Source organism: Homo sapiens, chromosome 5 (assembly GCF_000001405.40).
Source record: "Homo sapiens chromosome 5, GRCh38.p14 Primary Assembly".
NCBI lineage: Eukaryota > Metazoa > Chordata > Mammalia > Primates > Hominidae > Homo > Homo sapiens.
The window spans coordinates 76,783,864-77,879,754 of NC_000005.10; the positions used below are offsets into that span (position 1 = coordinate 76,783,864).

The 1,095,891-nt window shown below is 40.9% G+C and overlaps 9 protein-coding genes, 4 long non-coding RNA genes, 2 other non-coding genes and 7 pseudogenes across 74 annotated transcripts, besides 55 other annotated features; 14 read left to right on the forward strand and 8 right to left on the reverse strand.

The window, feature by feature from the left end:
• Positions 1 to 232: 232 nt before the first annotated feature.
• LOC124901199 (small nucleolar RNA U13) lies at positions 233 to 336 on the forward strand. The gene has a single exon (XR_007059163.1). It is a non-coding gene; the product is annotated as a small nucleolar RNA U13 (small nucleolar RNA).
• Positions 14,990 to 15,490: an enhancer, noted in NCBI's record as "H3K4me1 hESC enhancer chr5:76094678-76095178 (GRCh37/hg19 assembly coordinates)". NCBI's record gives its function as "activates a minimal SCP1, AML or CMV promoter by ChIP-STARR-seq in primed H9 embryonic stem cells {active_cell/tissue: H9 hESC(primed)}" and the evidence as "EXISTENCE:reporter gene assay evidence [ECO:0000049][PMID:30033119]".
• Positions 19,872 to 21,071: an enhancer, noted in NCBI's record as "P300/CBP strongly-dependent group 1 enhancer chr5:76099560-76100759 (GRCh37/hg19 assembly coordinates)". NCBI's record gives its function as "activates an origin of replication core promoter dependent on BRD2, BRD4, P300/CBP, MED14 and CDK7 cofactors, with strong dependence on P300/CBP, by STARR-seq in HCT116 cells {active_cell/tissue: HCT116}" and the evidence as "EXISTENCE:reporter gene assay evidence [ECO:0000049][PMID:35650434]".
• Positions 21,675 to 22,258: an enhancer, noted in NCBI's record as "H3K27ac-H3K4me1 hESC enhancer chr5:76101363-76101946 (GRCh37/hg19 assembly coordinates)". NCBI's record gives its function as "activates a minimal SCP1, AML or CMV promoter by ChIP-STARR-seq in naive H9 embryonic stem cells {active_cell/tissue: H9 hESC(naive)}" and the evidence as "EXISTENCE:reporter gene assay evidence [ECO:0000049][PMID:30033119]".
• Positions 22,259 to 22,840: an enhancer, noted in NCBI's record as "H3K27ac-H3K4me1 hESC enhancer chr5:76101947-76102528 (GRCh37/hg19 assembly coordinates)". NCBI's record gives its function as "activates a minimal SCP1, AML or CMV promoter by ChIP-STARR-seq in naive H9 embryonic stem cells {active_cell/tissue: H9 hESC(naive)}" and the evidence as "EXISTENCE:reporter gene assay evidence [ECO:0000049][PMID:30033119]".
• Positions 24,005 to 24,588: an enhancer, noted in NCBI's record as "OCT4-NANOG-H3K27ac-H3K4me1 hESC enhancer chr5:76103693-76104276 (GRCh37/hg19 assembly coordinates)". NCBI's record gives its function as "activates a minimal SCP1, AML or CMV promoter by ChIP-STARR-seq in naive and primed H9 embryonic stem cells {active_cell/tissue: H9 hESC(naive and primed)}" and the evidence as "EXISTENCE:reporter gene assay evidence [ECO:0000049][PMID:30033119]".
• Positions 30,696 to 31,350: an enhancer, noted in NCBI's record as "H3K27ac-H3K4me1 hESC enhancer chr5:76110384-76111038 (GRCh37/hg19 assembly coordinates)". NCBI's record gives its function as "activates a minimal SCP1, AML or CMV promoter by ChIP-STARR-seq in primed H9 embryonic stem cells {active_cell/tissue: H9 hESC(primed)}" and the evidence as "EXISTENCE:reporter gene assay evidence [ECO:0000049][PMID:30033119]".
• Positions 34,883 to 35,500: an enhancer, noted in NCBI's record as "NANOG-H3K27ac hESC enhancer chr5:76114571-76115188 (GRCh37/hg19 assembly coordinates)". NCBI's record gives its function as "activates a minimal SCP1, AML or CMV promoter by ChIP-STARR-seq in naive H9 embryonic stem cells {active_cell/tissue: H9 hESC(naive)}" and the evidence as "EXISTENCE:reporter gene assay evidence [ECO:0000049][PMID:30033119]".
• Positions 34,901 to 35,195: a silencer, noted in NCBI's record as "tiled region #11984; K562 Repressive DNase matched - State 4:PromP". NCBI's record gives its function as "represses a minimal TATA promoter and a strong SV40 promoter by Sharpr-MPRA in K562 cells {active_cell/tissue: K562}" and the evidence as "EXISTENCE:reporter gene assay evidence [ECO:0000049][PMID:27701403]".
• Positions 35,167 to 51,452, forward strand: F2RL1 (F2R like trypsin receptor 1). The gene is made up of 2 exons (NM_005242.6): positions 35,167 to 35,401; positions 48,827 to 51,452. Exons 1-2 carry the CDS (start codon positions 35,320 to 35,322, stop codon positions 49,936 to 49,938), a joined length of 1,194 nt encoding a protein of 397 aa, NP_005233.4. The 5' UTR covers positions 35,167 to 35,319; the 3' UTR covers positions 49,939 to 51,452.
• Positions 35,501 to 36,118: an enhancer, noted in NCBI's record as "H3K27ac-H3K4me1 hESC enhancer chr5:76115189-76115806 (GRCh37/hg19 assembly coordinates)". NCBI's record gives its function as "activates a minimal SCP1, AML or CMV promoter by ChIP-STARR-seq in naive H9 embryonic stem cells {active_cell/tissue: H9 hESC(naive)}" and the evidence as "EXISTENCE:reporter gene assay evidence [ECO:0000049][PMID:30033119]".
• Positions 53,037 to 53,332, reverse strand: RN7SL208P (RNA, 7SL, cytoplasmic 208, pseudogene; annotated as a pseudogene).
• S100Z (S100 calcium binding protein Z) lies at positions 66,151 to 169,090 on the forward strand. Of its 10 annotated transcripts, none has more exons than XM_011543241.3 (5): positions 66,151 to 66,292; positions 86,303 to 86,421; positions 91,441 to 91,637; positions 93,811 to 93,971; positions 168,972 to 169,090. In XM_011543241.3, exons 3-4 carry the CDS (start codon positions 91,497 to 91,499, stop codon positions 93,967 to 93,969), a joined length of 300 nt encoding a protein of 99 aa, XP_011541543.1. In that variant the 5' UTR covers positions 66,151 to 66,292; positions 86,303 to 86,421; positions 91,441 to 91,496; the 3' UTR covers positions 93,970 to 93,971; positions 168,972 to 169,090. The 10 variants fall into 10 exon arrangements, with proteins under 10 accessions (XP_011541543.1, NP_001424708.1, NP_570128.2 ...); NM_001437779.1 differs by lacking the exon at positions 168,972 to 169,090 and adding an exon at positions 150,825 to 152,469; NM_130772.4 differs by lacking the exon at positions 168,972 to 169,090 and adding an exon at positions 136,854 to 137,787.
• Positions 72,145 to 72,294: an enhancer, noted in NCBI's record as "active region_22698". NCBI's record gives its function as "activates an Ori minimal core promoter by ATAC-STARR-seq in GM12878 lymphoblastoid cells {active_cell/tissue: GM12878}" and the evidence as "EXISTENCE:reporter gene assay evidence [ECO:0000049][PMID:35858748]".
• Positions 86,485 to 87,182: an enhancer, noted in NCBI's record as "H3K27ac hESC enhancer chr5:76166173-76166870 (GRCh37/hg19 assembly coordinates)". NCBI's record gives its function as "activates a minimal SCP1, AML or CMV promoter by ChIP-STARR-seq in primed H9 embryonic stem cells {active_cell/tissue: H9 hESC(primed)}" and the evidence as "EXISTENCE:reporter gene assay evidence [ECO:0000049][PMID:30033119]".
• Positions 104,783 to 105,283: an enhancer, noted in NCBI's record as "H3K4me1 hESC enhancer chr5:76184471-76184971 (GRCh37/hg19 assembly coordinates)". NCBI's record gives its function as "activates a minimal SCP1, AML or CMV promoter by ChIP-STARR-seq in naive H9 embryonic stem cells {active_cell/tissue: H9 hESC(naive)}" and the evidence as "EXISTENCE:reporter gene assay evidence [ECO:0000049][PMID:30033119]".
• Positions 141,812 to 141,985: a silencer, noted in NCBI's record as "fragment chr5:76221500-76221673 (GRCh37/hg19 assembly coordinates)". NCBI's record gives its function as "represses an EF-1alpha promoter that drives an FKBP-Casp9 reporter gene in an ReSE screen in phorbol 12-myristate 13-acetate-treated (for megakaryocytic differentiation) K562 erythroleukemia cells {active_cell/tissue: K562(+PMA)}" and the evidence as "EXISTENCE:reporter gene assay evidence [ECO:0000049][PMID:32094911]".
• On the forward strand, positions 164,928 to 165,007 carry RNU6ATAC36P (RNA, U6atac small nuclear 36, pseudogene; annotated as a pseudogene).
• Positions 169,091 to 169,181: 91 nt separating the features above from the next.
• Positions 169,182 to 197,296, forward strand: CRHBP (corticotropin releasing hormone binding protein). Of its 3 annotated transcripts, XR_948235.4 has the most exons (8): positions 169,182 to 169,352; positions 169,738 to 169,831; positions 170,166 to 170,323; positions 171,790 to 172,000; positions 174,878 to 175,026; positions 179,480 to 179,597; positions 192,502 to 192,657; positions 197,098 to 197,296. XR_948235.4 is itself a non-coding variant. In NM_001882.4 (7 exons), exons 1-7 carry the CDS (start codon positions 169,272 to 169,274, stop codon positions 185,020 to 185,022), a joined length of 969 nt encoding a protein of 322 aa, NP_001873.2. In that variant the 5' UTR covers positions 169,182 to 169,271; the 3' UTR covers positions 185,023 to 185,608. The 3 variants fall into 3 exon arrangements, 2 of the variants coding, with proteins under 2 accessions (NP_001873.2, XP_047272692.1); NM_001882.4 differs by lacking the exons at positions 192,502 to 192,657; positions 197,098 to 197,296 and adding an exon at positions 184,865 to 185,608; XM_047416736.1 differs by lacking the exons at positions 169,182 to 169,352; positions 192,502 to 192,657; positions 197,098 to 197,296 and adding an exon at positions 184,865 to 185,608 and having other exon boundaries at positions 169,780 to 169,877.
• Positions 169,908 to 170,594: an enhancer, noted in NCBI's record as "H3K4me1 hESC enhancer chr5:76249596-76250282 (GRCh37/hg19 assembly coordinates)". NCBI's record gives its function as "activates a minimal SCP1, AML or CMV promoter by ChIP-STARR-seq in naive H9 embryonic stem cells {active_cell/tissue: H9 hESC(naive)}" and the evidence as "EXISTENCE:reporter gene assay evidence [ECO:0000049][PMID:30033119]".
• Positions 246,199 to 246,778: an enhancer, noted in NCBI's record as "H3K27ac hESC enhancer chr5:76325887-76326466 (GRCh37/hg19 assembly coordinates)". NCBI's record gives its function as "activates a minimal SCP1, AML or CMV promoter by ChIP-STARR-seq in naive H9 embryonic stem cells {active_cell/tissue: H9 hESC(naive)}" and the evidence as "EXISTENCE:reporter gene assay evidence [ECO:0000049][PMID:30033119]".
• Positions 246,418 to 246,767: an enhancer, noted in NCBI's record as "active region_22699". NCBI's record gives its function as "activates an Ori minimal core promoter by ATAC-STARR-seq in GM12878 lymphoblastoid cells {active_cell/tissue: GM12878}" and the evidence as "EXISTENCE:reporter gene assay evidence [ECO:0000049][PMID:35858748]".
• Positions 246,541 to 281,371, forward strand: AGGF1 (angiogenic factor with G-patch and FHA domains 1). Its single transcript, NM_018046.5, has 14 exons — positions 246,541 to 247,113; positions 250,555 to 250,657; positions 251,678 to 251,880; positions 252,693 to 252,857; positions 255,668 to 255,856; positions 262,484 to 262,814; positions 264,298 to 264,409; positions 265,073 to 265,124; positions 268,843 to 268,944; positions 270,102 to 270,267; positions 271,651 to 271,733; positions 275,753 to 275,880; positions 277,840 to 277,939; positions 279,189 to 281,371. Exons 1-14 carry the CDS (start codon positions 246,904 to 246,906, stop codon positions 279,387 to 279,389), a joined length of 2,145 nt encoding a protein of 714 aa, NP_060516.2. The 5' UTR covers positions 246,541 to 246,903; the 3' UTR covers positions 279,390 to 281,371.
• Positions 246,779 to 247,358: an enhancer, noted in NCBI's record as "H3K27ac hESC enhancer chr5:76326467-76327046 (GRCh37/hg19 assembly coordinates)". NCBI's record gives its function as "activates a minimal SCP1, AML or CMV promoter by ChIP-STARR-seq in primed H9 embryonic stem cells {active_cell/tissue: H9 hESC(primed)}" and the evidence as "EXISTENCE:reporter gene assay evidence [ECO:0000049][PMID:30033119]".
• Positions 288,209 to 303,422, reverse strand: ZBED3 (zinc finger BED-type containing 3). Of its 3 annotated transcripts, NM_032367.4 has the most exons (3): positions 303,248 to 303,422; positions 294,731 to 294,865; positions 288,209 to 294,032 (listed from the first exon to the last, which is right to left on the reverse strand). In NM_032367.4, the coding sequence occupies exon 3, from the start codon at positions 294,013 to 294,015 to the stop codon at positions 293,311 to 293,313; it is 705 nt and encodes a 234-aa protein (NP_115743.1). In that variant the 5' UTR covers positions 294,016 to 294,032; positions 294,731 to 294,865; positions 303,248 to 303,422; the 3' UTR covers positions 288,209 to 293,310. The 3 variants fall into 3 exon arrangements, 2 of the variants coding, with proteins under 2 accessions (NP_115743.1, NP_001316493.1); NM_001329564.2 differs by lacking the exon at positions 294,731 to 294,865; NR_138050.2 differs by lacking the exons at positions 288,209 to 294,032; positions 294,731 to 294,865 and adding an exon at positions 299,922 to 301,233.
• Positions 293,575 to 293,984: a silencer, noted in NCBI's record as "silent region_16108". NCBI's record gives its function as "represses an Ori minimal core promoter by ATAC-STARR-seq in GM12878 lymphoblastoid cells {active_cell/tissue: GM12878}" and the evidence as "EXISTENCE:reporter gene assay evidence [ECO:0000049][PMID:35858748]".
• Positions 296,571 to 296,708, reverse strand: SNORA47 (small nucleolar RNA, H/ACA box 47). The gene has a single exon (NR_003014.2). It is a non-coding gene; the product is annotated as a small nucleolar RNA, H/ACA box 47 (small nucleolar RNA).
• On the forward strand, positions 302,852 to 365,438 carry ZBED3-AS1 (ZBED3 antisense RNA 1). 10 transcript variants are annotated; one of them, NR_182767.1, is made up of 6 exons: positions 302,852 to 303,756; positions 305,483 to 305,540; positions 308,629 to 308,670; positions 314,792 to 314,884; positions 316,373 to 316,528; positions 320,662 to 320,817. It is a non-coding gene; the product is annotated as a ZBED3 antisense RNA 1 (long non-coding RNA). The 10 variants fall into 10 exon arrangements; NR_182766.1 differs by lacking the exons at positions 305,483 to 305,540; positions 308,629 to 308,670; positions 316,373 to 316,528; positions 320,662 to 320,817 and adding exons at positions 334,457 to 334,658; positions 355,398 to 358,416 and having other exon boundaries at positions 302,852 to 303,041; positions 303,624 to 303,756; NR_182771.1 differs by lacking the exons at positions 302,852 to 303,756; positions 308,629 to 308,670; positions 316,373 to 316,528; positions 320,662 to 320,817 and adding exons at positions 304,196 to 304,609; positions 334,457 to 334,658; positions 363,789 to 365,438.
• On the forward strand, positions 302,852 to 644,393 carry PDE8B (phosphodiesterase 8B). Of its 27 annotated transcripts, NM_001414623.1 has the most exons (24): positions 302,852 to 303,041; positions 303,624 to 303,756; positions 334,457 to 334,658; positions 528,131 to 528,190; positions 541,676 to 541,866; positions 545,135 to 545,194; positions 547,539 to 547,596; positions 553,364 to 553,452; positions 560,990 to 561,068; positions 565,556 to 565,696; positions 567,202 to 567,290; positions 569,483 to 569,543; positions 616,385 to 616,427; positions 620,857 to 620,934; positions 623,518 to 623,594; positions 625,030 to 625,194; positions 627,813 to 627,858; positions 628,237 to 628,372; positions 629,248 to 629,446; positions 634,366 to 634,583; positions 635,904 to 636,024; positions 637,958 to 638,125; positions 641,904 to 642,033; positions 642,582 to 644,393. In NM_001414623.1, exons 4-24 carry the CDS (start codon positions 528,164 to 528,166, stop codon positions 642,689 to 642,691), a joined length of 2,286 nt encoding a protein of 761 aa, NP_001401552.1. In that variant the 5' UTR covers positions 302,852 to 303,041; positions 303,624 to 303,756; positions 334,457 to 334,658; positions 528,131 to 528,163; the 3' UTR covers positions 642,692 to 644,393. The 27 variants fall into 27 exon arrangements, with proteins under 27 accessions (NP_001401552.1, NP_001401551.1, NP_001336679.1 ...); NM_001414622.1 differs by having other exon boundaries at positions 302,852 to 303,756; NM_001349750.3 differs by lacking the exons at positions 302,852 to 303,041; positions 303,624 to 303,756; positions 334,457 to 334,658 and adding exons at positions 396,441 to 396,623; positions 514,937 to 514,999.
• Positions 303,080 to 303,681: an enhancer, noted in NCBI's record as "H3K27ac hESC enhancer chr5:76382768-76383369 (GRCh37/hg19 assembly coordinates)". NCBI's record gives its function as "activates a minimal SCP1, AML or CMV promoter by ChIP-STARR-seq in naive H9 embryonic stem cells {active_cell/tissue: H9 hESC(naive)}" and the evidence as "EXISTENCE:reporter gene assay evidence [ECO:0000049][PMID:30033119]".
• Positions 303,094 to 303,263: a silencer, noted in NCBI's record as "silent region_16109". NCBI's record gives its function as "represses an Ori minimal core promoter by ATAC-STARR-seq in GM12878 lymphoblastoid cells {active_cell/tissue: GM12878}" and the evidence as "EXISTENCE:reporter gene assay evidence [ECO:0000049][PMID:35858748]".
• Positions 303,682 to 304,284: an enhancer, noted in NCBI's record as "H3K27ac-H3K4me1 hESC enhancer chr5:76383370-76383972 (GRCh37/hg19 assembly coordinates)". NCBI's record gives its function as "activates a minimal SCP1, AML or CMV promoter by ChIP-STARR-seq in naive H9 embryonic stem cells {active_cell/tissue: H9 hESC(naive)}" and the evidence as "EXISTENCE:reporter gene assay evidence [ECO:0000049][PMID:30033119]".
• Positions 304,285 to 304,885: an enhancer, noted in NCBI's record as "H3K4me1 hESC enhancer chr5:76383973-76384573 (GRCh37/hg19 assembly coordinates)". NCBI's record gives its function as "activates a minimal SCP1, AML or CMV promoter by ChIP-STARR-seq in primed H9 embryonic stem cells {active_cell/tissue: H9 hESC(primed)}" and the evidence as "EXISTENCE:reporter gene assay evidence [ECO:0000049][PMID:30033119]".
• On the reverse strand, positions 343,845 to 347,265 carry LOC124901008 (uncharacterized). 2 transcript variants are annotated; one of them, XR_007058827.1, is made up of 3 exons: positions 347,194 to 347,265; positions 345,957 to 346,020; positions 343,845 to 343,921 (listed from the first exon to the last, which is right to left on the reverse strand). It is a non-coding gene; the product is annotated as an uncharacterized LOC124901008 (long non-coding RNA). The 2 variants fall into 2 exon arrangements; XR_007058826.1 differs by having other exon boundaries at positions 347,178 to 347,263.
• Positions 360,701 to 360,995: an enhancer, noted in NCBI's record as "tiled region #15273; HepG2 Activating non-DNase unmatched - State 12:CtcfO, and K562 Activating DNase unmatched - State 12:CtcfO". NCBI's record gives its function as "activates a minimal TATA promoter and a strong SV40 promoter by Sharpr-MPRA in HepG2 and K562 cells {active_cell/tissue: HepG2 | K562}" and the evidence as "EXISTENCE:reporter gene assay evidence [ECO:0000049][PMID:27701403]".
• Positions 362,705 to 363,294, forward strand: HMGB1P35 (high mobility group box 1 pseudogene 35; annotated as a pseudogene).
• Positions 388,709 to 389,210: an enhancer, noted in NCBI's record as "H3K4me1 hESC enhancer chr5:76468397-76468898 (GRCh37/hg19 assembly coordinates)". NCBI's record gives its function as "activates a minimal SCP1, AML or CMV promoter by ChIP-STARR-seq in naive H9 embryonic stem cells {active_cell/tissue: H9 hESC(naive)}" and the evidence as "EXISTENCE:reporter gene assay evidence [ECO:0000049][PMID:30033119]".
• Positions 506,321 to 508,134, forward strand: ALDH7A1P1 (aldehyde dehydrogenase 7 family member A1 pseudogene 1; annotated as a pseudogene).
• Positions 538,401 to 539,096: an enhancer, noted in NCBI's record as "OCT4-NANOG-H3K27ac-H3K4me1 hESC enhancer chr5:76618089-76618784 (GRCh37/hg19 assembly coordinates)". NCBI's record gives its function as "activates a minimal SCP1, AML or CMV promoter by ChIP-STARR-seq in naive and primed H9 embryonic stem cells {active_cell/tissue: H9 hESC(naive and primed)}" and the evidence as "EXISTENCE:reporter gene assay evidence [ECO:0000049][PMID:30033119]".
• Positions 592,724 to 593,352: an enhancer, noted in NCBI's record as "NANOG-H3K4me1 hESC enhancer chr5:76672412-76673040 (GRCh37/hg19 assembly coordinates)". NCBI's record gives its function as "activates a minimal SCP1, AML or CMV promoter by ChIP-STARR-seq in primed H9 embryonic stem cells {active_cell/tissue: H9 hESC(primed)}" and the evidence as "EXISTENCE:reporter gene assay evidence [ECO:0000049][PMID:30033119]".
• WDR41 (WD repeat domain 41) lies at positions 647,070 to 836,714 on the reverse strand. 9 transcript variants are annotated; one of them, XM_047417349.1, is made up of 14 exons: positions 836,616 to 836,714; positions 770,641 to 770,714; positions 756,595 to 756,673; positions 680,898 to 680,946; positions 679,232 to 679,363; positions 675,199 to 675,261; positions 669,954 to 670,065; positions 667,428 to 667,490; positions 665,897 to 666,007; positions 656,950 to 657,134; positions 654,377 to 654,498; positions 653,473 to 653,561; positions 652,398 to 652,531; positions 647,070 to 649,424 (listed from the first exon to the last, which is right to left on the reverse strand). In XM_047417349.1, exons 3-14 carry the CDS (start codon positions 756,603 to 756,605, stop codon positions 649,272 to 649,274), a joined length of 1,224 nt encoding a protein of 407 aa, XP_047273305.1. In that variant the 5' UTR covers positions 756,606 to 756,673; positions 770,641 to 770,714; positions 836,616 to 836,714; the 3' UTR covers positions 647,070 to 649,271. The 9 variants fall into 9 exon arrangements, with proteins under 9 accessions (XP_047273305.1, XP_011541807.1, XP_047273306.1 ...); XM_011543505.3 differs by lacking the exons at positions 756,595 to 756,673; positions 770,641 to 770,714 and adding an exon at positions 705,594 to 705,709; XM_047417350.1 differs by lacking the exon at positions 770,641 to 770,714.
• Positions 672,830 to 673,005: a silencer, noted in NCBI's record as "fragment chr5:76752518-76752693 (GRCh37/hg19 assembly coordinates)". NCBI's record gives its function as "represses an EF-1alpha promoter that drives an FKBP-Casp9 reporter gene in an ReSE screen in K562 erythroleukemia cells {active_cell/tissue: K562}" and the evidence as "EXISTENCE:reporter gene assay evidence [ECO:0000049][PMID:32094911]".
• Positions 698,104 to 701,678, reverse strand: LOC124901009 (uncharacterized). Its single transcript, XR_007058828.1, has 2 exons — positions 701,550 to 701,678; positions 698,104 to 698,993 (listed from the first exon to the last, which is right to left on the reverse strand). It is a non-coding gene; the product is annotated as an uncharacterized LOC124901009 (long non-coding RNA).
• Positions 707,915 to 708,838: an enhancer, noted in NCBI's record as "H3K27ac hESC enhancer chr5:76787603-76788526 (GRCh37/hg19 assembly coordinates)". NCBI's record gives its function as "activates a minimal SCP1, AML or CMV promoter by ChIP-STARR-seq in primed H9 embryonic stem cells {active_cell/tissue: H9 hESC(primed)}" and the evidence as "EXISTENCE:reporter gene assay evidence [ECO:0000049][PMID:30033119]".
• Positions 707,959 to 708,178: a silencer, noted in NCBI's record as "silent region_16110". NCBI's record gives its function as "represses an Ori minimal core promoter by ATAC-STARR-seq in GM12878 lymphoblastoid cells {active_cell/tissue: GM12878}" and the evidence as "EXISTENCE:reporter gene assay evidence [ECO:0000049][PMID:35858748]".
• Positions 708,619 to 708,758: a silencer, noted in NCBI's record as "silent region_16111". NCBI's record gives its function as "represses an Ori minimal core promoter by ATAC-STARR-seq in GM12878 lymphoblastoid cells {active_cell/tissue: GM12878}" and the evidence as "EXISTENCE:reporter gene assay evidence [ECO:0000049][PMID:35858748]".
• RPS2P24 (ribosomal protein S2 pseudogene 24) lies at positions 761,508 to 762,440 on the forward strand (annotated as a pseudogene).
• Positions 798,492 to 799,329, forward strand: RPL7P23 (ribosomal protein L7 pseudogene 23; annotated as a pseudogene).
• Positions 844,474 to 845,039: an enhancer, noted in NCBI's record as "H3K27ac-H3K4me1 hESC enhancer chr5:76924162-76924727 (GRCh37/hg19 assembly coordinates)". NCBI's record gives its function as "activates a minimal SCP1, AML or CMV promoter by ChIP-STARR-seq in naive and primed H9 embryonic stem cells {active_cell/tissue: H9 hESC(naive and primed)}" and the evidence as "EXISTENCE:reporter gene assay evidence [ECO:0000049][PMID:30033119]".
• On the reverse strand, positions 844,849 to 854,850 carry OTP (orthopedia homeobox). The gene is made up of 3 exons (NM_032109.3): positions 854,650 to 854,850; positions 852,958 to 853,367; positions 844,849 to 846,931 (listed from the first exon to the last, which is right to left on the reverse strand). The coding sequence occupies exons 1-3, from the start codon at positions 854,684 to 854,686 to the stop codon at positions 846,401 to 846,403; spliced, it is 978 nt and encodes a 325-aa protein (NP_115485.1). The 5' UTR covers positions 854,687 to 854,850; the 3' UTR covers positions 844,849 to 846,400.
• OTP-AS1 (OTP antisense RNA 1) lies at positions 845,808 to 850,597 on the forward strand. The gene is made up of 2 exons (NR_198942.1): positions 845,808 to 845,898; positions 848,860 to 850,597. It is a non-coding gene; the product is annotated as an OTP antisense RNA 1 (long non-coding RNA).
• Positions 846,187 to 846,626: a silencer, noted in NCBI's record as "silent region_16112". NCBI's record gives its function as "represses an Ori minimal core promoter by ATAC-STARR-seq in GM12878 lymphoblastoid cells {active_cell/tissue: GM12878}" and the evidence as "EXISTENCE:reporter gene assay evidence [ECO:0000049][PMID:35858748]".
• Positions 846,797 to 846,846: an enhancer, noted in NCBI's record as "active region_22700". NCBI's record gives its function as "activates an Ori minimal core promoter by ATAC-STARR-seq in GM12878 lymphoblastoid cells {active_cell/tissue: GM12878}" and the evidence as "EXISTENCE:reporter gene assay evidence [ECO:0000049][PMID:35858748]".
• Positions 848,330 to 848,830: an enhancer, noted in NCBI's record as "H3K4me1 hESC enhancer chr5:76928018-76928518 (GRCh37/hg19 assembly coordinates)". NCBI's record gives its function as "activates a minimal SCP1, AML or CMV promoter by ChIP-STARR-seq in primed H9 embryonic stem cells {active_cell/tissue: H9 hESC(primed)}" and the evidence as "EXISTENCE:reporter gene assay evidence [ECO:0000049][PMID:30033119]".
• Positions 848,933 to 849,062: an enhancer, noted in NCBI's record as "active region_22701". NCBI's record gives its function as "activates an Ori minimal core promoter by ATAC-STARR-seq in GM12878 lymphoblastoid cells {active_cell/tissue: GM12878}" and the evidence as "EXISTENCE:reporter gene assay evidence [ECO:0000049][PMID:35858748]".
• Positions 854,836 to 855,392: an enhancer, noted in NCBI's record as "H3K27ac-H3K4me1 hESC enhancer chr5:76934524-76935080 (GRCh37/hg19 assembly coordinates)". NCBI's record gives its function as "activates a minimal SCP1, AML or CMV promoter by ChIP-STARR-seq in naive and primed H9 embryonic stem cells {active_cell/tissue: H9 hESC(naive and primed)}" and the evidence as "EXISTENCE:reporter gene assay evidence [ECO:0000049][PMID:30033119]".
• Positions 855,393 to 855,947: an enhancer, noted in NCBI's record as "H3K27ac-H3K4me1 hESC enhancer chr5:76935081-76935635 (GRCh37/hg19 assembly coordinates)". NCBI's record gives its function as "activates a minimal SCP1, AML or CMV promoter by ChIP-STARR-seq in naive H9 embryonic stem cells {active_cell/tissue: H9 hESC(naive)}" and the evidence as "EXISTENCE:reporter gene assay evidence [ECO:0000049][PMID:30033119]".
• Positions 861,148 to 861,708: an enhancer, noted in NCBI's record as "VISTA enhancer hs262". NCBI's record gives its function as "enhancer in: forebrain[9/9]" and the evidence as "EXISTENCE:transgenic organism evidence [ECO:0001131][PMID:17130149]".
• Positions 861,563 to 861,612: an enhancer, noted in NCBI's record as "active region_22702". NCBI's record gives its function as "activates an Ori minimal core promoter by ATAC-STARR-seq in GM12878 lymphoblastoid cells {active_cell/tissue: GM12878}" and the evidence as "EXISTENCE:reporter gene assay evidence [ECO:0000049][PMID:35858748]".
• Positions 861,723 to 861,942: a silencer, noted in NCBI's record as "silent region_16113". NCBI's record gives its function as "represses an Ori minimal core promoter by ATAC-STARR-seq in GM12878 lymphoblastoid cells {active_cell/tissue: GM12878}" and the evidence as "EXISTENCE:reporter gene assay evidence [ECO:0000049][PMID:35858748]".
• Positions 907,303 to 992,476, reverse strand: TBCA (tubulin folding cofactor A). Of its 3 annotated transcripts, NM_004607.3 has the most exons (4): positions 992,342 to 992,476; positions 924,379 to 924,484; positions 909,403 to 909,489; positions 907,303 to 907,635 (listed from the first exon to the last, which is right to left on the reverse strand). In NM_004607.3, the coding sequence occupies exons 1-4, from the start codon at positions 992,392 to 992,394 to the stop codon at positions 907,555 to 907,557; spliced, it is 327 nt and encodes a 108-aa protein (NP_004598.1). In that variant the 5' UTR covers positions 992,395 to 992,476; the 3' UTR covers positions 907,303 to 907,554. The 3 variants fall into 3 exon arrangements, with proteins under 3 accessions (NP_004598.1, NP_001284669.1, NP_001284667.1); NM_001297740.2 differs by lacking the exon at positions 909,403 to 909,489; NM_001297738.2 differs by having other exon boundaries at positions 907,303 to 909,489.
• Positions 967,429 to 968,066: an enhancer, noted in NCBI's record as "NANOG-H3K27ac-H3K4me1 hESC enhancer chr5:77047116-77047753 (GRCh37/hg19 assembly coordinates)". NCBI's record gives its function as "activates a minimal SCP1, AML or CMV promoter by ChIP-STARR-seq in naive and primed H9 embryonic stem cells {active_cell/tissue: H9 hESC(naive and primed)}" and the evidence as "EXISTENCE:reporter gene assay evidence [ECO:0000049][PMID:30033119]".
• Positions 989,285 to 990,170: an enhancer, noted in NCBI's record as "OCT4-NANOG-H3K27ac hESC enhancer chr5:77068972-77069857 (GRCh37/hg19 assembly coordinates)". NCBI's record gives its function as "activates a minimal SCP1, AML or CMV promoter by ChIP-STARR-seq in naive H9 embryonic stem cells {active_cell/tissue: H9 hESC(naive)}" and the evidence as "EXISTENCE:reporter gene assay evidence [ECO:0000049][PMID:30033119]".
• Positions 990,171 to 991,055: an enhancer, noted in NCBI's record as "OCT4-NANOG-H3K27ac hESC enhancer chr5:77069858-77070742 (GRCh37/hg19 assembly coordinates)". NCBI's record gives its function as "activates a minimal SCP1, AML or CMV promoter by ChIP-STARR-seq in naive H9 embryonic stem cells {active_cell/tissue: H9 hESC(naive)}" and the evidence as "EXISTENCE:reporter gene assay evidence [ECO:0000049][PMID:30033119]".
• Positions 992,073 to 992,242: a silencer, noted in NCBI's record as "silent region_16114". NCBI's record gives its function as "represses an Ori minimal core promoter by ATAC-STARR-seq in GM12878 lymphoblastoid cells {active_cell/tissue: GM12878}" and the evidence as "EXISTENCE:reporter gene assay evidence [ECO:0000049][PMID:35858748]".
• Positions 992,363 to 992,622: a silencer, noted in NCBI's record as "silent region_16115". NCBI's record gives its function as "represses an Ori minimal core promoter by ATAC-STARR-seq in GM12878 lymphoblastoid cells {active_cell/tissue: GM12878}" and the evidence as "EXISTENCE:reporter gene assay evidence [ECO:0000049][PMID:35858748]".
• On the forward strand, positions 1,000,940 to 1,002,734 carry ACTBP2 (ACTB pseudogene 2; annotated as a pseudogene).
• Positions 1,025,728 to 1,026,927: an enhancer, noted in NCBI's record as "BRD4-independent group 4 enhancer chr5:77105415-77106614 (GRCh37/hg19 assembly coordinates)". NCBI's record gives its function as "activates an origin of replication core promoter dependent on BRD2, P300/CBP, MED14 and CDK7 cofactors, and independent of BRD4, by STARR-seq in HCT116 cells {active_cell/tissue: HCT116}" and the evidence as "EXISTENCE:reporter gene assay evidence [ECO:0000049][PMID:35650434]".
• Positions 1,060,704 to 1,061,570: an enhancer, noted in NCBI's record as "H3K27ac-H3K4me1 hESC enhancer chr5:77140391-77141257 (GRCh37/hg19 assembly coordinates)". NCBI's record gives its function as "activates a minimal SCP1, AML or CMV promoter by ChIP-STARR-seq in naive and primed H9 embryonic stem cells {active_cell/tissue: H9 hESC(naive and primed)}" and the evidence as "EXISTENCE:reporter gene assay evidence [ECO:0000049][PMID:30033119]".
• Positions 1,062,056 to 1,065,444: an enhancer, noted in NCBI's record as "VISTA enhancer hs1783; NRF1 and E2F4 HCTs in TCBA and LOC101929154 intergenic region, chr5:77177499-77180887 amplified region (NCBI36/hg18 genome assembly coordinates)". NCBI's record gives its function as "enhancer in: neural tube[4/5] | hindbrain (rhombencephalon)[4/5] | midbrain (mesencephalon)[4/5] | forebrain[4/5]" and the evidence as "EXISTENCE:transgenic organism evidence [ECO:0001131][PMID:17130149, PMID:20363979]".
• Positions 1,062,465 to 1,063,049: an enhancer, noted in NCBI's record as "H3K27ac-H3K4me1 hESC enhancer chr5:77142152-77142736 (GRCh37/hg19 assembly coordinates)". NCBI's record gives its function as "activates a minimal SCP1, AML or CMV promoter by ChIP-STARR-seq in naive H9 embryonic stem cells {active_cell/tissue: H9 hESC(naive)}" and the evidence as "EXISTENCE:reporter gene assay evidence [ECO:0000049][PMID:30033119]".
• Positions 1,062,896 to 1,063,511: a conserved region, noted in NCBI's record as "conserved region; HCT with multiple NRF1 binding motifs". NCBI's record gives the evidence for it as "EXISTENCE:sequence alignment evidence [ECO:0000200][PMID:20363979]".
• Positions 1,063,183 to 1,064,105: a conserved region, noted in NCBI's record as "conserved region; HCT with multiple E2F4 binding motifs". NCBI's record gives the evidence for it as "EXISTENCE:sequence alignment evidence [ECO:0000200][PMID:20363979]".
• Positions 1,063,776 to 1,064,724: an enhancer, noted in NCBI's record as "OCT4-NANOG hESC enhancer chr5:77143463-77144411 (GRCh37/hg19 assembly coordinates)". NCBI's record gives its function as "activates a minimal SCP1, AML or CMV promoter by ChIP-STARR-seq in naive and primed H9 embryonic stem cells {active_cell/tissue: H9 hESC(naive and primed)}" and the evidence as "EXISTENCE:reporter gene assay evidence [ECO:0000049][PMID:30033119]".
• Positions 1,067,336 to 1,067,845: an enhancer, noted in NCBI's record as "H3K27ac-H3K4me1 hESC enhancer chr5:77147023-77147532 (GRCh37/hg19 assembly coordinates)". NCBI's record gives its function as "activates a minimal SCP1, AML or CMV promoter by ChIP-STARR-seq in naive H9 embryonic stem cells {active_cell/tissue: H9 hESC(naive)}" and the evidence as "EXISTENCE:reporter gene assay evidence [ECO:0000049][PMID:30033119]".
• Positions 1,067,846 to 1,068,353: an enhancer, noted in NCBI's record as "H3K27ac-H3K4me1 hESC enhancer chr5:77147533-77148040 (GRCh37/hg19 assembly coordinates)". NCBI's record gives its function as "activates a minimal SCP1, AML or CMV promoter by ChIP-STARR-seq in naive H9 embryonic stem cells {active_cell/tissue: H9 hESC(naive)}" and the evidence as "EXISTENCE:reporter gene assay evidence [ECO:0000049][PMID:30033119]".
• Positions 1,088,020 to 1,088,553: an enhancer, noted in NCBI's record as "NANOG hESC enhancer chr5:77167707-77168240 (GRCh37/hg19 assembly coordinates)". NCBI's record gives its function as "activates a minimal SCP1, AML or CMV promoter by ChIP-STARR-seq in naive H9 embryonic stem cells {active_cell/tissue: H9 hESC(naive)}" and the evidence as "EXISTENCE:reporter gene assay evidence [ECO:0000049][PMID:30033119]".

Here is a 1,095,891-nt window from a genome sequence, read left to right on the forward strand (position 1 = left end):
CTTGTGGAGACTTCAAGGTTCTTATTATGTAGATAAAGTCTCCTAGGTGGCCACCCTTAGAGGCAAGAGATGGCAAATGTTTTCTATTTAGAACTTTAAAAGGTGCTGGTCTCTCAGCCAGTCTCTTCAGGATCGGAAAAAGACTTGGAAAGGGAAGGGGATTCTCTATAGAAAGTAAATTTCTCCCACGAGATACAGTTTTGCAGAGCCATTTAAAAATACGTCAAAGTCGATCCTTTTGTAGTTCAAGAGCATAATGATCGGGCGTTCACATGCGTGTGTCAGATGTGCCACCCTCGAACCTTGTTAGGATGTTGGCACATTACCTGTCTGACATAAAAGGAAAATAATAAATAAAAATATGTCAAAGGAATATATTCTGGGGCAAAAGATTTTTATTCCTTTCAGGATCTGCTATCTGTCGTGTGATGCTATACTAGAATCAGGTTGGAATTTGGTATTTTATTGCTACAAAGAATCTGCTTTGTCAGTCATAAGATCTCTGTTTTAATGTTAATGCTGGTCAGCTGTGCCTGAATTCCAAAGGGAGGAGAGTATAATGAGGCATATGAGACCCTCATACCCGGGTTTGAAATCCCCTTGGTGGAGAGGAAGGGGTCTGTTTAGTCATTTGGGGGAGGAGCTTATAATTTCATTTTTGGCTCACATTACCCTGGTGGGAATTCGTGACTGGAAGACAGCACGAGGGAGTCTTCCAGGATTCTGGTAGCATTCTGATTCTTGATTTGAATTCTGGTTCTATGGATATGAATTTTATAAAAATTCATGAAACTGCAAACTTATCATATGTACACTTTTTTTTTTTCTTGAGACAGAGTCTCACTCTATCATCCAGGCTGCAGTGCAGTGGCATAGTCTTGGCTCACCGCAAACTCTGCTTTGCGGATTCAAGCGATTCTGGTGCCTCAGACTCTTGAGTAGCTGGGACTACAGGCGTGCACCACCATGCCTGGCAAATTTTTGTAGTTTTAGTAGAGACGGGGTTTTGCCATGTTGGCCAGGCTGGTCTTGAACTCCTGACCTCAAGTGATCCACATGCTTCAGCCTTTCAAAGTTCTGGGATTAAAGGCATGAGACACTGCACCTGGCTGACATGTACACTTTTTGTAGGTATGTGATACTTCAATAATTTTACATATATTTTAAAAATTAAATAAATGTATGTATTTTAAAACCTAGCCTCATGTGCATACACACAAAAAAATAATTACATCATATAGAACTTCATAAAGAATGTCCAAAATTTAGAAACACACATACACACACGTGTGCAAACACACACATGCACAGTTAGGAGAAAGAGAGATCCTGGTAGTGTGATAGAAAAAAGAGGTTCAGCCAGGTGTGGTGGCTCAAGCCTGTAATCCCCGCACTTTGGGAGGCCGAGGCGGGCGGATCACGAGGTCAGGACAACGAGACCGTTCTGGCTAACACGGTGAAACCCCATCTCTACTAAAAATACAAAAAACTAGCCGGGCGTGGTGGCAGGTGCCTGTAGTCCCAGCTACTTGGGAGGCTGAGGCAGAAGAATGGCGTGAACCCGGGAAGCGGAGCTTGCAGTGAGCAGAGATCACGCCACTGCACTTCAACCTGGGCGACAGAGCAAGACTCCGTCTCAAAAAAAAAAAAAAAAGAAGAAGGTTCACATTTGTGGAGTGTGATTAAAAAAAAAACAATCCTCAACCCCTAGAAGATGGGAAGAAAGCAGGTTTGAGGAGGAAGAAGAATTAGAAAGCAGTATAGTATGACTCACCCAAGAACAATGACAACCAGCACTGCCCTTTGTCACTTGGACTTTGAACAAACAGTTGGTAAAATTATTTTGAGGTGTGGGTGAGTAAGGGGGTGTGCCCTGGGGCATTACTTGCTCAAATTGGTTTCTGCCCTGTATGAGATCAACACATAGATCACACATTAACTACTCCCATCCCACTTGAAAATGGCCCGTATACCATCAGGAGAAAGACCTCGACCATTTCCCATGATTATTCTTGTTATTCTAACATCCTTCAGATTGAGTGTTAAGTCCATATATTATGAAATTAATGAATCTTTCCAGAATCTCAAGCAGCAGTTCTATTATAATGTAAATCAGAAATCTTTGAGACGCTCCTTTTTTTTTGAGACAGAGTCTCGCTCTGTCGCCAGGCTGCAGTGCAGTGGCACAGTCTCAGCTCACTGCAACCTCTGCCTCCTGGGTTCAAGCGATTCTCCTGCCTCAGCCTTCCGAGTAGCTGGGATTACAGGTGCCCACCACCAAGCCTGGCTAGTTTTTGTATTTTTAGTAAAGACACGGTTTTGTCATGTTGACTAGGTTGGTCTCGAACTCCTGACCTCAGGTGATCCACCTGCCTCAGCCTCCCAAAGTGCTGGGATTACAGGCATGAGCCATCGCACCTGGCCTGAGAAACTTGTTAAAAACACAGATTTCTTGGGGCAAAGATTCAGCAGGTGACCGGTGGATCCGAAGAATCTTCATTTTAACCAGCTTCCCTTGCCTTTCCATCTGCCATAAAAGTCTGGATTTTAGCCGGGTGTGGTGGCTCACGCCTATAATCCCAGCACTTTGGGAGGCCGAAGCAGGCGGATCACCTGAGGTCAGGAGTTCGAGACCAGCCTGGCCAACGTGGTGAAACTCCGTCTCTACTAAAAATACAAAAATTAGCCGGGCATGGTGGCGGGTGCCTGTAATCCCAGCTACTCGGGAGGCTGAGGCAGGAGAATCGCTTGAACCTAGGAGGCGGAGGTTGCAGTGAGCCAAGATCGCGCCATTGCACTCCAGCCTGGGCAACAAGAGCGAAACTTCATCTCAAAAAAAAAAAAAAAAAAAAAAAAAAAAGGCCGGGTGCAGTGGCTCACGCCTGTAATCCCAGCACTTTGGGAGGCCGAGGCGGTTGGATCACGAGGTCAGGAGATCGAGACAATCCTGGCTAACACGATGAAACCCCGTCTCTACTAAAAATACAAAAAATTAGCCGGGCGTGGTGGTTGGTGCCTGTAGTCCCAGCTACTTGGGAGGCTGAGGCAGGAGAATGGCATGAACCCAGGAGGCAGAGCTTGCAGTGAGCCAAGATCGCACCACTGCACTCTAGCCTGGGCAACAGAGTGAGACTCCGTCTCAAAAGAAAAAAAAAAAGTCTGGATTTTATCTGTGCATTTTATGTGTCAACTTGACTGGACCACGGGATGCTCAGATATTTGGTTAAACATTATTCTGAGTGTAACGCTGAGGGTGTTTCTGGATGAAATGAACATTTCTATAGGTTGACTGAGTTAAGCAAATTGCCCTCCCCCATGTCTGTGGGCCTCATTCAATCGTTGAAGGCCTGAATACAACAAAAAGGCTGAATATAACAACATTTGTTCTCTCTGGCTGACTGTTTTTGCGCTGGGAACATTAGGCTTCTGCCTTTGGGCTTGGACTTGGACTGGAATTTACATCATTTGTTCCCCTGGGTCTCCAGCTTGGCAACTGCAGATCTTGGGATTTCTCAACCTCCATAACTACATGAGCCAATTCATTTGTATATGTGTATATATTGGCTCAGGACAGCACACCTGACAACTCTGGTTCCCAGCTGCAGGGGGAGGCTACCCAAGTATCTGGCAGATCTCCAACTATGCATGCACAGGGTAGACTCCAAGCAGTTCAGATAAGGCTAAAATAACAGAGGCTTCAGCTGTTCACTCACCACGGGGGAGGCAAAATTCAGAATTTGAGTTCAGCCAAGTTAACTGCCTACTAAACTAAAAATTTGGGATAAGCCAGGTGCAGTGGCTCACACCTGTAATCTCAGCACTTTGGGAGGTCGAGACAGGCAGATGACTTGAGCCGAGGAGTTCAAGACCAGCCTAGGCAACATGACAAAACCTCATCTCTACAAAAAAAATAAGAATTAGCGGGGCATAGTGGTGTGTGCCTATAGTCTCAGCTACTTGGGAGGCTGAGGTGGGAGGATCACTTGAGCCCAAGAGGCAGAGATTTCAGTGAGCCGAGATCATGCCCCTGCACTCCAGCCTGGGCAACAGAGTGAGTCCCTGCCTCCAAATAATAATAATAGGTCTGGCCCAGTAGCTCACGCCTGTAATCACAGCACTTTGGGATGCCTTAGAGGGCAGATCACCTGAGGTCGGGAGTTCAAGACCAGCCTGACCAACATGGAGAAATCCCATCTCTACCAAAAATACAAAATTAGCCAAACTTGGTGGCACATGCCTGTAATCCCAGCTACTCGGGAGGCTGAGGCAGAAGAATCATTTGAACCTGGGAGGCGGAGGTTGCAGTGAGCCAAGATCGCACCATTGTACTCCAGCCTGGGCAACAAGAGCGAAACTCCATCTCAAAATAAATAAATACGTAAAATAATAATAATAATAAATAATTTGGAATGTCCTGGCTGGGTACTCAGCAGGTCACTGAATATGCAGATATGTGGGAGAACAAGGGTAGGGGAGTGAGCAGGAACCTGGGGAGACCAAAAAGCAGAGAAAGAACTCGGACAGGTCTTGCCACTGCAACAGTCAGAGTAGGAGGCAAGTGCCACTGCCACAGCCGCCAGACACGGGCCCTTGCTGCTCCTGGACTCTTGACCCTGCCACCCTGGAAACAATCTGTCATTCTCCTGACATGCAGGTACTAATGCCCTCAAAAGTCAAAAATCCTGGGTAGGAATGTCTGATTGGTGTAGCCGGTATCATATGCCAGTGCCCCAACTACCAAGGAGAAGGGGAAAAGAATGTCTGTGCGTCCTTCGGCTGCCAGAGTAGGGTACCTCCTGCAAGCTCATATTTCCCCAGGAAGCAGGAAGCAGGAAGCAGGAGCCCATGCCAGGAGGGCCACTCTATTGCCAAAAGGAAATCACAGCCAAAAAAAAAACAAAACACTCTTTTTTTTTTTTTTTTTGAGAAGGAGTCTCTCTCTGTCACCCAGGCTGGAGTGCAGGGGTGCGATCTCGGCCACTCTTTTTTTTTTTTTTTTGAGAAGGAGTCTCTCTCTGTCACCCAGGCTGGAGTGCAGTGGTGCAATCTCGGCTCACTGCAAGCTCTGCCTCAGGGGTTCGTGCCATTCTCCTGCCTCAGCCTCCCGAGTAGCTGGGACTACAGGCGCCCGCCACCACACCCGGCTAAGTTTTTTTGTATTTTTAGTAGAGATGGTGTTTCACTGTGTTAGCCAGGATGGTCTCGATCTCCTGACCTCATGATCCACCCGCCTCGGCCTCCCAAAGTGCTGGGATTACAGGCATGAGCCACAGCGCTTGGCCTTTTTTTAGACAGAGTCTAGTTCTGTCACCCAGGCTGGTGTGTGTCATGTGCATCCATGTGAAGAGACCACCAAACAGGCTTTGTGTGAGCAATAAAGCTTTTTAATCACCTGGGTGCAGGTGGGCTGAGTCCGAAAAGAGAGTCAGCAAAGGGAGTTAGCAGTGGGGCAGTTTTATAGGATTTGAGTAGGTAGTGGAAAATTACAGTCAAAGGGGGTTGTTCTCTTGCTGGCAGGGGCGGGGGTCACAAGGTGCTCGGTGGGGAGCTCTGGAGACTTATTGTCCAGGAAAAGGAATGTCACAAGGTAATGTCATCAGTCAAGGCGGGAACCGGCCATTTTCACTTCTTTTGTGATTCTTCAGTTGCTTCAGGCCATCTGGATGTATACTTGCAGGCTTGGGCTCAGAAGCCTGACAGTGTGCAGTGGCACAATCTCAGCTCACTGCAACCTCCGCCTCCTGGGTTCAAGCAATTCTCCTGCCTCAGCTTCCCGAGTAGCTGGGACTACAGGCGCACGCCGTCACATCTGGCTATTTTTTTGTCTTTTAGTAGAGATGAGGTTTCACTGGGTTGCCCAGGTTGGTCTCGGACACCTGAGCTCAGGAAATCCACCCTCCTGGGCCTCCCAAAGCGCTAGGATTACAAAAAAATCCTCTTTGACTATCCTCTATTTCCTTTCTTTTGCTCTTTCTTCCCTTATCTTCCTCACCAACTTTTTAATCTACATACAAAATATTCTGTGCATTGTGGAGAGCAGGGAATTGAAAGTGTGGTTGGCTGAATAATGGTCATCCAGAGATAGCAGTCCCTAATCCCTAGCACTTGTAAATGTTGCTGTATAAGGAAAAACGGGCTTTGTGTATGTGACTAATTTAAGGATCTTGCCATGGGGAGATTATCCTGGATTATCTGGGTGGACCATCACAAGTGTCCTTGCACAAGCCAGGCAAAGGGAGATTAGACGCACAGCAAGAGAGGAGGCAACGTGGCCACCAAGGCAGAAATTAGAATAATACGGCCACATGTCAAGGAGAGCCAGCAGCCACCAGGAGCCGGAAGGGACAAGAAGCAGATTCTCCCTAGAGCCTTCCAAAGGCCCACAGCCCTGCTGACAGCTCGCTTCCACCAGTGATACAGATTTCAGACTTCTGGCTTCCAGAACAGTGAGAGAATATATTTCTGTTGTTTTAAACTATCTAGTTTATGGTAATTTGTTACTGCAGTCACAGGAAACAAATACGCAATATGAAGAAGATGTGAAAATATTATACCTTTAAAACAAGGCAGAAAGAAGGAAGCAAGGATGCTGAGCTCATGAGTGCAATGTTAGTCACCTAGCACACAAAGGAGTGAAAGCCAGATAAAATAATCCAGAAAACCATGTGTCTTTCGAAAATAAATCTAGGATTAGAATAGGACAGACTGAGTAACACAGGGAAAAGTAATAACTCTGTTGATCCATCTAAACCAGATATATAATCTCCTGACAAATAGAGCAGGAGGTATGAATAGGAGGACATTTTAGTTGTTTAACTGGTGAAATGTTAGGGGGTGGAAGGGGGAAAGAGTGGCACAGGCTAAATCGGCTAGATGACTCAGAAAATGAATTTGTTTTCAGATAATTGCTTCCTAACGTAGCAATGATGCAGCTCTTAGTCATTCCAATAGCAAACAGCCATTCTGATAGCAATTCCACAGAGACAGCAAACCAGCTAGAACAAAAGACTGCTCCACCCACAACAAGGACTCTGGTGGGAAAAAGTTCCTAGTGAATGAATCCAACATAATTGACTCTGAGCTGCTCTTGTGTCAAAGACAGGCTATGAGAAACTGGCATGGATGGGAACAGCTTCAGACATTGGCTTCCTGTTGTGTCTTCTTGCTGCTGTGAAATGAGGCTCTAAGATAAACAGAGCAGAGGCACATCTGGAGAGGAAGGTTACCAGAAGGGTGATGTCACTAGCAGCAAATCAGAACCCCATCTTTCAGCCTAGCAGGGATTTGAAGGATTTGTATCATAGTATGCAAGGGGCTTCCAGCACTGCATGGCCTCTATCTTTAATCAAAGTCAGAAGCCTACAGGCAGGAGTGGGCTGAGCTTCTCATGTGTGCTCACATCGTGCTGGTGAGCCACTGAAGGCCTGATAGGAGGAGAGTAAGACTCAAAAACTCTGCTTAAAATCCAGATGTGTAAATGAGACGTACTCTATTAAAGAGGACAAGAATCAAACATAGGAAAACTATTATACCACTAAGATGACACAAGGCCCAAGCTGAAGTGCTTAGAAGTTTGTGGATATGAATTAACATATTTTTTTTCTTGAGTTAGCATGTGATTCCTACTCTTTGAGAAAGGTGGCTTTAGCCATGAGCTTGTACTGTTGGTGGGACTTGCTGTTTAATCAGTCAACAAATCACCAATGGGCACAGCTGTGTGCTAAACGCCAACAGGAATATAAAAGCACAGCATCCCTGATCTTAAAGGGTTTTTGCAGTTCTGCTGGGAAAATTAAACAAGCAGGAAACATCAGCATTCCAATGCAGTAAAAGCATATTGTGTACTCTTGCCTGTTGCTGCTACAGGAGTTTATTAATTCATCCACTCAACTAATAGTTATTGAATGTCTGCTTGGTGCCAAGCATGCTTCTGGGATACAGCAGTGAACAAACCAACACCAAATCTCTGCCTCATAGAGCTTACATAGGGTTGGGGAAGGTCAGACGCATTGGAGATATCTACTAGACACCAAGGTGGAGATCAGATTGATGAGGGTGGAGCTCAGGGAAGAGATCTGGACCAGAATTCAGAACTCAGAAGATGTAAACACCAGAGTGGGCTGGAGATGCTTCAGGGAGCAGGGAAGACTTGAATGGGGCCCGTTTCACAACAGCAACAAAAGCCTCTTTCACCAGTTCTCTAGGCCAAGGCCCAAGCCCTCCTGGTTTATCTACTGCCTCTTTTCCCCACTTCTCCTTATCAGTTTCCTCTTTCCGGCCCATTTTCTTCATTCCCATCTGTCTTCTTCCCTTCCCCGTCTGCTTCCTTCATCTCTTCCTTGGATGGTTCCCTTCCTGCTTCCTTGATTCTATTCTCACCCCACTATGTTCCATAATGAATAAGAAAAATCAATTAAGCAAAAAATTATTCTGACCAAAGATGATAGGAAAGGAAAGAATTCTTAGAGGATCACCCCTTGAGAGAGAATTCAGTCTGTGTTAATTCTTTCAATCTGAGTAAAGTCTTCCAGGCTCCTGAGCTTGCCTTTCTGTGTGATATTGTTACAGGAAAGGGGTCCCGATCCAGACCCCAAGAGGGGGTTCTTGGAGTTTGCGCAAGAAAGAATTCAGATTGAGTCCATAGAGTAAAGTGAAAGCAAGTTTATTAGGAAAGTAAAGGAAAAAAGAATGGCTACTCCATAGACAGAGCAGCCCCGAGGGCTGCTGGTTGCCAATTTTTATGTTTTTTTTCTTCTTATCTTTTTTTTTTTTTTTTTTTTTAAGATGGAGTTTCACTCTTGTTGCCCAGGCTAGAGTGCAATGGCCCGGTCTCGGCTCACTGCAACCTCCGCGTCCCGAGTTCAAGCATTTCTCCTGCCTCAGCCTCCCAAGTAGCTGGGATTACAAGCGCCCATCACCATGCCCAGCTAATATTTGTATTTTTTTTAGTAGAGATGGGGTTTCACTATGTTGGCCAGGCTGGTCTTGAACTCCCGACCTCAGGTGATCTGCCTGTCTCGACCTCCCAAAGTGCTGAGATTACAGGTGTGAGCCACTGTAACTGGACTGGTTATTTCTTGATGATATGCTAAACAAGGGGTGGATTATTCATGCCTCTCCTTTTTAGACCATGTAGGGTAACTTCCTGATGTTGGCATGGCATTTGTAAGCTGTCACAGCACTGGTGGGAGCATAGCAGTGAGGATGACCAGAGGTCACTCTCGTGGCCATCTTGATTTTTGGTGGGTTTTGGCTTCTTTTTTTTTTTTTTTTTTTTTTTTTTGAGATGTTGTTTCACTCTTGTTGCCCAGGCTGGAGTGCAATGGTGTGATCCCGGCTCACTACAACCTCCGCCTCCCAGGTTCAAGCGATTCTCCTGCCTCAGCCTCCCGAGTAGCTGGGAATACAGGCATGTGCCACCACGCCCGGCTAATTTTGTATTTTTAGTAGAGACAGAGTTTCTCCATGTTGGCCAGGCTGCTCTCGAACTCCCAGCCTCAGGTAATCTGCTCTCCTTGGCCTCCCAAAGTGCTGGGATTACAGGCATGAGCCACCGCGCCTGGCTGGTTTCGGCTTCTTTACTGCAACCTGTTTTATCAGCAAGGTCTTTATGACCTGTATCTTGTGCCGACCTCATATCTCATCCTGTGACTTAGAATGCCTTAACCATCTGGGAATGCAGCCCAGTTTTCAGCCTCATTTTACCCAGCCCCTATTCAAGATGGAGTTGCTCTGGTTTAACTGCCTCTGACAATATTATCAGATCCTAAAACACAATCTTAGAAATAGCTGCTCTTTCAAAACACTAGACATATATTCAAAGCCATAGAAATGTGAATGCTGACTTCATTGTTAACTGTGCAGAGAGAGGGAAATGAGAGAAAATACATGTAAATTAGCATACTTGTGTTTTCAAAGTTGTTTTTATTTTTTATTTTTTTTGAGACGGAGTCTCACTCTGTCACCCAGGCTGGAGTGCAGTGGCACGATCTTGGCTCACTGCAACCTCCGCCTCCGGGATTCAAGCGATTCTCCTCTCTCAGCCTCCCAAGTAGCTGGGACTACAGGTGCTTGCCACCATGCCCAGCTAATTTTTTGTATTTTTAATAGAGATGGGTTTTCACCATGTTAGCCAGGATGGTCTTGATCTCCTGACCTTGTGATCTGCCTGCCTCGGCCTCCCAAAGTGCTGGGATTACAAGTGTGAGCCACCATTCAAAGTTGTTTTAACAATCTTATAAATTCCTTTTTTTTTTTTTTTTTTTGAGACAGAGTCTCACTCTGTTGGCCAGGCTGGAGTGCAGTGGTACAACCACGACTCACTGCAGCCTCAACTTCCTGGGTTCAAGTGATCCTCCCACCTCAGCCTGCCAAGTAGCTGGGATTAATTTTTTCTATTTTTTGTAGAGATGGGGGTCTCACTATGTTGATTGGGCTGGTCCCAAACTCCTGGGCTCAAGCAATCCTCCTACCTTGGCCTCCCAAAGTGCTGGGATTATAGGCATGAGCAATGGCACCCAGCCTTACATTCTTTTTGTAAGTTCAGGTGAGTTTGATCTTGTATCATAATAGTGAAGGCCCTCCTTTTTTATGTATCTTTCTTCTTTTTTATTTATCTTTATCCCTCCCTCCCTGTCTCCCTCCCTTCCTTGCTTCCTTCCTTTCCTCCCTCCCTCCCTTCCTTCCACGGAGTCTCTGTCGCCCAGGTTGGAGTGCAGTGATGCGATCTCAGCTCACTGAAACCTCCACTTCCCAGGTTCAAATGATTCTCCTGCCTCAGCCTCCCAAGTAGCTGGGATTACAGGTGCCCACCACCATGCCCGGCTAATTTTTGTATTTTTAGTAGAGACAGGGTTTCACTATGTTGGCCAGGCTGGTCTTGAACTCCCAACCGCAAGCAATCCGCAGGCTTCAGCCTCCCAAAGTGCTGGGATTACAGCCATGAGCCACAGCACCCGGCTTATCTTTTTTCTTTAAAATAATACAAACTCATTCAAATATACTTGGAAAATACGGAAAATAATAGGGAAGGAAATAAAAATCAACTATTTCATCATTCAGAGATGATGATGATTCGGATGATTTCATCACTCAGAGTGAAATAGTTTGTGCTGCCTAACCAAATTCAAAATCTTGGCAGTTTACAACAACAAACATTTATTTTCTCCTTCATGGGCCCATGGCTCCACTGGGTCTCTGAGTGCCCCGCTGGGCTTGGCTGGGCCTGGGTTCAGGCTATGAGTTGGGTTAGGTCTGCTGCACGTGTTTTCTCATTTTTCTCAGATCAGTAGCTTCTGGGAGATATTTTTTCTCATGGAAGACCACAGGAATGCAAAGGTGTGAGCAGAAAAACAGGAAGCCTTTTAAGGTCTTCACTTAAAACTAGCATGCTGTAAATTTTACTCACATTTCACGGGCCAACACCAGTCCTTTGGAGGCTGAGGCAGAAGGATTGCTTGAGCCCAGGAGTTTGAGACCAGCCTGAGTAACATAGCAAGACCCTGTCTCTAAAAAAAAAATTTTTTTTTTTTTTTTAGATGGAGTTTTGCTCTTGTTGCCCAGGCTGGAGTGCAATGGCGCGATCTCGGTTCACCACAACCTCTGCCTCCCAGGTTCAAGTGATTCTCCTGCCTCAGCCTCCCGAGTAGCTGGGATTACAGGCATGTTCCACCACGCCTGGCTAATTTTTGTATTTCTAGTAGAGACAGAGTTTCTCCATGTTGGTCAGGCTGGTCTCCACTTCCTGACCTCAGGCGATCTATCTCAACCTCCCAAAGTGCTGGGATTACAGGCGTAAGCCACGGCACCCGGCAAAAAAATTTTTTTAATTAGCCAGGTGTGGTGGTATACACCTGTAGTACCAGCTATTTGGGAGGCTGAGGTGGGAGGATCACTTGAGCCTAGGAGGTTGAGACTGCAGTGAGCTATGATCATGCCCATGCACTCCAGCCTGAGTGACAGAGCAAGACCCTGTCTGGTTTTTCTTTTTCTTTTTTTTTTTTTTTTCAGATGGAGTCTTGCTCTGTTGCCCAGGCTGCAGTGCAGTGGTGCGATCTCGGCTCACTGCAACCTCCGGGCCCCCCCGATTCAAGTGATTCTCCTGCCTCAGACTCCCGAGTAGCTAGGATTATAGGCGACTGCCACCATGCCTGGCTAATTTTTGTACTTTTTGTATTTTTATATTTTTAGTTTCACCATGTTGGCCAGGCTGGTCTTGAACTCCTGACCTCATGATCCGCCCACCTCAGCCTCCCAAAGTGCTGGGATTACAGGCGTGAGCCACCAAGCTAGGCCACTGCTCACCCAATTTTACCAACAAGAAGACTGAGGGTTAGATGATAGCTTCTTAAACTTTAAAGTATCTATGCATCACTGGTGGATCTTGTTAAAATTCAGATCCTGATTCAGGAGGTCTGGGGTGAGGCCTGGCCCACTTGGAAGTAAAAGGCTAGAAGGTCTAAGTCATTTGCCTCAAGGTCACCCCACTGGTAAAGTTCAGTGCCAGGTTTTCAACCTAGCTTCAGTCTGACTCTAAAACCTGTACTTTTATCATCTCTCAGAGACCCTGCTCCAAGATCTCTTGCAACTCTAAAATTCCAATTCTGGTGCCAGATTAATTGGAGAAATGCAAATAAAATAACAGCAAGCATGTTCTCGTGTCCCAGCTGCTCCCAGTGGAGTAGTGGATGGAGATGCTTGGTTACTTTCTCAGGTCAAAGGAGGCTTCTGGGCAAGGCAGGAGCAAGCTTCTGTACTTTTGTTTTGTTTTTTAAGATATGGGGTCTTGCTATTTTGCCCAGGCTGGTCTTGAGCTCCTCGGCTCAAGCAATCCTCCTGCCTTGGCCTCCCAAAGTGCTGGGACTATGGGTGTGAACCACCACACACAGCCTGTACTTTCATAACTATATGACACTCAAAAGAATTCCTTCTTTGGCCTAGAAAGCCAAACCGACCCACTAGTGGTACAACTCAAAGACCTGCCTCAGAGCTGCAGCAAACGTATAAAGAAGTCATTATAAAAATAGCAACCACAGGTCGGGCGTGGTGGCTCATACCTGTAATCCCAGCACTTTGGGAGGCCGAGGCAGGTGGATCATCTGAGGTCAGAAGTTCCAGACCAGCCTAGCCAACATGGTGAAACCCCGTCTCTACTAAAAATACAAAAATTAGCTGGCAGTGGTGGCGGGCGCCTATAGTCCCAGCTACTCGGGAGGCTGAGGCAGGAGAATCACTTGAACCCTGGAGGTGAAGGTTGGAGTGAGCCGAGATTGCACCATTGCACTCCAGCCTGGGCAACAAGAGTGAACAAAACTTCGTCTCAAAAAAAAAAAAAAAGCAACCGCATATTGTGCCCTTAACTGTGTGCTAGGCACTTATTAAATTTTCATGATAGCCCTATGAGGTAGGACTGTTATCATTATCTTTACCCTCAAATAAGGAAACAGAGGTTAAATAACTTACCCAATGTACAGCTAGAGAAAAGCAGAGGCAGCATTGACTACCAGAGCCAGGGTTTTACGTAGACATATGTTCTATGTAGCGCTGTTTTCAATTAATCATTCCAGCTGATTATGAAAAAGGATGGCAGCCTTGGGACAAAGGGTTTCTATACACTCCCACGCCCAGTAAAATCCCCCATCAGACATGATGACTTACATATATGGAATCATATATGAAATGGCTGGTCCTCTTCTCTAATCTTCTTCTGAGAAAAACATCTGCCAAATAGCAAAATAAGATACAGTCTCATGGCCAGGCACAGTGGCTCACGCCTGTAATCCCAGCACTTTGGGAGGCCGAGGCAGGCAGATCACCTGAGGTCAGCAGTTCGAGACCAGCCTGGCCAACATGGTAAAACCCTGTCTCTACTAAAAACACAAAAAAATTAGCCAGGCATGGTGGCAGGCTCCTGTAATCCCAGCTACTCATGAGACTGAGGCAAGAGAATCGCTTGAACCCGGGAGGTGGAGGTTGCAGTGAGCCGAGATCACACCATTGCACTCCAGAAAAGAGCGAGACTCTGTCTCAAAAAAGAATTTAAAAGTAAATAAATAAAAATAAAGATACAGTCTCAGAAATTATGGATTAACTAATATAGTTGGTTCAACTCAATTCCTCCCTGTTCATTCTTTTTTTTTTTTTTTTTGAGATGGAGTCTGGCTCTGTCCCCCAGGCTGGAGTGCAGCGGCGTGATCTCGGCTCACTGCAAGCTCCGCCTCCCAGGTTCACGCCATTCTCCTGCCTCAGCCTCCAGAGTAGCTGGGACTACAGGCGCCCGCCACCACGCCCGGCTAATTTTTTGTATTTTTAGTAGAGACGGGGTTTCACTGTGTTAGCCAGGATGTTCTTGATCTCCTGACCTCGTGATCCGCCCGCCTCGGCCTCCCAAAGTGCTGGGATTACAGGCGTGAGCCACCGCGCCCAGCCCAATTCCTCCCTGTTCATTCTAAGCCTACTATTTGCTCATGATCCATGCCTTCTAGTTAATTGAACTGTCATTTAAGAGACAATTTATGGCCAGGTGGAGCAGCTGAAGCTTGTAATCCCAGAGCTTTGGGAGGCTGAGGCGGGAGGATTTGGTGAGTCCAGGAGTTTGAGACCAGCAAGAGCAACATAGCAAGGCCCTGTCTCTACAAAAATTTTTTTAAAAAATCAGCCGGGTGTGGTGGCATGTGACTTGGTCCCAACTACTCAGGAGGTTGAGGCGGGAGGATCGCTTGAGCCCAGGAGTTCGAGGTTGCAGTGGGCTATAATCACACCACTACACTCCAGCCTGAGCAACAGAGTGAAACCCTGTCTCTTTAAAAAAACAACAAAAAAAGATCATTTATATATATGACCTAATAAGAAAATACACCACAATACTTCATAAAGTAGAATCTCATATCAAAGGATCAAAGGCCTAATCTGTGACGATAATAACAGCTAGCATTTGTTGATCATAATTTATGTCCTTCTTTTTTTGTTGTTGTTCTTTTTAAAAGTTTTTTTCATTAAAAAAAATTTTAACTTAAAGAGATAGGGTCTCCTTATGTTGGCCAGGTTGGTACTGTCTTCTCATGCTCCCCCACCTACCTGGCCTCAAGCGATCTTCCTACCTCATCCTCCCAAAGTCCTGGGATTACAGGCACTGTCATAATCTATGTCCTTTGGACACATTATCTCATTTAATCTTCCCAACAACCTTATGAAGGAAGTTATTAGGAAAACTGGGTTTGAACCAGGCAGTCTGACCCCAGCCCTTACATACCACTGTCCTAACCCCACACAGAGCTTTACTTCCTCTCTCTGAAACCAGTCCTCCGTGCTGTGCACCCTCTGATGGGGGGAAGGTGTGCATTGTTTGGAGTTATAAAGAGAGGCCTAGGCGGCTGGGCGCGGTGGCTCACGCCTGTAATCCCAGCACTTTGGGAGGCCGAGGCAGGCGGATCACAAGGTCAGGAGATCGAGAACATCCTGGCTAACACGGTGAAACCCCGTCTCCACTAAAAATACAAAAAATTAGCTGGGCATGGTGGAGGACTCCTGTAGTCCCAGCTACTCTGGAGGCTGAGGCAGGAGAATGGTGTGAACCCAGGAGGCGGAGCTTGCAGTGAGCTGGGATCGCGCCACTGCACTGCACTCCAGCCTGGGCGACAGAGCCAGACTCCGTCTCAAAAAAAAAAAAAAAAAAAAGAGAGAGGCCTAATGAAGAAATGGTAGCTGATGGACCTTGGACCAATAAATCAGGCACCAACTTATCTTTATCAACTGCTGGGTACAGTACCAGAACATTATAAATAGACAATAAATGCTTAGTGAGCCCAAATATCTTGTTTAATTAAGAGTTAACTATTGAAGGTGGTCTTGTGTGTGTAGAAATGAGGGGCAGGGCATGCTGGTTGGAGGGCATGTTGCAGCACATCTTTGCCAAGAATGAGCTCAGCCTGTCCTGGAGAGTCAGCTTGTCAACAATAGAGAATTCATTCAGTTGTTCAGCAAACAGGTTTTGAGCATCTACAATGTGCCAGGTACTGTGTTACGGGTTAAGGATATAAAGATGAATAAGACACAACCCCTGACTTCAAATGCTTCATGGTCTTAAGAGGTTTGGTGAGGAGGGGCAGACAGGCACAGATGGAAACAAAGACATGTGCCATGCAGGCTTATAAATGACTTTTAAAGGGTCTAGAGAAAGAGCTGAGGATGAAGAGAGAAAAAGCTGATGGGGGAAGGGAGAGAGAAGTTGGCCATTGACAATCAGGACCCTAGAAGCAGTGAGACACAGAGGACAAGGAGGTCAGTGTGAGAGTGTTGGTGTAGGTGGGGGAGCATGAGAAGACCATGGGCAGAAGAGACCAGCTAGGGCATTGCAGACCCAGGTAAAGCGCCGCTGGACTCCTTGTACATGCACACTCAGTCCCCAAATAGATGCCTTTAGACATGATCCTCTGGTAAGATTAAAAAGGCAGCTGTTTTCCGTGTTTCAGGCAACAACTTCTAGGAAACACTTATGCATTTGCCTTTCTTTCTTTTTTTTTTTTTTTTGAGACGGAATTTCACTCTTGTTGCCCAAGCTGGAGTGCAATGGTGCGATCTCGGCTCACTGCAACCTCCACTTCCTGGGTTCAAGCGATTCTCCTGCCTCAGCCTCCCGAGTAGCTGGGATTAGAGGCACACACCACCACCCCCGGCTAATTTTTTGGATTTTTAGTAGAAACGGGGTTTCACCCTGTTAGCCAGGCTGGTCTCAAACTCCTGACCTCAGGTGATCTGCCCGCCTTGGCCTCCCAAAGTTCTGGGATTACGGGCGTGAGCCATCACACCCAGCTGCCTTTGCCTTTCTTTTTAACTCCTAGTGACCTAGTTATTGAAAGGAGCAGGAAAAATGGTCACACCCCTAACATTCCTGCATAAAGTATTTTTAATATCAGAAGTAATCCAGTAAATCTTCATGGAGTGTCTACCATGGACCAGGCAGGGGCCAAGGAGCTGAGGATACAGCTGTGAACAGAACCCCTGACTTCATGGAGTTTACATTCAAGTGGGGCCACAGGCAGCCAAAAAACCCCAATAGATACACAGCATGTGAGGGAGTGACATACAACATAAGTAAAGGAAAGAAAGCAGGGTAAGGAGAGAGAATGAGGCTGGGGAGGGGATATTCTGTATGGGTGGTACCTGTAATCCCAGCATTTTGGGAGGCCAAGGTAAAAGGATCACTTGAGTCCAGGAGTTCAAAACCAGCTTGGGCAACATAGTAAGACCCTGTCTGTACAAAAATTTAAAAATAAAAAAAAAATAAATAAATGAAAAGACCACTCTGATGGAGTGACAGTGGAGCCAAGACCTGAAGGGGTGAGAAGTTAGCAGATGGCTTGTAGAAGAAGAAATTAAAGTGCTTGATGTATTTTAGAAGTTACAAGTAGGCCTGTGTGGCTGGAGAGAGCATGGAAGGGAAGAGTGGGAGGAGAGGAGCACAGAGGGCCGGAAGTTAATCCTGCAGGGGACCTTTGGCTTTTGCTCTGAGTTAGACGTGAGCCTTGGAGAGTTTGCACAGAAATGGGCCAAGGTCTGGTTTACCTTCTTAAGGATAACTCAGGCTTCTCTGTGAGGGCTGGAATGCAGGAGACAGGGTTGGGCAAAAGGAAACCAGCTGAGAGGCTATTGAGAACTGGGAAAGGGAGGCTGGTGTTTTGGGTGAGGGTGGGAGCAAGAGGAAATTGCAAAAGTTTATCTTGTTCCGGAAATATTTTGAAGGTAGAGCCAAAAGGATTTGCTGATGGGTTGGATGGGAGAGAAAGTGAGTAGTCAGGATGACATGCCTTCCAAGCCTTTTGGCCAGACAAGCTGGGATGGCTGCCAGTTATTAAGACCGGGAAGACTTCTTGAGAAGAACCTCTTTGAGGATGGAATTCAAAAGCTTGGCTTTGGACACATTAGTTTGAGATGACTATTAGGATATACAATATCCTAATTGTACTGGGGACAGTAGTTATCAAAGTAAAGATAGTAAAGATAGTAATTAAAGTTACAGGACTGGATGAGATCACCTAGAGAGTGGTCACAGGTAGAAAAGATATCTGACCCTCAGGGCTCTCCAGTGTGTGGAGGAGGAGGCTGCAAAATAGATTGACAAGGAGCAGCCAAGGAGGGAGGAGGAGAGTCCAGAGACAGCAGTATTCTAGAAGCCAACCGCTGCCGAGAGGGGAGCAAGACAGACACTGAAGGTTAACTGTTGCATTTGGCATGATAGATAGAGTAGTGGGGATGGACGCCTGGTGTCCCTATCAGCATTTGATGGGAAAAAAATGGGAGGGGATGAGGAGATAGCAAGAGCAGACATCTCATTTAAGGAGTTTTGTATAAAGTGCAGTCAAGAAAGGCCGGGCGTGGTGGCTCACGCCTTTGTAATCCCAACACTTTGGGAGGCTGAGGTGGGCAGATCACGAGGTCAGGAGTTCAAGACCAGCAGCCTGGCCAACATAGTGAAACTTCGTCTCTCCTAAAAATACAAAAAAAAAATTAGCCAGAAATGAGTGACAAATGTAATCAAAGTTTTACCTGAAGAGACCTGAAGAGAATAAAACAATAGCTTCCATATATTGAGAACTTGTGAGATGCTTCCATATATTGAGAACTTGTGGCTGAGCGCAGTGGCTCACGCCTGTAATCCCGGCACTTTGGGAGGTCCAGGCAGGCAGATCATGAGGTCAGGAGTTCAAGACCAGCCTGGCAAACATGGCGAAACCCCATCTCTACTAAAAATACAAAAATTAGCCGGGCATGGTGGTGGGTCCCTGTAATCCCAGCTACTCGGGAGGCTGAGGCAGGAGAATCACTTGAACCAGGAGGTTGAGGTTGCTGTGAGCTGAGATCACGCCATTGCCCTCCAGCCTGGGCAACAGAGCAAGACTCCGTCTCAACAAAAAAAAATTGAATTGGGGCTGGGTGTGGTGGGTCATACCTGTAATCTCAGCACTTTAGAAGGCTAAGGCAGGAGGATTGCTTCAGTCCAGGAGTTTGAGACGAGCCTGGGCAACATAGTGAGACCCCCAATCTCTACGAAAGATTAAAAATTAGACTGGATGCAGTGGCTCACACCTGTAATCTCAGCACTTTGGGGGGCCAAGGCAGGAGGATAGCTTGAGCCTAGGAGTTTGAGACCAGCCTGGGTAACATAGTGAGACCCTGTCTCTATTTAAAAAAAATTTTTTTAATTAATAAAAAATAAAATAAAAATTAGGTGGGCATGGTGGCACATGTCTGTAGTCCCAGCTACTCCAGAGGCTGAAGTAGGAGTATTCCTTGAGTCCAAGAAATCAAGACTGCAATGAATCGTGATCATGCCACTGCACTCCACCCTGGGTGACAGAGTGAGACCCTGTCTTAAAAAAAAAAAAAAGAAAAAAGAAATGGGATGGGAGAGGGATCAAGAAGGAAGTCATTATTTCATAGTTTTAGGCAATAGACAATGGAAAACCAGTAGGGGAAGAAATTGACCCTGCAGAGGAGAGGAGTGAGGCTTGCTAGAGTGATGTCCTGAAGTCATTGAGAGTGGGTGGAAGTGGGTGCACATGTAGCATGAGGCGGGCTTAGATGGGTGCACTGGCAGTTCACTCATTGTCAAAACAGGGAGGGCAGGGTACATCGTGGACACCTCTGTTGGGGGAACATGTGGACATTCTCTTCTGACCGCTTCCCATTCCTTCCTGCTTTGTCTGTATGTTGTCATGCTGCTGTTTGCATCAACTTTAAGATGCATCTTTTTCATATTTTAACGTCAACATGGTGAAACTGGAATAAATCTTAAAATCAATGGAATGTCAGGCTGGGTGTGGTGGCTCACACCTGTAATCTGAGCACTTTGGGAGGCAGAGGTGGGTGAATCACGAAGTCAGGAGATCGAGACCATCCTGGCTAACATGGTGAAACCCCGTCTCTACTAAAAATACAAAAAATTAGCCAGGCGTGGTGGCGGGCGCCTGTAGTCCCAGCTACTTGGGAGACTGAGGCAGGAGAATGGTGTGAACCTGGGAGGCGGAGCTTGCAGTGAGCCGAGATCGCACCACTGCATTCCAGCCTGGGCGGCAGAGTGAGACTCCGTCTCAAAAACAAAAAACAAAACAAAACAAAACAAAACAAAAAAATCAATGGAATGTCTAAGTGTTGGTATTTATTTCTTCCAGGTGCTACATACAATGCAGAAGGCTTTTTGTCAAAGGTAACTTGGATATAGTGAACCGTGGAATGTTGTTACTTTGGCTCCAACTAGAGCCCTCTGTTGCAGCGGGCAAAGTGGGGTCCTGCAGATGCTGTTCACTTTGACAGTTGGGAAGAGAAGCCAACATCTTTATAATAGTAACAAACTTTGGGCTAGGGCTCTCTCTTTATTACACATACATTCACCCCAAGCCTCTGCAGACAGCTCCCAGGTGTCTGGGGAGGCCAGAGAGGGGAGGCCGGCCCTCTGCCCACCAGCTCTCCCAAGAGTGTGGGACACCCTCTGCCCACTCTCACAAGAGTGTGGGAGACCAAGGACAAGGCGATACTTGGCCCACACCTGAAACTGGACAGAAACTCCTGACTCAGAGGCCAAGCCTTCGGCCAAGTCAATAAGAGCTGGGCCCCTGTGTGGTGAACACATCCTGTGTGGTGACGACAAGGAGAAGTCCAAGGGTCTGAGAATGGGAGCAGTGTCACGGCATTGCTGGTGGGGTTACTTCTCCAGCATTGTCGACTGTTAGTAGGTGTGACTTTTTACTTCTTGGATGCGTGGGAATGACTTTTTACTTCCTGGAGGCGTGAGGATGGAGCTCAGACCCTTTTCTGTGGTCTGAATCTGGGAATGGTTCGGGAGGTTCCCTTTGTCCATTTGTTCATAAGACAAATAGTTGGGTACTTACCACACGCTGTGCTAAGCACTGGATACGCAATTATAAGCAAACCCAGACCGAGCCTCTGCTCTCAGAGCTTTTATCTAGTCATGGAGATGCATTAATGAAATAATAACAGTAAAAGGTTTCTTTTTTTTTTTTTTTGAGACGGATTGTCACTCTTATTGCCCAATCTGGAGTGCAATGGCCCGATCTTGGCTCACTGCAACCTCCGCCTCCCGGGTTCAAGCGATCCTCCTGCCTCAGCCTCCCAAGTAGCTGGGACTACAGGCATGTGCCACCACGACCGGCTAATTTTGTATTCTTAGTAGAGATGGGGTTTCTCCATGTTGGTCAGGCTGGTCTCGAACTCCAGACCTCAGCTAATCTGCCCACCTCGGCCTCCCAAAGGGCTGGGATTACAGGCGTGAGCCACCACACCTGGCCACAATAATAGGTTTTAAAAACCTACTTTAATGAAACTGTGTGCCAGACCCTGTTTTAGGCACCCTACAAATATTAACTCCTGTTATTAGTATAATAATCTAAGAACTGCTAGATGCAGTGGCTCACTCCTGTAATCCCAGCACTTTGGGAGGCTGAGGCGGGTGGATTACCTGAGGTCAGGAGTTCAAGACCAGCCTGGGCAACATGGTGAAACCCCATCTCTACTAAAAATACAAAAATTAGCTGGGCGCGGTGGCATGTGCCTGTAATCCCAGTTACTTGGGAGGCTGAGGCAGGAGAATCGCTTGAGCCTGGGAGGTGGAGGTTGCAGTTAACCAAGATTATGCCATTGCACTCCAGCCTGGGTGACAGAGCAAGACTCTGTCTCAAAATAAAGAAAAAAAAAAAAAAACCTAAGAACTAGGTATGATTAATATCAACCCTGATTTACAGATAAAAAAAACTGAGGCACAGAGAGGCAAATTTGCCCAAGGTCACACAGCTCATAAACAATGGAGTTGAGATTCCAACCCAAGCAGTTTTGCCCAGGAGTCCCAGCTCTTAGCCAGTGTGGCTAAGTTGCCTTTGTTATTCTGTCCAACTCAGTTATTCTGATATAAAACTCCCTTTGAGGATGGAAATGACTGTCAATGGAAAAAAAAAACAACAAAAGCTTTTAAAGATTTAAAGTTAGTTTTATTCAGAAGTCTTACTGAGGGCTATAGACCAAGGCCTGTAGCCCAGGAGCAGTTCTATGAGACTGCTGGGGCACAGTATCTCAGCCCATGGCCCATATACAGGCGGTGGGGGTTCAATATGTTCAAAGTCACATGAGACTTGCTCAGAAGTTGCATTCAAGCAGAATCACATTGACGTTTCGGTGTAAGAGCACAACTGGTTATAGATTACAGAGGCATCATCACTGACCTTGTCAGAGGTTATCTTATGTGTAGGCAAAGACAAACACTGCGGTCATTTATCTTTTAAGGAATATAGTGACTCAGGCAAGAGATGTCCTGTTTTGTCTTCTAAGCATCTTTCCAGAGAGCTGTGTGTAGACACAGAGTCAGGAGCTTCGAGAAATTAAGCAAGCAGAAATGAGCAAACATGACTTCTTAACATTTGCTACTTTGTCTCATATGACTCACCAAGGAAGAAGGGATTTTAGCATCTGACAAGCCAGCTGTAGCTTTGAAGACTGTTTAGGGAGCCTGCTGGGCACTGAGTAATAAGCAATTTGCATCGCACTTCTGTAGTATCTTGCATCTTGGTTTCTCTTCCCATCCTCCTCTTCATAGCTCCCTCCTCTTTTGGCTCATCCACCGCTAACTTAGTCTTTGATGCTTTTACTTTGACCCCCAGGACTTTCCTGTTGGAGTGAGCAGGTCGGTTTTCTTTGAGCTGTGCAGCAGCAGTCTCCTTGGCTAAACTCAATCCAGCACAGGACCACTCCCAAGAAAGGAGCTGCTCAATATGGGCAGAGAGGTGGGGAGTGATGGGGGGTAGAGACTGAAAATCAGATGTTAAGAATAGAAGCAGGCCGGGTGCGGTGGCTCAAGCCTGTAATCCCAGCACTTTGGGAGGCCGAGGCGGGCGGATCACGAGGTCGGGAGATCGAGATCATCCTGGCTAACACGGCGAAACCCCGTCTCTACTAAAAATACAAAAAAATTAGCCGGGCGTGGTGGCGGGCGCCTGTAGTCCCAGCTACTCTGGAGGCTGAGGCAGGAGAATGGCGTGAACCCGGGAGGCGGAGCTTGCAGTGAGCCGAGATCGCACCACTGCACTTCAGCCTGGGCGATAGAGCAAGGCTCTGTCTCAAAAAAAAAAAAAAAAAAAAAAAAAAAAAAAAAAAAAAAAAGGAAAAGAAAAGAATAGAAGCATTAGCTGGGTGTTGTGGTGCATACCTCAAGGTTGAGGTGGGGGATTCACTTGAGTCCAGGATTTTGAGGCTGCAGTGGACTATAACATGCCACTATACTCTATTAAAAATAAAAAATAACAATTAAAAAAAAAAAGAATAGGAGTAGCTCTAGACCAAGGTTGTGTATCCTGGCCAATGAAATAGAGTCTTTACACAACCTGTCTTTTCCACAGGCTAAGTTCAGTGGGCCCCGAGCTATTCAAAACTCAACACTTTTGCAATAAAAATAAAAGTTCCTTTAGTACCTTCCACGTTACCAAGCCCATTTAGAGTTCTGATCTCCTTTGGCTTCAACAACAACCCTGGGAGGTATTCCTGGGAGAACACAGAGGTCTCCCAGTCTTCAAAGCTACACACTTCACTTGTCAGACACTAAAATTCCTCACTCTTTGGTGAGTCATTTGCATTTCTAAAGTGAGTTTCCTTTCAGAATAGCTGGGCTGAAATGTGGTTGTAAGTGACTGGGCATTAGAGCTGGCAGAACACAACAGAGACTGTATGCACTTTCAACTCCAGACTCTTCCACGACCTCTTTCTACCTCTCAGACGAGGTAGTGCCTGGCTGCAATTTTTCAAGAACCAAAACTTGAATGACTGCCATCATTAGGCTCTAAAGTCAAAAATTGGCCTGAATTCTCCCCCCAAAGAAATAAGCACCTAATATTTTTCTTCGTATGCTGAAAATTCAGGGAAGCTCTGATAACACAACCATTTAGCGTTACATGCAAGAAATGCTTCCACTTAAGGTCAAGAGTTTGGCATCTGCTTCCTGAAGCCCCTTCTGAATCATGTTATTTCTAACAAGAAGATATGAATTGTCTATATTTCATAAGATATAGTGAAGATTAAGTGAGAGTTGTTAGTCCATTCATTGTGTTCCCCATACCTGTTAAAATTTTTTCCTTCCAAAATTATTATGCTCTCTGTATTAGACCAATTATAGAAGCAGCTGAGGACTTGAGAAGTATTGTAAATAGAACAAATTTTGGCTTTAGCTGGGAAAGGAACAGAGATTCAGTCCCTTCTTATTGAGTCCAGAATTGGTGGTGGATCTGGATTCAGGAAATCAGGCAGATGTTGGAGCCATTTCACTCCCTGCCCCCACCCCTGGCCCAGCATACACAGCAAAGCTCCAAAGACCCAGGGTGCGTTCTGCAGGCAGTTCCTTCATATGCTAATGAACAGTTACAAAAGCTGAACAGCAGGACCAAACTGGTTTCTGTGGGCCCAAGCAGCTGGGAATTACTGCCCTACCCTTCTTCCCAGAGATTTCACAGACCCTCCTTCTTCCACATTCCCACCAGCTGTCCTTAAATTGCCAGGAACCCACCTGTTTTAACTCATCTCTCTCGGCCTGTGTGGCCCTCAGTTATCTTTCTTATCATATCCCGACACTCTGAGTTCTACAAGCCCCTCTGCCTCTGCTTCCTCTCCTTACCACCCCTTCTCACAGGCCTTTGTCTTTCCTTCAGGTGCCCCAGGGATTCCAGGCAAACAACAGCGTCTGACCAGCCCCATCAGTACTAAGCACTCTTGAGGGGGTCCCAGTGGCAGAGCCCATAGCCCGTTAGCCTTTTGAATATTCACAATGTTCTTAGAAGGCAGGTAACATATCCCCATTTTATAAGAGAAAACAGGGCCAGGCGCGGTGGTTCATGGCTGTAATCCTAGCGCTTTGGGAGGCCGAGGCAGGTGGATTGCCTGAGCTCAGGAGTTCGAGACCAGCCTGGGCAATATGGTGAAACCCCATCTCTACTAAAAAAAAGAAAAAAAAATTATCCGGGCGTCGTGGTGCATGCCTGTAATCCTGGCTACTAAGGAGGCTGAGGCAGGAGAATCGCTTGAACCCAGGAGGCAGAGGTTGCAGTGAGCCGAGATCACGCCATTGCACTCCAGCGTGGGTGACAGAGTGAGACTCTGTCTCAAAAACAAAAAACAAAAAAAAAAGAAAAAACAGGCACCCAAAGAAATGAAGTAACTTAATCAGGATCATAAGTGACAAGAGCCAGCATTCAATCCAGTCGGACGCTGCCCAAGCCCTTCCTCCTAATCACAACAACTACCTTCTAGAGGCAGGAGACATTTCTAATTGGTGGAGGGATGAGGCAACTCTGAAGTCTGAAGGAAAACAGCATCCGTGAGAGAACCAAGATGCAGAACCAGTTGGTGGAATCCACAGATCTGGCCCTGCTGGGTCACAGGTTCTCACCCTAGTTTCCCTCCCTGCCTAAATCTTGCTGAGGCTTGTCCTTGATGCTAACTACATGTAGCTTTCACACGCAGGATTGAGAGCATGCACTGGTCTCAATTCCTCCTTTGACATCCATGCCTGGTTTTCGTAGGTGCATCTGTCTCACGTACCTGGAGTCATTGTGTTAAACTCTAAGATCCTGGGCTTTTAGGAAGTGGCTCTGATCTTTGTCTCTCTCACCCTGATGTTTTATGAGGATGATGGCCTAACAGGGTCCTGCCAGGTTGCAGAGGGAAGACCTTTAAACAAGATGACTTGTTTAAATACTATATGGTTGGCCGGGCGCAGTGGCTCACGCCTGTAATCCCAGCACTTTGGGAGGGCGGGTGGATCACTTGAGGTCAGGAGTTCAAGACCAGCCTGGCCAACATGGTGAAACTCTGTCTCTACTAAAAATACAAAGCCCCTGTGGTCCCAGCTAGTTGGGAGGCTGAGGCACAAGAATTGCTTGAACCTGGGAGGTGGAGGTTGCAGTGAGCTGAGATCACACCACTGTACTCCAGCCTGAGCAACAGAGCAAGACCCTGTCTCAAAAAAAATAAAAAATAAAAAAAACAATATGGTATATTTAAGATTGGCTATTATAATATGCTCTTCACTGTGGTTAGTAACAGCAATAATAATAATCACCTGCATTTGTGTCATGCTTTTATGGTTTCCAAAGAACTTTTATGCACATTTTCTTTTTTTAATTTTCATTATATTTTTAATTCTGTAATAGATACTAAGTCTCAGACTATTTCTTCTTCATTTAATTTAGCAATAACTTAATCAGACTAGGAAGAAATATTTCAAGGGATAGGTGGATTTGCTTAATAAAAAATTATGTTTATTTTAAAAGCTCTCAGTGATTATTATCAAACCGTACAGTAGTCCGAGACTGCAGAAACAAATGTATGCGTCACAATATGTTTATCTCTGTGTTACCAAAACAATAAAAACATGAAATAATCTGGATATTTTACAAGAGTAAATTAAAATCTATTGAGAAGATGAAATATTCTGCTGCAATTGAAAATGGTGCTATGGAAGAATAAGCATTTGGGGAAATGTTCACTTTGTTGTTGAGTGGGGAAAACCAAGTCACAAAAAAGGAATGCAAATATCAATCTGATTTTTTATTATTTGTTTATGTTGGGATAAAGTCTCGCTCTGTTGCCCAGGCTGGAGTAAAGTGGTGTGATCACAGCTCACTACAGCCTTGAGCTCCTGGGCTCAAGTGATCTTCCCACCTCAGCCTCTTGAGTAGCTGGGATTACAGGCGCGTGCCGCCACTCCGGCTAAGTTTTGTATTTTTAGTAGAGACAAGGTTTCATCGTGTTGGTCAGGCTGGCCTTGAACTCCTAACCTGGTGATACGCCAGCCTCGGCCTCCCAAAGTGCTAGGATTACAGGCGTGAGCCACCACGCCCGGCCCATTTATTCTTAACTCTACCTGCATGTCACTGAGGTTGGTGGTTGGAAGGATGACCTTTCTATGACAAGAAAAGGAATCAATCAGGTAGAAGTTGTGTTGCAGGACTTATCTTTAGTTCAGCTAAAGACAGGTTCTTTGTTCCATGGCCATGAAAATCCGGGCTCGCAGACAATTTGAATAGTCAGTAAGATGGGGTTTTATTGGGTGAAAAGGAAGAAAAGGGGGAAACAGGGATTCTCGCAAGGCCAGAGTCCCTGCTACAGAGCTTCCCGCCTAGCCCTTTGAATCCCAGTTTCCACACAGGAAGAGGAAGGGCCATGCTCCTCCCTGCTGCAAACTTCTCGAAGCTTCATCTCATTGGGCAGGCTGGTTGGAGTTTCTTCCACCTGGCTGTCTCAGTTGTAGGTGGAAGAAATAGAAAGGGGAAAATGGGGAGAGTAGGAGGGTGCAATCCTACCACTACAGCTACTTATGTGGGCATCTCAGCCCCTGCAGATCAACCTTTCCCATCTCTTTAATTAGCATGTGGCATAATGACTACTCTCCACACCTCAGCCCATCATGTACTTATTTCATTAAGTAATCGCTAGCACATATGCTGTCGCCTGACTCTTCATGAGGGGCGAGGTGCCAGTTCTGCACCCTAGAGCAGTATCATTTTTCAGAAGGTGAGATTGCTATTGTGGCTGCATTTCCCATGATGTCATGACTAACTCTCTGTCTACACATGTCCCAGTGACACATCACCCAGCCACAATTCCAGCCCCAGTTTGAAAGTCTTCATAACTCTTTTCCTTAAAAATATTTCTCGCCTCTCCCTCTCCCCCTCCCCCTCCCCCTCTCCCTCTCCCCACGGTCTCCCTCTCCCTCTCTTTCCAGGGTCTCCCTCTGATGCCCAGCCGAAGCTGGACTGTACTGCTGCCATCTCGGCTCACTGCAACCTCCCCGCCTGATTCTCCTGCCTCAGCCTGCAGAGTGCCTGCCATTGCAGGCACGCGCCGCCACGCCTGACTGGTTTTCGTATTTTTTTGGTGGAGATGGGGTTTCGCTGTGTTGGCCGGGCTAGTCTCCAGCTCCTAACCGCGAGTGATCCGCCAGCCTCGGCCTCCGGAGGTGCCGGGATTGCAGACGGTGTCTGGTTCAATCAGTGCTCAATGGTGCCCAGGCTGGAATGCAGTGGCGTGATCTCGGCTCGCTACAACCTCCACCTCCCAGCCACCTGCCTTGGCCTCCCAAAGTGCCGAGAGTGCAGCCTCTGCCCGGCCGCCACCCCGTCTGGGAAGTGAGGAGCGTCTCTGCCTGGCCGCCTATCGTCTGGGACGTGAGGAGCCCCTCTGCGTGGCTGCCCAGTCTGGAAAGTGAGGAGCGTCTCTGCCCGGTCGCCATCCCATCTAGGAAGTGAGGAGCGCCTCTTCCCGGCCGCCATCCCATCTAGGAAGTGAGGAGCATCTCTGCCTGGCCGCCCTTCTTCTGAGATGTGGGGAGCGCCTTTGCCCCACCGCCCTGTCTGGGATGTGAGGAGCGCCTCTGCCAGGCCGCGACCCCGTCTGGGAGGTGAGGAGCGTCTCTGCCCAGCCGCCCCGTCTGAGAAGGGAGGAGACCCTCCGCCCGGCAACCGCCCCGTCTCAGAAGTGAGGAGCCCTTCCACCCGGCAGTCACCCCGTCTGGGACGTGAGGAGCGTCTCCGCCAGGCAGCCACCCCGTCCGGGAGGGAGGTGGGGGTCAGCCCCCACCAGGCCAGCCGCCCCGTCCGGGAGGGAGGTGGGGGGGGATCAGCCCCCTGCCCGGCCAGCCGCCCCGTCCGGGAGGAAGGTGGGGGGGCCAGCCCCCCGCCCGGCTAGCCGCCCCGTCTGGGAGGTGAGGGGCGCCTCTGCTCAGCCGCCCCTACTGGGAAGTGAGGAACCCCTCTACCCGGCCAGCCGCTCCGTCCGGGAGGGAGGTGGGGGGGTCAGACCGGCCAGCCGCCCCGTCCGGGAGGGAGGTGGGGGGGTCAGCCCCCCGCCCGGCCAGCCGCCTCGTCCGGGAGGTGAGGGGCGCCTCTGCCCGGCCACCCCTACTGGGAAGTGAGGAGCCCCTCTGCCCGGCCAGCCGCCCCGTCCGGGAGGGAGGTGGGGGGGTCAGCCCCCCGCCTGGCCAGCCGCCACGTCCGGGAGGGAGTTAGGGGGGTCAGCCCCCTGCCCAGCCAGCCCCCTCGTCCCGGGGGGTGAGGGGCGCCTCTGCCGGGCCGCCCCTACTGGGAAGTGAGGAGCCCCTCTGCCCGGCCAGCCGCCCCGTCCGGGAGGGAGGTGGGGGGGGTCAGCCCCCCGCCCGGCCAGCTGCCTCGTCCGGGAGGTGAGGGGCGCCTCTGCCCGGCCGCCCCTACTGGGAAGTGAGGAGCCCCTCTGCCCGGCCACCACCCCGTCTGGGAGGTGTACCCAACAGCTCATTGAGAACCGGCCATGATGACAATGGCGGTTTTGTGGAATAGAAAGGGGGGAAATGTGGGGAAAAGATTGAGAAATCGGATGGTTGCCGTGTCTGTGTGGAAAGAAGTAGACATGGGAGACTTTTCATTTTGTTCTGTACTAAGAAAAATTCTTCTGCCTTGGGATCCTGTTGATCTGTGACCTTACCTCCAACCCTGTGCTCTCTGAAACAGGTGCTGTGTCCACTCAGGGTTAAATGGATTAAGGGTGGTGCAAGATGTGCTTTGTTAAACAGATGCTTGAAGGCAGCATGCTCGTTAAGAGTCATCACCACTCCCTAATCTCAAGTACCCGGGGACACAAACACTGAGGAAGGCCGCAGGGTCCTCTGCCTAGGAAATCCAGAGACCTTTGTTCACTTGTTTATCTGCTGACCTTCCCTCCACTATTGTCCTATGACCCTGCCAAATCCCCCTCTGTGAGAAACACCCAAGAATGATCAATAAAAAAAAATAATAATAATTAAAAAAAATATTTCTCACCTGGGCGTGGTGGCTCACGCCTGTAATCCTAGTACTTTGGGAGGCTGAGGTAGGCAGATCATGAGGTCAGGAGTTCGAGACCAGACTGGCCAACATGGTGAAACGCCGTCTCTTCCAAAAATACAAAAATTAGCAGGGCGTGGTGGCACACGCCTGTAGTCCCAGCTATTCAGGCAGACAGCTGAGGCAATAGAATAGCTTGAACCGGGAGGTGGAGGTTGCAGTGAGCCGAGATTGTGCCACTGCACTCCAGCCCGGGTGACAGAGCGAGACTCTGTCTCAAAAAATAAAAATAATAAATAAATAAAATTCCCATTTTTTGATCAAATGAAAAAAAAAATCTACAAAGTAGAAAACCCCAAAAACCATAACACTAGATAATAGTTGACCACTAATGCCTGAAATGATTATCATGAGCGATTATTTCTTTGGGTCTAGAAGGCCTTTGTGTAGATGAGCGACCACTATGACCAATTCACTCCTTGCCTACCATCCAGACACCTTAGCCTCACTGCCAACAAGCTAAGAGATGCTGGCTGAGTAAGGGCCTACTCTGGCTTATAAGGACCCCTGCAGCTCCAGTGATTTATAATTCTAAGTAAACTAACACTTTAAAGAGATGAGTCAAGAGCTGCTTGATGGAAAATCACTCCAGGCAAAGGATACTGAGTGCAAAGGAATGACGGGGGCATACATGGCTGGAGCAGGATGATGATATGAATCACAGGCGATAACATCAAGGAGGTGGTGTGTGTGTGTGGATGGGGAAGAGGGGACAGGATGTGTAAACCTTTGATAGATTTTGGTTTTCACTCAGAGGGAAGTGGAAAGCACTTTAGTATTTTTGTTTTCTTTTCCTTTTTTTGTTCTTGGAGCAAAAAATGGAGTGTTGCTCTTGTTGCCCAGGCTGGAGTGCAATGGTGCCATCTCGGCTCACCACAACCTCCGCCTCCCAGGTTCAAGTGATTGAACAGCCTCCCGAGTAGCTGGGATTCCAGGTGCCCGACACCACACATGGCTAAATTCTTTTGTATTTTTAGTAGAGACAGGGTTTGGCCATGTTGGCCAGGCTGGTCTCAAACTCCTGATCTCAGGTGATCTGCCTGCCTCGGCCTCCCAAAGTGCTAGGATTACAGGCATGAGCCACTGTACCCAGCCTAATTTTCATTTTATAATTTTTTTTTTTTTTGAGACAGAGTCTTGCTCTGTTGCCCAGGCTGGAGTGCAGTGGCACAATCTCTGGTCACTGCAACCTCCGCCTCCAGGACTCAAGCGATTGTCCTGCCTCAGCCTCCGGAGTAGCTGGGATTATAAGCCTGTGCCACCACGTCTGGCTAATTTTTAGTAGAGATGGGGTTTCACCATGTTGGCCAGGCTGGTCTCGAACTCCTGACCTCAAGTGATCTGCCTGCCTTGGCTTCCCAAAGTGCTGGGATTACAGGTGTGAGCCAGTGTGCCTGGCCAAATAATTTTAATTTTTTAGAGACAGGGTCTCACTTGGTTGCTCAGGCTAGAGTGCAGTGGCACAATCACAGCTCACTGCAGCCTGGAGCTCCTGGGCTTAAGTGATCCCTCTGCCCAGCCACCTGCATAGCTGGGACTATAGGTGCATACAACCACCCCTGGGCAATTTTTTTGTAGAAATAGGGTCTCAATATATTGCCCAGGCTGATCTCAAACTCCTAGGCTCAACCAATCCTTCTGCCTTGGCCTCCCAAATTTCTGGGATTATAAGCATGAGCCACTGCACCTAGCCTGACTCCAAGACTTGATTTGAGCAATTGGAAGGATGGAGTTGTAATTTAAGGAGAGGGGGAAGACTGTGAAAAGGGCAGTGGAGGTGTAATGAATCAGGAAGTTAGTTTTGGACTTATGCTTGATATGCCTGTAGAAACATCCAAGGGGGGATTTTGAATAGCTAGATGAATATGCTATATGTCTGGATTGGGGAAATCAGGAGTAGAAATAGAAATTTGGGAGCTGTCAACATATAGATCGTATTTAAAACCATGGGAGTGAATGAGGTCACCAAAGGAATGAGTGTATACTTTGAGAAGAAAAGAAGTCTGCTGGGCGCAGTGGCTCATGCCTGTAATCCCAACAGTTTGGGAATCCAAGGTGGGAGGATTGCTTGAGCCCAGGTGTTCAAGACCAGCCTGGGCAACATAGTGAGAACCTGTCTCTACAAGAAATAAAAAAGTATTAGCCAGGCCTGGTGGTGTGTGCCTGTAGTCCCAGCTACTCAGGGCCTGAGGTGAGAGGATTGCTTAAGCCTGGGAGGTTGAGGCTGCAGTGAGCCATGATCGTGCCACTGCACTCCAGCCTGGGCAGCAGAGTAAAATCCTGTCTCAAAAAAAAAAAAAAGAAAAGAAGTCCAAAGACTAAGCTAGGGGCACTCACTCCAGAATATAGTGGTCAGGAGGGTAGGTGGGAACTAGCAAAGAACCCACTTCTGAGTTGCTAATGCGACAGATGGAGAATCAAGAGAAGAGTGGGCCTGGAAGCCAAGTGAATAGAGCATTCCAGAAAGAGGGAGAAATCAATCGTGTCCAATTCTACAGCTAGGCTGAGTAACTGAGAAAGGACTGAAAGAGGACCATAGGACTTACCATGTGGATTTCATTACTAACCTTGTCCAGAGTGAGTGCTCAATGAATCAGTGAATAAATGAGTGTAACTTTCTCCAACTATATTTGATTAGGACCCAGTAACTTGGGACTTTGTTTCTCCAGGAAGAGTTTGACAAATTATTTGAATGAAATACCTTTTCCCTCAATGTCTAAACTCCTCTTTGGAATTGTAGGTGGTGGAAGATTGCAGAAGGTTCCTAATCTCTGGAAGCCAGGCAGTCTAGTTGCCTGTGGTCATTTCTTTGTACTGTTCCACACAGCCATACAATACTCCAATCCCTTCAGGGCGAAGGAGTCATCAACACCTGAAAAACAAATACTATACTCCCAAAATTACAGAAAAACACCTGCAAACTGACTCAAGTGAGTTTAGTTCATTTAGTCAGGCTGGGGGAAGAAACCACATTTTTGAGATAATTAACTCATAGCATTGTTCAATAAAGTCTTTTATTGGAAATTGTGATGATTCAAGGCATATTCCCATAAAATACAGTGAAAATTTAAATCGAAAGCAGCTGGACCCTGATGTATTGTTCTCTGAAAGAGGAAGATTCCACCTTAAAGGCAGTCATTCTATAGCAGTTCCCATTTCTTAGGTGCTTACTATATACCAGAAACGGTACTAAGAAGTGCTTTATGGACATTTAGCAAAGTGAATCCTCACAACCACCCTACGAGAGAGGTACTAGTATCATTCCCAGATGATAGATGTAATATTAATAAGCTACAGATGAGGAAATGGATGCTTGAAAAGTTTGAAGGGACATCTTAGGAATCAGTTATCTCCCCTGGGGAGGGACCTTCAGGAATGGCCTGATCCCTATCAGGAGAGCTGTCCGCTGTTCAGGATGTCAAAGGTTCCTGTTCTGCTTCTAGAAGTCAGCTTTTCCTGGGAGGAAAAGTGGGCATGGGCTGAGGTGAGAGCTGGGGTGCAGGTGGAGTATGAAGACTCCTCAGAGAAAGGAAATAAACAAAAAATATTTATTGAGCTTCTACCATGTATCAAACCCAGTCACTAGTCACTATTTTATCCTCAGACAGACACCTATAAACCTTTAAACCACGTGTGTGTGTATATATATATATATTATAAGAAAGCTTAGAGAGGATAAGTAAACTTGGGATCACACAGATGTCAACAAGGGGAGAAGCCTGTCCGGGTGTGGTGGCTCATTCCTGTAATCCCAGCACTTTGGGAGGCTGAGTGGGGAGGATCACATGAAGCCAGGAGTTCCAGACCAGACTGGACAAGATAGGGAGACCCCACTTCTATTTTCTAATAGAAATTAAAATAAAAAATAAAGAAAATTTCTTTATACATTGAGCTGAAATTAAACCCCACTGTGGCTTCCACCAATTTTTGCTCTCTGGAGCAACTCAAAACACATCTAAATCCTCTTCTACAAGCGAATCCTTTAAATATTTGAAAATACCTATGTCTCTCTTCTGTGCTCTTCTGGTACCAATAGTTTAAATGGGTAACAGTAGACTTTGTTTTATTCAATCTTTTAAAAAGCAAATAAAAAGTAAGACATGCTGGGTGCGGTGGCTCACGCCTGTAATCGCAGCACTTTGGGAGGCGGAGGTGGGCTGATCACGAGGTCAGGAGTTCGAGACTAGCCAGACCAACATGGTGAAACCCCGCCTCTACTAAAAATACAAAAATTAGCCAGATGTGGTGCACGCCTGTAACTCCAGCTACTCGGGAGGCTGCGGCCAGAGAATTGCTTGAACCCAGGAGACAAAGTTTGCAGTGAGCCGAGATCACGCCACTGCACTCCAGCCTGGGAGACAGAGCGAGACTCCGTCTCAAAAACAAAAAGTAAGACATTACCAATATGATGCCAACCCTCATGCACTCATCCCCAACCCCACACTTCTCTTCTCCCACCCCTTCTATCTGCTTTTGTATTTATTTAGCCTATGGGATCCCAATGCAGAGGAGCCCTGGTGGACGCATTTATAGTGCAGCGATGAATAGAAGACAGTGATAGTCTTATACTGGAGTTGAAATGTGATAAACATTTATACACTGTGTTTATAAGTCGTGTAACTCTGGCCAATTTATCTGGTCTTTCTAAGCTCACTTTCCTCGTCTGTAAAATGGGAAGAATAATCATACTTATTGCGCTGGTTGTTATGGGGATTAAGCAAGATAATTCTCTAAAGCTTTGGCACTTGGCGCTGAAAGTAGCCATTCCATGTCTTCTTTCCCGCCCCGCCTCTTGTGCTCCCCACCGCTTTCGTGATGTCCGCAGTTGCCCACCTGCCTCTACAATAAAAAACGCATCCCTCCTCCTGCAGGGTCCACCGCACCGGGAAGCCCTGTCTGTATCAGTTACCAACCACAATTGCAGTGAGTACGAATCGTGGCTTTCCCACAGTCAGGAAAGGCAAGGGAGACCGACGACCCGCTTCTCTAGGAGTAAGTAAAGATTAAAGGTAGTTCGCGGTATAGCCTAGGCAGGGATTAACCCGTGGTCCCAGCGCTCCTGCTATTTGCATTCCAAAGCAGACACCTCATGCGCTCAACCCCGCCCGCAGGCGGCTCCCGCAGTCTAAGGGACCTGGCGCGAGTCCGGGAAGCGGAGGGCGCAGCTGCGCAGGGAAGGGGGCCGGGGGCGGGACCAGGGCGCGCGTTCCGGTCCCGGGGCGTGGCCTCCCGCAGGTGAGTACGCTGCTCCTTCGGTTTCCCTGAAACCTAACCCGCCCTGGGGAGGCGCGCAGCAGAGGCTCCGATTCGGGGCAGGTGAGAGGCTGACTTTCTCTCGGTGCGTCCAGTGGAGCTCTGAGTTTCGAATCGGCGGCGGCGGATTCCCCGCGCGCCCGGCGTCGGGGCTTCCAGGAGGATGCGGAGCCCCAGCGCGGCGTGGCTGCTGGGGGCCGCCATCCTGCTAGCAGCCTCTCTCTCCTGCAGTGGCACCATCCAAGGTGAGAAACCTGGCCAAGGAGGGCTCTTATCTCTGAGGAGCTGGGGTCCTGGGCACGCTGGGCAGACGGTGGGATCCGGGCAGGTGTGCGAAGGCTGTTCTGCTGCCGGCACCCATCTCTACGAATCCCTTAGCCTCCCCTTGGTGGCTTTGATGTGAGGTCTCTGCGCCAAGGAGGCACCCAGGTGGGACATGCGGGAGCAGCTGAAGTCAGCGGAGCCGGGCAGAGGCAGAGATTTCCCCAAAGACCCCACTTCCCGTAGAGGCTGTCATGCTGGGCACCTCCAGGCCCCAGCGTGGGTTCGGGGAAAGGGAGGGAAGGAAGGAGTAGCTGTGTCTAAAGGGTACGCAGAGGACCTAGTCCCCTCCCCGGGCTTGGTTGCTTTGTAAACACTAAGTCATTAAGAGCTTTTTGCCAACTCCGGAGACTTCCTCCGCTGGCCCCGCGGGGCCGGTGGGGTTAGCGAGCTGATTGCGCAGGGCAGGGCGGAGTGGGTGGGAACCCGCGGCCCGGGAGCCTTCTAGGTTGTTTTTTGCGTCCCTCTCCAACTGCTGGAAGCCTTTCTTCGGGTTCTGGCCCCTGCGTTCGAGACCCACCCGGGTCCCGCTGCTCCTGGCACCCACAGTGGAAGGCCCGGGGTATGAAAGTCAGGGCCGGTCCCTGATGGGTTCTGGTGGTAATGAGCGCTCAGGCCCGTTGGGCGCCACGAGGATTTACGAGCGGAACTTTTTGGACCCTGCCTTATATTTGACCAGTTGACCCTCTGGGCCTGGGGTTCCGGGACTTTCCTAGTGTGCCACCCGGAGCGGCCACTGGCTGCCACCCAGGTCTGCAGGCCAGAGGCTGGCTGGCCTGGGAACAGAGCAGCACTTGCGCCCGGCCGTCGCGTTCCTTGGATGTGCTGCTCCGGGTGTGCTCGAACTTGTATTGCTGGGAGTGTGTTCTTCCGGGCCCAGCAGGCCTCGCTGTGGCCGTGGGGGATGTTTGACCTGCGATCGCGCCACTGTGATCCTAACCGAGGCCCCTCTGTTTGGGGCAGCCTGGGTAGCAAAGGGAGCTTTTAATTTCCCTCAGAAATGCGCATTTCTCACTTTTATCCTCCTCTTCATAAAGACGAAGTAAAAGAGCAAGTCACAGTGGGTTGGAATTAGATGGAAGAATGTGATTCTTTTCCCTCTGCAGTTAGGGAAAAGGGTGTTAATGGTGTAAGCTTGAAAACTGTGCACCGCTGGTATATTTTTTTTTCTTAATCAGCATCAGAATAAAGGCATTTAGTTCCAGGAAGTATTGAAAACTGTAATGGACACCTCTCCTCTATGTCCTTTAAAGTTGGAAACTTAAAATTCAGGAGCAAAGGTTAGTATGTGCAAACTTTAAAAAAATACATGTTGGTATAGCTGATTCAACATCTTTATGATTCAGAGATCCCTGTAGGAAGCATGCCCCGATTATTTGTCTTGTTCTTGTTTACTACTCTTGGGGGATTGGGAGATCCCTGGATTATAAGGCGAACTTGATTTAACAATAAGGAAAAATCAGGTTACTTGTTAACTATAGCCACTTAATATTGCACCTTGTTCCTCATCCTCCCCCCACCATACTTTTATTCCCTTGCAAAGTAACTTTCCCAAAGGGTTAGTGAAGTAACACTGACAATTGATTTAGGCAGATGGAGCTTTCCTCCCACCTTAAAACTAAATTGATTTTAATAAGAAATACAGTGTTAGCAAAGCTTTTCTGCCCTCAGGGTGGGTCTTTGCTCACTCGCTTTTTAGCCGGTCCTTCTGCGTGCCCCTCAGGTGGCTGCAGGGCCGATTTGGGGTTTGATTTTCTTCCCAAAGCCTCACTCCAAAAGACTGCCTCATAGAAACGAACTCAGCCGAGATCACAACCTTCTCAGGGTACAGGTGAAGGACACTGAATTGAGGAGGCAAGGCAAGGAAAACACTTGGAAATCAGGGCTTCTCTTTCCCTTTACAATAGTAATTGATAATTATTTGGGTAAACATGCTTAATATGTGTCCTCACTGCATCGTTAACTCCTGGAGGCAGGGGGCCCTACCATCCTTTCCATCACGTCTAGCATAGTCTCATCACCTACGGGACCTCAGTAAATAGCAAATGAATGAAGTGAGGAGTCTTGCCCAGAGTACCCTGGCTGGTCCATGTGGTGTTCATTTCAGTCAGCTTCTCTCTGCCACTTACTTATTTTTTTCCACCATGTTACAGGCCTAGGTCATTCCATTTATCTTTTGGAGACTGGAACTTCTGTTTTCTTTATAATTGGTTTGGTGGTTTTTTTTTGTTTTTTTGGTTTTTTGGGTTTTTTTTTTTTTTGACTCTCATTCGGTTGCCCAGGCTTGAGTGCAGTGGTGCAATTTTGGCTCATTGCAACCTCCACCTCTCCCGGGCTCAAGGAAGTCTCCTGCTGCAGCCTCCCGAGTAGCTGGGACGACAGGCACGCACCACCACCCCCAGCTAATTTTTGTATTTTTAGTAGAGACAGGGTTTCACCATATTGGTCAGGCTGATCTCAAACTCCTGACCTCAGGTGATCCACCCACCTTCAGCCTCCCAAAGTGCTGGGATTACAGGCATGAGCTACTGCGCCCTACCTATAATTGTTTTTTAAATTATAAAAACAATATGTGATCACTCGAGGGAAAAATGAGCCAAAACAAAAAAAGGAAACATTTAATTAAATCACCCTGAACTTCAGTACCAAAGTAGCCACCGCTAATATTTCGGCTTATATATTTTCCCACTCTTTATTACATCCATGCACAAAATATGTATTCACAAATACAGAAAATATGTTTGTGCAAGTATGGGATTATATAAGCACATCAGTATCATGTCAATACATATAAAACATTTTTAATGACTCCAAAATGTTACAGAAGGATGCATCAATTTTAAAATTAGTCCTTTGTTGATAGACATGTGGTATTTCCATTTTTTTTTTCCCCCTGAGATAGAATCTCACTCTGTTGCCCAGGCTGTAGTGCAGTGGCACGATCTCGGCTCACTGCAACCTCTGCCTCCCAGGTTTAAGTGATTCTCATGCCTCAGCCTCTGGAGTAGCTGGGACTACAGGCGCACACCACCACATCCAACTAATTTTTGTGTTTTTGGTATAAACGGGGTTTCGCCACGTTGGCCAGGCTGATCTTGAACTCCTGACCTCAAGTGATCCACCTGCCTCAGCCTCCCAAAGTGCTGGGATTATAGGCATGAGCCACCGTGCCTGGCCAAAGTTTTGTAATATGACAGAACACTGCAATGAACTGGAAGATAGGACTTTAAATTTGATCCTTTTGCTTGCTTTGTAGTTACTAAATAACCTTGATAGATGATGTTTTAGTAAATCTGTATTTGACTTTCTTATGGTTTTATTAGCTTGGCAAGTGTTGAAGAAAACAGTTCATTCTGAAAGAACACTTCTGAAAATGTACTAAAAGTTTAGCTAGGGAGGGGCACCCCACAATTGAAACCTTTATTTTTCAGTCTGTGCTCCCAAAGATTGGGAGCAAAAAAGGACATTTGGGGTGAGGGGATCATAGAGAAGAGAGGGTGAAAGGAAGAGAACTAATGCAAGTAAAGTGCTTGTTTTACACTTGGTTTGATGGGGAGGTTGGGCCACAAGAGGAGTATACTTAAAATAAAAATTAAATTAAAAGTTTTAGGCCAAGCGTGGTGGCTCACGCCTGTAATCCCAGCACTTTGGAAGTCAAGGCGGGTGGATCACAAGGTCAGGAGATCAAGACCATCCTGGCTAACATGGTGAAACCCTGTCTCTACTAAAAATACAAAAAATTAGCCGGGCATGGTGGCGGGCGCCTGTAGTCCCAGCTGCTTGGGAGGCTGAGGCAGGAGAATGGCGTGAACCCGGGAGGTCGAGCTTGCAGTGAGCCGAGATCGTGCCTCTGCACTCCAGCCGGGGCAACAGAGTGAGACTCAGTCTCAAAAAAAAAAAAAAGTTTTACACGCAGATTTTCCCAAAATTGTGTAAATCAGAAGGGTCTAAAAAAAAGTGAAAATCTCTCATTCTTTCTGGTCTCCAATCTCAGCACAACTTCTCGGGTTTTGTTTGTTTGGTTGGTTGGTTTTTTTTTTTTTTTTTTGAGATGGAGTCTCGCTGTGTCGCCCAGGCTGGAGGGCTGGAGTGCAGTGATGTGATCTCAGCTCACTGCAACCTGCGCTTTCCAGGTTGAAGTGATTCTCCTGCCTCAGCCTCTCAAGTAGATGGGATTACAGATGCGCGCCAACACCTCCAGCTAATTTTTGCATTTTTAGTAAAGCCAGAATTTTGCCATGTTGGCCAGGCTGGTCTTGAATTCCTGACCTCAAGTGATCCGCCCGCCTTGGCCTCCCAAAGTGCTGGGATTATAGGTGTGAGTCACTATTCCTGGCCATCAGCTCAACTTCTCTATGCACAAATGATTTATAGGAATAGAAGGAGCATACCGTACTGTACATACTGTGCTATGATTTATTTATCTTTTTTACCTAATCGATTCATAGTCAGTTTATAGAAATCTGTACAAACTTTTTTTTTTTTTTTTTGAGACGGAGTCTTGCCGTGTCGCCCAGGCTGGAGTGAAGGGGCGCTATCTCAGCTCGCTGTAAGCTCTGCCTCCCGGGTTCATGCCATTCTCCTGCCACAGCCTCCCAAGCAGCTGGGACTACAGACGCCCGCCACCATGCCCGGCTAATTTTTTGTATTTTTAGTAGAGACAGGGTTTAACCGTGTTAGCCAGGATGGTCTCGGTCTCCTGACCTCGTGACCCACCTGCCTCGGCCTCCCAAAGTGCTGGGATTACAGGCGTGAGCCACTGCGCCGACCCTGTACAAACTTTTATAGGGGGGTAATTGAACTAGTCCTCCCCACCACACCCCCCCCCCCTTTTTTTTTTAAAGAGACTGGGTCTGGCTGTCACCCAAGCTGGAGTGCAGTGGCAGGATCATAGCTCACCCCCAGCTAATTTTTTTTTTAGACGGAGCTCCCAAGTAGCTGGGGCTATGGCTAGGTTGCCACTATGCCTGGCCTGAACTACTCCCCTCTTCCCGCCCATCCCCGAACCCCAGATGAAGTCTTGCTCTGTCACCCAGGCTGGAGTGCAGTGGTGTGATCTCAGCTCACTGCAACCTCCGCCTCCCAGGTTCAAGCCTCCCAGGTTCAGCCTCCCAAGTAGCTGGGATTACAGGTGCCCGCCACCACACCCAGCTAATTTTTGTATTTTTAGTAGAGACGGGGTTTCACCATGTTGGCCACGCTGATCTCAAACTCCCGATCTCATGATCCGCCCGCCTTAGCCTCCCAAAGTGCTGGGTTTACAGGCGTGAGCCACCCTGCCAGGGCCTGAACTACTCCCCTTTTTGATAGATGTTGAAATTAACATTGTTTTACCATGCTAAACAATGTTCCAGTGAATATTCTAGTACATAAAATAGCTTTGTGCACTTTAGCTGGTAGGTGCAGGGCAAATTCCTAGAAGTAAATTGCTAGGTCATATGGCAAATACATTTAAAATTTTGATATGTTTTGCCAAATTACCCACCAAAAATATTATATCAATTTATATTCCTTTGAGATACAAAATTCAAATAATATAGAGAGGTGTAAAATAAAAAGAAAAGTTCTCTTGTCCCCAGCTATTCTACTCCACAGAGCCAGCCACTTTTTATTGTTTGGTGGATATCCTTCTAGACTTCAGATTTTGCAAATTGTACATTATAATTTTTTTTTTTTTTTTTTTTTGAGACAGAGTCTCACTCTGTTGCCAGGCTGAAGTGCAGTGGCATGATCTCGGCTCACTGCAACCTCTGCCTTCTGGGTTCAAGCGATTCTCCTGCCTCAGCCTCTGGAGTAGCTGGGACTACAGGCGCGTGCACTACACTTAGCTAATTTTTGTATTTTTTAGTAGAGATTGGGTTTCACCATGTTGGTCAGGATGGTCTCGATCTCTTGATCTCAGGATCCACCCGCCTCGGCCTCCCAAAGTGCTGGGATTACAGGTGTGAGCCACCATGCCTGGCCAGTTTCTTTTTTCAATTGACTGTATATTGTGGCTGTCTTTCCATTTCAATATTATTGGCTACTATATTGTCTACCCTTAGTAGTAGGGACTACGTCAGGGACATGCTAAGTTAGGAATAGAAATAAGGAGCTGTTTGTCTGTAACTGAGTGGGGGGATGCTGCCTTGAGCATCTGTGAGTGTGTATTTTCACACACTTGGGCAATAATTGTTTATTACAGCCCTAGAAATGGGAATGTAATTGTAGCCAGGCACTTTATTTGTGTTTAAACTTCATTTGTGCATTTAGTCTCTCCTCAACTCTGTGAAATAGAAATGATTTTACCTGGTTGACAATTGGGAGCTGGGATAGCATCGGTTCTCTAGACAAGCTCTGTGAGTTTTGGTGAGTGGTAAGGACCCTGTACAGAGTCAGAGCAAATGCACTGGGCAAGGGCTTCAGGGACCTTCGAGTAGCATCTTGACATTTACCAGTGTTATAGAACAGTTAATATCAACAATAGTTTTGATGGAGACCATTAAAGGTTATGTGTTGAAATATTCTAAGAAAAAGTTCCTTTTTAAAAAAAAATTGTTATATTGCCATTCCTTGCTCCTTTTTTGGTCTTTATTTTAGCATTCTTATTTAAAACAGATTTTGAGCACTCTTTATGTGAGCTTTCCTGACTTGGTACATGCTTATTTTTATGGAGAATTTTAATCTTATAGAAATATACTATTATAGTGAATTAAGTGTATCCACCACTCAACTTCAATAATTATTAACTGTTGGCTAATCTTGTTTCATCTATTCCCAAACTCACCTCCCACTCCTCTTCCCTGTTATTTCTTTTCTGTTTTTTTCCCTTTCCTATGATGCCAAGCCTGTGTTTTTTTTTTAACAGCTTTACCAAGAATTCCATATCAGATAATTTGCACACCATACAATTCACCCCTTTAAACTGTACAATTTAGTGGCTTTTAGGATGTTCATAGAATTATTCAACCATTACCACAATTTTAGAACATTTTTATTACCCTGGAAGAAACAGTTTAGCTGTCATTCACCAATCTTCTGGTCTTAGCCCTTGGCAAACACTAATCTACTTTCTATTTATGGATTTGCCTATTGTAGACATTTGATAGAAATGGGATAATGTGTTGTCCTCTGTGACTGGCTTCTTTCACTTAGCATAATCTTTTGGAGATTCATCCATGTATCTATGTATCAGTACTTTTTTTTTTTTTTGAGACAGAGTCTTGCTCTGTCACCCAGGCTGGAGTGCAGTGGTGCAATCTCTGCAACCTTTGCCTCTAGTTTCAAGTGATTCTCCTGCCTCAGCCTCCTGAGTAGTTGGGACTGTGGGCCCACACCACCACCTCTGGCTAATTTTTGTATTTTTAGTAGAGACTGGGTTTCACCATGTTGGCCAGGCTGGTCTTGAGCTCCTGACCTCAGGTGATCTGCCTGCCTCAGCCTCCCAAGTACTTGATTTTTGAAAACAGCCAAATAATATTCCATTGTATGGATATACTGCTTTTTATTTCTTTTCAATTGTTGATGGACATTTGGATTGTTTCCACTTTTTTTTCCTTTTTTTGAGACAGGGTCCTGCTCTGTTGCCCAGGCTGGAGTGCAGTGGTGTAATCTCTGACCTCCTAGGTTCAAGCTGTCCTCCTGCCTCAGCCTTCCTAGTAGTGGGACTACAAGTGTGCACCACTATGCCTGGCTAATTTTGTAAAATGTTTGTAGAGATGGGGTTCTGCTCTGTTGCCCAGGCTTGTCTCAAATTCCTGGCCTCAAGCACTTCTCCCATCTCATCCTCCCAAAGTGATAGGATTACAGGTGAGCACCACTGTGCCCAGCCCACTTGTTGACTGTGGGCTGGGCACAGTGCTATATTATAATGCTGCTATGGCTGGGCGTGGTGGCTCACGCCTGTAATCCCAGCACTTTGGGAGGCCGAGGTGGGCGGATCACAAGGTCAGGAGATCGAGACCATCCTGGCTAACACTGTGAAACCCCATCTCTACTAAAAATACAAAAAAAAAAAAAAAAAAAAAAAATTAGCCAGGCGTGGTGGCAGGCGCCTGTAGTCCCAGCTACTGGGGAGGCTGAGGCAGGAGAATGGCATGAACCCGGGAGGCGGAGCTTGCGGTGAGCCGAGATCGCGCCACTGCACTCCAGCCTGGGCGACAGCGAGACTCCGTCTCAAAAAAAAAACAAAAACAAATAATGCTGCTATGAACATTTGTGTACAGGTTTTTGTGTGGACTCCTGCATACCTGGGAGTGGAGCTACTGGGTCATATAGTAACTTTTTTTTTTTTTTTTTTTTTTGAGACGGAGTCATGCTCTGTTGCCCAGAGTGCAATGGCACAGTCTAGGCTCACTGCAACCTCCGCCTCCCAAGTTCAAATGATTCTCCTGTCTCAGCTTCCCGAGTAGCTGGGACTATAGGCGTGTGCCACCACACCCAGCTAATTTTTGTATTTTTAATAGAGATGGGGTTTCACCATGTTAGCCAGGTGGGCTCAAAACCCCGACCTCGTGATCTGCCTGCCTCAGCCTCCCAAATTGCTGGGATTACAGGCGTGAGCCACTGCGTCCAGCCATATAGGAACTCTTTAACCATTTGAGGAACTGCCAGATAATTTCCCACAATAACTGTACCTTTTATTTTATTTTATTTTATTTATTTTAAATAGACATGGTTTCACTCTGTCGCCCAGGCTGGAGTGCAATGGCGTGATCTTGGCTCATTGCAACCTGTGCCTCCCGGTTCAAATGATTCTCCTGTCTCACCCTCCCAAGTTGCTGGGATTATAGGTGTATGCCACCACACCTGACTAATTTTTGTATTTTTAGTAGAGATGGGGTTTCACCATGTTGGCCAGGCTGGTCTCGAACTCCTGACCTCAGGTGATCCACCCACCTCGGCCTCCAATAGTGCTGGGATTAGAGGTGTGAGCTACTCTGCCCAGCCGTGCACCAGTTCGTATTCCTACCAGCAGTGTCTGAGAGTTTCAATTCCTGTGGTTGTGAAATAAATCTCAGATATAATTTCATCCTAAAGTATTTTAGAATGTATTAATAAAGTATGAGGGATTTCTTTTTCAAATATAAACATAATGCCATTATAGTATCTACTAACATTAATTTTTAATATAATCAAATATTCAGTCAGTATTCAAATTTCTTTCTTTTTTTTTTTTTTTTAATATAGAGACAGGGGCCTCACTCTGTCACCCAGAGTGGAGTGCAGTGGCACAATCTCACTGAATCATTGAACTCCTGGTCTCAAGTGATCTTCCTGTTTCAACTTTCCAAGTATCCAGGACTACAGGTGTGCGCCACCATGCCTGGCTAATTTTTTTTTTTTTTAATTTTTTGTAGAGACACGGTCTTGCTATGTTGGCCAGGCTGGTCTCAAACTCTTGGCCTCGAGCAATCCTTCCACGTCAGCCTCGCAAAGCACTGGGATTATAGGCATGAACAACCGTGCCTGGCTTTGTGTTCAAATTTCTAATTGTCTTATAAATGTTATTTTAGGCCGGGTGCAGTGGCTCATGCCTGTAATTCCAGCACTTTGGGAGGCTCAGGTGGGCAGATCACTTGAGATCAGGAGTTCGAGACCAGCTTGACCAACATGGTGAAACCCCATCTCTACTAAAAATACAAAAATTAGCTGGATGTAGTGGTGTGCACCTGTAATCCCAGCTCCTTGGGAAGCTGAGGCAGGAGAATTGCTTGAACCTGGGAGACGGAGGTTGCAGTGAACCAAGATCGCACCACTGCACTCCAGCCTGGGCGACAGAGTAAGACTCCATCTCAAAAAAAAAAACAAGTTATTTTTATGGTTTGTTTGAATCAGGATTGAAACAAGGTACACACATTATATGACTGATATGTCTTTTAAATCTTCTACTCTATAAATTTCACCTCCACACCTTTTTTTTACCTTTGTTCTTCTTCTTCTTCTTTTTTTTTTTTTTGAAGAGATGGCATTGTGCTATGTTGCCCTGGCTGGTCTTGAACTCCTGGTCTCAATCAATCCTCCTGCTTTGGCCTCTCAAAGTGCTGGGTATTGAAGGCATGAGGCACTGTGCCTGGCCCTCTTTCTTATTTTTTGCCTTATAATTTATATTTTGTAAAAAACAGGTCCTTTATCCTGTAGCAGTTCCCAGAGTCTCAATTTTACTGACTACATTTGTGGTGTTGTTTAACACTTTGCCCCCTTCATTTCCATTAATTTGGTGTTGGATAATTTCCACAATAACTGCACCAGTTGCTCAGTCTATAACACTAATCAAGCACTGAATCCAACACCAAATTAATTTCCAGTATGTTACTTTCTAATTGTTACATACATTGTCATTCTAAGTTAAGTGGCCTGTGAAATCAGTGTTAAAGAATAATAACTGGCTTTTTATAATAATGGAATAGAATACAATAGAAAGTATCAGTGCACCCTATGTAATAAGAATAATTATTATTTTGTGAAACGTTTTTCCACCATGGATATGTGTATTGGGAACTGGGTTAGTATGTGGAATATGGTTCTTAGGGGTTATGGTCAAATATTTGAAGAACACTGTAATATGTAGGAATTTTTTTTAAATTTAAAAACAACATATGTTCTTTTTGAAGAATTATATAAAAAAAATAGAACCACTAGAAATAGGACTATCCTAAGCATATTAGTTTCTTGTGGCTACCATAGCAAATTGCCATAAACTGATGATGTAAAACAACACATTTATTCTGTCAGTTCTGGAGACCAGAAGTCTGAAATCAAGGAATTGGGGCCACAAGCCCTCCAAAAGCTCTAAGGGAGAGTCCATTCCTTGCCTTTTCCAGCTTGCAGTGGCTGCTGGCATTTCTTGGCATTCTTGGCCTGTTCCTTGATGTGACTCCAATCTCTGCCTCCATTCTCATGTCACTCACTCCTCTGGCTTCTCCTTTTCTGCGTGTTGCAGATCTCTTTCTGCTTTTCTCTCTGTTTTGTTGTTTGATACAGACTTTAACTCTGTCGCCCAGGCTGGAGTGCAGTGGCGCAATCTTGGCTCACTGCAACCTCCGCCTCCCAGGTTCAAGCAATTCTCCTGCCTCAGCCTCCCAAGTAGCTAGAACTACAGGCGCCTGCCACCACGCCCGGCTAATTTTTGTATTTTTAGTAGAGACAGGGTTTCACTATGTTGGCCAGGCTTGTCTTGAACTTCTGACCTCGTGATCCACCCACCTCAGCCTCCCAAAGTGCTGGGATTACAGGCGTGAGACACCACGCCAGGCCTCTGCCTTTATCTTAGAAACGACACTTGTCATTGGATTTAGGGCCCGCCTAGATAACCCAGGGAGATCTTCTTATCTTAGGATCCTTAATTCTATCTGCAAAGACATTTTTGCTAAATAATGTTCACAGAGTCTGGCGATTAGGACATAGACTTCTCTTTTGGGGGCACCACCTTTCAACCCACTACACTAAGTGAAAAGTGAAATATTGATCTCTACATCCCCCAACACTCCACCCAGGCTAGCATCCCAAATAGGGAAGCATTAAGATGTGAAAAATTCTGCGGAACATTAGTGTAAAGCTTCTAGTGGAAAAATGATGACCAAGCATAACATTATGAGATAAGAGCATGAGTAGGTTTAATATCCCCCTGGTATACGGCAGTGCAAGTATTGCCCTGTCTTCTCTGCTTGGTGAGGCCTACTTTTCCCCAGAATTAGAGTAAAATTATTCAGTATCCTTATATTGTCCTTACTTACTCCTGCAGGTTCATGAATACTTAGGGGCAGAATGTAGGGAGGACATGCCATTCATTTCTTTGTGGTTTTTAGGTCAACTTCATAATATAAGAGAGGGATAATAAGTTAGCTTGTCATGCTACATGCTTGAAAGTCTGTCATCAGTACAGCCACCTATCCAGGCCAGACGGTTTCCCTGCCAGTTGGCCTCCATGGGACATTCTCCAGGAAACCAGCACATGAGCAGGGAAAATCCCTGCCATTGTTGAGGCTATCGTTGTGGGTGAAAAGGGAATGTCCCTTGTGGTCCTGGAATCTCCCTGTGGCAAGCTCTGAATAGGGTATGATGAATTGAATAGGCCAGGAAGGATCCTGGCTCAGGGCTAGAGTGGGATAGAAGGCCATTATGAAGTGAGAAATTAGAAAACTGGTGTCAGGATGGGGATCGCTATTTTACACACTTGAGAATTTAGAAAGGAATTACTGCACATTCCTAAACTGATTTTTTTTTTTTTTTTTTGACTGAGGCTCGCTCTGTCACCCAGGCTGAAGTGCAGTGGCATGATCTTGGATCACTGCAACCTCCACTTCCGGGGTTCAAGCGATTCTTCTGCCTCAGCCTCCCAAGTAGCTGGGATTACAGGCGCCTGCGCCTGGCTAATTTTTGTATTTTTAACAGAGTCAGGGTTTCGCCATGTTAGCCAGGCTGGTCTGAAACTCCTGACCTCAGGTGATCCACCTGCCTTAGCCTCCCAAAGTGCTGAGATTACACGCATGAGCCACCATGCCCAGCCAAACCAAATTTTACTAATTGATAAATCAAAGGACTGTTGTTGGTCATGTGATAAGAATAGCTAGAGCTGGGCGTGATGTCTCACACCTGTAATTCCAGCACTTTGGGAGGCCAAGATGGGAGGATCACTTGAAGCCAGGAGTTCGAGACCAGCTTAGTCAACATAGCAAGACCCCATCTCTAAAAAAAAAAAAAATAATAAGTAAAATAAAAAGAATAGCTGGGGACTAATGAGTGTGGACAGTTTGTAAAAATAAATTGAAATATTGTTAGTCTTCTTTATATTCCTAGAAATCGATGCTCCACATGCATCCCACAACTCCTTACAACTCCCCGATACAAAAATACTCACTGTAAGAAAAAAACCCATAAAACCAAACTAAACCAGACAATAGAAATCCCAATAATCTCATTACACAAAGAAAAGCCCCTATAAGCATTTTGTGTAATCCTCTAATAGTACATTTCTGTTTTCATCTAAAGTACTTTCATTTGAGGCTGGGCTCAGTGGCTCACACTTGTATCTCACCACTTTGGGAGGCTGAGGCAGGAGAATCTTAAGGCCAGGAGTTTGAGAACAGCCTGGGCAACATAGTGAGATCCTATCTCTACAAAAAGTAAAAAATTAGCTGGGTGTGATGGTGTGTGCCTGTGGCCTGGCTGTTTAGGAGGATTGCTTGAGCCCAAAAGTTTGAGGCTGCGGTGCATTATGATCGCTCCACTACGCTCCAGCCTGGGTGACAGCGAGACCCTGTCTCATAAATTAAAAAATGAATAAATGAATGTACTTTCATTTGAACAAACCAGTGTTACTGCTGAAACATTTATTTCTGTAATGACCCTTGTCTTCCTTTCTTGTACAGGAACCAGTAGATCCTCTAAAGGAAGAAGCCTTATTGGTAAGGTTGATGGCACATCCCACGTCACTGGAAAAGGAGTTACAGTTGAAACAGTCTTTTCTGTGGATGAGTTTTCTGCATCTGTCCTCACTGGAAAACTGACCACTGTCTTCCTTCCAATTGTCTACACAATTGTGTTTGTGGTGGGTTTGCCAAGTAACGGCATGGCCCTGTGGGTCTTTCTTTTCCGAACTAAGAAGAAGCACCCTGCTGTGATTTACATGGCCAATCTGGCCTTGGCTGACCTCCTCTCTGTCATCTGGTTCCCCTTGAAGATTGCCTATCACATACATGGCAACAACTGGATTTATGGGGAAGCTCTTTGTAATGTGCTTATTGGCTTTTTCTATGGCAACATGTACTGTTCCATTCTCTTCATGACCTGCCTCAGTGTGCAGAGGTATTGGGTCATCGTGAACCCCATGGGGCACTCCAGGAAGAAGGCAAACATTGCCATTGGCATCTCCCTGGCAATATGGCTGCTGATTCTGCTGGTCACCATTCCTTTGTATGTCGTGAAGCAGACCATCTTCATTCCTGCCCTGAACATCACGACCTGTCATGATGTTTTGCCTGAGCAGCTCTTGGTGGGAGACATGTTCAATTACTTCCTCTCTCTGGCCATTGGGGTCTTTCTGTTCCCAGCCTTCCTCACAGCCTCTGCCTATGTGCTGATGATCAGAATGCTGCGATCTTCTGCCATGGATGAAAACTCAGAGAAGAAAAGGAAGAGGGCCATCAAACTCATTGTCACTGTCCTGGCCATGTACCTGATCTGCTTCACTCCTAGTAACCTTCTGCTTGTGGTGCATTATTTTCTGATTAAGAGCCAGGGCCAGAGCCATGTCTATGCCCTGTACATTGTAGCCCTCTGCCTCTCTACCCTTAACAGCTGCATCGACCCCTTTGTCTATTACTTTGTTTCACATGATTTCAGGGATCATGCAAAGAACGCTCTCCTTTGCCGAAGTGTCCGCACTGTAAAGCAGATGCAAGTATCCCTCACCTCAAAGAAACACTCCAGGAAATCCAGCTCTTACTCTTCAAGTTCAACCACTGTTAAGACCTCCTATTGAGTTTTCCAGGTCCTCAGATGGGAATTGCACAGTAGGATGTGGAACCTGTTTAATGTTATGAGGACGTGTCTGTTATTTCCTAATCAAAAAGGTCTCACCACATACCATGTGGATGCAGCACCTCTCAGGATTGCTAGGAGCTCCCCTGTTTGCATGAGAAAAGTAGTCCCCCAAATTAACATCAGTGTCTGTTTCAGAATCTCTCTACTCAGATGACCCCAGAAACTGAACCAACAGAAGCAGACTTTTCAGAAGATGGTGAAGACAGAAACCCAGTAACTTGCAAAAAGTAGACTTGGTGTGAAGACTCACTTCTCAGCTGAAATTATATATATACACATATATATATTTTACATCTGGGATCATGATAGACTTGTTAGGGCTTCAAGGCCCTCAGAGATGATCAGTCCAACTGAACGACCTTACAAATGAGGAAACCAAGATAAATGAGCTGCCAGAATCAGGTTTCCAATCAACAGCAGTGAGTTGGGATTGGACAGTAGAATTTCAATGTCCAGTGAGTGAGGTTCTTGTACCACTTCATCAAAATCATGGATCTTGGCTGGGTGCGGTGCCTCATGCCTGTAATCCTAGCACTTTGGGAGGCTGAGGCAGGCAATCACTTGAGGTCAGGAGTTCGAGACCAGCCTGGCCATCATGGCGAAACCTCATCTCTACTAAAAATACAAAAGTTAACCAGGTGTGTGGTGCACGTTTGTAATCCCAGTTACTCAGGAGGCTGAGGCACAAGAATTGAGTATCACTTTAACTCAGGAGGCAGAGGTTGCAGTGAGCCGAGATTGCACCACTGCACTCCAGCTTGGGTGATAAAATAAAATAAAATAGTCGTGAATCTTGTTCAAAATGCAGATTCCTCAGATTCAATAATGAGAGCTCAGACTGGGAACAGGGCCCAGGAATCTGTGTGGTACAAACCTGCATGGTGTTTATGCACACAGAGATTTGAGAACCATTGTTCTGAATGCTGCTTCCATTTGACAAAGTGCCGTGATAATTTTTGAAAAGAGAAGCAAACAATGGTGTCTCTTTTATGTTCAGCTTATAATGAAATCTGTTTGTTGACTTATTAGGACTTTGAATTATTTCTTTATTAACCCTCTGAGTTTTTGTATGTATTATTATTAAAGAAAAATGCAATCAGGATTTTAAACATGTAAATACAAATTTTGTATAACTTTTGATGACTTCAGTGAAATTTTCAGGTAGTCTGAGTAATAGATTGTTTTGCCACTTAGAATAGCATTTGCCACTTAGTATTTTAAAAAATAATTGTTGGAGTATTTATTGTCAGTTTTGTTCACTTGTTATCTAATACAAAATTATAAAGCCTTCAGAGGGTTTGGACCACATCTCTTTGGAAAATAGTTTGCAACATATTTAAGAGATACTTGATGCCAAAATGACTTTATACAACGATTGTATTTGTGACTTTTAAAAATAATTATTTTATTGTGTAATTGATTTATAAATAACAAAATTTTTTTTACAACTTATTTCTGAGTTGTGCGTTTGTTTTGAGGGAAGGAGTGAGAGAAGGCAGGCAACAGCTTCACCCCTCTAAAAGTGGACACTCACACCAAACTCTGTGACAACGGTTTTTCATTTAAAAATGTTTCAGAGGCCGGGCACAGTGGCACACGTGTGTAATCCCAGCACTTTGGGAGGCCAAGGTGGGTGGATCACCCGAGGTCAGGAGTTCAAGACCAGCCTGGCCAACATGGCAAGAGCCTGTCTCTATTAAAAATACGAAAATTAGCTGGGCGTGGTGGCAGACGCCTGTAATCCCAGCTACTCGGGAGGCTGAGGCAGGAGAATCGCGTGAACCCGGGAGGTGGAGGTTACGGTGAGCCGAGATTGCGCCATTGCACTCCAGCCTGGGCAACAGGAGCGAAACTCCGTCTCAAAAAAAAAAAAAAAGTTTTAGAATTCTTTCTATACCTGCATCTGTAGGTTGACCGCTTTTCAAGGATACAGGCTATTTAACATTTTGGGTATATTGTGATGTATTTAATTAATTCCCTACCAACGGCTCCTTAGGTTGTCATCCCCCCACCCTTCTTTTTTTGACTTTTAAAACAGTGCTGCACCCAGAAGTCCAGAGTCGCTGACAGGTCCTCTGTTATCTAGGTGTTCTCTTCAAGATTCCATTTGGTCATGCAGCCTTGGAGAAATAGGAATGGGATGGAACTTGCCGTGTTTATATTTAATCTCTTACCTTATATGCGTAGTGTTTCTTTTGAGTTGCGCATAAATATTCCATTTTTGTTTTCTACAAAAAAAAAAAAAAGTGCTGTATCAAATATCTGTATACAGACATCTGTGAGCATATTTTTTGAGGATAAGTTTCTAGAAGTAGAATGGCCAGCTCAAAAGTTAGATGCTCATTTTAGGTTTTGATAAGTCTTGCCAAATTGTCTTCAGTAATGTATATTTCTACCAAAATGGTATATTTGCACCTGTTTCCTGAAATGCTCATCCACATTCCATGCTATCAATCTTTGGTTTCCCAATCTTATTGTTGTTTTACTGAAGAAGCAGCACAGCCTGGTGGCTAAGAGTGCAGGTCCTGGGCTGTGCTGAATTCTGACTCCATCACTGCTTACATTAGGGATGTTTTTATTACCTCAAGAAGTAAGAAAAAAAATGCGACTCATTTGTCAAATGGGGATAGTAGTATCTCAGTTTCCTCACTTGTAAAATTAGGATAATAGTATCTTCCTCATAAAGTTATGAGAATAAAATTATTTGGCACGTTTATGTGGTCACAAATATTAAATAATATTATTATTATGCTCTGTGGACAAGACCTGTTTTCTGCTCTGCCCCCTTTCACTTCAGTGTCACTGCTTTCTTTGCCTGTTCTGCTTTGAGTCTGATTGCAGGCCTGTGAAGTTGTCCCCGTTTGTCAGGTGAGAAATGAGAAAATGGTGGGAACAGGATAAAAGGGAGCAGGAACAAATGGCTCACAGAGCCCCGAAGGCCATCTGTAGCTGACCTCCACCTCAGTGGAGAACATTTTTTTGGTGTTTGTCATTTCTTGGTTTTTTTTTTTTTTTTTTTTTTTTCTGGTGGGGGGTGGACAGGGTGTCGGTCTATTACCCAGGCTGGAGTGCAGTGGCTATTTCCACGTGTGATTCCACTACTGATCACTATGGGAGTTTTTCCTGCTGCATTTCCCTCCTGGGCTGGTTCACCCCTTCTTAGGCAACCTGGTGGTCCCCTTCTCCTTGGAGGTTACCATATTAATGCTGAACTTAGTGCAGACAATGATCAGCATAGCCCACTACAGCCTCACACTCCTGGATTCAAGTCATCCTCCTGCTTCAGCCTCCGTATTAGCTCGGGCCTACAGGAACATGCCAACACTCCTGGCTATAGTCTTTTTTTTTCTTTTTGTAACTATGCAAATCTCTTTTTTGTGGCTATACTTTAAGAATAAATGTGTATGAATGTGTGTACATACATATATACTTTAACTTCTAAATCAGTTTATATAAATTGTCCTCATAATTTTTTTAACTCATTCACTGTTTCTCATTAATTTATTTTTATTTTTTTTTTGGTAGAGACAGGGTCTTGCTATGTTACCCAGGCTGGTCTCAAACTGTTGAACTCCAGAGATCCTCCCTCCTCAGCCTCTCAAAATGCTGTGATTACAGGCATGAGTCACTGTGCCCTGCCTGTTTCTCATTATTTTTAATGACCAGGTAGTATTTCATGTATGAATGACCCAACATTTAGTCAGAAGTACCTATTAAAGAACAGATATTTTTCTTGGTTTATTTTCACCAAGCCTTTGAATCTACATTAAAAAGTACAAAAGAACCAGGCGCGGTGGCTCACGCCTGTAATCCCAGCACTTTGGGAGGCCGAGGCGGGCGGATCACGAGGTCAGGAGACTGAGACCATCTTGGCTAACATGGTGAAACCCTGTCTCTACTAAAAATACAAAAAATTAGCTGGGCGTGGTGGCGGGCGCCTGTAGTTCCAGCTACTTGGGAGGCTGAGGCAGGAGAATGGCATGAACCTGGGAAGTGGAGCTTGCAGTGAGCCAAGATCGGGACACTGCACTCCAGCCTGTGCGATAGAGCAAGACTCTGTCTCAAAAAAAAAAAAAAAAACTAAACAAAAAAGTATAAAAGAAATGATTTGAGAAATTAAAATTATTTGCTAAAGCAAAAGCTTATTTTTTTTTTGAGATGGAGTCTCGCTCTGTCATCCAGGCTGGAAGTGCAGTGGTGTGATCTCAGCTCATCGCAACCTCTGCCTTCCAGGTTCAAGTGATTCTCCTGCCTCAGCCTCCTGAGTAGCTGGGATTACAGGCGCCCGCCACCATGCCTGGCTAATTTTTTGTATTTTTAGTAGAGACGGGGTTTCACCAGGTTGGCCAGGCTGGTCTCGATCTCCTAACCTCAGGTGATCCACCCACCTTGGCCTCCCAAAGTACTGGGATTACAGGTGAGAGCCACCGCGCCTGGCCCAGCAAAAGCTTTTCAAATCGTTTTGTTCTGCCTTTGAAAAGTGGCTTAGAAAACCCCCTGGTCTATCTGAATTAGGCTCCTGATTGGAAGCATGAGGAACTCTGGCCCTAGCGGAGTAGTACCTTGGATGTGGTTGTCTTTGCTCTTGTGTTATATGTCATACTGTGGTCTAATTTCTCTAAACTGAGTCCTAAAATGTCTGAAAATGTAAATACTTTGAACTCCACAGGCTTATGTACTAACAGTGAGGCCTCTTAATTTGAAAGTGAACGAAGATTTGCAGTCCTGATGCTCAGGACAAAGGCCAGTGCTAAACTGACTCGGCTGGAGTTGTTTTATGGGCTTTTTCCTAACGTGTCACCTCAGTGGTTTGCAGCAGGAGTTTCAAACCTGTAATTAATTTCCTGGTTATCAAGGTTTCATAAACTTTAGGGCTATAATCTCATCAGTATGCATAGTTTAGTGATTACAACTTTGTTCCTGAAACATTAACCCTTTGGAGGCCCCTGAGAGGACTATAATTTATTGCAGAATCAAAGGTAGTACTTGCTGTCCTCCGGATCTTGATTAAAATGATAAGTTTTTGCTTGGGTGTTTAGATGTCTTCTCAAAAAGAAGTTTCTGATGTGGCCAGTCCTTTCCTGACCCCCAGTTCTGAAGACAAAAACCAAGCCCTTAGTGATCAGGGATCTAGCCCTACATTTTATTCAAGCCTTGGAACTTCACTGAGATGATTGTCCCACTTAAATGTCAACAATTAGAGTGACTCAGACCAACCTTGGAATGCCTCTCTGGAGGGACAGTTTGAAATATTCCGTGATTTGAGTATGAACTGCTCTTGCCTCTACCAGTGGGTCAATCTATGGACTGTTTCCCAGCCTTTGTCTTTATTGGTGAGAAATTAAGCCTGACCAGAGTTACAGACAACCTCCGGTAAAAACCACAGCCCAAGCCTGCGGGCCCATCAAGAACCCAGCAGCAGTGTGAGTGGTTCAATCCTTCATCCTGTGAAAGGAAAATAAATCCTGTGGCCCCAAAATCACTAAGCTAATGGGAAAAGTCAAGCTGGGAACCGCTTAGGGCAAACCTGCCTCTCCTATTCAAAGTTACCCCTCTGCTCACTGAGACAAATGCATATCTGGGCCGGGTGCGGTGGCTCATACCTGTAATCCCAGCATTTTGGCAGGCCGAGGTGGGCGGATCACGAGGTCAAGAGATCGAGACCATCCTGGTCAGGAGTTCGAGACCAGCCTGGCCAACAAGGTGAAACTCCGTCTCTACTAAAAATACAAAAAAAATTAGCCGGGCATGCTGCTGGGTGCCTGTAGTCCCAGCTACTTGGGAGGCTGAGGCAGGAACATCGCTTGAACCCAGGAGGCGGAAGTTGCAGTGAGCTGAGATTGCGCCACTGTACTCCAGCCTGGGTGACAGAGCAAGACTCCATCTCAAAAAAAAAAAAAAAAAAAAAAAAGCATATCTGATTGCCTCCTTTCTAGAGGCTAATCAGAAACTCGAAAGAATGCAACTGTTTGTCTCTCATCTACCTATGACCTGGAAGCCCCCTCCCCGCTTCAAGTTGTCCTGCCTTTCCAGACCGAACCAATGTTCATCTTACATACGTTGATTGATGTCTCATGTGTCTCTAAAATGTGTAAAACCAAACTGCTCTGAGCACTGTGAACCCTAAACATTTGAGACAGTTCTCAGTTAATTTAGAAAGTTTATTTTGCCAAGGTTGACGCATGCCTGTGACACTGCCTCAGGAAATTCTGACGACATGTGCCCAAGGTGATCAGGGCACAGCTTGGTTTTACACATTTTAGGGAGACATGAAACATCAATATATGTAAAATGTACATTGGTTTGGTCTGGAAAGGCGGGATAACTTGAAGCAAAGACCAGAAAAGCAGGGAAGGGACTTCCAGGTCACAGATAGGTGAGAGACAAACTCTCTTGCATTCTTTTGAGTTTCTTCCTTTCCAAAGAAGGCAATCAGATATGCATTTATCTCAGTGAGTGGAGGTTGACTTTGAATAGAACGGGAGGCAGGTTCGCCCTGTGCAGTTTCCAGTTTGACTTTTAACTTTTAGCGCAGTGATTTTGGGGGCCCAAGATATTTTCCTTTCACACCACCTTGGGCACATGTCGTCAGGACCTCCAGAGGCTGTGTCACGGGCATGTGTCCTCAACCTTAGCAAAATAAACTTTCTAAATTAACTGAGACCTGTCTCAAATATTCAGGGTTCACAATTCCACAAACATTCATTGCAACATTACTGCATTATTAAATGCAAATAATTAAATTAGGATTTCCACCTTAACAGCTATCCAGTTGAGGGGTTGATGTTCTCTCAGTGGAATACATCAATATTTAAAAAAAAAACACAAACCCCAGAAACCTAACCCTCCAGTATATGGGCTTCTCAAAAGCCTTTAAAGCATAGCTTATTCCAGAGCTAGATCCTGAGACAGGCAGAAAGTCAAAGTAAATGTGAAGGACAAGAAGTTTCCAGAAGGGCCACTACTATGGCTTACCCCCCTAACCACTGCTTTGTTTACACCATTGCTTGAGCCCAGCAGTTCAAGGCTGCAGTGAGCCACGAAGCCATGATCACACTAGTGAGTAGCTACTACACCCCACCCTGAGGAACATAGTGAGACCTCATCTCTAAAAAATGAAAAATAAATAAAAAGAAGAAGAACTGAATAGAATAGAATAGATGGCAAATAGGCATATTGAAACATAAAAGATGCTTAGCCTTAGTCATTAGAAAAATGCAAATTAAAAAACCCATACCTATTGAGTAGCTAAAATAAATAAGTAAATCTGAGAGTATAAGTATATAATGAGAAATGAACACCCTCCCTACCCACCACATGGGAACCCGTTTATACGCCCTCTGTATATTCTTTGAGATGTTTTTATGCATGTATAAACATGTATACATGCTTTTTAAAAATAAAAGGAGTTACACCATGTATTAGTTAAATTACACATAAATTACCTCAAAATTTAGTGTCTTAAGACAGTCATAAACATTTACTAACTTTCACAGTTTCTGTGGGTTATGAATTCAGGAGCAGTTTAGCCCAATGGTTCTGGCTTAGGATCTCATGAGGTACCAGGTAAGATACTGGCTGGAGCTGCTGCTAGCTGAAGATGTGACGGGGGCTGGAGGATCCTCCACAGGGCTGGCATGTTGGTGGCAGAAAGCTTCAGTTCCCCTCCACGTGGGCCTCTTCACAGGGCTGTTGGACTGACCTCATAACATGAAGATTGGTGTTCCCCAAAATGAGTGATCCATGAGAACAAGGGGAAAGCCACAATGCCTTTCATTACTTAGCTTCAGAGGTCACACACCATCACCTCCACCATGCTAGCTCCAATTGCTTGGTCAGACAAGCTAGCTCCAATTCAATCTGGGAGAAGACTACCTAGCATAAACACCAGGAGGCGAGGATCACTGGGGATTACATGGGAGGCTGGTTTCTGCATTATATACGTGAACACATCTTGGATATGATTGCCATGTTAGCATTTACAGATTGACCTCATTATTTTAAATGGCTATCTCCATGTGCACATATACCATAATTTATGGAATCCAGCTTATGCTATACTTATATTGCTATATAAATAATATTTGAGTGGAAATCTGTACATACTTGTTAATTCAATATTCTTCCACCACGCACTATGTGCCAAGTCATCTTCTAGGCAGTAAGGAATATTGTGGAGAACAAAATAGACAAGAACTCTATTCTCATGGAGTTTACTTTCTGATTGGAGAAAGACTGAAAACAAAACAAAATATCCAATAGTAGTAAATGCTAAGAGTATTTTATATTGGGAGATCAGGGAAGGTTTCTAAGGAGGTGAAATTTAAGTGGCAATGTAAAGGGCAGGAGAGCCAGCCATGGGAGGATCCCAAGCAAGGGCTTTATGGGAATGAGTAAGGGAAGGAAGAGTATGAGCAAGTAGGCTGGAGAGAGGCAAGAGCTTGATAACTGAAGGGAACTGTAAGGGAGTAAGGAGCTTGATTTTCTTTCTACATGGGATGCCATAGGTTTGTTTTACTGCCCATTTAAAAAATCACTGGTGGCCGGGCGCGGTGGCTCACGCCTTTAATCCCAGCACTTTGGGAGGCCAAGGCAGGCGGATCACGAGGTCAGGAGTTCAAGACCTGCCTGATCAACATGGTGAAAGCCCGTCTCTACTAAAAATACAAAAATTAGCTGGGCGTGGTGGTGTGCACCTGTAATCCCAGCTACTCAAGAGGCTGAGGCAGGAGAATCGCTTGAACCCGGGAGGCGGAGGTTGCAGTAAGCTGAGATCATGCCACTGCACTCCAGCCTGGGTGACAGAGCGAGACTCCCTCTCAAAAAAAGAAAAAAATCACTGGCTATTATGTGGAATAGGGATTATAGAAGGACAAGATGAGAAAGCAAGAACAATTTGGAGTAATCCAAGCAAGAGGTGATGTTGGCTTGAATTAGGGTGGTGCTAACAGAGAGGGAGAGAAGAAGCCTAAAGTCAACAGATGTGAAAAGAAGAGGAATCAAAGCTTGTGCCTAGAGTTTCTGCTTGATGGATAATGGTGAAATAATTAGGAGTGAGCATGTTTGGAGGTTGAAAGTTAAGAGTTCTGTTTTGACCATGGCATCTTGAGATTGAGATGCCTGTTAGACATCCAAGCAGCATTGTTGAGTAGGAGGTTGGGTGCGGTGGCTTACACCTGTAATCCTAGCACTTTGGGAGGCTGAGGTGGGAGGATCATGTGAGCTCAAGAGTTTGAGATCAGCCTGGGCTACGTGGCAAAACCCTATCTCTACAAAAGATAAAAATAATTAGCCCAGTGTGGTGGCATGCGCTTGTGGTCCCAGTGTTACTCAGGAGGCTGAGGTGGGAGGATTGCTTGAACCCAGGAGGCAGAGGTTTCAGTGAGCTGAGATCGTGCCACTGCACTCCAGCCTGGGCAACAGCGCGAGAAAAAAAAAAAAAAAGAACTTGGTGAGGTTACCTATGTTACTAGAAAGGGGTCCAGATCCAGATCCCAAGAGAGTTTTCTTGGATCTCACTCAAGAAAGAACTCAGGGCGAGTCGATAAAGTGAAAGCAAGTTGATTAGGAAAGTGAAGGAATAAAAGAATGGCTACTCTGCAGACAGCAGCCCCCATAGCTGGTGGTTGCCCATTTTTATGGTTATTTCTTGATGATATGTTAAACAAGGGGTGGATTGTTCATGCCTCCCCATTTTAGACCATATAGGGTAACTTCCTGATGTTGCCATGGCATTTGTAAACTGTCATGGTGCTCGTGGGTGTGTAGCGGTGAGGATAACCAGAGGTCACTCTCGTGGCCATCCGGTTTTGGTGGGTTTTAGCCGGCTTCTTCACTGCAAACTGTTTTATCAGTAAGGTCTTTATGACCTGTATCTTTTTTTTTTTTTTTTGAGATGGAGTTTCGTTCTTTTTGCCCAGGCTGGAGTGCAGTGGCATGATTTCGGCTCACTGCAACCTCCACCTCCTGGTTCAAGCCATTCTCCTGCCTCAGCCTCCTGAGTAGCTGGAATTACAGGCATGCATCACCACACCCGGCAATTTTTTTGTATTTTTAGTAGAGACGGGGTTTTGCCATGTTGGTCAGGCTGGTCTCGAACTCCTGACCTCAGGTGATCCACCCGCCTCGGCCTCCCAGAGTGCTGGGATTACAGGTGTGAGCCACCACACCAGGCCATGACCTGTATCTTGTGCTGACCTCCTACCTCATCTTGTGACTTAGAGTGCCTGTCTGGGAATGCAGCCCAGTAGTGTTCAGCCTTATTTTACCCAGCTCCTATTCAAGGGTTGCTCTGGTTCAAATGTCTCTGACACCTAGTGGAGAGAATATAGATGAAGAAAAGAGGGCCCTGGACAGAGGCCTTCAGCATGTAGACTCTTTTGAGCAGAGGAAGGGCCAGTAAGAGACACTGAGAAGGACCAGCCACTATGGCAAGAAGAAAGTCCAGCAAATATGCTGTCAGGAAAGCCAAGGGCATAAAGGACAGAGTAATCAATCATGGTGAAAATTACTAAGAAGCCAAGTGAGATATGAACAGAGGAGTGACTACCTGAGCTTGCCCTTGGAGAATGTTGGTGACCTTGGCAAGACCACCCTCTCAGTGATGTGATGGGGAAAGGAAGCCAGAATAGTGTGTTCAAGAAAGAATTAGAAGGAAGGAAGTCCACACAATGACAGTGACAATCCCTTACAGCAATTTTAATTGTGAAAGGGAGCAGGGGAATGCGGAGGCAAGAAAGGCAATGAGAGTCATTCAGCAGAGAGGGAGACAGTGTGTCTTTGCATGTATTGTATTTCTATAAGTGAAGGTGGAAGGATCTCTTGAGCCCAGGAGTTCAAGGCCAGCCTGGGCAATGTGGCAAGACCCTATCGCACAATAACAACAACAAAAGTAGCCAGGGGAGGTGCTGTAAACATATTGTCTCAGCTACTTGGGAGGCTGAGGCAGGACGATCGCTTGAGCCCAGGAGTTAAAGGCTGTAGTGAGCTGTGATTGCACCACTGCACTCCAGCCTGGGCAACAGAGAGAGACTCTGTCCAAAAATAAAAATAAAAAAATAAGAAGTGGAACTTCTGGGTCAAAGGATACATGTAATTTTGATTGTGGTAAGTTGCCCTCCTAAGGTGTTGCACCAGTTACACACTTGCCAAAAATGTGTGTCTGTTTATCTAGAGTGTTGTAAACACCACATTTTCATGGTCTTTTATTTGCCAGTCTGAACTTCACAAATTTTGAGTGTAATGATAATGCAGGACCATAAGCATCTAGGAAGAAATAGAGCTTTGCTTTCTTCCTTTATTTACTGTTGGGAACAGGTCCCCCAAAATCTGGCCATAAACTGGCTCCAAAACTGGCCATAAACAAAATCTCTGCAGCACTGTGACATGTTCATGCTGGCCATAACGCCCACGATGGAAGGTTGTGAGTTTACTGGAATGAGTGCAAGGAACACCTGGCCCTCCCAGGGCGGAAAACTGCTTAAAGGCGTTCTTAAACCACAAACAATAGCCTGAGCGATCAGTGCCTTAAGGACATGCTCCTGCTGCAGATAACTAGCCAGACCCACCCCTTTATTTCAGCCCATCCCTTCGTGTCCCATAAGGGATACTTTTAGTTAATCCCATTTCCCATAAGGGATACTTTTAGTTAATCGAATATCTATAGAAACAATGTTAATGACTGGCTTGCTGTTAATAAATACGTGGGTAAATCTCTGTTCGGGGCTCTCAGCTCTGAAGGCTGTGAGACCCCTGATTTCCCACTTCACACCTCTATATTTCTGTGTGTGTGTCTTTAATTCCTCTAGTGCCACTGGGTTAGGGTCTCCTTGACTGAGCTGGTCTCGGCAATTTACTTTGTATTTTAGGCATATTTTCCCCCTGCTATTCCTCACCACCAAGGCAGTGACCCTCAAAAGGTACGGCCTTGCGGGAAGTTGGTCCCATTTCTCTTTGTATTAGCTCTGAGAGGAAACCTAAGCTATTCTTCTAGGTGGGCTGCAGAAAACTTCTGTGCCGTGTGGAACATCCTTTGCTCTGATGAGTTTTCTATCATTCTTTTTTGGAGAACATGAGGGCATGGCAGCAGCCACTACAGCAGGAGCCTGGAGTCCCAGCTCTGGGCCCTAGCCAGCTCACCTGCATATGAGGGATTAACTCTCAACACTGCTGGATCTGGCTCAGGTCTGAGTTCCTCACCTCAGCTCCACCATGTAGCCTGGGGTGAATGGCAAACCCATGGAAAGCGTTTAATTATAGCTTCTATGTACCATCGGGTAGACTCAATTACCTAATCCCGAGAAAGCAGTTTTAGCCAAGCCTTATGTTGTGAACTCTTTCAGAGGCCACCTGGGCTCTTGCAGGGGAACTGTGTCTAGTTCTTACCAGTGGAAGTCAGACTTTTTTCTTTAACCAGAGATTTGTGTAAATGGGAGACTTTGTTAAAAATATAACAGATTTATCAGAATTTATGGCTTAAAAAATTGCAGCACAGGGAGGGAAATGATGGTGTTTATTCTAGTGACCATTTCTGTCCATTAAAACTGAAATTCTTTTTTTTTAATCTTTTTAAAAACTGTGTTTTTTTTTTTGAGACAGAATCTCGCTCTGTTGCCCAGGCTGGAGTGCAGTGGTATGATCTTGGTTCACTGCAGCCTCTGCCTCCTGAGTTCAAGTAATTCTCCTGCCTCAGCTTCCCTAGTAGCTGGGATTACAGGTTTCCGCTACCACACCTGGCTAATTTTTGTATTTTTAGTAGAGACGGGGTTTCACCATGTTGGCCAGGCTGGTCTTGAACTCCTGACCTCAAGTGATCCACCTACCTCGCTCTCCCAAAGTGCTGGCATTAGAGGCATAGGCCACGGTGCCCAGCCTAAAAACTTTATGTTTGTTTGTTTATTTTATTTTATTTATTTATGTATTTTTCTGAGAGAGAATCTTGCTCTGTCTCCCAGGCTGGAGTGCAGTGGTGCCATCTTGGCTCACTGCAACCTCGGCCTCCTGGGTTCAAGCGATTCTCCTGCCTTATCCTCCCAAGTAGCTGGGATTACAGGCGCCCACCACCACGCCTGGCTAATTTTTGTATTTTTGGTAAAGACTGGGTTTCACCATGTTGGCCAGGCTGCTCTAGAATTCCTGACCTCAAGTGATCCGCCCACCTCGGCCTCCCAAAGTGCTGGGATTACAGGTGTGAGCCACTGCGCCCAGCCCTAAAAACTTTATTATGGAGGATTTTATACCCATACAGAATTAGGATTGTATAGGGAAACTCTATGTCTCCATCACTCAGGCCCAATATCCATCAACCTTTGGTCAATTCTGCCCCATCCTCCTCCCCATCCCGTTTATTCTGAAGCAAATCTCAGGAATCATATTATTTCACTCGTAAATGTTTCAGTGTCTAAGACAAGAAATTTAAAAATCATACCTCAAAAAATTTCTTAATATCAGATATCCTGTCAGTGTTCAAATTTCTACTCATCTCAATTATCATAAGTGGTTTCTTTTTTTAAAAAATCAGAATCTAAATAAAGCTCAGACATTGCAATTGGTTGATGACTTTTAAATCTCTTAATTTATCTCCACCCTCACCACTTGCTACTTACTTGTTGAAGAAACCAGGTTGTTTGTAGATTTTCCCCATAGTCTGGATTTTGCTGATTGCATCCAGAACTGGAAAGTGTGAAAGCATATTAGAGGAAATGAAAAGGCTCTGCCGATCGAGAACTCTGGTTATACAACTGTTCACAAGCACTTAGCAGGAACAACGAGGAATGCTAAAATTCTTATCACTGTGCCCTCTTATGTGGTGCCTGCCTCATGGTGATCTTAATGTTCTCCTAAAGATAGGGAAGAACAGGACCCTAGACCACAGTCTTGTGCTTGGGAGCTACACTTGGACAGGAATCACCACCCAAAACTGGCAATGCAGACAGATTACATGTGTTTTCTTCCGCAGATTTGTTCTGATCTCCCCAGACATCCGTCATTCTATAATCCTACAGTTTGGACCTTCTTAGTTTTCACTTTCAGGTGGGAAAGACTAGTAATTAATTAATTAATTAATTAATGCTTTTATAGAGACAGGGTCTGGCTCTGTCACCTAGGCTGGAGAGTAGTGGTTGCAATCACAGCTCACTGCAGCCTCAAACTCCTGGGCTGAAGTGATACTCTCAACCCCAGCCTCCTGAGTAGCTGGAACCACAGGTGTGCACCACCATGCCCAGCTAATTTTTAAAAAAAAATTTGTAGAGATGGTGTCTCCCTATGTTGCCCAGGCTGTGTTGAACTCTTGGGCTCAAGTGATCCTCCCACCTCTGCCTCCCAAAGTGCTGGGATTACAGGCTTGAGGCACAGCACCCAGTCAAGAGGTTTTTGGGTTTTGTTTGTTTTTTGAGACGGAGTCTCACTCTTGCCCAGGCTGGAGTGCAGTGGAACAATCTTGGCTCACTGCAACCTCTGCCTCCCGGATTCAAACAATTCTCCTGCCTCAGCCTCCCGAGTAGCTGGGATTACAGGCGCACACCACCATACCTGGCCAAGAGTAGTTATTTTGGAAAGAGAGACGTTTCAATCTTCAGAACATATCTTTGGCCGGGTGCGGTGGCTGGTGCCTGTAATCCCAGCACTCTGGGAAGCCAGGCTGGGAGGATCACTTGAGCCCAGGAGTTCAAGACTAGACTGGGCAAGCAACATGGTGAAACCCCATCTCTACAAAAAAATACAAGTATTAGCCAGGTTGTGGTGGCATACCCTGCAGTCCTAGCTATTTGGGAGGCTGAAGTGGGAGGATCACTTGAGCCTGGGAGGTTGAGGTTGCAGAGAGCTGTGATTGTGTCTCTGTACTCTACCCTAGGCAATGGAGCAAGACTCTGTCTCCAAAAAAAAAAAAAAAAAATTTATCTTTGAATTCTTTCTTTCAATATATTGTTATCTGTATTTCTGTACTGAGTGCTGTGCTTCTTGACCTGTCTCTGCCCTTTTCTGTGTATTTATTTATTTAATTGACAAGTAAAAATTGTATATATTATGGTATACAAATACAGCTTGATGTTTTAATTTATGTATACATTGTGGAATTATTAAGTCAAGCTATTTGACTTAATTGCCCCATATACTTGTCATTTTTTGGGGGTGATAAAGACACTTAACATCTACTGTCTTAGCAATTTTCGATACACGATATATTGTTATTAACTATAGATAGCATGCTGTACAATGGGAGCTCTTAAACTTATTCCTCCTGGGCCAGGCGCAGTGTCTCACGCCTATAATCCCAGCACATTGGGAGGCCAAGGTGGGCGGATCACTTGAGGTCAGGAATTCAAGACCAGCCTCACCAACATGGTGAAACCCCATCTCTACTGAAAATACAAAAATTAGCCAGGCTTAGTGGTGGGCGCTTGTAATCTCAGCTACTTGGGAGGCTGAGGCAGAAGCTTGAACCAGGGAGGTGGAGGTTGCAGTGAGCTGAGATGATGCCACTGCACTCCAGCCTGGGTGACAGAGCAAGACTCTGTCTCAAAAAAAAAAAAGAAAAAAAGAAATGCTGTGAGGAATTATTAGCCATGAAGCTTCAGCAGGCAGGTTAGGTAGCTTTTCCAGTCACATACTGGTGAAGTAAGGATTTGAACCCCAAGACTCTGGTGCCAGAGTAATTGCTCTTCACCATGAGGAGGCACCAGTGGGGGAGTGTTGGATCACAAGCAGTTTCTTTTTCTTTTTTTTTTGTTTTTTTGAGACGGAATCTGGCTCTGTCACCTAGTCTGGAGGGCAGCGGCGAGCTCAGCTCACTACAACCTCTGCCTCTCAGGTTCAAGCGTTCTCCTGCTTCAGCCTCACGAGTAGCTGGAATTACAGGCGCCCGCCACCATGCCTGGCTAATTTTTATATTTTTAGTAGAGATGGGGTTTCGCCACGTTGACCAGGCTGGTCTCAAACTCCTGACCGCAAGTGATCCACCCACCTCAGCCTCTCAAAGTGCTGGGATTAGAGGCATGAGCCACTGCACCCAGCGCAATTTCGTTAGAGACTTGGTGCCTTCCCATTTCTTTTACTCAGCAATATACCAGCTTTAGGTCCTAAATTAAACCTCTTCCTGCTTTCCCACCTGATGAAGAAACGTGCCTGCAGTGTGGTGAGTCTGGACCACGCAGACTCAGAACAGCACTACTCACAGCAGGGCCTCTTGCTCGCTCTAGCTGCTGGGAGGAAAACGGCTTGCTAATCTCCACGCCCAGAAATTCAGACAAGAGCATTCTCCTTATCTCATCTGCACAGGAAGCAGGTCTAAGGTAAAAGATTATTTTTGTGGAAGATTCTTGCTTTTCAGTCTAGTGGTTGAAGTGTGAGCCTGGCAGGCGTTGGATTAGAGAGGGCAACAAGAGTGGAGGTTGTGAGGTGGGGGGTTGCCTTGGGGCTTCCACTCTAAAATGTGGCCTTACCTTGGCCACAAAGGGGTCGGGGGGGTGGGGGAGAGAGAGAGAGAGAGAGAGAGGGAGAGAGCAGCCTGATCATAGCTCGGAGCGTAGAGGTTCTGGTAAGTTCCTTGCCCTAAAGAACACTTAGTTCATTCTGGCTCCTTTCCTGGTGACCATCCTGGCTTCCTGCTTGGCCTTCACCTCACCTTGAGAAATTCAAGTTTCATGTTCTTGTCCAGGCCAAAGACCCAGAAGAACCTTCAAGGTGAGGCTTGGCCCCTTAGATCCACGCCGTGATTTCGCTTCTTTTTCCTGAAGCCTGCACAGATGCCAGTGTAAGCCCACTCCCAGGAAGTCACAGCAGTGGTCTATGCTCCTCCTCTTCACACTGGCCAGTGCTGGGCATGCCTGGACAATCAGCCCTGGAATGGCTGCTCTCAGCCTACAGAAGAAGAGAGGGAAGAGGGATGGAGGGGCTGGGGAGAAGTTGGTGAGAGGACACAAAATTTGGGTTAGACAGAGAAATAAAGTTTTTTTTGTTTTTTGTTTTTTTCTGAGATGGAGTTTCACTCTGTCACCCAGGCTGGAGTGCAGTGGTGTGATCTCAGCTCACTGCAACCTCCACCTCCCACTTGGCTTCCCAAAGTGCTGCGATTACAGGCATGAGCCACCGCTCCCCAGCCTCCTCATGGGATTTTTGAGGATGACATAAAGGAATACATTTAAACTGCCTAGAAGGGTGCTTGGCCCAGAGTATGTGCTAATTAACGTTGGCTACTATTATTTTCCTTCAACCCAGTGCCGGTGCAGGTCTAGAGGAAAGCATGAGGTGATACAGGGGCACCCAGAGGCGGAGTGCTCCCAGGAGCTGAGGGGCATCGGAGGCTTCCCTGGAGGACTGGCACCTGAGCAGAGGAATGGGCAGCACAGTGGCAGTGCCACGTGTGCGGCACAGATGGTGCAGAGGGGATGGGTGGGCACACTGCGGGGAGTTTAGATTTAGCCAGGGGATGGCAGGGCCTGTCCAGGAGGTTAAGTGAGGAGCTCAGGTGTGCCTCCCAGCAGGCAGGGGAGGCTAATTTTGAAGAAGAGCAAAGTAGGTGCAGGAGGTGAGTTGGGATCTCATGCAGTAATTCAGGCCAGAAGTGACAAGGGCCTGAACTATGGCGCTAGGGTTGAGGAGGAAGGAACAGAGAGTGAGGAGATACAACCTGGCAACTGATTGCATGAGAGAGAGAGAGGGGCCAGGAATAGCATCATACTCAGGTTTCTGGCCATGCAGTTGGGTGAATGAGGGTATTGCTGTTGACTGGAGCAGCAAAAAAAGGGGATCCCCTCTGGGGTAGAGGAAGAAGGGAGCAGGGGATTGGAAAATGCCAAAATCAGTTTGCTGTGGTTTGGAATCTGAGACTCTGATGTGTTACCTAAGTGGAGATGTCCTGTGGTCAGTTTATTTATACTCTCCTGGGTCCTAGGTAGGATTTAAGGTGACATATGAAGATAACACAAAGTAGAGTAAGATATTATAAATTAAGTAGGAGAGAAAGCAGACAGAAAAGAACGAGATGTAAAGTAGAGGAAGGAATGAGGTTAAATATAAAGTACACAGCAGAAAGCAGAAGTCACAAGCTGGCCAGCATTCGCTGAATTTCCTGTTTGAGTTGTCCTGCAGTCTTATGTTTGTCTGTTGGGTTTTGGTGGGTTTTGTTTGTTTGTCTTGAGTTGCAGTCTTAAAATCCAGGAATTCTTAAAAATTAAAATTTCTCACTTTTTCTTTTAAAAAAAAAAAAAGTGAAGTTCTGGGAGCTCTGAGCCATATCCCATCTGGCAACGATGATCTGGGTCTGAGAAGCAGTCTCGCCTTCTTGGGAGAGCACGGGCTCTCCAATTTCCCACTGGCCTCCACTCCACTTGGCTGTCTGGCACTGAAGCAGTGTCGGTCCTCTTATCAGCATGGACTATTTCTCTGAACTCACCCTTCTATCAAATGTAATAAAAAAAATTAGTCAAGATATTTTTTTTTTCTTAGTCTCAATTTTGCCTGTTTACACTAGCAGCCTGGCCGTGGAAGCAGGCTGATGCTCCCTGTTCACAACTGCTTTTCATTCTGCTTAGTGCCTCTGTTGTATCTGTTGTTAAATAGTTTGGGCTGGGTGTAATGGCTCACACCTGTAACCCCAGTACTTTGGGAAGCTGAGGTGGGTGGATTGCTTGAGGCCAAAGTTTGAGAATAGCCTGGCCAACATGGTGAAAACCCATCTCTACTAAAATACAAAAAAATAGCCAGGAATGGTGGTGCACACCTGTAATCCCAGCTACTCAGGAGGCTAAGGCACAAGAATTGCTTAAACCCAGGAGGCGGAGGTTGCAGTGAGCTGAGATCCCGCTACTGCACTGCACTCCAGCCTGGGTGACAGAGTGAGACTCTGTCTCAAAAAACAAACAAACAAACAAAAAACAGCAAAGTTTGAACATGACCCGGCTGTAGGTATTTGAGTTTGCAGCATGTGGTAAAATCAAGTATTCGGCCTAGGTGGCTCATGAACTTGATTCTAGGCTTTCTAGCAGCCAAAGAAAAAGAGGATACATTATCTGTCTTATCCTATCTTATCAGCTGGGCTATTCATAGTATCCATGGGATGACTGCTTAGGCAAGTCAGGACTCTTCTCAACACAAGAACCAGAGCAACATTTTTCCCCTGAGAGTCTTCATAGAGAGGGAATGAAAAGTTCAAACAACATTCATCCCAGAGTCGATTCAAGTCTAAGGCTGATGATTCTAGCAGCTTCAAGCAGCATTTCCCTTGAAGCACAGCTGCTTAAACAATTCTAGGAGGGGCCAATGTGATACAGTTCAGACACCTAATTTTCTACTGATCTGGCTATATTAATTTCAGAAACTTTAGAAAAATCTAGAGAAATGCCTGGACTCCCTCCAAATAATCCTCCATAGATGGTCTGAGGATGTGATGCCTGGAATTGCAGCAGTCATCTTGTGACTGTGCGGGGACAAGTCAGAGATGAGAGCTGGCACACAGAAGATAGGGAAGAAGAAAGATAGATCTTGGGCCCTTGATAGCATTGACAAAACACTGAAACAACCAACTTTTATAGTAAGAGATAGCAAATTACCTTATTAAGCTTGAACTACTTTTATTTGCTTATTCTATTACTTGCTAATATGGTTTGGATCTGTATCCCCACCAAATCTCATGTCAAATTGTAATCCCCAGGCCGGATGTGTTGGCTCCCATCTGTAATCCCAGCACTTTGGGAGGCTGAGGCAGGCAGATCATCTGAGGTCAGGAGTTCAAGATCAGCCTGGCCAACAAGGTGAAACCTTGTCTCTAGTAAAAACACAAAAAATTAGCCAGGTGTGATGGTGCACACCTGTAGTCCCAGCTACTGGGGAGGCTGAGGCAGGATAATTGCTTGAACCCAGGAGGCAGAGATTGCAGTCAGCTGAGATAGTGCCACTGCACTCCAGCCTGGGTGACAGTGCAAGACTCCATCTTAAAAAAAAAAAAAAAGAAATTGTAATCCCCAGGGTTGGAGTGGGGCTTGGTGGGAGGTGACTGGATTATGGAGGTGTAGTTCTCATGAATGGGTTAGCACCATCCCCTTGGTGCTGTTCTCATGATAGTGAGTAAGTGAGGTAGCGTGAGATCTGGTTGTTTGAAAGATCTTTCTTTCTTCCTCCTGCTCTGGCCATGTAAGATGTGCCTGCTTCCCCTTTGCCTTCTGCCATGATCGAAAGTTTCCTGAGGCCTCCCCAGAAGCCAAGCAGATGCTGCTATGCTTCCTGTACGGCCTGTGGAACTGTGAGCCCATTAAACCTCTTTTCTTTGTAAATTACCTAGTCTCAAGTATTTCTTTATAGTAGTATGAGAATGGACTAATACAGAAAAATAGTACCAAGGAGTGGGGCATTGCTGTAAAGAGACCCAAAAATGTGAAAGCGACTTTGGAACTGGGTAACGGGCACAGGTTGGAAGAGTCTGGAGGGCTCAGAGGACAACAGAAAGATGAGGGAAAGTTTGGAACTTCCTAGAGACTTGTTGAATGGTAGTGACCAAAATGCTGATAGTAATATGGACAGGGAAGGCCAGGCGGAGATGAGGAACTTATTGGGAACTGGAGCAAAGGTCACTTTTGTTGTGCATTTATCAAAGAAGTTGGAGGCATTGTACCCCTGCCCTAGAGATCTGTGGAGCTTTGAACTTGAGAGTGATGATTTAGGGTATCTGACAGAAGAAATTTCTAAGCAGCAAAGCATTCAAGATATGGACTGGCTGCTTCTAACAGCCTATGCCCGTTACAGGAGCAAAGAAATGACCAGAAACTGGAACTTATATTTAAAAGGGACACAGAGTGTAAAAGTTTGGAAAATTTGCAGCCTAGCCATGTGTTAAAAAAGAAAAGCCCTTTTTCAGGGGAAGGATTCAGGCAGGCTGCAGAAATTTGCATAACTGAAAGGAAGGCAAATGCTGATAGCCAAGACAATGGGAAAAGGCCTCAAAGGTATTTCAGATATCTTCCAGGCAGCCCCTCCAATCACAGGCCCAAAGGCCTAGGAGGGAAGAATGGTTTCATGGGCCAGGCCCCAGGGCCCCATCACCTACCCTGTGTAAGCAGGCTTGGGACACTGCTTCTTGCATCTCAGCCATTCCAGTTCCAGCTCCAGTTCCAGCCATGGCTCAAAGTTCCTGCCACTTCAAAGGTTGCAAGCTGTAAGCCTTGGTGGTTTCCACATGGTGTTAAGCCTGTGAGTGCACAGAATGCAAAAGTTGAGGCTTGGAAGCCTCTGCACAGATTTGAAAGGATGTATGGCAAAGCCTGTGTGTCCAGGCAGAAGACTGCCCCAGGAATGGAGCCTTCATAGAGAACGTCTGCAAAGGCAGTGTGGAGGGGAAATGTGGGGTTGTAGCCCCCACACAGAGTCCCCGTTGGGGCATTGCCTAGTAGAGCTATGAGAAGAGGGCCATTGTCCTCCAGACCCCAGAATGGTAAATACAAGGACAGCTTGTACCTTGTGCTTGGAAAAGCTGCAGGCACTCAATGCCAGCCCGTGAAAACAGATGCCAGCCTGTGAAAACAGATGCTGTACCCTGCAAAGCTTCAGAGGCCAAGCTGCCCAAGGCCTTCGGAGTCCACCCCTTGCAGCAGTGTGCCCTGAGACTTCATGTGAGACATGAAGTCAAAAGAGATTATTTTGGAGCTTTAAAATATTTAATGACTGCCCTGCTGGGTTTCAGACTTGTGTGGGGCCTCTGGCCTCTTTTTGGGGGCTGATTTCTCCCTTTTGGAACAGGAGTATTTACCTAATATCTATACCCCCAGTTGTATCTTGGAAGTAACTAACTTGTTTTGATTTTACAGGCTTATTTGTAGAAGGGAGTTGCCTTGTCTCAGATGAGATTTTGGACTTTGGACTTTGGACTTTTGAGTTAATGCTGGAATGAGTTAAGACTTTGGGGGACTGTTGAGAAGGGATGATTGTATTTTGCAGTGTGAGAAGGACATGAGATTTGGAGTAGCCAGAATGATATGGTTTGGATCTGTGTCCCCATCAAATCTCATGTTGAATTGTAATCCCCACCATTGGAGGTGGGGCCTGGTGGAAGGTGATTGGATCATGGGGGTGGAGTTCTCATGAATGGGTTAACATCATCCCCAAGGTGCTGTTCTCATGAAAGTGAGTGAATGAGCTAGCATGAGATCTGGTTGTTCAAAAGTATGTGGCACCTCTCCCCTCTCTTTCTTCCTCCTCCTTCCTCCTCCTCCGGCCACATAAGATGTGTCTGTTTCCCCTTTGCCTTCTGCCATGACTGAGCATTTCCTGAGGCCTTCTGAGAAGCAGAAGCTGCTTGCTTCCTGTACAGCCTGTGAAACTGTGAGCCAATTAACCTTCTTTACTTTTTTGTTTTTGAGATGGAGTCTTGCTCTTTCACCCAGGCTGGAGTGCAGTGGCATGATATTGGCTCACTGAAACCTCTGCACCCCCTACCTCCAAATTCAAGCGATTCTCCTGCGTCAGCTTCTTGAGTAGCTGGGACTACAGGTGCATGGCACCACACCTGGCCAATGTTTGTATTTTTAGTAGAGATGGGGTTTTGCCATGTTGGCCAGGCTGGTCTCAAACTCCTGACCTCAGGCGATCCACCTGCCTCAGCCTCCCAAAGTGCTGGGATTAAAGGCATGAGCCACCAAACCCGGCCTAACCTTCTTTTCTTACAAATTACCGAGTCTCAGGTATTTCTTTACAGTGGTGTAAGAACAGACTAATACGCTTGCTGACAAAAGTATTGTAACTAGTATAGCCATAACAAATTCAAGTCCAAAGAAAGAGAACCGGAAGCCACAAACAATTTAATTTTTTCGGAAGAGTTTAAGTATAAAAGCAAGATAGGCAATAGCTGGCTATGAAAAACACTGGCATGTTGCAAGAAGTTTTAAGTCTATGTTCCAGGTGAGTGGAAATAAAATTGTACTGATACGACTCTCAGGGGCCTTGGGTTAGGATTGGGGAAGTAGAGTTGAAAATTGAAATAATTTAATTTATAGGTAAAACCATCACAGTAGATGAAATTGCCTAGGTTGACTATGTAGAGCTCTGGAGAAGGCTCACATCCAAAGGGCAGTTCTTAAAAGATAAGGCTGTGGCTTAGTAAAGAACATGAAGGAAGAAGAATTAGAGAACTTGGAGGAAATCCAGCATAGTGAAAGGTCACAGAGGCTGGGCATGGTGGCTCATGCCTTTCCAGCACTTTGGGAGGCCAAGGCAGGCAGAACACAAGGTCAGGAGTTCAAGACCAGCCCGGCCAACATGGTGAAACCCCGTCTCTACTAAGAATACAAAAATTAGCCAGGCGTGGTGGCAGGTGCCTGTAATCCCAGCTAGTCGGGAGGCTGAGGCAGGAGAATCGCTTGACCCTGGGAGGTGGAGGTTGCAGTGAGCCGAGATTGCGCCACTGCACTCCAGCCTGGGCAACAGGCAAGACTCCATCTCAAAAAAAAGAAGAAAGAAAAGTCACAGAAACCAAGTGAATAGAGGCTTTTAGAAAGGTAGGAATAGGGAACAGTATAAAATACAGCCCAGTAATATGAGGATGCACATATCAAGTGATACCCGTGCTTCCATATATATACTCTCTGAGATGGCATTTTGTCAGAACTGTCTTGGGTAGGATTTGCCCCCACCTCCCGTCCTGCCCCCATTTTTTTTTTTTTTTTTTGGAGATGGAGTCTTGCTCCGCCACCCAGACTGGGGTGCAGTGATGAGATCTTAGCTCACTGCAAACTCCACCTCCCGGTTCAAGCAATTCTCATGCCTCAGCCACCTGAGTAGTTGGAACTACCGGCATGTGCCACTATCCCCAGCTAATTTTTGTATTTTTTTAGGAGAGACGGGGTTTTGCCATGTTGGCCAGGCTGATCTTGAACTCCTGACCTCTAGTGATCTGCCTGCCTTGGTCTCCCAAGGTGCTGGGATTACAGGTATGAGCCACCGTACCCAGCCCTATTCTTGTTTTAATAACCAAAGCTGCAGTCTTCTACAAGAAATTTCTTACCCAAGAGTTTTTAGAAGTAATTAATAAGTTTATAATAAAATGTAACTCCATGAGCTACTAGGAACTTCTTTCTTATTTGGTATTAACTACCGTTTTCCTTAGCTAACTTAAAAAGTGGCTTCTGGGAAGTTTTTATTTAAACAGAAGTGATAAAGCCTGTACTTGCTAAAAGATGGGACTGCCAGAACCAGTTTTGCTTTGTCAGTTATCTTTTGATATAAGGTATAAGGCAGGGAGCCCCTCTCCTGAGGCTATCAAAATGAGGTTCCAGAAGTGTGTGAGAGTGCAAGGGATTCCACCACACTCATTTCAGGCTTCTGCCATCTTCTCTTGCCAGTCCAGTCATGGCACCAACTGGCTTAGGGAACATGTCAAGAATGAGATGATGGGCTAAGTGCGGTGGCTCACACCTGTAATCCCAGCACTTTGGGAGGCCAAGGTAGGTGGATCACCTGAGGTCAGGAGTTTAAGACCAGCCTGGCCAACATGGTGAAACCCCGCCTCTATTAAAAATACAAAATTTAGCTGAGTGTGGTGGCACTTGCCTATAGTCCCAGATACTAGAGAGGCTGAGACAGGAGGATCGCTTGAACCTGGGAGGCAGAGATTGCAGTGAGCTGAGATCATGCCACTACATTCCAGCCGGGGCAGCAGAGTGAGACCCTGTCTCAAAAAAAAAAAAAGGGGGTGATGGGAAATGGCTGATCCAACTTAAGTCCAGCGTGCCCATCATCCATTGTCCTGCCTGGACGATGACAAGTAGGGTGGGGGCTAATTGTTACACAGTCTAAAACACAAAGTCTTCACAATTAGCTTCTAAACTTTTATTTCACAATGATAAATTATGTTTATAAATGATTAAGATTGGGAGTTTTTCAATTCACATCCCTATAGAGAGATGATACAAAAGAAACACTGTAACTTCCAAAGAGAAATATCTTAACTTGGTGGATACACAGACTATAAAATAATCTGAGGCCCTGCTGGATGGCTCAGGCCTGTAATCCCAGCACTTTGGGAGGCCCAGGCAGGCAGATCATTTGAGGTCAGGAGTTTGAGACCAGCTTGGCCAACATGGTGAAGTGTTGTCTCTACTAAAAATACAAAAAAAATTAGCCAGGCATGAGAGTGCACGCCTGTAATCCCAGCTACTCAGTAGGCTGAGGCATGAGAATCTCTTGAACCCAGTAGGCGGAGGTTCCAGTAAGCTGAGATAGCACCACTGCACTCCAGCCTGGGTGAAAGAGCGAGACAGTGTCTCAAAATAATAATAATGATGATGATAATCTGAAAGATTATTAAATTATAGCCAGAGAGTTTGCATTGGCTGGAGAGATGTAAATATTAGAACATATGATGCTCATATAATTAGGAGTGAAATCAAGATAGGAGGAATATATCCTTATTACAGGAACTTTGGAACCCAGTGTTGACTAAGATTAGGATTCGGAGCTGCTTTCACCACCACACAACTATGTCTGAACTGCTGAGAAAAGAAGGAGTTAGCACATTGAAAACAAGAGAATGCTCTTTCTAGAATCGAGGTCTTTTGGAGACAGGTAGTATTAAAGCTCCCAAGAAAAGCAAATAATGCAGGATCTTTACCCTCAGGACCGCATCCAGCTCTGTTTAAAGTGAGAAGCCTCGGCCGGGGGCAGTGGCTCACGTCTGTAATCCCAGCACTTTGGGAGGCTGAGGTGGGCAGATCACCTGAGGTCAGGAGTTTGAGACCAGCCTGGCCAACATGATGAAACCCCATCTCTACTCAAAATACAAAAAATTAGCTGGGCGTGGTGGCGGGCGCCTGTAATCCCAGCTACTTGGAAGGCTGAGGCAGAAGAATCGCTTGAACCCGGAAGTGGAGGTTGTAGTGGGCCAAGATTGCGCCACTGCACTACAGCCAGGGCAACAGAGCCAAAAAAAAAAAAAAAAAGAAATAAGAAAATGAGAAGCCTTCATCACAGGGAGGCGAACTCCCAACTCCAGGGAAACCATCTGTCTAGAATGATGCAACCACAATTAGCCTCTGCAACTCTGGGACTTTGAGTAAATTGGGTTTGTAACCTAACCCAAAACTGGCAAATCCAGTCTTTTAAGGCTAATTCTTTGTGGAGAATCTGCTGGTTTTCTGGATCAAGGGCAGGGCACTCTGGAGATTCAACCAGCTTGGCAGAAATCAGTCTTGAATGAGGTATATCAGACAGGGCTCTTAATTGCCGGCAATAAAAGTTGACTCTAGATGCTGAGGCAGAGAAAGAACTCTGGGTGGCTCACAGAACTCTTTTGAGAGCTTCAGGTGAATCTTCCAGGAATGATGTCCAAAACCACAGAACAGAATTGGCCAGATGAGAAGACCGCTCCCATTGTGGCCACCAAGCACCGAGGCTCTGCTTGACTCTGCAGCCATTGCCACTGTAGCCAGTATAGATGCTACATCGACTCCAGCAACTTTCACCTCATCTGTGGCAGAAAACAGAGGGAAAATATGGGCTTGCATCACAGATCAAATTTCAAAGACAGAAAACTTTTAGAGTTGCCATTTATGAAGGGAGCTATAGATAGAGTGAGGAGCAACTTTTCTCCTGGAGACTCTGAGATGGCCCGACCCTCTCAGCTGCTCAAGAGGGGCTGATGGGAGGCTTTTGGAGTTCTATGTTGCAAATCACAGAAACAGACTCATGACAAGTAAGCCCTAATTATTTTTAGTGAATTATGGAAATAATCAGATATGCTCCAAGCAGACATTGCTCAGCTGATGCTGAGGAGGGACAGGGTAATGCTTTGTGATGTGAGGTGATGCTTCGGAATCAGAAACAATGATTTTTGTTTAAACTGTGATAAGTTAAAAGCCTATTATTAATTCTGTTAAGATATTCAAGGAGGTCATTTGCAGAAAACTCATTGTTACTTCCCATAAATTTTCATTTCCTTGATTGTAATAAAAGGTGCTATACAAAATAGGAAACAGCGCCTTCTCCTGTAAGAGCATGACATGTGTGCTTTTTGAGAGGCCACGCATGATTTCATTACATATTAATTTCTGGAACATTCTAATAGAAGAAACGTATCTATTTACATTGCACTATTTTTCTGAAGAGTCATGTAAAAAGGATTCCAAACTTTTAAATAACAAGCTATATTAGGATCTATTGTTCCGTAACAATTTATCCCTAAATTTAGCATAAAACAGCAACAAACATTTATTGTTTCATACAGCTGTGGGACAAGAATTCAGGAGTTGTTTGGTTATGGCTCTGGCTTTTGATTCTCACAAGGTTGTGTTGCAGTCAGCTGAAGGCTTGACCCTGGCTGAGGATCCACTCCTAAGGTGGTTCATTGCGTGCCTGGTCAGTTGGTACTGGTTGCCAGCAAGAGGCCTCAGTCCTTTGTCCTGTAGATCTCTCCGTAGGACTTCTTGGATATCCTTACAATGTGGCAGCTGATTGCCTCCAGAGTGAGTGATTCAAGAGGAAGCGAGGCAAAAGCCAGGATTTTTTTTTTTTTTGAGATGGAGTCTTGCTCTTTCGCCCAGGCTGGAGTGAGGTGGCGTGAACTCAGCTCACTGCAACCTCTGCCCCCGGGTTCAAGTGATTCCCCTGCCTCAGTCTCCCAAGTAGCTGGGATTACAGGCACCTGCCACCATGCCTAGCTAATTTTTGTATTTTTAGTAGAGACGGGGTTTCGCCATGTTGGCCAGGCTGGTCTCGAACTCCTGACCTCAGGTGATCTACCCACCTCAGCCTCCCAAAGTGCTGGGATTACAGGCGTGAGCCACTGTGCCCGGCCAAAGCCAGGATGTCTTTTATACCCCCGTCTCAGAAGTCACTCACAGTTTCCCACTGGGAACACATTCTATGTGTTTATTTTAGGCTTGGCCAATGTGACTGGCTGAGGTTCAGATCAAGATTCATCTACTTCATTTGGCTCAAGAATAAATTTGGGAAATAAATAAGCATTCATGTTATACTTCTTAGTCATCAGTATAAATAACGCATTTTCACTCCCTATTTTCAGAGAAAGAATCTTCTTAGCTGTCTTCTCCAGTATCTTATTTCAATGTTTAACAGCCTTCATGGTTAGGGATTTTTTTTTCCTTTAACATTGTTTAAGTTATTCACCTTCATCTGACTGCAGCAGTGACACAAAGAAGTTTCGTATTTCTCCTCTGTCATTAATTCTCCATGTATTCAATGCCATGAAATTACTTCTCTTCTTCTGGTGAAATAATTCCAGTTTTGTTACCTTTTTTTCTCATGCTGGCAGGGATAAGGAGTGTGCGTGTGTGTGTGTGTGTGTGTGTGTGTAAACTTTATTAGGTAGAATTTCAAATATATAGAAAAGTAGAGTAGCCTAATGAACTCCCATGTACCCAGCTGAAGAAGGAGAATAGGGAATTAGGGTAATGAAGGGTTGGGGCATAAGCAAGGAATAGCAGGGGCAGCCAGATCGCATAAGCAAGGGAACAGAAGGTATAGCCAGTTCTAGGCAAGATTGGGCAGCATACAGGCCACATCCTCACTCCTGTGATAACAAGATGGAAGTCTCCACTTCAGCCGCTGATTGGTCACAGGCCAATCCTTCATAGGGTGTAGCCAATTGGAGGCCTCTGAAGAGCACCTAGGAGTGTTACAGAATTCTCTTGGCTTTATAAGACCCTGAGGAGCCACCAGGTGCGGTGGCTCACGCCTGTAATCCCAGCACTTTGGGAGGCCGAGGCAGGTGGATAACCTGAGGCCAGGAGTTCGAGACCAGCCTGGCCAACATGGTGAAACCATGTCTCTACTATAAATATAAAAAAAATTAGCTGGGCACGGTGGCGCATTCCTGTAGTCCCAGCTACTCTGGAGGCTGAGGCATGAGTATGGCTTGAACCTGGGAGTCGGAGGTTGCAGTGAGCCGAGATCAAGCCACTCCACTCCAGCCTGGGCGACAGAGTGAGACTTGTGACCCCATCGCGAAACAACAACAACAAAAACCCTGAGGAGCATTGCAATAAAGGGGCTCTTGAGCTGCTTGCTCAAGTTCACTCCTGCTCTGTGAATTGTACCTTCTCTTAAGAAATCTGTGACTTCCTTACTCTGTTCTTTTGTTGTTTTGTCTTTCGTTGCTTCTTTTTTGCTTTGTTTCTGTGTTTTGTTCAATTCTTTGTTCAACACACCATGAACCTGGACAACTCACAGTCAAGACCTTCTATCTGGTAACAATAGGCAACACCATTTAAAGAAGAGAGAACACTTTCTGTAGTTCCTGGAGTAGAGAGACATCTGACTTTCCTGGCAGAAATGTGGGGTGAATTATCTAAACCTGTTTTTCTGGACGGTAGGGGCCAGGAGGAAAAGAGTATAGTCAAGGCTCTCCTTGAACTTCCTCCAGGGACCTTTGACCTCTACTTCATTGTCTGAATTGTTTTGCTGGAGGAGGTAAAACATGCACACCAGTGTGCACACACACAAGCACTCACTCACACAGTGGTCCTTAACACACTTTAGAATCAAAAAATTGTTTAAAGGAAAGGGAACTTCAAGGTCATTTAGCCCAAGGTTGTCATTTTACGCTTGTGAAAAAGGAGGCCCATTTATATCACATAACTTACGGTTGGTTAGCACTTAATAATAACCTGTAATGCATTTTTAGTAATATTTTGAGCATGTGTCCTCAATTATATTATCTCTTATTTTGTTTTATTTTATTTTATTTATTTTTTGAGGCAGAGTCTCACTCTGTTGCCCAGGCTGGAGTGCAGTGGCGCGATCTCGGCTCACTGCAAGCTCCGCCTCCCGGGTTCACGCCATTCTCCTGCCTCAGCCTCCCAAGTAGCTGGGACTACAGGCACCCGCCACCACACCCAGCTAATTTTTTGTATTTTTAGTAGAGACGGGGTTTCACCGTGTTAGCCAGGATGGTCTCGATCTCCTGACCTTGTGATCCACCCACCTTGGCCTCCCAAAGTACTGGGATTACAGGTGTGAGCCACTGCGCCCGGCCAATTATATTATCTCTTGAAGGCTCCAGCACAGGGCAAATGGTTGCCCTAAGTATGTGAAAGAAGCCTTATAAACTGGAAACTTAAATCTAGAATTTTATATGCTAAATCTTTATTCAACATTATACCTTAAAAGACAGTGCTTAATATGGAGATAGGTTACAATTTTAAATACTGTATTATTACAATTAATGTTTTAACTGAAAATGCAATTTGTCAGCAGCATTAAAGAATTTCTAAATCCTCCGTAATTCTATTAAACAATGAATAAAACTACAGTCATGTGCCCATAATGACATTTTGCTCAATGATGGACCAACCACATATATGACAATGGTCCCATAAGATTATAATAGAACTGAAAAATTCTTCTTGCTTAGTGAAGTCACACCATCACACTGTCATAACACAACACAATACTTACATGTCTGGGGCGATACTGGTGTAAACAAACCTGCTGTGTTTCCAGTTGTATAAAAGTATAGAACATACAATTACACTACATGATACCTGATAATAAACAGCTATGTTACTGCTTAATGCATACTATATTTTTTTTTTTTTTTTTTTTTTTTTTTTTTTTTGAGATGGAGTCTCACTCGGTCACCCAGGCTGGAGTGCAGTGGCACAATCTCGGCTAACTGTAACCTCTGCCTCCTGGGCTCAAGCAATCCTAACACCTCAGCCTCCCAGAGGCAGGTGGAACCACAGGCGCATGACACCACATCCAACTAATTTTTGTATTTTTAGTAGAGACAGGGTTTTGCCATGTTGCCTAGGCTGGTCTCAAACTCCTGAGCTCAAGCGAGCCACCCGCCTCAGCCTCCCAGAGTGCTGGGATTATAGGCGTGAGCCACTGGCCTGGCCTCATTTATTATACTTTTTTCTTCTTGAAAGGGAATCTCGCCTGTCACCCAGGTTGGAGTGCAGTGGCACGATCTCGGCTCGCTGCAACCTCTGCCTCCCGGGTTCAAGTGATTCTTCTGCCTCAGCCTCCCTAGTAGCTGAGACTACAGTCGCACATCACCATGCCTGGCTAATTGTTGTATTTTTAGTAGAGATGGCATTTCACCATATTGGCCAGGCTGGTTTCAAACTCCTGACCTCATGATCAGCCCGCCTCAGCCTCCCAAAGTGCTGGGATTCCAGGCATGAGCCACCACGCCCGGCCTACTATACTTTTAACTGTTAGTTTAGCGTGTACTCCCTCAATTCATAAAAAAAGCTAACTGTAAAGCAGCCTTGGGCAGGCCCTTCAGAAGGCGTTGTTATCACAGATGCCAGCTCCACAGGTGTTATTGTCCCTGAGACCTTCCAGTGGGATGAGATGTAGAGACGGAACACAGCAATGATGATTCTGACCCTGTGTAGGCCTAGGCTAATGTGTGTGTTTGTGTCCTAGCTCTTTTTTTTTTTTTTTTTTTTTGAGATGGAGTTTCACTCTTGTTACCCAGGCTGGAGTGCAGTGGTGCGATCTTGGCTCACTGCAACCTCCGCCTCCCGGCTTCAAGTGATTCTCCTGCCTTAGCCTCCCGAGTAGCTGGGATTACAGGTGCACACCACCAGGCCTGGCTATTTTTTTTGTATTTTTAGTAGAGACAGGATTTCACCATGTTGGTCAGGCTGGTCTCAAACTCTTGACCTCAGGTGATCCACCTGCCTCGGCCTCCCAAAGTGCTGGGATTACAGGCGTGAGCCACTGTACCCGGCCCATGTCCTAGTTTTTAATGAAAAAGTTTACAAAGTTAAAAAAAAAATTAAAAATAGAAAAAACTTATAGAATAAAAATATAAAGAAAAAATTGTACAGCTGTACAGTGTGAGTTTCAAGTGAAGTGTTATTACAAAAGTGTCAAAAAGTTTAAAAAATTTAAAAGCTTATAAAGCTAGAATGTTGGCTGGGCGCAGTGGCTCATGCCTGTAATCCCAGCACTTTGGGCGGTTGAGGTGGGTGGATCACTTGAGGTCAGTAGTTCGAGACCAGCCTGGCCAACATGGTGAAACCCCGTCTCTACTAAAAATAAAAAAAAATTAGCCAGGTGTGGTGGCGGGTGCCTGTAATCCCAGCTACTCAGGAGGCTGAGGCAGGAGAATCACTTGAACCCGGGAAGCAGAGGTTGCAGTGAGCTGAGATCACACCACTGCACTCCAGCCTGGGCGACAGAGTGAGACTCCATCTCAAAGAAAAAAAGAAAAAAAAAAAGTTACAGTAAGGTAAGGTTAACTTATTTTGAAGAAAGAAAAATTTTTGTTTGTTTGCTTGTTTTTGAGACAGGGTGTTGCTCTGTCACCCAGGCTGGAGTGCAGTGTAGTGATCTTGGCTCACTGCAACCTCCACCTCCCAGCCTCAAGTGGTCCCCCCACCTCAGCCTCCCAAGTAGCTGGGACTACAGGCATGCGCCACCATGCCCGGCTAATTTTTGTATTTTTAGCAGAGACAGGGTTTCACTATGTTGCCCACAATGGTCTCGAAATTCTGGGCTCAAATGATCTGCCTGCCTCAGCCTCCCCAAGTGCTAGGATTACAGATATGAGCCACCACACCTGGCCATGAAAAGTATTATAAAATAAATTTAGTGCAGCCTAACTGTACAATGTTTATGAAGGCTATAGCAGTGTATAGTAGTGTCCTAGGTCCTAGGCCTTCACATTCACTCACCATTTACTTACCAACTCACACAGAGCAACTTCCAGTCCTGCAGCCTCCACTCATGGTAAGTGTCCTATAAAGGTGTACTATTTTTTTTATCTTTTATACATATTTTTACTGTACCTTTTCTATATTTACCTACACAAATACTATTGCATTACAGTTGCCTGCAGTATTCAGCACAGTTATATGCTGTACAGGTTTATAGCCTAGGAGCAATAGGCTATGCCATATGGCCTAGGTGTGTAGTGGGCTGTACCATCTACGTGTGTGTAAGTATACCCTATGATGTTCACACAATGACAAAATCACCTAATGACGCATTTCTCAGAATATATTTCTGTCATTAAGTAACACAGGACTATTTCATTTTCCCTCTTTAGGTACACAACATTTATCCATTACAGCATATGTATAATTTCTACTTTGTTAGTTTCACTTACCATTTTCCTGAAATTTTTTTTGCATTTTTGTAGTCTTTATAATTCTAATTTTAAATGGCTGCATGATTTTATCTTTTGTCAGACAAGCATGGGTCTGAGTCTCAGCTCTGCTACGACATAGTTGTGCGATTCTAGGAAAGCTTCTTTCTTTCCTTTTAAAAATAGCTTTGAGTTATAATTGACACACAATAAACTGCACGTATTTAAAATACACACTTTGGTAAGTTTGACATCTGTATACACCAGTGACACCATCACCACAGTCAAGATAATAAACATACTCACCACCCTCAAAAGTGTCCACCCTTCTGAGGTCCGTCCCTCCCACTGAGATTCCTCATGCTGTTGCTAGGAAAATGATAGAACATTTGAATCTGGTTACATAAAAAGACAAAAACTGGAGAGTTTAGGAGGAAGCAACTTAGCCTCCTGTATGACTGTAGTCTTGGCCCCAGGGCAGTTCCTGGCTCAGACACTCTGGGGGTATCCTCAGTCTAAGGAGGGTGTCTGCCTGCCCGGTTGACAGGATGCCTCTTCTTCACATACGTCTTGTCTTTCAGAGTCCATGACCAATGCCTCACTTACAAATATCTTTTCTCCTTTTGCTCCCACCTTTGTGGATATTTACCAGTTTTTTTTCTCTAAAATCATCCTTACTTTTTTTTTTTCTTTTTTTTTTTTTGAGGTGGGGTCTCACTCTGTCTCCCAGGCTGGAGTATAGTGGTGTGATCTCAGCTCTCTGCAACTGAGTTCAAATGATCCTCCTGCCTCAGCCTCTCGAGTAGCTGGGATTACAGGCATGCATAACCATGCCCGACTAATTTTTGTATTTTTAGTAGAGATGGGGTTTCGCCATGTTGGCCAGGCTGGTCTCAAACTCCTGACCTCAGGTGATCCACCCACCTTGGCCTCCCAAAATGCTGGGATTACAGGCGTGAGCCACTGCGGCCGGCCACAGTCATTACCTTTAAGCTCCCCCCAAATCTGATCATTTCTCCCATTCTTTGCACACTATCTCAGACCTTTACGCCCTAAGGGCTATGACTCATACCAAAATTGCAAAGTGCAATGGAAATAATTAATAGAGCAAGCAAGGTGCATAGGATAACCCTCTGTGCTATCAACAGGTGTGTCTCCCCCTCCTGGGATTTCATGTCACCCGTAAATTTGTGTCTCTAGCCTGACAGATTCTTTTTGAGCCTTTTGACATTGCCTTTGTTTCTGAAAGTCTCCTGGAGGGCAGGGGCTGAGGCTGGGTTATATAAAGATAAGCCCCTGAAGAAAGGGCTTTATAAATAGGATTTCAAGTGCATTCTGGGAATTAGAGGGCTGCCAGGTGCAGTCCTGGAGATTGACACTAAGGGGCAGCATGTACCAAAGGATATATTTAGCTCTGCCAAAGCCCAGTAGAAACAAAGAGAAAATCACCTTGCTTTTAAACCCCAAGAGCCAAGATGTAGAAGCCACATTTTCATCTCTTGAATCAAATTACAGCATTACAATTTTCAATATCTATTCTATTAGGAGTTTTACCTGCCAACTGAGTTCTCCGAGTAAATTATTTTATGGTTAAATATGATATAAATATAATACTGTTGAGACCCATATACTCTGTAAGATTTACTGATTTTAGTGCATCTATAACTTCAACAACTTAATTTGGAATTAAATAATATTTTATTCCAAATTCAAACTCTTTTTTTTTTTTTTTTTTGCGACAGAGTCTGGCTGCAACACCCAGGCTGGAGTGCAATGGCATTATCTCGGCTCACGGTAACCTCTGTCTCCTGGGTTCAAGCGATTCTCCTGCATCAGCCTCCCGAGTAGCTGGGACTACAGGCGCATGCCACCACATCTCACTGCTTTTTGTATTTTTAGTAGAGACGGGGTTTCACCGTTTTGGTCAGGCTGGTCTCAAACTCCTGACCTCAAGTGATCTACCCGCCTCAGCCTCCCAAAGTGCTGGGATTACAGGCGTGAGCCACCACATCCAGCTCAAACTCTTTATATTCATTGACATGACTGTTGTCTGTCTGTCTGTTTCTCTTTCTCCCTTTGATGAAGCAAATTTTTATGTGGAATAAAGGCAATCAAATAATTATTTGGCAGTTAAACTAGACAAGGCCAACTCTTGGGGAATCTTATGTTTCCCTCTCTGATTGATTTGTTTATGAATTCATCCATCAGTGAGGATTTCTGAGCACTTCCATATGCCTGTCCCTGTGCTAAATGCTGTGGAATGCATAGATGAACCAGATATCAACCCTGACATCAAGGAACTCATTCAAAGTGTGGAGGGTGGGGAACATACGGCAGACAAAAAAAAACGTGATGTTGGGAATGTATGGTAAGTGCAATGATGAGAAAAACAAACATAAGGTAGGAAATAGGAGAGGACAGAGAAGGCACCTATCAGAGATGGGGGGATGTGGGGTGGGTAGTTGGGAAGAGTGCAGGAAAATGTCCAAGAGGAGATGACATTTGAACTGATCTTAAAGGAGCAGATGGAATTAGCTTTCCACACAGTGTGCTCAGAACCTGCAAAGGCATGGAAGAATGGGAGCTCCCAACACCATGGTCAGTTTGCAGGCAGGGCCAACCCTTTGAATGGCCAGGAGCGTGGGTGTTGATTTGTGATTTAGATCAGCTTCTCTGACAGCAGAATAGACGTGAGAATGGAGGGGCATGGTAGAAAGTAGAAAGAGCAGTAAGGAAGCCACTGCAGTAATAGGGACCAAAAATTAAAAGGCCCCAAAGGTGGTGAAGAATGGAGAGAAGTGGACCAGTTTAGCTGGTATTTAAGAATTGTGGCTGGGTGCAGTGGCTCACACCTGTAATCCCGGCACTTTGGGAGGCTGAGGCAGGTGGATCACTTGAGGCCAGGAGTTCAAGACCAGCCTAGCCAACATGGTGAAACCCCATCTATACTAAAAACACACAAAATAATTAGCCCAGCGTGGCGGTGCCCACTTGTAATCCCAGCTACTCAGGAGGCTGAGGAAGGAGAATTGCTTGAACCCAGGAGGCAGAGGTTGCAGTGAGCTGAGATCCTGTCACTGCACTTCAGCCTGGGTGACAGACTAAGACTCCGTCTCAAAAAAAAAAAAAAATTGTGACAGAAGCTGGTGTGACCAAGGAACTGGATGTTTGAGATGACTGAGGGGATGAGTTTTGCTTAGGTCCCGTGAGATAAAGTAGAAAACGTAAAAAGACGTATTTACTCATTTCTGCTTGCCAGTGTAATTTCACAAGCCCCTGACTCTGTGTAGACACCCAGCTCTCCAGAAAAATGCTTTGAAGACAAAGGATACAGCATACAGTCCCGTGTCTCGGCTGAGTCATCGCATTCCTTAATAGGTAAATAAGCCTAATTAATGCCTTTTCCTATAGGTAACATAATGTCTGATGGGGTTAGGGATGATGCCTCTGTAATCTATACCAGATGTACTCTTATACACAAACCTTGATGTGATTCTGCTTTAATGTAACTTCTGCAAGTTTGATGTGACTTTGCATGTAGTGAACCCCCAAGGCCTGTGTAGAAGCTGCGGGTGGAGCTACCTTGCTGGAGCAGTCTCACAGAACCCCTCTGAAGGGCTGCTCCCAGGATGTAGACCTTGGTCTATAGTCCTCAGTAAGATTCCTGAGTAAAACTAGTTTTAACTTTCTAAAAGCTTGATTTTTTTTTTTCTTTAGTGGACAGTCCGAATTGAGTTTGAAAAGCTTGTGGGACATTCAGGTAGAGATGTGGTCCAGCAGGCTGTTGGATAGATGGTTCTGGAGCTTAGCAGACAGATCTGGGCCAAGAAATATAATCTTGGGAGAGACTGAAATTATAGGAGTAGCTGAGACCACAGTGGGAACAACATTTAAGAGCTGGAGAGGGGAAAGTGCTTTAAAAAATGAGGAGGAGGCTGGGCACGCTGGCTCACATCTATAATCCCAGCATTTTGGGAGGCTGGGGTGGGAGGATTGCTTGAGGCCAGAAGTTTGGGACCAGCGTGGGCAACATAGCAAGACTCCATTTCTACAAAGAAAAAAATAAAATAAAATCCTAAGCTCCTCAACTGACTGAACAGACCCTCTCTTGGCCCAGGGGACCCCAGAGAAACCTGAACAACTGAATTCCAGGCCTTGATGGGAAGAGAGGTCAGACAGGCCTCATTGTACCTCTTTCCTTTTGGGATACCAAATTCCAACCTCACTCTGGTAGCATCACATGACAGATAGCAGACCATGAAGGAAATCAAAATATTTTACCCCAAAATAGACTTCTCTGACATATTTTGAAATGGTCCTGTAAAGCCGTCTTTTATGGGGGAAATTTTGCATCTATAGAGAATCTCCATTAATGCAGCTAGGCCTTTCCAGATCTAGGAGAAATTAACTAGGAATTTGACACTTTTTAAGGTCCAAAAAGAAACATTTATCATTTATTCTCTCTGAAGGCTGCTACCTGGAGGTTTCATCTACATAAGAAGAACCTTGGCTTCCACAGCCCCCTTTATCTTAACTCAAGAATTTCTTTCTGCTGACTTCAAGTCTTTAGACAACAATGCTTAACTCTTTCAACAAATTGCCAATCAGAAACTCTTTTTTTTTTTTTTTTTTTTTAGACAGAGTGTCGCTTTATCACCCACCCTGGAGGGCAGTGGCATGATCTTGGCTCACTGCAACCTCCACCTCCCAAGTTCAAGTGATTCTCCTGCTTCAGCCTCCTGAGTAGCTGGGATTACAGGCATGCACCACCACACCCGGCTAATTTTTTTTTGTATTTTTAGTAGAGACAGGGTTTCACCATGTTGGCCAAGCTGGTCTCGAACTCCTTACCTCAGATGATCCACCCACCTTGGCCTCCCAAAGTATTGGGATTACAGGCGTGAGCCACCGGGCCCTGCCCGAAAATCTTTGAATCCACTTGTGATCTGTAAGCCCCATACCCCTGCCTTTTTGAGCCAAACCAATGTACACCTTACATATACTGATTTATGACTTCGCCTATAACTTAACATATAAAACCAAATTTTGGCCAGGTACAGTGGCTCATGCCCATAATCTCAGCACTTTGGGAGGCTAAGGCAGGAGGATCACTTGAGCCCAGGAGTTTGAGACCAGCTTGGGCAGCATAGTGAGACCTCATCTCTAAAAAAAGTAAAAAATAAAAAATTAACCAGGAATGGTGGTGTGCACCTGTGTGTGGTCTCAGCTATTCAGGAAACTGAAGTGGGAGGATTGCTTGAGCCTGGGAGTTCGAGGCTGCAGTGAGCCATTATTGCACCACTGCACTCCAGTCTGGGTGACAGCGGGAGACCCTATCTCAAAAATAAATAAATAATGAACTAAATTGTAACCTGCCACCTTGGGCATACCTTCTTAGGACCTCTTGAGACAGTTCCCTGGGCCGTGGTCACTCATATCGGCTCAAAATAAACCTCTTTAAGTATTTCACAGAGACAATGTAAGGTGGCTAAAGCCTGTAATCCCAGCACTTTGGGAGGCCAAGGCAGGAGGATCACTTGAGGCCAGGAGTTTGACACCAGCCTGGGAAACATAGGGAGACCCCATATCTACAAAAATAAAAAAATTAGTCAGGCATGATAACATGTGCCTGTTGTCCCAGCTACTCAGGTGGCTGAAGCAGGAGGATCGCTTGAGCCTGGGAGGTTGAGGTGCAGTGAGCCATTACTGGGCCACTGCATTCCAGCATGGGTGACAGAGCAAGACTCTGTCTTAAAAAAATAAATAAAATAAGGCTGGGTGCAGTGGCTCACACCTGTAATCCCAGCATTTTGGGAGGCCAAGGCAGGCGGATTGCGTGAGCTCAGGAGTTCAAGACCAGCCTGGGCAACATGGCAAAACCCCATCTCTACTACAAATACAAAAATAAAAATAAAAATTAGCCAGGCATGGTGGTGTGAACCTGTAGTCCCAGCTACTTGGGAGGCTGAGATGGAAGAATTGTCTGAGCCCAGGAGGTCGAGGCTGCAGTGAGCTGTGATGGCACCACTGCACTCCAGCCTGGGCAACCAGAGTCAGACCTTGCCTCAAAAATAATAATAAATAAATAAATAAAATAAATATTGTATAGAGTTTGTTTTTTCCATTCTGAGTAGGTGCTATGGTCATCCCCATTTAGACTAATGGGGAAAATGCAGCATAGATGCTAATTGACCAGCACAGGATCACACAACTAGTGGCAGAGGTGAGAGGTAAAGCCAGGCAGTTCATGCTTTTAGCCACCATGATACTGCCTCCCACACAGGAAAAATTTACAAAGGGTAATTACTAGGGTAGGGAATGGTGAGAGAGAATTTTACTATTTCATACTCCTAAGTATTCAAAATATTATTTTACCTATATTACTTTGACAATAAAAACTAACAATTTTTTTTTTTTTTTTGAGACGGAGTCTCACTGTCACCCAGGATGGAGTGCAGGGACGTGATCTTGGCTCATTGCAACCTCCACCTCCTGGGTTCAAGCAATTCTCCTGCCTCAGCCTCCCGAGTAGCTGGGACTACAGGCGTGCACCACCATATCCAGTTAATTTTTGTATTTTTAGTAGAGACAGGGTTTCACCATTTTGGTCAGGGTGGTCTCGAACTCCTGACCTCAAGTGATCTGCCTCCCAACGTGCTGGGATTACAGGATTGAGCCACTGTGCCCAGCCTGAATATGTTTGAAAATTTTGTGTTAGGTGTACAGTGAACACCTCCTGGGAACCTTGCAGGGAGGTTGCAGTGGAGTAGCCAGGCAGCAAGGCCAGGGGCAGATGGGATGGTTGAGGTTACATACTGACTACTTTGTTGAAGGGAAATAAAAAGGAGATCCTGGCTTGCTTTCCGTATAATTAAGTTTCAGTCCTGAGAGAACAGGCAGGATTTAAAAGCACAGTGGCCAATATCTGGCTTTGGTTTTTACATGGACTCTTTCTTTATTAAGTTTCTCTCACTTGGAAATCTGTTGTGGATTCCTGCACACACAGCTGCTCTGAGGTTTATTTCAACTTTTTTATTAGGTAATACATTCCTATAACTGAAAAAGTTAAAATCACTTAAAAAGGTGTACACTGGGAAGTCTTACTCCCAACCACTCTGTTCTACCCTTTCCCCCCTTACCCCTGACAGCTCCCAACATAGTATTATATTTTGTTTCCTTTCAGTGACTCCTTAGGTAACTGCAAGCACACATACACATGTATTATTTCTTTTTTACACAGTTGGGAGCACTGCTTTGTACCTTTCTAAATCAGTGCGTGGAGCACTTCCTCTTTTTTTTTTTTTTTCAACTGTCCTTTGGGTTAGTTTAATCTACTATGAATTTACTCCCTTGTCCTTGCTATTGGCTTTGCTGAGTCATCTCCAGGTTGGAACTAGTGTTTCTTCTTTGCTCCCCTATTTTTAGAGTTCTTCCCCATCATCAGCTTCCTAGCAACTAATTGCATTTCTATCCACACTCCCCTAAAGAGAGATAAGGCTTCCTCTTGCTTTGTCTTTGCCTTCTTATCTAATGCACCCAATGAGCACTAGCCTTCTTCAATGACCCTTGGGGCAGCAGCTCACACCTGTTCATTTTGGTGATTAAATACGGAGCAGAGGCACCTCCCTTTGAATCTCTTGTCACTGGCAATTTTCATCTTCCCGGAAACAGGTGTGCTGGGGAGAACGTTTCCCCCTCCCCCACGTATAAATGCTTATAGTTTAATGGTAAACAACCATTGACAGAGCTGTGTATCTGTTGAACAGGTAGGTATTTTCCTTCCTATTTTTATTTATTTTTAAATTCTATATTTTAGTTTGACTTTGTACCTGTTACCTGGTTGTCTTATGAATATGCTGGAGCTGCTACCTCTTGGGGGTGTAGGGATTAGCGAGGAGAAACAACTCAGCTGCGAAGTGCTTATTTGCAGCTTGCCCCAGCAAGGGTGGAACACTCTTTAATGAAAGACTATTATTATTATTAATTTTTTTTTTTTGAGACGGCGTCTCGCTCTGTCGCCCAGGCTGGAGTGCAGTGGCGCGATCTCGGCTCACTGCAAACTCCGCCTCCCGGGTTCACGCCGTTCTCCTGCCTCAGCCTCCTGAGTAGCTAGCTGGGACTACAGGCGCCCGCCGCCGCGCCCGGCTAATTTTTTTTTGTATTTTTAGTAGAGACGGGGTTTCACCGTGTTAGCCAGGATGGTCTCGATCTTCTGACCTTGTGATCCACCCATCTCTGCCTCCCAAAGTGCTGGGATTACAGGCTTGAGCCACCGCGCCTGCGCAGACTATTATGTTTTTAACAACCATCACTTGTGTGGCGAGCTGACTCGGGGGATTGTAATATTCTGTTTTAATGAAAGTGTTGGTGTTTCCTCATCTGTTTATTCTGAACAAGTGTCTTCTCCCCGGGTTTGGTGGCCTGCTTCTGGAGTGGTCAGTTCTGCTGCCGACATGCCCACCCAGCTCGAGATGGCCATGGACACCATGATTAGAATCTTCCACCGCTATTCTGGCAAGGAAAGGAAGAGATTCAAGCTCAGCAAGGGGGAACTGAAACTGCTCCTGCAGCGAGAGCTCACGGAATTCCTCTCGGTGAGTCAGGCCTTTGTAAATGCTGTATTCATTTGAGGGTAGATGAGGTGCAGATTCCAGGACAGCCTTTGGGTTCATACTGTCCTGTGATTCTGTCACAAATGCAGCCAAATTTGTACAGAGATTCAAAATATAGGGGAAGCAAACACTGGAGACGTTTGTTTTCTGTGTACATAGGCATGTGCCCTTTTTCGTGTTACCTGGGGTTAGGGTTTCTAAGTGGTAAAAATTGTATTTTTGACTTTCACCAATTAACATTCTGGTGCGGCAAAGATGTAGCTAATTATAGCCAGAGTTATAGTTATAACTAGTTACAGCTAGTTATACCTGGAGCTTGGTCCAGCTGTCTGTAAATTATGTATTGGGCCAGAGGTGAAGGGGTACTTTACCTTCAGAGGTGGGGTACTTCATGCTATGGTGGCAAATTTTCTAGTGAATGGCAAATACTTAGAGAGCTTTGTCAGCCGAGCACAGACTGATTGGGATTGATAGAAGGATGTGTTTGGCCAGTGACCAGTGGGGTAGCAAACAGATTCATTTCTCAAAATAGCCAGGAGTTTGAGAGATTAATATATGAAGCCGTACATTGTAGCGTTTGGGGCCTCCTCCAAGGAAAACACTTCACGCTGGTGTTTATAGAGTTGACTTAAACTGATTTTTAGCACAATATGCTACCCTCGTGTGATGTTATTCTCTCCAAACCTTGTGTTAAGACTACAGAGACTGTTAATTACAACACATGTTTCTCCCCACCCTCTATTTGGGAAAAGCTCTATAAAGTATTTTTTAACTTAGTCTTCACGACATTTTTATAGTGATCTTAGAATTCCCACAAACTTTTCTTTTCCTCTCATTCCGTTTGGCTACTGTATTTTTTTTTTTTTCGGAGATGGAGTCTTGCTGTGTCTCCTAGGCCGGAGTGCAGTGACACGATCTCGGCTCACTGCAATCTCCACCTCCCAGGTTCGAGTGATTCTTGTGCCTCAGCCTCCGGAGTAACTGGGATTACAGGCATGCACCACGACACCCAGCTAAGTTTTTTGTATTTTTAGTAGAGACAGAGTGTCACTATGTTGGCCAGGCTGGTCTCGAACTCCTGACCTCAAGTGATCTGCCTGCCTCGGCCTCCCAAAGTGCTGAGATTACAGGCGTGAGCCACTGTGTGGGGCCAACTTTGGCTACTGTACTGTTTAACATTTAGCATAAAAACTCAGTAGGTCAAACTTCGCACATTTATTTAATCAAGTACAATTTATAATTGTTTTAATCAAGTTGGTTTTGATCAATTAAGTTTTTCTCTGACCATTTAATGGTTAGCAGAAAATGAGGGGGGCATGGGGATTTCCTGGAGGAAATGAACTGCTTTTGGAAACACTCCTCATCAACACCAGTCACAGGAGAGGTGGGTGCTTCACAGTTCCAACCTTCGTGAACCTTGTCTTCCCTCTTCTCTTTGCTTTCCACCCATAAAATGCAGGCATCTTTATAAGACCTACCTTTCTTTGGGTGCCTCTCTTCTGTGTGTCAGGCACACTGTGCTAAGTAGGCTGCCAGATAAAATATTTTGTGTCCTATACAATACTTGAGACATACTAAAACTAAAAGTTATTTGTTGTTTATTTGAAATTCAAATTTAACTAGGTATCTAGTATTTTTATTTGCTAAATCTAGCGACCCTGGTGCTCTAAGCACTTTCAAAAGTGTGATGAAGTATCCCTGAAATGTGTGGATAGAAATTATCCTCCCAATTTTATAAATAAAAGCATTTAAAATGTTACGCGATTTGCTCAAATTCGCTCGTTGGTATTTTTCTCCTTTTTGGCTTCAAATCCTCCCTCTTTCTATGTCACTCGACTATCTCCTAGTGTCCTGGCTCTCAACCTGTGATGTCCTGTAAATGTGTTTTTAGCAACAGTCACTCACTTTGATCAGCTGCTGTTTGCTTTTCTTGGTTTCTAGGTCTGAGCCAGGATTATATGGAGCTGGGGCAGGGGGCTAGATTCGTTTAGAATTCGTGGCTGGTTTACACCTACCTGTAAATAGGTTCTTAGAAAATGTCTTTAGATGCTATAAATGGAAATTAGGAATTTAATGTAAATAAAAGGAAGATGAATTTCAATTGTCATCATGAACCTCAGAGCCAGGGAGTTAGAAATTTCCTTTCTCATTTTAGTGCCAAAAGGAAACCCAGTTGGTTGATAAGATAGTGCAGGACCTGGATGCCAATAAGGACAACGAAGTGGATTTTAATGAATTCGTGGTCATGGTGGCAGCTCTGACAGTTGCTTGTAATGATTACTTTGTAGAACAATTGAAGAAGAAAGGAAAATAAAGGTAAGTAATAAGCTCATCTAAAGGCAGAAATATATCCAAAGTTATGTACTTAATGTTCATTTATACCGTTCAGATCTATAGACCCAGTAATGTCATTTATAGCTATAATATCCAGTGCATATATTAATAATTAATTGCTACTATTGAATTATGTGCCCCTTAAAATATTGACTTTATGTAGATATTCTAAATCTCATATGCCCTACTTGAAACTTGCCTGTATTATTAAGAGGCTATATGCATCTTTTTGGTTTGTCAAAACGAGGGCATTACAAAAATTTAGCTACTTTCAAATGAGACTTGAATTTGGCAAATTTCTAAGATGGACATTCATATCCTTAAATTGTATTTTGAACTTCTTACCCTATTAAAAAAAATTAACTGGGTTTCCTCATTCTCTTGTGACTGTGTTTCAGATGGAAGGTGTGAGGGTCTATGAGCAGAAAGGCGGCTAAGCAGAAGTGCTGGCTTTTTCAGTGATTTCGTCAGGGAATGGATAGGTTCAGGGCTAGGTGGTCAAGCCGAGAGAGCTGAAGCCAGCAGCTCTTGTGAGCTGGCATATAAATACCCTCCTTTGCCCCTTGGGTTGGATAATTCTGAGGCAAGTGTTTGACACTATTTCCCACTGTTTCCCCCTGGGGCTGAGCCTCGGTAGGCCCCAAGGGAGGCCACCTTTTCTTCCTTATCTCACTTTCCTGCTCCAACCCTGAGTTTTCTGCATCTCTCAAATAAATGACTTCTACACGAACCCTGGCCTCAGGGTCTCCCTCTTGGGGAACCCAAACTATGATAGATCCTTTGGAGAATTTTAAGAAAGGGAGTGATATGATTATATTTATGCGTGTAAATGATTACCCTAACTACTGTGTAAAGAAAGGACTATAGAGATGGCAATCGTGGCAGGCAACCAGCTAGGAGGTTGTTGCTGTGGTCTGGGTAAGAGATGATGGTATATCAGACCAGCAGTTCAGCACTGGAGATGAAGAGAAGCAGCTGAATTGGTTAAGTATTTTGGAGCTGGGACTGATAGGACTTGCTGATGGATTCATAGTGAAGTGTGAGGAAAAGAGAGAAGTCCAGGATGACAAAACAACCGTTGCTGTTTGCCCATCTGATATCTGTTCTTCCTTTCTTCTATGTATCAGAACCCTGGTTTGTGCAGGGTGGCAATGTGCCTGGCTAAAAAGCCATATTTCCTAGCCTCTCTAACAGCCGGTGTGGGGCTTGTAATAGTTCTGGACAATGTGAGACAAGCAGAAGGCTACTGGGAATTTCTGGGAATGTTTTGCTATTGTAGACAAGAACCCATGTAGCTCTTTGTCTTCCACCTTGTTGAGTCTTTCCTTGTCTTTTTTTGTTGTTGTTGGGATGTGGATGTGAGGCTGGAGGTGGAACTGCTATCTTGCAACTATGAGGACCGTGGAGAAAAAAGATAGAAGGAGCCTGGGCATTGTTGTCATGGAGGAGCCTCTGCACAGCCTTGCTTGCCTGCTTCTGGTCCTCTCATTATGTGGGGGGAAAAAAATGACAGCTCTCTGGTTATCTGGTTCTATTACATGCAACCAAACACAATCTGTAAGGTTTAGGGTTTTGATCAAGCAAATGATGCCTTTTACTAAATGGGAAAGACTGAGGGAAGAATCACTTTGGTGTGAAGGCATGTGGGCAGATCAATAGCTCTGTTTAAGGTGGTATTGGACATCCAGGTGGAGATATCACATGGGAAGTTGGAAATATGATCTGGTCTGGATCTCAGGGTAAATGGGGGACTGGAGATAGAGTTGGGAGTCATTTGTGATCTTAAGCCACAGGATTAGAGGAGGTCACTCCGGATGAGAATGTGGATAGAGAAGAAGAAACGTCTGACAGTTTGCTGTAAAGAAAAGGAAGAGCCCATAAGTGATACAAAAGAGGCATGGCCAGGGAGAAAGAAGGAAAACCAGGAGAGTGTAGTGTCTCAGAAGCCTAGAGAAGACAGCACGTGGAGAAGGAAAGAGAGAAATCCATTCAGAGGTGAAGTAGGATGAGAACGAAGACTTGACCACTAGATTTGGGAAGGTGGAGGTTGTCTCACGCATCTGTGTGAAGAGACCCCCAGACAGGCTTTGTGTGAACAACATGGCTGTTTATTTCACCTGGGTGCAGGTGGGCTGAGTCCGAAAAGAGAGTCAGCAAAGGGTGGCGGATTATCATTAGTTCTTATAGGTTTTGGGATAGGTGGTGGAGTTAGGAGCAATGTTTTGCGGGCAGAGGGTGGATCTCACAAAGTACATTCTCAAGGATGGGGAGAATTGCAAAGAACTTTCTTAAGGGTGGGGGAGATTACAAAGTACATTGATCAGTTAGGGTGGGACAGAAACAAATTACAATGGTGGAATGTCATGAGTTAAGGCTATTTTCACTTCTTTTGTGGATCTTCAGTTACTTCAGGCCATCTGGATGTATATGTGCAGGTCACATGGGATATGATGGCTTAGCTTGGGCTCAGAGGCCTGACATTCCTGTCTTCTTATATTAATAAGAAAAATAAAACAAAATAGTGGTGAAGTGTTGGGGTGGCGAAAGTTTTTGGGGGTGGTATGGAGAGATAATGGGTGATGTTTCTCAGGGCTGCTTCGAGCAGGATTAGGGGTGACGTGGGAACCTAGAGTGGGTGAGATTAAGCTGAAGGAAGATTTTGTGGTAAGGGGTGATATTGTGGGGTTGTTAGAAGAAACATTTGTCGTATAGAATGATTGGTGATGGCCTGGATGCGGTTTTGTATGAATTGAGAAACTAAATGAAAGACACAAGGTCCAAATAAGAGAAGGAGAAAAACAGATATTAAAGGACTAAGAATTGGGAGTACCCAGGACATCCAATTACAGAGTGTCCAAGGGAGTTCAGCATAATTATTTGCTTGGTTGTTGAGTTTTTGGGTGCTATCCTTGAGTTTTTTTATGTTGTCATATACCAGGCCAGATTGATTTAGGTAAAAACAACACTCTTCATTTAAAAATATACAGAGTCCCCTTTTTTTCTTCATTTAAAAATATACAAGAGTACCCCTTTTTTAGTCAGGGCCTCGGGAATTTTGGAGGAAAGAGAAAAGCAAAGCCAGCAATTGTTTGTTAAAGAAGGATTAGAAATGGCTAGGAGAGAGTGACTGAGACTGATATAGTGTGGTGGAGATAGCTGGGGAGAGGTAGAGAGTGGCATAAAAATGGGGACAAGAATAAGAGCAAGTATAAAAGTAAAGAATAGGACTTCATCAGGGTGAAAGTATTGGAGTGTACTTTGTCACTGAAGAACTTCTATCCACTTAAAGAGAGACTTAAGGGTGGCAGTTTGAGGTAAAACCTGGAGCCACTAAATACCAAGAGCCTGAGAAACTGCTTGGGTGATTTGACTAATAAAGGCCGGTCTGTTATTGGACTGTATAGAAGTGGGAAGGCCAAACCAAGGAATTATGTTTGACAGAAGGGAAGAAATTACCACGGTGGCCTTCTCAGACCCTGTGGGAAAGGCCTCTACCCACCCAGTGAAAGTGTCTACCCAGACCAAGAGGTATTTTAGTTTCCTGATTTGAGGCATGTGAGTAAAGTCAATTTGCCAGTCCTGGGCGGGGGCAAATCCCCGAGCTTGATGTGTAGGGAAGGGAGGCAGCCTGAACAATCCCTGAGGAGTAGTAGTAGAATAGCAGATGGAACACTGAGAAGTGATTTCCTTAAGGACAGATTTCCATGATGGAAAGGAAATGAGAAGTTCTAAGAGGCGGGCTAGCTGCTTGTAACCTACATGGAAGAGGTTATGAAATGACGATAGACTAGAATGGGCTTGTGAGGCTGGAAGGAGATATTTTCCTTGGTCCAAGAACCATTTGCCTTGTGTGGGAAGAGATTGATAGGTGGAAGTTTCAGTGGGGGAATAGGTGAGAATGACCAGATGAGAAGGAGAAAAACTGCCATGAGGGTTAGAAGTTGGAACTCTAGCTGCTTTTTTAGCTACCTTGTCAGCATAAGCATTGCCCTGAGTGATGGCATCTTATGCCTTTTGATGGCCTTTGCAGTGAATGACTTCAGCTTCCTTTGGAAGTAAAGCGGCCTTGAGAAGAGTTTTTATTAAAGAGGCATTAATGATGGAGGACCCTTGCATAGTGAGGAAACCTCTTTCAGCCCTTATAACAGCATGGTGGTGCAGGATATGGAAGGCATATTTACAGTCAGTATAAATATTGACGCGTAGTCCCTTTGCAAGAGTGAGGGCTTGAGTTAAGACAATGAGTTTGGCTTGCTGAGAGGTAGTGGAGGGGGGCAGAAATTATATGCGTCAGGTGTGAGGAAGAAAATAGATTTTGGAAGTTATGAGAACTATAGAGAGTGAGTTGAGCACAGTTTGTGATTTTGAGGGCCTCTAAAAGTATTAAGGCAGCGGCAGCCACTGCACACAGACATGAAGGCTAGGCTAAAACAGTAAGGTCAAGTTGTTTGGATAAAAAGGCTACAGGGCGCAGTCCCAGCTCTTGTGTAAAAATTCCGACTGCACAGCCCTGCACTTTGGCTGTGTGTAATGAAAAAGGATTGGGATGAGTTAGGGAGAGCTAGTGTGGGGGCAGCTTCTAGGGCTGTTTTTAAGGAACGGAAAGGAGTGGCAAAAGGATTTAGGATCTGTGGGGTCAGCTAGGTTTCCTTTTGTGAGTTTATATAATGGTTTTGTTAGGATGGCAAAACCAGTATCCAAAGGCAAAAGTATCCAACCATGCCCAGGAAGGAAAGGAGTTGTTGTTTTGTAGAAGGCATTGGGGTTTGGGAGATTAGTCAGACGTGATCAGCAGGGAGAGCATGTGTATTTTCATGAAGAATTATGTCGAGATAGGTAATGGATGAGGAAGAAATTTGGGCTTGACTGAAGTAATGGGGGCTGTCCGTGAAGCCTTGTGGCAGTACAGCCCAGGTAATTTGTGAGTCTAATGGGTGTCAGGGTCAGTCCAAGTGAAAGCAAAGAGAGTCTAGGATGAAGGGTGCAAGGAATAGTAAAGAAAGCATGTTTGAGATCCAGAACAGAATAAGGGGTTATGGAGGGGTTGTGGAGGGTGGTATTGAGGATAGGAGAGTATATGGGTTTGGCACCATGGGGTGGATAGGCAAGACAATTTGGTTGATAAGGCGCAGATCCTGAACTAAGGTAAGGCTTGTCTTGTTTTAGGACAGGTAAAATGGGGGAATTGTAGGGAGAGTTTACAGGCTTTAAAAGGCCATGCTGTAACAGGCAAGTGATAACAGGCTTTAATCCTTTTAAAGCATGCTGTGGGATGGGATATTGGCATTGAGTGGGGTAAGGGTGATTAGGTTTTAATGGGATGGTAAGGGGTGCATCATTTGTCACCAAGGAGGGAGTAGAGGTATCCCATACTTGTGGGTTAAGGTAGGGGGATACGAGAGGAGGATGCAAAGGAGGCTTTGAACTGGGGAAAAGGGTGGCAATGAGGTGTGCTTGTAGCCTAGGAATAGTCAGGGAAGCAGATAATTTAGTTAAAATGTCTCGACCTAATAAGAGAGCTGGGCAGGTGGGGATAACTAAAATGAGTGCATAAAAGAATATTGTCCAAGTTGGCACCAGAGTTGGGGAGTTTTAAGAGGTTTAGAAGCCTGGCCGTCAATACCAACAACAGTTATGGAGGCAAGGGAAACAGGCCTTTGAAAAGAAGGTAATGTGGAGTTGGTAGCCTCCTTATTGATTAAGAAGGAGACGGACTTACCCTCCACTGTAAGAGTTACCCAAAGGGTCTGTGATGGTCCAGGGGGCTTCCGAGGTGATCAGGCAGCGTCAGTCTTTAGCCACTAAGCTGAGAATATCTGGGAATGAGTCAGTCAGAGAGCCTTGGGCCAGAGTTCCAGGGGCTCCGGGAGTGGCTGCCAGGTGAGTTGGACAGTCCGATTTCCACTGGGGTCCCGCACAGATGGGACATGGCTTAGGAGGAGTCCCAGGCTGCGGGCATTGCTTGGCCCAGTGGCCAGATTTCCAGCACTTGTAGCAAGCTCCTGGGGAAGGAGTTTCTGGAGGAACCCCTGGCAGTGGCGGTTCAGGTGTTTGGAGTTCTTGTGTGCTGGAGATGTGGCTGGGGTTTGTCTCACAGTGGAGGCAAGGAATTGCAACTCAGAAATACATTGCTACTTGGCTGCCTCTACTCTATTATTGTACACCTTGAAGCGAGGTTAATTAAGTCCTGTTGTGGGGTTCGAGGGCCGAATTTAATTTTTGGAGCTTTATTTAATGTTGGGAGCAAATTGGTTAATAAAATAAAATGCATATTGAGATTAAGACGGCCTTCTGGCCCCTCTGGGTCTAGGGCAGTAAAGTGTCTCAGGGTTGCTGCTAAGAGGGCCATGAACTGGGCTGGGCTTTCGTCTTTACCTCGGGTAGTTTCTTTAAGTTTGTCATAACAGCTTTGTAAGCTGCCTTTTTAAGCCCTTTAACTAGGCAGGAAACCATGTAATCTCGCCTAGCTATACCTGGGGAATCTGCCTGATAGTTCCATTGGGATCTTCTCGGGGAACTGCTCTAATGCCTTCCTGGAGGTCTGGCTCATGAAGCCAGTGGTTATCAGTGTGAGATTGGGCTGGAGAAAAAACTCTTTCCCATTCATCCGGGGAGAGGGTAGAAGTCAGGATGACATTTAAGTCACTCCAGGTTAAATTGTAGGACAGAGTTAGATATCGGAATTCCTGTATATATTTAGTGGGGTCTGATGAGAAAGAGCCTAAACGCTGGCTGATTTGGGAAAGGTCTGATAGAGGAAAAAGGAGCATTAACGTTGACTATGCCTTCAGCTCCAGCCACGTCTTTAAGAGGAAATAGTTGGGCAAGTGGGGGAGGACTAGTCACGGAACAAAACTGTAAACCAGACTGGGTGTGAGGAGGGGAGGTGATAGAAGGATTATAGGGTGCGGAAGCAGAGGCTGAGGAAGAATTGGGACCTGGCTTGGCCTGGCGAGGAGCAGCCTGGGGAGAAGGGGAGAGGTCAGATGAGTCCGTAGAAAAGAAGGATTCAAAGGACTCAAGAGCTTGGGGTGGAGACTGAAGGAACAGACAGGAGAGAAAGAAGAAAGATTTGGGACGAGTCTCACTGGGAGCAGAGACTAGGGAGGAACCAATGTGTAAAAGAATGCCTGGACGTCAGGCACCTCAGACCATTTGCCCATTTTTTGACAAAAATTGTCTAGATCTCATAGGATGGAGAAATCATAAGTGCCGTTTTCTGGCCATTTAGAACCATTGTCGAGCTTGTATTGGGGTCAAGCAGTATTGCAGAAGAAAATAAGGCGTTTAAGTTTTAGGTCAGGCGAGAGTTGAAGAGGTTTTAAGTTCTTGAGGACACAGGCTAAGGGAGAAGGAGGAATGGAGGGTAGAAGGTTGCCCATAGTGAAGGAGGCAAGTTTAAAGAGAAGGGTAGAGACATGGAGAGAAGGGGTAGGGGGTGCTTGCCCCCCAGGAAAGTGGAGAAGGGGTGGGAGGTGCTTGCCCCCCAGGAAAGTTGAAACGGGGTGGGAGGTGCTTATCTCCCAGGAAAGTGGGAATGAGGTGGGAGGTGCTTGCCCCCCAGGAAAGTGGGAACAGGGTGGGAGGTGCTTGTCCCCAGGAAAGTGGGAACGGGGTGGGAGGTGCTTGCCCCCCAGGAAAGTAGGAACGGGTTGGGAGGTGCTTGTCCCCCAGGAAAGTGGGAACGGGGTGGGAGGTGCTTGCCCCCCAGGAAAGTAGGAACGGGTTGGGAGGTGCTTGTCCCCCAGGAAAGTGGGAATGGGGTGGGAGGTGCTTGCCCCCCAGGAAAGTGGGAACGGGGTGGGAGGTGCTTGCCCCCCAGGAAAGTGGGAATGGGGTGGGAGGTGCTTGTCCCCCAGGAAAGTGGGAACGGGGTGGGAGGTGCTTGCCCCCCAGGAAAGTGGAGAAGGGATAGAGACACAGACAGAAGAGGTGGGGGCTGCTTGCCCCCCAGAAAAGTGGAGAGAAAAGACAGTAGAGGCACGGAGAGAAGGGGTGGGGGGTGCTTGTTCCCCAGAAAAGTGGAGAGAAAAGAGAGAGTAGAGGCATGGAGAGAAGGAGTGGGGGGTGCTTGCCTCCCAGGAAAGTGGAGAGAAAAGAGAGAGTAGAGAAATGGAGAGAAGGGGTGGGGGGTGCTTGTCCCCCAGAAAAGTGGAGAGAAAAGAGAGAGTAGAGACACGGAGAGAAGGGGTGGGGAGTGCTTGCCCCCCAGGAAAGTGGAGAAGGGGTGGAGACATGGAGAGAAGGTGTCAAGGGGTGCTTGCCCCCCAGAAAAGTGGTGCTTGCCGCTAAGGGTGAAGGACCAAGGCAGGTGTCCCCGTGAGGTCAGACACCTCTGAAACGTGGGTGAATAATCAGGCAGGCGACCTGCAATGATTAAACACTAAGGGAAGGCTGCCTTCCCGAGTCTGTGACCTGCGCCGGAGTTTTGGGTCCACGGATAAAATGTGTCTCCTTTGTCTCTACCAGAAAATGAAAGGAATTGAAATTATGAGAAGGGACAGATTGAAGGGTGGCACCAAGATTTAAAGGAGAAAGAGGTTGAGGGATAGTGAGAGAGATTGGAGAAGAGAGTAAAAAGAGGCCACTTACCCGATTTAAAATCGGTGAGATGTTCCTTGGGCTGGTTGGTCTGAGGACCCGAGGTCGTAGGTGGATCTCTTCATGGAGTGAGGGCAAGAACAGGGGACTGGTCTCCTGAAGGAGTCCCGCTGACCGGGGTCTTTGGCACCAAATGTCTCATATGTCCGTGTGAAGAGACCACCAAACAGGCTTTGTGTGAGCAACAAGGCTGTTTATATTACCTGGGTGCAGGTGGGCTGAGTCCAAAAAGAGAGTCAGCAAAGGGTGGTGGATTATCATTAGTTCTTATAGGTTTTGGGATAGGCGGTGGAGTTAGGAGCAATTTTTTGCAGGCAGGGGGTGGATCTCACGAAGTACATTCTCAAGGATAGGGAGAATTGCAAAGAACCTTCTTAAGGGTTGGGGCGATTACAAAGTACATTGATCAGTTAGGGTGGGGCAGAAACAAATTACAATGGTGGAATGTCATCAGTTAAGGCTATTTTCACTTCTTTTGTGGATCTTCAGTTGCTTCAGGCCATCTGGATGTATACGTGCAGGTCACAGGGGATATGATGGCTTAGCTTGGGCTCAGAGGCCTGAAAGAGATCATCTGCAACATCAGTAACACTGACAGGAGTTGGGTTTTGGTTACAAAAGAGCCTATCTTTCTTTCTTTTCTTTTCTTTTTTTTTTTTTTCGAGACAGAGTCTTGCTCTGTCACCAGGCTGGAGTGCAGTGGCGCAATCTCAGCTCACTGCAACCTCTGCCTCCATGGTTCAAGCGATTTTCGTGCCTGAGCCTCCTGAGTAGCTGGGATTACAGGCACCCACCATCATGCCCAGCTAATTTTTGTATTTTTAGTAGAGACAGGGTTTCACCATGTTGGGGCCAGAAAGGTCTCGATCTCCTGACCTTGTAATCTGCCTGCTTCAGCCTCCCAAAGTGCTGGGATTACAGTCATGAGCTACTGTGCCAGGCTTTTTTTTTTTTTTTTTTTTTCTGAGATGAGGTCTCGCTCTGTGCCCAGGCTGGAGGGCAGTGGCACTATCTTGGCTCACTGCAACCTCCACCTCCCAGGTTCAAGCAATTCTCATGCCTCAGCCTCCCGAGTAGCTGGGATCACAGGCACACCACCACGCCTGGCTAACTTTTGTCTTTTTAGTAGAGACGGGGTCTCACCATGTTGGCCAGGCCAGTCTTGAACTCCTGAACACAAGTGATCCACCTGCCTCGGCCTCCCAGAGTGCTGGGATTACAGGCACGAGCCACTGTGCCCAGCCCAGAAGAGCCTTTCAATCTGGCAGGTAGAAGTTGCTCAATAAATCTATGCTTAGGGAACAAATGAAGGAATCTGCCAATTGCTGACTTTCTAGTGCTAAGACCTGCCATTTTTTTCCCCCTTAAATAGAATATTTTTGTCTCCCTTAAGCCAGTTCTGAGCAGATAGGACAGGGAGAATTTAGAGGGCAGAACATTTAAGAGAAGAAATGTAGACCATTGGTGTTTACTCACTTCTGTCTTTCAAAAGTTATGTTGTAGGAGTTATTAAGAAATTATTGGCCAGGCACGGTGGCTCACATCTGTAATCCCAGCACTTTGAGAGGCTGAGGCGGGTGGATCATGAGGTCAGGAGTTCAAGACCAGCCTGGTTAATATGGTGAAACCCCATCTCTACTAAAAAATACAAAAATTAGCTAGGCATGGTAGTGTGTGCCTGTAGTCCCAGCTACTCAGGAGGCTGAGGCAGGAGAATCGCTGGAACCCAGGAGGCAGAGGTTGCAGTGAGCCAAGATTATGCCACTGCCCTCCAGCCTGGGTGACAGAGCAAGACTCCATCTCAAAAAAAAGAAAAAAAAAAGGAAAGAAAGAAATTATTTTAGGCAGATAGAGAGGAAAAGGGGTCCTTGGGAAGTTTTCTTTTTTTTTTTTTTTCCTGGGAAAGTGCTGGTATTTTTTTTTTTTTTTTTTTTTTTTTTGAGACAGAGTCTTGCTCTGTCACCTAGGCTGGAGTGCAGTGGCGTGACCTCGGCTCACTGCAAGCTCTGCCTCCCGGGTTCACGCCATTCTCCTGTCTCAGCCTCCCAAGTATCTGGGACTACAGGCACTCGCCACCATGCCCTGCTAATTTTTTTGTATTTTTGGTAGAGACGAGGTTTCACCGTGTTAGCCAGGATGGTCTCGACCTCCTGACCTTGTGATCCGCCCATCTCGGCCTCCCAAAGTGCTGGGATTACAGGCGTGAGCCACCGCGCCCAGCCATAGTGCTGGGATTACAGGCGTGAGCCACCGTGTCTGACGGAAGTTTTCATTTTTTAAAGCATCTCTGGAAAAGTTTCTTGTAAAGCCCCGGCTCTTAGAGCCAGGCCAGCAACCTCTGATATGCAAATGAAGGCCATTAGAAACTGGGTCCACCCAACATGGCCAGGCTGGCAACCTTTAATATGAAAATGCCAGCTGTTAGAAACTTGGTCCACCAAACATGGTGATTCTCCCGCCTTTTTGCCCTTGCCCCACATGTGACTGGCTACACGGCCACCCCCACATGTCCCCATGTGTGTAGAACATTAAGGTGCCCTACATTTGCATATTAAGAGCCTAGGGTGGGAGGGCCAGCGTTTTTGGGGCTACCTGAGTGACATGCCTGGTCAAACCAAGCCCCTGAGCCCTATGCAAATCAAGCACCGCCTCCTCTAGCCATCGCATGTAACTGGCTGATATTACCTGAGCAGGACTTCCCTCTCTCGGCTTTGGAGCCCCCTTCCCTCTGTCTCTGTACAGGCGAGCTTCCTTCTCCCTTCTTTCTTGCCCCTTCTTGCCTATTAAACTCTCTGCTCCTTAAAACCACTTCACGTATGTCTGTGTTGTTTTATCTAATTCAACGTAAGACAAGAGCCCTGGTGTTCGTCCGCTCATTGAAGCCGTATCATTTAGAAGAAAAAATTTTTTAAAAATTGAACACATATGTTGGATGTGTTTAAGTTTGTTTTTTACAAGTTAATATACTACTCATGCAAGAGAAGATCTCGACATTTCGCAGGGGCCTTTAAGCTTTTCATTTTAATTTACTGCAAAGTTTACATATTCTAAAGTGAGTCACTAAAACATGAAAAGTAAATCCAGAATTTTCTTCACCTTCTAGTCCAGGATAGACATTATTAACACAGAGAAATAAATGGAAAAACAATGTTAATTTCATGGCATTTCTAAAAATCGATTAAAAGTGGGGAAAAGCAATCTCTGTTTCAAATTAGATTTCAAATAAGTAAGAATTACATGATGTACCAAAAGCTCTTTTCCAGTAAAGGAGAGGCTTTCTTTTCCTCATGTTAGGAACACACAATTTTGTAGAAGGCAAAATTGGTTGTTTCTTATGCCCGGGGGCACTGGCCTTTGCATTTGCTGGAGTTTAAATAAATTTGAAGTTTAAAATTCAAGGACCATCTCTGAATGAGCAGCTAATGTTTAACATTTTCTCATTGTGGTTATTAGATAGAGCAGCTTATGGAGACAAAAGCCTAGGCTTGCTTGAGACCCTGGGTTTGAGATGTGACTGACAATGCCAATAGTGAGAAAGCTTAAACAAAACAAAACCTTAAAATTTAATTTAATTTTGTTTTGTTTTTCTAGATGGAGTCTCGCTCTGTCACCCAGGCTGGAGTGCAGTGGCACAATCTCGGCTCACTGCAACCTCTGCCTCCCAGGTTCAGGTTATTCTCCTGTCTCAGCCTCCTGAGTAGCTGGGACTACAGGTGCATACAACCATGCCTGGCTAATTTTTATATTTTTAGTAGAGATGGGGTTTCACCATGTTGGCCAGGCTGGTCTTGAACTCCTGACCTCAGGGAGTCCACCCACCTTGGCCTCCCAAAATGCTGGGATTACAGGTGTGAGCCACTATGCCCAGCCTAAAATTTAATTTTGAAAATATATATTTCTTTTTCCCCCAAAGATAGTGGAAACAAGGAAGGCTTCCCAGAGGCAGAGGCTTGAGTCAAGTCTTTGATAAGGCAAAGAAATGGAGGAAGATTATTAAAAAAGAGAATATGATTTCATACCCAAATCACACGGGTATGAAACAACAGGATCTGCTGATGTGGTGACGTGCACCTAAAGTCCCAGCTGCCTGGAAGTCTGAGGCTGGATGATTGCTTGAGCCCAGGGGTTTGAGGCTGCAGTAATCTATGATTGTGCCACCACACTAGCCTGGGTGACAGAGTAAGACCCGGTCTCAAAAACAAACAAACAAACAAAAACAGGATTTGTTTGGGAGAATGCAAGTTCTGTTTGTGGCATCCCTAGGGTGTGGGGTGTCCAAGGGCATGAGATGGAGCTAGAGAGGTGAACAGGATTCAGAATCAGAAAAGGCCTTGGGTGCTAATGTGAGAAATTTGAAATTTATCCTCCATATTATGGGAAGCCATTATAGGATTTTTCAGTTTCTTCTTTTATTTATTTACTTTTTTGAGACAGAGTCTTGCTCTGTTACCCAGGCTGGAGTGCAATGGCACAGTCTCGGCTCACTGCAACCTTCGCCTCTGGGTTCAAGCAATTCTCCTGCTTCAGCCTCTTGAGTAGCTGGGATTACAGGCATGCACCACCACGCCTGGCTAATTTTTGTATTTTTAGTAGAGATGGGGCTTTACCATGTTGGCAAGGCTAGTCTTGAACTCCTGACCTTAGGTGATCTGCCCGCCTTGGGCTCCCAAAAGTGCTGGGATTACAGGCGTGAGCCACCATGCCCGGCCCCCAGTTTCTTCCTTTAAATTAAAGCAGTTGTGTTTATGTTTCTAAATATCCTCCTAAAAATTTTACATCTTAAAAGCAGTAGGTTTGAGTCCTTACTTTACGTTACACTTACCTGTGGTATTTTTTAAAATATAGATGAATAAACTCCACCTCATTCAGATTCCAATTCAATTAGTCTAGGGATGGGGCCCAGGCATCAGCATTTTTTAAAGGGCATCAGGGGATTCTAAATTCAACCAGGGTTGAAAATTATTGCTTTTATGGTGAATTGCTTCAACCAAATAATCAGATCAACATCTGACTGAGAACTGTCTAGGACGGCAGCTGCTTCAACTTTGATGTGCATGTGAATCACCTGGAAATCTGACTCAGCTTCAGTAAGTCGGGGTGGAGCCTGAGATTCTGCATTCCTAACAAACTCCCAGGTGTTGCTGATGGTGCCAATAGAGATGGTCTAGACTCTAGGATGAAGAGGAAGGGGTTTGAATGGAAGTATGGAGGAGTCGTTTGGAAACACTGGCACCTGTAGAGTAATTCTTGCTGGGGCATACTTTCTTTGGAAAAAATCAGACAACACAAGAACAGTAGATAGACAGAGGGTGCAGGGGAAGAGGAGAGAGGTGGGAGACACCAAGGAAGAACATGCATTAGGGGCCTGGGAGAGGGAGGAGGGGGAGGGAAAGGATGTCACCAGACCATCTCAGAGTAAAGGTCTTGGGCAACTTATTTAATTTCTTTAAGCCTCATTTTCTAGCATGTCTCAAATACAGTGGCTCACCTGCATCAGAGCCAACTAAGGGTACTTATCAAACATTAGGATTTGCAGTTTTTCCAACCTAGTCCGAATGATTCAGAATGAAGGAGGAGGAAGGGTAAGAACCTGCACTTACAGCAAGCACACCAGGTTATTATTATGTACCTTCAATGTGGAGAACTGGAACTCTGATTGTTAAAATAAGATAGCAAGCACCCAGAACACATGAAGTGCTCAATAGGTGGTAACCATGGTGATGATGATGGTAATGGTGATACAGTAAACATCTCTGGTCCAGCCCAGACTTGGCAGAACAAGAGTTTTATGCATCCTACTCTTTCAGATGAGATCGGTAGGATGGTATGGTTGTAGACCATCCTACTCTTTCAAATTGGTCCCTACCAAAGATGTCTGCCAGCTGCTTGCCACAGGAAAAGTGGGGGCACTTCCACATGATTATATTTCTCTTGACTTCTCCAGCTTTCTCAAAAGGTCCTTTTCAAGGGGAACTCATTAAACAATGTGTTCTCAAAGAACATTTATTATGATGGTGTAAAACCGAAGAAAATGAGGTGAGTCTCAACTACTTTAGAGGTTTATTTTGCCAAGATTGGGGGCATGCATAACAAAAAGCACAAAATCACAAGAACATCTGTGATCTGTGCTTTTTTCCAAAGAGGGTTTGGGGACTTCCATTTTTAAAGAGGAAAGAGTGGGCAGTCAGGGAAAGAAGAAAGAAAAAAAAAGGCAGGGGCAGGAGAATAAATAAAAGAGGCAAGCAGTTGCATTCTTTTGAGGCTTTGATCAGCGCTCATTGAATTCACATTTTATGTGCTAAAAGGGGGTAGAGGAATAGTCAACTGTGCATTCTTCTGTAGCTCTGTGAATCTGCATTTTACAGAAGATAAAGTAAACTTAGAGTAGAAGAAGCAATCAAGTATGCATTTGTCTCAGGTGAGTGGAGGGATGACTCTCCTCCTCTCTTTGTCCCTTACCTATGAAGAGACGTTGTTGATGTACATAGGGTGAAATTCAGCAGAACTCTGTTTTAGGGTAAAGATCTTGGGGCCCACAAGGAATTTCCAGGCCCTCCAGGAGACTTATCGTTGTAGCTCTCTATTTAGGAACAAAATGGGAGGCAGTTTTGTGCAATTCAGTTCCCAATCTTAATTTTTCCCTTTGGCACAGTGAGTTTGGGGTTTCAAGATTTCTTTTTCCTTTCACAATGGAAAGTGTCTACTATATAATATTAACTTTAAACAACAGAATGTTTGATTGGCCCAAATTTGGTGTAAAAATTGCGGCAGAATGAATTTTTAAGGTATTGCTTTGTTTCTACTTGCAGTTTTTAATTTTCTGCACCCCCATCAAGAAGAGAACAGGCTCCTTTTCAAAGGGAAGGTCTGTGATGGGGTAGAAAGCAAAAGTTCAGCCTGGCCAACATGGCAAAACCTCCACTCTACAAAAAATACAAAAATTAGCTGGTGTGGTGGCACATGTCTGTAGTCCCTGTTACTTGGGAGGCTGAGGTGGGAGGATTGATTGAACCTAGGAGGTCAAGGTTGCAGTGAGCTGTGATTGCATCACTGTACTCCACTCTGGGTGACAGAACAAGATCTTATCTCAAAAAAAAAAAAATTGCCAGAAAACCACTTCACTTTCTAGCTTTTGTTTTCAAAAGTCTAAACCATTGAGACAATTATGTTCGGTGCCTCCAGGGAAACTGTGGGAATTGCTCTTGAAGTAAATACTCCCCTCGCCCTGAGGAAAACACTTTCTTAGGGACTAAAAAGAGATTCCCTTGAGCACTAGGAGAAAGAGGTGTGTGGGTCCCCAGGGGCAGATGGGCATATGACCTTTCTGGAGAATCCTCTTCTAATAGCTAACCTTTTCTCAGCTTCTCCTTCATCAACTAAGGGTGCACCCTGGGTTTCTACTATCTCCTTTTGCAAATCTTGGATTGTGTTCTCTGATTTTCCTTTGGAATACAGAATCCATTATCTTGAGGCATTTAAACAAAAAATAAAGTTCTAAGCCCCTCTAATTATCTAAATGGACTTCCTCCTCACCCAGGGCTCTTAAAATTTAACCTGAAAGACTGGTTCAGGTCATGAAGGGAAGTGGGGGTCTGACGTGCCTCATTGTACCTCTTTGGCATTAATATCAACACAGACTTTAAGACTGGTAAGAAACATTTTACAACCTATTCTCTCTGAAGCCTGCTAGCTAAAAGCTTCATCTGCATAGTAAAACTTTGGTCTCTACCACCTCTTATTGCAACCTAGACATTCTTCTCTGTTGATCCCAGGTCTTCAGACAAACTCAACCAATTGTCAACCAGAAAATGTTAAAATTTACGGCTTTTCTGGACCAAACCAATGTATTTCTTAAATGTATTTGATTGATGTCTCATGCTTCCCTAAAATGTATAAAACCAAGCTGCACCACCTTGGGCACATGTTCTCAGGACCTCCTGAGGGCTGTGTCATGGGTCATGGTCACTCATATTTTGTTCAGAATAAATCTCTCCAAAACATGTTACAGAGTTTGACTTTTTTCATTGACAGACATCAGCCAAAATTTTAACATCCATATACGTACGCATGGAAGAAAGACTGGAAGACTGGAAACCCACCAAGGTGTTTACCACAGATGGTGACATTGTCGGTGATTTAAATTTTTTTTTTTTTTTTTTGAGATGGAGTTTCACTCTTGTTGCCCAGGCTGGAGTGCAATGACATGATCTCGGCTTACAGCAACCTCCACCTCCCGGGTTCAAGTGATTCTCCTGCCTCAGCCTCCCGAGTAGCTGGGATTACAGGCATGCACTACCATGCCCAGCTAATTTTGTTTTAGTGGAGACAGGGTTTCTCCATGTTGAGGCTGGTCTTGAACCCCTGACCTCAGGTGATCCACCCGCCTCGGCCTCCCAAAGTCCTGGGATTACAGGTGTGAGCCACCGCGCCCACCCTAAATTTTTTCTTTATATTTTAAATTTTGATGTTTCAACAATGAACAATAATCAGAAAAAAGCGCTATGTTGTTTATTTTTAGTAGAGAATTCCCTGAAGTCTAACTTTAAATGTCTCTCTTCCTCCCTTACAAACCCTATTCTTACAAACTGTAGTGTCTTTTTCTCTGAGACCACTTATTTAGCCATGCGTGGCCACTCCCCCTCTGCATTGTCAGTTATTTCTTAAAATGACCCTAGCACCTAGCATAGCACCAACAAATCAGAGAAGTCAAGCGCATGTTTTCTGAAATGAACCTGTCTTGAGAATGCCCAGGATTTTCTTTGTTAATATCATCACCGTTTTAAAACTTGTTTACGGTACAAGTATAGCACCAACCAAATAACAGAGCCATTTGCCCCTTCATGGAAAGAGAGCAACTTATAATATGCTAGTCCCTGGAGTTCCTCAGGAATAAGGAAATTATCTAAAGGAGGAGTTATTGCCAAACATCCCTATCAACAATTCCCAAATGATAGAAATTTGGTCATCAAATATTATCTAGTGCCATCAAAGAAACAATTGAAAGTTAAAGCCCAATGACAGTTTAAAAAAAAACCCCTGATGTCCAACTTACCCTGATGTCCAATGGCTTACCATTTTAATTTTTTAATTTTTAAATTATTTAAAATTTTTTGTGGGTATATAGTAGGTGTATATAGGGTATATGAAAGGTTTTAATACAGGCATGCAATGTGAAATAAGCACATCATAAAGAATAGGGTATCCTTTCCCCCAAACATTTATTCTTTGAGTTAAAAGCAATCCAATTACATTAAGTTATTTTAAAATATAGAGGGGTTTTTTTGCTTTCCCTTTCTTTCTTTCTTTTCTTCCTTTTTTTTTTTTTTTTTTTTTTGAGACAGAGTTTGGCACTGTTGTCCAGACTGGAGTGCAGTGGCATGCTCACTGCAATCTCCGCCTCCCAGGTTCAAGTGACTCTCCTGCCTCAGCCTCCTGAGTAGCTGGGATTACAGGCACCCACCACCACGCCTGGCTAATTTTTGTATTTTTAGTAGAGATGGGGTTTCACCATGTTGGCCAGGCTGCTCTTGAACTCCTGACCTCAAGTGATCCACTTGCCTCGGCCTCTTAAGGTGACGGATTACAGGTGCGAGCCACCAGACCCAACCATTATACAGTTATTTTATTATTGACTATAGTCACCCTGTTGTGCTGTCAAATAGCAGGTCTTATTCATTCCTTTTAACTGTTTTTTGTACCCATTAATCATCCCCACCGTCCTCCCCAACCCCCTGCTACCCTTCCCAGTCTCTAGTAACCATCATTCTACTCTCTATGTCCATGAGTTCAATTGTTTTGATTTTTAGATCCCATAAATAAGTGAGGACATGCGATGTTTGTCTTTCTGTGCATGGCTCATTTCATTTAACATAATGATCTTCAGTTCCATCTGTGTTGTTGCAAATGACTGGATCTCATTCTTTTTCATGGTTGAATAGTACTCCATTGTGTATATATACCACATTTTCTTTGTACATTCATCGGTTGATGGACATTTAGATTGCTTCCAAATCTGAGCTGTTGTAAACAGTGCTGCAACAAACAGTGCAGGTTTCTCTTTGATATATTGATTTCCTTTCTTTTGGGTATATACTCAGCAGTGGGATTCCAGTAGCTGGATCACATGGTAGCTCAATTTTTAGTTTTTTGAGAAACCTCCAAACTGTTCTCCACAGTAGTTGTATTAGTTTACATCCCCATCAATGCATACAAGGATTCACTTTTCTCCACATCCTTGCCAGCATTCATTTTACCTGTCTTTTGGATATAAGTAATTTTAACCCGGGGTGAGATAATATCTCATTGTAGCTTTGATATGCATTTCTCTGATCAGTGATGTTGAGCACCTTTTCATATACCTGTTTGTCATTTGTATGTCTTCTTTTGAGAAATGTCTATTTAAATCTTTTGCCTACTTTTTGGTTGGATTATTAGGTTTTTTTTCCTATAGTTATTTGAGCTCCTTAAATATTCTGATTATTAATCCCTTGTCAGATGGGGAGTTTGCACTGTAGGTGTGGGGATTTGTTTCCGGGTTCTCTATTTTGTTCCATTGGTCTGTGTGTCTGTTTTTATGCCAATGCCATGCTGTTTGGTTACTATAGCTCTGGTGTATAATTTGAAGTCAGGTAATGTGATTCCTCCAGTTTTGTTCTTTTTGCTTAGGATAGCTTTGGCTATTCTGGGTCTTTTGTGGGTTCATTTAAATTTTAGGATTGGCCGGGTGCGGTGGCTCATGCTTGTAATCCCAGCACTTTGGGAGGCTGAGGTGGGCGGATCATGAGGTCAGGAGATCGAGACCATGGTGAAACCCCATCTCTACTAAAAAAATACAAAAAATTAGCCAGGTGTGGTGGTGGGCGCCTGTAGTCGCAGCTACTTGTAGAGGCTGAGGCAGGAGAATGGTGTGAACCCAGGAGGCGGAGCTTGCAGTGAGCCAAGATCGTGCCACTGCACTCCAGCCTGGGCGACAGAGCGAGACTCTGTCTCAAAAAAAATAATAATAATAATAATAAAAATAAAAAAATAAATAAATTTTAGGATTGTTTTTTCTATTTCTGTGAAGAATGTCATTGTTATCTTGATAAGGATTGCATTGAATCCATAGATTGCTTTGGCTAGTATAGACATTTTAATATTAATTCTTCCAATCCATGAACATGAAGCATTTTTCTATTTTTTTGGTGTCCTCTTCAATTTTCTTCATCAGTGTTTCACAGTTTTCATTACAGAGATCTTTCACTTCTTTGGTTATCTTAATTCCTATGTATTTAATTTTATGTGTAGCTATTTTAAATGGGATTACTTTTTAAATTTCTTTTTTTTGCATTGTTCGCTGTTGGCATATACAAATGCTACTGATTTTTGTATGTTGATTTTGTATCTTGGAACTTTACTGAATTTGTTTATCAGTTCTAATAGTTTTCTTGTGGACTCCTTAGGTTTTTCCAAATATGAGATCATATCATCAGCAAACAAGGATAATTTAACTTCTTTCTTTCCAATTTGAATGCCCTTTATATCCTTCTCTTGTCTGATTACTCTAGCTAGGACTTCCAGTACTATGTTGCATAACAGTGGTGACACTGGGCATCCTTGTTGTATCCCAGATCTTAGACGAGAGACTTTCAGTTTTTCCCCATTCAGTATGATTCTAGCTATGGGTCTGTCATATATGGCTTTAATTATGTTGAGTTATATTCTTTTTTTTTTTTGAGATGGAGTTTAGCTCTTGTTGCCCAGGCTGGCATGCAATGGCATGATCTCGGCTCACTGCAACCTCCACCTCCCGGGTTCAAGTGATTCTCCTGCCTCAGCCTCCCAAGTAGCTGGGATTACAAGCATGCACATCATGCCTAGCTAGTTTTGTATTTTTAGTAGAGACGGGGTTTCTCCATGTTGGTCAGGCCGGTCTTGAACTCCTGATTCCTGAGGTGGGTGGATCCAGGTGATCCGCCCACCTCGGCCTCCCAAAGTGCTGGGATTACAGGCATCAGCCACTGCGCCAAGCCAAGGTATGTTCCCTCTATCCCCAGTTTTTTGAGGGTTTTTATCATAAAGGGATGTTGAATTTTGTCAAATACCTTTTCAGCATCAACTGAAATGATCATATGGTTTTTATCCTTCATTTTGTTGACATGATGTATCGCATTGATTGATTTATGTTGAACCACTCTTGCATTCCAAGAATACATATCATTTAGTCATGATGAGTGATCTTTCTGATGTATTGTTGAATTTGGTTTGCCAGCATTTTGTTGAGGATTTTTGCATCAGTATTCATCAAAGATATTGCCCTGTAGTTTTCTTTTTTTGATGTGTCTTTGGTTTTGGTATCAGGGTAATATGGGCCTCATAGAATTAGTTTAGGAGTGTTTCCTCCTCTATTTTTTGGAATAGTTTGAGTAAGATTGGCTTTAGTTCTTTAAATGTTTGATAGAATTCATCAGTGAAGCCATTGGGTCCTGGGCTTTTCTTTTCTTTTTTTTTTTTTTTTTTTGAGACAGAATTTTGCTCTTGTTGCCCAGGCTGGAGTGCAATGACACGACCTTGGCTCAGTGCAACCTCCACCTCCCAGGTTCAAGTGTTTAAGTGATTCTCATGCCTCAGCTTCCCTAGTAGCTGGGATTACAGACACGTGCCACCACACCTGGTTAATTTTTGTATTTTTAGAAGAGACAGGTTTCTCCAGGCTGGCCTTGAACTCCTCACCTCAAGTGATCCACCCACCTCAGCCTCCCAAAGTGCGGGATTACAGGTGTGAGCCACTGCACCCAGCCTCTTTATAGGTGAATTGTGTTTCTTGTAGACAATAGATCAATGGGTCTTGTTTTTTCATCTGTTCAGCCAGTCTATGTCTTTTGATTAAAGAGTTCAGTCCATTTATAGTCCATGTTGTTATTGCTAAGTAAGGACTTACTCCTACCATTTTGCTATTTTTTTTTTTTTGGTTTTTGTGGTCTTCTCTTCCTTCTTTCTTTCCTTCCTTTTGTTATCTAGTGAAGTGATTTTCTCTGGTGATGTGATTTAGTTTCTTGCCTTTTTATTTTTTGTGTATCCATTGCATATTTTTTGGTTTGAGGTTACCATAAGGTTTGCACATACTATGTTATAACCCATTATTTTAACCTGATAACAACACTATTTGTATAAACAAACAAGCAAAAACATAAAAACTCTATGCCCTTAACGTTGTCCTCCTGCTTTTTAACTTTTTCTTGTTTCTATTTATATCTTATTGTATTGACTATGTCTTCAAAAGTTGTTGTAGTTATTATTTTTGGTTGGTTCATCATTTAGTCTTTCTACTTAGGATAAGAGTAGTTTATACACTACAGTTGCAGTGTTATTCTTTGTTTTTCTCTATACTTACTATTATCAGTGAGTTTTGTACCTTCAGGTGATTATTTATTGCTCATTATTGTCCTTTTCTTTTTGATTCATGTACTCCCTTGAACACTTCTTGTAGGATAGGTCTGGTATTAATGAAATCCCCCAGCTTTTGTTTGGGAAAGTATTTCTCCTGCAGGTTTGACGGATATTTTCACTGGATATACTATTGTAGGGTAAAAGCTTTTTTCCTTCAGCACTTTAAATATGGCATGCCATTCTCTCTTGGCCTGTAAGGTTTCCACTGAAAAGTCTGCTGTCAGATGTATTGGAGCTCCATTGTATGTTATTTGTTTCTTTTGCTGCTTTTAGGATCCTTTCTTTTTGGTTGACCTTTGGGAGTTTGATTATCAAATGCCTTGAGGTAGTCTTATTTAGGTTAAACCTGCTTAGTGTTCTATAACCTTCTTGCACTTGAATATTGATATCTTTCTCTAAGTTTGGGAAGTCCTCTGTTATTATCCCTTTGAATAAACTTTCTACCCCTATGTCTTTCTCTACCTCCTCTTTAAGGCTAATAATCTTACATGTGCCCTTTTGAGGCTATTTCTAGATTCTGTAGGATTACTTCATTGTTTTTTATTCTTTTTTCTTCTGTCTCCTCTGTGTATTTTCAAGTAGCCTCTCTTCAACCTTACTAATTCTTTCTTCTGCTTAATTCTGCTATTAAAGGACTCTGATATATTCTTTAGTATGCCAATTGCATTTTTTAGCTTCAGAATTTCTGCTTGGTTCTTTTTATTTCAATATCTTTGTTAAATTTGTCTGATAGAATTCTGAATTCCTTCTCTGTGTAATCTTGAATTTCTTTGAGTTTCTTCAACATAGCTATTTTGAATTCTCTGTCTGAAAGGTCACATATCTCTGTTTCTCCAGGATTTGTCCCTGGTGACTTATTTAGTTCATTTAATGAGGTCATGTTTTTCTGAGTGGTGTTGATGCTAGTAGATGTTCTTCAGTGTCTGAGCATTGAGGATTAGGTATTTATCATGGTCTTCACTGTCTGGGCTTATTTGCAGCCATCCTTGGGAAGGCTTTCCAGATATTTGAAAGGACTTGGGTGTTGTGATCTAAGCTGTATCTGCTTTAGAGGACACCCCAATCCCAGTGACACTGTGGTTCTTGCAGAATTGTAAAGGTACCTCCTTGAATGTCTTGGACAAGATCTGGAAGAATTCTCTGGATTACCAGACAGAGACTCTAGTTCTCGTCCCTTACTTTCTCCCAAACATACAGAGTCTCTCTCTCTCTGTTCTGAGCCACCTACAGCTAGAGGTAGAGTGACACAAGCACTCCTGTGGCCACCACCACAATGACTGTGCTGGGTCAAACCTGAAGCCAGCATAGCACTGGATCTCATCTAATGCCTGCTTTAACCACTCCCTGAATACTGCCTATGTTCACTCAAGGCCCTGGGGCTCTACAATCAGCAGGTAACAATGCCAGCCAGGCCTGTGTCCTTCCCTTAAGGGTTTTAAGGTCCCCCAAGCTTCAAGTGGGTCCAGAAGTGCTGTCCAGGAGTCAGGGACTAGAGTAAAAAACATTAGAAGTCTACCTGGTATTGTATTGCAGCCGAGCTGGCACTCAAACCACAAGATGCAGTTCTTCCCACTTTTTCATCATTTTTTCCAAAGGCAGAGGAGCCTCACCTCATAGCCACCCCGACCCCAGGTCACAAGTACGGCCAGACTACCACCAATGTTCCCTTAAGGCCCAAGGGCTCTTCAGTCAACTGGTTTGTAAATGCTGCCTGGCCTGGGTCTCACCCTTCAGGGCAGTGCACTCCCCTCTGGCCCGGGGAGGGTCCAGGAATGCTGTCCAAGAGTCAAGTCCTGGAATTGGGGATCCCAAGAACCCTCATGGTGCTCTATTCCCCTGTGGCTGTGCAAGACAAAGTCCCCTTTACTTTACCCTCTGCTTTTCTCAGGCAGAAGGAACGTTGCTCCATAGCCACCACAGCTGGGAATGTGCTGAGTCTAACCTGAAGCCAGCAAGTCTCAGCAGCTCACCCAAGGCCCACAGTGTAGTACCTGGGTATCACTGCTGGTTATTCAGGGCCCAAGGGCTCTTTAGTTAGCAGGTGATGAATGCTGCCAGGACCGGGTTCTTTCCTTCAAGGCAGCAGGTTCCCTCCTGGCCCAAAGTGTGTCTAGAAATGTCATCTTGGAGCCTGGGTCTGGAATGAGGGCCTCTCAACTCTGACTGGTGCCCTGTCTCGCTGTGGCTGAGCTGGTATTCAAGACTCAAGACAAAATCCTCTCCACTCTTCCCTCTCTTCTCTTCAAGCAGAAGGAAGGGGGTCTCTTTTGGAGCCTCCAGCTGTATAGCCCAGAGTTAGGAAAGGGGTGATGCCAGCACTTCCTTGGCTGCCCCACGTGATGTCTCAGTATGTTGCATGCCCTCTCAGCCCACTGTCTCTAGTCCTAGTTCAGTCACAGGACTCACTGAAGAGTTTCAGTCCTTATGGTCTAGACTGCCTTTCAAATATTCTTGGAGACACAGAGTGCTGTAGCGCTCTGCTGAATTTGATCCAGTTTTCCTTTCTGCTCTAACAGGACAGCACTGAGTTCAATGCTTCACAATTGCAGTGTTCTCCCTCTCCCAGTGCCCAGAAATGCCCTCTGCAACACACACTGCTGCCAGGGGTGGGGCAGGGGTGGCATTAGCTATTTAGAACTGTTTTATTAATCTCTTCAGTGCCTCTTTCAGTGATTTGAAATCTCTTCAGTACTCTTTCACTGAGTACTGTGAGTGCACACCTGATTTTTGGTTCTTATGAAGGTGGGTTTTTTTTGTTTTTTTTTTGTTGTTGTTTGTTTTTTTTTCTGTGTAGATAGTTATTAACTTGCTGTCCTTGGGGGAGGCAGGATGATTTTCCATTCCACCATCTTGGTCTGCCCCCCACCATTTTAATTTTAGATGCTCTCTTTCCACAGAACATTAGGACAGACTTACTATCTTGAGGAATAAATAAATTTTGCAAACTATATACGTTACCTTTCACGAAGATAATTTTTAAAACAAACATTCTTGGATTTTTCTGCTTAAAAATAAATAAGGCGGCTGGGCACGGTGGCTTACACCTGTAATCCCAGCACTTTGGGAGGCTGAGGTGGGTGGATCATCTGAGGTCAGGAGTTCAAGACCAGCCTGGCCAACATGGCGAAACCCCATCTCTACTAAAAATATAAAAATTAGCCAGACATGATGGCGGGTGCCAGTGATCCCAGCTACTCAGGAGGCTGAGGCAGGGAGAATTGCTTGAACCCAGGAGGCAGAGGTTGCAGTGAGCTGAGATCATGCCACTGCACTCCAGCCTGGGTGAAGAGTAAGACTCCATCTCAAAAAATATATATAAGAATAAGGCTGGTTGCTTTTCATCATCACCAGATACTTCTGTCTTATCCCCTAGAGACCACTGATTAGTTTTTTGTTTTCATGGTTTTGCGTTTTCCATCATGTCATATAAATGGAATTAGGCATGATGTAGCCTTTGAGTCTGGTTTTTTTTCACTTAGCAGAATACATTTGATATTAATCTATGATTTTGTATATACCTTTTTATTGCTGTGTAGTCTTTCACTGCATGGATGTACCACAGTTTGTTTATTCAGTTGAAAAAGATTTGGGTTGTTTCTGGTTTTGGTTGACTGAATAAATCTGCTACAAACAGATTTTCATATGGATGTAAATTTTCATTTCTCTTTAAGGTAAGTAGTAAGTGTGGGATTGCTGGGTAGTATGGTATCATTATATTTAAAAATTTTACCTTTCTAATAGGTGTAAAGTGTTATCTCATTGTAATTTTAATCTGTATTTCCCTAACAATGAATGATTTTGAGCATTTCTTTATGTGCTTATTTGACATCTTTGTTTTCTTTTTTTGTTGTTTTTTTTTTTTGAGACAGAGTCTCACTCTGTTGCCCAGGCTGGAGTGCAGTGGCACAATCTTAGATCACTGCAACCTCTGCCTACCAGGTTCAAGCAATTCTTTGCCTTGGCCCCCCAAGTAGCTGGGATTACAGGCGCCCGCCACCACGCCTGGCTATTTTTTTTGTGTGTGTGTATTTTTAGTAGAGATGGCTGTTAGTAGAGACCATGTTAGGCTGGTCTCGAACTCCTGACCTCATGATCCACACACCTTGGCCTCCCAAAGTGCCAGGATTACAGGCATGAGCCACTGTGCCCGGCCGACATCTATATGTTTTCTTTTGTAAAGTATCTGTTTACATCTTTGAGCCATTTTTTAAAAATTGGGTTATGTTTCTATTCTTGAGTTTTAAGAGTTCTTTATATATTATAAATATAAGATCTTTGCCAAATATGTGTTTTACAAATATTTGTCCCCCCTAACCCCACTTTTCTTTTTGAGACAAGGTTTCACTCTGTTGCCCTGGGTTAAACTGCAGTGGTGTGATCTTAGCTCACTGCAACCTTCACCTCCCAGGCTCAAGTGATCCTCCCACCTCAGCCTCCAAAGTAGCTGGAGTGCATTGGCATGATCTCAGCTCACTGCAACCTCTGCCTCCTGGGTTCAAGCAATTCTCCCTGCCTCAGCCTCCTGAGCAGCTGGGATCACTGGCACCCGCCATCATGCCTGGCTAATTTTTATATTTTTAGTAGAGATGGGGTTTCGCCACGTTGGCCAGGCTGGTCTTGAACTCCTGACCTCATGAGATAAAATCAAGAAAATTATTAACTTGTTGCTTATTAAACACACATTTCTTTACAAGTAATGATGGGCTTTTACTGACTGCATTTATGTTTGAAATGAAATTAATTTCAAACTAGAACTTTCAAGTAGAGTTGAGATAAAACATTATGCTTTTTGGTCCACAGGTGTATACCACCATGCCTGGCTAATTAAAAAAAATTTTTTTTTGGTAGAGATGGGGTCTCCCTGTGTTGCCCAGGCTGGTCTCAAACTCCTAGGCTCAAGTAATCCTCCTGCCTCAGCCTCCCAAAATGCTGGGATTATAGTTGTGAGCCACTGTACCCAGCCTCACTTTTCATTCTCTTAATATTGTCTTTTGTAGAACATAAATTTTTAATTTTGAAAAAGTCAAATTTATCAAATTTTTCTTTTGTGGATTAGGCTTTTGATGTATCAGGAAATATTTGCCTAATCCAGTGGTTTTCAAACGAAGGGCAACTCTCATTCCCCAGAACATTTGGCAATATCGAAGACATTTTTGGTTGATTGGGGACAGAGTTGCTGCTGGCCTCTAGTGGGTAGAGGCCAGGGATGCTGCTACACATCCTACAATGCACAGTATGAACTCTTCAACAAAAAATTATCAATCTAAGATGTCAATAGTACCAAGGTTGACAAGCTTAATTCAAGATCACAAAGATTTTGTTCTATTATTATTATTTAGAGACAGGGTCTTACTATGTTACCCAGGCTGGCTTCAAACTCCTGGGTTCAAGCAATCTTACCATCTCAGCCTCCTGAGTAGCTGAGACTACAGGCACATACCACTGTGCCCGGCTTATTTCTTGAAAATTTTTTTACAATTTTAGGCTCCACATTTAAATCTATGATTCATTTTGAGTTTATTTTTATTTATTTATTTTTATTGTTTTTTGAGATGGAGTCTCACTCTGTTGCCTAGGCTGGAGTGCAGTGGCATGATTTCGGTTCATCGCAAGCTCCACCTCCTGGGTTTGCACCATTCTTCTGCCTCAGCCTCCTGAGTAGCTGGGACTACAGGCGCCTACCACCACGCCCGTCTAATTTTTTGTATTTTTAGTAGAGATGGGGTTTCACCACGTTATCCAGGATGGTCTCGATCTCCTGACCTCGTGATCTGCCTACCTCGGCTTCCCAAGGTGCTGGGATTACAGGTGCGAACCACCGTGCCTGGCCATTTTGAGTTAATTTTTGTAGCTAGTGCAAGGTATGGATTGAGGTTTGTTCTTTTTCAACTTTAAATCGAGGTTTTATGTTTAGTAGCTGAGCCATCACAGTACTTTACAAATAATAACTTTTTGTTTGTTTGTTTGAGACAGGATATCACTCCATTGCCCAGGCTGCAGTACAGTGGTATGATCGTGGTCACTGCAGCTGCGACTTTCTGGGCTCAAGTGATCCTCCCACCTCAGCCTCCTGAGTAGCTGGGACTACAGGTGTGTGACACCACACCCAGCTAATTTTTTGTCTTTTTAATAGAGACAGGATGTCACCATGTTGCCCAGGCTGGTCTTGAAGTCCTGGGCTCAAGCAATTCCCCTGCCTTGGCCTCCCAAAGTAATGGGATTATAGGCATCAGCCACCACACCCAGCCAAAAACATCTTTTATGTTTTATTTTATTCTTTATTAAGGTATAATTGACAAAATTGTACATATATATGGTAGACAACGTGATGTTTTGGTGTATGTATCCATTGTGAATAATTAAGCTAACATTTAATCACTTCACATATTTTTTTGGTGATGAGAACACTTAAAATCTAATCTCTTGGCAATTTTCAAGTATGTAATACATTATTATTAACTATAGTCACCATGCTATACAATAGATCTCCAAAAGTTTTTATCCTGTCTCATTGAAACTTTGTAGCCTTTGACCAACATCACTCCATTTCTCTGGCCTCCTCACCTGCCAGCACCTGCTACTATCATTGTACTTTCTGCTTCTAGTTCAACTTTTTTATATTTCACATATAAGTACAGTAATGCAGTACTTGTCTTTCTGTGCCTGGCTTATTTCACTTAACATAATGTCCTCCAGGTTTATCATGTTGCTGCAAATGACACAATTTCCGTGTTTTTTGTTGTTGTTGTTTTGTTTTTTGTTTTTTTTTGAGACAGAGTCAAGCTCTGTCACCCAGGCTGGAGTGCAGTAGTGCGATCTCAGCTCAGTGCAACCTCCTCCTCCCAGGTTCAAGTGATTCTCCTGCCTCAGCCTCCTGAGTAGCTGGGATTACAGGTGCCTGCCACCACGCTCAGCTAATTTTTGTGTTTTTAGTAGAGACAGGGTATCACTGTGTTGGCCAGGCTGGTCTCAAACTCCTGATCTCATGATCCTCCCACCTTGGCCTCCCAAAGTGGTGGGATTACAAGCGAAAGCCATTGCCCCCGCCAAATTTCCTTCTTTTTAAAGGCTGAATAGTATTCCATTGTGTGTGTGTATATATATATATATATATATATATATATATATATATATATATATATACATATATATATACCAAATTTTCTTTATCCATTCATTTATCAATGAATATGGTATTCATTCCATATTTTGGCTATTGAAGGTTCTTTTTTGATGATTGCCTAATTGTTTCAATATTATCAAGACTATCCTTTTTTTCTGTTGAATTATCTTTGCACCTTTTCTGAATATCCATTGAGCATATATGTGTGCGTCTATTTTGTGAACACTTATTCTGTTCCATTGATCTATATGTCTATCCTTTCCTGATACCATATAGTCTTGATGACTATTGCTTTGTAGTAATTCTTTTGTTTTTTTGAGACAGAGTCTAACTCTGTCACCCAGGCTGGAGTGCAGTGGCATGATCTTGGCTCACTGCAAGCTCTGCCTCCCTGGTTCACGCCATTCTCCTGCCTCAGCCTCCCAAGTAGCTGGGACTACAGGGGCCCGCCACCATGCCCGGCTAATTTTTTGTATTTTTAGTAGAGATGTGGTTTCACCATGTTAGCCAGGATGGCCTCGATCTCCTGACCTCTTGATCTGCCTGTCTCAGCCTCCCAAAGTGCTGGGATTACAGGCATGAGCCACTGCGCCCAGCTGCTTTATAGTAATTCTTGAAATAAGATAGTCTGAGTCTTAAAATTTTGTTCTTCTTTTTCAAAATTATATTTGCTATTCTAGTTTACTTTATTATTATTTTTGATTGCTGCTTATAGTGGTTGCCAAGTAGCCAAACATTAAATTCAATATTTGGCCAAAGCTGAGACTGAAATTAAGTATCATCATTGCAGAAAAAAATTCTAATGTAAAAAAATTAATTTGAGATCTTATTGTAATAAATAAGGCCAGGTGCAGTGGCTCACACCTATAATCCTAGCAGTTTGGGAGGCCAAGGCAGGCATATCACTTGAGCCCAGGAGTTTGAGACCAGCCTGGGCAGCATGGTGAAAGCACTTCTCTACAAAAAATACAAAAATATCAGTCAGATGTGGTGGCACCTGCCTGTAGTCCCAGCTACTCGGGAGGCTGAGGTGGGAAGACTACCTGACCCTGGGGAAGTTGAGGATTCGGTAAGCCATGATTTTGCCACTGCACTCCAGCCTGGGCAACAGAGTGAGACCCTGTCTCAAAAAAATTAATAATCAAAGGTCTCTCTAACAACCTGCAACTCTTTGGAGTTGGGAACATTGGTTTACCTGGAACCAGTTTCTGCTTTTCCTGTACTTCTGGGCTGAGCCAAGGGTCAACGGAGAGGAAGCCATTCAGCTTCGGGGTCCTGACAACAAGTTGGTTGACCCGGCAGCCATGAGCGGAACTCTCAAAGTCATGTCGCCCAAGCAAGACTTGCCTATCTATCCTATCTACCCTGACCCTTGCCTCCTGGGTCCTAATGCCTGCCAGACAAACTTCCTCTCACTTCTCTTCTCTGAGGCTAGTCACGCTTCTAAAAACCACTCCCTGTCTCTGGTGCTTTTCTAGTTTCTCCTATGAGAATGATTTCTCGTATAAACTTCAGGACTCTGTTACCTCCTTTTGGCACCTGGGCTCACCAATGAGAAAGACATATTTTTTGCCCAAAGCCCCATCATAGGTGGGACTATCTGGAATTTTCAGATCCCTCCTCAGACAAGCAGGCCTAACAAAAGCAAAGCTATTCCTAAAGCTAGGATATGGGGAGCCTCAGAAATTGTATCCTTCCTATTCATATAAATGAGGACAAAAGGCATCACTCTTCTAACTCTGGAGATCCCTTTCCTCCCTCAGGGTATGGCCCTTCACTTCATTTTGGAGGCATAATATCTTTATAGGACAGGCGTAAAGTCTCAATACTAACAGGAGAATGCTTAGGACTCTAACAGGTTTTCGAGAATGCATCATTAAGGGCCACTAAATCCGATTTTTCTCAGTCCTTCTTGTGGTCTAGGAGGACAGGCAAGTGTGCAGATTTTTGAGAATGCATCAGTAAGGGCCACTAAATCCAACCTTCTTTGGTCCTCCTTGTGGTCTAGGAGGAAAACTAGTGTTTCTGCTGCTGTGTTGGTAAGCGCAACTATTCCGATCAGCAGGGTCCAGGGACCATTGTGGGTTCTTGGACAAGAGGTGTTTTCGGCTACTGCATCGGTGAGCACAGCTATTCCAATCAGCAGGCTCCAGGGACCGTTACGGGTTCTTGGGCAGGGGGAGAAACAAACAAACCAAAACTGTGGGCAGTTTTGTGTTTCAGATGGGAAACACTCAGGCATCAACAGGCTCACTTTTGAAATGCATCCTAAGCCAATGGGACCAATTTGATCCATAAACCCTGAAAAAGAGGCAGCTCATTTGTTTCCACACTACGGCCTGGCCCCAATATTCTCTCTCTGATGGGGAAAAATGGCCACCTGAAGGAAGTACAAATTACAATACTATCCTGCAGCTTGACCTTTTCTGTAAGAGGGAAGGCAAATGGAGTGAAATACCTTATGTCCAAGCTTTCTTTTCACTGGAGGAGAACATACAACTATGCAAAGCTTGCAATTTACATCCTACAGGAGGACCTCTCAGCTTACCCCCTTATCCTAGCCTCCCTATAGCTCCCCTTCCTATTAATGATAAGCCTCCTCTAATCTCCCCCGCCCAGAAGGAAATAAGCAAAGAAATCTCCAAATGATCACAAAAACCCCTGGGCTATCAGTTATGTCCCCTTCAAGCTGTAGGGGGAGGGGAATTTGGCCCAACCTGGGTACATGTCCCCTTCTCCCTCTCTAATTTAAAGCAGATCAAGGCAGACCTGGGGAAGTTTTCAGATGATCCTGATAGGTACATAGATGTCCTACAGGGTCTAGAGCAAACCTTTGATCTCACTTGGAGAGATGTCATGCTATTGTTAGATCAAACCCTGGCCTTTAATGAAAAGAATGCAGCTTTAGCTGCAGCCCAAAAGTTTGGAGATACCTGGTATCTTAGTCAAGTAAATGATAGAATGACAGCCAAAGAAAGGGACAAATTCCCTACCAGTCAGCAAGCCATCCCCAGTATGGATCCCCACTGGGATCTCAACTCAGATCATGGGGACTGGAGTCATAAACATCTGTTGACCTGTGTTCTAGAAGGACTAAGGAGAATTAGGAAAAGCCCATGAATTATTCAATGATGTCCACCATAACTCAGGGAAAGGAAGAAAATCCTTCTGCTATCCTTGAGCAGCTATGGGAGGCCTTAAGAAAATATACTCCCCTGTCACCCAACTCACTAGAGGGTCAACTGATTCTAAAAGATAAGTTTATTGCCCAATCTGCAGCAGATATCAGGAGAAAGCTCCAAAAGCAAGCCCTGGGCCCTGAACAAAATCTGGAGGCATTATTAAACCTGGCAACCTTGGTGTTCTATAATAGGGACCAAGAGGAAGAGGCCCAAAAGGAAAAGTGAGATCAGAGAAAGGCCGCAGCCTTAGTCATGGCCCTCACACAAACAAACCTTCATGGTTCAGAGAGGACAGAAAACAGAGCAGGCCAATCACCCGGGATGGCTTGTTATCAGTGTGGTTTACAAGGACATTTTAAAAAAGATTGTCCAACGAGAAACAAGCTGCCCCCTCGTTCATGTCCACTATGCTGAGGCAATCACTGGAAGGTGCACTGCCCCAGAGGACAAAGGTTCTCTGGGTCAGAAGCTGCCAACCAGATGATCCAGCAACAGGACTGAGGGTGCCTGGGGCAAGCGCCAGCTCATGTCATCACCCTCACTGAGCCCTGGGGACATTTAATCATTGAGGGCCAGGAAATTGACTTCCTCCTGGACACTGGCGCGGCCTTCTCAGTGTTAATCTCCTGTCTTGGATGACTGTCCTCAAGGTCCGTTACCATCCGAGGAATCCTGGGACAGCCTGTAACCAGTTGTTTCTCCCACCTCCTCAGTTGTAATTGGGAGACTTTGCTCTTTTCACATGCCTTTCTTGTTATGCCTGAAAGTCCCACACCCTTATTAGGGAGGGATATATTAGCCAAGGCTGGAACTATTGTCTACATGAATATGAGGAACAAGTTACCCATTTGTTGTCCTCTACTTGAGGAGGGAATCAACCCTGAAGTCTGGGCATTGGAAGGACAATTTGGAAGGTCAAAAAATGGCCACCCAGTCCAAATCAGGCTAAAAGATCCCACCACTTTTCCTTATCAAAGGCAATATCCCTTAAGGCCTGAAGCTCATAAAGGATTACAGGATATTGTTAAACATTTAAAAGCTCAAGGCTTAGTAAGGAAATGCAACAGTCCCTGCAACACCCCAATTCTAGGAGTACAAAAACCGAACGGTCAGTGGAGACTAGTGGAAGATCTTAGACTCATCAAAAAGGCAGTAATTCCTCTATATCCAGTTGTACCCAACCCCTATAGCCTGCTCTCCCAAACACCAGAGGAAGCAGAATGGTTCACTGTTCTGGACCTCAAGGATGCCTTCTTCTGTATTCCCCTGCACTCTGACTCCCAGTTTCTCTTTGCCTTTGAGGATCCCACAGACCACACATCTCAACTTATGTGGACCGTCTTGCCCCAAGGGTTTAGGGATAGCCCTCACCTGTTTGGTCAGGCACTGGTCCAAGATCTAGGCCATTTCTCAAGTCCAGGCACTCTGGTCCTTCAGTATGTGGATAATTTACTTTTGGCTACCAGTTCTGAAGCCTCATGCCAGCAGACTACTCTAGATCTCTTGAACTTTCTAGCTAATCAAGGGTACAAGGTGCCTAGATCGAAGGCCCAGCTTTGCCTATAGCAGGTCAAATATCTAGGCCTGATCTTAGCCAGAGGTACCAGGGCCCTCAGCAAGGAACAAATACAGCCTATACTGGCTTATCCTCACCCTAAGACATTAAAACAGTTGCGGGGGTTCCTTGGAATCACCGGCTTTTGCTGACTATGGATCCCTGGATACAGAGGGATAGCCAGGCCCCTGTATACTTCTCTTTATACATCACAGAGAGTGCAGGGCTAGCTCTTGGAGTCCTTACTCAGACTCGTGGGACAACCCCACAACCAGTGGCATACCTAAGTAAGGAAATTGATGTAGTAGCAAAAGGCTGGCCTCACTGTTTAAGGGTAGTTGCGGCGTTGGCTTAGTGTCAGAGGCTATCAAAATAATACAAGGAAAGGATCTCACTGTTTGGACTACTCATGATGTAAATGGCATACTAGGTGCCAAAGGAAGTTTATGGGTATCAGACATCCGCCTACTTAGATACCAGGTGCTACTCCTTGAGGGACCGGTGCTTCAAATACATATGTGCATGGCCTCAACCCTGCCACTTTTCTCCCAGAGGATGGGGACCCAATCGAGGATGATCACCAACAAATTATAGTCCAGACTTATGCCACCCGAGATGATCTCTTAGAAGTCCCCTTAGCTAATCCTGACCTTAACCTATATACCAATGGAAGTTCATTTGTGGAGAGTGGGATATGAAGGGCAGGTTATGTCATAGTTAATGATGTAACCGTACTTGAAAGTAAGCCTCTTCCCCCAGGGACAAGGGCCCAGTTAGCAGAACTAGTGGTGCTTACCTGAGCCTTAGAACTGGGAAAGAGGAAAAAAAAATAAATGTGTATACGGATAGCAAATGTGCTTATCTAATCCTACATGCCCATGCTGTAATATGGGAAGAAAGAGAGTTACCTCTGGGGGGAACCCCCATAAAATACGACAAGGAAATCATGGAGTGATTGCACTCAGTGCAAATACTCAAGGAGGTGGCAGTCTTACACTGCCAAAGCCATCAAAAAGGGGAAGGAGAAGGGAGAACAGCAGCATAAGTGGCTGGCAGAGGCAAGGAAAGACCAGCAGAAAGAAAAGAGAGAAAGAGACAGAAAGAGAGAGAGAGAGGAAGAGACAGACACAAAGAAGGAGTCAGAGAGAGAGAGAGAGAGGAGAAGAGACAGAGACAAATAGGGAGTCAGAGAGACAGAGAGAGTCAGAGAGAGGAAGAGACAGACAAAAAGGGAGTCAGAAGGAGACAAAGAAGAAGTCAAAGAGAAGAAAGAGAGATGGAAGTAGTAAAGAAAAAACGTATACCCTATTCCTTTAAAAGCCAAGGTAACTTTAGAACCTATAATTGATAATTGAAGGTCTTCTCTGTAACCCTATAACACTCCAATACCACCTTGTTGTCAGTGTAAACAAGGGCGTAGCCTGAAAGCACTGAGGCCACTGACAACCCATAGCCTTCCTATCAAAAATCCTTAACCCAGCAGGTTTCCTAACAGGGGATCTAAATCTTAACTAATTACCATACAAAGGTCCGATCAGACCAAGGAGGAACTCCCTTCAGGACAGGAAGATAGATGTTTCCTCCCAGGCGATTAAGGGAAAAAGACACAATGGATATTCAGTAAGTGATAAAGAAACTCTTGTAAAATCAGAGTTAGGAAAATTGCCTAATGATATGTCTGCTCAAACCTGCGAGCTGTTTGCACTCAGACAAACAGAATCAGGAAGGAGCCATCTTATAGAATCAGGAAGGAATTATCTATACCAATTCTAAGTTAATATGGACTGAACAAGGTTTTATTAACAGCAAAGAAAAAATCCCAAACTTACAAGATTTTCAACTAAAGTTTGCTAAAAGTTAACAGTGTAACATGTATTATCCTACTACCACACACTCTCAAAGGATTTCTCAGACAGTTTGCAAGAGATAACAAAATCTATCCTTACTCTACAATCCCAAATAGACTCTTCGGCGGCAGTGACTCTCCAAAACCGCAGAGGCGTAGACCTCCTCACTGCTGAGAAAGGAGATCTCTGCACCGTCTTAGGGGAAGAGTGCTGTTTTTATACTAACCAGTTAGGGATAGTACGAGATGCTGCCCGGCATTTACAGGAAAAGGCTTCTGAAATCAGACAACACCTTTCAAGCTCTTATACCAACTTCTGGAGTTGGGCAACATGGCTTCTCCCCTTTCTAGGTCCCATGGCAGCCATCTTGCTGTTACTCACCTTTGGGCCCTATATTTTTAACCTTTTTGTCAAATTTGTTTCCTCTGGAATCAAGGCCATCAAGCCACAGATGGTCTTACAAGTGGAACACCAAATGAGTTCAACCAACAACTTCTACCGAGGACCCCTGGACTGACCTGCTGGCCCTTCCACTGGCCTAAAGAGTTCCCCTCTGGAGGACATTACAACTGCAGGGCTCCTTCTTTGCCCTTATCCAGCAGGAAGTAGCTAAAGCGGTCATCGGCCAAATTCCCAACAGCAGTTGGGGCATCCTGTTTAGAGGGGGGATTGAGAGGTGAAGCCGGCTGGGCTTCTGGGCTGGGTGGGGACTTGGAGAATTTTCTGTCTAGCTAAAGGATTGTAAATGCACCAATCAGAGCTCTGTGTCTAGCTAAAAGGTTTGTAAACACACCAATCAGCACTCTGTAAAATGGACCAATCAGCTCTCTGTAAAATGGACCAATCAGCAGGATGTGGGTGGGGCCAAATAAGGGAATAAAAGCTGGCCACCCAAGTCAGCAGTGGCAACCCGCTCAGGTCCCCTTCCATGCTGTGGAAGCTTTGTTCTTTCACTCTTCGCAATAAATCTTGCTGCTGCTCACTCTTTGGGTCCGCACTAACTTCATGAGTTGTCACACTTACCGTGAAGGTCTGCAGCTTCACTCCTGAAGCCACTGAGACCATGGACCCACCAGGAGGAAAAAGCAACTCCAGACGTGCCACCTTTAAGAGCTGTAACACTCACCGCGAAGGTCTGCAGCTTCACTCCTGAAGCCAGCGAGACCACAAACCCACTGGAAGGAACAAACAACTCCTGACGCACCACCTTTAAGAGCTGTAACCCTCACAGTGAAGGTCTGAAGCTTCACTCCTGAAGTCAGCGAGACCACGAACCCACCAGAAGGAAGAAACTCCGGATACATCTGAACATCTGAAGGAACAAACTCCGGACCATCTTTAAGAACTGTAACACTCACCGCAAGGGTCTGTGGCTTTGTTCTTGAAGTCAGCAAGACCAAGAATCCACTGGAAGGAATCAATTCCGGACACATAAGGCCGGGCACGGTGGCTCACGCCTGCAATCCCAGCACTTTGGGAGGTCGAGGCAGGTGGATCACGAGGTTAGGAGATCAAGACCATCCTGGCTAACACAGTGAAACCCCGTCTCTACTGAAAATACAAAAACATTAGCCGAGCATGGTGGCAGTCACCTGTAGTCCCAGCTACTCGGGAGGCTGAGGCAGGAGAATGCGTAAACCTGGGAGGCGGAGCTTGCAGTGAGCTGAGATTGTGCCACTGTACTCCAGCCTGGGTGACAGAGTGAGACTCCATCTCAAAAAAAAAAAAAAAAATGCTGGGCGTGATGGCTCACACCTGTAATCCCAGCACTTTGGGAGGCCGAGGCGGGCAGACCACCAGGTCAGGAGATCAAGACCATCCTGGCCAACATGGTGAAACCCCCTCTCCACTAAAAAAAATACAAAAAAAATTAGCCAGGCATGGGGGTGAGCGTCTGTAGTCCTGGCTACTCCGGAGGCTAAGGCAGGAGAATGGCGTGAACCCGGGAGGTGGAGCTTGCAATGAGCCGAGATCACACCACTGCACTCCAGCCTGGGCAACAGAGCGAGACTCCGTCTCAAAGAAAATAAATAAATAAAAAATAAAAATAAATAAATAAATAAAAAAGATAAAGTGGTAGGCTTAAGCCCAAACATATCAATAGTTACATTAAATGTAAATGGTTTAACTATAAAAATTAAAATACAGTAACTAGCATAATGGATTAAAAACATGCCCTAATTATATGTTCTCTACAAGAAACTCACATCAAATACAATAACGTATGTTGAAAGTAAAAGGACAAAAAATTACACAAGCATTAATTTAAAATGTTATGTTAACATTAGATAAGTGGACTTCAGAGCAAACAAAATTACCTAACCCTAGCACTTTCGGAGGCCAAGGCAGGCAGATCATGAGGTTAGGATCAAGACCAGTCAGGCCAACATGGTGAAACCTCGTCTCTACTAAAAATACAAAAATTAGCTGGGCGTGGAGGTACACACTTGTAATCCCAGCTACCTGGGAGGCTGAGGCAGGAGAATCGCTTGAACCCAGGAGGTGGAGGTTGCAGTGAGCCGAGATTGTGCCACTGCACTCCAGCCTGGGAGACAGAGTGAGACTCCATCTCAAAAAAAAAAAAAAAAAAATTACCAGAGATGGTGAAGTACATTACTAATAATAAAAGTATAAATCTACCACAAAGGCATAGCAATCCTAATTATATATGTACCAAATAACAGAACTACAAAATATGTAAAGCAAAAACTGATAGTATTGAAAAGAGAAACAGACAAATCCACAATTACAATTGAAGACTGCAACATCCTTCTCTCAACAATTGATAGAAAAGCTAGACAGAAAATCAGCAAGGACATAGAAGAAATAACATGACCATCAATTAACAGGATTGAACTGACTTTTGTGAAACACTCAACAACAGGCCACACATTATTTTCATGTGCCCACAGTACATATACCAAGACAGACCATGTCCTAGGCCAAAAAAAAAAAAAAAAACCTTGAAAAATTAATACCCATTGAAATCCTAAGAGTGTGTTTTCTGACTACAGTGGAAACAAACTAGAAACCAATAACAGAAAGATAACATGAAAATTTTTAAACACTTGCAAACTAAACACACTTGTAAATAATACTTGGGTCAAAAAGAGGGTCTTAAGGAAAATTAAAAACACATTCAACTAAATAAAAATGTAAAGACGATATATCAAAATTTGTAAGATACTGCTAAAGAAGTCTTGAGAGGCAAAGTTATAGCATGAAATCCCTGCATTAGAAAAGAGGATATTTCAAGGCTGGGAGCAGTGGCTCACATCTTTAATCCCAATACTTTGTGAGGCCAAGGCAGGTGGATCATGTGAGGTTAGGAGTTCGAGACCAGCCTGGCCAACATAGTTAAACCCCATCTCTACTAAAAATACAAAAAGGAGCTGGATATGGTGGCAGGTGACTGCAGTCCCAGCTACTTGGGAGGCTGAGGCAGGAGAATGGCTTGAACCCAGGAGGCGGAGGTTGCAGTGAGCTGAGATTGCACCACTGCCCTCCAGCCTAGGTGACAGAGTGAGACTGTCTCAAAAAAAAAAAAAAAAAAAAAGGATATTTCAAAAAGTTGTATGAAAAGAAGAAAAAAGGAAGGTCTCAAGTCTGTATTTCTCATAACTACATGTGAATCTATAATTGTTTCAAAATAAGTTTATAATTATGTATTAACATACATATTTCAATCATTTAATAGAGCTTCAAAACATAAAATGTGAGATTTCCAGTTTGACTTTTTTGTAGCATGCTTCCATATACTATTCATAGATAGTCACAATAATTCTGAATGACAGGCCTTGTTGGTATTACTGACATTGCTAGGCTGCCTAGGTGTGAGGTGGTACTTACACAGTTTCATGATCACACACAAGTTTAAGAATGTCAGAAAAGAGACTGAAGTAGCCATTCAGCTATATGGTTTTCCAGAGGGAAAGCTTGGGTCAAAAATCAGAAATTGGCCTGGCACAGTGGTTCACACCTCTAATCCCAGCACTTTTGGGAAGTGGTTGGATCACTTGAGGCCAGGGGTTCGAGACCAGCCTGGCCAACATGGCGAAACCCCATCTCTATTGAAAACACAAAAATTAGCTGGATGTAGTGGCACATGCCTGTAATCCCAGCTACAAGGGAGGCTGAGGCACAAGAATCACTTGAACCCAGAAAGTGGAGGTTGCAGTAAACCGAGATAACACCACTGTACTCCAGCCTGGGTGACCGAGCAAGACTGTCTCAAAAAAAAAAAAAAAAATCAGAAATTGAATACCAAGGTCAAAATTGGTATTGAACCTCAATGCCCAATATTTTTATGTCAAAGTGCCAGTTTCCTGTAGGTGGACGTCTAGTTGGTTTCTTGCTTTTTGCTCTTACAAATAGTTCTACAATGACAATCTTTAAATATATATCTGTGTAGTCTTTAGGGTATCTATCTGTAGGTTAATTCCTACAATTGGACTTGTGGTCAAAGGTATACGTATTTAAAATTTTGATTGATAACGTCAATTTTCTATCTAAAAACCTTATACCAATTTGTACCTCCATACCTCTATGCACGTGTTGTTTTTCCACACATTTACTAACATTAGATATTATCCAACTTTATTTTTTGTCGTTAGAATAGGGTTTTTACTTTGTTTTTGAGACAGAATCTGGCTCTGTCACCCAGGCTTGAGTGCAGTGGTACAATCTCAGCTCGCTGCAACTTCTGCCTCCCGGGCTCAAGTGATCCTCCCACCTCAGCCTTCTGAGTAGCTGAGACTACAGGTGCGTGCCACTATGCCTGGCTAACATTTGCATTATTTGTAGAGACAGGGTTTTGCCATGTTGTTCATGCTGGTCTCAAACTCCTGAGCTCAAGCAGTCCTCCCGTCTTGGCCTCCCAAAGTGCTGGGATTACAGGAGTGAGCTACTGTGCCCAGTAGAATAAGGGTTTTAATTTGCTTTTGAAAAAATAGACTTTAGAGTAGTTTTAGGTTCATGTAAAGTTTAGTGGATACACAGAGTGCTCCCATGTTATACCTGCCTCCAGATGTGCACCGACTTCCCCATTATCAACATCTCCCACCACAGTGGTATATTTGTTACAATAGAACCTACGTTGACACATCATTATTACCCAGTGTCTGTAGTTTACACTAGGTTTCATTCTTAGTGTTGTACATTCTATGGGTTTTGACAAATGCATAGTGACACGTATCCACTGTTACAGTATGATACACAATACCTTCACTGCCCTAAAAATCCTCTGTACTCTATCTATTCAACATTCCCTCCCACTTGTCCCTGGCAATCACCAATCCCTTTACTCTTTCCATTGTTTTGTCTTTTTCATAATGTCATATAATTGGAGTTATATGGTACCTAGCCTTTTCAGATTGCCTTCTCTCACTTAATACACATTTAAGTTTTCTTCGTGGCTTTTCATGGCTTGATAGCTTATTTTTTTGAAAGCTGATGAATATTCCATTGTCTGGATATTCCACAGTTCATTTATCTAATTACCCACTGAAGAACATATTGCTTGCTTCCAAGGTTTGCCAATTATGAATAAAGTTGCTATAAACAGTCATGTGCAGGTTTTATGTGGATATAAGTTTTTAACTCATTTAGGTAAATATCAAGGGACACAACTACTGGATTGGATAGTAAGAGCATGTTCAGTTTTGTGAGAAACCACCAAATTGTCTTCCAAAGTGGCAGTGCCATTTTGCATTGCCACCAGCAATGAATGAGAGCCCCTGTTGCTCCACATCCATGGCAGCATTTGGTGTTATCAGTGTTTTGGATTTTGGCCATTCTAATAAGTATGCAGCTGTATCTCACTATTGTTTTAATTTGCAATTTCCTAATGACATATTTTGTGGAGGATCTTTTTATATACTTGCCATCTTTGTATCTTCTTTGGTGAGGTATCTGTTCAGGTCTTCTCTTCTTCTCCCTTCCTCCCTCCCTCCCTCCCTCCCTCCCTTCCTTCCTTCCTTTCTCTCTCTCTCTCTTTCTCTCTCCCTCTCTTTCTTTTTCTCTTCCTTTTTTTTTTTTTAAAGAGATGCAGGTCTCATTTTGTCACCCAGGCTGTAGGGTAGTGATCATATTTCACTGCTGCCTCAAATTCCTGGGTTCAAGCAATCCTCCCACCTCAGCCTCCCGAGTAGCTGGGACTACAAGTGCATGCCACCATACTGGCTAAAATTCTTTTTTTGTAGAGATGAGATCTCATCATCCTTCCCAGGCTGGTCTTAAACTCCTGGGCTCAAGTGATCCTTCTGCCTCAGCTTCCCACAGTGCTGGGATTACAGGTGTGAACCACCATGCCCAGCTTTCATTTTTTTTTTTTTTTTTTTGAGACAGAGCCTCACTCTGTAGCCCAGGCTGGAGTGCAGTGGTCCAATCTTGGCTCACTGCAACCTCCGCCTCCCGAGTTCAAGCAGTTCCCCCTGCCTCAGCTTCCCAAGTAGCTGGGATTACAGGTGCCCACCACCATGCCTGGCTAATTTTTGTATTTTTAGTAGAGATGGGGTTTCACCATGTTGGCCAGACTGGTCTCGAACTCCTGACCTCAGTTTATCTGCTCCCTTGGCCTCCCAAAATGCTGGGATTACAGGCATGAGCCACCACGCCCGGCTCAGCCTTCATTTTTTAAATTGGGTGGTTTGTTTTCTTATTGTTGAGTTTAAAAGTTCTTTGCATATTTTGGATAAGTCCTTTACCAGGTGTGATTTGCCATTTAAAATTCATGAAATGTGTTGGAGTAACTTTTTTATATGTTTACTGGCCATTTATGGCTCTTTTTTGTGAAGTGCACATTTTCTTGCAATTGGCATTAGCTGAATCCACTGCTAAGACTTCTCCCCACTTGGGCTTTCATGCATAGCATAATGGTATACACAATGCTTCGTCGGAATTTACCTGACTTAGAAAGAACATGCCTGCCCACCTTCCACAAGAAGCTGTACATCTGACTGTAATGGAGCGCTCCTCACTCTCCTCAATGCAGAGCAGAAATAGTCACAGCAGAGTGGTAGATAAACTTATAGTAAATGTGTCCAATTTAAATGTTACCATCATCAGCAGGAAACATACTACACAGCCATTGGCTGGATTTCAAGTGACTGTGTGGGTCTTTGATTTCAGGAAGTTCGTGAATGCTAATCAAGGGCTAAATAAAGTGGAAAGCAGCATCCTTGAAAATCATCGCTCTCAGGACGGGGTCTGCCTGGAATAGCACTGAATGTGTTTAGTAGTGCCTTTGGCTTGGGGGCTTTGGAGAAAGCTGCTTGAGCCCTTCCCATGCTCATAAATTAGGTAAGGAGCAGTGAGGAAGTGTCTACAGCAACCTCAGCCAATGTGATGTGCCTCTACAGCTGTATGAAGTAGATTCTCTGATTTTATCTTGAAATCCACAACTTCCACAAAAAAGAAAAATCTTTTACCATTTCTCATTAAAAAAGTAATATAAGTTTATTGTAGGGGGAAATAATCAAATGTAATCTCATTACCCAGATATAATCACTGTTAACTTCTTCATTCGAATTTTCCCTAGGTCCATGTATCTATATATCTATGGTTCATAAAAATGAGATTACACCAAAAAATATCTTTTGTTATCTATATAGTTCCAGCTTAATAAATATACAACTGTATTATTATTTTTGTCTGAATAGTATTTTCATTGATATATCACAATATATTTACTCCAATTCCCTATTGCATATAGATTATTTCTAATTTTTCTATTAATAATACTAAGGGAGCTTTTAAGTCAATACATCTGAATCTTGAATAAAATTCTTGTTCCTTCTCTTTGGATGGGTATTCAGACTCTTAATTTTACAAATGAAGAAATAAAGTCCCAGAAGGTAACAGAGATAGAACTAGGCACGATTTTCTATTCTTCTTTCCTTCCTTTCTTTGTGAGAGTTAACGATTATTTAAAAGTATTCATAATTTTCTGATAATAAAAGTAAGACATGGCATTATGACACTGGATATTCAAAAACCACGATGTCCTTTTACTTGAAGATTTTAAAAGGAAATGATTACAATAAATACCCAGAGTCAACAATTATCAAGTTTCTGTCATATTTGCTTCATCTATCTCTTTCCTTTGAAAGCGAATCCTAGGCCGGGTGCAGTGGCTAACGCCTGTAATCCTAGCACTTTGGGAGGTCGAGGTGGGCGGATCACTTGAGGTCAGGAGTTAGAAACCAGCTTGGCCATCATGGTGAAACCCCAACTCTACTAAAAATACAAAAAATTAGCTGGGCATGGCGGTGCACGCCTGTATTCCCAGCTACTTGGGAGGCTGAGGCGGGAGAATTGTTTGAACTCAGGAGGCAGAGGTTGCAGTGAGCTGAGATCATGCCACCGCACTCCAGCCTGGGCAACAGAGTGAGAGACTGTCTCAAAAAAAAAAAAAAAGAAAAAAGAAAGCAAATCCTAGGTACCATTTCATTTTATCCCTACATGTTCAGATATGCTGTTAGGGCTCAAAAGTGATACCCCAAAGACTGTGCTTTGACATGCTGAGAGGCCTTAGAAGCTGCCTCAGAATCAAGGTTCCCCTAACCTTGTCTTGTCTCCACCCCCTCCCAAGCATAGGGAGAGACTCTCTCTGGAATTTCCTTGTCTAACCAAGAAAGCTTTTTTCCAAAAGAAATGCAATTTTTCTTAGGATCCCCTCCCTAGGGGGTCTCAGCAAATAACCAGGAAAGATCACTCACCAGAGAAGAGAAGATGTTGGAAGTCATCACCATGCCCAGACAGACTTTTCTTCTATTCTTCTGAAGGAAGCTTCAAGAGATTACCTGGGAAACTTAATCTGCAAAATAAGATGACCTTTGTTCCTGTGCAGTTCTGCCCATCACCTTCCCATAATGTCTCCCTCCCACCTCCCAGGTTCATACATCTCTTCCCATAAAGAGAGTTTTTTTGTTGTTGTTTGTTTGTTTGTTTGTTTTTGAGATAGAGTCTTGCTCCGTTGCCCAAGCTGAAGTGCAGTGGCACGATCGGCTGACTGCAAGCTCCGCCTCCTGGGTTCATGCCATTCTCCTGCCTCAGCCTCCCGAGTAGCTGGGACTACAGGCACCCGCTACCACGCCCGGCTAATTTTTTGTATTTTTAGTAGAGATGGGGTTTCACCGTGTCAGCCAGGATGGTCTTGATCTCCTGACCTCGTGATCTGCCCGCCTCGGCCTCCCAAAGTGCTGGGATTACTGGCATGAGCCACCATGCCTAGCCAAAGAGAGTATTTAAGCAACCATCTAGCCCCTCTTAGAATTCACATTTTGTATGAATCCCATGCACATATATGCATCTTAATAAAATTTGTATGCCTTTTTTCCCAATAATCTGCCTTTTGTCAGCTGAGTTTTAGCAAGCCTTCAGAAGACAAAGGGGAAGTTTTCCCTTTGCCCCTACAATGCCTATGTAAAAAAAAAAAAAATGGGCTTCTAAAAAAACACAATACCATATCACACCTAATAATTTAATAATTCCGTGACATCATCTAATATGCAGTTCAAAATGAAATTTCCATGACTATCTCAAAACATCTCTTTTTACATTGGGTTTGTTTGAATCAGGAACAAAACAAGGCCCACAGATTACATTTGGTTCTTAAGGCTCCTAAATCTATATCAATCCTCAGCAGTCTTTTGTAATTTCCCCCCATGCCTATGTTGTAGAAACCAGGTAGCCCTGTGGAAAGCTTCATATTCTGGATTTGCCCATTTATTCCCATGTTATTTAATTGTTTCCTCTATCACCTATATCTCCATCAGTGAAGGTAGCTCTAGAGCCTGGATTAGAGTCAAGTTGGACTCCTGTTAAGAGTATTTCACAGGTGGTGCTGTGCAGTCAGTATTGCATTAGGAGCTATCTAATGCCTAGTTGCCCACTTTTAGAGTATAGTGGGCCCAGTGCTATGCCACCCCAATGGGGGAGGGCAGGCTAGAGGGGTGGGAGGGCAATACCAAGACAAATGCAAGATACCCTCCCACCCACGATGGTTCCTCTTCCACCTCCAACTACACCCTCATGGGTGTAGAATCAGATTTTGCTTTGAGATGGGAGAGGTTTCCTCATTCAGCCCAATCCACAACACCACCATAGCTCCATCATGGGCAAACCGTTTTTATAGACTTGCTAATTAATGTCTGTGGACCGGCAGCATTAGCATAGCCTGCACCTGAAAGCTTGTTGGAAATGCAGAAACTCTTACCCTATAATTACCAAATTAAAAATTGGATTTGTTGGGGCTCAAAGAAATGACACTCCAAAATATGGCACTTTGACATGCTGAACTAGAGAAGCAGCCACAAGGCCTCTCTGCCCTCCTTCCCCACCCCCCAATTCTCTGTGTCTCCCAAAGCATAGGATGAGGCTGTTCTCCGAAGATCCCTGATCTATCTAGAAACTGGGTCCACCAAAGAGAAACACAATTGCCTTTGATCCTCTCCCCTAAAATATCGCTAAGCAGAAAAGATTAAAACTCATATCTCAGAGGAAGAGATGATAATTAAACACCACACTTGGAGCCCAGACACTGTTCTCTGGTCCTGTTTGATTCCCAAAGAGAATTATTTGCTAGCCATGAACTGAACATTGGGCCCATTCATTACCCCTAAAAATCATTTACTATATAAATTGCCACATTTCCCTGCTCTTTCCTCCCCTGTGAAGAAAAGTATATAAGCATCTAGACCTCACTGGGTTTTTAGGTAATCATCCTCCTGGGATTCCCTTGTGCTTATGTGTGTTAAATAAATGTATATGCCTTTTTCTCCTATTAATCTTCCTATTCATTCTCTGTTCACTTTCAGCAAAGCTTCAGAGGGTGAAGAAGAGCTTTCCCTTGGCTCCTACACGTTCTAACAAGATTCTCCCTGTGATTAGCATGCCCTTTAAAATTTGAGAACCCCTGGTCCTCAGGACCCCGGAGAAGTTAGGTCTGGATTAGAGGAATAAGGGCAGTAGTATTAGTTCCCTGCTTCTGTATAACAAATTACCCTAAAACTTAATAGCTTAACAAAGATACATTTATGGGCCGGGTGTGGTGGCTCAAGCCTGTAATGTCAGCACTTTGGGAGGCAAGGGCAGGCGGATCACTTGAGCCCAGGAGTTTGAGACCAGCTTGGCCAACATGGTGAAACCCCATCTCTACTAAAAATACAAAAATTAGCCGGGCATGGTGGCAGGCACCTGTAATCCCAGCTACCACTCTGGAGGCTGAGGTAGGAGAATCGCTTGAACGCGGGAGGTGGAGATTGCGGTGAGCCAAGATGGCGCCACGGCACTCCAGCCTGGGCAACAGAGCGAGACTCTGTCTCAAAAAAAAAAAAAAGATACATTTATGATCTCACATATTTTCAGAGTCAGAAAGCAGGAGTGGCTTGGCTGGTGAGTTCTGGCTCATGGGACTCTTACAAGGTTGCTGTTGGGTTGTCGAGCTATTGGCCAGAGGAACCACTTCCAAGCTTACTCATGTTGTTGGCAGAATGCTTCAGTTTCTTGCCACAAGGTCCGATCCCTAGGACTGCTTATGATATGAGGGTCCCCAAAGATGAGTGGCTAGATAGAGAGAGAGAGAGGAAGGGAGAGAGAAGTCACAGTGTTTTTTTAATAGCCTAATCTCAGAAGTGACATGCCATCACTTCTAACACGTTCTATTGGTCGTACACACTAACCTAGCACTCTATGGGAGGGGAGTATGCGGGGGTGTGAACGCCAAGAGGCAGGGATGCTTGGGGACCATTTCATAGGCTCACTACCACTGCAGTAACCATAACCGGGGCTTCGCCTTGTGAAGAGGATGGGAAACTTCCTCCTGGAAACAGAGTAGGTCTCACACTCAGTCCTCTACTCCAGGAGAAACAGGGTTCACCTGCCTGGCTCTTATCTCTCTGTCCTCCTGAGTCTATAGACTCTCATTTCTGTTGCAATTGCATGATTTGTTCTAACGCTCTCAATTCCCACAAGCACTTTTTTTTTTTAAAGTTACAGATTTTCGCTTGAGTAACTTCTTTAGATAATCTATGCTGCTTGCTATAGGAAGAACTTAGTGGCTGACAGTAAGAAATCACTTAATATAAACGTATGTAAAGCCAGGCGTGGTGGCTCATGCCTGTGATCCCAACACTTTAAGAGGCTGAGGGGGGCGGATCACTTGAGGTGAGGAGTTTAGGACTACCCTGGCTAACATGGTGAAACCCCATCTCTACTAAAAATACAAATTTTAGCAGGGTGTGGTGGCGTGCACCTGTAGTCCCACCTACTCAGGAGGCTGAGGCAGGAGAATTGCTTGAACCCAGGAGGTGCAGGTGGCAGTGAGCCAAGATTGTGTCAATGCATTCCAGCCTGGGTGACAGAGTGAGACTCCATCTTAAGAAACAAAATAAAACAAAGATACATAAAAATATAAGGGCACATAGTTTCAAAGGTTGGTAAACAAGTCATTCAGTGTGTGTCATTGTGGCATCTGGGCTACAAAGGACAGCTGGGAGGTAAAATTACTGGGCAGAGCAGAGGATGGTTTAGATACAGGATAGTGGAGAAGCTTGTTTTTTTTTCTGAGGAATGATGATTAGAATTCACCCAGGAGTATACTCTGGCCTAACTGCAGATATTAAGGCGATAGAATTGTCCAATCTGGTGAGTGATGAACTTAGAGTTGGTGATTAGTAGCCGTGAGGGTTGGGGCAGTGTGATGCTGTAGTCCTACCTGCCAAATGGAGCTGATAATACTCCAGGAAGATGTACTTTTATGTTTGTTTCACCAATAAGGAAATACAAAAACAAGTTCAGTTTTCCACAACATTCAGGTAATGGGCTTTGAGGAAAAAAAAGATGAAAGTGGCAGTTCAGTGTGGGAGCTGGGAGGGCTGTGGAAGTGGGTGGGGCTAAAACAGAGCCCTCCCTGGACTGGCTGCTCCTCAGGATCTGCTGTGAAATTTGCAAGAAAGTCCTATAGAGCCTGGTTAGGAGCTGTGGAACAGGGGAGGGAGCTCCAGAGAAAACGAAGCATAAAGCTTAAGGCCCAGACCTGAGAGAAAGGCTAAATGCCCAAGACAGGAAAAGAACCAAGCAGGTTTTAGAACAACAGAAAGATGAGAAAGCAAAGAGGGGATCTGGAGAAAGAACAGGCTCGTGAAGCCCAGATTAAAATTCTCTTCTCAGGAATTGACAGTTTCCAGCTTGCGGCAGTAGAATCAGCTTTGCAAAATAGAAAGGAAAAGATTCCCCCTGAAGAGTTGCAAACCATCTGATTCATGATTTATTGCCTTAGAAACGTCTGTATAAACACAAGGATTAGGTATTGTCTCCCCCAGCTTCCTGTCTTCAATTTCCTTCTTTTTCATCTGGATGTTTTGTTATGAACTCTTTATCTCTTAAGACAATGTCTTTAACATTCAATGGTTAGGGCAATTCCCAATTCAGTCTGTGATTCTTTCGCCTGTGCATGATTGTAAGATGTTCCTGCTACTTCCTTCTTACGCTAATAGTAGTAACATAAGACATCAAAACTCAAAGCAAAGACACTGACCCACAAAAAGTGAAGCGTGGAAATAATTGTTGTTCAGGGAGGCCCTAAAACAAGTCAGGTTTGAATACCTCAGGTCCTTTCTGTGCTCTGGGGGAGAGGGATTCTAAAGCCCAATTGCCTCACACTGACCTATGCTTTGATGCCCTCAGCATCTGGCCCTACCTCTCCACCTTCAACTCATACCATGTTCCCCCAAGCTCCAGTCCACTGGCCCCTTTTTGAGGTTCCAGGTGTCAGTGGAAGATGCCAAGTTGTGCTCTCCCTCTGCCCCAGATCCTCACATAGCTGGTCCTTCATCTTTCTCACCTCCATTCAGATGTTCCAAGTCTCAAAATATCAAGCTGACCCATTTTCTTGGCATTTAAATCCCTTCCTGGTAACTGATTAGGCTTCCACCACTACTCAGCCACAACCGGTCTGGGTTGCAAAAATCAGTCACCTCAATGGCTGGGAGAAGTTAAAGACCCTTCCAATAGTGGCTTAGGCCCCTGAGGAAAGCTGTCAGGAAATTTTAAAAGAAAACTCAAAGGGCATTTTGATGAAAGAAGAAATAAGGAATTAAATTTCAGCTTATGAACAACAGTTGTAGAAAGAGGAGAGTTAGGAAGGTGAAGACTAACATTCATTTAGGTCCAGCCTCATTCCCATGTTTTACCCATGTTATGACATGGAAACTTCTCAACAAGCCTACAGGGAAAGGTTAGTATCCTCATTTCGTAGATAAGGAAACCAAGGCTCTGGTTGAGCAAATTTCCCAGGATCCTGCAGCAAATACATGGAAAAGCCAGGTTCAAGCTGAAGCCCAGCTGACTCTAAGCCCATCTGTGTGTGTGCTGTTCCCTGTCCACAGGCCTAGACTCTGCTCTGAGGACGTGGGGGTTTGGGTGGGGCATGTGCTGGCATTACACAGGTATTGAAAGACACATGGGCAAGAATACTTCCCATGCCCTCACCATCTATATGGATTTCACGTATCCTTTAGGAGCACCCGAGTCAGTACTGCCTCCTTTGTTTTGAAACAAAGGGTCTAGTTCACTGTCATTTTTACACAATGGAGACCTTTATAAATTACAGCTTTTTGGTCCTCCACTTGCAAGGGAAACAAGGACCATAACAGGGCCATCAATAATCTCCCCAACGCAGAGGACCTGAACATATAAGCTGCAAAAAGATGTCTGAAATTTTATAATTTGTTTGCTTCCTGAATAATCTTTTACTTGGTAGAATCAATTGTAAGTGCCACTGTGCTTGTGGCTTCACAGACATTTTGAAAATTAGATAATGCACCTTTAGGATGGGAGTGAGAAGCCTTTGTCCCTCATGGCATATTTTATATAATAAAAAAGGCTTGTATGGAGCAGGGGTGAGCTGGGAAGGTGAAGCTACTTAAGCTGCTGCTTTCTTTCTGCATTATGGTACAGAAAGTAGCAAAATATCAAAGCCACACAGATTCCATCTTCCCTTAAAATGACAGAAGATTAGTTGAAGACAGAAGCAGCTCAGGCTCAGTAAAAAACAGAAGGTCTTTTCATATCCAGATGGGACTCTTTAATCCTATGAAAATTCCCAGTGTCACTTACTGGGGTAGAAGTTGACTATTTGGCTGTCTCTTTTTGTTTTTATTTTCGTTTTAGAGATTGGGTCTCACTCTGTCGCCCAAGCTGGAGTGCAGCGCACAATCACGGCACATTACAGCCTCAAACTCCTGGGCTCAAGCAATTCCCCCACCTCAGCCTCCTGAGCAGCTGGGACTGCAGAGGTGTGCCACCATGCCCAGCTAATTTTTAAACATTTTTCGTAGAGACAAGGTCTCACTATGTTGCCTAGGCTGGTCTCGAACTCCGGGGCTCTCAAGTGTTCCTCCACCCTAGGCCTCCCAAAGTGCTGGGATTATAGGCGTGAGCCTCTGTGCCTGGCTATTTGGCTGTCTCTTGAGTTACCTTCAGTATTAGAATCTGAGCCACAGTAGGAGAAACCTAATAGTCAACCTTAATGATGGATGTGGCAGAGAGAAAATTACAGCTCCTCGCTGGACAATGCACCCAACACATGGAAAAACATAGGAAGAGGTTTGGTCTTTGAGTTATATAATCAGCCTGGATTTTTACATGGCAGAGAGAAGGGTGAAGGTAGATGCATATTGTACCTTTTTTGTTTTCTGAAAAAAGTTTGCAAATGAGGCTTTGATTTGTATATGTCCACTTCATCTGGGAACTCCATTACTAATTCAGGGAAAGAGTTGCTGGACCAATTGAACAATTTGTCTCTCAGATATATGCAGGAAAATGAAATATCCTATTAGTTAACAGAAAATTGTCCTGATACATGCAGTAAAAGGGAATTAAAAGCATTGTTTCCAAATTGATTGTGCCAGACAAATTTGGCCAAATATAAGTGCATGACAATATCCTCTTATGGTCTTGCACTTTGCTTTACAGTTATTCCAATAGAACTCAGTATTTTGGGTCTGTACACCAAGAGGTGACATGAGATGGAAGCTGGGGTCATTATGGTTAACCTGAATGTGTCAGAAACCAAGCAGAGGCTGAATGTTATTATATGCAGCCTGTGAATCAGAGTGAATGGTAGAACCAGGCTAAACTATACATTGCAAAACAGGTGCAATGTTTGGATGGAATGGTCACCAACAGTATCCAAATAACCAATAGCTGGTTGATGGGTGTTATTTACCATACCAAAAACCCAACCTGCAGGGACACATTGTTCAATTGATCTGAGATCCCAACCCACTTCCACAAAAGGAAAGAGGCTCAATTAATAGGAGCTAACAGAAACAGGTAAAAGGAAAGCAGACAGGCATGTGCACAAGAGATTTGTAGACCTTCATGTGAAGAGGAGAATGTTAATAAAAACTTCTTGTGCATCAGCATCCTAAAATTCTACTGTTGCAGCTGCTGGTCTGATTTTCCTACAACATGGGGAGGTGTTTGCAGTGAAGATATCTTCTATTCCCACAAAGAGTAGTTTTTCATCTTTAAATCTTTAAAACAAAGAAATCTGAAAGCTAGAAAACAGCCAGGGATTTCCAAATTCAGTGTTTCCTAAATTCGTCTGTGCTACAGAATTATCTGTGATGCGTGTTAGACAGAGATTCTCAGACTCTGACAGCATCTCCAGAGAAATAGCTGGGATCGCTCTACTGAGCAAGCTCCCTGCTTATGCTCAGGCGTGGGCAGGTCTGGCAACATGATGATTGCACATCCAAATTGTACCAAAAAGAAAAACAGGTGCACAGAAATGATACACCCAAGGTCCCTAGGAACACAATAGAACCAGGACTGAACTTAGGTCTCAAGCACATAAAAATCCAATCTTATTTAATTTCCATGGTAAGGAGGCACACATCTCACAGTGTGGGTTTCAGGACCACAAAGCCTAAGGTTTGGTTGCTTAGGGCAGTAGGTGATTGGACCAAACCCTTCTATTCAATCCTCAGCAAGAAGTTCTGCAGCTCGATACCTTAGAAAAGATGCAATCACTCGACTCTGAAAATTCCCTGTTAGCTTGTCAGCTGGGGCTGCTTTAATTTTACTTTTAGGTCATAATTCTATTTAATACCACTGAGCTCTGTTCTATTGATCACTGGGCTTGACTCAGCACTGATGTTTTTGAGGAATTGACCATTATGTCTGAAGTGTAGGGTAAAGCGGGTATCCAAGGAGAAGAAGAGTGTTTGAGGCCCTATGATTTCCTGGAATATTACCCATCTGGGAAATTGTGTAGGAGTCCATTGGAGGAGATATTTTAAAACTCCAGCTTGGCAGAGGTTTTGTGGAAATGGACACCTAAATCAATTCGAGAGCAGCCTATGAGAGCTAGAATGGGGTCGGCAAAGTTAACAGCTTTTTTGCCTGAAGGAGTGGGGGCAGTGGGGTATGGAACAGGTATTCTTGCTGGCTTGTAGGTGGGTGAGCAGGGAGAAAGAGCTCTAGTCTCTCTTTTTCCTTTTCTTTCTTCCTTTTTTTTTTTCTTTTTTGAGACAGGGTCTCACTCGGTCGTCGAGGGTTGGAGTGCAGTGGCACAATCACAGCTCACTGCTACCTCCACTTCCCTGGGCTCAGGTGACCCTTCCGCCTCAGCCTCCCGAGTAGCTGGGACTTATGGAGGTGTGTCACCACACCTGGCTAATTTTTTAAAAAACTTTTTTGTAGAGACAGGGTTTCACTATGTTGCCCAGGCTTGTCTTGAACTCCTGAGCTCAAGCAATCAACCCACTTCAGCCTCCCGAAGTGTTGGGATTACAGTCTCCAGCCACCATGACTGGCTCCTCTTTCTCTTCTTATTTGAGGACAATAATCTCATCATGAGGTCCCCACACTCATGACCTCATCTAAACCTAATTACCTTCCAAAGGTCCCATCTCCAAACACTATCACATGGAGGATTAGGGCTCCAGCCTGTGAATTAGTGGGGAGGGGCACAGACATTCAGTCCATAATAGGAGGTGTCCTTACCTTCAGCCCCGTAGCGTGGTTGAACCTTGGTGGGGATGGAGAAGTGCTATAGAAAAGACCAGATGGATAGCGAATCTGAGAACATTAAGGTTGCATTAGGAGGCCACTGACTGTGGGAGTCTAATACCCAGAAGTAAGCTGCAATCTTAAGAACAAGATGAGATCACTTACAGGAAAGAAAGAACATTTGGGTTTTTTTTATTCTTCTTTTTTTTTGTGCACACATAAGTCTCAGTGTGTAAAATTTGACACCAGGATGTCCATATATACACATTCACACACACATAGGAGAGACAGAGGAACATAGTAGGGGTAATATCCATAATGGTAGTTATCTCTGGATGGTAAAATTATGTTATTTTATCTTTTTTCATTGACCACTAGTGCGGATTTTTCTAACATGGATTATTATTTATATATATAATTTATAACAAAAACTTCCCAATATATCTTTTCATAAGATGTCAGTTATTTTCAAAGGTCACTTGTGTTGTGTCTGCATCTTTCAAAATCATAGGTTGTAAACTCAAGCATTTAAATTCTTTTTTTTCTCCCCAGTGAAAAGATAGGAGATTTGTTGCTGTTGTTTGTCTGGTTTTTGCGCAGGACTGACAAGTTATTTTGATGTCTTATAGGCACAACCTAAGTAATATAATTTGGTTAAGTTGGAAAATAAGCATTTTGCAGAGCTTTCTCCTAGGCTTTCAACAGCACAAGATTTTTATGCCCTTCTCACGATGAGACCGAAGTGAAGACTTTTTTTCTTTTTGAGACAGGGTCTCTCACTCTGTTGCCCAGGCTGGAGTGCGGTGGTGTGATCTCAGCTCACTGCAATCTCAGCCTCCCAGGTTCAAGCAATTCTCCTGCCTCAGCCTCCCAAGTAGCAAGGATTACAGGCACCCGTTACCACGCCCAGCTTATTTTTGTTTTTCTAGCAGAGATGGGGTTTCATCATGTTGGCCAGGCTGGTCTCGAACTCTTGGCCTCAAGTGATCCGCCCGCCTTGGCCTCCCAAAGTGCTGGGATTACAGGTGTGATCCACCGTGCCTGGCTGTGAAGACCATTTTTGAAACTCCAGTTAGGGAGATGTCTCCCACTGTGTGGCCGACCCCTTCCCATCCACAGATGAATGACTTAGTCATTACCTTTTACAAAGAAAATTCATTTATTTTTTCATCAACGCTTTAAAAATAAAAACAAAATAAAGCTAGACATTTTTTTCTGATGGGATTTGGGAAGAAAGATTAAAAAAGTGTAAGAAAAGCCTTTAATGACTCTGTAATATTTAACACCTAAACAAAGCGGCTTAGTACCAGTGGGAGCTGAAACTCATTAAAATGAAAATTATATTTGCTTCATCAATGCTAAAATAAATCCAAGGGAAAACAAAGAGGTACTTTTGTAATTAAATTTAACTTACTGTCATAATCTCAATTCTCGCTATTTGCAACTGTGGGAGTTATTCTCAAAAGGATGTTTAAGGATAAAGTTTTAGAGTCCACAGTATTCCAAGTTTGGGATAAAATTGAGATGATTCAAAGGAGAGAGAAAGAGGAAGGGGTGTCAGGTGGTGGGGGATTGAGAGCTTCAGAGAAGCCAGGCGGAGTGCCCGGATGAGGCTTCCCATCTCCTGTTCTCTACTGTGTTGCTGGGTGGAGTTCTCGCCTCCCTCAAGGGATAGCATGGAAAGAAAAACGTTGTTCCAGTGGTGTCTCCTCTGTCAGTACAGTGGAACAGGGAAGAATCCTGTGGAGTGAGACGGCCTCTTCGAGAGGATTTCTAGAATTGGGACCCAGCGGGTGGAGGAATCACCTCAAACAGTGTGAATGTTCCCTAGAGAGCTGAGCAGTCTCTGACCTGGTCGACATAACCACTCACCTGCTCAGAACGGCCCGTGATATGCTGCTGAATACCAGAAGGAGCTGTCGCCTGTTACTGGGTGGTAGCTACCTACCATCCCCGGAGCATTTGTTACATGTCAGGCCCTGTACTAAGTAAACACTTTTCATATACTATCTCACTCAATATTCACAACAACCTTAGGGTACAGGAATTATTGTTCCTATTTTTTAAGAATACAACTTGAAAATTTATTCTCATTTCTTCATGGCCACACCTTTCATTTGATTGTGGTGAGATATACATAACAAAATTTTACCAAAATTTTAAGTGTACAATTCAGTATTAAGTATATTCACAATGCTGTGGGACAATCACCACCACCCATTTCCAGAACTTTTTCACCATCCCAAACAAAAACTTTGTACCCATTAAACAAAAACTTCCTATTCCTTCTTCCCCCAACCACCTGGTAGCCACTAGTCTACTTTGTCTCTATGAATTTGCCTGTTACAGATACTGCATATAAGTGGAATCATGTATTTCTGGCTTATTTCATTTAGCATAGTGTTTTCAAGTTTCATCCATGTTGTAGTATCCCATTATATAGGCTAGGAAACTGAGACTTATACTAAATAACTTGCCCAGGACCACAGAAGAATTAGTGACAGAGGAAGAATTCATATCCAGGGATGTCACACTCCAAGGTCCATGCTCTTAATCATCCTCTACCAAGTGTTTCTCCCAATGCAGACCACAGACCACTAAATCAGAATGACCATGAGTGCTTAAAAAACACAGATTTCTGGGCTCCACCCTACTAAGATAATCCTTCTAAACGATAATCCTTGTACTTTTAACACATTCCCCAGTTGATTCTTATGCAAAACTAAAGTTTGTGAATTACTTCATTCTTCTCTATTGAAAATGCAACTAAGGAAAGATGGCGGCAGAGAAAATGAAGACATAGTTACAAACTCAAGGCCAAGTGATCTCATGGAAAAGGAGAAATGAGTAGGCAAGTGCTATGGTTTGACTAATAGTGTCCCCTCCAAAATTCATGTTGAAGCCTAATCCCCAATGCAACAGTATTAAGAGGTGTGGCCCTTGGGAGGTGACTAAATCATGCAGGCTCCACCCTCATAAATGGGATTAGCACCCTTATAAAAGGGCAGAAGGTGGAAGGGAGCATTCTCTTGTTCTTTTGTCTCTTCCACCATGTGAGGACACAGTGTTCCTCTCCTTCAGAGGAGGCAGCAATGGGAACCATCATGGAAGCAGAGAGCAGCCCTCACCTGACACTGAATCTGCTGGTGTCTTGATCTTGGACTTCCCAGACTTCAGAACAGTGAGAATTTAAATTTCTATTGTTTATAAATTACCCAGTGTGTGGTATTTTGTTATAGCAACACAGACTAAGACAATAAGCTCTAGGAGTTGTCAAATGCCTATATATTTTGTTGGGGTCTCCTGGAGGGATTTCCAACGCATCCACCCTATTTGCCCTTTGTGGCCCCATGAGTCATCCTTTCATGAAGTGAAAAGATACATCTCTTATAGTCATGCCATATTTTTCATTCCAAGTTTTACGGTTTATGTCAATATGTATTATGTATGAAAAACAAACTAGCTTTTTGTCAAATGCTGCCAAAATGTAGCATCTCAATGTCTGGCATAAGAAAAGAAAGACACAAATGGTGATTGTGATGCTGGCAAACCAATGCACAACGTAGCCAAAATACATGTCATATTTAATGTGGGACTAAAAACTCACCTTCAGGAAGACTTTCACCTTGAAATCTGGTGATGTGTGGAACAGATGTTTTAATTTAGCTAAAATTATTTGCATAATCGATTTAACACATGGTTTATCAAACCTGCCAAAGAGCAGGTGACAATATGGAATTAATATGATTACTAATTTGACACATCATTGAGATTAATTTGACCTTTCTCGATCTCAGAATACCTAGAGGTCTTCACAGACAGGAATAGTGTGCTATGAAATGCAGTCTAAAATCCACCATCTTAGCATCATAAAGTAAGCAACCACTTTGCTCAGTCTGGCCTCATGTTTCTATTCCTTTTCTTTCCATCTCTTCTCTAAATGGAAAGGAAGGCAATGAGTGAATATTGGGGAACATATCTGATTCACAGTGTTCAAAATTTTATGAAAAGTAATTGATCTAACGTGCCTCTGATACTAGATGTGGTACTGCCTTCTCCCTGGTCTGTTGATTTATCCTTGAATCTAGACTCAAAGGATATCACCTTTGAGAATTAATTGGCTTAAGCCTTTAGCTTTAAGTCTAAAGACTCAAAATAATGACTTTTTTTTTTTTTTGCGATGGAGTTTCACTCTTGTCACCAGTTGTCACCCAGGCTGAAGTGCAATGGCATGATCTCGGCTCACTGCCACCTCCACGTCCTGGGTTCAAGCAATTTTCCTGCCTCAGCCTCCCAAGTAGCTGGGAATACAGGTGCACACCACCACACCGGGCTAATTTTTGTATTTTTAGTAGAGATGGGGTTTCACCATGTTGGCCAGGATGGTCTTGAACTCCTGATCTCAGGTGATCTGCCCACCTCGGCGTCCCCAAGTACTGGGATTACAGGCGTGAGCCACCGTGCCCGGCCAAAATAATGACTTTTAAATTGTATATCAGTTTGATTACAATAGTAAATTATTCTATTAGAAATAATAGAAATGTTTATTAATAGGGAATTGATAAAATAAAATAATATCGTATGCGAGTAAAATGCTGTGTGCCCATTTAAATGATGTGGAAAAAGTATATTTAATGATATAAAAACATGTTTGTGATATGTGACATGAAGAAATCATATTGCATCTCTGAAAAATAACAATAAAAACGAGAAATCATATTGCAAATTAGTATGTGCACTATAAGCTTATTTTTATAAGAAAAATTATGTACATATCTAAAAGGATAAATATCAAAACGTTAACCATGGTTATATCTACATGGTAGGATTAAGGCTGATTTATGGTTTTTCTTTTTTATTTATATTTTAAACAATTTTTTAAAACCATGAACATACAATTTTTTGGTGTAATAGAGAAAAAAGTCAATCAAAAAAATATTTGTGAAGTGAGGATGGCAGATTGAATCAGCATCCAATTTTACTCTCTCCCAAAACTCCATTAAAGTTCCTACACACACACACACACACACACACACACACACACACACACAACCATGAAGGAAACAACAGCAAGAATGTTTTGGAAGCTGGAAACATTTTGGAAACTGGTTTGGTAGGCTCGCAAAAGCCTAACCTCAAGGCTGCAGTAGGTAAATGAACCAAGCTGCTTTAGGCTGCAGAATCCTGCCTAGGATTGCCACTGGGGATGGAGATGGGAAGAGGGAAGAGGCAAGGGCACTGAAAGAAGGAGCACTGGGAAAGGTTGTCTGAGAAGCTGCGAGATCTCAAGAGACGGTCTCTCCTTCGTCATTCCTCAGCCCTTGAGCCCCTCATCCTTCACCCAACAGGAGTATGGAAGCTTATTCTCTGTATTATGGACACTAGACACAGTTGGAAGTCTGATCGTCATACGCAAAACAGAAAGAATAAGTGATCTTATGCTCAGCAAATCCCGGCTGCAGAGCCCTCCCTGACCTTTCCACTCAGGTCCAGGACACCAACAGCCAGACTCTGACCCTTCCAGATAAGATATTGGAAATGGCTTCTTCATAAAGGCTAAATTTATGCTTGCCCCTCAAGATTGCAAAATTAAGCAACATATCACTTAAGGACACATATGTAGGTGATATAACCAAAAGAAAAAAAAAAGCAGGGGAATGAATACTCTTGCCCTATGTAATGAGGAGGAAGGGGTTGCACCTGGGGTAATACCTTGGTAATGTTTGATTTTTTTTTTAAAGAACTAGAGTGATAGGAATATAGATAGTATAATAATACATTTTATTATTCTTATTTAAATTTTAGATGTGCATTTTATATATTCTTCCCTACCTATTTTATATTTTACAATTCACAAAATGTTGGTAGGCCAGGCACAGTGGCTCATGCCTATAATCCCAGCACTTTGGCAGGTTGAGGTGAGCAGATTGCTTCAGCCCAGGAGTTTAAGATCAGCCTGGACAACATAGTGAGACCTTGTCTCTACCATAAAAAAAAATAGCTGGATGTGGTGGCACACATCTGTGGTCCCAGCTACTCAGGAGGCTGAGACAGGAGGGTTGCTTGAGCCCAGGAGGTCGATGCTGCAGTAAGCCATGATTGCGCAACTGCACTCCAGGCTGGGCAACAATGCAAGACCCTGTCTCAAAAAAAAAAAAAAAAAAGGAGGCAACCTAAGACCTCTTCCTTTCTGTGTGATTTTCTCCCTTTCTTCTTTTCATCCCTATTATGTTTCTGCTGCTCTTTCATTCCCTTTTTCTTTTCTAGAACTTTATAGAGGTCAAGAGTTCAAGATCAGCTGGGCCAACATGGTGAAACCCTGTCTCTACAAAAAATACAAAAATTAGTCATGCACGGCGGTGCATGCCTGTAATTCCAGCTACTCAAGAGTCTGAGGCAAGAGTTTGAACCCAGCAGGCAGAGGTTGCAGTGAGCCGAGATCGCGCCACTGCACTCCAACCTGGGCAACAGTATGAGACTCTGTCTCAAAAAACAAAAAATAAACAAAAAAACAAAAAAAGAAATGAGATTGGTCAAAAAGGTATGACCTAATGGGAATAGACAGGGGACTCAATCAATGCCTGTCTATTCAGATTCTTCTTGGCTTCACTCTTTCCTCCTGGGTATGGGCCAGGACCCTTTGTGGAAAGGTAGTTGCATGACCTACAATCAAACAAAGTAGGTAAGAGAATTTCTTTATGTCCAGTTCTTACTCAAAAAGGCAGGGGAAGGTTAGAGTAGTATTTTATGTTTTATGGCTGGCTTTGGGGATTTTTGGGTTCTGGTTTTTATGAACCACTTTGCAGAAGAGAAATTCTAGTTTCTGTGGCTTGTCTTGAAGAAGAATGAGAGGTGAAAGACAGGAAAGCAGGAGAGAGCCAGAGGAACTTTGCTTTTGAGGCTGCTTCTGAAGCCTTCACTTGGGGGCATCACTTTCTGAGCCCCCACAGTGTCTTCTGATGAACAGAAATGTTTAATGTTAATGAAGTTTAATTTATTAGTTTTTTAATGGTTAGTGCTTTCTGTAACCTAGGAAATCTTTACCTGTCCCAACATTGCAAAGGCATTCCCCTATGTTTCCTTCTACATATTTTATAGTTTTAGTTTTTACGTCTATGTGTGTGACCCATCTCAAATTAATTTTTATGTATGGTGTGAAGTAGAGATCATGTTTTTTTCCCATGTAGATATTAAGTTGTTCCAGGGCCCCATGTTTTTAAACTAATAGAATGTGCCTCTATCCCTTTATTTGCTCATCATGCAAAAAAAATTCTAAACCTAAACCTGAAATTTTGAAATATGCATCCCTGTCTTCATATCTCACTGCCTCCCTATGACATGGCCAGTAACTTTAAGGACCACCTATTATGACAGCTCCCCACCCCAGATAATTACAAATGATATATTTCTTTAGGATCATATTTTCAGATTAGAGAAAAATAGATTTTGAAAGGAAAAACCTTGGCACTATTATTCTTTGACTGCTCTGCTCTTCCAATGTCTAAGATGTAAATAAAATCAACTATTAAGTTTGGGGCTGCAAATTTTTTTTTTTTTTCTTTTAGATACAGAATCTCGCTCTGTCACCCAGGCTGGAGTGCAGTGGCATGATCTCGGCTCACTGCAAGCTCCGCCTCCCGGGTTCATGCCATTCTCCTGCCTCAGCCTCCCGAGTAGCTGGGACTACAGGCGCCCACCACCACGCCTGGCTAATTTTTTGTACTTTTAGTAGAGATGGGGTTTCACTGTGTTAGCCAGGATGGTCTCAATCTCCTGACCTCGTGATCCGCCTGCCTCGGCCTCCCAAAGTGCTGGGATTACAGGCGTGAGCCACTGCGCCTGGCCTGGGGCTGCAAATTTTTATATATCATATAAAGGGTGAAATAGTATGAAACAAAATTGGTGTTTAACTTTTTTTTTTTTTTAATGGAGTTTTGCTCTTGTTGCCCAGGTTGGAGTGCAATGGTGCGATCTTGGCTCACTGCAACCTCTGCCTCCTGAGTTCAAGCAATTCTCCTGCCTCAGCCTCCTGAGTAGCTGGGATTACAGGCACACACCACCACACCCGGCTAATTTTTGTATTTTTAGTAGAGACCAGGTTACACAATGTTGGCTAGGCCGGTCTTGAACTCCTGACCTCAGGTGATCCACTTGCCTCGGCCTCCCAAAGTGCTGGGATTACAGGTGCGAGCCGCCACGCCCAGCCTAATTCATTTTTTCAATGTTTTTAAAATTGGCACGTCTGACTCCTTTAAAAAATCAGGTTTACTGGGCCAGGCGCGGTGGCTCACGCCTGTAATGCCAGCACTTTGGGAGGCTGAGGCGGGCGGATCACGAGGTCAAGAGATCGAGACCATTCTGACCAACATGGTGAAACCCATCTCTACTAAAAATACAAGAATTAGCTGGGCATGGTGGCATATGCCTGTAGTCCCAGCTACTTGGGAGGCTGAGGCAGGAGAATCACTTGAGCCCAGAAGGCGGAGGTTGCAGTGAGCCGAGATCATGCCACTGCACTCTAGCCTGGCAACAGAGCAAGACTCCATCTCAAAAAAAAAAAAAAAAAATCAAATTTACCTAAAACCAAAGGAATAAATTCCAAAAAGAGAAAAAAAGCAACTGTCAAAAAATGCAGAGAAGTCAAGGAACAAAGGACGTGATCAGCAGATGTAAAAATTAGGAGGAACCTAACAGAGAAGGTTTTGCAGCCTGGTGGAGATGGGATCTGGAGCAAAGGAGGCTGAGGAAAATGCAGGGAATAACTATAGGTGAATGTGAATGGAATTAAGTGGCAATTTTTTTCTTTTTTTTTTTTCTTTTTTTTGAGATGGAACCTTGCTTTGTCACCCAGGCTGGAGTGCAGCGGCACGATCTCAACTAAGTGCAACCTCCACCTTCTGGGTTCAAGTGATTCTCCTGCCTCAGCCTCCTGAGTAGCTGGGATTACAGGCATCTGCCACCACACCTAGCTAATTTTTGTATTTTTAGTAGAGAAGGGGTTTCACCATGTTGGCCAGGCTGATCTTGAACTCCTGACCTCAAGTGATCCACCCACCACGGCCTCCCAAAGTGCTGGGATTACAGGCGTGAGCCAACATGCCCAGCCTCATGAACCAATCTCTATGTAATAGTATTAACTAGAGTCCATAGTTTATTCAGATTTCTTTAGTTTCTACCAAATGTTCTTTTTCTGGTCCAGGATCCCATCTAAGATACTCCATTACATTTGCTGGTCGTGTCTCCTTAGGTTCCCCTTGACTAGGACAGTTGCTCAGACTTTTCTTGTTTTTGATGATCTTGACAATTTTGAGAAGTACTGGTCAGGATGCCCCTCTGTTGGAATTTGTCTGTTTTACTCATGATCAGATTGGGTTATGGGTGTGTATTAGTCCATTCTCCAGGGTTCTCTGGAGAACCCTGACTAATACAGTTCTTGCATTGCTGTAAAGAAATATCTGAGACTGGGTAATCTGTAAAGAAAAGAGGTTTAATTGGCTCACCGTTCTGCAGGCTGTACATGCAAGAACAAAAGGAAAGACAGTTTCTTGCATGACTCAACTTTCAGCTTAATTTTTTTCGTTTTGACATAGTGAATTGGGGCGCCAAGATTTTTGTTTTCCTTTTACAATGTCAAAGTGATATGGTTTGTCTGTGTCTCCACCCAAATCTCATCTTGAATTGTCACCCCCATAATCCCCACATGCCCTGGGAGGGACCCGGCAGGAAGTAATTGAATCATGGGGTGAGTTTTTCCCATGCTGTTCTTGTGATAGTGAATAAGTCTCATGAGACCTGATGGTTTTATAAAGGGTGGTTCCCCTACACACGCTCTCTTGCCTGCCGCCATGTAAGAGGTGCCTTTGCTCCCCCTTCACTTTCTGCCATGATTGTGAGGCCTCCCCAGCCATGTAAAACTGTGAGTCCATTAAACCTCTTTTTCTTTATAAATGACCCAGTCTTGGGTATGTACTTATTAGCAGCGTGAGAACAGAGTAGTACACAAGGGTGGATACTACCAATGTGATTCATCACTGTTGATATTGACTGGGATTGAGATAGTGTTTGTCAGGCTTCTCCACTGTAGAGTTACTCCCCACCCACTCCACCCCTCCCTTCCCCCTTCTCATGCTATCCTCTTTGGAGGGAAGTCACTATGTGAAGTGCACTTTTAAGGAGCGGGGAGTTATGCTCCCCCCCCTTGATGGCAGGGAATCCAGATAAAATATTTGGGATTCTTCTGGGCAGGAGACTTGTCTCTTCTCCCCATTTATTAATTTATTCAATCATTTATATTAGTATGGATTTGTAGAAATTTATTTTATTCACTGGTTTATAATCCAATATTACTTTATTTTGTTGCTCAAATTGTTCCATTTTTGGCCATCGAGAGCACTTTCAGTTGGTTCTGGATGTTTACTTTTTAACTCTAAAAGTATTCAGTGTTCTGGTGAGTTTTATACCATGATATTTAAAAACATGAATGGGACCTACCATATAAATATTATTATTTTATTATTATTATTTTGTAGACAGAGTCTTGCTTTGTTGCCTAGGCTGAAGTGCAGTGGTGCGATCTTTGCTCACTGCAACCGCTTCCTGGGTTCAAGCAATTCTTCTGCCTCAGCCTCCTGAGTTGCTGGAACTATAGGCGCCCGCCACCATGCCTGGCTAATTTTTGTATTTTTAGTAGAGACGGGGTTTCACCATGTTGGCCAGTCTGGTCTTGAACTCCTGAACTCAGGTGATCCACCTGCCTCGGCCTCTGAAAGTGCTGGGATTACAGACATGAGCCACCATACCTAGCCCAGTATAGCTATTATATTGGCCAAAAAAAAAAGCAAAAACCTCTATTTCTTTAATATTAAATGACTGTCTTCTCCTAAATGACTTAGAGGAAACTTGTTTGTTTGCACAATAGTAATGATTAGAAATGTTAAAATGTCAGCATTGAAAAAGGAGCAGGGTTTATTGATCTTTCATACATAATTCCAACACCAGCTGGTGAGAGTGTGCTGGGCTCAGGGCTGAGACACTGGGGTGTTTAGTATCAGCTCTTCATCCACTTCCTATGCCCCCATAAGTTGAGCTTGGCACCAGTCAGCTTGTTTTTACAGATGTTGATTCAGTTTAGAAATAGCCATCTGGGCCCAAGGCTATGCCTCACAGATGGTGATTCAGCTCAAGGGTTTCACAGACAAAGGTTGTCATACAGCTGGAGCACTTGGGGACTCCCTAGTTCAGAGCCCCAGAGAATGTAGAAAATTAGAAATGGAAAGGGCCTGTATTAGTTATCTATTCCTGAATAATGCATCACTCCAAAACTTAGTGGCTTAAAACAACAGTCATTTATTATCTCTCGTGGTTCCTATGGGTTAGATATTGTGAAGTATTCAGTGGGGTGGTTCTTTTTTTTATTATTATACTTTAAGTTTTAGGGTACATGTGCACAACGTGCAGGTTTGTTACATATGTATACATGTGCCACAGTGGGGGGGTTCTGTCTTGGGTTCTCTCATGATGGTGCAGTCAGATGGTGGCTGGAACCGGGTCACCTCTAGGGCTTCTTTACTCACACATCTGGTACCCAGACTGTGATGATCAAACATTTGAGGACCGAAACAGCTAGGGCTCCAGGGCATCTCCCTGTATGTGGTCTCTCCATGTGACCTCTCCAGCATAGTGGCTTCCTGGTAGCTGGACTTCTTTCATGGTGGCTCAGGGTACCAAAGGCACATATTGCATGAGAGAGAGAAAACTCCAGGCTGAAGGCATTTTGCTTTTTTTCTAACTTAGCCTAAGAGGTCATATGGAAAGAGAATTAGCCTCTACCTTTTTGTGAGAAGAGTGTCAAAGAATTTGCAGACAAGTTTTAAAACCACGGCAGGACCTTAGAGGCCTGATAGCTCCAGGGCTGGATGTCTTCCTTTGCCCCTCCTGTTCCTGTCTGTGCCCTCCTACCCATTCGGTGCCCAGGAGGCAGAGTGACAGCTCCTCTCTGCTCTTGGTCCTGGGACACTGCATGCTTCCTTGCATTTTTCCTGCACATTGCCCACACCTTTGTAAACAGTCCTTTTATTCAACTCCTCAAATTACCCAATTTGAGACACCATCTGTCTCCTGCAGTGATTCTGATAGTTACTCCCACATCCTTCACCTTAGAGATGAGAATGACCCCATGCTCCCAGCCAGGGGTCCAGGACTTGGGACACCCAATCCAGGGTCCTTTTGTTTCCATTCTATTAGCCAACACATGCAGAAACCAGAATGGGGCCCGAGGCAAAAGGAAAAGTCACTGACACAGTGTATTTATTTAAAACTTTGACATTTTTTTCAGCACGGATTTTTGCATTAATTTTTGTTTTATAACAGATTGCGTTATAATATTATTTATCATGACTGAGTTTTTTTTTTGGCATCCCCTTAACTTTTGTGTCCCTGGGAGTCCCCTACTTGCCTCACCCTATCCCGGCCCCATCCCTCCAGCTTGCTCCCCACCTTGTGCTGCTACCACACTGCAGAGCTGGCTTGGGCTTTTAGAGGCCACCCAGGAATCCTTTCAGCACCTCCTCCTTTTCCTGAGGTTTTACCATTGAACCCTCATTGCCTGGTGGGTGCCACATCTTCGGATGCTGTCAGCAGCATTTGAGTGGTGACGAATCCCTAGTTTGTAACTAGGTGGAAATAAAAGCTCCTTTATTCAATTTTCTGTTAGGCACCTCCCAGGAGTGCCAGGTGTATGTATGCCTGGTGCTCTGGAGGAAGATGGGTGAGATGCATGGTGGAACTTAGAGGCATTTGCATTTAGGGTGGAAAACAGACATATTAAAAGTTAGAATAAAATATGACAAAGGCTCTTCAAGCTATATAAAAAATACTGAGTACACAACTAAATCTGTTGTTTAGAGTTTGTTCAAAGAAGGAAGGAGGGTGGGTAGGAAGGGGTAGGCTGGCAGAGAGGAAGAGCAGGCTGGCTGCTGGCAAGTCCCACCAAGGTGAGGTTAGGAGGCACCACAGATAACTAAACACCGGCTAGCTTGCAGTTTTCTCTTCTGCTGTCCTTATTTAGATCCTCTTCTGTCACTGCACGTAGCTGGCAGACTTTTCTCTTTTAGATCTATTCTAAGGCACTAAGGAATGAGGCTCTTTACACTTCATTTCTCTGCTGTCAGGGAAGAGGCTGATGTTACGTGCCCATGCGTCACCACTATTTAACGACAGACACACCAACGGTTCTGGACCTGGCAGTATTTTTCCCTTTGATGCAGGCAGTGAGGGATGTTAAATGGCATTTCATTATGATCTACTGGCTAGATGTTAGTCATGGCATATTTTAGAGTAAGGCTGAAGGGAGTTGTAGGGAAAAGAAAGAGAGATCAGACAGTTATTGTGCCTATGTAGAAAAGGAAGACATAAGAAACTCCATTTTGACCTGTACTCTGAACAATTGCTTTGCCCTGAGATGCTGTTAATCTGTAACTTTGCCCCAACCTTGAGCTCACAAAAATATGTGTTGTATGGAATCAAGGTTTAAGGGATCTAGGGCTGTGCAGGATGTGCCTTGTTAACAAAATGTTTACAGGCAGTATGTTTGGTAAAAGTCATCGCCATTCTCCATAAACCAGGGGCACAATGCACTGCGGAAAGCTGCAGGGACCTCTGCCCTGGAAAGCCGGGTATTGTCCAAGGTTTCTTCCCGTGTGATAGCCTGAGATATGGCCTCAAGGGATGGGAAAGACCTGACCGTCCCCCAGCCCGACACCCATGAAGGGTCTGTGCTGAGGAGGATTAGCAAAAGAGGAAGGCCTCTTGCAGTTGAGATAAGAGGAAGGTCTCTGTCTCCTGCCTGCCCCTGGGAATGGAATGTCTCGGTATAAAACCTGATTGTACATTTGTTCTATTCTGAGATAGGAGAAAAGCCGCCCTGTGGCGGGAGGCGAGACATGTTGGCAGCAATGCTGCTCTGCAACTCTTTACTCCACTGAGATGTTTGGGTGGAGAGAAGCATAAACCTGGCCTATGTGCACATCCAGGCATAGTACCTTCCCTTGAACTTATTTGTGACACAGATTCCTTTGCTCACATGTTTTCTTGCTGACCTTCTCCCCACTATCACCCTGCTTTCCTACTGCATTCCTCTTGCTGAGACAGTGAAAATAGTAATCAATAAATACTGAGGAAACCCAGAGACCGGTGCCGGTGCTGGTCCTCTGTATGTTAAGTGCCGGTCTCCTGGGCCCGCTGTTCTTTCTCTATACTTTGTCTCTGTGTCTTATTTCTTTTCTCAGTCTCTCATCCCACCCGACGAGAAATACCCACAGGTGTGGAGGGGCAGGCCACCCCTTCAGGAATTGAGGTACTCCAAAGGCCATTGTGCAAACAAGAACAATCCCCAATCTCCTTCACAGTTATCCATCTGCAGGCATCTCGCTTTAGGCTGCACCATCTCATTTTTTTGCTGCTAGTCTAGTCATTTGGTTAATTTCCAAGGCTATTGTCTGTGAAGGATTGACTGCCTGGCTGGACACAGGGATCTCTTTAGTCTGGATTTTGTTTCTGATTCACTGCGATAATCTGGGTAGATAGATCACTTAATCTCTCACCCTTTCCTCCCATTATTACTCTTCAAAAGCCTTCTCGCCAAATCACCACTTTCTTATTCCCAGTGTTCCTGGGCCTTAATAGATGATGTCATTCAACAATCCTTGATATGGGATCAAAATACTACTTCTTTTGGGCAGTTCCTAATTATTTTATTTTCTGTTTCTGCTTTATAACTTCCAGTTCCCCCTTTCTTCAATCTTCTCAATTTCACTACACTCTACATTTCAGCTCTTCTCTCTGATGCAGCTAAACTACTATATTATGGTGCATAATCTTTAATGGGACCCATTCCTAGCTAATCTTTTGAAATGCAGTTCTGTAATTATATTTTAACTTAGTTCCCTCTTTTTCTAACTGTGGCTTTTAAAGTCTGTTAATGTTCTAATATGAAGTCATTCCTTCTAATTTAATAATAATATGAAAAACATATCCTATGCATGCACTCATATAAAACTATTATTATTAGGAGTAAAACCCTAGGGATAAAGACATATAATATGGTTGGTATAATTCAATAACAGCTACCATTTAAATACATTCTCTATGTATTATATATATTATAATATTTGATCCCTACAATAATTCTTAGTATATATCACCATTTCACATGTAAGAAAATTTACAATCAAAGACATTGAATCGAGGTGGGCCTTTGTTTTGTTTTGTTTAACTCTTTTGCGGAAACCTATCATTTTGTGGATTCAGCATCCCTTCTTCTGAAAACTGCTTCTCCCTTCTCTATCCCTATGGCTGCATTGAGAACAGTCCTGTTATGACAACATCCTACCCCCTGGCCTCTGGGCCTCGTCCTACAATTGTGTGAAGCACATTAGTTTATGTTATTTTTATTTGTCTAACAGTAACATGTAAAACTTAGAATTGTTGGTGGCCTGTTTACCAGCACAGGGACTGCAGATGTCAGTAAAGTCAGCTAGCAGACAGAGAGACTGGGGAGTGGCATTCACACTCCTGCCTTTAATCCCCCACGTCCTGGCCCCCCCATGTATTCTGGAAGAAGTCTTCGTGTCCTGATAAAAAATTTCCCTTTTGGCTTACGCTCAAGTTTGTTATCAGTCACTTGCAACCCTGAAAAGTCTGAACTTTTACCAACTGTTGATCATCATTTGGGTTGAAAATAGCTGGCACATTAGAATTTCATTCAAAAGCTGATTTATACTAGTTCCCCAAAGGCTATGTGCTTCGTTTCTTCCTTCCTGATCTCAAACACACATGAAAAATAAATCTTATCTATTAAAAACAGTTGCATTAAAAATAGCTAAATCCTTTTTTTACTGAAATAGAAAAACAATTATAAAATTCGTATGAAACCTAAAAGACCTCAAGTAGCCAAAACATTCTTGAGAAAGAAACAAAGCACGAGGCACCACACTTCCTGATTTCAAAATATATCACAAATCTACAGTAGTTAAAACAATATGGTACAGGCATAAAGACAGACATATAGACCAATTGAGCAGAACAGAGAGCCAGAAATAAATCCACACATATATGGTCAACTCATCTTCAGCAAGGGTGCCAAGAATATACAATGGGGAAAGGATAATCTGTTCAACAAATGGTGTTGGGAAAACTGGATATCCAAGTGCAAAATAATAAAATTGAACCTTTACCTTAAATCTTACACAAAAATCAACTCAAAATGGATTAAAGACTTAAGTGTAAGACCTGAAACTATAAAACTCCTAGAAGAAAACAGGAAAAAGCATCATGACATTGGTCTTGGCAATGATTTAATGGATATGACACCATAAGCACAGGCAACAAAAGCAAAAATAGGCTAGTGGGACTACATCAAACCAAAAAGCTTCTTCTGCAGGCTGGGAGCCGCGGCTCACATCTGTAATCCCAGCAGTTTGGGAGGCCGAGGCAGGTGGATCATTTGAGGTCAGAAGTTCGAAACCATCATGGCCAACAAGGTGACACCCCGTCTCTACTAAAAATACAAAAATTAGCTGGGTGTGGTGGTGCACACCTGTAATCCCAGCTACTGGGGAGGCTGAGGCAGGAGAATTGCTTGAATCTGGGAGGCAGAGGTTGCAGTGTCCTGAGATTATGCCACAGCACTCCAGCCTGGGAAACAGAGTGAGACTCTGTCTCTAAATAAATAAATAAATAAATAAATGCCTTCTGCACAGCAAAGGAAATGATCAACAGGGTGCAAAGGTAACCTACATAATGGGAGAAAATACTTACCAACCATGTATCTGATAAGTGGTTAATATCCAAAATATATAAGAAACTCCTACAACTCAGCAAAAAACCTATTAAGTCATTTTAAAAATGGGCTAAGGACTTGAATAGACATTTCTCCAAAGAAGACATACAAATGGCCAACCAGTATATGAAAAGATGCTCAATATCACCAAGATCAAGAAAATGCAAATCAAATCCACGACGAGACATCACCTCGAAACTGTTCAGATGGCTATCATCAAAAAGATACAAGATGACAAGTGCTGGCAGGGAAAAAAGGAAACCCTGGCCACTGTTAGAGGGAATGGCAATTAGCACAGCCATTATGGAAAACACTATGGACTTTCCTCAAAAAATTAAAATAGAGGAGTATTGTATGAAAGGAGAGAAGGTTAACATTCCCCTTGACAAGAGGAACAGAAAATCAAATACCGTGTGTCCTCAGTTATAAGTGGGAGCTAAATGATGAGAACAAACACATGGACACATAGAGGGAAATGACACATACTGGGGCCTATTGGAAGTTGGAGGGTGGGAGGAGGGAGAGGATCAGGAAAAATAACTGATGGGTACTAGGCTTAATACCTGGGTGAAGAAATGATCTGTACAACAAACCTCCATGACACATGTTTACCTATGTGACAAACCTGCACATGTACTCCTGAAGTTAAAATAAAAGTTTTTAGGCCAGGCACAGTGGCTCACGCCTGTAATCCCAGCACTTTGGGAGGCCAACGTGGGCAGATCACGAGGTCAGGAGATCAAGACCATCCTGGCTAACACGGTGAAACCCCGTCTCTACTAAACATACAAAAAAATTAGCCTGGTGTGGTGGCAGGCGCCTGTAGTACCAGCTACTCGGGAGGCTGAGACAGGAGAATGGCGTGGACCCAGGAGGCAGAGCTTGCAGTGAGCCAAGATCATGCCACTGCACTCCAGCCTGGGCAACACAGCAAGACTCCATCTCAAAAAAAAAATAATGAAAAAATAAAAGTTTTTATAAAAATAGAATGGTAATATGATTCAGCAAGCCCACTTCTGCGTATTTTTCCAAAAGAATTGAAATCAGTATGTTGAAGACATACCTGCATTCCTATGTTCGTTGCACCAGTATTCACAATAGCTAAGATGTGGAAACAACCTAAATGTTGACGAATGAATAAAGAAAATGTGGTATATACATACAATGGAATATTACTCAGTCTGAGAAAAGAGGAAATCCTTGTCATATACTACAGCATGGATGAAACTTGAGGACATTATGCTAAGTGAAAGATGCCAGCCACAAAAGGGCAAATACTGTACGATTACACTTACATGAGCTATCTAAAATAGTGAGACTCGTAGAAGAAGACAGTAGAATGATGGTTGCAGGGATTGGGAGGAGGGTAAAATGGGGAATCGCTAATAATGGGTATAAAGTTTCAGCTATGCAAGATGAATAAGTTCCAGAGATCTGTTGTACAACGTTGTGCCTATAGTTGATAATATTGTGTTGTGCACTTAAATATCTTTTAAGAGAGTAGATCTCGTGTTTTAACTCTTCTTACCACAATAAAATAAAAATAATAGCTACATTCATTCAAACAAATCATCTTGAAAGCAATGGAAAACTATTTGGTGGTTGTTGTTGTTGGCTAACTACAATGAGTTTTATTCAGTAGTCTTTATTTCTTAAAGAACGCAATGATATGTTCTATTTTCTAACATTTCAACTAATCGATTAATCAGGAAAGGAAAAAGGAAGTTCATCTAAAGCATGGATTAGTGATGTTCTAAGTTGACGTGATAAATAAAAGAAAAAATTTATTATCACAGGTCATATTACAACTTCTAACTTGCGTGCATAGGGATTTTGTGGTCACCCTGAAAACATGGCCTATAATGTGACTGTGAAAGCCAAGTGCAGCCTGTGGAGGCTCTGCCATGAAGTGTCAGAAGTTCTCTGTGTGTGTCTCATCAGTCTAGGCACAATTTTAAATTCTGCACCTGCCCCCATGTCCATGGATTGAATATGGATCTGCTATTGTGTGGCCACCCTGGCCTTCAGGCTTAACATAGGTGACAATTTGCTCTGGGGCTTTGTGAAAGAAAAAATGTCTTATTCCTACCTAACAAAAAGAAAGTATTAACCCTGCCTAACAATAGTCGAAGACCCAAAAAACACCTATCCGGGACTGTATAACATCAACACTGGAGAAGCTATCTGGAAAAATATGGAGAAAAACTGAAATATTTGAAAGTAATGGAGGTTAACATACAGGTAATTTCCAATCAGCATACTTGGGGACTCTGAGTTTTCCCAGAACATATTTAAAAAAAAAATCCAGTTTGCTTGAACAAACAACTTTCAAATATTAAGCTAATTGTTTGAATGACCAAAGCAGTCCATGAAAATAATTTATCCTTAGTCTTCACACATAGGCCTACTTATTGCCCAGAAAATTTTTCTTCGGCCTAATCCAAATTACTCTTCCATTTCTCTCACCTATTTTTAATACTTTCTCTCAGAGAGAATGGCTACCTGGCTTCTCCTTGTCTTCCAATTTAATCTTCTTAGTTTTTCTCGATAGCTTGTAGTTTCCATCTTTTAATTACCATTAATTTTTTTTTTTTTAGAAAAGGTAGTTTCCACTGGCTTAGTAGATATTTACCAAACTGGTGAAAACTACACATTAATTTATCCACCTAGAATTTGGTGGGAATGAGGTCCATCTTGTACTATAATTTGTGGATTAAGTAAAATCAGATGCTATGCTATGATGTTTGTAAAATCAGTCACTATGTTAGTGCTCATTCATCCCAGCTCTTGCTGTGTGTGGTTCCTGAGGAGTGGGCATCATGACAGCAGGGTGGGAACATCACTGTTGTCTGTGCACGTGCATGCGTGCATGTGTGTGTGCACATGTGCACATGTGCATATGCTTGTAAAGGGGCTGGCTGGAGAAGAATGTCTCCTTGGTGATGCTAACAAAGCAACATTGAGCTGGAGTGACATCAGGTGCCAGACCCCCTAAGAGGTAAAGGCAGAGGTCTCCAAGGTGGGTGCTGGACTGAATTCTGGGAACAGGCCAAGGGCTGTGGCTACATCAATGGGAAAGAGAAGAGGGCCTGTGGCATGCCTGGTGAGTGGGCCTAAGGCTCCCTCTAGGCACAAAAAGGGTGGGAGATAGAGCTGAAGATGGCCTGGCATGTTTGAGGCCAGCAAGTTGGGGTTAAGTTGTTTGTTTTTCTCCTCTTTTATTCCTCCCAGGTTTCTTTATAACCTTTTCAAAATTCAGGCATCTAAACAGCCCTTGGGATGAGAAGGACATGGTGGCCAGTGTCCATGAGCTTTAGGTACTCTTTTCCCTCTCACTGTCTGTGGTCTGAGGACTGCTTACAAAGTTGGACTGTGGCACGAAGGCCTCCTGATTAAACCAACAAAGAGGCCGCCTCTCCAGAGCTCAGAATTGTCCTGACATGAAAATAATCAAGTTCTGACACTGCCAGGATAATTACTGTTTAATTTCGAGTATTTTAAAACTGAAAATATAGCCATTCCTTCCTTTATAACTCTGTATTATGGTCTATTTGTAATAATTGTAATAACAATGCTTGGTGCAGAGACTGGAAAGGGGTAGGAAAGCCAATAGTGGAGCATCCTCATGTTTCCCACAGTTTTGGACACAAAGAAGAAATTCTCTTCTCTCCTGATAAGCAGAGATAAGCTTATACTTATTTCCGGATCCCTAAGTCATCTTTTTAGCCCTGCAAATTTGCTGGTGAGCAGTTACAATAAAGCTTCCTGGCAGTTCCTTCTACCAGAGTGTTAAAGTAATCCAGGTATTTGAAGGCACGAAATGGAATGACTTAATCTCATCTCTCAGTGGTTCAGATGGATGCGAAGGTCATGGCTACAGCTACCTGGTCTAGGAGTGTGTACATCATGTAAACATCCAGGTCAAGTGACAGAGCTCAGCTAAAATCCAGAAGTCCCCTGACACCAGAGTTAGTTTTCCATGAAAGAAATGCCTATAAGAAACTGGACCAGGATAAAGCAAAGAGTAAGGGGCAGGAAGAAAGCTTATAATTGCATTACTGCAATCTTCTGCAAAATCAGACTTCTGCTTCTGTTCCACCTCTTTAAAGCTGAAAATGCCTCAAGTTTCTTACTGAGAGACATGAGAAATTCCATGAATACTAAATTCTTTGACAATTTCTAGCATGGTTTCATCCAAGGTTATGTGATGAGGCTGCATAATATAGGCTCTATATGTTTGGGTATTTTATGCGTGTATGTAACTTTGTCACTTTGATTTGCAAAATGGAAAATTCCCTGAATGCCCACAGAAAAGTATAATGTAGCATTTAGCAGGTCAACAAAATGCACTCCCTTATTCTTTGTCTCCGCCTCATTCTCCAACACTTTAGTGCACTAAGTTGTAGTGACTGAAATCATTCTTGGTGAATAATGCTGGGCCACGCTGAAAATTTGTGGCTGAGAGCTGGACCCTCGTCATCGCCACGTACTCTGTCAATGAGACAGGGTAACCCATGGTTACTGAGCTCCGATCAGTTAAGGGGCAGAGAGCCTCCGCTCCCCACTGCTCTATAAAAGAGACCCAGCAAAGGGACCCTACCAGCTTCTAGCTCTCAGTCTGCGCGAGGGTGTAGGAAGGAAAGCCCAGGACCTCCGGAGCAGAGCACAGCAGCTGCAGAGGCAAGGCCAGCATGTCGCCCAACTTCAAACTTCAGTGTCACTTCATTCTCATCTTCCTGACGGCTCTAAGAGGGGAAAGCCGGTACCTAGAGGTGAGCCACCCCTGGACTGACCCATCTCACCTTCCTTGCGTGTTAGCCCTAGGCGGCAGGCAGGCTGCCTCTGCTCGCAGCCTTTTGGGGTTCGCTGTTTCTTCCCTCTCTGCTGGATGCTGTCTTGCCCCTGGTTTCCCCTATCCTGTTCTCCCTCCTTGCCTCTGAGCATCCCAGACTGCCTGCCTGCCTTCCTCTGGCCGCTGGGGATACCCTGGCCTGATGGAGAGGGTCTAAGACCTTCCCGTCTTCTCCGGACACGGGAAAACATTACCCCTCTCTCTTTATTCGCTATGCTGAGTGGCAGGGAGGGTGCCCCGCTCCTGGTCCCCTTTTTTATCCCCAGCCCTTGAACTTTTCCGGACTGACCTATGTTTCTTGCCAGCTGAGGGAAGCGGCGGACTACGATCCTTTCCTGCTCTTCAGCGCCAACCTGAAGCGGGAGCTGGCTGGGGAGCAGCCGTACCGCCGCGCTCTGCGTGAGTCGAGGCTGCCCGGCTCGCGGGCGCCCGGGACGCGGGGAAGGTGGGACTCTGTGCGGGGGGCAGAGGGCTCGCGGACATCTCGGGGAAGGGGCTGGCCGGAACCGCCAGGGGCGCGGTCCCCTTAGCTAAGGATCGGTCCGCGGAGGCGCGCCAGGAGCGGGAGAGGGTGGCGCGCCCGGGGCGCAGGAACCCAGCGCAGCCTAGGCTGGAAGTCGGGGCGCTGGGCACTACAGAGCCCGGGAATGGGGCGCGCGGAGAGCGGCCGCCCGAGGACGGCGCTGCGGCGGCTGCAGCCCGGGACTTATTGCCCCATGCCCTCCTCCCCCAGGGTGCCTGGACATGCTGAGCCTCCAGGGCCAGTTCACCTTCACCGCCGACCGGCCGCAGCTGCACTGCGCAGCCTTCTTCATCAGCGAGCCCGAGGAGTTCATTACCATCCACTACGACCAGGTCTCCATCGACTGTCAGGGCGGCGACTTCCTGAAGGTGAGGCGCCCACGGCCAGCCAACCTAGCCGGAGGGCGGCACGGGAGGGTTGGAAAGGGCTGGGGCGCTGCACCCAGCGTGGGGCTGCTGAGCGTAGGTAGCCAGTGGCACTTCTTAGACACTTCGCTGGTGCCCGAGTCGGAGAGGCGCGTTCGAGGACCCCCACACGGCGAGAATCTCGCCCTTACCCGAAGACCTCGACCCACACACATCCAGTGGGGCTGGGGCCGGTGCCTCTGGACGCTGCCATGGTTTAAATTCCCTTCTGGGCGCTTTCGAGGCCCTAGGAACTTCTAAAGACTTGAACTCGCAGCGCGGAACTCTGACGCAATCCAGGGCCGAGGAAAAATGATTAAAACCCAACAAGCTCGAGTGCTGGGGTCCACCAAGCGGGCCGTCTTGGTTAGAAGGCCCGCCCCACACGTCTCACATCTGAGCCCGCCTCGCTCCTGCTGGTCCACGCTCGGCAGAGCCGTTCCGAGAGCACAGAGGCTGTCTTCAGTGCGCGGGTGACCCGATTTTGGAGCAGTAGGGGACTGGCTGCCGAGGGGGCATCTAGATTGAGATAGGTGGGAGGGCAGGACAAGACCCCTAAGCTCACTGCCTCCTCGATTCCAGTCGTCAGACTCCATAAGTATAACAGGGCAGCATGGGATGGCTGATGGAGCTCTACTGTCCAATTAAAATAATCATGATTAACATCTCCAAAGTAGGATTATTTTGGAACCTGTCACATGCGTTAGAAATAATTTGTAGCTGGGTTGTTGGTAATTTTGCTAATGTGGACTAGATTGGACTCGTTAAACTGGAGACCTGTGGTGATTTTGAGGGTCAAGTCAATAGACTCTGACCCTTTGTTCAACTGCAAACTTTAACAAGTGAAGGAAAAATGTTCCAGGTAGCATACCAGCCATCATTGCCTGGCTGTTGAAGCAGTTCTTGACATTTTAAAGTAATATGTGATGATATTTTTAAAAAATGAGAAAAATGGGTGTATATAGTCATTAGCAGGTAAAGTTGCTGCTCCAGTTTTTTCTTTTGCTATCTATTTTCAAGATATTTTGTTCACATTTCAATGACTAGAGGAAAGAGAGAAGCTGCACGAAACCTAAATTATGCTTTTGTGGAATTCTTCTGAAGGTGAGAGGTAGAAAATATGACCAAGGTAAAAATGTACATTGTACGTTGTTTTATTTACCAAAGTGGTTGAAATGATAAAGTATAAGGAAGTTTACTTACTTTGGAAGCTTTAAGGCTTATAAAAAATTAATTAATACTATTACTTGCAAACAACCCTCACCATCCAATATATACAAATGAAAAGGCGAGCAGGCAGAGTGTGGACTGTCGATTCTCACTTATGACTGAAGGCCCATTGCTGGATGACTTTCCCCCCCTTTTCAACTCATTTCAGACTTCAGGAGTTGATGGAAATGATAGCATCTATGTCTGTATTTTTTTCAAAGGTATTTGATGGTTGGATTCTCAAGGGGGAGAAGTTCCCCAGTTCCCAGGATCATCCTCTCCCCTCAGCTGAGCGGTACATAGATTTCTGTGAGAGTGGTCTTAGCAGGAGGAGCATCAGATCTTCCCAGAATGTGGCCATGATCTTCTTCCGAGTCCATGAACCAGGAAATGGATTCACATTAACCATAAAGACAGACCCCAACCTCTTTCGTAAGTGTTCTCAGTCAAAAGGCAGAACTTCGGATATAGACCCGCTTTTTGAAAGTAGTATCATTGCACAGACTTAAAGAAATTTGAACTGAGGAATGATTTGAATGGAAATTTTTTTGTAATTAGAAATGACCTAAAGGATAGTTTCTATTCTTTATTATGAAAATCAAATCACAGTTTTTAATTTATTTCCCAGGTTAGGTAGTATACTAATTTATGAAGAGTACAATTCTATCTTTTCTCCAAAGTCTTGCTCTGAGCTTCTCAGGTTCTACAATGCATTTAGTGATAAGCTTTAATCTTCCAAGTCATTTCACTAATCCAGGATAAGCTTGAGTGATCAGATATAAAGTTGCAGTCTTAGAGATATTCAGGCACAGGCTTGAAAGTCTCCATGTCTTTCAGCCTGTGCCTGAATGTGGTAGACCGATGTCATGCCCTGACCAGAGGGTTGGATTATAGCACCTCAATGTTACCTTCTGATTCTGAGCCCACCACTCTAATTCAATTCATTTATGATGGACACACACGTAGCTTATGCTACACAACTGAACAGCCCAGGTCTAAAGCATATTATCTTACTAAAAATATTTACTCCGCGGTGGCTCACGCCTGTAATCCCAGCACTTTGGGAGGCCAAGGCAGGCGGATCACGAGGTCAGGAGATCCAGACCGTCCTGGCTAACACAGTGAAACCCCATCTCTACTAAAAATGCAAAAAATTAGCTGGGCGTGGTGGTGGGCGCCTGTAGTCCCAGCTACTTGGGAGAGAATGGCGTGAACCTGGGAGGTGGAGCTTGCAGTGAGCTGAGATCGCGCCACTGCGCTCCAGCCGGGGTGACAAAGGGAGACTCTTGTCTCAAAAAAAAAAAAAAATGAATTTACTCATCTGCTAATTGTTTTTTCCCCATTAAGAGAAAAATCTGTTTAAAAAATTAGAAAAGGAACACATATCACTCATTTTTGCATACAGTAGAATTAATGGTAACACTTCATGCGGCTGAAAGATGGGGCCTTTATCTGCCAAAGAATAATGCACTACTGATCTTTTGATTTCTAGTTCTGAAAAAACAAAAGAATTTTTGAAAAAGCCCCCCAAAAAGGCTGTTCCTGAGGACTGCAACAGAAGAATTCTAGAAGACAAAATAAAGAGTTTCCCCTATATTTTGTTTAGTTAGAAATCAGAAACCTCCTGGGCCAGGCGTGGTGGCTCATGCCTGTAATCCTAGCACTTTGGGAGGCCGAGGAGGAGGATCACTTGAGCCCAGGAGTTTAAGATCAGGCTGGCCCACAAAGTGAGACCCTGTCTGTATTAAAACTTTTAAAAAAGTTTATTAAAAAAAGAAACTTCCTAGAACCATCAAGGAATTTCAGTCCTTTTTGAAAGTAAGTATAATTAAAAATATGAAAAGGAGGCAAGAGGTGTTTCTGATCTGTTCTGATCAATGTTGATTCATCCAGTAATCAGAAAAAAAAGTACAAATTCTGATGCTTCTAGTTTCATATCTAGACTAATTAATGTATTGTAAATTTATTTATTTGAGACGGAGTGTTGCTCTGTCACCCATGCTGGAGTGCAGTGGCACGATCTTGGCTCACTGCAACCTCTGCCTCTCGGGTTCAAGCAATTCTCTGCCTCAGCCTCCCGAGTAGCTGGGATTACAGGCGCCCGTCACCATGCCTGGCTAATTTTTGTGTTTTTAGTAGAGACAGAGTTTCACCATCTTGGCCAGGTTGGTCATGAACTCCTGACCTCGTGATCCACCCGCCTCGGCCTCCCAAAGTGCTGGGATTACAGGCGTGAGCCACCACTCCCGGCCAATGTATTGTAAATTTAGATTTGAGATATAAAACAAAAAATTGTAGAAGTTCTTGGGAGTAAATTAAACATTAAAAATGCACCTTTTAGTTAACTTATCACTTAACATGCAGCAAATATTTATCAGACTTAATACTGCTGTCTTTCATTTTTTTCTCAGCCTATTTTCTCACTATTAGAAAAATACTTAAAATAGGCCTGGCATGGGGGCTCACTCCTGTAATCCTACACTTTGGGAGGCTGAGGCAGGTGAATCCCTTGAGGTCAGGAGGTCGAGACCAGCCTGGCCAACGTGGTGAAACCCTGTCTCTACTAAAAATACAAAAATTAGCCAGATGTTGTGGCACATGTCTGTAGTCCCAGCTACTCAGGAGGCTGAGGCAGGAGAATCACTTGAACCCGGGAGGCAGAGGTTGCAGTGAGCTGAGATGGTGCCACTGCATTCTAGCCAGGGTGACAGAGCAAGATTCCATCTCAGAAAAAAAAAAAGAAAAGAAAAATACTTAAAATAAGCCTGGGGCCATGGTGAAGCTGCCGAGCTGCATCCTAGGCCCCCAGTTTTAAAATAAAAATTAAGTTTTTTTAAAAAAGAAAATAAGTAAGAATGAAAAAGAAAATACTTAAAATTATTTACTTTATTATTTAAAAATAGACAGAGTTTGAGTTTTGGACTCACCATTAAGCCTCGATTTTTCCAGATTCCTAGCTTTAAGCTGGACTCTAGTTAACTCAAGTGTTCCTAGAACTACTACCAGCTAGTATTTGTTTGGGTGCTGTGTTATGTCTTGTGATTGTTATAAACAAGGTAACCCCCTAAGATTAACATTAGAAGCCCCCTCACAGCCCAGGGCCTCCTGACAATATCCACGTGTCACTGATGGTTTTTGTTCCCCAAATCCTTCCTGTCTCCAAATTGCTTTTGTGGTATATATGCTCTCTTCCTGGGCAGAAGGCCCTAGATCATGAACAGGAGCCCTAGAATAAGATACAATAAATGTCTATAAAAACCTAGCAAACCAAGTAAAGGAAACGTGAATTTCTTTTTCTTTTCTACAAAGCTTGCAATGTCATTTCTCAGACTCCAAATGGAAAGTTTACCCTGGTAGTTCCACACCAGCATCGAAACTGCAGCTTCTCCATAATTTATCCTGTGGTGATCAAAATATCTGATCTTACCCTGGGACACGTAAATGGTCTTCAGTTAAAGGTGAGTTGCTTACTTGTTTCCTAACCGTTTGATAAGGCCACAACTTTATCAGAGCAGAAGCAATCATATAGGGAAAACCTGGACACTAGCAAATTGGCGTAGTACGTTGCTCTGATGAACTCTTAAATCTCAAATGTGTTTGCCCTAGCTGCTTTGACTAACCCCCTCTTCTATTTCAGTTATGCGGCAAGTTGCATACTCAGGTGCCCCTTCTGACTACTTGAATACTTTCCCTGTGATGTAAGAAGTGTTTTCAATTGGTAAAGTTGTGGTATATAATTACAATTGAACTCTCTTGTACTTGCCTCTTTTACAAAAATTCTCTCCTAGCAGAACGTAGTGTGAGTCATCTACACAGCTGTTTTTCTGATTATTGGAATTTTCTTTTGACATGAAGGAAGTATCTCATTGACAGAACTGCGTTGTGAAGGAGTGCTAACTGTAGCATAAAATACAAAATTGGATTTTTAGATTGCAAAATACAGTAAAGCTTTGAAAAGTATTTGGCATGACATTTAACTCAATACATTTTGCCTAAAAAATATTAGCCAAGAACCCCTATCAACTTGTTTTTGAATAAACTTCTGTATGGACCTTAAAATTCATGCTGAGTTTGACCGCATTTTCTTGCACTGGTAGCATTTTCCCTCTGAGTCATCCTCATTTCCTTCTACTTTCTCACATGACTAGGTTAAGATAACTCATGTATTTGCTGCTATCAAAGGCAGTCATAATTCCTAATCAGACAGATTTTAGTGAAAACCAAATAAATAGAACTAGGACTGAGAAAAGGAGTATATCCAATTTCCTTTAAGCCCTAAATTCATGGACTAGTGCCTGCTTTTTTTAAGTTGGAACTTAGTGGAAGAATAGTCCTTTGATAAGGACATTTTTGGGTATCTTTGGTACAGTTTTACTGGCTTGATATTATTTGTATGTCATTTTTGATGTAAAATATAGAAGATGAAAGGTGTGAGCACAGACTGGGAGATCTGCACTTTAGTTATTGGGGCTATGGGGGTAATCTTGGTGTTTCCTCCCGAACAATTTAGAGCCTACAGTGTTCTAGGCATCTGTTCCTTCACAAAATATTTTTTGAATGCTTACCATGTGCAAGGCACTATTGTAGATGCTGGAAATTAGCAATAAACAAGACAGGTCCTGCTCACAGGGACCCTGCATTCAAGTGGGATGAGACAGGCAAAATTGCCATGTATTTCAGTTGGTGATAAGTGCTATACAGAAAATGCAGCAGAGTAGTGTGGTAGACAGTGACTGGGAGCATGGGGGTGGATGGAGAGGCGCGGGGCTACTTGTGATAAAGTGGTCAGGAAAGAAACCTTTTGAGAAGTGAGACCTGGGTGATAGATCAGAAGGAACCAGCAGCTGTGAGAACAGGGAGCAGAGGGAACAGTGCAGGGGCTCAGAGGCAGGAATGGGCTTGCTGGATTCCAGACATGGAAAGAAGAGGAGGATTGGCATAAAACAGCTTCAGGGAGATGGGCAGGGCCAGAGTGTGGTGAGCCCTGCAGGCCACATTAGGGAGTTTAAGTGCAGTGGTAAACCACTGAAAGAGTTCAGGGAGGAAAGCAACATGATCTGATGTATGCTGTCTAAAACGTCACTGTGGCTTCCATGCAATGAATGGGCTGTAGGGCCATGCCACCCTTTTTATGGCTCTGGTGAGATGTTTCTTTAGTTATTATTAACATATCTATCAAGATTATTTTCTTAAACCTCCCAGATTTCTATGTATTGGAAGATGAGTTCCACCAAAATAAAACCAAAACCAAAAAACCTTCAATTTTGCACATTGAGTTGGTGTGAGGATCTTACATTTGGTACAAGGAATGTAAGTACTTTTTATTGTTTTTTGTTTTTTGTTTTTTTTTTGAGATGGAGTCTCGCTCTGTCGCCCAGGCTGGAGTGCAGACATGCAGTCTCGGCTCACTGCAACCTCTGCCTCCGAGGTTCAAGCAATTCTCCTGCCTCAGTCTCCTGAGTAGCTGGGATTACAAGCATGAGCCACCACACCTGGCTAATTTTTTTTTGTATTTTTAGTAGAGACAGGGTTTCACCATATTGGCCAGGCTGGTCTCAAACTCCTGACCTTGTGATCTGCCCGCCTCGGCCTCCCAAAGTGCTGGGATTACAAACATGAGCCACTGCTCCTGGCCAAGTACTTTTTTGGTACATTATTGTGGGCTAGGCAAAAGATAGTAGTGGCTTAGAACCTGAACAAAGAAATTTAGGGAATCCCTGTTGAGAAACTGAACTTGAGAGGTCCCTGCATAACTCAGTTTCTGCCATTGTAAGAAAAGCTGAGAGGTTTGCAAAGAAGGGAGAAAAATCATTGAACAGCAAGGAATAAGTGCACTTAACTTTCTTGTTTCTTTGTTTTGTTCCCCTCACTTTAGTTTCTATTTCTTCCTAGCTTCTTTATTTCCTACTTCTCTCTCCTGAGTCTGCCTTTTTGCCTGCAACAGCACCTGCTGAATTTTGGAACCTATAAAACTAAGTGGAAAATTTAGTTGTAAGAGATGTTCCTCCTGGACATCCTCTACTCAAGGGAAAGGCAATTAAAGTTTTTTTCCTTTACTGCTAAATTGCTTATTCCACTCTCAATACAAGAACATGAAGCCCTGTATACAGTGGGGCTAATTAAACCTCTTTCATCATTTGATGCAATTATGTATAAAGCCTCTAAGCATCAAACCCAGTACATAGTAGGTAGGCCCTTTAAAAATATGTATCCCCACCTGCCCCTGCTCATTAGTGAAGCAGTTGCCATTATGTTATTTTCCAATTTGCTGTTTAGTTCCAGTTGTATTCCAATGCTCTTCTGTGTTTTTTTGTTTGTTTTGTTTTGTTTTGTTTTTTCGGAGACAGAGTCTCACTCTGTCGCCCAGGCTGGAGTGCAGTGACGTGATCTTGGCTCACTGCAACCTCTGCCTCCCAGGTTCAAGTGATTCTCCCACCTCAGCTTCCCGAGTAGCTGGGACTACAGGTGTGTGCCACCGCGCTTGGCTAATTTTTGTATTTTTAGTGGAGACGGGGTTTCACCGTGTTGGCCAGGCTGGTCTCGAACTCCTGACCTCAAATGATCCACCTGCCTTGGCCTCCCAAAGTGCTGGAATTACAGGCGTGAGCCACCATGCTGGTCAGTGCCCTTCTAAATGCCTGAATGTGTGTGCTTATGTGTGTGTGTGGGTGTGTGTGTGTATTAAGTTCTCTATTTTAGATTTTGGTTCCTATGTGTTAAGGTCTATCTAGTGAAGTACTGAGCACCTTGTCACATTCTACTAGATCTCTTAATGAGCACACTTCAATGAAAAAGAGGATCACAGGCAAAATTGTGGGGACCAGTACAAATGAAAATGTGGGAGCCCTTATTACAATTTTATGAAAATGCAGCAGAACATTAAACCAAGCATAGAGCCCTTCTAGGCACTGGCTTTTTGTGGCTGCACAGGTGGCATACTTGTGAGACTGCCCTGGGGAGATGGGGGCTCAGAGTACTTTTGGGACTAAGAGTGGTTGCTTTGTTTGTGTTGGAAAGTGAGGCACGGGGATTGCTATGGACAAGACAGTGTGGAAAAAATGAAAAGGCTGGGTGAGGTGGCTCACACCTGTAATCCCAGCATTTTGGGAGTCCGAGGCAGGAGGATCCCTTGAGGTTAGGAGTTCAAGACCGGCCTGGGCAACATATCAAGGACCCATCTCTACAAAATTGAAAAAAAAAAAAAAGGGGGAAGCAGGAAAAGGTGATCATGGTGGACCACACAAAGCTTTAGAATGAATTCTTTTGAGTAGCTTGAAATAAATTTGTTTTAGTTGAAAGGAGAAAGATCATGGTAACTGTAGCTAACTTGGGCCCCAAATCAGGGTTTTATTATTTCTTTAACATACTCATAATTAATCAAAATTCTTATTGTTAGAAATGAGGTGTTCCAATAGCACACAAATTTCCTTTACAAAGAAGAAGAAAAGAGATGAGGTGAAGGAAAAACGGATGTGAAAGCCCTATTTATAAAATGTAGGTATTTGACTTCGCTTAGCTGTGACTGCATGCATTAAGAAATTGGAGTGATTCAGTATGTATGTCCAAATGATTTGAAAAGTAAAGCATTTTTTGGTTGAATTTCCACACATCTTATATGGAGTTTACAGATTTCCATTTTATCATTCCAGTCCTTGAGCTTAAAAAAAATGAAAAAAACATGTACACACATTTCTAAAAAAAATGATTACTCAACTGATTTAGAAAAGCAATTTTTATGATTTTTTCTCTTTTAAATGTCTTTTAATTTCCAGAGTCCCAGATGTTAAATTAAATGGTATTGCCAGGATGTTGAGGGCTGATTGAGTGAATTCATGGACCCGCTGTTGGTCAAATGGTTTGACTTCTGTAATTGGTTTAAATGTGTCTTTCTCTGCTGCTTTATTCCCTTAGAAATCCTCAGCAGGTTGCGAGGGAATAGGAGACTTTGTGGAGCTGCTGGGAGGAACTGGATTGGACCCTTCCAAGATGACGCCTTTAGCTGATCTCTGCTACCCCTTTCATGGCCCGGGTGAGGTATTTCTTTGATTGTTATGTATGTGCCTATCAAGATTAAAAAAAAATAAGCACTCCCCTAATATTTTCTACATTGGAAGGTGAGTTTCGCCAAAAAAGCCTTCAATTTTTCACACTGAGCCAGTATGAGGATTTGAGGCTATATATAACATCAGTATCTTTACCAAAATATCCGACACTGGGAGAGAAACCTTTGAAGCAATAAAGGTTGGCCTTAAGTAAAACTATGAAAAAGACAAAGCTTTTAAAATCTGCATTCTTTCCATTTTCTTGGGGGTCTCTGCTTTCATTTTCTAGAGACTAAAGAGTTTACTAACTGAAACACTTATGGTTCAAATAGTAGATGTATCATCAATTAGTAATAGGATAATAATGAAATAACTGTTTTTTATGTATGTGTATGTATGTGTGTGTGTTACTCATAGTAAATAAACAACAAAGTGATAAGCTTTATTAGAAATTCTTAGAACTGCTAAGTCTATAACTTCTTATGGCTAAACTAGCCTCTCAAAGGCCAGTGTAACACAGAGGTAAATTCTGAAATCTAAAAGCGGTCACCAGTAATAGAAGACTGGTTTATTTGGCACAGCATATGCCAAATAGAACCAGATCTATGTCAGAGACAAGTGAGTATTTTCACTTTTTTATGCTCATGTCAGGTGAGGATGGATGGGACTTCATGACCTCATGACCAGATAACTCAATGAAGTCTCGGGGAGGTGGGGGAGAGGAGTCATAAAACATTCCTGTAAAGGTCACTCCCATAGCTTTACTTCAGACACAGGAGTCCTAGATTAACATTAACGAGACAAAACAGAAGAAGAACAGCAGTCTCTAATCTCAGTTAATTCTTACTGTAGCCTCCTTCCTCTCCTGTCACTGCAGATCATTAACCAGCTAGGCAATGAAGCTGCAAAGCAGACAGTCCTCTTGATCAGCTGTTACCTGTAATAATTAAAACCAGGCCAGACCACCAGTATTTTCTGACTCTGAGTTGATGATGGACAAAACATCTCCAAAATAGAATTAACATACAGTCAGCCCTTCTTAACTGTGGGTTCCCCATACACAGATTCAACCAATTGTAATAGAAAATATTCAGCGTAGGCTAGGCGCGGTGTCTCACGCCTGTAATCACAGCACTTTGGGAGGCCGAAGCGGGCAGATTACTGAGGTCAGGAGTTCGAGACCAGCGTGGCCAATATGGTGAAACCCCCGTCTCTACTAAAAATATAAAAAAATTAGCCAGGCATCGTGGTGCACACCTGTAGTCCCAGGTACTTAGGAGGCTGAAGCAGGAGAATTGCTTGAACCCGGGCAGTGGTGGTTACAGTGAGCTGAGATTGTGCCACTGCACTCCAGCCTGGATGACAGAGCGAGACTAGACAGAGTGAGATTCTGTCTCAAAAAATATATATATATTCAGTGTAATTCCTGAACTTTGGGAGGCTGACGCAGGAGGATCGCTTGAGCCCAGCAGTTTGAGACCAGCCTGGGCAACATGGCAAGACCACACCCCATAAAATAAAAAAAAAGAAAAGAATCAGGTAAAAAAAAAACACACAAAAAAATACAGTATAACAACTATTTACATAGCTTTTACATTGTATTAGGTACTATAGGTAATCTACAGATGATTTAAAGTATATGGGAGGATGTGTGTAGTTTACATGGAAATAGGTAAAGGTAAAAGGTAGCCATTTACATAAGGGACTTGAACATCTGTGGATTTTGGTATCCGTGGGATGGGGAGCATCTTGGAACCAATCTCCTGAGGATACCAAAGGATGAATTATACAAAAGTCAGCACTAAAGCCTGATATGCACTCCACCCTCCCCCAGATACACCTATATTCTAAAAGTTTCAGATGAGATTTAAGGTAGGAGTGGGCTCAAAGCAAGCTTTCTAATCAAGGTAAAGGCAAAAGATTTCCAAAATCCCACTTTGCGGAAAACTAGAGGATTCTCTAATGCTAATTGACACTTGAGCCATGGTTTAAACTGTCAGTGCATGCGGCTTCTTTAGCCTTTTGGGTGCATGATCTGAGGCACTAAAGTACTTCCATGCTCATGATTGGAGAGCACCTTTGAGGAGATATACCTCAGCTGGGTTAAAAAGTAAGACAAGGATTAAAGAACAATCAGGCCTTACAATTTAGATAATTGAAGCCAAAGTCATTTTTCCGCTTGAGTGATATAACTTGAATTAGAAAAAAAGGTGATTCTAAAGCCAGAAAACCACTTTTGCCTACATTACCTAGGTAACTGAAACCACTTTTAAGACAATTTTAAGGCTTGAATTATATCACTCTTTGGTTCATTTTAGACTTTATTCCGTTACTGGAAGGAGGGCCTTGAGTGTAAGTTGTCCAGGTTCTTGGCGTTTTGAACAAAGAATTGGACAAAACGCACAAAGTAACAAAGGAATGAAACACAGGAACAAAGTAGCCGAAGCAGGGATGTATTAAAGGGAGAAAGCACTCCGCAGGGTGGGAGTGGACCCTAGCGAGCGGCTCAAGGGCCCGGTTACAAAAGTTTTCTGGGTTTCAAGTACTCCTTTCTTTTGTTTTGAGATGGAGTTTCACTCTTGTTGCCCAGGCTGGAGTGCAATGGTGCGATCTCGGCTCACCGCAACCTCCACCTATTGGGTTCAAGTGATTCTCCTGCCTCTGCCTCCCGAGTAGCTGGGATTACAGGCATGTGCCACCACGCCTGGCTAATTTTGTATTTTTAGTAGAGATGGGGTTTCTCCATGTTGGTCAGGCTGGTCTCGAACTCCTGACCTCAGGTGATCTGCCCACCTCGGCCTCCCAAAGTGCTGGGATTACAGGTGTGAGCCACTGCTCCTTTTGAGGTTCCTATCAATTACCCTTTATCTGGATGAAGGATTTGGTTTGTGGGTAAAGGCTGAGGTGAATTGGCACCCTATGCAGATGAAGAGATAGCCCATGCTTGTTCCACGGCCAGTACAAGGCACTCTCCCTTTCCTTGTGAGATGTGGTGGAAGGGGAGGGTTGTAGGGAGACTAGCCTTTGATCCGTCGCTACTTGGGCTTGGGGGAGATGCGGTTTTTCCTTTTGGTTCAGCTTTAGGAAGTTTGCATTAATTGGGCTTAGGTTCCCTGCCCCCAGACCCAGGTGTTTTCCTTTTGATCCAGCTTTGGGAAGTCAGCACAAATTGGCCTCAGTTTCCCTGCCACCAGGCCTTGGTGTTTTTCCTTGATTCAGCATGAATTGACCTTAAGTTCCCTGCCTCCAGACCCTATTCTCCTGCCTTAATTCTTTTCTTTCTTTATCATATTTCCATGAGCCCCTCCTGAGTTGTTCAGTGTTGAACTATTAAGGACCCTGCCCTTTACATTGGATTTTGTTAGGAATTAGTTCAAAATAATAAATAAATAATAAGTAAAGAAAATAGGACATGTTATAAAGATTAAAGTCCAGAGTAAGATCAGAAAAAGAATGACCTCCAAACTGTTTAATGAAAAATAAATTTGGCTGGGTGTGGTGGTTCATGCCTGTAATCCCAACACTTTGGGAGTCTGAAGCGGGCACATCACTTGAGGTCAGGAGTTTGAGACGAGCCTGGCTAACATGGTGAAACCCCATCTCTATTCAAATTCAAAAATTAGCCAGGTGTGGTGGCACACAACTGTAATCCCAGCTACTGGAGAGGCTGAGTTAGGAGAATTACTTGAACCTGGGAGGCAGAGGTTGCAGCGAGCCAAGATGGCACCACTGCACTCCAGCCTGGATGACAGAGCAAGATCCTGCCACAAAAAAAAGAAAGGAAAGGAAAAGAAAAAGAAATTTGGACCTCCTGGTAGAAGCTTAACTAGACTACCTGGTACTTATATTAAAATAATTATAGGGCTTTTATTTATTATGTCATCCATTTGACTTTTATCTCAATAACTCTATTGAACTGTTTACTTCATTTAAACCCAGGTATGTGTTTGAGTGGTACCCATTACACGAGGACAATGATAGCATTTCTTAAAATTTAAAAACACCTTATAGAGACAAAGTGAGGAAAAGAAAGATTGAGAAAACTAAAACAGCAGAAATGATTATTGTAGAGCAGATAAATCTTGCCTCAGGAATCAGCTTGGATAAACAAATAGAATAAATAAAAGGAAAGTAATTCTTAATAAAAGTAATATGAGTTTCAATATATAACCCATACAGAGGAGATATAAAAGTTGTCAGATCTTATATAAATAATGAATAAGATTGGATTTTTTTTTTTTTTGAGATGGAGTCTCACTTTGTTGCCCAGGCTGGGGTGCAGTGGTGTGATCTCGACCCACCACAACCACTGCCTCCCAGGTTCAAGCAATTCTTCTGCCTCAGCCTCCCGAGTAGCTGGGACTACAGGTGCGCACCACCATGCCTGGCTAATTTTTGTATTTTTAGTAGAGACGGGGTTTCACTATGTTGGCCAGGCTGGTCTCAAACTCCTGACCTCGTGATCCACCCACGTCGGCCTCCCAAAGTGCTGGGATTACAGGCATGAGCCACCGTGCCCAGCTGAATAAGATTGGATTTAAGAGAAGCAAGGATATCAGAAGCCATTTCATATAAATAGTACAGAAAAAATCAGAGAAAAGTTGTAAGTGGATAATAAAACAAAAACTAGTATGTTCAGTGTATGTCTATACGATGCAAATGATCTTTTTGTTTATGTATAAAACAGTTTTTGTATAAATTCAGAAAATGATAAACAGGTGTTTTTTTTTGTTTTTTTTTTTTTTGGTCTACATAAATGTCCCGCAGTACATTCCATCCTCTAGCCCCCACTAAATGCCCCTTGCAACCCTAGATCGGTGACAACCAAAAACTGCCACTGCAAATTTCCGACCTGTCCTTAGAGGGCCGTACTGTTTCCACTGCAATCCCTGAACCCGAGCAACTGTGCACACTCCAGACTGATTGCCTTTGCCTGCCTTTACTACTTAGGCTTTGCAGGCAAAAAAGGCCGAGGAGACATCTTCTTGCCTCTTTCCAGCTAGTTTTATTTTTTAATAGTGTTCTTGCACATGAGGAGAAAGACTGAATTCAATTGCACTATTCTATAACTAATTATAAGTTATAATAAAAATGAAACAAAAACATTTCAACTGATAGTAGATGCATGGTTTGGGTACATGAGAGGAAGATAGGTCTCCTTGCTTTCATTATGTTTAAGTGATCCCGTCATTTAAATGATGACTGTGTGGTTTCTAACCTGCTGGGAAACTTTTATCTTTTCCATCCATTATAGCCCAGATGAAAGTTGGCTGTGACAACACTGTGGTGCGCATGGTCTCCAGTGGAAAACACGTAAATCGTGTGACTTTTGAGTATCGTCAGCTGGAGCCGTACGAGCTGGAAAACCCAAATGGAAACAGTATCGGGGAATTCTGTTTGTCTGGTCTTTGAATAACCAACCCAGTGATTTACATGCTGATAGCTAAGTGAGTTTTTAATGGCCATTGTGTATGATTTTGATGCACAACTAGTTAAAAGCCTTTCATACCAGTCAGTATTCCCAGCCTTGAGCGCACGCGCGCACACACACACACACATACACACACGCATTAATTTTTGTACTTTGCTTCTTTTATGTTTGTAATCTGTAAATGAACACATGGCAGAAAATAACCCCTGATTGGTAGGATCATAGTTCTAAATGGAAATGTTTGTAATTCTTTGATGTGCTACAAACCTGAAACTGGTAAGACAAGCACAAAGCAACGTGCAATACAAAAATCGTATCTCAAGGGAAAATACTCAAAGAAAGAAAAGTGGCAGCACTTATATTAGTTTTATAACAGGATAAAGTCTTGTGTATAGCAAAGTAGTTGCATCTGTTTATTTTCTATTTATTATTGTTACAATAGGTAATAGTTATAGCAATTATTTATTGATTTGTAACAACTTGTTTTTAACCAAACTTTGTAGCATGGAAAAAATTTTCCATCCACAAATACAAACATGAATAAATACATTCAGAATGTTGGCACCATGATGTTGGGCTTTATTTGCTTTCCTGAGTAGTCCTCTTTCTTGTTACCATCAGAAAATAATGTTATCATGTGGTGCAGAGCCAAATGCTGAACTAAATCATTTTGGACTTCTCAGAGCTAGAACTCTGGGCCATTGAAGTAGAATTATTTAGAGGAGAGGTAGAATTGCAGTGTTTGCACAGGCAACACTAGCTGGTCCTGGCAGGGAAGCGGGTGCAGAGATTCATTTTCCGCTATCCTCAGAATACGTGTTTTTGTCACGATATACATTTCTACAAAGACAGCAAGGACCTTACAACAACTCTCATAGACACAATTTGCAGAAATCTGAATACTTCTTTGATACTGAAGGCAGTTTACTGTTGACTGAGCTTTGTTCCGTGTTTGGCTTAAAACTGAGTGTGTAGTATGTAAAAGACATCTTGGAGCAAAAAGGAAGGTTCTAAGCTACAAAGAAAATTCTTTTTTTTTTTTTTTTTTTTTTTTTTTTTTTTGAGACAGTCTTGGCTCTGTCACCTAGGCTGGAGTACAGTAATGTAATCTCACCTCACTGCAGCCTGCACCTCCTGGGTTCAAGCGATTCTCCTGCCTCAGCCTCCCAAGTAGCTGTGGTTACATGTGCGCCACCATGCCTGGCTAATTTTTGTATTTTTGGTAGAGGCAGGGTTTCACCATGTTGGCCAAGCTGGTCTCAAACTCCTGACCTCAAGTGATCTACCAGCCTTGGCCTCCCAAAGTGCTGGGATTACAGGCATGAGCCACTGTGCCCGGCTAGAAAATTCTTTTAAGGGAACTCTTTACTTTGGATTAGTAGATGAAAGCTTCAAACTATGCCATAATTAATGGCCTTATTATGGTTCCTGAAACATATTTAATATGATTGGCATATACTGGGATCCTATACACTGGGCTTGTTCACAAAATCTGAAAACCAGGCAGAAAAAAAAAACCCAACTAATTGGAAGTGTTTCAAATACCTAGGATTTGGCACAAGTTTTGGCTCAGTAGGTATTTTGGAATGAGTGACTACTTTAGCAAATGATGAATAAATGCTTGAATGGATGGATGGATGGATGGATGACGGATGACTATAATTCTTGATTAGTTATATAAAATATTGGATTCTTCATTTCATAGAAACTAAATTCTATGAAGCAGGAGGTTGAACCCTTTTCTTAAAAAAGATAGTCACTCTAGCAACCCAAGAATTAAGGAAGTTACTTTTATCACCATCAGAAGTTTCTGGCTCTTAACCTTCATGATTCCCTCATGCTGAGTAAAATACACTTTTCTATTACATCTCACCATCAAAGTTAGGAAACTTCTTTTATTCCTAAGGGATTTTGCAAGCTGATTAGCCTCTCTGCAGTAAGACAGGTGCTCCTGTGGTCCTTAAGCCCTGACATTCTGTGGTCATTTGTGACATGCTTTACTTCAAAGCTTGTTAGTGAACAACAGGTTACATTCTTTGAGAGGATGTCCACCCTGGTGAACTGTCCATGTCTTTTTCTTGGACTGTCTACTACTTAGCCTATGTTCCAAAAGGATGGGGCAGCTTTCTGGAAACAAAATGGTAAATGAAATCTCCGGGGGAGATTTATAGGTTGTGTCTTCATTGGTATATCCATCAAGCGAGTAAAAGTTTATATGAAACAATATGACTTTCTAAGAAAGGAAGTATAGCGTAGTGGTTAAGGTCATTGACTCTGCAGCCAACCCTCTTGGAATCCCAGCTCTACCACTGACTTGAGCAAGTCACTTATAAGTCTCCATTCCTTAGTTTTTAATCTGTAAAATTTGGGTAATTTACAGTACCTTTACAGAAGGAGAAAGGTGCCTTCTTCAAAAGGTTTTTGGCCACATTAAATGGTTAGATATATTTAAAGCTCAAGACCTGTGTCTCACATGTGTTGGCTGTTATTTTTATTTTTCTCTCTTCTAAGCAAATATGCCATTCTGGGTCCTCCGTACTCTTATTGGGACATTTGCTTTGTACGCTGAAGGATTTGCACTAATTCAATTATACTGTTTCATCCCAGGACATTTGTGAGGAAGCTAGGGTTAGTTAAGGTTGTTGCCTGTCACTGAGAAGCATAGTAACCCCAGCCCTAATCCTCACCCTAATCCTAACGTTTGAGGGTAGATCATGTCAGGATTTATCTAATTCACACACATCTCTTCTCACAGCTCACCCCTGTCTGCAGGCACTGCACTGCTCCAGGACCAATCCTGACCTTGGGCAAGAGGAATTTGAATAGCTCTTGTCTGACGTTCTGGTCATGAGCAAATTGTCTCATAAATTGTCTGGACTATCTGCCCTTCTGCCCCATTCTCCATCTCTGTAATCTTTCAGATCTTGGTTATTTCATTGTAGTAGTTCTTGTCTGGCCCTGTTTTTATCTCTCACTCCTACCTATAGGTCTTTCTGAATACCAATTAGGGGACTAGGGATCTGCTTTCTACAACCAATAACTGATTTCTCAAATTCTTCCTGCCTACATGTCTAAAATTCTGAGCATTTTTGCTCATAGGTTTTATGTCACTGTCACCATCTAATTTTCTAGATGCTTCTCTTTTTTCTTCTTTTGAGACAGGGTCTTGCTCTATTATGCAGGCTGGAGTGCAGTGACAGCTAACTGCAGCCTCAACTTCCTGGGGTCAAGTGATCTCTCACCTCAGCCTCCCAAGTATCTGGGGGTCACGGGTGCATGCTACCTGTGGCTAATTAAAAAAAAAAAAATTATAGGCTGGGCGCAGTGGCTCACACCTGTAATCCCAGCACTTTGGGAGGCCGAGGCAGGCTGATTGCCTGAGGTTGGGAGTTCGAGATCAGCCTGATCAGCATGATGAAACCCTGTCTCTACTAAAAACACAAAAATTAGCCGGGCATGGAGGCAGGCGCCTGTAATCCCAGCTACTTGGGAAGCTGAGACAGGAGAATCGCCTGAACCCGGGAGGCGGAGATTGCAGTGAGCCGAGATCATGCCATTGCACTCCAGCCTGGGCAACAGAGGGACTCCGTCTCAAAAAAAAAAAATTTATAGAGACAGGGTCTCACTATGTTGCCCAAGCTGGTCTCAAATTTCTGGGCTCAAGCGATCCACCCACCTCAGCTTCCCAAAATGTTAGGATTATAGGCATGAGCCACTGCACCCAGCCTTGTGGATCCTTTTCTACCTCCTCTAATCCTGCCTCTTCTGCCACTGTCTTCGAGCCTGCCATCTATGGAATATCTTGATCTGCCTATGATACTGGACTTTCTCCTAGTATATAAAGCAGCATGTCTTCTTTACCTCCAACTACTCCCTGGTACTGTTGCTTCATTTAAGTGGGTAGGGCAGAAATGCTATATGTTCATCAGAACTCACTTTACAACCTCTCTTACAGTTAGGCTTGGTCACGTGACTGAATTATCACAGAAAGAATGTGGGTGGATATGATGTCCACCCCTTGATATGATCCTCCACACCTTCTCTCTCTTCCCATACCTACTATCTGTTAGACACAGAGGCTTGAACAGAGGACTCCAAGGCCATACAGGAAAACAGAGCCATAGGATGCAAGAAGCCTGCATCTCTGAATGACCACATAGACGGCTGCCTATTGACTATGCATATCCACATTGGACTTTGTATGAATGAGAAATAAATTTTTATTTTGTTAAGCCACTGAGATAAATATATATAGCACTATTATCATACTTCATACAATGGGCCTGTCTAAATCCAATTCTTAGCTATTCTGTCTGTTTTCGTTGCAACTATCCAGACAGGCCTGACTTGACTCTTCCAAAGAAAAATACCTCAAATGCACATCTTTGATCTTATGAAAACTAAGCTTTAACTGGTATAACCATATGCAACCTTTCCACATTCTTTAAATAGTCTTAGAACAGTGATCCTTAGACCTCTTTGAAAATCTGACAGGAGCTAGAAATTGTTTTCCAGTAAAATATCTCTATACATACAAAAATACCATGCAAATACCTGAGAGTTCACAAACCCCTGAAGAGCATCTAAGGATTTCAGGATAACTCCTGCTATTGGATTCAGCAATGGATGAAAGTCAGTTTTATATCAGTCTTCTCACACTGAATTGCCCTCTCTTCAATATTAGTTTAAAACATTCATTAGTGAATCTGGCTGCAAAATAAGTCCATAATAACAACTTAGTCTTTCTGCTTCTATATTTATTTAATTTTGCCTTTTACCAGATGAGTTTTTCTTCATCTGCTATGTAGTTTTTCATTAGAGAGAAAACATGTTTGACTCAGGACAAATTTTTGTGACACAGATTTTTCCAGATTTCTCCTAATTTCAAACTTCTCTTGCTTGCTATTTTATTTTATTTAAGACAGAGTCTTGCTCTGTCACTCAGCCTGGAGTGTAGGGCGCGATCTCAGCTCACTGCAATCTCTGCCTCCAGGGTTCAAGCGATTCTCCCGCCTCAGCCTCCCGAGAAGCTGGGATTACAGGCACGTGCCACCACACCTGGCTAATTTTCTAAATCGTTATTATTATTATTATTATTATTATTTTTAGACAGGGTCTCACTCTGTCACCCAGACTGGAGTTCAGTGGCATGATCTTGGCTCACTGCAACCTCTGCCTCCCAGGCTGAAGTGATTCTATTGCCTCAGCCTCCCAAGTAGCTGGAATTACAGCCTCCCAAGTAGCTGGGATTACAGGCATGTGTCACCATGCCTGGCTAATTTTTGTATTTTTAGTAGAGACGGGGTTTCACCAGGTTGGTCAGGCTGGTCTTGAACTCCTGATCTCAAATGATCCACCCGCCTCAGCCTCCCAAAGTGCTGGGATTACAGGCGTGAGCCACGGTGCCCGGCCAAATTTTGTATTTTTAGTAGAGAGGGGGTTTCACCCTATTGGCCAGGCTGGTCTCAAACTCCTGATCTTAGGTGATCCGCTGGCCTCAGCCTCCCAAAGTGCTGGGATTACAGGCATGGGCCACCATGCCAGGCTGCTTGCTATTTTAATTGGGAGGCAACATTGCCAGTTTGTCTGCAAAGTAGAATCTTCATGAAAGGAAAACAAAGGTTTGATGGACAGGATTTACTTGTAGGCAGTTTGTTTATGTGCTCAAAAGCACCCAAAAGAGAGTTGTGGAAAGAAATGCCTATTGTAGGGTAGTCATATGAAATTATATCTGAATACACTTTTATCTGTGCAGTGAAGTATTTCAGAAAACAGAAACACCTTTGTATCTTCAAATAAGTAGGTTGAATGGCATCAGTTCTAATGGGTCATTTGTAATGATTATCATCCATTTTTCTCTTTGCATTTTAAAGTTTTTTTCTTCATTTGTTAAGACAAACTACACAAAGAGAAAAGAAACAGAGATACGAGAGAGGAAATATGGGTGAGAGAAAGAAGCTTGATTAGAGGATTTGAAAACATAATGAAATAGAGGTCTCTAAATTGGATTCTGGGCTTTGCTCTTGATAACAACCATGTACTCAATCCCTCTGCAGCTGAAAAACTGAAAACAGGAAGTGTTTTTGCTTTAGGGGAAAGATTTCATGTCAACATTAAGACATACAGTTGGATGAGCTAGAAATAACCATGCTCTTTGTAACTAGAAGAATTATTAGATATTGGGGGTTCCTAGTATGAAAATGCAATTCCCCTGTTGACTCTCCTTTCCAGGTTTTTAAAGTTTAAGAAAACATGTCTTGTGTTATTAACGGTTCAGATGTAATCAAGCCAGCCAAAGACACCAGCACAGCAGGTAGCTACTGTGATTTCAGGGATAGCACTTAAGTGAAAATATTGCATTTTACTGAAATGCCCACCCTTACAACCCTTTTTCTTCTGTTATCAAAATGTATATTTAATTAAGCAAGTAATTCATTAGTAACATATTACTTTAAAGATTCAAACCATATAGTGGTAACTAGTTAATGAACTAACTTATAAATCAGTCATTAATTTGACCATATATTATCGCTAATCATTATGACATGACAAGAATTGGCAGGAAAGTCTCAAATACAGGGGAGGGTAGTGAGTGCAATTAAGAGTATTAGGTCCTGGCCAGGCATGGTGGCTCATACCTGTAATCCCAACACTTTGGGAGGCTGAGGTGGGTGGATTACTTAAGGCCAGGAGTTCGAGACCAGCCTGTCCAACATGGTGAAACCCCATCTCTACTAAAAATACAAAAAATTAGCTGGATGTGGTTGTGCGTGCCTGTAATCCCAGCCACTCTGGAGGCTGAAGCAGGAGAATTGCTTGAACCCGGGAGGCAGAGGTTGCAGTCAGCCGAGATCACACCACTGCACTCCAGCCTGGGCAACAGAGCGAGACTCTGTCTCAAAAAAAAAAAAAAAAAAAAAAATATATATATATATATATATACACGCATATATATATACACACACATATACATGCATATATACACACGTGTATATATGTGTGTATATATATGTGTATATATATGTGTGTGTGTATATATATATATATATGCGTGTATATATATATATATGTTGGTGGTCCATTGGCAAAGCTAAGAAAATGGTAGATCAACTCTGCCTTCTGCTCAGCAAAAGCCAATCCCTTCACCCATCACATCCAGGCTTATTAGCAGAGGCCTCTGTGATCTTATATATAATAAGATGCTGGCCCCTACCCACCCATCCTCACCCTCTCTTTTTACATCAAAGAGATCTCTCTAATAAATTGGGTAATAAGCAGGAAAAGAAAGAGTATGAGATGCTGAAAAGCAAACAGACCCAGGTAAATAAATACTCCATTAAAGCTACCTGGACAACTAACAAGGTATTGATGAAGCCACTAGCTGGCTGAAAGTTTGTAGAGGTAAGCAAAGTTTGCTATAGACTTGGGAGTGTTATCAAAGACAAACTGTATTTCCTTAGTTTTGTTTAGGACCAGCCCAGAATGCAATCTATCCTGTGTGGAATGGATGGGATGAGAGATGGATGGGCCCAGCCTTAGAAGCAAGATCTAGACCTATAAGTATAGTCAACAGAATGGAGAGGGAAGAACCCAGACTTCAGGAACCCAATGTAGAGGTGAGTTCTTATTCAACCACTAACCAGCTGTATGTCCTTGAGCAAGTTCCTGCACTGCTCTGAGCAGCTTCGTTACGTGTCAGGTATAACAGGAGCACCTACGTTTTAATGCGATGGCTTGCATGAAGTACCACGCACCAGTCAAGGCACATGGTAGACACTATAACTATGAGTGTTCCTTTCTCAGAAAACTTATCAGTCAAGTCTTTGGTAATATAATTTTATCTTAAATGCTTCTAAAATGTTTTCTATTTCAAGGAAATAGAGCTGGCTCCCTTAATTGATGAGAATTTATTTGGCAAAGAGAAAATAGCTTGTTTTTATAACATTCAATTACTATTTTTTTTCTTGAAATGGCTTTACCTCTACAGTATCTACTCATCGATTAATTAAAATAGGGTGGTCCATTGGCAAAGCTAAGAAGATGGTAGATCAACTCTGCCATCTGCTCAGCAAAAGCCAATCCCTTCACCCATCACATCCAGGCTTATTAGCAGAGGCCTCTATGATCCTTCCCTATCCTGGCCTTTCCAATGAAAAACAACCAGTGCTGACATTGAGTGCCCCTTAGGGGACACTGACACGCCAACTGCCAGGTAAAGGTAGGAAGGGATGAGGCTGGTGTAACGTTCTGTAAGGCTGCAGGTTTAAAAACAAAACAAAACAAACTCAAAAACCTCTAAGATTGATAATAAGAAAATGTTTGGCTTTATTCTTGAATCATAGTAAAAGCTAATATTTATTGAATACGAAGTACAGGCATACCTTGTTTTATTGCACTTCACTTTATTGGGCTGTGCGGATATTATGTTTTCTACAAGTAGAAGGTTTGTGGCAACTTTGGGTCGAGCAAGTCTATTGGTGCCATTTTTCCAACAACATGTGTTCACTTCATGTGTCTGTGTCACATTTTGGTAATTCTCATAATATTTCAAGCTTTTTCATTATTATCATAGCTGTTATGGTGATCTGTGATCAGATGTTACTATTGTAATTGTTGTTACTATTGTAATTGTTTTAGGGTGCCACAAACTGTGCCCATAGAAGACAGTGAACTTATGGATAAATGTGTGTTTTGACTTCTCCGCCTACTGGCTGTTTGTTCCCCTGTCTCCCTTTCTCTTGCCTCGGGCCTCCTTATTCTCTAAGACACAAGAATATTAAAATTAGGCCAATTTATAATTCTACAATGACCTCTAAGTGTTCAGTGAAAGGAAGAGTCCCAGGTTTTCTCACTTTAAGTCAAATGCTAGAAATGATTAAGCTTAGTGAAGAAGGCATGTTGAAAGCCAAGAGAGGCTAAAAGCTAAGCGTCTTATTCCAAACAGTTAGCCAAGTTGTGAACGCCAAGGAAAAGTTACTGAAGGAAATTAAAAGTGCTACTCCAGTGAATACACAAATGATAAGAAAACAAAACAGCCTTATTGCTGATGTGGAGAAAGTTTGAGTGTTCTGGATACATAAACAGCCACAGCGTTCCTTTAAGCCAAAACCTAATCCAGAGCAAGGCCCTAATATTCTCTCATTCTATGAAGGCTGAGAGAGGTGAGGGAACCTGCCGAAGAAAAGTTGGAAGCTAGCAGAGGTTGCTTCATGAGGTTTAAGGAAAGAAGCCATCTCCATTAAAAAAAAGGTGCAAGATGAAGCAGCAAGTGCTGATGTAGAAGCTGCAGCAAGATCATTGATGAAGGTGGCTACTCCAAACAACTGATTTTCAATGTAGACAAAAAAGCCTTCTATTGGAAGGAGATGCCATCTAGGACTTTTATCGCTAAAGAGAAGTCAATACCTGGTTTCAAAGCTTCAAAGGACAGAATGACTCGTTAGGGGCTAATGCAGCTGGTAACTTTAAGAAGCCAAGCTCATGTACCATTCTGAAAATCCTAGGGCCCTTAAGAAGTATGCTGAGTCTACTCTGTCTGGGCTCTAAAGGAACAACAAAGCCTGGATGATAGCACATCTGTTTACAGCATGGTTTACTGGATATTTGAACCTGACTGTTGAGACTTACTGCTGAGAAAAATAATCTTTCAAAATATTACTGCTCATTGACAATGCACCTGGTCATCCAAGAGCTCTGAGGGAAATGTACAAAAAGATTAATGTTGTTTTCATGCCTGCTAACATAACATCCATTCTGCAGCCCATGGACAATCTCACAATAAAACTTTAAGGGATGAGGAGTTACTTCTTTTGAATGAGCAAAGAAAGCGGTTTCTTGAGATGGAATCTACTGCTAGTGAAGATGCTATGAATATTGTTGAAATAACAACAAATTTAGAATGGTACATAAACTTAGATGGTACATAAACTTAGTTGATAAAGCAGCAGCAGAGTTTGATAAAATTAACTCTAATTTGGAGGAAGTTCTACTATAGGTAAAATGCTATCAAACAGCATTGCATGCTACAGAGAAATGCTTTGTAAAAAGAAGAGTCAATTAATGTGGCAAACTCCATTGATGTCTTATTTTAGGAAATTGCCACAGCTGTTCCAGCTTTCAGTAACCACTGCCCTTATCAGTCAACAGCCCATCAACATCAAACACTCACCACCAGCAAAAAGATTATGACTCGCTGAAGGATGGGATGACCTTTAGCATTTTTTAGCAATAAAGTATTTTTCTTTTCTTTCTTTTTCTTGTCTCTTCTTTTCTTTTCCTTTTTTTCGAGATGGGGTCTTTCTCTGTTGCCCAGGCTGGAGTGTAGTGTGCAATCACAGCTCACTGCAACCTTGACCTCCCCAGGCTCAGGTGGTCCTGCCACCTCAAGCAATCTGTCTCAGCCTCCCAAAGGGCTACGTTTATAGGTATGAGCCACTGTGCCCGGCCAACAATAAAGTTTTTTTCTTTGACAGAGTTTCGCTTTGTCTCCAGGCTGGAGTGCAGTGGTGTGTTCTCGGCTCATTGCAACCTCCGCCTCCTGGGTTCAAGCAATTCTCCTGCCTCAGCCTCCCGAGTAGCTGGGATTACAGGCACGTGCCACCGCACCCAGCTAGTTTTTGTATTTTTAGTAGAGACGGTGTTTCACCATGTTGGCCAGGATGGTCTTGATCTCCTGACCTCATGATCCGCCTGTCTCAGCCTCCCAAAGTGCTGGGATTACAGGCGTGAGACACCGTGCCCAACCAATACAGTATTTTAAATTAAGGTATGTACATTGTTTTAGACATAATGCTATTGCACACTTAGTATACTACATTATACTGTAAACATCACTTCTATATGTACTAGGAAACCAAAAAATTGGTATGACTCACCTTATTGCAATATCCACCTTTTTATGATGGTCTGGAACCAAAACTGTAATATCTTCAAGGTATGCCTGTATATTCTTTGCACTGTTCTACAGACTTCCTATGCGTTGAAGCATTGAAACCTATCTTCACTTTGCAGATAGGGAAACTGAAGCATGGAGAAGTAAATCACACAGTTAGAAAGCAGTGGGGCCGGCCGGGCGCGGTGGCTCACGCCTGTAATGCCAGCACTTTGGGAGGCCGAGGCGGGCGGATCACGAGGTCAGGAGATCGAGACCATCCTGGCTAACACGGTGAAACCCCGTCTCTACTAAAAATACAAAAAAAAAATTAGCCGGGCGTGGTGGCGGGCGCCTGTAGTCCCAGCTACTCGGGAGGCTGAGGCAGGAGAATGGCGTGAACCCGGGAGGCGGAGCTTGCAGTGAGCCGAGATCGCGCCACTGCACTCCAGCCTGGGCGACAGAGCGAGACTCCGTCTCAAAAAAAAAAAAAAAAAAAAAAAGAAAGCAGTGGGGCCAGGATTCAGACTTCAGTGATCTGACATCAAAGCTTGCTGGCTTTATTGCTGCACTACTCTGCTAGAGACTGTGGCTGGAATAGAGTGTGAAGCACCGCTCTCAGGGAGGGTTTCCACCAGCATGGCAGTGACACTGAAAGCATTCTGGTCCTTATTTCTTTGTCGAAACACACCATTCAAAGTTATTTTAGAGTATTTGTCTGAAGATTTTGTAACAAATCAATTCCATTTCCAACTCTCAGAATGGCCTAATGGGACAGCTCATTGAATATTTGGTCAACTTGGCGATGCCATAGAACGAAGACATTTAGTCAAACTCATCTGGATGTTGCTGTGAAGACAATTTTCAGATGAGATTAACATTTAAATCAGTAGATTTTGAGTAAAGCAAATTACTTCCGTAAGTTGGGTGGGCCTCAACCAATCAGCTGAAGGCCTTATATGGAAAAAGACGGAGTTTCCCCAAGGGAAGGAGAACATCTGATTGGTTCTGTTTCTCTGGAGAACCTTCCTAATGTGCCAAATACTATTAATTTTTGCGGGAAGGGCTCCGAAAAATTTTTCCTTGTACTCAGCTATAATGTGTTATAAGCAAAGCTGTTGCAAAATCTTTGTTTACCAATGAATGGTCTGAGGTCATCATGTCCTTTTTTTCTTTCTCTGCACAGTCCTGCATGACCCCTTGTTCACTATCAAACTGACTTCCACATACAGGAGCACGAAAGGCACAGGAATGGATGCCAATAGACTCATTAGCACCTCCTCAATATCACCTCAGTCCACTTAACTGAGAAACAGCTGTTGAAGATGGCGAGATCCAAAATAAAACCCAGTTCTCAACCAAATAAAATATCTCTAAAAAGAGGAGAAAATGGTTGTGAGATGTCATTTCCCATTTTTAGGAGAAACTATAAAAGGAACAGCCAACAGTTACACAGAAATTTAAGATTGTGCCTACGTTAATTCCAAGCAATAGTCTTTCTATTTATAACCCATGCTAATTAAATGTTATCACTTACCATTCATTATTAACAGAGGTTTTCTGGCTATTGTCAAATCTCAGGTGAAAGCCTTTTAGCTTCTTTCATTCCTTCTCAATGAAACCAATTTGGCAGTCTCTTTCAAAGCAATGTCTTCAATTGGAAAGTACTACCTCATACATGAATGAACAACGTGTCTCCTCTTGTCATTGATAAGATGAACTTAGAATGAGCTTGAAATGCTATGGTGATGGTGCTCTATTCTGGACTGCAGAAAAATCTGGAATGCCGCTGTGTAACAAGAGCAGAACATTATGGGGGAAGAAAACCCAGAAGACTAATTTTTAAAATAGCTAAATTTAAGAAATGAACAAAAGCATCTTAAAATATAAAGCTCAATAGATCTCAAGAGTAGACTGGACGTAGCTAATGAGAAAATGAGTTCTGGAAGAAAAGTTGGAAGATATGGAGGATAGAATGACGTGCACCAGCATGCATCTGAGTGGGCCAGTGGTTTAGGATATTAGGCATTTTGTTTCTCCTCACTATAAAGATAGGTATTCTCAGATACTTTGCAGGTTTTAAAAATAGTTCTCTTGAAAATTACTACCTTAAAAGTGACATTCATAAAGATACTCTGAAGAACTGATCACTTTTATTGGATGAATGCAGATGAACAAAATTATTAATTCAAGGTAACCCCTTATAGGCATGACCTATCTGCTAATTTCTCTTGCAATCATTTTGTTTTGTTTCTTATTCTTACATAATCTCATAAAGCACCTCAATTCCTCATTTCACTTCTTCATGTATTGAATGCCTTTCTATTTAATAAATAATATGATCTAGCTGGGTACAGTGGCTCACACCTGTAATCCCAGTGCTTTGGGAGGCCAAAGCAGGAGGATCACTTGAGCCTAGGAGTTTGAGATCAGCCTGGACTGGGAGATGGGAGACCCCATCTCTACAAAAATTTAAAATTTAGCCAGCATGGTGGTGTGCACCTGTGGTCCCAGTTACTCTGGAGGCTGAGGTAGGAGGATTGCTTGAGCCCAGGAGGTTGAGGCTGTAGTGGGCTGTGATTGTGCCACTGCACTCCAGCCTGGATGACAGAGTGAGACCCTGTCTCAAAAAAAATTATATGAGCTAACATGTATTCAGTGTTTATTATTATACTAAGCACTATAAAACGGTTTACATTTATTATCTCATTTAATCTTACAACAATCAAAAGTGGAAGGTAGTGTTATTTTCTTCATTTTACAATGAAGGAATGGAGAACGAAATAGGTTAAGATACTTGCCCAAGGTCATACAGCTACTCATTCATAAAGGAAAACAATTCACATTTGTTTGTCAAGGTTAACCCATTGCAGGAGTGACTCATCTCATTCCTAATTATAAGCCACTCTTTTATATGACCTATTTTATACTCCTTCCTCTCCTCTTCCATTACAACTCATCCTATTCCACCCTCCCTTCTCCAAATAAGAAATGTTCATAGTCTGGGAAAAAAATATCTAGAAAAGTCAATGGCTTTGCTTTTATTATTTTATTTTATTTTATTTTATTTTATTTTATTTTATTTTAGACAGAGTCTCGCTCTGTCGCCCAGGCTGGAGTGCAGTGGCGTGATCTTGGCTCACTGCAAGCTCCGCCTCCTGGATTCACACCATTCTCCTGCCTCAGCCTCGTGAGTAGCTGGGACTACAGGCGACCGCCACCATGCCCGGCTAATTTTTTGTATTTTTTTAAAGTAGAGACGGGGTTTCACTGTGTTAGCCAGGATGGTCTCGATCTCCTGACCTCATGATCCGCCTGCCTCAGCCTCCCAAAGTATTATTTTCTTTTTAGTAGAAGTATCTGGATAATTTCCCTCATTTTTCATTTCGTTATGATTATAGAGACCTGGCTAATGGTATTTCACATGTCTACTAGGACTTAAGGAAAATCCTTCAGACTTGGTGTTCTAGGATATCAAGACACTTTCTTTTTTTGAGATGGAGTTTCACTCTTTTTGCCCAGGCTGGAGTGCCGTGGTGCAATCTCAGCTCACTGCAACCTCTGCCTCCCAGATTCAAGTGATTCTCATGCCTCAGCCCCCCAGGTAGCTGGGATTACAGGGGTGTGCCCCATGCCCAGCTAATTTTGTATTTTTAGTAGAGATGGGGTTTCACCATGTTTGCCAGGCTGGCCTTGAACTCCTGACCTCAGGTGATCCATCCCCCTCGGCCTCCCAAAGTGCTGGAATTACAGGCATGAGCCACCGCGCCTGGCCTCAAGACAATTTCATAATGATCCTTAGGTCAAGGTTTAGATGAGAAATTCATTGCTATGGTGTACAGAGGCAACAACATCCTCCTACATCCTGGCTAGAGCAGCAAAGCTTGCTACTGTTTGGCAAAGTTTCTAGGTGGTATTTTTAGAACAATATCCTCCTCTGTTTGGTGCTGCTGGAATATGGCTCTTGATTCACAGATGGGTGTCTCTGGGGTGACTGGGGAGCTAAATTTTCAAGTCTTCCCCTCACTGGATAAACAGTGACTCTTTCCAATTTTTGTTAAAATCTTTTTTTCTTTTTTTTTTTATTTATTTTTTATTTTTTTTTTTAATTGATCATTCTTGGGTGTTTCTCGCAGAGGGGGATTTGGCAGGGTCATAGGACAATAGTGGAGGGAAGGTCAGCAGATAAACAAGTGAACAAAGGTCTCTGGTTTTCCTAGGCAGAGTGTGTGTGTCCCTGGGTACTTGAGATTAGGGAGTGGTGATGACTCTTAACGAGCATGCTGCCTTCAAGCATCTGTTTAACAAAGCACATCTTGCACCGCCCTTAATCCATTTAACCCTGAGTGGACACAGCACATCTTTCAGAGAGCACAGGGTTGGGGGTAAGGTCATAGATCAACAGGATCCCAAGGCAGAAGAATTTTTCTTAGTACAGAACAAAATGAAAAGTCTCCCATGTCTACTTCTTTCTACACAGACACAGCAACCATCCGATTTCTCAATCTTTTCCCCACCTTTCCCCCTTTTCTATTCCACAAAACCGCCATTGTCATCATGGCCCGTTCTCAATGAGCTGTTGGGTACACCTCCCAGACGGGGTGGTGGCCGGGCAGAGGGGCTCCTCACTTCCCAGTAGGGGCGGCCGGGCAGAGGCGCCCCTCACCTCCCGGACCGGGCGGCTGGCCGGGCAGGGGGCTGACCCCCTACCTCCCTCCCGGACAAGGCGTCTCGCCTGGCGGGGGGGCTGTCCCCCCCACCTCCCTCCCGGACGGGGCGGCTGGCCGGGCGGGGGGCTGACCCCCCCACCTCCCTCCCGGACGGGGCGGCTGGCCGGGCGGGGGGGCTGACCCCCCACCTCCCTCCCGGACGGGGCGGCTGGCCGGGCAGAGGGGCTCCTCACTTCCCAGTAGGGGCGGCCGGGCAGAGGCGCCCCTCACCTCCCGAACAGGGCGGCTGGCTGGGCGGGGGGCTGACCCCCCCCACCTCCCTCCCAGACGGGGCGGCTCGCCGGGCGGGGGGCTGACCCCCCCACCTCCCTCCCGGACGGGGCGGCTTGCCTGGCGGGGGGCTGACCCCCCCACCCCCCTCCCGGATGGGGCGGCTGGCCGGGCGGGGGGCTGACCCCCCCACCTCCCTCCCGGACGGGGCGGCTGGCCGGGTGGGGTGCTGACTCCCCCACCTCCCTCCCGGACGGGGCGGCTGGCCGGGCAGAGGGGCTCCTCACTTCCCAGTAGGGGCGGCTGGGCAGAGGCGCCCCTCACCTCCCGGACGGGGTGGCTGGCCGGGTGGGGGGCTGACCCCCCACCTCCCTCCCGGACGGGGCGGCTGGCCTGGCGGGGGCTGACCCCCACCTCCCTTCCGGACGGGGTGGCTGCCGGGCGGAGACGCTCCTCACTTCTCAGATGGGGCAGTTGCCAGGTGGAGGGTCTCCTCACTTCTCAGACGGGGCGGCCGGGCAGAGACGCTCCTCACCTCCCAGACGGGGTCGCGGCCGGGCCGAGGCGCTCCTCACATCCCAGACGGGGCGGCGGGGCAGAGGCGCTCCCCACATCTCAGACGATGGGCGGCCGGGCAGAGATGCTCCTCACTTCCTAGATGGGATGGCGGCCGGGCAGAGACGCTCCTCACTTTCCAGACTGGGCAGCCAGGCAGAGGGGCTCCTCACATCCCAGACGATGCGCGGCCAGGCAGAGACGCTCCTCACTTCCCAGACGGGGTAGCCGCCGGGCAGAGGCTGCAATCTCGGCACTTTGGGGGGCCAAGGCAGGCGGCTGGGAGGTGGGGGTTGTAGCCGAGATCACGCCACTGCACTCCAGCCTGGGCACCATTGAGCACTGAGTTAACGAGACTCCGTCTGCAATCCCGGCACCTCGGGAGGCCGAGGCTGGCGGATCACTCGCGGTTAGGAGCTGGAGACCAGCCCGGCCAACACAGCGAAACCCCGTCTCCACCAAAAAAATACGAAAACCCGTCAGGCGTGGCGGCGCGCGCCTGCAATCGCAGGCTCTGGGCAGGCTGAGGCAGGAGAATCAGGCAGGGAGGTTGCAGTGAGCCGAGATGGCAGCAGCACAGTCCAGCTTCGGCTCGGCATGAGAGGGAGACCGTGGAAAGAGAGGGAGAGGGAGAGGGAGACCGTGGAAAGAGAGGGAGAGGGAGAGGAGGGAGAGGGAGAGGGAGAGGGAGAGGGACTTTTGTTAAAATCTTAACAGGCCACCAAGGCTGATGAAAAAAGCTTCAGAAGAGAAACTTCTTGTAGGCACCTACAGGTGGTGTGTCATTTAGTGGGAAGTATATATTTGGCAATGCTTTTCTTTTTTCTTTTTGGAAACAGAGTCTTGCTCTGTCACCCAGGCTGGGGTGCAGTGGCACAATCTCGGCTCACTGCAAACTCTGCCTCCTGGGCTCAAGTGATTCTCCCACCTCAGCTTCCCAAGTAGCTGGGACTACAGGCATGTGCCACCACACCCAGCTAATTTTTGTATTTTTAGTAGAGACAGGGTTTCGCTATGTTGCCCAGGCTGGTCTCGATCTCCTGGACTCAAGTGATCCACCCGCCTCAGCCTCCCAAAGTGCTGGGATTACAAGCATGAGCCACCATGCCTGGCCATTTTTGGCAATATTTCTTAAACCTCAGTGTGGCTACGAATCACCTGGGGATCCTGTGAAAGCTCAGATTCTGATTCTGGGTAGGGTCCAAGATTCAGTATTTCTTTTCTTTTATTTTTATTTTCCTGTGCTAATTCACCTGCAAAGCATTAGATATATATTAATTACACTATTGTTGAAATTCTGAAGCTGTCAATCCATGTTAGTGTGCTAGAGTCTTTTTCACATTTCTAAAATTTTTGTGGGTACATAGTAGGTGTCTATATTTGTGGGGAGAGTCTGCATTTCTGACAAGCTCCTGGGTGATGCTGACACTACTGGTCTCTCAACCACAAGGATATACAGACCTGTATGGAGGAAGAATATTGCCTTTCAGTGGAGCTAGCCATGGCTGGTTTATTTGTTTTTGCTTTTCTTGAAGGCTTGTGCTAAATAATAAAATCTACCTCACTTTCTTTCCACCTTGTCACTTGTGTTTGGAGCAACACAATGGAAGGAGCAAGCTGTAACTTGTGAACAGGAGACACATTAATGAAATAAAGCTCCAGAGAGAGAACTCAAGCTGGCCTGTTGCCGTGACGCTGGGCTAATGACACTGAGCTGGAAGAGTGATTCCCCTGGAGTCCTTATCAAGTGACACCATCTTAATTACCCAGTGAAAAGACAGCCCGTTTCCAGCAAACAATTACTTCCTGATCGATACCCTTGTCTTGTTAAGTATGCTTCCTGACCATTTATAGCCAAACATTTGATGTACTTTTCCTGAGAAGAAAAATCACCTTCTTAGCTATCTCTACTCAGCAGAAGCCCCTGCCCACATCACACACAAAACCATCTACATTTAGATATTCTGAATGGTTGGAAACTCCTATTTATTATCCTTCGGTGACTTTTATCTTTAGATGAAGAACTGAGAAGAGCACACAAGTTCCTCTCAGCAACATGATTTATGCTTGAGGCTAAGGCCTCAACTTGGGGAAGGGAAGAAGGTTGTTTCAAGCCTGTGGCCTCCTGTCACTCCCCACCCCTGGAAGGCCCTTCACTTTTGGGTGTGGCCTAGAGGCCTCATGGACAGCAGTCCCTTCTGACACCCAGTGAGATATCATCTGGGAGGGCTGCGCAGCCCTCAGTTCCCCTCATGGCTCTCTCTTTCACTTCCCTCCATGACACCACCTCATCGAGTTGAAGATGTTATTGATGAGTGCAGTGGGTGTATAGTGTCCTCCCAAAATTCATGTCCACCCAGAAATTCAGAATGCAACCTTATCTGGAAATAGAATCTTTGCAAATGTGATTAGTTAAGATGAAATCATACTGAGTTAGGATGAACCTGAAATCCAATCACTGGTGTCCTTGTAAGAGGAAAGGTCACAAAGAGACAGAGGAGATACACAGAGGAGCCCATGTAATGATGGGTACGGAGACTGACGTGGCACAACTATAAGCCAAGGAATGCCAGGGAAGGCCAGCTAGCAGAAGCTAGGGAAAAACACAGAGGGATTCTCCCCTGGAGCCTTTGGAGGGAGTGTGGCCCTGCTGACACCTTGGTTCTGGACTTCTGGCCCCCAGAACTGTGAGAAAATAAATTTCTTTTGCTTGAAGCCACCCAGTTTGTGGTGCTTTGTTGCGGCAGCCCTGGAAAACTAACACAATGAGTAAGGGAAAGTAAAGGAATTAAAAGGTGTGCAGGAAAGAATTTAAAGCTATGTGAAAATCATGACTTTCCCTCTACTGTCTAAGGAAAAAGAAATCCCTAAGAATGAATAGGGCCTACTCATTTGCTCACCTTACTCAAGGCTCAAGTCACAGCTTTCTGTGGGAGCATCTTTTTCAAACCTCCACAGTTGAAATCTCCATCCAGTAGGGGATTTTATTCATTTAGGACTCTTGGGAAATCTCGCTCAATTCCATTAGGGATTGGTCTCACCCTAGGGCTGCTTTCCCTTCCCCCACAATTTGTGATAATAGTCCCCAGCTGTGTTTTTCTCTAATTCTGAATTATCCAGCCCAGAATCACAGTACAGGGGAAGAACCTCCAGCAGGATGTCCAGAACAAGCAATGGCGACTTAGGTTTATTCAGGGTCTCCTACCCTGTAGTTGTAGATCCGCCCTGTCATTCTTTTGAAGGTCCAGAGGGTAACTCTGGGACTATAAACATGTGAATGTGCGTACACACACACACACACACACACAGCCCTACATCTCTCTAGGACAAACATCCACTCTCAGATACAACACAATCCAGCGGAGGAATAATTAGCAAAGCCACCCTGTGGACTTAATGGACTTGTAGTGGACATAGGACATCATATAACATAACTCTTACATTACTACTACTATGCAGATGTCGATAATACAGGATTTTCACCTTCAAACAAGAGGACAAAAATCTGATCGTCTTTGGATATTTTGTGGCATTGAAAAAAGGGACAAAAAATCCTTTTGGCCATTCTCTGTTTCTTCAAATCATATTTTCATTTTCTAGCAGTTAAAAACAAGAGTTCTGGCCGGGCGCGGTGGCTCATGCCTGTAATTCCAGCACTTTGGGAGGCTGAGACGGGCGGATCACGAGGTCAGGAGATCAAGACCATCCTGGCTAGCACGGTGAAACCCCGTCTCTACTAAAAAAAATACAAAAAATTAGCCGGCCTGGTGGCGGGCGCCTGTAATCCCAGCTACAAAGGAGGCTGAGGCAGGAGAATGTTGTGAATCCGGGAGGCGGAGCTTGCAGTGAGCCAAGATCGCGCCACTGCACTCCAGCCTGGGTGACAGAGCGAGACTCCGTCCCGCAAAAAAAATAAATAAATAAAAAATAAAAATAAAAACAAGAGTTCTGGCACGAAGAATAAAGCCAGCACCAATTTGGGCAAATCATAAAGCAAGAAAGGAAAAAAAAAGAGATTTGAATGGAACAAAAAGAAATGGAAAGAAAAAGTGGACATGTTGGAACTGGGCCACAGAGACTGCATCTAAACAGTAAAAAGACTGTTTAGTTGCTCACTTTTTCTTTGGAATTCTAACACCTTAGATAAGTGTCCTTGCTTTACAAAAAATGATACGACTTCTGCCACAAGACGGGCTTGGGGAGAACTCCGGCCATTGGTGTTAAGGTGGATTGCCTCTCCTAGTTTATAATCAGGAGTGTTTTGTGTTCGTTGAGCTCAAAATTCATTCAAATACACTTTCAAAGTTTTCAGTTGATTAAAGTGGCTCAGAAAAAAAATTCCTGTTTGTGTCTTTTTGCTGTGCTACTCTTAAACACTTAAAAGGCTTTTTTTTTTTTTTTTTAGCATAAATACTGCAGGTATTTAGCATAAATACAACAGATAGCTCTGTTGGTCAAGGTCGTCCAGAAAAACAGACCCAGTGGGACATAGGAGATATAATACATATTTATAAATTTATATCTCTATATCAGAAGAAGATGAGATGTCCTAGCTCAAGCAGTGAAGCAGGAAAAAGGGCGATTTCCTCCTTCTTCCACCTTTTTTTGCTCTTTTTTTGAGACAGAGTCTCTCTCTGTTGCCCAGGCTGGAGTGCAGTGGCACGATCTCGGCTCACTGCAACCTCTGCCTCCCATTTTCAAACAATTCTCCTGCCTCAGCCTCTTGAGTAGCTGGGACTACAGGCACGCACCACCATGCCTGGCTAATTCCACCTTTTTTTGTTGTTCTATTCAGGCCCTCAATGGATTGGATCATACCTCAACATTGGGGTCCAGGACCATCTGTTTTATTGAGTCCACTGATTCAAATACTAATCTCTTTTGGAAACACCCTCACAGATGCACCCAGAAATATCTGGACACCTCATGGCCTAATCAAGTTAACACATAAAATTAACCATCATAATAGGTAAGCAAAATAAAGAAAATAAAAGCTTATAGCAGCATCAATGCAAAAATAACTCATATTTTTACTAATATTACTAACATTCTTCCAGAATTTTTCTTTTCTTTTCTTTTCTTTTTTGAGACGGAGTCTCACTCTGTCACCCAGGCTGAAGTGCAATGGCACAATCTCGGCTCACTGCAACCTCTGCCTCCCAGGTTCAAACAATTCTCCTGCCTCAGCCTCCTGAGTAGCTGGGATTACAGGGGCCTGCCACCATGCCTGGCTAAGTTTTGTATATTTAGTAGAGATGGGGTTTTACTATGTTGGTTAGGCTGGTCTTGAACTCCTGACGTCATGATTCGCCCGCCTCGGCCTCCCAAAGTGCTGGGATTACAGGTGTGAGCCATCACACCCGGTCGGATTTTTCTGTATTTATAAATATCATTAATATGTTATTTTTAAGATGGAATTATATTTTTTGTTTTATAATCTGCTTCTCTCCCTAAACTATATTGTGTGAATATCTTTCCCTTGTTTACAAATGTGCCTCTATATTTATTTAGTCAATCCTGTGGTGCGTTTTTACTGTGTCAACTTGGCTGGAACTATATTCCCTAGAATTTCCTTCCCTTGGTGGCTCTTGGTTACAGTTGGAGAAATGTATGAGTGGAAATTGATGGAAGGTAGAAATGCAGCTGCAGCCGTTTTGTTGATAGTAGAGTGTGATGCAGGGCTAGTGGCTTTTGCAGCTCATGCACATTGTTGCTAATCTGCTAGTTCCCTCTGTAGATATGTACAGCTCTGCAGGGAAGGGCACGAGCTTATCCTGCAGGTTATTGACATCATTAAGGTTGGCAGTCTGTTCTAGAACCCGTAGAACTAGTTACATCCCGAGTTCCACATTCTCCTCCCAGGTTTCAGTTTGTCCTTGCTTCATATTCACCGTTCATTCCCAAGTGCTGGGTCTGCTGATTTCAAGCCCAACACCAGAAGCAGAAGCTGCCTTCTTACATAGATGGCTTAACCACCTCCCACATCTGCATATCTATCCCTATGTGTCACTCACTCATGGTAGTTCTGCTTCTCCTTTTGAATAGTGTAACCAATCTAGAATTTGGTGCCATAAGTGGGGTATTCTGGTTATCTATTACTATGTAGTAAAACATCTCAACATATACTGGCTTAAAACAGCAGTCATCATTTTATTAACTCTCATGGTTACTATGAGTTGGGTATTTGAGAAGCACTCAGTAGGGTGATTCCACTAATGGTTCCCTCAGGTCCCTTCTAGTTTCCTCCACCACCTAGTCCTAAAGCCAATGCCATTTGCTTTAGGCTTCTCTTATGGCAGCACCTTACTTAAGGCACCAAATTCTCTTCTGATAATCAATTACCGGCCTAAAAACCACCCTAAAGCAACAATAATTATTTTATTATCTCTCACAGTTTCTGTGTATGATTTGGAAAGGATTCAACTGGCAGGTTTTGGCTCAGTGTCTTCCCATGGTTGTAGTCTGATGGTGGCTGGGGCTGGGATGGCAGGAGTATGGAGCAGCTGAAGCTGACCAGGCATCTCTTTCTCTCTCTCTCTCTCTCTCTCTTTTTTTTTTTTTTTTTTTTTTTTTGAGACAGAATCTTACTCTGTTGCCCAGGCTGGAGTGCAGTGGTGCAATCTTGGCTCACTGCAACCTTTGCCTCTCAGGTTCAAGCGATTCTCATGCCTCAGCCTCCTGAGTAGCTGGGACTACAGGCGCCCGCCACCACAACTGGCTAATTTTTGTATTTTTAGTAGAGAGAGGGTTTCACCATGTTGGCCAGGCTGGTCTCGAACTCCTGGCCTCAAGTGATCCACCAGCCTCGGCTTCCCAAAGTGCTCTGATTACAGGCATGAGCCACCGCACCTGGCCTGGGCATCCTTCTCTTTACATATAGTCCCAAGGCCTCTCCATGTGGTTTTTCCACATGGGCTACCTCAGAGCCTGGCAGCGTCAGGGCAGTGAGGCCCTTTATATGGTGGCTGAAGGCTTTCACAGTGTGAATCCCAGTGAATAAGACAGCACGTTTAGTGACTTAGAGTTTTTTTGTTTCAAGAATAGGATATTCTCTTCCTTCTCTAAGGATATTGATGCCTTTTTTTCCCCTTTCTTGTTTTCATCTCCTTCCATAGTTTCTTTCTTCCAATTTTTTGGTTTATGCTCTATCTTTTATGAGTCTTATCCTTTTAGTTTGCATCTATTTCATTAGTAATAAAGTTAAATCTTTAAAAGCTGATTAGTCACACGCATTTTTTTTCCTTTTTGATCTACCAGTTCATTTCTTTTGCCCATTTTTCTATTGTGTTTGTCTATTCCTTGAAGGTTTCAAAGAACTCTTTATATGTTAATGATAGTAAATGTTTGCCATATATATGACAGATATTATTTTCCCATATAGTTTTCATATTTTCCGAACTAAAAATTATGATAAATGCTATGTAAAAGGATGTTTATCTGGTTTACCTATGTATGTAGATCGGGGTGTCCAATCCTTTGGTTTCCCTGGGCCACAATGGAAGAAGAAAAATTGTCTTGGACCACACATAAAATACACTAAACTGACAATAGCTGATGAGCTAAAAAAAAAATTGCAAAAAAACTCATAATGTTTTAAGAAAATTTATGAATTTGTGCTGGATCTCATTCAAACCAGTCCTGGGCCACATGGCCCATGGGCCGCTGGTTGGACAAGCTTGATGTAGATAAAAAGATTTACAAAAACTCATAAAAACAAATTGTACTTAGTTATAATCTAACAATATACCTTTAAATAAAGTGATAAAAAATATCCTGAAATAAGAACAATTCTTGAACATCCATACTTAGGAGATAGTGTTTCTCAGTCCTAGCTGCACATTAGAATCACTTAGAGAACTTTCAAAGTACTGACGCCTGGCACCTGCCCTCACCAAAGCTTGGTGTGGGATTCTAATGTGCAGCCAGGGATGCAAACCTCTGCTGTATGTAATTGATCCTATTGATCAAAGTAGGCTTCCTGGCTTGGCGTAGTGGCTCATGCTTATAATCTCAGCACTTTGGGAGGCCGAGGTGGGCAGATCACTTGAGCTTAGGAGTTCGAGACCAGCCTGGGTAATATAGTGAGACCTTGTCTCTACAAAAAAATACAAAAATTAGCCAGATGTGGTGGCACGTGCCTGTAGTCTCAGCTACTCAGGAGGCTGAGATGGGAGGATCACTTGAGCTTGGGAGGTGGAGGTTGCAGTGAGCCGAGATAGCGCCACTGCATTCCAGCCTGAGTGACAGAGTGAAACCCTGTCTCAAAACAAAAACAAAAACAAAAACAAAAAAAAGCAGCCTTCCTATGGGCAAAGATTTTCTCCTGGAGAACTTGGAGCAGAGCACTGCCTGTGAGTCTTCTACTTCCTGGGCTCTGAGCCAGCCTTTTTTTTTTTTTTTTTTTTGAGATGGAGTCTTGCTCTGTCGCCAGGCTGAAGTGCAGTGGCATGATCTCGGCTCATGGCAACCTCCGCCTCCTGGGTTTAAGCGATTCTCCTGCCTCAGCCTCCCAAATAGCTGGGACTACAGGCGCGTGCCACCACGCCCAGCCAATTTTTGTTTTTTTAGTAGAGATGGGGTTTTGCCATGTTGGTCAGGATGATCTCTATCTCTTGACCTCATGATCCACCCGTCTTGGACTCCCAAAGTGCTGGGATTACAGGTGTGAGCCACCACACCTGGCCTAAGCCAGCCTTTTTATTGAGAGGTCACAGAAAGTCCATTTGCTCATGTGTCTCCACTTCCTCTTCCTCTGCCACCTACTGACATTTCCAATATTATTGTCCGTCCTTAAGGGCTCTTTTCTTCTGAAGAAGGATATTTTCATTTAGTTAAGACATCATGTTACCTGGAAGGTTAACACAATGTTTACCTCATTTTTTGCTGCTCAAAATGGAGTTCTGGAGCAGCAGACCCTCAGACCCAACCCTAGACTGAGTCAGAATCCACATTTAAGTCAAATTTTCAGATGATTCATATGCACACTAAAGCTAAAGAAAGACAAGTCTATAGGAAGTTGTCCTCCAGGAGGCAAGCTATAGGAGGCAGGGACCCTGTCTATCTTATTCACGGTTGTGCTGTCATAGGAAAGATTTACAGTAATATAGAGTGAATGAATGGATGTGATTAGTAAAGAAAATTAAGCGTTTTATTTAATATGAGTCATATAATATGGGTCAACAAGGCTTTCGTTGGATGTCACTACGATAGGCAGAGTCAGATCCTGTATATAATGTACTCAACATAGCATAATATTTGTATCCACTGTATTAGTATGATTTAGTTTGCTTGGCACACATGCTGTGCTCTAATAGGTATAGTGAGTAATTCTATTTGCATTAACGCTTTATAAAGGACGTTCATGCATCTTACTTTATGTACTCTCTACAGTGTGCATAGACTTAACTCTGTGAATCAGGTGAATATGGGTATCTTCACCTAATTACACAGGAAAACACAGGATTAAGAGATTTGTGGAGGGTTGGGCGTGGTGGCTCACACCTGTAATCCGAGCACTTTGGGAGGCCGAGGTGGGCAGATCACGAGGTCAGGAGTTCGAGACCATCCTGGCCAACATGGTGAAACTCCTTCTCTACTAAAAATACAAAAATTAGCTGGGTGTGGTGGCACATGCCTGTAATCCCAGCTACTCGGGAGGCTGAGGCAGGAGAATTGCTTGAACCCAGGAGGCAGAGGTTACAGTGAGCTGAGATCACGCCACTGCATTCCAACCTGGCGATAGAGCGAGACTCTGTCTCAAAAAAAAAAAAAAAAAAAAGATTCGTGGAAAGATTAATAGTGAGTTAATGCCACACTAGAATTTGCACTCAAAATGCCTGAGTTGCTATACTACTCTCTAGCTACCTACCACTGAAGGCTTCCATTTAGAACTCCACATTGTATATTGTATGTATAAACTAGCAGTGTATATATAAACTAGTTCAACAGCATTGTATATATAAACTAGTTCAAACTACTATAGAATGCACATGAAAAAGTCATAATAATAGGTAATAAAATGTTTTCATTTCAAGATACATTTTTCTAGTTTTATATATAGTTTTTTCCATAGTTCTGTGTAACTAAATTTATTTATTTATTTATTTATTTATAGAGATGGGGGGTCTTGCTATGTTGCCCAGTACAGTTTTGAACTCCTGGCCTCAAGCTATCCTGCCTCCTCAGCCTCCACAATAGCTGAGGTTTCAAGCATGAGATACTGTGCCTGGTCTGAGTAACCAATTAATGCCTACAATAAAACTCCTGAATGAATATTGGAACTACAGGTATGTAAAGATTTTTAAAAAATAAATTTTAAAATAAAGTCTTATTGGATATTCCTCAGACAGCTAACATGAAAATGCTCTTCCTTTTGGAACTTTATATCCTTGTGAGCTGGAGAAGAGAACACACTTTATTTTATGGAACTGTCACTTTATTTTTTGAATCAGAAAGTAAACCTTCATTTCTTTTAGATGACACTCAGAATAATCTCCACATCATGTAATTTTCTTCTCAGTTCACCAGAGGATATTTGTGGCAGTGAACCTCAAAGATGGATGTTTAAGATAATGTTATGACGTTAGAAGCAAAGTAGATAAGAGACATTTGGAAGGAATTCATGCCAATCCAATACCCTTTTATAAATTATTCTTTCCTCACCTATTTTTATGTAGGAATGTCATTAGACGGATTCAGCTACCTGTTCAGTAGACTTTCTTGTTTAAACCCAAGAGTGAGGACTGTTTCTTAGTCATCTTCATATCCCTCAGACCTTTGTATGTGACACTGTCTTGCATTCAATATCAGTTCAAATATTTGTTTAGTTAAATTACTCAACTGCATTGTGAGACTCCATATTTACATTCCCTAGATGAATCCCCCCAAAACTCTAAAGTAATAACAATAAACACTAAACTGAATTCTAAAACTATCCTAAAATAGATTAGAATGAGTGTTTTCAAAATGTAATTTAACTTCTACAAAGCCTGCCCTTAGCGCGAGCACCACACATGGCATCCCAGGAGGCTTTTCTCCCCAGCGCCTTCTCCATCCCTCCACTCTGGGTCAAAGTAGAAGGACAATAAAATTGGTTAAGACTAGCAGATCATGCACCAAAGATCTGAATATGTTTTATTCTAGAAATAAGTGACAAATGTAAGCAAAGTTTTACCTGAAGAGACCTGAAGAGAATAAAACAATAGCTTCCATATATTGAGAACTTATGGCTGAGCGCGGTGGCTCACACCTGTAATCCCAGCACTTTGGGAGGCCGAGGCAGGCAGATCATGAAGTCAGGAGTTCAAGACCAGCCTGGCCAACATGGCAAAACCCCGTCTCTACTAAAAATACAAAAATTAGCCGGGCATGGTGGTGGGTGCCTGTAATCCCAGCTACTCGGGAGGCTGAGGCAGGAGAATCGCTTGAACCTGGGAGGCAGAGGCTGCAGTGAGCCAAGATCACACCATTGCACTCCAGCCTGGGTGACAAGAGCAAGACTCCATCTCAAGAAAAAAAAAGAAAAGAGAACTTGTTAGACTTTGATCAATAGGATCGATTATATACAGCAGGGGTTTGCATCTTTGGTTGCACATTAGAATCCTCAGACACACAGGTACTGTACTGAGTTCTTTGCAAATAACAAGCCCCACTGTTATTGTTTCCCATTTACAGGTAAGGACATATGGGGAAACCAAGACATACAGCAAGTGAATAACACAGCTAGTGAGTGGCAGAGCTGGGCTTTCAACTCAGGCTCTGGGTCCCACGTCATTGCTGTCTATGCTATGCTGCCTCTCCAAAGGGATTGTTAAACTTTTCTTTTTCTTGTAAGTGAATTAAAACCTTTTCCATCTCTTTCCATTCCCACTTAGAACTAATTTGTTCTGCATTCCATTCATAAACCTCACTGGATAAACTTATTCATCATCCAAATTCATATGAAAAATCCCACTCTAAACTTATTCATAAACCCATCATCAAAAATCCCACTCTAAAATGAGCATGGGAAGCAAAGATTTTAAGAGATTCCAGTGCCAATCAACTTTCCTGAATAACACATTTTGTTTAGCTGGAAAGCCAAAGGAGCGATGCTAATGTAACTATGATATTAGTATGATATTAGTGGGCCATGATGCGTCTGAATAAGCGAGATAGTCCATGGATGCCCAGGCAGATGGTTTCTTTCTGGAACTCAACATCTTTGTCTTTATGTCAAGAATTTTGAACTGCATGATGGCTAAGGTTCCTTCCATGTCTGTGTTACTGATCTCAGCTTCACTATTTCCCAGGGATGTGGGTGGGCACCTGACACCCAGGGTTCCATTATATTCTGGGAGACACTTGAAGCAAATGTGAAGGACAAAAGTGCCAATAAAGTGAAACAAGTATATGTAGTGACAAAGCAATATTCAGTTTATGAAAAATAATGCAAAGGAATTTCATGAAACCCAAACAAATGTAGGCATTTGTTGATTCTCCTCAGTATAGCAAATGAAACAGGTGTCAACGTGGAGGGCAGAATCCATTGTTGTTTGTCAATTACCTCTTCTTCTACTCTTGACCAGGGTGTCATCTTTTTTACACAGTAAATGCCTATAGGGCACCTGCTATGTGGCAGGCACTGGGGATTATGTAATAAAACTGACATCCTTGTCCTCATGGAGTTTATATTCATTTTGGATGGAGCCACACTTTGTCCTTTTTTTTTTCAGATGCTTATTTATATTTTTAGTGCTCTTACTGGGTAAAATGTATCAAGTTGTGTAAAATTAGACAGGAATAAAGGTATTACACCAAAAACATCTTAAATTCCCTGCCTATTGAATGGCAGTGGAGAAACCCAGGAAGGGATGAGAGTTTGAAGTGCAGCTTTGAGGTATCCCCCATGTGAACTTGTGCAATGGTACAGCTCCATGTTTAACTTGATAGTTTTTATCTCCTAGAACAAATTAGCCTGGAAAAGTGGCTTTTGAAAAATGGTCTAACCCACCAATACCATTACTAGGTATATAGCCAAAAGAAAATAAATCATTCTACCAAAAAGACACATGTACGTGTATGTTCATCACAGCACTGTTCACAATAGTGAAGACATGGAATCAACCTAGGTGCCCATCAAGGGTGGATTAGATAAGGAAAATGTGGTACATATACACTGTGGAATACTACGCAGCCATAAAAAAGAATAAAATCCTGCTTTTTGCAGCAAACGTGGATGCAGTTAGAGGCCATTATCCTAAGTCAATTAACACAGGAACAGAAAACCAAATACCACATGTTCTCACTTATAAGTGGGAGCTAAACAATGGGTACTCATGGACATAAAGATAGCAACGATAGATACTGGGGACTACAAGAGGAGGGAGGGAAGGAGAGGGGAAGGGTTGGAAATCTAACTACTGTGTACCATGCTCAATACCTGGGTGATGGAATCACTCGTACCCCAGACCTCAGCATTATACAATATACCCAGGTAACAAACCTGCACATGTATCCCCTGAAACTAAAATAAAAGTTGAAACTATTAAAAAAAAAAGGACTGAGATATTTATAAGCCCAGAATGAAAAGCAAAACACCAACTCACTCAGCAAGTGGAGGCAGAGGTTCCTCTTGGTATTTCTCCTTCAAAAGCAACTGTATAACAGTTGTCTCCTCCATCTTCCCACCCCCAGGAATTCCCCAGAATCATTGCATCCCTGCCCTGTGCTGTCTTCCCATTATGACGTTTCTTTCTGCTATCGAAGAGAGCTGACTGCACCAGATTATGCAGAGAATAAATAGGCCCCCAGACTTCCCTGGAGTGGTCCACGGGGCAATGCTATTCAGAAACACTGGCTGATTGTAACAATTGTGGCCTCTTCTCCTACAACAGTGATGCTCTTAGCTGCTCATGTTTCTCAAGACAACAATGTTGACTTTGGAACCTGTGATCTCTCTGGTCACATACTACACTACAGACCAGCCACCTGAACTTGGAAGCACAGCTGAACTGGAAGAAAACTGCTGGAGACTTTGCTTATTTCATAGTATATATAATGAATAGGAAATATAAAGATATTCTTTAAGTTAAATTAGTTTTGTCCTCTATTTTCCTGAATATACTATCTTCTGAGCTTCTGGACTGGGCTGCCTTTCAGTCTCCATTAGCTTGTGGTTGCTTTCCTAGAGAAGCTGGGAGCCCTTTGGGCTTTGCCAGGGCAGGAGCTTCTCAGAGTGCTTTCAGAATGTGGTGCTTACCCAGTGCTAAGATCTAGAATATATTCACCCAGCACACTTCCACTTTCCTGTCCCCACAGCCTAAGGCAGGGGATGAGGGAGTTTGGAATGGAAGGTTGGGCCTCGGGAAGTTCTCTTCTTCTTAGCAAGTAAGGAGTGATGCAACCACTCAATCGTCTACAGGGTATGACTCAATGGAGGAAATTGTAACTCTTCCCTCCAGATGCTTCTCACCCCAGGCCCTTAGAGCTGCCTGCTATTACTCAGGGTGATAAGCAGCACCATGTTCCCAAATTCCACCAGGTTTCAAACATTCAATGATCTACAGTTTCTTATTATGAATACTGTTGAATTAAGATCTCTGAGATACAGAACACTACATAACACGGTTGCGGGTTAGAGGTGCCGAACATGTCCTGAAGAGGCTGCTATTTAATTATTTGTTTTCTTTTTTTTTTTTTTTTTTGAGAGGGAGTCTCACTCTGTCACTGGAGTGCAGTGGCATGATCTTGGCTCACTGCAACCTCCGCCTCCCGGGTTCAAGCCATTCTCCTGCCTTAGCCTCCCAAGTGGCTGGGATTACAGGTGCCTGCCACCATGCCCAGCTGATTTTTGTATTTTTAGTAGAGATGGGATTTCACCACGTTGGCCAGGCTGGTCTCGAACTCCTGACCTCAGGTGATCCACCCACCTCTGCCTCCCAAAGAGCTGGGATTACAGGCGTGAGCCACCGTGCCCGGCCAAGGCTGCTGTTTAATAGGTAATTTGAAAGAATCTCGTTTGAGCTGTAAGGCAAGCCTGGATGTTTGTTTACAAGAAAAATAAACATTGGTGTGTTTGGAGCGTAAGGCAAGTGTGTTTTTCTAACATTGTGCATCTGGTAATAGGAATCGCTTAAGCCAGTTTTCCAAACATCCCTAGTTATGGATTCACCTGGGTTAGTTGTTATTGATCTGGATTCCCAGGCCGCTCCTCAGATTCCGACTGAGTAGGTCTGAGGTGGGACCTGGGAGTATGCACTTTTTACAGGCTCCCTGTCTCCCTGCCACCCATCTAAGTGATTGTCATCATCAGGAAAGTGGACAAAAATGTTGATTGAAACTAGTGGTTCTCTAGGCCGGGCATGGTGGCTCACGCCTGTAATCTCAGCACTTTGGGAGGTGGATCACTTGTGGTCAGGAGTTTGAGACCACCCTGGCCAACATGGTGAAACCCAACCTCTACTAAAAGTACAAAAATTAGCCAGGGATGGTGGCGGGCATCTGTAATCCCAGCTACTGGAGAGGCCAATGCAGGAGAATCACTTGAACCTGGGAGGCGGAGGTTGCAGTGAGCCGAGATCGTGCCACTGCATTCAAGCCTGGCGACAGAGTGAGACTCCATCTCAGAAAAAAATGAATGAATAATAAATAAATAAATAAATAAACAAACAAACTAGTGGTTCCCAAACTATATCCTGCATCAGAATCACCTGGAGAGCTTGTTTTAAAAACATACCCCCAGAGTTTCTGTTTCGGTAGACCTTGGTGAGACCTGAAAATTTGCATTTCTAACAAGTACCCAGGTGATGTTGATGCTGCTGGACCAGGGACCCCATTTTAAGAAGCACTGGTTTAAACAGCCGGATTTCCCTGGTGGATCCTTTGCATTGGAAGCACTTTTACTGCTCCCTTTGGCCTGAGGGACTGTTTGTGGTAGGGAGGTTCAGAAATGGTACTATATTCTAAAGATGCACTTAGCAGCAATTTCTGGACTTCACAGCCCTCTTCCCACAGCTTCTTCCTCTGAAGACTGTGAACCAAGTAAAACGTGGCAGGTAGCTTCCTGGAGTTGGGCAGAAGCAGATGCCTAGCCATAGTGGTCTGAGGATTTGCTGCTTGTGTATTTCCTCCTTCCCACTGACCTCTGTGGGGGGTTTGTCTGTCTGCCTGTTACAAATATCACATTAGTGTCGTTTCTCATTGTCGGTGTTCTCAAGCATCTTATCTGCAATTCAAGAAAGATGTTTTAATAAAAGAGTTAGCTTTTAATAAGATAATCCTGACTTACTAAAACCACTGTGGCATAATCTCCTTTGCAATCACAACAATGAATACATTTTAAAATTTTAAATACTTAAAAACTCCCATTATATTCAGAGACACTTGCCAATTTGACAAGTAATGGTGCTATATCATTGTTGTTTGATGTGGAACCCTGACTATGAAGGAGGTCAAGGAGATTTTCAGGTACTAACTGACTGTAATTCTGTAACTGATTATATTCTTTGTCCATTTTTCTATTAGGTTGTTGATGTTTTTCTCATCGACGAGAGCTCTTTGGTAAGAAAATTAGCCCTTTTATGTCATGTATGTGACAAATATTTTTCTCAAGTTGTAATTTGTCTTTTAACTTTATTTAGATATTTATGCCGTGTCAACATTTTATAGTTTTAAGTAGCAAAATTTATTAAGTATTTTTCTTTTATGATTTAGATTTTATATTAATCTGAGAAAGTTCTTCCCCAATCCAATATTTCATTTTAAAAAGTTTTACTCATGTTTTCTTCTAGTACCTTTATGGTTTCATTTTTATATTTAAATTTTTCATTCATCCAGAATTGATTTTCCTGTAAGGAGTAAGATATGACTTCTTTTTTTTTTTTTTTTCTTTTTTTGGGACACTGTCTTGCTTTGTCATCCAGGCTGAAGTGCAGTGGCACGAACACAGCTCACTGCAGCCTTGACATCTGGGGCTCAAGCAATCCTCTCACCTCAGCCTCCCAAGAAGTTGGAAATACAGGCATGTACCACTGCACCCCACTAATTTTTGTATTTTTTGTAGAGACAGGTTTCATCATGTTGCTCAGGTGAGTCCTGAACTTCTGAGCTTGAGTGATCTGCCCACTTCAGCCTCCCAAAGTGCTGGAATTATAGGCGTCAGCCACCACACCCAGCCCAACTTCTTTTCTTCTAAATGACCAGCCAATTAACCCAACACCATCTATAGTGTAAACTATATTTTACTCCCATGAACTTAAAATAACATCTTTAACATGAATTTATTTCTGGGCTATTTCTGCTTAAGTACCAAACTTTTAAAATTCCTCTATCTTTATAATACATTTTTAATAATAAGAAATGCAAAGGTATTTTAACAAGATTTAGACCAGCCTGGCCAACATGGTGAAACCCCGTCTCTACTAAAAATACAAAAATTAGCCGGGCGTGGTGGTGGGTGCGTGTATTCCCAGCTACTCAGGAGGCTAAGGCAGTAGAATCGCTTGAACCCTGGAGGCAGAGGCTGTAGGGAGGAAGAGGTTACAGTGAGCCGAGATCACACCATTGCACTCCAGCCTGGGCAACAGAGCAAGTTTCCGTCGCAAAAACAAAACAAAAGATTTAGTTGATCACAAAGTGGAGGGGATTGGGGAAGACACTGGAGGCAAGGTAATAAGTGAGAAGGCAGTTGAGTCACCCAGGCATGGCAGGATAAATGCTTAGGGGAAAAAAGGACCTACCTTCAGCAGAATTCAGTGATCTGTTGGAGACTAGGGTCAAGAAGAACAAAGGATGGGCCAGATTCAAAGATTATCAGAGAAAAGGAACTAAGCCTTTATCTCTATTGCACTAAACTGAACTGAATCAGTCCAAAGATACAGGTTTCGGTACTGGGAGAAAGATGCTATCATCAAACAGTCATAGCTTTGTATATCTTCACTTAGGAATTTTGCCAAATTTCAGATCAAGTCATATTTATTGGATTTGGCTAGTACAACTTCTTGGAAATTACACACACTTTAAGCATTTATATTCCTGGTGAACAATTAGTTTTAATATACTTATTGGGCTGAGTTAATATGAAGTACTTACAGTTAATTCAAAGATCAGCTTTGTGGGGTGAGATTCATGTGATTATTCAGCCATACTGCCTGAGGAGCATACTCTGATACTTGTGGAGGGCATATCCTGATAAAGCAGCGATTTGAAGTATTGTGGGTTGCCTACTATTTATAGAACACTAGATATGAGGAGGCAGATATGAAGCCTTGACTCTTGTGGTCAGCCTGACTGGACAATAACACAGACAGCATCACTCTGTTGGTCTTGACTACTTAATTACACATATCTAGAAAAGTTTATTTTGAACAATTGCAAATAATGTTTACAATACAACAACTCTTTTTCTCTTTTTTTAGACTAAAAAATCATTTAGAAAAATAACACACATATAAACATACTCTCTCTGTATATAAGTTAAATGGTATAAACCATTATAAAGAAAAAGTGTAGGGTCCATACTCTCCCTGCCTGAGTCAGTTCTTTCTCTCCAGAGATCAATGCACACACGTTCACTTGTATAGCTTTTTTATTTTACAAAAACACAATCATACTCTACATATTCTACAACTTGCTTTTTTCACTCTCTCTCTATATACATAGATATTTTGTAATTTTTGTAGAGACAGGGTCTCACTACATTGCCCAGACTGGTCTGGAACTCCTGGGCTCAAGCCATCCTCCCTCCTCAGCCTCCCAAAGTGCTGGGATTACAGGCATGAGCCACCGCACCTGGCCTCAATCTATATTGCTGATGACTTAAATATCTGTGAAAGTCTTCTGAGGCATTAATATTACCTGCCAGAAATAAACTGATAATAAGTGAAGTTCCTTATATTGTTCCACAGCAAATTGGTAAAGCCTGTGATTAGTAGTTATTGAATGGATAACTACTTAAAAATTCATATAATGTAAAAAACATCCCCAAATTTTTTGAATCTATGCTAATGTAGTCATAGACTTTTAAGAAAAGCAGCAATTTAAAGTATTGTATTGTTACTTTAATCAAGCATCATTCAGTGTTTTATAACAGAAACATGGTGCAAAGATACAAGCACACATACATGTAAATATACACACATATATACATATAAATATCACATACAAAGATACAAATACACACACATATACATATACATGCATATGCATCACACATACACACACACACACACACACACACACACAAGCATCTGCATCCTGTCTGGCATAACTTTGCCCTTTTCTGCTCTGTTCACATCTTTTTGGCTACCGTACCTTTAGCTTGAATTCTAGCTTTTCTGTTGGTGAAGATGAAATGAAGTAACCTGAATCCTGAGTCAGTAGGGCCAAATTTGATAGGATGATTGGCTCCAGTACGGGCTCCTGATGAACAGGGCTGCCTGGGTCTTGGGCAGACCCCTGTATTTGAGGTCACACAGATATTTCCCGAACCATGTGCCCCAACCAAGGAAGACTGCTCTATGAGTTAACTGAAAGTGGACAATTAGGGAGCCTCATTTCCCAAAGTTATTAACCTCTCCCTTCTCTCTCTTTTTCACTGGAAACACTTTCCAAGGAAGCTTATAATAGGGTTTAGCTTTCTGGAAAATGAAACTTTTTTAAACCTTTCTTTCATGGAAACCCAAACTTTCTCAATGACTTTTACAAAAGGTTGTTTTTAGAGTTGCACTGGCTACACAGAAAAACTATTATTTTAATGTGCTACTTATTCTCAAGTATGTGTGTTTTGTGCATAAAATTGACTTATATACTAGCATATTATTCATATCATAATATGCTAGTATGTGAGATTTTTAAAAGCTTTTTGTCTTTGCAAAAATTTTCACTGCAAGATCCTTTAAAGCAATGGCTTTTCTACTGGTCTAAAGTACCAGTTTGCTGATCATTGCCTACCTGACAGGAGAGGAGAGAAAGAATTAATATAATGTCCATCCCTTTTCTTCATCCCCTGTAAGTTAATTAGTTTCTAAGTTTCTTGAATCTTCTTCCCAAATTTTTCTCTAATTCCCATTATGGCTTTAGTCTGGGTTCTTACACCCAAACTTAGAATTATAGCAATAACCTGCTAATTGCTCTCCTTAGAGTAGCTTATCGCTTTCACTTCAATCCAACCCGTGCATTAATTTCATACAGATCATCTTAAAGCACTGATATCATTATATCTCTTTCTTGTTCACACTCAAGGGCTGCCCAGTGTGGATGGCATTTAATCCCATCATAACATTCAAAGCCTTTTATCATCTACCTTTCTTATCAACTTCCGAGTTCTCTCCATGATATCACTTATAAAAACATTTTGCAAATGAGGTAGTAGGCAGAATAATGTTCTCCCTCCAAAAAAAGTCCACATACTAATCCTTGCAATGTTAAATATGGTACCTTATGTGGCAAAAAGAATGTTTCAGATGTGATTAAAGTTAAGAACCTTGGGATGGGAAGAGTCTCTGGAATTATCCTGGTAAGCCTCATGTAATCACATGAGTCCTTAAAAACAGAGAAGCTCTCCAGGTTGTAGAGAGAGGAGATGTGACTCTGAAAGAAAGGTCAGAGAGATGCAACGTTGCTAGCTTTGAAGATGAAGAAAGAGGCCACAAGCAAATAAATGGAAAAGGCAAGGAAATAAATTGTGCCCTAGAGTCTTCAGAAAGGAACACAGCCCTATCAACACCTTGACTGTAGTCCAGTGAGACTCGTGTTAGACTTCTAACCTACACAACTGTAAGAGAATACCTTTGTGTTGTTTTTTATTTTTTATTTTTTAATTAATTAATTATTTATTTGTTTTTATTATACTTCAAGTTTTAGGGTACATGTGCACAACGTGCAGTTTGTTACATATGTATACATGTGCCATGTTGTTGTGCTTTGTGTTGTTTTAAGCCATTAAATTTGTGGTAATTAGTTATAGCAGCAATAGAAAACTAACATATGGGTAAATCACTACATGTGTACATGCCCAGTGTTTCTATTTGCCAAACAATCCTCCCACCTCTAAGCCAGGCCCAGTAGTGGTTCCAGATATGTTCCCAGGCTGGCCTACTGCCCGAAATGCCCTCCTCATTCCCTTTCACCTACTTAAATATTCTCTGTCAGTCAAGTCCAGCTGAAGACCTATTTCTTCCAGATTACTCCCATCCCTTCCTTTGAGGGTATTGTCTGCACTCAATCACTGTTTTCCTACTTTGTCAATTGTTTAAAGTCTGTATGTCTTGCTTCCATAATTAGATTTCAGGCTATTGGAGGAACAGAGACCACATTTTACATTTTTTTGGGTACTTCGTAATAATTGGAAAAATTGCATACACACATATGATCCACCCTAAATAAGCAGTTTAATACTAGAACATTTTAAAATTTAAAAATTTAAAAATCAAATTATTGCCATTAGAAAAAGATCATTGAACTCATTGATGAAATTATAATGCAACTCAGTGAGGAAACAATCCTATTGTCAAATAACCTTCCCCAAGAAAACATCACTGCATAAAGAAAGTCATTTCTGTGCATATTTTAGTGGCAAGGTAAGCTGTAATAGAAATGAATGAGCTATCTCCAGTTGCAAAAGAGTTATATGTTACTACAGATAAACAGCAAGGTAACACTTTCTTACCAGCTCGGGAAAGAGATCAGCCTGCTTGCTAAGCAGAATGGACAGGTTTATTGTGAGGGCTTGAAAAGTAGGATAAACCCTGAGGGGTGCTGCACTCACAGTGCTTAGCTACTCCTTTGTTCACACCTTTATTACATTTAATTTTATTCCTTGGAATTGGAAAATTCAACCTTTGATAAGTTGCTACAATTGGCATCCTACTCGGTATTACATATCAGAAAATGATTTCAGTCCTTATGTTTTGCTGCAAAATAGGTATATATTTAGCACTGGAAAAATGATGAAAAGCATTCTTGAGCCTCTTAATCAAGGAAAGTAAGATGAACAATAATGTAAGCATGGAGTGAGACAAGGATGAGATTATTATTTGATGTTCTTATAATATTCTTAAGATTCTGATACATCCATCTGCTAATCCCTGTAGCTGCTTATTTGTAAGAGAACATTCATTATCAAGATCCTTTGGACTTTAATGATTTTGGTAATTATTGATTCCATTTGCATCCTCTTTTTAACCATGTGATTGCACTCCAGGACAGAGGAAAATTTGCAACAGGGTCTGAAATTGAGCAGAAAACGTTTATCTCTATATGAAACCGATAAGCAGGAGAGAGAATGCAGAGTGTGCTGCTAAGTAACAACTGGTCCATTGCTGGATATCTGCAGTGTAATTTGGTGATGAGATGCATGCCTCCTCCACAGTCATAGCCACTGTCTCCCATTTTCACTGCCTCTGTGTCTTAGTCCATTGGACACCTAAACAGCTCAGCCCAGATGGAGTCCCCAGAAAGAAAAAGTTTCATTTTCTGCTTCCCTAAAATGGGTGCCCAGGCTCTATTTCTCCTAAATTGTCTTCCACACATTTTTTCAGCTTGTCTGCTGGCCTTGCCTGGCTGCTTGCAATACGCTGGGAATTCTGCTGGGTATATTGGTTCCAATGACAAGAAATGTATTTCATCCATCAAATGACAACATGTACATATACTGCCTGATGAACACTCAATACCAGACATCAGCACGAACTCTTGTTTGTTTCAATTTGTTTACACTGAAGACTGTTCAAGAGTCTCAGCTTGTAGTTGGTAATTGATACAAGTAGAAGATGGGACTTAGCTCTGGCATCAGAGACCTTTGGCTTGGTTTGGGTGTGGCACTGAAGGCCGCCTCCAAGTGCCTCCTAACTGGTGACTGGGTCACCTTCTCATTCTGGTCCTCTGTTTTGTGATTGTCAGCATCTTGTCAGGAGTCACTGACTTCTTCCTCCTTCTTCCCACAGCACCTTGTTTGTGCTTTTCCTACAGCATTTTGCCTTTGGGTTAATTTTGATTGTTTAGACGTGTGCCTCTATGATAACAAAAATTAAGCTCCTTGACAGTAGAGAATCTGTTACTTGTATTTGAATCTCCCTCAGGACATAGCAAAGTTCTGTGCACCTACTAGACAGACAATAAATATTTGCTGAGGATTTTTGAGTGAATAATGGCAACTGAATTGTTAACTTTCAGATTCCTATAGTATCAACTCATGGGATCTTCTTTTTTAACATTCATATGGTTTGGCTGTGTCCCCACCCAAATCTCATGGTGAAGTGTAACTTCCAAAATTCCCATGTGTCGTGGGAGGAACCCAGTGGTAGGTAATTGAATCATGGGGAGGTGATTGAATCATGGGGCAGGTAATTGAATCATGGGGCAGGTAATTGAATCATGGGGAGGTAATTGAATCATGGGGCAGGTAATTGAATCATGGGCAGATCTTTCTCGTGCTGTTCTTGCAATAGTGAATACATCTCATGAGATCTGATGGTTTTAAAAAGAGGAGTTCCCCTGCACAATCGCTCTCTCTTTGCTTGCTGCCATCCACATAAGATGTGACTTGCCTGTAATCCCAGCACTTTGGGAGGCCGAGGCAGGCAGATCATGAGGTCAAGAGATAGAGACCATCCTGGCCAACATGGTGAAACCTCATCTCTACTAAAAATACAGAAATTAGCTGGGCGTGGTGGCACGTGCCTATAATCCCAGCTACTCAGGAGGCTGAGGCAGGAGAATTGCTTGAACCCAGGAGGCGGAGTTTGCAGCAAGCCGACTCCAGCCTAGCAACAGAGCAAGACTCCATCTCAAAAAAAAAAAAAAAAGATGTGACTTGCTTCTCCTTGCCTTCTGCCATGATTGCGAGGCCTCCCCAGCTATGCGGAACTGCAAGTCCATTAAGCCTCTTTTTCTTCCCAGTCTTGGGATCTCTTTACAGCAGTGTGAAAATGGACTAATACACACATGCATAACTTCCCAATATTTGTCTTTACAAAGCCAATCGAGGTCTTGTTTCTTGACTTCTACTATCTTGTTAGCTTGAGGCCACTCATCAAAGGAATGTACACTATCCTAAGTGGTTATAGCAACCCCTAATTTCATCATGATGTGGAAGAGTTACCTGGTACCTGGTTACATAGAATCTTTACTGTATCCCTAATAAAATTATATGGAATATAATTTTTAAAATTCTACTTATTCATCGACTCTAATTCTCTTAATAAGTAATATATATCTGAGAATATACTAGAAACTTAAATGATCAAGCACATTCTAAGACACCTAGTAGTTGAGTAGAATCCATTGTCTATAGAAGTTTCTTGGTATCTTCAAACTCCAGGTCAACTGTAAAGAAACACTTATGAAACTGCCATCATCACAGTGAATAAGACCAAAAATGAAGGTAAACTTGTAACACAGAAGTTTATTAATTAGAATGCTCAAAAATATTAATGAGTTCAGACTAGCCTTTCTTTCCTTTTTTTCTCTTTGAAAATGATAATCAGATAATTTGTGTAGCATTTTACATAGATAAACTAAAAACCAATTCTAAAAGCTATACCTGTGGTCATTGGCTGATGAAACCAAACTGCTGGTTTTCATCACTGCAGGCTAAGGTGAAGGTGCAATGTGCCCTTATCCACATTGGGCCACCATCAGTTACAATCGGTGTGCCCTTATCCGCACTGGGCCACCATCTTCCTACTTGTTACAGAAAAACCTGCTCTGTAAAGACAGTTAAGGGTAAGGAAATGAGAAATATGGCAACCACATGCTGAGGACATCTCAGTCTCTTCCTGTCCGTTAATCCAGTCAGAGTACAGTCGCACTAAAATGTATCCCAGGCATCCTGGATTATTTATGCCTATGATACCAAATTATCAGAAGTTCTATAAGACCATGTCACACTAAACCAAATAAAAGAAATAGCCAAGGGTAAAAGTAACTGAGAACATTTGGAAAATGAAATGAAGTGGATAATAAAACTGTAAAGATTGTATTTATGAATTTAATTCTATAGACATATAATATGTTAAAGAAAAAGTACTAGATCTCTGATTACTATGTGTTTCTGACATTTTATAGACCTTGAGATCAGATATGAGTACTCAATCGATTCAGCACTGCGTATCGCCACTGCAATTAAGACTAAATGAAGTGAAAACGCTTTTTAACAAGTATGTCATACAAAGTGCTATGATTCATCTACTTACAATGGAATTAGAATTCTGGAAATGTGTCGCCAGATTTTTTTTTGCCATTAGAGAGGATTAAATTGTACAAAATAAGTGCATTGTCTGTTATTTATGACTCAGATCTAAAATTTTTCTTGGTAAATGAATAAAACCTTTATATAACCATTAATCTGATCTCTGGTATTTCAATAGTAAAAAGGAAAGTGTTGACATTTTACAATTCATTGCTGAAAGAAACCTATAAAATGGAGTGCCATCATCTCATTGTTTCTTGATACAGACCGGTCACAATTTCTATACTAAGTTTTAAGTATGCTGCAGTTTTAACTTTCAAGCACCATCGTATAATTGAATTTATTTACATACTTTTCAGATCATATTGGAACCTGGACACATCCCATATATTTTATTTAAAGATTATGTTGAATAATATAATCTATGTTGATGGGAGGTTGGCTCTGGGTTAGAATCACACTGTCACTTACTAGCTGAGTGACCTTAGGCAGGTTACTTAACCTCTCACCAAGCCTCAATTTCCTCATGGGCAAAATAATATTGGTGTCAAAGCGTTTTCTTTTAACTTTTTATTTTGAAATAATTGTAGATTCATAAGAAGTTGCAAGAACAGTATAGTGAGGTACCAGGTATCCACCACCTAGCTTACCCCAATGGTGACATCTTCCATAACTACAGTTCACTATCAAAACCAGGAAATTGATTGGCACAATGCAATTAACTAGACTCAGTTCATACTCAAATTTCACCAGTTTTTGCACACACTCTTCTTTCGGGAGCAAGGGTAGGGTTTTACATAATTCTATGGCATTTCATCCCATGTATAGATTCATGTAACTACTATTACAATCAAGATAAAAATATGTGTCTTAAATACAATTAAGCATTGAAGTACTTAGCACAAGAGGTTGCACATAGAAGAAACTAGTGAAATGTTACCTACTAGTATTAATTAGATTAAATCAGATGATGTTGCTTATTCAATGCTTTCCAATTATATGAGTTACTTTGTTGGTTGACATAGACAGTATTTTAGAAGTTAGAAATAAGGCTTTTTGTATTAATCATGTTTAATTTTTTTTTTAAATTTTTTTATTTTATGAAGCTTTGTCATCTTGGGCCCTTGCCGACCTGAGGAGAAACTGTCCCTCACAGGGCGCAGCTGATTCCTATAGATGGCAAGCAACTTGCCTGTGAGAGCATACCTTTGATATGCAAACCAACCAATCTGGGCCCATACCCCACCCACCTCTTTATATCAGGCTTCTGCAGCCTGGGACACTATCCCCTTCTCCTCAGCCACCCCAGACCCAGGTACTGGCTAACCAGAGATCACCCTGTAGTTCAGAGCCCGCCGAGATTCTTCAATGTATCCAGTGCGTGCCCAGCCTGCTCAGCTGCTCACCCTTCCTCACCCATTCCTTCCATGGAAACACAATACAAGCTTTTCCCTCCTTCCTTCTCTCTCCTGATCAACTCTGGTGCTTCCCTGTGTGGCTCGCCCCCTATTCTTGGGAGCTGTGAATTTTATTTATTCTTTTTTTTTTTTTTTAAGACAGGGTCTCCCTCTGTCATTCAGGATGGAGTGCAGTGGCACGATAATATCTCACTGTAGTCTTGAATTCTTGGGCTCATGTGATCCTCCTGCCTCAGCCTTTCCAGTACCTGGAACTGCAGGCACCACTATGTCCAGCTAAATTTTAATTATTATTATTATTATTTATGTAGAGATGGTGTCTCACTAGTTGCCCAGGCTGGTCTCAAAGTCTTAGGCTCAAGTAATCATCCCATCTCAGCCTCCCAAGAGCTGGATTTACAAGTGTGAGCCACTGCACCCCACCACAAGCTGTATTTTCAATGGCAATAGTCTTCTGATCTATTTGTCTCATCCTAACTAAACCAAAACAAAATCCCTGGTACATTAAAAAATATCCTTCGAGCCCCAATTAACTCTATTTTGGAAGGATATAAACTAGAACATTCAAAGTGAGCCAAATCTGTCTAACATGGATGTGTGCCTTCCCTCAGACTGAGAGGTCCCAGTTTAGAGCAAAAAATTCACCAAAGAAATAGGTGAAAGAATTTGGCACATGGTAAGTACCCAGGAAATGTTCAGTTCCTGACTTACCATCTCCCTCTTTGACCTTAACTCACAAAGCAGATTTCCACAGCATCAGTGTCTACATGAGTAGGAGAGAACCTAATTCTTCTTAGCAAGTGTTCCTCATGAAACAAAAGAGCTTCATGCATGGCCCACTGATGCCTTTGCTTCTGCAAAGAAGACTTCACAGTCAACCTGTTTTCCAGGAAACTCATGCTGGACCTCTTCCTGTGGCAGTCCTCTGACTCAAGAGACTCAAGGTTCCTGGCCTCTGCTATGGGGCAACCCGCAGTCTGACTCACCTTGCAGCCTGCACCTTCCTGAGCCTCATCCTTATCATCCTATTAGACTTCCACTGCCTGCCAACCAGTTTGAGACTTCACTACATGGTGTTGCCAGATCTCACTCCTGCTCTTGAGTGATTCCATCTTGGAGCTTGGATCGGTCCTATCTTATTTCCCTTCTGAATGACCTCTCCATTTCAGCTTTGCTTTTTATGCTGATAACCATTCCTATTCTGGGTTCATAGATGGGCTTCAGGGGGTCAATGAAGCAATGGGAAAGGTTGTTGAGTTTTTGAAAATTCAACTTACTACGCAAATATGTAGAATGATCATTTTATCCTGCCTTTTTGTGCGTCTCCAAATATATTCTTTACCCTGGTTGCCCATTGGAATTGCCTGGGCAGCTTTTGAAATGTACTAGGCCATATCTCCAAAGTCCTGCTTCAATAGGTCAAGGTGAAACCACACATTGGTCATTTTAAAAGATTCTCAAGTGAATCCTGTAAGCATTTAAGGTGGAGCTTCATTTTCTTGGCTGGGTAGTGGGGGCGGGTGGGTAACCTCTTAGTCATGTCAAAAATCTCTGAGAGGGATCAAGCTGGAAGAATGGGAACATGTGCTTTTCCACAACCCTTTGGCCACCTCCAGGTCCTCAAATTATATGATCAAACCTGAGATATGCCCATTCAAGTGAGAATATTTGACTTCCTATAAATTGGTAGAGGCTTGCGTGCAGATTCAGTTTAGAATTCTGGGGCAGGACAAATTTGTAGGTATTGTTATGGGCCTCTGTCAAGAGACACATAATATCTGGTTTGCAGATATTGATGATTGATATTTAGGTCCATTAATTTATTAGGGGCTATGAAATGCTGATATTCTAATTCCACCATTCCTTCTTTACTTATCACTTGAAATCTTTCTATAAAGAGAAATTTCCCTTCATCTATCATTTGGTGAGCCAATGGCATGGTTCATATAGGAAGGGAGGATAAATTATACAAGTTACATGTTTTCAAATGAATTGGTTCACCGGTATCATCTGCTGTGATTAATTAAAGCTCCTTTGTCTGCTGTTTTGTAATTATTGTCTTTTGTCTGTGATATAATGCTGTAGCTAACATTATTCAATTTGACAAGTGAGCACAAGATGCAGACACAGCTTCACATACCACTTTTCTCTACATCAGTATGCGTTAATTCCTGAATTATCCAATATTACATTCACATTAGCCATCACTGAAAATGACACCTACAAGGCTGGGCATGATGGCTTACACCTGTAATCCCAGCACTTTTGGAGGCTGAGGTGGGAGGATCGCTTGAGCCCAGGAGTTTGAGACCAGATTGGACAATATAGCAAGACTCCATTTCTAAAAAAATAAAAAATAAAAAAATAAAGTTAGCCAGGCATGGTGGCATTCACCTGTGGTCCCAACTACTAGGTGGGCTGATGTGGGAAGATTGCTTGAGCCCAGAAGTTTGAGGCTGCAGTGAGCCATGATTGCACCACTGCACTCCAGTCTGGGCAACAAAGTAAGACCCCATCTCTAAAAAAAAAGAAAAAAGAGAATGGCACCTACAAAGTTAATGACACAGAAAGAGTTTAATAAGCATGTGCATACTTAAACCCCATAAAAACTTGAAGATACTTAGCACGTCTTTGTTCTGTGGTTTTTTTTTTTTTTTAAATAAGGGTCTTCAGAAGGCTATGGATTACTATTTAATTATATTTTAATCTTCCAGCTATTGTATCATCCTAGTTAGAACTGCTAAAGAGCTAAGGATTAACCTGGTTTTTGAAAGTCAGGGTGTAAGCCAGCCTACACGTCTCCCATAAACACGCTTGGTTCTTCAAGTTCCCAGCAAAAGCAACACAGCCATAACACAGGTGAGGTACATTGCTTATCAATATATACAGATTAATTGAAGTAAGAACTGTGCTGTTAAAGAGAAGTACCCAAACACATGTTCTTATAAGTTTATGCAAATAAATTCTCTAACAATTTTATATTGGAATAAAATATATATGGCAAAATATACAAACATTCATATTCCCACTGAATCTCTGTGGCTGTCTAGCCACTTGGCAGAAGATCAAAACTCTGCCAGTTTATGAAGCAGATTCTGCATTAAATTAAGGTACTGTCCTGGGCAATAGGGCAAGTGCCCATCTGTAGTAAAAATACAAAAATTAGCCAGGCACAGTGGTGCTTCCCTATGATCCCAGCTACTCAGGAGGCTGAGGTGGTAGGATTGCTTGAGCCTGGGAGGTCAAGGCTGCAGTGAACCGAATTCACACCACTGCACCCCAGCGTGGGTGACACAGCAAGACCCTGTCTCAAAAAATAATAATAATAAAATAAGGTATTGATGCTCTCTGTACATTTGGACCTAACAAAGACTCTCTCCTTGACCAAACTTTAGTCAATCTCTCCTGAGCCCTCTTCTCAACTAGGCCTCAACGTGCATAGCCCAGTTTTCACAAGAATCCCACAAAGTCAATTTAGAGAGAATCCCCCACCCTCAATATTTGATCGCTGTTGATGTCAATCAAATTCCTCATACCCTACCCTTGATATCTCATCAGCCTTTCCTGCCCTCAGCAAGAGCCTTGTTTGGCCACTCTAGCAAGAATGCCCCGTCTTTGATTTCTCTTCTTAGTAAATTTCCATCCACCATTACTCCCAACCTGCTCCTTGGCTGTAAATCTCCACTTGTTCTTGTCGTATTCAGTGTTGAACCCAGTCTCTCTCCCCTATTGCAATGGTCTTGACACTTTTACCTATTGCAATAGTTCTGATTAGGATCCTCCTTACCATGTTAATAAGGGTCAGAATGATTTTTTCTCTAACAAACCTGGGCCCAGCCTACTCTATCCAGCACTAATGTGCACCTCCCAGAAGTAAGGGAGTCTTCTTAGGATCCTCTTCTTTGATTACCTGAGATAGAAGGTGTGGGGGACCAAATTAAAGAGTACACCCGTTTCTCCCGACATTCTTTCCCATTCCTTAGATGAAGAACAAGAAGACATCACATTGCTAGATGCAGTAAAATGGGTACATAGGAAAACTTCACCAAAGGATTAAAAATAACATAATTACACTATCACAATAATCATTCCACTTACACAATAAAGTTAACTCAAGTGGGGATTCTTAGTTTCATGTTAATTTCCTCCCATAATGCCCCAAGATGGGGACATACTCTTCAGATAAATAGTCCTGCTCCTGGAGCACCCTGAGCATTCCTGGAGCTCCCTGCGCATTCCTGGCACTGGCATTTATCTCACTACATTCAAGTCACCTCTTGTCTGGGCTCCTCCAGGGTAGGGACACCTGGGGTGATGGTGGGAAGGTGGGGAGTTGCTCCTCATAGTTGAACACAGGCCTCTAATTCCATAATCATCTGAAGAACATCAGGCCCAGAATGTGGACCATTAGAAGCTCCAGGCAACATTTTGGCTCTTCAGATAGACAATACCGTGTTAGTCCTTAAACTTGTGCCTGAAACCTTTTGAAAATGTCAATGCTTTATTGCCACCTTCTGGTCAATTGTGTTTTGTGTTACTTCTTCAAGACGTCATTTGGTCTCAGTAAAAAGGATCTGAGAGAAATGAAGTCCCTGTCAGAGCAGAAATCCCACTTCTCCAGTGGTAGCCAACATGGACAGAATGTTATATATCCCTTGAGAAATTTCCCAAGGATGTGAATGCATGTATATGTCACACAAATGAATACTGTTCTGAATCTTGTAGGGTATAAAAGACAGGTCATTATAGCTTACATTTCTACAGAGCTTTGTTTTTAAAAAACAGTTTACAAAGCGCTTTCACATTTGGTCATTATAATAACTTGAGAGGCAAGTAGGATGTATTAATAGAATGATCTGTTGGCCATCCTATAAAAAGACAGGGAACTGTCAATGAACTCTAACTTTCCTTGCAGATTTGTGCTCCTATTAATCTTTTTAAGCTTTCTAGAATGGTTCTATATCTACTTTTTCATTAGCAAGCCCACTTTTGCACTTAAAATGTAATTTAGTTTACAAGAATAATGTACGCATCATATTAAACCATCTATTGTGTAGATAAAACTTTAATAATCAATTAATAACATGTATACATTAATGCCTCATGCTGATGCATAAACCTGAATTTATGGTTCATGATGATGACGATGATGAGACAGTAACATGTGAATTAAGAGCACTGCCTCTGGAAGCAGACTGTCTGAATTTGAATCCCAGCTCTGACTCTTTCTGGCTGTATTATCTTAAGCAAGTTACTTAATCTCTGGACTTCATTTTTGTTCTCTGTGAAATGGAGGTGATGATGATGATGATGGTGATGATGATGATGATACCTATCCCACAAGACTGTTATGATAATTAAATGAGTTAATATCAATACAGTGCTTAAAACAGTGCCTAGCACATAAATAATTATTTTTGAAAAGTAATTAAACCAGCTCCTGGCATGTAGCAAACACTATTTATAAAACAGAACAACAATAATTAATATTCATTGCAAACTTGCTATGTGCTAGGTTCTAAATTTAGAGCTTTCCACTCTATTATTTAATCTCCATCTGACATATGAGGAAACCTGAAACACAGAGCGCTTAAGTAACTTGCCTAAAGTCACACAGCTAATGTGGGTAACAGAACTGAGATTTAGTTAACGTGTCTCTGTCTAGAAGTTGTTACTTTACTACATAACACATGTCTGTGTTACAACTAAAGCATTTCACCCATTTATCAAGTTAATTCTATACTATTTGGAATCCTCTGTAACCCTAATGAGCTACATAAGCATCCAACTTTGTCTTTCTCTTCTAGGGTTTTGGTACACATTCAGATGAATCTTAATTTGTTCATGGCTATTTTATATGCAGACATATTCAATGCCAAATGAAATGCCATGACTATATTTAATAAGTGTATGATGATAATAAAGAAGTTGTTAGGCTTACATTCTGTCCTTGCTCATCAGGAGACTGTTCCAAGAAACTAATCTATAACTTTGGTAATTAAATATTTACTCATCATGATCTCAGATTGAATCCTCATGAACTAACACACGGCGAGAAGTACATATCAATAAACGATGGGATCATGACCAGGATCTTCCTTGAAACAGCAAGAAGGTAAATATGTAGTTGTGGCATTCCAATGTTTCCTTCGAATCATTTTAATTTCCTTTCTTATATTTTTAAATATTTTATATTATAAGAGAATTGTCAATAACTTGCTCCACCTCAGGGAAAAAAGGGAAGGGAGGAAAGGAGAAGACTCCTACAGAGTTAAATGCTTTCACATTTCTTGATTAATTCAGCACCCTACTCCACCCCCAAGTACAGGTGGGAGATGCTTCCTCACACCCACTCCACTGAGGGTCCAATCTAGGACTCCATCAGTCCTCTCCCTCTCCTTCGGTTCATGAGTGTCTTGGGGTATTATGTGCATTGGGTAGTGAAGCTGGCTCCCCAGCTTCACTGGGGATGAAGTGAGTGTTCCTATGAGTCAGTGGGGGAGGATGCTGGAGGAATGAAGTCCTCGTGGGCACCAAGGGAGGATGGTTACCAGAGTTCCCTGGTGCAGGCAGGGGTGACACTCCCATGAATGAAAGTAGAGCCAACTGCAGCTGATGGCCCAGCTCCCAAGCAGTTCCTGAGCACCAATAGCCCTCATGGTGGTCCCTTATCAGATCTGCCCACCCAGTTCTTCCTGGGCAATGCGCTCTCTCTCTTCTTGAACACCTTTTCCTAATGCCCAACCCAGCCCCAGACCCTGTTTCCTCTTTACTGTATCCTCTTGTTTCCTTTTGGTCTTGGAAAAAATTCTTACTTCCTTTAGCTCCTAACCTTCTCTAGGGTACTTCTTGCTTTTCCTCAAACTCTAGTCTTTTGTTCTTTTCTGATAGGCTGATGTTCATCAGACTCAGAACCCATTCCTTTCCTTTCAGACAGAATCTAAGGGAAAATGATACTATATTAATTATATGACTTATAATTGTTATATAACACACACATATGTATGTATACACACACACACACACACACACACACACACACACACACAGTGAGAGAGAGAGAGAGCCTTGCTTTGTCACCCAGGCTGGAGTGCAATGGGGTGATCATGGTTCACTGCAGCCTTGACCTCCCAGGCTCGGATGATCCTCCCAAGTAGCTGGGACCACAGGAGTGCAGCACCATACCTGGCTTATTTTTAAAATTTTTTAAATTATTATTTGTCTCCTTATGTTGCCCAGGCTGATTTCAAACTCCTGGGCTCAAGTGATCCTCCTACCTTGGCCTCCCAAACTGTTGGGATTACAGGCATGAGCCACCATGACTGGCCAACATATAATTATTGTCGTAATATTTTATAATATTTGGACATTATATTGTTAAATTATTATAATTGTTATAATATTGTTATTATTATAACAGTATTGTATAACACTTGTTATAATATTGTAACATGTCATCACCTTATAAACTGTTTTAATATTTATTATATTATTATAATATTGTTATAATGTTATAAACATTAAAATATAAATTTACTTTAAAATCATATACCTAGTTATTATTATATTAAAATGGTTTGAACATTCCTATCTTTCTACTCTAACTTGTGTGAATGTAACTGCTCCAGGGAGATCGTCTGAGTGTGGGGGAATTGTGGAAAGGTTCTGAGCACATTTTGTTTACCTAGTAAGGAGAGGGTGTTTATTTTGTCCTGAAATAGATATTTCAGGTATCTATTTTGATCCTCTGAAAGAAAATTTGCATTGCTTTTTTTTTAACGTCTAGTTAGTATAACCAAAGAAATTGTTGCAAGACTTCACTTACTCTATTTTCTCTAATAATCTGTAGCATGTTTGTCCTTTAAACATAACTCCCATGACATTCTTAGACTTGTGCTTCTATAGAATAAATTGCATTCAATGGATGATATAGTTCTAATGCTGGTAATCTTATTTTACAATTGCACTTTTTGTGATTTCTTAATTTGTCTGTCTCTCCCACTAGACTTTAAATGACAAGGACCTAAACCTATTTTCACTCAACCTTGTACCCCTCCCTCTTAGAGCCTTGCACCAGGCCTAGCACACAGTTGGTGTTCCACAAATATTTGTTGAACAAATAAACATTTCTCTATTTTGCCTTCAAACCTTCTTGAAGATTTTATCTACACTTTAGAGATAAGCATGAACAAGAATATTGGTAGAACCATGTTAAAGATGTAAGTTTCCTGTGCCACAACTCTCTAGGTCTTACCCAGATGACTTAAGGCTTCATCCCACATGACAGTTTCAGTGATTGGTTATAGCCACCTGGGGCAATTGTGTTGAGAAGGATTATGGAGCCAAGCCTGGGCTCAGAGGGAAAGAGCCAAGTACAGAATGGCTATATCCTTGCTGTGTATGTGCTAATCACACCTCACGTTGACATGATCACCCTGCTGAGAGAAGTGGGACCAAGGAATAATCACACATATCCAGTGTTTCACACAACTTTTTTTAGCTCATAAACTCTGTGAGTTCCACAGTCCTACACCACTTCAGACATCTGTCCATAAGTAACTCGGGTCTTCCTGTGCACTTAGTGGTCTTTCAACTTAATTCAGTAGCATACGCTCAACCCTTACTATCATGGGAATGTGTTGGTGGTGCTCAATACACAGGGATTCTGTTCAGTAATCATTTTAAAAATAAATTTTATTTCTAGGATAGTTTTAAGTTAAAAGCAAATTTTACTACTCATTTTGAAAAGTCTGACTCAAATGGTAATCTGCAAATGTAACCAATTGCAATTTGCATCAACCCATGTAGTATATATATATGTGCATGCACATACACACACAACCAGTTACCCTCTTCTTTCCACTATCATTACAACTTCTTCTGTATATCACTTCTTGGTTAATATTTGTCAAAGGGGAAGGAGAAAAGCCCAAAACTTCAAAACACACCAGGAGCATTTTTATGTCATACTGGTTGAAAAATATTCACAAACATTTCTTTCTTTTTTTTTTTTTTTTGAGATGGAGTCTAACCCTGTCACCAGGCTGTAGTGCAGTGGCGGGATCTCAGCTCACCGCAATCTCCGCCTCCCGGATTCAAGTGCTTCTCCTGCCTCAGCCTCCCGAGTAGCTGGGATTACAGACACGCACCACTACGCCCGGCTAATTTTTGTATTTTTAGTAGAGACGTGGTTTCACAATGTTGGCCAGGATCGTCTGATCTCCTGACCTCGTGATCTGCCCGCCTTGGCCTCCCAAAGTGCTGGGATAACAGGAGTGAGCCACTGTGCCCGGCCCTTGTTTGTTTGTTTGTTTGTTTGTTTGTTTTTGAGACGGAGTTTCGCTCTTGTTGCCCAGGCTGGAGTGCAATGGTGCGATCTTGGCTCATGGCAACTTCCACCTACCAGGTTCAAGCAATTCTCCTGCCTCTCAAGTAGCTGGGATTACAGGCACGCGGCACCACGCACGGCTAATTTTTGTATTTTTAGTAGCGACGGGGTTTCTCTATGCTGGTCAGGCTGGTCTGCAACTTCCGACCTCAGGTGATCTGCCAACCTCGGCCTCCCAAAGTGCTGAGATTACAGGCGTGAGCCACTGTGCCCAGTCTCACAAACATTTCTTTACCAAATTTCTGGTAAGTTTTAAGGTATTAATTGCTGGAGACTTGTCAATTAATACAACTGTCTTTTGTGGCTTTACAATAGGGATACTGAGACATTCATCAGTTTTAGGCGATTTTGTCATTGTGTAAACATTATAGCGTGTACTTACACAAAGACTTACACAAATCTAGGTGGTATAGCCTACTACTACACACCAAGGCTACATGGTATAATCTGTTGCTCCTAAGCTATAAGCCTGTACATCATGTGACTGTACTGAATACTGTGTAAACATAGAAAAGTTAATGCATTGTGCTATGACGTTACAGAGGCTACAACATCACTAGGTGATAGGAATTTTTCAGCTCCATTATAGTCTCATGGGATCACTGTCATATATATGGTCCATCATCAACTAAAATGTTATTTGGTGTATGACTGCACTTGACTTCTGGGGAAAATGTTGGAGGACATAAAACTTTCACTCTGAGCCAACTGATATATTTCTTAACTGAAAGGTTTCCTAGGTCATTCACACAGAGGAAGAACAAAAGATGGTCAAGAAGAACCCTGCATGTTCTCAAATCTTCCACAGCTAATGGAAGTAGCACCAGGAAGCCAGAGGTTCTTAAACTTACTCTTATTTTATCATAATGTCAGCAATTATTCCTTCAGTTGGAATTCTCTTAAAGTGTTCCTAGAGGACAGTACAGTAAATGCTTCACCTAAAAGTTAGGTTAGTAAAAATTACTAAGATGTTTAACAAAGTAGAGATGTTTAACAAAGTAGATAAACTACATTAAAAAAGACTATGTCATTTAGGCATTACATTAGGCTGAATGAAATAAAAACCCTGCTATGGTGACTTAATCAAGAAGAAGTTCAGAAACAGGTGGTTCACAGTGACATTAACATCCCAGGATCCTCCCATCCTTCTGGTTTGCTTTCTTTAGGGTGTGGTGTTCATCTCACAGTCAGGAAGTGGCTTCTCCACCTTGAGCATAATGTCCATCTTTCAGGTAGGGAGAAGAAGAAGAAAGAGAAGGGCAAAAACAAAAGACTGAATCTATCTTTTTTAAACAGGTGATACGGTTTGGCTCTGTGTCCCCACCCAAATCTTATCTTGTAGTTCCCATAATTCCCACGTGTTGTGGGAGGGACCTGGTGGGAGATTATTGAATCTGATCATTTTAAAAATGGGAGTTTTCCTGCACGGTTTCTCTCTTTTGCCTGCTGACCTCCATGTAAGATGTGACTTGCTCCTCCTTGCCTCCTCCCATGATTGTGAGGCTTTCCCAGCCACGTGGAACTGTAAGTCCAATTAAACCTCTTTCTATTGTAAATTGCCCAGTCTCTGCTATGTCTTTATCAGCAGTGAGAAAACGGACTAATACAACAGGAAACTACAGCTTTTCCAGAAACCTTGCCTGTAGTCTACTACTTATACCTCATTGGCCAAAACTTTGACATATGGTCACCTAGCTGCAAACAAGAGTGAGAAATGTAGACTTTAGCTAGGTGTATTGCTACCCAAAACGAAATTCAGGTTCTCTTGTCAGAAAGAGGAAAATATGGCTGTTGGGTTGACAACTAGCAGTGCCTACCACAAAAACACTTTTTAAAATTGCAGCCAGAAAGGGCTTAACTCCCAGGAACCTTGGAGACTGTGAGAAAATGAAATAATTTAATATTTTGAACATAATTATTTACAGCCCCAGGCTCATGTTCAGGTTCAGGCTGAGGGCAAAGATATGACCTTTGCTCCCACCAGCAGGCAATTAGACATAGTTGAGCAAGGGCTAGCTTGAGTGATTTTTAAAGAACTAGGCAGGCACCTTCCTGCTTATGCTGTAGGATACCTGAAAGGCACCAGCAAGCAACGAACAACCTCAGAAGAATTTAACAATGATTGCTGATTTTTGTATTTGGTATCCAATTTTAACACTAAAAAATTCCTGTTGGAATGGGCCAGTTGCATTCAAAAAAGCACAGTTCAAATAGCCAAAAAAACTTTTTAAAATAAAAAATCCAAACTGACTTGGCATTTCTTGAGAACTATTAAAAGGGCATCATTTCGCACTGCCCAGTAACCCTTCTTACATCCCTTATTCTCTCCTCTCCCATTCACTCACGCATTTTGTTGTATCTTACAAAAATATTAATCCATAATGAACTAGAATTTTTAAAAACATCCTCACCACAAAGAGTTTAAGTACTGCTCTAGTATGAACCATTGATTTTGCCTTCTAAAGACCTAGAATTGGTCCAGTGGGACAGACTGTCCTTTGAGAGTTCGAATTCTTATTATTAAGGGAGAGTAGAAGGGAGGAGGACTTGGGAAGATTCGTAACACAGCAATGTTTTAACTCATTATACCATCATAAAAGGAAGGTACAAAATGTAAGAATTTTAGCTGGGGGTGGAGAATAGTGTCTTACTTAGCTTCCTCGGGCTTCCTTTACCATCACTCCAGTGTTTTAATGTTATATCCCCCCATTTTTTTCTTGGGCCTCCAGGGGAGGAAACGGGTAATGGTCAATTGACCAAAAGTAACATGGGGCAATAAATCAGAACTATTGAAATGCTATGGTTCCCCCAGATATTCTCCTGTGGCATCAAAAAGTTGAATCAGGTAAGGAAAAGTTGGCTACCCACCATATCCAATATAAATTATGACAGGTGGATATTAATTAAATATAAATTGATGACACTCTAAAAGAAATTGGACATAAATCAGCTTTTATTGAATTGACAATATTCTTCTGTTGTGGAATATTATAATATCTCAGGCATTTGAACTCCAGCCTGATTCAATTCATAGGCTCCTGGAATGGCTCTAGATCAGATTGAGTATCAATTAGCTATTGCTGCATACTAAACACCCCAAACCTCAGTGGCTTTAAACAACCATCCTTCATTATTTCTCACAAGCCTAGGGGTGATGTGTGGGCTGGCTGATCACCACCACCAGGCTTGCTAATGTGTCTGAGGGTTTCCTGAAGTCTCTGCTCTAGCCTGGACTTAGCTGGAGCATCTAAGCTAGGAGAGGTCTGCTCCCTGTATTATTCATCTTTCTCCTGAGACCAGCACACATGCCTGGGTATGTTCTTCTTGTGGCAATGGCAGGAAATCCAGAGGGCAAGCAGAATCACTAAGGCCTTGGGACTTAGGCTTAGATGTGTCACTCTTCTGGCACATCACATCATTCTGCTGACCAAAGCAAATCACATGGCCAAACCAGCTCAAAGGTGAAGGGGAGATTCTTCCCTTTTAGTGAGGAAAACCACAAAATCACATGTCAAAGGATGAGGAAGAAGACCGATAAAGAACTGGGGCCATTCATGCAATTTCCAAAGTGTGATGGTTAATTTTATGTGTCAGCTTGATTGGGCCACAAGATGCTCATTTATCTCCTTCAATATTATTTCTGGTGTGTGTGTGAGGTTGTTTCCAGAAGACATTTGAATTGCCAAACTAGGTAAAGCAGATGGCCCTCCCCAATGTGGATGGGAATTCTCCAACCCACTGACGGCCTGAATAGAAGAAAAAGACAGAGTAGAGTTGAATTCTTGCTCTGCCTGACTGCTTGAGCTGGAACATTGATCTTCTCCTGCCCTTGGCACTCCTGGTTCTCAGACCTTCAGACTCGGATTGGAATCTATACCATTGGCTCCCTGGCTCTCATGCCTTCAAATGACACCACGGGCTTTCCTAGGTATCCAGCTTGCAGACAACAGATTGTGGGACTTCTCAGCCTCTATAATCACTGAGCCAATTCCTTATGATAAATCATATGACAGCCAGGCACGGTGGCTCACACCTACAATCTCAGCACTTTGGGAGGCCGAGGCAGGTGGATTACCTGAGGTCAGGAGTTTGAGACCAGCCTGACCAACATGGTGAAACCGTGTCTCTACTAAAAATACAAAATTAATTGGGTGTGGTGACAGGTGCCTGTAATCCCAGCTACTCGGGAGGCTGAGGTGGGAGAATTATTTGAACCCGGGAGGCCGAGGTTGCAGTGAGCCGAGATCACACCACTGCATTCCAGCCTGGGAGACAGAGCGAGACTCCATCTCAAAAAACAAAACAAAACAAAATAAATCATATGACACTGAAGTTACAGAAATCACTTTTCTAATTTGAATCATTTTTTTAAAACAGAGAGATTTCACATAAAAATCCTGATTGATTTTTTTTTTTCGAAAAATCAGAAGCTTTGCAACACAGGGTCCACATTCCCATATGTCTCCACAGTTCGCAGGAGCTGAGTAGCAGCTGCCCTGTCCATTCATTTGCTTTATCTCCCTAGCCCTTGGAGCCATTTGAGTTTGCTTTACACAGTAGTAGTTCTACAGCCAGATCTGTTTCTCAAGCTTCAGATAGGCTTCTGCAGTGCTCACTATTTACTGAACACCTCAAATTCAATATAATTAACAATATCGAAACTAAAGCATCCCTTCCTCCTCATGCAACATACTCTTCTCCAATAGTCCCTATCTTCCTCATCCAAGCTAGAAACCTATTCATCACTTTGACTTTTCTTTCCCTCTCTAATATACTACAGTATACAATTTTATTCACAATAAAACTACGGTGTGTCTAGGAAATAACCTAAGAAAGAATACCCAAGACCTTTCCCGAAACAAGTGTTAAAATTGTACTAAAGTCCAAGAAAAATATTAAGCAAAAATGTATGTGAATTGACTATCTAAATAAAGTTTTATGTTAATTCCCCTAAATAAATCTATACATTCAATGTAATCTTAATAAAAATCCCATTGGATTGTTTGAGGAACTCAACGAACTCATTCTAAAATTTATATGGAAAAATAGAGGTTTATGAATAAGCTGATTTTGAAAAAGAAAAACAAAATAGGGCCTTGCCCTACCAGTTAAGGCATACTAAAGAACCTAAGTGATAAAAACAGAGTGGCTCTGGCATGGGAGCAGACTAATAGACAAGTGGAAAAGAATGGCGAGCTCAGAACTAGGCCCATATATAAAGATGGGAACCTGATGGAAGATGATGGTGGTACTACAAAGCAATGCAAAGGGGATGGTCTTGAGAAAACTAGGTCATGTCTGAATACCCCCAGCTGGAATAGAGAACAAATGTGAAAGTTCAAATTATAAGATCAATAGAAGAAAATATGACTTGGGGTAAGGAAAGTCTTCATGAAACCCTACACTGTAAAGCCAAATAAAATTTTAAAAAGTAAAATAAAATAAAGACTGATTTCATGACATACAAATTAAGAACTCCTGGCTAACAAAGAACACTGGACAAAGCTAACAAATATATGACAAACTGGGAGAAGATATCTGTAATATCTAAAACTGATAAAGAAGGAATACCTTGTTTATATAAAGAACTGCAAAATAACAAGAAAGAAATGGGCAAAAAGATATGGATAGGCAATTCACAGAAAGGAAAGGACATATAGCCATTTCAACATATATACATTTCAACAAATGTATGAGATTCTCTAGTAATCAGAGGAGTATCAATTAAAACAGCAAGGAAATAGCTCATTATATTCATAATGGCAAAAAGTACAAAAAATGGTTCATATCATTTATTGGAGAGGATGTGGGAAAAAAACATTACAAAACAAAATCAAATCGTGAAGGGTGTCAAGTAGAATGCTTTTTTAGGGCAGCGCCTCTGCCCACTATGCTAAGTACCTCTTAGATCTGAAAACTAGGTGTGGCAAAGACTGCTATTTACATACTCAACATGAATTTTGCCCTTCTTCCTTACTTGTAGAACCCCTATATTATTAGGAGAATAATGCGTCTAGCTTAGAAAAACACACATATACACATAATTCCCAGCCCCACTTGCAGCAAGGGGTGGCTATTGATAGGTAGACAGGAACCATTGAGTGGGGCTTTGGGAAAGTCCTTTCATCCCTTGCCATCTTGCACCATGGATCGACCTGGAGGCTCTGGAAACATGCTCCGAGAATAGCAGAGCAGAAAGACATACCGAGCCTGGGTCCCTGAAGAACTGTGGAGTCACTGGCCATGGACTGCCCCTCTCTAGGCTTCTGTAATGTAACAGGATAACACCCTAATTTGTTTAATAAGCCACTATAGACCACCTCTGATACTAGCACCTTAATGCAATTCCTGATATTCAAGGCTTTTTCTAAAAAAATGTCATTCTTTTCTAATGGTCAGAGGTAGGATACAGACTGGTATTACAAGGTAAAGATAACTTAGCCTTGAACAGATTAAGACAAATAAGAGGAGCACTGCTTCAAGTAGCAGTCAATAAGCTTATTTATTTTTTCTCCAGTTAATTACTAAAAACTGAAATATCATCTTAAAGATACCTTTCAAATGGTATTTATGGAATTTCTTATCCCCTAAAGAAAATAGGTGGAGAAAGTAGAAAATAGCATCTTTTTAAAAGGACTTCAATATGTTCATTAATGGAGTCATAATGCATCAAGGGAAGTCAGAAATTTTTTGCAATACATCTTTTTTTTTGCATCACAGGGGACATACCATGTCTTCTCACTAAACTTCCTTTGATGGCTTAAGGTTACTCTTGACATGACAATAAGGTAGAATCTCTATGTTTCCAGATACAGTGCCTTGTGAAGAACTCTTCAGGCCTAAGGAGGAATGTGTACAGGCCCTAGAGAGGGCAGGTCTCTGCTGGAAAGCTCACTGTTTATGAATAATCTAGTGGGCAGTGCACAAGACAAAAATACATACAGAGCCATATTTTAAAATTTAGATTTTATTATTATTTATGTATGGTGAGGCCAACAGATCAGGAGATGGTCTGCTATCAAAAAGACAGTTTATTATTCACCCAGCCCAAGAGGAGGATGCACACCAAGCCACACAAGGCAATGTGGAGAAGCACCAAGGTCCAAAGGAGGCAGAAGGAGTGGGAGGAAACATGGCAAAAAACATTATGTGATTTTTGCAGGAAGGAATGGACAAATCAGGATAAGCAGGTTTAGTTTGCATAATTTCAGTGGGATCTGAGATGTAGGAGTTGTTCCTAGTTGTCTGGTACTTTGCCCTGGAGTGATTAGGGCAGGGGAATATTGGCATGGAGTGTAACAGCCTGATAAAGAAGGTAGATGATCAGTGTGTGGCATGCTGGGTGAGTTGTTTGCTATGTCTAGGAATTAGCTAACCCTTGGAGGGGTTATCTCCCTGGTCAGGGAGACCCCAGATGCCAGAGCATCAAGAATACAAAAAATAAGAAAATATAGTTAATGGAAGTGGCCACTGATCTAAGACACCAAACAGGATTCTCTTGTTCAGCTGTGTTCAGCATTTACGGATACTGCTCTGCGACAGGCACTGTGCTGGGCCCTGAGAGAGGAGCATCTGCATGACACAGCTGCTGACCTCCACAAATCTCAGGCCCAGGACTCTGAGCTCATGATCTAATTCTAAATGACTTTGGCAAAGGAAGGAAGTGTGTTCCAAAGAAGGCCACATCAGTTTAAATATTGGCAAACCAATGCCAGGGTCATGCAGACAAAAGACCAAATAAATGCACCAAACCAGAGCATTTTTCTCCCCTTTTCCACAGAATATTGTCTCTCTCTTATTTTCCCACCAGGGATGCTCCTTTTTGCGACTCAGACCTAATGTACTTGCTCTATTTTCCCGGGGGGTCTAAACTCAGGAACCAGAAGAATGACTAAATGAGAAATAAAAGTAAAATTCTGAGCCCCTGAACTGACTGAATAGACCCATTGTTCACTACATAGAAAGCCAGTCATTGAGACAAGGAGTATTGCCAGGGAAGAAGGTTCTATTTGGGTGCTGCAGCCAAGGAGAATAGGAAATCAGTCTCAAATCCATCTCCTCAACCAACTAAAATTAGAGGTTTATATGGCAAGGGAGAAATGTGACTACATGTGAGAAAACAGGAATTAGTGAGCGGTAAGGATGAGGACTTGTTCAACAGGCAGCAGGTGGCTGGTTAGGCAATCATGATGGGTGAGGGGTATGGTGCCTCATTGTCCAGATGCAGTGATCTGGTAAGTTTCAATTCCTTGATACTATCTGGGAGGCCTCATGGTTGGTTTCCCAAGAAAGGAACTCAGATAAGAAAGATGTAACTTTCTGAAGTTTTAAGACTGGGAGGGTAAATTTCCAGGTTTATTCAAAAGAAACCATAAACATCAGTTCTATAGGACAGTTGGGCTGATTTCACACCAACCAGCATTCCTTCCTGATAAGAGACCACCAACCACAGAGAAGTTCTGGCCAATCTACCAGGGACTCACAGCGAGGGTTTTCATGTCCTCTGCTTTGCCATTTGACATCAGAGGGCTGAAAACTTCACACTGGGATCATGCTAACACCACCATTTTTTGAATATGGGTCCCATAGAGAGGCAGGAAGCTTAATTGTGCATGTGCATATTTCTCCTTTCATAAATATTCATGAATCCTCCTACAGCTCATTGAATATATTTGGCCACCCTGCTCAGCATAAATTTCTGTTCCCTTTGTCCTTCCTTCCAAGTGTCTGTTCTCAGCTTCTGACCAGAGGCTATGCTTCCAAGCCTGTCAGAAAGGCCACCCTGCAGGCTGTAACCCTTCATGAGAAATAAAGCCCTTTTCTAAATTTATTAACCTCCTCATTCTTCAGTTGACATAAGTAGAGCATCATAGTCCCCACAAATCATTTCTGGGATACTCTGTTCTTATTTGTAAAACAAGGAGATAGGAAATGCATGCTATACTAAAAGTTTGTTCAAAGAACATCCGCACGTGCAAATGTCTGAGACCAGAGGCTGCAAGCCTCCCTGTCGCTCTTAGGGCTTCGGTAGCCACATTGCCACAGCTCTCCACGCCCTCAGGTAACGCCCCTCCGCAGGCCGAGACGTCGGCACGTACACTGTCAGGTCTTCCCGCTTTCCGTCGCTTCCTGTTCCGTCTTGGTCCCGCCTGCCGCTGGCGCCGTTGTTTCCGGCTCAACTGGGGAGCTGCTGGAGCTCTTCTGGCCTCTGGTTTTCCGACTGCTTATCCGACGCTCCTCCCTCTGTCTCTGTAGCTGGAGAAGGTAGTTTCCAGGAAAGTTTTCCGGTTTGCAGGCCGCGCACATCGGGCAGGGGCCATCCTCGGTCCCCTTGCTCGTTGCTCGCAGCCCCGTTCGGCTACAAGTGAGTTTCAGGGCGTCATGGCCAGGGGCCACCGCGGCCAGCCGGGTGTGAGGCTGCCTTTCGCTGCCCGCGCGCTCCAGTGGTCTCTGGGTCCGCCGGCGTCCGTTTCGGCCTGAACGCAGCCCCTCCGCGGCGACGAGCAGTCTCGCGCCGGAGCTCATGGCCTCGGAGGCGCCGTCCCCGCCGCGGTCGCCGCCGCCGCCCACCTCCCCCGAGCCTGAGCTGGCCCAGCTAAGGCGGAAGGTGGAGAAGTTGGAACGTGAACTGCGGAGCTGCAAGCGGCAGGTGCGGGAGATCGAGAAGCTGCTGCATCACACAGAACGGCTGTACCAGAACGCAGAAAGCAACAACCAGGAGCTCCGCACGCAGGTGCGCGGTCCTCCTCAGCCCCGCGCCCCATCCAGCCCAGGCGAGGCCTTCGAAGCCCGTGATAGCCTCGGAAGGGGTCCCTGGCAGGGGCTCAGAACTACTGTAGAGTACTTAAAGTAAATAAGTAGAAGCTCAGCGCAGTTACAATTCCAAGTACCTTAGGAGCAAACCTGAGTTCAGGTTACTTGATTTAAATCAATGTCTCGCGGCTGGCGTGAATTGAACTTAAGTACTGTGGCTACATTGTCTTCATTCTCACTTGACCTAACATCCCATTGGCAGTAGGCGCATTTACTGTAGATCACATTTGAGTTTATTAAAATGCTGGACTTGAGTCAGAATCCCATCTCTGCTATTCACTGGGTGTGTGAACTTATATACCGAGTCTCAGTTCCCCATTAAATGAGAATGATAGCTCACAGTAGTAAAGGTGAAGTAAAACAAACAATTTTACAAACTTTTGAATGCTATACCTGTTTAAGGTTGCTCTTCTGGGCGTTTATCATCTTCGGCTTTCTTGTGTAAGTAGGGACGATATATAACTGCTTTTGTTGGAGACGTTAAGCAGCTTATTTCGTTTCCAAGATGGTAGGGGCAAATGTTAATACTTAAACTGTCACATTAAAAACAACCTTGGCTGGACGCGGTAGCTCACGCCTGTAATCCCAGCACTTTGGGAGGCCGAGGCGGGCAGATCACCAGGTCAGGAGTTCGAGAGCAGTCTGGCCAGCATGGTGAAATACAAAATTTAGCCGGGCGTCTCTACTAAATACAAAAATTAGCCGGGCGTGGCGGCGGGCACCTGGAATCGCAGCTAGTCGGGAGGCTGAGGCAGGAGAATTGCTTGAACCTAGGTGGTGGAGGTTGCAGTGAGCCGAGATCGTGCCACTGCACTCCAGCCAGGGCGACAGAGTGCAACTCTGTCTCAAAATAAAAACCAAAAAACCAAGAGCATAGTATTTTTTTCTACCTTGTTGGCAGGCCCTCTCTGCCAACAGATTATTTCCACATAGTAACTAGTTTCAATTTGACCGTTGTCTAGTCCTTCATAATTTATTGGTGGTTTCCTAAAACCAGTATATAGGCTGAACACTGAAACGTCATCAGACTTCTTTGTTTTGTTACCAAATGGACTATGAAAATAACTGTTGAGTTGCAATGACTTTGTATGACCATTACATGGAGTTCCTGACATGACATTATTGGAAAGTTTTTGTTTAGTCAATTTAAACACCTACGGTGTGTAATAACTATGCTAGGAAAATACAAATATGGTAAAAAAAAAAAAAAAAAAAAAACAGGGAGAGGTGGCTGGGCGCGGTGGCTCACGCCTGTAATCCTAGCACTTTGGGAGGCCGAGGCGGGCGAATCACGAGGTCAGAAGATCGAGACCATCCTGGCTAACACAGTAAAACCCTGTCTCTAGTAAAAATACAAAAAAAATTAGCCGAGCGTGGTGGCGGGCGCCTGTAGTCCCAGCTACAGGCTGAGGCAGGAGAATGGCGTGAACCCGGGAGGCGGAGCTTGCAGTGAGCCGAGATTGCGCCACTGCACTCCAGCCTGGGCGACAAAGCAAGACTCCGTCTCAAAAAAAAAAAAAAAAAAAAAAATGGGGAGACGGGAGCAAAATATAACAGCCTTTTTTACATGACAGCCTTTTGAAAAGCTCCTTTATAATTCTAAATTGTTGAAGTACTGCTTGCGTTAGAGATTCTAAAAGAAAACGTTTTTTGCTAATCTTCAGAGAGCCAGCATTTTGGTGTTACTGTTAATTTGATAAATCAGACTAAATGATGGGACTTTGTGAACAGATCCTTTATTTCTTACAGAAAAGAATGTTTTTATGCTAATATTTTGAGAGGTCAGCAATTCTCCCTAAAGAATTAGAAAATTTAAGAGCTATCAATTCCCATTCATGTTATCTAATATCATTCAATGTTCACGTGGATTTAGTTATTAAATGTTAATGCCTCTTATAAGCTTTAATACACTTTAAAAAAATAGTAGTTCTGTGACTAAACTGCAGCAGAAGCGAACAGAAGGTAATTGCCTGAGAGGATCATCTGTCCTCCACATGCCTCCATTTTAGTCCAATATTAAAAATTTAATCTCATAGAAAGTCTTGACTCTACTTTGAATAGTGATAACTCCTTACTCTCCTAGTCAGCCTCCCTTGGTTGGGGAGAGGGTGGATTCGATTAACTGTCATTCCAAATTACTGAATGTGTTTTATTTGGAGCAGTTAAAAAGTTTTGCTTGAGAATGATAACTGGAGAACCATAATATGTATAGGGTTTGTACAAGACCCCAAAATAGCCTTGTGCAAATTACTTTGTCTTGTCTGATATTTTATGTGTAAAATTGGGGTTAGGACAACGAATATTTCAGGTGGTTTTGTGAATTAATGAGATGTTATCTAAAGCATCAAGTATAGTGCCCAGCATGTAGTAGATACTAAGTAATCTAATTCATAGTGATAGGGACAGTAGCCAGAGCCAGGATTTAGGGCAAGGCAATCAGGCTCCTAGGGCGAGGAATTTAATGGGGCACTAATTCCCAGCGATGAACTCTGTACTTGCATGAATCAGAGGAGCGCCTCAGATTTTTCACGATCAGTGTCTTGCTTCCCTCACTGTAGTTCCTGCCCTAGTATTAGCAACAGATCAGTTTTATCACCTTTCTCTGTTTAAGCTTTATGTATCATTAAATAAATATTTAAAAGCTTGTTTTTTAGTTGGTTTCTTGTGTGTAGTAGACATTGTCTCACATTGAGGTCCTCTCAGGCTGAGGTGTATTGACTGAGGCAGCGTATTGACCGAGGCAGCATGTTACTTGCTTTTGGGCACTTCCACACACTTGTTTCTCTCTGTCCTATGTAGTAGCATCCTTTTAAGGGTATTTTAGTGTGTGAAGTACATGGAGGACAGATGCCCCTCTCAGGCCGTCACCTTCCCTGTTCTCTTCTGCTACAGTTACTTAATTATAGGACTACTGTTTAATGAAAAAATGTATTAAAGCTTGTAAGTGGCATTAACATATTCAGGTGGATAGTTAATTCCCAGTGGAGAATACCAAATGAGTATTAGATAATCCAGTAGGGATGAGAATTTGTAAATTTTGAATTTTTGAATTCTTTAGAACTGACTTTAAAATGTTAACATAAAAGCATTCTTATTTGTTAGAAATAAAGGACCTTGTTCACAAAGTCTCATTATTTAGTTCGATTTTTGGAGGAGATATTTGGACATTTAGTAAGAGAGATTAGGAATAAAAATGCCTTTTAAATGTATAAAGTAAAATAATAATTTTAGCTTTTCTGAAAGGGAAACTTGCTGCTCTTGACATTTCTCTAAAACAATTATTTGTAACGGTAGGAGACTGGTATATATATTATTAGATTGTTACATGATTTCTTTTTCCTAAAGCCTTGTTTTCTCTCAGGTGGAAGAACTCAGTAAAATACTCCAACGTGGGAGAAATGAAGATAATAAAAAGTCTGATGTAGAAGTACAAACAGAGAACCATGCTCCTTGGTCAATCTCAGGTATTTAGCTTATAGTGAGGATATGCTAACACTGTTACATTCAAATCATGCTAATGTTGCGTTTTCTTTTAATTTAAAATAAACAAAGATCAAGGTAAATGAGAATTGTTAATACTGTTGACGTCTCTCCATATGATAATGGTATTTTCGGATAATCAATTTGTTCTTCTGGAGGAAAAAGTAGAAATGTATTGTCATTCCTGTGATTTCTATAATGTTGCTAATGTTTTCAGTGGCACACTCACTGAGTAATTTTTGGCAGGCAGTTAGCCATCTACTTCCATATCTGCCTTCCTTGTGACCAGGGGCATTTGTTTTCTTGTTGATGTGTTCTAATTAGAATTATGTATAGTATCAGTCTCTCACCCTTGTGGGAATGGTGAGCCCACCACCATGGCCTTATGAATGGCATTATGTTATAAGGCAAAATAGCTGAGATACTGAGTTTTAATATATATGTGTCACAAGAAGAAATCATCTTTCCTATTAAGTTTTGCCTTGCTTCAGTCAGGACATAATTTTTGGCTAAATTGCTAAACATAGCAATAGTGCTAACTTTTCTTATCTGCATGATACGTTTTAAAAAGTCTGCATGGGGAGAGAAATTTGCCAAAAAATAAATCAATCCCTAATTCCTTGCCTTTATTTCATTATCAGTTGATAAGCAACAGTATTAAGGTATCCAGTTAGAAGTTAAGAGTTAAGTTTTTTAAATAGAACACAACCTATCTACAGATTTTTATTTTACTCTTGCTGTAGAAAATGTAACCAACTTACCTTTTTTTTTTCTTTTTAACTGACAGCTAGGGTCTTGAAGGAGACATTAGAATCAAAGATACACACTTCTGCAGATTTATCTGTGCCATCTGTTTTAATCTTTTAAAATTTGTACAGTTGTAAAAATCATGATTTATTTGAAGTATGTGCTTTTTGTGTTTAAATGCCAGTGTTTTGTAGTTAAGTCCTTTTTATATACATTATTCTAATATGATACGATTTCACTTCATTTTTTTGCTACAGATTATTTTTATCAGACGTACTACAATGACGTTAGTCTTCCAAATAAAGTGACTGAACTGTCAGATCAACAAGATCAAGCTATCGAAACTTCTATTTTGAATTCTAAAGACCATTTACAAGTAGAAAATGATGCTTACCCTGGTACCGATAGAACAGAAAATGTTAAATATAGACAAGTGGACCATTTTGCCTCAAATTCACAGGTAATAAAATGCTAAACATGAAACTGTTGATGCCCAAGAACCTGTCCTTCTTTGTTGTTATTATGTGGAAAGATAGACTTCTTTGGTCCGTCACAGCATATATAAGGGTTATAAACATTCTTATGTGTAATTATGCAAAGAATGTTGTAGTTTTTCCAAAACCAGAATTAGAACTTCTTCATATATGTAGTGGTTTTCCTACTACATTGTGTTCCAAAATTTTGTGATCTACATAAACTAAAACAAAATTTGTCCAGATATTTTGACTGAACAAAAGAACTGTGGACAACAATACCACATTTACACCTAAAAAAATTTTAATGTTCCTTTATGTCAGATACCCTGCCACTATTCAAATTTCCCTGAATCTATAAATTTGTTTTTATAGTTTGTTTGAATTAGGATCCCTATTGTGTTTGATATATCTCATTTAATCTACAGTTTTCTCCTTCATTTGTCTTTTTGAAATTTTTTTTCCAATTGAACATATAATCATTGAAGAACCTAGATCTTTGTCTTAGCCAATATTTCAGGGTCTGTATTTTGTGGATGGCTTCCCTGTGGCATCATACATTTATTCTCGAATAATTGTCACTCATTTTTAGTGCCTTCAAAACTGGGTCAAAGTTGAAGTTACTGACACACTAGTAAATGTTGTAATAAGTGGTTCAAGTCATAATTGATAGTCATGCTTTTCCTTTGTAGAAATTGAAGTCGTTACTTAAACATAGTCTCAGGTCTTGAGTTCAGCCAACTTTTTAATTGATATACAGAAGCTTTTGTCTTATTTGGCATGACTATATCTTTTATAGGAGCCAGCATCTGCATTAGCAACAGAAGATACCTCCTTAGAAGGCTCATCATTAGCTGAAAGTTTGAGAGCTGCAGCAGAAGCGGCTGTATCACAGACTGGATTTAGTTATGATGAAAATACTGGACTGTATTTTGACCACAGCACTGGTTTCTATTATGATTCTGTAAGTATCTCAGACCTTTTTGTTTTGTTTTGTTTTTGAGACAGTCTCCCTCTGTCACCCCGGCTGGAGTGCAGTGGAGTGATCTCAGCTCACTGCAACTTTCACCCCCCAGGTTCAAGTGATTCTTATGTCTCAGCATCCCAAGTAGCTGGGATTACAGGCATGCACCACCACACCCTGCTAATTTTTTGTATTTTTAGTAGAGGCAGGGTTTCGCCATGTCGGCCAGGCTGGTCTCGAATTACATCTCAGACCTTTTAATACTGTATGATACATACTCAGTGCCTGATATCAAATATTAAACCCTAAGCCGAAGTAAGAAAGCAAAAAGCTGCATTTAAAATTATATTTGACTCAAAACTATTTGACAGAAGAATTCTAAAATAGCTTATGATGCTACACTTCTAAGTTTTTAAAATAAGGTTAAGGTTAAAATAAATTTTATTGTGATTATTATAGACAATGTTTTGGAGAAGTCTTTATGTATAAAAATAACAGACAAAAATACTGGAGCTTTTGTTAATAAAAGCAGATAGTTAACTACATCGTAAATATTTTAGAACCTAAACCAGTATTTTTTTCATAGAATTAATAGAGAAGTGAGGTTAATTTTAGGCTTGGAATGAGAATTTTAAAAATTATATCAAATACTTTATGAATTCATTTTAGGCCACATAAGGAGACTTCTTTCTTGAATTCTTAGTAGTATGTTTATTATTAGCCAGTGTTTTATATCCTGTGCCTTTTAACTATTTCACTTTAAACATTCAGTCTGTTGGCTAGGCATGGTGGCTCACTCCTTGTAATCCTAGCACTTTAGGAGGCTGAGGCAGGTGGATTGCTTGAGTCGAGTGCAAGACCAGCCTGGGCAACACAGTGAGACTCTTTCTATAAAAAATTTTAAAAGTCAGCTGGATGTAGTGGCTCACCCTCTAGTCCCAGCTACTCAGGAGGCTGATGTGGGAGCGTCGCTTGAGCTGGGAAGATGGAGGCTGCAGTGAGCCATGATTGCACCACTGCCCTCCAGACTAGGTGACAGAGTGAGACCCTGTCTCAAAAAACAAGCAAACAAAAATCAATCTGTTAGCAATGAGAACTAGGGAATTAATATGGGATCTAAAATATAATGGACCACTGACTAGGATAGAACCAGAAAATAAAGTTCTTGATTTATAATACAGTGTTATAGCTGTTGAAGTCTAATAATTATATTTCGTTGAAGATTTGATGACAATGATAGAACTCAGTCACATACCTCAAACTCAAGAATCTAGTAATGTAATCTGGTTTTCTGAGGAATTATAGAATGTGGTACACAAAAGTGGAGTTGACGTTCATCATTCCTGTTACTGGAACTATTGTTATCTAGAGAACATAAGATAATACTAAATATCTCAATTAACATAAGAGGTGTCATTAGTTTGTCAATCTGCATATGGTAAACTGTAAGTCCTTTGTAAAGAGAGGGTTTTCTTTCATGGGGGTTGCTAATTGACAATGCTAATTAATAACCAGGAAATTAATGTTTAAACACTTATCCAAAGGGAGTAGTTATTTAGTTTCTAGGAAAACAATAGTTTCAAGTAGACATTAGTCTTTGTCAATCTTCTGCCTGTCTTTCTGTATCTTTTCTCTTGACATCAGTTGTTTTGTAAATGGTTAGTACGTTCTGCAGGTTATATTTCTGAGTAAATTAGGAACTTCATTGTGTTGCCATTTTCATTGTGCTAATATTTTAATAAATTTTTTTTATATTTTGAAAATGTCTATATTTTGGACTGATAAACAGATTTAAAAGGTTTGAATTATAAAAGTTCCATTATTACTAGAAATAAAGATTGGAAAGCCTCCACTCAGTTTCTTAGTTAAGAGAAAGATGGTGAGAAATCTAAATATTTTTTGTAAGAGATCTGCAAAATGCATGGATTAAAGACAATAAATTGCAAGTGTCAATAGTTAGAAAAATAAATTATTCTTTTTCAGGAAGTTTTAGTTGCTCAATCTCAGTACATTAAAGATGTTTCCGGGTCTGGTCTGCATGGATTTAGGATGTAAATAAAATATAGACTGTTCAATTAAATTTGGTTTTAGAGTACTGGCCAGTATATCATAAATATAGGTGATTACCTAATTTTATCTTTCTGGTTTTTAAATCTGTAATTTGCCAAATTCATTTATGCATGGTTGCTTGTAAGTCTTATTTACTATAGAACTGATTAATTAGTGGAGACAGTTTATTGATTGCATTTTATAGAATGTTATTTTTTGGTATGCATGAACTTTATTTTCAAAATTTTCTTCTCTAATTTTAAGTTATGAACATCAAAAGACAAATCTTTGTTTTATGACATTGAGAGGAGGGTTTAGGGGTTTATACTGCCACACCATTATTGTGCAGTCATTAAGAATCAGGAGTCTAGAATTGCGCTCATATGGTCAGCTTTTTCTTATGCTTGCTTTAGTTTTCATGCCTTTAAAAGTATTATCAATTTTTTTAATGTATTAAGTGGAACCATATGAAATTGCTGTTTCTTATAAGTTAAAAGTGGTCAAGTATTGACAATTTTATATGATTAAATTTAATATTTAGATTTACTTGTTTCTCACACTAGGAAAATTAGATCAGTTATTGAATGGTAAAGTATTTTGGAAGATTAAAGCATTTTTTATTGTTATCTTTAATTCATTGTCTTCTGAAAATACTATAGTTGTTCAAAGAAATATTTACCACATTTGAATGTATTTGGCATTTTCGTTAAGTTTATTTTATCTTACATGAATAGAATTTATTTTTTTCTTGACTTTCAAAGGAAAATCAACTCTATTATGATCCTTCCACTGGAATTTATTACTATTGTGATGTGGAAAGTGGTCGTTATCAGTTTCATTCTCGAGTAGATTTGCAACCTTATCCGACTTCTAGCACAAAACAAAGTAAAGATAAAAAATTGAAGAAGAAAAGAAAAGATCCAGATTCTTCTGCAACAAATGAGGAAAAGGTAATGTCTTTACAATTTTAAAAATTGACATAATGGTGATAACATGATAATTAAGACAAAATTTTTTATGAAACTGACAATCATTCAATAACTCTGCATTTCAAACATACCCATTAAGATAACCTAGGAAAGTTTAGATGGAGCAAACATGGACTTTTTCATAAACTCTGTCACTAGAAATAGAAAGCATTTCTTAAAATTTGAAGGAGATAGATTAAGGTCAGATAAAATATCTCGTATATAGTTTGGAAGAAGAATTCAGATCCTCAGTTGATAAGTTGATGTCAATGCACAGTTCATAATAAAAGATAAACACAGTTTATAGGTAGACATAGATACAGGTTCAACTTTCTTAGTTATGTGGAGCAATTTTTTACTTACTAGGACAATTTTTTTTTTTTTTTTTGAGACAGAGTTTCACTCTTGTTGCCCGGGCTGGAATGCAATGGCGTGATCTCAGCTCACCGCAACCTCCGCCTCCCAGGTTCAAGTGATTCTCCTGCCTCAGCCTCCCGAGTAGCTGGGATTACAGGCATGCACCAACACGTCTGGCTAATTTTTTTGTAATCTTAGTAGAGACGGGGCTTCTCCATGTGGTCAGGCTCGTCTCGAACTCCTGACCTCAGCTGATCCTCCTGCCTCTGCCTCCCAAAGTGCTGAGATTACAGGCATGAGCCACCGCACCCGGCCAGGAAAATATTAAAAAAAAAAAAAAAATCCATTGCTGACAACTGTGGAGTGAGATAACATATTTATTAGGATTAATAGTTTAAATGGCCTGCAAGACAATGGTTAAGAAAGCGATAGTTACATTTAATTTAAAAAAGTATTATGTAGGCTTTCAGATGGTACTTGTAAAGACTAAGGGGAACCCCAAAAATGCTTATGATGATGCAATGTTAAATTGAAAGAAGGAAAATATAAAAAGTTAACAGTGTTCTTTATTTCTACTCTCTAAACAGGTAAGTTTGGTGGTTTATAGGTTATAAAGGAGGCTTGTTTGTTTTATTGATATTTTATGAACTGTGGCAACTATTTGATATCTTACTCTTGAAATTTTATCTCATGGTTTCCTGTCCTGTCCTTTCCTGTCCTATCTCTGTCCTGTCTTGTCCTTCTGTCCTGTCCTGTTCTGTCCTTCTGTCCTGTCCTGTTCTTTTTTGAGACAGGGTCTTGCTCTGTCACCCAGGTTGAGTGCAGTGGTGCCATCATGGCTCACTGCATCCTCGACCTCCTGAGCTCAAGTGATCTGCCTACCTCAGCCTCCCAAAGTGCTGGGATTATAGGCGTGAGCCACTGTGCCAGCCAGTTTTTCTTTTCTTAACCAAAGAAAAATTACTTGATACTAAATTGTAAAGTTCACATAAGGAATTAGGATTCTGTTAGATTTTTTCTGTTCTCCTATTTGATTTGCTTCTGTTCTATTTTTTTGTGAACAATACTTAGGAATAGAAGAGTATGTGACTAAAATACTAAAAATCAGTTTTCTGTTTGCTTTCAAGATCTCTGTTTTAATGGCTTGTGCTTGTTACTAGTGGTTTGATTGTTTGAAAGGCTAGGTTGTAGGTCGGGTGTGATGGCTTATGCCTGTAATCCCAGCAATTTGGGAGGCCGAGGCAGGCGGGTTGCCTGAGGTCAGGAGTTCAAGACCAGCCTGGCCAACATGGTGAATCCCCGTCTCTACTAAAAATACAAAAATTAGCCAGGTGTGGTGGCAGATGCCTGTAATCCCAGCTGCTTGGGAGGCTGAGGCAGGAGAATCGCTTGAACCTGGGAGGCGGAGGTTGCAGTGAGCCAGGATCGCACCACCACACTGCAGCCTGGGCAACAGAGCGAGACTCCATCTCAAAAAAAAAAAAAAAAAAAAGAAGAAGGCTAGGTTGTGAAAGCACCTCTCCCTAACAATAGAAGAAGAATATGTAGGGCTCCTCAAATGGCCTTGCCTGAAAAACTAGAGAATAGACATGGAAAGCATTCTGTGATATTTTGGTCCAGCCTCGCTCCCATAACTACTCATCTTTGCCATTCTTCTTTGAAAATGTGCGAATTCCAAGACAAGAACTTTTTTTATTTATTTATTTATTTATTTATTTATTTTTAATTTATTTTTTTATTGATAATTCTTGGGTGTTTCTCACAGAGGGGGATTTGGCAGGGTCATGGGACAATAGTGGAGGGAAGGTCAGCAGATAAACAAGTGAACAAAGGTCTCTGGTTTTCCTAGGCAGAGGACCCTGCGGCCTTCCGCAGTGTTTGTGTCCCTGGGTACTTGAGATTAGGGAGTGGTGATGACTCTTAACGAGCATGCTGCCTTCAAGCATCTGTTTAACAAAGCACATCTTGCACCACCCTTAATCCTTTTAACCCTGAGTGGACACAGCACATGTTTCAGAGAGCACAGGGTTGGGGGTAAGGTCACAGATCAACAGGATCCCAAGGCAGAGGAATTTTTCTTAGTGCAGAACAAAATGAAGTCTCCCATGTCTACTTCTTTCTACACAGACACGGCAACCATCCGATTTCTCAATCTTTTCCCCACCTTTCCCGCCTTTCTATTCCACAAAGCCGCCATTGTCATCCTGGCCCGTTCTCAATGAGCTGTTGGGCACACCTCCCAGACGGGGTGGTGGCCGGGCAGAGGGGCTCCTCACTTCCCAGTAGGGGCGGCCGGGCAGAGGCGCCCCTCACCTCCCGGACAGGGCGGCTGGCTGGGCGGGGGGGCTGACCCCCCCCACCTCCCTCCCGGACGGGGCGGCTGGCCGGGCGGGGGGCTGACCCCCCCCACCTCCCTCCCGGACGGGGCGGCTGGCCGGGCAGAGGCGCCCCTCACCTCCCGGACGGGGCGGCTGGCCGGGCGGGGGGGCTGACCCCCCCCCACCTCCCTCCCGGACGTGGCGGCTGGCCGGGCGGGGGGCTGACCCCCCCACCTCCATCCCGGACGGGGCGGCTGGCTGGGCAGAGGGGCTCCTCACTTCCCAGTAGGGGCGGCCGGGCAGAGGCGCCCCTCACCTCCCGGACGGGGCGGCTGGCCGGGCAGGGGGGCTGACCCCCCCCACCTCCCTCCCGGACGGGGCGGCTGGCCGGGCGGGGGCTGACCCCCCCACCTCCCTCCCGGGCGGGGCGGCTGGCCGGGCGGGGGGCCGACACCCCCACCTCCCTCCCGGGCGGGGCGGCTGGCCGGGCGGGGGGCCGACACCCCCACCTCCCTCCCGGGCGGGGCGGCTGGCCGGGCGGGGGGCCGACCCCCCCACCTCCCTCCCGGACGGGGCGGCTGGCCGGGCGGGGGGCCGACCCCCCCACCTCCCTCCCGGACGGGGCGGCTGGCCGGGCAGAGGGGCTCCTCACTTCCCAGTAGGGGCGGCCGGGCAGAGGCGCCCCTCACCTCCCAGACGGGGCGGCTGGCCGGGCGGAGGGCTGACCCCCCCACCTCCCTCCCGGACAGGGCGGCTGGCCGGGCGGGGGGCTGACCCCCCCACCTCCCTCCCGGACGGGGCGGCTGGCTGGGCAGAGGGGCTCCTCACTTCCCAGTAGGGGCGGCCGGGCAGAGGCGCCCCTCACCTCCCAGACGGGGCGGCTGGCCGGGCGGAGGGCTGACCCCCCCACCTCCCTCCCGGACAGGGCGGCTGGCCGGGCGGGGGTCTGACCCCCCCACCTCCCTCCCGGACGGGGCGGCTGGCCGGGCAGAGGGGCTCCTCACTTCCCAGTAGGGGCGGCCGGGCAGAGGCGCCCCTCACCTCCCAGACGGGGCGGTTGGCCGGGCGGAGGGCTGACCCCCCCACCTCCCTCCCGGACGGGGCGGCTGGCCGGGCGGGGGGCTGACCCCCCCACCTCCCTCCCGGACGGCACGGCTGGCCAGGCGGGGGGCTGACCCCCCCCCCCCCGGATGGCACGGCTGGCCGGGCGGGGGGGCTGACCCCCCACCTCCCTCCCGGATGGGGCGGCTGGCCGGGCGGGGGGCTGATCCCCCCCACCTCCCTCCCGGACGGGGTGGCTGCCGGGCGGAGACGCTCCTCACTTCCCAGATGGGGTGGCTGCCGGGCGGAGAGGCTCCTCACTTCTCAGAGTGGGCAGCTGCCGGGCGGAGGGGCTCCTCACTTCTCAGACGGGGTGGTTGCCAGGCAGAGGGTCTCCTCACTTCTCAGACGGGGCGGCCGGGCAGAGACGCTCGTCACCTCCCAGACGGGGTCTCGGCCGGGCAGAGGCGCTCCTCACATCCCAGATGGGGCGGCGGGGCAGAGGCGCTCCCCACATCTCAGACAATGGGCGGCCGGGCAGAGACGCTCCTCACTTCCTAGATGTGATGGCGGCTGGGAAGAGACGCTCCTCACTTCCTAGATGGGATGGCGGCCGGGCGGAGACGCTCCTCACTTTCCAGACTGGGCAGCCAGGCAGAGGGGCTCCTCACATCCCAGACGATGGGCGGCCAGGCAGAGACACTCCTCACTTCCCAGACAGGGTGGCGGCCGGGCAGAGGCTGCAATCTCGGCACTTTGGGAGGCCAGGGCAGGCGGCTGGGAGGTGTAGGTTGTAGTGAGCCGAGATCACGCCACTGCACTCCAGCCTGGGCACCATTGAGCACTCGACAAGAACTTTTAAGAAAAATCCTGTTGGAATTTTGAGAATTTCCTGAGGATTCTAAAAGGTACCTGTGAGGCCAAGAGAGTATCTTCATCTGTTTTCTTTATTTTTAAAGATATTTTTGAGCCTCACTTTTTGTAGGTGAAGGTTATGTGGAAGGAAGACAGTAGGGGAGATAGGAGTAAATAATTTGAAATATACATATGTGCCTCAGTGCCCATAAATAAGCCCTCCTTTCTTTTCACTTAATGACTATCTAATGTTCTGTACTGGCAAATAGCTTTCCCTGCATATGTTGTTCAGTAAGTAATAAATATACAAGATTGGAAACTGCTTTTTTAAGAGTATATACAGATAGGGAACTTTTTTGCTATAATTTTATAATGTAAAAGCTCCTCATGGTTTTTCAGCTCCTTGCCCTTGTTCTTGTTCTGGGTGAATTTGTATTGCTAGAAGTGTGTATAATTTATCACACTGTGAATGTTTAGCCAGTCTCCAAGCTGAACTTACGCTGTTATCAAAGATAGGTATGTGAGGTGGATGGATCATGAGGTCAAGAGATCGAGACCAGTCTGGCCAACATGGTGAAACCCCATCTCTACTAAAAATAAAAAAATTACCTGGGTATGGTGGTGCGCATGCCTGTAGTCCCAGCTACTCGGGAGGCTGAGGCAGTAGAATCTCTTGAACCTGGGAGGTGGAGGTTGGAGCGAGCCGAGATCGCGCCACTGCACTCCAGCCTGGGCGACAGAGCGAGACTCCGTCTCAAAAAAAAAAAAAAAGAAAGAAAGGTGTGTGAGATGCTCTCATATTTTATAAAATAACAGAAGAGCATATGAATTCGCCTCATGTTGCTCTGAGGTAGAAAGAAAAGTGAGAGTGCGTTAGAAACCAAGGGAAAAAAATGGAAAATAATTATTTACTTTTTCTAAGGCTGAAATGATAGATTTGACCATTGTATAACACGGTGACTATTGTTAATAACAATGTGTTGTATTATTGCAAACTGCTGAGAGCAAATTTTAAGTTTCTTACCACAGAAAAATAAGTATTTGAGGTAATGTACATGTTAATTAGCTCAATTTAACCACTGTACATTGTGTACGTATTTCAAAACTTCATGTTGTACATGATAAAAATACATCATTTTTGTTAATTAAAAAATGTTCATTTATTATAAGGCATATCAACTATAAATGTACAATAAATAATAAAAGACTTATGCCAGGCAAGTTAAAATTTTGGAATAAGATAGTCACAGTTAATTTGTACTTTAAACTTTTATGTATTATCAAGCTGAATCTGAAGTACTAAATTTTAGCAAAACTACAATTTTGCTACATATTGAGTACATTTGGATCTTTAAATTCATGTCATAAGTAAAGCTAATTCTGTATTTTATTTGTGTTGACTAGCTAATTGATTACCAGTTTAAAAAGAAAATTTAGAATAGGTATTCTTTAGGCCTGCACTATCCAGTAAGGTAGCCAGCAGCTCCATGTGGCTGTTGAGCACTTGAAGTTTTGCTAATCCAAACTCAAATGTGCTGTTAAGTGTAAAATACACTCTGGATGTTGCAGACTATGTAAACTATCTCATTAATAATTTTACTTTTTAAATGTGGCTACTAGAAAATGTAAAAGTACAAATATGGTTTGTGTTACATTTTTATTGGACACCATTGGTCTAGGCTATCCCATAGTCCAGGCAGTATGTGATGAGGGCCTGAACTAGGAATGTTAAGACATTGAGAATAGAGAGACAGATTTGGATATATTTTGAGAAAAGTCTGTAGCACTTCGTAATTTTATATATGGTTAAGGGGATCTCAGAGATAACTATAGGATTTTTAATTTGGATAATAAGAAGATGGTAATATCATTAACCAAGAAAGGAAATGTGAGAAGGAGAGGGGGAACAGATTGTAACCATTGTTATTTTACTGACACATATCTTCACGAATTCGTTGAAACTTGATGTAATGTTATAAGATAGTGATGTTTAAGAGTATTCTCCCCTGTTCCCTCGTATCTACCCACCCTTCTCCAGGATTTGAACTCAGAGGATCAAAAAGCCTTCAGTGTTGAACATACAAGCTGCAATGAGGAAGAAAATTTCGCAAATATGAAAAAGAAGGCCAAAATAGGCATTCATCACAAAAATAGTCCCCCCAAAGTCACTGTTCCAACTAGTGGAAATACTATAGAGTCTCCTCTTCATGAAAACATCTCTAATTCAACATCATTTAAAGATGAGAAAATCATGGAGACTGATAGTGAACCAGAGGAAGGTGAAATTACAGACTCTCAGACTGAGGATAGTTATGACGAAGCCATTACCAGTGAAGGCAATGTAACTGCAGAAGATAGTGAGGATGAAGGTGAGTAAATAATCATTATTTAAGTAAATAGCCCAGTCTGGTAACTATAAAAGAGCAAAACCATTAAAAATGTTAGTGAGTTGTAGTATATCTGCCAGAAAGTAAACATTATTTTAATGATGTTATTGAAAATGTTGTGGGTTGCCACTTGGTTATTCTTAGAGAGTAGGATGTGAATAAATGACTAATACTTAGACCTTCAGAAGGTTTCATTGTATTGAATGGCATAGTCAGTAGAATACAAAGCCAGGTTACCTGGATTCTAATCTTAAAATATAGATTAAGGCTGTTTTAGTGGGTTAGATATTTGTAGTCTACTTTTGTAACTGAGAGAGAAAAACAAGTTGTCTTTAAAAAGTATACATTATGAATTCAGCTACATGGATATTATGGTAAATCTAATTTTTTTTTACTTGAATATATAAAGACATACTTTTAAAACACAGGATTTCATATTACAGTTGGCCTTCTGTATCCATGGGTTCTACTTTAGTGGATTCAAGCAACCTCAGATCAAAAATATTCAGGGAAAAAAATGGATAGCTACATCTGTACTGAACATGTACACACTTTTTTTCTTGTTATTGTCCCCTAAATATGGTGTACCTATTTATATAGCATTTACATTGTATTAGGTGTAAGTAATCTAGAGATGATTTAAGTTATACAGAAGGATGCACATAAGTTATATGCAAATACGATACAATTTATATAAGGACTTGAACATCCATAGATTTTGGCATATGAGGAGGGATCTTGGAACTAATCCCCCACAGATACCGAGGGCCAACTGTGTAGTATATGAGCTTACTTTGTTCTTTGGTTCTCAATGGCATTTCTCTTGCATTTTTTTTGAGACAGAGCCTTGCTCTATTGCCCAGGCTGGAGTGCAGTGGCGCAGTCTCGGCTTACTGTAACCTCCGCCTCCTGGGTTCAAGTGATTCTCTTGCCTCAGCCTCCCAAGTTGCTGGGACTACAGGCGCATGTCACCACGCACACCCAGCTAATTTTTGTATTTTTAGTAGAGACAGGGTTTGACCATGTTGGCCAGGGTGGTCTTGAACTCCTGACCTCAGGTGATCTGCCTGCGTCGGCCCCCCAAAGTGCTGGGATTATAGGTGTGGACCACTGTGCCTGGCCTTTTTTTTTTTTTTTTTAATGGACTCAATTTTTATAACTTAAAATAATATAAAAATATTTGGGATTTTTTCAGATTCTGAAACCTTAAAAAAGAAAGAGTTGATTATTTGATAACTGTGATAGATGCTAAATATGCAGCAACCTTTATGTGGATCACTTTAATAACAGTGTTAAGCCTTACCCATTGCTGCGTATTATACAGCAGAATTTAAGAAGTTTGTTTTAGTCAGAATTAAGATTTTTGACCAACACATTTTTATTTTATGGATGCCTCCTAGTTATCCCTATGAAGTTCTTTTTCATAGTAGTTAAATTAATATTTACTCACTTCTTTCCTTGGCAGATGAAGACAAAATTTGGCCCCCATGTATTAGAGTAATTGTCATTAGATCACCTGTGTTGCAGATAGGATCACTCTTTATCATTACTGCTGTAAACCCTGCTACAATTGGAAGGTAAAATGGTTAATATTATTATATCATTCTTTCAGTTATTTCAGAAAGGCTTTATTAAGAGCATGTATTTTTGTTTGTTTGTTTGTTTTTTGTTTTTGAGACAGAGTTGTGCTCTGTTGTCCAGGCTGGAGTGCAGTGGCACGATCTCGGCTCATTGCAACCTCCGCCTCCTGGGTTCAAGCAGTTCTCCTGCCTCAGCCTCCTGAGTAGCTGGGATTACAGGCGTGCACCACCACGCCCAGCTGATTTTTGTGTTTTTAGTAGAGACGGGGGTTTCACCATGTTGGCCAGACTGGTCTCGAACTCCTCAAGTGATCCACCCACCTCAGGCTCCCAAAGTGCTAGGATTACAGGCACATAAGCTGCCACGCCTGGCCATTATGTTAAGCATTATTCTATGTGCTGTGGATACAAAGAGGACTAATGCAAAATGTCTACCCAAAGGAAGCACAGTCTAGGGGGAAAGAAGACATGAGTAAATAATCACTGTGTGAAAGCACAGGAAATCTAGAGTAGCAGTAAGGAAACTGGATAATCCATAACCAGGAGATTTACTGTTGATAGACGTGTATTTTAACATTATCTGTTTTTTAAAATTCTTTCCATGTCACTTTATATAATATGCTTCAAAAATTATTAAAGACACTTTACTTAACTCTGCAGAGAAAAGGATATGGAACATACTCTCCGAATCCCTGAAGTTGGTGTCAGTAAGGTAAGCTCTTTGATTTATCAAATATAGTCCCCTAGATGTAATTTTTTATATTATTATTACAGTAGAAAGCTTAGGGATTTTTCTCATTTAATAGGAAGGTTAACATGCAGTGTAGTAATGGTAATAAAGGCAGTGCAGATCTGTTTATTCCAGTGCTTGAGAAAATAATTCTTTATCACAATTTGAATAAATAAAATTATGTTTATTTTTAAGAATCTGGACAAGAGTAGAAAGCATATGAAGTCTTAAAGTAGTACCCACTTAATGAATATTTATTGAGTGAAATAAATAGGCTACATTTTATGACCTTTAAAAAATGAATCTTACCTGGCTTCTGGCTACTTTAGTAGGTGGTTACTTTGAGCCGGAGGATTTCACAACCCAAGAATATATCCTATACCACTCAGGGTTCTTGTTTAAAACTTCTCCTAATTGAGCATCTAATGGTTTCAGGAAAAAGAACAATTGAGTTTTCAAAACAAATAGAACAGAATTGCAACTCAAGTTATAAGTAGAAAACAACTAAAGGTTTAGCTGCTGAGATTCTTTATATATTTTTACTTTTTTTTTTTTTTTTTTTGAGATAGGATTTCACTCTGTTACCCAGGCTGGAGTACAGTGATGTGATCACGACTCACTGCAGCCTCATCTTCCCGGGTTCAAGCAATCCTCCCGCCTCAGCCCCGAAGGTAGCTGGGACTACAGGCATACTCTACCATGCCCAGCTAATCTTTATGTATTTCATAGAGATGCAGTTTCACCTGGGTGTTCGCTAGGCTGGTCTCAAACTCCTGGGCTCAAGTGATCTTGCCTCTGCCTCCCAAAGTGTTGGGATTACAGGCGTGAGCCACCGCGTCTGGCTGAGGCTCTTTATATTTCTCTTTCCTGTACTATGTTTTCTGTGTTTTCTCTCTCCTCTCTTATGGTTGTTATCTTTTTTCCTGTTTTGCTTTTCTCTTTTTTTGACCTTCCATTGTTCCCATTTTGCTTTTATTTAACGGACTGTAATGTGGACCTAAAGTAGATTTTATGTGATGTTTGTCTTTTTGGAATATAATTTCTCATTTTTAATTTGAAAGTCCATTTACTTTCACTTTCTGGGGACTCATTCAGAAAGAGGAAAAAGTCCTCTTAATTTTAATTCTAAGCAGATTATGTTGCTTTTTTACTTTTTTACTATGACCTTGAGTCTCCTGCCTCCAAAAAAATAAAACAACACCTAATCTGTAACTTAAATAGCAAAGCGATCTGAGATCCTTCCCCACCTCCAGTCTAAACCATAGATAGTTCTATGGTGGCTTTTTCTTTTTCTTTGTTTCTTTTTTTTTTTTTTTTTTTTTTTTTTTTTATAGAGACAGGGTCTTAACTGTGTTGCCCAGGCTGGAATGCAGTGGCACGCACCACAGCCTCTGACACCTCCTGGGCTTAAGTGATCCTCCTGCCTCAGTTTCCTGAGTAGCTAGCACTATAGGCACACACCACCACACCAGGCTTCTGGTGGCATTTCTGTTTTTTCTTTCATTTAAACTAACATCCGCTAGTGGGGTGGATAATTTGTTGGTGAAGTCAGTTTGATAGCACATATAACATGTATCCAAATAGATGAAAAACTTTTAAAAAAGAAGCTTAATGTTAGGGGAAAAAACAAGTATTTGACCACTAGATAGAAGACTTTCTGAGTTTAAAAAATGGTAAAAATTACAAAGGACAAAATGATCTTGCTCTTTATATGTTAAGAAACCAATTTAGAAGGCAGACTCGGACAGGCACAACAAATATGACACAATATACATTATTTATTTTTGAAAAGTTCATGCAAATTTATGTTTTCAAACTCCACTGTGACACCAGTAGATAAATGAGCAAAAGATACATCAGGCAGTTCACAGTAAAGGAAATATCATGGTTAATATATGAAAAACCATTTAGTCTTTCTAGTAATCTAAGAAATACAGATGAAGCCAAGGTGTGAATTTTCATTCATCATTTATTAAATATCACTCCTTTTGGGAATGTAATTTAGAAAAGCTTTTTGGAATAGGGTTTGGCAGTACAGAAAGACTTATTCTAAACAATCCAGTTGGAAAAAAGTGTACAAAGGACATAAAAAGAAAATTTACAGAAGAGGAAACCCAAATGGCTAATAAATATTAAGAGTTTGGGGGGTTGGGCGCGGTGGCTTATGCTTGTAATCCCAGCACTTTGGGAGGCTAAGGTAGGCAGATCACGAGGTCAGAAGATCAAGACCATCCTGGCTAACACGGTGAAACCCCATCTCTACTAAAAATACAAAAAATTAGCCAGGTGTGGTGGCGGGTGCCTGTAGTCCCAGCTACTCGGGAGGCTGAGGCAGGAGAATGGCATGAACCTGGGAGGTGGAGCTTGCAGTGAGCCGAGATCATGCCACTGCACTCCGGCCTGGGCAACAGAGCGAGATTCCATCTCAAAAAAAAAAAAAAAGAGTTTTGGTAGTAATCCAGGAAATGCAAGTTAAAATCACAATGATAAGGCAATTTCACACCTCTTAGGCTAGCAAAAATTAAAAATTTTGGCAACATCAAGTTTTGGTTTAGTATACATAGAGCAGCAAGAATTCTCACAGACTGCTGGTGGGAATATGAATTGATACAACCACTTTGGAAAACAGTTATGTAGTAAAGTTGAAGATTTGCTTATGTTATGATTTAGCAATTCCATTCCTAAGTGTGTATTCCAGAGAAACATTTGCATTTTGTACACAAATAGATTGCAGGTACAAGAAGGTTTATAGTAATATTTTTAAAAATAGTAAAACCTTGGAAAAAAACCCTGAATGTCTGTTTTCAGAAGGATGGGTGGATAGATTGTGGTATATCCACACAATGGATTACCATTCAGCAAAATGAATGAACGACAACTCTATAACTGTGTATAACAACTGGATGAACCTCATGACTTAATGTTAAAGAAGCAAAATAAGAGGAATAGATAGAGTGTTATGGAACAAGGAGGGAAAGATTAGTCCTAACTATTGAACATCTTGGAAACTTCTCTGAGAAGTTGGCCTTGAGTGTTTCAAATCACATTTTGTATTAAGAATTTTTGGCCAGGTGTGGTGGCTCATGCTTGTAATCCCAGCACTTTGGGAGGCTGAGGCGGGAGGATCACTTGAGCTCAGGAGTTTGAGACCAGCCTGGGCAACATGGTGAAACCCTGTCTCTACAAAAATTACAAAAATTAACCAGGTATGGTGGCACATGCCTGTGGTCCCAGCTACTCAGGAAGCTGAGGTGGGAGGATCGCTTGAGCCCAGGAGGTCAAGGCTGCAGGAAGCGGTGATCACACCACTGCACTGTAGCCTGGGTGACAGAGCGAGACCCTGTCTCAAAAAAAAAAGTTTTTGATGATATGGACCAAAAAAAAAAAGTTTTTAATGATATGTACAAATACTTACATTAGGTCAAAATTTTTCAAATTATAATCTCTAGTACCAAAGGAGAAGAGGTAGGACATATTCTAAATTTTTCATGGTAATTAAAGGTAGATTTATAGATGACATTTTCTTCTATAGCCTCTGTTTCTACCAGAAGCATATAATAGTTTGTGTTTCTAAAAAAGTATTAAGTATAATAAAATTTAAATTATCAAAGGCTCAAGTTAACATCATCATATCATACAGAAATTGTCCATAGTTTTGAAAAGTATAATAATTAATAATTGCTTGATTTCACTTTCTAAGTTTCATGCAGAAATTTATTTTGACCATGACTTACAAAGTTATGTCCTTGTGGATCAAGGCAGTCAAAATGGCACAATTGTTAATGGAAAACAGATTCTTCAGGTGAGTGTATATGTGTTAATTTGTTACCTGCACATTATTTTTAAACTGATTTTTTTTTATTTCTGAAGGGCATAATCTTTATCATTTGGTTCAGAGTAGAGTTAAGCCCAAATGTGTTACTTCGGAAGGAATTTCCAGAAAGGCTGAAAAAAGTGTATAATCAGTGGGTACTTACTTGGCTGTTGAGTTTTGACTTCTAATTATGTATCTATGCCTTATTTTCAGTTATGACTCCATTGTAAAGCTATTCAGAGTAAGTGTGTAAATGTCTCAATAGCAACTTTGAAGGTCGTCCCTTTTTTTATTGTCTTAATGGAAATGTTACTAAATTGAAAACTGTATTAAAGGGAAAAGCTATGTCTATTCAGTTAACACTTAACATCCTCAGCATGTAGCAAAGTATTTGGCATAAATAAGAAAATATAGGGGCTGGGCGTGTTGGTTCTGACGCCTGTAATCCCAGCACTTTGGGAGCCCGAGGCCAGTGGATCATCTGAGGTTAGGAGTTCAAGACCAGCCTGGCCACCATGGTGAAACCTCATCTCTACTAAAAATACAAAAATTAGCTGGGCGTGGTGGTGTGTGCCTGTTATCCCAGCTACTTGGGATGCTGAGGCAGGAGAATCGTTTGCACCGGGGAGGTGGAGGTTGCAGTGAGCCGAGATCACGCCATTGCACTCCAGCTTGGGCTACAGAGTGAGACTGTCTCAAAAAAAGAAAAAATATAGGAAGGCGGGAGGCCTTATTCTTAGTCTGTAAGAGTAAAAATGGAAATAAAACTGAGTTATCAAGAGAGAAGAAAAGGGAGATGTGATGCATTTATCCCATTCTCTTAACATTTCATCTTTTTTTATTGTGATGATTATATGTTTTGGTAATAGATTGAAGTCTAGAATTGGATATTTCTGATTGGATAGGGAGACTGGTGGGTTTGACAAGTTGCTCAGTTCAGCTATCTTCATCTCCAATAGTAGTACTTTTTTTATGGGTCATTAAGTTGGGGAAGTGTGTGCATGTGTGTATGTGTATGTGTCTATTTCATTTATAGCTATTTTAAATATATTTTAAAAATTATAATCAGACATTACTTACAGTAGATGTAAGGTAACCATAAGTGATTGTTTTGATTTCTGTTTTGTAAAATGTTTCCCCTCTAGCCGAAAACTAAATGTGACCCTTACGTACTTGAGCATGGAGATGAAGTCAAAATTGGAGAAACTGTCTTATCCTTTCACATTCATCCTGGCAGTGATACCTGTGATGGCTGTGAACCAGGGCAGGTTAGAGCCCACCTTCGCCTTGATAAGAAAGATGAATCTTTTGGTATGTGAAACAGATTAAATGTGGCTGTGATAACATTTCTCTTTCATTACCTAAATGTTCTAAAAAACATCAGTCAGCTACTGGCTACATGTCTAATTGATACGATACTGCATTGAGAGATATTTTATACAAAGCTATCAGTCTTGTATCCAGTTGATCTAATAATAGATTGAGATATATTTCGTAAATATTACCAAATGAGACTAAGAAATAACATATATTTGGAAGTTGAGACCTAGGCTAATAGATTATAATTGTAGTTGATTTTTCTGTGTAATAATTTAGCTTCATGATATGTAGCATTGGTCTGCTTTTTGACCAGGAAAGAGATTGATAAGCTCTCTTTCTGCTAATCCAGTTTAGTAGGCTTTTGAGGCAGACTGTAGTGGTAGTCAAATGTACTTAAGAGCAGTTGTAATTGAAAATTGGTAAGAGAGTAGATTTTAAGTGTTTTTACCATACACAAAAAATGATAAGTACATGAAGTAGTAATGGGTATGTTAATGAGGTTGATTTAGCCAGTTAACAGTGTATACCTACATCAAAAATCATGTTGTATACCATATATACAATTTTTATCAATTAAAATAATTTAAAAAGTAATTATGACTTAAGTAATAATTTAATAAAGACTGGTTTCCTTTTGACAGGTATGTATTGATGTAAAAAAAGTCATCCACAGTTGAACTCTGTCATATAATATTAACGTAGGAAATAATAAGCCAAGGCATGAAGGGTTATTGATTGATACGTTTTCTGTCCTATTGATAGCTCGTGCTGTATATTGTCTATGTACCATTATTCTTTATTATAATAGCACTGTAGGATATTACTGTTTTGCTTTCAGCCCAGCCATCGAAAGCTCTTAAAATTTAAATAGATGCTTTGAACTAGTAAGAGGTCATCTTTTTTGACATAAATTTTCCCCCTAAATGCCAAGTTTGCATGTTCATTGTTTATTTTTTGTTTTCTGATACTAATTTGAAAATGAATATGTTGCATTACACAATAACATGAATTTTGGTTTCTCTGGCTTTTATTTTGCATATGGCTATGTTCCTTTGCAAAATTTACTTAATATTTCTGCATTTGAGATTCTATTACAATAATCATATTGAAAAATCGAGATGTTCATTGTTCATTTTGGTAGCTATAAGATTCCTATTATCTGTGGTTTTTGCTTTACTTCTCAATTAGGTTTAGTTACCAAAATGCTGAAAGGACATCATCACAACCCAATATCCTTTATATTAATGTTTATTTCAACTTCTGGTTAATTGGAATGGGTTATATTAGTTTTTTATTAATTAAATAACATTAGTTTTAATTTTGTACAAAATCAGATTTAGTGGCTTTTTTTTAACCAAACTTTTTTTCTTTCAGTTGGTCCAACACTAAGTAAGGAGGAAAAAGAGTTGGAAAGAAGAAAAGAATTAAAGAAAATACGAGTAAAATATGGTTTACAGGTGAGGATGTTGAATATTGTTTCATTTGTTAAGCTGTATATCTGGTTTTGAGTAAAAATGTCTTTAAATATGCTCAGTACATTTTATATATAAATAGTTGTGTAGTATGATTTCGTGATTTGTATTAGTTTACTGTTCTGGTATTCATAACCTAAAAACTATTGAAGTTGGAGTAGAAAAATGATAATAGCCTACATTTGAATATACATTTCTGGTTTTCAGAAAACTTGCATTAAGATGCCTTGACATAACTAGACATGATAGTGTCTGTAGTTTGTAGTCCCTGGTACTTGGGAGGCTGAGGCAAGAAGATCGCTTTAGATCAGGAGTTCAAGGCTGCAGTGAGCTGTGATCACACTTATGAATAGGCTCTGCACTCCAGCCTGGGCAATATAGCGAGATCTTATCTCTACAAAATGATGCCATTGATTGAACAACATAGTTGGAGAACTAATATGACCTGATGTAAAGACTTATTATAATTAAACTGCAGTGATTAAGGTAGTATCATATTGGCATAAAGATAAATGGATGGAACAAAATAATAGTCCAGAAGTAGATCCATGTATATGTGTGGACAATTAATTTTTGATAAAGGTGTGATGGCAGTTTGGTGGAGAAAGAGTGGTCTTTTTTTTTTTTTTTTTTTTGAGACAGAGTCTTACTCTGTCACCCAGGCTGGAGTGCAGTGGCACAATCTCAGCTCACTGCTACCTCTGTCTCCTGGGTTCAAATGATTGTCCTGCCTCAGCCTGACAAGCAGCTGTGATTGCAGGGGCCCGCCACCACGCCCCGCTAATTTTTGTATTTTTAGTAGAGACAAGGTTCACAGCGTTGGCCAGGCTGGTCTTGAACTCCTGACCTCAGGTGATCTGCCCACCTTCGCCTCCCAAAGTGCTGGGATTACAGGTGCGAGCCACTGTGCCCGGCCAAGAGTGGTCTTTTACAACAAATGGTGGTAGAATAATTGGATGGCCTTACCAAAAAAAAAAACACAGACAAAAAGAATGTTGATCCATACCTTGAACCATCTATAAAAATGATCCAAAAGTGGATCATAGATATAAAAGTAAAACCTAAAACTTTAAAACTTCTAGAAACTTTTTTTTTAAAGGCAAAGATTCTAACACCAAAAGCACAATCCTTAAGAACAAATTGATAATCTGTATTTCTTCAAAATTAAAAATTAATGTTTTTCTAAAGACACTATTAAGAGAATGAAAAGACAAGCCACAGCTGGAGAAAATATTTGCAAATCATGTATCTGGTCAAAGACTTCTATATCTAGAATATACAAAAAACTTTCAAAACTTAATAATAAGAAAACAACTCAGTTAAAAAATGGGCCAAAGATTTGAATAGATGCTTCACCAAAGAAGATATGCTGATGGCAAATAAACATCTGAAAAAATGTTCAGTATTATCAGTCTTTAAGGAAATGCAAATTAAAACCACAATGAGATACCACTACACATCTATTAGAATGCCTAAAATTTTCAAAACTGACTATAACAGGTATTGGAAGGGTTGTGGAGGAACTAGAAATCTCATACACTGCTGGTGGGAATGTAAAATGGTGCGGTTGCTTTGGTAGTTTCTTAAAAAGTTAAACATACACCTATTTTACAAGTTAGCCATTCTACTCTGAGATATTTACCCAAGGTAAATGCAACCATATGTGCATAAAAAGACCAGTAAACAAATGTTCATTGCATTTTTTTTTTGAATAACCAAAAACTGAGAAAAACTCAAATGTCTGTCATATATGGATAAGCAAACTATGGTGTTATCTGTATGGTGAAAATACTACTTAGCAATAAAAAAGCAGGAACTAGTAATATAGGCCACAACCTGGATGAATCTCAAAATAGTTATGTTGAGTGAAGCCAGATAAAACACGTGTATGTGCTTCCACTTGTGGAACAATTTCACTATTCACTGGTTTCCAACTTGTCTGAGGTCTGTGAGACGGAACACACTCTCATACAAGTTACATGAAGCAAACTTACTACTTACAAATAGTGAGCAAGAGATGACAGAAGCCTAGGATTTATTGGGAAACCAACCCCCAAAGCTCAGAAAGCTGCCTTCTGGGTGAATGGAGTCTCAACTGTGTGTGCCCTACTTGCACAGCAGTTGAGCAACCCTGGAAAGCATCGCACCTTGGGTTATGTACCTCAGGGTTATTTGACGCACTGGGCTAAAATGTTGAAGGACATCCTGTTTCCAGGTGGGGACTGGAACAGAGCCTGGACTGTTTTAGCCAATCCCTCCTTACCTCAGGATGTTGCATTCCCAGCACATTCTGGTTGGTGTTGAGAACTACAAACAAGAAAGTGGGAAGAACTGTTCTGCACCATTTATGTAAACTTCTAGGAAAGCAAACTAATGTATTGTGACAGAAGGAAGATGAGTGATTGCTTAGACACAAGGGAGGAATGCTACACAGGGAAGGTCTGGAGAGTTGGATTACAAAGAGAGACAAGGACACTTTTGGGAGAGATGGATATGTTTATTATCTTGCTTATGGTGATAGTTTCATAGGTCCATAAATCCCAAAAGCATCTCATTGTACACTAACTATGTATGATTTATTTATATTAATTATACCTCAATAAAGTTGTTTTTTAAAAAAGTTACCACTTAATCCTGTAAATAGACCAGGAAGGCAATTAATTAATATTTCTAGTTTACTTTTGAGAAACTAAAGCTTAGTAGCCCAGCTATTAAATTGTAGAGCTAGATATAGAATCTAGGTCTTAAGTATATTTGTGCTAAATTTTTATACTTCAAGAAGATGTGGAAAAAGAAGTTGCTGCCAAAATAACATATTTTTTCTGTCAAATTGTATCTTTCGTTGTTGTTGCTGTTTTACTTAGGTAGAGAAATCATAGAAAAAAGCAAGATAGGCCAATTTGGGGGGAAAATAGAAGACATTTAAGGAGAGAATAAAATTGTTTTGCCAAAAATTTTAGCTCAATTTCTTTATTGTCTTCTGGAGGAAAAACTTACTAGGATAGATAGTTCTATATTTTTCTTCTCTTTTTAAAAGCAAAATTAATTAAAAGCTTCTGTCGTACCTTCCTTGAGTTGCTCTCCAGTCCCTAGCATCTCTCTGGATGAGTATCATACTTTTTATATAAAGATCAGCAAGTTATAACAAAGGGAAAGGGAAGGCTTCTATGAATGCTGAATTGACTACCCCTTCTTTGTGCCACCACCACACCTTGTGTATACCTTTATTGAACCACTCGTACTGCAACAGGCCAAAGAAAGATTATGCATGTCTTCCCTCTGGCATTCCATTACCTAGCATGGAGCTTGACATACTCTTTTTCTAGGGAATGTTTGTTAAGTGACTAATAAGTCACTTAAATGGAGCTTTATTGAAGCAAAAAACTATTGTTGCCAGGGTAAATGGGTTTTTTAAAAGTCTCTACATTTCTCCCTTCCAAGAAACAGTGTCAAACTACTATAGGTCCCTTGGAACTTTCAGTTCCTTAGAGAAAAGGGGAGATAGATTTTTTTCCCCCCAAACCCCAGGGATTCTGTATTTTTCTTTGAATACTAGTAGTTCATATGACAAGATGAGAACACAGCATTAAGTCAGAATATACTGTTATTTTCACCATGTCATCTTCTTATGTATATGTATGTTGTGGCATAACTTGAAATATAAACATTTTAAAGGGAATAGACTAAAAGTAGCATATCTAATATGACAATTTCTTCATATCTTTTTTTTATAACTTTAATATAAATCAAGTAGAGATGGGGGTCTTGCTGTATTGCTCACACTGGTCTCAAACTCCTGACCTCTAGCTATCCTCTTGCCTCAGCTTCCCAAAATGCTAGGATTATAGGCATGAGCCACCTGTAATTTCTTCATATCATAGCTTGTTTTATTTCATTGTTTATAGAGGCCACATTGAATCATATTCGTTAAGTAAGGCACATGTACAGAAATTGTTTTATTTATCAGCTTTCTTTTCCTGAATGAATATTTTGTGTTTATTAAGAATACAGAATACGAAGATGAAAAGACATTGAAGAATCCAAAATATAAAGATAGAGCTGGAAAACGTAGGGAGCAGGTTGGAAGTGAAGGAACTTTCCAAAGAGATGATGCTCCTGCATCTGTTCATTCGTAAGTTTTGAATTACAGTGGCTCGAAACATCCTTTGTTCATAATAACATTCATAGGGTGGTCTGATGTTCAGGGCTATATATCCTGATAGGTGGCCTATTTATTTGTTTATTTATGAGATGGAGTCTTGCTCCGTCGCCCAGGCTGGAGTGCAGTGGTGTGGTCTCGGCTCACTGCAACCTCCATCTCCCGGGTTCAGGCGATTCTCCTGCCTCAGCCTCCTGAGTAGCTGGGATTACAGATGCGTGCCATCACGCCCAGCTAATTTTTGTGTTTTTAGTAGAGACGGGGTTTCACATGTTGTTGGCCAGGCTGGTCTTGAACTCCTGACCTCATGATCCGCCCACCTTGGCCTCCCAAAGTGTTGGGATTACCGGCGTGAGCTACCACGTCTGGCCAATAAGTGGCCTTAAAATTAACACTTTAACAACAAAATGGAGACACTAAGTCTATTTATACTTTCCACTAATCTTGGAATTCTATTATCCCCTAAAAAATTGCTGAGCAAATACATGAGCACCTGTACTTAAACACACATATATGTATGTTAACAGTCTAGCCACACAGTTGAGTGTATATACTTTTATATGCTAGATATCTAGAAGCCTAGATTGGTAAGAACTTGGTATGGACTGGTATTTTTTAATAATTCTTTTAATACTCAAATACTTTTGTTCTTAATGACCCTGAAATATAATTTTTCTTATTTATTTTTCTCTGATTCAGTTTTCTCTTGGCAAAGTAGTCTGGATAAAAATGAAAAAGGTGATTTTTGAGGTTTGTAATATGACCGTATTTCTGCATTTAATCAAATATTAGCTGCATTTTTTTCCTCAGAATATAAATTTTGAGTTTAGTTAAAATTTAAATTTTTCATGTAGAACTGATAACTAATTATAAAGTTTTGATTCAATATCATATTGCATTGACTCTAAGAGTTTTATGGTTACAAATGGCAACATTTTTTTCTTAATGGTGCATAAAATAATGGTGTACCTTAGAGTTGATGGAGTTTGATCCATTACCAACATTTTATTTGATGAAATATAGGATTACAAAGTAGGTACACTAAGCAACATGACACTTTTTTTAAGTTTAATGTTTAAAATATAATCTTGGAGAGTATAAAGAGTGCATTCAAATTAAATAAGACAAATTTAAAATAAAACACATTGGTTTGACATTGCTTGGTTATTAACTGAAGGGCTAACAGCATATTTTGTGGAACTGAAAAGATAGAACATAAAATACTCTTAAATTAGCAGAGTATAGAATCATAGGACAAAAATGCAAACTGATTAAGAAGTTTTATTTCAATTTGAACTTTTTAATATGTAACATGTACAGAAAATTACACAAATTATAAGTATATAGCTCAATGATACATCATAAGATTAACATATTGCAGAATACACATTTCTTGGACAAGAAATAGGAAATTATCAGTAACCCCAGAAGCTTATTCTCCCTGTGCCCCACCTAATCACTGTCCTGCTGTCCTCCCGAAAGGTAATCACCATCCTAACAGCAATAGATTAATTTCACTTATTTTAAAATTTTAATGAAATGGAACAATTCAGTATTTATTTTGTGTCTATATTTTTTGTGTTCCACATTATTTTGTTAGGTATGGTTTATTTTTATTGCTGAATAATATTCTACTGTATCACTATACCACAATTTATCCATTTTAATCATTGCCAGACATCTGGATCATTTCTGATTTGTTGCTATTAGATTTGCTGGAAGAACATTGTTGTATGTGTGTTTTGGTGCACATGCACATGCTTTTCTAAGTAGGATATGTACCAGTGGAATTTGTGTGTCTTCAACTTTGTTAGGTAATGCCAAGCGGTTTTCTAAAGTAGTTGTACCAATTACTTTTAATTCATGAATTTATTATAAATGTGACCTAAAAGATCTTTTATAAATCAACTATCATTTTAATATTCCTTAAAGTGAAATTACTGATAGCAACAAAGGTCGGAAGATGTTGGAGAAGATGGGTTGGAAGAAAGGAGAGGGCCTGGGGAAGGATGGTGGAGGAATGAAAACGCCGGTAAGACTTGGATTTTCTTTTATTCATTTATTCCTAGAGCAGACATTTACCGTGTACATTAATGTGCCAAACGTTGCCTTAAGTGCTAAGAATATAGTAGAAAGCAAAAGGAGACATGATTACTGCCTTTGTGGCATTCACAATTACCAAATATATACATGTGCTTTGTTTTGTGTTTTATATTTTTAGAAAGCCTCTTTTTGAGTTTTTTTCCCTACATTAAAGCTAGGGTGAGAAGTGCTGTTTCCTGAGCCAAAGGTTCTTCTGTGTTTTAGAGTCATTTTTAATAACTGTCAGAGCACTCAAGAACAATCACAGTGTTAGTTTACAAACAGGTGGATTGTGTATGAGCTGAAAAATCTGTTTGGTTCAAGAATCAGAGCATGTAACATGAAATATAGAGAATAATCTCTGGAAAATGACATAGTGGTTTAATTAATGGTCCCATGGTTCGTAGGAGGTTTAGGTTATCTTTCACACAAACCTTAATAAGTAACCTGACTGTAGAACTTTCTGGATAATGAACTTAGTACCTAAAGAAATAATAGATGGATCAGTGTGAGTATATACCAGCTTTCTCATTTTTTTTGAGGTACAGTGGAAAGAACAAGGATTTTGTAGTCAGACCTAGGTTAGAATATGTGCTCTATCATTTACTAGCTATGTGGCTTTGGGCAAGTTTGGACTTTAGTTTTCTTATGAAAAAATGGGGATAAGAACTCTTTTTCAGGGTTGTCTTGAAGATAAAGCCCCTAAGCATTGTACCTTACATTAGGCACTCAGTAAATGGTAGCTTTGAATGTTCTTAAAATATTGAGAAGTGCTCCCCTCCTGTTATGAAAACAATCAAATTCTTTTTATGGTTATTAATGTTTAACCTGCTTGTTCACTTACTTAGATAAGGATAGGACAGTGGGTTTAAACATATCCATTGCCTTTATTTCTGGTTAGGGTGGAATGACATACTCTGCAGCATCTAAATGAAATTTGGTGATTGCTAGTTAAGGAGCACTCTATTTTCTGTAAAGTAGGCTGTACTTATTGACAAGGCAAGACAACATAGAAAAATGAATGTAAGTTCCATGTATAAAGGTATATATATTCCTGTATGTATTTGATGCATCTGACAGGTTTTTCTTTTGCATCAATCTTTAATAAATCAAAAAATTGTAGAGTCCTAAGTTGGACACAGCAGATTTCAATGTGTTTAGACTCTAAAATAAGTCCTCTGCTCAACTTTTGGTAACAGATCCAGCTTCAGCTTCGGCGAACACATGCAGGCTTGGGGACAGGCAAACCATCCTCATTTGAAGATGTTCACCTTCTCCAAAACAAGAACAAAAAAAACTGGGACAAAGCACGAGAGCGGTTTACTGAAAACTTCCCAGAAACTAAGCCTCAAAAAGATGACCCAGGGACCATGCCTTGGGTAAAAGGGACTTTAGAGTGAAGGCTAATCATAGAAAAAAAACCTCTAGTTTTTTTAAAAATAGAATTTGGAAACTTATTTTTTCTCCCCAAAAGAATCAGCAGCACAGGGGAACTATGTCACAGTTTACCTCTTCCTGATTCAGAAATGTGTATGGTTTGCAGCTTTTAAAAACCATTTTTTTAAAACTAATAAATAGTGACTGAACCAATTTATGCAGTAAATAGACTAAAGTTCACAGGGCACGGATGAGTTTATCAAACTTCGTTATTTTATCTTGTCATTTACAACATCCATATAAGCAACTAGCCATATAAGCAAAATTCATAGAACTACTAATGACTTAAGTGTACATCTGTTCTTGTCTCCATATATTCATGTAAGATGCACAACAAAAGAAACATCAGAAGTTTATAAAAATAAATCTGACTATATGCATCCTCATTTATTCCCTTTAGAACCTAGGTAAAAAATGTTGCGAAAACATGGGTAGTGGCGCATACATTTTGTTATCCTTGAAATAGCCTAAGTAATGTTATTGAAGAACTAATGAACAGGTAACATATTGTAGAAAATTAGTCTTTCATTGTTTTCTTCTGTGAAGAATCTGTTGCTATGTACTGTATATTCAGCATTTATATTTGGTTTGTTTCATAGCTAATGAGGTATTTAGATATGAACAACTGAATACATATTGAAATAGTGTGCTGGCTTTTGTAGTTTTGATAAAGACCATTGCAGGCAATGGAATTGTGCCAGAGAAATCTGATTTCTAGTACAAAAGGAATACTTAGCCAGGGCCTCAAGCTCAAGATACTTATTGAAAACATCCTCAATTGCAATAAAAACATTATAACATGAAAAAGAGTGATTTTTTGAACCGGTGATTTAAATGTATTGATCTGCTTTGAATTTTCAAGCAGCCAGAATTTTCTAGTTTAAATTGGCAGAGTTATAACAAAGGAGAGCCTCAAATATTAGACAATTGCAGTGCGGCTTTCTGGGCACAGGTGTCACTGCTCTGCCACCTATCACTATTCTTTTTCTGTTCAGTTTTTCTCTCAGGTGTTTGCTGGGAAATTAACACTGGAACTGACCCTTTTCTGGCAGTGAATGTAAGCTCTAGCTCCCCCATCTACTATAAAGAAATGTCTTCGAGATGTAGAAATAAGGAATATTCTGAAAATAAAAATTATACAGTAGTAAAGATAATTCAGAAAGAAAAAGCTACCTGTTAGAATTTCCAGTCTAAATGGCACAGGGTAGTTACGGAGAAAAGGGGATGGAGAAGGAGAAACTATGACTAAAGATGAGAGGTATGAACGAGTTGTCAGGTTCCTATGGGCTTAAGCTAGGACAATCAGGCCCTAAACTCCAAATTTGGATAAAATATCTCTTTGCATTCTTCTTGGCCACCTGCATAGTCTGACACATACGTATGTACAGTTAGACTTGCAGGCTGCAGGAGTGCCCTGCATTGTTTTCTTTTAATTAGAAATAAAAAGTATTAGTCTAAATGTGGTTCTGGTGCTGGTGCCCTGTATATATGTAACAATATAGGACCCCTCCAAATAGGTTTTGCTTCTGGTGAATCTTGGTCATTGGGTTAGTATATGACTGTCTATAATATTTTCCATTTGTATTATTATATTGGGGAAAACATTTTTTATCATTTTCTATTAAGAAAATGGAAAACTTAAATATGGTGTTAAAAATGGAAATATATGTGATATTTGCATTATTAAACCCCTTTGCAGATCTAAAGTCTCAGGGTTCCACTATTAGTGGTTAAAGTACTGAATAATGTCTGGGTCTATTTCCATCTGTAAAATAAGAATATTTGTCTCACGTGTCTGTCATGAATAGCAAATGAGAAAATGTATATAAAAGCACTTTGTAAATTGTAAAAGTAGTACAGATGTGAGCTTCTATTTGTTTAGAAGCATAAATGTGAATTATATACAGTTTGAATTTTGCATAAATTTTTTGTGTCTAATTTTAAATATTTGTTTAATCACACTACACATTTTCTGAGTAGCGTTTAAGTATGTATTTTAAGTGGAGCTGCAAGTTCTGAATTTTAAGAAATCTAACATCTAATATTTTTGCCAGAACATAAGCTGGCAAAGTTGAGAACAGAAGAAACTTTCAACATTAGAGTAAAATAGAAATTTTTTCCAGTATTAAATAGAGGAAGCACCCTTATCCTCAAAAAGAGGAACTTTTTTCTGCTTTTGAAACAAGTGTTACTTCTGATGTGTCATTTTTATCCTGCATTTATAGAACGTAATGGTTTACGCAAATCAAAAACCTTCTGACTTTCCATAGAATATTTTTAATTTTTTATGATTTTTATTTATTTATTTTTTTGAGACAGAATCTTGCTCTGTTGCCCAGACTAGAATGCAGTGGTGCAATCTCAGCTCACTGCAACCTCAACCTCCTGGGTTCAAGCGATTTTCGTGCCTCAGCCTCCCAAGTAGCTGGATTACAGGTGCATGCCAACATGCCTGGCTAATGTTTGTATTTTTAGTAGAGATGGGGTTTCACCATGTTGGCCAGGCTGGACTCCAACTCCTGACCTCAGGTGATCTGCCTGCCTCAGCCTCCCAAAGTGCTGGGATTACAGGCGTGCGTGAGCCACCATGCCTGTCCAAAAGATTATTTCTTAATTTGACATATTTTTAAAGAGCAGGCAAAGAAGATAGAAATCTCAAACAAGGGAAAGCAAGAGACGTTGGAGATTGCATACGAAGGCCATTCTGTAAAGTTGCAGGACAGAGGGATGTCCTTGGCAGGGGGCAAGAAAGCACTTGTGGACCCAAAACTCAAAGGCAGTCTCAGGAACAGTTGAAAGTATTTTCCCCACCATCTTGTTGTAAGTGTGCTTCTTTTATTAGGGCATAACTTATATTTCTGCTCTGAATCTTTGATTCAAACATTTCATTTTACTTTTTCAGCCTTTAAAGTGGAAATGGATTTTGATTCTTTAAAATGAGGCAGTGGTTACTTATATTTCTGTGTGTTTCAGGGCCCAGGCTATCTCTTCTGCTTTTCTGTTTTACTAATCTTAGTGTTGGCTTATGGCCTTGTAGTTGCAAAATGGCTTTTGAAATTTCAGACATCATATTCATACCTAAAGCAAGAAGAAAGAAGAAAGAGCAGAGTGTAGTGTTAGTTCTCTTTTTTTAGGAAAACAACAGCTTACTCAGAAACTGACTTCTTAGGGTCATTAGCCAGAACCAGATAGCATGGCTACCCATAGAAGAGATGCTATAAAAGTGGGTAACAAGATGGTCACATTTGGCTTAAGCCAGTCATGAACCATCACCTGCAGCTGAGAATGTTGCCGTTGGAATGAAATAGGTTCAGTGAACCAAGCAGAAGGGGGCAGTGGATGTTGAATGGGCAGGTAGAGGTAACTGCCAGATAACGTACTTGTCCATCAGTGGGGACTACAGGGTTGCTTAAATTGTGATGCATCCCTACTATGTAATACTTTCTGGCCATTGAAATGAATAAGATAGAACTGTGTATACCCTAGTGTAGAAGAATATCTCACAAAGCAGATTGTAGCAAAGTATATATGGCATAATCCCATTTTTATTTTTAAATTACAAAGGTGTGTATTGAGTTGCTGATAACCCAGAGTGAGCAGACTTTCACATTTTATTATTTCTATATTTGAACTTTTAAAAAGTAAACAGGTGTGTGGTTAATGTGTATGTATATACACACTTGTGGTAAGAATTTACCCAGAAGTGGTTAAATTTGTGGTTAAGCCTTCATGGCTCAAACCCAGGCATTTTTCTCACATATATACCCAGTTTCACTTACCATCTATAAACTCATGACTTCTAGGCTGTCTTAGGTTATTGATTCTGAGCTTATGACTTACATATCCATCTCAGAGTCACTTTAAATGCAACTCCAAGACTAACTCCATAATCTTCTCCAAACCTAGTCTCTTCTAGTTTACTCTCTCCAGCTGGTAACACCATCCATCCAGTTGTGTGAGTCAGAAGCCTGAGTCAGCCTCTGTTTCACAACCACTAGCTTTTCTCCCCTTTGTCTGTTTCCAATATATTAAATCAGTTCACTGTTACCAGTCACCAAAATTATTCTGAGGGCTTCCTAACTGGTCTTCCTGCAGGCATTCTTTCCTCCATCTTCCACACTGCAGACAACTTCCATCTCATCGTCTCCTGTTTGGCTTCCCATTACTTTGAGGCCATAAAACAAACTCCAGGCCCATAAAACCCTAAGGGATCTGGCCACTGCCAGCTTTCCTGGTCTCATCTTTTGTCACTTTCCTACTTGTTCTCTGGGCCCTAGCATGCTGGCCCCTTTTTCAGTTTGTCAAACACAGCTGCCTTCTCTCATCACAGAGCCTCTTAACATTGTATTACATGTATGGAATGCTCTTCCTCCCCCATTTTACATAGTTAATTCTCACATAGTCTTCAGGTCTCTGCTGATTGAATCTTCAGGGATGCCTCCTTTGAAGCCCTGGACTAGATTAATTGCCTTTGATAAGTATTTTGAAAAACCATTTCTTTCATTTAGACCACTTAGCTTGGTTCACAGTTACATATTAGTGTGGTTAGTGTAATATTTCTCAGTTTCTCTAGATTGTTAAGTGCCATGTGAGCAGGACCTTGGGTATGCTTACTATTGCATCCGTAGAGCCTAGCACCACATCTGGTTTATACAACCATAGGCACTGAAGCACACAATGGGTAACTGCAAGTGGCTTGATGGAGTCTTATCAAGCTGTGACTGAAGAAACATGGGAACTGAGGCTACATAGAGGATCTACAACAATGGCTTTCAAACTATTTTGATGATGATCTACAATGTGAATACAATTTGTATTACAGTTCAGTACACGAGCATGTTCATAGCATATGTAACATAGATTTTGTATACCAGTACTTTGCCATAAGCTCATGTAATACACTCGTTTTCCACATCACTGATTGCATCCACTAAATTGCTTTCATAATGCACTAATGGGCTGTGTCCTACAATCAGATTTTCAAACCTTTTCAAAGAACCCATTGCATTGCCTTAGGAGCTGCAGCTGTGTGAGTCTATGTTTGTGTGATGAGGTGGGGAGAGTTTAGGATGCCAAACTGTGGTGACTCCAGTTCTCAGGCTCATTAACTACAATAGGTCTACATTCATCTGATTTGCAGTTCAAGCTTCCAGATAGGTTTGATTGCATAACAAAGAAGGGGTGAACAAAACCGAGCCTCTTACCTGTAGCCAAAACCGCATATTGTGTTGAGAAATTTACATAATTAAGAAATGAAGGATTTTATCTGTGAGACAATGAGGAATCCACTGAAGGATTTTAAGCAGGAAAGGAACCTCATTAGATTGCTTTATAGCAGAATAACTATGGTTGATTGAAAGGCAGAGTGGTGACTGGAAATCTTGAGTGTAGGTTGACCTCTTTGAGAGTTTGTTCAAATATTTATTGAGCATCCACCAAATGCTGTGCACATCTTGGAAGGCAGGAACCTTCTTTGTCTTATTCACTGCTCTGTCTTCAGCACCTAGCACAGGATTGGATGTTTGGGAGGTCCTCAATAAGCATTTGTTGGTGGAATGGATGGAATGCACATTTGTGTTGCATCTGGCACTGTGCTAGGCCCTTAACATACATTCTTTATTCTGGACACCATTTTATGAATTAGAAAACTGAGGCTTAAGAGGTTTTTATTTTGCTCAAAGTCAAAAAGCCGGTGTGACAGAAGTGGCAGGGCTGAGGTTTCTATCTTGATTCTTTCCATCCCACAGGGATGATTAAGAGCACAGGCTGAAGAGTCTGACTGAGCTGAGTTTAAATTAAAATTCTACCACTTCCAAGCTGAGTGACCTTTAAAAATTTATTTGAACCTCTCTACCCAAGTGTCTTCTATGGAGTTTGTAACTGCCCATCGGGTTCGCCTTGCCTGCTGCCCAGATAAAGCCGATTTATCAAGACAGGGGAATTGCAATAGAGAAAGAGTTTAATTCATGCAGAGCTGGCTAAGTGGGAGATGAGTTTTATTACTCAAATTGGTCTCCCTGAAAATGTGGAGACTGGGTTTTTTTTTTAAGGATAATTTGGCAGATGGGGGCTAGGATAGTGGGGAGTACTGATGGGTTTGGTCGGAGTTGAAATCATAGGGGGTCAAAGTGGGTTCTTCTTGCTGTCTTCTGTTCCTGGGTGAGCCAGGACTGGTTGAGCCAGATTATCAGTCTGGGTGGCTCCAGCTGGTGCATCAGAATGCAGGGTCTGAAAGATATCTCAACCACCAATCTTAGGTTTTACAATAGTGATTTTATCCCTAGGAGCAATTGGAGAGGTTCAAATCTTATGGCCTCTGGTTGCATAACTCCTAAACAATAATTTCTAATCTTGAGGCTAATTTGTTAGTCTTACAAAGGCAGTCTGGTCCCCAAGCAAGAAGGGGGTTTATTTCAAGAAAGGGTTGTTATCATCTTTGTTTTAAAGTTAAAATATAAACTAAGTTCCTCTAAAAGTTAGTTTGGTCTTTGCCGAGGAATGAACAAGGACAGCGTGGAGGATAGAAGCAAGACGGAGTCAGTTAGGTCAAATCTCTTTCACTGTCATAATTTTTGCAAAGGTGGTTTCAAGTTTTGGTGAAGATTAAATGAGATAAGGTTTGTGTGGCACTGAGCACACTGTCTGGTGCATAATAAGCCTCCAAATATTAGTGATTATTAGCATTGTTATTATCCATGCTAGCAATACCAAGGACATGGTTGTAGGAGTAGAATCCCAGAGTAGAGATGGTGGTTATGGAAGTCAGGTAGGATGAGGAATGAGGCTAGCAAGTAGTGGATGGGTCATCCTCATTCCACAAGGCAATAGGAGATAGATGTGGACAAGAAGACTGAGTCAGGAGCTGGCTTTCTAAGTGAATATTGGAGAATGAGGAGGAGATTGGTAGACAATAGTGAGAAAGGACAGAAGTTATTGTAGGTGACTCTCATCATCCTTAAAGGAGGAGGAATGGATTCTACATGACTTTGGAAATGGAGTCGTCTGGAGGAATGATAGGGAGATGTAGCCAGGCAACCCTGGCTCTCAGTACTCTATGGGAGCATGAGAGCTACAGGGAGAATTCCAAGAAGTAGATTTCCGGTCCCCATATGTAAAAATCTTTCAACAGCATACATTAATTCAGCAAATAGCCATGAAGCACGTAGCATAGGCCAGGCACTGTTCTAGGCACTAGGGATACAACAGTGAATAAAACAGTCAAGGCTCCCTGCCTTCATGGAGCTTACATTTATTTTTAGATAGGATTTGGCAGAATGTAAGGCCCAAGTAATACATGCAGGCCTTGATAGTTCCAGAGAGTATTAATCCAAAATAGTTTCTGTTCATTCCAAAGTCTTAAAGCCAACATTTTAAAGCAAAAATTTGGGTGGAGTGTGTGACGCGGGAAGGATTTGGGGCTTTTTTCTTAATGTTCTCAGACTGTTTCTAAACCAGATCTATTTAGGGGAATCTTATAAACTGTGCTTTCAAAATCTTTTTAGTCATGTGTTTGAGAGTTCTGGGTATGTAGACAACAGACCTCATTGAGGCTGCAGCCCCTTGTTCAATTATGTATCTCCTCTACCTGAGAATAATAACTGCCTGCCCAGACATCTGGGTTCTATGGTTCTAAATCTGAACACTAAGTACAGTCATGTATCACTTAACGATGGGGATATGTTCTGAGAAATGCCTTGGTGGTTATTTCGTCACTGTACAAACATCGTAGAGGTACTCACACAAACCAAGATGGTACAGCCTACTGTACACCTAGGCTGTGTGGTATACTGATTGCTCCTAGGCTACAAACCTGTACAGCATTCTGTGGTCTGAATACTGTAGGCAATTCTAACACAGTTAAGTATTCGTATATCAAAACATACCTAAACATAGAAAAGGTACAGTAAAAATACAGTATGGTAATCTTACAGGACCACCATTGTATGTGTGGTATGTCATAGACTGAAATGTTATGTGGTGCGTGACTCTACCAAAAAAAAATGAAACTGCATTATGCAGTTCATAACTATACAAAAAAAGATGCAACAGGAATCAGGTCACTGGAAACTGGAAGTGATGGAAAACATGTAAATCAAAAAGTCTTTGGAGGGTGAAGAGCAAACAGATCAGAAAGTTAATGTGAATAGAGGCAAAGAATATCTGCCTGCTATGTAAGAATGTCTTTTTTTTTTTTTTTTTTTTTTTTTTTTTTTTTTTTTTTGAGACAAGGTCTTCCTCTGTTGCCCAGGCTAGAATGCAGTGGCATGGTCATAGCTCACTGCAGCCTCCACCTCCCAGGCTCAAGCAATCCTTCCACCTCAGCCTCCTGAATAGCTGGGATGACAAGAGTGTACTAGCACACCTAGCTAAAAATTTTAATTTTTTGTAGATACAGGGTCTCCCTCTGTTGCCTAGGCTGGTCTTCAACTCCTAGGCTCAAGCGATCCTCCCGCCTTGGCCCTTCCAGTGTGCTGGGATTACAGGCATGAACTACCATGCCCAGCCAAGAATGGCTTTTGGAAATTCTTCCTTTAAAAAACTCACTCTTCATCTATGTTAAAATTCTATGGTATTTCATTGCCCAGCATGTAGAATACAGGGAGAAGCTGGTGGAATATTATCAAATGTATTTAAACATGTGACAACGTTTTACTTAGCTTCCAATTACTAGTAGACTTCAGAGGGCAGAAGGTTGCCAGCTTATTCATCTGGTCATTACTTATCTTGACCAAAAGCCCACGAGAATATATACTGAAAGAATAAAGCTTTCATTACCATTTAATGTTTTTCCTTAAAGCCTCATTTTAATACTGTGAAACCAGATTTCAGAGAATGTCATAATTAAGATTTTTATAAAAAGAAACCTTTAATACTATTTAAACATATAATGACTCCCAGTGCTACCTGAATTCATTCACATCATAAACCAACTAAAATGGGCTTTAATCTGTATGGTGACCATGCTGCCTTTACTTAACCTTAATATACCACTATCAAGACCAATTTATGAGCCACACTAAAATAATTATCATTGTTTTATTATAATCTCACCTTATTAACCAGAAATGTTAATCTGGTTAATCATCTACCATATTCACCAGACTGAATAATTGGCAGTTCTTTTAAAAAATCAAATTTATCCTGGAAAGAGGAGTATTTGCCAACTCAAGGATGTTTTAAAGAATGTGCTAGGGACTCATGGCCACTCTAAAAGAGGAGTTCCAGAAATGTTGAAGCATTTTGGGAATAACTGTATAGTCTTCCAGGTCTTCTACTTTGAAGAGAGATGACTTAGATGGATAGATTTTTATATACCTTTGGGATTCCTCAGATTACTTTGTAGTCACAAGTCAGATTGAGTTTTGACTGGAGCAGGTCATTTGGCAACTATTTGATAGAAAAATATTTAATAGTATTTATCAGAAAGAGAATGTCTTGGCAGATCTCTGAGGCTTGTGTGTAGGTGTTCTCAGGAATCCTCCCAGGGAACCTGCTCTTGTGGGTTCCTTGGGAATGATTTCAGGTGAGCAGCAGGAGCCCTTAAGGCCAAAGAGACTGAAATGCATTAAGTAGGCTGGAGTCAGATGACGCGCCACAGTCACCATCTCCTGACAGTGGACAAGTCACTCTCTAGAACCTATTTTCCTAATCTATCAAATGATGGAGTTGGACTGAACAAGGGCTGCATTTCTTTCTGGGATTTTCTGGAAATGGGGATTATATCCATGCTTTCGTTGGAGATTTTATTTTAACTAAGGATGCTGAATGCTGAAGGAGAGGAATGTTGTCTACAAACAAAATTTTTTTATCATAAAAGTAATTCATACTTTGTGTAAAAAATTACAACAATGCAGAAGTGTATAAAGCAGAAAGTAAAAACCTCTTCCCTTAACTCAGCACTCAGGTTAATTGTTCTCTGTCTCCTGAACAGGACATTCAGGCTCGCACTAGCCATCTTTGAGGGAGTAGTTAAGATTCTAAATCCTTTCCTATGTTTTAATGGTTCTTACAATTGGTGAGATAGAAGAGTAACATTTGTGGAAGTCTTTTTTTTTCCTTCTAAAAAGGAAATTCAGATCATCTAGCCCAATTTATAAATCCATATGAAGAAGTTAAGTTCCAATACTTGAAAATAACTTAGAGTAATATAAAAATTGCAAAAGACAAAAGAAAATATATTAAAATGTTAATTAATAGCAGTTTTACAGAGGTGACAGGATTTTGGGGTGTTGTTTTTTTCTGTTCTTCTTCCTTGACTGAGGCAATACATTTTGTGTTACTTGTATAATAAAAAAGTAGATTTACATACCAGAATGGTTGATTGGCTTCAAACCAAACAGTCCAATAACTGACGCATTAAATCTTTATTGACTAAACAGCTTAAAAAATTACTACTATTTCCTTTTATTTGTTGTTGTGAATTTTACTCAGAATTAAAGATAAATGATTAGTAATTACAGGAAAACTAACTTGTAAAAATCTTAAAGACATTGAATGGGTTAATGTACTGAGCAGCTACGGAATGCAAGGCACTGTAGGAGTAGGGTGAGTATACTCCCCACAAGGGCTCAGGGTCAGGCAGGGGAGGTGAGATAAAAACCCACAGCCATACACTAGCTGGCCTGTCCTGAGGGTTGTGAGGCACAAAATGCTAGGAGACTAGAGAAGTAAGAAATGTCTTGACATGAGGAGAAATCAAGGAAAGCATGGTTTTAGAACATGTGTGGGATGTTTTTTGTATCGAGACTGAAGAGGCTTTTTAAAGTGGAGGGAAGGCAAACTGAGGCATAGAGATGCCAATACCAGGTCTTGTCAGGAAGAACAGAGTCCAATTTGGCTGCAGGATAGGGCATATGTAGGGGAGGGGATAAGACTGGCATGGGGGCAGAGGGGGACTTGAATGTCAGGTGACAGAGTCAAAGCTTGCACTCAAGTAGGTGATTGATAGGTGATCTTGGGGGCTTTTGAGCAGGAAGAGTGATAAATCAACATTGGCTTAGGACAATCCCTTTGGCTTTGGCGAAATTGTGACTCAGGTAAGGGACAGTTGGGGGAGACAAGGATGGGAAGATGCATGATAAATGGGCCCTGAGCTTGGCAGGCAACAGGAAGGCAGTGCAATGTTTTGTAGAAATAGACTTAGCAGAGCAGGCGCCCAGCATTCAGCGAGACCACAGATTCTTAGCCACTGTATGACTTGAAGGTGATACTAACTCCCCTGAACCTGTCTCATCTACAAAATGGGCATAGTAGCACCTATGTCATAGGGTTGCTTTATGGCAGGTAATTATTCTTGTAAAGCATTTAGCACAGCTCTGATGACACATGGGGAATGCTCAGTAAATATTAATGTCACTAATTCCAGTCAATTCCATTAACTGGAATTAATTAGTTGGAGTTAGGAAGGAAACAGGTGTCAGCTGGGTCGACTGAAGGAAGCAGAGATCTCAGGAAGCAGTACATGGTGGTACAGTGGGAGCATGGCATCTGTGGGGGAGACTGTCTGCAGTGGGATCCCACCTCTATTGCTGGCCAGCTGTGATCTTGTACAGGATACTTAACCCCTTTCTAGCTCAGTTTCTTTAGCTGTAAAGCCAGCGCAATGTTACCATGGAGCTGGTATGTGAAAGCAATGCATGTTAAGTGTGTAGTATGTGCCTGATACATTGTTAGTGCCCAGTAAATGTTAGTTATCAGGTGAGGGGTGGGATGTGGGGTTGAGTAGATTTGCCTCGTCCACTCATAGAGGCAGGATGTGCAAGGAGGGGTGGAGACATGCAGCAAGGGATTGGGCATGAAGGTTTTCTCCAGGCCCGGGGAGAACACTCGGCCTGGAGATATTCAGGAGTCCCTGGCCCAGAGGAGATTACAACTCTGCAGGGATATGAGCCACGAGTGGAGTGTAGACATAGGCCTAAGGAAGCAATCAGACACTTCCAGAATAGAGGACATTTGCTAAGACAGCTGGCCTGGATGCTTCAAAAAGTATCATGGGAAAATATGTTGGGGTTGTTGTAGACTGAAAGTGACTAGAGTTGAAACCAAAAGAATGTATGAACCTTGATGGGACCTGGTTGTTGTCGTTGTTTTTAAAGACAAACATTCTGGAGACAATTGTTGAATACTGATTAAGGGCTCTGTATTAGAGGCTATAAAGAAGTTACTGTTTATATTTTTAGGCATGATCATCTTAATGTAATCATGTAGAACGGTGTCTTTGTGCTCAGGAAATCTATGTGGTAATACTCAGGGGTCGAAATGTCATTCTATGTACACATGCATGGGGTGGAGAGAATAGTAAATCTGGCAAAATGTTAACAACTATTCAATCCAAGTGGAGAGTATGTATCTGAGTATTCATTGTGCTAGCCTTTCAACTTTTTCTGGATGTGTGGAATTTTTCAATATAAAAAAATAAGAAAAAAAAGAGGCCTATGGAAAAACTGGGAACCAGTATGCAACAGGAAAAGGAATTCTTTGAAGGAAAAACAGGATCCACCTACCAAGAGAGCAATTTCAAGGGAGAGATTAAGCAAAATGAAGGCTGCAAATAGATCATCATATTTGGTCACTGGGAGATTGTGGCAGCTTGGAAATAGTCTGGTGAAGCATAGAAAACTGACATGCACCCTAGAACTTAAAGTATTATATATACATATATATATATATATATATATGTATATGTATATATGTATATATATATGTATATATGTATATATATATGTATATATGTATATATATATGTATATATGTATATATATATATAATATATACACACATAAAGAAAAAAAGAAAAGAAAACTGACCCAGAGTGAGGGAGTAAAAACTGGGGAGGAAGGATAGGCAGCCAGGACTTGTTGGCCCTTCTGGGTTAAGTCTTTCTTTTCAGTAAGAAAGGGAGACTGCACATTGCTGAGGAAGAAGAGCCTGGGGGAAAGGGAGGGACTGAGACAGCGAAAGGGGGAATACTACAGGAGGAAAGACCCAGTAAACGTGGGAGAGGAATGGGATGGAAAATGACAGGTAGATGTGGCCTTAAGCGGAGGGATGCTTTCCCCTTCAGCCCAGAGGTGAGCACTATGACGACATGTGGGGAAGAAGCCCTCTTCCTAGTGACAAGGGGATGAGGTGATGTCTTGCTAAGGTGGCAGATGTGAGGCCTGAAAGTGGACATATGTGCCACACTTGTCATTAGGTCTGAAGCAAGGGAAGGATGGCCGAGGGGAGACAGAGTGCACCTGGTATTGGTTGAATAATATGGGCAGTAAAAAAGCGGGCTCTGGGACTGCCCCGATGAGGGCTAGAGATGATGCGGGTCTACAGCAGTCATGGAAACTAGAGGGGACGTCCCTCACCCACCCTTCAGAACTTGGTGTTGGGCAGATTATGCATTAGGAACTCTTTTTTTTTTTTTTTTGGGTAAAAAGCTTTCTCATTTCCACGCACCCTCCACCTTGGGCTGCTGGGTGTATAGGCACATGGTGTGATAAGTCTTTGGTATGGAATGAAGCTCTATCCTTTCAAAGTCACCAGGTTCGGGTTCCCAGCCCTAAGTGGCCATGGCACTGGGTGGTCTGGGTTCACGGGGCTCCTGGAGCTCTCGGGTGTCCCGTGTGCCACCCCAATTCCTTGCGTGCATGCCCACGAAAGGCCGCCCAGGCACCCCCGGTGACCCCATGGAAGTGAGTTTTGGTTCTGCTCTGGCTTCGAAGTGCTTCTCAAGCTGAAGCCTTAGGGTGTGGAAGATCCTACAGTTAGCTGGAGCTTCCGAGTGAGTAGCGGCTGCGGGCCTGGCTTCGGTTACGGCTTCGGTCCCAGCGGGGTCTGAAGGCATTGGCATTGGACGGAGAAGCGCTGTCCTGGGGTGGGGAAGTGGCCACACCCCTACAGGAGGACCTTTGTGATGACGCAGCCGTCCCTGTCACCCTCGGGGTCGTCCTTGAGCGGCGGCGGCGCAGCGGGGGCCCAGCCCAGGGCGCCCTCACGGCGGCTCACATCCCGCAGCCGCGCCTGCAGCGCCTCCCGCTCGGCCTGCAGTTCCCGGCGCGCCTGGGCCGCGGCGCGCTCTTCCTCCTGCAGCGCCCTCCGCCTCCGCTCCAGGGCGCGCTCGCCCTGCTCCACGGCCAGCTCGCGCCGCTCCAGCTCCCGCTCCCGCCGGCTGCCGCGCACGGCCAGCGCGCCCATCTGTTCCAGCAGGCGCGCCCAGTCGCCCTCGGGGGCCGCAGCGGGGCCGGGCGGCGGCGGGCAGGGCGCGGCAGGTGGGGAGCTCCCGGCGCCGCTGCTCTCCAGCTCCCGCCGGTGCGCGCTCCTCAGGTGCCTCCACAACGCCGAGGTCCCCGCGTGGAAGCCCGGGCCGCGGCCCACCTGCTCCCCGCACAGACGGCAGGTGGCCCAGTGGCCCGACGGATGCCCGGGGCGCCCCGGCGCCAGGTGGAAGTAGCCCCAGGCCTCGGAGTATGGCGCCCCCAGGCGGCCGGGAGGCGTCGGCGTCGGCGCCGGCCCCAGTCCCGGACACTGACCGCCCCGCGCCGCCGCGTCGTCCAGCCCGCGGGCCTGGTCCATGGTGCAGGCCGGCTCGCCACTCCTCATTCTGCGGCGCCCGCACGCTGGGGAGCAGGGGAAGAATAATAATGAGTGTTAGGATCACGCACACAGCTCCTAGACTACAGTTAGCCTAAGAAACCATGCCGCCCTCCATTTTCTTACCGATGAAAAGCCTATAGTGTGTGTAGATAGTCTAAGTTTCTTTCTAATTAATCTTCAGTATTAAGTGTTGATTCCTCAGAAAAAACTGTTAAAAATATCTAGCCCTTCCTATACTAGGAATCCTCTTTGAAATCAAGTGGGTCCCCAGTCAACAAGTATTTATTCTAATAGCGGGAGGCTAAGCTGCTTGAACAGAAAGAACTAGCTAACTCCGTGCTGTGTCTGTATTAGCTTTAACTAGTCTCTGCTTTCTTAATAACAACAACGACAACAATAAAAAAGGTACTGTCTTCAGAATAACAGCTAGGCTCCCTTATGCAGTCTTCTCTGGGTGCTGCACAGCACACTTGAGCAATGACCAGAAAAGACAGCTTTGGGAATGAAAATTTTGTTTCTTAAACTTCAGGAGTGGAAGAGCCAGTGGTGAACAGCCTTTTAAAAAGCTTTCAAAGACTGTATGTTTTTCAAGATAAAAATATGTTTTTGTGATTATAAAAACAATCTACTTATGAGAAAATCGGCAGTACTGAAAGCAATGCTTTTAAGATATGCACATTTAGGAAATAGCAATATCCAAAGCAGCATTCTAAATTTTTACCTTTAAATTAGACAGTGGGTAATTTCCCAAGGATTCTGGGGTCCCTGTCATTGCCTCAGGGTTTCCAACCATCTCAGGTGGGTAGAAACAATGCATGCAACACGATTCCTGAGTTCTGAAGAACCATCAGCAGTGCTAGGAGTAAATTCAGAGGACAGGCAGGCCAGTGAAAGAAATGCATTCAAACCACCTTAAAGACAGATACTAGAAATACTGAGCAGCGCCATGCCCTGGTTCACTTTTTCTAACCCTTTCATAGATACCCAAGGCATAAAACAAATAAAATTAGTTTTCTTTATTGTTTGTGCTAACTAAAAGATCCCCTCTACATATTTGCAAGATACAAAGTTTGCTCAATACTTTTAATTAAGGAAGAAAAAGAAATAAAATAACGTCTTGCTTTGTTCAACACAAAATCTGTTAAAAGGATCCAAACATAATGCAATGTCATTGCACAGTCTTTTTTATTAGGAAACTAATTCACTACTGCAATAACCTATTAAAGAAAAGGGAATACAGAAAAAGGTGAAGTTTATTAGTTAGGAAATAAGTTCACAAAGGACCAAATGTGTGATTCTAGATAAATTTGCTTTGAAAGTTGAAAAACAATGAGAAGAAAACACATGACAGACTTCTTGAGCTCTTCTGAGAACTTAGGGAGAAAATCAAGGGCAAGGTGAGACCCAGGCACAGTGAGATCAATGCTGCTCATACTGTCAGATTTTGAACCAGCAGCCATGGAGATGACAAAGTTCCAGAATCTTTCTTGTTAAACACAACTGGGAAAAACTGAAGACAAAGATGAGAATAGGAAAAATAAGCTGCTATAGTTACAGTAGCATTTAGTGTAAACTATGAATTCAGTTGCTAATAGTCTTGTTGCAGATGCACTGTACTTTTCTAAACCTAAGTATTCTTTTTCCCACCAAGCAAGTCCACTCCGGATCAGGTATGACATTTAACATATCATTTTTTTAAAAAGATAACAAATATACCAGAATCATCAAAAAAGACAAGTACCATGCGTCTTCTAACAAAGAAATGGCTATTTACATGTCTTCTGATACACAGGCATTGATTTAAATATGGTCACTCATGATAAAGACCAATTAGCATAGAAAATCTTTAGAAATTAAAGGCTACATTTTCCCCCAAGAGATGTATTACATTGCTAAAGTCTCAAAAGTGGGGGAAAGTAGGATGAGGAGTTACAGACCACCTTCAAGAATAGTGTTTTTATGGCCAGTAAATATTATGGTTATATAACATTATGGTTGCTAAACAGAGTAAGATTTAAGTGTTATAAACATTTTTAATTATCTAACTTTACCTAAAATTTTTCCTATACTTTTTTCTTTTTTAAAATTTCTATTTCCTTCTATATTGAATCTGATCTTTCCTGAGGTCCTTTTTTATTACTGGACAAACACAAAAGTGCAGAGACTATTATAATGAATCTTTACGACTAATTTACTTTATAAATTAAAAGGGATGTAAACGTTTCCTATAACATCAAGAGTATTGCTTTGCATTCTGATATGCTTTCTTGAGCCAAAGCTTGGAAACTGCACATAAACCCGCAGATTCTCTTACTTGTGCCAAAGTCTGAGAGTCATCCTTACTGATGTGCCCCTGATAGTGCCAGAGGTGACTGATTACTGTCATGCTTTTTACCTCTCTGGGTTTCCTTAAAAACTGGAATGCCCAGAGGGAGTGTCGCACAGGTGAATGCCATCTGTTAGGAGTTAAAGTGGGCACAAGGATGAGAAGCACTGACTTCGATGTCTTAATCCTTTTGACCTAGTGGAAGCCTCACCTGAGCCAGGGACAGGCTGCATCACAAATGTCGGCCAGCACAGCGCTGCCCCTCCAAGGGTGGCAAGGGGACATCCTCTGCCTGGGCAGCCCTTCGATTTTGGAGGTCTTAACCGGTGGAAGGCAGCACGGGGCAAAACTGCCTCACCTTCTCAGTCCTCCACATCATGCGGCTATATTCTAGCTCAATACAATCCTCAGTCTCAGTATCTGCTGAGTGACCAGCAGTCTATGGCCACAGGCCGTAACAGCCTGGTTAGCTGAGCAAACTATCACAAGGACAGAAAACCAAACACCGCATGTTCTCATTCATAGGTGGGAATTGAGCAATGAGAACACGTGGACACAGGGTGGGGAACATCACACACAGGGGCCTGTCGTGGGGTGGCGTGGGAGGGATAGCATTAGGAGATATACCTAATGTAAATGACGAGTTAACGGGTGCAGCACACCAACATGGCACATGTATACATATGTAACAAACCTGCACGTTGTGCACATGTACCCTAGAACTTAAAGTATAAACAAAAAACAAAAAACTCGAGTGCATTTCAGCTGCCCCTGCAATGTGGAGGGGGAGAAACCTCTTCAGACACTTCAGCCACAACCGTAACACACAAAGAGCTCTTCAAACACAATAAAAAGACAAAAAGACCGACAGAAAAACAGACGAGAAATATGAGTAGGCAAATGACCTAACAGCTCCACTGGCCAGGAAATTTATGAAAAGGTGCACAACATCACTTATATTCAGGGAAATGCTATTAAAGTAGCAATAAGGTATCGTTTTACATCCATCACACCAAGAAACATTAAGAGGTCTAACAGCCAAAGTTACAAGGGAGGTAGAGAAAAGGCACACTCCTCAATTACTAGTGAAGATGGGATGGATTTTAGGAAAGCATTCTGGCCATTTCTTTTCTTTCTTTCTTTTTTTTTTTTTTTTAATTTTTTTTAAGACAGGGTCTTGCTCTGTCACCCAGGCTGGAGTGCAGTGGCACAATCATGGCTCACTGCAACCTCTGCTTCCCAGGCTCAAGAAGTGATCCTCCCACCTCAGCCTCCAAAGTAGCTGGGACTACAGGTGCATGCCACCATGCTTGGCTAATTTTTGTATTTTTTGTAGAGACAGGGTCTCTGTTGCCCAGGCTGGTCTTCCTTGAACACCTGGGCTCAAGTGATACACCTGCCTCGGCCTCCCAAAGTGCTGGGATTACAGTCGTGAGCATACCCAATGAGAATGCATGTCATTAATTCTGTGGTTAGCTAATAAGAAGAAAATGAAAAGTAAGAGATCCCTCAATTTTTCCTTGAACATTTTTTAAAACTAACACAAAGGTGCCAATGAATTTGAGTATTTTGCTTACATCCATCCACTCCATCCAACTCTCATTCAAATGCTCATTGTGCACCTGCTAAGGTCAGGTGCGTGCTTTCTGCCAAGCATTCCAAGAGGAATGTCACATAGTCTCTGCCCTCAGGAAGCGTACCATCTGGTGGGGAAAGAGATGCTTCCAACAATTCTGATACCTGTGTGATAGGGCCAGCTGCAATTTCTATATTAATTAAAAATAGAGGCTGGGCTCGGTGGCTCACGCCTGTAATCCCAACACTTTGGGAGTTCCAAGCAGGTGGATCACCTGAGGTCAGGAGTTCGAGACCAGCTTGGCCAACATGGTGAAACCCTGTCTCTACTAAAAATACAAAAATTAGCTGGGCATGGTGGCGGGTGCCTATAATCCCAGCTACTTGGGAGGCTGAGGCAGGAGAATGGCTTGATCCTGGGAGGTGGAGATTGCAGTGAGCCGAGATAGCACCATTGCATTCCAGCCTGGGTGACAACAGCGAAATGCTGTATTGAAAAAAAAAAAAAAAAGATAACCTGAGATTCTACTCCTGGGGATCTCTTCTATAGAACTATCAGCACCAATAAACACAGTCTTGTATCAGGATGTTCACGTAGAATGACATCAGAATCTACATCAGAATCATGTAGAATGACAAGAAACTGGAAGCAAGGGAATGCCTACCACCAGGAAAATGGCTGAGTATATAACATATGTTCATACCAGGGAATATTATACAGCCATTAAAGAGGAAAAGGATGAAGTTCTGTTCAATGTCTTACAAGGATATCTGGAGGAACTGTTCAGGGAGAAAAGAGAGATGCAGAAGAGTGTATAATATGATCCCACTATTATTAAGTAATATACATATCTGTAGAGGCAATATATAGCTATAGATGAAGAAAAATAAGGAGATACTATGGTTGAGGCAATGGTAACTGATGTGAAAGGAGGGAGAAGGGGAAGAGGTAAACACAAAAGTAAAAGCAATGAGGTACTAAGAAAGCATGCATGTGATCACGTGTATACATTTAGGGAAAGTGTGTATATCACAGGATCTCTACATAAATAAAAAATAATTTTATAAAACAACCCTTGGGCCTGGGTGTGGTGGCTCACACCTGTAATCCCAGCCCTTTGGGAGGCCAAGGCAGGTAGATCACCTGAGGTCAGGAGTTCAAGACCAGCCTGGCCAACATGGTGAAACCCCGTCTCTACTAAAAATACAAAAAATTAGCTAGGCGTGGTGGTGGGTGCCTGTAGTCCCAGCTACTCGGGAGGCTGAGGCAGGAGAATCGCTTGAACCTGGGAGGCGGAGGTTGCAGTGAGCCGAGATTGCACGATTGTACTCCAGCCTGGGTAGTAAGAGCGAAACTCCATCTCAGAAAAACAAAAAACAAAAACAAAAAAGCAAAACAACCCTTGGCTCCTCAAGCATGTGAGCTCAGGCAGGGCCAGCCCAGCCTTAACTGTGGAGGCTGGTGGGACAGTCCCATGGGGAAGCCCACTGCTGCGCCGCTTGGAGGAGGAAACCCAGCATGTGAGGCTGCTCATTGTCACGTGGTTTGCTGTGCTCTGCAGAAGGAGATTCTGTGTTCACACCCAGGATGTCATGGAAGAGGAGCTCATCCCATTCATCTCCCTGGCACAGGGTAGACACTTGGGGGATGCTGCATTAAGTGAAGTGAACCTGACTCTGTTTCTTTAGCCCCAGCCCACCCGAGTCTCAATCTTCCCATCTGTCAAGAGAAATAATAAGATTATTTGCCTCTAAACAGGTGGCTGAGATCATAGATAGTGCAAATGATGTCACTGTTGGACTCTCCGGTGTTATATAAATTTAAGACATGAACAATAAAGAAACTACCGATATTTACTGCTCAGACATGCCCACGTTAAGATTTTAATGGCTAAAAGGCAGTTGTTTTTCCATCTGACATTATGTTATTCAACAGAGTAAGTAGTCTAAGTTGGAGGAATCCCCTTGGGAATTGACTACAAAGAGCAAATAAAAAAGAGTAACAGATCCAAGACCCTTACCCCTTAAATTTATTTTCACTTCCTAAATTGAACTTCATGCAAAATAGGTTATTTATCACTAGGGTAAAATAAGATAATGGGGAGGTTTAATTAGCCAAAGCCCTGTGATAACGCGTTTCTTCCTTACCAAATACCCAATGAGAATGCATATCATTAATTCTGTGGTTAGCTAATAAGAAAATGAAAAAAGCTCCCTTAATTTTTCCTTGAAAAAATTTTTAAACTAACACAAAGATGCCAATGAATGAGTATTTTGCTTACATCCATTCACTCCATCCAACTCTCATTCAAATGCTCATTGTGCACCTGCTAAGGTCAGGTGCGTGCTTTCTGCCAAGCATTCCAAGAGGAACGTCACATAGTCTTTGCCCTCAGGAAGCGTACGGTCTGGTTGGGAAAGAGATGCTTCCAACAATAATTCTGATACCTGTGTGATATGGTTTGGCTGTGTCCCCACCCAAATCTCATCCTGAATCCTACTCCCATAATTCCCACGTGTTGTGGGATGGAACTGGTGAGAGATAATTGAATCACGAGCGCGGTTTCTCCCATACTGTTCTTGTGCTAGTGAATAAATCTCACGAGATCTGATGGTTTTATAAACGAGAAGCCCTTTTCGCTTGACCCTCATTATAGCTCATGCCGCAGCCAGGTAAGAAGTGCCTTTCGCCTTCCGCCTTCCGCCATGACTGTTAGGCCTCCCTAGCCACGTGGAACTTTAAGTCCATTAAACGTCTTTCTTTTATAAATTGCCCAGTCTTGGGTATGTCTTTATCAGCAGCGCGAAAACAGATTACTAACACACTGTGGTAAAGGTGAAATCAGTGCTCACTCCTTCGGGTGAATTCCGTCACATAATCTCCACTGGGGAAGGGGTGGGCATGGGCAGCTCCTGGGAGCTGATGTCTTAGGGGCCCTAACACAAAAGTTCATGCAGTTCAGCATCCCTTCCCCTCCCATGCCCCACAGGGCACAAACGCATTGTTGTCCATCACCAAAACACATTACCCTTAGTACTCGACTCTAATGAAGTTCCAGTTCCTCAGTTGTATAACGAGGCTTCCAAGCTCCTATTTTAAAAGAAAGTTTCTTGAAGCTAAATAAAAGCACTGCTAACATGAAATTAACAGTGGAAATTTTTGAGTGTAATTTCAGGGTGAAAAAAACTGAAAAGACAAATGTAGATTTTAGATATTTCAAGGAAGGAGAGAGAGTAGTGTTGCTGGTACCATGCCTCTGCACTTGCTATAGCTGAGTTTCATTTGAGTATCCATTATTTGGAAGGAGTTCTTAAATCTAAGCCTGTGGAAGACAATAAATTCACATTAATTATCTCTCCATTTGACTCAATTTCTGAAGAAGTTCTATCCTTCTGATGAACTATCAGATTAAATCCCAGATTCCTCAGTATGATGTCCCTGAATACCAATATAAAGAATAAAGGAAGAGATCAAAACCTGGATGAATAATCTGTATAAACATGGGCATATACACAAGGTATGACTATAATATTGAGACTCATCCTATAAAGCACCTACAAAAGTTGATTGTATTATTTTATACTTATGCTTGTGCACATAAAAAATATTTGGCAGGCTAAAGGCCAAAGAACCAGGCACTGTTCTCAAAAGGACATAGCAGATTAACTACACCTCTATTTGTCCTTCTATACTCAAGGCTACTTACTGTAGTTGGGTTGACCAGGCAGAGTTTAAATCAATATATGTTGGTTGAGCCTGGATCTTAGATGAGAAATTCACACTAACGTGAAATTCACACAGACATATGTGGAAACACTAAAAACATTTTCTTTTACTTCATCCACCAGTGACTTTAATGAAAGCAGAGCATAATAATTAATACAAGTAATTAGAGTTGACAACTGAAGTGTCAAGAAAACCACAGTTCATCTGTTATCCGTCCATCTCTGTTGAAATATTAGTTTACTGCCATATATTAATCTATTTATAAAGAGATCCAGACAATTAGAAAAATTAGTCTGGAATCACCAGGCTGAAGGCTTAGCTGAAGTTAAAAGACAAGTAAAAATGCCTCCAAACTGTAAAACCTGAGTTGGGGAATAAATGGTAAAATGTGTAAAAATTTAGAAAAAGGTTATATGTGGACTGTAAAAAATACACTGGACTCACAGGTAATTAAGGGGTGAATCAGAGTTGTTTCCTAAATGGCATAAGCCAAACTCTTAGATATTTCTACCATTAGCTAAAAGGCAGAGAAGCACTCTCTCTCTCTATTAATGCACTTTTAAAAATGAAAATTGTGAAGTGTTCTGCCCTTAAAGTGGACCTTTATTTCAGGTCTGCATTACTTTGCTTAATAGATATGGTCCTAAAGATTAAGGTGGTGATCCATTTTATCTTGTAAAAATGCATAATTTAATCTGAGTTATAGGAATTTAAAGCTGCCCTACTTTGAAGGCCTTTGTGACTCAAAGATTTTTTTAATTTAATTTTTAAATTGAGAATTACCTGGCTTGGGCTTTTGGTCTTTTTATAATACGTATTGCTGTCTACTTTTTTTTTTATTCTTGGCTGCCTCAAGCTATTCTTGCCTCCAAAAGGTGTCAGCATATGAATAAAAACAGCAGAAAATAATTACCCTAATTAGGTCAATGTATTAAGCTGTTTCTACAACTGTTTCTCTTAAACACCTTATCTTTGTAGTCTTGGCTCATTAGAAATTCGACTAGTGGTAAGTATTTATTTTTTTCCTTCAAGGGGGTTTTTGCTTTGCTAAGCCTCGGGCATTTGGTTCGTGCAAGAAATCACAGAAACTGCTCCAGCGGACTCCGAAAGGAGCGGAAAATTCTTTTGTTTGGGGGCCATGAGGGGTGGGGGAGGGGTGGGGATTCTGGTGTAAGCTTTTGGCTTGCATTCGCTTTCTCCCTCCGAAAGTGGGCGACATCAAGCAAGTCCCAGTTACAGAAAGAACCCACTGCAGGGCGTCCAGTCACTTGCCCAGTGAAAAGACTGTAATCAGACAACTTTAATAAAGGGAGAGCAGGAGAGTGGTGACGAATTTCCACATTCCGAACAAGCTTGTCGAAAGAGGAGTGCAGGGAAGGAGCAAGAATGAGGCACTGGAAGACGGTGAGCGGGGCCTTGCCACAGAATCCCGGGCCCACCTGCTTTCTCACAGTCGCGACAGCCGGCCCGGAGAAGGGCAGCCCAGCGAAGGGCACGCCCCGCGCGGGTGCCAGGGAGGCCGGCAGGGGCGTCCGCGGTCGCTGCTCACCTGCGCTCCCCGCTGCCCGGCCCAGCCCGCCTCGCCACCGAGTCTGGAAGCCCACACTCACCCCTTTACCCGGGAAACGCGGCCGGAGCCGGCGGCGGGTCGGGAGTCCGAGATGGTAGATCCCCCTCCAGGCGCCTCGCTGACATTTTGTCCCGGACGGAAAACCTCCGCGCGTGCCCCTTAAAGACACAGCGCTGCATTCACACGTCTGCGGGGAAAGGGGGGCCGTCACGTGTGGCCTTCGCCCGAAAGCGGTAGGGGAGTCGCTCTGAAACCGCCAAGGATCGCGAGCGACAGATTTGTGTTGGCCAGGGTTTTAAGATGACGCAATAGCTGAGTGTGGTTGAAATGTAACTATTGTTTTACAACTTTGCATTAACCTTCCAAGACCTGAATTCCCGGGCCTGAGTCTCAGAGCGCGGTTTGCATCTTTGCAGGCTGTAGGCGCATGATGTCACAAGTTATTGGAAGAAATCCCTCCAACCTAGGTTGGGACAGATGAAGGCGGCGCTTATTGGTGTTCACCAAAACACCAGCATGGTGTACCAGCTTTGGCTAGATGATGCTCAGGTAACGAACAACCCCTGCAACTCAGTGGCTTAAAGGTCCATTTCTCAAGCGAATTACTGTGGCTGCAGGGAGCTTTGGCAGTACTCCACCAGTTTTCTTCACTCCAGGCTGAAAGGTCAACTTTTCTGGGCCATGCTCCCTGCTGGGCTGGTAAACCAACTTTGAGGGAGAAGGGGGAAGTCCAGATATGTAGTGTTTGCTATTTCTATGATGTAAATGCTCCCACAATGGCCGATTTCAAGCTACAAACAGTCCAACAAGTGGCTTGCCAAGTTCCTGGAAATTTAACAATTAGCTCCTGTACATGACTGGCACAAGCTGCTTTCCAAACTCACATTCCGCATGCCTCAGTTCTGCTCACTTTCTATTGGTCAAAACTTGCTGTCAGTGGGTGGGGAAGTGTACCCCTCTCTTAAGGAAGCCTTGCAAGTCTTGTGACAATGAAACAGGAGAGTTCCCTGATTTCCTCCCGGCCCCCGCCCTCCCACAGCCCTTTGCAGGACGTGCAACAGGGTTGTGGCTCGTGTGTTCGGTCTCTGCCTGCTGAAACCCCTTATGGGAGGTGGAGCATGCAGACGGACGGGTGCAGGAGCCAGGGTGCAAAAGCTGGGGCGCTGGGCTTCCAGCCCCACGGCAGTGTCCAGGGGCAGGATCCCGTGATTCCCGGAGCCCAAATGGGCGTGTGTTACAGTGTGCTCTTTTAGCCTTACCATCAGCTGACGGCTTAAGTGTTAACCAGCTCAATAGACCCTCTGCCTTTTTGCAAGCGCAGAGGGTCAGTGTGACAGTTTCTGTATCTCAGCTCTTGTCTCACCTCCCAGAAGAATCAGGTCACACATGGACTTGAAGGATGGTGAGTGCCGGGGTGGGGGCGGGGGTAGAGGAGTTGGGGGAAGGTTGGGGGTGTTTATTAGGTGGTAGGGGTGGCACTCAGTAGGATGGATGGGGAGCTGGAAAGGGGGTGGAGTAGGGAGATGATCTTCCCCTGGAGTTTAACCGTCCAGCGGTGGATTCTCTAACTGTCCCCAGCTGAACTCCACCCAATATTCCTTCTCTTTTCTCTTTATCTGCGGCTCTTCTGCTCTTCTGCTCTTCTGTTCATCTGCTCATCTTTTGCTGCTGGAGCCTGGTGTCTGGAGTTTATACGGGTACAGGATAGGGGGTCATGGAGGGCCAAAAGGTAACTTTTGGGCACAAGAACGGGAATGCCTCTCTTCATTTAGGGCCATGGGTTTCCAGGCTTGAGGGTGGGGCCTTTGCCAGGGAACGGCCTTATTCTACCCAGTAGTTCCCTGTCTACTGTCCCTATCAACAATAAGTGAGCTGAATAATATCCTTAAAAGAAGAACAAGAAATAACTGGGTACAATAATACAATCCACCATTCCAATAATGGTTTTGGAGGAAGAAACTGGTTGGGTATCTTCAAAGGCAGAGGTCCCCAACCCCGGGCCATGAACCAGTACCCTTTGTACCCTGTTAGGAACCTGGTGGCACAGCAGGAGTTGAGTAAGGGGCAAGCAAATGAGGGAAGCTTCATCTGTATTTACATCCGCTCCCCATGACTAGCATTGCCGCCTGAGCTCCACCTCCTGTCACATCAGCTGGGGCATTAGATTCTCATAGGAGCACAATTGTGAACTGTGCACATTCAAGGGATCTAGGTTGTGTGCCCCTTGTGAGAATCTAATGCCTGATGATCTGTCACTATCTCCTGTCACCCCCAGACGGGCCTGTCTAATTGCAGGAAAACAAACTCAGGGCTCCCACTGATTCTACATTACGGTGAGTTGTATAACTATTTCATTATATATTACAATGTAATAATAATAGAAATAAAGTGCACAATAAATATGATGCGCTTGAATCATCCCAAACCTATTCCCCACCCCTGTCCATGGAAAAATTGTCTTCCACGAAACCAGTCCCTGGTGCCAAAAAGGTTGGGGATTGCTGTTCAAAGGGATAATTTTGCAATGTGAAGGCCAACTATTAGGTTACTACTTTTCTTCTGGCCCAAAGGACACTTACAGCTACGGACATCTGATAAAAAGAAAAGTAATGAGTACACTGTTGGTGGGAATGTATAGCCATACACCCATTATGGAAAACAGTATGGCGGCTTCTCAGAAAACTAAAGATAGAACTATCATATGATCCATCAATTCCACCACTGGTTATTTATCCAAAGGAAAGGAAATCAGTGTATCAAAGGGATTCTTGTACTCCCGTTTATAGCCACACTATTCACAATAGCCAAGATACAAAATCAACCAAAGTCTATCAACAGATCAGTAAAGAAAATATGATATATATACACAATGGAACACTATTCAGCCATAAAAAAGAATGAAATCCTGTCATTTGCAGCAACATGCAGGGAACTAGAGGCCATCTTGTTAAGTGAAATAAATCAGACACAGAAAGGCAAAAATCACATGTTCACACTCATATGTGGGAGCTAAAGAAGTTGATCTCATGGAGGTAGAGAGCAGAAGGGTGTAGAGGTGGGGGAGTGAAGACAGGTTGGTGAATGGGTACAAGCAAACAGATAAGATGGAATAAGTTCTAGTTTTTGATAACACGGAAGGGTGACTGTATTTCCAAAGAGAAGATTTTTTTCTTTTTTTCTTTTTTTTGAGACGGAGTCTTGCTCTGTCGCCCAGGCTGGAGTGCAGTGGCACGATCTCGGCTCACTGCAAGCTCCGCCTCCCGGGAGCTTGTGTGGAGCTAGTGTTTTTATTCATGCCATTCTCCTGCCTCAGCCTTCTGAGTAGCTGGGACTAAGGGAACTACAGGCGCCCGCCACCACACCCATTAATTTTTTTGTATTTTTAGTAGAGACGGGGTTTCACTGTGTTAGCCAGTATGGTCTCGATCTCCTGACCTTGTGATACACCCGCCTCAACCTCCCAAAGTGCTGGGATTACAGGCGTGAGCCACCGCACCCAGCCGAAGAGAAGATTTTTTTTCTATGAGTTTGACTTTAATTTCTAAGATTCCACATATATATGAGATCATGCAGTATTTGTCTTTCTGTGTCTGGCTTATTTCACTTAGCATACTCTTCTCTAAGACATCCATGTTGTTGCAAATGGTAAGAGTTCCTTTTTCTTTAAGGCTGAATAATATCCGTGTGTGTGTGTGTGTGTATGTGTGAATACACACCACAGTTTCTTTTTTTATTCATCAGTTGATGGACACTTAGATTGTTACCATATCTTTTGGCTTCTGTAAATAATGCTGCAATTAACATGGGACTGCAGATACTTCTTGGAGATAGTATTTTTATTTCTTTTGGAAATATACCCAATAGTAGTATTAGTGGATCATATGGTAGTTCTATTTTTAATTTTTTGAGGAACCTCTCTATACTATTTTCAATAATGGCTGCACCAATTGACATTTCCACCAATAGGGTACAAGCATCCCCATTTCTCTAATCTTCACCAATACTTGCTGTCTTTTGACTTTTTGATAATAGTCATCCTAACAGGTGTGAGGTGATGTCATTTTGACTTGCAATTTCTCTGCTAATTAGTGATGTCGAGTAGAAGAGAAGATTTAAAATGTTCCCAATACAAAGAAATGATAAATGTTCAAGGTGATGGGTATCCTGATAACCCTGACGATCATTACACATTGTATGCATGCATCAAAATATCCCATGCACCCCATAAATACATACAAATATTTCGTATCAATAAAAAAATGAAAAAGAAAAGTAACTAGTATAAATGGCCAGGTGCAGTGGCTCACGCCTGTAATCCCAGCATTTTGGGAGGCCCAGGCGAGTGGATCACCTGAGGTCAGGAGTTCAAGACCAGCCTGACCAACATGGTGAAACCCCATCTCTACTAGAAAAATACAAAAATTAGCCGGGTGTGGTGGTGGGTCCCTATAAGCCCAGCTACCTGGGAGCCTGAGGCGGGAGAATTGCTTGAACCCGGAGGCGGAGGTTGCAGCGAGCCGAGATCGTGCAACTGCACTCCAGACTGGGCGACAGAGTGAGACTCTGTCTGAAAAATAATAATAAAATAAAATAAATAAATAAAAAAGAAAAGTAACTAGTATAAACAAATCAGGTTAAAGTCATCTCTAATTCATGTTTCAATATTTGAACAATTTTTTACAGTTTATTGTATCTGGTAATTCTTTTAAGAAGAAGCTTTATTGCTTTGAGTGTCTAAAAGAATCCATTTAACTTTAAACTGACCACGTAATGAGATACATGATATTTTCATTAGTTCATAGAGGAGTTTTTAGTAAGTGCTGGTTATGGGCAAAGCACCATCTTAAGCCTAAGCAGGAGTCTGGAGACTATTCCTGCCCTCAAGAGGATTACACTCCAGTATGACAGTAAGACATATGCAACTCTAAGAAGAAAGTGAAAAATTATATAAGAGGAAATATTCAAGTGCCATAATAAATTGAGAATGGCTACATATTTTTGAAAGTGGCAGCATTTAATCAAGGCTTGAAAAAGAGTAGGATTTGGATTCCTGGCATTATATGTTTATTATCTTAACAAGATGTATTTTTTATTTATTTTTAAAGTCAGATAAAAGGAGCTTAGCTTTTTTGTGAGTCAGTGCTTAAATTTTCTTAAATTTTGTGAGTCAATGCTTAAATTTAATAATTTTCTAAATTCTTAAATTTTCGTGTAATCAGAAATCTCTTTCTTGTGTTAAATTTAAAATCAAACTACAAAATATGTCTCAAATATCTAATAACTTTTCTTCTTTGCCCTACATCCTTTGTTCAAGTTTCAGCAAAAAAAAACAACCTTCAGTTCTTGCTTTCTTGGTAGTGGCAGTTCCCCTAACTTTCATCACGCGTGTAACCATAAATAAATAACATTTAATTTTCACAGGAGGATCTCATTTCTGTACCCTGCCCTGGAAGTTGGCAAAAAGTAAGGACCTGCATTTCATTGGAAATACAGAATATTTACTCTCCCTATTCTCTTCAGAAATTACAGCCTTGAAATCTGCTATCAGAAACCCACTTTGAGGCTGGGCCCAGTGCAGCGGCTCACACCTGTAATCCCAGCACTTTGGGAGGCCAAAGCAGGCGGATTACTTGAGCCCAGGAGTTCGAGACCAGCCTGGACGACATGGTGAAATCACCTCTTAAAAAAAAAATACAAAAATCACCCCAGCATGGTAGCACACATCTGTGGTCCCAGCTACTCAGGAGGCTGAGGTGGGAGCATTGTTTGAGCTCAGGAGATGAAGGCTGCAGTGAGACCTGATCACATACACCAATACACTCCAGCCTGGGTGATGGAGTGAGATCCTGTCTCAAAACCAAACCCAGTTTGAGAAAAATATTTATCAAGATTGTCTCAAAGACATGCAATTATGGAGCTGTGTCCTTTGGACCACACTGTTCTGGTGCATCCCAGATGTGCTTTTGATCTGTAGGTTTCTTTCTTGGGCTGTTTTTATCTTGTTTTTGGTATAAGAGTAATGCTAGCCTCATAAAGTGAGTTGGCAAGTGCTTTTTTCTATTTTTGAAAGAGTTTGTGAAGAATTGCTATTAATTTTTCTTTAAATGTTTGGTAGATTCAACAATGAAGCCATCTGGACCCAGGCTTTGATTTATGCATAGGTGGTTGATTACTAATTCAATGTCTTCATTTATTATATGTCTGTTCAGATTGTCTGTTTCTTCTTGAGTCAGTTTTGGTAGTTTGTATTTTTTCCAGGAATTTGTTGGTTTCATCAACATGATCTAAGGTGTTGGTATATACTTTTTCATAGTATAGTATTTTTTATACTTTTTTTTATTTCTATAAGGTTGATGGTAATGTCCCCTCTTTCCTTTCTGGTTCTTGGATGTGCTTTTACTAAACTTTGTTTATTCTGCTCTTCTGCACAGCTGATCTGAGCACAGTGGTTTTGGCACCCAATGAGTAGAAACTTTGCTCAACTAAAATTTTTCAGTGAGAATCGTGTGAGCTGACCCAGTTGAGATGTCTTTGGTGTTGGGCATTGTTTGTGCTATTCATCGTTGTTCCTTTTCAGTTAGGGCTCAAACAAGATGAATCCCTGTGGTAATGCCAACTACCTTCAGCAAGGCACCTTGTAGGAAACAGATGCATAAACTTCATTATCAGATTTAGTGTCATGATGTCATCTGCTACAGCTATCTACTGCATCCCACAGTGTTTTCTCTGTAGGATCTAGAGGAGACCTTTCTCTGATCTCTCGGTGTCATGAAAAGCTCTGCATGCCCTGAACAAATGGGACCTTTTAATCCCACTGTGGATTATGTCTCCTGCTTTGGCCGCCGGGAGGGCTGAGTCCAATGTTGAATATCTACTCTATCAGTTTCCTAGAGCTGCCACAACAAAGTATCACAAACAGATTGGCTTAAAACAACAGGTGTTTATTCTTCCATAGTCCTGGAGGTTTGGTTAGAAGTCAAAATTAAGGTGTCAGCTGGGCTATGTTACCTTCGGAACCTGTAGGGAAGAATATGAGGGGACTTCAAAAAGGTTGTGGAAAAATGGAATTAAAAGATAAAAATGAGAAATATACATTTTATTTCTCAACATAAACTCCATTAAGTTCAAGACACTTTTCTAAGTGATGACACCAGCCATCTAGTCCATTCCCAGCATCCTGGGAATTTAGCCATGTCAATGCAGTCTTTCTTACATCATTAACTGAAGAAAAATGGGTACACTTTACATACTTTTTTTGAGAGGGAGTCTCACTCTGCCACTCAGGCTGGGGTGCAGTTGTGTAATCATGGCTCACTACAGCCTCGACCTCCTGGGTTCAAGCAATCCTCCCACTTCAGCCTCCCAAGTAGCAGAGACAGGCAGGCACCACCATGCCTGGTTAATTTTGTATTTTGTGTAGAGACAGAGTCTCACCATGTTGCCCAGGCTGGTCTTGAACTCCTGGGCTCAAGTGATCCTCTCATTTTGGCTTCTCAAAGTCTTGGGATTATAAGCATGAGCCACTATGCCTGCCATTTTTTTTAAATATTAGTGTCTTAGTCCATTTTGCATTGCTATCTGAAAGGAGGTTTATTTGACTCTCAGTTCTGCAGGCTGTACAAGTAGCATGGTGTCAGCATCTGCTTCTGGTGAGGACCTCAGGAAGCTTCCACTTATGATAAAAGGGGAAGGGGAGCAGACATCATAGCAAGAGGAGAGGAAAGAGAGAGTAGAGGGAGGCACCAGACTCTTTTTAACAACCAGATCTGGAGGGAAGTAAGAGTGAGAACTCATACCCCCCAGGTAGGGCTTTAATCTATTTTTGAGGGATCTGCCCCCATGACTCACATACCTCCCATTATGCCCCACCTGCAACATTGGGAATCAAACTTCAGCGTGAGACTTGGAGGGGACAGATATTCAAACTATATCAATTAGAAAAAAAAGAAGTCAGACAGAGCCACGTCAGCTCTGTAAGGTAGATGCCTAAAGATTTTCTATGAAACTCTCAAAAAATTGCCCTTGTTTGATGAGAGGAATGAGCAGGAGCATTATTGTGGTAGAGAAATACTCTCTCTGGTGAAGCTTTCCCAGATGTTTTTTTTTGCTAAAGCTTTGGTTAACTTTCTCAAGACACTCTCATAATAAGCAGATGTCATCGTTGTTTGGCCCCTCAGAAAGTCAACAGGTGAAATGCCTTGAGCATCCCCAAAAATTGTTGCCAGGAACTTTGGTCTTGACTGGTCTGCTTTTGCTTTGCCTGTGTAACTTTCTTCTCTTGTTAGCCATTGTTCCGATTGTGCTTTGTCCTCAGGATCATCCTGGTAAAGCCATGTTTCATCTCCTGTTCCAATTCTTCAAAGAAATGATCCCATTGTTTATTCTGCTCTTCTGCACAGCTGATCTGAGCACAGTGGTTTCGGCACCCATTGAGTAGAAACTTTGCTCAACTAAAATTTTTCAGTGAGAATCGTGTGAGCTGACCCAGTTGAGATGTCTTTGGTGTTGGGCATTGTTTGTGCTATTCATCATTGTTCCTTTTCAGTTAGGGCTCAAACAAGATGAATTTTTTGCTTGCAAATCGACATAGATGGCCTACCGTGATGGGCTTCATCTTCAACATTGTCTCATCCCTTCTTACACTTATCCATTTGTAAACATCTAATTTCTTTGGGGCATTGTCCCCATAAACTTTCTGTAAAGTATCGATGATTTTACCATTCTTCTCCCCAAGCTTCACCACAAATTTGAGGTTGATTCTTGCTTTAGCCGACTTCATATTGCTCTGATATGGACTCTTTTCAAACTGAAGTCTTATCCTTCTTCATGCCTCAAACTAGACCCTATTCAGACATGTTATACAAGTTAGTACCAGCTTATTGGTGTGGAAAAGCATTGAAATCCTTGCATAATTTTTTCATGATACACATTTTTTTTTGAGATGGAGTCTCACTGTGTTGCGCAGGCTGGAGTGTGGTGGTGTGATCTCTGCTCACTGCAGCCTCAGCCTCCAGGTTCCAGCAATTCTCCCACCTCAGACTCCCCAGTAGCTGGGACTACAGGCGCACGCTACCACACCCAGCGAATTTTTGTATTTTTATTAGAGACAGGGTTTTGCTTTGTTGGCAGGCTGGTCTTGAACTTCTGACCTCAAGTGATCTGCCTGCCTCAGCCTCCCAAAGTGTTGGGATTACAGGCATGAGCCACCGCGCTGAGCATGATACACATTATTGATGAACTTTTTTGAAGTACCCTTTGTACTTCCTTACCATTCCCTAGCTTCTGGTGGTGGTTGGCTGTCTTAGTCCATTTCATGCCTACTATAACAGAACACCTGAGACTGGGTAATTTATAATGAACGGGCATTTATTAGCTCATAGTTCTGGAGGCTGGTAAGTTCCCTATCAAGATGCCAGCAATGGGTGAGAGCATTCTGGTTTCATCATCACATGGCAGAAGGCAAGGGGTAGGAGGAGAAACTCCCTTCATCAAGCCCTTTATAATTACATTAATCTATTAATGAGGGTAGGGCTCTCATGACTGAAACATTTCCCACTGGGCTCTTCCTCTCAGCACATTGGGGATTATGTTTCAACATGAGTTTTGGAGGGGACAAAAACATTTAAACCATAGCGCCAGCAGTACCTCGTGTTCCTCGGTTTGCAGTTGCATCCCTCCAATCGCTGCCTCTGTCACCACATGGCATTGTTCCTGGGTGTCTATGTCCAAATTTCCCCCTTCTTATAAGGATACCGGTTATATTGGATTAGGACCCACCCTAATGGGTGTCTTAACATGATTACATCTGCAAACACCTTATTTCCAGGTAAGGTCACACTCACAAGTACCCAGAGTTAGGACTTCAACAGATCTTTTGCAGGGACACAGTTCAACTCAAAGCACCTACAAGTGTCACATGGTCAACTTCTCTGTGTGCTAATATTACCCTTCTTATTTCATCTTTTATTTTTCTCTATTTTCCTTTTGTCCCTATTACCTAGATTACTTAGTTTTTCCTTAATTATATACATCTTTGGCTGGATTTGAAAGGAAGAAGACAGAAAGGAAGGGAAGGAAGAAGAGAAGGAGGGAGGAAAAGAGAGAAGGCGAAGGAGGAAGAAAAGCCTGTCCCCTAAAATTAGACATGAAACCAGGGGAACAGAGTTGCTGGAATGGGGAGCCACGGTGGGAGAGACTGACTGGGAAAGTGTTTTTGCTGTGTGCTTCATCAGAACCTCAGAATTACTTTTTTTGAGGGGATGGATGCAGTGGCTAGCAGCTGCTTGAAGCTTAGCTGATCTAGGAAAAGTTGGAAGATAGTTTGATGAATTAAGAATTAGGAGAGTAAAGGTATTGTCCAGCTACTTTTATATGATTATTAGTAGACACAATATGGATTGAAGTTTTGTGGTAATAGGAAGCTTATACAGTGTTGAAGACTCATGTATCCTAGCTGTTGTGGACACAGACCCATAAATCATTGATTTACTGCATGCAATTTATTCTGGAGGACAGTATCTCATGTTTGCAGGGTATCATCCTCCAAATATCACTTTAGCTGAAACTTTAATAGGCTATTCCAATTGTCTATCAGACTAGCTGTTTGTGGAGATTTTATATATCTATATATATATATCTATATATATATATATATATATATATACATACATATGACCAGCTAAAGCTACTGTATAAACCAACATTTCCCTTTCCACCTGTTCCTCATCTTAACCCATCACAGGTAAGAGTCTTAATCCTAATACTACAGCACACCAAGGGTTACCATCAACCCACTTACCACTAGAAATGAGGTCCTTGTTACTATTTGGTGGGTGAATGATCCCGTACCGGAATTCTATCCTGAGGTTTGTAGGTTCAGACCTACAAGTAGCTACAGGTAGCTTCTATTTTCTAGGGCCACTCTCTACATGCTTTCTTAGTTTGGATTTCCCTAAATGCAATGGCTAAGACAAGGCCTAGGATGCAGATAATTTGAGGGCCGACTGCAGGAAGCAGGTCTAAGGGAGCAAGGAGAGTAATGGAAGAAACGTATGTCAAAATAAAGAGGCTTTGCTTTTCTAACTATAAATGATTGTGTGTCTTTCAAATAATGTCTTCATTTTATACTGATGATGATTGTAACAAAACCCATTCCCACATGGTGAATTGTTTTTAATGTTCACCTTTAGGCTTTTTCAGACCCACCTTCCTCTTTTTTTTTTTAAAAAAAAAAAAGAAAGTCTTGTTCTGTCACCCAGACTGGGATGCAGTGTCATAATCATGGCTCACTTCAGCCTCAAACTCCTGCGTGCCAGTGATTCTCCCACCTCAGCCTCCCAAGCAGCTGGGACTTCAGGCACATGCCACTATACCCACCTAATTTATCTATCTTTTGTTTTTTTGAAGGTAGAGACAGGGTCTCACTATGTTTCCCAGGCTGGTCTCAAACTCCTGGTGTCAAGTGATCCTTCCACCTCAGCCTCCCAAAATGCTGGGATTAAAGGTGTGAACCACTGTGCTGGGCCACTTCTACCCCATTGTTTAACTTAACATTGTCTTAATCTGTTTTGTGCTGCTATAACAGAACACCAGAGACTGGGTAATTAATAAAAAGAAGAAATTGATCTGGCCTACAGTTCTGGAGCCTTGGAAGTCCGAGATCAAGGAGCTGCATCTGGTGAGAGCCTTTTTGCATTATCCCATGGCAGAGGCAGAAGGGCAAGAAAGAATGAGAGAGGGAGAGGGAGAGGGGGAGAGAGAGACAGAAAGAGAGAGAGTGAGAAAGAGAGAGAGATACAGTGAGGGAGAGTGCACTAAATTTGCTTTTAGGGCAAACCCACTCCCACAATTAATCCATTCAAGAAGAGTCTGCAGTCACCTCTTAAAGGTCTCACCTGTCAACACTGTTGCACTGGGGAATTAAGTTTCTAACACATAAATTTTGGGGACACATTCAAACCATAGCCATCATCTTCTGCCATTTATTATTAGAAAAACATTAATGTATACTTTATGTTTATTTTGTTGGTTGGCTTTTGGCTTGGATACTTATGAAATTTTTAAAACTTATCTTTGAGACTGGAAATTTTTACTGTAATTATATATGTGAAGTCTCTTTTTGCTTGAAACATAGTGCGCTAAGCTTGGAGTTTATCCTGAGGTAGTTTTAGGCAAGAGAGTTACATGGTGAGAACTATGTTTTAAATATACCACCTCAGGCAAGTATGAGGGATGTGTTTGGAAAAAGTACAGACTAGAGCTGAGTAGACCAGTTGGACTGTTGGAATACTGTAGGCCAGAACTGAGATATTTTTAAGATTCAGCCTGTTCAATATGTAGCAGGAAGTAATAAACAAGAGAATAGATGGGAGATGGAGTTGGTAAGAAGTAACTCCAATGTGGTCTGCGGTTCCCATGTCTCACTGCTGTGTGTTACTGGCCTCAGTGTACTTGAGGAACCTGAGCTGCTGTGCAGAGGACAGCATTGCTGGGGCATGCGACTCTAGGGAGTAGTGCTCCCCAGGGTGACCTTTTCTTTTCTTTTTTTTTTTTTCTTTGTGAGACGGAGTCTTACTCTGTCACCCAGGCTGGAGTGCAGTGGTGCGATCTCAACTCACTGCAACCTCCGCCTCCCAGGTTCAAGCGATTCCTGTCTCAGCCTCCCGAGTAGCTGGGACTATAGGTGCACGTCACCACACCCAGCTAATTTTTGTATTTTTAGTAGAAACAGGGTTTCACCATATTGGTCAGGCTGGTCTTGAACTCCTGACCTCTGGTGATCCACCTGCCTCAGCCTCCCAAAGTGCGGGGATTACAGGCGTGAACCACAACGCCCGGCCCGGGGTGACCTTTTCTATGTCACTGGAATGAGAGGAAAATACTGGTTGCAGAAAGAAATGGCTCTTTTCCTATGGAAATCATCAGCAAGGCATTTGATACTGATTTCTATTTCTCAGAACTGTTAGGAAGAACTGGTACAGAGATTTATCCCAGAATTTCAACTCCTTTTCAGGATTCATTACTCTACCACCCTGTATTGTTTTGTTGTGGTTTATGTACATCTATTCACCATAAACTACTACTACTACTGCCTAAGAATGGAGGAGGCTGGCAGGGGATCCAGGCAGGACTCACTCACTGCCATCTCACGTTTTTCCTCTCCTAGGGTTCTAGGATGCCTCATAAAGGCCCGTAGTGTACTTTCTGTCTACTTCACTTAGCTCCGCATTTGCAATTTCTGTTAACATGCATACAGTTGAATGGATGGCCAGGATCAAAGCTATCTGCTGTGAGACACAATGAGAAATGCTTTTGTGTAAAGGTAGGAGTACTTTTATTTACTGCTACATCATACAGGGAAGGTGGGGAGGAAATAAAAAGAAAGAAAGGAAAGAAAAGGCAAACCAATATGACCAACAGTGGTACAGGCCTTCTTGTTCTTACCTCTCTATCAGGGTCCCTAAATGAGGCTTATACTTGGAAAAGCAAAAGACAGATCCGGTGGGAGGGGATATGGAAAAGACCTGGGAGGCAACCCTTGTACAGAGAGCCTTGTCTCCAGGGAGCACTGCTCCACTGGTGCACTTGTTCAAAGAGCTGGCAGGCTGGGGGCCGGGCTCCCTCCTGCTTGTTTAAAGGGTGGTATGACTGGTTAGAGTGGACATCTGGAGGCTTATCCCACCGTGATTTCAGGGGTCTCACTCTCCAAGTATAGTCAGGGTTGATGTGACCTGACCCTGGTGTTCAGACATCCACACAAGTTTCAGAAGTGTTTACAAACTTTTTGCCAAAGGAAAAATAAACTTGCACAGGAGAGCTGGTTTAGCTGTTTTCTGAGACAATTATAAAAAACAGTAGTAAGCCCCAACTCCCAATCATCTAAAAATTTTTTTTCCTTTTTTTTTTTTTTTTTTTTTTGAGATAAGGTCTCACTCTGTTGCTCAGGCTGGAGTGCCATGGCATAATCATAGCCCATTGCAGCCTCATCCTCCTGGGCTCAAGTGATCTTCCTGCCTCAGCCTCCCTAGCAGGTGGGACCACAGGCACGCATCACCACGCCTGCCTGTTTTTTTTTTTTTTTGGTAGAGGTGGGGTCATGCCATGTTGCCCAGGCTGGTCTTGAACTCCTGGGCTCAAGCTATCCTCCTGCCTCAGTCTCCCAAAGTGATGGGATTACAGGAGTGAGCCGCTGCACCAGGTCAATTTTTTTCTTTTGCATTTCTTTTGCAATAGGAGAAAAGCAAACCATTATCTGAGTATGTGTGGCTTGGAGGCACAAGCAGATCTAGGGTATATCGCTCTGTCCTCAGAGAAACTATCAGCATGCTGTTGCTTTTGGTGTTGGCTGGCACTACTCAGGATGATCCAGCTTGCCTGCTTGGATTTATGATTCAGTTCATCCAAAATCCTCCTCTCTGCCCAACCAAACCTCCTACTCATTCACTGAGTCATCACCCTTATGAAAACTACTTAGATTGCACTATGTTAGAAGGATCTCTCCCTCACCTAAGTTTCTCTTGTCCTCCAAGCTAGTATCGTGCATCTGACACGTTGTTTCTTAGAAGCTAGCCTGCTTTCACAGCTCAACTAGAATGATCTCGGTGGCAGGAATGAGAGCTCATACATTTCGCCCATAAAGCCTAGCACAATGCTGGGCAAAGTATTCAGTGAATACTTGGAGTGATTGAAAACTTGCCACTAAAAACATATACTGTGTAGGTACTTACATGAGGTGCTTAGGGTAGTCAAATTTATAGAAATAAAAAGCAGAATGGTAGCTGCCAGAGGCTGCGGGGTGGGGGAGAGATGGGGAGTCATTGTTTAAGAGGTACAGACTTTCTGTTTGTGAAGATGAAAATGTTCTGGAGATGCATGGTGGTGATGGTTGCACAACAATATGAACGTACTTAATGCCACCAAATTGTCCACCTAAAAAGGTAAATTTTATTTTATGTGTATTTTGCCACAATAAAGTTTAAATTTTTAAAAAGCCTATACTGTAGAAATTTGAGGCTCTTCCCTAAGTCCACCCTCAGCTGCCCTCCCTGGTGCCCATGTGCAGAATCCATATCGTGTGCGAGTGAAATGTCCAGTTGGATGGCCGTGCTGGCCAGGCCCCAGATACTGGGCTCAGCTTCCCACTTGGCAGCTCCATTTTTGTTTTGAAAATGGGGTCATTTGCACCAGGCTTTTAGTTTAGATTTTTTTTTGTAGTTCCTGTCTGCACAAGAATTGTTAGGAAAGAGTCCAGATCTAGAGCAAGCAAGGTTATAGTTTCCCTAGGGTAATGGAGAAAAGCTTAGTGATGGTGAGATTTCTTGACATCTCACAGCCTCCAATTTAGTTTGGTTTTGTTTTTCATCTGTAAAATGAAGATTTCAATAGTCCCTACCTCCTTAGGTTGTTGTGGGGATTAAATGAAGTGAGTTGCATCAAATACCTTGCAGAGTACCTGAGGCAGGGCAGGAGCTAGGAAGCGTTGTTCATTATTTATCAATGGCAGCTGAGAATTCTTGGATTCTGTGACTCCAGCTTGGGTTCCAGAAGGACAGAAGCAGCCCACAGGGCTCCTGACACAGTGCCTTGTCTATGACGTGTGATCCTATGTGTAACAAAACCCTTGGGAGGCACCAGGTTGGTGGCTGGGGAAACAATCTGGTCTGGAGAGTCAGGGGTTTTTTGGTCAGACTTTCCCCACTCAGCCAGAAACCCAGCTGCCAGCCACGCCTAGGCTCCTGTGTTCCCTGCGGTGCTCTCTTTCTTTAGTTCACATTAGAAAAATCTTGAGAAAGGACTTGAAGAGACCCGCTTGGCTGGCTTTCTCACCTGCGTGGCCAAGATGCCAGCACTCACTTGACCACGTGGTCAGAGTAGGTCGGGCAGCTTTCCATGTGAAGAGGAGTGGTGGGCAAGGAAAAATGAAGCATCCACCCCTCACTGAACTGCATGCCCTGGCCAAGCCAGAGAAAAGGCAGCCATGGCCCCACCGCCATCTTGCTCTTCAGTGACGAATGCCCTATGCACCATGATATCTGTTTGCAAACAAAAGATGCCTTATGTTCCTTCTTTTGAAAGGGAGTCAAGCACATTGATCTTAAGGCTTTCCAAGTTAGCATCTAAAATTATTTGACCTTGGTTTAATAGGGAGAAATTGATCAGGTTGTGGAAATGAAAAATGAAAACGCTTAATGGAAAATACTTGAAATAAATTCAAGGCCATATTAACATTTAATTTACACTTCCTCCCAGAAGCTATTTTTACTTTCCTATTTACTAGTATGATATGCAGTAGTTATTTTTCTCCGTGACTCAACACGATGGGATATTTTTTTCCTTTCTGCAAATACCTCTCAATTCGGATATGACACAGAGTTCCCATTTTCCCCATAAATTACATATTTATAGCACACGGGAATAGCAGGAATGCTGTATGTCTCTTAAAAGTACTTCTGTATTTGAATTATAGAGAAAATGACTTGATGGGAGTCTGAACTTTGGGCACTCTTGATGTAGCTGGAGCAGAGAGGGGAACAGAACTCTGTGTTCCAGGCCCAGGCACTGTCTGTTCTGAACATGAGCCTGCCACTGCCAACTGTGTGCATGTGGGGAAGGGTGATGAGGGAAGGATGGGCATGAGCAACCAGGATCAAAGGTCATGTGGTGGTGAGAACATAGCTTGGACATCCTGCATCTTGGATTCTGTTCTGCTGTGTACTAGCTCTGAAAGCTTGAGACAGCTTCTTAGCCTTTCTGGTCCTTTTGCTTTTTCCTCTGTAAGCTGGCATAACAGAAGGAGTTACACTTAGAGTTATGATAAAGATTTGAATAAGGTAATGCATGGAAAGCTTCCACACTAGTGTTTTCATTGAGAGAGTCATCAATAAAAAAAATAAATGCTTGTCATTCTAGAGAGTTCTAAAGCAAGACAAGTGTCTTCTGTTCCTTGCACCCTTCTTCCCCTTCCCTTTGGAAGCCTGGTGGCTGAGGACAGCTAAGTTCTTTACTTGGGAGGAAGTACCCTTCCTTCCCCACAGAAAGCTAAGTGGGATCCAAGAGTCAAGGGAGCATAGAGCAGGCCCCTTTAGCCTACCTGTATCCCAGGCTTCCCGTAGAGGTTTATGTGGGGCCTATCGCTCTTCCACACAGTAAGGAACCACGTGAAGGCTTGGGAGCTGAAGTACATGTTTGCCGGGAGGGAGCTCAGTATAGTAGATGTTCCCTTTATAACCCTGCACCCAGTGTGACAATGGGCAGTGCTATGGTTTGAATGTTTGCGTCTATTCAAAATTCATACTGAAACTAAATCCTCAATGCAATAATAGTATTAAGAGGTGGGACTTTTAGGAGGTGATTAAGTCATAAGGCTCCTTCCTCGTGAATGGGATTAAGGCCTTTATAAAAGAGGCTTCTCGGGGTCTTCATCTTTTTTTCCCCTTCTGCCTTCTGCCATGTGAGGACTCAATGATCACCCGCTCCAGAGGATGCAGCAAAAAGGTGCCATCTTGGAAGCAGAGACCAGCTCTCACCAGACGCTGAATCTGCTGGCTCCCTGATCTTGGACTTCCCAGGGTCCAGAACTCTGAGAAATAAATTTCTATTGTTTATAATGTACTCAGTCTGTGGTATTTTGTTATAGCAGCAGGAATGGACTGAGAGAAAAGCAGCTAGTTGAGGATTTGAGAATTTGGGTGTTTTTTTGGTTTTTGGTTTTGGTTTGAGTGAATCTTTTTGCAAAACATTTTAGACATTTTATGTACAATAAAATGCTTCCATTTTAAATATGCATTTGAGTAGGCTTTAGAAATGTATACAACCATGTAAACACCTTAATCAAGACACAGAATGTTTTCATAACCCTCAAAAGTTCCCTTGTATCCAGTTGCAGTAAATCTCCCCTTCTCCCCACCCCCAGGTGACTCCTAATCTGCTTTCTATCAGTTTAGAAAAGTTTGCATTTTCTAGAATTTTGTATAGAGGGAATGAGTCAGACTTTCATGTATCATAATGCTTTTGAGATTCACCCATATTGTTGCATGTATCAGTGGATTCTTCCTTTTCCTTGCTAAGTTTCATTCTGTTATATAGATATACTGCAATTTATTGATCAATTCTCTGTTAATGGACATTTGGATTGTTTCTAGTTTTGGTGTATTTTGTATAAACCGACAGTTCCTGACTTATGATGGTTCAACTTTAACATAATGCGAAAACAATACACATTCAGTAGAATTCATACTTCAAGTACCCATACAACCATTCTGTTTTTCACTTTCAGTACATTGCTTAATAAATTATGTGAGATATTCAACACTTTATTATAAAATAGGCTTGTGTTAGATGATTTTGCCTCGCCATAAGCTAATTTAAATGTTCTGAGCACATTTAATGTAGGTTAAGGTAAGCTATGATGTCTGGTAGGTTAGGTATAGTAAATGCACTTTTGATTTATGATATTTTCAACTTACGATGGCTTTATTGGGACATAACTCCATTGTAAGTAAGCCAAGGAGCATCTGTATATTAAAAAGCTGCTATGAACATCTGTATACAAGTCTTTTTGTAAATGCATGTTCTGATTTCTTTCAGATAAATACCTGGAGTGGGATTGCTAGATCACATGGTAAATATGTATTTAAATTTATGAGAAACTGCCAAAGTATTTTCCAAAGTAATAGTAACATTTTACACTCCTACCAGGACTGTCTGAGAGTTCCAGGTGCTCCACATCCTTACTGACACTTAGTATTGCCTGTCTCTTTAATTTTGGTTGTTCTAGTGGGTGTGAAATGGTATCTTGGTTTAGTTTTAATGTGCATTTTCCTAATGCCTAATGGAATTTTCCTTCACCTAATGGCTAATGAGGTTGGGGTCTTTCCATGTGCTTATTAGTCATTCATATACCTCCTTTAGCAAAGGGTCTTTTCAATTATCTTGCTTATATTTAATTGGTCTGCCTTCACAGTTGAGTTGTATTAGTTCTTTATATATTCAACGTACAAGTCCTTTGTTAGATATATGTTTGCAAATATTTTTTTCCCATTCTGTGGTTTCTCTTTCATCTTCCTAATGGTGTTTTTCAATGAGCAAAAATTAATTTTATAAAAGCTTAGTTTACCAATTATGTTTTTAATAGTTTGTTGGTCTTATGCTCTATTCAATAAATATTTGCCTACACTAAAGTTGCCAAGATTTTCTCCTAGGTTTTCTTCTAGGAGTTTTATAGTTTTTACTTTTACATGTTGTCTATTATATAATTTGAGTTAATTGTTGAGTATGGTGTGAGGCAAGGGCCAATACTTATATCTTTTGCAATGAATGTCCTAGCACCATTTGCCGAAGCACCCCTTTTCCCCCATTGAAATGGCTTGGCACAAAAATCACTTGACCATACATGTTTGGGTCTATTTCTGGACTGTCTCTGCCACATTGATCGCATATCTATGTTTTTGCCATTATCAGATCTTGATTGCTATAGTTTTATAGAAAGTATTAAAATTGCTTTGGTTATCTAAATCATTTTAATTTCTATATAGAGTTTAGAATCAGCTTGTCAAGTTTTTTAAAAAAATCTGCTGGATTTTTGACAGGGATTATGTTCAATCTGTGAGCCAATTTGGGGAGAATCTCCATCTTAACAATACTGAATCTTCAGATCCATGAATATGATTTGTACCTCCATTTATTTAGGTCTTATTTAATTTTTAGCAATGTTTTATAGTTTTCAGTGTACAGATCTTACATAAACTTTGTTACATTTACCCCAAACTATGTCATATTTTTTGACGGCATTGTAAATGAAATTGTATTTTTTATTTTATTTTATTATTTATTTATTTATTTTAATTATTATACTTTAAGTTCTAGGGTACATGTGCACAACGTGCAGGTTTGTTACATATGTATACATGTGCCATGTTGGTGTGCTGCACCCATTAACTCGTCATTTACATTAGGTATATCTCCTAATGCTATCCCACCCCTCTCCCCCTACCCTACGACAGGCCCCAGTGTGTGATATTCCCCTTCCTGTGTCCAAGTGTTCTCATTGTTCAGTTCCTACCTATGAGTAAGAACATGCAGTGTTTGGTTTTCTGTCCTTGCGATAGTTTGCTGAGAATGATGGTTTCCAGCTTCATCCATGTCCCTACAAAGGACACGAACTCATCCTTTTTTATGGCTGCATAGTATTCCTTGGTGTGTATGTGCCACATTTTCTTAATCCAGTCTATCTTATTTTATTTTTCAAATGTCCATTGCTGGTATATAGTAATATAATTGAGTTTATACATTCACCTTGTATCGTATGACCTTGCTAAATTCAACTTTTTCATTCTAGTAGCTTTTTCTCCTCCATAGATTCCTTAGGATTTTCTAACATAAAAATGTTATGTGTGAAAAAGATAGTTTTATTATTTTTTTTGTCCAATATCTGTGTCTTTTCTTTATTTTTCATGCCTTTTTTGCAATGGTTAGAACTTCTAGTGCAATATCGAATAGAACTGATGAGAGAGGGTATCCTTGCCTGTTCACCATCTTAGGGAGAGGTATTCAGTCTTTCCCTATTAAGTATGATAGTTAGCTATAGGCTCTTTGTAGATGTCCTAAAACATAGTCTGCTTTTAATTATTATCATGGTCTGGCAATTCTAAACAAAGCCAATGATAAAATACTTATCACTCCTAAAATATCTTTTGCTGGTCTGAGTTCCAAATAATTGCTGAAATTACTTCTGAGTTTGATTAATATATATCTAACCTTCAAATTTACATATTTGTATCAATTATCCTTTAGTAGTTGTATTCTATATGGAAGTTAATTAAGAGAATTCCCAGTTATACAGGGAATTCGTATTCCCCTCCCCCTCCCACCACTACCCCACACACTGACCCAGCAGCATGCTTTCTTTGGAGAAGAATTTGTAACAGATCGCAGTCATTCCAGCTTCCTTCAGGGGTAGTTTGTGCCTCCAACTCCTGGGATGCATATATTCCTGCATTTACACTGCAGAGTCCAAAGAAACAGTTATAGCACTGGGATTGCAAAGATGAAGAAACAGAACCTCACTTGCTTCAATTCTATCATCTATATGATTCCTTGGAGTTTTTGGTTTTGTGTTTAGAATTTAAAACAGTGAAACTGTGAGGTATAATATTTTTATTTGGTAAGGGCAAATTTTTATTCTTATGTGAAATATTTTGAGTGATATTCTTAAAATTGACATTCATTTTAAATTCTATTCTTGTTATTTATTATTTAATTGTAACACTATTCATTTCTTTGACAGGCCATTATATAGGTCTAAGGTTTTTTCCCTTTAAAAATATATTAATGCAGGCCAGGCACATGGCTCATGCCCTTAATCCCAGCTCTTTGGAAGGCCGAAGCAGGCAGATCACTTAAGGCCAGGATTTGAGACAAGCCTGGGCAGCATGGCGAAACCCCGTCTCTATTAAAAATACAAAAATTAGCCGGGCATGGTGGCGCACGCCTCTAGTCCCAGCTATTTAGGAGGCCTAAGCATGAGAATCACTTAAACTCTGGAGGTGGAGGTTGCAGTGAGCCGAGATTGCGCCACTGCATTTCAGCCTGGGTGACAAAGCGAGACTCTGTCTCAAAATATACATATATATAAATGCAATGAAAAAAATATCAATAGTTATTTTTGCATATTTGTGCTATAATATGTTATTTTTATTTTTTACTTTTTGTAAAGTAAAAAATATTTATCTGCACCACATTCAACAAAAGATAATTTTTGTTGTCAGCATTGCTTTTTTGGTTATTGTTATGATTCATTTCAGTTCATGATTATTTGTGACAATAATTTTAGTATAGAGAAGACACATTTGCTCCAGGGGTTGGTATGTTGCTTCTGCCATTGGTAAGATGGAGTCTGTGCAGGTCCAGCCCCAGGCAATTGTCAGCCCATTGACCATCCTACAAGTCAGATAGAGTGGGGTTTGGTTGGTTGCCTCTGATTATTTGTCTTCTAGGGACTATTTTGAGTTTTGTTCTGAGGCAAAGGCACAGATAAAACAGACAGATTAATGATGCATAGCCATGAAATGATTTTGCAAAGTTCTATCAGAAAACCCTGCACTGAGAGTCAGGACTCTGCCCTGTCACCACATTATCTGCTTTCTCCCCCTTGGGGTTGAATGAGACAATCTTTATTTCTTCTGGTCCTGAAATTCAATGAGTCTGTTATCCCACTATGAAATATAAAGGGTTATTATTACTCTTGTTTTTGTTGTTTGTATTAATGAACAAAGAAGAGGCTCTGGAAACTTTGACCAGTGGGGCAGAAGGACAGCAAGACAGTTAAATATTTAAAAATGTTCTAAAGTAAAATTCGAGAGTCTTGTCCTCAGCTGTTTGAATTGGGCTTACTGTCACTGGCTGTGACCTTATACCTCATTCCCAAGGCTATGGGATCTTTACTAAGTTAAATTGCAGAGGGCAGACTGCAGTGGTGGCTAACCAATGCTATATCTGCCCTTCAGCTCAAGCCCATCTCTACCTGGGAATTTTCGGTGTGCTCAGACAGCAGAGACAGAGACCCATGCCCAATGTTGTCCTGTTGCTGGCAAAGCCAGGTACAACACCAGAGGTGAGAGCTCTGTGTTCATGGATCAACTGCATTAGAATCATGGAATGCTTCCAGAGCTAGTGAATCTAAAGGCAGGGCCCAGGAATCTGCCATAAACATGTTTATATGACGATTAGTATCATGCATTCTGAAGTCTGAGCACCATTCGTATAGAAGAATGGCCAAGAGAGTGAGGATTTTAAAATGATTCAAAGCTGATACAATAGAAATGAATCACTAAAACATATTTTACTGCCTTTGTATTTCAGTTTTTTTTTTTTTTTTTTTTTTTTTTTTGAGATGGAGTCTCACTCTGTCATCCAGGCTGGAGTGCAGTGGAGTGATCTTGACTCATTGCAACCTCTGCCTCCTGGGTTCAAGTGATCCTCCTGCCTCAGCCTCCCAAATAGCTGGGATTACAAGCATGCACCACCATGCCCCAGTAAGTTTTGTTTTTGTTTTTGTTTTAAGTAGATATGGGGTTTTACCATGTTGACCGGGCTGGTCTTGAACTCCTGACCTCAAGTAATCTGCCTCCCCAAATTGCTGGGATTACAGGTGTGAGCCACCGTGTCCGGCCTCACAATATCTTTAATTATTAAATGGCCAGCGCTTTTTTTTTCTCCAAACTTGTCATTCTGCAAAATCAGGAGATGTCACTTTAAGTTGCATCAAGTACTGTGAGATAGATATGACTGATATGACAAATTATAAGGTGACATTCATCACATGGAATCCATGGCCTGAATGAAAGGTTAGGAAAACTATGGGTTTCTAATGAGAAAGTCAAGTTTAATTAATTATCCTCTGAATAGATTTGCACTGGAGGTTTGGCACCTGAAGCTTAATAGCTAATTACAAGGGCTGCCAGTGAATAGTGGGTAATCTGCATCCCCAATTTCATGTTGGAGATGTCATAATTGCTGTATATCACAGGACAGCAAGGCAGAGCAAATAGATACAAGCTGCAGCTTTCTAAAGGAATTCCATGATGCTGCTCTGAGAGTTGGAGAAAAGGTCCCAGTTGTCAACCACAGACTGCGATGAAGTCAGCAGTTTCAAGTAATGCAGTGTGTACCCAATTGCCTTTGAATCATGGAACCAGAGAGACTACCGCATGGCCTCTAGCTGATCCCCTTCCACTAGGCCATTGATGCATCCAGTTATTTCAGACTATACCATTTTCCCCTATCCTTCCAAACCTATCTGCTATTCAGCCAGTTTCCTTTAGTAGTTAGATATCAGGCAGGGTTCCTGCAATTCACCATATCGAAAGAATTTGGCAAAATTCAACACCCCTTCATGATAAAATGTTATAATCAATCTTGAATAGAAGAGGACTCAACTTGAGAAAGGGCATCTACAAAATATTTACAGGTAACATTGTACTTAATGCTACGAAACAATGTTTTCCCCTAATGTCAAAAAATCACTTTGGTTGCAGAATGAAGAATGGCTTGTGGAGAGATGGGTAAAAGTCAATGATATAATTGCATCTAGGAAGTTATGGCAATAGTTCAGGTGAAGATGACAGCTTAGACTTGGATGGCAGCAATAGAAATGAGAGGTATTTGGGAAGATGGGGCTCATTCACAGATTGGGGATTATTCACAAATTGAGGGAGAGATCCAAACATAACTGCTAGGTATTAGCTTACTCGGCTGGATGGATGGTGCTGCCATTCATTGGGCAGAAAAATCAGGATGATTTTCTCTATACCATGGCCCCCAAAAGTCAATTAGAAAAGTCTGATATCTGTGGAAGATATCCATATTCAAAATGGAGGTGAGGTATTTTCAAGTACATGAAATTGTGTTTACATACACAGGGCTCCCTGACTGCAGAAAGCAATTGAGGGAAAAAGCAGGTCTTATGAAATAAATTACTGGGAAGACATGCCAATACTGAAATACTGGAGAAGAGGGGAGAATTGTATATTTCAAGGTGCTTTACAACAAGCTCTTTAACATATTATCTGATTTAAGTATGACCACATCCATGTGAGGTAGAATTTTTCTGATACCTGTTTTTAGATGATGATTGGAGTCCCAATTTATTAAGTGATTTGTCCAAAACTATTCAATGGTGAAAGGCTTTTAAGTGTAAATCTCCTGATTGCAGTGTCCCTAATCTTTTCAATGCTACAGTAAAAGTTAATTTCAGCTAAGAAGAGAGTCATTGGAAGGAATTCAGGTCTGCAGACTGGGTCCTCTCTAATAGGCTATTTCTCTTTTCTCCCACCCAGCTAAATCCTACTCATCCTTCGAGACTCTGTTCAGATTGTTCATCTCCTGTAAATCTTTTGCACCCATTCCTACTTACTGATTACTTCCATTTAAAAAAAAATTAAATTATATGTTGTTTAATGTAATATGTTAAAATAGTATAATTTCAACATGCTATCAATATAAAAATGATACTTCACATTTTTCTGTACCAAATATTTGAAACCCAGCACGTATTTTATATTTACAATGAATCATAATTGGAAGTAGGCTCATTTCCAGTGCTTAGTGGCTAGTGGCTACTGTACTGGACAGCACAGGTTTACAATCTAACCTTCAGTGTGATACTCACCTTAAAATGTACAAAAAGAGGTACATAATAGTTGATCCAAAATTAAATAATGCTGTGTTAAAATGGGAAGTGAAAGACAAAATATCGTAGCATTTGGACATTATCTGATTACCAAGAGACATTTTACTGTGATTGAAGAGTGGCTAAGCAAATCTTTTTGACATCATTTTTACAAACACATTGCAGACTGGTTTTCTCTTTCCATTATCTCGTTGAAAGTCTGTCTGGGCACCTAGTTATTTTGTTCTATTTCTCCACTTAACAGTTGTTGTTCATTCTGACCTATCTCAAAATAATAAGAGCTATTTGTGACAAACCTACAGCCAATATGATACTGAACGGGCAAAAACTGGAAGCATTCTCTTTGAAAACAAGACAAGGATGCCCTCTCTCACTACTTCTATTCAACATAGTCTTGGAAGTTCTGGCTAAGGCAATCAGGCAAGAGAAAGAAATAAAGTGTATTCAATTGGAAAAGAGGAAGTCAAATTGTCCCTGTTTGCAGATGACATGATTGTATATTTAGAAAGCCCCATCATCTCAGCCCAAAATCTCCTTAAGCTGATAAGCAACTTCAGCAAAGTCTCAGGATACAAAATCAATATGCAAAAATCACAAGCATTCCTATACACCAATAATAGACAAACAGAGAGCCAAATCATGACTGCCCTCCCATTCACGATTGCTTCAAAAGAATAAAATACCTAGGAATCCAACTTAAAAAGGATGTGACGGACTTCTTCAAGGAGAACTACAAACCACTGCTCAATGAAATAAAAGAGGACACAAACAAATGGAAGAATATTCAATGCTCATGGATAGGAAGAATCAATATCATGAAAATGGCCATACTGCCCAAGGTAATTTATAGATTCAATGCTAGCTATCCCCATCAAACCACCACTGACTTTCTTCACAGAATTGGAAAAAACTACTTTAAAGTTCATATGGAACCAAAAAAGAGCCTGCATTGCCAAGACAATCCTAAGCAAAAAGAACAAACCTGGAGGCATCATGCTACCTGACTATACTACAAGGCTACAGTAACCAAAAGAGCATGGTACTTGGACCAAAACAGATATATAGACCAATGGAACAGAACAGAGGCCTCAGAAATAACACCACACATCTACAACCATCTGACCTTTGACAAACCTGACAAAAACAAGCAATGGGGAAAGGATTCCCTGTTTAATAAATGGTGCTGGGAAAACTGGCTAGCCTTATGTAGAAAGGTGAAACTGGATCCCTTCCTTACACTGTATACAAAAGTTAACTCAAGATGGATTAACGACTTAATGTAAGACCTAAAACCATAAAAACCCTAGAAGAAAACCTAGGCAATACCATTTAGGACGTAGGCATGGGCAAAGACTTCATGACTACAACACCAAAAGCAATGGCAACAAAAGCCAAAATAGACAAATGGAATCTAATTAAACTAAAGAGCTTCTGCACAGCAAAAGAAACTATCATTAGAGTGAACAAGCAACCTACAGAATGGGAAACAATTTTTGCAATCTACCCATCTGCCAAAGGGCTAGTATCCAGAATCTACAAAGAACTTAAACAAATTTATAAGAGAAAAACAAAGAAACCCATCAAAAAATGGGCAAAGGATATGAACAGACACTTCTCAAAAGAAGACATTTATGCAGCCAACAGACACATGAAAAAACGCTCATCATCATGGTCATCAGATAAATGCAAATCAAAACCATAGTGAGATACCATCACACCAGTTAGAATGGCGGCCATTAAAAAGTCAGGAAACAACAGATGCTGGAGAGGATGTGGAGAAATAGGAATGCTTTTACACTGTTGGTGGGAGTGTAAATTAGTTCAACCATTGTGGAAGACAGTGTGGTGATTCCTTAAGGATCTAGAACTAGAAATACCATTTGACCCAGCAATTCCATTACTGGGTATATACCCAAAGGATTATAAATCATGCTACTATGAAGACACATGCACACATATGTTTATTGTGGCACTATTCACAATAGCAAAGACTTGGAACCAACCCTGATGTCCATCAATGATAGATTGGATTAAGAAAATGTGGCACATATACACCATGGAATACTATGCAGCCATAAAAAAGGATGAGTTCATGTCCTTTGCAGGGACATGGATGAAGCTGGAAACCATCATTCTCAGCAAACTATCACAAGGACAGAAAACCAAACACCGCATGTTCTCACTCATAGGTGGGAGTTGAACAATGAGAACACATGGACACAGGGCAGGGAACATCACACACCAGGGCCTGTTGAGGGGTTGGGGGGCTGGGGGAGGGATAGCATTAGGAGAAATACCTAATGTAAATTATGAGTTGATGGGTGCAGCATATCAACATGGCACATGTATACCTATGTAACAAACCTGCACGTTGTGCACATGTACGCTAGAACCGAAAGTATATTAAAAAAAAAGATTTAAACATTTTAAAATCTATAATAGACGAGAGGAAAGTTAAAAAAATAAAATCCAATTGAAATTAAATTCTAGAAGATTAATGTTGCCAGTTATATTTTGATGACAACAATAAACATAATGCAATTTTGTTAACTTATTGCTTTAAAATGCAAGTTGATAACCAACAATGGTACCATTTTAGCACAGGTAACTAACTACTTGTGTTTGAGTTTCCCAAGAGATAACCTGAATTGCAATAATGAAGAGGCACATAACTCATTAATGTTTTTTAGTCTCTTAAATAACATTAAAATTGTCTCAGAGTCTCTAGTATATTTAACAATTATATAAAGAAAAAAAAAGAGTTGTTCATCCTGCCATTCAGTAAATACCTGCTGACACCTTATTGGCCAAATGTGCCAGATGCAGGGATGTGAAATATACCCCATGTCTGCTTTCACAAAGCTTCCAAAGTAGTGATAAAGAGAAAGAGAGTGAAAGACATGGGAAAACATATCTTTGTGTTTTATTTGATGATTATCATTCTGTGTCTATTATTTGTTTGAATATTAGTTTACCCCCATTTCTTTAACTGGAGTGAGAGGAATGGACTATATCTTCTTATTCTTTTTATCTTCTTGGGACCTAGGAGAATGCCTTAATAAATACGTGTGGAATCCACTGCAATGGATGAATAAATGTGTGTTATTTTCTAGAACAGAGGTCCCTACAAAGCATACTAGGAATATAAAGAAACATTTCATCTTTCTGATGGAGAATAGAAAGGAATATAAGGCAGAGGGGACATATGGTCCAGGCCTTGAAGGACTTGACACAATTGAAGAAGCTGATAAGAAGGAAGTTTGAGGGAAAGAATGAATAGGAGTTTTCAGATGAGAAAGTCTGGGAGTAGAAGTACATCACTTATGGTGGGTACTTTCTGAACGTTTGCTTAATAAATACACAAATAGGTAAAAGAAAGAACCTGAAGGACCTGAGGATGATCTACTTTGTGGAATTAGAAATGGAGGGAGTGAAGGGGTGGTGGCACAGCAGAAGGAACATGGGAAAAAGTGACAGCCACGAGTCGGCCGTTGCCATTGTTAACATTTGAAAGCAAAACAAGACAACAGCAACGACCCTCTTGACGCTGGAGGTACAGTATTGTGTCCTGTTCTCTTAGCTTTGGGATAATGCCTATTGTATCCATCTGAGAACTTAATGATTCCATAATCTCTCATTAACGTGAACAATTTCATTCAAGAAGGTTTATGGGCAGAGTGAAAAATAAGAAACCTAGCAGAGTGACATGCTTTTATTTTACTGTAATGCATATAAAGGAAGACAAATATGCCAATAATACCCTTCTAATTCGATAGAACGGTCTCACAAGAACTTGTGCTATTTAGAAAAAGAGATACAGCAATGACGAACTTGTTCCCTGGGCAAATTACCAAGTAAGACAATCAAAGACACAGATTTTCATAGGTTTTGTTTCCAGGAAGATAGCAGTTTCCAAAGTCTTCAGAGTCTGAGAAGACCGAGTTCTTCTATATATATATATATATATATTTTTTTTTTTTTTTTTTTTTTTTTGAGACAGAGTCTCACTCTTTCACCCAGGCTGGAGTGCAGTGGCACAATCTCGGCTCACCGCAACCTCCACCTCCCGGGTTCAAACAATTCTCCTGCCTCAGCCTCCCGAGTAGCTGGAATTACCAGCATGTGCCACCACACCCGGCTAACTCTTGTATTTTTACAGAAATACAAAAGAGATGGAGTTTCACCATGTCGTCCAGTCTGGTCTTGAACTCCTGACCTCAAGTGATGCGCCCGCCTTGACCTCCCAAAGTGCTGGGATTACAGGCGTAAGCCACCACGCCCAGCCTCTCAAATTATATTTCTAAGGACACAGTTTTAATAGAGACAACAAACTTAAAACTGTTAGAAATTTTCACCTGCCTCTATATTGTACAGTAAAGTAAAATTGATATTCCTTAAAAGTTCCAAGTTGAGAGCAAATGTAAGCCTGTACAGCCCAATTTTTCCATAAACAGAAACTAAGAAAGTAATAGGATTTTACTAAATACTAGTGAAAAAAAGAACATAGTATTAATCTTCCACATAAACAAGGTCACATGCAAACATGAGCAAACCCCCAAAGTTGTACTGTTTGTGTTTCTTTATGGAACTCTTCTCTAGGTAACATATCTGACACTCCAACCCTCTTCAATTCCCCCATCACAATCCTGAGAAAAGCATTTCTTCTCTCACCACCACTGCCAGAGTAAGTGCCCTTTCCCCCCAGGCTCTCAGCCAGTCCAGCTTTACTTCTACACCCGGTTTCCACCTGGCTCATTTCTGCCTCTGGCCTTTTGTTCAGCTTTCCCTGCTTGGGGCACACACCCCATTCTCTTTAGTTCTTCCACGATTCTGAACTCTTATAGAAATCACCCTTCATCTAGATTGTTTGCCTCTGAACCCTCTAGGCCTTGCTAAGGGGCGGGTAGAGGTTGGAATGAGAGCAGAGGGGGCAAAAAGTTCTGGTAGTCTGTTTTTCAGGACAAGCGCTCTGTCTCTGGAAATGGTAACAAGAGCCACATTAAACAGAAAGGCTTCCTTTCATGGATGTTTCTGTTATATATATGCATTTTTTTTCAATCGGAGAGAAGAAGTGTACTTCCCCTGGCATTCAGTCATGTTCAGGATGAGGAAGTCAGACAAACAGGGAACCTAGGTTTTATGTGAACTTGCTGATTGAGACTGACAATGCCTGGTACTTGGATAGGACTCCATCTTTACCTTTACCATGAAGACAGGGTCTCACTGTCACCCCAACCACTTGCCTGATAGTATGGTTCCTGGGTGCTGGGGGACAGGGTAAGGAGTGGAGAGGTGTTTAGGGGGAGGAATACGGTTAGGAATCTTTTGTGTGTTGGCAGGAAACCTGGGTCCACCAGTTCCGGAGATCCTTGTTTACTATATACCAGACAGCGAGGCTGGTGATGATCTGGAAGATGTTTATTCAGAAGCCAGCAGCCAAAAGGGGTGGACAGAGCCAGAGGCAGGAAGTAAGAAAAGGTGACCTGAGAGCAGGAAGAGCAATGGAGTCATATAAATCACATACTGTCTTGTACTGCGATTGAAATATGCATCCATTCGTTTATACATTCATTTTTTTTCAACCAATAGTTACTGAATGCCTGTGTATTCACATTATTGAATGTGAATTCAATGCATCTTTTTAAGGTGGTAGTTCTTTTTGTTTTTTGTTTTTTTGGTGGTGGTGGTTGTTTTTTGAGACGGAGTTTCGCTCTGTCCCTTAGGCTGGAGTGCAGTGGTGCAATCTCGGCTCACTGAAAGCTCCGCCTCCCAGGTTCAAGCAATTCTTCTGCCACAGCCTCCTGAGTAGCTGGGACTACAGGCATGCACTACCACACCCGGCTAATTTTTTAAAAATTTGTTTTATTTTTAGTACAGATGGGGTTTCACCATGTTGGCCAGGCTGGTCTCAAACTGCTGATCTAAAGTGATCCTCCTGCCTCAGCCTCCCAAAGTGCTGGGATTACCGGTGTGAGCCACCACGCCTAGCCTAAGGTTTTGGTTTTGTATCTAAGTTTAGAAGCATCTAAATTTTAAGTTTTATTGTTGTTGTTGTTGTTGCAGGAAAACACAGATCCTGGTGCCGAACATGAGGACAGGGCAGGCCGAAGGAGAAAGTGGAAGGAGGGGAGCTTCTCTCTCAGCCTCATCCTTCTGGGCCTGGATGCTGGAGAGTCATGAGGTGCTTCAGAGTACTCTGGGTGAGGAGGGAAAGATGGTGCCCACCACATGGAGGCCAGCCTAGGTCTTGTATGAAACCTGTGAGGTATGAAGGAGTAATTTTTCTTTCTAAGCCATTTCTCTGCTTATTTCTCAGATCAGTGCCCTTTATGTTTGAACTTGGTGTGAATGACCATCTTAGTGATTCTTACTGCAATGACAATAGGGAGTTAAATGACATAAGTTTCTTTTTCATGGGAAAGGATATAAAAATGTATCTGCATGTGGTCAGTGTAGAATATTCCCAGCCAGAGGTGCAGTTTTCTGGATCCCTCCCACAGACATTGTGTGGAAGCACACCTATTAACCGATAAGGGGCGAAATTTCACCAGAATAGAGAAGCATCCTCTTTGCCCTTTTCACAGGGGTGGGGATGAGGTTAGGGGTGGGGTTATACCTTCTTTGCTCACCCAGCTGCTTCTATATATCTTAGCCTGGATATGCCTAAACTTAAGCCAAAACAAAAACTCATAGACAGGTAGTTTATTTGCAAAATGATACTAGGGATCAGGAGTAAGGAATGAGAGTAAAGCAGGGGAGGAAGAAAAGCCACTGCAAGCATGCACTGTCAACAGAGGAAGGACCAACAAGCACATGAAAGGTCTCAGTGTTACTAGTCACCAGAATTCAAATGAAAACCACCACGAGATACCTACTAGATGCCTATTAGAATGGCTACATTAAAAAGACTGCAGCAACAAATGTTGGTGAGGGTGTGGAACAGTCAGAGCTCTCATCAATTGTTGGTAGGGGTGTAAATTGGTACAACTTTGGAAAGGTCTGGCACTTTCTTAAAAAACTAAACACACACTTTCTATGACCCAGCAATTTCATTCCTAGATATTTGCCCAGCAGAAATGAAAATATCTGTATATAAACAGACTTGTTTAAGAATGTTCATGGCCTGGCGTGGTGGCTCACGCCTGTAATCCCAGCACTTTGGGAGGCTGAGGCGGGCGGATCACGAGGTCAGGAGATCGAGACCATCCTGGCTAACATGGTGAAACCCCGTCTCTACTAAAAATACAAAAAATTAGCTGGGCGTGGTGCAGGCGCCTGTAGTCTCAGCTACTTGGGAGGCTGAGGCAGGAGAATGGCATGAACCCAGGAGGTGGAGCTTGCAGTGAGCAGAGATCGCGCCACTGCACTCCAGCCTGGGTGACAGAGCAAGACTCTGTCTCAAAAAAAAAAAAAAAAAAAAAGAGTGTTCACAGCAAGCAGCATTATGTGTTATAGTCAGAAACTGGAAACAGGCCAGGCACGGTGGCTCATGCCTGTAATCCTAGCACTTTGAGAACCTCAGATAGGAAGATCGCTTGAGGCCAGGAGTTCGAGACCAGCCTGGGGAACATAGCAAGACCCTGTTTTCACAAAAAATAAAGACATTAGCCAGGCATGGTGGCACACATCTGTAGTCCTAGCTACTTAGGAGGCTGAGGTGGGAGGATCACTTGAGCCCAGGAGTTCAAGGCTGCAGTGACCTATAATCACCCACCCTGGGTGATACAGTAAGACCTTGTTTCTAAACAAAACAAAACAAAACAAAAACTGGAAACAGCCCATTAACAGAAGAATGGATAAAAAAACTGTGGTATGTTCATGCAATGGAATATTGCCCAGCCATAAAAAGGAATAGAGTATTGATATAATAATATGGGTAAATATTAAAGCATGCTGGGTGAAAAAAGCCTTACGCAAAATAATATGGTATTTTCCTATTTAAAGTTCTAGAATAGGCAGAACTAATCTGCAATGAAGAAAAATCAAAATAGTGATCTGTGCAGATGTGGGCGTACAAGTAGGAGTTGACAGAGAGCAGGCATGAGGGAATGTTCCTCTACATCTTCAAAGGAGTTTGGGTTACACATGTCAATGTACTTTTCAAAACTTACTGAATGGTACACTTACAAGTGTTCATTTTATTGAATATAAATTTTGCCTTAAAAGAAAGACATCATAAATGAATACTGAAGTTTAGTTAATGATATGCATGCTGAAGTGTTAAGGGTGAATTATACTGTTATCTGAAAAGTACTTTGAAATGCATTAAAAATAAAATAGATTAGTAGATGGATAGAATAATAGATAAATGGATATACGTATGATAAAAGAAATAGAATAAGATATTAGTTGTACAATCTAGATAGGGATATATGGGTTTTGACTGTAGCATTCTTTCAACTTCTCTGTATGCTTGAACATTTTTATAATAAAAAGTGAGGTAAAAACAAAAACACATGATCACATTGGCTACAACTGAGCAACTGTTGTACAAGCCTGTCAGGACCGTTGAGGAGTTTTCTGAAATCTACTTCAGAACCTAACACCTGGGTGGTGGAAGGGAAAACATTTATCTGTTGGCTTCTTTCTCCTTGTGTCAGTGCTTAAAGCCCTCTTGCAGGTGCCCTGCACCTTAGAGAATTCCCAGGGTAGGGAGCTAGAGTACACAGCATGCATGGGCTGATGTGGCATGCTTCAGATTGCACCTGTGTGTAGCTGGTCAAAGCCTATGCAGAACCAAGAGTCAAACAAGAGGATGGAAAGTGCTCCAGAAGTATTGTGTTAGTTACTCATTGCTGCTTAACAGATTACCCTCCAAACTTAGTGTCTTACAACAAACGAACAGCTATTCTCCACAATTCCTGTGGGTCAGGAATTCAGGAGTCACTTAGCTGGCTGGTTCTAGCTCAGGGTCTGCCATGACATTATATTCAATATTTCAAGCCAAGGCTGCATTCATCGGAAAACTTGATTGGGGCTGAAAGATCCACTTGCAAGGTGGTGCATTACATGGCCCTTGGCAGGAGGCTCCAGTGTCCCTGCCACATGGGCCTCACAGTAGGTCTGCTGAGTGTCCTTGTAACATGGCACATGGCATCCCCCAGAGTGAGTGATTATGGGGGGAGGAAAAAGTCACAATGTCTTTTATGACCTGGTTTTGGAAATCACCCGCTGTCACTTCCACCACCTTTTATTATTTAGAAGTGAATCACTAGGTACATTTCACACTCAAGGAGAAGGGAATTAGGCTTCCTTTTTTTTTTTTTTTTGAGACAGAGTCTCGCTCTGTTGCCCAGGCTGGAGTGCAGTGGCACAATCTTGGCTCACTGCAACCTCCGCCTCCCGGGTTCAAGCAATTCTTCTGCCTCAGCCTCCCGAGTAGCTGGGACTACAGGCGTGCGCCACCACGCCCAGCTAATTTTTGTATTTTTAGTAGAGACGGGGTTTCACCATATTGGCCAGGCTGGTCTTGAACTCCTGACCTCGTGATCCACCCGCCTCGGCCTCCCAGAATGCTAGGATTACAGGTGTGAGCTACCGCTTCCAGCCTAGCTTCACTTTTTGAAGGAAGGAACATCAAAGAAGTTGAGAACATGTTTGGAAACCACAACAGATTTCCATTACGTTTCACCTTTGCACTTCTTAGGACTTTTGTGCTCTGCATTAAGTCCAGTCTGCCCAGAGTCTTCTTCTAGAGAGTGGCTAGCTCCAAATCCTACAAACACTAAATACAGGAAGGTGAATAGAACAAGTTACATTCCCTGCTGATGCAACAGGTTCCAAATCCATAAATAGTACTTGTCATCTCCATTTTCCACCATTTGCTCTAGATTTCCCTTAACCTTAGCCAATTATTTGGCTGATGTAGGTTGCTTTCCTGATGGCTGACTCAAAACTTTACCTCTGAGGGGTCTGAGCCTTTAGTTGACCTTGTAAAGTCATGATCACTGCGATTGCCCATCCACCATCACCAGTCATGGAATCATCAATAGATGTCCCTGTGAATCTTCTATGTCCTAGACACAGTCCTTCCTGCACACATAATGTAACAGCAGCCTTAGCTCTTCATGGTAATCAGAGTCGATTACTCTTTTCAGCATAGGAACACCTCTTTTTTCTTGCTGGTCTACTGCCATGAGGAACCCAAAATTCAAAAACAATAATCACACTTTAAGGTGAATGGAAGCGCTATCATTTCTGCTAGTGCGTACATTCACCCACCTGAAAGTGGGACAATTAATTCAGCAGAACCTAGGCTCATTTGATGGGAAATGCACAACACTTTTAAGTGGATCATGAGAAGTGATGGTGAGGGGGGCAATCCTACTTCTACCTCATGTTTCCTGGACCAATGTTGCTAGACACTGGGAACATAACACCATGTATCAGCTATTGTTTTAGCACATATATACAATATTTTGGAGGACAGTGTCATTACCAACAGGTCGTTCTACCTGAGCCTGAGCTGACACTAAAAATCCTTTTCAAAAACTTCTGCTTTCAATCATGAAGGAGTAAGCCAGCCTGCAATTACATTTTGAAAGTAAGCAACTAGAAAACTAAACAAAATGTAGGAAAAAAACTATTTTAAGACATTGGGTAAGAGTCCAACGAGATTGTGATCCCCATGAAAAGGAAACGAAAGGGGCAAAATACACCCTGGTGTAGGCTTTCTGCCTGCAGGTAGCTCCAAGATTGTGATTCAGGGAGATGAAATTATACAAAGTGTTGTCATTGAATTGAACAGAGATTATAGTTCAAGAAGACCAAGGTAGCTATGATTTATAAGGCAGAGCACCTGTCTAAGTCCATTTTCTGTTGTTATAACCAAATACCTGAGACTACTTAGTTTATCATGAAGAGAAATCTATTTCTCACAGTTCTGAAGGCTGAAAGTCCAAGGTTGAGGGGGTGCATCTGGAGGGCCTTCCTATTGGTAGGCAATCTCTGCAGAGTCCCGAGGTGGTGTAGGGCATAGAGAAGGAGCTAAGCATGCTAGCTTAGCTCCTCACGAAGCCACTCATGTCCCACACTCGTGACTTTATCTCATTCTAATGACATCCAAAGGTGCCGCCTCTCAAATACTATAGTTGAATTCCTCCCCCACCGCCCCCCGCTTAATATTGTTACAGTGGGGATTAAGTTTCAACATGAGTTTCAGAGGGGACAAACACTCAAACCATAGCATTACTTGAGAGGAGAGCTCTCAAGAAATCTTTGGCTGGGTGCAGTGGCTCACACCTGTAATCCCAGCACTTTGGGAGGCTGAGGTGGGTAGATCGCTTGAGCCCAGGAATTTGAGACCAGCCTGGGTAACATGGCGACATCCTGTCTCTACAAAAAATACAAAAAATTAGCTGGGTGTGGTGGTGCACACCTGTGGTCCCAGCTACTTGGGAGGTTGAGGGGGAGGATCCCCTGAGCCTGGGGAGGCAGAGGTTGCAGTGAACCATGATGGTGCCACTGCACTCCAGCCTGGGCAACGGTGAGACTCTTGATTCTTTGCCTGAACACCAAACTAGTCAGGAATAGGATGAAATCCCATAGGACTGGACAAGAACAACTTTCAAGGAAAGAATAGTTCTGTGTAAGCTGTGAGACAAATAACCAATAACCAGAGTTCACACAGAGCTGGGAATCATTTGAGTTCCCTCTAGTCAGAGTAAACAGACCTTGGTGAATACACACGACATTCAGTAAAAATCCTGGAAAGGCAACAGTTTGAAGTGGGGCTAAATTATTTCTCAAATAAATGCTACTCTAGAACACGCTAAAAGAGCCTAGAACATACCTCAAAAGGATCAAACTAATCTGCAAGTAAAAGTCCAACAGAAAAGATTCAACACTCTTCAAAGAAATACAGAATTTCAGCACCCAACAATGTAAACTTTACAATATCTAGAATCTAATCTGAAATTAATAGACATATGAAGAAAAAGAAAATATGAAGAACAGTCAAGAGAAAAATTGGTCACAAGACTCAGACCCAGAAACAACAGAGACTATGGAATTATCAGACAAGAAGGTTAATATAGCTATTGGAAATATGTTGGCTAGGCCTGGTGGTTCACACCTGTAATACCAGCTCTCTGGGAGGCTGAGGCGGGTGGATTGCTTGAGCCCAGGAGCTCAAGACCATCCTGGGCAATGTGAAAATCCATCTCTACACAAAATACAAAAAATTATTCATGTGTGGTGGTGCACACCTGTATCCCAGCTACTTGGGAGGCTATGATGGGAGGATCGCCTGAGCTGAGGAGGTTGAGGCTGTAGTGAGCTGAGATTGTGCCACTCACTCCAGCCTGGGTGACAGAGTGAGACACTGTCTCAAAAAAAAAAAAAGAAAGAAAGAAAGAAATATGTTTCTTATATAAAGAGATGAAAGGACGTGAAAGTTATAAGAAATAGAAGATTTATAAAGGACTAAACTCAAGCTTTTAGTGATAAAAATACAACATCCAAAATTGAAAATACACTGGATAGATATAATAGCAGATTAGACACTGCAGAAGAAAAGAACAGTGAACATAATGACACAGGAAAAGAAGCTACCCAAAGTGAAGCACAGAGAAAAGATGGAGAAACAGCACATCAGTGAGCTGGAGAACAATATCATGTGTGCATCTGAAGTAAAAGAAGGAAAGGAAAAAGGAGGGAGAAAAATGTTTGAAGAATTAATAGTAAAAGAAATTTCTAAATTCTTCACACCTGTTAGGATTTTCACGTTGTTTTGTTTCACTTTTGAGGAAAAAGAGACAGGGTCTTGCTCTGTCACCCAAGCTGGAATGCAGTGGCACTCATAGCTCACTGCAGCCTCAAACTCCTGGGCTGGCTTCAGTGATTCTTCCACCTCAGCCTCTGGGGTAGCTGGGACTACAGGCATGCACCGCCATGCCAGCTAAATTCTTTTATTTTAATTTTTTTTTGTAGGGATACATTCTTTCTATGTTGTCCAGGCTGGTCTCAAACTCCTGGCCTCAAATGATTCCCCCGCCTTGGCCTCCCAAAGTGCTTGGATTACCACGCCCCACTGTTTTCTTTAAAAAGGAAAATAACAGTTGTTGGCAAGAATGTAGAGAAATTGGAACTCTTGTGCATTGCTGGTGGGAATATAAAATTGTGCAGCTGCAATGGAAAGCAGTTTGGTGGTTCTTCAAAAAGTTAAACAGAGAATTACCATATGATTTAGCAATTCCACTCCTAAGTATATGCCCCCAAAGAATTAAAAGCAGAGACTCAAATAGATACTTGTACACCAACGTCCACGGAAGTGTTAATTTGCAAAAGCCAAAAGGCATAAACAATTCAAATGTCAAAACAGACGAATGGATGTATACACATACAATGGAATATTATTCATCTTTTTAAAGACAAGAAATTTGGGTATCTCCTACATCATCCTTTCAAGGATGAACCTTGAAAACATTATGCTAACTAAACTAACCACAAAAGGAAAAATATTGTATGATTCCATTAATATGAAGTACTTACAACAAACAAATTCATGGAGACAGAAAGTAAAATAGAGGTTTCCAGGGTCTGGGGGAATAGTAGATTGGGAAGTTATTGTTTAATGAGAACAGAGTTTCAGTTTAGGGTGATAAAAAAAATTCTGGAGATGGATGGTGGGAATGGTTGCATGACAGTGAGAATATACTTAGTGCCACTCAACTGTACACTTAAAATGGCAAATTTTATGTTCTGTATATTTTACCACAATAAAATTAAATCTCTTAAAAGTTAGTTACAGCCGGGCTCAGTGGCTCACGCCTGTAATCCTAGCACTTTGGGAGGCTGAGGTGGGCGGATCACGAGGTCAGGAGATCGAGACCATCCTGGCTAACACGGTGAAACCCCGTCTCTACTAAAACTACAAAAAATTAGCCAGGTGTGGTGGTGGGCACCTTTAGTCCCAGCTACTCAGGAGGCTGAGGCAGAAGAATAGCTTGAACTGGGAGGTGGAGGCTGCAGTGAACTGAGTTTGTGCCACTACATTCCAGCCTGGGCGACAGAGCAAGGCTCTTTCTCAAAAAAAAAAAAAAGTTAGTTACTACTGTTCAAGAATAAATTGTGCCTTATTTGCCAATATACGTCATTTGAGGAGGATGACAAAAATTGAAGAGCTTGATGGAATTCAGTTTTGAAAAGTGAGATCTATCTGTGTTTCCTACAAACTTTATTTTTTTTGAGACAGGGTCTCTTTCTGTCACCCAGGCTGGAGTGCAGTGGCACAATCACAGCTCATTGCAGCCTTAGTCTCCTGGGCTCAGGTGATTCTCCCACCTCAGCCTCCCGAGTAGCTGGGACTACAGGTGTGTGCCACCATGCCTGGCTCTTTTAAAATTTGTTGTCAGGGTCTCTCCATGTTACCTAGGTGGTATTGAACTCCTGAGCTCGAGCAATCCTATCTGCCTTGGCCTCCAAAAATGTTGGGATTACAGGCGTGAGCCACAGCACCCGGCCCTACAAACTTTTAAGAAGATAAATGCTTGTAGAAATTTAATTACATTTTGCTTCTATGAATTCCTGATGAAAACTTTCTGAAATCTGTCATAAATACATAATCAAAAGAAAAAATAAATATCTTTAATATTTTCACATCCCTGAGCTTTCTGACTCCTTCCTTAGTGCTATGGCAAGCTCCAGTCCAGGCAAGTTGCAGCTTCTGGACTTTATTTATTATAGGCCACTATTTTGTCCAAGCCTCAAGAAATCACTCTTGCAGTGTATTGCTACAGGTATCCTTGCCAGGACACTGAGTTTTCTGATCAAGGAAGGGTGCTCCCAGGTCAATAAATTCACCATTATCCAGCTTTCTATTCCACTCACCCACCCTAGTGCAACATCCTCAAGATCCACTTTCACAAGCTTATCCAGGTTCCTGCCTGTATACATTACCCAGGTGAATGGTTTGGCTCTGTGTCCCCACCCAAATCTCATCTCGAATTGTAATCCCCATGTGCTGAGGGTGGGGCCTGTAATCCCCATGTGTTGAGGGAGGGAGGTGACTGGATTATGGGGGAGGTTTCCCCCATGCTGTTCTCGTGATAATGAGTGGGTTCTCACGAGATCTGATGATTTTATAAGCATCCAGCATTTCCCCTGCTTACACTTCTCACTCCCGCCACCCTGTGAAGGTCTTTGCTTCCTCTTTGCCTTCCACCATGATTGTAAGTTTCCTGAGGCCTCTGCAGCTATGCAGAACTGTGAGTCAGTTAAACCTCTTTCTTTTATAAATTACCCAGTCTTAGGTATTTCTTTATAGCAGTGTGAGAACAGTCTAATACCCCAGGTCCTTCAGTTTCTTTAGTAAACTATTTCCTACTGCAGCAGGGATACATTTCCCCACCTGCTTGAGCCAAAACCTGACTCCAGTTATCATGGAGTCAGTTAATTGGAGATGGAAGGAGACCTTGAGGAAGACAGACATCACTTTGCAAAGCAAGATTCAGGTGAGGTATTTTCAGGGTCTCCTGGCAAGATGAGGCTGATGTCCCCAGCAAGGAGAAGAAGGCTGACTTTGCTCTCCTAGAGGATGAAAATTAATCTAGTGACTCAATATTCTCAGACTTGTCTATCCTATCCCAGCTCTTAAGATTTTAAGCTTTTCCTATCAGGGTTCTAACTTTGAAATAGGAGATCTGTGAAGGCTTGGCGTTCTGTCTCCTCTATGACTTTGTCAACTGTTGTCTTAATCTTCAAGACAGTATTCCCTGTGCCTGCAGGAGATCAAATTCTTTTAACCATTGCTCTATTTCACCGTGGGCTTGAGTTGATAGTTGTCTAACATGACCCTGTCATTTTCTTATTTTGAGACTTTCAAAGCAGTTAACAAAAGCCAGTGAATTCCCCATTCCTTTACAATTATAATTGCCTCCATATTGTCCAAGGACCATAGTTACCACTTGACCCAGAGCCTCTCCCTTCCACCTGTACCTCATCCCAATCCACCACAGGTGAGAACCTTAATTGTGTTGCTGCTGGATCTGCACTTACCACTCAAGCTGTGATGGGAATGATGAGAAAAACGTTCTTCTCTTACAGTGACCGTCCTGGCTACCTGCAAAGTATGCTTAGAATTCTAGATTCCTTTGAAGTCTGGGTAAAGATCTCCCAAGGGCTGGCTGATGGGGACATGGGGATTCTTAATCCTGTTCACCTACAACGTGCCATCCAAAGGGAACCTCAGAAGTAGTAATTGCCCACCTTTATGGGTTGTGCATGCATGACTGCCAAGCAGCTTTCCACAGGCATCACAGACTCTGGTGTCAGACAAGCCTTGGAGCAAAAGCTACAGATCCAGTGTCTGGGCTGAGGCAAGGTCAGGTTATGCCTGTGTGGAACTGCTTGCCTTCACCAGTGACTGGGGTAAGTGGCCAGGCCAAAAGGATGTGAAATGGTGCTCAAGAGTTCTGGTCCCCTGGAGGCCCTGACTGGAGCCAAGTGTCAGCACACGAAACATCATCAGCTCATTCTGGAGCATTTACTTTAACTCAAGTATTAATAAATAAATTGGAAGTCAATTCACAGATGCATCGGACCAGAACTAGGTCAAAGTCTATTTGCCTAATCAATGCCCTGGCTACCCTTTTGTCTGTGTGGTTGTACGGGGTTTGGTTTGAGTCTGAGGACCATGATCACAAGTCCATTTCTCAGTGGACTAAACAAGAAACCTGGCTAAAGATTCCCAGACTTATTAACGTCCTTCCCTTTACCCAGATATTAGCTTGATGACAATTTCATTCATCAACCTAGGTTTGAACATAGTTTTCAGTGTCCAAATTCTTTCTGGATAGTTTATTTCTCTGTTCAGTTATTAGGTCTGTAATCTTTTGTATGATCTGTGTCCACATAAAAAATTACCAACGTTTTCCCAACTAGTTTAGTAGTGAAAGTACCATCTAATTTAAAAAAAAATCTTCAGTGTGGGGGAAAAGGAGGACAGATGTGATTATTAGACTGTCATCATGGGTCTCTAGTTGTTTTAAAAAGTTATAGCTACCTGAGGATTTTTTCAAAAGATTTTATTATGAAAAATTTTAAACATCCACAAAGTATAAATAATAAAATAATAAATCCCCGTGTCCCCATCAGCCAGCCCTTGGGAGATCTTTACCGAGACTCCAAAGGGATCTAGAATTCTAAGCATACTTTGCAGGTAGCCAGGATGGTCACTGTAAGAGAATGGTTTTTCTCGTCATTCCTGTCACATATTGAATGAGTGATCACATTTCTACCTTAGAAATGGATTACTTCCCCTCTGGTGGGTTTGTTTGCTCAGGTTCCCTTTAACCAGAGGGTATCAGGGCCGGGGCCAGGCATGAGGCAAGATCTAGCTGTGCCCACCGGAGGGAGCAGTGTCCTCCTGTTTCACAGTAATTTGCTGTGGATTGGCCCTGATACTTGTCAAGAGTTTTATTTAGCTCTGTTCTTCTCTTTCTGTTGGAATATCATTCATTTTTCTTGGACTGTGGGATGCGGTCCATGACCTTCACACTAGCTCTGGCATTACTGTCTGTAGTGTTTCGCAGTAAAAGAATTGGCATAACGTCACCCACCCTACCTCTACACTGTTTGACGTGCACATTTCCATCAGTCTAGGCTGCTCACTGTTTTCCATCTCGGTTCTGGGAAGCCAGAAAAAAATTGGTTTGAAATTGAATTTTTAAAGTATGTTTTTCTAATGAAACTCCTAGATGGCCTTGATTGTGTTTCCAGATCTCCTCTCATCTCGATTCTGTTTTCACACAGAGATGCAGTTGTTTTTCACAGTCTGGAGCATAGAGAAAATGTGGACTGCACTCTATGCTGATCAGAACCTATATAGACCTCTGGATTTTATTTTGGGCACTGCATTTGAAAGGATATAATGGCAAACTGGAGTGGGGCGGGGGTGAGGGAGGGGAACTAACAGATAGGTCTGAGCAATATCTGATGAACAATTAACCATGTAGAAAAGAAGACCCAGGGGAGGCAGAGTAGCTATCTGCAAAAGTTGTGTTGAAATATAGCTGTGATTGGTGTGGGGAAGTTAGAGAAAGCAAATTTCAGCTTATTATAAGGTTAGATTAGAAACATCCAATAGTTAAACTAGACTGACTCATAAAGACGTTAGTTCTCCTTCCTGGGAGTCAGATAAATGCCAGGTAACATCTCTCAGGAATATACTTCGGGGCGGGGAGGGGAGTTCCTCATAATAGAAAACCCATCTAGAACACTTATTTTCTTCCAAGTACTCTTCTAAGCACCTTTCCCTTATTATTTATTTAACCCTCATGACAACCTTATGAAATAGGCACTTCAGATCCACAGCTTTTATCTGAAAACCTTAGGACCAAAATTCTTAATTTTTTGGATTTTAGAAAGGTATATGACACATACACCTTATGGTAGAAAACACCCCCATGGGGCTGTTCTCCATAATCAAATACATTGATATTTATACAGTGAGGCATGTGAATTTTTGCATTAAATGGAATACTTTTACATGAGTTGGGTTACGTTTTGTTGCCAAATGAGTTCAGATCATCTCTTCCCACCAAAAAATTTTGAAATAATTTTAGGTTTTTGCATTCTGAATTGTAGAAAAGAGATTATGGACACATATTGCTATTCCCAGTTTACTCATGAAGAAACTGAGGCAGAGAGATTAAGTAGCTTGCTCAAAGTCATATGACTTCCACCCAGGCAGAAATCAGGTTTGAGCCCTGCTCTTAAGCACTGTGTGGACTGCCTCTCCCTGTGCTCTTCTGCCTCCTCTCTTTGAGGGGTTGGGCTTAGTTACCTGCAATGTCTCTAACCTTGTGCCTTCGATTCCCTGACCTCTGACTTCAGCCAGCCTCACTGGTTCCAGAGCGATACTCAGAGCTGTTCTCAGATACCAGACTGGAATAAACGAGAGACATCTGGAGAAAGGAGACCTCTTCCTATCCCAACAGGACTGTGTTTCACAGGAGGCATTTTAGTGTTGTTGTTCCCCAATGGCTAGGCAGAGGCAGACAAAGAGAACATTGTGTATCATCATAATTTGTCTTCAATGACCTTTCTTTTTGTGTCATTCACCACCACCTGTTCCTCAAAACACCACCATGTGAACCCCAAGCCCAATGGCTCAGGCTTGCCCTCTTTCCACCCACGTTCCAGGATGGATTTTTCCAGGAACAGGACTAATGACTCTTAACTTTTCTTCTACCATCTAGAGATGGATTATAAGGTAGCAACCCAAGAAAGTGGGTTTGGACATTCAAATACTTGAGTTTAAGTCCAGATGTGCAAACTTGGGCAAAGCCATTTAACCTCATTCATCAACTTGTCAAATAGGAAAGATAATACTTACCCGGGATGAATTCCAGTTTTGGTGAGCTTGACATTTTCACTATTTGCTGGAGCCTTCTTTAAGCAAAAGAATAAAAATTTATGATATGAATTGGGTACAAAATTGTGCGTTTATTTAGAAACAATTCTCTTGTTCACATAAGGGGAAATATGATGCATTAGGAGTTGAAGTGATCTTAACAAAAGGCTTTTTTTGGGTATAATTTACAAAATTATACAACCATGTAAACTTATTGATAGGGCCCCTTTCCAGAGTTAGAAAGGGGTCCATTCAACAAACAGTCCTGCAACTTAGAATTCATTAACAGCAAGGTAAATTTGCTTCTGTATCAAACTCACAGAGTTGTAAGAATTGAATCACAAGATTAAATATATGCAAATGTGTTTTGTAATCATCAAACACGGTGCATAATTATTTTGATGCCTACAACTAAGCAAAAATATTTGTACCTAGAACAAAGCAAAAATATTTATTCAATAAATGATAAAATAGATGAAATTTGCTCTCACCAAAGTAGTATACAAGCTAATTGTATTACATTTCCCTAGGCCTGAAAAAATTTATCAGAGTAATATATGTACATATTTTTACACAACAGTCCAATATTGATAAAAGATTTGCAACCAAATAGAACAAGCCCATGTCCCACCCCTCATATTTTCTAATTCCACTTTCCAGACTCAATACATTTCCTCCATATTGCTAACTAATATGTGCTATATTGTTTTTCCTGATTTATCAACCTTGAATATTGTCTGGTGACTCTCTATTATGGCATTATTCACTTTCTTCTTCCCATTCTCTCAATATAGTTATAGGACAGTTCTTCTTATAATATGAAATATTGTTTATGGCTGAACAAAATAGTGGGCTATGATTTTACGTCCTTCTACATACCTCTAAATAATTGTGTTATTTTTCATTTGCTTAGTTTTCCATTTTACCTATACTTGGGTTTTCCCACTGTCTACAATAGCATTTTATGTATCTTTCCACTCAGTCAAATTCCCCACGCTGCAGAGAGCCATGGAGCCCTCCATCCCTCTGCTCCAGACTAGTCTTGCTGTCTTCTGTGCAACAATATGGAACTTCATGTGCTATCATGCTGGAAATTTCCATCATCTCTCTCCTAAACTGGATTTCCTATGTTTTCTATCTTCCTCTGTTTTGGTTGCGTCTTTTTGGTGGTTCTTATTCTCTAGTAGCTTCTAAGGAAAGGTCTATGGGAGGTACATTAACTGAGACTCTACATGTGCATATCTCAAAATATCTTTATTCTAGCCTTATAATTAACTGATAGTTTAGACGGATATGGAATTCTAGGTTTAAAACAATTTCACTCAGAATTTGGAAGGCATTTCATTGTCTTCTAGCTTCTGATATTGCTCTAGAGAAGTTCTGCCATTCTCATTCACAATCCTTTGTATCTGATGACTTTTCCTCTTTGGAGATGACCTATGATTCCACAATAACATGTGGTAGGTTAGATTATTATTCAAAATATTCACTTTTCTCCCTCACCCTGACTTACTTTGGCTAGTGGGATATTAGCAAGTATGTTGCAAGTAGGGGCTTGAAAAACACTTGTGTGGTTGGGCTTGTTTTCTTAGGCTTATGCCATCAGAAGCACAGAACAAACAGGCTGATGACTAGCCCACTGGTTCTAGAAGGAGGATGAGTAACACATGGAGCAAAGCCAAACCCTCCTGGCCAAGCTCAGCCTGAATCAGCAGAGCTGCACAGTGGAGCCCAGCTTGGATCTGCCAACACTCAGCTGATTCATAGATCAATGACAATAAACGACTGTTATTTTAAGCCACTGAATTTTTGGATGTTTGTCATATAACATTTTGTGGCAATAGCTTTTGGTATCAGAAATTAGTATCTAATTGGTATTAGAAATTGATATTTGTAGTGAGGTATAGGCACAAGAAAACAAAAAAATAAGTGGCATTGGTTTGGAGGCTGGATGATGGGCACAAGAAAACTGTTATAGGAGGCTGGAAAGAAAATGGTAATCTGTGTTTTGCAGGGATGAGACATTTTCTAAAACTGTCACCTTTGGTAACTTGGAAGTTAGCATATGTACCTAAAAATATTTGGATTTGTGCTGAGAAGTCTTCATGCACAATGATAAAAGTGTGAGCTAGTTGTATTTAGCTGCATATAATAGGTACTAGAGATGAGTTCAGAAAAGAACCAGCCAGGTTTCAAGGAACATGTAGGTGGAATGCAGGGAGCCCAAGAATTCTGGGACTTGCTGAGTTGGAAAATAAACTTTTGCATCTCCAATATAGTTGGCAAGTCAGCTATATTGGGCCTTCTGTCCTGGAAGGTTCCACAGTTCATCCTCACAGGGTTAGATACCTCTCCTGGCTTTAGATTTGCCTTTCCTTGCCACAGAGCTTCAGCAAGCCCCACTACCTGGGGCCGATCTGTAGTCATGGAAGCACACACAGCATAATATTGACCAGAGGATCACTTCATCGCAAAGGAGGCTTGGGAATAGGACAATGACCATGGGATCCACTGGTCATATCAGATACTGTATCACCTAGATGGAGCCAGCCTCATAAAGCATTGGAATGGTTACTAAAGGCACAGCTGGAGCTCCAGCTGGAGGCAATGCTCTGAAAGAACAGGGTACCATCCTGCAGGATGCACTGTATACATTAAACTGGGGTTCTCCATGTGGTGCTATGTCCTCAACAGGAAGAATACATGGGTCTGAGAACCAAGAAGTGGAAGCAGGAGTGGACCCACTTATCATTTCCAATGACCTCCTGGGGAACTTTGTGCTTCTTGTCTCTACAACTCTGGGCTCTATGAGATTAGAGGTTTTGGTCCTCAAATGAGGTGCAGCTTGGCAGGAGACACAGCAAGTGTCCCATTGAACTATATACTATGGCTGCCACCAGGGCATTTTGGACTCTTTCTATGAAGAGACCAGCAGGTGAAAAGAAGAAATCATTGACTTCCATCAGCAGAAAGAGGTGAGGCTGCCTGTACACAATGGGACAGGGAGGAAGGAATGTGTATGGATCCCAGGTGATCCCTGTGGTCAAGTTTTTCTGTAGTCTTGCCCAATCTGTGATGTGACTGCCAACAGCTAAGACCTTCTGGAATAAAGATAATGAAGATAATAAAGAGGGGGAGGGGAATTTAGATTGGATAGTGCAGGTAGGAGAAGATGACTATGGGTTGCGATCTCAAGACAACTGGCGGCACTAGGGGCTATAGTTCCTCCCATTAACTTCTCTCTTCTAAGTATTTCCTCAAGAAGAGGGCCCACAGGAGCCATGGGGAACTGGATCTATGGAGGAAAAGAAATGGACTGTGGCAGTCCTGGAGGTACACTGCTTAGATGTCCCTTTAAGATAGTCGGCCATGGAAAGCATAGCTGAGTGACAGCTACGTAGAGGCCATACTTCCCTTCGACTGCTCCCAGCTGATCACTGAATAAGATGAGGACAGTAGAGCCACTTGTGCCTACCTGATGTGAGGCTACTCTAATGAACAGCCTTTGCCTCAGACACTAACACTCCTTTGTTCTGGCTGGACACAGTGTCACAGTTTCTCAGAACTGTGCTGCAGCCTGAAGCTTTTCCTAGGCAGGACTTTCTTTCCTCTCTTCTTTCCCAGGTAGCAGACCTGCATTATATTCTTCTGCTCTGCATTCCTTTATCCTTCACAGGCATTTCTCCCAATAAATCTCTTGACTACCTAATCTCATCTTGACATCTAAGAGGATCCAAAATGACATAAATGCCACAGCATTTCTAATTGAAATAATAATATGACTTAGTATGGTTTGAATTCATTGTGCTGGACACTTGGGAGACCCTTTCAGTTGAGGGACTCAAGACTTTCAGCCAGAGGAATTTTTTTTTTTTTTTTTTTTTTTGAGACGGAGTCTCGCTGTGGCCCAGGCTGGAGTGCAGTGGCACGATCTCGGCTCATTGCAGCCTCCGCCTCCAGAGTTCAAGCAGTTCTCCTGCCTCAGTCTCCTGAGTAGCTGGGATTACAGGCACGCGCCACCATGCCCAGCTAATTTTTGTATTTTTAGTAGAGATGGGATTTCACCATGTTGGTTGGGCTGGTCTCGAGCTCCTGACCTCGTGATCCACCCGCCTCGGCCTCCCAAAGTGTTGGGATTACAGGCATGAGCCACCGTGCCTGGCTGGAATTTTTTTTTTTTTAATAGAGACAGGATCTTGCTATATTGAAAAGGCTGGTCTTGAACTTCTGGCCTGCAACGGTCCCTCACCCACACCTCAGCTGCTCAAAGTGCTGGGATAACAGGCATGAGCATTGGCAAATTTGAGGTGCCTGGCCTCAAAATTCTCTTTCTGGAACTCCTATTAGTTGGATGTTGACCCCCAGGATCAAGCTTCTAATTTTCCTATCTTTTTTCCTCTATTGCCCACATCTTTGTCTTTCAGTTCTGTTTTCTAAAAGACTTCCTCAACTTTATCATTCAACTTTTCTAGCAACTTTTAAAACTTCAGCTTTCTTACTCTTAATTTCCAAGAGCTCTTTCTTATTTTCCAGTTACTTGTTTTCTATATTATTCTGTTTTCCTTTCATGAATGCACTTTCTCTTCTTATCTAAGGATGTTATTTCTAGTTTTGTCTTTGAAGTGTTTATTTATTCCCTACCTTGTCTCTACTTCCTCTAAGTAGCCTTTTCTGTTTTGTTTTTGTTTTGTTTTGTTTGGTTTGACTTTTGTGTCTGTCTTTCATGTAAGGAAACTTTTTCAAATGTCTACTGATTTTTGACTATCTGTTCTTATTTGAGAGTGAAGCACTAGCCAGCTAAATGACAAGTCTGTGGGCTTGGGAGGGTTTTAAAAGCACTTATCTAAACATCTAGTAATACAGGTCCAAGGACATTTATGAAGAAAAGGAGACTGAATATTTAAAATAGGTACCATCCTTGGAAATTTTGAGTCTGGGGGTGACCTCTCCTCAGCCTCCTCTTGTCCTGAAAACTGTCACCCTCCTTGGTTCCACTGCAGTGTGTATGGCAGTAAGGTGGCTTTGTCAATGGGAGAAACTCAGATGTCAATATCTGTTAGAATTCTCTCTGGAGAATTGATGTCTGGAGAGAAGAATCTTCCGGTCTCCCTCTTGAAGGGTATAAGCCTAGCTGCTGGCATTTTTGCAGCTGAGATGAGGAGAACATTTGCATCATTCAATATTTTTACTCTGGATTCTAACCCCCATCATATACTAGAAACTTCTGGTTCAGTTTTTCCTCCAAAAATATTTGTAAGGAAGGGTTTTCATCACTTTTTTTGGGCTATGGGTGAGGACTATATGTTTATTAAATAGATTTTGAACAAATCTCTCTATTTTTATCAGTTGCCTCACCCCAACTAGTGCTCAAAGCCTGGGCACTAGTTTGAGAGTTCGTACAGGACAAAATCAGTTTGCTTCTTGGTGATTTCATTCTCTGCAGGTTCTTACATTTCACCTTTCTCTATTCCGCTAAGGCCAGAGTCCTCTAGTTGCTTTTTGTCATCATGTATTGTGATGTGCGCTTCTGTTTCTCATCTTTTTGCTGACAGGGGAAAGGAGAGATAAGGTCTTTTCTCCATCATCTTAAGCTGAAAGTCTTCCAGGTTATTTTCATGTTAAAAGAGAGCATGCCTAATTCATAGCTAGCTTGTGCAGAACACCCCAGGAGAGACTGGCCTAGCAGGGCTGGGAGGACCCACAGGGGTGAACAAATGCAGCTGGATTGAAAGACAAGAGCAGAAAGCATGATTGAGCTGGGAAAGAGCTCTTTTCCAAATGGCCTATTCAAAAATGGGATGGGAACTGCAAGTGGGTTGAGGTGCACTCAGTCAACTAGAGAAGAAGAAACAGATATGAGATGCTCTGGCCAAGGCAGAGTCAAGGTGGACGCAGTTTATTTGAACTCCTGTCCAAGCTATTCTAGTGGCCATGTCAGATCCGCCTTGATGCCATCTGTTCTCAGTGTCTTCACGCAAAGTAAGAAGCACAAGCAGTGGAATTCCAGTGTCAGCAAGTGGCCCTCTGTGTACCCTGCAGAAAAAGGCTCCCTACGGAAACATAAAGTCACACCTTTGCTCCAGCTAAGAGCTCCACTTTGCCCTCATATTTTGTGGATCTTGTCCAACTTGAGCATTTTTCACCTGAAGGATTAAAATAGGGTGTGGTTTATGTGGGGGTAAAATGGCTACAGATTGATCATCATTAAAGCCAAGGAGAGACTTTTTTTCATTAAAGCAAAGGGGAGACTTCAAAGTCTGAGAAAGGCAAGGAGGACACCAAATCTACAGACTAACCATAGCAAAAGCACAGACATGCTGCCCACCCAGAAGCACTGGAAATAAGCATGGTTGCCAAGGTAGCTGGAAAGACCCTTTCTATTAGGTTGGTACAAAAGTAATTGCGGTTTTTGCTATTAAAAGTAATACTTAAAAAAAGTAATAACTTCCCTACTCCCCTTGGACTTCCCATGATAATAGTGACACAATTTTTAAAACTATTTATCTGAACATCTAGTAATACAAGTCCAAGGGCATTTATGAGGAGAAGGAGACAAGTGAATATTTGAAATAGATATTGTCCTTGGAAATTTGGAGTCCGGGGGGTGGCTTCTCTTCAGCCCCCTCCCATCCTGAAGCCACATGGATGGTTTCTTGTCCCCACCCTTCCCTACACCTTCCCTCTGGCCCTGCTTTTAGGTCTTAAATGGATTAAATTTTTGGGACAGGTGACACTTTTCCCTCTTGTCCCTCAGGGTGGTTTTTCTGTTGTTTTTGTTTTTGCTTTCTCCCATAGCTTGTATATTTCAAGTATAAAAATTATGTGAGGATGATCCGCCTGGAAGCCCTTTCCAGAGCTGAGTATTTCCAGAACAGAAGTAAGCAGGCTTCTTTCATTCTAAAGTCTACTGTGATTTTTAACAGGGTTTCCTTATTTCCTATCAGTTTGTTTATCAAAGACTCCAGCATGGAGTTTATTTAGGAAAAACAAATGACTTTTTAGGTTCCACTACTTGGCTGAGAGGAATTCATGTTTTAGGAAGCCCCAGATGGGAAAGCCTTGTTGTTTTCTTCTTTGAAATGATCTGCATTTTCAATTTTTTTCTACTTGCTTTTATTTCCCACAATCCAGACTCGCCTTTTCTACTTTGCCTATCCAACGATCTAAAACACTATGTAAAGATACAGATAAGTCTTGTTGATTCTTTTAAACATTAGCCATAATCCAAAAAAGAAAAAAGTCTTAGGACTATAGTCCTAACAGCACAAATTTTAACCCTGACCAAAGCAATTTCTATTTTAATTTAGGTTATTTGAGCTGAATTTGCAGGGCGAAGTGGTCATGGGTAAAACTAACCATTAGTTACCTCAAGCTTGCAACAATGGCAAAGAAATGTCAAGCCATTAATTAAAATGACTCCCACGGCCCCTCCTGGAATCAAGTCGTTCCCAGTTAGTCAACATCTGTCACAATCTGTGTAAAAGGGCAGAACACGCTATACCCCAGCACATTAAGTTAGAACACAGAGGTCTTGGGTCACTGCCAGAGTAACTTGTCTGTGGCATGATGGTTGCTAAGCGAAACAGAGCATTCTCTGCAGGGAGCCCCCCTGGACTGAGGCTCCTTCTCTTCCCCTTTATTTCTTGCTAGGCCAGCAGGAGCCAGGCCGTGGCCTGCTGACTGCATCTGCCAGATGACTACCAATGTGTGAGTAAACCCATTCTCAAGCCCAAGAGAACCTCTCAGCTGAACCAGGCCCAAGTTGCTCACCCACTGAACTGCCAGTTAAATAAATGGTGGTTGTTTTAATCCACTAAATGCTGGGATGGTTTGTTATACAGCAGTAGGTATCAATACAGTGTACTTGTCAATCTAGGAATTCCTGTCTTGTCAAATCTGAGAAAATTCTCGGTCACTGTCACTTCAAATATTACTTCTTTCCCATTTTCTATTCACTCATTCCAAAACTCCTAGTGGATGTCTTTTCTGTCATTTCTGGTTCTGTCTTTTGTGATCTTAAACTTTCATTCATTGTTTTTCCATTTTTACTTCCGTGTTACATTTTGAGTCATTTCCTTAGTTCCAGTTTGCTTATTTTCTATTCAACCATTAAATATTTCTATTTAGTTTTAAGTTTCAGTGGCTATAAGTTTCATTTATAAAAGAACTATTTGGTTATTTTCTAAATCTGCATTTTGTTTTCACATGTTTTTCTGTTTTTTAATTTGTATTTTCCTTTGCCCTTGTAAATCATTTAAAATGTACTTATTTTATAATCATCTGTGGCTTGATCTGTTTCTTTACTTCTTGGGCATTACTTTTTCTGTTAATTTCATGATCTGACCCTCAAGGTGGTTTCCTCCTATGGTTTGTAATTTTTATTATGAGCTTATTTTCAGCAGGGATTTCTCCCCTCTGGTGAAGATCTGTATGCCTTGGGTAATGTGATTGTCACTTCACTATGCCTGCAAGTTTGCTTCTGATGGCATCCTACCGATATCACCAACTCTCAACCAGCTCTAATGTTTCTTGGTATTTCTGCCCACAGTGAAAATTCAGAGCTCACTTCAATGCATGGCATGGGCTTGGCTTCAAGTTTTTCTGTATGACCTTTTTTTAAATTTATTTTTATTTTTTTAAACCTATAGCCCAAGGACACGGGAGCTTTTTTTCCTGATTTGTTTTTGCCAACACTGTAGCCCTCAGGAACTCAGATTTTGCAAAGTGCTCAATTCCAGTTGCCTTCCTTACTCACACCAGAGACAATATTTTATTGGCCTGCAAGGGTGTTAAAATCCCAAGGGTGTTAAAATCCCCAGATCTCCAGGGCCTATCATTGGTCCAAACCCTGCAGAGGCTACAGTGACATTAGCCCCTACTTACTGCCCAGCCTCTGAGCTCCCTCTTTGTTTCTAGAATCTGGGGATTTCCCTTTCTCTCTGTCTAGAGATTGTTGTGCTGGACCCCTATTGACTCCAATAGGAATGGCACCAGGTTCAAGAGGCCAAAGAAGAGACCTGGAGCCAGCAAATGAGACATAAGATTTGATTTGGGGGAACTTATGTACAGGGATGGACTAGTGGCAGTGGGCTGGATAAGAGAACCACAACTGCTTTCCAAAAGCCTGCAGTTTATACAGCACCTTCACTCAGCACCCTCTCTCCAGCAACATCCACATGGCAACCCCCATTTCCTAGGCTAAGTTATTGCTGTCAGATGTGTTTGCCATACAGGCTGCTGTACAGAGTATGCTTAAGTTATTGCTGTCAGGTACATCCACCGTATATATACATACACATGTACGTATATATACACATACATGTATGTGTGTGTGTACATATTTGTACTCATATACATGTGTATATATAGATATATAAAAAAATTTTCTCTGTGTTTCCCTGTAACAGTAACTGAAGAGGGAATTCTTCTATATAATCTCAGTCCACTATATTGCTAGAAGTTCTCTTCTCTATACTTTTGAGATATGAATTTTACCTTTCAATATTCTAAAATTATAACAAAGCTATAAATTTTGGGAATTGGTATATGTTTGTTTTTAGAAAAATTGTTAGAAACATAATAGCAATGGGATGCTTTAACATGCTACCTTGAACCTTTACCAAATCAAGAGAGTAAAAATTAAGCACAAAAGAGGGATCTAATACTATAAACAAGGTAGATTTAATACATATGTATCAAACATAGTAACCTAGAAGCAATGAATATACATTTTCTGGTGCTCATTTAACATTAACGACCTTCAAGAAGGCTTTAAACAGCAACAGATAGAGTTGAGTTGCTTTGGCCTATTGCTAAAGGCATCTAACCCACCTGCTTTGTGGGAGGTCATCTGCTTTGAATCTCAACTGTATCCAAGTCAGATTTAAACTCTATGGGGCATTGGAATTGTCCTCTGAATCATCTCCAACTCTGCAGGATACATAATAGCACCACTTTGTTGTTCTGGAATTTAAAGACAGGGTCTTATTCAACTTTGGCTATTTTTGTGCAGTCCATGGATCCTTGAAACAGGACATTCTACTTTACCAATATCTGACTCATAGAAGACCTATCTATATACCTACCAGGTGGCTACTACCCAGTAACTCCTACCGCCAATACCATGACATTTGTTTTGAAAACCTTAGCTTATTGCAATATTGCTTATAATTATGAAACCTTAGAAACAACTGAAATGCCTATCAAAGAGAGAATTTATAAATAAAATGTAACATATTCACGTTCTATTTTGATATGAATTACCATAATATTCTATTAGGATATGAATTGTTATAATGGCCATTAGAAGGAATGGATTGTTCCCATATATAACATAATATATCCATGTATAAAGTATCTATATAATACCAACACGTAACATAATGTAAAGAAAAGAGATTCATGGAATAAAATGTGCATGTCATTGATATAAATTTTAAAAACACAGAAATAATACATTATATTAAGACTATATATGTATGTAAAATTATTACCAGTGGACTGATTTGGATATACACTAAATTCATGCTACTTGCTTCTGGAGGTTGCAGTAAAGAACTGGAACTGTGTCTGGGGATGTCACTTTTATCTGTTTTATTTAGTTCATTTTTTATAAACAATCCTTGAGGCAAATATGAGCTGTTAATAAATGCCAATTAGTCTTTTTGCATATTGGTTGCATTTCTCTTTTTTACAACTTTATTGAGTATAATTGATGTACACTAAACTGCACTTATTTAAAGTACACAATGTGATAAGTTTTGACAAGTGTACGTACCCATGGAATCTTTACCACAATCAACATTTGTTTCCTCCCACAGTTTTCTCAGGCCCTTTTGTAATCCATTTTTTGCTTAAACAATTTGTTTTCTATCACTATAGATTAGTTTTATATAAATGGCATCCTACAGTATGTACTCTTCTGGTGGCAGGGGGTTGTCTATCTGCCTTAATTCAGTAATTTCTCAAGATAAAAACAATTTTAAAAATCTTGGAACTGCTGAAAACAATCTGGGGCATATAATCTGTGATTCAGAAAGGGGGAAAGGAGGGAATCTGTGGAAAGCAGGTACCATTTGGGATAGATTCCCAAGCAGGAAGAATAAGCACACTTATTATAATGGCTTCCACATTCCCCAAATTATTCCCTTCATGTAATCTTTTTTTTTTTTTAATTTTGTGGCAGTGCCTGAAACTGCACAGATGAGAGTCTTTTGGATAAGTAAGCTACTCATTTAAAAACAGACGCTTTGCTCAGAATTTACTCAATGGCAGCTGGTTCAAGGAAAGCTTGTCATCCTAACCCTCTCCCAAACTTAGCTTCATTAAGGAAATGTGTGTTTGGATCATAAGAGAGAGGAGCTAAGATGTATTGAGGCATGGAGAGTTGGGGACTGTGGGAAGATCTGAGTGAGGCAGCACCCTAGGAGACTTCGGGGAACCCTAGGATATCGGGAACCAGAACCCAAGGAGGTGGGGAGGGCCAGAAAAGAATGTGAGAAGACACCCAAAGTTAATAGCCATCCCTTTCCTAATGTTCCCTATGTGCGGCTCCCTGATGAGAAACTGGAGGAAGAGATTCCCATCATCTTGCGTCTTCTATTCTCAACATCGGAGAACTCCTGTTCTTGAAATTCAACCTGATATCATTATTGCTCTGTGGATTAAACTGGCTCTTGTTTGCTAGGCTCAGAGTCCAAATACAAGATATAACATTGTTTTTATGGAAAAATGTGCCCAAATACCAAATAATTGATCTACAAAGAAAGTTTTGAAATGTAACCTGTTATACGCCAGGGATTTCTTACATGTGTAGATCTTTGTAACAATGAGCTATGTTATAATGGAAATATTTTCACAGATATAATTCTTAATCTATAGCCAATATCAGTCATTAAAACATACTGTTCAGTCTTGGGGCCCATAAGTGGAAGATGTTATGGAGAAATTGGAAAGGAGCCAGGGGAGACAAAGTAACTGATGAAAGGTTTTGAAAAATAGCCCTTTAGGGAAATGTCTACATTCATTCAGAGGAGAGAGGTGTATCAGTCTTCAAACTATAAAACGATGTTACATTATTGACATCAAGTCTTTTTTCTTCTTGTCCACAGAGGGCAATATTAGAGGAAATGAGTTTAAACAGCAGCAGAGGGGATTTAGGCTAGTCAGATGTCCCCAGCTTGAAGATGAGAGGTGCATTCTCAAGCTCCCAAGCCTCAATCTCATAAGGGAGTGGTCCTTCTTGAGGGATTTTTTTTTTTTTTTTTTTTTTTTAGCGCTCTGATCAGTGGCAGTCCAAGTTCACACAGCCCTGGTCTGCTTGAAGTTGTTTGCATACATCAGTATTTGGGAAACTAAGTTCGGTCCAAGAACAGAAAATGTTTCCTGGCTACATGGAGGGTAAAGCAAACGTGAAGTTGCCTCATACGAGAAGAATCCAGACATGAGAAATCTCAGCCTTTGGTCCATTATTTTGTAAATCTGCTCAAAAGAGCATGGATTCACAAGAGAAGTGTCCAGGAGGAGGGTAGTGTCAGCCCCACTGCTCTGTGGGGCAGTAGGACCACATCTCAGGCACTGGGTCCAGGTCTTGGCAGTCAGGATGTCTCCAGGGGCTGTTGAGAAATTGGAGTGCCTCCAGAGGGGAGCAATGGGGACAGAAGAATCTGGAAACTGGGTCAAAGAAGGAGCAGTTGAATGAACAACGTGTGTTGGCCTGAAGAAGATAAGTTGCAGCGGGGACAAGAAGCTGTTTTCAAAGTTTTCAAAGATTTGAAGTGCTGTCAGGTGGAAGAGCAGTGAAAATTGCGTGGCTCCAAACGGTAAATACAGGACCAATGAGTACGAGTCATAGGGACGGTGTCCGCTGAAAAGAAGGAAGCATTTTATAATCATTAAAGATGTTCAAAGTAGGTGGTGATACTTGGTTATATAGGAAATGTTTGTATGAAGACTAGATATATATAAAAATGTTGGAGGAAGAATTTTTGAGCTTTTTTTTTTTGTCTCACCAAGCAAATGAAACTTTTTGGAGAGAGATGACCTAGCAAAAGATTTTTTCTCTTGGTGATCAGGAAAGGCAGTCTTTGCAGACCGAACCACTAGAGGGAGTCAGGGCAGCAGCGTTGCAAGGCCGCCGTCCATTCTCTTCACCGAAGCAGCAACTGATAGCCAGGCCTGGCTCTCAGGTTCTAAGTTCCCCTGATTTCAATATCACCCCCATGAATCTTTCTGGAATGTTTACATCTGATTAAATTCTTCAATGTCTGAGAGGCCTCTGTGTGTAGAGAGGCACAATCACTGCTATTTGTAGTCTGCTTACATCTTTATTAATTATTTAATAAACAGTATTCTCCTAAAAATTCAAATACTCCCTAAACGACTAAAAATGAAAACTTATGCATTTAACAAATGTGACATTTTCCAAATATCTAAATATTAGTTTATAAACTAATTGATTATCCTAAATATATGTAATATATAGTGTATAATATATATATACTTCTAAAATCACAAATATCCTATATCTAAGTCTTTTAAATGCTACAAATGCCTTAAAAGCAGAAACACACAAATGAATCATCACAATGATACATATACAAAGTGATGAAATATAGCTAAAAAGATTTCCAAGCAAAGTGTTGAAGGTACCACCTGGTTTCTTCTTGGTGCTTATAGTAAAATGCAAGAGGAGAGTGATAAATCGAGGGAAGAACTGTTAAACAAAAAGGAATCAAAGATGATTCTGAAAATTCTCAGTCTCTCCAGATGGCAAAAGATGTTAAAATTAAGAAATCACTTTTGAGCTTGTGGCATAGAGATAAGTCCTGGCCTAGAGAAAAAGCTAAGTAGTGATTGTACAAGCTTTTGTTAAAATCTCAGGAAGATTAAGGGATCAGAGTAGTATTCAGTCATACAAAGGGCCCTCTCCAGAGATTAATGGTGTATCTCACAGAACCTCTCAAATAATAGGACCTTTTGGAAGCTTAATTGAGTTATCTTTCAACCATCTCAGCAGGAACTCAAGGTAGAAGGGGGCCTAGCTCAAAAAGAACCTTGGATGTGGCCTTTATGTAAAGGGAAATTTACTGGAGACCCACAAAGTATTTAAGAAAAGTATTTCAGCAAAAACACTGCCAACTTAAACTGAAAGGGACGGAAAGAGTACAAAATGAAAGGAGGCTGTTAGATCTCCAAAATTCTACTGGCAGGAAGCAGAATGATAAAACTACTCAGCTGCAAACATGTGCTACTTTTCATGAAAAAAGGAAAGATGACTCAGAGGGTGGAACCAAGAGCTATGGTGAATTATTCCCAGCCCTTGAAATCTAATCAAAGAATTCTGACTGAAGTTTGCTAGGCTGGGTTTTAAAACTGCTTTGGACTGTAACTCCTTTTTATCTTCCATTGCCCACCTCTCCTTCTCTTTTTAACTAGAAATGTCTATAACTATTTTACTATATTCATTCCTTCATTGTGCATTAGGAGCAAGACGATTTGTCTTTAGTTTTATAGATTGAGAGGAACTACGCTCAAGGAGCCTCATGCATACCTGGACCTGATTTAAATGATGAGATGCTGGACTTCAAGCAGATGCTGTAATGATATGAGGTTCTCAGGGACCTTGGGAAATAGTAAATGTATTTTGTGTGTGAGAGGGACACAAATCATTGGAGGCCAAAAGGGTGAACTGAGGACAGATGCTAGGGTAGCTCCCACAATCCCCACCTCCTGGTTTCACCCTTGTGGGATCTCGCCATGAGTGTGGATGGAACCTGTGATTTGCTTCTAACTAGTAGAATTTGGCAAAAAATGATGAGATATATGTGATTATGTTTACATGATTATATTATATAAGATTCTGAGTACATTGAGCTGCATAGAGAGAGCACGGGGGCAAGTGAGAGCCAGGTGGGTACTGGAAAGCTCTGTGCCTCACTGAGGAAAAATAACTAAACATGGGCAAAAGAGATCCATGGAACCTGAGAGGCAAGGTGTTATTATATGCATTCTTTGGCAAACTTGTCAGGAGGCGCATAAGAAGAAGCACCCAGATGGTTCAGTCAACTTCTCAGTTTTCTAGGAAGTGCTCAGAGAGGTGCAAGACCATGTCTGCTAAAGAGAAAGGGAAATTTGAAGACATGGCAAAGGCGAACAAGGCTCGTTATGAAAGACAGATGAAAACCTATATCCCTCCTAAAGATCCCCTTTAGGACGAAAAAGTAGTTCAAGGATCCCAATGCACCCAAGAGGCATTCTTTGGCTGTTTTCTTGTTCTGTTCTGAGTATTGCCCGAAAATCAAAGGAGAACATCCTGGCCTATCCATTGGTGAGTTGTAAAGAAATTGGAAGAGATGTGGAAGGGCACTGCCTCAGATGATAAGCAGCCTTATGAAAAGAAGGCTGTGAAGCTGAAGGAAAAATATGAAAAGGATATTGCCTCATACTGAGCTAAAGGAAAGCCTGATGCAGCAAAAAAGGGAGTTGTCACGGCTAAAAAAAGCAAAAAAAGGAAGAAGAGGAAGATGAAGATGATGATGATGATGATAATGAGTAAGTTGGTTCTAGCACAGTTTTTTTTCTTGTCTAGAAAGCATTTAAACCCCCTGTTTACAACTCCTTTTAAAGAAAGACATTGAGATGTAAGGCTGTGTAACATTTGTTTTTAAACTGCACAGTGTCTTTTTTGTATAGTTAACACACTACTGAATGTGGCTTTAGATAGCCCTGTCCTGGTGTATTTTCAATGGGCACTAACCTTGCCTGATACAGTATGGGGGTTGTAAACTGGCAAGGAAATTTAAAGCAGGTTCTTCTTAGTGCACAGCACAAATTAGTTATACATGGGGATGGTAGATTTTTTATTTTCACTTGTCTCTGATGCAGCTTATATGAAATAATTGTTGTTTTGTTAACTGAATACCACTCTGTAATTGCAAAAAAAAAAGTGGCAGCTGTTTTGTTGACATTCTGAATTCTGAATGCTTCTAAGTAAATACAATTTTTTTATTAGTAAAAAAATGTTCTAATCCATCTTTCCAGGAGATTCTCTCTCCCTTGCTGTCTTTGAAAAAGCAAGTTGCCATGTGAAGAGGGCCATATAGCATAGGAGCTGAAGGCAGCCTCCAACTGACGGCAAGAAAATGAGGTCCTCAGTCTGACAACCTGCAAGAAACTGAATGTTCTAAAAGCCACATGAGCTTGGGAGCAGATCTGACCCCAGCCAAATCTCTGAAGTCCGCAGGCAGGAAATGAAGATCAGAAAAAGGCTATTGTCTCATGAATATGAGCCAGACTCCACAGAAGCTGGAGTCCTTCATTATGGAGCTAAACACATACACCTGGCTTAGGAGTCAGAAAAACTGAAAGAGAATTCAGGGAAGTAGAGAAATTGCAAGCCCAGATGCTGCTTCATACCAAAGAAGCAAGTCAGCAGGTCAGCAACAATGTGTATCAGTTCCAAAATGACTTACACAGGTACCAAGACAAGACATTATATACACTTATATAGTCAAATACTTTAAAACTGTTAACAAACTTGCTACAATTGTCTCATTTGTCTTTTAACCTTAATATCACAGATCAAGTTTGTAATCTCAAAAGTTCACCCTGGCTGCTGTGTGGAGTATTCTCTTATCTGCTCATATTACACTGTGCTTATTCATTCATCAGTTAATGGAAATTTGGGTTGTTTCCTGATTTTGACTGTAATGAATAATGTTGCTGTAAACATTCATGTACAGTTTTGTGTGGACATGCTTTTCTTTCTCTTGGGTAGGTTCCTATGAGTGGAATCACTAGATTGTATGGTAAATGTATGTTTAACTTTTAAAGAAACTGTCAAACTGTTTTCTAACATGAACGGGCCATTTTACGTTCTTATCAACAATATATGATGGTTTCAATTTTCCCACATCCTCACCAACATTTGGTATTGTCTCTCTTTTACATCATAACTATTTTAGTGGGGATGTAGTGATATCTTATCGTGGTTTTAATTTGTGTCTCCCTAATGACTAATGATATTGTGCATCTTTGCATATGCTTGTTAGCCATTTATGTACATTCTTTAGTGAAATGGCTATTCAAATCTTCTGCCCATTTAAAAATCGAGTTGTTTTTCTTATTATTCAGTTGTAAGAGTTTTTTCTTTATTCTGTGCAAAAGTCCTTTATCAAGTCTAGGATTTTTGAATATTTTCTCAACCTAGAGCTTGTTTTTCAACATTTTTTTCTTAATGATCTTTTGAAGTGCAAAAGTTTGATTTTGATGAAGTCTAATGTATCACTTCTTCCTTTAACTGTCATGATTTTTGTGTCGTATCTAAGAACTCTTTACCCAACTCAAAGTTACCAAGGTATTTTCTTCCAGAAGTTTTGCAGTTTTAACTCTTCTATATAGGCCTGTGATCCATTTTTAATTCATTTTTTGCATATGATGTGAGAGAAGGGCCTAAGTTCATATTCGTACATGTGGATGTACAATGGTTCCAGGATCACTTGCTGAGAAAAGACTATCCTTTCCCCATTGATTTTTTTGGCACCTGTGTCAAAAATCAATTGACCATAAATGCAAGCGTTTATATCTGAACTCTCAGTTCTTCTCCATTCATCTCTAAGGATATGTCTATGCTTACATCAATATCACAGTGTATTCATGTGGCTTTGTAGTAAATTTTGAAATTGGGTGATAGAAGTCTTTCAATTTTGTTCTTAGTTTTCAGAATAGTTTTGGCTGTACTTTGCATTTTGATACAAATTTTAGGATGTATGTGTGAAGTTTTACAAAAATGCTTGCTGGAGTTTTGATAGGAATTGTGTTGAACCTATAGATCTATTTGAGGGGGGAATTGCCATCTTGACAAGCTTGAGTCTTCCAATCCATGGACAGGGAATGTCTCCATTTATTTAAATCTTCATTAATTTTTCTTAGTAACGTTTCACAATTTTTAGCGTACAAGTCTTAAACTTTTATTACATTTATTTCTGTTTATTCTTTTTGAGGCTTTGTGAATAGAATTTTTTTAATTTTATTTTTTGGGCTTGACATTGCTGATATATACAAATACAATAGATTTTTAAAATACTGATCTTAGATCCTGCAGCTTTGCTAAATTCTTCGATTAGTTCTAGATATTTTGTGTATAGATTCCTTGGTGTTTTCTATACGCAAGATTATGCCATCTGCAAATAGAAGCAGTTTTAATTCTTCCTTTACTCTCAGTCTGCTTTTAATGAGCTATTATGTCTTCTGTTCTGTATTGGTCAAACCCTCACCTGGATCACAGTATTTATTACTGACCATCACAGTTTCCTTGAGGAAATGAAAAAAATTAAAAAGATAAAGTAACTATTACCATAATCCCTACATTCGGACACAATATTTATGAGCATGTGGGGTAAATTCTTCCAGACACTCTTGCTAGAGGACGTGTAGCAGAGCTTATGATGCACTGAGCCACATCCTCCAGCCACCAGATTCCAGTGTAGCTGTGGTGAACTTTGCCTTGCACTTTACCAGTGTCCATATAAGCTCATATCACAGTGTCTTTCTGTTTTGCTTTCTGGAGGTCAGGGAAGCCTGCTGAGCTATATGTAGACCCAACCCATATTTTCAAGGTAATACTCCTTAGTTGATAGAAGCCCTCAGTCGATGGGAACAGGATTTCATGGATTAATGCCCCAGCTCCCCCATCCTGCAGGACATAGAATGTGTGACTATCCAAGATGCTTGCAACATGGTTTCTCAGAGTTCCCAATGGAATTGAATCCCAGCTGCATACAACTGTAACCCACTCATTTATTAACTTTTCTCCCTTCCTCTTTCCCTTCACTTCTGTTTCCTAAGACTACTTCCCTCTAAATGATCTGCACCCAAGTCCTTGTCTCAAGGTCTTCTAGAGAAACCCAAACTAAGGCAGTTTGTCAAGGGACAAACTAGGGTACATCTTTGAAACAGTCATTAGGAGAGTGAGAGGTCCTGCAACGATGTAATATAAAAGCAGTGAAAATAGCTGAGAAAATTAGAAAAAGAGAAAACTTACAGGAATAATCATAGTCATCTTTAAATACCTGCAAAGTAATCAGATATAAGAGGACCAAAGGAGACACTGGTTTTAACTGAGCACCTTCCAGGTTATATACTAGCTACTATGAAGTGTATTTATTCCATCCTTACAGCAACCCAGAGGCAATGAGAACTACCCTTATTTTTCAAATAAGAAAACTGAGACACAGATGATTAAGGAATTTGCCAAGGTCCAAAGCTAACAGGTATTGGAACTAGGATTCAAATCCAAGCCTGTCTGCCCCCTAACCTGTGTCTTGCTGCTGTGTGTTTTGCTTTGAAGGGCAAAACAGAGACCAGCAGGTAGACATTCTAAATCCATAGAATTGTGTTTATATGAATGCAGTGTGTGGCAGAGATTGTCTAGATGTTCATCAATGCTGTTTTCTCTGTTCTGTTTCTGGACATACAGGAACACTTCATGTCCTAGCCTCCTTTATAAGTAGATTGGGGCCATGTAACAGGGTTCTGGCAAATGGGAATGTGCAGATGTGATATGTGATGCTCCTGATTCATTCATTCTGTCTCTTTCTCTCTCTCCCTCTCAGCTAGCTGAAAGCAGAGAACCCAGCAGAGGATTCTGGGAAGGTCCTGGGGGATGGCAGAGCCAGCAGAGAGAGGGTATGGATCCACCAGGCATAGGATGGAACAGAGCACTATTGACCACAGTGAACTGGGGCATGGGCAATCAATAAACACATATTAGATTAAGCTATTGAGACTCAGGGATTTTTATACAACTGACATTCCCTAAGAAGCCATGATCTTCCTGTCTCAGGAGGTGCATAAGCAGTGGTTGAATGTTCAACAGTCAAGAATGTTATAAAAAGAGGTTCTTGGGAGAGTGGACCTGATGGCCAGCAAAAATCATAGCTCACATTTATTGAGTTATTATGGCTCAGGCATGTGCACATATTCTTTTATTTAAATCTACAATATGCTTTATCATGCTCATTTTATACATGAGGAACACAAGGCATGGAGAGGTTAGATAACATGCCTAAGATCATGAAGCAAGCAAGGGGGAGAAAAGATACCCTTCTCACTCCTTCCAGACAGCTCACTTCACCACCACTCCCCACTGTCTCTAAAGCAAAAGTTATTTGAAGGCTTAGGGACTGGTTTGGTATTATCCATGCAGGGCGGTTTGTTTTGTTTTTCTTTTAAAATTTCAGCCTATGCTTAAAAGATTTCATGTAAAAATTCTGTTTTCTAGTTTCTCTTGAAAATTAAGAAGATCTGGTAAAACTGGGCTTGAAGACCATTATGGTAACAGGCTGCTGAAGCTGAGGAGAGGGCCCCTTCAGATGGGCATAAGCACTGCTCCCCCTCCCCAACCCCCCTTTTAGGTTACTATCAGACTCTGGAAGCTTCTGAATGTGTGAACCCTGAAAGAGTCCATCTAAAGCTAAGTTCTCCCCAGGGGTAGAGCCCAATGCTGGGCATACAGTAGGGACTCAATGGATATTTATCAAATGAATGAATACAGGTGGAATTCAGATCCGTTTGGCCTCTCTTTTCTGTGACTGGGGACCACTGAACCTGAGTCACTAAGTGATAACTCACAACACAAATTTTCTTCTTGTTCCAAGCAGCCAGGACCCAGGTTCTAGGTATCTAAAAATGCTGTGCCTGACTTGAGTTCGCAATGACATTTTTTATCAACTGAAAATGTTTACTTCTGTGCAACCAGCCAAAGCTGGGGGTAAGCAGCCCAGTGGGGTGCGCTGATTCTATCTTAGATTACGCTGTGCACAATGGACTCTTTGTAAAGTCCTTATGGCGGGGAGTGGCCAGGCAGGCATCTCCTGCACCCAGCTCTGGAGACTCACTTGCCACAAAGCTGAAGAAGGACGGGGCAGTTTTAATATACCTGGCTTAGAAAAGCCACAGACTGTTGGACTTACATGTGGGTGTGTAAGCCCCACACAGAAGCAGCTTTTTCTCCAGCATTGTTAACAAAGCTCATTTAGAGGAATGCAAGTCTGGGGCACGGCCTGGATGGGCAGCATGACGCACACACCACATAAGCTCCAGACGCTCACTGATCCCCTTCACAGAGGCTGAGCCTGCCCACCCAACCCTGCCCTCGCCCTCACCCTCACCTCCGCAGCCGGACCTGGGATAGCACTGCTTTTCTTGAGAGGACTGAGTCTTAGCATTGAGGATGGGAAGGGGAGTGTAAGGGCTCTTCCAGGAGAGAATCTCCTGCTTATTTGCATGGAGGAAGAAGGGAGCCTTTCCCAGTGCCTACACGTCTGAGTCCCAATTGTGAGAGAAAATGAATTGCTTAAAGTTGCAGTTCTCAACCAGAGGTGATTCCCCTCCCAGGGGATATTTGCAACACTTGGAGGGATTTTTCATGGTAATGACTTGGGAGGGGAATAAGGGAGGTGGTGCTATGGGCATCTGGTGAGTGGAGGCCAGGGATGCTGCTGAGCATCCTACAAAGCATAGGACAGCCCCTCATGGCAAAGCATTACTCACCCCAAATGTCAGTGTGCCAAGGTGGAGAAACCCTGACTTAAAGGAGGGCTTTTATTACCTTTTAAGCTTAAGAATTATAAAAGGCAATTTATTGTTTTATAATTTAAAAAAAGGGTTATTTTAAATATGGACAAATATGCTGAACTTCCCAAGTATCACCTTCTTTCATTATTTGTGATAACAGTCTTGGCATATAGCAAGTGCTCAATACCTATTTGTGCAATGAATGAATGTCATACTGTAATAGTGTCTTTTACTTAATTTGTTATAACATGGTCACTTCCTTCATTGAAGCAGTACACAGGTTCTAGGGGGAGGGCTGGGGATAGATATTGGACAGTTTATTTACTTACTTATTTACTTTTCTGCTTCTGGCTTTAGCACGTGGGCCCCTGACTCCAGCTTTACTCTTTTTTTTTTTTTTTTTTTTGAGACGGAGTCTCACTCTGTCACCCAGGCTGGAGTGCAGTGGTATGATCTCAGCTCACTGCAACCTCCGCCTCCCAGATTCAAGTGATTCTCCTGCCTCAGCCTCCGGAGTAGCTGGGATTACAGGTGCCTGCCACCATGCCTGGCTAATTTTTATATTTTTAGTAGAGACGGGGTTTCACCATGTTGGCCAGGCTGGTCTTGAACTCCTGACCTCAAGTGATCCACCTGCCTCAGCCTCCCAAAGTGTTGGGATTACAGGCATGAGCCACCATGCCCGGCCCAGCTGTACTTTTAAAAAAATGTTGTCCGATTTGCTAATAAGCTTGGCCTCTCTCTTTTCTCAATCCTTTTGCTATTGTTTGGGTGGATTTGACTTGATAAATTTCCAACCCATCTGTATAAGAACCACATTTGATATTGATATGGATTGTAGCCATAAAGCTTTTTTTGCTAAGGAAGAAACATTTCATAATTGAAAAACTGAATTGTTACATATATCCCTTGAGTTACAAAACCCTAAAGAATTTCATATTGTTCAAAATGGGAGGCCAAGTGAAATTCTGACTCATTTCTGGTACTTCTTGCCTCTCACCCAAATTGCTGATGGTCCTGTAGCCACATTGACTGCTTTTCTCATATGGCTGATGGTTTCTTTATGGGATTATCACTATCTGAAATGCTATCAGATATTATTAGCTCATTTTCCTGTCTTTCCTTTTCTAGATGTGAGTTCTCTAAGGGCAAATACCTTGTTCTTGCTCATTCACTGCTTTATCCTCATTGCCTAGCATGGCGCTTGGCACAGGGAAGACATTTAATAAATATTTGTTGCATGAATGAATGGCAGGGCAGAGAGGCCAGAGACTGAGTGACCTACCTAAGATCATGCAGAGGCCCGTCAGGAGAATCGGTCATGAAACTGGGAACCAGGTTAAGGTCCTCTGCATTTGGCCTGCCCACATCCCCTGCATATATACTGTGGGGTGGGGATACTAGGCATGCCATCCTTGTACCACAGGAGTTGCCCAGTGAGACTCAGGACTACTAGGATGCAGTATAGCATCATCATCTCCCAGATGGGAGGGCCCACCTTAGAGGTGACCTTGTGACGTGACACATAGGTCAACTAACCCGGTTTTCCTGGGACTGAGGAATTTCCTGGGGTGCAGTACTTTCCATCTGAAAAGGGGAAAGTCCCAGTTAAACTGGGATGAACTGGTCACCCTATGCGACAGAAACATTCAGTAAAAATCTATGGTGCCCTGCAGTGGATTCTTCCTTTGGGAAACTCTGTTAAGTTGTCAAAGAATCATGGACTCTCAGCGGTGGCAGGGAGAGACCTTAGTGATCATTGAGTCTGGATGTTGCAGACTTAAGTGTCTGCGCAAGTGTGAGAAATGGGGACTATGGCAAATTGGGGCATATTTGCCTCTTGTAAAAGGAGGTGGCCTTGGCTCAATGTTGCCCGTGGGAATAACAGCCCATGTGGCCAGATGGGCCTGTTTTCAAGAAAAGCTTGAAATCTCCCTCCCTCTCTCTCCCTCCTCTCTCTCTCTCTTTTTCTCTCTTCTCTCTATGTCTGTGCCCACACATGTTCACCCATGAGTATGTGTGGAGAGAGAGAAAAATGAGAAGGGAGAAATAGAGGGAAATCTGATTTTTAACACTGCAACTACTTTTTAAAATGTAAACACTATGCAATGCAACACAATGTAGCCGCAGGCAGGTCCGCCCCATAGGCCACCAACTGACAGCTGCTGTCGTCTGACATTTCATATAGGCAGATACTAAAACAGAGAGCAGTAAATGCTGAGCTAGGAGTGTAGGATCCAGGCCTCTTGACCAGAGAGCTTTGTTAAAAGACTCATTTCTATAAAGATCAGTTACTACACCCAATTTTCACAATATCCCTTTGAGCAAATTACTTAATCTCTCTGTGTCTGTTTCCTTATGTGCAAAGAATAATAGTGTGTATTTCCTGAGCTTGTGGTAAAGATGAAAGGTATGAATTCGTGTGAAGCGGTTAGAACCATGGAGTAAGCGTGTGTTGGCTGTCATCATCACTGAGGTAGGTGCTGTCATCACCCTCATTTTACATGTAGAGAAACTGATTTCTCAGAGGTTGCCTAACTTGCCGATGATGGTATAGCAATAAATCAGAACGAAGAGTTGAACCCTGGCTGTTTGACTCTGGTATCAGGGGTATTTTTCTCTGTACCTTCTTGCTATACCACTAGGCTGGTGTTATAAATTCAAGATAAGAAAAACAAAAGCCAGGTATTTTTCCCCTGGTAATTATTGTATAGATATATTATCAAGGCCAGAAGTTAAGTCCTGTGTTATTTCTCTCTGCTGTCAGCTAAGTATCATCTGTAATGACGGAAGGGAAAATGTTACATAGATAATAAAAAATGGTGGATAATAAAAATAATTGCTGCTTGGGCATTCATTATGCAATTTGGGGGGCAGCTAATTTATCTTCCTAATTATATTTTGCTTAAGCTGATTTTAAAATTAGTTTGTTTACCCTGAGCACGCACTGATTAACAGCAGAGAGAGGTGGCCCAGAAACATCTTGGGTGGTAGAGGGAAGATATTTTGAGATTCAGGGGAATTTCTGTGGATAATGTTCATGTAGCTATGGGAAGGTAGAAGGCTGATAGGTTGTTGGTGCTCTGAGTGTAATTAACTATTGTGATTTGTTGTTGGGAGAATTTAAATATAAGGCCCTAGATTGCAGACTCAGAGAGGGGAATGAACCCCAAGCTCCTTCTTGTTTATTCTTCAGTGCTGAGGAGAGTTCAGACTGTCAATGTAGGTAGATTGAAAAAGGAGATGGAGAAGGAGAGCTAGCTGGAGGTGACCCCAGGAATTTCCTTTCAATCGATACCCAAGGACGATTAAGTGCCTATTACGTACTGCTGTCTATTACATACTGTGAATTATGCCCAGAGCTGAGGATGCCAAGATGAATAAGGCCATTGTCTTACCCTGTGGAACTCCACAATCTAGTAAGGAACAGGCTTATAAACAGAGAGATCACAGCCCAGTAGAATCAGTGTTATCAAGAAAACAGGATCACAGTGAGAGCAGAGAAGAGAGAAGAGAGGGTGGCTATCACCATAGGGGAGGCAGGAAAGGAAGGAGCTCCACCCCTCACTCTTCCTCTGTTCACCCACTTTCTGGGTAGTTGGGGGAGGCAGGAATGGGGTGGGGAGGTAAGGGATGGGGTGTAGAAACCCCTTCAGGTTCAGTGTCAGCTGGCTGCTGGCTGTTTCAGCCAGTGGGAGGTGCTGGGACAGGCTGGAGGATGGGAGAAGAGGAAAGTCAGGGTAGCTCTCCCCTTTCTCTGCCTGGAGTGGCATCTTCAAAATCTTAAAAGCATATGGTCTCTCCCATGAGTCCATTTCCCACTAGACAGGTCCACTGGGGTCCAGCTTCAGCAGGGTGATCATGGCTTCTGAGCTCTGGTGACTTTCTTTAATCGCCCCTCCAGCCTCTGGGTGGTAACAGTTTTTTACTGGTGCTAAAAAACTGTCTCACTGTCTCCTGGTTGGTGACTCCATGTTTTCATCCTCTGGAAAATCAATCCCATGCATTAAATTCACTCTATTTAAATATAGTGGGTGGCTCTGATGGGTATGAAAGGCTTCCCAGGGTAACTCATACTTGAACTGTTTTTTAAAGAATAAAAAGATATTTGCTAGGTTGAGACACAGGAAGACTGTGTCTGAAACATACTTGGAGGTGTGAAACACCGGAGTGTGGGGACCCAGAAGGGACAGACATCCCAGCAGGTGAGAGCCACTAAAACATTAGAAAGGAAATACATTGTTCAGGTATTTTAGAAAACTCATTTGGCCAGCTCTGCTCTGTATAGATTAGCAAAGAAAACATGAGGGTGGCTGTGAAGACTAGTTAAGAGACAATCACAACGATTCAGGCTATAAGTCATGAGGCGAACTATATATGCACATAGAGGCGTGATGGATAAATGTGGATAGAGGACACACTCTAGCTATTATTCTCTTAACTATATCCAAGGAGAAAATATCTTATTTTCCTGGCATACAATAGGTGCTTAATAAATGCTTGCTGAATGAATTAGTAATATTCTACTAGCTTAATTTGTGTTATGAAACCTCAGTTCCCCACATGTCTTTCCCTTAACCAAAACTCTGACCTGTCCCATGGAGTCTGTTGCCTAAGGTCACCAGGTTTCTGCCTCCCTGTTTAGGACAGCATGGGGTCCTCCCACGGGTGCTCTGGCTTCCCAGCCCTGCTCTAGAGCATCCCTCTCTCTAGTTACTGACTGCCCCTCCTCCATCAGAGCCATTCAATCAGACGGTATTTACAGACACTTACATACTAATAGCTGGCACTGTGTGGGACACTTGCCACTCATTTATCTCGATCCTTGCAACCACCCAGTGAAGGGGCTACCTTTATCCTCATTTTAGAGACAAAGAAGACAGATAGAGGCAGATAACTTGTCCTGGGTCATGCAGCTAGTAAGTGGCAGAGCTGGAACTCATACCCAGGTGTATGACTCTCAAGCCCAGGTTCTGAGCCACTAGGCTAGATTGCCTGGTACTGGGTGCTGTATGTAGCTGGAGATATAAAGAAATGGAAGACAACGTGTGGGGAGAGAAAGTGTGAATGCACAAAGAATTAACTCTGATGCTAAAAATATGTAGTGATTCAAGTCAACAAATGAAAAGCTGCCACAAAGCAGAATGTCGACTGCCAGTATAAATAGGGATAAGGGGAAAGAGAGATCATCCTAGGCTGGGGTAATCAAGGGAGGCTTAAGGAAGTAGGTAGTATTTAACCTGTGGCTTTCCTGCTAGTTAAGGAGACATGCTGAATTCTTCTAAAACAATGCAAGAGCAACTGGGAGGTCACTAGCAGGCCAGTGCAAATTGCAGCAGGAAATTAAAGAAGGGAGAGATTTGTATAAACTGGAGAAGGACATCTGGTTGATTCTGGAGCTCTGAGTGCCTGTGGATGGAGCCTGGGTGGGTGGCCTGTGGGTGGAATACCTTCTACCAACTTTGCACAACCACCTGTAGCCGACTCTTTTCACACATGCACGTTCCTAGGTTGAAATAGGCTCCTTCCAGGACTCCAGGTTTTCCTCTGGGTGTGGCCTGTCCTCAGTCTTTCTTCTCACACATCACCTGTGATCCCGCGGCAGGGAAGACAGATCCCACTACACCTGAGAAAGAGGGACCATCTCTTCCAGTTCTTGGGGATAATAGAATGACAAGCAACACATGAGACTCAACATCAAGTGTACTTACTTGATGGTATACTCCTTAGGTAACACAGGGAAATGGCCCGGTGACTCCAGGAGGGAGTCAGGGAGCCTGAGCATGCAGGTGAGAGAATGCCTCCTTGCCCTCTGTGGTAACATCTCTATCTTTTAAGCATATCCATCATTCCTTCCCTTGTGGGGACTCCTGCCCTACTCTATGTGGTCTCAATGGGACTTGATTGACTATGTCGCCCTCTACCATAGGGGCAAGGATATATAACCCAGCTGGCCAATCAGACTACTCCATCCTCCTGGCCATAGCGATTGAGCCAAGCCTGGTGAATAGGTAGTGTGATGGTTAATACTGAGTGTCAACTTAATTGGATTGAAGGATACAAGTATTGATTCTGGGTGTGTCTGTGAGGGTGTTGCCAAAAGAGATTATAATTTGAGTCGGTGGGCTGCGGGAGGCAGATCCACCCTTAATCTGGTGGGCACAATCTAATCAGCTGCCAGCAGATATAAAGCAGGCAGAAAAAACGTGAAAAGGAGAGACAGGCCTAGTTTTCCAGCCTACATCTTTCTCCTGTGCTGGATGCTTCCTGCCTTTGAACCTTAGACTCCAAGTTCTTCAGTTTTGGGACTCGGACTGGCTCTCCCTACTCATTAGCTTACAGACAACCTACTGTGGGACCTTGTGATCATGTAAGTTAATATGTAATCAACTCCCGTTCATATATGTATTTGGGTTGGGGATTGGTGCGTTTGCATATATCATATTAGTTCTGTCCCTCTAGGAGAACCTTGATTACTACAGGTAGCCCCTGCTCTCCAGCAGTGCTAGTCTTGAGCTGCAGGAGAGCACCACTTAACAATGGCAGGGCCCCATGTGAGCCCACACTGGCTAATGTGCTGCAGTTGTTCAGGATTTAGCCTGGAGCCTGCCTAGGATATGAAGGGTTGGTCTCCTCTGGTCTTTTGAAGGGTGCATATCCAGAGACTCTCAGTTGATTCTTGGTTGCTTTGGAGATTTGGGGTCTTTCAGTGCTAGACTGGTTTACCCTGATTAAGATTAAATTTTACTTCCCAGGACAGAAGCACATAATGGTTACATTTAAAGTTAAGGTTATATTTTGCTTTCTGGAACACAGACACATAACAGAGGCATAAACCTATGGATCTTTGCACCAGAGGTGATTTGAAGAGGGAATGCAGGCATGCCCACCCCTAGCCCCTTCATCTAGGCATCCTGTTAAAGCAAAAGGAGTTTGCATATATACTGACAAGTTTTCTTCCAAGAATATTGTACCAATTTACATTCCTACTAAAGAGCTGAAAGTGCCTTTTTCTCTCTGCCTTCCCAAAGCACCAAGCCCAGGTGTTTAAGTTTAAAAAAATAATCAATTTTATAAATAATAAATTATAGTAATCTCTCAGCATGCATTGGGGATTGGTTCCAGGATGCCCGCTATACCAAAATCTGCACGTACTCGAGTCCCACAGTCGACCCTGCAGAATCCACAGACAGGAAAATTTGGCTGTTAGGTTTCGCATCCCATGAATACTGTATTTTCAATCTATGGTTGGAAAAAATCCACGTGTAAGTGGAACTGCACAGTCCAAACCCATGCTGTTCAAGGGTTAACTGTAGATTGTCGTATACTAATTTGTATTTCCTTGATTTCTAAAGAGTTGGAGTCTTTTTCATATTTATTGTCTGTTTATATGTCTTCTTTTATGAATTACTCCTTTGGGTGTTTTACAATTATTTAACGGTATGTATATCTTTTTCTTTTTGATTTAGTTTAGTTTAGTTTTGAGACAGTGTCTTGCTCTGTTGCCCAGGCTGTGTGCAGTGGTGTGATTATGGCTCACTGCAGCCTCAACCTCCTAGGCTCAAGTGATCCTCCCACCTCAGCCTCCCAAGTAGCTGGAACTACAGAAGTGGGCCACCATGCCTGGATATTTTTCTTATTTTTTAATAGAGACTGGGGTCTCCCTATGTTGCCCAGGCTGGTCTCAAACTTCTAGTCTCAAGTGATCCTATCACCTCAGCCTCCCAAAGTGCTAGGATTACAGGCATGAGCCACCATGCCTGGCCTTTTATTCTTTTTTAAGAGTTCTTTGCATATTACAAACTTATCTGCCTTCTGTGTTGCAAATCTTCTCAGTTTGTCATTTTCTTTGGATGTTTATTATGAATTTTTTCAATGTAATTGCAGTGTAATTTATATAATTTACATACAATAAAATGCATCCATTTAAAGTATATAATTCAGTGAGTTTTGATAAATGTGTAACAACATAACCATGACCATAAGGAAGATATAGAATATTTCTGTCACCTCCAAAAGTTCTCTTGTGCCATTTTATATGGATCTAATTTCCATAATTTTAGGTTACTTTTTTCCTATTCTTGGATTTCATATAAATGAAATAATATAATACATACTTTTCCACAAAGCATGATTTTGAGGCTCACCCATGCTGTCGTATTAGTAGTTTGTTCCTTTTTATCGTTGTATAGTTTTCCATTGTATGATTATCATTTTGATTATACATTTGATTATCCATTTGATTTGATTAATTTGATTATCCATTCACCTATTGATGAACAGGAGGTTTGATTTGATTTGATTATCCATTCACCTATTGATGAACAGGAGGTTTTTCAGTTTTGGTCTCATGAGTAAGGCTGATATGGACTTCTGAGTACAAATCCTTTTGTGGACATACATTTTCATTTCTCTTGGGTGAATATCTAGAAGCAGAATTGTTAGGTCATACATAAATATGTATGTATACATATACACATAAGCATATACATAATTTTATAAGACACTGGCAAACTCTTAAAAGAAATAGTATCATTTTGTGCTCCCACCAACATTGATGAGCATTTCAGTTGCTCCAAAGGTCTATCAACATTTAGTACTATAGTATGTTTAATATTCGCCATTCTAGCAGACTTTTTTTTGGTATTTTCTTGTCAGTTTAATTAGCCTTCCCTGATGACTAATGTTGTTAAACATCTTTTTATGTGCTTATTGGGTATTTATAGATCTTCTTTTGTTAGGTATCCTTTCAAATGTTTTGATCTTGTTTAATTTTTTTTCTTTTTTTTTTAGTTTCAAGATATTTTTATGTGAGGAAAATATAATCATGTATGTAGTACATTTCCTAAAAATAAATAAATAAACTCTCCTGGAACTAATAAGTAAATTTAGCAAGGTTGGAGGATACAAGGCCAATGTATGAGAATCAATTGTTTTTCTATGTATCGCCACAAAAAATTGGAAAATAAAAATTTTTAAATGATTATTTATATCTTTAAAAATCTAAACTACTTAGGGATAAATTAAAATAAAATATATCTAAGGCTTATACACTGAAAATTTATAAAATACTACTGAGAGAAATTAAAATATATACATCAATGGAGGAATAAATCATGTCCGTGTATTGAATTTAATATTGATGAGATATCAGTTTCCCCTAAGTTCATCTGTAGATTTGACCAATCCCAATCGAAACCTCTACAGGCTGTTTTGTAGAAATTGACAAGCTGACTTTAAAATTTATGTTGAAGTAAAAAGCACCTAGAATTGCTAGAAAAAATAAATTGAAAGGGAAGAACAGAGTTGGAACACTCATACTGATTTCAAGACTTAGAATAAAGCTACAGTAATTAAATAAATGTGGTACTAGGGAAAAAATAGACATATAGATAAATGGAACAAAATAGACCTGCACATATACAACCAGTTGATTTTTGACCAAATAATCTTGATGTTATGTTTGGGTTAATGAGAGTATTCTTCATTTTAATATTGAAATCATGTTAACTTAGTGAGAGAATGCAGAAATAGTGGTATTAAAGCTAATGGCAAGCTAGCCCATTACAATCTAATAATCCGTGGCCCTGATTTACCAATGGGCAGAGAGAAAATGAACCACTTTTGCAAATCACAGAGATCTAATTTGTAAATTGCCTTTCTCAGGGTACAAGTCTGTAGGTGGCCCCCAAATAATTATTAACTATTCACAATAGTTCTTAGTAGTAATTGACTTATTTGAACAAACAATTGGTTCCCATATTTGCTTTAACCAGACTTAAGGACTAAACATACTTGACTTCAAATATAGAAGACAGGTTAAAAGGGAGCACTTATCTTACTCTTGGGAAAGCGACATTAAAATGATTTATGTCTTATTTCTCAAAGTAGCCATTTGCCATTGATTTTACCCATGAGGCGGGCATATAAACACCAAAAGAAAGAACAAACAGTACCTTCTGAATTCAGTTTCGTGATAGAAATGAGGGTCAGAAATAAAATTATGAAAACCTTTGGGGAACACAGCAATACAAGATGAGAGGGAGTTGGAGAAATGGCTTGCATGGTAATCCCTGCCCTCTCCGAGTAATGTCTCCCTCCACATTTCTTTTGTCTTTCAGAAGATTTTGCTTTCATTTATTTAAGGGTAGGGTTCTTACATGTGGTGTTCACATATATCAGTTGAAGTAATAGACAAGAACACTTTGCAAAGGTTGACATGCTTTATAAATTTAAGGTGTTATTATTGCACTTCTGAAAGTATAATGAAGACTAAAAAAAGGTGGTTATCTACTGAAAATCCTTTGGTGATAGTAGGACTTTAAAAAAATCTTCATTTCCCGTCAAATAACCACTATGAACAGTTTGGTACAAATTTTTCCCATCACAGCTTATAAAACAAAAACCCTCATTACAGGGATATAATAAGGAGTTTCTTTTCCCCAGTTCTTTGGGTCTGGCCCAAGGACTGGGTCGGCAGCTGTTTTGCAAAAGCTGGCCACTCTCCTTCCCCCTTTTCATAGTCTCTGCCCAATTGGCCAGCAAATTAATAAGGCTTCATGTCATCCAGTGTTTTAGTTAGAAATTAACAAAGTAAAGTCTCATAAAAAATGTTTAGGAGTTGATGGTATGTAGAGTCACAGTTTAAGAACTCCATATTCTTTACAAGCAGAGTTTCTTCACTATTTCTAGCTTTCCCCACTGATCAGTTAAACGTGGCCTTGTGACCCCATGGCCTTGTTGTCTTCTTCTTTGTACTCTGCTGTCCCTGTTAAGGACACTGAAGGCCAACCTCTAATCTTACTTCCTGGTAAATAAATGGTGCACATGACCAGGATGAAATTCTAAATAGCTCAATGCTATGGAATCAAGTGCCAAGCTAACGTGAGAGTCCTTGGAAGAAGAAGAGGGAGTGAAGAGCACAGGGGTTGACTTGGTTGACTTGAGGTTAAAATAATTGGCATCACATGCTTCCTGCCCTTGTAAGGCATGGCGTATTTAAAAACCAATTGGCATTGTGGAACCTATCCTAGCTCTTTTACAAACTAGCCAAGTGGGCAATGGTAGATTAGGTAGCTTCTGAATTGGGGGCTCCTTTCATTCATCATGGGGATAGTAATGTGTGTGTTGTACCTATCTCTTGGTGTTATTCTAAAAATTGTATGCGATAATAAATGTGATGGGGTTTTATAAAATATAAAACACTAAGAATTCTTTTAAGGATGATACCTTTTGACCCAGTCACTCTGCAGAAGAAAGAAAAGCCAAGTGTTTTCAAAAGCAGAGGTCAAAGCTATAGGTTTACTTCTACTTGCTCAGTCCTTTACTCAACTCATTCAGCATATGTCTGTCAAGATCTACAGAACCACTCTTCTCTCACCTTATGGGACCAAATGGTGAAAAGAGAAGGTAGGCACACTAGCTTCATATCCAAAACAACCCATATGCCCTGCTTCAGAACCCACCCCCAACTCTGGAAGACTCTCAGATTTCCCAGACTTGCATTGGAGTTAACAGGATTCACCTGGAACAGAAGGTGTTGTCTATGGAAGCATTTGTATATATGTGTGTTGGGGGGAACATGTATCTTTGTGGTGGGGAAGGGACACAGCAGGAGTGACTTGTGGGGGTCAGAAATTACCCAGGCAAAGCAGCTCTGGGAAGGCACAGGCAGAGCTTTGGGGAAGTTCTGCATTTCTGTCTCCACATTCATGAAGTTCAATATTGGCACTCATAACTGACTACAAGCCAGGCTCCTGGGCCCACAACAGGTCAAAATAGTGGTATACTGATACATGCTTAACTGGCTTGGTAGGAGAAAGGGTAGTAAATAAAGCCCTGATTTACAGTGTTAGCCAAATTCTCTGGTGTAAATGCTCCCACCATGTCTGAGTTCAAGCTACCAGCGTGATGTCACTGAACATGGAGCTGGAAAGAGATGTGCAGTCACACATCATACACAACAGTCTCACCATACAAATCTCAGAGACAAATCTCTTCAAGTGCACTGATAAGAGAAAGCGTAATAAAATAATTAGGAAGTGATGGGGTTTAAGTATTGATTACTCTTGTTTTCAATATAATTTATTTAATTACTTGCCTGTATAATTTAATTTTTAAAAATGACAGTGTCTAACAACCATCTTGAAAAATTCCTGAAATTTTCACACTCAGCTCTCATGAACCAGTACAGGCCTGCTTCAGCATAGCACTGGGTCCAAAGGAAAAGAAGAAAATGCTGAGTGTGTGGGTGGAACATCTAACCTCTTCGGACGTACAAGGCTCCTGCCTATGTCATCCTTTCCCCTGGCATGGTAAGTGCCCTAAAATAGGTCTAAGACAGACAATAGGGCTTCTCTAACCAACAACTGCAACAACAACAAAAACAAAAACAAAAACAAAAAACAGAAAAACCTTCTCCCTACTGGCATAAAAATTCCATTGTACCTCATGGGCTAAACCATATCCATGTAGCAGATAGATATGGGAAGGATTATAGGAAGGGAGAGTTTTGAGGTCTAAGAAAGATAAGAACTTAGCTAGGCATGGTGGATCATGCCTGTAATCCCAGCACTTTGGGAGGCCAAGCTGGGCGGATCACTTGAGGCCAGGAGTTCAAGACCAGCCTGGCCAACATGGCAAAATCCCATCTCTACTAAAAATACAAAACTTAGCCAGGTGTGGTGGTGCATGCCTGTAATCCCAGCTACCTGGGAGGCTGAGGCAGAAGAATCACGAACCCAGGAAGCAGAGGTTGCAGTGAGCTGAGATCGTGAGTGAGACTGCCTCAAAAAAAAAAAAAAAAGAAAAAGAAAAAAAAAAGGAAAGATAAGAGCTTGGATTATATCAGAACAGACAAAACATTATCATAGAAGGTTCTGGAAGCCAGCTGTGGCATTTGGATGCTCAGTGCTTAGGTTGAGGAGAAGCAGAAGAAATGATGGAAGGAAACTCTCTGCACTTCACAATTCTGCCCTGGGCCTGTCCTGGCATAGTTCTTGAAGAACAACATTTCTTCATGAGATTCTTTCGGTAAAGATAAAAAAAAAAAAAAAAAAAACCAACAAAAAAAACCCCACAACCTTCTGTGGTCAAAGAAACACATCTTCTAAAATAGGTCTCCCAGAATTCAGGCCACCGGCTTGTCTTCGGTACCATAATGGGATACAAAATGAGAAGGGCCTGAGGTCTAGGCATTACTAAATCCTGCCCCAGTGAGTACACACAGAGAGGAAAATGACCAAATGCCATTTCAATCCATTATCAACCCAATATACTTCTCCTTGAGTGGAAGCAGAGTTAGAAATCTCATTCTAAAAATAACATTGTGATCTGTGGCCTGGAATAATGACGCCTATCTAAGGCCAGGTTAAAGCATGTGCACGTGTGCAAGTGTGTGTAGGGTAGGGTGAGAGAATGAACACTCCCTTGTGTGTATATGCAACAGTCATTTTCTTTTCTATTTTTATATATTTTTCTAGGCAGCAGATGCAACTCTGGAGTGGGGGAAGAGGGCGGGAAGAGAGCCTGTGCTGCTGAGCACCTACCAGGACTTGTCAGGGCCCAGGCACCCTATGAAACACCTTATGTTGGTTATCCCACACCAAGCTCGCAAACCTCTGAGGTAGGCAACTTTGTCACAGAGAGAGGCTGAGTAACAAGCCCAAAGTCAAACAGCCAAGAAGAGACAGAACTGTATTAAACTTATCTACTGGACCCCAAAGACCACTCTTTTCCCTACGGTACAGTACATCCTTCCCTATCCGGACCGGAGTTGGCCACAGAAGTTGGATCATCTCCATTCCTGTATACCCGGCACCACATTGGTCCCTAGCACAAAGTAGGGTTGACAAATATTTGTTGAATGTAGTGATTTCAAAACAAAGATTTAACATCTGAAAGTTTGCCTGGCAGCATGTGAATTGGGAAGAGACTCCACAACTCTCCTAGATCCTGTGACATGGCTCTAAGTGCCAAGACATTAAACCAGGTCATAGCAGGCACTAATTCCTGTATTGCATTAACAGTTATTGGTGTATTCATAAGTGTGGCCCTGCTTGTCAACACTCCTCACCATTCTTTGAAGTCAGATGCCCCTTAATGATAAGGATGTGTTGGGTTGTACACCAGACCATGTCTGTTTTTGGCTTTGGGCCACAGGGGTGCTTAACACTTTGAGAAAAACCCAATAGAGGAATAGCTAGATTTACAAAGAAAGAACCTGTTGGGGAGTGTTTGCATTACAAAATTATTTACCACAGGGTTTGTTTAAATAGTTCCAAATTTAGATTGTGTATAGAATATGAATCAAGACACCCTGGCCGATGTGCACAGCACTTTCCAGGGCACGTCGATGCGGAGGGTGCAGTGGAGTCCTTCCACACCTGCCCCTTCCTGTGCAAGGGGGCACGCGGCTGCTCCCTCCTGCATCCACCTTTCTCCTATCCAGGAAGAGAGATGTCCCCTCAATGTATGCTCAGGAAGTCTGGTGAAAAGACAAGCTGGCTGCTCCTGAGCAGGAAAATTTGAGTGGAAAAATAGACTTGGAGAAATTGAAGGGATGAGTAGAACGGATTGTGACATCTGCTAGGAATGTCACCTCAAACCCAGAAAACACCCAGCCCAGGGAGTGAGGCCCACCCTGCGGGACCGTGTGCCCAGGACTCCTGGGGAGTCTTGAGGGAGAAACACAGCCCCCACAGCACAGAGCCCCCACCCATTTACACTAGCTGGCTTTCACCACACAAGGGGGTAACATGAGCCAAATGTTTGATGATGAGGAAGTGAAGTGGAATGTGAGAATCCTCACTGCTGACGTCAAGCTAGCCTTTCATTTTATTTATACCCATGACACTGTGACACAGGATCTAATTTTCCATTGTATTTTTTCCTCTGTTGGGAACCAAGTGATGACAAGTAAATTTGTGCCTGAGCCTGGAAAATATTTTAAATTTGAAGACAGGGACGATACGAGAGTCTAAGTCTATCTCCATCCTGCCCCTCTCCCCTTGAATTACTAAATTAACTATGGAACAGGGCAAAGGAGTAACACTCTGACAGGGCATGGCAGCCTGAGAAGTCAGAGCTGGAAGCATCCAGTTGCCTGCTCTTCACTTGTGTCAGGCTGTTCCTTCCTGGCACGGGGGCTGGAGGGAGGCCAGGGAGCAGCGAGGCTGCACGGCAGCCCTGGCACAGAGCCTCGGCTGCCGTCTGGGGATGAAACTGGGCTCTGGCACCAGGAGCGTGGTTCCAGCTCCCTGACCCAGAACTGCCTGTGCAGGGGCTGCTCTGCCACTTGTGCCCTGGTGGGACCCCACTCCTCCTGCCCCTCTGAGGCAGGGCAGATTCAGGAGCAGAGCTGGATCTGGATGGAATGGCAAGTCAGGGATGCTGGGGCGAAGGCAAGTCATATCCCTTCTGCAGAAGCAGCCTTTAGGGATGTGCCTGTGATGGGGAAGAGAATGGCATGTGTGTTCAGCAAGTGACAGAGTGGGCTTTACCGCAGCTCCTTCCTCTGCTGCCAGACCAGTGGCCTCAGCTCCATCAACAGCCTCCCTCCATTACTCCCCATGGCTTCAGGTCCAGACACAGCATTTCTAACATGGGTCCCTCCTCCCACTCTGAAATGGAAGCTCCACCTCGTCCCTGCAGACCTGCCATGTTTTCAGTAGGGCCTCTTTTCACCAGCTTTGCAATCATGTTTTTCAGCCTCTAACTCCAGAGAAATCTTGACTTCCTTGTACTCAGTTCAGAAGACGTTTGTTATTCAGGATTCTGATGCAGAGGTCTGATAAGAGAGGCCTCAGGCCTTCTGAGTTAGTAAAACCAACAGAGTCTGGGGATTCAAAAAATCCAAGAAGCACAAGGACAGCCACACCCTGAGAGTTGGCGCAGTGCCAGCTCCTGTCACTTGAACTCTTCCAGGATATTTAGACATGGGTGTCAGTGAGTTTTCACTACATTTACCTTGGTGGTTGTGTTTGATTTTGTTTGCTTGCTTTTGGAAACAAAGTGTTTCCCGTAGCACCAACACAGTCAGACCTGTGTTTTATTGATAAGATGAGAGAGCATAATAGCAGGGGCGCAGTTCAGCTTTGGGAGGTGGGGGCTGGGAAACCCCTCTGTAGAGCTACAGTTCACATAAAGCCTAGAACGGTGCTTCTCACGTTTTAACGTACATCACAATCACCTGGAGGGATTGTTAAAACACAGGTTTCAAGGGCTGACCCCCAACGTCTGAGGTGGACCCCAAGAATTTGTGTCTCCAAGTTCCAAGTGACACTGAGGCTGCTATTTGGAGACCACACTTTGAGAACTACTGGCCTAAATGGCAAGTAGGAAGTAGCCAGGGAAAGAGAGTAGGAGAGGAGGTCAGAGCAGGCAGCAGCAGCATGTGCAAATACCCGAGTTGAAAAGGAGTTTGGTGGCTGCAGGGAATGGAAAGATCAGCATGTCTGGAAGGCAGTGGATTGGCAGCTGTGTGGCTTGAGGTAATCTAAGAGATACACCTGACCCTCATCCCCATCCTGAAACTCACTCCAACGAAGCTACCTCCAGTTTGTCTTAGACACACCTCCAGTGTGTCTAAGAAGAATGGTTCCACTGAGCCCTGGAGGTGTGCTACTGCAGCTTGGGATAATCAAACTGTGCCGACCCTGTGGATAGTGTGAGTGCTGAAAGTGATTAGGTATGCAAAGGGCTGAGTGCAGAGTAAATGCTCAGTGCACTGTAGTTTTCTCTCCTCCCTGACTTGAAACACGGCTCTATCTCAAGTTCCCTATTTTAGCTATACGAAGACATGTTCCTGAATTGGTGCTGAGGTGCTATCCTGCACCTGCAAGCAAAAAGGATTAATGTGGAGGTTACCCCTGAGACCTGAACTAGGGTCCTGTTGAGTAGATGGCTATAGCTAAGAAATCTGGATGCCGCTTCCTAAGAGCAGTTTTGGGCATGTATGTGTTTTCCTCCATCATACCCAACTGATAAATGTCTCAGGTTTTTAAACCAAAGGAAGCATAGGTTAGGTTTTTGGAGCCAGAGTGCACAATTGGCCTTAGATCAATTCCTTTCAGACTGCATTTATTGAGCGCTTACTCTGTGCCAGGTACAATATTAAGTCTGGGAAGACAAAAGTGAACAAGACTGGGTCCCTTCTCTTAAGGAGCTCATGGTCTCACTGGGAGCTGGACACGTAATTAACCACAGAGCAGTGGGATAAAAGCCACAACAAAAGTCTACACAGAGGGCAAGGAAAACTCGGGAGAGGGAGCAGTTCTGCCTGGGGATGTCAGAGAAGGTCACAGATAGAAAGTGACATCTGAGCCAAGCCTGGAAAGGAAACTTCTAGAGAATAAGCAGGACTGAGGATAAAGGAACACATCTCCTTTAAGAACTTTCTTGTTATTGTTTTAAGCTCTGAACTAAATCATCGTTATGAGTTTCTAGGAGATACATGGCCACATGGTGTTAAATTTGATTTAAAATATTGCATAAGCCGATATATATAGAAACACATATGGAAACAATCTGAAAATATTTCTCCTCAAATATAGTGCCATTTGCTTTTACGAATTTGCTATTTCTAGATAAATATGTGAAATATGGTTTGGTCTTCTGAGACTCAGAAGAAATTATATCACTGTCCCAAGAAAAAAATAACTTTGGTTGCTAATTCATTCATTCATTTAGTCAGTCAACAAACATTTAGTTAGGAATTTCAATTTTTGAAGCACTACAATAGTCCATCAGGGTAAACAAAAAGATGTAAGACATTGTCTTGAGCTCAGGACTCTTCAAAACTTGGGAGTGAGAAAAATACCTGAACACAAATAATTCTAACACGAATCAGGAGTATATGATATGGATGAGTACAAAGAAAATGCTCCAAGTATCTAGAGGAAAACAAGCTATTTTCTGATGGAAATAATTGGAGAAAGCTTGATCATTTACGAAGGCGAATTCATTTGCATAGGCCTTGTAGTGTGGAAAGGGATTGGACTTAACAGAAACAAGCATTGGGGAGGTATTCCAGGCAGATGGAAGTTTGTGAACAAAACAGGTGGGAAACCTGAGGTCACTTGGAAATGGCACTTTGTCCTATTTAGGGGTATGACTTGGGGAAAGAACTGAAATAGATGGATGTCAGTCTCACAGCATAGTTTGAACTTCATTCCACTGGCTGTGGCTTCTCGGAATTTGAAATGCCAAGCATTTGTCACTTGGTTCCTTGTACATTTGTTTCAGTTGGCACCTCAGGCTTGACCTTAATCCTGGCATAATTCTGTCCGGCCCATAGAAAAATTTTTAAAATATCAATCTGTGTATGCTGGGAGTAGTAAAATCACAATGCAGCTCTAAAGCCACAGATTGAAAGTTGACCCTTTTCTTCGGGAATTTATGATTCCACATCTGGAGGTTGCAAGAGATGGGTTTTGTGTCCAAGTCCCTTCAGGAAACAGGTGAGGGCTTATTTACACAGGTGTGGGCAGGGTTAAAAAATGGTGCAGTGTCTGTGGGCTGGTGAGAGCCAGGAAGCTGTTTCCACTCCCTAGGCAGGTGGTAATGGGGCAGGGGATGAAGCCAACAATGGAACTTGGAAAGACTTCTGGGTTGCCGCGGAGGGATGGAGGTCCAGCCCTGTGCTCGTGCCTTTCATTGGCTGAACCTGACTGACTGGAAGCCAGAGGGCCAGGGACCCATTGATGAATTCCCCACAGGTCAGACTCCTAGGGCACAGGATGAGGGGAGGAAGGATGGAGATGATCTGGAGGGGCAGACAGAGCCTATCCAGCACAATCCTTTCTAGCTTTAATATTTCTGTGATGCCAAAACAACCCAAACTACAGTCAGCCTTCATTTGACAAGTATATTCTAAACACCCAACTTTTTCTCAGCAATTTATTTATTAAAAAAAGAAAGGGAGTCGATTGGATGGATAGATGAATGCGTGGATGGGGAAGAAGCCTCTGACTGGGAAAATTCATAAAATAATAACTCAACTAGATTGCAAGCTTGGCAAACTCAGGGACTGGGCTGGGTTTGTTCATTGTTGACTCCTCAGTGGCCAGCACTGTGCCTGAACTTTAGTAGGCCCACAATAAACATTTGTCTGAATAACCTGACTGATGAAACATCAAGAGCACCAAACAACATAAAATATGCAATTGGGAGTCTTGGGACAGGATAAGTCAAAGTTGGGGTAAGGAGCTAACATGCTTGCACCTAGGAGAAGCAGACAATGACGGTGTTTGTTAATTCTGCTTCTAGTAACTTTTATGCCAAAGCTTCTAAGCACTTCTCAGGGAACAAAGAACATCTGATGGTGATGGAGAGATAAAGGACAGTCTGTCCCTCAATCATAACTAGTCACTTAAAAGAGCAACATTAGAACACTTATATCCCAACCTCAATTAATTCATCCATTTATTTATCCAGTGAAAATTTATTGAGTGCTGATTTTGTATTTGGAAATTCAGAAATAAGACAGAAACAGCCTCAGCCTTCAAGGAGCTTAGTCTGGTTGGAACTAAAGATAAGACATTAGGAAATACCAGTACCAGTGCTGACTAGGGGGAGCACAGGCTGCTGAGGGAGCAACAGGAAACCTGGGACAGGCAGTGGGTGTCGGAGTAGGTAAGTTGAGCATGGAAGGACTTTTCCACTTGTTTACTTGTTTCTGGCTTCCATCCCTCCACCAGCCATTCACCCCTCCACCATCATCACCCAAACAGTATGTAAGCAAATGGTTTGTAATGCATATTTCTTTGATTTGGATGCATGTTACACCAGAGTGCCATAACCCAGCCAATAAACACATATATAGGGTAGAGTCTCATCAGCTAATCAGTGAATGCATGTAGAGGTGGTACCATCAGCCAATCAGTGAACACACTTGGAGGGTATGCTCCTTCCTCCAGAGTTTTTGGCAGAGAAAGAGAACAAGAGGTCAGAAGAGCACAAAGTGGGTGTCTGGGTTGGAAGGAGGAGATGACAGGTACAGGAATAGAGGCTGGAGATCTTGTAGACAAATCTGACTGCTGAATATTTTGGAGGATTAGTACTATTTATCTTCAACTCTTTGCAAACAAATGGAAAGTATGTGAGGAGGTTTATGTGTGCTTGTTTGGCTTTTTTGGCCTCTAGCAACTGTTGGGTACAAGATCTCAGAAAGTTACTGATCTGCATGGTCTATATTAACACTGATTCATCTGACTTAAGAAGGTGGTTGTTGGCTGATTTTTAAATATTGGCAATTTTGTTACAAAATTGCTTCATTCTCAGAGGTTTTGTTAATCAGGATATTCATGTATTTAACTTGAGGATTATGACTGGTAATGGGAGGAAAAAGCAATTTGGGGAGAAGAAACAGAAGGGAAGATAAAGAATAGCAAGTGAGTCAAAATGGAAGGGCGAATATTTCCTAATTTATCTATATTGCCCTCTTTTTTTAATGTGAAGCCTACTAGAGTTGTGAGAATTTGCTGAAAATACATTTTAATTGTTAGTTACATTTGGGAAATTGAAGTGCTTTTTAATTTACTCCCTTTCTCCCCCCATCTCATTTTTCAAAGGAAAGAAAAATGCTTCTAGCTCTAGAAAGTGTAGCGGAGTTAAGTGTATGTGTGTCTGGGGCGGGGGTGGTGGTGCGTGGCATGCGTTTTATTTTCTATGAGAACATTACTTCTGTTAGGGAATAACTCTCCATTTGCAGTCTTTAAGGCATTTTGACTTTTGATGAATTTCTTTACTATTAGCACACTCTGTCCTTGGCCTGGAAGAAGTTATGCTGGGACCAACCACTGGCCTGAGAGCTGATTCTCTTACCTTCTGGCCATCTGCTTAAGTCTCCTTTGTCCTACTCTCTGTTCAGCCCTTGAAGGTCAGTAGTCTGTTTTGAAGCTTGGTCTGCAGGTCTCCTTCTCAGAGCTTCCTCTCTTACCTATATATTGATGCTGCATGAATTTTTAGCTGTCACCCAAATACTTCCCTTCACATGTAGACCTGTGTTTCTTCTTACCTATTAGGTATCCTTCCTGGGTGTCAACACACTCAAAACTTCTCCCTCTCAGTGTTTGTTCTTGCCCACCCTGTCTCTGTTTTTATGGGAGGTACCAGCATCCCCACTCACAGCCACTGAGTCAGTCACCCACTCACATCCATGTATATGATCCCTTACCAAGTCCTAGTGTATTCCTGAATGCCTTTCCTATTCTTTCCTTTTTTTTCCATCCCCAAAGCCACTGCTCTCATCAGCTCTTTCTGGGTTATTATTGTTATTAATTATCTCTCTCTCCTCCACTGGTCTTCACTATATGCTTCCCTCAACCACCAGCTTTTTATTTATACTGTACACATCTCCATGACTATTCCTTGTGTCAAATCTTTCAGGAGCTCTCCGTTTTCTAGCTCTTCGTGTCAGTGAACAAGTCGTTGAAACAGCTTCATTCTCTCTGAGCAGGTTTTCCTCCTATCGCATGGGCCTCAGCTCCCTGGGCTCTGCTGGTATCTCCTCCGCTGCGTGACCTTGAAGAGTTGGCAGACCCAGAGTATGGTTCTCCACCCTCTTCTCCTTTCTGATGGCACCCTCCTCCCCACCACCTTAGGTGACCTCATCCAACCCCACAGCTCACAGTAGCATCTATACACTAATGACTCTCAAATTTATGGCTCTAGCCCTGACCTGTCTACTGAGCTCACACATAGATCCAGCTGCCTCTTTGACATCTTCACTCTAATAGAGATTCTTATTTCACAAGGCCCAAGCAGAACTCTTGATTTCCCACCCATTCTCTTCCTGATCCTGTCCCATGTCTCAGAGAATGGTACTACTGCCCACCCATTAGCTCAGGTCAAAAACCTAAGGGTTATCTTGTTTTTTTCCTTCTCCTTACTCCGCTCCCCACATCCAACCCATCACAGGTCCTGTCAACCTTGCATTCAAAATTCATGCATCCTGAACCTGACCCTCTCTATCCATCTCCCCTGCCTTCTGCCTAGTAACCCCCATCTCTTATGTGGATGGCTCTGACATCCTCCTGCCCTAGCAGTTTCCACCCTTCATCCCTAGAATTGATTCTCCACACAGGGACCAGAGGGATTTTCAGAAAGCAAATTATATTGTGTTTCTTCTCTGCTTAAAATTCTCCCAAGGCCTCCTCCCTGGCCTGGACTGTTGTCACTTCCTTGAACTCACCAAGCTTTTTCCTGCCTTAAGGATTTTGCATTTGCAATTCCCTTCCCTGGAATCCTATTCTCCCCAGATCTTTGCATTCCCAGCTCCCTTGGGATGATTCATGTGCCAGTTTAAACATCCCCTCCCAGGGAAGCCTTCTCAGACTTCCCAAACTAAAGTGGACTCTGCCTCAGCTTCTCTCTATTACAGTAAGTTGTTTTATTATCTTCAGATCATGATACAATGATCATTTTCTTTTCTTGTTAATTGTCTCTCTTCCTCCACTAGAATGTAAGCATCATGACAAGTATGGATTCATCTTACAAATTTATCTTACAGATCTATCCTCAGCACCTAAAATAATTCTTGGCATATAGTAGTTGCTCAAAAATATTTGTTGAGTGAATGAATGAATATATAATTGCATAAATTTGCCTCTGTGATAAAATACCTCACCACCGATTTATATATATGCATGTATATAAATGTGTGTATATCTATATATATAGATACGCACATACATATATATGTTAGCTTGTTAGCATCATCAACATCTTCAATCTTTGAAGAAGAAAGACTGGAAACCTGTTCAAGGGAACCTAAATGGTGCATCCCATTTGTTTTAACCTCATCAGTGAAACCAGAATGGGGTTATCAGTAGATAACTGCTGCTCTTCCAGCCCTGAGTGGTCGGGCTTCTATTTGTGTCCTCTTAGAAAACTATTTTCTTCTTTTCCCATATCTTTGCTTGTTGAGTTATACATCGGAAGCAGGTAGATTCCACTGCACGTCCAGGGTGACCAGAAACCGACTAGCCACCAGCCACGCGAAAGCCACCTCACTCCCACTCGTATTCCAAACAACTAGACACGCAGCACCGTAGGCAAAGCTGTGAATGGGGTGAAGTTGGTTTTGTTGCCCTTTTCCATCACCCTAGCGCTGTCTACCCTTCCCAGGGAAGCAGTGTAGGAAGAAGAGAGTGATCAACAGAGTCTTATGAAGGTTTTAGAGGCACAAAGAGTTACTGCAAAATAGAAACATTTACAGTTTTTAAACTTAAGGATAGAGCAATGCCGAAGCAATTTAAAAAAACATTTTAAGGACATTTCAAGCCCTGTCAAATGTGGGTGGAGGAGATATTCATGGGCATGAGCAGGAGGAGGGTGGATTCTTTGGCACATCTCAGTTGGATGATGTCATATTGACTACTACCTACTCGCCCAGGTTAGTCCAGAGGGAGAGGACACGGGCCCACACTGAGCCTGTTTCCCTACTGGCGGTAAGGATGCAAAGGGACAGACAGAGAGCAGTGATGCAATAATGGAAGTGGTGGCTGGTTGATATGGAGAGCAAGGGAGAAGAAGGAAAGCCAGATGGCCATGGTTTGAATTTGGAGAGTTGTTAGTAGCATGAACCACTAGGAATCAGATTTGGAAGGGAGATGATGCTTTATGGTTCAGAAGCTTTCGTTGCGTGATATTGATGGAACTCATGCTTGGAGTTGTCCAGGAGGCCATGGGGAGCATGAGAGCAGAGCTTCACTATGCGATTTTAGATACCCCAGCCCCACCTCCAGCTAGACTTGGAATTCTGTGCCTTTGGTTTCTTTTCTCTTTTCCTTCTTTCCTTCCTTCCCTTTGCTTCAGTTCCCTTTCCTTCTCTTTCTTCCTCCTGTCCCTTCTCTTTCTTTCTTCTTCCTTTTTCTCTCTCCCTTCTTCTTTTTTCCTCTTTTAAAATCTTCTACCACTCCACAGTCTCTTCAAGGTGCATGGTAGGTGATAAATATCCAGTGGGTTGAGTGTTGGGCTCTGTTTCGCTGTATGATGGCAGAAGTGGAGGAAAAAAAACCATGTTTAAACATGAGGCATCCAAAGACACTTAAAACCTAACAAATACAGTATCCCCCCCTTATCCGCAAGGGATATGTTCCAGGATTCCCAGTGGCTGCCTGGAACCACAGATAGTAATGAACCCTGTGTACACTATGTTTTTTCCTATACATACGTACCTATGATAAAGTTTAATTTGTAAATTAGGCACAGTAAGAGACTGATGATAATAAGTAATAACAAAATAAAACAATCATAACAATAGACTGTAATAAAAGTTATGTGAATGTGGTCTCTAGCTCTCAAAATATCTTAGCGTACTGTAGGTCTTAGCGACCTCAACATACAATTATTTTTCTTTCCTTATTAAGTCAAGAACTTTTATCTTTTCACTTAAAGGAAGCGCATTACAGCTTCTCTTTGGTATATAGAATGGCCAGCATCACTGCTCTTGCACTTTGGGGCCATTATTAAATAAAATAAGGGTGCCTTGAACACCAGCACTGGAATACCACAACAGTAAAACTGACAGCCAAGGTGTCTACTCAGTGACTCACGGGGGATGTGGTGGAGGTAGTGGATATAGCATGGAGACACTAGACAAAGGGACGATTCACGTTCTGGGCAGGACGGAAGCAGGACACCTCTAGATGTTATCAGAATGGCATGCAATTTACAACTTATCAATGGTTTGTTCTGGAATTTTTCAATTTAATATTTTTGGACCACTGTTGACTGTGGGTCACTGAATTGCAGAAACTTAAACTGTGGATAAGTGGGGACTACTGTATGTGCAAACCATCAGAACTCAGGCTAGTGGTTTTAAGATACTGTCAATTTTTATGCAATATCTCAGGAAAAAATAGACAACCTCCCAGTTGCCACAGACATGTACTGTAAGCAGACGTCCTCCTAGTACTTCTTAACTGGCTCTTCTGGAAAATTCTCACTCTCTCAGAAGTGAATAGTATGGCTTTTCTTTTTCTTTTATAGATAGAAGAGGAATTCAGAGGATTTGGTGCCTTTATCCTTCCTCATCATCTCTTTGTTGTTTTTTTCTTTTTGTTTTCCATTTAACTTATTTATTTTTCTTTCAGAAAACATTTATTTTTAACCTGGGTCAATGTACCCTGAGTTTTTCAAACTGTCCTTTAATCTGTTGGGTTGTTTTTGCATCAGACTTTATTAAAGTTATTCTTTTGCCTTGCTTTACCTTCCACAAATCTCAGCCTGCACTTAATGCTTTACTTTCTGATTTCGTTGCTGTTCTGCTTTTCCTTGTCTACCCAGGCCTAAAAAGACTATGAGTGTGAAATAATGATAGATCATGCTGTTAATTTAAATCACCTTGGCCCTTCTACCTAACCCCCTTTGCCTCACTTTTCCTTCTGTGGAAGGACAAAGTATATTCGTTTGCTATTGCTACATAACAAAGTACAAATTCAGTGGTTTACAATAACACATATTTATTATTTCACAGTTTCTGTGGGTCAGAGCCTGGGCATGGCTTTACTAGATCCTCTGTTTTAAGATTACTCTGAAAGCGGCAATCAATATCTCAGCTGGGGCTGCAGTTGCATCTCAAGGCTCAGTTAGGGAAGGGTTCACTTTCAGGCTCTCCTGATTTTTGGCAGAATTTACCTCCTTTCAGTTTGTTGGACCGAGGGCCCTTGAACAAAGGCACCCTCAGTTCCCTGCCGGGTGGGCCTCCCCAGTATGGCTGCATGTTTTATCAAAGCCAGCAAGAGAAAGCCTCTACTAGCAAAACTGTATAACTTAATCTATGAAGTGTCATTTGGTCACCTTTGCCATGTTCCATAGGTGGGCAGCAAGTCAAGTCACAAGTTCCATCCACACTCAAGGGGAGGGGACAACACAAGGGCATGGACACCAGGCAATGGGGATCATTGGGAGTCATCTTGAAGTTTGTCCACACATGGAGGAATGCTTTTGTGAAAAAATGCTTGGGCTCCTAGAAAAACGTGGCGAAGGCCATATTCATACTGCATTCATGCCTTTTTGTAGGCCTTTATGACTAATGTCAAAAATAATAATTTTTCCTCGTTTTATTTCTAAAAATGACTTATTTTTCTTTTCTGCCATTAGAAATCTCATCAGCCTTTCTGGATGAGAAAGTCAGCAGGAACAGATTGTTGTTGGTCTTGGTTTTGGCTGGACTGACTCAGCACTGTGGGCAGCTGAGAAGGAAAAGGCCTTGCAAATGCTCTCTAGACCTTAGTTCAAAATCCCTCCACCCCAGAGGAGCCAGGTATGGGCCAGGCATGGTAATAGCTGCAAGCAAGATGCCAGGACCATTTAAGGCTGAGGCATTTAATTAGGTACAATGTATTACTTCCTGAAAGTGTATGAAAGCTTCATAGTGTCTGCTTAGACATTTAGTGATAGCAGCTACCTACCCAGATTGGAGGGGATTTGGGTGGGGGGCGGCTCTAGAAGCTTAGCTGCACCTTTGGTTTGATCCGTGTTTGACTCATGTTTGTAAATTGTCCCTACAATTAAGGCTGAGGGATAACTTCAGCCCCTAATAGATTTTTCTCAAGGTTTTTTCTCCTTATGTTGCTGAGGCTGGTCTCGAATTCCTGGCCTCGAGAGATCCTCCCGCCTTGGCCTCTCAAAGTGTCAGGATTACAGGCCTGAGCCACCGCGCCCAGGAGATGTTATTTTCACATTCATTCTTCTACTTGGAGGAAAACCTGTCTTTATTACATATGATGTGTTATATATGTATAGGGACCAATATCTCTAACTTGAAAATCTCTTTAAAATTATAGTGTATATGATTGTGAGTTGAGGGCTGCAGGCAAATCTGATCTTTCAGCGTTTTCCTGGGGGCAAAGGCCCAACGAGAGGAAAGTGGAGACCTGTAAAGGGGGTGTTGGGAATCCGAATCCTGAGTCCCAAGAAAGGCTCCAGGTTTGGCAGCTCCAGCGAGGCTGGACTTCCCTCGAGGGGCCAGGAAGGTGTTGCCCAGAGCGGAGCAGCTCAGCGGGCTCAAAGTCTTGGCTCCACACCCCGGGAGGGGCGCTAGGACCCAGGCACCCGCCGGCCCGGGGACGCGTCTGGAAAGTGAAGGCGCGGAGGCTCAGGCTCGCTGCCAGAGTCCCACGGAGCAACCAGAGCCTTCACGTGGGCACGAGGCCCGGGGAGTGGGGTGCAGGGTGCGCCAGGCCGGTGCCCTCTGTGCGGGGCTAAGGCGCCAGGCACGGGCACCACCAGGGCGCCCAGGAGCCGCCCGCCGCCGGCATGGACCAGCTGTACTGCCCACCGAGCGCGTGCCAGGTGAGCCCCCAGCGCGGGGGACCGCGCAGCCCTCGGCCGCCCCCTCACACCTGGGTACCCGGCCGCTGGCACAAGCCCAGAGCCGGCTTCAGGGCCCCCTTTCAGACACCCAGGTGCTAGGGTGGCTTTTTTTCTTTTCTTTTCGCCCTTAGTCCCTGCGTGTCCTAGTGCCAACTACCTCCTTCCTTTCCAGGCGGGAAGCACCTCGAGCGTCTAGTGTAACCGTCAGGTTTATTATTCCCAATAATAATTGACCACAGACAGCCGCCGTTCGCGTCCACCTGGCGCTTCTCAGCAGGAGCTGGACCTGTTTCTCCGTCGGGCCGGCTCCTCGGGCTGCTGTTGCGCCTGGTGTTTTCCACGCTTCCCCGGCGCGGGACGGTGGGGCCCCTGCATTCCTCCTCGTGCTTCCAGTGGCTGCAAAGCTGCCTCCCCTTCTGAGTAGTGAGTCGCCGGCAGCCCCAGCGTGGGGTGTGTACACGTGTGTGTGTGTGTGTGTGTGTGTGTGTGTGTGTTTGCGCGCGCACCTCAGTGCCTAGCTCCAGCGCTCGGGACTCTGCAATGGGGCACCCACCCCTACCCCTACCCCTACCCCAACCCCCACCCCCACCACCATCCCCACCCTCACCCTTGCACTAAGTTCTAGGGACAACGCTAGCTGGGTGAATAGACGGAGCGTGGACTAAACCACCCGCCTCATCCCCTGTGGGAAGGGATGTTTGGAGGTGGAGCAAAGCAAAGGAAGAGCTGGAACGTGTGTACAAAGAAGGGTCCCACGCTGCGGGGTCGCAGGAAAGTGCCCGGGAGAACAGTCTGTGGTAGGGAGGGACGCTTAGTGCAAGGGGGAAGCTGCGCAGGCGGCGCTGCCACTCTGAACTTGGGGGCGTTCCGCTAGGCGTTCAGAGTGTCCTCTGAAACGCACCTAGTTACCAGGATCAAAGTAGCTGTGCTCCTAAGGACTGTTGGGAGAGGTGAGGCTTGCAGCAGCCTTTACAAAAGCTTGGCTAGAAGCCTTGAACCGTCCACAGGCTCCTCTATACCCTCAAGACTAGCTGTGCCCATCCATTCTGCTTCTGGCTCAATCTGACACCAGTTTACCCGTCCCCAGGTTGCCAGCTCCAGAAAAACACTGCTGGCGGCGAGGTGTGAGTTACTAGGACTGTAAGACCTCCGCAGTTGAGTGGTGGTTATTTGCCCAGGCTGCCTTCCATGGACGGTCGGTCGGGAGGTCAGGGTGGCTGGGGGCATGCTGGCTCTGATAGTTACAAGTGCTTCTGTCTGAACCTGAAGTTGGACGTGCAGTGCTAACCTAGAAGAGAGAGTTCCTCTAAACTGTGTGTTGGGAGACAATCAACGAAAACATTTACACAAGGTCCCCAGGGGAGGCGAGGGCCAGAGGACCCGCCCTCTCGGATTTTATAACCCAGCAGTTCGCATTGCCAGTTCTACTTGACTGCCCTCTTGACCTTGAATAAGTTATTTTAACTTTGTAGAGGTTCGGTTTTCCAAGAAGCAAAAACAGAAGAATGACAATTCATCAGCAGTGGCAAGAGCATGGATTGGAGGCCAGGGAGTTGGATTCCAAGCTCAGTGGTACCACTGACCAGTTGTGAAACTCAGGGCAAGAGGTACAACCTGTCCTGGCCTCAGCTGCCAGGAAGGCTCAGAGCCTTTAATTCTGGATTCCACTCTGGCAGTAATCTGCCAGACTTAGCCTGTGAATGCTCACTAGTTCTTTGCAGTCTTGCTACAGATTGTACTTGGTTCCAAAGAGCGTTTATGGACGGAAGAGATACTAGATCAGTGGGTGAATTGAATTTTAATTCCAATCTGTTCATAGGGCTACACAAATCATTCAGGCTTAAAGATAGGTGGAAGTAAGCCTGACTGGTTTAGTTAATGCTTAGAATGCACTGGGAAGGATCTCACATAGAAAGTCCTGGTAAAGTTTGAGCTTGGTTATATAATCCTGGAAGACATCCTTTCTGTGCATTTGAAAGATTCCAGCCACAACCTCCCTGTTACAGGCATGAGTAGAGGGGAAGCCCCACACTAACCCCTCAGTGGAAGACAGCCCAGTCTTGCAGAGCTCATGGAGGCCGCTTACATCATATCTGATAAACAATTGACTTACCTGGGAATGACTCAGTTAATGTCAACTTCTCAGAAAAGCAGCTTATCAGTTTGGTAATGAAATAGTTAAATTGTCTTTAAAAGCTGTATTAAATATTGGATGCCTAATTGCCAGAGCTTATTGAGATAAGCACTGCTTTTTTTTTTTTTTACTTTATATACACATCTTATTTTTATTTATGGAGAATCAGTTAATAAACACATTTTAAATTCAATATATTATGTATTTGCTTTTTTGATAACACTGCTCTTTAGCTTTTTAATTTAGCTTTAGGAAGGGAAATAAGCAGGATGACAATTTTTTTTACTAGATAATTATTATAAGAGATTAAAAAGCCACAAAGAACCTTGTTTCTTCAGGTTTTCAGAGATGAATATCAACATAATGGTGAAAATTTTTTAAGTACTTAGGCGCTAGGCATTGGACTAAGCTCTTTATGTAAACACTATCATGTAATCCTATCAACACCTTCTGAAGATGTGCTATTATTATTATTATTATTATTATTAATTATTTTGAGACAGAGTCTTGCTCTGTTGTCCAGGCTGTAGTACAGTGGTTTGATCTCGGCTCACTGCAACCTCTGCCTCCCAAGTTCAAGTGGTTCTCCTGCCTTAGCCTCCCGAGTAGTTGGGGCTACAGGTGCGCACCACCAGGCTTGGCTAATTTTTGTATTTTCAGTAGAGACAGGGTTTCACCATGTTGGTCAGGCTGGTCTCGAACTCCTGACCTCATGATCCACCCGCCTCGGCCTCCCAAAGTGCTGGGATTACAGGCATGAGCCACTGTGCCTGGGCGCTACTATTTCTTTAAATTTTACAAATGGGAGAGCTGAGACTTCTCATCTTAGATGACACAGCTAGTAGGTGGTGGAGCTGAACCAGCCAGCTGGGTGTATTTACAATGATCCAAGCGACATGCAAGAAGGAAGAAAAGGGGAGGGCAAAAAGTGCCTACTACGTGTCAGATGCTTTATACACCTCAGTGCATAGAGATTTAAAAATCTTTTATGAGTGATAATTTTCTTTTCTTTTTCTACTTGGACTTTCTTGCTTTCATCAACATGATCTGGGTGTCTTTTCATGTCAGCAAAGAGATTGACTCCTTTATTTTTAACTCTGTAAGCTTGAGAGCAGATGGGTAAACCGTAATTTATTTAACCAATCCCTGTGAATGGGCATTTGGATTATTTCTCAGTTTTCACAGTCACATACAGTACTTGTGAAAGATCACACAGTGGATCCATTTATTTATATATTTCTGCATACCTGTTTAGATATTTCTGGTGAATCTGTTCCTAGGGGTGGAATTATTATGTGAAAGATCATGGTTACTATTTAAATACATACTTTTTTTTTTTAAAAAAAAACAGAATCTCCCTCTGTTGTCCAGGCTGGAGGGGAGTAGTGCATTATTGGCTCACTGCAGGCTTGACCTCCCCATCCAAGCAGTCCTCCTGCCTTAGCATCCGGATTAGCTGGGACTATAGGCGTGCGCCACCATGCCCAGCTAATTTTTTAATTATTGTAGAGACAGAGTCTCACTGTGTTGCCCCAGCTGGTCTCAAACTCCTAAGTTCAAGTGATCCTCCCACTTCAGCCTCCCAAAGTACTGGGATTACAGGTGTGAGCCACCGTGCTGGCCAGATATATACTTTTAAATACATACTGCTAACTTGCCTTCCCTAAATGAAATGTAATTTCTGATTTGGGGTCCAATTCTTCCACTAACATGTTTTTGGAGTTTTGATAAATCATTTAATCTGAGAGGGTCTCAGAAGTATTGTCTATAAACTATGGATGGTAGGACTTGTTGGTTGCCAAGGTCTTTTCCAACCGTAAGGGTCTGCAAATATGTGCAGTTAGAGGTCACACAAATGAAACTGTCCATATTTGACCATTTTTTGCCTACAAAAACAACAACTTAGTATGATTTTATCTAATATCACATGAATTCCTAAAATATCTGTTTTTGGTACCCTGGCTTTTCTGAGGTAGCTTTATGTGTGAGAAGTGGCTAGGCTATGCTGCAGCCACAAATCAACCCTGAAACCTCAGTAGCTTAAAAAATAGAAAGAGGCTGGGCATGATGGCTCACACCTATAATCCCAGCACTTTAGGGGGCTGAGGCAGGAGGATTGCTTGAGGCCAGAAGTTTAAGACCAGCTTAGGCAACATAGTGAGACCCTTCTTTAAATTTTTCAAAATAAAAATAAAAATAAAATAATAAAATAAAAATGAAAAATAAAATATAAAGATTTATTTGTCACTCACATTTTATGTCCAAAGCAGGTTAGCAGAGTGCCCTGCTCCACAGAGGCACTCAGGGCACCAGGCTATCAGAGCTCTGCCATCTTGTAACTGCACTATCTAGAACATGCAGTCTTGATGGTCCTATGGCAGGGGAGGAAACAGAGACAGTGGAGAATCAACACCTGCTTGTAAATGCCTTGGCTCAGAAATGAAGCATATTTCTTGTATTTACAGTCTTTTGGTAAGAACTAGTCACACAGACCTCAACCTGATGCGTGGAGACAAGGAAATGCTTTTCAGTGTGTCCAGAAAGAGAAAATGGTAAATACATAGCACTCTGTATTAGTTTGCTAGAGCTGCCATAATAAAGTACTAAAGACTGATAGCTCACACAACCGAGATTGACTTCTTTATAGTTCTGGAGGCTAAAAGCCTCAGAACTATAAGGTATCAGCAGCATTGGTTAATTCTGAGGACCTCTCTTCTTGGCTTGTAGACGGTCATCTTTTCCCTCTGTCTTCATATGGTCTTCCCTCTGTGTGTCTATGCCCTAATCTCTTCTTACAAAGACACCAGTCATATTGGATTAGGAGCCATGTTAATGACCTCATTTAAAATTAATTCCTCTTTAAAGACTCTATCTCCAAATACAGTTACATTCTGAGGTACTGGGAGTTAGGACTTCAACCTAAGAATTGTGTTGAACACAATTCAGCCCATAACACATTGTCTCTGTCAGACAGCACATCCTGAGATGTAGTCATGCTGTTTTCATTGGAGGGGGCCTGTAGGTTACTGAGCCATGTTATGGAGTCATCTTCCTCTTCACCTCACATCCATCTCCTCCTGTCCCCCCACCCCCTGCCATTTCCTAACCCAAAACTGTTATTTTTCTGAATTCCCTGGGTAATATTTAAAGCGGCCCAATGTTACTACTTACATCAAGCAAATTTTATTGATGGCATTGACTGTAATGTGAAGCCGAGTGGCTGTGGGTTAGAGATGGGAAACCTAGGGGTTAGGAGCACCAACTCTGAAGCAGACTGCCTGGGTGCTAATCCCAGCTCCATTGCTTGCCAGTAGTATTCCTCATCTGTCAAATGGGAATAGTAATACTTCCCTTGCAGGGTTATTGTCCTGATTAAATGAGATAATCTATGTAAAGTGGTTGGTACAGACTAGGTGTCAAAAATGGTGGCTATTATTATTTGCAGCTTCAGAAGCTCATGGAGCCCTTCACACCCAGTGTCCTGCATTCCAGCCTGTGTCCCAGCATCACAGACAACCCAGAGGCTCTGCCACACAAGCTCCCAGGGCTTCCCTGGTGTGCCCAGGAAGCATGTATTTGTTAGTATGGCAGTAATTGCATTACCACTTTAAAGCTCCAACAGCCTACGCATATTAAAGTCATAGGTTCCTAATTAGATCGTACAGCCAAAAGGAACAGAAGAGACTATCCCCTTAAATAGCCCCTTAAAATTATTATCCTTGTTACAGTTAAGACAATGAGAATTGGCAGTTAAATTGATTTGGAAAAGCAGCATTTCAGTTTTTCTAAGAGGCACCCTCTTCCTCTCCCATTTTAATGACCCTGGAATCAGGATGTGTTAATACCTGAGAGTTAGGCCTGCAACCTTTTCCCGTTGACCTGCCTGGGAAGATGACTGCAGACTTACCTTCTCATGCCATCTTTTTCTTGGAAACACAGCAGTTGGATTGCTGTGTACCTGAGGTGAATTATCTGTCTTGATTATTGCAAAACTATTGATTCCTGAGACTGCATTAGGATTGGAAGAGCTATGAGTTGCCCAGTGGCCTTGGGCCTCCATGATTGGAGCAAGAAAGAATCCAGAAGGAAACCAAAGCAGTGGTTTCTCCTGGGTAGGGTGAACCACACCCTTCATCTTTGGCAACTATGTGCACCATAGTGCGCAGAGGGGAGGCCAAGAGTCTGCAACTGTGGGTAGTTGCTGGGCCTTCCTACGAGATAGCAGATACTATGCAAGCTGTGTTTCCCATTCTGTTTCCTACTAGAAAGCTAAATAAAGGCAGTGATAGATTAAAACCTATTGTGTCTTGTGAATTGATTACAAGTCTGAATCTGTGATCACTGCTGCTGGTGGGACAGCTTCTTATAAATTGCTGTCAGCCAGGCAGTGGTTGTAATGGATTTGTCTATGAATATGTACACAGTGTACACAGTTTCAGCTTTTTATGTTTTCAACATTTGTTGAAGTAGGTGCATGGTTGATAATACATGTGTTTAGTTTACTTGCTGGCTAAGATGACTTCACAAAGGTTACACTATGATTTGGCCTTGACACAAAAGTTATTGTTTACACAGGGAGTCAAGGAAATAGAGCATGGGGATAAATTTGATATTGATGAGGCAAATATTTGGCATTGGAGGGATGATGCAATTTCAGTTTTCTTTGCTTGTTTGTTTTGCAAAGTAGCAGCCAAGTGCTTTTAAGGAAGAAAAGATACCCACAAGTACCTACAGCTAGATTTATGTTTCAATATTGAGAGATGTGCAAAGGGGTTACCTCTTACATGTCAAGTAACTAAACTGAAGCCAGGAGATATAGCCTAATCTATAGATGAAAAAAAAAATCAAAGCAGTGAGCGGCCAGTGGGAGCAATTTTCATATCTTGTAGGACTGTCATTGTTTGATGGGCAGCATTCTTTTCTTAGTGATACATAAAGTGATGGCATTCCCTACAATTAGTGGTATTTTAGATTTGATGAAATATGGCAAAAATGGCAAAGAGGGGACTAGAATCCAGAGCTTCTATCTCTCAAGCAGTCTACTTTCTCCTACCCATACCAAGGTGTGCATTCCCTGACCCTGGTGTTGTCTGACTCCAGCCTTGGTTTTCATCTTCGAAAGAATTTTTAAACTTTTCCCTAGAAGATTAAGACAATTACACTGAGGCATAAACAAATGAAAAAGCAACCATCTAGCATACGTGGCCAGCCAATATTCTCCATTGTAAATATTACTCCTTTTGAGTGAAACTTATGAAGGGTGTTACTAAGGTCAGGACATTACTAAGAAAGTAAGTGGCTTAATAAATGTATTTATCACCAGCTCTTTATCATTGTATACATGTTTAAGAGGCCATGGCTGATTAAAGAGTAGGAGAACATGACTTCTCTAGGGTTTTAGCATCTATTTTCTAGTTCCAGTTAGTATTAAAAAATAAATTCAAGACCATCTTTGTTGGAATAGCATGCAATTGAAATAGGAAAATTAACTTGCTCAGAGAGCTTTTAATTAAATCTTTGTTTGAAAACTTCACAAAAGACCCTCTTAGTAACCTAAGAGTACTTTAGAAAGTTGAGGAGTTCTAGATCCTGTCCTGGCTTTCGATGGAATGATATTAGGAAGGTTGAGATGAATAATATTGATAAAGGGCTTACTATGAACATCTTTGTCAAACAGCCATTGAACAGCATTCCTGTTTAAAGTGCATCGTTTTGCAGTACTCATTTTCACATCTTGAAGAGGAAACACCCAGTTTTATTCCAGAGTAGCATTTTCAGGGGGACAATGGCTACTGAAGTATTTTCACAATCTGTCTTTTCTTGGGTAAGTTTTTCTGTTTAAGGAAGGGCATTTTGGATCTTTAAATACGGCATGCACTGGGGGTTCTCAATGTGCTGTCACTCATATCATGAGAATAACTTCTGTCGGAAAGACCACAGCTCACCCACTGATCTCTGCAACTGCAGAAAAGATCTCACGGCTGCAAGGATTGCACAAGAGGAAAATAAGTAGGAAGGAAGGAGTGGGAGGAAATAGTGAAGGGAGTAGAAGGAAGGATAAAGCAGTGTATTTCAACCCTGTGCATCACAACACACAGAGGACAATGTAATATTGTCTAGGACATTTGAGTCAGTGGACAAGGCTCTGTGTCTGCTCCAAATGCTGAATGGGTGACCTGAAGGCTTAGAGAATCAATATCTTGCTTCCGTACCAGTTCAGCTGGTACCCTGATGAGTAAGTCTGAGGGTAAAGCATAGCCCTCAGTGGGGGAAGGGAGAAGAGGCTGGGGACCACCACATTATCTGCTCCTGCCTGTCTCAAACACCTAGATGGCCTCTTGCTTTGGCCCAGGTGTAGTTGGTCTTCTCTTTCTCCCCTAAGCCCTTCCCTCTGCCTTTCTAGGGATTTGCCCAGTCTGCAGGGTTTTTCTCTGCACTACAGCAAGCACTGCTGTCATTCACACCCCCTCTTCCCCAGGCTTGAAATCTGGAAGGCAATGAGAGCTGTGAGCAGCAGGGGAGGACACAGGCGGCCTAGGACACTTGCTTCCCCACTCTGACTTGTCATCCTTAAAGGACATATTTCTATTATTCATGCAACACATAATTAGTGAGCATCTAATATATGCCAGACAAAGATCTTCTCTTGAGGCTTACCTTCAAGTGTTGGGATAAAGTCAAGAAGGAAAGGAGAGGAGGAGAAGGAGAGGAAAGGGAAGAAGAGGGAGAGGAGAAAGGATGCAAGTGTCAGATGTGGTGAGCACCAGAAAGAAAGATAAAGCAGGAAAGAGCAATAATAACTGTCCAGGATGGGGTGGGGAACATTGCCATAGTAAATAGCATGGTCAGAGAATGCCTCCCTGATAATGTAATATCTGAGCTGAAGCCTGAAGGAAGTGGGGAGTGATATTTGTGAAATTTTTTGGATATTTGTGAAAGAATATTTCAAGTGGGAGGGATAGTGGGTGCAAAGGCCCTGAAGGAGCATGTCGGCATGCCCATGGTGCAGCAAGGAGGCTGCTGGAGCAGGAGGAAGTGAGCAGGAGGGGCAGCAGGAGCTGAGGGCAGAGAGGTTGTGGAGAGCCAGGCTGCTCAGGGACTGTGGTCGGCTATAAAGACCAGGTCAGATGGGAAGTGGGGGGTCTGACAGTTTGTAGGAGGCTCACCCTGGCTGCTTATGGAGAATAGCCTGAGGGAAGCCAGGTGAAGCTAGGAGACCATCAGTCATCCAGGCAAGAGGTTTTGGCAGCTTAGACCAGAATGGTAGCAGTGAAGATGGCAAAAAATGGTCAGATTCTGAATCAGTTTTGTAAGTGGACCTAACAGGATTTGCAGGCAGATGGAATATGGAGGGAGAAAAGATCTAGGGTGACATTAGAATATCTCTAAGGCCCCTTCTAGCACTAACACGGTGTGAGTTGTTACCATCAGCCCATTGGTCGGGCTTGCCACCTGGTGCCTGTCCTTTGCCCATGTTCTTATTAATTCTTCTCCATGAGTTGAGTCAGCTGACCTGGTTGTTATCAAGGGTGATTGTGGTCTGGCTTTGTTCTTGAGTGCCAAAATGCCCTTTGGTTTCCCTGGAGGGGCAAACCTTCCAGGGAGTTCTAAGGCCAGTCCTTGACTGCAACAGTTTAACATGCCATGGTCAAAATAAAGGCTGCTTTCCCTCTGGAAGCCTTTCTTCATAACCAAACTTGGAGTGCCACTAAGATAGCTCTAAAGGAGAGGGGTAGATCTAGTTTGTTAGCTGAAAAATGTTACTCTTAATAAATGAATCATAATTAGTGGAAAGATGAGAACCAATGCAGTCATCTGTTGCAGAATTTATTTGATAAATGGGATAATAGAAGAGAAAAGGACGTCTACAGTCTATAGTTTAGCGGCCAGTACTAAGTGAGGCTCAATGAGAAGCCAAGAGAAAGCAATTGCTTCACTGAAATCTGATCTGACACACAGATGAGTGTGATGGAGGTGCTCCTGTCTCTTCCTTTCACTTGGCCCTGGTAAGGTCTGACTGGTGTCAATCATGGCTTTTTTAGACCTAAAAGTTGTGTTCTCCTCATCACTTTGGCTCTAGCATATGAACTGGTTGTGTGAACTGTTGGCCGAGGCCTTCCCTTGCAGAATTAAAACAACCTCTGTCTCTCAGTATATGCTCTAGGAAAGTTTTAATTGGCTGAAGACAAAGTAGGCCCAAGAATAATATGATTCGTAAGGGATGGTGAATTTATTATCTTATGCTTGGTGGTCCAGTATATCAGTCGGCTTCAGCTACCATAACAAAATACCACACACTGGGTGGCTTAAACAACAGATACTCATTTCCTCACAGTTCAGAAGGTTAGAAGTCCAAGATCAAGGTGCTGTCAGGGTTGGTTTCTGGTGATGCCCTTCTTCCCAGCTGGCACACAGCCATTTTCTTGCTGTGTCCTCACATGGCTTTTTCTCTGTGCATGTATGGAGAGAGCTCTATGGTGTCTCTTCCTCTTCCCACAAGGATACTGTCCTATTGGATTAGGGTCCCACCTTTATCCTCATTTAACCTTAATTACCTCCCTCAAGGCCCTATCTTCAAATATAGTCATATTGACAGTTAGGACTTCAACTTAGGAATTTTGGGGGACAGACTTCAGTCCATAACATGAGGTAAATGTAAGTTTTTTTAAAAATGAATTTTATTGACGTATAATATTTATGTACAATAAAACATATCTTTTTTTTTTTTTGAGACGGAGTCTCACTCTGTTGCCCAGGCTGGAGTGCAGTGGCGCGATCTTGGCTCACTGCAAGCTCCGCCTCCCGGGTTCATGCCATTCTCCTGCCTCAGCCTCCCGAGTAGCTGGGACTACAGGTGCCCGCCACCACACCTGGCTAATTTTTTTGTATTTTTAGTAGAGACGGGGTTTCACCGTGTTAGCCAGGATGGTCTCAATCTCCTGACCTCGTGATCCACCCGTCTCGGCCTCCCAAAGTGTTGGGATTACAGGCGTGAGCCACTGTGCCCGGCCAAAACATATACCTTTTAAAGCAGCGGTCCCCAACCTTTTTGGCACCAGGGACCAATTTTGTGGAAGACAATATTTCCACAGATCGAAGGTGGGGATTGTTTCGGGTTGATTCAAGCACATTACATTTATTGTGCACTTTATTTCTATTATAATTACATTGTAATATATAATGAAATAATTATACAACTCACCATAATGTAGAATCAGTGGGAGCCCTGAGCTTGTTTTCCTGCAATTAGATGGTCCTGTCTGGGGGTGATGGGAGACAGTGACAGATCATCAGGCATTAGATTCTCATAAGGAGTGTGCAACCTAGATCCGTTGCATACGCAGTTCACAGTAGGGTTCGCACTTCTATGAGAACCTAATGCTGCCACTGATCTGACAGGAGACGGAGTTCAAGTGGTAATGTGAGTGAGGGGCAGTGGCTATAAATAGAGATGAAGCTTTGCTTGCTTGGCCTACCGCTCACCTCCTGCTATGTGGCCCAGTTCCCAACAGGCCACGGACTGGTATGGGTCCATGGCCCAGGGGTTGGGGACTCCTATTTTAAAGTGTACAGTTTGATGAGTTTTGACAAAGTAAGTCATCTTGTAATGTGTCCACATAATCACCACCACAGTCTAGATATAGACCAGTTCTATCAGCCTGAGTCACGTGTTCCTTCCCAGCCAATTCCCAACCCCCACCAGAGACCCCAAGTAACCAGTGTCTTCCTTCCATTCCACTAGACTAGAGTTGTCTGTTTTAGAGTTTCATGTCAATAAGATCATACACATAACTTTTTGTGTCTGTCTTGTTTCACCCAGTATAAGGATTTTGATTCATACATGCTGTTGTGTATATCAGTAGTTTGTCACTTTTCATCTTTGAGTAGAAGTCTATTTTATGGGTGTACCACAATTTGTGTATTTACTCACCTACTAATGAACATTTGGGTTGTTTCCAGTTTGGGGCTATTATTTTAAAAGCTACTATGAACGTCCATAGATAAGCCTTTGGCCATTTTCCATTATGTTCTTATTTCTCTTGGGTAAGTGCCTAGAAATGAAATTCCACCTTTCCATGGTAAGTGTATGTTTTTAATAAGAAAATATTAGAGACTGCTGTCCTTAAAAGAGATTGTAGTAATTTACATTCCCATCAGTAATGTACGAGAATTCCAGTTGTTCTATATCTTGCTAACACTTGGTATTGTCAGTCTTTTTCATTTTAGCCATTTTAGTGGCTGTATGCTGGTATCTCATTGTGGTTTTATTTGCACTTCACTGATGACTAATTGATGCTGAGTCTTTTTTATATGATTACTGACCATTTTTATTTCTTGTATTATGAAGTATCTGCTCTAAATATTTTGCCCAATTTTTAAAATTGGGTTGTTTGACTTCTGATTATTGACTTGTAAGACTTTTAAAAATATATTCCAGATACAAGTCATTGGATGTATATTTCTCCCAGTCTGTGGCTTGCCTTTTTATTTTCTTGAAGATATCTTTAAAAGAGCAGACTTTTACATTTTCAATGAATTGCAATTTATCATGTTTTTCTTTTCTAGTTCATGCCTTTTACATTCTTTTAAAGAAATCTTTGCCTACCTCAATTTCACAAAGATTTTTTCCTATGTTTACTTCTAGAAGCTTCCTTCTTAAATTCTACGATCCATTTCAAGTTAATATTCATGTATGGTGTAAAGTAAGGGTGGAAGGATTTTGTTTTTTTGCTTGTTTTGTTTATGCATTTGGATACTCAGTCATTCCACCACCATTTGTTGAAAAGACTATACTTTCCAAATTAAGTTACTTTGGTAGTTTTACTGAAAATTAATTGACCCTATATGCGTGGGTCTGTATCTGGACACTATTTTATTCCATTGATCTATTTGTTTGTCCTTATGCCAATACCGCTCTGTATTGTTTACTGTGGCTTTGTACTAAATTTTAAAATCAGGCACTGTTTGTCTTCTTTGTTCTTTTTCAAAATTCATTTGATTATTCTAGGTCAATTGCATTTCTACATAATTTTTCTAATCATTTTGTCAATTTTTACAGATATAAACCTGTTGGGTTTTGATTGAGATTGTATTGAATCTATAGATCAATTTAGGGGGAACTGACATCTCAGCAATAAGGAGCTTTCTGATACAAGAACATTGTATATCTCTATTTAATTAGACTTTTAAATTTCTCTATCAGTGTTTTATAGCTTTCAGTGTGAAGGTCTACAGAAAAATTTTATGCTTTTTAATATTATTGTAAGTAGTATTTTGTATTTCAATTTCCAATGGTTCATTGCTGGTATATAGAATACAATTGACTTTTGTTTATTGACCTTGTATCCTGTGATTTTATTATACTCACTTATTAGTTCTAGCAGCTGTTTTCATAGCCTTTAGCATTTTCTATGTGTACAATTATGTTGTCTGTGAATAAACAGAATTCTACTTCCTCTTTCCCAGATTGTATCTTTTACTTCTTTTTCTTGCTTTATTTTATTGGCTAGAGCCCCCAGTGTAGCTTTGGTGATAGTGCACACCTGTGTCTTGTTCCTGATCTTAGGGAAAAGGCATTCAATCTTTTAAGTATGAGGCTTACTGTAGGGTTTTTGCATAGGCTTTTTATCAGGTTAAAAAAAGTTTCCTTTCTTGACTTACTTATTGAGAATTCTTATTGTAAATAAGAAGTGAATTGTCAAAAGATTTTATTACACCTATCGAAATGATGTTTGTTTTTTCCTTTGTTCTTTTACAATGGTGAATCACATTGACTTTTTTATTGTGGTAAAATACCCATAACATGAAATTCAGATTTGTAACAATTTTAAAGTGTACAATTAAGTAGTATTAAGTATGTGCACAATGTTGTGCAACCATCACCCCTATCAAGTTCCGGAATTTTTTTAATCACTCCAAAAAGAAACCCCATGACCATTCGGCAGTCACTTTACATTCCCCAGCCCCTTTACATTCCCCAGCCCCTGGCAAGCACCTGCTCTCTGTCTCTGGATTTGCCTATTCTAGATATTTCATATAAATGGAATCATAATAGTGGCCTTTGTGTCTGGCTTCGTTCACTTAGCATTTTTTAAAGGTTCATTCATGTGATAGTGTGTATTGGTGCTTCATTTTTTTAAATGGCTGAATAATATTCCATTGTATGGATATACCACATTTTGTGTATTCAGTCATCTGTTGATGAACATTTGAACTACTTCTACCTTTTGACTATTGTAAATAGTGCTGCTATTAAACATTTAAGTACAAGTTATTGTTTGAATACCTGTTGTCAGTTCTTTGGGGTATAAGCCTGGGAGTGGAATTGCTGAGTCATATGGTAACTCTCTTTACCTTTTAGGAACTGCCAAACTGTTCTCCACACTGGCATTATGTTTTAGTTTGTGCTGCTATAACAGAATACCTGAGGCTGGGTAATTTAAGAGAATAGAAATTTATTTTCTCTCAGTTCAGGAGGCTGGGAACTCCAAGATCAAGGTGCCTGCATCCATTGAGGGCCTTCTTACTATATACTCCAGAGAAGAGGAAACACATGCCCTCACATGGCAGAAGGCAGAAGGGCAAGAGTACAAGAGAGATCGAACTTAGCCTCAAGTCGTTTATATAATGGCATGAATCCATTCATGAGGGCAAATACCTGCCATTAGGCCCCCCGCCAATACAGTTGCATTAAGCATCAATTTTCCAACACATGAATTTTGGGGGGATGCGTTCAAGCCATAGCATTCTACCATTTTACTTTCCCAACAGCAATGTTTAAGGGTTGCAGTTTCCCCATATCATTGCCAACACTTTTTTTTTTCAATTATAGCCATCCTAGCAGATTTGAAGGGACATTTCACTGTAGTTTTGACTTTATTTACATTCATTTTACAGTTGACCCTTGAACACTGTGGGGGTAAGGGATGCTGACCCCCTGCACAGTAAAAAAAGAAATCAATATATAACTTTGAACTTCCTAAAAACTTGAGACCAATAGCCTATTGTTGACCAGAAGCCTTCCCAATAACAAAAAGTCAATTAACACATATTTTGCATGTTATATATATTATATACTATAGTCTTATGATAAAGTATAGAGAAAAGAAGATGTTATTAAGAAAATCATAAGGGAGGGAAAATATATTTACTATTCATTATGTGAAAGTGGATCATCATAAAGGTCTTCATTCCTGTCGTCTTCATGTTGAGTAAACAGAGGACAAGGAAGAGGAGAGGTGATCTTGTTATCTTAGGGGTGGCAGAGGCAGAAGAAAATCTGCGTGTAAGTGGACCCACAAAGTTGAAACCCGTTGTTCAAAGGTCAACTGTAGTTTTCAATTCATTGGAGTTTTGAATTGTATTTCTCTAGTGACAAATGATGTTGAGCGTCTTTTCATGTGCTCTTTGGCCACTTGTATATCTTCTTTGTACAAATGTCTATTCAAGTTCTTTGTCTCTTTTTGAATTGGATTGTTCAGTTTTTTGTAGTTGAGTTATAAGAGTTTTCTTTTTAGTATACACTAGATACTTGACCCATACCGAATATATGATTTGCAAATATTTTCTCCCATTCTTTGCATTGTGTTGTTACTCTCTTGATAGTGTCATTTGATGTACAAAAACTTTTTAATTTTGATGAAGTCCAGTTTAGTTTTTCTTTTGTGGCTTGTGCTTTTGGTATCATATTTAAGAAACTATTGTCAAATCCAAGGTCATGAAAATTTGTTCCTGTGTTTTCTTCTGAGAGTTTTATAGTTTTAGCTTTTAAGTTTAGTTTTAACATGTTTTATGGTTAGTTTGTACATGGGATGAGGTAAAAATAAAATTTCATTCTTTTGCACATTGATTGATTTTTGAATGTGAAACTAACTTTGTGTTTTTGGGATAAAAACCGCTTGGTCATGGTGTACTACCTTTTTATTCTATTTCTGGAGGTTTGGTTTGCTCAATTGTGTTAAAGATTTTTGTGTCTATGTTTAGGGGTATTTTTATCTGCACTTTTCCTTTTTTGCAAAATCTTTTTTTCCTTGTCTTTGGTATTTGGATAATGATGGCCTTATAACATGAGCTGTGAAGGGCTTCCTACGCTCAATTTTATGGAAATGTTTGTGTAGGGTTAGTATTATTTCTTCTTTATATATTTTGTAGACTTCACCTGAGAATGTTTCTAGGATTGGAGTTTTCTTTGTGAGCAGGCTGTTAAACACAAATTCAACTTCTTTAGTAGAGGGAAATCTAGATTTTAAAATATTTCTTCTTGAGTATTTCTTTGGATATTTTTGGATATTTCTAGGGAAATGTCTATCTAAACTGTGAATCTGTTGACATAAATTTGTTTCTAATATTCCCTTATTATTCCTATTAATAGTTTAGGGTCTTGATAACACTAATTGATGTATTTTTATCTTTGTTTATTGAGCAGTCTTGCTAGAGGTTTATCTATTGTACTGACCTTTAAAAAAAACTTTTTTTTTTTTTTTTTTTTTGAGATTGAGTCTCACTCTGTTGCCCAGGCTGGAGGGCAGTGGCATGATCTCGGCTCACTTCAACTTTCATCTCCTGGTTCAAGTTATTCTCCTGCCTCACCCTCCCAAGTAGCTGGGATTACAGGCATCCACCACCATGCCTGGCTAATTTAAATTTTTTTTTTTTAGTAGAGTCGGGGTTTCACCATGTTGGACAGGCTGGTCTTGAACTCCTGACCTCAAGTGATCCACCCACCTTGGCCTCCTAAAGTGCTGGGAGTACAGGTGTGAGCCACCACATCTTGCCCAGCTTTTTTGTTTATTGCATTTGTCTATTGTTTACCTATTTACTATGTATTAATTTCTGTTTCTATACTTACCATATCCTTCTTTCTTTTTAGTTTAGATTTAATTTGTTTTTTTTTTCCCCTAGTTTCTTAAGGTAGAATCTTAGATTATTGGATTTGGACCCATTTTCTGTTCTAACATAAGCTTTTATCCCCTTTATCATTTTTATCGTGTCTCTTTGATTCTTCTCTCTTTTCTTCTTTATTAGTCTGGCTAGCGGTCTATCAATTTAGTTAATCTTTTCAAAATCCAGCTCCTGGTTAATTAATTAGCATGTCTTTGAGTTCACTGATCTTTTCTTCTGTTGTGTCTAATCTGCTTTTAGTTCCATCCAGTGACCATTTCATTTCAGAACTTGTATTTTTCATTTCTAGAAGTTCTATTTGATTCTTTTTTAATATTTTCCATTTCTCTTCTCACAATGCTTGTTTTTTTTCAATACTTGGACAATAATTATAACAGTTGTTTTGATGTTCTTGTCTGCGAATTTCTGTCATTTCTGTTTCTATTGATTTTCCTTTTGATTATTAGTCACATTTTCCTGCTTCTTGGGATATCTAGTGATTTTGATTATATGCTAGACATTGTGAATGTCTAAGTTTTGTTGTCTTTCTTTAATGAGTGTTGGATTTTGTTTTGGTACACAAGTTAATTTTGGTTCCATTTAATCCTTTCAAGGTTTGTTTTTGAGCTTTTAAAGGTAGGTCTGCAGTATTTTCTCTAGGGATTCTTTAATATTTTTATTAAGGTATGACCCAACTGGATTCTCTACTGAATGCCCTGAGTGACCAAGAAAGACAATCCTTTTTGGCTGGTAGAACTTGGATAGCTCCTAGTTCTGTGTGAGCTCTGTAAACTGTTTGCTTACAGCTTTTCAGTCACTCTGTTTCTGGTCTAAGGAATTTCACCCTACTCATACATATTTTAGTACCTACTAAACTCTCAAGTGCCCCTCTATGTTTCTTTCATAAGTATTTCCTTCTTTCTGAAATACTGCCCCATAAATCCCAGCTACAAAAGCCTGTCTGAGCCATGATTTTGGTCTTCTCACATCGGTGAAACCACTGTGCTCTGCCTTGAACTCCTTTCCTTCTATGAGACATTGAATTTGCCTCCACGGTGAAAGCTGGGGTAGTCATATTGTATATTCCATCTGTTTCCCTTCTCTTATGAATTATAGTCCTGAGCCACCTATTTTTCAATGTCTGATAATAGTTATTTCACACATTTTATCTGATTTTCTAGTTGTTAATGGAAGGAGGGTAAATTTGGTCCCTGATTATTCATCAGAAGTCCATGTTGCAAATTTTTATTCATGATCCTATCCAAAAGGTTGCCATTTCTGAAAATGCTGTTCTATTTGAAGATGTCTTCTGGGACATTTTTTTTTCTCCATTCTTCTTCTACAACTTAAAACTATGGATATTCCAAATAAATTTGTGAGAACTATACTGCATTGTTTCTGGTTTTTGTTGCAGAATTGTCTGTTTTCCCATAGTGATCCCTATGTCTTATTCGTCTTTTCCCACACACCCACTTCAAATAGGGCTAATGTGACTTTTTGATACAGGATTTAGGCTACGAAATGGCTCTCAGACCTTTCCAGGGGAGTTTCTAAGTCCCTTATAGCTGGAGTTCTAAGAACAGCCACTCAAGGCTTGCTTCCACCATTTCTTAAAAGTGAGAATTACTTGCAGATGTGGCATCTCTAACATCATTGCTTTATACTCACTCGAACATACAGTGGGAAACAGAGGCTATTAAAAATGTAATCAGTGTGAAAATTCATGCCATCTGAATCGTACGAGTATGTAAGGGATTTGAGTTCCTTACAGAATTTTCTGTAATTTAGTACTTCAAGTGACTTATAAATGTATATACTTCTCTCTCACAAAAGTGTTAGGAGAAGGAAAATCTTAAATACTAGCTTGATTTCTTAATTTAATAACAAAAAACAATTCTCATAACATGTATCACCTAACATGTCACTTTCACTTTAAAAGTCTAAAGAGTTGAGGTTTATTTCTTTTCTTTTAAAGTTGATGTTTATGTTGGTGATTTCGAAAAGATCAGATCCCCCGTTATGAAGGATCTTAACCTTGTCTTTTAGATCTCCATGAGAAATGCAGTACATGTAGCATTAGCCATATTTCTTTTTTAGAGGCCTATGTAGGATATTTATAACCTGTAAAAGTTTGATGACTTCATGCTCAGGAGAAAGCAAGTAATTACCTAGCCAAGCCAGGTGGGTGTTCAGGTTAGTGGTAAACAGAAAGGAGATGTTGAAAGATTTCATATCTAAAGGGTAAAAACACAAGAGAAGTATATAGAGATAAACATGTAAAGTATAAGACTGTTACATAGTAAGCTACCTCCGAAGTGGCAGCCATTGTTATTATTTTTCTGCCAGTATTTTGAAAATAATTGTATCTGTTTTGTGTACTTAAACTGGATTGAATTTACACTATCTCCCCCTGCCCTGTCCTCCAGACCTCTGCTTCCTAGAACTTTATTTATTGTTCTTAAAACATAATGGGACTTTTGTCTTCTCAGGTTTAAACTCTATATAGTAAAAAAAAAAAAGAAAAAGAAAAGCAAGTACTGTACTGGAAATTTATATCATTAAAGTCACATTAGCCCTATTTGAAGTGGGTGTGTGGGAAAAGACGAATAAGACATAGGGATCACTATGGGAAAACAGACAATTCTGCAACAAAAACCAGAAACAATGCAGTATAGTTCTCACAAATTTATTTGGAATATCCATAGTTTTAAGTTGTAGAAGAAGAATGGAGAAAAAAAAATGTCCCAGAAGACATCTTCAAATAGAACAGCATTTTCAGAAATGGCAACCTTTTGGATAGGATCACGAATAAAAATTTGCAAATAAAAATTTGCTGGTGTGTATTTAAACATTAAGTTTACTTCTACAAATAAGCCTCTCCTTCCCCTAGCCCCACTCCCACATCTCAGAAAAGGTAAAGGGGACTATTGAAAACCTGTCCTTAGAAGTCCTTGGTTTTGTGAGGCTTGCAGACATCCTAAAATTCACAACCTTATATTTTGTTTCAGAAAATGAAACATCACAGGTGAAGGGCTTTTTTTTAAAAAATTTTGTTTTGTTTTGTTCTGTTCTTTGTCATTGTTTTTGTTTTGCAATATCTTACTACGTGTACAGAAGTAGTTTTCAAAGTGTGATCCCTGAGTAAGTAGCATTAACATCACCTGGGAATTATGTAGAAGTGCAAATTCTCAGGCCTCGCAGTCTGTGTTTAGGCAGTTTTGGTATATGCTAAAGTTTGATAGCCACTAGTGTCAAGTACCCTGGAAAGCTCTCTCACATCTTACTGAATCTATTTCTGTCTATGATATTATAAGCCTCAAATATGAGGTATGAAGAAGTAATCAGTCATGCCCCCAGTGACTGTTGCCTTGGAGATGTTTAATGGTGTGACATGGGAAGTGCCATGCTGCAGAGCAAATGTCAAACCCCAAGAAGGGAGAGACTTTCTGCCACAAGCTTCCAGAGCACCTCCTTTCACAGCCCTAGCAGCCACAGTGTAAGAAGATTAAGAAACCAGAACTGCAGAAGGTACTAAAGAAGCAGGGCCTTCAGGCAGAGCTGCAGCCTCGAGGCACCTTAAGCTAGTTAAGAAATAAGATCCCAGGGCTCAAAAGCAGTTCTTGAAGCAAGAGTATCAAAAGGCTGACTTTAGCAATCCAGACATGGAGCAAAAAACTAGCATCACTGCGTAGGCCTGACTGTGGGGAAGCCCAAGGAAGTCTTGGCAGAAACTGTTTACTTAGCCACCCTGGAAAAGGGCGATGGTGCGTTTGTCAGTAAAGAGGACCTGAAGGCTGACATATCTATCTGTCCTCCTCATAAAGGCTCATTATTGGTTCAGCAAATATTGAACATGTACCATTTCTCGTTCCAAGTACTAGAGATCCAGCAGCAAACACAAAAGAGGTTGCTGGCCTCATGTCTCTCACATTCTAATCATGTTCTGGGGAGAGTTCAGTGTCAGCACTGGCTTTGGGTGGACACTTTCTGGTTTCTAGACTCAAGATTCTGGGTCCCAGAAAGTGCAAATCCAGATGAAGAATTCCCTTGATAGACAAAGCTTATTTCTCCTGGAAGTGCTCCCCAATCTCATTTGCATTTTGTCCTAGACATCTAACCTGGAAATTTTGCCATCAGTTTTGATATCACTGGCTCCCTGGCTCCTTATCTAATCAGGCACCAGATCCTAAGGATTCGTTTTCAGTAAGGTCCATGGAATTCCCCTCCCCACCCTTTTTTTCTGTTTTTACAAATTCCATCTACTCAATGTCTCTGTATTTGCTAGGGCCGCCATAATAAAATAGCACAGACTAGGTGACTTAAACAACAGAAACTTATTTTCTCACAATTCTGGAGCCTAGAAGTCTCAGGTAAAGGTGCCAGCAGGGTAGGTGTCTGGTGAGGCCTCCCTCCTCAACTTGCAGGTGGTGCATTCTCTCTGTGTGGTCTTTTCTCTGTGTGCATGCAGGAGAGAGTGGGCAATCTCTGCTGTCTCTTCTTCTTATAGGGACACCAGTCTTATTGGATTAGGGCCCCACCCTTATGACCTCGTAACCTTAGTGACCTCCTAAAAGGCCCTGTCTCCAAATATAGCCACACTGGGGGTTAGGCTTCAAAATACAAATTTTGGGAGGCCACAATTCAGTACAGAACAATCCCTATTATCCCATTCCTGGGTTATTATAGATCCTTACTGATCTTCATTCCTGACTTGCTTCACCAGTCCTTCTTGAATATGCAACTGGATTCATTTCAGTAAAATAGTACAGTTGACTCTTGAACACCATGAGTTTGAACTGTGTGGGTTCACTTTCATGTGGATTTTCTTCTGCCTCTGCAATCCCTGAAACAGCAAGATCAACCCCTCCTCCTCTTCCTCCTCAGCTTACTTAACATGAAGATGAAAAGAATGAAGACCTTAATGATGATCCATTTTCACTTAATGAATAGTAAATATATTTTCTTTTTCTCATGTTTTTCTTAATAACATTTTCTTTTCTCTAGCTTACTTTATTGTAAGACTATAGTATATACTACATATAACATGTAAAATATGTGTTAATTGACTGTTTATGTTATCTGTAAGGCTTCTGGTCAATAGTAGGTTATTAGTAATTTTTTTTTTTTTTGAGACAGAGTCTCGCTCTCTTGCCCAGGCTGGAGTGCAGTGGTGTGATCTAGGCTCACTGTAACCTCTGCCTCCCAGGTTCAAGCGATTCTCCTGTGTAGCTGGGACTACAGGGGTGTGCCACCATGCCTGGCTAATTTTTATTTTTAGTAGAGATGGGGTTTCACCATGTGAAAGTGGCCTCAAGTGATCCGCCCACCTTGGGCTTCCAAAGTGCTGGGATTACAGGTTAGAGCCAATGTGCCTGGCCTGTAGTTAAAGTTTTTGAGGAGTCAAAAGTAACATGTGGATTTTCGACTGTGTAGCAGTTGGTGCCCCTAACACTGTGTTGTTCAAGGGTCAGCTGTATTTTAAAGTTACAGTCTTATTGAAAACATCAGTGATTTCTAATGACTAGAATTTAGCCAAACTGCTTAGTCTGGCATTTGGCTCCCTGGTCATAGTCTCCCTTGTCAGCCAAAATCATGTTATTCTCTTCTTCCATACCACAAACCTTTTTGAGTCATCTGCCTCTTTGTTCTTCAAGCATTTAGCAAGTGTTCCCACCTCTAGGCCTTAAGCACATTATTCTCTCTGGAATGTCCTCTTTCCCACTTATTCAAATACTGCCCTTTCTTCCAAGAGCTATACTCTGTCTCCTCAGTGGCATCTCCCGGATAATTTCCACCCACAGTGATCTTTCTCTCTGGGCTTGGATTAATTTTTCAAAGCAAATGTTAACGCAATTCTCTTGTGTGTATGTCTGTGTTCCTAACTGAATTGTCTGAGGGCAAAGACTAAGTCTTTTACTTCTTCGTATCCCTCACAGCACCTGGCACAGTGGTGGTGCTCAAACCATGTTCTCATGGCATCATGGCTGGCTGGCTGGGTGGATGGATGGATGGAAAAAGAATGATATTCCCTTTGATAAAGTTTTCTGGGAATCTTAGCTTAAATTCACGTCCTCTGAGAAAACTTTCATTGTCCTACCCCAGTCTCACTCTATCACATCAACATATTTTAAATCCCTATATAACCTTCATCACTACCAGAGACTTTGTTTGTCCTTCCAACTCCCCCTAATATCCCAAACTCCATAGAAATAGGGACTGTTTCTGTCTTGTTTCTCAGTGCTTAGTTAGCATGTGATACACGGTAGCCACTCAGTAAGCATTTACTGAATGAATGGATGAATTTAGCATCATATTAGTGTAATGACATCTTCTGGAATGGATGATATGCCTAGCAAGGTGTGCATGCAGGCAGGAGAGGGCCTGCTTAGAAACCTGAACTTTAAAAAATTGCCCATGAGACATTTAGGAAAGCTCACACTCATTTAGAAACAGATGTGCCTTGTGCCTTGCTTTATAGATTGTAAATGTTAAAAAAAAATTGGTATGAATTAATAATTTGTACCCTTAGTTTTTTTTTTTTTTTTTTTTGTACCTTGACTAAGAATACCTAAAAACCTCAAAGTGCTATGTGAGAGTATTCATGGAGGCTGGGCGCAGTGGCTCATGCCTGTAATCCCAGCACTTTAGGAGGCTGAGGCAGGCAGAGCACCTGAGGTCAGGAGTTCAAGAACAGCCTGGTCAACATGGTTAAACCCATCTCTACTAAAAATATAAAAAAATTAGCCAGGTGTGGTGGCATGCACCTGTATTCCCAGCTATTTGGGAGGCTGAGGCGGGAGAATCACTTGAACCTGGGAGGCGGAGGTTGCAGTGAGCCGAGATCGCACCACTGTACTCAAGCCTGGGTGACAGAATGAGACTCTGTCTCAAAAAAAAAAAAAAAAGTATTCATGTTAATCATTTGGCAAACAACAATATTTTTTGCAAGACAATGGATTTGTTTTCTAAATCTAGATTTTCACACAGAATGTTTCCTTAAGGGCGGTAGAACCTACAGTGACTTCCATTAAATAGAGAAGTTGTTTCAGAGTCTTCCACCTTCATTTCTTTTTTCTTCTTCCAGTGTTATCATCCCTGCCTAAGGAGACACTGTCTAGTTACCCTGTCTGCTCACTGCCTTCTGGTGCCACCAAGTTTAGTTCTGCCTCTGTGCCTTTGTTCATGCTGTTCCTGTGATTGAAAAGTTCTTGTTGAGGCCCAACTGAGATGCCGCCTTCTTCCCTTCCCAATGACCATAACTACTATAAAAGAATTGACAATACCACTCATCTTTGTTCTGGCCCCTTGACACTCATGGATTGTACTATATTTTCATGTGTAAGTCCTGTCTGCCTGATTGCTCTGTAAGTTCCTTTGGAGTAGGACTGCACCTTGTGTTTCATTTCTATATCCTTTTATGTCTGATGCTTTTGTGAAATATATTTGTAAGACTTTAGGAAATGAATGTTCCATCTCTCCTAGCCTGATTATTGGGGTCCAAAGTTCTGGAGGTGAGTAGCATTCTGGAGTCTCTCTGCAGGGCTAATCCAGCCCCTCCCTGTGGGGTGCTTGTTAACAGGAAGGACAGATCACTTTTGTACTATGCAGACTCAGGACCCAGCACTCGGTGGCCTCCAAGTTTCATGATGTTGACCTAAGGAAGTCAGATGTTGGCTGACTCTCCTCCTACACATTCTCTGTTTGCATTTTCTACAACTGGCAAGAGAAAACCGTTCTATGGGCCAAATCCTCTCCTTAGTTTCACTTGGCCTATGGCAAAAGGTCCAAGAAGTGATGCACCTATAGTTTAAAATACAACTTATTTTTACTGTCTTGAAAGAGCTGTCTCCGTAAACTCACTTGGTAGGACTATTTCACCATGAAAGTGGCTTCCCATGGCTTTCTTTGTCTCTCTTTCTTTTTTCCTCTCTGGGTGTCTGGTTCTGTGAGGTTTCCTTTACAAATGTGTAGGCATTCGTTTCTCTGTCTCCACCTATCTCTGATTCTCTCCCTTTTAAATTTATTTTCCATCTTTTACCTTCTGTCCAAAGGAAAAAAAAATCAATGGAAATCCATAAAAGGAAATAGAGTTACCTAAATACTTTTTGTGGAGAGAATTAGGAAATATTACACTTACTCATTTACATGGTTTTTATGCACTGAAACTGTTTTTCAGAAAAATAAATTTGTCGTTTCTTGTCTACACCACTTTATACTCACTTATGAACCTCAAGATATGTTCATACATTGTCTATATTTGTAATCAATCTATGTACGTATCTATTTTTAACCTAACATTGTTTTGTTAGGTTTTATATTACTATAAATAGTAATATTTATATGTGATTTGTTGAGCCATTCCCTAAGTGTTTGATGGTTGAATTATCTCTAGTTTCATTATTGTAGACAACATTGCTACCAACAACTTTGTACAAATTATTATATTTTATTATTCTGGCTTTTTCTGATGTACATTACCAAAAGACTACCATGATGTAATCAAAGGCATTCACTGACTTTAAAAACTAAAAACACAGAGCATAAAACTCTATTAAAAACAAACAAATAAAATAACCCCTTCCATTTTGGGTAATAACAGTTAAGAGAAAGGCAAAAGACAAAGAAATGGGAGAAAATTATTCATTCATAAATTCAACAAATATTTGAGCACCTACCATGTCCTAGGCACTGTTCCAAAAGTATGGGATCCATCAGTGAATAAGAAGCCCCCAAACCCCTGCCTTTGTAGAGCCAATATTCTAGTGGGAGAAGGCAGACAATAAACATAATAGTAAGTGAGTTAATTATATAATAAGTTGAAAGGTGATATGTGCTATGAAATAAGAAAAATAGCAGGCTAAGGGGAATCAGGAGTGGTAGAGGAACAATAGAGCTATGTGGGTTGCAATTTCAAACACGGGTTGGGAATAGGCATCACTGAGTAGGAAACGTTTGAGCAGAGACTTGAAGGAGGTGAGGAAGTTAGCCTTGCAAGTACTGATGAAGCTGCACAACAGGCAGAGGGAACAGCTACTGGCTAACAATGTTGGATATCCTGGAGAGACAATGAGGAGGCTGGTGCGGCTGGAGCAGTGAGGGTGGGCTCAGCAAGGTCGCCAGGATCCACGTCGGGTAGGGTCTTCGAGGCACTTATAAGGACTTAAACTTCAAGGAGGCTGTGGAAAGGTTATACTAGATTCACTTTCTTTGAAAGGACAGATGCTGGACCTGTCCTTAACCCCTGAAGAAAGTCTCTGGGATGGAACCAGGGAACTGTTGTATTTCAGGGTGGTTCTGTTGTGCACGTGGATTCAGGACTACTCTTTCTGTTCAAAAGTCCCACAATTCTAAATATAAAATAATTTAATAAAATGAAGCAAAAATTTCACAGCATTCTCGAATGTTGGTGATTTAGAGACTCTGGAGATCATCTAGGAAATTGAAGCCCAAAGGTTAAGTGACTTGCTCAAGGTTACACAGCCACAAGAGGCAGAACTCGGTTTCAGATTCACTCGTCTAACCCTGAATTCAATGTACCTTCCACTGTACTGGACTGCCTAATAAACGGTATCATTTCACTTATCAGTTGGTTAGATTTCCAATAGCTCCACCATTAGGAACACAGTTTGAATCCAGAAGCTCTGTAAGGTTGATTGGTTGATTAAATATTTGGTTATCTAAAAATCAATCAGATAGCTGCTATTGTTTTAACCTTTACAGCTAAGAATCATTCAAAATGTATTAATCACATTTTCTGCTTCTCTAGAGGAATTCTGAAGAGTCATGCCATCTTAGAATTGGAAGGGACCTTATTTGTTCAGGATCTTGCAGTGCCTGTGGGCCATAATTTTACAGTTAGCTCTTATTTAATACTATTATAAAACACACAAGCCATTCAGGTGACCCTGGACATATTGGAGGTTTTGTTTTACAATATGTTTCTGATTTAGTTTACTTTCTTTTGATTTGCTTCTTGGATATTTTCTGTTGCTAAATTTTTCTCCACTTAATTATTTTTTTAATAATGTTGGTCTTTCTGGCCTTATTCTGTAACTTAGGCCTAATTTTTATCAACAGTGTCTGAGCTTGTAGTCTTTGCTGTCACCTGGGATGCATTGAAGTGGTCAGTGGCAATTGGTTCAGAAATCTCTTCTGTGGGTCAGAACTCAGGCTTCAGAACTAAGCTGTGGAAATGATTTCAGTTAAACCATTTCCCCTCCACTTGCACACTTCTGCAAGTTTCAGCAGCCAGATCTGTTCCAGCAATGGGGGCAGGTTGCACATTCCCACTGAGAACACTTGGTGGAGATTATAAGGACACATTATTTTTTTCTTTCACTAAGCCAGAATTGGCAGTTGAAGATGTGTTTGAGCTACTGTCTGCTCTGGGAATGGGAAGAAAACTGTATACCTAGTGCATTTCCCCTTCTATCTTCTATTCCAACAAAGAAGTTGCAGTCAATGAAAGTCACTGGTCCTAATATGAACTGTTCAGTTAACCCACTAAAGCAGCCTAGTCCTATTCACTAGCTACCTTGAGGTCACCTACTCTTTCAAGGCTTAATTATTCTTATTTTTTAATGTAGAAAGTTCAACCTAAATTTGTTTCTGGGTGACTTCTAGCTTCATGATTCAGCTCCTAATGTTCTCCACCAGAAGATTGGTTGTAATTTCTGTTTCATCACAGTCTTCTTGCCTTTCAAAGCCTCAGTGAGTGACTGGTGCTTTTTTCTGGGTGGTTTCATTGCATTCCTAGAGAAAACTCTGAAAAAGTAGACATGTGTCATGAGAATATGCATGGCTGTAAATTTCAGTATGTGAAGGCTGTCATTGATAGCTCCATGAAAGGTAATGACTGAAATGCTATATGCATTATCACAGGTAAGCTTTAGGAATCATTAAACCCTGACTTGAACGTTACATCAGGGACTAGTATAGAGACTAGTGTTTTTGCAATTTAACTCTGATGTTGTTTTCCCAGGTCCTAAATTGTCCTTTGGAAGTAGAGCAGATGGTTGCTATGAGGCTTAGTTTTAAATGAATGACTGTCCCCATATCTCAGTCTCAGCCATTTAATGTGGTGTTCTTACAGGCATGGATGGGACAAGGAAACATGGATCTCAGCAGCCTGGAAGGGAACTGTGGGTGGAGGCTATGATGCCAGGAAAGGACTTACTCCTCCAGCTACTGGGAGTGCTGCCAGCAGAAAGCCCTTGGCTCAGCTGACATCTCCTAGGGGCAGTGCCTCAGCTGAAGAGAGCCACCTTGCCCAAGGTCGCTGAGGTGGCCTGCATGTAAAGACTGGTCCATGCTGGGGTATAAAGGCCCACCAGAACAACTCAGAACCCAGCCCCAACTCAGAACAACTCTGAAGCATCATCCCACCTTCAGAATCCTCCCTGCAGGGATGCCTGAGGCTTGGTCAATTTCTCCCTCTGCTCAAGCTTGCCTCCCTCCATTCCCTCCCTTTATTTCCTCCCACAAATGTTGACTACAAGAGCACTTCCTAAAAAGCCTCCCTCTGCCTGCTAAACACCATCTCAGAATCTGCTTCTAGGAGGACCCAACCTGTGCAGAAATTTTATGAGCAATTTGCCTGTCCATTAAAAAATACAGCATAGACTTTTTCCAGGTTAGCTGGAGATGGAGTTTTTTTGTATCAAAAAAAGAGAGCTAAACTGAGAAGAGAAGCAAAGGTAGAAGAATAAGGTTAGACTCTCCCTGTATAACTGAATTTGGGATTGGGAATGATATCTTGCTTCTCTATGAAATTTAGAAACTGTCTTTTGAAGTCTTCATCCAGTCACATCCAAGAGTGGTCCAGGAAGAAAAAGGAAAATAAGAATGAAAAAAAAACAAAAAACAAACCTTAAAATTGGATACTTCTTTGTGCCTTGCATTAAGCCTCTATGTTACTGCCCTTGTCCGTATAAGCAACTCTAGATAAAATCCTTTCTTAGACCATCTAATTTATCTCCCCGTGCCATTGTGAAAATCGGGCAGGAATTACTGCGGGAACCAGTGACTGAATGGGCAGTGGTGTCTCGCAGCTGTAACTCAGAGTTTACAAGGGAAGGATGAACAGCAGCCATCCTTCTAAAGGCATTCTTCCTCTCCTCCAGCACAGCTCAGTCTGTGCATGCCTCACCAAGGAGAATGAGGGAAGGCCTTGTTGACTGCCCAGCCCAGAGTGTGAGGAACAGCAGTTGACATGGGCGGCTGGACGGGATAGAAACCAGCATGAACATTTAGTGACACCTAAGGAAGAGGTGAAAATGGGGGAGAAAGCCAAGAACCATCAGACAGCTTCTTTCTGTTCTTGCCTTGGATCTTAGGGGAACGTATGTGTTCAAGGGTGCCTTCCTCCGCAGGGCCTCCCATCCCTTGGCACAAACTTCCAAACGATGAGTAGACATGGAATGGGCTTCTTCTGAAGACTGGGTCACCATCCAACTCAGCCTTCGGAGTAGGCGGTGGGGCTGGGGGAAGAGGACGGAACCATGAGGTCTCTCCATCACTTCCCGGGTGTGTTGAGAGGCAAGCAAATGCGGTGGGTGGGCCTGGGCTGTAGGGCCCCTGCCATTTCGGGAGGGGCCTCCTGGTGTTTAGCTCTGGGATGTGTGAAAATGTGTTGGTGAAAAGCGAGAGGCTTACACAGCCCTTCAGGGGAAGAGGGGCTGGGGCGCTGGGGGCGGCGTCGGGATGAGTGCAGAAGAGACGAGGCCTCTGGACAGCGGAGGAGGAGGGGAGGGCGCCGAGGCGCGGTGCCAGCTGCCGCGCACAGGGGCCCCGCGGCGGAGCCGAGCCGCGGGCACGCTCTGCCCTGTCGGGAGAGCTCCGGGAGCGGCGGGAGGGGCGGAGGGGCGCAGTGGGGCCCGGGCGGCTGCGGCCGCGGAGCCGGGGCACCTGAGGAGGAAGGAGGGTGGGAGCGAGGGAGGGAGGGGACGGGCGCAGACCGAAAGTGGGGAAAGAAGGTGCAGGCAGGCGGGCAGGCGGGCGGGCGCCCTGGCCCAGGGCCGCGGGTGCGGGAGCCCGGCGAGGTCGAGCTGGGCGGCGGCGGGGGCCGCGCCGAGGGAGGAGGGGAAGGCGGAGGCGCGGGGAGCGTGTTTGGGGCGCCGCGGCGGGGAGGGTGGCGGCCGCTGGTGCGCGCGGGGCGCTGTGTATGCGCGCTCCCCCGCTCGGGGAGGAAGATGGCCCAAAAGGGAAAGTTGGGGTGACGCGCGCGGTCCCCGGAGGCTCGGCGGGGGGCACCGCGGCCAGCCCGACGGAGCGGCGGACACACAGGCCGGGGGGCGCGCAGTCCGGGCGCCGCCGCGGCCGCCCCCTCACTGCAGGTGGCAGCGGGTGCGCTGGGTCCCGGCGGCCGCGGGCGCGGGCGGGCGCGCGGGGGAGCCCGGCCGAGGGATGGGCTGCGCCCCCAGCATCCATGTCTCGCAGAGCGGCGTGATCTACTGCCGGGACTCGGACGAGTCCAGCTCGCCCCGCCAGACCACCAGCGTGTCGCAGGGCCCGGCGGCACCCCTGCCCGGCCTCTTCGTCCAGACCGACGCCGCCGACGCCATCCCCCCGAGCCGCGCGTCGGGACCCCCCAGCGTAGCCCGCGTCCGCAGGGCCCGCACCGAGCTGGGCAGCGGTAGCAGCGCGGGTTCCGCAGCCCCCGCCGCGACCACCAGCAGGGGCCGGAGGCGCCACTGCTGCAGCAGCGCCGAGGCCGAGACTCAGACCTGCTACACCAGCGTGAAGGTAAATGCCCCGCGCTGGCACACGCCGTGGGGGCCGTCCGCCCCGTCGGCGGGGCTCGCACGGGTAGGGGGCTCCGGCGGAGTTGGGTGACCGTGAGGCGGTTGGTTTGGAGAGGTTGTCACTAAGGAGGAGTTTACTTTTCATTTGTGGAGATGATGGGAGCCCAGGAAATGTGGTCAGAAAAAGGCCCCTGGAGGGGTCCTGGAAGCGTCCTTAGCTGGTCCTGGGGGACTGGGCGGGGAAGGGAGCGCAGAAGGAAGCAGGTGGGCTGGCCTGTTCCTCCTTGAGGGCAGGAAGGCTGTGGCTTGGTTTATGCAGGAAGAGGGGTGGGGACCATTGAGAGCATTCGGTGGCCAGTCCTGTTGAATGAAATCTGAGCACTGAGCTGGATTTGCGTGCCTTGTAGGTGACTGGTGCAGTTGCAGCACCAGGATAGATAGTGCCCCATATTCCGATTTTTACCTGGGATTACCAGCCAGGCTGGAGTCTCAGCACAGGAACCGAGCGTAGGGATTTGTGAATGAATGAGTGTTCGTGTTTTAAGAGATGTGGGAACGGAGCAGAGTGGAACCTGTTGTTTGTCACTGTAACGTTTCTCTGGGTTGGCTGCATCCTAGACAGAATTGAGAGAACCGGGCCATGAGTTCGGAGTGTCAGCAGAGCCACCGTGAGGGGACGTGGTTTCCAGTGCAGTACAGCTGTCTGAGGATGATTCTGCACATACAACTGATCTTCCCAGAGAGTGGGATTTTGAGGAAGTGGAAAAAATTGTTTAGATGGTTAAAGCAGTCGCTAAATATTTATTTCTTAAAGACAGAAGAAAAATAATTATTTAAATAGTGTCCTCCCGTATGTTCTCAAAGTACCGTTAAATCCAAGAGGCTTTTCATTGTGTAAATCTGGGCACTGGGTCTTTTTTCCTTTCAGCAAACAAGATAACAATGGCATATCCTATTGTACAGAGAGAAAAAAATACTCCTAATGTCAGATAGAATCACAGCCTTTACCTGGTCAATAGGTTACCAAGAACCATTCCATGGATTATTTGTCAAAGACACATTTGTATTTTTAATAGTTAAAAACTTGGTCTTCATTGGATGAAGGCAGCCCACAGTGGAGGAGTGAGGAGAAGGATAACATGTTTTGGCTTCAATCTGGAAGTCCAAAAGTTTTTTAATGAACCTATTTTTTTTTTAACAGCATCTGATTGTTTAACATGAAGCTTGACTGATGTTTGCTTGTGGTTGCAGTGTTTCTCTGGCAGTAATCATAATCACCATTATAGTAAAAACATCGTTTATTGAGCACCTACTATGTGCCAGGAGTAAGCTTTCTCTCCTAACTATTGAATGTTAACAGTGTGATCTTAGCATAGCATGTCTGAAGACTAGAGTCTAGGATTTATGACAGTACAAACCTACCAGTTGCCCATTCGTTACAGAGGCATGTGCTGAACGCTATACTTTGCTTTTGTCAAGCTCTCTCTCTCTCCCCCTCCCTGTTCACACAAAGTTAGCTTTAGGAGCAATTTTCAGGGATGAAAATGTTAAATTTGGTGAAAATATTAAGTTGGGATATTATCAGTAAAGACCATCCTTTTGCCTGACGGTTGAAGACCTGAAGCAGTAGTTCAAAATTGTGACAGCTCATGAACTTTGTGATACTTTTTTTGGTTGCTCCAGAGAAATTGTGAATTTTTGTTTTCTAGAATATCTATAATCTCAGTTTAGTACTTGGCAACTCTAGCTACTCCATGTTTGTTCAGTAGAAGAAAGAATACTGAATGAACCCATTCTGTACATTTTTAATACTTCCCTCAAGAGGCTGCTTAGAGACCAAATGAAGTAAAAACTGAAGGGACAATGAGCCCCAATTATTAGCAGCTTGTATAAACTTGTATTAATCTCATTGCTACTTGGCTTAAGTATTAAAAGGCTTGACCTGGGTAGGAGTTTAACTCATTTTGCTTTATCAAGAAGATTCCCAAATAAGAGCTTAATTCACTCTAACCCATTACTGGGAATGTTGGAAATGAAACCCCTGGTTCATTGACTTAACACTACTTTGCATTGTGTGGATCTCAGAAAGTATATATTTGAAGTGAAATTTGAGACCAGAGTTATTTATGCAAATCTTACAGAATTATTATCACAGAACTGCCCTAATATATTTAATAGTATCCTTTTAGGCCTGTGACTCGGTGTTGTATTGTCTTTTCTCAATCGTAAAGTTCACATGTTCTGTGCCCTTTTGTTGCTGAGATAATTTTATAAAAACTTTACATTCATTTTTTTGTAGACTAAGCATTCTTTTTTTGCCGTAAGAGTTTGAGATAGTTGCTAGGCACGTGGTGGTGCCCCACCCCTTTCCAAAGCACACAGGTGGAAAAATAAAATCTTTACCATTTGGTCCTGTTTACAGTGGTGGAAGGTTGTAATAGTTTCCACCCCCTCCCCCTGGCCATTTTACATCAATTATGAAGTGTATCCTCATTATCTACTTGGCCTCTGGTATTCCCCAGAGTGCAAAAATGTGTGCTTGATCTCTCTCTCTCTCTTTTCTAGCAATAATTCATCTCATTAAGCTTTTAGAATGATGAGGCATTATGATGTCAAACATGATGTCAACAGGAACCTTCCTGAATACCTAATTTGCAAAAAAAAAAGGGTTATAAGCATTAATAATTCATATGCAGTACAATGATATCACATGGGTTTCCATTTCTGGTAAGAAGTTAGATTTGTCTCCCAATTGCTGTGAAAATGCAACTTCCTAGCAATTTCTTTCCTTTTTGCTTGCCTTTTCAAAAATAGTACTCCAACAGGAGAATCCTGCAGGATGTTCACTCTTGATATTGTGCCAGTTTTGTAATTCTTGTTCAGAAATCCTCAGAGGAGATGGTTGAACCTCTCTCTGGGAAGAACCAGGGATTCTTACAAGTTTTCTCATACCAGCTGTTCCTACTTGGGAGCATCTGGGACTAGACAGCCAGTTGTAGAGAAGAATCGTTATTGACAATATCGTCAACTTGCTATGACCTCTGTGTAGGTTCACTCTTTTGTGGATCAGACACAGGATGTTGTTAGTTTCCAGATGGCAGCATCACCAGCTCCCCGTTTTCCCTCCATTCATACAGAATGTGCTCATTTGTTCATTCAGTATTTGTGGCCAGACTGTGTTGTAGGTGCTAGCGATTCAGGAAATATCCATGAAATTTGGTAAGCAAAGCCTAATGAGGAGGATAAATCTCCTGTAAAATGGTGTGCCTAAGCCAGTTATTAGTGACTGCTATGTTTTCTGTTCCATAGCACTCCAGAATTTGTGAGGATAATCCTGAGTTGACTATATATAAAAGGAAAATAAATAGATATTCCACTGACCTTATGGTAAATAATAATGAGATTTTATTTGGGGGAGGAGTAGAGCTATTTTGGAAAAAAGTCATTTTTGTTTTCTAAGTCAGTGTTTTGGAGTCAAACTTTACGCAAGAATCACCTAGAGAGCTTGTTAAAATATAGATTGCTGGACTCCACTCCCAGAGATTCTGATTTAGTAGGTCTTGGGTGGGGCCTGAGAATTTGAATTTCTAACAAGCTTCCAGGAGATGCTAGTGTTGCTGATCTGGGGACCCCATTTTGAGAACCACTGCTTTTTACAGTGGTGAATTAAATTATCTGTCTGTTGACCAGGCGAATGAGGTGGGGCCACCTCTAGCAGAGTGCATAGTACCACACTGTCTTTATCTGGGGTACTGGTCATAGCACTGCTTTCATCTTAGTTCACTTCTGTATGGGAAACCTGCTATCCCTGTACAGGAAGTCAAAACGCTGAGCCTCCGAGATTGGCTAAAAAGTCTGTAAGTGAGGAGTGTTGGATCATGTAACCAACTCTGGTTTCTTGAGGTTAAGTTTTCCCCAGGATCCTTTTGGGTTTGTACAGGTCCTAATGTCTTGCTTTGCCACCACAACAGAAGTCTAAAGCAAGGCTGGATGTTACATGATACAGGCACATATTCTCTTCTCAGCTCTTGGAATTCTTGCTAGGCCTTTCACCATCATTTTTCATTTTAAAATGAAGTATAAAGTTTAATAAGCTCAAATGAGTCCTGCAAGCTGATTTCATAAAATCCAAGTTTGCCTTCTGCCATTGTATATATGATTACAATTTAGTCCCTTCTTTTCCCAGCACATTAATTAGAATGAATGAGCACATTTTCCTTATTTTCATGACTTTCTTCAGTAGTTCCATGAATTTTTAAGGACTATCAGGTAATTCTTCCTTTTGAAGGAAAGTAAGTCCTCAAGCCAGGATGTAACATAGTATAAGCTGCCAGCTGTTCAGAGATGATATAGTTTCTACTGAAATCCTGTTTTGGTGACCACCAGGTATGGCCTGGGCGCCAGCAGGACAGAATATGCTGGTGAGGGCAGGGCAGATTCTGTGGCACTAAACTGGTCATGGGTAAAGGCCAGTAATCAAAATAATAATCAAAATAGGAAGGAGGGAGTGAGCCCCGTGGAACCAGGTGGGAAGACAGAGTCCAGAGTTTGTTCAACCAGCAAAGTTGGAGGGGGCCAGGGAGCAGGTGGGAATGTTGGGGCCAGGCAGGCAAGGGAAATCTAGAAATTAGTGGTTCAGCAAAGGTGACAGCTGTTGAACCAGGTTGAGACTTCTGATTGGGGAATAAAAGCTGCTTACTTTCTATTCTATTCAGGAGGCTGTGGTGACCAATCGGAGGGCTGTAGGTAACTTTGTGAACCCAGCACCAAATGACACAAGACCAACCAACCAGTTCTTCCTTGCACCCTGATCAGACAGAGTCTGGGCAGGAAACAGACTGCACATCCAAAAGGGTTAACTCAGAATAATCAAATGAAGGGACTACTGCAAATGTTTTGGCAGGATGAAGGAAAGACAACAAATGATGCTGAAGCACCCTAGGCTAGAAAAAGAGGGAGCTGTTACTACCCCAGAAGAGTCAAGGGGAGGGGATGTGTATTAGTCTGTTTCACGCTGCTGATAAAGACATACCAGAGACTGGTTAATTTAGAAAGAAAAAGAGATTTAATGGACTCACATTTCCATGTGGCTGGGGAGGCCTCACAATCATGGCCAAAGGCGAAAGGCATGTCTTACATGGTGGCAGACGAGAGAATGAGAACCAAGCAAAAGAGGTTACCCTTATAAAACCATCAGATCTCGTGAGACTTATTCACTATCATGAGAACAGTAAGGGGGGAACTGCCCCATGATTCAATTACCTCTCACCAGGTCCCTCCCACAACACATGGGAATTATGGAAGCTACAATTCAAGATGAGATTTGGGTAGGGACACAGCCAAACCATATCAGGGTGGTTATGGGAAGCTGAGAAACCAGGGTAGTTATGGGAATCTGAGAAACCAAACCTGTAAGTCAGGGAAACCCTCAGAAGCTGTAGCCTTCAGGAGTGGACAGGGAGGGAGCCAAAGCAGTAAGTCCCTTCATGACATTGTCCTCCCTTTCATCAAGCTCCTGCTGGTTTCCACATCTGGAAACCAGAGGGAAAAGGAATCTGTTGATTGGGGTTTTCCAGGGTGCTGAGCAGGGTGGAGAGTGGGTCTGGAGGGGCAAATGAAAAATATCCTGAGCATATCCCAAAGGCTCTTCGTAACAGGCAATAAGAGATGTTCAGTGTCACTGGAGCTACCTCGGTATAGATAAACTAAAATTGTGATGGGCAGTTTGATGATTGTCTAAAATAATGGCATTTTAAAATGGCCACTTAATTCACTGTTTACAGTTCCTGTTTGATGACTAATGATATTAAAATATGTCCAGTTATCTTGGTTGGAGACCTCGAACTTATTGCTGTAAACATATCCTTCTCTTCAGTTCATTCTGTCCCCTGACTGCTGATACACTTTTTTTATCACTTCCTCTGTCCCCTGCCTGCTGTCCTTCTCCCTATCCTGAACTCAAAGCCCAAGGGTGGAATGGGGGAGAAAGACCTGAGCCTCATAAGAGACTCAGGACCCTGTCTTATCAGTTTATTCCATTTTTTTTCTCAGTTTTTACTTTCCCACTTTCTATAACCTTCTCTCCACAGACTCAAAAAGTGAAAAAAAAAAGGATTTTGCTATGTGCTTGTAAGGTTATATTTTCAATAAAGAATGTGTACATTTAGAACATATTTAAAAATATTAAAATGTGTCCAGGAATTTATTTTTAAAGATAGGTGTTACCTTTACCCTACAGTGGAAGTCTTGGTAGTTATGTTTTAGTAGAAAACACCAATTTTTTTTTTTTTTGAGATGAGGTCTCACTCTGTCACCAGGCTGGAGTGCAATGGTGTGATCTCAGCTAACTGCAACCTCCGCCTCCCAGGCTGAAGCTATCCTCCTGCCTCAGCCTCCCGAGTAGCTGGGACTGCAGGTGGTGCCACCACCCTCGGCTAATTTTTTGGTATTTTCTGTAGAGATGGGGTCTCGCCACGTTACCCAGGCTGGTCTCAAACTCCTGAGCTCAAGTTATCCACCTGCCTTGGCCCCCAAAGTGCTGGGATTACAGGCGTGAACCACCATGCTTGGCCCAAAACACTACTTTTCAACAAGTTGTAGTATATATTAGTTTAAAATTAGTTGTTCATGGCTCCTTCCCTAGTCTCTTTTTTTCTTCCATCAGCAGATAATAGTCAACTCTTATTTAGGATTTTTCTGTTTTACTCTTTACCATTGATTTCTTTCATCCCCTCCTTTCCCCCTCCTTAGGGAGAATGCACAGAAAAGTAGTTCCTGAAGTAGGATTAGCCTACCCTGCTGCAAATTTGCTTTAAGAAGCTTGTGATTGCTGTAATAAAAATCAAGGAACTATTTTGCTTTTGGATAATCCATCAATGAAAATAAGAATATTTCATGGTTGTCTCTTGTTTCCAAGGCGATTTAAGTTTTAGTGCATGGTTTGTACACTTTGCAACAAGGTAAACAGGATAGCTATAATAATATTAGTTGTTATTTAAGTTCTTGCTATTTGCTGAGCACTTTATTTACATTGTTTCACCAAATCTGCATGATTTTCCCTGTTCTGCTATGAGCTACACGTTATTATTTTCACTTTAGAAAAGAGGAAAATGGGGCTGCAAGAGGTGGGATAAATTTCCCAAGGCGAGGACTGAAGTTTGAAGGCAAGAGGGTCCGAATGGTCTCTCACCCCATGAGCCCATCCCTTAAGTGTGTTGCACACTCAGGCCTGTGGCCACACAGCCTGAAGCCCTAAGTGTGGCTGGTCCTGGAACTGCAGTTATTTAGAGCAGAAGGATGATAAACAGGCAGAGGGAAGGGGAGCAGGGAGCCTCGTGAGTGAGATTTTTCCTTTCACATATCCACTGTCACCCCTTCTATTAACTTGAACTAGAGTGTTTTGAAGTTGGAGAAGAATTAAAAAATGCACACAAAATGTGACAAGCTCTGGTACAACATGTTGTCATTATTTTCACTGAACACAGTGCCTGACACTTTGTAAGTGCTGTACAAATAGTAGCTGCTCTTATTTTTATGGTTGCTATTATTACTCTTTGGGTAATCAAAATGAGATTTTGGTTATTTAGATTTAGATATTTTTGAAACATGTAATTTTTTTAATGGAAAATATATCCGACACTTTCAAGTACATTGATTTGGCCAATAGATGACTAACTGGATTTATAGACAGATAGGTTATCCCAAAGCCTTGCAAACTGCTGCCACAGACATGGGTTTTGTCTGCTTCACTTGGATTTCCAGAGATGACATAGTAGAATCTTGCCAGTCCAAGGCCCAAGCTGGGGTTTGGGTTCCATGACTGTTGAGCCTGCACTCAGCAGAATTTACAGGTCAAGGCCTTGGTGTTATCCTGAGGTGGTTCCCTGTGGAATTCTTTGGTATAAACTTGTAGCCTGAAGCCTCAGTCTCTAATTGCTCTTAGAAGCATTTTGCATGAGCTCGGTTGGTTTTCATATTGCTGCGTTTTGGGTGCTGTCAGACACAGTATATTGTTGGGAAAATGATACACTGTACATCTAAAACCTGTTTTCTCTCAAATAGGAAGATGTAATGATTAGCTCCAGGGACCCAGTTGCCTGTGTGAGTCATAAAACTGAGATAAGACCCTAAATTTTGGAAATTTTTATAGGAAGATGCATGAGAGATTTTAAAGCAACCTATCACCCAGGGTACCATATGAAGAAAAAGATGCCGTTCTGACGTCAGAACCACAAATAGCATTAAAGCTCCGGAACTGGAAGGTGATGACAAGGGTTCAGGATAGCCAGAGCTTTTGTCCACTCCAGGGTTCCTGCTGAGGGAGCTTCAAACGAGAGCAATGACCAAATGGAGAGACAAATACATTTATGAAGGCCAGTGATGACCCAACAATCCACACCTCAGCCACTAGTGGTCCTGGGGCCTTGTGGGACATACTCATTTTCAGCTTAAAAAATGGATTGACAGTCTTGGCCGAGAAATGGGGTCTCTGCAAGGAAACAAAAGCCACCAATAGTGTTTGGAGCTGAGCCTTAGTTGGAACTAGAAGTCTCTTTCCCCCACAGTCGAGAGTGTGATGCTCAAAAGAAGGATGGCCAAATAAAGACTGAAGGGAGCAAGGATCAGCTTAGTCTGTGCCTGTGCAAGCATTGGGTGGATACAACCTTTCATCCCAGATCCATCTGTCATGTGCAGCCTCAGACACACACATGCATGCACGTGCACACACCTGCTCTAGGAAGTGTTGCTGGGACAGAACACCTAGGCGGGTAAGTTTTCAGGAGACTTCCTGCTCTCCCCCTCCCACATCTATAATGCTGGGTCTGTGAAGCCAGTTTCAGGACCCCTCCTCACCCAGTAGACTCTTGCAGGTCCTCCTGTCCTTGTGGTTGCTGCCCTGCCCTTCTTCTCAGTCACATGTGGAGCCCAGGGTGAGGTCTCTGACACCCAGGCTGTTCTCTGCAGTGATCTGGCCCATTAGGACTGTCAAACCCTGGGACTGGCTGACTGACTGTGGAGCCTTCATCCCTTGGGAGGAACAGGTGAGGGCAAGGGAGTGTGATCCACTTAGCCTGATCTCCCTACGGGCAGTGGTAGAGGGGAGTTTTGCAGACTTTGTTGAGATTTTCAAGAAGGGACAAGGAGGTGGGGCAAAAGGTTGGAATCTCTTATTATATCAAAGGTGAGAACTTTGAATCCTAAAACACAACCAGGAAATGCTTTGGATGAACGTGAAAGGCAGTGTTCACTTTTATATGCAGACTATATGACAAACATTAGTTTGTAAGGCACCTAGTTGTTATTGGGGAAAGACTTTCATATAGAAACATGTTATATGTGGCATTTAGGTTTCTAGGTTAGCACAAAAAAGTTTTAGCCCATTATGTAGCTGGAATATATTTACACTGTTGAAACAATATTGCTGTGAAAGAAACATAAAATTGAATTAGAACTCCCATTTCTTTTGTATGGGTGTCCTTTGGGAGAAGCGGGTTTAATTAGAGGCTGATGAAGCAGATGAGGGAGAATTCGTGAAGTTCCTTTAGGGAGTAGTTATCTTTAGTGATCCATTGTGTGCTGGGGAGCTGAGGGGCTCAGGTGGTGTTATTAACCTCACATTGCTAGGGAGGAAGTGGAGGCACAGGCGGCTCAAGTAGCTTGACCAAGGTCACACAGCTAGGGACTCAGAGCTACATCTGCTCAACCGTCCTGTTTTCACTGTCCTATTTTATCTCCAGGTAAAAAGGGGTGTGTCGAGCTTCTTTGTGGCACTTATTTTCTGTTTCATCTACAGATAGCTCAGTTGGTATCTTTTAACTAGAACTGTTTTTAAAAATAAATCATAAAACCATTATATACCAAAAATATGACAACTTAATATCAATCACACTTTTCTAATTGTCTTACTACTTATTCTTTTACTGTTTGTTGGTATCCAAACAGTAACTCCACTCATTGCAGTAGGTTGCTATGCCTCTTAAGTCTCTTTTAATCTGTAGCTTCCCCTTCCAGTCTCTCTTTTCTATATACTTGCAGTTTGTTTGTTGAGGAACCTGGGTTGTTTGTCCTGTAGATTTTCCCCCAATCTAAAGTTTACTTATTGCATTCCCATGATGCATCTAACATGTTTCCCTGCCTTCTGTGTTTGCTAGAAACCGTAGTTTGATTTAGAGGTTTGATTGGATTATACTAAGTTTTGTAGGGTGGAGGTTGTCTCTTTTCTGTGATGCTAACAGAAAATCGGAGTATGCGAAGTTTTGTAGGATGTTTGGTTGTCTCTTTTCTGTGATGCTAACTCTTATTAACGATCATTGCTTATATCCATTAGTCATTAGAGGTTGTAAAATGGTGATATGCTATCATTTTGTCTTCATGTATTCATTGGAATGCCTCAAGAAACTTTTTTCAAGAGTTGACTCCCTAGCATTCTCCTAAGGTGACAGGAGTTCTTTGCCTGTTAATTTGCTTAGTATCATTATGAATCGTTATGGGTTTATGTGTATTTGATGTGTTGATGCATTGCAGTTATTAAACCTATTTGTGCTTAGACTGCCCAGTTTTGACTGAAGGGAGCTTATTCAAGTTGGTGAGGCACTTTTCTTGAAGAAACAGTTCTAGCTAAGTTGAGTGTGTCCTTATTCGAAACTCATTGTTTGTAGATGGGGACTCCACTGACCACCCTGGGGGTGGAGGCACATCCTGGTGTCCACCTAGCCCTCTCTAGTCATGCCAAGGCCCCAAACATCATGGAGCTTTTGAAAGGAGGCATTTCACAAGGCCCCCTTGCAGCTCCTTTGCTATAATTTTTGTGGCTGCAAAAGGGTAACCTGGTGTGAAGGAAAGGTGCTCACTGACTCCAGCTTGAATTCCAGCTCTGCCCTGTACAAACTTTGTGACTTTGGAGAAGCTGCATGATTTCTCCTTGCACGGTAGGGATAATGCATCTCTAAAAGGATTGGTACAACCTAGAGGTACAGTCCCTGTAAACCCGCTAGGTTCTCAAGTACGTGTGTGTGTATTTTCTGCCTTATACTAAGGCGCTACTCTAGGTTTGGAGTGATAAAAAAAATGAATATGATGGCCGGGCATGGTGGCTCATGCCTGTAAACCCAGCACTTTGGGAGGCTGAGGCGGGTGGATCACGAGGTCAGGAGTTCGAGACTATCCTGACCAACATGGTGAAACCCCATCTCTCCTAAAAATACAAAAATTAGCTGGGCGTGGTGGCTTGCACCTGTAATCCCAGTTACTCAGGAGGCTGAGACAGGAGGATTACTTGAATCTGGGAGGCAGCCTGGGTGACAGAGTGGAGACTCCATCTCAAAAAACAGAATATGACATAGTTCCACGTTTCGGGAGCTTCCATTGTTTGTGCCCTATATTGTCGTCTTCTGTGGGAAGGCAATGTGTTGACTGAGTGCCGGCTGGCTGGCAGGAGTTACGGATTGGGAATTGGGTTCTTCCAGGTGAGACACTCCTACTGGGAGAGCATGAAGAACTGTGAGCCTGAGGGGTAAGTCAGCTGAAGACTGTAAGGAAAAGCCAAGGAGCAGACAACTGTACGGCCACAGGCAGGGGCCAGAGGCAGAATTAAGGTCAGGCTTTCTAAGCCTGGAGCTCAAAGCTGCCAGACATAAATAGGATCCAAGAGAACTGATTAAGAAGGACTCTAAAGTCTGGTGGAGTTGATGGCTGAGAATACTCTTGGGTGTTATGGTTCAGAGACTGCCAGATAAGGCTTGCTTTGGGTTGAAGCTCTAAAGCAGCATTACCCAATAGAAATAAAATGTGACCCAGATGTAACCTGCACATGTAATTGTAAAATTTTTTATGAATCACATTTTTAAAAGTCAAAATAAGCAGGTAAATTAATTTTAGTACATGTTCACTTAACCAGTATATTAAAAATATTATTTTGACATGTACTCAATATAAAATTTGTTAATGAGATAGTTTACATTCTTTCTTTTTTTATTTTATTATTATTATACTTTAAGTTTTAGGGTACATGTGCACAATGTGCAGGTTAGTTACATACGTATACATGTGCCATGCTGGTGTGCTGCACCCATTAACTCGTCATTTAGCATTAGGTATATCTCCTAATGCTATCCCTCCCCCCTCCCCCCACCCATTCTTTCTTTTTTTTTGGAACTAAGTTCTTAAAGTCTGGAATGTATTTTACAATTACACTGCATCTCAGTAGGGACTACCCACATCTCAAGTGCATAATGACCACACAAGTAGCTACCATGTTGGAAAAACGGAGGAAGAAAGTGAAATTTACATCAAGGTTCTAAGTCAAGCATTTACAATTTGACATTGTAACTTGACAAGCATAGCACAGTAGTGGTGTTGGTTTTTTGTCTCTTAGTTTGTAGCTCCATTTTTGCTTCCCCATTTTCTCCTTTGTATTATATGAGGCTAGAAGTCTGCAAGCTGCATCTTCCACATTACTTTTCCAGATGGTTTCCTCTTAGATTCCACAGGTAGGAGATACTGGCAGGAAATTGGAATGTGAGAGAAAGGAACAGGCGATAGCAGTGGCCCCTGCTAAGTGGCAGTGGTGCTGCCTGAGTGGTGATGATGCCAGCCCCCTCCGCTGATCAGCATGAGTGTGGGCTGGCGGGTGTCAGCCCAGGGTGTTAACAGTTTATTGTCTCTGGATGTTACTGCTTTATCTTTTTAGTTTCTCCAGCTCTACCTCCATCTTCCCTTTGTTCATCCATACCTTCTAACACCTTTGTAAACAGTTCACTACAGCGGTATCTCTTCTTAATATATATAAAATGGTTCTTGCTTTTCTCACTGGACACTTGGGATCTGATGTCAGAGAACTATGCTGTACTGTGGTCTTGTATGTACCATCTGTTGGTTCTATGGCTTAGCTTCTTTAATTTTCAACTTCTTCTGTCTAAGGATAGAAAAATAAGGATAGTGAAAGTTCTGACCTCATAGAGTTACTGCAAGGATGATATAATCAATATATGTACCATTGCTAGCTTTGAATGTAACACCCAGTAAATATTGCTTATTATTGATAATAATATACAAGCCGATTTTTGAAGGCTCATAATTTAACATTTTTTATTATGGAAAAGTTCAAATGTATACAAATGTAGTGAGAATAGGATAGTGAAACCTCACGTGTACATCCCCCAGTTTCAACAGTAACAAATTAAGACTATTCTTTTATTTATACCTCCTACTTTCCCCCATACTTTGGGATTCTTTTAAAGCAAATCTAAAACATCCTCTTATTTCAGCTGTAACTATTTCAGTATGTAACTCTGAAAGAGAAGGACTGTTTAGAAAACACAACCACAATACTATTAGCAAATCCCTAAATTAAAATAATTTGTTAATATTATCAAATACAAGACAGTGTTGAAGTTTCCCTATCTCATAAACATTTTCATTTAAAGATTTTTTTAATCATCTTTCAAATAAGATCTAGCTATTGCAATCAATTGATATGTTTCTTAAGGATCTTGTCATCTGTGAGTTCCCTTTCCTCTCTTTCTTTTTCTCTTACAATTTGTTTGTTGAAGAAACTGGGTCATTTGTCCAGCAGAGTTTCCCACAGTCTGGACTTTGCTGATTACATTCCTGTGGTATCATTAACCACATTCTTCTGGCCTTGTATTCCCTGTATGTTGGTAGTTAGATCTAGAGGCTTGATAGGATTCAGGTTTATTTACTTTTTTTTTTGGGGAAGACTACTTTATAGGTAGTGTCATGGACCTCCATCAGGAGGCACATGATGTCTGGTTGTGTCTCTTGGAGACGTTAGCAGCCACTGATGATTGTTGCCTAGATCAATTAATTCCTTAGGGGTTGCAAAAGCCTACCATTCTTTCTACAGTGCTTCTGGAATGCATCTATAAAGATAAACTTCCCTCCATCCAATAGTTGGTTATCCTGAGGTACAGTTCATATGAGAAAGGCAGGGCAAATGCTTGATTCTACTCTTCCATTTGCCAGTTTTCAAAATAATGAGTTGATTTCCTAGCATCCTCCAAAGGTAACCAGTGATGATTTTTGAATTCCTATAAAATTATCAGTTTATAAATATTAGATGTGTCATAGTCCATTGCAGTTATTGTCCTTACTGATGCTCAGTTGTCCTGACTTTGTCTACTCAGAGTAGCCACGTTGGCTCCTGTGTCCTTTTCATAGTCTGCTAGTAATGTTTGACAGATTTCCTGCCTTTTTGGACTGACTAGATGTTCCAGGTTTGTTGCGTCCATTCCCTGTCTCTGATCTAGAATTAGTCTTTTCTCCCAGGAACCTAATTATTTTTATTGAAAAATGGTATTTAGAGGTATGATCTCGGGTGTTCATTGCTAATGGACTGGTCATTGCTTCTGGACTTTTTAAGTGGACATAGCCAGGAAATAGATACTTTTGAAAGATAAAAATGTACCGTGAGTGTATACTTATTCATCCAGTTTAAATTTAGGACTACAAGCCTTTTCTTCAACCTCGTCAGTCTTACGTTTCTATTTCCTCTTTCCCATGACATAAATCCTGGTTCTTAACATCATCATGATAATTCCTCATTTGTTAGATCCCACATGCGCGTGCACACACACACACACACACACACACACACACACCCCACGCACACATCTCAGAATACCAGTGATCAACACGACTTCATGATCAATATGAACACTGAAAACAGTTTGATTTTTTTCCAGTGATTTTTGATATTAGGGTCTGTCCCACTAGGGGTGAGCAGGCAAATTACTGTGTTTATAATTGTTTAAATCAGTTCTTTTTTATGTGGCTATTCTACTAACAATGGACCAGTTAGTGATTAGCACAATACAGTTAGGATTATTTATTTCATTTTCCTTTTGATTTGGTCTTCTTTAATGTTTAGTTTAGTGTTATAAGAATGTAAATTATTTATATGCATCAACGTAAAATATGGTATATTCAGAGACATTTAGATTTTATCTCTGTCTCTTACATTCTATGCCCTCTGCCTTATTGGTAATTACATTTTAAAATGTTATGCATTTCATACCATTGTTTAAAATACACATTAACATATGTTCTGCAGAACTCAACTTTTCTGCATTTTCCTTTTTTCACTTAACAGATATCCTGGAGATCATTCCATCGTAGTTCATAAAGATATTCCTCATTCCTACTCATAGCTGCATAGTATACCATCATGTGGCTGTACTTTGTTTTATTCAGCCAGTCCCCTATTGATGTTTTTTGGGGGGATTATTTCCAGTAATTTTTGCTATTGTAATGGTGATACAGGGAATGGCCCTATGCCTATATATTTTCATATCATACAGTCTAATTTTTTAGTACAATAGTGACATAATGTTTTCCAGAAAGAATATATTTATCTATCCAGAGCATTAACTTCTGCCTATCATACAAAGACTTTCCTTGGACTCTTTAGTTGTTTAGTAATTGTAAAATAGTAATATAGTTTTAGCTGAAGCTCAAGCTTAAGATCTCTAGATCTTAATCTCAGAGGATTTTCTTTGAGTAAAATGTACTTTTTTCTGCTTTCAACCCAGCTATAGTTTCATTTTCATGGAGGTGTGAGATCTCTGAGACAAATTGTTTAGAGGAGGTTTGTCTTGCATCTGTTGGACATTGTAATTCTCCTCCCTTATGATGGCAGCAAAGTGATTTGAGAAGAATAGTGGCTGCCTTTTCATCTTCACTTCTGCCTTTCCACTTACATTAAAGTCCTATGCGTTTACACTGGCATTAACCCAGTCAGCACCCACAAAATGCCACAGGGGGCTCTGTATCACTGATTGTTGTAAAGAACTTTCTTGAGCCTTCATTAGAGCTTAGAGCATAATTGTACCTTATTTTGGTATTAATCACCAAGACCTAAAATCAAGTTTTTTTCCACCTTAGAAATGGAATGCATAGATGTATATTCTTTTGTATGTTTCAGAAATTGGATTTTATCTTTGTGATAGAATCACATATCTGATCCATAATGATCCTGTAGTGCTTTCTTATGTTCAATATAATTTTTAAACTGACCTTGTTTTTTTCCTTATATAAATGTATCAACTTTATCAACTAGCAATGCTCAAGGAGTTTTCTTGGCTCACAAGTTGTACATGAATGGGTGAGATCATACCTCTAAATACCATTTTTCAATAAAAATAATTAGGTTCCTGGGAGAAAAGACTAATTCATGAAGTTTGGGTGGGGCAGGAGAAGAAAGACTGGCAGAAGCAAAGGCACCCATGAGAGAGAGAGAGCAAAGATGAATTAGATTCATAGCAAAATTTTGGAGGTACAGATGGGAAATGAAAGATGGAGAAAATGATATAAAGAGTGGAGGTGTGCCTGTGCATGTCCATAAGAGATAATCTTGGAGGTGGAGTATCTTAACTATGCTGTGAGCCACGCAGAATGGAAGACAGAGTTGGTTACCTGCCTCAGTTTAGGAAGGGGAAGCAAGGTTGGGGTCAAATATGCAGAAACTTTGGGGCAGACTGGTTCAGTTCAACAAACATATACTGAGGGCTTAACTGGGCATCAAGCACCTGCATTAGATTTAAGAATACAAAGTTGAGTAGGATGGTTGCTTCCCTAGGTGAGTTTATACTTAGTTGGAGGAGTTGAAAGGGATAACACACAAGCAGATATTTACTTCTTTATAACACATTACCATAGACTTAGGGGCTTAAGACACCCACATTTATTATTAGTTGCTCTGGGTCAGGAGTACAGGCACAGCTCATCTGGGTCCTGTACTTCAGGGTGTCTTACAAGGCTGCAATCAAGATGTTGGCTAGGGCAGGGTCTTATCTGAAAGCTTGACTGGAGAAAATCTTCCAAGCTTATCTACATGGTTGTTAGTAGGATTCACTTTTTAGATGGCTGTTAGGCTGAGAGCTTTAGCTCCTTGTTGACTGTTGGCTGGACACCACCCTCAGTTCCTTGCCACACCGTCCTGCCCCATATAGCAGCATATTTCATCAAAGCCAGCAAGAGAGACAGTCTCTTTTATCAGTAAGATGGTAGTCATATTATGGATGTGGAAGAGAGGATTACACAAGGGCATGAGTACGAATAGGTGGGAATCATTGGGGGCTGTGTTGGAACCTGCCTGTCCTACAAGTGTCTGCTACAGTTCTGTAATGCCTGAGAGAGGAAGTGTTCCATGGAAGCATGAAGGAAGAGCATGGAACCTACCTGGCAGGGAAGTGGCTTCTCCAATAATGCAGTGTCTGGATGTCTGAGTGTAACCCTGAAAGACAAATAGGGATTAACTTGGTGTGTAGCTGGGAGAGGAGGAAGGGAGAGATTCCAAGCAGAGAGACTAACATGAGCAAACATTGAGGGGGTAAAATACCTGAGGACCACCATCCAAGTAGTTTTCTGTGTAAACCATGTGTGGAAGACATATAGAAGGTATCAGAAATGGAGAAAATGAAAGATGAGGGTCAGATTTTGGAGTTCCTCGTTTGTCAGGCTGAAGAATGAAGACTTTATCAAGGTGATCACAGGGAGGATTTTAAACAGGGGAATGACACAGTCCAAGTTGTGGTTTCATTAGTATGGAAGATCAATTTTAGCAGCATTTATAATGATTTAGGTGATAGATGAAGAGGGTCTGGATTAAAGTAGTGCAATAGGAGGGCATACATTTTAATTTTACAATTAGGAAGTTATTTGATATTTGGGCAAGGCAGATGTGGGAGATAGAACGGTCTGGAATGATGTCCAGGTTTTGGCAGAACATTCTTGTTAGGAAGCAGGGGAAAGAGAAGTTGACAGAGGGAAAGGAAAGGATGGAAGGGAGAGGTCTGTAAGAGTTTATGTAAGTTTGTAAATTAAGTGGCTGATGATAGGAGAGCCCAACTCAAAATACTCTTTAAAGAGCTTATGTTCTCAATTTAATCAATGTAACTGTGTAAATTTTCTTTCTAGTTAAGCCATATGTTCCTCTGGTAGGAGAGAGAATCAAATACGGAATTCATTTTTCTTGCAAACAGTTGGATAAAAGAAAAATTAGTGTCAAAATTTTAGTAAACCTAGACCAAAGGTGGGACACGCATTCACTAGTTCTATCCAGTGCTTGCAATATTGTACTCTGGCACGCAGATACTGCTATAGAATACCATTCACAAGCTATAAAGTGTCATGTAACTGACTTTTTCTTGAAAATGGAGATATAATTAGAAAAACATAAAATTAACCATTTTGAAGTGCACAGTTCTTTGCTTTCAGTATATTTACTATGTTGTAAAACCATTACTGCTAATTCTAGATAATTTCTAACACCTCCAAAAGAAACCCTGAATTTATTAGCAGTCAGTTCCAATCCCCACCCCTCCGCACTCCTACCCCTGGCAACCATTAATGTGTTTTCAGGCACTATAGATTTGCCTATTGTGGACATTTCCTATAGATGGACTCATACAATATGTAGGGTTTGTGTCTGGCTTCTTTCAGTTAGCATGATGTTTCATGGTTCATTCTCATTGAAGTATATATCAGTACTGCGTTCCTCTTGACTGTCAAATAATATTTCATTGTATGGATATACTACATTTTGTTTATCCATTCATCTATTGACGGACATTGGGTTGTTTTGACTTTTTAGCTCTTAGGAATAATGCTGCTATGAACATTCTTGCACAGGTTTTGGTGTGGACATGTGGTTTTATTTCTATTGGGTATATACTAGGAGTAGAACTGCTGCATTGTATGGTAACTATGTGTTTAACTGAGGAACCACTAAACTGTTCTCCGAAGTGGCCGTACCAGTTTCTCTTCCCGCCAGCATGTATGAGGGTCTCTATTTCTCCATGTTTTCACCAACACTTGTTATTGCCTGTCTTTTTTATTATAACCATTCTTGTGGTTGTGAAGTGGTATCTCACGTGGTTTGATTTGCATTTCCCTGATGACTCATTCAAGGTTGTTTTTAAGAATTAAATAAGCTCCCATAGGTGAAATCTCAACATGAACTTGGGTTTCAGTTCTCTGCTAGATCCAGGGGCCTTCAGAAAAACTATATTGGTATTCCTTGTCAATTTAATTTACACTGCACCTTTTTAGCTCAGGAAGCCAAAGTACAGGCACCACTTCTCACACTGGCTTTACAGGGATGGATGCTAGAATCCCCTGTGGGGCCCTATCCCAGAGCTCTGGAAGCACAATCTCAAGGGGTCTGCCCAGCCTGTGCATTTTAAATTTATTCTATTTTATTTTGAGATGGAATCTCTCTCTCTTGCCTAGGCTAGAGTATAGTGGTATGATCTTGGCTCTCTGCAAACTCAGCCTCCGAGGTTCAAGCGATTCTCCTGCCTCAGCCTCCCGAGTATCTAGGATTACAGGCGCCCACCATCAGGCCTCACTGATTTTTGTATTTTTTGTATTTTGGCCAGGCTGGTCTCGAACTTCTGACCTCAAGTGATCCACCCGCCATCTCAAAGTGCTGGGATTACAGGCATGAGCCACCAGACCCGGCCATTCTGTGCATTTCTAAAAGGCTGCACATTCAATGTCAATGCAAAGTCAAGAGTTGAGAATCACTGCCTGACTCCAGTCTGGGAGAAGAAATTGGTGGGACCTGGAGGAAAAGCAAGAGACTTAGTCTCAAGAATCTTCAGGCAGCACCATTTTTTGCCACCACAGGAGGTGCTGGTGAACACATGTTGTTCAGACCTCTCAATAAGAACTGAGAGAGTTGCTTGCCATTTCTGTAAGTGCAGAAACTAAGATTTCGATTTGGTTCAGAAGTTTAGCATTAACCCCAAATCATTGGAAGCACTAGAATTAAATGTGGGCCAGGTTTCTGGTTTGGGTGCATGGAGTCATGCAGTGTGTGTTGGTACTTGATATTTGTTTTGGTAGTTTGGAAGAAATGGCGGTTAAAATAATTTCCAAATGGTGACTGAAACAAAATTCACATGTAGTTGTTTTGGAATGCGTTTTTTACCTGCTTGTATGAAGCCAGATACAGCAGACAGTGTGGAAATTGGAAAGACACAAAGTCAGGCTACAAAGACCCAGCTTAAAAGGAAGTAGGGGAAAGTGTGTGGGAACTTCCCCTTTCTACTTTTCAGTTCTTTTTGCTTTTTACTTGGATTAAACAGTCTTGCTTTTTAGATTGACTTAAAGTTCTTAAGGAAAAACTGTTTCTCTTTAAGCTGTTTTTCTTTGGTTACAGTGGAAGTCATTGGGTTTAGGTTTAAAGGGAGGGAATTTCAAATCACCTTCGTTTCTGTCTTTTGTGTGATAATCAGAGAAAGTAGGAACGATGATAATGGTAACAATGTCAAAAGGAAGCTGTGTGACAAGAGGTTTTGCTACGTGTTAATTCAGAATTGATTGCAGTTGTCAAAGTTGCATCAGTCCCGGTCCCACGGGAAACAGCTCACCCCCAGATGGTTCTGATGAAGAGACTTCAGTGTAGGTTCTGCTTACAGAGGTGTGAGCATAGATAAGGAAAGACAAGGGACAATGAGATGCCTAGACTAGCAACTGTATTTAGCCCTTACCGGCCCTAGGACTGTAGACTGAGGGGCCCCTGGCATAAGCGGTACTCATGAAGGCACATGCTATTGCCAGGACAGGGCACTGAAGCAGCGAAGGAGTGGGAAAGAAGTGACTTGACCTCTCTCAGCTCTCATCCTGCAGTGCCCTGCCAGTGCCTCCCACTGGTCACATCCAACATGAAGCCAGCCACAAGGGAGGCTTGTGCAGGCTGCACAGATCAGCCTTTCAAGACACAGAGCAGGGCAGACAGTGGATGTGGATGGGCATAGTGGTTTTTACAATTGGAGACTAACTTGCACAGTAATCAACTGTTTTACAGTGATCACATTGTATATTTTGTTAATTTTAGAATGTATTATTTTGGAGAACTTTGAGAAATTTTGCAAGCATAGAAAAACATCCATTTTTCATATTTAAAAAACGTTCCTCAGTATTTCACATTTACTTATGCAAAAGCTTCTTGTCTTTTAGGTTGTAAACTTTGTTATGAAGTCTCTTAAACTTTGTACATTCTCCTTATTTTCCCAATATATTAGTGCATATCATTGTATTGCGATAAGCCTGAAACAGAGAGGGCCACACTGTCTTTCAGATTGGCAGAGGGTGCTTTAAAAATTCCTCTTTTCTAGATAGGGGCATAGATATTTGTGAATTATTCAAAGGTGATCACTTGCCTTTAAATCAAGTTAATCAAAGTGGAATTTAGTTTAATGTCTTTCGTAGCTCATAGCTTAGGGGGAAGATGCTGTGTGTTTGAGACATTCACATAGCTGCATATATCATCTCCTTGCAGACATAGCTGGGAATTATTTTGCTGCACACATTAGTGAAATATACCAACTTGAAATGTTTGTGCTAACCGAGTGACCTGTTTTCTGTGTCATCATGTGTGTAATTCTCTTATGTCTGAGTAAAAGGCTGAGATGAAGGTCTGTGTCTCTGGATACCCGTGGGGTTGCTAGGAAATGATTTTCGAAGTGCTCTGTGGTGATGCAGCAGGTTGAACTTTTTTTGTGAAGTGTTGTCATGGAAACCAAGTGCATCATTGCCTTGTCTGACTAATTTATCTTTTAATGATAAAAATTTGTAATCCAGGGTTAACAAATATAAATAATACAAATGCAATAAAAAACCAATAACTGTAAAGGGAATACTGCTGTAAGTAGCGAATCCTTTGAATTGGAAGATGTCACAGGAGTATTGTGTGATTCATGTTGGTAAGGGCTTGGCAGTGTGGGGAGCTAATCAGTTTGTTTTCCTTCTTGTCATTGGAGTAGGGAAACCATGATTTCACTCTGTGGCTTAGTGCTGTGGGCTTTTATTACTGACCTCGGCTCCTGAGCTTATAAGTAAAGAGGAAGGCGCTGCACACCCTGTGAGGCTCAGCAAGCTTGCCAGGGTTTTGTTTTCTGGGTGGTTGCTTAGTTGTACTTCTCCTTTATGACCTCTCACTCTGCTCTCTCCACCTAAGAGAAGGCTGGGTGACACAATGCAAGCCCTACCATTGATGAAGGCCAGTCATATGGAAATGGTGCCACAGGCTTGCTTTCTGGGCTAAGCAGTCCTACATCCCCCTTCCCCAGGAGCAGGTCCTGGAGCACAGAATCTGCCTTGACTTCCTTTTCGTGGTTAAAGGGCCCTCAAGGAGAGAAAACCTGCTCTTTTGTTTATTGAGGACAAAGTCTTATAGCATTGTAAGATATCAATGGATGCTGCTTATATCTGGATGAGTAGCTTACTATGGTAAGCTTTCCAATGAAAGGATAGGAGAACTGATCTGAAAGAAGACTTGATTCTATATTTAGTAGTTTATCTGCCTCCATAAGGATTTAGCTACTGGCGTTTCAGTCTACCTGACAGCCCCCAACCCCCTGAAGCTCTGTGTGTGTGTGTGTGTGTGTGTGTGTGTGTGTGTGTGTGTGTGTGCAGTAGACTTTTGTTGCATTAGGTTAAATATGCTCTTCAGTTTTAGACCATTCCAAAATATCTTTTATTAATATTTCCACCTTTAGGGTATGTTTGAGTTTTTTTTTTTTTTAATTTAAGGGGAAAAAGTTTGACTCTAGGCATGAGTCCTAAGATAAATAATGGAAGCGAGTCAATTTAAATCAGTATTTCACTGACTGGTGTTTACGGCCCAAATCTGTTTTCATGCTTTCATTTAGCATATATTTCCTGAGCACCTGCTTTGTGCTGGGTACTTCTGATGCACCTATTATGGATAAAAGAAGGCGCCTAGAGGTAACTTTAAGGGGCTGAGAGCAAAGGCCAGCCAGAGCTTGCAACCTGTCCAGAGCAGTTTCAGACCAGGAGGATTCCATCTGGCAGCCATACTGAAATCTCACTGGTGATGTCCCTGCATTTCTGTGACTTATTTCCTATTCCTTTGGTCATTTTCCCAGTTCCAGAATCTTGACCGCACCTCCTAATGACGATGTGGTACACGTACCCAGCATTTTGCATGATTTCCTAGTATTGACCTTCTGTAGGGAATGTCACCTTTGTTGGTAAAATGGCCCCCAGAACCTAGACCTGGAAGGACTGGGCAGCTCTTGACTCCATCTATGGCATTTTATCTTCTGCTTTGATCTCCCTACTCACCCTCACCCAACTCCACATGGGCTTCAGGGTGAGAGAAGGGGCCCTCCTCCCCTCGTTAATATCCTAGCCAACTCATACACATGAGGTTGTATTTAGTTCCCAGAGCAGAGGTGAGTCAAGACTCGCATGTTCAAGAGGACTTTACCGAACCTCAGAGATGACAGAATAGAACAGGCCGAGGGAGCACTCTGAAACTAGACCCTCTGGTTTGCCCTTGGGTGCTGCAGTACTTGTCTAGTCTACCAGAGACTCCAGTCTGGCCTTCCCTACATAGTACCTTTCCATAGAAGTTTGACCTTTATCCTCTCTCCTCCAGATTCTTCCCCAAGATTCCTAGACCCCTGACGTCCAGACCAGGTGATTCTAAATCCCTCCCAGGGTAAATGTTATCTTTGGAAGTAAGTGATTGAGAGCTTTTGCTTAGAATTCCAGCTGCCACCACTCTCTAAATGAATATTATTTGGCCTGTTTTCTCGTTCATTTAATGGGATAAGAGTAATTCCTATTTTATCTGGGACCAGTGAGGATTAAATGAGAGCATGCACGCAAAGTGCTCAATGTAATGCCTGACACTTCGTAAATGCCTTGTCATCATCATATTGTTGGAAAGACCACTCTTCCAGTGGTCTCTCACCCCCAACCCATTAGGGCTATTCTTAGCCCTCCTGGTCTAAGTACAATTATCATGGCCGTCATCTCACAGAGCAGCCCCACAGAGGCCTACAATCTGTTGTTTGTCCTTGCACCACAGCTGCCCTGGGCCCCTCTTGTATCACAGAATAATCCCATAGCCCTACCCTACCTTCCTTCTGGTATTTACCTGTTGGTTGTGATTTGTGTGTGCGTGCACGTGCTTGAGGAAACCCCAAGTTGGGAAACATGAAAATGGGAGCATAGACTAACTAATTGACCATATTTATTCACCTTTAGTATATTATTCAATTGATGAAATACTCAGAATGGCCTTTGCTGTAAAACGTCCAGCATTTTGCCTCCATTTGCTGTGTATATTTCAGCACTGGGCCTACCAGTGTATGAACAGGATTCTCTGGGACATGCTCATGTTTCTCCCTGTTAGAGTCTCATTCTTGCAGATCAAGGATTAGGAGACTAAACGGGGCATTCATTCATTCATTTAGCTATACAACAAGTAAATGTTGAGTGCCTACTGTGACCTTGAATCAGGGAATACAAACAAGGTCCTTACACTCATAGTGCTTATGTTGTAATTTATTCACCATTTTCATTCATTCATCCATTCATTCATTCAATGCATCTTGAAATTCTGTGTTCATCTTTTTGTCAATAAGGAATATTTTCTTCATATCCTTCTCTTTTTTTCACTTACACCTTCATTCGTCTATTTGTTTGGCAGATATTGATTGAAGTGGGGGCCTAATATGTGTCAGTCAATGTTTGAGACACTGAGTTACAGCAGAAAAAAAAACAAAACTAAAAATTCTTGTTTTCTGAGTACTTACATTTTAACTGGGGGAGATCACCAAGAAAAAAAATTTAACAACCTTATTTGGTTGGTACTATAATTATCCCCATTTAAAAGATGAGGAAACTGGAGCCGAGATAGATTAGGTAATTTATTTAAGGTCACACCACCAGGAAGTGGCAAAGTCACGATTGACACCCAGGCTGGCTGACTGGACTCTTAACTGCTGTGCTGTGTTGCCAGAGAGGATATTCTGGAAAGATAACTTTTGAGATAAGACTTGAAGGAAGCAAGGGAGTGAGCCATGTGGCTATCTGGAGGAGGAATACCCCAGACAGTGGGAGGTCCCGAGTCAGGAATATGCTTGGCATTTTGAGAGAAGCACAAGCAGGCCAGTGTTTTTGGGATGGAATAAGTGAGAGGGAAGAGAGGTGAGAGGACAAGGTTCTAGCTACCTGTAGACACAAATGTGGGAGTCATCAGTGCATAGATGACACTTAAAGCTATGAAACTGGATGGGATCATCAAGTGAGTGAGTATGGATAGAAGAAGAGATCTAAGAACTAGATTAAGACCTGGGGCACCCAGAAGTTAGAGGCTGGGTTGATGAGGAGAAATTCAGTTTCTAAGAATGAGTAGCCACTGAATAGGAGGAAGAAGTGTAGTGACTTTCACTTGAATGCCAAGTGGAAAAAGTGTTTTGAAGAGGAGGAAGTGATTAACTGTGTCACATGCTGCTGATAGTTCAAAAAAGATGAGGACCAATATTGGACCACTGGATTTAGCAACATGGAGGTCATCAGTGAACTTGACCAGGACAGTTTCAGTGTGGTGATGGAGGCAAAATCTTGCCTAGAGTGGTTCAAAGAGAGAATGGGGGAGAGTAAATTTAGATAACTATTTTGAGGAGTTTTTCCACAAAGGAAGGGAAAAAAATGAAATGATATTGGCTGGGAAAGTGTTCTATAATGTCAATTTAGTTCAGTTGGATGATGGTATTGTTTGGTTTTTCTATATTCATGCTTATTTTCTGTCTAATAGTTCTATTAATTACTGAAAGAGACCTCCAACTGTAATTGTGAATTTGTCTATTTTTGCCTTTAGTTTTGTCAGTTTTTGCTTTATGTATTTTGAAGCTCCGTTGTTTGCTAATTGTATATTTAGTATTTTCATGTATGCTTGGTGAATTGACTTTTTTATGATTATGTAATTTCCCTTTTTATCCCTAGTAATTTTCTTTAATCTAAAGTTTACTTAGACAGATATTCCCTTTGTTTGATTAGTATTCACCTGGTTTATTCTTTTCCATTTGATTCTACCTGTATAATTATGTTTGAAGTGAGTTTCTTATAGATAGCATGTAGTTGGGTCATGTGTTTTTAATTCATTCTAACAATTTCTGTCTTTTAATTGATTTATTTAGACCATTTACATTTAATGTCCATACTTTTATTATTTGCTTTATGTTTGCTTCCCCTGTTTTTCATTCCTCTGTTCCATCTTTTCTGCTTTTTCTGGTTTATTCAAACATTTTTTAGTATTCAATTTTAATTTATCTATTGTGTTTTTTACTACATCTCTTTGTGTAGATTTTTTAGTGGTTGCTCTAGGGATTATCACACACACACTTAACTTTTCATAGTGAACTTAGAAACGATATTCTATGTCTTCAAATTATATAAAGAAATCTTCATGTGTGTCTTTTTTATCCAATCTTCTTCATAGTTATTTTATATACTAGTTATATGTACATTGAAAACTCCATTAGGCCATGTCATAAATTTTTCTTTCAACTGTCAAACATACTTTAAAGAATTCAAGAGAAGAATAATCTACTATAGTTACCCAAATATTTACAATCTATTGCTTTTCCTTCATTCGTGATGTTCCAAGTTTTCTCCTAGTATCAATTTCCTTTAATCTGAAAGCTTTTCTTTAGAATTCTTTTAGAGCAGGTCTGTTGACAACTGATTTTTAAGTCTTTTCTGCATTTGAGAATGTCTTTATTTTACCTTAATTCCCTATGAATATTTTCATAAAATATAGAATCCTGAGTGAACAGGTTCCCCCCACCCCAGGACTTTGAAGATGATATTTCACTACCTTCTGTCTCCCATGGTTTCTGGTGAGAAACCTTTAGTCATTTGAATTATGGTCCCCCTGTAAATAGTGTACCATTTTCTTTGGATGCTTTCAAGAATTTTTCATTATCTTTAGTTTTCAGTAGTTTGATTATGTTTCTGGACATGGATTTCTTGGAGTTTATCGTGTTTTGAGTTTGCTAAGTTTCTTAAATATATAGGTTTATGACTTTTGCCACAGTTGGAAATATTCCAACCATTATTTCTTCAAATATTTCTTTGTCTTCTCTTTCTGAAATTCCATGACATGATTTTAAGACCTTTTGTTATTGTTCAGGTTCCTAAGACTCTGTTTTTTTAGTTCAGTCTTTTCTCTTTTGTTCAGATTGGATAATTTGTATTGAATCATGTGCAAAGTTCACTGATTCTTTTCTTCAATCATTCTAACATTGAGCCTATCCAGTTGGTTTTTTATTTTGGTTATTCTATCCTTTAGTCATCAGATTTTCATTTGATTCTTTTTTATATCTTCTATTCTTTGCTGAGACTTTAAATCTTTCCAGTTGGTTCAAGTGTTAACTCTTGCTTATTGGAATTTTTTATAATAATTGCTTAGTCTTTGTCAGATAATTCCAGCATCTTTGTCATTTTTGTGTTGACATCTATATTACTGAGGGCTCTTCATAGAAACAGAACCAATAGGATACACATAGATATACAGAAAGTGGTTTATTACAAGGAATTGGCTCATGTAGTTATGGAGGCAGAGAATTCTCATGATCTGACATCTGCAACCTGGAGGCCTGAGAAATCTGGCAGTGCAGTTCTAGTTCAAATCTGAAGGTCTGAGAACCAGCAGAGTCAATGTGTAAATTCTAGTACGAGTCCAAAGGCCAGAGAACCAGGAGCACTGATGGCCAAGGGCAAGAGAAGATGAATGTGCCAGCTCAAGAAGAGAGAATGAATTTGCCCTTCTTCTGCCCTTTTGTTCTTTTCAGGCCTTCAACAGATTGTATGATGTCCACCCACTTGGTGAAGGTGAATGTCTTTACTCAGTCTACTAATTCAAATGCTAATCTTTCCCAGAAACATCCTTACAGATACACTCAGATATGTTTTAAAAGCTATCTAGGCATCCCTTAGCCCAGTCAAATTGACACATAAAATTAATCATCACAACATCTGTCAATTATCTTGTCCCATGCAAGTTGTAATTTTCCTGGTTCTTATGTCCAGGAATTTTAGATTGATTATAAGACTTTGTATCTTGATTAAATCTTATGGTGAATCTTGATATTTCCGTTTTAGCAGGGAATCAACCCTGTTGGGTTCAGACCACAATTTCTAGTCAGCCTTCTTTTGTGGTTATATCAATTACATTTTTAAAGCCTTTTCAATGCTCTTTGAATATGTCCCATGTGTATGCCACCCAGTGGCCAGTCTGTGACCTGAAAAGTGATCTGTCTCATAATTTAGTTCTCTGTAATGTGCTTTTTAGTGTTAGATCCATATATATGCAGCTTGGAGGTGATGCTAGCAGTACATAAACAACCTATGGCTTCGATTTTCCAAGCACTTCCTTGTTTGCAATCTCTTGGTATTTTCAAGTTCCCTGGGGCTACTGATATCTGGCCACCTTTCTTTTCTCTAATTCTTTGTACAATAAACAACACCAATCTTTTCTCTCCTTTACTGGATAATTTTAGTGTGGAAAATAACATCTAACCTTTCTGAAATCGAAATCCACACTTTTGATGAACATGATCCAATTCCAATCTCTTATGCTTATGTAACTTTAAAACTTTCCACACATCTTTCTAACAAACATGGGCTCCTCTAGCTTTAGCTGTATTGTAAGATCTTAGATGAGGTTAAACACCTTCCTGTTCAGAGCTTTCATTCTTGTAATAACCCAGGCTTGTCTCTCCAGAATGCTCTTCTACTTGGGTGGCTTTTAAAGCATGTTTGTTTATAGCTGCTCCTGGTCCATTATCCCCTGGGAACACAATGTTTTATAGGGGGTCCTTGAGCAGAAAAACACAGCAGCAACCCTAACCCTTCGACGTCAGTCTCTCCAAGTGCATCTAAGTTTAAGTGTTTTGCTTCCTTCATCAGTACTTTTTCTGTGATCCTTCCTTTTCAACAAGCTCTCCAGTAACAGCACAAGACAAAAGTTAAAATGAAGCTTTTTTTTTTTGTATTTCGTTTTAGTCATTCAATTGAGAGTTTTTTGAAAGGGCAATTTAAATTTGTTTTGTTTTGTTTTGTTTTGAGATGGAGTCTCGCTCTATTGCCCAGGCTGGAGTGCGGTGGCGCGATCCCGGCTCACTGCAAGCTCCGCCTCCCGGGTTCACGCCATTCTCCTGCCTCAGCCTTCCGAGTAGCTGGGACTACAGACGCCCGCCACCGCGCCCGGCTACTTTTTTGTATTTTTAGTAGAGACGGGGTTTCACCGTGTTAGCCAGGATGGTCTTGATCTCCTGACCTCGTGATCCGCCCGCCTCGGCCTCCCAAAGTGCTGGGATTACAGGCGTGAGCCACCGCGCCCGGCCAAGGGCAATTTAAATTTTAATTAAAACTCCGAGGTCACAGGAGGTCTCGTAGACAGGATTCTACTCATGTAGAAAGAAAGTAGAAACCATAAGATAACCTAGTGTACATCTGCCTTGTCACCAGTCAGATAATCCTATGCCAACATCTTCTCCATCACTAGGGCTAGCTATTAATATCTTTTCAGTAAAATATGCTATTTAAAGTGTTATACCCACACTAATTATTCAAACACATTCAAATTGAAATTAACTAAGCTGACAATTATTCAGTACCCATTTTATGCAATAAGTGTTGTGAAAGGAAATAAAGAAAGAAAAATACATAACTCTTACCTCCAAGAAGCTTTCTGATTTGCATTTCCATAAAATAAAATTATTTTGTCTTTCAAATACAGGTTTCCAAATACAGAGGGATAAAATGTTGAATTAACCTTTTGAATAATACGTAGTTGCAACTAAGCAGCGTTTTCCTAAATAAGCATGTTTACAAAACTTCCTAGGAAGTGACCAGATTGCTATTCATTTTAGTAACACATAGTGAATTTTTTTAGTGCAAAAATGAGGGATAAAGGAGAAAAAGTGAGACAGTTGCAAACAGGAGTTGCAATCAACAAGGGAGACAGCAGCCAAATGAAAAGAGTTCTTTTTCTAGAGCACTCACTAGTATAGCATTTTTGGAAGAGTGGCTTTTGAATAAAACATCCGGAAAACTGGTTGATACACTTACTGTCAGTTCAGCACGCACACCTCATTGCTTTTCTTCGGCAAGTATTGGGAGTAACTCATCATTATAGTCAAATATGTATTCAAATGCTTTGACTACTGGAGATATCATAGTTCAAAGTGTATTGCTCTTGAATCTGAAGAAAGAACCTTAATTGATGTTTAATGTGAACTCAGATATTGAGAGAAGAATGATAAGACGTCACATATTTCAACAGATTTAAAGTAATTTGAGGAGGTAAACAGGCATAATCATTTTACTTATGGCACAAAAACAATCATAGTAAGAATAGTTACTAATATTTATTGAGCACCACATGAAGAGCATGATGTGCATTACCTCACTGAATCATGCAGCAATCCTGTCCTATAAGCACTATGATCCTTATCTCCATTTTACCAACATGAAGGATTAGAGGTTAGAGAGGTTCAGTAGCTTGACCAAGGTCACACTGTTACTAAGTGATGAGGCCAAGTCTGGGTGCCAAGGCCAGTTCCCAGCCACCATTCCTCCCTCTCTCATGAGATCATGTGTTCTTCAAGCAAAGTTCACGTTGGCCATCAGATTATTTCTCTGGGAAAATATTAAAGCTGCATTGATTTGCTAAAGAAACCACAAGTGTCTGGCTAACTTGCATTTCAAATTTTGCTTTAAAGTTTTAAAGTTATCATTTTAAGAACAGCTGCTGTAGCTGCTATAATGCCTCTGGAAAAGATAGCAGAAAAAATCCACTGCCTTGCCCACCACTACTACAAACAACAGCAAAACTTTCTCATGGTTCAAATCCTTCCTTAACTTGTCCCAACACCAAATTCACGCAAGGTGTATGCCGATGAGCCTCCTGTAAAATATCCAGAGCTTCTAATTTGGGGTAAGATGAATTAAGCACTCCATTCTCTCTCTCCAACTTAATGCAATTATAAAACCTGGCGAGAATGCATGGAGCAATTATTTAAGAACCTTGAAAAGTAAATAGTAACAGGTAGATTGGGAGGGCAGCCAGAAATGGAAGAACTACCAAACTGGTGGTGTGTTTACAATTTTCCCCTCACTGGTATCCCTCAGCCTGTATCCAGTGCTCTCCAAGAGACCTCCCTGAGTCCTTAGTTCTGGCAGAAGGCACAGGAAAAGAAAGGTGGCCAAATATCAGTAGCAAACGTGCTTAAAGAGAAGTTAACAGTTATTAGCTCAACATATTTCATCTACATCAGCATGTTTTAAAGTATGTTTCAAAGGACAATAGTTGTGCAGAATGTTAGGCTCAAATGAACAAAAAAGCAAAATAGTGGAGATCCAGTGCTGTTTGGGATTAGGCTCTTTGTAAACCACTAAAAGAAGCTAGATATATTTCTAATTTGGTAAAATAATAGGTATGATTTGGAGATCCAGTTTATTATGGCTAAAATTTATTAGTGAGACTTTAAGACATCAGCTCCTTCTGTTAGAAGTTTTATATCAAAATGTCAGTCAAATTTCTTTTTCTTTTTTTAATTTATTTATGTATTTATTTTTTGAGGCGGAGTCTCCCTCTGTCGCCCAGGCTGGAGTGCAGTGGCACAGTCTTGGCTCACTGAAAGCTCCATCTCCCGGGTTCACGCCATTCTCCTGCCTCAGCCTGTAGCTGCGACTACAGGCACCCACGACCTCGCCTGGCTAATTTTTTGTATTTTTAGTAGAGACAGGGTTTCACCATATTAGCCAGGATGGTCTTGATCTCCTGACCTTGTGATCCGCCTGTCTCGGCCTCCCTAAGAGCTGGGATTACAGGTGTGAGCCACTGCGCCCGGCCAAATTTCTTTTTCTTATTAGATTTAACATTCTAAGAAATACCAAAGATAAAAAGTATAATACCAATCAATTATACTTTTTAATATCAACTATACCATGTTTATTCTATTTTTTAAAAGTGGTCTCTTTTAATCAAGGCTTTGCAATGATGTTGATGGGAAAAGTTTATGGTGAATTTTATAAATATAATTCAGTAGCTTGAGCCTAACTTTTTTGGAGTGCAAGAGGAGTGTCTAAGAAGATATCTTCTATGGTATGTCCATAGATAAAAATGTAATACCTTTAGACAGAGCCAACTATACTACCAGAAAATATAATCTGTATGTTAAGTAAGCCATTTAGGAGTTAGCATTGCATTTTTTTGTTTTGAAAAAACACCCCAGCTTTATTGGAGTATGCTTTATATACCATAAACTTTATCAAATTAAAGTGTATAGTTTCATGAATTTTAATAAATCTATATAGTTATGGCAACATCACTACAATCTAGTTTTAGAACATTTCATTACCCCTAAAAGATCCCTAGCACCTGTTTACAGTTGAGCCTGCTCCCACTCCCAGACCCAGACAACCACAGATCCTCTTTCTGTTGGTTTTAACTTTTCTGGAAATTTTATATAAATGGAATCATACAATATGTAGTCTTTTTTGCCTGAGTTCTTTCAGTTAACATGCTTTCAAGGCTCATTCATGTTGTAGCATGTGTGAGTAGTTGGTTCCATTTTATTGCTAAGTGGTGTTCTACTATATGGATAGGACACATTTTGTTTGTTCATTCATCAGTTGGTGGACATTTTGGTGATTTTTAAATTTTTGCTATTATAAGTAATGCTGCTGTGGACATTTGCATACAAGTTTTTGTGTGGATGTGTGTTTTTGTTATTTCTCATGAGGAGATACATCAGAGTGAAGTCAGGGTTGTATAGTGACTCCTTAAGTCATTGCCAAAATGTTTTCCAAAGTACTTGTAACATGCTGCATTTCCACCGCCACCGCTGCATCCTTTTCTGCTTGATTAAATGGTTAATGTTTGGTCTGAACTTAAGAGCAGGAAGCAGGGTATGTGGGAGAGTTGAAGAAGACACTCCACCACCACCACCACCACTGCAACAAGAAGGGCACTGGGGAGTCAGATTGGATGACACAAGCCAAGCCATGATAGGACTGCAGGAAACCCAGGCTTGAAGATCGTAGCAGACATACAAACTAATCAGATGGGTTTTAGAAAGACTTAGCTTGGGGGTGGGGTAAACCGGTGGCAGCAGACCTCTGAAATGGCACAGTAGGACTCCAGCTGTAGGCTCAGCTCTAGAGAGGAAGACTGAAAACAGAAAGAGCAACAGGGCCCTCAGCCACTTGCCTTGGGTTCATGGCAGGGCTGCAGCCTTGGGGTACTCCCAATGTGGCCAAAGTCACAGGGTCACGTATAGAGATGGGACCAGGTCAGGAAGGAAAGAGAAATGATCTGGGTCTAGGAAACCATACAGGCTCCAGGGGCAGCCTTAGGGCAACTTGCAGTGAAGATGCCATAGAGGCAAGCTTCTTAACAGAAATACATCTGTTGGGAGTGGCCCAGCAGGCCTCAGTATATTGTATAGAAAGCAGAGACTTTGAAATAATAATAATAATAACCAACCTGTATATAGTTCTCACTTTATACTAAGTACTTTTTTAAGTGCTCTCTCTCTCTCTATATATAAATTTTTTAAATTCTCACTGCAACCCCACAGGATAGATACTGTTATCTCATTTGATTAAGCAAGACACTAAGCATCAAGAGATGGAGTGACCTGCCCAAGGTCACGCAGCTATTAAGTAGGTAAACTAGGATTCCAACCAAGACTGGCTGGCTCCAGGGGCCATCCTCTTGACCACTAAGCTAGTCACCCCTCAATGTAATGCTTATCACCTCTGCCTGAATGGACTCAAAAACTTGTCATCCAGGGCAGGGGGTGCTGAGAATCTCAGCATAGGAGAGGCAAGACCCTAGCTGAAAGTTTAATACAAAAATATCACGCAGACATAGGCCACAGATTCCAGTGAATGTGTAATCATAGGCAAGGGGAAAATACTGTATCTTAAGGGAAACCTTAAGTGAAATATTCCTTACATTGTTTTTTTAAAAACAGCCAAAAATCTCCCTCTAGCTCTGCAGTTAATATTTGAGCTATGTCTAAGATAGGTCCAAAAGTAATGAACTAGAACATTGTCATACAGGCTTTGCATGATTTTAGCTACTCTCCATTGGTTTGAATAAAATACTCTCCTACTCTCCAAATTAGCGAAATGTTATACAAGCTAACAATGGTTTAAAAAATGAAGAGTGTCTTGAGTAAAATAAAATAACTTTGTTTTTTAGGGGGAGCATTAAAATAAAAAGAAGAGTACATTGAAACCAAATTATCAATGCTTTGTAACTTTTCTGTGACTTTATATGCAAGATAATTAGATTTTTTAAAAGAGACATATGGGTAGTATCATTATCATTAACAATGACTATTTTCTGAGAATTGACAGTCTCTCTGATCGTACAGAAGACAAGGCCCAGACCTTCAGGAACTTAGAGTTCAGAGAATGAAGTGAGATGATTATTATTGGGCCTCCTCTGCCTGCCTCATTTCCTCTTTCTCTTTGGTCTTTATTTCATGGAGCAGCTTGTGTGTGTGTGCACATGTGTGCATGTTCACTAAGGGCTATGCACTTATTTGACCCTCACAGCAGCCCCGTGAGATAGATATATTATTATCCTCATTTTAAAGAAAAGGAAACTGAGGTTTAGTATTTACATATGATAACTTATCTGAGATCATTCTGATCAGAATCTGTGTTCTTACTACTATGTATTTTGTACCCCTCCTCTCTCCTATAACCTCCTCCCCCCCCCGCCCCCCCCCCCCAACTTTTTGAGATAGGGTCTTGTTCTGTTGCCCAGGCTGGAGTGCAGTAGCACAGTCACAGCTCACTGTAGCCTTACCTCCTGAGCTCAAGCAATCCTCTTGCCTCAGCCTTCCAAGCAGCTGGGACCACAGGTACGCACTACCACGCCCAGCTAACTTTTTACATTTTTTGTAGAGATGGGTTCTTATTATGTTGCCCAGGCTGGTCTTGAATTCCTGAGCTCAAGCAGTCCTCCTGCCTCAGCCTCCAGAAGTGCTGGGACTACAGGCATGAGCCATCATGCCCTGCCCTATTGTCTTTTATTTTTCCTCCTCAATTGGTCATAATATTAAAAAAAAATGCATTTTAGGTCATTTGATGGATTTATTGCATTCATGCTATTATTTGACTTCATTGATCTACAAATGATTGTGCCATTCTGGCTTGTGGGCGTGGGGGGTTCCCTCAGAGGGCAGGTCCCAGGACAGTTAGGTTGTTCGTGGGGACTCCTCCGCCATCTGAGGTCAGGAAGAGAAAACAAGGGCAGAGCCTGACTTATGTACAATTTATTGCAGGGTTCTGAAACTCCCGCCTGAGGTACCGGTCTGGCTCACTACCTATTTTTGTATGGCTCATGACTTAAGAAAGGGATTTACATTTTTAAATGCCTGAAAGAAAGTTAGAAGAAAAAAACATTTTATGACAGGTGAAAATTATCTGAAATTCCAATTTCGGTGAACTTAAATAATGTTTTATTGAAGCATAGCTGTGTTCATTTATTTACTTATTGTCTATGATAGCAGTCACACTTGCAGAGTCGAATAGTTGTGACAGAGACCAAATGGCCTGCAAACCCAAAAATATTTACTGTCTGGGGCCCTTTACAGAAAAAGTTTGCCAATCCCTGGTCTACTGGAGCAGGTTGGAGAAGCTGTGAGCTCGTTGAGGAAAGTGACTAAGCTTTACAAAGGAAAAGAGCCAGCAGGCAACATGGTGTTCTTGTTGGGTAAGAGTTCTTCAGACTCTGGCTTTGATCTTGACTCCACCTGTGTGACCTTAACTCCACCTGTGTGACCTTGAGCAAGTTACTTTGCCTGTCTATGCTCATATTTCATATTTATAAAGTAGTGATAATCGTAGTTCCTACCTCATAGGTTGTTATAAGGATTATATTTATATGCTAATCTTGTCAACAGTGCTTTAATATAAATGTAGCACACAAATAAGTTAATTAAGGTTCATTGTTGTGCTATGGGCGTTTCCTCTAGGCTTCATACAACAGGGCCCTACTGGCCCCTAAACCTCAGCCACTCTGGATGGCACCCCACCCTTAGAAATATGAGACCTTCTGGTTGGCTCCTGAGATCCTTCTGTCTCCAGCACAGGCTCTGGTGGCTCACAGGTGTACTTTTCTCCTTATTGTTCTGGGCCAGTAGCTCCCAATGCCAGCCCTTTCAGAGGCTCCTGCCCTCTGTTCCGCAGCAGGAGGTGTGATGCGGTCCTGGCACTGCAGTCACGCAGGGTGCCTCGGGGTCCCAAATGAGGGCCATGTCATTCTCACACGAGCCTCCCTCTGTGTCATATCACAATGAGTGCATCCCTGATGGCCCTGTGGGGCCACAACCATGAACATTAGTCCAGAGCAGGGGTCGAGCCATGCCCTGCGGTGACCCTGTGTGACCTGCTGAGGGCCTGGCTGCTCTGCATGTTCATCAATATCACTTTTATGCAGCAGGTACCACATGCCAGGCCTCGGGCTGGGGCTCTGCACACATCACCCTTCATCCTCATGAGATCCCTGCAGAGCAGCACAATACCCATCTTACAGTGGGGAGGTCACCACAGCAGTCAGCAAAGTCTCCCTCCTGTATCTAGGGCTAAATGTGTTCCTTCCCCCTCCCTGAGGGCCAGTGTTCTGTAGAGATTTGGTTTCCCTCAAGAGAGGTGGAAATCATGTCCTAGTATGATAACTATGAATCCTTTCTGCCTCTTACCCTTGGCTGCCTCATCCCCTCACCCTTAGGCCACATTGGTTTCTCCTAAGCACCATGTGTAGTAGGTATTCAGTAAATGTTTGCTGTCCAGGGGATCCATGCAGGAAGGTCTGAGGTTACAAGCAGGTAAACAGAAAAGCCCACAGCACTTCACCCGCATGGTGGTGTTTGGATCTATTATAACAGCACGTCTAAGCCAGGCCTGTTCATCCCCCATGGGACAGCTGAGAAAACAAAGGTAGGTGCAGAGAAGTGAAGTGATTATTCCAAAGTTACAGTCACAAACCCAGCTCTGACTCTGAAACAGAAAAGTGTTCTAGGCAGAAATGACAACTGAGGGCTAATGAGCATTAACTGGACTGCAAGCTCGATGAGGGCAGGGGCTATTGCATGTTTATTCACTGTTGGAACCCAAGGGCCAAGAATGCTGGCTGGCTCATGGGAAGTACCCAACTAATATGGGTGGAAGTCATAGCAAATATTGTTGCCAAGGTGCGGATGAATCAGGAGCTTCCTATTTGGATGGGAAGCAAAGGAGAGAGTATAACTGCACTGAGAGGGATACCTTCTATCCTCAAGAATTAAGAAACCCCCAATTAAATTAGTTTTTGTTGTTGTTGTTGTTGTCTAATGAGCTTCAGTTTCTTCTGTATCCACAACACGGATCATTGGCCTTGGTGACAAAAACTTCCTTGCCCCAGTATACCTTATCACTACAGGGAAAAAGTCCGTGTGTACCTACCGTGAAGAAACAAGGTTGTTACCTGACACACTAACAACACATCAGATGCACTTGCAGAATCCGGCTTGTCTCTGGGGAAAGAAACAATCTACTTATGCCAGAAAACCTCTGGAAATTTACACATCGTATGTGGTGCTATGGACTGAATTGTGTCCCTCCAAATTCATGTGTTGAAGCCCTAACTCTCCATGTGACTGTATTTTGGAGATTGGGTCTTTAAGGTGGTGATTAAGGCTAGATGAGGTCACAAGGCTGGGGACCTGATCCAACAGGATTAGTATCCCTATAAGAAGAGACACCAGAAAGCTACTCCCCACTCCCTGCCATGTGAGGACACAGCAAGAAGACAGCCATCTGTAAGCCAGCAAGAGAGCCCTCACCAGGAACCAACCCTGCCAGACCTTGACCTTGGACTTGCTAGCCTTTGGAACTTTGAGAAGATAAATTTCTGTTGTTTAAGGCACCCAGTCTATGGTATTTTGTTATGGCCACTCAAGTGTACTAATACATGTAGTTTCCCAGGATTAATCCATTTATATAACCAATATCTGGCTGGAGAGACCTTTAAATCTTCAACAACAGAAGCAGAATTCTTCAAATGATGCCACTAGTAGTTAATGAATTCTATCCAAATAAGTAGCAGGTATAATGATCCATATTTTTACAATACGAAAAGCAGCATTTAACTATTTTCTGTTTACAAAAGTCACACCACAAACACTGTCCACTTTAATTCTCAGAGTAGTGCTATGATATTGTGAGAGGCAAGAAAATTCAAGCTCAAGAGAGGTTGAATGAGTTATCTAAAGCCACATAGCTTCTAAGTGGCAAAGCTGAATTCTAGCCTCAGTGTTTGACTTTTGGACAAGACTGTGTAGACTCAGGGAAATAGTTTAGATTCTCTGACCTTTCATGGCTGTATCTACCAAGTGGCAAAAAAGAGCTCAAAATAAGGCACTGTAACCCAAGGAGAAATCAGGAAAATTTAGAACGAAGGTTTTGTCTTTGTCCTTAATTTACCTGACAGCATTTTCTGAAGTAATGGATGTCTCAAAAATGTGTGGGATGCAATATGCCACATTTGCAGCAATTGCTAGGCAGAATAAGGAGAATTGGGGAAGGTGTTAGCGGCATCCTGCCTTATCAGCTGTCAAGGCCATTTGCTCTTGTTTACCTGAAGCATGCCACTTAAGAAGCACTTCATTTTCCACTGATAAAAATTAGAGGATTTAAATTTTGGGGGCAAGGATTCCAGAATGAAAAAAACCATTTGGCTGAAGTGTGTGCATTTGATCTCTTGGAAAAAACAGAGATTTGTGAAAACAAAAACCATTACAAGTCGATGCAAGCCTCGTACAAGAAGATGTATGCAGAGGTTTCTTCAGTTGGTCAGGCTTATGCACACGTCCCTGTTATACAATCACTGAATTACTGCTTTGCTTAATTGCTTCCATTTTAAAGAGAAAAACAACGTAATAAGACTAAGATCTAAAAGGAAAAACATGCAATGCTTCTTTCTCATCAAACTGGGAGAGGAATAAGAAATTAACATTTATTGCATGCTTACTCCATGTCAGGCTCTGTGCCAGGCTCTTGGGATGGGTATGTTGCATTTTCATCTTCACAGCAACTCTGTGAGGTAGAGAGTATCATTTACATTTTTACGAATTAAGAAATAGAGTTGTTAACTTCTTCAAGCTTTTTCTCTTTGGAACTTGGGGATTGAAACAAGATCAGATGACTCAGAAATCCTTGCCGTCGCTGCTAATGGAATCCAGTTACTCCCTTCCCATTCTCCCTCTATGATGATTCCAGGAAGGGATGAGGCCCTCTTGACCCTGGGGTATATGAGGACAAGGGACCTGGGACAGGGACACTTTTCGTAAGTGCCACACTTCAAGGTAAAAATGCCCATCTTTGCTACTTAAAGAGCAAGTTCCTCTTGAGGTTCTGGGGTGCCTTCCCTTCTTCCTCATTAACTTATTTCTCCCACAGTGAAAGCAGAGAAGGTCTCTTTTCCATGTGACGATGACTTTTGTATTTTTGCCTGCCCAGTGATAGTTCCCTTTGCAGGGTCCACAATCAGGGTGAGGTGTGGGGAGGTCTCAGTCTCTCTATAGCTTTGGATGATCTGAAATTGTCTGGGAGTCACTTTCCAGCCTGGGTCATTGGTGGCCTCAGGATTCACTGACAAGTCCAGAAGAACAAGACATGTTTCCTGGGCCGCCAAGGTCCCTCTTCTCAGATGTGAGGAGGGGATGCAAAAGGCTACTCCAGGAGACATAGCATGATTCTGCAAGTGCATTTTGGCTGAACATCATGAGATGTATTTTTCTTTGTAGATCAGGTTATAAAAGCACATAGTATAGATACTGGACTAAATAACCATCTGTAGTAGTGTAATTCAGCCACATTATAGGTTCTTAAAGACAGTTTCGATAGCTAGGGAGGCTGTTTAACAATAGTAGCTAGGAGCATAGACTTTGAAGTCAGACTGTCTGGCTTTGTATCTCAACCCTACCACTTAGCTGTGTAACCTTGGGCAAGTGTTCTTGGACCTTTATGTGCTTCAGTCTCTATCTGTAAAATGAAAATGGTAATACTGACCTTACAGCGTTGTCAGGAGTATTGCTGCTAAGAAGTGGCAATTCTGAGGATGATCCATTTGAAGGTCATCTGTATTTTTTTCTCTGGCTGTTTTTAGGATTTTCTTTGTCTTTGGTTCCCTGCAGTTTCACTGTGATGTGTGTAGGTGTGACTTTCTTCTTATATAAGTGCCACACTCCTAAGTAAAAATGCCCATCTTTGCCGCTTAAAGAGCAAGTCCTCTTGAAGTTCTGGGGCATGCCCCCCTTCTTTATTAATTTATTTCTGCTTGAGTTAAAGCAGAGAAGGTCTCTTTCCCATGTGAGAAAGACTTTTGCATTTTGCCTGCCCAATTGCTTGGGAATTGTTGGTTCTCCTGAGTCCATGGATTGATGTCTCTGATTGGCTGTAAATTATTTTCAGTTATGACTTCTTCCCATGATACTTCTTCCCCATTTTCTCCCCCTTCTCCCTCTTGAACTCCAAGTAAATAAATGTTAGACTCTCCCACTGTATCCACCGCATCGCTCTCTCTCTTCCTTTTTTTGTGTCTGTGTCGTATTCCAGATAGTTTTCTGATATTTTGTGGTTTAATTCTCTGTTCAGTTGTATCTTAGCAGCTGTTAAATTCTTCCACTGATTTATTAATTTTGATTATTACTTTTTTCAGTTCTAGAATTTTAATTTGTTTCTTTTTCAAATCTGCCAAATCCTCTTCTCATAGTTTCCAATTTCTTTCTAAAATTTAAGCCTTTGTTTTTAATGCCTTTGAGTGCTATACATATGGTTGTATTACAGTCTGTAGCTGGTAATTTCAGTATTCGAAGGCAGCCTCTATTTCTGTTGTTTCTACTGGCTCTCGCCTGTGTGGTTACATGTGCTCATGAATCTGGTTATCCTTCACAGCTTTGGCTTCTGCTGAGTGTGGGGTGTTGTCTGGTGACTGACTTATTCTGAGTGCAAGGCTTGAGGTGTCCTAGATGACTCGTTGCTGCAAGGCAGGCTGACAGTCCACCCCAGAGCTGGTTCACTTGGGATTCACCCTTTCCCAGAGTTGTAGCCTTTGGGGCACAGATGAATCTGGGTGGTTCACTACATTCTCCACTTTTGGTGTCCCTGGCTTTTCCTTTAGCCTCCTTTTACCCTTGAATCTGTTAAAATAAGAAGCTCAGTTTTACAACTTTTTCTACCAAATTAGCAAATACTCATGGGTACTCAATTTACCCAAGTAGGTTCTCAGTTTCTAGAATTTGGTCTTCCAGTGCTTACTACATTGATAACTCTTTGAGGCCTTTTAAGAGGATGTTTTAAACTATTCAGTGTTTTGAGTTGTCCTTATTGGGCACGTTGGTCCTAATTTCTTAGTGTGCCATTACTAGAAGTGGAAGTTCCCCATTCTGACTTTGATACAAGAAGATTGGTTGCCCTATTATGTCTGTTGCTGTTTGTTTGAGGAAGATACTTTTGTGACACCTTTTTCTGCCCATTTCCCTTTTTGATACTCCTTTTTCCTATATAAGAACTATATTTATTTGATTTGGAAAGGGGTAAATATAATCATCTTATCATTCCTCCTGGCAGAGGTAGCCGTTGAGGAGTAAGGCTTTTTTGATGAGTAGAACACTGGTGATTTGACAGAAAAGAATAATACTTCTGGCCAATATTTTCCATTAATTTTTCTGTTACCATCTTAAAAGCATCAGAGTTTAAGGAGATAATTTTCTATTTCGACCCTTCCATTGAGGTCACTTTTTTTACGAAGTCTAATCTCTGCAATTATGACATCACATTTTATTGTAGAGCAAAGCATTGTACTTTCAGAGGGCAAATATCATTTAAGTGATAGAACTGATTTTTCCCCCAAAATAAACACAGCTCAAGAAAAAGCAGCAAGAAAATTAATTGGTATACTAGGAGCAGGAACTGATCTCCTGGTTTGCTAGGTAAACATCTGTTTTTAGGGTAATATCAGGTGTTCCTCTGAGGGAAATTTGTACTTTAATACATGAATATATTGGTTCAAAGTAATTATGAAGAAAACAGTGTTCCATGTGTGTTGCGATCTTATTGTAAATGAGTATAAATTTTAAAGGGTAAAGGATCGTAGTAATCAAGTCACACTTGAAAATTCTTCACCTGGAGACACCTAATGATTAATGTAAATGAGGTTGGAGAGGAAAGACTATGAGAGGTGCTATTTGCTGCTGTTGTATTTTCCTTAGCAGTTTTCCCCTTTCACATCTTTGGATTCCAAATTCCTGTCTCCAAAGCATCAAGCTTTCTAATGATTGGCAAAAACCACTCAAAATATTAACATTTGTATTCTGCTTCTTAGAAGAAACCTTTGAAATATGAGAGAAAAAGAAATTGAAGATGACTGCGCCTATAGATTTATTTTATTCATTTGAAATTTTACCAGCATAAAGTCAACTTATAGTGAACATAATTCTCTTTCAAAAAGTCTTCATTTGACGTTACCCTCCAAAGATTGCTTAGATTAATGGGACGAAAGTTTTGGGTAAAAGCTTGGGATACCTGAAATTTGCAGCTGTATACCCCTGGCTCTTGATGTGAGACTTGACATTGAACCTTACAAAGAGGGCAACCTTAGGTGATATCATTGGTCACAAATGCATTACAGAAAATGTTTTCTCTTAGTTAAATTGATATATCTAGCTCCTAAGTTGATTGATTCAATACAATTGAAGACTGAACTATAATGGATTTTGAGTATTCTATATTTTATTTAGTATTTATATATATAAATATGTAACTATATTTTATTGAGTATTTATAGTTATTACTGATATGAAGTATGCTTTCACATTCTTTTCATTAATATGGCCTAAAAGATTACTAAAAAGTAATGCATTGGGACTTTGTGTGGAACTAATAAGTAGATAATCTCTATGATTGTATCCTTGCTTGAAAAATTTTACGATGTTCTGTTCAGATCTATTTGTTATCCATTGTGGATCACAGATACAAAAAGAATCTGGTTGCTAAGCAACTAGATTATATATGATGGAACTCCTTGAAAGAACTTAAGTGTTAACTCTTTAGAAATTGAGAGGTGTCTGAGACATCGTGAATCCCTTACTTTTAAAAGTAGATATGCATTATGCTCGGAAAAGAACTACAGTGAAAAACTGCCTCAAAAGTAGACAAAAATGATCTCAGAACTATTTGAATAACTGCTTTCCAATTTAGAAAATTCAGTCATTAAAAAAAAATTGAAATAATTGCACTGAAAATGATAGGTTAGTGCTTTCTTTTAAGATTCCCATCTCTAATGGGTTTATTAGCCACCTCTTTTCTCTAGTCATTGTGTCGTTACCAAGCTCCCAAAACCAAGTATGTAATGACGCACTTAGTTTCCTTCTGCCTTTCTCACAAAGGGGCTGATCTTTCAGGCTTTGTTTGTTTTGTCTTTTTTTTTCATTTTTTTCCTATCAAGTTTCGATTTTGTGAAATACAGTTGAACAATGGTTGGAACATTAACTTGAAATGAAAAGAATCATAATTGGAGTTAATTTTTTAAATCAGTTTATCAGTTCTCCAACAATAACTGATTTCTTTTGTGCCTGCTGTTTTCTGTTCTTCTTGAAATGTCTTATGTTTTCCTGGATGGACCAGTAATAGCAGATGCTTCTGTATAGGTAGAGGTGAGAGCTCACTATATTTCTTCATTTGTGTATGCTCTCTGTAGCCTTAGGGGAGTACGGTTGTTTTAAATAAATGGAACCTTTTGGGGAGACAGGGAGGGTGGATGTGTCTTCTGATTTTATGAGTCTCTTTTGTTTCTAGAGAATCTTTCGTTTCTGTTGCTTGCTTTTTCTTTTCCTCCTTTCACCATCAAGCATCCAGGGGAGGTGACCCTCCAAGTTACCTCCCTCCCTCCGAAGTGGTGCCCTCCCAAGACTTTGGTCCTGGCAACTTTTCAGCCCCTTCTTTCATTTCCTCTGTAGCCAAGGATCAGACTTGTTCTCAGTATTTCCACACTTAGGGTGGTACACTCTTTTTGGGGGTGATTTTCATCTGTTCCCCAACCAGGCTCTGCTGCCTGACTCTCTTTTCTGGAAAGGTTTCTGCTGCTTTCAGACGTTCATTTTTCTCCCTATGCATTAATTGAAGTTTAGAGTATATTTCGTGTCCTGGCTATGCTACAGGCAGGGCTGGCTTCATAGGCATGCCACCAACGCGGCTGCACAGGGCCCTATTCTCAGAAGGGCCTCTCACCTGGGGTTTAATGCTTGGCAGTCACTGTCTTAAAATCCTTAATAATTTAGTATTTGAATTTGTGTTTTGTAAGTGAAGTCTGATGGGACAATGGAGCATGTGCCAGGACCTTGAAGCCTTGGCTCACACATGAGCCTGCCTCCCCTTCCCCAGCAACACTTACTCCTCACCTCCCCAGCCCCGAACTCCCCTGGCTGAATTCTCAGCCACCTGCCTCCGTGTCTGCCTTGCAGCCACTGAGGTCCTCTGGCTGAGGCAGCAACCTGGCTGCATTGCAGGCGGAGGTCAGTGCTCTGTCCTAGCCTTCCACACCCACCAGGGACCTGGAGGCATGTGTGGGAAGGTTGAGGTTCCTGGTTGACAGTGTCATGGTACATTCAGCCAGCAACTCAGTGGGGCCTCTCGTCTACTACAGATCCGGGTACGGGGTGTGTCCTGGCACAGAGGTTTCGATTCCTTGGAAGCTGCCAGTTCACTGTGGTTTGGGTGGACTCTGGGAAGGGGAAATTGATTTCTCTGCCCTGGGCTGGAGCCCTCATTTTCATCTTGGAGTAAGCCCTGCCAACTGTGTAGTGTGCCCTGGCTGTAGAAGTGAGTTTTGGGTGGTTTTATTTGCTCTCGTGGTTGATTTATATGGTTTTGGAGAGATTCGAATTTAGGCAGTTGTCATTATCTCATGGGAAACTGGAAGTTCCTTATTTCTTTTAATTTGCTTTTATCAAACTTTTTTCCAAACTGTAAAAGCAATTTGTATTTTTTTGCAACAAAACAAACAATATGCGGGTATACAAAGAAAAAGTCAACATTCTATTTCCACTCCCTCTCAAAGTGACCAGTGTTTACATTGGGTACGTATATGAGGTCTTCCCACACTTTTATTCACAATCATATCATACACACACGCATGCTCACACACATTTATATGTGCAAATCTACATATACACAAGCCATGTGGGGGATTTGAGGGTGTGGTAAAAATGCTTATATCTTGATAACCTGAAAGTCCCTCTACTTCAGTGCATCTGAATCCAGCTCATTCTTTTTAAGAAAACATAATATTCTATATCCATAGATTTGCCATTATTCAGTCACGCATCTTGTAATGATGAACATTTAGGTTGTTTCCAGTTTTTTAGTGCTATGATCATGCCACTGTGCTACAGCCTAGGTGACAGAGGGAGACCTTGGCTCTAAAAAAATGAGGAAGAGAAACTAAATAAATAACTTCTATGGTGTGTCCTGGGCTCTGTACAGATTTATTCTATTCTGTACCTTATTTCTGTATTCAGACATCAACATCACTGGTGTTTAGAATGATAATAATGAGGTACTGCAAAGTTATTTATAATATACTAAACTTGTAAGGCATGAAGAGCCAACTATTACATTTTAGGAAAAAATCTCAAACCAAAAAAGAGTTGAAGCATATAGATTTTCTGAATAATCTTCATTTGACTAAAAATTTACTTTACCAGAATGCTTTTTCTTGATTATTTTGTTTAACTGGTATTTTGCTTAGCTCTGTTATTCAATTTATTTAAGAATAATTTATTAAATCCCTACTAGGTTCCAGGCATTTTTCCAGGTGCTAGGGTAATAGCAGTGAATTGAATGGTAGTGATCGTACATAGAATATGATGTCAATCACAAAAAAGTAGATATATCTAATAAACTAACATAGAAGATAAGATATATTAGACATTTCAGAAATACTTAGTACATCCAAAAGAAAACAGAAAAAGGGGAATGGGGGGAACTAAGAACAGAGAAGAGAAGTACAAAACAAAAAGCAAGATGATAGATTTAAACCCAACCACATCAATAGTTGTATTAAATGTAAGTAGTCCAAGTATCTGAATTAAAAGGCAGAGATTATCAGATGGGATAAAAGAAAAGTCAAGAGCCAACTATATGCTGTCAACAAGACATCCACTTTTAATATAAAGACACAGAAAGCTTAAAAGTATAGAAAAGGATGCACCAGCCTAGTACTAACCAAAAGAAAACAGAAGTGGCTATTTTCATTAATATTAAACAAAATGAATTTTAGAACTAAGAATATTACCAGTGATAAGTATTATCATTTTATAATTTAAAAAGAGGCCAGTGAGTCAAGAGGACATAATAATACTAAAATATTATGCATCTAATAATAGGGCTTCAAAATATGTAAACACTGATAGAACTGGAAGGAGAAATAAATAAATAAACCAACATTTATAGCCAGAGTTCTCAACACCCTTTTCTTTTTTAAAAAATTTAATTTAATTTAATTTTAAGTTCTGGGATACGTGTGCAGGATATGCAGGTTTGTTACATATGTAAACATGTGCCATGGTGGTTTGCTGCACCTATCAACCCATCCCCTAGTTATTAAGCCCGGCATGCATTAGCTATTTATCCTGATGCTCTCCCTCCCCCATCCCCAACCCTGACAGGCCCCAGTGTGTATTGTTCCCCTCCCTGTGTCCATGTGCTCTCACTGTTCGGCTACATGCAACACTCTTTTCTTAATAGCAATTTGGGGAAAAATATTCAGGGCAAAAGAAAAGTGCAAGGATCCTGAGGTCAGAAAGAGCTTGAGTGTTTAGAGGAACCCAGAGCAGCCGGGTGCAGTGGCTCACACCTGTAATCCCAGCACTTTGGGAGGCTGAGGCCGGCAGATCACCTGAGGTCAGGAGTTCAAGACCAGCCTGGCCAACATGGTGACACCCCGTCTCCACTAAAAGTACAAAAATTAGCTGGGCATGGTGGCAGGTACCTGTAATCCCAGCTACTCAGGAGGCTGAGGCAGGAGAATTGCTTGAACTGGGGAGGCGGAGGTTGTAGTGAGCCGAGATTGCATCACTGCACATCAGCCTGGGTGACAAAAGCGAGACTCCATCTCAAAAAAAAAAAAAAAAAAAAAGGAACCCAGAGCAGACCAGTGTGTTTAGAGCAGAGTGAACTGATGGAGCATGGTCCATTGTAGACCAGGGAGATAGGCAGGGGCAGGGGCTAGATTGCATAAGACCTTGTGAACCATTGTAAGGAGTTTGCAAAAGCACTAAACATGTTTGCTTCATACTGTGGCTTTGATTTAATATTTAATCATTAGCTGTATCTTAGAATTTCTCCACAGCCTAAAACTGAAAACAGTAGGTGACAAAGAACCCCACACTTTAAAAAACAGGCTGGACCTGATAGGATACCATCAGGAAACAGATATGTATTCCTCCCATCCCTTCTTTCAAACCTGTTCTGTCAGATCTGCATCTCTGAATTGTATCTCAGGGATCTATCACAGCTTTTGAGTCTTATTTTCAGTTATTAAAAAGTTCAGTCTGATCTTAATCAAAACTCCCATCTCCCATTATTCAGTTCAGTGCTCCTACGCTTCCTTCAGCTCAGCACTGCCCTTGTCTTGGAAATTGCAACAGGGAAGAGCTAGCTGTGTGGTCTTTGTCTCAGCTCCCTGGCTTTTCCTCCTCCTGTACAGACTGTTGGTTCCTCAGGGTCTGGGCAGGGGCAGTGAGAGGCAAAAAGGGAGAAATTGGTTTTCTGAGGGTCTTCTAACTCTCTCTCTTTAGGTACTGAATACCTTCTCTCATGGAATACTTTGGTGGTTATTTTTCTGTTCCCTGCCTCCAACACACACACACACACAGACACACACACACACACACACCCCCGCCCCCCCCCCACACACACACACGAATGTTTCTGCCTCTTGACAGGGGACTGTGCTCTCCAGCTGACCTGTTTGCATACCCTCCTCTCCTGGTTCCTGCTTTTTGGGTACAGCTCCAGCCTCTTCCTGCTAAAATCCCCTCACTCCGGTGGCAGTCAGCCCTCCTGGGTAGGGTCCCTTCCAGGTAGTTCAAGTCTGCTCCTGTCTTCTAAAGACATTGTCCACTTGGCCCATAGAACAGGTTACAAACCTTTGCCCCACAAGAGATTGGAATGTAAGCTTCTCTCGCTATCTTCTTGCCCTCTCCCTTCAAGGGCAGCTCCAGGCAGCTCCCATCTCTGTGGTACATGCCCCAACTCTCCTAAAAACCCTTCTGCACCTTCTCTGGTGGCAACTTGTGGAGGCCTAGGAGTTTCTTTCCACAACCCAGCAAGAGTTCTGCCTGGGAGGCCAGCCTCTCCTCCAGCAAGCACATTGCTCCCTTGGGTAAGTTCCCTTGCTACTGCCCTCACTTGGAAGGGGAATTTCCTCCCCACTTCTCTACTCTAAGAAGGAGGGGGAACTCTGCAGCAATCCCTACTAAGCCAACAACTCTTTCAAAAGTCCCCTTCACCCAGCAAGTCCCCAGCTTTCTCTTAAAGACACTGAAGATGGGAGGTGAGCTCAGGGTGGTGGGGGTATGTTTCCCACATCCTGGCAAGTTCTTTCTAGATGAGTCTCTATAGTGTGGGATCTTTATTTCAGCTTTCAGCCATTTAATATCCTGTTTCCTGTGGAAAAAAGTTTGACTATAGAAATAAAGCTATCAGCCGGGCGTGTTGGCTCACCTCTGTAATCCCAGCAGTTTGGGAGGCCGAGGTGGGTGGATCATCTGAGGTCAGGAGATCGAGACCAGCCTGGCCAACATGGTGAAACCCCATCTCTACTAAAAATACAAAAAGATTAGGTGGCCATGGTGGCCCATGCCTATAATCCCAGCTACTTGGGAGGCTGAGGCAGGAGAATCGCTTGAACTCGGGAGTTGCAGTGAGCAAACATCACGCCATTGTGCTCCAGCCTGGGCAACAAGAGCAAAACTCCATCACAAAAAAAAAAAAAAAAGAAAAAAAAGAAAAAAAAAAGAAAGAAAGCTATCACACTTAATTGTACTGATGAAATAAAAAACACCAGCTAATTTGGTCATTCAGGATTCTTTTGAAAAGCTCTCATATGGCAGTAGAAATTTAAGACTGCACCATTAAACATATTTTTCAGAAATCAGTTCATCAGTTTACCATTTGGTTGGGAAAGGAGGAGGCCTTTTCCTGTAAGGAGCATTTTAAAAGTGACATTTAAAAATTAGCTACCACGTATGCAAATACTTCTGAAAACTTTTATGTCAAATTTAATGATTTGATCAATTAGGAAATAGCAAATATATCCATAGACATCAGTTGCATAGACTTGAATTTCACAATTAAAAAGTGAGTATATCCTTGGGTATTTTACTGATAATTTTCACTGTGGCTCATTTTTTTTTTTTTTTTTTTTTTGGAGACAGAGTCTCACTCTGTTGCCCAGGCTGGAGTGCAATGGTGCAATCTCAGCTCATTGCAACCTCTGCCTCCCGGGTTCAGTCAATTCTCACGCCTCAGCCACCTGAGTAGCTGGGATTGCAGGCATGTACCACCACACCCAGCTAATTTTTGTATTTTTATTAATAGTAGAGATGGAGTTTCACCATGTTGGCCAGGCTGGTCTTGAACTCCTAGCCTCAAGTGATCCACCTGTCTCAGCCACCCAAAGTGCTAGGATTACCACACCTGGCCACTGTGGCTCACTTCTTAATTGTTGGGCCATTTTCCCCAAGTACCCTGTTTCTTTATCAGAAAAGTGATGAAAATATAGAATTATGATGACTGTTCTAATACCGGCTGAAGATGGAAGAACAAATTGGGAACGATTGATCAAGACCACACTTCAGATCTGTGAGACTGTGCATAAAGTCTGCCTGAAAGCTGGTTGCATTCTGTTGCTTTTAAATGTCTGGAAATAAAAATGGTCTGGTATCTTTAAAAAGTTTAGAAAAAGTCCAGTGGCTTAGAAAAATGCCAGAAGCCATTCTGTCAGAATTCTCTAGAGGAGGTAGTAAAACCAGCCTGCAGTTTTTTATTAAAGGAACTCACCATATGATATATACAGATGTGATGGTGAGGAATGTCACCTCCACAGAGACAGGAGAAGACAGTCACAAGGAGCAGCTCTAATCCCTTAGGATCTGCATGAAGCCCAGGGTTTTTGAGAGGTGGAAGTTAAAGGGTTAAGTATTTCTGTTTAATGTAGACCAAGGTTAACCAAGATGAAATTAAACATTGCTTGACAGCAGTTGAAGATTGGCAAGACTATGGCAACTACACTTCTCTACATTTTACTCTCAATTATGCCATTTTGTTTCTAATTAATCACTAGCATTTTAACAAAATGATGTAATTGATAGCTAGCAACCAGACTGTCAGTCTTCTCCCCACATCAGAAGGTATCTATCCATCTATTCAGCTATTGCCAGACACACCTTGTGCCTCATGGCAGCTACCTAGATTGCCGGCCAGAGGGCCTGCTCTCCACACTAGACCTGTGAAGTACTAGAAGGTTCCTAAGAGGATTCCAGTAATGACCCTTCTAAGGCTGTCAGTGGAAGGAGGATTGTCCTGATGTGCTTCTAAATCCCAATGGTTGCCGGGCCTTACTCCTGACTTTTAGAAGGCTACCCCAGCTGTGCCTGCAGCAGCAAAGGGATTTTCCATGTGTGGATTCAGAGAAGTGCCTTGCGTTCACAGGGAAACTGTTTTTATTCTTGTGTAACATTTGAGGCCATCCCTCTGTAGGTTGCTGACAGCCTCCTGTTTTCCATTTTTCCTCTCTGCAGCTTTCTCCAGGGTAAAATAAATTGGGCTTCAATTTTTGTACATAATTTTTTTAATGAGGATACTAAGACTTAAAAATAGTAGCAGGAAACATAAGCCTTTATTCACTTTACAAAGCATAAATAGTAACAGTATACTTCATATGTACAGTGTGACCAGTTAAAATGGAAAGATCCTGCGTATGGGAACAGGGGTGGCACTAGTGAGTGTGCCTGGTAAAAAAAAAACAGGGCAAAAAGGCAGAAAATGGAGAGAAGCAGGGGACAGACTGAATGATTAGCTCACAGAGAAAAAGGAAGAGAGAAGAGCCTCTTTATGCTTCTTCTGACATGTCCTCTAGTACTAAAGTGGTCATGGGTTAGCTTTATCCACAGTCTCCCTGTGTGGCTATCAAGCATAATCAGTATTGTTTTTCAAGAATAGAACCAAGAAAGGAAAACAAATGTCCCTCTCGCTTTGTACCCCTACTGAAATATTGAAGAACTAATTTGCTGGAGACAAAATGCTGGTGTAGAAAGTGACAGGCCTGATTACATACTGCTGTCACAAAAATTGATTTCCATACTTTATAGTTGTACCTTATTATCAGGTGCATATATTGCATGTCTGCATTTAACATTTGTGCACAAAATAAACTTCTTTGATTGCATTTGACTTGGCACCTTGATTATCTTTCTTGTTGCATACCGGAATTGGTTGTGCCTCTGATTTTCTACTTCTGTCTTTAGTGCACTTGTAATATGCCAGTGTCTGGAAACCATTATGACAGGTCCTACCAAGGATGCCAGCTGGACTTGAAGGAGACACTTGTTTTCTCTCCTAAAGTCTATTCTGTGAACCACATGACCTGAAGATCTGCTTTGTTTAGGACTGGGAGCCTGCTCTTTCCACTTAAGCACTCTCAACTGGTTTCACAAGGCTGAGTACGCATCAGATTTTCACTTCACTTGACCTGTGACATAATATCCTCAACTGAGGACTCCTTCCTTTTTTCTGATGTAATAGTAATTTTTAAAATGCTTTCCTGGAAACTGATTGAAATGGGCATTGTTGCCACTTCATAGAAATACACTGAATGTTGACTCTAAGGCTTACATATGCTTTGGAGACAGTGTTATAAGGTTTCACCAAAATAGAAGGAAGATGGAAAAAGAAAAATGATCAGTGGATCATACAGAGGCCACCAAGGAGAGTATTTGAGAGATCAGGGCAACTAGAATAACAGAGATGACAGTTTAGGGCAGAATACATTTTTGTAAGAGAATAGGAAATGTTTTGTCTTTAATGAATTAAGATCAATGCGAACTTTTATTCCAATGCTGATCTTGCAGCAGGTTAAATAACATATCCTGATGTTGCAGGGCACTTTCTCAGAATGCAGTTAAGTAAATAAAGCCTTGTTTCTTGGATCATATCGAAGTAAATAAATGTTTTTATTCTTTAGTACTAAGAGCTTTATGTTGAATACCATGTTTCTGATATGCCGTTATAGAATCTGATAAGTACTTTTTCACAGAGAATGAAGTTGATTTTTCTCTACTGAAAAATGAAATTACAGGAACCCATCCTCCTGTTTCCTTCCCCTACCCATCAAAATAGGAGGATTTGAAAACATGGTAATTATCTCATGTGATTTGGTTTATTAAGGTTAAAGACGTCTTATCAGGTTATTGCTAAAGGTTTCCAAGACCCCTTGCCCAACTGATGTCGGAGGACCTGGTATTTGGTGCTATGTGGAGTAACTATACAGCTAATTTCCTAATGGAGGTTATTGTTATTAATTCAATTTATTTTTATAGCAAGTTTATTGAGAAATAATTTACCACCATACAGTTCACCCCTTTAAAGCATACAACTTTTAGTATACTCTTAGAAGTTGTGCAACCATCACCATAATCAATTTTAGAACATTCTTACCATTCCCAAGAGAAAGCCTCTACATTAGCAGTCACTACCCATTTTCTCTCATTAGCAGCCCCAGCCCCAGAAAAACACAAACCTACTTTCTATCTCTATAATTTGCCTATTCTGGACATTTCATATGAAATGAACTCATGCAGTACGTGCGTCTTTTGTGTCTGGCTTCTTTCATTTAGCGTAGTGTTTTAAAGGTTCATCCATGTTGTAGCAGGTATCAGTAATTCATCCTTCTTATTTCTGAATTATTTTCCATTTAATGGACATACCTCATTTTATTTATCCACATTTGGGATATTTTCAAGTTTCAACTATTATGAATAATGTTAATATGAACAATCATGTACAACTTATGTGGACAGATGTTTTCATTTCTTTCAGGTATGTACCTAGGGGTGAAATTGCTGGGTCATATGGTAACTCTGTGTTTAGCTGTTTGAGGAACTGCCTGTTTTGCAAAACAGTTGTACCATTTTATATTCCCATCAACAATATATGAGAGTTCCAGTATCTTCACATTTTTGCCAACACTTGTTATTATCTGCCTTTTTTATAATAGTGGGGACAATTTTCAGAATGAAAGTGAGCCCTTATTAATTATCCCAGGCATGGCATGAACCAGTAATCAAATATCCTGAGCTAGTCAGGATATTTGATTCTTCTAGAACTTTTGGGAATGAGGCCTACTCAGTAGCAAAAAGTAGGGGGTGATTTGGGGGCAGTGGAGCTAAGTGCCAGTAAGTAGTGGTTGTTGGATATAGTCAACAAAGAGGACATATCCAATTTTATTATAATATCCTGTGGGTAGATATTACTGTTTCAAAGGATCAAGCACATATTTATCTGGAAAGGAATCAAGTCTTTAAAATCATTTTTACAGGAGCAATTATGTTATTATTCTTAATAGTAAGATGCAATAGGAGATCAGCTTTGTTCAATAGGTAAAATAACTACCCAGGTGAACCATAGCCATTTTGTCCAAAATTGATTCCCAGAGGCAAATTTGTAGCAGGTAATTTAACTACTCTTACTTTATTCCCAGGGACATTCTTTTTACATTGAAGTGCATCTCTTTCCTAGGCCTCAACTGAGCTGCTTGTGCAGGGTACTAGATGTTCAGGTTTTACAAATATTTGCCATCTTATTCTGTCTTTTTACACTGTTATTGACACACTGATGGTGTCCTTGTAAGATGTTTTGAGTGGGAGTCTCTAGCCCTCCACCCTAGCACTGTGGCAGGTAACTCATCTGGCTAGCAGTAGCTCATGGTACTCTTATGGGATGGTTGGGGCGATGCTATACTGTAAATATCAGCTAACCCAGAAACCAAGACATCACAGACAATCAGTGGTGGTGTTGGCACAATAAATACCTGCTGGACTTTAATACTCATAAAATGTATCCTTTCTAGATCTGGTGTGTTGGCTTTTCTTTATTGATGGAAATTATACATCAAAATGTTTCCCTTTCTTATTTGCTGTCAGAAAGCTTAGAGCTGATTTTTTATTGTTCAGCCACAATCGCTAGTTCATCAGTGTCTTTAGTATAACAATTTCTGTGCTCTTTCCAATGTTTGTTTAAATTGTTTTTTTTAACTGTCCTAATCTTATGAGTTTTCTTTAACATTGTTAGCCACCTTTGAATTATTTTTAAAGGTTGGAGTATAAATAATTTTTAAAACTCCCATCCATAAAAGATAACTATCTTTTCTCTCCAGAACTATAAGTCTCTTGGAAATTTGATTTGATTTAGGTAATTGGCCCTACTACATAGTACCTTCCCTCTCTGGGCTCTTGACCATCTGGGGTTATCCTATGTTTGTCATGCTAGGGAAGCGTAAGAATGTTCTTTGGGTATTCTTTCAGAATTAAATAAGAAAAGGCAAAATGTTTGATAAACAGACATTTATTTCAATATTAAATATCCTTCATATAAAATGGGCTGAAGTCTAAATTGCACGTTCTTCAAGTTGTCCTTGATCAAGATGTGTAGATGCAGAATAGTTCCTTCATTTCCACATCTTTTCTAGTGAGCAGGTGAGAGTACTTTCTCTGAAACTGAAGAGAGAAGTGTCCTGATCCTAAAACCTTTCAGAGAGCTGCCTGACTGCGCTGCTCAGGAAAAAAGGGGTGCTCACCCTAGCATGATAGGGATGGCCAAGTGCCTTGGGGCACCCAGCTGTTCAGCGGCATTGTGGTGAAAGGGAAGTACAGTCGATCCTCATTTTTTGCACATTCTGTATTTGAGAATTTACCTACTTGCTAATGTTTGTTTATGTCTAATCCCAACATCAATACTTGCAGGACTTTTGTGGTCATTTGTGGATATGTGAAAGTGGTAAAAAAAATTTGAATCCTCCTATGTGAATGTTCCCAGCTGAGATCGAACAAGGGGATGTTCTGCCTTCCTATTTTAGCTCTAATACTATAAATGTGTCCTTTTCTCACACATGGCTCAGAAATGTGCCAAGTTTTTCACATTTTTTGTGCTCTTCATTGGTGATTTCATGGCTTAAAATGGCCCCCCAGCCATAGTGCTGAAGCGCTGTCTATTCCTAGGGGAAAGAAGGCTGTGATGTGCCTTTTGAAGAAAGCACATGTGTTAGACGAGCTTCATTCAGGCATGAGTCATGGTGCTGTTGTCCATGAGTCCCATGGTGGTTAATCAGCACTATATATATTTAATGTGGCATCTTTAAACAGAAACCAACATAGAGCACAGTTAAGTATTGATCAGTTGAAGAGAATACCTCCTGTGACCAGAGGCTCACAGGAATCTAACCCTGTATTTCTCCTAGGAGCAATGATTCAATATTTATGAATTCAGTGTTTGGGGTGACTTGATAAAACATAACTACCTTGCATAAAGAGAATCAACTGTATGTCTTTTTCTGCTCTTATAATTCTTCATGTTGGTGGGCCCCTGCCTTCAGCCCCAAAGAATGCAGCATGGGGCTTATTATTTCTTGAATCTGTTTTTTTTTTTCTGGAGAATTTCATTCAACAAATTATGAATATTATTAGGTGTTGAACTGAGCTTTTGAAAACTTGTCAGATTCATCTTCAAGATTTTTGTTCCAAACATCCAAATTTATATACTCATTGTGAGTTTTTGGATGTTAACAATAGAATTTGATTCATTCTATATCCTTTGAGCCCACATGATGCATTTCCCTGTGTTAAGGCTTATTTGTTGCTCAGTTGAGTGACTCATTCACCACTTCTTACTTCCTGGAGGTTTAGTACCACTCTTAAAAATAGCAAGAGGCCAGGCATGGTGGCTCACGCCTGTAATCCCAGCACTTTGGGAGGCCAAGGTGGGTGGATCAAGAGGTCAGGAGATCAAGACCATCCTGGCTAAGGCGGGGAAACCCCATCTCTACTAAAAATAAAAAAAAATTAGCCATGTATGGTGGCGGGCACCTGTAATACCAGCTACTAAGGAGGCTGAGGCAGGAGAATTGCTTGAACCTGGGAGGCGGAGGTCGCAGTAAGCCAAGATGGTGCCACTGCACTCCAGCCTGGGTGACAGAGCGAGACTCCATCTCAAAAAAAAAAAAAAAAGGGTGGAAAACATTGCATTGCACAATGGGTTGAAGTGAGAGGTCTGCCTTATTTTGGGGTTTGTAGCTCCCTCCCTGTGCTGGAAGGGGGCTGTTGTGAGTGCCCCACCCTTGCAGATGTCAGCAGGAACCAGTTTCTCTTCCAGAGCTGAAGCTCCAGCGTGCTGCCTGGCTTGAAGCTGCTGCCCTCTGTCCCAACTCTCACCAGCTCTCTTGGGTTGTTCCCTGCTCTTGATCCTAATCAGTGCGTGTTTCTCACAAGCCTCTTCAGTCATCATGTTGACCCAATCCCCAGACAATGGGTAGTAATTAAGTCAACTTTCATAAGGTTATGGTATGCGAAGTGATTACAAGAGATTGCTTACAAGAGCAGTTAGAATAAAGAGTTCAGGTGAGGGCAGTGTCTTTAGTGAGCCAATAAGTTGTCTATAAGTTGATTGGGAAATTGTTTAGTCTGAGATTACAATAAGATGTTTTCTGAAGCACATACCAATGAACAGATTCCTTGAAGAGATTTCCTTACAGAACAGTTTGCATTTTCATGTTGAAAATTAGCTTAGTGATTATCTTCATTTAACAGGTTAAAAAAAAAAAAGAAAACCAAACCTGATGAAAGGGTGACTTGGTATCAGGAATGGGGAGGTGATTTGGTGAAGGGATAGTGACTACCACTGACCACTAAAATAGCTTCATTTGTTTTTGTATTCTCAGTGTCTCATTTCCTCCCATGTTCCTCTTTTTTATTTTATCATTATTTTGTTTTAAATTTTTAATTTTTGTGGGTATATGGTAGGTATATATATATTTATGGAGTACATGAGATATTTTGATACAGGCGTACAATGCATAATAATCACATCGGGGTAAATGGGGGTATCCATCACTTCCTTTATGTCACAAACAACCCAATTATGTTCTTTTAGTTATTTTTAAATGTAAATACACTGTTGTTGACTATAATCACCCTGTTGTGCTATCAAATACTGGAGCTTATTCATTTTATTTTACTATATTTTTGTACTAATTAACCATCCCCAGTTCCTGCCCCACCCCCCCACTACTCTTCCAAGCTTCTGATAACCATCATCCTACTCTCTGTCTCTATGAATTCAATTGATTTAATTTTTAGCTCCCACAAATAAGTGAGAACATGTGATGTTTGTCTTTCAGTGCTTGGCTTATTTCACTTAACATAATGACTTCCAGTTCCATCCATGTTGTTGCAAATGACAGGCTCTCATTCCTTTTTACAGATGAATAGTACTTCATTATGTACTTCAGTAGTATTCCTAACTATCCATCAACAGATGATTGGATAAAGAAAATGTGGTAACTCTCTTCTAACTATCTCCTAACTATCCATCAACAGATGATTGGATAAAGAAATGTGGTAACATTTTCTTTATCCAATCATCTGTTGATGGATAGTTAGGTCATTTCCAAATCTTAGCTCTTGTGAATAGTGCTATAATAAACATGGCAGTGCAGCTATCTTTTCAATATACTGATTTCCTTTCTTTTGGGTATATACCCAGCAGTGGGATTGCTGGATCATATGGTAGCTCTATTTTTAGTTTTTTGAGAAACCTCCAAACTGTCCTTCATAGTGGTTGTACTGTAATAATTTACATTCCCACCAACAGTGTACGAGGGTTCCCTTTCCGCCACATCCTCGCCAGCATTTGTTGTTGCCTGTCTTTTGGATTAAAGCCATTTTAACTGGGGTGAGATGATATCTCATTGTAGTTTTCATTTGCATTTCTCTGGTGATCAATGATGTTGAGCATCTTTTTATATACCTGTTTGCCATTTGTATTTCTTTTTTGAGAACTGTCTATTCAGGTCTTTTGCCCATTTTAAATGGGATTATTAGATTTTTCCTATAGAGTTGTTTGAGCTCCTTATATATTTTGGTTATTACGCTCTTGTCAGATGGTTAGTTTGCAAATATTTTCTCCCATTCCGTGGGTTGTCTCTTCACTTTGTTGATTGTTTCCTTTGCTGTGCAGAAGCTTTTTAACTTGATATGATCCCATTTATCCATTCTTGCTTTGTTGCCTGTGCTTGTGGGGTATTACTCAAGAAATCTTTGCCCAGTCCAATGTTCTGGAGAGTTTCCCCAGTGTTTTCTTTTAACGGTTTCATAGTTTGAGGTCTTAGATTTAAGCCTTTAATCCATTTTGATTTGATTTTTGTATATGGTGAGAGATAGGGTTCTAGTTCCATTCTTCTGTATATGGATATCCAGTTTTCCTAGCACCCATTAAAGAGATTGTCCTTTCTTCAATATATATTCTTGGCACCTTTGTTGAAAATGAGTTTACTGTAGATGTATGGATTTATTTTTGGGTTCTCTATTCTGTTCCATTGCTCTATGTGTCCGTTTTTATGCCAGTACCATGCTGTTTTGGTTACTATAGCTCTGGAGTATGATCTGAAGTCAGGTAATGGGATTCCTCCAGTTTTGTTCTTTTTGTTCAGGATAACTTTGGCTATTCTGGGTCTTTTGTGATTCCACTTAAATTTTAGGATTTTTTTCTCTATTTCTGTGAAGAATGTTGTTGGTATTTTGCTAGGGATTGCATTGAATCTGTAGATTGCTTTGGGTAGTATGGACGTCTTAACAGTATTAATTCTTATAATCCATGGACATGGAATATCTTTTCAATTCTTAGTATCCTCTTCAATTTCTTTCATCAGTGTTTTACAGTTTTAATTGTAGAGATCTTTCACTTATTTTGTTAATTCCTATGTATTTTATTTGTAGCTATTTTAAATGGGATTACTTTTTGATTTTTACACTGTCCACTGTTTGCATACAGAAATGCTACTGATTTTTGTACGTTGATTTTGTATCCTGTAACTTTACTGAATATGTTTATCCATTCTAATAGTTTTTTGGTGAAATCTTTAGGTTTTTCCAAGTATAAGACCATATCATCTGCAAACAAGAATAATTTGACTACTTCCTTTTCAATTTGGATGCCTTTTATTTCTTTCTCTTGTCTGGTTGCTCTAGCTGGTAATTCCCCATATTCCCTCTTACCGTTCACTTCTGCCTCTGCTTTGTGCCCTTAGCACTGGAGCTACATCTTAAGAGGTGGGGTGACATGTTGATGGTATTTGGCTGAGGGACCCTGAAGCTTCTGGATCTTGCTTGTAATTGTCCACTCTGTTCAACAAGATACCTAGGGGGCATGTGTGCACAGAAGATAGTGATTTTTCCGGGCTCTTGTTATTAAACCTTGGCCCCACACTCTTAATATGGAACACTGCTTTGGCAGAAGGAAGAGCTAACCAGAGATACCACTTCCTTCTGGGAAGAAGCAGCAGGGCTGGGAGAATCCTAGCCCAGACTTTCTCTGGAAGCTGCTCCAGCTCCTGACCAGGCTTATCTTACCAGCCGGGTGGGAGTTAGGAGGACTCCGGAGTCACACAGAAAGCCAAAAATCTCCTGAAAACAATACCCTTTCCAGTGTAGATCCTAGGCTCACCCCTCATTGTTCACTCAGGAATTAAGGCAGCTCTGGGGGTAACCCCATTTATGGAATCCATGCAATGATGGCATTGTGGGGGACACTGGCTAAGCTCCCAAGGGGATGTGCTATAACTGCATCGCAGTGGCTAGGCCCCACCCTTCTCATGCCTCTTCCCAGGTCACTATGGTGATGAGTCACTAATATCAAGAAGTAAAGAAGAATGGCAGTTTATAAAAGACCATAAGATCTCCCTATTCCAGGATCAATGGTACATATGGTTCCTTTTCTTTCTTCTTTGTCTTACTTGTCCTTTAAAACCTCCATTTGAGAGCTGCCTCTTCCAGAAAGCCTTCCTTGACCACCTCCAGCTGAAGTCTGGTTTGGAGCTATCTTCTCTGAGCTACTACTTGCCACCCTGGAAGGCTGTGGCTGGTACGTGATCTTGAGAAAGTAGTTCCCTAGCTTTGTGGGAGTGGAATCTAGATGACAAATGGTTAAGGAGTTGGGGATAGGGGTGTAGATGGGACAGCCAAGGCTGATACCTTTCAAATTTCAGGTTGAACTGTGGAATGAAGAAGGTAGTGACTGAAGGTCACTGGGGAAGTTTATTTATTTGTTTTTTGATGTGAAGAACTTTTTTTTAAGGCAGAGAAGAGGAGTATTGGAAACATTAGTAAAATAGGGAATAATCAACAGGTCATGGCCCAGGAGGAGGCCAGAAGAAGTGGAATCAATAACAGATGGAAGGAAGTGAAAGGGAAGACACAGAGGGAGCTCTGGCTGGACATCCCCAAAGTTGTTCAACAATGGGAGCCACTGTTTCTTGAAAGTTGACTAGATGCTGGATAGTCCTTATACATTCTCATCTGATTTCCACAGCAGCCACTTCACATTCTACGGATGAGAAAACCGAGGCTTATAACAGGTTCTTCAGGTGGTACATGTTGGGGAGGGATGTGAATGTAGTCAGTGCAACTTGCAGAATCTGCTCTACCAGAGTCTTACTTCTCAAAGTGTGGTCCTCGGAACAGTACCACCTGGGAGCCCATTAGAAATGTCAACTCTCAGCCACATCCTCAGACCAACTGAAACAGACCTGCGATGTTTACATATGTTTAGGTCTGGAAACCCTGGTCTAAACTTCTGCCCCTTGTTCTCCTTGAAGTGTTAGATGTTGGCTTGGCTCCCTGCTTAGGGTAAGGTTATTGGAGCATGCCGAGGGCAGAGGCTTGAGGGTAGAGGGGAACAGCAAATCATGGGAATGTGATGGAATGTATTAAGAGAGAGCTTCTAGAAGGTTATGATATCTATTAGTTCACAGGTTATGGCTAAACTGGTAATGACTTCATTTAAGTTGATATCATTGTACTTTGCAGAGAGAACAGCCAAGTAACCTTGGTTGACTCTGGTTGTTCTAATATTCTTAGCTATCCATTCTCTTGGGAGGGTCAAACCACAGCTGGCTGATCTGTTATCAAAGGATTTGTGGTGCCTCGAACATGTCCTGTTATTTCACAATCAGTGCCCTTTGTACATATGGTTCCTTTTATTTCTTCTTTGTCTGACTTGTCCTTTAAAACCTCCATTTGAGAGCTGCCTCTTCCAGAAAGCCTTCCTTGACCACCTCCAGCTGCAGTCTGGTTTGGAGCTATCTTCTCTGAGCTACTGCTTGCCACCCTGGAAGGCTGTGGCTGGTATGTGATCTTTAAAGGACTTAGCATGGTACCTGGCACATAGTAAGTGCTCAATAAGCACTAGCTTCTATTATTAGCCCAGAAGTAGGAATAAAAACAGTTAAGAGTAGAACACATGGTTCAGAGGGCAGCATAGTATAAAGGGGGCAAAAATAACCGAAGGTCCTAGCAAGAGCCATATGGAAGTGGTCAACTAGGAGGTTTCTGTGCTGGGAAGGGAGGGTGAGAAGGCAAGAGAGAGGCAGTAGAAAGTTCATTATTTTTTAATGTATTTTTATTGTGTATATTTAAGGAGAGAAAGTGATGTTTTGATATACCTATGCATAGAATGATTTTGAATGGGCCTAATTGCTACGACGTCAGTTACAAGACGGAGGAGAAAGAAGACAAGACATGAATTTAAAGAAACTTGCTTATCCAAATCATTCTTCTTTTAAGAAAGCTTTGTATTCATTATAGCTGATTATAAGAGTTAGGACAAATTTATGATGTGGCAGACTTGTGTTTTAGCTTATTAGTGTGTCTCTGTGCTGCACTGAAGCCCTTGTCATCACTGCAGTGTACGTAGCTCCCATTTATGTACTTTCTATAGAATCTGAAGCCTAATTTTAACATTGTATCGTTTTTTATAGTTATTGACACTTTGCTTCTATCCTATCAATTCTATCTGTAATTTATTTCAAATCAATTTCTTGAACAGGCAGGTAATAGCCTATTATATTATTTTTCCTATGGGAAAATATGATCGTTTATTAATTTGGTTTTTTAAAATTTACTAAACATCTATTACCCAGAAAGCACTATAGAAAATGCTTTTGAGAGATGCAGTTATGAACTAGCAATCGCCCTTGTCCTTCAGGAAGCTGACAGGCTAGGAGGGGAGATATGATAGGTAGAGATGACTTTAAACACAACAATGTGAGATGCTGTAAGAGAGGCAGGGTAGTACACTTACTGAGGAAGAATAACTTGCTTTTGCCTGGGGACAGGAGTACAGGATAAAAGCTTTGAGGCAAAGGCAGTGGTTCAACTTGACCTTGAGATTTTGTCTGGGTTTGACAGGAAGAAATAGGGCAAAAGCCATTTGAGGTGGACAAAATAGTATATAAAAAATAAAGTTTGATTTTTATTAACACAATGGTGAAAAGAGAGAACTTCCAGGTAGTTCCATCTGTTTTTTTTTTATTTATTTTTTATTTTTTATTTTTTTTTGAGATGGAGTTTCATTCTTGTTGCCCAGGCTGGAGTGCAATGGCATGATCTTTGCTCACTGCAACCTCCGCCTCTTGAGTTCAAGCAATTCTCCTGCCTCAGCCTCCCGAGTAGCTAGGATTACAGACATGCGCCACTATGCCCGGCTAATTTTGTATTTTTAGTAGAGACAAAGTTTCTCCATGTTGGTCAGGCTGGTCTCGAACTCCCGACCTCAGGTGATCTGCCTGCCTCGGCCTCCCAACGTGATGGGATTACAGGCGTGAACCATCTTGCCCAGCTAGTTCTATCTTTAGACTAAAATTTAAGTATCTATAAAAAGGAGGAACTGCTGTTTAATGAATGCAAATGTTTAGGTACATATATATTATCTCAATTAATCCTCAAAAAATCCCTATGAGGTAGGGAGGTATTATTATTTGCATTATAGAGGTAAATAAGCTGAGGTTCAGGAAGTTAATCATTTTGCTCAAGGCCACACAGGTCATCTGCGGCAGGGCTGGAAATCCAACACAGATCTATCTGATTCCAAAGCTTTCCACTGCTTCCTGCTGCCTTCCTGCGGACCCATTCATAAGACTGACATATTCATTCATTCCACTGACATATTCATTCATTCCACAAGTAGTTATTGAGCATCTGACATGTCCCAGGTGCTATGCTAGCTCCTGGACATGCAGTGATGGCCAACCTGGCCTAGCTACATGTGGGGGACAAATGGAGGCACAAATAGTACCTTGGTATTCTGAGACCTACAGATTTCCAATTAAGTATAAATTTAGAAGATTAATGTGCTTTATTGATCTCATCAAATAGCCTATTGATAACCCTCCTCAAATAACTAGTAAAGGCACAGTGTTCACTGAGGAAAAACAGATGGGAAAATACAGGATATTTCAATGTCATAGTTGGAAAATTTACAACTTAACTATTTTATTAAAATGTCAGTACTTTGGAATTTTAGCAGTTGTAGACCTGAGAGCCCGAGAGGAGACTGCACCCATGCCATGCAAATTGTCATAAAAGTTTTAGATAAAAGTTCATATATACGTTTCAGAGAGAGAAAAAGAGAAAGAGAAAGAGATTTTGTTGACAGCCAGATGAAATTAAGTGGTCAGAAATTTAATCCACTGGCCCACTAAAAGAAATATTTTCAAGATACTGAGAAATGCAAAAAAAATGTAAAAACCAAGCATAATATCACCACTTTACACCACATAGTATCACACACACACACTAGTTGAGTACAGTGGTGCCCACCTGTAGTCCCAGCTACTTGGGAGGCTGAAGCAGGAGGATCACCTGAGTTCAGGATTTGTGACCAGCCTGGACAAAATAGTGAGACCCCATCTTTTTTTAAAAAAGAAAAAATATATATACTGTATATGTAAAGTCCTTCCCCTTGATCACTACTCCTCCAGCCCCACCCTAGAGGTAACCACTGTTAACAATGTGGAGTTTACCCTTTCTGAATTTGTTACTCATAGTGACAAATCTGTTTAGGTTTGCCCATACAATCTTTCTTTTCTTTCCTTCCCAAAAAGAGGACCACTTAAAAAATTCTTATTTTTCTGCCATTATCCCTTTGGTCTCATTAATTAATTTATTTTTGTCTTTTAAGAGAACAGTTTTAAATTGCTTCTTGTGAGGGTGCAACACACCAGTAGGATTATCAGCAAAGTGTAGACAAGGCTATGAATGTGGATCTGATGCTTGGGAGAAGAGAATTATCTTGTGACTCAACTAAAATACAACCAAAGACTCAAGAAGTTATGGATTTGCTCTTAATTGCTTTAATTGCTGCACAATTCTCCTTAGTTACTCTGTGAACTTGTAAGAATCCACCCACAGTAAAAGTCGAATTTGACAAGTTGTGAGAAATTGTTATGAGGATTACAGTTCTTTGTGTCCCACGTGCAAAGTGCTTCCAAGATATTTCTTTAAATGTTGAATTTCATTTAAATATCTCAAATGAAGAAAAAGATATCTAACCGCATGAGGTTGGAAAGCTTAAAAGTAATTGTTATCCTATCCTACAGACACACCAAAGGGTACTTAAAGATGATATGAAGTGGGATATAAATATCTATACTGTTGTGCTCTGAACTAAAGCAAGTAGTATATATTTGTTATCCTTTATACTGAATTAATTATGTAAAAAATAAAGTTCAAAATATGAGTGTAGTTCCTGTGTGACGAATTGCCTGAATTACTCAAGTGATTGTCTCAAACCTCTATGTCATTTGTTTGTAGAGTTCTTTAGAAGAACTTAGTACAATTATCTGAAAGTGTCTCTAAGGTATGACACTTCTGTGTGCATTATTGTACTCAGCATTTAAAACATGGCATTGCACTGATGTCCTTCCTGTTTCTTAAAATAAGCCAAGTCTTTTCTGGCCTCAGGGCCTTTGCGCCTGCTGTTCCCTCTGCTGGGTTGCTGACGCTCTTCTCTGTATGAGGAGGCAGAATCACTCCTCATCCTTCAGGGCTTGGCTCAGCTCAAAGGCCTCTACCTCAGAGACCCTCCCAGGATCACCTCATCCAGAGTGTCTTCTCCCTCCAATCACTTCCTATTATCTGATTTATTTTCTTCATGCCACTTGTCATAATCTGTCATTCTCATGTTTGTTTGCTTACTTTTTGAGTTAGGCCTCTGCCTTGGCACCCAGTGGAGTCTTCAATAAATACCTGGTGAATGAATAAAGAGCTTTATTAGTTATTCTTTTCCTCATTCGTTCATGCCTTCATTTATCTGTTCAGCATCAGACACAATATTGAGTGTCTAATGTGTCTAACTCACAGTGCTGGACTCAGTAGTAGTGATTGCAGTGGAATTTTCAGGTAATTAATGCTTAGCCCTTCAGATACCAACATTTACTTAAAAGTAAATATTGGCTATAAATAAGTAAAGGATAAAATTGTAAAATACTGGATGAGAGTATTCCTTAAATACATTACAGCACATCTCAGATAGAAGCTCTAGTATTGATATGGTGTGGTCCTCACTGTGAAGTGTCCTTACAGTGAATTTTTAAAATTTACATTTTGGTTTTTCTGTGAGCCCAGAGGGATGCCACTTCCTTTACCGTAACTCTGACTAGTTGCTCCAACAATGGCCCCTTCCTGCCTCTAGACACAGGGGTGCTGGTCACTGATCTCCTGGGTCAAAAGCAGGATAAGACAGTTGCTTTCACGGTGGTTGTTCTCACCATGAACCTTGACATTCCAGTTTTCCCACAGCATGTGAAGGCCTTAAGTTGTTCAGATATAACCTTGATTCTCCAAGGGGTGCTGTGGTAGAACGCAGAAGGAGATTTTTGGAAAATTGCATCTATAGAGTTAAATACTATGAATGTTTCTTATCTTGTCATAAAATCACCTGCATACATTCTTTTTATAAAGCCATCTTTGTAAGATGAGATTTATATTAATGTAATATGTTAGTGCTCAGATGGCCTTTAGCAAAGGATTTTAGGAAACACCTATTATCTATGACTGGGGTTGTCAGAATGCAAAAATTCAAATCATCTTCCACATAGGAAACTCTTTTCTGGGTTCTGTGTTTGTGCTTATTATTTCGGTGTTTCCCTTTTAACTGTTTTCAGAAGGCATCTTCTGACAGTGGCAACATCAAACTGCAAAATATCATAGGCTTATTTGGTGGGGATTTTACTTCTGGATTTGTTCCTCTTGACATGAAAAACATATATTCTCTGCTTCACATCAAAAATGTAGGCTTACTTTTAAGTAGCTATATTTTTAAAATCTGTGTCCTGTTTTTGATCTAGTTTTTATTATATCTTGCATTTTACCTGCCATTTCTCTTCTTTCTCTTTTGTTCATTTTACAGGAAATGGGAGATCAGAGATGCTCAGATTTTTTCAGCGTAGTTTCCCCTAACATCACAGCTCTCTCCTGTCTCTTTTATTCACAGTGAGACACTAAAGACTTCCCAGTGAGCAAATTTTTCACATAGGTGAAACTTACTCCATTAACCGCTAAAACTTTGAAGAATGATTATTTTAATCACTCTGGAAATACATTTCACAGTTCCTTCATTTGCAAAGTAAACTATGCATAAGATGTACATAGAATGTATGCCTATCTTTCACAGAGTCAGAGCCAGCCTAGTGAGCTTTCACTTTTGTCCATGGTTTGGAGGCTGTTGAGCTAATCAGAGCTGTTTTCCTGGGCACCAAATGCTCTTATGTCTTGCCTCTGCCTACCACTCTCAGCTGCCATTTCCTGGGACCATCGCTGGGTCTTTATAATTCTCATGTTTTCCTTATTGTAATGACAGCTGGCCGAGTTCACGTTCAAGTTTACCTCCACCTCTTCTATAGGTAAACGTCTCCCAGCTTCAGTACTCTAGAGCCACTGTCTTGCAGTTCCATGCTCCTGTTAGGTTCTGGTAGGTAGGAACCTGACTTCTGGCTAAAGGGAATAGGGGATGTAATACTAAGTTGTCATTACAAATCCCTTAGGCCTTACTGATAGCCTTGCTCAGGATATCCATTTTAGTTTTTCAACTACTGTGTTCTCATGAGATGGAAATCATAAAGCCAAGTGTCTTTGAAGAATTGTACTTGAGATTCAGAACAAGACTCCATGTTATTTTTTAAAGAGAGATACTTCTTTTCTTTTTTTTGAGACGGAGTCTCACTCTGTCGCCCTGGCTGGAGTGCAGTGGCGCGATCTTGTCTCATTGCAAGCTCTGCCTCCCGGGTTCATGCCATTCTCCTGTCTCAGCCTCCCGAGTAGCTGGGACTACAGGCACCTGCCACCACGCCCGGCTAATTTTTTGTGTTTTTAGTAGAGACGGGGTTTCACTGTGTTAGCCAGGATGGTCTCGATCTCCTGACCTCGTGATTCCCAAAGTGCTGGGATTACAGGCATGACCCACCGCGCCAGGCCCAAAGAGAGATACCTTTTTTCAAGTTTTTGAGTGGCTAGTTTTGCATATTAATGCTAACACTGAAAATAGTACAACATCAATTTTTTACGCTTTTTATCTTTTTCTTGACAAATACTAGTTTAAGTTGCTATTTCAAACTAGTTCATTCAGGGTATGAAATATACAATGGGGAAACTTTGAGACTCATGTTACTTCCTGTTGTTAGAGTGCTTGATTTAGTGCTTTAATTACTATACACTACTGAAACAAAGTGAATATACACCACCTTAGGAAATCACTTGTTATTTTCTTGAACTGTTTTGTTTCATCTACAATTACATCTTTATATCACATTTCACAAAATACTGGTGATTATGTGGTGTTCTAATGAGTGTGTATAGATAATAAAACTAAGAAAATGGAGTTTAGATTTAGTGGGGCTACCACCTAAAAATTAAACTTGCTTAGTTCCAAATTTCCAATTCTTTGATGATTTGTATTGTAAACAGGATAGTTTTTTTATTACATTTACAGAACATGGGCATGACTTGAACAAAAGTTGCTATTCTTAAGTAAATTACTTTTATTTTATGCTGTATCTTGCCTTCTTGATGTTCTAGATGGTATGTCCTTTTAGTCCCACTAGAGTCTATAATGCTACTGTAGTTCCCAGCTTCCAGTTGTCATCTGTGTGGTGATGCCATAAGCATTGGAAAGTGCACTGTCCTTATAGCCAGAAAGCACTGGTTCCTTCACCCTTTAGCTGTGGCTCTCCTCCCCGTCAATCCTCTTTTTTTAAAAGCCAACGCTTATTGAGGACTTCAGGTTATATGCTGTGTGTCACGTGTTTTCTAGATGTTCCTTCTTTTAATTATCACAAGAAGCCTATGATGCAGGTATTAGTATCCACATTTTACAAATATGCAGACTCAGGCCCAGAGAGGTTGAATAACTCCAAGGTTATCCAGCTGGTTAGTGACAAAGGTGGGGTCTGAATACAGGTCTTACTTCCAAAGTCTGCACTTGAATTACCTCCTGTACCACCTGTGCTACCTCTGTGCCTCTCTGAACCAACTTTGGGTTTTCTGGAAGTGAGAGTGACAATCTCAGTCTCATGGGGTTGTCCAGGGGCACAAGTGAGGCGAGGGAGGCAGAGCATCCTTGTCTTATGCTGCACTTGAGCAATATAGGTAGTCCAGCCTAGACAGTCATCTTCTTTTCATTGCATGCCTTTCCCTATTTCTGGATTATAGATAGCAGTGTCTCCCACCTGGGCCAGCTTTATCCTGACGCCCAGCATACACCCCACCTCTGGGTTGGTGTGCATTGAGGAAGTGCAAATAAAGTGGAATATGCCTCATTAAGCAGGAAAGTAGTCATGAGGAAAGGCATGCACTTGAGAGCCGTACCTGGGCTCTTTATCTTCTGACAGATAGGATCATTCCCAAGGTCATGAGAGTGCAGGGGATTGGGTGCCAACCAGGACACTGAAGAGCTCCCGGAGCCTGTGCATGGTGTCTAGCCCTTCTGTCTTCAGGCAGTCACGTGCAAGCCCTCCCCTGGAAGGATTGTCAGACCACACCTGTGCCACTGCTGCTGTCTCCTCCCTGTCCTCCTGCAGGAGGGTGTGTGTGTGTGTTTTAAATTTCCAATTTACTATGGACCAAGACCCTTGAAAAATACAATGAAAACAAATTTCTGGAAAAATAGTTTTTAAAAAGGCATTCAAAATGTAAGCATAGTATTTTATTAGAAGATTCAACAGCAAGAAAATAACATTGCAAAAATGACCTGGCAATGCCAAATTGCTGGAAGTTTCTAAGCACTTATTGTCAGTTTTTTTCCTAATCTCTTTACTGTTGGGTAGCAGTTCACAGACTGGCCAGGCGCGGTGGCTCACGCCTGTAATCCCAGCACTTTGGGAGTCCAAGGCGGGTGGATCACAAGGTCAGGAATTTGAGACCAGCCTGACCAACATGGTGAAACCCCGTCTCTACTGAAAATACAAAAAAAATTAGCTGGGTGTGGTGGCACATGCCTGTAATCCCAGCTACTCAGGAGGCTGAGGCAGGAGAATCGCTTGAACCGGGGAGGTGGAGGTTGCAGTGAGCTAAGATCGCGCCACTGCACTCCAGCCTGGGTGACAGAGAGAGACTCTGTCTCAAAAACAAACAAACAAACAAAGAAACAAAAAACAGTTCACAGACCACCACCAGTGCACAGACTGCCGGCCCAGAGCCTACCCTGACTGAGGTGGGCACTTCATATGTGAATGCAGGTCCACCTGCCGAGGGGCTGGAGGTGTGCTTGCTGCTGTAAACTTGCTCTGTGGAATGCATGCGCAAGCCCCAGGCCACAGTGCCCGTGGAAGCGCCACTTCCCTGCTGCCCTTCATGACACCACTGCCCTTGTGACTTGGCCTCTACCTCAGCTCCAGTTTCATTCTGTTTGCCTGGTGCTGGAGCTCATTCCTGAACCTAACTGGTTTAGTGGCTGTGGTACTGAGAGGGTCTTCCAGCGTCCCTCCCCGAGGCCTAGATTCTGTTGTCTGGATGCCTAGCTGTTGGCCAGGATTCTAATCCAATGTTTTAGTTTCCTCTTGTTGCTGCAACAAATTGCCGCAAATTTAATGACTTAAAACAACAAAACATTATTCTCTTGTAGCTCTGGAGGCCAGAAATTCAAAATGAATCTTATGGGATAAAACCAAGGTGTTGGCAGGGCTGACTCCTTCTGGAGGCTCTAGGGCAGAAATCACTCTTGCCTCTTCCCAGCTTCTGGTGGCTGCCAGCATTCTGTAGCCTACGGCCACCTTATCCCAGTCTCTGCCTCCATGGTCACATTGCCTTTTCCTCTTCTGTTGCCAAATCTCCATTCGCCTCCCTCTTATGAGAACACTTTTGATTAGAGGTAGGCCCCCCACCCCAGTAATCCAAAATGATCTTTCCACCTTAAGGTTCTTAACACAATCACACTTGCAAAGTCCTTTTTGCCCTGCAAGGTGGCATTCATAAGTTCCAGGGATCAGGACCTGGATCTCTTTGGAGGGTATTATTCAGCCTACCACGACAATGCTTGGGAATTTGTGTCATTATCACTTCACCCCCTGTAAATTTTGCTTCTACTGTGCGCTACTCCAACCCCTACCCCACCTCAACTGGACTACCTGGTATATGGGATCATTTGTGGGAGCGATCTGAGGTTTTCAGAGTCTGGGGGTGTTGGTGGCAGCTAATACTTAGTAATGTGTGTTTCAGATTCTCTGCTAAGGACTTTATATACTATCCCATTTAACAGTCACGTCAACCCAAGAGGTACTGTGGCCTGGGGAAGCCACATGCAATCCTGTTCAGCCTGACTTCAGAGCCAGAGTCCTTACCTGCTAACTGCCCCGTGGACAGAGGCAGACCCTGTGATTTGGGCTTAATTTAAGCACGTCTCTTCCCCACAGGGAGCAGCCACATGGCAGTCCTAGTGCTCCAGCCTGGCCCTGTGGTCCCAGCTTCTTTTCTTTCCCAGATAGCCTGCAGGATGCACCTTCCCAAGAGTGGACAGCCAGGATGAGCTTATTCAGCTCTCTCCCAGCAGGATAAGTGCAGCTCAGGAACCCAAGCAGAGGACTGTGTGAATAACCCTGAGTTTCCAGGCAATCTGGCTCTCAGCCCCCACACTGCGCTGCCCCTTGGACAGTCAGGGAGTTGGCAGTCAGCAGACGCTGGCTGAGTTTGGATTTGTTTGCTGATCCTGTCATGATATGTCATTAAACATTCCTGGCTGGAAGTCAGACATGAGAGTGCTGGAGGGTGTTCTCACACCCCTGTGCTGTGGGGAGGCCTTCCCTTCTTTCTGGCTGCCCTGGTACCCTCTAGAGCCTCCTATCTGCTGCTCGGAGGCAGTGCCTGCAGCGGCTGGACTCCTGCAGCAGCTGGAGGTGGAGGAAAGATTCTTAGGCCGTGAGTCCTCTTCTTCCGACAGCGAATTTGAGCCCTGGTGGAGCAATGTCCGGCACGCTCAGGAAAGTGTGAAATCTAGAACTCTCTGTAGTGGCCTGAGGCAATAGTCAGACATGGCTGGTAGAGCTGTGCTGCCTCAGAAGTCATCCTGGATAAGCTGCTCTGGATCCCCATCGTGGAAGCATAAAATGTCAAGCAGAAGGATGTTATGAGAATTGGAACCTAAGCCCTGTGCTGACCTCGGGGAGCACTCCCTGGGGCTACCTTTGCTGGGAGGTGCCTGGCCCAGACCTGTCCAACCTGGGCCTGCAGCCAGGAACATTCTCCCAGAGTAGCAATCTTATTAAATTCCCTGTAATATACATGTTTTAATAATAAAAGTATGGATATATTATTGATGAGGATACAAATAGCTTTACGTCTTTTACATTATGTAAGTAAGCACTGAAGTTATTTCTTTTTTAAAAAAATAGACTTAATTTTTTTACAGCATTTTTAGATTCACAGCAGAATTTTGCAGAAAGTAGAGTTCTCATATATTCGAAACCCTGCACCACCCCCCACTCCCTGGAGCCATATGCACAGCCTCTTCCACTGTCAACATCCCCCACCAGAGTGGTACATTTGTTACAATTGATGAGCCAACACTGACAACAACATAATCATCCAGAGTCCATAGTTTACATTAGGGTTCACTCTTGATGTTGTACCTTCTGGGGAGTTTGACAGGTATACACCACTGTAGTATCATCCAGAAAAGTTTCACTGCCCTAAAAATCCTCTGTGCCCCACCTATTCATCTCTCCCTTCCCACTAATTCCTGACAACCACTGATCTTTTTAATATCTCTACAGTTTTGCCTTTTCCAGAATGTTATATGGTTGGAATCATACAGTATATGGCCTTTTCGGATTGACTTGACTCCTTTCACTTAGTAATATGCGTTTAAGGTTCCTCCATGTCTTTTCATGGGTTGACAAACTATTTCTTTTTAGTGCTGAGTAATATTCCATCATTAGAATGTACCACAGTTTATTTATCCAGCCACCTACTGAAAGACAGCTTAGTTTCTCCAAGTTTGGGCAATTATGAATAAAGCTGCTGTAAACATCTGTGTGCACGTTTTGTGTAGACATAAATTTTCAGGTTATCTGAGTAAATATCAAGGAATGCAATTTGCTGGATTATATGGAAAGAGTATGTTTAGTTTTGTAGGAAACCAAGTCTTCCAAAGTGACTCTACCATTTTGCATTTTCACTGACAATGAATTAGAGTTCCTGATGCTCCATGTCCTTCCCAGCATTTAGTGGTGTCAGTGCTTGCAATTTTTCCATTATAATAGGTGTATACTGGTATTTCATTGTTGTTTTAATTTGCATTTCCCTAATGATATGATGCAGAGCATCTTTTCACATGCTTATTTGACATCTGTGTATCTTCTTTGGTGAGGTGTCTTTTCAGATTTTACCCATTTATTAATAGGTTGTTCATTTTCTTATGGTTGAGTTTTAAGAGTTCTTTGTGAATTTTGGTTAACAGTCATTTATCAAAATAATTTTCCAAATATTTTCTTCCTGTCTGTGATGTCTTCCCATTCTCTTGACAGTATCTTTTGCAGAGCAGAAATTTTTAACTTTGAATTAAGTCTAACTTATCAATTACTTCTTTCATGGTCATGCCTTTGGTGTCATACCTAAAAAGTCATTGCCAAACTCAAGATTGTTTAGATTTCCCCTATGCTATCTTCTAGGAGTTTTATAGTTTTGCATATTACATTTAGGTTAGATTTCCTTTTTATAAACTTTTTGATTGAAGAATAATATGCAAACAAAAGTTTAAAAGTCATAAGTATACAAGTTGATGAATTATCACAAAGTGAACACATTCATAACTATCACACAGGTTAAGCAATAGAACCAGTACTTCAGAAGCCTCTCTTGTCCCCTTTCTCAATCATAGCTCCCTCCCTTTCTATTCACACTTTTAAAACCATAGGGTAATGTTGCCTGTTTTTGAACGTTAAGTAAAATGAAGTAATATAGCATATACTATTTTATGTCTGGCTTCTTTTGCTTAATGTTACATTTCAGAAATAATCCATCTTATTGGGTGTTGCAGTGTTTAATACATTTTCATTGCCATGTAGTCTTCCATTATGTGATTACATCACAATTCAATGTTAATGGACATTTGAGATGTTTCCATTTGGAGCTGTCATGAATAATGCTGCTGTAAACATTCTTGGACATATCTTTTGGTGCTCACTGGGCACATTCCTATTGGGTATTTACCTAAGATAGATAGTGAGTGTCACTATATTTCCAGTTTGTGCCCCACTGTCCCAGCTTATGCCTAGACGTCCAGAGTAATAATTTTCCTCCCTTTCATTTTCAGAAGTGTCCCAGTTTGGCTAATAAATGAATTATGTCTTTTGATGAATAGAAATGTAATGTAGTCCAAGAAATCTTTTCCTACCCCGAAGTCATGAAGACAGATGCCTGTATAATCTTTTAGAAGTCTTATTGTTTTAGTTTTTACAGTATTTTATGTTCACCTAGATAAAATAACCTTTTATATTTACCACTTGTATGCTCTTTATTCACTCCTCAACAGTCAGGTTTCCTTCTGGTATCATTTCCTTTAATCTGAAATAATTATTGTCATATTTCTTATAACGAAGATCTGTGGGCAATGAACTGTCCTTAGTTTTACTTTGTCCAGAAATGTCTTAACTTGAAAGCTGTTGTTCCTGTTTTCTGTTTCCGTAGTTTCTCATGAAAATTTACCAGTCATCTGAATCATTGTCCCACTGTGTGTATTGTGTAGTTTTTCTCGGGCCGCTTTTGTCTTTGGCTTTCAGCAGATTAATTACAATGTGCCTAAACATAGTTTTCTTTGTATTTTTCCTGTCTGTCATTTGTTGACTCCTTAAATCTGTAAATATATGCCATTCAGCAAATTTGGAAAATTTCCCATCTATTTTTTTCCCAAATGCTTTTATCTCCTCTCACTTTTCTCCACCTGGGACTTCAATTACTAATGTTAGGCATTTTGATACTGCCCACAGATCCCTAGGTCTCTGTTTATTTTTTTCAATCTTTTTCTCTGTTCTTCAGATTGGACAATTTGTATTGATGTATTCATGTTCAGAGACTTTTTCCTCCCTAATCTCTAGTCTGTTATTAATCCCATACAGTGAATATTTATTTCCAATATTGTATTTTTTCAGTTCTAAAATTCTCATTTGTTCTTACGTTTTCTATTTTTGGCTGAGAGTTCTTCTTTATTTGTTATGAGTTTTTTCTTTATTTTTCTGCACTGAGGTTAATCATAATAGTGATATTAAAGTCTTTGGGAATTCCAACATCTGGGTCATCTCAGGGTTGCCATTATGTTTCTTAGGTGATGTGATTTGGGATTGTATCATGGGCATTGTGAATGATATGTTGTGGAGGCTCTTTATTGTTTCATTTTAGCAGGCGATTAGCTTGATTACACTCACAGTGTAAACATGATGTCACCTGAGGTGGGTGGCAGCTCAAATCTCAGTTCAGAGATTTTTAAATTTTTAGTTGGACTCCTTAAAATCTTCCCTGTGCATGAACAGTTCCAGGATCAGCCAGAGATGTGAGCAGAGTTTGTACACAAAATTTAGGTTCCCTCCTCATTCTCTAGTAACTCTGGTTGCCCCAGGCTCCATCTTCTGGTTCCTTAGGCAAGATTGATGGTAGGTTCTCCATCACAGTTGGACCGTCCCATGCCGTGGTGTGACTGTGGCCTGCCCTCATGGCAAAACTGAAAAACTAGGTAACTCACCAGATGCTAGATTCCTTCTCCAGATCTTTCTCCAAATCTGCCTGCTTTTGTTCACGCTCCAGAGCCCTTAGGTTGTCATTTTTTGTGTGTTTTGTTAAAGTGTGTTGTTGTTATCAGTGAGAGGGTTGGTGGTTATAGGAATTTACTCGTTCTTACTGGAAGAGGACCCCAGTTCATTGACATTAAATATAATTAGTCATGTATTTGCATTTAATGCTGCTATCTTACTATTTATATTATACCCACCTATTCTATTCAGAATGTTTTTCTTATCTTGATTTCTATCCATTTAAATATTTTCCATTTCCTCCCCTTTTAGCTTATTAGTTAACTCCCTGTTTATACCCTTTTTGTAATTAGTAGAAATTACAAAATTACTTTTACCTTGTTAACCCAATGTTAATATCTCTACCCTTCTTTAACACAGTAGAAGGAATGTAGAATACTTAAATTCCAGTTATTTCCCTCCGGATTCCATGCTCCTGTTGTCGTGCATTTTAATTCTATGTATTTTTAAATCCCAGAAGAAATTACTGTCATTTTCTACACTCAATATTCATTTAGATTTACACACAAATTTACCTTTTCTAAATGACATTATTTTCTCCATCTGTGAGCTTCCATCTGAGATCATTTGCCTTCTTTCTAAAGACCACCCTTTATTATTATTTTTTTTAGTGCAATAGTTCTAGTAACAAATTCTCTGTTTTTGTTTGTCTGGAAATTCTTTTATTATTATTATTATTATTGAAGTATATTTTTACTAAGTATAGAGTTCCAGGTTGCCACGTATTTTATTTCAGCATTTTGAAGATATCATTTCATTGTGTCCCACCTCCCATTATTTCTGTTTTTCCTTGGCTATTTTTAAACGTTTTTCACCTATATTTTGCTTTTACCAGTTCTTCTTTAATGCACTTAGGTATTTTTTTTTCTTCATATTTTTTTTTCTCTTTAGGGCCTACAGTGCTTCTTGACTTTGCAGCTTGATTTGTTTCTTCAATATTGGAATATTCTCCACCATTTTCTCTTCAAATATTGTTCCTGACGCGTTCTCTCTAATCCTACTGAGAGTGAAATTACATGTATGTGACACCTTTTCTCTGTGTCCTGGATGCCTCTCACATTCTTCTTATATTTGCCATCCTTTTGTCTCCCTGCACCTTAGTCTGGATCTTTTTCTTTTTTTCTGACATATATTCCAGTTCCCCAGTTCTCTGTTCACTGTGTCTAATATCCATATAAACCCATCCATCTGGTAACTGATTTTAACAATGGTAGTTTTATGACTAAAATTTCCACTTGATTTTTAAAATGTTTTCTAGTTCTTTGTCAAAATGTTGTTTCTTGTCTTTTAATTCTTTGAACATATTTTCAAGTCTGTGTGTGTAACCCTAGTATCTGGATCTTCCACGTGTCTGTTTAATGTTTTTTCCCTCTCTTGGCTTTTGGTCAACCTTTTTTTCCCTTATAACTGCTTATTTCTTCTGAGCATTGGATTTTAAATTTAGAGATAATTTGATGCTCTGAATGATGGCATATTCCCGCAGACAGAATTTAGTTTTCCTTCTAGTTGGCAGCTGGGAAGGGGACAGGCGATAATAACTCAGTGACTGAGATGAGTCAAAGAACCATTTCGTCCTATGTGAAGGCTGGCCTATCTCCAGGTCAATTCTGTTCCTAGATTGCAGCTCATTGGGGTCCCCATTGAAAACCTAACATGTTTGCCAAGGTCCTCACTCTCTGATGGGCCCTGAACTCCAGTTTTATCCTTCCATTTCTGTGTGGTGGATGGAAGCTCTGCTCAGCTTCTCGGCTTCTGGAATTGTCAGTGGCCTTCAGGGGATATGGACACCAAAAGCCACATTTTCCTTCTTGCCTTCCTTTCTCTCGCAGATCTTGGTCTGACAAAGTCTCACTGCACTGGTATCTATCTGATACTTTCAAATAGATTTTTAAAACTTCTTTCCAATTTCTCTAGTTATTCTTATTGGAGAGTCGGCCCAAGAAAAGTAAGGTTCAGAGAGAATAAATAAATTGTCCAGGGTCATACAGACCCTGAAAGTAGAATCTCTATGAAATCTATTTAAATAGGTGGCACAAGACCAGAGAAATCTGAGACTTACAGCAGCCTGCATGCCCAGCCTTCACCATCCTTTGTCATTTGGGTATTAAGTTTGACAGTTGCTATGTTTAACTCTCTTGTTTTACAAAACTGATATCCATAGAGATGGTGTGATTTGTCCATGACCACACAGCGAGGTAATATGTGAGTTGGGGTAAAATCTAGGTCTGTGCTCCTCGGTTTTTTCCTGTTAAATCTTGCTGCCCCCATCTTTTTTTTTTTTTTTTTTTTTATTGTTACTTAGGTACCCAGACCTACATCCCAGCTTTAGTAAGACATCTCAGTGCTCAGTGGTCCAAGAAGATTCTTCTCATTTGTAGAAAATTGTCCTTGATTTATGCAGCCACAACCACATATGAGTGTCACCTGTTACCTTCTTTTTTCCCCTCTTTCTTCGCTTCTCTTTTTATCTCTGAATTTTTACATTGCCACTGACATCTTGCCTGTGGCTAATAGACACGTCCACACTGAGAGACATGCTCTAGTAGAGTGGGTTCAGGACTGCATAATTAGTTTGTCCTCTTTTATGCCTGGGAATATTATATCAGATTCTCTAAAAGGTTTTGAAACGTAAGGTGAAAAGGGAAATGATAAAATAAGGCATTTGAGATTTTTAAACTCATGATCAGCTGCTTCCCTTGAAAATAATTCATAATCTCTTCCAGAATTGCTTGTAAAGGCTTTTAACTTTTGTGGTTTATCTGCTGTTCTCTTAAGCACATGGTATATATTTATAGGTTCTTACCTTAAATTTTAGGCAGAATCATGAATTAGATACTGGGAATAAAGCTGACCAGAAGTAAATCATTTCCCACATCTTATCTTTGTAAGGCCTGAAAATGTGATATTCCACGCTGTTTTTGAAGAGAAAGCATTTTGGTGGTTACCAGGAGGAAAGAATGGGGCAGGTTGGAAGTGTCACTGGTCTGGCAGCCTGGAGACCTCAATTTTATCCCATTGTGACCTCTCACTTATGTGCGACCTTGGACACATCACATACAATTTAGGCCTTATTTGGCAATATGTAAAATGAAAAGGTTGGACAAGATACCCCTTGGGAGCCTTACAATTCTCAAATTTTTGGAAAACTATCCTTTACTGTGAGGCCAGTGTCTGGAACAGCATTTTGTAATATGAATGAGGACTTAAAGCAATTTTTTATTTCCTGTGATCTTGTGGGAAGAGGGTGGGTAAAGTTAGATAATCTAGAAGTTGACATTTGTGTTTTCATGTAAGCAAGTCAAATGTTCTGGACTACATTTTGTTTCAAGCTAAAGAGCTTATGCTGTGATGACCCAGCTTATTAAGTTAGATAACAAATGTAAGGCACCTATTTCATTTCCTTATCACTGTGGGGCTCAGTAAGGAGTTTCCAAAAGAATGAATGAGAGATTATCATCATAATATCTATCACTTATCAACTGCCTGCTGTGCCAAGATACATCCGTGAGTAATACAGATTTGGCATCTGTCCTCTCCAAGGGGTAAGTATTATTACCCCTAGTTCCACGTGTGGAAAATGAATTCCAATCTGGTCTTACATTAAAAACCATTGATGTGGCGCCTGCCTCGCGCACTGTGTGTGCACGCTGCAAAGACCAGCAAGCTCCTTGGACCTTGGAGCAGGCCTGCTGCCTTCATGTCCACTCTCCTCATCAATCAGCCCCAGTATGCATGGCTGAAAGAGGTGGGGCTCCGAGAGGAAAATGAGGGCGTGTATAATGGAAGCTGGGGAGGCCGGGGAGAGGTTATTATGACCTGTTGCTCTGCTAACAACTAGCCAATAGCAAGAGTCCGACAGGCCAGTGTGGCAGACTATGAAGAAACTGTAAAGAAAGCAACAGAAGCATGGAAAATCTGGGCAGATATTCCTGCTCCAAAACGAGGAGAAATAGTAAGACAGATTGACGATGCCTTGTGGGAGAAGATCCAAGTACTAGGAAGCTTGGTGTCTTTGGAGATGGGGAAAATCTTAGTGGAAGGTGTGGGTGAAGTTCAGGAGTATGTGGATATCTGTGACTATGCTGTTGGTTTATCAAGGATGATTGGAGGACCTATCTTGCCTTCTGAAAGACCTGGCCATGCACTGATTGAGCAGTGGAATCCTGTAGGCCTGGTTGGAATCATCACGGCATTCAATTTCCCTGTGGCAGTGTATGGTTGGAACAACGCCATTGTCATGATCTGTGGAAATGTCTGCCTCTGGAAAGGAGCTCCAACCACTTCCCTCATTAGTGTGGCTGTCACAAAGATAATAGCCAAGGTTCTGGAGGACAACAAGCTGCTTGGTGCAATTTGTTCCTTGACTTGTGGTGGAGCAGATACCGGCACAGCAATGGCCAAAGATGAACGAGTGAACCTGCTGTCCTTCACCGGGAGCACTCAGGTGGGAAAACAGATGGCCCTGATGGTGCAGGAGAGGTTTGGGAGAAGTTTGTTGGAACTTGGAGGAAACAGTACCATTATTGCCTTTGAAGATGCAGACCTCAGCTTAGTTGTTCCATCAGCTCTCTTCACTGCTGTGGGAATAGCTGGCCAGAGGTGTACCACTGCGAGGCGACTGTTTGTACATGAAAGCATCCATCATGAGGTTGTAAACAGACTTAAAAAGGCCTACGCACAGATCCGAGTTGGGAACCCATGGGACCCTAATGTTCTCTATGGGCCACTCCACACCAAGCAGGCAGTGAGCATGTTTCTTGGAGCAGCGGAAGAAGCAAAGAAAGAAGGTAGCACAGTGGTCTATGGGGGCAAGGTTATGGATCGCCCTGGAAATTATGTAGAACCGACAATTGTGACAGGTCTTGCCCACGATGCATCCATTGCACACACAGAGACTTTTGCTCCGATTCTGTATGTCTTTAAATTCAAGAATGAAGAAGAGGTCTTTGCATGGAATACTGAAGTAAAACAGAGACTTTCAAGTAGCAACTTTACCAAAGATCTGGGCAGAATCTTTCGCTGGCTTGGACCTAAAGGATCAGACTGTGGCACTGTAAATGTCAACATTCCAACAAGTGGGGCTGAGATTGGAGGTGCCTTTGGAGGAGAAAAGCACACTGGTGGTGGCAGGGAATCTGGCAGTGATGCCTGGAAACAGTACATGAGAAGGTCTACTTGTACTATCAACTACAGTAAAGACTTTCCTCTGGCCCAAGGAATCAAGTTTCAGTAAAGGTGTTTTAGATGAACATCCCTTAATTTGAGGTGTTCGGCAGCTGTTTTTGAAGAAGACAAAGAAAATTAAAGTTTTCCTTGAATAAATGCATTATTATGACTGTGACAGTGACTAATCCCCCTATGACCCCAAAGCCCTGATTAAATCAAAAGACTCCTTTTTTAAAAATCAAAATAAAATTGTTACAACATTAAAAAAAAAAAAAACCATTTACCACTTAGCAACATTGGCAGCTTTAGTTCTCCAGCAGCCTACATACATTTTGTGCTAAGGAGCAAAGTAATCTTCCATTTACCAAGAGCTTTTTTTGCTTTTTAATGATGTATTAAATTAAACACCCACTCACCAAATATCTGTGAGTGTTGGTTGCGCAGATGGATTTGAGTGTTTGGTGCTGGGGTGCATCTTGTCACAGCTGATCACTTACTGGTTCTCTGACTGTGGCTGGGTGGAGTTGGCATCTGTCTCCTAGGTTCCTCCTGCCCCCAACAGTTTGTGGTTATGGTGATAAAATTATTGTGTGACAAATATCATGGCAGACATATAAACAGAGGAAAGGGGACAGCAATTGAAAGAGTATCAAACACACTTTAAGGTTCTAACTGTTTCAGTTACCAAGGCTCAGGAAGGCGTATGTTGTGTGTTAAGGGATCCAGAGTCACTCAGACAGTGTTCCTCTCCCTCTAGCAGGGTATGAAACTACTAATGGCCCCAGACCCTCATCATCACTGTGAAATTCACTGTAAAATCTTTGGAATTTTGATGAGTCAAAAGTGGAATCTGGTTATTTTGATTTGCATTTTTGGATTGCCAGAGAGGCTGAGCATTGCTGCCTGGTTTTACAGCCCATTTGTGTATTTGTTTTGAGCATTGCTTGTCCTTTTCTTGACCCTTTTTAATTGGGATGTTCGCCTGTTTTATTATTGTCTTAGTAGAGATTCAAAAAACTCTAATAAGGATGCCAATCCCTTTACTATCATATATTACTAATATTTTTTCTCAGTTTTGTATTTAAATATTTATTATGCTTTTTAATATGTTTTTCTTACTAAAAACCTAACAATCTTTTCTTGGTTTATGTCTTTGATGTTATTTTTAACAAAAGGCTTCCGGGCCCTTGAATGCTGGAAATGTTCACTTAAATTGTTTTTCAATATTCTCATGGGATTTTTTTTCTCATTTAAAATTTTAATCTATCTGGAAGTAATTTGGGTATATGTCATGATGCATAGAGCTGACTTAATTTTTCTCCATATAGTTAACCAGTTATCTCAATATTATTATTGAATTATCCATTACTTTCTCACTGATATAAAATGACATTTTTATTACATAATAAATCACATATATCGCTTTATATATATGTATAGATATGTGTAAAATTGGGTCAGTTCTAGATTTTATCTTTTTGTTGATCTCTCTGCTGGAAGCATACTATTTTGATAGTTGTATCTTTGAAGTATTATTGTCACAACTGGCAGAGCAAAATACTTGTAACTCTTCACAGTTTTATTAGCCAGTGGCTGGAATTTATTCCTCTATATGGATTTGAGAATCATTTCACAAGTTTAAAAAGTTGTGCCAGTGTATTTATAGCAATTAGTATATAGGTTAATTTGAGAGAGACTTAGCATTTTTTTAGTACTGGTTTTCCACCCAGGAAAACAGCATCTCATTCCATTTATTTCAGTCATATTTTCTGACACTCAGATAGTCTGAGTGTGCGATATGATGTGTTAAGGCACAGGTTCTGGAGTCAGAGAGTCTCAGTTCAAATCCAAGTCTAGCCATTTATTAGCTTGTATATCAGTGAAAGGTTTTCCCCAGTGAGTGGGACATAGTGTTGCTCAGTAAACATTTGTTGAAGAAATGTTTGAATGAAATAATTTATTCCTAAATTTTTTGTTTTTGCAGTTGTGAATGAGTTTTAGTCTGCATGCTTGCCAGCAATTAACATTGTCAGTTTTTTAGATTTTAGCCCTTCTACTAGGTGTGTTTTAATTAGTAATTCCCTGGTGACAAATGATGGCAAGCATCTTCTTTGGTGAGGTGTCTGTTCAGATCTTTTGTCCATTTGTTAATTGGGTGTTTGTTTTCTTAATGTTGAGTTTTCAATGTTCTTTGTGTATGTTGGATATAAGTCCGGTATCACATTTATGTTTGAAAATATTCTCTCCTCATATGTGGTTTGTGTTTTTATTCTTCCCACAGCTTATTTTGAAAGCAGAAGTTTTTAATGTTAATATAATCCAATTTACTATTTTTTTCTTTCATGGATCCTGCTCTGTAGTATAATTTTAAGCCCCTTATATCAACTCATAAAAACAGACAGGGCAATAATGTAAATTGACAGAGCACACAGTCCATAAGCAGCATCTTTCATAAAACTAAGGATTAGAGTATATGTCTATAAACTAAAAAATATGAGCAGTTAGGGCCAAACCACTGACCGTAACAAGGAAGTCTGCAGGAGGAAGCAGCTGGCAGACAAACAGACTTCTGGGGATCCCAGGGCTGGGGACCCAGAAACTTCTCTCAACACTTGTCCCAAGAAGGGGACAGTCCCCCAGGAGTGGAGGGCTTGCTGTTGATGTGAACACATTCGCTTAAAGTGGAGGGGGCTTCCCAGGCTCCAGTTGGCAAACAGTAAGGACAAATGAGAAAAGTATGCCCACAAAGCAGAAGAGAAACTGCAACCTAATATTTCAAATGAGCTAAAAGAAATTAAGAAAATGATTAAAAGTTACAAAAGAACAGGACGAATGCAAATTAAAAAAAACACAGGTTACATCATTAGACAACAGAAAAATATGAAAGGGAATTGATTACTCAGAAAAGAAATAGAAATAAAAGCAAAAAAAAATCTAGGAAAGGAAGGTCGAACTGGAAGAAATATAAGAGTGAATAAACAGTGCAGAAAGCACTGTATAGAAATTGGAAAGGAAGAAGAAAAACACAGAAATAAAGAAGACAAGAAACTATTTGAGAAGTGATAGAATGCAAGACAGGCAAAGGAGCTCCACAAATATATGATGATTCATTATATAATATATATATGATATATATAATATATATTATATCTATCTAGATAGGTCCACATATATAATACATATACATATATAACTCCTCTATATAATAGGAGCCTCTGAAGAGAAAAAACCAAACCCCGTTGTGTACTGGGAAAATCAATCCAAAAGGACAACATCAATGCATATTCTAGTAACATAATTGCACTATAAAGGAAAAAAGTCTTTTGGGGCATCTAGGCAAAAAGACCAAGTCGTTTATAAGGAAAAGAAATCAGATTGGCATCAGAACCTGAGAGCAATGCTTTAAGCCAGGAAATACTGGAGAAGATATGTTAAAGATAATCTAGAAAAGAAAAAGTGAGCCAATTATTCTACATTCAGCCAAACTGGACCCTCAAATATAAGAACCACAGACAAAACTGTGCGAACATGCCAGACCTCGGGGAATGAATTTCCCATTAACCCTTCTTGAGGAACCTTCTGACAATTACTGTGACTGGAGAAACTTTAGCATAAGGACTGGTGGTTGACACGTGAGACTTTGGGGTACGTTAGCTTCTGGTGAGACCCCTGGCTTTCTCAGAATTCCATAAGTGTTCTTGATCCAAAGACAGCTGTAAAAAGTGGTTCTATGATCCCTTGGTTGGAATACCATTTCTCCTCTGCTCAGGTGTTGGCTTTGACTCCAGTCATTTGGCTTGTGATTATTTCATATCCCTCCTTTTAAGAAGCCACACACCAATGCACCTGTAGCTTGTGTGGCCAATTGCCCACCCAAAGGATACATATCATCAGATCTCTCTAATATCAACAAGGGGAAGTCATTTGTTTCCATTGAGATTCTTTCTGTTTAAACACAGGAGAGCTCATTCAACCTTATTTAATAAGGAGAAAAAAGCCAATTAATTGGCTCACCTAACTGAAAAATCCAGAGTTAGATATGGCTTTGGGCAAGTCTTGATCTGGTAATTTGGAAGTGTTACAAAGGATCTTGTTTCTTTCCATTTCTCCACTCTGCTTTCCATGGTGTTGCTTTCGTTCTCACATGGTGTCAAGATGTTACGAGAAACAACCTCACTACACATTTCTTTTTGATAAACAGTGAGAATATTTATTAAAAGTAGAATAGCTTTTTCCCAGCATTGCTAGCAAAATCCTGGGATAAACTGAGTGGACTAGCCCAAGTCAAATGACTACCCCTAACCAATTGCTGTAGCAGTCCAAGTCACGTGACTACTCCTAACCAATTGCTATAGCCAGGAAAATGAAATGCTTAGTTATGGTTACCTGTCCTCCTCTTCTTCCTCCTCCTCCTCTTCTTCATCATCTTCTTCTTTTTTCTTCTTTTTTTCTTCTTTCTCTCCCTCCTTTTCCTCCTCATCTTCCTTCTCTTCGTTTTCCTCTTCTTCTTTCTCTCCTTCTCCTTCTTCTTCTTTCTTCTTTCTTCTTCTTGTTTCACTCTGTCACCCAGGCTGGAGTGCAGTGGTATAAACATGGCTCACTGCAGCCTCAACTTCCTGGGCTCAAGCAATTCTCCCACCTCAGCCTCCTGAGTAGCTGGGACTACAGATATACACCACCGTGCCTGGCTAATCTTTTTTACTTTTGGTAGAAATAGTGTCTCACCATGTTACCTAGGCTGGTCTTGAACTCTTGGCTCCCCAAAAGCTGGGATTATAAGTGTGAGCCACCGCTCCCAGCCCACATGTCTTTAGAACCAAACAGAGATTTCCAAACAGAAGTCAGTGACTCCTGGAAGGAGAAAGGAAGGAATGGACTGGGGAGGCTATCTAAAAAAGAATTTTTAAACGTGTTGAATTTTATCAAAGTGCTATCTTGACATTTCTTGAGATGATCATATATTGACTCTTATTGATTGTGGTGAGTTATGTAAATAGATACTCTAAGTTAGGGAAGGCAACCTACTTAGCTGTGCTCTGTGGGAGTAACTGAGGTTCTGGGAGAATCTGCTTGTTTCCCCTTTTCTTCTCTTTTTCCTTCTTCCAGCTCTTATGTGTACTTCTCTGCCTCTCCTCAACCCTCTGATACTGGTGTTCTCCAGAGTTCTGTCTTTGGTCTTCTGCTGTGAGTGATGGCAAGGTTTTAACTGCCTTTCCTGTATGCTGGTGTCACTCTCCCTGAGCTTCATACTTACATATCCCAGAGCCTGACTTTGCATTTTGAAAGGACTAGAGACATCTCAAACTCAGTACAAAGGCAGGGGCCTTTGTACTGTGTCATCTCATGGAGAAGGTAGAAAGGGCAAGTGAGTGTGGGAGACAGAACAAAGAAAGCAAGCGGAATTCATCCTTTTATCAAGAGCCCTCTCCTGTGATAACTAACCCACTCTCAAGATAACAGCATTAATCCATTCCTGAGGGCAGAGCCCCATGACCTAATCACGTCTTAAAGATCCCACCTCTTAATATAGTCAAAATGGCGACTAAATTTCAACATGAATTTTGGAGGGGAAATTCAAATCATAGCACCCCTCACCACTACTCCTAGTGTAGACACTCATCATCTTTTGTCAACACCAGTAGTTCCCAAACTTTAGCAAGCATCACATTCATCTGGAAGGCCAGTCATTACACACTGGGCCCACCCCTAGAGTTTCTGATTCAATAGATCTCGGATGGGGCCTGAATGTTTCCCCTTCTAATAAGTTCCATGTGATGCTGATGCTGCTGGTTCAGGGACCACACCTTGAGAACCACGGGGATCATTGCAGGAACTCCTTTCTGATCTCTGTTCCTCCCTTAGTCTATGCACATTTCAACCAGAGTGATCCAGCCAACTACAATCCAGCTATGCTACACCTTTGTCCACCTAGCAAAGCCCAGGCTTCTCACCACAGCAGCCTTCTGTGACCTGGCTCCTTCCTCCCTCTCTAGCCACATGGTCTGTTCCACATTGCCTGGGACTGTTCACACAAACTCTGTTCTTTGCCATCCTTGTGCCATTCCATCTGCCAAAAATGCTCCTTCCATCGGTCTTCACTTGGCTCATTCTCACTGATCCTTCAACATTGATCTCCAGTGTGGTTTCCTGGAAATTTGCCTGAATCCCCAGATTGAGCTAAGTTGCCCTTAGGTTTCTCTGGCTTCATGGTCATCTCACTCCCACTCTGCTCCCCACTCCTGTCTTCAGACTGTGGGCTTTTTGAAGGCGTGAACACTCAGTCTTGCTTATCTTTTTTGGCTTATTTTCTGTGTAGTATCTGGCACATAATAGATGCTTGATGAAAGTTTGTGGATCTAAACTAAATATTGGTGCTACTCTTGAGTATAACTATCTCCCCTCAGGGGCCCTGCCACCCATATGCTAGTACCTGCCTCCCATCATAAGGAAACAGTGCCTTTTAGGCATTGCTGAAAAGTATAGGGTCTGGACCTCCTGATACTGGGACTTGTTACCCTTTAGACATCATTTCAATCTTCATATATCTTCCTCCTGTGGTTAGACTTAAATTGAGGGCTGTGGGCTCAGCCACAGAACATCATGGCCTCTGTTACCCTAAGTTTCTTCCTGTTCTTGAAATTGTGACGGTTTGGAAAGAGATGGGGAGAATATTGTTACCCACGTGACAGGCTGCAGCAACCTTGACCACTAAGGTCAAATAAGCAGCATTGATGAATTTTAGCATGTGGGCACCCCTGGAGGGGGCGAGGCAAGTCTTTCTGTTACAAAGATGCAGATTTCAGTGCAACTGAAGGCAGAACTTTCTAATGAGAGTATAAAGTTGTCCACTGGTTGTTTAGAAAGAGGCTGGACTTACACCAGTAGAACTCCAAGTCCACATAGACCCGCCATTTGGTTCACCAGACACCATTCCCAGGGCTGTATTTTAGCCATCTGACTGTCCAGGGATCCCCGGGAATCCTTATGTGTGATGATGGGGCTTTAGAGACTTTGAACTAAAATGCCAAGGCCTCAGCTCCGTGAATTGGTCTTCTTCCTTTAGATTGGTGCTTCTCAAACCTCTTCAAATCTGAGGGTGAAGAAAGTGGATGCCTACCTCCACCAGGTAAAGTGATCTGCTGCAAGCATTAGATTTTTGTGAAATTTCATTCTTTAGCTTAAAAATTCATGTGAACTTTGCATTATACTCTGGTTTTCTCAACTAAGATAAAAATATTTTGAAGGACTTTGTAGTTAAATCACTAAACTTGTTTCATCTTGACATAAAAATGGATGCTCCACTAGGATGCACTTGTAGCTTTGTATGTCTCCTGGCCCTATCTCTGCACCATCACCATTTCTAAAGCATTGCCTGTCTTACACAAAGGCCCCAAGGCCCGTAAGAAATAGTAATGATTTTAAACAGGATTCCAGGAGAGTGGAGCCCATGAATCTGCATTGTTGCTTACAGAATTACAGCAAGATTGGGAACATGAGAGTTGTTTTTTTGTTTGTTTGTTTGTTTGTTTGTTTTATTTTATTATTATTATTATACTTTAAGTTTTAGGGTACATGTGCACAATGTGCAGGTTTGTTACATACGTATACATGTGCCATGTTGGTGTGCTGCACCCATTAACTCGTCATTTAGCATTAGGTATATCTCCTAATGCTATCCCTCCCCCCTCCCCCCACCCCACAACAGTCCCCGGAGTGTGATGTTCCCCTTCCTGTGTCCATGTGTTCTTGTTGTTCAGTTCCCACCTATGAGTGAGAACATGCGGTATTTGGTTTTTTGTCCTTGCGATAGTTTGCTGAGAATGATGGTTTCCAGTTTCATCCATGTCCCTACAAAGGACATGAACTCTTCATTTTTTATGGCTGCATAGTATTCCATGGTGTATATATGCCACATTTTCTTAATCCAGTCTATCGTTGTTGGACATTTGGGTTGGTTCCAAGTCTTTGCTATTGTGAATAGTGCCACAATAAACATACGTGTGCATGTGTCTTTACAGCAGCATGATTTACAATCCTTTGGGTATATACCCAGTAATGGGGTGGCTGGGTCAAATGGTATTTCTAGTTCTAGATCCCTGAGGAATCGCCACACTGACTTCCACAATGGTTGAACTAGTTTACAGTCCCACCAACAGTGTAAAAGTGGAACATGAGAGTTGTAACTGAAAAGCTTGTGAGGCAGTCTTCTAAGATCAGGGGCTCCCATGTATGCAGTGGAGTAGGCCAGAATTGCTCCCAGTGCCTGATCAAAGACACATGAAGCCATGTTCTGTGATGCTAGACCGTGGTCAGAGAACCCTGGTGCTGGGCATAGAGTACCCAGTGTTCTGCAGTGTAGGCATTTTAATGCCTTGAGCACTGAAGGTGAGAACCTGAGGCTCATCAAAATGAGCAAGTAGGCAGAGCTTTAGAGTTTTAGAGCAAGAATACAAGGGAGCCCCTTGTTCTCATTCCTCTCTTAGACGAGAATACGTTACTCAGCCTGTTCTGTAGCCAAGAGAAGAGGATGATGTCAGTGGATCCAAGATAGCCTGTGAGTTTGAACCGTTTTTTAAAAGAAATATACTTTGATTGAACACAAAATGGTCTTTTAGGACTTACTTAACCCTTTGCTGTGCTTTGGGCATTTTCTGTTTTCTATTCCACCAATGGACACAGAACTGTACCCCTTTCATACTCTCTAGGGTTTGGGGAGATGGGAGGGGGAATTACCATGGGAGCCCATCTTCAGCTTAGTCACCTGCCTGTAAACAGACTGCTTCCTTTCATTGCTGCTGCGGTGCTTACCTCTCTAAATCTTCAAAAATAATACAAGGAAGAAATATAGTTCCTTGGGTGTTGCCTCGTTGGCTTTTGATGTAAAACATAGTGGCCCCAGAGGGTCAAGGTGCAGTGGGGATTGTCTTCCATGTGTGTTAGCAAAGAGGAGGGGCCAAGGGCTGGGCCTAAGGCCTTGGGGACCTTCCCAGGAGAAGCTTTGCCGGTCTCAGGCTTCTGGTGTCTTTGCTAAGCTTCTGAAAATGTTGAGGTTTTAATTGTGTAGTGTTTCACTCAGGTTGTATGTCATTAGGATGTTAATGGTGCTTTTTATCAATAACTGCTTGGAAATCATGATTGTTCTTGCCACATAAGTGAAATTCCTTTTCAAAAAAGTGGGCATTTGCATTTTGTGGCTGACTTTGCATGGGCTACTTACTTTTAAATGGGATTCATTTCAGTGAGATTGGTTTTTAAATGGGAATTAGTGCCCGACAAGGATTCATTACCCCTGGGGCCATCTAATCTTTGGACTTGGTGACTGAAGGTCATGGTTCATCCCAGCATGAGTGGTCCTGACACACCAGAGTCGGGAAAGTGAGTGTGGTTGGATTCTTGATGGGGTACCAGCTGTGGCTAAAAATCCAGGTGCTTCAGGGTCACAGGTCCCTAATGGGAGATTCCCATGGAGACAAGCAGGGAAGACATTTCACTCTTGGTCCTCTAAGGCAGTTCTAGCTTATCAATGATAAAATTGAGGACAGAGGCAGCATGTATAATTGAAATCCACAGGAAATCTCTAAAACTCATTTTTAGCAGGTGGTTTCTGTTTCTTTGCCCATCAAATCTATTTACCAGAACTGCTGACCATGTAGCAAAATTTACTGATTTGAATATCATCCCTCCCCACTTTCTCCCAACTTCATGTAATGTTCAGGAGAAGGGAAGGCATCAGAGGCATGCAGGAGGATGGAGGTGGATCAGAAATGAGTGCTTGGGTTTTTCCACAGTCTGGATAATTGCCTCCTGAATAATCAGAGCTAGACTGTTCTTTGCTTGTTCTCTATTACACAATGTAATTTTACATGCTTGAAGTCATCCGGCAGTGTCTATTATCAGTGGTATCTCTAATAAAAGGAAGGAAGTCAGTTGAGGGATGTCACGTTTTGACCATTGCCTTTAAATTCCTGTGTTCTCCCAGTCAGACCCTGCATGATCTTTGGGATCTTGGAATGGAGCTGTGTTTACACACACTCAGCCTAGTCATTTGTGGCTGAATTATTACATTATGAAAGCTTGATGCCTTGATTCCTGCACTGCATGTACGACAGAAAGAATTTTGACATAATCATAGCATCGAACTGCAGTTTGGGGTTTTTTTTGTTTTGTTTTGTTTTGTTTTCCTCCTCTGAAGTTAAATCTCTCTAAGGCTTCCTTGTGCTGGCCTCCTTTGGGTACTTGTCATTTTGTGGATTATATTCTAGACCATTTTTTTCTTTCCATTTTAATGCATAATCGACATCAGGCTGAGTTTTTTTCTCATGACTGTAGATGACATGACTATGTTGTATAAATAATTTCTCTTTAATCTGATATTTGTCAGGGGGAAATGGCTTCTCCATTATACTGTGCCAGCCAAGTTTTCTGTGTTTAGATCTGATGGCATCTGCATGACTTCTGTGTTTATTTTTCTCATTACGACTTCAGAGTTAGCAAGACGATGGCCTCTTTATCTTTTCTCACTGCCATATTTTCCAGGCACAGTGGGATGTAGCATCCCCCCTCCACTGGCACAGCAAAGCTCTCTGAGTCTAGTAGTAGCACTTCTTAAGAAAGACCAGTGACAGTGGGGAAGGAAGGAGAGGGCATGGGTAGGGGGCAGTGTAAGATGCTGTGCTGGAAAGCACATCACTGTGTCTAGTGCATGGGGGGAGGTTGACGGTACTGCCTCCTTCTTTGCAGCCTGACCTCACTGTCTGGGTGGCCCACTGCAGCGGGAGCGGGTGCCTTGTGCCAAACGTTGTGCACACCGACTTCCCTACCTGCTTCCTCTTTCCATGCTCATTGTTTCTCAGCCAGATCTTTCACATCTTATTTATAAGTCATTTAAAAACCCTCACCTCATTTAAAGTCTCTTTGTACACCATCTTAAGGCCTTTCTGGAACAGTCTGAGATATAAGTAAATACACAAATAAGAGCATGGCCTTCCCAGTGAGGCAGACCTGGGCTTAAATCTCAGCTTCATCCTCTCGGGTAAGTGGCTTAACCTTTCTGCAGCATAACCTCTTAAGCCATAGAAAGGGGCCCAGGATGCCCTGTGGGATTGCTGTGACCTTTACGTGAGATGATGTACGTGGGGAATTCATCAGCCCCTTTTGTCTTATTGAGGCACAGTGCAGTTACTCATCTTGAGCAAGGTCCCCTGAGTCCCAGCCCAATTTTCTAGAATTTTATTTTACCAAGTTTCAGAGAAACCCCATCTATATTCTGAGGAATTTTAAATACAACACCTTATTCTACCAAATAAAGACTTTACTGGAAAAATAAAAAGCATGTGTAGAATATTTATGTAGTGGCTAATGCTCCATTAATGTTAACACCAAAATAGGAAATAGACTTTCCCAATAAAATTAAACCTAATTTCCATTTATTTGGAAATATCTACATATACAAGAAGATAGAAAGTTTAATTCAGTAAACACCCATGTACTCACTATTTACTGCTTAAAAAAATAGGTCATACGCTGAGTGTGGTGCCTCATGCCTGTAATCCCAGCACTTCGGGAGGCCAAGGTGGATGGATTGCCTGAGCTCAGGAATTCAAGACCAGCCTGGGCAACACGGTGAAACCCCGTCTCTACTAAAATACAAAAAATTAGCAGGGCGTAGAGAATTTTTGTGTTCCCTACTAAAATACAAAAAATTAGCCTGTAATCCCAGCTACTTGGGAGGCTGAGACAAAAGAATCACTTGAACCTGGGAGGTGGAGGTTGCAGTGAGCCGAGATCACTCCACTGCATTCTAGCCTGGGCAACAGAGCAAGACTCCATCTCAAAATAAATAAATAAATAAATAAATAAATAAATAGGTCATTCACAATATAGTTGAAGCCCCGGCACTTCTCTCCCTGAATTCATCGTCCCCTCCACCAGCAGGACCACTTGCCTCAATTGGGAGTTTGTCAGCATTTCTTTGTACTGTTATAATATATTCCTAAAGTCTATTCAGTATTGTTTTAAGTATTTGTAAACTTCAAGTGGTATCCTAAGGTATGCATCATTCTAAAACTTGCAATTTTTTGTTTTGTTGTTTAACTCAATGTTTGTAAGATTCATAAGTTTTAAATGAGTAACTCTAGTTGTTTCATTTTTACTGTTGTATAATATTCTATTGTATGGCTAGTCCTTGATACATATATCAGTTTCTTCTGGTGATATTAATAGACTATGGATTCAGTTTTCTAAATTTTTGTTACAAACAATACTGCTCTGAATATTCTTGTAAATGCCTCCTATACACCCTAGAGATACACTCATATAGGAGGCTGAATTGTCAGATATATACTTCTTCGTCTTCACTAGATATCCCCAAACTGTTTTTCAAAGTTGCTAAACCAGTTTACATGCCCACCAACAATGTATAAGAGTTTCTGAGGGGCCACTTTCTTGCCTATGCTAGATAATGTTTGACTCTTAATTCTGCCATTCTGTTGATAAAAATAGTTGGATGTAAGATAGTATCTCATTGTAATTTAAAATTTTTATCTTCCTGATTACTAATGATGATGAGCATCTCTTCATACTTATATTTCCTCTCCTGTAAATTTCTTTTTCAAATCATTTCCCCGGCTTTGTTTTTGGCTGTCTTCTTACTGATGTTTAAAAAAATTTTGTTTTATGTTCTGGTTACTAGTATTTTTGGGTTTTTATGTTTTAGATTTCATCTCTCCAGCTCTGGGCCTTTTTCTCTTTTATTACAGTGCTCTTTGCTTTTTTTTGTTTTGTTTTTGGTGAATAGAAGCTATAATTTTAAAGTCAAAGTGATTAATCTTTTATTTCATGGTTGTATATTTTGATGAGTAGACATTTGTATGTTTATGTGATAAAACATCATGCTGCCAAATTAATGTACTATTCTAAATAGTAGGGCATAAAACATAAAAGTAATGAAATATGTCACTGGCTGTGAGTATCTTGTAACCATGAGTAATCGTCCATCTATATTATATAACAGAAAAACTATGAAAGAGATTTTTGATTGATTTTGATTGTAACGTAGGGATATTGTTTGGGGGGGATAATTCACCAAATATAAAAGACTTTATCTTCCTCATGCCAACATTATAATCTTGTGTTTTTCGTGGAGCTATCTGGAAAAAACCAGTGGAGGTATCTGGAAATGAACACAGATAGCTGTCAATGTCTGGGTCCAGGCATGATAGCTGAGTCTTGGGTGGGTGTTGTTACCTTCCACGAGGTAAGTGTTCCACCGGTGTTTGTTGAGTAAATGGATATGTAATAGAGTCTGCAGGAGGGGCCATTAAAGAAGCAGGAATTGAAGTTAGCAACAGACAAGTCTGCTCAAAAGAATAGACTAGTGGTTCTCAACCCTGGCTAAACCCAAGGAGATAAAAAGTTGAAGACACTTGGGCCCCATTCTTAGAGATTTTAGAGATTCCAGTTATCTTGGTGTCAAATAGGACCCAGGCATTGATATATTTTTAAAGTTCCCCAGGTACTTCTAATATGAAGCCCAGGTTGAGAACTTCTAGACCAGAGGATTGGAAGCAGGAAGGAGAAGGGAAGCTCATGGGCTGCCCAGTGAGCTCTTGGGCCCTGAAAGGTCCAGGGTATCAGAGTTGCCAGGAGGTGCTGGAGGGCAGCCAGACCACAGCCAGGTAAGGCTGGAGGCTGGAGTGAGGGCAGCGCCAGCCAGCAGGGCCCACAACTGAGAGGGGACAGAAGGAAGAGAGTGTTCTGGGTGTGCTAAGCACAGTTGGCAGGGGAGAGAGGGTGGGATGGGACAGAGTTTCCCAGCATAGAGCAGGGAGGCCCAGCCTCACAGTGGGATCACCTAGAGGCTGCAGGGCCAGTCCCTTTCTGACTGGAAGCCAGAGGACAGACAGGGGCCCATTAAAAAGGCAAAAGGCAGACACAACCTTTGTTTACCCAGAGCTCAGACGAATAAAGAACTAAGTTTGGCCTGAGAATGGAGGGTGGACAGGGCACATATTGAGATCATTAAATGCTATTTTTAAATCAGAGCCAACAGGGCAGCAGACAGAGTTGATGAAGAGCATTTAAAAGTGCCTATTTCTGTGCCCACAGCTGGTGTCTTTTCAGTGTGAAATGATCTTCACCGTGGACCCGTCACAAAGTGCAAGTCAAGCTTGCCTTAAGCTGTGTGTGTGCGAACACTCAGTACTGTAGATGGTGGGAAGGAAGGGATTCTAAAGGAGAAGTCATTGAAGTGGGGAAGATTCAGACTCTGAGTTTTGGAACTCAGACATTCCACCCCCACCTGGACACACACGCACATGCACACGCATGCATACCCTTTTTCTTCTTGGTGCTGGGCCAGCCCTGTTAACAGACTACCAGGCACAAGCAGGGATCGCCAGGCACTGCATCATCTGTTTTGCAGAGTCTGAATGGAGTCCAGAAGCCATACCAGAAAGATGAGTGCTGCAGAATTAATGCTTCCAATTTTGGAGCATAATGGAAGAGCAGTGCACTGGGAGTTAGGAAGAATGAAGTCTCAATCTTCACTCTGTTACTTAAAAGCTGTCTGTTCTTTTCAGTTTAATTCAATTCCACAAAGCATTTACTGAGCATCTTGTAGATGCTGGGGATAAAATTGTGAAAAAGACAGAGACTATGTCCTCAAGAAACTCACAGTCTTGCCAAGGAGTGAGATATTTAAATGAGTAACAAAATCAGTGCTATGAATACAGGAGTACTGAGGAGAGAAATCACTGGTTCTTCTTTGGGTGAAGTTGGACTTGAACCATTGTCAGAGGGCAAGGGCGTTGGAGCAGGCCCTTGAAGGATGCGTTAGCTGCTGAGGCAGGAAAGGGCTTTCCAGGTCAACTGCTTTCCTTCCTGAATCCTTAGCTTCCCTCTTGTCTGAGGAAGGCTCTAAAACTCGATGCCAAGTTACTTAACAAAATTCCTGAAGCTGAAACTATTAAGAGCTGCAGCAATCACCTCTAGAGAATGTGGTGGCGTGACAGGTGAATTAACCAACCTGAACTACCTTGATTTCTCTCGTGAGTTTGCCTCTTCCATCTGCCTACCCTGCACCAGCTGGGTTGTATCGTGGAGTTCCCTTTCTATTGAAGTGAAGCCAAGCTGAGTTTTTTTCTTGATCATTGCAGTGTATTTTCCCACTTGCTTTCATTGCTGTAGTTCCTACTCATAGTGGTGTTTTTGTTTAGTTTTTGCTAAATCTCTGTTCTTGGTTGTTCAGAAAGTGGGCAAGCCAATGTTTGATTTTCCCAAGTCACAGATCTTATTACGTTAATCCTTTGCTCAAACACCTGCAATGTGATTGGTGCTTAGAGATTAAAAAAGAGAGCTCCTTCCTGTGTCCTCTGAGGATCTGACCCCAGCCTTCCCAGTCGACCCTTTCTCACACTGCAATCCAGCTCTCTGGACACTTGTTTTCTCCCCACCAGCACCTTCGCTTTCCTGCCTCCATGCCTGTGCCTGTGCTGTTCCCTATGCCTAGAATCTCCTTCCCCAACCCAGTATCTTCGTCCCCCTATTCTTCACCACCTGCCTGCCTTCATGAAGCCTTCCTTGATCTCCCCACCTCCCAAACCAGAAGTATTACCTCCTCTTTCTCAACTTCAAAGTGGGAGAGAAAATGTCTCTCAACCAGAATTCTATATTCAGCCAAACTTCAAGCAAAAGTGAGTGATAGACGTTTACAGATCAACAAAGACTGAGTGACTTTGCCATAGACCTTCTCTGAATGAAATGATGTATTCCTAATTTTGCAGTCATGGACCCATGTTGCCAGCTTGAGATCAACAATGGTATTTATACCACGGAAGTCAACAAATGCTACAAAATAGTACTTGTGTTTTTTTTTTCATGTGAAAGTGGATTGGTGACCCTGCTTCCATGTATATATGTGTGTATGTTACCATTCACACATGTACACACAAATATTTGACACACTACGAATGTTATACAGCACAGTTAAAACTACGCTGTAGTTCAGCAGTCCTTCCTCATTAGGCTACTGTGGAAACACATGTGGCTAGGAAGTGTGTCTCTCTTCACACTCTGGTCCCACCCTCCCCTCTTCTCAGGTGTTGGAATTATGTTACCTATGCCCCCACCCCTGCATTTGTTTCTCTGACCCTGGCAAACTTGGCCACTTCCTGGAATCAGAGCTAATACACTAATTGAAGAGTCTGTGCATCTGCAGTTGCTCAAAGTTCATTCTTTGAAGTAGAGAATCTTGGCCTGGCTACACAGATGTCAGTAAATTATCTCCTGTTTCTGTTCATAGTTGCTGTTTTATAAATTGGTGAAATGCAGGCAGTTAGACGCCTGTGTCAGAAGCAGAACTCTGCAAACTGCCGTCTGTGAATACACCTGCTACAGGTTTTTTCCTGCTGGTCACTACCTAGTGCCAGCCCTCAGAGTCAGCAAGAACAAGTTCCAGTGTTCTTTTGGGACAGTTGACCTCTTTTGGACACAGAAGCCAAGGCCAGATGACTTGGAGCACAGACCAAGAAGGAAAAGGCAGGCCAAGAGACACAAAGCAAAGTGTGGGTCAGGACTAGAGGAGCTGGTAAACTGAGGCACCCACGCCGGTAGTGCAGGTAGAGTGACAACACGTGGGAGGGAGCACAGTGAAGTGAGGCTGGGAGGAGAGAGGCAAAGGATGCAAAGGATGGTAGAGATACGAGAGGCAGGGGTTTGGAGAATGTCCCTTAGCAGCAACTTTACAGCCCCACTTCCGGGCTCTGCTGTCCTCCCACGAGCTCACAGCATGCCTTCCTGCTGGGTAGGTCAGACAGGAGTTAGAATACTGGATGGCAGGCAGAGAACTGTTGTGGCTATGAGAGAAAGTCGTAGGGTCTTTCCTGCCTTTAGGAAGAAAAATGATATATCTTCTAGCTTGAAAGTTGCTTTTAAAACTCCATGCTGTGACACAGTGGCCATTGCCTGTCTGCCCCTAGGATTACAGGTGTGAATGCGCCTGGCACAATGCCTGGGTCAGAGGGACTTAAGGAATGTTCACAGTCATCAGATATTCTCCTGGTAGAGTCAAAAGTCGCCTGCCCTTCCCCGCCAGCCCACCATGTAAGGTTAGCTGTATCAACACTTCATGCACATATTGATTATTTGGAAAAGTATACAGGCAACTGGGCACAATGGCTCATGCCTGTAATCCCAGCACTTTAGGAGGCCGAGGCGGGCAGATCACCCGAGGTCAGGAGTTTGAAACCACCCTGGCCAACATGGCGAAACCCCATCTCTACTAAAAATACAAAAATTAGCTGTAAGTGGTGGTGGGTGCCTGTAATCCCAGCCACTTGGGAGGCTGAGGCAGGAAAATCACTTGAACCCAGGAGATGGAGGTTGTAGTGAGCCAAGAAGGCACCACTGCACTCCAGCCTGGGCGACAGAGTGAAACTCTGTCAGAAAGAAAGAAAGAAAGAAAAAGAAAGAAAGGAAGGAAGGGAGGGAGGGAGGGGAGGGAGGGGTGGGGAGGGGAAGGAGAGGAAAGAGAGAGAAAGAAAGAGAGAAAGAAAAGTATACAGGCAAGGTATTGGTTAGGGGTGAATTATTATTTTTTGGACAGCCTGTGCCCTTCTTGCAGGAATCCTTCCCTATCTCTTGGCCTTCCAATGCGAGTCACTTTTTATTTTATTCCTTTTAAGCTTCTATTTATGATTTCATTCATTGCTTTATTTTCTGCCACTGAGTGACTCTTTTAGGAGCCTAATTTTGCTGGAGAAATCATTCACAGGTGGTCTTGTTGGAGGGGGCTTTTGTGTGTGGTGGAGGCAGTGAACTCAAGAGAGATCACAGGGCAAGCGAAAAGGTACCCTGGCTTATCAAATTTATCTTAGTATATACTAAATTGGTTTCACTTTTTTTTTTTCAGAGTCTCACTCTGCTGCCCAGGCTGAAGTGTAGTGGTGTGATCTTGGCTCACTGCAGCCTCCACCTCCCGAGTTCAAGCCATTCTCCTGCCTCAGCCTCCCAAGTATCTGGGATTACAGGCGCCCAACACCATGCCTGGCTAATTTTTGTATTTTGAGTAGAAATGGGGTTTCACCATGTTGGCCAGGCTGGTCTCAAACTCCTGGCCTCAAGTGATCCACCTGCCTCGGCCTCCGAAAATGCTGGGATTACAGGCATGAGCCACCATGCCCAACTGGTTTCCCTTTTTAATCATTAATCTTTTTTTTTTTTTTTTTTTTTTTGAGATGGAGTTTTGCTCTTGTTGCCCAGGCTGGAGCGCAATGGCACGGTTTCGGCTTACTGCAACCTCTGCCTCCCAGGTTCAAGCGATTCTCCTGCCTCAGCCTCCCAAGCAGCTGGGATTACAGGCGCCCGCCACCATGCCCAGCTAATTTTTTGTATTTTTAGTAGAGATGGGGTTTCACCATGTTGGCTAGGCTGGTTTTGAACTCCTGACTTCAGGTGATCTGCCCACCTCGGCCTCCCAAAGTGCTGGGATTACAGGCGAGAGCCACCGCATCTGGCCCAATCATTAACTTTTTAATCAGCGTTCTGGCAGTTGCACTGCTTTGGAAAGAGGGTGTCTATTTCAATAACAAAAACTGGCTTGGGAGTGGAGCTGGGTGAAGGGCTGGCAGCCCAGTGACGCAGCAGGTTCTGGTGCTGGTCCTCTCCCAGTAGAGTTGCTCTTGGGGCTGTGCCCCTAGGCTACTGGTGTCAGCACCCACACCTTGCAGGATACTGACTTACTTAGACAAAAGAAGAGTAAGAGAAGTCCACACTCAACATGAGCCTGTCACTTTGACCTGAACACAGCAGTGAAACACTGAAGGAACTTGTTCACAGGCTCAGGGACTCAAAGCCTCCAGTTGGTTTTCATTGTGCCAGGCCTGCTGAGTGGACCCATGGTTGAGGAGGCTGCCTCCCCAAGAGGAGCAGAACAGGCATCCTTGCCCTCCTGAGAACCCCCCACAGAGGGCCAGGAACCTCAGATGAGCAGTCATTAGAGGGCTCTTTGAGTTTTCTGCTGGCTGGTTTGGTGAGAGGCCCAAGCGCCCTGCATGAGTTCTTTACACTGCTGTGTTGGGGTGGGGTAGGAGAATCAGGCCTACAGAGGAGAAGAAGACTGGTGCTTTGGAGAGTGTTCATAGCACCAGCACTAAGAGTTAAGCTTGGGGAAAGGAGAAGAAAGGAGAAAGGGAAATTATTATGGTCTTGCAAAGTATAATGTAAAGAAAGTTTGCTTTTCTTGTTTGTTTTTTGTAACTGAAAAGGCTCCCATGGCCCTTGGGTCACTGCAAGTGTCTCTGGTTGTGTAAATGCTGCTGCGTGCTGAAGGCGCTCCTTCAGACTGACAAGGGGCCAGTACAGAGTGTGGAATGCAGGATAAGCTTCCAATAGTGACAAATGACCACAGTCTCTTAGAGAAAAACAAAATTGGATCCATGGAGGTGAGGTCAAGACCGTCAACCAAATTAGTCTAGAGAATAGTCACTTTTAGAAATCTCAGTAAAGTAATTAAAAATAAAGACAAATATTTGCTTTATGCTTGCTACCATCTAACTGCTTGCCAAAGGCAGCCAGATGGTGTTGGCCAGTGAACACTGAAGAGCCCTATGCTCACTCCTGGAGTTGTGGGGCAGAGACAAGCCTCTCGTGGTCATCATGGTGTGGTGTTGCTCAGTTTATTTGTGGAACTACAACTAAGATGAATAATTTATCCATGGTAAATGTGAGTAAGACTAAGCTGTTTGACCCTCATAGTAAAACATGAAGATAAGAAAACCAAGATCTAAATATAGGAAAGGCTCTTAAACCATACATGTGATTTAGCCTCAAGATTTGAGAGAAATGTTTATTCTCTTTTGAAATTTCAGAATAATAATGGCCTCAGCATGATGCCCAGCACATAGTAGGTGCTCAATAAATAATTATTGAATTGAATTCTTTTCTTCCATAAAATAGTACATGCTTATTATAAAAATCCAGACACTTCTAGTAAAAATGACTCAAAGTCCAACCACTTAGCATTTGGGGATGTATCCTTAAAGACATTTCCAATGCATATAAATGGATACTTTTTTTTTAATACAAAAACAGGACTGTGCTATACATATACATCATGCTTGGTAACCCATCTCCAGTTCAGTAAGCTGGATTCTTCAATTTAGTGCACACGGTGGCATAATGCAATGCGTTGCGTAAGGAAGGATGTATCCATTTGTGTAGTTTAAGACTTGACGCTTCTCTTGTGCTGTCCTTTATTTAGCAGGTGTCTTCTGCGGAGGTGCGCATCGGGCCCATGAGACTGACGCAGGACCCTATTCAGGTACGCCTCCTTTACTCAGCCCTGTGACTCAGATTATTTTCTTTTTTTTTTCTTTTTTTTTTTTTTTTGAGATGGAGCCTCCTTCTGTTGCCCAGGCTGGAGTGTAGAGGCTCAGTCTCGGCTCACTGCAACCTCTGCCTCCTGGGTTCAAGCGATTCTCCCACCTCAGCTACCCAAGTAGCTGGGATTACAGGTGTGCGCCACCATGCCTGGCTAATTTTTGTATTTTTAATAGTGATGGGGTTTCACCATGTTGGCCAGACTGGTCTCAAACTCCTGACCTCAGGTGACCTGCCTGCCTCGGCCTCCCAGAGTGCTGGGATTACAGGCGTGAACCACTGTGCCCGGCCTGGCTCAAATTGTTTTCTTGAAGACCTAAACATTTCCCCATTTTGAGTATAAATATGATGGACAGATTGCATGGTGGATTGTGAGAAAGAACAGCTCTTCCACCCCAAAACTAGTCTGCTCCACATCCTACTGTAGCCAGAAAGGGAAGAAGCAATGAAATGGTGAAGGGCTGGGCTTTGCCATGAGTCACAACTGGGTGGGAATCTTGGCTCTGCCTTTAATCAGCTGTGTGACCTTGCATATATTGCTTCACTCCTCTGACCCAGTGTCCTGTCTGCAAAATGGAGATGATTATGCCTCGGGAAATTGTAAGTTAAATGAGATAGCATAGGATGCCTAGAACTTTCTCTGGCAGTTACCATTAATGATAGCAGTTGCTGTTGTGTGGGAATAGAAGATGATAAAATGCTCCCCTACATCTTCTATGTGACTTAAGCCAAGCAGCCTACTGGGCTCTGTAACACAGCAGGAACTTGTGTCCAAGGATACAAGGCCCAACCACCTGTAGGACTGACTTCACTCTAATAATGGCAGCAACTATGTCCTCCTTGCAGCCCTTCCAGGTTCCCGTGCCCCCTTAAGAGAAACATGTATGAAGAGGGAGTTTGTACCCTTTTAAATAATTTCTAAATCCTTATCTGCATATAAGCCATCCTGTTAGGCCTAAATAAGTTAACTTCTTCCTTGTAAAAACTGTAGCTTATTAGCACCTGGAATCTTGCCCTGTACTTGGGACAAGTAAAGATGCAGAAAAGATGTAAACAAGTCAACCAACATATAGATGAAAGTGAAAAACCAAGCAAGGAAATGTGCTATTTGATTTATGAGCAAATGGAAAAAGAAAATAGTGTTTTATAGTTGCTTGGAAAAAGAAATGCAAATCTAGGAAAGGAAAAAAAAAAAGGAAGAGATTAGCTTGGGAAAATTTGATGAAAACAAATTTAGGAACAGAGAGAGAGAGAAAAATAAACACCAGCCACAACTATTTGTATAGAATACAAACAAATGGAAAATTTCAGTAATCATTCTGAGCCATGCCCTTTGTACTCCAATTTTGAATAAAGGCAATAACAAATAAAGGCATTGATATCAAGGACTTATTCCCAAAGCAATTTCCAGAATACTTTTTGGGATTAGTGTGGTTTTAGATCAATTTCATTTACCTTCATTTTTGTCCTATGCTACACTGGCAATTAATGCTCATAAGGATGTCTCATTCTTTTAAAAATGTAAGTTGTCAAATGTTAAAATATTTCAAATATTCATAAAGGTGCATGTGTGTACCAACACCCACTTCTATCAAATATTAATGATATGTCTTATTTGTTTCAGAGTTTTCTCAGAAACAAAAGATTGTGGATACTGTTTAAGCCCTTTATTTATCCCTTTGCTACCCCTTTCTTTCCTCTCTGAAAGCAACCACTATGATACATATTTGTATACTCACTCTTCGTATGTATGTGTCCATTCATAATATGTACACTTGTTTTGAATACTTTTTAGCTCTCTTTGAAAGGTGTTGTGCTATACACATCGTTCTTCATTCATCAGTTGGTGTCATATCTAAGAATTCATTGCCTAATCTAAGGTTGTAAACATTTACTTCTTTGTTTTCTTCTAAGAGTTTTATAGTTTTAGATCTTACATTTAGCTCTATGATCCATTTTGGGTTAATTTTTGTTTATGGTGTGAGGTAGGGGCTTTATTTTTATCTAGTTGTCTTAGCAGCATTTGTTAAAAAATACTCTTCTCCATTGAATTGTCTTGGCATCTTTGTCGAAAATCAGTCATAAATGTGAGGATTTACTTTTGGACTCTCAGTTCTATTCCATTGATTTATATGTCTGTCCTTATCCAGTACCACACTGTCTCGATTAGTGTAATTTTGTAGTAAGTTTTGAAGTTGTGAAGTGTAAGTCCTCCAACTTAGTCTCATTTTTCAAGATTATTTTGGCTTTCTGTGTCCCTTGCATCTTTGTATGAATTTTAGGACCATTTTGTCAATTTCTGTGGGGGCTTCGGGGAGCTAGCTGGGATTTTGATAGGGATTGCAATGAATCTATAGACCAATTTCAGGAGTATTACTATGTTAACAATTTTGTTTTCCAGTCTATGACCATGAAATATCTTTCTATTTTGCAGGATCTTGTATCCTGCAAGCTTGCTGAACTCATGTATTAGTTTTTTGTGAATATAGAAATTCCTATAATCCTAAGCATTATGTATTATAGGATTAAATTCCTTAGGATTTTCTATGTACAAGATCATGGCCCAGTCTAGATGCTTTTTTTTCTTCTCTTGCCGAATTGCCCTAGCTAAAACCTCCAGAACAATGGTGTGTTTAGCTTTTTAAGATACTTCTAGACCTTTCCTCAAAGTACAATTTTACACTCTTACCAGCAATATGAGATTTCTGGTTACTCTAAATCCTTGATAATATTTGATGTTGTGAGTCTTTTAAATTTTAGCTATTCTGGTGGATGAGTAGTATTATCATGATTTAAATTTGCATTTCTCCATGACTAATGATGAGCACTTTTTTATTTGTTTATTGGCCATTCCTCTATTTTCTTTTGTGAAGCGTTTGGTCAAGTCTTCTCCTCATTTTTTAATTGGGTTAATTTTTAAAAGTTATTGAGTTGTATGAGTTCTTTATATATTCTTGTTATGACTCCTTTGTCAGATTCTGAGAACATTTTCTCTCAATCCGTGGCTCTTTTATTCATTTTCATAACTCTGGCTTTTGAACAATAATTTTTCATTTTGAAGAAATCTTTCACTTTTTAAAAATGGTTATTGCTTTCTGTGCTTTAAAAATCTTTACTCCCAGGTCAAGAAGATAATTTGTTGTTTTCTTCTAGAGACTTTATTGTTTTAACTTTTAATTTTAGATCTGTAATCTACCTCAAGTTAGTTTTTGTGTGCAGTGTGATATGGGTGTCAAGGCTGATCCCCCCACCCCACCATATTAATGTCTGATTGTTTCCAGCTCCACTTATTACAAAGACTATTCTTCCCCATTGAATTGCTTTGAGGCCTTTGCTACTGATTTTTTTTATATTTGTTGCAGCTTGTTTGGTGGCCAGGTATGTAGTCAGTTTTTAGATTAATACTCCACAAAAAGTGATAAAAAGATGTATTCTCTATTTGTTGGACAGAGGGTCCTATTTACATGAATTACTTCAATTTCATTAATCGTGCTATTCAAACCATCTCTATTAATTTTTGACTTAAATTTTGTGACTATGTGATCTATCAGTTTCTAATTACAGTGGATTTGTTGAAATCATCAATATGTGTTAATACTTGCTGGTATTTTGAGTCTGTGTTGTTAGGTGTATCCAAGTTCTTGATTATTGTATATTCTTGATGACTGTCCCTTTTATCATTACGTAGTGTCCTACTTTAACCTTTTCCCTTATATTCTGTTTTATTTGTTGGTAATATTGCCAGGCCAGCTGCCTTTCTTTAACATTTTCCTAGTTATCTTTTTCTGTTTTTTTCTTTCAGAAACAAAAGATTGCAGATACTTTATAACTTTATTTTGAGTAGCCTCTTTTAAGCAGCATATTGGGGTTTTTTTTTCAATAAAAATATGGGAAATAAAATCTGTTTCTATAATCTTTGTCTTTTAATAGGTGAGTTAAATCTGATTACATTGAGTGTGAATACTGATATAGTTTTATTTTGTATTTTCTATTTATTAATCTTTTCCTTTTTTATTGTTTCTTGTTTCTGCTTATTATCAAGTTGGGAATGTTTTTGAAGTTACATTTTCTTTTCTCTAATATAGGTATACTTCTGTTCTTTTAGTGGTTACCCTGAAATTATTATTACTATTATTATTGAGACAAAGTCTTGTTCTGTCACCCAGGCTGGAGTGCAGTGGCACGATCTCGGCTCACTGCAAACTCTGCCTCCTGGGTTCAAGCGATTCTTCTGCCTCAGCCTCCCAAGTACCTGGGACTACAGGTGCATGCCACCCAGCCTGGCTAATTTTTGTATTTTCAGTAGAGATGGGGTTTCACCATATTGGCCAGGCTGGTCTCGAACTTCTGACCTCGTGATTTGCCTACCTTGGCCTCCCAAAGTGCTGGGATTACAGGGGTGAGCCACCGTGCCCGGCCTGAAATTATTTTTAATATGCTTGCTTAGCAGTCAAATTTTATAACAAAATCTCACCATACTATCTTTCTGTCTTCTCAAACATGATACAGTCCTTTGCAGAATTTAAGTACCTCCTGACAGCCCCACTCTCCCACAACTGAAAAACACTTGTCTATAAATTTGAATGTATTATATGTGGCATATTAAAACATACAAAAATATTTTTGATATGTGCTCATAACCTATGAAACATAATAACAAATTGAATATCATAAACTCATAAGCCTGCCACCCAGTGCAAGACCTGGAACATTACCAGTGCTACGGTATACCCCATTGATTTCCCTCATGTGAGTTTGGCTCCAAATAACAGCAGATGCAAGTGGTAAAGAGTACCTCTTTGAGTGAAGGACACAATAATTAAGGGTTTCTTTTAAAAAAGATAATAAGCTCAACTTAGAACCAAGGATGGCTTCACATGGTCTCATTCAAACATAGAGTTTGACTCAATGATTCATGCAATAAGAATCTACTGAGTACCTCCTATGTTCAGGGCTCTATGCTAAGTGTTGCAGGGGAGAGAGAGAAGGCACCATGTTCCCTGACCACAGAGAGAGGTCTGGAAGGTCAGTTTTATTGTCTATAACACACTAACTTTCAGTGTATTGACATCTAGTGTTTTTATGCTTCTTCTACTAACATTGCAATTGACTTAGAAAAATGAAGCTATGTCCTAATGTTTTTATTTTACTTTTTTTTCTCCTTGAAGAAAACTATTCTGTTGCTTCACTGCAATGCCAAAAATATTAATTAGCTACATCAGCCAGAGCCCTTAGGGCTTGGGAGGAAATGGCTTGATAAGAATATTTCAGGATAGAGTTGCTTTTGAGGGTGCATTTCTGAGCTCATCAGGGGAAATTTACTCCCATGTCAGGAAATGTACTCCCATAGGGCTCCACACACCCCACACAGAGCTGGCAGGAGCACAGTTAGGAGTGGAATGGATTGGAAGTGCAGAGTGGTGCTGTGGAGCACGTCTCTCCTGGGTGAGTTGATGTGACCCACAGGGAAAGTCATATTTTCCAATCTTGGCTAGAAAATAAAAAGCAGAGGAAGTGTTATGAGGCAGAGATTCAAATCAACATGATACTGTCTGAAAAATCAAGTGGCCTTTTCTTCATCCATACCTGGAACACGTTTACTTCCCCAGTGTGCAGAATGTATGTGTTTCTGCTTAGAGAGTCCCGTCCCCATTCCCGTCATGCTGGGCTTTCCAACTGGACATGGAAATGGATCCCCACAGCTGTGACCTAAGCTTTTTCTTAGCAAGGTCACACATCTCCTTTCAAAGCCTGGCCAAGATGGTGAAACCCCGTCTTTACTAAAAATACAAAAATTAGTCGGGTGTGGTGGCGGGCATCTGTAATCCCAGCTACTCTGGAGGCTGAGGCAGAGAATTGCTTGAACCTGGGAGGTGGAGGTTGCAGTGAGCCAAGATCGCACCATTGCACTCCAGCCTGGGCAACAGAGTGAGACTCCATCTCAAAAAAAAAAAAAAAAAAAAAACACAACAACAACAACAAAAACCACCTTATTCTTCCATGTTGTAGGGCATGGGTTTTCTGGAACCATTATATTTTGGGGATTTTATATAGTGGAGATCACATGGCCTCATAGGGAGCTGACCTTCACACATTAAGTGAAATGACTGAGGGATGGAGATGTTCAGACTCAGTAACTTGCTGTGGTCAGCATTTCTTTTGCTGTCTGTCCTTACTGCTGCTACCAGGTTGTGTCTTCTACCTCGTCCAGCCAGTTTCAAAGAACCATAGAGTTGTTAAGAATTTTCATCTAATATTATAGGTAAAAATATTTATGGTGCTGAGAGATAGTAAGTTACTTAACATAGTGATTACAAAGGCCCTGGGGTCAGGCCAGCCTCGGTTCACATCTTGCTGGCAGTGCAGCTATGGACAAGTTTTTTAACCATCTAAGCCTCAGTTTCCATGTCTATAAAATAGGGATAATGCCCAACTCCAAAGAGTTTCTCTAACGGGTTATTGAGTGAGACAGTATGTTTCTAGTGCATTCAGTATAGTGGCTGCCCCTTAAAAAACTCCCATTAAACTATAGCTGTAATCAGCATCACTTTCCTAGGGACATTTAAGGAAAGTTCTCAGACCATTTTTTTTCAGCTCAAATGACCACTCCCCTGATCAAATTGGCCACTTGTTTAGTATTATGCAGACAGAGCTTATGTGATCTATATATGTGGTCTGCTTTAGAAGCTCCATTACCAGGTGTTTGCTTAAAGCCAAACCAAATATTCCAAAAACTGGATGTTTAATGGTAGACATTGACAATCCATTTGAAGACACATAGATACACCCTCATTTAGAAATAACGCTAGTAATAATGAACACCTATATTGCCTTATTCAAGATGAGGAAAAGTTAGTTTTTGTTTTCATCTTTTTTTATAATTAGCCATCACCAGATAAAGTAGTTTCATTCTAATTTAGCTGTCAAAGACAGATTATTGCTATCCTCAAAAAGATATGTTTCAGCTTTCTTTGAGGTCTTTGTAGTTACCTTTGAAAAGCAGGTATCTCTTGCTTTGTACAGGTCCAATGTGCACAGATTTCATGGTTTACTTAGATAACACCAGACCCCCAACAACATGTTTCAAATTGCGGTTACATCAGTGTTTTAACTGTGAATAAATGCATAAAGCATAAACTTTGCAGCTGGCTCTTCAGTCCACAAATCACTATGTAAATAACAAATGTGCAGCATCATCAGTAACTTATCGCTTTTTTTAACCATAACTTTTTTTAGCCAAAGACTGGTTGGTTTCTGCCTATCTGTTATTCAGCCTAAGTACAGACAGCAAAGCATGTAGTTGTGTTGCCTCCTATCTCTCCGTGATAAACCCAAATGACATTATGCAAAAATAGATCATTGAAAGAGGGAATGAGCTAACAAAGATGAAAGTGCAATGAAGAGATGCAAAATGATAATGCTGTGAGTGAAATTTGAATTGAATGTAAATGGACTTAGAGGAGAAATAGTTGACTGTGGAATGCCGACACTGCTGTCTTTGAGAGATTCTAGACATGTAGCTGGTAGAAGTTAGTGAATGCAAGTTCATCAACATAAATGAGGACAGCGGTGTGGCAAAAAGGATGAAGATGTCATAGAGGAAGTGAAGCCAGCAAAAAACTTCACATTAATGAAAGGAGCTCTGGGGATATTGCATGATACTGAAAGCACAGAGGATAAAATGTCAGCAGCTGATCCAAAGTTAGGAGTATGACAATTTGCCAAGGCATAGGAAAGATGCTCACTTCGTATCGTAACTTATACAACTAGAAGAAGGTGGCAAGCACTGTCCAAACTACTCTTGATAAATTTTTTTAAATACATAAAACATCTTAATTTTCAATGTTTCTAATATTTTAAGTTACAGTATATTAAATAAATTTTAGCTTTATATTTTTTCATTTCCCTATATATTTATAACCAAGAATAAGAAAATTTTCAGTATGTTGACACAAATTTTTAAAGGTCACAAAACAATCATAATTTTTACCATTATTTATTAAGATAGCTTTACATGGTCATTTTTTCATTTTTATTTTTATAGAATATAAAAATGCAGATTTCTTGCATGCATATATTGTGTACTGGCTTTCAGTGTACCCATCACCCGAAAAGTGAAAAATGTACCCACTACGTAAGTTTTCAACCCTCGTGCATGGTCATTATTACAGTCTGATTCTACTATGCAAAGTGAGGATTGCCGATAGCTATGTTCTGACTACGGACAGAACACAAGTTGGCTGAGCTCTGCTCCAGAAAGAGGTTTCCTCGTTGTTCCAGGCTTCAGCCCAGATCAGTTCTGCATCTTCTCCTCTTTTGCTGTGTTTACAAGGGTACAGTGAGATCGATGTGACAAAACTACTTCCTTCTGCTTGTTCTCCTGTGCTTGGATTCTTGTCCATGCTTTGTTTATCTGTGGTCACCACTTATTGGTGCATTTATTATAATTATCTGCTTCCTTGACTGGAGCCCAGGGGAAGAGACTGGCCTATGGCTATTTCTGTCATCTTTTTATTCCCAGTTCTTAACATCTTGCATAACAAGTCATCGATAAATATTCTTTGAACGAATGTTGAGGATATTATTTTGAGCAAGCACAAGGTCAGTTAGCTGTTACTCTTTACAGATCAAGTTCAGTTATAACACCATTAGTAATGATTTTTCAAAAATATATTTTGCAGAATCATTTATATGAGTTAATCATTTATTGACCTCAGTTAATAGTCAATAAATCTTAAAAAATGGCCATGTCAAAGAAATCAGAAATACTGATACACAGAATATTAAAGCTGAAGAGGGAATGCATTACTTAAGTTTTGTTTTGTTTTTATTTTTTAGTTGCAAGTAATAACTGCCTTATACCAAAAAAGTACATAAGTAAATAAGAAATGTATTAGAAGGATAGTGCAATTTTTTTTTTCAGACTCCAAGAAAGAGTTGAAAAGGGTGGGTGGCTTGCGAAGGGTGTCCATGGGCCATCTCTGAGCCGTTTGACATCAGCAGTTTAACATTCTTCCATCAGTATCTCTATTTTTTTTTTTTTTTTTTTTTTTTGAGATGGAGTTTCTCTCTTGTTGCCCAGGCTGGAGTGCAATGGCACGATCTCAGCTCACTGCAACATCTCTGCCTCTCGGGTTCAAGCAATTCTCCTGCTTCAGCCTCCTGAGTAGCTGGGATTACAGGCATGCACCACCACGCCTGGCTAATTTTGTATTTTTGGTAGAGACAGGGTTTCTCCATGTTGGTCAGGCTGGTCTCAAACTCCCGACCTCAGGTGATCCACCCACCTTGGCCTCCCAAAGTGCTGGGATTACAAGCGTAAGCCACCATGCCCAGCCAATATCTCTATTCTTAATGGGCCACAGGTCCCAGTTCCTAGCCTTTATGTCTCTCTGTTCAAATTCCAAATTCCCAGAAACAGAATATCATTAGCCTAGCTATAGCCTGGGAGATGGGAACAAAGAGTCCAATTTGGGCTACTTGGATCTACTTCTTTCCTGGAGAAGGTATTATTTTTAAGAGCTAGGCAGATATTTTTAAAAGGTGATTACTATAGTGTTTTACTCTGAAGTATATATTCTTTATTCCCATAAATTTTCACTTTGCTTAGGAATTGAATAATTGAAAAGCAGTCTTTCTAAATTTTTTATAAATAGGAAAAAATTTAAATATTAGCCAAAGAAATTCTCTCCTGAGTGCCTTACCATACCTAAATAATAAGATCTGTTGGCCTTGCAACAGATACAGATTTTATTATTCAGGTATGGTAAGGCCAACAGATCTAGGAACAATTGGCATTGAAAAAATCATTACAGTTCCCAGAGCAGGAGGCACAGCATGCCACCCAGGGCCACACTGGGAAGCACCGCAGTCAGTCAGGAGGCACAGGGAGCGGGAGGAGATCCCGGGCAAGAGCCTCCACTGTGGTTTCCATGGGAAGGCTTGGGTGAGGCAGGGTGAGCAGGGTTAGGCTAGGCTAGTCGGATTAATTTCAGAAAGGTCTGGGACATATTGGTGGTTCTAGTTGTCTGGTACCTGGCCCTAGGGTGATTAGGGTTGGGGAATTGTGGCCTGGAGTGTAAGAGCCAAAGGTGGTGGTGGTTGGGGAATGGGCTCTGGATTGGTTGATTTGCATATGAAGGGCATGCTCACAGGAGAATTGTGTGCTATCTCTAGGAATTAGCAACCCTGAGAAGGGCAGTCCTTCCAGGGTCAGCAAAGCCCCAGAAGTCAAAGCATCAGAAACACAGAAAATAAAAATATACAATTAATACAGCTGTCCACCTTCAATCAGTTTTGTGAGTTTCCATGTGAAATCCAGTTTTGTAACACCTTCAAATGTCCTAGAAGGCCTTATCATGGTCTAGCCCTCTGCCGTGAACCTGACCTGCTCCCACCCTTTTGCCCTCACACCCTCCCTTCAGTCACCCAGGCTCCCTTGCAGTCCTTAGAACACACCAGGGGCTCATAGAACTCTGCCTGGAATGCTTTTCCTTCCAACATAAACTGGGCTTGCTTTTCTCTTGCCTTCAGGCATTTGCTCACACGTCACTTTCTCAGCAGGACCTATTCTAACTGCCTACTTCCTTCTGCTGCCGGCACCCACTCCTGACCCCCTTACTCTGCTCTGCCGGGTTTCACATAGCACCTGTCATTTATTACCATTCTGTATAATGTGCTTACTTAATATTCTATTTATTGTGTGTGCCTCTACCACTACAATGCAAAGAGTCTTTATTTTGTTCATCAACATACCATAAGCAGTTAATAGCAGTGTTTCTGAAAATTAGTGATAGCTGTTGTAATGCCCAACAAGAGAATTGTTATATTCTTACTGTATTAGTCAAAGATTGAGGCATAATGGTGTCAAGGAAATATAAATTGCTGAGATTCTTGTTTAGAAACCCATAATTCAGCCAGACAGGTGAGAGACAAGAAATGTTTCACCTTTTTTGACTTCTAGGTTTGGCATATTGAGTTTCTTGTGTTAATACCACAGCTACACCAAGTAAAAGGTTATTGACTTTTTGCACCAACCAGTTTATTCTACCTGATTTTTCTCATTCAGGCTTCCTTGTTAACAGTTTGATTTGAAGGCTTTCATTATCAAAATCCACAAGGTTGTGTCCTTCATTTTTCTTGGGAGAGCCACCTCCTGTTTCTTCCTGGAAGGAACTCTGTGGCTGGAAATGTTAGGAGCTTCCTGGGCTGAAGAAGTTCAGACCCTAGCCAGTCCAGGGTGCTCCTAACAAATGGCATATATAATATATCCAGATATTTATTGATATTAAGGAATTATTGGGGAGGTTTAGATATGAAATGATATTGTGGTTTGTTCTTTTTAAAAAATCTTTATCTTTCACAGATGCATATGGATGAGATAAAATAGCTGTATTTGCCACCATCTATTATAAGAGCTAGGAAAATGGGTAGGGATAGAGATGAACTCACATTGGCTAGGAGTTGGTTATTGCTGAAGCCGGGTAAGGAGTACGTGAGTTTCATTATATTATTGTTTCTACTTTTCTATATACTTCCAATTTTCAATTAATAAAAGTATTTTTCAGCTGGGCATGTGGCTCATGCTTGTGATCCCAGCACTTTGGGAGGCCGAGGTGGGCGGATCATGAGGTCAGGAGTTCGAGACCAGCCTGGCCAACATGGCGAAACCCCATTTCTACTAAAAAAATACAAAAATTAGCCAGGCATGGTGGCGGGCGCCTGTAATCCCAGCTACTCGGGAGGCTGAGGCAGGAGAATCACTTGAACCTGGGAGGTGGAGGTTGCAGTGAGCCGAGATTGTGCCATTGTGCTCTAGCCTTGGTGACAAGAGCAAGACTCCATCTCAAAAACAAACAAACAACAAAAAAAAGTATTTTTCAAATGTAATAGTAATGATTGGACAATTTGGCTTGTTTCTGATTTTAAGTGAAACACGTTTGGTGTTTCACCATGATGAATATATTGACTATTGACTCAAAAGCTCTTCATGTTGAGAAACTACCCTTCTATTGTTAATTATTTAAACCAGACGTGGGTGCAGAAGAATATTGAGTGCCTTAACGATATCTTGAGATTACTATAGGTTTTTCTTATTAGATCTATTGCTGGGAGGTGGTTTTACATGTTATTCATAGTAAAGCCCTCTTGCATTTCTCAGAAGACCCCACAGGTAGTTATTTTTTCATTTCTCAGATATTTGCTGAACATCTAGGAAGTGCCAGCCTGGTGCTGGGCATGGGGGGTACAAGCAGGGAACAAGCCAGGCCGAGCCCTCACTCTCCTGAAGCTTACTTCTCCAGTGAGGGAGATGGACCATAAATACATAAATGAGCTCAGGTGGTGGTAGGGTAGTCTGTGTCTTTCTGGCTGGCAGAGAATCTGTGTTCCTGGACCCAAGGGATGTTGAGGGGGAAACTGTGTAAAGTATTGCTACCTTCTTTTCTGTGGGTGGAATTGCTTCTCAATGAGGCAGTTCATCAATAGAAGCACTTTTCCCTCGACTTAGCTCCATCAGCTTTACATTTCATGATCATTCTTTCCAGATTCTGGCAAAGATTGGATGTTAAAATTCATTTTTGAGGTTGTTTTGAGTTCCCTTACTTCCTTATGTCTATAGGTATTTTAGTGCTAAGTTCAAAGAGGTGGCCTCCAGGGACTTAAAGGCAAATACCACTTGCAACTGGAATCAAATATATGTATTGTAAATGTAAACCATAATCTAACCTGTGTTAACTATCTCGTTAATAATTTTACTTATTTAAAAACAAAGCTAATTAGGAAATTAGAAATACTTGTAATTGCAGTGAGTAACAATCACCACCAGAGTGAATGGGCACCTTCTCTGTTCTTATTCAGTTCTCAGAACTAACTTATGTGGCACTGTTCTTTCACTCTTAGAGCCCAGAAACTGTAGGCCAAAGAGGTGAAATACCTTGTTCAAAGACCACTGTAACCAACTGGAGGAGCTGGGATTTGAACCCTGGTAGCTTCCCTCTAGAGGCCCCATTTTTAACCAGTATACCATAGGCCTGGTCTTTTGGTTGTTTTGGGGGGATTGTTTTGGCTTTGTTTTAGACAGGGTCTCACTCTGTTGCCCAGCTGGAGTGCAGTGGTGCAATCATGGTTCACTGCAGCTTCTACCTCCCAGGCTCAAGTGATCTTTTCATCTCAGCCTCCTGAGTAGTGGAGACCACAGGCATGTGCTACTGTGCCTGGCTAATTTTTTTGTATTTTTTGTAGAGGCAGAGTTTTGCCATGTTGCCCTGGCTGGTCTTGAACACCTGGGCTTAAGTAGTCCACTGCCTCAGCCTCCCAAAGAGCTGGGATTACAGGCATGAGCCACTGCGCCTGGCCACTAGGCTTGTTTTTAATAGTCTCTATGGATGATGATTTATTTCAAGATGCCCTTTTTGTTGTGTTTCAGGTTTTGCTGATCTTTGCAAAGGAAGATAGTCAGAGCGATGGCTTCTGGTGGGCCTGCGACAGAGCTGGTTATAGATGCAATATTGCTCGGACTCCAGAGTCAGCCCTTGAATGCTTTCTTGATAAGCATCATGAAATTATTGTAATTGATCATAGACAAACTCAGAACTTCGATGCAGAAGCAGTGTGCAGGTACCTTCTCTAATTTAATATGCTTAGTAAATGTTCACTTTACATCTTAAAACGAATTTCATTTATAGATATCTTTAGTTTATTTCAAATATTTTTAAAATATGCGTTGATGTTTTTAAGCAGTGTATACAGATGTCTGTGGTGAAAGCTATAGCTCCTTCCTGTAGATTTCTCTCTCCTCTTCTACTTTTCCACATTTGAGTTGTACTAAATTTAGAGGTGTGAGCTGGGCTCCCCTGATAACTTCAGGGTATTCCCCCCACCCTGTGTATTGCTCATAAAAAACATTAAAATTCACACAGTTCGCATTACACAGATACGGTTTGGATTTAAACTAGCTATTTTAATCTTCATTATTCTCTCCCAAAATGAACATCGGAAATGTGTGAAATATAAATTTTTTCCTGCCTGACACAGATGGGTAGATCCCATAGCAGGCTTCCCAGTCATGGAGTGAATGCAGCCACTTTTGCAGCAACAGAAAATCTTCCAGGGACCAAAACCCCCTGCTTGTTTATAGAAATGCTTGCACTCTGGGGAGGAAACACAGGCCTGTTCATAAATAAATGCTCAGTCATAAGAGTTAGCTCTGGATGAACTGATTCATTTAGCAGAAGTGGAATGCTTTGAAGCTAGATGGAAGAGGTCACTAATTAAATGCTAGACCAAGACAGAGTCCAGTTGCATGGGGAGCTGGAATTTTCTTGAATGTTAGTAAGTGAAATAAAAGGTGAGAAAATGGCTTTTTAGACTTTGGTACCCTGACAAGAAATTAGTGGATTAAGAGAAGTTTCTTATCGCAGGCATCATCTTGCTATTCTTTGATGATTTTCAGTTTCCCAAAGAAGAATTTTTCTTAAGCATCTGTTTTAGATATGTTTTAATGGCTTCAAATAATCTCATCTTTCTGCATAAACATATTTTTCTATTTAATAGTGTATATAAATATACATATAGTATATCATAAAATATCTGGATGCTATTTTTAGTATTAGGAAATATTTTTGATGATTTTATAATAGAATTGGGTCTTGTAAAACTAAGTATTTCTGATTTTTCTTGGCCTTCACTTACTTTTCCTATGTAGTTTTGTAGTAGAAATATCACACTTCTTTGTTCCTATATATAATCACTTAAGATAAGCTTTACTTAAAAAGAAAAAACCAACAGGAAGAAATCTTTTAATTCAGGCAAAGGCCCAGTTTAGCAGATAAGCTTTACATTTTTCTTTGAATATAAATAAATAAGAGTTTTATTTCCTACCAAATATATTTCTGTGTTAGCTGCACAGAAAACCAATAGCGGTCTATGCAGTTTAGAAGTCAGATGTACATATCTGGCAGTGTGTTTCCTGACCATTATTGGTCTTGTTGAGGGTGGCCAGATTCCAAATGCTTGACTCCCAGCACACATTCCCTGGGGAGATGGGTGGGTGACACGCTCCTGGCAGATGTGCATTCTTTGTTGTCACCTGTGGTGCTAGATCCCTCACCCTTGAGCTAGGACTGGACCTTAGCCTAACATGCGTCCTTGAGCCTCAGCCCCACCTTCTCCTTAGTCCTCTCATCCAGGAAGAGGCCTAGGTCTCTCTTACCATACCGGTTCCTTTGGAGAGATGAGAGAAAAGAGACAGCAGCAGGAAGCAACCCAAAAGATGGAAGCCAGTCCCAAAAGAAACCAAGAGAGTGTGTGCTCCAGCCCAGTTATGCTCATTACATGTTTCAGCCTCTTGCCTAAAACCCACGCCTTAGGATATAGCCCAGCAGTGTGTCCATGATGCCTGCTGGGGTGGGAAAGACTGAATGAAGTTGAGAAGTACTTAGTGTTTCCCTAGAGATAAGAACATGCCTCTAAAACACTATGTATTTTTTCATTAGGTGCTAACTGGTATTTCCACTGAGTATCCACCCAGTAGGCTCCTGAGTATAAAATAAGTATAGCTTCACCTTAGCAGGACCTGCCCTGTGGGGTGGCTGACTGGGAAGTAGCCTGTGCTGGCATTGGAGGGATATTGACTTATGCCTCCTGCCCCATTGTGAGTTAATAGCATTTTCTCCAAAAGATCTCTTTCAAATACCATTTATCAACAGAGGAAACTTCACTTCCTGGGAATATGGCAGCCGATCATTTCCGGGAGCCTTCCCCCCACACAGTGTGAGGGCTCAAGGAACAGGACATGGAGAAGGTACATTTTTTGAGAAAGGTCATAAAATGTTGGAGTTGAAGAGGATGAAGCAATACGAGCTGGCTGTCCCTTGGGGAGTGGTAGTTCAAATACATTAAAGTAGAGAGGAGCAGAAATGCCCACAGCCAGAGAGAAAAACAAATGCATGTTGTTTCACAAATTACTCAGGAGTAATTCTGTTCTTGGAGATCATGGTTCCCTTCCAAGATATCTCAGAATAAGCAGAGGCCAGACCAAGAGAATAGGTCAAAGCAAGCTGCTGATTCACACCTAGATTCAAGTGTGTGGGCCTTTATTAAAAGTTTGTCCAATTTACAACCCCCTGACCAGAACAGTGCAGAATCTGGGCTGTAGCATGGCACAGCTAAGAAGTTTCATGGACCTCAAAATTCTATGTCCTGATTATTTTGGTCCTGTTTAATTCCTAGGGAATAAACTAACTATATCCAGGTGGTCCTAGTACAACAAACATTATATGGTGACAGGTACTATATTGCAACATTTCTCAGCCCCAGCTGATGATCAAGTTGTTTAAAGTATTTAAGCACAAACTACAGCAGGACTGAAAAATTGAGGTGGCTCTTTGTACCACCTTTAATTGGCTTTAACTGGCATTTGTACATCCAGCTGCCAGCAAGTGCTTTAATTTTTATCATAAGCTCAACTTTCTGAACTACCTGCTATTTTAAAAGAAAAAAGATCAAACCCAGTGAGCTCCCCCAGGTACATACTGATAAGAAGAGGATTGTAGGACTGCCAATTTATTTTTGTTTTGAAGAGTGGAGTTTCAATTTTAAAAAATGGAATTTAAGTGGAATTTGCCAGTTTTTTAAGTGGAAAATTGGCAGGTCTGACCTATTGGATAATTGCCTGGGAGTTAAGAGAAAAAAAATTTTTTAACGAAATGAAGAGATTGTCCTAATCCACAAGGGCATCTTTCTTTGTTGTCTTCTCTGTGTTTTGAGACGTTTTCTTTAGAGAAAGATTTGATGTTGTATCATTTTCAGTGTGAAGAAGTTCCACATTCATTTAATGTAACAAAGCCCAGATCACCTTGTTTGACTTGGAGCCTTCTCATTGCAGGTCGATCCGGGCCACAAATCCCTCCGAGCACACGGTGATCCTCGCAGTGGTTTCGCGAGTGTAAGTGCACCTCCCATTCCCAGATGGAAGGAGTACTGTTCATTCTGAAATATTTGTCAGATGTAATCTGGTTTTTGAGCTATCTAAGCAATGGGTGTGTCTTGGGTCCTAGAACACCAGCCTTAGATCTTGATCTTGCTTTGGGGGTTTTGTTTGTTTCACAAGTTCCTGGAAATATTTAGGTTTTTCTCTGTATCTTGTGTAATTGCCTTTAGCACCTAGTCATACACCTCAGGGAGAAAGTTTACTCATTATATGCCAAAAATGAATGGAAAATTTGAGGAGGAGGTGGTCTGGAGAAAACATTGTTCCAGTTTATCTCTTTTTTTTCCTTTGAAGAAAAGAGATGGGGATATGCTTGTTTTTCATTTAAGAAGAAACACATTTTTTTTCATATTCAAGCATGAGAACAAAGGGGCACTAAATCCACAAGACAAGGGTTGTGAAATTGATGTTGGGACTGATATGTGGCTAGAGGCAGGACAGTAGAGTTTATCCAATGCTGGAAGGCAAAGAAAAGGGATTGCGCTGTAGGTGCAATGAAACTGTAGGATGAGCGCTTGCTCTGCTGGGTTTATCGTCTGAAGTGGCCAGCACTTAAAATAAAAGAGCCAGCAGGAAGAAAAGTTGTCTGTGCAAGCTGCAGTGGTAGAAATCTTGGCAGGTAACAAAATTTGTTGTAGTCTTTTAATGGCTGTATTTAGCTTTGCAGAGAATAAGACCTTATTTAGGACCTAGGACCTATTGGATTTGGCTGCATTATGGCATTTGGCACAAATTCTGCGACAAAGGCCAGGAAAGTCTGGCCCAGGGGACTTGAAATGCCTCATTCCAAAGCCATGTGGATACAACAGGAAATCATGGCTGCAAAGTCTTACCCTCACTGAAGACTCCTACTTACCTGCTACTCCTTGAGTGTCTCCCTAGGGGCTATGTCTTCTCACTTTGTTTGATACCCACCATGGGATGTGGTCCAGAGAAAGCAGAGACATTGTCCTCACTGGTTCATTACACCTCTCCATCCTGGTGGGAGATTAAGATTCCACAGGGAATGAATGAGGGGAACTGAGACATAAGATCAGCATCCTTCAGCCCTCTTTTTTACATTTATCTTCTGGACACTCTGAGATCTGAATGAGGTCATAGAGTCTTGGACATCAATACCAGAAATGTTCAAGGCCACACAGCATTTTTCCCAAGCCTGGCTATTACACGGGTCCAAGAACAAAATACTCTTGTTTTTCTGACTCATATGGCAAAAAGGTTTGCTAGTCCTTGACAAATAATGGTTGACTATGGCTTATTTGTTATGATGTCACCGATTTTTCCTGGTTTAATTATACAATAGTTCATATAGAGAGAGTAGTAATAAAATGAATGTGTGTGTCTATGTCACCCACTTAAGAAATAAAACATTATTAATACCCTTGGAACCCTTTTTGTGGCCTTCCTAACAGTCAGAGAAGATAGAATTTGGAGTTCCAGAAGAAAAAGAAAGTGGGTAAAATAGCTTTTCCCTTAGGGCAGGAATCAGCTGTGGGTAATGCCACAAGTCAGCACTGGGACTTCTGTTCCTGTTTTCTATCTGCGTTTCCACCCAATCCCTTTTATTCCATTTTTCTTCCCTGGTTCTTAGGATATGTCCCCCATGTTACTTGCTGGCTGTCTCAGACACTGTTTCTCTATCTTGGTGATAGAGAGCCCAGTGATGGCATGTCTTCATGACAAGCCAATCCACATCCCACCTTGTACTCAAACTAAAGTCCTGAGACTCAGCAGTAAGCTCACTATAGCAAACCCTCTTGTGAAATGAGTAGCAATTATCCATTTTTGTTTTCTCTCCTTCCCTTCTAACTGTGTGTTCCTGCTGATACTTCTCTCCCATTTGGATTGGGGGTCTTGCAGCCTGGAATGCTGGCTGTCTTCCTCATGTTGAGAGCTGGACCAGCTCGGTTTTGGTGTGGGAGTCATACTTCCAGATGGTTTGGGAACAATTGTCTCCGAATGAACAGTGCACGTAACATGTCCCTTTATGGGACTGCTCCCATACATGTGGCTCAACCCCAAAGGGCAGCTGAGTTGGAAAGGGCCATTCATGTGTACTGAGGGTGATACCTCCAGGTACACTGCTGGAGCTTTCTCTGCTGTTTTTGTTCTTTTTGCATCTGGAAGGTAGATGTGGGGTCTGTATCCTTGAAGGCAGGTGTGCCCCGTGGGCACGTGCTCGTCAGGAAGCCACTCTTGGAGCTAACGCTGTGTGGCCTCATTGCTCTCTCTCCGTGTTTCAGTGTGAGGAATCCTGGTTTGTATCTGCTGAGTGACCACATTTTCTGCTTTGCTGCAGATCGGATGACCATGAAGAGGCGTCAGTCCTTCCTCTTCTCCACGCAGGCTTCAACAGGGTATGTACAAGATATCCAGCATCTCTCTCAGTTGCAGGCACCTTAACCCCTAACTCTCCCATAACAGGGAAGCAAAGCTGCCACGGAGAACTGTTAAGGAAATTAAGCCCCAGGACTGTTGGGGAAAGGAAGAAACTGTGTTCTCATGGGAAAGTAACGAGCAGCTGCCAGTCGAGCTCTTTGCGTTTTTGCTCTCTGGGTTATTTCCATATATCTTAGCAATAGATATACAATGACATAAAAACACATCTTATTATATCAGACTAAAATTCTGTCATCCTAAAGTAATAAAGTAATCTTATTTAAATCAGTACAGTCAATTCGATTTAATGTGTGTGTGATCATACATAGATACATCCACCAAATTGGCACCCAAGATTCTGTTCATCAGGGCTGGCCAGAGCTTCTACCCTAGGGACAGGCCCATGATGACTGTAGCATCCTGTAAACTCCCGGTTGAAACCATTAACATCAGCAAAGAAAAATTCTTTGAGTGACAAACTACACAAATAACACTGAGATTCCACTTGAAGATTAAGAATTACTCCAAGGAAACTCACTAACAAACTAAATAACCAAGCTCACCCAGCATCTCAGGGTAGAAATTAGATTGGAGGCAAAGCTGTGTGCCTGCAAATGGAAAGGAACTGATAGAATGGACTTAAAAGAGAAGAAAGAGAAGAAAGGGAGGAGGAAAAAGATTATCAAAACATGAATGTTTAAAAGAACTATATTCCCTAATATTAAAAAGAAAACAAGTCCTTATAGAGAAATTGTGGAAGACCTTACTTCATATTTTAATTTTTTTAAATAACAAATATATATATTACTCCTATGTAAAAAGTAAAAGGTTTCCCTTAGGAGAATAATAGGATAGAGGACCATGGTTTACTTATACAGCTTTTGCTGATAATCTAAACGCAAGTAATCCTATAGCATCCTGTGACCTCCTGGCTTAAACTATAAACATCATGAATAACACTGATATTCAACTTGAAGATTAAGATTGGTTACTCCAAAGAGACTTACCAAAAAAACTAAGTAACTAGGCATACCCAGTGTCTCAAGATCTCTTGGTAAGAGTAATCTGAATCCCGGCCGGGCACGGTGGCTCACGCCTGTAATCCCAGCACTTTGGGAGGCCAAGGCAGGCAGATCACCTGAGGTTGGGAGTTCGAGACCAGCCTGACCAACGTGGAGAAACCCTGCCCCTACTAAAAATACAAAATTAGCTGGGCGTGGTGGCACATGCCTATAATCCCAGCTACTCAGGAGGCTGAGGCAGGAAAATAGCTTGAACCCAGGAGGTGGAGGTTGCGGTGAGCCAAGATTGCAACATTGCACTCCAGCCTGGACAAGAAGAGTAAAACTCCGTCTCAAAAAAAAAAAAAAAAAGAGTAATCTGAATCCCAAGTAGGTGGAGTGATGTATTTCTTAAAAAATAGGGTACTGCGTGTGCCTTGTGAATTATGAAAATCCTCTGTGTGCTTTAAGTAATGGTACTTTGCTACTCCTGGCTTAAAAATATATATATATATTCCTGTTAGTTGTAGACCACAGAGAAGCAAAAACTACCTTTGTGATGCAGTTGTTTTGTGCTTTGGTATGCTTCAGTGTGGAAGAAAGTGCTATAGAGAAGATTCAAGGTAGTCTAGTGGCTCACGATGCGTGATAGAAATGAATGTTTCCAGCTAGCAATATTTTTCACGCTCCTAACACTTTTTTCTTGTCTGTTATCTCTTCTCACAAAGGTTGGCATTTGGTTCTGAAAGCTATTCTTAGGTGCTATATCTTAATGAGAATGCATGAGACAATGCTTCTGAGTTTTTGGAATGAAGAGTTGCAAAAGAAAAATCAGCAAAGAAGCCATGTGGTTGAGACAGATTTTCTTTACTCACTCATTTTCTAAGAAATAGCTCTAAAATTATTCACAGGCTTCATAGAACTTCTGTGTAATATTGACCCCCCGACTCTACCCCATTCCAATGTCATCCTTTTCAAGTTTGAGTTGGGACCTCATGGAGTGTGAGGACATAGATTTTCCTCATTACCTAGGAGATGATTGGAGAATGGCAATGACACACTGTGGGTTTTATCGATCAGGACCCATGTACGTGCTGTTGAGTGTCCTTTTGGAATTCTACCTTTAGTTCAGTGATCCAACCTCAAACTGGTCTAGAATTGCTGCCATCTGAAGCGATAGCATCTTGTCTGGAAGGCTGAGATTGCACATCTGCTCACAGTTAGGAGAAACAACTGGAACTCTTTGGGTGCAAATGCTATTGAGAAAATTTAACCAAAGTTCCATTGTTTCCTTCTTACACATTTTACAACCTGTCCATGGGGCTCTGGAAGGCTTCATTTGCCACTATCCAGACATGTTACTGTGTTTTGCAGTCAGCCTCAGTGAATAAAGCTTTGGGGGAGGGGCATGAACAGCGGTAGCTGTCAGGGACCACCTGGTGTTCTTCAGTGCTGGCCCTGATAGAGGCCATTTGCCCATTAGGTCAGGGTGCCCCCAGTAGCTTGGGCTCATTCCAGGAGAAGCACGCTGCACCTACAACAGCTCTCCTGGCATTACTGTGGCACACCATCAGCTGAGACTGATCTTCATGTGGTGGTTCTCCTTTTTTGGGCAAAATCCTGTCTTTCACAACTCTCTTCCCAAGCACCTTTTCAAATATGCCAGTTATCTTTGCCTTCCATGAAGTTGTTTCCCATCTCTGAGCTGGTTTGATTGTATTAGATTATCTGCTGAAACTCACCCCTGTGTTGCTAGCTAATTGGCTGGTGCTTCAGTCTGTGGTCCCTGAGTGGGGATCTAGGAACAAATTGTGCCATCACATATCCCACAACAACTCCCCTTGAAGGCTCTGGAGCTATGTGTAAGCAGCCGACTATATAGATGCTAATTCCATGCTGAGCCTTTTAGAAACCAGCATCTTAGCAAAGGACAGTTGCAACTGTTTTTATATCAACTTTATGTGCCTCTTTTTCTATTTGCAAAAATATTTGTTCAATTTAACAAGTGTTTATGGAGTTCTGCCTCTGTGCAATGTGCTAGGCATGCCGGGGGCACAACTGTAGGACACAGTTCTCTGTGGAGAGGCCTTTTGTGGAGTAGGAAGTGGGGAGCTACGATTTATTGTCAGGCCCAGTTCCCAGTGATTTACTTAATCCTCCTCTACATATGAGGGATTTGATATTTTCTCCATTTTTGCAGAGGAGGAAACAGGCTCAAAACAACTAAACTTGCCAGAGCTCACACTCATGACAAAGTCCAGAAGCAAATACATGTTGTTTAACTCCAAACTCTATATTGGGTTCACTAAAGTTAGATTTCCCAAGCTAGTGTTCCACAGAACACCACTGTACCAAAAGCTATTAATACATGGTCCATGAAAAAAGCCTTCTATGATCAAATAAGTTTGGGGAATCAGTGAAAACTCAGTTTCCCCCTCCTCTCACACCTGAGAATCCACAGAGCACTTTTGCAACATTGCATATTAGCATTTTAAATACTCTGAGAAGTCCCATAGTAAAGAAACCTGCTAACTTTGTTTATCCCAACATTTTCTTTCCATTTTTTGCAAAAACTAATCCATGTTTGTTATAGAAAATACAGATAAGCTAAAAATTAAAATTATTTATGCCACCAGCCTTTCAGATTTATTTGTAGGCAGAAATAGAAATGACTGTGTATTATTTACAAAACAGTGTCGTGATATACATACATATCTTTCTATGTTATTCCAGCATTTTCAAAACATATTTTATCATGGTTTTTTCATGTTTTTACAAAACATGAGCTAACAACTCCCTGAGTTCTGTTATAGGCTGATATATAGCTTTTATCCATCTAAAAGCTCAAATGGAATCTAACCATGTTTAACTTTGCTCTGTAAATCAAACAGAAAGTATTTCCCTTATGTGTATGTTTATGGCTTCCTCTCCTTCCTTAGCTCTTCCCAGCTTCCACGTAAGAATTGTGGAGGACCAGAGGCCCAGGGAAAGCCAGGGAGAAGCCAACCACTCCAGATATGTGGAGCCAACCACTCCAGTGTATATGTGGGGTGTGTGTGTGTGTGTGTGTGTGTGTGTGTGTGAGAGAGAGAGGAAGGAGTGAGGAGAGGGATTGATTTTTTTCTCTGGCCAACTTGGGTGAAGGAAATCTAAGAAATACATCTTTCAGCAGGGCCTAGTATTCTCCTCCTCCACTTATATAGCTACCGGAGAAGCAAAAGTATGTGACTAGTAGTTTGGAATACTTTGGAATTCTGCTTATCTTTCTACTTAATAGTTTGCCAGCCATATGCTTAGAAAGGTTTGCATGATATGTTTTTTTAATCAATTAAAATGCATAACATTTCCCCTTTCCTAAGTAGAATTGTCCTTAAATCTCTTCCCTTACTATTTTTTACTTGCTTTTTTTTCTGATTTCATTATTTCTCATTAAGTATTGATGTGATCATGTCAGAGAAGTGCTCAATTTCCTATATACCCTACACTGAATCACATAGCATATATAAGAAATGTAAACCAAATTACTTTGGGATTAAGTGAAAAAGGGCCTACTCCTCTTTAAACGCGGGACTTGAGCAGCTCATGCCTAGCATAAATAGGTGCTTCGTAGTTCTTTGATGAATGACAATGTGTGCTGCATTTTCTTCTATGTTATTATTTGCTTATCTATCTGTTCATTCATTCACTAAGTTTATTTATAAATACATGAAAGCCTTTTTTTTCAATTGAGATGAAACTAAAATTAGCCATTTTAAAGTGAACAATTCAGTGACACTTAGCACATACACAGTGTTGTACAGCCACCACCTCTCTCTAGTTAGAGTGAGAACCTGTTGCAAAACAAACAAGCAAAAAGCCATTTTCATCATTCCCAAATGTGTTCCCATTAAGCGGTCACTCCTAGTCCTCCTCCCCACAGCCCTGACAACCACCAGTCTGCATTCTGGCTCAATCAATTGACCTATTCTAGATATTTCATATACATGGAATCATACAATATGTGAATTTTTCTGTCTGGATTCTTTCACTTAATACATTTTTCGGGTTCATACATGTTGTAGCATGTATCAGTATTTTATTCCCATTTTATGGTCAAGTAATAATCCATTGTATGTATACACCACAATTTGTTTATCTGTTCAAATGTTGGACATTTGGGCTGTTTCTGCCTTTTGGCTATGGTGAATGATGCTGCTATGAACACACATGTATGAGTATTTATTTGAGTACTTGTTTTCAGTTCTTTTGAGTATATACCTAGGAGTGGAATTGCTGGATCATATGAGAATTCTGTGTTTAACTTTTCCCCTGCATTAGGCACTCAGAAAATTAGGAAGGAAGTAAAGAGTAGGCTCTCCCTTCCAAAGAGATCATTGATAATGTGGTGCACACTGAACATGCTGAGTGTTGGGTTTTAGATGATTTTATTAGTGCAATATGAAGCAAAGTGTTTCAGTCATTTACATGGCTGGGCAGGCATTCCGTGCTCTAGAGCATTCATAATGTAGTTTATTCTACCTTTGTTATGCAGGAAGTGAAGTGTACAGTATTACTTGCTCTGTTGTTTCTCATACATTTAAACAAGCACTTTGAACACCTTGACAGCTGTTTCATCTCATCTTACCTACTAATTGTCTTATATAACGGAGTTACCTGGGGATAGGAACAACTGTTAAGTTTCTCTATTTGACTCTCTAAGAAGTAATTATATATGTCTTATGTATTGTCTTTGCTTTCTTTTCAGAGATTTATGGAGAATAGCAGCATAATTGCTTGCTATAATGAACTGATTCAAATAGAACATGGGGAAGTTCGCTCCCAGTTCAAATTACGGTATGTAGCAAAATGATACAGTAACATGAGGTTAACAATTCTTTAGAAAATCTTATCTGTCAACAGGCTGATGTTCAGGGGTTCATAGCTGAATCCCAGGGATTTTGAAGCTTTTAAACAGGCAATGAATGGCAGCTGGCCAACAGCAGTATCTAAGCCAGAAGGCCCATTATATAAAGAAATAAATTGGAAGCATTTCTTCTTTTGACAGTATTTTCCACTATTTACAGAATTTTAAAATTGTAACCTGGGAAAATGCTTAATTTTTGCACAATTAGATCGAGATTAGGAATAGCCTTGAGAATTATTTTCTACTTCCTACTTTCAATATTTATACATTTTTACTTGGATTGTTACGCATAGGGGCAAACTAATGGCGATATTTATCATGCTAACCATAAAAATGGCTAAGTAACCACAATAGCAATTTTATTAAGTCTGTTTGTGGCCTCAATATGCATGAAGTAGCTTTAAGAAACCAGTTTTAAGTCTCTTTACAAGCATATAGTGTTTTAAGAGCAGGCTTGTCATTGGTGCTCAATTCCAGGGATGGGATTCTCTGCGTGTCTGGCTGCTGGCCAGAATGCTGGGCTGGGGGATGTTCTGCTCCTGGGCCCTCTTAGGAATATCAGGGTCCTAGCTCCTGCCTGGTTTTGCTCAGGCTCCACTCTGGCAGGCTTTTTGGACCCTGATGTTTTCCTCTCTTCTCAGCCAGAGAGCAGGGAAAGGAGGAGGCTCTTCTCCACCCGTGGGCCACTGCGGGGCCCAGTCCCCAGGAGCTTCAGGCTGTGTGATGCCAGAAAATTCTGTAGCATGGCCTCTCTCTCTGGCTGACTGAGAAGTCATGCATAGTTTGAGGCTCAACACAAAATAAGTAGGAGAGCATCCTATTATAGTAATTATATGCCTTATCTTGATTACTTATTGTCATTCAAAGACGACAAAATCCTTTTCAAACTTAATTATCCTCCGTCCCAGGGAGGCAAAATGAATCGACATAAACCCAGAGAAGCAGGTTCCCCTGGGGTGCACCCTGGTCAGGGAAGTCACTTTTTGGTGGGTAGAGTGATCTAAGAAATAAAGTGTGGGGATAAACAGTCACTTTCTTAGGTAGAAAAGTATTAAAAAAAGAATCTCAAACCAGTGGGAAATCAGATATTTTGGGACTTCAGGTATTTTTAACAGCCCTTGGTAAGAAATATTGCCAAAGACTTTTTGAGCGTATAAGTAAGCTAGATCCTGTGGTTTCTTTTTATGTGTATGTCAGCTTCAGAGAACTTCACAGAATTTTTCTAGAAACCCATGTTGCCTGTACTTCTGTAATTTATGCCTTTTAATAATGTAGATTAATTGTTATTATTCCTGGGGGTCTCTACTGTTTTTAATTGAAGGTTAAAAGACTTAGTACTTTTATTTTAGATGTTTACACAATAAATAGAATTAGAAAGAGGGGGATTTTACTGTGGTTTAATTCTTCAACTGTGTATTACCCACCATAAAAAATGAACGGCGCAACACCTCATTGCATTGACAGGCAATTCCATTATTTGATTTTAAATAAGTGCTTCTGGTTTTTTAGGCAACATTACATGTGATGGCATATGTTAGGTGCCAGGAGATGCCCTAATACAGATTCTGCAGTGCACATGGGGCACTGGGGGGCTGTCCCAGGAATGTTAGGGGCACCTTGTCCATGATGAGCAGGGCAAAAGCAGGCCTGGAAATTTGAAATAAATATCCCCAGCCAACACAATAGCATAAAGAAAAGCCTTCAGGTTATTGTACTGCTGAAATCTGTTTAGAGCCAGGGCACCAAAGACTTTTTAAGGTCTTATCAGATTCAGAACTTTGCAAGTTTCTAAGTACATTATGTAAGTACTATACTTCTGACCCCTCACTTACTAGAACTGGTTGGGGGCATTGGACCCGTTGTTGAGGTCATAATGAAAAGGCTCAAGTTCTTACTACAAATCAGTGTCAAATTGGATAATGGACTTGACCCACGAAGGTAGTGGCCCCAGGAAAGAAGGTTTGCCTGGCACAGAGATTATCTTGCCTTCTGCACAAGTTTCAGCTGTTGCTTTTTGGTGGGTTCTGCCTCAACCTTATTCAAGTTATCGCCCTTTTGGGTGTGTGTGTGAACATGTGCATGATTTTATGTGCATATTCCCAGGTATTCTGTATCTAGGCCCAGCAGATAGGGGCAGTGACTCATGCCACGGCCTCTCCCCAGCTCCTTAGGGCACTCAGGGACATCTAGCACATATACCTGCACCCCAAGGCAGGCAAGCAACTCTATCATTTGTTGCAGACTGGGAAAATGAGGCTCTTTATTATACAATGCTAGAATAATTATAGTCTAATTATATAATACTTTCCCCTACAATTCCGCCCCCAGCTGCAGCTAAATATGTATCATTACTGTCATTCTGCAAGGACAGTCTGTACTGCAGGATGATGGTGAATGTTAAAGGTAGACACCTCTGCCTAGGTCCCATGTCAGGTGACCATATTTACTTAACCGAGAAACAAAAAGGATCACCTGATGTGATCAAACAGAAGATGTAGTCTAATTTTAAGATTCTATTATATAAAATAACTTAAAGATATAAGAACTAAATCACATATCTGTATGCCTTTGATGAATTACTCTGTTGAATAGAAGAATTTATGAAATGGAGAGCGTCTAGGATAATCTAGATTAAATGATGACTATTTATCTCTTCTGATGTTCTTACACCTCTTTATCATGAAAAGATCTATTTTATCTAAAATAAAGATAATTATTTAGCTACTTAGCAGGAGTTTGGGCTGATCGATATATACTAATGCAGTACCAGCTATTGTTTGATTCATTAGTCAGTCTAGAAGTTACATCCAAGTCATTATGTTTATTTCACTCCAAATCTTAAGACAGTAGCAATCCTCAATTTTAGAAAGAATCAAAATTTTTGGTGGGCAAAACTCTGTATTCTGTGGAACACCACATCTCTCAGTATTAACAGACATTTGTAGAGCACTTTATTCTCATATGGGCTCTGCGTGATAGCCATTGTGTTTCAGGGGTGGAAACTGAGCTGTGAAGGCTTAAAATAACCAGTCCCTATTGCTTTATTGCCCAGTAATGAGTGCCAACAAGTAACAAGGTCACGATCCTCTCACCTCTTCCACTCCCTGCTCCCAACTCATCCCAGACTCCTGCTGGTATGTGGACTTGTGTTCAGAATCTTTTCCCTACAAGCCACCGCCTTGCCCAGTCCTACCCTTGTTCCAGGCAGCCTCACAGTGTGTGTGTGTGTGTGTGTGTGTGTGTGTGTGTGTGTGTGTTGTTTTAGTGGAGTCTAGATAGAGCACTTTTGGAAGGGACACAGGAGATAATGTAACCCAACACCCTGGCCATGATTGACAGAGGAAAACACTGAGAACCATCACAGCTACTCAGCATGTTGGTGGCAGTGGTGGAGTAGAATCCAGGCATCCTGCTTTTTCAGTCTGGTGCACTTTCCACTCAGCATAGCACTATATTATTTATAGACTTTATACCTGGACCCCTGTAATATTTACCTTTTCTCTCTGGACCTTCGAGGGCTCTTAAGAAGGTGCAGGGAAAGTGGTGATATTACCTATACTTCATGGGTTCCCACAACTAGGTTACTTTTCCCTTGTGTTTCTTTTTTCTAGTTTTCCAACTTTTTAACCTGAAGAATAAAACATAAAGATACCTGAGACAAAAGAGTTATATGGTTCCCAAGAACAGATATTAATAAAGCTAAGGTTCTTCTGCCAGAAGAGTATGAATAATTAATACAAGCAATTAAGTTCTAAAACTCTAGAAACATGACTCAAGTTGATTATCTCATTTTGCTGCAGGTTTATTTAAATAGAACCATCAACCAAAGAGGTTGAGAGCCTGAATAAACGTTGTGGTCTGGTAGTGTTTGTTGTGGGGGGCAGGGGTGGGAAATAGTGTGTTCTTTCTACCAATATCCTTTCATTTCAACTGTTGATAAGCATTTACTTTGTCTTATGGGGCTTTATACTTATTGAAAATTTCATGCTTTGTGGATAATCATAAAATGAATGTTTAATAAATTTTGGAGATTGGATCTAAGATCATGTATAAAGGCAACCTCTTGAATTGATGAAAATGATAATAGTCTGAAGTACCTGTTTATATACTTAGTTGAAACCTGTTTACATAGTTAGAGAAAATACTTAGGCAAGAGAGGAATTTGTCATTTGATAAAATGTGTTAATTAAAGCTTAATTATCCAGCTCTCAAAATTAACAAATTAGTCCACATAGAGTGTGTTTCTCCAAGAGTGACTTCTGAAAGACAGCTGCTGCCCAGGAAATCCTTCCCTACAGTGCTTCGTCCAGTTTTGGACCAGGTGCCTGGAAAACACTGTTGATAAGACTAGCTCTTGCTGTCTCTTATGAGGCAGTGCAGTGACAAATTTGGTAGCAGTTTTAAAGCCCCCTTTTATTCTTGTTTCTTATTTTAAATTGTGTTTACAAGTGGTGGTACTAAGACAGTATACAGTTCAAATTAGGTAGACTGGAGCAATTTAAATAAGAAAATATACTACTGCGCCTGTAAGCCATTTCAGTTGAGTTAGGTTAATATTCTCCTCTGCTCTTCTAACCCGTATCATGATTACTTGTTACACTTACCTTCTCACACTGATATCTTCATTTCTGCAACTATAGGAATGGCGTCTTGCAGTTGGCTAAAATATTGCACTCCGCACGCATACCTCACTATTATTGAATACAGTTCTTGGTTTGACATTTCAGGTATACTTATGAGAAAAGATAGGTTACGATTCATTTTTTTCACCAAAGCCTTTTGAAAGCCTTAGAGAACAAAGAAGTATTACTCTGTGATCTTAAACATAACAACAGGTATCTACATGTGTTGTATTCTCATATTGTCCCAAGCACTTCGAGAAATGCCTCACATAAACTATCTGTTTTGATCTTTACAAAAACCTGTGAAATACGTATTATTATCCTCATTTTATGGATGAGGAAACTGAGGGCCATTGAAGACAAAAAGTTGCCTCAGGTCGCATAACTGGAAAAATACAGAGCCAGATTTCACCCAGTTCTTTCTGCCTTCTTCCCTCTAAACGGATCAAAATAGGAAGACAAAGTTAGAATGCCTTTATGAGTGGAAAAAAATAACATTTTTCAGAGTTTTTTTTTTTAAAGAAAAAACATCAATCCAGTAAATCAACAGTTTTTTTTTATTTTGTAATGTGTAAGAAAGCTTTTTATTGGGATTCTTTAAACAGTCAGTATAAATAACAGAGCTCTAGCTACATGCTTGCTGTGTTGGACAGTAAATAGCTTACTGTATTTGGAGTTGCTCTAGATTAGGAAATTAGTTAAAACTATGATAAACAAAATGAGAGTTTGATTCCAAATATTCCAGAAATATAGGGAAGGTCACCAAGAAAAGTCCCCACTGGAGAGCTGCAGAGGTGCAATGAACCAGCAAGGGGAGTTCTGCTGGGTTTGCCTTTCACCATGCCAGGGGGAATGGTTGGAAGCCGAGTAACATCACAACAGCAAAAAAGGAGAAAAAATGTTTTTGTGTCTGTTGCAAAAGGCCAGAATACCTCACATCCAATTTGGGCCCAGTTAAGTTCTCTAATTGTTGGAGACTTAACTTCTCCATGACCACAACTGTGAATGAAACAGAAGAACGTCATTGCCTCGTGTTAGTGTTGAAGTTTCATTCAGCACACACATAGTCCATTCCATGATCCACGAAGATTTCACTGAATTACAATTCTTTTTGTATCATACACACAGATATATATGCTATTGTTTATGCATTTAGTTTGAAAGATTAGTTTTTTTCCCTCAAAGCATATTATTAACCCTCTTAGTCTGTTAGGATTGCAATAATGAAATACAGTCATGCATCATTTAATGATGGGGATATGTTCTGAGAAATGTGTCGTTGGATGATTTTGTCATTGTGCAAACATCATAGAGTGTACTTACACAAGCCTACGTGGTATAGCTTACTACACACTTAGGCTACGTGGTACAGCCTGTTGCTCCTAGGCTACAAACCTGTAGAGCATGTTACTGTACTGAATACTGTAAATACTTTTAACACAATGGCATTTGTGAATTTAAACATAGAAAGGCACAGTAAAAATGCAGTATAAAAAGAGTTAAAATGGTGCACTTGTATAAGGCACTTAGCATGAATGGAGCTTGCAGGACTGGGAGTTGCTCTGGGTGAGCTGGTGAGTGAATGGAGAGGGAACATGAAGGCCCAGGGCATTATGTGTATAGGACTATAGACTTTATCAGCTTTGTACTCTTAGGCTACACAAAATTCATTAAAACATTTTCCTTTCTTCAATAGTAAATTAGCCTTAGCTTACTGCTACTTTTTAACTTTATAAACCTTTATATTTTTAAACTTTTTCACTTTCTTAATAACATTTAGCTTAAAACACAAACACATTTCACAGCTGTACAAAAAAAATGTTTCTTTATAACATTATTCTGTTAGCTTTTTTCTATTTTTAAATCTTTTTTTTTTTTTTTTTTTACTTTTTCAACTTTTTTGTTAAAAACTAAGACAAACTTTGGCTGGTGCCTACACAGAGTCAGGATCATCAATATCACTGACTTCCCCCTCCACATCTTGTCCCACTGGAAGGTCCTCAGGGGCAATAACACACATGGAGCTGTCACCTTCTATGATAACAATGCCTTCTTCTGGGATACCTCCTGAAGGACCTGCCTGAGGCTGCTTTACAGTTAACTTTTCTTAGTAGTAGAAGGAATATTTTATCTAAAACAATGATAAATAGTATAGCAAATACATAAACCAGTATCCTAGTTATATCTTATCAAATGTTATATACTGTACATCATTACTGTATTGCTACACATTTATACAGCTGATAGTTTAGTGGGCTTGTTTACACCAACATCATCACGGACACGTGAGGGTGTTATGTCTGCTACGACACCACTAGGCAATAGGAATTAGGTTATAATCTCGCAGGACCACCATTGTATATTGAGTCCATTGTTGAAATATCGTTATGAGTTGCATTACTGTATCTTAAATTGAGTAATTTATAAGCAACAGAAATGTATTGCTGACAGTTCTGGAGGCTGAGAAGTCCAAGATCAAGGTGCCAGCAGGTTCTGTGTCTGGTGAGGGCCTGTTCCTCATAGATGGCACCCTCTCTATGTCCTCACATGGCAGAAAGTGCAAGGGAGCTCACTGGAGCCTCTTTAATAAAGGCATTAATCCCATTCATGAGGATGAAGCCCCACTGACTTAGCCACTTCCCAAAGGCCCTGCCTCTTCATACTATCACATTGGATGTTAGATTCCAACATATGAACTGTTGGGAGACATCAGCATTCAGACCATGGCAATAACAAAAAGTACGTAGATTTGATGAACCTGGTATCTGTTTACTTTGTTAAATTAACAGATGAAATGTGAATGGTTTTCATAGAAGAACTAACTTCAATCTTTTATAACTTTCAGGGCCTGTAATTCAGTGTTTACAGCATTAGATCACTGTCATGAAGCCATAGAAATAACAAGCGATGACCACGTGATTCAGGTATGGAAAGAAACCACCTCTATCATTAACATTCAAAATGAACCTTTCAGGTTTAAGCCACACTTTTTATCAAGTACTTTCCCATCATCCTCATGTATCAGCACATTTTCTTAGGAGAAATAAATATCAAGCTGTGCAAAGAATACTGATAGACTTAAGAATTAGATATTCAATAAAGAACAAAAAATTATTACTTCAGATCAGAACCTGCAATTTCTTTGACAGAAATGGGGTTTAAAAAAATTTTATTTTTTTGAGACAGATTGTCACTCTGTCGCCCAGGCTGTAGTACAGAGGTAATCTTGGCTCAGTATAATTTCTGCCTCTCAGGTTCAAGTGATTCTTGTGCCTCTAAGTAGCGAGGATTACAGGCATGTGCCACCACACTCAGCTAATTTTTATATTTTTAGTAGAGATTGGGTTTTACCATGTTGGCCAGGCTGGTCTCAAACTCCTGACCTCAAGTGATCCACCTGCCTTGGCCTCCCAAAGTGCTGGGATTACAGGTATGAGTCACTGCACCCAGCTAGAACCGGGGTAAATTCTTTTGACCATCTGTGAAGACACTATTGACATAGAAGTAAGTCAGAATGGTACAGCAAATGCTTATAAATGTCTAGGGAACAGAGTATTTTCAAAGACATTCATTTGTTTACCTGCAGTGGGTATCCTAATTACAAAGCATTCTTACATGAATGTCATCCTCCTAAGGAAATGTGTGTAGCAGAGAAACCTTTCAAGAAATGAGGTGTTCTTATTATAATTGTTGGAAAGTAAGACATCTGTATTTGTAAAATACCCTGAAATATAGACTTTCCACGAATTGGTGCTTGCCTGCCTGCTGTTGGTTTGCAGAGTGGCATGGAGTGTGAGGAGCACTTATCAGTAGGGCACCAAAGACAGTGGGCAACACACAGCGAAGCCCACAGCAGAAGCCTCACATTTGTCTGCCCTGAAATCTCCCAGTGCACACATACACACCTTGTTCTCATACCAGACCAATGACATCAATAGCCCACCCTGCCTAGGCCCTGTCATCAGCACTTTCATTAGGTTGTCTCATTTCTATTCAATAAGGGTAGGCAAGAGACATCATTGCCCTATAGTGCAGATGAGGAAACTGAGTCCCAACAAGGCCAAGGAACTTATCCAAGGAAAGCCTTAGTAATAAGTATCAGAACTAAAATATGTAGTCATGTCTCCAAAGCCTTCCTACCTGGTTTCCTGTTTAGCTGTATTGTTAGAATATGTTTTATGGCTGCCCCGTGAAATGTATCTGAAGGCTTCCTCATGATGCTGGCTCTTAGTGGCCCACCTGCCCACAGGTCTGCCTCTTGGACCTCAGAGAGAGCCAGACGTGTTTCTGTTACAGACCAAGCACAAAAATCCCACATCTCCCCCACTTATACCCCGACTTGGACAATCGATTCTATTCATGAAGCACATTTGCTTTGCACCTCCCTGTTTTGCAGTGTGCAGCTGGATTTGATTTCAGAAATGAGGAGAAGGGGCTCCCTGCCCACTAGCCGCCCCTCCACCTGTAATCTAACAAACAACTTCTAGAATAGGGAACAGAGTCTTTCATTCTCCAGTTATCAATTGGTGGTTAGAAAACCTGTATCCTTGGGAGAGGTAATATTGTGATGGTGTCACATTATGATATTAATCATCTCCCAGCCTTTGCGATGAACAGGAAGAAGCAGGAGCATGAGGCCAGTATAACAGATGCCTGTAAAGGAGAGGTGGAAGGAGAGTCACTGCCTTTAAAGGGAAACTTGGATTCTGAAAGAAGACCTTACAGCTTTTTTCTCAGGGAACCTTTTCATCCTCCTTTAGAAAAATGTATCAGCAATCTGTAGTATGGAACTTAAAACAAGAGGAAGGAGGAAGGAGCTGAATAGAGGATGTTATATGTATGGTGAAATTACCTATGTGCTATAAATTTTGAGGATGTCATCATTGGATGGGATAGTTAATATATGTTCTTACTTGATATCAGCATCCTTTTCAGGGCACTCCAATCAAATAGTTAGATGCCTTTTTGAATACAAATCTTCAGAGGTCAAGTAGCAGCACTTAAAATTTAGAAGCAATATCTACCTATCTGTGTCTGTCTATCCATCTGTTATCTATCCACCCATCCATTCCTCCCTCCTTTCCTTCCTGTCTTCCTCCATGCCCCCATCTATCTAAACTCTATATGTATTTGCTTTAAAACACTTAATTGTTACTTGCCATATACTAGGCTCAGTTCTAAGCATTTCACACATACTCATTTATTTCTTAAAGCAATCCTGTGAGTCAGGTATCACTATTGTACTCATTTTGCAGATGAGGAAACTGAGGACCAGGGAAGTTAAGTAATTTGTCCATGGTTCTGTAGCTGGTAATTGGCAGAGCCAGGATTTGAACTTGGGTGCCTTGGCTCCAGAATCCATATCTGGGAGTACCTGCTGCATTCTGAGGTTTCAGGAACCCTGGTGTGAAAGAAGGGCCATGACTTCTACCCAAATTTACAACTTAATAGGGAAGGCAGAATGAACACACATGAAAAGGTATGAGAATATGGCTAACAAATAAAGAAAATAATATATTCTCTAATATTTTCTATTCATTCCTCAAATAGTTAATAAACAGTCCTGAGTATCCAAAGATCAATTCAAAATAGCCTTTGCCCTTGAGGAGTTGAATGTCCACTGGGAGAGACAGAGATAAACAAAAATTTAAATTCGGTGTAATAAGTCACTGAAAGTCTGCACAGGCATCAGTGGCAGCTCTTGGGAGTGGACTAGGTAGGGGAATCAGGGAAGGCTTCCTGGAAGAGAAGAGGGATAAATTGGAGTTGGAGAGGGAAAGAGACAGGGAAGGGTATTATAAGCAGAGAGAGCACGTGGGGAAAGGCCCGGAGATGAGAGAGACATGCAGACAGCTCAGCAGCCTGCAGAGGTGGCCCCGGGAGGTATGAGGCTGGCTTTGTGAGCAGGGGCTACGCTGTAAGTGATGCCCTTCCCTGCCTAGGGAGGGCCCTGAGTACTACATGTCAGTAATGGGGCCAGGAGGGGGTCTGGAGATCCATGAAGACAATATCAGGCCTCCTTCTCTTCAGTCACCCACCAAAGGCCTGATGACCAGAGCATCTTCCAAACCCCTTCAACTCTCAGGGTTGATCGTGTTAATAGAAGCTGTGTCTCCCAAGGAACAGCTCCCCAAGTGTCCCTGTGCCACCCTGTTCATGACTGCTGCCATCACAGTTGAGGGCAAGAGTGATTACAGTTGGTTCGAACATCTCCGAAGCAGCAGATGGATGCAATTTAAGCCCAAAGAAATTCATGACCCAGATGCAGTCTGTTTACATTTTCCCGACATTCTTCACCGCTTGTCTCTCTCCACTCAGCCCCCATCTGTGATCTTTGAAAAGAAATCAGAGGGTGGGACAGGACCTGGGAGTCATCTAGGGTCATGGCTCTAAATTCCAGGACCCCAGGCAGAATTTTGAAAAGAAACCTCTGAGTCTGCTGGCCCCAGAATCTGCCGAGGGGAGCTTCACACCTGCCTGAGCCCAGCACTGAAAGGGCTGCCTCCTGCCCCAGCCATTTAACTGAATTTATTGTTCTGATTCTACTGGTAGTGTCCCCAAACTGTAGCAAACATTGATCAATAGATAGTGGCAATTGGAAAGGAGACATGAGAAATCCAGTTGTGGAGATGTGCATAATACAAGCCGCCACTGTTGAATGGAGTTCTTATTTGTTCGTTTGTTTGTTTATAAGAGACAGGGTCTTGCTGTGTTGCCTGGGCTGGAGTGCAACGGTGCAATCATAGCTCACTGCAGCCTGAAACTCCCAGGCTCCAGTGATCCTTCTGCCTCAGCCTCCTGAATAGCAGGGACTACAGGTGTGTGCCACAACAACTGGCTAATTTTTTTATTTTTGTGGAGGTGGAGTCTAGCTGTGTTTTCCAGGCTGGTCTTGAACTCTTGGGCCCAACTGATCCTCCTGCCTCAGCTTCCCAAAGGGCTGGAATTGAATTACAGGCATGAGCCACTGTGCCCAGCCTGAAACTTTCTTTTTTTAACTACAAACATATGGACCCAGTCCTAATTTATTTTTATTTCTTTTTTTGTCTGAGTTTTTCCTTATTCATGGGGCGGTAGATGGTGAATGAGTTCCCCAAGAGGCTGGTACTGCTAGATGAGGGCTTCCTGTGTTTTTCCTGCTGAAGTTTCTTCTGATATCCTACAGGGGATCAGGATGGCAGTTGAATGAATAAATTGCTGCCAGGAAGGAGGGAACTCCTCCAGGAAGGGTTTGGGGATGGAAAGGGGCAGCAGGACCTGGCCAGCTAACTGCATTAGAGAATGTTTGCCCTGGGAACTTCTTGCTTGATATTCCTCTGGGTCCCAACAAGTCTTCCTACGGGGCACACAGACATTTCATGAATTCTGTCTTGTGTCCCCGCACTGATCTGTACCAACCTCCCATTAACAGTATGTCAACCCAGCCTTCGAAAGGATGATGGGCTACCACAAAGGTGAGCTCCTGGGAAAAGAACTCGCTGATCTGCCCAAAAGCGATAAGAACCGGGCAGACCTTCTCGACACCATCAATACATGCATCAAGAAGGGAAAGGTGGGTTACACCAGCAAAACCAATCCACGAACCCTCTCCCCAATGCACTTTTTTTTCTGAGTTTTAGAATTTCATCCTTAAGATTAGCTTTTTTAATAATGTCATAATTAAGTGAAAGATCTATTATGTTTGCAAAATGAGTTCGTTTTTAAGTTAACTTTGGAACTCAAGTGAATCTGGTGCTTATCATTATGGTACAGAATCTGGTGATTTTGTGTGAAAACATTTCATCCTGTGCATGAATATGTCCCATCTGCCATTGCTGGAATATCGTGGGTATCTCTGAGCAGAGTTCCACCCAGAGAGCTGTTGTGTTTTTTCAGTTTATCCAGTGTTTGGGAGACTAGACATATTTAATACCAGTATTTATAGGTAGGCCAGGTTTTTTTCCCAGTTTTCCTTTTCTGTTCTCTGATCGCTGTTCAACATACATTTGTAGCTTCCTCCTCCCAGCTGCACCTGTTCCTCCAGTGGCTTCCCCTTCATCTGGGTAGATGAAGGTAATGATGGAAGTCCGAGAGGAATTTTCCCTGAAGCCCTCTCCTCCTGTAGAGCACTGCCTCTCATCGCTGGAACTGCCTGTGCATTTTCTGTTAAGCATTCAGAATGCTTCTTCACATACAATTTCTTTCATCTTCCTTTCTGTGATGTGAAGTAGTTAAATAAGCCCTGTATCCATTTAATAGAGGGAACATTTTAGAGGGATAAGATAAATTTGGATTATAGATGATGATCAAAATGTTTTTTTAATTGAGGCAATGAGACCAAAAAGGAAACAAGACATTGTTAACTATTCCAAAGATTGTTGCCAAAAGAATATAGCCACACATACCAAGGTGCATACCAATTAGCCACCTTATGTGATAGAGGGGACAAGAAATGGCTGCAGGGAATCGGAATCTCAGTTTCTGATTAGCCAAACCTCCCATGTTCAGAGAACAGGAACCAATACTCTCCCCTTGGCCTCTTTCACGGAAGCTAAGAGGAGCCAGAGTAACCCCCGAGAAGCCTTGGCTGGGGGGCCCGTAGGATGTTAGGAAGATGATGGGCTTCAGCGAGTGTTAAGTAGACATGAATTTATACGCAGATTTTCTGCATCCTCATGTGGGCAAGTTACCTAGACTCTCTGAGCCTCAGTTTACCCACCTGTAAATTTAGTATGATAATGCCAAGTTCACAGATTGCTGTGAAGATTTTGAGAGAGACCTCCAAAGAATCCCTTGACCTGGTGCCACAGCAGCCATAGGGCTGAGAGCAGAATTCCACCCACAGGTCAAGTGTCCTGGAAGCTGGGACAGACAACCTGGTGGTGGATATGTGGATCTGTGGTCTTGTTTTCACACATGTGGCCACATCAGCATTGCACTGGGTACAACAATACAGCAGGCATTGGGAAATGTAACGAGAGCATGTGGGAATGTTCCTTCTCAGCCTTCTGAGACCCTCTGCAGGAGCAGCTGTCATCCTTGACTGAAGGATTTTAAGAGCTCTCTTTGTCCATGTAGGAGTGGCAGGGGGTTTACTATGCCAGACGGAAATCCGGGGACAGCATCCAACAGCACGTGAAGATCACCCCAGTGATTGGCCAAGGAGGGTGAGAGCAAACTGTTCAACTCTTTTAGCTGAAGATAAAGACTCAAGGCCCTCATGGGCATTGGGCTTGAAATGCCAGTATGAGCCTTACATCCACAAATGCAGTAGGGTTGTGCTGAATGTAGTATAGATCGAGGGTGCTTCCACTCAGCCGGCAGCAACCCCCAAACATGGTTTTCCATGTCTTTTATGAAGCATCACCCCAACCTCCCACCTCCACCTGATCACCTATGCCTTCTGTCATTCCCAGTGTGCTCTAAAGGGGCTTGATTTCTGGGCTTCCCTTTCCCCATAACAACAATGATCTCCTGCTGGTGCTCTCTGGCCTCTGCACTCAGTGCATAGGGAGCCAACCTTTTCTCCTGCTTGAGGCCCTCGCTCCATGCTGGTTCCTCCAGGCCGGTTCTGGACTTGTTCCTTGGAGGCCCACTGTTTATGGAGAGAAAGGTGTGTCTGACCAGGAGCTGAGGGCATCTCAATCCACTGAATCTCAGATTACCAGAGAAGCTTCTCTCTTTTGTGGAGAGATAAGAAAAATATGCAATTCCTCTTCCTTCCTCCAGTTAAATTTTGTGAGATTTACAAAGCCAAACAGGACCCCCTAACCATACATCATGGTGAGCCGTGGGGAGCCAGCCTGAAGGTCAACACCAGGTTCATAGCTTGGGTGTATAAGGAACACAACGTTGTGTGACATGTCAGAAAAAGATGAGGCCACAGTCATCCTGCCAGGAACTGGAACAGGAGCCCCACCTGTGACTCTTAGGACTACCTGAGTTCCTTGCAAATTGTTGTATGAATAGAAAACGAGATGTTTCATAAAATCAGCCAGGTATTTGTAATAGCTTGTTTCCCCTCCAATTTTGGTTAGTTTCAAAATTGCTCTCCCATCAATTCAGGCTACGTCCCGTCAATACCACCTGGTATTTCATGCCATTTTGTAATTTGAAGCTCCCTTTTTGCTTCACTCTGGATGATGGGGGCACTGACAGGCCCCTGACCGAGGTTGTGAGCTGGAGAGAGGCTGCCCCTCGGCCCTCCTCCTGAGCAGCCTGGCCTCAGCGTGGCCATTCTCACCCACAGGCAGTGCTGAGAACTGTGGGGTGGAGATGATGCCCGTGACTGTCACATTGTTTTTATCCTCATCCTTATACCATCTCCTCAGAAAATCAAAGCTAAGAATCCCTTTCTGTGTGTGTGACCAGAATCATTAGGCAACCAAAGCAGAGGAGACATGCTATTGCCTGGTAATTTCCAACAGAATACACTTTTCTGGTCTCTCTGATTTTACAGATAAGAAAAAGAAGTTCTTTTGTCCAGACACAATTTCCAGTGTTATTTTCCCTGTAATTGTAGGCAGTGAGCTATCAGAGGCAATTCTTATTAAAAGTAGGGAAATTTTACCTCTTCCTAGTTGGGTGAAGTTTATTACAGAGTAACCAGTATTTTATATCCTCTTTTCAGAGGCCTACAGAGAAAAGTGAACCAGGTAAAGAGAGAGAGAGAGTGGGATACCCCACGGGCTTCTGGGGGCAAAAAACCTAATGTAACTCTCTGGATTTCATGGTTTTACTCTCAGTAAAATATTGACTGTGAGCTGATTTTTGCATGGGGCTGAGGCACCTGTCATCTTTTGCCCGGTTTTCCTTGTGACAGTGATAAAGAGTGAGGCTGCCCACTGAGTTTCAGGACCCAGTCCATGACGTTGAAATGAGAGGATTTTTATCTGCCTGAGAAGTGCCATTATTATGACAATTATAGTGTGAAAGAATATGGGATATTTAATATAAAAACAGCAGCCATGAAATGTGGTCATTGTCCAAATGAATCTTTTGTAGCTATGCAATTATTAGTATCAGCAGAATTAAAACTAATTTATTTGTAGCAGCATTTTATCCTATCAACTGAAGATATCTAGGAACCAAACTTTAGGAGTCAGTTACAAAATAACATACCCATTAGGGAAGTGTTTCTGAGCCCTCTAGGATGTATAAAGGAGGCCCAGTTTCCAAAGGCATGTGTGGGCTCTGTGTGAAAACTGTGTTTTCTGTAGATTGAGTCTTGCTTGAATTTTAAAACTGCCCTAGGACGAACCCTGGAGTTTAGCTTTAAGAAGTCTGTTGACATTTTTATTTGCTGATTTGTTGAATCATCTCATATCTGACTCACTAATAACTGATTATTTGTTATTAGGAAAATTAGGCATTTTGTCTCGCTCAAGAAACTGTGTTGTACCACTGACAATAATAAGCAGGTATGGTATTAGCTCACTTCGTTTGCTCTGTCTGTTTGGCCATGCGTCACCTCTGTTCTCTGCTTATCTCACCACTGTTCTCTGCTTGTCTTTCTCCATGTCTAATTGTAGCTGCCAATTAAGCAGATTTATGGGAAAATTTGGTTCCTCTGACAAATCTTTTTATTTCCCAGCAAACCTATATCACTTTATTTGTAGTGCACATCGGTTATGATTTAGCTTGTGGCTGAGGAACTCTCTAGACTAATATATGAAGGCATAAAATTTTTCCTCCAAATAAAAAATGTTCTATTTTTATCTTAATTTCTTAATCAGTTGGAAAGTATATATCCATTTGAGCATTGCACCCCTACAAATTCATATCAAAAACAAGAATCATTCCAAATTAGTACTGCAATTTTTTCTTACCCTTACATCATACAGAAGAATACATCTGGATGTTATCATCTGCAGTAACAGAATTTTAAGAAGCCACTTTATTTAAGAACTTTTTAAGGTAATTTTGTAATGGAGGGCAACATTGGTGTAGGTATTTTTTCTATTTGATTAGTACTTTTACTACTGGATTATGTGTATTTTCACTTCATGCATTGTAATTTGTAGATTAACAATTATACAACAAACATAATTATCAGTGATCTATTTTTGAAAACTTACAACATGTGGTCTTTGATTTTTATGAGGATTTTAAAGAGGGACAGTATCTCTAAAGGATTTCAAGGGCTTCTGTGGCATAATCCATTTTAGTAGAGGATGGCAGAGATGTGTGAAGTGCTGGATGAGAAGGTGAAGCCCAGCCAGGCCTGGAGATCAACTGGAACCAGCAGGACGTGAGTAGACAGTGGGGTGAGCCCAGTGAGCCCGTGAGGGTCTTCAGTCGGTTGTCTCAGGATATCAAAGGGGTCCACGTCCATGTGCTCCTTTATAAGATATAGTTGGAGATAAAGTCCTTCCTCCAGCACTGAGAATCTCATCTGAAATCAGGATGTTTTCACATAATACCATGAAGTCATGCAAGAGGCAAGTCCTTGGAGACCTCTGGTAAAGGAAAGAATGGCCTTTCATAGGGAAAAAAAAGGGTTCCAACAGACATTTTGCTACATACCAGGAGAAAGAATGAGTTCTTCATAAGAGCTGACGCAGGCAGAAAGAGAGGGACAGGACACCTGGTGTCTCTTTCGAGACAAACTTCTGAACACAAGCAGTGCAGACCAACATTTCTTGGCTGTGGATCCACAGTAGAGGACACAGGTCCACTGGGGTTCATTCATTCTCATGCCAGAAATTGACCAAGCACAGTTCATGTCCAGTTCATGCCTTTCCCCCACCAACTCAGCCTTGCTCCTCTTCCTTACCTTCTTTCTCACTTAATGACAGGGACCCCTACTCTCCCTGTCACCAGTCTCCCTGCAACTCCATGTGCCCAAGTCCTACCAGTCCTTCATGACCCAGTGCAAGAAACATTAAGTATCACCTTCTTTCTGAAGGCCCCTGAGGTACCCTCTTTGCTTTGTATCACCCACCAACCACCGCCATCATCTTCACAGCTATTTGCGTGCTAAACTGCCCTCTCCCCTCTAGCAGGGCCACTGGTCTGTGCTGTCCTTGTGTGCCCACACTGCCTGGCATGTAGTAGGCCCTCAAGCTGGTGGCTAGCGTTAATGAAACTGAATGTCTCAGTCCTGGCCTCCTGCCAGCTGTAAAGCCCTCCTGCCTCACAGGGAGAGCAGGCAAGCCCTTAGCACAGGACTTTAGGATACAGGGGTGGGGGGCCACCTGCTTTTTTTCTGAGGCTCTAAGTAGAAACGCCTTTACTACCATGAATTAGCTGCTGCTCCTAGAAAAGAGGAAATGCAGAGCTCGGATACCCTGAGCCATTGACGTCACCTAATGGTACTGCACAGGCCTGGAGAGACATTTAGATTTTCTAATAACAAAGCATTTTTATACCTCTGGCTAACTACAGTGTTTTTCCTCTTCATCGAAGGAGGCTGCAGCGAATGGCAATGGGATCTGTGCTGGGGAGGGCACCTGTCTGCAGGCGGTTCCGGTGGTGTGGTTTTCTGGGGTTTAGCCCTGATGTCAAAATCGGCCCATGGGTTTGCATTTTAACAAGGTGTGACGTGGTAAGCCAGGCTGCTCTCTCCTGGTAAGGCTTGCCGTCAGCAAAGATCCCTTTTCCTGTATGAGCCCTGTAGCTTTTTGCCAAGAGGCTGGAAATGCTCAGTGAGGTTTGTCTGTTGTCTTCCTCTCCTCTGCACACACACTTTCTCCCCAAATATGTGTTAAACACCTGTTCTGTGCTGGCACCAGGGACACAATGCATCTGCCCCCAATGTCAGGGAGGCCACAGACAGGTAAACAGAATAAATAGAATGCAGCACAGAGGAAATGTGAATCAAGCACTGGAGGAGCTCAAAACCCAGGACCTAAGGAGGCTGTCTGGGATTTTTAGCTATTGTGTAAAATAGGGGCCAAGAAACTAGAGCCTGCAGGCCAAATATGGCCTGTTCTGTAAATAAAGTTTTATTGGAACACAGCCACACTCTCTAGTGTGTTGCACCTCTGGCTGCTTTCATACTGTGGTGGCAGAGCTGAGGCCATGTGGCCTGCAGAGCTTAAATATTTACCCTCTGGTCCTGCACAGAAAAAGGTTGCTGACTTCATTTCTTGAAGATAATTTTCTTTCTTGGATGTTCCATTTTCTTAGGCCAGCAACAGTCTGCCCTGACCTCCCAGAAGTACCCCTTCTCCCCTTCATACACTTCTTTGGGCACCTTTTGCCTTCGTGCTAGCCTCTGCGTCCTGTCTCAAAGCCTATCTCAGCCCCTGCATACTGGTGCGGACACGAGAACCTAGGTCCCCTGAGGCTTTTTCCTTTTCACAAGGACAAAATCCAAATGCAAATTCATGGCTCAGACTTCAGAATTTCAAGGATCTGCAACCATGGTCCAAGAGTCATATTGCATAGGGAAAAAAGGAGGCAGTTAGGGCCCTGACATTATATCTGCTCTTGTGTCTTGTTTTGTTTTGTTTTGTTTGAGACAGAGTCTCACTCTGTTGCCCAGGCTGGAATGCAGTGGCACGATCTCAGCTCACTGCAACCTCCGCCTCCTGGGTTCAAGTGATTCTCCTGCCTCAGCCTCCCAAGTAACTGGGATTATAGGTTTGCGCCACAGTGCCTGGCTAATTTTTGTATTTTTTGTGGAGATAGGGTTTCACCATGTTGGCCAGGCTGGTCTTGAACTCCTGACCTCAGGTGATCCACCTGCCTCAGCCTCCCGAAGTGCTGGGATTACAGGTGTGAGCCAACACACCCAGCCATCAGCTCTTATTCTTGTTACATTTTTAATGTGGCTACTAGAAGTTTTAAATTACACATGTGGTTTGCATGTGTGGCTCACACAATATTTTTATTGGACAGACCTGGTCTGGACTTTCCCTACCCTGCCAAATCCTATCACAGATTCACCTCACTTGCCCTTTTGCAGGTGACGGGATGCTAATGAGCTACAGACTTCCTCTCGTTTCTAGCAATGAGTCAGCTCCAGACTCACTGAGCCTCCAGGAAAAGATACTGTAACCAGTTTCCCAGGCCCCTAGGAGGCTTTTACCCTCACTAGAGGACATTCTGATGGGTGCTTAAGCAAACCTATAGAGAATGTCTTTGCGGGGAGATGCAGGGCCCCTTTCAATCATTCTCAAACTGCTGCAGAAAGTTAGGTCTCACTTTCTAGAGCTTGGTGGACAGTGGGGAGTACCATGTCCTACTGAGTGTACTCAGGCAAGGGGACACCACAGCCCTCAGAAAACTAAGCAGAAGTGGGATGCATGGGAGCCAGTGAGGGCCAGTGGACAGTTAGGCACAGTCATCATCCCTGCTTGTCTGGGCAGCAAAGTGGGGATGGCTTATTCTCAAAGAGACCACACATGCTTAGAAACCCTTTAGCCATGGGTTGAGATGGGTTTCCCAACCATGGGTTAAAGGAGATGGTCAGCCTCCCCTAATTAAAATGACCTCCTGCCCTTTTGTGGGAACAGAGCAAAGCTACCAGTTGACAGCTAGTAAGATTTTTTTTCCTGGCACAGCCTGGCTTCACCAGCATGTCACAGAGGAGACTGCCCCACAGTTCTCACCAGGATCTAGGAGCTTCTCTCCAAACCCAGCAGGTCCTGGATCATGGGCCTTGTCTGAGATGTGTGCGGTCTGAGTGTGACCAACAGGCTGCTCCACCAAGCACCGTTGGTCGATTTCTTTTTTGCCTCGTAGGACTGTGCTCACAGCCCCCTGAACCCACAAGGACCCAAGGACTCAAGGACTCTGTAGTTGCTTGTGCCCAGTACTACAGGAAAGAGGCAGGCTGACGCCATCTTTCTTTTCTTCCTCCCTCTTTTGCCTTCTCTCTTTTATCCACACTCTACCTTCAGTCACCTTCTGTAGGCCTCCAGACAGTCCACAGATTTTCCCATCCAGTCCTTACACCTTCATGGACCATCCTCTCAATGGGTTTCTGCTGCCTGCAACCCTTGGTGGCCCATTCTGGTTCCCACCGCCAGGCCAGCCTTCTCTTGGGTGTGTCCTTGGCCTTCACTGCCCCCATGCCTTTACTCTCCCCACATTTGCCCATTTCTGTTTCTCTCATCCCTTACCTTTCTAGGGGTGGTGTGGCCGATGGGCCTTCTCATGATTTGGGGCCTTCTCCTCCAGCTTCTGGCAAACCATGATCCTTAGCACTAACAGAGTCTAATATCTCATGGCATTCTCAGCAGAACTGAGAGAAGAGGGTGGTGGGGGTTCTGTTCATTGCTAAGTAGTGATAAAAACAAAATTTCAATTTGTCCTAAATTCCCAGTACTTGGCTCTTTTACATGCTTTTAAATAGTGTGGACCTTTTGTTGCTTCCCTGTCCTTTAGGACTCAACTCAGCTTCTCTTCCCCCCAGGAAATCTTCCAAACCTTCCAGCCCATGTCTCTACCCTGCAAAGAGGGAGCAGGGACACTTTTTGTCTGCACCACCCATTGGATCATTAATCTTATGCTGCTTTGGGTGAGTTCTCGCCTTAGGGCGGGGACTGTGGGTTATGCCTCTTCGTACTTCCTCCTATGTATGCCCCATAGACATCAGGAAATTATTTTGAAAACTAGTTTTTACTCCTTAACACAATAACCTTTGGATGGCATAGGAAATTAAAGATGCAACTTCTGTCTTATCCCGAATTCTTATTCCATGTAGAGTTGATCTATATGTAGCCAATATATGTCTCACATGGTGTTACAAAGAATAGTTTCTGTACTCTTCCAAGGCACACATCCAAGTGTGACTTCTTTTTTTAAAAATTGGAGAAAAAGGCTACTGCAACTGAAAACATGACTGCAGTTATCTCTAAAAGCAGCTAGTCACAGAAATGTATTTTATGTAATTGGAATATTACTATGATACAGACTTTGTACACGTGCACCTTATTTGTGTGCCCCAAAATATTTATTGACATATTTGGTAAAGCCACAAGGTAAACAAAATTATCCAAATTTTTCCATTTAGCTTTAGTACGTATTTACAAGAATCTATTTAAAGAAAGGCCTCTGATATTGCGAAACCACATTTTTTTTTCCTGAGAAACCACGTTTGGAACAGCCAACCCCCGAGCAGACATGAATGGAATACCTGCTACACATCAGGGACTGTGGGAGGCTCTGAGGGCACAAGATAAGCAGGGGCTTGCAGCCGGGAGGAGGGGACAGGGGTGGGGGTACTGAGAATCCAGGGGTAGGATTCTGTGTTTGAGAAGTCTTGACTTAGAGGAGGGAGAGACAACTTCACGCTTGGTGGTGATGGTGGCTGCTGGAGGTGATCATGCCAGGCTCTGTGAAGTTCCAGAGCATCTGAAGCTGAGAGGGGGCTCTCTTGGCTTGCGAGGGAAAGGGTAAACCGATAACATTCTGGGCATGTGCACCTACCCTGAGCATGATGTGAGAGGAGGCTGCCTAGTTTCAGGTAGACACAGGTGCCCTTTGCCCTGGCAGAGAAGCTTACCCTCATGGCCCGCAGGACAGCAGGCTGGGGGGTGTCTGCCCTGCACGGATGGGGTTTTTTGACCCGTCTGTTCTCTCATTCTATCCTTTCTGCTACATCGAGGATGTTTATAAGGCAATGGATGTTTGTTTATAAGGTATCCCTATGGTGGGGATAAGTGGGAGGTGGAGAATGGGAAAATCAGAGGGAAAGAAGCTATAGGTCTGAGCTGGAAATAAAGTGTCTCCTTGTGTGAGACCAGTAATGCCTGCTCACCAGTAATAACCAGCTTCAGCAGGGACCCCCACCACCCCACCTCACCCTTAGCTGAGCCTCAGTCCTGGAGGCCTAAACATAGAGAAAAAATAATTTGACTTAAGAAAAGTAAGATAGACTGCCGGGCGCAGTGGTTCACGCCTATAATCCCAGCACTTAGGGAGGCCAAGGCAGGCAGATCACGAGGTCAGGAGTTTGAGACCAGCCTGACCAACATGGTGAAACCCCGTCTCTACGAAAAATACAAAAATTAGCCAGGCGTGGTGCACCTGTAATCCCAGCTACTTGGGAGGCTGAGGCAGGAGAATTGCTTAAATCCAGGAGGTGGAGGTTGTAGCAAGCCAAGATCATGCCGCTGCACTCCAGCCTGGGTGACACAGCGAGACTTCATCGCAAAAAAAAAAAAAAGAAAGAAAAGTAAGATAGGTTTGGTAATGGATAATGAACAGACATAGCTGAGCTATTTCTTAAAAATTAATGTTATCTATTCATCTCTAATGCATTGAAGACCACTAGGATTTAAAGAGGAGTATTATGTTGGCGTTTGGGAGGAGGGTTTTTTCCCGATAAGTTTAAAATTCCAAAGGTTGCACTTCTACATGACTTGTGTCATTCAGACTATTACAAGATTCTGCTCACTCCGGAGGCTTGTACTAATTAAGCCCAAGAGACTTACAGTACCTTAGGCCTGACTTCTGTTAAAGTTTTACTTAATATACCAATTTTTAGGCCACTTATGGGTGTTAGCACTCTATGGAAAATTTTCTTTTTCCAAAGCAACAGTTGGTGGCTGACTTTTCAGAAGGAATTATTCACCTCACATGAAGGAATCAGTTTCTGGCATTTTGCTCAACCTAAATCATCCATTCAGTGAGCATGCATGCCTGCTGGCACTTGGCCCAGTGGAAGATACAGGATGGATGAGACTGAAGTCACTCCTTGCATCTGCTCTTGCTAGAATAGAATCCCTGGCTTGGCTAATGAGACCCCCATTTACCCAGTCACCCCCATCCTAACCTGGGAACCACCTTTAGCATCCTTGCTTTCCTGAGCCCCCTGCATCCTAGAAGCCACTTAGTTCCAAAGGTGATGTCTTTGAAACAACTCTTGACTCCATGCCCACTTCCCAACCCACCACCACTTCCTTTAAGCCATTATGACCTCTCATCCTACAGAGCCTCATGACCACTCCCTCTGCCTCCTTGTAATGTGTGCTGGAGCCAGTTCATACTGACTTGTGAGAACTGATTGTTTAATTTTCTGGTATTTTGTGATTTAGTGTTAAACCAGCCATTATTAAAAATTAAATTATATAAGCATGCATTTAAGCAAATTTTATTTGTAAGAAGTAATAAGTACTTACATTCCATCCCTTCCCAAGCACATAACTATATTTTACTATCATGTGTGCTCTTGACATTTGTACGTCTGTTTTATCTGTATTATGGAAATGCCAGATAAAGCTGTGCCCTGCACACATCTTCCCAACTCCACATTCAGTGACATCATTCTGGCAGCTTTAAACAGCCATGAAGGGAGTATTTTTAGATCAAGAAAATTGGCAAACTCTACAAATCAGGACCTTTTTTTAATTGATTTTTCTAGACTTAAAAAAATGATGAAGAAAATGTTAATAATACAAGATAAACTTAAATGTGTATCATGTCTATAGTAGTTTCATTGTGAATAACCCAAAAATATCAAGAATGATTCCCCCAGTATTTACAAACTATTATTTGATTCAACAAAGAAGTTCCTCACATCACTGACAAATGAGTGAAATTTCTATGTACACCTTTGTTATTTGTCTTTCATCTTACTTTTTTTTTTTTTTTTGACATGGAGTCTCGCTCTATTGCCCAGGCTAGAGTGCAGTGGCGCGATCTCGGCTCACTGCAAGCTCCGCCTCCCAGGTTCACGCCATTCTCCCGCCTCAGCCTCCCAAGTAGCTGGGACTACAGGCGCCCGCTACCTCACCCAGCTAATTTTTTGTATTTTTAGTAGAGATAGGGTTTCACTATGTTGGCCAGGATGGTCTCGATCTCCTGACCTTGTGATCCACCCGCCTCGGCCTCCTAAAGTGCTGGGATTACAGGCTTGAGCCACTGTGCCTGGCCCTCATCTTACTTTTTGATGTAAGTGAAAATATCAACTAACATTTATGCCAAGACTCCACTCATTCATTAACTGTAACCATAAATTGGCTGCTGATACAAGAGGTCAAAAAAACCAGCAAAAGCATTTTGTGGGAATCCATTGGCTATATAGACTCTACAACCAAGAGTGCCTTATATTTGAATATTGTTTTGAAATTGTGTGTTATACATTCTTTGTATTAGGGATTGGGAAATTTATTTCTTAAAGGGCCAGATAGTAAACATTAGGCCTTATGGTCTCTGTCAAACTGCTTAACTCAACTCTGCCATTGTAATGGGAAAGCAGCAATAGATGATATATAAATGATGGGCAAGGCTATGTTCTAATGAAATTGTATTTACAGAAACAGGTGGCCAGTACATACTGACTTGCGAAAACTGATTGTTTGATTTTCTGGAATTTTGTGATTCAGTTGTTAAACCAGCCATTATTAAAAATTAAATTACATAAACATGCAATTAAACAAATGCTATGTTTAAGAAATAATAAGAACAGCCCATCCCTTCCCAAGCACATTACTATAGTTCACTATCGTGTTAGTAATGTCAAGAGCATACATGATGGTAAGCTATAGTAATGTGCTATGTGGCCATATGCTAAATTATGGCCTGGACCGTAATTTCCTGACCTCCGCTTTATATCAGTAAAATGTATAATAAACTTATGTTCGGCTATCTTTGCTTTTTCAGCAAGCTGGTGGTTAAACTCTTAGCAGCATACTGTTGACTACTATCCTATCTGGTCCCCAGTCCTCATTGTGAAGGGCTCAGTGGTGGTTCCTCATCACTGACTAAACCATCATCAGGCATCTTTGAGGAGCACGCTCCTGACTTCCTGCCCCGCTTTCCCTGCCACCTTCCCAAGTCACACTAGGCTGTTTGTAGTTCTCTGGACATGCCAGGCTTGGCCATGCCTCTGTGTGTCACTCCCTCTGTCTAGCATGCTCTTCCTTCCTCCTGTCCTCCTGGAAAAATCTTGGTCCCCTGAGCCAGGTCAGGAGCCCCCTCTGTGACTGCCCCCGGCCACCTCTCTCCTCCTCCCCGCTGTGGAGTGGATTTGGCACTGACCACACTATCACTGCTCAGCCTGACCAGACCCTCCAGGGCAGCATCATGTCTTGGTCGCTGTGTCCCCATCTCCCACTGATGCTGCTGAATGCACTTAGTAAAGATTTGATCAGTGGAGCTCATGGAAGAGCCTATGTTTTAGTAATCCAAGTAAGATGTCTTTCGTGTTGACACTTTGTATCTGTTACTCTCCAAGTGCATTTCATACATTAACTCCTGCAATCCTTACCACAACTCCAGGAGGGAGATACTAGGCTCCCCTTTCTACAGATGAGGAAACTGAGGCTTGAAGTGGTCAAGAAGCCTGTCCAGGCTTCACATGGGATGCGTGTGGCAGAACCAGGATTCTAACCCTAAAGTAGTTAGCAATATGGAAATAAAGGAAGCACAAGTGTATCTTCGGAGAATTCATAAGAGAAAGGTTTCCCTTGCTTGGGAAGTGAGGGGATGACTTCATAGAGGAGGTGTTGACTGACGTGGGTTTGAGCAGTGGATAGAATATGTCATTGTAGGCCTGGTGCGGTGGCTTATGTCTGTAATCCCAGCACTTTGGGAGGCCGAGGTGGGCGGATCACGAGGTCAGGAGTTCGAGACCAGTCTGGCCAACATGGTGAAAACCCATCTCTACTAAAAATACAAAAAGTAGCTGGGCATGGTGGCGGGTGCCTGTAATCCCAGCTTCTCAGAAGGCTGAGGCAGGAGACTCACTTGAATCCAGGAGGCGGAGGTTGCCGTGAGCCGAGATCCCACCATTACACTCCAGCCTGGGTGACAGAGCAAGACTCCATCGCAGAAAAAAAAAAAAAAAAGAATATGTCATTGTAGGGAGAGATCCTCTGCAAAAGTGAAAAGGCAACGAAAGGCAGGAGAGGAGATAATCAAGCATGGCTGGTCCCCTCAATGTGTAGAGTAGGGGAGCTTGAGCTGAGGGTACAGTTGGTGCCCAGATGCTCAGCTGCCCACCTGGCTTGGCCTGGCTTCCTCCACAGTCCATACCCTACCTCCAGGTGCTTCAGGGTCCACAGCCACCCCAGTGGGTGTTTGGGCTGAAGTAGATCATGTCATGTGGATGGGCCTGTTTACGTGATGTGCCATGGAAGGGAGTGGCAGGTGGGCAGCTTGGAGTGAAAAGCTAAGAGAGTGAGGTAGCTAACTGCATCTGTACGGAGAATCCTGGGTCTCTTTTATGGAAAACTGGAGGCCCAGACCTGCGTAGCTCCTTGAAGGCCATGAGAGCACCTCGTCCAGGAGTGGGCAAGGTTGGGCATGCAGTAATGTAAATGGAGTAGTAAATGTCAGCTCTGACTGCAGCATTTCAGTTCAGCTTTCTACCACACTTTGGAGGTATGCAGCCAACTGCACCTAAAACCCAGCCATTGTACCACCTGCTTCTTTGTCTATAGGACCCTTTATTTCTAACATGGTCAAAGCAGTGTTCATCACATAAGATTAGACTCAAGCGTCTGGATCTTCGCTTCTGTGGTGCCTCATTTAAATAATTTCTAAGAACAAAATTCCAAGAGGTATGGTTTCCTCTAGTGCCATTGCTTGAAAAAGAAGTGAGGAGGAGGAAGAATTTGAAGTGTTCTTCCTTCCGCTTCTCACCCTGGTTTGCTGAAGGCTAGGTTTCCTGGGTGAGATTTCAGAGCCCAGCTCCAGGAAACTGAAGAAAGTATGCATTTACTCATCCTGACCAGCTGCACCTAAACCCAGAATCACCATGTAAGGAGTGGCTTCAACTTTTCCTCATTATTTGTTAGTCAAACAAGATGGCTGCAGGATGGGAGGCTGAACAGCTGCAACGTATGTACTCGAGGGTCTGGGGAGGAAGAAAAGGGCCAGGTCTCAGTGGGTGCCATTAGTTCTGCAAGTGCCTTTTGAGCACTTTCATAGCAAACACAACCCTGAACTATGGCACGATGAAGAGAAAGCACGGGGGAGCCTGCTCTCAAGCTGCTTTGGGTCTAGTAGAGGTTTGTGAGAAGGTTTCAGATCACTGGAACTGTTGAAAAGAGTTTAAGTCTATTCGCAGAGCTTTGGCCCACAAGTTACAAAGGAAACAAAAGGCAGATTCATAAGAAGCCAGTTGTAATCCATAGGGAACACTGGACCTGTCTGATGGCGGAAATCCCTACAGGAGGAACGTTCACATCTACCCACTGGTGCTAGGGAACAGCAGCTCCTTCAGCACCTGTGTTCGATGAGGAGGAGTGTGGAAGGGCTAACATAGTGGCTCCCAACCTTGGCTGCACATTGGAATCACCTGGAGAATTATCAAAGAAAACAACAACAACAAAAACAGAGGCTCTGATAGATTGGGTCTGGGGTGCAGTCTGGGCATGAGGATTTCTGAGAGCGCCCCAGGGGATTCTGATGTACTGCTGAGGGTGAGAACCACCAAATTTCTGAGTGAATTAGATCTGGCGCGATCATGTTATATTAGGCTAGGGAGCTTTCCTGCTGGATGTCTTGGAGGGGGACAAGACTGATTTGACCAAAAACTCCTGTTAGGGCAGGCTGATAGAAGGATGGCCTTTGTATAATTCTCACAAGGAAGACCAGGCCACTGTGGAACTGCCAGGGGTAGGGACCATGCCTTCATCGTCATCATCTTATATCTGTCTCCTAGGTCCTGGCACACAGAAAATATCTATTGAATAAATACTTGCATCCAGGCAGAGAGAAGCCATGGTGTTTGGGTAGCAGCAGTGGTTTCTGAGAGACAGGGGCCTGTGTGTGCCCTTCCTCAGGCTTTGTCAGGGCCAGGGAGCTTGGAGCATAGCTTGGGCTTCCAGAGCAGCCAGTGGCCCAAGAGAAGTCTGACCTGGGCAAAGCTGCTCTCCTCTCTGGACTCAGAGAGCACTGTGATGATGTGGCTCTGCCTGTCTTGTCAGCCATGTTTCCAGCACTTAGCATGAAGCCTGGTGCACAGGAGGTGCTTCCGTAGGGGTAGATGATGTGCTGGGCAGTCAGCCCTCTTCCTGGAACTGGCTTCAGGCACCGAAGCTCCTCTATCTGCAGGGCCTGACCTGAAGGCACTTTACTTCCTGATTACAGTGAGATTTGGGGACAAATACAACAAAAATTCATTCCACAGTCTACACCCCAAGCCCCATTATCTGATTCAGCTGACAGGTTTTTGGGTTTTTTTGTTTTTTGTTTTTGTTTTTTTCATGTCTCTTGCACATTAATGTTTTATGGTTTGAGATTTGATAGGGGAAGTAATAGTGTGAGTGGGATTTATACAGTTTCCTGCTTTAATTGAAATTAGAAAAATTCACCCAACATCCTTTAGGCTATGAGAACTTTGGTTTTTTTTAAAAAAAATCTTCAATAGATCATCGTCCCTGCGACGCTGCACCACCAAAACTCCAAGTCTTGTTTCTCTGCCTGTCACTACTGGGCTCTCAGGAGATGCAGCAAACGGCTGCCCCCTTTAGCCACAGAAGCACAGTGTTCTGGGTAAGCAGTTGAGGGGTAAGATCCAAAGCATGTGCCAGTGTATCACCATGGGGTGAGAGTCCAGAGACAGCGGTTGTTGAGTAGGCCCTGGGGTCGGTCAGCTGTGCCAAGTGGTCCAGGCTCAGGCAGGGGCAGCTTTTTGCATTAGAGGGCAGATCACCACTGCTCCACTGCTGTCAGGGGCTCTTCCTCTGTGCCTAAGAACCTTGGCGCCTATGCTTGGGGAACTCACTGCTGTGGAAATACAGCCTCGTGGGTGTGTGGGGGTCTGCCTGGCCTGCAGCAGCTCCATGAGGCCAGAGCGGGGCCTATGTATGTTCTTTCATCTTCTGATGAATGTTGTCCCTCAGAGGGAATTGTCTGAACAGTGGCCCCAGAGACATGTTCTATATTAGGAATTTAAAGTGACATTAAAAACTGCAACATCTTTAAAACATCCAACCAAAGGTTCTAGGGGCTTCGGGGCTCTAGGCCTTGCTCCTGGATGGCAGCCCCCCGGTGGCCATCAAGGGCGCTTTGGTCCAGATGTCCCCTGGGGCATCTGTGCAGAGAATGTGCAAGGTCAGGCCCAAGTAGGCCCTCCAGAGGCAGAAGCTGATGATGACCAAGGGGGTCCAGGCCCCTTGGGGCCTCTCAACTCATTAGCTTCTATGGGGCCAACAGGGTAAAACTGTTGGGAAAATGGACCTTTCAAAAATTCTTTTTAGACAATGTGGACTGTTATTTGTAAACTTAGAAAGAGGAGGGTATGCTAAAACATTGTTTTCTCAAAACACACACACACACACACACACACACACACACACAAATGTCTTCACATAAAAAGGAAAGGGAAGAGAAACTTCCTCACTGTCTTCAGAATTCAGTTACTCCTTCACAGCTGCTGAAGGTGAGCAGCGTTGTGATGAATTCCTGGGGTACACTCTGGTTCCTCTTGATTCAGTGGTGGAGAGTGTAGAAGCAGATGCTGCAGCCAGTGAGTGTCGTCCCTTGTGGAGTGGCCAGTGCAGAAGTTATCCCTTCCCCTTGTGTTTGAACTAATCTGGGGCTGAAAGCATACTTTCCAGCTAGTCTTCCTGGTGATGACCTTGACCTTTGATCTGGAAATACCAACTGGAAGCCTGGGGAGTTCCTTCTCTTTTTCTCTCTTTTTTTTTTTTTTTTTTTTTGACAGAGTCTCGCTCTGTCACCAGGCTGGAGTGCAGGGGCGCAATCTCGACTCACTGCAACCTCCGACTCCCGGGTTCAAGCGATTCTCCTGCCTCAGCCTCCCAAGTAGCTGGGACTACAGGCACGCACCACCATGCCCTGCTAATTTTTGTATTTTTAGTAGAGATGAGGTTTCACCATGTTGGCCAGGATGGTCTCAATCTCCTGACCTCATGATCTGCCTGCCTTGGCCTCCCAAAGTGCTGAGATTACAGGCGTGAGCCACCACGCCTAGCTGGGAAGTTCTACCGTTTTCTAAGGCTTCCAGCAACACTGAGTCACAGACCTGGGTGAGTCATCTGCACTTGCAGCGTTCTTCACAAAAGCCCCCAACTTGTTCTCAGTGCTGAACTGGCTCCCCTGGCCATCTCTCTGGCATGTGATTGTCAGGGCCAATGAGGCTGGCATGGCCTTTGTGACTAATATGTCCCCATGTGAGAATAAGAGATAAGTTGGAAAACATTTGATTCCCTGGAGAAGTCTTAACCCTTGGCCTCCCATTTTCAGTAGCAGCATTTAGAGAAGAAAGTGTAATTTTGTGTTTGGTCTTTCAAATCCATCTCTCTTATTCCTTTGGAAGCATCTTCACTTTCTCCAGAATCACTGTATTAAAGCCATTCCTCCTCTCCCAATCCATCCTGCACCCCCTTCCAGATTCATCTCCCCAAGATAACACTTGACTCTTTTATTTCTGTCTTAAAAACTTACACTGACTCCCTGTTGTGTATAAGGTCTGTCTTGCTGACTTAAAGTCCCAGCCCTTGATCCTTTACCCTTCCCGTGACTCCTGTGGAGCCTGCACTGTAGAAGGCTCAGCTTCTTACACCCTGTTACTCCTGGCTCCTGATCCCCAGGTATACTGCATATTCAAAGGGCAATCTAGAAGTCTGGTCCCTCTCATGGAATGTTCCCTTCACGATAGCTTACTGTCCTTTCGGAGCCCTGCTGCACTTGCTGGCTGCGTCACACAGCCCAGCACTCAGCCAAGTTTTGTCTCACTACACAGGTCATCCCAGGCAGCATTCAGTATCTTCTCCATCTTGACCTCTTCTTTCCCCAAGGGCCTTACACGGTGCTAGGTAGGTGACTAATACATTCAGACTAAATTAGATTACCTGAAATTATTCATAATTAGGTTACCAGCATCATGTCTTATAAATCAATCACTAGAAAGGCACTTACTTGATGAGCTACACAGAAGGAATAAGACAGCCCCTGTTCTATTCTACTCTTATTAAGTCAAGTGGACAATACTCAGATATATGGAAACAGAAAGAAAAGCAAAGAGGTGTGGTTAGACCCCATCTTAAAGACAAAAGAAAAAGAAGAGGCTGGGCGCAGTGGCTCACGCCTGTAATCCCAGCACTTTGGGAGGCTGAAGCAGGTGGATCACCTGAGGTTAGGAGTTCAAGACCAGCCTGGCCAACATGGTGAAACCCTGTCTCTACTAAAAATACAAAAATTAGCTGGGCGTGGTGGTGCAGGCCTGTAATCCAAGCTATTCCAGAGACTGAGGCAGGAGAATAGCTTGAACCTGGGAGACGGAGGTTGCAGTGAGCCGAGATCATGCCACTGCACTCCAGCCTATGCGACAGAGCGAGTCCACTGTCTCAAAAAAAAAAAAAAAAAAAAAAGAAGAGATAGACATAAGAGATGTTTTGATCAAAACATTAACCAGAATGTTTTTGAAGTGAGGTATTGAAGGGTGAGATGGAAAGAAGAATAAAGAATGGCCCCACCTGAGTAGCAGGGCATTGACTGTTCCATGAATTCCAAGGTGGAAGGAGTATCACAGAGCCCTGAGCGAAGGTTTCTGCTGGACAAGAGAAGCAGGGAGGATGAGGGTGTGCTGGACCGAGGTGACATAAGAGCCAACGTCTGGCTAGATATGCAGAGAGAGGAATCCAAGGAGATCCGAAATGGCATGCTGTATCTGAAAATAATGAAGTGTAATACAATAATATTTTATTGAGTGTTTGTTTTGGGACAGGCCCTAGACTGTCTTAAAGGCATCGTCTCAATTAATCATCTTATCAAGCCCATAAGATAGTATTATCCTTATTCAGCAGATGAAGAAACTGATACTCAGAGAGCAGTTACACAGCTAGAAAATGTGCAAGCTTGGCATCATACCTCGAGACCACTACACAGCCCTTCCCTGTGGTGCCTTTGAACAAATGTTTTCACTGGCACAGGCCACTCACAACATGAAGTACACTCAGCCACTTTTTGTAAGTCATGGGGGAAGCAAACATTGTGAAAAAGACACCCAGAGCTCACCCTCAGTTCACATTCCAGCCAATTTTTTCTCAAGCATTTTATTGTGAAAATTGTCAGGCATACAGCAAAGTTGAAAGAATTTTACAGTAAACACCTGAATAACCACCACCTAGATTCTACCGTTAACATTTTACTATATTTGCATTATCACATCTCTTTAAATATACATCCCTCTGTACATCCTTAATCCATCTTGTTTTTTTAAAATAAATTTCATCTATTAGTACTTTTCCTCCTAAAGCCTTTAGCGTGCATATCATTAGCAACAGTTCTATATCTGCTTACATTTTATGTAAAATTAACATACAAAGAAATGCACAAATGGTAAGTGTACCTTTGTGTGACCTTTGACAAATGTATACACCTTTGTAACCTAAACCCTAAGAAGACGTAGAACATCACTGCCACTCCAGAGAAGGTCCTTCTTCCTCTTCCCAATTAATGTCTGTCCCCCAGTCCTCAGAAGAAACCATTGAGCTGATTTTATCCACCATAGATTAGTTTTGCCTGTTCTAGAATTTCATCTAAATGGAGTCACAGTATTTACTCATTCGTGGAAGGCTTCTTTCAGTCAATATAATGTTTTTGAGATGTATTTATGGTTTTGAGTATATGATTTGGTTGCTTTTTACTGCTGAGCACTGTTCTATTGCATGGATATACCACAGTTTGTTTATCCATTCTCCCATTGATGGGCACCTAGATTGGTGCCAGTCTTGAGCTATTATGAATAAAGCTGCTGTGAATATTCTTATACAAGTCTCTTTGTGAATATATATTTTTATTTCTCTTGGGAAAATACCTAGGAGTAGATTTGCTAAGTCATGGATTAAATGTGTGTTTACTTTTGTAAGAAACTGCCAGTTCTCCCAAAGTAGTTTTTAGCATTTGACATCGCCAAGAACAATGTATGAGGGATTCAGTTGCTGCACATCCTTGCCAACAGTTGGTTTGCCAGTCTTTACAATTGTAGCCATTTTATTAGGTGTGCAGGTCTTAATTTGCACTTCTCTGATGACTAATAATGTTGAACAATTTTTCGTGTGCTATTGGTCTTTTTTAAATGTCATCTTTTGTAAAGTGTCTACTCAAATCCTTTGCTATTTTAATTGGGTTGTTTTATTATTGAGTTGTATTAGTTCTGCATATATCCTGATGAATACATCAGTCTATTACTAGGTGTATGTTTTGCTCATATGTACTTTCACTCTGTGAGTTTCCTATTCATTTAACAGTATATTTTAAGAAGTTTTTAGTTTGATAGTTTAATTTGTTAATATTTTATGTTCGTTGTTTTCTGTGACCTACCTAAGAAAACTTTACCTACCCTCAAGTCAGGAAGATATTTTGTATTTTCCTTTAAAAACTTAGTGGTTTTACATTTAGGACTATCATCCATCTAGAGTTAGTTTTTGTGTATGGTGTCAGATGGGATCAAGCTTAATATTTTTCCATTTGGATATCTATTATTCAAGCACCATTTGTTGAAAAGACTTTCTTTTCTTCATTGGATTGTTTTGACATCTTTGTCAAAAGTCAAATGAGTATGTAATATTGATCTGTTTCTGGACTCTGTTCTTTGCATTGATCTATTGGTCAATCTACATATTGCATGCTTTCTTAATTACTTTATAGTAAGTCTCAAAGTCAGGTAATGTAAGTTCTTCAACTTAACATTGCATGATTTGGTATTCTATGTCCTTTCAATTTCTATATAAATTTTAGAATTAGCTTGATAATGTTTCCCCCAAAAGCCTGCTGAGTTTATTTTTAGGATTACATTGATGCTGTAGATCAATTGGAGAGAATTGATATTTGATGATATTGATTCTTCCAGTCCATGATATGGGGTAGTTTTATGTTTGTTTGGATCTTCTTTAATGTCTCTCAGCAATGTTAAGTAGTTTTCAGTATAGAAGTCTTGCATATCTTTGTTAAATTTATTTCAAAGTACTTTATGTTTGCTGATGTTGTGACAAATGGAATTGATTTCTAAGTTCATTTTCTAAATGTTTGCTGCCAGTACATAAACATACAATTGATTTTTTGCCGGGTGCAGTGGCTCACGCCTGTAATCCCAACACTTTGGGAGGCCGAGGTTGGCATATCACTTCAGGCCAGGAGTTTGAGACCAGCCTAGCAACATGGCAAAACCCCGTCTCTACTAAAAATACAAAAATTAGCCAGGTATGATGGTGCACACCTGTAAATCCAGCTACTCAGGAGGCTGAGGCACAAGAATTGCTTGAACCCAGGAGGCAGAGGTTACAGTGAGCTGAGATTGTGCCACTGCACTCCAGCCTGGGTGATAGAGTGAGATTCTGTCTCAAAACAACAACAACAACAACAACAACAACAAATTGATTTTTAAAATTAGCTTTCTACTTGTGAACTTGCTTGATGGATTTGTTAGTTTCAGCAGCTGCTTTATAGATTGCTTAGGATGTTATACACAAAAAGTCATGTCTTTCACATCTATTTAGGATGGAATCTTGGTCTGTAGTTATCTGTTTTTTGGATAATGTCTTCATCAGGGTTTGTATATTAGGATTGTGCTGGCCTATTAAATGATCTTGAAAATATTCCCTCCTTCTCTATTTTCCGAACAAGTTTATATAAGACAGGTGTTATCACTTCCTTAAATGTATGATAGAATTCACCTGTGAAGGTATCGTGGCCTGGAATTTTTTATGCGGAAAGATTTTTCATAAGAAGATCTTTTTTCCCCTAAATATAGGAAAGTTCAGTCTTTTCTGTTTTTATGTCCATACAGGTGAGTTGTAGTTTTCAGAGAATTTGTCCATTTCATTTAGGCTATCAAATTTTTTGGCAAAAGTGGATCATAATATCCTCTCATCATCCTTTTAATGTCTGTAGACTTTGTAGTGTAAGGCCAGGTGTCGTGGCTCACGCCTGTAATCCCAGCTCTTTGGGAGGCCGAGGTTAGGAGTTTGAGACTCAGCCTGACCAACATGGTGAAACACCGTCTCTGCTAAAAATACAAAAATTAGCTGGGTGTAGCGGCGTGCCGCTATAATCCCAGCTACTCAAGAGGCTGAGGCAGGAGAATCACTTTAACCTGGGAGGAAGAGGTTGCAGTGAGCTGAGATTGCACCATTGCACTCCAGCCTGGGCGACAGAGTGAGACTTCATCTCAAAAAAAAAAAAAAGAATTTGTAGTGTAACCTCTCTTTCATTTCTTTATTTGTGTTTGTGTCCTCTCTCTTTTTTATTGTTCTGTCTAGGTGAGATTTATCAACTTGGTTGATCTTTTTGGAGAACCAACTTGTAGGCTTTATTACTTTTCTCTATTGTTAATCTGTTTTCTATTTTGTTGCTTTCTGTTCTTATCCTTATTATTTCCTGCATCTCTTTTACTCAGCTTGGTTTAGTTTGCTCCTTTTTTCTAGCTTCTTAGGTAGAACCTCAGGTCATTATTATTATTTTCTGACAATTTCATTGAGGAATAACTGACATACATTAAACTGCACGTATTTAAAGCATACAGTTTGATGAGCTTTGTTGTATGTACACACCCATGAAGCCATCACCACAATCAAGATAATGAACATATCTATCAACATATCCCCAAGAGTTTCCTTGGGTCCCTTTGTATTCTTTCCCTCCTGACCCTCCTTGCCCTCCTTTATTTCCAAGCAATCACTGATTACTATAGAATAATTTCCATTTTCTCGGGTTTTATGTAAATAAAATTAGAGAGTGTATACTCCTTTTTGTGACATCTTTCACTAAGCATACTAATTCTGAGATTCACCCATGCTGTTGCATTTATCAGTTTATTTTCTTATTGTAATAGCTTTATTGAAATATAATTTACGTACCATACAATGTATCCATTTAAAGTGTACCATTCAATGGATTTTAGTGGTTCATTTCCTTTTATTGGTCAATATTATTCTAGTGCATTAGCTATCCTTTTTATCATTATAAAATGTTCTTCTTTATAGCTGGTGATACTATTTTTTCGTTTTTTTGAGACGGAGTTTTGCTCTTGTTGCGCAGGCTGGAGTGCAATGGTGCCATCTCAGCTCACTGCAACCTCTGCCTCCCAGGTTCAAGCGATTCTCCTGCCTCAGCCTCCCGAGTAGCTGGGATTTACAGGCATGCGCCACCATGCCCAGCTAATTTTGTGTTTTTAGTAGAGACTGGGTTTCTCCATGTTGGTCAGTCTGGTCTCGAACTCCCGACCTCAGGTGATCCACCTGCCTCAGCTTCCAAAGTGCTGGGATTACAGGTGTGACTCACTGCACTTGGCTGATACTCTCTATCTTGTAATGTATTTGATTTGATAGTAATATAGCCATTCCAGCCTTCTTATGCTTGTTTGCATGATGTATCTTTTCCCATCCACTTACTTTCAATCTGTGTCTATTGAAGGTATATTTTTTATGGAGAGTGTATAATTGGCTTTTCATTTTTTAATCAATTCATATCTGCCTCTTATTTGGAATGTTTAGTCCACTAACAGCTAATGTAATTATTGATATGGTTGGATTCAGGTCTACCATTTTAACATCTGTTTTTTTTGTTTTATTTTTATTTTCTTTTATATAGGTATTTTAGATTATTTGAACGATTTTTAAAAGCCATTTTATTTATCCATTGGTTTTTTAGTTAAATCTCTTGGCATTTTTAAGTGGTTGTCCTGGGGATTACTATATACATCTTTAACTACACAGTCTACTTAGCCTAATATGGTACCAATTCATGTGAAACATAGGAACTTTTGAAACTGGAAGTCCATTTACCACCTTCCCTTTTATCCTTTATGTTGCAGTTCTCATACGTTATAAATCCCATAATACGGTTACTGTTTTTGCCTTAAATGCATGTGTTTTAAAGAAATTAAGAGAAAATTTAATCTACTATGTACCCAAGTATTTGCCATTGAATCTTGAGCACTGAAGATCGGTGAGAAGGCAGCATACACGCTTGTTCTGTCCTTCACTCTGTCTCTGGCTAATCCTGTGCCTTTGGGCAAATCCCCTAAGGACTTGGCCTCAGCTGTCTCCCTCTGTAGCAGGTCAGTAGGTGTCTTTGCCTACAGACTACAGACAGAACCAGATACACACACACACACACACACCCAACTCTAGGTTCTCTAATTCTTGAGAAATTGCATTGTTAATGTGGATTTTAGACACTGAAACAGTTCCCAGAGGATACAGCTGTTTTTCCCAGGAAACTTTTACAATAGCTGCCATATACGTGATGGTGTAGTCACTGTGCCATTGCCCCTGATGTGGACACTAACGAAGCTCTCAGCTGTGTTTCTAGGACTTCTACTGGCAGTTTTTGTGCGTCCTGCCCATCCTTCTCTTCTGAGATAGACCTCACCTGCAGCATCAAAAGGAGTAGTTTTATCTCTTGAGGGAGCTCCAGGGCCCAAGACTGTGGGAACCACTGCTGCTTGGAGGCACAAGATGAATCGCCCCAGGCAGGGAGGGTCAGGTTAGACAGCTGGGCCAGTCTAAACTGTTACCTGGACAGAACCAAAACTTTGGCAAAAAGTATTTAAATTCCTGCTTTCAGACATGAATTTCAGCTATGTTTTGCTGGCACATTTTCAGCATAATAGTACCAGAATCTGCCAAATTGAAAAGCTAGGAGAGAGGACATCAAACTTCTCTTTGTTTAAAGTGAGAATAGGTCCCATGGCTGCATTTGCTGCCACCTGTGCCCATCTCCCCTCCATCAGCCAGGCCACCCCAGAAAGTTAAATCCCTCCTTAATGTCCTCCTGCAGCTAGCCTGCTATCACAAAATGCCACTCACAGTCCATTCCTAACGGACTCAGGAAAAGTTCCAGTGGTAGTCTAGTAAGTGGCGCTCAGCGTGGGCTTGGGTGGCATTTTTATCGTGTCTGGAAGGAAAAAACTGCTCATGTCACATGAGATACATATACTTTAAAAAAATTATAAATGCTGCTTAATTCATCCATTTTGTTGCCCCTTTTTAGGGTACAGGAGTGTTAATACTCACTTTGTGCCTTGATTTCTTTTTTTTTTTTTTTTTTTTGAGGCGGAGTTTTGCCCTTGTTGCCCAGGCTGGAGTGCAGTGGTGCAGTCTCGGCTCACCGCAACCTCCGCCTCCCAGGTTCAAGCGATTCTCCTGCCTCCACCTCCTGCGTAGCTGGGATTACAGGCATGTGCCACCACGCCTGGCTAATTTTGTATTTTTAGTAGAGATGGGATTTCTCCATGTGCCTTCATTTCTAGTGGAGCATTCCCAGGCCAAATTAGGTGAAGGGTCTCATTTCCTAGGATTTCTTCACAGGTGGCATCCGTCCTCAGATGGGCTACCTAGGACTAGGGATGGCTGCAGGTTTCAAGGAGCGAGTAGCTTGAATGTGTGATTCAAGGTTATTTAGTATCAAATTTGAGAATGCCCCAAACTTACCTTTTAACTGCTCGACCGCATGGCACCACCTTTTGGGAAATACTGTCTTTGGGCACTTCTGAACTAGTTCGCTGAGAGCCAGAGCTTTATCTCTTGTTCTCAGTCACATCCCAGTGCCTAGAAAATTGCCTAGCACATAGTATATGCTCAACAAACACCTGCTGAATGAATAATTTCATTGTGACAGCACTGTGTTTGTCCCTTATTAGACAGTAAATCCTATGAATGCAGGGACTGGGACCTAACCACCTTTGCCTCACAGGCCCAATAAATATTTCTTGAGTTGAATTAGAAGTTGAGGTTCTAATTAGAGATGCCCTTTTTTCTCCTGGGGGTAATTGTTTACAAAATGTAAACAAAGTTCTAATGAACAGCATTTTCAGAACCTTAGGACACACAGTGATAAAACTGTTTTACATTCCTCTCGTTATTACTAATTTTTCCCTGTGCTGTCCCCTCGCCTCTGCACTAGCTCTCAAGGGACCTGATTTACTAAGCTCTGGGCCTGAGGATCAATTCTATCTTATGCTAATCAAGTGCAAATGAAGGCCTGGTGTCATTAAGTAGTTTAATGACTCTCTGTTGAGTGCTAGTGTAACAGGGGTGGGGAAATGTTGGATCTCTCTCATTCTCTTATTCTCTGGACCATAATCTAGGAGGCATGTGGGTTTACACAGAAAAGTGCCATCCGTCACTGACAATTCTTTAAGAACAAGAAACTTTAAACAAAATGAAATTTCTGTCCCTGTTTATATGTAAGTGTCTGTCACTGAGCAGCAAGGGGACACGGGCTGGAGGACTGACAGCATAAAAGTGAGGAGACAAGTGTGCTGCTTGTGTTAGCCGCTCAGCAGAGCACCCCACATATGCTCAACATTGAGCTTCAGAGGAAAGGAAACTAAAATCAATCCTGAAAGAGCAAGCAATATAAATGTCATTGAATCCAGATTCTCAACAAACAGAATACACCTATGAAAGAGAAGGCAAAGAGAACCAGCATGATCTGGGCCCCATTAGGCTAGGCTCGTGCTTCTCAAAGGATGGCACCGGACCTGCAGCTTCAGCCTCACCTGGGAGCTTGTTAAACATGCAGATTCGTAGTCTCCCACCCAAACCTGCTGAAACAAGTGATGGGTGCAGAACCCAGCAATGTGGCTTAACAAGCCTTCCAGGTGATTCTGATATAAAGACCGGCTTAAAAGCCACGGGCTAATATTGTCTCATTTGATCCTCTTAGATCCTAAAAAGTAGATGTGATGCTTAGTTTTAGGTGTCAACTTGACTAGCTTAAAAAAGATACCCAGAAAAAGGGTCTATGCATCAGATCCTTTAAAACAGTAAAACCTTGTTTATGGGAAGGTGTTTCCCAAAGAGACTGGCATTTGAATCAGTGGACTGAATTTGAATCAGAGGACAGGAAGATCTGCACTCACCAATGTGGGCAGGCACCAGCCAATAAGCCAAGGGCTTGGATAGAATAAAAAGGCAGTGGAAGTGCAAATTTGCCCTTGCTTCTTAAGCTGGGACGTTCATCATCTCCTTCCCCTGACATCGGTGCTCCCGGCTCTCAGGCTTTCAGACTTCGGGACTTATGCTACTGCCTTCCCTGGTTCTCAGACTTGCAGACATCGTATCATGGGACTCCTCAGCCACCATAATCATGTGAGCCAATTTATATAATAAACTCAGCTCGCTTGCTCGCTCTCTCCCTCTCTCTCTACACACACACACACACACACACACACACACACACACACACCCCCTGTTGGTTCTTTGTCTAGAGAATGCTAATATAGCAGGTGTTGGTCGCCATTTACCAATGACGAAACTGAGACTTAGTAAAGCTCTGTAAGTTCCCCAGGTTTATACAACTAGAAATGTAGGTACTGGCCGGGCACGGCGGCTCATGCCTGTAATCCCAGTACTTTGGGAGGCTGAGGCGGGTGGATCATGAGCTCAAGAGATCGAGACCATCCTGGCCAACATGGTGAAACCCTGTCTCTACTAAAAATACAAAAATCAGCTGGGTGTGGTGCTACACACCTGTAGTCCCAGCTACTCGGGAGGCTGAGGCAGGAGAATCGCTTGAACCCAGGAGGCAGAGGTTGCAGTGAACTGAGATCGCGCCACCGCACTCCAGCCTGGCGACAGAGCAAGACTCCATCTAAAAAAAAAAAAAAAAAAAAAAAAAAAAGGGCATGTACCAAAGATCTTTTCTCAAAACCTATGGTCTTTTCACTTTATTGGTGTTTCTCAAACTGTAGTGTGTAATTGAATCACCTGGAGATTAAATGGCAAAATGTAGATTCCAATTCAGTAGTCAGAGAGCTTGCGAGTCAGTAGTTCTAACAAGCTTCAGGTGTTGCCAATGCCGCCGGTACACTGAGCACACCTTAAATACAAAGGCTTAATGTGTTAATGGGGTGGGCCCCAGAACTAAAGTCTCAGCCTCACCTGAGAACTCTTAGATCCAAATGCTTGGCCCCACCCAGACCTACTGAGTCAGCAACTCTGGGGATGGGGCCTATCAGTTGGTTTTAACAAGCCCTTCAGGTGATTTTGATTCATGCATAAGTTTGAAAACTACAAATATATCATCTTTCCATACTAGAAAACTCAGTATTGGCCAAGTTATGAAGTGTGGTGGTTCTTACATTGTAGATATTTGAAAGACATTAGAGAGAAACTAGACAAGAGAAAAAAGATAAAACATTTAAGCCTGAATAGTAGCTTGCATTAAGTGTTTTTCTGTGAGATAAGGACACATAAATGATTATCACTGGGCTAAACAATGACAGTACTTCTCTGTAAAGGCTCTTGCAAATATGTGTAGAATGTAGAGCCAGTGGGCACAAGTACTGGGAGCTAAGAGAAGTTATGACCAAGGGACAGTATAATATCTGAAGATGTAGACCTGGCATTGCACAGGAAAATGATGCTTAAAATTTTTCAAAGAAAATATATCTAACAGCAGAAGAAGATAAATCTCTGCTTGTCTGGCATGCAGAAAATGATCTGGGGGAAAAAAACAGCTTGGGATTTTTCTTTTTAATCTTGTGTAATCCTAGAAATTCATATGCAGTTTCATCTATATCAAACCAATGCATGTTGCTTTGATATAAATAACATTTTAAATTACCATTAAGATAAAAGGGGAGAGATGCTGTTGCACTTAGTCTGTTAGACTCATAAAATGTACTGAAGTGGTATGATACCAAGTATCAGAATCAGCACCCATGTATATTTCTTTTCTGTCTTGGTGCTACAGCATTTGGAGAACTTGGAATACATGAAAACAAATGGCAACAGCTTGTGGGTGGCTTTGAGAGCTATGTAAAGGCAGTCACTGAGGACAGGGGCCCAGAGTGTTGCAAGAGGTGTTTTGTTCCGGTGTTTAGGAGCTGCTTGGGTGCGGATTTTGAGAAGTGAATCTTCAAGTGGTTTTTGAAAATAGAAAAGATCTTTGATCTATGCATCAGATCCTTTTAATTTCAAGAAAATACTCATCAAAGTTTTTTGAGTAAAGATGATCAAAGACGTTCTGTACTATACCACTCACACTGTCATTTCATTACATGTAAATGAAGGGAGGGTCTCAAATGACTCAGTTCCTGCGATCACATCTCTTTATCCAGCATTCAGACTCCAATTCATCAAAGCAGTCTTGTCACAAACATGAAAGCATTCAGTTCTGTCGTGAAGTTGCAGATCAAGAATGTTCAGTCTTAAAAGTGCTTAATAAGTCAACGTTTAAAGCTACAGTGATTATTTAAGTGAATAGTACTTTTGTTCATCTTAACCAGGTTTTTTACCCCTTTCCATAACATTCAGGGGAATGGAGGATGAGACAAAAACAAAACAATATAATTCTGAGTTTGAAAAAGTGGATCAAAAATTTCTTCCATCAAAACCTGCATTCTTCTATATAAAATCAAGAAACATTTAAAAATCACTTCCTGTTTCATTGCAAATGTGTGTAAGAATATGAACAATCTTTTTGTTTTTAAAATAACATCTACCATTTGTACCATTCCATTGAATACAACAAGAAAAGTAACAGACTCTGTCAGAAGCTCAAGGAACCAAGTTAGGGACAAAGGTGCATTTAGATATTTGGCCTCCATTTCTCACCTTCACAACAACTCTTTGCCTGTCAGATTTGGCACTATCTGAGCCCATGGATGTATTTTAAATGGACATTTCTCTCAGCATTTTACCGTGAAACACTGTAAATTAGTATTTTTAGAGACATAACTATTAAGTAAAATATATAATGGCCAAATTATTAATAACAGTGTTTTCACCAGAGCTATGAGGCAAACAGCCTGGTCAATCTCAATCTCTTATGGATTCATTTTATATTAGCTTTTATACGCCAGGTACTGTGTTAGCACTGGGTATACAAAGGTAATCAAGTGAGACATAACCCCTGCCTACACAGAACTTATAGATAGACATTATTCAAATAAGTACTGATTTATGAACTGTTATAAATACAATAAGGGGAAAGTCCATTGATAGCATGTAACAGAAGGGCTTGACCTTATAAGGGAGTAGGATGGGCAGGAAATATCCGGGAAGGGTTCCCTTGGAAATCGTGTTTGAGCTAAGATCTGGAAGACAAATAGGCAGAGGAAAGACTGTGGACTGGGAAGCTTCCCAAGCAGTGGAGCTGCAAGTACAAAGACTCGGAGGTGGGAAAGGGCATGGGAGAACAAGAGGGATGGAAAGGAAGCCAGGATGGCCTGCAAGCTGAGAGCTCAGGGCAGAGTGGTGGGGATCAGAGGTGCACCTGGAGAGCTGGCAGGGACCAGGCCATGCAGCAGAGCCTCATAGCCAGCTCGCTGCCTGGAATTGACCCTAAGACCAACGGGATGTGGGAGTTTTAAACAGGAGAATGACAGGATTAAATACATAGTTTGCAAGCTTACACTGGCTGATGAGAATAGACTGGGTTGGGCAGGTATTGCCAAGCTCAGATGAAAGCTGATGGTACCTGCGTTCTGGTAGTAGAGAGACGCAAGTGACTTTACAGGATTGGATGATGGACTGGCTCTGGGGAGGAGAGAGAAGGAAGCAGCAAGGATGACCCCTGGCTTGCATACTGATATATCTGGTGATTTAATTGTGAGTTCTGATGCCTTTGACTTTCAGTAATGACTCAGACATTTCTACCAAATGCTGTCTACCTTCCCACGGTGATTCTGAAATGGGTGTTGAAGGAGGCATCCAGTATTTATTTCCTTACTTGTTTGTTATTGTACTGATCCTGGCCTTGACTCATTTTAGTTGCTAAAAAGTCTCATGATTTTTTATTTTTTGTTTTTGTTTTTTTTTAAATAAAAGGTTGACATGAACACATCATACTAAGAGGGATGTTTTCATATTGTTTTTAGGGTTTTCTCCTACAAGAGATAGGTTTATGTCGCAAATGAATTTAAATTCTATAATTTAAGGTCATGGGAGAACTTGGGAGCAGGGGAAGGAGGCTAGTTCATAAAATCTATCCATCATAAATTATATAAATTTAATAAAAATCAATGTTTTAAATAGTTACCTAAGTAGGTCTTACACTTGGTAGATTGACAGCTGTTATACACAATTCCCTAGTTATGGTTTGAAGCAGTGTATTATCTTATGCCCAGGCTCATAGTAGGGTGTCCCAGGGACTGTGACATGACATTAACCTCACTCCTCTGTTTCAGGCTGTTCTGATTTCGTCTTGTTTATTTTCATAGGTTTTGAAACTACAGTTCAGACTTCCAATTTTCAGCCATCAATCCGTATACTCAGTTGAACATACAATTTTCCCAATACTTTATTATGAAAATCTTTAACCATATAGAGTTAGAAGGACTGTAAGTGAATACACATGTACTCAGTACCTACATTCTGTAATTAGCATGTTGCTTGATCATATAACCATCTGTGTCTCCCTGTAGACATCCAGCAGCCCATCTAATTTCTGACAGATTTCCAACTATCAAAAAAAAAAGTTGCATATATCAGTATGTTTCACCCCTTGTAACTTCAGCATGCACATTATTAACTAGAGTTTAACATTTGTTTTCATCTATTCTAAGGTAGAAGTTACATACAGCAAAATACGTACATCTTAGGCATAGCCTTCCGTGAGGTTTTTAACTTTTTTTTAATTATACTTCAAGTTCTGGGGTACATGTGCAGAATGTGCAGATTTGTTACATAAGTATACATGTGCCATGGTGGTTTCCTGCACCCATCAACCCTTCACATTAGGTATTTCTCCTAATGCTGTCCCTCCCCTAACCCCCACCCCACCCTCCGACAGGCCCCAGTGTGTGATGTGTGATGTTCCCCTCACTGTGTCCATGTGTTCTCATTGTTCAACTCCCACTTATGAGTGAGAACATGTGGTGTTTGGTTGTCTGTTCTTGTGTTAGTTTGCCAATAATGATGGTTTCCAGCTTCATGTTCCTGCAGAGGACATGAACTCATCCTTTTTTTATGGCTGCATAGTATTCCATGGTTCACATGTGTGCCACATTTTCTTTATCCAGTCTATCAGTGATGGGCATTTGGGTTGGTTCCAAGTCTTTGCTATTGTGAACAGTGCCACAATAAACATACGTATGCATGTGTCTTTATAGCAGCATGATTTATAATCCTTTGGGTATATACCCAGTAATGGGATGGCTGGGTCAAATGATATTTCTGGTTCTAGATCCTTGAGGAATCGCCACACTGTCTTCCACAATGGTTGAACTAGTTTACAGTCCCACCAACAGTGTAAAAGTGTTCCTATTTCTCCACATCCTCTCCAGCATCTGTTGTTTCCTGACTTTTTGATGATGGCCACTCTAACTGGCATGAGATGATATCTCATTGTGGTTTTTATTTGCATTTCTCTAATGACCAGTGATGATGAGCTTTCTTTCATATGTTTGTTGGCTGCATAAATGTCTTCTTTTGAGAAGTGTCTGTTCATATCCTTCGCCCACTTGTTGATGGGGTTGTTTGTTTTTTTCTTGTAAATTTGTTTAAGTTTTGTAGATTCTGGATATTAGCCCTTTGTCAGATGGATAGATTACAAAAATTTTCTCCCATTCTGTAGGTTGCCTGTTCACTCTGATGGTTTCTTTTGCTGTGCAGAAGCTCTTTAATTAGATCCCATTTGTCACTTTTGGCTTTTGTTGCCATTGTTTTTGACTAAATGGCTTCACTTTCGACTAGTCTGACTTCATGATTAAAACATACCAAGTGTTTTAGTCATGAAGTCTTTGCCCATGCCTATGTCATGAATGGTATTGCCTAGGTTTTCTTCCAGGGTTTTTATGCTTCTAGGTCTTACATTTAAGTCTTTAATCCATCTTGAGTTAATTTTTGTATAAAGTGTAAGGAAGGGGTCCAGTTTCAGTTTTCTGCATATGGCTAGCCAGTTTTCCCGACCTCATTTATTAAATAGGAAATCTTCTCCCCATTGCTTGTTTTTGTCAGGTTTGTCAAAGATCAGATGGTTGTAGATATGTAGTGTTATTTATGAGGCTTCTGTTCTGTTCCATTGGTCTATATATCTGTTTTGGTACCAGTATCATGCTGTTTTGGTTACTGTAGCCTTGTAGTATAGTTTGAAGTCAGGTAGCATGATGCCTCCAGCTTTGTTATTTTTGTTTAGGATTGTCTTGGCTATGCGGGCTCTTTTTTGGTTCCATTTGAAATTTAAAGTAGTGTTTTTTCCAATTCTATGAAGAAAGTCAATGGTAGCTTGATGGGAATAGCATTGAATCTCTAAATTACTATGGGCAGTATGGCCATTTTTCATGATATTGATTCTTCCTATCCATGAGTATGGAATGTTTTTCCATTTGTTTGTGTCCTCTCTTATTTCCTTGAGCAGTGGTTTGTAGCTCTCCTTGAAAAGGTCCTTCACATCCCTTGTAAGTTGTATTTCTAGGTATTTTATTCTCTTTGTAGCAATCGTGAATGGGAGTTCACTCATGATTTGGCTCTTTCTGTTATTGGTGTATAGGAATGCTTGTGATTTTTGCACATTGATTTTGTATCCTGAGACTTTGCTGAGGTTGCTTATCAGCTTAAGGAGATTTGGGGCTGAGACGATGGGTTTTCTAAATATACAATCATGTCATCTGCAGAGAAAATTTGACTTCCTCTTTTCCTATTTGAATACCTTTATTTCTTTCTCTTGCCTGATTGCCCTTGCCAGAACTTCCAATACCATGTTGAATAGGCGTGGTGAGAGAGGGCATCCTTGTCTTGTGCTGGTTTTCAAAGGGAATGCTTTCAGTTTTTGCCCATTCAGTATGATATTGGCTGTGGGTTTGTCATAAATAGCTGTTACTATTTTGAGATACGTTCAATCAATACCTAGTTTATTGAGAGTTTTTAGTGTGAAGGCCTGTTGAATTTTGTTGAAGGCCTTTTCTGCATCTATTGAGGTAATCATGTGGTTTTTGTCATTGTTTCTGTTTATGTGATGGGTCACAGTTATTAATTTGCGTATGTCTAACCAGCCATGCATCCCAGGGATGAAGCCAACCTGATCGTGGTGGATAAGCTTTATGATGTGCTGCTGGATTTGGCTTGCCAGTATTTTATTGAGGATTTTCGCATCGCTGTTCATCAGGGATATTGGCCTGAAATTTTCTTTTTTTGTTGAGTCTCTACCAGGTTTTGGTATTGGGATGATGCTGGCCTCATAAAATGAGTTAGGGAGGAGTCCCTCTTTTTGTATTGTTTGGAATAGTTTTAGAATGAATGGTACCAGCTCCTCTTTGTACCTTTGGTAGAATTTGACTGTGAATCCTTCTGATCCTGGACTTCTTTTGGTTGGTAGGCTAGTAATTACTGCCTCAATTTCAGGACTTGTTATTGGTCTATTCAGGGATTCAACTTCTTCCTGGTTTAGACTTGGGAGGGTGTATGTGTCCAGGAATTTATCTGTTTCTTCTAGATTTTCTGGTTTATTTGCGTAGAGGTATTTATAATATTCTCTGATGGTAGTTTGTATTTCTGTGGGATCCATGGTGATACCCCTTTATGATTTTTTATTGCATCTATTTGATTCTTCTCTCTTTTCTTCTTTATTAGTCTGGCTAGTGGTCTATTTTGATCTTTTCAAAAATCCAGCTCCTGGATTCATTGATTTTTTTTTTTTCTTTTTAAGGGTTTTTCGTGTTTCTATCTTCTTCAATTCTGCTCTGATCTTAGTTATTCCTTGTCTTCTGCTAGCTTTTGAATTTGTTTGCTCTTCTCTAGTTCTTTTAATTGTGATGTTAGGGTGTCTATTTTAGATCTTTCCTACTTTCTCTTGTGGGCATTTAGTGGTATAAATTTCCCTCAAACACTGCTTTAAATGTGTCCCAGAGATTCTGGTACATTGTGTCTTTGTTCTCATTGGTTTAAAAGAACATCTTTACTTCTGCCTTCATTTCATTATTTACCCAGTAGTCATTCAGGAGCAGGTTGTTCAGTTTTCATGTAGTTGTGCGGTTTTGAGTGAGTGAGGTTTTTTTTTTTTTTTTTTTTGAGATGGAATCTTGCACTGTCGCAGTGCAATGGCACGATCTCAGCTCACTGCAACCTCCGCCTCTCAGGTTCAAGTGATTCTCCTGCCTCAGCCTCCTGAGGAGCTGGGATTACAGGTGTGCATCACCATGCCTGGTCAATTTTTGTATTTTTAGTAGAGACGGGGTTTCACTATGTTGGCCAGGCTTGTCTCAAACTCCTGACCTTGTTATCCACCTGCCTTGGCATCCCAAAGGGCTGGGATTACAGGCATGAGCCACCAAGCCTGGCCTTGAGTGAGTTTCTTAATCCTGAGTTCTAATTTCATTGCACTGTGGTCTGAGAGACTGTTTGTTTTGATTTCCATTCTTTTGCATTTGCTGAGGAATGTTTTACTTCCAATTATGTGGTCAATTTTGGAATAAGTGTGATGTGGTGCTGAGAGGAATGTATATTCTGTTGATTTGGGGTGGAGAGTTCTGTAGATGTCTATTAGGTTCACTTGGTCCAGAGCTGAGTTCAAGTCCTGCATATCCTTGTTAATTTTCTGTCTTGTTGATCTGTGTAATATTGACAGTGGGGCGTTAAAGTCTCCCACTATTATTGTGTGGGAGTCTAAGTCTCTTTGTAGGTCTCTAAGAACTTGCTTTATGAATCTGGGTGCTCTGTTGTTGGGTGTATATATAATTAGGATAGTTAGCTCTTCCTGTTGCATTGATCCCTTTACCATTATGTAATGGCCTTCTTTTTCTCTTTTGATCTTTGTTGGTTTAAAGTCTGTTTTATCAGAGACTAGGATTGCAACCCCTGGTTTTTTTGCTTTCCATTTGCTTGGTAAATATTTCTCTATCCCTTTATTTTGAGCCTATGTGTGTCTTTGCACATGAGATGAGTCTCCTGAATACAGTATACTGATGGGTCTTGACTCTTCATCCAATTTGCCAGTCTGTGTCTTTTAATTGGGGCATTTGGCCCATTTACATTTAAAAAAGGTTAATATTGTTATGTGTGAATTTGATCCTGTCATTATGATGCTAGCTGGTTATTTTGCCTGTTAGTTGATGTAGTTTCTTTTTTTTTTTTTTTTTTTTTTTTTTTTTGAGACGGAGTCTCGCTCTGTCGCCCAGGCCGGACTGCGGACTGCAGTGGCGCAATCTCGGCTCACTGCAAGCTCCGCTTCCCGGGTTCACGCCATTCTCCTGCCTCAGCCTCCCGAGTAGCTGGGACTACAGGCGCCCGCCACCGCGCCCGGCTAATTTTTTGTATTTTTAGTAGAGACGGGGTTTCACCTTGTTAGCCAGGATGGTCTCGATCTCCTGACCTCATGATCCACCCGCCTCGGCCGATGTAGTTTCTTTATAGTGTCGATGGTCTTTACAATTTGGTATGTTTTTGCAGTGGCTGGTACTGGTTTTTCCTTTCCATGTTTAGTGCTTCTTTCAGGAGCTCTTGTAAGGCAGGCCTGGTGTTGAGAAAATCTCTCGGTATTTGCTTGTCTGTAAAGGATTTTATTTCTCCTTCACTTATGAAGCTTAGTTTGGCTGGACATGAAATTCTGGGTTGAAAATTCTTTTCTTTAAGAATGTTGAATATTGGTCCCCACTCTCTTCTAGCTTATAGGGTTTCTGCAGAGATATCTGCCGTTACTCTAATGGGCTTCCCTTTGTGGGTAACCCGACCTTTCTCACTGGCTGCCCTTAACATTTTTTCCTTCATTTCAACCTTGGTGAATTCACCAATTACATGTCTTGGGGTGTCTTGGGGTTGCTCTTCTCGAGGAGTATCTTTGTGGTGTTCTCTGTAATTCCTGAATTTGAATGTTGGCCTGTCTTGCTAGGTTGGGGAAGTTCTCCTGGATAATATCCTGAAGAGTGTTTTCCAACTTGGTTCCATTCTCCCCATCACTTTCAGGTACACCAGTCAAATGTAGGTTTGGTCTTTTCACATAGTCCCATATTTCTTGGAGGCCTTGTTCATTCCTTTTCATTCTTTTTTCTCTAATCTTGTCTTCTAGCTTTATTTCTTTAGTTGATCTTCAATCTCTGATATCCTTTTTTCTGCTTGATCAATTCGGCTATTGATACTTGTGTATGCTTCATGAAGTTCTCGTGCTGTGTTTTTCAGCTACATCAGGTCATTTATGTTCTTCTCTAAACTGGTTATTCTAGATAGCAATTCATCTAACCTTTTTTCAAGGTTCTTAGTTTCCTTGCATTGGGTTAGAACATGCTCCTTTAGCTCGGAGGAGTTTGTTATTACCCACCTTCGGAAGCCTACTTCTGTCAATTCGTCAAACTCATTCTCTGTCCAGTTTTGTTCCCTTGCTGGCAAGGAGTTGTGATCCTTTGGAGGAGAAGAGGTGTTCTGGTTTTTGGAATTTTCAGCCTTTTTGCGCTGGTGTCTCCCCATCTTCATGTATTTATCTACCTTTGGTCTTTCATGTTGGTGACCTTCAGATGGAGTCTCTGAGTAGACGTCCTTTTTGTTGATGTTGATGCTATTCCTGTCTGTTAGTTTTCCTTCTAACAGGCCCCTCTGCTACAGGTCTCCTGGAGTTTGCTGGAGATCCACTCCCGACACTGTTTGCCTGGGTATCACCAGTGGAGGCTGCAGAACAGCAAAGATTGCTCCCTGATCCTTCCTCTGGAAGCTTCAGCCCAAAGGGGCACCAGCCAGATGCCAGCCAGAGCTCTCCTGTATGAGGTGTCTGTCGGCCCCTACTGGGAGGTGTCTCCCAGTCAGGATACATGGGGGTCAGGGACACACTTGAGGAGGCAGTCTGACCTTAGCAGAGCTTGCACGCTGTGCTGGGAGATCCGCTGCTCTCCTCAGAGCTGTCAGGCCGGGATGTTTAAGTCTGCTGAAGCTGTGCCCACAGCTGCCCCTTCCCCAACATGCTCTGTCCCAGGGAGATGGGGGTTTTATCTATAAGTCCCTGACTGGGAATGCTGCCTTTTTTTCAGAGATGGCCTGCCCAGAGAGGAGGAATCTAGAGAGGCAGTCTGGCCACAGCGGCCTTACTGAGCTGCGGTGGGCTCCACCCAGTTCGAACTTCCTGGTGGCTTTGTTTACACTATGAGGGTAAAACCACCTACTCAAGTTTCAGCAATGGCAGATACCCCTCCCCACGCCAAGCTCAAGCATCCCAAGTTGACCTTAGACTACTGTGCCGGCAGCGAGAATTTCAGGCCAGTGGATCTGAGCTTTCTGGGCTCTGTGGAGGTGGGACCCGCTGAGCCAGACCACTTGGCTCCCTGGCTTCAGTCTCCTTTCCAGGAGAGTGAGTGGTTCTTTCACTGGTGTTCCAGGCAGCACTAGGGTATGAAAAAAAAATCCTGCATCTAGCTTGGTGTCTGTCCAAACGGCCGCCCAGTTTTGTGCTTGAAACCCAGGGTCCTGGTGGCATAGGCACCAGAGGGAATCCCCTGGTCTGCGGATTGCAAAGACTGTGGGAAGAGTGCTGTATCTGGGCCGGAATGTACCATTCCTCAGGGCACAGTCCCTCATGGCTTCCCTTGGATAGGGGAGGGAATTCTCCGACCACTTGTGTTTCCCAGGTGAGGCAATGCCCCACCCTGCTTTGGCTCACCCTCCGTGGGCTGCACCCACTGCCCAACCAGTCCCAATGAGATGAACCCCGGGTACCTCAGTTGGAAATACAGAATTCACCTGCCTTCTGCGGCGATCTCTCTGGAAGCTGCAGACGGGAGCTGTTCCTATTTGGCCCTCTTGTCTGCAATCCCTTCCTTGAGTTTTGACAAAGCATATAATACTGGAACCTTATCCCCATCACGATATTAAACCTTGCCGTCCCAAAAGTCCCTTCATGCCCCTTCACAGTCTATCTCTGTCCACCCATCCTGCTCGCCCCCAGAGGTGACCACTTTTCTGAATTACTTAACCATAGATTAGAGTTTGAGTGTATACTGTCACGGTTGGCTTCTCTCACTCATAATGTTTTTGAGGTTCATCTTCACTGTATCATTTTTTTTCCTTTTTATTACTGAATATTCCTTTGCATCAGTCTATCGCAGTGTGGAGAATCTACTTCTGCTGATGGACTCCAGGGCTGTTTCCAGCTTTTGGCTGCTTTGAACATTCTTGGACAAGTTTTCTTGTGAATATATGCTTCTGTTTGCCTTGAGTAAACACTTAGGAGTGGGACTGTTGGGCTGCGTAGTAGGTGGATGGCTAATTTTAAAAGAAACTGGCAGGCCTTTTTTCCAAAGTGGTTGTACAATTTTATACTCCCTCCAACTATGTATGAGAGTTCCAGTTGTTCCATAGCCTTGACAAAACTTCTTTTTAATTTTAGACATTCTGGTGGGTGTGTAGATAAATAGGATTTTTAAATGATTAAGAGACAAATGACCCTGAAATCATGCACACATACACACAAATACCTAACTCAGAATTAATAGTGCTTTTTAGAACCAAGCAAAATCAGATGTTTGTAAACAAAGCATTTAGCACAAGGACAGCAAAATTTGTGGCAACTTATAATATTTTGAAGTAATTAAGGGTTTGAAATTATTTTTCTCCCTGAAACAAGCTGTAAGCCTCCAAGGACTTGCTGAGGAATCCCAGCTTCGAGCTCTGGCAAAGAGCTTCACAGGCCAAGGAGAGCAGTATTCACATTGCACAAACTAAGCACTAAAGCCTTCGGTTTCCCCAGTAACACACAAAATCAAACTTCCCAGTCACTGCTGCAAATGAGAATATTCTACATTTTATGCTTTTACAAGAGGAGAAACACACCACACTACAGAGAGACTGACTGGCATGGGGCATTGATGCCATTGAATCCCCGTCCCTTTGCTTTGAGTTAGTTTGCACATGACAAAACCTTTTGATAAGAGATACTCACACGTCCCCCCAAATTTCAAGGAAAACTGTGTTTCAGAGAGATGTCCCGCACTAATGCAGGGGGTGTTTCCTTGACCCCAGTTTAACAAGCCCGGTCCTGGCACATCCCTTCTGGGGCTTCACTGTAAACAGCAGCTTGACAGAGCAAATGGTTTTAGAGCCAAAGGGACACATTTGAAATTGGCTCTGCATACTACCTGTGTGGCTTGGGCAAGTTTCTTAACCTCTTAAACCTCAGCTTCCTTGCCTGTTCCAAGCAATGAGGATACCTCCCCTTGTGCAAGAGTGCCATCATGATTAGACTGCAGATGTCATGCTGCCAGCATGTGGGAATACACGTAAGAGATGGCTGTGGAGCAAAGTTCATCCCCTTGGCTGCCTACCGGAGAGAATGCCAAACCACAGACCCACTCATTCTGTATCTATTCTCCCAATGAGCTCAACTAAGTATTAAGGAAATAATTTTAGAATAATTTCTACTGAAATGACTGGTAAGTGTAGGGTCCACAAGAAAATTCTGATTCTAGGAGAATTTTCATCCAAGTGAATCATTAGTTGTACAGTGGGGTATCTGGAAGAGGTACGTGGATAATCAGAGTCAGCTTCAGTGAAAACCCAGCACCGCTGGGGTGTGACAGGGGAAGGTCTGCTGGCACTGCTCTCGGCACAGAGCATCATTAAGTCGGTCCCACAATAGGGTTCCTGACGGCAGATGCTGCTGCAGCCAGGAAGAGTCTCTGCTTGTAGAGCAAGGAGTTATCTCCATGCTGGGTTGCTAGCCATAGGCATGCAGAGAGCCCAGCAAAGGCAGGTGAGCCAGTCTGGGGGTGTGTTCAGCTCAAAATGCCAAATTATACTTGAAGAAGAATGGCCCAGAGCCACCTCAGCAGATGGAATTGGTACCTGTCATCCCTGCTTCTCCCTGTACCTAGTGGCTGGCATACATTTCCATCCCCAAAGCAGGATGTGCATGTGCACCTGCTGGCCTTGGGCTTTATCTGGCTCCACTCTAGACAGAACACAAAACCCATGTTGACATCGCAGGAGCTCCACGAGCCAATCGGCTGGCCCGAGGGGCAGAGGATACGCAAGAAAGGCTTTTTGTTGTGTTTTGTTTGTTTTTTGTTTTGTTTTTAAATAACATAGGGAGCCATGGGACACAGCTTCTAAAGGAGAGAGGCGTTTTGATTCAGAAAGAAAAGCTAAGCACTTAAAAATCACTTGTTTTTGTGTTAAAGCTATTTGAAAGAACAATTTGCAAGGCAAAAGTTTTATTCATTTGGTATCATATAAAAAATTCACACTATATCAGTAAGTAGCTGTATAGCAAATGGTCTTTATCCCTGAAGAAAACATGAAACATGGGAAATAAAAATGTCCCATAATTATGGGATAAATGAGTCACAGCCCTTAGTCACATTTTGACAAGGATATCACACAGGTTGGTCATGTAATTGTTTCCATAATTATGTGGAATGGACTGAGCAGAAGAGTTGGTAGAAAATCCTATTTTCACGCTTCAGTTTTATGTGATGATTTTTCAGTGGTTCAGTCAAGCTGAAACCTTTTACCTGTATCTGTCATACAGGGTGTTCTGCAGCGGACAGGCCTATGCAGACCTACCCCCCAAAGTCTGAGGAAGCTGAGAGGCCAAAGAAAGAGACTGACAACTCTAGTTGTCAGAAAGGAACATTAATAAGAACTTAAGAACAGAAGCCCTGTCTGTGTCTCTGGCAGCAGTGAGACAAGATGGTAGATCTGTGCACCATTACCCCCAGACCCAGGGCTTATATACCATACAGAAAGGGTGATTCAGAGGGATGTGTAGGACAACTGAAGTATGATAACATCAAGGTTGTTTGACCTAATGGCAGTATTTACAGTAGGTATGTGCTTTTACCCAAGGAACAATAGATAATTTGGGAATCTTTGAGGCCTTCTCAGAACTGAGGTTATTCAGAAGACAGCATGGCAGATTAGCATCCAAGATGGAGTTGCTTTGGCCTCCACACTCCAGCCTCCCAAAACCAGCTCTTAAAATCTCATGCACTCTTCCTCTTCTATGATGGTCTCTTAGCCTGTAGGGAGGGTGGCTATAGCTTTAGTAGCAGTACATTGGCAATGGAAAACAGCTCAGGCCCAGTGGGATTCCAAATGAGGGAGGTTCACAGGCTGTTGGAATCATCTCTAGTCTTAGGAATACCATGACTTCAGTTTTCTCAGAAGAAGTAAGACAATGAGAGATACTTAACATTAATAATTTGAATAGTAGAAATATAATGACACTTGAAAGAGAATTCGTATGCCAGAACAACAACAACAAAAAAAGCCTATTAGCCAACTAGAAGAACATTAAAACTTGGTTCTTCTTTAGAGACTTGTAGCCAGGAAGTAATTCAGGTTTAGCCCAAATTGTAGGCAAATAATAAAAACTCAAGAACAGTATTTCAGGTCCAGTTACAGTGGCTCACGCCTGTAATCCCAGCACTTTGGGAGGCTGAAGAGGGCAGATTGCTTCAGCTCAGGAGTTGGAGACTAGCTTGGCCAACATGGGAAAACCCTGTCTCTACTAAAAATACAAAAATTAGCTGGGTGTGGTGGCACATGCCTGTAATCCCAGCTACTCGGGTGGCTGAGGCCTGAGAATAGTTTGGACCCGGGAGGCAGAAGTTGCAGTGAGCCAAGTTTGCACCCACTGCTCTCCAGCCTGGACGACAGAGTGAGACTGTCTCCAAAAAAAAAAAAAGAAAGAAAGAAAAAGAAAAAGAGTGGTTAGGACTAGAATCTAAGTTTTTCTCTCTCCAGTTTCCCCATTTCTACCAAGGATAAATTATAGTACCTTGCTATTTCAGGAATAATGAAAAATAAAAAATAAAAAAATTACAGGACCAATTTATTTGCTTTAGTTGCAAAATAAATTTTAGTCTCACTATACTTGGCCTAATTATTTGCTTAAAGTGTAGCAAGAATAGTTATTAGTCATATAGGCTTCTTTTCAATTGGCTTTGCTGGAACTTTATAAGGAATTTTGGATTTGACATTTTAAAAGCCTTGAGACTAAGGATTCCCCATTAGACTATGCTTGTAATACCTATACATAGGTACTATACCTGTAGAAATTCCTCTCTTCTTTAGTTCCCAAAATATCTTGGTTCCTGGGCCTGTCAGAAAGTGATATTCTTTACTTACCAGAGGCCGGGAACCTTGTAAGGAACCATTTAGACAACGTACCAAGTTAGTCTTTCCAAAGGACTTTTTATCGGCTCTATAAAGTCAATGTCAATTCCTCAAAGCAGTCTGGTTATATCTGAAAATACATGATTCTAGTCAAAGCCTTGGTGAAATAACCAGTGTTTCCAATTGTGTCCTGTTACAAAACAAAACAGATTCTTACTGAATTTATGCAAACAACTACATTGCCATAAAGTAAGAATACTCATGAAAAGTTTCCAAATTCTGGAGAACTCAGGTAGAGGGAAGAAGTAAATTTTGCTCACAAAAGTATCCTTTACAATCAGAGTAGCAGTCTTCCAAACAGGATGTTGCCCGTTCATCATGGAACGGCCATCCACAAACCAAGCAGCTCTTAGTCAGGTGAGGGAGCTGTTTGTCAGGCACTGTAGAATCCAGCAGCTCCTCACACAGTTTCAGAGTCAGTCCTAGGGAAAAAAGAGGCTCTCTGCTCATGAGTATCTCCTCCTCGCACTCTTCAGGTAGCAAGATCCTATATAAACCATTTCCATTTTATCATGGGACTCTTTTTGGGCACTGTGATCCCCATCAGAGTGTTTCTCTGACATTACCCCCATATGCCCTAGTAAATGATTCACTAAGGGCTGTCAAGTGAAGAATTTATCCCTACAAGCACTCTGGCATGCTACATTCTGTGGGCTCAGGCAGTCTTATTCCCATTTAGCATATCCAATTAATATTGCTCAAAGGGCAGATTTGCATGCCTTCTCTTCTGTAGTACTAGGTAGGAAAAATGTTTCAGCAGTCAGATATAATATCCATTTTCATAAAACATTTAAGGAAAAGAGATATAACTATTTCACATAAAGACTATTTAAACATTTCAACTTTCATAATTCCATCAGCCCTTACATTTTTATGTTCTGCTTCCAGGAACTTCTCTTTTGCACCCCTAGACCATTTTACCCTCTTGTCAAAAAGGCTTTGGCTTTGCAGCAGGGGATTGAGCCAAGGGACCTGGGCACTTTGGTCAATGTGTCTTGATTAATTACCTCAACATTGCCCCAGGCAATTGTTGATCACCTTTCTCATTTTAATCTTTACCTTTTGATTTTTCAAAAAAATATTTTCCAATCTAGGGTAAATACAGAAAACTGGTTTGGGTTCCTGTAATGTTGGGGGAAAAGCAGGGGCTCACCATGGTCCATCCAGCTTTTGGTAGTGTTGTATTAAGAACTTTGTTTGAACCCTATCAATTTCCAATTCATTCAATTTCTTTTTTGAGACAGAGTCTCACTCTGTCACCCAGGCTGGAGTGCAGTGGCGCGATCTCGGCACACTGCAAGCTCCGCCTCCCGGGTTCACGCCATTCTCCTGCCTCAGCCTCCCAAGTAGCTGGGACTACAGGCACCCGCCACCACACCCGGCTACTTTTTGTATTTTTAGTAGAGAGGGGGTTTCACTGTGTTAGCCAGGATGGTCTCAATCTCCTGACCTCATGATCCGCCCGCCTCAGCCTCCCAAAGTGCTGGGATTATAGGCGTGAGCCACCGCGCCCGACCTTCAGTTTCTTAATAACCAAGATTTCCACCCTGCTGGGACAAATTCCATGACTCTCCCTTTCTGTTTTTCTTAGTTTCAACCCTTTCAATTTTTAAAAATTTACCTTTTAAAATAACTTTTAAAATTTTCACCTCGCTAGGATAAGTCCTTTGACTCTCCGTTTTGCCATTCCCTATGCTCTTGTTAATTAGCCTAATGTTTTTATTAGCATCTGTAAGACCCATGAGGGGAAGTTGAGACAGCAAATTTGAGGCTTCCTGAACTTTTAATTTTTCATCAGTAACGAAGTGCCCACGCAAAAGTCCCTCCTACCCCACCCCCACCCCCTCACCAGACACACACATGCTTAACCACAGCATTTACCATGACCTGGGTAATAGGCATATTGATGGGGTGGCTATCCCTGTCATAAAGCCAGTTCCACATGGCTTATAGACAAAGCATATCAGCTGCTTCATCTGGGGTGCTCCACGTAGCATTGGGGCCGACCCCATTCTCAGGGTAAACAGATCTGACAGAGGCTTTTATCCAGTCCACCAGGCTGGCTGTTCCCTCAGGAATAACCTCCCATGTGTCTGGATCACATATAGCCATCTGTGATTGTTCAGTAGTGAGCTGGGGATCGTGCATCAACCCAAACATGTTTTACCACTCTGCAGCATTTAAAACCAAAGACACTGCTCCAAATTAGCTACTTTCACAATTCAACAACAGGTTTTATCCAGGGAGCTGATGATGCCTATCTACAAAAGGGAACAATTCCTTCACACAGTACCCTCTGGTTTCAGCAGTTACTTGGGTTTTGCCCTTCCCCCACATTGACTACCTTCTTGGCAACCACAGGTCTCAGAGGTACTTTCTGTTGCCCTGTCATTATTTTCCCCTTTGTAGATAGCTTTGAGGCTAATGATCTGAGCTCAGACAGACCCACATTTGAGCTTGGTGCAGCCTCAAGGCCCAATCTGGCACTCTTATTTTAGCTTTTATAGAAAATAACCAAGGTACTGAATATTTCACTTTTCCTTATTGGTTTGCATTTACTTATGTATCCAGTGAACAACTCCTTAGGAGTTGGATTTTTCTCTAAATTCCACTGGTAACTCTTACCTTTTAGTAACTGAGCACAGCACAGCTACAGCTCCATACCATAGGTGACCACGTGGCCGCCCAGGAATCAATCAAAAGTTCCTCATTCTCTATCCTTTTATCCTTTCCCTTTCTATCCATCTAGTTTTATCTGTATCATTTTTCATTCATTTTAAAACAACCTTTAAATAGCCTCTAAACTATGTGGTTACTCTTCCTTTAGGCAAAAACCTCATCTTCATGTTTTTAATAAACTTCTTTATCAAAACACATCTTTCTTTCTTCACTTTCATGTAGAATTGTTTCTCTTATATTTAGTAGTTTTAATTACATATATTAACTACTACTTTAACTCGTAGTAACCCTAATTTCCATGGAAAAACCTAGGATTACTTAATTTAACATAACAGATTTTAAGATTTCAAATTACTGAAAAGAACTTTGAAACTAGTTTTATTTGAAAGATTACTAAAGTTAGGTGAACTAAAAGGCATTTGAGTTGGTTTCTATATTTCCGATAAGAAATTTTTTTTTTTTTTTTTTTTTTTTGAGGCAGAGTGTCACTGTGTTACCCAGGCTGGAGTACAGTGGCATGATCTCGGCTCACTGTAACCTCTGCCTCCTGGGTTCAAGCAGTTCTGTCTCAGCCTCCCGAGTAGCGGGGACTACAGGTGCACACCACCCTGCCTGGCTAATTTTTGTATTTTTGGTAGAGACAGGGTTTCACCATATTTGTTAGGCTGGTCTCGAACTCCTGACCTCAGGTGATTCACCTGACTTGGCCTCCCAAAGTGCTGGGATTACAGGAGTGAGCCACTGTGCCCAGCCAGAACTTACTTTTTCTTTAAGCCAAATTAGAGCTCTGTCATATATTTTGGTAATGATGTATCACATATATAACATACTAAATATATATAGACATACACACAAACAGAAGCAGCTCTTATAGACTTATAAGATTCTTCATTTGCCAGTTCTCAAATAGCTTCTCTCCCACCTTTACACAACCCACCCAAAGACATGACTCAGATGAAACAAGGTGGAGAAGATCTACATCTCTAAGGCACAGAACTTAGACCTAAACAGCATTATCTGGAAACAAGATTGCCAGGAAAAATGTCTTCTCTTCAACTTAGCTTGTTTCTTACATTACTGGCTTCAAGGTGTCAGTATATTCTTATATTACTGGCTTTAAGGAACAGGGCCAAGAAAGCATGGAAGTTTTAGGGCCTAAACCACACAATTCTTATCCAAACATGCCAAGAAATGAGTAGCCCTTATAGTAGTAACCACTTGCTTTAACAACTGCTGTCGGCCACCTCTAACAATATAGCTGTTGCCCGTGACTGCTAGCCATTAGGTACAAGGTCAGCAACTCTCACAGTAAAAAGTAATCTCTGTACCCCACCCCCCGCCTCCCCACACACTAACCAGAGATGAGATAACACAATACAAAAGAGTGCAGTTTTAGACCTGAGTAGAATCTGTCTGCTTACTACCCTTGGGTTTCATGAGGAAAAAGAGATTCTTCCCTAAAAGAGGAGTCTTTGATGCCGTCTGTTTTCCCCAAGGGATCCCAGGCTGTTGGAAATTCCTTTTTTTAGATCCCTCGTGTGGCAAGAAGTAGTAGGAACAGACAGAAGTAAATGGAGAAACAGAATTTGGTCAGAAGTTTTACAGAGAGTGCAGAGGCCTTAATACATATGTAAACATATACAGCCCAAATTTCAGTTTTAACTAAGTTTACTTTTGACTGTAGGGCCCTTAAAAAAAAAAAACCTTTTTCCTAATTGTAATTCCTAATCAAGCTGTTTTACTTTTTTTTTTTTTTTTTTTTTGAAATGGAGTCTCACTCTGTTGCCCAGGCTGGAGTGCAGTGGCACAATCTCTGCTCACTGCAACCTCTGCCTCCTGGATTCAAGCAATTCTCCTGCCTCAGCCTCCTGAGTAAGCTGGGACTACAGGCGCCCGCCACCCCACCCAGCTAATATTATATTTTTAGTAGAGAGGGGGTTTCACCATGTTGGCTAGGCTGGTCTTGAACTCCTGACCTGAAGTGATCACCCGCTTTGGCCTCCCAAAGTGCTGGGATTACAGGAGTGAGCCACGGCGCCCGACCGGCTGTTTTACTTTTGTGTCTGCTGCTGGCTGGCTCCCGCTAAGACACAGTCATCTTACCGCACTGGCTGCCTGCTGCCCTTCCGGGCCACAGTGTGATGGTTGGCACTCAGTTCACCGTCACTCTAAACCCGCTGGCATTTGGGGTCATCCCCACACTCACGGGGTGGTCCACAATCATCTGAAGTGTGAGCCACACCATTCCACATAGAAGTGGCTGCCCACCACAAGATTTCCTCCATTTTTTGGTCTCTCAGCTCCTGGCCTGGCTTACCACACGTCAGAGTGGGCAGGCCTGTGCACACCTACCCCAAAGTCCGAGGAAGCTGAGAGGCCAAAGAAAGAGGCTGATGAATCCCGTTCCTCGGAATGAAACATCTAATAGGAACTTATGAACAGAAGCCACGTCTGTGCCTTGGATGGTGGCAAGACAAGATAACGGATCCCTGTTCCATTACCCACAGACCCAGCACTTACATACCAGAGGAAAGGAATGTGTAGGACACTTGCAGAGAAAGGCAAGAATGCTATGTGAATCTGCCTAAGGGCAGGATTTATGGTCAAGGTTGTTTTGATGTAAGGGCAGGATTTACGGTAAGTACATGCTCTTCTTACACAAGGAACAGTAGATAAAATAGTAATATTGGAGGCCATCCCGGAACTGGGGTTAATCAGAAGTCAACATGGTGGATTAGCATCCAACATGGAGTTGCTTTGGCCTCCGCAGACAGGGTTTCTGGCTATTACAGTTGATGTTGCTAAGCCATATTAATCTGCCTCTGCAGATGTCCTACACACTCATCTGTCTTATTTTTCAAGTTAACCTACCCCATTCATTGAGTGGCTACAAAGATTTAATGGTCTGAGCACTTGAAAGTAGGTTGATTTAGCAGTGAAGCCGCATGATTATAAGTTTAATAGAACTAAATGTGCCCCACTAACAGTGTTGGGGTCAGTTATAAAACAAGAAATGCAGGATCCCAAAGAAAGCACACTTATTATTTCTAGTGCTAATGACTTCCTTTTGTCATTTGACAGACATTTATTGAGCATTAGCACAAAACCATTAACAACAAAAAAAATTGATAATGAGAAAGAATAGGTGGAAAACTGCATCTAAAGTTCAGATCTCATCGTGAGAAAACATTTTATAAATTGTCTATAATTGAGCATTTGAAGAGCTTTGTAGGAAATGTTTTTAACTCCTAGGCTTAAATTCAGATTATTCTGTAGCACAGAAAAATTTTATAACGTATCTGAAACAAACAGGTTATATGTTAGCCTTATAAATAACTTAAATTTAGTTATATCTTTTATCTTTCTGCATTTCTGTAGGCTGTCAAAATGAGACAGTAGCTGACTGGAGAAGTAGATGTCCTGTCTAGAGAGTATGTGCCTTGGGTACCTTCCTGCTCTCAGGCTCAGCCATTCTATAAGTGTCTGAAAGTAACAGAGCCTTTGGATTAGTACCACTTGGTGTATGTCTTTCATCTGTTCATATTATATGTGCAGCTTCTTGCTTTCTTCAAGTCTTCAGAGCTTTTTAACTAAATTGTTTGATGAGAAATATAGCAAATGGCATATTTAAAATCTTTCTCTTGTTTTATCAAACTTTTGAACGACTTTAGATTCACAAGATTCATCGTGATTCAGGAGACAATTCTCAGACAGGTGAGAATACTTCAATTGAACTCTAACATACTTAGGAGGCAGCTGTGGGTTCAAATGTATACATTTCTCTGAAGAAGTCTAAGTTGACATCTACTACCCCAGAATGTGGAGTGCTAAAATCCACGTGCTCATATCACAAGGTTGGCAAGCCAGAAGAAAAGCAGAAATCCCTTAAAATGTCCTTGAATCTTCCTTTATGGCAACCTTATCATACTGAACGCCCTCCCCATCTTGTTTTTCTTTTCTTGGCTAGATACCATGTAGGACAGATAAACCCAAGAGAGTGGGCCGAAAGTCTAGGGGAGACACTGGTTGAATATGACACAGGTGACAATATGGTAGTTGCTCAACCGTGTCCAGTCTCCCTTTTCTTTGCACTAATTGGTGACTGTACAGTTGGAAAATGTGGCTAGGTCCTGGCCTGGGAGGCAGAAGCACCAAGTTCCTATTTCAGTTTCCTACTCGCTCATTTCATATGTTGGGCAAGACTCTGCTTGGTTCTTGGCTTCCTCCATAAAAAGAGGAGCTGGACCTGATGACTTCTACAAGTGGAAAGGTCTGGAATTCTCTGACCATTAGAGGGAAAAAAAATCAGTCTGCTACCAAGAAGTTAAGATTTTTGTGCCTGCAAGAATTGCAACATTCTTTGCCCTGTTGGTGGCTTTCCCAGCCACTAATGCATGATGTCAGACCCTAGGCTAAGTGTTTAGTCTCTCTTCTTGGTGAGGTGGATCATATCTAGCATACTTAGAAAGATGTCATTTGCTCTTTCTAAGCTTCAAATTTTTTCATTTGTAAAATGAATTAACAAAAGCCCATCTCATTGTTAATGAGGATTAAAGAAGGAAATGTATAATGCTTAGCAGTAACTGGCATTTAACTTGTACCTTCCTTCCCCCTTTCTGAAAACTTTCTAGACATGAACAGGCTGGGATAACATAATGACACTTCACACACAGGTGCATTTTCTCTCTCTCCCTCACTCACACACATACATTTTAGTTAATTTCTTGTAACACCTGAGCAGGGGTATTATTTTAACTAACTTGGGAGCTTCTGGGTGCCACAAATTGTTCCAAGCATTTTTGTGTCCTTTGCAGTGCCCAGCATTGCCTTGTACATAATAGACACTTTGCAAATACTCAGCAAATATTGGTAAATTGAAACCATTCCATCTTGGAAGTACAGTTTCCACCATTTATTCTCTTTTTGATCTTGGGCTACCTACAAAATCTCTCCATGCTTAAATTTCTTATCAGTAAAATGGGGATAGCCCTATGTAGTTTTGAGAATTGTTGTAATGATTGAATGAGACAATTATTTAAAGTACATAGCACAATGCCTGTCACAAAGTAGGCACTCAGTAAGTGGAGCTATTTTTTTTTTTCAATTGGTGGCACATATTCCTTTTTGCCACAGAGTACAGCTGTTTAAATGTCCTTTATCCTTTCTCTGGCTTAAGTTTCTAATTCATGTAAACATCTGTTGAAAGAATGACAATGAATTCTTTAATTATGTGGCCTTACTTTAGCCTTTATTGAAGAATAATTTCTCTAAACTTTTAATCACTTCTATTGCTATAGATTCTCTTAATTTTAACTGAGATAAAATGAGGAAGAATAAACATCATCCATCTTTGAATAATTTCTAATGAACGACTTAGAATTCAACCAGCTAGCCTGGGCCACAGCCTTGAAGCTAACCTCTCTTTTAGTTTTGTTTAGAAACTACATTTTGAGGAATTCTTGGTTCTTGAATCTTGAATTTAATCTTAAATTTTTAAGTTAGATTTAACTTATTACTTGGTACACAAATAAATGCTAGGACTGTATATGATTATGAGGTCCCTGAATAGGCTAAACCAAGTGTCTCACAAGTGAGCAGTATTAGTTTCGTTTCTCAGGGATTCAGAAATGCCATGATCCCAACAATATCACTTAAAGTACTATTATTTATAGATAATTGTAAAAATATATATATATAGAAACTTATATGCAAGGATAGGTAAACTACTAAGGTAGAATTTGGAAGATAAAAATTAGGAAAAGAGATAGTATAATAAATATTTTAAGTTAGATTATTTAAGATAAGGTGCTATAGCTATGGTGTTCAGATTAACTTTATAATAGTTCCGCTTTCACTTCATGTTGTATAAAAATAATTCAGTTTTAATTTTTGATTTAATAATTTTTTTAGTTGAATCAGGTTTTTAGGACACTAAAGTAAATGGTTAAGAAGGTGGTCTAGAAAAGTGTCTAAGACATTATAAAGTGAAAACAGTAAGTAGTAGAACAATGTAACATGATCACATGTGTCTAAAGACATATATGCAAATGAACGGATGTAATTAATAGCCCCCATATACTACATGCTCACTATGTGGCAGACACTGTTCTAAATGCTATGCATATATTAACTCACTTATTTCTCAAAACAGCCTATAAATGAGATGCTATCATTACCCCCACTTCATAGACAAGGATAATGAGACCCAGAGAAGTTAAGTAACATTTCCAAGATTACACAGCTGCTGAGTGGCACAGTAGAAATTTGAATCTTGACGATTTGGCTCTGGACCTGGTTTCCTTAACTACTAGGCTTCTTGCACCTGCTGTCACTAGGCAATTCTTAAAGAAGTGTTATTGCATCTTTTTTTTATTCTTGGAATATGATCACTTATTGGCATCTGAGAAGCGCATTCTTCCTGCTGAAATTTGCATGTCTGCCTCCTCTCTTAGCCTAGTGAGGAGTAATCTGTGTTATGGTTAAATTTCTCTACTCGCTTATGAGTTACTCTCACAGAAGCAAATGCGCTGAAAATGTGTGTTTCTGAAGCCAACACTGCTGCCTTGTCATTTTTTATATCTCGGCGCTCACTGGTGGCATATGCTTTTTGTTAGTTTTTACATTAACATGACCGTGCGTTTTCAGTGTTAAATTCAAGTCTGCAAAGATTTAGGCCAAAATTCTTTAAATGTTTGCCTGCCCCCACCACCCTGGAAAATAGGGACAAGGGTGAAGGTTTAGTTATTGAAATGTTGGGGGAATCTAAAACTGTTTTCTTCCTTTCCTGTGATCAGCAGTATGCATCATTTGATGAAATCCATCCTTAAAGAGAATCTAGAAGCCCATCTAGAGGTCTGACTTTTCAGAGGTGCCAAAATTCGTCTGAATTAATCTCGTAATTTAAATCTCTATAAGTTTCATTAGTATTATATTTCCTCAAATATCCCCATTTAAAAGCCTTCCCTATCCAGTTGAATATATTGTCTTTCAAGTAAAGATTTAAAGTACTATTATTTATAGATAATTTTAAAAATATATATTGAAACTTTTATGCATGATAGGAAAATTACTAAGGAAGATAAAAATTAGGAAAAGAGATAGTATAATAAATATTTTAAGCTAGATTATTTAAGATAAGGTGCTATAGCTATGGTGTTCAGATTAACTTTATAATAGTTCCACCTTTACTAGTTCAATAGTTCCCCCGAGAATGTCCCTCAAGTTTTAATGTTTATTTTCTTAAATTCTTTTTTTTTTTGGAGACAGAGTTTCACTCTTTTTGCCCAGGCTGGAGTGCAATGGCACAATCTCAGCTCACTGCAACCTCTGCCTCCCAGGTTCAAGCGATCCTCCTGCCTCAGCCTCCCAAGTAGCTGGAATTACAGGCATGCACCACCATGCCTGGCTAATTTTTTGTTGGTTTTTTTGAGACAGTCTCGCTCTGTCACCCAGGCTGGAGTGCAGTGGCACGATCTTGGCTCATTGCATGCAACCTCTGCGTGCTGGGTTCAAGCGAGTCTCCTGCCTCAGCCTCCTGGGTAGCTGGGATTACAGGCATGCTCAACCATGCCCGGCTAATTTTTGTATTTTTAGTAGAGATGGGGTTTCACCATGTTGGTCAGGGTGGTCTCGAACTCCTGACTTCGTGATCTGCCCGTCTCAGCCTCCCAAAGTGCTGGACTTATAGGCATGAGCCACTGTGCCCAGCCTAATTTTATGTATTTTTTTAGTAGAGACAGGGTTTCTCCATGTTGGTCAGGCTGGTCTCGAAACCTGACCTCAGGTGATCCACCCGCCTGCCTCAGCCTCCCAAAGTGCTGGGATTACAGGTGTGAGGCCCTGCGCCCGGCCTAATGTTTATTTTCAAAATTACATTCATGTAACTAAATAACCCTTGATACTAAGCTATATTACTATGATATAACATGGCATTATCTTAAAAAACCATCATTTAACTAATATGACTATAATTTTTGTCTTTCATGATTTGAAAAGAAAGTGGTTGACTGTTTCTTAAAATTATTTTATAGTGCTTAAAAAGTAACCTTGTTTTCTTTAGAGAATAAAGAAAAAACATGTTTGAATCTCTTCTGTGAATACACGGAAAACTAATCACCTTCCCTTTCTAATCTGAAATCCTTAGAGCCTCATTCATTCAGATATAAGAACAGGAGGAAAGAGTCCATTGACGTGAAATCGATATCATCTCGAGGCAGTGATGGTAAGATGTTTTTCAGATTCCTCTGACCTTTTTAAAATGTAGAAAATGATGGAAGAATATGTTAAAAAATTCATCAGCGTATAAACTCCAAAGAGTAAGAGTTCAACAACACCGACTTATTTTTCAATAAGCTCAAAGGTTTTAGGGGTTTTAATTATTTTAATTATTTTTAAAAATCTTATGCTGTAGTCTTTGTCGTCTCTTTGGAGGGACTCCATGCTTGTTCCTTGATGGCTTGAAGCATGTTGAGCCATAACCACCCAAGCAACTCAGAGTTTTAGTAGCTGAACAAGGTCACTCTTGGGTGCTAGAGGCAGAGAGGCAGCCAGTCCTGGCTTCCCAACTCCCAACACAAACCTAGTTTTCAGTGTACCAGCTATATGCACTCACTTCTTAATAAAATGTCACAGAGAAATCGTGAGGCAGAATTTAGCAAAATGTTTCTGCCCTGCAAGGCAGGATTTAGCAAAACATTTTTTGAGTTCCATCAGCCAGGCCTAAGTAAACAACTGGATTTGCAGGGAGATGGAAAAGTCAAAGACGATTCTGACATTTCATTCCTCGGTGTCTGGGAAATTTTAAGTCATATATACAGAAATGGAAACGTCTCCAGGTTTTGCTAGGTTGGGGGTTAAGGAGAAGATGATGAATCTTATTTTAATGGAGATGGCTAGGAAGCTAACCTGCAACCCTGGTACTCGGGGCTATAGATGTGGAGTTGGCAGTCCTAGTGGTGACAGGTGAAGCCAGGAGCAGAAGAACATCTCTAAGGGGTGTGTGATGTGCATGTAGTGAAAGGACAGAGGGTCCAAGCCTGAGCCTGAAGGCATAGTCTCAGCCAGGGGGTGGGCAGTGGAAATAGGGCCAGTAAAGAGGACAGAAGAGCTGGGGGTGACCATGAGAGTGCAGTGTCACATGAACCAAGAACAAGAGGGGATTGAGAAAGGCGGTGGCCAGCAGTGTTAGATGCTGTGGATATCAGAACTCGAGAGCGGACAACAGACTAGTAGATTTCACTCGCTCATTTGATTTTTATTTGGCAAATGGGAGGACACGTTCTGGGGTGTGAGGAGGGGATGGTTAGTGCCTGTGATAGAAAAGAGAGATGAGGCTGGTAACTTAAGAGAGTCAACAGAAAGGACAAGGGAGGGACTTTCCAGTCCTTCTGTACACAGTAGGAAGACTGAGTATGAAAGTGGCTGACATAGGCCAGGTGCGATGGCTCATGCCTGTGATCCCAGCAGTTTGGGAGGCTGAGGCAGGCGGATCACCTGAGGTCAGGAGTTCGAGGCCAGCCTGATCAACATGGTGAAACCCCCTCTCTACTAAAAATACAAAATTAGCTGGGTGTGATGACGCATGCCTTAATCCCAGCTACTCAGGAGGCTGAGGCATGGGATTCGCTTGAACCCAGGAGGCGGAGGTTGTGGTGAGCTAGATCGTGCCTCCAGCCTGGGCAACAAGAGCGAAACTCCATCTCAAAATAAAAATAAAAATAAAAAAAATTTAAAAAGTGGCTGACATAGCAAGAACCAAAGATGCTAGAGACAAGATGATAATTCACAGGGCATGTGAGGGACAGTAACCAATAATATAAAGAGAATATGAATCGAGAGATTTTTGAGATGGATTGAGCGGATAGATAGAATATTTTAGTCTGAGAGGATAAGGGATGAGGGAATTTGAACTGGATTCACTGTTTTTGGAGCAGAACTTGAAGGGGACTGTCTTCTTTCCAGTACGGGCACAGTGGAGGCTGAAGAGCATGCAGGTCTGCAATGGCTGCTGCACTAGCAGCGGGGGGACCCCAGAGGTGGCTGAGCAGGAGGCAGGCTCTGATGTGGGGTGGGTTCAGTGATCCCATCCATGAAATGGGACTCCCCCTCCTGCCTGCCTCAGAGGGGGTGGTAGGAAGATCTGATGAGAACAGTGCTTTTCAAGTCAAGCTTCTACCCTTGGCATCTTAAACCAAGTATAAACATTAACTATGTAGAAAAATAAAAGATTTTTTAAAAAATGAAAGCTTCTGTAGATTTGAACTAGAACTTCCATGGGTTTCTGGGAGTTAAGAGCCTAAAGGCATGGGCAGGCGGAGTGACTGGCCCTAATTCAGACTGAGAATGGGCTCAATCCTCCGCCCTGACCCTAACCATGAACTGCCTCCCCTCTCAAGCTGGCTGCACAGTCATCTGGTTACACGGCCAGCAGCTTAGGACTGAAAGTCATGGAACTGCAAAAGTTGGGTTTGGGTGACTTGGGGGAAAGTGAGCCGTGTGGGGGTCATTAAGCTGTTGGAATGAGGCCTTTTTGGACCTCATCAACCTTCTCTGAAATTCCCCTTGTGGACTTGGGGCTCAGCAAGCCCTCCTGCCTCCAAAGTTCCAGGCCAGATCGCCTTTCCAGACTCAGGCAAGTAGCAGTTGGGCTACCAGCCTTGGCAGAAGAGATGGGTGAATTCATGGCTTTTTAGGTGGGAGGGTGGCCCTGTGAGAAGCGGGCCCTGGTCCATGAAGGGACTCCTTTGCTGCACTTAGCCACACTGAGCCACCGGAACTGGACACAGCTTTCTTGCCTTCTCTCCAGCACCAAGCCTGCAGAATCGTCGCTATCCGTCCATGGCGAGGATCCACTCCATGACCATCGAGGCTCCCATCACAAAGGTGAGTGGCGGCTGCTGCCTGCACTCTGCAGTCAGGGGCCCTCACACAGGGCCGTGCTCTGAAAATACATCACACTGACATCATGGAGCTCAGTCTAGTGGAAGAAGCAAATAACAGGCAAATAAACACATAGCAAATAAACACCTCATCCTAAGTCACAATCAGGGCAGTGAAGGAAAACAAGCGGGTTCTGTGAGAGAAAATTAGAGTAGGGCCCTTAAGTAGGTTGGAAGAGAGGGTGGTCAGGGAAACTCTCAGTCATGTTTGAAGCAAGTCTTGAAGCATAAGATGTTACTCAGGAGAAGAAGGAAGAGAAGACTCCGGGTAGCAGGAACAGCCAGGGAAAAAGCATTGCAATGGGCGAAGAGGGACTGGAACATTTAAGGAGCTGAAAGAAAGTCGGAGTGGCCGGAGCTTGGTAAGCAGGTGAGAGAGGAGGAGGATGTAGGTTGTACAGGGCTCAGCTCATTCTGGACAGCAGGGACATAGTTAGGAGTTTGTATCTTAGTTTATGTGCACTGGAAACCACTGAAGAGTTTCAGGTGTGGGGTGGGTGATGTGACCAGATATGTTTGTTGAAAAGAACACCCAGCTTCTGTGCAGAGAATCGATTGGAGGTGGCAAGAGAACAGGTCAGTTAGGGGGCTATTCTAGAAGTAGCTGAGCTAGAATTATAGCTGTGGAGGTGGAGAGAAATGAATAGATCAAGAAATATTTTGAGGCAGACCAATAGGACTTGGTGATGAATTATATTGCCAGGGTAGGGAGAGGAATGAGGAAAAGTATTATGTCAGGCATGGCCCTCCCAGGTTTTTGGTGTGAGCATGAAGTGCTTTCTTGATAGAAAATGACATGAGATAGAAGTGCTTTCTTTTGCAGTGTAGAAACCACAGAAGGTGAACAGCTTTTGTCTTTGATTTTTTTGTTGTGTGTGTTTATGTGATTTCTATGGAGAGAGGGGAACAAGACTGCAGTTTAGTGTTAGACCTGTGAGATATTCCAGTAGGTATGTCAGGTAGGGAATTGAATGTACAAGCCTGGAGGTCAAAGGAAGTTGAGGGCTGGGAGGTATATCGAAAGTCCCTAGCTATAGGTGTCCAAAGTCGTGGAGACAAAATATCATTTCTGGAAGCGAGAGAGTGAGAGAGGGGCCCAGAACAGATCTCTGAGCAACTCCAATCTGTAGAGGAGGGCCAGGGGAGGTGAATCTGCAAGGGAGCCTGAGGAAGCCTACTCACTGAGACAGGAGAACATTCACCAGGAGCCCGCAGGGAGAAAAGCATGCTTCAGGAAGAAGGGCGGTGCCGTGAAAGCACTGGTCATTTTGAATAAGAGATGGTTACCCACTGATTTCTTTTGGATTCTGGGCATATATATGACTTTTGGGAAGTAGAACCCTATTATCCTCAGATGTATTCTTTCTTCACTCCGTTAGGTTATAAATATAATCAATGCAGCCCAAGAAAACAGCCCAGTCACAGTAGCGGAAGCCTTGGACAGAGTTCTAGAGATTTTACGGACCACAGAACTGTACTCCCCTCAGCTGGGTACCAAAGATGAAGATCCCCACACCAGTGATCTTGTTGGAGGCCTGATGACTGTGAGTGATGAGGCAAAACCTGAAAAGCAAGAGAGGTATCCGGGGCCTCTAGAGTGCAGCTGATGTGGAAACTGTTACCTGTGGTTGCAGAAGTACCTGTTATATAGACTAACGTTAGCATAACCAGAAGCAACTGCGTCAGAATTTATGTATAACATGTGCAGTGGTATTTGAGTGACTCTTGCATTTGTCTTTCCATGAGGCTGGCCTACCATAGCCATGGGGACAGTGTTTCAGAATTCCTATGACTGCAGGGAGTCATTGGGCAACTGATGGAGGGCTCAATGTGCAAGATGGGGCTTTGCAGGCTCTTGATTATTCCTGCTTTCCCTTGATCTGGTATAGTATTGGATTTCATTTCCATGGACCTCAGATTCCTCATGTAATGAAAGGGTTTATTGTTAGACTATAGCATTTAATCTTAACTATAGAATCCTTTATTTAAAGTTTGTATAGAAGTTCCATTTATAAGGTAAAAGCAGACTGGGGCTGTTCTGGCTCAGGGAGGGGAAGGGGAGAAGGAACCTCTCACTGCCACATTCCAAAAAGAACCATTTACACCACCAAGAGTAGCTGGTTTCTAGGGACTCAACCTATTCTGGTGTTTTGCTGTGATCTATTTGGCTTTCATAATTATCTATCAGCAAGTAAAGAAAAGGAAAAAAATTCAAATTGTTTATTTGAGTTCCCCATCAGAGTCTGAAGCTGGAATTCTTTAGAAAAAAAGTCCAGAAGTCATGTATGAGTTTGACTTTGAAGGTTTCTGTCCAGCCCTGCAGCCAAATGCTGAATGTTGACTGCCTTTCCCCTCCATTCTCCACCTGGAACTTGAGGGCCTTCTTGTTTCTTTCTTGCCCCTGGGCTGGCCTGTTAACTCCATCTAATGCAGTGCAGACCTCAGCTTCTAGGCAGCACTGCCAAGGGCTCTGCAAGAAGGTGGCCACCGCAGAGCTGCAGTGGGAGGGGTCTGGTTCTGGGAGCAAGCCATGTTCCCTCCCTCCCCTGCTGCTGATGCAGGACAGGCAAGTCCCCAAACTGGGGCTCAGCCCGGGAGGGTTCTTGGCCTCGCCCAGGAAATAATTCAAGGGCAAGCTGGTGGTGTTAAACAGCAACTTCTATTGAAGCAGCAGTTGTACTGCAGTGGCAGAGGGACTGCTGCTTGCAGAGCGGGGCTACCCCATGGGCAGTGTGCCCCTGGTAGCAGCTCAGAGGCAGCACTGCACTCATCTTTATACCTACTTTTCATTACATGCAAATGAAGGGGCAGTTTTTGCAGATATTTCTAGAATGAGGGTGGTAACTTCTGGGTTGTTACCATGGAAAGGGTGGAAAGGTCTGGATGTTGTCATGGCAACGGTAAACTGCCGTGGCATGCTGGTGGGCATAGCTTATGGGGAGGTGCTTCTGCCCTGTTCTACCTAGTCCTCAATTTGGCCCCATGTCCGAGTCCCTTCTCCTACCTCACTGCCATACCATCGTGGGTTTCCTCTCCAGAGAATGCTGTGAGGAACCAGTGAGTGATTCCACCTCAATTTTATGTGGTTTTGGGGAAGCGGAGCGAGAGAAGAGCAAGTAAAACCAAGAATCTCTTGCCATACACACGTTACAGGCAGGACAATTGTGGCTGTTGTTACTTCTGTATTTACTCAGTTTTTAAAATTAAGCTCTTGGCCTAAAGATCCAACATGTAACTTCAGGGGAGTCCTTCATTAATTAATACTACTTTAAACCTTAGCACACATCGTCTGGGAATGACAAATAAGCATTTCTTTTTTTTTAAATTTAATTTTATTATTATTATACTTTAAGTTTTAGGGTACATGTGCACAACGTGCAGGTTTGTTACATATGTATACATGTGCCATGTTGGTGTGCATTTCTAAATGACTTTTAAGCAAAGATCTAGATGATTGAGGTACTCAGAGATCAAAGGTGGAGGGAAGGAAACTGAGATTCAGGAACACTTGGGGACTAGTTCAAGAGCCAGGATATGGCCAAGCATTGGAATTTCGTCCACTCTCTTAACGCTGCATCTCCAAGGACCTCAAGCCCAGAAACTCTTCTTTAAAAGGCAAGCAGCAATGCTCATGTTTCAAAACATAAAATACAGTTGGGGAAAAATTAGTTGGGATATTAGTCAAAAAATAGCTCAATCTTTTTAAAACTTTATATTAGAAGGTAATCCCCTAAATATGGCTGATGGCTTCAACTCTTCAAAATGTAAGTCAAAAACACAATTAACACAGTCCCTCTGAGGGTGAGGGGGATCCCGTCAAGATCTGAAGCAAGGTCACTCCTGTGATTTCACCTGTGTAGCTTGAAAATGCCAGGAGAGGAAGATGGCCTCAGAACAGAGCCAACCCACAGCTCACTGTGAGTCCTGACACAGTCACATCCACTCTATCCCAGTTCTCCACGTTCTGGGGCTAATAGTTACAGAAGGGAGAGTATCATCTGTCTTATAACTGTTGTGATTTAATTTTGAGCTTTGCTTCAACTTAGACTTCCAGATTGGTTGGGTTATTCAGGATTCAAATCTCTTTCACTAATAATAAAAAAAAAAAGAGAATGATAATAGATATAAAGCATGCTTCTAACAGGCTCTTCCTTTATTCCAGGACGGCTTGAGAAGACTGTCAGGAAACGAGTATGTGTTTACTAAGAGTAAGTTTTCATCTATTTACTTGTTAGTGTAACCTGTCTCCAGCCTGTGCTGTCCCCGCTGTTGCGATTATTGTTCTGGGAGGTGTTACTTCCAGCTAGTCCCATTTGAGTTTAAGCATCAATATGGTCTACATTTAAAACTAGTCTCCTAATTAAAATTACTTCTCTGAGCACAGTTAGAGTAAGAATTGCAAATCTCTATACATTTAAACAGAGTTAAAGTGAATTATTTTTCTATTTGAGGGTCTTGAAGTTCAATAACAGAAAAATCAGGTACAAGACTTTTTTTCTAGTAGTAACTATGAAGATGATGACAGACACCCGGGCACTCAAGATTCCACAATTAACCAGCCTCCCCCATCCCATCTGTTTGCTCAGATGTGCACCAGAGTCACAGTCACCTTGCAATGCCAATAACCATCAATGATGTTCCCCCTTGTATCTCTCAATTACTTGATAATGAGGAGAGTTGGGACTTCAACATCTTTGAATTGGAAGCCATTACGCATAAAAGGTATGTGACTTCTCTGGCTGAAGGCAGAGCAGGATTGATGGCCATGCTCAAACTCTCACATTTGGAAACTTTGAGGGAGACATGTTTTTGCTGTGAGAGACCTCACGGGTTCTGGCTCTCATGCCATGTTAGAGTAGTGTTGAATGAGCAGAGAGACTATGGCCCCTGAGTGAGATCCTTTGTGGAGAGTATTAGTAAGATGTGGGATCTGCCTGGGTATCCACAGCTCCCTCCTTTGTGCTAGTGAGCCAAGAGTTCTAAGAATCCTCAAACTTGTCGAAGCTCTACCCTACAGAATGGAATTGAGAGCACTATAGATTTTTTTTTTTTTTCTGATCCATCCTGTAGGCAGAGGAAAGATTAGATAACTGAAAGGTCTTTTTCTATACTAGGAGAAGGCTGTTTCTTCCCAGAGGTGTTGGTCTGTTGGATATGAAAGATTCTCACCTGTAACGTAAATAAGTAACAGGACTCTAAATGATAGGACTTTGGGACCATCCAAGCTGTTTTTTTTTGTCCTTAGGCTTAGTCACTTCCTTAGGGAACATAAATAAAGTGCAAGGTTAATGTGGAAGTGGGGATGGAGAGGGACTGCCAGGCTCATTTCTAGGTTGTCAGAGCCACTGAGGGGCCTATGATTTAGAGTTCATCTAGAAATAATTTGGATGTACTACCATGAAGCATCTAGTTCCAAAGAGGTGACTGGTGAGAAGGAGAGATCCTACCTCCTAATTTTTAGAGGAGATGCTTTTAAACCCCTGTGTGTGTGAAGCTATCATCAGAAGAAAAATGCTTCCATGCCCCACTATCATCAAAGAAAACAGTTTCTGGGCCAGTGAATACAATGAGCCAGGGTGGGTTTTCCTATTTTTCAGGCCATTGGTTTATCTGGGCTTAAAGGTCTTCTCTCGGTTTGGAGTATGTGAATTTTTAAACTGTTCTGAAACCACTCTTCGGGCCTGGTTCCAAGTGATCGAAGCCAACTACCACTCTTCCAATGCCTACCACAACTCCACCCATGCTGCCGACGTCCTGCACGCCACCGCTTTCTTTCTTGGAAAGGAAAGAGTAAAGGTAGGATTTTGATATCATGACCTAGTTACCTGCCTGGATTGGAGATCCAAGAACTTAATCTTAGTAAATACATTAGGCAAACAGCTATTTTGCAACCAAGTTGACAGCTTTTTTAAAAAAAAATTTTGTTACCAAATTGACTAGTCACTTTGGTGTTGTAAAGACATGGACCTTTCTGCCAGCCCTCCCCTCCTCCAAATACTTAAAATAATTATATCACCATAGAGACTCCTTTATATGCATGGCAGATCATGAACCCATTTTCCAAATGTTAGCTAGGAGCTGTGTTACGGGGTTGCAGGACAGAACTTAATTATTACAGCAAATGGTTACTAGATCTATAGGTTAAATTTTAGTATCAGGATTTGGCCATTGGTAGATTACAGTCCAGATATTAATAATAGCCATTCCGCATTCTACACTGTTTTACATATATTTATGTTTGTGTTTTGTGTAGGTATGAACGTGCCTATCTTTATATTAATGACTTTTGCATAATTCTGAAAGAGTTCCATATCCCTTAGTCTTACAGTTCAATACTGTCATGTACCACTGCTGATTTGTAGGGCAGCCCTAGGAACCCCTTGCCCTTTACATAAGGGCAGCCCTATTTAAAGCTGGCAAGAGATCCCCATCTCTCCTCCTCCCCAGCTACCATCACTTGCACACCAAAGCTTATACATTCTTTTGCTACAACTAGAACTAAAACTTAAATTTTAAATACCCCTGGGAGAAGTGCCATATGGGGATTGAAATTCACATCTATCTGTAAATGCCTGACATTAGATCATTTTCTTAGAACCAGGTATTGAGGGATTAAGGTCCTAGGTACTTAAGAGCTATAGTGAGACAGGTAGAAGCAGAAATGGCAGGAAAACAGTAAGGGGGTATGTGGGTAAGGTTTTCTTCTCAGTTTTGCCAACAGCATCCTGATATTTATTCACTTTCATCAGCAAGGAAACAATGTGGCCCAAGAATGATGCTTTTGAATAATTTTGTCTTCTACTTTTAGAAAACTAATAGTGATATCAACCTATGTTTCTATAACACCTTTCTTTGAGGAGCAAAAACACCCTGGATTCCTACTACAGGTTCATGCTCCTCTTTTTTAAAATTTTTTTATTTTTTTGAGATGGAGTCTTGCACTGTTGCCCAGGCTGGAGTGCAGTGGCACGATCTCAGCTCACTGCAAACTCCACCTCCCAGGTTCCAACAGTTCTCCTGCCTCAGCCTCCTGAGTAGCTGGGACTACAGGCGTAGGCCACCATGCCCAGCCGATTTTTTTTTTTTTTTTGTATTTTTAGTAGAGACAGGGTTTCACCATGTTGGCCAGGATGGTCTCAATCTCCTGACCTCGTGATCCACCCGCCTCAACCTCCCAAAGTGCTGAGATTACAGGTGTGAGCCACTGCGCCCGGCCTATGCTCCTTTCTTTTATACCACATGATGTTTCACAGCTGAAGCCACATGCTACCAGTTGAGAACAGCACCCAATTCATTAATGCCAAGACCAAGGTGATCAATAGCCTCTGCAGTCTTGAGTTAGAGGTGAACCTCACTCAAGCGGAACCACTCTAGGAAAACATTGATTAAATTTTTGATAAATTAGGGAATGCTTAGTAACTTGATCATATCTTACTATCCTCCTCCAAAATATATTTCTTTAAATTGTGAGTTCTGCTAGTGTATTTGGAGTCTGATTAGATTTCTCAAATGACAGCAATAGAAACAAGTTTAAGATTGGACAGAATATGTTTACAATTCAAAAAACATTTTCTCATGCTGGCAGCCCCTGCCAGAGAACCAGAAAACTTAGAGCTGCGAGGAAGCTTGGAGAACTGAGCTGGAAGGGGTTTCTGGGCTCAGAGGTTTGGTTACCTGCCTGTGATCACTGGTGGGTCCATCATGAGGTGCTTCCAGAAAGATTTACTCCTGAGGCCTCTTCTACCAGATCTGCTGGCACTGACAAAGAGGGTCAGGAAGTATTTTCTTACTTCTCTTGTGTCATCTGTCACCCCTAATTTCTTTGTGATAAGCTAAAATTTTTTTTTTTTTTTTTTTTTTTTGAGATGAAGTCTCACTCTGTCACCCAGGTTGGAGTGCAATGGCATGATCTTGGCTCACTGCAACCTCTGCCTCCCAGGTTCAAGCGATTCTCCTGCCTCAGCCTCCCGAGTAGCTGGGATTGCAGGCACATGCCACCAAGCCCAGGCTAATTTTTGTATGTTTAGTAGAGATGGGGTTTCACCATGTTGGTCAGGCTCATCTCGAACTCCTGACCTCAGATAATCCACCCACCTCGACCTCCCAAACTGCTGGGATTACAGGTGTGAGCCACTGCTTCCAGCCAGGCTAAAATTCTTAATGTCACTATGACAAAGCATGCCCAACCCAGCTGTAGAGCTAGCATGCCCAGAGCTAACAGCCCCTTCAGTTGGTGACAGACCCCATCCTCTCCCCATGTTACCCAATTCCAGGGAACTAGTGCAAGTGGAGAAGCCAGGATAACAAGCATTCCTTTATTAGTATCTGAGCATACATGAATATTTATCCTGAATAAGAAACTATTTGAAAGACAGATCTAGAATGAAACCCTTTCCTCAGTGTGATCCAGATCTACTCCTACTGGTTAAAGAGGGAAAAAACTATGCAGAGGTAACTGCACCTCCACGGGACTGGAATTTCGCCAGTTGCGGGTTTGGTGGGGTTTTCTTCCATGGACATTTCCTCCTCGACGTAGGGCCTTGCTACTCTCCTCTGCTAGTGAGCTAGCCTGTCTTCCTTCCCTACCTCCCAGCCATTTCTGGTCTGACAAGGCCTTGTTGGTGCCCACCTAAACTGCAGGACCCATTATTGGTATCTTTGTAAGTCACTGAGGGCATGGTTTAAATCAGTGTTAGCTGGAAGGAAAGGCATGTTTCATCTAGTGCTATTTATGTTTTCTACCCCAGTTACTTGAATCTATTTCATTGAAGAATTAAAAAATAAACAGGCCTGAGACTCCAAGCAGGATTGAACATACCACAGTGGCACTAGCTGGAGGCCCAGAGTTTGGGCCCCGTGGGTTCTCACTGCTCAGGTACAGTCAGTGAAGGTGGAGCCCAGGTTGGGGCTGTCCTGGGTCCTGAGCTTGGAGATCGCTGAACGTGCCTGCAGGTGACCGTGGCCTCTCCTGACCAGCAGTGAAATGGGCCAAATGATGCTTGCTTGCCCTGGGCACTGCAGAATCAATCTCTGAGAACAGCTGAGAAGAGTAACTTCTGCTGTCCCTATTCAGGAAGCCTAGTTGTGTTGATTGGGGTCACCCCAGGGTTGCTCACCAGCTCCATGGGGTCAGCGTTGGGAATGGAAATGACTCCCTTCTGGTGGAGACAGAGCTTTCAGGGAAGCCTGCTAAACCAGCACAAGCAAGTGCAGCCCCTTGGCCATCAGGGTGCCGTTGCAGGACAGGGCTGAGCTACAGGTTCACCTTCCTCACCTGAGTAGCAGCTCTTCCTCCTGCAGGCCTAGGAGAGCAAATTCTGGGAATACCAAAAATGATGACCTCCCCACCCCCAACATCTTGGGGACCACTTTCCCTCTCACTATCCCTTCAGCCACAGTGATGTCGCTTACGTTTCCTGAACAGACCTTTTTTGTTTGACTTCAGGAACGTCATGCAGGCTGTTCTTTCTGCCTGGAATTGCCCTCTTGCTGCTTGTTGCCTGGACAATTCCTGCTTCTCCTTCAGGCTCAGCAGAAAAATCACTTCCTTGGAAGTGACCACCCTCGAAATCCATGTTATCCGATATGGTAGCCATCAGCCTCGCATGGCTACTAAATAAAATTTAAAATGCAGTTCGTCAGTTGCACTGGCTACCTTTCAAGTGTCCAGTAGCTGCATGCAACTAGGAGTTACTTTATCAGATAGCACAAATAGAACGCATTCCTGTCATGGCAAAAAATACATTGGACAGTGCTGCCCTAAACTAGACCAGGTCCCATGGTTATACTCCCAAAGCATCTGTACTTTCCTTCTTAGCACGTCTCACAGCAAGTTACTTCCGTTTGTGTTTTTAAATGTATTTGTCTCTCTCCCTCTACATTACAAACTCCATTGTGCAGACTGTGCCAGTGTAAATCATCATGGCAGCTCTGGCACTATGCAGTGATAATTGGTACCTGGTAGGCACTCAATAAATAATAAATTCCTAGCACAACATCTCTTATATAACAGTAGCCCATCTGATAACTCCTAAAGCTGCAGGCTCAGAAAACACTTGTATCCCCGGATGCTCTGGTTTGTTTCTTTAATTACATAATGAGAGCTTTCGAATTAGGGTTTCCCTTTTTGCCTTTGCTGCCTGCTAGCCCAGAGCTGAATTTTGTTCTTATTTGCAAGAACCCCTTTAGCCTTAATTTTCCTGGCAAAGTTATTCTTTCCCTTGGTCTTCTTTTACTGCTTGGTCCTCTTTTACCTGGTACTCTTTTACTCTTCTACAGCTCTAGTCATTTCACCATTGTATGAATAGTTTTGTTGTATCTGAGCCATTTGCTACCAGCACACTCAAAATCTTTTCAGAGCTAGGCAAATTGGTAATAGTTGTGATCACAGGCCACTTTCTGCTGTGGCAGAAATACCATACAGTGGGCAATTCAAAAGGCTTGTTTGGCCTCTTCCTGCAGCTGATGGCCCCTGGAGAATGAATTAAGCGTCTGCTGTAACTGTGGCTCAGGTTGCCCTCCAGATAACAGACAGCACAGTAAAGCGATGCTGCATGTCCGAGGCCGCCTCTCCACATCTAGGTCAGAAGGCTCAGCTGGCTAAAAACGTTCTGAAAATCTCAAATCCCCTGACCCGACCCTCCGCACAGACAAGGATGGATGTGGGTCTCCAAGATCCAGTGGGTAATGCTCAACCTTGCCTCCCCATATCCCAGGGAAGCCTCGATCAGTTGGATGAGGTGGCAGCCCTCATTGCTGCCACAGTCCATGACGTGGATCACCCGGGAAGGACCAACTCTTTCCTCTGCAATGCAGGCAGTGAGCTTGCTGTGCTCTACAATGACACTGCTGTTCTGGAGAGTCACCACACCGCCCTGGCCTTCCAGCTCACGGTCAAGGACACCAAATGCAACATTTTCAAGAATATTGACAGGTTTGTTGTGCTGGGGCTCCTGTGCTCAAGTTTGTGAAGTTTAAGTGGTTTTCCCAAATACTTAGCTTCCTCTTAGGGGAAAGGGAAAATATTAGCTGTCCCACTGTACCAGATGATAAAATAACCTTGCCCTTAACTTAATTTGACTTTTCAGACTGCCTTTATGTTTTGAAATCTCATTTGGTCTTCAGTGAGTTCATAAAAATGTTTTATACACTGCAGAACACTACATAAATATTGATTGTACTATTACTAAGTACACCAGATATTTTTACCCTCCTACGAGGACATCCTGTCTTTTGTGTAACTCGAGGAAAATGTATCCACCCCCATTTTTCCCTAGCTCAATTTCCGGCCGCTTAAAATACTCCCTCATGAGTAGGTCCCACAGAGCGGGAGCACGAAGGGTGGGGCAGGTTACCCCAGCCCCGCATTCTCTGATGAGAGTGGGTTAGATGTGAGCAGGTCCTCTTGCCTCCCAGCACCTTGCAGTCAGGCTTGTGGGTATTTCCCACACAGCACCAGCCAGGCTGGTGCACAGATGCCTGGGAAGGGGGCAGTGTACAGAGAACATGGAGCTCACTCGGGCCTCAGGAATGCTGGTCTATGTGAACCTATTGGTTTGGTCTCCAGAAAACTGGGAAAACATGGAGATGAGTTATTCCAGCTTTGGCTTCAGCTTCATCAGTATCGAGGATGGGTTTTTAAACTTTTGCAGAAAAAATTCTTTCCAGTAGCCAATTTTATTCAAGAGCCATTCTGGCTCTTGAAGTTAGAAAACGACGACAGAATTGGATGGTTAATTTGGGGCAGGGTTGTTGCTTCATTCATTACAATTTCTATCTGCTGCAGTCTAGAGAATTACTTATTAACAGGAAAGTCTTCCAATGCCATCATTGAAAGAGGCTGTGGCCATCCTGTGCAATGGGAATCCCTGTGTTTGCACAGAGTGCAGTGGGCCAGCTTATGTGGCTGCCGTGCCAGCCTGCCATTTCCTGCCACCTTACTGTTTTGATGTTCTCAAGGGAAGGGAGAGGGGAATCACCTTGTCAGATAAACGTCCACCATGTGACAGGTACCTTCTCTCTTTTTTAAAATACTCATAAATCACATAAGGGTCAGCTATCACTGGGGAAAATGGAATAGCATCTGCAAGTCTTGCTTACTGGGAGGACGAGCTCTTCTTGTGATCTGCACACATTTCTTAACTCTGTGCCCCAGCTTCCTCCTAGGTTGTGAGGAGTGTAGTGAAATGGTGGCAGAATAGTTATAATTTGAGACACGCTGTGAACAAGCCCCTTTGTCTTGTGGTTATTTTAGGAACCATTATCGAACGCTGCGCCAGGCTATTATTGACATGGTTTTGGCAACAGAGATGACAAAACACTTTGAACATGTGAATAAGTTTGTGAACAGCATCAACAAGCCAATGGCAGCTGAGGTGAGTACTGCTTTCCATGCCATAAGGCACATCCAAGTACATTTCCATAAGAGCCTGCTCTGGCCCTGAAGCATTTTCTCTCCCACTCAAATGTAAGGTGGTTATTTACTTGGAGTTGATAAAGGGCTGAAAGGACTGGCCACTTGTTTTCCTTGGGGATGAAAATAAACTGTGTCCACAGCAACTCTGAGCTCCTTGAAAGAAAGGCCCTGAGAAAAAGCCAGTACTGACCAGAAAAGCTTGGCCCAAAGAATATGGAAGGAGACGCAGACGAACAGAGACTGGCATAAATGGTGGTATTTTAGAGAATCCAAAGCCTTTACTTCTCTGTTCACTGAGCTCTTGGAAAACCTCAAAGTTGGAAGGTGTTTTAAAAAACAAAGAATGTTCCTGATTCACATTAAAAGCATACCAGTACCTGAAGACTATCATAAAACTGGGAGTGACTGGAAAGCAGAAGCATTTATTGTGTTTTCCTTTTTTAAAACCTACTCATGTACCTTGGACCTGCCTTAAGGTCCTTACCAATTTGGCTTTTAGGAACATGAAACAGAAGGTTCACACCTAATAAGATCCACTGTTCTCTGAAGCCATGAAGCTGTTCATAACCCCATAAAGGTAGAAAAGCTTTCCGCTCATTCCTGTTGAGCGGCAGAGGTTGGCAAACTGGATGGATGTGAATGATCATCATGAGTAACTTGCTCAGTAAGGAGATGAACTGTGTAGGACCCATCCCATGACCAGTCTGGATGGAGTGACAGTGTCTACCTCACCTATTTAAGCTCCTTCCCCCAGGGATTCCACAGCACAACACCAGAGCCCTCTCCTTCCACAGAAGACTTACAGGAGCAAGGATCTGGGGATTTAGAGAAGGAAAAGTATAGAGATTCATAGAACTAGGAAGGTCATCCACTCATGTAAGCCCCCACCTCTGCACTGCAACTTACTATTAACTGCAGTATTTATAGTAAACAGTATTACTTTGATAAGTAATCAAAAACCTCCAGAACATATTCTGCCCATTGATAGTCTAATAAATAGGTCCAGTCTTAAACCCCCCAAATGTCATGCAGCCTTTTGGCTTGGCAGAGCTCTGGAGACCTAATTGTTTTTACACAATCAATTTGATGGTGTCTTTAAAAGTGGAGAATAACAATCTTTCAGGTTCTATGTAAATGGCCTGTGATGTGTGTACCAACTCGTGTCCTGGCCACATGGCTCAGGACACTGACATCACCACTAGGTGTGGACCAGTCTTTCTAAACATGGCTGAACACACCTGCTCCTGACTACTTCCTACTCCAAGGACCCCACGCCTACCTGGCTCACTTACCAGCCAGTCAGAAGAACAGCCAAGAAAACATGAGTGGACACATGCCTTAGGAGAACCAAAGTGCGAGAGAGTTGGGTGAGTTGGGGGTGGGACAGGTCATAGGAGGGAGGGAGATGGTAGGCATAAGTAGTAGAAATCAAGAAATAATTGAAGGGTTACATGTATGTGCCACTGCCCTACCTGAAATGCATTAAAGTAGCTAAAAGCTCTGCTTTTACACATTTTTTTAAAAAAACTGGGAGAAATTTCCTCTAAGATTACATATCAAATTGCTCAAAATAAAAACAAAACTGCTGTAGCAGTTACCTCTAGGGAAGAAAATGGATGTGAGGGGTAGACAGGTGGTGACAGGGACTTTCAACTTTCAAACTCTGTGTGTGTGTGTATTGCTGAGTGTCTTTTAAGACTGTATCAGTATATTCTTTTTTTAAAGAATGTGTCAGTATATTATATATGGAATTTAAAAAAGGAAAAGCTGCCTTCGCCGAGTCCCAGTCCTACCTGTGTGCTCGGTGATCACCATCGAATGCCTGGCGAATTAACCCTTGTGGGCTTCACCGTCATCTTGAACCAAGCCTGATCTGACCATCTGTTTTCCAGATTGAAGGCAGCGACTGTGAATGCAACCCTGCTGGGAAGAACTTCCCTGAAAACCAAATCCTGATCAAACGCATGATGATTAAGTGTGCTGACGTGGCCAACCCATGCCGCCCCTTGGACCTGTGCATTGAATGGGCTGGGAGGATCTCTGAGGAGTATTTTGCACAGGTGCGCCATCTTTCCAGGGAAGCTCCACTTCCCCTCTGGGAATGGGAACTAGGTCATGGAACTCCTGGGGGATTCTCCAGCTGAGTAACTTTTTACCAATTAGTTAACCACTCCTCCCTGGAAGAAAGCAGCTTACCCCCACCTGGGGTAGGCTTCTGGTTCCTTCAGGAGCTGACTGATGGGGCTGATCACTAACCAGAGTCTCTTGAGAAGGGGGATAAACTGAGCCTTTGGAAGTAACTTTTCATCTTCAGTTTGCTGGATCCAGAACTTGCACAAAAACCGAGAAATCTTCCATTCATTCACTAGGTTATTCCTGGGTGTCTACATGGCGCGTTATGGGAACACAGGCATTAGTGAAGACATCGCGGCCACGGGGAGTTCCAGTCCAATAGGGGAGAGATGTAGATAGGTCCACATGTTAGTAAAAAATGAAGTGTATCTCAAGGAAGTTTATGTTAAGTGCTACAGACGTTCAGAGAGACTTTTTTCTAGATAAAAGGGGGGCTACAGAAATGGAATAGGAAAAGACTTTCTGGAAGAACAAAGCATTCTGAGCAAAATTAACAAAGGGAGGGGAAATAGAATTTTTATAAAAAGGGAAGAGCAATATGTAGTTCACTTTAATTGTAGCAGTGTAGAGAGTTAAAGGAGAGAAATCTAGAAAGCAGTAGACTGTAAATGGACATGTGAAAACAGCCCTACTTCCAGAGAAGAGACTCTAAGCACTGATGGGTGTGTGGGTGACAAACAAGCAGCCACAAGTAGTGAATTTTGTGGGGTCTGCATGGCTGAAATGTACTGTGGAGGCAGGATAAATAAGGGCAGGATAAAGAATAGATGATGCCTAGGAAGACTGGGAAGGGGAGTGACCAGCAGAGGAGCCCAGTATGTTTAAGATTTGGGGGTACATGTGCAGGTTTGTTAAAAGGGTATATTGCTGATGCTGAGGTTTGAGCTTCTAATGATCCATGGCTCAAGTAGTAAACATAGTACCCAATAAGTAGTTTTTCAACCCTTGCCCCCTTCCCTCCTTTTGAAGTCTCCAGTGTCTACTGTTCCAGTTTCTGCCACTGTGTGTACCCAATGTTTAGCTACCACTTCTAAGAAAGAACATGTAGTATCTGGTTTTGTTTCTATTATTACTTCACTTTAGGATAATGGCCTCCAGCTCTAGCCATGTTGCTGCAAATGACATGATTTCATTCTTTTTTATGGCTGCATAGTATTCCATGGTGTATATGCACCACATTTTCTTCATCCAGTCCACCAATGATGGGCACCTGGGTTGATTCCATGTCTTTGCTACCATGAATTGTGCTGTCATAAACATGCAAGTACAGGTGTCTCTTCAGTAGAATGATTTATTTTCCTTTGGGTATATACCCAGTAATGGGACGGCTGGGTTGAATAGCAATTTCTATTTTTAGTTCTTTGAGAAATCTCCGAACTGCTTTCCACAGGGGCTAGCTGATCTAATTTATTTCTCACCAACAGTGTATAAGCATTCTTTTCTCCACAACCTTGCCAACATCTGTTATTTTCTGACTTTTTAATAGCCATTCTGACTAGTTTGAGATGGTATCTCATTGTGGTTTTGATTTGCATGTCTGATTAGTGATGCTGGACTTTTGTTTTGTTTAGTTTTTTTTTTTTTTTTTTTTTTTTTTTGAGACAGTCTTGCTCTGTTGCCCAGGCTGGAGTGCAGTGGCATGACCTCAGCTCACTGCAACCCTCACCTCCCAGGCTTGAGCAATTCTGCCTCAGCCTCCCAAGTAGCTGGGACTACAGGTGCACACTGCCATGCCCGGCTAATTTTTTGTATTTTAGTAGAGATGGGGTTTCCCTGTGTTGCCCAGGCTGGTCTCGAATTCCTGAGCTCAGGCAATCCGCCTGCCTTGGCCTCCCAAAGTGCTAGGATTACAGGCGTGAGCCACCGCACCCAGCCTGGACATTTTTTTTTTTATGTTTATTGGCTGCTTGTGTGTCGTCTTTTGAGAAGTGTCTGTTCATGAAATCCAGTAAGTAGACTGCAGCTTTCTGGGAAGAGAGCCTCTGAATTGAAGAAAAGTAGGACAGGTAGTTCTGAGCTTTCCAGAGAGAAGAACAGGAAGGGAGTGAGGATCAAATGACTCCTTGAACACCAGTGGATATTTTAAGGCTGCTTGATCGACTGACCTGAAATGAGCAAGCCAAGCCAAAAGCTGCTCATCAATGGGCTTCCCCGGACCCACAGAGAGAGGACCTGACGTACTACTCCTAGTTGTTCTCAGTGTGAATGGAGGATGAGAAAAATGTGCTTTTAAGTTTTTTGATAAAAGCTTCCTATTTAGGTGTCCTTTTCCCAAAAAGCAATGTACTAATGTTCATAAGCCAGGGTGACCTAAAAATGAAAGTTACAAATGAAGCCTTTGAGCTGGCCTTCTGGCTTAATACACCACCAGGAAATGCGGATCCTAATACTCAGCTCAATGAATGATGATGGCCTTAGTTTAATGTGCAGAATACTCAGATTTCCACACACCTCAAAAGCTGCAAGGCTAATACCCAAGTTTGAACAATCATAGTTTGACAGTCATTCTTTCCAGTGAAAATAATGGTCCATGGATAAAAACAGCTGGTTCAGCTCAATTCAAGTGCATAAGTGCTTTCCACAAGACAACCAGCAGATTTTGGTATGCAGTTCAAGTGTACGTGTACTCCCATTTCATCACATTCATCATCCAGAATATTACAGAGACATGTACTTCGAAGGTCAAGATTTAATACAATTAATAACTCTTACTGCTTCAAAGAGGTAATTCTCAAGTGAAACTGGTTCTGTTTTTTTGTTTTTTGTTTTTTGTTTTTAATGTGAGACAAGATCTCACTCTGTAACCCAAACTGGAGTGCAGTGGCAGTCCTGGCTCAATGCAGACTCAAAACTCCAGGCCCCAAGCGAACCTCCTGCCTTGACCTCCCATATCACTGGGATTACAGGCATGAGCCATTGGGCTTGGCCTGAAACTTTTTTTAAGTGCAAACATGTGGCAGCAAATAATATAATGACTATGGCTATTAATACAGTTTGGTGCTAGTTCATTGAGTCATGCTAAGGTGTTAGCAGTTTTACCCACTATTGCTTCTTCTCAGTGTAAATGTCAGTAGTTTTGGTATGAGAATTTGTGTTTGTATGACATTGAACAGAGCTTTGACTTTGCAATGATAAAAGCAGATCCCAGAAAAGGGGCTAAGTACCCTGAGATCAATGTGTCAGGAGATGCTATGGTATCACATAGAAAGAGGCTTGGGGCCAGGCACAGTGGCTCGTGCCTATAATCCCAGCACTTTGGGAGGCCAAGGGAGGCAGATCATCTGAGGTCAGGAGTTCAAGACTGGCTTGGCCAATATGGTGAAACCCCTTCTCTACTAAAAATTAGCTGGACGTGGTGACAGGTGCCTGTATTCCCAGCTACTCAGGAGGCTGAGGCAGAAGAATTGCTTGAACCTGGGAGGCGGAGGTTGCAGTGAACCGAGACTGCACCACTGTACTACAGCTTGGGCAACAGAGTGAGACACTGTCTCAAAAACAAAAAAAGAGGCTTGAGAGTGGGAAGGTCTGAGTGTAGTCAGTGTAGCTCAGCTGACTTACGTAAGTCTGAGGACCTTGCTGAGCCTATTTCTTCATTGAGAAAACTGGATAATGACCCATTTTCACAGGGTTGTTCTGAGAAACAGGATATTACTGTGAAAGTGTCTCGCATGTCCTCCAGCCCTATGTGGTGGTTTTTTCTTACAGACTGATGAAGAGAAGAGACAGGGACTACCTGTGGTGATGCCAGTGTTTGACCGGAATACCTGTAGCATCCCCAAGTCTCAGATCTCTTTCATTGACTACTTCATAACAGACATGTTTGATGCTTGGGATGGTAAGACAGTTACTGTTTTGTCACCCAAAGAAAATTGTTATACTTTACGAATATTATCTTTAGTGACACAGGGTGAGCCTAAAGGTAAACAAAATATATTTTTAAAAATGTGGCTGTCAGCTTTTTGTGGCCAAGTGGGGTGGGGTGCATTCTTTGCATCCCCAGCAGCTGGCACAGAAGCTTGTGTGCAGAAGACTTGATGGATTTTTGATAGCTGGATAAACGAGTCTCTGCCTCTTCAAAGGACACGCTGCCAAAGCTTACTGCAGTGTTTTTCTGTCGTTGGAGGAAAACTCTAGAAAGAATGCAAAATGTATTTAGTTTACTCTGAATCACAGGTTCTTCTGATAATGTCACTGATAAGCAGCTTTTCAAAAAGGACCTGTTTGCATTTCAGAAACTAGTGTTTAATGACTTGTCCTCATGCTTCGCCCAGGGTGTGCCTCCTCTAATTCTGATCCCAAACTTGTCCCAGACACCCCCAGGCTTATAAATGCTCCTGGGGTCTAAGTTCACCGGTTTCTTTTGATTCTTTTCTGTCTTTGCAGCCTTTGCACATCTGCCAGCCCTGATGCAACATTTGGCTGACAACTACAAACACTGGAAGACACTAGATGACCTAAAGTGCAAAAGTTTGAGGCTTCCATCTGACAGCTAAAGCCAAGCCACAGAGGGGGCCTCTTGACCGACAAAGGACACTGTGAATCACAGTAGCGTAAACGAGAGGCCTTCCTTTCTAATGACAATGACAGGTATTGGTGAAGGAGCTAATGTTTAATATTTGACCTTGAATCATTCAAGTCCCCAAATTTCATTCTTAGAAAGTTATGTTCCATGAAGAAAAATATATGTTCTTTTGAATACTTAATGACAGAACAAATACTTGGCAAACTCCTTTGCTCTGCTGTCATCCTGTGTACCCTTGTCAATCCATGGAGCTGGTTCACTGTAACTAGCAGGCCACAGGAAGCAAAGCCTTGGTGCCTGTGAGCTCATCTCCCAGGATGGTGACTAAGTAGCTTAGCTAGTGATCAGCTCATCCTTTACCATAAAAGTCATCATTGCTGTTTAGCTTGACTGTTTTCCTCAAGAACATCGATCTGAAGGATTCATAAGGAGCTTATCTGAACAGATTTATCTAAGAAAAAAAAAAAACGACATAAAATAAGTGAAACAACTAGGACCAAATTACAGATAAACTAGTTAGCTTCACAGCCTCTATGGCTACATGGTTCTTCTGGCCGATGGTATGACACCTAAGTTAGAACACAGCCTTGGCTGGTGGGTGCCCTCTCTAGACTGGTATCAGCAGCCTGTGTAACCCCTTTCCTGTAAAAGGGGTTCATCTTAACAAAGTCATCCATGATGAGGGAAAAAGTGGCATTTCATTTTTGGGGAATCCATGAGCTTCCTTTATTTCTGGCTCACAGAGGCAGCCACGAGGCACTACACCAAGTATTATATAAAAGCCATTAAATTTGAATGCCCTTGGACAAGCTTTTCTTAAAAAAAAAAAAAAAAAGTTTATATACATGTTTAAAATTTTTATTAAAATCCAAATTTTCTGGGTGTAAGCCCATGCAGTATGTTGTGCCATGCACCATCTATACGTAATATTTTGGGAGGGGATAGGGGAAGTTTCAAGGTTCAGATATTTTTAACCAGTCTATATTTGAAATCATGCCATTAGCTTTAACAATGTTAAAATTGTGTGGTGTAAATATATCAGAAAATAGGCATATGGGGAGGCAGTAAATACTATTTTAAGCTATTAATTGTATGCTAAAAGCTTCTAAAGCACAAGTGCATATTTTTATACTGCTCTTTTCACAACTCCCTGTGATCTACATAAAGTCAGACTCGAGATTTTCCTTTCTCTTTTACCAGCTGATCCTTCCTATGTATTATAAATATTAGACTCCGTAAACAAACTTCATTTTTCTTTCTCTGTACTTCATGCTGCATTTTTAAAAGGTATAAACAAACAGAGACTGAATTAATTGAATCAGTAATTACTTTTTTCCAATACAAATTGGAATGCAGAATACTTGGAACTTGTACATGGGGAAAAAATGACTTATCACTACATAATGTGCCAATGTTTTTTTCTATGTTTTGTACCAAAAATGGAAAAATATGACAATTCCATGCAAAGAAATGTATCTAAATTATTTTTGTTAGATGATAAGAGAACTTGCTTGGTCAGGACAGCAGCCAGCTTTGTATTGTAATGCTATATTATGTAAATGTGATGAAAATGTTTTTGTGAAGTACTTGTAACTAAATTCCTACAGCCATTTTTCACTCCCAACAGCTGTTTTTATTTTACCTCTTTGGCCTAAAGTTTTCATAATTTCAAATTTGGGGTTTAGTGTCCTTTATTTCATGAGTCACACACTTTGTTTTCAGAGCACATTAAAATCAGGATGCCAGAATCCCATATTAAGGACCTAGCTAACTTGCCTAGGCTTCAGAAGCTTGCTTGAGGCAAGGACAATCTTTTTCTGATCATCTCACTTTCAGTTCTATTTGGTAAGTAACATTTATCAGGTGTCAGACATCTTCTATATGAAATATTTACAGCTTACTCAGTTTTATGTCAAATTTCTTGTTAACTTCAAACTTTTTATTAGTAATGTGCAAATGTTTAAAAATGCTTTAAGACAGCTAGGTACTAAAGCGTCAACAATTTCTGCTCTTTACCAGTGTAATCTACGGTATAATCTTCTGGCCTGCGAACTAGTCTATTCTTCCACATAGTCAACTTGTTAGAAATACAGGCTTTCAGATGATATGTGTATCAGATAGTTTATATTATATAAACTATTATAACTGCCTCTTACACAGAGTTGTTTACTTAAATGTCATGTGCTGAGGAGGGCCGTATTAGGAAAATGCAACACTCTCTAATAATTTCCGTGACTAGTAAGAGAAGGAAGCCAGTTATAAAACACTGCTGGACCAGAATGACCCTATAATTTCCTAAGATCATTCTTTATTTCTAATTTAAGATTTTTAAATTTACTTGCCCTCCATGTCAGGACTGGTTAGCATTCTGGGCAAAAAAAAAACAAGCCTGTCAGTTCACTCAGAACCTACTCAGCTTTAGAGAGAGAAACAGAAGGGATGATCTTGTGCCCTTGCGCTATGTGAATATAGCCAGAGACTGAGGTAATAAATATATTTTAAAATAAAAATGACAAGGGATTTGTACACTGTAACACTATGTAGTGTTACTTCTGCTGTTGCAAGTATCTTAACTGTTGAAAGCTAAACTCAGGAAATGGAGAAAATGTACATAATATACATTGACCCATTATTTTATTCTAAATTGAAAGTCCAACTTTTAGCAGCAGTCTACCTGCAACTACTGAACACCATCAGGTTTGAGTCCCTACCAGAATCTCCCATCATACTGTTATCCCCCATCTCTGTGACCTTAGGGCATGCATGAAAACAAAAGCAATCTAGTCCCTAGGGTTGGAGACTGCCCTCTAGACAGTTTTTCATGGCAGAAAATTAGAATACAAGTATACCTCATTTTATTGCATTCTGCTTCATTGTGCTTCAAAGATACTGCCTTTTCTACAAATTGAGGGCTTGTGGCCACCCTGCATAGAGCAAGTCTATCGGGGCATTTTCCCAGCATGGGCTCACTTTGTGTAAGTGTCACATTTTGGTAACTCTTAGAGTATTTCAAATGTTTTTATTCTTGTATCTGTCATGGTGGTCTGTGATCAGTGATCTTTGTTACTACTGTAATTGTTTTAGGGTACTGCAAACCATGCCCGTATAAGACAGTGAACTTAATTGATAAATCTTGTGTATATTCTAACTGTTCCACCAACTAGCGGTTTCCAGTCTCTCCCTCTTCTTAGACCTCCCTATTCCCTGAGACACAACAATATCGAAATTAAGCCAATTAATAACCTACAGTAGCCTGTAAATGTGCAAGTAAAAGAGTCACATGTCTCTCACTTTAAATCAAAAGCTACAGATAATAAAGCTTAGTGAAGAAGGCATGTTGAAAGCCCAGGCAGGTGAAAGCCATGCCTCTTACACCAGTTAGCCAAGTTATGCAAAGGAAGAGTTCTTGAAAGTGTTAACTCCAGTGAACATGCAAACAAGAAAGTGAAACAGCCTTACTGCTGAGATGGAGAAAGTCTGAGTGGTCTATATAGATTAAACAAGCCACAACATTCCCTTAAGCCAAAGCCTAATTAATTCTTCAATTCTTTCTTCGAAGACTGAGAGGTGAGGATGCTACAGAAGAAAAGCTGGAAGCAAGCAGAGGTTGGTTCATGAAACTATCCCCATTAACGTCAGAGTGCAAGGGACAACAACAGCAGGAAGTTGTCCAGATGATCTAGCTAAGATCACTGAAGGCGACTACACTAAACAACTGAGTTTGTGAAGATGAAATGGTCTTCTATTAGAAGAGATGTCATCTAGGACTTCATAGCTGGGGAGAAGAAGTTCAATGCCAGCGAGTGTAGTTGGTGCCTTTAAGTTGAAGTCAGAGTTTATTTACCAGTCCAAAAATCTTAAGGCCCTTAAGAATTATGTTAAATCTACTCTGCCTATGCTCTAGAAGTGGAATAACAAAGCCTAGATGACAGCATATCTGTTTATAGCATGGTTTATTGAATATTTAAGCCTATGGTTGAGACCTGCTCAAATTTCTTTCCAAATATTACTGCCCATTACAATGTTACCTGGTCACCTAAGAGTTCTGATGGAGATGTACAAGGAGGTTCATGTTGTCTTCGTGCCAGCTACCACAACATCTATGCTGCAGTCCATGGGTCAAGGAGTCACTTTGACTTTTAAGTCTTATTTATTTAAGAAATACATTTAATAAGGCTGTAGCTGCCCTAACTAGTGATTCCTCTGAAGAGTCTGGGCAAAGTCAATTGAAAACCTTCTGGGAAGCATTTAGCATTCTAGATGCCACTAAGAACATTCTGATTCATGGGAGGCGGTCAAAATTCCAGCATTAAAAGGAGTCTGGAAGAAGTGGAGCCTGAAGATGTGAATGAATTGCTGTAATCTCATGATCAAACTTTAATAGATGAGAAGTTGCTTAAGAATGTGTATAGAAAGTGGTTTCTGGAGACAGTCATTTCCACAGTGAAGATGCTGTAAACATAGTTGAAATGACAACAAAGGATTTAGAATATTCTATAAACTTAGTTCATAAAGGAGCATCAGGATTTGAGATGACAGACTCTAAATTTTGAAAGAAGTTCTACTGTGGGTAAAATGCTATTAAATAGTATTACATGTTACAGAGATCTCATTTGTGAAAGGAAGTCAATTGATTTGGAAAACTTCATCGCTATCTTATTTTAAGGAACTGCCACAGCCACCCCAACCTTCAGTAACCACCTTAGTCAACAGCCAGCAGTATCAAGACCCTCCACCAGCAAAAAGATTATGACTCGCTGAAGGCTCAGATGATTGTTAGCATTTTTTAGCAATAAAGTATTCTTAAGGTATGTACATTTTTTAGAAATTTAAGACTGTAGTATAAACACAAGTTTTATAGGCACTGGGAAACCAAAAACTAGATGTGACTCACTCTATTTGCAATAGTTGCTTTTTTGATGTGGTCTGAAACCTAACCTGTAGTATCTCTGAGGTACGCCTGTATAATGACCAGAAGGAATTTGCTGTGGTACTTACGGTACCATTTGCTTCCAAAATTCATGTGATTTCTACCACTCCATTTGAATAGATTACTATCACAAAATACTAGCCTAGAACAGGCTAGGAAGTAAAACAGTTAAGTCTATGGCTCCCTTGTGTCATACAACTTCAGAAAACAACTTTACAAATGTATGGGCCAATGCAGAATTTCTAAAGGAAAAAGCACGTGAATAATGGGAGAAAGTCTTCTGTAATTGAGGTAGCTTAAGTTTTAATATTTCTCCATAGAACTTTTCATGACTCAATGTTGTTTGGATTTAAAGTAGTCATATAAGCCTTTTCTCATTCAGTCTTCAGTTCCTGTTTTTAGAGCTGCTTGGTGATACTGGGCACTACAGATTTAATTGCAAGGCCTTACTGCACTGGGCCTCAGTTTCCTCATTTGTAACATTATGCCACTGGTCTACTCAGATGACCTTAACTCTTCCAGTCTTTGTAGGTAGTTGTGGAAGCAACTGTCAAAGCTAAAACTAGTAAAAGAACTTATGGAGATTCCCTTTAGGGTATATTTGTAGTATATTTGTATAATGAACAAATAAATCTGTAGGTTTTCTGTAAGAAGGGTCAGTCTGCTAACATCTGTCACGTTGCCCTTTCTTCATCAGTAGTTTAAGAATTTCAATCTTTAATGTGTAGACTACTTTCTAATATTTTCATTTTTTAGCACCAAAAGGAGAAAACATATTGTTACAAGGCTGGTTATAGTGTCTCAATGGACACTGCAAAGAACTACATAAAAGAAGTCTGTCTCAAGCAGTTCGTATTTGAGTCAGTGGTCAGATGGGGCAGTTGCGCTCAGCTGCAGTCCCTGACTCCGGAAACACTGTGCCTCTCAAATGATCTAGAGCTCATCCTTGGCGTACATGAGGGGCAGTTGTTGTTCTAGTACCCATTTAGCCCATGGCTCTTCAAGCCAATTCACACTGGGAAAAACACACCCTCACAAGATGCCTATCCATTTGAGTTCATACAGGTTTTAGTAGCTAGAACTAAAAAACATTTTTAAAATTATCTAAACAAATTGGTACCAAAGAAAACTTGCCATACTTAAACAGTATATATGTTCCCTTTTTTGGCTGAGAGATTCAAGTTTGTGCTATATAGAACACTAACAGTTACTAAAGACTAGGAAAATTTGCAGGAGAAAGGCTATTTTTAAACTTCACAATAATTCTAAAGGAAGCCAAATAATAAAACTTCTAATAAATGCCATAACTTAACTATTACCTCTATTTGTACCTTTCACAAGGATCTAGGTTCAAAATAAGCTCAAAACACAGCACTCACCACTTCAACAGCAGCTCAAAGTCAAATGGAAAAACTTGTGGTATATTCTTTGGAGGATATACTAGGACCTGAGAAGCAACATGTTCCTGGTTGGTAGGTCCACAAAAAATTTAAACATGTAGAATTTTATGGACTGACAAAAAAAATTACCAATTTAAGTGATCAATATATTAATGGTTTTCAGAGTAGTACCCGATATTTGATGTTCAAGGTTCATGCATGTGTATTTTTAATTCCTTAAACTAGACAGCAAGGTATAAGTCACCATTCTCCTCTAATTTTTGAAATAATCTTAAACTGCGCAATCCAGATTCTCGCTCTCCATTTTTCCACAAAATAATGAGATGATCAGCGGAGCACGTCACTAGTCCATGATCTTCAAAGTATAGAAACATCTGTAAAGAAAATTAAAACTGATTATAGGGACCCCGAAAAGCAGAGAAGTGTCTAATACCACATTAACACATGTGCGTGTGAGATATGTGCCTTAAAGACTCCTTTGGATCTGGGTGTAGAACTTCATTTCATTTTTCAGTATTGGTAAGTCACATACAAATAATATCTAATATTTTAATCAGAATTTTGTTAATATTGTTCAACTACAGAATAGCTATTTTTGTAAAGTACATGAATTCTCATAGTTCTTCCAGATTTTTTCATCATCTGATTTTTCAAGTATTGGTTTTACTTAACCATTACTTATACTGTATAATGGCTATGGAAAAAATGTCTGAATTCTAAATTTCCCAAGATAAACACTGGCTTCAGCTCTCTATAAAAGTAGATATACTCAATCCATAGGTGTTAAGTGTCAGCACTACGTTTATGGTCCCTACCCTCAAGAAGATTCTGAAAAGCAAATCATAATTGAAACAATAAAGGTACCAATGAGAGATTATGTAATCAGGTACTAAATAATGCAGTATAGACTATGACATGTCACAGAAATTCAGAAAAAGCTTCAAAGGGAGAAAATGCCCCAAGTAAGGGGAAGGGGCTTGCCCAGTGAAGGAATAGGCTGGAAGCTAAGAATAGGAAAACAGAGTGTTGACAAAAGGCAGCATGAATACTATGGGGTGAAGAGTTGTATCAGAAAAGTGAATCAATGAAAAGGATGAGGTCCTCGAAGGAAAGGGTGAAATAAAAGAGAAACAGGGCCGGGCGTGGTGGCTCACACCTGTAATCTCAGCACTTCGGGAGGCTGAGGTGGGTGGACTGCCTGAGGTCAGGAGTTTAAGGCCAGCCTGGCCAAACATGGTGAAACCCTGTCTATACTAAAAATTAGCTGGGTATCTGTAATCCCAGCTACTCGGGAGGCCGAGGAAAGAGAATCGCTTGAACCCAGGAGGTAGAGGTTGCAGTGAGTGGAGATTGCGCCATTGTACTCCAACCTGGGCAACAAGAGCAAAACTCCCTCTCGGGAAAAAAAACAAGAGTTTTCTCTGAAATGACATATACATTTCTGAAGACCACAGGATAAGACTCAGCTGAGGATGCAGGAGTGAAGGGAGGAAACATGGGAGCAGAATTCCTTCGGAAACTGGAAAACACAAAATTCAGTACACAGGTAGAGGGGTTGCGCCAGTAGAGCAAGGATGAAAATAGAAATGAGGACCAGCCTGGCCAACATGGTGACACCCCATCTCTACTAAAAGTACAAAAATTAGCTGGGCGTGGTGGCGGGCACCTGTAATCCCAGCTACTTGGGAGACTGAGGCAGGAGAATTGCTTAAACCTGGGAGGCGGAGAGTACAGTGACCCAAGACTGCACTCCAGCCTGGGCAACAGAGTGAGATGCTGTCTCAAAGAAAAAAAAAGAAATGAGGAAATTCAGGTGACACTGCAAAGATAGCCTAGATTTTATCAACGAAGCTGGAGATGCTTTTTAAAAGTGTTCAGGTCTCAACACTTTCACTCAGGAAAATTCCTAAGAAGCTGACACTGTTTTATAGAATGAGAAATGTGCCACATTCAAACACATTTTGAATGTCTTTTACATGGGGTTTTCCCTACCATCTAAAAACCTTTTTAATGAGTTCCTACTATTTAAAAAATAAAGTCCAAACTCCTCAGCCTTACATTCAAGGACATCCATAATCTGACCCCAAACCACGTTCCCAGGCTTTATCCCCTACTAGTGTCTGTTCACAGGAACCCAGCGCTCCGGCCTAGCCAAGGTGCTCCTTGCCACCACGTAAATGCTATCTTTGCCCTTCTGCCTACCACAGTCCATGCTCACCTCCCAACCATAAACACAAAGTTAAAAACTGAGCTACTTGTTAGAGGAAAGCAAAGATAACTATGACACTGTACCCCAACATCAAGGAGCTTATGATGACAAGGCTATATACTCATCCTACTAAACTTCAAGGTTCAGCTCAAGTGTCAAGTCCTATATCCTCTAACCATTTACAAGATTCAGCAAGAAATGTTTCTTCTGAGTCACTGCTGCTTACTTGGGTCCATCAAATGCAGCCTAGGGTAACAGCCTATTAGGTCTATACCCCTTCTCTCCACTCAAGGGTAAGATCCATGAGGGCAAGGACTGTTTTCATCTCTCTCTGTAAACTCCAGCAGCCAGTGTTTAGCACAGTGCCTGAAATACAGGAAATGCTCACTAACAAGGATGCTGCCGCTGCTCCTCCTAAGCATGAATGCCCTTTCAAATGAAAAGAAATTTTTTGTTCTTTGGCTATGAAACAGGGAAGAACAATTTAAGAAATTCCTTAGGGCCCTGATTACACTGTTATTAGTTCTCACAGCTAATCTGTTACCTCAACTGATCTTATTCCTTCACTACAGGCAATGATGCCTGCAGCAAATATTAATGTATCTGGATTTCTACATGTTAAAAGCTTACGCATTTCATAATTTTCAACTAAAACTTTCATATTTGCACAATGAAAATCAAGGCATAGGTTTCATTAAAGCTAACAAACTATTATCCTTCAAAGGCAGGAGAAACAGGACTCTGTTCATGAATTTGATAAAGGCCCCTGGAATTCGATTCTGTTAAGGCTTTAACTGTATACACATATAACCACAACCCTTCATGCATCCTCTGTTTACTGTTGTCATATAGTCAACATTATTCACACTGCCCTTACTGTCAGCTATCTCCAGCTCCTAAATAATGGTGATTAAGACCATTCTTAAAAGCAATGCATTCCTTGTTTCCTCAAATCATATATCCGGAAAGGGAGACCCTAACTGCACATACTATAGCCTATCCCATTCCATGTTCAGATCTGACAAACACCTACAGATATAAGAAAAAGTATATGCCTTTATGAGATCAACTGAAAGAAAAGAGCAATGAAATGCAAAAGCAGGAGTTGCTTGGACATTCTGTGGCTAAACAGCAATACCTCCACAGATGATGAGTGTCCAATCAAATCTCCAATAAGCTCCAGTGAACATGAAGTAGCATTTTCTTGCTGCTTTTTAACAGGTTGGCTGGCTTGTTTGCTGACTCTTCCAAATCCCCACATGTTAAAAAAACCTAGAAAAAGAATCATTTCCAAAATTACTGTGCTCTGTACTTACAATAACATGAGATCAGAAAAACAAAATTTAAATGTGAAGAGGTTCCAGACTTATTTTAGTCAAGGGCTAAGTGGACAGTACCTGAGCACCGTGCTAGGGTTTTGTGAATATGTTATTTCATCTTTCTTAGCTAACCAGGTCTGTTCTTCATCTCTTTTTATTGCCCCTAGTCACCCACTGGTGCAGGTATATTAACAAAAAGACACTTGGAATAAAACAGGACAGAAACAAAGCTTGAATGGCAGTGTCTAACTGTCAAGGGAAAAAAGGGCAAAACTCAGATCAACAAACAAGGCATAGGGGAAAAGCTGTATATGTATGTGCAAAAGCAACACCCCAGGACTTCAGGAAGTCAAAAGGACCAGAAACAACTAGGTACCAGCATCTGATTTCTTGTGCAAAGGTTGGTAACTAATTTATTCAACCCTTCAGAGTTTTGTTTTTCAAACTAAACACCTGGAAGTCAAGAGCTCATAAAATTATGATATAAGCACACAAGGAAAAGTATGTTTTCCCATAAATTAAGTTCAACATCAAGGGTAAAGAACACTTTGGTTTGACATCTGACGGTACAAATTTTGTGTATCAGTCAGAATTATAGACAATATAAATGAATACTTCATTAGGCCATTTGGTCATTCAGATTACCAGAAAGTAAGTTTTCCCTCAAAACAAGAAAATCTCTATCTTACTTGAAATGAAGTGGCAGTTCTACATTAGGGCAGTATTAAGCTGTAAATCCTAGATCTCAATTACCATATGCTTTCTATAAACATCTGATGCCTATTTGGAGCATTTCTATATTATTTTAGTGGTTTCACATAATTGTCCTTCTCCTGCCTTTCACGTGAGAAAAAAGGAGAGAAAAAGACTACCTTTTTGAGAGAAGACACACACCTGTTGGTACAGGCTCAGCTGCAAGCTGCTGTTTTTCTCTTAACTCCCAAATGCGTACACTGCCATCTTCTGAGCATGAGATTAACTGCCTGTCAGAACAGAAAATCAGTAATACAAAAAGAGCGCACCACTGAGGGCCAATGCTAAATTTGCAGTGAAAGAAATCAGTGGAGCCCTCAACTGCTTTTATTCAGCTCTTAGCAGGAACTGACAAAAATCACAATTTAGCATGACGTTACAACGCAAACTAAAAGCACCCTTTAGGAAAGCCACATGTTACTCGTTACATTAGCTCAAATGCTATAAATTGATTCTCTCCATTTAAAAAAATGCCCTTGGGAAAACAGTGTGAATTATACTTCACAATGTCCTAAGCAGCCCCCTTCCCTCCTCTTGCTACCTCTCTTCTCTGGGTGCTTCACTATAAAAATATCCTGCATAGAAAATAATGATAGTCCCTGTCCATATGTTCGTCCCTAGAAGCTCAGCAGCAAATCTACCCTGACAGGAAACCACTCACTTAGTAGCCTCACACAACAAGGAGACCAGCAACCATTTGATTCTGGCCATAAACAAAAAGAAGGTAGGTTTATGAGAAATATAAAAATTGGTACAATGTAAGTGGCCCCAAAGTCGTTTATGTTGTTAAATACCAAATTTTAAATCATCTCTTCTTAACAATGAAATTCAATGTAATTCATTTGCACCTTGCTTCTTGTAAATTCTGTAATATACTGCCACATACCCTTCTGTTAGAGACAGCCCTCAGGCATTCTCCATTTCCAAAAGAACACAGCAGGTCAAGCCATGAAGCCAGGTAACTTGGCCACTTGAGAAATTACACTGGTAGCCCTGGGAACTGTGACTTGCTTTCATCTATTGCAGAACAGATGGGAACTTGTACCTGTTTGGAAGTCTGGCAACGTGCAGGACATTGGAGTCATGTGCAGTTTTCTGGCAGGCAATCACACGCTTCATTTGAAGGCTATACACGTATAAACCCCTTCCAACTGCAGCAAATACATTCTAGGGGAAGAAGTTCAGAAATGGGCATAAAACTAGCACTCACCCTTCCTAGTGTAATGGATTTCCAGCCCTCATGTGACATCAGAAAGCCACCATTACCTTTCCCATTCCTAGCCTTTAGCCCAAATTACAGTACTAATCTCTGAAACCCCAAAATGTCAAAGCACTAAAGAAAGCTCTGAGCATTTAGAAGGTAGGACACAACCACTAATGCAGAGAAAGGTAGGTCTGCATAGTATATCCCTTAGCGCCACTTCTTCCTCACTGAAATATATCTAGAGAAAAGCTATAGCTAGCAGCCTGGCCCTGCAGTGGAAGCTGTTGAGGGATAACCTGAGTTTTCATTTAAATAACACTATATCCTTGGGAAAATTACCTAGCTTCTTCTGCCTGAAAAATGCAAGCAAAATTACTTGCATTCCACATCTTAAGCAATCAGGAGACCTACAAGTGATACAAAAAAGCACGGCTACAGTGGCATTATCATCATGCAATCCTCTGAAGGTTTCAAAAAACATTTTTCCAAATGTACTATTAGAAATAAATACCTTTTTACTAAAACAACTTTAATCTTTTGAAAGCATTTTCACTAATACTTATCTCACTTCAGCCTCACAACATCGTGTTAAGAAAGGCAAGCATCATTGCCATTTTCCAGATAAGGAATTTAAAATTAAAGAGATTAAAGTCACACAAGAAATGAAACATGGAGTCAATATTAGAATCAAGGTCATGTTACTCCAGTCCCTTGCTCATTCCTCACGTGACTCACATGCAGTAGTAGCCTTTGAAATTTTTGCAAGCACCTGTCCTAGAATCATCCATTCTTACTCAATAGATATCCCCATGAGGCAGACCTTTCAAATATCCCTACATATTGCCTTCTTGTTTTCACCAGAGATTCTGGGCTCTCCAACCTTTCTCACACAGCCTCCAAGACTACAAACTCAACTCAGACCTATAGTAACTGAACCAAAGCATGCCCCCAAGGCTTGCTGGAATCTTAAATCTTGAATGATCCCCTTGACTCTCAGGATTAGTACTCTGCAATCAGCAATGCAGCCGAGGCCCAATGCCAGGGCATTAATGAACACTGCTAGCCAATGTACTAAAATGGAAAGCCCTGTGGATTGTATTCAATGCCAAAATCCCCCGAAACTCATTCTATAGACCAGGAAATCTGGGCACAGTTTAAGTAATTTATCCAAGGTCAGGAAGAAAATTATAAACACAACTAGAGAATTCATGAGCTTTGGAGGCAGCATTTACTCAATGGGGATGCTATCCCCGCTATCAATAACTAACGGTCCCTTATAGAAGGAAAGAACTCACAACAAAAGAAGAAAAATTAGGGAAAACTATACAATGCTTTATCAAGCATATATAGTAGAAAATAAACATCAATTAAAAAATTTAAGATTAAAATACAAAACTTTTAAATATTAATTTTCACAAAAGTGAGAAAAAACATGTAACATTTAAAATAGATAATTTGTAGGGCTACAACTCTTAGTGATCTAGTCTCTATCTTTTCTGAAACCATACTGTCTTTATCATGTATATTTAACTTTTTTCAAAATAAAGTTGGGATACAAAGAAACAATCTTTGAATATATTAGTGTTTCTAAGTCCTGTTCCTATCCTAATCTTTTGTTTTGTTTTTAAAGAGTGGTACAAAGAAAAATGGATCATATTCTCCCCCCACTACATAACACTACTACTGAAATTTTTAATAAAAATAACGTGCATGCCGTTAGAAAAATTAAACAGTATAGAAAGTCACAAAATAGAGAAAAGCCTCCCCAACTCCTTCTCCTCGAAGGGTACAATTCATAAACATTTCTTGTGATTACATTTAGAAAAGTTAATTGCCCTTTAAAAACATTTTCTGAGCCCCTGATGCTAAGAGATTTGTTTTTTCAGATCAGAGATAAGATTCAGTAGTCCATTGGTACTAATCTCTCACAGCAAAACAGATCTAAAGTGCTTCAAGAGCATCACTCCCAAGTCCTATAAGATGGAATCCAACAATTCTCACTCAATTTATCTTGCCCCAAGATGCCAGCAGACTGAGAAACACTCCTAAAATTTTTAATTTTCTTTGCCTCACTAGGAAATGTGTCAGATCTTCAAAAGAACTCTTTTTCACAGTGTTTCTTAAAACAATTTTAAGCATTAACCTCAAATCCAATGGGATTATTTAATCCAACCCAAAATTTCAATAATTTTTAAATCTGTGGCCATTTAATCATTTCCTTGCCTCGAGATTAGAAGCAAAGATTAAAATGCTTAACACAAATCATCCAATTTTAGAAAAAGACCATTTTAAAGCACAACCTGAAACCATGAATGATACCTTTTTTATGTCCAACATGGGATTAAATTTTTAAAATCAGAAATTGGGTTATATATGTCAAAGGCAAGTTTATAGATAGTGTATACATTTTTTACCTCTTCATCACATGTGAAATGATGAATAGAAATGTCATTTGATTTTTGACAGAGTTTTATTTCTTGTTGGGTGTCCAGTTGTGGAGATGGGTCCCAGAAGTTGCGTTCATAGGCCTGCATGGTCCAGTCCAGGGCATCCCAGATGATCAGCTCTCCGACGTGGGAGCCGGTGACAAAACTCAAATCTAGGCAAAGTTCACATATGCCTCATTATCGATCATTTTATCTATGTAAAGATATAACTGAATGGAATGTCTAGTAGTAATGCCGTATAAAACCACAGTAATTAGAACAGTGAGGTACCTAGGCAAGCCAACAGAAAGATTAATGTAACAGAATAAGAAGGCCAGAAATAGACTCAAATTATCTTAGTAATTTAGTATGTAATAATGATTGCATTTCATTTCAGTAAAGAAATACCTCATGCTGGAATATCTGGTTACATTTAAGGGGAATAAAAGTAAAAGAACCTTATCTTGTACCATACACCAAAATAAGTTTCAAATAGATTAAAACATGAAAGTTAGTTAAAGGATGGAAGAAGATAAAGGTGAATACTTTTAGGAATGTGGAGTGGTAAAGGGCTCTAACGGAAGCAGAGTGGGGTGCCAGGGGAAGAGATCCTAGTAAGTAGCTGCTTGGCAAAACAAAAACAAGGACCGGGCGAGGTAATCCCAGCACTTTGGGAAGCCGAGGCAGGTGGATCACCTGAGGTCAGGAGTTCGAGACCAGCCTGACCAATATGGTGAAACCCCATCTCTACTAAAAATACAAAAATTAGCCGGGCATGGTGGTGTGCACCTTAGTCCCAGCTACTTGGGAGGTTGAGACAGGAGAACTGCTTGAACCTGGGACGCAGAGGTCGCAGTGAGCTGAGATCGCGCCACTGCACTCCAGCCTGGGCAATAGAGCGAGACTCAGTCTAAAACACACACACACACACACAAATACACTGAAATGACAAAAAGCTGGGAAAAATTTGCAACTTGGATGACAAAACAGGTTTATTATACTTGATACATAAGGAGTTCTTGGAAATTATTAAGAACAAGATAAATACAGCAGAAAAAAAAATGGGAAAAGGACCTGAAAAGGCAAAACAAATACAAATGGTCAGTAAACGTGAAAAGATGTTCAACTCCTTTAATAATCAAAGAAATCTAAAAACAAGGAGATACCATTTATTGACTTGTGAATCAGGAAATATAAAACAGGAAAATACCCAACACAGTACTGGCAAAAGCATAAGAAATCAGCACATTCCTGTATTGCCTAATGCCCTACTATACATTAGTATTTTTTTCAAAGATTAATTTGCTAATATGTATCAAAACCTTGAAAAATGTAAATCTCGATCCAACAATTCCACTTCTAGGAATTTATCCTGAAGGAAATACATAAATGTACAAGGTTGTTACATACATATATGTACAAATACACAATCTTAAAAATCTGAAGATAACTACACATCGAATTGAGAATTGAATAAGACATCAACAAAATGAAATAGTAATGCTGTTATTAAAAATTAAGTTATAAAAGTATGCTTAACAATATAAACTTAGATATGGAAATATATTTATGACATATTGTTACAAAACAGTAAACCATATTAATACACATGTACACACATACATAGGCCCAGAAAATCACCTAGAAAGATGTGGACTGGTGTTTAATACTGGATAGTGGAAAGATTTTAATATTAACTTTTATATTTTTAATGTTTTTCACTATTTTCATATTTTTCTACTATGACTATGTATAACTTTTACAAGTTTTTAAAACCTTTAAAAAAAGCCGGGTGCGGTGGCTCACACCTGTAATCCCAGCACTTTGGGAGGCCGAGGCAGGTGGATCACGAGGTCTGGAGATCGAGACCATCCTGGCTAAAACGGTGAAACCCTGTCTCCACTAAAAATACAAAAAATTAGGTGGGCGTGGTGGTGGGCGCCTGTAGTCCCAGCTACTCGGGAGGCTGAGGCAGGAGAATGACGTGAACCCGGGAGGCGGAGCTTGCAGTAAGCCGAGATCGCGCCACTGCCCTCCAGCCTGGGCGACAGAGCGAGACTCTGTCTCCCCAAAAAAAAAAAAAAAAAAAGGATTTTTTTCCATTTTACATATTATTTATTTTACACACTATATATTTAATAGAAAATGTACAACTGCTAGTCTTATTTCAAATAAATGTAATTTATTTAAATTATTACATATTTAGGGTAAGACAGAAGACTATAATGCACTTAGTCTAGAAACCCAAGTTCTGATTTTGGCTCTGCCTGTTGCTAGACAGGTGGTCTTTAGGAAGTAGTTTAACCTTTATCTTGGATTCTTCATGCATTAAATGAGTGACTAAAAATCAAATTGAATAATAAACGTGTAGCCATTTTAAAAAGACATCAAATATTATCTTTGCGCCCCTGGTAGTATTTTGAGCCCCTGGTATTATTCCACATTAATCGTATTAAAACATCCTGTTACTTGTTAATTTAGGAATATACAGATGAGTAATTATGATTTAATTATTTCATTTATCAAATAAACCAGCACGACAGAAATCTCTAATGACCACATGAACAATCTCTTAAGAGATACAGAATTACCAGCAATCCTACATGTAAATATTATTTGTCTTGACTCCAAGGCCATAATAGGTAGATTATTAATATCTAATTTCTATAGTTTATTAACAGACTCTATAGAACTTGCTCTGTGGAGAAATCACTTCTCATCTGTGGAGCAAAACGGGCTTCTAGTTTTAGTAGTGGGAAAGTTAAGGCAGTACTCATCTTCCCAGGACCTTCTTTCCCACACCTTTCCCTCCTTTTTCCTATTTCATTCAAACTACAAAAGAACCAGAGAAGCTAAGGAGTGAAGATTCCCCTTGACTCTCACTCTGCATCTGTAGTCACAACACAGAATTAACCTACTGAGACCATGCAGCTGCTTGCTCTGACTTAATCCTCCAAGTGTCTGTGATACCTCCATGCAGTAGAAACAAAATATTAATGACCAGTTGGAATTTTCCCTAAAAATAAAATACGGCATTCAGCTCAATCAGCACTTTTTTTTTTTTTTTTTTTTTTTTGAAATGAAGTCTCACTCTGTCACCCAGGCTGGAGTACAGTAACACAATCTTGGCTCCCTGTAACCTCCACCTCCCAAGTTCAAGCAATTCCTGTCTCAGCCTCCTGTGTAGCTGGGACTACAGGCATGTGACACCACACCTGGCTAATTTTTGTATTTTTAGTAGTGACGGGTTTCGCCATGTTGGCCAGGCTGGTCTCAAACTCCTGACCTCAGGTGATCCACCCACCTCAAGCTCCCAAAGTGCTGGGATTACAGGCGTGAGTCACTGCACCTGGCCAATCAGCACATATTTTTAAGCAGTTTACACATGGCAAACTAATTCCCAAACAGGTCATTCAAAATGTTTCATGACAAACAACCTCAATTATATATTATTAGTGGATGGATTTTCATCCTGTGTCAAAAGCCACTTAGTATGAAAATCTCACCTGGTATCTGTCTATCCATCCCTCACAAGTACTAGTACTTCATGATTACCAAAAGATGCTGGCAACATAATACAAGAAAAGGAATAAAATAAAGGAGCACCCAGAGCCTTCTGCCTGGAGAGATTATCAGTTATTTTTTGTCTGTCTTAGAAAACCTTCTGCCTGGGCATTCCAATCTTTTTAGCAAATCTGGTATTCATTATCCACACTTGTTGGTATTCTCTCATACAATTCTAAGGTTGCCCTGGGGCCACCCCTCTGAAAACAGATTTGCCCTGTGATGTACAATCCCAAGCAACTGGCCATATCTTTCATTGGTAATGGGTGAGGAGAAAGGAGCAGAGCTCCTGCAAGTGAAGCAGGGAACTGTACAACATAAACATTTCAGGATCACTGACATCCACATCATGGCTAACGTGCCTATGTACTGCAAGATGAGACTGTCAGCAGATCATTTTCAAATTTTAACAGACTACTTGGTCATGTTTGATTCCTAAATACGCCTTTGGCTTATTTATTATCTGTAGTATAATTTTATAGTCATAGAGTTTATAAAGTAAAAAGTACTAATCCAAAAGCTAGAAGAAGACAAGAAATAACTAAGATCAGAGAAGAATTGAAGGAGACAGAGACAAGAAAAACTCTCCAAAAAAATCAATGAATCCAGAAGCTGGTTTTTTGAAAAAATTAAAATAGACCACTAGCTAGACTTATAAAGACGAAAAGAGAGAAGAATCAAATAGACACAATAAAAGATGATAAAGGGGACAGCACCACTGATCCCACAGAAATACAAACTACCATCAGATAATACTATAAACACCTCTACACAAACTAGAAAATCTAGAAGAAATGAATAAATTCCTGGACACATACACCCTCCCAAGACTAAACCAGTAAGAAGTCGAATCCCTGAATAGACCAATAACAAGTTCTGAAATTGAGGCAGTAATTAATAGCCTACCAACCAAAAAAAGCCCAGGACCAGATGGATTCACAGCTGAATTCTACCAGAGGTACAAAGAGGAGCTGGTACCATTCCTTGTGAAACTATTCCGAACAACTGAAAGAGGGACTTCCTAATTCATTTTATGAAGCCAGCATCATCCTGACACCAAAACCAGGAAGAGACACAACAAAAAAAAGAAAACTTCAGGCCAATATCCCTTATGAACATCGATGCGAAAATCCTCAATAAAATACTGGCAAACCAAATCCAGCAGCACATCAAAAAGCTTATCCACCATGATCAAGTGGGCTTCATCCCTGGGATGCAAGGCTGATTCAACATATGCAAATCAATAAACGTAATCCATCACACAAACAGAACCAATGACAAAAACCACATGATTATCTTAATAGATGCAGAAAAGGCCTTCGATAAAATTTAACATCCTTTCATATTAAAAATTCTCAATAAACTAGGTATTGATAGAACATATCTCAAAATAATAAGAGCTATTTATAAGAAACCCACAGCCAATATCATATGAATGGGCAAAAGCTGGAAGCATTCCCTTTGAAACCTGGTACAGAACAAGGATGCCCTCTCTCACCACTCCTATTCAACATAGTGTTGGAAGTTCTGTCCAGGGCAATCAGGAAAGAGAAAGAAATAAAGGGTATTCAAATAGGAAGAGAGGAAGTCAAATTGTCTCTGTTTGCAGATGACATGATTGTATATTTAGAAAACCCCATCATCTCAGCCCAAAAAACTCCTTAAACTGATAAGCAACTTCAATAAAGTCTCAGGATACAAAGTCAATGTACAAAAATCACAAGAATTCCTTTACACCAACAATAGACAAGCAGAGAGCAAAATCATGAATGAACTCCCATTCACAATCGCTACAAAGAGAATAAAGTACCTAGGAATACAGCTAACAAGGGATGTGAAGGACCTCTTCAAAGAGAACTACAAACCACTGCTCAAGGAAATGGGAGGACACATATAAATGGAAAAACATTTCATCCTCATAGATAGGAAGAATCAATATCATGAAAATGGCCATATTGCCTAAAGTAATTTACAGATTCAATGCTATTCCCATCAAACTACTATTGACATCCTTCAAAGAATTAGAAAAAAAACTATTTTAAATTTCATATAGAATCAAAGAAGACCCCGTATAGCCAAGACAATCCTAAGCAAAAAGAACAAAGCTGGAGACATCACATTACCTGACTGCAAACTATATTACAAGGCTACAGTAACCAAAACAACATGGAATTGGTACCAAAACAGACATATAGACCAATGGAGCAGAATAGACACCTCAGAAATAACACCACACATCTACAGCCATCTGATCTTCAACAAACCTGACAAAAACAAGCAATGGGGAAAGGATCTCCTATTCAGTAAATGGTGCTAAGAAAACTGGCTAGCCATATGCAGAAAACAGACACTGGACCCCTTCCTTACACCTTATACAAAAATTAACTCAAGATGAATTAAAGACTTAATAAGACCTAAAACCATAAAAACCCTAGAAGAAAACCTAGGCAATACCATTCAGAACACAGGCATGGGCAAAGACTTCATGACAAAGATGCCAAAAGCAACTGCAACAAAAGCCAAAGCTGACAAATGGGAACTAATGAAACTAAAGAGCTTCTGCACAGCAAAAGAAACTACCATCAGAGTGAAAAGGCAACCTACAAAATGGGAGAAAATTTTTGCAATCTACCCATCTGACAAAGGTCGGTCTAATATCCAGAATTTACAAGGAACTTAAATTTACAAGAAAAAAACAACCCCATCAAAAAGTGGGCAAAATATGAACAGGCACTTCTCAAGACATTTATGTGGCCAAAAAACATATGAAAAAAAGCTCAACATCACTGATCATTAGAGAAATGCAAATCAGAATCACAATGAGATACCATCTCACACCAGTCAGAATGGCAATTATTAAAAAGTCAGGAAACCATAGATGCTGACAAGGCTGTGGAGAATGGGAAGAACATTTTTACACTGTTGGTGGGAGTGTAAATTAGTTCAACCATTGTGGAAGACAGTATGGCGATTCCTCAAGGATCTAGAACCAGAAATACCATTTGACCCAGCAATCCCATTACTTTGGGAATACACCCAAAGGATATCAATCATTCTACTACAAAGACACATGCACATGTATGTTTACTACATCACTATTTACAAGAACAAAGATATGGAACCAATCCAAATGCCCATCAACGATAGATTGGATAAAGAAAATGTGGCACATATACACCATGGAATACTATGCAGCCATAAAAAGGAATGAGATCATGTCCTTTGCAGGGACATAGTCATGAAGCTGGAAGCCATCATTCTCAGCAAACTAACACAGGAACAGAAAATCAAATGCCGCATATTCTCACTCTAACTGGAAACTGAACAATGAGAACATATGGACACAGAGAGGGGAACAACACACACCAGCACCTGTTGTGGGGAAGGGGAGGAAACTGAGAGGACAGGTTGATAGGTGCAGCAAACCATCATGGCACACGTATACCTATGTAACAAACCTGCACATTCTGCACATGTATCCCATTTTTTTAGAAGAAATTTTTTAAAAAGATAGTAAAAAACAGTAAAAAGTGCATGAGGCTTTCTGTAACTTTCATAAACAACTTTTTTCTTTAGTTTTCCCTTTTTTCCCCTTACGAATTTGGCAAATGAATACTCGAAGAAAGCTTTCAGAAACTGCTGTAAGTTCCTCTGCATATCACATGGTAAAAGACATGCCATGAAGTTCAGGCTATCTTGTATCATCCTATCATCTTCATTTAAGTAACCATGCTGGCTCAGTGGTGCCAGTGCTTCACTGCTAAAACAAAATAACTAAGCATGACCGGTGTAATGGGCCGAATACTGCTGGGCTTTTCTCAGCAGCCCTGGGAACTTGAGACTTAAGACTCAGTGTCACCAATGAGGCTTCAGAGGGCTTCCCAAATAAGAACTTGCCTTCTGTGCTGTCTCCATCCATGGCTAGAGAAAAAGAGCCCCCAGAGAAAATTAAAGGGACACCAGCAACCATTGTTATTTCTATCAACACAGACAATCTAGTCCTTAGAAAGACCTGCAGCTGAGTTTTACAATAAGATGGCTATTTGGGAGGAAGATTTTGGAGCTGGGAGGGACACTCTTACTGGTGTATCTGAACATGTGACTGAATGGACACAAATGGAGACTAGACTTGGTACTCTCTGTGTCCCTCGCTCCCCTTTGTCTCACATTCACGCAAAATACTGCTTAAAAACAAAGCCGGCCGGGCTTGGTGGCTCATGCCTGTAATCTCAGCACTGTGGGAGGCTGAGGCAGGTGGATCATGAGGTCAGGAGTTCGAGACCAGCCTGGCCAATATGGAGAAACCCCGTCTCTACTAAAAATACAAAAATTAGCTGGGCATGGTGATATGCGCCTGTAGTTCCAGCTATTTGGGAGGCTGAGGCAGAAGAATCGCTTGAACCCGGGGGGCAGAGGTTGCAGTGAGTCGAGACCATGCCACTGAACTCCAGCCTGGGCAACACAGGGAGACTCCATCTCAAAACAAACAAACAAACAAACAAACACAAACAAAAAAAACAAAGCCAAGCCAGGCCTCAGGGAGATATGTTGCTGGGGTGCTGTCTAGCCCTCCCACTACATCATACTCCCAAGCAGCCTTACAGGATCGTCCTGCAGGCTCCACCAGACTATCAAACTGAAGCCACCAAAAGCCCTCTCATGTGACTTCATACACAGATCACCCAGCACAGTTCTGATGATATAAGCTGTCACTTATCTGCAAGTGAACTGAATGTCAAGATCAGTGGTTTGTGATCTTGCCATCTGATGTCAGATTTAGCTCACAGGAGATACTCATTAAAATCATTTAGGAAGCCAAATAGGATGTACAGCAGGTCAAAACCCCCACCACGAGGAAGGAAGGGAAGACATGACCCATTTTCTGCAGACTTTTACTTTAGTTTGGTATTATTCTTTGAGAGTCTTCAACCAGGATTACAACTGGCTTGAATCCTGCTCATTCTAGTGTAAGTGTGTAACTTGCTATGTGATATTGTATGGTGTGGACAGCAAGACAAAAGGGCATATTTCCAATCTCTCTACAAAAGAGGAACTAGCCAGAAACAGCTGCCAAAAATGCTGAAACAGCCTGTGACAGTCATCCCACAGCTACCAAGCAGTGCCTGAGATCATTATGTTCTCCTCTATTTTCTCTGCCTTACACTATTTTCCTTGTCCCTAAATCTTAGACCTAGCAATCTAGGAAACTTGCTCAGCTCCACCGGCTAAAACTTCAGAGTAAAAGAGAATGACAATCCCATTATTTTAGTGACTTATTCTAGAATCCCAGAACTAAGCAAGGCTCGTGTTCAGAGCAGGTTGTGTTAACAAGCACAAAACTGTACATAATAAATGTACACAATGAGCTTACCATTGACATTAATCAATGAGAGAATATTATCCTGGTGATCAAGGAGGCGCTTAACTTCAAGAATATCCCATTCTAGTGATCCTTCTGTGGGTGCTACCAACCTGAAAATTACTAAATGAAAAAGACAGATAAAATTTTATTACAATGCTCTAAGAGGATAAAATACTACTCCTGCTCTAAAAACAAGCATTTCATTAAGTGAAAAATACCTACCATACTGAAAAACCCATCTCCAAAAAAAAGCCTTATTCATACTACTTTAAACTATTTCTTTCAAATGCTTGAGATGTTTGAGATGATCTACTAAAACCCATACTGAATGTGTCCTGAAGAACTCTCTTCCTTTACTGACTTTTCCAAACAGTGAAGCTCCCATTCTCTCTAGGGTTTCAACGGATGTCTTGTTATCTCAACTCACTCCCTCCCTAATCAGTGACTAGCCCACATCCCTCAATCACCTCCAACATCAGCTTTCTCTACTCATGTCTCTTACTCATGTAAGCATTGCGACAGAATAAGCTGCAAATCCAAGTTTAACTTCAACTCAGTGAAGACATAAGCAACTTCTTTTTTAAAAAGCTTCTGATTCCTAGGCATATACCATTAAATTATAAATTCTCTGAGTATGTCTTATAATGTTTATATATCATACAGTTCTTCTGACTATAGTAATGTTCAATGTGTTGCTTTACTCATTATCTGACTTTAACAAATACAGTTTTATTTAAACTAGTATAAATCCTAACTTTAATCAATACAGAAAACCCATAATAAAATCCACAGACGTGATTCTATCATCATTTACTAAACATTTATGTTCCAGGAACTCTACGTACCAAATGTGAATAAGGCCCAGTCACAAATGCTCAGTCTAGAGTGGGAGAGAGACTTGTTTATAAACAGGCTTACCGTCAATGTACTGAGTGTTTTAAAAATACACCACTGGACCAGGTGCTGTGGATGCTCAAAGATTAGCATCACTAACATCTGAGAAGTGACAAGTCTCTGAGATCATGTCCTTTTCAAATTACGAAAGTATCTTTTCTTTCTCACATTTCTCTCTAGAAGATAGGTCATGCCATGCTTCTTTCTGTGTCTCTGACAATATTTTACCAAACTACAAATCTCTATCCAGGTTATTTAATCCTGACAGCTACTCATATTCAAACTGTGGTTGTCAAAAGAAGGTTTTTCAGTCAATAGAAAAGAGAACTCTTTCTGATACACATTGAACTTATGGGAAATTCTACTTTAGTTGGAATATTATGAAGTGATCTTGAGACTGGAATTTTGGAATAACAAGCAATAAACTGTTTAACCAAGCTAACATACTGATTAAAACACTGATAAGAAAAAGAAACCTGGCCTAACATCCTGAAAATGTCTTAGTCTCTGTATCACTTCAACAATCCCAAGAAGCCAAGAGTGGGGCACACGCAATGTCCCTTAAATAAAAAATTACTTTAGTCCTTCCAGCATGTGTATACAATTCTCGTTCAAAATACACAAAAAGAAAAAAATTCATACTCACTCAGTTCTTTGCCAACTGCTGCCACAACACAGTTCTTAGGTATTTCAACCAAAGCACTAATACCTCCAAAAACATATAAAACAAAGTTCAAATTATTTTTCTCACAGATTATATCAAAAACAAAAACATTCTCAGTTTTATGTCAGTCGTTTTCCATAAAGAAGATAAAGCACACAGAACTAGCTCCACACACACTTCCTTGCTTGCTTACTAATGGAAAATGATTGTTAAATGTAGGTTTCTGAGACTTTTGGAAGACATTATTGATTTATTAAGAGCAGAATATGGGGTTGGGTTTTTTTGTACTTTTTTTTACTATTGTGATAAAGTGGTAGATTCAGCAATTCACACTTATTTACCAGGGATCCCTTAAGATAATCACCATCACCCATTTACAAGATGGCTAGCTCAAAAGTGATGTAAAATTGGGGTTTTCCTTCATGTAAACTTTAGAAGCCTGAGCAGGCTCCCTGGCATTGAATGAACTAGCCAACAGTCAGCAGCTAAGAAAGCAGCCTTCAAATAGCATGTTTGTGATCCACTAATACATGTAAAATTTTTCTTCTATTAATGAAAGAATCAGATTCAACATTCTAACACACTTCACTTATTTAAGTAAAGAGGTTAATGATTTTAGCGTAACTATAACTTCTACAAGGCATGTTACAATTTTGCTTCTGTCAGTATGAATAAAAGAGTTGATAAATTAGAACCACCACGTGTTGGCAAAAAAAAAAACCTGTTTAATTTTTCCATTATGATATATATGTAATTTATAATATATATGCAAGTGTAGAAAACGGTCTAGTCATTTGCTTATCCTTCCCATCCATCAAAGGACTGACTGTTGTGATTTGGATAGTATTTCTGGCCAAGATTTTTCTCCACATAGGCATATTTTAACAGTAGGTTTTGTATTTTCCCATGTACAAGAAGGAGGAAATGGTGCTGCAAGGAAGGCAAAGGAATGGTACAGAGAAGGCAGAGGACATGGGAGAACAGCAGGGTGGATAGCAAGAGAAGAATTCTAAATGCAGAAAACAGCTTGTTTAAAAATCTTTCACTAAATTATATGTGAAAATACTAGAAGCCCAACAATCCAGATGTAGCAACCTAATACTCAGAATCACAAAACATATTACTGGAAAGGACACGGATGCCCTGTGTTTTAGTCCAGGGCTCCTTCCATTGTATCACATTGACTAAGATTGTCTTTGCTTATTTCCAAACACAGAATAACTGCTTGTAAAAGCTCCACCAGTCCATAAATCAAGCAGGGCTTATGAAAGGACATCATGACATAAGGATCTAATAACACTATTAACAATCTGGCCTCCAGTAATTTGGAAAACCCAAATGATGAACAGCTCACCAATAGTAACCCATGGCCTTCTCAAGGCTTTCCCATAGATACCCTCAAAGCCTTCTGTTAACTCTTGAGACACTGATAAATGGCAGTATTGTAATGATTTAATATATAGTACTTAAACATAACTTGCAAAACAAAGGGAGACTGCAATAAGAGGTGGCTATTTCCAGGAACACACAGAAGATTCTTTTCAGCCCCAATTTCAACATTTTACAATATAACTTTACCAAAATAAAATTCATGAAAACCACAGGCTAGTGAAAGAGAGAGAAAAATGAACATAAAGACACATAATTCATGATAATAGTAAACAGGGAAATATATTCTAGATTTGAGCAAGACTATTAGTAATCAAATGTTGAACTGAGTGGTTAAATTGTAAACCCTAGCAATGTATGGATTTAGTTTTCCTAAGTCATTATGTTTCTGATACTTTAAAATATCTACGTGGAGCTAAGCTAGCTCCTATTAGTAACTAAATTCAATTCACAGGGCTCCTGCTACCACTGAAATATCAACAACATGCACAACAATGTTCCTTCTAGGATACCCAGGCTCATTTGATTATTTTTAGAAATAACAATAGTTAGTGTGACTTCAAGGTTGTTATTAAAATCTACTCATTTAAATATTTTACTCTAAAAATAGATTTTATTTTTTAAGATCCTTGGTATCAAAAAGTCAAAACTGATTTGATTATTTTTTTTCTGTTGAAACCAAAATCGTATGTACACAGAATTGTGAGAAAATGAAACTTTATCAGTAAGCTTGCACATGTATGATCTTTTTGGTAAGGACAATTGTAAAAAGAGGTCATCCTTAGGCATTTATTCAAAGTTAATGACCCCACAAATGCTACTGTAAAGTCGTAAGGGTCTGCTTCTAGGTATCAGCGTGCTCACCAAACACAGTTCAGGAAAACAGCCCAAGAGCATTGGAAAAGGTTGTTCCTGAGTGGAGTCTTCTCCTCCTGATTCAGGATAAAAATATATTTTACACAACCCCGATCTGAATTGAATATGGCTACCTGTTATCTTCAGAACTGAAAAAGAAAAATCCCCTATATTGACCTTTCTACTTATGGAAAGTCTCTCTGAAGATCTGCTGTGTCTTCTAGTCTGTCAATCATAGTTCAAAATTACCTTGATGTTTTTTACCTGTATCAGAAAGGTGGCTAGTCTTACACAGGAGATCTAATTTTCGGTTCCACACACACAGGTCATTCCCACCAGAAAGCCAAACATCTAGTCTCTGAAGAACAGTTAAACACTGCAAAATTTATTTGAAATGTATATCAGGTTAGAAACTTAAGCAGTCATTGTTCAGTGGTTTAAAAATATATCCACAAGTTCTTTAACCCCTTCCTTCACTAGGTGGAGCTTATTTCTCCTTAGTAGATCATGTGGGCACTACTAAGTGACTAGCTTCTACCAAACAGATTCTGGCAAGAGGAATGGTGTGTGACTTACAAGACTAAGTCATAAAAGATACTGTGGCCTCCTCCTTGTTCTCTCTTGGATCACGTGCTCTAAGGTGAAGACACTAAAGCAGTCACATGGAGAAAGGTCCATGTAGCAAAGAGCTGAGGCTTCTGGGCAACAAACAGCACTAACTTGCCAAGCACGTAGGTGAGCCTCCTGGGAGGCAGCTCCTCCACCGCAGTCAGGCCTTCAGATAGCAGGAGCCTCAGGAGAGGCCCTGAGCCAGAACCACCCAGATAAGATGCTCTCTAGTCCTAATCACAAACACTGTGAGATGACAAATGTTTATTGTTTTAAGCCACTAAGTTTTGAGGTAATTTGTTACTCAGTAATAAATTACTAATACACAATTGCTTAAACCCCTTTTTAAATCAAATTGAAACTATGACCTTAGTTTCTCTGTATCTTTAGAATAAATAATGCCCAAGTCTTCTCAATTCTATACATTTGGTAGTCAGGAAAGTGAGTGTTTCAAGTACCATATAAGCCCTTTACCTTTAATAGTACTCTCCTCGCCCACTGACTCTGAGTCAGACAAGGGCAAGAGCGAGAGAGAAGAACAGAAAATAAAAGGCAGAGGTTCTGGTAATCTTGCCTAGGCTGCTTTTAAAACTGTTGGATTAAAAAGAGTTGAAAATAACCAATGCAGTTTATATTTCTAGTGGTCCTACCCTGTCTAATCTCTGAATTTTTAATGCCAGTGTTTCATTTCTTTTTATTGCCAAATAGTATTCCACTGTGTGGATATACATTGTGTTTATTCATCAGCTGATGGACATATAGATTGTTTCCATTTTTGACTATTATTAATAATGTTGCTATGAACAATCATGTACACATTTTTATATGAACTTACATTTTCATATCTCTTGGGGATATACCAAGGAGTAAGACTGCTGGGTCAAATGATAATTCTGTTTAAACTGTTTTCCAAGGTGGCTGTATTGTATCATTCTAGATCCCACCAGCAATGTATGAAGGTTACAATTGCTCCACATTCTTACCAACACTTGTCTTTTAGATATTAGCCACTCTAGTATGTAGGAAATAGTATTTCACTGTGGTTTTGACTTGCATTTCTCTAATGACTAATGATGTTGAACCTCTTTTTCATGTGCTTATTTGCTATTTGTTTATCTTCTTTGGAGAAATTTCTTTCTTTCAAATCTTGTCTATTTTTAATTGGAGTATTTGCTTTTTTATTGAATTCTTCATATATTGTAGACACAAGTCCCTTATCAGATATACAATTTGAAAATATTTTCTCCAATTCTGTATGTTGTCTTTTCACTTTGAAGCACAAAAACTTTTCATTCTGATGAGGTCCAATTTATCTTTTTTTGTTGTTTGTTGATATGCTTTTGATATCATATTTAAGACACCTAGCCCAAGGTCACAGAGATGTACGCCTATATTTCTTCCAAGATTTTTGTAGTTTCAGCTCTTACATTTGGGTCTTTGACCCATTTTGAGTTAACTTTTGGATATGATATGTGGTAGGGATAAAATTTCATTATTTTGTATGTGGATGTCCAATTGACACAGCATCATTTTTTGAAGAGACTATTCTTTCTCCCATTAAAGGTTCTTGGCGCTCTTGTCAAAAAATCAGTTGGCTATGTGAGACTTTACTTCTGGGCCTTTAATTCGGTTCCATTGATCTGCATGTCTGTCATTATGCCAATATCACACTGTCTTGACTACTGTAGCTTCATATTAAGTTTTGAAATTGGGAAGTGTGTCTTGGAACTTTGTTTTTCCATTTTAAGATTGTTTCGGCTATTCTGGGTCCCTTGCACTCCCATATGAATTTTAGGATCAGCTTGTAAATTTCTCAAAAAAAAAACAACAAAAAAACAAGCCAGCTACAATTTTGATAAAGATTGGGTTCAATCTGTAGATCAATGTGGGTAGTGGTGGAATCATAACAATAGTAAATCTGATCCATGCACTCAGGATGTCTTTCCATTTATATAGATCTTTAATATCTTTCAACAATGTTTTGTAGTTTTTGGTATATAAGTCTCATACTACTTCAAATTTCTTTTAATAGTGATGGGGTATTGCTATGTTGGCCAGGTTAGTCGTGAACTCCTGACCTCAAGCAATCCTCCCACCTTGGCCTCCCAAAGTGCTAGGATTATAGGCATAAGCCACCCCGCCCAGACTAAATCTATTTCTGAGTATTTTATTCTTTTGGATGCAACTGTAAATGGAATTGTTTCTTAATTTTTGGAATGTTCATTGCTAGTGAATAGAAATACAATTGATTTCTGTGTGTTGATATTATATCCTGAAACCTTGCTAAATCCATTTACTAGCCTCAATAGTTTGGTTGTGGACTTAGGATTTTCTATATACACAAGATCATGTTATTTGGGAATAGAGACAGTTTTATGTCTTCCTTTCCAATATGGATGTCATTTATCTTTTTTATTGTCCAACTGCCCTGGCTAGAACCTCCAGTACAATGTTAAACAGATGTGCTGACAGCAGACATCCTTATCTTGTGCCTGATCTTTGGGGGAAATTATTTGTCTTTCACCATTTTTAAAAATTTTTATTTTATTATTTTTTTTGAGACAGGGTCTTGCTCTATCGCCCAGGCTAGAGTGCAGTGGCACAATTACAACTCACTGCAGCCTCGAACTCCTGGACTCAAGTGATCCTTCCACCTCAGCCTCCCAAATAACTGGGATTACAGACATGTGCCACCAGACCTGGCTAATTCTTCTTTCTTTTTTTTTGTAGAGAAGTTTCACCATGTTGCTCAGGCTGGTCTTGAACTCCTGAGCTCAAGCAATCCACCCACCTTGGTCTCCCAAAGCGCTGGGATTGCAGGCATGAACTACCACACCCAGCCTAGCCTTTCACCATTAATACGAAATTAGCCTTGAGATTTTCACAGAAGCCCTTTATTAGGTTGAGGAAATTCTCATCTATTCCTAGTTTGTTGAGTATTTTTATCATGAAAGGGTGTTGGAGTTTGTCAAATGCCTTCTCTGTTTCTGTTGAGATGATCCTGTGGTTTTTGTCCTTTATTCTTACTATGGTGTATTTCACTGATGAATTTTCAGATGTTAAACTAAGCTTATTCCAGGGATAAATCTCACTTAGTCATGGTGTATAATTCTTTTTAGATGTTGCTGAATTTGGTTTGATAATATTTTGTTGAGGATAATATATGTTTTTGTTACTTAACATTTTACCACTAGCATTTTCCTCTTTTAATATTCTTCTGAAATATAAATTTTAGTATATATATCTACCATAATGTATTTTCTTATAAGACATTTAGGGCACTTCCAATCATCCATTTATAAAAATGTATTTGTAGTACACATTTCTGTTCATAAATTTCTGCCCTATTTTCTGATCATTTCCTTTAAAGAGTTTTCTAGAATGATCACTGGATTAATGCATATAATAATTTATTTAGATTCATTCATAATGCCAAACTACCTTCCGGGAAGATCATATCAATTTATAGTCTCAATATGCAATAAAATGCCAATTTCACTATCTCCTTGCTAACATCAACCCTTATAAAAAATTTTGTTAGTTCAAAAAATAAATGATAGTATTTCTCATATTAGGGATATAAATTTCTTGGATAAACTATCTATTCAAGAACAACTGAACCACTGAACTAAATGAGTGCAATGCTATTTTTTAACAATTTTTATGTGAAACAGGATCACAGCAGGAGAAAACAGACACAAATATCTAGCTGATTCACATTACAGTAAAACCCCTTTTAAAACTACTTTCACTATATTGGAATAAGATACTTTTTTAGTGACCAGTTCCTATAACCAGTTCATAACACAGTTTACCAAAAGGAATTTCCCCCAAATACATTAAATTTTTTTCTCTTTGTTCCTTCAAGCCACATATTTTCATTGGAAACTTAACGACCTTAGTTTTTCAGGTAGCAAGAATATTTTTAAAGGAATGTAAAAGGCACATCATTTCAGGTCACATAAAGTATAGAGATTTTAATCAAATCAATACTTTTTAATGCCTTCTTAAAAAATCCACTGTTAAGTTAGATAGAAGTATATATAGTACATGGCACTTTCTTCCCCTGAAACTTGACTAAGTTGATATTTTGAACAGCACAGTGCCATGAGATGGCTACCAGAGATTCTGCCTTTTTGGGAAAAGATCAACTATTCTACCTATTGGCACACAGCAATTCTTTTTACATTAAGAAAAAAAAGAAAAGAGCTCCAATATGGAGATCAGTTATCCTTAAAGTAAATGAGGGAACATCTACTGCTACTACTATCTTTTCCAAAACTTGCTTACATTACTAAAAAACAGTGGCACTTTCTCTGAACACTTAATTTCTGTAGGAATCACAAGCAACCAAGTCTTATCTATGTTTGTTTCTCTAAAACGTAGCAGAGCTTCTGTCATATCATTAGCCCCAATTAATAATTGTTTGTAAAAGGAATAAACCTAACAGTAACAGCAAATTAGCCAGGTAAGATTTTTAGTTTTGAAACTAAGTAACTGACATGTCTTGCCTTTGTGACCTTAGAGAAGGCAAAGGTCATGGGACAAATAGCTCTATATTTTAAATTCAAAGTATAAAGAAAACAGACCAGCTACTATTATGGTCATTCTACAAGTAATATCTCTTCCTGGAACTACCTACAAAAAACATACCAGGTACTACCTTTTTTCCTTATCTTGCTATTGGGATTATCCCTTGCTCTAATTTCAAATTGAAACATTCTAACACTTAATACATGTGCTCTCAAAAATCTGATCTTACACGAAGCAAATGACTACAAGTGTGTGGAAAGAAATAATTCATAAGACCCACAAAAGTAATTTCGTCTAACTCTTTAAACCATGTCTTCTGAGACAAAAATAGATTGTCATAAAAACTCATATTTACTTAAGATTTTACCTTTACAGTAGACTGGAAGCATGATATTCTCTGAACTTGTCTGGTAGTATCACCATCCCACACCTAAATTTATGTTAAGAAATAATTTCTAAACAGAATTTTAAAATCTTAATTATAACTTTTCTAATTAACAATTAAGCCACAAATGTTAAGCAGTTAGAAAATCTTTAAATCAAACATAAAATATTTAGTGTTTATACCACCACAAAAATGAATTCATATAGTGAGTCATCAACTTAGCAAAGCAGGCTTATAATCTAAAATAAGTTTGAGGTAAATTTTACTATCAAATTATTTGAAAATGCCAACATAATGAATGGTCTGAAGTACTGAATCTTTACAAGCACTAAATATTCCAACTGTTTAAAGTTTATTCTCCAGAATAGCCCACCATAATCTAATAAGCATAAAGTACTTATACCAAAAACTATCATGTCCATTAATATTTACTGAAAGCTCCCTATAATATGGATAGCATGATTTACTACTGTTATCTTGATTCGAGAAGACACTAACAGTGTATTACTATTACCTGTATGTGCATTTAATATAATCAGAGGGCCTCTCATAAAACATCCAAGTTCAGTTTGACTTAAGCACAGTGATTTTCAAACTTTTACACCATTTCCTATAGTAAGAAATACATTTTACACCATGTCTGAAAACACATTTACATACATGTATGTACTACGTATACAAATGTATATGCATGTATTAAAAATTGAAACTAATTTCACAAACTAGTTAACCTTATCATGGCCAATGCCTTTTGTTATATTTTTATTATACAGATGTGCCTTGACTTAAAGTAGTTATGTCCCACAATAAACCCATTCTAAGTGGAAAATATCCTAAGTCAAAATGCATTTAACACATCTATCAAACATCATAGCTTAGCCTGGCCTAACTTATATGTGCTCAGAACACTTACATAAGCCTATAGTTGGGCAAAAAAAAAAGTCATCTGGCAACACAGTACACTGTAGAGTAAGGCTGTTTACCCTTGTGATCTTATAGCTGACTAGGAAGGAGCTGCAGCTCCAGGCTGCTGCTGCCCAGCACTGGGAAAGACTATCATCCCATGCATCACTAGTGTGAGAAAATATCAGACTTCAAAATTCAAAGTACAGTTTCTACTTAATGCACCTCCCTTTCACACCATCATAAAGTTGAAAAACTGTAAGTCAAACCACCCTAGGTTGGGGACCATCTATATTCTATGTCATGCTTTAGATGGAGCTAGATTATCATGAGAATTACATTTTATGTATATAACACACTAAAACTGCTAGCATACAAAAAATGCTCCCAGTAATTAGGAAATGTTTTCTGGCCTTATATTTACCAGAATTCTAGTAGTATCTCACAGCCTTTTCACTTATTTCACTATTCACAAGCAGAACATTTAATATTCAGTAACCTGAGCTCCTAAGGCTATCGCTTTAAAAAATTATCTACCTTCAGTATTTAATTAAGGAAGTTAGTTTTTACAGGTTGGGTATCCCTTATCCAAAATGCTTAAGACCAGAAGTGTTTCTGATTTTTTTTGGATTTTGGAATATGTGCATATACCTAATGAGCTATCTTGGGGACTGAACCCAAGTCTAAACACAAAATTCATTTATTTTTCATATACACCTTATACATATAGCCTGAAGGTAGTTTTATACAATATTTTTGGTAATTTTGTGCGTTAAACAAAATTTTGACTGCAACCTGTCACATGATGTCAGGTATAAGATTTTCCACTTGTGGCATCACGTCAGTGCTTAAAAGGTCTTGGATTTTGGAGCATTTCAGATTTTGGATTTTCAGATTAGGGATGCTCAACCTGTAGTAAAAACCCAAGCAGAGTAAATTTAGAATTCATTTGGGTAAGAGAGACTGCCAAATAAGCGGCCTAGAATTTTTTTCTAACAACAAAAATCACTCAGCAAAGGAAATGAGTCCATACTATCATTTACAGGTAAAATTCATAGTGACACTGTACCAGCTACTAACTTCTGTATGTAATTTTAATCACTGCCTCAAAATATTGCTATAGTGTCTTAGGAGTGGTCTAATAGAGTATTTTAAATTCTATTTTTGCAAAGATTACACTGATACTGAAAAAGAGAGCTTTATCCCATATTTGCCTCTACAGAGTAGTAATAAAGCAACTCTGACCTAACCATCTGAGAGAATTTTATGCCCTTGTTTACATTGTATCATAATCACACACAAACATACATATATGTGTGTATGTATATATGTATGTATGTATAGAGAGTTTATCCCCATTTAAACCTTTTCTTGACATTTTTTCAGCTATGAACAATCTGTCTAGAAAGCACTTCAGTTGATGAACTCATTTAAAGCATGTTCAAGTCTGTATCTTGGTTCTGTAAGAGCCTAAGAAACACCTATACTTTTGGGCTTACTCCAAAACTTCACCAATGCTTGAAAGTGTTTACACAGAACTTTCAGATAAGCATATACTTTTAAAAATTAATATGACCGGAAACAGTGGCTCATGCCAGTAATCCCAGCACTTTGGGATGCCAAGGCGGGCAGATCACGAAGTCAGGAGTTCGAGGCCAGCCTGGCCAATATGGTGAAACCCCGTCTCTACTAAAAATACAAAAAAATTAGCCGGACGTGGTGGCAGGCGCCTGTAGTCCCAGCTACTTGGGTGGCTGAGGCAGAAGAATCACTTGAACCTGGGAGGTGGAGGCTGCAGTGAGCCGAGATTGTGCTACTGCACTCCAGCTTGGGCAACAGTGAGATTCTGTCTAAAAAAAAAAAAAAATTAATCTGACAACCTCTTTTAAAAAAATAAAAGTAATGAAAGACAACAGTTATCCATAGCACTTGACTCTGGACTTCACCAAGCCAATTCCTCATACAGATATTAAAGGGCTGAGTTTGTTTACAGAAAACATTTTATGAAGTGCAGTGGTTCGGGGCTCTGACTCTGCAGTCAGACTTGCCAGTTCTGCCCTACACTGGCTGTGTGCCTTGGGAAAGTTACTTAGCCTCTGTGTGACTCTATTTTTTTCATCTGTAAATAAGAATAATTAAAAATAAGGCCGGGCGCAGTGGCTCATGCCTATAATCCCAGCATTGTGGGAGGCCAGGGTGGGTGGATCACCTAAGGTCAGGAGTTCGAGACCAGCCTGACCAACAGAGTGAAACCCCATCTCTACTAAAAATACAAAATTAGCTGGGCGTGGTGGCACAGGCCTGTAATCCCAGCTACTCGGGAGTCTGAAGCAGGAGAATCGCTTGAACCCAGGAGGCAGAGGTTGCAGTGAGTAAAGATCACGCCATTGCACTCCAGCCTGGGCAATAAGAGTGAAACTCCGTCTCAAAAAAAAAAAAAAAAAAGAATTAAAAATACCTATGTCAAAGGGCTAATTTTAAAGATTAAATGAGTTAATATATGTAAAACAATTAGAACAATGCCTGTTACACATAAGCACTTTACTACTGCTATCCCATCTTAACTTTTTACCTAAAAGTATGGGTAAAGAAAAAGTAATTTTACTTTTATAAAATTGTTTTTAATTATTAAATATTACACACTGAACAAACAGTAATTCACTTTTCTATCAGACTCAGATGCTCCAAAGATTTTTATGGGTTGGGACCATTTGGTTTCTTCTGCTGTATAGTGGGGAAAAAAAATGTAAATTATTCTCCAGTCCAACTCATCGTTGTTTCCCTAAATTGAAAAGCAAACTGAGATAGTAAAATAAATTATTTTTAAGTCCACATTTTCCCATTTCATCAATTTTATACAACCTGATAGAGTAACTCTGGAAAGAACAGCAATAGTCACGGAGTTTCCATCAATAACAAGCCTTAACCTCCTATTTCCAGTCTAATACTTTTCAGATACCTAATAAATGGTATCTTATAAGTAACAGAACAAAAATCATTTTTGCTATAACAAGAATATACAGACAAGACCCTATCAGCTAAAGACTAATAGTGTATGTAGTGGCTCCTTAGGCCACTACAGCTTGTTCATTTCTTCCAGATTAAAGGATACAATAACTGTTCTATCAGCAGAGGCTGTCAAGATGAGTTGATTTTTCTCTTCACAAGATTCCAAGGAAGGAAATGTAATAATAGCTGTTATCTTTTGAGTGTGTCCATTCAGTTCTAAAAGTTTTTCCCCTGTCTGAAATACCAATAAAAATGTTAATAGGCTTAGCTTTCACAATTTAGATAATCATAAATGACTACATTAAGTACAACTACCATATAGAAGATACATATACATTCCATTTAAAATTACTTATTCAGAATTTAACTTAAGCAATCACACAGAATCTAAACAAGCACTGAAAGTACAGCCATAACTATAGTTTTATTTTCTAAAACAAAATGCTAATTTTTAGTATATTTTTATAGAAAATTTTGAGTATTTTTTTCTATAAATTTAAAAATATAATTGTGTAAATTAAGCATAAAAACATCAGTAACTTAGTTTGCAGGAAAAAAATATGGAGTCCTCATTGTCCAAGTATTTGTTATTTAAGTCTCCACAGTTATAAGGTCATAGAAGAAAATAAAAGTCACCATAACAACTGTATATGTACCTACACACAAATAAGTATATATATCCACTCATTTATTAACCACTTAGAAAGTCAGTCTCCACTCCATCGTTATTTAACACCAACATCTATTCCTACCCATCCAGTGTCTTCATCCATCAGTCTCTGACTAATTTACCAAGTAGTAAACATGCAAAAATACAATGTAAATGGCAAATCTTTCCAAGATTGCAGGACTTCGTGAATGTGGTGAAAATAATGTTAAAGAACTGATTTTATCACAGGCAAAGCCATTGAAAAATAAAGATCTGACACAGTCAGACTAGATAACAATCCAAAATTAAGGTGAGAGGAAGATACTTCAAAAAAGAATAATTTGAGTAACAAATGATCAGGAAGGGAGGCTCTGAAGAAACTGGTGAAGCCTTAAGTATTTATTTAAAAAAAAAAGGCTTTTGTAATATTAAGTCAAACATGAGAAAAATGTTACATTATGCTATTACGCAATGTTGAAAGAAAACTTGTGTGTCTCACAAAAATCAACACAATTCATTTATTCATTTTGGAAGTCAGGGCATAGCTAGTGATAACCTAAATTTTGTTAAATAAGATTAAAATTTTGTATTTTTTGAATTTTCATACTTTGGCATTTGTTTCTTAGGAAAAAACTTTTTTTTTTTTTTTTTTTTTTTGAGACAGTCTTGCTGTGTCACCCAGGCTGGAGTGCAGTGGCATGTTCTCGGCTCACTGCAACCTCAGTCTCCCGAGTAACTGGGATTACAGGCATGTGCCACTATGCCCAGCTGATTTCTAGTATTTTTAGTAGAGACGGGGTCTTGCTATGTTGGCCAAGCTGTTCTCAAACTCCTGGCCCCAAGTTATCCGTTCGCCTTGGCCTCCCAAAGTCCTGGGATTACAGGCACGAGCCACCACACCCAGCTGGAAAAAAAATCTCAATTTAAAAAAACTTTCCCTCTTCATTATGAAATACTGGTCCCCACTGTATATGGATTTATCCTAATTAGCTCTTTTCAAATATTAATGTGTCAATTAACAGTGATATGTAAATGTATCCCCAGATAGTATTTATATGAATACATACTCAACTACATCATCATATCTTTATCACACAATCCACACATAATCAATACACACCTGGGCATTCCACACAACTACAATTCCATCATCACCAGCAGATGCAAATCTGGTTAGGGAGAAAGGGTCAAGAAAAAAAAATCACTGGTGACATTTAATTACTAAGATTAAGAACTATCAAACCTTATTAGTGGTATTTTGACTAATATTAACGAAGATCAAGTTATTTCAGCTAATTTAAAAAATATTTATGAAACACATTCCAGCTTCTGTACCAGGTATGGAAGATCAAAAGATAAATAAGACATTTATAAGTTTACAAAGAATAAACTGCTAGAAATGTAAAAATAATCTTTAAAGTCCTTCTTTGCTTTAAAATTCTATGATTTTAAGAAATCCCTGACTTAAGTGAAATGAAACCAAGCTGACAAGTGCCTTCAGTGACAGGAAGTGATATTCTAGGAAGTGATTACGATGTTAAATAAATTCATTACTTCTATTATTCTCTCTGTAAATAATTATTATTTAAAGTCAAGATCTCTCTTTTGCTCAGCTCAACTCCTTAGTCTTTCCACATAAATGCTTTGTTCTTGGTTTGGAAGATTTGAGGATTTTTTAGGGTTTTTTTGTTGCTTTTTAGTGAAGATGCTTGAAATGCACAGGTAAAGCTTGTCTTATGGCATGAAAAATGAGCTGTGATAGTCTGCTATAGCTTCTCTCTCCTTTTTATATCCCATTCACCATATCACAGGGACAATCACCAAATTCTGTAGAGTAGAAGATATTCTGAACATAAACACTATCAAAAGGAATAACCTGTCATACAGGATTATTCATCACCATATTATACTAAAATTCACCATCTTATTATACTAACGCAACAAAGTAGTATAAATAATCACATCATAAGCATGTCAAATAATTTACTGTTAATGTCATCCACAAGTTTGTAAATAATTTTTAATGACTCAGAATCAATTTAAAGTTGTCCCCATAATATTGCTTTCACTCAAATTCAGGCTTTTTTTTTTTTTCAGTATGAGAGAAAGAAGTGGTGTTAAAGAGAGCCAGCTATGAATGACATATAACTGGCCCCTTATAATTAACAGATGCTATGTGAGCATCTGTTCTAATGGATTTTTTACCCCTTTATGAGATAACAAAATCCCACTATTTCAGTCATGAAATACTTTCCTTAACACTCCAAACTGAGTTTCATGTTCAAATTTCTTATCTTCAGTTTCAAAGTTCAGTGCCTTCACTGGCTCAGACAATTCCAATACTCAGTTCTTATTTCAAAATCCTTTGAGTACATCTACTACTGGTAGAACCAAGATTATTCAGGAGACATGAAATTGATCAAATACAGTCTGACAGTCTTTTAATAATTTTTAAATACAGAACTACCTATCTTTTTAACAGAATGGACCTGTTAAATTTAGGTAACTAGCTAAAAATCACAAAGAGTTATTTTTAAATCCATGCCTATCATTTATTCTTATTTTAAAATGTAACATATAAAAGATCCGGAGATTAAAAAGAAAATGATCATTTTTAAAATAAAAATAGATTTCCTATGCTTAATTATCTACATTTTCTCAATCAGATTAGTAAATAGTACCTTGAATATCAAAAATAGTTGCTGGAAATAAATCTTTAGCAGCTTATGTTTCTGGGCCTATTGATTTCTTTTTATTTGTATAGTGATGGTGGGGAGGGCAGGACTCAAGGTCTTAAGTGTTCTTTGGTATAAAACATCAATTTCTATTGATTCTTTAAACTTAAAATTGCATTTAGAAGACAGCAAGTTTAAAATACATACTTTTTTTCTAACCCTAATTTTTAACTTCTTATGATTGTTTTATCATGTTTGACTTTCATGAGTTCACAATGAGAGATGACTGAGAACAGCTGAGAGTTTAGAAATGGGATATAGAGCATTTAACCTCAAACTTTAATTCAATCAGTAGGGAACAAAAGTTAAATCTAAATAAGGCTCAATAGTAATGCATGAAATCACAGTCAATTTTTTATTGCTGCAAGGTCAATTACCTGGTTGGTAGATTATTCAGGCCTTCTATTCTTATATATATTCTATTGCTACCATTTTTTTTTTTTTTTTGCCATTTCAGTATTTATTACTACCTCCCCTAAAGAGGAAACATTAAGCTTTAAAATACAAACCAGTATAACTTTGACACATATTAGTACCTGTCATAAAAAAACTAATAAAGGGTTGAGATATCATTCACAAATTACAATTACCCATCCTATTATGATGGATAACAAAAAACTAGCTATACTTTATCAGTTTATCTTAAACTAAATCCTAGTCAGTCAAGCATACACTTCAACCATCTCCAAATCAGAAATGGAAATACAACCCAAGAATTCCTAATTGTAAGGTATAGTGTAACTGCTGAAAAGAAGTAATGAACTATAAAATAAAAAAAGGATTAAAATGTCAATAAAGTTTAAGCTATTCTATCCAATGGAAGAATAGTAATATTGCCAGATAACATTTTACATACTAATTTTTAAAAACATTCTAAAGTAACAGAAAGCAAAAACTTAAGCCTAAAGATAAGATTTTGAGAGAAATGTTTCTTTACCGATTAGCAAAAAATGTATTCAGTGTGATTCCGTGCTAGGAGTTAGGGAAATGTGAAGACACCTTACATGTGGTTCTTGCTTTGAGATCTTAAAACTTTATGATTGTTTAGAAATGTACCGTATTTCATCAAATCTAAGACATCAATTGTAAGACACTCTTATTTTATTTACCATTAAGGAAAACATACTGCCAATTACAATTGAAACACACAATTATATGATGTGTCCAAATTTTAGAGATGTCAAAATAGAAAAAAATATGCTTCTTAGAATCATGAACTCTAAGAATTACCATATTTATTGATCTTTATCTTTATAACATGGCACTTGCCAGTCTAATGAATCTCTGATTATCTCTGGCAGGTTTTAAGTGCTAAAGAAATGCTTGTTGAATGAATAAGTGAATGCATAAGCAAACATTTAAGTGTTCAAGGGCTCTGTGAAATAGATTGATTAATGATGGCAATGTAACCCCATATTTTCCTTTTATCATAATTAATGTAAATATACTACCACAAAAAATAGAAACTTAAAAATTTAAAACCCAGAATCCCTACCACACAAAAATAAATTTCTATATTTTTTCATATTCCTGTCCAATTCTTATCCATATACTTCAGGTTTTTTCTTTAACTTAAAACCAAGTCCAAGATCACACCACTCTCCAGCCTGGACAACAGAGCAAGACTCCATCTCAAAAAAAACACAAAAAACAAAAAAAACCCAAGTTGTTAAAAATACTCCTTGAGACTACACAATTAAATGACTAAGCAAAACTTACATTCATGAAAAACAAGTTCAACAAGGTGAAACATGGTTTAACAAAGACCTATGGCAGACCTCCTAGAATGTTTCATCCTCTCATCCCCTAATTATGAGAACTAAATTTATTATGATAGTCCATAAGTCACTCGGTAATTCAATACTTACTAAGCACTAACTATATAGATGCTTAAACCTAAGAATAAAGATCAAGAGATTGTTCTTGCCATTCAAGAACTCACAGTCCAACATTACCATGTGATGCTATAGGGTCTAGATCATGAGTCCTTAGAGAATTCTCACTTACAACCATCTTAATGTATAAAAATAATTCCCTCTAAACATCTTCTCTTTGAACATCTCTGAGAAAGTATTCTCTCGTTCCTTCCAACAGTGGGCTGAAAACTACAGCAAAGCTTAATAAAGATTTGTAAAAAATAAATTGTTTTCACAATAATTCTTATGTCCAATAGCTAAATGCTCATTTAATAGTTCTTACTCATGTGAAGGCCTTTCAACTAAGTGAAGGTCCCAAAAATTCAAATGTTACCTTAAAGGACATAAAAAGTATAGTCCATAAACCTGAACCATAAATCTTCCTGTATTCAATGTCTACATAAGGCACTGAAAAAATAAAAATCTTAATACGACATTATTATGGCAGTACAGGCACCCCAGTGGTTAACTTTCCACCTAACCTGCAAGTACTTTCTAATGCATGATAAAACTAAAATACTATACAGTTTCCATGATCATCTCATCATTTTTTTTGTACAGTAAGACGCAGGATCTAAATAAGGTCTATATAGCACAACTGCTTGATATATCTCTAAAGTCTCTTTTTTCTATGGTTTTGTTCTCCATCTTTTTCTTCCTTGCAATCTTTTTGTTGAAAAAAGTTGTCTCTCTTCAACCCAAATGTCTATCAATGATAGACTGGATTAAGAAAATGTGGCACATATACACCATGGAATACTATGCAGCCATAAAAAGGGATGAGTTCACGTCCTTTGTAGGGACATGGATGAAACTGGAAACCATCATTCTCAGCAAACTATCGCCAAGGACAAAAAACCAAACACCACATGTTCTCACTCATAGGTGGGAACTGAAGAATGAGAACACTTGGACACAGGAAGGGGAACATCACACACCAGGGCCTGTCGTGGGGTGGGGGTAGGGGGGAGGGATAGCATTAGGAGACATACCTAATGTAAATGATGAGTTAATCGGTGCAGCACACCAACACGGCACATGTATACATATGTAACAAACCTGCATGTTGTGCACATGTACCCTAGTTGTCTCTCCTGTATAATTCTCACAGCCCAGATTTTGCTGACTACTTTCCTCTGTTGTCATCTAACATGCACCTCTGTATTCTGTATTTTTAGAAAACTGATCCTTAAATCTACAGACTTAATCCAATTCAAATCTGACTCTTTGGTAAGACCATTTCATAAGCAGTTTGTATACTCCATTAGGAAACAAATTTCTGGCAGTCATTTTTGCGTGTGTGTGATGTTAACACCCATCAATAATCACTGCCTGAAGTCATTATTACATTTACAATAAAATAACATTGAAAAAATGCTAAGGGTATCAGTGATGGAAGATCAAATGAATGAAATGAAGTGAGAAGAGAAATTTAGAGAAAAAAAGGATAAAAAGAAACAAAGCCTCCAAGAAATATGGGACTATGTGAAAAGACCAAATCTACGTCTGATTGGTGTAACTGAAAGTGACAGGGAGAATGGAACCAAGTTGGAAAACACTCTGCAGGATATTATACAGGAGAACTTCTCCAATCTAGCAAGGCAGGCCAACATTCAGATTCAGGAAATACAGAGAACGCCACAAAGATACTCCTCGAGAAGAGCAACTCCAAGACACATAATTGTCAGATTCACCAAAGTTGAAATGAAGGAAAAAATGTTAAGGGCAGCCAGAGAGAAAGGTCGGGTTACCCACGAAGGGAAGCCCATCAGACTAACAGCAGATCTCTTGGCAGAAACTCTACAAGCCAGAAGATAATGGGGGCCAATATTCAACATTCTTAAAGAAAAGAATTTTCAACCCAGAATTTCATATCCAGCCAAACTAAGCTTCATAAGTGAAGGAGAAATAAAATACTTTACAGACAAGCAAATGCTGAGAGATTTTGTCACCACCAGGCCTGTCTTAAAAGAGCTCCTGAAGGAAGCACTAAACATGGAAAGGAACAACCGATACCAGCCACTGCAAAAACATGCCAAATTGTAAAGACCATCGAGGCTAGGAAGAAACTGCATCAACTAACAAGCAAAATAACCAGCTAACATCATAATGACAGGATCAAATTCACACATAACAATATTAACCTTAAATGTAAATGGGCTAAATGCTCCAATTAAAAGACACAGACTGGCAAATTGGATAAAGAGTCAAGACCCATCAGTGTGCTGTATTCAGGAAACCCATCTCATGCACGGAGACACACATAGGCTCAAAATAAAGGGATAGAGGAAGATCTACCAAGCAAATGGAAAACAAAAAAAGGCAGGGGTTGCAATCCTACTCTCTGATAAAACAGACTTTAAACCAACAAAGATCAAAAGAGACAAAGAAGGCCATTACATCATGGTAAAGGGATCAATTCACAAGAAGAGCTAACTATCCTAAATATATATGCACCCAATACAGGAGCACCCAGATGAATAAAGCAAGTCCTTAGAGACCTAGAAAGAGACTTAGACTCCCACACAATAATAATGGGAGACTTTAACACCCTACTGTCAACATTAGACAGATCAACAAGACAAAGTTAACAAGGATATCCAGGAATTGAACTTAGCTCTGCACCAAGCAGACCTAATAGACATCTACAGAACTCTCCACCCCAAATCAACAGAATATACATTCTTCTCAGCATCACACCACACTTATTTCAATATTGACCACATAGTTGGAAGTAAAGCACTCCTCAGCAAATGTAAAAGAACAGAAATTATAACAAAATGTCTCTCAGACCACAGTGCAATCAAACTAGAACTCAGGATTAAGAAACTCACTCAAAACCGTTCAACTACATGGAAACTGAACAACCTGCTCCTGAATGACTACTGGGTACATAACAAAGTGAAGGCAGAAATAAAGATGTTCTTTGAAACCAACAAGAACAAAGACACAACATACCAGAATCTCTAGGACACATTCAAAGCAGTGTGTAGAGGGAAATTTATAGCACTAAATGCCCACAAGAGAAAGCAGGAAAGATCTAAAATTGACACCCTAACATCACAATTAAAAGAACTAGAAAAGCAAGAGCAAACACATTCGAAAGCCAGCAGAAGGCAAGAAATAACTAAGATCAGAGCAGAACTGAAGGAAATAGAGACACAAAAAACCCTTCAAAAAATTAATGAATCCCGGAACCGGTTTTTTGAAAAGATCAACAAAATTGATAGAACGCTAGTAAGACTAATAAAGAAGAAAAGAGAGAAGAATCAAATAGACGCAATAAAAAATGATAAAGGGGATATCACCACCAATCCCACAGAAATACAAACTACCATCAGAGAATACTAAAAACACCTCTATGCAAATAAACTAGAAAATCTAGAAGAAATGGATAAGTTCCTTGACACATACACCCTCCCAAGACTAAACCAGGAAGAAGCTGAATCTCTGAATAGACCAATAACAGGATCTGAAATTGACGCAATAATTAATAGCTTACCAACCAAAAAAAAATCCAGGACCAGATGGATTCACAGCCGAATTCTACCAGAGGTACAAGGAGAAGCTGGTACCATTCCTTCTGAAACTACTCCAATCAACAGAAAAAGAGGGAATCCTCCTTAACTCATGAGGCCAGCATCATCCTGATACCAAAGCCGGGCAGAGACATAACCAAAAAAGAGAATTTTAGACCAATAACCCTGATGAACATTGATGCAGAAATCCTCAGTAAAATACTGGCAAACCGAATCCAGCAGCACATCAAAAAGCTTATCCACCATGATCAAGTGGGCTTCATCACTGGGATGCAAGGCTGGTTCAATATACGCAAATCAATAAACATAATTCAGCATATAAACAGAACCAAAGACAAAAACCATATGATTATCTCAACAGATGCAGAAAAGGCCTTTGACAAAATTCAACAACTCTTCATGCTAAAAACTCTCAATAAATTAGGTATGGATGGGACATATCTCAAACTAATAAGAGCTATCTGTGACAAACCCACAGCCAATATCATACTGAATGGGCAAAAACTGGAAGCATTCCCTTTGAAAACTGGCACAAGACAGGGATGCCCTCTCTCACCACTCCTATTCAACATAGTGTTGGAAGTTCTGGCCAGGGCAATTAGGCAGGGGAAGGAAATAAAGGGTATTCAATTAGGAAAAGAGGAAGTCAAATTGTCCCTGTTTGCAGATGACATGATTGTATATCTAGAAAACCCCATTGTCTCAGCCCAAAACCTCCTTAAGCTGATAGGCAACTTCAGCAAAGTCTCAGGATACAAAATCAATGTGCAAAAATCACAAGCATTCTTTTACACCAATAACAGACAGAGAGCCAAATCATGAGTGAACTCCCATTCACAATTGCTTCAAAGAGAATAAAATACCTAGGAATCCAACTTACAAGGGATGGGAAGGACCTCTTCAAGGAGAACTACAAACCACTGCTCAATGAAATAAAAGAGGATACAAACAAATGGAAGAACATTCCATGCTCATGGGTAGGAAGAATCAATATCGTGAAAATGGCCATACTGCCCAAGGTAATTTATAGATTCAATGCCATCCCCATCAAGCTACCAATGACTTTCTTCACAGAATTGGAAAAAACTACTTTCACGTTCATATGGAACCAAAAAACAGCCCGCATTGCCAAGTCAGTCCTAAGCCAAAAGAACCAAGCTGGAGGTATCAGGCTACCTGACTTCAAATTATACTACAAGGCTACAGTAACCAAAACAGCATGATACTGGTACCAAAACAGCATGATACTGGTACCAAAAACAGAGATATAGACCAATGGAATAGAACAGAGCCCTCAGAAATAACGCCGCATATCTACAACCATCTGATCTTTGACAAACCTGACAAAAACAAGAAATGGGGAAAGGATTCCCTATTTAATAAATGGTGCTGGGAAAACTGGCTAGTCATATGCAGAAAGCTGAAACTGGATCCCTTCCTTACACCTTCTACAAAAATTAATTCAAGATGGGTTAAACACTTAAATGTTAGACCTAAAACCATAAAAACCCTAGAAGAAAACCTAGGCAATACCATTCAGGACATAGGCATGAGCAAGGACTTCATGTCTAAAACACCAAAAGCAATGGCTACAAAAGCCAAAATTGACAAATGGGATCTAATTAAACTAAAGAGCTTCTGCAAAGCAAAAGAAACTACCATCAGAGTGAACAGGCAACCTACAGAATGGGAGAAAATTTTTGTAATCTACTCATCTGACAAAGGGCTAATATCCAGAATCTACAATGAACACCAACAAATTTACAAGAAAAAAATAAACAACCCTATCAACAAGTGGGTAAAGGATATGAACAGACACTTCTCAAAAGAAGATATTTATGCAGCCAAAAGACACATGAGAAAATGCGCATCATCACTGGCCATCAGAGAAATGCAAATCAAAACCACAATGATATACCATCTCACACCAGTTAGAATGGCGATCATTAAAAAGTCAGGAAACAACAGATGCTGGAGAGGATGTGGAGAAACAGGAACACTTTTACACTGTTGGTGGGACTTCAACCATTGTGGAAGTCAGTGTGGCGATTCCTCAGGGATCTAGAACTAGAAATACCATTTGACCCAGCAATCCCATTACTGGGTATATACCCAAAGGATTATAAATCATGCTGCTATAAAGACACATGCACACGTGTGTTTATTGCGGCACTGTTCACAATAGCAAAGACTTGGAACCAACCCAAATGTCCAACAATGATAGACTGGATTAAGAAAATGTGGCACATATACACCATGGAATACTATGCAGCCATAAAACATGATGAGTTCATGTCCTTTGTAGGGACATGGATGAAGCTGGAAACCATCATTCTCAGCAAACTATGGCAAGGACAAAAAACCAAACACCGCATGTTCTCACTCATAGGTGGGAACTGAACAATGAGAACACATGGACCCAGGAAGGAGAACATCACACACCAGGGCCTGTTGTGGGGTGGGGGGAGTGGGGAGGGATAGCATTTGGAGATATAACTAATGTTAAAATGATGAGTTACTGGGTGCAGCACACCAACATGGCACATGTACACATATGTAACTAACCTGCACATTGTGCACATGTACCCTAAAACTTAAAGTATAACAACAAAAAAAATCACAATTTTCATTTAAAGTATATGTTTGTATGCTAGAACTACTTGAAGAAAATTAGAGAAGCATCCAGATAGGGACTTGTAAAGGAGTTGAAGGAAACGTCAAAGCATTTTCAGGAGCCATAGATGCTGACGCAACCAATTCCTTAATTAGATCTACTTCAACAATTTCTTTTCCTTAAAAAAGAATGTATTATATTAACATGACTCTAACATCTAAAAGTCTAAGGTCCTTTTTTAGCTCACAAACAAAGATTGCATAGTTCCCATGGTTATTTGCAAAGGTAAAACATTTGGTAAGTTCTTCCCTTCCCAAATCACAGATAGAAAGCTAAACTACACATCAAGATTACAGTAGGAGGAGGAGCCAAGATGGCCCAATAGGAACAGCTCCGGTCTACAGCTCCCAGCGTGAGCGACGCAGAAGACGGGTGATTTCTGCATTTCCATCTGAGGTACCGGGTTCGTCTCACTAGGGAGTGCCAGACAGTGGGCGCAGGTCAGTGGGTGCGTGCACCGTGCGCGAGCCGAAGCAGGGCGACGCATTGCCTCACTCGGGAAGCTCAAGGGGTCAGGGAGTTCCCTTTCCTAGTCAAAGAAAGGGGTGACAGACGGCACCTGGAAAATCGGGTCACTCCCACCCTAATACTGCGCTTTTCCGACGGGCTTAAAAAACGGCGCACCAGGAGATTATATCCTGCACCTCACTTGGAGGGTCCTACGCCCACAGAGTCTCGCTAATTGCTAGCACAGCAGTCTGAGATCAAACTGCAAGGCAGCAGCCAGGCTGGGGGAGGGGCGCCCGCCATTGCCCAGACTTGCTTAGGTAAACACAGCAGCCAGAAAGCTCCAACTGGGTGGAGCCCACCACAGCTCAAGGAGGCCTGCCTGCCTGCCTCTGTAGGCTCCACCTCTGGGGGCAGGGCACAGACAAACAAAAAGACAGCAGTAACCTCTGCAGACTTAAATGTCCCTGTCTGATAGCTTTGAAGAGAGCAGTGGTTCTCCCAGCACGCAGCTGGAGATCTGACAACGGGCAGACTGCCTCCTCAAGTGGGTCCCTGACCCCTGACCCCCGAGCAGCCTAACTGGGAGGCACCCCCCAGAAGGGAGAGACTGACACCTCACACGGCCGGGTACTCCAACAGACCTGCAGCTGAGGGTCCTGTCTGTTAGAAGGAAAACTAACAAACACAAAGGACATCCACACCAAAAACCCATCTGTACATCACCATCATCAAAGACCAAAACTAGACAAAACCACAAAGATGGGGAAAAAACAGAGCAGAAAAACTGGAAACTCTAAAAAGCAGAGCGCCTCTCCTCCTCCAAAGGAACGCAGTTCCTCACCAGCAACGGAACAAAGCTGGATGGAGAATGACTTTGACAAGCTGAGAGAAGAAGGCTTCAGACGATGAAATTACTATGAGCTACGGGAGGACATTCAAACCAAAGGCAAAGAAGTTGAAAACTTTGAAAAAAAATTTAGAAGAATGTATAACTAGAATAACCAATACAGAGAAGTGCTTAAAGGAGCTGATGGAGCTGAAAACCAAGGCTCCAGAACTACATGAAGAATGCAGAAGCCTCAGAAGCCGATGCGATCAACTGGAAGAAAGGGTATCAGCGATGGAAGATGAAATGAATGAAATGAAGCGAGAAGGGAAGTTTAGAGAAAAAAAGAATAAAAAGAAATGACCAAAGCCTCCAAGAAATATGGGACTATGTGAAAAGACCAAATCTACGTCTGACTGGTGTAACTGAAAGTGACAGGAAGAATGGAACCAAACTGGAAAACACTCTGCAGGATATTATACAGGAGAACTTCCCCAATCTAGCAAGGCAGGCCAACATTCAGATTCAGGAAATACAGAGAACGCCACAAAGATACTCCTCGAGAAGAGCAACTCCAAGACACATAATTGTCAGATTCACCAAAGTTGAAATGAAGGAAAAAATGTTAAGGGCAGCCAGAGAGAAAGGTCGGGTTACCCTCAAAGGGAAGCCCATCAGACTCACAGCGGATCTCCTGGCAGAAACTCTACAAGCCAGAAGACAGTGGGGGCCAATATTCAACATTCTTAAAGAAAAGAATTTTCAACCCAGAATTTCATATCCAGCCAAACTAAGCTTCATAAGTGAAGGAGAAATAAAATACTTTACAGACAAGCAAATGCTGAGAGATTCTGTCACCACCAGGCCTGCTCTAAAAGAGCTCCTGAAGGAAGTGCTAAACATGGAAAGGAACAACCAGTACCAGCTGCTGCAAAATCATGCCAAAATGTAAAGACCATCGAGACTAGGAAGAAACTGCATCAACTAACAAGCAAAATAACCAGCTAACATCATAATGACAGGATCAAATTCACACATAACAATATTAACTTTAAATGTAAATGGACTAAATGCTCCAATTAAAAGACACAGACTGGCAAATTGGATAAAGAGTCAAGACCCATCAGTGTGCTGTATTCAGGAAATCCATCTCACGTGCAGAGACACACATAGGCTCAAAATAAAAAGATGGAGGAAGATCTACCAAGCAAATGGAAAACAAAAAAAGGCAGGGGTTGCAATCCTACTCTCTGATAAAACAGACTTTAAACCAACAAAGATCAAAAGAGATAAAGAAGGCCATTACATCATGGTAAAGGGATCAATTCAACAAGAAGAGCTAACTATCCTAAATATATATGCACCCAATACAGGAGCACCCAGATGAATAAAGCAAGTCCTGAGTGACCTACAAAGAGACTTAGACTCCCACACAATAATAATGGGAGACTTTAACACCCCACTGTCAACATTAGACAGATCAACGAGACAGAAAGCCAACAAGGATACCCAGGAATTGAAATCAGCTCTGCACCAAGCAGACCTAATAGACATCTACAGAACTCTCCACCCCAAATCAACAGAATATACATTGTTTTCAGCACCACACCACACCTATTCCAAAATTGACCACATAGTTGGAAGTAAAGCTCTCCTCAGGAAATGTAGAAGAATAGAAATTATAACAAACTATCTCTCAGACCACAGTGCAATCAAACTAGAACTCAGGATTAAGAATCCCACTCAAAACCGCTCAACTACATGGAAACTGAACAACCTGCTCCTGAATGACTACTGGGTACATAACGAAATGAAGGCAGAAATAAAGATGTTCTTTGAAACCAACGAGAACAAAGACACAACATATCAGAATCTCTGGGACACATTCAAAGCAGTGTGTAGAGGGAAATTTATAGCACTAAATGCCCACAAGAGAAAGCAGGAAAGATCCAAAATTGACACCCTAACATCACAATTAAAAGAACTAGAAAAGCAAGAGCAAACACATTCAAAAGCTAGCAGAAGGCAAGAAATAACTAAAATCAGAGCAGAACTGAAGGACATAGAGACACAAAAAACCCTTCAAAAAATTAATGAATCCAGGAGCTGGTTTTTTGAAAGGATCAACAAAATTGATAGACTGCTAGCAAGACTAATAAAGAAAAAAAGAGAGAAGAATCAAATAGATGCAATAAAAAATGATAAAGGGGATATCACCACTGATCCCACAGAAATACAAACTACCATCAGAGAATATTACAGACACCTCTACGCAAATAAACTAGAAAATCTAGAAGAAATGGATAAATTCCTCGACACATACACCCTCCCAAGACTAAACCAGGAAGAAGTTCAATCTCTGAATAGACCAATAACAGGATCTGAAATTGTGGCAATAATCAATAGTTTACCAACCAAAAAGAGTCCAGGACCAGATGGATTCACAGCCGAATTCTACCAGTGGTACAAGGAGGAACTGGTACAATTCCTTCTGAAACTATTCCAATCAATAGTAAAAGAGGGAATCCTCCCTAACTCATTTTATGAGGCCAGCATCATCCTGATACCAAAGCCGGGCAGAGACATAACCGAAAAAGAGAATTTTAGACCAATATCCTTGATGAACACTGATGCAAAAATCCTCAATAAAATAATGGCAAACCGAATCCAGCAGCACATCAAAAAGCTTATCCACCATGATCAAGTGGGCTTCATCACTGGGATGCAAGGCTGGTTCAATATACGCAAATCAATAAATGTAATCCATCATATAAACAGAACCAAAGACAAAAACCACATGATTATCTCAACAGATGCAGAAAAGGCCTTTGACAAAATTCAACAACACTTCATGCTAAAAATTCTCAATAAATTAGGTATGGATGGGACGTATTTCAAAATAATAAGAGCTATCTATGACAAACCCACAGCCAATATCATACTGAATGGGCAAAAACTGGAAGCATTCCCTTTGAAAACTGGCACAAGACAGGGATGCCCTCTCTCACCACTCCTATTCAACATAGTGTTGGAAGTTCTGGCCAGGGCAATTAGGCAGGAGAAGGAAATAAAGGGTATTCAATTAGGAAAAGAGGAAGTCAAACTGTCCCTGTTTGTAGATGACATGATTGTATATCTAGAAAACCCCACTGTCTCAGCCCAAAATCTCCTTAAGCTGATAAGCAACTTCAGCAAAGTCTCAGGATACAAAATCAATGTGCAAAAATCACAAGCATTCTTATACACCAACAACAAACAGAGAGCCAAATCATGAGTGAACTCCCATTCACAATTGCTTCAAAGAGAATAAAATACCTAGGAATCCAACTTACAAGGGATGGGAAGGACCTCTTCAAGGAGAACTACAAACCACTGCTCAATGAAATAAAAGAGGATACAAACAAATGGAAGAACATTCCATGCTCATGGGTAGGAAGAATCAGTACCGTGAAAATGGCCATACTGCCCAAGGTAATTTATAGATTCAGTGCCATCCCCATCAAGCTACCAATGACTTTCTTCACAGAATTGGAAAAAACTACTTTAAAGTTCATATGGAACCAAAAAAGAGCCCGCATCACCAAGTCAATCCTAAGCCAAAAGAGCAAAGCTGGAGGCATCACACTACCTGACTTCAAACTATACTACAAGGCTACAGTAACCAAAACAGCATGGTACTGGTACCAAAACAGAGATATAGATCAATGGAAAAGAACAGAGCCCTCAGAAATAACGCCGCATATCTACAACTATCTGATCTTTGACAAACCTGACAAAAACAAGAAATGGGGAAACGATTCCCTATTTAATAAATGGTGCTGGGAAAACTGGCTAGCCATATGGAGAAAGCTGAAACTGGATCCCTTCCTTACACCTTATACAAAAATCAATTCAAGATGGATTAAAGACATAAACGTTAGACCTAAAACCATAAAAACCCTAGAAGAAAACCTAACCATTACCATTCAGGACATAGGCATGGGCAAGGACTTCATGTCTAAAACACCAAAAGCAATGGCTACAAAAGCCAAAATTGACAAATGGGATCTAATTAAACTAAAGAGCTTCTGCACAGCAAAAGAAACTACCATCAGAGTGAACAGGCAACCTACAAAATGGGAGAAAATTTTCGCAACCTACTCATCTGACAAAGGGCTAATATCCAGAATCTACAATGAACTCCAACAAATTTACAAGAAAAAAACAAACAACCACATCAAAAAGTGGGCGAAGGACATGAACAGACACTTCTCAAAAGAAGACATTTATGCAGCCAAAAAACACATGAAAAAATGCTCACCATCACTGGCCATCAGAGAAATGCAAATCAAAACCACAATGAGATATCATCTCACACCAGTTAGAATGGCGATCATTAAAAAGTCAGGAAACAACAGGTGCTGGAGAGGCTGTGGGGAAATAGAAACACTTTTACACTCTTGGTGGGACTGTAAACTAGTTCAACCATTGTGGAAGTCAGTGTGGCGATTCCTCAGGGATCTAGAACTAGAAATACCATTTGACCCAGCCATCCCATTACTGGGTATATACCCAAAGGACTATAAATCATGCTGCTATAAAGACACATGCATACGTATGTTTATTGCGGCACTATTCACAATAGCAAGGACTTGGAACCAACCCAAATGTCCAACAATGATAGACTGGATTAAGAAAATGTGGCACATATACACCATGGAATACTATGCAGCCATAAAAAATGATGAGTTCATGTCCTTTGTAGGGACATGGATGAAATTGGAAAACATCATGCTCAGTAAACTATTGCAAGAACAAAAAACCAAACACCACATATTCTCACTCATAGGTGGGAACTGAACAATGAGAACACATGGACACAGGAAGGGGAACATCACACTCTGGGGACTGTTGTAGGGTGCGGGGAGGGGGGAGGGATAGCACTGGGAGATATACCTAATGCTAGATGACGAGTTAGTGGGTGCAGCGCACCAGCATGGCACATGTATACATATGTAACTAACCTGCACATTGTGCACATGTACCCTAAAACTTAAAGTATAATTAAAAAAAAAAAAAAAGATTACAGTATTAGAATACCAAAAAAATCTGTGTGACTTCTATTAGGTGAACCTCCATTCCCCTGCACTCAAGTTTCCATGGAGGACTCCCACTACTAGAGAAACATTCTTGGTCTCTCTCTGCCCCACTTGCTTGAGACAATGAATTAGGCATGCTCAGTTCAGACCCTTGTGGGTTTTCTGGGTTGTTTTTTTTTTTGAGACAAAGTCTCGCCCTGTTGCCCAGGCTGGAGTGCAATGGCGTGATCTCAGCTCACTGCAACTTCTGCCTCTCAGGTTCTAACGATTCTCCTGCCTCAGCTGGGATTACAGGCACCCACGACCACGCATGGCTGATTTTTGTATGTTTAGTAGAGATGGAGTTTCACCATGTTGGGCAGGCTGGTCTCAAACTCCTTACCTTGTGATCCACCCGCCTTGGCCTCCCAAAGTTCTGGGATTACAGGCATGAGCCATCATACCCGGCCCCTTGTGGGTTTTCTGAAGATTCATCTGTTCACAGAGAGGGAACATACTGGTCTGCTCTTATTTTTGAGGTAAGCCTGTATCTGAATGGGAGGCTGGCAACTCTTCAGTTGCCCCAGGGATTCATTGAAATAGTCTACTTGACTCAGGGTGAAGTGTTAAGGAAATCCACTGTGGGTACATATTAAAGCCACATCCTGGCTGGGTTTGGTAGCTCACACCTGTAATCCCAGCACTTTGGGAGGCCGAGGCAGGCGGAACACGAGATCAGGAGTTCGAGACCAGCCTGGCCAATATGGTGAAACCCTGTCTCTATTAAAAATACAAAAATTAGCTCGGTGTGGTGGCACATGCCTGTAGTCCCAGCTACTCGGGAGGCTGAGGCAGAAGAATCGCTTGAACCTGGGAAGCGGTGGTTGGAGTGAACCAAGGTCACACCACTGCACTCCAGCCTGGGCGACAGAGCGAGACTCCGTCTCAAAAAAAAAAAAAAAAAAAAAAAAGAGCCATATCTGGTAATCCAGTTTTGTATCGGTTATTACTTTATGAAGCTGATATGTTCATGTTCATCTGTATGATTCCTACAACTATTCTCAATAAATTCTGTTCTCAAAGAGAAACAAGGGTGGTTCTCCACTGAACACTCAGAACACTAGCAATATCTAAGAAAACATTTTATTTCACAGAGGCATAAATACCTTTTAAATTGGCATTTTTATTTCCTCTATTTCAAATACAGATAGTTAACTTTTCATTACGGAGAATTTAAATATATACAAAAGTGGAGAGAAGGGCATTATAATAAAAAGCCACATGTACTCATTGCCTGTCTCTAGTAATTATCAATTTATGGCCACTAGTGTCTTATCTGCACCCAGTCCAACCCCTCTGTAAATTATTTTGAAGCAAATCCTAGTCACTGTATTTCATTTTGTCAGTATTTCAGAATGCATCTCTAAGGACTCTTTTACATCACACCTAAGTTAACATTTACTTCCTTAATGTCATCAAATACCCAGTCAATGATCAAATTTAGCTGATCGTAATTTTTTAAACAGTTAGAAGGATCCAAATAAGGCTTCTATAGTACACTTGGTTGATTTATCTCTAATATCTCTTTTATTCTAATGATTTTTTTCTCCATCTGTTTTTCCTTGCAATTTATTTGTTGAAAAAAAAATTCACCTGTCTTGTCGAGTTCTCACAGTCTGGGTTTTTTTTCCTGTGCTGTTATCCAACATGCACCTCTGTCCTCTGTATTTTTTGTTAATTGATAGTTAAATCTAGAGACTAAATAAGATCCATATCTGACTTTTTGGTAAGACCACCCCAAAGGCAGATTGTATACTCCATCCGGAAATATAATTTCTGGCTATCTTGTGTGTGTATGTGTATATGTTATGATTTAGGCCATCTAAATTCATTATTTCATTTGAAGGGGTTCAGAGCACATAACCCCAAACTATGCCACTCTGACATAATGATTATTTTCAGCTTAAGGCAACTGAGAAAATGCAGGCACAGAATGAGCTCTGTCCTCCCCACATCTACCTGAAAAAAAAAAAAAAAAAGCACACATCACCCTTGGGAAAGTGCCCCCGGAACCTCCACCCCCACTCCCATACCAGGAGGGGGATAACAACCTTTATCACAGATGAGATGGCACCAAGAGTTTACACAAACCAACCTCACTAATGAGCCCTTCTCTACCAGCAGTTTCCATCATATATTTGCCTTCTCACAATTTGCCACCCCAAGAAACTCAAAGTCCATTTCCTTTGTCTTGTCACTCAACAAATTTCTTGTTCTGCTAAGATGCTATATAAGCTGAAGTTTTATTTTTCTTTTTTGAGACAGGGTCTTACTCAGTCATCCAGGCTACAGTCAGTGGCCCCGATCACAGCTCACTGCAGCCTCAACCTCCTGAGCTAAGGTGATCCTCCCACCTCAGCCTCCCAAGTAGCTTGGACCACAGGTGTGCACCACCACACCCAGCTAATTTTTGTATTTTTTAATAGAGACATGGTTTTGCCATGTTGCCCACGCTAGCCTCAAACTCCTGAGCTCAAGGAATCCTCCCATCTCAGCCTCCCAAAGTGTTAGGATTACAGGGCTGAGTCACCGTGCCCAGCCTAAGCCCAAGTTTTAACCACCCCTACGAGTTACCTGAATACTCGTGTGTGTGTGTGTGTGTGTGTGTGTGTGTGTGTGTGTGTGTGTATGCAACGTATGCATTGATATACTTCTTTTTCGCTCATTAACCTGTCTTTTGTATGTCTAAGTTGTAGAGCCCTGATCAATGAATCTAAGATAGGTAGAAGAAAAGTGTTTTCCTCCTCTACACATTAGAGGTTGCAAAATTACAATATTCTAATTCTATCATTCTTCCTAGCTTGAATTCTTCAGAGAAATTTCTTCTCGTCAATTATTACTGATCCCAAGACACAGTTTATATAAGAAAGGCAGTATAGATTTTGACTCTGCCCTTTTATTTACCGATTTTCAACAGAATGAGTTAGTTCCCCAGCATTCTCCAAAGGTGAGTTCTCTTTTTTAAGTATCATTATGAACACATGGATTTAAACATATGTGATATGTTGCAATTCATTGCAGTTACTTCCTGTATCTATGCTCAAGTTGCCAGATGGATTTTTAAAGCTACATTTGAAAGATGTTCAAGAAAATAATTTTCAAATGCCTAGAGTAAGGGTATTTTGTAGTTGAGAGAGACTGATTTTATCTAGAAATTAGAGTTTTACTGCTAAGATGACAAATTTGAAACTGAAATACTGTTAGACACTTGCTGTCCTTATCCTAAAATTTGATTCTATGCTAATGCATGAAGCAGCAATTACCGTTTCACTCACTCCTGTCATCCTCCCAAACCCTGCAACATCTTATCCAACTAAACAAAACTCAGCTACAGCTCCAAAACACAAGCTGAAAGGACAAAATTATTAGAAATAAGGAGAAAAGCAGCAAGGGTGGCACACGCATCTGTGTGATGACACTGCCGAAATTCCCCGCTTGATTCAGGGCACGATGCAAAACAACAGAAATTCAATCAACACATTCACCACACATGGTGGATTAGGGGCCTTTAGAAATAGAAAAGCTATTTGGTTAACAGATTTTAGTAAAATTTACTATAATAAAGTTGTCTAAAGTCAACGTCACACTGGATATAAGTGCTTTAAAAAAATGCCAGATATGGAGTCTGTTATTAATATTGTAGCTGCTGGAATTTGTGATAAAAAGGATTCTGGTTATACCCTTTTTTCCAGGCATAAGTACGTTAATAGCTCTAAAAATATTAACTTTTTCAAGCCATCAAATAACTATTAACCAATGGCATACTTACAGTTTCTTAAAAAGCTGCCCAAAGACATAGCCAATGAGTATGTTCATGCAAGTTAAAAATAAAATAGACCAACTTACAACTATGGAAGTGTGGCAGACGCCAATACCTGCCTTCCAGACCCCCTTTCAAGACAGGACTCACTGCCCAGCTGTGAGGAATATAGTTATCTGACTGCCTCCAGCTGTTGACTTCAGGATCCATTTCTGCCTTCAAGCCAAAGTTATACTAGCTCAATCGGCTCCTAGTCACTGGGATTTAAGCAAGATAGTAGAAGCCAGGTGCATGTTCTTCATGAAGGACCCTCAGCAAATAACTAAGCAAGGCAATAGTACAAAGCCCTAGTTATTTACATCCAGTAGAGAACTCTTAAAAAGCAGCCTTTCCTCCAGCGGTCCCCATTGGGCTGGCAGAAACTTTGTCACATCTGCATCAGAGTCTGAGACAGCTCCCCTTATCCAATTCTGCTTCCTCCCTTCTCCTTTCATTGGCTTTCTCTCTTATAAACCTATTGCATGCTTAGTGTCTCCATTTTAGTGTCTCCTTCCCAGGGAACCCAGGTACTAGAAGGATCTATACTGACTATCTGTTTCCCAGGGAACCCAGATCCTAGGATCTAAACTATACTGATTTCTGTTCTCTGAAGGTTAGTGTATAAGAAAGAATATGTTTAGCTTGAGAATATTTCCTTTAAAATGAGCATATTGTTCATTTTTAGTGGATTATCAAGCTATACTGAGTTTATTTACTTTCTTGTGAATGTACAGCTTCACCAACCATCCTAGAGGCACATTTTGTTCTCCAATCTGGCACTTCATCATGGGTCATCTGATTCCTTTCCAGTCATGATCACCATCCTACATAACCTTGTCTGTTTCCTGAAGGAGCAAGGAATGGTCAAATGAGCAACGGAGAAAACTCTTCTTAAAATGTGTTATGAACTCAGTTTAGTTTAATGTGTCAAACGCTAGAGTATTACATGAAATTTTAGCACAGCCCATTTTTTGGAAGACTTTTGCTGAGGCTTAACCTTCTTTAGTGATCTCTCATCAATACGACCCTCACTTCATGTTCAAAAAATACTAAAGAAGAAAAGAAAAGGCAGCTGTCTGTTAGGTTATACAGGATTTATTGGGTATCTTCAAAAACCAATCCGAGAAAATTTTCCACTCACTGATTTTAGCTGAGCCACTGAGAAAACAAGAAAATCCTTCTGCAAAATTTTCAATAAGATGATATTATCTAAAGACTTGAAGCGTGAAACCTGGATTATAACAGCTGACCAAAAAAAACCCAGAGTGTAATGTCTTCAAAAACTAAGAAACAAAAAAAGGATAATGATATAAAATTTTAAAACTGGAAAGGTATTTCTCTAATTTGACAATGCATAATGTACATATGCAATGGTAAAGATAATTCTAAACTATTAAGAGTAAAAACATTCGGTTAATTCTGTTCATAATGTTTATACTTTGTAGATTTTCCTGTGTCCTTCTTACGAAGATGACTCTTTCGGTTTTTCTTTTTTAGTACACTACAGAATTAAATTTTTAAAAACAACATACAGACTGAAAGTTCTACAGGTCAGCAAATGACCGAAAAACTTCATAGTTGATTATATGTAAATTTGATGACTTTTCAAAGAATTAAATGTGAATCATGAAGTCATATCATCACTGTATTACAAAAGCCAAAAAGCAGGCTTCTTCATCTATCTTAGACTCACTGTGGTAGATCACAAACTGGCCACAAATTATTCCCCCTCCCAATATTGCCACCACCATTAGCAATAGGACTTAGTTACTTCTACCATGAGAGGTCAAGTTTATTTACCCACTCACTGAATTTGTGCCAGCTCCTAACTTGCTTTGGCTGACGAAACAGCAGCAAACACGAGGCAAGCTGAGACTTGAAAAGTGTCTTACTTTGGGGCTTGCCCTTCTGCTGCTATTAGAACTCCATGATCATTATGTGAACAAGCACCTGAAAAACCACATGGAGGGAGACCACAGTCATTTCAGCTGAGACCTTCAGCTGAAATGAACCAGCCAGCCCCCGCCAATCTACCAGCTGACAGAGGCATAAGTGAATCTAGCCAAGATCAGTTGCTCCTGGTGCAAAGACAGACTCACCCAGCTGAGCCTAGCCCGAATTGCCATCCTGCAGAATAATGAGCTAAATAGATGGGGTTGTGTTAAGCCACTAAGTTTGGTGTGACAGCTGACAGAGCATATAGGTAACTAACATACCCACATATGGCTTTTTACTCTTTACAGAATATTTACTCTATCATTAAACAACTAAAGTATATGTGAGCACCACTGTGGGGAAAATTAAACCAAATATATGTCAGCATTTGTACACTAACCATTATTCTATAGGCTGGCCTCTTCTACAGAGTCCTCTTCTAACTATGGGATAGGAATAGCCAAGAGGATATTTCACAGAGGAAAGACAGCAATGAACATGATCTCTTAACAATTTATACAAATATTTAAAGTCCACAACCTGATCACATACTGTGTATTTATTATTTAACTTTCCTGGACAAAATAACTTTAGGATTCCTTAACACCCAAGTATTAGTGATTATAAGAAATTATCAGATTTTCTTTAATCTAGCAACTTACTAGGGTAAAATATAGCGCAAGAAAACTTTAGCTGTCCAAAATCTTACCTTTCCAGAAATAATTAGTTCCCCACAAAAATGACCACTTTAATAAATGGAGTGTCTCTCAGGACATAGCAACAAGTAACATTGCCAAAAAAAAGGCTGCAGATGATTGTTTAACATGCCATGATTTGGTTGACTTGCATCACAACAGGAAAACAGTGATGACAGGCCAGTAATATATATGAGACAAATCTTTTCAAGCAAAAGTTAAGAAGCATGGTACTGTTTAATAACTTTGCTGGACTTTGTCTCTGGTTCCTAGAAGGGAGTCTCTAAATCCTTGGAATTTTCCAAGTGGTAAGAATGTCTTCATTATTCATGGTGGGTCCCTTGGACCACACCTAAGTTTATACTAAAGGAACAACTCACAGTGGGCCCTGAGATAACATCAGGAAAGGGGCTGGCCAAGGTGGAAAAATGAACCACATGATTTAAAGGTTTGGGCTTTCTGCTACCAGTCACGGTGGGGAGGGTGGGGACTGAAGATTGAGTTCAATTATGTGACCAATGATTCAAACAATCATGCCTACTAATGAAAGCTCTGGACACCCAAAGCTCAAGTGTGCTCATTCATTGGTGATACACACTGATGTTCCAAGAGGGCGAGGAGTCTTGAGACATGGAAGCTTTGCATGTGGGACCCCCTAGGCCTTGCCCTATATACATCCTCTCATTTGGCCGGTCCTAATTTGTATCTTTTATAATAAAACTGTAATCCTGTGTATAGTGCTTTCCTCAGTTCTGTGAGTCCTTCTAGTGAATTATCAGACCTGAGGGAACAGCAGGAACTTGTAGCCAGCAGCTGGAAATGCAAGTGGCCTACAAACCCATACATGGCTTGCAGCTAGTGTCTCCAGTGAGGGGTGCTGTATAGACTATGCCCTTCATCTGTGGAATCTGACCTAAGTCCAGGTAATGTCAGAACTGCACTGCACATGGTAAAGCAACTAAATATCAGTAACATTTAAAGAGCAGAGAGAAGGCTGAGCACGGTGGCTGATGCCTGTAATCCCAACACTTTGGGAGGCCAAGGTGGGAAGACAGCTTGAGCCCAGGAGTTGCCCACCAGCCTGGGCAACATAGTGAGACCCTGTCTCTATTTTAAAAATTAAATTAAATTAAAAAAAAAAAAGCAGAGAAAAGACAAGGTTAATAGACAGCAGAAGTGGTGGTCAGAGTTAGGAATAATTACAGTAACACTCATCCATGGAGTGAAAAAAAACAGCAAAGGCAAAAGACAAAATTAGAGATGAAAGTGGAAAAACTAGTAGAGACAACAGAAATGAGGTTGGGGGATTAGGACGGCATTCAATGTGGATGCTTAGTAGTCTGGAGAGTCATTCATTCACTCAGCCACCATCTATGAATTATCTGCTACATGTAAGGCACTGTACTAGGTACTAAGAAAACATGGTGAATAAGAAAAACATAGCCTCATTCTCATGAAGCTTACATTTTAGAGAGGACGAAAATATTGAATTACACCACTAATTATGTAATTATTATGGTGAAACATGCTATAAAAGATATACAGTTGAATATGGGCTTAATATACATATATACATATCAGTAATAGTCTACAGTCCTAAAGCCTATACACCTTCACCTCTATTTGCAAATATATTAAACATAATTATTATACATGTTAGCAAGGAAGTACAGAATAATGTACATTTTCAAGTGGTTTCATCAATAACAAAAACTTTGGATTAAACTTACCTTCCACTAAAAATAAAACATTCCTGGTAGGTACCTGATACTTAAACACTTAGCATATTTGTTTCTCAAATACAAGTTCTCCTTAATATACTGTTATAACTCCTACCCAAATTTTAAAGTCATACACTTCTTTTAAACTATTAAGAATATTTCTGAGAATGCAAACAAACAAACATAACCCTCAAATCACCAGACACGACACCCTGACTTTGGGCAAAAAAGACTCTAGATACATATTTCATCGAGATGCAGAGGCCAATTTCAATTTCTACTAAATGTTACTAATGATCACAGTTTTTAAATTTTTAGAAAAGATGTATTAATTTTAAAGGTGTTTAACATAAAATTCCCTAAAACCTCTTCCCAAACAATAGTCAATTAGACCACTATAGCTTCTTACCTGTAGTCATCTAACTGTACCAGAAATCGTACAATATCATGATGAGCCTTCAGTACTAGCAGTTCAGTGTAGGGATTCTGGGTTTGTTCTTCACCTATTGTCTGTAAAGGAGATTTCTTGTATTGAAAAAAAAAAAAAAGCAAAAAACAAAAGACAAAAAAAGAGATAAAATGATTTGTAAGACCATATTGGAATATAACTCCATGGTATACATCTGAGAACACAAGATTTTAAAAGCCTTAAGGTATCATGTTCTACTACTAAATATTATTTCTTCTTTTATCAACTAAATAACTGCCAGTTCCACATAAAACACTTCTCCTACCACAAATTCGAATCATGAATTTTAGTATTTTCAAATCACAATAAATTTACAAAAAGGGTGAATTTTATTTTATGTAAATTGTATCCTATTAAACCTCACTTTAAAAAAAGTAATGGGCCAATCCAACTCAACATTTTAGAATGCATGTTTCTCAGTTAAAATGTGGCAGAAACAAAACTGCAAATCAAAGACATAAAATAGTGAAACAGTGCCTCATCCATTACAAGCACTCAATACATGCTTGCTAAATGAATAAATGAAGGCATGAAATCAACTCTGGATTTCTCAAACTTGATGCTGACATTTTGGGCTAGAGAATTTTTTTTTTTCGCACCACACGCCCAACTAATTTTTGTATTTTTAGTAGAGACAGGTTTTCACCACGTTGGCGAGACTGGTCTTGAATTCCTGACCTCAAGTGATTCGCCCGCCTCGGCCTCCCAAAGTGCTGGGATTACAGGAGTAAGCCACCGCGCCCAGCCCAGATAATTCTTTGTTGTTGAGAACTGTCCTGTGCATTACAGGACATTGAGCAGCATCCCTGGTCTATACACATTAGATGCCAATAGAACTGCCCCTCTGCAAGGCATGACAATCAAAAATGTCTCCAGACATTGCCAAATGTCTCCTGCGGGGCAAAAATCACCCCAGTTGAGAACCACTGCTTAAACGAGAAGCCTGGATACAAAGTTATTGCATAAATTAGGGACAATCATAGGTTCCGATAATGTACAAATTCACAGCAGTTATACAACTCAATTAGATTTATATGAAGAAATATATAAATTTAAAACATGCATAAATGTTTTCCAAAAAAAAAACCACCACCACAAAGCATTGATTTTGTATTTATTCTGTCTTCCTTCTAGAAGAGATTGTGGTGAGAAATTTGAAAACTATATAAACTGCTTCTCCTCCAATGAAAACTTGCCAGGAATGGGAGACCTGGTTAAGCAAATAACATGATTAACCAAAGAACCAGGTTAAAACAGAATTATCCAAAATGTCGTATATACCATATATGGCTATTCAATAATCCACAATCTCAAGGATTTAGGATTAATCTGAAATAAGAAATTTTTAAAAACAGACAATACCGTCAACTGCAAAGACATGCGGAAGTTAAAATTGAGAAGACTGCCTACTCTCAACAATCCAATTTCTTACTTTTAACAATCTAAACAAATACTTCTTATGAGAAATAAAATGCAATTCACAAATTCTGTTCTTGTCAGGCCTCTGAGCCCAAGCTAAGCCATCGCATCCCCGGTGACTTGCACATATACGCCCAGATGGCCTGAAATAACTGAAGAATCACAAAAGAAGTGAAAATGCCCTGCCCCGCCTTAACTGATGACATTCCACCACAAAAGTGAAAATGGCCGGTCCTCGCCTTAAGTGATGACATTACCTTGTAAAAGTCCTTTTCCTGGCTCATCCTGGCTCAAAAAGCTCCCCTGAGCACCTTGCCCCACTCCTGCCCGCCAGAGAACAACTCCCCTTTGACTGTAATTTTCCTTTACCTACCCAAATCCTATAAAACGGCCCCACCCCTATCTCCCTTCGCTGACTCTCTTTTCGGACTCAGCCCGCCTGCACCCAGGTGATTAAAAGCTTTTATTGCTCACACAAAGCCTGTTTGGTGGTCTCTTCACACGGACGCGCATGAAAGTTCTTGTGTGGCATACGAAATAAATTTGGGACCTCAAAATTTCCAAGACTGCAAAAATTATTTTATTCACATTTCAAATGTAAATTTCATTACACACGGTCTATTCAATTATTCGGGCCCATGAAGAAAGTGTGACTATGAAACCAAAAACAGCAGTTAATTAGAAAATCATGTTCTTGACCTTGAAGCAGATTACTTTTTAAAAATAATTATATCCTTTTTCGGTTGTTGGATAAGTAAATTAATTTTATATTCCCTGACCAAGTATCAGTAGACGCCAGGAAGAGACACCAATTCAAATAAACCAAAAGTGGAAAGCTGCGGTCACAACTCGTTCGTTTCTAGCTAAATCGTATACTTTTTAAGTGGAAATGAAGATAGTTTCGGTAGCCAGAAGCCCTAAGTTGTCACAGGTCCCAATAGGACTGCTGACCAGCTGAGCGTCCCTGAGCCAGGATCTCACGATTCAGCTAGCCGTGGGACGGGGCCGGGGGTCTGCAGCTCCAGGGTGCGCCTGGGGTCCCGCCGGGTCTGAGGAGCTCCGGCTCCCGCGCCCTCCGCCCCCACCGTCGTGAGAACAGCGCGTGGCACGAGCTCAGCAGCCAGCCCCGCCTCCGCCCGGGTCCCCGCGGTCGGAACCCAGGAAGGCCGAACCGGAACGAAGCCGCCCCTCCAGCAAGCTCGACGGACGCAGAGCAGACCCACCCGGGGTTTACCTCGGCCAGTCCCTGCGGTTCTCGGCCTCCCCCGATCAGCCATCGCAACATCCGGGCAGCGGCGGCGTCTTGCCCGGTCCAGCCCCAGTCAGCCCAAACTCCGCCCCAGGCTCGGCCTCCTCCTTCCTCCCCGGCTGCAGCGCAACTGAGACGCTAATACTTCCCGCCCCAGATCAGCCCACGGGCCGAAGGAATGCAGACCACAGTTGAGGGAGAATTTTTGTCCCCAAAGCGCTCCCGTACCCAGCCACGGAGGCTTAGTTTGGGCAGTCGCTTGGGGTGCGGCGGCCGACGGCGGGGGCGGCTGCGGCGATTGCGGGGCGCGCGCTGCTCCGAGTGAGCACGCGCGGGAGCGCCGCCGGGTAGCGCACGGAGCTTAGGTAGCTCGAGCGGCCCCTGGTGGACGCGCGCGGAGCAGCAACCCGACCCCGGCGAGCAAGCGCGCACGAAGAATAATGCCCCTCCCTGTGACATGGCTTTAGTATCCTCCACTTCCTAGGGTACCAGGAAATCTCCCCTGCTTTCCCAAGAGCTTGCTGAAGAAGGTGTACCGCAGTAGACTTCTGCATCCAGACAAATCCAGTGGCTCATGTGTACAGCCGAATAAATCCGGCCAACATTTACTGTGTGCTATAGTACAGCTACTGTGCTAAGGCTTTACATAAATCCTCATGGTAAACCTATATCCTCTATTTTACACATCAAGAAACTAAAGCTCTGAATGATTAGGTAATTTGTCTAAAGATAACAGCTAGGAAGTGGCTACATTGGTAGTGTTCTTGACCGTATGCTATATTAACATAGAATCTCCCTAAAGAATAGAAGGCAGTTCATATACCTTTTTTTGACTACTACATTTTCTTAGGTAGTCAAAGGGCTGTGGTTATCTATGCTGACTGCATATCAGAATTACCTGGGTAGCTTTTGAAAATGTAGATTCCTGGCTTCCACCTCAGACTCATTAAAATAATCTTTGTGGTTGGGACGTAGGAATCGGGGTTTTGGGAAGGCTCCTCAGGTGATTCTGATGAGTAGCAAGGTCTGAAAATCACTGGTCTAGGAACTACTTATACATATCATGTTTGCAAAAGTATAAATATATATATTTGCATATGTATTAGGTTCAAATAATCCTCCTAGCAGTAAATTGTTGTAGGGAATCTACAAATGTCCCAACTAATGCATTAATTCAGCAAACATGTATTGGACACAGATGCACTAGAGAAGCAGAAAGGAATCACATAAAATGCTGCTCTGGAGGGACAAGGCATAATGTCCCAGTCACCAATAAGAGAGAGCCATACATCCCACTTTAAGCTAAGTTGGTTGTGAGCAGCTACACAAACTTACAGTCCCTCTGGAACTCGGATCTCCTATAATTCATCTTTGTATTCCTTTTGAGTGCACTCGGCAAGAACACACTCCCAAGGATCAGGAGCATGTTGCCTTCTGTGTGCTAGCCCCAAATTGCAGTCTGCATACAGTTGAAGACAGACCAAAACAGAGACTATCCCCTGGGAAAGAGGGACTTATCTTTAAGTAAAACAAAACTCAGAGACATCAGGAGTTCAGTTCTGGAAGGAATATCTTCACGTGAGACAATGTGGTTGCCCAAATAGCCTACATTTTATTCTTCTGATTATCCACATTCTTTAGGGTTTGCCCCATGCTCTTTAGGGTTTGCCCAATGCCACATTACTCTGATGTAAGGGACATTCTGCTGATGCTTTAAAGCACTGGTCCAGGGTTGAACACTTCCTCCCTTGGTTCCTCTTAGGACAGCTAAGAAAGAATTTTTTACAAGATTAGTATATTATTGGGCACACAATGTATAAAGATGTAATTTGTGGCATCAATAGAAAGGGTGGGGGTGGAGCAATATAGGAGCAGAGTCTTTGTATGCTATTGAAGTTACGTTGGTATAAATTAAAATGAGATTGTTATAACGTTAGGATGTTAAATGTAATTCTCATGGTAAACACAAAAATACCTGTAAAATATACATAAATGGAAATGATCAGGGAATCAAAACATTTACTACAAAAAATAAGCTAAATACAAAAGATGGCAGTAATAGAGAAAATGAGGTACAAAAAAACTATAAGGCATATAGAAAACAAATAGAAAAATAGAAATTCCTCTTTATCAGTAATTACTTTAAATATAAATAGATTAAACTGTCCAAAGAAAAGGCAGATTGACAAAAAAAAACCAAACTCTAGAATCCAACTATATGCTGTCTATGAAAGACTGACTTTAGATCAAAGACACAAATAGATCAAAAGGGAAAGAATAGAAAAAGATATTCCATGCAAATAGTAACCAAAAGAGAACTGGAGTGGCTGTACTAACAGCTGACAAAATAGACTTTAAATCAAAAAAGTTTTCAAAGACAGAAACATTATGTTATATATTAATAAAATAGTCAATATAGCAAGAAGATAAAACAATTACAAATATTTACACACCTAATAATAGACCCTCAAAATTTATGAAGCAAAACTTAACAGAATTGAAGAAAGATATAGTTCTACAACAATGGTAGCAGACTTCATCTGTCCACTTTCAATAATAGATAGAACAACCAGACAAGGTAAAGAAATAGAGGACATAAACAACACAATAAACTAATTACATCTAACATATAAAGAACACACTACCCAACAACATCAGCATAAACATTCATCTCAAGCACATGTAAGACATTCTCTTAGATAGACCATATGTTAGGCCACAAAATAAGTCTCAATCAATTTTAAAAGATAGATATCACACAAAGTATCTTCTCTGACCACAACAGGAATCAGTGACAGAAGTAAAACTGGAAAATTCACAAATGTGTTGAAATTAAGCAAAACACTCAAACAACCAATGAGTCACAAGAAAAAGCAGCACAAAAGAAATTATAAAATACCTAGAGACAAAAACACAACACGACAAAACTTACGGGATGCGGTAAAAGCAGTACTTAAAGGGAAATTTATAGGTATAAATGTCTACATTAAAAAAGAAGATCTAAAATCAATAACCTGACTTTATACCATAGGAACTTGAAGTAGAAGAGCAAATGAAACCCAAAACTAGTAGGAGGAAGGAAATAATAAGAATTAGAGCAGAGATAAACAAAATAGAGAATAGAAAAAATAGAGCAAATCAATGAAACCAAAAGTTGGTCTTTTGCAAAGATGAAAAAAATTTAAAAACCTTTAGCTGGACTGACAAAGAAAAAAAGAGAAAATGCAAATAACTAAAATTGAAAATGAAAGTGGAGACATTACTACTGACTTTGCAGAGAGAAAAGGGACTATGCGACCACTATGAACAATCGAACACAAATTAGATAACCTAAAAGATATGAATAAATTCCTTGAAATACACAAATTATTTAAATTGACTCAGAAAGAAATGGAAAATATTAACAGACCTATAGCAAGTAAAGAGATTGAAACAGTATTCAAAAACCTCCCAAAAAAGTGAAGTCCTGGACCAGATGGCTTTACTGATGAATCTACCAAACATTTAAAGAAGAATTAACACAAATCTTTCTCAAATTCTTCCAAAAAGTGAAGAGGAGGAAACACTTTTTAACTCCTTATACAAGGCCAGCATTACCCTGATACCAAAACCAGAAAAAAAATCACAAAAAGAGAAAATTATAGGCCAATATCCCTTATGACTACAGATGAAAAAAATCTTTGACATAATATTATCACATTAAATCCAACAGCATATTAACAAGTATTATTTACTATGACCAAGTAAGATTTATTCCGGGAATGGAAGAGTGGTTCAGTATAAGAAAATCAACCAATGTAATACATCACATTAATAAAACAAAGGAAGATAACCACAAGATAATCTCAACTGATGCAGAAAGGCATTTTACAAAATCCAACACCCTTTTATCACAAAACTCTCAGAAAACCAGAAATAGAGGGGAAATTCCTCAATAGGATAAAAAGTAATTATGAAAAACCCATGGTTAACATCACATTCGATGGTGAAAGACTGAAAGCTTCTCCCCTAAGATGAGAAACAAAAGAAAGATGTCCTCTTTGACCACTGCTCTTCAACACTGTATTGGAAGTTCTTGCCAGAGCTAGTAGACAAAAAGAAGTAAAAAGCATCCAAATTGGAAAGGAAGAGGTAAAGCTCTCTCTATTTGCAGATGATATGACCCTATATATAGAAAATCCTGAAGAATCCACAAAAAAGGTATAGAGCTAATAAATAAATTCAGCTAAGTTGCAGGGTACTAGATTAATACAAAAAAAATTAGTGTTGTTCCTACTTGCCAGCAATGAACAATCCAAAAAGAAAACTAATAAAGCAATTCCATTTACAATAGCATCTAAAATAATTAAATACATAGGAATAAATCTAACCCTGGAGGTGAAAGACTTCTATACTGAAAACAACAAAACATTGCTGAAAGAAATTAAAGAGTACCTAAATAAATAAAAAGACGTCCAAGCTCTTGGATAGAAAGACAACATTGTTAAGATATAAATACTTCCCAAAGCAATCTCCAGATTCAATGCAATCTCTATCAAAATTTCAATAATCTTGTTCCTAAAAATGGAAAAATAATCCTCAAATTTATATGGAATTGCAAGGGGTCCCAAATAGCCAAAATAATCTTGAAAAAGAAAATAAGGTTGGAGGACTCACACTTCCCAACTGTGGAACTTACCACGAAGTTAAAGTAATAGTACTGGCACAAGGACAGACATGTAGACCAATGGAATAGAACAGAGAGCCTAGAGATAAACTCTTACATATATGGTCAATTTTTTTGACAAGTGTACTAAGACCATCCAATGGGGAAAGGACAGTCTTTTCAACAATTGGTACTAGGAAAACTGGATCTCTACACATAAAAGAATGAACTTGGATCCTTATCTTATACCATACACAAATGTTAACTTAAAATAGTCAAATACCTAAACTTAAAAGCTAAGTTGTAAAACTCTTAGAAGAAAAAAAATTGGAGGAGAAAATATTCATCACATTAAATTTGGCAAAATTTAGTGGCGGTGACACCAAATGCACAGGCAACAAAAGAAAAAATAAACCAATTTGACTTCATCAAAATTAAGAACTTTCATGCGTCAAAGGATACTACCAAGAAAATGAAAACCTACAGAATGGAAGAAAATATTTGCAAATCATACATCTGATAAGGAAGTGATACCTGTAATATATAAACATCTCCTACAACTCAACAACAACAACAACATAAAACAACCCTATTAAAACTGGGCAAAGGACTTGAGTAGACATTTCTCCAAGGAAGGTATATGAATGGTCATTAAGCACCTGAAAAGAAGCTCAACATAATTAGTCATTAGAAAAATGCAAATCAAAACCACAATGGCATGCCATTTCACACATACTAGGATGCCTATAATTTTTTTAAGCTGGAAAATAAATGTTGATAGGGATATGGAGAAATTGGAGTCCTTGTGCATCGTTAATAGAAATGTAAAATGGAGCAGCCACTGTGAAAAATCGTTTAGCAACCCTCGAAAGTTAAACATACAACTACCATATGACCCAGCAAGTCCACCTCTAGGCATATATCTACAGGAAATGAAAGCAAGGACTCAACAGATATTTGGGCCAATGTTGACATCAGCACTATTCACAATAGCCAAAAGCCGGAGACATCCCAAGTGTCCATCCACAGATGAATGGATAAATAAAATGTGATGTATGCATATAATGAAATATTATTTAGTCATAAAGGAATTAATTTTTAAATATATTCTACAACATAGATGGGCCTTGAAAACATATGTTAAGTGAAATAAACCAAACACAGTAGAATAAATATTGTATGATTCCACTATTATGAAATACTTAGAATAGGTAAATTCATAGAGACAGAAAATAGAACAGAGGTTACCAGGGATGGGAGAGGGGGAAATAGGGAGTTATTATTGAATGAGTACAGAGTTTATGTTGAGACCAATGAAAAACATTTGTATATAGTGGTGATGATTATACAATATTGTGAATGTACTTAATGTCACTGAATTGTACAATTACAAATGGTTAAAATGACAAATATGTTAGTATATTTTACCACAATAAAAGAGATAAATAGATCAATGGGACAGAATAGAGTACCAAAATAAAGCCACATATATATGGATAACTGATTTTTTTACAGAAGTGTAAAGGCAGTCAGTGTAGAAAAGACTATTGAAAAAGTCTTTTTGTTAATTGTGCTAGACAATTTGACATCCATATCCAAATAAATGTACTTCAATTTATATCTCATTCCATAAGCAAAATACAGGATTAATCATAGGCATAAATGTAAAACCTAAATCTATAAAACTTCTAAAATAAAACATGGAGAGGCCAGTCATGGTGTCTCAAGCCTATAATCCCAGCGCTTTGGGAGGCTGAGGTAGGAGGATTGCTTGAGCCCAGGAGTTCAAGACCAGATTGGGCAACATAGCGAGACCTCATATCTATAAAAAGTTTTAAAATTAACCGAGCATGGTGGCAGGTGCCTGTGGTTCCAGTAACTCAGGAGGCTGAGGCAAGAGGATCACTTAAGCTCAGGAGCTAGAGGCTGCAGGAAGCTATGTTCATGCCACTGTACTTCAGCCTGGGTGACAGAGTAAGACCCCATCAAAAAAAAAAAAAGAAAAAAGAAAAAGAAAAAAAGAAAAAACCATTGTGACTTTTTAAAGATTTTATCTCAAAAGTACAATCCATAAAAGAAAAAATTGATAAATTGTACTACATCAAAATTAACACTTCTGTTCTTTAAAAGACACTGTTAAGAGAATAAAAAATAAGCAATAGACTAGGGAAAATATTTGCAAATTAGGTAGGTGAAAAAGGACTTCTCTCCAGAATATATAAAGAACCCTGAAAACTTAATAAAAGTCCAGTTCTGAGTGAGATAGGATAAATACACGTCACTCTTTCTCTCCAATTGAACACAACTATAAACCTTGAACAAAATAGATGACGTAACTCTTTAAGGACTCTGAAAAAGGAGGAATGGGGAAGAATACCAGAATTCAAATTACCAGCAAGTCAGCATTTCTTTTTTCTTCAGCAGCTTCCCCAGCCTGAATCCAATGCAACCTCAAATCTGGAAAGGAGCACTGTGGTGCAGAAAGAGAAAGGTGTACCTTCTAGTTGTGGCTGAAACTGCAGGAAGAGGAACTCCCAAAGCTTAGAGAGAATGCAGGAATCCTCTGGGTCTTTTCCTCTCCTTTTTGTCCATTCTCTTATGCCTCAGACTCCAAAATATCCCACAGTAATGGTGGCAGCTGTTACAGTGGCTACCAACAGGAGACTGCAGGAGCCAAAACTCTAAGGGAAGGGAGACTTCCTCTCCATTCGGTAGAGCTCATGCTGCAAAAGAGTGCATCCAAACCCAGACCTGTTTTTTCCCATCTTTCTACCCTTCCACTAACTGGCACCAGAGGTGGAGCAATTACGAAAGGGGGTGGTTTCCAAAAAGGGAAACCCCAAGGAAACAGAAAGTACCAGAGAGATAGTGGAAATAGAAGAGTTCAGGAAAGCAACCCCAATTACTTTTATATGAACATGTAGGCACACCTTCCTTATCTTCATATGCAAGGCTCTTAATCTAATTAGTGTAAACTGAGTTAATAGAATTCTGCCTGGGCCCGAGACTAATTACTAGATGGGACAAATACAGATAACACTGTAAAGGCATTAAAACTGAACAAACATTAGAGCCACAGCTCACAGAAGGTGAGTTACAACTTGTGCCTAACCTAGTCAGGTTAATTGCTTGTTAAAAAAAAATACCAACAGTCTCCACAGGACTTAAAACCAAGTTTCATAGTGTCATATTCCAAAGGTCTAGGAGTATAAGCCCAAATTACTTGGCATATGGAGAAACACAAAAGTCTTAGCTCACATGGAAAAATATAATCAACGGTTGCCAATGACAAAACTACAGATGTTGGAATTACCTGACGAAGACTTTAAAACATATTATAAAAATGCTGGCATGGCAATTATAAACACTCTTGAAACAAACATTAAAACACAATGTATCAGCAAAGAAATAGAACATATAAAATAGAAAGAACCAAATGAAAAATTTTACATTTAACATACAATAACCAAAATTTAAAACTCAGTGGATGAACTAATAGCAGAATGGAGAGGACAGAGGCAAGAGTCAGTGAACTTAAATGGAGAAAATCAATAAAACCAAAAGCTGGTGTTTAAAAAGATCAGTGAAATTAATAAGCCACTAGCAAGACTGACAAAGAAAAAAAATAAAAGATAAAAATTAGCAGTATAAGGAATGAAAGCAGGGATATTACTGTAGGCCCCACAGACATTAAAGGGATAATAAGAGAGTATTATAAATAACCCTACACACAAAAATTTAACAACTGATGAAATGGAGTGATTTCTCAAATATCACAAATTACCAAAATCTGTTCAAGCTCAAATAGGTAACCTAAGTAGTCCCATAACCATTTACAAAATTGAATTCATAGTTTAAAATGTTCTTAAAAAGAAATCTTAGGGTTCAGATACCAAATCATAATGAAAATCCCAGAGGATTTCCTGTAGATAGACAAGCTGCTTCTAATAGGTATAAAGAAGGGCAGACGAACTAGAATGTGCTGTGAGACATTACATTAAAAACCAAAAAAGATACTAAAAACTTTAAAATTTGAATCTTGTAGTCCCTGCTCTCAAGAAACATATTTCAGGAGGTTCCAAGATGGACAAATAGGAGCAGTTCCGGTCTGCAGCTCCCAGCGTGATTGACACAGAAGATGGGTGATTTCTGCATTTCCAAATGAGGTACCTGGTTCATCTCATTGGGACTGCTTGGACAGTGGGCACAACCCATGTAGGGCAAGCCTAAGCAGGGCGAGGCGTTGCCTCACCCAGGAAGTGCAAGGGGTTGCAGGATTTCTGTTTCCTAGCCAAGGGAAGCCGTGACAGACTGTACCTGGAAAAACAGGACACTTCTGCCCAAATACTGCGCTTTTCCCAAGGTCTTAGCCACTGGCAGACCAGGAGATTCTCTCCCATTTCTGGCTCAGCGGGCCCCACACCCACAGGGCCTTGCTCACTGCTAGTGTAGCTGTCTGAGATTGAACTGCAAGGCGGCAGCCTGGCTTGGAGAGGAGCATCCACCATTGCTGAGGCTTGAGTAGGTAAACAAAGCAGCCGGGAAGCTCGAACTGGGCAGAGCCCGCCGCAGCTCAGCAAGGCCTACTGCCTCTATAGACTCCACCTCTGCGGGCAGGGCATAGCTGAACAAAAGTCAGCAGACAACTTCTGCAGACTTAAATGTCCCTGTCTGACAGCTCTGAAGAGAGCAGTGGTTCTCCCAGCACAGCGTTTGAGCTCTGAGAACAGACAGACTGTCTCCTCAAGTGGGTCCCTGACCCCTATGTAGCCTAACTGGGAGACACCTCCCAGTAGGGGCTGACAGACACCTCATATAGGTGGATGCCCCTCTGGGACAAAGCTTCCAGAGGAAGGATCAGGCAGCAATATTTGCTGTTCTGCAGCCTCTGCTTGTGATACCAAGGCAAACAGGGTCTGGAGTGGACCTCCAGCAAACTCCAACAGACCTGCAGCTGAGGGTCCTGACTGTTAGAATGAAAGCTAACAAACAGAAAGGAATAGCATCAACATCAAAAAGGACATCTACACCCCATTGGTAGGTCACCAACATCAAAGAGCAAAGGTAGATTAAAACCACAAAGATGGAGAGAAATCAGAGCAGAAAAACTGAAAATTCTAAACACCAGAGTACCTCTTCTCCATCACAGCTCCTCGCCACCAATCAAACAAAGCTGCATGGAGAATGACTTTGATGAGTTGACAGAAATAGGCTTCAGAAAGTTGGTAATAACAAACTCCTCTGAGCTAAAGGAGCATGTTCAAACCCACCACAAGGAAGCTAAAAACCTTGAAGAAAGGTTAGATGAATGGCTAACTAGAATAAACAGTATAGAGAAGATCTTAAATGACCTGATGGAGCTGAAAACCATAGCATGAAAACTTCGTGACACATACACAAGCTTCAATAGCCAATTCAATCAAATGGAAGAAAGGGTATTAGTGATTGAAGATCAAATTAATGAAATAAAGTGAGAAGAAAAGGTTAGAGAAAAAAAAGTAAAAAGAAATGACCAAAGCCTCCGAGAAATATGGGACTATGTGAAAAGACCAAATCTACGTTTGATAGGTGTACCTGAAAGTGATCGGGAGAATGCAACCAAGTTGGAAAACACTCTTCAGGATATTATCCAGGAGAACATCCCCAACCTAGCAAGGCAGGCTAACATTCAAATTCAGAAAAATAGATAACACCACAAAGATACTCCTCAAGAAGAGCAACCCCAAGACACATAATTATCAGATTCACCAAGGTTGAAATGAATGAAAAAATGTTAAGGGCAGCCAGAGAGAAAGGTCCAGTTACCCACAAAGGGAAGCCCATCAGACTGACAGCGGATCACTCGGGAGAAACCCTATAAGCCAGAAGAGAGCGGGGGCTGATATTCAACATTCTTAAAATAATTTTCAACCCAGAATTTCATACCCAGCCAAACTAAGCTTCATAAGTGAAGGAGAAATAAAATCCCTTACAGACAGGCAAATGCTGAGAGATTTTGTCACCACCAGGCCTGCCTTACAAGAGCTCCTGAAGGAAGCACTAAACATGGAAATAAACAACCAGTACCAGCCAGCGCAAAAACATGCCAAATTGTAAAGACCATCAATGCTATGAAGAAACTGCATCAATTAACGGGAAAAATAACCAGCTAACATCATAATGATGGATCATATTCACACATAACAATATTAACCTTAAATGTAAACAGGCCAAATGCCCAAATTAAAAAACACAGACCGGCAAATTGGATAGAGTCAAGACCCATCAGTGTGCTATATTCAGGAGACCTATCTCACCTGCAGAGACACACATAGGCTCAAAATAAAGGGATGGAGGAAGATCTACCAAGCAAATGGAAAGCAAAAAAAAAAAAAAAAAAAAGCAGGAGTTGCCATCCTAGTCTCTGATAAAACAGACTTTAAACCAACAAAGATCAAGAGAGACAAGGAAGGCCATTACATAATGGTAAAGGGATCAATTCAACAAGAAGAGCTAACTATCCTAAATATATATGCACCCAATACAGGAGGACCCAGATTCATAAAGCAAGTCCTGAGTGACCTACAAAGAGACTTAGACTCCCACACAATAATAATGGGAGATTTTAATACCCCACTGTCAATATTAGACAGATCAACAAGACAGAAGGTTAACAAGGATATCCAGGACTTGAACTCAGCTCTGCACCAAGCAGACCTAATAGACATCTACAGACCTCTTCACCCAAAATTAACAGAATGTACATTCTTCTCAGCACCACATCACACTTATTCTAAAATTGACCACATAATTGGAAGTAAAGCACTCCTCAGCAAATATAAGAGAACAGAAATCTCAAAAAACTGTCTCTCAGACCACAGTGCAATCAAATTAGAACTCAGGATTAAGAAACTCACTCAAAACCACTCAACTACATGGAAACTGAACAACCTGGTCCTGAATGACTACTGGGGAAATAATGACATGAAGGCAGAAATAAAGATTTTCTTTGAAACCAATGAGAACAAAGACACAACATACCGGACTCTCTGGGACACACTTAAAGCAGTGTGTAGAGGGAAATTTATAGCACTAAATGCCCACAAGGGAAAGCAGGAAAGATCTAAAATAGACACCCTACCGTCACAATTAAAAGAACTAGAGAAGCAAGAACAAACACATTCAAAAACTAGCAGAAGAGAAGAAATGACTAAGATCAGAGCAGAACTGAAGGAGATAGAGACACGAAAAACCCTTCAAAAAATCAGTGAATCCAGGAGCTGGCTTTTTGAAAAGATCAACAAAATTGATAGACTGCTAGCAAGACTAATAAAGAAAAAAAAAAGAGAAGAATCAAATAGATGCAATAAAAAATGATAAAGGGGATATCACCACTGATCCCACAGAAATACAAACTACCATCAGAGAATACTATACCTCTATGCAAATAAACTAGAAAATCTAGAAGAAATGGATAAATTCCTTGACACATACACCCTCCCAAGACTAAACCAGGAAGAAGTTGAATTTCTGAATAGAACAATAACAGGCTCTGAAATTGACGCAATAATTAATAGCCTACCAACCAAAAAAAGTCCAGGACCAGATGGATTCACAGCTGAATTCTACCAGAGGTACAAAGAAGAGCTGGTACCATTCCTTCTGAAACTATTCCAATCAATAGAAAAAGAGGGAATCCTCCCTAACTCATTTTAGGAGGCCAGCATCATCCTGATACCAAAGCCTGGCAGAGACACAACAAAAAAAGAGAATTTTAGACCAATATCCCTGACGAACATCGATGCAAAAATCCTCAATAAAATACTGGCAAACCGAATCCAGCAGCACATCAAAAAGCTTATCCACCACAATCAAGTCAGCTTCATCCCTGGGATGCAAGGCTGGTTCAATATACGCAAATCAATAAACGTAATCCATCACATAAACAGAACCAACAACAAAAACCACATGATTATCTCAATAGATGCAGTAAAGGCCTTCGACAAAATTCAACAGCCCTTCACGCTAAAAACTCTCAATAAACTAGGTATCGATGGAACGTATCTCAAAATAATAAGAGATATTTATGACAAATCCACAGCCAATATCATACTGAATGGGCAAAAACTGGAAGCATTCCCTTTGAAAACCAGCACAAGACAAGGATGTTCTCTCTCACCACTCCTATTCAACATAGTGTTGGAAGTTCTGGCCAGGGCAATCAGGCAAGAGAAAGAAATAAAGGGTATTCAATTAGGAAAAGAGGAAGTCAAATTGTCCCTGTTTGCAGATGACATGATTGTATATTTAGAAAACCCCATCGTCTCCACCCAAAATCTCCTTAAGCTGATAAGCAACTTCAGCAAAGTGTCTCAGGATAAAAAATCAATGTGCAAAGATCACAAGCATTCCTATACACCAATAACAGACAAACAGAGAGCCAAATCATGAGTGAACGCCCATTTACAATTGCTACAAAGAGAGTAAAATACATAGGAATCCAACTTACAAGGGATGTGAAGGACCTCTTCAAGGAGAACTACAAAGCACTGCTCAATGAAATAAAAGAGGATACAAACAAATGGAAGAACATTCCATGCTCATGGGTAGGAAGAATCAATATCGTGAAAATGGCCATACTGCCCGAGGTAATTTATAGATTCAGTGCCATCCCCATCAAGCTACTGATGACTTTCTTCACAGAATTGGAAAAAACTAAAGTTAAAAAAGTAAAGTTCATATGGAACCAAAAAAGAGCCCACATTGCCAAGACAATCCTAAGCAAAAAGAACAAAGCTGGAGGCATCATGCTACCTGACTTCAAACTATGCTACAAGGCTACAGTAACCAAAACAGCATAGTACTGGTACCAAAACAGATATATAGACCAATGGAACAGAACAGAGACCTCAGAAATAACACCACACATCTACAACCATCTGATCTTTGACAAATCTGACAAAAACAAGAAACGGGGAAAGGATTCCCTATTTAATAAACGGTGCTGGGAAAACTGGCTAGCCATATGTAGAAAGCTGAAACTGGATCTCTTCCTTACACCTTATACAAAAATTAATTCAAGATGGATTAAAGACTTATATGTTAGACCTAAAACCAAAAACACCCTAGAAGAAAACCTAGGCAATACCATTCAGGACATAGGCATGGGCAAGGACTTCATGTCTAAAACACCAAAAGCAATGGCAAGAAAAGCCAAAATAGACAAATGAGATCTAATTAAACTAAAGAGCTTCTGCACGGCAAAAGAAACTACCATCAGAGTGAACAGGCAACCTACAGAATGCGAGAAAATTTTTGCAATCTATCCATCTGACAAAGGGCTAATATCCAGAATCTACAAAGAATGCAAACAAATTTACAAGAAAAAAACAAACAACCTCATCAAAAAGTGGGCAAAGGATATGAACAGACACTTCTCAAAAGAAGACATTTATGCAGCCAAAAGACACATGAAAAAATGCTCATCATCACTGGTCATCAGAGAAATTCAAATCAAAACCACAATGAGATACCATCTCATGCCATTAGAATGGTGGTCATTAAAAAGTCAGGAAACAACAAATGCTGGAGAGGATGTGGAGAAATAGGAATGATTTTACACTGTTGGTGGGAGTGTAAATTAGTTCAACCATTGTGGAAGACAGTGTGGCGATTCCTCAAGGATCTAGAACTAGAAACACCATTTGACCCAGCAATCCCATTACTGGGTATATACCCAAAGGGTTATAAATCATGCTGCTATAAAGACACATGCACACATATGTTTATTGCAGTACTATTCACAATAGCAAAGACTTGGAACCAACCCAAATGTCCATCAATGATAGACAGGATTAAGCAAATGTGGCACATATACACCATGGAATACCATGCAGCCATAAAAAAGGATGAGATTATGTCCTTTGCAGGGACATGGACGAAGCTGGAAACTGTCATTCTCAGCAAACTATCACTAAGACAGAAAACCAAACACCATATGTTCTCAGTCATTGGTGGGAACTGAACAATGAGAACACTTGGACACAGGATGGGGAACATCACACACTGGGGCCTGTAGGGGGTGGGGAGCTGGGGGAGGGATAGCATTAGGAGAAATACCTAATGTGAATGATGAGTTGTTGGGTGCAGCAAACCAACATGGCACATGTATACCTGTGTATCAAACCTGCACGTTGTGCACATGTACCCTAGAACTTAAAGTATAATTTTAAAAAAAGAAACATATTTTAGACTTTAGGATAACATTGAGTAAATTCTTGCATTTTAAGAAGAACAACTGAAGGGAGCACATGTAAATTAGTAATGAGTAAACTGAAGGAGTAAATTCTAAGGAGATCTAGCTTAAAAATAATCATCAGAGTTCTGGAGATTGGTTGCATGAGAACGTAGGCATATTTAAAGTAACTGACCTGTACACTTAAAAATTGAAAAGATGTTAAATTTTATGTAGTATATATTTTACCAAAATTAAAAATAAAACATAAATACACTGCTCCACCCATTTCCAGCACCAATAGTGCTTCTAGAGGCAACCACTTTCAAGGCTGTAGATGCTTCTTTGTAATTTGCCTTTATTTTTCTGACAATATGCAATACTGCTATATCTTATACTTGTTGTCTCGTGTCATCATTTTGCAATCTTTGATTTCTTATGTTAGATGAGCACTAGCACTAAAGCCTTCCCCACCAAGCCTTCACATGAAACTTTCCTCACCTCATCGCCTACCTATATTGCCAATGTTCCTTTTCATTATACTCTCGATATAAGTATAACAGATTTTTTTGTCAGTCAATATTCAGTGTTTGCAGTGTTACGGCTGTAATATTAGGTGGAAAATGTTATTCACTATTGAGTCAAATATAGTGATGGAATTCCATTTCTTCTTCATGATGTGACTAGGTATGGATCTCTTTGTTTATTCTACTTAGAGTTTATTATGTATCTTTATTGCATAATTTTTTAATGAAATTTAGGAAGTTTCAGCCATTATTTCTTCAAATATTTTTCCTGCTCCTTCCTCTCTTCTCCATTTGGAACTCCTACTGCATGTATGCTGGTGTGCTTAATGGTGTCTCACATTTCTCTGAGGTTCTGTCCGGTTTTCTTCATTCTTCTTTCTCTTTGCTCGTTGGCTTGCATAACCTCTATCAATCTGTTCTCAAGTATACTGATTCTTTCAGCCAGTTCAAATCTACTGAGCCTCTCCAGTAAATTTTTTATTTTGGTTATTTCACTTTTTGACTTCAAATTTCCATTAGTTCTTTTACAAAAATTTCTTTTATTTTTATTTATTTATTTTTTCTTTTGGAGACAGGGTGTTACTCTCTAACCCAGACTGGAGTGTGTAGTAATGCAGTCACAGCTCACTGCAGCCTCGACCACCCAGGCTCAGGTGATTCTCCACCTCAGCCTCCCAGGTAGCTGAGACTACAGGCACACAGCACCAAGCCCAGCTAATTTTTTGTAGCGACAGGGTTTCTCCATTGTTGCCCAGACTGATCTTGAACTCCTGGGCTCAAGTGATTGACCTGCCTGGTTCTCCCAAAGTGCTAGGATGGCAGGCATGAGCCACCACACCTGGCCCTTTTATAAAAACGTCTGTGTTTTTGTTGGTATTCTTTATTTGATTAGACATTGTCATCATAACATCTTTTACTTCTGTACACATGGTTTTAGTTCTTTGAACATATTTATAATGGCTGTTTTGAATTTTTCATCTATTAAATCCAAGATCTGGACCCTCTCACTGGCAGTTCTGTTGGCTGCTTTTTCTTCTTGTGTATGGGTCACACCTTCCTGTTTCATTGCTTGTGTCACAATTATTTGTTGCTATTGAAAGCTGAACATTTTTGGTAATATATTGTTTGACACTAGATACTTATTTCCTCCCTTCTCTGGAGCTTGTTTTTGTTGTTGTTTGCTTGTGTACTTAGTAGCTTTGCTAAACTATTTTAGTGGTCTGTTTCTCTCCCCCCACAGCGTGAAGCTTCTGTACTCATCACAGTGTGCATCCTTAGGCATGGGACAGTCACCCTGGAATGACTGATCTTAGCAGGGCTCTCTTCGTTTATCTGATTTCACTTTAAAACCTTCTGCCCCTTTTTTTGGTCTCCATTAATTGCTGGCTGATTGTTTTTGACAATGTCCTGTGGTATAAATGGTTCTATGGTCTGATCCAATTAAATTCAGGCAGGGATAGTTTTTGAGGCTAGTGTTTGAGGTTTGTTCTGTTCTCAGGAGAACTCTTCTTAACTGTCCCTCTCTCTGGGTGAACTAGCTGGCCTATGATTTAGCTTATTGTTCTCAATATAATCTTTCAATCAACCAGACCAATAATAGAAAATATTAGTTTAATTTTATTGCTGGAGACCTCCCTCATCAAGACTTCTGACTTGCTGCTTCTATCTGAACTGGTTTTTTTCTAGGTCTGATACACAGCTGTCACCCTGGGGTTTCCTTTGCCATCTTCCTGAGAATTCCCTGGAATTCCCCTTTGAATTCCCTGAAATGAAGGGGTCCCAGCAATTACATTCCTAGGTATATAATCAAGAGAAACAAAAACATATATTTACACAGAAACTTGTACATGTATGTTTATAGCAGCACTATTCATCATACTCAAAAGGGGAAAGAACTCAAATTGATAAGCAAAATGTTGTATAACCATACAGTAGAATATTATGCCATAAAAAGGAATACAGTACTGACACAGGCTGCGACATTGATGATCATTGAAAACATTAGCGAAGTGAAAGAAGGCAGTCACAAAGACCACATGCTATGATTTCATTCATATGAAAGTCCAGAATAGGGAATCTATAGAGACAGAGAGTGGATTAGTGGTTGCTTACGGGTGGGGAAAATGGTAACAGGGCAATGGTAGCAAAAGATATAAGGTTTCTTCTTGAGGTGACGAAAACCTAAAATTGACTATGGTAATAGCTTCACATATCTGTAAATAGGTTAAAAACCATTAAATTGTATACTTTAAATGGGTAGATTATATGATATGTGATTTATATCTCAACAATGCTGATTTTAAAATTCAGGCCATTGAGATATTTATTGGCAACCTGAAGTTGTCATTGAATCTTGCAACTCTAGCAGTATATGAGAGTAACTCTTTAATAGAACCTCTTAAGAAACTTCCCCTCACATCCATTGGCCAGGTTTGGATCCCCTCCCCCTTTCCTAAACCAATCACTAGTATGGAACTGAGATCACCAGGTGTATTAGTCCATTTCCACACTGCTGATAAAGACATACCCAAGACTGGGCAATTTACAAAAGAAAGAGGTTTATTGGACTTACTGTTCCACATGGCTGGGGAGGCCTCCCAATCATGGTGGAAGGCAAGGAGCAGCAAGTAACATCTTACATGGATGGCAGCAGGCAAAGAGAGAGCTTGTGCAGAGAAACTCCCGTTTTTAAAACCATCAGATCTCGTGAGACCCATTCACTCTCACAAGAACAGCATGGGAAAGACCTGCCCCCATGACTCAGTCATCTCCCACCAGGTCCCTCCCACAACACATGGGAATTATGGGAGCTACAAGATGAGATTTGGGTGGGGACACAGAGCCAAACCATATCACCAGGATTACATTAGATTAATCATGACTTAACCAATTAGGAAATGAGTGCATTCATAAATAAAATTATGGTTCTGCCCAACAAGAATGAAGGGAGGATTGGCTATTGGGTGGGTCAGCAATAGTGTCTGCTACACACTTGCTTAGTGTTTTCAGGTTTCCATGCCTTTCTACTATCTTAATTTTCCTCACAACCACCCTATGAAGTTAGCAGGAGAAATAGCTACATTTTTGAGATGATGAAACTGAATCTCAAAAATGTAAATTATCTTAGCCATGGTTATACTGCCTGTTGAGTAATGGAGCCAGGACTTGAATCTAGGTTTTTCTGACTCCAAATTCAATTTTTTTTTTTTTTTTTTTTTTTGAGATGGAGTCTCACTCCATCTCCCAGGCTGGAGTGCAGTGGCGTGATCTCGGCTCACTGCAACCTCTGCCTCCCAGGTTCAAGCGATTCTCCTGCTTCAGCCTCCCAAGTAGCTGGGATTACAGGCACATACCACCACACTCAGCTATTTTTTATTAGTAGAGACAGTTTCACCATGTTGGTCAGGCTGGTCTCAAACTCAGGTGATCCACCTGCCTTGGCCTCCCAAAGTGCTGGGGTTACAGGTGTGAGCCACCACACCCAGCCCAAATTTAATTTTTAAAATTAGAATTTTTTAAAAAACTATGTCCCTATAAATATAATTTCTATTAACAAAGTGTTACTTATCATAATTTTTAGAACTCCACATTGAAAGATCCTCCAGATAACAATTCTTATTTAAAGCTTTCTCTTACTTTCCCCTCTAACAAATACAACCAGTTCATTCTCTCCAGTTGACGTCTTTTCAATACAGGCCACTACACCAATAGATTATCCTGTGCTCTTATTCAAAGAATTGTTCTGCTAAGGATTGTGCATTCCTACTAATGAGTTTGTTGTAGATTTTGTGGAATTAAGGAGAATGCAGTAGAATTTTAAATTATCTGTCTTTATCTCTAATGGCTTTTCATTCATAATTATAGTTTTGTAATGAGTGCATTTGTGATGACAGAAATCCACCATAACATATTCCATTGTCTGAATTAGCTTCAGACCCTTATTTAATGACTTATTAATCAACCACAGTCAGCCAACACTGTATCACATTAGATCTGTGAACAACACAGGCAAAGAATTTTTCTTTTCTCTCTATGTAACCCGTGGAGCAATGTTTAACAATAGGAATCTGTTCAAACATCCATCCACAGTTCCATTACATCTGCAGTTCTATTAGTAAAGGTCAGCCTAGGTTAGTTCACTGTCAGCAGCCAGAAAGGTGCAAGAATAGATGAGCTTAATTGCTGTATCTTTACTATCACTATGACTATTTAGAATGCAGGTAAGTAAGGCGTCCAAGATACTAAATCTCCATTTAGGTTACCAAGAAGCATTAGTTAAGTTTCGATTCTTACCGAGAGCCAACCTAATTATTACTACTACGGATGAGCACATCTAAGACACTTCCTAAATCAGTAATCAGTAATATGTATTATAATTACTTTACCACCTATTCCACTTCTACCATTCTTAGGATTTAGGCAGTTAATCAACGAATATAATATCCCATTGGGAATTCGTAGCCAGTATCTACAGATACAGAACAACAATATTATGTCTTTATCTAGACAAAGTATGAAAATGCTAAAATAAATGTATAATTTTATTAGCTTACTTGTGTATGGAGAGCAAGGATTCTCAACCTTGCTGCACAGTGGAATCACCTGGAGAACATTACAAAATATTCATGCCTGGGTTCCACCCAGAAGCTAATATAATTGGCATAGGGAGCAGCCTGGACACAAATTTTTAAGTTTCCCAGATGATTGTAATGTGCCCCACAAAGTTAAGAAAAGCCATGGTCTGTAATTACATGGGGTGAGTGAGAGAGAGAGAGAGAGAGAGTGAGTGTGTGTGTGTGTGTGTGTGTGTGTGTGTGTGTGTGTGTGTGTGTATGATGGGGGCAGTCAGGAAGAGAGGGTGAGAAATTAAAAGTCTTTGGACATAAAATTCGTCAGGCGGGGCCGAGTAAGGTAGCTCATGCCTGTAATCCCGGCACTTTGGGAGGCCGAGGCAGGCGGATCATGAGGTCAAGAGATCGAGACCATCCTGGCCAATGTGGTGAAACCCTGCCTCTACTAAAAATACAAAAATTAGCCAGGGGTGGTGGCGTGCACCTGTAGTCCCAGCTACTCAGGAGGCTGAGGAGAATCGCTTGAACCCAGGAGGCGGAGGTTGCAGTGAGCTGAGATCACGCCACTGCACTCTAGCCTGGCGAGAGAGCGAAGACTCCATCTCAAAAAAAAAAAAAAAAAAAAATTGGTCAGGCGGGACCTCAACTTTCCTGGTAGGAAAATGATGTTTAAAATTCTGAACACTGAAATCAAATTAATATATAAATGCATTATTTTATTTGGTACTCACATATTTTATTCTTCTTACAAGTTAAACCCTGTTTCAAGTGCTAAGGATTCAAAGATGCCTTTTCTCTTAGGAAGTCTTAATTAGCAATGGAAATTTCCTGATTAAGACGGAATGAAAAGGCTTATCGTTTTCCCCACCTGGCTGAAATCTGGAACCTTAATTTAAATTATTATGATTTTATTCCACAGACGCTAAAATAAACTTAAGTAATTGACATATTTTGAACATATATGGTTTTGTTTCACCTTCATATTCTTGGGATAAACTATATGGCACATGCACTTTTTAATTCTTGTACTTCTGTACATAGTTTCTTGTGTTAACTTCTGTTTAATGAAATTTTGTAAAGATTCCTGAGCCTAACTAATAGATTTTAGAGTCTTATTACTGCTTGGCACTCTGTAGGTCTGTGCACCTGCCAATGAAACTTGAATTCTTCAGTGGCATGGCCTTTCTTATTGTTGCTAGTGGTCAGCATTCACTAGATAACTAAATTAGCTCTTAAACTGAAAAAGAAAATCTATAATGTGTCTTCTTTCTAGAGTAGAAAATAACAGCAGAAGAATTCACAATAGTCTAGATACATTGCCATAGCCACAGATCCTGCCTTTTTTTCCAATTAGCAAAGGGTTTCTCTGGGAACTAAATTACTATTCCTCATTCATCCATCTGCTTCCTTCCTCCTTGCATTCAGGGAAAGTATAAAAGTTACTTTGTACACAATACTAGACATGACAAGAAGTTGCCAAGATTTTCTAAACCAGCCCTTTAAAAGGGCTAGTATACCTTTTTTCCTTCATAAAAATTTAAACATGTTTTAACCGAACAATTTCCAAAAACAGTTAATCATTTCCACATAGTATTTGCCAGCTTTTAAGCCTGCTTTTTAAATGTTCATGAGCCCAACTTATTTTTCTAGCTCCTTTGACTACAGAAGACCCTCTGAATGGTAAAAAGAAAAAGAAAACAAAACTTTTCTGCTCCGTTTTTCAACTTGGAGTAGACAAATTCTAATACCCTATGCACATGTCCACAGAGGGCTTTTCTTAGGCAATGACTGCATAATCAAACATATATTTTTCTTCTTTTGTTTTACAAAAAAAACTTTAATTTTTTTCTTCTTTGTACTCTAAGAGTCAAAACTTCCCTACATGTGTTATGCTGATTGTTTTGTTACTCAAACAGAAAAAAACAGCATTTCTTTAAAATGTTTTTCATACAAGTAATTATAGTACATTATACAGAATTAGGGAAATATATGGGGGGGAATCACCTAAAATTTTACCACCTTTTAAATCATTCTTAGCATTTTGATGTATTCCTACCAGTCTTTTTTTTTCTGTACACCTACATCCGCACATAATCATACTGCAGATTCATTTTTGTGCTACGTGTTTTCCAGTTACAATAGCCTAGACATTTTCCATGTTAATGTACAGCGTTCATATCTATTTTTCTCATTAACTTCTTTCCATTCTTTAAGTCTTAGTGCAAAGGTCACACCTTTAATTAGCAATGCCTGTCTTAACATTTCAAACTAGGTCTGGTTCCCTTGTTATTTGCTTTTACAGAATCATATTCCTTTCCTATACAGCAATAACCAGAAGTGTAATGATTTCATCATCTGTCTTCCCCATAAGGTGTAAGCTCTATGAGAACCAAGACCATGTCTACCTACTTTTGCCTATCATTATGTAACCTGAACAAACCCTGGAACATAGTAGACACTCACATTTGACAAATAGAGTAATGGTCAGTTAATGATAGCGACACATTCTGAGAAATGTGTTGTCAGGTGATTTTGTCATTGTGCCATTGTAGAGGGTACTTACACAACCTAGATGGTATAGTCTACTACACACCTAGGCTATATGGTCTAGCCCATTGCTCCTAGTCTACCAATCCAGATAGCATGTTACTCTACTGACTACTGTAGGCAATTGTAACACAATGGTAAGTATTTGTGTATCTAAACATAGAAAAGGTACAGTAAAGATACAGTATGAAAGATTTTTAAAAGGGTCTACTTGTATAGAGCACTTACCATGAATGTAGCCTGAAGGACTAGAAGTTGCTCTGGGTGAGTCAGTGAGTGAGAGGTGAGTGAATGTGAAGGCCTGGGACATTACTGTCCACTCCAGTAAACTTTATAAACATTGTATACTTAGGTTACACTAAATTTATTTTAAAATTTTTTCTTTCTTCAATCATAAATTAACCTTAGCTTATTATAATTCTTTTACCTTATCAACTTTTTAATTTTAAAAAATTTTTTGACTTTTAATAACACATCTTAAAACATATGTTTTACAACTGTACAAAAATGTTTTCTTTATATACTTATTCTATGAGCCTTTTTCTATTTTTAGAGTTTTCTATTTTTATTGTTTTACTTTTTAAATGTTTTTGTTAAAAACTAAGACATGAACATACACACTAGCTTAGGCCTACACAGGGTCAGGATCATCAATATCACTATCTTCCACTTCCATATCTTGTCCCATCAGGAGGTCTTCAGGGGCAATAACACATATGAAACTGTCATCTATTATGACAACAATGCCTTTCCCTGGAAAATCTCCTGAAGGATCAGCCTGAGGCTGTTTTACAGTTAACATTTTTTTTATAAGTAGAAGGAATACACTCTAAAATAACAATAAAAAGAGTATAGTAAATGCATAAAGCAGTAACATCATTATTCTTATCAAGTATTATATAGGGTACATATTATATATGCTCTACTTTTATATGACTGCTTTGTTTACACCAGCATCCCCACAAACACATGAGTCATGCATTGCACTTTGACATCACTAGGCAATAGGAATTTTCATCTCCACTGTAATCTTATGGAACCATGATCATATATGCAGTCTGTCATTGACCAAAAAAAATCATTAGGCAGTATAGGATTATATTTATTGAGATGCCATTGTATGCCAACACATAAATTTTTTGAATGAGTAAATAAATAACCCTCATTTTCAATGGCCATTTGATAATCTATTCAATATATGTGATTATACTTTACTTAGCCAGTCCCCATATTGGACGTTTAGATTGTTTCCAATTTGTCAACATTATAATGCCTCAATGAGTATCTTTGTGCATGTAACATTTTAGTATTCCCAATTTATTTTACAACTGTTTACCAGAAACAGAATTTCTGGATCAAAAGGCAAATATCTTATTATGGCTCTTGGTACGTAGTTCCAAATTGCTCTTCAAGTTATGTTGTGACAAGCAGTGAAATGGTAGGCCAGTTTCCTTTCTCTATCTGTTTTGGGTATTTAAAAACGTTCTTGTTAAGTTACTAGTAGGCAAAGAATAATTTATTGTTTTAATTTGCATTTTTAGTTATAGGCTGGATATTTTTCTTATGTTTATTATTTGCATTTCTATAAACTGTGTATAACAGTACCCTTTCTAATACTGTCATGATGCTTCTAAGCTGAGAGGATGGACAAAATGAATGTGGTAAATAACGCATGAATATATTATATAAAAATTAATTTTAAAACATATACTTTTTCCGTAACTAATCAATAAATGAATCTGCATTTCCCATAGCAATTATATCCGTTGAGAATAGATTTAGCTGCAAGTTGTAGAAAATCCAAAATAAGAGTGCCATAATAGAAGTTGGTTTCTCCCTTCTAGGGAGATAGTTCCGAGGTAAATAGTCCAGGGCTGTTTTAGCACCCCATGGTGCAAGGGACTTTGGTTTTTCCATGTAGCTTTACTCTGTGTGGCCTCTGTATTATGACCCAAGACAATAGCACCTATGTTCAAACAGCAGAATTGATGAAGGGATGAAAAGAAGAGGCAAATTGTGTGTGCCACTTGTCTCTTAAGAATGTTTTCCAGCTGGGTGCAGTGGCTCACGCCTGTAATCCTAGCACTTTGGGAGGCCGAGGCGGGTGGATCACGAGGTCAGGAGATTGAGACCATCCTGATTAACAGGGCGAAACCCTGTCTCTACTAAAAATACACAAATTAGCCGGGTGTGGTAGCACGCACCTATAGTCCCAGCTACGCGGGAGGCTGAGGCAGGAGAATCGCTCGAACTTGGGATTGGAGGTTGCAGTGAGCCGAGATTGCGCCACTTCACTCCAGCCTGGGTGACAGAGCGAGACTCCATCTCCAAAAAAAAAAAAAGGAAAAAGAAAAAGAAAAAATAAAATAAAAGAATGTTTTCCAGAAGTTGCCACAGGATATTTCTATTTACAACCCATTGGCCAGAACTTAGTTATATGGACACAGACAGCTGCAAGGCAAACTAGGGAAGGTAACCTCTATTCTGAGCAGTGAAATGCTCAGATAAAAATTTTATTGGTAACAATAAAGATGGATCTAGGGGAACTGCTACTAGTTTCTGCCATAGTAATGTAATACAGTTCAAATAACCTACAGATATAATTTATAGATCTTCATCTTTAAACATCACAAATCTCATCAACTTCTAACCAGAGCTTACAGCAGATGCTATAGTGACTAGCTGATGGAAAAACAAAAACAAAAACAAAAACAAAAAAAACAGATCAGACTCACTTGCAAACTTCTTATTCTTGTTTAAATGCCCCTGCTGCAGCTAGACCATGCTTAGTTCTCTGAACATGTGCATATGAACCAAATCCTTCATCTCACAGATCTAGTCACTGTCTATTTCAACTTTTTTTCCTTTTCCTTTATGATATATCTTTTCTGTTGGGACAACTAGAAAATTCTAACATATTGACATTTATTCATATTTATTGAACATATATATATATATATATATATATATACCAGGCTAACAGGTAATTAGCGGAAAGAGAAAAAGGATGTGAATAAATTCACAAATACAATAATGAGCTTTTAATTAAACATGATACTGCTTATAGCAACAGAAATTTGAAAAACACCCAAATAAGAAAGATACAGTTAAAGCATAAGATAGCCAAAACGGTAAAAATAATAATAAGAAGAAACGAACATTTTGTTATAAAACAAAAATACTGTAGATAAAGACATTAGCAGCTCTTATATATTTTCATCTCATGTGTATTGTGTATACCATCATTTGACAACACAGAGGGCCTTTCTTTTTTCTTAACAATATTCAGCAAACATTAGGCATTCAGTAAAGACTACCAAATTATGAATGCAAATGAGCTCCCTCAAAAAAAAGTGTTGCATTGTAACCACTTCTCATATGCTACCTCCCTGAGGTGGCTCGGCTGGTGTGACTAACTCTTCTATGAGTTTTTAAGATTAACAAAAAAAGAGAGAATATTTTCACTGCCATAGATACGTATCAGTATATGGGATTTTTTTTGTTGTTGTTTAAGCTTGTTCTTTTTTGGTTTGACCCTGTAACCCTATTGCATCTCATAATGTAATATAAAATTGTAGACATCTTATGGTGTACCTATGCTGTCTCCTAAAAGAAAGAATGTTGGTTGGTTACAGGAAAGAAATATCTTGATAATGTAGACTGTAGAAAATAGGATAATATTTTGAACCATTATTCCTTCTTTGTAATCACTATAAAAATCAGTGAAAAGGGAAAAATAAATGGTAATTATTATTCTGCAGGGCAAATGGAGTTAACTGGAATTTATCCTATAGGATTATCAGTTTTAGTGAACTGTGATGTCCTTAAAAGCCCCCAGGTGGCATTATAGCCTTGTTTTCCCTAAGTCATTTGTTTTCATATAGCACAGATCAGAATCCACTTTAACAAGAAATTCCGCTTACTCCAATGATAAATGTGAATATGAAAAATACTATTTTCTTAATTTGTTTATTTATTCATTTTGAGTAAGTTCTCTTCTGGAATAGCTACGAACTTAAAATATGTTTGGATTAAAATAAGATAAACCACTTTCCAAATTAAATAGTTTATAAACCAAACTTTCCCAAAAGAAGTTTCAAGGATACTACTTTCAGAATCCAATAATATATGTCTAAATAAATATATATGAGCAGTACAAATTTAATTCCAAATGAATAATCTCAGTGAGAAGTAGTTTATTTGCAATTGTTACTAATTTTCTTTGCGACCTCCAATAAATTGTTAATTTTCTAAGACTCAGTTTCTCTAACGTTCAAAGCAAGAACACTACATTTATTAAACTGAAAAACACTTTCAAGGTCTTTAGCTAAGTGCTAGGAATAGGTAAGAAAAAAGAACTTTTCAGCTAATATCAAATAATATAATTTGTGTATTCAATAAATATAATTTCAGGTACTTGACCAGTATAATTCAATAATGAATTACTGTAATGAATACAAAAAGGAAAATAATTATTTATTAGGGTATTCTGCCTGGTTATTTATATTCAGTAAAATAAACTTGTTTAAATTACTCTCCTATATCCTTGCATACATAATGAGTTTTAATACTTAAACCTCCTATAAATTATTTTCAAAGTATGTAAGACCAAACTTATCAAACTATACTTGAGCAGTAGACACCATAATCAATTATACTGTATGACTTTCTAAGGACGTTATTTTTGTATTCACTGTATTTACTAAATAATCAACATGGTAATTAAATTGTAAGTTCAGGTTGTAATTTATCTCCAAGTATTTAGTCTTTATTTTTTTCAAATTTAATCTACCCACTGCTCTAGCAAATTATCTTTAACAAAATATACTAAGAGTTCAAACAAAATTATATTTATTGTGAAGTAATTATTTAATATTAGACCTGAAAATAGTTTCTTGTGAAACTTGTACCAGGTTTTAAACTTTTTATTCTAAAAAAAACCACCTTGGTTTGCATTTAAGTTGAATAATTAAAAATATTTTTTAAAAATCATGTATTTTTCATCTTTATTAAAATTAGTTTAAGTGTTTATGTTAAATGTGAAGTCCATTTTAAAATTATTTCAATTCTAGGCATGTACTTAAATTTTTTCATGAATTTTTCCTTATAACTTTCATATAAACACACACAGGAAGGCTACTAGATTCAAAGCTCCAGAAGGTTAATTAATCTAAGCCCTTGGATTGCTCATTGAAAATATTTTTTTAAATTATTCTTAATAAAATATATTATTTCAATGTATTTTCCCAGTATGTTAAAATTTTGTATTTTTTGTAAGTAAAAGAAAAACACCTAAAAAATGTTTTTAGGCCTCTAAGTTACTCTCCTCATATTATTTGCAGAGGGCACACAGCCTAACTGGGAAAAATTGCACAATTAGAGACCTAACATTCAGATGAGAATGCCACGATGATCATGTATCTTGCCCTTTTGGTGTAAGATCACTCTCTGACAGAGTTCCAGGCCCATTTAGAATGGATTGATTAAATAAAATTAATTTGCTAAATTAGAAACTACAGCTGTAACTTGAAAAAGGGTCTACGCTAATAAACGTGCATTGACAGTATTTTTGTAATCTCTTTAGAACCATTATTCTAAAGTCCAAATGATTCTATGCTATGATTGATAATTACTTGTATCTAAAGATCTTTAAGATCTTTTCCAGCATTAACCCATTAATTTTCACACTTTCTCTGTGAGGCAGTAGGATGTAAGTACGGTTAGTTTGATTTTCCACATGAGGAAACCAAATCATCAAGAAATGAACTTGCTAGAAGTCACACAAGCAACACCAACAAATGAAACAGAGCTCAAAGACCTGACACCGCATTGAACAAGGAGGTGCCTTATACACTGGTATATGCAGAATGACCATCTCTATCACCAAATTTACTAGCTTTATCCTCGTAAAATTGAGCCTTGCTTGACATTCTCCCTGCAAACTCCTCCTCAGCTGCTCATCCACCCTGAAAATGAACTTCCTTTCAGATCTGAACCCCATAAAGCTGAAGGTCACTTTGCCCTGTTCCCAATTATTACAGAGTACATTATAGCTGTTAAAGAGTTACTTGTAGGTAAGTAGGTTCAGATTATGCTTGTGCAGATTATGCTAGGTATTATTTAACCTATCAAGACCTAGAAATAGACTTTATTTTATACAGGGCCGAAAACTAGGTTTGATAATGAATGGAATTTGGAGTCTGACAAATTTGCTCTTCAGCCGTCATAAGTATCTGAAAACATTCCTCCAGGACATCTTACTGGCAGCAACTCATTACTACCACCTGAGTTTCTCATCCTCGGCCCCTGACCTTCGGGAAGCCTATATGCCAGGAGACTGGCAACCCAAATAAGTCTCGCCCAAATAAGTTGGTATTGCCCCAGGTACCCTTGTCTCCTAAGGTTCCTTTTAAGCCAGCAGTCCCCAACCTTTTTGGCACCAGGGATTGGTTTCATGGAAGACAATTTTTCCATGCTGGGGGTGGGTGGGGGATGATTTGGGGATAAAACTGTTCCACCTCAGATCATCAGGCACTAGTTAGATTCTCATAAGGAGCATGCAACCTATATACCTCGCATGCGCAGTTCACAATAGGGTTTGAGCTCCTGTGAGAATCTAATGCCGAGGCTGATCTGACAGGAGGCGGAGCTCAGGCAGTAATGCCGGCTCCCATGCCACTCACCTCCTGCTGTGCAGCCCGGTTCCTAACAGCAGGGTACCGGTACCGGTCTGTGGCCTTGGGGTTGGAGACTCCTACTTAAAGGTAAGAAAATACTTTGTTTCCCTAGATGATTATGGTGAAAATTGCCTATCTGCCCAATGAAAATATTATACCAAAACTCAAACATTAATTCCAAGTGATTAATTTTTGAGGTCCACAATCCCTTATCCATAATTCCAAAAATTCAAAAGGCTCTCAAAATGGACATCTTTCTATAAAGTACTTGGTGGCAAAGCCTCACCTGACCTGACCACATTTTATGGCGAAACCTAACCTAAACTGACTAGAGGCTTTTTACAGTCTTGACTGATCACATTCCATGAGAATAATCACACATTTTACTGCAGAAATATTAATTTATGTGATTATGTCTGCCATGCTGCCCCCAGAAGGGTATATTACCTTATTAATAGCATATGTACACCACTATCTTTATAAACTCGAAAAAATTCTGAGTTCTGGAATGTATCTGGTACCAAGGATTTCTGTTAAGATGCTGTGAGTCTTTTAAGCCGTAGGTCTTTAGTCTTCAGGCTCTAAGACTTCAGCTTGAATCCTGGTTGCACCTACTAGCTTAGTAATGGGATGAATCACATGGTTCCTCATAAGTCTGAAACAATTGCAGGAGTTTTTCCTAGAAGAATCAATGGAACTTCATGACCAATAGGTGACTAAAACATCAGAGGTGAAGTTAGGAAGGGACACTGACTTTGATATGCTTTCAAGTTCACACCTGTTTGTATTTAAGGGAACCTGTGAGGACGCCGTCCAGGCAGATGTACAGATAGGCTGTGGCTCTATGTGGTCCAGAAGTAAGAGCTATGGAGTTGAGGAAAACAAGACTGAAAATGGAAACTTTGAGACAGCAGCGATTTCTGCAGAAAAAGCCTTGAGGAAGATAGCCCCAAAGAATGCCAGGGAAGAAGGAATCTTTAAAAGAAACGGAAAGAGGCCGGGCGTGGTGGCTTATACCTGTAATCCCAGTACTTTGGGAGGCCAAGGCAGGCGGATCACAAGGTCAGGAGATTGAGACCATCCTGGCCAACACGATGAAATCTCATCTGTACTAAAAATACAAAAATTAGCCAGTCGTGGTGGCGCTCACCTGTAGTCCCATCTACTCAGGAGGCTAAGGTGGGAGAATCTCTTGAACCCGGGAGGCAGAGGTTGCAGTGAGCCAAGATTGCACCACTGCACTCTAGCCTGGCAACAGAGCGAGACTCTGTCTCAAAAAAAAGGAAAGAAAGAAATGGAAACAACCATCCAAGAAATAGTAAGAAGGCCAAGAAGTACACCATCATAAAAGCCAAGATAAGTCACGAGTTCTCCAAAGGGGGCAACTATAAAAATTAAATGCTAGAAAAAAAGAGTAGGGAGTATGAGGTGTTTGAGCAAGGACCAAATGTTTTGACCAGAAAGGAGCCACTGAAGATTTTGAAAGTGTAGTTTCAGTAAAAACAACACGGGATTAAAGAAAGGATGTGTAATGTGTGGTGAGAAAATGAAGGTAACAGGTGCAGAGCATTCCTTTGAAAAGGAATACAAGCAACTGTAAAAGTCACCAAAGAAAAGGAAAATTTGAAAAGTAAATAATGGAAAACACCACATGGATTTCAAAAGTTGGCCAGACGCTGTGGCTCACACCTGTAATCCCAACACTTTGGGAGGCTGAGGCAGGTGGATCACCTGAGGTCAGGAGTTTGAGACCAACCTGGCCAACATAGTGAAACCCCATCTCTACTAAAAATACAAAAATTAGCTTGGCGTGATGGTGCACGCCTGTAATCCCAGCTGCTTGGGAGGCTGAGGCAGGAGAATTGCTTGAACCCGGGAGGCGGAGATTGCAGTGAGCCGAGATTGTGCCACTGCACTCCAGCCAGAGCCAGACTCCATCAAAAAAAAAAAAAGATATATTTTCTACCTTTTAGAATAATATAACTTTTCACTCCTTAATAATTTTTATATTTACCAAGTGCTTGGTAAATTCTACTTTACAACTTTTCTGAGGGGAAATAATTATTTCTATTTTACAAACAAAGGAGTAAAGGGAGAGAGTTTACGTGCTTTGCTTGTTACTGTTATTCCTACTTTCAAGGCCTTTACTGATTACCTACTATATTCAGTAAAGTATACTAGTGCCACACCTATAGTGCCTCACACTGATCAGTGCTTAATTTTTTTTTTTCAAGTAAGCTGAGTTAGAAATATATTTGGGTTTAGTAAGTGTCACTTCAGGCAACACAGATACCTGGAATACCAGGCTCTTTTTTAGTTTAACAATCTTGCCAACGATGAGAAATGGATTTGAATACACCCATAACCATGCCGAAAAGAAAAAGTGACTATAAAGAATAAATATCAAATTGAGAGTTCAATAAGACAATTTTGAACTTTGAATATTGACTGCATTGACTGAAGTAAATGCCCACTCACTTGAAAGCTAAGAAAATGAGAAAGAAAAAAGCCAGACTTGAATGAACTAAGAGGATTTGAATTATCTGATCCTTTTATTAAAGAGAAAGGGAGCATCTAGTTACCTAGGGAATTGACAAATGTTTCAAATTATCTTCCCTTTAATAAGAAAACAATCTTATATACGCTGACTATGATTTTTCTAAACGTGTTTTCTAATACTTTTTATAAATTATATTTCAGTCTAAAACAACAGTGTTCATGTGTTCACAACAGGGACAAAACAATCAAGTTAGTCCTAAAGAAAATATGACAGATTTTCCCCCAGAGCTTTACTGAGGTGTAGTTAACAAATAAAAATATGACAGTTTAAAAATAGAATCGGTAACTTGCTTTCTTTTATTATTACATTGGGAATTTTATATGTCTTAGGTCAGCACAACTTGGGCATTTTCTACCAAAGTACTATGGAAATAATAAATCAGGCCAAGTGCGGTGGCACACACCTGTAATCCCAGCACTTTGGGAGGCTGAGGCAGCAGGATAGCTTGAGGCCAGGAGTTCAAGACCAGCCTGTGCAACATAGTGAGACCCTATCTTGGCAGAAAAAACAAACAAACATTAGCTGAGAGTGGTGGTGTGTGCCTGTAGTCTTAGCTACTTGGGAGGCTGAAATGGGAGAATCGCTTGAGCCCAAGAATTTGAGGCTGCAGTGAGCTATAACTGGGCTACTGCACTTCAGCCTGGGTGACAGAGCCAGATCCTGTCTCCAAATAAATAGATAAGACACAATTTTTTTTTTGTCTTCCTCAAGGCTTTTTCTGTGAAGCTGTCTCAAAGGTTCCATTTTCAGTCTAGTTTTCCTCAACTCCATAGCTCTTACTTCTGCTCCCCGCAGAACCACAGCCTATCTGTATATCTGCCTGGTTGGCATCCTCACAGGTTATCTCAAATACAAATACCTAAATAAATCACTGACCTAGGAGTTGAGGTGGAGAGGACAGTCTTAGCCTAGAAGATTCTCAGAAATCTCAAGGTCTAGCTTAGGCTTTTGTGTTCATTGAACATTTTACTCCAAAATATATCTGAATTTGTTTTAATATAAAATAATGCTTCGTTTGCCAATTACATTACATTTCCCTAAATATTTGCAGAAAATCAGTCCTCTGGAGGATGCACCACAATTCACCTATGGCTTCCCCAGCCTCCTGCACCCTCAGCCCTAGTTTTAAAACTACAGCTAAATGAATTTTGATGATGAGGGGAGGACATAACTTAATGCTTTCTGATCAAATGAATCCTGCTGAAGATTATTGAAGAGGGTAGAATAAGACAACAGAGAAAGTGAGTGGGTGTGCAATAAGAATGTACCCCATTGAAGAGCCAAAGCTTCCTAAACTTCATAGTAAAAATGAATTCATATTCTTTTCATTATATTCCATGAAATTAAATTAAATGTCACAAATTATTTTAGTTTATTTTAATTCATTCATCCATTCATTCACTCAGCAATTAATATTTTGTATGCCCCTTCACATGCCAGACTGTGTCCTAGGTACTTAAGGATACAAAAATGAAATAGAAGTTCCTACCTTGAAGCACTCACAGTCTGTGTGAAGGTACATGCAGTGAGACAGAATAGGAGCTGCAAACATAACTGTACATAGTGGGCACAGAGAGACCAACTCTTTCTAGGGATGCTGGCAGAAAACAGGAACCACAAAAAAAATGTAAATAGTGGCTGAGCTGGGTTATTAAATTGGGGTTTAGGGAAGATCTAGACTTTTGATCCCTCAGCCCTCTTCCTTCACCTTGCAGGGATTCCTTAAGACCACTAAAATTTGGAGGGGTGCAATCTGAAACCTAGTGTCTTGTATATGTTCCCAATTCCAAGAAACAAAAGATTCCAAGGGCAGTACATTCAGACCTATAGGTAATAAGACCTAGAAAAAGACTTTTGAGCTCATTTAGGACAATGCCCCATCTTAGAAACAAAAAAATAGCCCAAGGCCCGGAGAGGTGTAAAGATAGTGCCAAAGGAGTGGAGCTCATTAGTGGCAGCTTGAAGCCTGTAACCAAGCTTGTGCCCATTCCACTGCAACACACGCCAGCACCACCCTTAGCATTCTGTGCTTCATTTTCTAGCCTTTAGTCAGTTGAAAAATATACATAAAATTTTATCCATCATGAAAATATTTAAATGTGTTAACATTAAGAATATATAGTGCTTTTCTAACAATATTTTATTCCTTACAAAAAATTATTATAAATTTTAACTATACACTAAAATAGAGGAAATAGTATAAGACATTCTCATACTACCTATTGATTAAATTCAATAGCTTTTAACATTTTGGCACACTTGTTTTATCCCTCTTTTTGTTCTTTCTTTTTCTTTGTTACTGCAAATATTTTAAGGCAAATTTCTGACATTATGTCTACGTCATTTCAACCTTAAATACTTCTGTGTGTTCTCTAAAAAATAAGGACTTTTTTTTTTTACTACAATGTGGTCACAGCTACAAAATTAACAATGATCCCTTAATATCATCTAATAACCAATGTTCAAGTTTCCTTATTTGTCTCAAAAATATCTTTTTACATTTATTTTAGTCATTTTAAATATGTATTTCTATTTTACTGCAAAGTAGTATTCTATATTTGGATTCAGCAATCCAATTTTTCTTGCTTTTTATAAACTTCTATTCTGAACTGGTACCTTAGTTACAAGGGCCTTACATATAAGTCATTAAATTCAGGCACACCTACCTAATCCTGACCCCAGCCATAATATATTTTTAACACTTCAATGATTACTACAGATATCCTTCCTGCTTTTTCACCCCAATACACACAAGCTATGACTCCCTCATTACTTTCTCCAGTCTATTAAAATTACATAAAATTCCATTAAAAAGGCCTTTTTATATCACAGATAAAATCACACTTGCTATATATACAGTGATTGTGATTCATACAGCTGTAATTATAATTCAATAAATCTAGATATTTTCTTGCTCCATCAATGCTAACGTGATGATTGGGTTTGGCTGTACTCAAAATTTGATATGGCTCCTTTCTTAGCCAGTGCTTCCAATAGCTATCCCATATGGAATCTAGTTTATTTGAATTTCAGCTTGAAACCACATCTACTGTCTCTTTCCACATCTATGGAATCTTTTTAAACAAAAATGCAAATTTTCTCTATACTTATGACATACCTAGAAAATTTGAGCCCATAGTAAATATCTCAGAAAGGCCATCCCATTAGCCTAAGTTTAGTAAAAGCCAAATTCCAAGACCTCCTAGCAAAGCAGAAATACCAGTAATTGCGATAAATAAATATTAGTGGACTCAATACTCTAGTGAAAACATAGACTGTCAGGCCAGATTTTTAAAAAAAATCTAATTCTGTATTGTTCAAAAAAGATACACATTAAGAAGGATTTTACAGTATTAAAAGTGAAAGGAAAGAAAAACATACACCATGCAAACATCTACAAAGAGGAAGCTGATATATCTGTAGTAATATCAAGCAGTCATATTTAAGGCAAAAAAGCAATATTAGAGACAGAAAGGAATACTTCATAATAATAAAGAACCCAATTCATACAAAAGATATAATAATGATAAATTTGTAGGCACTTAATAATGTGAACTCAAATATATAAAGCAAATGTTACAGGACTAGAGGTAGAAACAGAGAAACCTACAATCATGAATAGAAGCTGATAGAATACACAGACTATACAATTTAAACAGAAGAAGAAGAAACTTGACCTGATTGATATAAATGGAATATTGTGCCCCAAAACTAAAATGCATATTGAGTTTGTTAAAAATTTCATTTTCAAAAATTGAGCATGTGTTGCAAAGCAAGTCTCCACGAATTTCAAAGAACTGATATGAGACAGAGTATGTTCTCTGACTACAATGTATCTAGGCTAAATGTCAATATTTTTTAAAACTTTAATATTTCCATCTATGTGGAAAATAAGAAATCTACCTCTAAATGATATAACAGCCAAAGAAAAAGTCATGGAAAATATTTTGAACTGAAAATTCAAAATATCAAAACTTGTAAGGCGTAGTTTAAAGGAATACTTTAGGAGAAATGTACACCATTAAATGCACACTAGAAAAGAAGTAAAACTAAAAATTAATGAGGTAAGTATTAGTCACAAGAAGTTAGGAAAAGCACAGCAAATTAAAGTCAAAATAGGAAGAAAATAATAAAGATTATATCGAAATTAGTAAAACATTAAAAAATCTTACAACAGAGGTTCAATAAAGCAAAATTAGGTAAATTGAAAACACTATTAAAGTTGATAATTGTATGGTAAGAATGACCAAGGCAGGAAGAGAGAGAAGGCAGAGATTTACAACACATATATAGAAAAGAATAAATTACTACATATACCAACTATTAAAACAATATTAAGAGGTGGCTACTAACAACTTTATGACAATAAATTAAAATTTTAGATAAAACAAACTTCTTAGAAAATACAATTTACCAAAATGACACAAGAAGTAGAAAATCTAAACAGCTCATTAACTATTAAAAGAACATTAAATCCACCAAGGAAGCTTCAGGCCAGGTGGCTTCCCAGGCTAATTCCACCAAACAGTCAAGGAAGAAATAATGTCAATCTTACATAACACTTCCAGAAAATAGGAAAATGAAGACTATCATTCAACTTCTTCTGTGAGCCTAAAATAAGCTTAATAGCAAAGCCTGACAAGAACATTTTGAAAAAGAAAAATTACTAGCCAACCTCATTCATGTACATAATTTAGAAATGCCAAACATAAAATATTAGCAAGTAAAATTCAACAACACATGGAAAGAATAACATAATATGAGCAAGGCATGTTTACTACAGAAATGCAAGGCTGTACTAACACACTAAAACCAATCCATAAAATTCAGAGCATTAACACAATAAAAGAGAAAAATCATATTATCATTTTGATAGAGAAAAATTACCTGACAAAATTCGATATCTCATCATTATTTTTTTAAAAAAGAACTTTCAGCAAACTACAATTAGAAGTGAACTTGCTTAATCTGATAAAGATTATTTATTTAAAAACCTATAGCATTATACTTAATGAAATATTGATAGCTTTCCCTCAAAATGTAGAATGAGATAAGAATGCCCACTGTCATTTCTTCTATCAACTTTGTACTGAACTTTGTACTGTACCAGTACAATAAGGCAAGAAAAAAATTAAAATGTATAAGAATTGGAAAGAAAGAGATAAAACTGTCATATTCATAGCTGACATGTATAATGGCATACATATAAAATACAAAATAATCTACAGAAAAAATATTAGATATCAAAAGCAATTTTAGTAAAGTTGCTGACTACAAAGTCAATAAACAAAATCAATTTATTTCTATATACCAACAACAAATAAACAAATAGACACTTTAAGATGCCATTTATAAAGAACATCAAAAAAAGCAAACAAGAATAAATCTAAAAACTTGTAAACCTCTACACAGAGAAACGCTAAACTATTACTGATAAAAAAAACTTTAAAGGTTTAAATAAATGGAGAGATACACCACGTTCATGGATTCAGAGGCTCAAAATTATAAAGATGTCAATTCTCCCCCAAACTGATACAGAGAAACAATAAAACCACAATCAAAACCCCAAATTTTCTTAAAACTTTACGAGTTGATTATAATATTTTAATGAAAATGCAAAGTGCCAAGATTAGCCAAGACAATCTTGGAAAAGAACAACAAAGTGAGAAGACTTGCTTTATCATATATCAAAATTTATTATAAACCTACAGAATTAAGTCAATGTGGTATTGGTATGAAGACAGACCAACAGATCAATGAGAGAAAATGGAGAGTTAAGAAGCAAATCCAGGCATAAATGAATACATGGTTTATGAAAAATAGCAGCTCATAGAATGGTGGGGAAATAGTGATCTTTAAAAGATAAATGGTTCTGGAAAAATTGTATATTCATATGGAAAAAATAAATTTTTGCTGCTTCTTTATACGATGTACCAAAATTAGTTTCAAGTGATTTGTAGACCTAAGCACAAAAAACAAAACAAATAAATATTTTAGTTGGCAGCATGGGATAATATTAGTTTGGAAAACACTAACCATAGAAATGACTGATACATCTTACATATGTGTCATAAAGGCTTCTCTCAAGATACAGAAAGGAATAAAGCAATAAGAAAAAGCCAGTCACATACAAAATGAGAGAGAAAGAAAGATGCTCAACATCATTAGTCATCAATGCAAAATTAAAACCACGATAAGAGACCATGACATGTCCACCAGAATGGCGAATATTAAAAAGACCACCAACCTCAAATATTGGCAAGAATGTAGAGCAAACAAAACTCTCATTCATTTTTGCTAGGAAAATGGTACCCCTATCCTATTACCCAACAATTCTACTACTAAGTGTTTACCCAGGAGAAATGAAAACATATATCCAGAAAAAGACTTGGACAAGAATGTTGATTGCATCTTTATTAATAAGAGCCCTGGACTGGAAATAACCCAGGTGTCCAACAATAGAAGAATAGACAAACATCTTTATAAAATGAATTACCACTTATCACTAAGAAAAATCAAACTACTGATATAATCAACAGTATGGATGAACTAAAAAAATTATACTGGGTGAAATAAGCCTTACACAAAAAAGAATATACTGAACAAGTCTATTTATATGAAGTTCTAGAATAGGCAAAACTAATCTATAGTGGAAAAAAACTTCCTCTACTCTTGGGAGTTTGGGAAAATTCATGGAGGAATATCCTTGCATAGTGATAATGTTTTATCTTGATATAGGTTTGGGATATATGGTCATATGTAGCTGTCAAAACCTAGAAAATGAACAATTAAGATTTATGCATTTCATTATATGTAAAATTTACATTAAAAAATTAACTGTAAACAAATATTGAATTCTATTTAATGATATGTATGCTGAAAAATTTAGAAGAAAGTGATTGAAGAACTCTGTTTTGAAATGTATCAAAAAGGTAAGATGGATTGATGAATGGGTAGAAATATAATAAAACAAGCACAGTTAAATGTTAATGGTACAAGAACTGGTGCTGAGACAACTGGATACTCACATGCAAAAAAAATGAACTTGCACCCTTACCTCGCTTGTTATACAAAAATTAACTCAAAATGTATCAATCACCTAAATATAAGAACTAAAACTATAAAACTCTTAGGAAAAAACAGGGGTAAATCTTCATGACCTCAGATTTAGCAATGGATTTCTAGATATAAAACCAAAAGTACAAATAACAGCAACACAAATAGGTAAATTGGGCTTCATCAAAATTTAAAACTTTTGTGCATCAAAAGGCATTAAAAAGAAAGTAAAAAGACAACATACAGAATGGGAAATAACATTTACAAATTGTATATCTGAAAAGGGTCTCACATCCAGAATATAGAAAGAGCTCTTACAACTCAACAACAAAATGACAAACAACCCAATTTAAAAATGGGCAAAGGACTTGAATAAACGTTTTTCCAAGGAAAATATATAAATGGCCAACAAGCACATGAAAAGATGCTCAACATCATTAGTGAAACACAAATCAAAACCACAATAAGATATCACTTTGCGCCCACTAAGATGGCTATAACCAAGAAAGACAGACAATAACAAGTGTTGGTGAGGATGTGAAGAAATAGGAACCCTTGTACATTGGTAGTGGGAATGTTCAGCTGCTGTGGAAAACAGTTGGTGGTTCCTTAGAAAGTTAAACATAGAATTACCATATGCCCCCACAATTCATTTGTACTCAAAAAAAGTAAAAACAGGTACTCATACGAATATTTGTACATAGCAGCATTATTCAAAATAGCCTAAATGTGGTCTATACATGGTCATAGCAGCATTATTCACAATAGCTCAAATGTATTGTTCAGTCATAAAAAGGAATTAAATACTGATACATGCAACAAGGTGGATGAATCTTGAAAACATTATGCTAAGTAAAAGAAGCCAGACACAAAAGGTCGCATATTATATGACTCCATTCATATAAAATATCCAAAAGAGGTTAATCCATAAAAACAGAAAGGAGATCAGTAGTTGCCAGGGACTAGGGGGAGGGAAGAATGGGATTAACTGCATAATAGTTATAGAGTTTTATTTTGAGATGATGAAAACATTTTAGAACTAGATAGAGATAGTGGTTGTACAATATTGTGAATGACTACTTGTGAATGTCACTTTATTGTTCACTTTAAAATGATTACTTTTACATTATGTAAATTTCAACTCAATTTTAAAAATTTAAAAATGGAACAAGGGAGAGGATTTAGAAGGTTCTAAATGCTAAAAGAAGTTAATGATAGAATTCAGGTAGTGCGTATACAGGTGTTCACTGAAATCTTTCAATTTTGCTGTATGTTTGAAATTTTTTATGATGAAAGTTCAGGGGGAAAAATGGACAATAACAAGTATAGTGCAACTTAAAATAGCAGGAACTCTCAAATGCTGCTAGTGGAGATGGAAATTAATACAACCACTTTGGAAACCTGTTAGTCATTATTCACTGAAGTTGAATATCTTGATATTTTACAATCCAGCAATCCTTCTTGTAGGTATATATCCAACATAAACGAGTGTACATGAGCACCAAGAGTCTTGTAAAAGAATGTCCATAACAACTCTACTTATAATATCTAAAAACTTTTGGAAACTCAAATGTTTATCAACAGTAGAATGGATAAGTAAACAGTAGGGTAGTTTATAATCACACAGTGGAACCTTATATAACAGCCAAAAATGAACTCACTACAGCAGTACACAACATGGTTGAATCTCCTAAACATAATAGCAAATGAAAGAAGAAAGACTCAAAAGAACATATATGTAACTCAAAAACAGGCAAAACTAAATTATACAGTAAATATTTTAAAAATTATACAGTAAATATGAATTATTGGGTGGTAAAGGTAAAAAGAAAAGCAAGGAAATGATTACCATAAAAATCAGGATAGTGGTTACACTTGGGAGAAAGGAGGGGATTATGATTGGGAAACGGGCCTTTCATGTGGGGGATGCTAGCAATGTTCTATTTCTTTACTGGGATGCCTAAATTTTTGCTTTTTAATAATTAGGCTGTATGTTTATGTTATGTACTTCCTTGCATGTATTTTGTATTTCACAATTTTTAAAAGTAAAAAATATCTTGCATACACATGGACAAGCATATCAGGAAATGGGATCCCTCATACATTGCTGGTGGGAATATAAACCAGCAAGCTCTCTCGGGAGAAGGAAGTATTTCCCATGAAATTCAGTAGGCATTCTGCCTACCACCTGGCGGCCCCACTTCTAAATATCTACCCCAGAGAAATTCCTCACAGATCTCTGCATAGGCTGTTCTTTGCAACATTTGTTTATTTATTTACTTTTGGTAGTGTGTAGTTGGAGGCAACCTCCGTGTTTCTTAGAAAAGGAACTAATAAGTAAAATCTGATACATACATATTAAGGAAAGATAGGTAGTCAGAAGCAATGAACTCTAAAAAAAATAGAGTAACATGGATTGGTTTTTTAATAGTGTTGAGTGGGAAAAAGTAATACAATTATATCTATGCCCTTTATGTAATGTAAAACACATATACAAAGATACGTTTTTCAGACACATACTTATCCAAGTACAGGCAATGTATATATACCTACATCTATACCTATCCCAAATACTTTAGAGTAGGGGATGGCTATGGGAGGTAGGAAAGTGGAAACAAGGCTCAGGATGGAGGGACTGAAGGGATAGGAGCCTGAAATGGATGATGATGGTTGTGTGCTGTGAACAGAATTATATAATTAATTCAATTCTCCACTCCTAAGGTTCAAAGGAGAAACAAAAGAGTAAAATAATATACTAATATTGTTATTGTTGCTAATCTACAGCACTCTCAGATCAGTGTAGGGGCCCCTTCATATCCTTAAACCTTATCAGATTTATTTTTCCGGGCTCCCTTTGCAGGGGCTACTTCTTTATGTGATGCCTGTGCTTTTCCACATATTAAAGAGCTGGTCTCCCCAGCACTGCATCTTCCTTTGCAAATCCTACAGAATTATTTTGTGGAGTTGTTACAGTACACCAACCAAATAAGCTTCTACAAATATCATCTATGTGTGTGGTTTTGAAAGGCATACTACTGTTACAGCTATTATATGAATATTAACCTATAAAATACAATGTAATATTTCTAGTAAAAATGTTCACCGCTGCAGCTGAATCTAAAGATTCTACCCCAAGAATACAAGTTTAAATAGACACTTAAAAAAGTATTATTTACTTTAAAAATGAATGTAGCATTCTTTGCTTATTAAAAAATAATCCCATAAACTACTAGAATATTCTTTATGGATCAGAATCTTTAAATTTACATAGGTCCTATGTAAAAATTATATTCAAACCATAAAATTTCAGATAATATTCTAGAACAAATTTGCAACTACACCACTATATGTGGGGGGCGGCGGGGAAAGACCTTATATGGACAAAAAAATGAGAAGCAAGGGTAACTAAGCAGAGACAATGAAAAACAGTTTTGAATAAAGCATCTACAAAATTTCAATTTTTTTTTCTTTTTGAGACAGAGTCTCACTGTCACCCAGGCTGGAGTGCAGTGGTGTGATCTCGGCTCACTGCAACCTCCAACTCCCGGATTCAAGTGATTCTCCTGCTTCAGCCTCCCAAGTAGCTGGGATTACAGGCATGCACCACCACGCCTGGCTAATTTTTGTATTTTTAGTGGAGACAGGCTTTCACTATGTTGCCCAGGCTGGTCTCAAACCCCTGAGCTCAAATTATCCTCCCACCTTGGCCTCCCAAAGTGCTGTGATTACAGGTGTGAGCCACACTGACCTGGCCTCAAAACTTCAATTTAACCAAACACTTATTGAGCATTTAATGTGAGAAAGGCATAGTCTGGGAGCTGAGGATACCAACATGAAGTAGGTCCTGCTCTCAGAGATCAAAGTCTAAAAACAATAAATGATGTGTAGTGGTTTTAGTGTCTTTATTCCCCAGACAAAGGGATGTTTTGACTGTGTTTATAAAATGTGTACAAATTAAGACTCAACAGTTTAAAGATTATATTTTATATTTGTGAACCCAATAGTTATGTTTAAACATTTTGTGGCACATTAACTGTTCTGGGTAAATACCAAAGACGTTCATGGATCCAGTCATTTTTGAGTTTTTTCTTTTTTTAAGAGTCATGGTTAATTTTAGCTGGACAGTCTGAATCAGGTCATTTCTATCTTGCTGAGTTCCTCTTACAGTCTCAGCTGGACCCAGCATCCTTCATTTCCTATCCTAAATTGCCCCCCTTATGTTCTATGCTTGCTGTGGAGAAGAACTGTAGCTCTTAATTGTCTGTGGCCAGATCCTCCCACTCCATCTTCCCCTTCTGCACAGAACACTCCATGTCACTCTGGGGAGAAACATGCTATATTTATGCAAAGGGTGGCCGTATGGATGTTTCTCATAAACACCGAGGTTTAGAATGTCAAAAGTCATGTCAGACCTTAAGGTAACAACAAAACTTTCTTGGAAATCTATTCCATGATGTTCACTTTGATGTCAGTTACAACTGTGTTGTGCATACGTATATCTCGGTATAGTCACAGCAAAGAAGCAGGGATGACTAGCACACAGGGCTAATACTAATGACTTTATTTTCTACCACATCCTACCAATTAAGTAGTTCTCATAGTGGTTACCTGAATCACAAAAATTCTAGGGTCTTCAACTCCATAATGACAGACAGGAAAGGGAACAGTTGGCCTAGCTTCAGCCATTTATCCTGGACTCACAAAAACCATCTTTTTTCATTTGTCTAGTCTTTCCCAGTCACCAGTATTAATAAACAGCTGCCAGATGACAAGACGAAATTGCCTCTGCCCATGGATTAGAGTATTATGTTATAAGCTCAACAGCAGAAGTTTAAATTATGAAAGTGAGAACAAATGAAGCCTACTTGCTAAGATTTGCCTACCTAGCTGGTGTAAGACAATCTTAGCTCTACTGAGAAATTTACAGTGCATATTGTTTTTCTTTCATCTGCCCTTATAAGAATGGATAGTTCTGCAGTCAAAATTTTTGCCCAAGGATTTTACTGTCACAATGAACTTTGGTCATCAAAGTCTGAGCCAAAGAAAATTGAAGGTGATTGGTCTAATCAGTTTCCCATTCCTTGGGAATGCCACTAAAGAATGCTACCCTGTTTTCTTGGCTCAATGCAAATAGCCTCATTTATTATGTGTACATCCAAGTTTATGCTCGTCTGAGGAGAATTATATTCAGAATTTAGATTCCAAAAAGCAAGCCCCCTGCAAGTCTCCTGATGATTAATTAGTCATTTAATTTCAATGTTTACTGAGATCCTACTGTGTGGAGTACTGTGCTAGGTGCCGGGGACCTATATCCCTGTAATATAAATATCCTCCTTGATCTCAAGGAGCTTAGAGTGCAATAAAAGAGATAAAAACTACCTATAAATGAAACAAGGACTCTCAGAGATTCATAAGCAAAGTGTTAAAAAAAAAGTAATGAAAATTATCTGGGGAGAGCAGAGAAGACTCCAGTGAAGATACAGAAGTTAAACTAGAAATAAAAATTCTGAAGTCAAAGACGAGGAAAAAAAGACATCACCAACAAAGTCAAAGGGGCTTAAGAGTTAAGTACAGTCATGCACCATATTAACAACATTTCAGTCAATGACAAACCACATATATGATGTTGATCCTGTAAGATTATAATACCATATTTTTACCGTACCTTTTCTATGTTTAGGTCCACAAATACTTACTATTGGGTTACAATTCCCTATATTATTCAGAAGAGTCACTTGCTGTACAGGTGTGTAGCCTAGGAGCAATAGGCTGTACCGTGTAGCCTACATGTATAGCAGGCTAAACCATCGAGGTTTATGCAAGTACTCTCTATGATGTTCGCACCATGATGAAACCACCAATGCACTTCTCAGAACATACTCCTGTCATTAAGTGATGGATGACTATAGTTCAGAATTGTATTTTAAAAGAGAAAAGGCACTGGATGTTGAGTTCCAAGACAGGTTTTAATTCCTGCCTCATCTTTTATTCTCTATGGAAACCTGACTGGTAAGAAAAATGGGAATAGGTTTGCTTACATGCAGAGGTGCTATTCAAAAATTTGATATGTGGTATTATGGTATAAGCACTGACCAATCAAAACAAATATTGGCTATAATAATCAGTACAGACATTTTGGTGCATTCCAAGGGAATACTTACCGACCTTGCCTACATCTTTTTCCCTCCTATCTTTCTGCTTTAGAATTTAGGTTCCATGAGAGCAACCACTGTTAACCATTGCGTTCGGAAAATGTGACTGGGATTTATTTTCATTAGGTATGGTAAGACACATAGGCCCAGAAATGGCTGATATGAAGGAACAAGTTTTTACTCACCAGTCCCTGGAAATAGGAGGGACATGCCCATGCAGATCCACATGGGGAATCCGACCATGTTTGGTCAGGAGGCCGAAGAGGAAGAGAAGAAAACATGGCCCAGAGCCTTTATTGGGGTTTTCACAAGAAGGAGTGGGTGCAGCAGGGTAGGTATAATGAGCAAGCTAATGATTAGACAGTTTGAATAATTTTGACGGACTCTGGGCTGTTGGAGTGCTTCCTAGTTGTTCAGTACCTGGCCCTGGGGTCATTTAGGGCAGAAGAAATATTGGCTTGTTGTGTGAGAGTTTGATAAAGGAGATGTTTCGGGGAGTGGGCTCTGGATTGGTTGGTTTGTATGTTAAAGATATGCTCACAGTGGAGTCATTTGATCTCTCTAGGAATTAGCTAGCCCTGGGAGGGTCGGTCTCTCCAGCAGCAAGGCCTCAGCAAGAGCATCAAGAATATAGAAAATAAGAAAATATAATTAATACACACTGCTTCCAGCATGCCTGGTAAGTGTAAGTGCTCAACAAGTAGGTATTATATAGATGAATAAGTAAATGAGAGATTATTTAAATGTGACTGGAGTATAGAATAGACGAAAATATATATGGGACTAGGACTAAAAATGTATGGGTATTTTGGGGGTTTTATATAAACATATGGGGTACAAGTGCAGTTTTTTACCTGCATAGATTGTGTAGATGTCAAGTCAGGGCTTTTAGGGTATCCACCACCCAAATAATATACATTGTACCCTTTAAATAATTTCTCATCATTCACCCCCTCCCACTCCTTCATCCTACTGAATCTCTCCACTCTCTATTTCCATGATTCCACTCTCTATGTCCATCTATACATATTATTTAGCTCCCACTTATGAGTGAGAACATGCAATATTAATCTTTTGTGTCTGACCTGTTTCATTTAAGATAATGACCTCCAATTCTACCCATGTCGCTGCAAAAGACATGATTTCTTTTCTTTTCTAAATAACTTCCACTTCCACTTTTATTTTAGATTCAGGAAGTACATGTGCAGGTTTGTTACATGGGTAGTGTGACACTGAGGTTTGGGGTACAAATGATCCTGTCACTCAGGTAGTGAGCATAATACTAAATGGGTAGCATTTCATTTCACCCCTTGCCTCTCTTCTTCCCTCCCCACTATAGTATTCCCCAGTGTCTATTGTTCCCATCTTTATGTCCAGGTGTATCCAATGCTTGGCTCCTACTTATAAGTGAGAACATGTGGTATTTGGTTTTCTGTTCCTGCATTAATTCGCTTAGGATGATGGCCACCAGCTACATCCATGTTGCTGCAAAGGACATGATTTTGTTCTTTTTTGTGACTGCATAAGATTCCAAAAAGACAGGATTTCATTCTTTAAAAATGTACATTGAAGTCAGATGGGAAGGCTTGCATTCCATGCTAAGAAGCTGGTCTTGTAACAAATTTTAAAGTAGTTCTGAATATCCACTATGTGCCCGTAATGAAATCAGGATAATTATATTGGCCACTCAAGTAATGACTGGTAAACTAGAGAGGTTTTTGTTTACTTTTTCTCAGAAGTCTTTTTCTATATTATTTCACACCATCTGTCTCAGTGAGTTTGGGCTACTATAACAAATACCATAGATTAGGTGGCTTTAACAACAAGCATTTATTTCTCACAAATCTGCAGGCTGAGAAGTCTAAGATTAAGGTACCAGCCTGGTAGGGGCTCTCTTCCTGGTTTGCAGGTGGCCATCTTGCTGTATCTTCATGGGAGGAGAGAGAGAGAGATCATCTTTCTGGTATCTCTTTTTATAAAGGCATTCATCTCATCATGAGGGGCTCCACCCTCATGACCTCATTACCTCCCAAAGACCCCACCTCCAAATGCTATCACACTGGGGATAAGGGTTTCAGCATCAGAATTTTGGGTAGATATAAGCATTGAATTCATTGCACCATCTGCAGACAAAAGTGGAAATTAGCCTTCTATAAATATCAATTCATATTCTTTGTGCTCTGGAATGTCTTCCCTAATCAAGTTAATCTGCCTTTTTTATATTCTGTTTTGGATCATGCTTCTTAGACTTTAATGTGCGTAAGAGTCACCTGGCAGATCTTGTTAAAATGTATATTGTGATTCAGTAGGTCTGGGGTGGAGTGGGGCTGATTCTGCCTTTCTAATGAGCTCTCTGGTGATTCCAGTCCTGCTGGTCTAGGGGGTGTACTTTGAATAGTAAGGTTTCAGAGGGTGAACACTTTTTTATTAAAAAGGCAATACAGTACACAAAACTGGTTAAGAGCAAGTCTGGGTTTGAACCCTGACTGCTGCATGTGGCTGAGGACAAGTTACTTAATCTCTCTAAGCCTCTGTTTCCTGTAAAATGAGGATAACAAATAGTACCAACTTCAAATGGTTGCTTTAAAAGGCTTAGCACAGTGTTTTATACTAACAGCTAAAAGAAAACACCACAATAGTGACAAGAATGGCAAGAATAGTAACCATGGTAATATTTAGGATAGAAGGATAATCACATAAACTTGGATTATATCCAATGAATATTCCTGACAGCTCAGTGGTCAGGATTCTAAGATGGTACCTAACCACCCTCCCAACAAATTTATGGCAGTCTGATTAAGATTTTTTCCTCCCAGTGATGGAAACAAGAGTAGGTTCTGTATAGCTGGGCCTTTACATACAGAACAGGCTCACAAAATAAAATACAAAGTAAAACATAAGCAATCTTTAAGAATATTACCTAGCTTTCCTCAACCCAGTGAAGGAGAAAAAGGGAAGATAACCAGCTAAGAGGGAAATGAAGGGTTATGGCATCTCATCACTCCTGATAGAATTCCCAGTACACTGTAAAGCGAGAGGGTGTCAAATGTTACTCTAGCAGCTGGCAGGACCCCGTGGGATGAGTCTTGCTTTGATAATTCTGCAAACATATCACAGCATATGCAATAGCAGCAGAAGCATGAACCCCAACTGGTCTTGTCTCAAGCTGCCTTGGGGATATATGGTCACAGAAATATCAGTTTAAGAATTCTAAACTCTTGAAACTTCTCAAGACTGGCTAGACATTTATAAGCTATGCTACCCAGGCCCAAGTAACGTAATGATCCTTTTAAAACATACTGCTAAGAGCTAATGACATTCTTACATTTCAAACATAGTTTTGTGTCCATTCAAATTGCTGGGAGGATCACATGATTCTCAGGCAACATGGTGAAACTCCGTCTCTATAAAAAATAACAAAAATTAGTCAGGTGTGGTGGCACATGCCTTTAGTCCCAGGCTCGTAGGGAGGATGAGGTGGGAGGATCACCTGAGCCCAGGTAGGTTGAGGCTGCTTTGGGCCATGATCACGCCACTGCACTCCAGCCTGGGTGACAGAGCAAGACCCTGTCAAAGAAAAGAAAAGAATGTAGGGAGGGAGGGAGGGAGGGAGGGAGGAAGGAAGGAAGGAAAGAAGGAAGGAAGGAAAGAAAAGTCAAACTGCTGTATTCCAACAAAATTGTATAAAACCTGTTTCACATTTATGGTATACAGGCTTCAACTAATGAAGGTGATATTTTGATGACTAAAAGGAGAATGTCTTGTTTCAAATTGGCAGAGGAAATGGGAGCCAAAGCCCTGGAAAAAGAAATTTTTCTAAAACCCCTACCAGTACAAAATCTGAGGCTACTGCTATACCAAGGAGAAAATCAATATAATTCAGTAGGGGGAAAAGAAATTGAGAAAGTTTACTACCAACCAATTCTCATTAAAGAAAATTCTGTGTATGCACTTCAGGCAGAAGGAAAGTAATCTCAGGTGGAAAGTCTGACATGCAAAGAAAATTGTAGATATGTCATCAGAGTGAACAGACAACTTATAAAATGGGAGAAAATTTTTGCAATCTATCCATCTGACAAAGGTCTAATATGCAGAGTCTACAAGGAACTTAAACAAATTTACAAGAAAAAAGCAAACAACCCCAATATAAAGTGAGCAAAGGACATGAACAGACACTTCTCAAAAGAAGACATACATTCAGTCAACAAACATGAAAAAAAGCTCAATATCACTGATCATTAGAGAAATGCAAATCAAAACCATAATGAGATACCATCTCATGTCAGTCATAATGGCTATTATTAAAAAGTCAGAAAACAACAGATGCTGCCAAGGAGATGGAGTAAAAGGAATTCTTTTTTTTTTTTTTTTTTTTTTTGAGATGGAGTCTTGCTCTGTTGCCCAGGCTAGAGTGCAGTGGCGCGATCTTGGCTCACTGCAACCTCTGCCTCCCAGGTTCAAGTGATTCTCCTGCCTCAGCCTCCTGTGTAGCTGGAATTATAGGCATCCACCACCACGCCAGGCTAATTTTTGTATTTTTAGTAGAGACAAGGTTTTGCCATGTTGGCCAGGCTGATCTCGAACTCCTGACCTCAGGTGATCCCCCTGCCTTGGCCTCCCAAAGTGTTGGGATTAGAAGCATGAGCAACCACACCTGGCAGAAAAAGGAACACTTTTACACTGTTGGTGGAAGTATATATTAGTTCAACCATTGTGGAAGACAGTATGGCAATTCCTCAAAGACCTAGAGGCAGAAATACCATTCAACTCAGCAATCCCACTATTGGATATATACCCAATGGAATATAAATTATTCTATTATAAAGATACATGGACACGTATGTTCATTGCAGCACTATTCACAATAGCAAAGACATGGAATCAGCCTAAATCCCCATCAATGATAGGCTGGATAAAGAAAATGTGGTATATATACATCATGGAATACTATGCAGCCATAAAAAGGAACAAAATCATGTCCTTGAAAGGGATATGGATGGAGCTGGAAGCCATTATCCTCAGCAAACTAACACAGGAACAGAAAACTAAATACTACATGTTCTCACTTGTAAGTGGGTGCTGAATGACGAGAAAACATGGACACATGGGGGAGAAGAACAACACGCACGGGGGCCTACTGGAGGGTAAAGGGTGGGAGGAGGGAGAGCATCAGGAAAAATAGCTAATGGGTGCTGGGCTTAATACGTAGGTGATGGGATGATCTGTACAGCAAACCACCATGGCACATGTTTACCTGTGTAACAAACATGAACATCCTGCATGTGTATCCCTGAACTTAAAATAAAAGTTGGAAATTAAAAAAGGGATAAAAAATGCTGTAAAAAGAGAAAAATGTAGATATGTGATAGACTGAAAACAAAACACTGATTCTTATAAAATAAAAATGAAAAGGTTTTGTGGAGCTAAACAAAAATGATAAAGTTCTATTACATAACAATAACATAATAACATATAAGACAGAGCATGTAAGCCAGGAGTGGTATGATTAGAATTAAAATGTTCTAAGATTCAACATAGTACTGGAAGTCCTAGCCAGAGCAATCAGACAAGAGAAATAAATAAAAGACATCTAAATAGAAAAAAGAAGTCATTGGCAGATAGGAGGCAGGACTAGATTTCAGCTCCAACTCGGATGGACAGAGCAGCATGTGAAGCTCACATTGTGAATTTTTGCTCCAGAATGACTGCAGGAATGAATCAGGAAACCTGAGAGGACCGGCAGACCCCCTGATGGAAGTGGATTGCTTTTGCAGGACTCAGGAGACACCCCAAATACTGTGCTGGTATCCATGGCTGAGAGACCCACAGACAGTTCACATCACAGTACTCTGTGCAGATAACCCCCACTACCAGCCCAGAGCCTGGTAGACTTGCTGGATGGCTAGATCCAGAAGAGAGATAACAATCACTACATCTCGGCTCTCAAGAAGCCACATCCTTAGGAAAAAGGGGAGAGTACTACATCAAGGGAACACCCTGTGGGACAAAAGAATCTGAATAACAGCCTTCAGCCCTAGACCTTCCCTCTGACAGAGCCTACCCAAATGAGAAGGAACTAGAAAACCAACTCTGGTAATATGACAAAACAAGGTTCTTTAACACCTCCAAAAAATCACACTAGCTCACCAGCAATGGACCCAAACTAAGAAGAAATCCCTGATTTACCTGAAAAAGAATTCAGGAGGTTAGTTACTAAGCTAATCAGGGAGGCACCAGAGAAAGGCAAAGCCCAATGTAAGGAAATCCAAAAAACGATGCAAGTGAAGGGAGAAATATTCAAGGAAATAGATAGCATAAATAAAAAAACAATCAAAACTTCAGGAAACAATGGACACACTTATAGAAATGCAAAATGCTCTGGAAAATCTCAGCAATAGAACTGAACAAGTGAAAGAAGGAAATTCAGAGCTCAAAGACAAGGTCTTTGAATTAACCCAATCCAAGAAAGACAAAGAAAAATGAATAAGAAAATATGAACAAAGCCTCCAAGAAGTCTGGGATTATGATAAACGACCAAAGCAAAGAATTATCGGTGTTCCTGAGGAAGAAGAGAATTCTAAAAGTTTGGAAAACATAATTGGGAGAGTAATTGAGGAAAACTTTCCTTGCCTTGCTAGATACCTAGACATCCAAATACAAGAAGTACAAAGAACACCTGGGAAATTCATCACAAAAAGATCATCGCCTAGCCACATTGTCATCAGATTATCTAAAGTTAAGATGAAGAAAAAAATCTTAAGAGCTGTGAGACAAAAGCACCAGGTAACCCATAAAGAAAAACCTATCAGATTAACAGCAGATTTCTCAGCAGAAACCCTGAAAGCTAGAAGGGCCTAGGGCCCTATCTTCAGCCTCCTCAAACAAAACAACAGCCAAGAATTTTGTACCCGGTGAAATTAAGCTTCATAAGTGAAGAAAAGGTACAGTCTTTCTCAAACAAATGCTGAAAGAATTTGCCACTACCAGGCCACCACTACAAGAACTGCTAAAAGGAGCTCTAAATCTTGAAACAAATCCTGGAAACACATCAAAACAGAACTTCTTTAAAGCATAAATCTCATAGGACCTATAAAACAAAAACACAATTTAAAAAACAAAAACAAAAAAACAAAAAATCAAGGTATACAGGCAACGAATAGCACAATGAATGGAATGGTACCTCACATCTCAATACTAACATTGAATGTAAATGGCCTAAACGCTCCACTTAAAAGATACAGAATCGTGAAATGGATAAGAAGTCACCAACCATCTGCTGGCTTCAAGAGACTCACCTAATACATAAGGACTCACACAAACTTAAGGTAAAGGGGTATAAAAAGACATTTCAAGCAAAGGGACAATGAAAGCAAGTAGGAGTAGCTGTTCTTATATCAGACACAACAAACTTTAAAGCAATAGCAGTTAAAAAAGACAAAGAGAGACATTATATAATAATAAAAGGCCTTGTCCAAGAGGAAAATATCACAATCCTAAATATATATGAACCTAACACTGGAGCTGCCAAATGAATAAAATAATTACTAATAGACCTAAGAAATGAGATAGACAGCAACACAATAATAGTGGGAGACTTCAGTACTCCACTGACAGCCCTAGACAGGTCATCAAGAGAGAAAGTCTACAAAGAAACAATGGATTTAAACTATACCTTGGAACAAATTGACTTAATAGATATATACAGAACATTCCATCCAACAACCGCAGAATATACATTCTATTCAATAGCGCATGGAACTTTCTCCAGGATACACCATATGATAGGCCACAAAATGAGCCTCAATAGATTTAAGAAAATCGAAATTGTAACAAGCACTCTCTCAGACCACAGTGGAATAAAACTGGAAATCAACTCCAAAAAGTACCTTCAAAACCATGCAAATACATGGAAATTAAATAACCTGCTCCTGAATGATCATTGGGTGAAAAATGAAATCAAAATGGAAATTAAAATGTTCTTCAGACTGAACAATAGTGACACAACCTATCAAAACCTCTGGGACACAGCAAAGGCAGTGCTAAGAGGAAAGTTCCTAGCCCTAAATGCCTACATCAAAAAGTCTGAAAGAGCACAAACAATCTAAGGTCGCACCTCAAGGAACTAGAGAAACAAGAAAAAACCAAACCCAAACCCAGCAAAAGAAAGGAAATAACCAAGATCAAAGCAGAACTAAATGAAATCGAAAAAAACAAACAAAAATACAAAAGACAAGTCAGCTTCTTCAAGAAAACACCGAGTGACGATGATGCCAGTGCAGCACGGGGACAGGTCGGGCCGGAGGCCCCAAGGGCCCTGGGATGGGGAACCACAGTGGCTTCCGGGGAGGCTTCGGCAGTGGCATCCAGGGCCAGGGTCGCAGCCACGGAGCTTGCGGAGGCAAGTTGAGGACAAGGAGTTGGATGCCCATCACCAAGCTGGGCCGTCTGGTCAAGGACATGAAGATGAAATCCCTGGAGATCTATCTCTTCTCCCTGCCCATCAAGGAGTCTGAGATCATTGACTTTTTCCTGGGGGCCTCTCTCAAGGATGAGGTTTTAAAGGTTACGCCAGTGCAGAAGCAGACCCACGCTGGCCAGTGCACCAGGTTCAAGGCGTTTGTTGCCTTGACTACATTGGGGACTACAATGGCCACGTCGGTCTGGGTGTTAAGTGCTCCAAGGAGGTGGCCACTGCCATCCGTGGGGCCATGATCCTGGCCAAGCAGTCCATTGTCCCTGTGCTACTGGGGGACAGAGGCTACTGGGGGAACAAGATTGGAAAGCCCCATGCCATCCCTTGCAAGGTGACAGGCCGCTGTGGCTCCGTGCTGGTGACCTCATCCCTGTGCCCAGGAGCACTGGCATCATCTCGGCCCCTGTGCCCAAGAAGCTGCTGATGATGGCTGGTATTGATGACTGCTACACCTCAGCCAGGGGCTGCACTGCCACCCTGGGCAACTTCGGCAAGGCCACCTTTGATGCCATCTCAGACCTACAGCTACTTGACCTCCGACCTCTGGAAGGAGACTGTATTCACCAAGTCTCCCTATAAGTAATTCACTGACCACCTCGTCAAGACCCACTCTAGAGTCTCCGTGCAAAGGACCCAGGCTCCAGCTGTGGCTACAACATAGAGTTTTTATACAAGAAAAATAAAGTGAATGAAGCTTGAAAAAAAAAAGATAAATCAAACAAAAAGCTGGTTCTTTGAAATGATAAATAAAATCGATGGACCATTAGCAAGATTAACCAAGAAAAGAAGAGCAAAAATCCAAATAAGCTCAGTAAGAAATGAAATGGGAGATATTACAACTGACACCACAGAAATACAAAAGATGACTCAAGGCTGCTATGAACACCTTTACACACATAAACTAGAAAACCTAGAAGAGATGGATAAATTGTTGGAAAGATACAACCCTCTTAGCTTAATTTAAATCAGGAAGAATTAGATACCCTGAACAGACCAATAACAAGCAGTGAGATTGAAATGGTAATTTAAAAATTACCAACAAAGAAGTCCAGGACCAGACGGATTCACAGCAGAATTCTACCAGAGGTTCAAAGAAGAATTGGTACCAATCCTATTGACACTATTCCACAAGATAGAGAAAGAGGGACCCCTCCCTAAATCATTCCATGAAGCCAGTATCACCCTAATACCAAAACCAGGAAAGGACATAACCAAAAGTGAAAACTACAGACCAATAGCCCTGATGCACATGATGCTAAAATCCTTAACAAAATACTAGCTAACCGAATCCAACAAAATATCAAAAAGATAATCCACCATGATCAAATGGGTTTCATACCAATGATGCAGGGATGGTTTAACATACACAAGTCAATATATGTGATACATCACATAAACAGAATTAAAAACAAAAATCACATGATCATCTCAATAGATGCAGAAAAAGTATTCAACAAAATCAGCATCCCTTTATGATTAAAACTCTCAGCAAAATCAGCATACAAGGATCATACCTCAATATAATAAAAGTCATCTATGACAAACCGGCAGCCAAAATAATACTGAATGGGGAAAAGTTGAAAGCATTCCCTCTGAGAACTGGAACAAGACAGGGATGCCCACTCTCACTACTCTTCTTCATCATAGTACTGGAAGTCCTAGGTAGAGCAATCAGACAAGAGAAAAAATAAAGGGCATCCAAATCAGTAAAGAGGAAGTCAAGCTATCACTGTTTGCTGATGATATGACCATTTATCTAGAAAACCCTAAAGACTCCTCCAGAAAGCTCCTAGAACTGATAAAAGAATTCAGCAAAGTTTCTGGATACAAATTACTGTACACAAATCAGTAGCTCTTCTATACACCAACGGTGACCAAGCTGAGAATCAAATCAGGAACTCAACCCCTTTTACAGTAGCTACAAAAAAAAAAAACAAACAAAAAATAAACTTAGGAATATACCTAATCACGGAGGTGAAAGATCTCTACAAGGAAAATTACAAAACACTGCTGAAAGAAAACATAGATGCCACAAACAAATGGAAACACAGTCCATGCTCATGGATGTGTAGAATCAATATTGTGAAAATGACCACACTGCCAAAAGCAATCTACAAATTCAGTGCAATTCCCATCAAAATACCACTATTATTCCTCACAGAATTAGAAAAAATAATTCTAAAATTCATATGGAACCAAAAGAGAGGCCTCATGGCCAAAGCAAGGCTAAGCAAAAAGAACAAATCTGGAGACATCACATTACCTGATTTCAAACTATACTATAAGGCCATAGTCACCAAAACAGCATGGTACTGGTATAAAAATAGGCATATAGACCAACGGAACAGAATAGAGAACCCAGAAATAAACCCAAATACTTACAGCCAACTGATCTTCAACAAAGCAAACAAAAACATAAAGTGGGGAAAGGACACCCTTTTCAACAAATGATGCTGGGATAATTGGCAAGCCACACATAGGAAAATGAAACTGGATCCTCATATCTCACCTTATACAAAAATAACTCAAGATGGATTAAGTACTTAAATCTAAGACCTGAAACTATAAAAATTCTAGAAGATAACATTGGAAAAACTCTTCTAGACATTGGCTTAGCCAAGGATTTCATGACCAAGAACCCAAAAGCAAATGCAATAAAAACAAAGATAAATAGCTGGGACTTAATTAAACTAAATAGCTTTTGCACAGCAAAAGGAACAGTCAGCAGAGTAAACAGACAACCCACAGAGTGGGAAGAAATCTTCACAATCTATACATCTGACAAAGGACTAATATCCAGAATCTACAATGAATTCAACAAATCAATAAGAAAAAAACAATCTCATCAAAAAGTGAGCTAAGGACATGAATAGACAATTCTCAAAAGAAGATATACAAATGGCCAACAAACATGTGAAAAAATGCTTGACATCACTAATGATCAGGGAAATGCAAATCAAAACCACAATGTGATACCATCTTACTTCTGCTAGAATGGCCATAATCAAAGAATCAAAAAATAGTAGATGTTGGCATGGATGCTGTGAACAGGGAACATTTCTATGCTGCTGGTGGGAATGTAAACTAGTACAACCACTATAGAAAACAGTGTGGAGATTCCTTAAAGAACTAAAAGTAGAACTACCATTTGATCCAGCAATCCCACTGCTGGGTATCTATCTAGAGGAAAAGAAGTCATTATATGGAAAAGATACTTGCACATGCATGTCTATAGCAGCACAACTCACAATTGCAAAATCATGGAACCAACCCAAATGCCCATCAGTCAATGAGTGGATAAAAAAAACTGTGGTATATGTATATATACGATGGAATACTACTCAGCCATAAAAAGGAATGAATTAATGGCATTTGCAGTGTTCTGGATGAGATTGGAGACTATTATTCTAAGTGAAGTAACTCAGGAATGGAAAACCAAACATCGTATGTTCTCGCTTATAGTGGGAGCTAAGCTATGAGGATGCAAAGGAATAAGAATGACACAATGGACTTTGGGGACTCAGGGGGAAAGGGGGAAAGGGGGTGAAGGATAAAAGACTACAAATAGGGTGCAGTGTATACTGCCTGGGTGATGGGTGCACCAAAATCTCACAAATCACCACTAAAGAGCTTACTCATGTAACAAATATTACCTGTTCCCCAATAACCTATGGAAATTTAAAACAAAAGAAAAATAATGAGTCAAATTATCTTTCTTCACTGATGATATGATTATATACCTAGAAAACCCTAAAGACTCTATCAAAAGGCTCCTAAAACTGATAAATGACCTCCGGGAAAGTTTCAGGACACAAAATCAATGTACACAAATCAGTAACATTTCTATACAACAATAGCATTCAAGCTGAGAGCCAAATCAAGAACATAATCTCATTTTACAATAGCCGCTCCAAAAAAAACACCCCCAAAAAAACAAACCTAGGTACACATCTAGTTAAGGAGGTGAAAGATCTCTATGAGGAGAACTACAAAATGCTGCTGAAAGAAATCATAGACAACACGAACAAATGAAAAAACATTCTATGCTCATGGATTGGAAGAATCAATATTATTAAAATGGACATAGCCCAAAGCAATCTATAAATTCAACACTATTCCTATCAAGCTACCAATGTCATTTTTCACAGAATTAGAAAAAACTTCTGAAATTAAATATCCATAGCAATCCTAAGCAAAAAGAGTGAAGCAGGAGGCATCACATTACCCAACTTCAAATTATTCTATAAGGCTACAGTAACCAAAACAGCATGGTACTAGTACAAAAACAGACACATAGACCAATGAAACAGAATAGAAAACCCAGAAATAAAGCTGCACACCTGCAACCATCTGATATTCAAAAAAGTTGACAAAAATAAACAATGGATAAAGGACTGTATTCAGCAAATGGTGCTGAGATAGCTGGCTAGCCATAACCAGAAGAAAAAAAAAGGACCTCGACATTTCACCATATATAAAAATTAACTCAAGGTGGATTAAAGATTGAAATCTAAGACCTCAAACTATAAGAATCCTCAAAGAAAACCCAGGAAATACCATTCTGGACATTGGCCTTGGGAAAGAATTTGTGACTAAATTCTCAAAAGTAATTGCAGCATAAACAAAAATTGACAAGTGTGATCTCATTAAACTAAATAGTTTCGGCACAGCAAAAAAAATGATCAACAGATTTAATAGACAACTTACAAAATGGGAGAAAATATTTGCAAACTATTCATCCAACAAAGGTCTAATATCCAGAATCCATAAGTAACTTCAACAATTCAACCAGCAAAAAACCAAACATTCCCTTTAAAAGATAGGCAAAAGACATGAACAGACACTTCCCAAAAGAAGACAAAAAAGTGGCCAACAAACATAATGGGAAAATGCTCAACAGAGAAATGCAAATCAAATCCATGATGAGATACCATCTGACACTAGTCAAAATGGCTATTGTTAAAAAGCCAAAAATAACAGATGCTGGCAAGCCTGTGGAGAAAAGAGAATGCTTATACACTGTTGGTGGGAATGTACGAATTAGTTTAATCACTGTGGAATGCAGTTTGGAGATTTCACATAAAACTGAAAACAGAACTGCCATTTGACCCAGAAATCCCATTACTGAATTATAACCAAAGACAAATAAATCATTCTACCAAAAAGACACATGTACTCATATGTTCATCACAGCACTACTCATAATAGCAAAGACATGGAGTCAATCTAGATGCCCATCAATGTTGGCCTGCATAAAGAAAATATAGTACATGTATACCATGGAATACTATGCAGCCATATAAAGGAATAAAGTCATGTCCTTACCTAAGCAAATTAATGCAGGAACAGAAAACCAAATACCACAGGTTCTCACTTATAAGTGGGAGCTAAGCATTGGGTAAACATGACATAAAAACGGGAACAATAGACACTGGGGCCTCCTAGAGGAAGGAGAGAGAGAGGGGAGTAAGGGCTGAAAAGTACTAGGCTATTGAGTACTAGGCTCACTACCTGGGTGACAGGATCATTTGTACCCGAAACCTCAGCATCATGCTATGTACTCACGTAACAATCCTGCACAGTACCCTGTGAATTGAAAATAAAATCTGAAATTATAAAATAAAATTTCAGAAAGAAAGAATAAAATAAAATAAAATGTCCTAAGGATTTTGTATGTTTAAGAAGGGGGCAAAAATATTAATTCATGTTAGATTTTGATAAATGATATTCAAAAGCTAATTTTAGAATGACTAACAAAGTAAAAATAATATAGCATAAAATTTCCTTACTAGCTGGGTGTGGTGGCTCATGCCTGTAATCCCAGCACTTTGGGAGGCTGAGGCAGGAAGATCACCTGAGGTCAGGAGTTTGAGGCCAGCCCGGCCAACATAGCGAAACCCTGTCGCTACTAAAAACACAAGAATTAGCCTGGTGTGGTGGTGCTCACCTGTAATCCCAGCTACTTGGGAGGCTGAGGAATGAGAATTGCTTGAACCCAGGAGGTAGAGGCTGAAGTGAGCTGAGATTGCACCACTGCACTCCAGCCTGGGTGACAGAGTGAGACTCTGACTCAAAAAATAAAAAAATAAAGCCTGGGCGAGGTGGCTGTTGACTGTAGTACCAGCACTTTGGGAGGCCGAGGTGGGTGGATCACCTGAGGTCAGGAGTTTGAGACCAGCCTGGCCAACATGGTGAAACCCCTTCTCTACTAAAAATACAAAAACTAACTGGGTGTGGTGGCACGAGCCTGTAATCCCAGCTACTTGGGAGGCTAGAGGCATGAGAATCGCTTGAACTAGGGAGGCGGAGGTTGCAGCGAGCCGAGATCGTGCCACTGCACTCCAGCCTGGGCAACAGAGCAAGACTCTGTCTCAAAAAATAAAATAAAATAAAATAAAATAAAATAAAATAAAATAAAATAAAATAAAATAAAATAAAATAAAATAAAATAAAATAAAATCTCCTAACTAGTAGGGGAAAAATTGAATGAGAAAAAAAATGCAATTGATGCAGGGGAGGACAAGAAAGACCATAGAAAAGGTAGGGCAAATACAAACCACTAAATAAAATTGTCAAAATAAATCTAAATATATTAGTAATTTAAATAAATATAAAGACACATAAAAATCAATTATAGTAACAGTGAACATGCGGAAGCTGACATTAAAAACACAGGGCAATTTACAATAACTCCAAGGAAAATGAAATACTTATGCATTTACTTAACATGTGCAAGATCTATATGCTACAAATTACAAAATGCTGATTTTGTGAAAGTCAAAGAAGACTTAAATAAATGAAGAGATATATCATGTTTATGAACTGGAAGACTCAGTTTAGTAATGCTGTCAATTCTCCCCAAATTGGTCTATAGTTTAGTGTAACTCCTATCAAAATCCCAGCAATATTTTTTTCATAGACCGAGGCAAGCTTATGCTAAAATATATATGAAAAGGCACAGGCCCTGAATAGCTAGAGCAATCTTGATAGAGAAGAAAGACAAAGAAATGGGAGAAACTACTCTACCCATATTAAGCCTGGCTATATAATTACTGTAATCAAGAGAGTGTGGTGTGGGCAGAGGGGTAGACACATGAATCAACGGAGCAGCACAGGATACCCAGAAATAGATTCACACAGTCTGCCACACTGACTTGACAAAGGTGCAAAACCAATTTAAAGGAGGAGGAATAACCTTTTCAACAAATGATGCTGGAACAATTGCATATCCATATGGGGAAAAAAACCCTAGATCTAAATTTCATGCTTTATATAAAAAATGAGCTTAAATTGGATCACAGGCTTAAATGTAAAACAAACCTATAAGACTTTCAGCAAAACACATGGAAGAAAGTTGTCAGGATCTGGCGCTAAGCCAGTAGTTGCCAGACTTGACACCAACTGCATGATCCATAAAAAGAAAAACTGATGAATTGGACCTCCCTGAAATTAGAAATGTTTGTTCTGTGAAAGCCATATAAAGAGGATGAAAAGGAAAACTACACACTCAGGAGAAAATATTTGCAAGTCATATGCCTTAGTCCTTTTTTGCTGCTATAACAAAATACCTCAAACTGGGTAATTTATAAAGAACAGACATTTATTTTTCACAGCTCTGGAGGATGGGAAGTCCAAGATTTAATCACCAGCATTTGGTATCTGGTGAGGCCCCCATCTCCACTTTCAACCAAGATGGAGCCCTGTTGCTGCATCCTCTTGAGGGGACAAATGCTGTGTTCTCAAATAGCTGAAGGGATGTAAAGGGCAAAAAGGGCCTAAGCTAGTTCCCTCCAGCTAGGCACCAATTCATTCATGAGAGCAGAATCCCCCTGATTTAATCACTTCCCCAAAAGACCCCACCTCTCAATACCATCATAATGGGGATTAAGTTTCAACACATGAATTTTGGAGGGAATGCCATCTTTCAAATCATAGCACCAAATATCTAGCAAAGAACTTACACATTTTAAATTCTAGAATATGTAAAGAACTCTCAAAACTCAACATTAAAAAAATCTATTAAATGAACAAAAGACATAAACAGACATTTACCAAAGATGATAAAAATAAGCACATGAAAAGATATTCAATATCATAAGCTGTTAGGAAACTTTAAATTAAAACTACAATGAGATACCACTACACACATATCAACATGACTAAGATTTTAAAAAATAACACCACCAAATGCTGGCAAGGATGCAGAGAAACTGGTTCACTCATACATTACTGGTGGGAATGTAAAATGGTAAGCCACTCTGGAAAAGAGTTTAACAGTTGTTTAAAATGTTAAACTTGCAACTACCATACAACCCAATAATTGCACTTCTGGACATTTATGCCAGAGGAATGAAAGTTATTTTAACATAAAAACCCAAATAATTAATGGTTATAGCAGCTTTATTTGTTATTGCTAAAAACTGGAAGTCAACAGATGGTTAAAGAAATTGTGGTATATGCACAACATGGAATTCTACTAAGCAATAAAAATAAATAGTCGGTTGATACATATGACTTGGATGTCTCTAGGGAATTCTGCTGAGTACAATGATATAGTGTTTTATAATCCCCAAAAGTTACACACTACATTATTCCATGCATATAAAATTTGGGGAGTGCCAAATTTTAGAAATGGAGGATCGATTAGTGGTTGCCAGATGGTAGAGATTGGTGAGGGGAGGTAGGGAAGTAGTTGTTCTGGTCTGAATGTTTCTGTCCCCCTGAAATTCTTACGTTAAAATCTAATCACCAGTGAGATGGTATTAGAAAGTGGGACCTTTGGGAGGTGATTAGGTCATAATGGTAGAGCCCTCGTGAATAGGATTAGTGCTCTTGTAGAAGAGATCCCAGAGAGCTAGCTCACCCTTCCCACCATGTGAGGACACAACTACAAAGTACCTTTCTAGGAGACAGGCCCTCTCCAGAAACTGAATCTGCTGATGTATTGATCTCGGACTTCCCAGCCTCCAGAACTATCAGAAATAAATTTGTTATTATTATATAATATAAATTTTTTATAATTTATAATATATAGTATAATTTATAACTTATTTAGTATAATTTCTGTTGTTTATGAGTTTATAGTATTTTGTTATAGCAACACAAATGGACTAAGACAGTGGTGTAGTTATAAAGAGCAACAGGAAGGATCCTTGTTGTGCTGGAACTGTTTAGTATCTTGAACAGTGGTAGTGGATACAAGAATCTACATAGCTGATAAAAGTGCCTAGAGGCCGGGTGGGGTGGCTCATGCCTGCAATCCCAGCACTTTGGGAGGCTGAGGTGGGTGGATCACTTGAGCCCAGGAATTCGAGACCAACCTACAAAATATACAAAAATTAACTGGGCACAGTGGCATACACCTGTAGCCCCAGCTACTCAAGAAGCTGAGGTGGGAGGATTCATTGATCCCAGAAGGTGGAGGCTGTACCTGATTGTACCACTGCATTCCAGCTTGGGTGAGACAACAAGACCCTGTTTCAAAAAAAAAAAAAAATACAAGTATATAGAACTTAACACACACACTCGTACAATTCAAATTGGAAAAATCTAAATAAAATCAGTGAATTGTATTAATTTTCTGGTTGTAATACTATGCTATTATTTTCAAAAATGTTACCGTTGGAGGAAACTGGGCAAAGTGTACAAAGGATCTTTCTGCGTTGTATCTTAAACTGCATATTACTCTACAATTATCTTTTATTTAATTCATTTATTTATTAAGACAGGGTATCACTTTGTCACACAGGCTGAAGGGCAGTGGCATGATCACGGCTCACTGCAGCCTCAACTTCCTTGGCTCAAGTGAGCCTCCCACCTCAGTCTCCCAAGAAGCTGGGACTACAGGTGCACACCACCACACCCAGCTAATTGTTTTGGTTTTTAGCAGAGGCAAGGTCTCGCTATGTTGTCCAGGCTGGTCCTGAACTCCTGAGCTCAAGAGATCCTCCTGCCTCAGCCTCCCAAAGTGCTGGGATTACAGGTGTGAGCCACCCCGCCTAGCCTGTAATTATCTTTAAAAAAGACATTAATTACAACAGCATCCGAAAATATAAAGTGCCTAGAAATGAATCTAACAAACAATGGGTAAGATCCTTATGAAGAAATTATAAAATTTTATTGAAAGAGATAAAAAGACTAAATAAATGAAGTATAAATCTTATCCTCATGGATTGGAAGACAAATTCATAAAGATGTAAAGATTCAATACTATTTCAATCAAAATCCTAACAAGGTTTCTTTGTGGAAACTAACAAGCTGATTCTAAAATTCATATGGAAAGAAAAGAGCCAAGAATTAAACACTACTGAAGAAGAAAAACAGAAGGAAGAGACTTGCCTTACCAGATATCAGGTGTTTTATAAAGCTGGAGCAATTAACACAGTGGCATTTGCACAGAAATAGCAAAAATAACCAACAGTTGAAAACAGAGAACCCAGAACCCAGAAACAGGTTTGATTTTTGACAAAGGTGGTGGGGAAAAGATGGACTTTTTTTTTTTTTTTTTTTTTTTTTTTGAGATGGAGTCTCTCTCTGTTGCCAGGCTGAAGTGCAGTGGTGCGATCTCGGCCCGCTGCAACCTCCGACTCCCGGGTTCAAGCAATTCTCCTGCCTCAGCCTGCCGAAATAGCTGGGATTATAGGCCCATGCCACCACGCCCAGCTAATTTTTGTATTTTTAGTAGACATGGGGTTTCACCATGTTGGCTAGGCTGGTCTAGAACTCCTGACCTCAAGTAATCCACCCACCTTGGCCTCCCAAAGCGCTGGGATTACAGGCGTGAGCCGTTGCACCCGACTGACTGACTGTTTGTTTGTTTTGAGGTGGAGTCTCGCTCTACTGCGCAGGCCAGAGTGCAGTGGCATGATGTCGGCTCATTGCAACCTCTGCCTCCTGGGTTCAAGCAATTCTCCTACGTGTAGCCCCCAAGTAGCTGGGATTACAGGCACGCGCCACCACACCCAGCTAATTTCTGTATTGTTTGTGGAGTTTTAAATTTAATATCACTAAGACAGCTGGTTATTCATGTGGGGAAAAAAGTGAAATTGGGTCTTATTTTTGTGGTTGCCCCATGAAAGGTGAGCTCAATGCCCCCATCCAAAACTGGTTCAGATATCAAGATTGTTGATACCACATTTACAACAAGAAGGTATTTTAAAAGTTTATTACACACAATGAGGCTTTCTGGTCAGAACAGGACAGGCATCCAAGCCAGTTCTAAATGGCTTGAGGGAGGGAGAGAAAAGGGTCTTTGATTTTTAATGTGGTCAGTGATAGGGCCAGTATGAGGGATGATTTGAACTTCTCCTTGGCACCAAGGGAGGGGGCACCTGGGGTTTCTAATCAGCTTTGCCAGATGCTGGGCAAGAGGGAAAGGGGGAGGGGTGGAGCCTGAAAGCTGTTGGTAGTCAAACATCAAAAATGGAATTAGATTATTTATTACAGATCCCTTTTACACACATAAACAAAAAATTCCTTGTGGATTAGGAGTTATATTAAAAGCAAAAGTATGAAACTTTTAAAAGACAAAATTGAAGAATATCTTTATGATCTCAAGGTAGTGAAAGATTTACTAGACATAGCACAGAAAGTACTAACCATAAAGAAAAAGTGATAAATTTAACTCTAGTATATTAAAGTTAAAAACTTCTGTTTAAAAGCAAAACAAAACAAAAAACCATTAAGAGAATAAATAAGTAAACCACACTCTGGGAGAAGTGATTTGTTACACCCTAAAAATGAGCCCCCAAAATTGTACCCAGAATATACAAAGACCTACTATAAGTCACCAGAGAAACACACACAATCCAATAGAGAATGGACAGAAGACTTGAGCAAGCATTTCACAAAGAGGTGGCAGAAGTAACCAAAAGTATAAAAAGATAAAAGATGCTCACAGTAAGATGACATTTCACATCTGTAAAGCTTGCAAAAATTAAAAATTCTGACAATATTAAATGTTAGCGTGAGCCACTAGAACACTTGTACACTTCTCATGGCAGTAGGAATCAGTATAGTCGCTTTGAAAAAGCAGTCTGGCATTAATTGCTTAGTGGATTTGAAGGCATGCAATTCCACTCCTAGGCACGTACCTACAGAAACTCTTGCACATATACACCAAAATACATGTGTAGTAATACTCAGAGTATAGTGACACTATTCATAATAGAGAACAATGAAAACAGCCCAAATGTTTACCAACAGTAGAATGAATAAACTGTGGCATATTCATACAATGGACTATTAGGTGAGAGTTAAAAGTAATGACTTATAGTAGAAGCAATGAAGTTACAAAAGAATGTATACGGTATGATTATCTTTATATAAAGGCCAAAAACATGCAAAATTAAACAACATATTGTTTAGAAGAAAAAATGTGGCAATGCAGTGAGTAAGAACAAGCAAATAAAAACCCCACGTCAGTGTAATGATTACCTTTAAGTAGGGAGGGAAGAAATGAACACATAGGGAACTTCAAATGTTCTTTTTAAAAAAAAAAAAAAAAAAAAAACAAAACAGGAGTAGGTATGTAGGTAATCGTTAAAATGCGATTCTTCAAATGTTAATATATTTTAAATTAATATTTAACTTTAAAAAACAATTTGTATAAAGAAAAATCATTGCTCTTGAATTCTCTTTCTGTTTAGGAAAGGAAAATTTACCATTGTGACATTTTTAGTGTCTTATGAGCTTTTCCTTGTGCATGAGTAAAAATCTAAGAAAAATAGAAAAGGAAATTGAAAAAGAATATTCTTACATATGTGCCAGGCAACAGCAGACAGCCCACCTTTCCCAGGGAGTCTGGCTACACAAAGGCCTATGGAGGCAGAGCAGATTGCCGCATTCACCAAAAGAGCCTCGCTGACCTGCACCGAATTCCCCAGAGGACTGGGCCCTACTTATTTTTACATCATTAGCCCTCTTGGGGCAGGCTGAGGTCATTTCCAATTTGAAAACGACCTTGGATCACAAGCTGAAGTTTTCCATTTGTTTACGCTATTAAACATCCTGAGATATGATTAATAAGTCTTCTGCATAGAGAAATAAGTTTATTTCTAACAAACATGGTCCTTGACATGTTTCTACTATTTATGTTATTGCAGTGAGTTCATTCCACAAACTAATTTTCCAGCACTTTCTAATCTTAGCATTGTTTGGCAGTCTCTTAAACTCAGCAATAAGTTGTCTGATAAACCAATATGCAAGACATGAATTGTTTAGAAAATTATGAATATGTGATTACTTTCATCCTTTCAAAATAATAAAGTCATTGAAAAAATATTTTTTTTCTGTATTTTCCAAATTATCTATTACACTAAGGGAAAAAAACCTTAATTTTTAAAGCTTAACAAGAAATTGTGGGCTAAGATTCCTTAGGGAATCAAATATACATTTCACTTCTTGTAAAAGGGTCTATGAAAGCTGTTATTACTCTTTTAGGAGAGCTCAAGAATAAATAACAGACACATGTATTGAGTTGCTCTGTGTGTATTAAAGACAGTGGTACGCTGGTAAATAGTTAACAACCAGCTATATAGAGAGGGAAATAGCCTTGACTTGATTTGTAGCATTTGCCAATTTCTGTCATGTAAACACTCCCACTGTGGCCAATTTCAAGCTACCAATTTGATATCACTAAATGTCGAGTTGGGGAGAAATGTACCACACAGATACAAAAGATAGATGTAAATAATCTTAAGAGTATAGATGTTAAAATGCAGCACCATAATTAGAAAGTGATGTTTTTGAGCAGTTATTACATTAATATAAATTTTAAATTACAAGTTTATATAATTTGATTGTTAATAATTACTGTGTTTAACAACAGGCTGGCAAAATTCTTGAAGCTGCTTTAGCAAGGCACTAATTAGACCGTACTGGTGGTAATGTACTACCCAATCCAGTACAACAATTAGTAGATGACAGAATTCAATATATGGACATGATTTTTATATAATGTTGTTATATAAATATAATGTTGATGTATACATAACATATCTATAATTTGTTATATGTCAGCATTATATATAATATATATTTTCATTATATCTAATGTTATATATAAAACTTTATATATAATGTTATGTGTGTGTGTGTGTATTCCTACATACTCATGACCTTTATATAGGAAAGAGTCCTGAAATCCTCCTTTAAGGTAATTGCTTGGTAAACTGTATACACAATTCAATCACAGCCATGCTACTGAATTGTTTTGCAGATAACAGACCTAATTTTCAGAATTACCTCTTGGTCCAGCCAGATCAGAGAGAACAAAGCAACACATAATTTCTGGATTCCTAACAAAGTCATCTAGCAGGCCTAAAAGAACTCCAGTATCATTCCCAATCTATCTAGTCAGTGTGTGAGACACAAGGTAGGAAAGGAAAAAGGGGGAAAAGGGAGACTCCCAAAGGATCCCTTCCACAATTAATTATGCAAATCACAAGTAAATTAGACACTAAAATTTTAAGATTGATTGAAAGGCTTGCTCAAATTGCTTTAACTGTGATTCATAAACCAATCACACAAATTCATCTGTTAGGTTGTATAAAAAAATTAGAAAGATGTAGAATGGAATAAGATTACCTTAATTTAAATGTAAAAGACATGGTTGCTGAAGTATGAGTCTCTTATACCATAAGCACTAGCCCATCAGATGTTAACAAAATCTGATATGCAACAGTTTTACATATCCCCTTGTGGGAGAAAGATCAACTTGTGATCTGCTTTATAAATCAGCTACAGTGTTAGAGTTAGGCTACTGTAGCTAAATGGCTTTTAGATATGCTTCCTGTTTTAAGCTACCATATTTACAAATGAAAGCTTTTTCAAACCATGGCTTTTAATATAATTTGCATATTTAGTAATACATTGATTAAAATTAAACACGGATTATTGCAATTTATTTCAGAAACAGATGGGATGCATTAAATGAAAAGCCAGAGTTTTTAAATAGAACAGACTCGCTGGCTGACTACTGATGAATGATGAATATAAAAACTTTGTAAATTGGCAAAAAGAAAAAAAAAGTCCTTTGCGCCGATTTCTTTTCAAGGTTTTCCTGACTAGTGATTCCAGGAAATTAGTAATCAAGTTAATTTAAAATGAATAATTTATATCAAAGGTATGCATCAGCTTAATGAAAGCAGATTTCTCAGAATTAAAAATGCTTCCACAAACTTTGAATCTTCCTTGTCTACAGGGTATGTGTTCTCAGGTTTTCCTAATTATGGATTTGATAGGGTTCACCAGCAGATGGCATTCTTCCATTACATACATTCCTGCTGGATTGCTTTGCATTTACAGTTTCATGAAACTTCTTCACCAGCTAGTGTAAATTAACCATGAATTCACTCAACGGTAGAGATAGCTGGGTTGAAGCATTTGTTTCTGAAATGGCATATTCTTAAAATAGTCTTGGTTGCCCCAAACCTGATTAGATGTTGACAAGTATTTCATTTTTACATTGTTCTCTGTATCCATTGTTTTGTTGAATATCATTCACAAAAGCTAATTTTAGTAGGAATAATGTATAAGTGAATATTAGCCTCTTGTCAGTTATTTCATCAAAAGTAGATCTAAGCTTTTGCCTCATCCCCTCCTCCCATATCAGTGTGATATAATTCAATCAGATGACATTACTATGCTAGTTCAATTATGAAAATAATTTTTGCATATAAGTTTTTCATTTTGTGAAGCACAGGAATTTTCCAAGTTAATTTAGCAAAATCCAGTTTACTTTGCTTGGCTATCCAACACTTCTTATTAACCTAGATAATTAATTCTCAGAATCTCACAAAATTCATGAAGTAGAGAGTTCATTATTTAGTTTTGATACTTTTTTTTCCTTGCTTTTTTTAAGTGGGAAGTAAAAAGGGAATTGCATCTACAACATTTAAATAATGTTTCTATTATTAGAAATCTTCATTGGACAATACAGAAATCTTATTAATATATAGGCTCAAATTCAGCAACTTCAACTTGAATGGGATTGCTGAAAGTGAACTTGAAATAAAGTCAGACTAAGACCAAATATTTCCTATTTAATATAGATGCTAATTATAAATTCTCAGAATAAGCTAAACTGGGCAGTTTACAACACAAATTGTTCACTTCATAGTGAATCAATGACATACTTTTCAAAGCAAGAAATCAAATGAAAACTATTTTTATATAATGTTTCTGATGATTTTATATCTTAAAAACACATGTGTTTTCTTTTGAAACAAAAAAAGATTCTTTCATCAAAATCCTGATTGCAGTAACAATATGCTATAGAGGTTTTATTTTGTTATATTTTGTTTATAAATGTAAAATATTTCCAAAAATTACCTCCAGCTTTTTCAAAGTTTGATTAAATACTCAAAAGTACTTAAAAGGTCAGTTCCCAGTTTCACTGCTATGGATTACTCTAACATGAAATGTTTGTCACCTATTGTAAGTTGTGAAAATCCCCCTGTATCCAATGTGTTTTGTTTGGATTGAGATGGCATGCAGTTGATGGCTGTGACCTTCATGGTGGCTTAGATCCCTGGCTGGCACTGATTTTTGATTTAGTGCCGATCTGCTGCGCTTGTCACAGGCTGCAAGGTGCTTTCCATGCACTAATGGAACAGCTCAAGGGCAGAGGGGCCCTGTAAATGTCTATCTCTCACCAACCACGGGCTAAATAGAGAGGTGAGTTTTCTACATGTGAATGACAGACTCTGAGATTACTTGTAGAAGGTAATACAAAGTTTTAAAACCTGCACAGACTTGGCGAAAATAAGAAGCATTTGCAAAGTGCCAACTCTAAGGTTATTCTGCCTGCTAATGAATATGTATCTGCACTGTTAAAATGGAATATTTAACACAAATACCGATAATATATCTTCATTTGGTGGCAGGGAACTAACAATCAGTTGATGTGTCCTTTGTTTCAACTGTAGTTGTTAATAAATTCTGTTATTTAATGATGTCTTCAACAGAAAATTGCATATGTCCAAACTTTTTCCTTCTAACACAAAATGACATGATAATTGTTCTAGAAAGAGAGGAATTTAGAGACAAAATATAACATCTTGGCCTATGCATCATATTGGCTAGGCATCTTGACTACTAAAGGGTATTCCATACATGCAGCAAAACAAAAACAAATACAGGTAAATTTTGCCTTTTAAAATCACTTGGGCCTTGGTGAGAGTAATTCATACCAAGAGGCTAGTAAACATATTATTAGTGCGTCTGTAAAGTGACCAAATCCTATTTATCCTTTAAGACTCAGCTCAAATGCTGTCCCCTCCAGATGCAATTCCTGATTCTCCCAAGAAGTAAGATCTTCCGTGAAATTCTACAATATTTGATTTGTGCATTCCTTAGTTATTGCTGTTTATCTTGTATGAGGGACACATTTTATCTCATTTCCTGCAATAGACTGTAAATTCCTTAAGAGCAAGTACCGCATCTATTTTATCTTTACAAACATCTCCTTCCCTAGCGCTCAATACATGTTTGTTGAATGAATGAATGATAAATGCATATCTACAACATGGTAGCAGTCTCCAGGTTGATGAAATTTTAAAGTTATGAGTATTTGTGGTGATATTATCATTAACATTAATATCTGGCTGACTTCCTGAATCTCCACTTCAATCACCACATACAGGTTACGATGGTCCCTCTCACATTCAGAAGTCTCACTTTATATATAATTTCTGATTTCTCTCTGAATCTGCCTCCCACCAGCAAGACCACATGCTATACCAAATTCTCATCTAAGACCCCTCTACAGCCAACCCCACCAAAACAGCACTCCCCTACACATAATACTCAGATCTCTCAATATAGAACAACCTTAGTGTGCCTCATCTAACCACAGTGTAAGTCACAGGATATAAACTTCATCCATGTCTTGAAGTATTTGAAGTCATTCCATGGGAAGTTGCCTTCTCAGTAAAAGGTACATGCAGCTTGCTTTTATGGCCCTTTGATTCATACATTAATTCACCAACTCATTACTGAGTGCTTACTATGTACCAGGCACTAGAAGGTAATTACGATACAGTGCTGTGTACTCTCACGAGGAACCGGGCAGTGTGCCAGGACATACTGCAGACACTGGAGAAACATGGTACTTCTTGGATGGGGAATTTCAATGATTTAAAACATTATTTTTATATTAAAATAAAGTAAGAAATAGAATGCAAAATTTTCATGAATTTTTAAAATATAGAATTCAAAAAATTCCTACTTTCAGTAGACTGCTTTTGATCCCCCTGAGTGTGAATGCATTCTCTTCTGCCATTCTAGGTAGGTCAGTTGAAAAATGTTGATAAGTTGTCTGAAAGAACACATGCTTTGGAATAAGTCTTGATTAGAATCTCAATTATTCCTCTTCCTCATTATATATCTTTGGGTGAGTTATTTAATCACTATGAGTGTGAATGTTCTCATCTATAAAATATGCATAATACCTACCTTTTCAGGCAATTGTAAAGATTAAATAAATACATGTAAAGTATAAAGACAGCACCAAACATAGTAGGTGGTTCTGTAGGAACTTCATCCATCCCCTAAAAGAGACCTACCAGATCCTTATGTTGTTATTTCACATCTCTGCCATTTCAACTCCTTGCACCGGAACCACTGAATAACTGATAGAAAGGTTAACTGTCAAATTGCATTCTTGGCCAGACACAGCGGCTCATTCCTGTAATCTCAACACTTTGAGTGGTGGAGGCAAGAGAATTGCTTGAGGCCAGGAGTTTGAGACCAGCCTAGGCAACATATTAAGACTCTGTCTATATAAAAAACTAAACGAATTGCATTTTTTCACAATAAATTCATATTTTACATGTGGAACATCCCATTAAGACTTCATGGACAGCGTTCAGATGATCAACATAGTTTTGTCACAACTTGTAAAACTTTCAAAAGCCTCTAGTTCAATCATCTCACGTTCTAAATGACCTAACTTCTTTGTCTCCTTTCCTGGCTGAAATCCTTTTACTGCGCAATGGTAGATAGGTATAATATGAGGTTCTATTCTTAACACTCATCTTTTATCTCTCTGTACATATTCCCCTTGGTAAGCATAGCCACTCTAATGGCTTCAACCACCAACTCTATCCCAGTGACCCTAAAATCCTTATCTCCAGTCCTGACCTTTGCTTTGTGCTGCAGTCTTCAGCTTCCACCCACCTGCAGAATATGCACTGTTAAGTGAACTACCATATACTCAAACTCAACAGTCCCATAATGTATTTCAAACTATCTTTTCTTCTATCAAAGTAGAAACTTAGAAGGAATTTTTGAGTATTTTCCCCTTTTAAATCCCCTATAGTCAATTTATCACCAATTTCTTTTCTCTCTTTAATGTGTCATTCAAATTTAAATAGTCCTTTCTACTCCCATTGCCATGATTGTACTACAGGGCCTCATGACCTCAAGCCTGGAATGAGGCAGTGGGCTCCCAGCTCAGTACTTCTCATATCCTAGATGCAGAGCACAATAACCTGAGGGAATTTTGCAAAACCACAGATTCTCAGGCTGCCCCAGGCTTACTGAATCAGAAGACTTGGGGGATAAAGCTCTCCAGTTGATTCTCACACACAACTAGACTTGGAACCATGATTTCAATTGATTTCATGTCTACAGTCTTTCCACTTTCAACACATACAGTGCATTTAAATACCAATTTTATCATGGTGCATTTCTAATGGTGTCCTACTGCCAGGCACGTTAAGCTGAATGCCCTTTGCCAATTCCTAAAAGTCTCCATAACCTAGCCCCACCTTACTTTTTCAGATCTAATTTTTAGTCTGACAAGGACAGTCTTCTAATCTTATTCTCGTGTCAATTCCTCCATTCATTTTCCCTGAGCTGGGAGCCCCCTGAATCATTCCAACTTGAGGTCATGAGGCCCTGGACTGCAATCATGGCAATGAGAGTAGAAAGGACTATTTAGATTTGAATGACATATTAAAGAGAAAGAAATTGGTGATAGATTGACTATAAGGGATTTAAAAGGGAAAAGACTCAAAGATTCCTTCCCCATCTACCCACCAATATAAACCTCCTCCTTCCTTCAAAGATGAGCCCCATCTGACCTTCTTACCTAGTGTCCTCTAGCCATACTCTTCCCTCTACATTTTTTCCTTCTCTGCCTCCTATTGTGATTTAAGTCAGTACCATGCTGTTTTATACTTCTCCTACTACATTTTTATAAATCTTCTCTCCATAGACAGAGTGTAAATGTCATGAAAAGAAGAACCAAAAATTTGTTTTCATGTTTCTCCTGATAACATCTGAAGGTGTATTGTAGGTATTCAACACATTATTGTAATTAATTAAAACCCATTGACTTCTTACTGCATAGCAGATATATATATTGACTCATTTAATTCTCATAACAACCCTATGAGGATTTTAAAATAAAACTCCTTGTTTAGACAAGGAAATAAACATAGAGAGGTGAAATAATTTACCTCTCTATGGTCAAGACTGCTCTGGTTTGAATTTCAGTTCTTCCTCTTGTGAGCTTAATACCATTCATAAGAGGAAGCATTGAAATTCAAACCTGGGCAGTCTTTCCAAAGCTTATTGTCTTAGCTAACACACCATGGAATCATAGAACATGAGCAGCAGAAAGGGCTTATGAGGCCATCTAACTCATCTGCCTAGAACTAAGCTATTTTACTATTTACTAATCTTTATGTGTTTGTTTAGTTAAAGGCAACTGTTCTCTACTCACTGTCCTGTATGTCGTTTAGGTCTCCCTGGGTCTCTATTTATATTGATACTACATAACCTTTTAGATAACTCTTAATTTATGCATATTTGTTGCAGCGATGAGTACCTAAACCATTCTAGGACAAAAAAAGATGCAAATAAAAATTCCCCCTTACCCAAACTGTCCATTCTGAAGGCTATTAAAGCAAGCCAAGACACATATTTCATTAGAGAGTTTCCTTTTCAATATTTCTGGGCCTTTGCTGCCATTTTTTAAAGAAAGGGATTTATTTATTCAGTGAGTTTGAGGGTGTGGTGCATACATATGCACGCTTGTGTGGTGGGGGGCAGAGGGATTAAAAGAATATGCTTTTGAAAGTAGAGTGGACATCAAAATTTGTTTATGTCAGGATAATAAGTGACTTGTTTTTTATGTTGCCCACTTCTTCGGACACACAGACCTGCTATGCCTCAGGGTGCGTGAATTGACTGCAATCAAAGTCTGTGCACATGTCTGGGCCTGGGGGTCTGGTTTTCCTAACAGTCAGCATGATCTGAGGGGCACCAGAAGTCACTAGAGTTAAATGGCACTCCATGTGATGGAATGAGACACTTCTATCAGTTCATGTTAATGGGAAAAAATATGTTCCAACATTCATAGGAGAGCCAATATGGTAGTACATGAACCAACTTTCTTGTCTTGAACTACACACTGAAAATTTGAGCCCTATTAAAATGCTAAAAACAAATGAGGTAGAGCGACAGAGTCCATTGCTCTATTTACACTGATATCGGCTTCCACATACTTATTAGAGGTTCTACTAGAACAGGTAATAAGTAGCTCTAGATTTTTCATGCTTTGCAGTTTTGGAATAGCATGAATAATTGAAATCCACAGATAATACAAAAATTTAATTTTAGTCAAGGTATTAAGCCATCTCTTCCTCAATGGAGCTTTTATTATATTAGCTAACAAACAGAATAAGTGACTGGCTTGCATTTCAGCATTTAGTTTTTTCTATACATCTCCTAGCATTCTTGGGTAGGTGTCATTAAGCCACCAGAGAAAAAGATTTGCACTCTTGGCTTGTTCACTGTGATCAACTACTGCCTGTACATTTGCAAGAAGGCTGGCTGATGCTGAGGTTGAAAAAAGAGCACCACTTCCATCCTCACAGAGTTACTTGACCCATGTACATACCAACATTACAGGGTTAGTGCAAACCCCTCATTCTCAAGCAGTAGTACAAACACTGCATCAACAGAACTATTTTTAATTAGTAATAAATGTTATCTCTACAAACTAAGTACTGAAGTAAACACAATACAATTACCCTAAACCAAATAGTAAAAAAAAAAAAAAAAAAAAATTAAAACATGGAACCAATGCTATTCTGAATCACCTAAGAAACCTGTTTAAAATGAACATTCCCCAAATCTTTCTCTAGAGAGTCTGACTTAATAGGTTTGGGTCCAAGTATATGCATTTTAATAAGTAGCCCTTCTTCTTCCTTTATTCATCCTCCTACTCCTCCCGTCTCATCCCGACCCCAGCCTCATCCCACCATAGTGATTCAAGTATGAAGGGTCCATGGACCACATGTTGAAAATCAGTGCCTAGGGAATGAAAAAAAAAAAGAGTTGGATATCCCTGCCATTGGTTTCATAGCAAGAGATCTTTTTTTTTCTTGTTCCACAACCCCCAGCTGAGTTGAGTCTATATCAGCTATACTGACTTAGAGACCATGTTAAAGATCCAATACACACTTCCTCTAAAGCAAGAACTGATGAAAGTGTTTGCTTCCAGGGTATATAGAGCTTTAAGATGTAGCCTTGAGGGCTGTTTAAGGGCAGTATCAGGCTTATGGATAATGAAATGTACAAGATAGTGATACTGTCCAGCCAGAATACTATTCTGCCATGCTCTGATCCAGGCAGAGCAAACAGCTGCTGAGGCCAAACCACGACAAGGGCTATTTTTGCCTGTGACATTGGAGAATTTATTCAAGAACAGTTCCCCTTTGTGCCAGGATTTTCACTGTGCGGCTGTAAAGGTTGCTAAGTCCTTGGATCATCTGTTGTTTAAACTTTCTCAAATGTCCAAAATAACCCATTCTTCCTGAGATTATGAACCTGTATGAGAGCTCTGCTAGCTGGGAATGAAATTGCTTGTCCCTATTTCTTCTGCTCTATATACTTTGAAGAGCAGTCACTTTGCAGTAACTGTAAGTTATCTAAATAGCAACTCCTCGCACAGGTAATATGATTTGGGGGAGAAAATAATTTCCCCTAAAGGCCACATAGTTCACAAGGGTCTTTGTGATGACTAAACAATATAGTGCCCATGAAAGCATTCTGCACACTCTAAGATGCCATGGAAACACAAGAATTATTAACTAGTATGTGGTAGATAGGAGTCAAATGATAAATATCCAACCAGGAAGGTTACTGTAACACAGGAGTGAATCAACAGACTATCCTCTCCCAGAAAAGCTCTTTGTGTGTCTGGCTTCCCACACCTAATCTGGAAGTACAAACAGTCTGTGCTACGTGTGCCGGATTTCTGTGGACTGAGGCAGAAAAACCCTAAGCAAGAAGAGAAAATTGTTTTGTATTCATTTCAGCAACAAGAGACTGCAGTGTCACAGAGTGGTCCCAGTGCAGGGACATCTCATCAGACGTCACCCCATCGCTGTGCCCTGCCTTTCTCTGGTTCTTTCCCACTGTTCAAGCACTTTGACACTTTGTGGATTATGCTTTCAGGTTCTTTCATCAATTTAACATTAAAAGTCCTGTGAAATATTAATGAAATAATGTTTTTAAAAAAGAAAAATGTTCCTACAATACTGCAACATTTTAATGCCTCATTAAAATCATTAGCAATGCTAATACTAAGGAACTTACTTCATCTTTCAAGGAGCCAAAAAATAAATCATAATAAAATGTTTGTTAATGTTACATCTGGAGAAATAAATTATACAATGCCTTTCTATATGGGCTTTACATAGTTTAAAGATGACACACTAAGGTCATATTATTAAGTACATGCAACTAATTTTTTCCTATGGAAACTCATATTGTACTTTTTATAATATTCATTAAATGCTGTGAGTATTGTTTGTATTTTTCATTTATGAGAAAAATATACCGTATGCCTATCAACCACCCAGAGCTCTCATGGAACTCAGGTTGCAAACAATGACATGCTTCACTGACCTGGATGACTTACAAAAGCCATTTATATTCAGTACTCTTATTTATGCTATCTTTAAAAATGAGTAAGAGACATATATTAATAGCAAGAAACCAGTAGAATGATTGCATCACTACCCATCTCCAGACTTATTGCAACACTTCATTTTCCATCAGTTCAACTGACATGGGAATGTAAATGTCGTATATAATAGTCATATAAAATTTTACTACAGAAGTTACTAAGGCAAGTGTGACAGTTTTCTTCTCTTTGTTGACCAACTTTCCATTGGAAAACAAAGGGGTTTAATGCATGGCAAAGTTGTAGCTAGTTTGTTATCAAAGGAAACCTCTCACCATTGACTGGGGTGAATGGCACAGCATGTTCTTCTTAAATACATCTACATCTCCTGTGGCTATTGCACAGTACAGTATAAGCTCAGCATACAAGCACATCCAGCAGATCCTGGGAACTTCTTTTCTCTCTGAGAATAAACTGGTATTTAGTCATGTACGTCAAGACAATTATTTTTTAGAAACAAATAAAACAAAAACTCTAATCCTATAACTGTCCCAATACCTTCCTAGATAAAAATAAGTATCAGGAACCCAGCCAAATCCAGTCTCTCCAACACAGCTATTTGATATTTTATTCTATTGAAAACTAATTGTTGCTAACAGTGTGACTTTCACCTGAGCCTGATTTCCCTCAGGTTCTCCATCATAGGCTATACTATTGAATTTTTCTTTAGGGGTGACTATTAACCATAGTTTAATATTCTCATTAAAATATATCATACAATGCCTATTTATTATTTACTATTAAAAATTATCATTATCATCTAATAATTATATGACTAAAACATGATTCAATGGGAAGAATTGCAGGAGTTAGGAACAGTTGCTTACAAATGAAACTAGGGTACATTATTTGGAAAATGCAATACTTATCCAGAAGGGAAGTGGAGAAGATTATGCTTTACTATATATATTAGGTCATCTAGTATGTCCTACATCACAGATGTTGCTAATTTTTACATTAATATTCTAAGATATAGTGTTGAAAGTTTATATTTGCATAGCTAAGCCATTTTTAAAAAAATGTAATCCTAAATTCTTAAAATCCAAGGATTTAAAGGTGCAAGTTCCAAATCAGAGAACTTAGTGTGGCACTTTCCATTCAAATTATCATTAGGTTTAGATAGACAGTTAGTTAAAGGCTTTTAAATCATATATTTCAAACATAGGCAAGCTCTAAAAATGACAAAATCATTTGTTAAAAACTTCAGTTACATCTTCCTTAGTCATCCATCTCTTCAGAGAGCAAATTAATTGTTCCAATCTAGTAAGCAATGAAAGAAATCATCGACAAAGGGTGAAATATGAACATAAATGGTAAGTTTTGAATTTACCCTATTTATCTTGAATGTAAGATCTCTTGACCCACTAAAACTCAGTTCACAGTGTTTTATGAAAAATAATGGCTGAAATTGAATGTCTTAATTTACATTTAATGCAATTAAGAATGGTTTAAATTATGACTGATGAACAGCACACACAGATGTCAGTCAGTTTCATCAGAATAAATTGAAGTCAGTGTCAATGAATGCTCCACTGATAAATCCCACTTTACATAAAATTAATAAAAATAAGGAAATATAATCCTTAACTAATTGCAAAATGGTCCGGAATTCCCCTAAATTTTGGGGGGAAAATTTATGTAGCTGAGAAAACTACAGTATTGTTTGGAAAATATTGGGTCATTTTTAATACATAATACCCAAATATTCCATCAGCAAGCAGCCCTAAAGAGGTATAGAACACAAACTTCTACACTGAGTTATGCAAATATTCATGGCGGGAGGGAAAAAAATCCACCAGGAAAAAGAACAGGAGGAACATAGGAGGAGGATGCAATTAAAAATGAAGATGAGGAAGAGAAAGAGGGGAAGACACTGGAATAACCTTTCTGAAACAAAAGCACTGGGCAGTACTTTTTTCAGGTTGCTGCACTCCCAAGTTTCCTCAGCTAGCCTCAAGCATAACACTGCATTCACATCTTGCTTCATAAAACTGCTCCAAGTTTTTGCTGGAAATGATGCCCTCCTTCAGTGTTTTAATGCCAAACTAGGAAGACTTTGGTCTTGACTGCTGGCTGGATTCTTAGCTCACAGAGAGCACTCTCTTCCTCCATGGTAGATTCTGAAGCTTTGTGGATTGGAGCAGATGTTGCTGCTTTTGAAGTTAATAGAAACTTTATGGACCATTTTTCACTCTCTCGTCCAGGAGCAAGTGTCAACCGTAGTTTTATTCAAAACCTGAATTCTTGGCTCAGGCACTAATTGCTGTTAATGTGTTTAAATCCCAATTCTCAGGGAAAGGGGGAAAGTGTTTTTCCAATGGAAGAAATTGGGTTAATATTTGCATTCTTAGTGCCTGGATAAGCAAGAAAAATGCTAGGCTTCTGAGCCACACAATTCTGCAAGCAACCACGGAAGGCCTAAAAACCACGTTTCTCTAGGCTTAGTGGGTTAGTGTGTTCAGGATGAAACCAATCTTGAAAAACCAAAGAATATGAAAGGGAGTTAGGAAGATAGGCTAAAAAAAAGGGAGAAGAAGGTTCACTTTATAAAAGCTATCTTAGTAACGACCACTATTCCTATTGCTGCTTGTACAGCACTTTGGAACTAACAATGCACATCCATTGTATGATACACTACTTTTTCATGTCATTCTACCCACTTCGCAAAAGAGAAAAGTACTCAGAAATTAAGAGACACAGCAGGAAGTGGCAATGCTGAAACTTGAATCAAGGTCTTTTGGCTCCAAATCTTGTGTTCAAATTACATGTATCTGTTCTAGCTATGTGAATTAACAGCAATTTTAAAAGCTCTCAAGAGTATTCAGTAATTGTTGCTGCTTTACAAGAGCTATAATTCTAAAAAATGTTACTTCAAGGGCCTTTTATTTTGTTTCACGTTGTGGACTTTAAACCCAATTTGGAACTCCTACTATCTAATAAATAGTGTTGAGTCATTATAGACATTTCCCAATGACAATTTTTTACCTAACAATTTCCTGACATTTTTTCAAGAATAAATGAAGCCAAGATCAATCTTAAGGACAGTGGATGAATAGCCAGTCATCCAATGTACTGAAAAGTTTGCTTATCAAGACCACCTTCCCCACTATAGTGAAATTTTACCATTTCCAAAACAATGATTTGTCTCAAAGTGGTCAATTTCATTAAACAATCCTTCAAGCTAGTTGTTTGGCATTTATTTCTCAAAATACCTGTTATGGATTGAGTTTTTCAGGAACCCAAAGTATTTTATTTCATTTTGTATCTTTCATTAGATCAGTCTATCTTTCATTAGATCAAACCCAACGGTGATGTATAAAACAGGGTCTCTGCAATATGCACAACGGAGTGAGCAGTTTCTATGTATTTCCTATGCTTTCTCTTCCCTTCTTCAAATCTCCCTCTCCTAGCATACCAATCAAAGTAAAAGAGCATGTACTCATTCACTCACAATTGTACATGATGCCACAGAGCCACAATTCAGACATGTCACTACCCTCAAAGAACTTACAAGGTTCCTTCCTCTCCAGGACAGATCTGTTTTCACTACTTTTGCCCAGCTACCTGCAAGGCTTAGGGGATCCAGAAACTAATGGTATATTAAGAGACAAAACTAGGCACAAGTCAAGTACTAGGCCTGACCTAATTTACTACCAGATTCTCTCTCTCTCTCTCTCTCTTTATTTTTTTTTTAATTTTACTTTAAGTTCTGGGATACATGTGCTGAATGTGCAGGTTTGTTACATAGGTATACATGTGCCGTGGTGGTTTGCCACACCTATCAGATTCTCTTAATATAATTAGTTTCTGAAAACATTACCAGAACATTTATAGACTCCACTCATACCGGAATTAGAGGTTTTTCAACTTTATTCTCCAAATATGCAGAAGAGACCACAGAAGAATGAAATATGAAGCTTATCCCAAATTGCAAACTCTGCTAGATCTTCCCCTACTAACTCTTCATGGTACCTCCTTTTTCTTTCCATAGGCTGAAGAACTGTTCTGCTTGCAGCCACGGAATTTCCAACTATAGCCACTAAAGTATGCACAGCATCAGCTTCAAAGCTCAGAAGTGCCCCCCAGATTTATAGAAAGGGGGAGAGATGAGGAGGGGGAAGGAGATTAAAAGAGACTAACTTCAGAAATTTCCGACAGAACTAGATGTGGTCTAGACAGCATCAAACACACTACTCCACCCCTTTCCAATACCTCTGCCTCAACAGCTCTGTAAGCAGTATTTGAGTAAGTTCATGAGAGACACTATAACCTCTGTTAATTGACCTGATTTTCATATCCACCATCACAGGCAACTTTTCTAGAAGAGAGAACCCTGGTCTCATTATTGCTTGCTTCCTCCCCACTTTTCCCCATCTGCCCCAGGTAAGAGACTTTTTACAACAAGTTCCCTTTCAATTAAAATTCCTGGCTGGGTGCAATGATTCACGCCTGTAATCCCAGCACTTTGGGAGGCAGAGGCAGGCGAATCACCTGAGGCCAGGAGTTCCAGACCAGCCTAGTCAACATGGTAAAACCCTGTCTCTACTAAAAATACAAAAATTAGCCAGGTATGGTGGCACGTTCCTGTAATCCCAGCTACTCAGGAGGCTGAGGGAGGAGAATTGCTTGAACCCGGGAGGCGAAGGGTGCAGTGAGCCGAGATCGCACCACTGCACTCCAGCCTGGGCAACAGAGCGAGACTCCATCTCAAAATAAATAAATAATAAATAAATAAATAAATAAAATTCCTATATGGGCAGTGATTGTATTTAGCAAACTGGTTTCTGATCTCACCTCTTATTCCACACCAAGCTCCTGGAGACATATCAGGTGTGCAGCCAGCAGTCAAGAGGGAGGAGGTCAGACATTATAAGTGTTCTGTGTGAGTGACGTATAAGCCAATAAACACTATGTAGGTTTTTTATGTATATTTTTTTCATTTGACTTCAAAGGATCATTACTCAATGTTATTTCTCATATTGAAGACTCTAAGGCTAATGCTTTGACTTGATTTTAAAGACTGAATTTTTTCTGCTGGTATAAATAGTATGGACACAGTAAAAGTACTTGAGAGAGCCTAATGAACCATTTCTTACACCCCATTACCTTTAGTCTGATATGACTGAGAGTGCAGGCACTAATTATCCTCTCTTTCACAGACAGCGACATAGATCTACAGTAGGTCTTAAAACACAATTTCCCATACAACCCAACATTTCCATGCATAATACATTCCTGTATTTTTCTCCTTGTCGTAGTTGAAACAAGAAAGTCCAGGTTCTTGTCTTCCTACAACTTTGTCTAAACATAAAGGACATAGAGTTAACAATACATCTTAATCTCCAGAGACCAAACATAAAATTATGCACAACTAGAAATGAGGCGTTAAAAACAAATTACAAAAATCACATTTCATAAAAGCCTCTATCCATGGGAGAACAACCTAAAATGCATTCAGAAAATTTAAAAAAAAACAAACATATCTTATTTCCTACTGAGATATAGGAATGATTTTGTCACACTGAAACTTATTTATAATGTATTAGAAATATACTGCAGTATAGTGTCTAGTGTAATGAACATGCTTTCTTCCATCATTATACCACTCTAACTTGTGAAAGAAATATCTTTGTAGTTTCTGAAAGAAAAAGAGGAAAAGAATAAGCTACGACACTAATACCAGAGTTGATATAGTGAGAAATAGGAAAGAACTTTGCAATGAGATAATTTAGAGGCCTATACAGTATATTTGAATGTAGATGGTTAAGATAATATGGACATTTATGAAGGAGATATGCAAGGGCACAGCAAGCCATGTGCTTTCAGTATTTAAGCATCCTCCTACATGACATGTTGAATACTTCTGGTAAGGATTTTAGTGGTGAGAGGGAAGTCCTTTATCATATAGCAGAAACTGAAAAGAAATCAAAGTGTAAGGGAACACACCTTAGGGCAGACATCCCAGTTGAAATAATGCTATAGCACACCAAATAAGTTGCAGGTGTGCTCAGGTGTGCCCAAGCTATTGAAGTCCTTAGGATACTCAGAGAGGAGTCCGTGATACTAATTGTGCAACCTGTTCACCCCCAGCATACAGGAAAAATGCTATCCTTTTTTTTCTGTGTGTCATGATGTAGAAAAACACTGGGAAGTATTACAAGAGAAACTTCTCTGTTCATACAGTAACTTGATGAAGACTGAGACTTTCCTCATGGAATTTGTATATGGAGAAATGGAAAAAGCAAGATTTATTTTCTGCACTATCATATATTCCTATAGTTGAACAAAAAGAGCCTAAAAAATGCACCGAGTCTACAAAATCCTTGATCCCAAGAACCATAAAGTGACAAAGCTAATGTCTGTGGTTCTGAGTACTCCGCTGACAGGCAGTCAGTCGGTCATACAAGAATAAAGTGAACCTTCTGGATGGAGTCTTTCTGACACCACAGACAGAGATTTAATAGTTCTCTCCTGGATAACCTCTTATCATGTTGTAATACTTCATAGCATGTCTTACACAGTGAATAACTGTTTGCGATATGACAAAACGCACCCTTACTCTCTTTCCCTCTTAGAAGAACCCCTCGATCTATGTTCAGCCCCATTCCCTCCTGTCTCCCAAAAATCATTGTCTCTTTTGCCTGTTTTTCTGCTTCTCCTTCTGGTCCTTTCCCTTACATATTAACATGCACAATTCTCCCACACCTTCACTACCCCCCTCAACCTGACACCCCTTCTAACTATTGTCTTATCTCTGCTTCCTTTCACATTAAGTTCCTCAAAATATGGCTCTACAGACACTCTCCACTTCCTAATGTCCCACTGACTTCTTGACCTTCTGCAGTCTGATTTCTAGCCCCTAACACTGACCAGGGCAACACCATTTATGCCAAATATTCCTTGACCTGATATAAGCCACTCTCTCTTTAAACTCAGGTCTCTTACTCATTTATTCTGTTCTCTGTTCCCCACTTCTTGAATCTCTTTCTCACACCACCATGATCTCTGGCTACCTCATCTCAGGTCTCTTTATGGCCTCCTTTTTCTCTTTAAGAATTAGCATTAGCTAGGTTTCTGTTCTTGGTCCTTTTTTTTCCTCACATTTCACACTCTTTCTGGGCAGTTCCACTTGGATACTTCACAGGTAGCACAACTAAACATGGCAAATCTGCACCAACTATCTCTCCTCAAATGCTACTCCCTGCTCGCTCCTATCATCCTGATTTTTGGTTAATAACGTCACTCTCAGACCAATTACCTAAGCCAGAAATTTGAGAGTCATATTAAAGTTATTTTTAAGATTAATTTTTGTGGTTAGAAGCAACAACAAATGAACTCCACATAGCATAATAATAATTTTTAAGTAGGTGGGTATTGAAAGGATACTGGCATATTTCACAAAATCAAAGGAAGAGTTGACATTGGAAGTGAAGGAAACAGGACATCACTGGGGACTTCACAAGAAGACCACGATTTTTCTCCTCAGCCTAGCCACAAACATAACTCTCAGTCTCTGCCTTCTGTGTTCTAAATTTCTTTCATATTCTCAGGGAAAAAAATTGTGTTGGGCAAGCTTGGGTCATATGTCACTTTTAGGTCAATCAGCTAAGTTCTAAAAACTGGAAGAATAAATTCACAATCCATATACCAACAAGGAATTTGTACCACAATGTAAAAAAGATTTCCTACAAAACAATATCCCCACCCCACTCCCCTGCCCCCTTCCCCCCACCAAAAAAAAAGAAAAGAAAAATGGGCAAAGGAAATAAAGATAATTTTCAAAATAGGAAACAAGTATCATCAATAAAATATGAGAAATTGCTCAATCTCGGTAGTAATCAAGAGATGCAAATTAATAAAACAAAGAGAATCATTTCACACTAATCAGAATTGCAAAATATTATTAGTTCCGATAACACAAACTATTGCTGAGGATGGAGGGAATAGAAATTCATCTAAATACTTCAAAGATTATTTTGGCAATATTAAATAAAAGTGGCCATAATGTTATACAACTGAGAAATTTTACTGCTAGATGTTTACCCTAGAGAAACTTTACACATGTGCACTAGGAAACATATACAAGAATATATATTGCAGCACTGTTCCTAGTGAAAGAATAAGAAAGCTGGGAGAAGCTCACCTGTGATCAGAACAAATATCAAACACTGACCTCAGAAACTACAGGTGCTCCTCAACTTATTATGGAGTTATGTCCCAATAAACCCATTGTAAGTTGAAACTATCATAAGTCAAAAGTGCATTTAATATACCTAACATCATAGCTTAGCCTAGCCTAACTTAAAAATGCTCACTCAGAACACTTACCTTAGCCTATAGCTAGGCAAAATCATTTAACACGAAGCCTATTTTATAATAAAGTGTTGACTATCTCATGTAATTTATTGAGCACTGTCCCGAAAATGAAAAACAGAATGGCTCACTGCCACTACCCAGCATTGCAAGAGTATCATATTGCAAATCGCTAACCCGAAAAAAGATCAAAATTCAAAATGCAAAGTACAGTTTCTACTAAATGCATATTACTTTTGCACTATTGTAATGTCAAAAAAATCATAAGTCGAACCATCACAATTTGGATATATTTGCAGAGCAATACGTACCCCCAGGGATTTGGAGAAAACAATAGAGACATTAGCCATAATGTCATAGAGTTTAACAGGCTTAACACTGTAGGGAGCTAGGTGGTAGAGGGTAGGATTCACTAAAATATACCAGTGAGTCAGAAAACCAGCAAACAAACAAACAACAGCAAGACCTGGGGGAGGGCAGTTTAGTATCCATAGTACTACATATGTTATTTAAAATGTCCATTTTCCAAGTAAAAAATGCAAGTCATACAAAGAAACAGGAAAATATGGCCCATACATCTGATAGCAAGCAACAGAAACTGCTAGTGAGAGCAACCAGATGGTGGATTTAATGGAAAAGACTTCAAAGTAGCCATTATACACATGTTAACAGGACTAAAGGAAAGCATAATTAAAGAAGTAAAGGGCCAGGCATGGTGGCTCACGCCTGTAATCCCAGTACTTTGGGAGGCCAGGAGTTCAAGACAAGCCTGGCCAACATGGCAAAACCCTGTCTCTACTAAAAATACAAAAATTAGCCCGGCCTGGTGGTGGGAGCCTGTAATCCCAGCTACTCAGGAGGCTGAGGCAGGAGAATCACTTGAACCCAGGAGGCAGAGGTTGCAGTAAGCCAAGATCGCACCACTGCACTCTAGTCTGAGTGACAAGAGCAAAACTCCATCTCAAAAAAAAAAAAAAAAAAAAAGAAGTAAAGAAAGGTATGATCATAGTGTCTCCTCAAATAGATAATATCAATAAAGAGATAGAAACTATAAAAAAGAGTCAAACAAAAATTCTGAAATTAAAAAGTATAATAAAAGAAAATTTTAAAATTCACTACAGAGGTTCCATAATAGATTTGAACTGGCAGACAAAAAAACAGTGAACTTGAAGGTAAATCAACTGAGATTATGTAAGCCAAAGAAAGATAGAAAAAGGAATGAAGAAAAATGAGCAGAGCCTCAGAGAAATGTGGGGCTTGACTAAGCTTGCCCAACATGTGTAATGGGAGTAGCAGAAGTAGAGAAGAAAGACAAAGGAAAAGAAAAAATATTAGAAGAAGCAATGGCTGAAGCCTTCTCAAATTTATTGAAAAACATTAACCTACATACCCAAGAAGTACAATGATTCCAAGTAGGATAAATTCAAAGAGATCTGTAAATAGACACATCACACTAAAAATGCCAAAATCAAAGACCAGGAGAAAACTTTGAAAGTAGAAAAAGAAAAATGACTCATCATTTACAAGTGATTAACAGCAAACTACACAACAAAACTCAATAAGATTAACAGCAAACTATGAAACAAAAGCAACGGAGACCATAAGATAGTAGAACAACATGTTCAAAGTGCTAAAAAAAACCACCCTGTCAAACAAGAATCCTATATACAGCAAAAGCTATCTTTCAAAAAAGAAGTTATAATAATGACTTTTCCAGAAAACAGAAACTGAGAAAATTTGTTACTAGCAGATCTTCCATACAAGAAATACTAAAGTTCTACATGCTGAAAGCAAGTGATCCCAGATGGTAATTCAAACACATGCACTCACACACGTTGTAAAGTTAATTATGTAATCAGAAAAGAAGTATAACTGCATATTTTCCCCTTTCTTATCTTCACTGATTTAAAAATTAATTGTATAAAATAAGATGTATGTAATGTGTTGTTGGGCCTATAACATATGGAAATATAATATATGTGTAATATATTTGCCAATGGCAGCAAAAAAAATGTGAGTAGAAGTTAGGCTATATTGGGCTAAGGAAATGACCACAAATTGATGATTGTAACAATGTATTATTAGGTTTGTGACATCAGTAGCTATAATATGTAGAACAATAATGCTACAAAAATAGAAGAAAAGGAATAGAGCTATATAAGAGTAACATTGATAGATAGATAGATTAGATAGATAGACATTATTGAAATTAAACGAGTATAAATCTGAAGTTTATTCTGATAAGTAAATGTGTATATGGTGTATTAGTTTGTTCTCACACTGCTGATAAAGACATACCCGAGACTGGGTAATTTATAAGGAAAAGAGGTTTAATTGACTCACAGTTCAGTATGGCTGGAGAGGCCTCAGAAAATTTACAATCATGGCAGAAGGCATCTCTTCACAGGATGGCAGGAGAAAGAATGAGTGCTGAGAGAAAGGGAAAGCCCCTTATAAAACCATCAGATTTCATACGAACTCACTCACTATCTCAAGAACAGCATGGGAGAAACTGCCCCCATGATTCAATTATCTCCACCTGGTCCTGCCCTTGACACGTAGGCATTATTACAATTCAAGGTGAGATTTGGGTGGGGACACAGAGCCAAACCAAATCATATGGTAAATCCAAGAGCAACCTCAAAAAATTACAAGAAAATATAGTGAAAAAATCATGAAAGAAATGAAAATACTGCCTTAGAAAAATACGCTTAATGCAAAAGAAAGCAGTACAAAAGAAATGGAAAAAAAATATATAAAAAATAAAAAGTAGGCTGGGCACGGTGGTTCATGCGTGTAATCACAGCACTTTGGGAGGCCAAGGTGGGCAGATCACGAGGTCAGGAGATCAAGACCATCCTGGCTAACATCGTGAAACCTCATCTCTACTAAAAATACAAAAAAATTAGCCAGGCGTGGTGGTGGGCACCTGTATTCCCAGCTACTTGGGAGGCTGAGGCAGGAGAATGGCCTGAACTTGGGAGGCGAAGCTTGCAGTGAGCCGAGATTGCACTACTGCACTCCAGCCTGGGTGACAGAGCAAGACTCCGTCTCAAAAATAAATAAATAAATAATAAAATAAAATAAAAATAAAAAGTAAAATGGCAGATGAAAACTCAACTATAGCAGTAATAATATTAAACATAAATGGATTAAACAATCCAATCAAAAGGATTGTCAGACTGGATAAAAAATATGATCTACAGGAGACACACTTTAGATTCAAATATAGAAATAGATTGAAAGTAAAAAGGTAAAAATTATGTATTATGCAAACAGCAATCACTTAAAAACTGAATAACAGATACTACTAATAACAGACAAAAGAGACCTTAAAACAAAAAATATTATCAGAAATAATGAGGGACATTTTATAATGATAAAAGGTCAATCTACCATGAAGATATAATTATAGGCATATATGCTTCTGAAATGGAGCACCAAGGTGCATAAAGCAAAAACTGACAGAAATGAAGGGAGAAACAGATAATTCAACAATTATAACTGGAGGTTTCAATATCCCACTTTTAATAATGGATAGAACAACTAGACAGAAAATCAACAAGAAGACAGAAGACTTGAGAAACTCTATAAACCAACTACACATAACAGACTTCTAGAGAACACTTCACCCAACAATAACAGTATACATTCTTCTCAAGTGGATGTGGAGGATTCTTCAGTAGACCATATGTTAGGCCACAAAATGAATCTCAGTAAATTTAAAAAGATAGAAATAATACAGTGTATGTTCTCCAACCACAATGGGTTGAAATTAGAAATCAATAGTGGGAAAAAATGGGAAAACTCACAAATACATGGAAATAAAACATACTCCTAAATAACCCAAGACTTAAAGAAGAAATCAAAAAGGAAATCATGAAATACTTTCAGATGAATGAAAAGAAAGACTTCATACCAAAATTTATGGGATGCAGCTAAAGCAGTGCTTAGAAGGAAATACATAGCTGCAAAAGCCCACATTAAAGAAGAAAGGTCTCAAATCAATAACCTAACCTAACACCTTAGGATACTGGAAAAAGAAAAGCAAACTAAGCCTGAAGCAAAAGAAGAAAATAAGTAATAAAATTAGAGGAAAGATAAATGAAACAATTTTTTTAATTAGAGAAAAAATCAATGAAATCAAAAGCCAGTTATTTGATAAGATCAACAAAATTGACAAACCTTTAGCTAGATTAATGGAGAGTGAAGGGAGGACTCAACTTACTAGAATCAGACATGAAAGAGGGAACATTATTACCAAACTTACAGAAGTAAAAAGAATTATCAAAGAATATTATGAACAATTATATGCCAATAGATTACATAACTTAGATGAAATGGACAAAATTCCTAAAAGACACAAATTACCAACTCTGGCTCAGCAAGAAAGTAGACAATATGCATAGATATATAACAAGTTAACAAGTGCAGAGTACGCATGCGCCAACTTCCTCTTTTTCCGGCTGGAACCATGGAGGGTGTAGAAGAGAAGAAGAAGGAGGTTCCTGCTGTGCCAGAAACCCTTAAGAAAAAGCGAAGGAATTTCGTAGAGCTGAAGATCAAGCGCCTGAGAAAGAAGTTTGCCCAAAAGATGCTTCGAAAGGCAAGGAGGAAGCTTATCTATGAAAAAGCAAAGCACTATCACAAGGAATATAGGCAAATGTACAGAACTGAAATTCGAGTGGCGAGGATGGCAAGAAAAGCTGGCAACTTCTATGTACCTGCAGAACCCAAATTGGCGTTTGTCATCAGAATCAGAGGTATCAGTGCTGTGAGCCCAAAGGTCCGAAAGGTGTTGCAGCTTCTTCGCCTTCGTCAAATCTTCAATGGAACCTTTGTGAAGCTCAACAAGGCTTCGATTAACATGCTGAGGATTGTAGAGCCATATATAGCATGGGGGTACCCCAATCTGAAGTCAGTAAATGAACTAATCTACAAGCGTGGTTATGGCAAAATCAATAAGAAGCGAATTGCTTTGACAGATAACGCTTTGATTGCTCGATCTCTTGGTAAATACGGCATTATCTGCATGGAGGATTTGATTCATGAGATCTATACTGTTGGAAAACGCTTCAAAGAGGCAAATAACTTCCTGTGGCCCTTCAAATTGTCTTCTCCACGAGGTGGAATGAAGAAAAAGACCACCCATTTTGTAGAAGGTAGAGATGCTGGCAACAGGGAGGACCAGATCAACAGGCTTACTAGAAGAATGAACTAAGGTGTCTACCATGATTATTTTTCTAAGCTGGTTGGTTAATAAACAGTACCTGCTCTCAAATTGAAATAAAAAAAAAAAGTGCAGAGGTTGAATTAGTAATTAAAAAAGCTACCCACAGGCCAGGCGCCGTCCCTGTTATCTCAACATTTTAGGAGGGCAAGGTGGGTGGAAAACTTGAGCTCAGGAGTTCAAGACCAGCCTGAGCAACATGGTGAAACTCCATCTCTAAAAAAAAAAAAAAATTAGCCAGGTACAGTGGCCCATGTCTGTAGTCTCAGCTACTCAGGAGGCTGATGTGAGGATCACTTGAGCCAGGGAGGCAGAGGTTGCAGTGAGTTGAGATCGTACCACCACACTCCAGCCTGGGTGACAGAGAGAAACCCTATCTCAGAAAAAAGAAAAAAAAAAGCTACCCACGTATACGTTTCATGTCTGTATCAAAATATTATATAGGTACCCCATAAATATATACTCCTATTATATATCCATAATAATTAAAAATTTTAAAAAACTACCAACAGTGAAACTCCCAGGCCCAGTTGACCTCACCACTGAATTTCATCAACCATTAAAGAAGGAATCCCAATTCCAAAAAATAGCAAATGGGGGACCACTTCCTCTCTCCCAACTCATTTTATGAGGCAAGTATTACTCTGATACCAAAACCAGACAAAGACATCACAGGAAATGAAAATTACAGGCCAATATCTTTATAAATATGGATGCAAAAATTCTCAACAAAATATTACCAAACCAAATCCAGCAACATTTACAATGACCAAGTGAGATTAATCCCAAAAATGCAAGGTTGACTTGACTTCCCAAAATCAATTAATGTAATACATCATATCATTAGAATAAAAAACTACATAATCATCTCAATAGATGCAGAATAATCATTTGACAAAATCCAACACCCTTTTATGATAAAGACACTCAACAGACTAGGAATAGAGAAGAATTTCCTCAACTTATTAAAAGACATCTGTGAAAAAACATAGCCAACATCAACCTCACTGGTGAAAGACTGGATGTTTTGTTCCTAAGATCAGGAACAAAATGAAGAGATCCACTCTGACCATTTCTATTCAACATTGTACTGGAGGTTACAGGCAGGGCAATTAAGGAAGAAAAAGAAATAAAAGACATATAGACTAGAAAGGAAAAAGTAAAATTATCTTTATTAGCAGATGATATAACCTTGTATGTAGGAAATCCTAAGGGATACACTAAAAAACTATTAAAACTCGTAAATGAGTTGAGCAAGGTTGCAATAAACCAAAATCAGTTGTATTTTTATACCCTTGCAAAGAAATATTCAAAATGAAGTTAAGAAAGCAATTTAATTTATAATAGCATCTTAAAGAATAAAGCACTAAATTTAAGAAGTAAATAATTTTAAGAAGACAAATAAATTTAAGAAGACAAAGACTTGAAACTGAAAAATACAAATACAGCCAACTGATCTTCAACAAAACAAACAAAAACATAAAGTGGGGAAAGGACACCCTTTCCAACAAATGGTGCTGGGATAATTAGCAAGCCAAATACTTACAGACAACTGATCTTCAAAAAAGCAAACAAAACCATAAAATGGGGCAAAAGACATCCTACTCAGCAAAGGTGCTGGGATAATTGGCAAGCCACATGTAGGAGAATGAAACTGGATCCTCATCTCTCACCTTATACAAAAATCAACCCAAGATGGATCAAGGACTTAAACTTAAGACCTGAAACTATAAAAATTCTAGATGATAACATTGGAAAAACCCTTCTAGACACTGGCTTAGGCAAGGATTTCATGACCAAGAGCTCAAAAGCAAATGCAATAAAAACAAAGATAAATAGCTGGGACCTAATTAAACTAAAGAGCTTTTGCACAGCAAAAGGAGCAGTCAGCAGAGTAAACAGACAACTCACACAGTGGGAGAAAATCTTCACAATCTATACATCTGACAAAGGACTAATATCCAGAATCTACAACAAACTTAAACAAATCAGTAAGAAAAAAAAAAAGAACCCATCAAAAAGTGGGCTAAGGACCTGAATACACAATTCTCAAAAGAAGATATACAAATGGCCAAGAAACATATTAAAAAATGCTTGACATCACTAATGATTAGAGAAATGCAAATCAAAACTACAATGCGATATCACCTCACTCCTGCAAGAATGGCCATAATCAAAAAATCAAAAAACAGTGTATGTTGGCATGAATGTGGTGAACAGGGAACACTTCTACACTGCTGGTGGGAATGTAAACTAGTACAGCTGCTATGGAAAACAGTGTGGAGATTTCTTAAACAACTAAAAGTAGAACTACCATTTGATGCAGCAATCCCACTACTGGATATCTACCCAGAGGAAAAGAAGCCATTATTCTAAGACGATACTTGCACATTAATGTTTATAGCAGCACAATTCACAATCGCAAAATCGTGGAACCAACCCAAATGCCCATCAATCAATGAATGGATAAAGAAACTGTGGTATACATATACAATGGAATACCACGCAGCCATAAAAAGGAATGAATTAACAGCATTCACAGTGACCTGGATGAGATTGGAGACTATTATTCTAAGTGAAGTAACTCAGGAGTGGAAAATCAAACATCATATGTTCCCACTGATATGTAGGAGCTAAGCTATGAGAATGCAAAGGCATAAGAATGATACCATGGACTTTGGGGACTTGGGGGGAAGAAAGGGAGGAGGGCGAGGGATAAAATACTACAAATAAGGTTCAGTGTATACTGCTTGGGTGATGAGTGCACCAAAATCTCACAAATCACCACTAAAGAACTTATATAACCAAATACCACCTGTACCCCAATAACTTATGGAAAAAATACATATAGTTTACTCTTCTTAATTTAAAATATATTGAACTTTGAACAATTCAAGTAAAATAACTCTATCTAAAACTTCATAAGCCATGCAAGTATATACTGCATTTTAAACATTTTTAGAACTTTTTTAACCATGGCAGTTTAGTTAAACAAATAATAAATAACTTTTCATTTGCAAAAAAAAGTTATTAAAATTGATTGTGGTGATGGTTGGATATCTGTGAATATACTAAAAACAAATTTTATACTTTATATGGGTAAATTGTATAGTCTGTTAATTACATCTCAATAAAACCCTTTTATATTTTGTATTTATTTATTTATTTATGTATTTATTTATTTATTTATTTTGAAACAGTGTCTTACTCTGTCACCCAGGCTGGAGTGCAGTAGTGCAATCACAGCTCACTGTAGCCTCTACCTTCTGGATTCAGTTGATCCTCCCACTTGAGCCTCTCCAGTAATTGAAACTACAGGTGTGTGCCATCAGGCCCAGCTAAGTTTTGTATTATTTGTACGGAAAGGGTTTCACCATGTTGCCAGGCTGGTCTTGAATTCCTAGACCCAAGCAATCTGCCTACCTTGGCCTCTCAAAGTGCTGGGATTTACAGGCATGAGCTACCACACCTGGCCTCAAAATAGCTATTTTTTTAAATGTTGAGAAAAATGAGCAAGTTGCAAAATAGTTTATATGATATTTTGAAACATGCATGAAATCAAATTTTTTTTTTTTTACTATTATCTAAACTTTTTTTTTTTTTTTTGAGACAGAGTCTCCCTCTGTTACCAGGCTGGAGAGCAGTGGTAGGATCTTGGCTCACTGCAACCTCCGCCTCCCGGGTTCAAGCGATTCTCCTGCCTCAGCCTCCCGAGTAGCTGGGACTACAGGCACGTGCCAGTACGCCTGGCTAATTTTTTGTATTTTTAATAGAGATGGGGTTTCACCATCTTAGCCAGGATGGTCTCGATCTCCTGACCTTGTGATCCGCCTGCCTTGGCCTCCCAAAGTGCTGGGATTACAGGCGTGAGCCACCATGCCCGGCCCCCTGAATTTTTTATAAGGTTAACCTACTCATGAAACCACCACCCAGATCAAGATATTGAACATTTCTAGTACCCCCAAAGCTTCTCTCTTGCCCCTTCTCAGTGATTGCTCCCCCAAACGTAACCCTATTCTAAATTTTGTTACCTTAGATTACTTATGCCTGCTCCTGAAGTTTATATAAATGATACAACCTGTATTTTTTTGTGTTATAGTTTCTTCTGTAAGATGGACATTTGATTTATGCTCCAGTTTTTGGCTACTACAAATAATACTTCCCTAAACCAGTCCAGTGCATGTATTTTTGGTGCATATGTATAAACACACATTTCTGCTGGACATATATCTAGGAGTCAAATTGCTGGGTCTTAAGATACGCACACATTCAGCTTTAGTAAACACTTCCAGATAATTTTCAGAAGTTTTGTACGAACATATACTCTCACCAGCAGTACGACAGTTCCCATCTCCACTTACTCATCAACACTTGATATGGTCTATTTTGTTTCATTTTATAATTTTAGCAATTCTTGTGTATATGAAGTGTTATCTTTTGTTTTAATGTGCCTTTCCCTGGTAAGTAATGATGTTGAGCACTGTTATGGACTGAATTGTGTCCTCTCAAAATTCATTTGTTGAAGCACTAATCCCCAGTACCTCAGAATGTGATTGTATTTGGAGACAGGGCCTTTGAAGAAGCAATTAAATTAAAATGAGGATGTTAAGGTGTATCCTAATATATTAATATGACTGGTGTCCTTATAAAATGACATTAGGACACATGGAGATTAGGACACAAGGAGATTAGGACACATGGAGAAACCAGAGGCATGTGTGCACAGAAGGATGATCATATGAAGAAGCAGCTAGAGCGCCATCTCCAAGTCAAGGAGAAAGGCTTCAGAGGAAACCAGTTCTACCAATAGGATCTTGAACTTTTGGCCTCTAGAACTGTAAGAACATAAATTTTTATTGTTTAAGGCACCCATTATGTGGTACTTGATGACAGAAGCCCTAATGAACTAATATAGTCACCTTATCATATGCTTATTGGCCATTTTAAAATCCTTTTCTATAAACACCTGTTCAAACAATCCATTTAAAACTAGATTATTTGCCTTTTCCTTATTGATGGTTAGTAGTTGCTTACATATTGGGGATATGAATTCTTTGTCATATATATGCATTATACAAATCTTCCACTCAGTGATTTGCCTTTTTACTCTTTTAATGGTGTCTTTTAATTAACAGATATTCTTGGTTTCCATGAAGTCCAATATCTCATTCTTCTCTTTTATAGTTAGTACTTTGAATTCTGTTTAGAAAAATCTTTGCCAAAAAAAATGCTGATAAGGACATTCTCCTGTGTGATTTTTTACAAAATGTATTGCTTCACTTTCCACATTTAGATCTGAAGTCCATATAGAAGTGATTTTTTGTGTGTAACATAAGATAAAGATAAAGATTCCTTTTTTACTTCAATTTGGATATTTCCTTTTTTGGAAAAAAAATGACCCTTTCCCTTGCACTTCCAAGGCAACTTTGAATTTAATCAATTATCAATCTATTTCTGTGTTTTCTACTTCATCTCACTGACCTATATGGTCAATTCTCATTATTTGCAATAGTTAATAATAAAGTTTCTGCAAACACTGGATTAGCAAATACCAAATGATTGCTCCTATGCGAAATAAAAGATTAGGTTCCTGAAAGCCTCCAGTCACAATATTTGTGTCAACTGATCAATACATAACCTTGTTTTATGTGTGTTTTTGTTTTAAAAAAAATCTTTAATATTATTGTTGATTCGTTAACAATAAGCTCATCGCTAACAGCACTGTATGCCTAAAAGAAGCTTATATGACAGATATTATTTTCTCAGTAGAGCACATCACTGCCTTCTTGCACTTAGGAACACCAGCAAGCACTTCAGCACTACTCTTTGTGGCCATTTAAATAGCAAAATCATCAACAAGAAGCACAAAAATGTGAAAAATGTGGCACTTGATCACAAAAAGGACATTATTTAGATATAAGAGAAACTGACACCTTATTCAACCTCAGCTGGTAATATGCATGTTAGGCAATTCAAATTTTTCAATGCTATACAAATGTCCTCTAATGACTGTGAAGCAGCAAATATTGATTTGGGGGTTACAAATAAATTTTAGCAGGTATGTGAATTTGCAAATCTAAATCCATGAATAATGAGAATGAATTGTATATCTATATCATGCCCGTCTTATTCTACCATATTTACTATGGTTTTTTAACTTAATATCCAGTAGTATATAAATCCTTTAACTTTGTTCTTTTTCAAAACTGTCAGAGTTATTCATTTTAGAATCAGCTTATCAAGTTTTAAGAAAGCTTCCAGGGGTTTGAGATTGCATTACATTAAAAAACAAAAAGAAAAAACCGGCTTGGATTCTGATTGGGATTGCAATGGATCTAGAGATCAGTTTGGAGGAAACTATGTTGTCTTCCAAATCTACATATGGTATGTCTTCCCATTTATTTATGTCTTTCTCTCAGAAATATTTTGGAGTTTTCTCTGTAGATATCTCTTACATCATTTCTTAGGATATATTCCTAAGTGTTTTCCATGGTATTGCAAAAATTATCATTTTAAAATTCTTCACTACATATAAACATGATTGATTTTTGTATTTTGATCTTGCCAAATTCATTTACTAATTTTAACATTGTATCTGTACTTCTAAAATTTTATACATACATAATCATGTCATTCATGAACAATGACATTTTTATTTATTCCTTTCCAATCCTTATAATATTTATTTTTCTTGCCATATAGCACTAGCTAAGACTTCAGTACAATTCTGAATAGAAATGGTGAGAGCTGGCACCCTTTTTTCCCTATATCAGGAAGGAAAACTTTCAATAATTCAATATTATGTTTGATGTTTACATAATATTTTTGTAGATATTCTATATGAGTTTTGGGTTATAGCCTTTTATTCCTAGTTTTCTAAGAGCTTTCATAAAAATGTGTTGATTTTCTATCAATGCTTTTTTTCTTTGTTTATTGAGATAACCATATGGAGGAGGTTTTTTGTCTTTTATTCTATGAATTTTATTAATGTGAATTTTATTGACTTGTTAAATGTTAAACTAATCTTGCATTCCTGGAATAAACCCAACTTGATTGTGGTATATTATCAGTTTTATAGATAGCTGGATTAGATTTGCTAATATTTTAATTCTGGATTTTTACAACTATGTGTATCTGTTTTGATTGCCTTACCAATGTCTGCAGTGGATTAGCAGGCATCTCCTTTCACGATAGGTTCACATGACTGAGCATATAACACCCAACAGGATGTAGAGGAAACACATCGGAGTTATTAAGACATACAACGCCCAGAAGGAGGGATACAGCTTGCCCCAAGGGACCACACAGATGGCACATGGGGTGAGAGAAACAGGACAAAACAAAGCAGCCTTACAAGCCTCGAAGGATAGGGCTTCCCACAGATACCTTTAATTGGGTACTTTGAGTAAAAGGTAGTGGGAAACTAGGTCAGAGCTGACAAAGAGGAAGATGCAGAGGGGAACTGAGAGTGAGCTCTGTTAGATAAAATAGCTGGCAGCAAAGGAGTCTTGCTCAGGACAGCAAGGGGAAGAGCAGCTAGCAGGACTAGTGGCCTGTGTGATAAGGGAGGAGTCCTCCCTTGGAACAGGTCTATATTTCTCCCTTTCCCCTTGACAGATGTCGTGGCAACAACTTATGCTAAGTAAAATATTTTCTCACTACAGTATTAATGAGAGAGATTGGCTTGTATTTTTCCTTTCTTGTATTGTCTTTGTCAGGTTTTGTTAGAAAGGTTATGCTGGTCTCATAGAATGAGTTGGAAAGTGCTCCCTCTTTTTTTGTTTTCTGGAAAAGTTTATGTAAGACTTGGATTACCTAATGTTTGGAAATATTACTTTCAATATTAATGGAAATAAATGTTTGGAAGAATTCACCAGAGAAGTCATCTGAAACTTTATTTTTCTTTCTGAGTGGTTCTTCTAATTAGACTCAATTTCTTTAATAGAAAATAAAATTGAATTTTTTATTCCTCCCTGATTCCATTTTCTTAAGTTTTTTCAAGCAATTTTCACTTTTGTTGAAATTTTCAAATGTTTAGGTATACATTTGTATTTAAGGTATAAATATATATAACATCCTCCTTATTGCCTTTTCAATAATTAGGATCTATAGCAATGTCTCATTTTGTTACTGATATTGGTCATTTGTGCCTTCTCTGCTTTTTTTCCTCATCAGTATTAGCAGGAGTTAATCAAACTTATTAGCCTTTTCAAAGAACAACTTTTGGCTGTATTTATTTTCTCTATTGTACCTATGTTTTCTGTTCTCTTGCTTTCTGTTCTTATTTTTATTATTTCTCTTCTTCCATTTCAGGTTTAATTCACAGATCCTTTACTAATTTCATGAGATAGATACTTAATTTGATGGTAGCCAGCCTTTCTTTTTTCCAATATATGTGTTTAGAGCTGTAAGCATCCCATTAAGCCTGGCTTTCGCTGTATCTTGTAAGTTTTAGTCTGCTGTATTTTTATTATTGCATAGCTCAATGTTTTCTAATTTCCAATTTGATTTCTTCTTTTACCCTTAAGTTATACAGAAAATGTTATCCAATTTCCAAATGTTTGGGGGTTTACTCGTTTTTCTGTTATTGAATTCTACTTTAATTCTGCAACGGTCAGAAAACACTTTGTAAGATTTCAGTCATTTGATATTTGCTGAAACTTGCTTTATGTTCCACCATATGATCAATTTTAGTAAATGTTCCATATGCACTTAAAAGAATGTACATTCTAGGTTGTTAAATACTGATTGTAATTATATCAATTGAATTAAAATTGTTCAAATCTTTTATATTTCTACTTATTTTCCCTGCCTCCTCTATTGGTGACTGTGAAGTATACTAATCTACAATTATGATTATGAAATTATCTATTTATATTTTTATATGTTTTATTTGATATGTATTGAGGCCATGTTATTAAGAATATGCAAATTTAGAACTATGTGGGATTGGCCTTTCATTATGAAATGAACTTCTTTGTCTTAGTAAAGTCTACTTTATCTGGTATTACTGTCACCAGGTTTCTTGTGTATTACATTTACTTGAAATATCTTTCCTTATCCTTTTATTTTCAGTCTTTCATGTCCCTGTACTTAAGGTATGGCACTATAAGCAGCATATAGTTAGATTTTTTTAAATTGAGTCTGATAGTTTATCTTTCAATTATTTATTCAACTTACATTTAGTGTAACTATGATAATATCTGGGTCTAAATCTCCCATATTAATTTATATTTCCTACTTGTGTTATTTGTTCTTTGTTCCTTATTTTTCTTTCTTGCCTTGTTTTAGATAGTCAAGAATTTATTATTATTCAAATTTCTCTGTCTGTGGACTTATTATTTGTGTCGGCAGATCTCCAGACCACCCTCAGGTTTGATGATTCCTTAGAAGAACTCAGAACTTGGAAAAGCTGTTATACTCACCATTACAGTTTATGACTGCAAAAGTATACAAATTAAAATCAGCAAAAGAAAAGGGCAACAGAGGTGTCCAAGAGAAACCAGGATCAATCTTTCAGTTTGGAAAAGAGGAAACCAGGATTCCTCTTTCAGTGTAGTTGGAATAACACCACTTAATTCTCCCAGCAATGATGTTTTCAATGCATGCAAAGTACTGCTAACATGAGAAAAAACAGAGAAGCTCACCTGAGCCTTGTTGTCCAGTGTTTTTATTGGAGAGTCAGTCACATAGGTATGGAGAACCCTTGTGATTGACCTTAGCTAATCAGTTTCCAGTCCCTCCACCTCAGAGGTCAAACTAATGTGGTATGGCCAGGGCCACAGGTGAACAAAAACAGGTGTTCACCATAAATCACATTGCTAGCAATAAACTAACTGTCATGACCCACATTCCCAGGTAAGGGACCTAAAGGAATTGAAAGAACAAATCACATGAATATCAGAAAGAAGAGAGTCCCAGGCAGAGGAAACACCAGGAGCAAAAGCCCTGAGGTGGGGACATGCTCAGAGAGTTGAAAAACAGCCAGGAGAACAGTGGGTAGAGTGCAGTGAGGCAGAGAGTATTAGAAATAAGGTTCCAGAGGTAGGCAGGTGCCAGATTACACAATACAAAGTAATGACTTTGTATTTTACTCTAAGGATGATCAGAGCCTTTGGAGAGTTTTCAGCAGAGGAATGTTGTATCTGAATTGCCATGAGTGACAGAGGCAGAGACAGAGAGAGAGAGAGGGAAAGAGAGTGAGATTTATTTGGTTACAGAAATTATAGACTATAAGCAGCAAGAGTGGAAAAGAGGAAACCAAGTAATAAACTATGGCAGCATTACAAAAGACAGATGATGGTAGCTTTGATTGTGTCCAGCAACAGGAGAATGATTAAATGAATTACAGTAAATCCATATAATGGAATATGATACAGTCATTATAAATAATATAAAATAATACATAAGAACACAAGAAAATGTTTATAATATAGTAAATGTAAACAAAGCAGTTATAAAAATAAACTATTATCTGAGTCACAAAGTTCATTCATCCATGTATAATATGGTGCTAGTTTATAAAAATATTATAGGCATAGAATATTAAAGCTGGAAGAGACTTAGAATGCACCTAACCCACCAGGAACAGAAGGATTACGTGACTTAAGTGATGGAGCAAGGCCTAGAATACAGATCTGATTTTCAGTCTAATGCTCATTCTATTTCACCCATGGTCTCTCTTTTATGTTAGATTTCATAAGTGCTTATACTCCTGCTAATTGGCATTCAAACAGACAATTAGAGCTAACAGAAAGTCTATTTTATTCATAAGTTATATTAAATCTTCTTAAATCTAGATTTTTAAAATTAATCTATAGTAGACTGAAGCCCTGTCCAAATAAGAAAGGGGGCAGGACTACCTCAAAATAAGAGATAGATACGTAGATAGATAGATGATAGATACATAGATAGATATAATTTTCAGGAGTCTTCACATAAATCAAGTCATTGAAAATAAATGATGAGTTCATGTCCTTTGTAGGGACATGGATGAAGCTGGAAACCATCATTCTCAGCAAACTATCGCAAGGACAAAAAACCAAACACCGCATGTTCTCACTCACAGGTGGGAATTGAACAATGAGAACACTTGGACACAGGAAGGGGAACATCACACACCGGGGCCTGTTGTGGGGTGGGGGGAGGGGGGAGGGATAGCATTAGGAGATATACCTAATGTAAATGACGAGTTAATGGGTGCAGCACACCAACATAGCACATGTATACATATGTAACAAACCTGCACATTGTGCACATGTACCCTAGAACTTAGAGTATAATAAAAAATGTATATATAAAAAATAAAAAAGAAATAAAAAAAGAAAATAAATAATTAAATACATCTTGGCATACATTATAAAAATGTCTGTGATCCATGATTTTTAAAATTTCTAACAATGGTATACAGAATTTATCAAGGAAATAACATGCTTGGGCAGCAAAATACTGTTTCTATGACACCAGTAACCATTTCTTCTTTGAATCTGCAGGTTTCCCTGGCTATGATTTTAGATCAACAGGCTAGAAGTCTACTTCTAGAAACCAAACAGCCCAACCTTCTCCTTTCTATGGTAACGTAACAGAGCCCTTCACTGTCTGAGCTACAGGGGAAAAAAAGCTGTTTTTAATTAACCATTAATTATTTGAATGCAGCCTGCATTATGCGGAAAAATGTGTTACTTTCATCTTAATTTAAAAGACAACATCTGAGGTTCCAACTGACAAGAAGATACACTTTATAAATGCATTTATATCACTATTCTCCTTCAGAGCATTAGAAAATAGATTCATGGGCTTGGATAAAGAAGACGTCTGTGGTTCTGCAGGGTCTGAAATAGTAAGAAAGGTGAAAGATGAGGAAACGAGGGTTTATCCCCAAAGCTTTTTACAGAGGAGAGAAAACATTTTTTAATTTGAGAGCCTTCTGATTACTGTAAGTAGCTATCTGAATATTGAAAAGTAAAATTCAGATGAGATCTTACTGACTGCTAACAAAATCGATTTGAAATTTAAGGTCTTCTTCGTGCTTCATTTGCTATAAAGTCTTTAAAGGTATTTGAATCTGTGTACTAAATTAGATCAAACAGAAAATAGAAAAGATTTGTCACAGGTATAGAGTGCGTGACCAATAAGATCAAGTTCAACTATAAGAATGTTTATGAATATGGGGGAGAGTTGCCTCAATATTTTTATAATTTTATGTACGTTATTTTTCACGTCTTAAAGCTGCCCAAGTATAGAAAAATGCAGGACTCCAGTAACAGTTACCAGCATGATTTGCTTTTATTACCCTTCTGTTCAAGACCCTTGTTTCCCCTTGTAGCATGTCAAATTGCCCCCAAAACCACATTATACAGCAGAGAAATGTTGTTCACACTTCACTGGCTATTGATTTACTTTGTTTATTGGCACAAAATCAGCTTGAGATAAACATTTTGTCCCGCATTTCCACTATTGTAAGTGGTTATACTTCATTGCAAGATAGGTAAGCCCAAATGTGCAGGGTCACAATTCGACATGGCTTTCTAATCAATGTGTGCAAAATTATCTAATGAATAATGGGTTGCACATTTCCACAAACAAATTAACCAGGGTGAGACTGAAACTAATGATTATATTTATCTAATGTAATTTCACATCTGTTACTAGTGGTAGTAATTTTTTTTTCTCTTTCATCCGTGGCGTCCTCAAAATTACAACTTAGCTTTTCAGATACAGTTATGGAACATCAGTTTAACTAGAAAATAGACAATTTTGTGGAATGTTTATTTTTTTCTTTAAATGCCAGTGGTCCTGAGCAATATGATGCTATTTTATGAAATTTGGGAATCCAGACGTTTCTTAACTATTACCTCTGTTGTTTTCTAAGTACTGGCTGTGGGCTTAATGCCATAACCTATTGGTCAAATTCCATCATTCAGTCTCATAAAAAACAAAATGACTCCATTTTACCACTGTAAGACCATCCTTAATTTTGCCTGTCTTTACAATAATATAACATTTAATCCTGATCTAAAATGTAGAAGGTTTTTTGAGACAGAGTCTCACTCTGTTGCCAAGCTAGAGTGCAGTGGTGTGATCTTGGCTCACTGCAACCTCCGCCTCCCAGGTTCAAGTGACTCTCCTGCCTCAGCCTCCCAAATAGCTGAGACTACAGGTGTGCACCACCACCCCCAGCTAAGTTTTGTGTTTTTAGTGGAGACGGGGTTTCACCATGTTGGCCAGGATGGTCTTGATCTCTTGACCTCGTGATCCCAAAGTGCTGGGATTACAGGCATGAGCCTCCACGCCTGGCTGAATTCTTTTTTAAGTAGAAGCAGTTTCCAACTTGGGGAAAAAAAATTATTACTATTACTTTGAGACTTTTTTTTTTCAGTGCTTCATCAAAAATGTTCTTAAACTTTTTCTAAATTGAAATGGAGTCTTGCTATGCTGCCCAGGCTGGTCTTGAACTCTTGGCTCAAGCTATCCTCCTGTTTCAGCCTCCCAAGTAGCTGGGGTTACAGGTACCACTACACCTGCCTTCTTTTTCTACTGCCAGCAGAAATACAACAACAACTAGCACAGTTTTGTGCCATATGTATTGATTCACTCTAAAACATGAGCAGTTTCATCTACCATTGATTTTGCACCATCACGGCAAATGTCAACACAGTGAAAAAGGTAGATAACATCTTGTCTTATTATGAAAATGGTTTTAGCCAGGCAAAGTGGCTCATGCTTGTAATCCTAGCACTTTGGGAGGGAGGTTAAGGGGGTGGATTGCTTGAGCTCAGGAGTTCGAGACCAGCCTGGGCAACATGGCGAAACCCCATTTCTACAAAAAAAATACAGAAAATTTAGCCAGGCATAGTAGTGCACACCTGTAGTCCCAGCTACTTGGGAGGCTAAAGGCGGAAGGATGGCTTGAGCCTAGGAGGTTGAGGCTGCAGTGAGCCATGATTGTGCCACTGTAATCTAGCCTGGGTGACAGAGTGAGATCCTGTCAAAAAAAAAAGAAGAAAAAGAAAAAAAAGACAAGAAAATGGTTTTAACCTCCTGGATCTCTTGAAAGGGGAGGGGACCCAAAGATGTCTGCAGACCACTCTTTGAGAACCACTGCTCTAATAAGCCTATAATTCTTTGTATAGGGAGGGAAGGTAATGGCTGAGGGGAGAGTGGAGAATAACTCTTTAAAAACAATCCAGAAAATTGAGGAAAAGGTACTTTGAATATTAATGAGTGTTTAATTCATTTAGCTTTCCTTACAGTTTGACTGATTTTAGATAGTTTCTTTATTTAGTTCTCTACCTTGTTTCTGGCCCTGATCTGAGTTTGGCCCTCAGTAAGTAGTTTCATCAGAGTCGTGATTAGGCAAACTGTGGATGAAATTTCACAGTTCTGCCTATAGCAGCAAATACCTATGAGGGCTTGAGCCCCTTCAGTAATCTAAAGTAAGGGGAAATCTCATGATCACCCAATATCATATACCTCTTTACGTATTTTGTCTGTACTAGAATGTACACTCCTTGAAATAGATTTGTTTTGTTCACTGCTTTATCCTCAGTTCCAAGGGTGGTACCTGACTCATATATAGGCACTAAACAAATATCTATTGAATGAATGAATGAATGTACCCCATATGAACCTACACAAAGAATAAGCTTAAAATAATGTAACATTATTTTTCAAACACATCCAGATGAGTGTTTTGAAATAATTTAACTTAGAGAGGTTACAATCATTTTCTAGTGATGCTGCAACTGTCATTCAGAGTGTTTTTTGAACATCAGAGAGGAGGTGATGGGAAATACGCCACATTTGGATTCAGAAAGACTTTAGTTAGAATCCTGGTCCCAGCAATTACCACTGAAATGAAATTGGGCAGTGACTTAACCTCTCAGATAATCTCCTCAATTGTAAAACAGAGAGAGAAGAAACTATCTCATAGAGACATTGTGGGAATAAAATTAAAGGAAACTACATTTGTGATTGTATCTAGCACATTGCCTAGCAAATAGAAAATAACAAGCACAGGTTAAATGCTAGTGTCTAGACAGTTGGTATTGGGCTATCATACTTCTATTCCATCTACCTTTGATAACAATATCAAAAGTTGACCCTCCCCAGTTATCAGTCCATATGCTTTGGATAGAGCTTCAGACCTAGGTTTATTGGCCTGAGCCTAAACAATCAGTGCATCATTTCCCTGGACATACTACTCCCTTGTACAAGATGACCACATATCTCAGTCAGAGCCAATGACAGTCAATGGAATTCTTGTTGGGAATCTGGGGGAAAAGGCTCTCTCTTTTCCACTAGACTTAAACCTGAAAAGATGCAGACAGGAGCTGCTTCAGCCATCCTAGAACCACAGAGAAGACCCTGCCTGAGAACAGAACACAAACAGCACAAGTCAGAGGTGAGAGACAAAGAAGGAAGAACTAGGCTCAGTGAACAACACTTGAGCTCCAATCAAGTAATGCCTGAAGCCAAGCTGGCCTTTGAAGTTATGTGAATCAGTAAGTTTCCTTTTTTTTTTTGTTTTTTTTGTAGCTTAGCTTGAGTTGAGTTGTCTGACATTAACAATAGAAAAGTACAGCCTGATGCAGTATTTTTTGCTTGTTCATAGGCTCAACCTAGATTTGCACAGACAATTATGGTTCAATGTTAACGCTGCTGCTGAGAGCTGAAACATAAAGCCAAAGTCTGTCCTGAAGTATTTTAAATTCCTATGGCCTTAAGGAAGCCACAAGTCAAGGAAGCCAAAGTCAAGGAAGCCATAAGTCAAGATTCTCATAGTATTTGGTTAATATTTAGATCAGGCATTCCTGACAAAAGAAAATACAGTAATTTCAAACTTGAAGTCTTTAGACCTTTAGGGATGTGCAATTACTAATATTAGAAATATTAGGAATAGCTTGAGGCACTTCAAGCTACTACTAATATTTCTAAAAAGTCTAAAACCAGTTGCATATGTTCCTTTAATGAGGTTAACTAAAACATACGTTTTTTTTTTTTCTATTGATAGAATTATGTCTACTCCATGCATTTACAATGGTTATCTCTTGCTAATCGGAAGCTCTTTTTTTTTTTTTTTTTTTTTTTGAGATGGAGTCTCTCTTTCACCCAGGCTGGAATACAGTGGTACTATCTCAGCTCACTGCAACCTCCGCCTCTGGGGATCAAGTGATTCTCCTGCCTCAGCCTCCTGAGTAGTTGGGATTAAAGGCATCTGCCACCAAGCCTGGCTAATTTTGTATTTTTAGTAGAGACGGGGTTTCACCATTTTGGCTAGGCTGGTCTTGAACTCCTGACCTCAGGTGATCTGCCTGCCTCGGCCTCCCAAAGTGCTGGGATTACAGGCATGAGTCACCACACCCTGCCTGGAAGCTCTTAATATCAGATACATAGATAGCTACACAGACAGCTAGCTAGCAAGATATCCTTGACTGATTTTCCAAATGAGATTATTTAGTTAATAAATGCTATATGATAGGTAAAATATTACAATATACAGGGTCCCATGGTGGGAAGAGAGGTGAAGAATAAAAAGGGTCTTTAGCATTTGGTGATGAAAAGAAGAAAATGCTAATGTAAGAGGCTAGCCCTCTTTCTTTACAGCTATTTGTTGGTGGTGGGAGGTGGTGGCATGGAGAACACACAATCCAATAAAGTACACAGTGGTTTTAAAAGCACTATGCTTTAGGGGCAAGATATGTTAAAGCCACAATCTGATTGCATTTTGGGATGATTCTGCTTACTCAACAAATAACTGTCAAGGGCCCACAATGGCACTGGAGAGGAAAGATAACATAGAAAAGAGCAAGACAAGTTCATCGAGAAACTCCAAGTTTTGTGGTTATGGTCACATATTATTCTGTAACATTCTCTTGCGGATCATGGCATTCTCCTTCCTCATGCCTCCAGATACAGCTGAAGTGATGTCTTCTACATGGCCTATTCCTAAAGAAAATTTAAAACCCCTGTGCCAGAATGTACTACTAAACTTTCATAGGTCAAACATGGGTTTGACCATGGATTTATTGAAATTACTGATCTATGTACTCAAGTCTTACCAATATAATCAAATCCCTCTTCAGAATCACACACTAAAAATAATAGCCTTGGTACATTCATACAATGGAATACCACTGAGCAAGAAAAAACCGACACATGCCACAACTAGGATGAATCTTAAAACCTTCATGCTAAGTGAAAGAAGCTAAACTCACAGACCACATATTGAATGATCTCACTTATTTGTTATTCTGGAAAAGACGAAACATTTAGAAACAATAAATAGACCAGGGGTCGAAAGCAGGGAGAAGGGATTGACTACGAAAAGGCATAAGGGGATTTTTGGAGGTGATAAAAATATCCTATATATTGATTGTGGTGGTAGTTACATGGCTATGTACATTTGTCAAAACTCAGAGCTGTATATCTAAAAAAAATTTTACTATGTAAAAATTTCACATAGTTGAGGCCGGGCACAGTGGCTCACGCCTATAATCCCAGCACTTTGGGAGGCAGAGGCGGGTGGATCACGAGGTCAGGAGTTCAAGACCAGCCTGGACAAGATGGTGAAACCCCGTCTCTACTAAAAATATGAAAATTAGCCGGGGGCAGTGGCAGGTGCCTGTAATCCCAACTACTCAGGAGGCTGAGGCAGGAGGATCGCTTGAACTTGGAGGGCAGAGTTTGCAGTGAGCCGAGATAACGCCACTGCACTCCAGCCTGGATGGCAAAGTGAGACAATGTCTCAAAAAAAAAAATTCACATAACTAAAATTATATTATCTAACTCTGTGTGTATGTGTGTGTGTGTGTGTGTGTGTGTGTGTGTGTGTAAGGCCATAAACAGTGTGTATCTAGTCATCATCTAAGTCAGAGTAAGTTCAAGAAGATCATAGTAAGAAAAGGTGTTCAAGAAAAATTCAAACACTAGAGTTCTGGAAGTTCATAAAGATGACTATGGGAAATGTTTCTCTTGAAACCAAAGGAATTATAACTGAAGGCTAAAATTGAAACATGAAACTAATAAAATAATAAACTTTGGGGAATAGTACTATAGGTGAGAATAGTACTATTGCCTAAAATAGTTTTTTAAATCATCAGAAGAAAAATTTTAGAGTAAAAACTTGACCCTTTATTAAATTTTTATTTTGTCGAGATATACCTACCTGAGATGAACCCTGAACTAAAGTGGGCCTGAAAGATAAAAATCATTTTATTTCAGCTACTGGGAATCAGTCCATTGCTTTTCTTCTGACTTTCTAGAGGGATAATAGCATAGTATTTTCTCAAAATCTTCATTAGAAAGAGTTACAAGGATGTCAGTAAAGCAGAGAAACTATAAATAACATTAATTTTAAATGTATTGTTTATAAATGAAGTACTTAGACTGCAAGGAGGTTAGAGAGTGAGAAAACTAGCTTGAAGATGCATTGTAGAAAACCTTCACTACAATTTGACTAAGGGTTTGGCACTTAAGGTGTGGGAGGGAAAGTTTCTGCTGCTTCAATATGAAGCTACTTTTCTAAACGCAGCTACACTCTCATTTCAAGTTCACCACCCAATGGCTCATCTCTCCTTACCTGGTGCCTCCCTCAGAGACACAGAATGGAAATAAAGTGAAACGTAATTCCTCCCCAGTTCCTTTTCCTATTCATAAATGTCAAGGCTGAATCTTTTTAAAAACCTTTTAATTACTTTTTATTGATACATAATATTTGTACATATTTATGTAGCACATGCAATATTTTGTCACATGCATAGAATGTGTAATGATCAAGTCAGGGTATTTGAATCCATTAGCTCAAGTATTTACCATTTCTATGTTCTGGGAACATTTCAAGTCCTCTTTATAGCTATTTTGAAATATACAAAACATTGTTGTTAACTAGAGTCACCCTACTCTGTTATCAAACATTACAACTTATTCTTTCTATCTAACTGTATATTTGTACCCATTAACCAACCTCTCTTCATCCCCACCCTTCCCATCCTCTGGTATCTATCATTCTACTCTTTTTTTTTTTTTAGATGGAGTTTCTCTCTTGTTGCCCAGGCTGGAGTGCAATGGCATGATCTTAGCTCACTGCAACCTCCATCTTATGGGTTTAAGCGATTCTTCTGCCTCAGCCTCCCAAGTAGCTGGGATTACAGGCATGCGCCACCACGCCTGGCTAATTTTTGTATTTTTGGTAGAGACGGGGTTTCTCTATGCTGGTCAGGCTGGTCTCGAACTCCCAACCTCAGGTGATCCACCTGCCTCGGCCTCCCAAAGGGCTCAGATTACAGGCATGAGCCATCGTGCCCAGCCCATTCTACTCTTTATGTCCATGAGATCAGTTTTTTTAGCTCCCACATATGAGTGAGAATGTATGATACTTGTCTTTCAGTACCTGGCTTATTTCACTTAACATCATGACCTCTAGATCCATCCATGTTGCTGCAAATGACATGATTTTTTTTTCTATGATCAAATAGTATTCCATTGTGTACATATAGCACATTTTCTTTGTCTGTTCATCCTTTGATGGACATTTAGGTTGATTCCATATCTTTGCTATTATAAATAGTGCAGCAATAAACATGCAAGCGCAGGTATCCCTTTGATATAGTGATTTCATTTCCTTTGGATAAATGCCCAGTAGTAGAATTTCTGGATTGTATGGTAGTTCTACTTTTAGTTTTTTGTTTGTTTGTTTGAGAAATCTCCACACTGTTTTCCATAGTGGTTGTACTAACTTATATTCCCACCAACCATCTATAAGAGTTCCCTTTTCTTTGCATCCTCACCAGCATCTGTTATTTTTTTGTCTTTTTTTTTTTTTTTTGAGGTGGAGTCTCGCTCTGTGGCCCAGGCTAGAGTGCAGTGGCTCAATCTCGACTCCTGCAAGCTCAGCTCCCTGGGTTCATGCCATTTTCCTGCCTCAGCCTCCCGAGTAGCTGGGACTACAGGCGCCCACCACCATGCCCAGCTAATTTTTGTATTTTTATTAGAGACGGGATTTCACCAAGTTAGCCAGGATGGTCTCGATCTCCTGACCTCGTGATCCCCCTGCCTTGGCCTCCCAAAGTGCTGGGATTACAGGCATGAGCCACTGCGCCCAGCCCTTGTCTTTTTAATAACAGCCATTCTAACTGGGTGAGATGATATCTCATTGTGGTTTTCATTTGCATTTCCCTGATGATTAATGATGTTGAGCATTTTTTCATATACCTGTTGGACATTTGTATGACTTCTTTTGAGAAATGTCTATTCATGTCCTTTGCCCACTTTTCAATGGGGATTATATGGTTTTTGGTTTTTACTATTGAGCTGTTTGAGTTTCTTGTATGTGTTGGACATTAGTTTCCTCTCAGATGCATAGTTTGCAAATATTTTATCCCATCCAACAGGTTGTCTCTTCACTGTTGATTGTTTCTGTTGCTATGCAGAAGCTTTTCATAATAGTTTAATATAGTTCTATTTGTCTATGTTTTAGTTGTCTGTGCTTTTGAAGTCTTAGCTATAAAATCTTTGCCTAGACCAATGTCTTGAGGTGTTTGCTCTATGTTTTCTTCCAGTAGTTTTATAGTTTTAGGCCTTATGTTTAAGTCTTTAATCCATCTTGAGTTGACTTTTGTATATAATAAGAAACAGGAGTCCAGTTTGATTCTTCTGCATGTGGATATCCAGTTTTCTTAGTACCATTTATTGAAGAGGGTGTCCTTTCCCCAGTGCATGTTTCTGGCACCCTTGTCAAAAATTAGTTGGTTATAAATATGTGGATTTATTTCTGGATTCTCTATTCTGTTACATTGGTGTATATGTCTGTTTTTATACCAATACCATGCTGTTCTGATTAATAGAGCTTTGCAATATATTTTTGAGTCAGGTAGTGTGATGGCTCCAGCTTTGTTCTTTTTCCCTCAAGATCGCTTTGGCTATTCAGGCTCTTTTCTGGTTCCATATGAATTTTAGGATTTTTTTTCTATTTCTGTGAAAAATGACATTGCTATTTTGATACGGATTGCATTGAATCTGAAGATTTCTTTAGACAGTATGGTTATTTTAATTATAGTAATTCTTCCAATCCATAACTGTGGGATGTCTTTCCACTTGTTTATATCCTCATCCATTTCTTTCATCAGTGTTTTGTAGTTTTCCCTGTAGAGGTCTTTCACCTCCTTGGTTAAATTTATTCCTGCCTTTGTTTTGTTTTGTTTTTAGCTACTGTAAATGGAATTGCCTTCTTGATTTCTTTCTCAGCTAGTTCTGGTGCTTTACATGCTCAGAGAAACTTCTCTAGTAATAAACTAAGAAATGATCTCTGAAAATATAGTCTTTCAAGGCTCAATCTTTAAAAGTCATCCTCAGTCTTAAGCAAACTGGCATTCTCATAAATTGCTATTAGGGCTTGTTAAGCACTTGTGGAGGACGTTTTGTCCTTAAGTTGTTAAGCCCTTGTGGAGGATGTTTTGACATTATCTATAAAATTAAAAATGGAAAAGTCTTTGATCTAGCAACTCTACTTCTAGAAATTATCCAATGAATATATTCAGGCACATGAAATGATAAATGTTCATTATTCACTACAGCATAATTATAATAGGAAAAGACCAAAACCGACCTAAATGATCACCAATAGGGGACTCAAGTGATTATATTGCATCCATACATGAAATACTACATAACTTTAAAAAAAATGAGAAAGCTCTTTATGTACTGAGGTAGAAATCTCTCCAATGTACACTATATGAAAAAAGTAGTGTACAGAACAGGGAAACAGAATGTTACCATTTGTGCACTAAAAGGGGAAAGAACATATAATCAAATTGGTTCTTAATGCATTTTTTAAAAATCTCTAGGATACACAGGAAACATAACAATGACTACCTGTTAAGAAGGAGAATTTCGGTATGGGGGCAGAGGTGGGAGGAAGGCTTTCTACTATAGACTCTTTTATATTTTAATTGTTAACCATTCTACCCTCTCCAAATTGTTGAGTCAACTTTTACCTCCTAATGAGCTGCCAAAAATGCTACTGATTGAACCAGCCCTAAATAAAATGATGAAGATTGTCCTTGGGATCCTCGTCTGACCTGGACAGTTTTCTGCTTCTGCTGTGTTAGCACACATTCTGTCTGCTCCTTACTGTTGTCTGCCCTAAATTCTCAAAGCCTTCACCACTGACCTTCTCCCTACCACTCCACATGCCCAAGGATTCTCACCATAAATCACTTCTCTGCCAGATTTCCCAAAGCAGGGGTTACATACACTCTTTATTCATTAGTAGTGGGTATTTTGTTGTTGTTTCCCTCTGGGAGTGGTGTGTGGTGGAAGTTGCCCAATATCAAATCCTCTTCCTATTTAGAGGAATCCATTTTGTGTACAGTCTTGTGAGAGGCTTTGCTCTACGGGACCAAAAGGGACAGATCCTTTGTTTCTGTACTCCCTGAAGGGCAGAGCTGCTTAGAACTCTGGAGTTTGGGAGAATGACCCAAAGACAAAGGCTCAGATAGGACTGGTTGATGGAGGAATGCATGAGGATGGCAGTATCCACAGACACAGCAGCTGGCTGGCCAGATTGTTAAGGCTGCCTAGTCTCTAGGGCCCTCGTGGTTCCTGCCCATTTTCTAAGCCTGTTCCTTGGGCCTCCTGTCATTTCTGTGAGTCTCCATTATCTGTCAAATAACCCTTTGTGCTTAAAAAAAATATGATAGGTAAAAAAACTTTGACTGATAGACTTTATACCTATACCTTTATACCTATATCATGGAAGGATATAGGTAAATAAAATACAAATGTGATTACTGTTCTCAAGAAGACTGGCATCTAATTTTGGAAATATAAAGAATGAAAAAAAAGTGTGCATGTATATGTTAAGAAATGGTATGGTCAAAGAACAAAGAAAGAAGTCAATGATTTGGAGCAGTTAGGGAAAGCTAGAAGATGTGGCCCTCCCAAGCAGAATTTGCCTTTTATACCTTCCAAGCAGAATTCATCCCTCTTTACAACTACCCTTTTTTATCTGCTATCAAAATTAGCTGTTTACACACCAATCTTTTGCATAGTCTATGAGTTCCTCGAAGACAGAGATTATACGAGCCTAACTAGTGCCAGAAAACCTCATCCATCCATTCATTTAACGCATGGAGCCAGAAACTGGTCATAAGGTGTCTGATAAGCTGATTGCAAGGTATTGGGATGAGGGTAAGAGGTGAGAAAAGGAGAGGTAGGGTAAGAAAAGAAAAAAGGCTTCCTACAGGGGAGGAAAGAAAGTTGGGAAAATAGAGTGCAGACATTATTTAGTGCATTGAACACCATGCTAAATATCAGGAAAGATGGCCAACTCAAATGGATACAGGAACAAACAGGAAGTGTAAATGACTGGAGTGGCTGAGCTAGATAAATGTAATAGAGGCTGGGTGTGGTGGCTGTAATCCCAGCACTTTGAGAGGCCAAGGAGGGAGGATCACTTGAGGCCAGGAGTTCAAGACCAGCCTGAGCAACACAGTAAGACCCTGTCTCTACAAACAATGAAAAAATTATCCAGGTGTGGTAGCACACACCAGTAGTCCCAGCTACTCAGGAGGCTGAGGAGGGATGATCACTTGAGACCAGGAGTTTGAGGCTGCACCAAGCCATGATTGTGCCACTGCATTCCAGCCTACATGGAAGAGTGAGACCCTGTCACAAAGAAAAGAAAAGAAAAAGAAAAGAAAGTTTAAAAAAAGCAATGGGATATCATGAGGCTTGGGGTGAGGTCATGCCTTGCCCCAAAGCATTCAATGAAAAAGAAAAAAAAAAAAAAAAAGCACTTTGCCAGTAACTCAAGATAAGTTTGCAGGTCACATACTACCAAACTGTGACTTCTGTGGGAAGGCCATGGAGAAGTTTTTGAGTAAGACACAAACAGGATTAGAAGGATAGATTAAGAAGACAAACCAAGCAGTAGTACACATGGAGAGAAAAGCAAAAAGCTCAGGAGGATGAGCAAAAAACAATAAGGCTCTGAATTAGGATAAGAGTAATATTATCAAACTATTATTAGATATTAGATCAAACTATTATTAGATAAAAAGTTCATATGGAACTGAACAATGAAGGTAAGGCTATCAACACTTGAACCCACTGATCAATTGTAGCATCACTAAAATGAGGAAATAGAGGAAGGTGTGATAGATGCTACAAAGAAAACTTCCACAGGACTTAAGTTATTAGATGTGAGACAGAAGAAGAAGGGAGAATAGAAATTAATGACTATTTCCATATTTTAAGCCTGGTAGCTAGATGAACAATGAGGACACTGAAAGATACAGGGAAAGCAAGAGGTAGAACGAGTTTTCAAGAGGGTCACTAGAAGCAGCTGGGTGCAGTGATAAGAACATCAAATTGGATAGGCATTCTGCCAGGTCTACTGCTACTTACCTTGAGTAAACACAACCTCTGGACCCTGTGTCCTCCTCTAGTTTAATCTAGATCCTCTGTATGATTCTTCTAGATATGTCATTCCAAGATAAGTGTGGTTTAAACACATTTAAGGTGTCTCAGGATAATGAAGAGGGGGAAATATTCCCTATGGATTTTTTAAATGATGTAAATTTCTTTAATAATATACACATACATGTGGAAAATATATAAAATAACTTTTAAAGTATATGCTTATCTTTAAGTAGCATATAAGTGGATTTTAAAATACTTTTTGCTGACTTTGTATACATTTTAAGTTTTCAAATAATTGCCTATATTTATATTCTCTAATTCTACTCCTTCCATTCTCATTTAAATGTACTCCAATCAGGCTTTTGCCCACATGAAACTTTATAGAACTACTTTTTTATGTGGTAAAATATGCATAAAATAAAATTTACCACCTTATGTATTTTTAAGCATACAGTTCAATGGCAGCCATCCACAACCTCTTTTCTCTTGCAAAATTGAAACTCACCCATTAAACAATAACTCCCGATTCTCCCCCTACAAACCCTGGCAATCACTATTCTACTTTCTGTCTCTATAAATTTGACTGCTCCAGGTACTTAATGTAAGTGGAATCATACAGTATTTATCCTTTTGAGATGACCTATTTCATACAGCAGAATGTCCTCAAGGTTCATCTATGTTGTAGCATGTGTCAGAATTTCCTTCTTTTTAAGGCCGAATAATATTCCATTGTAAAATGTTGATAGGGAATTGTTACATTGGAGATCAAGCTGTTACCACTTCAACATTAGATCCCTGGAAGTAGGAAAAGCAAACATTACATGCCTCCTGATGTGAATCTATGAAGTATTCATGCCCAAAAACATTGGGCCTAATTCTGATTAAGCCTGTAGAGGCTTCAGTACCTAACAGTTACTATGTCCCATGTAGATATTTAAATTTAAAAAGTAAAATAAAAAAACCAGCTTCTTCATCACAACAGCCACATTTCAAGTACCTAAAAGCCACATGTAGTCATTAGATAGTGCATATACAGAACATTTCCATCACTGCAAAAGTTTTATTGGATGGTGCTCTTCTGTACCTAATTCCATTTAAAAGAAATGTGGAGGTTACAGATTTCGCAAGAAGGCCAAATAGGAACGGCTCTGGTCTACAGCTCCCAGCGTGAGTGACGCAGAAGATGGGTGATTTCTGCATTTCCATCTGAGGTACCGGGTTCATCTCACTAGGGAGTGCCAGACAGTGGGCGCAGGACAGGGGTGCAGTGCACCGTGCGCAAGCCGAAGCAGGGCGAGGCATTGCCTCACTCGGGAAGCACAAGGGGACAGGGAGTTCCCTTTCCTAGTCAAAGAAAGGGGTGACAGACGGCACCTGGAAAATCGGGTCACTCCCACCCGAATACTGCGCTTTTCCGACGGGCTTAAAAAACGGCGCACCGGGAGATTATATCCCGCACCTGGCTCGGAGGGTCCTATGCCCACGGAGTCTCGCTGATTGCTAGCACAGCAGTCTGAGATCAAACTGCAAGGCAGCAGCGAGGCTGGGGGAGGGGCACCCGACATTGCCCAGGCTTGCTTAGGTAAACAAAGCAGCTGGGAAGCTCCAACTGGGTGGAGCCCACCACAGCACAAGGAGGCCTGCCTGCATCTGTAGGCTCCACCTCTGGGGGCAGGGCACAGACAAACAAAAAGACAGCAGTAACCTCTGCAGACTTAAATGTCCCTATCTGACAGCTTTGAAGAGAGCAGTGGTTCTCCCAGCACGCAGCTGGAGATCTGAGAACGGGCAGACTGCCTCCTCAAGTGGGTCCCCGACCCCTGACCCCTGAGCAGCCTAACTGGGAGGCACCCCCCAGTAGGGGCAGACTGACACCTCACACGGCCAGGTACTCCTCTGAGACAAAACTTCCAGAGGAACGACTGGACAGCAGCATTCACAGTTCACGAAAATCCGCTGTTCTGCAGCCACTGCTGCTGATACCCAGGCAAACAGGGTCTGGAGTGGACCTCTAGCAAACTCCAACAGACCTACAGCTGACAGTCCTGTCTGTTAGAAGGAAAACTAACAAACAGAAAGGACATCCACACCAAAAACCCATCTGTACATCACCATCATCAAAGACCAAAAGTAGATAAAACCACAAAGATGGGGAAAAAACAGAGCAGAAAAACTGGAAACTCTAAAAAGCAGAGCGCCTCTCCTCCTCCAAAGGAACACAGTTCCTCACCAGCAACGGAACAAAGCTGGACGGAGAATGACTTTGACGAGTTGAGAGAAGAAGGCTTCAGACAATCAAACTACTCTGAGCTACAGGAGGAAATTCAAACCAAAGGCAAAGAAGTTAAAAACTTTGAAAAAAATTTAGACGAATGTATAACTAGAATAACCAATACAGAGAAGTGCTTAAAGGAGCTGATGGAGCTGAAAGCCAAGGCTCGAGAACTACGTGAAGAATGCAGAAGCCTCAGGAGCCGATGCGATCAACTGGAAGAAAGGGTATCAGTGATGGAAGATGAAATGAATGAAATGAAGTGAGAAGGGAAGTTTAGAGAAAAAAGAATAAAAAGAAATGAACAAAGCCTCCAAGAAATATGGGACTATGTGAAAAGACCAAATCTATGTCTGATTGCTGTACCTGAAAGTTATGGGGAGAATGGAACCAAGTTGGAAAACACTGCAGGATATTATACAGGAGAACTTCCCCAATCTAGCAAGGCAGGCCAATGTTCAGATTCAGGAAATACAGAGAACACCACAAAGATATTCCTCAAGAAGAGCAACTCCAAGACACATAATTGTCAGATTCACCAAACTTGAAATGAAGGAAAAAATGTTAAGGGCAGCCAGAGAGAAAGGTCGGGTTACCCACAAAGGGAAGCCCGTCAGACTAACAGCTGATCTCTCAGCAGAAACTCTACAAGCCAGAAGAGAGTGGGGGCCAATATTCAACATTCTTAAAGAAAAGAATTTTCAACCCAGAATTTCATATCCAGCCAAACTAAGCTTCATAAGTGAAGGAGAAATAAAATACTTTACAGACAAGCAAATGCTGAGAGATTTTGTCACCACCAGGCCTGCCCTAAAAGAGCTCCTGAAGGAAGCACTAAACATGGAAAGGAACAACCAGTACAAGCTGCTGCAAAATCATGCCAAAATGTAAAGACCATCAAGACTAGGAAGAAACTGCATCAACTAACGAGCAAAATCACCAGCTAACATCATAATGACAGGATCAAATTCACACATAACAATATTAACTTTAAATGTAAATGGACTAAATGCTCCAATTAAAAGACACAGACTGGCAAATTGGATAAAGAGTCAAGACCCATCAGTGTGCTGTATTCAGGAAACCCATCTCACGTGCAAAGACACACATAGGCTCAAAATAAAAGGATGGAGGAAGATCTACCAAGCAACTGGAAAGCAAAAAAAGGCAGGGGTTGCAATCCTAGTCTCTGATAAAACAGACTTTAAACCAACAAAGATCAAAAGAGACAAACAAGGCCATTATATAATGGTAAAGAGATCAATTCAACAAGAAGAGCTAACTATCGTAAATATACATGCACCCAATACAGGAGCACCCAGATTCATAAAGCAAGTCCTGAGTGACCTACAAAGAGACTTAGACTCCCACACATTAATAATGGGAGACTTTAACACCCCACTGTCAACATTAGACAGATCAACAAGACAGAAAGTTAACAAGGATACACAGGAATTGAACTCAGCTCTGCACCAAGCAGATCTAATAGACATCTACAGAACTCTCCACCCCAAATCAACAGAATATACATTGTTTTCAGCACCACACCACACCTATTCCAAAATTGACCACATAGTTGGAAGTAAAGCACTCCTCAGCAAATGTAAAAGAACAGAAACTACAACAAACTGTCTCTCAGACCACAGTGCAATCAAACTAGAACTCAGGATTAAGAAACTCACTCAAAACCGCTCAACTACATGGAAACTGAACAACCTGCTCCTGAATGACTACTGGGTACATAACGAAATGAAGGCAGAAATAAAGATGTTCTTTGAAACCAACGAGAACAAGAATCTCTGGGACACATTCAAAGCAGTGTGTAGAGGGAAATTTATAGCACTAAATGCCCAGAAGAGAAAGCAGGAAAGATCCAAAATTGACACCCTAACATCACAATTAAAAGAACTAGAAAAGCAAGAGCAAACACATTCAAAAGCTAGCAGAAGGCAAGAAATAACTAAAATCAGAGCAGAACTGAAGGAAATAGAGACACAAAAAACCCTTCAAAAAATCAATGAATCCAGGAGCTGGTTTTTTGAAAGGATCAATAAAATTGATAGACTGCTAGCAAGACTAATAAAGAAAAAAAGAGAGAAGAATCAAATAGACACAATAAAAAATGAAAAAGGGGATATCACCACTGATCCCACAGAAATACAAACTACCATCAGAGAATACTACAAACACCTCTATGCAAATAAACTAGAAAATCTAGAAGAAATGGATAAATTCCTCGACATATACACCCTCCCAAGACTAAACCAGGAAGAAGTTGAATCTCTGAATAGACCAATAACAGGCTCTGAAATTGTGACGATAATCAATAGTTTACCAACCAAAAAGAGTCCAGGACCAGATGGATTGACAGCCAAATTCTACCAGAGGTACAAGGAGGAACTGGTACCATTCCTTCTGAAACTATTCCAATCAATAGAAAAAGAGGGAATCCTTCCTAACTAATTTTATGAGGCCAGCGTCATCCTGACACCCAAAACCAGGCAGAGACACAACCAAAAAAGAGAATTTTAGACCAATATCCTTGATGAACATTGATGCAAAAATACTCAATAAAATACTGGGAAACCAAATCCAGCAATACATCAAAAAGCTTATCCACCATGATCAAGTGGGCTTCATTCCTGGGATGCAAGGCTGGTTCAATATATGCAAATCAATAAATGTAATCCAGCATATAAACAGAACCAAAGACAAAAACCACATGATTATCTCAACAGATGCAGAAAAGGCCTTTGACAAAATTCAACAACCCTTCATACTAAAAACTCTCAATAAATTAGGTATTGATGGGACATATCTCAAAATAAAAAGAGCTATCTATGACAAACCCACAGCCAATATCAAACTGAATGGGCAAAAACTGGAAGCATTCCCTTTGAAAACTGGCACAAGACAGGGATGCCCTCTCTCACCACTCCTATTCAACATAGTGTTGGAAGTTCTGGCCAGGGCAATTAGGCAGGAGAAGGAAATAAAGGGTATTCAATTAGGAAAAGAGGAAGTCAAATTGTCCCTGTTTGCAGATGACATGATTGTATATCTAGAAAACCCCATCGTCTCAGCCCAAAATCTCCTTTAGCTGATAAGCAACTTCAGCAAAGTCTCAGGATACAAAATCAATGTACAAAAATCACAAGCATTCTTATACACCAATAACAGACAAACAGAGAGCCAAATCATGAGTGAACTCCCATTCACAATTGCTTCAAAGAGAATAAAATACCTAGGAATCCAACTTACAAGGGACGTGAAGGACCTCTTCAAGGAGAACTACAAACCACTGCTCAATGAAATAAAAGAGGATACAAAGAAATGGAAGAAAATTCCATGCTCATGGGTAGGAAGAATCAATATCATGAAAATGGCCATACTGCCCAAGGTAATTTATAGATTCAATGCCATTCCCATCAAGCTACCAATGACTTTCTTCACAGAATTGGAAAAAACTACTTTAAAGTTCATATGGAACCAAAAAAGAGCCCGCATCGCCAAGCCAATCCTAAGCCAAAAGAACAAAGCTGGAGGCATCATGCTACCTGACTTCAAACTATACTACAAGGCTACAGTAACCAAAACAGCATGGTACTGGTACCAAAACAGAGATATAGATCAATGGAACAGAACAGAGCCCTCAGAAATAACGCCGCATATCTACAACTATCTGATCTTTGACAAACCTGAGAAAAACAAGAAATGGGGAAAGGATTCCCTATTTAATAAATGGTGCTGGGAAAACTGGCTAGCCATATGGAGAAAGCTGAAACTGGATCCCTTCCTTACACCTTATACAAAAATTAATTCAAGATGGATTAAAGATTTATATGTTAGACCTAAAACCATAAAAACCCTAGAAGAAAACCTAGGCATTACCATTCAGGACATAGGCATGGGCAAGGACTTCATGTCCAAAACACCAAAAGCAATGGCAACAAAAACCAAAATTGACAAATGGGATCTAATTAAACTAAAGAGCTTCTGCAAAGCAAAAGAAACTACCATTAGAGTGAACAGGCAACCTACAGAATGGGAGAAAATTTTTGCAATCTACTCATCTGACAAAGGGCTAATATCCAGAATCTGCAATGAACTCAAACAAATTTACAAGAAAAAAACAAACAACCCTATCAACAAGTGGGTGAAGGATATGAACAGACACTTCTCAAAAGAAGACATTTATGCAGCCAAAAGACACATGAAAAAATGCTCATCATCACTGGCCATCAGAGAAATGCAAATCAAAACCACAACGAGATACCATCTCACACCAGTTAGAATGGCAATCATTAAAAAGTCAGGAAACAACAGGTGCTGGAGAGGATGTGGAGAAATAGGAACACTTTTACACTGTTGGTGGGACTGTAAACTAGTTCAACCATTGTGGAAGTCAGTGTGGCGATTCCTCAGGGATCTAGAACTAGAAATACCATTTGACCCAGCCATCCCATTACTGGGTATATACCCAAAGGACTATAAATCATGCCGCTATAAAGACACATGCACATGTATGTTTATTGTGGCACTATTCACAATAGCAAAGACTTGGAACCAACCCAAATGTCCAACAATGATAGACTGGATTAAGAAAATGTGGCACATATACACCATGGAGTACTATGCAGCCATAAAAAATGATGAGTTCATGTCCTTTGTAGGGACATGGATGAAATTGGAAATCATCATTCTCAGTAAACTATCGCAAGGACGAAAAACCAAACACCGCATGTTCTCACTCATAGGTGGGAATTGAACAATGAGAACACATGGACACAGGAAGGGGAACATCACACTCTGGGGACTGTTGTGGGGTGGGGGGGGAGGGGGGAGGGATAGCATTAGGAGATATACCTAATGCTTAATGACGCGTTAATGGGTGCAGCACACCAGCATGGCACATGTATACATATGTAACTAACCTGCACATTGTGCACATGTACCCTAAAACTTAAAGTATAATAATAATAAAATAAAAAAAAAGAAATGTGGAGGAGAAGGGGATAAAGGAACAAGTTAAATGACACCAGAAAGAAGTGAACAGAAAAGTTCAGAAAACAGGGCATTCTACAGAAAAATAAGTACATGGCAGGAGGAAGAGGGAAGAGAGAAGGAAACTATGCTAGATTTTAAAAGACATAATCTATGAAATGTCCAGAAAGTAAAATTTATACAAATAGAAAGAAGATCAGTGGCTGCCTGAGGCTGAAAGTGGGAGCAGGGATTGACTGCAAATGGGTTGGAGGAAATTTTGAAGGGTGAAGGTAATGTTCTAAAACTGGATTATGATGATAGTTGCCCAACTCTACAAGTTTATTAATGTCACTGAATTGTCTAAAAAAGAAAAAAAGTCTTAAGACCACTCTGTTGTATGGACCTTGTTTGGACCTGACTCAAACTAACTCTAAAGACATTTTTGAAATAGTCAAATAAATTTGGTTATGGATTAAATACTAAAAATATATCATTTATTTTATTGGGTGCAAATGGCATATATGTCCATATTTTTAAAGATGTTTATTAAAATATTTATAATGTCTGAGATATGCTTTAATATACTACAACAGATTTTTTAAAATGGGAAAAAGAATGAATTAAGTAAATAGGATAAAATCTTGACAATTATTGAATCTAGGTGATGGATAAATGGTAGTTCATTGTACTATTTTTTCTACATTTGAATATGTTTGAAGTATTTTATAATTTAAAAAATTGATGGTTACTATAATAGCCTCTCATGGTCAATACCATAAACCAAGGCAATAATGAGTTTGTGTGATTTTCCAATATTGCCAGCAACTAAGACACCAGGTTATCATTCTAAATCTCAGTTTTTAAAATTACTGCAAGTCAAAAAAAAAAAAAAAAAAAAGGCCAGGTGTGATGGCTCACGCCTCCTGTAATCCCAGCACTTTGGGAGGCTGAAGCAGGTGGATCACTTGAGGTCAGAGGTTCGAGACCACCCTGGCCAACATAGTGAAACCCTGGCTCTATTAAAATTCCAAAAATTAGCCAGGTATGGTGGCATATGCCTGTAATCCCAGATACTCGGGAGGCTGAGGCAGGAGAATCACTTGAACCCAGGAGGCAGAGGTTGCAGTGAGGCGAGATCACACCACTGCACTCCAGCCTGGGAGACAGAGTGAGACCCTGTCTCAAAGAAAAATAAATAAATAAATAAATTAATTAATTAATAAAATTACTGCAAGTCTCCAAAGTAAAATTAAATTGCTTACCTTTAAGTCATCATTTGAAACTTCAAAACTTTATATAAACCCACTCTGTCTTTTTTTTTTTTAGGTGGGGGAAATTGGGGTGGGATAGAAGGTATATGTATATATTTTTTTCTACCAACTCAATTTAGTCTCTCCTCATTGCATACTTTATACCACACAGGTCACGAAATAAATCCATCAGCATTCTCAGTAACTAGCCTGTGATAAATATGCCTGGCACCAATGCAATGTATTTAAGCCCTTTCAACAGCTTTTTCTTTGTGCACATGGAAAGCCTGCAGATTTCCATGCACATCTGCATACAGAATCCACAACCATGATCTGCATTATAATTAATGTAGCAGCACATCTGACCAGGTCCACAGAGTCTTGATGTATAACCAGTTTTGAGATCTGCAGGGAACTAAGGATGCCCTGGGGAGAAAGTGAGGCTAATTTCAGATCAGGCACTGGACAAGCTGTAAGTGGTAAGACACTTGCTCTCCTGAAACAGCTATGACATCGCTGGAGAAAATCTTAGTGTGCATGTATGTGTGTGTGTTGCATACACATACATTTACTTCAAGTCGTAGTTTCTCTCCTCTTGCACTCCTTACCACATCCCTCATATACCTACTCTAAATGACCAAGCCACAGCCCAAACATTTACATACAGATACATTAAAACCTTAGATAAAAAGCCTTCTTTGGTTACCACTGATGGAAAATCACCGAAGCATGGATTCTAGTAGTGGTGTATAGCAAGCACAGAAATATCAGACCTAAACTACACACCCCTCTCATTCTATTCCCTTGGTAGTTAAGACTTTCTTCTTCTTCCCCATCCTATCCCATTAAAAATGTTTTTACATTAAAATCTAGATAGAAATCTCAGGACTAGGCCAAGTTCCTACTTACATGCATTTCTTCAACGGCCTTCAGGGACACTCACTGTCCATGTCCATTGCTCCATTCCACAGCTAAAGCACAGAATGGGGGCCCATGAAACTCAGCACGAAGCAGGGCAACTTTATTCTGTATCTTTTTAGCCTAGAATGCTGAGTCAGCACTGTCCAATAAAGCTTTTTGTGATGATATCCAATATAATAGCCACAAGCCACATGTGGGTTTTGAGCACTGAAAATGTGGCTATTGTGACTGAGGAAGAGAACTATTGATTTTATCTAACTTAAATTTAAATAGCCACATGGTGCTGGTGGCTACCATATTGGACAATGTTGCAGTAAGTGAAAGACTTCCATTTGTTGTGTTTTCACTTAGGAGACTTGTTATATACAAAACATTCTTTAAAATAATTTTCTGTCTCTCTCATCTACACACATACACACACACACACAGATGCATTAAATCTTAATAGTGCTTAACTCTGGGCAAGCATCTATAGAATCAGACATTCAAATATATTTTGAGTGAATAAATATGTTTATATTCAACAATTTTTAAAATAAACAGGTAATATTTAAAAATCAGAGAAAGCTATAAACAAATATCATAGTCATTAAAACTAGGCATATGAAGATATATACCGATATGGGAAATAAACAGAAGCAAAATGCAAAACAAAACACAAAATACCATCTACGTTTTTGGTCATAAGTACTAAAATATTAGGTAGGTACGTGTCAAAGGATTGAAAGGGAACATAACCCATGAAAATAACCAGATGGAGCAACAGGTTATAAATGGATTTTGAACATTTGTATATAAGTAAAGTTTTAGAAAAAATAAACAAAGGTTGAAAGGCAATGCAATTTAAAGGACTGAGTGTAGGAATAGTCTCATAAAACTTGAATGTTGCAAGCAAATAACTACCCATATGAGTGGCAACTTGAGGGCTGAGGATATGGAGGCTGAAAGAATTCCAGTCATGGGCTGCAGAGGGAGATGTAACTAGAACTGAGAAATCGATGACTTAAGAAAAAGAAGGGAAAAGAAAGCTTGTAAATGAGAATAAGAGAGCTAATGAGGAATAATGTTAATTTTCAGTCAGTAAAAGACTTAACATTGTTCCAAGGCCATTGGCTGAGAGGCCAGAAAGGCTCAACATTGCTTTCCAGATGTGACCCGTTCCTGAGGTTAGCATCAATCACACTTAATTCCCCTGGACATGTGAAGCAATGGAAACAATGGTTCTCAAACTATAAAATGAGATTCCTACGCCCCATTCCCAGGGCCTGAGAAATACTGATTTAAAAGAATAACTTGCTCTAAATGTCTGGCATAGGAAAAACTGTATGAACACTCTGATGCTCTTTATGGATAAAATCTGTCTTCTATTTAATAAAGATGACTAAACAAGTTTTTTTTTTTTCTGTTTTTGAGATGGAGTCTCACTTTGTCACCCAGGCTAGAGTGCAGTGGCACGATCTCAGCTCACTGCAACCTACGCCTCCTGAGTTCAAGTGATTCTCCTGCCTCAGCCTCCCAAGCAGCTGTGATTACAGGCGCACACCACCATGCCTGGCTAATTTTTGTATTTTTAGTAGAGATGGGGTTTCACCATGTTGGCCAGGCTGGTCTTGAGCTCCTGATCTCAAGTGATCCACCTGCCTCGGCCTCCTGAAGTGCTAGGATTACAGGCGTGAGCCACCACACTCAGCCTAAACACGTTTTTTGATGACTTGGGGAACTTTAGTGCCTGTGACCATAGCCCCTTATTGTTTCACAGAATTTAACAAAGAAGGGGGACCAGAAAAGCTATCTTTGAACATGTGAGGACCTGTCAAGCAATAAAGGTTGAAGACTTGCTTTGTGGGACATCAAGGATAAGCCAGAAGGGGGATGGTTTCAGTGTGATATAACGACGTTTTAGAAGAAATGGGATCCCATAGAAGGTGGTGGGCATCCTGTCCATAAGCTATGCTAAATGACAATTTGGTCTATAATTTGTGTGAAGAATTTAACCAGCAACACTAAGATTAGATGACCAGTAACCTCCCTTTCTACACCTTGATACAGCCTACCTGACACTAGTAGAATTTACTACTGCTACAAAATAGAACTCAAAGTTCATTTGAAAGTATTTTATTTTACATATAACTGCTTCATGGTCATTGTTTCACGGTGATTACATAAGCAGCTCACATCAATATGATTTTTACTTTTACATGGAAAATCATTTGTTTCCTCTCTCACTTTTCTGGTACCTAAAGTCAAAGTCGATATTGCATTTCCCTCACAGCATTCCAGGATCATTTATTCAACAAATAATTTTTTGCCATCTAATAAGTGTCAGGTACCACGCATTCAGGCCAGAAAATAGCTAAACTAATCATCAATACACACAAATTAAGAAACAAAAGTCCTGAATCTGATTCTCCCCACACTCAGGTTTCATTGTCTCAACCTATCCCTGTGTTCCAGGGCAGACTTTCCTGTATTACACCCCTAGAGACCCCCCAATTTTCCCTCTTACCCTCACCCCCATTATCTGAAAGGTGCTTGAGCAACGTGTCCAGCTGCTGCTTCTCCCCAGACCTGACCCCAAGTCCAGGTGTCTCTGATGCAGTGGAGATTGGGGGCCAGGAGGATGAGGACTACCTGTCTAGAGGGAACAACAGGATTACCATAGGGAAGGAAGAAGAAAACTCAGGGCAGGATATTACACAGTAAGAATGAACCCTGGGAATTTTAAAGCAGAGGACTAGAGCTAGGAAAGGAAAAGGGGTGTTTTTTGTTTTTTTGTTTTTTTAACAAGGGTTAGATAGTCTTACTGGAAAGCCAGGAAACAGAGGTGACTTCGGAGCCCAGGGCTTCGCATAGGAGAAGTCAGCAATGCCAAAAGGTGCCTCTGTATACTTAGCAGCTGTGAGGCAATCAATCCCTCGGGGAACCTGTAGGCCATCACTCTAGTAAAGATGATGTTTAAAGAGGGGACACTAAGGGAAGAGGAAATTACTACTGGTACTTTTTTTCCTATCTTATTGTGAAATATGTCCAAGAAATAAGCATATATATATGCTATATATATAATATACAGTGTAAATAATAAGAAACAAATACCCGTGTTCCCACCTACCAAAGAAAGAATATTTTCTTCACCCCTTTTGCTCCAGCTCCTTGAGCATTCCCAAACAATTAAAGTAGATTCTTCTCAGGTGTGGTATAATTTCCTGAAACTGCAGAATGCCTCTGTGCAAACTCTACCCACAACATCACCCTTACTTGCCTCCTACTGCTTAAAAGTTCTTTTAATGAATTAAGATAAAAATATTCTTTCTATACTAAAATTAAAGAGTTTAAAATAGAAAGTTAGCATATTGCTGTAAGTCTCTTTAGTCAAAATGTAAATGATCCCAGCTAATTTCCTGTTTTAATAGGGGAAAAGAATTTGAAAGATAAGGTCCTATGACCCTGAAAATATTGGGGGATGAAGAAAGCTGAAGTCCCAACAAAAACTTCACATACCTCACCAGTTTCCCCTGGACTTGAACAATTAGCTTCATGCATACATAAAGAGAGGTTAGGAGCAGAGATACTTCCTGGTCTGTGTACCTGCGCTCACCTGAGCAACCACTAGGCTGCCCATTCTTTTCATTCTCCCTTGTGGTCACAAACACCTGGTGTTGCCTTGGCAACGAAATAAATATGCTGGAACTGCCCCCTCAGGCTTCTAAGTCGTTGGCCATTTGTTCCACTAAGTTTACACAAGAAACTGGTACTATTTGAATCTAATTAATCCAACCAAAATTTACCGAGTGCTTCCTATATGAGTATATGTCTAGGTTGTCTATTTTCTAATTTCTCCTTTTCAGTTAGATGATATGCAAACCCCATGGCACTAATTGTTTAAGGATAGGAATGAGGATTCTTTTGCACAGCCATGTTTGTCTATGAGAAGTTATATCCTTGCATGTTCCACTCTTTCTTTCCTACTCTGGAAAACAATTCCTACACAGTCCCAATCCCTTCCCTGGGTCCTATTACAAGGAGGCTAATGATGTTGTCAGTGGCAGCAACTCTTCAGCAGAGCATTGATATTATGAGCTTACCTTTTCACCACCGTAACACAATGCTGACTTGACTCAGAATCAGATCCCCTATCTCCAGGTCAAGAAAAAAAAAAAAAAAAGAAACAGATTAGACAAAGACCAGTCCAGGCATTTGATTATGTTTAAACTGAGTTGCGCCGGGTGCAGTGGCTCAAGCCTGTAATCCCAGCACTTTGGGAGGCCGAGGCTGGCGGATCAAAAGGTCAGGAGTTTGAGACCATCCTGGCTAATAAGGTGAAACCCCATCTCTACTAAAAATACAAAAAAAAAAAAAAAAAAATTAGCCGGGCATAGGTGGTGCATGCCTGTAGTCCCAGCTACTAGGGAGGCTGAGGCAGGAGAATGGCGTAAAACCCGGGAGGCGGAGCTTGCAGTGAGCCGAGATCGCGCCACTGCACTCCAGCCTGGGAGACAAGAGTGAGACTCCGTCTCAAATAAAATTAAAATAAAATAAAATAAAATAAAATAAAATAAAATAAACTGAGTTGCCCCACACTAGTCAGCAATGTAGAGTTAATCATTACTAGAATGGTCAGCATTGGGAAATAACTTCAGATATTAGATGAGGAAATGGAAGTGCACAACTGCTAAGTGACTGAACTAAGAACACAGTCAGGTAATGGCTGATCAAGGACTATAACTATGTTTTCCAAACCATGCATTTCTTCTGGGTCCCCAAATATAGCAGAGTCATGACTGGACAAGGATTGTTCTTCTGTAACTAAAAAACAAACAACCTCCCTCCCTGAGAAGCAACGCTCTCCTAACCTGAACCCAAAACAACCCCTATCAGAAGCTCAAGGTCTTCCTCCGGAGTTCTTCTGCCTAAGGAGAAAATTCTCATCATCACTCTTCAAATCTAAAATGGCTTATGGCATACAACCAGTTCTCAAAGAAACCACTAGGTTTAAAATGAAAATGAAGCTCTTAAGTCTTCCAACAGGGAAATCTAAGATAGCTGGCTTCCTGGCAAGTGTGTGCTCCTCCCTCCATTGTGGGAGACAATCCAGTCACTGGAGTTTCTAAAAGTGGCATATTAACTCTTCCAAGATAACAGGGCATCATTCACTAAATTACCTTTTCGAAGACATTACATGGTACCCCAGTTCTTTGGAAAAGGTAATTAGCTTCCCATGGGTGACTAGTTTACTCCAAGTGAGCACTGTGCTCATCAGAGGACAAGGATGATCTCTTTTTGTGGGAATAAAAACATTATCTTGCTTGTCAGGAGTGATTTATTTTTTACCTTAATAATGATGTAAGCCCTTTACGATACATATTTTTAATTGGTAACTACCCCACCATGATAATAGATCATAGCACGTGCAATAAGCTGGGAACTTTAACATCAACACATCTGACCTAAATTAATCTTAATAAGCATCTATTGCACACCTAATATGTGTCAGAGTCTATGCTATATATTGGGGAATTACATTGCTCAAATGTATCCATTTGGGGAATATCAGTGATACTAAAACACTCTATCAGATTATGAATGGCTATTAAAGTGAGTCTGGCAAGTGGCCCACCATGTCTTGCCTTGGTCATTAGAGATTTGAATCCGGTTAATGGCTCCACATTTAAGAGGTTAGTGGAGAATTTAGTAAGGATATATATAAACACAAGAAACATACTTTATAGATCTGAAAATAAGAGCCACAAGGAAAGGTCAAAATAATTCCAACAGAATAAAACAAAAGTGGAGAATAAAATCCTAAAGGATGACCTTGTTATCCTATAAGACCCAGCTCCTCCAGGAAGCCTGGCCAGGAATTCTACCCACAATGATCTCCTGCTTCTCTGAGTTTCCATTGCATCTGAGATATAGATCAGAGTACTTAGCACTTGATCAATCCATTATAAATTGACTTGTACGATTTTCTTTTTAAAGTATATTTGTCTTGTCTCTCCAATTATATGATAAGCTCCTTGAAGAGCTTGGATGTTATATATTTCTCTGGTACCCCCACCTACAGGCTTTGCCAACAAGCACAAAAAAACTGTTGACATATATAAGTAGGAAAAACATGTTAAATGAGAAAACTAAGAGTGTTTATCACTGAGAAAATAAGATTATGGCAGAGATATGTTCTATTCACTGGCTATTCATGTGTTCCACATTTGCCAGTCCTCTTGCAATTAGGGGAAGCCTTATAATAATTTCTTAGGTACTGGACCATGAGTAGAAGTTTCTGGACCAAAGCATAAAGAACCAGTTTAAACTTCTAGTTTTTTCTTCCTCCCACAAAGACCGTGGAAACCCCATAATGGGGTGATTAAGTAACAACATGAAACCTGCTTGGATCACTGGGTCACCACATGAAGAAGAGCTCTCCTAGAGATTTACTTTACTCACAGTCACATTTGTGTGAGCAAGAAAAAAAAAATCCCTGGTTGTGTTAAGCCAGAGATGAATTTTATCTGGTACCATAGCATAGCCTAGGGGTATTACACTGACTGATATTAACAAAAGAAGACTAAAAAGAAAAATCATTTCAGTAGTAAGAGCTGTGACAGAAAGTCCTTCCTGAGGTAAGACTACGGAAGAAAGAACTAGGAGACAAAAGACAGACTAGGCTCAATGAAAGGAAGAACTCTGGCAGGCCAGTAAAAGACATCTACCTTTCATTCAAACAGAGCCCACAAGTCCACTTGGTGAGAAATAAAAAAGGGACAACTGTGGTCAAGAAATTTGAATGAGACGATTTCAAGGTCCCTTCAAATGCTAAGATTTTATGATCTATGTTTGGCAATGGATTCCTAATATATGGAGGCCAGAAAAAGGACATGCAGTTTATGCTGAGTTGTAATTCTTTTAATAACATACAGAAGCAACATCAAAGTATCTCCCTGTAAAATCTTGCAGGGACAGACAAGAAAAGCACCAAAAGACCCAAGGATCCTCTCCCTTCCCCTGTCCATCTACAATGCCACACCTTTCAAAGTACTCCTAGGGCTATTTGACAAGTTTATTGCCACCTCAGCTCAGAGCTTGTGTCACAAGAAGATGACTTCATTGATAAAGATTTCTCACCGGATTAAGAGCCTTCTCGGTGGCTGAAATATCTTGAATTAACCTCTGGAAAGAGGGTGAGGTTCCGTAGGACAGGAGTGTTTCTAGACTCTTGAAACCATGTGTTATTTTGATGCAGTTATCATGTCCTATCAAAGTATCTCTTGTTTAAATTACAAGGGTGGACTGTTAAATTTCTAAGTAAAGATATTTCGTTTTATTCCCCGAAAATATTTTAACAGTAGGGGAAATGTCTATATGTTACATACACAAGGGTAATGCTTAATGACCTGAAAATGTAACTTAAAGAATGATCTCTGCCACTTACTAGGGATATGACCTTTGGCAAGTTACTTAGCCTTCATGACTCTCAATTTCTTCCTCTATACAACAAGGGTTAAAATATCTACTTCATAATGGTGCCATGAGTTAAATGAGATAATGAGCTGTGTCAACTAAAAAATGGAGTTCAAATGTAAGGTACTGGAGGGAAAGTAATGAAATAACACTCTCTAAAAATGTTATTTTTGAAATCAATGTTGGAGTACCTAAGCATTAAGATAATAGACTAAGATAATTAATAAAGCAAGGGTAGCAAAAAGACCAGTTCAGCTTCACTTAACTCATTCAGAATTGTGCAATTAGCAAATCTAAAAAGAACTTATTTTAATTTCAGTATATCTATGTTTTGTTTTATAATTTAATATTTTTATTTTTAATTTCATAAAAATCACATATAATCTTTTCCATGTTAAAAAGCATCTACAGTTCTTAATCTGACCTTGAGTTTATCTTTAATAGATTCAATAAAGACTAGGAACAAAAGTATATAAAGTCTTATGACAGTTCAGTGAAAGATGCAAAGAACATATACTATATATGTCATGTGGGTTAATTATATATTTCCTGGTACTTGTGAATTACTTCAACACAGAACTGAGAGGGATTGTGGCAGCGTGAGCAACTGCAACAAGTGTAACTCAAATAAAATGGGTCTGAAGATGGAAACTGAGATATATGGGATATTTCATCACGTGGATGGAAGATGCAGCTTAACGGTAATAACAACTAATTATGCCTGCTTAAAGACAAACAACTTATGAGCGCAGGGCTTGGAAGGCCGAGGGTGTGAACTGCGGTCCCCATGCCATCACTTGTATGGCATGTATGCCATCATCAAAATCAAAAGATGGCTCTTTTTTGTCAGGTCAAGTGAAAAACTCTGTACACAGCTCATACCCAAAACTCCTTAATGGCACGTTTTAGTAAGTCTTCTAAATCCATGCCTTGTTTTGATAGTGTACACATTAAAAAAAGCCAAAGGCATTGTTCTGTGTCTCTCTGTAATGACCACATGCTAAATCGGCCATGGTTCCTATACCAAAAGCTCTGCACTGAGGAGACTTAGCAGAAAGCCGGGCAGGAGGTGCCCCTCTTTGTTGCAGCTTTCATTTTTAAAATAAGTCATAATTTCTGCATTGGATACAAAGATGGGTTTACAGCTATTAGCCATCATATTAATAATTTAGAAAATACATGCCCAATCACTGACGTTCTTTCAATTCCCTATGAACACAGCTGCAACCCACATTAGAAGTGAGGGTGAATGGATATTTTTCAGATGAGATATTTGGGCTGAATTATTAGGGTAGCCTGTACTACAAAATTACTAATAAACATTGCTTCTGGCTCAATTCAGCCTGAACTCAGTGAACCTAGCCAATGGTGACAAATCAAAAACTCTGAAATGCCCAGTGAATGAATCTAACTAATCACGGAACCCTGTAGGAAGTAGATGCCAGGATTAATGAGCCAGTGGTTTCACCATGCCATGCTGTTATTTCTTCACATAAATGCCCTCAGATGAGATTATCTTTATGTCATGAAAAGGAGAAAAGGAAGGTTACATTATTTCAACTGACAGGTTAACTACTGCCATTACTAGAATACACATATTTGTGGGCTAAGTTTTTTCTTTATCCTAAAAATTTAAATGTAAGTTCCACAATATAAATTAAAAACACATTTTCATTTTTGGGAAAAGCTGTCATTGGGGGCACCAAACATAAATTGTCCCAAAGTTAGAATTTTCCTCTTTATTTCCTCTGCATGTCTATATGCACATCTACCGTGATTTACCCAAACTGCTCTGCATGCTGTTTTGTATTGAGTATCTAACATCATCTTCAGCAGGTTGCATTCCCATATCATATTTCCTCCACCATCAACAAAAGGTAATCTAAGTGCAAAATCATTACTATACCATCACTTGTATGGCATGTATGATATTTAGTACCAATACTGAGGAAAAAATAAAGATACAAGGATGAACTTGTATATTAAAATAAATCAATCATATGGTTACATCATAATGGATTGTTTCCAGCTAGCATGTGGTGACAGTATTCAATATCAAACAGGCTACTCAGCAAAAAGTACAATTATTAGAGGCAGGACATCTAGCATGTTGTACTTAAACTACTTTGTGTTCTGATATTATTCAACTTTATTGTCTTTATTCCCTTATTAAATTTACTTAATTATTATTAGATCTTTAACAATTTTGAGTCAGAATTGCTGTTAATGATGAGTAAAAAAATTGTATGAAGCATTATTCTGTTGTTAGATTTTTCTCCTTCAAAAAGCAGAAATCTTTCAGGCTTGTGATTGAGGTTCTTATTCTTCTCTTTTTATCTTTGCTAAACCGTCAACCTTAACAATTCAGGCCTGCTTGCCTTCCCTTAACCTAATGGCGTATATGACTTTAAAATGTTCAGGATTCTGAATACAAAAATCTATTATTGCTATAGAAACAAATATTAGCCCAGAGTCAAGCCAAGTGAAAAACTCTGTACACTTTACTATAATATTGATAAATAACCACTACATTATGAAATATAAGTATCTTTGAAAGCATCTATCACTTGAGTTGATTTGCAACTTCTCATCAGTGTTCTGAGTTGGCCCATTTTTTTCCAATGAAAGATCCCATTTCCCTTGCCTTTGAGAAATACAATTTTTAAAGATTCCATTTAGCATCCTTTATTGCATTCCTACATCATAAAGTTATGCTTTATAGCAGCATAAAAAGCTGTAAAATTGGCATCCTTGTAAACAACATTCCATGAGCACTGGTGAAGCAATCCGTAATTTGTACTGATCTCTTAAATGTGACTTGAGATTACAGTATCCACGATTTCAATTTTTTTTAAAAAAAAGCACTAACATAAAACAAGCGAGAATATGATGAAATGCAAAAACAAGGAAAAGTATTTTTCATTAACTCATATTTTAGAAATTTGGTGGTTGTGTGCTGCTGAATTCTTGGATGAGTTCTCAAATACAGAAATGTTCCGTTCTTGTATGAAATTCAAAATGAGCATGTTTTCTCTTCTTTAATATTTTAATGTACTAAAAATAGTCTTTAGGAAAGTGTATAACTGAAATATTCTGTGAACCCACCCACCAGTTTACCTCTAATTAAAATTCCTAAGGTAACATGAACAGATTTACTTTATCATTAAAAATCATAGCTTTTTGTTCTCATCTCTGAGGAGATTCCATTGTGTTCTCTTAGTTGAGTAACGATTACAACAGCTCCTCAAATTCACATGTAGCCCAGCTGTATTGTATTTTAGCAGGAGGGTATTTTTTAGGGTTTACACTCTGAGGCAACCAAATGAGAAGTCTTCCCGTGGGAAAAGGGGTGCCCTCTCAATGCCTATAATGACCATTAAATTTCAAACCACAAGATTGATTTCGGTTAGCCTTCCCAAGGAAGCCTGTGATATCGATTTGCCTCCAAGTTTAAAACACACCGCAAACCTTCCCCTCGGCCGACCGAAGAAACGGCATTTTTTTCCTACTCCTTTGGGGCAGTCCCCTGAGCACGTGCCTGAAGTCGAGGTTAGTACGCAGCCAGCAGGGACCCTGACAGGAAACCAGAGCAGCCCCGGGGTTGGGGGAGCCCTGGTAGGTGCTGGTCGTCCCGGACACGCCTCTTCTGGAGAAGCGCGTTTGTCCCTTACTTGGGAGGTCCCGGGTATCTGAAGCGGATCCCGGGTCTGGGGACATGAAGGGGCGCCGTGGCCTTAGGGAAGGCCCCAAAGAGGCCTAGGCCCCGGAGGAGGCAAGAGCCGCGGCCTAGCTTCCACCGCGTACCTGGGGCCAGACACGGCTGGGGCGGCGCCGGAGAGCAGAACTCCAGGCTCTGAAGGCCGAGGGTGCGAATTGTGGTCCCCTCCCACCCACGGCCTCCCCATCACGCGCACGCAGCCCGCGAGGGGCGCCCTCCGCGCCACTGCCCCAGGGACACCGTTCATCTGAGGAACTCTCGCGCCCTGCGTTTCGTGCCGACAGCGACGCTCGGAGTCCCACCTGGGAAACCTGGGTTGGCCCGGAAACCTCGGGAGGCTCAGAGCTTGCGTGAGGCGCTCGCGGCGCCCCAGCATGCCGCCCCGTCGCGGAGACCTCACCTTGCAGCCCAGAAACCGAACCCAAGCCCACTGCAGGGCGAAGGGCCCACGCGTTCCAACTGGCGCGAATATAACCATTCCCAAGACCGGCCCCTCCCCTCCCCCCACGAGACCCCTCCCGCCGTTCAAGGTCACACCAAAACCCATCATTCTCTATATCACATACTGAAAATGATTTTATTTTATCCATTTACATTTAACTTGATATAAACTTGTCCGGAAAAGTCAAATAATATGCTTTATATTAGCTCAAACATTTATTAAGAAAACCGAATTCCATAAATAAACACAGACATTAAGTTAAAACATATCACAAATTGACCAGTATGTAACAAGAATGCTTTATCTACACAAAACATCCTATTTCACATATTTGTTCATTCTTAGAAAGCGCTTCTGTTCTCTGGGTTTGGATTTGACCAGCACATGCAGAAAGAGCTGATTGTGTTTCTCTGTACAAAGTTGCAGGGTTGTAGATGTCCGAGTGCCCCCATCGGCTGCCAGCAGGTGGCCGAGGGGCACGAGGGACGACAGGACCACCACAAAACAACCAAGGGCACAGAGCAGCGAGAAGACAGAAACAGAAAAGGAAGCAAACAAACCCCAGTCCTGAAGGATCCAGAAAAGAGATGTGGCTTTTGCTTTTACAAAAGAAAATTTTGCTTACACGTTTATTTTATTCTTCCTTATAAAGACTTATCAAAATGGGTCAGATCACCTCTTCCTCGTCACATGACTGCTTTAGTCTACTCCAGCCACCCAATCCACTGTCACGTTCCTCCTGAGAAGCCTTCCCTTCTACACTCTCACACAGTTGTGCTTAAGAAAATGAAAATAAGATAAAATAAAAATAAAAGCGTTATCTTGCAAGCCAAGAGAGGGCTGCACGGATGTGACTGGGTGGACTGGGCAAGGGTAGCGTGGTGGGAGAGGAAAGAAAGACAGGAGCTTGGAGAGTACAAGGATAAATCAAATCATATCAGTTGGGCCCTCAGATGAGGCGGTTGGTAGCAATGCTTGTCCTCCTTTAAGACAAAAATCCCTAACATTGTGCTGTCCCTTGAACACGTCCGTGTGTGACCTAGGTGCACCGTGTCTGTGCGCGCGCGTGTGTAGCGTCTGAGCGTGAGCGAGAGTGCGAGTGTGTGTGTTTCTGCCCACAAACCAGTCCATTGGTGTCTGATTTCAGATCCTGAGTCGACTCCCTGGTACGTAAAATGGCGGGAAGGATACTTTTTGCCGGGCGCGGGAGGAGGGTCGCGAAGTGTGGGGAAAGAGGGGACCGGAGGGGAGGCGGCGGGCGAGGGGGGTCGTAGGCGTCGCGTCGAAGGTGTGGGTGGGAACGCCGCCCGTCAGAAGGCCAGGAGGAGGGCGCGAGCACGGCCAGCGCAAGCAGGGAGGCCAGGGTGGCGGGAAGGGTGGGCTGAGGCGCTGGAGACCGAGCCGAGGGCGCAGCTGGGTGGGAAGGGAAGAGGGGCGGCCGGGAGACGGGGGACCGCGGGCGATCGAAATCAGGCGGAGGGGAGGCCTCGCGGGCTGGGGCTTGGGGTGAGCCCGAGCGAGTGGAGGAGAGAGGCGAGGACGAAACGAGACGGGGCGAAGGCCGGGGCGGGACGGGGCAGGGCGCCGGGGTCCGGGTGCGCGCCGGAAGGGCCTCGGGGCGGCCCCCGGGGCGGTGCTGGGGGCGGAGCGGGCCGGGGCGCGGCTGCATTAAGTGAAGCTCATAGAGACTGTGTGCTCTAGCGCCTTGCGGCGGAGGGAGGCGATGCTGGTGCCCCGCCACACGTCGCTGCTGTCCGGGGAGCTGCAGAGCTGGGGCGAACCGGAGACGTTGCTGGGGCCGGGGAGGGAGGCGGGCACCATGCCGGGGAAGGCGGGCTGGTAGAGGTGCGACTGCAGCCCCGCGCCGTTGGAACCCGCCAGGCTGTTGGACAGGCCCATGGAGTTGGGCGGCGGACCGGCCGCCAGGCTGCACTGGGACAGCGACTGCGCCATGGCCTGCTGCCTGCCCAGCGCCGGCGGCAGAGGCAGCTGTGACACGCCAGGCATGGCGGCCGCCGCCCAGCGGGTGTCGTTGGCGTGGAAAGAGCACAGGCTGTCGCCCATGGCGGCGGCAGCGGCGGCGGCAGCCGACGGGAACTGAGGCAGGCCTGGCGTGGGCAGCAGTGTGCCGGGCGCACGGAACACGTTGGTCGTCTTTTTGCGCTTCTTCCACTTGGCGCGTCGGTTCTGGAACCAGACCTGGAGCGGGCGGGGCGGGAGACAGACAGGGAGCTATTAGCCGGCCCGGCGGCTGGGGAGTTGGGGCTTGAGCCCCAGAAACCCGCCTCGGATACAGCCGCTCTGCCCTGGGAGGAACAAGTGCCGTAGGCCCGACAAGCCCCCATACCCAGCCGGAGACTGTGGCTCCCCACCAACTCCTGGCAACTGGCGCCCCCTGCACCCACCAAGCGCGGAGTCCTGCGCTCCTAAGAGCTCGTGCCCCGAAGAGTTTACGCACTGTGCAAACACACCAAATGTGTGCAGTCTTCACCACGCCCCTGCACATTCTGTGCACTGCACAGATTCACAGGTCTGCAGTCAGGCATGTGTCAAAGTTCGACCCACAGGTGTACAAATGAAGATAAACGTGTACCCATGTAGCTTAATAGCATGCCTTATAACACTGATGTGCTATAGAATTTTCAGAAACGCTGGAAATTTGGAAATTGATGACAGGCTGTGGATGACATAGTTTCAAAATCGAAAGACAAAGGAAAACCCCTAACGCTACGGTTGACAGAGCGGAGAGGTTAATACAGTGATCTGCGTGGGAAAGTGAACGCCACTGAGCTACAGTGTTGTTTGGGTCACCACCATGACTTCCGATTCCTCCCATATTGCTTCGTGCTACTGCCACAACTCTCCGTGCCTCATTCCCAAACCACTCTATGGACACCTTTGTCTGGGCTGTACGAGTGGCTGGAACCTGCTGCCCCAAGAGCCTTCAACCCTATTCTTTTTTTTTTTTTTTTTTTTTTTTTGAGACGGAGTCTTGCTCTGTAGCCCAGGTTGGAGTGCAGTGGCACGATCTCGGCTCACTGCAACCTCCGCTTCCCGGGTCCCGGCTGAAGCAATTCTCCTGCCTCAGCCTCCCGAGTAGCTAGGATTACAGAAACGCGCCACCATGCCCAGATAATTTTTGTACTTTTAGTGGAGACGGGGTTTCACCATGTTGGCCAGGCTGGTCTTGAACTCCTGACCTCGTGATCCACCCGCCTCGGCCTCCCAAAGTGCTAGGATTACAGACGTGAGCCACCGCGCCAAGCCAAAGTCTATTCCTTTCAGGAACTTACCAAGGGTCCCAAGTAACAAGGCCTCCAGTTCCCTCAAGTCGCCCCCATTTCATTTATAAACTAAAAGCAAATTTTCGGACCAATATGAATTAAAGGAGGTCACATTTCACTACGAGATATATGAATCAAATTTAATTTTGCTCAGACAAACCCAAACGTCCTTTTTCAGGGAAATGAGTTTGATAAAATACACTCCAAATGAAAACAGCCTTCCTATTTTTTTTTTTTTTAACAGTGGCCCGGGAGTTACAGACCCTGTCAGGCAAATTTGCCTAGGCATGTCAAACCCTCTATCACAGAAGAAGAGTTCTGCCTGAAAGATATCACATAAGCTGCCAATCCAAGATAACTCCCATCTCCCCCTATTTGAATGTGATCTTTTTAAATGACAATAATAATAATAATAATTTGCCAGCAAGCCTGCCTGGAAGACTTGCAGTTTAAAATCTGGTCATCTGGCGTTTACTGTGCCTAAATATAAATGATGTAGGACAAGCCCAGGTACTGAGTTTCCTCTTAGAATTTGGCCAACGCAATTTGACCACGATATCCGTGGAAAAAAACGTTGTGCATCCGTTAATCTAACCTATTTAGTGTTTACTCTGCAAGCTAAAGTATCAGGGGTATGGACATACCTGCCCTCGGTCTCGGTGAGCCAGCAATGTTCAGCGGTGTGTTCATGCCCAGGCAAGCGTAGACGCACTCTACGCTTACCAGTGTGAACGGTGTTGCAGTCTAGAATACTCCCCCAGCTTGGGGCCGGCCCTCGCCTTTCTACCGTGCCTGCGCCGTCGCCTACCACTTTCTTCCTGTGGTTTCTACCCCATTTTGCAGATTGCTGCGTATCCCAGTGTCGGCGATGGATAAACAGGTCTCGTCTCTTCCCAGTTGCAGCCCGTGAGCTGGTGGCACAACGGATTAATGAGGCAACAGGGCTCTAGATGGTGAGTGGGATCAATGAGACCCAATTGAGCTGTTAGCGGTCTTAGGCGGAGAGCATCTCTCAGGAGGAAAGGAAGGCACAGCGAGAAGACCTAAGGCCGAAAGTCGCTGTGCAGCACCCACCCAAGGCTGGACTCGGGGGAGGTAGACGGGACGGTGTCTGTGACTAAACGGTTCCCACACCTTACACGCCGCACCGGGATTATGTTTTGAAAGGTGTCTTATAAAATCAAGACCGGTTCCTAACAACCTGCAAGTGCCAGTGAATCCCGAAATGTTTGTTTGAGGAGAGGGAGTGTGAGGGAAGGAGCAGAAAAAAGAAAGAGGGGGAGGATTGCCCAGTAGAATTTCAATAGAAAATGTGACTACCAGAATGGTTTCTGAATCTAGGATCTGCTCAGGCACAGGCGGAAAAGAACAGCTGTTAAAGAACTAAATATTATAGAAATAATCGGAAAATCGTGCTCAATTATGTTTGAGGGTTAGTAGTCAAATGATGGCTACAAATTTTTTTATGTTTCATGGCTTACTGGGATTGGGAAAAAAAATCTGCGTGGGGTCTGAGCACCTCCGTTCCAAGCTACGATGCATATGTTTTTTAAATGTGAATGTTTCCACTTGAAAACTAGAGCATGACGGATTAAAATGCAGGCAAAACCTAAGGGAGATTTTTAGAATGCACAGATGACAACTCCAGGAAATATATTAACCCCAGCCACGGGCCAACTTTGTACTCAGTTTGAAATGCAGCTCTTCTTGGAAAATGCTTAATACAACAGTGAGAATCTAATGGAGGTTGGAATCTAAAAATCCACTTTCATGATATCTGCTGTTACAGTAATATAGACATACTGTAAATGTATTTTAAAATATATAGCCCGTTTAATTCCCCAGCTATAAATGACTGAGAAATAGAAAAAAGAGGGAGAGAAAGAGAGAATATTACTTTTTCCCCCCTTGAAGCAAATGCTTTATGAAGATCTCATTGGAATCCAGCAAATGATTAATGTGAAGATTTTGGAGGAAATCTGGGGAGCTGTATTAAAGCCTAGATCTCAGGTTCATTTCGATCAGCCAGCCGTGAACTCTGGGCCGAATTCATTACAGTTTAATAGTGCTGGGAGAGGAAGAAAATGCAATTTCTCATTCCATTAGAAAACTAGAAAATACTCTCAGTTTGTCCCCCTATTAAGATGTGGCAGGTGACAGGGCCATTCTGGGGGACACGGTCAATGGAATTACAGCACACTATTTTTGTTCATATAAAATATTGAAAGGCAAGCCTGACTGTGCAGAAGTTATTTTACTGATTTGGTTTTTATGTAAATAAAATATTGAAAGTTAATTAATCCATGCTAGAGACTAATGATTATGCTTATTATATTGCATTTGATCACATAATTTGCATGATTCTCACATTGCTGCTTAATAAGCCATTCCAGGTTATAAATAATTCTGAAATTGGTTTCTAATAATGGCATGCTATAAAAGGAATGGTTTTATTACACTGGCCAGAAAAGAGGAGCTATATCAGACATGGAATTGGCCTCCATGTGAGTAGAGATGCTTTAATAAATACTTAAAAGTGTGATATATACCAAATAAAGATAAAAAATAAGTATATTGGATAATTTAGTCTAGAATCAAAAAGCATCTTTAAAAATATACAATTGCAATGAATTAAATGTTTAGATAATTTTTAATCAGCGCAGTGGCCCACATACTGAAAAGAATGTGTGGCAGTCTGTTAACTATAAAGAAAACTATGAAGTATTGATCATATAAGAACATAAGCCAATTACTATTTAATTTGAATTTGGTCAAGGAGCAATGGTACAGTGAATTGTGAAGTAAATACATTTTCCATAAATTATTTTTGCATTACATTACATAATGTTAATCATTTTGAAAAGTTAATTAAGAAGGTTATGTTGATCTGATTACTTTTTAAACTATGGAACATTATTTTTAAAAATATTGAAATTGCCATTCTATTAAATTGTGTCTATCAGCAGGCTCAAGCTATTATCTTTGCTTGAACATTATGCTGGAACAATTAGAGTACTTTGTCTCTTTCTTCTTGTGCATTCTTTTGTGTACTTTTTGAAAATAACTATTTCTGTTACATAGCTTATATTTTATTTCATTTACAACTTTTTCTGTTAAAAGAATAACTGTCATTAACCTTTGGAAGACCTAATAAAGTTTAATAGACCTCGTTTTCTTTTTTCATAAAATCAGTTGTTCAATTATATTTTATTTGTGATTCTAAGTTCTATTTTAATTTAAACTAATTGCCAGTATATCTAGGTTAAGACACAGCATTTTACCCTTTAAATACAGAATTAATAGATAATCTTTCTCTTAAAGGACAAAACCCCAAAATTTATGAATTTCTAACCTGCAAAATTGAACCTACAAGCAAGCACTGTCATCAGTGTTGATGGAAGTATTGAAATTGTATATTTATGTAAAGGTTTAAACTCAACTTCAGATATTTTTTAAAAGGTGAAAAATAAAAATTTTGAAGAGCATTACTAACACATGTTTACAGTTACACAATTAGTACTCTTTTGGTGTGTCGTTTTAAAAGACCATGGTCTAGGCCTTTCACTAGGAAAACCACCCAGACTTATATTGTATAAAAATGCTAATCATTATGTTAATCAACATTACTTTATTAATTTGACCATTTTAAATCCCCAATAATATTCATTTGCTATTAGAGCAGAAGCATGCGCTATCTTTTCAGTTTAGACTATCTTTAAAATGCCGAATGGAGACAGAAACATTCAACGCTGTGATTACGGACGTTCTCATTGCTTACTTCTTAGATCAAATGTAAAGTAACTAAGATCTTAAAGTTAATTTTATAAAAGTAGGTAGCACTGGTTTAACAAATTGACCAGGTTGATGACACCCAGGATATCGTACAGAAAATACCACCGTCCAAGACGGCAAAGGAAGATTTTTCAGCACCCTGGATAGCTCAAGAGTGAGTACCGGCGCTTGGAATTTCACCTCCAGGCACCTGTCCATAAAATATTTGATATGTCTTCATTCTTTCTTTTAAAAAACAAAAAAAAAAAACAAACAAAAATCTGGGATTCACTAGGCTTATACTTTTATTCACCAATTTTCAGAATAATTATAGGTGTGATTTTCTAGGTTATATATAATTTACAGCTTGGAGAGTGGTTGGAGGAGAATAAGGGGTCAGCAATGATTTCCTCTACTGCCTGTCAACCTTTCCCGTTCTGAATGCCCCTTCTTCAGACATGATATCCACAACAGAAAGCCTTCATTTCCCCTCCCCCACCGTAGCTTCCTTAGAGGACTCCAAAACAAAACGGGGCTCACCGGCTTTGGGAATCTCGTCAGCTGCCCCCAGCGCACTGGTAGACTACGAAAGTTCAAACCCCTTGCAAACATCAAAGCTAGGAATATTTCGCCTGAGTGCAGAGGGAGGGTGATACTTAAGGTAATAAAGCCACGCCGTGAAACCTGGGTGTAGCACTTTTTTAAAAGGCGCTCATTCGCCTTATTTGCTCTTTTCTCTTGTTTTCTGTATAATTGTTGCATTCCTCCTTTTATCCAAACGCTTAACACAAACTCATTAGGGGGTAATATTTGTCAATAATGCGAGCAGGAGTTGAGGTGTGCGCTCGGCTGGGCCGCCCGGGGGGGCGCTGAGGTTGCCTTCTCAGGCGGAGGAGGCGAACCCTGTAGCCCGACAACGCCGGGCTTCGATTTTGAGGAGCTTCTTCCGGGATGTCGCTATACTGGCCGGAGACGGGCCTTGCGTGTCCATTGGGGGATGGCGATGGGGACCAGTTTCCGGGTAGAGAAGGAGATAACTCGATACAGGAACGCACAGGCAGCCTGAAAGCAGCCCAGGATCTCGACAGGGGAAGGGAAGACCCTGCTCCCTTTGCCCAAATCCTCCCGCCCTGTCCTTGCCTTCTGTCCCAGATCCCAAGCCCCTCGTACCTGCACTCGGGACTCGGTCAGCCCGATACGCAGTGCCAGCTCCTCACGCATAAAGATGTCGGGGTAGTGAGTCTTGGCGAAGCTCCTCTCCAACTCGTTGAGCTGTGCGGGGGTGAAGCGCGTCCGGTGGCGCTTCTGCTTCTGTTGGCCCTGCTGCTGGCCGGCTTGGCTGGGGTTCGGGCCGCCCTGGGGCCCGGGCTGCTTGTCCGGGTCTTTGGCGCTCACCGCCAGCGAGGCCGGAGTAGAGCCCACTGTGGTGATGTCCTCCCCGGGCAGCAGAGTGGCTCCCTCCACTGGGTCAGAGTTGGGCGCCAGGTCCCCCGGATGGCCCCCGGGGTCGGAGCCCCCCACGCCCAGCCTACACTTCACCGCCTCCCGGTGGCCCAGAAGCTCGGCGGCATCTTTCATACCTGAGGAGGCAAGGGGATCGCGGTCACTACTTTCTTGGCGATGCCAGGAGGGGCTGTCTTCCCCGCGCAGCCTTCCTTCAACCCGTCCTCGGCCCCCTCCGCACCCGCGCTTGTCCTAAGGAAGAAACTCCCAGGGTATTCAGCTGGGTTCCCCAGAATTTGGACAGCCGGGTTGGAATAATATCTCCCGGCCCCTTGCCCTCGCCGCAGCCGGCTCCCGTAGTAAACAGCACAAGCTTTCGTCTCTCCCACAATAAAACACTCCCAGTCCCGGCAATAAAACATGCCTCTGAATCCCTTCCATAAACCGTACCCCAGGCGCCCCAGGAAATCGAGAGCAAATCTTTGGACACAGGGGTGCGGGGGGCAGAAAGAAAATTAAACAATTCCTCGGTTGCTGCGGCACCTGCGCTTCGGCAGCCTGACGAACTGTACCTCCGGCCCTCAGCCGATTCCCTCTTACTTTCGGAAGATGAATAAGCCTCCAAGCTTTCACCCCCCGAAATCAACCCAAATCAGCTCCGCCTCCCCCTCAAATCAGAGAAAGTGTTTGGAAAATGGAGTCACATCCATCACCGAAGATTCCCAATCCGGAAACCCAGAGCTCAGCAACCCAGATAGCATTAAGGAAACTCGAGTGAACTCTATGGACAACCGTGAATCAAACTTTAGAGATTTCAACTTTTCTTTCCAGAGAAATAAAAGGCGCATTCCTCACAGCCATTGGCAACGCTGAGTCCCTTGCAGAAGAGGGGGGGATGACTGTGAGGTTGAATTTGGCTTCTCTCCTTCTCAACCAGCACACTTAGCAAATCCGCCTTGATGGCAGCAGCTTCTCCTTTATGCCAGATTTTTTACAAATTACACCACACTTAGAAAAGGAGGAGAGAAGAAGATGGTGGGGAGAGAGAAACGGGGGGAGGGAAGGAGAAAGAAATCCCAAATCAAAACAAACAGGAGAGGGAAAAAAGAGAGAGAAACACCTCCTAACAAATTATCACGGGGTATATCGCCTTTCGAAAAAAAAAAAAAGGCGGGGGAGGGGGGAAGAGAAAAATAAGAAAAACAAAAAGTAACAACATTCCCCAACTCCTTTCTTGGATCTACATATTCCATAGATTTTTTTTTAAAGGCGATGTTAAATCAAATTAAACTTTAATGCAGCACAATTACTTTTAAAGAAATTAGTCCATTTAGGTCGCATTAAGGTAAAATAAGGAACAAATTGACAATTTCCTGCCCCGGCTTCTCCTGGCTGCCCGGGCGAGAGGCGCGCACTCACCTAGCCTGGCGTCCAGGAGGTCGGCATGAGACAGCATCGCGCACCGCTCCAGGGCGAAAGCTGTTCCCCCCCAAATTTTAGCGGCTTTAAGTTATTTAAAATAGATATAAGCTATAAGCTATACGATATAGATATATATAGATCACCTAAATGAAAGAAAATTCGGTTTGTGGTTAAAAAGGGGGCTTCTTGCATTATAATGTCCTTTAGAGAGACGGGGAGGTGCTTAACAGTTGAATGAACCCGTGAGCAGCTCGGCGAGGGGACCAATCAGGAGGGCAGCCTGCAAATGTCAGCGCCCGGAGAGTCCCCCACTCCGCCCGCCCGCTCGCCTGCGCCCGCCTGAAGGAGGCGGCGGCGGCAGCCCTGGCAGCTCCAGCCCGGAGCAGGAGCTAAAGCAGCCTCAGCCGCCTCGGCCTCGCCCTGAGCTTCTGGGCCCGGCTCCCTCTAGTTCTTCCCTGCGATTTTCTCCAGGCTCCCCTTTCCTTCCCCTTGGCCGGCGCTGCGCGCTTCGAAGGCGTAGCTCTGTGCCTCTGAGCTAACATCTTCCTAGGGCAGGGGCAGAGCAGGGGTCAGAGCGGGCCATGACCCTGGCGTGACCTGAGGGTCGCCCCCACCTGCGCTCTCTGGGCCTGCCGCTCATATTGGCCCGCCAGCCCAGGGCGCGACGAGGGCACACCGCGGCCTTCAGACAACGCCTGGACTTCGCCGCGGCTCAGTAGGCCTGCGCCTAGGGTCCAGGCGCCCTGGCTGTGCCCTGGGGTCTATACGAGCCCCAACCCCACAGTGGGCCTAGAGCGCAAAGAGGAGTCGGCTTCCCTGGCACCGCCAGCGCCCGCTGTCTGCTTTGGGGACCCTCGCGGAGTGTGGGTTCGAGCGCTCTGCACTCTTCTCACCGGGCTTCTTCCCGGCTCCTGCTCTTCCGCTTGGCCCACGCCCGCATCCTCGCCCCTAACTCGCTCTTTTGGTCAAAGTTTCTAAGTTCAGCTCGGCTCCCAACTCCACTTAAGGCTGTAAATAAAGTTAAATGCTCTTTATTTTCCTCTTGAATATGTTAAACTACTTGAACAATTTAAAGTGCTTTGCACAAGTGAAGCGAACCATTTCTAATGTTCTGATTTTTCAGAGCCAGCCAACAACAAAGTTTAGATTAGTAATATATTTCTAACCAGAGTAATTTTCAAGATCATTAGGCATTTATGTAATTAGTGCCAAATCTATAAGCTTTTATTACGATTATTAGAGTAAAATCAGTATAAATTTGTACTAATTTACTACTGTTTAGACTTGGCTGTCAAGCCTAGAGGTTCTTATTGTAAATGATAACTGAGGAAATTAAGTGCAAAATTCTGTACCATTTCTGATCTGCTCCTAAACAATCCGTTTCAATTGTATTTGTAGCAGAACATAATGCCCTTTTAAAGTTATTTGACTTGTATTTTTATTTGCAACACAAGAAAAATGCCCTCTACCCAGTCACAATGAAAACTGATATTTACTACTCCCAACTTGATTAACATTGATTTTTAATTCGAGAGTGATGCAATTAAGATTATTCATTTAGTGCAAATAAACCTTCCACAAAAGGGTGGCCCAATGAAGTCTGTTTTAAATAATACTGAGCAAATGGCTTTTTTTGTTCGCCGTCCAATTGACTTAGACAAAACATTGAAAATGCTGGCTGAGAGCAGATGCGAGAGGAATTGTGTGTGTGTGTGTGTGTGTGTGTGTGTGTGTGTGTGTCCTCAGCTGTATGTGTGACAGGGACCGAGCAAGGAGACAAAGGAGGCGGCAAAGCGAACTCTCGGGCAGTTTTGTTTCCTCCTTCCCTCCTGCAGCCCGTTCGCCTCCTCTCCTGCACACACACGTGCGCGCGCACACATATGCACACACGTGTGAATGCAGGGTATTGGCCACACCAGTTTCTTCTGAGCTGCGGAGACCGCTTCCCGGGAAGCTCCGGGCCGGACTGGGTTTCAGCGGCTGCTGCAGCTGCTACCAACGCGGCCTATGTGGGACTGGGCGCCGGGGTCGTGGACTCAGGCTCGCGGCGTGTCTGGGAGCCGCTAGGGTTTTTGGCAAGCGGCCGCAGCCCTTCTGAGAAACGCTTTGCCTGGGAGGAGAATTCCGAGACCTAAAGCAAACAAAGTCTCCCCAATAAAAGCTTTCTTTGCCCCCAAACAAAACCTCAAATCTAGAAGCTAGAGCGCTGGGAGCGCACAGCAAAAGGAGGCCAGACAGCAGCCCAGGGAGGGGCGGCGTGAGCTCAGGACGGTGACTCGGGAGTACGCACCGGCCCGCGCACGTCCAGGGACTCGCAGGAGGTTTCTGCCCACCTGGGTGGGGCTTGCAGGGTGTCCACACCGGAACGCAGGGTCAGAAGTGGGGGGAAAGTGGCTAAGGAAGAGACAGGGAGACCTGGCTCCAGAACCCTGCTCCCAGAAATAGGCAGGTCCGCCAGGCCGCACAGCCTGGCTCCACACGCTGTCTGGAGGGAGGGAGAAGGGGCCGCGACCTGGGGAGACAAGGATAAGGGCGCGGGGCCGCGCGTCTCCACGTGCGTGCACACAAGCGCTAGTGTCCCCATCCCACAGTCGCCCCCGGAACGGCGCCGGCTGTGCAGCGATCTCCCACACGCACTCGCTCGTATATTCTGTTTTGTTGTATCTTTCAGGTCGATAAATGAATGTGTAATAGTTAATGTGAAGACACATCAGAGTAATAACAATGGGACGAAATCAAAGGATTATCCATCTCTGTTAGTAACCGCTGAATAACAATGTTGCGGCATGATTGATAGCCCGCTTCATTTTATGACTTTTCTATTGGTCTTGATTTTTATAGCAGTATAAACAAACTAAATCATTTCTTGCAAGACTTCAGAGCATAAGCATCTCGGGGGGGGGAAGGGAGAAAGGAAAGAAAAAAAAAGGGAAATCTGAGAGTGGGAAGGGGGCGGTGTGGGGCGTCGAGGCGGGGAGGGCGCAGGCTGGAGTTGGAGCCAGGTGCCCGCCGCCAGCAGGCAGAGCGAGAAAAACGACAATAGCCTGGATGTAAAAAGCTCCCCCCTGCTCCCGGTTCCCTCTCGGTAGCTCGTTTTGGCCAATGTCTGAATCCACCTGGGTAGCGCCTGATATGTATTTACCAGAGTTTTATTCCCCGTCATCTTCCCACGTTCCTGGGGCAGCCGGGAAAGTGCCGGTCAGGCCCATTGCTGTTGATAATTTAAGGCATTTCCCACATGATCATGGGAACTGAAGTCCCTAACAAGGCGAAGCTTTAGCGCAATGGCCCCCAAATCTTCGGAATGACAAGAATGTCTTCAGAAATCACTTCAAAGCAAAGTAAAAGGATTTTCTATGACGGATCCAGTGATTTTTCCTCAATAAATAGGTTTTAGATTGTTACACACACGTAGAAGTGGAACAAAGGGAACTACCAGAAAATATATTGGTTGCCCCTAATAAAATTTATTTAGACAGTTTACTTCTCATAAAAAATAGAGATTGAATTTTGTACAAGATCCTGCCAAGGGACGATGCACAGGGAAATCATTTTTTTCTTTCTCCTTTTCCCTCCTTCTCTTTTCTAACGAAGCACAAAGAGCGTTCACAGGCCAGGGAATCGGCTCCTGACTCCAGCCGCCCTGCGCGCCCAGACAGAGCCAGAGAACTCTGTAGCTGCGAGGAAAGTCGGCTTGCTGGGAGAATTAAAAAAAAAAAAAACAAAACAAAAAACAAAACAAAAAAAACTTGATGACTGATAATGTAAATTACAAGCACAGCAACTATCAAATCAGTGTCTTTACTCCTGCTTTGCCGTCCAGTTCCAGATCAAGACTTAGAAATGTGTGTCTAGACCGGGAGGTGGGGTGGGATGGGGCCCCCGGGCAGCTGGTGCCTTCCAGAGGAATTTGTGCTGATTGTATTTGTAATTCTGATTGTCTCTCTAATCGTATTTCTGCGTGCATTGTGAATCCTTTGTAGACACAGAAACAGACAGAATAAAAATATATACCGGGTGTTGTGGGAAGAATTGGGTAGTATGCCCAGAGCCCTAATTGCTTTTCCACTTACAAAAACCTCGGAGGTTTATTAAATGTAACTTTCGGCTGCTTGAGTTGTTTGTAAACTGCTCTCTTTTCTTTGCAGACAGTGGGCTGAAATATGGCGCGTTATTATTCACATTCCTGCTATTAAATGCTGAATTGTAACATTGTTCCCTTTAATGAGGAGCTCCTCCCTCAATAATTAACGATCTCACATTTTCCTATTTTCTTGCCTGATGAAAAGAATCAATTTTAATTCGTGGTAAATTACAGCCATGCTTTTGGGTATTATTTGCTTACAGAAAACAAATCAAGTGACTTGCACACTCCTGTTTACTTTTCCAGATAGGCAATAATCCAAACGCAATGGCAAATCAGATCGTGTTCCTCAGGCCTACCTAAGAAATGGAAAAGAATTAAAGGGTGGGGACACATACTAGAAGAAAATAAGGACGCTCTCAAGTCCACTGTGCTCGGAACAATGATGACCACTTTTCCCGCACATCCTGCCCTGGGTACCAGAACCTACACTCCCCCTCAGCCTCCACTCTCCCCACCTGACCCTGTCCCAGACTGGGGTTGGTGGTCTGCATCTGGCCACTCTGGAGTTTGAGACTGCTTAGTGTATGGCTTATTTTCGGGGAGTCATTTTGAGGGTGGGATGACTAGTAGGAAGGAGACCTGGGAGGGCGGCCAAGTGTCTGTAAAGGGGTAAAAGGCATTTCCATGCTTCTCTGCATAAAATAACTCTCTTGAGGTTTCCAGCAATAGAGACCACAGCCAAAGAGGCTTCTCTTCTGAGTGCCCCTGCCCGGCCACTGTGAAAGGGTCCTCCGCTCGCCTTCGGGAGAGGGCTCTGGAGGGCAAAGTGAAGCGTTTTTAACCCTTCTCAAACAGGCCTGGGCCCAGCCCAAATGTGCATCTTCCTGGCCTCCCAGGGCTGGGAGCGCAGGGACTCCGGGAGGCTCTCAGCCAGCTGTTCGATTGATGTCGCTGAGGGGGCCCTCTGGCCGCAACAATTCTGCCTACAGGACCCAGGATCCCCAGCCTCGGAGCCAAATGCCAAGCAACGTTCAGGATCCACACTTGGGGCTTTCTTTCTGTTTTTTAAACGCCGGTAGCAGGCTGCGTGTGCATGACACGTGTACTTGTGTGTGCTTGTGCGAGCAGTGCGTGTTCCTTGCCTGTTCACTCACACGGAGGGGGCATGCCAGGCGCTGCGGAGGGGCAGAAACCTGCCCCAAAGAGTCTCATTTCCTATCCCACCCAGAAGCCTTTCGCAATACACGAGCTCGACATATACACTTTTTTCTTTTCTGCAGTAAACAGTTTCCCACACATTCGAGTTTGCAAACTTCAACCAGACAGTCCACCCGCCTGACTTTTCGTGGGTGCAAGGGCCGGTCCCTTGCTCGTTTTTTCTCCCATCTTTCCCTTCTAACTACTGGCGCTCACGGCCCTCCACACAGAAAGCTCGACACAAAACAATGACGGATTAGTATCCGCCCCCTGACTGCGTATCTTGCTTCTCTTTTTTTTTTTTTTTTTTTTTTTTGCCTTTCGCCCCGTAATTTTAATGGCCCCAATTAGCCACACGGAATATAATAAGTGACATGGAGATTTTGTTTGCATGTGTTAAGTTCGTTGCTTTTCTGATTTCTATTTACTCAGGATAAATAATCATATATCAGTTATTCAGTTAGGTGACAAGGCTAGTAATTGGAATAAAAAGAAAAACATCTCATCCTTATCTCTTTCTATAACTAGATATAGCGCTAATAAGACTGCATCAATCTTATCTAGCAAATAAATAAAATAGACAAACAAACAAATTCGCCTCCAACAAGTTAATGCGGTGTATCTGAGTGGAAAGTAGATATTTTCACGCATTCTGGAGATGAGGAGTGACTTTTAATAAAATCACAAGAAAAACAAATGTAATTCTGTAAGCCATTTCTTCGAGCCGCCTGCGCTCGCCCACTCCCCGCTCGCTCCCCGCCCGGCTCCTACGTCCCAATCCTTTTCTTTTCGGGCGCAATTAGTGCCAGGTTTGCAACAGACGCCGGGACTCGGCCGCTCCAGCGACTCTACGCTTCGGGGGGTGGGGTGGAGGAGGGAGTTGCATCTATGGGTGAAGAGCCTTTCTCAAATAGGATTTCATCTCCCTATCTTTTCCTCCTTGCATCTCCTACCCTTTCTCTTCCCTTTCCCTCTTCCCTTTCTCTCTCTTTCCCCCTTCTCTTTATGCTCTCTTCCTTTTCTCTGTTTGCTCCTTTTCCTCCTTCCTCCTTTCTCTTTTTCTCCCTTTCCGTCCTCCACTCCTTCCTCTCATTCTCTTTTCCATCGGTCCTCCCATCCGTCTCTCTTTCCCCTTTTCGCTCCTTTCCCTTTCTCTCTCCCCTTTTTCTCCTTCCCTCCCTCTCTTCTGTCTTCTCCCTTCCTCCCCCTTTTTTTTCTCCCCCGCTTCCCAGACCCTCGTCCCCTCCCCGCAACCCGAGTGCGGCTAATTCCGGGCGTCTATATTCACTCAATTAGAGAAATCTACAGAGAAGATCGATCTTCCATCTGCAGACATGCCAGCTTAACAAATTAGATTCTTGTTTCGTGCAGGTGATTTGGTGACAGTTGGGGAATTAGAAGTAATAAGTTGTTGTGTTTGAGCCCGGGCCCCCGCCCCCCGCCCGCGCCCCTCCCCGCCCGGGGGCCCCTCGGCCGCGCCCGCCGCCCGGGCACCCCCTACCGCACCCCCCAGCCGGCCCGCGCCGCCGCCGCCGTCGCCGCATCCCCCGCCGTAATTAGTGCTGCTGCCCTCCATGTGGGCTCGATTAAACCGTGATTTAGCCGAAAGAAATATAATTATGGCTGCAAATAAAATAATCAGCATTGAAGAGCGATTTCCTTAATGAGATGGAGCGGTTGCACGTCACGGAGTAAAGGGGTCTCATTAAGAGGTGGTAATGAGGCTTGGGTGGATGGTGCAGTTACAAAATAGCCCAACTCCTCTGCAGGCCGGGCCCGTCCGCCCGAAGTGGCCGCCGCGTCGCCTTCCAGCGGTCCGGAGGTGCCGCGGTCCCAGAGGGGACTCGGGCCCGCCCCGCCCGGCCCCCAGGGGGCGCAGCGCCCGCAGCGCGGCCTCCTCCCGGCGTCTCCCGCGCCGTCGGGCCGGGCGGGGGACACAAGCCGCCGCAGCGGCTAGGGGGCCCCGCCAGCCCGGCCCGCTCCGCCTCGGCTGGGCGGCCGGGTTGGCACAAGCAACTGCCAGGCCCCCGAACACTGGAGAAGCCGGCCCGAGGGAGGGGCCCTTGCCTGGGGCGGGTGCCGAGGGTCAGTCCAGGAAACTTCTGGAACAGGTGGAAGTCCTCCCGGGTAGATGTGAGCTCCATCGGGAAAAGGGTGTCACAAAAACAGGTGCTCAGAGGCAGGGGTGCCACCGCGGCACCCCAGAACCCCGGGTCAGCTCGCGCGGACACCGCGTCTGGGAGTCCTGGCGTGGAAGGGCCTCGGGGGTTCTCATTCTCTCCAAGTCTCTTTCCACATTTTATTAAAGTACTGAAAAGGCAACAACTCTGTTTTTACCATGTCTTTTTTTTAAGTCTAAAATAAATTATTCCAAAGGGTCTTAAACGGGTACCTCTGATCTTTCTGGTTTATTAGGCCAAGGACGACCTATGAATTTCTTCTCTGCATCACAGTGTATACATGTGCATGCTCCCAATGTCCAGAGGTGGTGATGCCTCAGTATTTATTTCTAATTAGGTTGTTAGCCCTCTCCTTGGCTCAGTTTCATCATTTAGACCCATTCTTAATGGGACAAGGAAATTTACGTTATTTACACAAGGTGACCAATGAGGCAGCTGACACACTTTCCTTTATTCATCCAACCAACATTTGCTGAGCATCTACTATATGTTGGGCACTGAGGGGGTGAGAGATGAACAGAGAGACAGATGCTTGGCTTAGTAGAGCTCACAATGGCCTGCATTGAATTTTTCCACTACAGTAGACTGTGGCCATCAGGATTTGTACCTGTAGGAGGCAAAGATAACCCAGGAAGAAGCTCAGTTTGTTTTGGTGGGCTCTCACCCTCTCTTACCTTCTCAGTCTGTATTTTCTTCTCACCCAGAAACCTGAGATCTCAAGGAAGAAAGTAATTTGAATTAACTTTCTTAGGTGTTAAGAGTTAATGTAATATCCTTCACGGAATGTTCCCATTTTTGTAAAAGGACTGCAAGGAGAGGCACATTGCCTAGATAAGTGACTTTTCCATATCTGCCTAGTGGTGGTGGGAGACTTGAGACAGAAGGATTTGGGGGTTACTGTGATCCAAATACTGGTTCCCTAATCAGCCTCACCAGTGCTGATGGAAACTCTTGCATATTTTTAAGAAATGTTTTTGGGGGGTGTGAAAGCTATGGACCACCTCCCATTAAAATGCATTTATTTACCAAAAACTTTAGGGGGTTCAAAACCCCTCTTGAGCTGCCTATGGGCCCCAGGTTATAAAAGAGTGATATTTGGGTGAAAATTTATGATTATCATCTTCAGAGAAAAAATGCAAATCTCTAGAGGAGTTCTACCAATAAGTCTGAATGTAGGGAACAGCTGGGTGAAGAATCAAAAAGAAATTGTCAAACCAGTAAGTTCCAAGAAAACAACTGGCTAGAAGATGCATGCAGTCTAACAAATTTATAACAATTTCATATCTTCCATCTGACCAAAATATAGGTTGATATTAATCCAAACCTATATTACATGTTTTCATGTTGCAGAGAATTGTCAGGAAACCTGGTTTGTTGGTGGGCAGCTCTTTCTCCTAGAGGCAGGCCCTGGGCAGTCGGCACTCTGGCTGGAGAGATCAGCCTCATACAATGGTGGGTCATAAATAAACAGACCTAACCCTGGGTGGAGGTGCAAGTGAATGTGATTAAAATTTACACGCTGGGACCACAGAGAGTGAAGGGTGATTAAAGTCTGTCTTAAGCCTACTAAAGCCCCCAAATCCAGACCTTAAGCTAATTCTTTCATTCACTCCCCAAAGGCATTTCACACATTAGGGCCTGAAAGCCAGTAACAGGGCTGCCTTCTCCACCCTCCTGCACTTTCCTAAGTTGCTGACATATGGAACCAAAGAGCCTTTTCTGTGTAGGAGATAGCTCTTTCCCAACTGCTTTAGAACAAGGATTTACTCTACCCCCCCTTAATTTTTGAGAGGTCTCCAAGTCACCCATTAAAAAGGAGATGGACTTTTACATATATTTTCCCAGCAGAATTTTTTTTCACACTCTAGGAAGCAGCTGTGGTAGGGAAGGGAATATGTATTAGTTAGGATACACAGGCTGCTGTAACAGAGACCCCAAATTAGAGTGGCTTAGAACATATAGGATTTTATTTATCTCTCACATAACAGCCCATGAAAAACATGCCAAGACCAATATGGCAGGAAGCTCTAAAAGACTGGGAACCTAGCCTTCTTCTTCCGTGTGTGTGTGTGTGTGTGTGTGTGTGTGTGAGAGAGAGAGAGAGAGAGAGAGACAGTGGCTATTCATAGGCATGATCATAGTGTACTGCAGCCTTGGGCTGAAATGATCCTCCTGCCTCAGTCTCTCCAGTAGCTTGGAAAACAGGCTTGGCCACCATGCCCAGCCCAGCCTTCTTTATTGTTCTCTGTCTTCCTTAACATATTCTTCCATCTTGCAGCCTAAGATGGCTGCTCCAGCTCCTGCCATCACCTCTGCATGTTGGGTAGCTGGAAACGGAGATGAAGAGGAAGGCTCATTCCTTTCTTTTAAGGGCATGGCTCAAAAATGCTTCTATTACTTCCTCTCACAATGCATGGAACAGAGTTTAGTCACATGGCCATACCTACCTAAATAGAAATTGAGTGCTATAGTCTTTACCTGAGCTGGTTAAAACATGAGAGAGAAGGCTCCATGGTTTTCCTGCTCTGGGAGGGGACAAAAATGCTATCTTCAATATGGCCCTAATTTATGACTTGACCCCATCTTCAGTCTTCTCTAATACTTGTACTGAAAAAAAAAATGGTGTGTGTTTGCCAGAGGAGGGATGGAAGGTGGAAAGTGGAGGCAGAGGGGCCAGGTAGTAGCCTAATGTAATAATCCAAGGGGAAAATGATGGCTGCTTGGACCAGAATGAGAGCAGTGGAGGAGGTGATAAGTGGTTGGAATCTAGAAGTATTTCCTAGGAAGCCTAGGATGTGCTTCTAGATGTGGGGTATGAGAAAGAAGAGCCGAGGATAATGCCACTCATTGATTATCTATTCATCCATTGACTGTTTTTTTTTTTAGAGACAGGGGTCTCGCTATGTTGCCCAGGCTAGCCTTGAGCTCCTGAGTACGTGGGATCCTTCCACCTCAGTGTCCTGAGTAGCCAGGATTGCAGTTGCTCACCACCACACCTGGCTCTAAATTGTTATTGAGCACTGGCTGTGAGCAAGGCACTGAGCTAGGGCCTGTGGATACAATGGGTATAGTCTTGCTTTTATAATTGACAAAAATAGCCAGCAGAGAAGTAAACACAAGTATGATGTATGTAATAAAAAGCAAATCCCAGAGGCTTTGAGATAATAACTCAGAGGAAATGAACCTAGTCTAGGGGTCTGGGAGGTGACGTCTAAGCTGAGACATGAAGTGTGCATAGGGAGTGGTCAGGAAATTGAGGTGAGCTGGGGCCATAAGGGGAAACATGTTCCTGTAGAGGAATTCGCTTTAAGCCCTACTTCCCTCCATGCCTTCATGTTGTCTACTTGGGATAGAATGAAACCCTGGACTTAGTTTATGCTTAGTTCATGCTATCTCTCTGAAGAGAAAATGCTTTTTGAAGTTCAATTCAAGTTAATTAAATTCAATCAACATTTGTAGGTTCTGGGCCAGGTTCCCAGCCCAAAGACTAAATAGCCCATGGTACCATTTAACTGAGAGAAGATAATAAAATTGAAATCATTGAATTTTAGGAAAGGCAGAGTTGTTCTCTATGAGGTCAAGCTAAAACTCAAAGGATTTCAACATAGGAAGATGTGCTGTGGTGTGACATGATCAAAATCTATACAATTCAGGATGGCAACAAAAATCTATACAATTCAGTATGGTGACGAGAGTGTAAATATAGATTAGGAGACAACCTACAACCTTCGTTTAAAGCATTTAAAAAGTCCTTTATACATGGGAAATTAAACGTGAGGAATGCATTCCCTCCAAGGGGTGGTAAAATTACTATATTTGTTGGGATGAGAGTTCAGTGGCTATAAAAGAAACAACAGCAGCAGTAACAAAAACCAACAGTGGCTTAAACAAGATAGAAGTTTCTCTCTCACTTAATAGTCTAAAGGCAAGAACTCCAGGACTGTCATGGTTGGTCTATGGTGTCAGCGACCCCGCCTCTTCTATCTTGTTCCTATCTGCTAGGATGTCCCCCTTGTCCATGTTATCCAGGATGGCTCACCACCATGTCATATTCTAGCCAGCAGGAAGAGAAAGGAGAAAGACAAGAGTATCCTTCTTCCTTTGAAAGCACAACCCTAAAGATGCACACATCACTTCTCAATCCCATTGTCAAGAACTTGGTCAAATGACCACACCCAGCTACAGGGAAGGTTGGGAAATCGTATTTTTACACTAGATATTCGTATTCCATGTGAGAACAGAGAGTTATATTAGTGAGAGACAGAAAGAGAGAACAGACACTAGAGTCTCTAGCAGTCTTTGTGGACTAAGGGGTTCTTTTTCTCACTCAGAACTTCCAAAGTTAGTGCTTGAAAGAAAGTTTTCAGGAGTGTGTGTGTGGAGGTACAAGGGTTGGCAGACACCCCTGAATCAGAGGCCTCACCTCCTTCTTTGGATTCTTTCACGTGACTTCCTGCTGGCACCCAGGTGCTGCTGCCCCCTTAAATATTTTGGCTGAAGTAAAGATCAAAACCTTTCCCTGGGCTTCCCTTAGCCAAGACTGCATGGAGTTTTCAAAGAGTTTAATATAGATAGATGTAGAGAAGACAAAGAAGAGCATAAACATAGAAAATACAAGAAACGTGTAACCTTCCCAGCTTACAAAGTCCAAGATCTCTATCAGCTCTTCCTTTGTCTAGCCTGGAAGGTTAAGCTCAACTTCTCCAGCACCTTGACCTCAGCCTTCATTCCCTGGGTCTTAGCTTGTCTCTGCATGGAGGATGATTGCTTTAATATTCACCTTCCAGGAACAACCTGCAGTAGTAGTTCAGGTGAGGTATTGTCCTTATACAGGATGAGAAGGAGCTGCCTGCCCTGGACCTTGGCTTTAAACAGCCCCATTTGGACCATCTCCAGCTGCAGCCCGTCAAGAGCCTGCTCTTCCCCCTGTAGACTACCTGGGGCCCCAGAATTCCTTGCCCAACAGTCCTGCTCCTGCTTCCAGAACTTCTGTGGGTCTCTCCCACATCTGCCCATCTGTCATGTGCACACTCCCAGGCCCAAGAGGCAGCTGCTTGTGATGAGATGTGGGGGGAGCTTGGACAACTGGGCTGGGCTGACCACTTGTGCATGTGAGAGGCCTCTTGCTGCCCTGGATGCAGCTGGTGGGCAGGAAGAGAAGGTGCAAACCTGGAGCTAGGGGCTGGGACTCCAAACATTATAAATTTGAACTTGAACTTCTAGGTTGTTATGAAAATATAGTTGTTAAGGTAAGAAGACAGGACATATTTCACTGAACAGTTTGTTAGCTTAATTTATAGTTTTTAAATATTTGGACATATAGTATGTGGGCCTCTGTTTGTACTCTTGCTCCAGGTCCTGCATATGTTAGGGTAGGCTTGGGCTGTCTTGCCACATATGTTGTTATCTTTAAAAGTTACAGCATGTGAGATTCCTCTTCTGCATCCTACTCTTCTAATTGCCAACGTGCAGCCAAGTCAGATTATGAAGGAAGGCCCTCCCTGCTCAGATGGAAGGCTGCTACCAGTATGCACACACACTAGCCTTTTGTTTTTTCTCGGACTTGCCATTCTCATTCCAACCTCTGGCCATGGTACCTTCTGCTTTGTTCCTTCTTCCTGAAGGATACATCTCTGGACTTTCACATGATTACAGCTCTCTCTTTATTCAGGTCTCTGTAAAATTTTATCTCTGTAGAGATGCCCTTCCTGACATCTCCTCTCCAAACTTAAAAGAGTCCCCCAAAAGAGTCAAGTAGATCCATAATTCGTCATCCTTTATCTTGCTTTATTTTTTCAGCACAGCACTCATCACTATCTGAAAAAGTGTGCTATGTGCTTATTTGTTTATTACCTCTTTCCCTGAGCAGAATGCAAGCCCTGTAATGGCTGAACCTTGGTCTTCATATCTTAGTACCCCTAGAGCCTTGTACAGTTTCTGATGCATAATAATGTGCAAAAAAATTTTGTTGAATGAATAAAAGGAAGAATGAATGAATGATCCAGTTGTTCAGTAGCAGTTGGGAATCAGATTTCCCAATTCAAACTAATCTTAGTGAGCAATCAGAATTATGAAGAAGAGTTTATTATTATTATTGAAATTTATGCTACCCATTCAGGATGGGGTCAACCTAGCCAATTCCATGTGTGTAGAGCAGTCCAGAATGAGAGTGGACAACTGCCTGACGATGCAATGTTAAAACGGCCCTGTTGGTAAAGAGCCCAGTGTGACTTTTGCAAATGAATGTAGGCTCTCCCTCTCCAGCTCTGTGCTCAAGGCTAAGCCCTGGAAAGTGAGCCCAATGCAGAGACTGCCTTGTTAGTCATTGGTGGTGAGGGACTCCATTTTTGGACAGGAGACTGGGCTGAAATTTGATGCACATAAAATAGAGGATGCTGAAGTGAAGGGTCATATACCATCCATGCCAGAAGAGTCCTTGGGAATTATTGCCTAAAATTTGCATCTTTAAAGATGAGACACAGAGGTCCCAGGGGACCAAGGTGGCACGACAACTAATAGAAATCGAAAGTGGGGCTTGGGTCTCCCAACCCCCAGAACTGTTTTCACCCTCCTGGATTAACCGGATTAGTGTCATAGAAACTGCCAGGATTAGTATGAAATTTCTATCAAACACTAAGCGCAGTGACACTTATTAGAAGAATCCCTACTAGCAGAGCTTCCCTAAATGATCTGTAAAATGGGGATAATCATAGTACCTGCCTCCTGAGGTTGAGGTGAATCTTCCTGTGGAGCACTTACAGTGCTGTGTCAATGATAGCTGCTGCTATGTTTCTTATTAACCCTTCCCATTCCCACCCATTCATGGACACATTTCCCATACCCTTGCTGAGAAGTTGTATTTGGCTACAGTTATTATGGAAACAAAAGGATTGGCCCCTGGAGCCCTGTTCTAACCCAGAATAGACGTATGGGGCGGTCCACAGAGCATAAAGTTACAACCAGTCCTGATGCCAATGGTCCTACAAGCAGCTCCCACAAGTCTGTAAGTGGCCAAGCAGCATGAGCACCCTACTATCCTGGGCAGGTGCCCGGAAACCTCGGAGGTGCTACTTGGCATGAAGCAACTGCTCCTTGCAGGGCAGGGATGTGCCACAGCTGCAGCCCTTTGAGATTCTCACAGTCCCGTTTTCAATTTGGAGCCTAGAGCTGAAGAGATAAATTGAGAATATTGATCAGCTCATCAGCTCACAATTAAGATGTTCTTTTTCCCCCTTCCGAAACTTGGTGTATGGCTGTGGTAAAGGGAGGAATGGCTGTCCCTCATAGCGACTGCACACAGGCTCTCAAGCCACTTCCAGGTTACCACACCATAATATTTTTGTTGTCATTCATTCTTATCTATCCACAGCCATCAAATATCACCTCCTTTCATGAGGGGATGGTGCAAAGTGGGCAGACCTTCAAGTGAGAAAGAAACAGGGATAAGCGGCTAGGAAAGGGCGTCCCACCAACACTTGTAGATCGGAACTGTCAAAGAAGTCCAAGTCCTCTGTCTTTCTGTGGAGCCACAAGATCTGGAGAAAGGGAAGTGTGTTCATCTCAGGAAAAGATTGAGGACTCAACTTGAGAAAAAGAAAAAGGGGGTAGTGGTGGAATAAAGAAGTAGGCAGCATCAAATCTGTTCAGGCCACATCTTGGCAGAATACTATGCCTGCCCTCTTTGCTTCCAGAATTTCAAGGCCAGGTGACATAGCATCATAAAACTTTAAACCTTATTGCTGTTAGAAAATAAACATGTGTGTGCACATGCACACACACATACACACACACAGACACACAAATACTACTGTCTAAGCTCACAAGCACTGGCATTACCTGACCCCTGTTTATCTCTCTACCTCCACTTCTGATTGGTAGGACACACACCAGCCACCTTAGCCTCCTGAAAATTCATAAAATAATTTTTCCTATGATTCAAGGCCCTTACACATGATTTTCCCTTTCCACTCAGTGCTCTTCCCCTATTCTTCACATAGCAGGCTTCTTCTTGGCTTTCAGACCTCAGTTGAAATCTCGCCTTCCAGGCAAGGCCTTTCTCATCTTTCTCCCACCAGGCCCTTTCCTCTCTGGGGTTCCCTTCTATCCCAGGACCCCACTATCACCCCCATAGCCCTCTCCCAAGGTTATTATTGAGTTAAGTGTCTGCTTGCTTATTGTCTCTCCCATTTCAAAATGATTTCTCTGAGGGAAGGACCATATCTGTTTTCTGCCCAGAATACAATAGGTACTCAAGTGTCCACCCAGCTGCTCCAATCAAAAGGATTAAAGTCACCCTCAAATCATCACTTGTTACCACCCAGACATACAATTCAATGGCAAACCTTCTTGGCTTTATTTTCAAAATATATCCCAAGATCTCCCCACCTTCACGGTCACAGGTTCAAGCCACTATATAGGGTACCTGGATTACTGCAACAGCTGAATAGCCTCCTCCTCTTGTCCCCACCTCTGTCCTTGCACCTCTCCATGCTACCCCCAGCACAGCAGTTGGAATGGAAGTCCAATTATGTCACTCCCCTGGGCAAACCCTCCACCAAAAATGGACAAATGAGATCACTTCAAGTTAAAAAGTTTCTGCACAGCAAAGGATACAATCAACAAAGGCAGGGGACAACCCACAGAATGGGAGAAAACATTTGGAAACTATCCATCTGACAAGGAATTAATAAGCAGAATATATGGAGCTCAAACAACTCTATAGGGAAAAGTCTAATCTGATCAAAAAATGGGCAAAATATTCGAATAGACATTTCTCAAAAGAAGACATACAAATGGCAAACAGGCATATGAAAAGCTGCTTGACATTACTGATCATCATAGAGATGCAAATCAAAACTATAATGAGGTATCATCTCACTCTAGTTAAAATGGCTTTTATCCAAAAGACAGGCAATAACAAATGCTGGCTAGGATATGGAGAAATGGGAATCCTTGTATGTTGGTGGGAATGTAAATTAGTGTGGGGAACAGTTTGGAGGTTCTTCATAATGTTGACATGATATACCCCACTGATTGATTTGCATATGTTGAACCATCCTTGCATCCCTAGGATAAATCCCACTTGGTCATGATGAATGATCTTTTCTATTTATTTACTAATTTATTTAATGTATTTATTTTGAGACAGAGTCTCACTCTGTAATCCAGGCTGGAGTGCAGTGGTGCAATCTCAGCTCACTGCAACCTCTGCCTCCTGGGTTTAAGCAATTCTCCTGCCTCAGCCTCCTGAGTAGCTGGGAATCCAGGTGCACACCACCACGCCCAGCCAATTTTTTATTTTTATTTTTAGTAGAAACAGGGTTTCACCATGTTGGCCAGGCTGGTTTCAAACTCCTGGCCTCAAGTGATCTGCCTGCCTTGGCCTCTCAGAGTGCTGGGATTACAGGCATGAGCCACCACTCCTGGTGAGTGATCTTTTTAATGTGTTGTTGAATTTGGTTTGCTAGTATTTTACTGAGGATTTTTGCATCAATGTTCATCAGGGATATTAGCCTAGAGTTTTCTTTTTTGGATGTATCTTTGTCTGGTTTTGGTATCAAGGCAATACCGACCTCGTAGTATATGTTTGTAAGTATTCCCTCATCTATTTTTCACATTAGTTTGAGTAGGATTGGTATTTACCACTTCTTTCAATGTTTGGTAAAATTCAGCAGTGAAGCCATCAGATCCCAGACTTTCCTTTGCTAGGAGACTTTTTATCATGGCTTTGATCTGGATACTTGTTTTTGGTCTGTACAGATTTTGGATTTCTTCATGCTTCAATCTTGGTAGGTTGTAGGTGACTAAGAATTTATTCAGTTCTTCTACATTTTTCAATGTATTAGCAGATAGTTGCTCATAGTAGCCTCTAGTGATCCTTTGAATTTCTGCAGTATCAGTTGTAATGTCTCCTTTTTCATCTCTGATTTTATTTATTTAGGTCTTCTCTCTTTTTTCCTTAATTAGTCTGACTAAAAGTTTGTTGATTTTGTTTAACTTTTTAAAAAACCAACACTTTGTTTCATTTGATCTTTTGTGTTGTTTTCTTCATTTCAATTTCATTTATTTCTGCTCCGATTTTTATTATTTCTTTTCTTCTACTAATTTTTGGTTTGCTTTGCTCTTGCTTTTCTAGTTCTTTAAATGCATTGTTACATTGTTTATTTGGAGACTTTCTACTTTTTTGATGAAGGTGCTTATAGCTATAAACTTTCCTCTTAGTACTGCTTTCACTTTATCCCATAGGTTTTAAGAAATTTTAAAATTTTCCTCTTAATTTCTTTATTGATCTACTGGTCATTAAGGAGTATATTATTTAATTTCTATGTGTTTGTATAATCTCCAAAATTCCTCTTGTTAAGGATTTTTAGTTTTTTCCATTGTGGTCAGAGAAGATATTTGATATAACTTCAATTTTTTTGAATGTTTTAAGACTTGTTTTGTGGCCTAACGTATGGTCTATCCTTGAGAATGATTCATGTGCTGAGGAGAGAAGAATGTGTATTCTGCAGCCATTGGGTTAAATTTTCTGTAAATAGATTTAGGTCCATTTGGTCTATAGTGTAAGTTAAGTCTGATGTTTCTTTGCTGATTTTCTGTCTGGACAATCTGTTCAATGCTGAAAGTGGGGTGTTGAAATCTTCAGCTATTACTGTATTGGGGTCTATCTCTTTCTTTAGCTCTAATATTTACTTTGTTTATCTGGGTTCTCCTGTGTTGAATGCATATATATTTACAATTGTTATATCCTCCTGCTGAATTGACCTCTTTGTCATATAATTACCTTCATTGTCTCTTTTTATAGTTTTTATCTTGAAATCCATTTGATCTGATATATGTATAGCTACTTCTGTTCTTTTGTGGCTTCCATTTGCATGGAATATCTTTTTGCATCCCTTTATTTTCAGTCTATGTGTGTCTTTATAGGTGAAGTGTGTTTCTTGTAGGCAACTGACTATTGGGTCTTGTTTTCTCAACCATTCAGTCACTCTATGCCTTTTGATTGGAGAAGTTAGTTCATTTACATTCAATATTATTTTTGATAAGTAAGGTCTTATACTTGCCATTTTGTTATTTGTTTTCTAGTTGTTTTGTGATCTTTTCTTCCTTCTTTCCTTCCTTCCTGTCTTTCTTTTAGTGAAGATGACTTTTTCTGGTGGTATGTTTTAAAATCTTGTGTGTGTGTGTGTGTGTGCGTATGTTTTGTGTGTATTTGTTGTATGTTTTTTGATTTGAGATTACCATGCAACTTGCATATAATATCTTGTAACCCATTATTTTAAACTGATGACAACTTAGCACTGATTACACACACAAGTAAAGAGGAAACTAAAAAAACTCTACACTTTAACTTAATTTCTTGCTTTTTAACTTGTTGTTTCTATTTATATCTTATTGTACTGTCTATGTCTTGAAAAGTTGTTGTAGCTATTATTTTTGATTGGTTCATCTTTTAGTCTTTCTACTCAAGATATGAGTAGTTTACACACCACAATTACAGTGTTATTATATTCTTTGTTTTTTTATGTACCTACTGTCACCAGTGAGTTTTGTACCTTCAGATGATTTCTTACTGCTTATTAACATCTTTTTCTTTCAGATTGAAGAACTCCCTATAGCATTTCTTGTAGGGCAGGTCTGTTGTTAATGAAATCCCTCAGCTTTTGTTTGTCTGGGAAGGTCTTCATTTCTCCTTCACGTTTGAAGGATATTTTCAATGGATATATTATTGTAGAATAAAAGTTTTTCCTTCAGCACTTTAAATACATCATACCACTCTCTCTTGGCTTACAAGTTTCCCACTGAGAAGTCTGCTGCCAAGCATATTGGTACCCCATTGTATGTTATTTGTTTCTTTTATCTTGCTGCTTTTAGGGTCCTTTCTTCATCCTTGACCTTTGGGAGTAGGGTCCTTTCTTTATCCTTGACCTTTGAGGTAGTATTATTTGGGTTAAATCTATTTGGTGTTCTATATCTTTCTTGTACTTGAATATTGATATCTTTTTTTAGGTTTGGGGATCTCTCTGTTTATTATTCCTTTGAATAAATTTTCTATCCTCCATCCCATCTCCTCTTTAAGGCCAGTAACTTAGATTAGCCCTTTGGAGGCTATTTTATAGTTCTCGTAGGCATACATCATTCTTTTTATGCTTTTTTCTTTTGTCTCCTCTGACTGTGTATTTTCAAATAGCTTGTCTTCAAGGTCACTAATTCTCTTCTGCTTGTCCAATTTTGCTGCTAAGGGACTCATGCATTCTTCAGGATGTCAGTTGTGTTTTTCAACTCCAGAATTTCTGCTTGATTTTTAAAAATTATTTAATTCTGTTTGTTACATTTATCTAATGGGATTCTGAATTCTTTCTCTGTGTTATCTTGAATTTCATTGAGTTTCTCAAAACGGTGATTTTTGAATTCTCTGTCTGAAAGGTCAGATATCTCTGTCTCTCTGGGATTAGTCCCTGATGCCTTATTTAGTTTGTTTGGTGAGATCATGTTTTCCTGAAGGGACTTGATGCTTGTGGATGTTTGTTGGTGTCTGGGCATTGAAGAGTTATGTATTTATTGCTGTGGTTCTTACAGATTCATAGAGGTACTGCCCTGGAGATCTTGGATAAGATCCAGAAGAATTCTCTGGATTACCAGGCAGAGACTCCTGTTCTCTTCTCTTACATTCTCCTAAACAAATGGAGTCTCTCTCTGTTCTGAGCTGCCTGGAGCTGGGGGAGGGGTAACAAAAGCACCCTTGTGGCCACCACCACAGGACAGTGCTGGGTCAGACCTGAAGCCAACACAGCACTGGGTCTTGCCCAAGGCCCATGGTAATCACTGTCTGGCTACCACCTATGTTCACTTAAGGCCTAGGGCTGTACAATCAACAGGTGGCAAATCCATCCAAGCTTGTGTTCTTTTTTTCAGGGCAGTGAGTTTCCCCTGGTCCTGTGTGAGTCCAGAGATGCCATCCAGGAGCCAGGGCCTCAAGTCAGAAATCTTAGGAATCTACCTGGTGCTCTACTCTACTGTGCCTGAGCTGGCACCCAAACCACAAGACAAAGTCCTTCATACTATTCTCTCCTCTTTCCACAAGCAGGGGAGTCTCTCCTTATGGCCACTACTGCCCCAAGCCCACGGTGAGTACTGTCTGGCTACCACTGATAATCATTCAAGGCTCAAGGGCTTGTCAGTCAGCTTGTGGTGAGTGATGCCAGGCCTGGGGCTCACCCTTCCAGGCAGTGGGTCCCCCTCTGGCCAAAGGCAGGTCCAAAAATGCCATCCAAGAGCCTCGGCCTGGAAAAAGGAGCCTCAAGGGCTTCCTTGGTCCTCTACTCCACTGCGGCCAAGCTGGTAATTGAGGTGCAAGACAAAGTCCTTTTTACTCTTCCCTCTCATTTTCTCAAGCAGGAGTCCCTCCTCATAGCCACCCCAGCTAGGAATATGCTGGGTTACATCTGAAGCCAACACATATTTGAGCTAACTTAGGGTCCACAGTGAGTACTGCCTGGGTATCACTGCTGATTATTCAGAGCCCAAGGGCTCTTTATTCAGCAGGTGGTGAGTGCTTCCAGGACTGGATCTTTCCCCTCAAAGCAGGGGGTTCCCTTCTGGCCCAGGATGTATATAGAAATGTGGTCTGGGAACGAGGGCCTGGAATGGGGGCCTCAGGACTCTGCCAGGTACCGTATCCTACTGTGGCAGAGCTGGCATCCAAGTTGCAAGACAAAGTCCTCTTTACTCTTCCCTCTCCTTTTCTCAAGCGGATGGAAGGATTCACTCCTGGAGCCATGAGCTGTACTGCTTGGGGTTGGGGGAGGGAAGATGTAAGCACTCCTTGGCTGTCCCGTTTGTTATCTCAGTAGGTCATGTGTCCCCCAAGTCCACTGGCTCCAAGCTCTACATAGTATCAAGACTTGCTCAGGAATTGCAGTCCTTATGGCCTAGACTGCTTTTCAAGTTTAGGTAGGAACCAGAGCCCTTTAGCCTGTTCTGCTGAGGCTTGCCAGAACTCAGGTTCCAACAACTGGAATGGGCAATTCACCTCTGGCTAGGGCCAGTTTAAATGCTCCTCCATGGGTGTTGGCTGAGTTCTGCCCAGGGTTGCTTTCTGCTATGGCAGAGCAGCACTGAGTTCCAATGCACAGGCCCACAATCACTGCACTTTCCCTCCTCAACGCACACAAATTCTTGCTCAGTGTCATGCAGCCACTGCTGTGGGATGGGGCAGGGGTGGTGCTGGCCATTCAAGACTGTCTTTCCTACCGTCTTCAATGCTGTTTTCAGTGATATGAAGTTAAAACCAAGTACTGATTGCTCACCTGATTTTTGGTTCTGATGAAAGTGCTTTTTTTGTGTGCATAGTTGTTCAATTTGGTGTTCCTGTGGGGAGGATAATCAGTGGAGGCTTCCATTTGGTCATCTTGCTCTGCCTTTTTCTGTTTTCACAATTCTTAATGGTAGTTGAAATGTACTTGAAATGATATTATATAGCTATCTGTTTACTTATTTTTTGTCCATCACTACCACAAATAATTAAGCTGCATTAGGGCAAGGGCCTTGGCCATCTTTGTTTTCCACTGTCTATCCAAAGTCTAGAAAGTCTCTGGGACACAGTAGATGGTCAACCAGTGATATGGTTAGATATTTGTCCCCTCCAAATCTCATGTTGAAATGTAATCTCCAATGTTGGAGGTGGGGCCTGGTGGAAGGTGAGTGGATCATGGTGATGGATCCCTCATGAATGGCTTAGTGCCATCTCCTTGGTGATGAGTGAGTTCTCAGTTAGTTCACATGAGATCTAGTTTAAACATCTGGGCGTCCCCTTTCTCCCTCTTGCTCTTTCTCTTACCATGTGACATGCTGGCTCTCCCTTCACCTTCTGCCATGAGGCCCTCACCAGAAGCAGATGCTGGTGACATGCTTCTTGTACAGCCTGCAGAACCATGAGCCAATTAAACCTCTTTCCTTATAAACTACCCAGCTGTAGGTATTTCTTTATGGCAACACAGAGAAGATAAAAGAATGAATGAGTGAGTGTATCAGAGAGCTACAATCACAATGAAGCTGCATAACAAACTAGTCCAAAACTCAGAGGCATATAACAATAAACTTTTATTGCTCAGTCACATAGGAAATAATACTGATATTTGAGTTCCTTCTCCCAGAAATTCTGATTTAGTTGGACTGGGATGCAGCCTAGGCATCTGGATTTTTATTTTTGAACTCTCTAAGAGAGCTAACATGTAACGATGTCTGAGAACTGCTATTATAGATAATATTTGCTATTATTCTGATTATATCAAAAGTTTGAGTTGATTAATTACAACACTATTATCTGAAGCATATTGATGAGAAAACTGGGGCATATGGAAAGTGAAGTGGAACCTGGACTATGTTTACACAGAACAAAAAGGTGAAATTTTAAGAGCTAATAAGGGATTTAAATGTAAGCAGTCAAGCTATATAATTCAGCTTCCCAAGTGTAGGGTTCACTCCATGAGTAATAATATGATAGTTTATCTCGTGGGGAGGGAAGTATTTCTTGTCAAATGATTCAAAGTCTCCAAATATTAAGGACGTATATAGAAGATTCATGTCTCAATAATATATAATCAAATATGTTGAGGAGAAAATAGGCATTTGCTCTTGTTATTTTTTTGTTGTTGTTGTTATTGTTAGGACAATCCTATCGAGTTAGCCCAAGATCATCTGATGCTGTGACAATTTTTCCTTCTCAGGAGAACCAGATGAAATTAAGAGAGGGTGATAATTTATCTCTTGTTCTTTGGCAAGGTACAGTGAAGGTCCTTGGACTTCTCCCCCAAAGACAGGCAGTATTCACAAATTCCTTATCTGAAGCTTCTTCATTTAGAAGTCCTGCTTGATTGATCTTCTGATATATTGGCTCCATAAGTAAATTGGGAAGAAACGTCTCTTTTTGGTACCCAGGTAAGGGGAAAGAAAATTATGATTGGATGTCACCACAGGATCACAATTTCTGTACCAAGAAAGGTAAGAAATTAGACCTCTTCTCCCTCACCATTGGAAAGTTCACTTGGTTGTCACATAGGGGATTGGCCGAACTCCAGAGTCAAATCCTGTTTATGCCGAAGGCAGAGTAGATAATATAGGACATTTCTTGGCAGTGTGAATTATGAATAAAGGGGGAAAAAAAAAACTTTGGTCACTATCTTTCTTGGGCTCTGCAGCCATCTCATGGTGATCAGAAGAATCAAATTGCTGTCTAGCCCAGAGGAGTGATTTCTAACCAGCAAACTAAAAAATAACTGTGTGTTTTGAGTGGCATCTTGCACTCAACAGGCACTTAATAAATATTCGCTAATAACATTAGGCCACTCAGCACCAAGCAGGAAGATAAGGCCATTTTTTTTGTTGTTTTATACTTGGGTAATTGATAAAAATAATTGCAAAGCTTTAAATGTTTAACAGTGATTAGCTAAAACCATCACCTCCAAGCCCTTCCCACTTTGATAAACTCATTCCCATGAAAATATTCAGAACCTGAGGAACAGCAGGGAAAGAAGCCAATAAAAGCAGCTCAAAGAGTTTTACATTATCTCCATAAGCTATCTAATCTAGCCATTTTGAATGATCTATGTAAATTAATTACGCTTTTTAATTAGGTGGTCTTTTAGCTTGCATATTGAAGTTTGCCACCAATTATGGTGAGGCAGGAGGTCACTTGATTGGTATGGGAAACAAGAGGCCTTTATTTCACTGAACTGAAACACTGAACAGTTAATGCTTAGGGGGAAAACTGTAAAATTTATGCTGGTTCTCAAAATTCAAACTGTGCAGCTCTTGTTCATTTTTTTTTCTCTGACTCAAATCCCCTTCTATGACTCACTGGGGGTTTTTCTTTATAAATATCAGAATGACTTCTAAACACCCACTGACTCAAAAAATAATAGAGTAGCTTGGAAGCTGAAATTTTGCATCCTTAATGCTAGGGGGAAAATAACCCACCCTTTTGATATTAGTCACATTAAATGCTATTTAATTGCTAGTGCAGCTGTTTCCAGATGTGACTTTATTTTTTTCTGCCAGCCAGTCTGATTTTCATTAACTTCATCATTTTTTTAAAAAGCTCATGCTATGCTTGATGCCAAGCAGAATACAGTGTTCTTTAATTTAAAAAATATAGTGGTCATTGTAGTGAACAGACTACATTTAATATCTCTAAAATATTTCTGAACGACATTTTATAGCTCTTTACCTCCTCTGATCTTGCGTCATGCAGCAGGATTCCAAATTTTCATTCTTTTTCCACATTTTAGTGACCCGTGTCATCCAATAGTGAATCAGTGGGTGGGGAGTTAAGCAAGAAGCATTTGCTGATTTAATGCAATCCTTGGAAAAATCAAAATTGCTAATTAAAAATCACAGAGTGAATAAAAGTCTTGACCCAGAGGAATTCTCCTGTCTGTCGCTCAGACAGACTCTCATTTTTATGCTGGCACACACACATCACCACAATCCCGGGAGTTCAGGGAATCTACCGTGGGTGGCATTTCCTCTGGGGCCAAGGGCTATGCTTCTGCGAGATGACCTGCCCAAAGAGTAGGGGTGTATTATTCCAGTCTCTTCCTCTAGCTTCATATTTTCAAGTTGTATCAAACAGGACAGTGTAGTCAGAAAGGCACCCACTTGGGCATCAAGAGGTTTTGGCTTGAGGCCTGGTTCTCTCTGCAGAGAGCTGGGTAACTCTGCCAGCCCTTTCTCTTCCCTGGTGGCTCCTTCTTTCCTCATCTGTGAAATGAGGGATTCATTTCTCATGCTCTCTCAAGTTCCTTCCACTTCTAATAATGTACAAGGCTGCTCTGCTGAAGCTTTTACCACATTCAATTCATTGAGTATTTGTCTACATAGATGGTAAACTCTTAGAAGGCAAGGATCAGGCAAGGATTTCATTGATCTGGCAAGGATTTCATTGATCCCCAACACCTAAATACTGAATATTGTAAAAGTGCATAATATTGGTTGAATTAATGGGACTGTGAAAAATCAATAATACATTTTATTTATTTATTTATTTATTTATTTATTTATTTATTTATTTATTTATTTTGAGATGGAGTTTCATTCTTGTTGCCCAGGCTGGAGTGTAATGGCACGATCTCGGCTCACTGCAACTTCTGCCTCCCCATTTCAAGCAATTCTCCTGCTTCAGCCTCCCAAGTAGCTGGGATTACAGGCATGTGCCACCAACAAGGCTAATTTTTTGTATTAAATATAGAGGTGGGGTTTCACCATGTTGGTCAGGCTGGTCTTGAACTCCTGAACTCAGGTGATCCACCTCACCCTCCCAAAGTGCTGGGATTACAGGCATGAGCCACCGCATCTGGCCCATTTTATTTATTTTTAAATTTTTATTTATTTATTTATTTATTTATTTATTTATTTATTTATTTATTTATTTATTTTGAGACAGTCTCACTGTTGTCCAGGCTACAGTGCACTGGCACAATCTCAGCTCACTGCAACCTCTGCCTCCTGGGTTCAAGCAATTCTCGTGCCTCAGCCTACTGAGTAGCTGGGACTATAGGCGTGCACAACCATACCCAGATCATTTTTGTATTTTTAGTAGAGATGGGGTTTCACCATGTGGGCCAGGCTGGTCTCAAACTCCGGACCTCAAGTAATCAGCCCTCCTTGGCCTCCCAAAGTGTTGGGATTACAGGTGTGAGCAACTGCACATAGTCAATAATATATTTTATTTTATTTATTTTTGAGATGGAGTTTCACTCTTGTTGCCCAGGCTGGAGTGCAATGGCATGACCTTGGCTCACCGCAACCTCCACCTCCCAGGTTCAAGCGATTCTCCTGCCTCAGCCTCCCGAGTAGCTGGGACTACAGGTGCCCGCCACCATGCTTGGCTAATTTTTGTATTTTTAGTAGAGGTGGGGTTTCACTATATTGGCCAGGCTGGTTTCGAACTCCTGACCTCGTGATCCACCCGCCTTGGCCTCCCAAAGTGCTGGGATTTCAGGCATCAGCCACCACGCCCGGCTGCCAATAATATATTTTATTAACAGTACTAGTAGTTGTGATAGCAGCAGCAGCAGTAAACTTTTTTTTTTTGAGCACACACTATAAGCTAGACATTGTGCTAAATGCTTCATATGGTTTGTCTCATTTAATTGAAGGAGACAAGCTCATATTTCCTTTTTCCCCTCTGTGGCAAACAATACTAAGTATAATCCATTCGCACCTTCATCCTTATTAATAGAACCTCAATTTTTTTGAGGGTAGCAATGTAAATGTTAGGGACAATTACCTCCCCCAGATACCCTTGCTTCTTGGGGTAAACCACTGGGCTTAGTTCTGGCTAATGAGATGTAAGCAGAAGTCTGCTGGGTGGGATGTGTAAGAAAGCTATTGTTTCCTGGATTTAAAAAAGGGGAAATCTCAGCTAGAAATTGACTTTTCACCTTCTCTTAATTCCTGCCTGGTATTAGGATGCACTGCCTGCTGGCAGGTGAATTGGCCTTCTTGCTACAACGTGGACTAAAACGCGGTGAGTAGGAAGTGATATGGAGCCTGCATCCTGGTTGACTTCCTTGAGTGGAGGCGTCAGCCCTACACTGCACCTCCAGACTTCTGGTTATATGAGAAAGGCAAACCTCCTACTAAGATATTCTACCTTGACTACCTGCCATTCATGATGACACAATGATGGGTGTTTCCCCAAACATGGGCATTCCTGGCCTTTGCTTTTATAAGCTCTGACTTCACTCTTTCTTCCAAGGGCCACCTCACTCTTGCCTTATTGCCTGCTTCTTCATGACTCTCTACCTCTCTATCTTAGGCTTCGACCACTTTGATATTAACTATATTTTCTCCTTTTCTGAATTCTTGATGCTCTGGCATTTGCGGGCTAACTGACTGGGGAAAGACTGCCTCTCCTAGGGCTAGCCATTTCTTAGAGACAGCAAACAATCCTCTGGGAAGTGTGCCTTTCATATGTGAACTAACCAGTCCAGAGCCTTTAGTCTAAACCACCTTCTCTACATAGCTTTTATATTCCAGGAGGCAATATTTTTCGAATCATCCCAGGCTCAGATACTGGACAACTTAGCGACCACCCCTCTGTCCCAGAGCCTGCCAAAATCCTTCAAAGTATCCAATCCTAACCCTGCTCAAGTGCTCACCCTGCCTCGTCGTGGAACCACAGTAAAGGCTTTTGCCTACTCTGTCCTCTTCATCCTTCTTCCTCTTGACCAACCCTGGTGCTTTTCCACACGGCCCCGCCTGGTTTGGCATGACCCTCTTGGGAACTGTAAGTAACAAACCATCTTTTCAATGCCAATAGCCTCCTGATCTGTAGGTATCCCCAAACCTAAATGAAATAAAAATTTTAAGACAACTTCCAACGGCTTTACCCAACCCACCTCTCTCATCCTCTCATTCCACATGTTAAGACCCACGCAGCTAGGCCAGGAAGAGCTACTGCTTTTTTGCACTTGCTATTCTTGTTCTATCTTCAGTACTGCACTTGGTCACCGCTGTTGAGCAAGGATTGTATGCCCCTTAACTGGGAATAATTATTGCCTCTCTTGATGGATTAAAATTTTTTCTTTTGCAAAAAATCTCAAGTCTCTACAACGTAGGATGCCTAGTGATGATATAATTTACGCTAGCAAACAGGCAAAAGTAATAAAGAAACTGGGCACATGGATTCTTAGAATGTTAAAGCTGAATGGGGCCTTAGGAATCATCTGGAGAACAGCCTCTGGTCTCCTCCTGTGACCCAGAGAGAAGTGACTTATCCCAAGGTACACAGGGAACTAATAAGATTCAAACATACAGACAATTTGCATGAATGACTTCCTTCAATGTTGAGCAGTTAGTATGTACAAACTCAAAGGTAGATGCTAGGTAGGAAGTGGTGGGTGGACTCAAAGATAAAGCAGTCCTTGATCCTGCCCCCAAGGAAACTGCTATATCTTAGAGGAGAAAATAAAAATTGGTGAGTAACTAGAGCTCAGGATAGGAACAGGGCTTCTAGGTACAGATAAGGAAATGGACCACATGCGTTGATCTCCTCTCTTTACTAAATCCCTACGAAGAAAATACTAAATCATTTTAAATCACTCACAAGGACAACAACAGGACAGGAGGCAACAGTAGATGAAAGACTTAAACAGCTTTTTAACAATGAAAAAACAGAAAGAGCAGTGGTAACTGACTTAGCAGAATAGAGAAAGTTACAACCCAAGTACTTACAGGGGTAAGTAATTTTTCTTGCCAAAAAGAAGTGAAACCCTTCACCCTACAGCACGATAGAGGAGCTCACAGTTGGAATAAGACACATCCCCTTTTCAACCCTGGCACCCACTCAGGTGACTACCTCAACCTTGCCAAGAAGTAGAAAGTTTATTCTCCAGATAAATTGAATGAGAGGCAATCTGAATTTGGAAACTATCAGAGAGGCCAGGGATGAACAGGCACTGAAAATAGTGGAATTAAGTGAAAAATGGACACTTAGCTCCCAATCTGTCTTTCCCATTCCTAAAATGCCAGTCTCCTTCCCCAACTACTTACCAAGACAGCAGCCTGGAGGATTCTTCTCTAGAGAAACAAAAAAGTACAGAGCCAGAGAAAAAGACTCCATAACTGACACTTGGGGAGTAGTCGTGGTGTCTCTCAAAGAAAGTTTAGTTTTCCACCTCGTCAACTCATAATAAAGACCACCAGTGCACACAGCATTCCTGGAAGCTTTTTGGTGCCTCTTGAATATGAACAGGAAGCTTTAAATGGTTGAGGAAAGCCTCCGAGGTGAAAGATAGAGACCAAATCAAGAGAATGAGGCAGGCTGTAACATACTAGAATAGTGCAGATTGCAGAATAAAATGTCAGGAGAACTAGAATTACAAAATCAGAGAGATGAGAAAACACTGCATTCATAAACTAAGTGTAAAATGGTATGTAAAAGGAAGGATGAGAGATCAACAAAAATACTCTTGGAAATTAAAAAGATGAACACTGAAATGAAACGGAAAGTTTAGTAGAAGGCTTGGAAGGTGAAATTAATGAAATTTCCCAGAAAACAGAATAAAGAGATGGAAAAATAGAAAAGATAATATATATTCGAGCGTGCTACGCAATAGGAATACATTACAAGCTGCATTTGTAATTTAATTTTTCTATTAGCCACATTAAAAAGGTAGGAATAAACAGGATTAATTTTTATAATATATTCTATTTAACCCAGTAAATCTGAGACCATATCATTTCAACATGTAATCAACATACAATTATTAACAAAATATTTACAATCTTTTTGTCCTACCCAGTCTTACAACATTCCTCAATTTTGATAATATATGTTTCAAATGTTCAATGACCAAAGTGGCAAGGGGCTATCATATTGGACAGCACATATATAGAAGATCAGTCCAGAAGGTCTAATATCTGTATAACAGAATTCCAGAAAGAGCAAAAAGCACATAGACATGGGATTCTGGAAAAAGAGGGCTCACTACAAGGCAAAAAAAGGACACCATCAGGAGGACAAGCGTGTGGCAGAGCGCTGCTCCCAATTCCAGGTGGGGCCAGAAGAGAATGGAGGCTCCAGGAGGGAGGGCTCTGTATCAAAACACTAATGTAATGCTTAAAAATTTGGAAAAATTAATTCACCCATTGTTTGACAAATTTATTGAAGCATTTGGAAAAAGTTAATGATGGATTTATTTATTATTTATTATTATTTTTTGAGACAGAGTCTCACTCTGTTGCCCAGGCTAGAGTGCAATGGCACGATCTTGGCTCACTGCAACCTCAGTCCCGAGTTCAAGAAATTCTCCTGCCTCAGCCTCCCAAGTAGCTGGGATTACAGGCACCTGCCACCATGCCCAGCTAATTTTTGTATTTTTAGTAGAGAAGGGGTTTCACCATGTTGTTCAGGCTGGTCTCGAACTTCTGACCTCAGGTGATCCACCCACCTCAGCCTCCCAAAATGCTGGGATTATAGGTGTGAGCCACCGTGCCCAGCCTAGTGACGGATTTGCAGAAAATTAAAATGAAAAATATTGAGGCTATTATTAAATATGAGGAAAATAATCATGTGAGAAATCAAACATATAATCATAGTACACTAATAGGTTTAAGAGAATGAGATCCTCAGTTATCATGGGAAGTTGATAAATGTTGCTAAGCATGGAGAAACCAAGAATCAAGCAGCATAAGCCTTGATTCCTATAAGTGATTTTTATAAGAAATATGGAAGTAAATACCAGAAGCAGCAGACAGAAGAGCTAAATGTGGCTCTGGGAAGCGAGATTGAGAGGATGGTGGGAGTCTGCTGTGTTTTGCAACCTTTTAATATTTGATTTTTAAAAAAACTCTATCCATGTAATATATTGATTAAAAAACAAGTAATACATACATAAGAAACTAATAATGTTAATATAGATACATGCTAAAAGAATTAAGACTGGAGAGATTATATGCTTCCAGAAAGAGGGGAGGAGAAAACGCTTTTTGGAGTTGTGATTTTTTAGTCCTCCTTGAAAGATTATTACAGTGTCTAGTATAGTAATTTCCAGCTTCTTCCCCCCAGCATGGGGAGATGTTTAAATGAATAACAAACATCGATCCACAGATGTCTACAAAATTGGGAAGGATGGTGAAAATACTACATCCTTTGTGGTTATGTTTCCTTTTTGACTGCTCAGTTTGCTGTAACTGGTGAGCTTGCTTTTAGAAGTTGGAGCTAGAAGCATCTTAAAGATGATCTAATTTTGTAACCCCCAGACTTGGTAAATCATGATACTCACCCGGGGGGTATTTAATACAAGTCCTATTCCTGGGCCCAGGCCCAGATCCACTGTATCAGAATCTCCAGGGATGCAGCCCCACAATCTGCATTTTTACAAACCTCATGGAAGGATTTTGGCAATTAGCCAGGAGTGATAAGCTCTCTCCTGAATAGCTACATCTTCATTTTACAGTTTGGGGAAACTAACACATTAGAGGTGACACCAGTGCTTCTCAAAGTGTGACCCTTGCACTGGCATCTTTAGCAACATCTGGGAACTTGTTAGAAGTTAGAATTTGTTAGAGCTTGTGAATTCTCAGGCCCCACTCCAGACTTACTGAATCAGAAATTCTGTGTTTTAATTAAACCTCCAGGTGAGTATGATGAACACTCAAGCGTGAGGACTGTTGTGTTAAATTATCACCCCAGGGTAGCAGTTGGTATAATAGACAGCTAGGTCCAAAAGGGGTCTTACTCACGATTTCTTTTTTTGAAAAGAACGCAGTGGCATGGTCTCGGCTCACTGCAACCTCTGCCTCCCAGGTTCAAGTGATTCTCCTGCCTCGGCCTCGGCCTCGGCCTCCTGAGTAGATGGGATTACAGGTGCACGCCACCACGCCCTGCTAATTTTTGTATTTTTAGCAGAGATGGGGTTTCACCATGTTGGCCAGGCTGATCTCAAACCCCTGGCCTTGGCCTCCCAAAATGCTGGGATTACAGGCATGAGCCACCGCACCCAGCCCTTCCTCATGATTTAATCACATCCCTCATTTTATGGAAGAGAGATGGAGATCCAAAAAAATGTAGATGACTTGCCCACCAGAGTAGCAGCAGCTGTCTTGGTGCCAGAAGGAAGACAGTCCCTACAGTCTGAAAATGTGAATGCCAAAAAGGTCCAGACAGCCTGAGCCCTCAATCACATCAATAAACTGCTGGACTGAGCTCAGGACCACCCATTGCCAGACCTCCCTAGTGGTGAGGAGCACCGCCGTTCAAACCGGTGTCAGTCAGGTGTTCTGTTACTGCAGCTAAACACATTCTATGGGATCCAGGAGTCTTCTTACAACTCTCTGAGATTTTTTCATATGACCTCCTACTTGAGATGACTTGGACAGCTGTGGCATAGTATATGGAATCCAAACTGAAAGGTTCCTGTTGGCCCCTTCCTCTGGGCTCCCATAGGACCTTATCAAATCTTTCTCACACCACTTGGTCCACTACTGCTATAACGGTTAGTTACGGGGTCACGAGCTTCTCCATTTTGTATCCCCAGAGCCTAGCATGGTGCCTGGCACACAGCAGGTGTTGAATGAACGGTTGTGTCATGAATGGATGAACAGGTTCTAACTCTGTGTTCATGTTAGAAATCAGTATGTGACTACTGCTCCTCTTTTATTTTGTCTATGGGACAAGCTATTGCCTCACTCAAGTGTTTGCTAACTTCCCTGCCTATTTATAAACAATTTAACTATTTCATTTTCAATGTAGCCTTTCCCCTAACAGAAACATGCGGCTTTTATTCTTAGTCATAATTTTCCCACTGCTTCTGGGATGTCTATCTCTGTCTTTGGTGGAAGTGGATGTGAAGGCTGGATATTCAGAGGAGAACTACCCTTAACTGGCTTTACCTGTAAACGAAATTGTGCTCTGCCCAGAATCTGGAGGGGGTGGAGGGAGTGGAGGGTCTGCATTGAGTTGCGGGGAGTGGAGAGTGGAGGAATCAGGGCAGTGGTGTTAGCTGCCCTGCCTGGCTGAGCAGTCACTGGTAAGGAGGCTGCCAGACCCCCCCAGGGCCAAACCACGGCCAAGGCCAAGTTACAGTGTCTAGGATCCTTATACCATAGATCTTTAAAAGGAGGCCACAGTGCCCAGGGACTCAGAGTAGGCTCCCCTTTCCATTTCCTCATGGCTTTCTGGTCAGAGAAAGAGGCTGTGAGCTGACAGTCGCTTTTGTCAGGGAAGAGGGGAGGAAGACACCAGCATGAACCAGATGAACCGGGCACTCCTCCCTGGGAAGCCTGCCCAGCTGTGGCATTGTCAGCAGCCTGCTGGAGGCCCCGCACACCTAAGAAGTCAGGGGAGTAGACGCTGGTTTTGGGGAGGGAGGTGGTCTCTGCTCTGCAGGAGGAAAGTCTCTCCAAAATGAGAGTTTGGAGCAGGCAAAGACTGACAGATTATTTTCCTCAATTTCGTCTTGTGTCCACTTTACCTCCAGGACTCTGGATAACTCGTCAGAAAATTGTTTGCTTTTAAAAGGAGCAGGGGAGATGTCAAGTGCTGTCTTTCTCCATGAGATAACCTAACAAATGTCAATTTTCTGCAATGTCAAGTTGTCCAGCTCAGCCGGATCACATTGACAATAGACTCCCATCCCTTTTCCCAGGGCTGGTGGAAACACGCCCTCGGAGCAGAAGATTGGCTCCAGTTCTTCCAGGCAATCCTGCCCTAATTCTAGCTGCAGCAGGCAGTCCTGGACCCTGGGCTCCAGAAAACCTTTTTTTCCCTTTGTTCCTCCAGGGTGGGGTGGCAGCAGCTCTCTGCTATTGCTAATCTCTGATTGCTTCACCATCTCCTGTTTGGCTCTCAGCTCTTCTATCATGTAGGTAACCACGTGCCTGCATTAAATTCCATGGCTTTGTAATTTTTGGTTTCTGTTTTCCTGGTGGGGCCCCGGCTGATGAAAGCACTTACTGTGTGTGAGGCTTGATATAAAGTGCCATAGATACTACATCCTATGAGGACGGGCCTGTTATCATTCTGCTTCTGCATCTGTGGAAATTACGGCTCAAATGAAGTCAATTGTCCAAGTTCACATAGCTCATGAATGACAGAGTAGGGCTTGGGGCCCAACGGTGCCACTCCAAGGTCCATGCTCTGAAACACAAAACTAATAATCTATATCCCATTTATGAAACCTTGGGGTGAGCTTTGAGGGTGGGAATCCAAGCGGTTTGTTTCCTTTCACTGGAATGTTTCGGTCTCAACTGAAATCTCACTTCCCTGAGGAAGCCTTCCCTATCACCCATAGTTGACATTGAATGTCCCCATCCCTGCATCTCCTAAAGCCCCTAGGGCTTTCTTCTTCTGTCTCCACAATGTATTGTATTTGCTTGTCTGCTGTTTGTTTTTCCACTAAACTGGAATTGCTTGAGGACAGAGACTGTACTTCCTTTATTCATTATTCTATTCCCACTACCTTGCACACTCAAGATTTGATGAATAAATGACTGAATCACTCAAACACTAGAGAGACATTGCTGCTTAAGAAGGTCTGACTGAGTCTCCACATTGCCTGTGCCACCTAAGTTTCAAGCTCCTGTTTGGCTTTCAAGATCCTTCATATCTGGCCGGACTATTGGTCCAACTTAGCTTCCCACCATGACTCCTGAGTCCAGCCAGACCTCCACTCACACAGGCCAGAAAGTTTGTTACCTTTCTCAACCCCCTTCTTAGACGCACAGCTCTTCCCCAGCACCATTGGAACTTCTTGCCTTCCATAATTACACCCCGCCATCCTTCAAGGCTCCTCCTCCCTGTCTTCTCCATAGGCACCCCAGGCAACTTTATTCCTATCTGAAAACTCTTATCATGCATGCCTTTCAGTTGTCCTTTTCAGCATCTGAATACCCATTTCCCACCATCTACCCACAAGTGCTCTAGAGGCAGAGCCTACATCACATGATAGAAGCAGAAAAATGTCGAAAAGTTGCTTTCCCAAGCCTCACTTGCCAAAGCGAGGGCGTGAACCCATGTCCTAAGCTCCACCTATCAGACACACTCACCCTGGACTGAAATGGGAGCCGGTGTTGCAGAGCAAGGAGGGTAATGCAGTGCTTTCTCTGTTTATGATGGCGGCAGCGGCCAGACTGAGTCCCCGGAACAGCCATGGCAGAGAGGCACTGCTTGTGTCCAGTGCCCAGAGGTAGCCATGTAGGCAGTACTAACGGGCATAGTGCCCTATCAGGACCTGTTCTGAGTCTTCATTCGGGGATTGCTCTTAACTGCGTAAGCTTGAGCCTAGTCTTTCAGGCCTCCCAGTGGTGAAAACTGCCTAACATCCGTTCTTTAAAAAGCAGCTATTTTGAAGTATAATTAACATACAATAAACTTGAATTGTACATGCTTGAAATGTACAATTTGATAAATTTTACCATGTGGAGAAACCTGTGAAACCATGACCACAATCAAGAAAGTGAACTTCCACATCATGCTCAAAAGTTCCCTCATGCCCGCCTGGTCACCACAAATGCCAGTGGCTGCTTTAGCACTGGGGGAGTTCTGAATTAGGAAAGATGAAGGCAAGCCCTTTGGCTGTTCTTCCAGGAGCTACCAGAGAGCTCGAAACAAATCATGAACATTCAGTGTGAATGGGGTCTACTCTGCTCCCTCTGGTGCTGGTACCAGGCATGTGGGCTGCCTGGTACAACTGAGCATAAAACACTAAGATTTATACGGACCTCACCCAGCCCTAGATTAAGGGGTGGCCCTTTGGTCGATTTAAGCTCTCAGTGTATCTCATTCCTTTATCCACAGAAATTGACTCAAGAATCAGTCATAACCCAGGCTCAGGCTAACAAGGATGTTACATTACTCCAGCCATAGGAACTAGTTTAAGTATGGCCATGTGTTTTCTAAATAGGTTCAATCATGGTGAACTTCAGGAATTTTTCTAGAGCTACAGAAAACAGATTTGTCTTTCTTTTATGGGCTTGATAGGGGTGTCCAGTAGTAAATATAGTGGCAGTTGACACCTTTAATGACAATGTATAGTCCAAAGGGAAATGTTTATAACAAAACAGGGTTAAATGAGAGTCGATCTTGTTTTTTAGAATTGAGTGAAGAAAGGCGTATCAGTCAAGACAGGCTAGGTTATGCTGCAGTAACAAACAACTTAAAATCTCAGAAGCTTAGAGCAACAAGGGTTTATTTCTTGCTCAAATTACATGTCCATTATTGTGTTACATGCTCTCTTCCCTAGGGCCTAGGCTAATGGAGCAGCCTCTTCGTAGCACATTGCCAGGTATCAGGCAGAGGGATGAGAAAACATGGAGGACTATGTGTTAAATCTTAAAGGTTCTGCTCAGAGGTGACTGTTGTTACCTACACCCATTTCATTGGCCAAAGTAAGTCACATGGCCACACCTGACTTCAAAAATGGATGTGTACAATTCTCCGGTGGGAAGCAGCACTAAATATGCATAAATAAGTGACGTTTATCAGAGCACGTGTTGCCTCAAAAATTATAACCTAAGGAAAGAGATATTTGTAAATTAAAAAAGGGTTGGCTCATATAAGAAAAAACAGAAAATATGAATAGGTCAATATCTATTAAAGAAATTGAATCAGTAATTAATAACCTTCAAAAACAGAAAGCACCAGGCCCAGATGAGTTCAGTGGACAATTAAGCCAAACATTTAAGGAAGAAGTTATACCAATTCTTTATAATCTCTTTCAGAGGATAAAAGCCGAGGGAATACTTCCCAACTCATTCTATGAAGGCAGCGTTACCCTAATAACAAACCAGACAAAGGCATTATGAGAAAAGAAAACTACAGGTCAATATCACTCATGAACATATTAGTAGATGCAAAAATCCTCAACAACATATTAGCAAATAGAATTCAATAATGTGTAAAAAGACTTATATGCCACAGCCAAACAGGATTTATCCCAGGTATGCAAGATTGGCTCAACATTCAAAAATCAATTAATGTAATCCATCACATCAACAGGCTAAAAATGAAAATTCACATGATCATATCAATGGATGCAGAAAAATCATTTGACAAAATCGAACATTCATTCATGATAAAAACTCTCAATAAGAGAGTTACTATTAAGAGAGGAATAGAGGAAGACTTCCTAACTTGATAAAAGAATATCCATGACAAACCTATAGCTAACATTATGCTTAATGGTGAGAAACTGGAAGCTTTCCCATGAAGATCAAGAACAAGGCAAGAATGTCACCTCTCACCACTACTCTTCAACATCACAAAGGAAGTTCTAGCTTATGCAATAGGACAAGAAAATAAAATAAAAGGTATACAGATTGGGAAGGAGGAAATAAAACTGTCTATGCACAGATCAGGTGATTGTCTATGTAGAAAACCCAAAAGAATTGACAAAGAAAAACTTCCTGAAAGTAAAAAGTGATTATAGAAAAACTTCAGAATACAAGGTTAATATAAAAAAGTCTACTGCTTTCCTATATACCAGCAATGAAAAAGTGAAATTTGAAATTTTAAACACATTATCATTTATATTAGCACTCCTTAAAAATGAAATGCTTAGGAATAAATCTAACAATATATGTATAGGATCTATATGAGGAAAACTATATAATTTTTGTGAATGAAATATAAGATCTAAATAAATAGAGGGACATTTGAGATTCATGGATAGGAAGACAATATTCTCAAGATGTTAGTTCTTCCCAACTTGATCTGTAGAGTCAGTGCAATCACAGACAAATCTCAGCACATTATTCAAGTCACATGGCCACACCTGACTTCAAAAACGAAGTGTGTACAATTCTCCTGTGGGAAGGAACACTAAATATGCAGAAATAAGTGATGTTTATCAGAGAACATGTCACCTCAAAAATTATAACCTAAGGTTGTAAGAATCAGCAAACTGATTCTAAATGTTTTTTTTTTGTTTGTTTTTTTGAGATGAAGTTTCACTCTTGTTGTCCAGGCTGGAGTGCAATGTCATGATCTCGGCTCACTGCAACCTCTACCTCCTGGGTTCAAGTGATTCTCCTGCTTCAGCCTCCCGAGTAGTTGGGATTACAGGCACCTGCCGCCATGCCCAGCTAATTTTTGTATTTTTAGTAGAGATAGGGTTTCACCACGTTGGCCAGGTCTGGAACTCCTGACTTCAGGTGATCCACTGGCCTCGGCCTCTCAAAGTGCTGGGATTACAGGCGTGAGCCACTGTACCTGGCCTGATGCTAAAGTTTATATAGAGGACCGAAAGACCCAGAATAACTAACACCATGTTGAAGGGGAAGGACAAAGGTAGAAGACTGATACTACCCAATTCAAGAGTTACTACAAAGCTGCAGTAATCAAGACTGTGGTACTGGCAAAAGAACAGACAAGTGGACCAATAGAACAAAACAGAAGCCCAGAAATAGATACACATAAATATAGTCAAATGATCTTGACAAAGAAGTAAAGGTAAGAACATGGAGCAAACATGGTCTTTTCCACAGATGGTGCTGGAACAACTAAATGTCCAAATGCAAAAAAAAAAAAAAAAAAATCTAGAGTTATACCCTTCACAAAAGACTTTACACCCTTCACAAGAATGAACTCAAAATGTATCATAGACCTAAGTGTAAATACAAAACTTTAAAACTTCTAGAAGTTAACAAAGGAGAAAACCTAGATGACCTTGGGTTTGGTGTTGATTTTTTAGATACAAGAACAAAGTCATGATCCATGAAATAAATAATTGATAAACTATACTTCATTGAAATTAAAAACTTCTGCTCTGCAAACACAATGTCAAGATAATGAGAAGAGAGGCCACAGACTGGGAAAAAATATTTGCAAAAGACATATTTGATAAAGGACTGTTATCCAAAATATACAATGAACTCTTAAAACTCAACAATAAGAAAATAAATGACCCAATTTTAAGGACAAGCCACAGACTGGGAAAAAAATATTTGCAAAAGGCACATCTCACAAAGGGCTGTTAGCCAAAATATATGATGAACTATTAAAACTCAAAAATAAGAAAACAAATAACCCAATTTTAAGATGGGCTAAAAGACTTTAACAACCACTTCACCGAAGAAGATATACAGATGGGAAATAATCATATGAAACGATGCTCCACATCATTTGTCATCAGGGAAATGCAAACTAGAACAACTATGAGCTACAACTACACATCTATTAGAATGGTCAAAATCTAGAACACTGACAATACCAAATGCTGGCATAGATGTGGAACAAAAATTCTCATTTGTTGCTGGTGGAATGCAAAATGTGACAGTCTCTTTCGAAGACAGTTTGGAGGTTCTTACAAAACTAAACATACTCTTAACCATATGATCCAGCAATTACACCCCTTGGTATTTACCTAAAGGAGTTGAAAACTTATGTCCAAACAAAAACCTGCACATAAATGTTTTTAGTTGCTTTATTCATAATTGCCAAAACTTGGAAGCAACCAATATGTCTTTCAGTAGGTGAATGGATAAATAAACTATAATACAACCAGACAGTAAATCTTCTTTTCATTCTTTTTTCTTTCTCTTTTTTTTTTTTTTTTTTTGAGACAGAGTCTTGCTCTGTCACCCAGACTAGAGTGCAGTGGCACAGTCTCAGCTCAAGACAGCCTCAGTCTCCTGGGTTCAAGTGATCCTTCTAACTCAGCCTCCCAAGTAGCTAGGACTACAGGTGTGCACCACCACGCCCGGCTAATCTTTGTATTTTTTTGTAGAGATGGGTTTTCATATTGCCCAGGCTGGTCTTGAAATCTTGGGCTCCAGCAATCTGCCCACCTCAGCCTCCCAAAGTGCTGGGACTACAGGCATGAGCCACCATGCCTGGCCAGACAGTGAATTTCCTTCAGTGCTATGAAAAGACATGGAGGAAACTTAAAAGTATATTACTAAGTGAAAGAAGTGAATCTGAAAAGGCTACATACTATATGATTCCAATTATATGGCATTCTGAAAAATGCAAAATACAAAGACAATAAAAAGATCAGTGATTGCCAGGGGTTGCAGAGGGGATGGAGGAAGGATGAATAGCTGAAGCACAGAGGATTTTTAGGGCAGTGAAAATGCTCTGTACAATACTATAGTGAAGGATATATAACATTGTCCAAACACATAGAATGTACAACACCAAAAGTGAACCTTAATGTAAACTATGAAATTTTTTTTTTTTGAGATGGAGTCTCATTCTGTAAACCAGGCTGGAGTGCAGTGGCACGATCTTGGCTCACCGCAACCTCCGCCTCACGGGTTCAAGCTATTCTCCTACCTCAGCCCCTTGAGTAGTTCAGATTACAGGTGCGCACACCATGCCTGGCTGAGTTTTGTACTTTTAGTAGAGACAGGGTTTCACCATGTTGTCCAGGCTGGTCTCAAACTCCTGACCTCAAGTGATCTGCCCACCTCAGCCTCCCAAAGTGCTGGGATTACAGGCATAAGCCACTGCGCCCAGCTTAAACTATGAATTTTTGATGATCATGATGTGCCAAGGTAGGTTCATCAGTTGTAACAAATGTACCACTCTGGTGGAATGCTGATGATGGGGAGGTTGTGCATGTGTGGGGTCAGAAAGTGTATGGGAAATCTCTGTACCTTCCACTCAATTTTGCTGTGAACCTAAAACTCCTCTAAAAAAAAATCTTTAAAAAAGGGTGGGGGAGTCTTGGCAGTTCAAAAGAGGGTAACACCTTACTATTATTGGAACATGAAATATGCATTTATAACTGTGTAGTAACTTTTACGTCTCATTTCTACATAAGTATTGCACAAAGCACCTATCTTGTAACTTTCTTTGATTACAAATGAAGTAAGTGTTCCTTTGAAGTATTTATTGATCATTTTCTGGCTCTTTTGTGAAATGCCACCTTGTGTTCTTTGCCTATTTTTCTATTAAGCTATTTCCTTTTGGTTTTTAGTGATTTATGCATATATTCTAGATACCAATCTTTTGTTAGATGTATTATAAATATATTTTTCCAGTTTGTGACTAGTCTTTCCCTTCTGTAGTTTTTTTCATGTCAAATTGATCAATTTTTTCTTTGAGTATTTCACTTTTTTGTGTCTTAAGAAATTCTTACTTGAAAAACTTGAAAAAATATTTTCTTTATTTTATTTAAACACTTTACTTTTTTTTTTTTTTTTTTTTAGACAGAGTCTCTCTCTGTCACCCAGGCTGGAGTGCAGTGGCGCGATCTCAGGTCACTGTAACCTCTGCCTCCCAGGTTCAAGTGATTCTCCTGCCTCAGCCTCCTGAGTAGGATTACAGGCACCCACAACCACACCCGGCTAATTTTTGTATTTTTAGTAGAGACAGGGTTTCACTATGTTGGCCAGGCTGGTCTCGAACTTCTGACCTCTGGTGATCTGCCTGCCTTGGCCTCCCAAAATGCTGGGATTACAGGCATGAGCCACTGCACCCAGCCCTAAACACTTTACTCTTCATCCTACTTTGAAACAACTCATGGTAGAGTTAGGCAATCATGGACGTTAGCTTGCTCAATGGCAATGTCATAAAACAGGAATTTCTCTCATATTACACAGACACAGCTGACTTATTAGACATTTCATTGTGCCATCTCTGTGACCTTTGGCAAGCCTCAGTTTCCATAATAACACCACCTGCTTTTTTCAAAGTATCACAGGCTGATTTGAAGAAGTGGAAAATACCATTTGTGTTCCAAACTGCACAATGAATGTGAAAGAGGTTTGCAAACTATAAAGCACTATACAAAATAAGGTTTCCATTTTATAATGTTACTTTATTCTTTTCTGCTATAATTAAAAGTATAACTTTCTTTTCCATAGGTCATATGATAAGAAAAGATTGAGCAATGAATATTCAGTAATGTTTATTTTTTATTTATTTTTTATTTTTTTAGACAGAGTCTAGCTCTGTTGCCCAGGCTGGAGTGCAGTGGCTCACTCGGCTCACTGCAAGCTCTGCCTCCCGGGTTCAAGTCCTGCCTCAGTCTCCCAAGTAGCTAGAACTACAGGCGCCCGCCACCATGCCCGGCTAATTTTTTTTTTTTCGTATTTTTTGTATTTTTAGTAGAGAGGGTTTCACCGTGTTAGCAAGGATGGTCTCGATCTCCTGACCTCATGATCCGCCTGCCTCGGCCTCCCCAAAGTGCTGGGATTACAGGTGTAAGCCACTGCGCCCTGCCAGGAATGGTTTTAAAAATGAATGAATTTAACAGTGCAGATAAAGTTTAAATTCCTTCTGTTCCCTTCTACAGTACTGGTTCCTTTCTCTGTTCTCCTGAGGCAGCCAGTGTCACAAATATTTGTTTACACTCTCCTTACAGTTTTCTTAAAAAAGTATGCATCAACAATGTTTAGAGTGTTACAAACCTATAGAAAAGTAGAGAGAAGAGTATGATGAACTCATATCTACCCATGAATGAGCTTCAGTGGTCAACACATTGTCAAGTTTGTTTCATCTATGCCTCCCCACTCCATATCCCACACCCTGTTGGGTTATTTGAAAGAAAAACTCAGCCATGTTGTAATGTAGTTAATACACACTTCGACAGAATCTCTAAAAAATATGGCACACTTACCCTGTTTATTAGTCAGTTTTCACGCTGCTGATAAAGACATACCCGAGACTGGGAAGAAAAAGAGGTTTAATTGGACTTACAGTTTCACATGGCTGAGGAGGCCTCAGAATCATGGTGGGAGGCGAAAGCCACTTCTTATCTGGCAGCGGCAAGAGAAAATGAGGAAGACGCAAAAGCGGAAACCCCTGATAAACCCATCAGATCTCGTGAGACTTATTCACTACCACGAGAACAATATGGGGGAAACTGCCCCCATGATTCAAATTATCTCCCACCTGGTCCCTCCCACAACAACACGTGGGAATTATGGGAGCTACAATTCAAATTGAGATTTGGGTGGGGACACAGCCAAACCATATCACCCCTTGACCTTTCTTTTCCCCCCACAAACATAATCACAATAATATTACCACACCTAATAAATTAACATTAATTCTTTAACATCATCGATTAATTAGTAACTGTTCAAATTTCTCCAATTGTTTCACACATTTTTTTTAAAAAGTATTTGAACAAGTTGAGAGTCCAAACAAGGTCCACATATTTATTTACTTGAATTTATTGAAAAAACTATGTCTTTTTTTCTGGAGAATTTCCACATCCTGGTGGTGTCATTTAATATATTCCTCTGCCCTCAGCATTTCCTATACACTGGTAGTTAGAGCCAGAGGTTTGACCAGTTTCAGGTTTGACACTTAGGCAAAAGTACTTCAGAGACAGTACTGTGTTCTTTGTATTGCAGCTCATTAGGAGTCCTGTAGTGTCTGGCTGTCACTGTTTTAGTGACGTTAAATCAATCAGAGGGTTTAGCTCTTATCAGCCTAAACCGTTCATATCGTTTGTCATTAGTATTTCACCTAATGGTTTTAGGGAATGCACATGTTTAAGGCATTATTTTTATTTTTTTGAAACAAAGTCTCACTCTGTTACCCAGGCTGGAGTGCAGTGGCGCCATCTCAGCTCACAGCAACCTCTTCCTCTCGGGTCCTGGTTCAATCAATTCTCCTGCCTCAGCCTCCCAAGTAGCTGGGAGTACAGATGCCTGCCACCACACCTGGCTAATTTTTGTATTTTTAGCAGAGACGAGGTTTCACCATGTTAGTCAGGCTGGTCTTGAACTCCTGGCCTCAAGTGATCTGCCTGCTTTGGCCTCCCAAAATGTTGGGATTACAGGCGTGAGCCACTGCGCCCAGCAAGGCATTATATTCTTATTGCTTATTTCTACTTCTACCACGGTGTGCTGAAGTGTCTGTTACCCCAAATTTCCCATGTTTATATAAGAATTTTTAAAATTCCTTGTCAAATTGACTGGAAGGTAGGGTAATCTCATTGTTCAAATATGCATTTCTTTACTTATTTATGAGGTTGACCATAAACATTCATATATTTGTTGGCAATTTGTACTCCTTTTACATATTGACTATTCATGTTATTTGCTGTTTTTTTTTCCTAATGGGATGTTTGCCTTTTCTTACACACCTGTAACATTATTTTTGTTTGTTTTTTAAAGAGATTTTTAAATAAGTAGACTTATTTCTTTCTTTCTTTTTTCTTTTTTTTTAAGATGAGATCTTGCTCTGTCGCCCAGGCTGGAGTGCAGTGACGTGATCTCGGCTCACTGCAACCTCCGCCTCCTGGGTTCAAGTGATTCTCCTGCCTCAGCCTCCTGAGTAGCTGGGACTACAGGCACGTGCCACCACGTCCAGCTAATTTTTTGTATTCTTAGTAGAGACGGGGGTTTCACCATCTTGGCCAGGCTGGTCTCAAACTCCTGACTTCGTGATCCACACCCCCTTGGCCTCCCAAAGTGCTGGGATTACAGGCATGAGCCACCGCGCCTGGCCAAGTAGACTAATTTCTAAAACTGCCCTTAATTTTTCTCTCCGTTTCTTCACTGAGTCCATCCTCTGGCAGATACCAGATGCTTTCAGAATGTTCAGCTTGCTCCCATGATAATTAGTTCAAAATTCCATTTCAAGCGCTCCCCTCGCTTCCTCTGGGTAGATACCCATGTCCTGGGATACTTATCTCACCAGAGCTGGTTGCCAGTGGTGGAAGCAGGAGCAGTTGTGCCTGCTTTCTTGATCTAGGTTGGGTGGTTAGAGCTTTTTAAATTTATTAAAAACATTCATCCTCTGATGGCTTTTCTTTTTTTCTTTTTTTCTTTTTCTTTTGGCTTTGCTTTACCAGCAGGTTTTATTTTGGAAATTAAGTAACTTGCTGAATCATGAAGTCATACAGCTAAGCAGATTTGAATTCAAGTTGTTTGGCTCCAGAATCAGGGCTCTTAATCACTGTATACTCAACTGTTCTCCATGATGGCTCAGGCACATGCAGACATGTAAAGCACTATGTAATACCAGCCGATGTGCTTTTACTTGTATCCAATTGGCCTTACTGTGCTACTCCCTTCAGACTACAAAACAGAAACCATAAGGTTCCCTAAGATTTGTGTGTGCTGGCAGACGAAAGGGAATGAGGACAGGTGCGGACAGTGTGCGTGGGTGATGTTTAGTGAGGCGCTGGAGGACAAAAATGGAAGACTCATGTCTTTTGAGCTTATTAAAAAAGGAAAAAGATTTGAGAAGAATTCAATAAGTGAGTTTTTCCTAAGAATTCCCAATAAAAAGAACTAGATATAACTTTGGCTACAGAGAAGGGGATGGCCGAATTAAAAGTAACTGATCTATCTTCATATATATAGTATGTATATACACATATATATATTTTAATAGAGATGGGATCTCACTATGTTGCCCAGGCTGGCCTCAAACTCCTAGGCTGAAGCAATCTTCCTGCCTTGGCCTCCCAAAGTGCTGGGTTTATGGGTGTGAGGCACCATGCCTGTTTCTAATATATTAAAAATATTAATTACCTATTAAAATCCTTAATCTTTTATCCTAGTCTGATGTTTGTTATGTAATTTAGTTAGTTCTATTTTGAAAAAGACATTCACAATTTTTTGTTCAACAAAATGTAGTCTTTATATTTTTAGAAATTGATTTTCCATTTGCAGATTAAATCTTAAGTAAAATATTCTTGGTTTTTTACGTTTTATTTCTTACATTTAACTCTGTACTATTACAGAAGCCTTTCTCTGCTCTCATTTTTGCCCCCTATGACTCAGTTTCTAAGAGCCACAGGATCTTTAAACAATGCTGTAATTAAACCATTTCACTCTCTTGCTTAAAATCTGTGGCTTCTCATTAGAATAGAACCTTAATTTCTTTCCTTGGTTTACAAAGTCCTAAAAATTCATGTACTACTTTCCCCATCATTCACTTAACTCTAGCCTCACTGGTCTCCTTTCTTTGAACTCACCCAGCCTTTTCTTGTCTTAGGCGTCAGAGTAGCTTTTCTTTTGCTTGCAGTCCACTTCTCTTTGTTGAGGTTCTGAATCAGAGCCTAGCTTAAACATCTCTTCAGAAAGGCCTTCCCTCATCATCTGGTTGTTCTCTATCACACCAGCTTGTTTTCATTTTATGCACAGAACATGCCTCCGATATCTTCTTGCTTATTTATTATCAACCTCTGTGAGTTGTATGCTCCTTAAAAGCAAAGATCTGTGTCTGTCTTGCTCACTACTGCATCCCAGGACCAGAATAATGCCTAGCTAATAAAAGGTTTGAGAAATATTTGTTGCATAAATTCTTTAATCTATTTAAGCTTTATTTTATTGTGTGAGGTGAGACAAATCTATTTTTATTTTTCTCAAGAACTGACTTTTCTATTTATTGGAATGGGAATTATCCATCCTTTTACCACGAACTTAAGATGCCACCTCTATCAGATATTTATGTATTGATATATATTCGGGTATGGTGTGGGTTTTCTACTTTATTCTGACAGTTCAATCTCATGCCAGTTTCACTGTTTTACATGCAGGAGTTTTAAATTTCAAATACCCAACTGCAATGCCTCCTACATTTATCCTCTTTCTCCCTCACCAATTCTCCATTTTTAAGATTTTCTTGGCCGGGCACAGTGGCTCACACCTGTAATCCCAGCACTTTGGGAGGCCGAGGAGGGCGGATCACGAGGTCAGGAGTTCAAGACCAGTCTGGCCAACATGGCGAAACCCCGTCTCTACTAAAAATACAAAAATTAGCTGGGCGTGGTGGTGCATGCCGGTAATCCTAGCTACTCGGGGAGGCTGAGGCAGGAGAACTGCTTGAACCAGGACCCGGGAGGCGGAGGTTGCAGTGAGCCGAGATCGCACCATTGCACTCCAGCCTGGGCTACAGAGGGAGACTCTGTCTCAATTCTTGAACAGTCTCACCACTTATTTTTCTCTTTATAAGTTTAATACTTCTTGTATTACAGATATATGTTACTTTGTGGAGAATTGCCATCTTTAAAATATTCTCACCAACAGTGTGTTTCATTTTCCATTTCCCTATACCCTCATTGTATATCAACTTAAAAATTGTTAGTCTATTAGATTCACCAGTGTTTTCTTCTACATTTTCTTTTCCATTTTATACTGAAATTTTTGATTCATTTGAGATGCATTTTGGTGTGAGAGGTGAAATAGAGATCCAGCTCCATATTTTTCCCCCAAGGATCTGAAATAGCCTTTATCATATACTAAATTTATATTCATATAAATTTGGGTTTGCTTCTGGACTCTTATTGTTTGATCTTCTCTTCTTTTACCATACATTGAATTATTGTAACTTAACAAAGTTTTACTAGTGAGCAGAGGTAGTTCCCTCTTACCACTATTCTTTTTCAGATCCCATCCCCGGCAGTCATTCTTGCCTGTTAAAAAAATTTTAATTGGATTTTAGAACCATTTCCTCAAATTCTCCCCTCTGCTAAAGCCCTTCTGTGCTTTATTTCATTGAATTTACAGATTAACATAGAGAGAATTCACATTTTCACAATATTAACTCTCCATATACAGTACAAGTCATTCTTTTTAAATGTCTTTTTGACTCTCACTGGAAATCCTTTTTTCAATTATATTTGGCTACTGCTGGCATACAGAAAAGCTTTTGGGTTCTATGTATTTGTTTTCTAGGACTGCTGTAACAAGGTACCACGAACTATTGTCTCACATTTCTGGAGGCTAGAAGCCAAAATCAAGGTGTCTGCAAGGACATGCCCTCGAAGGCTCTTGGGGGAGAATCTGTTCCCTGCCTTTCTCTTAGCTTCTGGTGTCATGTTGGTGGTACTTGGCTTGAGGCTGCATAACTCTGTTGTCATATAGCCTTCTCACTATGTCTTCACAGTGTCTTCTTACTCATAACATCAGTCATACTGGGTTAAAGGCCCACCCTATTCTAGTAAGTTAAGACCTTATCTTAACTATTTCTGCAAGGACCTGTTTCCAAATAGGGTTCCATCCTGAGGCATTGGGGGTTACGGCTTCAACATATCTTTTTGGGTAACATAATTCAACCCATAACAGTTCTACATATCATGTAAATACTCATTTTAATTTCCTCATTGCTTCTGATTATTTCACAGATGACTCTCTGTTTTCCTGGGGCACAGCTTATCTGCATATAATGAAAATGATGTCTCTTTTCCAATATTTATTTCTCATTTCATCTTCTTATCTAAGCTCATTGACTGGTACTTTTATCACACCTAGACAAGAGGTATTCATTATCTTTAAAAAGTTTGCTTGTTTTTAAAATCTGAGTATGATTACTACTGGAGTGGAACATTTTAAAAACCCATCCATTTGTATTTCTTCTTCTGTGAACTATGTGTTTCTATCCTTTACTTTTTATATTGAAGGTTTTTAATTAATTTGAAAGAGCTCTTGTGCATTGAAAATCTTAACTTCTTGTGACTATTAAAAATATTTTCCTCCAAGATTTTGAAAGCACCTTGTCAGCTATCCAGCAGCCAACAGAAAGCACAAAACGAAATATAAGAAAGGTACAGATCTACTGTAACACAGATTAATTATACCTTTCTGTGCAACAGTCCAATACATGAGCAAATCCCTCTCATATTGTAATAGTAAGATGAATAGTGGAGAGCAATGTAGATTTTTATGAAGCAGTCTTGCAAATTTCCAGTACAATAATACTTATAACTTGTCTCATAGTATAGCATTTCTAAACCATTCATTTTCTTTCCAGCTAAAGCACTCAAAGGAGCTTCATGGACTAAATGATCTGATTAACCCTTTAATACCACATGCCTCACAGCTCTGCATCCCATGTACTTAAGTTTACACTGACATTTAAAGGCCTTAACGCCATCAAAGAAAGGATTAATCTGTCCTCGGTTTGTCTAAATGACCAAATAATAAGATTTAAGTGATAACTAGCTGTAGGATATGTCCTTATTAAATTTGATAGGATTTAAAAAAAACCCAAGTAATGAAGTTTGCAAAGTGATTTAGATTAAACAGGTTTGACTGCTCAATTTTGAAGTGATTCAGTGTACAGGTACAGGTATAAAGGCAATCTTAAAATATTAGGCTTTGAATGTTGCTGACCAGAAAGTTGAGAAATGTTAAACAAACATTACAATATATTGTTTTAGCTACTTTTCATTACTCATAAAATAAACATGTTTTTATTTTAGCGGTGTGCCTTCTCTCCCCTCCTCACAAGTTTCATTCCCCCCAAAGATTTACATAACATGGTACAAAACATGAGAAAGGAAAGACAACCTACTTCTTGAGATGTTGATGCTCAACCAGAAATATAAATGTCCTAAAAGCCCAGACAGAAAGTCCCTGTCCAGGACCACTGAGGAGGTTATTTTGATTTACTAGGACTGATCTGCCCATTAGCCAAGAATGATAAAGTAAAGATGCTAGGACTTGGGAATGTTCTTACTGGCATTAAAACCGGCCTGGATTTGGTCATCTTACTGATTCCATACCTTGTATCTTTCTTTCTTTGTCCTATGCATATTCTTACTTAAAAATGATGTGACCTTTGCTGTACAGAAAAATACAGATGTTAGGTTTACTACTTGTATCTATCACTTGTATGCCTTTGTTTTGCCTGTGTTCCCTGTGGAAGCCTTTATATTTGTCTGTGCAAGGACTTGGGGCATATTACAAATAAGTGGTTACACTTTACCATGACACTTTATACCTGCAATGTGTATGACTTTGCACATGTTCACTGAGACAACTGATCTAAGAAGTTTATATGTCCATGTGTGTGTGTAAAATTTTCATGAACAGAATAATTTTATATGATTGTATTTAGGTAGTGTTTTTCACCACCCAATAGCAGGTAGGAATTGTACATAGTAAGAACACATATTGTATATACACACACACCTTCATATATATGCCCTGGGTCACAATGGAAAATGTGTTTTGTATTGTGGTTTGCAGTCAAAACAGTGGGAAAGGCACTGTATTAAACGTGTTTGCAATGTGATGGAATCCTTCTTGGCATTCTTTCATTTCCAGAGGTCAAAGATGTTCTTGCTTTTCATTCAATCTACAAATGTTTACTGGACAACTACTATATGTTGGTTGAGGGCTCAGGTGTTGGGGCAGGAAGAAAAAGAGGCAAAATTACTTGGCAATTTCTACCTGTTATTACACAGATATAAGGGTTTAAATAAAAACTTAAAAACAAGATGCTGAATTGATTACAGCTGCTCATATTTTAATATGCTTATTGATGGCCATGAAAACCTAAGTGGAATGTATGAAAAATTCCCAGAAATATAGTCTTCACAGGATGTTAAGCCTCTTGTGCTTCTCATTAATACTTGGAGAGTGATCCAGTATAAAATCTATAGTTGAGACAGGAATTCTCTAAAGATATATTTCTTTTTCTTTTTTTTTTGAGACAAAATCTTGCTCTGTCACCCAGGTGGCAGTGCAGTGGTGCAATCTCGGCTCACTGCAGCCTCTGCTCCCAGATTCCAGCGATTCTCCTGCCTCAGCCTCCGGGTAGCTGGGATTACACGCATGTGCCTCCATGCCCAGCTAATTTTTGTATTTTTAGGAGACACAGGGTTTCACCATGTTGGCCAGCTGGTGATCCTCCTGACCTCAGGTGATCCACCCGCCTTGGCCTCCCAAAGTGCTAGGATTACAGGTGTGAGCCACCACGCCTGGCCAACAAAGATATGCATTCTTTCATTTACCTTATTATTGATTTCTTCTTTTCTAGGCTTTTTGGCAACAAAGTAATTTTTTTAGTAATCATGATTTGAGTCCTTGCTGCAAGACTTATACATATGAATCTGTATCTATATATATTTGTGTTCTGTTCTCTTTAAGCTTTAATTGGTCAAGAAACCATTTGCTATATATATATATTTATATATAGAGACACAGAGAGAGAGGTTATACATTAAAAAAAATACCAAAATAGTTTCTGTAAATGAAATACTACTTGGAAAACTAATTGGCACTTCCCCCGCACCCGCCCCCACCCACCCACCCCTTCCCAAGCCAATCTATTGCTCTGGTACTTGATAGCAACCACAAAATAATCTAATTCTCTTGGTGTTCAAACCTCTAACACTAAACCTTAATATCAAGTTTTACACTATAATTACTTTTTATTTTCTCAACTTTTCCTTTTCCCACCTCAAATACTTTTAAAATGGCATGTAATATGTTTTGGGATGACATTCCAATTTAGAAATGCTTCTGATATATGTTATTCTCTGAAGAAGTAATTTTTGGCATGTGTAATAAGGTTATTTTTATTTTATTTTATTTTATTTTGAGATAGAGTCTTGCTCTGTCACCCAAGCTGGAGTGCAATGGCATGATCTTGGCTCACTGCAACCTCTGCCTCCTGGGTTCAAGCAATTCTCCTGCCTCAGCCTCCCAAGTAGCTGGGATTACAGGTGCCTGCCACCAAGCCGGCAAATTTTTGTATTTTTTAGTAGAGACAGGGTTTCACCATGTTGGTCAGGCTGGTCTCAAACTCCTGACCTCAGGTGATCCACTTGCCTCGGCCTCCCAAAGTGCTGAGATTACAGGCGTGAGCACTGCGCCTGGCTTAAGTTTATTTTATAAGTGATATAATCTGTGCTTTATAACAACAGAACCTTTAAGAATAACTTAGGAAAAAATAATTATTTTTCTCTTTTCTGATCTTTGGACAGATTCAATAAATGTTATGATTTCTAGTGATTATCTACAACTTCCAAAATCATACCAACCATAATAACACTGTAAGTATTTAATGCAGCAAAAATTCAAGTTTTTTTTTTCCAATTTTGACTTTTCAAATTTAAATGCTATATATAGATATTTGGTTCCTTACACCAATGCCCATTAGGCTGGTGATATAAGGCTCACACACATTTTCTGGAAATATAAAAAATCTAAATGAGTTGTCTTGTATTTTTGGAAAATAAACTCAAGTGATTGGGTAACAGGGTCACAATTGTACTGGAAAAATGCTTTCTGACAAAATGATACTTTTCCCCCCCGAGTCAATCTAGATAATCAAGATTGGCTACAGCCAAATTATGGTGGAGCTGGCCCAAATTTTCATAACTCTGTGTTCAGTGATGTCATATTAGTAGTTTGAAATTGGTCAAAGGTAGGAGTATTTATACCACAGAAATCAGCAAAAGCTACCAATCAGAGGTTCCCCTCCTATTCTGAAGAGTCTTTAAATATTTGCCAGCACTTCACTGGCAATGGCCATTATTGTTTCAAAATACCATTCAACTCTTCATTGTTCATAAGAATCTTATTTGAAGATCTAAATGGTTGGGGGTGTTTTCTGTGTGAATCTGTCCTCGAAAAAGATTTAAATGTTTCTCATTCATTTATAGTCATGGAAATGTTAGAGTTTCACTGTGAAGGCCTTATTATGTGAGACCTTCCCCAAAGAGAGTTCTTCCTTTTATATCAGTTGTATTCTATTCCAAATAAACTGCTTACAATTCAATCTTTTAGAGATAGGGTCTTGCTATGTTCCGTAGGCTGGAGTACATTGGCATAATCATACCTTACTGCATCCTCATACTACTGGGCTCAAGCAATCCTCCCACCTCAGCCTCCCCAGTAGTTGGGAATACAGATATGTACCACTACACCCAACTAAAATTTGGATTGTTATTTGAAAAAATGGTATTCTATTTTTTAAAACTCAATCCATGCTTGTGAAGCAAAATATGTAGACTTCGAATAGAACCTAACAGATTATAGTTCTCTGTCATAAAGTCTATGTGGTTTAATGATAAAAGGTTAATTTAAAAATTTTGTAAAGTATAAAATAAACAATTTTATTAGATGAACTCATTTATTTGACATATTAAATTAGACAAAGAAATATATATGTAACCAGATAAAAACAATCACATTCTCATACTACTTGAACACATAGCAGTGGTCAAAAATAATGGATTGTAAAATGGACCCCAGGATTTAATGCAAAAACCACCCCATACGAGAAAAGTTTCAGGCTTCTAACTTCACTGAATCCAGTACTAAACGTGCTTCTTTATATTCCTCAGCTTCTTCCAAGTCTTTTTCATTTTCCTAAAATGAAATACAATAAAAATTAAGTTTATCCTTTTCAAGTTTCAGTACTTTGTTATTTACTCAAATATTACAAACCATTAATGTTAATAACTAAAAAATTAAAAGTAAAAAATCCCAAGCCTCATCTAAATATATTGTAATTCCACAGGTTTCCCACATTCTGTTCCTTCTTTACAAGGAAAGGAAGAAATAACTGGTGGTTTTGTTTCACTGTATATATTCTCATAAAATAAGTGAATAACAGTCTTCTAAAGCTACCAGCATTAATTAAATAAAAACCTCAGAAAAAGTTTATTCTCATTTTGTTGACCCATCATCATCATACAAAAGAGAAAAGTAAAAAGGAAGATTTACTAACATGTTACATATATGACAGCATTCAGGCCAAAATAATCCACTGACTATTCACAATGACAAAGAAGGCTTCTGATGTCACAACAGAGTTAAATATAATCTTTGAATTAAACAAATGAATTGCCTGCTTGCTAATGGGTATTACATACCCTACACTAAAGGAAACAAAATACATCTTTCATTTTCTGATATTTAAAGATTGAGTTTTTCCATAATACTGATATACAGGCAACTTTTACTAATATATTGTAATGATAACAGACAAATGAAATAATATTATCTAAAGTACACAGGAAATTTTGTTTGATTTTTAAATGAAGCTATGGTTAGCAATTTATGTCAGGTCAATAAAAGATGGAGATATACAAACAGTAGAGGAAATAAAGTATGTGTGTATTTAATATGAAAACTGAAAGCAAAACGACTGAGAATTTGCTTAGCTCAAACTATACGTAAGAATTTCTTAAACCTCCATGTTATACCTTAAACACATCTTTGTTCTCTGTTAGTAAATACAAGCTCTTCAAGGGCAGAGATATTGTTGAATACATCTTCACATACAAATATATCATCCAAATACATTATTATTATTATTATTATTTTGGTATTTTTAGTAGAGACAGGATTTCACCATGTTGGTCAGGCTGGTCTTGAACTCCTGACTCGTGATCCACCCACCTCAGCCTCCCAAAGTGCTGGGATTACAGGCATGAGCCACTGCACCTGGCGGCCAACATTATTTTTTTCCAAGCAATTTCTATTACTTTCTCAGCTACTAGATTCATGAGAGAAAAAAGCATTTAAACTGTCAAGAAATACAAATGATGCTTCCTGTCTTAGATAGTATTTTAACAGTTATTATTTCCTGCTTTATCTACCTTCTGTATCACAAGGCATTTATACCAGCAAGTATAAGTGTTATTCAGCTCCAAGTTAGTATGAGGGGACTACATAGATTACCAGGTTTTTTCCCCCTCTCAAACTGATCTAGGTTTGAATGTGAAAGAATTCAAGATCCTTTTAATAAGATCCCAAATTCTTTTGAAACATTAGATCTTTTAAAATTTTAATCAGTCAACTCATCCTCAATGTCTCAAAAGATCTTTATGTATGAAAACCAAATAATCAAGACATTGCTGGACAATACTGGTACTATCATAACTTAAATAAATTTAACTAGCTAAATTTTAATAAACTGAACAAACATGCTAGAAAACAGTACTTTTACTGGAGGCATAATTCAAAACACAATTTAAACTCCATTAATTATTTTAAAATATAGCGGTATAAAGGGCAAGTGAATAAGAAATACTGCCAACTAGTTCTCAGTGTTAAATATTTAAACTTTTGGCTTTCCATGTATTGGATTGAAAAAAAAAATTTAAACATGACACAGAAGTCTTTGCTTACTAGTATCCGTTGAAGATCCAAATATGCGGCTTCCAACCTGCGCTGGCAATCTGGGATCATCATCCTGGATTCTTGTAGGATCTCTGCCTAGAATGAGAATCTCTGTGAGACGTTCAAAGATGGCAGAACTTGTAGGTGTTTAGCTCATATCTTGGTAAGTATATCCTTATTAAGAGGAATCAGAAAAAAGTTATGGTTATGTTAAATGGTTCAATATTTTAACTTAAATTGTATTTATTAGAAGTTAGAAAGGCCAGGCACAGTGGCTCACGCCTGTAATCCCAGCATTTTGGGAGACCGAGGCAGGCAGATCACCTGAGGTCAGGAGGTTCAAGACCAGCCTGACCAACATGGAGAAACCCTGTCTCTACTAAAAATACAAAATTAGCAGGGCGTGGTGGAGCATGCCTGTAATCCCAGCTACTCAGGAGGCTGAGGCAGGAGAATCGCTTGAACCCAGGAGGCGGAGGCTGTGATGAGCTGAGATTGCACCATTGCACTCTGGCCTGGGCAACAAGAGTGAAACTCCATCTCAAAAAAAAAAAAAAAAAAAAAAAAGTTAGAAAAGAAAGACTATCATACTGTAAAATCTACAAAGTGCAAGTTTTAGAACTAAATCTTTTTGGTAATCACCTTCTCATGCTAAGTGAAAGTTAACTGGAAAAGCTTTTCATAGAGCATTTATTTTAAAAGGCTATTTAAAATAAACTATTTCCCCTGCTGTTGCAAAGCACCTTTATCTAAAATGGGATCAGCTGGTTATATAAATATCTCCTGCATCTTTTGAGTAATAAAGAAAAACAGTGTTCAGATAATATCACATGGAGATAATTACTGCATGAAAAAAGTTATTGAGTTATTGATCACATCGTGTGCACACTGCAGGAGGTTCACACTGAAAGAGAGAGGTAAAGAAAAACGAAAAGCAAAGACCAGCAGGTTCATATTTTTGATGCTTATCATGCATAAAAAGTTATTACTTATCCTCATGCTTCATTTTAGGAGAGCGATTATTCTCCCCATGCAATGTGAGCCAAATTACCAATGTGGCACCCCTCTGAATCTAAACTTCTTGCCTATTCCTCCTGATGACAGACACTACAGAATTAAACACAGAAATATGTATTCTAGAGGATATTTCTGGACGTAAAGTCCATCATTCAAAACTGGACTATAACACATCAAATCATGAAAGAAAAAAAATCAAATCAATGACAGGGAAACCCAATTGATAAGAGTAAATAAGTTAATGCCACATATTGGACTTCAAATAGGGCTTTTTCTTAGAGTAGCAGGAAGCTTTATTTCCTTAAACTATTCTCAGAAAGAAACATAGAGCTCATCTAAACATTTATTTCCAAAAAAACAATGTTTGGTCAAATACCTTTAAAGAAATAGGTAGACAATCTGAGCTTTTTACTAAGGAGATTAACGGTAATAATACTATATTTTAATAGAAACTTTAAGTCCCAGTACCTTCTTCCTTTCCCAAATAGCTTTGTCAGAGCTCATATTGAAAACAAAAATCTCAATTATAACATACAAAGAAGTTCTTTATTCACATCTATTTTCTCAGGTGGAAATCTATTGTTGAACTTAAACCTCTTTTACTAATAAGGCACAGGTTGAAAATTTCAAACATAACATCATTATTTTACTTCAGAGCTAATCATACTATACCTACACATTTAACCACTGCCATTAAATTATTTTTGTGTATCTGGTTAATCTGAATATATGTGAAAAATCAGTGACAGGAATATTTCTTAGTGGCTTTTTCCTATTTCCTTTCCTATGGAATTCCCTTCAGAATCGTTACAGGAATTAAACAAGATGAAATGACTAGGTCAAATCCATGACAAGTCACAATATGTGTTTGTAAAAAGAAATATTTTCTAAGTTTTAGCCACCAAAAAAAACTTTAGACAATGCCATCCAAAAATAACTTCTATTCATTAAAATTCTATCTATTATTACAGATCAAGAATCCTCAGTCTATCAAAACAGGACTCCAACTTACACAGGGCCAAAGCTCAGGCTCTCCCATACACTACCCCAATTCATTCAATAAGTTTACTATACGTCTTCAGGATGCCAGGTACTGAGGATACAAAGATGAAAAAGAAAAGGTCTCTGTCCTCCAAATCCGTAAGTCTAGGTGTATTAACATGAAAAGAAACATTTGAGATTGCTTCAAGAAGATCATGCCACAGAGAGGCAAAGGAACACAGTGATGGCTATGATTTGGAATCCACAAACCACATCTTCATCAAAGCCATAAATCATATATTTTACCTTGGGACAATGAATTCCAACTGTCTGGAATAATTTTAAAACACAGTATATGAGGTGTGATTATATATGTAAAGATACCCCCCAAAACACCTAAACTTAATTAAATGAATATTATCTTTCAAAGTGTTTCCCTTGGGAGGTAGTAGTCAAATGAATTGTGCCTCTGTTTACAATATCTGAGTCAATTGTCAGTTTATTCTAATGTTGACTATGATAAATCTGAGCTTAATTCAGGATCTTGGCACAGACTGGGAGATGCAAAGAACCTTAGAGGAACAAACACAACAGGATGTGGTACTCACTGATGTCTAATTGTTTTTAAAACAAGTTATGGTTTTATAGGGGGTACTTATTTGGTAAAATGGAAGTTGGGAGTTAGTTTAGCAAGGTTCAGGTTATAACAATGAATAAATGGCTGAACCTAAAATCTAATCAATTTCCTTTAGAGTCAAACATATGTAAATTGGAAAGGATATACCCCAATTGGCAGATCTTCATTTTTGTCAGAAAGAAGAGTTCTGTGAAATAATCTGGCCAATGTCAATCAAGCTCTTAGGTTATTGCTTGATTGTGATGAGGTTTCCAGCTTCTTTAAGGATCCAGATCATCCATCAGAAGCTGGCTATACCTTTAGCTATAACAATCAATAGATACTCTAATATTGGCTACTGGCTACCCTCTGAAACCAATGGCATTAGTTTGCCAGGTTGAGCTCTAGAGTAATCCAGAGATTACTGGAATAATGGTTAAGTGTTTCCTTTAGATGGTAGTAAAATGTTAATGTACTCACTTCTCAGGAAATCTATCTGACTTGTATTTTGTGGTTATTGCTAAATGAGTAAGATTGTAAGAAGAATCTTAAGTCAAAGAAAAAAAATGATCTTTGGGCCCTTACGCTCTAATGTATCAATAATTACTTTAAATGTAAATGATGTAAATACACTAGTTAAGAGGCAGAGATTCATGGATTGGACCCAATAACATGCTGTCTACAAGAAACTCATTTCAAACATAATGAAATAAAAAATAAAAGGATGGGAAAATATATATAATGTAAACATTAATTTAAAAAATCAGGGCTAGGCATGGTGGCCCATTCCTATATAATCCCAGCACTTTAGGAGGCCAAGGCAGGAAGATAGCTTGAGGCCAGTAGTTTGCGACCAGCCTGGGCAACACAGTGAAACTCTGTTTACAAAAAATAAAAATTAGGTGAGTGTGGTGGCACATGCCTCTAGTTCTAGCTACTCAAGAGGCTGAGGCAGGAGGATTACTTGAGCCCAGGAGCTGGGAGGTTACAATGAGCTATGATCGTGACAATGTACTCCAGCCTAGGCAAAAGAGTGAGACCTTGCCTCTAAAAAGCCAATAAATCAGGAGTGGCTAAACTAATACCAGATAAAGTAAACTTCAAAGCAAAATAATTATTACAGACAAAGAGGGATGTTACATTATCATAAAATTATCAATCTACCAAGAAAATACAGTGATCTTAGATGTGCATGCATTAAACAACAGAGTTTAAAAATATGTAAAACAAAAACTGATAGCACTGAAAGGAAAAACAGACAAATCCATATACATAAGCTGGGGATTTCAATACCCCACTCTCAGCAACTGATAGAAATATTAGATGAAAATCAGTAAAGGTATAAAAGAACTGAACAACACCAACGCACAAGGTGTAACTGACTTTTGTAGAACACTCTACCTCAGAAATGAGAATACAATGTTCTAATAAGTAAGGAGAATACAAATACTTTTCAAGTGCCCATGAAATATTTACTGAAGTAAGCCACATTCTGGATCAAAAAACCCCAACAATAACAAAAACCCCAACAAATTTAAAAGAACTGAAATCCTACATAATACATTATCTGACTATAATGAAGTAAAATTAGAAATCATAACAGAAAGAAGGAAAATCCCTACTTAGAAATTAAACAACATACTTTAAGTAGCCCATGGGCCAAAAAAAAGTCTCAAATAAAGACACAGATAAATGGAAATGAAAATATAACATGTCAAATTTTGTGGGATGCAGCTAAAGCAGTGTCTGTTGGGAAATTTACAGCACTAAATGCTTACATTAATCAAAAGGAAAGGTCTGAAATTAATAATCTTGTTTTAATTTAATTTAAATAAGTTCTTGTTTCGAGAACCTAGAAAAAGAAGAGCAAAATAAACCTAAAACAAGCAGAAGGAAATAATATATAAGAGCAGAAATCAACAAAATTAAAAACAGAAAAGCAATAGACAAAACTGTATGAAACAAAAAGCTGGTTTTGGCTGGGTGCCATGGCTCATGCCTGTAATCCTAACACTTTGGGAGGTTGGGGCAGGCAGATCGCTTGAGCCCAGGAATTCGAGACCAGCCTGGGCAACAGGCAAGACCCCATCTCTCAAAAAATTAGCCAGGTGTGGTGACACACATCTGTAGTCTCAGCTACTTGGGAGGCCAAAATGGGAGGGTTGCTTGAACCTGGGAGGTTAAGGCTGCAGTGAGCCATGATCACACCACTGCACTCCAGCCTGGGCGACAGAGTGAAACCCTGTCTCAAAAAAATAGTAATAAAATTAAAAAACCAAAAAGCTGGTTTCTTGAAAAGAAAAAAAAAAAAACACACTGATAAACCTTTATTAAGACAGACAAAGATAAAGTGAAAGGGCACAAGTCACCAAAAGCAGTCCGAAATAGAGGATATCATTACGGATCCTGCAATTATTAAAAGGAGAAGAAAGAAATAATATAAATGATGTTATAATATTGTTCATAATGCTCATAAACAACTTAGAAGAAATTGACCAATTCCTCAAAAACTACCAACTACCCAAACTTAATTACTTAAATAGTCCTATTAATCAATCACTACAGAAACTGAAGTTGTAATTTATTTGTTGTTGTTAATTTAAAAAATACTTTTTCTCCAATGTTCTGCTGAATGAAGTTGCAATTTAAAAGTTCCTACAAAAGAGCTCTCCAGGCCCAGATAATTTCAATAGACAATTCTACCAAACATTTAAATAACAATTAACACCAATTTTACACAAATCTTTCAAGAAAACAGAAAAGGAAGGAACAAATGATTTTTGAAATCAGTATTCCCAAATGATTTTATGAAATCTGTATTAACCTTACAGCAACACCACACAAAGACAGCACAAAAAACGAAAACTGCTTCAACAAATTAGCAAACTGAATTCAGCAATGTATACAAATAATTATTTATAGACCAGTATCAAGTGGGATTCATTGTACGTATGCAAGGACAGTTAAATATTTGAAAATCAATCCATGTAATTCAGGTCTGAGAAAGAAAATGAATATAATCCTAGAACTAATAAGTTCAGCAAGGTGAGTTTGCAGGTTACAAGATCAACATAAAAACAAAAATCAACTGCACTTTTATATCTAACAACAAATATGGTATGTGGAAACCAAAACTAAAAACAATACCATTTGCAAGAGCATCAAAAAAAAAAAAAAAAAAAAAAAAAGAAATACTTAGCTATACATTTATAATGTGCAGGATCTGTATGCTGAAAATTATAAAATGCTGATGAAGGAAATCAGACCTAAATAAATTAGAAAGACTTACCATATCCATTAACTGGGACATCAATTTGCCCCAAACTGATTTATAGGTTTAATGCAATTCCTATCAAAAAGTGTTTTATAGATACAGACAAGCTTATTTAAAAATTTACATGGAAAGCCAAAACAAACTAGAAAAGCTAAAATAATTTTGAAAAAAATAAAATAAAATAAACACTCATTCTTCCCAATGTTAAGATTTACTACATCAGTACAGAATCAAAACAGTGCAGTATTGTTAATGAACCAGAAGAGAGAACACAAAAGTAAACCCACACAAATATGTCCAACTATTTTTGACAAAGATACAAAAGCAATTCAATGAAAGGAAGACAGCCTTTTCAACAAATGCTGCTGGAGCAACTGGACATTGACTGGCAAAAAGATGAATCTCAAACCAAACCTAACACTTTATATAAAAATTACCTCAAAACGGATTGAAGACTTAAATACAAACACAAAATCATACAACTTTTAGGGAAAAAAATAGAAAATCTTTAGGACCTAAGACAAGCAAAGAGGCCTTAGCCCTGAAACCAAAAGTATGATTCATAAAAGGAAGTACTGATAAATTGGACATTCTTGAATTTAAAAACTGTTGGCTGGGCGCGATGGCTCATGTCTATAATCCCAGCACTTTGGGAGGCCAAGGCGGGCAGATCACTTGAGGTCAGGAGTTCGAGACCAGCCTGACCAACACGGTGAAACCTTTTCTATACTAAAAATACAAAAATTAGCTGGGCATGGTGGCAGGCGCATATAATCCCAGCTACTAGGGAGGCTGAGGCAGGAGAATTGCTTGAACCTGGGAGGCAGAGGTTGCAGTGAGCTGAGATCGCACCACTGCATTCCAGCAAAGAGTATGGCTCTGACTCAAAAAAAAAAAAAAAAAAAAGAAAATTAGCCAGACATGGTGGTGCATGCCTGCAGTCCCAGCTACTTGGGAGGCTGAGGTGGAAGGATCGTTTCAACCCAGGAGGCAGAGGTTGCAGTGAGCCGCGATCTCCTCACTGCACTCCAGCCTGGGCGACCAAGCAAGATTCTGTCTCAAAACAAAAACAAAAACAAAAATCCCTGTTTCCCTGTCAAAGACACTGTTAAGAGGATAAGAAGACAAACTACAGACAGAAATATCTGCAAACCACGTATCTGACAAAGGGCATGTGTCTAGTATATACAATGAACTCTCAAAACTCAAATGTTAAAAAAAAAACAAAGCATCCAATTAGTGGGCAAAAGGCCTGATCACTCATTTTCACTGAAGAGGATATACAGACAGCAAATAAGCACATGAAAAAACATTCAACATTATTAGCCATTATGGAAATGCAAATTAAAAGCACAATGAGTTATCACTATACAGCTATCATATAGCTGATGGCTAAATGCTAAAATTAAAAAATAGAGATCACACTGAATGCTGGTGAAGATGTAGAGAAATTGAATCATTGCTGGTGGGAACATAAAATAGTATAACCACTCTGGAAAAGAGTTTGGTAGTTTCTTTTAAAACAAAAACCACACGAATACAACCTAGTAATTGCACTCTCAGGCTTTTATCCTATGGAAATGAAAACTTATGTTCAAGAGTAGAGAACCCAGAAATAAACCCAAATACTTACAGCCAACTATCTTTGACAAAGCAAACAAAAACATAAAGTGGGGAAAGGACACCCTTTTCAACAAATGGGGCTGGGACAATTGGCATGCCACATGTAGGAAAATGAAACTGGATCCTTACCTCTCATCTTATACAAAAATCAACTTAAGATGGATTAAAGACAAATCTAAGACCTGAAACCATGAAAATGGAAGATAACATTGTAAAAACCCTTCTAGACATTGGCTTAGGCAACGATTTCATAACTAAGAACCCAAAAGGAAATGTAATAAAAACAAAGATAAATAGCTGGGACTTAATTAAAGAGCTTTTGCATGGCAAAAGGAACAGTCAGCAGAGTAAACAGACAACCATAGAGTGGGAGAAAATCTTCACAATCTATACATCTGACAAAGGACAAATATCCAAAATCTATAACAAATTCAAACAAATTAGCAAGAAAAAAACAAACAATCCCATCAAAAAGTGGGCTAACGATATGAATAGACAATTCTCAAAAGAAGACATACAAATGGCCAACAAATATATGAAAAAATGCTCAACACTAATGATCAGGGAAATGCAAATCAAAACCACAATGCAATAACCACCTTATTCCTGCAAGAACGATCAAAATCTAAAAATAAAAAAATAATAGATGTTGGTGTGCATGTGGTGAACAGGGAACAACTTCTACACTGCTGCTGGGAATGTAAACTAGCACATTCGTGTGGAGATTCCTTAAAGAACTAAAAGTAGGACTACCATTTGATCCAGCAATTCCTATTGGGTATCTACCCAGAGGAAAAGACGTCATTATATGAAAAAGATACTTGCACACATTTATAGCAGCACAATTCACAACTGCAAAAATGTGGAACCAACCCGAATGTCCATCAATCAACAAGTGGATAAACTGTGGCATGCATATATATATATATATATATATATATATATATATATATATATATGATGGAATACTACTCAGCCACAAATAGCAATGAGTTAATGGCATTTGCAGCAACTTGGACGGGACTGGAGACTTACTCTAAGTGAGGTAACTCAGTATATATAGATATATGATGGAATACTACCTCAGCCATAAAAAGGAATGAGTTAATGGCATTTGCAGCAAGTTGGATGGGACTGGAGACTATTAGTCTAAGTGATGTAACTCAGGAATGGAAAAGGAAACATCATATGTTCTCACTTATAAGTGGGAGCTAAGCTATGAGGATGCAAAGGCGTAAGAATGACACAATAGACCTTGGGGACTCAGAGGGAAAGGGTGGGAATGGGGTGAGGGATAAAAGACTACAAATCAGGTACAGTGTACACTGCTTGGGTGATGGGTGCACCAAAATCTCAAAAATCACCACTAAAGAACTTACTCTTGTAACCAAATACCACCTGTGCCCCCAAAACCTACAGAAATAATAAAATAAAATAAAACCTATGTTCACATCAAAACTGTACATGAACATTCACAGCAGCTTTTCTCACAACAGCAAAAACCTGGAAACAATCCAAATGTTCATCAAAGGTTAAATGTTAGTACATCCAAACCATGGAATACTACTTAGCAGTAATAAAGAACAAACTATTGATACACTCAGTAACTTCAATGGACCTAAAGGGAATTATATAAAATAGAAAAAGCCAATTTTAAAAGGTTACATACTGTAGATTCCATTCTACGTTATGTGACATTCTTGAGGCAGTGTAATTATTTAGGGTTTTGGGAGCAGAGAGGATTGGGTGGCTAAAAAGAAGTGGCAAGAGGGAGCTTTGCGATGGAACAGTTCTCCATCTTGATTGGTTGCTGCACATGCTACTGCAGAGAACTATACATGCAAACACACAAATGAGTGCAGGTATAACTAGTGAAATATGAGTAAGCTCTGTGGTGTGCTAAGGCAAACTTCATGGTTTGAATACTGTATTATATTTATACAAGATACTAACATTGGGGAAGGAAGGATGAAGGATGTAACGACACCTCTTTGAATATCTTTTGGAATTTCCTGTGAAATCTATAACAAGAAATTTAAAAAGCAAGTGTATTACCTTCTATAAGCCTGCATATAGGTACCAAGAGACAAACACATTTTCTTGGATGATTGTAAGTTATTTTCCATATTTTTACTACTGATTAAAAGAAAATCTGGGTTTTTCTTTGAGGATCAGCCTTGTGAGACACTCCTGGTCAAAGGGGGATCTTCTTTGTTGACTGAAGCCTCCTAATATTTTCCATATATTTAATGAAAAACATTTCCCCTTTATTTTTAGGAAAAACATAGAAACATGTCATTGTAAATGTTCACTCTTGTTTCAAAGAGTAAAAAAAAGCATATACATCTTTTTCAAAAAGATGAATTTTACATTACTGTAACTATATGCAATAATTGCAAAGCTTTTGTGAAAACTCTTTTGTGAGAAAACTGAGAACTCTTTGTCCAAAAATTATACCAGTTTGTCTTATTACTTCTGGAACCTAAGAGATAAGTTGTGCCTCAGGAGAAATGACAGAGATATGTCTGACTGAGTGTCATTACTGCCAATCATTATGCCCCAGGATAGGTTGAAAAACAAACCAGAAAGCTTTACCAAGTGAGGGCAAAACCCTCTGTACCCAACCCTAATTGGTGGAGAAGAAGAGAGATATCAGAAGCAGAAGGCTAAAATCAATTTGGGCAATATTTGAATGACGTGTTATATTGTTTAGCCAGAAAATAAAAAAAGACAGAATAAATCTTTAATTGACTGATATTCTAGCCTCCTGAAAACTTTTACCTAGTTGCTTATTTTTAAATTTTCTATTTTATTTTATGTATTTTTTGAGACAAGGCCTCACTCTGTCACCCAGGCTGGAGTACAGTGGCATGATCACGGCTCACTGCAGCCTTGACCTCCTGAGCTCAGGTGATCCTCTTACCTCAGCCTCCCAGGTGGCTGGGACTTTTGGGTGCACACCACCACACCCAGCTAATTTTTTGTATCCTAATAAAATTTTTTTATTTTTTGTAGAGACAGAGTTTCACCTTTGATATGGTTTTACTCTGTGTCCCCACACAATCTCATCTTGAATTGTAATCCATACATGTTAGGGAGGGACCTGGTGGGAGGTGATTGGATTATAGGGGCGGTTTCCTATATGCTCTGATAGTGAGTGAGTTCTCATGAGATCAGAGGGTTTCAAAGTGCGGCACTTCCCACTTGTTCTCCTTCTCTCTCTCTCTCCTGCCGCCTTGTGAAGAAGGTGCTTGCTTCCCCTTCACATTCTGCCATGATTATAAGTTCCCTGAGGTCTCCCCAGCCATGTGGAACTGTGAGTCAAGTAAACCTTTTTTCTTTATAAGTTACCCAGTCTCAGGTAGTTCTATATAGCAGTATGAAAATGGACTAATGCAAACAAGCTAGCCCCAGGCTAGTCTCAAATTCTGGGCTCAAGTGATCTACCCAGCTTGGCCTCCCAAAGGGCTAGGATTACAGACGTGAGCCACTGCACCTGGCCTAATTACTTATTTTAAAAGAACCAAAATTATAACTAGTCCAACAGAGGGACTGTCCCCTGATTTTTGGCAACCATCTTCAGGTAAGAGTTTGGTAGAGAATAAGAGATAGCACCTTAACTGTGTGCTTAAAATACAGCCAATTTAGAAGAAGTAGGAAAGCCAGAGCAAAACGGATCCAAGTGAGAGAAGAGCCAAAGTAGTGAGAAGTGACTGAGGATAGTGTTTAGCTCAGAAGAGGAAGAAATCTAGGGAGAAGTGTAGAAAACCCACAAAATGCAGCACTTGGCTGTCTTGATATTTTCTATGAAAGGCACAATAAATGTTAAGAAAACCATTGCTGAACTTAAAGTCCCAGGCAATCACAAACAGAGCAGTCCTTTTGGTTATGCAACACCCATTGTATATGATAAAAAAAAAGAATGGCCACAATATAGCTAAGCCAGGGAAAAGAAATTAAGAAATGTATGTAGGTTGGCTAAAGACAAGTTTTTAGGAAACTCTAAAACAAAACTGCAATTGACAACTATATACATGGTAGGTTGACAACAGAAGCAAACAGAAACAACTATTGTTCTGTAATCAGATATGAAATGTTATTTCTGAATAAGTACTAAGTTGGCTATGAATCTAACAAATCCTGTTAAAAAATATGATACCTATGACCAAAAAGAGAATTTTAACATGTCTGAGGGTAGAAACAACTTTTGAACAATTTTTTTTCCCCTTTTACATCTGTGTATGTAGTCAGTAATGTAACTAGTGTGTGGCTGGTATTTTCAAATGACAATTACAACACAGAATTCAGTAGTTAATCTTTACCTATAAAGTAGTGATTTCATTGAAAGATGATACATACATAACTATAAATGAAATAAAACAGGTTCTGTGATAACCCATAACTTTATTTGTAAAATTTTATTTAGAAAGGGAACACATTTATTCCTCTACTCCATGTAACTGATAACTCCTATTTTAGCTATAGGACTATTTTAAAATACATTATTGATGGTGAAAAAAAGCAGGGCAAAGAAAAAGACTAAATGAGGTCACTAGCTACATGACTGGGAAAACAAGCTGATGAAGTCCAAGAAGGACCTGGATGAAATAAAGTTATATACTGTGTCATAATATTTTCCCACTAGATGTAGGAAAACAATAGAAGACTTAAGAGTGAAAGAGGTACAAAAGCAGTATATATCATAATTTTAAGAATAAAAAGTTACATTCCATATGTAAATCCTTATGAAGGGTCGTTAGTTCATAAAGGCGGACAAGGCCAGGTAGGGGGGACTCACGCTTATCATCCCAGGACTCTGAGAGGCTGGGGTGGGAGGATCACTGGAGGCCAGGAGTTGAAGACCAGCCTAAACAAGAAAGTAAGACCCTGTCTCTATAAAAAATTTAAAAATTGGCCAGGCATGGTGGCACACATCTGTAGTCCCAGCTACTCTGGAGGCTGAGGTGGGAGGATCACTTGAACCCAGGAGTTTGAGGCAGTAACAGTGAGCTAGGATCACACCACCGTACTCCAGCTTGGGCATCACAGAGAGATCCCACTGCCCAATATAATTTATTAATATTAAAAAATAAAGGGGACATACTATATCTACACATCTGTTTGCTAATCCTCCCTCAATTTATGAGTATCTGACACACAAATGTCTTTTATACACACAGTGCTGTATCACAAATAAAGGAAGATGGCCTCTCCTAAAAGCTTAATAAAATAAGAAAGCTATCTTCCTAGATAGCCAAGGGAAGACACAGCCAACAGGTTGTTTCAGCTGCTGCTGCATTTCTTTTGCACGGTAGAAAGCAACTCCCTACAAAAAATTCTATTTTAAATGATTGATTAATTTTGCTGAATAAAGCCTGAGTTAAGTGTGATTACCAATTATGCCACGATTTACATGGCAAAAATGACTGTGAGTTCATAAAGCTGATTTTAAAAATAAATTTTAAGATATAGTCTGTACAAGCTGGTTCACATTCTCCTTTTTTTAAACTGTCATCTGGAAATTATTTTAAATGCATCTAACACTAGATTTTAAGTAGAAGACCAAGTGATCTGAGGTACATTTTATAGAGATTTATTTAGTTGTTGTGGTGGGGAAGGAATGGAGGATGTCCCATTCCTGGTGAAAGAAGTATGCCAACAGGGAGGCTTTTGCAATAAATAGTACTAGCAAGAGATGATAGTGGACTAGACTAGAACAATGGCAATAGAGAGAAAAATAGAGAGAGTAAGAAATAGGAGGTGCTGGCTGGGTGCGGTGGCTCACCCCTGTAATCCCAGCACTTTGGGAGGCTAAGGTAGGCAGATCGCCTGAGGTCAGGAGTTCAACAGCCTGGCCAACATGACAAAACCCCGTCTCTACTAAAAATACAAAATTAGCTGCGCGTGGTGGTGCATGCCTGTTAATCCCAGCTTCTTGGGAGGCTGAGGCAGGAAAATCAGCTGAGCCAGGAGGCAAAGGTTGCAGTGAGCCAAGATTGCACCACTGCACTCCAGCCTGGGTGACACAGCAAGACTCCATCTTAAAAAAAAAAAAAAAAAAGAAAGAAAGAAAAGAAAAAAAGAAATAGGAGATGATGCTGATATTAGATGTGGTTATGAGAAAGAGATAAAAATATCAAGAAGGGACCAACTAAATTTTTGACCTGAGTATCTGGATGAGTGGAGGTACCATTCACTGAGATGAGGAAAAAGAAAGAAGAAATTGTTTTTTGTTTGGGAGAGTAGGTTGGAGTAGTGTGAAATCAAGATTTTAATTTTGAACACCTCAGAGGATATGTCAAGTTTCAAGGTGAAAGTGGTAACTTGTGTCAGATGCTATTGAGGTATTTAAGATGAGGGAAAAAAGAGTAATAACAATGTCACTGATAGTTATAACAAGGGCTAGGGCACATAGTCCACTCTTACAGGAAGGAAAGTGGTACAGGTACAGATGCAGATAGGTTGACAGATTTTGTCGTAAGAATATGAGAAAGTTCCCTAACGGCCTCTATTTTCTCAAGGAATTATGAAGCAAGTGTCAGCTGAGAATGAATGTTCAATATATGCTATCATGGGAATAAAGAAAGTGTTATGGGAGCAAAAAGGAGGGGCACCTAACTCAGTTTGAGGTGAGAGTAGAAGAGACCTCAAGGAAGAACAGAAATTAATAAGGAGAGGGTAGGTAAGGCCAGGAGTAAGAGCATCCCAGACATGCAAAATTTCAGAGGCAAAGAAGAAAGGGCATGTTCAGGGAGCTATAAGGCACCTAAGAGGTTGAGACAGGGATTGGTAAGAAATGAGGTTAGATAAGCAGATGTAACCTCATTTCTTGATTCAAAATCAAGAAGAGCCTTGTATGCAATGTTAAGGCCACTGAAATTTGTCATGAAGACAATCACAAGTAGCCATTGAAAAGTGCAATGCGTATTTTATTTTTGTAGTCTTCACATCAGTGTGGAGACAATATTTGTGAATCTAAATATATAATTAATATAAGATTAGTCCATTTTTATATCTGATACTTAAAATTGGAAAAGACAGTAGAATTTAGCGGTTAAGAGTACAGATACTAGAGCCAGAATGCCTGTGTTCAAATCTTAGCTATGCCAGGTGTGGTGGCTCATGCCTGTAATCCCAGCACTTTAGAGAGTTGAGGTGGGAGAATTGCTTGAGCCAAGAGGTCAAGGCTGCAATGAGCCATGATCACACCACTGCACTCCAGCCTGGATGACAGAGTGAGGCCCTGTTTCAAACAAAACAAAACAAAACAAAACCTCAGCTGTGTCACTTAACAACTATGTGATTTGCGCAGTTATTTAACCTGTGTTTGAGTTTCCTTATCTTTAAATGGAAGTTTTAATAGTAAAGAAGTAAATAATAATATAATCTCAGTCAGAGGACTACTGTAAAAACTACATTAGTTAATATGGCATTCTGTAAATGTTAGCTATTGTTATTTATGATATAATTTTACCTGCTTTTTAATGTCATAATTTTCACCGTCTTCAGCTCTCATTTTTTCAATCTTTTCTTCTTGTTGTTTTGCCTCTTTTTCATACATCACTTTTTCTTTGACCAACCTATAAAAAAGCCAAAAATGTTTTAGAAAATTAGCTTTCTCTCCAGACCATAAGAAAGAAACTGTGTAAATATAAAACATATTATATTTAAAATACCAAAGTAGATATACTAGATGGGGGGAGGAAGGAACAGAAGAAAAATAGTTTAGTCATAAATATAAGCATGATCCTCATGCTCTTAAGTCCTATACCTGCCTAACGTAAGTGCAATCTATCAAAGCATGAAATTCTTTTTTTTCTTTGAGACAGTCTCGCTCTGTCTCCCAGGCTGGAGTGCAGTGGCGAGATCTTGGCTCACTGCAAGCTCTGCCTCCCGGGTTCATGCCATTCTCCTGCCTCAGCCTCCCGAGTAGCTGAGACTACAGGCACCCGTCACCACGCCCGGCTAATATTTTGTATTTTTAGTAGAGATGGGGTTTCACCATGTTAGCCAGGATGGTCTCAATCTCCCGACCTTGTGATCCACCAGCCTCGGCCTCCCAAAGTGCTGGGATTACAGGCATGAGCCACCGTGCCTGGCCCAAAGCATGAAATTCTTAATTTTTAAATTAAAAACCCACTTCAGTATATTATAATTACAATGTGAAAGCGATACTCAAAATTAGTATATACCAATATATATTAATACAACTGTCTTTTTTTTTTTTTTTTTAAATATGTCTTCCAAACCTTTATACATGTATCTGAAACAGCACAATGATAAAAGCTCAGTTTACTGGCAGGGGAAAATTCAGTAGATTGCATGTCAAATCCAAAACAAAGAAAGACTGGATTATTTTTTAACAACAAAATCGTTTAACAAGTATTTATTGTGCGTTTAATTTTATGCCAGACTTTCCTTGTGCAAGGAGCTGGGATAGATGCAGTTCTGTCACAGACAAGTGGTGGAAACAAACTAGTATTTACTTACTAAAGTAAGAAAAAGTATTTTAAAAGAAGTACATCAGGAAAAGTTTCAACAATAAGAAATACTGCAATACAAAGTTCTACTGATTATCCCACAGATAATCCAAATTATATTAATCATAATAGCTCAATCTTCCCTAATTCTGGTTGTTTAAAGTTGTAATATAAAAGTATAGTCTAAGAAAATATTAACATTCCTATATACACAGTATCTAAAGAGCAGAAGAAAAAGCTTTCATAGCACATATGTAATAAAAATAGCTTTCTCCATCTGGCTGTTGGCAAGATGGCAAGGATGCAGAGAAATTGGAGCCATCAAACATTGCTGGATGGCAATCAAAATTGGTATAGTAGCTTTAGGAAAGTTTAACTATTCCTCAAAAAGTTAAACAGAGTAACCATATGTCCTGACAATTCCATTTCTAGGTACATACCCTAGAAAAATAAAAATATATGCCCACAGAAAACATGTCTATGGATGTTTACAGCAACATTATGCAAGACAGGCAAAATGTGGAAGTCCAATAATCAATGGAAAATGTGGTATATCCAGAAAACAGAATATTGGGCAATAAAAAACATAAAGTGCTGATTCAAGCCACAACATGGATGAACCCTGAAAACATGCTAAGTAAAAAAGAAGTCTGACATAAAAGGCTACATATTGTATGATTTTATTACAGGACATATCCAGAACGGGCAAATCTATAGAAACGTAAAGTAGATTAGTGGTTGCTTAGGACTGGGGACAACAGGGGAATTGGAAAGGTGATAGCTAAAGGGTATAAGGTTTCTTTTGGGGGTAAGAAACATGTTCTAAAAATGATTGTGGTGATAGTTGCACAACTCTGTGAATCTACTAAAAGCCAGTAAACTGTAGACTTAAAATGGGTTAATTGTATGGTATGTGAATTATATCTCAATAAAGCTGTTGGCAAAAAGGAAAAAAAAGCTGTGACCACAAAGTCAGCTTCAGGGGAAAGCTGCAAGTACTGATACATTCAAGCATGACAACAGAAACATGTGAATGTCAGATACAGAAATCTGCATTTGATTTATAATTTAAAATTGTTTTAGCAATAATTTTCAATATTAAAATATACTTTGAGATATAATATTTTAAAATAAAATCATTAATGCATATCACAAAAGATATTTATCTAAAAAAGTTCCCTTTAAATAGTAAAAGAAACTTGTTAGGACAGAGATGGCAAATTGCCAGCCTGCTTAAATGAAACCTAAAGATGATTTTATTTGACTCACAATGTTAAAAACAAAGAATATTTGTTTAAAAAAAATGTTGTCACATTAAAAAGCTGGGAGATTTGACATATACATCTGAATTTCTGGCTTCTCTTGGATGTTTTCATCAGGAAACATGAGGGCTGCATTCCCACTACTGGCTGGAGCTAAGTAGTGGCTGTTGTCTCCTATAGATGGGTCACATGCTATTCCCTTGCCTCAATTCACATAACTCCCTGTTTCCTTAACAGTCAGGCATTACACTTGGCCTTTGCACGCCTTTGAGTTTGGGACCTGTGTGCATATTATCAACGCAACAGTATTATTATTGTTGTTTTATTATCACTATCATTATATAATCATGATCATTATTCAGAATATCAAGGATATTCAGAAACTACTGGATTAGCAATGAGACTTTCAATACTTCTAAACCTGGTATGTGACTAAATTCCCCTAGTAATGAAAGTAGCTGGAATTGGATAGGCTATTAAAGAGAGGCCCATTCCATATCATCTTATAATTCAAAGACTTAAACAGGGGTAGGCAAACTATGGCCAGGGAGCCAAATCTGGTTGGTCATCTGTTTTTGTATAGTCTCAGAGCTATGAACAGTTTTTACATTTTTGAATGGCTAAAAATTTTTTAAAAGATTTGTCATACGAAAATACAGAATTCAAATTTAATATCCATAAATAAAGTTTTATTGGAACACAGCTATACTCATTCATTTATGTATCATGTATGGCTGTTTTCATGCTATAAGAGCAGAGAAGAGTAGTTGTGATAGAAGAACCATATGGCCTGCAAAACCTAAAATATAATATCTGGTCCTTTACAAAAAAGGGTTGCTGACCCCTGACTTGAAAGACTTCCACTTAATTCTGTCCATCACCTACTTAATTATATCAGCATTAACACACTACACCGAAGCCATTTACTTGCTAGGTCTTAAGTTCCTTGAAGAGAGGATAAGGTTGTATTCATATTGTTTAATTGATCTTCCTACATAGTAGGCACTCAATGTTGGTTGAATGAATAAAAAATTGAGTCTAGAAATCTCACTACTGTCTTTTAACATTTTCAATTTAAAGATAGAAATATATATTTATAAAACAATTCTGAAGCAGAAAAAAAGTGATTCACAAAAATTGAGCAATAAGAACAACATGGTAACTTTTGAAGAAGTATACAACAGAAGAGGAGGATTCTATGCCTAAGCCCACAGATAATTCTGACTGGTAATCCAAGTCATCCTACTTCATTGTGCTTGTCTATGGAAAACAGCAGCAATGGCTCCAGCAACATTAAAGAGTTACTTAACTACCTATCACATGGGATAAGTAAAGGTGCTGCGTATTTGCATGGTTATTGGAATATCAAAATAAATACAAGTTACGTTTTTGCTTAAAAAGTCATATTTTGTGAAAAGGCCCAGGAAACAAGTTATTGAATAGCATGTGTTGCCCTGAAAAAGAAAAAAAAAAAATCAGTCAGTTAGTGAGAACCCAATAATGCAAGCATGTAAAATTATAGTGAATAAAGGCTAGGGTAAGATGCGGTATGAGAAATAATAAAGGTTCCACTCTTAAACAGTACAAATCAATGTACTGATGACAAGTCAGATGATGCTAAAGAGGTTTTATAGAGTATATATACAACTTCTACTTCACTAAATATCATCAAATTGCTTTCCAAAGTAGTTTTATCAGTTGACATACAACCTGTAGTGTATGAAATTTCCTACTTCTTGGCATCCTGGTGAATTGGGATTGTCAGAATTATTAAATTTCTGACAATCAGAAGAGTGTGATATAGTATTTCTATTATGGTTTGAAATATTTCTGTAATAAGGCTGAGCATCTTTATGCTTATTAAAATAGTATTAGTTTTCTCTCTAGTATTTACTGGATAAATATTTGTTGAATCAACAAATTAGTATCTTCTGGTGAATTTGGCTCCTCTCGTTTGCAGGAAAGGCTAAGATTTAATAAGAATACTGAAGACAAGTATGTATTTTAAAATTTGTATTAAGATATTTTTCTGTAATGTACATATGTACATATTTATAAAAAATTATAAAAAAACAAAATTTTAAAAATCACTCATAATCACTACAGATTCAAAATACACATAATTTTGAAACCCAAAGAAGTTTTAAAAAAAGAACATTGTTTATTGTTTGAAACAAACTCATTTAGCAGCAAAGTGTAACCTCAAATGAGATAAAATGATTTATAGAATTTATGTGTACCATCTAATGTGAATAGTTACGTTTCACTGCAGAAATATTAATGTGTATGATTGTAGAGCATTTCTCTAGATGCTATTATGGAAATATACATTACTTTTATAAAATTTGAAAGATTTGGAATTCACAAACACATATGGGCCCAAGGGTTTTCAAAGTAAGGGATTATGGACCTGTATTAACATTTTGAGTACTGTCCAGTAGTCTTTTTCTCTCAACATGTGTGTGTGAAAATTTATATTTAGATATATAAAAAAATAATTTGGGCCAGGTACAGCGGCTCACACCTGTAATCCCAACACTTTGGGAGGCTGAGGCAGGAGGACCACTTGAGGCCAGGAGTCTGAGACCAACCTGGGCAACACGGCGAGATTTTGTCTCTACAAAAAATTTTTAAAAATTAGCCAGGCGTGGTGGCATGCCTTTGTAGTTCCAGCTACTCAGAAGTCTGAGGTGGAAGGATCCCTGGAGCCTAGGGAGTCAAGGATGCAGTAAGCTATAATTGTGCCACTGCATTCCAGCCTGAATAACAGAGCAAGACTGTCTCAAAAAATATATAATAATACTAATAAATAACAATAATTTGGATAATAATCACTTCCAATGTCATTAAATGTTCTTTGAAAATACAGCTGTTAGTGATTGTGAAGTATTTCATAATACTGAGATGACAGCATATTGAAGTATTATCCTATTGGATATTTAAGCCATTCCCTTATTATAAATAATACTGTGATGAGCATCCCTACCTACAAATTTTATAGACATGAAATATTTTCTTCCTAAAAAAATATTTTAAATACATAGTGCATAATGTGAAATTAACTCCTTTTCCAGTCAACCAGTGATCATTTCTTAACAATTACTTTTTCTAATAATGTGGTAAGTCAAACTTTGTCATTAGTTATTAGTGAATGACAAAATGCAAATATTAAATCAATCTACTATTTCAGCCTACTATGATTTTTTATTTTAGTCAAAGAAAATATGCCAAATTTAACTATTTAAACATTAATAAGCATATTAAAGTTTACACCACAGCAAAGTAAAATTAAAATGAGAGAAATGAAACACCACAGGAAAATAAGATAAATCTGATAGGTTCATTATATAACCCACAGGAGTTATAGACAGAACAGAAACAAAGCAAGTAAAGATTTTTTTTTTAAAAGAATAAAATTTCCCAAAGCTGGAAAAGAAAAGCAATCTTAACTGAAAGGGCTTCATAAGTGCCTTTTAGACGCACACAGAATCCATTGAAAAAAAAAAAAAACCCCATCTATGTACATTAAGAATTTCCAGTGGCTCAACGCCTGTAATCCCAGCACTTCTGGGAGGTCAAGGTGGGAGGATCACTCGAGGTCAGGAGTTCGAGATCAGCCTGCCCAACATGGTGAAACCCATCTCTACTAAAAATACAAAAATTAGTCAGGTGTGGTGGCAGGTGCCTGTAATCCCAGCTACTTGGGAGGCTGAGCCAGGAGAATCGCTTGAACCCGGGAGGCGGAGGCTGCAGTGAGCCAAGATCGTACCACTGCATTCCAGCCTGGGCAACAGAGTGAGACTCCATCTCAAAAAAACAAACAAAAAAAGAATTTCCAGAGCTCCATAAAAATTAAAGCTTTCAAAAAGAGAATAGGTCATCTGTAAAAGGAAGAATCAGATTGACTTACACTTCTCATTAATAACAGTAGATATCAGAAGAAGATGGTGCAATCCCTTCAAAGTTTTGAGAGAAAATGATTTATAACCTGGATTTATAACTATAATAAAAGGTGGAGAAGAAAATTCATTAACTGACTTAACAATTATTACTATTATTATTATTATTTTTTTTTGAGATGGAGTCTGTCTCTGTCGCCCAAGCTGGAGTGCAGTGGCGCAATCTCAGCCTACTGCAAGCTCCGCCTCCCAGGTTCATGCCATTCTCCTGCCTCAGCCTCCCAGGTAGCTGGGACTACAGGCACCTGCCACCACGGCCAGCTAATTTTTTGTATTTCTAGTAGAGACGGAGTTTCACCGTGTTAGCCAGGATGGTCTCAATCTCCTGACCTTGTGATCCGCCCACCTCGACCTCCCAAAGTGCTGGGATTACAGACGTGAGCCACTGCACCCGGCCAACAATTATTTATTAAAGGGCTACTATGTGCCAGGTATGATTTTATATATCAAGGATACAGCAATGAACTACAAAAATCCCTGCCCTATGGCACTTTTTAGTGGGGAAATAAAATTAAATAAGCAAAATATGTAACATGTTAGATTGTGAAAAGTGCTATGGAGAAAAAGCCGTGAAGGAGGACTGGTAATACAGAGGGTTTGCAATTTAAAATAGGATTGTCTCTTTGAGAAGAGGACACATGAGTTAAGATTTCAAAGAGGCAATAAGCTATGTAAATAACTGATGAAAGAAGTTATAGGCCAAGGGATCTATTTTTAGTTACATAAAAATGTAAAAAGTTGATCTACTATGTCACCTGAGAAATTTACTTAATGTACTCCAGCAAATTGAAGACGAAAACCAAGAAAAGAAGCCATGAAACCAGGAAGTCCTTGTCAACATAATCCCTAACAAAGGAAAAATACATCCCAAGGTTAACACTGTGCTATAGGCCTGAAAAACAATCAGTCTAAATGAGGATCTTAGTGTGAGCTCTTATGAAAACATCTTTAAGAAGGATAGAATAGATTCTAAGGAACAGAGACAATGAGTAATAAGGTAGAAGATATTAATGATATAATAAAGAAGTCATGTTTTTTCTCTCAATTATAAAAATGAAAATAATTAGAAACTCCAGGAACCTCATCCCCCTGACACACACACATGCACACCCACAAAAGCACACATGCAACAAATGGTTATGGTTGTAATATGAAGCAATTGGTGAAAAAGAGAATCCATTTAACCTGGATTTATAAAAAGTCTTCTTTGGGCAGGCTAGTTCCCACAGTGCCTAGAACACAATAAGCAGTTAATAACATTTAGTTTAAGAAAAAACATGCTGTAAAAAGTGGGTAAGATGACTCCTGATCAACTAATGAAAGTTTGGCATTTTATAAAAATTATACCAACACCTGTGTCATTAATTCCTTCAAACAGGTATTAAATCCCCCTGTTTGGAGCCTCTAGTATAATTTCCTTTTCCCTGTTATATACAGTTCTCCTCTACTGATATAGCTGATAACAAACTCTCCTGTCTCTGAATAAACGAACAGTATATTTAAGATTTGTGTTGTGTGAGGGATTATGGAAAAGAACAAACTTAAATTGAGGGCCTTATATGAACAGACCTTTAGGTACTGTATTGCATTTAATACTTTTGATCCTATTTAAGTAGTATTATCTCTATTTTACAATCTCTTTTTAATTATGCCTCTCCACAATGTTTTTAAAAGAGTCAATGAAAATAGAAGTTAATGAAGACATCAATATTTCAGAAATGAATAAAATCTAAGTTAGTGTATTTCAGGAAGCTGATCAAAAAATGATACTACTAATGAAATTAAGCTAAAGATTGATAACACTGATGAAAGAAGTTAGGTTGGATGAATGACATCTGAGGTTTTAGCATTTCCAATGGGCATCAACAAATCTGCTCTCCTAAAACTTTTTTGCCATTTGGTGAAGTTCGACAGACAGTTATGATATTGGTATATCATGAAATATCATATGTAATGAATTTAGGCAAAAGCTTGAATCACTTGACATAAATAAAAATTAAATATGATGATAAAAGCAGCTAACAACAAACTGACCACTTACTATGAACCAAGCAGTGTGCCAAGGCATGCTAAATGCCATATATATCATTTAAGTCCTCAAAACAAACCAAACAGGTACTAGTATTATTCCCATTTTAGTAACTACTAATTCAAAATTAATGGAGCTTCAGTACCTTGTCCAAGTTCTCACATTTGTTAAGTGCCAAAGAACTGTTAAACTCCATATCCTTAGCTACTAATTTAAGTAATTCTCAAACATTTGAACATAAAAGTCTAAATGTGTTCAATTACAGCAGGCATTGTTAGGTGCCTACCCAGCAACCATTCCTCCACTTCTTACTTGACAACAGAATCCAGTTTTGCTTATGATCAGCCAAGAAGTCATGCCCTTCAAAGGAAGAAACCAATCACAATGATTTTACCCCCTTTTCCAAGTGATAGTTTAGGCACGTGCAAATGACCCAACTCTGGCCAAAGCTACATAAGAGACATCTGCTGGGGGTTCTGAGAAGGTTGCCATTGCTCATAAATGGGATATAATCCATTTTCTCACCTGGACATTGTCACCTGTGTGTGACACCTGCCACTTGTGTCAGACACCTTGGGATCATGAGGAAATCCTGCCTAAAAAGACAGGTCAATCTAGTCAGAGAACTGCAGTCTTTGATGATGGTACTGAATTACTAAATCAACCAACCGTAAAAGCGTACTGCTTCTAGTTTTCTTATTGCAGGCGATAATAAATATCCTTATAGTTAAGCCACATACAGTTTTGTTTTCTGTTACTTGAAGCTAAAACATCTAAAATGATAGTCACTAACAGCAGAAGATTGTTCTGTAAGTACAGAAATAATGCTTTCCTACTTGAGACTAATTCATTCTAAACAAATCATTTAGAAATTGAAGTATCTCTTATTTTTTCCCTATCTACAAATAAACATGAAGAAAGTAAGATTAAATTACCTATACAATCCCCAGTTTTATGGGGATTTCCACTATATTAAAAATTTTTCCATATAAATTTTGTGTAAAAGTCTGTATTTCACACTTAAAACAGTGTAAACTTGTTTTTGCTTTTAGTCGGGCGCAGTGGCTCACGCCTGTAATCCCAGCACTTTGGGAGGCCAAGGTGGGCGTATCACCTGAGGTCAGGAGTTCGAGGCTACCGTGACCAACATGGTAAAACCCCGTCTCTAGTAAAAATATAAAAAAATTAGCCAGGCATAGTGGTGCACGCCTGTAATCCCAACTACTCGGGAGGCTGAGGCAGGAGAATCGCTTGAAACCAAGAGGCAGAGGTTGCAGTGAGCTGAGATCGTGCCATTACACTCCAGCCTGGCAAACAACAGCGAAACTCTGTCTCAAAAGAAAAAAAAAAGGCCGGGGGCAGTGGCTTACGCCTGTAATCCCAGCACTTTGGGAGGCTGAGGCCGGCAGATCACCTGAGGTCGGGAGTTCCAGACCAACCTGAACAACATGGAGAAACTCTGTCTCTACTAAAAAATACAAAATTAGCCAGGCGAGGTGGCGCAGGCCTGTAATCCCAGCTACTCGGGAGGCTGAGGCAGGAGAAGCCCTCAAACCCAGGAGGCAGAGGTTGTGGTGAGCTGAGATCGCACAACTGCACTCCAGCCTGGGCAACAAGAGTGAAATTCTGTCTCAAAAAAACAAAAAACAAACCAAGACCACTTTGTTTTTAATAATCATGGTGGCTACTAAAGGATAATACTCAGAATAAATAATATTACCTTCTATCTACATCACATTTTCAAAGTATTTCTGTAACTTACAGGATATTAGGTGTTGAATAGTAAAATATCAAGGCCTATAAACTGCAACTTAATGGAGAGTGGGAATTAAGTAGCTAGATACTAAATCTATAGACCATTATGGGGTAAGAAGTTTCACTGTGCTTCAAAGGAAACAATATGGCACCAGGAAGTGTATCCACTTACTACTTGGATGCAGGAAGAAAAAAGTCAATTGGAAAAATGCAAGTCAACTGCATTAATTAAGAATTCTCACTAGTTCCTTAGTACGGAAGAACTAAGGTTGACATCAGAAGCTGATGATTTAGTGCTAATGGTCTATACAGTACAATGTATGTAGTTAAAATTCAGTGAGTTTTAGTCATTTTCCACCAATCCTTGTGGTCATTATAAAGTCCTAAGTGAGATTTTTCACTGTTCCCAAACTTGAGAATTATAGTTAAGATGTCAACAGTCAGCAAAACTAAGGAAGAACCTGCTACAGTATCCTCTCCTAACAAAACTTAAAATAAAACAAAAGTGTGCTACCCAGAAACACATAAAATGAGATGGGGCTGGAGATGCTGCTTGTTCTGAATGGAATGTCTCCTCTCCTCATCCTCTCCCAACCAACTCATTCTTCAAAACTTAACTCAAATAAATGTCCTGTCTTCCAGGAGGACCACTCTAACATCAATCCTTCCACTCTCCCAAGCTGACACTGTGGATCCTTTGTCTATGTATCTTCATAGCATATTTATCTGCATCATCACAATAGGTTGAAATTTTGTCTACTTCGACAATTAAAAATAAATCCCCCAAGGTGTGAAAATATGTCTCATATCACACCTAGCAGAATATATGCCTCACAGATATATTTGCTGAATGAAATAACTCATAATTACCCTGCGTGGTAAGCAGGGCAACTATCGTCAGCCTCATTTTCAAATGAGAACCTGCAATTCAAAGAAGTGAAAAGCCAGCTGTCCAAGAAACGATGAAAACAGGATGTGAAATCATGACTTCTAACTTCAAGTGTCAATATTTTCTACAGAAAATACAATCGTATGTTTAAAGTAAATGAAGCAATTTTCAAAATTTAAATTTCTTTGATCTGTTCCCAAGGTAAAATCATTCCATGGTTCAATATCTGAATAGCACAAAAGAATATACTGTGAAAAGGCAACCCACCACCTACACACCCTGACCCCAGCCACTCAGTTCCCACCACCGGAAGCAACATGTTCTCAATTTCTTGTATCCTAAATGAAAGAAAATGAATGTTTAATTTCATGGTATTTGTTACCTTATAGTTTCTCAGTAACCATTAATTAATCCATTAAACTGGAGACAGTTCAAGTTTTATTAATTGCTGAAGTAGAATATGTGCTTTAATTAATTTTAAAAAATAAGTTAGACATTTTATAAACAGCTAAAATGATGCATGTCAAACATAAAATCAGTATCACTTTTTTCAATACTATGAATCTCAAGGATTAATAAATGAATAAATCTTAGAATGAAAATTCAAAAAACACAAATATAAAACTCATTATTTCACGAATCCTCTAACCTGTCCCTTAAAAGGTCCCTCAAAGGTCCTGAGATGTCAGTGAGATTAAAAAGTGCATACTACTGAAAGGGCTAAAGACACTGTGAATAGCTTCTGCTTGAGTTTATATGAGAAAGCAATAGCACCTCCCACAGCTGCTTCATCTCCATACAAAACACTCTGACAGTTTTAATTACCACCTAAAATCACAAATCTGTCTGTACATTTGACTTTTTATCCTCTGTCCAGACCCATATCTCTAACTGCCTTTGTAACATCTCTATTTAGACATCCCCACTAGCAACTGAAGCAGGCTGAAAACTGAGATCATCATCATCTCTCTCTAAAATGATACCCTTCCCAACTTGAGCTGTCAACATAGTAATCATGCTCTCATCTCACAACCTTTGCGGTATCGTTCACTAGAAACCTCTCATTGCAACTGGTTTGGCTAAGTCTGAGAAAAACAGAAGGAAACACAGATGGATAGGGTAAAGTTCTGCATGTGAGGGGTTTTGTTTTGTTTTTAAGTGAGACTATACAATTACTAGATAAAGTAGGACTGCCTTGTGAACATCATGGGGAAAATAGCTAAGTTGTCTGCAAGCTCAATTTGAGTCAAGAGTATAATGCAGTTATTACACTTCTAAAAAAGCCAAGTCGGCCAGGCGCGGTGGCTCTCGCCTGTAATCCCAGCACTTTGGGAGGCCGAGGTGGGTGGATCACCTGAGGTCAGGAGTTCAAGACCAGCTTGGCCAACATGGTGAAACCTTGTCTCTACTAAAAATATAAAAATTAGCCAGGCGTGGTGGCGGGCCCCTGTAATCCCAGCTACTTGGGAGGCTGAGGTAGGAGAATCACTTGAACCCCAGAGGCTGAGGTTGCAGTGAGCTGAGATCACATCGCTGCACTCCAGCCTGGGTCAGAGAGTGAGACTCCATCTCAAAAAAATAAAAAAATTAAAAAGCGAAGTCTATCTTAGATGCGTTAAAAGAAGTGGAGAACCTAAAACATGGTACATAAGTGGTTCTCCTTGGATGAACTGCATCTGTACTTTTATTATTCATAATTTCCTTCCAAAATTGTTATATATAACTTAGATCCAAAAGAGATTTAAAGGTAGCATCTGAAAGAGGATGCTGGCAAACTAGAGTATTAGGAGAGGAATATCCAACATCATCACTCTATTCTGTTCTATTGTGTGAAATAAATAGTTGTTTGTCTAAAACAGACAGATGATGGGCTATTTGGTTATTTCAAACTAATATTGATTATCATACTATTTTAAATGGGTGAAGAAAATTTGGATGGAAATGACTTTAGCTTCTCACAGATAATAAAAGTTAGCATTAGTCAGGATATCTGAATTTTATCAAACTACAAAATAAGCCCAATTTAATGATATTTCCTACAGCAATTATTCTTGGTGACCTATCAACTCAGGTTATTCTTGAAATTACTGATCAGAAAATTTGGGAACAGAATCTGGGATTTCTTAGTTGGGTTCAGAGAACTCATGGCTTTCGGATTATTAGCATTATACAGAGGCACTTTGATATGTAATGTGTTTATGCAGCGTATTGAACTAAGATTTTGTTCATTAAGTCAAAATGGTCCAAGAAGCATGTATGAAGATTCCTATTTTCATATTACTGATATTGATGTCTTAAGTCCTTTTGTACAAAAGAATGACAAAATAATCATTATTAATAATTTTCATTCAGAAAAACTTAAGAGTTACAAATAATTTTCACACAATAATCCTATCTGATGGTATACGTATACACTGATTTGGTATATGTTAAAGGGTCCATTTTCAATGTATATTTAATTTGTACTTTACCACATCAAAATTTGGAGTTTAAAAAACTACGTTATAAGTCCTTAACTGCTTAATTACTTTTAAATAAAATTTGGTAATAGTACTTGGCATAGAGCTGTACTTGACACAATTTTAACAGCTAGGAAAGACTCTGAAGCCCTCCAAATCTTTCTTGTCTAAGTCACCTTATTTATAGCCTGTAGTTTAAAAAAAGTCTATTCTGTATCAAATATTTTACCCTTTCATTCTTCACCTGTTTACTCAAAGTAAAATGGTCATTTTACAGCCTGACTTCCTGAATTTGCCAGTAAACATTATTTTAAAATGTTGCATTTTCACAACTGGAGGCTTAAACAGGAGAATAGTATTGTTTTAGCATGTAAAAACACGAAAAATCTCTAACTTTATCTCACAAAAACAGAAAAAAATATATAAATTATGTCTTTTATGGCATTTGAAGAGCATCACAACTTTTTGCAAGCTGTTGTTCTGCAGTCTTCCTGAACTATTTCTGATGAATTACTTGGTAGAATCTTTCAGGACCCTGACTGTGGATAGACTATCATGATTATACATAAACATACATCTGTGACAAACATTCCTTTTTCTGGTCAACCTAAAAACCCCAAGTAATAACTGTAACATTTGGGATTAAACAAAGACACAGGAGCTGTAATTACAGCCAGCTGACTCTAACTTGTATTATGTATGAGGGGAAAATCTGTCCTTTAATTGATCATGTAAATATAACCAAACTGCCATTCAAATGTGGTAACAACTGCTTTCTTTTATAGAGGAAAAAGGAATGCTCTTCAAAGAAATGTTAATAGATATGGCAAAAGTAAACGAAAGTAACAACGTTTTTATGAACAAATAAAGTTTTGGAAATACCAAATTCCAAAAATAAACTTTTGGAAATTCCAAAGTGTATTTGGAAGTACACTCTTCCCCTCTTAAAGGTTTCACATAATCACAGCTTTTGAGTTATCTTACAGTAAAGAAACATATTAAACTTTGTTTAACTCAACCCTTCCCAAACTAATTCGAGCACAGAACACTTTTTCAACATGCTTATTAAGAGCTAGTGAACCAGATTCCATCAACTTGGAATCCAAAATGATGAAAAAGTAATATGCAAAATTCTGACTTTAGTGACTGATAAATTTGTTCCTAAATTTCTAAGGTGTAGTTCTACACAACATTAAATATAAACTATTCTGTTCAAAATTTCCAATTTATATAAAATAAAATATATTATCAATTTAAATAAAATTGGTGTTTACATCTTAATGTGGCATTAACAATAGCAAAACTAATACTAGCATATATCTCTCTATGATAGTATAATATTAAATAAAACAACAAGGAACATTATAACTGTTCTATAAAATTCTACTTTAAATTTTTTTAAATTCCAATTTAAAAGAATTCTAATTTGCTTACAACTGAATTCACATTTTAGTAGAAAGTAGCTATACCATCTTGTGTATTATCAAGAAAAATATTTAGTTTGAAAAATTATATAGTAACATTATAATGGCTGATGAAATGGGTTTTTTTAAAAAAATCCAATTCAACTTTTCCTACTGGAAGTTTATTTTTTACCTTAGATATACTAACTGAATGGTAATAAATGTCCAATGGTCCTTAAGCTACAAATCTTATAAAGTATTACAATTTTTTTTTAAAAAAAGTAATTTTAAAGTAAGATGGCTTCATTAGAAAACGTTAACTAACCACTTATAATAAAAACTGGGGCCTTGTAGAAACTTGAGTTTATGAACAAATTAGTACATAAAATTTGCCATTTATAGATCTCTAAACATTCATTAACAAATATCCACTAATTTAAACATCTGAAATAGACCAGATCATGTGGGGGATGGGTAGCATTTTTATTATGGTAGAACAGACTAAATGTCTAGCTTTAATGCTGTGAGAAACTGAACTTTGAAATTCCCAACCATCTGATTTAACCTACTGGACTACTTGTTCTTCCAAACTATAATTCCTGGAAAATTGAGAATGGCCTTAAAAAAAAATACCTGTAGTCCATTGTATGAAATTTTATTTTCCAGGCACTGCAAGGTCCTTTAGTCACTGTCGCCTGTCAACTTAAATCACTCATTTATGTTATATGCTGTGGTAATAAGGAAATACTAAGACAATGTAGTAATAGATACTGCGTATCTTAAATACTTTGAAAAGACACGTGACATTCAGAAACTAGAGAATATGATTTATGATTAGAAAAAGTAACTTCTTATGATGTGTGTGGGAGAATGTAAGTGCCCATGTTATTCCAAGAGTTCATAAATATTTTGAAATAGTTTTTAATGTTTTCAAAACTTTAAGCTGCAGTTCAAATTTTCCATTATTAAAATAGTTACCCATATGATTTGAAAGACCAATAATTTCATTTTTAGATCAGGTAATAAATTTACAAAGGTACAACTTGTTTTCTCAATTCACACAAATCTAGGGCTTCTTTGTGTACACGAATCTTCAACAACAATCATGTAAACAATGTATGAGGCAAATTTACTTTTTATAGATACGTGTAAAGGGACAATCATTACTAGAGTTAGTCAAGCAACTGGTTTTTGACTTACCACTTTTAAAGTAAGATATATATCTGTCATATGTGCTTTTTTAAAAACTAAATTAGAAAGGATGATCTACTCTCTCCAAAGAGATATAATAATAAAATAACTGACATCAAGGACTTTAGTAATATCTTCCAATTGTTTAAATTAGTCATAACTAAGCATCTGTAACTAAAATTATTCACATTACATCAACACACACCTATATTTTACACAACATAAGATGAGTCCAGTTTTAGTACCAGTACATATAAAGCAAATATTTAAATTTTATCTAAGCCATACTTAAAAAACAACATGTCAGAGGACAATACTATGAAACTACAGGGAATCAAGTACTTTATATAGTTATGGTATAAGGGCATCATATTTATCAATAAAATGAACTGACCTTGAAAATCACTTCAGCATTGGTTTCACACTTCAACAAAGTCATACCAGTTCCCTTAACTCCCTTACCACATGAAATGGCAAAAGCTACTAGAAGTTTATTATAGTATATTATTTCAGTAAATCCTGGATATTCAGACACACTTTATAAAAATTAAAACTAAAATGGCACTTCCTGTAACAACATTACTGTTTGCCTTTTGCCCTGATACACTTCAGGAAACGTGTACACTAGAGTGTACATTTCTAGGATTTTTGTGTTAAGATTTAAGTCCTAATTATACCATGAATTAGGAAATACACTATTCTGATTTACTCTAAGAAATGTTTATATAAATTCGTAACATCATCACAGTAATAAATCAACTATTAAAAGACTGTCCTGCTCTTTCAAAAATACCTCTCAGCTCACAACCTTTTCTTTCTTCCATAAGCTACCTGCCAATATTATACAGTTAGCCCAATGAGAGGTATTACCTGAGACGGCTTTTTTATTTGTAGACGGATGATGTAGAATATACTCCAATTTCTGTCTATGCATGTGACAGCTCTAAACTACAGCCAGTTTTATTTTTATACCAACACTATAAATCCAGCCATTTGCAATCCAGCTGCATGCTCATTAGCTGCGAACCGTAGCGGTTCAGCTCATTTCTGCTCATTCTACTAATCTCCTGTCTTTACTCCATTTATTTGCCACTTTTGCTGCTGCTCCTCCACAAAATACAACACTGCCCCTTCTAAGATTAATTGATCATCAATTTAATCCTAATTTGGACCAAGTCAGGTGGTAAATGGACCACTTTTGCTTGATTGTTAGTGAAATGTGTGCAAGCACATTGATAAATTTTGATTATTTATCAATTACCACCAAATGAAGTAAATCTATTGAATAAATTCTAGCCTGATTGCTATAATAGAGTTTGAAAATATCGCTATTGATAATGATTCTCGCTAATAGTCTTTTCCGACTGCAGTTGCTGGGTTGTCGGCACGACAACAAAGAATTCATTTTTCATAACATCAGCCGCGTATGCCTCAGCAATCCTTCATTAATCAGTTACATTATGGGGCCGTTCCTCCGTAATGTGTGTTGCTTTGCTCAGAAAGCCTAAAACACTTTGTCATATTTTATGTCAATTACCAGTAATTTTAATATCCTTCCATCAGGCATCTTGTAATAGTTAGCATATGCTACCATAAGTGTCTTAAGGCTCCTTGAGATGAGTTATATTGCAGATACAGTTGTGTTTCGTAATGCCGTCTTTGGAATGCAAATAACAAAACGACAGGCTAATGAAAAAATGTCCCTTGATCTTAATTTCTTATTGCACAGGCTAAGTCACTTATATGAAGGGTGGAGCTGAGATTATTTTAAATGAATCTGCCACTGTGTTTTCCCAAAGTTAATGGAAAAGCAGCTCTCTGGAAAATGGAAAAAAGAATTAGACTCGACACACATTCAACTACTCTAATACTGTATTTTTGAGCCATGTAGCCAGTGCCAGTTCAAGTGACAAAACTAAATTACTGTTGTCATTTTATTAAGGGTATCCGCTGTGTAAGGAGCTAACTCAAATGTGCAAAACTGTAGAAAAGCCATGCACAGTATTTTTAACTTCCAAAGAAGAGAAAGGAAGCAGTGGCAATGCTTCATTTTACTTTACACTGTGACTGCAGGTCTTGCCCAAGGTCACACTTTAGTAAATGTGCACCCAGCACTGTTGCAGAATTATAAATGGTCTGGAATGGAGGCCACTGTTCGTTGAATTCTATTTCAGTATCAGAACATGCCATCACTGTGTAAAACAGATTTCTTCATTACATGCAGGAAAATCATATTCTTTTGAGCTTTAAGGAGAAAAATAGTTGAACAATAAAACAATTACTTAACACATGCTTCAGAGAGTAATGAAAACCTTAAACACCCCAAACTGAAAACCTCTATTAAAAAAATACTATTGGATGTATTTATGAGGTTATTATTTGTAGTATCCATTCCAGTGTCAAATAAAATGAAAACTCATTTAATATTCTCTGAATTCATTTTCATCTGTAGGGAAAGAATTCTTCTTCACTTCCCCAGCTTCCAGTTTGAAGAGAGTAAAATATTCACTCATTCACTAAAGGAGAAGCTGAATGATAACATTTTTCAGTTTAAGTGCAAGGATTAAAATTATGTTCATTAGTATTTCATCCTGGGCTGCAAACTCAGTGTTTCATAAGCAAAATATAGTCTATATAGTGTTATTTAATAGTTAAATACCAAGCAATATTTCTATAACTAAGTTCTAAAGATTCAAGATGTAAGAAGAGATTCTTGTTGGACCATCTTATATGCCCAGGTTATGGTATTTCAAGAATTGTTAGCCCAGATGTTGAATATTTTTAAGGTTTTAAATTCAAATGATCTGCTGTCATTTGAACTTTGAGTTACTAATTTCTAACAATGTATCCCTCTTGAAGTTATTAAGTCTCATGATTTTTTAAAAATTAAAGCAAACTTTGTATCAAAATGGATAGTGCTGAGTCCCAGATACTTGGGAGGCTGAGGCACAAGAATCGCTTGAACCCAGGAGGCGGAGGTTGCAGTCAGCCAAGATCACGCCACAGCACTCCAACCTGGGAGACACAGTGAGACTCTGTCTCAGGAAAAAAAAAAAAAAAAAAAAAAGAATAGTGCTGGAGGAGCCACTTTAAGTTTTAGAGATTTAGTATCAGAGCTACAACTGAAATCCAGATTGCCTAATTTACAAGACAGAGTTCTTGCTTCTTGAAACAACATTGTAGAGTGGAAACTGATCTTACCATCACATGCATGTATATCTAGATAGTAACGTTCCATGTTCTGATGGAGCTGTGTTGTTATTTCTTTTTAAAGAGTTATAGGAAATGAGTACGAGAACAATACTATAAGAAGTATAAACAGAAAAGCAATTATATTTTCTCAGGTAAATGTATTATCAGCCTAAATCTATTGCAGGGAACAAAATCATTCCTTTTACATTTATAGATAAGCTACACAAATCGAAGAACTCTGGCTCTCTTTCCCCAGATTAAGAAACATAAAAAGGCAAGAACATGAAAAAGATATTAAGCTTTTCAAAAAGCAAATAGAGTCAATATAGCCCAAATACATACAAGTCTAACTCAGCCCAACAGGGAATACCTTAAATGTGAGAATGTAATTTCATTATAATAAAATAGTAAAAGAAAAGACAATAGTTGGCCTAATAAGACAAAGTCCAAAATACATAAAAATGCAACAATTTTTAAAAACCTAAGTAGAAAAGACAGTACTATATTCATGCTGATAGTATGAGTAAAGCTAAGAGTGAAGGCAGGTATAGTTAATCAGGTCAAGCTTCTAGTTTTAAGATTTTGGAGAAAAATGTGAAAGAAAAATTACTAAGCAAGGAATTTTCAGGCTTACAATTTTTTAAGAGTTCATTCCCTCCTCAGAAGCAAAGATAAATATTTAGTAAAAGTTATTTTTCTACCAAGACCGTATTTCTAGTGCAAATGCTAAAGAAACATGGAATAAAGAGATTATAAATATTTTTATTAGAATAATACATTTCAAAACTGCAAGCATAATATCTACTATCTGAAATAAAGGTAGCAGGCACCTCTACCTAAATGAAACAGAATTCTTAAGAAAAAGAGGCCCCCAGAAAGGGCCTCAGAAGAGCTAAAATAGAGGTCAAAATTTACACTAAAGCTTATACATATGATTTACAGGAGAGATCTTCATGTCCTTATTCAGAACAGTTATTCTTTCTTTAGGTATGATTCTATAAATTTGGTTTCTTGTATTTTAAGCCAGTAGCTGAGGAAAGGAGAAACCAGTATTATAAACAGCAAGCTGATAAAAGGAACAATCATAAAAAATCTGACTAGGGAAAGGAAAGAACCATGTAAACCATGGCAGTCAAGGATCATTTCATGTAGAGTACATAAACCTCAACAACTTGATAATCCCTAAGCAGGAGGTGGGGAGAGGGTTAATATAGGACAGCAATAAACTTGTGTGTTAAAAAAAAGTCAAATGATGTTCAAATTCTCTGCTTAAAAACAAAGCAAATTTTATTTTTTATTTATTTATTTTTACAAAGCAAATTTTAATAGGGATTCAAATAAGAAAAAATTAACACTCATGGAACTAAAGACTACGTCAGGTTGGAACATAACCTGACATAGTAGGTCTCTATGTCTCATAAAAGAGAGATGAGGAGGTAGTCTACTGAAGGGCCTCATTGAAAAGCCTTCCCTTCCTTGGTCAGTTAATTGTAGCCAAGTTTCTAGTTCTCAGGCTCACAATCTGTGGGCCCGCCATAAGTGGACTCATGACTTAAGGGCAGAATAACATTGATTAATGAGGCTGATATATTATAGTCGAATGCCAATTTTTAAAAATGCAATGAGAATTGTATTTTTAAATACAATTTAAAAATTATGGCTCATGACTGTAATCCCAGCACTTTGGGAGGCCGAGGCGAGTGGATCACCTGAGGTCCGGAGTTCAAGACCAGCCTGGTCAACATGGTGAAACCTCATCTCTACTAAAAACATAAAAATTAGCTGGGCATGGTGGTGCACGCCTGTAAGCCTAGCTATTCGGGAGGCTAAGGCAGGAGAATCGCTTGAACCTGGGAGGAAGAGGTTGCAGTGAGCCAAGATCATGCCACTGCACTCTAGCCTAGGTGGCAGAGTGAGATTCCATCTAAAAAAAAAGGAGAGAGAGAAGCATAATACCATCACTGGAAAAGTGTTCTCCATTAGGCTAGCCCATTCTCCTGTGATAGGCAGACCTATATAAAATACCACAGCCTCACTAGAAAGTTGACTTGTGAGCATGGAACCAGAAAAAAAGAGAATTAGATAAATGGAATGCTTCATAACTAAAGTAGATTTTGGTCTTTCCTAGAGCATAAGCATTTCAAGAAGGTGTCTCAGAGGCACTTTGTTTTTGTTAACTGTTTTATAAGCTTGCAATCTGCGTAAGATTGCTTTTGGAAGAAAAAAAGTTCCTTTGCTAAAAAGTAACATTCAGTAACTACAAATTTACATGAAGGAGACAGGATGATCTCACAAATAACAAAAAGTACACTCAGAATTCCTGTCCCCTGGACAGCACTTAGATGGGCAAAGCAAACATTTACGCTGTGATTTTCCTTATTCTGTCATTCCACTATTGACCAATCTTCCTTCATGTTAGTTAATACATTCTCTTTGTGAAAATGGTAATACAACATATCAGTTAATAGTGTAGTAATATAAGACTAGGACCCATTCTCTCTTTAAGATATTTTGTGTTTATTATGAGTTATCAAGTGTTGAGTTTACTTTATCCTGAGATTAAATATTATTTTCAGTTGCTTGGATGATACTTTAATATATTCCTAAGTTTTATAAATGTTTCCAGTCAGAATGATTAAACTGAAATAATTTTTGATTTTTTAAAAAAGGAAAGCTCTGAAGCTTGGATATTCTGAAAGACTCTATTCTTAAGACTATATTCAGCTGAGACGTTGTATTGGATTGAATGTTACCCAAAATTCATGTCAACCCAGAATCTCAGAATGTGATCTTCTTTGGAAATATCGATTTTGTAGATATAGTTATGATGGGGTCATAATGAATTGGGGTAGGCCATAAATCCAAGGACTGGTGTCTTTATTAGGGAAGACACATAAGGTAGAAGGTCACATGAAGACAGAGATAGAGATTGGAGTTATGCTGCCACAAACCAAGGAATACCAAACATCACTGCCAACTGTTAAGCCAAAGAGGCAAAGAAGGATTCTTCCCTAAGCCTCTTGGAGGGAGAATGGCCCTGCTGACACCTTGACTTTGAACTTCTAGCCTCTAGAAATGTGAAAATAAATTTTAGTTGTTTTTATGCCACCCAGTTTGTGGTAATTTGGTTATGGCAGTCCTAAGTAATTGAAACAGATGCTAATGCAAGCTCAAATTTTTTTTTTTTTTAGAAATACATGGGAACATCAGCATTTTAAAGGACTTCAATTCAAGTGATCTGTTGTTACTAGGATGGCACAAGAACATAAATCTTCCAGTTTCAACTCTTGGAACCTTTCCACTATATCATAATCTCACATCCATCCATCCACCCACCTACCCATCCATCCATCCAATATTTACCAAATGCTATGATATGCCAAGCAGTGGGCAACTAACAAAATAACAACTATCCTCTCCCTCATGATAATTTTGGTCTAGTCTCACTAAATAGGTTATAGAATAGGTTATAGAAGTTTTTCTATGTTAATACATACAACCCTCCATCTGAGATTTTTAATAACAATATAGTGTTTCATTGATTGCATGTGACATACTTTAAGCAATATCCTCCTGATGAACATTTATTTCCATTTTGTCAATATTATAATAATAACTGAGATGAACATCATTGTACATACATGTATGCCCTTGCCTGCAGATTTCCTTTAGATGAAAATCTTAGCATGGTATTTTGAGGTCACATTTTACTTAGTGATATATACTGACAAGTGGCCTTCTACGAATGTCCTATCAATTGACATATTCACCAACAGTGAGAAGCGAGCCCATTTCTCTCACCAACATTTAATACTGGTGTTTTCATCTATGCCCATTGTATAGGTGACTAATAATATTACCATGTGCTTATTTGCATTTCTTTGATTACTGATGAGGTACAATATAGTTATTATCTAGAGCTAAATTGCCTAAATTTGAATCCTAGTTCCACTGGTTCAAAGTTACTTAACCTCATGGTGCCTCAGTTTCCTCAACTGCAAAGCAAGGATAATAATAGTATCTACCATATGAGTTACTGGGAAAATTAAATTGTCTAATACCTATGAAGTGCTCACAACCATGCCAATAAACAGTGCTACCATTAATATTTTAAGTGTCATCCAATCCTATTTTTTCTTTGCAAGTAAATTTCCTGATTATATTCTTTCCCATTTTTATGTTGCAGTGTTCATCTCTTTCTTACTAATGTGTAAGAGCTCTCTCTATATTCCGTATCTCTATCTTTTATCTGTTGTATAGATAGTAAATACTTTCCCCAGTGTGTCATTTATATTTCCACATTGATTTTTCTTCCTTTTTCCCCATTTTTGCTATTTCCCTAGAAAAATTTTATTTTATAATATCTATATAATCGCCTATCAATCTTTTCTTTATGGCATCCAGGTTTTACATAGATAAGGACTTTCCAAAAAATAAAATACTTTAATTTAATGGTAAAATGAAAGAGTTAATAGTTAAAGAGGAGAAAATTCCAAAAGATATGAGAGGCAATTTCTAGCAGAGTTTCACTGATTTAATATTCAGGGTGAGCATTACTGACTGTTAAGGAAGTAAGTTTGGGCGCAAGTTACACTATCCCGGTCTCCACAGCCTGGGTGTTTGGAGAAACTAACATCTCTCTGGGACGTTGCTTTGCGGGATTATCTGCTTAATGGACGGAGTGAACCAAAAAATGTATTAAGGGTATGTTTGATGTCATTATCTGGTGTCAAAAAATGAAAATGTCTTCCCAATAAGTAATCTGAAACACTCCTGAAAACATTTCTAGAGCTATAGCTTCTCCACAGAGTGACTACAGGTTTCCAGTTTTAGAATTTCTCTCAATCTTAAAACGTTTTCTCTATAAACAAATGGGTATCTGGGTCCTATGAAATCATACACAGGCATTACCTTATCTTACTGCACTTTGCTGATGTTGGATTTTTGTTTTTTTATTTCATTCTTTCTTTTTAAGAAACTGAAGGTTTGACCATCTCTACTAAAAATACAAAAAATTAGCCGGGCGTGGTGACGGGCGCCTGTAGGCCCAGCTACTCGGGAGGCTGAGGCAGGAGAAAGGCATGGACCCGGGAGGCAGAGCTTGCAGTGAGCAGAGATCGTGCCACTGCACTCCAGTCTGGGCGACAGAGTGAGACTCTGTCTCAAAAAAAAAAAAAAAAAAAAAAAAAAATTGAAGGTTTGTGGTAATCGTGTGTCAAACAAGTCTGTCAGTGCCTTTTTTCCAAAAGCATGTGCTCACTCTGTGTCTCTTACATTTTGATAATTCTTGCAATACTTCAACCTTGTTCACTATTATTATATATTTTACGGTGATTTGTGATCACTGACCTTTTATGTTACTATTGTTAATTGTTTTACGGTCCCACAAACTGTGCCTATATAAGATGGCAAACTCAATCGATGAATGTGTATATTCTGACTGCTCCAATGACTGGCTGTTCTCTCATTTCTCTTGCTCTCTTCAGGCCTCTCTACTCCCTGAGACACAATATTAAAATCAGGTCAGTCAATAACTCTATAATGGCCTCTAAGTGTTCAAGTGAAAGGAAGAATCACATGTCTCTAACTTTACATCAAAAGTTAGAAACGATTGGCCAAGCACAGTGGTTCATGCCTATGATCCCAGCACTTTGGGAGGCTGAGGCGGGTGGATTGCTGAGGTCAGGAGTTTGAGACCAGCCTGGCCAACATGGCGAAACCCCGTCTCTACTAAAAATACAAAAATTATCCAGACATCGTGGCACATGCCTGTAATCCCAGCTACTCAGGAGGCTGAGGCAAGAGAATCACTTGAACCCTGGAGGCAGAGGTTGCAGTGAGCCAAGATCGGGCTATTGCACTCCAGCCTGGGCAACAGAACAAGACTCTATCTCAAGGGAGAAAAAAAAGTTAGAAATGATTAAGCTCAGTGGGAAAGGCATGTGGAAAGCCAAGATAGGCCTAAAGCTGGGCCTCTTGTGCCAAACAGTTAACCAAGTTGTAAATGCAAAGGAAAACTTCTTGAAGGAAATTAAGAGTGCTACTCCAGTGAACACACGAATGATAATAAAGCAAAACAGCCTTCTTGCTGACATGGAGAAAGTTTTAGTGATCTGGATAGATCAAACCAGCCACAACATTGCCTTAACCAAAGCTGAATCCAGAGCGAGGCCTTAACTCACATCAATTCTATGAAGGCTAAAAGAGGTAAGGGAGCTGCATAAGAAAAGCAGTAAGCTAGCAGAGATTGGTTCATGAGGTTTAAGAAAAGAAGACATCTCCATAACATCAAAGTGCAAGGGGAAGCAGCAAGTGCTGATGTAGAAGCTACAGCAAGTTATCCAGATGATCTAGCTAAGATCACTGATGAAGGTGGCTATGCTGAACAACAGATTTTTCAACATGAACGAAACAGCTTTCTGTTGGAAGAAAATGTCATCTAGGTCAACTTCCATAGGTAGAAATTAGAAATCACTGCTTAGGCTTAAAAGCTTCAAAAAAGAGGCTGACTCTCTTGCTAGGTGCTAATGCAGCTAGTACTTTAAGTTGAAGCCAATGCTCATTTACCATTCCAAAAATTCTAGGGCCCATAAGAATTATGCTAAATCTCCTCTGCCTGTGCTCTATAAATGAAATGACAAAGCATGGATGACAGCACAACTGTTTATAGCATGAATATTTTAAGCTCACTGTTGAGACCTACTGCTCAGAAAAAAAGACTCCTTTCAAAATATTACTGCTTACTGACAGTGCACCTAGTCAGCCAAAAGCTCTGATGGAGAGGTACAAGGAGATTAATATTGTTTTCATGTCTGCTAATACAACACCCATTCTGCAGCCCATGCAGCAAAGAATAATTTCAACTTTTAAGTCTTATTATTTAAGAAATACATTTTGTAGAGCTATTGCTGCCATAGACAGTTATTCCTCTGATGGATCTGGGTAAAGAAAATTTGAAAACCTTCTGGAAAGGATTCACGATTCTAGATGCCATTAAGAACATTCATGATTCACGGGAGGAGGTCAAAATATCAATATTAGCAAGAGTTTGGGGGAAGTTGATTCTAACCTGCACAGATAACTTTGAGGGATTCAGGACTTCAGTGGAAGAAGTCACTGTAGATGTGGTAGAAATAGCAAGAGAAACAGAAGCAGAGATGTGACCAAACGGCTACAGTCTCATGATAAAATTTAATGGCAAGAGTTACTCCTTATGGATAAGCAAAGAAAATGGTTTCTTGAGATGAAGTCTACTTCTAAAATGACAAAAAAATCATAATACTATACGTAAACTTAGTTGATGAAGCGGTAGAAGGGTTTGAGAGGATTCCAATTTTAAAAGAAGTTCTACGTGAGTAAAAGGTTATCAAACAGCACTGCATGCTACAGACAAATCGTTCATGAAAGGAGTCCATCAATGCAGCAATCTTCATTGTCTTATTTTAAGAAATTGCCACAGCCACCCCATCCTTCAGCAACCACCATCCTAATCAATCAGCAGCCATCAACGTTGAGGCAAGATATGTAACAGCAAAAAGATTACAATTCACTGAAGGCTCAGATGATTGTTAGGTATTTTTCTAACAATAAAGTGTTTTTAAATTATGGTATGTACATTTTTTAGATGCAATGCTATTGCACACATAATATACTACAATACAGAGCAAACATAACTTTTATATGCACTTGAGAAACCAAAAAATTTGTGTGACTCATTTTATTGTGATGGTCTGGAACTGAACCAGCGATATCTCCAAGGTACCTGTATCTAGATTTTACATATTATGAAGATTTTGGTTATTAACATCCTGAATAAATACAAAGGATCACAACATAAAAAGAAAGTCTCTTAAATAAGGTACTCAAATTTTACTCAGATTGGCAAATGCCAAATCAGAAACAAAATATTTAATGCGAAAATCTACTCTACTTTCCCTCAAGGGGATTAATTTTTCAAAGGGAATTTCATTGTTTATCTACCGAGACATGCCTCGTCACTCTAGCTCTTTTCAGTTCTCTGTTCTAATTACAATCCAAATTTAGCATCCTTTGAGGCTTTCTTGCATGCTTTCTTCCAAGTAATTAATATGATTTAAATAAAACTGTATTTAACATAACACCTATGGCACCATGTCAAACATGACCCCCAATTCAATATAATCCTGTCATTATCTTTGCTGTGATTCAACTGCTAATTTTAGTCCATATTTATAATTAACTTGACTTTAATTTTCCTAAAATAGGATTAATCATTTTAGTGAAAATTAGATATTCGTTTCTATCAAATATTAATTTTATAATTCTACTCTATTAAAAATTCAATACAACTAAGAGCATTCAAGTTTATTTGGCTTAATTTGTCCTTCATTCACTCATATGCTTACTGTTTATTCTTTCATACATGCTTTACCTACATGCGAAATGGTGTTGGCAAATATGACAAGGCCAGCTTTATGTGCTCTATTCATAAATTTGCATTAAAAACAAAACAAAATAAAACAAATTTTGCAATAAAACAAAACTGCCTCTATTTAAAAGAAATCCCCTATGCAGAAATTCATTCACCTTAAGTAAACAATGACTGGGTAACCCCTTACTATGTAGCACTTAACTAGACATAGTCTATCAGAGATCAAGTTGGTTCTAAGTTAAAAAATCTAGCTGGAGGCCGGGTGCGGTGGCTCACGCCTGTAATCCCAGCACTTTGGGAGGCTGAGGTGGGCAGATCACGAGGTTAGGAGATCGAGACCATCCTGGCTAACACAGTGAAACCCCGTCTCTAATAAAAATATAAAAAACATTAGCTGGGCGTGGTGGTGGTTGCCTGCAGTCCCAGCTACTCAGGAGGCTGAGGCAGAAGAATGGCGTGAACCCAGGAGGCAGAGGTTGCAGTGAGCCGAGATCGCACCATTGCACTCCAGCCTGAGTGACAGAGCGAGACTCCGTCTCAAAAAAAAAAAAAAAAAAAATCTAGCTGGAAAAAAATCATGAAACGACTAGGAAACAACTGCTCTCTTTTCTTCTACAATGCAACCTTCAAATTGTCCCTGGAATTCCCTTGCTTTCCAAAAATAATCAAACAGAAACAATGCTTATGGAATTCCAAACTTCTAATAAGGACATTAAAAAACCTCTGCGTGTATTTCTCAGTATACATTCCACACTTTCTATATTCCTGTCACAATGTCCATGCGATGCCCCCCAAATATATCCTAGTCATTTCCTAAATGAGCTCTGGAGACTTTTACCTTATTTCTTTTTCTAAGAGGAAATGACTGCCCTTCCCTATCTCTACCTCCTCATATTTACTACTTGCTCTAGACCTAGCTCAAATACCATCTCTTCCTGGAAGTCTTCCTCAACTCACCAATCAGTGGAATTTTAATTGTCTTATTCTCCAAATAACTCAGACCTAAATAATTGTATCTTGATAACACAGAGCTATATAATGCTTTGCAATTAAATTGCTTGCACAAATAGTAACTCAACAGTCATTCTGCCCAATTGCATCACAAATCATATAGATGATGGGTATTAGAGATTTAACATTCAGTAACTGAAACAATAGGACTTAGTTGTGCCTGCTTAAACTAAAGGCATATATGTATACATTGTTTCTGGAATCTAGAAAAGACTTTTGGGAATATAGGAGAATAACATCCCAAAAAGTTTTCTAAAGGACGATAGAGCTTACAATTGAATAGTTTTCCTGTTTGTGTAAACCAAGAATTACAGTGACACCTGAAAAGTTTAGGACATAATAAATATTAAGTCTCATGGTACTCAAGAGTATTCCAGAAGTCTGTTTTCTAAGTGTGGATGATAATGTGATAATGTTTGTGGATCTTAGACTGAAATTATGAACCAAAGCTTTTGTTTAAAAAAACAAAACAAAAAAACAGGCAGCGCACTCCTTACTGAAACGAAAGGCTTGCCTCTCTCTAGTGATTGTTTTCCAGCTAACTTTGGCAAACAGTGCATTATTTAAGTGTTAGCAGTGTGATTATTTTATGTGGTGGGAATTCTAAAGAAAGTACAGTATTCCATAAATTAACTTATATAAGAAGTTACTTATCGACACTCTAAGGTCAAATAAAGTTAAGCCAATGACATGTCACGTAATCTGGGTTCTAGTTCCAACTCAACTACTTTGTAATGTAATACTGAATAAGCTGCTTAATTTCCCTGTCTCAGGTTCATCGTTTTATAAAATGAGGAGGTTTGACTAGATGATCCCTCGGGTATGCTGCAGCTCAAAAAATGGAAAGGAAGAAATACATTTTAAATTCATCTTATTAATAGAGGAAATTAAACTATCAGCAGAAACTGATAATTTTTTCCACTTATTTACAAAGCTGATATATTCTGAAACTGTCCCTAAAATGTTTAAAAGTTGGCTTTTTCAGGTCAATAAATCCAGCACTTTAACTATCAATTTCTCTTCACTTTACTGATACATCTTTCCTCTTTGGTCTCAAAAGTTGCTGTAAAATCTCTTATTTCTTTGTAATTCATAATATAATTCATCCCACTCTGGTGTTTCATCAATTTAACAGTTCTAATTGCCTTATTATCTGCTCTGGTGCAGTAGTAAAGCCTTTGAACATTTCATTTACCTTACCAACAAGAAAACCCCATATATCTCAGCCTTAAGGATATTACCTCTACCTCTTGGATGAGCAGAGGCATGAAGGCTTAAGCTCTCTGGAAAGCCAATATAATCTATCACTATTTAACTGTTTGTCAATGTTTATGCCTGTCTCAACTCACATTTAATGGGGCTTTTTATTGTTATTTTCCACTATAAAATTTTCAAGACACCTAAATGTCACTAATTCCCTTCTAAATTTAGCATGTATATTGCAGTGCTGCTTACTTGGCAGACTCACTGATATGGTGCAAATGCATGGGTTTTGGCATTGAGAAGATTAACTTGCCTATGTTCAAGTCTTAGTTCTGACCTTTGCTATATATATGGCCCTAAGTAAGTTACTTGCCCCCTGACCCTCAGTTTCCCCATGTAAAATAGGAAGACTAATATTCAACATCATGGTTAATATAAAGTAAGTATAGTTCCTGTTCCAGCGCTGCAAACAAAACAAGCAGTCAGTAACATTTAGTCATGCACATGGCCTGCCCACTAGGCTATGATTCTGCTTGTTGAACTAGTCAGTTTGAAAATAGATTCAAGTCATCAGCTACTTCTTTTTTTTGGAGACGGAGTCTCGCTCTGTCACCCAGGCTGGAGTGTGGTGGTGCGATCTTGGCTCACTGCAACCTCCGCCTCTGGAGTTCAAGAAATTCTCATGCCTTAGCCTTCCGAGTAGCTGGGATTACAGGCATCTGCCACCACGCCTGGCTAATTTTTGTATTTTTAGTAGAGACAGGGTTTCACCATGTTGGCCAGGCTGGTCTCAAACTCCTGACCTCAGGTGATCCGCCTGCCTCAGTCTCTCAAAGTGCTGGGATTACAGGCGTGAGCCACTGCACCTGGCCTCAAGTCACCAGCTACTTCTACAGGACTGTTTCCAAACTGCTGGTTGTAACCCAGTAGGCAGGGTCATAATCCATGACTCATGAAATCAACCCAGTGGACTGTGATCAGCTTTGGTTTAATGGAAGAGAATAGAAATCGAATTAGAAATATCACAGTGCATCATAAGTAGTAAATATAAGAAAAGTTCATTAAACTGTTTCAGTTTTATATATGTATATGTATTAGTGTAGTGTGTCATGATGCAAAATAAAATAATACTTCTTACTCTGGGTTGGATCAAGAAAGTTTGAAACATGGCTGGGCACAGTGGCTCATGCCTGTAATCCCAGCACTTTGGGAGGCTGAGGCAGGCGGATCACCTGAGGTCAGGAGTTTAAGACCAGACTGGCCAACATGGTGAACCCTTGTCTCCACTAAAAATACAAAAATTAGCCGGGTGTGGTGGTGCACACCTGTAATCCCAGCTACTCAGGAGGCTGAGGCACGAGCGTCGCTTGAACCTAGGAAGCAGAGGTTGTGGTGAGCCAAGATCGCACCACTGCACTCTAAACAGAGTGAGTGAGGCGCTGTCTCAACAACAACAAAAGTTTGAAATATCTTGCTCTATAGAGAAGGCCAATCATCTTTGGCTGGATCCTTCCTCTTCCCTGCCCACTTTCACCAGGCAAATATACTACTGAGTCCTTAAAAATCAGTTTTTAAACATCAAGAGACCCACTAGCACTGTTCCTCCATATAACAGCTAAATAAAAACTTGACGTTTCCTGCGCTGTTAACAAGAATAAGAAGTGGACACAATAATTTGTCCCGTCTTAACTATTCATCAAATCCTCATCTTATATCTTCTTCTTTTGAACTACAGTGGCAAGTAAAAGGCACCCTGGGGGCCTTACCAAAAACAAACAAACAAAAAAGACACTAAGGAATTCCACAACTAGAAACTCAGTTATCCAAATAAGAATACAACATCAACATTTAAAATGTATTTCATAACCACAACTCTTCAGTAAAATAAATATATTTTGGGGATGATATTCTGTTTGCTAAAAGACAGCCAAATTAAATGTGGGGCTAGGGGAGGGCTATTAAGAATACTTCCCCTAGAAAATGATGTCAAAGTTAGGATATGATGGATGAGTAGGAATTAGCAGGACAGAGACTGGAAAAAGGATATCTGGCAGGAGTACTAAGCAGGGAGGCAGCATTCTAGGTGCTAAGAACATAGAAGACTCTAAAGCAAAAAAGAACATTAAAATTTGCTTTGAAAATTAAGTAAGGCTGGTTTGTTGAGTGCACAGGAGAAGAGCAGCAAAGCTGAACAGGATAGCAGGGTACTAGGTTATAACCTTATAAAGTTATACTGAAACAACCGAATTTTTCCTAAATGTATTTGACAGGTATGTGACATCATATTTACCTTTTATAAAGATCACTACAGCTGCAACATGGATAATGTAATAGAGACAGGCAAGTCTAGGCCAGGAAGACAAGGGGAGAGTGGTAGTAATCCAGGAGAGAGATGGTGGTGACCCAGACAAGAGCAGTAGCTATAGGAATTGAGATGTAGGTATTTTAACCCAGGTGATGGAGCAGGAAGACAAGGAAGCAGGAGAAGCCAAAGATAACTGGGTAGGTGGTAGTATGGTAGTACCATTGTCAGAGATAAGAAGCCCAGGAGAAGATTGAGGGAGAGGTAAAATATAAAACCATTACCTTTTTTATCATGTTGTGTTTAAAGGATATTATGTGATATTAAGGTGGAAATGGCCAAAGGTAGCCAGTCCCACAGTTCAAGAGAGAGGTCTGGGCCAAAAACATAAATGTGGCAGTCATGAGCATATTGATAACTGAGGTCATGAGTGGGCAATATTGCTCATTGGAGTGCTGATGGAGTAAAAAAGGGAAAAAAGCCCCAGGTAGAACCTCAGAAAACATTTAAGTAAGGGTAAGCTACACTTGATCAAAAACTACATCTGTCTTATTCACTATTGTATCTCTGTCATTCAAACAGTACATGACATATATTGATGGCTCAATAAATTTTTGTTGCATAAATAACAGAGAAAAGAGTCAAAAATAATAATAAGGGGGAAGAATATAGCAGGAAACCAAAGCACTGAAGTATCACTGTAACAAGAAAACAGGATGAAAGCTTTTTATGAAAGTGGGAAAGGACAACTGTGTCAACTGTTACTAAGAAGGCAAGATAAAGGCTTTAAAAATTATGGGTGATCTTTTTTACTGCTACTACTAAGAAAAGAAATCAGACTACAATGGGTTAAGAAGTGACTAGGAGGTAGGGTTGTGGAGAAGATAATTCCTTTGCCAAGTGTGGTTCCGAGAGAGAGAAATAGGATAGAGGTTTTTGGTGTTGTTTCTGTAAGATAAAAGTGACTTCACCATACCTGAATGCTATTGAGAAGAAACTGGTAGAGGTTAGAGACACAGGATTAAGAAAAGACAAACACACAGGGCAAAAGGATAGGATTGAGATCACAGAATGTTGGCTTTCAATAAGAGGTTCAGATCTTTTATTCCAAGAGGAGGTAATAAGGATAGTAGGGGTGCGATGCAAGTAAGTCTGTAGGTTTGATGGTGCGTGGGGCACATACAAAGAGCACCTGATCCTACCATTAACCATGGAAGACTTCAAGAAAGAAGTAACAGCAAAAGAAAAAAAATAGATTTTTTTAAAAAAGTAATGATTAAAAAGAGACCTAAAAGTTAAGGACTAGTTAAGTATTATCCAGAGCAGATGGCTAGGGAGTATTCTAGTCAGAGGAAACCGAATATTTAATGAAAACCTGAAGGGAGATTTTATATTCAGAAGTTGATATATTTACCAAGTCCAACAATAAAGAGTAGGAAAGTTGGCTTGAGTTTAGAGTTGGCCCTTGGCTCAATTTCATTTGGGCTGCTGATATAGCTCAGGGAGAACTACCCTGAGCTACTCTGAATATCCCAATCAGAGTACTCTCTCTAATATTTGAGAAGAAGAATATTTGACGAACTGTGATCACTGATTCAACAGCCAGTCATCTATTCAGGAGTCAAATGCTTCATGAATAACTAAGTTCAAAGCATGATCCTTGATTCTGGAGACTGCAGAGAGAATACGGTATGTTTTATCACTCTTAAGGAACTCAGTCCTCTAATGGGTAGAATCAGTGAAATATTACCTGAGGCCCACAGGCCAAAGCAAATAAAGGTTGAGTATCCTTTATCCACAATGCTTGCGACAATCCACAATGCTTCTGATTTTGGATTTTTTTGGATTTTGGAATACTGGCATTATATAATACTTAGCAGTTAAGCATCCCTAATCCAAACATCCTAATTCCTCCCATGAGCATTTCCTTTGAGTGTCACGTGGACGCTCAAAAAGGTTTCAGATTTGGGGGCACTTCAGATTTTCAGATAAGGAATATTCAACCTGTAACAAGTACTCCCCCTTTTTGCACCTGACTCCCTCATTATTTTATGTCTCTTCCTCATCCCTCCCCTTCTTCTCCCAACATTTAGTGGCCATAAAATAAAAACATAGAAAATTTTAAACTTTTATTCTACTAACTGAATGCTGTTTCATATTTCTAACATCTCTAATTAAAAATTACATAAAGTCAACATTTTTTATTGTAAAGAAAAGAAAAAACAAAGTTATATTTGTAGAAGGCCCTTAATGGCGTTTTCCTGTATGTCAATGGCCTGAAAGGGTAATGACATTTGAGAACTTAACTTTCAGTAAATATACCAAAATGTTCAGGTAATATGATTTTAATTTTGCTGAAATACAATTCCGAAGGCTATATGAGCTGTGAAGATGGTATTCAAGAACAAGTCATCAATATGGTGAATGAGTCTGATAACTATCCAACACTCGATCTCAATGTAGCTCTTCTGTTCTTTGTTTTGTCCTTATGTTTGGTATTACTCTAGTTAATGAATTAAAACACAAACAAAAAACAATATTGTTTCTTTGAGAAAAAAGACCCAGAAATGGAGATCAATTGCTACTGTTAGTAATAACAGTAAGTAAAGGGATCTAAGAAAATCATTGTTTGCAAGTCTGGGGATTAGAAAAGATCTCTGAACACATCCCTCAACAAGATAGAAATTATCTACTGTATTTTACCCAGTCCCATGCCATCTTCTATCAATATGCTAAGCAAGAGCCAGAAAATTCTTAATATGACTAAAATCTGGAATCAGAAATTCTTAAAGATTTGATAATCAGCTACAAAAGCTAAGGCATTTTATCATACCATTAGACTCAAAATACCGGTTAGGAGAAATAAATGCCAGTGTCATAAATTACTACCTTACTAATGGATAGCATATAGCGGTTAGAGGTATGGACTAAGATACCTAAATTCTAGATTGTAGGACATATTTTGCTACTTAATAAATGTGTGCCCTTTGAAAGTCACTTAATCTGTATGTTAGCCAGTCCCTGGAGAAATGGACATTAAGATGAGACTAAACTTGGCAAGGATTTTATCTGGGCAAATATCCATGAGAACAGAAAATGGAGAGGAAGTTAGAGAAAGCTGGAAGAGTCATCAGACTACAATGCAGTTCTGACCCTGAGTGCAGATACGAGTGGGGAAAGGTTAGCAAGAAGCAACCTAGACTTCCCTGCAGTTTAAGGAAGGCTCAGCAAGAGCACTGGGAATCCTAAGGCTAAAGTCTGCCGTCAGGGGAATCCCATGTCTCCCAGGAGAAGGCCTCAGTATCCCTGCCGCACCCAGTCTCTGGCTGGCAGCAGCTCATGGGGTGCAAGACCTTGGGACAAATGTAGCAATGGGTTTCACAATCTAGTAGCTGGGGCCCTTAGTTAATTATGTTCCCTTTATACGGAGGTCTTCAAATTTCATTCTCATGACCACCACAACCTCTTCTGGGAGTTTTCACATCTATAAATACCCTATTTTTGTCCTTCCCATTTCACAAAGTTGTGCCAGGTACCATCGTAGGCACTAGGCATATAATGGTAAATAAGACAGATGTGGTCTCTGCCCTCAAAGAACTTACACTCTAGTGGAAGATCCAAAGAGGCAATTAAATACTGTGTGGACCATCCAGATTGTTACTCACTTGCAAACTTATTAATAGTATGACATATACAACTGAGTCCCAATTTATCAGCTTTATGTCTTACTAACTTCCCAACTCCACGGACCCTAAATGCTCCAGCCATCACATACATTTTATTGCCTCCCAAATGTAACATACTGATTCACACCTCCATGCCCTCATACCTATGGTTCTATCTAAAACATGACCTCTATTCAATCTCAAGATCCCACTCAAATGTCACCTGTGATAAGCCTTCCCTAATCCTAGAATAGTAGTTCTCAACATGGGCAATTGTGACAATTTCTGGAGACAATCTTGCTTGTCACAACTGTGTGTAGTGAGGGTTCTACTACCATCTAGTGGGTAGACGTCAGGGATGCTGCTAAATACCCCAATGTAAAGGACAGCCCTCCCTGCCCCCAGCAAAGTATTAGCCCAAAATATCGAAAGTGCCAAGTCTGAAAAACTGCCATAGAGGAAGTTTGTCATAACCTCCTCTGACCTCATGAAGCATTCTGTCCTTAACTACAGGACTTCTCTGAGCTTCCAGAAAACAGAATGTCTTATTCACCTTTTTTTTTTTTTTTTTTTTTTTGAGACAGAGTCTTGCTCTGTCACCACACTGGAGGACAGTGGCGCGATCTCGGCTCACTGCAACCTCCGCCTCCCAGGTTCAAGTGATTCTCCTGCCTCAGCCCCCCAAGCAGCTGGGATTACAGGCATCCACCACTATGCACGGCTAATTTTTGTATTTTTAGTAGAGACGGGGTTTCACCATGTTGGCCAGGCTGGTCTCGAACTCCTGACCTCAAGTGATCCACCCGCTTCGGCCTCCAAAAGTGCTGAGATTACAGGCGTGAGCCACTGCACCCAGCCTCTTATTCACCTTTCTTCATCCACAGTTTCCTCTCATATAAATTTGTCAAAGTATAAAAAGGTATAGCCAGTACACTGGTGTTACTCAACAGGTGTTCTCATCCTGGCTCTACCACTTCCCAGCTGTGTATCTTTGGGTACATTACTTAAACTAAATTTCTTCATCTGTAAAATGTGGGTCATTGCAACTACTTCACATTACATATTGTGAAAGTTAAATGACATACACATGAAGCGCTTAGCTAATGTAGATAACGGCACACAGTGAATGTTCAATAAATATCAACTAATGGTGTTGTTCCCATGCCTTTTTATGTTGCCAAAACAAGAAAAAGAAAGAAAAAGCTGGGGGCACAAGGCAGAGAAGGGAGATTTTAGAAGCAGAAAACATTAGTATTCAATAAAACAAGTATAAAAGTGATATTACCTTACTTTTATAATTATAAAAGAACTGCCTTTCCTATTTCAGTATTTTTCTCATCACTCATTGGTTTCAAAGCAGTACTTTGTAAATGTATTATTTGCAATTCAAAGAAATGCTGTAATATTTATTTGTAATTCAAAGTACTGTCTTTGCCACTAAAATTAGTCACAACTTTAGTTTTTCTTAGTAACAATTACAAGTATCACAAATTTCACAACTTTATCATAATATGAGGAAGACACTAGTCTGAATTTTCACAATGAGTTTAAACCTGAATATCTGATATTAAGGAATGTTAAGCTAGGGTGTATCATGAATTACGTGTTAAACAGCACTTACACTCTTTCAGCTAAGAACTGGTGATGGTATAGGGGGCCAATTTTGGCAAAAACTGAATAACAAAGTTCTGGTGAACAGTGGTCAATATTTAATATAGTGCCTTATACGTAGTAGATATTCTATAAATACCTGTTGAAATAAATCCAGTGAAGAAATTCTCAGGCTTAGGAAAATTTATCATAGTCTAGATTGGCAGTAACATTAGCAGCTGACAAGGGAGGTACTAGCTATCATTTCACATGTTCACTCACCAAAATTGTTGAACTCTGTTTATTGGAAAAGATTTATCCCTTGTGAAGAAAGTCAGGGACTTTTAATTACTATGGTAACCAATTAAAAGTGTAAGAAAGATGAGCTTCTGTATGCTTGCTGTTGGGTAAAGGATTAGTTGTTGATATCTTCAAGTTTACTGGTCATTTCTGTTTCAATAGTAGTAAAACTTGCATAAGAAGAGTAAACAGTTTTTCATCCCTTTGGTTCCCAACGGGGCATTTCGGCCTTTAGAGATATCTGAAAGTTGCCATTCAAAACCTGTTGCACTGTTTCAGGCCCGGCCGTGGTAGCTCAGACCTGTAATCCCAGCACTTAGGGAGGCCAAGGAAGAAGCATCACTTACGCTCAGGAGTTCCAGACTAGACTGGGCAACATATTGAGGCCCCGTCTCTATGAAAAAAATAAATAAAAATAAATAATTTTTTTAATAATGAAGACTTGTTTTACTTTTTCAATTATTTCTGATTTATAAGACCCTAGACAAGTGGGACATTAAATTGTAAATTTTGATACTAAAATAACATAAAAAGGGTTTATTTTAACTATATAGAAAGTATTCTGGGATAAGGGAAGATTGTCATACTATGCACTTGATCTTAATCAAAAGACTAATCCTAGCAAAACTGCAATGCCCCAATACTACCTTGAATCACTAACTTTTAGCAATAAACTCAATTCCTATGTCTAAACCTCCTTTTTCGATATTAACTTGGTAGACTTAATAACACAAACTGTACAAAACAGTCTCATGAATATTTTGTTTCTTTTTTTCCTTAATTTTTGAATAGGGATGAGAAACAATAGAAAACCACTTTGTGCACGTATCATTCATTTCTTGTAGCATTACAAATGTACCATCTGGACCACAGATTAAGTACTATGCTTATTTTTAAAGAAATACCAAAGCCCCAAATTTCTGGTAAAGTCTAAATTTATCCAAATCGTATACATCATAACATTAATCAATCCAACCAACATTTTCTTCAACATTTACTTATATCATGCAGTTTCTTCGAAATAAAATTGTTTTAAAAATCAAGCCAAATTTCTAATAGCTTTATATTTGAAATTACTATAAAAACATAAAACAGCAAAAACTAAAGGACCAAAGTCTTCTACAGCACTTCTCTAAAGTGCTATAAAAGTAATGCACCTAAACAAAAATTTAAGCTATTATACTCTAATGTGGAGGGAGTCAGCATTAAAAGTTTACTTACATTTTTAAGAAAATTACACTTTAAAAATCCTCCTTCCTCATACATACATACACTTACCAGCCAAATCTCTAAAAATTAAATTTATTTCAGGAAAATAACAAATACTTAAAATTTCATAGATGACAGTACTAAAAAATCTGGGAAAATTCTGGTCTTACTATGTGATTGAAAAAAATCAAATCGAAGAACTACTACTTTCACTACATATAACATTGTCAGTGAAAAATACTAGCATTTATTCATTTCAAATAACTTCTACAAAAAAATTTAATTACAATAATCAAAACGTAATATAAAATATTTACTACATTAAGAACTCTTAAAGACTACATAGAATCTAAACTTTTAGAGCAGTTAGCGTTCCTAAAAAGTATTCTGGAAAATGCACTGTGCTATAAGAATCAGATATGGCAAGCGTCTATAACTGCTCACTAATGTATCAAAAGCTTAGAAAACAAATATAGAAGTGTTAGTCTTTCTTTAAAAGACTAATGTCTATTAACAGCTTAAAACAGGGCACAGTAGGGGGTTAATATGTTGTTGTCCGAATCACTTTCATCAGTTTAAGTACCTATTAGTTCTTATTAGCAATGAGCTAGCAAGGTGCTATTGGTCTTTTAAAGTTTTTTCTGCTTCTTCTTATTCTATTTGGCTAGATAGATACTTTGGCAATAGTGTTTGAAACATGAAGTACAGATTCGTGTTTTTGTTTAGATTTTAGATTTTTGAATTTTAGATTTGTATTGAAAAATGTTTTCTCCTTTTAAGACTACATTCAGAAGGAAACTTGTTCAGCATATCTGTATGGTTAATTTGTTTTTATCTTATAATTTTCAAAAATATTCAACATAGTCTCCAAAATTTCTCCAAAGGGGAGAAATCAAGATGATCTTCTCAGAAACTAAAGCAATTCATATGCAAAGCCTCTTGAGATCACTAATACAGAACTGTTTACCAAGCTAACTTAGTTTCTAGCATAAGCAATGGTTATTCTTCAGCTATCACAAAATTATTTAAAAACTGAAATTCAAATGATAAAACTGAAAAAAATGGTTGAAGTTCACTGAACCTAGTTTCAAGGACTAAATGTTAAATAAAATCTAAGACTTAAAAAAATTTCAACAAAAAAGCCATTCTGAGGAATCCACATCTGTGAAATAACTGTAATGTAGTAATATGGAATGTTTCCCACAGTTCTGGCTCTACCAGTAATTAGCTGGGTAATCCTGAGCAAACTAATTACCACCTACTTCTCTTGTCTATTTCTGCGTGTGTGTGGAGAGAGAGATATGGAGGGGGAGAGAGGAATATGGGGGAGGGAGAGACTCAGAGACAGAAAATGAGAATATCTAAGAATCTCTAAGGGATACTTCATCAGCTCTACGATTTAGTTTTGCTTTTTTTTTTTAAGATTTTCTCCTTTTAGAACTATATTCAAAGTGAAATTAATTTAAATGGGTTAGCATCTCTGCCGGCCTAATTTGTTCTTATCTTAAAATTTACAATGATGTAGAAAGTACTTTCCTAAAAAAGCTAAACATACTTGGGCATTGCCACTTCTTGTACAGTTGACCCTTAAACAATGGAGACAGAATAGAAGTGCTGACCCTCCTAATGTTTGAAAATCTGCATAAAATTTTTGACTCCCCAAAAACTTTACTGATAACCTACTGTGGACCAGAAGCCTTACCAATAACATAAAGTCAATTAACACATATTTTGTACGTTATATGTATTACATGCTGTATTCTTACAATAAAATAATCTGGAGAAAAAATATTAAGACAATCATAAGGAAGAGAAAATACATTTACAGTATTGTACTGTGTTTACCAACACCTTAAGTTTATGTTGCCTGTTTACAAGAGGAACCATCTGCCTGAAATGGTGGCAAATGCAGCCACAGACCTCAATCTACAGGTACGTATCAAGCAATTCAACTTTTTCTTGTAATGTCATGACTTTTCTCTGCTTCTTTGGGGCACTTTCAGCACCACTAGTGGGTCCCATGGTGTTATTCAAGATTTACATTCAAGGTTTACATTATTGCACTAAACACAAAAAATACATGAGAACCGCGAGAGATCACTTTTTAATGTTAAAACACAATTTACTGAAGAGATGAACTGTTCACAAGAAGGTGATGAGTGTCAACACTGAGTGAGTCACAACAGCAACAAGAGGTGGCTACAAAATTATTACAGTAGTACAGCATGGACTACAGTTATTATATGCGTAATAATACTGCATCTTTACACTTGTTTACATTTCTCAACCACAAATTATGCTATGCATGTTCTGTGTTTATATGTTTTGATAAATTTTAACTTTGTATAACAGATGTGTGCATATTTTATGGTAGCAAATGATAAAATGGACTAGTGTCTACACATATTTCATATATTTATGACATACCTAACTTTGTTTTAATTTCTTTGATATTTCAACTGTACTGTCTTACAGTGTAATTATTTCCAGACCAAAAGGCCGTGTTAACAAAATACTGTATAAATCATTAGTAGAACTATAAATAGTCAATAGAACTCTTTAAGGCCAATTTGCCAATATCTCTCAATACGTAAAACACACATAGTACCCTTTAAGCCGGCAATTGCACTTGTAGGAATTTATTCTACAGATAAATCTGCCAATTTGTAAAGCAACAAACAAGGAAATTCACAGTAGCATTTTCCAAAACAGCAAAACTTTGGAAACAATATAAAGGTCCATCAATAGAAGACTAGTTTTTTTTAAATGTGGTATGTCCATTCCGAATACTTTGCAGTCTTTAAAAGGAACGAGGCTGCTCTACATGTTCTAATGTTAAATGCAATGTAAAAAAGTATCTAGAAAGTATACTACCATTTGCATTTGAAGATATGTATGTAAATACTTGTGCATGCACAGAACATTTCTGGAAAGAGACACCAAAAAATGAATAATGATGTTCGCTCCAGGAGGGTTTCTCAGCTGGGTGGCTGGTGGACAGGGATTCCTGTTTCCTGTTTCACCGTATACCTCTTTGTACCTTTGCAAATTTGTGCTCTCTCTCTATATATATAGAGAGAGAGCACAAATATATATATATAGCACAAATACATATACACACACACATATTTGTGCCATGTATGATATACATATGATATATATATCCTATTCAAAAAATTACTCAAATATTTTAAAATATATTAAATTTTAAAGGGACATAAGGAGTAAGACACTGTTTCTGTCCTCAAGAAACTTGAAATGTCACAAAGTAAATTCATTCATTTTACAATATTTATCAAGATTTCTTTTTGTGCCAGGGCTCTGGGGATGTGTTCCTGACTCACGAAGTTTATACTAGTGGAGATTAATGTACAATACTATGGTGTCTAAAAAAGGTCTAGTCCAAGTAAAGCAAGAATCAGAGAGCAGACTTCTGATAATCTCAGTTTTCACATCACTATCCAGAAGTAAAACTAGTCTGAGTTCACCTAAAATAATTAGTAGTAGCAAAAGAAGCAGTGACAGACATAAGCAGAAGCTATTGAAAAGAAAAAAATAGTAAGAGGCACATTTGGCCAACAATATCACCTTTGTGAACTCAAAATATCAGAGACAAGTCTCTGTCAATTTAGAAATTTTATTTTGCCAAGATTAAAGACGCACCAGTGAAACAGACTTCAGGAGGTCCTGAGGCCAGGTGGTCCGGGTACAGCTTGCTTTTGTACGTTTTAGGGAGACATAATACATTAGTCAACACATGTAAAATTTACATTGGTTTGATCTGGAAGGGTGGGACAACTCAAAGGCAAGGTGCTTCCAGGTCATCGGTAGATTTAAACATATTCTGATTAGCAATTGGTTGAAAGAGTTATTATCAGTAGAAAGGAGTGTCTGGGTTAAGATAAGGGTTATGAAGACCAAGGTTTTGTCATGCAGATGAAGCCTCCAGGTAGCAAGCTTCAGAGAAAATAGACTGTAATTGTTATCACACTTAAGGTCTGTTGATGTTAATGCTGGAGGGGTATAATGAAGCCTGTCTGACTCCCAGTTCCCATTACGGCCTGACCAGTCTTTCTTTCTTTCTTTTTTTTTTTTTTTTTTTTTTTGAGACACAGTTTCGCTCTTGTTGCCCTGGAGTACAATGGCGCAATCTCAGCTCACTGCAACCTCCGCCTCCCAGGTTCAAGTGATTCTCCTGCCTCAGCTTCCTGGGTAGCTGGGATTATAGGCGCCCACCACCACGCCCAGCTAATTTTTTGTATTTTTTAGTAAAGACAATTTTTTGTATTTTTTAGTTTCACTATGTTGGCCAGGCTGGTCTCGAAATCCTGACCTCAGGCGATCCACCTGCCTCGGGCTCCTAAAGTGCTGGGATTACACGCATGAGCCACCGCGCCGGCCAGCCTGACCAGTCTTTCAGGTTAAATTTTAGTGCCCTGGCCAAGAAGGGAGTCCATTAAGATGGTTGGGGGTGGGGGAGGGTTCCAATTTTATTTTTGATTTACATTCTCCCCAGAGGAGATGTGGCCAGAGGCAACATCAATGGCCACCAAATCTTAATTTTGTCCCATAGCACTGTAACCGCCCAAGGGGTTCACCCTGCCCACTGCCTAGACAGAGCCAATTCATCAAGACAGGGGAACTGCAAGAGAAAGAGTAATTCACATGGAGCCAGCTGTGTGGGAGACCAGAGTTTTATTATTACTCAAATCAGTCTCCCTGAGCATTCAGGGATCAGAGTTTCTATGAATAATTTGGTGGGTGGGAGGAAGCCAGTGAGCCAGGAGTGCTGATTGGTTAGAGATTAAATCATAGGGAGTCAAAGCTGTCTTCTTGCGCTCAGTCAGTTCCTGGGTAGGGGGTGCCACAAGATCAGATGAGCCAGTTTATTGATCTGGGTGGTACCAAGATCATCTGGTCCAATAGGCTGGTTGCAAGAATAACCTCCTGTGCATCTGGATCACATATACTCGTCAGCAATTGTTTAATTGCTGTGGGTCCTGCATCAACCCAAACAAGCTCCTTCATTTTGCAGCATTTACAATTAAGAAATTTGTCCTTAAAGTAGTTATTTTTACAATCCATTATAGTAAAGGTTTCTCAGGAAGCTGATGATACCAGCCTACGAAATGGAACAATTTGTTTACATTATACCATATGGTTTAATAGTTACTTGGTTTTACCCTTCCCCCACATTAACTATCTTCTCTGTAACCACAGGTCTCAGAGGTAACTTTTGTTTAGTTTTTTCTTTTTATCCATTTAGGTTTATCTGTATAATTTTTTCCTTCCTTCCTTCCGATTTTCCTTTCTGGCTTAGTTTTTTCTTTTTATCCATTTAGTTTTATCTGATCTCCGCTCACTGCAACCTCCGCCTCCCAGGTTCAAATGATCCTACTGCCTCAGCCTCCAAAGTAGCTGGGATTACAGGCACATGCCACCATGTCCGGCTTATTTTTGTTTTGTTTTGTTTTGTTTTGTTTTTCTTTTTTTGAGACGGAGTCTCGCTCTGTCGCCCAGGCCGGACTGCGGACTGCAGTGGCGCAATCTCGGCTCACTGCAAGCTCCGCTTCCCGGGTTCACGCCATTCTCCTGCCTCAGCCTCCCGAGTAGCTGGGACTACAGGCGCCCGCCACCGCGCCCGGCTAATTTTTTGTATTTTTAGTAGAGACGGGGTTTCACCTTGTTAGCCAGGATGGTCTCGATCTCCTGACCTCATGATCCACCCGCCTCGGCCTCCCAAAGTGCTGGGATTACAGGCGTGAGCCACCGCGCCCGGCCTCCGGCTTATTTTTAATAGAGACGGAGTTTCACCATGCTGGCCAGGCTAGTCTCAAACTACTGACTTCAAGTTAATCTGTCCACCTCAGCCTCTCAAAGTGCGGGGATTACAGGTATGAGCCACCGCACCCGGCCTAATTTTTTCTTTATTTTAAAGCAACTCTTAAAAAAAAATTACATTTTCTTTAGCAAAATCCACATCCTTGTGTTTTATAAACTTCACTGAAAACATGTTCTACACTCCTGCTACCTAACTCCTAAGAACCCAAATTCCCAGTGGGGGAGAAAAAAAAATGAGGTTTTAATTTAACAAAACATGACCTTAAGATTTTAAACTACTGAAGAGAATTTTGAGATCAAATTTACCAAATTAACCTTACCAAAGATTACCAAAGTCATGTGAATTAAAAGGCATGTGAGCTAGCTTCTATCAGAATGGCAAGCCCTTACTTTTCTTTAAGTCAATTGATTAGAGCTCTTTCACACAGTTTAATAGTGAAGTATCACTTTCTCCTGACACATATACAGATATAAGAGACATGCAGACAAAAGCAGATCCAACATTTTTCACCTGCTTTTTTAAAAACATTCCCTCCCTTACTTTAAACCATTAATTTAAAAAATGTTACAACAAAAGCTGAAGCAGAAAGTTACCATCCCAGGCCTTCATAAAAGAGAGAAGGAGGTAAGGCAGCAGGGTATAGCTTCTGAGATATCGTGAATAACTTCAAAATGAGACAGATTACAGAATTTAAAAATTAAAAACATCTTGCTTTGAGTAACTATTTTTAATGACATCTTGTTTTAACCAATTATTTAATTCTGTATTAGGGTATTTTTAATATCAAAGTTCAATTTTAACAAAAACTATTATAGTTTCCTTTAATTATAGCCAATTAATCACATAATATTTTTTGTTTGTTTTCATTCTCGCTCTGTTGCCCAGGCTGGAGTGCAGTGGTGCCATCTTGGTTTACTGCAACCTCTGCCTCCTGGGTTCAAGTGATTCTCCTGCTTCAGCCTCATGAGTAGCTGGGATTACAGGCATGCACCACCACACCCGACTAATTGCATTTTTAGTAGAGACAGGGTTTCACCATGTTGGCCACGCTGGTCTCGAACTCCTGACTTCAAGTGATCTACCTACCTTGACCTCCCAAAATGCTGGGATTACAGGTGTGAGCCACTGCCCCCAGCCAGTCACATAATATTTGTATAAATTCCTTTTTTATTAACCTTATTAAAACTTAGACCATTCACAGCATGTCTGGACTCTATGGCTTGTCCTGAATATTTCTCTTTCTTGAAGAACCCAGTCATTTTATTTTAGGATAAAAATTCACCATACAAGACTCTTTCTCACATAAAATTACTTTTCTTTAACCTTTCTTACCAAAAATACCTATTTATTTCTATAACTTTCTTTACATCTCTCTTACTTCCTGGTCCCTTTTACCTTGTTTTATACATAACCTTTAAATAAGCTTTGAATTAGACAAATTATTTACCTTTTAATAAGAATATATTTTTTAGAATGTTTTCCTACAATGCGTTTTTTAAATTGAAAAATATCCAGACATTTAATGAAATATTCAGTATAACTTTAGATTCTAATTTATGACAAGTTTATTTACAAGTATTTATTCCACTACATTTACTTAACAGTTTACCTAGATTATTTATGAAAACTGTGACAGTCATCATGTAAAGTTATTTCCCTGTCAACCATTTTTATATCCTGTGAATTTTGGGTGATTACCTAAGTAAGAACCTTAAGATTATATACAGGGTTATTTTACCAGTAATTCAAGATATAGCTGTTTTCATTAAACCAATATTAATGTCTTATTAAAAATTACACAACCAAAGATCATTCTGGTTTTGGCTGGGTTTATTTTTTAAACCTTAGAGTATTTGGCAGAGATAAAAATGAAATTGTTTCATCAATAAATGCAAACAAAAATGCTGACAATTCTTAAGACATTTCTAATATTATTTTACCAATAATTTAAAAGTTACATTATTAAATATTTTACTTCAGTCATGTGAACTTGAAAAGTATTTGGGATTATTATTTAATTTATGAGTACTCTTTTAGCTAAATTTGGTACCTTGCGGCCAAAAACACACAACAAAATACATGTAGCTATACATAAACACACACATACTCATAAAAACAAAGTTCTACAGCTTTTACTTCAGAACTCTAGCCATGAGATAGTAATACAAACTCACTGGTTTGCAAAAACAATAACAAAAAGAAATGGTTGGATTCATACAGTGGATTTTATCTCAGTAGAAAAGTAGCAGCAGACTTAAAGCAGGCAGAAAAGAAAGCAGAGAGACAGAGAACTTAGGAATTTTATAGTTACAGGTTAACCTTTGGGATCTGACTCTTCCTCAATGTAATTTGCCCATCAGTTTAAAATGTGCACAAGAGGCCAGGCACGGTGGCTCACACCTGTAATCCCGGCACTTTGGGAGGCCAAGGTGAGCAGATCATGAGGTCAGGAGCTCAAGACCAGCCTGACCAACAAGGTGAAACCCTGTCTCTAATAAAAATATAAAAATTAGCCGTGTGTGGTGGTGCACGCCTGTAATCCCAGCTACTCAGGAGGGCTGAGGCAGAATTGCTTGAACCTGGGAGGTGGAGGTTGCAGTGAGCCAAGATCATGACACTGCACTCCAGCCTGGGCACAGAGCGAGACTCCATCTCAAAAAATAAATAAAAATTTAAAATAATAAATAAATAAAATGTGCACAAGAACAGACCTAATATGTAACTAGCTGGAGTATTAGAAAACCTGGCATGCTCTTCCATTTATATAACCATTTGCAACTAGAGGCACCATAAAACCAAATAGGGGCCGGGTGCAGGGGCTCACACCTGTAATCCCAGCACTTTGGGAGGCCAAGGAGGGCAGATCACCTGAAGTTCGGAATTTGAGACTAGCATAACCAACATGGAAAAACCCTGTCTCTACTAAGAATACAAAATTAGCTAGGAGTGGTGGCGCATGCCTGTAATCCCAGCTACTCAGGAGGCTGAGGCGGGAGGATAGCTCGAACCCGGGAGGCGGAGGTTGCGGTGAGCAGTGATGGCACCATTTGCATTCCAGCTGGGTCAACAAGAGCGAAACTTTATCTCAAAAAACAACAACAACAAAAAAAAAAACACAAATGGGTTGCCCAAGGGGGGTCGTTCTCCTTGTTTTTCCTCATTATTAGATGATTTGTTTGTCACATTTTTTTAAAAGGAGGAACCAGACCGCAGCCTAGGATTTCGTGTAGTGGGTCCAAGTGTGCTGATTGTGGGGAGGACTCAACAGTGTGTCACCATGGAGTCATTTCCACCCTCCTACGTCTCAATTTTTCTCTCCAGAGGTCTAGCACCTTCCAGAGGGCTCAAAGTGCAGAGTGACCAGCTCCTATATGCATTTCCTAGACAAGCCTTTTTAAACTAATTGTGTTGGGAGTTCCCTGTAGGGCTGCTGCACAAGTCACAAGGGGTAAACCCCCCAGACACTCCCATTGGGCTCCCGGTCACTCAGAGGCACCTTCTGGTTGGGAGGAGCACAATGACCTTTATCTTCAGAGCTGAGGAAACACAATCTCTCATTTATCTATGAAAATGACTTTTCAGTTTCTCAGGTGAATGTGCAGACAAGCCAATGGAGATTAATTTTGGAAGGAAAGGCAATGAAGACTTTAGAATCTTCTAAAGAATCTTGCCCGCTAGAATTAGCATCCTAAAGAACAACTTCCTAAGAGGAAAAAAAAAAAAAAACAGCTAGGACTGCTTCCTATAAATTGTCCTCAGCCACCTTTAACTTTGTAGTTCTCATCCACCATTACACACACCAAGGTCAAATCCTTTCACTGTACAGGGTAGTCTCTGGAACCCCCGAAAGCCAAAGAGATCAGGTAATGCAATATGGGAAAGCAGAGCGTTAGACCTAAGAAGAATCTGCCCATGACCCTTGAAACTCCACAAACAGAACACCCCAAAAACAGGTGAATGCACCTTTGTTGTGAGTTCTTTAAGAGTTCGAGTCATTAAAAGCCTTCTCTAGACCTTTTCTTGGTACCAAAGATGGCAAAAGGGGTAAGGAGCAATAGAGTGTAAGAAAAGTAATGAAAGAACAATTTTTTTTTAAGACAGGAAACAAATACAGAAACCAAGTGCTTGGTTTTATTCTGGTTTTCTTTTTGCAAGTGTAAGGAATTTTAGCCAATTCAGAGGCTTTGTTCCCCATAATTTGGAATTCTCATTCAGATCTGACCACGTCAGGTAGAGTTGGTCAAATCTGATGGGACAAAGACCAGAACAACAACAACAACAAAAAATCCAACAATATGATTACAGAGTGCTCTAATGGTAAGCAGAAATTAAGGCCAGCTGGTTGTTCATCTTAACTTTAGCCCAGAAAAAAACCCCAATTCAGCTACTTGCCTAGGAACGGGACCCCAGCTAAAGACTGCTCTCTAGCATCCTAGAGGCAGGAAAAAAACTCAAGCTCGCCTTTCCTGTTGGAAGTGAGCTGAAACTTCAGAAAGGAGTTAGTTACCTGCCTTCCACCATCATGGAAGCAGGAAAACTTGCCTTCCTTGTTGGAAGCAAGTAAAATTCCAGAAAAGGAGTTGTACAGCAACAACAACAACAAAAAACAACTTTAGATCTCAACCAAATTTTGGGACATCAGGGATTCTCTGGAGGCAGGGGTTCCTAGGCCTCAGCCAATTGTCCTGTTGGTTTGAGCCATAAAGATAGCCCAAGCTGGTACCAAGCACCAATAGATTTGTCAAAGGTCAGAGCCACCTCCACTCAGAATCCCTCCCGTGGTTACCAAACATGAATTCAAAATATCTGAGACCAGTCTCAGTCAATTTGGAAAGTTTATTTTGCCTAGGTTAAGGATGTGCCCGTGACATAGCCTCAGGAGGTCCTGATGACATGTGCCCAAGGTGGCTGGAGTACAGTTTGCTTTTATATATTTTAGAGAGATACAAGGTCAAGGGTAGAAGGTATCTGAGTCTCATGGCACCAAATATGTTAGGGGTGGCAAATCTGTACGGGTCTGCAGCAATCTCAATTCTTGCCTCCTCAGAAGAAAGAATTCGACTGAGGGGTATAAGGTAGAAAAAGAGAATGAGGCAAGTTTCAGATCAGGAGCAGAAGTTTATTAAAAAGCTTTAGAACAGGAAAGGAAAGTACACTTGGAAGAGACCTGAGAGGGTAACCTAAAGTACAAGTGTGGCGTTTGACCTTTTGATTTGGGGTTTTATATGTTGGCATGAGGGAAGAGAGAGACCCTCTCATATTGTTTTATATTGTTTTATACTCAGTACCTGTTTTAAGAAAAAAACAAGAAAGTGAAATCAAAGACAGGCGGCCTGGCACCAGGCCCAAAACCAGGCCTGGGCCTGCCTGGCCTAAACCTAGTAGTTAAAAATCAACTCACGACTTAGAACCTGATGTTATCCATGGATTCCAGGCATTGTAAAGAAGAACATTTTGAAACTCCCTGTTCTGTTCTGTTTCACTCTGACCCCTGTCACATATCCCCTAGATTGCTTAATCAATCACGACCCTTTCATGTGAAATCTTTAGTGTTGTGAGCCCTTAAAAGGGACAGGAATTGCTCACTCGGAGAGCTCGGATTTTAAGACAGTAGCTTGCCGATGCTCCCAGCTGAATAAAGCCCTTCCTTCTACAACACGGTGTCTGAGAGGTTTTGTCCACGGCTCGTCCTGCTACAGGCATACTTCCAGGGTCTTGTGTCCCTTTCCCCATGACTCTTCACTTAGTGTGGGCTGCCTTCATGTGTAGTGCTCTCCTTACACTTGGGAGGTGAGCATGCACAGTGTGTTTAGGAAGTTGTATGTATGCCTGCCTGAGGCATTCTTCCTTCTTCCAGTGGAATGCCCCCAGGTCATTCTCTGCCATTTTCTCTTAATGCACATGCCCGGGTTCACTTGCTCAATTCCTAACATTTTATTGGAGACTGACTGCCAATTTTAAGTATTATCTGTTTGGGAAATTGCTGCTCCCTGCTGTCTGTGATCAATTATCACTTTAGTGTGACAACCGGGGACCATCAGGAAACTGCTTCTCCCTGGCACCAACTGCCGATTATCATTTTTAGAGAGGCAGTGGGATAACTGCCAAACCATCACCTGACGGTCACCTGACACTCCTGGTGGGGGGGTAGGTGGGAAACCCTTTCCTGCCCACCTCATGCCTGGCTATAGCTACCTACTGTAACAATAATATATCAGTCAATACATGTAAGATTTGCATTGGTTTGATCTGGAAGGGCAGGACAAATCAAAGAGCGGGGACGCTTCCAGGTCATAGGTAGATTTAAACATATTCTGATTGGTAATTGGTTGAGTTATTATCCGTAGAAAGGAACATCTGGGTTAAGATAAGGAGTTGTGGAGATCAAGGTTTTATCATGCAGATGAAGCCTCCAGGTAGCAGACTTCAGAGAAAATAGATTGTAATTGTTTCTTATCAGATTTAAGGTCTCTGTTGATGTTAATGCTGGAGGGGTATAATGAGGTATGTGCGACTCCTACTTCCCATAATGGTCTGAACCAATGTTTCAGGTTAAATTTTACAGTGCCCTGGCTGAGGAGGGAGTCCATTCAGATGGTTATGGGGGGCCTTTGAATTTTATTTTTGGTTTACGCATCAAAGCAAGAGATAAAAAATTTAAAGTAAGCATAAAACCAGGTTATTACACAATATAATCCAAGCATTTTCCAATTAAAGACTCAGTTATGCTGCAAAGATGCCTATTAATGTGAGGTGTTTAGGCATCTCAGTAGGCATTTTCCATAGGAAAAATGTTACACTTGGTGTTAAACTTCAGAAGCATCCCACAAAAGCCTATTTAATGTATTTCAATGGGCATGAAACATGATTCACAGAATACTATGTATACTTTGTATAAGTATGTATACTTATACAATATACTTATAAGTATGCATAATTAGTAAAAATTCAGAATTCCAACTTAGATGCCAAGAAGGCCTGCTAATTCATTACAGTCCTTGCCATTGAAGTGGTGACTATTCTACCTCCTAAGAGCTAAGATGAGAAACTAGAACAGAAGCAATGTCAGAGTTTGAGAATAAATGACTGGGATTCCAAGGCAAAATAGGTTTATCTGCCCTTTTTCTTCTTCTCCCTTTTATCCTCCTTAATCAGAGAACAGCACTGAACTGGACAAGAGTTGAGAGAAGAGGGGAGGGTTGAAGAAAAGACAGCATTTGATTCTCTTTCCTACTTCTAACACAGAGGATCAGTCCTCAATAGGACACTGAAATGGAGGGAAACTGAAAGGCTAAAGCTGAACCTAAAGCAACAGCAGAATTTAGAAGACATAGGAGGGAAGGAAGTAAATCCCTAGCCAGTTTATGTAAGGAAAAAAATCACTCTTTATGTTATACATAGGTATACATAAATTAGGAATTTGAGTAATTATTTCAATTAATACTCTACGGCCCTCCCTTCCTTCCTCCTTTTTCCTTTCCTTTCCTTTCCTCCTTTCCTCTCCTTTCCTCTCCTTTCTTTCTTTCGACAGTCTCCCTCTGTTGCCAAGGCTGGACTGTACTGCCGTGATCTCGGCTCACTGCAACCTCCCGGCCTCGGGCTCCCATGATTCTCCTGCCTCGGCCTGCCGAGTGCCTAGGATTACAGGCACGCGCCACCACGCCTGACTGGTTTTTGTATTTTTGGTGGAAACGGGGTTTCGCCGTGTTGGCCGGGCTGGTCTCCAGCTCCTGACCTCTAGTGATCCGCCTGCCTCGGGCTCCCGAGGTGCTGGGATTGCAGACGGAGTCTCGCTCACTCAGTGCTCAATGTTGCCCAGGCTGGAGTGCAGTGGCATGATCTCAGCTCGCTACAACCTCCACCTCCCAGCCGCCTGCCTTGGCCTCCCAAAGTGCTAAGATTACAGCCTCTGCCCGGCTGCCACCCCGTCTAGGAAGTAAGGAGCGTCTCTGCCTGGCCACCCATCGTCTGGGATGTGAGGAGCCCCTCTGCCTGGCCACCCATCGTCTGGGAAGGGAGGAGCACCTCTGCCCGGCCACCCATCGTCTGGGAAGTGAGGAGCGCCTCTGCCCGGCCGCCACCCCGTCTGGGAAGTGAGGAGCACCTCTGCCCGGCTGCCGCCCCGTCTGGGAAGTGAGGAGCGCCTCTGCCTGGCCACTGTGCAATCCTCCAAGTGTGAAGTGACAGCCTTTCTGCAGGTGTACCCAACAGCTCCGAAGAGACAGCGACCATCGAGAACGGGCCATGATGATGATGGTGGTTTTGTCGAAAAGAAAAGGGGGAAATGTGGGGAAAAGAAAGAGAGATCAGATTGTTACCGTGTCTGTGTAGAAAGAAGTAGACATAGGAGACTCCATTTTGTTCTGTACTAAGAAAAATTCTTCTGCCTTGGGATGCTGTTAATCTATAACCTTACCCCCAACCCCGTGCTCTCTGAAACATGTGCTGTTGTCAACTCAGGGTTAAATGGATTAAGGGCGGTGCAAGATGTGCTTTGTTAAACAGATGCTTGAAGGCAGCATGCTCCTTAAGAGTCATCACCACTCCCTAATCTCAAGTACCCAGGGACACAAACACTGTGGAAGGCCACAGGGACGTCTGCCTAGGAAAACCAGAGACCTTTGTTCACGTGTTTATCTGCTGACCTTCTCTCCACTATTATCCTATGACCCTGCCACATCCCCCTCTCCGAGAAACACCCAAGAATGATCAATAAATACTTAAAAAAAAAAATACTCTAATGCAAGTAACACGTTTTCAATTCAGGGAATTTAATCACTTTTTTTTTTTTTTGGCTAGTGTAACTAAAATGCAGGGAAGACCTGCTTGAAGGCTGGCTGATCCAGCCGTCCAACAGATGTTTCCATCAAGGACTTTGTTTTTGTCTCTTCACTCTGCTATTTATAATACAAGCTACCTCCCAAGGCCAGATGCTCTAGTGCTAAAAGAAGACTGCAGCCACAATCAGAGTTACATGGGAAAGTTTAATACTTCTGTCTCAGAATTCTAAGCAAGAGTTCTGAAATTTACCCTGTTTAGATTAGTCTAAATCACATGACCATGCAGAATCAGTTTCTGTGGCCAGGAAAACGGAATGCCTTTAATAAGTCTAATAGGCCCCCACCAAAGCTGCTGTAGGTGAGGCACTCTCCTTCAAAGAACACAGGCTATGTGCATGTGGGGAAGGACAGTAGATACTGGAATGAAAATACAGGTAGTTATCATGAAAAGCAAAATTACTGTGGAAGTAGCCAGAGTGTTCACTAGATGTTTGCAATGAAGACAGTCATCACCAAATACTATATACCATATTGCCCATTTAAAAGAAATGTATTAGAATTATTCTATTTATAAACAAAAGACAAAGTTGTCTCCCAAGACTAATTCTACTTAATGTAATACTAAAAATGCTAGCATAGTTTAAAAAGATTAATACGTAGAAAATGAAAATATCAATTTTAAGGTCTATTTATTTTCTTTTTTAAGAAAATAGTACTTTTTAATTGTGGTAGTAGTGCTGAGGACAAGCAGAGAAGATGAGGGGTATAATCTGCCAGGTTTTTAAATCTATGGCATTGGCAATTATAAACCACACGGTATTGGGTTAAAAACATTATCAACAAATAATTCAATCTTTCTTTAGAAATGCTATGCCAAACTTAAGAATTCAAGGTACCATAAGTCTAATTAACAATAATGAAAAGAACCACTCAAAAAGTATTATTATTGGCATTCTTTGGCTTCAGCTCCTGAAAAACAGAGCACCAAGAGGGTTTTCAGGACCCAGTATACAAACCACTATCTATAGGCCTCCCCTCACTCTCCACACACCCTTAACTAAGTGCACAGTCCTGGAAACAGGTAGGGCTGAAAGTCTCCCCTCTCCACCAGGGAAAAACTCTGGGTTGTCTAAGGTATATATGTACATCATTCTATACAAGGCAGAAGAAGATGATTAAGTGAGTGAGTGTGGGTCTGGAGCCTCACACCCTCTTTTTTTCTTTTGCTATTTATCTTGGAGACGCTTGTTTAAAAAGACAAGCGGCCGGGCGCGGTGGCTCACGCCTGTAATCCCAGCACTTTGGGAGGCCGAGGCAGGCGGATCACGAGGTCAGGAGATAGAGACCATCCTGGATAACATGGTGAAACCCCGTCTCTACTAAAAATACAAAAAAATTAGCCGGGCGTGATGGCGGGCGCCTGTAGTCCCAGCTACGCGGGAGGCTGAGGCAGGAGAATGGCGTGAACCCGGGAGGCGGAGCTTGCAGTGAGTCGAGATTGCGCCACTGCACTCCTGCCTGGGCGACAGAGCAAGACTCCGTCTCAAAAAAAATAAATAAATAAAATAAATAAATAAATAAAAAGACAAGCAAAACAATTTTTTTCCAAAATGAAAACTAAACAAAGACAGTATAATGGAGTAAAATTAAGAAGTCTATCAAGTATTGGAGAGGATGTGGGTCAATGAAAGGAATTCCCACATAATGCAGCTGGGAACATAAAAGGGTACAATCCCTTTGGAAGTCTGGCATTGCAAGCGACTAAATGTTTGTGTGCCCATCCCTTCCTCCCAACCCCAATGCCCCAATTCATATATCTTAACGTTCAATGTAACGCTATTAGGAGATGGGGTCTTTGGAAGGTAATGAAATCAAGAGGGTGGAGCCCTCATGAATGAGATTAGTGCCCTTGTAAAAGAGACCTCAGAGAGCTCTCCAGATCTCTTCCCACCACTCGAGGATACAATGAGAAGACAGCAGTCCTCAACCCAAAGAGAGCCCTCACCAGAATGTGACCATGCTAGCACCCTAAATCTCAGACTTCCAGCCTCCAGAACTTTGAGAAATAAATTCTATCATTTATAAGCCACCCAGTCTATGGTATGTTGTTAGGGCAGCTTGAACTAAGATACGCATCTTACAAGATGAATACTCACATACTTATGACCAAACGATTTCATTCCTGGGTATATACCCAAGAAAAACCCTCAGACATAATTAACAGAGACATGAACAAGAATGTACATAGAAACACAGTTAATAAGTGAAACAATCCAAATGCTCATCAATAAGAGGAATGGATAAATTGCGGTATTATCAAACAATGGAGTATTACACAACCATCAAAAAAATGTACTGCACCTAAGAGTAAAAATTTAGGGCTGAATCCTATCAACATAGGTGAAAAATGGTAAGTCCCAGAAAATGCCCTTCTTATAAAGTAAAAAATAACCAAAAGTAAATGACACGTTTTAGCAATACACAAATAAAATTATATTTTAAAAGGTAATAATAAACACAAGATTAAAAATAGTAGTTACATCAGGTGGGGGTAATAGCACAAAATTAGATGTTATTACCACTGTTTTACTTCTTGTGCTAGGTGATGGACTCATGTTATTAATACACTATTTGAAAGTAATAAATACAGGCATACAGCAAACAAATGAGGGCTGTGCATGGACCAATAATGAGTATGTGGCATAAATCAAGGATTAAGATTAATTCAGTTCTACACAACCAGTAACCAAAGAAAGAAAATACTACTGGGGTAACTAATTTGGATTCATTCCTTACAGCACACTTAAGTCTCCCATCTTTATTTTTAACTCTGTTCACCTCTTTAAAAAGTTTATAGCAATATTCAGAAAAAAAACTAATTTATAGAAAATTTCAGTGTGATTCGATGAAGCAAGTATATATTTGGGGAAATGTTTTCCTAAAGGTATCTTTAAAAATACTTTTAGCACTTGAAGGATTAAATCTCAACCAATGGTAAAATATGTATGTGAAACACTTTATTCACCAATAATATAGAGTATTACAGTGCTTTCTTATCTTCTGTTAGAATTAACCAAAAACAACTCAAAACTGTCTCCTTTTTCCACACAACCCAAAAGTCATTGCTAGCCATCCCAATATAAATTCTCCATCCCAAACAAGAAAACATCTTGCTTGATGTGATCTGAATCTGGACTCTACCCAAGGAGCTTTGTTTATGTGAATTATCTCTATTAATATTTACTGTATTAGAAATTAAAATAAATTTTTTAAATATTTAGTTAGAAAAATTTTAAATATATTTGTTAATTTACTTAAAAATAACAAAATCAATGTACAATGTTAGCAAAAATAACCTATTTTGCGAAAAATAATCTTACTTTCCAAAACAAAACAAAAAATAGAAAAACGGCACTATTTTACATTTTTGCAAATCTTTATGTCTGGAAGAGAAGCAGCTGGATTCTCGTATCTGCTTCTACATTCAATCTGTTGCAGTATCAAACATCACATAGCCCCTGAAAAACTCCACTGTACAATTGTGAGCAAGTGAAAGTGAAAAAGGCAAATGTCTTAGTTACTATAAAACTAATTTCTACTTTGCAGAACCCCTGAATGGGTGTTAGGGACCCCAAGGGGTTCCTAGACCATACTTTGGAAGCTATCAGCCTAGTAAACAGAACAAATAGCTTAATGCATTTTTAGTACTATCATAGTGAAAACTACAAAGTTCTCTGGGAACACAGAAAAGGGGGCACTAACATTGGACATAGCCAGGAAACTCTCATAGAGATGGTGACACCTGAAGCCCAAGTCCTTACATGAAGTCCTTCTAAGATCTGTACCCTCTCCCTCCTACTTTTCTGAATCTCCTACCCCCTTTTCCTCTCTTTCACTTGGTTGCTGCTCCTCAAACACGCCAATCTTACTCCCTTTTTCAAGTCTTTGAATTTGCTGTTTCTTCTGTCTGAATGACTCTTCCCCCATGTATCTCATGGCTGCTCTTGGCCACACCTGGCCATCCTTATAGCTGAGAAGAGATATACTTCCACACACCTGAAATCCATTCTGGGTCTACTCTTTGAGAAGTTCTGCCTTACGCTAACCATTACATATGTGTTCTAGGGGCCATATATAACAATGTACATTGTGGCACCATTTGTACAAGTGAAAAACTAGGGCCAAAAAAAAAAAAAAAAAAAGAAAACTAAACTACATATCCATTAAAATGAGAATAAAAACATACATTCGTACATTCATACTTGAAGTTCTAGGAATAAATCCTCATATACATGTATACTGCATAACTTAACAATGTACAAATTCCTTAAGCACTGGGACCAAACCTTTGCTCTTTTGTTTCCCTGAAATACCACCTACTCCCCATGAGATTTCGACATACCTATGTCCCTACTATTTTTCTTAAGTTGCAAAATAATAATAATAATAATAACCTGGAGTGGATTAGTCTATGTAACTTAGCAGGCAGTTAAACACACAAACACAGACCCCTCTATTAAACTAGAATTTAAGAATCTATTCTAGTTAATTCTAGGTAAACTACAAAAACTTTTTGACAGAACTGTAATAATTTTTAAATTTTCCACAATAGACTAGTCTCTTCCTAGTTTAAAAAATGTAAAATTGTTGCTTTTAAACAAATCCTTGATATATTTTCATATCTTTTATATCTCTAATAAAATAAAAATACTATCCTGAAAAATGTCTATTTGAGGGTGGTTATTACTTAACAGCGGTTGTTTCTCTTTTTTCTCCATTTCTAAGTCTCTCACTTTTATTTATTTATTTATTTATTTTTTTTTTTTTTTGAGACGGAGTCTCGTTCTGTCGCCCAGGCGGGAGTGCTGTGGCGCGATCTCCGCTCACTGCAAGCTCCGCCTTCCGGGTTCACGCCATTCTCCTGCCTCAGCCTCCCGAGTAGCTGGGACCACAGGCGCCCGCCACTGCGCCCGGCTAATTTTTTGTATTTTTAGTAGAGACGGGGTTTCACCGTGGTCTCGATCTCCTGACCTCGTGATCCGCCCGCCTCGGCCTCCCAAAGTGCTGGGATTACAGGCGTGAGCCACCGCGCCCGGCTCTCACTTTTATTTATAAAGCAAACTTTTATTTCCAGTCTCTTGATGTGTTCCCCCTCATAAACCCTTTTCTGGTTTCCTCCAGTCCTTAGCTCAATTGACAAATATCTATTAAGTGTCTATTTGTTGAAAAACAATTCTGTGAAAAGCAATGATATATCAGACACCATCCCTTTGGTCCTGAAAAGACGTGAAGAACTGTTTGGCCTTAAGAAAATCTTTGTATACTTTGATATAGTGCAGCGTCTTCAGAACTTAACATTCTAGATTTGGAAATCAAAATTATAATACTATACTAGTAATGTAAGTTCAAATACACTTCAGTAGACTTGGAGGTCTTCAAAAATTTCATAGAGTACAAATGTATTTCAGGCAACAAATGATTTATTAAAATCATGACATTAGTATTATTCAGAAGCTGAGGAACATTTAATGAAAAAGCTGATGCCTACTTGCTCCAACATACTATATAGACAAACAAACCGAGTTAGAATACACACAAGCACACACACACACAGAACTCCGTAACTTACTTGTGGAAGTGAAAGGATCTCAACAACAACAGAGAACTCAGTTAAAAAACAGTAAGAAGGATTTGGATATAACTATAATCTAGCACTAGAATTGTAAGAATGTCTTGTAATCATTGTGTGAATCATTTATAGATTTTGAAATTAGGGTTCTCCAAAACTCACTTGTCTACTCTTCCCCACAATAAACTTAATGATAGTCCAATAAAAAAGCAAAACTGGCCTTGCCACATTTTTTGCTGGGGCTTGGGGGTAGGGAATCACTGCTTCAGCAATGGTCACAAAAAGATGATCATTACAAAGTCTTAGAAATTACTCAAGAACACAAGGTTCATACTCTTCCTTTCTCCCTCCACAGACAATCAGTGAACAGAACAAGCAACTAAAACACAAGCTTTTATCACAATTTAAATCAAAGCCAAGTTCCAGGGTCTCTCCTGGGGATCAGTAACCATTCATCCTTAAGTCCTCATCCACACTGTTGATAATCTACAGAAAAGTAATAAAGATGCTGCTGCTATGGTTTGAATGTTCGTATCCCTCCAAAATTCACACTGAAACTTTATTTCCAATGCTACAGTATTAAGAGATGGGGCCTTTAGGTGATTAGGTAATGAGGTCTCCTCCCTTGTGAATGGGATTAAGGCCCTTATAAAAGAGGCTTCACACAGCCTTGGGCCCTTTAATGCTCTTCTGCCATGTGAAGACACAGTGTTCAGCGCACCATCCTGGAAGCAAGAGACCAGGCCCTCACCAGATACTTGCTGGCCTCTTCATCTTGGACTTCCCAGCCTCTGGAACTATAAGAAATAAATTTCTCTTATTTATAAATTGCCCAGTCTCAGGTATTTTTTTATAGCAGCACAAATGAACGAAGATAGGTGTTAATGATAATAATGAGAGCAGTTAGCATTTATTGAACATTTACTACATATCAGGCATTTGGGCTAAGTGCTTTACATGATTACCTTATTTAATTATCCTAACAATACAAAAAAAACAGGTACTTTCATTAACCCCATGTTCCGGCTAAGAAAACTGGGGCTTTTAAAGGCTAAGTAACTTTCCCAGGGTCACATATGTAATAACGTGTAGTAAGTGGAGCCTGGGAGCCCATCTATTTAACTCTCACTGCAAGAATAAATAACTATTCTGCAATTACTATATTGCAAGAATATAGTAACTATTATGCTGTAATATAGTAATTGATTCAGTGGCTCTCTACTGCTTATCCGATCAGGTTCAAAATCCTTATAAAGGAAGATTTCATTCCTTCATCTGTGTATTGCAAAGACTTTTACTGAGTATAATGTGCCAACACCATACCAGATGATTCAAAGACAGTAAGATGTAGGTTCTGAGTGAGGCTGCTAAATGAGTGATCTTTAGTTAGACCTATGACAAGTTATTAAGAAAAAAATCAGTTCTATTTGGACACAACAGCATCACAATAGAACATTATTATATTCTTTTATAAAGGTATTACTGGAAGTAGAATACTGGAATAGACATCACACATCTAAGCATTTACTGTCTTAAGAGTTTTAGACTGCCATTATTAATAAAATTTTCCAACCTTGCTTACTACAGATTTTCAAAATTTCCAACCAAACAAAAAAATGCAATGAAAAAACAAAACACCCATACACATACAGGGCCAAAGATCTTTCATCTCCACATTCAACCTGGAGAATAAAATACCTTGTGTTGGGAAAACTGTGATGATGAGTGGCCTTAGCCTTCTCCCTCTCCAGCTTGAAGAGACATCTGGTTGCCTGCTATATTGCTCCTAAGAGTAACTACTTGCCAAGTAGTTAACAGAATGTGGTGAAGAGCTGACCACCTGCAATCCATTTTGACATGGCCTCTGACCACCACTTTGGAGAACTGAATACATTACACAAATTCCTAAAGGAACTAGCTAAATTTCAAAGTAGGAAGGTAGCCATCTGGCTGAACTTAGCAATGGGGTACAGTGCAAAAGAGGATAAAAGAAAACAAAGCTAGCAAATCTTACAGGAATAATTTACAGGACTATGTTCTTAACCTATCCCAGATACAGTCCACCATACTTCTATGCACCATTGCTTTAAATATAAGTATATAAACAGCTAAAGCTAATGGGGGGAGACTTTACGTCTACTTAAGTATACGTGTCATTTGCATTCTTCACTTTTTATATCAGTATAATATATATTGAACTAATAGTGGAGATTTTACATACCTTTTATGTTGTCTTCATGCCTGCTATACATAGCATATACACCATACACAGTTGTATATAGGATGTAGATATAAACAAACTTCGGAAGATGCCACAGTTTGGGAACAATGCTTGCTTTATTAAAAAAAAAAAAATCAATACAATTTCCCCACAGGCTCATGATGTAAAATTCTATAATCAAGGCTTGTAGATTTGTAATTATGGTATGTCAGCTACATTTAAACAAGAGTGTTAAAAGACTGTTAAAGTTAAACTAACAAAATTGCAGTGTGAATTGTCCTAGTCTCATTCTAATCTACTGGTGTCACTTTCATTTAATCAGAGGAAAACTATGGGCCAATGTCAGTGCTATTTCCAATGCCCTAACATTCTTTGTTCACATTGGATTTTAAGCCATTACCAATCCAAAATGGTTATAAAAAGATATATTTAAGAAAGTATTTTTAATCAATTCATTCACTCACCAGTGAACTAGTTTAACAGGCTTTATTGAAAGCTGGCTTTAAAGTTAAATAACCTTTTATGTTAAATGATTGTGAGTGTTTTTTACTTGCAGAAGAATTTCTTGAATTTATCACAAGTCTAATAAAAAACAAACTTTTTTATGAACACAAATCCCACTTGGAAACTTTTTTGGTGCAGATAAGTCACTTAGCTGAAATACCACATTTAGAAAATATCAATTCTGCATTTTCTCCTACTTTAGTGAAAATTATTTTCTAAATCATTAATAATTTAAATACAGAACAAAAGCTACTCTGTCAAGGATTCATATTTACACCATGCACTTAAGTTTTAAATTAAGGTACAACATACAACTCACAGTTGTACTATCTGTAAATAGCCTCCAAATAAATCACAGAACACATAAAACAGAGCTATGTTAGCTAGTTACAGAAGAGGTGACCAATCATTCCAGTTTGCCTGGGACTTTCCCAGTTTTAGCAGTGAAGTGTTCCACATCCTGGGAAACCCCTCAGTCTCAGGCAAACTGTGATAATTGATGCCACCTAGATATCCTCCCCCGCTCCAAAAAAAAAACAGAGTGTTCAACAGTTCTGTGCTGGGGGAAAAAACTGAGTATTATTTGGTAACTCTGCTAGAGCTGCCAGATTAGTTGTGACCCTGTCACAGATATCAATAGGTCTAGCAATCTGCTGGAAACATAGATCCAAATCTTAAAAAAAAAAGAAAAAAAACAAAGAGCCAGCTACACCCAAACCTGCCAACTAATACCCACTACCAGTGAGTCACATGTGAACAAAGGCTGCTGCTCAAAGAAACTTAGTATAATAACCCACCTAGGGCCAGGCATAGTGGCTCACGCCTATAATTCCAGCACTTTGGGAGGCCACGGCAGGTGGATCACCTGAGGTCAGGAGTTCAAGATCAGCCAGGCAAAACCCTGTCTCTACTAAAAAATACAAAAATTAGCCAGCCATGGTGGCGGACACCTGTAATCCCAGCTACTCAGGAGGCTGAGGCAGGGATGAACCCAGGAGGCAGCAGCTGCAGTGAGCCGAGATCACACCAGTCCACTCCAGCCTGGGTGACACAGCGAGACTCTGACTCTGAAAAAATAAAAATAAAAATAATATAATAACCCATCTAGCCTCTGTTACATACATTTCTCTAGTTTCACAGCAAGAATTAGTCCTCAGGAAAAAAAAAAAAGTATACATGTAACAAAATATCACAGGGTACCCTGTAAATATGTATGTGTCAACTAAAAATAACAACAATACTATTAAAATCTTGTTGCTGGAAGATATTTAAGGAGCCCTCAGAGTCAGAGGCTTAGCACCAATTCAGCCTCATTCTGTCCAACTCTCACCTTCTAAGCCATTCCTAGTATCTAGACTCTTTCTTTATTCCTAGTAATCTAACCTCTCTCTCTTGAAACTCACTTCCCAGAAATCAGATGCTTTGCCATTTACTGTACAAGGTAACAAAGTTTCTCTAGGAACAAGACACTCACCGTAAACCTCCGGCCTATTTTCCCAGGGCCTAAAAATACTGGCCCTGAAACTTGTTTCTACTTTATAATGTGGGCTGCTATCCATTAGGTCAACTCTGCCATTTTGCCAACATGCTGAAATGGCCGTCTTGCACGCATGGCTGGATCTCCTACACGCCAAATACCATCATCTACTTATTGCCTGTTTCCATATTCCCCTAACATTCAACCTGCCTGTCCACATTTCTTCCTCAGACCCACTATCAGGAACTTCTGAGTCACCTGAAGTGTTCCACCAGGTCTAATCAGAAACTAAATTAATCCACCCTTTCTAGTATAGCCTACCCAAACTGAACTCTAGGACAAATACCTAGAATATAATTTCTAGTTGCTCTCAATTTCTAGAGAGAAAATTGAAGGATTTGGGGCATGAATAATGACTTTAAACCTCTTCTTCCAAATAAAGGTTGTGACTTCCGAAGATAAATGAGGCTATGGAAAATGAACGTCTAACCAGAAAAAGAGTGTCAAGAACAGATTTAAAATAGTGTCGAGGATAGGTTTTTAAACCATTGATTAAAAAAAAAAAAAGAAAAGAATAGAATCCCTTTCACAAAAGCAAGAACATGTCTGAATCATGAATTAAGGTATCTTTGAAACTAAATTTGGAGAGAGGAGGAAAAAAGCATATCTTTTAGACCCTTTTTATCATGAAAAATGTTCAACTTATGTACAGAAAAATATAATGAAGCCCCATGATCATTCAGCCCCAACAATTAGTAATATGTTACCATTGCTGCCTCATCTATTTTTTACTTTGCTGAGGTAAAATATAGATTTTTAAAAATAGGTTGCAGGGTTTAAAACCTAGATGACGGGTCGACAGGTGCAGCATATCACCATGGCACATGTGTACCTATATAACAAAACTGCACGTTCAGCACATGTATCCCAGAACTTAAAGTAAAATAAAAATAAATAATAATAAAATAAAAATAGGATACTAAGGTAGAAGATGGAAAGAGTCATAGCAAAATAATTTTCAGGTGAAAAATAACAAGAGACAATAGGGGACAATATTTATGGAGTTAGATGGTGATATACCAAGGCAAAATGTGAGTAACAAGCAGCTAAAACAGAAAGTTTAGGGGTTTTTCTTTAATTGCATTTTAATACATAAGTGGGAAGCTATACCCCAAAATGTCAACAGAAAAGTCATTTTAAAATGTATGGGAGACACTTCCATTAATTTATAAGCAATTTGAGATAATAGTAAACTATCACCAAGTTTCATAAAATGATAAATTTATTTCTAAGCAGTTTACATAAGCATTGAAAACTTCTGAAAAGTCAAAAACTTAGTTTATAATAATCTCAATGAGTATTTTCTCTAGAATATGTATTGTCAGCATATAACTACTTGAACTAAGTAATTTTATAAACTAGTAGAGATCACTGGAATGAGAAATGTCAAGGTCATATAAGTAAATGAATGGGAAACTACCATTAGAAGTCATTTCTCATGACTTTCATTCTACAGCACTCTGCAACACACCCTGATAGTTCTGCCAAATATACTGACTAAAATGACATAACCCAAGCAAGTCTGGTAAAAGTGAACCAGTCTGGTAAAAGTCTGGTAAAAAGAACTCTGAGCTGAGGGACAGGATGGATTATTTATATTTTCAAATATACATCTCAATTCCCTTCCTATTACCAATTTTAAAAATACTCTTTACGGGAGCACTGTAGCTTAAAGGAGAAAGTTGTAGATTTGAAACCTTGGTCCTTTTCCTTGCATTGCCACTAACTAGTAGTGTGACTTTAGACAAGTTTTTTTTTTCTTTTTTTAACTTCATTAAACCTCAGTTTCTCATATGTAAAATGAGAATCCAAACAGTATTATTAACATTTACTACCCACTTGCTATTTGCCACATACTGTATTAAACAGCATAGCAGGCAGTTCTTGCAACAACTGCTTGAGTTGGGTGCTTGCTCTATTTTACAAATAAGGTAAAAGAGGCACAGCACAATGTAATATATTCCACAACATAGAATAAAGGGCAGAATCAAGATCTGAACCCAAGCAGTCTCACTTCACAAATGGCTGTGCATTTAACTCCTACTCACATGGTCTCCTTATTGCCTTGGCAATAAAGCTTCCCGGGAAGTGGGATGCTGTGCTAAAACTCAGAAGCATTATCTTAAAAAGTGAATTTATTCTCCCTTTTGCCTGGTCCTTCCTCTGGTGGAAATATCAATAAACAAAGGAAAGGTGGGCGAACAGGAAGAAGCCAGTTGGTTTCTTTAGTAGACATTGCTACAACAAAATAACTTGCTTCTTCAGAAGGCTGTTTATCTTTTCTCTTGTAATACTTCATCAAAAAGTTTGCTCTTCTTGGGTCTGAACAATAAAGTTCTAATGAACACTGAAGGGTCTACCAGCACTCAGGAATGCAAACTAAAAACAAAATTCTAAGCTCCAAAACCGTCTGAATGGACCCCTCCTCTCAACTAAGGGCATTCTAAAGTAATTCAGGCCATGATGGGAAGAGGGGGTCAGACATGTCTCATTACACATTCCTCCCTTTGGAACTCAGGAACAATTGAGCAGCATTAACATTAAAACAGATCTTAAGGCTTTTTGTAACAATAAGACACCAAATTCCAGCTTTACTCTAGTATGGCATCACAGGACAGATAGCGGGATCTGAAAGAAATAAAAGCATTTTACTCTAAAATATATTTCTTTACATATTTTGAATTGGCCCTGCAAAGATGTCTCTTAAGGGGAAAATCTATATTCTGTAGAGAACCCTCTTCCCTGTCCAGGTCTTTTTCCTGATCCACTAGAAAATTAACTAGGAGTCTGGGACCTTTTTAAGTCTGATAAGAAACATTTACAATCTATTCTCTCTGAAGCCTGCTACCTGGAGGCTTCATCTGCCTAATAAGAACCTTGATCTCCACAACCCCTTTATTTTAACCCAGACACACTCCCTTGTATTGATTCCAGGTCTTAAGATAAACTCTTTCAACGAACTGCCAATTGGAAAACCTCCTATAACTTGGAACTGTCCCCAGCCCGCTTTGGGTTGTCCTGCCTTTCCAGATCAAACCAATGTACATCGTACATGTATTGATTGATGTCTTCTGTCTCCCTAAAATGTATAAAACCAAGCTGTAGCCTGACCACCTCGGGCACATGTCATCAGGACTTCCTGAGGCTGTCACAGGCATATCCTTAACCTTGGCAAAATAAACTTCTAAACTGATTGAGACCTGTCTCAGGTACTTTCTTGGTTTACAGGAATTTAAGCAAATTACAGGACTGCACTACCCATGAGTTTGTGAAAGGAAAAATAAATCTCAGGACCCCAAAATCACTAAGCCAAAAAGAAAAGTCAAGCTGGGAATTGCATCGAGCAAACCTGCCTCTCATTTTATTCCTGAATAAGATAGCTACAAAGATTAAAAAAAAAAAAAAAAAAGCTACATACCTCCCTGACAATTTGCCCCCAAGGAAATTCCTTGTGGGCCTCAAGACCTTCACTCTAAAACAGTTCTGTTGTATTTCACCCTGGCAATGTAAATTGATAGCTTATCTTCACAGGTATGGGACAAAGAACAGAACTCAAAGTCACCCCTCTACCCACCTGAGACAAATGCGTAACTGACTGCTTCCTCTGCCCTACTGTGTATGTAAAATCGCAGATTCATTTAGCCGACTAAGGCATAAGTGACTATTCTTCTATCCCTCTCTCACATGTAAATTGTGTATTAAGTGAAAAGCTGATCAAAGACTCAAAAGAATGCAACCATTTGTCTCTTATCTATGACCTGGATGCCCCCCAACCTTCTAGTTGTCCTGCCTTTCTGGAGGGAACCAAGGTACACCTTACCCATTGACTAATATCTGAGGTCTCCCTAAAACGTATTACACCAAGCTGTGCCCCAACCGCCTTGGGCACATGTCATCAGGACCTCCTGAGGCTGTGTCATGGGCACGTCCTTGGCAAAATAAACATTCCAAATTAAGACCTGTCTCAGATACTTCTGGTTCACAAGTTATTTAAACAGCATCTCACAGCCTCTGGGGCGAGCTTCGGGGAATCTGACTGGAGAAAGTGAGGCCACATAAGTTTGCTGAGTGTGCTAGAAGTTCAGGCCCAGTTCTCAAAGCCTGCCAGTCACGCCAGCCATGTTAGGTCACACGGCTCCACTACGGTCTTTTTTGACGAGGCCCAGATCCTCCGCATCCCCCTAAACTTCAGAGCCTGCTTTCAAGCCCATTTGAGAGCACAGCTGGGATCCCGCTTCCCCGGGCCAAGTTCAGCAAGGAGAGGCCGGCGCGCGCACACAGGAGGCACGGGATCAGGGCCCGGCCCGCCCTCGCAGGCCGCGGCCCACCACCTTCCCACCGCGGGCGCCGAGAAACCGGGCCACCGCCGACTCTTCCGGCAAATCAGAGCGGCCAGTGAGCGGAGAGGGACGGGAAGCGGCGTGCGAGGCTGGCGGGCTCGGGCGTCAGCGCGCCCCGCTGGGTCCCTGCCAGTCCCAGCCAACTGCGGAGCCCCGGGTGCGGCCTGGAGTTCGGAGCCCGCCTCGGGCCTCCTCGGGCCTGCGCTCCGCTCAGCCTCGCGGGCCGCCATGAGGTGACGAAGAGGAGGTGCAGGGCGCCGCTCCCGGCTCCTTACCGCTTCACCACGCCGGTCTTGATCTTGATCTGTCTCACGCGAGGATCGGCCATGGTCCCTCGAGCGCCGCGAGAAGGAGGGGCGGAGAGCCGGGGTAACCGTGGAGGGCGACGCGCAGAGGCTGCGGCTATTTAGGCGTGGTCGCCGGCGCGCATGCGCAGGCTGCGCGGCCCGTCGTCCCCGCCACGCCCCGCGGGGCGGGTTTACTAGAGGGCGGTACCCTGCTCCCGCCAGTCCCTTTACCCCTCGTGCGCCCCTTTACCCGTAGTGAAACGTGCCCTCCTCCTCTCTCTCGGACTGCCCCTCTTTTTACTTCAGGCGCAAGTTACACTATCCCGGTCTCCACAGCCTGGGCCTTTGGGGAAACTAACGTCTCTCTGGGACGTTGCTTTGCGGGATTATCTGCTTAATGGACGGAGTGACCTAAAAAATGTATTAAGGGTATTTTCGATGTCGTTATCTGGTGTCAGATGAGGCAGAGTGATGCATGTGTAGTGAAACAAACTGCCATCATGCACGCAGTCAAGAAAATCCTTGCCCTTTACCTCAAATCCCTGCAAGAAGGTTTGTAGATAACGTGCCTTTCAAAGGAAATGACTAACAGAACTTCTTCAGATGATCACTTATAGTGTATCCTAAATATTTAACTTACAAGAATGTGTGTCGCACACAAAACCTTGGGCTTCCTAATCAGACAAACCGGCTTACAATCGAGGTTCCACCCTTTAATAGCTAGACTATTAGCTAGACAACACTGATACGTATGCTGTTTAGCCTTGCAGCTGATCAGTCTGCAAAATGGAAATAATAATGTCCATTTTACAGATTAGGTATAAGGGTTAAAACACCTAGCTCATTGTCTGACGCATGGTAGATGCTGAACAACATTTGACTATTTTATATGTTCAAAAATATATTTGTTGCATAAAATGAGGCACATCTACAGTGAGCTCTAGCAGTCCCTTCCTAAGAGAATCTCCTGAGGAATACAGGGCAGAATCGCCCTTTTTAAAATTGCTTTTCTTTTTCTTTTTCTTTTTTTTTTTTTTGAGACAGATTCTCACTCTGTCGTGCAGTGGCTTGATCTCGGCTCACTGCAACCTCCGCCTCCTGGGTTCAAGTGATTCTCCTGCCTCAGCCCCTAGAGTAGCTGGAATTATAGGCGCGTTCCACTATGCCTGGCTAATTTTTTTTTTTTTTTTTTTTTGTATTTTTAGTAGAAACGGGGTTTCACCACGTTGGCCAGGCTGGCTAGAACTCCTGACCTCAGGTGAGGCCCACCTCACCCTCCAAAAGTGCTGGGATTACAGTCATGAGCCACCGAGCCCACCCCCTTTTTAAAATTTCTTGGTACCATCCTTCAAAGACACCCATATGACTGTCTTTTTCCTTCCCTAGCCTGACTTACTCATTCTCACTTTCATGACTGGTCCTGGAATCCCCTTCTATCCCGCCAGCCCAAGGCCGTTACTTTAAATCCAGGATCAAAACTGAGCAAAGTCTACTATGACTCACCCCACCTGTTCAATCTTCCCTGGATGCTTTGGAGTCACCCAGTAGTCATCATTATTTTTAGTATATTTCTTTTTCAAATTATTGTTTGGTCCTTCGTAAGGGTTTTGTTCAGCTTCGTAGTTATAAATCCTGGTTCATAAACATGTTTAGAGGCAAGATTCTTGTCTTCCATAAATCTTCCTTCCCCAACCTCCTCCACCTGTGTTTTGTGCACAATGGGCACAGAATTCAATAAATATTTTTATTCTGCTGGCTGGTATACTGATGTGCAATTCCAAGTCACACAGCAGCGCTGTGAAATACTGGAGGGAGGGGTAGATAAAACACAACAGCAAACTTACCAAAGCAAAATGACATGCACACACACACACAAACACACACACACACACACACAAACAGCAGCTACAAGCCACAAACCAAAAGATGGTGCAGCTAGGGCTTTTGCTACCGTTAAGGTCTTTCCTTTGATTAGGTAGCAAAAACCATGTAACTCGTCATATTTTCCTTTTTTGCTTTGGTTTCAAGAAGCTCAGAGCTCAGTTTTGTGCTAATTTGCAGGAGTTTCTCTCAAACTAGGCTTCCCAATACAAATACCTGCTATTTCCCCCCAATCCCCAATTCTGCCTCCCTCCTTTTGCCCCCTTTCTCTTTGTTTTAATTGATTTGTATCTGTGCCTTTACTATAAATCAATAATCAGTAAATGTCAGCAGCCAAAAGACCTCTGCTGCTACTGCCATTGTGTGTTTCCAGGCCCATTCCCAGGCTCTGGAGGACACTTTGTGAGTTTATCTGTGTCTGTGTATACAGTTGACCCTTGAACAACAGTTTCGAATTGTGCAGGTGTGTCAGAGGTGTTTGAACCAAAGCAACTCCATCTTGAATAGGGTCTGGGTAATATGAGGCTGAGATCTGCTGGGCTCTCTTCCCAGGAGGTTAGGCATTCTTAATCACAGGATAAGATGGGAGGTTGGCAGGACTGGTTTCACTAGACACAGACCACAAAGACCCTGCTGATAAAACAGGATGCTGTAAAGAAGCTGGCCAAACCCCACCGAAACCAAGATGGTGACAAAAGTGTTTTCTGGTTGTCCTCAATGTTCATTATATGCTAATTATAATGTATTAGCATAATAAAATAAACTCCCACCAGCACCCTGACTATTTACAAATACCATGGCAATACCTGGAAGTTACCCTATATGGTCTAAAAAGGAAAGGAACCCTCAGTCCCAGGAACTCCCCACCCTTTCCTGGAAAGCTCATGAATAATCCACCCCTTGTTTAGCATATAATCAAGAAACAACCATAAGTATACTCAGTCAAGCAGCCCATGCCACTGCTGTATTCAGTAGCCGTTCTTTCATTTTTTTACTTTCTTAATAAACTTCATTTCACTTTATAGACTTGCCCCAAATTCTTTCTTGCACGAGATACAAGAACTTGCTCCTGGGGTCTGGATGGGGACTGCTTTCTGGCAACAGGCCCACTTAGAAGAAGAGTTTTTTCAATAAATACAGTCAGCCCTCCATATTGGCAGGTTTTGCATCCACAACCAGACAAGGATGGAAAATACAGTATTCCCAGGATGCAGAAACCCACATATAGGCAAGGCCCACTTTTCTGTGGGTTTCTTAGGGCCAACTAGGGAACTTCTGTGTGCACTCAAGCATGAGTTTTGATATCCTTAGCAGTTCTGTAACCAATACCCCACAGATATCAGGGGACAACCATTCTATATTGTATTCTTGAGTCTATGGGTTAAGATTAAGGAGTTTGGCGCCGCCTTTAAGGATAAGAATCAGAAAGACTTGTTTCAGGTTTCAGGAGTTTACAATAGTGGTTAAGAATGTGAACCCTGGGACTAGACTGCCTGGGGTCAATCCTAGCTCTGCATCTTACTAACTGTGTAATATTGGACAAGTTACTTAACCTCTCTATGCCCCAGTTTCTTTCTTCTGTAAAAGGTAGATGATGAAAAACTTAAATGAGCTAATAATTGTAAAGTGCTTAGGATAGTGCTGGTACTTATTAAGCCCCACATGAATGTAAACCAAAATAAAATTGTGAACCCCCACCCCACCCCGGGCTATCTGAATGGACCCCTCCTCTCAGCCAAGGGCATTCCAAAGTTAACCTGAAAAACTAGGTCAGCCCACGAAGGGAAGGGGGAATCAGACATGCCTCTTTATACCCTCCTCTCTTTTGTAATTCAAGCACAGCTGACCATTAACAAGTGACCTTAAGACCAATAGAACAGACTCTGTAAGTCTGATAAGAAATATTTGCAATCAGGCTGGGTGCAGTGGATCACACCTGTAATCCCAGCACTTTGGGAGGCTGAGGCAGGAGGATCACGAGGTCAGGAGATCGAGACCAGCCTGACCAACATGGTGAAACCCTGTCTCTGCTAAAAATACAAAATTAGCCAGGCATGGTGGCGCATGCCTGTAATCCCAGCTACTCGGGAGGCTGAGGCAGGAGAATCACTTGAACCCAGGAGGCAGAGGTTGTGGTGGGCTGAGATTGTGCCATTGCACTCCAGCCTGGGAAACAGGAGCAAAACTCAGTCTCAAAAAAAAAAAAGAAAAAAAGAAATATTTGCAATCTGTTCTCTCTGAAGCCTGCTACATGGAGGCCTCATCTGAAAGATAAAACCTTGGTGTCCACAACCCCTTATCATAACCCAGACCTTCCTTTCTATTGATTCCAGGTCTCTAGATAATAACTCTTTCAACCAATTGCCAATCAGAAAATCTTTGAATCTGCCTATGTCCTGGATGACCCCCCTTTTCCAGTTGTCCCACCTTTCTAGACTGAACCAATGTACATCTTACATGTATTGATTGATGTCTTATGTCTCCCTAGAATGGGTAAAACCAAGCAGTACCTTGGGCCACCGAGGTACCTTGGGCCAGTACCTGGCCACCTTGGGCACATGTTCTCAGGATCTCCTGGGCCTATGTCACAGCCCATTGGTCACTCATATTTGGGTCAGAATAAATCTCTTGAAGTATTTCACAGAGTTTAACTCTTTTTGTCAACATAATATTTAACAAACATAAAGTTTGTTAAATAAATAAGTCATTTTGGAAAGAGGTCCCAAATAAGAAACTAACAGCATGGTAGAATTCACATTCATATGAATATAAAAATGTACATATTATCGTTAATGATATCATGCTGAATTCATGTCTGATTCATAATTTTGTATGAAAAGGACTCATGTTTGACTTATTCACCACTGTATCCCAACATGTAGCAAAGCCTTACGCACAGCAGTTAATAAATATTTCTTGAATGTAAATAAGTGCTGTTTGAACAATCCTTTTGTTTTCCATTTAATAATATGTCACAGAGACTTCCCATTGCAGCAAGATGACTACTAAGACAACCTGAATCCCCACCTCCCCACACACACCATCTTCCTCTGGGCTTTGCTCTTTCGGGTCTGGACTCTGAGGAGGCAGGCTGATGGAAGGCCATTTCAGGTCAGTTCAGGAGAGTACTAACTGTAGGGAGGCCTGCAGAATCTAGGCAGGGAGATGCCCTCCAGCATTTGAAATGGAAACTAACTAAGCTGCATTTCTCACTGTCTAGCACCCTTTTGTTCTGTTATCCTTAAACCTAATTGAATACTGTTTAAATATTCCAGCCTGGCCTCAGGTGAACTACAGGAATGAGTTTATAAAGGTCTTTACAAGGGATAAGTCCATCCACCTTTGAGATTTAGGGTTGAAGAGATCTGAGAGATTAACAGCACTGAGTGAATCTGGCAGAACAAGAGAAAAGTCTAGCCATCTCCTCCCTGAGTGATAATTCTTGCATTGCCAATCTTGGAAGGTTGAGGTCCTACAGTTGACCCTTGAACAACACAGTGGTTAGAGGTGCCAACCCCTGTGCGGTCAAAAATCACATATAACTTTTGACTCACCAAAATCCTAGCTACTAATAGCCTACTGTTGACTGGAAGCCTTACCAATAACATAAACAGTCAATTAACACATATTTATATGTTATATATAGGATATATTGTATTCTTACAATAAAGCAAGCTAGAGAAAAAAAGTGTTATTAAGAAAATCATAAGGGGCCGGGCATGGTGGCTCAGACCTGTAACCCCAGCACTTTGGGAGGCTGGGGTGGGCAGATCACTTGGGGTCAGGAGTTCGAGACCAGCCTGGCCAACATGATAAAACCCCATCTCTACTAAAAATACAAAAATCAGCCAGATATGGTGGCGGGCACCTATAATCCCAGCTATTCAGGAAGCTGAGGCAGGAGAATTGCTTGAACCTGGAAGGCGGAGGTTGCAGTGAGCTAGGATCGCGCCACTGCACTCCAGCCGGGGTGACAGACCAAGACTCTGTCTCAAAAAAAAAAAAAAAAAAAAAGAGAGAGAGAGAGGGAAATATATTTACTATTCATTAAGTGGAAATGCATCATCACACAGGTCTTCATCCTTGTGTCTTCACATTGAGTAAGCTGAGGAGGAGGAAAAAGAGGGATTGATAGAGGTGAAAGAAGTTGGAGTGGGTGGAAAAGGAAGCAGGAGAGGCAGCTCTACTCAGTGTTACTGTTATTGAAAAAAATCTACATATGAGTGGACCTGCACAGTTCAAACCTATGTTGTACAAGGGTCAACTGTATTTTATTAAAGAACACTACAGACTCCCTTACAATTGAGAGGTGTTTTCCCCGTACACTTACTGGGCTGTGAACTCACAGTTCTTGCCATCCCCTCACACCATTCTTTCCCACTAGACTCCAAGCTCCTCGAGATTAGAGACCAAATTACATTCATTTTGGTACCCCTAGCATCAAGCTTAATGCCCAGTGCCTAGTAGATGCACAGTATATATTATAAAAATCAAGGGTGGGACTGAGATAGATTTCTAATTTTGACAAAAACAATAGACTGGTCATGTTTTTATCCTCCTGGAACTATGAAGCAACCTGTATGCAAGGAGCCTTCTGCAGTGCTCCAGAACTCAATGTACAGTTACCATGATATTTTATTTCTATTCAATAAAACCAAGTAGCCAACCGCAGAACACACCCCTGGAGAGATTACTTAAATAAGGAAGTATTAATATCATTGATAAAAGTATATTTTTGTGAAATATCTCTGATAATTAACTCTAGATGCCTGAGAGACCTAGAAAGATCCCCTTCCTTCCCTTCCACTTGTGCATCTTTTCAAACTCTTTCAGTCTTGCCTCTTACTGGAGCCCCTGCAGTGGTACCCAATCTCTTTCAGGCTTTGCATGAGTACAACATGATAGCGCCTTACTTCAGGCCCAAGCCATGTGCACCCACGAGACAGGAAACAGGAGAATAGGGGAACAGGAGGCTATGGATCAGTGACTCCCCTTTCATTCTGCAGACAGCAGATGGCTCTAAGATGCATTCCATAAGGCCCTCAGATGATCTCGTGGAATCAAGCACCAGTCATGTGTAGCAAGGGCAAACTCAATAATCCACCTTTGCATTGGCTTTTCCTCTTTCTCTGTTTGACTTACCCATTTCTCAATCCTGGCCCCATAATCACTTTCTGAACAAGTAGGGTAGTAACTACACTTGGAAAAATATTGTTCCAACTCATTCACTGAGTAATTCAGAATGCTGCCAGCTTTGAATGGGACACAGATCAAGAGTGGACTCTGCTTCAAGTCTAGGCTACAGTGCAAGCTCACTTGCCACGACCCAGCAGATCCAATGATGCTGATGTATCTGTTGGGTAAGGATACTGCCTATGAAGATTCTGGTAAACCCTAAGAGGGGAGTATCATATAGACCATGCCCACTGTGGTAGAGAAGTGCTAACTTTTTGAGGAACAACTCCAGAAATGCTCCTGGGCCCCAGGAGAGACTTAGAAATCAAAGACCTAAAAGAAACAAAACTTGCAATCACAGAAAGGGAAATCTAGGGAAGAGGCCAGGAGTGCACATAAAGCATGTGATTTTTGTGTCCCCTGTTAATACTCACTGAAGAATATCTACCTCTGTGGAGACACTTAATAACCAAGTGGACAGGATGACTTGTCCTATGGATGTCAAGCAGCCTGTCTTCCCAGCTACCTCAGTGTTGGTCTATGAACAGAGTAGTCATAGCTGCAGGGGTGCAGGCTGTGGTAGGCAGCCTGTATGATGTCCATCAAGGATTCCTGTCTCCTGGCATTCCTGCCCTTGTGTAATCTCCTCTCCATATTAACTTAATTTTGATAAATAGAATATGGCTGAAGTGACAATTATCACTTCTGATATCAGGTTAGTAAAAGGGCTTCCATCATGGGTGCTATTTCTCATTTTTTCCTGGGTTGCTCATGCTGGGGGTAGCCAGTTGCTATGTCATGAAGCAGCCCTGTAAAGAGGCCCACATGATGAGGAACTAAGGCCTACCAACAACAACATGATTGAGCTTAGAAGAGAATCCCTCTGAGTTGAGTCTTCAGATGAGACCACAGCCCCACACTGCGTCTTGACTGCAGTCTCTTGAGATAACTTGAAGCAGAGGGACCCAGCTTAACGGTACCCAAACTCCTGACCCACAGAAACTATGAGATAATAAATATTTCTTGTTTTTAGCCAGTAACTTTTGAGGTAATTTGTTATGTGGCAATAGATAACTAATACAGGGATTATGAATGGGCTGTCTTCTATGAAGGCTGATCTAGCTACTGCTACTGCTGACCAGTGGTAGAGTCTACTGAAGCTGAGCATATGCATACTCTATGACCCAAAAATTCTCCAAGTATCCAGCACAAATGCTTACACATGTTTCCAAAAGACATATACAAGTATATTCATGGGAGCACTATTTATAACGGCCAGAAACTGGAACTAATACAACTCTGTGGCTTCCCCTTTCACTCTCTGATTAGTGTGTTTGATGAACAAAAGTTTTCTGTTTTAGATTTAGATTTTAGTAGTCTAGCTACTACATTTTTGTCTTTATAGTTAGTGCTTTTTGTATCCTATTTAAGAAATATTCATCTACAAGCAAAGATTATGAAGATATTATCCTATGTTTTATTTTAAAGAGATTTTTATTATTTTAACTTTCACATTTAGATCTACATTCCACCGCCGAGACTGCATCCGCCTTGCGAGCACAGAGCCTCGCCTTCGCTGCTCCACTGCCAGTCCACACCTGCCACCAGCTCACCATGGATGATGATATCACCGCGCTCGTCATTGACAACGGCTCCGGCATGTGCAAGGCCAGCTTCACGGGCGACAATGCCGCCCGGGCAGTCTTCCCCTCCATCGTTGGGCACCCCAGGCACCAGGGCGTGATGGTGGGCATGGGTCAGAAGGATTCCTATGTGGGCGACGAGGCCCAGAGCAAGAGAGGCATCCTCACCCTGAAGTACCCCATTGAGCACGGCATTGTCACCAACTGGGACGACATGGAGAAGATCTGGCACCACACCTTCTACAATGAGCTGCGCGTGGCTCCCGAGGAGCAACCCATGCTGCTGTTTGAGGCCCCCCTGAACCCCAGGGCCAACTGCAAGAAGATGACCCAGATCATATTTGAGACCTTCAACACCCCAGCCATGTACTTGGCCATCCAGACTATGCTGTCCCTGTACGCCTCTGGCCGTACCACTGGCATCGTGTTGGACTCCAGTGATGGGGTCACCCACACTGTGCCCATCTACGAGGGGTATGCCCTCCCCAACGCCATCCTGCTTCTGGACCTGGCTGGCCGGGACCTGACTACCTCATGAAGATCCTCACCGAGCGCCGCTACAGCTTCATCACCACGCGGAGCGGGAAATCATGCGTAACATCAAGGAGAAGCTGTGCTACCTCGTCCTGGACTTCGAGCAGGAGATGGCTACCGCGGCTTCCAGCTCCTCCCTGGAGAAGAGCTACCAGCTGCCCAACAGCCAGGTCATCACCATTGGCAACGAGTGGTTCTGCTGCCCCGAGGCGCTCTTCCAGCCTTCCTTCCTGGGCATGGAGTCCTGTGGCATCCACGAAACTACCTTCAACTCCATCATGAAGTGTGACTTGGACATCCGCAAAGACCTGTACACCAGCACAGTGCTGTCTGGTGGCACCACTATGTACCCTGGCATTGCTGACAGGATGCAGAAGGAGATTACCGCCCTGGCGCCCAGCAGGACGAAGATCAAGATCATTGCTCCTCCTGAGCGCAAGTACTCTGTGTGGATTGGAGGCTCCATCCTGGCCTCGCTGTCCACCTTCCAGCAGATGTGGATCAGCAAGCAGGAGTATGAGGAGTCTGGCCCTCCATCGTTCACCGCAAATGCTTCTAGGCGGACTGTGACTTAGTTGTGTTACACCTTTTCTTGACAAAACCTAACTTGTGCAGGAAACAAGATAAGATTGGCATGGCTTTATTTGTTTTTTTGTTTTGTTTTGTTTTTTTGGTTTTTTTTGGCTTGACTCAGGATTTAAAAACTGGAACAGTGAAGGTGACAGCAGTCGGTTGGAGCGAGCATCCCCCAAAGTTCTACAGTGTGGCCGAGGACTTTGATTGTACATTGTTCTTTTTTTTAATAGTCATTCCAAATATCATGGGATGCATTGTTACAGGAAGTCCCTTGCCATCCTAAAAGCCACCCCACTTCTGTCTAAGGAGAATGGCCCAGTCGTCTACCGAGTCCACACAGGGGAGGTGATAGCATTGCTTTCGTGTAAATTATGGAATGCAAAATTTTTTTAATCTTCGCCTTAATACTTTCTTATTTTTTTTATTTTGAATGATGAGCCTTCGTGCCCCCCCCCCCTTTTTTGTCCCCCAGCTTGAGATGTATGAAGGCTTTTGGTGTCCCTGGGAGTGGGTGAAGGCAGCCAGGGCTTACCTGTGCACTGACTTGAGACCAGTTGAATAAAAGTGCACACACACACACATAAAAAGATCTACATTCCATCCAGAATTCATGTTTGTGTATGGTATGGGGTAGAAGTTAATATTAAATATTTTTCTGGCCCAGTGCAGTGGCTCATGCCTGTAATCTCAGCAGTCAGATGGCTTGAGTCCAGGAGTTTGAGACCAGCCTGGGCAACATGGCAAAACCCCTTCTCTATAAAAAAGTACAAAAATTAGCTGGGCATGGTGGTACACGCGTATAGTCACAGCTACTCAGGAGGCTGAGGTGGGAGGATCACTTGAGCCCAGGAGGTGGAGGCCGCAGTGAGCTGAGATTACCCCACTGCACTGTAGCTTGGGCAACAGAGTGAGACCCTGTCTCAAAAAATAAATAATATTTTTTCCCATATGGGCTTACCATTTTTAAAGCCTTCCTTATTCTGTGCTTTCTACCCTAGTTATTTATTTATTTATTTATTATTTTTGAGATGGAGTTTCACTCTTGTTGCCCAGGCTGGAGTGCAATGATGCAATCTTGGCTCACTGCAACCTCCGTCTCCCCACTTCAGGAGATTCTCCTGCCTCAGCCTCCCAAGTAGCTGGGATTACAGGCATGTGTCACCACACCTGGCTAATTTTGTATTTTTAGTAGAGATGAGGTTTCTCCATGTTGGTCAGGCTGGTCTCAAACTCCCAAACTCAGGTGATCTGCCTGCCTCTGCCTCCCAAAGTACTGGGATTACAGGTGTGAGCCACCACACCCGGCCTCTACCCTATTTATAAGTTGTTATTGGCACCTATGGCAGAGTGTATTAACTGGCTCATCCAATAGCCATTCCCAATACTCTTCTTCCTTGCTTCCATTGCAGGGCCAACTTCCTCAACTTTCCGTAGCTAGAGGTATCCAGGTGCATAATTCTGGGCAATTGGGCATAAGTGGAAATAAGTGGGTGGCTGCTGGAAATGCGTTGAATTTGTTGATGAAAGGGACGAATACCAGGAGGAGCTGCCTCTGTCCCACTTCTTCCATGAAAATAGATGGAAAAACTGGAGCTTAAAAATCCATCTTTCATTTATGACAGGAAGACCAAAATTTTAGAGATGCCCGTCCTCACATCATTGAGCTGTTGAACCAAAACTTGCAACTGCCTATCTCTAATCACCTTATGGGAGAAAAACAAATCTTATTTATTTAAGCTACTGATTGTGAGATTTCCGTTACTTGCAACCAAAGGGATTTTCTACGTAATACAGAATCCATTAGAGCTCCATGTGTATGTCTCTTCTTTGGAGGAAAAATACCTTTGAAAACAAAAATACCTCCAATTGTGACTTTTTGTAATGTGCCATGTCCTTATTGTACGTGTGTATGTATTAAATACACAACTTAAATGGCTACAGGTCACAAAGTATGGATGTTGGAGAGCTGCACATTTTAAACAATAGGAATTATACATCGGCAACAAGAGAATATAATCTTTTTGTCAGTGACTTACAGAGGGCCTTATTTACAGCTGAACAGGTATTTGATATAACAATTCATTGTTCTGACACATGTAGCAATCATTATGTGCAGTTTTTAATGCATCATGTTATATTAGCTCAGCCCATGCTCTAACACCGTGTAACATAAATTTTGCCAAAAGAAATGACATTACATGACACTGACTTTTAAAAGACACACACTATTTTTTCAGATCACATATCCTTTATCCATGAGTGCCCAATTCAAAAATCAAGCTGGCAGACAAAACTGGAGTGAATGTATAGCCTCAAAGCAGCATATTTATCTTGAGTAGTTTTGCACATGTCTACCTGTAGTCAATGATTCCATTCCATTTTTATGTTGAAATACATGAGCAACATTAATGACCCTTTTTTTGTCACCTAAAATGAGATTTTCATTCAGGGTCAATCAGGAGAGACTTGAAAGGTGTTTTTGGATGGCACGTTATGGATAAAATCTTTTTACATGTTTATCATGTACTATTTACGGCTGTTCTATTTGAAACTCTCACCAAAATTTTTATGATTATTTTATTTTTATTCTATCTATGACTTTTTACTGCTTCCAAGACGATATATGTCTCTTAGGTGTGAAATAATTTCAATTTTTAATTACATATTCTTTTTTGTATTAATAGGAAATGCAACAAAAAAGATGAGGATTTTTGGACAACATATTTCTAGATTACCCAAAAAAAACTTTAAGTGCTGGTTCACAAAAATCCATTGATATAAATTTTAAATGTTAATTATTCACTTTTTTAAAAAAAATAATTATCTCCCAACACTTTTCTGTTATGGAAAACTACTTAAGACCCACATAATTTTTCTTGGCTTAGAAACGTAAAGTAAATAAAATAAGAATAATAAGCAATCTTCTGTGAAAGCTTATTAGGATTCTGCAGAATAGTTTGCCAAAGGGAAGGAAGTCTTTGTAAAATGGCTTTTCTTCTAATATTTTAAGGTAATATAAAGTTATTACTTCTTAATTGAGGACAGAAATTTCATTTCAACTTGCACAACTTCCAATTCCAATATTACTATCCTAATATTTAATTATTGTATTGTTATTATCATTATTACTGTAATTATTTCTCGTTCTTTATTACCATATTCTTTGTACATGTATGTGTGCGTGTGATCACCACTTAATCATATAAGTGAGATTTTAAGAATTCTTGTAATGTACAGGTTATACACTTCCAAATGATTTAGAAACTTTAGAACTGATTAAAGTAGACAAAACTAGATAAAAATTCTCATTGGATTTTTAGCTACATTAAGAAATCAGAGTGGCCAGGCGCAGTGGCTCACACCTGTAATCTCAGTACTTTGGGAAGTCAAGGCAGGTGGATCACCTAAGCTCAGAAGTTCAAGACCACCCTGGCAAGATGGAGAAACCCCGTCTCTACAAAAAATACAAAAATTAGCCAGGCGTGAAGGTGTGCACCTGTAGTTCCAGCTACTTGAAGGGCTGAGGTAGGAGGATGGCTTGGGCCCAGGAGGTCAAGGCTGCAGTGAGCCATGTTTGCACTAGTGCACTCCATTCTGGGTGACAAAGCAAGACTCTGTCTCAAAAAAAAGAGAAAAAAATCAGAGTAATAGAATTGAATAAAGATATTGATTGAGTTCAGTACAACAACTGGGAATCTATTTGACACCAAGTTACTAGGAATTAATGGCTTTTTTTTTTCTTTTAAGAGACAGAATCTCTGTCTGACACCCAGGCTGGAGTGCAGTGGCATGAGCATAGCTCACTGCAGCCTTGAATTCCTAGGCTCAATCACTCCTTCCACCTCAGCCTCCTGAGTAGCTAAGACTACAGGCTCATGCAACCACACCCAGCTAATTTAAAAAATAACATTTTATATGTAGAGATGGGATCTCACTATGTTGTCCAGGCTGGTTTCAAACTCCTGGCCTCAAGTGATCCTCCTGCTTCAGCCTCCCTAAGTGCTGGTACTACAGGCATGAGCCAGTGTATCTGACCTTTATTCCCATTTTCTTTATTCAATTGTTTTGGTGTTTGTGCTTTGGTATTCAGCCAGGCCATGACTCTCCTGAAATGATTAAAAGCAGGTATTTGGGACCCAGATAGAATATCTTCTACACAGAGTTGTGGTGGTTGTGTATATGCAATGTACATAAAGGATTTAGCACAATACCTGGCTCATTAAAAATACCCAATAAATTATAACTATTATTATTATTATCATCTTTACTCAAGTAGTCAAAGAAAAAAATTGTTTATCCAAAATTGATGCCCTTTAATAAAATTATATTGTGATGCAAATTTTTTTCCAGGGAATTACCAAATGATTCTAATACAAGCCACTGCTTATCCGTATATCAGGGTTATAGAGATATGAATATTACTAGGTTGATCTTCTATTACAAACAGTAAAGGAAAGGAATCCTCACATTTTTGATTTATTGGCAATTTCCCATAGTAATAGATTCTTCAAATGAATACATTTAAAATATTCTGTGTAAATCATGTGTTTGTGCCTATCAGGTTTAAATGCTAGCTGTGTAACTTTGGAAAAGGTATTAACTTTTCATTTTTCATCTGGAAGACTAGTGGTATGCTAATATGAATAATTTCTATCATGTAGTATTTTATAAATGATAGTCATCATTATTTTCAAATAAGGAAGAATCTATATAAGTAAGCCTTCACCACTCTGAAGGGCACATTGTATATTAAAAAATATTTATAACAATATTTAAAATAGTGCCTCAATGCAGCCTATATTTTTCTTTTAGCACAGGCAAAAATTCAGATAGGAAAATTCCTAAGAGGTAAAATGCTAAGAGTTTCTCATAAAGAAGGAAAACAAAGATGAAAATCAATAAAATTACAGAAAAGGGCTTATCAGCATGTGCAGTTTTTTATTTAGAAAATGGAAATTAGTCTTCACCAAATCACTGGAGAATAAACACTCAGAAAGCAATTTTACTTAACTTATATTAAATAATTTGTGGCTGCAAGTACAGGCTGATTCATAATTTAAGTCATACACACTGTTACACAAGGTGGAATTTTGTTTTCTTTGCTTTATAAAAGTTAACTTCCAGGCTGGACATGGTGGCTCCTGTAATCCCAGCACTTTGGGAGGCCAAAGCAGGAGGATTGCTTGAGCCCAGGAGTTTGAGACCAGCCTGGGCAAGATAGTTAGCCTTTGTTTCCACAAAAAAGAAAAAAGAAAAAAAAAAGTTAACTCCCACAACTAAAGATGAAAAAAATCAATGATTTACAAATGCCGCTTTGTAAATGGGTGGTGAGGTTTGGTTGACTATCACACAAATGAAGCAACTGTGTTTTAACTGTTCTAACAGGAAAAAAAATAGTGGAGAGAGCATTCAAGATAAATTGTCTCTCTAGAATATAATGTATTTCTCAGTTACAAAATGATAAGAGCCGGATGTCTGAATACTTTGTGAAACATTTAAAAGGAAGATTCAGAGTAACAAGACAAGGGGCAAGTTGCCAGTGGCAGTTGTAAATTGCTTAAGCTGGACACATTGTGTTCTTGAAACTTTCATTACCTCTGTTTTTCCTTTTGCAACCAGTTGGAAATGGATATAATGGCACAAAGACAGGAAAGGGTGAATAACAATGAAAATGAATTTAATACAGAGCTAGGAACTGACAGAGAATGAGAGAGCGGTAGTGAGTTGAGAAAGAAGAGAAATAAAGGTGAAAATAGATTTGGGGTTAAATAGGCCAAAAGGGTATGATCAAGGTGGGAAGACCTGAGGCAGTTAGGCAATGCCCTGAATTCTTTAAACTTTTCTGTACACTTGACCCTTGAACAGCTCATGGGTTAGGGGCACCACCTTCTCACAGTAAAAAATCCATGTATAAATTTGACTCGCTAAAAATAAGAGAGGGTCAATGGATATTTGGTAACAATTAGAAGTCTCTGCCACAGGTCTGCTTTGGGATGTAAGATATCACTGATTTCAATGCATTCAGTGTGGTGCACTGAAAGGGAGATATGTAGGTAGGTGGCAATTTGCATGTCTTGCATCAGCCTTTGCTAATCAACCCATTGCCTTGATTACTGTGGCTTTATAGTAAGCCTTGAAATGAGGTAGTCTGAACCCTTTGTTCTTTTTCAAAATAAATTCTTTTGGCTATTCTAATTTATTGGGCTTTACATGTAAATTTTAGAATCAGCCTGTTGATATCTACAAAAATTCCTGCTGGGATTTTGATTAGGATTGCATAAAATCTATAGATCGGTTTGGGGAGAATTGACATTATTAACAATGTTGAGTCTTACAATTCATGAACATAGTATATGTCTCCGTTTATTTGGGTCTGCTTTGACTTCTTTCATCCGTATTTTATATTTTTTAGCAACACATCCTGCACATATTTTGTTAGATTTATAGGTATTCCCTTTGTGTGTGTGTGCTATCATAAGCAACATTGTATTTAAATCTTTTATTTTGAGTTATTCATTGCCCATATATAAAAATTCAGTTGATTTTTATGTATTGGTCTGGTATTCTGTGATCTTGCCAAACTCATTTATTAGTTCTAGGAACTTTTTGGTAGATTCATTGAGATTTTCTACATAGATAATTGTGTCATCTGCAAATAGAGACAATTTATTTTCTCCTTTCTAATCTGTATGCCTTTTATTTCTTTTTCTTGCCTTATTATACTGGCTAGAACTCCCAATATAGTGTTGAATAAGAATAGTAATATTGGACATCTGTTTTTTATTTTAACATGCAGAAGTTATATTTTAACATTAAGATGCTAACCATAGATATTTTATAGGCACTTTCATCAGGCTAAGGAAATTCCTTTTTATTCCTAGACTTCTGAGAGTTTTTATCACAAATTTATGTTGAATTTTGTCAAATTCTTCTTCTGCATCTATTAAGATGATCAAGACATTTTCTACTTTGTTAATTTGGTGAATTACATTGATTCATTTTCAAATCATTGAATCTGCCTTACATTCCTGAAATAAACATTACTTGGCCATGATATAGTATCTTTTTTTATATTCCCAGATCTCATTACTATTACTATTATTTGACAGAGTCTCACTCCATCGCCCAGGCTGGAGTGCAGTGACACAATCTTGGCTCACTGCAACCTCCGTCTCCAGATTCAAGTGATTCTCATGCCTCAGTCTCCCAAGTAGTTAGGATTACAGGTGTATGCCACCCCACTGGGCTAATTTTTGTATTTTTAGTAGAGACCGGGTTTTACTATGTTGGTTAGGCTGGTCTTGAACTCCTGATCTCAGGTGATCTGCCTGCCTCGGCCTCCCAAAGTACTAGGATTACAGGTGTGAGCCACTGTACCCAGGCTTATTTTCTAATATGTTGTTGAGGGATATTGGTCTGTAGCTTTCTTTTCTTGTATTTTCTTTTCCTGCTTCTGGTATTGAGTTAATACTAGCTGAACAAAATAACTGTTCCCTCATCTTCTATTTTCTGAAAACAAACAAACAAACAAAGAAACAAAAAAGTTTAAATAGAATTACAAGTCAGGAGAAAATTTCCCACTTAAGTGTTTGGTAGACTTCACCAGTGTAACTATCTGGACCCAGAATTTTTTTGTTGGAAGATTTTAAACTGCAAATTCAATTTCTTTACTAGGTATAAGACAATTCAAGTTATCTGTTTCTTCTTGAGTGCATTTTGGTTGTTTGTGTCTTTCAAAGAATTTGCCCGTTTTATCTACTTCATTGAATTATGGTTAGTTTGTAGTATTCTCTTCTAATTTCTATAGGGTATTTAGTGCTAGCTCTTCTTCCTGATATTGGTAATTAGTGCCCTCTCTCTATTTCTCTCACCACCCTCACACTCCCGCCGTGTGTGTGTGTGTGTGTGTGTGTGTAAACTCTGTACCTTTTAAGCCTCTGGCAACCACTAGTGTACATTCTGCCTGTGTGGATTTACTTATTCTGGATGTTTCATATAAATGGAATCATACAGTATTTGATCTTTTGTGTCTGGCTTCTTTCACTATGCATAATGTTTACAAGGTTTATCCATGTTGTAACATGTGTCAGTACTTCTTTCTTGTGCCTGAATTGCATAGATACACACACACACACACACACACACACACACCCCCATGGATATATGTAGCCATTCAACTGCTTTACTAGGTATAAGACAATTCAAGTTATCTATTTCTTCTTGAAATTGAATGGATATACACATATCTATCCGTCACTGTCTCTGTCTCAATTTCTCTTTTTTTTTTTTTTAATTTATTTTTTTATTGATAATTCTTGGGTGTTTCTCACAGAGGGGGATTTGGCAGGGTCATGGGACAATAGTGGAGGGAAGGTCAGCAGATAAACAAGTGAACAAAGGTCTCTGGTTTTCCTAGGCAGAGGACCCTGCGGCCTTCCGCAGTGTTTGTGTCCCTGATTACTTGAGATTAGGGATTGGTGATGACTCTTAAGGAGCATGCTGCCTTCAAGCATCTGTTTAACAAAGCACATCTTGCACCGCCCTTAATCCATTTAACCCTGAGTGGACACAGCACATGTTTCAGAGAGCACAGGGTTGGGGGTAAGGTCACAGATCAACAGGATCCCAAGGCAGAAGAATTTTTCTTAGTGCAGAACAAAATGAAAAGTCTCCCATGTCTACTTCTTTCTACACAGACACGGCAACCATCCGATTTCTCAATCTTTTCCCCACCTTTCCCGCCTTTCTATTCCACAAAGCCGCCATTGTCATCCTGGCCCGTTCTCGATGAGCTGTTGGGCACACCTCCCAGACGGGGTGGTGGCCGGGCAGAGGGGCTCCTCACTTCCCAGTAGGGGCGGCCGGGCAGAGGCGCCCCTCACCTCCCGGACGGGGCGGCTGGCCGGGCAGGGGGGCTGACCCCCCCCCACCTCCCTCCCGGACGGGGCGGCTGGCCGGGCGGGGGGGCTGACCCCCCCCACCTCCCTCCCGGACGGGGCGGCTGGCCGGGCAGAGGGGCTCCTCACTTCCCAGTAGGGGCGGCCGGGCAGAGGCGCCCCTCACCTCCCAGACGGGGCGGCTGCTCAATTTCTCTTTTACTGATGTAAAATTCATGTAATATAAAATTAACCACTAATCACTTTAAAATATACAATTCAGTGGCATTTCATACATTCACAGTGTTGGGCAGTTGTTACCTCTATCTACTTCTGAAACATTTTCATCATACCAAAAGGAAACTCGGTACCTTTTAAATTTTGGCAACCAGTAGTCTACTTTCAGTCTGTATGGATTTAGTTTTTCTGGATATTTAATATAAATGGAATCATACAGTATTTGACTTTTTGTGTCTGTCTTCTTTCACTATGCATAATGTTTTCGAGGTTCATCCATGTTGTAACAGGTACCAGTACTTCATTCTTTTTTGTGCCTGAATAATATTCTATTGTATGGATATACCACATTTTGTTTATCCATTCATCAGTTAATGGACATTTAGGTCGTTGCCCCCTTTTGGTATTGTGAATAGTACATGTGAATAGCTATAAACATTCATGTACATGTGTTTGTTTGAATACCTGTTTTTGATGTCTTTTCTTTTTTTATTCTTGGTCAGTCTGGCTAAATGTTTATCAAGTTTATTGAACTTTCTAAACAGCCAGCTTTTGGTTTCACTGATTTTCCTCTATTTTTTTCTGTTTTCCATTTCATTGACTTCTGCTCTTATCTTTGTTTATTGACCTTGTATCCTGTGATGTTGCTAAACTCATTTATTACTTTAATAGCTTTTTTCCTTTTGCTTCTTTTGTATTTAATTTGTTTTCTTTTACGGGTTTCCTAAGATGGAAGCTTAGATTATTGATTTAGAACCTTTTTCTTTTCTAATATAAGCATTTAACACTACAAATTTCCTTCTAAGCACAGACTTAGCTGAACTCCACAAATTTTCGTATGTTATATTTTCATTTTCTTTCAGTCCAAAGTATTTTCTAATTTCCCTTGAGACTTCCTCTTTGACTCATGGGTTATTTAGAAATGTACTATTTTGGGATTTTCCAGAAAACTTTCTGTGATTGATTTTTAATTTAATTCTGATACAAGAGAACATACTTTCTATAATTTCGATTATTTTTAATGTGTTAAGGCCCAGAAGATAGCCTATCTTGGTGAAAGTTCCATGTGTACTTGCAAAAAATGTGTATTTTGCTGTTACTTGTTGCTATGTTCTATAAAATGTCACTTAGATACAATTAGTTATGGTATTGGTCAATTTTTTATATCTTTACTGAATTTCTGTCTATAATTTCTATCTATTACCAACAGAGGAGTATTGAAGTCTCCTACCATATCTGTAGTTATGGTATGTCTCCTTCTCTTTTCAGTTCTATCAGCTTTTGCTTTGTGTATTTTGAAGCTCTGTTGTTACGTGCATTTACATTTAGGATTGTAATGTCTTCTTGGTAAATTAACTCTTTTACCAACTTGTAATGTCTCCCATGGTAATTTTATTTGTTCTGAAGTCTACTTTGTTTTATGTCAGTGTAGTCACTCCATATGTCGTTTGATTAGTGTTTGAATGGTACATTTTTCTCCCTATTCTTTTACTTTAATCTATCTGAAGTGAGCTGCTTATAGATAGCATATATTGTGGTTTTCTTTATCTGTTTGCTTGTTTGTTTAACCAATCTGACAATCTCTGTTTTTATTTGGTATGTTTAGACATTTACATGTAATGTAACTTTTGATATAGTTGGATTTAGGTCAGTCATTTTATTATTTGTTTTCTGTATGTCCCCTTCATTTTTGGTTTCTCTGTTTCCCCGTTTCTTGCCTTTATTTGGATTATTTCAATATTCTTTGGTATTTTATTTCAATTTATCTATTGTCACTTCTATCTATTGTCTCTTTGTATGTGTGTGTGTTTGCTCTAGGGATTGTAATACACTTACCTAACCATTGACAGTCTACTCAGAGTTACTATTTACCACTTTAAATAAAATGCAAATTCGTTAAAACCACATAAGTCTTTTTATCCTCCCACATTAATGTTACAGTTGTCATTTGAAGTATACTGTCGTTTGTAGAAAATGATGTCTAGGCATCTGGTGACTTGGGAGTTAATTTACAGTACAAAAAATCTCAGGTAATTAAGAGGGCTGTGAGAATGAGGCAATACAAAGATTAGAACAGAGGTTTTATTAGTGGTAATGTTAAGACTGTAGCAAGGAACCAGGAATTAAATGTTTTGGATACACAATGTCATTTGCTTCAAATAGCTTCAGTGCACTGCTTGGGAAAGAGGAGTGTGTGGGTGGTGAGTGGATTGCATATCTTGTAATCATAGTACTCAGAAAGGCTTAAGATTATCTTGTTACTTCTCTGTATTATTAATGTTGAAACACCCTCTAGAAGAAGAAGGTGAAAGGAGCAATTTCCCTGAAATAAGTGATGCTTGGCTTAACTCGCAAGCACAAAAACAGACAATTATTTCCATAAACTCTGTCCTGAGCTACATCTACAAAACCTATACCTGTGATGATGGAGGGAGGTTCCAGATTTCAGAGAAAATGAAAGAAATTTGTGCCATAAGCAGATGATCAGGTAATAGGGTAAACTGGGACATCCTTTCTGAACTGGGACATCCTAAATAAACCCAAAGCATGTACAACACTTAGCAATATACAACAATCTAACCTTGAATAATTACACAATTTTTCAATTCAAATTTTGATTTAAACCCCAGGACTAGCTTATTTATTTGACATAGCAGCTAAATTGTTACTTCTCTTGGAGACACCTTTGGCTTCTAGCTGCTCAAAATATATCTCAAGTTGCCCCTCCTTTGTCCTGAAGGCAGCCCCAGAATCCTCCCAGAAGTAAGCAGCTGTCAGGCCATGCTCTTTTCCCCTAGAATATCCTTTCAAGACTCTCCTCAAGCCAAAATAATAACCTTTCGACATCTCAGGTCTAGGAAAGTTCTAAAGTAAGCAATCAATACCATGGAAACAATCCTTTGACATCATTCCAGTAAATCCATCTTTGGGCTATGCAGCTTGTTTTACTGTAATGGTGTTATTTTGGGATTTATTGGCTTCCAGAACTGAGAAAAAGATATAGGAGCACTTTGAGCAAACTGCTCAGTTATGGAGAATGGGAAAAAAACCTCAAATATCTACACTATGTGCTGCTCTGTTGTTATTTCTTTCAGTTTTCTTATATTTTGACAAATTGTTTGATGTGAATTCATATTGTTTCTGTTTTTGTGAATCATAAACAGATCCTTAGACATGAATAAATATCTTTTTGCCAATGTGAATGAAAGAAAGCAGAAAAATTGCAGCTCATATATGCATCTGTATCATTCAAGACGGAAACCACATCAGTTATTTGAACAGAGAGAATATAATCCTTATCTAGGTATAAAGTTGTTAACAAAGTAAATGAAAGGGAAAAAAAAAGATGTCACAAAGGTAGCAACTGCAAGAAGCATTTACTACTCCTAGAATTGGGGAACAAAGGAAAGAAGTTAAAATTATTTGCATTTAGGAACTCAGAGGAGGAAGCAGAATTCTGAAGTGAGGACATCGGGCAGCTTATGCTGGTTCCTCTGAGAGGGTACAATGAATTTGATCCTGCAATATAGAGGAAAAACCCCAAACAGAATTAAGCTGCTGCCACAGAAAGGAACTGAAGCTGTTGGAATAAAGAACTGATGCTAGTGTGATGCCCACAGGAACAGGAAACATTCAGGAAGCCCACAGGAAGGAGTCTGTTTTTGTTCCTCTAGCATTGCAGCCTCTTGACAAAGTAAAAATGTGTATTTTAGAATTCTAAACCTAGCATCACATTGCAGACTATTGAAGGATAAGTGTGGATGTGAGAGATGAAAACTTAATAACTGACAGAACATCCCAACAACTTATTATCATTGCATTTAAATTAAGCAAGATGAAGATAGCAGATAGGCGATTTGGCTGCCTCATGTAGGGCTGCTAGGGCATTACCTTGAAAGAGCCCCCTTAGTCCAGGATTTGGTCCTCAGCTCTCTAGGCGCAGAAACTCAAGTTTGTCAGAACATCAAGAACTGACAAAGCTCAGATGGATGGACTCACATGATCCAACTTACATGGGACCATTGAACAATCCCAAATGCCAAAGTGTTCATTTATAGTGAGAAATACTACTACATAAATGTTTAAACTGGTGTATGCATTCCTTCATTTGTAGGAAAATGTGATAGTCAGAAGGTGGCTGATGGTCATAAAGTGAGAGTGGGAGAGTTGGTTGTCTGAGCTTCATAGCACAATTGTCTGACATATCTGACTCCATTAGAGAGATGTACTAGGCAAACTGACCAGATGCTCACATCAGCTAGTAAGCCTCCTCACCATGTGTATAGAGCCAGCAGAGTCCCCCCAAGTCTCAATCTTTCTCTCCTCTTTTCTTGGCTCCTGGCTGAGACCAGCCTTCTGTCAGCATATCTTTTCATGTAGTTAATATGTGGTTAGTTACAGTTTTATGTGTCCAAGACATACAGTCTTGGACAAGTTATTGAATCTTTCTGTTTTCTCTTCTTTAGATTGGGGACAATAATCCCTATTTGATGGGGCTTTATATGGATTAAAAGCAGTAGTCCATATACGTACTGATAGGAACAGTGCCTAACACACAGAAAGCTCCCAAAACATTCAAGTTCGATTCTTATTTTTACTCCTACTTTGATTATATTATTAAAACATTCTGCACTTTTGATAGATTTTTTTTATTTAAAAAGATAGGTTAAGGGGGCATTACTACAGATCCCATGGGCATTAAAAGGATAATCATGAAATACTGTGAACAACTCCATACCCACAAATTTGATAACCTAGATGAAATGGACCAAATCCTTAAGAAACACAATCTGCCAAAACTCACTCAGAAAAAACAAACAATTAAAATAGGACTGTACTTATTTTCAAAATTGAATCTATAATGAACAACCTTTCAAAACAGAAAGCACAAGGCTCTGATGGGTTTATTGGTGAATTCTATCAAACATTTAAGAAAGATATTATACCAATTCTCTATAATATCTTTAAGAGACCAGAAGGTGAGGAACTACTTTCTAACTCATTCTGTGGATCCAGGACAATCCTAATACTAAAACCAGACAAAGACATTACAAGAAAAGAAAACTACAGACCAATATCCCTCATAAACATAGATGCAAAAACCCTCAACAAAATATTAGCAAATTGAATCCAACAATGTATAAAAAGAATTATGTCCCACAGCCAAGTGGGATTTATCCCAGTTACGCAAGGCTGCTTCAACATTCAAAAACCAACTAATGTAATCTATCACATCGACATGCTAAAAAAAATCATATCAATAGATGCAGAAAAAGCATTTGACAAAATTTGACACCCATTCCTGATAAAAACTCTCAGTAAACTAGGAATGGAGGTAGACTTCCTTGACTTGATGAAGAATAGACACAAAAAAAACCTACAGCTAACATCATACTTAATGGTGAGAAACTAGATGCTTTCCTACTAAGATCAGGAACAGCGCAAGGATGTGTCCTCTCACCACTGCTTTTCCACATCATACTAGAAGTCCTAGCTAATGCAATGAGACCAGACAAGAAAAGAAAATGTATACAGTTTGGAAAGGAAGAAATAAAACTATATTTGTTTAGATGACGTGATTGTCTATGTAGAAAATCCAAAAGAATTGACCAAAAAAAAAAAAAAAGCTCTTGGAAGTAATAAATGATTCTAGAGATTGCAGTATGCAAGGTTAATATGCAAAAGTCAATTGTTTTCCTACATACTAGTAAGGAATAAGTGGAATTTGAAATTGAAAACACAGTATCACTTACATTAACACCCCTTAAAAATGAAATACTTAGGTATAAACCTATCAAAATATGTACAAGAACTAATATGAGGAAAACCACATAACTCTGATGAAAGAAATCAAAGAACTACATAGAGATATATTCCATGTTCATGGATAGTAAGTCCAAATATTGTCAAGATATAAGTTCTCCCTAACTTGATCCATAGATTCAATGCCACTTCAATCAAAATCTCAGCAAATTATTTTATAGATATTGACAAACTGATTGTAAAGAGAATGTATATGGAGAAGCAAAAGAACCAGAATTGCCAATAAATATTGAAGAAGAACAAAGTTAGAAGACTAACACTACCCAACTTCGTGACTTACTATAAAGCTACAATAATCAAGACAGTGTAGTATTGGCAAAAGAATAGACAAAGAGACCAAAGGAACAGAAATAGACCTAGCTAATAGCCCATAAATAAATCTACCTAAATATAGTCAACAGATCTCTGACAAAGGAGAAAAGGCAGTACAATGCAACAAAAAGTCTTTTCAAAAAATGGTGCTGAAACAACTGGACATCCAAAAATAAAAAAAAATTAATCTAGACACAGAACTTGCACTCTTGTGTGTTCTGAGTTAACACAAAAATTAACTTAAAAATCATAGAACAAAGTGTGAAACTCCTAGAAGCTAGAAACAAGCAAAACTGGGCGGCACGGTGGCTCATGCCTGTAATTCCAGCATTTTGGGAGGCCAAGGCAGGTGGATCACCTGAGGTTGGGAGCTCGAGAACAGCTTGGCCAACATGGCGAAACCTTGACTCCACTAAAAATACAAAAATTAGCCAGGTATGGTGGCGCACACCTAAAATTCCAGCTACGTGGGAGCCTGAGGCAGGAGAATCACTTGAACCTGGGAGGCGGAGGTTGCAGTGACCCGAGATCTCACCACTGCACTCCAGCCTGGGCAACACAGTGAGACTCCATCTCAAAAACAAAAGAAAAATGCAAAACTATAAAACTCCTAGAAAATAGAAAACCCAGATGACCTTGGGCATAGTGTTGACTTTTTAGCTACAACATCAAAGGTATGATTTATTAAAGTAATACTTGATAAGCTGTACTTCATTAAAATTAAAAACTTTTACTCTGGAAAAACAATGTCAAGGGAATAATTAGATGAGCCATAGACTGGAAGAAAATATTTATAAAAGGCACATCTGATAAAGGACTCTTACCAAAAATATACAATGAACTCTTAAAAGTCAACAATGAGTTAAAAAATTTCAATGGGCAGAAATGGAAGAACCCAATTTAAAAATCACCAAAAAGATAAACAAATGGCAAATAATATGAAAATATATTCAACAGTCTATATCATTAGGGAATTGCAAATTAAAACAATGATGATATACCACTATGCACATGTTAGAATGGCTCAAGTCTGAAACATTGACAACATCAAATGCTGATGAGTATGTAGAGCAACAGGAACTCTCTTTTATTGCTGGTAGGAATGCAAAAATGGCAAAGCCATTTTGAAAGACACTGACAGTTTCTTACAAAACCAAACATACTCTTACCGTATAATTTAGCAATCACACTCCTTGATATTTATCCAAATGGCTTGAAAACCTATGTCCATACAAAAACCCTGTTACATAAATGTTTATACCAGCTTTATTCATAATTGCCCAAACTTGAAAGCTACCAAGATGTCTTCCAGTAAGTGAATGGATAAACAAACTGTGGTACATCTAGACAATGGAATATTATTCCATGCTAACATGAAATGAGCTATGAAACCATGAAAAGACATGAAGAAAACTCTAATGCATATTACTAAGTTAAAAAGCCAATCTGAAAAGGGTGCATAATGGCTATGACCATATGACATTCTGGAAAAGGCAAAACTATGGAGACACTAAAAAGATCAGTGGTTACCAAGAATTGGGTGATGGGGAGGGATAAATAAGTAGAGTGCAGAGGATATTTTAGGGCAGTGAAAATATTCTGCATGTTACTATAATGATGGATACATGTCATTATACATTTGTCCAAACTCATAGGAGGTACAACACCAAGAGTGAACCCTAATGTAAATTATGGACTTTTAGTGATTATAGTGTGTCAATGTAGGTTTATCAGCTGTAACAAATATACCATGGGGTGACAGAGTAGGGTCGAGGAAGAAGTTGATAATTGGGAAGGCTATGATGCCTGTGTTGTGACAGGGGTTATATGAAAAATCTCTGTACCTTCCTCTCAATTTTTCTGTGAATCTACAACTGCTCTAAAAATATAACATCTCTTAAAAAAATAAGTTAAATGGCTGTATATAATTCCATTGAAAGTAGTTATCATTTAATTTAACCAGTAGCATTGTTAGGTAGTAAGACAGTTTTTAATTGTAATGTTTTGTTTCTGGTATCATGGCAGGATAAGTTCCCATATGGATACTCACACTGAAACAAATTAACCTGCTGATGACATATTCAAAAGCATCAAAGAGCTGGCAAGGAAGTAAAGAATATCCAGGTCAAACACTGTGTGAATACAGAAACCCAGAAGATCAAATACAAAGAAACAAACAAAAATCTTAAAAGCAGCCATGGATAAAAGGTAGCTTACTTTGATAGGAACAACATATTAAGAGCTATGTTTCCTAATTCAACAGTGGAAGCAAGAAGTCTGTGGAATAATTTCTCAGTGTGTCAAACCGTATTCATAAGCATTTACTTTAGCAAGCATCTGATGCTGGCAAACTGTTTCAGTGTTTTTATCTGAAAATATCTTATCTTGCTGTTATTGTGGAAAGGTATTTTCACTGGGTATAGAATTGTATGTTGATAGTGGTTTATTTTCTGGCACATTGATATTTCAATACACACACACACACACCTTTACATGTATTTAGTTTTACCAGAAGGAACATAACCTCAGACAGAAGGTGTGAAATGAAAACAAGTGAGAAATTTCAAAATGGCAATTATGTGGGTAAATCAAAACGATAGACTATGAAACAACACATATGTCAGTCATTGGAGATAATGTATTCAGTTTCCTACTGAAAAATACAAAAACTTCTTATTTGTGCAAATTTATAAGGCACATGAGAAATTTTGTTACATGTATATAATGCGTAGTGATAAAGTCAGGATATTCAGGGTATCTATCACCTCAGTGCAATACATTTTTTTTTTTTTTTTTTTGAGATGGAGTCTCACTCTGTCACCCAGGCTGGAGTGCAGTGGCGCAATCTTGGCTCACTGCAACCTCCGCCTCCTGAGTTCACGCCATTCTCCTGCCTCGGCCTCCCCAGTAGCTAGGACTACAGGCGCCCACCACCACGCCTGGCTAACTTTTTTGTATTTTTAGTAGAGACGGGGTTTCACCATGTTAGCCAGGATGGTCTTGATCTCCTGACCTCGTGATCCTCCCGCCTCGGCCTCCTAAAGTGCTGGGATTACAGGCGTGAGCCACCGTGCCTGGCAATACATTTTTGTTAAGTATAGTCATCCTACTCTGCTATCAAACATTGAATTTATTCCTTTAGAGCACATTAATTCCATGTATCCTCCTCATGACTATATGCAATTGTTTTAAATGTTTAAATTTTAAAATGGTATACACAACAATACTTTGAAATTAAAATACAAAAAGGCCAGGCAAGGTGGCTCATGCCTGTAATCCCAGCACTTTGGGAGGCCAAGCAGGGAGGATTGCTTGGGCCAGAAGTTTACGACCAGCCTGGGCAACTTGGCAAGGCCCTTTTTCTATCAAATAAAAAAAATTTAAAAATTAGCCAAGTATAGTGGCACACGCCTGTAGTACTAGCTACTTGGGAAGCTGAAGTGGGAGGACTGCTTGAGCCAAGGAGTTCAAAGCTGCAATGAGCTATGATTGTGCCACTGTACTCCAGCCTGAGCAACAGAGCCAGACCCTGACTCTTAAAAAAAAAAAAAGTGACAACAATTGCATAGAAGTCATAAAGGAAATAAACGGAGTTAACCTGTTCTAAGAACTTGTATTTTTCAGTAAAAAAAAAAATATTAGTAATAAAGACTGTACATGCATGTCTCTTATATTATTTTCTATATTTGATACATTTAAAATATTTAATAATCAAAATAAGTTATAAAAATTAGTGTGAAGTATTCATTAACTTTAGACTCGTAGAAATTGAATGTGTTTAATTTTTTTCTTAGTATAAGTTGGAAAATTTTTCATATCAATACATAGAAATCATCCTCATTTTTCAAATTGATAAATCATATTTTACTTATTCATGGGTTATATGTGAGTATTATATGCACAGACTGTGTAATAATTAAGTCAGGGTATTTGGGATATCCATCACCTGGGGTATTAATTATTTTTGTGTTTTTGGAACATTTCAAGTCCTCTCTTACAGCGACTTTGTAATATACAATACATTGTTACTAACTACCGTGACCATACTCTGCTATTAAACATTAGAACTTATTTCTTCTAACTGTATATTTGTACCCATTAACCAACTTCTCTTCACCCTCTTCTCCCACCCACATACTCTTCCCAGACTCTCGTATTTATCATTCTACTCACTACCTCCATGAGATCAACTTTTTTAGCTCTCACATATTAGTGATAACATATGGCATTTGCCTTTTTGTGCCTGGCTTATTTTACTTGACATAATGACCTCCAGTTCCATTCATGTTGCTGAAAATGACAGGATTTCATTTTTTTATGACTAAATGATATTCCATTGTGTATCAATGACACATTTTCTTTATTCATTTGTCCACTGATGAATACTTAGATTGATTCCACATCTTTGCTATTGTGAATGGTGCTGCAATACACATGCAAGTGCAGACATCCCTTCGGTATACTGATATTTTTCCCTTTGGGTAAATAGCCAGTAGTGGGATTGCTAGATCATATGGCAGTTCTATTTTTAGTTATTTGAGAAATCTTCATACTGTTTTCCATGGTGGTTATACTAATTTACATTCCCACCAACAGTGTATAAGAGTTCCCTTTTCTCTGCATCCTTACCAGCATCTGTTATTTTTTGTCTGTCAATGTCCTTTGCCTATTTAAAAACAAAAAACAAAAAAACAGGATCTTGCTGTGTCACCCAGGCTGGAGTGCAGTGGCACAATCTCTCCTCATTCCAACTTCCACCTCCCAGGCTCAAACAATTCTCCTGCCTCAGCCCCCAAGTAGCTGGACTACAGGAGCACACCACCATGCCCGGCTAATTTTTGCATTTTTTAGTAGAGAAGGGTTTCACTGTGTCACCCAGGCTCATCTTGAATTCCTGGACTTAAGGGATCCTCCCACCTTGGCCTCCCAAAGTGCTGGAATTACAGGCATGAGCCACCACACCCAGACTGCCCACTTTTTAATGAGATTATTTATTCTGGGGGCTTTTTGCTTTGTTTTGTTTTTGTTGTTGAGTTGTTTGATTTCCATTATATGTTCTGGATATTAGTCCGTGGTTGGATGAATAGTTTGCAAATATTTTCTCCCATCCAACAGGTTGTCTCTTCACTCTGTTGATTGTTGCTGTTGCTGTGCAGAAGCTTTTTAGTTTAATATAGCCCCATTTGTCCATATTTGTTTCAGTTGTCTGTGCTTTTGAGGTCTTAGCCACAAAATATTTGCCTAGACCAATGTACTAAAATGTTTCCTTTATGTTTTCTTCTAGTAGTTTTACAGTTTTGAGTATATGTTTGAGTCTTTAATCCATCTTCAGTTGATCTTTTTATATGGTGAGAAACAGTTTCACTTTCACTCTTCTGCATATAGATATCCAATCTTCCCAGCACTATTTACTGAAGAGGGTGTCCTTTCCCCAATATATGTTCTCAGTACCATTATGAATATCAGTTGGCTGTAAATATGTGAATTTATTTCTGTGTTCTATATTCTGTTTCATTGGTCTGTGTGTCTGTTTTTATACCAATATCATGCTGTTTTGGTTCTTATAAGCTTGTAATATTTTCTGAAGTCAGGTAGTGTGATTCCTCCAGCTTAGTTCTTTCTTCCTTAGGATTGCTTTGGCTAGTTAGGCTTTTTTTTTTTTCTTTTTTTGGTTCCATATAAATTTTAGAATTTTTTAAAAATTTTGTGAAAAATGACATTGGTGTTTTGATATTGATTGTACTGAATCTGTAGATCACTTTGGGAAGCATGGTCATTTTACTGATATTAATTCCTCTGAGCCATGAGCGTGGGATGCCTTTCTATTTGTTTCTGTCATCTTCAATTTCTTTCACAAGTGTTTTGTACTTTTCCTAGTAGAGATTTGTTACTTCCTTTGTTAAGTGTATTTTTAGGTAATTTATTTTGGTAGCTGTTGTAAATGGGATTGCTGCCATTTTTTTTTTTTTTTTTTTTCTTTTGAGACAGATTCTTGCTCTGTTGCCCAGGCTGGAGTGCAGTGGCTCAGTCTTGGCTCACTACAACCTCCGCCTCCTGGGTTCAAGCAATTCTCCTGCCTCAGCCTCCTGAGTAGCTGGGATTACAGGCACGTGCCACCACGCCCAGCTAATTTTTGAATTTTTAGTAGAGATGGGGTTTCACTATGATGGCCAGGCTGGTCTTGAACTCCTTGACCTCAGGTGATCCTCCTGCCTCTGCTGTCCCAAAGTGCTGGTGTGAGCCACGGTGCCTGGTTGGGATTGCTTTCTTGATTTCTTTCTCAGCTAGTGCATTATTGGCATAGAAAAGATACTGATTTTTGTATGTTGATCTTGTATCCTGCAACTTCATGGAATTAATTATCATATCTATGAGTTTTTTGGTGATGTCTAAGTTTTTCTAGCTATAAAGTTATATCATCAGCAAGAAGGAATAATTTGACTTCCTCTTTTCCAATTGGTATGCCTTTTTATTTCTTTCTTTTGCCTGATTGCTCTGGCTAGGACTTTCAGTACTATTTTGAATAAGAGTGATGAAAGTGGGCATCCTTTTGTTTTCCAGTTCCTAGAGGAAAGGCTTTCTGCTTTTCTTCATTCAGTATCATGTTACTTGCAGATTTGTCATATATGGCCTTTATTATGTTGTGGTATGCTCCTTTTACACCTAGTTTGAGGTGGGTCATTAGATTGTTTATTTGAAATCTTTTTACTTTCTTTATGTGGGTGCTTATTGCTATAAACTTCCCTCTTAGCACTGCTTTTGCTATATCTCCTTTCAAGAAATTTTTTAATTTCTTACTTAATTTCTTCCTTAACCCAGTGGTCTTTCAGGAACATGATTAATTTCCATGTATTTGTAGTTTCCAAAGTTCCTCTTGTTACTGATTTCTATTTTTATTCCATTGATGTCTGAATAAATACTTAATATAATTTTGATATTTTTAACTTTGTAGAGATTTATTTTATGTCCTAACATACAGTCTGTCCTGGAAAATGTTCTACATGCCAATGAGAAGAATGTGTATTCCATAACTGTTGGGTGAAATGTTCTGCAAATGTCTGTTAGGTCTATTTAGTCTAAAGTACAGTTTAAATCTAATGTTTCTTTGTTAATTTTCTGTCTAGATTCTGTTTAATGCTGACAGCGGGTGTCAAAGTCCCCAACTATTAGTGTATTAGAGTCTATCTCTCCCTTTAAAACAAAAAATATTTGCTTTATGTATCTGGGTGCTCCAGGATTGGGTACATATATGTTTCGAATTGTTACATCCTCTTGCTAATTGATTCTTTCTCATTATATAGTGACCTTTTTTATTGTTATTTTTTGTTACTGTTTTTGACTTAAAGTCTGTTTAATCTGATTTAAGTATAGCTACTCCTGCTTGCTTTTGGTTTTCATTTGCATGGAATATCTGTTTCCATCCCTTTACTCTCAGTCTATGTGTGTCTTTACAAGTGAGATGAATTTCTTGTAGGCAGCATAAACTTGGGTCATATTTTTAAAAAATCCATTCAGCCAGTCTATATCTTTTAAGTGGAAAGCTTAATCCATTTACATTCAAAGTTATTATTGATATATGAGGATTTATCCCTGAAATTTTATTCAATGAAATGTGAATTGTATCTCAATAAAACTGTTATTAGAAGCACAATAAGATACCATTCTGTACCCTAGATTAGCAAAAATGAAAATGTTTGACAATTTCACTTACTGATGAGGATATGGTACAAATGAAACTCTCATAGACTGAAATGTAAATTAGCAAAATCACTTTGGAAAACAGTTTATGTTTGTATTGTCTAGAAAAGTTGAACATATGCTAAGCTAGTAGTTCTACTTCTATAGTTCTACTTCTATGATTATACCCAAGAGATATTCTTGCATATGTGTAGCAGTAAATGTGAATAAGTATGCTTTAGAAGCATTGCTCATAATAGCAAAAAAAGATAACCAAATATTCATCAAAGTAGAATGCATGAGTATCATACAGCAGTAGAAATGAATGAACTGAAACTACACACATTGACATGAAGAATCTCAAAGACAATGTAGAGCAAAAGAAGCAAATTACACACAATCACAGACAGCATGTTTGCATTTATATTAACTTCAAAAGCAGACAAAACTAAACATTAGGGCCGGGCGCGGTGGCTCACGCCTGTAATCCCAGCACTTTGGGAGGCCGAGGCGGGCGGATCACGAGGTCAGGAGATCGAGACCATCCTGGCTAACACGGTGAAACCCCGTCTCTACTAAAAATACAAAAAATTAGCCGGGCGAGGTGGCGGGCGCCTGTAGTCCCAGCTACTCGGGAGGCTGAGGCAGGAGAATGGCGTGAACCCCAGGGGGCGGAGCCTGCAGTGAGCCGAGATTGCGCCACTGCACTCCAGCCTGGGCGACAGCCAGACTCCGTCTCAAAAAAAAAAAAAAAAAAAAAAAAAAAAAAAAAAAAAAACTAAACATTATATCTTGGAGAGATATATTCAAACATGGTAAAACTTCAAAAGAATGGCAAAGAAAAGATTGCTCAAACATTAGCCCAATTGTTAGTCCTGGCAGGGAAGAGAGGCACAATATTGGGAAAGAACATATGGAGAGCAATGTTTTACTTGTTATCTTGGATGGTGGCTACATAATCACTTACTTTGTTACTGAGAGGTGAAGCCAGCTGGACTTCCTGGGTCAAGTGGGGACTTGGAGAACTTTTGCGTCTAGCTGAAGGGTTGTAAATGCACCAATCAGCACTCTGCAGAAACGCACCAATCAGTGCTCTGTGTCTAGCTAAAGAATTGTAAATGCACCAATCAGTGCTCTGTAAAAATGCACCAATCAACACTCTGTGTCTGACTAAAGGATTGTAAATGCACCAATCAGTGCTCTGTAAAAATGCACCAATCAGTGCTCTGTGTCTAGCTAAAGGATTATAAACGCACCAATCAGCACTCTGCCAAATGGACCAATCAGCAGGAAGTGGGCGGGGACAAATAAGGGAATAAAAGCTGGCCACCCCAGCCAGCAGCAGCAACCCACTCGGGTCCCCTTCCACGCTGTGGGAGCTTTGTTTTTTCACTCTTCACAACAAATCTTGCTGCTGCTCACTCTTTGGGTCCGTGCCACCATTAAGAGCTGTAACACTCACCGTGAAGGTCCGCGGCTTCATTTTTGAATTCAGTGAGACCAAGATCCCGCCAGAAGGAACAAACTCTGGACACATCTTGGCGACCACGAAGGGACTATTGCCAAGCAGTGAGTACCATTGGACCTCTTTCACTTGCTATTCTGTCCTATTTTTCCTTAGAATTCGGGGGCTCAACACCGGGCACCTATCAACCAGTTAAAAGCCACTAGCATGGCCGCCGGACTAAAGAAATGGGTGTCAGCCTTTCTGGGAAGGGCTCTCTAACAACCCCGGACTCTTCAGAGTTGGGAGTGTTGATTTTCCTGGAACCAGATTCCGCTTTTCCTGTACTTCTGGGCTGAACCAAGGGTCGACAGAGAAGAAAGCCATTCAGCTCCGGGGTCCCGACAAAAAGTTGGTTGTTGCTTGACCCTGTAGTCATGAGCAGAACTCTCAAAGTCACGTCACCCAACCGAGACTCATCCATCTATCCTATCTATCCTGACCCTTGCCTCCTGGGTCTTAATGCCTGTCAGACAAACTTCCTCCCAACTCTCTTCTCTGAGGCTAGTCCCACTTCTAAAAACAACTCCCAGTTTCTGGTGCTTTACTAGTTTCTCCTATAAGAATGATTTCTAGTATAAACTTCAGCACTCTGTTCCCTTCTTTAGGAACCTGGGCTCACCAATCAGAAAGACATAATTTTTGCCCAAAGCCCCATCAGGAGCCAGTGGGGGACTATCTGGAACTTTAGGATCCCTCCTCAGACTAACAGGCCTAACAAAAGCTATTCCTGAAGCTAGGATATGGAGAGCCTCAGAAATGATATCCTTCCTATTCATATGATGAGAAATGAGGACAAAAGACACTCTTCCAACCCTGGAGATCCCTTCCCTCCCTCAGGGTATGGCCCTCCACTTCATTTTTGGGGCATAACATCTTTATAGGACAGGGGTAAGGTCCCAGTACTAACAGGAGAACACTAAGGACTCTAACAGGTTTTTGAGAGTGCGTCAGTAAGGGCCACTAAATCCGATCTTCCTCACTCCTTTTTGTGGTCTAAAGGAAAATTAGGGTTTCTGCTGCTGTGTTGGTGAGCGCAACTATTCTGATGAGTGGGTTCAGAGACCGTTGTGGATTCTTGGGCAAGAGGGGTTTCTGCTGCTGCGTTGGTGAGTGCAACTATTCCGATGAGCAGGGTCCAGGGACTGCTGCAGGTTCTTGGGCAAAAGGGGTTTCTGCTGCTGCATCGGTGAGTGCAACTTTTCCAATCAGCAGGATCCAGGGACCGTTGTGGGTTCTTGGGCAAGAGGGGTAAACAAACCAAAACCATGGGCGGGTTTTCTTTCAGATGGGAAACATTCTGGCATCAACAGGCTTACCCTCGAAATGCATCCTAAGCCATTGGGACCAATTTGACCCACAAACCCTGAAAAAGCAGTGGCTCATTTGTTTCCACACTGCGGCCTGGCCCCAGTATTCTCTCTCTGATGGGGAGAAATGGCCACCTGAGGGAAGTATAAATTACAATACTATCCTGTAGCTTGACCTTTTCTGTAAAATGGAAGGCAAATGGAGTGAAATACCTTATGTCCAAGCTTTCTTTTCATTGAAGGAGAATCCACAACTATGCAAAGCTTGCAATTTACATCCCACAGGAGGACCTTTCAGCTTACCCCCATATCCTATCCTCCTATAGCTCCCCTTCCTATTAATGATAAGCCTCCTCTAACCTCCCCTGCCCGGAAGGAAACAAGCAAAGAAATCTCCTAGGGACCACAAAACACCCTTGGCTATCAGTTATGTCCCCTTCAAGCTGTAGGTGGAGGGGAATTTGGCCCAACCCGGGTACATGTCCCCTTCTCCCTCTCTGATTTAAAGCATATCAAGGTATATCTGGGGAAGTTTCCAGATGATCCTGATAGGTATATAGATGTCCTACAGGGTCTAGGGCAAACCTTCGACCCTCACTTGGAGAGATGTCATGCTATTGTTAGATCAAACCCTGGCCTTTAATGAAAAGAATGTGGTTTTAGCTGCAGCCCTAGAGTTTGGAGATACCTGGTATCTTAATCAAGTAAATGATAGAATGATAACCAAAGAAAGGGACAAATTCCCTACTGGTCAGCAAGTCATTCCCAGTATGGATCCCCACTGGGACCTCGACTCAGATCATGGGGACTGGAGTCACAAACATCTGTTGACCTGTGTTCTAGAAGGACTAAGGAGAATTAGGAAAAGCTCATGAATTATTCAGTGATGTCCACTATAACTCAGGGAAAGGAAGAAAATCCTTCTGCCTTCCTTGAGCGGCTACAGGAGGTCTTTAGAAAATATACTCCCCTGTCACCTGACTCACTCAAGGGTCAATTAATCCTAAGAGAGAAGTTTATTACCTAATCAGCTGCAGATATCAGGAGAAAGCTCCAAAAGCGAGCCCTGGGCCCTGAACAAAATGTGGAGGCATTATTAAACCTCACAAACTTGGTGTTCTATAATATGGACCAAGAGGAACAGGCTGAAAAGAAAAAGTGAGATCAGAGAAAGGCTGCAGCCTTAGTTATGGCCCTCAGACAAACAAACCTTGTTGGTTCAGAGAGGACAGAATATGGAGCAGACCAATCACCTGGGAGGGCTTGTTATCAGTGTGGTTTGCAAGGACACCTTAAAAAAAGATTGTCCAACAGAAACAAGCTGCCCCCTCACCCATGTCCACTATGCTGATGCAATCACTGGAAGTCACACTGCCCCAGAGGACAAAGGTTCTCTGGGCCAGAAGCCGCCAACCAGATGATCCAACAACAAGACTGAGGGTGTCTGGGGCAAGCACCAGCTCATGTCATCACCCTCACTGAGCCCTGGATAAGTTTAACCATTGAGGGCCAGGAAATTGACTTCCTCCTGGACACTGGTGCGGCTCTCTCAGTGTTAATCTCCTGTCCTGGACAGCTGTCCTCAAGGTCCATTAGCATCCAAGGAATCCTGGGACGGCCTATAACCAGGTGTTTCTCTCACTTCCTCAGTTGTAACTGGGAGACTTTGCTCTTTTCACATGTCTTTCTTGTTATGCCTGGAAGTCCCACACCCTTATTAAGGAGGGACATATTAGCCAAAGCTGGAGCTATTATGTACATGACTATGGTGGACAAGTTACCCATTTGTTCTCCCATGCTTGAGGAAGGAATCAACCCTGAAGTCTGGGCATTGGAAGGAACAAACTCAAGCTCCAGCCTTAAGCCTTCCCACAGGACAAAACTTCTCTTTATAAGTCACAGACAGAGCAGGAATAGCTCTTGGAGTCCTTAATCAGACTGTGCCATCTTTAAGAGCTGTAACACTCACCACGAAGGTCCATGGCTTCATTCTTGAAGTCAGTGAGACCAAGAACCCACCGGAAGGACCGAACTCGGGACACATTACTACTCTTTAAAATGAACTCAAATGTGGTGTGCATGCTTCTGTATATGAGGTATATTTCACAATGAAATGCAACATTCGTTAAGTGAGTCTCCTGGTATGTAAATCTTGGCATATATCTGATTATTTCATTAGGCTAATTTCTTAGATGTTGAATAACTGGGTCAAAAGATGTTAACATTTTCAAGGCTCTTACTTGCCAAATTACCATTTAGAAAGATTGTACCCATTTCCCTTCCCAGTAACAATGCATCAGAGCTCCTGGCCATGTTGCTTGGGAAAGTCATCTACCCTTGCTTTTCCCATGTGCAGCTACCTCCCCCTTACTCCTTAACCCACTGTATTCTGATTCTGGCTTCCAACCAAAATCTCTCTCTCTCTCTCTCTCTCTCTCTCTCTGTGTGTGTGTGTGTGTGTGTGTGTGTGTGTGTGTGTGTGTGTCTTTTAGGCTATCAATATCCTCCTATTTATGAAATTTGATGATCACGTTTTTTCTCCAATGATTTAGGAGATATGTTAGCCCTAAAGAGGTTTCCAGATGGCTAATATCATCTATCATGTATGGCTTTTAACTTTTTTTGTTCTTAGATCATAATTGGCTCTCAGTTCTTGGAGAATCTTCCTATGGCTTCCTAAAAATTACATCAATTCCCAAGGGAAAAAATAGTAGCTAGTAGACAGGTTTAAATAGTAGATAGAATTCTTCTCCTCTTTCATCATCATCATCATGGATAATCATCACTTACTCATTAGTCAGCTTCATGAATCTTGGCTATATTCATTGACAGGCAATTTTTAAGTACGGTGGTAGCTAGTCTGCAAAAATGGGCCCCAGTGCACCAGGTTTCCTGATAGTCACACTGTTGTATATTTCCCTTCCACGTGGAATCTGGCCTTGCTCTATAACTTGCTTTCATCAAAGGTATGTGGCAGAAGTGATGTGCCAGTTCCAGCAATATTCCTTGATAGGACCTGGCACCTTCAGCTTTTGTGCTGTTGGTAATTGTTTGTCACAATGGAAGAAGTTTAGCTACCCTTTTGGATAAACCACATGGAGATACCATGTGGAGAAGCCATGTGGAGAGGGAGAGGTCTTGAGATTACATGGAGAAAGAGAATCCCAGCCACCTCGCATCCAACTAGATCTAGATCTAGCCTTCTAGCCATCCCTACCAAAGCACCAGACATGTGAGTGAAGCCATTTTGAATGCTCTAGCCTAGCCACCACCTGACTGCAACTGCATGAGAAACTGAAAGACAGACCAGCAGAAGAATCATCCAGCTGAAGCCAGCCAACTTAGAGAATTGTGTGAGTTGACAATAAATTGTTTTCGGCCACCGAGTTTTGACATGTTTTGTTACACAGGAATGGAGAATGGAAAAAATTCCCTTCAATGTTGTTCCTCATATTTAACTGTTGGGATATGGCAAAGATTTTGTTTGATCAGAACTAAAGCTTGAGATTCTCATAGACTGGATTAAGTACATCTCTCTGCAGAAAAGGAAGGTGTTCTAGAAAACAACCATGAGGGGTTACATTATATAAAGGGGTAACATCTGTACAAAAACCTGTAGGATGCAAGAGACCCAGATATGTGAGCTGGAGAAAGGGCATCTCAGATACAGTGCAAAGACTCTGAGATGAGAAAAAGCTTAGTGCACTCTGAGAATGGAGACAACTACCTATAGGAGCAAAGCCATGGAGGCAGGGGGAGCCCGGCTTTATTGGTTCCCACATGGTAAAGCCTGAGACTTAGATTCTGAATTCTTTTTCTGAGATTAGTTAGTGACAGTAATCTCTTCACTTCTACTGGGAATGGAAAAAGATTGGAGTGTCTGAAGAGTTTAAGTAACATGATGAAGGATATAGATTACAAAAGCAATGGTCAAGTAAACCTACTTCTGAACTGGCTTCTACCCCATACCAATAGTATGTCCTCAATAGACACCTTCTCCCTTACATCAGTTGGGGTAAAGTACAATAAATAAAAACTTCTATAGGTATTTCAAGCATTCAGGTATTTGATGCAGGGAGTTGGGTGCTTAAAGAATCAATAGAAGCAACCACAATGTTCCTCAGAAGGTGAATGGATAAATAAACTACAGTACATGCAGACAATGGAATATTATTCAATCCTAAAAAGAAATGAACTATTGGCTGAGTGCAGTGGCTTAGGCCTGTAATCCCAGCACTTTGGGAGGCCGAGCTGGGCAGATCACTCTCACTCAGGAGTTCGAGACCAGCCTGAGCAACATGGTGAAACCCCATCTCTACCAAAAATACAAAAAATTAGTCAGGTGTGGGGGCATGCACCTGTGGTCCCGGCTGCTTGGGAGGCTGAGGTGGGAGGATTTCTTGAACTTGGGAGGCAGAGGCTACAGTGAGCCGAGATCACACCACTGCACTTCAGCTTAGGTGACAGAGTAAGACCCCATCTCAGAAAAAAAAAAAAAAAAAAAAGGAAATGAACTATCAAGTCATGAAAAGACATGGAGTAAGCTTAAATACTTAAATGTATATTATTAAGGAAAAAGCCAGTCTGGAAGGACTATATATTATAGATTCCAACTATATGACATTTTTGAAAAGGCAGAGCTATGGTGACAGTAAAAAGATCAGTGGTTGGCAGGAGTCGGGGTTAAGGGGAGATGAGGAATGAAGGCACAGAGGATCTTTAGGGCAATGACACCATTCTATATGATACTATAATGGTGAATATGTGTCATTATACATTTATCCAAACCTACCAAATGTAAAACACTGAGTGAACTCTCATGTAAACTAGGAACTTTGGGTGATAATGAGGTATCGGTGTAGGTTCAGTTATAAAAAAATATACCATTCTGGTGGGGGATATTGGTTGTGGAAGAGGCTGTGCCTGTGTTGCGGGGAGGGAGTATATGATAAATCTTTGCACTTTACAATCAGTTTTGCTTTGAACCTAAAACTACTCTAGAAAAATAAAGTCTATTAAAAAATGAAACAAAGCAAAAATCAGGCATCAGCTGGGCCTTCAGAAATGACTCCCAAAACAACCTGCTGAGCTGGCTCATCAGGGTGTGTCCCCTCTGCCACTGCCAGGAAGGTGAGGAATCAGGAAACCACTGCTGGAAAGATCAAGCCCCAGAACACATCACTGTAGCTATGAGATTCAGAGATCAGGAAGCTGTCACCCCCAAAACTCAAAATTTGTACAACTCTTGAAGTTGGAGACAACACTCTGGAATGCTGCTGCACAAAAACTCAAAGTCTCCACGGCCTATGTTGCCAGAAGAAAACATCTAAAATCAGCAAGAGGGTGGCCTCTGCCTTATTTCTGCTTTTCACATCTCCCAACAATGCATGTAAGGGGCAGAACTTAATTTGCATGCAGAATTACGACAGCAAAGGACCTTAGAAAATGTAGCATTAGCTTTCCAGCCTCTGCAGTGCGGGAAAGCACAACAGAAGGAGGAATTGATGCCTAGTGCCCTTCGGCTACACCCTTCGTTGACCTGACTATCCACACTCCAGCCCCTGGAGTGCATGGGGGTGAAGCTGCACTACCGAGGCTTCTATCACTACCATGTTTTCTGTCCACAAAAATCAAGAGACTTCTCAAAAGGTGAAGGCAGAAACCTCCCATCTCTGGTTAAATGTACCTTGTCAGGCCAGTCCTCTCACTCTCTCCCAGTCATGTTGTGATGCCATGAGAATGGACTTCACAGACCTCTAACTACAGGTTGTTAATTGACCAAAGGCCCCAACTGCTGTGCTATGAAGGCCTTCCCGGCTTCTCATAGGCTGCTCACAGCCAATGACTGGGAGCGCAGAGACACAAATGCAGCCTGTTCCTGGGAGGCGTGGGACTCCTCTGATGTCCAGCTTTGGCTCAAGAACTCCCTGACAGCCTTTCCCTAATCTATACAGGGTAGTCTAGGATACTTCAATCAAACTTCCTTCCCTTTCTCCTTCCCTCAGGGTCAGACCTGCATCACAGTCCAGTGGTTTTCCAAGCCTTCTCCAGGCCCTTCTTATTTTCTCTCACAGGCATTTCTCCTAATAAAAATCCTTGCACACTGAACTCTATTTTGGTGTCTGCTCCTTGGGAAACCTGAACTAATACATGTACCTTGTTCATTTCAGACTTAAATCTTTGCTCTCTGCTCCTGCCTTTGTGCCCTCCTGCAATATCCTGCAACATTGTCTCCACCTATTCAATCCTATCCATATTTTGGGCCCTGTACTAATCCTACCTCTTCCATGAAGTCTTCCTTGAGTACCACTGTTTACATAGGCCGTGGACCAAACTTCCTCTTCCTCCCAGCCTCAGCTATTTTCAAAGGTCTTCTCTTGTCTTCTCTTTCAAGGATTTTGAGCATATATTTAGCTCCCCTTACATGTGAGTGCAAGGAGTAGGTCATACATTTCCTTAGTAACTCCCAAAGTGCTTTTTAATGGAAGAGAGGAGAGAATATGGTAGTTCTATTTAAATCTTTATTAAAATGATTAAATAGATTGTAATTTCAGAAATGAAAATTCTAGCAACAAATAGAAGCTCTTTTCTACCCAGTAAACTAGCTAAGATCTTTAAAGGCACTGGACAATAAGTCCCCCTCATTAACCTTCAGTGAGTACGTAAGATGATATAAACTGACCTGAAGCCAATTCTAAAATATATAGCAGAAGCCTAAAAGTGTACATTTTCTTAACTCAACTATTTTATTTCTAGGACTATATCCCAAGGGAACATATAAGTTACAAAGACTGTCATATCAGGATAGCAGAGGTAGAGCAAGAAGCAGGTACTCTTTATGGATGGGCATCTGTGTCGAGGAAACAGACCCATAGGAGATGGGTCACACACAGATAAGCTGCTGCTGCTGCTACTGCTCTTCCTCCCTTCCCTCCTCCTCATTCTCCTCTCCTCCATAGTTAAGCTGTAATTTGTCTTCCATTCATTCCTAGACCCACTGAGGAGAAACAGAGACAACCCCTAGCCAAAGAGGAGAGCTAAGGGTTATAGTATTTTCCCACTCCAGGCAAGACTCTGGGTGTGCAGATGGTAGAGAATGGTGGGATGGGATAGTTAGGATAGCCTGTAGGCCTTTAAAGAAGTGGAATTCTTCCTCATCAAGTCAGGGGAGGAACCAGACCTTATTGGTGTCAGCAGCACAGACTGAGTGCCTGTCCTCAGTGCTGCCCTAGAGCATAGCCACTGGGCTCCCTCTTTTATGGAGTCAGGCATTCAGAGGCCAGGCCGCCCAGGCACAAGCATCCACTAAAGCTTCAAAAGTTATATGGCTAAATGCCAACCACACTCTTATGTTTCAAACCCAGCATGGGTATCTTAAATCAAAGTGCTGTATTATCATTAATCTCTATCAGAAAATTTTATATTTAAAGTCTACTGTCTCCAGTACTTTAGAAGACAATATGGTGACCAAAGAAAAAAGTCTTATTAACAAATGGCATGTATGCGGGGCTTCAGGCCCCTAAAAGGGGATTATCCTGGCAATCCCTTACTAAGACATTGAGCATATTTGCTCAAACATGGGTCTTTTAAGATGTAATAAGAATTCATTTGTTATTTATTTATTTATTCACCCATTTGACAAGTACTTGCAAAGTGCCCTCTGTGCACCAGGCACTATTCTAAGCACTAGTGAATAAGACAGCTTCCTACTCTCAGCAGGTGCAGAGACAGACGATAAGCTAAATAATAAATAATCTCATCTTGGTGAATAGTAAGTACTAGAAAGTAAGACTAGAATAATCTAATAGAAAGTGACTGTGGAGTAACATGACTTATATGAATCAGGGCCTCAGAGCCCCTCTACAGAGGAAATGTTTGGTGAGAAGGAGCCAGGCATGGACAGGGCTGGGGAAGAATGGTCAAGCAAAGGCTTGAGATGTTTTTTTCCTTCTTCCTTATACTTGTTGGTATTTTACGACTTCTAATTATTAAGCATACATTACTTTCTTAAGAAGGAAAAAAATTATAATAAAAAATAAACAGAAGAAAAAAAACATTGCTGAATTAAATCCCTGGGATAATTTTTTTAAGAGATCAATTCTGGCCCAGCGTGGTGGCTCACACCTGTAATCCCAGCACTCTGGGAGGCTGAGGCAGGTGGATCACCTGATGTCAGGAGTTTGAGACCAGCCTGGCCAACATGGCAAAACACTGTCTCTATTAAAAATACAAAAATTGGCAGGGTGTGGTGGCAGGTACCTGTAATCCCAGCTACTTGGGAGGCTGAGGCAGGAGAATCACTTCAGCCCGAGAGGGGGAGGTTGTAGTGAGCTGAGACTACCCCACTGCGCTCCAGCCTGGGCGACAGAGCAAGACTTCATCTCAAAAAAAAGAGATAAATTCTCATTTCTTGTGAGGCAGGGTTCTGTCTGAGATTAGGTGGGTTCTAAACATCCTTGATATCAAATGAGATGGCGAGTGCTTGTCCTCAAACTTTGGCTTGGCCATGCCTTTTTTCACCCCAAAGAACAACGTGCTCTTCCTTCTCACATGACATAGCACCACAATGTTCTATTTCAGTTAATATATAGCACGAGTCTATCAATTTTCTCCCAATTCATCAGGGTTCTCTCTAAATAGCATTTTACTTGTCAGAAAGCCCGTCTGATCCCTGAAAAGAAAGCACTTTCTCACACATTCAGAAGGTAACAGCTCATAGCTTCACTACTCCCTTTGCATAGCTTCATAGCTTCATAGCTTCATAGCTTCATAGCTCATAGCTTCATTACTCCCTTTGCAAGGCCCATGGCACAGGTTGCTGAGCCTTGGGATGTGGGGCACTCATGGTGGGGATTAGGGCACTTGTGCCCAGCTGGTGGATGGCATGGTCTTCGTAGGCTGGGATGGGCTACAAAGAGACCACGAGCATCCTGGGTGTCTTGGGGATGTTCTGCCAGAGCAAGTCAGGAGGGAGACCAAAGGTGGGCTGGCAGTTTATTCACCGCAGAGTTTCTCACAAGACATTGACTAGGATGCACCCATCTGTGAGATTCTAAACTTACCCCGCATTGAAAACCAGAGGCCAATTTGGTTACGTAACTGTGAATGCAGCAGGGAAAAAATTGTTGGCTTATCCCTACTGAAAACGCACAACAGAATTGTTCTGTGCAAACCCAGCCTAGCTATGATATAACCCAAAAGTCTCTCCACCCAGTTTGAGGGTTTTAGGAAAGGGTGCTCTAGTTGCTTGGACCCAGATTTACTAAAGTGGATGCTCTCATCTGCCAGATTGAACTTTGGCCCTTTCCATTCCTTATCCATCTCTGCAGGAGCTTCCAGAGGGAGAGCTGACAGCTGATGTGTCATCAGAGCTGCTGGTCTCCTCTCAGTGGTCTCTGGCTTCTGCTCCTGCTCACTCCCTCTCTGGCTCTGGATTCACCTAGGGTTAGTGTCAGGGCAGAAGCTCTGTAGGCCCCCTTCCACACTGCTTCTACGAGGCATTTTCTCATAGTCCCTGACAGCACATCTCCACTGCTTACCTTCCTGACTGGTTCTGGCTCTTTCACAGGAAGTCCTTTCGGAGTAAGAGCTGGAGCTCCCAGATACATTCCCCTCTGTCCTGCTCTCCTTCTGGACCCCTGAACCATGCAAGGGGAAGCTCGAATGGGGAGTGTCCAGCTGCAGCCTCACTACACTTGCTGCCTAATGGTGCTCTTCCAGACTCCCATTCATTCGTGGTGGCTTTTCTCTTAGCAGCCTCTTTCCCCTCTGCTAATTGGCTTCCCCTAGACAATCGCTCAGGCCGTCAGACATGTAGGTACAGGTCTGAACCTCAATTCTGGACATGGCTAAAGTCCTTTCCCATAAAATGATACCCAGCCTATCTGGGGATGTTGCAGGGTTTCTGTTTGAAAGAGGCCATGTCTAGGCCTGCTCTTAGAAAGCCTGTGAATGGCCATAAATGATAAACTCCTTGGCTCCAACAGTTCAAGCACAGCTAAAGGCAATGTTGCTTCAGTGCTGGCACAGCAAGAATTTCAAGACCCAGACCCCAGATATTGGGCTTGAGTGATGTACCAAGCCCGATATCTGGTACTTGGGTACCAGGTGGTACATGGTCCTGCAGGGATGAGCAGGCACCATTCTAGGTTTTTCTGGCCTGTATGACAAGGTCCTGCCACGTGAGCTGTCAAGAACACTCATTTGTGCCCCATAAATATATATACCTACAATGTACCCACAGAAAATAAACACTAAAAGAAACTTTTAAAATAAAAAAATTATAATAATTTTAAAAGAACATTTCATTTATGGCATGCTTCTAAAAATCACATTCACCTCCTTCCACCCTTGTCTTGTTTATAGCTTCTGATTGCTTATTTACTGCTTTAAGAGGTAACCAAATTATAAGCAACCTTGAAGTGAAACCAGATGACCCTTCTCACCCATACTTAAGTCAGACAACACTCCGCAGGCTGACCTAGCACAAGGCTCAGTGTCCCCAACTTTGTCAGATCAGAGCATCAGTTCTGCTCCAACTAATGTACTCAGTCCCATTGATGCTTCCGTAATCTGAAACTCCTATACTGGAGGCCCCGGAAGGGTTCTTGGGACCCAAATGGCAAAAAGGGAGCAACTTCACTTATTTAAAATGGTGCATGAAATTTTTGGTTCTATTTTATATCTACGCATATGTGTACCGAGTTATGATACAAAATGTTTCTCCGGAGGCAAGGTCAAAAACTTTTGAAAGCCACTGATTTACAGGCTGAGCACAAAAAATAATCTTCATCTTCTGTATGTCAACCTTTCCTATTCTTAATGAGAACAGGTAGTGGGTGTAGTAGTCCGTTCTCACACTGCTATGAAGAAATACCTGAGACTGGGTATTTATAAAGAAAAGAGGTTTAATTGGCTCACGGCTCTGCAGGCTGTACAGGAAGCATAGTGGCCTCTGCTTTGGGGGAGGCCTCAGGAAGCTTCCAATCATGGCAGAAGGCAAAGGGGGAGCAAGACGTCTCACGAAGAGGGAGCAGGAACGAGAGAGAGTGAGGGGAGGTGCTGCACACTTTCCAACAACCAGATCTCATGAGAACTCACTCACTAGCATGAGAACAGCATCAATGCTAAACCATTCAGGAGACATTCACCCCCATGATCCAATCACCTCCCATCAGGCCCCACCTCCAACACTGGGAACGACAATTTGACATGAGATTGGGTGGGTGGGGACACAGATCCAAACCTTATCGTTGGGTATGCAGGTTTAGAGACCAAAGCTCAGAGAAGCTAGCAGAGGCCAGGTCAAAGGGGCATCGGCAGTTAAAAAAAATAATTTTGAGGATTTTGAGGAGAAATGTGTCTTATGGGAGTGTTTTGAGTAAAAATATCACACTCTTCATCTGCCCTCTTAAAAGCCTTTTCCGGCTGGGCCCGGTGGCTCAACCTGTAATCCTAGCACTTTGGGAGACCAAGATGGGAGGATCACCTGAGGTCAGGAGTTCGAGACCAGCCTGGCCAACATGATGAAACCCCCACCTCTACTAAAAACACAAAAAATTAGCCGGGCATGGTGGCGGGCACCTGTGATCCCAGCTACTTGGGAGGCTGAGGCAGGAAAATCGCTTGAACCCGCAAGGCAGAGGTTGCAGTGAGCCGAGGTCGCGCTACTGCACTCTAACGTGGGCGACAGAGCAAGACTCTATCTCAAACAAAAAGCCTTTTCCAATTAAATCTGCACTGCTCACCCGTGCCTCATATGAGTAGATCCTTTACAGTCCATGCAATGCGGTGCTTACACCAGACCATTTTGATCTTCAAAATAAGCCAGTGAGGTTATCTGGATGGCTATTATTTCCCCAACTTCCCAGGTAAGGAAGTGCAAGCCAAGGCACGTATGGCTTGCTGAGGGTCACACCACTCACAATAAGTGGCAGAGCTGTCCTCAAGCCCAGATATCCTGACCCCAAGACTGAAGTTACCATGACTCAGGTCAAGCAAGAAATCTCATTATCGAGATTGGGCTTTTGCTTATTTGTTGAAAACTCAACAGTTTTCTTAGGCCTACACCTCAAATCAATGCTTATATATAGATCTTCTGCATTTTTTTCCTGACAGCCTGAATAACAAGTTTCCCTCCCTCCTATAATATCTACTAGAACAATAAAAATGATGCCTCATATGTTCTTATGTATTTCTAGTTCAGGTTATTTTGCTTTATTTTGTATAATCTTTTAAGCCACTTTATATATACACGGATAGATCCATTTTTAAACCTTTTTTTCTGCTTGAAAACAATTTGTAGAGAATTTTCATGTATGTAATCTCAACTGATTATCAAAGCAAACTGAGTTAAAGCAGATTTCTTTACCCATGTTTGAAACTGAATCTTAGAGAAGAAACTGAGCCACAAGGAAGTTAAAGTGACATGTTCAGGGTCACAACTACCTAATTTGTTGCAAAGGTAGAACTAGAATCTTACTTCTGATTCTCCCTTCAACCTTCTTCCGCTGGACCAAACTAGAGCGTAATACATGAGTTTAAATATCCGGGTTTGATTCTCAGTCCTGTTTTCATTTTCCACACTGGCTAAAATGGAACTAATGAAGAAGGCAGAATGTTAGGTTGAAAAAAAAAAAAAAAAAGATCTTGTAGGAGAGCAAAGAAAACCTAGGTTCTCCCAAGGAGCCAGGACCACTGTCACTCAGGTGAATTCCATAAATGCATGTAAAAGCAGGGAGGAGTAAAGAGATGGCTATCTAAGCCTCTGTTTGCTCTCCTATCTCTGGAGGTATTCCCTCTCACCACTTCATTCCACAGAGCTTCGAGAGGCTGGAGACTGCACACTGCCAGGACAGAAATTTAACAGAAGCTGGTGGACGCCTCCCTGTACCTGAGGGTGCTCTCTAGGTCACATGGCCTTTCTTCCGTATTGATAAGATTTGTACCCCATCCAGGTCAGTAGCAGCTCTCTGGGGTGGAAACAATGAGGAAAGTTATGCTGAAAGGAGAGCTGGCTTTTAGGATATGCAGCCATATCAACTGGAATGCTACTGGGTACAATGATTCCTAAAGGAATTACTTTCAACTCTGCAATACTTAATCTGAAATAAATGGCAGGGAGTTGACTTTATTTTTTAATTAAAATTGCAGCTTTTAATTCAACTGAAATTGTGCTGGAAGCCTTAAATAAGCACCAGATATTATTATAATTGACTGACGTACAACCCCAGGTTCTGAAAAATACAAATTTGGATAATTCAGAATAAAATATTATAGGTTTACTTTTAAAGAAGGCATGTCTTGATGAAATATTCAGTCCTTCACAGATGAAAAGGAAACTCACAGCCTCTCAGCAGCAGGACATGCAGGGCAAGCTTTTATTCTAGTCCTGAGAGTTATTCATGCAAGGAGCCACACAGAGAATTTCCCTTTGATCAATAGGATGGATTTGTAAGATGTCTGACTGAGGTTGGGTTGTGGCCAAGAGACAGAACTCTTCTGTGCAAAACACTTGTAAATGCAGGGACTGAATATATGGCTTGACTTGGAAATATAAAATGAGGATAAATGTTTTCTAAGGTATGAATTTACATTTTATTTACGACTCTGCTTTCATGCTAAATTAAATCAGTAATTAGAGCTTCACATCCTCACACAGCTACATATACAGAAAAAAATTCCTGGCCCACCTTCCATGGAATCTCAGGACAAAAGTCTGGAAGATTTGGGTTTTTTTTTAATGGAGAAGGGAATGCCATAAGGCATGTGTACGGCAAAAGCAAACCATTTAAACATGTCTCGGGTTGTGCAATGGGATTTAGCATCATTGCAATTAAATAATATATTCTGTGAATTTGCCCAAAACCATCCTCCACACTGTCTTGCATACTCGCCAGCACACAAAGTGAAGGGACTCTCCACTGCGACAATGATGTCGTCTCTATCTTTAGCCATTACTTTATTCAGTAGTCCAACAAATACATTTTAAACACAACTGTGGGCCAGGTATCAGGATAGATAGGTAGGTAGGGGTAGAGAAGAGAGAAATAGAAGGCACAATCCTTGCTTTTTGGATTTTAGAGTCATGTCTTGTTTTTTATAAGGGTTTTGCTTTTTTTCTGAATATGAAAATAAAAAATGATCCTTGTAGGAAAATTGAATATTATTTTCTAATATTAATCCTGCACTAAATGTGCTAAGTACTCTGTACACACGATCTTATTTAATCCTTATAATAACCCTATAAAGAAGATAATAGTACTATCCACACTTTACAGATGAATGCTACTATCCCCATTTTACAGATGAAAAAACTGAGACTCAGTAAAAATATGAGACTCAGGATGTAGAACATGATCTGATTTCAGAATCTAAGTTCTTAAACATTTAGCTTTATGACAGTTATCTCCAAAATGGGGCATTCTTTCTAGGAGGGGTATAAAATAATCCCTAGGATACAGGGGGAAATGTTAGAAAATCTCTGTAGATTTATACTTATATTTAATATATGGATTGACAGTGACAATCACACTAGGTGCATATTTCAGCTGATGATAGCTAAGAAAAAAAATGTGGGATGGGGTCCTCAGGAAAGAATGTAAGTTGGAAGTTGTACAAAGCAGAGCTGTTAGTCAACTTCCCAGTTAGATGATTTTCAGTGCATTGACACTTTTGTATGCTCCTGTTGAGTTATGAATGAATGATTTCGTTGTAACCAAATTAACCCCTCAAAATAGACAAATAGTTAAAAATATTTGTGAATACACCTTAGATTAAAGATAACATTCATCACTCAAGCACATGTGAATAACCAAAAATGGCAGAGCTGACACTTCTACAACTAAAAAAAGCTCTTTATCAAGAGAAAATACAACTACCGTATTGAATTTGACATTCAGTTGCACTGTTCTCACCAAAATGGTTTTAATAATAATTTTATTGAAAGCAAAAATGTTTTCTGTATTATTAATAAATAAAATTTTTATTTATTTTAAATTATTACTTCATCTTTACCTTATCTTTTAATTTATTATGCATGTGCTTTATAGTATGCATATTATATTACTGCATGTAATTTATGAGTGAATAAATACATATAGAGGGTGTATACTCAAAATTTTATGTAAAGTAGAAAATTTCAAAGGAGGAAAATAAGTCAATTCTTAAAATACTGGGATAAATATGTTTGTAGATATATCCATCTGAGCAAATTGTTTATTTCTGTAGATACTACTACTAAGCAGAGAGGTAATTGCATTAAAGGGCATGAACATTTTGAAACTTAAGGAATGCAACCAAGTTGCTCTGCAGAAAGCATTGTACTGATTTGCACTTCCCAGGTGAAATAGGAAAAACCCTTTTTTTATTGTCACCTTGTTCAATTTGAGTATTATCAATTTTTATAATCATGAATTTTATAGGATAAAATGACCATTTTCTTTCAAGATTCATTTTCTTGGGTATGATTTAATAATCCCCATCAATTCCAATTACTGTTGAACATTTTCACCTCTCATAGCTTGATACAGGGTGTTTTAACCAGTGCATTTGGGCATTGGCTGGGAGGGTATTTATTTTTTCAAACTAGACGTGAGTGTGATCCAAGAAAAAATTATGAGAGAGAAACCAAAAACTATCTTTTTCCTTTTTGTGATTGAGCATATAAATTTCTCAAAACACAGGGGGGAAATGAGTATTAAACCGTGTTAAAATATAATTATAGTAGATACGCATGCAAAAGAATGAAGTTGGTTGGGCCCCTTCCTTCCACCACACACAAAAATTAACTCAAAATGGATCATAGATCTAAACGTAAGAGCTAAAACTATAAAACTCTTAGAAGACAACCTAGAAGTAAACCTTTGTGACCTTGCATTAGGCAAAGCCTTTTCAGATGGGACATCAAAAGTACGAGTGACAAAAGAAAGCCTAGGTAATTGGACTTCATTGAAACTAAAAACTTTTGTGCTTCAAAGAACACCACTAAGAAAGTGCAAAATGCACAGCGGCACCTTCCTGTACTGTAGTCCCAGCTACTTGGAGGCTGAAGTGGGAGGATTTCTTGAGCCCAGGAGTTCAAATCTAGCTTGGGCAACATAGTGAGACCTTGTCTTTTTTTTGTTTTATTTTGAGACGGAATTTCGCTCTTGTTGCCCAGGCTGGAGTGCAATGGTGTGATCTTGGGTCACTGCAACCTCTGCCTCCTGGGTTCAAGCGATTCTCATGCCTCAGCCCCCCGAGTAGCTGGCATTAAAGGCATGTGCCACCACGCCCAGCTAATTTTGTATTTTTAGCAGAGATGGGGTTTCACCATGTTGGTCAGGCTGGTCTCAAACTCCTGACCTCAGGTGATCCGCCCGCCTCTGCCTCCCCAAAGTGCTGGGATTACAGGCATGAGCCACCGCGCCCAGCAGAGACCTTGTCTTTAAAAAAAAAAAAAATTAAAAAAAGAAAGTGAAAACCAACCCACAAAAGGGGAGAAAATATTTGCAAGTCATATAGCTTTTTTTTCCTTTAGATATTACAGAGATGGGGTCTTGCTATGTTGCCTAGGGTGGTCTCAAACTCCTGGCCTCAAGTAATCCTCCCAACTTGGCCTCTCAAAGCAATAGTATTAGAGGTGGGAGTCACTGTGCCCAACCTGCAAATCATGTATCTGATAACAGAAACTTGTGTCTGGGATGTATGATCCATCCCTATAACTCAATAATAAAAAGACAAATAAATCAATTCAAAAATGGGCAAATAATCTGAATTAAACATTTCTCCAAGGAAGATAAACAAATAACAAATAAGCATATGAAAAAATGCTCAACATCATTAGTCATTAGGGGAACGCAAATCAAAACCACATTGCAATACCACTTCATACCCACTAGGATGGCTATAATAAAAAAAATCAGATAAAAACAAGGATTGGCGAGGAGGTAGAGAAATTGAAATGCTTATATGTAATATAAATATGAATGTAAAATCATACAGTCACTTTGTAAAGAATCTGGCAGCTTCACAAAATGTTAAATATAAAGTTGTCATATAACCTGGCAATCCACTTCTAGGTATATACCCAAGCGAACAGAAAACTTATAACCACACAAAAATTTGTACATGAATATTCGTATCATCATTATTCATAATAGCCAAAAAGTGGAAACAATCCAAATCTCCCTCAACAGATGAATGGATAAATGAACCATAGTATATCCATATAATAAAATATTGTTTGTTAATAAAAATGAATGAGGTATTGACACATGCTACAACATGGATGAAACTTTAAAACTTTACATTAAGTGAAAGAAGCTGGTCACAAAAGACCACATATTGTATGATTCCATTCATACGAAATGTCCTGAATAAGCAAATCCACAGACACAGAAAATAAATTAGTGTTTGCCTAAGATTGGGGTATAGCGGTGGGGGAGGGTGGGATAGGAAGAGTGACTGCTAGTGGAGATGGGGTTTCTTTTTTGGTAAAGAAAATGTTCTAAAATTGATCATGGTGATGGATGTAAAACTCTGAATATACTGAAAACTCTGGAATTATACACTTTAAATTGGTGAATTGTAGAGTATGTGAATTATATTTCAATAAAGCTATTAAAATATATTGCAATAAGATTAAGAATGTCTGTGTTGTAGACATTGTCTGCTTTGTATTCTACTGTTGTTAATACTTGATTTTTTGTTTGAGAAAAGTATGTGCTATACTTAGAAGCATCTTTTTGATTTATGATGTTCTGCCCCTGCCAATTATAAAGTGCTGTTATTAATAAAAATTAATTACATTGCCTACTTTGAGTAGCTGCCATTAGACAGTGCTTGAGATTGAATGGGACTTAATCCTTTCGCTGTGTGAAACATAACTTTCTGAGCAGAGGTAAGCTTTTTCTTACTCAGAGTAGGGAGGCATAGACATATTCAATTTTAGTAAAATAATCTTACAGACTATCTGCGGGGACCTTTTTGATGTGAAATTAAATTGTGGCACAGACAGAGATTTTATTACATTTACATGGACCCATAAAATAACTTTTATGGTTCCCAGTGGTGCAAATCCTCCTTAATTTTGTTAATTATTTTCCCCCAGTTATCCTTAGCCATGTCTGCTAATTCAGTATTGATCTTGATACTAAGATATGTTATGGTCTTAGAAATTCACTTGAGTCCCTGCTGAATGAAAAGAACTAGGGAAGCAGATCTTACCCAAGGTAATGTTTTGGATAGATTCCAATTAATATTATAGCTGAGGATAACAATGTCCTTCCACCCAATGTTCAGACTTGCTGTTCAGAGCTAGGCTCATAACCCTGAACAGGGTGTTAGAGTGTGTCACAGAGAAATCTGAGAAGGAGGTGACTTTTGGTTTAAGTTCTATATTTTGTTATGCCCATTGCTCTCGTGTTACAGACACCCTATCACCACCACTGCAAGGTCTTCAGCCTGCACCTGGAAAATGATCTGCTATTCTGACTGTTTCTACTCTTTTCTCTATTACTCCTTCCCAGTTAACCTATTCACACTTTAATTGCAATTTTCTGAAGAAAATTTCTTAAGTCAGTTGTTCTTAACTGCAATATTCGGCAAGTAATTTTTTACTATTGATAGTTCTATTACTGATGTTTTTAAATGATTTGCTTTTCAAAAAAATAAACGAGAACACGCTCAAGGTTATCCTTTCATTCTCAGTTACCTTTGGATATGCTTTTGAGTGAAGGTGCAGTTACCAGTACACACTGGGAATTGGATATAATCCTCAGTCCAGAGCGAGTGACTATTGCTAATGGACTTTGCTAATTGGTTCATTTTACTTCACCAAGCATCTGTTGAATGCCTACTATGTACAAAGCATTAATCTGAAATTAGTTGCTTTTTCAAACTAAAACTTCTATGTACCTTCAATTTCTGGGTCATCCAATTAATTTCAGCATGTTAAAGGACTTTCTGTTTTATGATACATAATTATATAACGTAGGCCTCTTGTGAATCTTAATTCTTTCATTAACTTACCTCATTTAACTTATTAGGTACCCATTTATAGCTTTGTAAAATGCACTGTACTTAAAAGTAATAACTGCAGCACTTTGAAATCTTTTAGAATTCATTCTTTTCATTAAAATCAAACTAATTGCCTCTTCCTCTTGTCTATTATTTTGAAATATTGAGGTTGTGCTACTTAGGTTCTTTTGTCTTATTTCTTTTTATGTTGTATTACCAGTTCCCAAAGGGCATCCAGTGGTGTAACTTGGAACACACGCTCAATTCACAGTCGCAGACACTGGTTGATGGTGGTAGCAATTAACCTGCTTTACATTCCCTCCTGTCCCTCCAATTATGAGAATAATTAAGTGGTGTATGTGTGACAAAGAGAGACAGATAGAAGGATGGGATGGAGATGTGGTACTCTGACAGAAGCAAGACGTAGGGTAATTTTTGGAGTCAGCAAAATTGCCTATACTCCCCACTAGGTTCACTCTTTTCCCCCAAGTGATACCCTCTGGTGCCTCACTGCAGTCACCTGTAGCTCCCTTCCTTTATCCTCCTATTAAATTGCTCTCTAATCCTACATTTATACAAAATTATATGAATTAACACTTTTTAAGTTAATTTACATATTTATGTTGAATAGGTAATTATTTTTTATCTCTTGCTGCTTAGTAAACCACTCCAAAACTTACTGATTTAAAACAACAATGTATTTTTTTTTACAGTTCTGCAATCTGAGACAGGCTCACCGGGATGATTCTTCTGCTCCATGTGTTGGCTGCTGGGGCTGAAATGTCTGAGATGGCTTCTTTACTTGCCTATTGGGTGCCTCAACAGGGATGGCTAGAACAGCTTGGGGCTGGCTGGGCATCTCTCCCTCCATGCGGCTTTTCTACGTGGCTAGATTGGCTTCTTCATAGCATAGTGCTCTTAGGGCAATTGAACTTCTTACCTGAAGGTTGAGGTTAGCTGGCTTCTAATGGAAGCGGCGGCAGAAGCAGAAGCTGCCATTTCTCCCAAAGGCTAGGGGTGGACCTACCTCATGGACACTTCCCCACCAATGTGTGTCACAAAATCAGCCCAGATTCAAAAGCAGGAGAAAGAGACTCCATCTGTTGATATGAAGATTGGCATACATTTATGGGGGGAAAAGGAACTGGGAACAGCTACCTTGCATATGGAAAAAAATTCAAACAGTGCAAAAGGGTACACAGTATAAAATAAGTCTCTTTGGCAACTCTGTCCCCAAGACACTCCAGTATAACAACTGTTACGCTTTCTGCGTATTTTCCCAGAGATATTCAATATATAAACAAACATATGCTTTATATATATGCTTTTAAATATATTTCTTACATTGATAGTGTGTATAATATAGTTTTATTCCAAGGTTGCCTGCTCTATAGTGTCCATGCTTTGCTTTTCTCATTTAATCATACAGAGGGAGGTAGTTCTATTCTTTGTAATGGCTACATATTTTCCTTTGGTAGATATTTAGCCATTTCTGATCTCTTGTTAATATAATACCAATACTGCTTCGATGAATATCACTATGTGTATTTTAAAAATGTAACTTTGCCAGTAAGAAAAATTCCTGTAAGAAGAATTGCTGAGTCAAATAATATATGCATGTACGATGTTATTAGGTCAATAAAGGTACCATGGGGAGGGACATCTAAATCAGTCATTCTTCACTGGGGAGGGAGAAAGCTTTGCCTACCACGCATGCTCCCTCCTCGCCTCTAGTCCCACTGCCAGCAGGTGTGATAAAACTGCTTCACTAATTGAGAACCACTCCTCTAGACCAACTACCTCATTCAGCAGAGAAGGCTCCTGCAGGTCTGAGAGCCTGACTCACCCTTCAGTGCCTCATCACACTGTGAATTGGTCTTCTCTCGACCAATAAGCACATAAGCAGTCACTGCAGGATCACCTTGATGTAGACAAAGTTTGTCCAAAGGGTGCCTTGTGATCACTAAACCTGAAAGAGCCTCCATGATCCAAAAAACAGAAAAAGATTCTGTCATCAAGCACGCCTGGGAACACTGCACCCTATATCAGTAAGTCACAATCAACAACGGCAAATGAGGACTCTGAGGAGCCCTGCCCCTAAGAAAACTGCTTAACATTGTTTAAATAAAAGAATGGATTTAAACGTCTGCTTCCTAACCTTATTGGACCATATCACCCCTTTTTGTAACACTTGTTTTGCTAACTACCTGTGGAAATAAGCTTTCTGGGAAACATTCTTTGTGGTGTAGAAGAAAAGTTACTGAACTGGGAAACTGGCTCCACTCCCAACCAGCTATGCAGTCACAAACAGTCAAAAATCACTCTGAGCCCCGGGCAGTGTAATTGTCTGGTGGTGGTGGTGGTTTGGTCCTTTTAACCTAGAGGAGCTTCCCCTTCCATTTCCCTTACTGAAGACAACACAGGATGTTATGCCTGACAGGGAACATTGAAGTTCGATCTGCGTATTTGTTCCTTTGAATTCCTTCTAGTCTGTTCTTTAGCTATGTGTATGCTAGTGCAAGTGGATATGACAAGTCCAGTAGGGCTTTTAGCTCAAGTCTTCTTGTTCCTGCTGCTCACCACCCTGACCACTCCCTCCCAAAGCTTCCCCACCTTCAGAAAAGAAAAAAAACCTGGAGTTCAGCAGAAATCAGGCTGACCTCAGGCATGCACACAGCAGACGATGAATATATCTAACTCTCTGTCTTTGCCACTTCTTTTCTGGACAGGCCATAAACAAATTTTGTGCTCAGGGAAAAATGATCTGGTATTCTTATATCAAATTCATATAACCTTTGCAAATGAGAACAGATCTTCAAACCAGGTGTAGTGTGATTTGTTTTGACTCTTTACTGCCTCCAACTGAGATGTTTTACATATACTAATCTAAAGACAATGAATCCTGAGCTGATTTCATGAGTGTAAGTTATTCCAGCCCTGAAATGAAGGGGCCTGCTGTGTGTCAGAACACACAGATGCATAGGCAACCAAGAGCTATTGAGCTAAATATCTTTTTTTATTAATCAGGGCTTCAGAGGTAAAATCTCCTTCTCAGGGACATCAAGGTGATTTGTGACACTCTCCGTACACCTTTATATTCACAAACCAATGAGTACATCACACCAATCTCTCGTTTTCTCATCAGTGGCAGACATAAAACACAGGTAATCTTCATGCTACTCAGATGTTTCAATTAACTGTGAAAACCCTTTGGCTTATATTATATAACATTTGTGAGTACTTCATTTCCTTTCAGCTTAAGCATCAACTAGAACACACACTTAAAATCTTGTTACATTTCTTTTAGAAATTGATGCAATTAAATGGTAGAGCTGCCTATACTAAAGACAAAAAGAATGAACTCTGAGGACACCTGAGATCTTTCTTTTTGTGGTCCTCTTAGGTGTCCGATTCATGGTTTAGAAAGGCGGGGTCTGTTTTTATATTCACCAAGAACACAGGGGCCTGAAAGTGGGAAATCCAAACACATGTGTTTACCAAGAATTCACCTCTTTGCACACATTGTATGCAGCAAGTACCTATGTTAGTGAATTTTTCTAAGTCAACCCTGGAGATATTTACAATCTTTTAAGTAAGAATCCTGGCCAGGCGTGGTGGCTCACGCCTGTAATCCCAACACTTTGGGAGGCCGAGGCAGGTGGATCACAAGGTCAGGGGCTCGAGACTCAGCCTGACCAATATGGTGAAACCCCGTTTCGACTAAAAATACAAAAATTAGCTGAGCTTGGTGGCAGGTGCCTGTAATCCCAGCTACTCAGGAGGCTGAGGCAGGAGAATTGCTTGAACCCGGGAGGCGGAGGTTGCAGTGAGCCAAGATCGTGCCACTGCACTCCAGCCTGGGCAACAGAGTGACACTCCATCTCAAAAAAAAAAAACAAAAAAAAAAACCCTATTTTTACAACAACACATCAAATTTAACTGCTCTAGTGGACAATTTGAGAACTCATGAGCTGCAGGTTGTTTGGTTTCTTGAGCTTTGCAAATGTGATGAATCTTGACAGCTTTAAAGTATTTTCTTCAGTTTCACATTGCCTCTGGAACTCATGGAATCTCATAGAAATATAGAACTCATAGTAACATAGACATTCAGTTAAATATTTTAATTTTGTCATGTTGACAGCAGACTTGAAATGGGTGTTATTGGCTGGGTGTGGTGGCTCATGCCTGTAATCCCAGCACTTTGGGAGGCCAAGGTGGGCAGATCACTTGAGGTCAGGAGTTGAAGATCAGCCTGGCTAACATGGTGAAACCTCGTCTTTACAAAAATACAAAAATACAAAAATTAGCTGGGTGTGGTGGTGGCGCCTGTAATCCCAGCTACTCGGGAGGCTGAGGCAGGAGAACTGCTTGAACCCAGGAGGCAGAGGTTGCAGTGATCCAAGATCGTGCCACTGCACTCCAGCCTGGGCAACAGAGCGACACTCCGTCTCAAAAAAAAAAAAAAAAAGAAAAGAAATGACTGTTATTTGGCTTTTAAACTGAATTGATGGAAACAACTGGTTATTTCACCTAGTTAAATTGGTTAAACAATTTCCAGCATCACACAGATATAAATTTAAGAGAATTGTATTATGGTATAAAACATTACATCAATTTAAAAATATCTCTTAGAAATTTGCATATGACCAGAGTTTAATAATTACAATTTTATGGATGGTTTACAAATATAGCATCCCAAATAGTAGGTGGTAAATAATGGTTCAGAGTCTTTCCAACTCCTGTAGCTCTTCTAAAATCAACTGTGATGGAGCAGTGAGAGGTGCCGCCTCCCTTTGCTGTCATTATGAAGATGTAATTCTGTTACAGTTATTTAATCCCAAAGGCATTATTACACCTGTTCAGCAGTTTTCAACCACTCACTAAAATGATGTACAACTCCACTGTGATAAATCTCAGAGTGATTTTTTATTAAAGTTTCTTTAAAAGTATTATGGCTGGAGGCTGACAAATTTAAATAAATGTTTGGAGAAACTACATAATTATATAAGAAATGTGTTGTTTCCAGATTTGCTCTTTCATTTGCCCGAACTGTGCATAACCTTAAGACATGATTAAAGAATTTTTTTTTGAATCACTTTAATCATACAGATCAAAGGATAATGGATTCATAGAATGTAGCACTGGAAGGGACCTTAGAGAACATCTAGTTCAGTGGCTCTTAACATTTGGCATGAATTTTGAGAATCACCTGCAAGGCTTGTTAAAATGGATTGCTGGATTTCACTCCCAAAGGTTCTGATTCTGCGGTCTGGGTAGGGGCCTAAGGATTTGCATTTCTCACAAATTCCCAGGTGATGTCGATGCTGCTGATCCAGTGACCCCACTGAGAGAACCACTGAGCCAATGCATTTTACAAACAAGGAGGCCAGAGCCTACCAGAGAGGTGAAGCAACTTGTCCAGGGCAAGAAAGGAAGATGGGGCCTGGAACCTGCACTCAAACTCTCCCGAGATTGGGCTTGTTTTGGAGAAACACACCTAACCACATGTGCGTGGTTGGGGCATGGAGAAGACAGTGTCCAACAGACATGGCAACAAGCAAAGCATGACAGTGTGGTAACCGCAGACATCTTGGGGGGTCCCCCATGAAGGAATGGGGTATCAGAACACAGTGCACCGCAAAGGAGCTAGAAACTTGATGTCAGATACTGTTTGAAGTTGCAAGAAAGTAGATGATGACCATCAAGAATGTTTGTTAGAAGTAACTACTTGGATGTTCGAGAGCATCTCAAAGAGAAAGCTTACTCTCTTTACCCCAACAAACCTGCCCTTCTTCATTCCAGGAAATGACACTGCATCTACCTAGGGGCTCAAGACCAACACCTAGAAGTCATCTTGTTTCCTCTTTTCTCCTCATCTCCCACATTTACTCCAACTGCAATCCTGTCATTTATCTCCAAAATATATCCTAAATCCATCACAATTACCTCCCATATCAAGCCACCAAAGTATCCGTAATAGTTTACTAACTTCCTGATTCCACTCTTGTCCCTCTATAATTCATTCTCCCCCAAAAGGGATCCTTTAAAACAAATTCAATCACATAATTCCCATGTTAAAATCCTCCAATTGCTTTCTATTGCATTTAGAATAATACCCAGATCCCTCACCATGGTCTACATGACCCTATAGGATCTGGCCTCTGCCTTACCTCTCTGACCTCAACCCCTGTTGCTTCCTGTCCTGATCATTAACTCCAGTCATAATGTTCTTTCTGTTCTGAGAACTTACCAAGAACATTCCTATATGAGGGCCTTTGCACCAACTATTCCTGCTGCTTGGAATTCTTCCTCATCTTCACTTGGCTGACATGTTAGCTATGTCACCCAGTCAAAGATCCCTTCTTGACAACCCAATCTGATGTAGCCCATTTCTATCTCTTTCTGTTAAAATCTATTCGTTTGATTTTCTTTTGGGCCCTAATCAATATTTGAAATTATTCTTTTTGTTAGTTTACTTTGTTATTGCGTATTCTCTTCTACCAAATATAAGCATCATGAGGTCAATACAAGCTTTATTTGCCTGGTCCATTGTCATAATTCTAATGCTAGAACAGTGTCTGGCAGACAGTAGGTACTCAATACAATTTCTTGAATGAGCAACAGGTCTTTAGCCACAGGGGCAGGACTTCCTCCCTGGAAATTACACTGGCAAAAAGAAGGCAAAACCTAGACTCAATGAACAAGAGGGAAATCTATTCACTAGACCTGAAGGATTGAGGGAGGTGTGGAACCTAGGACTAAGAAACTCTGTTAGCAAACTTGGGACTTGGATTCAAAAGTGGACTAGCAGCAAGGAGAACTTGGTACTGAGGCAAGAAGGCCAATTTGCCCAAAGCCAATTCACTGAAAGCCAGATTTACTTACTTGTATCTTTCAACTATTTTAGATTGGCATGAGTATAACTTTTTTTTTTTTTTTTAAATAGAGTCTTGTTCTGTCGCCCAAGCTGGAATACAGTGGTGCGTTCTCTGCTCACTGCAAACTCCACCTCCTGGGCTCAAGCGATTCTCCTGCGTCAGCCTCCTGAGTAGCTGGGATTACAGGCACCAGGCTAATTTTTGTATTTTTTTAGTAGAGACACGGTTTCACCATTTTGGCCAGGCTGGTCTTGAACTCCTGACCTCAGGTGATCCGCCCAAAGTGCTTGGATTATAGGCATAAGCCACTGCACCTGGCCTTATAACTTCTTATTGACATTTGAAGGAGTTAAATTGTCTCTGTCTACTTGTTGCTACTGAAGATGGAGATGGAGAGAAAATGGAAGGAAAAATACAGGAGTATAAAGAGAATTTATTTAAAAACACGTTTATTAAACATAAAGATTCTTATGAATATATTATTCATTTATTATTAATCTATTCATAAGAAAATTTCAAACTCAGAATATATTCAAAAACATATTTTTCATAAATGTATTTCTCAGAAAAACACATTATAAGAAAAATAGATTTATGAGAAAAATATGTTCATTGTTGGCGATGCCATCCTGATTTTCTTCTTTCCTTTGTCAGTTGTTTTGCCTCAGCCAGATAGTTGTTTCCTGTTTTCGGTAGGGGCTCTCTGTTCCTAAGTCTTCCAATATTCCTCTAGAATATATTGCTATATTAATATCTTACAATTCTTTCAATTCTTAAACTGCTTAATCAAGATTCTCATGGTCCTTGTAAATAAAAGCACTATTTTGTTCATAGGTCATTCAAGACCCAGCAAAGTCAGGAACTTGATGCAAACCACTGAGCCAAATATTCTGGCTTGAGATTTGGGTTCTTGGAGAAGCAAATACAGAACATGGGGTTCTCACTTTATTGCCATTTTTAGGATGCTATTGAAGAGTGTTTCTGGGATAGAGGTGCAGTTGGCAGCATAACTCCTCAAACAGTCTGACTGGATGCACTGATGCCATGTTTAGAGCCAACTGCCATTCAAGCTGCTATTGCCCACAGAGTGGGACAAAGTTCCTCTGCACTGAGAACTGTGGAAAGGCATTTGGCATGGAGGTGAGGACTGAGCCCGAAAGAAGTGAGCATCAAAAGTCAGAACTAATCCCATACAGTACAAACGTGTTCTCAGTACTAATGACAGTTTATATGCTCTCTACTCTGCGGCTATAATGAGATATTAATTCATAGTTAATGTCCCATAATTAAAAGTCCACTTTGGTTACACACACAACAGACTGTCTGCAAATACATCTGCTCAGGCATTTTAAAAAGGACTATTTAGAGTTCTGCTCAGTTCTCACAAAGGAAATTAAAGCATTTCCTTCAGTAATCCTAAATGTTTGTATGTTCCTCGATGTAGATTTGTGTGATTTGGGGTCTCCATCTGAAATAGATAGCTTGACTTGATTGATTGGGTTAGTTTCGGTTTTATAGGGCTTTTCAGCTTCTCTTGTTGGGCATTTCAATATCTGTGACCAATTTGCCAGAGGTGGGAAAGGAGAAAAAAAATGAAACCTAACATTTCCTCTTGGCCTGCCATTAAAAATGTTGATAAAAATTTACCAATTCTCATGCCATCCATTGTGCAAAACATGGTGCAAATGTGTGCACTGGTGATTATCAGATAAAGAGAGAAATTTGATTTCACAGACATAAATTGTGCCTTCACCGGACTTTTTGTAGGGATTTGAGAAGTGACTTGATCTGCCCTCAGCTGCTTTTTTAATTGGTGATGGGGGAAGAAAAACTCTTGATGGTGTGTCTCAGAGTGAACAAGGACTAAAGGGGCCTGTCTCTAATGAAGGGATTTTTTAACCTGGGTTCCACAGGTCTCTTGGGTGGTGTCTGTGAACTCTTCAAAATTGCAACATTTCCCATCAATGTGAATATATGCATTTTTTGGAGGACCAGTTCTGTAACTTTCATCGGATCCTCAAAGAAATCCATGACCACTGAAGGCTAAGCCCCACACACCACTCATGGAAATCCCAGGTTATTGTATCCACTGCATGTCACAATAATGAGGACTGGGACACCTAGAGCCACACACAGTCGCTGACAGGGAGTCTGGATGGGTGTGTGACTTTCTCCAAGTGGACAAACTAAAAGCAGCAATTCTGACATAAGCAAAGGTCTGGGATACTGTGTCACAGGCTGCATTCCCTCCCCTATGACGTAGATTTATGAGGGTACCCACAGAACTAGGCTGCTGCTTCTAGAACTGAGGCAGGAAGAAGACCAGTTCATTGACAATACAAACACTAGAAAGACTAAGGCAGAGGCTCCAATTTGACCTCAGTGAACAAGGAGATGTATCACGGCAGCACAGTATGCAGCATTGCTTTTAAAAAAAATTTTTGTTTTTTATAAAGACAGAAGTATCTCTGTGTTGCCCAGGTTGGTCTCGAACTCCTGAGCTCAAGCCCAGCCCTCCTGCCTCAGCCTCCCAAAGTGCTTGGATTACAAGCATGAGCCACCATACCCAGCCACATGCGGCAGTTTGAATCTAAGCCTTATCTTGCTCTCAAGAGACATAATAGCAAATAGAAACAAACCCCACAAAAATGCAAATGCCTCCTTCCATCAGGACAGTCCTTCATGTGTGGGCCCAGAAAAGGAAGAACTAGGGGACCCAGAGCTACCTGCGCAATAACATGGCCTTTTCGCTTTTAATTTCAGCAGATACCTATGAAACGGTTATTATTAAAGGTACTCTTCACAATTCTTAGGATAGGAAGATGAATAAAACATTCTTATTCTTAAATAAGGGTTCAAGCAGCAGAATTCCAAGAAAACAGCAAATATAGGTACACCTTGCTCTATGTAACAGATGAGTCCCCAGATATCTGTGTTCAAACAGAATGGTTACAGATCAAAGTATATATCAAATGCAATAGGAAGATGAGGATTTTAAGAAAACTTGAGGCTAATCCTCTTATGAGAAATTAAGTATTCTTTTCTGTAATGCTAATAAGGACATCCTTTTGTCTTTATTGTAAATATAGACTGCCCTAGCTGTGATTTTCTTATGTCAAATCTGGGTAGACCCATACCCATAATATGTGCATATATATGCATAGATATTCATCACTATATCTTTAACATTAATTTTCATGTAATTTAAGGACCTGCACTTTCTACTTTGTGAATCTTTCTGTCCTGTAAAGGAAACGAGTTCACTCAACTACACACTATCAAGCAGACAGGTAATCAATCAGTGATCACACATATCAGTTCCAGCTGAGCTCCCGTCTATTGCTAAGATGGTTACAATAACCTCTAACTGTACCATGTAAGTAGAAATGGCCTCTTAGGCGTCAGTACACCAAAGGTTCAGACAAGGAGGATCGACTCCGCCAGTGGCAGTAGCATTCCTTTTTTTCAAATGTGTCTTTGTCAGCAGTATTTTTAAACATGGGTCCTATCCTGTACTATATTTTATTGCTAAAAGCATCTTTATTCTCCAGTTTCAGGGATAAAAGGCGATTTTTAAAATGTCATGACGGGAAGTAATTTTTCAAGGTTTTCATGACTGGACATAAAATTAGATTTAAAAATATCCAAAATAAGGCCTTACTCATCAAGATTAGGCCTTTAATCTGTGTTCTAGGACATTTGGGCAAAACTGTCCTCTACCAATGTTGCTAAATTGACTGGGGAAATATTTTCAGCTTTTATAGAAAACATATAAACTCATGTATACATGCCTTTATTTAAAAGCTGTCATTGGCTGGTGTCCCTAATCTTGTCTTTCCGGCAGGTCTCATATGAGAAGTATATTTGGTTGGGAATGCTGAATTCCGAAATGCTGCAGAAGTAGGGTTCAAATGGTTTTACCCATGTCAGCTGGACAGAGATGCCTTGTCATATGGTCACTGGGGTATTATCTCATAGAAGGAGACCCCCAAAGACTATGTTTCCTTCTTAGACACGTGCCCACAGCTGCTAGTGGCAATCAGATCAGGGTGGATTTAAAAGTAAAAGAAAGAAATATGTTTCCCCTTTTCAGTGGGAAGATGAGTAATCCAGGGATTACATTCACTGGGATTTGGGAGTAGGAAACCTCATTATCAAAGTCATGCTCTCCAAGAGCATGCGTGTGTGGGTGTTTGGAGGAGGGAGCATAGATTGTTTAAATCAGACACCCCACATAGTTTGTACTGAATTCCTACTATGTGAAATAGAAGAGAAAATAGAACAGAAAGCATAGTCCCTTCCTCAAAGAGAGAGAAGATCAAATACTCAAGAAAGGCTGAATCTTGTGCTTGGTCTCTGATTCACATGGCTACTAACTGCAGAACCTTGAGCTGTAACTTTGTAAGCTTTATTTGTGAATGGCAGTAATAATAATAGTACCTACATCATAGGGTTGTTTAGTGATCCAATGAAATAACGAGAGTTTAGCAAGAGTCTGGCACGTAGCAAATCTTTAACAATACATTTTTAAATAGGGAAAGCTTAAGACCATGTAAAAGCATTTAGCAGCCAACAAAAATTAGCTTCGGAATATAAATTCAAAGGTTTCAAGAGATGGGAACAAAACATGTAGAGTGATTCAGAGGATAAAACACTATTTGAACCATAGTAGAAGACAGAATAGTTTCAGCAGATTGCACCAGGAGCTGTTTGGGGTAAATTAATGTGTCATTATTTGGAAGACTCGCTTAGGATTATGCTTCACAAATTTGGGCATAAGATGATGAAATCTTAGCCTAAGGCAGTGGTTGTGAACACATAGAGGAAAGAGATGGCATCACCAACACTGATAAGAAAGAGCGGAAACATACTTTAAATCAAAGGAATGTCTCCCATAATTTAAGACAACAAATAAGTTGCCAGAAATAGAAAGAGGCAAATGTAGTAAATTTTATAAAAGTTGTTTTCCCTAGGAGCCCAAAGTATTTTCAACTGCAAAAGTGCTATGTTTCTCAAAGTAGCATTTTTGTAAAGGCTTGGAGATGTAAAGATAGAGTAATAAATACCTAGAAGACAGTTTTCTTTTTTGTGGTTTGTTTGTTTGTTTGTTTGTTTTTTGAGATGGAGTCTCACTCTTGTTGCCCAGGCTGGAGTGCAGTGGCCCGATCTCCGCTCACTGCAAGCTCTGCCTCCTGGGTTCACGCCATTCTCCTGCCTCAGCCTCCCGAGTAGCTGGGACTACAGGTGCCCGCCACCATGCCCAGCTAATTTTTTGTAGTTTTAGTAGAGACAGGGTTTCACTGTGTTAGCCAGGATGGTCTCGATCTCCTGACCTCGTGATCCACCCACCTCGGCCTCCCAAAGTGCTGGGATTACAGGCGTGAGCCACCATGCCCAGCCGACATTTCTTTATATCCTGCTTATTTCCAACAAAAAGCAGAACTACAGGGTTAAGGAATGAGAGACAGTAATTTTTTCACAAAGATAGATATCATGCTAAGCATGGGATTTAGATCTGAGTTTGTTGTCAGTTAACACAAAAAAGGAAAACAAATCAGTAGTGGGAAGAAAGAAGCAAACCAGATCTTCAGAAGCAGTAAACCTTTTCCTGCCTTTAAGTTCTAACATGTAATTATAACTAGCTTGATCCAATTTTAGGAAAGGGACCAAAAATTAAACATAGACTTCTTGTTGAACACACTGTCTAGTGGGCTTAGCCATGTTGAGCAGTCTTTGATAATGGACTCCTTACTTGAATTCTCAAAGGGAGTCAGGCCTGTCAGTGAATAGACAGTTTTTGGTAAAACAAATATATGCAGATTATTAATGACGTATAAATCCTCAAATACATGCCCTAATCCTAGATAGAAATGAACCATCTATTAACTCCCTTCTCCAGGTTTAGTGAGTTATAGTCCTCCTCGTTTTAAAAATTTTGGAGGTGGGCTGCAGTTCCATCAAATGGGACAAAACAGAGTGCCTGTCCCTGCCTAAGGAGTAGTGGGTAGACGGAAGGGTTAGTGGCCCGGCCTGTAGGAATCCCAGCCACCTAAAAATCCACGAGGGCCTTTCTGCAGCTGCTGCCTTCACCCAGTTGAATCCCTCAGCAAATACAAGCCACTTTGTAGGGGTAGGGCTAGTTTCTCCCCGCTGCCACTGCCTTCCTAGAAGGTCCCAGTGGAGAGGGGAGAGAGACAGACAGACAAAGACAACTATTGTCTTCACACCTCAGCCCCACGTGGGGCGGGGCTGCATATTTGCAGCCCGTAAGAGTAGTGCTCTGCCGTGGAAATCTAATTTGACAGAATAGGTAAATAAAATCAACTGTCATCAGCTCCCATTTTATTTAACAGTTTATTGGAAACAGATTTCAGGACGACTCAATGAAGGAGGTTCTGGAAGTTGGTTTAATCTCAAACGCCCAAATACTATGCATTATTTGCAAAAGTGTCTTCAGCGAGCCCGAGACAGTATGTTAGTGAATGCATTTGGCCGTCCCGCACAACCTAGCTCACTGATCTGGGAACTGGGGCCCTCCCAGAGAAGCGGGCCCTTCCCCCCTCCCCAGTGAGAGGCTGGCGCCGCACTTGGGGCCGGAGGAGTGGGGGCCGGGCAGGCGGCGCGCTCGCTCCTCTCTCCGGCTGCTTTTCTGCCTTCCTTTTGTTTGGTTGCCTCCTCTTCCCCCTTGGTTGTTGATTATTAGTATTTTCCTAGTTTTCCAAACTAATAAGTGCCACTATCAGGCAGTTGGAAGCTCTGGGAGGCTGCAGGCTTTGCCGCTCGGCCTTAATTGATATTGAACGAGCTGCTGGTAGACGGGAACAGGGCCGCTGCTGGATAATTTGCAGTTTAATCAGCGTTTGTAATGAGAGCGGCTGATTAGGGCTGTTGGAAATAAAAGAGAGTTACAAGGAACGTCTGTCAGAGTCCGGTGATAATTCAGGACTAATTGTGGTGATTAGCGCAAACTGGATGACTTTGGGCTTTGCTAATGCAAAGAGAAACGTGCAGGCTCCAGCCAGGGACCCCTCGGAGAACAGTGCATGGGCTGTGCGCAACTTTGCTGAGCCATTTTCCCGCGAGGCCCCCAGCGGCGCGGGGGCTGTGGGGAGGTGGTGTGGGAGTACGGTCGCTGCTGCGCGGCGTGGGGAGAACTGGAGCGGCTGCCCGGACGCCCCCGCCCTGGTCCCGGGTACTTTCTCGGCCTGGCTGCAGCCGCGTGGATGTCTCTCGAAGCCTCCACCCTATTCTCCTTATTGTTATTTCCACTCACCCCCCAACCCCCTCCCGCCGTCCTGGTTCCAGACCGCCTCTCTCAGGCTGCCGGGGAGGGGGCACATCGCGCCCTCCCCGAGACCCTCGGCTCCCCGCTTTACCCACGCGCGCGCCTCCTCGTGGGGAGCGTCCGAGCAGGCAGGGCTTTCCGGACATCCCTCCACTACCCCGTCGTCTCCTCCTTCCACTCTCTCAGTCCTCTAGGCCCTCACCTCTCTCCCCCAAAGAAATACTCTATCCACCCCGCTCCCCCAAACCGCTGCTCCAGGTGGGTGTCCCGCAGCCTGCACCAGCCTAGACAGGCAGAACCTGCCGCCTGAGCAGGGGAAAAGAGTGCTACCGCTTATAAACGGCCGGAGTTCTCATTATTGAGGAGTTTCATAACTCTTTAATTCATTTTTAATGATGGCAATAAACATGGTAGTCATTTTGGAACAATAGCTAAAAATCATAGGGCCATTACTGTCCATTAAAACAGTGTTTACAGTTCAATGGAGGTTCACGTGCCCCGTAGTCATTCATATTAGCCAAAGGAGAGATTTATAGGTCAGAAGAACGGTTCTCTTTTTATTCTTTATACAGCATAAAGCCTATTGAGCAAATTGTTAAAAAAAAAAAAAGTTCACTTGGCTTTTAATCGTGTGAATGGGGATTAAGTAAGGAGCTGTTGTCTGGCGCCTGATTTCTATTTGATCAATAAATCATCAAGTGCTTTAAGTGCTTTATTCTCTATCAAATTAAATGAAAAATACTTTAACCTGCGTCCCTGGTGTCGGCAGATAAAGCTAATAATATTTTCTGTTATGTTTCCATTTAGGCATTTAACACTCAGAAGAATCTACTAGGTCTTGCTTGCACCGTCTTTATCTATCTCTCTCTATTAGAGATACTACATATTTATCCCACATACCTACAGACACAGGGAATTCTCAACATCAAGAGGAGAGCTTACTTGTTTCCAGGAAGAAAATCTAAGTAGGATCTCCTAATGTACACCAAGTATTTCAGTCACCAGCTCCAACTAATATGGCTACACCTTAAAGAGCAAGGTGGAGGTGCAGGGGTTCAGGTCCCACAGGCACCTGGGGAGCTGGCTCTTGTTGGCTGTTACAGGCTTGGAATAACATTTTACCTGAGTGTTTGCCCTTTTCTCTTTGATTCCAATTCTTACTAAAATAATAAATCAAAACAATAGGCCCAAAGGAAGAAATCTGTATTATTTCCCAGATTCTTCTGTCCTATATTAGATATTACCTAATATAATATGTTTTATATATCCTGCCCTGCCTTTGGAGAACTGGCTGGCAGAACAGGCCCTTCCAGACCTAGAACCATAACTACGAGGTCTGTATTTTATAGGATAATATAATTCAAATATGGTGTTTAGGTACCAAACCATGTTTTTTCATTTCATGTGTTTCACAAAAGATTTTCCCTTAGTGTGTACATTTTGGAAAGTTGTTTGTTTTTTTTTTCTTCTTTTATGCCTGGGGTGACGTGGCTTTGGCCTGTAAAAAAAAAATGCAATCCAATGATATTTGTGAAGTTTAATTGCTAACTTAGCAGCTCGGTCACACCTCCCAACCCATTAGATGATGAAATCTCACCTGGTTAACGGGTACAGCACTGTGGCCTCAATGGCGAACGCCTGATTATACAGCCAAGCTGCTAATTTACCAAACCTCCCAGCCAGGGAGGCCTGGACGGCCACCACTTACTGTATTCATGCGGTAGCTAAGAGAAGGAACCGTATTCCCTGAGCCGCTTTCCAGCTACCCGCAGAATGAGAAATGTAAAATTAGTGGAGATGTGTGCATGAAGGGAGCCGAGCAATTAGCAAGGCGCGGGCGCCCGCTTGCCCAGAGGGGGTCGGGGAGGGCGAGTGGGGAGACCAGGGCGCGAGGGCAAAGGGCTCCCTTCCTGGCAGGCTGCGGTCTGCAGGCCTTGGCTGCGGCGAGGTCAGCGCTTGTGCAGCAGCCCCCGCTGCAACGGCTCCCGGTTAAGAACAATGCTGCTTCCTACCATCCCTTTACAATGTACGCCTGTCCGTGACTTTATACCCACTTGAGGCCCACAAGGCACCATTGGGAGCACACACACTCTCTTTTTCTGTTTCTCCCCAGCTTGGCCCGGCAAAAATCATGTTAAACATCCAAACGCTGCAAACTTAACAACTGTCAGCATCTGTACAAACAGTTCTCAAATCCTAGAACATCGATCTTAGGAAGAGGGGCCTGAGGCCTCCAAGCAAGACCTTGGAGTCCCTCCGGCTAGTACCCCATCCTCATTCTCTTTTCTCCCACACCTCCCCAGTTTGTAGCTCCCAGATAGCCACTCTCCTTGGTGGCTGCAGGGCTTGGCTGCTAAGTGCAGTGCAAGGCTTGTGATCTGGGTTTCCCTCCGCCCAGTGTACGGATGCGCATAAGCTGGATATTAACAATGGCAGTGTGCGCTCGCACCTCTGCCTGCGAGGGCAGGTGTCTGTGTACAAGTTCTGTTAGATGCAATGTGGAATTACGTGCATTTGTGCAGGTTTCTAAGCCATTTTGCAGCCGAGTTGTTGCTCTGAGATTGGATGAGGGGGCCAAAGAGAATGCCCCTTTTCAGGGGCTTCAAGGCTACCTTTACTTCCTCTCCTTGCAGTTCCAGGTGGCAAACCCAACCCTGTCCTCTCCCCACCCTCCCTTAAAACCAACCAAACAGTTCACAAACCCTTATTTATTTGTTTGTCTGTGGTTATTGCCCATGTTATTAATTGCACCCAGGACTTCCTTGCTCTTTGAGAGAGCAGCGGTATAAATTGGCTCTAATAAATATTAGCTGCTAGATTAGGCGAGGTGAAGCTGGCACCGTGCTCTATTTTCGACCTGTAGCCTCTGCGAAGCCGCCAGTTCTGCGCCAGATTAGCCCCATCCATCCAGTGTCAATGGTTGTCTTGTTGAGAAAATCAGTGAGTAAACAGGGCTGACAGAGAGGGGGCCCAGCTGATTACTCATACAAATAGACTGCAAACTCCTCCAGGAGAAGCTGTTTCCAGAGATGGGTTTCTCGCATTGACAAGGCTGCTTCTCCCAGGATCCTGTGTCCTGCTGTTCCCACTTTGTCCTCCATCAATCACACAATTGTGTCCGGGATGTTTTATAGAGTCACTTAATATCCCTGCCTTCATCTCTATTCACTTAGAGAATCATCTGCCATCAGGGCTAAAGGCTTTCTGCAGGATAGGACTGGCGACACACCCGGGCAACAATAGCTCTGGTGGAAACAGGGCCTGGCGCCCTTTCTGATGCTAATAGAACAGCCCCGGGATGTTCCAGTGTGAGGCAGCTCCTATTGAAATCGGCCATTAGCCCTTTGTCCACTGCATTAAATTATCCCCTGGGCTAGTCCATGATAGGGGTATGGAGGCCACCATAAGTTTTCTTTAAAAATTATTTCTTTTCCCCTAAAATGGTTTTTGGATTTGAGAATTGGTCATGATGAAAGTCATAAGTGCTTTCTCTCTTCTTTTCTTTACAAAGTAGGGGGAATTATGTTTAGGCTAAATGTATAGAGTACTTTCGGCCTTTATCCACTTCTTCATATTATTAGCAGAACTCTGCCCGCCTGTGCCCCTACCCACCTCACTCCTCCTATTCCTCACCCTCTGCCTCTAGCCAGACTGTCCTGTCCAGATAGGAAAGGATTAAGTGACATTTAGTTTTAGACCAAAAGCAGAGCATCTTTTAAGCAGAGAATTTCCACAACTAAGAGGCCAGCTGGATACAAAATTACATTTTACGGGGGAATTTTAAAGACAGAAAAAAGAATTACAAGGTATCACTCTTTGAGTGGCTCATCTACAAATTAGATTGCTACACAATTAATCAAAAAGTTAATTAATGAGCAAGTTACTAATTAGGACATCTAAAACCAGTGTGTTTATAGTACCTTCATTTAAAAAAAGCCCCTTTAGTTAATTGGCCCACACACTGATCTCATAACTGCTAGTGGAGGCTAAAATACTATAGATGTATTATTTATTATGTATAAGTCCTAATTATGTCACCACTGCATTCTACACTCCATAACTGACAGAATGTTACAGTTAATTGGAAAGGTTGGCATTTAGGAAAATATAACCAGACTAGTCTATGAAACCCACTAAATATATCTACATTTACACTTTTTCCTGGGCAGGGACTCCAGGAGGGATACTTATGTTTTCTGACTGGTCTCTGGGAGTTCAAGCTCACAGAGCCTCCTGTTTATGAAACCTCATAAGCCCTAAAAGTTTATGATTTGCTTTGGAGAATTGCTTATGACTGAAAATTCAGAGGCAAAATTAGGTTTGGGAGTTTGAACTCCTGGGGCTCCCACTCACTGAAATGGAGCACTATGTCCCAAAGTGGGGTCTTTTTAAAAAAAAGTTTACATTAAAACAGGGGTTTCCACTGATAATTTTCATAATATTTGCAAAGGACAAATGTCAAGTTAATTTCATTAAAAACAAGAGTACATTCAGGTGAACTGAACATTCCCTCTCTTTATTGTGTTTTCCACCTGGCTAGTACCCTAGCATTCGCGCTTCTGAATGGCTAATGGTCTCTAAGCGTAGGCCCTAGGCTACCTGGAGCGCTTCCCTTTACTTTGGAAGAGAAAACAAAGTTTAAAGCTGGAGTCTCAAGGGTTGAATCCTTATCCCCCTCCTCTTTTCATTGTATCAATCAAAGCCCCAAACCAACCCGGCCCCTTTTCTGAGACTGTGACCTGGAAGATCTACCATAGCCAATGCCATCCTCCACTCCCCCACAGTGACCTTCTCTGGAGAGGGTGCAGGGGTGAGGAGTTGGGTAGATTGGAGGAGGAGGCCTGCCCCACAAAATGCTTTCTCTCCAGGCCCTAGGCCTCCCGCATCCACTCCACCCCTCTAAGAGTCTCTGAACTAGATTCTTCTGAGGGGAGAAGGGAGGACCCTGTGTCCAGACAGAGACTCAGATAAAGGCTTTCCAGAGAGAGGTCAATACGCTGCAAACAACCAGCTTTGATCTTTAGCCACAGAGGAAGGTGGCAACACCCCACACAGACACACACAGACACACACACACACACATGCAGGTTACCCCAGCGAGGAGAACACACATAGGTAATTTTAATGAAAGAGGTTCCTGTACCACATTATTAGCAATAAATCTACACCATTCTTTGTTGGTTAAAATCATTATGATCATCATCGCTATCATTACTGAACTCATTATTCTTGTGTTACTATCAGAGTAGATTTATGATAATACCCACCATTACGCCTGAGTTAAAGAAGGTGTAAAGGTTTGATTAATAGCTGCTTTCATGTTTTAATATTCAACATTTTCTCACATTTTTTCTAAATAAGGACGATGATAATTACAGGCGGTAATTACTGCTTTTGTTAGGAGTGTGTAATTAGCCACATATGCATTGTTCTTTAAAAAAAAAAGCGCAGGTTTGGGAGCTGGATCATAAGTCTAGGGGTGGGCAAACAGAGCTTGGACAGGTCACCCACGGACGTTTTGACAAATCGAGAGATGGGTCCGCAGCTCTGCTCCATGTCTACCTGCCCGGGACACCAGGAATTTGCTTTGAATGAAACCAGGTGAGGTTGGAAATAAAATATTTGGACGGGTTTACTAGGAGGGGTGGTGCGCCTGCAGACCTGCGGGTGTCTGAGATTCGCTTCTCAAGAAGCAACTCTGGCCCAGCCGTAAGGCCTCATAAGGCCTCGGGCTCGCGGGCCCGGCCTGAGGCAATGTGGCCCTTATCTGTGTGCTCCCTGGTATAAAAACGCCCGGGCCTTGTCTCCTCCCGCCCAGCCGACGCCAGGCGCGCAGTCAGCCCCGCATCCGTCATTTTCCCTCATTGACTTAGCCCAAGAGCTTCCTCCGAGCTCCCAGACTATCTGTCCCTTAAAGGTTACACGCTGCCGTGCCTCGCTTTGTCTTCCTCGTGCCCTTTCCTGGCAAAAATGGAGACATCACATCCTTGCCCAGCCCCAGCTCAGTATTTATGAAGGTTTTCTGACAAATAGGCAGGCTGGCCACGCATGGGTGACTGCCTTCATTCCGCACTTGGCTTGTTTACATAGGACCAGCACCATTTCCACGGATTAAACAAATCACAGGGAGAAGGAGACATTTATAACCCGCCAACGAGGCCACAGGCAGTTGGAAAAAAATGTGCTAGTGAGTGTGTTGCGCGACTGTGCAAAGTGAAAATGAATGCCCTCTCTGCAAGGCTGACCTTCGGGAGAGGGTGATCCCGGCAGCCCGTGTGTTTGCCGCACGCGAGGGACATGCGTGCAGAGGGGCCGCGTGGATTCGCGTGTCAGGGAGGGTTTAGACTACTGGTTAGAGTGCCATTCAATTACTCGGAGTTGGACCTCTCCCGAGGACACACACAAAGGCCAGGGAGCGCGAGTGCGCGTTCCCTCTCCCAGAGTGTGTGTATGTGTGTGTCTATGTGTGACTGTGCCCGTGGGACACTGTGCGCGCGACCATCGCAGGACCCTCCATCCAGCAGTTAACCCTTGGCAGGCCGGCTCAGGAGAGAGGAACTCCGAGGGGGCGCGCTTCTGCTCTACTCCAGCAAGGCTTTTACAGGCCGGCGCGAGGTGCGGGCGGTCCCGTGCGCGCGCGCGCGTGTATGTGGGTGTGTGTCTGTGTGGTGGGTGTGTAAGAGGGACAATGTGTGTGCCTGCACGTGGCGTGTGCGCGTGTGATCAAGTGTCTATGTGGCGTGTGCGTGTGTGGTGTGGGTGTGCGCGGCGTGCATGTGTGCGTGTGTGCACGCGCGAGAAGTGCGTGTGTAGGCGCGTGTGCAAGTGCGCGCGCGTGTGTTTACACTTCCAGAAGTCAAATCCTTTCTAGGACTCCCCCTTGCTTCACCCGGAAGTGTTCGGTGACCCCTCCACCCAATTAATGAAAACAAAGCAAAGGGCCCGAGCGGGCCTCCGACAGCCCGGGGCTTGCGGAGCTGGACGCCGACAGGGCGTCAGCCCGGTCGCTCGCGGCGCGGAGGCTGCTGCGGTTCGGAGCTGGGGTTCTGCACTCTCGCTCCCGGCTCCCGGCTCCCGGCTCCCCGCCACCCGCAGCCTCCTCGCGCCGCCGCCGCGGGCACCGCCGGGGCTTCAGTGACACCAGGCACCCGCCCCGGGCCGCGGGAGGAGGAAATTCCCTGCAAAATAGCAATGGTTCCGAGAAAAGGATCACAACAAAATATTGAATAAATTCCCTTTTAATTTATTTGATCATTCCACATTACGGGGCTATGAATTGCTCAAATTTGATAACAAGTACTCAATTCAACTCATTATGTAAGTTAAATTAGACTTCGATAAAATTTCAGTGGCGCGCAGTGGTTCCTCGAATGAAATGTAATTTGTGCAAGAATTTGTTGTATCTGTCACAAATATTTCCAATTAGCGACCGTAATTATTTGATAGTTTCTGCAATTATGGCTTAAACGGGTGAATTTGGGACTGTGGAGGACCCTAATTGGCCTAAATTTGATATTTTGCATATTTGCATAATGAGGAAATTGGTAGAAAATTGTGTTCATTCATTTGTGAAAAATCCTATGAATTTTATGAATTTGAAAGCTCTGTTTGTGCAGACTGTGACTTTGCCTGCTGATCCCTGAGGAGCTGACGCTGAACGCCTGAATGGGCAGCGCGCCAACTTCGCTGCTCCAGGAGGGGGGTGGGGAGGGAGAGGAGGAGGAGGAGGATGAGGAGAGAGGGGAGGTGGAAGGCTGTGGTAACGGTGGGCGGAGGCGGGACCATGGCGCATGCTCCGCGACGTCCCGGGCCGCGGGCGGAATCCCCCGGCTAACCTCCTTGGGGGTGAGACTGGGTGGGATGGGGGTCGGTGGGGGAAGTTGCATGGGGTGTTATACCCGCCCGGTTACAGGCCGCTGCCCTGTAGCATAACTGCGCGCGCGCGAGCGCACACACACACACACACACACACACACACACTTGCTCTCAATGAGAAATGTACCCAATCTGCTAGGTGGAAGGGGTAATTGTGGAGGGGTGAGGTCTTGAGATGATGGTAACTCTGCACTTGTTTAAGTTAAATTGCCAAAGCTTCTCCTCTCAGTAAAAATGTTTGATCTATGGCGCTGTCAATTTAAAGTGTTTAAAGAGAAGCAAAAGCATAGATTTTAAGCTGCTTTGCCCAGCACCCATTCATCATGCATCAGAGATTTTAAAGTTTCATGGTTGCTGTGGTTTAACATCTCAACTCTCTGACACAAGAATCTAGATGGAGGAAATAGCTCTGCAGTCAGAGGCTTATGACTAAAGGAGAAGGATCATGGCAAAAAATAAAATGCACAAAATACTCATTTCTGCCCATGCAAAGAAAGGGTGGTCTATTTTAAGGGGACAGGTTATGTTAATAATTATAAATAGAAGTGGAACCCACTTTTAACCAAAAATTACTGAAACAATGCCACCAATTTCTTTACAGGAGGGAGATGGGAGAAACTAGTTCAAAAGAAACCAAACAAAATCCCCAAACACTCCATCTCCTTTCTAATAAATAATGTTTTTCCCCAAGTATTTTGTTGCAGATATCCTGTATTTTCATCAAAACCCATCAAAAAAAGTCATCCTCTATGATTCTTGAATGTAACATTTTTAGATACTCCCTTAATTTCTATAGATCTTAGATGCATAAAACCAAGCAAAACAGACTCATAGTGAAGAACATGATAATATCTGGCTTTGCAGTTAAGTGCCCCGTAAAACTGCTCTGCTTGTGAACATTACTTTTGCTGGGAAAGACTTTCTTATCTACATGGAAGTGGGTAATGTGAGTGTCTAACAGGCTATAAATGCTTAAGTGCTTTGTTTCACAGTGCATTTTCAGTAAAGGTCAAAATAAATTCATCTTCCTTTAATGCAGTATTTATGTTTGTGCAAGGTTTGGAATAAAATCACCATTAAACTTCCATATGAAAAAACGAATAGGAAAATGGGAGCTGTGTCTTTGGTTCAGTCTTTTGTGGATGGAAAGGTATCATTTGAGGATGGAAACAAATAGAAGAAAACCAGTCAGTCACTTAAGACAGAATTTGAACAATGCAAAGATATTATTTTACTAATATTTAAAGTGAATTAAATAGGTGTTTTTCCATTTTAATTTAAATATTCTTGAGAACAGTAAAAGACAGATGACCACGGTGTCCAACGTTCGGAAAATAGGGGCAATAACATCCTTGCCCATATCACAGTATTTTGATAAAAGATCCAACAAGAATATTGGGTATTAAGTCTCCTACTATTATACTGTTGTTGGTGGCAGCATCATCATGATCACTATTGTTATAAGTAGCAGTAGTAGTATTATTGTGACATTAGTATTAAGATAACATGTAAAGAAGGATCTTGAGGGCAGAGTTGAAAATTAGCCCAGACCTCCTTCGATTACAGCATGAAAAGGAGCAGGTCATTCACATCTTTTTCTAGCTTGCACACATGATCAGTGATCACCATGAGTAGAATAATCTTCAAATACAAAGGATAATAGTTCATTCTCTTCTTCATTTAACAACACGTCATGTTAAATTTGGGGGATATAGATATTATTTATTTAACCTGTTCAAGAAGTCATGAAGCACCACTTAAGTGCTGAAATTTAAGGCCACCTCTAATCACTGGGGTGAATAAGGAACACAAAAGAAGATTAAATTGAAGATGCAGGATCTGCCTCAAGCTTAGGACCAGGACACAGTATTAATTTTTGCACCTTTTTTGTGAGTTCATTTTTAAAAAGAAACTTAAACAAAGAGGACTTTTGTGCAAGCATTAAGCTTTCAATGTTACCCTACACCTATTTTGGTTTTTCCTTTATATAAATATATCTGTAAGTTTTTTGTTGTGCTTATTATGAACAGGACAGTATTCCCACTGCAAAAGCTTTCTCAGAATGGTCTAAATCTGAGTTAATCACATGGTTAATCACATGACCTAAACCTCCACAGTAAAAACGTTGGTGAAAATCAAGATTGGGGGGAAAAAAAGAAAAAAACCTACCACTCCAGTTCCTTTAAATCAGAACATTGTTTTCTTGGCCAGGCATGATGGCTCACATCTGTAATCCCAGCACTTTGGGAGGCCGAGGTGGGCAGATCACTTGAGGTCAGGAGTTCAGGAGCAGCCTGGCCAACATGGCAAAAACCATCTCTACTAAAAATACAAAAATTAGCCGGGTGTGGTGGTGCACACCTGTAATTCCACCTACTCAGGAGGCTGAGGTGGGAAAATCGCTTGAGCCCAGGAGGCAGAGGTTGCAGTGAGATCGAGCCACTGCACTCCAACCTGGGCGACAGAGTGAGACTCTGTCTCAAAAAAAAAAAAAAGAAAAAAGAAAAAAAAAGAAAGAAAAAGAAAAAAATGTTGTTGTGGGGTTTTTGTGTGTGTGTGTTTCCTACCCCCACCTCCCACCCTCAACCCCCAGGAAACATTTGTCGCCATCATTGTATATAGCTCAAGACCAATTTGTAAGGTTTAGGGCTGGAAATATGATCGTTTACTAAGTATTGGATCTAATTAAATCCACAGAGAAGAAGATTCCGGTGGTTTGTGAGACTGCAGGAAATGGTTGTCCTCCCCAGGCCAGTCCCCACCCCAAGATCAAACATAGCCTTTCATTCCTGGAGAAAGTCAGATTCCCTGCAGTTTGTGGGCTTCCTCTCAGCAGAGGAGAAGCTTGTAGGAAACAAAGCCATAGCAATCCCTCTACAGGAACCCTTTCCTTGGTTCCTTACTCTGAACATTTTGGGCTGAAGCCTTCATGTGTGGGCTCCCCTTCTCATCTGTTTTTTTCAGAAAAATGTATGCTGAAAAAGTCTTCACACTACAAAAACTGCTGGAAAGTGATGAGATAACAAAACCTCCTAACTTGGGTTTATCCAGCAAAATTTTTTTAGGATTTTCATTTTAATAGGTTATTCTTATAGATTTTCTTGTATTGCCTCTCTTTCTGTCTCTCCTTTTCAATCACCAACTATTCCATCGAGGCCATCATCATTTTTCACTTGGATTATCACAGTAGTCTCCTAAACTATCTGCTCTGGCTCTAGTCTCTTGCCTAATCAGTTCATTCTGCCTGGGGCAGACGAGCTAATGTTAATATTACCCTGCTCTCATCAAATTCGTCTTGCATGCTAAATACACCAACATCTCACCCTTTCATAGAGAATAAAGTCCAAACTCTATGAACCTGTTTTCAAGTCTTTCAATAATCTGGCTCATCTTCATGTCCAAACTTATCTCCCACTGCTCACCCACTGAGCCCTGTATTCCAGCAAGATTTGTTTCAGAACACCCCCCTGCATACTTTAATCACAGTTTGCACCAGGAACACCCTCCTGTCTTGTTTGCCTGTTTCCTATAGGTTATTTAAGAGGTAGCCTATCCCCTTTATCATATAGGTGGGAATTGAACAATAAGAACACCTGGACACAGGAAGGGGAACATCACACACCGGGGCCTGTTGTGGGGTGGGGGGAGTGGTGCGGGATAGCATTAGGAGATATACCTAACGTAAATGACGAGTTAATGGGTGCAGCACACCAACATGGCACATGTATTCATATGTAACAAACCTTCACATTGTGCACATGTACCCAAGAACCTAAAGTATAATTAAAAAATATATATATATATAAAAGAAAAAAAAAAGAGGTAGCCAACCCCTGCCCCCAACACCACCACCCTCTGCCAATGAATTTGCTCATTCATTCTTTCTTTCATTCAATGAACATTTATCGAATGTGCCAGGCACTATCCATATGCAAATTGCGGGGGAGACAGAGATGAAGAGACCAAGTCCCATGTCCTCAATGGAGATAACATCATGTAGTAGGCAAATAACAACAATGCCATGTACTAAAAATCCTATGACTAGGACACAGACAATGTACAATGAGAATGTCCCAGTCCTTTCATTGCTTTCCATTCTAAGTTCCCCTCTTAAATTAAACCCATCATGCCCACGGAAGCTCACCCTACATTGCCTCGTACTATTGGTAAGTTCCTCAAGAATAAAGGACTCTCTCCTTTTGTGTCCCTCAAAACCCCCAGTACCAAGCTTTGGAACATAGATATTGATTGATTGATAAGTGGGCATGGTTGTAGTGATATAATTGTCACTTTCAGTTATATGAGTCAAACCTGGTTGTTCTGTAGGGTGGAGGGACCACCATGAAAAACAGTGGTGGCCTCTTTTAGTCACACTGTAATGGCCTGGTTTTCCTAGCATCTGACACTCTTTGGGTAAGGCTACAAATGGGCACCCAGAATTGTGAACATAACTTTATTCATGGTGGCTTATCCCAAATGTTTTAGATTGTATAATAAAGAGCTAAAGAGTAGTAAGTAAATAAAGATAATTTAATTAATTTACAAAGACCACTCAATTACTGTTTTTTTGTTTGTTTGTTTGTTTTGAGACAGGGTCTTGCTTATCACCCAGGCTGGAGTACAGTGGCGTGATCTCAGCTCACCACAGCCTTGACCTCTCAGGCTCGAGTGATTCTCCTACCTCAGCTTCCCCAAATAGCTGGGACCACAGGCGCAAGCCACCACGCTCAGCTAGTTAAAAAAAAATGCAGAAAGAAGGTCTCACTATTGCCCAGGCTATTACTGTCACCTTGATCATGTCCCTAATACCTCCACTACCACTCCAATATCCCTACTGCCACTGCCATAATTGTTAGTAACAGAAGTTCTTTATCATGGGCCAAATCTGGTGGCATATACCACACACCCCTTATTATTGATGGTAACAGACACTGACTTCATAAAGAATGTTACAGGACTCTCTTATAACTCAGTCCAAAGTAGCATTATACTTATGTAAATATAACTGCATATGTAAGTGAGGTGCAACTCAGCTATGAAAAGGCACAGAATTTTAAAAGTATTAGGCCAGGTTTAAAATCTTCAAACTGTTGACACATGAGCCTTTCGATAAAATCAGGAAATATAATGAGAAGTATTACAGCATCGCTTATTCAGAATTGGAGTAGTCACATCACAGATAGATCTGCTAGATCTCCATCAAATCATGTTATGCAAGAGGAATCAAAGAGCCGTTTGTGTCTGTAGCCTCATCAGAAAGACTCCTTGTTAAGAATATGGAATGGGCCAGGTTGTCACTGTCCACGTACCCACCTAGTCAAGGTGGATCTTAGATTAACAGGCCTTAAAAATCAAATCTAAATTTCCTAGGAAAACTTCCTATTACGCACAGTGGATTAAACAAATGTGTTTGTCTGTGCTCTCTATGGAAGATTCTCTGAAACGATGGTAAAGTAATAAAGAAGGTACCAATCAAAACAGGCAGACAGCAAGAGAGGAGGTGACAGCAGAGGAGAAGTGCAAGTAAAATTTTGGAAGCTAGAATGCATAAGTACCAAGAGTAACTGACTTAGCAGACCGCCCAAAACTGAAGCTTCAGCCTCAGTGGGGGAAATTAACAAGGAACAAAGCAACCCATCTCACAGAAACTCGGAGAGGTTCAAGAACTAGAAATACCGTAGGCGTCTCTAAAGGTGGTAGTGTCAGGAGGGATTGCAAACAAGAGGCTTGGTCAAAGTCTTTTAAAGACCAATTACGCAGGGTGCAGTGGCTCTTGCCCATAATCCCAGTACTTTGGGAGGCCCAGGTGGGTGGATCACCTGAAGTCAGGAGTTACAGAGCAGCCTGGCCAACATGGTGAAACCTCATCTCTACTAAAAATACAAAATTAGCTGGGTGCGGTGGCATATGCCTGTGATCCCAGGTACTTGGGAAGCTGAGGCAGGAGAATCGCTTGAACCTGGGAGGCGGAGGTTGCAGTGAGCCGAGATCGCGCCATTGCACTCCAGCCTGGGCAACAAGAGCAAAACTCCATCTCGAAAAATAAACGAATAAATAAATAAATAAATAAATAAATAAATAAATATCAATCTCTCTATCCCCACAACCACTCAAATTAGATTAGAGATTTTCCCTTTAGAGATGTTGAACCAGAAGGGATTTGGGGACACAAGTCAAGATAGGGATGAGGCAGAATGTTAGAAACATGGGGAGTGAAGTGAAAATCTACATACTGAATGGCGAGTTCTCCAACCCTCCTCCTCCTCTATTTGGCTCTCAGAACACTGGGAGCCAGTGTTTTTACCTCTCAGGAAGGCATCTAGAGGATTCTTCTTCCATAAAATTAGCCACAGACTTGACCATCGGAAATCCCCTGAGAAAAATAGCTGGATGCTGTACAGTAAAGCCCACCAGTCAAAAAGGCCACCTTGCACGCAGAACTTATTATCAGAATTGTAGTGCTTTGCTTATTTAATTATTCATGTATTTACTTCTTCTAGTGCCTCACTTTTAAATATGATTAGATAACCAAAGTCTATCAGACATTTGAGGAAAGCTTCTAATGGAAAAAGTAGAGACAGAAACAAACAGAATAAAAAGGAACTCAGAGAAAACAGACCAGAACATAAGCAACTTCAAACAAATCAACAGGCAAAGCACAATTATTAGGAGATAGGAGACACTGCTGAAGCCACAAAACAAAAACAGGAGGACATTCCAAAGAGAACATTCAGAGAGTGAGGAAGAAGAAAAACCTCTGGGAATTTAAAAGTGTAATAGTAGAAGTGAAAGATTCAATAGTAGGGCTGTAAGATAATGCTGAGGAAGTCTCTGAAGAAATAAATTAAAATGAAATGGAAGGAAAGAAAATTAGAAGACCCAACGGATAGGAATTCTAGTAGACAACAGAGAAAACGAGAAGAACAATTTCAAATAAATGATACAAGAAAATTTCCTAGAGAAGATGGGCATGTGTTTCCAGGTTAAAACTGGAGCACCATAATTTAAAAAGACTTTTCAGCAACTAAAAAATTTGAAGAAAGCAGGACTGAGGGCTGGTAAGGTATGGGGCAAGCAACTGTGAGTTGTCACTATAGGCCTTGTAGTATAATTTAACATTTTATACAGCTATGGGTATTACACTGATAGGAACAAAATTTAAACTAAAATGTATATAATTAAATTTTCTAGTGAGAAGGAAACAGACACAGCATTGGGAAAGAGAAGAAAATATTTAGGATTGTTTAAAAATATAACCTGACATAGGGAACCATTAGCAAAGTCTAGACGCTACCTCTTAGATTTTTGCGCATATTTTCTATCATCCTAAGTGCCTGCACTTTGCCTTCAATAAGAGTATGAGATCTGAGTGCCCTGCTCCCAGAATATGATCAGGAGATACTAATTGGAATTGGAATTCTTAAGACTCCTGGGTTGGAGTCTGTTTGCCACTGATAATAATTGGGTGACCTCAGGAATGCCCCTAACCTCTCTGGACCACAGTGTCTTTGCATACAAAATTAGAGGTTGGCCAAGATCAGAAGTCACAAATTGGCAGCCCAGAAATTAAACCTGGCCCACAGACATATTTTATTAGGCTCACCAAGTATTTTTAAACATTTTAAAGTTTGAGATATCTAGCTTTTCTTTAAAATTCAGAAGATCTGGCAACAGTGAACTCAAATTCTTGGGAAAAACTCACTGTCACTGATGGGGCATGGATTGCCATGTAGCCACAGGCCCCTCTCTAGCTATCACTGCTGGGCCCCACTAGGCATTTGCGTTTGAGAACTCTGGGATAGATGATTGTTTAGGTCCCTTCCAAGTCTAACATTTCACTTATTCATTTGATCATTTATTCATTTAGTGAACTTTCTGCATGCTATTACATTAGACACTGGAGACACAAAAATGAATATGACAGAGTCCTTGCCCTCAATGAGTTCAAATTCTTCTTATAGAAGAGTGCTTAAAAATATTTACAACACCGTGAAATATTTGCCAAACAAGGCTCATATCATGTGCAGTAGGGTCTCAGAGAATGGGTCATTTCAAGGAAGAGATATCAGGAATCTTCTTAGAAGCTGCTAATATTTGAGCTGGTTTTGTAATGCATCAGGTGGACAAGAGGACAGCCTAGGCCTGTGCTCAAAACAGTCCATGGACTAGCCCACCACTGCTAGTGATGTATAACATTTTACATAAAAACCTCAGAGACACTAGAACCCCTGAGAAGAAAGCTCGGGATAAAGTATAATGTAATGGTATGTCAATGTGTTCCTGCCACAGACCACCAGGAACAAATGGATTTGTTGACATATTGCAAGGAAAGAGAACATGCACCATGAGGAACCATGAGGCAGCTCAGTAATAGGGGTTAGAAAGGACTACTTATAGGACTTAGACTTCAGTTAGGTGATTTGGAGGAGCGTTCAAGGAAATAGAGGGTTCTGCTGTGCATTGGATTCCATCAGGAAACAAGATAAATCTTTGATTATCTTAACAAATCTTATCTAAAAGATGGGAAGAATGAAGTGAGGCTAAAGCTGTAATTGGCAAAGCAGCAGCAGTCGCTTCTATTAGCCTGATAAGGGAATGTCTGATCATTTTTGTGGTTTGGACAATGTTCTTGTTCTGGTTTGAGATCAGACACGACTATGAAGGGGTCTTGATTTGCCTTATCATGATATTCACAGAGTGGCCTTGTCTGGAGTTCTGTGAAAGTGTTCAACAGGAGACTACTAAGGCCTAGCTGTGAGGGCCAGGCAGGCTCCTAATGGCAGAGGCAGCTTTTCTGTTTCTCAGGTCTTAGAGTCCTTGAGAGCTTCAAAGGCTGGAAAGCCCTCTATCAATTTCTCTCCAATTCCCTGTTTAAGTTTATATTCAGTTCATGCAAGACTTATTTGTCCAATGCTGATGGGCTCATTTAGAAACTCTGTAAAGCTACTCTCCCTGGAAAACCTGCCTGGTCAGTCCTGACCATGTCCTGGACCGGGTCTTCATGACCTGGGATCACACAGCCAGGTCTGCCCAGACCTTTTCTGCTCATTTTCATAGACAAACAACTTGTTTCTGCACAGAGCTGCCCTCTTGTTGTTAGCCTCCTGTAAAAGCATTTTTCATCCAAAGATGTTCACATTTACTATCACCCTATGAAATCAAGTACCTCAGAACTGGAAATGACTAACCAGTCTTCCTGTCACCAATTTCTCCTGAGTTCAGTCCACCTTCTCTGTCACCAGAATCACTGTCCTACATCTCTATTTTAAGGAGTCCCTGCCAGTTCTCTCCTCCTCCTCCTGGAGAGAGAGCGAGCTCATTTATTGTACAACCCAACGTCCTTGACAACCCAGCCCCAGCCCACCTCTGTGGTCTCATCTCCCACCGGACTGTTTCCATCCCCACACACCCAGGAACTTCCCCAGCGGGATGCCACTACACTACTCTCTCCTTTGCTTTGCCCGGCCAAGAATTCATCTTCACCGCAGTGTTAGTAACTCCCTTTCCCTTGCTTATTGTACTTATTTTTCATATATCCAGGACCACATGTGTCTTGTTGGGCTATGATTGTGATCTGTCTCACTCATGGAAGGCACAATGTCCTGGCATCCCCAGTGCCCAGCATGATGCCTGACAGAGAATACTTCCCGCAAGAATCTATAAAGAAAACCTGTATACAGAGAGGGACCCTTCTACCTCATTCTACAGCAGTAGCCTTCGGCCTGTGTTAAAACACTTCTCCTGATAGGCACATCACTAGCTCCCAAGGTGGCCCATTTTAATTCTCAATAGCTTTGTTAGAAAGTTCTTCCTCATATCAGTCTCAGATTTGTCTCTCCCCAAAATCCAATTCCTTTTGAACACTTGAAGTCAGCACTTTTTTTCTTCTTATCTTCTCTTTTCCAGGAGAACACTTGGGTTTTTTCTCTCCTGGTTATTCCTCTGGACACATTCCACTTTGCTACCATCTTCTTAAAGCATGAGGCCCAGAGCTGGACACAATTTTCCGGACATGGTTTGAGGAGTTTAGAGTAAAAGAGAACCATCAGCTCCCTCATTTTAATCTAAAATCCCATTTGATTATTTGGCCCCATTGCCATTGAGCTATAGTCAATTCAAAGCCTTAGTCTTTCAGGATTTTTATGTTTTATAAATGTTGCAGCTAATTCATGTCTCTCTTAACTTGCAAGATTGATTTTTTGGACCCATAGATAGAAGCTTGCATTCATCCCAGTTACATTTCATCTTTTGTATTTAGCCCATTATCTTATCCTAAGGACTTTTTGCATCCCAGTTCTCTTCCTGATTGGCATACTCTACAATTTCGGTGATCATGCTCTTTACACCATCTTCCAAATTAATACAAATGCGAGACAGAATCAAATTAAGCTCAGAGCCCTTATTCTCTTTCCTTCTGCCTTATTTTCTTTTTCTTCCTCTCTTACACTCTTTCCTCCCTGCCTTGTTCCAAAAAGTTGCAAGGCTGCTCTCTAGGGCATTATACTACAAAACTCCTAAGATGACACATATTCAAATCAGCTCATTTCCAGAGAGCCATGCAACTAGTTATGAATCCAACCAAGGTCCTGGCATCACACACATTGTTTCTGTCATGCCTACAGGATACTGTACGAGGCAATCCTCCCTAATTCCAGATTTATTAGGCCTATGATAATTCTGTCTTTTGTTTGTTGTGGCTTGTCCTGAAGACCTTGAGGCCAGTTTTCTCTTCTAGGAGCTCACAATCAATCTTTTTAGTGCTTTGTTCTAGAATCTTCTTTGGAACAAACAAGATCTTCTTTTCACAACCCCAGTGACATTTATATATCTCCTATTTTCTAAAACATGAAAAATAATGGTATCTGCAGAATATCTGTATGTAGTAGCTCTACAGTGATATTTTCCTAAGGTTTTTGTTTTGTTTCTAAAAAGAAAGTCTAATTTAATCTAGAAACTCGATAAATTTAAGCCACTTCAAGGGGAGCACACCAAGTGTAGACTTAAGACATTTAATATAATTCAGTGAAGATCTCAAGCTTTCTAACCTGCCTAGAGTTGTGTCGGCATTTCTCTTCTTCCTTCCATCCCTACCTGCTATAAGTGAGCTTTAAGGAAGTTACTGAGCACTTTGGTGAAAGGCTAGTCTAGTTCAGGGATGGAGAATCATAATTGATCCTAATCCGTGATCTTAAGTCAGCTTTTCTGTCGGTGGAATATACTTCAGGATACTTAAAATTTGAGCCTGAAGATGCTAATCTAACCCAAACCTATGCCAATGTGTAGAATAATTGGAAAGGAATTGGCTAAGAACGTTTGACTCTCCTCTCCTGCTCTCAGTAGTCCTCATGGGTTGCTGGCCAGTGGGGAAAGATAAAAGAGCCTCAACAATAACTTGACCTAACCTCAATAGTGCAGGTAGATATTGTGCTGAAGTAGGAAAGCTTTGTAGAGCTTTGGGTTCAGCAAAAAGGCCTGAAGTACGTCTTTCAAAGTCAGTTCAGACATTACTTTCTATAAGAACATTTTTAGAACTTTCCCCAGGCTGGGCTGAGCCCCAGAACATCCTGGGCACATCTCTGTCACCGTCTTTACTAAAGCATTTTGAAATGACATTTTTGACATGTTGGTCTGCCCACGCCATACCTTGATTTCTTTGCAGGGTAGGGGCTGTCTTATTCATCCTGGGCTCCTGGAGCCTAGCACTGTGCTTGGCATGAAGCAGGGGTTTGACACATATTTACTAAATGTAATGGAGTGATTTCTCAAGGCTTTTAAGTTCATAATGTCCACTGTACATTTTGTTCGGCTCTCCCTCTTAATTTTAAAAGGCCACATGAAATTTAATACATTATTTCGGATTCATGAATACTTTGCTGATTACATTAGTCTTGTTAAAGGAGTCCATTATTCCAGAAATCTTGTTAGAAGAGAGCTCTTTGTCGCTGCAGAGTTTTCCATGGATTGCTGGAGCTTGAGAGGACAGGGGGTGCCTCATACCTTCTGCTCTCTTAGGATTCCAGAATGTTAAGGAAGAGGAATGCCTTAGACATCATCTCATCAAGTCCCCCAATTTGAGAATGAGAAACTCCAGTTCGGAGATTTTTCCAAAGACACAAGAAGGTGACAGGGTCAGGATTAGAACCCCAGTCCTGTGAGCCTAAATGCCCATTCCGTGACCCTCCCTGGCCACCCCATGGGATCTGCTAACTGGACTTTTGGCTTCCCCACCCCGTTTAGGTTGCAAACTGTGTTCCCTGCTTAGTCTGTGGGGCTGGGCCAGCCTCCAGTGGAGGAGCAGCCTACACAGGTCATTGCAAGGGTGTGGGGCCTGAAGGACAAATAAGTGGGACTTCCTGCTTGATCAGCTGCCCCGGCAGTCGCTCGTTCCCTGTGTGTGGTTGCTGTGGCTCCTAAAGTGTCCTGTCATCCTCCTTCTGAAAGAACACTTGCTAGTGTCGACATCTGGATGAGGAAACAGAGGCTCCGATGTGGCAGTTGGGAGCGGTCCTTTGTCAGAAGCAGCAAAGGTACTGATTTGCTGTTGGAAGGGTGGAGGCAATTCGTGGACAGGGGCTCTGGTAGCTTAGAGGTGGCTGAGGTAAATGTTGCTCCAGGAAGCTCTCCCCCTGAGGGCAGGTGGGTTGGAAAGCCACAGCCACGTGGGCTCCAAGTGGGCTTTCAGGGGCCTTGGGCACATTATAAGGGCACGTGTCACAGGCGGAGTCCTTCCTCTAAAGAGCCTAAAGAGCTGGTCAGGCATGCGTTAACTTTAGGCTCCAGGCCATTCAACATCCCCCACCCGAAGGGAAGCAGCAGACCCCAGCCCTCCTGTCCCCATGGAATGTGTGGGTACCTTGCAGTACGCCAGGGCCCGGGATGGGGCAGGAGCCTCTGGGTTCTTCTGTGGTTCTTCTCTCCCTTTCTAGCACATGCAAACACAAACCTTCTAGGGCTTTTCCTTCGTCTCCTTCTAGGAACTCAACAGCCTGTGCGAGGAGGAAGGGGTACGATTCCCCACTTCAGACAAGCAGCAGCCACAGACCAGCCCCTGCGCTACTACAGGTGCCTTTCCAGCCTCCGTTTGTCCACTCTGCTCCCTTGTCCTCATTTTCCAGTGAAGAAGAGCGGGGGCATGTGGGGTGCTGGGGCAGTGCGAGGGGTGCTAGAAGTGTCCTGCTAGGTGTTTCCCACCCCCAACAAAGCTCTGTTGCAAATGATGTTTTCGTTGTATTGTTTAATGATAATCATAATAATAATAACAAAACTTTGACTTGAATAGTATCTAGAACTTCTAACTACTTTCTAGAGTTGTGAAATGGGAAATGAACAGCGAGAAGGGTGGTGGGCAGTCCTGGGGGTTGTGGGAATGTAAGTGTGTGCCCATCCTCATGCACCTGGTCTTGGACCCCTCGGAGGTGTCTTGCCTTTCCTGCTCCCCTTAGCTCCTACAGCAGGAGACGGAGCAGGAGTGGGGCGGGTGGGAGGGAGGCAGGGTGGATATGGGCGGGCCTGAGGACTAAGCAAGGGCATGGATGTGGATGCCAGCAGCTGGCAGAGTGCCCAGCATGTGGTAGCCACTGGGTGGGCATCAGCTCCCTGTCTTCCTCTTGCCTCCCACTCAGCCCCAAAGGAGTGGAGCCAGGGTGGCTGCATGTGGCCATGCAGGTTGGGCACTGTGAGCCTCAGGGGCACCATTCACGTGGACAGCAGTGGAACCCCCTGGAGTTCCAAAAAAGGTGGCCCTGCCCTGCACTCTCTTGCTTTGTTAGGACTTCTAGATACGAGGCATCCGACTGCTGCCCTGGAGGGAGGGCAAAGGTATCCTGTGCTCTGTGGATTACCCACTATGGTTCAGGCAAGCCCAGTCCTACTTTCATGAAATGTATGGTTCTGTTGGGGAGGTGGCCAAGGAGCCAGGTCATTACAATGCAGTATATGGCCGCAGGAGGACAAGGGCTATGAGAGCACATGGGAAGGCAATGACCCAGCCATGGAGGAGGTGAGGTGGGGGGTCTCCATAAGCTTCCCTAGGTGCAAAGATGTCCAAGGGAGCCATTATGTAAAAACACCTTACAATAGGCCCTTCTATGATATATTGCTTCCCAATCTGGGTGTCTTATAAGCAGACCAGATCTGGACAGGTAGTTTTTGAGGACAGAAAAGTCCAAGGTTTCTTTAGTCTCCAACTTCCATTATCCAAATGAACAGTGGCGGCCACAGCCCATCAGTAAGGACATTCCACATTTCACACTCTGAAGTGACAATGGAATACGTGCTTCAGAGTTCAAGGAGAAAGGACAACTTTGCAAAGTAACTGTCCTTAGTGGCAGAGGGGTTAGAAAGTCTACAATTTAAGAATTTGTCGCAAAAGCAATCACATCACTGAGATATTCAAACAATCCAGTCAGGCTTCTTCTCTTCCTATTATCTGAACTTTTTTTTTTTTTTTTTTTTTTTGGGTAGCCAAATAAGAATAAATATCACCAGTAGGGGGAATAGATGTCTAAAAAACAAACTCAAAAATGTTTTTCTTACATGAAAGTGGCTGTGCACAGTACTAAATGATTTCCATATCAATATTTCTTTGTTTATGGTTTGCTTTAAATGCCTTTCACAAAGATCATACAAGAAAACAAAAATGTTAAATACATAAAATGCACTTTTTAAGGGCATTTTGGCAATAGAGCCTATTCAACAATAAAATTTAACATTCCAGACCCATATTTCACTGCCTTAAATAATGCTGCAATTCTTATCACAGCCTCCAGGCACAACCCGTGGCTATAATACACAGAAAGGAATCCCCGAATGTCACCAAGGACTAGAGCTCCAACTCTTGGGGGAGAGCCCCCAAAATCTGTTTTGAAGCTAGAAAAATTAGTTCAATCTATATCAGTATGAGTATTCTGTTTAAATATATAAACAGGTATTCATATATTTACCACTTGTGCAGATAATTTAGACAGTGTTTGTTGTTATGAGGAATTGCTTGGATTATGTTCTCATTTTAAAGTTTTTAGTCTTTTTTTCCATGATCTAACATGCCATAAACACAGCCCAGGTCCTGCCCATGTCTTCTCTTGATATGCCGTCCAGGCCAGTGGTTTATGATATTAGAACATAACCCCACCCCTGGCACCTAATGGTGAATATGCCAGACAGGTATTCACACAGAGAGGGGCACTAAGAGGGGAGGTTGCTAGAGTTCACTGTGGGGGTGTGTGGCCGGCTACGCATGTGTTTGTGTGTGTGCATGTGTGTGTGTGATTACTGCCCAGTGTGGCTGACACATCCTGTGCCCACAGCCACCAGCAGATGCCACCAGATTGCTCCCGAAATAATCAGTTATACATGCCAAACTTAATGAGCAGAAGATAAATCAGAGGTGGGATTAGAATTCCAGGCCCTGAGAGAACGGCCCTCCTGTTTGGGTTAAGAGAACAATTCCACAGGGGCAGCAGCCTGGCACCTGGCTGAGTCCACTTCAGCTGGTCCCATCCCAAAGCCCTGGCTCACTTCCTGTGTGCTCTCTCAGGGCCTGCAGGCCGGAAGAGGCAGGAGTCCCAACACTCCTTCATTTATTTCTCTATTTAGGACGAGTTCTCCCATGCACAGGGAGGAATTCACAGAGATTGAGCAGGAAAATCAGTTTAATTACAAGAGAAACCAGGAAGAATGAGGCAAAAATAAGGTCAGCTTAAAGGTTTAGAGATGTTCAAGGGGCAGGCGGGATGGTGGTGATTTGCGGGGAGGCAGCACGGTTCTGCTCGGCTTAAAATTGGTGCCAGTGAAAAGACCAGGGAGAACTTTCCACAAACCTGGCTGCACTCACCTTTCTCTGGGCAGAGGCTTCTCCTTTCTAGGCCTGGAGAAAATCCTGCCTTGAAATCCCAAGCTCTTTTTGCCGCAACCGCCTGGTTCTCCGTCCCGCTGAGGGCCACAGAAGCACGTTTGCAGGCTGAAATAAACTTGCGCACCTCATAAAAAGAACCAGGAATGATGCTACCATTTCATGGGATATTACACCATAATGATGATAATCCTCCCATTTACATCTGATCTTCCACAGACTTAGTGAAATTAGCTTCCATGCCACCTAGCAGGGGTAATTTATGAGATAAAAAGGGAACCATTGAGAGATAATGTAATGAGTATTTACTGTATCCTTGATGGTGTTCTCATCACTGGGGAGAAGGGGAAGCTGGGTGGTGAGTTTAGACGACCGCATTTCCGAGAGCCGTGCTAAAACGTCGGGGGCCGGGATAGCTCTGCAAGACCGCGGCATCCCCCCAAATCCTTCCCAGAAATGCTGTGCAAACTCATGCCGACGTTTGTGCTCATAGGCTGTGAATTTCTTCTGCCAACCTGAGCTGAAAGAAGCTAGAAAACTCTGCGTATTTTACTTTCAGAGTTAATGGGAATAAAATACCTCAGTGGATGAGTGCAGATGTGTTTGATACAAATAGTCATTTTCCTATTTGCTGCCTCATTGAGCATGATGAATGATTGGAGTCAGAGAAGCGGCGTGATAAATGGCAGCACCTTGGCTCCATTGCATGCCCTATTGATTCTCCTTCTTTATTACTCCTACAACCCAGCTGGTTGCTTTGCCCTCCCCACAAGCCGTTTCTTGGGGGAGGGATTGCTTCCTAGAAACCCAATTTATGGAGAAGGGGAGTGTGGCATTTTCTTACCATAGCAAAACCCTGTGTTTAGCTTTCGTTAACATTTACAAATATAGCCCTTTTTTGGTGACAGACACCTTGACTGGGGGAAGAGCAGGCGGTCGGGGAGGGTTTCAGCCATATGCAGTTTCCTTTCTCTATTGCAAGGCAAAATATTTTAGCTGCCGTGTTTTTATCCAATTGAAACCTGCATCTCTAAGTTCCAGTCAATGCAAAACAGGATAAGCAAAGTAACTGTCTGCCACGTTTATCTGTGTATCTATAGAGATATTTTCAGGTTATTGTCAGGGTAAACCAAATGCCAGTTCAGATCTGTGATCAACCATTTTGCGTGATCCCAGCCTTAGTTATCCACAGACAACACACGTTCAGGCTCTGATGCATGTTAGATTGGGTGAACAAATAGTACATAAGAGACTGGTCTGGATTAGCAGGGAGCTTTGTTTAAAAAGACACTGTATGTCAGCCTAGCAGTTAATCCATTAAGTAAGAAATGGCAACGCTTCTCCAATGGCACCAAGAGAGACCTCTTTTAAATACATCAATATTTCAAACTGTTTTGCTCATCTGTTATAACTTTTCTGTTTCCCTTTCATGGGTTGCCATATATCTCGAACCTTTTTGAGGGGCCAAATGAGACTCTGAAAAGCAGAGGCATTAAAAAGAACTTTTAAAATGAAAGTAGCCCCTGAGGTGTAGAGGCCTCTCTCAGGCTGAGTCCCTTCATTCTGCAGCCTTCCTAGCAGGGTCAGGGGCTTCTCAGTGGAGGTGCTCACAAGAGGGAGGCCAAGATCCCAAAGCCAGAGGCCTAGATTCCAGATCGTACTCCGCCTCTTTGTAGCTAGGTCAAGTTCCACTAAGAAGCCATGATGAACTTTGCTTTTCAAATCTGTAAAATGGATGTGCTAATGCTTACTTCTCAAGTATGCTGTAAGGATCCAGTCTTTTAATGATGTGAAATGTGATACAAACCCCATAGCATTATAGAAGACATTATTAACAGAATGCAGTTGAAATCCTAACATCCAGGATCATAAACTTGCTCACCTATGTGGTTCAATGTCATATTTATGTACCTCCCACCTAATTCTTTTTTTTTTTTTTTTTTTTTGAGGCGGAATCTCGCTCTGTCACCCAGGCTGGAGTGCAGCGGCACGATCTCGGCTCACTGCAAGCTCTGCCTCCCGGGTTCACGCCATTCTCCTGCCTCAGCCTCCCAAGTAGCTGGGACTACAGGCGCCCGCCACCACGCCCGGCTAATTTTTTGTATTTTTAGTAGAGACCGGGTTTCACCGTGTTAGCCAGGATGGTCTCGATCTCCTGACCTCATGATCTGCCCGCCTCGGCCTCCCAAAGTGCTGGGACTACAGGCGTGAGCCACCGCGCCCGGCCTCCCACCTTTAAATTAACTACAGTGGTTCTCAAACCCTAGGGTGTGCAGTGACAACATGAGGAGCTTGTTAAAAATGCAGATTCTTTTTAATGACTAAGGGGTTTTACTCTAAAGCAGAGGTGTCCAGTTTTTTTAGTTCCCTGGGCCACACTGGAAGAAGAAGAATTGTCTTGGGCCACACATAAAATAGACTAACACTAATGATAGCTGATGAGCTAAAAAACAAGCAAACAAAAGTCATAAAAATTTACAATGTTGTAAGAAAGTTTAAAAATTTGTGTTGGGCCGCATTCAAAGCTGTCCTGGGTCATGTGCAGGCCACACACAGGCCGCTGGTTGGACAAGTTTGCCTCTCAAGTGATACAAATGTTTTGAAAGTAGATAGAAGTGGTGGTTGCCCAGCGTGGTAAATGTACTAAAGCGTTTAAAAATGCTTAGTTTTATATTATGTGAACCTCAACAAATGATTTTTAAAATGCAGAGTCCTTGACTTGTCCCTCTTGGATTCCGGTTCAGTTTGATGTGGTGCCGCAAAATTTTCATCTTAAAAAATCCCGCCTCACCTCAGAATTTCCCGAGGCATTTTAACATAAGGCAGAGGCAATGCTGATGTAGGTGGTCCAGTGACTATGTTACTTAGAAATATTAAGAAAATACCACCTGGGAAATAAGGAACTTAATACTTTTTTTCAGATGGGGAAAAACTAAGAAAGAGTTAGGCATCAATTAACTCTGTTAAGTTGTGTGAAGAGAACAGCCAGAATTGAGTTGGGAGAAACAGACTTTTGGTACACAAATGTTGCTAGCTTTCAAAGTGTTTTACAATCTTTCCTAAAAAGTTTCTTGCAAAAGTGAACACAGAGCAAGTCCATGGCCCACCTAAGGTCATGCCAAGTGCAGACACTACTTTGGAAAATAGCTTTTCTCAACAGGCAGATGCAGGCCTGACTCATTTCTGAAAATAAAATTAACGTTAACACGAGAAAAGGTGCTCTTACCTCTGTCTACTTGCACGATTGTATAGGGTTGAAAGCCCTCGGCCAAGGTTACAGAAACACCACGCGTTTAGAAAATAGCCATTTGGTAGCCACTTTGCACGGGCTGGAAGTAGCATGATCTAGTGGTCTTTGCCTTGGATCAATTTGTGCTCTGGAGCTTCGATACCCACTAACTCAGAGCATGCTTTTAACAGTTATCTAACTTCTCATTCCTGATCTGCCTTGCAGGAATGCAGGGAGCCCAAGCAATGAATTCCTTAAGAAGTCTTAGTTTAACATAAGGCAGGGCTATCAGTGGCTGGCCCAGGAGCCTCCTTAATGCCTCTTACGGTGTCAGAACTCTCTCCTAATCAAGAAGGATAAGGGTTGGCTCTCCCCACACTTAGCTGTGTTCTCCACAGAGCTGTAGTGGTTAGGTCCTAAACCCTATGTGAGCCTAGGACGATAGTAAACTTTTTTTAAAAAAAATTATTTTCAGAAAGTTCTTTCCTCAAAAAATTAAAAATACAATTACCATATGATCCAGCAATTCCACTCCTGGGTATGTGTCCAAAGAATTCAAAGCAGAATCTTGGAGAGACATTTGTACAGCTGTGTTGGTAGCAGCATTACTCACAATAGCCAAGAGGTGGAAGCAACTCAGGTATCCATCAATGGATAGAGAGATAAACAAAATGTGTGTTTATCTATTATTTAGCCTTAAAAACAATAAATATATATATATATAAACAAATGTGTGTTTATCTTTATATGAGGGATATATATATATTTTTAAGGCCAAATAATATTCCATCATAGTATAATTATATGCTATAATTAATGGAACATAATTATATCCAATAAATAATGGAATATTATTTGGAACCAATAATATGGAATAATAATTGGAATTATTAGTTCCTTAAATATTTGTCTAGTTAAAGGCCCTTAACTAGACAAATGGCATAATGGAGTATTCTATAATTAATGGACTATAATTATATTCCAAAATAATGGAATATTATTTAGCTTTAGAAGGGAATATATACATTCCTTATATAGAAATATAATATATAATAATATATAATATTCCTTATATATAATAATATAATGGAATATTATTTAGCCTTAAAAAGGAAGGAAATTCTGGCACATGCTACAACATGGCTGAACCTTGTGAGGACACTATGCTAAGTGAAACAAACCAGTCACAAAAAGACAAATCCTGCATGATTCTACTTACAAGAGGTATTTAGAGTAGTCAGACTCATTAATAGGGACAGAAAATAGAATGGTAGTTGCCAGCATCTGGACAGAGGAGGCAAGGAGGCAATGGGGAGTTGTTATTTAATGACAATAGAGTTTCAGTTTTGCAAGAGGAAAGTTCTGGAGATTAGTTGTACAACAATGTGAGTATACTTAACACTAATGAATTGTACACTTAAAAATGGTTACAATAGTAAATTTTGTGTTTCATAATTTTAAAAAATTTTAAAAAGAAGTCCCTTCCTCCTTCTTTCCTTCCTTCCTTTCTTCCCTTCTTTCTTTCTTTTCCTTCCTTCCTTTTCTTTCTCCTTCCTTCCTTCCTGCTCCTTCCTTCCTTCTTCTTTTCTTTCTCCTTCCTTCCTTCCTGCTCCTTCCTTCCTTCCTTCCTTCCATCTCTCTCTCTCATTACACAAGTCAAATATGAATGCAATCTTGTGGGTAAAAGATTTTTGCAAAATGTAAGTTATCCTCCTTCATTCCTTTCCCCAGGGATAACTACTTTGCCATTTGATGTGTATTTTCCAGCCTTTATTAGGAGATTTACATGATTTACATACATTTTCATTCATGTACACACAGACACATGTATGTATACCTACATTCTTACATATATATATAACAAATAAATAATATAAATATATATTGCTATATATATATATATAGCAATAAATAAACTTTATTTATTGCTCTGGGACTGGCTTCTTTGCTTGAAGAAGACATTTAAGATTTGTTCTATTCTACAGGATTTCTTCAAGATACAAGAGGTCCCCTTCGTCTCACTCTGGTGACTCCACTGTGGCTGCATATTCTGGGGCAGAGTACATCAATTGTTTCCGAAGGTGCATGCTGGCTCCACAGGTAGAAAGAACACAATGGCTGCTATCACCAAACCTCAGGGCTAAGCTGGAACTTCAGAGCCCTTGCGCTCAGCAGCGCGGCCCCGTCACCACTGGAGCCAGATCATTGGCAACAGAAGGGTTTTCTGTTGGAAGCTACCCATTTCCATCAGTGCAGTGGGCTTCAGCACAAAATGTTGTCTCCTAACACATGGGGTGGTGGGGACTTTGGGAAATGATAATCAGAGACAGGGAGCAACTGGGAGGCAAAGGGCAAATCATATCTGGGAAGAATTACCAGATAGGCTTTACCACATTTATAAAATATGAACAACTGTATTGATCTGAGAAAAAATCCTCACCCTTTTAGCCTTTTCTAAATTGAGATGATAGCACTGTTATGCATTAAAAGATGTTATCAGTCCAAAGAGCAAGTATGGTCTTATACCAACTAATATCTGCTAAAATGTACCTGACTGCATTGGAAATGTTGCAGCAGATTGGTATAGCTGGGAATAATGAACCGCTGCACCCCATTGAAATGTAATTACACAGCCCTCTTGTTCTTAAACCTATAAGGTGAAAGAAAGATGAATAGTGAAAGTAAAAACCGCTGACCCTTCAAACTTTAATTTACATTATGCATTCGCTCGCCCTTCTGATAGGTTTTAGAAAGGTCATAATTTAGGGTATTTTGCCATTGATAAATGATCTGTATGTTTGCGTTCACACGCACCGATTGATTTGTTATAGCCAAAATATTGTTTCTATAACAACCCAAGGGCCCTTAACTAGACAAACGGCAAACCAGAATCCAAGGGGAGGCAAAGGGAAATCTAGGCCTGCCCAGAAGGGGCTGGCCTTTGCCCAGGGACTCCAGGATGATGGAGTGGAGCGTGTGGGTGAGGATGCAGGGGCAAAACTGTGGGAGGGAGAGGTGGTGGTGGAGCAGGTGGAGCAGCGGCTTTGGTTCTTGGCAGGCCTGCAGTCGTGGTCTCTCCAGCCCAGCGTGGGTGGCTTCCACTGCAGCTGAAGCAAGTCTTGTCAAGACTTTCAAGTTGAGCTCCCTTTGGTGCAGAGTGGGCCAGTGGGGTTGTTAGGGCAATTTTCCCACCTTTCCAGACTTGGAAGAGGCTCCTGTTTCTGGGCCCAGTTGATGCATTATGCATCAGGGCTGCCTGCAACTGACAGCCCCTCAGCCAACGTCGACTTGAAAAGCAATGGTGCTAATCAAAGCCGACACATTTGAATGTCCAGACACACACACAGAGAAATTTACTAATCAAAAAGTGTATTTCCTAGGGCTGTCTCCAGAGAAATCCGCGAGAAGAAATTGGAATAATTTATTAGCTTACAAGTTTTCGTTGACAGTTAGCCCAAAGCTATTTATCTCTGTAATAGAGAACGTCTCCAATGTGGCAAAATTGACCAAATCAAACAGCTTTGATCAGAAAATGAATCTGGCAAGGCTGCCTGTCGGAGGGTCCCAGGAGAAAGAGGGGAAACAAACAAAAAGATTTAACAAGTGGTCAATAGGAAAAAGAGAGCAAGAGAAAGAGATTTAGGAGAAGAAAAGAACGAGAGAGGAGGAGGCAGAACAACAAATTTTGCAAAACCATGGCCCCAGCTCTGGACTGAATTCTTGAAGAAATAAATGATGTTTCACATCATAACATTTAACATGGTGCTTGTACATTTTCTGAGCCCTGCAGCCCAAACTGAGATGTGATTTTTATGGTAACAAGATGATGACAAACTGCAGAGGGATAGGGCTTGCTGCTGCTGGTGGTGGTGGTGGCAGTGAGGAAATAAGCACGGGAAAATCCAGAGAAATGGCTCTGCCTCTCCTGGACCCAGGATCAGCGTTAGCTCACTAGAAGCAACAATCATGCTAACTGTATCCAGTCTGCCTCAGTGGGTATGAGGTGCTTGCCCATCTAGTGCTAAGCTGGCTTCTGTGAGAGGCACTGTAACCACGTGTGAGTTTGAAGATAGGACCTGTTCAGAGGCTCCTCTCCTTCTGCGCTCATGGGCAGTGCCTGGGAGACTGTAGTGGGAAGATCTATTCAGTGGGAGAGTGGATCTGGGGTGCCCTGCTTTCTACCTTAACCTCTTCTTTCAAAATGTACAGGTATACAAGTATACACACTGCAGTCAAGGGAGGGCACCAAATACAGCTTTGAAGCCCACTGTTAGATGGATGGATAAGAATTATAAACTAGGAAAATACCTTAAATCATCATAACATTACTTTCCATACTAACAATGGTCTTTCCCTATCATCCTGGTCAACCAACTAACCAGTCTCAGACATCCTCTGCTGTGAGCAACAACTCCACAAGCTAATACCCCAGTGCATTCACTGGCAAGGGAGTTGCTGTATTCAACAGCCAAATAATTAGAAGGATGCTCCTGCAACCAATATATTTGTCCCCCAAATAAGTGCTGAAAAATCATCATCAACATCAGCACTTACTTTATTCTAGAGAAGAGTTTGTGTGAGCTTTTTATGTTGAAATACATTTAGAAAATCATGATGGAAAGCTGCCAAGACTGTCAATAAAGAGAACTAGTAAAATGTGGAGGAAGTCTTTCACCACAACACCCTCTGAGTTAGAATTATTTAGTGAGGACATTGTTGGATGAAGGCTTGAGAGGGTCAAGTTGACTTGAAAGGGAGCACCAGCTCTGAAGTTTGAGGACCCAGGTAATTCCCTGACTGTGTGTCTCGGGACCCACTTTCCTTCTCTCTGGAAACCCCAGGCTTTGGCCCTGATGATCATTCCCGGCATTACAGGGGTTGTGATAGGAATTAAGAGAGACAATTACCAGAAAGCACTTTGTCAAATAATTAAAGCGCTAAACAAATAGTAGAGATTATGACTACTGTTTTGTCCTGGTAGGAAGAGAATGATCAGCAACTTTGCTTGATCAACCAAATTCAACTTAATTGCAGAAGATCCGTGTCAGGAAACCAAGCTACGCACTCCGAGAGCTCACCTACCAGCCATGATTTCGGCATTTTCCTTAGTAACAGGCATTATGCCTCCTTTTTTTTTCTTCCCCCAGAGAACTGAGTCACAATCTCACAAAAAGAGGCTGGTCAAATATCCAGGGCTTCTAGGGACTGTCCCTTTTTGGCCACACGCCCTTCCTCAGACATTTGCAGGAGATAGAGTTGGCTTTAAATTCTTTCGGGCTCCCAAATCAGGTTTAAGTCCCCATGTCTGATCCATATGTCTGTGTATTCTTGGAGCTATAACCCCTGGCTAATTGAGTACTAAAGGTGGATCTGCAATTTCACTTGATCAACCAAGGCCAACTTAATGTGCTTTGTAAAGGACTTAGTGGACGGTATCCGAAAGTGAAAGTATATCTAAACCATCCAAACAAAGTCAACTTGGTTTTGTTGATATTTTATACAGGCACAGGGAGAATAACATTTTAGCCAGTCTTGTTTTTTTTTTTTTTTTTTTTTTTTTTGACAGCAAGTAAGGCAGCTTAGCTTTATTTGACTAAAATTTTCAGCCTGTATGTCTGCATCGTACAGGGTAATGGGTTAGCTTGAGTGTTTGGATCGGGTCCTCCTGTGAATGCATCAAAATTGGCTCTCATTTACAAGAATTACATTTTAATACCCATCCTGACACCGTGATGGCCACACACCACAGATTTGCACAGTGTCTTATAGCAGTTTCCCTTGGAGCCGCTCTCCTAAGCAATCATGCCTGTGATCCATGTTTTATGCTCTGCCTGGGAACGGGAGCAACACACTGCCCCTTCGCCCTGGTCTCTCAGCAGCCCCACATCTCGTCTAGTTGGGACCCTTGCAGTGTTGATGTGTACTTTTTTGTTGTTGTTTTGTTTGCTTTGCTTTTTGAGACAGGGTCTTGCTCTGTTGCCCAGGCTGGAGTGCAGTGGCATACTCACAGCTCACTGCGGCCTCAACCTCCTGGGCTCAAGTGATTCCCCCGCCTTAGCCTCCCAAGTAGCCGGGACTACAGGCATGCACCACCTGGCCCGCCTATTTTTTGTTTGTGTGTACTCTTCTCTTTGGCAAAACAAAGCAGTCAATTTCTGTTTAATGGCCTTGCTGTGTAGTGTGGCTGAGGACATGACAGGGAGCTTCTACAGCACATCAGGTCTAAAACGGGTTAAAAAGCTTCAAGATTTGTCATAGCCAGCTTTCTTCCTCCTCCACCTCAATGTATTCTGAATTGTGTAAAAGCCACTGACTTGCCAAATAAGGAAACAATTTAAATGATTCCTAGTATGAATTCATTTTTTTTCTCTTGTGTAATAGGTAAATTATCTAGTATTAGAGGCCCAGAATGAAGGCTTCAAGATTTTGTGGAGGAAAAAGCTACAGTTCTCTTATTCAAGGCATTTCTGAAATCTTGGCCATGTAATTCTGTTAAATCTTTACCTACGCAAGAAACAAAGCTTAGGGCACCTGAGCTTGGTCTTAGGAACTAAGCACTCGAACAAGTAATTCAGGAATTTCCATCTCGGATTCTGAAGTTCTAGAAATGCTAAGTTTTTCTGAAAACTACCCTAATGCTGCCTGTTATTGAATGCACAGTTAGAGGAAAGGAAGGGGATTAGAAGGTAAGGAAGGTTAAGTGGAAGAGAGCCAATGATTTGGGAAACCATTTTTCTTAGAAAACACAATTTGACTTTTTTTTCCCATAAATTCCATCTACCTATAGAATTAGGTTGAGATTGGAATTGTAGCATTTTCCTCTGCTTAAAATTAAACTGAAAGCTATAAATGACATTCTCAAAATCCTGATCTGCCTGACAAACTTCACCTGTTTTGTTAAAGCATAATCATTATATATATATATATGTATATGTATATATATATGTGTGTGTGTATATATATATATATATGTATATATATATGTATTCCACCAGGACTTTAACTAGATTCCAGGTGTTCACATTTCTTTTGACCTTAAGGATTCTATTTCAAGCTATTAAATTAACTAAAATGTGTAAATGGCCTACATTAGCTTTAATTATATAATTATATAGTCAGCAGGAAATGAATCTGTATGAATAAGAACCTAATTGAAAGAAAGTACCCATTCTAGAGCTTGGCATGGATGAACACTTCGAAAGATACCACAGGAAAACTTACCTCTGCCTCTTTAATAGGGTAAATCGACTCTTAAAAATGTCTGCAATGCTTTCCACAAATTTTGACTATATTGGGGATTACTGTAAATAAACAACTGAGCAGAGACTCTTCTCTGGATCAGGGCATTCTTGTTAGGGAGATCCTTACAGTTCATCAATAACTGTGTCCTGAGTAAAAGAAGTTCACCCCAAACCTTGCTTCTGACCCTTCAAATGAAGTAGCTTGGTTCACAAAGAATCTTCCAGTTTCTAACATTCTCCTAACCAGAAAAAAAAAAAATGTATAGTACTAATTCTGCTCAATCATCACCTGCCTTCTTCATCTTTTTACTCTCACAGTTAAGCATGTCCAGTGGGAACTGAGAAAGTGAAGAAGATCCACTCTAACACCTCACATCTATTATGAGAAACCTGAGTTTTACAGAATCCCAAATGTACAGGCTCTCAGGCCCCATGAGATTCTTTTTTTTTTTTTTTTTTTTTTTTGAGATGGAGTCTCGCTCTGTCACCCAGGCTGGAGTGCAGTGGTGTGATTTTGGCTCACTGCAAACTCGCAAACTCCACCTCCCAGACTCAAGTGATTCTCCTGCTTCAGCCTCCCAAGTGGCTGGGATTACAGGCATGCACCACCGTACCTGTAATTTTTGTATTTTC

What these genes read in the sequence shown, in the direction of transcription:
- ZBED3 (NM_001329564.2), bottom strand. Translation starts at nt 294,015, where the DNA reads ATGAGGAGTGGCGAGCCGGCCTGCACCATGGACCAGGCCCGCGGGCTG.
- CRHBP (NM_001882.4), top strand. Translation starts at nt 169,272, where the DNA reads ATGTCGCCCAACTTCAAACTTCAGTGTCACTTCATTCTCATCTTCCTG. An exon ending in GGGAAAGCCGGTACCTAGAG is followed by an intron (nt 169,353 to 169,737) that starts GTGAGCCACCCC and finishes GTTTCTTGCCAG; the next exon opens with CTGAGGGAAGCGGCGGACTA. An exon ending in CTACCCCTTTCATGGCCCGG is followed by an intron (nt 179,598 to 184,864) that starts GTGAGGTATTTC and finishes CATCCATTATAG; the next exon opens with CCCAGATGAAAGTTGGCTGT.
- OTP (NM_032109.3), bottom strand. Translation starts at nt 854,686, where the DNA reads ATGCTGTCTCATGCCGACCTCCTGGACGCCAGGCTAG. An exon ending in CCTCCTGGACGCCAGGCTAG is followed by an intron (nt 853,368 to 854,649) that starts GTGAGTGCGCGC and finishes TTGCCTCCTCAG; the next exon opens with GTATGAAAGATGCCGCCGAG. An exon ending in TGACCGAGTCCCGAGTGCAG is followed by an intron (nt 846,932 to 852,957) that starts GTACGAGGGGCT and finishes CGCCCGCTCCAG; the next exon opens with GTCTGGTTCCAGAACCGACG.
- S100Z (XM_011543241.3), top strand. Translation starts at nt 91,497, where the DNA reads ATGCCCACCCAGCTCGAGATGGCCATGGACACCATGATTAGAATCTTC. An exon ending in AGCTCACGGAATTCCTCTCG is followed by an intron (nt 91,638 to 93,810) that starts GTGAGTCAGGCC and finishes TTCTCATTTTAG; the next exon opens with TGCCAAAAGGAAACCCAGTT.
- PDE8B (NM_001349749.3), top strand. Translation starts at nt 427,063, where the DNA reads ATGGGCTGCGCCCCCAGCATCCATGTCTCGCAGAGCGGCGTGATCTAC. An exon ending in TCCACGCAGGCTTCAACAGG is followed by an intron (nt 547,597 to 553,363) that starts GTATGTACAAGA and finishes CTTTCTTTTCAG; the next exon opens with AGATTTATGGAGAATAGCAG. An exon ending in CCAGTGATTGGCCAAGGAGG is followed by an intron (nt 567,291 to 569,482) that starts GTGAGAGCAAAC and finishes ATTTGTTATTAG; the next exon opens with GAAAATTAGGCATTTTGTCT.
- WDR41 (NM_018268.4), bottom strand. Translation starts at nt 708,357, where the DNA reads ATGTTGCGATGGCTGATCGGGGGAGGCCGAGAACCGCAGGGACTGGCC. An exon ending in GTTGCCAGACTTCCAAACAG is followed by an intron (nt 653,562 to 654,376) that starts GTACAAGTTCCC and finishes CTGTTCTGACAG; the next exon opens with GCAGTTAATCTCATGCTCAG. An exon ending in GACACTCATCATCTGTGGAG is followed by an intron (nt 649,425 to 652,397) that starts GTATTGCTGTTT and finishes TTTTCTTTACAG; the next exon opens with ATGTTTCTATACTTTGAAGA.
- F2RL1 (NM_005242.6), top strand. Translation starts at nt 35,320, where the DNA reads ATGCGGAGCCCCAGCGCGGCGTGGCTGCTGGGGGCCGCCATCCTGCTA. An exon ending in CTGCAGTGGCACCATCCAAG is followed by an intron (nt 35,402 to 48,826) that starts GTGAGAAACCTG and finishes TTTCTTGTACAG; the next exon opens with GAACCAGTAGATCCTCTAAA.
- AGGF1 (NM_018046.5), top strand. Translation starts at nt 246,904, where the DNA reads ATGGCCTCGGAGGCGCCGTCCCCGCCGCGGTCGCCGCCGCCGCCCACC. An exon ending in CTGGTTTCTATTATGATTCT is followed by an intron (nt 252,858 to 255,667) that starts GTAAGTATCTCA and finishes TGACTTTCAAAG; the next exon opens with GAAAATCAACTCTATTATGA. An exon ending in GCTCCTGCATCTGTTCATTC is followed by an intron (nt 275,881 to 277,839) that starts GTAAGTTTTGAA and finishes TATTCCTTAAAG; the next exon opens with TGAAATTACTGATAGCAACA.
- TBCA (NM_001297738.2), bottom strand. Translation starts at nt 992,394, where the DNA reads ATGGCCGATCCTCGCGTGAGACAGATCAAGATCAAGACCGGCGTGGTG. An exon ending in AAGACCGGCGTGGTGAAGCG is followed by an intron (nt 924,485 to 992,341) that starts GTAAGGAGCCGG and finishes GCTTTTTTATAG; the next exon opens with GTTGGTCAAAGAAAAAGTGA. An exon ending in ATTATGACATTAAAAAGCAG is followed by an intron (nt 909,490 to 924,378) that starts GTAAAATTATAT and finishes TTCTCATTCTAG; the next exon opens with GCAGAGATCCTACAAGAATC.